Here is a 1153433-nt window from a genome sequence, read left to right as displayed (position 1 = left end):
GTTTTTATTTCCCCAATGATTATTGAGGTTAAGAACTTTTTCATATACTTGTCGGCCATTCATGTCTTCTTTGTAAAAATGCCTATTCATTTCCTCTGTCATTTTTTTTTTTTTTTTAACAGACTGAGCTACCAGGGAAGCCACTTTCTTTGTCAATTTTTAATTGATTTTTTTTTTTTTTTTTTTTTTTTTGCTGTTGAGTTGTATGAGTTTCTTGTATTTTTGATATATGGTTGGCAAATATTTTCTCCTATTCCAGATGTTGTCTTTTCATTTTGCTGATGGTTTCCTTTGCTGTGCACTATCTAAGTGTCCATTGATGAATGAATGAATGAATGACAAAACTCTCATATGTGTACACATAATAGAATATTACTCAGTCATAAAAAGGAAATTCCACCATTTGTGACAAATAGATGAAGCCAGATGACTAAGCTAAGTGAATCAAGCCAGACACAGAAAGATAAATCTTGCATGATCTCACTCATATGTGAAATTTAAGAAGTCAGACTCATTTAATCAGAGAGTAGAACAGTAGTTTCCAGGAGTTGAGGGAGTATGTTCATGGGGAGAGATATTGATTAAGTATAAGATGAGTAAGTTCTGGGAATCTAATGAATAGCATGTGATTAGAGTTAATAATACTGTATTGTGTATTGTTTAGTCACTGAGAGTGGATTTGAAGTGTTCTTACCACACACACAAAAAATGGTAATTATGTGAGCTGATGGATGTATTTTGATAAACTTCACTGTGGTATCATTTCACAGTACGTATATACACTAAATCATCACATTATATATTTTAAAATTAAAAATAAAGATTTTTAAAGGAGAGAATTTTTGAAAAAATTTAATAAGTAAATAAGATATCTCACTGATCAGAATGAACAAGAGTGAGACTAAAATGCTGAAATGACGTATGAGTTTGGTGTGACCACGAACCTTCCTCTGAGGCATCGTCTCTAGTAGTCTTGCACATGGGTAGATTACAGGCTGTGTCATGAGCTGAACAACCATGCCTCCAGTGCATTATGGCTTGTCATCACCAGCTCTGTAACTTTTGAGGAACTTTTCTTTTCTTACCTATAACCTAAATAAATAAATGAGTAAAACTCTCTCTCTCTCTCTCTATATATATATATATATACACACACACACACATACATTTATATATATTAAATATAAATTACATATATTATATATAAAGCAAATAAATCCCAAGTGTTGTCGGGGTAAGTACTGCAGTGTTCTCAAAGTGTCTAGATTAGAGTTCAGCACAACTAGACCTCGGCATGGATTGTGATGTTGGCGAGAACAGGAGCTCCAGGGGCAGGAGAACTGAAGGAAAGACTAGCAGCTCCCAAGACTTCTTTTTCATTCAGATTCAGCAACTTATGATAAACAACAGAAAAGCAACTTATTATGAGATAAAACCCCAACAGTGGTGGGAAAAATATTCATAAAATTTTATAATCTCCCTTCCTTAGAGAATCTTCTCTATTCACAGAAATACATCAGAAATTCAACTCCACTGAAGTCTCTGTAAGTTCTGGCTTAGAACCAAGTAGTTAAAACTTGCCTCTCTGAGGAAGAAGTACATTTTTCATATTATTTTTGTTACAAATATTGTTCAACAATTTTTATTTATAAAAAGTAGCTATATAAACATCTACCTGAAAATAACTCTCACCTTCCTGAGTAAAGAAGGAAAAACGTAAAACTGATGAATGGATGAATGTGTGTACCTTATACTAAGGATGAGTGGAGGAATGTGTAGATAGAGAGGATAAATACATTATTAATAACCAAGTTACTAAACCAGGTTCTGATTGGCCCTAGCATAGCTCTAAGCCAGAAGTCTGCAAAGTCTTTCTGTAAAGGGCCAGATGATAAGTAAGGCTCAATGAGCCACAGACCTGGGGTGCAAGTATTCAACTTTGTCTTGCAGCAAGAGAGCAAGCATAAACAACAGGAAATGAAGGAGTGTAACTGTGTTCCAATAAAACTTGATTTACAAAAGTAGATGGTGAGCCTGGTCTAAGCTTTGATGATAAACACTAAGATCAAAGGCTGTTTCTGTAATGTGAAGTTTAGACTATAGAACTCAAATTGATTTCCAAAGTATAAATTCTTTCCATTATTGTAAAATGAGGAATCATCAAGGACAATTTTTAAAAGTAAGACTGACTACAAAACAATGAAAGAGTTCAAGAATGAGGGTAACTCAAAGTCTGAAAACAAAGGTGTCTTGTAATAAAACTGACTTTAAAACAATCACATCTTCAGAAGGATGTTGTGAGAGTAAAAAAGAAATAATGTGTATGAAAAGTGTAGCTTCACCTTTCTCTTCATAAGATTATCCATATGACTTCAGATAAGTGAAAACTCCTCTTCAAACCTCATAATATTTATTGGTATAAGTAAATGCCTCTAGGTTGCAGAAAAGATAAAAAGTGATGACATAAACAAGAGTCATTTTTTGTTAGAGAAAAAATTTTGAAAAAAGAAAATGAATAAACTCCAACATTTATGTATCCATATGGTATCTGTGATGACAGTTTGATAAATATTTCAAAAAGTGGTGATCCATGAAAAACACTTATTAAAATATAAAATGATATATAAATATTCAGTGTTGTTTATATTGTCACATTCACCATCACTAGTCCCAACAAGAAGATGTCAATAAAAAAAATGATCAGAAAAGGACACAGATAAGATGATCGGGGACAATATTAAGGCTAAATACAAAGGAGGGGAGTTTTAAAAAATTGCAAGTACAACTGATGTTTAAACAATATGGGTTGAACTGTGGAGAGCCATAGATTTTTTTGTTGATAAATATGTGCTACAATACTACAAGATGGTCAATTGATTGGTTAAATCTTTGAATATGGAACCACCTACGCGGAGGGCCAACTGTAAAGTTATGTGGATTTTCAGATGTGTCGAAGCTGGTGCTCTTAAACCCTGTGTTATTCAAGAGCTAACTGTGTGTTTGTGTGTATGTATGTATGTATGTATGTATTTTGGTTTTCAACTAATTTTGTTTTTTAATTTATTTTTTAATTGATGTGTAATTGACTTGCAATATTGGATTGGGTGTACAACATTTAAATACATTACAAAATGATGACTATGATAAATCTAGTAACCACCTGCTTTCATATAAAGTGATTACAATAATATTAACCATATTCCTGTACTATATTCATTTAATTTTATTAGTGATGTTAAGTAATACTAGAAAAAAACAGATTGCATTGTTACAAATGCATTTGTTCATTTATACTACTCTACAGAATGGACTCTGTTTAAAAAAAAACACAACAAATTATTCCATATGGCAAAATAGTATTGAAAAAGAAGAGGGTAAAAGAAGAGGAGGAAATTTAGAATTCTGGGGAAAGACCTTTCAAATTTTTATTTTAGGAAAATAAAGAGATGTACTTTCTTTCAAAAAAAAAGAATCATATAGAGTAGAGTTCCTTCATTATTTGGGCAATGTTCTTCTCCAGGACAAAAATACCTCCTAGGGAGGCTCCACTGATGTATGCCAGTGGAAGGCAAGGGCAAAATCAAGAGGCCTGGGGAGGGTGTTCCATGTTTCCACTTCCCTAGCAGACATTTCTTTGTGTTTAGAGTCCTGGTTCTTTCCTAACCCATTTCAATTTCCCCTAGAAAAGAAGCCAGTGTTCGGTATTGGCTGCTTTTTCCTCATCTTTTCAGAGGCCAGCAGCTTGCTTCCATGTCATCTTCCTCTGTTAAGACATCCTCAGAGACCTGACATCAGTCAGTCATGGCTGTCAAGATCAACATCCAAATTCACTTTAAGATCCATGTGATACCTCAACAGTCACCATCATTTTAAGTTATATTTGTCAAACTGTAGATTTCAACAGCCACCTAACAAATATGTGTTATCCCTCACCTAGAAATATCAGTAATCAGTGAACAAGTAGGACTTGAGGGGAATAGGTGCTAGGGAAAGAATAAGATAGTTACACAGCTAAGAGTCCCACTAGAGGTAGACAGACAGAAACTTTAGGACATCACCAGAAGCTAGGCACCAACCAGAAAATGTCCAGAACATCTGGCAGCTAAGCAACAATTAGAACATTTTGAAACCAAGCAGAGTTACTAGGACTTCCCTGGTGGCTCAGTGCTAAAGAACCCACCTGCCAATGCAGGAGATGCTGGCTGGATCCTTGGGTCAGGAAGATCGCCTGGAAAAGGAAATGGCAGCCCACTTCAGTATTCTTGCCTGGGAAATTTCATTGACAGAGGAGCCTGGTGGGCTACAGTCCATGGGGTTGCAAAAGAGTCAGACATGACTGAGCAAATAAAAAACAACAGTTAAGCAGACTTACTTAGGCCACACAGAAAATGGGTACAAGGCCTGCATTTGGCCTTGGGAGATCTAGAAGATAACAGACTCTGTAACAACTGCATTTCTGCATGTAGTCAAGACAGAAATATCTGGAAAGGTGACAAAGCTAGGTGGAAAGGAGATGTTATACTAAAAACTGAGATGAATTACTGTATTTTAGTATATGTTATCACCCTTGTACTAATACATGTATGATTTAAATAGTGCTAACACAGTCCCAGTTAGACCATCTAGGGTTAAAGGAGGAGCTAATGATGTAAGCCTTGATATCTACCCAAGACAGAAAGAAGGTATTCTTCTCCCCTCCCCACTTTCTCTTTGATTATAAAAATGTAGCCCTCTTTGTTCCTGGGTCTGCACCCCCTTGTTAATCCCCTGGTATCTCTCACAATGCTAATAAAATCACTCTTTGCCTGTCACTTCACCTCACCCTGAATTATTTTTGTATCACAACAAACAGATCTGAACTTAGTAAGTTCAGATAACTTACTAAGTTCAGTAACTTAGTAAGTAAGTAAGTAAGTAAGATCTGGACTTTAGTAAGTCCTGGGACCAGGTGAGTGGTTTTAATAAAAAGACAGTGAATTTGAGTCCCCTCTTAAGTCAGGGATTGTGGGTTCAAGTCCCAGTGTGAGGAGCAGCTGAGTTGGAGTCCCATCCAGAGGAGTGCGGTTTCATAGACAGGTCCTTAAATTCATAATGTTGATTTCCTTCAGGCTTTAGAGATGTGAGTGGGAGAGGCAAGGCAGTATTGAAAATGGAGAGGGTGGATTACAAATGAATAATCCTTGACACCTCAGAGCCCAGTTTCTCCAGAGGAGCCTGAGTAGGCAGTGGGACCTGAGCAAACAGAGTCTTGGTAGATGCAGACAGGGAGGGAACACAACAAGTATTGTCCAGAGTTTGAAATTGACAACTGACTTAGGTCTCACCAAAAGCCCCACGCCTCTAAGACCTTCCATATAAATGAGGAGCTGGACTGGCCCAAATGTTCCCTTCCAGGCTTAATACCTCCCGGTCCTTCCTAAGGTGAGGATGAGCCACCATCCTGAATGCTTCTTCTGCCTCAGGACTCCTCGGACATATAGGAGATAATGTGATGCAGAGAAAACTTACCTCCTTTTATTGCCTGTCCCATAACTTCTCATCACTCTCCAACACAAGGCTGTACTAGCTGGAACTTTCCTTCAGGTTTAGAGGTCTCACCTAAGAAATGGAGGAGTGGTGTAAAGACAAAACACAGCACAGGCCAAGAGACAACTTAAATTCCAGACATTGTACTTCTAAGACTTTCTTCTTACGCCTATCTCTGAAAGTGTTATTAGATGTATCAGAGACATTCCTAGTGATCCTGAATCTGTAAGTGTTTAGAGGCAGGCATCCATAACTGGGGCTTCTAGGGTGGTGCTAGTGATAAAGAACACACCTGCCAATGCAGGAGGCATAAGAGATTCGGGTCGGGAAATCCCCTGGAGAAGGGCATGGTAACCCACTCGATTATTCTTACCTGGAGAATCCCATGGCCAGAGGAGCCTGGCAGGCTATATCCCAGAGGGTAGCAAAGAGTTGGACATGACTAAAATGACTGAACACACACACACACCCCCATAATTGAGCCCATATAGAGCATATAACTAACTCCTGTCCTGAGCAAAGTTTGAACAAAACTGTCAATTATCATATATGATCCCATAAAGTAATATAAAATATAATTATGATTAACGGAGATTCAGTCTCACCTAAAACCACCTGCTCCTAATGAACAAGGGAGCCCCAAAGGTTCAGACTTCCATTTTTGACAAAGGACTCTCACACATAATATAAATGGAACGTCTAGTAAGCTGAAAGTCCTATAATGAGGGCAGGGTAGATAAATGCCCCTTAAAATAATTGGTTTGACCACATTACGGTTCTAACCAGTGGCAAATATATCCATAAATGGACTTTAGGGTGATAGCAATTTGTCAAGGGTTAAAATTTACACTTAGAATGACTTATGTAGGACCTGCTTAGAGGAAGAAGCTTTTCTTGGGGTCTTGACTTTGTCTGTACTTCTAGTCAAATGTCCAATGTGTGGAAGTTTCAACAGAATTTGGCATTAATGAGGTCTCAGTTCTACAGTGTTTAGAGTAGGTGACTTTGAAGTCTATATTGAAGAAAAATAAATTCCATTTGGTATCAAATGCAATCCAGGTGTCTAAGATCTTGACTACCAAGTTTAAAATTGGTAACCATGTGCCCTACTTTATCAACATTATGAGGTTCCGAGAGCATAATTCAAATTTTCCCTCTAGAAGTGATACCATTAATGAGTTGGAAGGTACAAGGATATTAAAGGATTCAAGGTAGAGATATATACTAAGGTTTTCCAAGATTTATACACTTGCTACTTTCTGCACCACTAGGAATCGCTTGTGTATAAATCCGGTAGAGAAATTTCCATTATTGTTGACAAATATGTCCCTAGAGAAATGGCCCACAGGAAAGCAATACTCCTCCTGCATGACTCCAGGGAGTGCCCATCAATTGTGCTGCCAGTCTTGGAATTTGGGGCCTCAGAAATTATTAATTCCACTGCCAGAGTACACAGACTAAAAGCCAAAATGAATCAAACTGATCAGAATTTCAATCAGGCAGCACAAGACCTGACAAAAGGGGTGTAAATGTTACTGCAAAGTCACACCAAACCTATCAGCGGATGAAACCCACATCCAAAGAAACTGATTCCTACCAGAGAAGGAGAAGCTGGAGGAGGGCCACTGAGGCTGATGAAACTCAGAACAGGCAGTCTGCTCTCACCTCTAAGACGTTTCAGTGAGAAAAAAACACTCCAAATATTTACATATGTGAGGATTTTTAAAAAGCTTAAATATATAAAATGTATAAAGTTACAATTTTTCAAGCTTCCCTTTAGAGGAACTCATCTTTGGGGTCCCAGTCAGTCATGTTCCAGGAGGGAAATCGTGGCCAGGACAAGAAGAACAGAACAATGTACATGTTGTCTGTCTCGAGGGCAGGATCTGTGGTGTCTAATTTGCTCTTACACACAGGGGGAACTTGATGCCTGACTGTGAAATAAATGAACCATTTCAAGGACTTAAAGGAAAGTGAAAGTCACACAGTTGTGTCGGACTCTTTGTGATCCCATGGTCTGTAGCGTGCCTGGCTCCGTTAGCTATGGAATTCTCCAGGCAAGGGTACTGGAGTGGGTTGCCATTTCCTTCTCAAGGACTTAGTGAATCGCCAAAAGTCCTTCAAGTGCGAAACGTTTTGTTAGGTTGGGGCTTCCCTCATAGCTCAGCTGGTAAAGAATCCACCTGCAATGTGGGAGACCTGGTTTCAATCCCTGGGTTGGGAAGATCCCGTGGTGAAGGGAAAGGCTACCCACTCCAGTATTCTGGCCTGGAGAATTCCATGGACTATGCGCTATAGTCCATGGCATCTCAAAGAGTCAGACACGACTGAGCGACTTTCACTTCCACTTTCATAGATCTGCTACCACTTTACTAGAATAACACGCCACACTAGCAGATAAAAGGTATTAAACTTGAGAGTTAAATCTCCGACTTAAAACGAGGATAAACAGGGCTAACAAACTCGGGCGCGCAGACGTATCCCCCTCCCTGCCCCCCACGATCTAGTGGCAGCCAGGGGAAACCGCTCAGGGCCTCGCCTCTGTTGGTGTCATGGGGAGCCACGCCTCACCACCCTCTGCTCCTAGCCAATGCCTGAGCGCTCCAGAACCTGAGCTCTGAGCGGGAAAGCCCTGGACCAGAGATAATGACCCCTCCGATGAGGGCAAGCTTCACAGCTTCCCAGGGCTTTGCTAAGCCTTCCTCAGATAGCAAAGCAACAATCAGGGCACTCCTACCTCCCTGCCTTTCTCCTTCTCTTCACTCAGAATCAGACTGATAATTCTCCCAGGTTCCCTCCCTTTCGATTTTCCTTCCCACAAGTATTTCCCTTAATAACATACCTGCACAGTTTAATTCCATCTCAGCATGCAGGCGAACACAGGGAAATGAAAGGAAAACTCTTTGGGGTAATGCAGCAGGCATAGCCCAGGAGCCTTTTCTCTGGCCCTTAAAATTAAGACAAAAACCCAGTCTTCCACTTACCATGCTGTCCCTGTAAAGAGGTATCAGTTGCTCTAAGGTAAGGAATATCTGTTGCCTTTAGGAAAGCCAGTAACAATATAACAATTAACATATTTTTGTGTGTATAATATGGACTTCCCTGGTGCCTCAGTGGTAAAGAATCTGCCTGCCAATGCAGGAGACACAAGTTCGACGCCTGGGTCGGGAAGATCCTCTGGAGAAGGAAGTGGCAACCTACTCCCAGACTGGGAAATCCCCTGGACAGGGAAGCCTAGCGGGCTACAGTCTATGGGCTCTACAAAAGAGTCAGACACGACTGAGCAACTAAAAAAAAAAACAAGCAATATGTATAATATACATGTATAAATAATGTAATTTACTTAAAGTGTAAGCACTACCATATAAAACAAGAAAGAACACATTTTACTTTTAAAAAGGAAAACAGATCATTAGAGATTAATATTCATTACACTCTGTGTCACTGTGTTCATTCAAGGACATACTTGAAACCATTTTACGCCATCCTCTCATCCCTTGGGATTTACTATTGTTATCACCTCAAGTTTACAGATAAAAAAACTGAAACACAGATAGGTTAAGTGACTTGTCCTGGGTCATAAATAGCCTGTAATTTTGGCTTCTGCAATTCTGGCTCCAGGAGCTGCACTCTGAACTGCTCTGCTCTCTACCCTTCCATTTTATTATCTGCATCAAGCCTGGTAAATGCTTAATGGAGAAACTCTCCAATTCCCAATCTCAGCTTGCTCATCCAGTTCCAATTTCCTGATTAGCCCTGGCCACTTACGGCTTAGATTCTGCCTCTCATGATTTATTTCAGTAGCTGAATTTGGAAAGGGGGATTTGCAGGGGGATTCTGCTTCTAGGAGTACAGTCAATTCTGAAGCAGTGCCACTGGGTAGGTATGTGGAGCAGAAGCTTTCTAATACATCGCTGAACTTACACGATGTGAGGACGCACTTCGAGTGCCACACCCCAAATAAAAAGGAACCCAAGGAGGGCAGAGTGCACCTTCATTTAAAACATCAACAACCTTGGAATCAATGCCTTAAAAAATGGAGATTAGAGACCCTGCTGTCAGGAGGATGATCATTCAGCAGAATAAATAGTCTTGAGACTGAGCTGCCTTGCTTATTCACATGCCATTCTCAACAGAGCGACCAAGGAGATGCTGTTAGAGTGTCAGTCAGATCATCTCTCCCTTCACAATCTTTCCCTGGCTGTGCATCTCATACACAATAAAATTCAAAATCTTTCCTCTGGCCTACAAGAGCCTACATGTCTGCTTCCTGCAACCCCCTCCTCCTCTGTCATTGGCTGTCACTGCCCAGGAGAACATGTTTTCATGTCCCTAGCTTGAAAGTTGCAGTGAGTCCCAAAGTCACTGCAGTTAGAGACTGTTAGCACACTGTGATCTTTTCAACAGTTCCTTTCTTGCAGAAGGTCTGAGTGGTTCATTCCCATGGCTGCCAGAATTGGCCAGGCTGAATTAATCAAACTTAAAGAGCAGATATTTTACCATCTAATTTTTTTTCTTTTAGGCATCATACATATTTGCTAATCTATTCTCCCATAAATTCAACTTAATTGGGATAAAAGATCTTTTTAATTATTAAAAATATAGATTATCAACTTTTTTGAGAAATTAATTTGCATCTTTCTCTCATATTCACATTAAGAAGCCTCAGGGTAACATTATGTTGACTAATAGAGGTGATTAAGAAGAGAATTCAAGGGAAAAAAATATAGTCTTTTACATTTACCACATGTTTATGAATTCTAGTACTCTTTAGTTCCTCCCATTTGAATTTCTATTTAGTGCCATTCCTATTCAGCCTGAAAAACTTCATTTTAACTTCTTTAATCTTAGAATGTTTTACTCCATCATCATCTTGTTTCTAAATTAATAGTTTGAATTTTTAGGGCAGTTCTAGGTTTATAGAGAAAATGAAAAGGAAGTACTGAGAGTTCCCACATACCCTCTCCTCTTTCCCCTCACCTATTGTTAACATCCTACATTTGTTTAAACATTTGTTACAGTTGATGAGCCAATATTGATACGATATTGCTAACTAAGTTCATAGTTTACATTAGGGTTCACTCTTTGTCCGTCCTTCTATAGATTTTGACAACTGTATGATGTGCTAAATTGCTTCAGTCATGTCAGACTCTTTGCGACATGATGGATTGTAGCCAACCAGGCTCCTCCGTCTGTGGGATTCTCCAGGCAAGACTACTGGAGTGGGTTGTCATGCCCTCCTCTGGGGGATCTTCCCGACCCAGGGATGGAACCCACATCTCTTAAGTATCCTGCGTTGGCAAGCAGTTCTTTACCATTAACACTACCTGGGAAGCCCCTGTATGATTATATGAATGTTTATGTCCAAAATTATGTATCATGTAAAATATTTTCACTGCTCTAAATATATCCTGTGCTTTACCTATTCATTCCTCTCTCCATTCTCCGAAACCCCTGACAACCCTGATCTTTTTACTCTGTCTGTAATTTTGCCTTTTCCAGTGTCATCCTGTGGAAATTATATGTGATGGTTAACTTTATGTGTCAACCTGACTGTGCCATGGGTTGTCAAGATATTTGATTAAATATTATTCTGGGTGTGTTTGTGAGGATGTTTCTGGATAAAAATAATATTTGAATTGATAGATGAAATAAAGCAGATTGCCCTCCCTAGTGTGGGTAGGCCTCATCTAATTCACTGAAGGTCTGAAAAGAACAAAAAGACTGAGAGATGGAGAATTGTCTTTCTTTGCTTACTGTCTTTGAACTGGGACTTTGCTCTTCTCCTGCCTTTGAACTTGGACTAGTACTTACATTATTATCTCTCCTGGGTCTTCAGCTTGCTGAATGCAGATCTAGGAACATGTTAGCCTCCATAATTGCATGAGTCATAATTCCTTATAATAAATCTTTTTATATATGTATATAAATAGGCTTTTCAGATTGGCTTCTTTCACTTAGTAATATATATTTAAGATTTCTCTTTATTTGAGGCTTTTTGACAACTCATTTCTTTTTATCATTAAATAATATTCCATTGTCCAAATGTACCATTGTTGTACCATTCACACTTTAGTTGCTTTCAGGTTTTGACAGATATGAGTTATATTGCTATAAATCAGTGTGTAGGTTTTGCGTGGACAAACATTTCCAACTCCTTTGGGTAAAGACTAAAGAATGAGATTGCTGGATCATACAGTAAGAGTGTGTTTAGTTTGTAGGGAACTGCCAAACTGTTGTCCAAAGTGGCTACATCATTTCTCATTCTTACAGCAATGATCATCTTTGTTTTGAAAAATATTCTTAGTCATAGAATTGGAGGTTGAAATCTTTTTCTTTGCATTGAAAGATGTCATCCCCCTGTCTCTGTCCTCCATTCTTCCCGGTCAGAAGTCAGCAGTCATTGTTGTTTCTCTGGATGATTTCAATACATTCTCTTTATCTTTGGTTTTTCAGTAATTTAGCTATGATGCAGCAATTTGTAGGTTTCTTTTTATTTCCTGAATAAATTTCTTGCCTGGATAAACTCCTCTTACAATTAAATGATTAGATAAGAATGCTTTAAAATAGTCATGTCAATTATTTTTATCCTAAGAATTTAACAGTATGCTTGACACTTACTAGCAGCTGTTATTATAGAAATATGTTTTAGGTTATCTGTGAAAAATATACAATTGTTTCATTTAGATATTTTAAACCATAACTAAGAAATATTAATTATGTAATTACCTTTTAAGAAGACATTGTTCCGCATATATGGAGGAAAGGTAAATCACAGTTTATAAGCAAACTATTAACTGTGAAGGTAAACTAAAGCAGAGGTAAACTAAGCATTACTCATTACAAATTCCAAATTAAATGAATATAAATTATATGGATTTTTTTTGCACAATAGTTCCGCAGAGAGATGTACAAATGTTATGATTCAGTTAAGACTTCAGATGAATAATCTCAAAAAAGGAGGTGAGTGGAAAGGATTAAAGCCCAGGAAGAGGCTGCTTACATTCTTTGAAGTAGAAAATACAGAGGCTTTACTGCGAATTATAGAACACTTTACAATTAGGTAATGGGAATTATGAGGAAGAGATGTATTTGTTTTGTTTCTTTTTGATGGCTCCTCCTAGAATTGTTTTCTTTTCTCCAAAAATAATGTTTGTTTCAAGACAATAATAACAAATTTATATGTGGTCATTTCCTGGTTTACAAAGAATTTTTAACACATTTTAATTCTTTAATCCTTATTAAAGTAAATAAGATCATTACCTCTCATTTATTTATGGGCTCAACACACACAATTTGTGACCGATGTGGGCATTGAAACCATAACTGGCAATGCCAAACCCCAGGCAGATGAATATTCCACCATTTTCCTGTAGCAAATAAATACTAGATAAATAGCCCCTCACATCGTGAAGTGAATCTGCAATAACTAAAACCCAAATACCAAAATTCAGTGAATTGAGCTTTATCTTTATTTTTGGATTTTTTCTCTAACATTGTTTTTATTTATTTTATTATTTTTTAATATAAATGTATTTGTTTTAATTGGAGGCTGATTACTTTACAATATTGTATTTGTTTTGCCATACAGTGACATGAATCCGCCACAGGTGGACATGTGTTCCCCGTCTTGAACCCCCCTCCCACCTCCCTCCCCATCCCATCCCTCTGAGTCATCCCAGTGCACCAGCCCCAAGCACCCTGTCGCGTGCATCGAACCTGGACTGGTGATCCATTGCACATATGATAATATACATGTTTCAATGCCATTCTCCCAAACCATCCCACCCTCACCCTCTCCCACAGAGTCCAAAAGACTGTTCTATACATCTGTGTCTATTTTGCTGTCTTGCATACAGGGTTATCGTTACCATCTTTCTAAATTCCATATATATGCGTTAGTATACTGTATTGGTGTTTTTCTTTCTGGCTTACTTCACTCTGTATAATAGGCTCCAGTTTCATCCACCTTATTAGAACTGATTCAAATGTATTCTTTCTAATGGCTGAGTAATATTCCATGGTGTATATGTACCACAGCTTCCTTATCCATTCGTCTGCTGATGGGCATCTAGGTTGCTTCCATGTCCTGGCTATTATAAACAGTGCTGTGATGAACATTGGGGTGCACGTGTCTCTTTCAGATCTGGTTTCCTCAGTGTGTGTGCCCAGAAGTGGGATTGCTGGGTCATATGGCAGTTCTAGTTCCAGTTTTTTAAGGAATCTCCACACTGTTCTCCATAGTGGCTATACTAGTTTGCATTCCCACCAACAGTGTAAGAGGGTTCCCTTTTCTCTGCACCCTCTCCAGCATTTATTGCTTGTAGACTTTTGGATAGCAGCCATTCTGACTGGTGTGTAATGGTACCTCACTGAGGTTTTGATTTGCATTTCTCTGATAATAAGTGATGTTGAACGTCTTTTCATGTGTTTGTTAGCCATCTGTATGTCTTCTTTGGAGAAATATCTGTTTAGTTCTTTGGCCCACTTTTTGATTGGGTCTTTTATTTTTCTGGAATTGAGCGAATTGAGCTTTATCTGAGATCTGAAGCACGGCCAGGAGTTTCAGAGACATAGGAGAGAGATTTACATGCAGATTTACATACAGACGTAGAGTAAACAGCAGCAGGGCATACCGAAGAGAAAGCACACTTTTTGTGTTAGTACCCTAAGGATGAATTCAGAGAAGCAAAAGAGTGAATAGGAGAGAGGGAATGTAATGCAGACCAAAGAATGCAGAGCAAGGGGAAGAGAAATTTCAGGAGAAATGACCAAGTATCAAAGGGTCCTCAGGGGAGAGTGTAATGCAAAAAACAAACAACAAGAATGATCACAAATACTAGCTATACTGGTACCACGCACGACCGCAACAAAGAAACATTTAGCCCATGTCTGTAATATGCACTACTTCCTAAACACAGTGGGGTTGAGTAACAAGTCTCAGAGCCATAGCTTCTAAAAGATGACACAAAATTTAAAGCAGGTGTGCTTGACTTCCAGAATCCAGTCTCGTAGCAACTCACAATGTAAAATTATGCGTGACAGTGCTATCATATTAAGATACTGGGGCATTGAATGGGGGCTTCCCTGCGTGGCTCAGATGGTAAATAATCTGCCTCAGACACGGGAGACGTGGGTTTGATTCCTGGGTTGGTAAGATCCCCAAAGAAGGGAATGACAACTCACTCCAGTATTCCTGCCGGGAGAATTCCATGGACAGAGGAGCCTGGCGGGCTGTGACTGAGTGATTAATATTTCACTTCACTTCACTTTCACATCACAGAGCAGGCTGTAAATCCATGAGTGGGTACAAATGGGAAAATGAGATCCAGGAGGCCAGAGAGGAAGGCGCTAAGGACAGTGGAGTAGCACCGACACAGTAAGTTCTTCACGCCTAATAAAAGCTATTAGGTGGGAGAAGCAGCTTTTAAAAAAGTCATTTCAAATCTGGAATTACTGAAACATCTTCTGTAAAGATGTTCCTAGGTTTGCCCAGAGTGGGACTGCTGCTCTCAAACAACATGATTTTTATTTGAATTTGCAGTAAAAAACTCAATCAGGTATTATCTGAGTCAGCAATAACTTTTAATATTTGTACATTCCTCTTTAAGTTTTCAAAGAGGTTTTGCACACTTAATACCATTTGGTTCTTAGAAATTCTGTGAAGAAGTTACTGATGGTTCAAGTCTTTTTAGAAGAAAAGAAATCATCTCAGTGAGGCCCAGTGGTAGAAAAAGCCTGGGCCAGGCATTAGACAGACATGGTTTCATATCTGGGCACAGCCTGACAGTTACTAGTTTGTTACACTGGATGAGTTATTAACTCATGAGTCCTATATGCAAAATAAGGATTATGGTTTATAGTTTGCCATGTTTCTTATTAATATCATGTAAGATAATTGTTTGCTGTTTAGTCACTAAATCATGTCTGACTCTTTGAGACCCCATGAACTGTAGCCCGCCAGACTCACAAAAAGATAAAGATCAACCTGGCTTGCCACAATTTTGGAGGTTTCATTTCTGGCCAACCAGAATGACTGGGAATCATGACTGGAAACAAGCAAAATTGTGTCCCAAACCTGTCGTGATTTGTCTGGAAGTAGCCCAATCTTTAGGCTAGGAAAGCCTTCTCAAACCCACTCTCACACAATCCTCATTGAAGCCCATTCCCAGCACTTCATAGAAGACCTTGTGCATGTCACAGGGGATGAAGGGAAACTCTTAGGAGAGGTGACTTGCTGCTGCAACCCTCAATCTTTGTCCTGGTACCATTGCATTGAGAAATATCCTTTTAAGAAGCTGGTGACTGGCTGGCTTGTGTTTTTGGTCACAGCTAATAATAAACTAAAGGCAGATTCTTTGAGAGCCTACTATGTACAAGCTCTGTGCTTTGTTCTCTTCTAAATCCTGCCCAAGGTGCAAAGAAGGGAGGAAGCAGCATAAGACACTACAGGGACTTTCCACATTGAAGGAAGTTCTGTGGAGAACATAAGACAACCAGTATCTTGTTAACTGGTGAAATGTGTGTTTCCCTGATTAGAAGACTTAGGCATGAATTCTACTTGGATGCTTTCTTATTATGCTCAAGGGGACCATTTTCTTCAAAGAGATGTGTTGGTGAATCAGCACATACAGATTCACTTTATTTTCAGCTCTTGGGAATTCAAGAAACAGATTTCTTCTAGGAAAATTTACAAGGTAATGCTTGGAATTTCTTGAATAAACAAATAGTGGTGGGACACATGTGTGTGTTCTTATTTTTTTTTAATCTATTTTATCTCTTATCTATTTAATCTATCTCATTTTTAAAAGTAATTATGAAAATCGATCAGCCAGTTTTTCACCTGTTTCCAACTTGTCCTTTGATGTCAGGAATTTATAAGAAGTAAAATACATAGAATGAGAATTTTGACATCTTTCACGTATCACTTCAACTTCAATGAAGAAGATGTGTTCTTTGCAATAAGAAAGCTCTATTTATATATACTGAATATTATTCAGGAGTATTCTTGGGACAGAGAAGGCAATGGCACCCCACTCCAGTACTCTTGCCTAGAAAATCCCATGGATGGAAGAGCCTGGTGGGCTGCAGTCCATGGGGTCGCTAAGAGTCAGACACGACTGAGCGACTTCACTTTCACTTTTGACTTTCCTGCATTGGAGAAGGAAATGGCAACCCACTCCAGTGTTCTTGCCTAGGGAATCAAAGGGACGGCGGAGCCTGGTGGGCTGTCGTCTATGGGGTTGCACAGAGTCGGACACGACTGAAGCGACTTAGCAGCAGCAGCAGCAGCATTCTTGGGAAGTACTTCCCTGGTGGTTCAGTAGTAAAGAATCCACCTGCCATTTCAGGAGACATGGGTTCAATCCCTGGGTTGGGAATATCCCCTGGAGAAGGAAGTGGCAACCCACTGTAGTATTCTTCCCTGAGAAATCCCATGGACAGAGGATCCTGGTGGGATATAGTCCATAGGGTCTCCAAGAGTTAGACAAGACTTAGCAACTAAACAACATCAACAGCATTCTTGGGAAAATATGTGTTTCCATGTGTTGTTTTCACTTTCGGTAGTATGCTGGCACAGCCGGCTTGCACAGATAATACTTCCTGAGGAACAATGATAGAACAATAGACGTTATCTTGGTGGCAGTTAAAATGAGACGCATATCAATTTCTAGTACGGGCTTTAGGTGCACAGGCTTTAGTAGTTGCAGCTCACGGGGGCTAGAGTGCTGGCTCAATAGTTATGGCACACAGGGTAGGTTGCTTCTTAGTATGTAGGATCTGCTCAGACCAGGGACTGAACCCATGTCCCTTGCACTGGCAAGCAAATTCTTAACTACTAGACCACAGGGAAATCCTCTTGTTAAATTGCAATTGTTTATATGTTCAGAATCATAGCTATTTGGTTGGTTATATATGCTGCAAATGCTTTTTCTCATTCAATAAGCTTGCCATTTCTCTGTCTTGATAATTAAATTTGATTAACAGAAACACCTTATTTTAATGTATTTGATTAATTTTCCCATTTTGTTTAGTAATTTTGTTCAACAATATCTCTTTATCATGAGATTCTAAAAATATTCTCCTATATTTTCTTAAAAAATTGTATTGTTTTGCTTTTCACCCTGGGTTCTGGAATTGATGTTTTTGAGTGAGGTAAAGGTCTACATGGATGATTGACTATTTCAACGCTATTTATTGAAGAGAATTATTCTCTCTCAACTGCCCTGCCATCCTGCATTTGTCATAAATTCAGTGTCCATATATTAAGTGACCTTGTACTTGGGCCTTCTGCCCTTTTCTATTCTTTTATTTGTCTATCCATACACCAATAATAGATTGGTCCACTTTTAAAGAACACTGCTATCTAGTGGAACAATTTCTCTCATTCTGTTTTTCTTCGGCTTAATTTATTCTTAGCTGTGTATTTCGCCATGTACTTTCCTATTAGTTGGTCAAGATATACAAAGAAATTTGAAATATTAGTTGGGATTGCATTGAAGTTATAGTTAACTTGTTGATAATTAATGTCCCTAAAATACTCCTCTTTCAGCCCAGGAAGGTTGCATATCTCTCAATTTATTTAGGTCATTTAAAATTTTCCTTAAAAACACTTATAATTTTCTACACAGAAAATCTGCCCAACTTTTATAAAATTTACTCATAAGTATATAATATTTTCAGTGTTCTTGAAAATGATATTTAATAGTTTTGTATTTGTTAATAGACCCTGATGCTGGGAAAGATTGAAGGCAGGAAGAGAAGGGGACAACAGAGGATGAAATGGTTGGACGGCACCACTGAATCAGTTAACATGAGTTTGAGCAAGTTCTGGGAGCTGGTGATGGATGGGGAAGCCTAGCGTGCTGCAGTCCATGGAGTCACAAAGAGTGGGACGAGACTTAGTAACTGAACAACAACAATGGTACTAATACAGTTGAGTTTTACATCGATCATGAGCCCATGTATTTTGCTGAACTGACCTATATAATAATTTGTCAGTTTATATAGTTTTTCTCTGTGTCCAATCGTATCATTTGTGAATCATCTATGGAGTTAGTCTCACTAGAGTTTCGGATTAAGCAGTCCTCCAGACTAAGTCTGGCCAAGATCTCTGATACCCAGTGAGTTTCCCAGAACCAACCACAGGTTTCAAAATTTGGTAGAAGGACTCGGAACTCACTGAAAGCTATTATGTGCTTGCTTAATCACTCAGCCATGTCCAACTCTTTGCAACCCTTTGGACTATAGCCCACCAGGCTCCTCTGTCTATAGGATTTCTCAGGCAAAAATCCTAGACTGGGTTGCCATTTCCTCTTCCAAAGGATCTTTCTGACCTAGGGATTGAATCCATGTCTCCTGCCTCGGCAGGTGGATTCCCATCGGGAAAGTCCCCCTGAAAGCTATGACACTGATAGTCATATTTATTAAAGTTAGGGATACAAATTAGAACCCTTCAAAGGAAAAGACACAATGGGTCAAGGTCTGGGAAGGTGTGGAGCTTCTGGTTGTCCTCTCCCTTTGGAGCCATGAATGACATTACCTCTTCCTGGCCATATGAGTGGTAACACATACAGAGTATTCTTGCCAACCAGGGAGCTCACCTGAGCTTCTGTGTCCAAAACTTTTGAATCATTGATCGTGTGGTTGAACTCAGTCCTCAGCCTCCTCTCCCGAGATTCAGCTGATATTACTTGGCCCAATGAGCCCGTCGAGAATCATCTCATTAGCACAAACTATGATGTGGCATCTGGCTCATCATGAATAACAAAGACACTCTAGCACTCAGGAAACTCCAAGTCTATAGAAGTTACCTCCGAAGCATCTGGGCAAAGGCCAGACCTATCTTTGGAAGACAAATTCCCTTCTATGTGGTTTTTTTCTTTCTTCTTTATCTTTATTCGTGTTTATTTCTTTTTCTTGATACACTGCACAGGATTCCAGCGTATTCTAAAACAGTAGTGCTAACCATGGGTACTAGTGTTTTGTTTCTTATCTTAAAGTGGATGTTTTCAATATCACCATTAAAACATCCTATATCATATTAGAAAACTTTTCTTCTATTTCTAGTTTGTTAAAAATGGAGATTTTGTCAAAAACAAAGTGGAATTTTTTTACTTTGCCTCTGATATTTGTATATTCTCTCTAGTCTGTTAATGTAGCTAATTACATTGATTTTCTAGTGTCAAAAACATATGCATTGATGGAACAAACACAGTTTGATTATGATTCATCCTTTCAAAATGTTATTAAGTTCTATTAGCTGATTTTTCCATTTTATTCATGAATAAAATTTTTACAGATTAAAAAATAATTTATTTAATGTCCTTGTTGGGTTTTGGAAACAAAGCTCTGCTGGCTTCAAAATGCAAGTTTGGGAGTGCCCCCTTTAAAAAATTTTTCTTAGCAAGTCTATGTATTATCAGATGGGCTTCCCAAATGGCTCAGTGGTAAAGAATCCTGCCAATCAGGAGACGAAGGTTTGACCTCTGGGTCGGGAAGATTCCCCTGGAGGAGGAAATGACAATCCACTCCAGTATTCTTGCCTGGGAAATCTCATGGACAGATGAGCCTGGAGAGCTACAGTTCACGGAGTTGCAAAAGAGTTGGACATGACTTAGTGACTAAACAACAACAATACATCAACAACATGTATTATTGGTACTACACGGTCCAGAAATGTTTGCTAGAATTCCCTAGGTGAAATATTTGGACCAAATTTCAATTATGACATGCAATGTCTTTAATCATAATAGGAACATGGACTTTCTATTTCCTTTTATATTACTTCTGTTAAGTTAATGCTTTAATAAACATATTTGTTATTTTTAAGTCTCTAATGCATTCTTATAAAAGTTGTTCATATTAACCTTTATTTTTCAGTGACTACAAGATCTATAGTTGTATCTCTTAACAGTTATTTTCTTCCACCATTTTGAAAATTTCACTTCATTATCCTTTGACTTCACTTTCTTTCCTTGAGAAGTCAGATGATGACAGTTCTTATTCTTTTCCATGAAATCTGAATTTTTTCCTCTGGCTATTTTTCATATTTTATCTTTAACTTTAGTTGTACTTTAGTTTTACTATGGTGTTTCTAGATTGTGTGTGTGTGTGTGTGTGTGTACCTTGCTAGGGGGTTACTGGGCCTTTTGCCTCCTATAAATTTTGGAAAATACTCTCAGATATTTCTTCTCCTCCAATCTTTGTCTTATTTCTTTTAGTAACCAGTATTTTGTATATACTCTACTGTTATTAGTATTCTCTCTATATATATCTCTCTCTTTGCCTTATGTGTGTGTTTGTATATGTGTGGATTCTTTTTGTCTCTCTACAAGTCATTCTGGATACTTTTGTCTGACTTGACTTCCAGCCTATTAATTCTCTCTTCAGCCATGTACAGATTGTAACCTGAAGTTTAACTCCCCTATCAAGTTTTATCTTCTGTCATCATATTTTTTAATTGCAAAGTTTCTATTTGATTCTTTTTCAAATATATATCATTTTTATTGCTTTTAGTTCTTGGCTAAAATAAATAGGAACATAGTAAGTATAGTTTAAAAATCTGTGAAATATGGTTCCAATATCTGGAGCCCCAGTTGTTTTGAGTTTTCTGGTATGTATGTGTGTGTGTTTTAATGTGCCTGGCTATGTTTTGCTGTGTCCTAGTTATAGTTATTGGAGTTTTATTTGTAAGAAAAATATAAGAACTAGGATAAATGTGAAGGTTTGGTTAGTTTGTCTAAATTACCTAGCCTACTATTACTGGAAAAGGAAGAGCTAGAGTAATCTTTTAAAGATATAAATAAAATTATGCCACTTCCTGCCTTAAATCTTTTCAATGACTCCCCATGGAATGTAGAATAAAATATAAGTTCTCTTCCTAGTTAAGGATTCCTGGGTGGCTCAGTGCTAAAGAATCTGCCTGCCAATGCAGGAGATGCAGATTTGATAACTAGGTCAGGAAGATTCCCTGGAGCAGGAAATGGCAACCCACTCCAGTATTCTTGCCTGGAGAATCCCACGAACACAGAAGCCTTGTGGGTTATAGTCCATGGGATTGCAAAGAGGCAGACACAACTGAGTGACTGAGCCCTTAAAAATTGAGCACATACCACTTCCTGCTTTAAATCTTTTCAATGACTTCCATGGAGCTGAGAATAAAATCTAAATTCTGTTTGTAGTTAAGATAACATCTTCACCGTCATTGCATTTTTTAGTTTTTCCTAATTCAGGGAGCTTATTTTTGTTTCCACTCACCCCTGGCTCTTTGAGTGGCTAAATGATCTTTTAGTTTTCAGTGAAATGTGACTTCCTCAAGGGAAAACCTGACCTAACTAAATTGTTCAACTTAATATTTTCTATCACTAGGTTTACTTTCTTGATAACATTTACCAACATCAGTAGTTATTTGGTTGTTATTATTACTTGCTTATTTATTCTTTTTCCCCTATCACTAGAATATACACTTTGAGAACTGGGACTGCTCCTCTAGTAGCTAGCATGAAGTCTCACTCAAAATTCAGTAAGCAGGGTGTTAATGAAGGTTGTGTTAAGTGCTGAGAATATATTTAAAAATAGAAGTAATCATTGTTTCTGTCATTTTTTTTGTAGTAGTAGCAGCAGCAATAATAGTTGTATTCCAGTTAAAAATAGTAATAAAGGCAAAGACCCAGTCCAGGAAGCTCTGGAGAGTGATTCACCAGATTAAAGAACTTGTCTGAAATTAAGGAACTTCTGGAAAGAGAGGCTTAAAATTTGGATGCATACCACTTCTCTTAAGGTTCTAAGAAGCTAAAAGCCCATCATGAGGAAGTTGATGGCAAACTTAATTTCTGAGATCAAACCCTGAGCCTTTGGAGTGGGAGCACTGACTCCAAGACCCTAGACTACCAGAGAACCAGCAGTAGGGGGTATCAAATAGTGAGAACTCACACAAAGGAAACCACTGTAATACAAGACCCAGCATCACCCAACCACCACAGCACCCTGTGCAGGATGCCTCAAATAAAACAACAAAGAAAACAAAAGTACAAACCCAATCATCAGCAGACAAGAGTACCACCTCACTCAGCCTTGCCCATCAGAGGAAAAACAAAGGAACAAACAAAAATTCAGCACAAATCTCACCCTTTATGAAGCTCACACAAACCACTGGACCAAACTTAGGAGGGCAGAAACAAAATGGAAGAAAGAATTCAACCTTCTTCAAGGAAATATCAACTTTCCTTGAAGCCTGGGAAAAGGAGACCACAAACACAATGACTTAAAAAAAAATGCAAAGGCAGAGAAATACTGCATAAATGAAGGAACAAAGTAGAAACACAGATGTCTAAATAAATGAAGAGGAAATAGGAAAATTACCTGAAAAAGAATTCAGAATAATGGTAGTAAAGATGATCAAAAACCTTGAAAACAAAATGGAGAAAATGCAAGAATCAATTAACAAAGACCTGGAAGAATCAAAGAATAAGCATACAGAGACAACACAATTACTGAAATTAGAAATACTCTAGAAGGAATCAATAGCAGAATATCTGAAGCAGAAGAACAAATCAGTGAGCTGGAAGATAAAATGGTGGAAATAAATTCTGAAGAGCAGAATAAAGTAAAAAGAATGAAAAGAGCTGAGGACAGTCTCAAAAATCTCTGGGACAAGATCAAATGCACCAACATTCAAATTATAGGGGTCCCAGAAGAAGAGAAAAAGAAAGGGTATGAGAAAATTTTTGAAAAGATTATAGTTGAAAATATGGCCAACATGGAAAAGGAAATAGCCAATCAATCCAAGAGGCACAAAGAGTCCCATACAGGATAAATGTAAAGAGAAACACACCAAGACACAAACTAATCAAACTAACAAAGACTAAACATAAAGAAAGAATACTAAAAGCAGCAAGGGAGAAGCAACAAGTAAAACACAAGGGAAACCCCATATGCTTAACAGTTGATCTTTCAGCAGAAATTCTGCAGGGCAGAAGGGAATGGCAGGATATATTTAAAGTACTGAAAGGGAAAAATCTACAACCAAGATTATTGTACCTAGCAAGGACCTCATTCAAAATTGATGGAGAAATAAAAAGCTTTTCAGACAAGCAAAAGTTAAGAGAATTCAGTACCACAAAGCAGCTTTACAATAAGTGTTAAATGGACTTATATAATCAAGAAATACAAGAGAAGAAAAAAGATCTACAAAATTAACCCCAAACAATTAGAAAATGGCAATAGGAACATATATATCAATAATTACTTTAAATGTAAATGGATTAAATGCTTCAACCAAAAGGCACAGCCTGGCTGAATGGATACAAAAACAAGACTCATATATATGCTGTCTACAAGAAACCCACTTCAGACCTCAAGACACATATAGACTGTAAGTGAGAAGATATATTCCATGCAAATGGGAAGCAAAGAAACCTGAAGTAGTAATCCTCATATCTGACAAAATAGACCTTATAATAAAGAAGATGACAAGAGATGAGGAAGGACACTACATAATGATCAAGGGATCAATCCAAGAGGAAGGCATAGCAATTGTAAATATCTATGCACCCAACGTATGAGCACCTCAATACATAAGATAAACACTAACAGACATAAAAGGAGATATTAACAGTAACACAATAACAGTAGGAGACTTTAACACCCCACTCACACCAATGGACAGATCATCAAAACAGAAAATTAATAAGGAAACACAAGTCTTAAATGATACATTAGATGAGATGGATCTCACTGATATCTTCAGGACATTCCCTCCAAATGCAGAAGAATACACCTTCCTCTTAAGTGCACATGGAACATTCTCCAGGATAGACCACATCTTGGGTCACAAATCAATCCTCAGTAAATTTAAGAAAATTGAAATTGTATCAAGCATCTTCTCTGACCACAACGCTGTGAGACAAGATCTCAGTTACAAGAAAAAGACTGTGAGAAACACAAACACATGGGGATTAAACATGTTTCTAAATAACCAACAGGTTACTGAAGAAATAAAAAAAATGTCTAGAAACAAATGACAATGAAAACATAACAACTCAAAATCTATGGGATGCAGCAAAAGCAGTTCTAAGAGGAAAGTTTATAGCAATACATTCCTACCTCAAAAAACAAGAAAAACATCGAATAGACAACCTAACTTTACACCTAAAACAACTGGAAAAAGAAGAACAAAAAAAAACCCCCAAAATTAGTAGAAGGAAAGAAACCATAAAAGATCCAAGCAAAAATAAATGAAAAAGAAATTAAAGAAACAATAGTAAAGATTAATAAAACTAAAAGCTGGCTCTTTGAGAAGATAAACAAAATTGACAAACCCTTAGCCAGACTCATCAAGAAAAACAGAGAGAAGAATCAAATCGACAAAATTAGAAGTGAAAAAGGAGAGGTTATAACAGACAAAGCAGAAATACAAAGGATTATAAGAGACTATTAGGAACAACTTTATGGCAATAAAATAGATAACCTGTAAGACTTGGAAAGATTCTTAGAAAAGTTCAATCTTCCAAGATTGAACCAGGGAGAAATAGAAATTATGAACAACACAATTGCAAGCTCTGAAATTGAAGCTGTGATAAAAAAAAATCCCCCAAAAAACAAAAGCCCAGGACCAGATGGCTTCACAGCAGAATTTTATCAAACATTTGGAGAAGAGCTAATGCCTATCTTTCTAAGACTCTTTCAAAAAGTTGCAGAGGAAGGGACACTTCCAAATTCATTCTATGAGGCCACCATCACCCTGATACCAAAACCAAACAAAGGCAACACAAAAAAAAGAAAACTATAGGCCAATATCACTGATGAACATAGATGCAAAAATCCTCGACAAAACGTTAGCGTACAGAATTCAGCAATACACCAAAAAGCTCATACACCATGACCAAGGTGGGTTTATTCCAGGGATGCAAGGATTCTTCGATATACACAAATCAATCAATGCAATATACCATGTTAACAACTTGAAAGATAAAAACCATATGATCATCTCAATAGATGCAGAAAAAGCCTTTGACAAAATTCAGCTCCCATTTATGATTGAAACTACCCAAAAAATGGACATAGAAGGAACCTACCTCAACATAGCAAGGGCCATTTAGATAGGCCTACAAAAAAGATTATTCTCAGTGGTGAAAAACTGAAAACATTCCCGTAAGATTGGGAACAAGACAAGGGTGCCCACTTTTACCACTATTTTTCAATGTAGTTCTGGAAGTCCTAGCTATAGCAAATAGAGAAGAAAAAGAAATAAAAGGAATCCAGATTGGAAAAGAAGAAGTAAAGCTCTCACTGTCTGCAGATGATATGATACTGTACATAGAAAACCCTAAAGATAGTATCAGAAAATTCCTAGAGCTAATCAGTGAATTTAGCAAAGTTGCAGGATACAAAATCAACACACAGAAATCACTTGCATTTCTATATACTAACAATGAAAAATCAGAAAGAGCAATTAAGGAATCAATTCCATTCAACAAGGCAACAAAAATAAATATCTAGCAATAAACTTACCTAAGGATATGAAAAAACTGTATGCAGAAAATTATAAGAAACTAATGAAAGAAATCAAAGATGACATAAACAGATGGAGAGATATTCCATGTTCCTGGGTAGGAAGAATCAATACTGTGAAAATGACTATAGTCTACCAAATGCAATCTACAGATTTAATGCAATCTCTATCAAATTACCAATGGCATTTTTCACAGAACTAGAACAAAAAATTTTACAATTCAAGCGGAAACACAAAAGACCCAAAATAGCCAAAACAGTCTTGAGAAAGAAGAATGGAGCTGGAGGAAATAAGCTTCCTGACTTCAGGTTATACTACCAAGCTACAATCATCAAGACAGTATGGTACTGGCACAAAAACAGAAATATAGACCAATGTAACAAGATAGAAAACTCAGAGATAAACCCATGCACCCTTGGGTACCTTATTTTTGACAAAGGAGGCAAGCATATACAATGGGACAAAGACAGCCTCTTCAATAAACGGTGCTGAGAAAACTGGACAGCTACATGTAAAAGAATGAAATTGAAACACTTCCTAATACCATACACAAAGATAAGCTCAAAATGGATTAAAGACCTAAACGTAAGACCAGAAACTATAAAACTCTTAGAGAAAAACATAGGCAGAACACTGAATGATAAAAATCAAAGCAAGATCCTCTATGACCCATGTCCCAGAGTAATGGAAATAAAAACAAAAGTAAACCAGTGGGACCTGATTAAACTTAAAAGCTTTTGCACAGCAAAGGAAACTATAAGCAAGATGAAAAGAAAACCCTCAGAGTGGGGGAAAATAATAGCAAATGAAACAACTGACAAAGGATTAATTTTTGAAATATACAAGCAGCTCATACAACTCAATACCAGAGAAACAAACAACCCAATCAAAAAGTGGGAAAAAGACTCAAGCAGACATTTCTCCAAAGAAGACATACAGATGGCTAATGAACATGTGAAAAGATGATCAATGTCGCTCATTATTAGAGAAATGTAAATCAAAACTACAATGAGATATCACCTCACACCAGTCAGAATGGCCATCATCAAAAAGTTAACAAACAATAAATGCTGGAACGGGTGTGGAGAAAAGGGAACACTATTGCACTGTTGGTGAGTGTAAATTGATACAGCTACTATGGAAGACGGTATGGAGATTCCTTAAAAAACTAGGAATAAAACCGCCATATGACCCAGCAATCCCACTCTTAGACATATACCCTGAGGAAACCAAAATTTAAAGAGGCACATGTATCACATTGTTCATTGCAGCACTATTTACAATAGCTAGAACATGGAAGCAACTTAGATATCCATCTACAGATAAATGGATAAAGAAGTAATGGCATATATACAAATGGAATATTGCTCAGCCATGAAAAGGAACACATTTGAGTCAGTTCTAATGAAGTGGATGAACCTAGAACCTATTATACAGAGTGAAGTGAGTCAGAAAGAGAAAGATAAATAATGTATTCAAACACATATATACGGAATCTAGAAAAGTGGTACTGAAAAATTTATTTACAGGGCAACAATGGAAAAACAGACATAGAGAATAGACTTATGGACATGGGGAGAGGGGATGAGAGGGTGGGATGTATGGAAAGAGTAACATGGAAACTTACATTACCATATGTGAAAAGGATAGCCAATGGGAATTTCCTGTATGGCTCAGGAAACTCAAACAGGGGCTCTGTAACAACCTAGAGGGGTGAGATGGGGAATGAGATGGGAGGGATTTTCAAAAGGGAGGGGATATATGTATACCAATGTCTGATTCATGTAGAGATTTGACAGAAAACTAAAAATCTGTAAAGGAATTATACTTCAATAAAAAATAAATTAATTTAAAAAAGTGTAATATGGCCACAAAAAGCAGTTAAAGTCAATACTGACTGAGTTTGAATCCTATTCTGTCACTTATTACCTGTGTGACCTTGGACAAGGTAACTAACATCTCTGTTTTTCAGTTTCTTCAACTTTAGAAGAGCAGTAATTAAGTCTTCACCTCTTATCCAAATCATGAGGCTGAATACGTTTCAGAATTCAGAATTTTCCTTATCTTAGAAAGGCAATGTGGTACCACAGGACTGGAAAAGGTCAGTTTTCATTCCAATCCCAAAGAAAGGCAATCCAAAAGAATGCTCAAACTACTGCACAATTGCACTCATCTCACACACTAATAAAGTAATGCTCAAAATTCTCCAAGCCAGGCTTCAGCAATATGTGAACTGTGAACTTCCAGATGTTCAAGCTGGATTTAGAAAAGGCAGAGGAACCAGAAATCAAATTGCCAACATCTGTTGGATCATCGAAAAAGCAAGAGACTTCCAGAAAACATCTACTTCTGCTTTATTGGCTACGCCAAAGCCTTTGACTGTGTGGATTACAATAAACTGTTGAAAATTCTGAAAGAGATGGGAATACCAGACCACCTGACCTGCCTTTTGAGAAATCCAGATGCAGGTCAATAAGCAACAGATAGAACTGGACATGAAACAACAGACTGGTTTTAAATTGGGAAAGGAGTAGTCAAGGCTATATATTGTCACTCTGCTTATTTAATATATATGCAGAGTACATCATGTGAAATGCCAGGCTGGATGTATCACAAGCTGGAATCAAGATTGCTGGGAGAAATACCAATAACCTCAGATACACAGATGACACCACCCTTATGGTAGAAAGTGAAGAAGAACTAAAGAGCCTCTTGATGAAAGTGAAAAAGCAGAGTGAAAAGTTGGCTTAAAGCTCAACATTCAGAAACTAAGATCATGGCATCCAATCCCATCACTTCATGGCAAATAGAAACAGTGGCAGACTTTCTTTTCTTGGGCTCTAAAGGCACTGCAGATGGTGACTGCAGTCATGAAATTAAAAGATGATTGCTCCTTGGAAGAAAAGCTATGACCAACCTAGACAGCATATTAAAAAGCAGAGACATTACTTTGCCAACAAATGTCCATCCAGTCAAAGCTATGGTTTTTCCAGTAGTCATGTGTGGATGTGAGAGTTGGACCATAAAGAAAGCTGAGTGCTGAAGAATTGATGCTTTTGACCTATGTGTGTTGGAGAAGACTCCTGAGAGTCCCTTGGACTACAAAGAGATCCAACCATTCCATCCTAAAGGAAATCAGTCCTGAATATTCGTTGGAAGGACTGATGCTGAAGCTGAAACTCCAATCCTTTGGCCACCTGATATAAAGAACTTTCTCATTGGAAAAGTCCCTGATGCTGGGAAAGATTGAATGCAGGAGAAGAGGATGACAGAGGATGAGATGGATGGATGGCATCACCAACTTGAAGGACATGAGTTTAAGCAAGCTCCAGGAGTTGGTGATGGACAGGGAAGCCTGGCGTGCTGCAGTCCATGATGTGGCAGAGAGCTGGACGCAGCTGAGCAACTGAACTAAAATGAACATATACCATATATTTTATAACAATCTCAGTAGTGTCTTGATCAGCTGATATAATTAAATACATTAATATTTTTTCAGTAAAATGTATTAACCATAATTGGAATACCTAGACTATGAGTGGGTTTATATCAATAAAGATAGAATTTTACTATGAAAACTTTGAATACATAGTTTTCATAGCTGATTGCTGAGATTACAAATGCATGGAAAACCATTAAACTGTAAAAAAAAAACTGGATAGATTCCTAATAGCCTTTTTTTTTTTTTTTTTACAACTTCTCCAATTTTAATCTTGAGGAAACTTTGGAAGACAGAGAGTTATCAGACAACCTCCCTGAGATAATGTAGCTAATTTCTTAAACAGTGTTGGAAACTGATTTTCAGTTTAGTGTCCTGTTTGCTACATCATAGTATTTTAAAAAGGAAGATAATTTTATTTCAGACTTGAAAGCTAGAATTAATAAATAGTTCTCAGGAGTCTTTCCAATCTTCAAACTCTAAAATGTGGACTGACTTTCTCATGATCAATGGATACTTTTTATGATCACCAAAATTGTGTTTCTTTGTGTGTATGTGTGTCTGCTGTGCTGTCATGTCCGACTCTGTCACCCCTGGGACCGTAGCCCACCAGGCTCCTCTGTCCATGGGCTTTTCAAGGAGAGAATACTGGAGTGGGTTGCCATCTCCTTCTCCAGGGGATCTTCCTGAACCACGGGTCAAATCCACCTCTCTTGCTTTGATAAGCAGATTCTCTACCACTACACCACAGGGAAGCCCCCTTAGATCCCTTACAGGCAGAAAATTCTCTGAGGCCAGTACCACACAGTGATGGGAGCTATCTGAAGCAGCTGTTCAGAGGAAACTGTTGGCAGGAAGAAGGGGCCATAGAGTTCCAGAATGACAATGCAATTAGAAAAATATGGATGCAAATCTGCCTTACAAGTACATTTTTTTCCCTTTTGAAATAATCCATGAGACTTGCCAAAGACCTCTTGGCATAAGCAGTATGTATTTGGTTGCATGGAAGACTGATTTCTTAAACACAGACTAACTCATTTTTATAAGTGTAACTGAAGACATTGTTTTGGTCTCCCTGATGAGCTACAGGAACATGAAACTCTAGGACGAAACTCATAATCTTCAAGTGATTTGGCTCATGCTGTACACCTAACCTAAGTTTAATTGTTACCTTTTCTTGATAGAATTGTATTTTATTTTATAAGAATCCAGAAAAATGTACATGGAAAGTTATCATTGTCTACATTTTATTGTATCTTCCAGATTTTCCTATGCATCTATTTGTGACTTTTAAATAACAAACCTTTATTATATACCAAGCAAAGAGTTTCAAGGCTTCTTTTTATTGAAAATAATAATGCATATACCCTTCAATATCAGTATATGTTTTATGAATGATTTAGTGGTTAAAAAAAAATAGCAAAATGTGTTTTAGAGCCAGCCATGTGCTAAGTATTTTAAATTGTCTTTTAACATTTTAATCTTTCTAACAAACTTAAAAGGTCAGTATTATTATTATCTTCATTATACAGTCTAGCTTAACTAATATAAGCAAGTATACATATCTAAAAAGTAAGAGAGGGAACTTCCCTGTGGTCCAGTGGTTGAGACTTTGCCTTCCAATGCAGGTGGTGAAGGTTTGATCCCTGGTTGGGGAGCCAAGATCCCACTTGCCTCTTGGCCGAAAAACCAAAACATTAACAGAAGCAATACTGTAACTAATTCAATAAAGACTTTAAAAAAAGTAAAGTATGAGAAACAAAATGTAAACCGGGGCACTCTAATGCCAAAGTTTATGCCCTGAATCATATCAATTAGTTTTTCCCTTGCATGCATAATCAGCAACATTCGCCCTTCTCTAATTGTTAGACCTCTAGATCATTTCCCTCTTTTCCTGTTTTCTTCTTTCCCTCTCTTCCTCCTCTCCTCCTCTCCTTTCTATCATAAATAGCTCTTTGATGAGCATCTGTATAGCAAAATCTCAGGGACATGGCCTCGAAGCTCAAATGTGACTGACAACCGCTCCACAAAGAGCTGGGATCTGTTGTGCTCCAGATTCTCACCCTATATTGTTCAATAGGTTCATGTGACAAGTTCCGGTCACTGGGCCGTGAGCCTACATGCGTGAGCTGTGTCACTTCATGGACAAAGCACAGAAGGCCGGCTGGGCTCCCCACGAGCACTCTTGCCCATCTGGTGAACTTGAGTGCTGAGATGGCATAGCACAGAACACACAGCCCCAGTCGGCCTAGGCCCCGCGTGGCAACACAGCTCAGCACACCTACCTCCCACTGAGCTGTTTTGAACCTGAAGCTTGAACCTCAAAGCAAACATCTTTCTGTTAAGTCACTGAGTTATTAGATTTAAGCTCTCACTGCACACAACGGGAAGTAAGCAATATCTAGCAAAAATTATATCCACTTGCCTTCTAACTCAGCAATCCTATTTCCAAGAATCTTTCCCAGTCATGCTGGCAAAAAAGAGAAATAATGTATGCACAAGGCTATTAATTGCAGAGGAAATGACTTCTGGATATTTTCAAACAAACATACATGAAGAGCATTTACTTCATCTTCTGCTTTTTAGGGATTACTCTGTCCTTTACTTGAATAATGAAAATGCTATCTACTGAATTGGAGTTATGTTCTTGTGATATTTGTGTTGACATTTCTGTTTATGCTTGTGTGTTTGCTCATTCATGCAGACATGCATGCTTCTTCTTGATTCTGAGAGAGGTCAGAGATCAGTTTCCCAAAGTTCATACAGGGATGTTCAGATGGCATCGAGGTGAGGCATATAAGAAGTAGATTGGGTCGTGAATTATCTGTGGGAAAAGTAGGTGTTATCATTAGGAACCCAGGAGTGTAGGACGATTTTAAGATAAAAGGTGAGCTAGAAGCATTTGTCTAGAGTCCTTTCATGTGAATACTTAGTTTCAAGCAAAAGGAGAATTTTGAGGCAAGTTAAAACACTTAACTGATGCTGCTGCTGCTAAGTTACTTCAGCCGTGTCTGACTCTGTGCGACCCCATAGACGGCAGCCCACCAGGCTCCACTGTCCCTGGCATTCTCCAGGCGAGAACACTGGAGTGGGTTGCCATTTCCTTCTCCAATGCATGAAAGTGAAAAGTGAAAGTGAAGTCGCTCAGTCGTGTCCGAGTCTTAGCAACCCCATGGACTGCAACTACCAGGCTCCTCCATCCATGGGATTTTCCAGGCAAGAATACTGGAGTGGGTTGCCATTGCCTTCTCCAACTTAACTGATGAGGCCTTCCTTAAAATGCTTACTGGGACTCTAGAGATTTTATAGGACTATAAATTTTGGTTGCTAACACAAAGTAAAATCTCTTTGAAAGTGAAAGTGTTAGTCGCTCAGTCATGTCCAACTCTCCATGGAATTCTCCAGGCCAGAATACAAGAATACTGGAGTGAGTAGCTATTCCCATCTCCAGGGGATCTTCCCAAACCAGCTATCGAACTCAGGTCTCCCGCATTGCAGGCAGATTCTTTACCAGCTGAGCTACCGGGGAAGCCCTTTAGAGTAGAATATCTTTAGGTTTTACATATATAGCAAATAGTATTTTAATTTCCTCAGGGGATTTAGCTTCTTTTGCATTTGAGAGTGCAATTTTGTAAGACTCTTTTTCTTTCCCTTTGGGTAAATATTCGGCACAAGTGCATTACTTGCGAACCTTCTGAAAGATAAAGTGCTTTTCATGTTTTCTCTCAAGGTCTCACTAAATGGAGCATGTGAGGAAATGGGAAGCTATAATGACACCCACCTTCTAGCACTCCTGATGTGTGTGTGTGTGTGAGGACAGTTTTTGGTGAACTACTGCTTTCTCTTGGAGCCATTCCCATGTGCACGCCTGGGCCTTGTACCGCATTCAGAAAATGACCCGTGACCAGCACACAGAACTGGAAACGTTGTCAGCATGATGGGAATGCCTAATGTCCCCAGAGTCACCATGCAGCAGAAGCCAGCCGTGACAAGCCGTTACTCTGCTGTCCACAGTGACAGAGGGAATCTCTCTCATATGCAGTTAGTGGCTGGGGCATGAACGCAATGCAGAAGGAGCCCACAGCCTGGAGCCGAGGTCATCCACACCCTGTGCTTGTATTGCTGTCCATCTTTGCCTGGGCAAAACTGGTAGTCAGTTTGGTGACCACAGCGCAGTCATCAAAATCCAGAAGGTAAACAGTAGCACTGCTACCACACTTCTGTAATAAATTATCTGATGCTAGTCACAGAAAGTGTTGTATTCATGGGGATGAATGAAAGAAGGAGACTGCCACCCCACAAATGGCTGCAGGAGAGCAGTCTGCAGATTGCAGAAGAGGTGTTTAATTGGTGGAGAACACTTGGATCATTTAATCACGTGGGGAGTCAGCAGAGATAGAAAGGTGCTGGGAAAAGCTGTGTTTCTCTGCCTCTGCCACGTTTCTGGCCAATCTAATGATTTGCAGGCAGAGGAGGAAGACACCAGGCCATGGAAGGTTGACTGGGGGTCCTGGGTCATTCCCAGGTTTGAAGCCCAGCAAAAGAGTGTCATCCAGTGATGGGGAAATTAGGAAGGAGGAATTAGTAATGAGCATCATCTTGGATGTATTGGTTTTAAACTTAACAGGGGACATTCTAACAGAGAGAAGTGTGTTAAAGGGACTGGATCAAAGAGAGGGGGCAAGATCTGAACTGGAAGATGACTCAAGTGAGCTTTTTAGGACTTAGAACTAGAGCTACACAGGAGTGAAAAGGACTGGAGTTGGAGGCTTATATCAGGAACAGCTCTGGAGAGTGACAACCTAGAGCACATCTTCTCCTAATTCTCACCAAGCCTCAGTTTTTTCATTTGCCAATTGAATGATAATAATACCTCCTTCATAGATTTTGGGAAAATAAATTGAGAAAATATATTGAAAGCACTGGATAAAACAAGAGAACTCAGCCTGGTGCTCCGTGACGACCTAGAGGGCTGGAATGGGGGAGGTGGGAGGGAGACTCCGGAAGGAGGGGATATATGTATGCTTATGGCTAATTCACATTGTCATATGGTGGAAACCAATACAGCACTGTAAATCAGCTATCCTCCAATTTAAAAAAATCACTTAGCACAGTGCCTGGAATATAGTAAACCCTCAAGAAATAGTATCTGTTTATTTGTTGAGACATAAAAAATAGAAATAAAAAAATAGAAGGTAACGGGATTCTTTTAGAATACCATCTAGAAGAATGGAGAGACTAACTATGAAAAGGAGAATTCTAGATAAGGATACATCCATTTTTGAAGACCATAGGAATACATTAATGGGCTTTGAAAGGAACAGAAGAATTTCCATATGGAAATACATTCTATAGTTCTTTATATATATATATATATAAAACTATATATATGTATCTTATAAACTCTTGAAAACTTTGTCTTCTGTCAAAGGGAGAAATATTTTTATATGCCTTTTCTATATCCAGGTATTCAACCAAGATTAGCTGGAGGTATTAAGCTTTCTTAATCTTCACACTGTTCTTTTGCATTTCCAATGACATCTAAACTGCTTTAAGACTGAGGAAGAGGAGTTTTGGAGTAGATACATTGCAATAGTATTCCCTGGAAAAAATTTTTTTTCATGCCCATAGGTGGACCTTGAGCCCTTTTCTATTCTTGATTCTGCACTAGAAAGGGGTCTTTTAGCCACACAGTGACACTCACTCATGCTCAGGAAATGTCCCCCAACACTTCTGCAGAGATGATGCCCCTTTCTTGATTTATGTGGGCTACTCTGATTCATGATTATCTGGGGCTTCTGTCACCTACTAGAAGAAAATATTAGAACTGACATGTAAAAATTGAGTTTGAATGATGGATTTAGCAGCTTATTAGCTTTTTTATGTTAATTAAACAAGGAGGCCATTAAACCAAGGTGGCTTTACAGTGTCAGCAGCCTGTGTGTGTGCGTGTGTGTGTGTGTGTTCAGCAGCCTGTGTGTGTCTGCTCAGTCACTCAGTCGTGTCCGACTCTTTTGTGACTCCATGGACTGTAGCCTGCCAGGTTCCTCTGTCCATGGAATTCTCCAGGCAAGAATACTGGAATGGGTTGCCATTTCCTCCTCCAGGAGATCTTCTTGATCTAGGGATTGAATGCATGTCTCCTGAATTGGCAGGCAGAATCTTTATCACTGAGCCACCTGGGAAGCAAACTCAAACCTAAATCTGTAATGCCTCAAGTTATTGAGAAACACAAGAACAACCAAACACAGACAACCAATGAGGCTTTCCCAAATAAGTCAGCCACTTATGCTATAACTAATCAAATAATTTCCTTGCTTTGTCTCTACCTTTTCTCTATAAGTCTTTCCCTGAACTCCCATCAGCTCTGAACCATTTCTGGTTTGGTGATACCCAATTTGAGTCAATTTATGCCCAGAGAAATTCTTAAAAATTTTAATATGTTTCAACTTATCTTTTAACAGCTTTGTGACCTAAACTTTCACTTTCCCATTCTAATATAGGCATAATTCACAGAACTGTAAAAATAAAATTGAAAGTAGTGTACATGAGGCTTTTTATAAATTATGGTATATCATTCAAGTGCATTATGATGTTATTAAAATTTTTCTCTTTAATAAATTAATTCTTTCTCATACTCTGGGCACTCTAGCTACTGAAGAAGTGGCAGCATCTAGCAATCAAGTGAGTACCAAATCCATATTCAACAGCCACTAATTACAAAGCTTGTGAAACTGTCTTGCATTCTTCTAGAGGAGAAAATTTTGTATGGCTAAGATGATAAATGGAAATTTTCCCCCCCAAACACACACATGCATTTACCCAACAAATTTTGTTAGACTGGGAGTCAAATAAAGTCTATTCAATAACCAAGGGTTGAAAGTTAAAAAGAGGGGACAGAGAAACATAATAAAGTCTGTGATTTTCTTTCCTTACCAGTAACCAATATTCCAGTTCTTTGATACCAACTGGATGTCCATATAAATGGAACTAGTTTCAGATCCCACGAGTTTAAAGAACTCAGTTCTACAGAACTGCCCCCGCTTCAGAGACAAGCTGCAGATGGGTTTCCCAGTCTACCCATCCTTCTGTCCAACAGACTACAAGTTTGAGGGTGGTTTGTCCCATGCCCCATCCCCCTGCAAGTTTGATAATTTCTGTGATAGCTCCCAGAACCTAATCTGAAGTAATCATTTTTTTTCTTTCTATATTCTGTCTTTACAAACCTTTTCCTTTCTTTAGCCTTTTGGAGTTCCCAACTACTTGTTAGTGGAGCCATGTCCAATCTTGAATTACTCAATAAAGTCAATTAGATCTTTAAAATTTATTTGATTTTTGTTTCTAATACCAATTTATTGTAAAGCATACAACTCCAAAATAGCCCAACAGAAGAGATAAATAGAGAAGGATATGGAATGGTGGGCACATTGCTACTTCCTACTTAAGGGGATCTTTCCAACCTAAGGAAATCCCACCATTAAAGAAACTCAAATGCTTTAAAATGTTTTTTCTAGTCTCGTCTTGCTGACCTCTTTGGCTTATATTTTATGTATTGTTTCCCTTGATCATAACTTGTTCAGTTCAGTTTAGTCACTCAGTCGTGTCCAACTCTTTTTGACCCCATGCACTGCAGCAAACTGGGCTTCCCTGTCCATCACCAATTTCTGGAGCTTGTCCAAACTCATGTTCATTGAGTTAGTGATGCCATCCAACCATCCCATCTTCTGTCGTCCCCTTCTCCTCCTGCCTTCAATCTTTCTCAGTATCAGGGTCTTTTCCAATGAGTCAGTTCTTCACATCAGATGGTCAAAGGATTGGAGTTTCAGCTTCAGCATCAGTCCTTCCAATGAATATTCAGGACTGATTTCCTTGAGGATTGACTGGTTTCATCTCTTTGCCATCCAAGGGACTCTCAAGAGTCTTCTCCAACACCACAGTTCAAAAGAATCTGTTAAATTTGTCATGTTCCCTCATTATCTGGACTGTATCTTGTTATCTCTCCAATTCTGTTATTCCATTGCTGACAGTTATATCGCTTGGCATTTTCCAAATTAAAATTTTCAAAAGCAAGTATTGATTGGTCCAACCTATCTTTTTGAGGCATGATTCCTTTGCACCAAGTTAATTTCTTGGTAGTTTGCATCAGGTACCTGCTCACAATCCCAGGAGCCACAGCTGATGAGGATATTGCTTTAAGATATGTCTATCTTGTCTATAGAAGACCAATGCATCTACAGGGACAGTGAGAAGAACCATCTTCCTTGGCAGAAGAGAAACTACACTCAGCCAATTTGTTTAAATAGCTTGATACGGATGTTGCATACATTAGCTCACTTCAGTTCATTTCAGTCACTCAGTTGTGTCCAACTCCTTGTGACCCCATGGACTGCAGAATGCCAGGCTTCCCTGTCCATTATCAACTCTCAGAGATTGCTCAAACTCATGTCCCTCAAGTTGCTGCTGCCAACCAACCATCTCATCCTCTTTCGTCCCCTTTTCCTCAGGCTTTCAATCTTTCCTAGCATCAGGATCTTTTCCAATGAGTTAGTTCTTTGCATCAGGTGGCCAAAGTATTGGAGTTTCAGCTTCAGCATCAGTCATTCCAAAGAATATTCAGGACTGATTTCCTTTAGGATGGACTGGTTGGATCTCCTTGCAGTCCAAGGACCTCTCAAGAGTCTTCTCCAACACACAGTTCAAAAGCATCAATTCTTTGGCACTCAGCTTTCTTTATAGTCCAACTCTCACATCCATACATGACTACTGGAAAAACCATAGCTTTGACTAGATGGGCCTTTGTTGGCAAAGTAATGTCTCTGCTTTATAATATGTTGCCTAGGATGGTCATAGCTTTTCTTCCAGGGAGCAAGCATCCTTTAATTTCATGGCTGCCATCACCATCTGCAGTGATTTTGGAGCCCAAAACATAAAGTCTGACAACTGTTTCCACTGTTTCCCCATCTATTTCCCATGAAGTGATGGGACCAGATGCCATGATCTTAGTTTCTGAATGTTGAGCTTTAAGCCAACTTTTTCACTCTCCTCTTTCACTTTCATCAAGACACTTTTTAGTTCCTCTTCCCTTTTTGCCGTGAGGATGGTGTCATTTGCATATCTGAGGTTATTGATATTTCTCCCAGCAATCTTGGTTCCAGCTTGTGCTTCATCTAGCCCAGTGTTTCTCGTGATATTCTCTGCATGTACGTTAAATAAGCAGGGTGACAATATACAGCCTTGATGTACTCCTTTTCCTATTTGGAACCAGTCTGTTGTTCCATGTCCAGTTCTAACTGTTGCTTCCTGACCTGCATATAGGTTTCTTAAGAGTCAGGTCAGGTGGTCTGGTATTCCCATCTCTTGAAGAATTTTCCACAGTTTATTGTGATCCACACAGTCAAAGGCTTTGGCATAGTCAATAAAGCAGAAATAGATGTTTTTCTGGAACTCTCTTGCTTTTTCAATGATCCAGCAGATATTGGCAATTTGATCTCTGGTTCCTCTGCCTTCTCTAAATCCAGCTTGAACATCTGGAAGTTCACAGTTCACATATTGCTGAAGCCTGGCTTGGAGAATTTTGAGCGCTACTTTACTAGTGTGTGAGATGAGTGCAATTGTGCGGTAGTTTGAGCATTCTTTGGCATTGCCTTTCTTTGGGATTGGAATGAAAACAGACCTTTTCCTGTCGTGTGGCCACTGCTGAGTTTTCCAAATTTGCTGGCATATTGAGTGCAGCACTTTCACAGCATCATCTTTCAGGATTTGAAATAGCTCAACTGGAATTCCATCACCTCCACTAGCTTTGCTCATAGTGATGCTTTCTAAGGCCCACTTGACTTCACATTCCAGGATGTCTGGCTCTAGGTGAGTGATCACACCATCATGATTATCTGGGTCATGAAGATCTTTTTTGTACAGTTCTTCTGTGTATTCTTGCCACCTCTTCTTAATATCTTCTGCTTCTGTTAGGTCCATACCATTTCAGTCCTTTATCGAACCCATCTTTGCATGAAATGTTCCCTTGGTATCTCTAATATTCTTGAGGAGATCTCTAGTCTTTCCCATTCTATCGTTTTCCTCTATTTCTTTGCACTGATCGCTGAGGAAGGCTTTCTTATCTCTCCTTGCTATTCTTTGGAACTCTGCATTCAAATGGGAATATCTTTCCTTTTCTCCTTTGCTTTTCGCTTCTCTTCTTTTCTCAGCTATTTGTAAGGCCTCCTTAGATAGCCATTTTGCTTTTTTGCATTTCTTTTCCATGGGGATGGTCTTGATCCCTGTCTCCTGTACAGTGTCATGAATCTCTGTCCATAGTTCATCAGGTACTCTGTCTATCAGATCTAGTCCCTTAAATCTATTTCTCACTCCCACTGTATAATCATAAGGGATTTGATTTAGGTCATACCTGAATGGAACAGAGTGACAATATACAGCCTTGATGTACTCCTTTCCCAATTTAGAACCAGTCTGTTTTTCCATGTCCAGTTCTAACTATTGTTTCTTGACCTGCATCCAGATTTCTCAAGAGGCAGGTCAGGTGGTCTGGTAATCCCATCTCTTGAAGAATTTTCCACAGTTTGTTGTGATCTACACAGGATAATTGCTTCATGGGATTGTGTTGGTTTTTGCCACTCATCAACATGAATCAGCCATAGGTATACATATATCCCTTCCCTCTTGAACCCCCCTCCCACCTCCCACTCCACCTCCTTCCTCTAGTTTGTCATTGCTCATCATTGTTATTGATCATCAACAGGTTCCTTGCCAATGACCAAGTATTTAAAGAGAGATGCAAGTGACCCAGAATCTGAGAATAGATACATTTTAATCCATAAAATCTGGCAGATAATGGGAAAAAGCTATCCTGCCACAGGAGGAAGAGAAAAGCTGTACTAAATAACCTTTCTTTCCTCTGTCTCCCAGCGCTTTGCTGCACCTCTAACTTAATTTTGTTACTGGCTGTCTTAGTGCTTAGTTGTCCATGTGAGGGTGCATATCTGTCACCCTCACTAGACTATGAGATCCTTAAGACCAGGGCCCATGTGTCTAGGTCGAAGAAGATGCTCATTTAATATTTTCTGAGTCGAAATTTTGCATTTCTCTTGATATGTAGGTAGCAAATCAGGATATAGAGAATAGTCTTACCCATGGTTATTCAAAGAGTCAGTGAAACTCCAGCCTGCAATAAAATACTTCATACTTCCTAGTTTGTGGAGCTTTAACCTCACCCTGAGGAGCTGAGTTCAAAGTCATCATAATTTGATGGGCTTTCTTAATTCCTTCCTCCTGACTTTAAAATATGAGCAATGTAGGGACAGCTTTCCTGGGTTTCCTTTCTCTATTAAATACATTTCATATAGGAGGCCATCTGGTGTTTGGGAATAATGACTTCTGCCTTAAATACTTTTTCTGTGTTCTTCGTGGATATGAATATGACTTGTAGCAGGAAGGTAGAAGGCATGAAATAAAACCAGTTATGGTTCCAATTTTTTTTTTTTTTTTTTATGGTTCCAATTTTTTGCTGATTTTAAATCTGCATAAGCTTCACTTCATCTTCCACTTCTTTCCCCATCCTTGTTTTATAATCTTTCTCATTTCTAAAATGAAGCAGGTGTCAAAGAGGAGGTGGTCATGGACAGTGTCAACCTTGGCACATTTCAGATGCTTCTAGTTTGGGTAAAAAGGGGAGAGTTTTTCTGGTCTAACAACCTTATCTTACATACAGACTGCCAAAGGCCAGGGTTTTCACATGACTTGCCCAAGATTATTCTATGGTGAGAATAGGTGGGAGAAGAAAATAAAACCATTGTCTTTTGTTCTCAGTTCAGTACCTTGTTGCTATGGAACACTTTGTTGAGGGAAAGAAAATGTGTGATAGATGTATGAATTTTATTGCCACTTCAAGATCTACCACAGAGCTTCAGACAAACAGAATTTAATAATACTTTACTTGTATAAAAATAATGTCCCTTGTGCATCTGGAGATTTAGCAAAGACTAAGGTTTATCTGCCATAATCTGGGGTCAGGGGCATTTTACCTGTCAGTATCTTAAAGAGTTGAAAACAGCAGGATTAATTTTCATGCGTGATAAGAACTGCTTCGTCTTTCATGTTGTTATTGCTGTCTAGTAACTAAGTCATCTCTGACTCTTTGGGACCCCATGGACTGCAGCATGCCAGGCTTCCCTGTCCTTCACTATGTCCCTGAGTTTGCTCAAACTCATGTCCATTGAGTTGGTGATGCTATCCAAACATCTCATCCTCTATTGCCCCTTTCTCCTCAGTCTTTCCCAGATCAGAGTCTTTTCTAATGAGTTGGTTCTTAGCATTAGATGGCCCAAATATTGGAGCTTCAGCTTCAGCATCAGTCCCTCTAATGAATATTCAGGGTTGATTTCCTTTAGGATTGACTGGTTTGATCTTTCATACACAGAGTTTCATACATAGCTTTCATACAGAGTTAATTGGTCAGTGCTTTCTTCCTGACATTTCACTGCATGATTGTTTCCATTTTTAGCTTTTTATACCTTGGGTTCAGTAATGACAGTAATCAACCCTTCCCATGACTTTTCAGAGTTATCTGTATATCCCTGGAGATGTACTCTGAGAATTTAGTTACTATACATTCAAGTAATGGACAGCTAGGCAGTAAAAGCAAATCTCAAGCCATGAACAACATCATCTAGTGAATAAGACATCATCTAGACATGAACAAGCTTTGGTAAGTTGTGTTCACTTTGATATGTTGCGTAGGTGTTTTATTCACATGTACTTAAGAGTTCTTAGCTATAATGGAATAGTAAAGGTATTTCACTTTCAGGCTTTCTAGGAGTTTAGATTAAGAAGAATTAGAAATTAAATATTAAAGCAAAATTCAAATGCCTTGATTGTTCTCTTCCCATATTCTAAAGTTAGCTCCTGAGCTGAGAGAGTTGCTCTGAAGTGACAGTTTTCAAATTAGAGGTCACTTGAATGAGGCTCAAGGTTGGAAGTTAAAAGAAGGGAGAGTGAAGAGGTCTGAATGGGCAAGGCTTTGGGGCTCCAACCTGTGCTTTAAGCAAGTAAAGCTATTCATTTCTTCCTTTTTCTTCCCTTCCCTTTTTCCTTCGTACCCTCCTTCTCTCCTTCCCCCTTTCCCTTCCTTCTTAACTGTTTTCCAAAGTGGCTGACTGTATCTTCTTATGATTTTAATTTTCATTTCCATGTTCCATAAGCATCTCTTCATGTGTCTATTTGCTTTTAGGAAGTGTCTACTAATATATTTTGTACCAGCTGAGCTACCAGGGAAGCCTCATATTTAGGTGATCACATATTTTTTCTTTTATTCTTTTAACATAGTTTATTGCAGTAATTTTTTTGTGTATGTATATTAAACCAACCTCGTATTCCTGGAACTACTTCCTTTGATCACTATGGCTATATATATGTGATATATTTATAATTTTAGTATATATATTTTAATATTTGCAAATATTTTCATGAGGGGTATTGATCTTTGGTTTCATCTGTTTGTGATATTGTTTTCTGGATTTTAATATTAGGGTAACACTGGACCAATAGAATGCACTGGGAGTTTTTCTCCTCTTCTGTTTTCTGGAAGAATTTTTATTATATTTGGCATTATATTTACCTTAAATGTGTCAGATAGCTCACTATTTGAAGACTCCCAGGTCCGAGGTCTGAAGTTTTCTATGGGGAAGTGTTTTCATTAAAAATTCAGTCTCTTGAAAAATATAGAGCTACTAGGAAATTGTATATGTGCCATCATCATCTTATTTTCCCATACAATACTTATAGCATAAACTCTGTCTCTTCTTGAATGAGCTTTGGTAGTTTATATCTTTCAAGAAATGTGTCTTTTTCATGTAAGTTGTCAAAGTAATTATAATATAATTATTTATAATATTTCCTGTGGAAGAAGCTGAACTCTAGTGGAGCCATGTGCAGTGTGACGGTTGGTGGCAAGGAGGGTATGCTTCATCCAAATTGCTCATATCAGTGTAAGGTTCCAGGTGGCCAATGATATTACATCTGAGTGGACATCAGTTTTATGAATTAGAGGGTCCACCTTTTCAGCAGAGGTTTTTAGACAGAGACTGACAGGTGGAAGGGTAAGACAAACTCCAGGCAAGTTGTCAGGATCCTAGTCAAGTGGTTTTGGATGAGAGAAGGAAACTGGATCCAGCATAAAACTGCTTAGTGGTTAGTAATACCCCAGGACTCATACATACTAGGTTCCTAGGCTCACTTCATGTCAGAGTCCCCTTAAGTATTCAATATCTCTCGTCAGTCTCCTTCAGTGGCAGAAATAGAATTAAGTATAAATCCAAGTGATCCTCTATTCTGCAGAAACCTTGTCAAAGGCAAGAGACTGCCCTAGGTCACATCAGTCTCTCCTACTTTCCAGTGTGTCTGGATTTTTGTTTAAGCCCTTTGTCTAGGACTTCATGTTTGCTGTTCTCCATTTTGTTAGCTCTGTCTCTTTGGAGGGATTGTGAACTTGGTTTGTGTTGTATAACCATAGAATGTCCAGTTTTGGAGCTATTTTAATAGCCAGATAGTCCCTGAATTATTCATCATTATGGATTTTTTTTTTTTCACCCTTTGTTTTCCTACCTTCCCAGTCAGGCAGAAGAGGACATATAACCTTGAGTAGAATCATCATTGTTAAAGCTGAAATACAAAAGTAAATTCAAAGTTATTGTTCTGTTTTTCTGACCTCCAGAACTGATTCTTAAAACTCAAAATGGGAGGTTCTGAAAGGATCATGAAACAGAGTTTATGCAGTAAATATCATAAGGGAAAATGATGTGGAAATGGCATATATTCTTGGAGGAGGTTGGAGGGGGCAAAGATAAGAGAATCAGATCTGGGAGGACCCCACAGAGAGAAATGAAGACAGTATTGCATGTCAGCTGAGCACCATGAGAGACAGACTCTGGTTATATTGAGTTAAATCGATAATTCTGGTTAAACCGAGTTAATACTTGAAGTCTGCTCATTGCCATTGGATGAAGTGCCCTTACACACCACTTCTGACAAGGAGCTACTTTTTGGTCCCTACAAGGTAAGAATCTCCCACTGACAGATGTGTGTGCATGGCTAGAAGATGCCCCACACCATTGTCCAAATATGTTGCTAAGAATCATCTAAACCATCCTATTGTTACTTCCCTCTCAGTGGCCCAGGATACCAATAATTTACTCCTCAGGAAAATGTGGCATCTAAAAAAGGTGATTTGTGTTACCAAACCAAACTTGGGTCCACTTGCCTGGACACAGTAAAGTCAATCTACTGACAGTGGGTTTTGGTGAAGGAAAATGCAGTGTTTATTGCAGGGTGCCAAAGTAAGGGACTCAGGGCAGCTAGTGCTCAAAACACCTAAACTCCTTGATGAGTTTTAAGAAATAATTTTTAAATGCAAAGTGAGGGAGGGAAGTCTCAGAGTATAAGACCAGCTCCTGCACAATTCTCTGACTGATTGATAGTGAAGTAACAGGGCAGGGTCACATCATCAACCTTCAGGCTCCAGTGGGTCTAGGGGCTATGTACGTGTGGTGATTAGATAGTTAATTCCTTCCATTTAATGGGAGTTTTAGCATCTGCAAAACAACTCAAGAAATGTACATCTGATACTGTTATCTAAGTTGTTGTTGTTTCGTTGCTAAGTTGTGTCCAGCTGTTTTGCAACCCCATGAACTGTAGTCCACCAGGCTCCTCTGTTCATGGGATTTCCCAAGCAAGGATACTGGAGTGGGTAGACATTTCCTTCTCCAAGGGATCTTCTTGACCCAGGGACTGAACCCACATGTCCCGAGTTGCAGGTGGATTCTTTACCACTGAGCCACCAGGGAATCCCAGGTATTTCAGAGAGGAGTTAAAGCAGAGGGTATGGGGGAGTGGGGTCTGTCTGAGGTAGGCTCCATAGGACTCTGCTTGGTTACAATTAGATGGGAAAATCTCTATTCATTTTCCTTCTCCTGATTAAACTGCTCCACTTCCTTCAGTGATGCTTATGGGGGTGGGGGTGGGGGAAACGAGCATTTGTTGAACACTATATAATAGGCACAAAGTGTTTTAAGTGAATCTTCTGATTTAATCCCAAGAACAATTTCATGATATAATAAATTTAAAAAAACTAATATGTATGCATGCATACATACATATACAGATATCCATTCTAGTTAATTACCTATAAATATATTCCTCTGGGTATATTCTTTTTAAAGTGGGATACTAATACTTTTATTATTATTTAACAGCCCAAGTGACTATCAGTGTCCTAAGTGTCATAATACTCAAATGCATTGTTGTTATTGTTGTTGATGATGATAATGATGATGAAGACATTAACAAATCTACAGTAGAACCATCAAGATTCTTATGGCATGTACACCCCAGTTTTATCACTTAATGTTGCGTCTCTAATGAACACTGATTGCAGTCAACTCTGAAATTATGTTATAACTCTTTAGAATAATCTTAAATAGCATCAAGAGCTACCATAAAGAGTCTTCTGATCATCTATATAAAAGGCAGAAGGCTGGTTTCCACTTGATCCTTCCCAATGCTGTCTACCCAGGGTATCTACTGTTTTTTGCAAAGAGTACATGAAAAATTTGCTTTGAGGAGCATGTCTTAACTTAAGTTGATGGCTAAATTATGCCTTTGTTTGGTGGCTGTTGCCAACTGAAAAAAAAAGTGCATAACCTAAAAGTTAAGAACGTTTCATATGGTGGACAAAACTGAGGACTTAAGCCTGAGATACAGTCTTTCAGGTAGCTCTGAGAGACTGCTTCAAAGAGATATAAGGGAGGAGCCAGGATACGCAGGAGTTTTTGCAACAAAGACCAGGTAAGTCAGAACTTCAAAAGATTGCCGCTGTGGTACATATACACCATGGAATATTACTCAGCCGTTAAAAAGAATTCATTTGAATCAGTTCTAATGAGATGGATGAAACTGGAGCCCATTATACAGAGTGAAGTAAGCCAGAAAGATAAAGGACATTACAGCATACTAACACATATATATGGAATTTAGAAAGATGGTAATGATAACCCTATATGCAAAACAGAAAAAGAGACACAGAAGTACAGAACAGACTTTTGAACTGTGGAGAAGGTGAGGGTGGGATGTTTCAAAAGAACAGCATGTATATTATCTATGGTGAAACAGATCACCAGCCCAGGTGGGATGCATGAGACAATGCTCGGGCCTGGTGCACTGGGAAGACCCAGAGGAATCGGGTGTAGAGGGAGGTGGGAGGGGGGATCGGGATGGGGAATACATGTAACTCCATGGCTGATTCATGTCAATGTATGACAAAACCCACTGAAATGTTGTGAAGTAATTAGCCTCCAACTAATAAAAAAAAAAAAGAAAAGAAAGAAAATCAGATATCTCAAGTTAAGGAATTAAGTGCTTTTCTATATATGGGAAGATGCAGGCTTCTGGGCTCACTGAAATAATTCCTTTGATATGAACCTCAGCTCTCTGGGGCCAGTATCCTACTTTTGTCCATCCTGAGTCTCCTCAGGGTGTTCTGTTGGAGGTGTGGTCAAGGGCTTTGCAGCTAGCAGCTAGCTTATCTCCATCCTGAGTTCCCTCAGGGCTCACCACCAGGAGTGACTATAGTGGCTTGAGGTCTGTAACATCCTTTATTTACTGATGTGACAAGCAACATTTTTTCATTGAAACCAAATCTGTCCAAACAAGGGAAGCTATTGCTTTAGTCCAGCTAACTCCAATGTAAATAAGACTATCCACTGCAGATGGCATTAAATATTAATACGTGATTTGAGTGAGTTTCATTTCATGTTGTTGTGTTCGTTTTCCAAGGTATATGCCAGCAGTTCTAACAGTCGCCCTATCTAATGAACAGAAAGAGGCTATAGTTTTAAAGTCAGTGTTGCACTTAGCAAGATCCACATGGCAACCCACTCCAGTATTCTTGCCTGGAGAATCCCATGGATAGAGGAGCCTGGCGGACCACAATTCATAGGGTTGCACAGAATCAAACATGACTGAAGTGACTTAGCATGCACATTGCACTTAGCTCTCCTTATTCCAGTCCTTATTTTCTGATGTTTGTTTTTAAGCAGTGTAGTGGGGCAGCTGCTGTTGCTTTCAGGTAGGACTAACTCTGGGCAAAACTGTAAAGCAGGCTAAATGTGAAATTCCTTCAGAGGCCCCAAGCTTCCCTTCAAAGCTCTGAATCCTCTTGTTATTTTAATACCAAGTCTTCTGTTATTTTACAACCACAAGCCCTTAGCATAGAGCTCTATTGGGCTTTACTTACTTAAAATTATGCCAGGCTCAAGAGAGAATGTTGACATTCTTTCCCCCTACCCCATCAAAATCTTCTCCTTCTGACTCACTGCATTGCAGCCTAATCAATTTGAGAGAGTAAATAAAAGTATTAATGGCTGGAGATGACCTAAATTAACCTTCTCAGGTAATTTTATGCAATTTGAAAGGAGGCTTATTGCTTTTATCAGTGAGAAAATTGTGCTACGGAAATGTGCTTCTGTATGGAGACTGAATGTTCCTTAGGGAGACCGTCTAACACTCATACTGAGCAGGTATCCTCATGCCAGTCAGGAGAAAGGTATCTTGGAGCAGGTCAGTACCTCAACTTTGCTATGAGGTCACAGACCACAGTTTCCCATTAAGCTAGCTTTTTGACCAATGAGACACCAGTCCATTACCACTGAGGAAAATGTAGAACTGAAGCACAAACTCTGCTGTAAACAAGTTCCTGGCATGATCTTCAGATGTCAACGTGTCTCTTCACTTAATATTTGCAAGAAATAGGAGGAAAACAATAAATGTGCCAAACTTTAGTTCTGGGAAACATGTCAAAATAAGCCACATTGAAAAGTATCACTGTGCTTGCTTTGCTGGGCAGCTATTTCTAAAAAACAAAATTTGCACAGGTAAAGTTTTATAGTGTCATATACACATTCTGGCTCTCAGGCCTTTTTTTAGGGTTTTGGGAAAAGAATCTAAGAGCTCTGTTAGGAAGAAAAAGAACTTTATTGTCAAGAAAATGAAAAAGAGGCACAGAGTTAAGATTCAAAAGAGGAGAATTAAGGAATAACATTCCTTCCTCAAATTTATTTCAAGCTGCTTACCCAAAATACCACTGGGAGTTTCAAAATATTTGTGCTTTTTATTTCCTTTTACTACCTAGAAAGAAAAATCATATAACTTTCAGATGTTTTGTCTCACTCATTCATCAACAATTACCCTAACTTGACAGAGAAAGTAGATCCCTGCATTGATATTCTTAGCTTAGAGATTAGGATAAAGGAATATTAATTAATCCAGGAATCACCCATTTGATGCCTACTATGTAGAGGGTGGTTGGCTGTGTCAGGGGGTTGACTAGAAATATGAAGAAGACAATTCTCACTTTTGAAGCTAGTGAGAATAGAGGGATAGACAAAAACAAAGAGTTCTAGCACCATGAGGTGAATGTCATGATAAAGACAGGTAGAATATGAATGACAATGCAGGGGGGGAACAGGAAATCTCTAGAAAATGACTGGAGTGCTTCAGTGACCAATCAGGATTGATGCACAAGCTCTAGCGAGGCATTATGCACCAGTTTGACTGCATTTTGTTCCACTTAAATTTCATTTAGAGTTTTAAGAAGGAAGCTGATGCAAATTGGCAAGACCTAACCAGCACATGCTTGGCAGTATGTTAACCAGGGAAAGGGTTTTTGTGTTTAGTCACTAAGTCATGTCTGGCTGTTTTGCAACCCTGTGGACTGTAACCCACCAAGCTCCTCTGTCCTTGAGATTTCCCAGGCAAGAAGACTGGAGTGGGTTGCCATTTTCTTCTCCAGGGGATCTTCCTGATTCAAGGACCAAACCCATATCTCCTACACTGGCAGGCAGGTTCTTTACCACTGAACCACCAGGGACGTCCAGGGAAAGAATTAAGTAATCAAATTTATTTTTATTATACCAGCTATATTTATTGTAATAGGTTAGAAAAGGATAAAACAAATTTTCTTACTTGTATGCATTTTCTTTGAATTAAGAGTAATTTCTCTGTCTCCCTTTTCAGGATTAGTATATTCAAATGACGGAAGGTGCATTTCCAGGGCCATCTGTGAGAGGGAAAAATGGATGTAATCCAAGAAAGAGGGAAAAGTGAAAGTGCAAGGTTTTGCCTACTCTACTGGCCACATCTTCAGAGGAAACACAGATGTCTTCCAGTAATGCTTGACAGAAACACCTTGCTTCACTCTGATGCAGAGTAAGAAGAAGAGACAGGCTTCTTCCCATGTCCTAGATTTTACTGATCAAAGTTTGTCCCATAGAATGTTGATCCTCCTGCATATCTAGGTTGCATTGCCTGGCCCTTCATATTAGTTGCTAGAAAAACTACTGTGGTTCTTTCTCTGTATCTAGAAGTGTTAGTGGAGCCATAGTCTGTCTGGTTGGGTGAGGTCAGGTGAGATGGAAGCTTTGCCTTTCCTGGCCCTCATCTCCAAGAGAAGCTGAAAAAGCCTGAAGTGTTAGGAGACTAGGCTAGGTAGCCGCAATCAGAGCTCTCCATTGAGCAAATGGTCAACCAATGGAGCTGAGCAAACCTGAGGAGGCACATAACCTGGATTATTGTGACTCAATACCTGTTTCCAATGCAGACTCTCTCCTGAGTTCGATCTTCTTTCTCTGCGTTAAAACTTAGGCACAGTGTTGTAGAGATGGGAGCAGAAATGAGAAAAACACCATGAATTAATCAAACACAAAGAAAGAAATACTGAATAGAAAGATTTTTATAAAACAGAAACAAAAAAAAATTTTAAACAAGCAGAAAAGCCAGTTTTGGAAGTGTAGTTTTATCTGAACCATTTCTCTTCATTCTTCCCTATCCTCCTGTGAATGTCACAATTGCACAGGAAATGCATTTTTATGTACCAGGATGCCTGTGACCTTTAGCTCCTGGTGCTGGAGTGCAACACCTCCAGGCTTCCACCAGGATCACAGCATGGGATCCCCATGCCGGGAGGGCTGGGACTCCGAGGGCTTCTTCAGGGATCGTTTAGGCTGCTGTTGCAGAGCTGTGGGTGGGCAAGAAAGTTTGCTAACTGGATAACATCTTACTTTTTTACAGTTTAAAAAAATTTCTGAGCCTCTTGTGCCTCCCAATTCAGAGATGTTTCTGCTTTCTGACAGTTGCACAACTCTCTTCCACAGCCCAAACAGAAAATTGGCTAGAAGTGAGGAGTAAAAATAACTCCATTTAGTACGGAGAAAGAAATGACAGAGTAAATCCCTGCATTGCAAGCTTCTGGACTCTTCAGTCTTAGTTCTCATTCACCCCTCAACTCAACATCACTTAGCTCTGTCCTTATCACAGTTGGAAATAGTTCTGACAGAATCATATAGAGCCTCCAGGTTACCAACTCAGTTGGCTTCTTCTTAGTACTCATCTCCTCCAACTCTCCACGGTCCTTAATATCTCTATGCTTTTCAGAAATGTATCTTCTCTTGTTTGGACATTATCTCTTTTTCCAGATTCTCCTCTCTCCCCTTGGAGTCTTTCATTATCTCTTCAGCTGGTTTCTCTTCTCCCAATAGCTTCTCAAGTGTTAGTTCTCAGGAATGGTCCATGGCTCACTTTTCTTTAACTGTGGTTATAGCTTCAACGACTAAATGAATGTCAGTGGTTCCCACATCTGCTTTCCTATCTCAGCCTTTTCTCTTGAGCTCTGGAGTCTTGTTCCTCACTATCAACTGGACATTATCTCCTGGAAGCCCCATTAGATACCTCAAATTTAAGGTGCATCAAGGTCAACTCTGTCTGCATCATGCCTCCCAGATGTGTTTCCTCTCTTTCACTGTTTGGGGAAGTAAATGATATCAACATCCACTTAATTGCTCTCTAAAACTGAGAGTCATCCTAGACTTTTCTTCCTGAGCCAAAAGATAATGGAGTCACTTCCCCTTTTCAGTCCCTATGCTGTTGATGCTCTGATGCTGGCCCTCATAATTGCCCAGTTGAAACTTGAACATTTCCCTCTGCTAGAATTTGTCCAACTTCCACATGCCTGAGATCTCCTTCTAAAACACAGATCTGATCACCTCATTCCCTGGTGTGTTTAGTCAGGTTCTCTAGAAGTGGAGCTTGAAACACGAGGTAAGGTGCATGTGGTTTACTAAAGGGTCCTCTCAGGAAAAACCTGTAAGGGAAGGAGTGAAGAAGGTAGGGAAGAGAGACGGATGTGTTGTCACATGAAGTCTAGCCTTGGTCCCATCCACAGGGGAAGGGCTCATAAGCATAAACCACAGCACAGAGTTGTTCCTTCTTAGGGTAAAGAGGCTAGCCTCTTGTATCCTCCGTTAACTCCATCTTTGGCTGTGGATTGCCTGAGATGTAGGTAGGGAAAGAGGAGTGATTTCCTAGCCAAAGCGACTTGTCACCTGAGGATAATTATCCAAAGAAGAGAGGCAGTTGTAAGCATTCAGCAGTGAACATGTACAGCAGCTGGGGGAAGTGAGTGCTGGTTCAGTAAAGCGAATCCAAAGCAGCTACTCTACAGTGGTTTAGGAACTATTTTAGCCCTCTGTTCAATAGAAGAAAATAAAAAACCCACTCAGCATGACCCGTCTCTGCTTACCCTTGCCAGTCTTATATCTTACCATTATTCCTTCTCTGCAATTCTCATTTGAATTTTCCCTGTAGGCTGAATCTATTAATACTATTTGTATTCATACTCTTCTTCTTTTGCCCCTGCTGTTTCCTCTATATGGAATTCTCTTCTTAATTTTCTGAAAAACCGCAGTTCAAATATCACACTTGTGAAGCCATCACTGAAATTCCTAGACAGAATTGATCACTCTTATGTCTGGTTGTGGTTGCATTTTATATACAACTTTGTTATAATAGCTTTCAATTGCATATATTTGTCAGAGTGCTTGTTTCTTCACTAGACTTTTGGAAGACAAGGATCATATGTCTTTGAACCCCTAGCTAAATATCTAGCACCTTTGAACCAGCCAAAGATATACTTTTCTGTAAAGACTCTGTAAATGTTGGTTGAACTGAATCACATATTTGTACGTATTATATAAGCAATTGGTACATCTTTGAGGCATATAATACCTCAAAGGTCTACAACTATGACATAGTTGCTAATTTGATTGCACTTTTGCTTATTGCTATGAACTCCTTTGATTTTGTAATGTTTACTGTGGGTCTTCACACTCTTTTATTTCCACCTTTATTTTGTTATTTTTACTTCACAAATATTAAATAGACAAAGTTCAGATTCCATGAATTAAGCTTGAGTGCTCCAAAGAGTATAGGCTACATAAATTCAAAAGAAAAATCAATAATGACTGATTAAATCAAAGAAGTACCTTTCCTGAATATCATATCAGGTGATATTAATACTGAAGGAAAAAGTTGATGAAACTCTTGATTCTGTGATTTTGGCATAGTCAAGGCCTCCAACAACAGCTTTTTTCTTTATAGTAATTTTCATCTATTCACTTTTTCCCAGCTTATTCAGGCATAACTTATATACAATAAAATTCATTCTTTTAAAGTGTACAGTTTGTCCACAGTCATGTAACCACCATCCCCTTTTACAACCACTCTCCCTAAGCACCCTCTAACCTAGTATCTCATATAAATACAACCACATAATATCCTTTTGGTGTTTTACTTCTTTCACTCAGCACAAAGTTTTTTTAAGTTAGTTCATGTTGTTGTGTGTTTAACATCTTATTCCTTTGCTGTGTAAGTACTCCACAATTTGTTTATCCATCTAACAGTTGATAAACATTTAGGTTATTTTCATTTTCTGTCTATGATGAATAATGATACTATGAACACTTGTGTACAAGTCTTTTTTGAGAACATATATGTTCATTTTTCTTGGATAAATACTGAAGAGTGACTGAAATGGCTATATGATTAGTATATACTTAACTTTGTAAAATATTGCCAAATTGTTTTCCAAAGTGTCGTATCGTATCATTTTACATTCTCAGCAGCAGAGTTAAGAGTTCAAGTTGCTCCACATCCATGTCAACACTTAGTGTGCTCAGAATTTTTGACAGGTTATTCTAGTAAGGCTGCTGCTGCTGCTAAGTCGCTTCAGTCGTGTCCGACTCTTAGCAACCCCATGGACTGCAGCCTAACAGGCTCCTCCGTCCATGAGATTTTCCAGGCAAGAGTACTGGAGTGGGGTGCCATTGTCTTCTCTGCTAGTAAGGCTATCAGGGTCTTAATTTGCATTTCCCTGATGACTAATAATGTTTCATGTACTTCACACATATATTTTCTTGTGTGAAATGTCTGTTCAAATATTTTATCCATTTCTTGGTGAGATAGAGAGTTTGTTTATCTTTCTGTAATTGAGTGGCTTTTAAAATATATTTTGGATAAAAGCCCTTTGTCAGATATCTGTTTTGCAAAAGTTCTTAATTTCAATGAAGTTCTTCTTGCTGTTTGGTTTGATTTATGCTTTCTGTGTCTTGTTCAAGAAACCTTTGCCTAAGCTATATTACAAATATTTTTCCTGAAATATTCTACAAATATTCCTAAAAATATTTCTTCTAAAAATATTATGAAAAATTTTAGTCAAACAATAAAAATTTTAGGCTGATTCATGTCAATGTATGACAAAAACCACTACAATGTTGTAAAGTAATTAGCCTCCAACTAATAAAAATAAATGAAAATAAAAAGTTTTAGTCAAACAATAGTCTTTTTAATGGTACTTTCATTTATCTATCTTCAGTTTTTAAGTATAGTGTCTTTCAGAAGTGCCTATTTTAAATGATCAAAAACCATATGATATAGACATAAAGGGAAAGAATTTGTCATTTGCTTTATAATTGTCAAGATTATAAATAATATTTGTGTTAAGGTAGGATTATTGAATAAACAATCCAGAAAAATGTACATCAAAATGGAAGTGTTCATCTCTGAGTGGTAGAATTATCAGTGATATTTATTTTTTCAATTTTGCCTTTCTATATTTTTCATTCTTTTCACAAAAGTATGTGTATAAGTTGTATGTTTTAAAATACCATCAGTATGCACAAATAATAACAAATAATGAAAAAAAGAGGGCAAGTTTATAAAGTTAAGATCATTTCTTGTTGCACCTTATTTGTCTGGCAAATTAGAGAAAAACAAAAAAATTGTGTATGGAGCTGCATATTTCTTTTTTTTTTTTTCATTTATTTTTATTAGTTGGAGGCTAATTACTTTACAATATTGTAGTGGGTTTTGTCATACATTGACATGAATCAGCCATGGAGTTACATATATTCCCCATCCTGATCCCCCCTCCCACCTCCCTCTCCACCTGATTCCTCTGGGTCTTCCCAGTGCACCAGGCCCAAGCACTTGTCTCATGCATCCAACCTGGGCTGGTGATCTGTTTCACCATAGATAATAAACATGTTTCAATGCTGTTCTCTCGAAACATCCCACCCTCGCCTTCTCCCACAGACTCCAAAAGTCTATTCTGTACATCTGTGTCTCTTTTTCTGTTTTGCATATAGGGTTATCATTACCATCTTTCTACATTCCATATATATGTGTTAGTATGCTGTAATGTTCTTTACTTTCTGGCTTACTTCACTCTGTATAATGGGCTCCAGCTTCATCCATCTCATTAGGACTGATTCAAATGAATTCTTTTTAACAGCTAAGTAATATTCCATTGTGTATATGTACCACAGCTTCCTTATCCATTCGTCTGCTGATGGGCATCTAGGTTGCTTCCATGTCCTGGCTATTATAAACAGTGCTGCGATGAACATTGGGGTGCATGTGTCTCTTTCAGATCTGGTTTCCTCAGTGTGTATGCCCAGAAGTGGGATTGCTGGGTCATATGGCAGTTCTATTTCCAGTTTTTTAAGAAATCTCCACACTGTTCTCCATAGTGGCTGTACTAGTTTGCATTCCCACCAACAGTGTAAGAGGGTTCCCTTTTCTCCACACCCTCTCCAGCATTTATTGCTTGTAGACTTTTGGATAGCAGCCATCCTGACTGGCGTGTAATGGTACCTCATTGTGGTTTTGATTTGCATTTCTCTGATGATGAGTGATGTTGAGCATCTTTTCATGTGTTTGTTAGCCATCTGTATGTCTTCTTTGGAGAAATGTCTGTTTAGTTCAAATGATCTCAGTCTTATTCTATTGCATAAATTTCTTCCAAACTCCAAACAAACCTTCTTCCAATGTCCATCTGGTTAGAACACAGCTTTAATGATTATTTTCTTCATTTACATGTGCCCTTTCTCCTTATAATACTGGCATCCTTAAGCCTGGTAACCAGCCATGACGACTTCACAGTTTTCCCTCAAAAGGGATGCACAGAGCTCTTCCCTGAGGTCAGTGACTGGGGAGTGGTTATCTCCATTCCCAGGAGGCTCAGTGCCTCTCTGATACTGATGATACTACCTCTGAAAACAGAAAGAGTGATGGATGGGGGCTTCCACCGTCCCATTATTCATCTTTTCATTCAATGGCAATGAATATCACTTACGGTGAAGGCAATATTTAGTTACCCAAAATGCACATTAAAGTTTACAGCAAGAGTGCATCAAATCAAATAAATTACTCTTTCTTCCTGCTCTGCTCTACTTCCTTAAGCATTTGTAAGCAGGGCTCATTAAAACTCTTTGAAGTAGTGTATTGTCTTTCTCTTCAGTTTGGAATGTATGTTTTAGTTCTATATATTTGAGCTACATATTTGAAATGTATACAAGCCTTCCTTGAGGAAATCCAACTACCCAGGTTAACTTGGTCTTTCCAGACAGAGGCTGTAGTCGGATATGGCCACCCTGACCACTGAATTAAACACTGCAACACCCCATACCATCGCATTCCTTGCATTCCTTATCTCCTTCACTGACTCTCCTTTTATTTTTTCTAGAGAATTTATGCCCTTTAAAACAGTATATAATTTAACCACTTATTATATCTACTGCCATTGTATCCCCAAAAAGGTAACCTCTAGAAGGGCGTGAATCTTTGTCTTGGTCGTTAACATAGCCTGGATGCCTAGAGCAGCACTGGTATGTAGCAAGCCCTCAGTAAATATCTGTGGAATGAACAGACTCAAAATACTGGTGGAATGAACAAATTCAAAGACCCTCAGAAAGCCTCCTTTGCCTTCTAGAGTATCTCTGCCTCTCAGGTTGCACAGTGTCTGAATTTCCACCATTAGAGATGTCTGCTTTGGGGTTTCTTTGTGACCTTCTTTAGATTATGAAGCATGCACATACCTCTATGAGGAAAAACATCCATCTATCCATTCAAAGACTGTTTGTTGGTTATACACTGTGCATAAAACAATGTATTAGATGTTCAGGGGAACAGAACTGGGTCACAATCCTTCCACCCTACATGCTGGCTTACCTTTGCTATCGATGTGACATGATCCCACTCAGGAAAAAGGCACAGAGCACTTCTCTGAGGTCAACAACCATATATGGTGACAGTGGTTCTGCCAACCCCAGGAGGCTCAGTGCCTCTGACCCTAATGAAAGGGTCACTGTACACATTCTGGGCTGTGCCTTAGAATCACAAGGGAGATATAAGAGCACTGTTCCCCAGAAACCACCCCAAAGTGTTGGAATCACTATCCATGAAAAACAACCTCTCCTACATCCTCATCTTCCTTGTGGTATTCTTTTTTCACCCCTGGGGCTCAAAATAAACTCCCCGCCCCCAGCACTTACTATTCTCTTTCTCAAGAGGCTGCTGATTATTCTCCCAAGTCCCAAATAAGTTCTTTTTTTTACTGAAGTAAAGTTGATGTATAAGTTAGAAGTGTACAATATAGTGATTCACAGTTTTTAAAGGTTTTACTCCATTTATAGTTTTTATAAAACATTGTCTACATTCCCCATGTTTTCAACATATCCTTGTAGATTATTTTACATGTAATAGCTTGTACCTCCTAATTCCCTATCCTATCCTTCCCCCTTCCCCTTCCCTTTTCCCACTGGTAACCACTAGTTTGTTCTCTGAATCTGTGAGTCTGCTTCTTTTTTGTTATATTCATGAGTATGTTGTATTTTTTAGATTCTACATATAAGCAATATCATACATAGCATTTGTCTTTGTCTTATTTCACTTATCATAATACCTTCCATGTTGTCACAAATGGCAACATTTCATTCTTTTTTATGGCTGAGTAGTAGTCCTTTGTATAGATATAGATAGCATATTAAAAAGCAGAGACACTGCTTTGTCAACAAAGGTGCATCTAGTCAAAGCTATGGTTTTTCCAGTAGTCATGTATGGATATGAGAGTTGGACTATAAAGAAAGCTGAGTGCCGAAGAATTGATGCTTTTGAACTGTGGTGTTGGAGAAGACTCTTGAGAGTCCCTTGGACAGCAAGGAGATCCAACCAGTCCATCCTAAAGGAGATCAGTCCTGAATATTCATTGGAAGGACTGATTCTGAAGCTGAAACTCCAGTACTTTGGCCACCTGATGCAAAGAGCTGACTCATTTGAAAAGACCCTGATGCTGGGAAAGATTGAGGGCAGGAGGAGAAGAGGACAGCAGAGAATGAGATGGCTGGATGGCATCACCAACTCGATGGACATGAGTTTGAGTAAGCTCCGGAAGTTGGTGATGGACAGGGAAGCCTGGCATGCTGCAGTCCATGGGGTCACAAAGAGTCGGACTTTACTGAGTGACTGAGCTGAATTGAACTGATAGATCTTTGACTTCCCAGGTGGTGCAGAGATAAAGAATCTGCCTGCCAATGCAGGAGACTCAAGAGACACAGGATCGATCCATGGGTCAGGAATATCCCCTAGAGTAGAAAATGGCAAGCCACTCAGAATTCCATGGACAGAGGATCTTGGCAGATTACAGTCCGTGGGTCACAAAGAATTGAACACGACTGAGCAACTGAGCACACACCCACACATGTGGATACCACATCTGGATACCACATCTTCTTTATCCGATTCATCTGTGGATGGACACTTAGGTTGCTTCCACATCTTGGCAATTGTAAATAATGCTTCTATGAACATTGGAGTGCATGCATCTTTTCAAATTAGTGGGTTTTTTTCAGGTATATATCCAGGATAGGAATTTCCAGGGCATATAGTAGTTCTATTTTTAGCTTTTTGAGAAACCTCCATACTGTTTTCCACATTGATTACACCATTTTACTTGATATAGCATTCTTTTTCATTGCTGACATCTTTCAACTTCTTGGAACAACTCCAAAATTTATAGGCTTTGTCCTAAGTCTTCAAACTTTCATTTATTCAAATTAAGTGCCTATAATGTGCCTAGGACTCTTCTGGGTGCTTGGGATACACCAGTTGAAAAAACTGGCCACATTTCTATCCAAAGTAATCCTAGTGTAAGGAGGACAAAATGCAAAATAAATACATTATATAATAGGTAAGGGTGATCATAGTTTAGAGGAGAAAGTTGAGCAGAGTCAGGAGGACTGGGAGTGCGAGGGGAAGAAGCACTTTGCATGGTAAATAGATGGTCAGCATAGGCCTCATCTAGAGAAGGATATATGAGAAAAGATGCTGTCCTTCTTATGTTCTTGTGGATGCTACCGCTATACGAGTTGGCCTACTTCTAAACTGACCTCCTCAACCCATTCTCCACAATGAAATGTAAGTAGTGCTTCTAAGCCCCTGTCAGGTCAGGTCACACTGCTCCTCCGCTTAAACCCCTTCAGTAACTCCCCATTCACAACTCCTGGGCAGTCTAGCATGCAGCTGCTTTATCCATATCTTTAGCTCTACTGCTATTGTCTTTGCCGCGTCTTCACTCAAAAAACACAGACTACTGTCTCCGGGTTGTACATGAAACCGTGTCTGCCTAAAATGCGTGCCCCACGGCTTGTTCCTGCGCCTCTCTCAGTACCCCACTCAGCGGTCATCTCCCCAGAGGAACGTCTCCCGGGTCCCTTCCGTCTGGCTCAGGAGCCTTTCCACATGCTCTCCTGACAGCTTGTGCCTCCCTCTGCCATCGCCTGTGTTCACTGTCCTGAATCATCAGCCTCATCACAGGCTGCTCTCCTGGACGTCTATGAGCAGAGACTGTTTTCATTCACCTTTGTGCTCTCAGGACCTAGCACAGTGTCTGATCAATGAATTATTGGAGAAATGTCCCTCACTGGGGACTAGACAGTGCAGGGAGATGCATCTGAAGGGGCAGTCTGTGAAAGAGAGACTTGACTGTGTGCACCTCCAGAGGGCAGGCACATACAAGTTGTTGCAAGTTACAAAGAGGTCTTGGCTTATCATCCTTGTTTTGGATAAAATGGTAATGGTAACTAACATTGATTTAGTTTAGCTCTCTGTCAGCGCTAAGTACTCCACAAATGTTATATTATTAATTTATTGTTAATTTTTACTGGTTAATAGTTGATTTGCAATGTTGTGTTACTTTTCACTGTACAAAAAGTGAATCAATTATATATGCATATATATATGTGTATATATATATATAAAATCTCCACTCTTTTTTAAACTCTTTTCCTACATAGATTGTTATAGAGTATTGAGTAGAGTTCCCTGTTCTATACAGTAGACCCTTGTTAGTTATCAACCCTAATTTTCCAATTTGTCCCTCCCCTGCCCACTTCCCTCTCTGTTAACCATAAGATTGTTAGTGCTGAAATGAACATTAAGGTGTATGTATCTTTTAAAATTATGTTTGTCTCTGGGTATATGCCCAGGAGTGGGGTTGCGGGATCATATGGTAACTGTATTTTTAGTTTTTTAGGAACCTCCTTTTTGTTGTTCAGTCGCTAAGTCGTGTCTGACTCTTTGCCACCCCATGGACTGCAGCACACCAGTCTTTGCTGTCCTTCACTATCTCCTGGAGTTTTCTCAGATTCATGTCCATTGAAATCTTTCTGCCATATCACACTTTTCATGGGGTTCTCGCAGCAAGAATACTGGAGTGGTTTGCCATTCCCTCCTCCAGCTGACCATGTTTTGTGAGAATTCTCCACTATGACCTACCTGTCTTGGGTAGCCCTACATGGCTTGGCTCATAGCTTCATAATAGCTGTACCAATTTACATTTCCACCAACAGTGTAGAAGAGTTCCTTTTTCTCCATACCCTCTCCACCGTTTATTGTTGATAGACTGTTAGGTAATGGCCATTCTGGTGGTTGTGCAGCCCTGGTGTTGCCCCACAGGTGGGTAATGCTGGATTCTGGGCCTTAAGGTGGATGAAGCAGGGTCCCAGGGTACCTGGCTGCAGGGTCTTTGGGGACTTGGGACTAGTGCCATCTCTGTCGTGGGTGAGTCTAGAGCCCAGGTTATTTCAGGGCTGGTGCCTATCCACTGTTGGATGGAGCTGGGTCCCAGGTGCTCTGGCTACAAGGCCCAGGGTGTCCTGGGGCTAGTTCTGGTATACTGGTGGACAGGGCTGGGTGCTGGGCCTTCTAGTGGCAGCCAGCCTGCAGATGGATAGGACTATGTCCACAAGAACCAGCTGCTTGGCCTGGGGTATCCCAGTACTGGTGTCCACAGCCTGGTGGGAAGGGCCAGGTCTTATTGCTAATAAACGAGAAATCAGACTCCAAAATGGTGCTTGCTAACACCAGCGTCCTCCTGATAGAGGAGCTACCAGAAATGGTTGCTCCAGCCTCTATGTTCTCAGTGTGAGCTCTAGTTGCCTCCTCCTTCTCTGGAAGTTTATCTAAGATCAGCTAGTGGGTCTGGCTCAGGCTCCTTTCAAATGATTGTTTCTGCCCTGGGCCTGGAGGGTATGAAGTTTTGTGTGCAACCTTAAGAGTGGAGTCTCTATTTCCTATAGCGCTTTAGTTTCTCCCGAAGGTAAGCCTTGCTGGCCTTCACAGTCCAAAGTTCTGGAGGCTCATCTTCCCCGTGCAGGACTCCTGGGCTGCAGAGTCCGATGTCAGGCTTGGATCCCTTGCTTCTGGGGGAGAACCTTTGCAATTGTCATTATCCTCCCGTTAGTGGGTTGTCCACACTGGGTTATAGATCTTGACGCTACTGTGTCCCTGCCTCTCCTACAAGTCTTGTCGTTTCTTCTATATAAAGTTGTAGAAAATCTTTTCTGCCAGTCTTGGGTCTTTCTCATCAATACGCTGTTCTGTAAATAGTTGTAATTTTGGTGTGTCTATAGGAGGAGGCAAGCTTATGGTCCTCTTTATCCACCCTTTTGGTGACACCTCCCACCGTCATTTTATTTATTTATTTATTTTTTATTTATTTTTATTATTATTATTTTTTTTTCCAGTGGGTTTTGTCATACATTGATATGAATCAGCCATGGATTTACATGTATTCCCAATCCCGATCCCCCCTCCCACCTCCCTCTCCACCCGATTCCTCTGGGTCTTCCCAGTGCACCAGGCCGGAGCACTTGTCTGGTGCATCCCACCTGGGCTGGTGATCTGTTTCACCATAGATAGTATACATGCTGTTCTTTTGAAATATCCCACCCTCACATTCTCCCACAAAGTTCAAAAGTCTGTTCTGTATTTCTGTGTCTCTTTTTCTGTTCTGCATATAGGGTTATCGTTATCACCTTTCTAAATTCCATATACATGTGTCAGTATGCTGTAATGTTCTTTATCTTTCTGGCTTACTTCACTCTGTATAAGGGGCTCCAGCTTCATCCATCTCATTAGGACTGGTTCAAATGAATTCTTTTTAATGGCTGAGTAATATTCCATTGTGTATATGTACCACAGCTTCCTTATCCATTCATCTGCTGATGGGCATCTAGGTTGCTTCCATGTCCTGGCTATTATAAACAGTGCTGCGATGAACATTGGGGTGCATGTGTCTCTTTCAGATCTGGTTTCCTCAGTGTGTATGCCCAGAAGTGGGATTGCTGGGTCATATGGCAGTTCTATTTCCAGTTTTTTAAGAAATCTCCACACTGTTTTCCATAGCGGCTGTACTAGTTTGCATTCCCACCAACAGTGTAAGAGGGTTCCCTTTTCTCCACACCCTCTCCAGCATTTATTGCTTGTAGACTTTTGGATAGCAGCCATCCTGACTGGCGTGTAATGGTACCTCATTGTGGTTTTGATTTGCATTTCTCTGATGATGAGTGATGTTGAGCATCTTTTCATGTGTTTGTTAGCCATCTGTATGTCTTCTTTGGAGAAATGTCCCACCGTCATTTTAAAATAAAATCTATAAACATCTGGCAAGTATCATATCCATGGCATTATTTTTTTTGTTAAAATGCTTGTTTGGTAAATATTTATTTAAAATGCATTGCTATTTCATAACTCTATTCTACCTTTTCTTAACTTTCACTTTTTATTTGTTTTTCTTTATTCTGGGAGCCTCAAAAAAACAAAACTAGTCCAGACCTCACCAATGTACAGAGGAGCTTCAGAGCTGGCCCCAGTCATGGGACGCACCGAACCCTCCTTGTGTCTCATCTGTCCCCATTCTGTGCTCTGTGGTCTGTTCCCCTCATGTCAAGTATCTGATTCACTCTCCCCATGGCCCAGACAACAGGTCAGGCTTTCTGCTCTGAACTCTTGGTGTCCTAAGTCATAGATTGAATTTACTGTTAGATTTTTCTGCTTCTCTCATGCTCACAACTCCATCCCCCAGAACACTCTGCAGGTGTTTCCAGACTTTTCCTCTACCCATCTCAGATGGACACTCTTACTTCAAATCTGGTAGCTACACATGCCCTTTGTTACAACAACGCAGTTGCTGTAGTGGTTACATAGCAATCGTTTCATCTGGGAAACAGTGCTGAGGGGAGAAAATGCCAGTCCTCATGTCGAGAGGTCATTGCTGAGGCAGCGGGAGCTTCAGATCACACTTGGTCTATGTCTGCCTGACACAATCTCCACGAACCCTTCGGGGACCTTTCTGCCTGTGCCCAAAGAAATTTAGAGAGAATCCAATACAACTTTCAGACTTTCTGTGGTGGCTTTGAATCCACATGGAATATTAGACCCTGAAGTTTGATTGGGTACCTGGAAAGGGGTCATGTTTTACTTGGAATTCATTATCTACTGATGTTTGAAAACTACCTCAATGTTTAGAGGCTTAAAATGACAACAATGTTATCTTGTAGCTTCTGTGGTTCAGGAATTTAGGAGTGTCTCCTCTGGGTTGGTCTGGCTTAGGATTTACCAAAAAGCTGTGGTCAAGATATAACTGGGGCTGTATGCATCTGAAAACTGGACTGGAATTGGGTATCTGCTCTCAAGCTGGTTCCCGTGCATGGAGGGAAATTAATGCTGGCTGTTGGTTTTGTGTTGCGTGTGTGCCCAAAAGTGGCTGCCTCCTTGCGACCTTATGGACTGTAGCCTGCCAGGCTCCTCTGTCCTTGAAATTTTCCAGGCAAGAATTCTGAAGTAGGTTGCCATTTCCTCCTCCAAGGGATCTTCCTCACTCAGAGATCAAACTGGAATCTCCTGCGGCTCCTTGCACTGGAAGGCAGGCTCTTCACCGCTGAGCCACCTGGAAAGTGCTGGCTCCTGGTGCACACGTGCTCAGCTGTACTCTTCGTGACTCTTTGTGACCCCATGAACTGTAGCCCATCGGGCGCCTTGATCTGTGGGATTTTTCAGGCAAGAATACTAGAGTGGTATGCTGTTTCTTCCTCCAGATGATCTTCTCAACTCAGTGATTGAATCCTTGTCTCCTGCCTTGCAGGAGGATTCTTTACTGCTGAGCCACCGAGGAAGGCCTGGCTGTTGGTAGAAGGCCTCAAATATTTACCGTGTGGCCCTCCCCATGGAGTTGCTGGAGTATCATCACAACACGTTGGCTGGCTTTCTTAGGTGAATAATCCCAAAGACAGCGTGGTGAAAGGTGCAGTGCCCCAGAGGTCACACTTCATCATTATGGCATAATCTTTTGGTTACATAGCTCAACCCTATTTTTGTAGGAGGAACTTATACAGGGGAGTAAATATCAGAAGAGGAGCATCACTGGGGGTTCCCTGGTGGCTCAGAGGTTAAAGGGTCTGCCTGCAATGAGGGAGACTTGGGTTTGATCCCTGGGTCTGGAAGATACCCTGGAGAAGGAAATGGCAACCCATCTCCAGTATCCTGGAAAATCCCATGGATGGAGGAGACTGGTGGGCTACAGTCCCCGGGGCAGCAAAGAATCTCACACAACTAAGCGACTTCACGTTCACTTTCTACCACAAAAAGAGAGATGAGTGAGTGAATGAAAGTCACACAGTTGTGTCCAACTCTTTGCAACTCCATGGACTGTAACTGTCAGTCCTTTATCTGTAGACCTCCAGGCAAGAATACTGGAGTGGGTGGCCATTCCCTTCTCCAGATGATCTTCCCAACCCAAGGATCTAATCCCTGTCTCCCGCAATGCAGGCAGATTCTTTACTATCTGAGCCACCAGGACAAAAAAAAAAAAAAACAGAGATACAAAGAGGGATTACAGCTCAGCAACTCATATAATGGTTTTCTGGATGGAATACAGGATATGAACTTTTGGTAAGCTGTGATCACTCTCTGGCATAAAGCCCTGAACTCTCTCTCCACACTTAAAACCCCCAAGAATCCTCTATGCTGTGGCTTCCCAACTGTGCTGTGTACACAGGCAACCCCTGAATTAGTTCATTGTACTTTGAGTTACTGATCTCATCAGCCCATGAGGAAATTGAACAGGGCTTGAGTTTCTATTATATATTTTCAAAATATTGTTTTCTATTTGTTTTGTAACTATATGCAAATTATATATGCCTGCTATATAAAAATATCTACTTTTGACTATTAGGAAAATCAAAATCAGAGTGTCAAAAAAGAGCATTAGTTTCTCACATTGTGCATGTTGCAGTGTTTTATACATGTGTATTAGACCAGAGTGTTAATGATGTTGTTCACATATTTTCTAAATTAGTAATATGTTTCCTATCTATGCTATAAAGCACTAGAAGCTGTGTACTTTAATCTACTACTGTGGTTGTAGATTTCTTTAATGCTTGCTTTTAGTTCTGCTTTGGTGTTTATGAATTTAAACCAATTATATCTTCATAGTAAAAGTTAACTTTGCCTTTTTGAAGTGAATCTCTTTATCAGTAGGAATGCTTTTTGACTTCAAGTTTAGTTTCACTAATTCTTCTTTAATGCAATTTCTAGGTTTTTACATTTAATCTTTCTAAATGTATCTGTTTTAGAATTCTTTTTTTTAATAAATAGTTTCCTGTCAAATTTTATTATCTTGTGCTTTGTTTCAAAATACTGACAAAATTTAATTCAAAATTCTGTTTACATATAATTATTGACCTGTATATTTGAATTTATTTTGCTATTTTATTTCATAATTTCTATTTGTTCCATATGTTTGGTGTTTCCTTAACTATCTTTTCTTGCCATTTTTTTTTTATTAACTAAGTAGGATTCATTTTATGATTTTTACTTCCATCAGCTTGGAAGTCTTATCCTGTTTCTATTTATTTTAGTAGTTACGCTAGGAATAACAACATTCTTATTTATTTATCTCAATCTGAAAATAATCCAGATCTTTACTTTCCTTTGAGGTAATGCAAGTCCTTAGAATATCTTAATTTTTGGGTTCGATCCATGGGTTGGGAAGATCCCCTTTAGAAGGAAATGGCAACCCATTCCAGTTTTCTTGCCTGGAAAATTCCATGGACATAGGAGACTGGTAGGCTACAGTCTATGGTGTCACAAAGAGTCAGAGAAAACTTAGAAACTAAATAACTGCAACAACAAATCAGATATTATTGAAATAAAAGTGTGAGAAAAAAGAAATTAAAGGATATTTTAATTCTTTACCTTCCTCAATTTATTTATGGCTGATATTCATAATCTATCTTATTTTTATTGTTATCTTTTAATTATACATTATTATTACTGCTTTATACAACTCTGAGAGTACAGAGACCTGAAGACATGCGACTCAAAAATCATCTTTTTTCTTTTCCCTCATCTTCTACTTTGCTCAGCCCCGACATGGCCTTATCTGCTGTTCTTTGGGGCTTAGAGGTGATATATGTATGGTTTTCCCTTACTCTGAGGGCTTCTAGTCCCTTTTCCTTTGGTAATCTCTGGGCCTTGGCCTCTGCCCTTGCCTGCATACTCTAGGAACCAGATCCTATATTTGTTGCATCAGCAAATGAACTCAGGATATGTGCAGTTTTGGAGCTTTGATATCTGCTTGTTTCCCAGTTATAGGCTTTCAGTCAAAAATTAATTAGCCTGGGAATTCTCCTCCGTCTTTTAAACTCTCCAAAGCTCATAAGCACTTTAAGATGTTGATGACTGTTTGCTATAAGAAATTATACATAATTATTTTTAGAAGGATTAATTTAAATAATTCATTGTTATTGAGTTGAAACCTCAATAAGTACTATATTGGACTTCAAAATGCACATGGCAATGAGAACTTCCAAGATTTTTTCTAATGATATCACTAATAATTTAATATTACTAATATATTGAGTGTTTATATAAGCCAGTTAAGGGCCTAAGTGTTTTATATGTATCAATTTATCTAGTTCTCATAATTAAAGTACAATGTTTAGCATATATTTACATTCATAAGTATTAGTTAATATAGTAATTTTTAATACTCACTTTTTGTCGAGAAAGTTTTCACTTCCACCCTCCAGGGCCATAAAGCCACTGTCCAAGGTCCCAATCTCCCAGTTGCTAGAGTTCTTTACTATATTACTTAGATCAATAAAATATATTACATTGTTATACCATAGCTGCTAAGCACATTGCCTCCCAAGTAATTTTTCACGTTTAGGGAGGCTTTAACATCTTAAAGTCTAAAGTGTGATCTTGGGGTTTGTGTGCCCTCGGAGTACACGACGTGCTACTGGCTCACAAGAAAAGTCTCATCGTTTTTGATGCTTCCCCAAAAAGAAAGACTCCTTTCTGACTCTCAGTTTTCTCCTTTCTTTCTGTACAGATCCTATCAAATGTATCATTAGATTAGAAGTTGGAGTTTCTCATTTCCATTTCTACCATAGGTCTTAGTAAGCATTTTGAAATTTAATTACAGCAGGTACAACCAAGAGCATTAGGCAAAACATGCCCGTGACTCCGATTCTGTTTGTTTAAGCTAAATCTCAGTGTCATTTTAACAGACTTGGACTGTAAATAGTTTAAGTTCTGGTGCCAAGAGCCAATTATCTACAGCAAGCAAAAATCAAATGATTTTATACAGAATGAATCATTCAAGGAGCTTCCAAATTTTCAGCAGGCAAATTGGCTCAGATAAGAGGTAATATTGTTCCTTGATTAGAGATAAAGCAGCCAACTTAAGGTGAATGTTTTTAGGGGCTTAAGGGGATACAAATTAAATAACATTTATGTGGAATTCTCCGAGTTTCATCATGATGCAGGAATCCTGTGTACTTTTCTTATTTGGACCTGATTATTATTCTCAAATATACTTATTTTTACTTGCCACACATTTTTTCTCTCACAGTTTTCCTAATTAGTCATCACTGCTTATGGTGCAGTGTAGTAACAGCATTGTCTGTAACTAAAGAGTAAAAATTATATTCCCCCAAAAATAGTAGTTTTTTTTTCTCCTGAATTTATGACTCCATCTGTCTAGTAAGTTGGGAGCCTTCTCTGGTCCTTTGTTTTCATTGACTTTCTATATTTACAAACAAAAAAACCTGTATAATGTGGTTTTTAAACTTATTAGAATAATGAATTTTTTTAAAGCTGATAAAAGCCATGACACATCTTCTATTTTAGTTTTTTGTACTGTATCTATGCAATTTTTACTTTCCAGGTGAAACTTGGCTGACAAAACCAGACAACTCGGATGTGACACTTTAAGGGCATATTTACGTGGTATAATGTTAATAAATCTTGATGGAAAACATTGGTCTCAATGTATTACCTGAGTGTACAAGAATCTAATTCATGATTAATTAAGATAGCATCTCGCTTCACAGGTGGTGATAGTGGTAAAGAACCTGCTTGCCAGTGTATGAGACATAAGAAACACAAGTTCAATCCCTGGTCTGGAAGATCCCCTGGAGAAGGGCATGGCAATCCACTCCAGTATTCTTGCCTGGAGAATTCCATGGTAGAGAGGCCTGGCTGGCTACAGTCCATGGGATCTCAAAGAGTCAGATATGACTGAGTGACTAACACTTTCACTTTCAAGATAGTAGATTTAGTTAATCAATACATATGATTAAAAGACATTTTATTTTGATCAACTTGTTAGCTCTACATTTATTTGTCTCAGTTATTTCAGTCTTATCAATAAACATTATAAAGCACACACTTTCTATGAGGAGTATTTCTGATTTCTGAAATCTCTGTCATGACATTTAGGTTTTCCACTGAAAAAAGAACTTTAACATAGGAAATACTAGTTTCTGTATCTTGGCCCTTTTGAATGTCTCTTAAACATGACCACATTCAGCTTTTATGCAGAGCCCTTCTGCTCTGTTGCATTGTCTGTATTTGGTTGTGAACTTACCATAGGGTCATGAATGTTTTCTACTAAAGTTTTGCTAAGGAACAAAAGGTTGGCACTGGGGGTCTTCTTGTCCACATAAATGCTCTGGCAGTGGGTCAGTCTACGGCTCCATGAGAGGAGCCTGATGGGATTTGCTGGGTCTGATTTCAGATTATTTAACTGGACATAGACCTTATTCTAACAAACATTTACGATGAGAAAGAAAGCACCTTCCTTTTTCATTTCTTTTTAAGCTCACTTAATGGAAAATTGGACAATAACAAGTCATTATTCTCACTTAAAAAAAAAAAAACTACCACATTGTGCTACTCGAGGGACATTTGTTCATAAAAGTGAAATGCCCTCTCTTCCCATTCTTTAATATTTACAAAGTAGGTTGTGATCTGTGAGTCAGAGCAGTTGTGATTAGAAGAGGCTTCCCACCTGATAAACTGCACACCAATATTGCCTGAAGGAGGAAACCTCTAAACTCACAAATGAAAACCTGGAGTCCTTGCAGACAGCTAATCATCTTTAATTATCTGCAGCTCTCATTTGGCCCTAATGGAGATAATCCTTTGCTTTTGTTATCAATATTTAATGATTTGAGATTTCTTTAAGGTGGTCCTAGCTTAAGAACCTAAACTAGTATTTAGTTAAGATTATATTAATTGATCATTGCTTTTTATGAAAGAGAAATGCCTTACCAAGCATGTGCTTTGAAGTTGGATGGATCTGAGTTTAACTTCCATCCTCTGTTTATAAGCTTGACTTGGGGCAAATTACTTAACACCTAATCCTCACTTTTCTAAACTTTGAAAATCTACTTATAAGATTTTTGTGAGGGCTTCCATGGTGTCTCAGGCAGTAAAGATTCTGCCTGCCTAATGCAGAAGACACAGGAGACGTGAGTTCAATCCCTGGGTCAGGAAGAGTCCCTGGAGGAGGAAAAGGCCACCTGCTCCAGTATTCTTGCCTGAAAAATCCCAAGGAGAGAGGAGCCTGGTGTGCTATAGTCCCTGGGGTCACAAAGAGTTGGACACAATGGGTGACTGAGCATGCATGCACAAGGGCTTCCATGGCTCAGTGGTAAAGAATCTGCCTGCCAAAGCAGGAGACACAGGTTCGATCCCTGATTTGGGAAGATCCCGCATGCCACAGAGCATCTAAGCCTGTGTGCCACATCTATTGAGCCTGTGCTCTAGAGCCTGGGAGCTACAGCTATCGAAGCCTGAGTGCCTAGAGCCTGCGCTCCCCAACAAGAGAAGCCACTGGCAGTGAGAAACCTTCACACCACAACTAGAGAGTAGCTCCATGCTCCTAACTAGAGAAAGCCCACACACAGCAACGAAGACCCAGCATGGCCAAAAATAAATATGTAAATAAATAAAAATTTTTTTAAAGATTTATGTGAGGATAAGATAAGATAATTTCTATATACTCCAGGCACAATGCCTAGCACATATTCAGTGACAGGCATCCCAACAGGAAGATTAGACTCTTTTGGCCAAGTTATAGATGAGATTGACAAAATCCTGAGAACTCAGAAATTCTGGGAGTTCTTCTGATGCTTGAGTACCTGCCATTTATATCCAAGAAACACTCAAACTTAGTGCAAGCTAATCCATTTTTACACCTGAGAAATAGACAATGGTAAAGAGAACAATTCTTTACTATAGGGAATGAGATCTTTATTTCATCATTGATTTCAATTTGTGGTGCTTAAGATGGATCTCTCAGGGCTCCATCTCAGATGCTTGGTGATAAGGGAAGAAATAGAATCTCTTCCTCTTCAGTATCTTGGGGAAGGAGAGGGGTTAGTAGCAAGTAAATTGAACCCACAGGAATGATTAATCTCATAACCAATTAATATTTTCTGTGCACCCTGTAGTTTGATTACACATGAAAAGTGAACTGGAATCATCATTAAGATAATTCTAATCAAAGTCTTTTTTAGCGCAATTAAAATAGCATTTTTGTTCTGTGATTAATCTAATGTTAAAAGATAAAAAGAGAGTGATTTTCACATACCTCCTGTAATTTAATCTGTTTCTTTCCAACACTATTTTAGTTGCTTTGAACATCCTGGCTTTATCCTGGAAGAGTATTAAAGATCCATTAATAAATGTTTACATAATTACACACACAGAAGCAGATGTTCATCAAGGCAAATTTTATTTTTAATAAGAATAAATGATCGGGACTTCCCTGGTGGTCTAGTGGTTAGGAATCTGATTGCCAATGCAGGGGACGTGGGTTTGTTCCCTGGTCTGGAATGATCCCACATGCCTTGGGGCAACTGCTCTGCAACAAGAGAAACACCACAATGAGAAGTCTACCCACAGCAACTAGAGAGTAACCTTTGTTCACCACAACTAGAGAAAGCCCTCTATGAAGACCCATTGTAATAAAAATAAATAATTAAAATATTTTTTAAAATAAATGATTGTGTATTTAGACTTTTCCCAGTCTTATTTTATAGTAAAAATCCTACACTAAGTAACATTTAGAGATACTGACACTAGTAATTGAGGAAACAGATATGCTGCCCTTCTAGGATAAAATACAGTCTAGATGGTAGAGATATCTTCATTTTGTAAGGATACACATACATTAAAAATAGGAGGCTTAATTCTCCCTGTTAAAAATAAGGAAAGGGATTCCCCCTCACCTTTTTCTTCAAAAACTTGTCATGGTATAAGTATTTTCTCCTCTCTTTGAAAGGTATATAAACCCTTTTGAAATATGCCCCAGTCTGTCAGTTTTATGACCCAGGAATGTCTTTCTCAAGGACCTAGGAGCCATTTCAGATCTTTGACTCTGGTTCCTGACACAGAGCAACTAAAACCCCTGGATTTGCTTAGGTGATGGAAGTGCCTTTTATCCTAATGAGGCAAACTTGAAAGGCTCCTGTATAGCTTCAGGATGAGGTTTGGTCACTGGAAAGATTAAGCCATGATTAGAAGCTTGGAACTTTTAGCCTCAACCCATTCCCCCATCCTCTAGGGAGAGGATAGAATTGAAGATTAATTGTCAATCATGCCAACATGATGAAGCCTCTAAAAAAGTCTATGGGGTTTGGAGAGCTTCTGGGTCTGTGAACATATCTACATGGCAGGAAGGCTGTGCACCCCATAATCTGTGGGGACCATAGCTTCTGCTCCATGGACCCTTCTTCAACTATGATTCTATATATTCATATTTGTGTTCCTTATAATATCTTTGTAGTAAGTTGGGAACGATAAGTAAAGTGCTTTCCTGAGTTCGTAAGCCATTCTAGAAATTTCTGAATCTAAGAGGAGTGTCATGGGAACCTCCAATTTATAACAAGTTGGTTGAACTATAGATGACAACTTGGAACTTGTGATCTGTGTCTGAAGTAAAGTGAGGGTACAGCCTGTGGGACTGAGCCCTTTAACCTGTGAGGTCTGATTCTAACTCTAGGTAGATAGTGTCAGAACTGAATTTAATTGTAGGAAATCCAGCAGCTGTCAGAGAATTGGTTAGTGTGTGTGGGAAAATCCATACAATTGGTATCAGATGTATTAAGTATGTAGAGAAAAGAAATGATAGTTTTTCCTTTTAATATTTATTTTAGTAATCTTCTTTAAAACAAAAAAGAAAGCCTTCATATAGTTGAAGAAAAACACTTATCACTAGCCATGAAAGCATAATGAATAAGTGAACTGCTATGGGCAAAAGGAGTATTTCTGCATCACAGACATAAATGCCACAGTCATTTGTGCTCCACGCCAGGTAAACTGGGGGTCCAAGGTATTTTAGAAGAATGCTTTGGGCTATTTGATATGTTCGGTTTGGGTTGCATTTCAGAGAAGAGTGTTTCAGGAGATGTCAGGAGATCAGAATTTAATTCTGGCTCTGAAAATGTTTGGCTTTCTGCTCTCAGAATACATGTGTGGATGTACTTCTCGGTCACCTTGGGGCTGGGTGGGTTCATGTGACTGATCTGGCAAATAAGCTATGTGTGGAAGTGATGACTGTTGCTTTTACACCAGAGCATTTAACCACCAGTGCAAAGTCCTCTGAAACTCTCTCCCTTTGTCATAGCAACAGTAATATTTGAGATGATGGCTGCTCTGAAAACATCAGGCCTGGATTAAGGAGACAAGGAGCAGAGCTCTCTGCAAATCTGCAGTGCACTTGAAACCTGAGAGAAAAATAATCCATCAAAATTTGGAGGTTGTTTGTTACCACAGCACACAAGCTAGTATATCCTAACTGACAGAACAAGAATCCACCATTCTAGCACACAGTTATGGACCTGGAAGTGAAATTCTGGCATGTGTACAAGCAGATAAACACAGGCTCTGTTCTGTCTGTATTATAAGCAAAGTTATGAATCAAAATAAATAAAAAATAAAACCCTTGTGTTTTATACCTTGAGGTTCCAAACTAGAACTTTGAGGTCACCTTCAAGGGTATCTCCTGAGTTTAATCTATCATTGGTTTTTCACAAAATAAAAAAAGACACTGGAGGTGATTTGGTGGACTAATGAATTTTGGCAGGGTTTCTGTATAATTAGTATTATAACTAAGAAATATTTACTAACAGCAACTCTCCAAATTTTCAGAAGGAAACACTATTATTTTTAATGCTTTCCAACTTACTTGTCTATTAAGTAAAGTAAGATTGTATTTATTGAGTCTGGAATTCCAGTTATGGAAATTTCATTTCACTTTATAAGCTTGTGCTAACAAAGTCAGAATATAAAAAGCAATCTTATTTCCCCTTGCCTTTCACACATAAATCTTGAATAAAATGTACTTGTGTATTATAGTTGTGCTTTGTAAAGTCCATATTCCATAAGCATGAAAATTTTAAGGAATATATTACCTGTGCATGCATGCTAAGTCGCTTCAGTCATGTCCAACTCTTTGCAACCCTATGGACTGTAGCCCCACTAGGCTGCTCTGTCCATGGGATTCTCCAGGCGAGAATACTGGAGTGGATTGCCATGCCCTTCTCCAGAGGATCTTCTCAACTCAGGGATCAAACCTGCGTCTCTTAAGTCCCAGCATGAGCAGGCAGGTTCTTTACCACTAGTGCCACCTGGGAAGCCCAATATATTACCCAGTTGCATTTAAATATCTTTTTTTCTATAAATTAAAACATTCATTTAAATAGTTAATAAAAGGACTTCCTTGGTGGCCCAGTGGTAAAGAGTCTGCCTGCTGGTGCAGAGAACATGGGTTCCATCCCTGATCTGGGAAGATAAGTATATTCCAAACATGGGGATCAAACCATTCCATAATTCTCTATCTTACAGGTGGAATCTTTGTTAAGCCTGTCCATAACTCATGTTTTTCTGCCTCAAAGCTGTTATGGAAAGTATCTTGTAGAAGAGGTAACTTCTAGAAGGTTATCTTCTAGAAGAGGTTAACTACTGACTATGTCCTGATTCCAAGAAAGCATTGCCTTTAAAGCACTTTGAATCATTTCTTTAAATAGTCTCTCTGACCACTGTACACATTCTGTTCCTCTAACAAGAGGGAGGACAGAAGAAACTAATTTCAGGGTTGTGCTCCTCATGTGCTCTGGATCTTTAGACAATTTGGAGCCTGCTGGCTGGAGTCATTGAGCCAGGCCTTGCTTCACAGATAGAGATGCAGAGGGTGTTATGGTTGAAATTGACAACGCTTTCAGTCTCAGCCTGATGTCTAACGGTGTTCCATATGCTACCTGGCAGAGGAGGGGCACAAGGTTTCCTTCTCAGCCATTGCTTTCTGCACAGGGGCTCAGAAGACCCTCGTGGGTGTGATGGCCCAGATACTAAGTTTCAGCCTTCACATTCTATATCTAGACTCTTGCTTAAGCAGTGCGAATAAAATTGACATTGGTTGTCAAAGAACAACCTTTTGTTGGACACAGAGGTGCAGATTAGAATAATGATATAGTGTGTGGGGTGGAGACAGGTAGGGGCTCTCTTAATGGAATGGCTGGAGGGTCATTGGATAGTCAATCTGCTGCAGAGCTTTCATGGTGTCCAATCTGCTTGGTCTGGGTGCATGGCCAAACTGATTAGAGCTGTTCTAGTAGGAACTTCACTAGCCAAAGGTCATCAGTAGAAGGTCTGCTTTAAATAGCTGAAACACAGAGATTTTATAACTTCCTGAATAGAAATGACTCTAAATGCTCAGAAGTTTGGAAGAGGCTGTGCTTGAGTGGCACAGGTGAATGGATTCACACACCTACATGTCAATCCCTGAATGTGCCTCCACAATTCCTCCACGTTTAGAATGTTTAGACATTTTCTGCAAAGAGGGTATGGGGAAATAAAGGGATGAGTTTGCTCATCAGAACAGTTCTGTTACTACATTTTCCAGTCAGTGATTTGCCTGAGAGTGTTTAAATTGCTTCAGGCAGGTTCTCATCTCCATTTATTTCTAGACCTTAGATGCTTACTGATTAAGTAGCATTTCCTATAATTTGTCATAAATGTCCTAAAGCTAAAAGAAAAACAGACCCTGGGGCTTCTCAAACACTGATTTAATAATGTGGGACAAGTCATCAGCATACCCTAAGCATTAGGATGCTCACCGAAAATGAGAATAATGGGGTAATCAGGGCTGTTGGGCCAATGATACACAATTACTTTATATAAAATACCTTTAAACAGGATGTAATAATCCATAGCAAGAATATAGAAAATTCTTTTTCTGCTGAACAATAAAAAGTAATTTTTAAAAAGGTATTATAGCATAATCAGTCAATTCTTCAGCCTTTCATAAATTGGCATTTGTCATTTATGTATTTATTAACAAATATTAAATGAGTGTCCACCATGTACCAGATCATGTGTTATATACTAAGAGAGACTGAAGGTATAAAAGACAAGAATTTTAGAATTTACAAAGCAAAATAAAGGGCACTGTGTGAGAATCTTTTCATTCAGAAAGTTGGAAAGAGAGAATACTGAATGGCAGAATACTAAGGAATCATTAACTTAGCCAAATATACACACTGACAGTCAATTCTTATTAAACCGAAGCATAGGTGGGCAATATAATGGCCACAGCTGCTGTGCCTAATTGAGCTGCGTTTGTATTTCAAAACCAGCACCTGGGGCCACATTCAGATTATTCTGCCAGAGGTTACTCTAAGGAATATGAACTTTAGTAGGCAATTTACAATTTTTTAACATTTACCCACAGGGAAGATTCAGCTTACAGCAAATTAAGTAATATTATTTAAAATTACATGTAAATGGGTTGTATAGTCATTCCAAATCTAAGCAGACTTTTGCTTCATGAGATATCCTAGGAATAAATTTGGAATATTTGGAAGGATCACAGAATATAAATATCCCATCAAACTTCAAATGAATGTTGTCTTAAAATTAATCTTCAATAAGTGATGTCAGTTCCAAATAAATTCAGCTACATACACAAAGATGACAAGTGATCTGTGTAAGTGTAAGGACTGATTTAGGTCTAAGTTGTGTCCATGACATAACCATTAACTGGTAAGCAGCTTTGTACTAGGGACTTCTAAAATATCCAAAAAAGAAAACTTCAAGGAACACGTTTAAGAGGTATGTTAACTGCATCACGTGCCAGCTCTATTCTAAGCACATTCTGTATATTAACTCAGCTCACAATGACTCCACGAGTGAGTACCATCATCAACCTCATTTCACAGACAGAAAAGTGAGTTTCAGAAAGGTTGAGCTGCATTAAGTCACCCAGCCACAAGGAGCAGGACGAGTCTGGCATCAGCCTTGCTTTTCAGCTACCAAGCTGTAACATGCTGAATTAGACTCGGTAACAAAGTCTGAGTCATCAGAAGAAGGATTTCGCAGGATGAAAAGAAACTCTGTAAAAGGCAATAATTTTATCTGTGGGGTCACATAAAGGATTAACATTTAGGATTAGATTGTCAATTCAGGCTCATGAGTCCCAAGAGCTTACCTAGTATCAAGAATCGCAAATTATTTCAAAGATGGAGTCAGTCAAGGAGCACAGACAAAAGAAAGGAGATCAGGAACACTCCCGTGACTTCCCAGGTCCTTGTTTTACACATCAGACGTGTGCTTTCTGGCCCAGAATAAGACTCAGTCTCAACCTGGGGTTTTGCAGGTTCCTACAAACAGGGTATGAGCAGTCACTCAATCATGTCCAACTCTTTCTGAGTTTATCAACTGTAGCCCACCAGGCTCTTCGGTCCATGGAATTCTCCAGGCAAGAATACTGGAGTGGGTTGCCATTTCCTTCTCCAGGGGATCTTTCCAACCTAGGGATCAAATCCTTGTCTCCTGCATTGGCAGGCAGATTCTTTACCACTGAGCCACCAGGGAAACCCACAAACAGTAGTCAGCATTTTTAAGTGATAACCCAGAGAGGTGTACAGCATTCTCTGGGACATTCTCTGTAGGATAATCTGGGGAGCCCTGCCTTGTAAATTCTGGGTCTATATACTATTAAGTAAACCTTTAGCTGAGAATATCCTACTAAAGTCATCCAATAGTTAAGGGTCTTTTTTTCCTAGTAAATGTCATTTGTCTATTAATTCAGATGTTCAGCTGACAAAGTGATTAGAAGGAAAACCTGCCTTCTTTTTTCCATTGGGGATATTCCCATAGTAGAGAAAGTAGTGGATCCCAAACCAGATGTTATAACTTCCTCCCTGGCCATGGGTATAGCCCAGCTCCTAGGGCATTGCCTGGCATGTACCAGGCACTCAGCATAGATTTGTTGAATGAATTAACATGGCACAAGTCTGCCATTTAGATTTTCTGTACTATGATGCTCATCCTCACCTTGAGGACACCCTAAGGACAGTACAAAAGCTGTGGGTAAAAGTTAAAAAAACAGTTTTCCCTCAAGATTCACTTAAACCTTTGTAAGACCCTGGGGTGCAAGGTGGCACTGCTCTGGTATAATTCTGATATATTAGAAGAATAGGAGGAGAAAAGTCACTTCCACCAACTTCACCAAACACTCAGGTTTGGGAGCTCCTGGAGTTCACTATGTGAGGGACAGTACTGCCCCTGAAGGTGGCAGAGTTACTGGTGGACGTGTAGCAGGGGAGGCTATTTCATCCCGGCTACTTGGAGCATCAAGTAGAGAACTGATAATATCGTTGATCATTTCTGAGCATGAGGTATATGCCAGACACTGCAATAACTGCTTTTACATGCAATAACCCCTTTACTCTTCACATCAGTCAGTTCAGTTCAGTCATTCAGTCATGGATGACTCTTTGTGACCCCATGGACTGCAGCAGGCCAGGCTCCCTTGTCCATCACCAACTCCCGGAGCTTGCTCTAACTCATGTCCATTGAGTCAGTGATGTCATCCAACCATCTCATCCTCTGTCATCCCCTTCTCCTCCTGCCTTCAATCTTTCCCAGCATCAGGTTCTCTTCAAATGAGTCAGTTCTTCACATCAGGTGGCCAAAGTATTGGAGTTTCAGCTTCAGAATCAGTCCTTCCAATGAACACCCAGGACTGATCTCCTTTAGGATGGACTGGTTGAATCTCCAGTTGAAGACTCTCAAGAGTCTTCTCCAACACCACAGGTCAAAAGCATCAATTCTTATGCACTCAGCTTTCTTTATGGCCCAACTGTCACATCCATACATGACTACAGGAAAAACTATAGCTTTGACTAGATGGACATTTGTTGGCAAAGTAATGTCTCTGCTTTTTAATATGCTGTCTAGGTTGGTCATAGCTTTTCTTCCAAGGAGTAAGTGTCTTTTAATTTCATGGCTGCAGTCACCATCTTCAGTGATTTTGGAGCCCAGAAAAATAAAGTCTGACACTATTTCCACTATCTCCCCATCTATTTCCCATGTAGTGATGGGACCAGATGCCATGATCTTAGTTTTCTGTACGTTGAGCTTTAAGCCAACTTTTTCACTCTCCTCTTTCACTTTCATCAAGAGGCTTTTTAGTTCCTCTTCACTTTCTGCCATAAGGGTGGTGTCATCTGCATATCTGAGGTTATTGATATTTCTCCTGGCAATCTTGATTCCAGCTTGTGCTTCTTCCAGCCCAGCGTTTCTCTCTTTTTTTTTTTTTTTTTTTTCATTTTTAAAAAAATTTTTTTATTATTATTATTATTATTTTTTTGTCATACATTGATATGAATCAGCCATAGACTTGATATGGTCTGCATATAAGTTAAATAAGCAGGGTGACAATATACAGCCTTGACGTACTCCTTCCCCGATTTGGAGCCAGTCTATTGTTCCATGTCTAGTTCTAACTGTTGCTTCTTGACCTGCATACAGCTTTCTCAGGAGGCAGGTAAGTTGGTCTGGTATTTACATTTCTTGAAGAATTTTTCACAATATGTTGTGATCTACACAGTCAAATGCTTTGGTGTAGTTAATAAAGCAGAAGTAGATGTTTTTCTGAAACTCTCTTGCTTTTATAATGATCCAATGGATGTTGGCAATTTGATCTGGTCCCTCTGCTTTTTCTAAATCTGGCTTGAATATCTGTAAGCTCACAGCTCATGTACTGTTGAAGCCTGGCTTGGAGAATTTTGAGCATTACTTTGCTAGCATATGAGATGAGTGTAGTTGTGCAGTAGTATGAACATTCTTTGGCATTGTCTTTCTTTGGGATTGGAATGGAAACTGATCTTTTCCAATCCTGTGGCCATTGCTGAGTTTTCCAAATTTGCTGGCATATTGAGTGCAGCACTTTCACAGCATCATCTTTCAGAATTTGAAATAGCTCAACTGGAATTCCATCACCTCCACTAGCTTTGTTCATAGTGATGCTTCCTAAGGCCCATTTGACTTCTCATCCCAGGATGTCTGGCTCTAGATGAGTGATCACACCATTGTGGTTATCTGGGTCATGCAGATATTTTTTGCATAGTTCTGTGTATTCTTGCCACCTCTTCTTAATATCTTCTGCTTCTGTTAGGTCCATACCATTTCTGTCCTTTTTTGTGCCCATCTTTGCATGAAATGTTCCCTTGGTATCTCTAATTTTCTTGAAAAGATCTTAGACTTTCCCATTCTATTGTTTTCCTCTATTTCTTTGCATTGGTCGCTGAGGAAGGCTTTCTTATCTCCCCTTTCTATTCTTTGGAACTCTGCATTCAAATGGGTATATCTTCTGCTTTGGGCATAACTCCTTTGCTTTCACTTCTCTTCTTTCCTCAGCTATTTGTAAGGCCTCCTCAGACAGCCATTTTGCCTTTTGGCATTTACTTTTCTTGGGGATGGTCTTGATCTCTGCCTCCTGTACAATGTCACAAACCTCCGTCCATAGTTCTTCAGGCACTCTGTCTATCAGATCTGGTCCCTTAAATCTATTTGTCACTTCCACTGTAATAAGGGATTTGATTTAGGTCATACCTGAATGGTCTACTGGTTTTCCCTACTTTCTTCAACATAAGTCTGAATTTGGTCATAAGGAATTCATGAACTGAGCCACAGTTAGCTCTTGGTCTTGTTTTTGCTGACTATATAGAGCTTCTCCATCTTTGGCTGCAAAGAATATAATCAATCTGATTTCAGTATTGACCATCTGGTGATGTCCATATGTAGAGTCTTCTATTGTGTTGTTAGGAGAAGGTGTTTGTTATGACCCCTCACATGAAAACCTGTCTATCAAATAGGGTGTGTGTGTGTGTGTGTGTGTGTGTGTGTGTGTGTGTGCACACGCACTCAGTTGTGTTCAATTCTTTTTGACCCCATGGACTGTAGCCCACCAGGCTCCTCTTTCCATGGGATTTCCCAGGTAAGAATACTGAAGTAGGTTGCCATTTCCTCCCCCAGGAGATCTTCCCAACCCAGGGATTGAACCTATGTCTCTTGCATCTCCTGCATTGGCAGGCAGGTTCTTTACCACTTGCAACACCTGGGAAGCCTGTAAAAGAAGTTAAAATATTACTATTTCTTCACATGATCTATGACTTTCTGTTGCTGAGCAAAGAAATAAATAAAAGAGGATAGAGGTGGAGGAGAGTCGAAGGCCACCTGGACATATTTGCTCTCTCCAGTCTAGCCCTCAGACACCTCACTTCACTCTCTGAGTACAGAGGTGGGCAGACAAGATCTGACTCACTCCTACACTGGAGACCTGAAGTTTTCTAAGACCAGATGAATGCTGGGGAAAAGTCCCTCGCAGGGAGGGGACTACAAGGACTTGGGCACCAGAAGGAATGGGAAATAGGGAGCATAATGAAGGCTGGAGGCTGTAAAGCATGTCCTCATGTTCTGGGGACGGACGATCCCGGCTTCATGCAGGGCAGAGCTGACAGCTAGGTGGAAGGGTGCCTATAGCATATTTTCATCACCCCTCCCACCAAACACATACTTCATACTCTCTTTCTGAGTAGTTTGGAGTCCATTTACCAGGGTAAAGGATTGTTTGAAGCTTCTTTGTTGTTGTTTTTTAAAATGTATGTTTAATTGCTTGTTAGTGGGAAAGCAAAGGGCAACCCTCAACTCTGAGGGATACATGTAAGTACCACCACCACAATAGCAGATGCCAAAGACAAGCCCAATGTAAATGACAGAAGTTTATGTGAATTTATTATAGGGACTAATTTTTCTGACTCCCTGTTCCTTATCTCCAAAAGCCATGGTTAGCCACAGATAAATTACCTGGTGTGTAAGGTGGTAGTTCACAGCTTGGGTCCACCCAGGCAGACTCCCAGACTGAGTGAACAGACATTTTAATTCACCCATCACAAGTTTAGGCCTGACTCAAAGGTTTTCTTAATGAAAGTTTCTGAAGAATTTTCCAGCTTTATAATTTCTAGGCAGAATTTCATTCTGTTCTCCCGTTGTATTTATTTCTGCTTAGTATTATTTATCTCCAAGCAAAATGATCAACAATAATCCTTTAAAAAGCTGAGAGGAAATGCATCATTTGGTTGGTCTATTTGTATTCAATTTCAATTAACTTTCTAAAAATAATTCTAGAGAGATATTTGAAATAATAGTCTCAAGTTTTGCAAGTGACAGATAGCAGAGATTTATTGTAGTGATTTATCTCACATGCCTGAGTGGCCCTATAACCTCAATGTTAAAGTGATTATACAGTAATTTCTTTCCTGTGTTTGCTCATTCCCCTAGTCTTGGGGGTTCTTCTTCCTTCCTTTATACCCATTTTCTCCTACCCACCTGATAGCCCAGCAAATGAAGAATCAGTCTTCAATGTAGGAGACACAGGAGACTCAGGTTCTATCCCTGGGTCAAGAAGATCCCCTGAAAAAGGAAATGGCAACCACTCTGGTATTCTTACCTGAAAAATCCAATAGATAGGGGAGCCTGGTGTGTTACAGTCCAATGGGTGGCTGAGAGTCAGACACAACTGAGAAACTAACACTTTCACTTGTCACTTTCTTCTCCTACACCCCTTTCCCAGGCAGAACTAGTGCCTGTGTCAGGCTATCAAAGCCTTTGTTACCTACCTCTGAGAATCCATTTCTCAAGAACAGTACCTCACTCCCAGGGATGCCCAGTGCGGGGTCAGGTGGTAGCTCTGTGTTCACATAGAATACTTTCCTTCAGTGTGCATTTGACTTGAAGACTTGGGATACTTTTTAAGATCTCTTACACATTTTTTCCTTTTTCTTTTTTTTTTTTAAATTAAACTTTTAATTTTGTATTGGAGTATATCTGGTGCCTCAGCAGTAAAGAATCTGCCTGCAATGCAAGAGACACAGGAGATGTTTGTTAGATCCCTGGGTCAGGAAGATCCCCTGAAGAAGCAAATGGCAACCCACTCCAGTAATTTTGCCTGGAGAATCCCATGGACAGAGGAACCTGGTGGGCTACAGGCTTTGATGGGGTTTCAAAGAATCCGACACCACTAGGTGACTAAACAACAACACAGCCGATTAACAATGTTGCGATAGTTTCAAGTGGACAGCAAAAGGACTCAGCCATACATAAATGTGTATTCATTCTCCCCCAAACTCCCCTCCCATCCAGGCTGCCACATAACATTGAGCAGAGTTCCCTGTGCTGTACAGTAGGACCCTACTGGTTATCTGTTTTAAATATGACAGTGTATACATGTTGATCTCAAAGTCCCTAACTATCTCTTTCCCCATCCTTCCCCCAGCAACCAGAAGTTCATTCTCTAAGTCGGTGAGTATGTTCTGCTTTGTAAATAAGCTTATTTGCATCGTGCCTGTTTAGATTCCCCATATAAGGGATGTTGTAGGATGTTTCTGCTTCTCTGTCTGACTTTTTCACTCAGCATGACAGTCTCTGGGTCCATCCTTGTTGGCGTAAATGGCATTAGATCTTTCTTTTTAATGGCTGAGCAATAGTTTATCGTGCATACATACCACGTCTTCTTTATCCATTCCTCTGTCAATGGACATTTGGGTTGCTTCCATGTTTTGGCTATTGTAAAAAGTGCTGCAATGAACATTGAGGTGAATGTAGCCTTTTGGACCATATTTTTTTCTAATATATGCCCAGGAGTGGGATTGCTGGGTCATAGGGTAGCTATATTTTTAGGCTTTTTTGTTTGTTTGTTTTTAAAGGAACACGCATACTGCTCTCCATAGTGGTTGTACCAATTTACATTCCCACTAACAGTGTAGGAGGGTTCCTTTTTCTGTATACCCTCTCCAGCACTTATTGTTTGTGGATTTTTTGATGACAGTCATTTCGACTGGTGTGAAAAACCCCTTGAATATTTTTGATGCATCTATACTCAAGTACATATTATTCTAACTCTACTTCTCCACATTGACCTACCTCAAATTCTATGTCAAATATGTTTAGACATGAATGTAAGTGACTATAGTAGACTGCAAAGATGGCTATAAATCCTTCTACTCTCTACATCCACACCTTTGTAATATAACTTTTAACTTCTCCCTTGAAGAAGCAGAGTCTTTTTTCAACTCTTGAGTCAGGGAGGACTATAACATTGTAGAATGTGGTGCTAGTAGAAATTTGAAAAATACTCTGCATTGTGTGCACAGCTCTCAGATCACGGCTGCATGTGAACAAGTCCAGGCTAGTCCACTGGCGACTGAAAAGCCATGTGAAGAACTGCGGCACCCCAGCTGTCGGCCAGTTGGCCCTCAAATAAGTTGTCAACTTCAGGACACATGAATGAGAACCGGAGGAGATGAGCTTGACCCATATCAGAAAAATGGCCCCACTGGACTCAGCCTCCAATTGCTGATCCACAGAATTGTGAGCTAAAACAATGACTGTGGTTTTAAACCTCTACATTTGGGAGTAATTTGTCATGCAGCAAAAATTAATACCATGAATAAGAATGAGAAGGAAAAGCCCAAGAAATAAGCCATTTTTATTTGAAAGAAATAACTGGAAAGTTTTATTCCTCGGGGTTGACAAAAAATTCAGTCTTATTTATTGCTTGCCCTGCCTGTTCTCCCCCACATTCTCAAACAACCTGAGAAATTACTTCATGAGATTATCACTATTGGGGAGATATTTTGAGATCAGCCCTGGCAAGATTTAAAGTTAATCACAAGAATGTTTGCAATGATAAAGAAGCAAGTCTTAACCAAGAACAATAAGAAAAACACAATTGAATATAAGCACATTAGATATTACCTGAGACTTTCTTTGAAGTCAGTTCAGACACACATTAGAGACCAAGTCATGAAAAAGAGGAAAAGATGATGAAGATGTGAAGCTAACTTAAGCTGCTTTAGACTCAGAATGTAGTAACAAGGTGAAAAGATTCTCCTGGACTACTAAATGATCTATTTTGTTGTTCTCCACTGACATTTGTAAACAGTTGGTTGAAAAGCAAATGTAACCCAGTTGCTTATATAACTTTTAACTTAGGGCATAAATATAATGAGCTGGCTCATTTATTGGTTTCTTTGTTCCCTATGTTTATAAAGATGATGTTTCTGAAGTGTTTCTGTATGTTCAATGAAGTGGTAAAAATGATCAATTTTATAACAGGAAAAAAGTACACAGAATAATCATTTTGTAACCAAACTGCAATATAATGGGAAGTGACTTGAAGATTATTCCACATGCTATAGTAGTGACTACTTGAATTGGGCAGCAGGAGCCCTCTGTCCTGGGGACAGGCAATAAACAAATGCATTGTCTGTAGAAAATTAGGTCTGCTTTTTATCATCACCACATGTTCCAGCAATTCTAGGTAATTTCAGTGCTAATATATATATGCCTCCCACCGATATGGACAGCTCCCCTGTACTCCTTCCGTGCCTGTCCTGCTACAGAGCACCACTGTTGTATGGATGAATGCTGCCTTAGTTGGAAGAAAATGCTGCTCAGAATTTATGTACTCAAGCTTTCACTGTTATGTTTCTTCCTGGGAAAAAATAAAACAAAGGAGAAGAATTTGGAAAAGATAAACAAGTCAATTATTAATCATAACAATAAAGATTAGCTCAGTGATAATGCTCAAAAGATTCTTTAAAAATTGCCATTAATAGGTATTTATCTTGGTGGGCCTAGATTTTAGAAATACTCCGATATGAAGCAGAAGGAATTTCCTAACCCAGTGTCCGTCCCCTTAAATTGACTCCTATTTCTGATACTAACAGATTCATTGTAACAATATTTTGTGAGTCAAAATAAAAATAACATTATTTTCAAGATGGCAAGTTATTTAAAATACATATTAACATATAATTACACATGCATATGTGTATATATATGTATATAGAATTACAAATATGAAAAACACAAAATTCACAGAATTTTAAAGATAAAATATGAGATAGCAAATAATTTCATCCTTTACAGAGGGTCATGGTAAGCAACATCTCTATTCTTTCCTTCTCTGCAGTTCAAGAGATATTTTTGATGATATTTTCATGAAAAAATTGAGGTTGTATTTTTCCAGAATAATATTTATCTTGTTATACTTATTTGTTCATGAGTATCTTCCACATATTAATTTCTTCAAGGATGCAGATGAAATTTCTTGTCTTTATATAGTCAATACCTTGTACATAGCCTGATAAATACCTGCTAATCTCTAGCCAGTCATATTTGGTACCGCATGATTCTCTCTGTGGAGCTACCCCACGTTCAAGGTCAGGGGCAGTGGCCGAGAGGAGCTACCCCACTCCAAAGTAAGGAGCAGTGGCTGCACTTTGCTGGAGCAGCTGTGAAGAGACACCCTAAGTAAGAGATACCCCAAGTTTCTCCAAGATAAGAGAAACCCAGGTAAGATGGTAGGCACTGAGAGAGGGCATCAGAGGACAGACAGACTGAAACCACAATCACAGACAACTAGCCAATCTGATCACATGGCCCACAGTCGTGTCTAACTCAATGAAACTAAGCCATGCCATGTGGGGACTCCCAAGACGAACGGGTCATGGTGGAGAGGTCTGACAGAATGTGGTCCACTGGAGAAGGGAGTGGCAAACCACTTCAGTATTCTTGCCTTGAGAACCCCATGAACAGTATGAGAAGGCAAAATGATAGGATAATGAGAGAGGAACTCCCTACTCGGTAGGTACGCAATGTGCTACTGGAGATCAGTGGAGAAATAACTTCAGAAAGAATGAAGGGATGGAGCCAAAGCAAAAACAATACCCAGTTGTGGATGGGACTGGTGATAGAAGCAAGGTCTGATGCTGTAAAGAGCAATATTGCATAGGAACCTGGAATGTTAGGTCCATGAATCAAGGCAAATTGGAAGTGGTCAAACAGGAGATGGCAAGAGTGAATGTCGACATTCTAGGAATCAGCAAACTAAAATGGACTGGAAAGAGTGAATTTAACTCAGATGACCATTATATCTACACTGTGGGCAGGAATCCCTCAGAAAATATGGAGTAGCCATCATAGTCAACAAACGAGTCCGAAATGCAGTACTTGGATGCAATCTTAAAAACAACAGAATGATCTCTGTTCGTTTCCAAGACAAAGCATTCAATATCACAGTAATCCAAGTCTATGCCCCGACCAGTAATGCTGAAGAAGCTGAACAGTTCTATGAAGACCTACAAGACTTTCTAGAGCTAACACCAAAAAAAAAGATGTCCTTTTCATCATAGGGGACTGGAATGCAAAAGTAGGAAGTCAAGACACACCTGGAGCAACAGGCAAATTTGGTCTTGGAGTACAGAATGAATCAGGGCAAAGGCTAATAGAGTTCTGCCAAGAGAACACACTGGTCATAGCAACCACCCTCTTTCAACAACACAAGAGAAGACTACACATGGACATCACCAGATGGCCAACACTGAAATTAGATTGATTATATTCTTTGCAGCCAAAGATGGAGAAGCTCTATACAGTCAGCAAAAACAAGACCGGAAGCTGACTCTGGCACAGATCATGAACTCCTTATTGCCAAACACAGACTGAAATTGAAGAAACTAGGGAAAACCACTAGACCATTCAGGTATGACCTAAATCAAATCCCTTATGACTATACAGTGCAAGTGAGAAATAGATTCAAGGAACTAGATCTGATAGACAGAGCGCCTGATGAACTATGGACGGAGGTTCATGACATTGTACAGGAGACAGGGATCAAGACCATCCCCATGGAAAGAAATGCAAAAAGGCAAAACGGTTGTCTGAGGAGGACTTACAAATAGCTGTGAAGTGAAGAGAAGTGAAAAGCAAAGGAAAAAAGGAAAGATATTCCCATTTGAATGCAGAGTTCCAAAGAATAGCAAGGAGAGATAAGAATGCCTTCCTCAGCGATCAGTGCAAAGAAATAGAGGAAAACAATAGAATGGGAAAGACTAGAGATCTTCTCAAGAAAATTAGATATACCAAGGGAACATTTCATGCAAAGATGGGCACAATAAAGGACTGAAATTGTATGGGCCTAACGGCAGCAGAAGATATTAAGAAGAGGTGGCAAGAATACACAGAAGAACTGTACAAAAAAGATCTTCAAGACCCAGATAGTCACGATAGTGTAATCACTCACCTGGAGCCAGACATCCTGGAATGTGAAGTCAAGTGGGCCTTAGAAAGCATCACTATGAGCAAAGCTAGTGGAGGTGATGGAATTCCAGTTGAGCTGTTTCAAATCCTGAAAGATGATGCTGTGAAAGTGCTGCACTCAATATGCCAACAAATTTGGAAAACTCAGCAGTGGCCACAGGACTGGAAAAGGTGTTTTCATTCCAATCCCAAAGAAAGGCAATGCCAAAGAATTCTCAAACTACCACACAATTGCATTCATCTCACACACTAGTAAAGTAATGCTCAAAATTCTCCAAGCCAGGCTTTAGCAATGTGTGAACCATGAACTTCCAGATGTCCAAGCTGGTTTTAGAAAAGGCAGAGGAACCAGAGATCAAATTGCCAACATGCACTGGATCATTGTTAAAGCAAGAGAGTTCCAGAAAAACATCTATTTCTGCTTTATTGACTATGCCAAAGCCTTTGACTGTGTGGATCACAATCAATTGTGGAAAATTCTGAAAGAGATTGGAATACCAGACCACCTGACCTGCCTCTTGAGAAACCTGTATGCAGGTCAGGAAGCAACAGTTAGAACTGGACATGGAACAACAGACTGGTTCCAAATAGGAAAAGGAGTATGTCAAGGCATATTGTCACCCTGCTTATTTAACTTACATGCAGAGTACATCATGAGAAATGCTGGGCTGGAAGAAGCACAAGCTGGAATCAAGATTGCTGGGAGAAATAACAACAACCTCAGATACGCAGATGACACCACCCTTACAGCAGAAAGTGAAGAACTAAAGAGCCTGTTGATGAAAGTGAAAGAGGAGAGTGAAAAAGTTGGCTTAAAACTCAACATTCAGAAAACTAAGATCACGGCATCTGATCCCATCACCTCATGGGAAATAGATGGGGAAACAGTCTGACTTCATTTGGGGGGGCTCCAAAATCACTGAAGATTGTGATTGCAGCCATGAAATTAACAGACACTTGCTACTTGGAAGAAAAGTTATGGCCAACCTAAACAGCATATTAAAAAGCAGAGACATTACTTTGCCAACAAAGGTCCATCTAGTCAAGGCTATGGTTTTTCCAGTGGTCATGTATGGATGTGAGAGTTGGACTGTGAAGAAAGCTGAGCATGGAAAAATCGATGCTTTTGAACTGTGGTGTTGGAGAAGACTCTTGAGAGTCCCTTGGACTGCAAGGAGATCCAACCAGTCCATCCTAAAGGAGATCAGTCCTGAACACTCATTGGAAACACTGTTGCTGAAACTGAAACTCCAATACTTTGGCCACCTGATGCGAAGAGCTGACTCATTTGAAAAGACCCTGATGCTGGGAAAGATTGAGGGCAGGAGGAGAAGGGGACGACAGAGGATGAGATGGCTGGATGGCATCACCAACTCAATGGACATGGGTTTGGGTGGCCTCCAGGCGTTGGTGATGGACTGGGAGGCCTGGCGTGCTGTGGTTCATGGGGTTGCAAAGAGTCAGATGTGACTGAGTGACTGAACTGAACTGAGCTGATTCAGTCTGTATGCATATGTCACTAGACTACTGTGATTTTACAGTTTACCTGTCACATTGTGTATGTGATATACACATACATATATATAAACACGTATAGATCCACACCCATAAAGATATTAGAAAATAAAGATTTTTTAATTTACTTTTTAATTGAAGGATAATTGCTTTACAGAATTTTGTTGTTTTCTGTCAAACCTCAACATGAATCAGCCATAGGTATAAATATATCCCCTCCCTTTTGAAACTCCCTCCCATCTCCCTCCCCATCCCACCCCTCTGGGTTGGTATAGAGCCCCTGTTTGAGTTTCCTGAGCCAGACAGCAAATTCCCGTTGGCTGTCTATTTTACATATGGTAATGTAAGTTTCCATGTTACTCTTTCCGTACATCTCACCCTCTCCTCCCCTCTCCACATATCCATAAGTTTATTCTCCATGTCTGTTTCTCCACTGCTTCCCTGTAAATAGATTCTTCAGTACCATTTTTCTAGATTCCATATATGTGCATTATAATACGATATTATCTTTCTCTTTCTGACTCACTTCACTCTGTATAGTAGGTTCTAGGTTCATCCACCTCATCAGAACTGAGTCAAATGCAATCTTTTTTATATTTGATTCTCTATCCATTCATCTGTCAATGGACATCTAGGTTGCTTCCATGTTCTAGCTATTGTAAATACTACTGCAATGAACAATGGGATACATGTGTCTTTTTCAATTTTGGTTTCCTCAGGGTAGATACCTAGAAGTGGGATTGTTGAGTCATATGGTGGTTTTATTCCTAGGTTTTTAAGGAATCTCCACACCATCTTCCATAGTGGCTATATCAATTTACATTCCCACCAACAGTGCAAGAGTGTTCCCCTTTCTCCACACCCTCTCCAACATTTATTGCTTGTAGACTTTTTGATGATGGCCATTCTGACCAGTGTGAGATGATATCTCATTGTAGTTTTGATTTACATTTCTCTAATAACGAACAATGTTGAGCATCTTTTCATGTGTTTGTTAGTCATTTGTATGTCTTCTTTGGAGAAATGTCTGTTTAGGTCTCTCTCCCACTTTTTGATTGGGTTGTTTGCTTTTCTGGCATTGAATTGTATGAGGAGCTTATATATTTTGAAAATTAATCCTTTGTCAGTTGTTTCATTTGCTATTATTTTCTCCCATTCTGAGGGTTGTCTTTTCACCTTGCTTATATTTCCTTTGCTATGCAAAAGCTTTTAAGTTTAATCAGATCCCACTTGTTTACTTTTGGTTTTATTTCCATTACTCTAGGAGGTGGATCGCAGAGGATCTTGCTTTGATTTATGTCATCGAGTGTTCTGCCTATGTTTTCCTATAAGAGTTTTATAGTTCTTGATCTTACAGTTAGGTCTTTAATTCATTTTGAGTTAATCTTTGTGTATGGTGTTAGGAACTGTTCTAATTTCATTCTTTTATAGGTAGCTGTCCAGTTTTCCCAGCACCATTTATTGAAGAGGCTGTCTTTGCCCCATTGTACATTCTTTCCTCCTTTGTCAAAAATAAGGTACCCGTAGGTGCATGGGTTTATTTCTGAGCTTTCTACCTTGTTCCATTGGTCTATATTTCTGTTTTTGTGCCAGTACCATACTGTCTTGTTGACTGTAGCTTGGTAGTATGATATGAAGTCAGGAAGGTTGATTCATCCAGCTCCATTCTTCTTTCTCAAGACTGCTTTGGCTGTTCAGGGTCTTTTGTGTTTCCATATGAAGTGTGAAACTCTTTGTTCTAGTTCTGTTAAACATGTCATTGGTAATTTGATAGGGATTGCATTGAATCTGTAGATTGTGTTTGGTAGAATAGTCATTTTCACAATGTTGGTTTGTCCTACCCAGGAACATGGAATATCTCTCCATCTGTTTATGCTGTCTTTGATTTCTTTCATCCGTATCATATAATTTTCTGTGTAGTTCTTTTGTCTCCTTAGATAAGTTTATTACTAAATATTTAATTCCTTTTGCTTCAATGGTGAATGTGATTGATTCTTTAATTTCTCTTTCTGATTTTTCATTGTTAGTATATAGAAATGCAAGTGTATTGATTTTGTATCTTGCAACTTTGTTAAATTCACTGATTAGCTCTAGTAATTTTCTGATACTATCTTAGGGTTTTCTATGTACAGTATCAGGTCATCAGTGAGACCTCACTGCAAACAGTGAGAGCTTTACTTCTTCTTTTCTGATCTGGATTTCTTTTATTTCTTTTTCTTCTCTGATTGCTATATCCAGGATTTCCAAAACTATGCTGAATAATAGTGATGAAAGTGGACACCCTTTTCTTGTTCCTGATCTTAGGGGGAATGCTTTCATTTTTTCACCACTGAGAATAATCTTTGCTGTAGGCTTATCATATATGGCCTTTATTATGTTGATGTAGGTTCATTCTATGTCCATTTTTTGAAGAGTTTCAATCGTAAATGGGTGCTGAATTTATTCAAAGGCTTTTTCTGCATCTATTGAGATGATCATACGGTTTTTTTATCTTTCAATTTGTTAATATGGTGTATCACATTGATTGATTTGCATATATTGAAGAATCCTTGCATTCCTAGAACAAACCCAACTTGATCATGGTGTATGAGCTTTTTAATGTGTTGCTGAATCCTGCTTGCTAAAATTTTGTTGAGGATTTTTGCATCTATGTTCATCAGTGATATTGGCCTATAGTTTTCTTTTTTTGTGTGTTGTCTTTGGTTTTGGTATCAGGGTGATGATGGCCTCGTGGAATGAGTTTGGAAGTGTCCCTTCCTCTACAATTTTTTTTTCTTTTTTTTCCCGTTTATTTTAACAGATCATCAGCCCAGGTTGGATGCATGAAACAAGTGCTTGGGCCTGGTGCACTGGGAAGACCTCTGCAATTTTTTGAAAAAGCTTTAGAAGGATAAGCATTAGCTTTTCTCTAAATGTTTGATAGAATTCTCCTGTGAAGCTCTCTGGTCCTGGCTTTTGTTTTTGGGGAGATTTTTTAATCACAGCTTCAATTTCAGTGCTTGCAACTGTGTTGTTCATACTTTCTATTTCTTCCTAGTTCAGTCTTGGAAGATTGAACTTTTCTAAGAATCTTCTGTGTTTTCCAGGTTATCCATTTTATTGCCATATAGTTGTTCCTAATAGTCTCTTGCAATCCTTTCTATTTTTGCTTTGTCTGTTGTAACCTCTCCTTTTTCATTTCTAATTTTGTTGATTTGATTCTTTTCTCTTTTTTCTTGATGAGTCTGGCTAAAGGTTTGTCAGTTTTGTTTATCTTCTCAAAGAACCAACTTTTAGTTTTATTAATCTTTATTATTGTTTCTTTCATTTCTTTTTCATTTATTTCTTCTCAGATCTTTATGATTTCTTTCCTTCTACTAATTTGGGGGGGGGGGTGTTCTTCTTTTTCCAGTTGTTTTAGGTATAAAGTTAGGCTGTCTATTTGATGTTTTTCTTTTTTCTTGAGGTAGGATTGTATTGCTATACACTTCCTTCTTAGAACTGCTTTTGCTGCATCCCATAGGTTTTGAGTTGTCATGTTTTCATTGTCATTTGTTTCAATAAATTTTTAAATTCCCCTTTTGATTTCTCCAGTAAACTGTTGGTTATTTAGAAATGTGTTGTTTAATCTCCAAGTGTTTGTGTTTCTTACAGTCTTTTTATTGTAATTGATATCTCATCTCATAGCATTGATGGTCAGAGAAGATGCTTGGTATGATTTCAATTTTCTTAAATTTACTGAGGTTTGATTGTTACCCAAGATGTGGTCTATCCTGGAGAATGTTCCATGTGCACTTAAGAGGAAGTTGTATTCTGCATTTGGATGGAATGTCCCAAAGATATCAATGAGATCCATCTCATCTAATGTATCATTTAAGACTTGTGTTTCCTCATTAATTTTCTGTTTTGATGATCTGTCCATTGATGTGAGTGGGTTGTCAAAGTCTCCTACTATTAGTGTTACTGTTAACATCTCCTTTTACGTCTGTTAGTGTTTGTCTTATGTATTGAGGTGCTCCTATGTTGGGTGCATAGATATTTACAATTGTTATGTCTTCCTCTTGGATTGATCCCTTGATCATTATGTAGTGTCCTCCCTTATCTCTTGCAATCTTTATTTTATGGACTATTTTTTCTGATATGAGGACTGCTACTCCAGATTTGTTTTCCTTCCCATTTGCATGGAATGTATTTTTTCCATCCTGTCACTTTCAGTCTATATGTGTCTTGAGGCCTGAAGTGGGTTTCTTGTAGACAGCATATGTATGGGTCTTCTTTTTGTATCCATTCAGCAGGTCTGTGCCTTATGGTTGGAGCATTTAATCCATTTACATTTAAAGTAATTATTGATATATACGTTCCTATTGCCATTTTCTTAATTGTTTGGGGTTAATTTTGTAGTCTTTTCTCTTCTTTTGTATTTCTTGAGTGTGTAAGTCCCTTTAACATTTGTTGTAAAGCTGGTTTTGTGGTACTGAATTCTCTTAACTTTTGCTTGTCTGAGAAGCTTTTTATTTCTCCATCAATTTTGAATGAGATCCTTGCTGGGTATAGTAATCTTGGTTGTAGATTTTTCTCTTTCAATACTTTAAATATATCCTGCCATTCTCTTCTGGCATGCAGAGTTTATGCTATAAGATCAACTGTTAAGCATATGGGGTTTCCCTTGTATGTTACTTGTTGCTTCTCCTTTGCTGCTTCTAATATTCTTTCTTTGTGTTTATTCTTTGTTAGTTTGATTAGTATGTGTCTTGGTGTGTTTCTCCTTAGGTTTATCCTGTATGGGATTTTTTGTGCCTCTTGGTCTTGATTGACTATATCCTTTTCCGTGTTGGGGAAATTTTCGACAATAATCTCTTCAAAAAATTTCTCATACCCTTTCTTTTTCTCTTCTTCTGGGACCCCTATAATTTGAATGTTGGTGCATTTGATCTTGTCCCAGAGGTCTCTGAGACTATTCTCAGTTCTTTTTATTCTTTTTACTTTATTCTGCTCTTCAGATATTATTTCCACCATTTTATCTTCCAGCTCACTGATTCGTTCTGCTTCAGATATTCTGCTATTGATTCCTTCTAGAGTATTTTTAATTTCAGTAATTGTGTTGTCTCTGCATGTTTATTCTTTAATTCTTCTAGTTGTTTGTTAATTGATTCTTGCATTTTCTCCACTTTGTTTTCAAGGTTTTTTTTATTATCTTTACCATCATTATTCTGTAGGGTTTTTTTGTCTTTTTTTTCAGGTAGTTTGCCTATTTCCTCTTCATTTATTTGGACTTCTGTGTTTCTAGCTTGTTCCTTCATTTGTGTATTGTTTCTTTGCCTTTTTTTTTTTTTTAACATATTGTGTTTGAGGTCTCCTTTTCCCAGGCTTCTAGGTTGAATTCTTTCTTTCTTTTGGTTTCTGCCCTCTAAGTTTAGTCTAGTGGTTTGTGTGAGCTTTTCATAGGGTGAGATTTGAGCTGAGTTTTTGCTTGTTTTTCCTCTGATGGGCAAGGCTGAGTGAGGTGGTAATCCTGTCTGCTGATGACTGGATTTGTATTTTTGTTTTGTTTGTTGTTTAGATGCAGTGTCCCTCATAGGGTGCCACTGGTGGTTGGGTGATGCCAGATCTTGTATTCCAGTGGTTTCCTTTCTGTGAGTTCTCACTATTTGATACCCCCCAGGGTTAATTCTCTGGTAGTCTAGGGTCTTGAGTCAGTGCTCCACTCCAAAGGCTCAGGGCTTGATCTCTGGTCAGGAATGAAGACTCCACTGAGTTTTGTGTGGGTTTATATATTCTTTCCCACTGGTCAGGTACTCCAGTCCTCTCTCAGCTGGTGTTCTGCATGCACTTCTGTGTCTGAAGGTGTATTCCTGATGTATCCATGGAGAGAGATGTACTCCACATCCACCTACTCCTCCGCCATCTTGTTCTCTCCAGAATAAAAATTTTTTCAGGCATAAGCCATTAGCACCGTGTTTGGATTTTCTTTTTAGCTCTTTTGTGATAGACAATTTTATGTGCTTAATAAAATTATATGATAAGATTATTAGACATGAGAAGCTATTCTGTGAATTGGCTTCTGTTCATGTTCCAAATCCCTGTTGGTATTACCTCCTGTGATGTTGATGCTGGAAAGTTAAAGCTATAATTCCCAGGATCTCTTGCAGCTAGGATTCAGGATGTAACAGACTTCACACATCTGCTGTGTGAGATCTGAGGTGGAGGAAAACCCACTGCATGTAGGGAATCTCTTCAGTAGGCATGAGTTGTGCTGGAAATGGTGTGGTTTGCAATCTGCAGTAGCAGTAGCAGCTTCCTTTTCTACTCGTGGCACAAGTAGATTAGTTCCCACAGAAGAGAGTTGCTCATGGAAGCTCAGACTACAGCGTGCTCCTCTAGCCCTCGCAATGGTTTTGTAAACATTCTAGTAGTCTCTAGTGTATTATTTTCTGTTTAGACCAGCTAGAGGGTGTTTGTCCTTTGCAATTGAACTACGAACAAAAGAGCACAGTTCAGTTGAGCTGCTCAGTCATGTCCGACTCTTTGCAACCCCATGAATCACAGCATGCCAGGCCTCCCTGTCCATCACAAACTCCCGGAGTTTACTCAAACTCATGTCCATTGAGTCGGTGATGCCATCCAGCCATCTCATCCTCTGTCATCCCCTTCTCCTCCTGCCCCCAATCCCTACCAACATCAGGGTCTTTTCCAACGAGTCATCTCTTCACATGAGGTGGCCAAAGTATTGGAGTTTCACCTTCAGCATCAGTCCTTCCAATGAATACCCAGAACTTACGTCCTTCAGGATGGACTGGTTGGATCTCCAGCAGTCCAAGGGACTCCCAAGAGTCTTCTCCAACACCACAGTTCAAAAGCATCAATTTTTCAGTGCTCAGCTTTCTTCACAGTCCAGCTCTCACATCTATACATGACCACTGGAAAAACCATAGCCTTGACCAGACGGACCTTTGTTGGCAAAGTAATGTCTCTGCTTTTTAATATGCTGTTTAGGTTGGTCATAACTTTCCTTCCAAGGAGTAAGGGTCTTTTAATTTCATGGCTGCAGTCACCATCTTCAGTGATTTTGGAGCCCAGAAAAATAAAGTCTGACACTATTTCCACTATCTCCCCATCTATTTCCCATGTACTGATGGGACCAGATGCCATGATCTTAGTTTTCTGAATGTTGAGCTTTAAGCCAACTTTTTCACTCTCCCCTTTCACTTTCATCAAGAGGCTTATTAGTTCCTCTTCACTTTCTGCCATAAGGGTGGTGTCATCTTCATATCTGAGGTAATCGATATTTCTCCCGGCAATCTTGATTCCAGCTTGTGCTTCTTCCAGCCCAGCATTTCTCATGATGTACTCTGCATGTAAGTTAAATAAGCAGGGTGGCAATATACAGCCTTGACATACTCCTTTTCCTATTTGGAACCAGTCTGTTGTTCCATGTCCAGTTCTAACTGTTGCTTCCTGACCTGCATATAGGTTTCTCAAGAGGCAGGTCAGGTGGTTTGGTATTCCCATCTCCTTCAGAATTTTCCACAGTTTATTGTGATCTACACAGTCAAGGCTTTGGTGTAGTCAATAAAGCAGAAATAGATGTTTTTCTGGAACTCTCTTGCCTTTTCGATGATCCAGCGGATACTGGCAGTTTGATCTCTGGTTCCTCTGCCTTTTCTAAAACCAGCTTGAACATCCGGAAGTTCATGGTTCATACATTGCTAAAGCCTGGCTTGGAGAATTTTGAGCGCTACTTTACTAGTGCGTGAGATGAATGCAATTGTGTGGTAGTTTGAGAATTCTTTGGCATTGCCTTTCTTTGGGATTGGAATGAAAACGGACCTTTTCCTGTCGTGTGGCCACTGCTGAGTTTTCCAAATTTGCTGGCATATTGAGTGCAGCACTTTCACAGCATCATCTTTCAGGATTTGAAACAGCTCAACTGGAATTCCATCACCTCCGCTAGCTTTGCTCATAGTGATGCTTCCTAAGGCCCACTTGACTTCACATTCCAGGATGTCTGGCTCTAGGTGAGTGATCACACCATCGTGATTATCTGGGTCTTGAAGATCTTCTTTGTACAGTTCTTCTGTGTATTCTTGCCACCTCTTCTTAATATCTTCTGCTGCTGTTAGGCCCATACCATTTCAGTCCTTTATTGAGCCCATCTTTGCATGAAATGTTCCCTTGGTATATCTAATTTTCTTGAGAAGATCTCTAGTCTTTCCCATTCTATTGTTTTCCTCTATTTCTTTGCACTGATCGCTGAGGAAGGCATTCTTATCTCTCCTTGCTATTCTTTGGAACTCTGCATTCAAATGGGAATATCTTTCCTTTTTTCCTTTGCTTTTCACTCCTCTTCGCTTCACAGCTATTTGTAAGGCCTCCTCAGACAACCATTTTACCTTTTGCATTTCTTTCCCATGGTGATGGTCTTGATCCCTGTCTCCTATACAATGTCACGAACCTCCATAGTTCATCAGGCTCTCTGTCTATCAGATCTAGTCCCTTAAATCTATTTCTCACTTCTACTGTATAGTCATAAGGGATTTGATTTAGGTCATACTTAAATGGTCTAGTGGTTTTCCCTACTTTCTTCCATTTGAGTCTGAATTTGGCAATAAGGAGTTCATGATCTGTGCCAGAGTCAGCTTCCGGTCTTGTTTTTGCTGACTGTATAGAGCTTCTCCATCTTTGGCTGCAAAGAATATGATCAATCTGATTTCAGTGTTGGCCATCTGGTGATGTCCATGTGTAGTCTTCTCTTGTGTTGTTGGAAGAGGGTGTTTGCTATGACCAGTGCGTTCTCTTGGCAAAACTCTATTAGCCTTTGCCCTGCTTCATTGCGTACTCCAAGGCCAAATTTGCCTGTTGCTCCAGGTGTTTCTTGACTTCCTACTTTTGCATTCCAGTCCCCTATAATGAAAAGGATATGTATTTTGAGTGTTGGTTCTAAAAGGTCTTGTCGGTCTTCATAGAACCATTCAACTTCAGCTTCTTCAGCATTACTGGTTGGGGCATAGGCTTGGATTACGGTTCTATTGAACGGTTTGAGGTTGAAACAAACAGAGATCATTCTGTCGTTTTTGAGATTGCATCCAAGTACTGCATTTCAGACTCTTTTGTTGACCATGATGGCTACTCCATTTCTTCTAAGGGATTCCTGCCCACAGTGTAGATATAATGGTCATCTGAGTTAAATTCACTCTTTCCAGTCCATTTTAGTTTGCTGATTCCTAGAATGTTGACATTCACTCTTGCCATCTCCTGTTTGGCCACTTCCAATTTGCCTTGATTCATGGACCTAACATTCCAGGTTCCTATGCAATATTGCTCTTTACAGCATCAGACCTTGCTTCTATCACCAGTCCCATCCACAACTGGGTATTGTTTTTGCTTTGGCTCCATCCCTTCATTCTTTCTGGAGTTATTTCTCCACTGATCTCCAGTAGTACATTGCGTACCTACCGACCCGGGGAGTTCCTCTTTCAGTATCCTATCATTTTGCCTTTTCATACTGTTCATGGGGTTCTCAAGGTGAGAATACTGAAGTAGTTTGCCACTCCCTTCTCCAGTGGACCACATTCTGTCAGACCTCTCCACCATGACCCAACCGTCTTGGGAGGCCCCACATGGCATGGCTTAGTTTCATTGAGTTAGACAAGACTGTGGTCCTGTGATCAGATTGGCTAGTTTTCTGTGACTATGATTTTAGTGTGTCTGCCCTCTGATGCCTTCTCACAACACCTACCGTCTTACTTGGGTTTCTCTTACCTTGGACATGGGGTATCTCTTCACGGCTGCTCTAGCAAAGCGCAGCCTCTGCTCCTTTCTTGGACGAGGGGTATCTCCTCACGGCCGCCCCTCCTGACCTTGAACATGGAGTAGCATAGTAGTTTGTGTTTAATTGAGAGTAACTCTGCTATAAAGTCGAGTATATAAAATTCTAATAATACAAACCCAATATAATATCTGGAGATCAGGCCTCAAATAACCTTTCCTTAAATGTAGCTTAACATGAAATAGGTGTTAAAAGCTTATGAGCATAAGCAATGACAGTCCAATTTTACATGCTAAAGTCTATTAGCTAAAAATGTACACTTTCCAAGTTCCTTTTACATTCATGTCTAAAAACTGGTTTTATTTGGGTTGTTTGCCCAAAACAAATTAGAAGCAAATGTGACTATTAAGAAGAGTAGACTAATAGCAAGATGTGTTATCTAACTTTCTGACAGTGAAGAATGAGCCAGGAAATTAAGAGAAAAATGTAAGAAGAGAAAGCTTAGTAGTCTGGTCCATTAATGTAGGTCAAGGGGAACTGCATTTGCAACAGCCTCAAGGACATCTTTTGACGATACAACAAATGTTGATGCCCATAAAATGGTGACACCAAATCAAAGGGGAATTTTAAATTATGTTACCTTTTCTCTCTTTAATAACAGGGAAGTCTGACATCCAGCAACTATGTGCTCTATCCTCCCCCCAGCTTCTTGCCCACCACCCTCCCCAGGTTCAATGTGAGGACAGTGGCAGAGACCCAGAGAGAATTTCCTTGTGAAGGGATCTCACTTTCCCTAACCATGGCTTGCTGTGTCCCACAGCACACAAGGGCTTGAGCAGTTGCCTTAGAGACTTATGCAAGATCACTCTGCTCTTATAGGCAATGTCACATCACTGGAACACTTTGGTTTTACATTTTATCTACCATATCAGGCTTTTCATCTGGGACAGTGACATAATGGAGCCCAAGAAAAAGACTAAAAAGAGCAACATGAACAATTTGAACAGCTCCATTTGCTGTTCTTACCTTGTGGTCCAGTTGATCCTTGCACAAGGATAGAAATTATAACATGAAAATCAAGCTTCTCTGGAGAGCTTTGATTCCATGAACACACACACACCTATGAACTATATGCCACAAGAGGATATAAGGCTAAAGAAGAATTCCTAGAATTTCTCAAAGCAGTGTCTCCTGAAGTCTACCATGAGAAGCGTGTGCTCTCCTTGCTCTAAGCAATATCTTCCAGATCACCTGTACCTCACCCAGGAAGTACTACAAGAGATTTTTCCAGAGGTTGCCTCTAAATATCATGGTGACATGTTAATAATTTAAAATTATAATGTAACCATCATCATGGCAGTACCTAAAGCTAAACCTAAAGCTAAATGCAATGAAGCTGTTTCACTGAACAAGCACAAAAACACTGTTTTCACTGATATCATAGTTTTTATCAAGAAACTATCCTTTATCTCCTTCCATAATCTATGGAAACTTTACTCCAGAACTCCAAAAGATAACACCAGCTCTATGGTCTTAGAAGTGGGAGAGACTGCAAACAGATAGAAACAACTGGAGGTGAAATTGTGTTCAGAACATTTTTAATATGTAGAATTGAGTTGTGAATAAAGAACCATGAACTCCTGCTAATGTTCCAGAATCCTAACGTTCCCTTCCAACACCCCCTCACCTGTCCTTGGTATGCTGTGGCCTATGCAGTGGGTCTGTCTTTGCCACCCAATCATCTTTCTGGCTCTTTCCTCTTAGATCTTACAGTGCATCAGGACAGCTGTGTAGGAAGTCACAAAAGGAACTACTAGCAACATTTGTTCCTGAGGATGAATTCAAAGTCCTTGGGGTTTTTTAGCAGCAGAAAAAGAGAATGATTTGCTATGGCGTGATTTCCATACCTTGTTATAAAGAAGCATATTTTAAACCTGACACAACTGTTCCTGAATTAATTTCTGCTACTACTTGCCCATTTTTTCCCCATGTCAAGCCAAATGAGCTTTGAAGATCACCAGAAAGCCTGGGGAACTTGTTTGAAGAACCCAAGGCACAGGACTCTTTTGGGGAACCATCTTCAAAATTTTCACAACAAGTAGGATAAGGAGGTCACCCATAAGAAAAAGCATACTAGGTTGGGGTGTTAAGAAGACAAAGTGGGTGAAAAAGGGCAGAAAAAACCCTGGAACAAGTTGTTAGAACTTAATCAGAGTGAGGAAAGCATCAGCATGAGCAAAGGGGTGGTGGTAATGGGAGTTTGATGATACATGAGAGACTGATCAAATAGTAAAGATGTTAAGGGTAAAGGAGGCCAGATTTCTCTTCATTAGAGAAGGGAGTTTTAAATATGGACAGGGAGAAAACAAGAATAAACTCTTAGGTGTTAGATTGAAATTAGAGGTATTGATATCAATTCATGATCTTTCTTGACTTACAATGGGGTTATGTCCAATAAATCCATTATAAGTTGAAAATACTACCTAACTGTCCTTCAACAGATCAATGGATAAAGAAGATGTGGAATATATATCCAATGGAATATTATTCAACCATGAGAAAGAAGGAAATTCTTCCATTGTAATCACGTGGATGGACTTTGAGGGCATTAAACTACATAATGTTTCATTCATAGTTTCATTGAGTTAGACAAGGCTGTGGTTCATGTGATCAATTTGATTAGTTTTATATGATTCTGGTTTTCATTCTGTCTGCCCTCTGATGGAAGCTTCCTAATGGGAGAGACTGACTGTGGGAGAAAATGGGTCTTGTTCTGATGGGTGGAGCCATTCTCAGTAAATCTTTAATCCAGTTTTTTGTTGATGAGCGGGGCTGTTTTCCCTCCCTGTTGTTTGACCTGAGACCAAACTATGGAGGAGGTATGAAGATAATGGCAACCTCCTTAAAAATGTCGCATGTATGCACTGCCACACTCGGTGCCCCTGACCCTGCAACAGGCACTGTCAGACCCACATCTCTGCCAGAGACTGCTGGACACTCACAGCCAAGTCTAGGTCAATCTTTTGTGGGGTCACTGATCCTTTCTCCTGGGTCCTGGTGCACACAAGGTTTTGTTTGTGCCCTCCAAGAGTCTGTTTCTCCAGTCCTGTGTAAGATCTGGCAGCTCTATGGTGGGGTTAATGGCGACCTCCTCCAAGAGGGCTTATGTCATATCCAGGTCTGCTGCACCCAGAGTGCCTGCCCCTGTGGCAGGCCACTGCTGACCCATACCTCCACAGGAGACATAAAAACACTCAAAGGCAGGTCTGGCTCAGTCTCCGTGGGATCTCCTGGTGTGTGCACAAGGTTTTGTTTGAGCCCTCCTAGCATCTCTGGTGGGTCTAAATGCAATTTTGCCCCTTCTACCATCTTGCTGGGGCTTCTCCTTTGTATTAGTCAACAAAAGAGTCCGAAATGCAGCACTAGGGTGCAATCTTATAAACGACAGAATGATTGCTGCTCATTTCCAAGGCAAACCATTCAATATCACAGTAATCCAAGTCTATGCCCCGACCAATAATGCTGAAGAAGCTGAAGTTAACGGTTCTATGAAGACCTACAAGACCTTCTAGAATTAACAACCAAAATAAAAAAAAAAATCCCTTTCATTATAGGGGACAGGAATGCAAAAGTAGGAAGTCAAGAGATACCTAGAGTAACAGGCAAATTTAGCCTTGGAGTACAAAATGAAGCAGGGCAAAGGCTAATAGAGTTCTGCCAAGAGAACACACTGGTCATAGCAAACACCCTCTTCCAAGAACACAAGAGGAGACTCTCACATGGACATCACCAGATTGTCAATACTAAAATTATATTGATTATATTCTTTGCAGCCAAAAATGGAGAAGCTCTAGACAGTCAGCAAAAACAAGACCAGGAGCTGACTGTGGCTCAGATCATGAACTCCTTATCCCCAAATTCAGATTTAAGTTGAAGAAAGTAGGGAAAACCACTAGACCATTCAGGTGTGACCTAAATCAAATCCCTGACAATTGTACAGTGGAAGTGACAAATAAATTCAAGGGGTTAGATCTGATAGATAGAGTGCCTAAAGAGCTATGGATAGAGGTTTGTAACATTGTACAGGAGGCAAGGATCAAGACCATCTCCAAGAAAAAGAAATGCAACAAGGCAAAATGGTTGTCTGAGAAGGTTGGAAGGTTATTGGAAGAGGGTGTTTACTATGACCAGATGTTCCAAGGAACAACACAAACAGATGACATTGCTATTTACTGAGAGGATTTACTTTGCAAGGAAACATCAAAAACATATTTTTTAACTGTTAGTTTTCATGTTCTTATTAGACATTCAATTGGAATTCTTCTTCTTTGAATTAAGTGAAGATCAAGCCTGACAGAAACATATGTGGGAACATTTGCCTATAGGAGGTATTCAAAGCCATAGGTCAAGGTTTGATGGGATAGAAGAGAGTATACATAAAGAAGAGGGTCCATCACTGAACCCTGGAGCATTGCAATGTTTAGAAATCACCCCTAAAGGAAAGCCAGCATAGGAAACTGAAAAGGGGCAGCCCGAGGTAGGAAGAAATACAAAAGATTGTGCTGTTTATAAAATCTAACAGAAAATATTTCAAGAAGAGAGGAGATACAACTGTGTCAAATATTATTAAGAGATTAAATAAAATCAGGGGTGAAATTGACTACTGGATTTGGCAGCAAGCAAATCACTAATAATCTTAGTAAGAGCTGTTTCAAGAGACCTGGGGGAGTTGATACCAAAGGGTTGAGATGAGAGATGGGAAAATAAAAGTTTGTAGTGTTAGTTGTTTATCAGTCTTTGAATGCTAAAAAGGAGAAAATGATGAAATAACAGAGAAATAAATTGTGAGAGGAAACTTCTTGAGTTGGAAAGAAAGCATTGAATCAGAGTAAAAGTGTAACGATTGAACCTAAGAACAAAGATGCATTTTACATAATTACAAGAAAGGAGGCAGCGTTCCATACAGAGTCGGGCAGACTATTAGATTGGACAGGGAGAAGATGAAATTACTGTTACGTATTTGCATCTGTTTTTCTTCAATGAATTATTAGTCAGTTAGCAGTTTATAGTCAAATGAGAGAGAAGTTAGCTTTGACTGGGGTGGAGGGATGATAAAGAGGAAGATATGCCCAGGTTTCTAAAAGAGTGAGAAAGGAAAAGATTATAAAGATTAAGTGGCAATATAAATATCCATTTGAGATTTACAGCAAGAAGAGCAAGGACATTTACATGATTGTCTCCAGCAATCTTTGGGTACTCAGGTACAAGTGTGTGATTTTGGGGCTCAACCAAGATTGGGGTTTTGCCAGGTGAAGAGGACGGTGCACAAGAGGGGAAATGAAACTATTTGCAAGGCATTTACAATTATTATTGAGGACTTGGTGAAACTAAGCCAGTTTATCAAAAGCTGCTAGCTGTTTAACAAAATTCACTGTCTTTCTCAAAAATTCACTAAGAGTTCACATGCTGCAACTAGAGATCCTGCATGCCATAGCAGAGATCAAAGATTCTGCAAGCTGACTCTAAGACCTGGAGCAGCCAAAGAGAGAAAGAAAGAAATATTTTAAAAAGAAAAGAAACCTCTACTAGTTCCAGAGATATGTTTCCCTAGACTCAGGACATCAGTACTAAAAGAAAGTAAAGTCTGGTCATATCCATTCATGTACTTTCAAGGAGCTAAGTCATCTTCTGATTTCTGTAATTTCAATGAAAGCAGCAGAGATTCTCTCATCTAATCCTGAATTGTTATGATCTTGGAAGACCATTTAGAAGCTTAAATTCAAAACTTCACCTAGAGAGGTTCAAGTCCATCTACAGAGGCCCAAGTCCTCAGGTCAGTAGTGAAACTCACACCATGGATAAATGATACCTCCTACTAGCCTGATTGCTCCAATTCCTTAACTTACTGTTTAAGAAAACATTTACATGTGCCTGGTATGATGCCTTGCAGCAGAAACCCAATAAATATTTGTTATTTATTTTTTATGCTTCCTAGAAACATACTTTTTCCGCCAATACAACCAATGGTAGCTAATGAAGGCACCCACTTCCATCCCAAAGAACATGATTCTAAACCAAAACAATTTGCTATTGCTGCCATTGTTATTATCGTACTTTGTTATTGTTATTAAACTCTTTCCTACCAAAAGCTAAAGAACAGTTCATGTTAACAGCTGTTATAATTCTGTACACTTATATAATTGCAATGCTAGTTTTTAAATACTAAAAGTGTCATATAAATGGTAAGCAAGGTCAATAATAATGGGTTTGATTTTATTTAAACACCTTGCAGCACAAGAAGCTGATTAATTCAGTTTCAAATCTGAGAAAGTAGTTGAGGATATTCAATGAAAGAAGATGATACATTTCCTATAGTCTTCAAAATATTTCCAACAAATTAACTTACAATGCAGTAAAAAAAAAAAAATACTTGTGTTGAGAATATAGGGGAGCTAGTACAAGTATTTAAGTTAACTATGAGTCATATATCTTTGTTCAGGGAGAGTCAGAAAATAAAGACTCTCACAGATAAGAATGGACATGAATTTGAGCAAAGTCTGGGAGACAGTGAAGGACAGAGGAGCCTGGCGTGTTGCAATCCACGGGGTCACAGAGTCGAACATGACTTAGCAACTGAACTACAACAACTTGAAGATAAAAGAACCTATTGGAATATAGTTGAATCCTCTTTACAAATGTAGAAACTCAGACTCACGAAGTGTATGCCTTCCACTCCCAATTAGCATTGAATTTTAAGAGTAGTCTCATGAAACTGATAGCTTTTTGAAAAGCGTTGAGATCTCGAGAAACTTCATAGAGCATTAGGGAATGCTCAGGGGGCGCGTAAAAGAAAGAAGGAAGTGACCTCATTGGAGACTAGACTTTGGGTGGTTCGGTGACTGGTGAGATAAACACAGGTTGGAGAGAGGAGGCTGAGTACCCATCATCTCCTATGACAAATTTTACTCAACGAAGGAAGAAGACAGGCCCCAAACTTTCCACCACATCTCATCTTATCAGCAGCAATTTCCTGGCTTCCTAAGAGTTAGGGAAAGTTGCATTTTGTCAACTATTAGAGCAGTGGTTCTAAAGCAGAATGTGCACAGCTCTTATGATTTGTTAGGGCAGGAAAAAAATGGTGAAACTTACTCTCTATATAATATATATGTTGTATATATGCAATATCCCCAAATTATAGGAAGTTAAGCCTGCTTAGCTTAATATAATTCATTTTATATTTGAATGGACCCTGACAATGAGTTGCACATTCTTTTTTCTACCAAACACAAGTATTTAAAACATTTAACTGTTTTGTGATGAAATGTTAACAGCATGCTAACAAAAACTCTCAACAAAATAAATGCAGTTAGTTTGTCCCTTCATTATAAAGCTGAGTTTAGAGAAATGAAAGAGGAAAGCTAAGTTTCAAGAGAAAAAACTTGTACAATGGTATGAACATCTGAAAAACTGATGTTTAGAAATATCTGATTTGTTTCAAAACGTTGTTACCTACAACAATGCATGTCATTCACTAGGCCTCTCATTTCTGCTCGCTTAAACTTAGAATCCATATTTTTCAACTTGTTAAGAATGGTCTTCCAAGTAATTTTAAGCGTATTTGTTGGCAATATCATAATGCAGGGCCTTCCAGTTAATTTGCTTAAATGGTGATTGACTCCCAGGGAAATAGAAACTTATTAAGTGAATTTCAAGGAAAACATGGACATAATTAGAGAATTGCATTGAAAATAAATATCATAATAAAAAAATTAAATAAATATTAAATTTAATCCAACAATGCCCAACTTTTATTTGAATCTAGAAATCTGTGGCATATCTTTTCCAGCATTTAATACTGACCAATGGAATAAAGTGAACTAATGATAACACCTTCAGATTACCATATAATAAATTTTAAAATAAGATTTTATAGTAAATCAAAATCCACATTGTTCTCCTTAAGAGTGTACTTAATGATAAATAAAATTAGTCAATAGACAAATTAAATTTTAAAATATTTTATTTTCTTTGTATCATCTCAAACACTTTGAGATAGATCATTTCATTTTTATTTATGAGAAAGAGAGACTGGATATTATTAAGTCCATTTTACAGATGATAATAAGCACCCTGAAAAAATTAAATGCTAGCAATTGTCAGAGCCAGGATTTAAATTCTAATCTCTTGGCACATCCTGAAATACTCTTTTTTCTATACTTCTAGTCAAACCAAACATATCAAATAGCCCAAATCTTTCTTCTAAATTACCTTGGACCCCCAGTTTACCTTGAATGGAGTACAAATGGCTGTGGCATTTATGTCCACGATGCAGAAATACTCAAGGTGGTAAAAGACAGTAGAATCACAAGATTAAAGAGACCTCACTTTACTAGAAAAGTGTGTTCTAAAGCCAGCCCAGTATGTACCCTTCATGCTGTCAACCACTCAAGCCATCAGCCTCCAGAGGCAATGGGATCAGGAGGAGAGCTTAGTAGACTCTTAGCATCTGGTGAGCTTGGTTTGTTGTGCAAGTCTAAGCCTTCTCAAGCCTGTGTGTGCACAACCTCATTCCTCTGCCTACCTGCTTTTCTTTCAGGTGGCTCTCTTTTTCCAGCCCCAGCTCACAGCTCACATCTTTTGGGATGCTTTTTTTTTTTTCCAAAGCCAGCATGGACTACAATCTCTTTCTGAACTCCTTGAGGCAGACCCTTTGCTGACCAGTCACAGCATTGGTCGCCTGGCTTCATAACCTACCACATCTTTCTTCTCAGCACAGCACGAGAGATTCCCAGGGCACAGAGCCAGGCATGGGGCAGGGCTCAGTGTCCTTGCTGAATGAATGATTAGATTTATTCATTTGTATTGCCAGTGCATGCATGCTCAGTCACTTCAGTCATGTCAGAATCCTTGCAAACCTACAGACTGTAGTCCACCAGGCTCCTCTGTTCATGGGATTCTCCAGGCAAGAATACTGGAGTGGATTTCCATGCCCTCCTCAAAGGGATCTTCCCAATCCAGGTATAGAACCCGCGTCTCCTGCATCTCCTGCATTGCAGGTGGATTATTTGCCTACTGAGTCACTTGGAAAGTGCTCCCATCACTCCTGTGGTACCTAAAGCCTTTCAATCTTTTCAAGTCAAATCTAGGAGGTCCTCAGAGACCAGTACGAGGGGAGGTAATTAGTGGGAGAAAGCTTGTTTGGGAATAATAGCTAAGGGCTCAGTTATTTGATTTGCACTCTGTAGGTCAGTTAAACTCTTTAAAATAGCCTTCAAACTTATTCCAAGTCTGAGGCAAGCAGAATTTTTTTCCCTTGAGGTACACAAAGCCAGATTCTCTCCTTGTCCTCCTCAATGTCTCAGACAAAGCCCAGCAGGTCAGATCTTGGGAGGTCCAGGTCAACAGCTGCTGAGTACTCTCAGCACGGTGTCTGACAGAGAGGTCCTGGCATCAAGCATTTGGAGCATAAAACAGGACTGATTCGAGAGCTGAACTTGGTTCTTTAGAAGCTGCCATCTGGATATGCTCCATCTCAGAGAAAATTGCTGGGCTCAGAAGTTCCTCAGGAAGAAGGGGCTCCAGGTGCACTTTTGAGCACCACTGAACCATTACTTTATATTCATTTTGTGTGTATTCAGTCGTTCACTTGTGTCTGACTCTTCGCAACTCCGTGGACTGTAGCCTGCCAGGCTCTTCTGTCCATTCAATTTTCCAGGCAAGAATACTGAAGTGGGTTGCCATTTCCTTCTCCAGGGGATCTTCCTGAACAAAGGATGGAACCTGAGTCTCTGTAGTCTCCTGCACTGGCAGGCAGATTCTTTACCACTAGCGCCACCTGGGAAGCCAAATTTTAAAATGAAATTTATCCTCATTGGACCACAAGAATAGTACATAATGAGAAATGGTCCCTCTGTTATAAAGCCTTACCCAGGCATATAATGACAATGTTTGGCATAAATCAGACTTCCCTTTTGGCTCAGCTGGTAAAGAATCTGCCTGCAATGCAGGAGACCGGGGTTTGATCTCTGGTTTGGGAAGATCCCCTGGAGAAGGGAAAGGCTACCCACTCCAGTATTCTGGCCTGGGGAATTCCATGGACTGTATAGTCCATGGAATCGCAAAAAGTGGACACAACTGAGTGACTTTCACTTTCACTTTCATTGGCATAAATCTGGTGTTTACCTGCAAGAGGCCAAGTGAAAGCAGATGATGTCCTAGGTTGGAATTGTAGTTCAGGATCAAGTAGAGTCAAAGTAAGTGCCATAGACATCATCTCCCAAACATGCCAGCTGAATGCTGGGGGCCTTCTCTTCTCCCTGGTGGGAGGTCCTCTCTGCTCTGCTTACTTGAAAAATAAATAAATAAAACATACTTGCAGACAAAGGATAAGCCCCAAATGAGAGATACAAGGAAGACATTATTGAACTGATAAAAATTTTAAAATAGAAAAAGTTTCCTTTGCTTCAAGAAACACACACTTAGAATTATTTACATTTTGACTTAAATCAATGCATTAATAAATGAGCTATCACTTTTGGGAAAAAAAGTATTTGCTTCTTCTGAACCTAAGTGCCAAGATTTGTTGGCTTTCATACAAAAACTGGATTTTGCCTCAACTGACCTTATCTCAGAACTTAAGTGGTTAGCTCCTGAGTGGGTGCAGTATTAGTAATAACTCCATCTGATTTTCATATAGCTTAGTTCCCAAAGTTTTGCTAAATAATATGTTTACTACACCTCTTTGAAGCCAAGAGATAATTATAGACAAAAAGCTGCAAAGAAGTTAAATCCAGCTTACTACTCAGGATCACAGTTTCAGGTAACACCAGGACCTGAGCATGAATTCTTCCAATCCTTGTCTTTCAAGGTGTTCAGGGAGAGCTGATTTCAGTCCATTCCCAAATGCTCCACATTCTTAGCTCCTTCTGTGTTCCTGGTTGTGACCCAGGAGCATGAAAGGAACATGTTCAGATTTTCATCTTTGCATTTCCCCCTCCACTTGCTGATGCTTAAAAATCAGCCAGAATATGGTCATTAATTTTTTTACAAAATGATATGTGTTACTATATTAAGCTGAGTCAATAGAAAGTGGAAAGAAATAGAAGCAGGTACTAATACACTCTGGGGGTATAGCACCAATAACTAATTGCCTAGGATTCTGCCCCGATTTGTTTATTATATTCATTCATTCCCTCAAATAGGTAAGAGTTTCTCTTAATGTGGGATGCAGTCTGTATTACCACTCTGCAATCTCCCTGTACCCACACCTCCTGCCTTATCTCAGGGCTGTGTACAATACTGCCTTTTGTTCAAAACAAAATCTCTCCTAAGTGTTTATTTTCTACCTCCTGCTGGTGAGCCAGGTACACATCTGGTGAGTGCAGAGAGAACGGGCAGAGGCAGTCAGCTTCTTTCACAGCCTCCAGAGAGATATTTAAGCTACTGGAACAGCTATTTATTAACAAGTATCATCTTCATCATTTACTTTGAGATGTCTTCTCTCTCTACTCAGTAACATGGAGAGGCAGAAAGAATGCAATGATAATTAAGTTTTATTTATAGCATCTTTCTATGTTATCAGATTATCCTATCCATGAACAATACAACTACTAAATGAGGATAATTGAACAAAGAAAATCTAAGTAGTGTAGATGGAGAAAACATTTTAAACATGGAAACATTTAAGTAAAAAACATTTAAACATTTGAAGCATTGTCTCAAAATGATATAAAGTCACTGAAGTGGTGAGATGAATGAAAACCTCTTTGGGACAAAAGCTGCAGTTAGAAAAACACACACAGCAGAAGAATGTGGTTCTGATCGCCTAGTAAATGCTTCTGAGAAGATTCAAAAGAGCCTTTGCTGTCTGTGTGGGTGACACATAACAGGAGAAATGAAAAAGAAGCTTAGAGTAAAAATTAACACTCCTAGAAATGGAACCAATAGGTACAGCCAAGGACAGAGGCTCTACATTGATTTATCCCTAGTTCTCTGACCTGAGGCGTTTCTCCTCTTACTTAATCATTATCAAACATTTTATTGCTAATCTTTCAAGACCCAGCAATGACTGATTCTTTTTACCAGGCTTCTCAAAATGTCCAACCTTCAACATTACCAACTTCATCTGGACTCCCATGGTATCCATTGTTTTTAACTTCACATTTGACTCCCCTCTCAGTGTTATGTGTTCTTGGTATGTGTGTGTATAATAATATATTTCTTATTCATGCATTTATTGCATCCAAAAATAGCTTTGAATATCTGTTATGTGCAATGCTAAAGACACAGTAGAAAATAAGAATCAATATTTGACATCTAGAGGAGAGTCAGAAAGGAAATATGTGATATCAATAGAGTGTGGTAAATAATATGAAGACATAAAGACAAATTTGTGTGGGATGGGAAACACAAGTTTCTAAAAGGATCTATTCTGAAAGGATCAGAAACTGTTTTTTCCAGGAAAGGTGAAATTGATGCTGAAATGTGCATTACCCAGAGGAAGAGAGTTTCTCCACAGTGACTTGATATGTGGTCTGGACTCACTGCATGATTCCCATGAAATAAGCACCTTTTTTTATGTTCATCTCTTCCTTTCCTGAGACCAGCCATCTGTATGGAGTCAAAAGTTTTCTTTCTTTTTTTTTTTTTTTTAGTATTAAATGTTTATTAAGAATGATGTACACTGTATTTTATGAATACTTAGCTGAATTAATTGGTAAGACAGAATAAGAAACAAAGAGATGACTCTGAAGAAGATAGAATTTCTTACAATTCATTTGAACTAAAAGTGTTTCTTAAAAATAGTATGTATTTTAGTTCAAAATATTTTTGTTCTGTGGAGTTTCTTTAACTATTTTGTGTATACAATATGTAAATAGTATTAAAATATACAGCATACCTATTTACTGATTTTATATTATTTAACATATTGAATTATAATTTTGCATTAAGTGTTTATTCTCTCAATCAGTTTAATCCACTTTCAATGATATTTATGAAGAGCTTACTCTGATAGTTGTTTTTTTTTTTTTGCCAGATGAAAAATGGATTTATTTAGAGAGAAACACACACCATAGACAGAATGTAAGCCATTTCAGAAGGCTAGACCACCTGTGAATTGTTTTTAATTAACATTGTATCATAAGAGTTTCCCACTTTTCTCTGAAAACATCATGCTTCTAACAACTGCATTTTCCCCCACCATTGTATTTATTACACTGCAAGTTCCTTGAATTGTTATACATTTAGTTTGCTTCCAAATTTTGGCAGTTTTATGCAACTCTCAGGAAAAAGATCTTAACCTATAAACTTTTCCCTACTCACCACATTTTCAACTAATCAATTAGAGTTCCAAAGTGGAATTTCTAGGTCTAAGTGCTTTAAAAAAATATGGAACTGGATATTGCAAAATATCATTTCCCAAATTAAAACCTGCCTTGGCCTTGATTCTTTGCTTATGGTAGTATGAGTAGTTGCATTTTCACTTGGGCTTTTTATTTTTATTTTTTCCTTTTTTCTTTTTTTTCTTCTTTTTTTTTTTTAAGTGTTTTTATTTTTATTTATTTATTTATTTTTTTGTTAGTTGGAGGCTAATTACTTCACAACATTTCAGTGGGTTTTGTCATACATTGATATGAATCAGCCATAGATTTACACGTATTCCCCATCCCGATCCCCCCTCCCACCTCCCTCTCCACCTGATTCCTCTGGGTCTTCCCAGTGCACCAGCCCTGAGCACTTGTCTCATGCATCCCACCTGGGCTGGTGATCTGTTTCACCATAGATAATATACATGTTGTTCTTTTGAAACATCCCACCCTCACCTTCTCCCACAGAGTTCAAAAGTCTGTTCTGTATTTCTGTGTCTCTTTTTCTGTTTTGCATATAGGGTTATCATTACCATCTTTCTAAATTCCATATATATGTGTTAGTATGCTGTAATGTTCTTTATCTTTCTGGCTTACTTCACTCTGTATAAGGGGCTCCAGTTTCATCCATCTCATTAGGACTGATTCAAATGAATTCTTTTTAACGGCTGAGTAATATTCCATGGTGTATATGTACCACAGCTTCCTTATCCATTCGTCTGCTGATGGGCATCTAGGTTGCTTCCATGTCCTGGCTATTATAAACAGTGCTGCGATGCACATTGGGGTGCACGTGCCTCTTTCAGATCTGGTTTCCTCAGTGTGTATGCCCAGAAGTGGGATTGCTGGGTCATATGGCAGTTCTATTTCCAGTTTTTTAAGAAATCTCCACACTGTTTTCCATAGTGGCTGTACTAGTTTGCATTCCCACCAACAGTGTAAGAGGGTTCCCTTTTCTCCACACCCTCTCCAGCATTTATTGCTTGTAGACTTTCAGATAGCAGCCATCCTGACTGGCGTGTAATGGTACCTCATTGTGGTTTTGATTTGCATTTCTCTAATAATGAGTGATGTTGAGCATCTTTTCATGTGTTTGTTAGCCATCTGTATGTCTTCTTTGGAGAAATGTCTGTTTAGTTCTTTGGCCCATTTTTTGATTGGGTCATTTATTTTTCTGGAATTGAGCTTCAGGAGTTGCTTGTATATTTTTGAGATTAATCCTTTGTCTGTTTCTTCATTTGCTATTATTTTCTCCCAATCTGAGGGCTATCTTGTCACCTTACTTATAGTTTCCTTTGTAGTGCAAAAGCTTTTAAGTTTCATTAGGTCCCATTTGTTTATTTTTGCTTTTATTTCCAATATTCTGGGAGGTGGGTCATAGAGGATCTTGCTGTGGTTTATGTCGGAGAGTGTTTTGCCTATGTTCTCCTCTAGGAGTTTTATAGTTTCTGGTCTTACACTTAGATCTTTAATCCATTTTGAGTTTATTTTTGTGTATGGTGTTAGAAAGTGTTCTAGTTTCATTCTTTTACAAGTGGTTGACCAGTTTTCCCAGCACCACTTGTTAAAGAGGTTGTCTTTTTTCCATTGTATATCCTTGCCTCCTTTGTCAAAGATAAGGTGTCCATAGGTTCGTGGATTTATCTCTGGGCTTTCTATTCTGTTCCATTGATCTATATTTCTGTCTTTGTGCCAGTACCATACTGTCTTGATGACTGTGGCTTTGTAGTAGAGTCTGAAGTCAGGCAGGTTGATTCCTCCAGTTCCATGCTTCTTTCTCAAGATTACTTTGGCTATTCGAGGTTTTTTGTATTTCCATACAAACTGTGAAATTATTTGTTCTAGTTCTGTGAAAAATACCGTTGGTAGCTTGATATTGAATCTATAGATTGCATTGAATCTATAGATTGCTTTGGGTAGAATAGCCATTTTGACAATATTGATTCTTCCAATCCATGAACACGGTATGTTTCTCCATCTGTTTGTGTCCTCTTTGATTTCTTTCATCAGTGTTTTATAGTTTTCTATGTATAGGTCTTTTGTTTCTTTAGGTAGATATACTCCTAAGTATTTTATTCTTTTTGTTGCAATGGTGAATGGTATTGTTTCCTTAATTTCTCTTTCTGTTTTTTCATTGTTAGTATATAGGAATGCAAGGGATTTCTGTGTGTTAATTTTATATCCTGAAACTTTACTATATCCATTGATTAGCTCTAGTAATTTTCTGGACGAGTCTTTAGGGTTTTCTATGTAGAGAATCATGTCATCTGCAAACAGTGAGAGTTTTACTTCTTCTTTTCCAATCTGGATTCCTTTTACTTCTTTTTCTGCTCTGATTGCTGTGGCCAAAACTTCCAACACTATGTTGAATAGTAGTGGTGAGAGTGGGCACCCTTGTCTTGTTCCTGATTTCAGGGGAAATGCTTTCAATTTTTCACCACTGAGGGTGGAAACCCTAGGAAACTAGCATTTTTAACTATCTGGTGTCAGTTTTTTATATTAAATAGGTTAGCTATAAAATTATCTTTCTCCTCACTCAGCATGTTTTAAAATTATGTATTTTTTGCCTCTGTCTATGTTTATTAAGATGAAAGCTCTGGCTATACTTCCATTTATTTGCTTCCTATGGTTTTAAAGTAAAAATATGATATACATGAAGAGTGAAACCAAATCAATAGGCTCTTAGATTATTTCCAACAAAAAGCTTTCAACAAGTCCTCTTACTCCAGGAGCTCAGATTGAAAAGACAAGAGAAATCACCAGGATCTTTAGATTTTGTTTCCAAATTCATAAATTTGGACTTGAACCCAACATAAAGAATCTCTCATTTTTTTAATGTATTCATATTTTCCAAAATTCAATTTTTGAATAAAATTTGGCTATAAGTACACAGTGAATTCAAATGCATTAGCAAAGATCATACTGATGCTTCATTCCCCTTGTTGCTGTTCAGTCACTCAGTTGTGTCCAACTCTTTAGGACCCCATGGACTGCAGCACACCAGGCTTCCCTGTCCTCCACTGTCTCCCGGAGTTTGCTCAAGTTCATGTCCATTGAGTCAGTGATACTATCTAACCATCTCACCCTCTGCCACCCCCTTCTCCTCTTGCCTTCAATCTTTCCCAGCATCAGGGTCTTTTACAATGTCACTCCCCTTAGAAAAGCATACATGAGCTGTACAAACCCAGGAGGAAATACCTAACAGCAAATGTCTATATCTCCACACACTCCCATGCCTCAATTGCTTGCTTATCAATCCCTGGCAAGTCCCTGAAGCATGTAGCTAAGCTGGAAACTTCCTCCACTGAAACTTTGCCTGCAACGAGGCCAAATTCATTAGTACATATGTGTTACCTCATGAATAGACTGATTCTTCCTCTAGGAATGTATTTTGAGAATCAATAGTCATTTAGAAACAATCAGCAGAGTAACATATTGTGTACAAATCCACCTGATTATACATATCTGAAAAAAGACATACACTTGATTTTGCAGTTTAGTCCACATGAATGAGTCTACATGTCAGCACTGTTGTCTGAAAAAATTGGAAAACCTTGGTGTAGCCTGGGTAACACAACTAAGAAGTCTATGACCTAAGCAAATTGCTTAACCACTGTGAGCCTCACAGAAGTTATCTAGAGTAGAGGCACTGGAATGAGGACTCATGCCTCAATACTTAAAACTAAAAGTCTGGACTAAAACTAAGCTACTGTGTTAAGGCAGTTTTCTCTTAGGTACCAACCTTGTTAGCTCTTTACTCCATGTCTTTCATAAAAGGAGAAACGGGTGAAAAAATTTTGTGATGAGATCAATAATTTTGAAATTTGGCAGAAATATTATTTGTTATCTAGCCCTTTGCCTTGAGGGTATAAACACGGTCAATTATTATAGTTCTTCACCCTATAGCATACTCAAAAAGAGGTGAAGGGACTTGAGATTGTCACTCAACAAGTATTTATTGCTTGCCTACTATGTATTGACTCAGATGGTAAAGAATCTGCCTGCGATGGGGGAAACCTGGGTTTGATCCCTGGGTTGTGAAGATCTCTTGAAGGAGAGCATGGCAACCCATTCCAGTATTCTTGCTGGAGAGTCCCCGTGGATAGATGAGCCTGGTAGGCTAAATACAGTCCACAGAGTTGCAAATAGTCAGACACAACGAAGTGACCAAGCACAGCACTGTGTATCAGAAGGGAATGAAACAAACCAAAAATCCTTTCATGAAGCTTATGTTCTGATAGGGCAGAAAGAGTCTTCCTGCAGTTCAGGAGTCCTGGGCTTGATCCCTGGGTTGGGAAGATCCCCTCGAGAAGGGAATGACAACCCACTCCAGTATTCTTGCCTTGTGGGCTATAGTCTGTGGGGTCAAGAAGAGTTGGACATGACTGAGAAACAAAGACACACACACAGACACGCACAGACACACAGACGCAGACACACATAGACACACACACGTAGACACACACACAGAGACACACACGCAGACACACACACACAGACACAGACACATACACAGAGTTTTATGCCAAATTCAAATCAGGTTAAAAGGAATTTGATTATTCAAATTCAAAGTGAGTTTTAACTTGATTACTCAAAATCAAAAGGAATGGGATTATTTTTGCTTTAGCATCTCTCTATTTATAACGCTGAAAAGAGGAGAGAAAGAGCATTAGAGAATATCTTATCTTAAGCAGTTAAGATCTGGATCTACTCCCATCATTACTGTCAATGTTATGAGGGAAAGTGGATTCACTTTTATATTCTGTTAAATTTGTAGGGAGAACTAGATATCATCAAAACTTCTGAAATTGATCTATATCTGCTTTTTGTTCTTCAAGAAGAATTGAGAAAATAAGATCTGTCTTGACAACAGAGTCAAAAGAGAAAATGTATGTGAAATTGCAAACAACATACTATGAGTCAAATGTAAATTCTTTTTACTCTTCTAACTGAGCCAAGTAAGGGTTAAGGAAATTTCCAACATAACACTGCGATGGCATGGTATTGCTTCAATTCTCCAAACAGGCTCAACTCAAATTAGAAAGCTAAAAAAAAATAATAATTCATGAGCTGTGGTTTGAACCCAGGATATCTGGCCCACACCTTGGAGCTTAACCACTATGCTATGCTGTGCTACATTTGTCACCAAAAAAAAAAAGATAAAAAGTTAGCTGTGGAGAAGAGAGGGAGTAATTCTGTGGGATTAGCACCAACTTGAATCAGGATAATAGAAGCAGAGAGCACCACACTAAGTAAGGCATGGGGAACTATTCAACTGGAGAACTAGTTTGGAATGAGAATGATTTCCATGAGTTAAATACTTTTGAGCGGATAGACAATTGCAAAATGTTTCCCTGTTTCAGATATTGTGTTGCAGTAATGTTCCTACTTTCTCCTATAAAAGGGAAAACATATCCAGAATAAACTATAGTTGTTCCCTCAATACACTGACCCATCCCTGAGGGGTAATACATTTACAGGATGTAAAACAATGCCAGGGTCTGCTCCCATATTTGACAGGTCAAGGTAATGGCATAGTTCAATAAAGGACAATTAAAGGAAGTTCCATTTCTTCTGACTCCCTAAGCCTGTACCAAAGTTGCTGAAAAGACCAATATGATCTTTGTTCTCCTTCTACACTGCTTACACATACAGTCTGCTTCCATGCCTGTGGCATAAGATACTGAAAGCTGACCTCTCCCCCAGGAGTCAGCCAGTTGTCTTTAACCCAGTCCAAGTAAAACCTTCTCTGGCCCCAGACCGTCTTCTGAGAATAAAAGCATCTAGTAGCTTAACTTTCTGTTATGCTCTTAAATATACTTTGCTAAAGTATTTATTTTTAAAATAAAAACTCTTTTTCCTACTGCTAAAGTAAAGCATTGCAGAAAATTTAGAAAATATTTAAAAGCATGTATAATGAACCTGGAATCAACACAATAATAGATTTCTTTCATATGCATGTATATATGTATAATCTAATTTTATATCTAATGTGTATGTATCATGTGTATATGATTCACTTCTTATACTTAGAAAACAAAATTGTGACACATTTAATATACTGTCTTTTAAATTTAATACTATACTGTGAACACATTCCTATATGATGAAATATTATTTTAAAGCTCAAATTTTTAGGAATTTCTTCAGGCTATAGTAGAGTAGGTTATTCCAATCAATTTTTTGAAGAAAGCAAATATGAAAGCTGGATAAAATATAAGAAACACATCAGTGTGAAAGTATTGGAGAACTACCAAGACAATCAGGCCTTGAAGGGCCAGTATTCTTAAAAGAGGGGAAGTGAAATGTTGAAAGATCAGTATTTCCCCTGTATTGCCCCTTGTGGTATTGCTATTTGTAAACACTTCAGGGCACAGGGCAAATAGAAAACTGGGAAGCAAAAATTTACTAGGTTCCAGAGTTTCAGGGATCAGGAAAAAAGAAAGATGAAATAAGAAAAATTCACTAAAGTCTAACCTCTGCACTGCTTTCCCTCTCAAAGCATATGTCATTTATTAAGTCATAAGTATTGAGAGTAAGTATTAAATTGTAAGCCTGAGGAAACTTCAGGAGATAGTGAGGGAAGAGGAAGCCTGGCGTGCTGCAGTCCATGAGGTCTTGAAGAGTCAGGCACGACTGAGTAACTGAACAATAAATTGAGAGTAAGGCTTTTCTAAGAAAACAATTAGGAAGTGGCTAATAAAAACATGAAGGGCTAAGTACATTTTTGAGTTTTCAGTGTTCTCATGGTGTTGGTGAAACAAAAATTGGAGTTCAGAATTTCCAGGAGGAGGTCCCTGTAAACAACTTAGGCCTTGATTTGAGACCCAAGAAGAGGCAGATCTTGGGAGAAAAAGCAAACTAAGAAGAGACCAAGCATCACAAACATTATGAGCCAGTCTCAAACTACCCACATAGTCAAGAAATGTGGCCTGACTCTAACTGCCTGCTAGAATAAAATTCATTTCTATTTCAAAAAAAAGTAGCCAGAATCTCTATAATTGTTCATATGCAGTGTTACAACATTTAAAAATTATCAGGTATAGAACATTGGACCAAGTAAATAGCAACTATGAAGAAAATGCATAAGGTCTTTAAGATAGATTTTTAAATAATTTTGATTAATATGTTCAGCAAATTAGATGACATAATATGGAGCTTCAGAAAATACCTGGAAACTATAAAAAAATTCAGTGAAAATTGCATAACAGAAAAAATAACAACTGAAATTAAGAATTCAATAGATCCCGTTTATCAGTGACTAGACATAATAGGAGGGGGGATTAGTCATCTGAAAGATAACAGTAGAAAATATGAAATCTGAAGCACACAGAGAAAAGAATGATGGAAATACAGAAAAGATTATATGAGAAATAAGACACAATGTGAGAAGAAACTATGCATGTAATTAGAATTGAGTAGAAAGAGAATGGGTGAAGCAATAGTCCAAAAAAAGATAATAGCCAAGAAGTCTTAAAAAAGGATAAAATACACCAAATGACAGATTTAGGTAGCATTACAAACACCAAAGAAAGGCAATGCCAAAGAATGCTCAAACTACCACACAATTGCACTTACCTCACACGCCAATAAAGTAATTCTCAAAATTCTCCAAGCCAAGCTTCAGAAATATGTGGACCATGAACTTCCAGATGTCCAAGCTGGTTTTAGCAAAGGCAGAGGAACCAGAGATCAAATTGCCAACATCTGCTGGATCATTGAAAAAGCAAGAGAGTTCCAGAAAAACATCTATTTCTGCTTTATTGACTATGCCAAAGCCTTTGACTGTGTGGATCACAATAAACTGTGGAAAATTCTGAAGGAGATGGGAATACCAGAGCACCTGACCTGCCTCTTGAGAAACCTGTATACAGGCCAGGAAGCAACAGTTAGAACTGGACATGGAACAACAGACTGATTCCAAGTAGGAAAAGGAGTATGTCAAGGCTATATATTGTCACCCTGCTTATTTAACTTATATGCAGAGTACATCATGAGAAAGGCTGGGCTGGAGGAAGCACAAGCTGGAATCAAGATTGCTGGGAGAAATATCAATAACCTCAGATATGCAGAGGACACCACCCTTATGGCAGAAAGTGAAGAGGAACTAAAGAGCCTGTTGATGAAAGTGAAAGAGGAGAGTGAAAAAGTTGGCGTAAAGCTCAACATTCAGAAAACTAAGATCATGGCATCTGGTCCCATCACTTCATGGCAGATAAATGGGGAAACAGTGGAAACAGTGACTGACTTTATTTTTCTGGGCTCCAAAATCACTGTGGATGGTGATTGCAGCCACGAAATTAAAAGACGCTTGCTCCTTGGAAGGAAAGTTATGACCAACCTAGGAGGAAATGGCAACCCACTCCAGTATCCTTGCCTGGAGAATCCCAGGAACAGAGCTGTTGCGCTGCCGTCTATGGGGTCGCACAGAGTCAGACACGACTGACGTGACTTAGCAGCAGCAGCAGCAGACAGCATATTAAAAAGCAGAGACATTACTTTGCCAACAAAGATCCATCTAGTCAAGGCTATGGTTTTTCCAGTGGTCATGTATGGATGTGAGAGTTGGACTATAAAGAAAGCTGAGCACAGAAGAATTGATGCTTTTGAACTGTGGTGTTGGAGAAGACTCTTGAGAGTCCCTTGGACTGCAAGGAGATCCAACCAGTCCATCCTAAAGGAGATCAGTCCTGGGTGTTCATTGGAAGGACTGTTGAAAGACTTCAACATCAGCTGATGTTGAAGCTGAAACTCCAATACTTTGGCCACCTGATGCAGAGAGCTGACTCATTTGAAAAGACTCTGATGCTGGGAAAGATTGAGGGCAGGAGGAGAAGGGGATGACAAAGGATGAGAGGTTGGATGGCATCACCGACACAATGGACGTGGGTTTGAGTGGACTGCGGGAGTTGGTGATGGACAGGGAGGCCTGGCGTGCTGCAGTTCATGGGGTCGCAAAGAGTCAGACATGACTGAGCGACTGAACTGAACAAACACCAACTACCATAAATAAGAGTAAACAAAACCAAAGCATTTTATAATAATACTGCTGAAAATAAAGCAAAAAGAAAATTTAAAGTCAGTTATGAAAAAAACCTATAGTTTTACACAGGACAATAATAATATTGAAACTGAAATCTCAGAAAAAATTATGAAATCAAGAAGAGAATGGAAGAATATTTTTAAACTACTGAAGGAAACACACTGTGTTTCTAAAATTTAATATCCAGGGAGATATTCTGGAAAATTTAAGGTGATATAAAGATATTTTTAGACAAACAAAAACTAAGAAACTGTATTGTGAGTGAACTTACATTTAAATAAACACTAAAGGAGAGCTTTCAGGCAGACATAAAACTGACCTATATTGAGATACAGAAATTCAGAAAGAAAGAAAGACCACAGATGTGGTAAAAATGTAAATAAGTATAATTTAATACTGACTGTAAAACAGAATATTACTAATATTTTGTAGAATTCTAAATACATGTAGAATTAAAACGATGACAAAATAGTATAAAAAAAAAAAAGAAAGAAAAAGGAAGATAAAATATCCTAAGTTTTTGCATTGTTTCAGAAGTGGTAAATTTATAGTAGATTAAATGAACAAAGGATGCATGTTTAAATCTTTAGGGCACCACTAAAAGAAAATGGAATGATAATTTAAAACATTATTAATACAAAGTAACTTTAAAAGAAAAAAAAAGAAAATAGAATACAAATAGTGATTGGTAGATATAAATACGATTCTATAAGTAATTACATAAAATGTAAATGGACTATCTGTGTTAAATGGAAGACTATCAGACTGAAAAATAAAAGAAAAGTCTATGCTACTTATAAGAGAGACAACTTAAATATAAGACAGAGAGAACTTAAAAGTCAAAGGCTGTAGAAAGATTTACCATACAAACACTAACCACAAGAAAATCTGGGTAGCTACAAAGCTGTTTGTTGTTGTTCAGTCTCTTAAGTCAAGAGTATACAAGAGTATTGCTAGAATAGCAGGGGCATATCAAAATAATAAAAATTTAATATAATAGTAATAGATAATGATTCTATATTTTATGCACCTAATTATATTGCTTCAAAATAGGTAAATGAAACCCCACATATGTAAAAGGAGAAACAAACCAATTCACGATAGAGATTTTAATGCACAACTCTCAGTTACTGATAAGGCAAACAGACAAAACATCAATAACTATACAGAGAATTTGAACAAAATGATCTTTTTTACTGGCATAGTTTACTCACATGCACACACACAAAAAAGCCTATACTCAACAACAAAAGAAAATGTTTTTGCAAGTGTACAGAAAACTTTTATCAAAATAGATCCTGTTGTTCTAAAAGCAAACTTCATAGTATACTTAAATTGGAAATCAGTAAGCAAGAGAATTCCAGAAAAACATCAACTTATGCTTTATTGATTATGCCAAAGCCTTTGACTGTGTAGATCACAACAAACTGTGGAAAATTCTGAAAGAGATGGGAATACCAGACCACCTGACCTGCCTTATGAGAAATCTGTATGCAAGTCAAGAAGCAACAGTTAGAACTGTACATGGAAGAACAGACTGGTTCCAAATAGGAAAAGGAGTAGGTCAAGGCTGTATATTGTCACCCTGCTTATTTAATTTATATGCAGAGTACATCATACAAAATGCTGGGCTGGATGAAGCACAAGTTGGAATCAAGATTGCCAAGAGAAATATCAATAACCTCAGATATGCAGATGATACCACCCTTATGGCAGAAAGTGAAGAAGAACTAAAGAGCCTCTTGATGAAAGTGAAGGAAGAGAATGAAAAAGCTGGGTTAAAACTCAACATTCAGAAAACTAAGATCATGGCATCCAGTCCCATCACTTCATGGCAAATAGATGGGGAAACAATGGAAACAGAGACAGACTTTATTTTCTTGGGCTCCAAAAAAATCACTGCAAATGGTTACTGCAGCCATGAAATTAAAAGATGCTTGCTCCTTGGAAGAAAAGCTATGACCAACCTACACAGCATATTAAAAAGCAGAGACATTACCAACAAAGGTCTGTCTAGTCAAGGCTGTGGTTTTTCCAGTAGTCATGCATGGATGTGAGAGTTGGACTATAAAGAAAGCTGAGTGTAGAAGAATTGATGTTTTTGAACTGTGGTGTCGGAGAATACTCTTGAGAGTCCCTTGGACTGCAAGAAGATCCAACTATTCCATCCTAAAGGAAATCAATCCTGAATGTTCATTGGCAAGACTGATGCTGAAGCTGAAACTCCATACTTTGGCCACCTGATGCAAAAAATCTGACTCATTGGAAAAGACCCTGATGCCTGGAAAGATTGAAGGCAGGAGGAGAAGGGGACAACATAGGATGAGATGGTTAGATGGCATTACTGACTCGATGGATATGAGTTAGAACAAGCTCCAGGAGTTGGTGATGGACACAGAAGCCTGGCATGCTGCAGTCCATGGGGTTGCAAAGAGTCAGACACGACTGAGCAAATGAATTGAACTAAATAATCAGATAACTAGAAAATCTTCAAATGCTTGGAAGATAATAAATTAATAGCCTATTAGATTAATAATGTGAGCAATAATCAGATTAATTCAGAAGTCGTAATTAAAACTAGAGAATATTTGAAATAAATGATGAAGAAAGTACAACACACCAATACTAGGATGGGAGAATTCTGCATCTGTTTGAAATCCAGAAAGTGACAATGAGACATACCTCCCATACTAAGAATAAAGAAATCCCAGATAATCTACAAAATTAAAACTTTTAATAACATCTTTCAGAGAGTTAAGATCTTAAGGCAGCAGAGTACGCTGACTTCCAGAGAAGGGTGAGCACTTTTAGAAAGAGACAGGATACATAATTTACTTAATCTTTGGAAGAGTTCAGAAAGTAGTAGAGGGGGGAAGAAGTTCCCTCCTTTTTAAGAAATCATCATTGTCCTAATACTAAAACCATACAAAGACATTGCAAGAAAAGGATAATACACATCAATATTCTTTATCACTATATATGTAAAAGTCACTAACAAAATATTACCAAGTCAAAGCTAACAATATAAAAAGAGAGAAAAACCTCCTCTGGTTTATTACAGGAATTCAGGACTGGTTCAACATTCAAAAACCAGTATAATTCATTTTACCTACAAAATAAAACATACAAATAAAATAAGACCACATAATCATCTCAGTGTAGAAAATGCAATTGCCATGATTCAACATCTATTCATTAGAAAAACTAAGAGAAATTAGAAGGGAATGTTGTCAAGATGACAAGTACAAAACCCTAAAGCTGACTTCATACTTAATGATGAAAACTGAATACATACCTTCCCCATAATATTAAAAATAAGACAAATTTGTCTGATCTCAAAAACTTCAATATTTCATTGAAGGCCCTAACATATGCAACAGTGTAAGGAATAAAAGGAATACAGCTTGAAAAGAAGTAAACTGTTTTAGATGATATGATTAGTAGATAATTCCACAAGATTCTACAAAGAATCTGTTATAGCTAGTAGGCAAATTTAGCAAAGTTGCATGATACAAGACTGATACACTTCAATCAATTATACTTCTATTTACTAGCAATAAACAATTGGAGATGCCAAGGCAGGCAGTATCCTTTTAGGGAACAAAAGCAATGGGAAGCAAAGGTTAAAGTGAAAGAAACAGATCTGACTTGGAGTCAGTTCTTCCCTGTAACAATACATGCTGACAAGGATATAATACAGTTGAAATTCTCAGACACTGCTTGAGAAAGTCTAACTTAGGGTAATACAGAGAAGGGAATGGCAACCCACTCCAGTATTCTTGCCTGAAGAATCCCATGGACAGAGGAGCTTGGTGGTCTACAGTCCGTGGGGTCCCAAAAGAGTAGGACAGTACTGAAGTGATTTAGTACATTTAGTACGTCACCTAAAGCTTAGCAAATACATGCCACACCCCAGCAATTTTACGCATAGCTAGAGAGCAAAAGAAGTAAATACACAAGGGCACCACAAACATATTTGAGAATGAATATTCATAGTAGCACTATTTGTAATAATTTTAAAACTGGAAATAACCCAAATGTCCATCAGCAATAAAATATGTAAATACACTGTGATATATTTACATAGTAGGATAAAATGCAACAATGAACTGTTATGACACAACACAACTTGAGGAAAAGCTCATAAACAGTTTATTTGAGCAGAAGAATACACAGCATATACTGAATAATTCTACACATATAAAGTTTAAAAGTATGCAAAACTAATCTATGATGTGTAGGAGTCAGGATGGTGACTGCCTTTGGAGGTGCAATGATCAAGTGGGTACATGAGAGACTTCTGGGGTGCTGATAATGTTCTATTTCTTGAACTGTAGGGTGATTTCATGATTGTGCTCTTTTTGTAAAAACTCATGGATCAATACACTTATGGTGTGTGCACCTTTCTGCATGAATGTTTTATCTCTATTTTTATAATTTTACTTAAAAATAGTTTTCCCGGACTATATAGTGTTTGACCATATGGTTGTCCATTGTTTATCACACTCTCATTACTCAACTTAGATGTTTGTTATTTTTGCTGCTCTGAAAAATAAACTTTTTATTTTACAACGGTTTTGTTTTACTTTTCTAATTCAAGCCTTTGACTATTTTCTGAACATATATTCCTGAAAGTAGAAGTGCTGAGTCAAAGAATCCAAACATTTAAATGGTACCAAATACCTGTTGCCAAATTGCCTTCTAGAAAGATCGTTTCACTATTAAAATATCGTAGGTCCATCTTATCAAGACAGATTAAATGTTCATAGCCCTTATCCTGCTTGACCTTCATGACACTTGACCAAGTCAGCCGCCTCTTCTTTTGGGAGATTCTGGTTTGCCTTGGCTTTCTTGGCACCGTCCTGCCTAACCCAGTCTTCCCCTCTTCCTTGGGCTCCGCCGTGCACCTGCCCTAAAGCTCAATTCTTGGCACTTTTTCCCCCTCCTCTCCTTTAGAGGAATTCCTCTCTTGCCTTTTCATTTTCCTCTCTATCTTATTATTTCCTCTTCTCTTTCCAGTTTCATCTCCTATCTTGTTCTGCATTTCCAACAGCTAAGCATTGTCTGTGTTCATTATCTCAAATGTAATTACAAAGGGTGAGCAATAGTTAATGACTTAATAAATGTTTGAAAAAGCAGAAGGAACAAGTGATAATATTACAAAGCTCAGACCTCCAGAATTATAGGATGTGTCCTCTAGGAAACTTTCCCTTTAACTTCTATTTCATCTCTCTTTTCCGATTTTCTCTCTCTCCTTCCTCTCTACCTCTCACTATCTCCCTAAACTCTCTCCCTCTGCTTGTATCATCATCATTTTTCCTCTTTGTTCTCTTATATTTCCTCTCCATACTAAATCATACAACATGTGTCTTAATTTTTTTCCATTTAATTTACTTTTTGAATGTTTTATGATGTTATTTTTCCAACTGGAATCACTAAAATTAAAAACAGGAAAGCTAAATGCTTTGTTTTCTAAGAGACAATAATTCTTTTGCTGTTCTTAATTGGAAAAAAAGCATTCATAGATCATTCTATATTACTAAAGGTGTCACACCTAATGCTTTGGTTATTGTGTGTTTACTAGCTTTTGGGCTTACCATACATCAATTTTCTTATTTTTTTAGAATATTGCTTTGAGACAGCCTTGCATTTTCTCAGATGAAACACAGAGGCTTAGGAATCTTGTCCAGGTCGCATATCGGATAAGCTTCAGTACTGGGACTCAAACCCAGGTCCGTAAGATTTCTGAGTCTGTGTTACCTTGAATGACAGTTACCTTGAATGACAATAATCTTGCTGATTACTTCTCTCTGAAGACAAGGAGCAGATGGCACACCAATCAACAACAGAAGGATTTTTGTGATGTCCCTCTGCTGGCTCTTTCCTCCTCCATGATCTCCTTTGATCATTATGAGAGATATTAATAAAGCTAGTAGTCCTGTGGAATTTGGGGCATGAACAGAATAGAGGCCAAGGAATCTGCTCAGAGGCAGATGGACAAATATTACAGCACTCCACAAAAGACCTCTCTATTTCAGTTTTCATTATGTTCACCATCAGGTCCATTGGGAAAAGGGAAAAAAAGAGAGAGAGAAAAAAAAAAAAAAGTCCCAATTCCTTCTTGTTTACTAACTGTATGAATTTAAATGCATATTAGGAAGTGACTGACTGGAATCATGTTTTAATATTTCAACCAGAAACATCTGATTTATTATTGGCACTTCAACCACTGTGGGTTCCTATCTTATGTCCATCCAGCTGGATGAGATTTTAAGGGCTATTTAGAAGCCCCACAAGGCTCTTCTTGGAAATTTTCCTCTCCTTTCTTTTGTTTTATTTGTTGTAAAGGTAACAGATCATCAATTTTATTTGCCTACATTCTCCACTAGAGAGAACAGAACACCCGCATTAGTTTAGTTACACCTGTTCCCACATAGTACAGAACTCTGTCTCTTTAACACACATACAATCTCTCTTTCATCACATTTCTTCATTGCCATAATAACGCTCAAGTGATGCCTGCTATGAAATTAAACAGTAATGAAGTGTTCAGAGAAGAGAAAGCTTTGTTTGTGGCTGAGAAACCAGAAGCATTAAGAATCTATCCTAAAACCAGGGTCTGAGGAACGGATGGTGATACCACTTCTGTTGAGAATGGGATCTGCTTCTCTCAGGCACAGCACTTGACCTTGACATCTGCAAAGCTCTTACTGATTCTGCAAGATCCAGATCAATCATTGTTCTTTCATGACCTGCAAAATGAGTGAATCACACCCTTCCCTTGACTCACAGGTACTTTTGAATCCAGAATTTTTGAAGGCCCAGTGTCAGCTGGCTCCCAGACCACAGAGAATGTGGTAGGAGTCCTTAGCATAAAACCAGGAGGAGAATTTGTTTGAGACTCTAAAGAGGGAGGAAGTCTTTGAAGGTCCACATGCATAAAACTAGGGCTTCCCAAGTGGCGTTAGTGGTAAAGAACTCACCTGCCAATGCCAGAAGGCACAGGTTCAATTCCTGAGTTGGGAAGATCCCCTGGAGAAGGGAATAGCTACCCACTCACGTATTCTTGCCTGGAGAATCCCATGGACAGAGGAGCCTAGTGAACTACAGTCCATAGGGTTGCGAAGAGTCAGATACGACTAAAGTGACTTAGCATGCACGCACATCCATAAAACTAGAGCAAAAGGAAGAGTGGTAAAGCCAATAGTCCCTTAGATCACCAGCGATCAGGACTAGCTAACATCAGACCATAGCTCTATTATTGCACTTAAATGGTCCAGCAGACTTTCCTGCTAATAAGTGATATCCATAAAAAAGCAGAGACTGTCTTATTGTCCCTTTTACACTATCGACCCAGTAGAGAGCTGGAACAGAGAAGACACACAGCAAATGTTTGATGAATGAACACATAGGTAGAAAATCATACTCAAGCCAGTAAAAACACTCATTAACAGACAATGAGAGACAGTCAAGATCATTATCATCACTTTCCCTACAGAGAACACAAAACAGAGATCCCTAGCTATTCGTGAAGTCACACATCTTTTTCAGTCAGGGCTTGTTTTTAACCCTGTACAGAGTTTGCAAATTTGTACAAAGTTCCGTCCCCAGGACTGTTTACTGCATACCCCAACCAGGTCCCTGGGAAATTTATTGTGTGGTTGGCACTGTGAAGTCCCTCAACAATATCATCTCCAGAGTAAGGTGACAACTATGTATTAAGTCCAGATTATATTTTCTTAACTGGCTTGTGGACCTAAACATTTTGGAGGTAGTGGAAATTTTCCTTTAAATGTTATAACAAACCAAGGCAGAGCTGAAAGTAAAGCAGCCGTCCGTCTCTTTGGGACATGGAGCTGAACCGGAGCCAAGCCTCCTGGCTGGCTGGGCCTCTGTACTTCTGCTATTGATCATAACCCTTCTTGTAGAAAAGGCAAAAGGAGACAGGGCTGGAATATTTAAAATTCCCTTAAGAGTGCTCTTTCATAATCAAAGACTGTAATTGCTTCTCTCTGAGGCCCCTTTTCCTGCAGGGAAGCTTTCCTGCTGGTTTTTAAAATTTCTAGCTAAAAAGGCACAGTTTGGGGACTTCAGGGGAAGCTATAAGGAAACGAGTAGGGAAAGCTAACTGAACAACATGAAGACTGTAAGCCTAAGAGGGCTTAACTCAGAGAGTATCACCCAGCAAGAGGTGGAGCCCTTAGTCTATGGCCTGGCTTATTCATCCAGGTGAAGATCACTGCAAACAACACTGGTCCTTTCATCCCATCAGAGGACAGGAAGCTGTTTCTTCCTGAGCAGATAAGCTTCTCTTGGAACAAAAATGAAGATTAATATTAGGGAAGTACTAAAAACTGTGACAGGACAAAGGGTGTCAGGACACCACCATAACCATCTCCTTATTCCTATAACGTTCCTTTCTCTCCACACACCCCTACTTCATCCCCACTGATCTTTAACCTGCTGTCAGAAGAGACTGTTTCTAGCCAGTTTCTCCTCAGGGCAAACTTAAACCAAAAGCTCTCCTCTCCAGGAATCAGTTACATTGCAAATCTTTAATTTGATTACAGTGTATGGCTGACCCCTTCATAAAGGCAATGTCAGGGAGAAGGTGCCACCTTCTCCATTACATCCAGGTGCCAGGGTAGGTAACAACTCATTCTCTTTCTACCAGTTCTGATAAAAGACCATCTTCACAGGCCAACTTCTTCCTTTCTCATGTCTATCCTGATATGTCCTACAGAGCAAGCTCTTTCACTGAATCTTATTAAACTGCTCCATCAAAGAATCTTACTATTAAAGTGATAGAAACAAAGTCTTGAATAATTATATGTGAATATTTTGACCCTAAGTTAATCACCAAATGCTATAAGAAAAACATTTCATTCATTGTTTAATAAGCATTTATTATTCTTGAAATATTAAAGCTTTTCCTTCCATCTTCAATATGAAAATGGCTACCCTAAAATTCACCAATTTTGATAACTTTTTTAAAATACATGCTGATATGACAGTTGTCATGATGCAATCTAACCAAATTGCTTCAAATCAAGTTAAAGATAACTAAGCCCTACTAAAGTCATCTTACATGAAAAAATTGAATGAACTTATTAGCCAACCCAATACTGTCTTAAACCAACACCATTGCCTCCACCGCCACTGCCAGTGCTATATCACTTTCACCATCACTGCTATCATCGCCATCACCACTACCACTTATACTTCTTATATTTATACTTAAGTATAACTATATAAATATACTTAAGTATACTTATATATATTAAAGTATACTTATACTACTTATACTTAACACTCATACTTCCACTAACTTCCAAATGCTAATATCATCACCAACACCTGCACCACTCCTGATATTAGAGTAATTGCTAATACACATCCCAGTGTTTCTCTAAGAATGGCTCATCACCACCTGATTCAGAATCCTCTTGTTAGACTCTCAGCACATTGTTTTTGTTGTTGTTTAGTCTCTAAGTCACGTACGACTCTTTGTGACCCAAAGGACTGTAGCCTGCCAGGCTCCTCTGTCCATGAGATTTCCCAGGCAAAAACACTGGAGGGGGTTGTCATTTCCTTTTCCAGGGGATCTTCCTGACACAGGGATCAAACCCATGTCTCCTGCATTGTCAGGCAGATTCTTTATCACTGAGCCAGCAGGGAGGCCCAATAGCACATGTGCCTCACCTCAAACTTATTTGATCTAAATCCTGCACATTTTCTCTGGAAAATTGCATTTAAACAAGCTCCCAGGTGATTTGTAGGGAGCTAAAATAGGAAAAATCACTAAGTCTGGAGACATGGTTCTCCAGTGAACCCAGGTACCTCACCTATAAACTGGGATTCCTTAAGTTTCTGTTGAAACCTCTACTGGGTGTTTGCTAATCATTAGGACCTCTGGAGTGTTAAAAGGATAGTTCATAGGCATCGATGTATGATGAAAAGTAGGGCTAAACAAAATGTATGGATAAAGGCAGAATTGTAATCAGACCAAGTGCTTTTGCATTCTAGGAAGGTGTATCTGAACTTCATTTCTCTGGCCCTGAGATCCTTCACCCATAAGATAAGGAAACGCTGAAGTTACACCATTGCTAATGGGAGAACCAGGACTAGACACCACGTCTTATGACTCTCGGGGTGGTTTGGTTAGTTTTTCAAGGAGCCGGTCCAGGTACAGGGAGGCAGAGGAAGAGAACAGCAAAAGCGGACTGATTTGGGGCCAGCTGTGACTCAGCTCATGACAAGATTAAATGTGCAATATTTGGGGAGACAGTGATGTGTAGCCAGGGACCAGACCTGGATAGAAAAATATAAGAGGAGAATTTTTCTTTGGACACTTTGATTTCTGTTTTCCATTTCCTGCTTTTCCTTTTAATTCAACCTCCCATTCAGCCTCTCCCCTCTTCTATCTACTGGTCTCAGACTATTTGCTCAGGGTCTACTCTCTCATCCAAATCCTCTGGTACGTTTCCATCATGATCGTCTCTTTCCCACCTGTCAGGTCTCTGAGGCTCCTCTCCCCGGACCCCTCCACTCCAGCCCTACTGAACTCCTTTGCCACATTCCTGGATCACATTCAAAGCCCCTCCCATCTCAGGGCCTTGACTCTTCCTGATCCTTCTGCCCAGACTGCTGCCAGTTTCTCTCCCTCAACTGCCTGTGTTCAAATGCCAGCTTATTAAAAAGCTCTTTCCTGATAGCCCTGTGGTCATGCCTGACTGTCCCTCTCTACCCCTCTACTCTGCCTTGTTTTTCACTATCTGACACCCCTTATAAATATTTGATGGTCTGTTTTTCTTTCTTCTCCCCAGAAAGTAAATTTTTGTCTATTTTGTTCAGTGTCTGATACATAGTAGGCATTCAATAGATATCCAAAGGAATCACTCATGAATAAATAAATGCTCTCCCACTCTGTTGGAAGGCTAAGCTTTGTCAATATAGGTTCATATCTGTTAATATCTTACTGTTTTCAAGGTTATACATTTACACATGTGATAAAGACTTTTAGGAGGAAATGTTCTAGTTCAAAGAATTGTACCAATGCCAGATTATGTAGCATTTGTGTCCATGCCCTGAAGGTGACATTTTTAAGCACATGTTCAAGCCATCCAGTAATTACCCTGCAATCCCTATTTATCACTGTAAATTCAGCACCCTGTGTAGGATCTGGCACATAGGAGTCATTCCATAACTGCTTGCTGAACTTGGATGCATGGAAGGCTCTGTTTTGCCCACATGAAAGGCCTGTTCTATGTCTAATAATTTAACCGTCACTTCCATGATGTTTTTAGTTGATTACTGCTACCCCTTTGGCTTACAAAACTGTAACATCATGGTCAGTCTGACCAGCCAGGCACAAATAGGTCTTGCTTCTCTTTTTGTTGAAGACTTTGTGATGTGTTATTGCAGTCTTGCTACATGTCATATATAAGGCATGAAGGATCTATATAGAAGCCAGGCAATATAAGGCAGTTTCATAAAGAAGCCAGACTTTCTTTAGAGAGCAAATAATTGCCTAAGTTTATGGTTATAATTAAGAAATTTGAGATCCAGTTGTATGTTTTTCTTCAGGCTTTCCTAAGCGGGAAGGAAACGGTTGTACTAAATAATTGTACCTTAACCCATTGTAAAGCTCAAGGATTTAGTTTTTAACCAGTGCTAAATTTATCAGATCTTGCCTGGATTTTCAATAGAACAGCTGCCAAGCAAACTGTGAAGGAACAGAATGCGTCAATGTTCAGCTAAAACGAGCAAGGAAATCCTTCCTAATCAAAGCCAGCAGTCATTGTCAAAGTAAGCACACCCTGTCTGGCTGCTGATGACAAATGGAATTCAACGTGCCCAAAGCTCCCACAGATCACCCTGGACACATGTCCATGAGCAATCTTTCATCTGTAGTAAAAAATTTCCATTCTCTGGACAAAGATGTAACACAGGGAGTTGACATTTTTAAATGTATCTTAAGGTATATGAATGGATAACTCCTACTGCTTTTAAATTTTACCCACTAGAAAGACTTGTTTTCAAGCTCTTGTTCATTTTACCATTAACATTATTTAATTAATATAATTTAGTAACTTCTGACTTGACATTATCTATCTTTATTCTACTCAGGGTTGGGTTTTTCAAGTTTAGATCAAATATCATAGTTATCACTTACTTGGTGAAGAATTCTCACTCTAAAGTTTTTAAGCACCCCCCTCCACCCAGTATTTTCTACTATGGTTTCCCATTTATTTATTCCATTCAGAACACTTATATATTTTGTTCAGCATACTATTTCTCACTTATTTTATTTACTTTCTGCATTCATCTTACCTGCTTGTCTCAGCTAAACTGTCAGCTCCACAAGGCAGAGAATTTTGTTTGTTATCTTTACTTAGAGCATGCCTGACTTGGAGAAGATGCTCGATATTTAATGAATGAATGAGTCAATGAATAAAGGTTAAGAATGTTGGCTTCAGAGTCAAACTAAATGTTGGCTATCAAACTAAATGCAAGCTCTATCACCTGAGGAAGATGTTTAAAACATTTCAAGCCTTTGAAGTGGAAACTTCTGCAGAAAGGGGATGATAATAGTAATATTAATACTGCAACTACTACTACTAGTAAATCATGGTGTCGTGAACAGCAAAGGAATGGTGCATGTAGGAACGATGCATTCTCCATGGAGAGAATTCCCTAGGTAGAGCTGGATGCTATTGCTTGCTTGGTGCTCCACTGAATATCCCCAAAGACCTAAAGAGACAAGCAGATGTGCCCTGAGGCCTTGAGGGTTGGGGATTCAGACTCCACTCACAAATCCCTTCAACTAAAATAATACATCTGCTTTGTTAAAAATTTCATTTCTTTTTAATTTTTTTTACAATTTTACAGGTAAGATTTCATTTAGGGTGAAAAAGTATGCTACACTTTTAAATAGTTTGAAATTTATCACCATTAGTATTCCATCAGTAGTTAGAAGAGAAATATTTCACTTTCATTCTTCTGGAATTGAGCATTTGTGTTTCCCTGGTGGCCCAGATGGTAAAGAATCCGCCTGCAATGCAGGAGACCTGGGTTCGATCCCTGGATTGGGAAGATCCCCTGGAGGAGGACATGACAACCTGCTGCAGTATTCTTGCCTGGAGGATCCCATGGACAGAGGAGCCTGACGGGCTACAGTCCATGGGGTCACAGAGTTGAACATGACTGAGTGACTAAGCACACAGCACAGCTCTATATCATAGCTTTGCATCTGTTTAGAGGACACTGTTGTTCATCCCAGTCTAGGAGGGAGAAAGGGACTGGAAAGGTGGATAGAAAGGAGAAAGAAGAAGAGAAAAAAGAAAACCAAGTTATACTGCTTGCCAAGTATAATACCTGGCACATGGCAAATGCTCAGGAAACAGCAGTTTGCATCTCTCTCATTGTGTATGCATAAGGCAGCCACAAACCCACGTCCAAAAGAACAGCAGGCCAGTTCACTCTAGGTTGCAACACTCGTGATGTGAGGGTTACCTGTCATTTTGAATCATAAATCCTATGCATAGGAGGAGCTAGAAGGGCACCTGAGATGTCTTGAAAAGATTTGACTCCGATCTTCATTTCCACGTTTTATTTATTTATTTATTTATTTTCTGTATTAACAATCAGAGTAATTGGAGTTTGTCTGCAGGCCCCACAGCCAAATCTAGCTTGTCCAATGTCCCAGGAAGAGCCCACCTACCAGCGTACTTGACCAGTAGTGGGCTGGACCTAAGGGAAACTTCTTAGAGTTCTTTCCTAAATGAATGCTTCCAGCATGAAGAAAAGATCAAGAGTGTATGTTTGCTGCAGAAAGCCCCTCTCTTGGAATCGGCAGTCATAGCCACTAGTGTGTGTCTGTGGCTGCACTCAGCCACCTTAGGAAATCATATTGCCAGACCCCCAGACTGAACCCGCTCCTTCCTTGCCTCCTCACTGGCATGTTTTGAGATTCCAGTGAAATTTCTCCAACAAAAGACAAGGAGGCAGTGAGGGATTAGTGTGGGGCCAGCATATGAGGACAGGGCTTGAAGAGACAAATCTGGGGAAAAACAACTGTGGGCTTTGGAAAATGGGTTCTATGTCTGATTGACAAAGAATGCAGGGAAATAACTACTACAAGCTCCTGGGCCTAACTCAGGATTGGCTTGGCCATAGAGTAACACTGAGAGGGAAACTTCAAATGAGAATGGAGAAAAGAGCAGAGGGATGGGAGAGAAAGCAGCAGGGAGGGCCAGCTGTGTGATGTCTTGGACAAGGTATGGTTAGGAGTGACAACGCAGATCCTGAGTCTCAAAACTCAAATCATAGGTTTTTACTTTCTTCAAGGTCTCTTGAATCTCTTGATTCTCTAGCCTTGAATCTCTAGCCCCCAACCTGGCCAGAATAACCCTGACTTCACCCTCAGGTTCACTTTGAACACAGTTCAGTCCATCTGCACCCTCTGACTCCCACCATGAACTCCACCAACACAGTCTCTACACCTGGTCTTAAAGCAGTGCTTACCTGGACTGGACTAGCAGGCAAAGCTCCTGGTTCTGATCCTTGCAGGCGGACCGTCTCTTGCTCTGGCCTCCATCCTTTCCATACCACCCCCAGTGCCCCCAACTACTTCAATAAGAATGTATTGTGGTCAGTAGTTGAACTTTGTATTAGATACTAAAGATGCAACCATGAATCAGCCTCTGACCATACGTCCTAGAAGTTTTAGTCTAGTGCAATGTTTTTCAAAACTTTTATTAACCCCAATTAACAAAAAGATACAATTTTATATTATTACTCAATACACATACATATGTATTTAGGTATGTGTATAAAAATAAAATAATCACAATTTCATAAGACAATATCATTAAGGAGTCATAAAGCGAATACTGCTATTTTCTATTCTATTCTACTCATTTTTCAATAACAGTAACAACCCACTGGGCTTCCCCAGTGGCTCAGCAATAAAGAATTCGCCTGCAGTGCAGAAGCTGCAGGAGACATGAGGGTCAGGAAGATCCCCTGGAGGAGGAAAGGATAATCCACTCCAGTATTCTTGGGAAATCCCATGGGCAGAGGAGCTTGGAGGGCTACAGTCCATGGGGTGGCAGAGTTGAACATAACTGAGTACACATGCCCTCAACAACCCACTAAGTTGATTTTATGACCAGCAGTTTAATAGCCCCTATATTGGTAGGGGATACAGATAAGAAAGCAGATTATTATAATGCAGCTTTGGAGGTGATGCTAAGGTCACAGTCAGAGTACCACCGGAGCACAAAGGAAAAGCACTAGCCTGAAGGCAAATGTCAGTAACATGCTCACAGCAGTCTGGACTGCATAATCTGTGCTCTGAACCATTGTGCTCTACTGCCTCCCAGGGCCTCCAGGAAGGGAACAGCCAGTATGGCTTTTACATGGCTATAGATGAAAGGAGCTGGATCATCAGAGAAGGATGGGAGGAACAGGGGGAAGACTTGCTGGCTAAGGTGGCAATATATGGAGTGGTCAAAGGCCTGAAAGCTAGCCTCATGAGAGAAGGCAGATAGTTGGGTGTAAATAGAACACCAAATGCTGAGGGGGAGGGGCTTTTTCCTGAGAGCTCTGGGAGAATCTGAAAAAGGGTTTTAAGTAGATCAGGGGTTATGTTTTAGGAAAATCTCTTCAGGTGCTAAGTATAGAAGAATGCTTCCCTGGTGGTTCAGTGGTAAAGAGCCCACCTGTCAATGCAGGAGATGTGGGTTTGATCCCTGAGTTGAGATGATCCCCCCTGGCAACCCACTCCAGTATTCTTGCCTGGGAAAGCCCATGGACAGAAGAGCCTGGTGGGCTACAGTCCATGGGTTTGCAAAGAGTCAGACACGACCGAGCGACTAAACAACAAAACACGAAAGAAAATATGTTCTATGGCTACAAACTATTTGGAGCAGTTACTTTCAGAACAAAATGCTCACAATTTCTCTGTGGTAGGCTTTTAATGTGGTTTTTAATAGTTGGGGAGAGAAAAAGGAATTTAAAGTCTCAGATACAACAGTCATTTGTCAAGTTTGTCTTCCCAGCTTTCTACTATTACTTAAGCTCTTAAAATAGAATGAATTTTAGACTAGAAGTCCTCTCAGAGTCCACTGGAGAAAGCTGAGGGAAGGTAGAAACTGTTCATAGGTCACCTGGCTAAGTAGCAGGTTTGGGGGGCGTTTTTTAGTCGCTTGGTCATGTCTGACTTTTTGTGACCCCGTGGACTGTAGCCCACCAGGCTCTTCTGTCCATGAGATTCCTCAGGCAAGAATATGGAGTAGATTGCCATTTCCTTCCCCAGGGGATTTTCCCAACACAGAGATTGAACTTGTGTCTGCTGCATTGCACGTGGATTCTTTATCTCTGTACCACCAGGGAAGCCACAATAGAGAGGTAATCAAATGGGAAGGCATTTTGTGACTAAATTCATCTGTTTCAATTTGTGCTGTTCAATATAGTAGTCACAAGATCTTTGTGGCCCTTTAGACTTAAATTTAAGTTAATAAGAGTTACATCTGAAAAGTTAAGTCCCTCCATCATAGGACCTCAATGATTCCTCATAGGTTCCTCAAATCAGTAACCACACGTGGCAGAGGGTTACTTCAGAGGACATTCCCATCATCATAGAGAGTTCTATTGGACAATGCTGCTTCAGAGTCTAATTAAGTCATATGTTAAATCATCCTTTGTATCTCACTATTTGTGTATTCTGAGACAAATCTGAAATATATAGAGCCACCCTTGGAGAACCAGAATGTTTTGCTTCACTCCAAATTGTTTCCAGTTATTTCTAGTGATCTTTTGTTTGAACACAAGCCAGAGAACAGGCCCTTAAATCTCATTCATTCTCAATCTTTTCCTCTCACTCTTGTTCTCAATCTCTCAAACTCACACACACACAGAGACATATACACAAACACACAAAATAATCTTTTCTTTTAACTTGAGAACCTTTATGCACGGGGGGAAAATGTATTTAGTTATAGCCCAGGTTTTATCTAGTAAGATGTGGGCATCTCTTCCCTTCCCCAACAGTTAGTACAGAAAAAAATCAAGTTACCTCAAAAAAATCAGGGAAACCTTGATCAACGGGACTCTCAGAGAATAAATATTGGGAAGAATAATTATTAGAAAGATATATTACAGTGGGGTAATATCCCACAAAGAACCAGGAGGTATGGAATGCTGCTTCCAGTTATGCTCTCCATAACTGTAATTGACAGTGGTCCCTCAAAGCTTGCTCAGAGGATAGTCTCACTTAGGTCAGCAGGGAAGGCCCATGAGCCTTCAAAGGGTCTCCCCCAAACAGGCTGTATCCAGAAAAATTCATGGGACTCCCATGGGAGTCAGCCCCTGCACCTCACCTTGCTTCCTCATCTGCACCTGGGCTGACCTGGGCTTACCCTGGATTCCACTTACTGTCCTCACTTTACAGACAAAGAAATTATAGAAGAGGAACTATTTCTTAAAGCTCAATGTTGGGTAATGGCAGGTCAGTGCTCAGGATTTGGGTCTTCCAGTACCTATCATGGAGCTTTATCCAGTGGATTTCAGAATATTTAATATTTAGTAAAATTCTATAAAATTATTAATTTTGGAAAAACTATTTCTTTCCTATGGAATCAGAGCATGAGTAAAATATAACTTGAAATATATACATATGAAAAAAATACACAAGGTCACAGTGAATATATAATTCTGCCATGCACTGGCAGATTTTAAAAAGAAATTATATCTAGGTAAGGCCTCTTGACTTCCCTGGTGGCTTAGATGGTAAAGCATCTGCCTACAATGTGGGAGACTCAGGTTCAATCCCTGAGTGGGGAAGATCTCCTGGAGAAGGAAATGGCAACCCACTCCAGTATTCTTGCCTTGGAAAATCCCATGGATGGAGGAGCCTGGTAGGCTACAGTTCATGGGGTCTCAAAGAGTCGGACATGACTGAGCGACTTCACTTCACTAAGGCCTCTTACCATGTCTTATGGAGTCTGACAAACTGGCCAGGTAAGTGTAGATCAAGGCCATTCTTCACAACCATGCAGTGGACTTTATACTCAGACAACCTGTGTTGAAGTCCAAGTCTGTCCATTTTATAGCTGGAGGCCTTTGAGAAAAACATATTCTAGAAAAATATGTGGTGGTATAAATGTACTTATGGGTAAATTTATATTGAATAATGTATGCCTAGAAAATGAGCCACATAGATGAATTGTTTCCCTCAACAATCTACCCATCATTAGCATCTTCAATGATTGATCAAATATGAAAGTATATCTATTCTGCATTTAAAACCTTCACAATCCCTGACATGGGTCTTGACAATAATTTTTTGTTTTTTGGATGTGATATCTAAAGCACAAGACAGCAAAAGCAAAATTGAACAAATGGGACTACATCAAACTGAAAAGCTTCTGCACAACAAAATAATCAATGAATGAAGACAAGCTACTTAGTAGGAAAAAGCTGTAAACTAAATATCTGCTAAAGATTAATAACAAAATATATAAAAATTCCTACAACTCAATAGCAGAACCCCAAATAATCCAATTAAAAATGGGCAAAAGAACTGAATAGACATTTTTCCAAAGAAGATACACAAAAGACCAACAAGTACATATAAAGATGCTCAACATCATTAGTTGTTAGGGAAATGCAAATCGAAACCATGAAGAGATATCACTTCATACCTGTCAGGATCATTAAAAAGATAAGAGCAAAAATTCTAATGAGGATGTGAAGTAAAAGGAACCCTTGTGCACTGTTGATGGGTCTATAAACTGGTACAGACACTATGAAAAACAATATGGAGGATCCTTTAAAAATTAGGGGCTTCCTTTGTGGCTCAGACAGTAAAAAATCTGTGTGCAATGCCAGAGACTTGGGTTCAATCCCTGGGTCGGGAAGCTCCCTTGGAGAAGGGAATGGCAATCCACTCCAGTATTCTTGCGTGGAGAATTCCATGGTCAGAGAAGCCCCGAGAGCTATAGTCCATGGGGTCACAAAGAGTCGGACATGACTGAGTGACTAACACTTTCACTTTGAAAAATAAAAATAGAACAACCATTCAGTTTAGTTCAGTCGCTCAGTTGTGTCCGACTCTTCGTGACCCCATGAACAGCAGCACGCCAGGCCTCCCTGTCCATCATCAACTCCCGGAGTTTACCCAAACTCATGTCCATTGAGTCGGTGATGCCATCTAACCATCTCATCCTCTGTCATCCCCTTCTCCTCCTGCCTTCAATCTTTCCCAGCACCAGGGTCTTTTCAAATGAGTCAGCTCTTCACATCAGGTGGCCAAAGTATTGGAGTTTCAGCTTCAACATCAGTCCTTCCGATGAACACCCAGGACTGATCTCCTTTAGGATGGACCGGTTGGATCTCCTTGCAGTCCAAGGGACTCTCAAGAGTCTTCTCCAACACCACAGTTCAAAAGCATCAATTCTTCTACACTCAGCTTTCTTTGTAGTCCAACTCTCACATCCATACATGACTACTGGAAAAACCATAGCCTTGACTAGATGGACCTTTGTTGACAAAAGAACTACCATATGATCCAGTAATTCTACCTCTGGGAATATATCCAAAGGAAGTAAAAACATTTGCTCAAAAAAATATCTGCAGTCTTGTGTTCATGGAAGCATTATTTTCAATAACAAGGACATGGAAAGAGCTTAAGTATCCATCAATGAGTGAATGGATAAAAAAGCTGTGGTGTATATATATAAATATATATACAATGGAATGTTATTCAACCATAGAAAACTAGGAAATCCTGCTATTTGTGACAATACCAATGGACCTTAAAGGCACTGTGTGAAGTAAAATATGTTAGCAAAAGACAAATATTGTATGAGCTCACTTGTCCATGAAATATTAAAAACAAAAGACCAAAGAGCAAAAAACATTAAAAAAAAAAAAAAAGAGAGAGAGAGATCAGATTTAAAGTTACCAAAGGCAGGGGTTGGGGGTGGGATAGATAGGAGAAAGACTGTCAAGCAGTACAAATTTCTGGTTAGAAGATAAATTAATATCAGGAATGCAATGTCCAACATGATGATCTTAGTCAACAGTACTGTATGATATATGTGAAAGTTAATGGAGTATGTCCTAAAAGTTCTTATCACAAGGAAAATTTTTTTTGTTTTTTTGATGTTACCTATGTGAGATGGTGGGTGTTAACTAAACTCATTGTGTCAATCATTTTACAAGACATGTAAGTCAAACCATTATGCTGTATGCTTTAAATTTATGCAGTGGTGAATGTCAGTTATACCTCAGTAGACCTGGACAAACTAAATGTAATTTGTTAGATAAAAAGAAGATTCAGGGCAGCATCCTTAATATGCTAGGAGCAGTGCTATTATAAACAATAAATAAAAAGTCCACTGGTCTCTCTTTTTCATTCCTTCCACATGGCTTTTATATATTAATATATTTATGAGATTTTTTTTTACCTTGATGATAGCACTGATTTATCTTACTATCTTGCTGTTATAATAATTAGAAGCATCAAATATATCATGTATTTTGCAGGAGGAGATGTTTACAACCTTTATGTTGTGACTATGATTCTGAAATACATATGCAATAGGAGTTCCTGAATGCATTTCAAGTAAGTCATGAAATGAAATTGTATTCTGTTTCAGGACACTCTTTGGACTGTGCCTTGTGCTTTCTGTTTATACAGAGAGGAGGAACTGCTGGAGAAAATGCAGTAAGTGGGCTTTGCCTCTATAGAGTTTCATGTGCACAAGCCCTTTGCAGGCATGGTCATAACTTTTTTTCTCCTTAAAAAATGATATCAGGGTCCATCTAACAGGGTTACAAAAACTGGATGCTGATGGCTCTCAGTACTTTATAATCCTCTGCAAAACTGAAGGAGAACCCACTTCTGCCAGCCTTAATAACAGCACCGGATTGCTGCTGCTTCTAAAATAAAGTAATAAAACAAAATAAAATCTTCTGGTCTTAAAGGGCATGACTCTGAAGAAAGCAAACATCTTGGGGGTTTTTTTACAATGCACAATTTAAAGTGACAGTGACCACTTTAAACTACAATCACTGTGGATTATATCTTATTTGTTTAATTTTCTGCTTTCTCACTACTGTCTCCTTACGCTGCTCAAATGTTTCCATTTATTGGACAAGTTTTTATCTCCAAAGCGTATAGAGTTTCCTGTCACTTTAGAGACATGAAAATGATCTTTGCTTTTTTCCTTTGCAGTTACTGTTTAAACAAGTGAATAAAACAAATGCATTACTTATCTTCTGGATGGATAGGCAGGGGCCAGAGAGCATGTTAGTGCCTACGGCTTCAGCTTGCCCCTGCAAAGAGTGGAAATGAGGGAGGAAACCCAAAGCCCACCACATCCTTTCTTGTCCCCACCCCCCTCCCCACCGCCATGAGTACATCCTCTGACACACACCAGAACTAACTGCAGCAAGGACTTCATCCAAGTTTTCTGGAGATTTCCAGCCTCGAGCCTTCCTTTTGTTGGGGGAGTCTGTAATTTCCTCAGTTCTGTCTCACCGCAGCAAAAATTTGAAGCGACTGACGAATCAGTGTTACAGCTCAGTTTTATTGGCAAGCAAAGGAAAATACATCCTCGAGGTGTGAGGGCAGGCCAACCCAAAAGACGGGAAGAGAAGAGAGGCCCCAGTCCTTCTAGGCTTCCTCCTTTTATACATTTGTCTCCTCCTCCCCCAACCCCAATCCTGCCCTATGTAAACTGGGCTATCCAGGACGGCTGTTTTACCCTGTTTTACCTGAGGTCCTCACTCCAGTCCTTGGACCTTCCTTTGTTCTACTTTCTCAGGCTTTTCCCTTCTTTGTCTTTTAGCCACCGCCATTTTGGACTCCGTTTTCCAATTCTAACTACCTAACATTCCTCCCTCAAGAGAACGGAGGCCCAATTCTTTGGGAATAGGGGCATCAAGGTCTCTCTGGCTACTTCCTGATGAACTGGGATGGTGAAGGGCATTGGGCCTCCCTTTTTTGCTAGTCTCAAGCCTCAGAGTCCTTACAGTGGTGTCCATTTAAGGGTGAGTGATATTTTCTGTAGTCAGCTGTAGTTTTATATATCCTTGTTGAACTGACACTGCATGTTGTAGCCTGTTAACCTGGGCAGAGATGAAACAGGTTAGATAATCGATAATACATGAAGCAATCATAAGCAGCATCAATATGGTGAATGTAGGGATTAGTAGGGGCATTAGCCAACTCCAAATTCCCTCTTGCCAGGAGAAGGATCCCCCAAAGAAAGCTTGTAGCTACCCCAAGAACTCTCCAGCTCATTCTTTGAGATCCTGTAGGATCTGGAATGCTTTTCTTGAGGACTGTGAGACTTTCTTTAATTTAGCTGGAGGTATTTACTGGAACCAACACATCTCATTCAAGATGGCTCAAGTCTCTCCTTGTTCAGGGATCAGGAGATCTATCTCTTGTCTGTTTGGGAGTACAACCCATGCCAAGCTGTGTTGGCTCTTTAGAGCTATCCTGAGAAATCTTATCCCCAGAAACTTAATTTTGGGAATGTTCATTAGAATGGCACTCATTTGTAGTTCTGAATAGGCATCTGAGATCTCCCAGGGGCTCACAGGTGGATTGAGTGTCCTCTTGTTTTCTTCCACAGCTTGACTTGTGAGTAGTGAATCCAGGAGTCATGTCCTGGAACCTTGACTGCTGTGGGTAGAAAGTATTATAGGGTGGGGACCCTTCCAGGTGGGCTGGAGTTGAGCCTTTGGGGACTCATCTTTCCAGATTTTAATTAGGGTTTGAGTCCTGGAGCATATAGTGGTGGCTCTTTAGAATCTTTTGGGTCCTGGTTGACACCCACAGGGATATATCCTGTTGGAATTGCCCAACAGCCATGGTATAAGACTAGAGGGTCTGAGCCTCTGGATCTAGGACGAGGTCATTGACATAAACAAAAGATCTTCCATATAGGATCTCATAAGGACTAAGACCAATCTGTTCCTTAGGGGCAATACGGGTGTGGAGGAGAGCTATTGGTAAAGCCTCCTTCTGTCTCAGGGTGGTCTCCTGGGTTATCTTTTTTATCGCTGATTTTAAGAATTGGTTGACTTTCTACTTTTCCTGAAGACTGAGGCCTCCAGGCACAATGGAGATAATAAGCAATGCCCAATGCTTTAGAGACCCCTTGGGTGACCTTAGAAGTAAATGATGTACCATCGTCACTTTGTAATGACCTGGGCAGACCAAATCTTAGAATGATTTCATGGAGCAGCTTTTTTACCACCTCCTCAGCCTTCTCAGTCCAGGTGAGAAAGACTACAATCTATCCTATGAATGTATCTATCATGACTAATAGGTATTTATACCCTTGAGAAACTGGCATCTGGGTGAAGTTCATCTGCCAGTCCTCTCCTGAATAGGTCCCATGTCATTGGACGGGTTGGGCCAGCTGGGGTCTTCGAGCTCCTTGGGGGTTGTTTAATTGGCAAGTGGGACAAGAGGAAACCACTTGCCTTATAGATGTTTAGAGGCCTGTTCCTCTGAAGGAGCTTTTTAGTAATCTTTGGAGGGCCTTCTTCCCTAAGCGAGTGGTGGCATGTAAGGAGTTAATCAACTTCCACTGGAGGTTCCCAGGCAGAAAAAGGAGTCCCTCCTTTTGGAACTACCCCATACGATCTTCTTGAAAGCCCTCACTCTTAGCTTTAAGAGTCTCACCTTCAGTATAAAGGAGTTTCTGGCAATTAGTCTATGGAACTAAGGTGGCAATCCCTGTTAGGTCATTGTTCTGTAATACTGCTCTCTTAGCTGCCTGATTGACTGCCGCTTCCATGCTCCCTTTTTGGTGTCCTTTACAATGAGAGACTGAAACCTCAGTGGGCAAATGAACTGTTTCCAAGAGCCTAAGGATTTGATCACCATATTTGATTGGGGAACCTCGGGTGGTCAAGTGGCCTCTTTCTTTCCAAATAGCAACACGTGCATGTAGCACCAGAAAGGCATACTTGGAGTCAGTGTAAATGGCTACTCCTTTTCCTTTTCCCAACTCAAGTCAGGGCTACTCAGCTAATTGGGCTGAAGTAACTGGTGGCAAAGGTTCAGCCACTATGGTCTCAAAATTGGACACTACTGCATACCCAACTCTTCTTTTTCCATCCAAGACAAAGCTTTTCTCATCAGTGTACAAGATTTACTCAGGATTAGTCAGAAGCTCTTCTGACAGTCCCTTTCAGGGTTTTGTTCAGTGGTCCAAAGTTTCTAGGCAAGATTGAAAGGGGAAAGAGCCCTCAGGGGTAGGCAGGAGGGTAGCTATGTTAAAAACCTCACAAGGGGACATAGTCAGGCCTGGATTTTCCATCAGCACTACTTGATATCTGAGGACCCTTTGATCAGACATCCATAAATGGCCTCTTCCATTCAAGAGTTGTTTCACTTGGTAGCTGGTAAAAGTAGTTTGCCCCCAAGAAAGAGTTTTAAAGCATCTTCTATTATAACTGCAATAGCTGCAAGATTTTGTAGGCAGGGAACAATCTTTTCCCAATAAGGGAGTAGGACAGTCACAGACAACCAGAAACTGGGGGGAAGATATTTGTCCATCCCAGCAACAAAGAAGTTCTCAGGTGAATATTTTTGTAGTTCTTCCTGTAGCACCCAAAATAGTACAGGTTTGGGATGAGAAGTCTCCGGAGTATAAAGCCACAACAGAGTACGTAGCCCCTGTGTCAACAAAGAACTTCTTGGACCTACCTGCCACATCCAGTCACACCCTTGGCTCTAGCCCTGTGATGTTTATCTGTGACAGGCAGGCTGGCATGAGTGAGCCAATTCAGTCCTTTCGAGCCATCAGGACTTGAGGGAAGGCTTGGTGCTTGACGTTGAGGCTCTTGGGTCCCGAGGGCAGGGTGCTGCCCAATGTCCCAATTGATGTCATCTGTAACAAGCCATTTTAGGAGACTTCTCATGGTTTGGACACTCTTTGGCCCAATGTCCCACCTGTCTAGAGATTAGGCATTTGCTTCATGTCTTGTCCTTTAAAGAGAGTTCCAGAAAAACATCTATTTCTGCTTTATTGACTATGCCAAAACCTTTGACTGTGTGGATCACAATAAACTGTGGAAAATTCTGAAGGAGATGGGAATACCAGACCACCTGACCTGCCTCTTGAGAAACCTGTAGGCAGGTCAGGAAGCAACAGTTAAAACTGGACTTGGAACAATAGACTGGTTCCAAATAGGAAAAGGAGTATGTCAAGGCTGCATATTGTCACCCTGCTTATTTAACTTATATGCAGAGTACATCATGAGAAAGGCTGGGCTGGAGGAAGCACAAGCTGGAATCAAGATTGCTGGGAGAAATATCAACAACCTCAGATATGCAGATGACACCACCCTTATGGTAGAAAGTGAAGAAGAACTAAAAAGTCTCTTGATAAAGTGAAAGAGGAGAGTGGAAAAGTTGGCTTAAAGCTCAACATTCAGAAAACTAAGATCATTGCATCCAGTCCCATCACTTAATGGGAAATAGATGGGGAAACAGTGGAAACAGTGGTTGACTTTATTTCTTTGGGCTCCAAAATCACTGCAGATGGTGACTGTAGCCATGAAGTTAAAAAACACTTACTCCTTGGAAGAAAAGCTATGACCAACCTAGACAGCATATTAAAAAGCAGAGACATTACTTTGCCGACAAAGGTCCATCTAATTAAGGCTATGGTTTTTCCAGTAGTCATGTATCGATGTGAAGAGTTGGACTATAAAGAAAGCTGAGCACTGAAGAATTGACGCTTTTGAACTGTGGTGTTGGAGAAGACTCTTGAGAGTCCTTTGGACTGCAAGGAGATCCAAGCAGTCCATTCTAAAGGAAATCAGTCCTGGGTGTTCATTGGAAAGACTGATGTTGAAGCTGAAACTCCAATATTTTGGCCACCTGATGCAAAGAGCTGACTCATTTGGTAAGACCCTGATGTTGGGAAAGATTGAAGGCAGGAAGAGAAGGAGAAGAGGATGAGATGGTTGGATGGCATCACTGACTCAATGGACTTGAGTTTGGGTAAGCTCTGGAGTTGGTGATGGACAGGGAGGCCTGGCGTGCTGCAGTTCATGGGGTCGCAAAGAGTCGGACATGACTGAGTGACTGAACTGAACTGAATTGTCCTTTAAAGACTCAGAATTTGCCATAGGGCTTCCCTGAAGGGCGGCCAGCATCTGGGCATGATTTGTCTCTTTCCTTTTCTCCCTTTCCTGGGCCTTGGCCTCCCTCTCCTGTTCTCTGTTATAGAAGGTATTGGTGGCTGTCTGGACCATCTCATCTGAAGAGGCAGCAGGGTCCTGCTGCTGTAGCTGTTGTAATTTTATCCTGATGTCTGATGCACATTGGGATAGGAATTTGTACTTTAAAATCACTTGTCCCTTTTAAGAGTCTAAGTCCAGATTGGTAAACTTTTGGAGGGCCTCTTAACCTTTACAGAAAGGCAATGAGGTTCTCACTAGACTCCTGAGTTATTGCTGAGACTGGGCATAGTCCCACAGCTAATAGGCTTCCTTCTATTTCCATGGGTGGACTTCCTTAGGGGTGAGCCTTTCTGAAGCTTATCCTACTCAGTACTGTTGCAACCTGAGAGCTGGGCCTCCCTGGGTCAGGGTGAAGATCCCCAGGTAGGCTGAGGCATGACAGCCTCCTGGAGATGGAATCCCCAGGCAGGTTGAGGCATGCCAACCTCCTGGGACTCCTGGACTGGTAGATCCCTGAGCAGAATGAGGTGTGACAACCTCCCAAGGACTGGATCCCTAAGCAGGTCAAGGCAGGTGGGCCTCCTGGCACCCCCAGGCTGGAGTTGGGTGTCCCCCTGGTCTCCAGCATGACCAGTGCTGGGTAGGACTAAGGTATTATAATCTTAACTCATTGCTGGTTTGTCCACCACAGATGGGAATAAATACCATGATGTAAAGCAATCAAAGTCTGTGCCCTGAGACTGGGAACCTGGTGAAATAGTCATAAGCCTTATCTTCTTATTGCTCTGAGGGAGTGTAAGTCACTGATTTTCTCCCCTAGTCCTCCATAGGAGCAGTTTAGGGTGTTTGCAATGGTAAGCATTTCATTGTCATAGACCCACTTTAGGTAATAATGGAAGTAATGACAAAGAAGTGGGTTATCTGGTCCTATTAGGGGCATTAACAGTATTTTAGTAATAAGCAGGGTGGAGCGGTGTTGACTACAAGGGAGCAGGGCCCTGGTTGTAGGAGTTAGTAAGTGGCTCAAGAACAAATTGATAAGAGGCAACAAACCAGATGTTCCATAAAAGTGGAGTGGAAATTTGATCCAGGGGTATGTTCATAACTTTAGGAGAAGGGTGGTAAGGGTTTAGGCCCAAACGGCCTTCAGGGCTAACTCCCAAAGTGGCAAACATTATCCCTGGAAGCCCAATTGCCCTTAAAGGGATGCCAACAGATGGACTTCTAGCAGGCATTGTGTGCCTGTCACCCGTCCTAGCAGGTTCACTGAGAGATGCTGTTGCACATGTTGTAGGAAACATGGAAGATGAAGGCCTGAATATCTAGAGAGATTGGATATTATACAACATTTCTCTCCCAAAGGCCAGCTATTTCCTGGTTGTCCCTCCAGAAGATTGTAGAGACAACATTGTGGGCCTGGACAGGGCTCAGGAGAAAAGCATGAGCACAACTTTTGAAAGAATGACATAGCCCAAGGGCATAACATAAGCCTATTCAAATCAAATGGGTCCAAGATGACAAGTCAAATTCAATTAAACCTTGATCCTCAATCTGCAAGCTACATGACACACCCAGAGGTACCAGGACAGTTCCAAGGCACCAAGGAATGGGTGGTTCCCCAATTGTTGGGATGATCCTCCCGCTCATTAGCATATGAAGTCACCCAGCTCACAAAAACTAACCACATCACATTCCATGGCCACTGAACTCACCCTCTGCAATGGCCTACACCCTGTGGAATGTGCTTCTCTCTGAATCTGAACAAATCCACCTCTTACCTGTGCTGTGTCTCTCACTGAATTTTTTTCAATGAGACATCAAGAATCTGAGCCTCATTAGGTCCTGAAACCAGGCACCAGGGGTTCTGGCCAGGCCCAAGTCGCAGGAGGGAGGAGCTAAAGAGTGGGAGGAAAAAGCATTAGGAAAATCGTGCTGAGGAATCCCCTTCATAACCTGCCAGAAAATCTGCTAAATACTTGACCTGTGCTCACAGTTTTCGTTGACCTGATCCTTAGCACAAAGAAGATCAAGGACAGAAGAACCTCCACCCACTTGGGCAACAGCTACTAGGGCACCGCAGATAGTGGAGCCTTCAGGACACACTAGGGCACCCACTGCTGCTCACCTGTTCACAGGGGGTTTGAGGAAACAAAAAACGAGAGTTTGTAAATAAATTAAGATTTTGTTAGCCATATACCTTCCAGCCACAGGAGTGAGGACTTCCTACCCCAACTGAAGATCTCCTAGAATCTGAGACTGAGCCGCGTGAGCTTTCTGTTGAGTTTCTTTTTGCTGTCCCAGTTTCCAGCACAGTAGGCTTCTTGTCACTTCCACTGCACTGGGTTTTCTTTACGTTGTGCTTCCACAATGGGAACTTTCACCGAGTTGGGCTTCTGCTGCACTTGGCCTCTGCCTCGCATGGCCCAAGCCGAGGTTGTTTCAGCCAGGTTAAATTCGAGAAATGGGGGTCGGTCCTAAGATGGTGGAGGAATAGGATGGGGAGACCACTTTCTCCCCTACAAACTCACTGAAAGATCACTTGAACGCCGAGAAACTTCCACAGAATTACTTCTGAATGCTGGCAGAGGACATCAGGCACCCAGAAAGGCAGCCCATTGTCTTCGAAAGGTGGTGTCCCTCACTGTGGAGAAACTTTTCATCATTAACCTAGATGTTTATCATCAGTGCTGTATAGATGGAGAAGTCTTGAGGCTACTGTAAGAATAAGATTGAAAACCAGAGGCAGGAGGTTTAAGTCCAAATCCTGAGAACACCAGAGAACTCCTGAATCCAGGAAACATTAAACGATAGGAGCTCATCAAACGCCTACATACCTACACTGAAACCAAGGACCACCCAAGGGCCAACAAGCTCCAGAGCAAGACATACCATGCTAATTCTCCAGCAACACAGGAACATAACCCTGAGCCTCAATATACAGGCTGACCAAAGCCACATCAAACCCATTGATACCTCAAAACTTGTTACTGGACACTTCATTGCACTCCAGAGAGAAGAAACTCAGCTCCACCCACCAGAACACCAACACAAGCTTCCCCAACCAAAAAACCTTGACAAGCCACCAGTCCAACCCCATTGACAGCAAGGAACCTCCACAATAAAGAGGAACCACCAACTGCCAGAATACAGAAAGGACAACCCAAACACAGCAATATAAACAAGATGAAAAGACAGAGAAATACCCAGCAGGTAAAGGAATAGGATAAATGCCCACCAAACCAAACAAAAGAGGAAGAGATAGGGAATCTACCTGATAAAGAATTCCGAATAATGATAGTGAAAATGATCCAAAATCTTGAAAGCAAATTGGAGTTACAGATAAATAGCCTGGAGACAAGGGCCGAGAAGATGCAAGAAAGCTTTAACAAAGACCTAGAAGAAACAAAAAAGAGTCAATATATAATGAATAATACAATAAATGAAATAAAAAAAAAAACACTCTGGAGGGAACCAACAGTAGAATAACGGAGGCAGAAGATAGGATAAGTGAGGTAGAAGATAGAATGGTAGAAATAAATGAAATAGAGAAGAAAAAAGAAAAAGGAATTAAAAGAAATGATGACAACCTCAGAGACCTCTGGGACAATGTTAAATGCCCCAACATTCGAATCATAGGAGTCCCAGAAGAAGAGGACAAAAAGAAAGACCATGAGAAAATACTTGAGGAGATAATAGTTGAAAACTTCCCTAAAATGGGGAAGGAAATAATCACCCAAGTCCAGGAAACTCAGAGAGCCGCAAACAGGATAAACCCAAGGTGAAACACCCCAAGACACTTATTAATCAAATTAACAAAGGTCAAACACAAAGAACAAATATTAAAAGCAGCAAGGGAAAAACAACAAATAACCCACAAGGGGATTCCCATAAGGATAACAGCTGATCTTTCAATAGAAACTCTTCAGGCTAGAAGGGAATGGCAGGACATACTTAAAGTGATGAAAGAAAGTAACCTACAGCTCAGATTACTGTACCCAGCAAGGATCTCATTCAAATATGAAGGAGAAAGCAAAAGCTTTACAGACAAGCAAAAGCTGAGAGAATTCAGCACCACCAAACCAGCTCTTCAACAAATGCTAAAGGATCTTCTCTAGACAGGAAACACAGAAAGGGAGTATGAACGCGAACCCAAAACAACAAAGCAAATGGCAACGGGACCATACTTATCAATAATTACCTTAAATGTAAATGGGTTGAATGCCCCAACCAAAAGACAAAGACTGGCTAAATGGATACAAAAACAAGACCCCTATATATGTTGTCTACAAGAGACCCGCCTTGAAACAAGAGACACATACAGACTGAAAGTGAAGGGCAGGAAAAAGATATTCCATGCAAATAGAGACCAAAAGAAAGCAGGACACTCATATCAGATAAAATAAACTTTAAAATAAAGGCTGTGAAAAGAGACAAAGATGGACATTACATAATGATCAAAGGATCAATCCAAGAAGAAGATATAATTATCATAAATATATATGCACCCAACATAGGAGCACCACAATATGTAAGACGAATGTTAACAAGTATGAAAGGAGAAATTAACAATAGCGCAATAATAGTGGGAGACTTTAATACTCCACTCACACCTATGGATAGATCAACTAAACAGAAAGTTAACAAGGAAACACAAACTTTGAATATACAATAGACCAGTTAGAGCTAATTGATATCTATAGTACACTTCACCCCAAAACAATGAATTTCACCTTTTTCTCAAGCGCACACAGAACCTTCTCCAGGATAGATCACATCCTGGGCCATAAATATAGCCTTGGTAAATTCAAAAAATTAAAATCATTCCAGTCATCTTTTCTGACCACAATGCAGTAAGATTAGATGTCAATTACAGGAGAAAAACTATTAAAAATTCCAACACATGGAGGCTGAACAACACGCTGCTGAACAACCAACAAATCACAGAAGAAATCAAAAAAGAAATAAAAAATATGCATAGAAATGAATGAAAATGAAAATACAACAACCCAAAACCTATGGGACACTGTAAAAGCAGTGCTAAGGGGAAGGTTCATATCAATACAGGCTTACCTCAAAAAAACAAGAAAAAAGTCAAATAAATAACCTGACTTTACACCTAAAGCAACTTGAAAAGGAAGAAATTATGAACCCCAGGGTTAGTAGAAGTAAAGAAATCTTAAAAATTAGGGCAGAAATAAATGCAAAAGAAACAAAAGAAACCATAGCAAAAATCAACAAAACCAAAAGCTGGTTCTTTGAGAAGGAAAATAAAATTGACAAACCATTAGCCAGACTCACCAAGAAACAAAGGGAGAAAAATCAAATCAACAAAATTAGAAATGAAAATGGAGATATCACAACAGACAACACAGAAATACAAAGGATCGTAAGAGACTATTATCAGCAACTATATGCAGATAAAATGGACAACTTGGAAGAAATGGACGAACTCTTAGAAAAGTACAACTTTCCAAAATTGAACCAGGAAGAAATAGAAAATCTCAACAGACCCATCACAAGCACGGAAATTGAAACTGCAATCAGAAATCTTCCAACAAACAAAAGCCCAGGACCAGACGGCTTCACAGATGAATTCTACCAAAAATTTAGAGAACTAAACTCAAACTCTTCCAGAAAATTGCAGAGGAAGGTAAACTTCCAAACTCATTCTACGAGGCCACCATTGCCTTAATACCAAAACCTGAAAAAGATGCCACAAAAAAGAAAACTATAGGCCAATATCACTGATGAACATAGATGCAAAAATCCTTAACAAAATTCTAGCAAACAGAATCCAACAATATATTAAAAAGATCATACATCATGACCAAGTGGGCTTTATCCCAGGGATGCAAGGATTCTTCAATATCCACAAATTAATCAATGTAATACACCACATTAACAAATTGAAAAACAAAAACCATATGATTATCTCAATAGATGCAGAGAAACCCTTTGACACAATTCAACATCCATTTATGATTAAAAAAAAAAAAAAAAAAAAAACCCTCCAGAAAGCAGTAATAGAAGGAACATACCTCAACATAATAAAAGCTATATATGAAAAACTCTCAGCAAACATTACCCTCAATGGTGAAAAATTGAAAGCATTCCCCCTAAAGTCAGGAACAAGACAAGGATGCCCACTCTCACCACTACTATTCAACATAGTTTTAGAAGTTTTGGCCACAGCAATCAGAGCAGATAAAGAAATAAAAAGAATCCAGATTGGAAAAGAAGAAGTAAAACTCTCATTGTTTGCAGATGACATGATCCTCTACATAGAAAACCCTAAAGACTCTACCAGAAAATTACTAGAGCTAATCAATGAGTATAGTAAAGTTGCAGGATTTAAAATTAACACACAGAAATCCCTTGCATTCCTATACACTAACAATGAGAAAACAGAAAGAGAAATTAAGGAAACAATTCCATTCACTGTTGCAACGAAATGAATAAAGTACTTAGGAATAAATCTACCTAAAGAAACAAAAGACCTATATATAGAAAACTATAAAACACTGATGAAAGAAATCAAAGAGGACACAAATAGATGGATCAGAAGAATCAATACAGTGAAAATGAGTATACTACCCAAAACAATCTATAGATTCAACACAATCCCTGTCAAGCTACCAACGGTATTTTTCAGAGAACTAGAACAAATAATTTCACAATTTGTATGGAAATACAAAAAAACCTCGAATAGACAAAGCAATCTTGAGAAAGAAGAAAGGAACTGGAGGAATCAACCTGCCTGACTTCAGTCTCTACTACAAAGCCACAGTCATCAAGACAGTGTGGTACTGGCACAAAGACAGAAATATAGAACAATGGAACGAAATAGAAAGCCCAAAGATAAACCCACGAACCTATGGACACCTTATCTTCAACAATGGAGGCAAGAATATACAATGGAGTAAAGACAATCTCTTTAACAAGCTGTGCTGAGAAAACTGGTCAACCACTTGTAAAAGAATGAAACTAGAACACTTTCTAACACCATACACAAAAATAAACTCAAATGGATTAAAGATATAAATGTGAGGCCAGAAACTATAAAACTCCTAGAGGAAAACATAGACAAAACACTCTCCGACATAAACCATAGCAGGATCCTCTATGACCCACCTCCCAGAATATTGGAAATAAAAGCAAAAATAAACAAATGGACCTAATTAAAATTAAAAGCTTTTGCACTACAAAGAAAACTATAAGCAAGGTGAAAAGACAGCCTTCAGAATGGGAGAAAATAATCACAAATGAAGCAACAGACAAAGGATTGATCTCAAAAATATACAAGCAACTCCTGCAGTTCAATTCCAGAAAAATAAAAGACCCAGTCAAAAAGTGGGCCAAAGAACTAAACAGACATTTCTTCAAAGAAGACACGCAGATGGCTAACAAACACATGAAAAGATGCTCAACATCACTCATTATCAGAGAAATGCAAATCAAAACCACACTGAGGTACCATTTCATGCCAGTCAGAATGTCTGCTATCCAAAAGTCTACAAGCAATAAATGCTGGAGAGGGTGTGGAGAAAAGGGAACTTCTTACACTGTTGGTGGGAATGCAAACTAGTATAGCCACTATGGAGAACAGTGTGGAGATTTCTTAAAAAACTGGAAATAGAACTGCCATATGACCCAGCAATTCCGCTGCTGGGCATACACACTGAGGAAACCAGAATTGAAAGAAACACATGTACCCCAATGTTCATCACAGCACTGTTTATAATAGCCAGGACATGGAAGCAACCTAGAAGTCCATCAGCAGATGAATGAATAGGAAAGCTGTGGTACATATGTACAATGGAATATTACTCAGCCATTAAAAAGCATACATTTGAATCAGTTCTAATGAGGTGGGTGAAACTGGAGCCTATTATACAGAGTGAAGTAAGCCTGAAAGAAAAACACCAATACAGTATGCTAATGCATATATACGGAATTTAGAAAGATGGTAACGATAACGCTATATGAGAGACAACAAAAGAGACACAGATGTATTGAACAGTCTTTTGGACTCTGTGGGGGAGGGCAAAGGTGGGATGATATAGGAAAACAGCATTGAAACATGTAAATTATCATATGTGAAATGAACCACCAGTCCAGGTTCAATGCATGATACAGGATGCTTGGGGCTGGCGCACTGGGATGACCCAGAGGGATGGGATGGGGAGGGAAGTGGGTGGGGGGTTCAAGATGGGGAACACATGTACACCCATGGTGGATTCAAGTCAATGTATGGAAAAACCAATACAAAGTTGTAAAGTTAAAAAGACTTTTCTGGAAAAAAAAAAAAAAAAATCAAGAAATGGCACCTTGTTTCTGGGTAAATACCTCCAGCTAAGTTAAAGAAAGTCTAGAAACATTCAGATCCTACAGGATCTCAAAGAATGAGCTGGAGAGTTCTCAGGGTGGCTACAATCTATCTTTGGGGGAGCCTTCTCCTGGCGAGGGGGAATTTGGAGTTGGTTAATGCCCCTACTAATCCTTGTTATCACCATATTGATGCTGCTTATGTATCTAACCCATTTTGTCTCTGTCCAGGTCAACAGGCTACAACATGCAGTGTCAGTTCAACAAGGATATATAAAACTACAGCCGACTACAGAAAATATCACTCACCCTTAAATGGACACCACTGTAAGGACTCTGAGGCTTGAGACTAGCAGAAAGGGGAGGCCCAATGCCCTTCACCATCCCAGCTCAGCAAGAAGTAGACAGAGAGACCTCGACGTCCCTATTTCCAAAGAATTGGGCCTCCGTTCTCTTGAGGGAGGAATGTTAGGTAGTTAGAATTGGAAAACGGAGTCCAAAATGGCGGTGGCTAAAAGACAAAGAAGGGAAAAGCCTGAGAAAGTAGAACAAAGGAAGGTCCAAGGACTGGAGTGAGGACCTCAGGTAAAACAAACAGCCCTCCTGGATAGCCCAGTTTACATAGGGCAGGATTGGGGTTGGGGGAGGAGGAGACAAATGTATAAAAGGAGGAAGCCTAGAAGGGCTGGGGCCTCTCTTCTCTTCCTGTCTTTTGGGTTGGCCTGCCCTCACACCTCGAGGATGTATTTTCCTTTGCTTGCCAATAAAACTGAATTATAACACCGGTCTGTCCATTGATTCAAATTTTTGCTGTGACGAGACAGAACCAAGGAAATTACAAACTCCCCTGCCACTTTGAATACGGAAAGTTAAACCAACAAAAGTAACTGTTGTTGGACTGCTCCTAGGTAGCCTTTTTCAGAACATTTGAGCTTACTCCTGATGTAAGCAAGTAGATAAAATATTTCATACTCATTACAATCTTTGGGAAGACTGGCATGCTGCTGAAGAAAGAATATTTAATACAACAGTCTTCAGGCTCTTCTGTGCCCATCTGTTTATGATCTTCAGAGACACAGGTCTAAGGCAACTTCCATTTCATGGTGGCCTGAAGTTCTCCCCCACCACCCCCAACCACCTGCAATTTAAATACCTGCCCTAAGGAAGAGAATATCATATCAGTTTTAACAGTGCTGATTCTCTTTAAGTGCTCGTTGCTGTGCAAAAATATTGTGGTCAGAGGGTCAAAGAAACCAAACTTCTGAAAAGCAAGAAGAGTTACCTAAATGTTTGCCTTGTCCACCAGGAACCTGTGGTCCTCTGAAATAGTTTATTCAGAACCTTAACACAGATGGTCCTGGTCTTATGAGTGTTTGACTTAAAACTTTTTGACTTTACATGGGTACAAAAGAGATACACATTCAATAGAAATCCTACTTCAGATTCTGAGTTTTGATCTTTTCCTGGGTGAGTGCTTTGTCTTTGATCCTCTATCTCAGTTAGCCTTGTGACTACGAGTGTAAACAACTGATACAACCATTCCATACCCACACAACCATTCTGTGTTTCACTTTCAGTCCAGCATTTTGTAAATTACATGAGATAGTCAGCACTTTACTACAAAAATAGACTCTGTATTAGATGATTTTGCCCAACTGCAGACTAATGTAAGTGCTCTGAACACAGTTAAGGAATGGTTCGGCTGAGCTATGATGTTCAGTAGGTTAGGTGTATTAAATGCAATTTTAACTTTTTTTTTTTTTTTTTTACTTCAGAGGGTATTATTAGGTTATAACTGCATCATAAATTGAGGAAGATCAATATATGAGATGTGTTATGTGGAGTTGCTTCGTGGGGGGAGGACTGGGCAGTGGTGAGGGGAGGGGGAAGACAGTCATACCTCTGCCTTGAGTGAAAATGAATCTTTCAAGTGCTCAGTGAGGAATCAGTCACTACACTGGTCAGAAACTCTAATGGCATGGGATTGTTAACCATTCCCTCCTTTAATTTTTTTAAACACTGGAACTTTTTCCAAGCAATATATATTGCTTATTTTTTCAGCACTTTCCATAATCTAGCATTGGTGACTATTGAAAGCATTCCAATATATCTCTGCTTTGCTTTTCTATGCTCATTCTTCAGCCCAGCTTTAGTTTTACTCCTCGGTAACATTTTATTAAAGAACACAGAAATGACTAGGAGGCACTGTGAGATAGAGGCACTCTTGAACTGTGTTTCCCATTGAGGAACCCTGCGAATACAGATTTGAGCCTAGAAACCTGCTGAGGTTGTTATTGTTGTTTAGTCGCTAAGTCGTGTAGTGTCCAACTTTTTGCCAGGCTCCTCTGTCCATGGGATTTCCCAGGCAAGAATACTGGAATGGGTTACCATTTCCTTCTCCAGGGGCTCTTGCTGACTTAATCAAATTCATGTCTACTGCGTTGCAGGCATATTCTTTACCCCTGAGCCACCGGGGAAGCCAGGAGAGAAGCAAAGCCTTGTTCAAACAGGCCTGGGGCAACAAGGAACATTTTAGTAGAGCAGGTAATAAAGGAGGAGGTAGAGAGGGCACAACTGTGTGTTGTTCTCAACCAGCTTTGCCAGACATAGCAAAAAGAAAGCAAAAAAGTTAGGAAGGAGGGAAGAAAGATGGTGCAAGAGGAAGGAAATAAAAGAAAATAATAAAAGGGAAACACAAAGAAAAGGACACCATTGGACATACCTATACTAAAAAAATTATTGTTTATCTGAAATTCAAATTTAGCTGGACATCCTTATTTGACCTCGTACCCTAACTTCCCCTTTTCTCTGCCCTCCCACTGGAGCAGCATCCATTATCCATTTCATAAATTGAAGTTCTACATAAAATTGCTTTAAAGGGGGTTTTGAGCCTTTAAAAATATTTAAGTGAGGGAATAGATGAAAATCACCACTACATTCTGACAAATGAGTTTATCTCTGAGTATTTTTTTAAAATTTATTTATTTATTTTTGGCTGCACTAGGTCTTTGTTGCTGCACACGGGCTGTCTCGAGTTGCAGTGAGTCGGGCCTACTCTTCATTTTGATGCTTGAGCTTCTCTTGTTACAAACCCCAAAATCTAGAGCTTGGGGGCTTCAGTAGTTGTGGCACATGGGCTTAGTTGCTCTGGGGCAGCGGGATTTTCCCAGACAAGGAATCAAATCTGTGTCCCCTGCATTGACAGGCGGACTCTCAAAGACTGGACTGGACCACCAGGGAAGTCCCTATCTCTAGGTATTTAGGAAAAGAAAAGTGTGTGCATATGCTATAACTTCGTGGTAAGAAATTTCAAATTTTATTTTATTATAATTTGACACATTCTTAAAAAACCTGCATCTGGTAGATTACACAAACAGCTTCACTACTTCAGAATTTTCTGTATTTATATGTTGCCCTATGTTTTATCAGCTCCTCCCACTAGAGGCACAATGTTCTTCCCTGCCCATGACTTGAGTTTGGTAGCAAGTCTGCTTTGGGCAATGGGATATGACCTGATGTTAGCATGATTAGGCTCATGCTCTGGCCCTTGACATTACCACAAGAAGAACATGGGGTTAGTCTAACTGTCCAAGAAAAATGAGATATTTGTAACAGATCTAAATTGAACCCATGGCCTTGAGTCAAACCCAGCTGAGCCCAGACAAGTTGAGTCATGTATTCATGAGCTAGAAATAGATACTTTTTGCTGTATTTTGTGGTTTGTTATGAAGAATTACCATGTCCAAAACTGACCTATACATTCCACCTCATCATTTTCAGGGTATCTATCAAGGCTGCCAATTCCTCTAGGAGCTGAGATTTACAATAACATGCATGACACAGACTTTCTTATTTAGGTAAGAAATTTTTGAGCAGAAAGTTTAGGAGCAATGAATAATAAAATTGCCAAAGATTCACAGAGAAGTCACCTACTAAAGGCAAATTACCATCCAGATTGCTAATAAGATTATCACTAATCTGCTCAGTTTAAAAACTAAATGTTCTGTCCAAGATTTTTAAAAAGTAGCTCAAAGATGGAAATGAGGACTAGTCACCGTGAGAAACTGCAAAACTGAACAGCTGCGCAGGCAATTAATTTATTAGAGTAAACATTTAAGCAGGCAGGAGTTGGTGATTGTTATTCCCCCTTCAATGTATTTTAGATTCAGGATGTATAGTTCATTAAACTTGGTATTTGCAAGAGAGCTCCAATGTGTAGCAGATGGGAAAGCTGGAGAATCATTTTTCATTTTAGTTAGCAGGGGTCTCCAGAGATGTTGGCCACCAAATCTGCTACCAAGCCCTTTAGCCCCCTCCTTGAAAAATATGTCAAAACCCCATTTCAATTTCTATGCTATTTGCCTCCTACAATAATACTTTCAATGTGATAAAGCCAAACACCAGCACTAATATTTGCAAATACTGTTAAAGGGATTAGAGCTCTTCAAAAATCACACTGTAAACTCTATTATGAAAATTTTCCACATTTGGAAACCAAAATGAATTCTTCAAGGAGGTCCCTGTGTCAAAAATTGCATTGGGAAAGACCCCAAGCAGTCACTGTAAATGAGGAAACAATCATTTTTAAACATGAACTGTATGAGTGTGAAAGATCAAGTTATGTTAAGCAAAAGTACAGTGTGTTTCCAAAACTACAGTGTGGTTTTCAGAAGTCAGTGCACAAGAGCTTAGAATCTTGTTTAAACATGATACCACACACCTTTAAGTAACGGATTGTAGATTATTAAATTAGAATAATGCTTCTCAAGCATTTTTACTAAAAATATTCTTTTAGACAGAGTGCCAAGGACTTCAATTAATCTGATCTGTTTATACTGACATGGTTGACTGCAAGTTAGGTGCTTTATTGTCAAAATTTGTAATTTTTGTGTTCTATTTCATAATATATCCAAGTGGTTTAACATAAAAATAGCACTTTCAATTACCATCAGGGAAAAGAAACAAATTTCTTTAAGGCTCATTGGTTAAATAATGAAAGATACGTAATAGTGGATCTGTCAAACTTGGAAAATTGGATTGCATTCAAGAGCCCTAAATCTGCATAATGGTTAAAACAACTCTGACTTGGTGTCACAGATTTTGAGAATTTACAACCACCTAAATACCAAGATCAAATAGTATCTTTCTCCTTTAAAAATTCCTCTGAGTGAAGAGGTAATGACAACCATTTAGGTCCAATTGGCCTCCAGTCACTCTTTCACCTATTCTACCTGAAAGTCCTGCAGTTCATGGATTCAAACTAAGGAGATTATTCCTTCCAGTGCATATCTCCCTGGGACTTTGAAGGTAAAGCCCTGACTTTAAGAGTTGTATGGTGTGATGAGAGTGAAAGTGGTGATAATTGTGGGTTCTTTTGGTGTCTATAGTTCTCACTCCTAAGGAGTTTTCTCCTTGAACTGAACAGAGATGAGACACACTCTCAATAATTATGCTTTGTCTTGAGTCTTTCCCTAGTATGCATTACCCTTAAGGAAACATGCATATGGGGGATTGGGCTAAGACTTTAGAAAATAAAAAGATATGTCCATAGAAAATTCCACATTAAATGTCTAGACAATCTATCAAAACCAAGCAGAATGATGAAAATCAAAGGACATGAGAATATGCCAATATTTAACAGTTGGAAGATATAGATGCCAATTTTTTTTCCTCACCCAATTTTTTGGAACTATAACTCACATATATGCAGAGTATATCATGAGATACACTGGGCTGGATGAAGCACAGCTGGAATTAAGATTGCTGGGAGAAATATCAATAACCTCAGATATGCAGATGACACCACCTTTATGGCAGAAAGCGAAGAAGAACTAAAAAGACTCTTGATGAAAGTGAAAGAGGAGAGTGAAAAAGTTGGCTTAAAGCTCAACGTACAGAAAACTAAGATCATGGCATCTGGTCCCATCACTTCATGGCAAATAGATGGGGAAACAGCGGAAACAGTGAGAGACTTTATTTTTCTGGGCTCCAAAATCACTGCAGATGGTGACTGCAGCCATGAAATTAAAAGACACTTGCCCCTTGGAAGAAAAGCTATGACCAACCTAGACAACATATTAAAAAGCGGAGAAATTACTTTGCAAACAAAAGTCCATCTAGTCAAAGCTATGGTTTTTCCAGTAGTCATGTATGAATGTGAGCTGGACTGTAAAGAAAGCTGAGCGCCAAAGAATTGATGCTTTTGAACTGTGGTTTTGGAGAAGACTCTTGAGAGTCCCTTGGACTGCGAGGAAATCCAACCAGTCCATCATAAAGGTGATCAGTCCTGGGTGTTCATTGGAAGGACTGATGTTGAAGCTGAAACTCCAATACTTTGGCCACCTGATGTGAAGAACTGACTCATTTGAAAAGACCCTAATGTTGGGAAAGATTGAAGTGGGAGGAAAAGGGGACAACAGAGGATGAGATGCTTGGATGGCATCACCAACTCAACAGACTTGAGTTTGAGTAAACTCTGGGAGTTGGTGATGGACAGGGAGGCCTGGCGACTGAACTGAATGGATAACTCACATACAATAAAAATCATTTTAAAGTGTACAATTCAGTGGTTTTAAGGATGTTCACAAAGTTGTGCAGCAATTATCCCTATCTTCTTCCAGAATGTTTTCATTATACCCCCGCAGAGAAATTCATCCATTAGCAGTCACTCCCCTTCTCCTCCTCCCACAATCCCTGGCACCCAATTCTGTCCCTATGAATTTCTTATTCTGGACATTTCATATGAATGGAATCAAGTAATATGCAGCCTCTTGTGTCTGGCTTCTTTCACTTAACCTTATGTTTTCAAAGTTCATCCATGTTACAGCATGTGTCTGCACTCATCCCTTTTATATGGATGAATGATATTCCATTGTATGGATATACCACATTTATTTACTCATTCAACATTTGAGTTGTCTCCATTTCTTACTATTTTAAAAAATGGCATTGTTAATATTTGTAAGTTTTTATGTAGATATGTTTTCAGTTTTCTTAGGTATATACTTAAGGAATAGAATTGCTGGGTCACATGACAACTTTATCATCAATTCTTTGAGAAACTGTCAGGCTTTTTCTGCAGTGGATAAACCATTTCAAATTCCTACCAACAATGTATTAGGGCTCCGATTTCTTCATATCTTTGTCAACACTTTTTAGTGTCCCTTAAATTACCCATCCTAGTGGGTGTGAGGTGTATTTCATTGTGGTTTGAATGTTTAGGTTTTTTTTTTTTTTTTTTTATGTGTTTACTGGTTATTTATATATCTTTCTTGGAAAAAGGTCCATTCAGATCTTTTGTCCTTGTTTAAATTGGGCTATTTGTCTTTTTATCATTGAATTGTAAATGCTCTTTACAAACTCTGTATGCTCACTCCTTATCAGATTTGATTTTCAAATATTTTATCCCATTTAGTGCATTGTCTTTTCACATTATCACTGGTGTCCTTTGTAGTACAAAAATTTTAAATTTTGATGAAGTCCAATTTAGACACTTTTTTTCCCTTGGTAGCTTATGCCTTTGGTGTCATAGCTAAGAAGCAATTGCCCAATTCAAGGGATCAAAGATATACACGTATCTTTTCTTCTAAGATTTATATAATTTTAGTTTTTACATTTAGGTTTTTGATCCATTTTGAGTTAGTTTTTGTATATAGTATAAAGTTCAAATTCATTCTTTTATATTTGGAGATACAATTGTTCCAGTACTATTTGTTGAAAAAACTATTGCCTCCCCAGTTGTCTCAGTACCTTTGCTGAAGACCAATTAACCATGGATATATGGGTTTATTTTTGTTCTTTTTTCTAGTTTTTATAAATAAAGTTTTATTGGTAAACAATTGTCCCAGTTTGTTTACATATTGTCTGTTGCTGCTTTCATGGTGCAAGGACAAGTTTGAGTAATTGCAACTGATTGTAGACTGTAAAATCTATAACATTTACTATTTGGTACTTTAAAGAAAATGTTTGCTGACCCTGATTTCCATAATTATCTGTGGCTCACACTTTTCACTTAACTCTTCTTGGTGTTTTTTCCTCTCATTTTTAAAAAATTTTTGTTTTTTAAAATTTTACAATTTTGTCTTGGTTTCTGCCATACAGCAATGTGAATCAGGGATATATGGGTTTATTTCTGAATTCTCAATCCTATTCCACTCAGTAACATGTCTGTTCTTATATCAGTAGCACACAGCCTTTACTACTATAGTTTTGTAATGAATTATGGTATTAAGAAGTGTGAGTCCTTCAGCTTTGTTCTTATTTTCTAAGATTACTTTGGCTATTTTTGATGCCTTGCATTTCATTTTACTTTTAGGATCAGCTTATCAGTTTCTTTAAAAAAAAGGAAAAACAGGATTTTGTTAGTCAAATTTGGGGACTATTGCCATCCTGACAATCTTAAATCTTCTAATTCAGAAACACAAGAAGTAAATATCTTCCCATTTGTTAGGCATTTTCCTTCAGTGATGTTCAAATATTTCACTTCTTTTCTTAAATTTATTCCTAGGTATTTTTTTAGTTTGATACTTTCATATGGGATTTTCTTTTTATTTAATTTTTAGATTGTTCATTTCTTGTGTATAGAAACACAATCAACTTTTGTATATTGATTTTTATGCCCACAACCTTGCTGAACCTGTTTATTTGCTATAAGACCTTTTACTGGATTCATTAGGATTTTCTACATGCATGATCACATTATCTGCATATAAAACATTTTACTTTCTCCTTTCCAATCTGGAACTCCTTTATTTCATTTTATTGTCAAAATGTGCTGGTTAGAACCTCCAGTAAAATGTTGAATAGAAATGGTAATAATCGATGTAAGTGGCAATAATTGTCTTGTTCCTGATGTTAGGAGGAAAACTTTTAATCTTTTACCATTAAGTAAGATGCTAGCTCTGAGTTTTTCACTGAGATCCTTTATCAGGTGAGAAAAGTCCTCTTCTATTTCTTGTATTTTGAAGAATTTTCTCATAAGAAGGTGGTCAGCTCAGTCAGTTCAGTTGCTCAGTCGTGTCCGACTCTTTGCGACCCCATGAATCACAGCACGTCAGGCCTCCCTGTCCATCACCAACTACCGGAGTTTACTCAAACACATGTCCATTGAGTTGGTGATGCCATCCAGCCATCTCGTCCTCTGTCGTCCCCTTCTCCTCCTGCCCCCAATCCCTCCCAGCATCAGGGTCTTTTCCAATGAGTCAACTCTTCGCATGAGGTGGCCATAGAATGTAAAAGGTGTTAACATCTGTCCAATGCTTTCCTTGAGTCTATTAGGACTGTTATAGAGATTTGTCTTTTTTTTTCTGTTAATACGATCTATAACAGTAGTTGATTTTCAGATGTTGAAACAACCTTGTATTGTCAAGATAAATTCACTCCGTCATTGGGTATAATCATTTTTATATATTGCTGGCCTTGGTTTGATAGTACTTTATTGAGGACTTCTGCATTTATATTCTTAAGAGATACTCGTCTTTAGTTTTCTTTGGTTGTGATGTCTTGGCACAGTTTTTGTATTAGGAGAATACTAGAATGAATAATTCTTATTCTAAGTAATGAATGTATAATAAAGAATAAATGATACTTATAGAATAAAATGTGTTTCCCTCCATTGTTTTTTTGAAGGATAGAAATAAATGTTTAAATGAAGATGGATTTGATGTAATTTTTTGTAATCCTTGTGCTAAGTGCAACTAGAATCCCTGGATAGTATACTTAAAACAAACATAAGAAGATTCTGAGACAGACTTGCTAGAGACCTCAGTGTCCAAGGAATAACACAGTGGTGAGTTTCCTGGGGTTGTTCTGTTTATTTTTTATTTGTTTGCTTCAAACGTCTCCCATTTGGAGCTGAGAGATATGCAGAGATATTTTCAAAATCTAACATTTATGTCAATAGTGTCTAGGAAAGAGAGAAGTGGGGCACGACTAAAAAAGTACTCAAATAAATACAGGATTCTTTCCAAACATAACATAAATAAATAGATAAATAAATACCCATCAAAATCCCAGCAAGATATTCTGTAGTTATATAATTCATTGGTACATTTAACACAAGACTATGTATTAACAAACTAAATCCAGCAGTGTATAAAGAAGATAGTACATCCTGAATATGTTAGATTTAACTTATCTGGTATGTTCACTCAATGAAATATTATATTGCAGTGAAAATGAACTACAGCTACCTGAAACAATGTACTTGTATGTATTTTTAAAGCAAGGACTCGATAACCCCCAAATTCAAGAAGGAACAGATAAAAGCTCATTGGTATAAGTAGGACATTAATAAGGTTCTGGTTCTTTAAATGGTGATGAGTTTATAGGTGTTCACAGCATTATTTAAAATATTTTATAATAAATCATACAAAAGTGGTTTATAGGTAAATTAAAGATAACAGTATGACATGAAACAGGCTGATGATTCACCAATATTGCACCCTTGAGGTCCATTTAGAAAAAATAAACTCTGACACAAACTTTCTCTTGGCTAGGCCAGCTTATGTCTGTGCAGTACAGCCAGCTGTACTGAAAAATTCATTTTTAAAAGATGAGAATTTTAATCAATTTATGACTTTTTTAAAAAGTCATAATTTTATAGCCTCCACCCCCACTGAACACTCTGAGAAAGTGGCAGTTTCTGAGGTCTTGGTAAAAGATCAGTGGATGCTGATCTTCTCCTGGGTGTACTAAACAGTCTTAGTGTGAGACATTCCTCTTCTCAGCTTCGCCTTTCCAGATTTACTCCATCTGTGCACATGGCCAAGCTTTTATTTTCTTTTTTTTCATAAATGATACAGTGCCTGCTAAATACCTCATACATCTTGTTGAGAATGTCTTCACCAGTTATTTTGCCAAAAGTCCTTTTTAAATTAACACCTTCAAGGACAACGTAACTGTAAATATGGTAACCTGTGGCAAATAGTGTTCAGTCACTCAGCTGTGTCCACCTCTGCATAGATCCATAGACTGTAGCCCTCCAGGCTCCATAGTCCATGAAATTTCCCAGGCAAGGAACACTGGAGCTGGTTACTATTTCCTACTCCAAGGGATCCTCCCAACTCAGGGATAGAACCCACATCTCCTGCATTGACAGGCAGAAAACTTTACCACTAGCACCACTTGGGAAGCCTATAGAACAAGCATATTATTCATGCCAAGCCTTCAGGTATCTGTAATGGAAGGAACAAGGTCAACCTAAACACCAAACAGCTGTTTCAATATGTCTGTTGAACACATTAAAGTGTATCATATGAAAGTGTCACTTAATAATTGCCTCCATTAGCCTAGGGAGCCATTTCAGACCCAAAACAGATTCAAGGTTTCATCCAATGGTCTCCTTTTAGGTGAGTGGAACCTAGAGATAAGTGCTGCAACTGACTTTATAGGAAGCTTCAAAACACTTTTTAAAATGTTTATTTAATGCTACTTCTCATTGGATTGTCTAACCTACATCTACAATTTTTACTTGCAGGTATTTTATTCTAAATTAACATTATTAAATTTTTGTACTATGGATTTGATGCCATCAGTGCAATAGATTCTTACATGGCATCCCCACAAAAATGAAAATCTTCTGTATCAGCTCCTACCATCTATTGATTCTCTGGAGTGGTTCAGGGGTGCTCTCATTTGCACCGTCCATGGAGTCATGGGGAGTTCCCCTGATGATACCTGACCGAGTATGATTTTGCACATTCCTTCTTTAGTCAAACGAATGCCTCTAACTTCCTGCTTTTTGCCATAGTTGTATATCCCCATCTGAAAACATCATTTTCAGTTATTTCTCTTTTAGAAGATAAATGATGCCACCAATTTGTGAAAAAATAAAATTCAGGGAGAGGAGAAGGAGATCTTATAGTATTGGCAAAATCCGTGAATTTTGTTAACTAAATGGCTTATTGTAATCAAGGCAAAACATACTGATTTATGGTAGCTGATGGCTTTTGAGTCTAATTGTATGCTTAAAAATACTTTCTTGGTATAGTGAAAAATGTATTAAGACAAACAAATAAGCAAAAGCAAGCCTTACCTTGCCAGCCTCCATTATCTCTGGTAATGCTGGCGCTGTAGCACCTGCTCTCTGGCAATACACAGCATGCTGCATTGAGCATCATTTGTTCTCATAGCTCTTTTGTTACCAGGAGGGCTAAGAGAACCAGGGTTCCTGAAATTTCAAAACAACCACATTTTCAATTCACTTGCTCCCTTTGAATTGTCCAGCACATGGAAGTTGTAGTCTGATGGATTTACTTGCATTTTGTATTTATTTTACAAGATATTTCAATGTCACAAAAATTCAAATCTTCATTTCCCCAAATGGTCAGATGAAATGAATTCTCCAGGACTGTACACCACTTCCATCCTTTGTTTTAGCCACCCTTGACAAAACCAGTATGAGATATGCCAGATTAAAGAACCTCTGCTTATATTCATAAAAGGCTCTTGGGAAATGTAAATAAAATAGAAATTTCCAAAGAAAAATATTTTTTAAAGCTCTGAAAATCCTAAAGTTCAGATCTTAAGACAAGTAACATAAGCTTATATTTATGTATATCTATAAATATATATCGGAGAAGGCAATGGCAACCCACTCCAGTACTCTTGCCTGGAGAATCCCAGGGACAGCGGAGCCTGGTGGGCTACCGTCTATGGGGTCGCACAGAGTTGGAAACGACTGAAGCGACTTAGCAGCAGCAGCAGCATATATATTATAGAATAAATTTTACATTTAATTTTGATAAAATCTTATTTTGAACGTACAAGAGATATCACCCTTTAAAATAGGGCTTCCCTGTTGGCTCAGATGGTAAAGAATCTGCCTTCAGTGCAGAGACCAGGGTTCAATTCCTGGGTCGGAACGATGCCCTGGAGAAAGAACTGACAACCCACTCCAGCTTTCTTCCTTGGTGAATTCCATGGACGGAGGAACCTGGAGGGCTTAGTCAAAACAATGAATACTTTGGAAACCAAACCAATCACAGCACACTCTCATGGGATTGATTATGTATGACTGTTAACAATATTGCAAAATTTGGTGGTTTAAAATGATACCATTCATTATTTTACAGTTTCTGTGAGCCATGAATCTGGGCACAGATTAGCTAGGTCTCCTGCTACAGAGACCCACAAAGGCTGCAACCAAGGTGTCACTGGGATCATGATTTAATCAAAGAGTTGGACAGTTACGTATCCCTGAAATAATACAATTGAAATTTAACTGCTTTTCTCCCCTAATCAGCTGCTCTTTCTGCATCTTCCCCATTAGAGTTGATTATAATTACTCAGACCAAACATGTTGGAGCTATCTTTGACTCCTCCCTTTCTTTTATACCCTTCATTCAACCTGTAACCAAATCCCGATGACTCCACCTTCAAAATGTACCCAGTATCTGACCACCTTTCACCACGTCCACTACTACTACCCTGACCCAAGCCACCTGCATCTCTCAGGGGGATTATTGCAATAATTTTCTAATCGATCCCCTAGAAGATGTCCTTGCCCCTTGCAATCTAGTCTTTATATAGAGGTCCTGCCGTGATCCTGTTAAAATATTAGTCATTTCTACTCAAAATCTTCTAATACTTTTCTACCTTACTCAGATTAAAAGTCAGTGTTCTTAACATAACTGACAATGTCCTACATTTTCTATTTCTCACTTGTGGGTTACAACTCTGACTTATGTTCTACAACTGCCCCTTTGCCCACTCTCTTTTCTAGAGAACACTGGCCTCCTGGACATTTATTAACCCCACCACAGACCTATGCCCACAGCAGGATTCCTGAGTCCTCTTCCCCTCAGACAGTCCATGGGTCTCCCCTTTCCTCTTCTGGATATTTTGCAGAGACTATTAGTCACCTTCTCAATGAAGTCTTTGTCCATTACCTTATTTAAAATTACACCACCAATATCTGCTTGAAGACTCTCCCCACCTCCCTGCTTTATTTCTTTGTAGATCATTTACTACGATCTGATGACCCATAAAGTTTATTTATCAATTTGTTTATTACCTGCTTTCCCCATTAGAATGTAAGCCTTATAAGGGAAGGATTCTAATTCTGTTCAGGAATGTTCTTCCAACACCTAAAACAGTGTCTGGCTCATAGATATTCAATACACTTTGTTGAATGGTGAGTAAACATAGAACTAATTGATATAGGACTAATTGATATAGGGAGCCAAAGAAGTACTTTAAAGGAAATGATAGTATTAGATTTATACTTTAACAAGATTACAATGGTTGCTTTCTGGAGATTGATTTGAAGGACTGAAGACTAGAAGGAAGTGCAGGAAACAGGTTTATTTCAGAAGTCCAGGTGAGAGAAAATAGTGACTTGACCTGGGATTATAACAATGTGAACAGTGAGAAGTTACTGGATTCAGGCTATTTGTTGAGGTAATGCTGACCAATCTTGCTCACAGGTCAGATACTGGGCATGAAGAAAAGAATGGAATCAAAGATGACCCCTAGATTTTTGACAAAGAAGACTAATAGAGAGAGAGAGAAACTCTTGTGGGGGAAAAAATCTGTGATATAAGAAAAACCAGAAAACTGTGGAAGCCTAAAGAAGAGGGTATTTTAAAGAAGATGAGTATAATTGACTATATCAGCCAAGTCAAATTAGATACAGAATAAAGGGAAGAACAGAGATTTGACAGTGGAGTCTGTTAGGATGGAACATAATTATTAGATACCTTGTTAGATGAAATTTCAATGAAATGGTGGTTAGGATCAACAGTTCTATTGGGATGAAATGAGACAGGGCTATGAAAAAGATAAGAGAGCTGACAGTCAAATCTCACAAAAAGTTTTACTGTAAAGTGAGCAGAAAAAAAATGGGTAGTAGGTGGAGAAACGTATGGATTCAAAGTCTTTTTTTTTTTTAAAAAAAAGAAGAAGATATGAAGGTATGTTTATCTAATAATACAAATGATCAAGAAGAAAAGAAAAACATAATATTGCAGAAGAGGTACTGTGAAGTAAATTGGAGAATAAAATTCTTGATAATGGAAGGTAAGTAGGATCCAAAGTACAAATGAAGAGGCTGGTAGAAATAGGATGCATCTTCCAGTGCAATGGGTTTAAAAGCAAAGCAAAGGGCACAGACGCTGGTGAGCTGCTGGACTATTTGGTGGCAAGGGGCAGGGTTAACATTTGAGTACTTCTATTTTGAGAATTGAGGGAGAGGCTTAGAGACTCAGAGAAAAAAAATGACGAAAAGTTGGATGGGGAAGGTATGCTAGGATTTTCTGACAGCATTGAATATCTTTAAGAAATTTATGATGATAAATTAAAACCTTTAAATTTTCTTCTGAAATCTTTAGCTGTTCAAGTTTCCCTAGTGGCTCAGTGGTAAAGAATCCACCTGTCAATGCAGGAGATATGGATTCAATCCCTGGGCTGGGAAGATCCCCTGGAAGAGGAAATGGCAACTCACTCCAGCGTTCTTGACTGGGAAATCCCATGGAAATCCCATGGATTTCCAGGCTCTGAGAGAAGCCTGGCAGGCTACAGTGCATGATATTACAAAGAGCTGGACATGATTTTGTGACTAAGCAACAACAAAAACAGGTACATCCACAGGGTGGGTGGATAGTTACACAAAATCAGAATTGGCAATTTTCCAAATTCTCATTATTTATTTTTTTTATCTTGGAGGGAGAAAGAGACAAAGGAATAGAGAACAAATGTCAGGAATTGATGTGGCTAAGCTGTGGTGTCTCACAGGGCAAGATGTGAAGTAAAGATGTGAGGAGAGAGAGATGGGGAAAAAGCAGTAGTATCAATGGACTGGAGGTCCCCATGCTTGAGAGATATCTGGGGCAGGGATTCTAGAGAATGTAAGCAGAGTGGTTAAGTGATAGCAGTCAGAAGGCAGGATGCTTTATATCAAAATGACTCACCTGGACAGTCTATTAAAAATATAAATTATTGATTCAAACTTAGAGAATCTGATTCCTGACAATCTCTAGTTTTCATAAGAGACCAAGTTGATTCTGAGAGAGTGTATCCTAAAAAGGACATCTGGGAACTGTTGAGAGGAAATGAATATGCAAGTGCTCATAAAAGGGTATGATCACTTGGGGCTCAGATGATCAAGAAAGGATTCCAAGAAGAGGGGAACAAGAGAGTATGACATACTGACCAGCTTACTTATTCTAGGAAATAAGATCCTTGGTTATTGGAACACACAAATTTCTTCAGGGCTGGAGAGAAAACAATTCAGTACAATACCTGTAAAGGCTAAGAAAGTTGGCCAAATTTCCACAAATGGGAAAAGATGCAATCATTTGCCAATGGTGGAAAGGACAATCACCTCTGAAAAACAACTTAAAAGATACTGAACAGGAGTCAAAATATCTAAGGAGAGCACAGAAAATTTGTCCAGTTTGAGATTAAAGACAAATGCTTTCCTCTCTATGAAATAATTTCCTTCCTCGGTATTCAGAAGTCATGAAACATTTACCAGACCTATGCTTCTTCTGCCTTACTGGGCTTATTGTTAATGGTGAATGCCATTGAGAAAACAGAAGATAAGCAGCTTTTCACTCTCTGCCAGTTGAAGTTGGGAAATATTTTTTCTGACTCCAAGTATATACTTCAAACTGCCGGGTTATCAGAAGGGCCAGGTCAATTTGAGAAAATTGTGTGGTACAGAGTGCTGACTTAATAGTGTCTAAAAGAGGAAAGCTTCATGCCAGCAGCATTTGAAAAAACTAAACAGGTGTTGTCACTGCAGGAAAGTATTAACCCTGGAGTTATCAGTATTGGCCACTTCAAGCTATTATGAATGGGTGTGCACAATTTTAGAGGGATTAAATAATATGAGAAACACACCAAAAAATGAATAAGTCATTTACAGGTGGGTCTACTCCCAAATTTTCCATAACTGTCTAGTACACAAATTTTTCCAGTGACAATAGGGACAGGTTATAACAAGGGAGGTAGTAAAATCTGCTGAAGAACTCAGACTTTGTGAATTTAATTCAGACTGTGACTTATTGACTCTATAGTAATGGTCCAAAGATCTATTCACTGCCTCTCTCAGGTTACTCATCTAAAGAAGATTGATGGTCATTATACTTAGTTCAGAGGATTGTTTTTTTAAAAAAATGAGGTAATACATAGCAAATCTTAGCACAGTTACTGGCTCAGAGTAAATATTCAATATATGCTAAGTATTTGCTGTTGTCATTCAGTCACTAGGTCTTGTCCATGTAATGCTAAGTCTTTTGAGATTATTATCCAGTTTAGTAACAATCTCACAGAGCAATCCCAAGCATATCACAGCAAGTTGTGACATCAACATGTCCATTTACAGAAGTGTAGACAAATGCTTTATCTAAGATTCTTTAAGGAAAATGTTTGTTTGCGCTAGAAGACATCAAGGCCAAGACCAAAGGGTAACTAACATGTAACACAGGCAAGAGAAAGACTTTTTTAAGAAATGAGAACAAAACGTACTGCAGAGTTTTTGATCCAGCAAATGTTCATGTCATTAACTATATTTCGATGACATAGAGTTCCCACAAATCAGGTACCCATCTTACCATCTAATTCATGTTTTAATAGCAAGCATTTTCCAACTCTGACAAAGTTATTGTCTCAAAAATTGCAGAGAACACAATAAAGAGGGAGATGGGGGTATAAATGAACTTCCCAGGTAGCTCAGCAGTAGAGAATCCACCTGTGATGCAGAAGACACAGGAGACACCACAAATTCTACCCCTGGATTGGGAAGATTCCCCAGAGGAGGGCATGACAACCCACTCCAGTATTCTTGCCTTGGAGAATCCCATGGACAGAGGAGCCTAGCAGGCTACAGTCCGTCGGGTCACACACAGTCAGTCAGTGAAGTGACTGAGCACACACATGGATATAAATAAAAGAATGCAAGAGAATATAGTAGCTGAAAGCGTAAATGTAGTGGATTCTGGGTCATATTGAAATTGGACAACTCATCCTTTTTAGGTCTCTATTTTCTACATCTATAAAATGGGGGATAATAGTAGTACTTATGTCTATAAAATTTTTATAATGAATAGATGAGATGATAAATACAATGCATTTGTTACAGTGGTGGTTATTACTGTTAATTGGAGAAGGAAATGGCAACCCACTCCAGTATTCTTGCCTGGAAAATCTCATGGACAGAGGGGCCTGTGGGCTACAGTCTGTAGGGTCTCAAAGAGTCAGACACAACTGAGTGACTAAACAACAATTATTGTTAATAATGATAAAAGCACATTCCTTGCCCCAAAATTAGGGCAAGTATAATTGGAGGTTTGACAGCAAAGAGAACTAGCACACAGATGACCACAGCATTAATTCATTCAATAAACATTGTGCTAGGAGCTGATGATATGATGGTATTAATAAATAAATTTTTGAGGTAGTTTTAAGTCTATCAAGAAAGATAAATTAATAAGACAATGTGGTAGGTGCTAAGATAGGGCTAGAATGGGGAACATTTAAGAGAAGCTCCTAACCAGATGTTGTTGTTTAGTCACTAAGCCATGTCTGACTCTTGCAATCCTATGCACTGTAGCCTGCCAGGCTCCTCTGTCCATGGGATTTCCCAGGCAAGAACACTGGAGTGGGATGCCATTTTCTTCTCCAGGGGATCTTCCTGACCTAGGGATCAAACCCACAACTCTTGCACTGCAGATATATTCTTTACTGCTGAGTCACCAGGGAAGCCCAAACAGATATTAGGTAAGTTTAAATTAAAATCAGATTTAAGCTGGAAAACATGAGGGAGATAAAGAGAAGTCACCCACTGGGGTCTGAAAATTAAACCTTTAAAACAAGAAAAGAAAAAGCTTTTATGTAATGATCAGAAATTAATGGACATTCAACAATCCATCATTTCTACTGAAACATTTTAATACATTGGCCATAGAATGATATTATTATCTCTTAATAAATAAAATCTATTTCTAAGCAAGAGATGATATCATAATTAGCAATATAAGATGAAAAGATAATATCTATTAAAATGAGAAGGAAAGCAAAGATGTCCACCATCACCTTCCTCTAGATGTTCTCTCCAAGGTCATAAGTCATGAAACAGAAAAGAGAAAATGGTAAATTGTTATTATTTAAAGAGATGACATATTATTTATCTGGAAAAAACAGAAGTATAGCTGAATTTGAAGAGCTCTATAAAGTGGATGGATGAAAGACAGCCTGTTATCCTGCCCAGAGAAACCCACTTCCTCACAATCCAAAATGAGCAGTTCACATGTTTTCCTTTTTCTTTGAATCTCCCAGGCCCTTCCTCCCACTTCCAGCTGATGACTCACCTCAGACATCTTCAAGAGCACAGAGACAATCACACCTGAAGAGCCTCACATTCTTAATAACTTGGCAAGCCACCTCATCTGTAGCCACATATTCTGACTTTTCTCCCATCCCAGAGAAGTAAACATCCTGTCCTTTCCAGGTCAACTCCCTGACATGTGCTCAACACACACACCTCTGTCTGCCCCAGGAGGCTGCTCTGACAAAGCTCCCCTCTCTTTCCTGCCCCATCAGTGTCTTCTTGTCACCAGATGGCTCCTACTGGCCTGTAAATATGCCTTCTCATCACCTATCTTTAAAGAAAAATCCCTCTGTGGATTGCGTTTCCCCTTCAAGCTACCCCTCTTATTTCTCTGCTCCCTTTGAGAAAAAAGTTCCTTGAAATTGTGGACGATGCTTGTGTTCTTCACCTTCTAATTTCTCCTCAGCCCACCCCAGCTCTCTGAAGGAATTTTCCTATGTCACCCCAGAACCCCACCTAAACAAAGCCCCTGATCCGTCAGTCCTCTGTGGCCAGTCACTGGCTCTGTCCTAGGCATTAGACCCGGTTGACGACTATCTCCTCAGTAAACATTGAACACCTTGAACCTCCTGTGACCTCTTCTCCCTGTTTTCTTTCCAACTCACTGGTCCTGAACGTACCAGCTCCTTTGCTGAGTATTCTCTTTCTGACTTCTCTATGCACGTTCCCTCTGTCATTTAATTTTAAATACTGTCAACATGGCATTTAGTCCCAAAGAGGCAGGACTAGGGTGAGGCAAGTGAGGCACTGGCCTGAAGCTTAAAATATAAGGGATAATGATAAATAATATTTATTATTATTATTTTATATTAAATATTTTGATGAATAATATTTATTAAAAATAAAATTAATGTCCCCCCAAATGCATCTTGAATAAAATATCAGCACTTTAAATAAAGACTGATTAGCGTTACTGATTTTTTCTTCTGCCTCAGGCCCCGTCATGGCTCAGCACTACACTGCATCTCAAGTCAGATGCCAATCACAAGTGGTAGGCCCCCAGGTTATCCATAACGTTTATGCTCAGTTCAGTTCAGTCGCTCAGTCATGTCCGACTCTTTGCAACCCCATGGACTGCAGCATGCCAGGCTTCCCTGTCCATCACCAACTCCTGGAGCTTCTGTCCTACTTGGCTATAAATTGGGGGTCTCCATGATGCCCTTTTCTGGTTCTTGAATTTGCTAGAGGAGCTCATAGAACTCAGGGAAACATTTCCTTACATTTACCAGTTTACTATGAAAGGATGTGCTAAAGGATACAGATGAACATCCAGATGGAAGAGATGTGTAGGACCTGAATGTGAGAAGATGTACGGGGCTTCCAAGCCCTCTCTGGGCATGTCACTCCCAGCAGTTACATGTCTTCACCAACCTGGAAGTTCTGCCAACTTTTGGAATCTTGTGGAGGCTTCATCGCCAAGGCCTGACGCATTGCTGACTCTATTTTCAGCCCTTTTCCCTTCTCAAGAGAAAGGGGGTAGGAAGGCTGAAATTTTCAAGCTTCTAATCATGGCCTGGTCTTTCTGATGACCAACTCTCATCCAGGAGCCATGCAGGAGCCCACCCACAGTTGCCTCATTAGAACAAAGGACACCCTATCTCCCAGGAAATTCCAAGGATTTCTAAAGGGTGTCAGGAATCAGTGTCAAAGACAAGATATTAGAACAAAATGCTAATATTTGAACAAGATGCTAGCAGTACTCTTGTCACTTAGGAAATTACAAGAGTTACAGTAGTTCTGTGCCAGAAACTGGTGGCAGAGACCAATACATATTTTCCATTATTTCATAATTTGCATCTCACATGTCTTTATATGTGGTTTAGTTGTAAGTCATTTTTAAATATAAAAGAGGCAGCTGATAATTTGTAACAGCCTTTGAGAGCATTCCTGATCAATTCTTTGGCTAATTCAGACACAATGGCTGTTTTCTCCTGCCATCTTGCCCAAATTAATCATGTAATATTAGAAGTTGAAGGCAAAAGAAATCAAGTTCCTCCTGTCCTCCCCAAAAGAAATGGTTACATAATTACTGACAAGCATAAGACCACAGGAGAAGTCATCTCTGTCTTTATCCTAATGTGGCATTGAAATACTCCATTTCCCCTGAGTCATGGGATAATATTTCTACAAATCAACATGGATAAATTCCAAAGCACTGTGTTAAGAGAGAAAAAAAAAAGTTGCTGAAGAGCTTGACAAGTCATTTACATGAAGTTCAAAACCAGACAAAAGTAAACCATGTCATTTGGTATAATTACATGGTATTAAAATATAAAAAAATTAAAAGTAAACAATAAAGATAGAATCCAGTAGAAAGACCTGGGAAGGCAGAAAAAAGGATACACTTATGTAGAACAAGGAAAAGACCCTTCACAGTACTGATAATGTCATAGCTCAAGTTGGGTGTTGAGAATAGAATTTTTGTTCAATTATAATACTTAATAGTTGGGATATTTATTATATTCCATGATGCTTACTTTCTAGGTATAATTTATATATAGTAATTGCAGATCTCAAATCTCAAGTTTACAGACTGGCAAATGTTCACATATGTACATATTCATACCATTTTCTTTTGGCATCAAATATTTCATGATACAGTGAAAAGAAAATTGATTCTGAAGTTAAATAATTTGGACTTCTTTTTTTTACTGTGTTCATTAATGGGAAATCCATTGCCACTTAATTCTTTGCTCTAAGGATGTGACTGCTGTAAAAAGAAATCCAAAATTTATGTTAAAATCCTAGTATCACTTGAGAATTATGAGCTCAAAAGTGACTTTCTCTGAAAGGAAAACTTATTCATCTTAAAATAAAAGTTGTCTACAGTACACATCCTTTTATAAATGATCTTGCTCCGAGATTCATGTGGAGGGAGTTATAACAAGGCTACAGTACAGACCACATCAAGAAAAGCACTCAAGTGGCCAAACCCAGTGGACTCTGCAAGGACTATTGAGTTTCAATTTCCTCCCATATGCTTCACATATCCTCTGTGGATGGGCAGGCAGGCTTTCTAAATCTCACACACATTCTTAATCCAGCACATAACCATTTGAAAAGATTACCTACCATTTAAAATACACCAACTTTAGCAAAAATCTAATTTAAAATATTTTAATCTGCATATTTCTTGAGTGAAAATTGAGTAAACTTTACCCCAAATCTGCCATCCCCATTAAACCTGGATTCCATAATTATTACCACGTTGCCCTTGGTGAGAAAAACAGGCCATAACCCAAGCAATCTTATAGCCCACAAGACTTGGAGGAAAACACAGACCATTCGCGTAGTTTCTTGGCAGCTATGGAAACCATGCAATGTACAGAACCAGTGGGAGCTAAGAGTAAGTTATTCATTTTTCCAGTGAAATGGTTGTCTCATATGTCAATTGATTCTGCATATACATAAGCCCATCCAACCTTGGACATTTTTGTCTTGGAGAAAAATAGGTTTTTGTCCAAATGTTAAAGAACAAAATATGTCTCCCTAATTTTACCATGTTGAAATGAGGGCAAACCTCCTGAGAGCTTTAAGACCACACACTATTCATATCTTTATTTATTTATTTTTTTATTCATATCTTTAATTCAGAGAATTTTTATAAATACTGTCTTCCTATGAAATTAAGCTATTTAATAAGTTTGCATAGTAATGTGGGAATGCATTGAGTTCAAGCCTGTATTTCCTTGCATTTTCCACATCACATAAAAGACTGCTTTTTATATAATGTGTGCTTAACAAATATCTTGTTAATCCATTAGAAGATGGAAGTTGTAAAAGATGTCTGCTGAGGGATAAAACTCAAATCCCATTTTTGTCTTAAGAAAACAAGGGCAGGACAAACTGTCAGAAGGAGGAAAAGGAAGCTGATTTGTTTTGTCAGAAACAGGCATCATATGAGGCTTTTTCTTTTTATTATTCTTTGCAATTAATTAACACAAATGCAATATAAAGTTAGTATTACCCCACTTATGAGCATTGTTATGACTCTCATTCTTGCTCTACCTGATGAGTAAATAGATATTCAGGGAAATTAAGTTAATTATTTGAGGTCACATTACCACTAAATTCAAACCATGATTTTCAGGCTCCAAATCTCATGCTTTTGTTTTATTTTTCCCACTAAAATATTGCCTATTTTTTCCATGCATTTCAAATAGTGTGCATCAGACAACTAATCAAACTCTATTTTTCTCTAGTTTTACCTAGATTGGTTAAGAGCAGGAGATGGTATGGAATTGTGTTGCTGTTGTTGTTCAGTAGTTAAGTCATGTCTGACTTTGCAACCCCATGGACTGTAGCCTGCCCAGTTCCTCTGTCCATGGGATTTCCCAGGTAAGAATACTGGAGTGGGTAGCTAATTCCTTCTGCAGGAGATCTCCCTGACCCAGGGATCGAATCTGTGTCTCCTGCGATGCAGGCAGATTCTTTACTACTGAGCCAACAAGAAAGTCAGTATGGATTTTGATATTTGACAAATAAATAATCAAATTCTAAAAGCTTATAATTATCCTAAAAGAATAGAAATGAGACTGAATTTCTTAAAAAGATGAAAGCAATTACATTTAACAGCAGTTCTCAAAGTGTGATTGATGGATGCCTAGTGATCCCCACGATCTTTCAGGAGGTCTGTAAGGTCAAAATTATTTTTGTGAAGTTCTAGTACATATTCACCTTTTTCACTGTGTCAACATTTGCACTGATGGTAGGCAAAACTGCCGGTACCTTAGGATGAATTGAGGTGGTGTCTCCACACCATCCCAGCAGTCACTCTTCTTCCCTCCCAAGCACACACAGAAAAAGAAAGGTCGATGTCCCTGAGGAATATCCATAAAGAAGCAGTAAAACCATGCTAATTTTGTTAACTCATGAAAACATGTTTATTTAATATTTCTTGTGATGAAATGGGAACTACACGTGTTGTACTTCTGATGCACAGTGAAATTTCACAGTTGTCTTGCAGAAAAGCACCAGTGCAATTGTTTCATTGTGAGCCAATCTACCCACTTTTCTCACTGAATACTATTTTTACCTGAAAGAACAACTGACAGAAAATAGGCAAACTATATTGTTCAGACTTGGATATTTAAGGACTATTTATTTAAAATCAACAAAATACACCAGGGCCTTCAAGGAAAACAACTGACAGTATTTGTTGCCAATGATAAAATTCAAGTTCTGAAGTTAAATCTGTAATTGTTCATTCTCTAGTTTGCCACTGATACAGATCTGTGTGTTACAGAGCTAAAAGATAGTATTAAGGTGATAACTTAACCTCAAGGACTTTCCAGGTGGCACTAGTGATAAAAGAACCTGCCTGCCAATGGAGGAGATTTAAGAGACTCGGATTCAATCCCTGGATCAGGAAGATCCTCTGGAGGAGGGCATGGCAATCCACTTTAGTATTCTTGTCTGGAGAATCCCATGGACAGAGGAACTGGCAGGTTATAATTCATAGGGTCACAAAGAGTCAACATGACTGAAGTGACATAGCACTGCTTTACCTCTAAGAAAGTAAAACCAGATATATGAAGTTTTTTACTAGATATTGAAGACTGGGAAAAAGTCACTTGAAAGGATTTGATACCAAGTGTCTTAAAGATATTAGTGGACAGTTTTAGGGCCTGCACCATGCCCTTGAGAAGTTTTTAATCCTCAAAAAAAGTTCAAGGTCAGTTATTTTCTCTCTAGTCTGGCAATAAAAGCATCAGCAAATGAAGAATGTTGGTATCTTGGTTGGCTTCCCACTTAGCTTCAATTCCTTTTTGCCATCCTTTTTTTGGCTGAGGCAGTAATTTTGGGCAAGCCAACCATGGAAGTTTGCTGATAATGAAAATTACCAAATGGCAGCTCTAGTATATTTTCTGACAAAGGCGTTTCCTAGGACTTGGCTTCATGAGTAAGAGAGAATTGCAGAGAATGCTGTTCCTGGATATCTTCCAATTTTACAAAGCACCAGCAAGCATCACAGACTTCCAACTGTGTGGGGGAAATGGTACAAGGTGTTTATTTCTCAGATCATTTATTAGTTCAACTTCAGTGGGAATTTGGCAGGACAGAATTGGCTGGGATTGGAGAATTTCAGTTTGTCAATAAAAGTAATTACAGTTAAATTAAAAGTTATACAACTTTTAGCCCAATTTTCTTCCGTATATGGAGAAGATTGTATACATGTACACACTTGGGGAAAAAAGAAAAATAAGCAATTTAAAACATTTCTGCCTCACCTTCCAAATACAGATCTTTACAGTCTTTATCTTAGAACGAGAAAATTTTCATTTTTATTTCTAACATTTGTAGTTTTTCATATGTAGAAACTTCATTTTTGGAAACCTTCCACCAATTTGCCTAATTTCTAGTCCTTCTACAACATAGGTTCTGGGTCTCCTTCCAAGGGGCTTACCAGGTGGCTCAGTTGTGAAGAACCTGCCCACCAGTGCAGGAGACATTGGTTCAATCCCTGGGTCAGGAAGATCCCCTGGGGAAAGGAGTGGCAACCCACTCCAGTATTCTTGCCTGGGAAATCCCACAGACTGTAGCCTGGGCTACAGTCCATGGGGTCGCAAAAGTCGGACACGAGTGAACGGCTAAACACAATAACAACGACAACTTCTTCCAAGAAAGCCTTTCTTGACTTTTCACTATAAGTCACATTTGGCCTCTGCACTTTACCTTCATGGCACTGAGGATATTTGTCATGGAGCAATTAATTCTGTAAGTGTGTTGCTTAATGTCTGGCTCTCTGACAGAATATAATCCCTGAAGGGCAGAGACATCTCTCTCTTATTTACCACTGAAACCAAATACTTTTCACATAATAGACACCACCAATATTTAGGGCAATCTTGAGTATGAGTCCAAACTTTCAATGAAATTAACTACTGTACATAAAACATTCAGCCCACAAAACTGGAGAATAGTGAATCCTCAAAAAATGTTAACTTACTGCCTTACATACTCCCTGGAAAATACACAGGGAAGGTATCATATAAATTCTCAATTTTCAAGTAAGGAAATACAGTCAGAGGGCATGTTACTTGCCCAAGACACACCAGTTTGTAACAAGTGGAGGCCAGATGGAAACGAAGACCTTCTCAGCCCCTATTCCACATTCTTTCTAATGAACCAGACTTTAGAGAGAGTACACCTGGGATGCTGAAGGAGCTTCGACAACATCTACTAAACTGAGAGGATCATCCCAAGTGCTTTCAGCTCTGGTCCGGAAGTAGATATTGATGCAAATTTCATTCTTCATCATTGCATCAGGGGCTGCTGATTTCCCATTCAACATCTATTCTCCATCTTCTACAATTTTTATTCACATAGCAATGCACCCCTATAGGAAAATATATTAATCACAGTTTTCCTCGTATCAAGGTGAAGATATTTCATTAAGTTCTGATAGTGAAATAAGTATGATGAATGTGTCCCAGGAAAGCTACTTAAAGAGCACCCTTTAATTTCATACCAAGATGCAGGCATGGTGACTGGTGCCCCAGCAGCCATTCTGAATGATGTGGTGACCTTGAGGTTGGAAATGATGTGCTGAGGATGATGAAACAACATGGGGCCTATTGACTGGTCATCCCTGACTGTGGAGCCACCATGGCAGACTAAATGACCTACATCAGGATTTATTTTGTGTATGAGAGAAATATACTTTTAATACATTTAAGCTTCTGTTAATATTTTTGTGCAGCTAAATATAATCTCACTGATATAATCATTTGCAGGGCTGTAGGGGGAGAGTAGTAGTTTGGTTCGTTATTATTTTTGATCCTCCAAGTGAGAACCTGAGACAAGGTATGATTCATTATGAAATGTATTTTTCCAGCTTATAGAGTTATAACTGACAAAATGAAGTTGTAAGACATTTAAGGTATACACTGGGATAACATGATATACATGTACATTGTGAAAGGACTCCTCCCACCCTCCATCTACTTAATTGTCATCACGTCTATCTCATATATTTGTCTTTTTTGGTGGTAACATCTAAGTTCTTGTATTTTAGCAAATTTTAGTTATCAACTCTACAATGTTATCAAATAATCACCATATTTTACATTAGACTCTCAGGTTTTATCTTATAGCTGAAAGTTTGTGCCCTTGATTCATGCAACCACTTTTCTATTCTCTGTTTCTATGGGTTGATTTAAAAGAATTTTTTTCAGATTCCACATACAAGTGATATCTTAAAGTATTTGTCTTTCTCTGTCTCACTTATTTCACTTTGCAAAATGTCCTCAAGCTGTAGATATTGTTGCGCGCGCACACACACACACATATACATTTCTTCACCTATATAGTGCTTCTCAGGTGGCGCTAGTGGTAAAGAACCTGCCTACCAATGCAGGAGGCATAAGAGACATGGGTTTGATCCCTAGGTGGGGAAGATCCCCTGGAGGAGGGCATGGCAACCCACTCCAGTATTCTTGCCTGGAGAATCCCGTGAACAGAGGAGCCTGGCGGGCCACAGTCCATAGGATCACAAAGAGTTGGACACGAATGAAGCAACTTAGCATGCACGTATACATATATGCATGTGTGTATACATGTATGCAACACACATACACACATATGTATATATAACAACCTCTTTAACCATTGACATGTTGATTGATATTTATGTGGCTTCCATATCTTAGCTATTGTGAATAGTCTTGTAATAAATATGCAAGTTCAGATTATCTCTTAAATATCTGTTTTCATTTCCTGTTTTTATGCACTTAGAAGGGAGGTTGCTGAGTTGTATGGTAACTCTATTTTTAATTTTTTAATACTGTTTTACAATTGCTGCAGCCACAGTGGAAAATAGTGGTTTTCCTTTCCTCTGTGGTTGTCTAGGGTACCTTCCTTATTCTAAGTGGTTCCTAGTATTTGAAGATATGCCATGACCTGTCAGTGTCTGGGCTTCCCTGGTGGCTCAGATGGTAAAGAATCGCCTGCAATAGGAGAGACCTGGGTTTGATCCCTGGGTTGGGAAGATCCCCTGGAGGAGCGTCAGCGGAGGACTGCAGTTAGCACCTAGATGCAGGATGGCTGGAAGCAGACCCTCAGGTGACAGCTGAGAGAGTCTGTGGTTAGGGCCCTCCAGGGGGGAACCAGAAGGTGGGCATTTTGGCCCGTTCCCTCTACATTGGACTGGGATGTAAAGCCACAGGGCATGGGGATGCTCCTGTGCCCATTAAGAACTGATTTGTTTTTTTATGTGCTAAAGTCTTGAGAGACTTCTGAACGAAAGCCCCATTTGCTCTCAGAGCCAGGGACCCATCCTTTGGGTGGCAGCTGCAAAAGTTAAAGTACTTGATACACATAAAAGCTCCTTCTAGAGAGAGATTGGCAATTTGCAGTGGGCTAGTGGGAGATGCCCGAGGGGTTGTCTGCTGTCTTCCCTGCCTCTGAAGATCACTGTCAAACCTCTAGTTGTATGCTAACTTAGAAGCTTGACTCAGGCACCAGCTTTTAAAATATGCAAACAGGCATCTCTCCAGGAAAGACTGGGAGGGCATTTTGTGACTGCTCCCTCTCTACTAAGTCCTGGGTCATAGCCACTGTGAGTCCTTGTGAGCCAATTAGGAACTATTTCTTAGATTGAAATAGCTTGGTGCATCGTATAGAAGCAAGTCCCGCTGGCTTTCAGAGCTCACTATATGAAAACTCCTCAGGTGAGAGTCTTAAATGTTGGAGTGCTAGATGTGAGGTTTAAACCCTTTGCTCCTTGGGGAAAAGCTGGGAGTGGGAGTTCCCTCCTGATTATACGGCATCTGACCTGGGGTGTGGTTTATAGATAGTGTGTCTCAGTCCTTCTTACCCATTTCTATAGGAGTATTGTCTCATTTTCTCAATATATAGGAATCCGTGTCTAGTTTCTGGATTACTTTCAGAGGAAATGCTCTGTGTGCAGTATAGATTGTGTGTCCATGGGAGGAGGGGAGTTAAGGAGACTCCGATATTCCTGTCTTGGACTGGAATCAATAGCTTGAAATTTTGAATTGCAAATATTTCAACTTGTAGGCATCACTAAGTCTGTGTGAAGTATGCTATTTCTGAACTCATTAGAGTAAGATTTATGAGATAATTTGGGGTCACATTTGTCTGTTTCAAGCTTTTGATCAGCAGCATTTCTGGAAAAGATTATCAGAACAGTAAGAGATAGAACTTGAGACAGTTTCTTCACTTGTAGAAGTTAGGAATATAGAATTTTAAAGTGGGAAGATGCCTAAGAAATCACTTAGTCCATCTTTATTTTACACACCAAAAAAAGGGGTGGGTGGGTGGGAATAATCATTATAAAGAACATTCTACAGCTTTCTCACAGCTTTACTTTGCCATCCTCCAAGTCACTGATGTGGCTTCTTCATTTGTGAATAGTGTTATTAACAGGTCATTAATAGCCACTGTGAACTCTGACCAATAAATTAGGTCAAGAGACTATCTCTTCTGTCTCTTCTTTGAACTTCTTTTTCTGATGAAGCTATGTGTTCATGAACTTGAAACATGCTCTTGATTTATGAGCTGGTATGGCCTGTGTGCCTACCTGACTGCAGGCAGTAATAAAGGCTTCCTTTACTATGGGAACCTGAGGATAGTATGATCTCAGTTTCTGTTCAGGCTTAAGGCAAAGAAGGTCACAATTTAAACTTCATTCTGTAACCCAGCTCTTACCAGTCATCACCAGAAGCATTGGGTGCTGACTTAGTACCTTGTACCTTAGCACCTTGCTTCCTACATGGTTGCTGTTTCTTAAGCACAACTCCTAAGTCCAGAGAGCTGCAGCTAGTGTGGATGAGGAGGGGCAGGGAGGGGCGGAGGGGTAGAGTAGCAATTACTAACTAGCCAAGGTTTGAGCTATTTACAGTCCTTAATCACAGTATCATGAAACATTTTTGGTACTCTATTATTATCCCCCAAATTGTGGTCAGCATATCTGACTGCATGATATTTCATCATTTGAACAGGTCAGGCTAAACAGAAATTGACTGAAACAAATGGATATAAACTGAAATTGACTGAAACAGAAGAATATTTTTAAACACTACATATTTTCTTCTTGCTTCTTCTAACCTCCTCTTTCATTAATAATGCAGAGGTGAGTAAGGAAACTGAGCCAGATTCAAAGATTCCCTTCAATGTTCCCTTCTTTTCTTTCTCACCCCATACTTCCTTTTCACAATCCACCTTTCTTTCTTTTGTTCTTTGTTCTCCCGAAGAGAGAGCTTTGGATTGCTAATTGAGCTAATTGCATTGCTACACCTCAATACAGACTCTGAAGCTTCAGCAGACTAGCATAGTTCTTGCCCCACGACCTTCCTGGTCCCTTCCTTGAAAGAAACAGCTGAACCTCAATGCGTGTTGCGGCAATTCCATCATAGTGACTCAGAACACGGTTAGGCTGTTACAGGGATTGGTGGGGATCAGATGGTCATCCAGACCCCTCCTTAATCTTAGCCCTTCTCATGCAGGAGATATTGGTAAATGGTCTGCATCAGGAGTCAGCAAACTTTTACTTATGAAGAACCAGACAGTATATTATTTAGGTTTTGCATGCTTTCCAGTTTGCATCTCAACCCTTCAACTTTGGCATTTTAGCATGAAAAAGGCCATAGATAATATGTAAATGACTGAACTTTGAAAGTGGCTGTATTCCAATAAAACTTTGTTTATGGAAACTAAAATTTAAATCTTATATTATTTACATGTTCAAACATATTATTTTTCTTTTGTTTGTTTAGGTTTCTTTTTCATTTAAAGTCACTAAAAAATGTAAAAACATTTCTTACTTTGCATTGTTATTGCTGTTGTTCAGCTGCTAAGTCATGTCTGACTCTTTGTGACCCCATGGACTGCAGCACGCCAAGCTTCCCTGTTCTTCACCATTTCCCAGAATTTGCTCAAACTCATGTCCATTGCATACTGTACATAAACAGGGCCAGATCTGGCCATGAGCCATTGTTTGCTGACCTTGGATATGTATGATATCCTTTGGTAGTCTTTGTGAATACAGTTTCCTTTTTCTTATAAAACAGATTTTTACAAAGTCACACACATTATTCCTACCTTTTTACTCATATGATATAATCAATTCAATAGTCTTATAAGGCAACTCAAATTAGTTCTCGAGCAAAAGGGAGTATAAATAAAATAATATAAATAGATTCGTTTTGTGAAAAAGAGTCACTAAATTTAAAGTTTCCATCATGTAAATTTTGTGCACAGATATTCATCTTGGGGATTTCCATCAACAGAATTGAGGCACACATTGGTCATAGCATGCCTCTATCTTGCTCCCTGCTAGTGTCAAATCAGGTGCTATTCTTTTAGTTTCCTTTTAAAATGCTGTTTAATTTCAACATGTCAAAATCTTTATGGGCTTCAGTATATATCTCCCTTCCCACCTCCTTCCTGGTAATAAAGAAATGCTAAAGTAGTGCTCAGATCTCCTTGGAGAAATGCCCTGTGGAAACAAATTATATGGTAGGCCATTGACATTCACTAGGAATACTTGCCAAGGCCTTCAAAAATCCTAAATACATAAATACCACTAGAGCATTTATTTTCCTACAAAATTTAATAACAAATTGTTAAAAAATTTAAATGATTCTTTCAATCCTTTATACTTAATAAAAATAAGACCAAAGTCATGTGTAAGGCTATTTATTCTTTTTATAAGACTTACTGTGAACATAAATAGGAGAAAAAAATCAAGTGAATGCTGACTTTCTGGATAGTCCACTTACTACCTAAGAGACTCAATTCTACAGACCAGTCTAGCGGAAAATATCACTCAAGTTGATGGTCTAATAAAATTATGAGTTAAGTCATTTCATGAACATTTGAGGACTGTGGCAATAGAAATGGAAATTGCTGATGTTAAATTTATGAATGCTAAGGTTCTGCTTTATTTGAGCAGTCAAAAACGAAGTAATGCTTGTAATTGGTTAAGTTATAGTGTGAGTATAAAGAGTCATACAAAAATGGAATCTACTGCCTAAGGAGGATATGAGCTGCCTTCCAAAACACTGACCATTTGATTGAACAATGAAGAGAAGGTCCAGGAACCTTCTCAAATATTCTTAGGATGGAAAAAACCTTTCACATAAAATCTTCTCCATGAAATCCTAGGGATACACCAGGATTTAGAAAATGATAGACTAGGTGGCTTATAGGAGTCCTTCCAACTTTAAGATTTTGTGATTGGTAATATTTTATAATATGCAATAAACTAGAGGAATTGTATCAAAAGAATTCAACCAGTCCTGGAGTGGCTTGAAATGCTCCTAATTTGCTTACTCATTTCCAGACCTTGATCTGGGATATAGGTACTAAGAATGGACAAAGAATGGCTGGTCTTTAGCAAAATTATGGAGTAGGCAAAGTCTGTGAAGCTCAGAAGTCAGCTCCTGGGAAGGTTGTCCTTTATTTCTAAGGAAAACATGGCTTAAAGTCAGCATCCGTTCCAATATCCACAAGACTTGGGAAAGATGGAAGACTGAGTGAGAGATGTTGCTCCCAGATATTTACTTTTATGCACCATAGGATATCAAAAAGAAGAGAAACATCACAAAGGACTTGGAATCTTCTTTTGGAAAAATGGTTAGTGCATTTTCCATTGAATGTAAAATAGCTGCATCAAATTAGGAGGAAGGATGGCCTTGTTATTGTCTTTATTTGGAGATTAAGTGTAGTTTAAGGAGATATGTATGGATGTCAAAGTGACAAGGGGTGGACTTGTGATGGTTAATTTTATTTGGCTAGGCCATGGTGCCCAAAAGTTGGTCAATACTAGTCTGTATGTCTCTGTGAAGGTATTTTTAGATGAGATTAACATTTAAACCAGTAGACTTTAAGTAAAGCAGATTATCCACTACCATATGAAAGGGTATCATTAAGTCAATTGAAGGCCTTAAAAGATAAAACTGCCAGGTCCCTTGAAGAAGAGGGAATTCTGCCTCAAGATGGCCCTCAAATTCAAACTGCAACAGGAACATGAACATAATAGTCTTCACCCTGCTGGCTGACTGCAGATTTCAGATTCACCAGTCCCAGTCATGTGAGTCTATTATTTAAAGTAAATCTCCCTACATGTGTCAATATCATACTGGTTCTTTTCTAGAGAACACTGACTAATAATATACCACCTCACCCAGCTCTCTCTAAAAACTTTACCTCAGCCCCACTCTATGCCTCTAGCATGTGCAGTTTCTTTTCTGTGCCACATTGATTGCATTCCTGCTCAGTCACGAAGTCATATCTGATTCTTTGTGACCCCGTGGACTGTAGCCCACCAGCCTGCTCTGTCCATGGGATTTTCCAGGCAAGAATACTGAAGTGGGTCACCATTTTCTTTTCCAGAGGATCTTCCTAACCCATGGATCGAACCTGTGTCTCCTGCTTGGCAGGTAGATTCTTTACCCCTGAGCCACCAAGGAAGCCCACATTGATACACCAGCCACAACCACAGGCTATTGCCCCAGTCACTTCATGGCCCAAACTGCCATCAACTCAAATCTGTGTGTGCGCAGCATACACTTCAAAAGACTTGAGTTAATGGGCTTGAGTAAGAGTGAGCAAAATGATACACCCTGGCAAAGCAAAAACATAATGAAAACAAATAACAAACAGTATTAGCTACGCATTTTCTTTATAAGTCTTTCAGCCATAATCATAACTGGGGGATTATGTTTTGGCTACCTCTGCCTGTATTATTTGGTTACTCTTTTACCCCAGTATACACATCTCAATAAATTTTAAAAAGTAGAACAAAGACAGGCCAGATTCACTGACTGCTGAGCAATGACATTAAAGTTCAGTAATAGAAAAGTTTAAGGGAAGAAAGCCATACACTTTGAAATTTTTAAACACTACCAAAACAAGTAAGAAATAAAAGTATAAATTATACACCACTTTTTCTTAATATATATATTTATTGAAGTATAGTTGACTCACAATGTTTCAGATGTACAGCAAGGTGATTCAGTTACTCATATATACATACATTGTTTTTCAGATTATTTTCCATTATAGGTTATTACAAGATACTGACTATACAGTAAAACTTTGTTGCTTATTTCATATCTTTTTTTTTTTTTACTTAGAAATCTAGCATTGTATTCATACTAAGTCAAGCAAGTGGAATCAAAATGTCATAAAATTTTTAGGTTATTTAGAAAATCCTATGAAAAACAGCCAAAGAAGTTTTCATAGGACTAAATATGATCATAAAATGTTTTTTAAGGAAATGTAATAAAAATGAATGAATTGATATTCAACTCAAGAAGCTAGAAAGTGAACAACAAAATAACCCTTCAAGAGAGTATAAGGAAAGGATCAATGAAGATAACAGGAGAGATAAATGAACTTATTTAATTAAAAAACACATCATTAAAAGCAAAAGCAGTTTCTTTTTAAAGGCTAATAAATAAAAAAAACCTTATGACAGATCTGTCTAGGAAGAAAAGAATGAAAACAAAAAAGCAGGGTTTAAAATGGAGAAAATGCCTGAACTACAAGTAGGAAGGAATTTTTCAAGTATGGGAAAATATTAAATAAAAATTTATAAAACTACATTTTGACAATCTTCAGGAAATGTATAATTTTTCATAAAAGTATAATTAGTCAAAACTTACCAAAGATGTGAAGAAACCTAAAAACATCATTATTCATGGAGTAAATTATAAATTACCAAAAATAGAAGGAATTTTTCTCAGTTTAAGAACATCTGCCAGAAAACATCATAACATGAGGCAAAACATAAAAGAAACTTCATAAAAGTCAGAATAAGGCAAAGCTTCTATCAATCTTATTATTCACAATTATTCTAGGAACCCTGGCTAGTGCACTAAGATAAGAAGAATAAATAGAGACAAAATTATTTGTAATTATTATAAGGACATTTTCAATAGAAGAATGTTTTGAAAATCATTTGGTACATGATCTTTATCCTAACTGATAAGGGGCAGGAAGGGATAGAAATTATATTTTTATCTTAAAAAAAGAATATAGTGATATTTAACTCCTAACATGAAAATAGGATTAGTGTTCTTTTGGACAGAAAAAATACAATGTTTTCCTATGATTATAAAGCCATGACAAGCAAAAAAAAAAAAAAAAAAAAAACAGACCAACAAACAGTAATGGAAGGCAAATGTCAAAGAAATCTTTATCTGAGGAAAGGGATTCAAGAGATCAAAGTCAGCAAACATTGTCCCAGCATTCCCCTCTGGACAAGGAAAGGGAGAGATGTATAAAACTGTTGAGGATAAAACTGGTTCTCTGATCTCTAGCTACCCATTTAGTACTCTGAGAAGAGTTCCTTTCTTAGGTGTCCCCACATCATGATAGGATTCAAACACATCAAAGCAAATTGAAGATACATGCAGAGTGAGGAACTGACATTTAACTTTCACAGGCCACCATCAGTTCCCATTTCATTGAGAGCATAGAGCCCTGTGAACTGAGAGCAGAGGCTAGGAGAGACCATCAGGCCAGATTCAGGACCAAACCAGGGGGACAATGTATATCCTCTGGGTGTGTCACGGTAGTGTTTCAGTCAGTCAGTTAAGTCTCTCACTCATAGCCAACTCTTTGCGACCCATGGGCTGCAGCATACCAGGCTTTCCTGTCCATCACCAACTCCTGGAGCTTGCTCAAATGCATGTCCATTGAGTCAGTGATGCCATCCAATCATTTCATCCTCTGTCGTCCCCTTCTCCTCCTGCCTTCAATCTTTCCCAGCATCAGGGTCTTTTCTAACGAGTCAGCTCTTCGCATCAGGTTTGGTCCCTTAGAATTTGGGAGTTTGATGATACTGATTTTCAGTCCATCCTAACATACTTAGTGGTCCTAACGGTAAATTTTTTAGGGTAAGAAATAGAAAGTCAACTCCCAATTTCTGTTTTTCCTTACTTTTAGTCATAGAGTTTATCTAAGTCACTTAAGCAGCCATGATAGTTTGTCATGTAGAACATCAGAGAGCTCACCTCCAAACACTCAGAGTGAAAATGTTACTTTCAGTCCAACTGCCAGCAGATGAGGGGCATTCAGGACTGTAACAGAATAGGAGAGAAACTTGTCACAGCCTATTTATCTTTATCAATTGTCTTAACTGCTTTTTCCCCACAGCTGAGAGAAATGTATCTAGCCTCTTCTGACTGTAGCTCGATGAATGACCTATTATCCACCAAGGTAGAAAATCTATTTCATTCAAAGGTTATCTGAGGATGCCTATATTTCTATATGTATGGTAGATAGGGGAGAATAGTGTTACTTGGAGAATCTCATGGACAGAGGAACCTGGGGAGCTACAGTCTATAGGGTCACAAAGAGTTGGACACAACTGAAGTGACTTACTACACACACAAACACACACACACAATAAAATTTGCTATTTATCTGAAAGTCAAATTCAACTCAATATCCTGTAGTTTTACTTACAAAACATGACAATCCTAAATATGATATCACAGCTAGGAAACTGACTCTGGTACAATGCTGAAAACTATAGACTCTATTCCATTTTCATCATTTACATATACATATTCATTTGTATGTGAACACATAGCTTGTTGTTTTTTGTTGTTGTTATTTTTTTTCAAATTTCAAAAACAAGAACCAAAAGAATCTGAGGATTTTGCAACGCACAACCCAGCACAGCTGTATCTAGTCACTGCCTGGTTTGCCATGGAACTGATGTCTTGCCCAACAGCCTGGCTGAATTAACAGGCTATGAGTAGCAGAAGTGGAAGAAAGCAATAGGTTTGGTTTTGCTCTATTACAGAGGTCTCAATTAGCTCTCCACCTACCTGGGAAAGGTCTTCCACTTGAATATCCTTTTTCTTATTGTCCCTAGACCATGATTTCCTGTGTGAATAGCCGGTTTCATGTTTTATAACAAGAAATAGAGCCAAATTCCTTCTCTTGGGCTATAATTTGTATTCTGCAACTAGCGATTTGATATTCAGTCTTTCGGGTGATTATCTTTATTTTCTTTGTGAACAGCAGTGCTAAAAATAAGAAAGAAAAGTGATGTGGGGAAAACAAATCAAACCCCACACTGCCTGAGCCATGCTAATCAGGTGGCTTTCAGGACCACTGGCTGGATCCACACTGGGCGTCAGCAGCCAAAACTACCAAATGAAGCCAGGAAATAACTTTTTCCATTTAGAGACTCACATCCCCACTTGTAGGACCTCTATCAGGCTATTTCAGCCTCTTGAAACACTTTCAATGGAAGTAGTATTGCTTGCCTTTCAAAGAGTTAAAGAAAGGAGATTTTTATGAAAGATGTATGTGTGTGTTCGTGTTAGTCGCTCAATTGTGTCCAACTCTTCATGACCCCATGGCCTGTAGCCGTCCAAGCTCTTGTGTCCATGGAATTCTTCAGGCAAGAATACTGGAGTTGGTAGCCATTCCCTTCTTCAGGGGATCTTCCCAACCCAGGGATCGAACCTAGGTCTGCCACATTGCAGGCAGATTCTTTACTGTCTGAAGCCTTAAAGTGAAAGTTTTAGTCACTTAGTCATGTCCAACTCTTTGTGACCCCATGGACTGTTGCCTGCCAGGCTCCTCTCTCCATAGAATTCTCCAGGCAAGAATACTGGAGTTGGTAGCCATTCCCTTATCCAATGGGTCTTCCCAACCCTGGGTCACCTGCATTGCAAGCAGATTCTTTACCATCTGAGCCACCAGGTAAACCATATATAGCTGAGGAGATGAGCTAAATCTTCTCAGGAACCCATGCCTAGACACTTCTCTTAAGTGAAGACTCTTTTTAGTTATTCCTCAGACTATCAAAGTCAATGATGACATTTTCACAGGTACCATTAACAAATGAGGAAAATAAGAATTCTGTAATTTATTTTTCATAGATTTAAATATTTCAGCTTAAAGGAATGTTCTTTATTACAAAATGTATTCTTTTCTGTTTCTAGTAATAAGATGTTCTATCTAGGATTAGATGATGATAATAATAACAAGAACTTTGCTGTTCTTATTTGATAAATAAAAGAAAATGTTGACTAGATCTTTCAGTTGTAAGTACAATAATTCTATGTAACAGGCTATCCCAAAACTCAATGACAAGTAGAAATAAGCATTTGTTTCTTGGTCACCTGTCTAAAGGGCTTCCTTGTGGCTCAGATGTTAAAGAATCTACCTTCAGTGTGGGAGACTGGGATTTGATCTGGGTCGGAAAGATCCCCTCGAGAAGGGAATGGCAACCCACTCCAGTATTCTTGTCTTGAGAATTCCATGGAGAGGAGCCTGGAGGGCTACAGTCCATGGGGTCACACAGAGTTGGACATGACTGAGCCACTAACATTTTCACTTTCACCTGTCTAAGATTGGCTGGGGCGGCTCTGCTGGGCATTCTCCTGGGGCTACTGTGTTGCAGCCTGCCACAGCAGAGACCAGAACCTTCCCCATGACTCAAGGGTGCGGCAACTGCACCTTTGTGATTGTCCTAGTAAGCATGCCACACAGACATACCTGGGCCGGGCGAGCTCTCTGCACTGCTTCACTGCCCACCCCTGCGTCCATCCCCATGGAAACAAAACAAGATGTTCCTGATCAACAGCAGAGCCTTAACTTTACTCCCTCTTTGTGGTATGCTGATCAAACTCCCCCGTACAGCTATTTCCTAATGATCTCATGTGACTTCTGGTGATAAAAGTGAGGGCTCAAAGGAGCCATTTTGTCTTCCTGCCATGGAGAGCAGGAGGGCCCCCTGACTCCCCACTTGACAAACTATACATGTGTCTGTCTTTTCATTACATGCTCACACCCGCTCCCCCCGCCACCCTGTTTCAGGTCTTTGTTACCCGCTGTGCTGGACGTGGCACTACTGGGCTATTGAGATGTGATCTTCCCATGACAGTGGCATAGAAGCAAGAAAACAAACCCAACCATAGCTTTCACTAAAGGGAATCCTGTGGTTGAGGCCAAAAACAAGGGAACACTCTGCCCTCCATGGGGCCAGTGTTGTGAAAATAGAACCACACTACAGGGGAGGGGAAAGCTGTGAATTATGGTTCAATCTGCCAGGTGGTGGTTGTTTTATCAGCCTTCATTCTTTCCTGATATTTGCTGACCTGGACATGGAACAAGGGACTGATTCAAAATTGGGAAAGGAGTAAGTCAAGACTATATATTCTCACCCTGCTTATTTAACTTATATGCAAGAATATATCATGCAAAATGCCAGGCAGGATGAAACACAAGCTGAAGTCAAGATTGCCAGGAGAAATATCAATAACCTCAGATATTCAGATAACCACTTGTATGGCAGAAAGCAAAGAGGAATTTAAAAGCCTCTTGATGAAAGTGAAAGAGAAGAGTGGAAAAGGTGGCTTAAAACTCAATATTCGAAAAACTAAGATCATGGCATTCAGTCCCATCACTTCATGGCAGATAGATGGGGAAGCATTGGAAACAGTGATAGACTTTATTTTTTGGGGGCTCCAAAATCACTGCAAATCGTGACGGCAGCCATGAAATTAAAAGACTTTTGATTCTTAGAAGAAAAGCTATGACCAAACTAGAGAGCATATTAAAAAGCAGAGATACTACTTTGCCAACAAAGGTCTGTCTAGTCTAGGCTATGGTTTTTCCAGTGGTCGTGTATGGATGCAAGAGTTGGGTCATAAAGAAAGCTGAGCATGGAAGAATTGATGCTTTTAAACTGTGGTATTGGAGAAGACTCTTGAGAGTCCCTTTGACTGCAAGGAGATCAAACCATTCAATCCTAAAGGAAATCAATCCTGAATATTCATTGGAAGGACTGATGCTGAAGCTGAAACTCCAATAATTTGGCCACCTGATGCGAGGAACTGACTCATTGGAAAAGACCCTGATGCTGGGAGGGATTGAAGCCAGGAGGAAAAGGAGACAACAGAGGATGAGATGGAGTTGGATGGCATCACCAACTCAATGGACATGCATTTGAGGAAGCTCCAGGAGTTGGCGATGGACAGAGAAGCCTGGTGTGCTACAGTCCATGGAGATTGCAGAGAGTCGGACATGACTGAGCAACTGAACTGACTGACTGGTTGAGAAATACAACAGTGAGAACCCAGCTTCAAAGAGCAACTTTGATTGGGGGGTGGGAGTGTGGGGAACATAATTAAACAGAAGTTTAGAAAAACCAGAGGTTGAAAGTATGTGATTAGAACTCACACGATCAAAGCTATGGGTCCTCTTTAGGCCCTCATTATCCCAGCTCTCATTTTGTAAAATATACCAATCCAAGGCAATTTGCAATGATTTTACTGTGCCTACCACATTTTTAAGGCATCTTTGATTGAGTAGTTAGGTGTTTTGTTATGACTATTGGAAAGAAATATACTAATCAGAATTCAGGGTGAGATCACAGATAATTGATTAATTCACCTTCTACAGTTTTCCCTGTGCACATGCAATGGATCCAATTTCCATCCTAGAGACTTAATATCCTTTGTTCATTATTAATTCATCATCCAAACTGTTCCTTCATGACAGATTATACTCTAACAATAAAGCCTATGCAGAGTCAGCTTTGCCAATGAAATATTCAGTGCTTTTTTAACTTTAAAAAAAAGTCGTGAACTTTTTAAATAATGTTATTTTTCTCTTTAAAAATTTATAATTTTTTTAATAAAAAAGAAATCCTAGAAGTCTATCACCATTGCCTCCAGTCAAAAAGTTTAATAAAAAAAAAATTAAAAATGCCAAGAAATGGTTAGGGCATTTTGACAATTATCTACTCACTTGCACAATTTTCCTAGCAAAGTCAGGGTCTCTAGGAGAGACAGCTGAGACAAAGGACCTGAACATTGTTCCAGAACCCAACCCTGACTTGTGACTTTATTGCTGCTTAAGTCTCTGCTCCTCTGGTTCTATATTTACAAAGTAGGTTATGGGGTGGGATTTAAATATGTGGAAATTAGTCCTGAATATTCATTGGAAGGACTGATGTTAAAGCTGAAACTCCCAATACTTTGGCCACCTGATGGGAAGAATTGACTCATTGGAAAAGACCCTGATGCTGGGAAAGATTGAAGGCAGGAGAAGGGGACAACATAGGATAAGATGGTTGGATGGCATCACCGACTATATGGACATGAGTTTGAGCAAGCTCCAGGAGTTGGTGATGGACAGAGAAGACTAGCGTGATGCAGTCCATGGGGTTGAAAAGAGTCGGACATGACTGAGCGACTGAAATGAACTGAACTGAACTGTGGGTGTGTTTCAGAGCTCTTTGGAGGGAAAATGATACAAACCTAGAAATCATCTCATAGTCCAAAGGCAGGATGCTGCTAGAGCCTCAGCACAAAGTCAGGGAGGATAGTCTTCCTCTTAGCAGGGACCCCAATATCCCAGTTTTGCCTTCTCAAAAAAAAAAAAAAAAGGCATTAGACACATGATCAGGCATCTATTTCTCAGCTAGCACACTTCCCAGGTGGCTTATTGGTAAAGAATCTGCCTGCCAATGCAAGAGGCACAGGTTGTATCCCTGGGTGGGAAAGATCCTCTGGTGGAGGAAATGGCAACCCATTCCAGTATTCTGGTCTGGAAAATCCCATGAACAGAGGAGCCTGGTGGGCTATAGTCCATGGGGTCGAGAAAGAGACAGACACGACTGAGAGGCTGAACAATAATGCTCTTGTGCAGTCACATAGCAGGAGACAAAGGCCTTTTGTTTTCCAAGCAGCTGCCTTGGCCCATGGGTCTGTCAGAGAGCTCTGCACACCAGTGTGTGCACACAGCCTCTTGCTGCACTGCCATGCTTCCTGGGTTCCTTCTTTTATAGGAACCAGGGATCGTGTCCCTTAAGAACAGGTCATTTGGACATGATAACATTCTCCACTTTCACCATGGCTCAATTCTGAAAGAGTTGGCTCAGTTTGCATCAGGCAAAAGCACGTTTGTGGGCCGAGAGGGACACTAAGAGCGGAGGGGGCAGAGTGAGAGGGAATGGGGACTCCTGCCCCTCTGGGGCTATGAGTTCTGTTCTGTTGATCACCACAGCCAGGTGAAGTGAGTTCCTCTTGTCAGTAGACCTGGCATTTCACATAGGGCTTCCCTGGTAGCTCAGCTGGTAAAGAATCTGCCTCCAAGGCAGGAGACCTGGGTTCCATTACTGGGTTAGAAAGATTCCCTGGAGGAGGGCATGGCAACCGACTCCAGTATTCTTGCCTGGAGAATCCCATGGATAGAGGAGCCTGGCAGGCAACAGTCCATGATGGGGTCACAAAGAGTCGGACATGACTGAGCGATTAAGCACCCACACACCTTGTGTAGCTCAGGCAGTCAGCTGAGCAGCCTAGTGAAGCCTCAGCCCAGACGCCTCATCTCTGAGCAAAGCAAAAATGGCTCTGTCCCGAGAAAGACTGATAGCAGGAAACTGAAATTCTCTGGCCCCATGAAAGGACGTAGAAAAGGAGAAGCAACCATACCAAAATTTGAAAGCTGGGAAACAGATGGATGAATGGTGATGAGGTAGAAGTCTTGAGAAAGCCGAAGAGGAGAAAGCAAAGGAGCCACAGGCTTTACTGAATGAGTTCTGCAGAGCTCAGAAATTGGCAGCTCTGAGTATATCTAGAGTGTGGTGACTGTGAGGCTGAAGCAAGAGGGCCAAGGTCTCTGCAGAAATCTAGAACCTCATGTATTCTCCCAACTCTGGTTAGCCAGGCTAACCTGGGGCCCCTCCTGAATTCAGAAAAACCACCAGACATTTCTTCTCTGATAGTGTAAAACTAAGAGTCACTGGACTTAGGGACACACAGGCCATGGTACAGGTTGGGGTTCCCTAATAAAAACTTATGGGGGCTTATGTGAAAATTTTGCATATTCTATTTAGAAAACTTCCCTCAACACTTCCCCTGCCCTTTTCCCCCCCTTTTCTGAAAGCAAGCAGCTGATTGATATCCTCCAGGCAAGATACTTGAAATGACTTCTTGGGAGAATCTGATTTCCTAAGTGAAGAAATTTTCAGGTGCTAGCATGGAGCAATGCTCAGTGACACAGATCACCAGTCATCATACAAAAGTGAAGTCGCTCAGTCGTGTCCGACTCTTTGTGACCCCATGGACTACAGCCTACCACACTCTCCGTCCGTGGGATTTTCCAGGCAGGAGTACTGAAGTGGGTTGCCATTTCCTTCTCCAAAGGATCTTCCTGACCCAGGGATCGAACCTGGGTTTCCCGCATTGTAGGCAGGCGCTTTACCATCTGAGCCACCAGGGAAGAGTCACCTGTGGCCCACAGGCTCCTCTGTCCATGGGACTTCCCAGGCAAGAATACTGGAGCGGGTTGCCATTTCCTTCTCCAGGGGATCTTCTTGACTCCAGGATCCAACCCATGTCTCTGGCATTGGCAGGTGGGTTCTTTACCACTAAGCCACCTGGGAAGCCCACAAAGTACGTACAAGTAGGCAATGCTCCTCTACACACAGAGCTTCCAATCTTAAAATGTATGAGTACACAGGAGACTCACCAGATGTTAGAGTAAAAACTTCGAATGAGAAAGGCAGAAGCCAAACACAGTAAAAGTGAAAAGGCAATTTGAGAAAATGACATGCAGGGGGAACACGTGCAAACAGTTGTTTTTCCACCAACTGAAGGGAGAAAGGGTGGATTGTTTAGTAGCTTACGTTGGAAAAAATCTACTTACTGTTTTGAGAGTTTGAACTTGGATCACTACTTAATGCTACAAATAAAGGAGGATGCCAGAAGGATTAAAAGTCTAAAATTGAAAAGGGAAGTTATAATTTTAATATAATAGGAGACTACCTCCATGACCTAGAGGCATGAAAGGACCTTTGTAAACAAAATTCAGAAACAATACCATAGGCAGAACTTTCAAAAAATAGGAATTTTTGTCCAATGAAGAATGTTAAGGACTGGTAACAGAATGAGAGAAGGTATCTCCAACATGTAAAACCAATGCATTTATGTTTAGAATACAAAAAGTGGTGGTGGCATGCCTGTGCTCAGTCGTGTCCGACTGTTGGACACCATGGACTGTGGATTATAGCTCACTGGGCTACTCTGTCAATGGGATTTCCCAGGCAAAGATACTGGAGAGGGTTGCCATTTTCTTCTCCAAGAGCTCTTCTCAGCCCAGGGATCAAACCCACATTTCTGTGTCTCCTGCATTGGCAGGTGGATTCTTTATCACTGCACCAACTGGAAATAAAAAAGCAACTCCATCAAATCAACAAGCAGCAGGCAGCAAATGCACACATTCTCTCACCTAGTCAAGAGCATCTCTGCGGCCTGGATACCTTTTCCCTCCGGTACTATCAATGTTTCCCTCTCAATGGTATCATTCCCATCAGCGTACTCACATCCTTTTGTTCATTATTCAGTTTTAAAAACACCCTTTCTTAACCCCATTTCAATTATATTTTTCTGTTCCTTTTCATAGAAGCAACTCCCCAAATTGTTTTCTGGACTACTTGTTTCCAATTCATCTCATTCTCAATTTTTTATCATGTAATATTTCATTAATGAAAATACATGTAAGTTACAAAACATTAAAAAGTGAACACCACTGAAACTTCTACTCCACTTGAAAACTGGAACATCTCCAACTTCATTGCATCAGCAAACATGTTCTTCCTCTATGCCATCACTCTGCCCTTTCTCCCCCAAATGGAGAAGCCACTTCCTTAAATTTTGTGTGCATTATTTTATTTTGCTTTATAAACTTTTATCATATATATCTGTATTCTTAAGCAAACCATACTAAAATCCGGGGGGAGATCATGTTTCCCTTAGTTTTCCCTTCACATTTTGACACATTCCAAATTTAACAGGTGCAGATGGAAACTCCTGACCTCACACCTCCCACGGTCTTCACAGTCTCACAGTATCATCCTTCCAGTGGCTCGGACAAAATTATTTTAGTCACTTCTGACTCCTCTCTTTCTCTTGTAGCACCTATCCAATCTATCAGTAAACCCTGTTGGTTCTACCTTCAAAACACACACAGAATCCAACCGCTTCCCATCTCTACTCCTTTCATCCAGGTGCAAGCCACTGTCATCTCTCATCTTGATGATTGAAAGATCCACGTATCTGTATCCTTGCTTTTGCCCTTGCCCCCGTCTCCACCCACAGTCTATTCACAGCATAGCAACCAGAGTGATTGTTTGAAAATCCACGTCAGATCACATTACTCTTCAGCTGAACACTCTGCAGCAGCTTCTATGTCGGGCACAGAGAGCATCTACAAGGCGCGTCATGCTCCGGACAGCCCCCCAGACTTCACACTGTGCTGTCCATTTCCTTTCCCACAATCTTCCTCGGGTTCACTCCCACCTGTTTCCATCAACAAGTCAGAATCCTCCTGTCCCAGGGCCTTTGTCCTCTACCTGGGATGAAGCTCTGTTCCGAGAATATGCCCTCTTCCCAAATGGCAGGCTCTCCCTCACCTCCTTTCCTTCTTAAACATCGTCTAATCAGTGAGACTTTCCCTAACACTCTACTTAAAACAGCCTTTGAACACCATTAGCACTTTTTATCCTCCTTTCCTGCTTTTTTTTTCCCTACAACTCATTACATTCTGATAGGTATATATATATATGTATTTTTTTTTGCTTGTGTACTCTCTAACTTCTTTTCACTAAGACACAAGCTCCATGAAGGCAGGAGTTTCCGTCTGTATTGTTCAGTGCTCTGTCCCCAGAAATGCCTAGAACATACTACATCTCAATAAATATTTATTGACTGACTAAATGGATGGATAAATAAGTGAATGAATAAATGAACGCAAATGATTTTTCATTTACCTCGCTTTCACCAGCTACAACTATCCTGTTCCCAACTCCACATCTTACCACCCCTTACCTAACCCTAACTAAACTCCAGGCCAAAGCTGGTGGTTAGTCCCCTACCCAGTGACTTCTACATGGTAATTACAGATTCTCTCTCTTCCTCCTTTCGGAGCCACCAGAGACATTCCCCACAGTTTTTGCCTATTTCTTCTTTAGCAATCCCAAAGGCTGTCAGAGCACTGAAAGCTTTAAAATGCATTCTTCCACAACTGAAGGTAGAATGCTGTTTCTCTGGAAGTCATTACCTATTTGTCTTCTACCACTGACATAAGCCCATTGTCCATTTTAAAGATTTTAAAGCCTAAAGCCTAACAGCCTGTGAGCAAAACATCCAATTTTTCAGTTTTAAGAGGTGGCATATTTGAGTTTGAATTACACTTAGAAAAATAAAAAGCCATAGACCAGATTCTACTTACTCTACATCCTTCCTCTTTCTTGGAAAATCTTAGATCAGATCAGAAAAACCTAAATTACATGAAATTTACAAAATTAGCTGCCTCATGAATAAATGGATTTATTATTCAAGATGTTGGGGAGTACATTTTATTACTCAGTATCCTTGGGACAAAATATTTGAAATGTGAGATGAAATATTTTCAAGCTGCTTCACTAAATTCAGGGAGACCAAAAAGAACATCTGCACATTAACATAAAACATTCATCAGGAGGTCTGTCACAATGTAGAGGAAAATAGCCAAATTTTTTCTAATAATTTCCATTAAATGTGTGGATCATGACAATTTTTACTCTACTGCATTCTGGAACTTACCTCAGGTAAAGGAAGCTGTATCCAAAGAGCTTGTAAACTATTCACTACAAAGAAATAGAAACTTCCAGAAGTTTTCTTAATGATTAAGAAGATATGAACGACCAAATAACCTAAAAATCAACTGGGTTCATTTCATGTGAAGCTCAAGAACTGAAGTTCAATATTTGCAGAACTCACGAACTTTTAACAAATGCAGCAAATGAGGAACAATGTTTTCAATTTTCAATTAAGCTGTTCAATTCAAGTTTTCAGGCTTATCTCTGAATTCCCCTCATTTTCTCCCTCTGAGTCTGTTTCTGATGCACTGTTTCATCAAGGTCAAATCCCAAATGCTATTCACCTGCCTCTAAATATTTTCAATAAATGTTGGACCCTTAGGTTCTTAAAGGAAATGCAACATACATTTTTCTAAGTTTAGAGAAAACTTGCAGGAGTTTCATGTATCACTAGTTTTAGAACTAAGTATTATGAAGGGGAATAGCTTAGGAAAATAGAATACTCAACCTGGAAGAAACTTGAAATTTTCTAGTTAATATTCTCCTTTCATAAGGAAACTCAGGATAAATTATTTTCCTGGAGTCGAGAAGCCAGTTTAATGCAGCGCTGGAATTGGAATGCAAGGCCCTGCTAGTCAGCCAGCCCTGGTTTTCATCACTATCTTTTGAAGTCACTGCCTGCATAGTTTACCTATGTCTACTTTATCCCTGCATCCAGTCAGACACCAAATCCCAGGCTTTGACCTTAGAAATTTCTTCATTTTCTGGTCTCTCCTCTGCATTCACTCGTCCCTGTCTTGATCCAGTCTCTCACTGTCTCTTGCCTGGACTGCTACATGGTCCTTCTGTCCAGCTGTTCTGCTATCCTCCCACCAGCTTGCATTGGCTTCCTGTTGTTTCTGAAATCAAACCCAAGCTCTTCACCCTCGGGTACAAAGTTTTTTGTAATTGTTTGGAGCCCTATCTCCCCACATCCTAATCCCATCAACTCTACTTTAGTCCCAGGGACTATTAGACATCACTTTCTTCTGCCCAAAATGACTTTTAATGTTCCTTATCACCTGGCAAGGGAGTTCCCAGGTGGCACTAGGGGTAAAGAACCCGCCTGCCAATGCAGGAGGTGCAGGAGACGGAGTTTCAATCCCTGGTTCAGGAAGATCCCCTGGAAGAGGGCATGGCAACCCACTCAAGTATTCTTGCCTGGGAAATCCCATGGACAAAGGAGCCTGGTGGGCTACAGTCCATGGGGTCGAAAAGAGTCAAACACAACTGACTAAACATGTACACATGCACAGTGAGCCAGTGAAGTCACTTAGTCATGTCCAGCTCTCCACCCATGGGAATTTCCGGGCAAGAGTACTGGAGTGGGGTGCCTTTGCCTTCTCCAGGGGATTTCCCTGACCCAGGGATTGAACCCAGGTCTCCCACATTGCAGGCAGATGCTTTACCATCTGAGCCACCAGGGACGTTCCCACATTACCTGCCAATAAATCCTGTCTGTTTGATTATTGGGATACTCCTAGTCATCCTTCAAAAGCAATTCAAACATCACTTCCTCTCAGCTTTTGTAACACTTTGTGAAAGTGTGGACCCACCTTAGTCCTTTAATCACCTCTGTCAGTCTGCAGTCAGCCTCCCCACATATAACCTCATCAGCCTCTTCCACAGTTTAGTCCTTGTCCTTGATTCCAAATTTGGCCTTCCACTTCTCTCATCCTGATCCTGCCCCTCTCCGACACTCAGACTTTTGATTTCCAGATTTTCACACCTCTCTTTTCTTTCTTTACTTGTGTGGGTGCTCAGTAGTGTCCAACTTTTTGTGACCGCATGAATTGCAGACCTCCAGGGTCCTCTACCCGTGGAATTTTCCAAGCAAGAATACTGTAGTGGGTTGCCATTTCCTTCTGCAGAGGATCCTCCTGACCTAGGGCTTGAACCCTCATCTCTTGCATCTGCTGCATTATCAAGCAGGTTCTTTACCAGTTGAGCCACCAGGTTCTCCAAAGATAAGTCTCTCCACAGACTAATAAATTAGATCTTATGACCCCTCCTTACTTTCCACCTCAGTCCAGGGTCTTAGGTGACCTACACCAGGATTCTGCCCCCAAAGGCAGCTCATAGCAGGCATGACCCAGTCCCCCAGGAGGACCAAACATTAGAAAGATTTAGGTAGAACTTCTCACACTGAAATGGTGTTAAGTAGCTTACATGTTGTCTACCACTTTAAATTGTGTATTACTTCAGGTGAGTAATTTTTTCTTTAATTGCTGATGCCTAAGTAGGGCTGATATAGAGTTGGCATTTAATAAATATATACTGCTGCTGCTGCTAAGTCACTTCAGTCATGTCCGACTCTGTGCAACCCCATAGACGGCAGCCCACCAGGCTCCGCCGTCCCTGGGATTCTCCAGGCAAGAACACTAGAGTGGGTTGCAATTTCCTTCTCCAATGCATGAAAGTGAAAACTAAAAGTGAAGTCACTCAGTCGTGTCCAGTTCTGTGCGACCCCATGGACTGCAGCCTACCAGGCTCCTCCGTCCATAGGGTTTTCCAGGCAAGAGTACTGGAATGGGTTGCCATTGCCCTCTCTGAATAGATATATGAATGAGCAATAAATATGTGAATGATTCTTTCAAATTAATTTTTGTTGATCTGTCAGGATCAGCTAGATTATTCTGTGATGACAAATCCCAGACCTCAGTGGCTTAAAGTAGCAAGGATTTACTTGCATTTCCAATGTGGAGATAAGGGAGCTCTGATCATCAGAGTCAGTCTAGAATGCAGATTAGTGAAGGTTTATCTCAAAAAGTATTTCCATGACACCTGGAAAGTCTTGAGCCAGTAGCTAAAAGCAGATCATTTCTACCCAAATCCATTTGCTAGACTTAGTCACAAGACTATCTGACTTCAAAGAGACCAGGAAGGACAATCCTAACAAGCACCCAGAAGGACAAGTGCACTGGGCATCAATGGAGGTGGCAATATCCACCATGCACCACACCTCTGGCTTTGTGTTCAGTTCCTCTTCACCACGTATGCAGGGCACAGCCCCCTGCCATGGCCCTGTCCTTGCATTGTACAGTGGGTGTATATGTGTTGGGGGAAAGGGTAAGCAATAACATATCTTTTTAGTTCACAGGTTTTGAATTCAAGAGGCAATCCATCTGACCTAATGTAGAAACAAATGTTTACAACCATGTGTATCAGGTTCCTGTGTTGGGCTGCTGTGTTCTGTCACTTGGTTGAGTCTGACTGTGATCCCAGGGACTGCAGCCCGACAGGCTCCTCCGTCCATGGGATCCTCCAGGCAAGAATACTGGAGTGGGTTGCATTTTCTCCATTACTCCAGAGGACCTTCCCAACCCGGGGATGAAACCTGCATCTCTTGTGTCTCCTGCATTGGCAGGCAGATTCTTTACCGCCGCGCCACCTGGGAAGCCCGTGTTAGTTTCCAGGGCTGACATGACAAATTGTCACCAATTGCGTGGCTCAAAGCAGCAGATGTTTATTGTCTCACAGTTTTGGACAACAGACCGTGAAGTGAAAGTGTCAGCAGAGTCCTGTTCTCTCTGAAACCTATAGGGGAGAACCTTTTTTTGCCTCTTCGTAGCTTCTGATGGTTTGCCAGTGATCCAGAATGTTCCTTGGCTTGCAACAGAGAGCACTTCTGTTGCTGCCCCTGTTTCATGTCATCACATGACACTTTCCTCTCGCATCTGTTTCTTTTTTTCTTAAAGAGACACCAGTCATGTTGGTTTCAGGTCCACCTTAATCCAGTGTGATCTTATCATAGTTTGATTCTATCTATAAAGATCCTATTTCCAAGTAAGATTATGTTCACAGGCACCAGAGGTTAGGGCTCCAACATATATTTTTAGGGGAACACAATTCAATAAGTAACACCATTTACCTTTCCAAACCCTCCTATAGACAGAGTTACTCATTTCCCAGAAGTCATGAATTGTTACCTCACTGCTGTGACTGGTTGGTAATTTTATGCTGACTTCCTTGGGAAGGGTATTTATGTATTATGCAAGGGGGAAAGACAGTGAACCAAATATTTTGATATCTAGAATGGTGGAATATGGTAGACACTAGAGCTCCTAGTATTTAAGAGAAGATACTTCCAGTTATCTTCCAACCAAACAGTTGGATTATACTTCTCTGCTTCCATGAAATTAGCTGTGAAATTATGTAATTTCTTTAAGCCAGTGAAATGTAAGCAGACTTGATATGTATTATTTCCAGATACTAAAATTTAATGAGCCAAAGCACAATTTTTCACCTTTCTTTTTATCTTCCAGGTTGAAAGTAAATTTCCAGGTAGTGAAAATTTTGGAATGAAAGCCCTGGTATAAAGGACAGCAAGAAGCAAGAATTCTATCACACAGAACTGTAGTTAGCATGTATCAGATCCTATGATACAGCAATTTATATAATATATATGTGTATTTGTATATACATACATGAAAAATTCCTGTGCCTAGTCATCAGAGAAACATATACAAGTATTTTTAATAGAATTGTTGCTGCAAAAAAATGGGAGTCAGTCTAAATACTCATCAATTGTAGGTTGAAATAAAGAAATAGCTACATCCATAATCTGAATAATAAATAAAAATGAATATGAGTGAATTACAGCTATAAAAATCAATATAACTTTTCAAAACATAATTTTAAGCAGTCATAATAGAAGACATAGGTATGATTGCAATTCTATAATACAGTGAAAATTAATCAGTACTTATACAGGGATATAAAAATGTCTGATAACAGTGAAGAAAAAGCAGAGAACAAAATTCAGCTAAGTAACTACTTCTAACAGATACTGAGTATAATGTGATTGGAGAAGACCCACAGTGAGCTCCTAGGGTATGAAAATTCTTTTTCTGGCATGACTGTTGGGCACATGCTATTCATTTTATTATTGGTCTTTAAGCTTTACTTTGTACTCTTTTTACAATCTGTATTTCACAACTATTGAAAAAATAAAACTTGGACATGTATATGAAAGACACAAGTTATAGAAATAGTACCATTTCCCCCCTGTGATTCTTTTTTCTTTTTAAATTAATTTTTATTGGAGTGTAGTTGCTTTACAATAGTCTGTTAATGTCTACTGTACAGCAAAATGAATCAGCTATGTATGTGAGCTAAGTTGCTTCAGCTGGTCCAACTCTTTATGACCCTATGAATTGCAGCTGGCCAGGCTCCTCTGTCCCTGGGATTCTCTAGGCAAGAATACTGGAGTGGGTTGCCATGCCTTCCTCCAGAGGATCTTCCCATCCCAGGGATCAAACCCAGGGCTCTTATGTCTCCTGCATTGTCAGTGGGTTCTTTGCCACTAGTGCTACCTGGTAATCAACTATATATGTACTATGCTTATGTATATCCCCCATTTTTTGGTTTTGTTTTCCATTTAGGTCACAACACAGAACTGAGTAGAGTTTCCTGAGCTATACAGAAGGTTCTCATCAGTTGGCTTCTCAGGAGGCACTAGTGGTAAAAAACCCACCTGCCAAACCAGGTAGACATTTAAGAGATGTGGGTTTGATCCCTGGGTCAGGAAGATCCTCTGGAGAAGGGCATGGCAACCAACTCCAGTATTCTTGCCTGGAGAATCCCATGGACAGAGGAATTATCTTTCCATTAGTTATCTCATTAGTTATCTATTTTATGCATAGTACCAATAGTGTATATATCAATCACAATCTCCAAATTTATTCCATCTCTTTTTCCCCCCTTGGTATCCATATATTTGTTCTCTACATCTGTGTCTTTATTTCTATTTTGCAATATACCATTTTTCTAAATTCCTTATATATGCATTAATATCTGATAACTGTTTTTCTGACTTATTTCATTCTGTATGACAGCCTCTAGGTCAATCCATGGCTCTGCAAAATATCCAATTTCATTCCTTTTTATGCCTAACTAATATTCTATTGTATATATGAACCATATCTTCTTTATCCATTCCTCTGTTGATAAACATTTAAATTGCTTCCATGTCCTAGCTATTGTAAATGTTGCAGTGAAAATTTGGGTACAAATGTCTTTTTGAATCATTGCTTTCTCTGGGTATATGCCCAGTAATGGGACTGCTGGGTAATATGGTAGTTCTATTTTTAGTTTTTTAAGGAACTTTCAAACTGTTCTCCATAGTGGCTATATCAATTTACATTCCTGCCAACAGTGCAAGAGGTTTCCCTTTTCTCCACACCTTCTTCAGCGTTTATTGTTTGTAGATTTTTTTGATGATGGCCGTTCTGACCTGTGTGACATAATACCTCATAGTAGTTTTGATTTGCATAAATGTCTAGCCTTACATTTCTTAATCCATTTTGAGTTTATTTTTGTGTATAGTATCAGGGAGCATTCTAATTTTGTTCTTTTACATGTGCCTGTCCAGTTTTCCCAGCACCCTTATTGAGGAGACTGTCTCTTCTCCATTATATATTCGTGCCTCCTTTGTCATAGATTAGGTGACCATAGGTGCATGCGTTTATCTCTTGGCTTTCTATCCTGTCCCATTGACCTATACTTCTGGTTTCCTGCCAGTACCATACTACCTTGATTACTGTAGTTTTCCAATGTAGTCTGAACTCGGGGAGCCTGATTCCTCCAGCTACTTTTTCCTGTCTTAAGATTGCTTTCACTATTCGAGGTCTTTTGTGTTTCCATACAAATTGTAAAATGTTCTACTCTAGTTCTGTGAAAAATGCCATTGGTAATTTGATAGGGATTCCATTGAATCTGTAGATTGCTTTGGATAGTATAGTCTTTTTCACAATATTGATTCTTTCAATCCAAAAACATGGTATGTCTCTCCATCTGTCTGTGTCATCTTTGATTTCTTTCATCAGTATCTTATAGTTTTCTGTATACAGATATCTTGCCTCCTTAGGTAGGTTTACTCCTAGATATTTTATTCTTTTTTTTCACACTAGTAAACGAAATTGTTCCTTCTTTCTCTTTCTGATCTTTCATTGTGAGGGTATAGGAATGCAAGAGATTTCTGTGTATTAATTTTGTAATATGCAACTTTACCATATTTATCAATTAGCTCTAATACTCTTCTAGTGGAGTTTTTACGATTTTCTATGTATAGTATGTAATCCTCAAACAGTGATAGTTCTAACTCTCCTTTTCCAAACTGGATTCCTTTTATTTCTTTTTCTTCTCTGATTGCTGTGTCTAGGACTTCCAAGACTATGTTGAGTAATAGTGGTGAGAGCAGACACCCTTGTCTTGTTCCTCATATTAGAGGAAATGCTTTTAGTTTTTCACCATTGAGAATAATGTTTGCTGCGTGTTTGTCATATATGGCCTTTATCATGTTGAGGTGATTTCCCTCTATGCCCATTTTCTGGAGAGTTTTTATCATGAATTGTGTTCAATTTCATCAAAAGTTTCTCTGCATCTATAGAGATGATTATGTGGTTTTTATTATTCAATTTGTTAATACAGTGTATCACATTGATCAATTTGTGTACTTGCTACGAGACATTCACAAAGCAAGATTTGACCTCATAGACTTGGCACCAGTTCTTAGAGCTGGTCTTAAAGACCATCCTTTAACCAGTCTGCTGTAAGCATTGTGAGATAGAATCTTTTTAAATCTCAAGGTGGAGAAGCATACACAGGGCAGATGTCTGGGAATCAAAAAGTTGTCATGAAATTTATCTGTGGCACTCTTACATATCAGTAAGAAGGATGAGTGATTAAAGGAAAAATTTACTCAGGCAACTAAGGCATTTGAGAACATCATGATTTCTAATCTACATGCATATACTTCTGATTTTTTTAGCTCAGAACTTCTCTAGGAGCAGAAAGAGCACCAATGAATAGTTCTTTGCTTAAAAGGAATTAGTTTCTTTACCTCCATGTCAAAGTTTAATAACAAGCATTATAGGCTTCATTCTTTCATAAAATAACTGTTTAATTGAAATGAATGAAAACCTGTAAAACTCAAGTTTTGTTGTTTTTAATGAAAACCTTAAAAGAAAAATGGTGTTGACCCAAGGTTTTTTGATAATTCAGTAATGAGGCAGTCATAACTTTTTACATACAGTTTAAGGGAAAAGATTAGTTCTCCCCAAAGTAAATTTAGTGTACAGAAGTTCATCATCAAGTCAAACAAAGACAAATATCATATGGTATGCTTATATGTGGAAGCTAAAAAAAAAAAAAATGGTCTGAATGAACCTATTTATGAAATGGAAACAGAGTCACGGGTGTAGAAAACAGACATGGTCACTGGGGGAAATGAGGGCACAAGGATGAATTGGGAGATTGGGATTGACATATACGCACTGCTACATATAAAATAACTAATAATTACCTACTCTACAGCATAGGGAACTTTAATCAAAACTCTGTAATGGCTTGTATGAGAAAAGAATTTAAAAAAGAATGGATATCTGTGTATGTATAACTGACTCACTTTCCTGTACACCTGAAGTAACACAACATTGTAAATCAACTAAACTCCAATAAAAACTAATTAAGAAAAGAAAACAATTCAGCTTCAACCTGAGAACGAAGCCTAGACTTGGTCACAGCTTCAGGATATGGAGTGCCAGACGTGTTGGGGCATAGAGCTCTGTTATATCTACCTAGCATCAGCACATCAATTAATTCAAACAAAAAGATTGAAAATAAAAGTCAAATTGCTTATTTCATTCCATGCAGATAATAACTAACTCATTATTCTTCATATTAACTAGTGGCAGGTACGATGTTCTGTACTTAGATCCTCAATAGGTTTGCTGATGATCATGATGTACCAATGTACCTTCTGACATTCAGCACCTGACAGATTGTTTTCTAGTTACAAATTCAGGACACAACACATCCTGCTTTAAATCCCACTGTGTATCCAAATGGCCCATTCAGTTTATGTGCATCTCTCTTCTACTAAAAATTTAATTAATCCAGATGCTCAGGGTCTTTTAGCTAATTTAGTGTTCTGATTAACTCAGGATTAAACAAAGAATTCCTTTTTTTTCCAAGCTATGTTGTTAAAAACATTACTAAACTGTGTTATCTTGCATTCTTGCTTAAATACTAAGACTTATAAAAACCCTGCCCTGAAAATAATCTTTCTTTTTGGCATTCCAAAAAGAGAAATTTCCAATTCAGGCTTCAACAGGGTGACTCCTTTTCTGAAGACCTATTTTTGAGTAGGATGCTGTTCAATGCTGAAAATTTGAATGCTGTTCATCAGTCCTCAGTGTTCATTGGAAGGACTGATGTTGAAGCTGAAACTCCAATACTTTGGCCACCTCATGCAAAGAGCTGACTCATTTGAAAAGACCCTAAAGCTTGAGATTGAAAAAGATTGAGAGCAGGAAGAGAAGGGGACAACAGACGATGAGGTGGTTGGATGGCATCACCAACTAAATGGACATGGGCTTGGGTGAACTCCAGGAGTTGGTGATGGACAGGGAGGCCTGGGGTACTGCGGTTCATGGGGTCACAAAGAATTGGACACAACTGAGCAACTGAACTGAACTGAACTGTCAAAGACTTTATTCAGTTTTAAACATATAACTCTAAAGTTTATTAATTCATTCTCCCCACTCCTTTCCCAGCATTACACCCTATCCACCTTTTAGTTCTTGTCTCTTCTGGATCTATTTATGCAATGACCTTGCCTAAAATACTGTTGATAAGGAAATGTCAAGTCAGACAAATTTGGCCTTTTGAGTTTTTTCCCCTTTGCATCCTGTCCGTAAACATAGGCTTAGATATGTCAAACAATGTATAGATGGGAGAGTGGAATTTACTGAAGTTCATATAGAGACAGATCAGCCTAATTATTTTAAGTGAAGAATACAAAACTATGGTAAGACAATTAGTCTGAAGGTAGGAGACTTAATTTCTTGTCCCAGCTACTTATTAGGTTTAGGATCTTGCACAAGTTATTTACCATCAATCATTAAGTTTCCTGATATAAAAAGGAAGGGGTTTATGATTGCCTTGATGTTCCTTTTTGTCCCCCTTCCTTTTTGTGAACCCATGAACTTCTTCAGTGTTCAATCAAATGGGAAAATAGATTGCTGGTTAAGACAAATTTCCAGGAATGATTTTAGTCTTTTCCAGACTAGTGTCTTATCTTACACACATAATACATTAAAACTTTTATTCCTCTCTTACATCAACCAGTGGCATCTTGTCAACTAACCACTAGAGTCAGCAACTTCAAAAATCCCAGTGATCAGAAAAACAATTTTTCTAAAACGTGAAACTTAGATCACTTCATCCTTCATGTATAAAATGTTCGATATATTTGACAAAAATGTAATTGGATTTGAACAGAGCCTAATTGGCAGATTTCACTGAGTGCTGATCTGAGTGGTGAGAATGTGAAATCATGTATACCCCATCTGTCTGGGAGAATCAATAGACAAATGGAAGATCCATTTTTAAGTTACTGAAAAGCAAATATCATTAAAAATTATTCTGGAGCATAAACATGAAGTTTTTATTTTTCAGTCCAACCCACGAATTTAGAAAATTCATAAATCAGAAGATAAGAATAGCATTACTATTCACTGGGTGGATAATAATGATTCATGCCATAACCATTACATTCCTTAGAAAAATAATTTTCACCAGCATTTTCATCTTCATATTCTTGGATCAGAATGTGGTGATTTGTTATTAGTTAACTGGAGTGATAAATGCTCCAAAAGAATATCTAGACTATACAGGTTATAATGAGTAAATGATAGGAAGCTCAAATGTTTTAGTTTTCTAGTTAGTATTTTGGATCCTTTTGATTTAAATCCTCACAGTTAATGACATTTTGTGGGGTAGTTATATTCACAGTGTCACACAGTGATTTGGTGGCCAGAATTCAACATTATACTCCTCCAAAGGGTACTAACATTTTTAAAAAGAAGATTCCTGTTAATAAAATTTAACTCCAATCCTCAGTCACACACATGAACACACACAGACACACACAATTGGTGGTGGTGGTGGTTTAGTTGATAAGTCATGTCCAACTCTTGTGACCCCATGGACTGTAGCCCACCAGGGTCCTCTGTCCATGGGATTTCCCAGGCAAGAATACTGGAGTGGATTGCTATTTCCTATTCCAGGGGATCTTCCCGTCCCATAGATCAAACCTGCATCTTCTGCATTGCAGGTGGATTCTTTACCAACTGAACCACCAGGGGAGTCCCCCCACCTCCCCACAATTAATCACGCTTATATCCACCTTTCACATCTGCATAAAGATATCACTTAGTTCAACAAAAATGTTACTGGATCATGATTTCAAGTCACTCCACCAAACTGGAGCAAGGACAGAAAATACATGAAATATCTCTCAGGTTAAGTTTCATTTATATTCAGCTTTCTTCTTTAGAACACTTCACATTGTTTCATTTTGTTTTGCAATTTTCTTAAGGTATTTTAAAATGAAGAAGTTCAAATCTCCTCTTTCCATTAATAGATATTTCTTCCATTATATCTCTGCTTCTTTCTTCATTCTCAAACATGATCTTTTATATAAAAGTGGGTCACAGAAAATTGTTAATGTCAAGTCATTCCAGATCCATTAATCCACCTTTCAGGGCTGAAGAAGCAATATGTGACGTTACCAGGAAACAATTTCAGGTAGACTACTCTGCTATTTCTTGTGTTCTTCCCTAAGGAAATATCTTTGTTAGAAGAAAATGGGTAATTTTAAATACTGCGTTTGTTTTCAGTGACTTAAAACTCTTCGAATTTTAAGCTCAAAGGATTAAGCAAAAATAAAACCTCATTATATTACATGTTATCTGATGAACAATTTTACAAACTACTTTTTAAAAACTTTTCACACCCAGAGCAGTGTGAGGAAGCAAAAAGAGTACTGAGCTCAGAGTCAGAATATCTAGGTTTGATACTCGATTAAACCATCAACAAGCTATGATGGGTGCATAGTTATTGGCTGCACTCTCCTATTTGGAAGAAAAATCTTTTAACTCCATATACTTCCCTGGTAGCTCAGCTAGTAAAGAATCCGCCTGCAAGGCAGGAGACCCCGGTTCAATTCCTGGATCAGGAAGATGCACTAGACAAGGGATAGGCTACCCACTCCAGTATTCTTGGGCTTCTTTGGTGGCTCAGTTGGTAAAGAATCTGCCTGCAACGTGGGAAACCTGAGTTCGATCCCTGGGTTGGGATGATCCCTTGAAGAAGGAAATGGCTACCCGCTTCCATATGACTCTATGACATTTCTATGATTCTCACAACTTCATTCAATCCATACACATGTACTAAATTCTGAGTTTGTGCTAGGCCCTGTCCCAGGGGCTGGAGAGATCACAGATGACAAGGGACAGCCTTGACCACTCAAGAGCCTGATGGAGTAGAACAGGAGGTGCGTCAATATGAGTATCCTCTAGGATATGGCCGCATCTGCCTAGTATTTTCACCACATTCAGTTCCTATCATTCTCCTACACACATATGTACCTTCACACACACACACATATACCCACTCAAGCAGTTTCCCCATCAGAAAAATATAGCTTTTAATCCAATTCAGTGAGTCAACATCTACAGTACTCTAATTTGCATGGTTAAAATGTATCTTTTTGAATGACTGAATTCTTCAGTATGTCCTGGTTGTTAGAAATGTGAACAGGTGACTGAAAATTCTCTAGCATGCCTACAGAAAAGAAAGTAATTTCAAAATTATGTCCAAGCCTATGTTAAAAAGGAGAGCTATTCCCGTTGTGACCACTTCTGGAAGAACATAACCATCTTGCACTAAATATTCCTTCTGTTAATTTCTCATATTATCTGAAATTCAGCTGTCAAGTATTTACTGCATTGATTTAAAGTACTTCTTGTTGTTGTTCAGTTGCTAAGGGCTGTCCAGCTCTTTGCAACTCCATGGACTGAAGCACATCACGCTTCCCTGTCCTTCACCATCTCCTGGAGTTTGCTCAAACTCTTGTCCATTGAATCAGTGATGCCATCCAACCATCTCATCTTCTGTTATTTCCTTCTCCTCCTGCCTTCAATCTTTCCCAGCATCAGGATCTTTTCCAATGAGTCAGCTCTTCGAATCAGGTGGCCAAAGTATTGGAGTTTCAGCTTCAGCATCAGTCCTTCCCTAGCTTCTGTTAAAAGGTGATCTCCCTGATGTAGATTATATGCTGTGTCTTTTCCAGTCATGTTGTTTGGTGAGAGTTAACTTATCTGTTTCTATTTTATAGTGAATTGAGAGTAAAATACAGCTTAAAATTTCTAAACCCTTCTGGTATAAGTGGGAACTGTGAGTGCTGACCTTTTCAGAGGTTTTGGCACCAGGCTGGACTTAGGACTCCACTAGGCAGAGGGCTATGGAGAATGCACCCAAGAGAGAATCAGAGTTGGTATCTAGAAGCAAAGTTATAGCAAGACTCAAGAATAAGAATAAGAAGCATTAATCCAGAAAGACTGGAAAGGAAAACAGAAACCATGAAACTAGACAAAGGGATAGTAAAAAGAAACTGCAACACAAATTAAGCTTAGAAAAGAGGTTGAGTGTGGCATTTAAGAAATTTTCTAAGATACCAGAATATAAAGCCATAGGAAACTTTTGTACTTCCCAACCCAGGGACTGAACCCACGTCTCCCACATTGCAGGCGGATTCCTTACCAGCTGAACCACCAGGGAAGCCCAAGAATACTGGAGTGAATAACCTATCCCTTCTCCAATGGATCTTCCTGACCCAGGAATCAAACTGGGGTCTCCTGAATTGCAGGCGAATTCTTTCCCAGCTGAGCTACCAGGGAAAAAAAAGCCATAAAGAGGTCCAAATCCAGAAAGGAATGTGGCATGGGAGAAATAAATTAAAATCAAAGAGAGGAAGAGAAATTAACCAAAGTTTAAGGTATTGAAAATGAGTTAGAAATGTTTTAATGACTTTGAACTCCCCTGAAGAAGATGAAAAGGAAGAAATATATCAGCAAAGTCTTGCTTTTAGCCAACAGCTGGTTTAGTCCAAAATTATATTACCTCATGTTATATATGGCTACAACTCCAATTTCTGCCAGAGGAGATAGTTAACCCAAAATATCCCTTTTTCAGGGATTTAACTGTCAAACTCAAGGTGAATGCAGAGTATGTACTGACAAATTTTTTGCTCAACTGATTAAAACACAGAGAGGAGACATGGGCACCCCATTATGTCAGGAAAAAATGGTGGTGCCTCTGTTCCACAGGCAACTCTGGCAAAAACTGTGTATTTTGAAACTTGGTGCCAAGAGCTAGTATGTTATCTGTAAACACTGATCTTGTTCTCTGGAAGGCCTAGCAGTTATCTTCAATTTGGTCACTTCTCTTTCATCAAAACATTTCAGTTTCCTTATCTCCAAAATAATCCATTATGGCTATTTTCTATTTTGGAGGAAGGAAGAGGAAAGATGACTTATCTTTATAAATGTGCTTCCAAAAGGACCTGGGCCAGCTCACACATTTGACACATAGCACAAAGGCACAATAGGACAATTAGACATAGAGCAAAAAGGAATCCACGAAAGAGAAAGGAAAGAGTTGGTGGTAGTAAATGCACAGCTGAATAAATTTCTACACCTGGGAAATTATTATGGATCTAACATTTCTAGCTACTAAGGCAAGAGAGACGAAGAGAACAAGATGGCGGAGGAGTAGGTGGACGTGGAGTACATCTCTTTCCACGGAAACATCAGGAATACACCTTCAGACACAGAAGTGCATGCAGAACACCAGCTAAGAGCAGACAGGAGTACCTGACCAGAGGAAAAGAATATATAGAATCTCGCAAAGCTCAGTAGGACAAAGGAACTAGGGGGAAAACAGGAGTGTTAGTAGGACTGGACCTGCCCTGGGCTGGTGTGGGAACCGAAGAAAGGCAAGAGGGAAATATGTTGTGTTATCTGCTTTGGTTTTATAACATCACACAGTTCATAAATTTCAGAAATACAATGTTTCAGAGCTTGCCTAGTGGCTCAGTGATAAAGAATTGGCCTGCCAATGCAGGAGATACAGGTTCAATCCCTGGATCAGGAAGATCCAACTAAGCCCGATTGTGCCACAACGACTGAAACCTGTGCACCAAGAGCCTGTGCTCCATGAGAAACCACCAGAATGAGGAGCCTGAGAACCACAACTAGAGAAAAGCCCATGTAGCAACAAAGACCCAACACAGCCAAAAATAAATTAAAAAATAAAATTAATTTTTTAAATGCAATTATTCTTGAGACAACAGAGATCCCTCTAGAAAACAGTATTTCTTTACATCGAAGTTACCTGATACAGAAGATCGCAGATTTTTCAAATCACTTCTGCAATGAGAACTAAGGTGGGGATGCCCCCAGCTGTAGCTCTCCTTCACTCACTGACTCAGCAGAGCCAGATCTCTCAGGGAAAGGGGAAGAAAAGCCAGTTCTCCACAATGAATGGCCACCAAGTCACTGAGTAATTCACTGTCTCTAGGCATCCAAAGAGCCAGAGGACTTGTGGCCCAGTTCACCAAAACCAAGAAGAGAAGAGAAAGATGAGCAAAGCCTCGACAGAGGAGAAACACCAAAAAACACAAGCTAGGCTTCCTGGATTTTTTTCCAACTCTGCTAACAAAGTACTGACAACCAAGTGAGTCACTGAAATGCACCTTCTCTACCTGTTGACTTGCTGTTGCTGTTCAGTCTCTCAATCATGTCCAACTCTTTACAACCCCATTGACTGCTAGTCTTCCTGTCCCTCACTATCTCCATAATTTGCTCAAACTCATGTCCATTGAGTCGATGACACTATCCAACCATCTCATCCTTTGTCGCTCCCTTCTCCTGCTGCCTTCAATCTTTCCCAGCATCAGGATCTTTTCCATTGAGTGGGCTCTTCCCATCAGATGGCTTCAGCATCAGTCCTTCCAATGAATATTCAGGGTTGATTTCCTTTAGGATTGACTAGTTTGATCTCCTTGTTATCCAAAGGACTCTCAAGAGTCTTCTCCAAGACAACAGTTTGAAAGCATCAATTCTTTTGTGCACAGCCTTCTTTATTGTCCAACTCTCACATATGTACATGACTATTGGAGAAAACCACAGCTTTGACTATATTGGACTTCCCTGGTAGCTCAGACAGTAAAGGATCTGCCTACAATGCAGGAGACCCGGGTTCAATCCCCGGGTTGGGAAGATCCTCTGGAGAAGGAAATGGCAAGCCACTCCAGTACCCTTGCCTGGAAAATCCCATGGACAGAGGAATGTGGTAGGCTACAGTCCATGGGGTCACAAAGAGTCAGACCTGACTGAGCGATGTCACTTTCACTTTGACTATATGGGCCTTTGTCTTAATACTAAAGGCAATAAATGCCTCTTAGGATGGCCACCCCAGATTTCCTCTTCTGTGGGGGCAGCCCCTTAGCTATTGACCTCCAATAGCTTCTTCTGTCTCCCCTAGTCTGAAGCAGACACAGGTGATTACTCATATTCCCTTTCTTGTGAATCTAAAGCTTAGAATGAAGAATCATCATGCTGGAAATTGTGCCTTGGGGAACAAAGAAGTCTGTGAACTTTTACTCCTGAACACCCTGAAGCTCTCACAGCATCACCCCTTCCCTGGATCCAGCTTGATTATCTTTTTCTTGGATTCTGTGGGCTGCACAAGTCTTCCAAATTTTCCTTTTCTTTTTCCCTCCTTTTCCTTTACTTGGCCAGAATTGATTTCTAGTTCTTAACTTATAATACACATATGAGTCCCTGCATAGGATTCTTACAAATAACACTAAGAGGTACAAGAGGGGAAAAAGTTAGCCTTGATTATGAGTAGGAAAAATAATCATATACAATGAAATTGGAAAGGAAGAACAATGTAGGGTGGGTAGTATGTGGAATTATTAACAGGTATTTGGAGCATTATCATGGCTCCAAATGAAAACAAGGATTGTCACAGGTCTAATTATCTAGAAGCAAATGCTGAGAAAGAGTTTGGGTGAGAGATGTTCACAAGGAATCAACACCTGCAAATCGAACAGAGAAGAAAATTGAACTGTGGTGCCCATCCAGAAACTCCTTGCAGTCAGGAGCCCTGGAACCAGATGCTGAGGCAGCCCCTGGTATGAGCAGACACCTGGAGGCCACCTTCTGGTCACCCCCCAAGACAAGTCGTCCCTTAAAGGAAGACGTAAGCAGCACATCTCTGTGTCTATCAGAGTCCACCCTTGGGGCCATTTGGATCCACTTCTCCATATACAATCAGGGAGCATCTCCTCCCAGGTTCCAGTGGGAAACTTATAAGAGGAAGGTTAGTTGGTGGGAAGAATTACCTCTCCTCCACTGCAGTCAATCTCAGGCCGCAATTGATACTCATCATCTCCCTCCTTCACCAGCTATTTGACATTACTATCACCATTAGCTTCATCTCTGCTGGCCTTACATAGCAGTTGTTGAAGGCAGAAGCCCATGATGCAGAGCTGAGTCCAGGGGCTGGGAGTCACCGTCACCACACAAACAGCTGCTGCTGCTTCACCCGGGGCTTCCTGCCGCAGCTTCCCTGGGCAGCGACCATGCCCCACCGAGATAAAGATGCAAGGCAGAAACAGCGGCTGTGTTTGGAAGCTTCAGCTCCTCCACTTGAGTTGGTTGTTCTCCAAGACTTGGCTTAGTTCTTTCTGAGTATAGGACTTGCCGGGGAAGGAGCAGATGCTTTATACTTATATTTACCGATAAAACAGAAACTGTGGGAGATATTCCCCTTAGCAGGGAAATTCTACTCCCAGAAGCTTGGCAACGTGGATTGTTAACCTCTGTGACTTTCATCCTGCTTTCTCTCTCTAAAATAATAATTTAAAAAAAAAAAAAGAATCTCATTGTTGAAAAAAAAAAAGAATTCTCAGGCTGAGGTTGTGGGCATTGTTGTGTCTGCCCATTTATAGTCACAATTATAGAAGAGAGTACCAAGAAGCACCCAAGTGGATCATCTGGGTTCCATACATAGTCCTCCCTCTGCCCATTATACAACAGTAGGTTTAACTTCTCCGGACTCAGGGTCAAGGCAATGACACCTCTTCTTTCCTGCCCATGACGCAAGTTGCCTAGACCACTCAGGTGGCAGCCATACTTTATAATTCAATAGGAATCTCGCTGTGGCCCTCAGCAAAAGTATGCCCAAAGGGGACCTCTCCCCCTGTAGACTGCAGAGTTACAGGGATAGAAAGGACAAGTTATTCACCCCCAGAGTTTCTGGGAGTGACATAACTCTCATTCCAAACAGCTACTAAAACTATTGTAACCAGCCCAAAAGCAGTGGGGGCCATTCACTGGGCACGGGTTAGGAACCAGGCTCTGAGCGTGAGTGATTTCACTTGATTCTCACACAGTCCAGTGACGTGATCACCCTCACAATCTCTATGCTGCACTTGAGGAGAAGGAGGCTTACCAAAGGGAAATTGCTGGCTCAGGGTCATGCAGCTAATAAAGATAGAGCTAGAACACCTTCACTGTAATTATTTTGTAGCATTACATGAAATAATTAAAATCTAGCTACAAAGCCAAAGATAAATGAGCAAACTCATGTTAATATAAGAAATAACTTTATCATGCTTTGTATTTGCTTGCTGATTAATAAGTGAAGAACTAGTGTAGCTTTATCATTTTTATTATCAGTTAATTATTCTTCATATGTTCGTGTTTCAGAATGGCCCTGAATCTTTTCTTATTATCAATATTCAATTAGAAACTATGCCCCAGTTTCTATCCTTCAATAAATCCTGGAGTGGTGTCTGTTAAATGCATGTATGTGTAAGAGAATGATAAGACAACCCCTTATTCTAAAAATATATTGAAGCAGGAGAAATAGGCTGCACATTAATTTTTTTTTCTAAAGAAGCTCAAAATGGCATCTCTCTCAGCTCATTAACTCTAGAAACATTCCTGTGAGGATGGCTACCAAGGAGCTTTCTTGTTTCAGAACGAAGGAGCCCTAAGTAGATGGAAAAAACAGAACTCAAAACTTTAGGAAGAGCCATTTTATTAGAAACTAAGTGTGTCTGCTATGAAGGAGCTAAAATCAGACCTTAATTCAGAGCTGTAGTCAGGAGGTATTGTCTCCCTTTGGGGAGCATGAGGGAAAGGGCACTGGGAAGTATTTTTAGAGATGACTTGTTTTGAATCCAGAAAGAATAATTTTTAGATACATGGGTATTTATTATATTATTATTCCTACTTTCTTGTATTTTTTTCAAACTTTTTGAAACAAAAGAATTTTTTAGAGAAATCCAGAAAGAAAGAAAAAGGGACGGAGAGAAGGAGAAAGAGAAGTAAAGAATAAGAATTCATTTTCCTACACACAGATTCTCTTGTTCAGAAGCAATTTATAAAAATAGTCATCCCCAGCTTTTCTTTCTGTTCTACCTACCCAGTTTTAAAACAAGCAACATCCTCACCAACCACAGAGTAGTAAACTTTAAGAAAACCTTGAACTTTAAGAATACTTTGACCTGATATTCTTGTTCTTTAAGAACAGTGGAATGATTGACAACAAGCAGTGGGAAATACTGTGCCATGGGGCAGTATGTGAACCTCCATTGGCACCAAAATTATCTCTATTGAATCTGCCGCTCTATCATTTACTAGTGATGTGGGTTGGTCAGGTCACTCAACCTCTCAGCACCTTACCTTTCTTTTCTGCATTATGAGGATAAGAAAATTTAGCTCCTAGAGTTTTCTTAGGACTAAATGAGATGATTTAGATGCCTGGTATAAAGTAGCAGCCATTAGGAAACCTTCCTGCCCACCCATCTTTCACAACCAAACCATTTTAAGAAGGAAGCGTCTGTCTGAGCTGAACTCTTCAGGTGATTTTCAGGTGCAGCACTTTCCACGTGAGCCCTTCTCTGCAAATGAGCCGAGATGAGTTTATTCCACCAGTGTGATGACCAGTTTTATGGTTGTAACCACGGAGTCTCTCTTCCTTAAGGGTGGCATGTATACACTGTCTCCTGACTCCCTCACTAGCCTCTAACTTGCTTGGCCCTGGGCCTGTTCGTTTTCTCTGATCTGGTGGTCCCTGAAGCAACTCTGAAGACAGGGACACAAGGGGTGGGCTAAGGAGGGGTGAGCAGGCACAGGGACTGGGAGAAGAGAGGTCGGATTCAGAGAAAACAAAACAGGAAAGGAAGCAATCTTCCAAGGTGATTAGAGGCTGCCTTCCCTAGGGTGTAACTCAACACAAAGTCGATTTTCCTTCTGACAGCAGTTTTCATATCCTGCAAGGTTCGCCATGAGCAGAATTGGAGACAGTAAGCCCCGCTATCTGAAAGGAGGGGAAGAAAGACAAATTTTATATATGCTCAAAAGTCTCAGAAATACTCCTGGAGAAAAGGATAAAAGCTTTTAAACATGACTGTTTGACCCACTTGGTTTTGCATGGCTCTACTCTCCATGAAAAGGAGAAAAGCTACTCTGTCTAAAGCAGACTCCTTTCTTGGGACTTCCTTGGTGGTCCAGTAGTTAAGACTCCATGCTGCTTCCACTGCAGGGGGTGAGGGGTGTGGGCACTGGTTTGATCCTGATGGGGAACTCAGATTCTGCATGCCTTGAGGCAAGGCCAAAAAAAAATGAAATAAAATCAGATTCCTCTCAAATAGCTCTAGGGCTCCAGTCTCTCCTACCTGCCCAGCAAGTTGAGCACAAGTGGCTCCAAGTGGCAGCCAAACCCTTGTCCAATCTGACTCCAATTCCATATTTTCAATTTGGTCTCCCATCAAGATCCTCTTCCCGAGACCAAACTAGGACATTTTATTTACCTATAAAATACCTGTAAATAAAATTTACCTCTAAAGTCCCTTGGACTGTAAGGAGATCCAACCTGTCCATCCTAAAGGAAATCATTCTTGAATACTCATTGGAAGGACTGATGCTGAAGCTGAAACTCCAATACTTTGGCCACCTGATGCGAAGAACTGACTCATTGGAAAAGACCCTGATGCTGGGAAAGATTGAAGGCGGGAGGAGAAGGGGATGACAGAGGATGAGATGGTTGGATGGCATCACTGACTCTATGGACATGAGTTTGAGTAAGCTCTGGGAGTTGGTGATGGACAGGGAAGCACTGTGTGCTGCAGTCCACAGGGTCACAAAGAGTCAGACATGACTGAGCAACTTGACTGAACTGAACTGAAAATATCCGTGATTTTCTTTCATAGATAGTACACATTCCTTGTGCAATGATTTGTTTGTTTAAAAAGTATTTAACCAAATGCTGATCAGGCAAATTTATTTTCTTTTCTACCCACTTACATTTATTTAGGGTTTCCCAGTTGGCTCAGTGGTAGAGAATCCACCTGCCAATGCAGAAGATGTGGGTTTAACTCCTGGGTCGGGAAAATCCCCCTGAGGAAGGTATGGCAACCCACTCCAATATTCTTGCCTGGAGAATCCCATGAAAAGAGGAGCCTGGTGAGCTACAATCCATGGGGTCACAAAGAGTCAGACACAACTGAGAGATTAACTCTTTGACTTTTCACTGCATTTATTCTATGGAGGTCCTTTTCTTCTCCACCCCAAATGAAAATTCAGGCAGTCACATTTTCTTATCTGATCATTTTAGCAGCAAAAGATCCTCTGAAAAATGCTAGATTAAAAGGATCAGTCTTAAAGCCAGGTTGTTTTTCCCCACCTCAGAACTACTGCAAGCAGGAAGGCTGCCACGAGGGAGGGGAGGTCTGGTTGGATGATTCTTTCTCCTTTTCCTATCCTTCCTCCTCCACATCGATTACCTGTATTTCCACCCCTTCCAGTGTTCGAGATGGAGGACAGAGAAGAGATAAGGGGAAGAGAAAAGTTGCTACCTAAATGGTATTTTCTGGACTTCATCCTTGTATCTTCAGAGACCGCCAGTATCACCAGGAGCCTCTCCCTGGAGACAAGTACAGTGCTTCTCTGGCTGGATGCTTACTCCTTTCTTGAGCATAGCACTTCTCAGGGTGGCTCCAGGGATCCCAGAGAATTCTTGAGACCCTTTCAGGGAGGCTGCAAGGTCAAAACCACTTTCATCAAGATACTAAGATGTGCTGTACCTTTTTCACTTTCTTTCTTCCATGAGTGTACAGTATGTTTTAAAGAGGCTATAGTATGTATTCATAATTATGTGAGAAGGCTATTCGGATATTCCTCCCTTTTCCAACCAGTGGACATCTGCGTGAGGTTGAATTTTCTTCTCTTACTTCAACCAAAACAACACTAAATGCAGAACAACAGACCAAATGCCAAAGCAGAATCCTGTGGTCTTCCATTAAACCAGACGTTAAAGGGACTTGCAAAAATGTAGAACAGCACCATTCTTCTCACTAAATTGTTTTTCTATTTTAGAAAACATCTTATATCCATATAAGAATGTTATTCATTGTTGTTGTTCAGTCACTAAGTTGTGTCCAACTCTTTTGCAATTCCATGGACTGTAAATCACCAGGCCCCTCTGTCCATGGGATTTCCCAGGCAAAAATACTGGAGTGAGTTGCCATTTCCTTCTCCAGGGGATCATCCAGAACAAGGGATCGAATCTGTGTTTCCTGCATTGGCAGGCAGGTTCTTTACCACTGAGCCACCAGGGGGGAGGGATTTAAGAACACTATAATTCTCAACCTTAAAATCTGTCTCTTCTTAACTCCTATATAATATTAATATGTTGATTATATTCCTATTATAATTTTGTGATATTATTTGCTTACAGTTGTTCATGGCCATATGGTCATACACAAACCCTGACCAACAAGAATGTGAGCTACTTCAAGGTCTGATTTATTCATCTTTTAATCCGCAGTACTTAGAAGAGTAAGAGGAAGGAAAGAGCAACCCACTCCAGTATTCTTGCTGGAGAATTCTGTGGACAGAGGAGCCTGGCAGGTTATAGTCCATGGGGTCACAAAGAGTCGGACATGACTTAGCGACTACTACCCACTCACTCACTTAGAAGAGAAATGCTGATTACTTATCAGCCGAATTTATAGAGGCTAATTCTAACCTCCTGAAAGGAGATCATCAGAAGGGAAGATCACTCTAAGACTGAATTCTTGTCTTTTTTTTTTTTTTGGCATCTGTTCCTTTAGATCTCTTCTATATTGTTGGTAAGGAAATTGAAGCGATATTACAGGAAAGATAAATCAGAGCCTGCCTGGGATGAAAGCCCAATCCTTAAAGCCTACGTGAGGCTCTCGAATGAGGCTCTGGTGATTTAGGAACATCACAAGCCTTTCCAGGGGAGGCAGCTGTTCAAGATAAATTATTGACTCTGGCCATTCCTGTCACCCTTCAAAGCACCCCAGAAACAGTGACACCATTATCTCCAATTTTGCACACAGAAGTGGGCAGTTCATATAATTGTTGAACGTTTGTGCAAGTGCGAACCTTCAGACATTTTCTCATTTGCAAATGAATTATGTAAATTGCTCAAGTCCACCGGGGCTAACTAATGGTGGAGTCCTTTATGACATCTTTATGACCCTTTCATCTTCACTGATTATAAATGCACATGGCTATAATACAGGAGCACATTATGACAGAAGCAGAGATCAAGTCTTACTAGGGAGAGAAACTTCAAAGAAAGATTTAAAGAGGGAGGAAGAGACAGTAGAAGAAAGGGAGAAAAAGGAAGGGAGAGAGTAGGGGAAAGAAGAACAGAATACAGACAAGGATGCAAAAAACTAACACTATGTTTACTGTTTTAAAAGGAACCAAACAAAGCAAACAAAGCCCCTGCCATTTCCCATGATTCTTCCAGTAGAAGGCTGCGGATTTCGTTTTCTACTATTGCATAGCAAATTAACACAAACAGGAGCTTAAAGCAGCTCTCACTGATTATCTCTCTGTTCCATAGGTCAGAAATTCTGGTGCTACCTGACCAACTTCTCAGCTCAGGCATCACAAGGCTGCAATCTTGTGTCTCAGTGTTGGTCAGGCTGTGTTCTTATCTGGACCTCAGGGTCCTTTCCAAGTTCATTTAGATTATTGATAGAGTTCAATTCATTGTGGTTGCAGGACTCATAGCAACTTGTCTCTTCAAAGCCAGCAAGAGAATGTTTCTACTACTTTGACTCTCTCTGACTTCAGGAGATGCTTAGCACCATGCCTTTTAAGGATTCACTTGGTTAGGTCAAGCCCAGCAAAGATAATCTCCTTTTTTTTTTATCTCAGTCAACTGATTAGGAACCTAATCATGGGAGTAATGTCCCATCATATTCTCTAGCTCCAGCTTCACTCAAGACAAGAAGACTAGATACTGTGGCACAAAAAGAGGTGGGAGTTTGAGGGATCAGAGTAAAATTCTGCCTCTTATGGCCTATCCTCTGGTCCAGTGATTTATTTTTTACAAAATACAGTCACTTCCTGCCAATGTTCTGGAGTCTTATCCCATTATAGCATCAGTTCAAAGCCCCAGATCTAGGTTTACTTTTCATTCAATGATTTTCTAAAGATGAAAGCAACAATTCTAGCCACCTGCAAGTTAAACAAAAGTAGATTTAACACTTTAAGATAAGAAAACATGTACTACCCAGGAATATGAAATCCATCCTCAAACGATTATTGCTGGTTTGCAGATCAGATATGATTTACTAATTTTACACAGTCATTAGAGGCTTGGAATTACCCAAAGTACAAAAAACAAAAAGAGCATAAGAGGCTGTTCTCTGGGCAACATACACATTAAGTTGCTAGTTCTCTGGGTGACACACACATTAAGTCAATAGCACTATAACTACCAGGCTACTTTGGTTTGACTTCATAATCTGTGGAATTAAAAAGATGTCACTACTATGGTCTTCTATTCATTGACTAATCTAAGTTTGAGACATAGTAGTTTCTCCAGTTCCTCCTATCAGGAAAAGGTGGCAGGGAAGTGAGCTGGTCAACAGACTACACTAAAGGCAGCACGTTTGTTTGTTTGTTTTAAATTCTAACTACTTTTAACTTTTATGGTTGCTCCATTTTGCTCATAGGATTACTTTTAAAATCTTTGAACTTGTCTGTTTGTTTTTTAATTCATTAATTTTTGCATTGTTCTATTTTACTTTTGTTTGTTAGTCTTAAAACAGAGCAAGACTCCTGACTCCAGTTTCCATGACCTTCCCTGAAAGCCAAAGGGCAGATTTGAACAGGTGCTAATCAGAGAAGGGAGGGGATATGAGGGAAAGAAGGAAGGAGCAGTCAGAAAACAATAGTGCAGCCTTGGGCAAGATCCTGGTTCTGCCTCAAGGGATACACATATTAATAACAATATCTTTGAACACTTTACAAAACTAAAAAAAAAAAAAAACCAACAAAGGAAAGGTGTTAGTATTCTTCATTCCAGATTAGAGGACCCGGAGGAGGTCATAAAGATTAGACCATCTGAAGCTCGATTCAAGGGGTGCAGATCCTGCACAGGCCCTATCTTGTCAGCAACCCCATCCTTTAATCATTGCTCTAAAAACTCCTCACCAAATCCTCCCATGTTGGGACACACAGTTTTCAAGGGAAGGAGCCCACTGTGTCCCCCTTCACCAGATAAAGCAATGAAGCTATTCTTTCTTACTTCACTGAAAACTCTGTCTCAATTTGGCATCCTCTGAAAAGGGCTTCCCTGGTGGCTCAGATGGTAAAGAATCCATCTGCAATGGGGGAAACCTGGGTTTAATCCCTGATTTGGGAAGATTCCCCTGGAGAAGGGCATGGCAACCCACTCCAGTATGCTTGTCTGGAGAACCCCACAGACAGACAGAGGAGCCTGGCTGGCTACAATCCACAGGGTCACAAAGCATCAGACACAACTGAGTGACTAAGCACAGCACAGCAGAGCACAGAGCTATTTAAAATCCTAAAAGATGATGCTGATAAAGTACTGCACTCAATTTGTCACTAAATTTGGAAAACTCGGTAATGGCCACAGGACTGGAGATGGTCAGTTTTCATTCCAATTCCAAAGAAAGGCAATGCCAAAGAATGTTAAAAACTACTGCACAATCACCCTTATTTTGCATGCTAGTGTCAACTAAAAAATGATGTACAACTTGAGAGTTGTGAGTTAAGTTTTATTTGGGGCAAAATGAGGACTGCAGCCCTGGAGGCAGTATCTCAGACAGCTCTGAAAGACTGCTCCAAAGTGGCAGTGGGAGAAAGACAATATTTAAGGTTTTGGTGAAGGGGGAGTTCAATACCATGAAGCACTCATTTTACAAAAGGTTTTTTTGTTAGTCATGAGGATCTGCTGTTACCACGAAAGGATTTAGCGCTTCTCTAGATACAAGGAGATGCAAAGATTGAGATCATAAAATCTGTTCCTAAAAACACCCAACTGTCTAAAGACCTATCCCACCAGATTCCCTGGAGCACAGAGTGCCTCATTCCACCCTGAACTCCCTCAGGGATTGTTGAAGGTCAACAACTATAGCAGCATGGGGTTCAACCTCCATAGAGGCAGATGGTAAATGCCTTTGTTGTTCAGTCATTGGCAATGCTCTTGGTAAGTGCCAATTTGTAGTTGACAGTAGTAAGATTATGCTCAAAATCCTTCAAACTAGGCTTCAGCAGTACATGAACCAAGAACTTCCAGAGGTACAAGCTGAATTTAGGAAGCACAGAGAAACCAGAGATCAATTTGCCAACATTCTTGGGATCATAGAGAAAGCAAGGGAATTCCAGAAAAACAACTACTTCTGCTTCAGTGAGTACACCAAAGCCTTTGACTGTGTGGATCACAACAAACTGTGGAAAATTCTTAAAGAGATGGGAGTACCAGATCATTTTACCTGTCTCCTGAGAAATCTGTATGCAGGTCAAGAAGCAACAGTTAGAACCTTACATGGAACAATTGACTAGTTCAAAATTGGGAAAGGAGTATGGCAAAGCTATATATTGTCACCCTGCTTATTTAACTTAGGCTTTACTGGTGTCTCAGATGGTAAAAAGTCTGCCTGCAATGCAGGAGATCCAGGTTTGATCCCTGGGTCAGGAAGATTCCCTGGAGAAGGGAATTAGCTATGTCTCTTTTAGATAACATATTGCTAAATGTGTGTTTTTAAATCCATTCTAAGAGCTTTTTTCTTTCAGCAGTTAAGTTCACTCCCTTCTGCTGTTCAAACAAATATGTTTCATTTTGGTTTTATTTTATGGTTTACATTTCTTTATTCTAATGCCTTTTTGTTAGTATTTTATTTTTGTTTATTGTATTTTATATTGTTTTTTATTTTTTATTTAGATTTTGAAGTTATATTCTGACTTGGATTCTACATGGGTTTAGCTTTACAATTTTAAGTTATATGCCTGAAGCTACATGACTCAGTATCTCCACTTCTGATATAGGAAGAGAAACAAGAAATATTTAACACAAAATTCAGGAGAGCAATTGTCTTTGTGAGGTAGGCAGTAGGATGGACTCAGAATGGAGAATATAGATACAAAATATGAATATGTGGTCAAGATCTAACTTAGGTGGTATTACTATTGTATTTTTATCCTTTATGGCTTAGATATATATTTTAATATTGTCATGTATACACCAAATATTATCTTAAAACTAAAAATTCATAAGTATCAACTTTCTCTACCCTTCTTGTTTTCTCTTCTACCAGTACCTTTCCAAGTTCTCAGCATTCTGTGTTTTGTTGCTATCTTCTTGACTTCTTACTCTTTTTGTTTTAGGTAGACTATTATTTTGACAATATGTGGTTTTTAGTTAAAAATTATGAAAACCAAAATGGAACATGTACAATGCTTTCACAGTACCAAGAAAAATACTTACAGATCATATGAACAAGGATTAAAGGATAAGACACAAAAATGAAAATATTTTACTTTAGTGTTGTAGGATTATGTACAGTTCCTCCCTAGAATTCTTTGCCCTGCCTAGAGTTCTTTGCCACCTCATCATTTGACTCCAAACACTAAAAAGAAACAACAAACACAGTAATATAGTCTTATATATGCAGTGATAAAAATATATTACAAAAGTTTTTACATCTTGTATATTGTATTGTTTTCTGAAGTGTTTTAAAATTTCAGAACAAAATAGGAAGCAGTCTCTTTAGATGAACGGCTTTAGTAGATTATAAAAAGTCTAATATGGAGAAGGAAATAACAACCGTCTCCAGTATTCTTGCCTGGGAAATCCCATGGACAGAGGAGCCTGGCGGGTTACAGTCCATGGGGTCGCAAAGAGTGGGACATGACTGAGGGAAGGAAACAGTCCCAGAAAGTCGAGGTGCTCACAAAGACCCCAGAGATTTTGATGGCAGACCTAGATCTGTGGCTGAGGACTCCCAGCTCCCCGGCCTCTTGATCCTGGCCTCTTGCACCAGATACATGTGTGGAAAACTAGAATCTGAAATATGCCTGAGGGCTCCTCTGGTGGCTCAGTGATAAAGCATCCGCCTACAATGCAGGAAATGTTTCATCTCTGGCCAGGGGAGATCCCACATGCCTTGGAGCAGCTAAGCCCAAGAGTCAAAACTACTGAGCCTGTGCTCTAGATCCACAACCACTGAAGCCCGCCACACCCTAGAGCCCATGCCCTGCAACAAGAGAAGCCACTGAAATCAGAAGCCTGGGCACCACAACTAGGGAGTAGCCCCTGCTCGCCTTAGCTAGAGGAAAAGCCCACGAAGCAGTGAAAGCCCTACACAACCAAAAATAAATAAAATCATTAAAAAAATACAAAGCCTAACACTACTGGTAAACTTGCGCCTCAAAAAGTAATTTGATGCTCAAGTGAAAGTTGCTCAGTCGTGTCCGACTCTGCAACCCTATGGACTGTAGCCCGCCAGGCACCTCTGTCCATGGAATTCTCCAGGCAGGAATACTGGAGTGGGTTGCCACTCCCTTCAGGAGATCTTCCCAACCCAGGAACACGAACCTGGGTCTCCTGCATTGCAAGCAGATTCTTTACCATCTGAGCCACCAAGAATAACTCCCAATTTGATGCTAATTAGTTATTTAAACAAGCAGAAGATGGGTGAAATGGGAGAACAGCAGGGAAATCAGACCTGCCTCAACAATAACAACACACAGAAATACAAAATACCTCAGAGGGTTGGGGAACTAAAGTATTCCTCCGTCTCCTCACAGAGCAAAAGGGCGAAAATGCTCAGACGTCTTCGTACCAGTACTGTGGAAAACCCATTTTTGAAAGAGCTTATCTACAAAGAAACTGTATTTTTAAAATTAGCTCACATTTTATCAAGTTCAAATTAGCATAAGTGTTCCTACCTTACATGGATCTGATTTCAATTTAAAGGAAAAAAACACCTGACATTTTAGTTAGCCTGCACAGTCTGACAAGGGTAAACATGTAAGTTCCTTCAGGACCATTGAGATATGAAAAACAGCCCTGGACCCCAGAGCCCAGGGTTGGAACCAGAGCTTTGCAAATCAAACTTCCATCAGCAATAGCAAATGTTACATAAACCCCAAGCCCCTTGAGAGAGCTGAGTGCATATGGCTGACATTATTTTTACCTGAACCCCCTCTCCAAATACCAGTGGCCCCCTGGGGAGGTGCCAAAATAACTCCTTATAAGAAAGCTTAGGTCATTTTTGTCACTGTGTTCAGTGTCAGAAATGTAAAAGTCCCCTTCCTTCTGGGCGTCTTCATCCTCCTTGAGACTCAGGGTCACTTTCTCTTTCTTCCCAGAATAACTCTGCTCAAGAGTTAACAGGGCAGAACGGAGCAGGACATAGGGATCTGGCTTTGGCTTTCTTTCTCTCATCTTTCCCTCCCTCCCAAAGGGCAGAAATATGTCAGAGTTCTGACATTTCTAATGCACCTTTCACTCAGCACCTTTTCTTCCATGTGTTAGTTGTGGAAACACTGCCTCAGTTTCGACATCACTCATGCTTGTGTCCGGGGCTTCCCTGGTGGCTCAGAGGTTAAAGCGTCTGTCTGCAACGTGGGAGACCTGGGTTTGATCCCTAGGTCGGGAAGATCCCCTGGAGAAGGAAATGGCAACCCACTTCCAGTATTCTTGCCTGGAGAATCCCATGGACAGGGCTACAGTCCACAGGGTCGCAAAGAGCCGGACACGACTGAGCGACTTCACTTTCACGTTCACTTTGTGCTTGTGTCCACACCCTTGGTCCCTGCTGTCTCCCACAGCCAAGAAGTGCCTCCCTTGATGCTGTCACAGCTCTGGAACCATGCACATTTGTAGCATTCTTACCACATTCTCTTACTGAATACCTACTAGACACGAGGCACTGTGCTAGGAATATTAAGGTGCAAAATCGGCAAAAAAGAAATAATCTCCACATAAGGTGGATAATGAAGACATGGTTAAAGAAACTACTTTGGGCTCATAGAAAAAGGAAGAGATCAGTGCATGGGAAAACAGTGAACTTCCATGTAGGAAGCTCTATATTAGAATAGGAAGGACTCAGAGAAATAGAACACTGATGGATGTTTTCCAAGAAAGTATAAAAGTGAGAATTCTCAGGATGTGACTGAGAAAGAATGAGCAGCCCGACTTAGCCTAAGCATAGGGAGATCATTGCGAAAAAGAAAAAAATGAAAGGAGTATGGCAAAAATTTTGCAGTGGTCTGTTTTCTACATCTTCCAAGGAATACAGTTAGGCAGTTAGTCCCATGGAAATTCTAAGCTACTTTTGCCCTGTATCTAAACAGTGCCATTTTCCCAGGGTCTAATTTTTATTGTCTTCAAAAGAAATGACAACTGTGGAAATGACTGGTCAACTTGTAAGGATGCTGTGTGACTCACTCTAACTCAATGGACTTGACTTAATTTAATTTAGCACTCTTCTTTGGTCACTCTCCAACTCTGATGGATTAAATTGACCCCTTTAGAGGAGATAATGCAATATGCAGAGCTGAACTCCAGAATGATTATATTATTAACTGCCCTTACAACAAAAATTAAAAAACAGACCAGTCATAAGGAAGAGTGATGGTGCAGACTGACTGTGGAAATATTCATAAAATGTTATTCGGTGTGATAGCAAAGTATGTGCTTGAAGAACAATGCTGTTGCTGCTGCTAAGTCGCTTCAGTCGTGTCTGACTCTGTGCAACCCCTTAGACGGCAGCCCACCAGGCTCCCCATCCCTGGGATTCTCCAGGCAAGAACACTGGAGTGGGTTGCAATTTGCTTCTCTGTGAAGAACACTAGTCCCGCACAAACAGTGAGGCTTCCCTTAATAGAGGGGGAAATTACTGCTTTAGTAATTGAACTGGGGAGGTAATATGAAAATGGAAAACAATAAGCTTTTTAAGAAATGATAGCAACTGAGACATGTGAATGGGCTGCATCATGAAAAAAATCTAAAAAGATTCTACTTGTAGTACATTAATTTTCTTTCTCTTGAAAGACATAAAAATTGGCCAAATTCTTCCCATTAATTATTAGGTATTTGTAAAGTATTAATAATAATGAAATTTTAAAATTTTTCTCTAGAGAAAGAGGAATGCTGACAGCTTTTTAAAAGTACTTTCCTATGATAAGGATGGTGGTGACCCATTCATTTATTCATACCACATGGATTTATAGAACCTACATTTGCTAGGCATTAAAAACATAAAGCTAAGTAAAAAATGTCCCTTCCCTACTGTACAGCAGGAAAATACCCAATCAAAAGATTGTACAATACAGAGTGCCAAGTGGCATGATAAAAATATGTATAAGATATTCTAAGAGCATGAAAAATATTTAATCTGTGTTGGTAGGAAAACAATGAGATGAGACTTCCAGATGAAGTATGTCCTAGGCCAAGTGTTAAGGGGTAGGTAGGAATTATTCAAGCAAAAATGAAAAAAGAGTACTTTTCAGGCATATAGTTACAAAAGATACCCACAGTACTCATGAAATCACCAGTAGTTAGGTAAGCCTGAGAAGAGTGGGCAAAGAAAGATTTCGGCAGGAGGTCTTAAATGTCACAGCCAGAAGTTTGGACCTAGCCAATGGCCATGAGGAACCAATCAACAACTTTAAAAAGAAGCATCATGGTCATAAGTCTTACAGGTTAAATTTGTAGAACATTTGTAGAGAATGTACCAGAGAAATTCAAAGACATACTTAGAAAAACACAGTAGGAAGCAAATTGTAATCCTAACAAGAGATGAACTATGTTCGTGGCAGTGAAGATAGAGAGAAAAAGAATACATTTAAGAAATATAAAAGTGGTAGATCTAGGGGACTTGGTTTGAATATGGAGATTAGCAGAAAGGAATTTGGGATTGGGGAATAATTGATGATGGTGTGACTCATCACCTATGAGTGATCCTCAATACGACCACCACTGGATTTCTCAGCAGAAACCTTTCAACAAAATTGATATATTTAAAATATTTAAAGAAGAAAACTGTCAAACAAGAACTTCACATCTGCAAAACTGTCCTTCAAAAATGAGGGAGAGATTAAGACATTCTCAGTCAAACAAAAACTGAGAGAGCTTGTTAGTGTTATATTAGACCTGCCCTACAAGAAAGGTTATGAGAGTCCTTCAGGTTGAAATGAATGGGGAGTTATGGTTTACTGGGTAGAGTGTTTCTGTTTCAAATGATGGACAAATTCTGGAAAAGGATAGTGGCGATGGTTGCAGAAAATTTTAAATATACTTAATGTCACTGAAATTGTACAGTTGGCAGTTAAAATGGTGAATTTTATGTATTTTACTAATTTTACTACAAGAAAAAAGAACCCGTCAAGTGTTTATTACTTGTACCTAAACCTTGAGTGCTATACAAGTCAACTAGTTGATTATCTTTATTCAGTCAAATAAACCATCATTCATTTCATCTTTTTAACTCTATCAATGGCTTGAATAACTCATTTATTAAACCTATTATTGCTCTTCTATTTCTGTGTACACAAAGTCTGCATGTACCAGTAAGATGCCATCAATATTCAGAAAATACTTTAAATAAGATTACTCTAAATGACCTTATACCACTGTAAGACTTAAATCTCCAAATAGGCCACATTCTATCGTTTTGTTTTTTTTTTTTTTTTAGCAGTTTTCACAGTACCATTGACAAATTACAGCCCAACTCACCCAACTGTAAGAGTTACAAATGCTAGTTCTTTATGTGACATGATTTTAAGGAGTCTCTCTTGAAACTATTGCCTCCTGTCTGCCTCATGGTCAACACTTTTAACCTTTAGAAGTACTCTGGGGTCATGGGCATTTTTAGTTATGTTAGGACCCCATGTTCTCTCACTGTAAATAAATTGTTTTATTTAGGCGTTAATATCAACTATTACATGGCACCAAGTAGGTACCTAAGGACTCAGGTAAGGACTCAGGTTTCCTAGAGGTAGGAACATGGAAGAGCCAAGAAGCCCCAGGGGAGGGCCCTTATGGAAAAGGCATAAACTAGAAGGGAAATAATAAAGTATTAAGACAAAATTTTGCCTGAGATCCCAAATAAACAACCAGGACTTAGTGCTGTGAACATGACCAACATCTTCAACTTTGGGAACAAAAAACTTTAGAGGTCTCACGCTTCAACATCAGATTCACTGTGGGTATCTCCTCTCCTGCATTCCCTAAAGGAATAAATACATTCTCAAAAACCATTGGGAGCCTACTGGAGCCACACACGCTTCCAGGGGCTGAGGATTCCACAGTGAACAAAAGAAAATCTCTGCTCTCATTGAGCTTACAGTCTATTTGTTATCGATAGTTGCTCAGTTGCATCTTTTGTGACCCCAGGATAACCCTCGGGGCTCCTCTGTCCAGGAGATTTCCCAGGCAAGAATACCGAGTGGGCTGTCATTTCCTTCTCCAGGAGATCTTCCCCTCCCAGGGATCAAAGCTGCATCTCTTGTATTGGCAGGAAGATTCTTTACCACCGAGCCACCTGAGAAGCCCCTTACAGTCCCTTACAGAAGCTCCCCTTACAGGGGAGATAATAGGAGTAAGAAAATACATGCATGTCAGGAGATGATGAGTGCAGGGAGGAAAAATATGTTGAGTTGACAGAATGATAGGAATCAGTAAGCTGAGCCAAGACAGGAAAAGAAATGGAGCCACAAAGACTTGCTGAAATAGTTATTAAGAGGGTCCAGCTGAATCAGGTACAGCCCTAAATCCTCATGAATATCACATGCTGTAGAAGCTGCGATGATCTTTATTTTGCAGATAAGGAAACAAGTGCTAAAACTACAACTACTTTTTAACTAAAAGTTAAATAACTTGCCACTATCTAGCAAGTGGCAGCAGTGTGGCTAGAACCCAGGCAAGCTGCTCAAGGCCATGTGATAACACTCCCAATCACACCACCCTGAGGTCAGAGGATTTCAAGAAGGGGGGACCTGAGTGGAGGCAAAGACTGTGGTGAGGAGAAGGCTGGCCATATCCTAGGAACAGCCACAGAGTAAGAGAGGGAAGCTTTCTAGAGCTTTCAGGGCGGTGGCAGGGCCAGAAACTGTAGGGTCCTGAGGACACTGTCAGTCTCTGGAGTACTCAGAGTGTAGACTGAGGCCATTGAGGGTTTTGAGCAGAAATGCATCATGACCTATCCAAGGTTTTCAAAAGTTCCCTCTGGCTGTCGGGTGGAAAATACACACAGTGAGTGTGCGTGCGTGCTCAGTTGTGTCCAACTTTTGCAAGTCCATGGACTGTAGCCAACCAGGCTCCTCCATCCAAGGGATTGCTCAGTCAAGAATACTGGAGAGGGTTGTCATTTCCTTCTTCAGGGAATCTTCCCAACCCAGGAATTCAACCTGCATTGGCAGGTGGATTTTTACTATAGTACCACCTGGGAGGCCCTAAGGTGAGTGTTTTAGTTTATTGCTGCTCTAACAAATTACCCAAAACTTAGTGGGTTAAGACAACAAGAATTATTCATCTTATAGTTCTGTCAGTGAAAATTTCAACACAGGTCTCACTGGTTTAAAATCAAGGTGTAGTTCAGTTCAGTTCAGTCGCTCAGTCGTGTCCAACTCTTTGCGACCCCATGAACTGCAGCACACTAGGCCTCCCTGTCCATCACCAACTCCTAGAGTCCACCCAAACCCATGTCCATTGAGTCGGTGATGCCATCCAACCATCTCATCCTCTGTCGTCCCCTTCTCCTCCTGCCCTCAATCCCTCCCAGCATCAGGGTTCTTTTCAAATGAGTCAGCTCTTCACATCAGATGGCCAAAGTATTGGAATTTCTTCAACATCAGTCCTTCCAATGAACACCCAGGACTGATCTCCTTTAGGATGGACTGGTTGGATCTCCTTGCAGTCCAAGGGACTCTCAAGAGTCTTCTCCTACACCACAGTTGAAAAGCATCAATACTTAGGTGCTCGGCTTTCTCTACAGTCCAACTCTCACATCCATACATGACCACTGTAAAAACCATAGCCTTGACTAGATGGACCTTTGTAGGCAGTACTGCATTCCTTTATGAAGAGCTCTAGGGGGCAATCCATTTTCTTCCTTTTCTGGCTTCTAGAAGCTACCGAATTTCTTAGCTCCCTGTGCTCTTCCTCCTTCTTCAGAGACAGCAATAGTAGGTAGAATCCTGACATCTCATGGTTCCAACCCTTCTTCTGTCTCCCTCTTCCACTTTTAAGGACCCATGTGATTACATGAGACCCACCCAGATAATCCAGGAAAATCTCCCCATCTCAAGATCCTCAACTTGTCATGTCTGCTGGATCCCTTTTGCCATAGGTAAAAGGTAACATACTCATAAACTCTAAGGATTATAAGCTATTACATACAATAGTGCAGGTGACAATACCTGAATAATTATCTTGGACATTTATTCTTCAATAATGCACATTCTGTACTTCTTTATATCATTCAAATCTTATAACAATTCCAAGTCAGAATAACCATCATCTCTACTTTACAGTGTGAAAAACCAAGAGCTTCAGCTTGCCCTAAGTCACATGTCTTCTATGCCAGAGAACTGGTCTTTGTATGCAGGTCAGCTTGCCTCCTTATCCCTGTGCCTTTTCTACTGCACTGTATGGCTGCAATAATAGAAGCAAGGGCAAAAAGTAATAATTATTTAATTTTTTTAACTTTTTATTTTGTATTGGGGTAGAGTCGATTGACAGTATTGTGATAGTTTCAGGTGGAGAGCGAAGGGACACAGCCATACATATACATGTATGCATTGTCCCCCAAACCCGCCTCCCATCTGGGCTGCCACATAACATTGAGCAGAGTTCCCTGTGCTATACTGTAGGTCCTTGTTGGTTATCCATTTTTTAAATGTGTGTTTGTTTGTTTTTTAACCTGTTAGGATACGGGCGGTGTGTATGGTGGAAGGTGGGACAGCCTAGAAGTCTTCACAAAGGAGCTGACTTTTCAGCAAGATTTAAAGTCAGATGTAAGAATTCCCACATAGACATTAGCCTGATTCCCAGCACACAGCACTTCCAAATATTTCTGTCAAGTTGAAAGCCATTATCTACAAACATCAGTGTTATTTGTGTTAATGCTCTAATGATAATAAACCACAGAGTTAAAGCTTTCTGGATGACAAGCTGGACACAAAGGAAGGATGGAGGGTGAATATATAAATATATTTTCACCATGACCTATTTCTCACAAGCCATTTATAGATAATTTCAATAGAAAACACATTAAGGATTTTCTTTCCCAATAGACCTTTTCCATTTCCTTCTTTCTGCCTAGGCTGCCTTGTTACTCTAATTCACTGCTGCTTAACATGTTCAGGCTTCAGACTGAAGCAATACACAAATCAGATCAAGCAATGCCTCAATCATTCATTTCCGAAACTTTCCCAATTACGACACTTATCTCCTCTGCACAGAAATGCACCATTAGCAGACTTGTTTCTTTTGAGTAAGCAACACAGGTGAGTCTGTGTGCTAGGGCTCCTGCAGGGCCGGCTCCCCACGTGATTGGTGCAGCAGCCATATATGTGTGTGTGTGTGTGTGTGTGTTGTTGTTGTTGTTGTTGTTTTGGGAGGACTCAGGAACAAAGGCATTTTACCTTCTTCTGTTTTGCTTTGCTGTGTATTACTGCTTATGCTGTGGGCAGAGAGCACACAGTCCATTTGTAGCCCAACCTGATGCTGCTCATCATTTACATCTTTCCACCCCAAAAGAAGGGCTTCCTAAATGGCCCAGTGATTAAGAATCCACCTGCCAATGCAGGAGACATGGGTTCAATCCCTGGGTCAGGAAGATCCCCTGAAGGGGAAAATGGCATCCCCCTCCAGTATGCTTGCCTGAAGAATTCCATGGACAGAGGAGCCTGGTGGGCTACAGTTCATGGGGTCACAAAGAGTGGGATATGACTGAGCATGCAGGCACCCCAAAAAAAGTTTGGGTGGGAGGGGATGAGGTGCTATCTGCATATTAGGGGTAGGGCTTCTGTGGTTTGAGAACCCCCTGTGAATATGCTAAGCAACCTCCATTTCTACTATAGAGTCCTTATCATTCCTAAAAATTAGACACCAGCCTGAAGGCATTCATGAGGTTGGGCTCTTTTGTGTGTGTGTGTGTGTGTGTGTGTGTGTGTGTAATATAGTTTTATTAAAGCACAAAAGAGATGGAGAAAGCTTCTGACATAGACATAAGAAGCGGGCAGAAAGAGTGCCCCCCTGCTAGTCTTTAGCCAAGGTTGGACTCTTTAAGGATTTCTTTGACAGGTGTTGGGTCAATATTGGCCATTCTTCTCTGTTCTCTTTTGAGGGCCATTTGCAAAGTCTCCCAGTCACAGCCAGAGAGGAGAACAAAGCTTCTAGAACTAGCGCCCACAAAGTGGCCACATAGATTCCGCCACTCTCTTACCCTGGGCCGCCTCCTTCTTCGGTCACAGAAGATGCCTCTGAAGCTCAAGTTGGGGAGATGTTGAAATTCACTACCTTCCCCCCACAGTAAACCCAATTTACTGGGATAGAGTTTCCAAGTTTAACTCAGACCGAACTATAAACGAAAGATGCCTGCTTTCAGTTCTAAGAAAATCGAGAACTGCGACCTAACAGAAAGCTAGGAGACAGAGGAGCTCCGTTCTATGTGTCTGAAGAGAAGCCCTAAGCTCACACTCACTGGAATACAATGGATTGCTTTGGATTCTCCCTTCTCTTGTTCACTGGACTGAAAGAAAGAAAAGAAATGTAATTGCTTCAGGGAGGCCTGTGCTTGAAAGGACAGAACTCTGTCACCTGAGGTCTGGCAGAAGGCAGCAGGAGGCTGCATCTATTAACATATTTTAGTCACAGGAGATTCCTTCCTAGAGGGAGAGCTTGTGGAAAGGTGTTTTAACTTTTCATTTTTTAATATATTACTGGTTTCCATGGAGACCAAGGTAAAGCTGTTGCACAGACTTTTCTTGTAGAAGCCAGTGACATTGTTATGCCTGAGGAGGAACTCACGCCTCTGTCTTCCTGCCCCCTTTGCAGCCCACTGCCCTTTGTTATCCCTCCCAGGGAGCAAGTGCTATGTTAGAGGCTCGAGATTCAGACACCAGGCTAGCCTCACTGTGGATGGCAAAGAAAATACAAAACAGTGCTGTTGCTCAAATTAGTCTCTGGCATCAGCAGCATCAGAGCCTGAAAAGTGTGTTGGTGGTGGTGGTTTCATCACTAAGTTGTGTCTGAATCTTATGACCCCATGGACTGCAGCCTGCCAGGTTCCTCTGTCCCCAGGATTTCCCAGGCAAGGTTGGCCACTTCCTTTTCCAGGGGATCTTCTCCATCCAAGGATCGAACCCATGCCTTCTGCATTGCAGGCAGATTCTTTACCACTGAGCCACCAGGGAAGCCCAAAAAGTATATACTTCCAATCAAAACAATATTCAAGTGAAGTTTCTTCCAAGTAAACCTGCTACGCAATCTAATCACTAAATGTCTTTTCTCCTTTGATTTGCAATGTAGGCAAAAGTTGCTCTGCCTTAAACCATTAGTTAATTCATGCAAAATTTAAGTTCTTCAGTGGAGCTAAGTCAGTAAGGTGGCTTGTTTGGTTCCCTCCTTTAATGATACAGGCTTTTCAACTGCATGTTTCACATTTAAACTAATTGTAGAGACCTCATGTAGACACAGCTTAAGATTGTCCTTTGCTAATGTCCCTCTTGGCTGACAATGCTTCCAGAATACTGAAACCTGTTTCTAAGAAATCAATATTGAAAAGTGAAAAGAACAGAATGTATTCCCCTCACACAGCTCCTGATCAAAGGGAAGTTAGACTTGAAATTTGATCATTGTCTTAAATAGTATCTGTGGCCGCTCAACTTCGCTAGATAATGATTCTTTCTGAAGTCATGTGGGAGAAACCACTGTAAGAATACTTCCTACCAATTTAGCAATAAAGATTTGGCAATTTATTCCTTAAATGAAAGAGAGCTATGCTGTTTGCCAAGTGTGTGCTATATGAGCTAAAGGTAGGGTGAGCAGGGCATAAGAAAATTTGTGTTTGGTGTGTTTAGAGACTAAGTGGTGTTTGACTCTTTATGACCCTATGGGCTGTAGACCTCCAGGCTCCTCTGTCCATGGAATTTCCCAGACAAGAATATTGGAGTGGGTTGCCATTTCCTTTTCCAAGGGATCTTCCCCACCTAAGGGTCAAACCCCCCTTGCATTGGCAGGCAGATTCTTTTCCTCTGAGCCACCAGGAAAGCCCAAGGAAGTTTGGAGCTCAGGGAAAAAAAAAAACCTCAGGTAAACTTATTTTCTTTACTTTGATGATAAAATTGTGTAGTGGGCCAGAGAAAGAATTATCCATGAAGTGTTTTTTATGTTACTCTTAGCACAGGTTTACTTTTTTAGATAGAATAGTGACTTCTTTTGCACCTCTCTGCTTGTTCCTGGAGAAGAGGAAATCAGTAGTTAGCTGTCAAAATTCTAGCCATAATTTCACTCATTATGCTATAAGATCTGAACTTCTTTCACCTATCTACTGACTTAGAACTGAAATTAATGGGAAGCAGAAACTCACAATAAAAAGAGAAGCTTATTTTTTACAGCATGATTTTCCTGTACTCGCCCAAAGAATGAAAGTTATTATCTCAGTAAATTTCTGCAGTTGGTTTTAGTATTAAATATTAAATAAATATTATGAATTTGCAAATACTGATTTTGGCAGAATCTTCCACAGCCTCATACTTAGCTTGTATTAATCAAATCAGCTGATTTTGCTAAGATTTGTTCTTTTGGTGCACAATGTTATGTAACTACATTAATTCTATTTCTGGGCTTGTAGTAGCAGCTCAAATTAATTAAGGATTTATTTTATTATCCTGCCAACAGCTGTTAGATTATTTCACCTACTCAGTGCTTGAATGTTACCCTAAATCCTATTCCAATTTCCTAAACTTACCATTGCTTTCTGGGCAACAAAGAGGGCTCATTCTTTTAACAAATACGTATTGAACACCTACTATGTGGCAGGTACTATTGTAGACATTGTAGGATATACAAGGATGAACAGAATAGGTTAAAGTCTGCTATATTCTAGCAAAGGGAGATGAGATAAACCAGTAAACAAATTTGTTAATTTCAGATAGTCATAAATGCTTTGGAAAAAATAATACACAGTGATACCAGCAGTGATTCTCAAGTGTATTCACATGATGATATGTATAAAACTTGATGGCATCTGCAGAATACTGGAAGAGTGAGACTCCCTTGGTGGTCCAGTGGTTGGGCCTTTGCCTTGCAATGTAGGGAGTGAGGGTTAAAATCACGCTCTCTTCACCTTGTTTCCATGGCTTCCCGTGGCACCTCCTCCTTTCATGTGATGGTGTGTCAATTTGGTAGTTTCAGTCCCATTCCCAGTTGGACCATGAGCTTCTGGTGAACAGAGATGATTCATCTTCATGGCCATGGGAACATGCTGAAGGAGAAATCAATTCAGTGTGGGTAAGTCAAGAAAATCACCTCAGAGAAGGTGGTAAGAGAGGGTGGGTTTAACTGTGGGACTGAGGAAAGCATCGATGTTTACCAGGTGAGAATACAGAGATGGGAAGGGAACAAGCACCGACTGCTAACTGTCAATATCAGGCACAAGGCATCCTCAGCCCCTCAATTCCAGCATTAGACCAAGCTCCAGGTGCTCCCCATCAAAGGTCTACACTTGGCTTATTCTCTGTTCATTAAGAATCACAGATCTGGCTTTTCAGGAAATCCCTTAGCTAAGCAAAAAAGTCCTGTCTCACCCACAAGGCCACCAGCCTATTTGGTTTTAGTTCTTCCCTCTTCTAGCTCAAAATAAAACAAATCCTTTCTGAAAGCATCATGTTCTTCACTATACAGTTTCCCTTGCTGAAAGAAAATCACCCAAACACTAAAGGTTTGCAGACAACAATAGAAGCATCATCTCAGTCAGTGATACGTATGAGCCATCACTCTCACAGCAGTAATCGCACTAGCTCAGGCAAAAATAAGTGACATTTAAATGTAATTAATATGATCCTCTCTTTTTGTTCAGAATCACTAGTACAGGTTCAGTGGCCAACTCATATCATATAGGAGACCCTCCCCTGACCAGAGAGTCAAGTTCTAAGACAGCAGTTCTCAACACTGACTCTACAATAAACCACCTAGGGAGCTCTTTATTGAAAGAACTGACATTGCAGAGCAATGGAAACCAGGGTCTTAAGGTGAGAGAGCTGGTCCTCAGGCAAGTGGGGAACTAGTGGTCCCAAAGAATGCTGGCCCTGCGGTGAAAAAACCAGCAACCCATTGCTCGTGGACTGAGAAGGACTAAACTCTTCCTCTCTGCTACTGAACACTGGTTTCCTGATCTGTAAAATGGGAAAAACCTGATGGTTCACAATATTTTAGTCTGACTCATGGGAGATCTTTGGGTATAAATCCTTTAACACTGTCAAGAATCCTTTAGAGAAAAGGGAAGGCTGCTCGTCAGTAGCAACCCTTTTAATTTGGGTATTGGGTGTGGGGGACATTAATTATCATGTTCCTACTCTAGTAGCTGTTTACTACAAACATCTTGGAAGGAAATGGTCCACTAATAAAAATGATCAATGCAGAGGAATATGTTTGTGGAGGCAGTTAGACTTCAATTTTCTTTTTTATATAGATAAAGTTATTTATTTATTTATCTATGGCTATGCTGGGTCTTCATTGCTGTGCAGGCTTTTCTCCAGTTGTGGTGCGCGGGTTTCTCCTTGTGGTGGCTTCTCTTGCTGCAGAGCTTCGCTCTAGGGTGGGCAGGCTTCATTAGTTGTGGTGTGTGCTCTCGGTAGTTTTGGCTCCTGGGTTCTAGAGAATGGGCTCAGTAGTTGTGGTACACGGGCTTAGTTGCTCAGTGGCATGTGGGATCTTTCAGGATCAAGGATTGAACCCCCATCTCCTGCATTGGCAGGCAGATTCTTAACCACTGAACCACCAGGGAAACCCAGACTTCAAGTTTCATCTGTTCTTTTTGAAGTACAGGAAGGGAGGCTAACCAGGCATTCGGACAGGCAGACTGCAGCTGGAGAGAGATTAAGGATGAAAATATAGGTTTAGGGGTCAATATCTGTGTAGAATTTGGAATAAGACTTTTACTTGTACCCACAAGTCTGCTTCCTAGATGTCTTCTAAATCTGCCTGTAATAGTTAAGGAAAATAACTCAAGTTTCCATCTTATATACTGTGGACTCAGGAAGCTCACTCAGATTTCTGTAGGTTCCCGAGAAATGAGGGTTGGTAGGGTGCAGATTACATTCTTATTATACCTTTACTTTCTGTTGAATTTTCTAGACCCACATAGTTAGCTCCTTCTGACTTTCCAAAGCACCACTAACACAATGTTCCATACTTTTACTACATGTGGCAGGAATGGAGGAAAACAAATTCAAGACCAGAAGCAACTTCACCTTGTAAATTGTACGTTCCACCCCACTTCCATCACAGGGAATTTTCCCGTGGGTGGGTTGTTCTTCAACCTTGTCTGGTTCCCTGTTGCTAGCTTGCTCTTTCACCTCCACCTACAGACTCCAGTCAGAGCTCTGCAATTCTTTGTATATCCTGTTGTTTTTTCACTCCTCTTTTCTGGATTACCCACCAAATCTCAAAGTTTTTATTCCTTCACTGTGCAAATAAATTCAGTCTTAACTTATACTTAAAGTTGCCCAAACAGTCTATGTTAAAGGTGGCTTCACTTTTCTACCCATAAAAGTTTCCTCAAGCTCCATCAAGCTGTATTCTTACACATGGAAAAATCTACCCATAAGACAAAGTATGCTATTCTTGTAGATGACAAAAGCAACAACAGCTGTCTTTGAAAAGATATTTTCTCTTCCTACTACAGAAAGAAAGAAGAGAAGGCTGGCATTATTAATAATTATGTTAGCCATATTTTTAAAGTGTATTCCATGTGATGAGCTAAGAATTATGAAAAGTGGTTTATATGCATACCACTATTTGATTCTTACAGCAAGCCTATTCTAAAGACAAGGAAACTAAAGCGCAGGGAGATTGGGTATCTCACCCAAGGTGAGATAGTTATTAATCAGAGGCTCAGAGTCTGCCATGTCGTTCTCCTGTGGCTAAACCTATGCCAGCAAATACTGAACAAGTGGATCTACAGAAAAAAAAAAATCCCTGCTTTGTACAGCTTACCAATTTCCATGGTGAAAATACTCCCACCAAGGCTGATGTCAAGCTAATATAACATCACTGGATACAGAGTTGGGAAGAGGACACCTTCTATGGTAATTCCACCAATGGACCAATCATTTCAAGAGCACAGATAAGAGTAGTAAAATGTAATAATTATGAAGTGATGTTTTTCATATTTATTACCTGTTTTTAATATAGTATTTAATTGTAATTTAAATAATTTAAGTTTTGAAATTAATTTAATTTAAGGACAATTACAATATTGTAATGGTTTTTGCCATACCTCAATATGAATCGACCATAGGTATACATGTGTCCCCTCTATCCAGACACTCTCTGACATAAATCACAGCAAGATCCTCTATGACCCACCTCCCAGAGTAATGGAAATAAAAACAAAAATAAACAAATGGGACCTAGTTAAACTTAAAAGCTTTTGCACAGCAAAAGAAACTATAAGCAAGGTGAAAAGACAGTCCTCAGAATGAGAGAAAATAATAGCAAATGAAACAACTGACAAGAATTCATCTCCAAAATATACAAGCACCTCATGCAGCTTGATAGCAGAAAAACAAACAACCCAGTCAAAACATGGGCAAAAGACCTAAACAGACACTTCTCCAAAGAAGACATACAGATGGCTAATAAACACATGAAAAAATGCTCAGCATTGCTTATTATTAGAGAAATGCAAATCAAAACTATAATGAGGTATCATCTCATACCAATAATTTAAGTTTTAATAATGGTTGATTTAATAACCAGCTTGCAAAATTCTTCAAAATTTAACAGGTGACTCCAGCAAGCCAGTATGAACTGCCTCTGAGACACACACAATTGCTTCTTGAGTATACTTTAAATACAACCCAGACTTAAAGAAATTAGGAAAAGAAATAAATCAAGATGACAAGAAAATCAGAAATGTGTTCCATGGTGAAAGTTAAAAAACTCGAGAAGCTGAGGCTTCTTATAGCTCTGGAGATTGAGGAAGGCAAGCATTTGCTGTTAAATAATATGATAACCTAGACAGCATATTAAAAAGCAGAGACATTACTTTGCCAACAAAGGTCCATCTAGTCAAGGCTATGGTTTTTCCAGTAGTCATGTATGGATGTGAGAGTTGGACCATAAAGAAAGCTGAGTGCCGAAGAATTGATGCTTTTGAACTGTGGTGTTGGAGAAGACTCTTGAGAGTCCCTTGGACTGCAAGGGGATCCAACTTGTCAATCCTAAAGGAAATCAGTCCTGAATATTCATTGGAAGGACGGATGTTGAAGCTGAAATGCCAATACTTTGGCCACCTGATGCGACGGACCGATTCACTGGAAAAGACCCTGATGCTGGGAAAGATTGAAGGCAGAAGGAGAAGGGGATGACAGAGGATGAGATGGTTGGATGGCATCATCGACTCGATGGACATGAGTTTGAGTAAACTCCGGGAGTTGGTGATGGACAGGGAGACCTGGCATGCTGCAGTCCATGGGGTCTCAAAGAGTCGAACATGACAGAGTGACTGAACTGAAATGAACTAATATGATAATGTTTGGAGTTCAGGCACATTTGTCATGAGTCTCAGACTTTGGTTCAATAGATAAAATGATTAGGGGGAACCATGTGGCAGCTTGCTTATTGATCACTGTGAGGTTTTAAGTTAAGCGTGAGTCTGATGACTTCTTAAAAAATGAAAGAAAACATGAGACAATAATGAATGCCATTACTCTGGATTTAGGAAATGTTTGGCTTGGTTTTGAGGAATAGAAAGATATCAAGTCAACTCCAGGTATATTTCATTATCAATTTAAAAATATTTTCATATAGGAACATTCATACAATGATTTAGCAACAGCTAAAGACAATAATTCTCTGAAACTATTCACATCAGTCCCCATAGGTATGGGAGTAGGAACAAGGTGCCACAACTGCAGCTCCTGTCCTGTCTTGTAGAATAAGTACAGGTTCAGAGACATGAGCTCTGGGTTCCAGCCTCTGCTTTTCACTTACTGGCTGTTTAACTTTAAGACAGGTTAGTTGACTTTTTCCTGCCTCAGTTTGTTGTTGTTGCTCAGTCGCTAAGTTGTGTTGACTCTGCAACCCCATGGACTGCAGCACACCAGGTTTCCCTGTCCATCACTGTCTCGCAGAGTTTGCTCAAACTCTTGTCCATTGAGTTGGTGATGCCATCCAGCAATCTCATCCTTTGTCACCCCTTCTCCTCCTACCCTCATTCACATTGATAATTGTATCTGCCTTATCCGGCTATTTATTTGTAAATAGTGATTACAATGGGAATACAAGCAAAGTTCTTGGAATCCAATTCACCTTGAGAAATACCGGTTAAGCAGAAAACCTTTTTGCCAGGCACTGGGGCTACAATAATGAGCAAACAGGCAAGGTCTCTGCCCATAAGGAACATTCAGTCTACTGGTAGAAACAAAGAGTGCATAGAGAAGTAAAATCTATAAAATGTATGCATTTCTGTTGTCCTTTCTTATTCAAGAACATTCATTGGCAAAGCTGAGAATTTTTTTTTTAAATCTATGAACATGCAGAACTTGCAGAATTTTCTACACAGCCTCTTCACATCTATTCAATGCTACACCCTCAGACTGGATGAGCTGTATTTATTTAATTAAAAGAAAGAGACAAAGCTATACTGAGATAATGATTTTCATAATAAGAAAACTTACAATCAGTAACAGTTCCAAATGCAAGACAACTTCTACTTCCTGATAATTTTTTTGAGATACTAAAGAGATAGTTTCATTACAGATAGAAAGCATCTAGAAGGTAATTATATGGTGAAAAAAGTCAAGATAAATGCCTAATAGACTTTCCATCTGCTCTTGCAAGGCTGATGTTGGTGGTAAGGTTAGTTTTAAGTGCGATGCTTGGTGTTTAACCTTGAATGTCTGGTTTTCATTTGCATAGCAATAAGTTCTGGCTATTGTACACTCCGTCCAAAAATCTAAAAATATATTATGTCTTGACTTAATAGCCTGTGTAACCTAATTTAAAATGAGAAAGTGAACTTCAGGTTTTCTCTCTTCAGTTTACTGTGAAGTAAGCATTGGCATATACTGTTCTTTGCTATCATTTATCACTTATGTTTTCTTCCAAGAAGAAGAACCTACCACATCATGGTGATTTGGTTTAAAGTTAGCTATTTACACATGTTCAGAGGAACACAAGGGAACATAGCAGACTGTAGATGGAGAGATTGCAGGCTTGAAAAGGAACAGAAATTTCTATTTTAATCTAAGTTCTACATCTCACTGATGACTCAGTGTGACCTTGAACACGTAATCTAATGTATCTGATGTTTAGTTAGTTGCCTCATCTGTAAAACGGGAATACTGACTACAGTAGGCAGCTCCTATGGGGTCTGTCTTTTCTGTTAAGACAGTGATATGGGTTCCATTGTCTGTACCAAATAATCTTCTCACCTCTGCCCCAACCAGCTTATCCCAAAATGACACCTAGCTCAATATAGGCAGCTCAATTCTCTTCCTTGGAAATCGATGTTTGCACAAAGACACAGAAAGCTGGAAGTCTCTGGTAATAATAATGATAAAGCAAACACAGATAGGGTTGACTGTGTACACGACAACACGACTGTTCTAAGCTCTCTCTACATACGTTTACATCCTCAGAGCCAATCTGGGCACATGTACTATGCTATTATCACCTCCATTTAACAGAGGAGGAAACTGAGACTCAAAGAGGTAACCCTACTGGGAGAAGATGGATAAAATTCTGCTTCTCAGGACTTCAGAGTCTTATCTCAACTATCCAGGTCATCTAGCCCCTAGAATATAGATACAATGCTACCACTGCTAATAGTTATTGAAAGATTGCCCTGTGCCTGGCACTGTGTCATGGGCTTTGCTTACATTATTTCCATCTGATCTTGGGGAATTACCTGTGAGACAAATACTTTCATTGTCTTTATTGTACCTGTGGAAGGATGCAGTTCTAGCTCATTTCATATCCTTCCCCTTTCTTCCCCTTCCTCACACCTGAGAAGAAGGAAGGTCTGACAGTGTAAATAGCCAGAGCTTCTGAACATGTTATTGTCTGAGGAGCTGACCAATATCAGCAAGAGAAAAGCTGTCTTGTCTTGCAGATGCTATGATTTACAGAATGTGAAAACCCTACAGCCACTCAGTCCTAGGGTATTCTAAAAACCCTAGCTAGAAACACTGCTCATGGAGACTAGAGGCAACCACCTGAGGAAGATGGGGCGCTGAAATGGATGGAGTGGATGGAGGATAAGATAAGCGGATGGGGAAGGTTTAAGGGAGAGAAGGGGCTCCCCAACACTGCCCAAGCCCAACCTGGGGACTCGATGAGGAAAGCAGGGGCATTGTCTGGATGCTGGAGTACCCACCATCAGCTAAAGCCAAGATGGTCATGAATGGGCCAGACTTAGGAGATGCCATGAGCAGTGCTGAGTGTTTCCATACAAATGAGGATGCTTCAGCTGAGAGAAGTGAAATATTCTGCTCAAAATCACCAAGCAGGAGGGGCAGAGGCAGAAGCGGAACCCTGGCTGTCAGATTCTCGGGGCACATGCTCTTAGCCCGTTACTTCATATTGCGTCTTCTCTGGCTATATAGAATTACTGGTTCTTCTAGGTTTTATAGGGTTTGGAACTTTTCTTGGACTGCACTTATTCACATCCATTCCCAAAGCCTCTTTCAGAAACCAGGCTCAGCCTTCAAAGCCAGGCGTAAATGTTATTTCTTTCCATGCTAAGCTTCTCCTAGCCTCAACAGCCTAGGTCCTTTCTTTCTCTTCCTGATCCCCCAGAGCACTTTACCTATATATACATACAAAATAGATTCTGTTTGGCATGAAAGCTGGGTAGGCATGTCCAATCTCTTCTACTAATTGAGGACCTTAAGGCCAGAGGTATTTTATATGTCATCTGCTTTCCCCTCTTCCACCCAACACACTCACCACCACCACCACCACCAGGATATTACCTTTCAGGAGCACTCAAGTAATATGCATTATGAATAAGTTCTGGGGATCTAATGTACAGCGTGATGACTATAGGTTCCAATTTGTTGCTGTTTAGTTGCTAAGTCACATCTGACTCTCTGCCACCCCATGAACTATAGCCCCTTAGTCTCCTCTGTCCATGGGATTTCCCAGGCAAGATTATTGGAGTGGGTTGCTATTTCCTTCTCCAAGTGAACTTTTCAACTCAGGGATCGAACCCATGTCTCCTGCATCGGCAGGCAGATTCTTTACCATTGAGTCACTGGGGAAGCCCACAGGTACTAATAGTGTATTATATACTTGAAATTTGCTAAAGAGAGCAAGTAGATGTTAGGTGTGCTCACCACAAACAAATAAAAGCTTATTGGCTGTGGTAATCACTTCACAATGTATACATACATCAAATCATCATGTATATCTGAAATGCAATTTTTATTTACTTTATTTGTTTTTTTTTTTGTTTTTTTTTTTTTCAGTGGGTTTTGTCATACATTGATATGAATCAGCCATGGATTTACACGTATTCCCCATCCCGATCCCCGCTCCCACCTCCCTCTCCACCCGATTCTCCCGAGTTCTCCCAGTGCACCAGGCTGGAGCTCTTGTCTCATGCATCCCACCTGGGCTGGTGATCTGTTTCACCATAGATAGTATACATGCTGTTCTTTTGAAATATCCCACCCTCACATTCTCCCACAGAGTTCAAAAGTCTGTTCTGTATTTCTGTGTCTCTTTTTCTGTTTTGCATATAGGGTTATCGTTACCATCTTTCTAAATTCCATATATATGTGATAGTATGCTGTAATGTTCTTTATCTTTCTGGCTTACTTCACTCTGTATAAGTGGCTCCAGCTTCATCCATCTCATTAGGACTGGTTCAAATGAATTCTTTTTAACGGCTGAGTAATATTCCATGGTGTATATGTACCACAGCTTCCTTATCCATTCATCTGCTGATGGGCATCTAGGTTGCTTCCATGTCCTGACTATTATAAACAGTGCTGCGATGAACATTGGGGTGCACGTGTCTCTTTCAGATCTGGTTTCCTCAGTGTGTATGCCCAGAAGTGGGATTGCTGGGTCATATGGCTATTTACTTTATTTGTTGAAGTCAATTATACCTCAATAGAGCTGGGAGAAAGAAAGAAATATGTATTGCAGGAGGCAGACATTCAGATGACTAAAACAACCACAAACACAACACAGCCTCAGAGAAAATGTCAGTAGTGAGTATCTGCTCTAATTCCATCTGAAGGGCTGAAAGGCCAGCTTTAGTCTTTGAGTCAATCAGTTTGGGAAAGCTTCTTCCGAAGATGGGGATATGGTGTCATATAAATAAGTCATCTGCTAAATCCAAACAGGAAGAGATAATTTGTTGTCTAATTTAAATGCAAAAGAGAAAGATAGAAATTCAAAGGAAAACGGGATCTGTGATCCCCAAGTAGAATCCATAGAATTTACCACATTTACTCTAGTGCCAATTTGGTGCAGGAAATACATTGAGAACGGGCTTCCCAGGTGGCTTAGCGGTAAAGAATCCTCCTGCCAAAGCAGGAGACACTGGTTTGATCCCTGGGTCAGGAAGATCCCCTGGAGAAGGAAATGGCAACCCACTCCAGTATTCTTGCCAGGAGAATCCCAAGGACAGAGGAGCCCGGCAGGCCACAGTCCACGGAACTGCAAAGAGTCCAACACAGCTTAGCGACTAAACGACAAAAACGAAACAATAACAATACTTTCAGAATTTCACACGCCTCCCAGCTCAGGGCCGGCGGTCGTCAGTTTCCAGCTCTCCTCCCTGGCCGCCCCGAGGAGCCGCCCCGCACCCGCGGCAGGATGTTACTGCAGCCTCTGTGTGCCACACTCTTGAGCTTCGGACGTGAGCAATCTTCTAGTTTGGAAGTAAAATATCTCCCAAAAGGAGTGTGGAGGAAGACTGCACCATAAACCTTTACTCAGACCACCAGAAATTCTCGTTAATAAGCTGCCCGTGCAGTGTCTCAGAGAATCTGTTCGCTAGCCTGAATGACGACCTGCTTGGGAGCACCTCAGTTTGCACCTTCACCTCTGCTGCTGTTCAGTTCACATACCCATTTGTGGGGCGTGATTGCAAAACTGCAAAGCAAGACAGAAACGAGGAAGTGGTGTGAGCCTTCTCCCTGGTGGCCAGGTCTGGGTTTTTACAAGGGCAACAGTATCCAGGGGGAAAGTCAAAATGGTTGGGTGAGTTTATCCTTCCTGCTCTGCAAATCTCCCTAGCCCACAGACTAAACTGAAATATCTGTTGTTGTTGGGCTTGTTGTTTTCTGAGAGCTTTAATGAAACATTTCTGGGCTCAAGATTCTTCAGATGGATTGTATTATTTCACTTTCCTCCCACTTATTTTATTTCTGGTGGAAGCAGGTTTACTGCAGAGATTAAACTCTTGTCCTTTTATGTGCTTAGAGATTTCAGGAGGTAAGCTGCCCTCTTCAATGCATGTGACTGCTTCTTGTTGTTTATTCGCTAAGTTGTGTTTGACTCTTCGCTACCCCATGGACTGTGACTCCCCGGGCTCCTATGTCTATGGGATTTTCCAGGCAAGAATACTGGAGTGGGCTGCCATTTCCTTCTCCAGGTTCCTGGACCAGGGATCAAACCCGCATCTTCTACATTGCAGGCAGATTCTTTACCTCTGAGCCACCAGAGAAGCCCACATGGTTGTTAACCTATGGCTAACCCACAGATTCCAAATAAAACAACTCTGTATTTCATATCTCTTTTGAGTTCTACCAAAAAAAAAAATAAAATCACCCCAAAGCCCAGTATCTGATCCTTCACTTCTTTGAAAGAGCATTTTTCATAACCCACTCTCAGCATTACCAAGAAACCATCTCTCAAACTTAGGATTAGCTACAGGCAGACCTCATTTTATTATGCGTACTTTATTGTACTTTGTAGATACTGTGTTTTATGCAAATTGAAGCTTTGTGGTGATACTGCCTCCAACACGTCTATTGCTACCATTTTTATAACTGTATTTTCTCACTTCAGATTTTTGTGTCACATTTTGGTAATTTTAGCAATATTTTGAGCTTTTTCATTATAATACATTTGTTATAGTGATCTGTGATCCATGATCTTTGATGTTACTACTGTAATTGTTCTCAAGACCATGAACCTCATCCATTAAAATGATTAACTTGAGATATTGTATGTGTTCCAACTGCTTCATTGACTGGCTGTTTCCAGGTCTCTCTCCTGCTCCTCTGGCATTCCTATCCCCTGAGACACAACAGTGTAAGACTTAAGCCACTTCACAAACAAACATAATGGCCTCCAAGTAAAAGGAAGAGTCACACGTCTCTCACTTTAAATCAAAAACTAGAAATGATTATGTTTAGTGAGGAAGGCATACCGAAAGCCAAGATAGTCTGAAAGCTACAGCTTGTGTGCCAAACAGTTAAGTCAAGTTGTGAATGTAAAGGAAAAGTTCTTGATGGAAATTAAAAGTGCTACTTCAGTGAACACACAAACGATACAAAAGCAAAACAGCCTTATTTCTGACACAGGGTAAGTTTTAGCGGTCTGAATAGAAGTTTAAGCCAACAACAACATTACCTTAAGACAAAGCCTAATCCAGATTAAGGCCCTAACTCTCTTCAATTCTACAAAGGCTTAGTGAGGTGAAGAAGGTGAAGAAGAAAAGTTTATAGCTAAGAGTCAATTCATGATGTTTAAGGAAATAAGCTGTCTCCATAACAGCAATTGCTGCTGTAGAAGCTACGGCAAGTTAACCAGATCTAGCTAAGACAATTTTAATGAAGGTGACCACGCTAAACAACAGATTTTCAGTGTAAAATGAAACAACCTTCTATTGGATGAAGATACCCTCTAGGACTTTCATAGCTAGAGAGGAGAAGTCAGTGCCTTGGCTTCAAAGCTTCAAAGGACAAGCTGACTCTCCTGTTAGGGCCTAATGCAGCAGAAAACTTTCAATAGAAGCCAGTGCTTAGTTAGTCAGACCCATAAGAATTACACAAATTCTACTCTGCCTGTGCTCTGTCAGCAGAACAATAAAGCCTGGGTGACAGCACATCTGTTTACAGCATGGTTTACTAAATATTTTAAGCTCACTTTTTGATACCTACTGCTCAGAAAAAAATATTATTTTCAAAGTATTTCTCCTCACTGACAGCACACCTGGCCACCCAAGAGCTCTAATAGAGATCTACCCAATTAAAGTTTTTTTCATGCCTACTAACAACAAAATCCATTCTGTAGTCCATGGATCAAGGAGTCATTTCAACTTTCAAGTCTTATTATTGAATAAATACATTTCATAAGGCTACAACTGCCTCAGTGATTCCTCTGCTGGATCTAGGAGAAGTTATTTGAAACTCTTCAGGAAAAGACCCTCCATTCTAGATGCCATTAAAACATTTGTGATCCATGGGAAGAGGTGAAATATTAACATTAACAGGAGTTTGAAAGAAACTGATTCCAAACTTCATGGATGACTTTGAGAGGTTCAAGACTTCAGCAAGGGAAGTAATTGCAGATGTGGTGGAAGTTGCAAGAGAACTAGAATTAAAAGTGGAAGCTGAGGCTGTGGTTAAATTATGGCAGTCTTATGATAAAACTTGAATGAATTAAATTGTTTTCTATGAATAGGCAAAGAAAGTGGCTTTCTTGAGATGGAATCTACTCTTCGTAAAGATGCTATAAAGACTGTTGACACTACAATCTAGAATATCATGTAAACTTAGTTGATAAAGCAGCAGCAGGGTCTGAGAGAACTGACTCCAATTTTGAAAGAAGTTCTCCTTTGGGTAAAATGCAATCAAAGAGCACTGTGTGCTATAGAGAAATCATTCGTTAAAGGAAGAATCAATCGATGTGGCAAACTTCACTGTTGTCTTATTCTAAGAAATTGCCACAGCCACCCGAGCTTCCAGCAATCACCTGTGATCAGTCAGCAGCCATCAACATTGAGACAAGACCTTGAAATCTTAATAAGATTATGACTCATAGAATGCTCAGATGATAGTTAGCAGTTTTTAGTGATAAAGCATTTTTAAATTAGGGTACATACATTTTTTAGACAATGCTATTGCATACTTAAGAGACTACAGTATAGTATAAACATAACTTCCACATGCACCTGAAAACCAAAAAAAAAAAAAAAAAATTGATGTGACTTGCTTTATTGTGATATTAGCTTTATTGCAGTGGTTTGGAACCAAACCCACATTCTCTCCAAGGCATGCCTGTACTGAGGGGATTTTCCTGCATTTGCAGCAGTCTCAAGTAATCAGTCTAAGATACCGGTATCTACCTTGTGTTTAGTCTTCTTCTAAGGAGAAGGAAAGCAAACCCAGGTGTAATTATGGTATATGGTTCAAATCAGCCACAAGAAGCACTAAGCTGCAGGCTCCAGGGGCTGCAGAATTTAGTCAAGAAAGGGAAATAAATGAAGTCAAGTAGTCAGCACACGGGTGGAAGAGTGGACTCAAGTTGGAATTGGAAGGATGGATAAGCAATAGACAACAGAACAGCATGTGTGCATGCGAGCTAAGTGGCTTCAGTCATGTCCGACTCTGCAACTCCATGGACTGTAGCCCACCAGGTTCCTCTGTCCATGGGATTCTCCAGGTAAGACTACTGGAGTGGGTTGCCATTCCCTCCTCCCAGGGATCTTCCCAACCCGGGGATGGAATACATGTCTCTTATGTCTCTTGAATCGGCCCGCTGGGTGCTTTACCACTAGCACCACTGGGAAGCAGAACAGCACGAGAAAAGACCCTGCTAGGAGACAGGGAGACCTGAAGATGGAAATGAGCCCAGGGAGTTCATGAGGCTATGAGAACGACTCAGTGAAAGTTGAAGAGAATGCTGCTCCATTGTAGAGGACAAATTTTAGAAAAGAAGCAAGATAGCAGAAAGGATTTTTGAAAATTTTTAAAGTGTTCTGGGTGATTTAAAGCTGATCTGTAGAGTTTTCAGAGATTCCTCATCTCTCTGCCCAAGTGGACTAGCTAGCTACTTCTTGCATTTTTAGATGCATCTTTTACTTAAATACCAGAAGCCTAACTAAAGCTTTACCAAGCTGAGTGTCAGCTCTGCCAGGTGCCCTGATGAGGGCTGGAGATTCATAGATGAAAGTTTTCATCACATGCTCAAGGTCTCGGGTGTATGCAGGAGACAGCACCACTCGGGTACAATCAGTGGCTGTCTTCATGTGGTGGAATTATGGAGGCTTTCATTTTCTTATTTGTAATTTTCTAATTTTTTCCAACTTTCTCCAAGGAGAAGAGATTACACTGTGATTAAAATAGCATTAATGTCTATATAAAACATGATATATAAGGTATATGATAGAGGTAAGAAACAGTGTTTGGGGAAAGAAATTAGATTTCCTTGTGCCAAGAAAAAAATAAAAGCTGAAAAATCTAAACCAAACCACTGTGGGGATGACATTACTTTCAAATATATTCACAGAGAATCCCTACATAGGTGGGTTCTAAAGTCACCCAAGAGAAAATGACTAGGGTGGAAGTTCTAAATAAACAGGCCAATCCTATTTGACACAGTGCCCCGGGATCCACCATATGAAACATACAATTCCTCAGGTCTGTTCTTGCACTCGAAGAACAGCATTTGAAGCCAGAGACTCAGTCTTGGTCCCCTCTCTTCTCTTAGCAGCTCTGTAGTGGCTCCCTGCATTCATCTGCCCTCCTATAGCAATCTAAGAGCAGGGCTGTATGAATCACATCAGCCACAATGCCCCCCTAGGCAACACCTAGAGGGTCAGAAGGTAGGAGCAACCTTCAGAGAGCATCTCACGGGTTCCCTCTTGTCTGTGGCCCACTCCCTTCACTCTTTCCTCTCACTTGCTCTTTTAGAGGCAGCAAAGAGGAGTGATCAGGGGCTCTAGGATTAGAGTCAGGTTGCTTTCTGGCTCCTCTCTCTGCTGGCTCTGTGACCTCGATGGTTTATTAACCTAAGTCTCCTAAGCCTCATTGTCACCTTCTCTAAAATGGACATACGAGTAGTTGGATAGACTGACAGATAGATAAAAATATATTCCCAACTTACTCCTAGTTAGTCTCCATGCCTCCACTGCTACCTTTAAGCTCATTTTAAATTTTATCAAAACTATACTTGCACATTTTCTTGGACTCCAAAATTGCTGTTGGCATTAAGTGCAGCCATGAAATTAAAAAACACTTGCTCCTTAGAAGGAAAGCTATGACAAACCTAGACAATGTATTCAAAAGCAGAGACATAACTTTGCTGACAAAGATCCATATGGTCAAAGATATGGTTTTTCCAGTAGTCATATATATATGTGAGTTTTGGACCATAAGGAAGGCTGAGTGCCAAAGAATTGATGCTTTCAAATTGTGGTGCTGGGGAAGACTCTTGAGAGTCCCTTGTGTCGAGACCAGTTCGACAAGCAGGGTTTCCAAAAGCAAGATAACAGCGAGAGAATGAGAAATGAGACATAAGAATTCAGAGAAAAGCAAGGATCAGGGGACCAACACCGCTCCAAGGTGAAGGTGCCAAAACTGAATCCAAGCCAGCTTTATTATACTTTCAGCTGTGAATGAAAGAATATGTGGGGAGTTAAACTATAACTCATGTGGCCTTCAGGGCCAAAGAACAACATGATCATTAACCACTAAGTAATTAGGAAACATTAATCAATAACAAATCAGTAACTAAGAGTAATATTCTCATTTATAGATTTTCTACCAGATATGTAAAACGTGACTCTGAGACGCCAGTTGAGAAACAGTCTGGGGTTGGTTTTCTGACCCCACGATCATATCTTGTTTTCAAGACTATGAACTATTCCCTCTGGACTTGTTCCAAGAGTCTCATGCCTTATAGCATCCAGTTTATCAATAATTATAAATTTCTTTTGCAGCCCTTGCCGGGGCCTGCTTTTCTTTTATTCTTCCTGTTTCCTACACCTTGGACAGCAAGGAGATCAAACCAGTCAATTCTAAAGGAAATCAACGCTGAATATTCATTTGAAGGACTGATGCTGAAGCTGAAGCTCCAATACTTTGGCCACCGGATGCAAAGAGCTGACTCATTGGAAAAGATCCTGACCCTGGGAAAGATTGAGAGCAGGAGAAGGGGGCAGAAGAAGATAAGACGGTTGGATGGCATCACCGACTCATTAGTTTGAGCAAACTCAGGGAGATGGTAAAGGACAGAGAAGCCTGGAGTGCTGTAGTCCTTGGGGTTGCAAGGAGTTGGACAGGACTTAGAGACTGAACAGCAACAGCTATTTTGATCTGTTGTATTTACCTTCAAATCTCTAAATAGATCTTGATTGGTCAGTTTTAGGCACTAACTACTGACTTTCCAAGGTAGAGAATGAAGATGTGGTTCTCATATGTTCCCCTCCTTTGTCTACACATTCTGTAGTCACTCTGTCTTTGCGATTAAATTTTCAATTGAATTTGGTTTCAATTTTGGTCTGATTTATAATTAACATTTACATTATTACAACTCTGTAAACTAGTGATTTTCAACCTGGCTCAGTAATACCCCTTAAAAGGAAATTTGAAATGAGGGACAACATTTGGTTTGTTGGTGTTAGGGGGTGGGTGGGAGGGGATGGGCTAATGGCATTTAGTGGGTGAGGGCCAGGGATGTTAGAAGTCCTGCAGTGGGCAGGACATTTCTTCACAACAATGTCTGAGGTGTTAAGAAGCCCTCCTGAGAAGGAGTAAACACTGCTAACTACTAAGTCATGCAGTGTTCCATAGTTACTTTCTTTCTTGGGCAAATTTTTATTTTCCCTTGTTGTTGTTCAGTAGCTAAGTTGTGTCCAAGTCTTTGCAACCCCTTTGCAATGGATTGTAGCCTGCCAGGCTCCTCTGTCCATGGAACTTCCCAGAAATATTGGAGTGGTCTCCCTTTTGCTTCTCCAGGGGATCTTCCTAACTCAGGGATTGAAGTCATACCTCCTGCACTGGCAGGTCGGTTCCTTATCACTGAGCCACCTGGGAAGTCCACATTCTAGCATTATATTCCCTGACGTGGAAATATTCTTTCCTGATGACCCAGGCATGACCATGTCTGTTTTCTACAGGAGGCTCAAGTCCTTCAAGTCTACCAGGGAAAAAAGTCACAGGGAAGTACCTCCTGCGCCTTCTCCCTTGGCCAGCACTCTATCCGCAGAATTTACTCCAGCACTTTGTGGTTAGTTGTCTATTCCTTTGTCTCCCACACTAGACAATGAGCCCCTGAGGACACAGGCTGTGCCTTTTTCATTGTCATATCCCAAGTGAATGTTTCAGAATTCATTAATATTCAACTGCCAAAATGAACCCAGGCACTAATCATCATAAAATTATGGAAAATAAAATTCTGGGCTATCTAGAAATAAAAAAGCAGTAAATAGAGTCAACTATTTTCTTCATTCTTAGCAATAATAGGTAGCTATTAAGCAATTTTAGCAGTCTTGTGCTAGGCACAGAATGGGAAATTAACATAGAAAGAGTGCATTTTATTAAAAATTGCTTTATAACTTTCAGAACTACTGGTGAACATGAGATTGGAAAAAATACTGGGACAGCCATGAACTCACTGAGGCTCTGCTCTGCTGTGTCTGCCTCCCCAGTGGCAGTCCCACACACATTTGAACCACAGTAAAGAGCCACAACGTGGAGGTTCAGAGGTAAAGATCCACCTGCCAATGCAAGAGACATGGGTTCCATCCCTGGGTTGCAAAGTTTCCATGGAGAATGAAATGACAACCCACTCCAGTATTCTTACCTGGGAAATCCCGTGGACAGAGGAGCCTGGCGGGCTACAGTCCATGGGTCACAAACAGTCTGACATGACTTAGCGACTAAACAACAAAGTCACACATTTGGAAGGCCTACAATTATTTTGTGATCTCTTCCTACCTCCCCCTTCCCCACACAACACATAATTAGAAGAGCTAATCCTCACTTTGGTTACATCACGTATTGGGCAATAGTTGTGCTGCTCTTCATGGTTCCTGTGCTGCTCGCGTCCCATTAATGGCAGATGAGTTAATGTGCAGCCTTCTCCCTGGTAACTCCTAATCCAGGGCATGCTTTCTTCAGTTGCCAGAAGTAAAAATGTTTTTCATTTTAAAAATTTGAGAAGTTTCTCATTTTAGAATCTGCACATTTCACAAAGAAATTGCTGATAGTTATTCAAAAAGAATGCCCTATTTTCCCAACTACTTACTTTCTAAGGCACTTTCTCAGACTTGAAGGCTCAATGCCATCCATTATTAGGTGACATGCAATCAGACTGGAAATCCATGGGAATGTTAGAAAAGTACAATTTGGGACATATCAGCTCCTACCTTGAGCCTGAAGTTTACAAATCTTATCTGGTTCAGGCAGCTGAGAAGTTTCAAAGGAATGATTTAACTTGATATCCAGTCTCCGGGTACAGATTCTGTGTGTAAAGACAGTCTCTTCGGTATTGCCGATAAGGCTCTGCCTTCTATTTTGACAGGAAAACAAGATCACTAGACTTGAACTCGAAGAGTGATGGTGTAGACTTCAGAGCTCACCTTCCATCTCATGTGTTTCCTAAAGTCTGTCAAGGTCAAGCCTGGCACATTTCAGCTTACACAGGTAGAGGTAGAGCCTCTCGGTGTGTAAGGGTTTCCCTAGGAGAAGTGAACGAGGCAGCGTGCACACAGCAGCTCACACCCACGTGAGGAGCCGGGCTTCTCTAGTCCTGCTGTTCATTACTGTTCTTCTTCATCTGCACATGTAAAGCATGGAAGTCAGCAATGCTTCTTTCAGAACTCTGGCGTGTGTTTCAAGTTCTACACCCCAGAACATGTCACCTAGCACAACTAAGCAGGATTTGCCATTCTTTTCCTCTCCCTCAACTTTTACTCACTGGTGCTAACAAATTCAAAAAGAGCCCAAAGGTGGGCTGGTAGAAGGAAATAGAAGGGGGGAAAAATTCAAATGAGAGTAGCTGGTTTTGGTCCCTCTACAAATTTACTGTCAATGAGTGTAAGTACTAAATGACTAGGGGAAGTAAACAAGGCAGAATGCACACAGCAGCCTCCCTGGAGGCTCAGGCAGTCAAGAATCCGCCTGCAATGCAGGAGATCTGGATTTGAATCCAGGGGTGGGAAGATCCCCTGGAGAAGGGAATGGCAACCCACTCCATATTCTGGCCTGGAGAATCCCAAGGACAGAGGAGCATGGCAGGCTACAGTCCATGGGGTCACAAAGAGTCAGACACTAGGAGCAACTAACACTTTCACTTTCACTACATGACTTTACACTCATGAACTGACTGCTCCTTACTTGTCATCTTCCCTAAGAGTCCTCAACTAACATTTCAATCTGTGCGGGTCACAGATCTATGCAGAATTCCTACTGCTGCTCTTTCTCAGGGAAAGATCCCAAGTCAGAGAAATTTGAGCATAAGAGAGAGATGGCAGGTCAGAAAATCATCTTCAATCAAGTGAGCTTTCTAAAATCAGCGTAGGCTCTCCTAATGTGGATTTCAACTTTGGCTGAAATTTTCTTACCAACTTTGAGAATAAGCAGGGGAACTAGGAAAAGCAGTCTGCCTCCTCTGTTTATGTGAAATTAAAGCCCCAACCTCTAACTGCTGTGCAGAGGCATCAAGAATGCCTCGGAATGCCCAGAAGGAGTTTGTTTGTAGAGAAAGAGATACTTACTTTGGCCAAGGGGGAAAAAGAGTTTTTTTTAACAGAACTTGCAATCTGAAGGCTAATTTGGTGCTTGAGACACAGAAGACAATCTCTCAATAAATGCCATTGACTGGCTGATGGGAAGATAACTAGAAAAACAGTCTTGAGTACTCACGGAATTGACAATTTCTTAACCCTTTTCATGCTGTCTTCAGCTTAGCACTTGAAGCATCATTGTCAGTGTTTCTGTTTTAAAGAATTGAGTCATTATGGATTCTTTTAGATCCTTAATATGCTTTATAATTTTATTGACCTCAAGTGCTTGGGGTTAGTCCACTTAAGATGACTAATGTAAATGAAGGAGTCATGCTTTCTAAGACTTAAACAATTCTTCTTCAAATTGGAGTGAAAGTCATTACAAAGTATACAGATAGCTAAACTCCCCTTCCCTTACTTCCAACTGATATTCTGGCTGCACTGGTAAGTAGAAGATTCCAGAAAGCACAGAGTGGTGTTCACTTTCTCTTCCCACAAGCCTTAACCTGCCACCTCTAATTTTTAAATATGTTCTGCAGGCCTTCCCTGGTGATTCAGGGGTAAAGAATATGCCTGCCAGTGCAGGAGACACTGGTTCAATCCCTGAGTCAGGAAGATCTCACATGCCATGGAGTAGCTAAGCCCATACAACTACTGTGTCTGTGCTCTAGAGCCCGGGAGCTGCAATTGCTGAAGCCTGCATGCCCTAGAGCCTGCGCTCCACAACAAGAAAAGCCACTGCCATGAAAAGCCTGCCCACCACAACTAGAGAGTAGCCCCCACTTGCTCCACCAGAGGAAAGCCCACACAGCAATGAAGATCCCAGCACAGTCAAAAATAAATAAATTAATTAATTAAATTATCTTTTAAATGTTTAAATATGTTGAGCAATATGACCAGAAAAAGATTATAACCTCATACCCTCTTTTGTCTGTTACAGTAAATTATGTTTTCGTAATCTTTCTTGCATAGAAGCAGGGTGATGTGTGAAAGGGAGAATTAAAAGTAATTAAAATGAGCTGAGCTGAATTAAAAGTTATTAAAATGAGTACAGACTACACACAGAAGATGAGATGAGAGGGAAAAAACAGGAGCCACCAGAGGGGATTGGAAAGAGAATTTTAGGAGGTAAGGAGGGATGAGTTCAGATAAGAGAAGAGGGAGTTATTTGGGTAGTTGTCATGTTCATGAGTTGCTGAGAGAGGCAAGAGGGAAAGAGATTTTAATAAGCTTGGTTGGTATTAAGAATGCTTTGAGAAATTATTCATAATATTTAAATTGCTTTTCAACTATTGTTGTTGGATGTCAGCCTAATGTTCCCTTGAACACCACACTGCACTGAGCCTGGGCCACCAGGGAGCTCGGCTTTATATGAATTAAATAGGTTGTTACAGTTTTATCCAAATCTATGCTACCAGTTGAAAATGTATTTAAATGCACCATGCAGTTTTACTTGTCTCAACACTGGCTAAAAAGAGGCTCCTCCTTAAATATTATTTCCATAGAATCCAAGTGTTTGGCAAGATTTTTGAGTAAATCTAATCTAGACCTATAGATTTGACTTAAATTTTTTATTGAAGGAGAAAATGTCTGTGATTTCTAAAGGTTTCATTGGTTAATTTAAAATTTGAATATATACTTTATCTATTTATTTATTTATGTGATAGTCTTTATTCTAATCCTCAAGCTCTCAAGTTATTAAATCATTCTCCTTTTTTGGGTAACAGCTTTATTGAGATAAAATTCACATACCATTAATTTAGAGTGTACAACTGAACCATTTTTAGTTTGTTTTCAGAGTTGGGCAACTACCACCCCAGTTTTAGGACATTTTTGTTACTCCAGAAAGAAAACCAGGCCCTTAAGTTATCACTCCAAAACTTCTCCATTGCCCTTACCCACCACCAACCACACAGTTACTTTTTGTCTCTACAAATTTATTAATAGCTATTCTGCACATTTCATATAAGAGCAATCACAATATGTAGTCCTTGATGACTTATATCTTACACTTAGCATGTTTCCATTGTTCATTCATGCTGTAACATGTACTAGTAATTTGTATGTAACTTTTTTGGCCAAATAATATCTCATTGTATGGATATACCACTTTTGTTTATTCTATTCAGTCATCAACTTATGGACCGTTGGACTGTTTGGCTATTCCAGGAGTTATGAATAATGCTGCCAAGAACATTTGTGTGTATGTTTTTATGTAGACACATGTGATACTTCTCTTGGGAATATAGCTAATAGAACTGGAATTACAGAGTTATGAGGTAGCTCTTTGCTTAACTTTTTGAGGAATTTCGAAATGCTTCCAAAGTGACCATACCACTTCACTTTCCCACCAGCAGTGTATGAGGGTTTCAATTTCTCCACACCTTCACCAACACTTGTTTGGTTTTTTTTTATCATTGCCATCTTTGTTGGTATGAAGTGGTACCTCACTATCTCATTCTGATTTTGATTTGTGTTTCCATGTTGACCAATGGTGCCAAACATCTTTTTGCTTGTTATTGGCTATTTGCAATCCTCTTTGGAGAGATGCCTACATAGATTATTTGCCTTTTATTTATTTGGAAAAGTTTGTTTTCTTAGTCTTATAGTTTTTATATATTCTGACATAACTCCCTTATCAGATATATGATTTGCAAAAAAAAAAAAAAGACTTTTCCCATTCTGTGGGCTCCCTTTCAGTTTCTTGATAAGTGTTCTTTGGAACACAAAATCTTTTAATTTTGATGGAGTTTATTTATCTATTCTTTTTTCTTTGGTTGCTTGTGCTTTTGGTCTACTAAGAAACTTGCTAATTCCAAGGTCAGGAAGATTTACTTCCTTTTTTTTATAAGAGTATTATAAAATTATCTCTTACATTTGGTCCTTTCATCCATTTTGAACTAATGTTACATATTGATTTTAAATTATGAACCATTGCTGAACTCATTTACTAATTATAATCATTTTCTAGTGGATTCCTTAGAGTTTTTTGTATAAAAAATCAGATTGTCTGTATGTAGAGATAACTTTACTACTTCCTTTCCAATCTGGATGCCTTTTACTTCCTTTTCTTGCCAAATTGCCCTGGCTAGAACTTCTAGGTAATGTTGTATAGAAATGATGAGAACAAATGTCCTTAATTTTTTTCTCTCATCTTAGGGGAAAAGCATTCAGTCTTTCACAATTAAGTAAACTCCATTTCATTATGGTATGTGTATCATCGTTTGTATATGTTACTGGATTCAGTTTACTAGTATTTTGTTGAAATTTTTCATCTATAGTCATAACAGATATTGATTGGTCTGTAGTTTTCTTGTAGTGATGTTGATTTTAGTATCAAGATAACAATGGCTTCATAAAATAAGACAGGAAACATTCTCTTATTTTATTTTTTGGAGAAGTTTGTAAAGGCTTCATATTAATTTTTTTGTAAATGTTTGGTAGTGATTAATTAACTTTTAAAATTCATATATATTTTTCCAGGGCCTACTAGGTGCAAAGTACCTTTCTAGGCACTGGGGATACAGCAGTAATAAACTTCTGCCCTCAAAAGGCTAACATGTTGCCAATTTTTGTTTAGCTAGCTGAAATGGAAATATTTGGTTAATTTGTGCCCTTTCTCACCATTAATTTAAGATTTAAGAAAAAGCAATGCAAGAGACCTGGGTTCAATCCCTGGGTCAGGAAAATCCTCTGGAGAAGAGAATGACTACCCACTCCAATATTCTTACCTGGAGAATCCCTAGGACAAAGGAGCCTGGCGGACTATGACTGATGGGGTCACAAAGAGTCAGACCCAACTGAGCGACTAACACTTTTCACTTATAGGAACATATGTAAATTTTGTACTCTGATTCTTGTGGGCTTGATTTAGCATGTAGTAAAAAATGACCTCTCTCTCACACACACACATTCATACTTTCTTCTTCCCTCCCTTTCTCTCCCTCTTCTCTTTAAACTCTGCCCATGATCCATACCCTACCACCCTGTTGATACCTACTCTTTGAATCTAATACAGAATTCTAAAAAATATGGATACATTTTCTAAAATAATCTCTGCTACTGCTAAGTCACTTCAGTTGTGTCTGACTCTGTGCGACCCCATAGAGGGCAGCCCACCAGGCTCCCCCGTCCCTGGGATTCTCCAGGCAAGAACACTGGAGTGGGTTGCCATTTCCTTCTCCAATGCATGAAAGTGAAGTCGCTCAGTCATGTCCGACTCTTAGTGACCCCATGGACTACAGCCTACCAGGCTCCTCCATGCTTGGGATTTTCCAGGCAAGAGTACTGGAGTGGGGTGCCATTGCCTTCTCTGAAAATAATCCCTACTACTGTGTAACCTAGCAAATGTGCCTTCTTCTTTAAACTTCTCAGCTTTGAGAAGTGTTGAGAATTGCAGTCTCTGTGGCACAGGGGAGGTATCCACACACTTGGGTGTGTGGAGAGTGTCAAGGGCTTTCCCTGTCACTTTAATTACTGCATTTTGACCATCAAATGACCTAAATCAAATCCCTTATGATTATACAGTGGACGTGAGAAATAGATTCAAGGGATTAGATCTGATAGACAGAGTGCCTGAAGAACTATAGACCGAGGTTCATGACATTGTACAGGAGGCAGTGATCAAGACCATCCCCAAGAAAAAGAAATGTGAAAGGCAAAATGGTTGTCTGAGGAGGCCTTATAAATAGTTGAGAAAAGAAGAGAAGCAAAAGGCAAAGGAGAAAAGGAAAGATATACCCATTTGAATGCAGAGTTCCTAAGAATAGCAAGGAGAGATAAGAAAGCCTTCCTCAGCTATCAATGCAAAGAAATAGAGGAAAACAATAGCATGGGAAAGACTAGATATCTCTTCAAGAAAATTAGAGATACCAAGGAAACATTTCATGCAAAGAAGGGCACAATAAAGGACAGAAATGGTATGTGCCTAACAGAAGCAGAAGATATTAAGAAGAGGTGGCAAGAATACACAGAAGAACTATACAAAAAAGATCTTCATGACCCAGATAATCACAATGGTGTGATCACTCACCTAGCGCCAGATATCCTGGAATGCAAAGTCAAGTGGGCCTTAGGAAGCATCACTACGAACAAAGCTAGTGGAGGTGATGGATTTACAGTTGAGCTATTTCAAATCCTAAAAGATGATGCTGTGAAGGTGCTGCACCCAATATGCCAGCAAATTTGGAAAATTCAGCAGTGGCCACAGGACTGGAAAAGGTTCGTTTTCATTCCAATCCCAAAGAAAGGCACTGCCAAAGAATGTTCATACTACTGCACAATTGCACTCATCTCACACGCTAACAGAGTAATGCTCAAAATTCTCCAAGCCAGGATTCAATAGTACATGAACCGAGAACTTCCAGATGTACAAGCTGGATTTAGAAAAGGCAGAGGAACCAGAGGTCAAATTGCCAACATCCACTGGATGATCGAAAAAGCAAGAGAGTTCCAGAAAAACATCTACTTCTGCTTTATTGACTACGCCAAAACTTTGACTGTGTGGATCACAACAAACTGTGGAAAATTCTTCAAGAGATGGGAATACCAGACCACCTGACCTGTCTCTTGAGGAATCTGTATGCAGGTCAGGAAGCAACAGTTAGAACTGGACATGGAACAACAGACTGGTTCCAAATCTGGAAAGGAGTGTGTCAAGGCTGTCTATTGTCACCCTGCTTATTTAACTTATATGCAGAATACATCATGAGAAACGCTGGGCTGGAAGAAGCATAAGCTGGAATCAGGATTGCCGGGAGAAATATCAATAACCTCAGATATGTAGATGACACCACCCTTATGGCAGAAAGTGAAGATGAACTAGAAAGCCTCTTGATGAAAGTGAAAGAGGAGAGTGAAAAAGTTGGCTTAAAGCTCAACATTTAGAAAACTAAGATCATGGCATCTGGTCATATCACTTTATGGCAAATAGATGGGGAAATAATGAAAACAGTGGGAGACTTTATTTTGGGGGGCTCCAAAATCACTGCAGATGGTGACTGCAGCCATGAAATTAAAAGATACTTTCTCCTTCGAAGGAAAGTTATGACCAACCTAGACAGCATATTAAAAAGCAGAGATATTACTTTGCCAACAAATGTCCATCTAGTCAAAGCTACTTTTTTTCCAGTAGTCATGTATGGATGTGAGAGTTGGACTATAAAGAAATCTGAGCATAGAAGAATTGATGCTTTTGAATTGTGGTGTTGGAGAAGACTCTTGAAAATCCCTTGGACAGCAAGGAGATCCAACCAGCCCATCCTAAAAGAAATCAGTCCTGAATATTCATTGGAAGGACTGATGCTGAAGCTGAAACTTCAATACGTTAGCCACCTGATGTGAAGAACTGACTCATTTGAGAAGACCCTGATCCTGGGAAAGATTGAAGGTTGGAGAAGAAGGGGATGACAGGGATGAGATGGTTGGATGGCATCACTGACTTATGGACATGAGTTTGAGTAATTCTGGGAGTTGGTGATGGACGGCGAAGCCTGGTGTGCTGCTGTCCATGGGGTCACAAAGAGTCGGACACAACTGAGTGGCTGAACTGAACTGAACTGAAAACAGAATAGCTTCCCTGGTGACTCAGTGGTAAAGAACTTTCCTGTCACTGGAGGAGATGCAAATTCAATCTCTGGGTCAGGAAGATCCCCTGGAGAAGGACATGGCAGCCCACTCCAGTATTCTTGCCTGGGAAATCCCCTGGAGAGAGAAGCCTGGTGGGCTACAGACCATGAGGTCACAAAGAGTTGGACACAACTAAACAATTGAAAACAGCAGCAAGAAATAGAAGTGAGTTCAATCCCAAGATGCCACATGATCCTCTTTGACAAATAGTTAATGCTGTAAGTCAAGTCTATACCAGCTGATATTATCATCAGTATCTAACAATAGTACTGATAGCTGAATCTTCAGAAGTTGACTCTGAACAAGGAGCAAATCTTTAAAGCTTTGACTACTCAGCACTCTGGTTTTCACAGTCATAGAACTGGTATAATTCCTTTTCTCATAATACATTTACTCATTGCCATCCACAAACATATTTTGACCACTTAATTGTATGTACTGTGCCAAATAATTATTAAAAAAAAAATAAGCTTAGAAGAGATTCTTGTTCTCCAAGAGTCGAGACTTGGTCAGGAACTCCTAGTCCCATGGAGTGTGTAGGACAGGGTGCTTGCTCCCAGATTAAACTCTTTGGGCAACTTGAGAATCTTAGAGAAGCCCTTAAAATGGCCCAAAGTTATTAGATGCTTTTTAAGAAGCTTCAATACAATGTGACCAACATAAGACTATAAGCAGAAACATTTCCAGGAAACATAAACTGAATAAATATCGGTGAGCATCTCTATGTGCCAGGCACAGTGCCAAGTGTTGGAAAACAACATTAAACAAGACATGATCCCTTTCCTTATGTGTGTGTGTTAGTCGTTCAGTCACATCTGACCCTTTGTAGGCCCTTGGACTCTAGCCCGCTAGGTTCCTCTATCCATAGGATTTTCCAGGCAAGACTTCTAGAGTAGGTAGATTCCCTTCTCCAGGGGATCTTCCCAACCCAGGGATTGAATCTGGATCTCCTGCATTGCAGGCAGATTCTTTATCATCTGAACCACCAGGGAAGCCCAATCCCTTTCTTTAGAATGGGATAAATGTGATTCAATAACCAAATAAGTAGCCTGTCAAAAGTGATCAATTTCTAAGAGCTAAAGAAAACTGGAAACAAAAGCCACAACTGTTATAAAACACTCAAAACGTCATGCAAGGTACAACTTACTAATTAACAATGTTCTATAAAGACTCTAGGTCTCTGGCATTCCTCAAACCAAGTGTCAAATGACTCTCTTGATTGATCTGTTTCTTTTTTAACCTAAAGCATGATTAGAAAGACATCTTCTCCAGATCCCTGTAGCACAAGCCATTCAATATTTTATAATAAGGCAGAAAATAATGTAAAATAAATCCCCCTCTGGGCCAAAACATATACTTATTTTTATTTTTATTTTTTTCCCCCTGACTTAGACCATTAGTCCTAACATTTACCATGTACTTGCCCTGTGGTGATGGTGTGGCAATGCTGAGGGTTTGGAAAGACCAAGAAAAATAGCTAAATGAAGAGGTCTCAGTCTTTGGTGATGTCTAGGATGATTCGATCCTGAATACTGACCCTAGGAGCTTACAATCTAGGATGGGAGTGAAGATATGGCCATAATGAAATAGCATTTTAGGTTGAACATCAAGTTCTGATTAAGCTCTATTAGGGCTGGGAACTAACAAAGGAAGATAAAAGGTGTGTTGTTGTTGTTGTTGTTCAGTTGATAAGTCATGTCCGACTCTTTGTGACCCCGTGAACCGCAGCAAGTCAGGCTTCTCTGTCTTTCACTATCTCCCCGAGTTTGCTCAAACTCATGTCCCTTGGATCAGCCAACCATCTCTTCCTTGTCACCCCCTTCTCCTCTTGATGGATTTTCCTTCTCCTAAAAGATGGATTTTCATATAGTTGTAAATGTGCTCTTATTATTTGAGAATCCCATCTAATATGTGAAAAGGCTATAAGAAAAAAAAGATGTTAGGATATACAATATTAGCCACTCAGGAATATACGCACATATTCTTAGGGATGTTGGAAGAATTGCCCCATCTGAAATTCAAGCCAGACATAATCTTGGCAGGAAAGAGGCTCACGAAGGACACCTGGACCAGAAAACATATCCTCTCGAGAGGAGCAGGTAGAATTATAGTTTATCAAACAGGAAAAGCATCCTACAATGTTAATGATAATTTCTTTTTTTTTTTTTTTAAGATTTTCTGTATTTTATTTATTTATTTTCTGACTGCGCTGGATCTTCACTGCTGCATGCAGGCTTTCTCTAGCTGTGGTCTCTTCAGCACTCTGTACCAGTACCTAAAATATGCATTAGAGTGTCAAAAGATATCTGATGATTAAATAATAGGTTTGAAATCTAAGAGAAATTAAATTATTTTCATATATCAGAGCTAAATCCAATTGAAAGGATATTGTTCCAAAGCTATAAATAAGAAATGTTTATTTCCTTTTTATAATTTTAATCTAAATTATATCCATAATATGCTAATTATAATGTGCATTTCCTAAATATGTATCTTAATCATTACGTTAGGAAATTGTCATGTCCGTAAGTAATGAGCTCTCAGTCACCTGAAGTGTCTAAAAGGAAGCAAGATGATCACTTTGATTCTGGAAACAAGATTTGTTGAGCATCTTCGACATGCCTTGTACTTCACTAAATGTTGAATAAATGAGATAATGTTCCTCATCTCAAGAGTACCTTGTTGAAGTACATTCCTAGAGGAAGCATTTAGACTAGAAGATCCATGATAATCCAGATAGGAATTTGTTGATAAGTTTATTGTATTTACTTAGCAAACTCCAATGAGACTGACCTAGAGAGAGGTCAACTGAGATGGGGCTGTGAGAACCATGAAAGAGCATCTTCTCTGCTCCGTGGTCCTGCAACAGCACCTCTTACGTGAGCGGGAGTGGCAGCTGATCTCTGAATTGAATCAAAGAACTCTAGAACTTGGAGTCCTGCGTAGTAGAGACAGCCTTAGATGAAGCAGCTCTGCTGAGAAGACCCGGGAGGTCAGAGAGAGTAAGCTATTCCTGGTTGGGGAAGGGGAGGAGTAAATAGAGGTTGCAGAAAGGAGAATCTGTTAGTTTGCTAGGGCTGCCCTGAGACAAGTATCTCAGTCTGGGTGGCTTAAACAATTTGTTGTTCAGTCACTCAGTTGTATCCGACTCTTCACAACCCTGTGGACTGTAGCCCGCCATGGTCCTCCACCCATAAGATTTCCCAGGCAAGAATACTGAAGTGGGCTGCTGTTTCCTTCTCCAGGGGATCTTTCTGACCCAGGGATTGAACCCTCACCCCCTGCATTGGCAGGCAAATTCTTTACCACTGAGCCACCAGGGAAGTGCTTCCCATATTACTATTCTTATTTTTTTCTTTACCCTTGAAGAAATTCCACAGATAAATACAAGTAAAATGGTTATTTGGATTAAACTTTACCATTAAGTTTACAAATGAGCTTGAGTCTAATGCTTAAAGAAATTACAGTCATTCATCCAATCATTTCTTATACTCATTTATTTATCATTTGTTATGGAGTATTTACTACATGCCAAGATTGGGCATGGAGCAGAGGCCACAACATGGTCCTGGCCCAGGCAGGACCATGTATGTTTCTGTGCATAAAGTCTCATAGTTTGAAAGGAGGCACTGGGATTTTTTTTCTCCCCTTCTAGCTGCTATCTTAGGCTGAAACTGGTTTTAGAATCCTCAAGGCAAAGAATGTATTTGTTGCCAGGGTGAAGTAGGGGCTTCTCCTGAAAGTTATAGCTCATTTGGAAAGCCAGCCACATATCATGTTCAGGTTGATAGTACTCTTAAGAAATAAACTGTATCATTCTCATTTGTGGACGGATACTATTGTCATTGATGGTTGAATGGCATCACCGACTCAATGGACATGAGTTTGAGTAAACTCTGGAAGTTGGTGAGGGACAGGGAGGCCTGGTGTGTTGCAGTCCATGGGGTCACAAAAAGTCAGAAACAACTGAGCGACTGAACTAAATTGAACTGAACTGTTGTCAAAAGGACATTAATCCTACCCTCCCCTAATCACACACCAGAACTGCATACAAGCCAGCTGGGGCAATGAAAGGTAGCTATGCCCCCTGGATGTACTAAATTGCTTAAATGACAGCTCTGGCTCAAAACCCTCTTCCAGGAATTTCTGTGATGCTCACCGGGATCTATGGATCCATTCCCAACTCAGATCTAAGGATAACCAGAAGCCCTGGTCTGCTGGCCTGAGAGAAATAACAGGGGCACAAAGCTGAGCCGAGCTCCATTTCCCTGGTGACTTTTGCTTCCAGAATCCAGACTGCTGCCCTCTTTGCTCCTTTCCTAATGATCAACAGGTTAAGTACACTAAGATGCTTTTGGTCCTTAGAGATACCCAGCAGATACTGAAGGAACCATGACACCCAAATCAGCCTTATCTGGGATATTGCTCATTAGACTAGCTTTCCGGTTAATGAGTTAGAAGGATGCAAGTTGCCTCCTGGTTGGAGACATTTTATTCTGGTCCAGCTGATTCTCACAAAGAGGAGATTCTTTAAGGCTAATCAAATAGGACACTCATTCTTATCTTGACCTCGTGTTTATTGTTCAGCTCTCTCCTAGTCTTGTGAAGTAAGTCCTATTTTTCTAGGACTCTATCCCAACCTGCCTCTGCTTTGGAACTTGCCTAGTCTCTTTTCCCCTCCACTCCTTGCAACACTGTTTTTCTTGCCTCTTTAATGTTGTTGTTGTTCAGTCACTAAGTTGTGTCCACCTGTTTTCAATCCCATGGACTGCAGCATGCTAGGGTTCCCTGTCCTTCTCTGTCTCCCAGGGTTTGCTCAGATTCATGTCCATTGGTTTAACTCATGTCCATTGAATCAATGATGCCATTCAACCATCTCATATTCAGTCGCCCTCTTCTCCTGCTCTCAATCTTTCCCAGCATGAGGGTCCTTTCCAATAAGTTGGGTCTTCACATCAAGTGGCCCAAGTATTGGAGCTTCAGCTTCAGCACAAATCCTTCCAATGAACATTCAGGGTTGATTTTCTTTAGGATTGACTGGTTTGATCTCCTTGCAGTCCAAGGGACTCTCAAGAGTCTTCTCCAGCACCACAATTTGAAAGCATCAATTCTTTGGTGCTCAGCGTTCTTTATGGTCCAAATCTCACATCCGTATATGACTACAGGAAAAATCATAGCTTTGACTATATGGACCCCTTTTACTTATATGACTGAATCCCTCCCCCTCTCAAATCTATGTAACCTTAAACCAATGACTCCAGATAATCAGAAGTAAACAATAGAAATGCTAAGTTCTGTCTGTGCCTTGATCAAGAGTTCTTTGTTTTTGGACCCTCAATGGGCCAGAAAATAGTGGATTATTAGAGCCTGGAGGAATATGCATGTGATTGTCATTTACTGAAGATCATATCCCACTGTGTTGTCAATGAGAGAGAGGTTCAGTCTCTTTCCAACCCTAATTTAATTCAAATACTTTCATGCTCTACTTCAGTTGAATGCATGCTAGTTTCTCACATCTGGGGAGAGAATTGGGTCCTTCAGATAGGCCAGGACATTTGCTTTCAATTTACTCCTGCAATCTCTGACAAAAACCTATCATCAGGTACCAACCACTTTAAACTCCTACTTACTCTCTGCAGACCATGACTCTCAACAATGAATTTCAAGAATAAAGAGCTGTCCTCATAAGATATGAAATGGAGGATTAATAATGTGCAGAATTATTTATTTTTAATCTAAGTGTTCCTTTCATTATCTGAGTGTTCAGTTCATTTTCTCAGTCATGTCCAACTCTTTGCGACCCCATGAACCACAGCACACCAGGCTTCCCTGCACATCACCAATTCCCAGAGCTTGCTCAAACTCATGTCCATCGAGTTGATGATGCCATCCAACCATCTCATCCTCTGTCATCCCCTTCTCCTCCTGCCTTCAATCTTTTCCAGCATCAGGGTCTTTTCCAGTCCTTCCAACGAATAGTCAGCACTGATTTTCTTTAGTCTTCTCCAACACCACAGTTCAAAAACATCAATTCTTCGGCACTCAGTTTTCTTTATGGCCCAACTCTCACATCCATACATGACTCCTGGAAAAACCATAGCTTTGACTATATCAACCTTTGTCAGCAAAGTAATGTCTTCACTTTTTAATATGCTGTTTAGGTTTGTCATAGCCTTTCTTCCAAGGAGCATGTCTTTTAATTTAATGGCTGCAGTCATCATCTGCAGTGATTTTGGAGCCCAAGAAAATAAGCTGTGGGCTTTACTTATCTGAGTGTGGGCTCAGGAAAATAATGGGATTCAACAGATAAAAAAGATTATACCATACCATCCTAACAAAGAAATGAAACAGTGAAACTCCCTGGTATTTAAAATCTAGAAGGACAACTAGCAATCTCACCTAGCGTGAGAAATTCTCTTTGGAGTTGGTGAACATGTCTATGAACTTGGGCACTCATGTGCATTTTATTATGACTCGAATGGTTTACTTATACATTGAGAAAATAGACTATCCATACATGCTGGATGCAGGGTAAACTGGGAAAACAAATCTACTTGTATTTGTCTTTTTGAGTGAAATGGAAGCTTTCAGTAGAGCCGCTGATTAGTTTTCAGGATTTTGTTTTGATGTTGCATCTTTGTTTTAATCACAAAGAAAAGAAAAGGGAAGAAAAGCAAAGTCCAAGACCCTTTGAGAGATTATAGGACCCTCAGAACCATTTTTTCCCTTGGATAAATACATTTTTATACAAGGAAGGACTCCTGGGTTTGGACTTTATTAGGAAATGTGTCCAACAACTTGTTCACTAACCAGAAAGCATAGAATGAGTGGTTAAAAACCTGACCCATATATTTTCAAGGTGCATGTATGTTCAGCTGCTCTGTCGTGTCTGACTCTTTGTGATCCCATGGACTGTAGCCCACCAGGCTCCTCTGTCCATGGGATTTCCCAGGCAAGAATACTGGAGTGAGTTGCCATTTCCTCCTTTAGGGGATCTTCCTGACCCAGGGATTGAACCTGCGTCTTCTGCATTGGTAGGCAAATTCTTTACCACTGAGCCACCTAGGAAGCGCCTATTTTCAAGGTACCTTTGAAAAAAAAGTCTCTCAAAAGATACTCAGTTCTCGTGGCAATTCATTAGGTAGGTAATGGTCCAACTTATCTATTTAATATCTTTTTCCATGAACCATCTCTCAGCGGTGGTCAGAGCAGTAGCATTCAGTGACGTTAAGGGACTGTCCTTTAATGTCCTTTTAGTCCCTTCAGGGACTTCCCCTCTGACTTAGTAAGTGCAAAGAGAATGTCACTCCAACTCCCACAACCACAAGAAGTCATAGAGTCTACACAAGAATAACATTTTTCAGCCTCTCAGAGAATAGAAATTGTAAATGAAACTCTTGCTTCTACAAGGAGAGAAGAGCATACAATGCTTTCGCTTCTGGTTGGCAGTCCAGAAGTAGAGATGATCAACAGAGAACAAGTGAAGAGGGTAATCTGGTAGACGTTGACAAGATTTTTAAAATTCTGATCAAGACTTTTAAAAATGTCTATAGTCATTTGACAACTGTTCACTGAAAATAGTTAACGTTTAGCGGCTTATGTGCCAAACTTTGCATGCTTTTTACCTTTCAATTCTTGAATTAATCAGTAAGCAAAGCTGTTTTATAGATAGGAAATCAAAGCTTAGCAAAACTGGAATCATTCTTGGGCCTTCCCTGGTGGCTCAGTGGTAAAGAATCCACCTGCCAATGCAGAGGACACAGGTTCGATCCTTGATCCAGGAAGATTCCACACGCTGTTGGATAATTAAACCTATGCACCAGAACTACTGAGCTGCAAGAAGAGAGATGACTGCAAAGAGAAGTCAATGCATGGAAACTAGAGAGTAGCCCATGCAGCAGTGAAGACCCAGAACAGCCGAAATAATTCTCACAGTGGAATCCAGGTCTTCTGTTCTACAAAGCCTGAGTCTTTGGATCATAACACTCTCCCCTTGGTGCTTATGTACAGAATGAAAATCAGAGGTGGTTTATATTGCTAAAATTTTCTGAATATCTGTAGCATATTTTCTTTTATGTTCTAAGAAATCATCATGACAATCCAAGAAGAATGAAAAAAATATGAAGGTTTTAAAAATATATATTTGTTAACTGTCTAAAATCATCTGAACCAATTATTTCAGCTCTTAAAGGAATCATGCAGGGAAATTAAAGATACATGAAGACTAAACATTCCTTGAAAGGAACATTTGGATGCCTAAGCTCCTTATTACATCATTACTTTCATCTTTTTTTCCTGAGGTGATATATTTCTAATTATTATTAAAGTGTGTGTGTGTGTGTGTGTGTTCACTCAGCCATGTCTGATTCTTTACAGCCACATGGACTGTGGCCCACTAGGCCCCTCTGTCCATGGAATTTTCCAGGCAAGAATACTGGAGTGGGTTGCCATTTCCTACTTCAGGAAATCTTCCCAACCCAAGGATCAAACCCAAGTCTCTTTTGTCTCCTGCATTAGCAGGCAGATTCTTTGCCACTAGAACCACCTAGGAAGCCCATTATTAAAGTAGGTGGAAATCAAAATGTAAGTATTCACTCCATGCATGCCTTTTTAGGAATATTACAAATATTTATCACAAGAATAACCTATAATAGCAATGATACCAACAACACATCACTGACAAAATTTGAATATTTAGGGTTTAACCAAATTTCTGTTTTAATAAAGATTAAAATGGTATTTCCTGCCTTTCTCACTATTGTAAAAACTATTCAAAAAGAGAAAAAATATTTCCTAATGTAGATACATAATGCCCATTTTGTGCCTCTTTTGAATTATTGTGATTGCTTAGCAGCTACCTATTTCCGTTAGTTTAATAACTATTTCCCATTGTTTGTTGGAAATTAAGGACTCATATGACTTGACTGGGAGTTACTCATAATACGAGCATTCCCCATCACTGACAAGAAAGATTATGTTGATGGTGATGAACATGATCATTGATAATTATTAAATAGAACTTCTGATTTAATAGCCCCAATGGCTTTATGAGAGGTATCATTATTATGGCTTCCCTGGTGGTTCAGAGGAGCTTCCCTGATAGCTCAGTTGGTAAAGAATCTGCCTGCAATGCAGGAAACCCTGGTTCAATTCCTGGGTCAGGAAGATCCACTGGAGAAAGGATAGGCTACCCATTCCTGTGTTCTTGGACTTCCCTGGTGGCTTAGTGGTAAAAAAAAAAAAAAAAAAAAAATCCAGCTGCCAATGCAGAAGATGAGGGTTTGATCCCTGGGCCAGGAAGATCCCCTGGAGAAGGAAATGGCATCCCACTCCAGTGTTCTTGCCTGGGAAATCCCATGGACAGATGAGCCTGGCTACAGTCCATGAGGTCTTAAAACAGTAGGACATGACTTAGTGACTAAACAACCACAACATTATTATTGTTACTATTCCAATTTTACAGGTGAAGAAACAGAGCCAAAAGAACCTAAATGATTTGCTTAAGATCTCACAGCTTAGAAAGAGATGATCCATAGAGGCAAACCCAAGTCAGGTTCTAAAGCCATGTCTTTCCTCTACTATGGCTCTGAGCCACCAGAGCTCACCATGATGGATACAATCTCTGGAACTCCTTGTCTTAAGTTGTCAAATGAGATCTTTGGACTAGCTAAAGGTTCTGGAATTCTAGCAAAGTTCTATCATAAAAATAAAGTATCTGAATAGGTGAGATGAATTAGAATTGGAATACTCCTGGGTCTTCCACCCAGTCAATCCATTGATTAACATGTGTTTATTGCATGGTGACAGCCTTGAGCTGGGTCTTGGGGAATGCTCCTAATCCAGGTATTTAGCATCTCCTTAGAAATAACCACCTTACTTTTGTTGTTGTTGTTGATGTTTAGTCACTAAGTTGTGTCTGACTCTTTTGCAATTTCATGGACTGTAGCCCTGCCAGGCTCCTCTGTCCATGAGATTTCCCAGGCAAGAACACTGGAGTGGGTTGCCATTTCCTTCTCCAGGGGATCTTCCTGGCCCAGGGATCAAACCCGTGTCTCCTGCATTGACAGGCAGATTCTTTACCACTGAGCCACTTAGAAAGCCAAACCATCTTACTACTATCCTGCAAATTGGTAGTTACTTGGAGATACTCACTGAAGAATCTTCATGCCATCAAACAGTAATCAAGTATTCAGATCTCCAATGTCAGAAAAGAATTTAAGGAAACATGAAAATGTTCTTTAAAATAAAAAACTTAAATAGTTACCAACTGATGTCTGATGTCAGTTCATATCATCACCTACTTTAAGCTACCCTGGCCTTGATCATTTTGAAGCAAATTTAGGATACTAAATCATTTTACTTGTAAGTCTTTCAGCATGTGATAATGAGTCAAGAAAAAAACCCACAGACTGAATCTCATTATCACACTTAATAATAGCTCATTAATGCCATCAAATATTCAATCAATATTCAATTTTCTCTGATTGACTCCTAATTTTTAAGAGTTGGTTTGAATAACATTTTTCTTTATAGTAATTATAAATCATAATTTTCCAAATTACCTTCCCTGAGACACTGATGTTATATAGCTTTTAAAAGACATTTTGTGACCCAATAAATTTAGCTAACACTGAATTAAACAAAATTAAACAGATTTCTTTACTGCAGGGCCTTTCTAAGCCTTCAGTATGTTACTGTGCATTGAGGCCTTCAAAAAGAAGGAACTGATGTGCAATTTTCTCAAATCTGTTAAAATACTAATCTCTTCTCTGATACACATCTCAGGAAACACTACCAGAAGTAAGTTACTTAATTTTTTGTGTCAATTTTCTTTCCCCTGTGTCAAATTTAATGGACTTGGTATTGGACTCCCAGAAATCTTAATGAGGTTCAACATGGTCCCTTCAAAGCCTAAATTCTGTTAACAAAATGAATTCCAGGACTATGGTTATTAATTATGGTTATTAAGCAAGGTCTCATGTGGGTGCAGCAATGGCCACCACGTGTTTGGAAACAAAAATTTAATATATGCTGGACTGATAAAGGGTCAAAATACAAGGGCTAGCAAAGGTGTATAAAATGTAAACCAACATTGCCCTGGGAACTCAGAACATGAAGTCAGACTCTGAAAAAATCAAAGTTGTTTTATATCAGGAAAGTAATCTATTCCTGCTTTGCAACAGTGTTCATAGTGACAAGACTTTTCAAAAACTAATAGAACCTAGTGTATAAGAAAGGAGTTTTGCATCATAAGGAGTTATAGTCATCTGAGAGTTGGACCATAAAGAAGGCTGAACACCAAAGAACTAATGCCTTTGAATTGTGGTGCTGGAGAAAACTCTTTTGAGAGTCCCTTGGACAGCAAGGAAATCAAACCAGTCAATCCTAAAGGAAATCAACCCTGAATATTCATTGGAAGGACTTAGGCTGAAGCTGAAGCTCCCAACACTTTGGCCACCTGATGCAAAGAGCCAACTCATTAGAAAAGACCCTGAAGCTGGAAGAGATTGAGGGTAAGAGAAGGGGGCAACAGAGGATGAAATGGTTGGATGGCATCAATGATTCAATGGACATGAGTTTGAGCAAACTCTGGAAAACAGTGAAGGACAGGGAAGCCTGGTGTGTTGCAGTCCATGGCGTCACAGAGTCAGACATGACTTAGCGACTGAATAATGACAATGTCTGAGAAAAACAGATTAAAATTGAAGACAAAAGAAAAACCAGGACATTTAGTCAGTTTACAGAAATAATAACACAGTACCTTTGAAATTAGGAGTTTCTAAGAGATTTGAGACATGTCGTATACCTATGAATGAAGGAAGACTGCATAGATTTGTCTAGTCCAAGCACTTACTTCTCTGTTTCTCTTAAGGTACACATTATATTTCTAGCATTCACTGCATAATCCTAAAAACAATATTGTAGAGAAAAAAAATGACTCGTTTCCAGGTGAAGAAAGCTACACTGACAGAGGGACAATTCTTTTCCTTCTCCTGGCAACAGGTATCAGGAAAAGAATGGAAAATTTAGAAGAATATTAGATTAGGATTGGTCTTAGTTGGCCCAGGTGATCCTGATGTTTTTGTTAAATCCCCAGGAACTCACTCTCCACCCAGGCTGCTGCTGCTGCTAAGTCATTTCATTCGTGTCCGACTCTGTGCGACCCCATAGACGGCAGCCCACCAGGCTCCCCTCATCCCTGGGATTCTCCAGGCAAGAACACTGGAGTGGATTGCCATTTCCTTCTCCAGTGCATGAAAGTGAAAAGTGTAAGTGAAGTCGCTCAGTCGTGTCCAACTTTTAGCGACCCCATGGACTACAGCTTACCAGGCTCATCCATCCATGGGATTTTCCAGGCAAGAGGACTGGAGTGGGGTGCCATTGCCTTCTCCCCACCCAGGCTAGTGTAAGAAATGCCCCATACATACTGAATGGTGCATATATGCCAAGAAACTTTCCCCCCAAAATGTGTCTTTTAGAACAACAAAAATTCAGTACCCCAGGGGTTATGTTTTGTTTCAGAACGTTACTTAGCTGACTTGCTTCAGCTTAGGCAGAAGCAGTAATCAACATGAGTAATGCTAACTGGGATGCTGGTTGATTCCTGTTTTCTTTTGCACTGAGGACTCTGGGAGCGAAGCTAAAAAAGTTTGTTTTTGCTGGTAGTCATCAGGAACATGGCTGCAATTACCACCCACTCATTTTCCAAGCTAGAGCTATAAAGAGTGAAGGATGTCATATTTCCTTCCACTTTAGCAACATTTTCAGAACTGCTAGTCTGTGTGAATTCCTTTATTGCCTCCTGGTTAATGATTAGACATTTGTATTGAGGCATCATTGCCAGAAACCTTCAAGTTTCTGGGCACTGGGCTTGGTACAGGAGCCTGACAGGTACAAATTGGGCCCTAGACCTTCAGCGTTTGCAGCTTAATTGCAGAGACAAAGCTAGAATTATAAATCACAGAGCTTTTAATCTCTTTTCTTTCCAACTTTTTATAATGAAAAATGTCAACAGTCACAGAAACAGAAATAGTAATATAGACTGAGCATCCATACACATATTTATCACCTGTATTTAAAAACTAGCATCTTCCATTACATTATCTGTGTTGTATTTGTGTATATATGTGCGAGAAAGAGATTGTTGAACAACTGGAAAGAATTTGCGGGTATCATAAGACTTAAAGTCCCTAAATAATTCAGCTGCATCTCTTAAAAATAAGAACATTCTCCTCTTATTTAACTACAATATGAATATTATATCTAATAAATGTTGTAATAATTTCCTAATACTATCTAACATCCAGTGTATATTCAAATATCCCAACTTTTTCCAAAAGTGTCTTCTAGAGCAGTTTTGTTTCATTCTAAATACAATCTAATTAAGATTTACACATTAGATTTGGTTGTTATGTTTTTTTTAGTATCTTTTAATCTAAAATATCCTCCATTAACCTTTTCTCAGGACATTGACTCTCTGAAGTTTTGAAGAGATCAATTAGAGAATGTCTCACTTTCTGGATTTTTCTGATTGTTTCCTCATGGTGTCCATTAACTTTTTTATCTGTCAGTGTTTGCTATAAACTGAAAGTTAAGCCTAAGGTTTGACCAAACATGTTAGACAAAACTTCCTATTTTCATACATTGCTTGTGGGAATGTAAGATGGTGCAACCACTTAGGAAAATGGTCTAGCAGTTCCTTAAAATATTAAATGCTTTGGGAACAAGACAAGAATATTCCCTCTCAACATTCCCTTTTTACTGTTGTACTAGAAACCATAGGTAATGAAATAAGGAAAGGGAATAAAAAGTATACAGACTGGGAAGGAAGAAATAAAACTGTTTTTGTTTTCCAACAATGTAGCAATCTATATAGGAAATCCAAGAGAATTAGCAACAATGACAACAGCAAAAAACCCTCCTGGAACTAATAAGCAATTATAGCAAAGTTGCAGGGCATAGAGTTTTAACACACAAAAGTCTGTTATTTTCCTATATACCAGCAATGGGACAAGTGGAATTTGAAATTAAAAACACATTATTTACATTATTACTCCCCCAAAAAGAAATACTTAAGTATAAATCTAACAAAACATATATGATCTTCATGAGGAAAACTATAAAACTCTGATGAATGAAATCAAAGAACTAAATAAATGGAGACATATTTCATGTTCATAGATAAAAAAGACTCAATATTGCCAGTTCTTCCTAACTTGATTTATAGATTCAATAAATCCCAGTTAAAAATCATAGCAAGTTATTTTGTGGATATTAGCCAACCAATTCTAAAGTTTATGTGCATGCTAAGTCACTTCAGTCATGTCTGACTCTCTGTGACCCCATGAACAGTAGCCCACCAGGCTCTTCTGTCCAGGGGATTCTCCAGGCAAGATAATGGAGTGGGTTGCCATGCCCTGCTCCAGAGCATCTTCCTGACCAGGGATTGAACTCAGGAAGCAAAAGACCAAGAATAATGAACACACTATTAAAGAAGAACAACAAAATTGGAGGACTAATTCTACTGAACTTAAATACTTACTATAAAGCTATAGTAATCAAGACAGTGTGGTATTTGTGATAAACCAGACCTGTATCAGTGGAATAGAACAGAGAGCCCCAAAATAGACCCATATAAATATGGTCAACTGACCTTTGACAAAGGAGCAAAAGCAACACAATGGAGCAAAGATAGTCATTTTAACAAATGGTGCTGGGACAACTGGATATACGCGCTGTGCACTTAATCACTCAGGTTTGTCCTGTCTGTCCTGTTTGCTCCTCTGTCCATGGGATTCTCCAGGCAAAAACACTGGAGTGGGTTGCCATTTCCTTGTCCAGGGGATCTTCCCAACCCAAGAATTGAACCCAGGTCTCCTGCATTGCAGTCAGACTCTTTACTGACTGAGTTACGAGGCTGGATATTTGCATGCAAAAAAAAAACGAATCTAGACACAGACTTTACACACTTCAAGAAAATTAACTCAAAATCAATTTTAAGCCTAAATGTAAAACACAAAACTATAAAACTCCTGGAAGATAACAGGAGCAAACTAGATGAACTTTAGCATAGTGGTGCCTTTCTAGATACAATACCTAAGGTATGATTTGTGAAAGAAATAATTGACAAACTGTACTTAATCAAAATTTAAAATTTCTGCTTCACAAAAAAACAATGTCAAGAGAATGAGAAGACAAGTCAGAGACTGGGAGAAAATATTTGTAAAAGATACCTATATCAGAAGTCTGTTATCCAAAATCTGCCAAGAATTCTTAAAACTTAACAAGCAAAAAACTAAAAAAACTCAATTAAAAAGTGGGCCAAAGACTTTTACAGTCACTGCACCAAAGAAGATATACAAATGACAAATAAGCATGTGAAAAGACGTTCCACTTCATGTATCAGGGAAATGGCAATTAAAATAATAAGGTTTCACTATATACCTATTAGAAGGGCCAAAATCCAGAACACTGACACCACCATATATTACTGAGGTTGTGGAGCAACAGAAACTTTCACTTATTATGGGTGAGAATGCAAAATTGTGTAACCACTTCTAATGAAAAGAATAAATCAAACATAATAGTGTTTGATTTCAGATCATAAAAGAGCCATGCTTCCCCCTCACTCATTTTCCTTTGAATCACTCACTCTGGGTGAAATGAGTTGACATGTCATGAGCAGCCCTATGGCAAGAGCCACATAATGAGGAACTGAGGCCTCCAGACAGCAGTCATGTGATTGTGTGATCTTGAAATCAGATCCTCCAGCCACAGTCAAGACTTCACATGACTGTAGGCCCCAGCCAATATTTTGTCTGCAACCTCATGAAAGACCCTGAGCAGAATCATTCCTCTAAGCCACTCCCAGATTCCTGACCTTCAGAAATAGTGAGATAATGAGTGATGGTGTTGTAAGCCACCAAGTTTTAGAATAATTTGCTACTTAGTATTAGGTAACTAATACAGATACTTAAATTGAATGAATAGCAAATATGTTGTATATATATGAACCAGAGATACATCAATATTCAGACATCTCTTTTTTTCTTTTGAATTCTCCAATTTATTCTCCAATTTTTAGAATAATCTGTTACTTCGTATTAGGTAACTAATACAGATGCTTAAATCGAATGAACAGCAAATGTGTTGCATATATATGAACCAGAGACATGTCAATATTCAGACATCTTTCTTTTTCTCTTTTGAATTCTCCAATTTATTCCTTATTTGATTTTGTTTTTCTTTGATTTGACTGAAATCTGGGTTATTTTGTGTCAGAAATGTCAAAAGTGACAATAAAATTATAATGAAACATGATGTGATCTGATGAAGATCAAGTTAGGGATGTGGAAAGCCGAGCTAACTGGAGAAAAAGCCCTGAAAAATCACGCTGAACACAGACAAAACACTTTGTCTTTTCCGTACTCTTACAGAAGCTTCCAGTCCTCTTTCCCTTCTCTGTGTTAGGAGTAAAGTTGCTTTCTGATCCTTCCTTTCTGCTTACAAAAAAAAAAAAAAAAGAAAAAGCAAGCTGTAGATTTTTTAACAGCAGCAACCAGCTGTAGAGTAAGCCATGTTATCTAAGAGAAACAGGAACATTTCAATCAAGGCTAAAATGATTTCTTCAAGGATAAGGAGCCAAATATATTTCAAATGGAATTTTCCAAGAGAGGAACATATTGTGAGTCTAGCTCCCAAGTGATTGTCTAGCAGACTAAGAAGCCAGGATTACTGGTTGTACTTTTATCAGACTGGTTTGGCTAGTTTGGTTGGCATCAATGTACTATAAATAAATCCCAACTTCTGAGTTCATTGCAGCAGTAGTAACTCCAACTGATTCAACAACAAAAAATTAACCTCAAAATGTGTAATGGCTTAAACATAATAGAAACTTATCTCTCACATTCATGAAGTCTGAAATACATGTTCCTGAACAACCAGAGGCTTTCTTCTGACCAGGGACCCAGCTCGTTGCATCCTGTGGCTACATCTGCCAACACATGCCTTCCAGTTCACTGCATGTGTTTGTATCTATCCCACAGATGGAGGAAGCACACGAAGAGTTGCATGTCACAGAATTAGTGGTCTGGGCCTGAAAGTAACATTCATGACCTCTGTTCACATTTTATTGGCTAAAATTCTGCCATATGGCCTCCTGACCACAAGTAGGGCTGGGTGCCCAGGAAGAAGGAGAGACAAGTCCTTGAACAACCAGCCACTGTCTGTCACAGTAACTAATGGTACCACTTACCTTTGCATAGCTGTAGATCACCTCCTCAGCGGACTCTCTTCCTAGGTCTACGCACAACTTTACCTGAACCTCCAATGCAAGGTAGCCTAAACCTCCTTCCTCTGTGCTTCTAGAGAACTGAGCATCTATCTCTACGGTATTAACCATCACCCAATTTCCACTGTTCATGGATCTGCCCTTTTAATTCTTCATTAGCATCTGGAGAGCAGAGAACATGTCTTTTTGTTTGTGTGTCCACAGTATCTGGCAAAGAATAAGGATTCATTTTGAGCAATAGATGGGTAGATTGAAGAATGAATAAAATGTTACTCATAATTAGATGGGGTAAAAGCATAAGGATGGCTGTATGTTGTGACCACTCTTTAACTAAATGTGAAAAGGAAACAGAAATACCTCCATGCCGTGTTTATAAAGGGCAGCATTTCTGGTTCTTTAACCTATCTGTGGAGTACTTAGAAGTGCCAAGAAAAAGACAAGAATTCTATTATTTATTAAAGTCCTATAAAGGACAATGTGAACTCTCATTTCAACACTCATGTTTTTAAAGGATCCAGTATTTATTGCTGGGGCCATGACAGGGAGAAAGTTAGACTCACACGGAAAAATTACAGGGAGGTGGCCTTTGAAATGATTAAGAAAGGGAAAAGACCCTGGAATTAATACCATGTGCTCAGAAGTTCTACTGTGGGTCCTACCTTGACTATTGGTATATCCTTGTGTAGATCATTTAATCTTTCTGTGCCTTAGATTCCTTGCTTGTGTGCTAATGAGACTGAACTAACTGTTCTCTTATATTTCAAATATTTGGATTCCTTGAACTAGAGCTTCCCCACAAGATGATTTATGAGGTAGTTAGCTCCTCATCACTGCAAGTATTTGAACAAAGATGACAAATAATAACAACGATGTGTTAGTTACTCAGTCAAGTTCGACTCTTTGCGACCCCATGGACTGTAGCCTGCCAGGCTTCTCTGTCCATGGGATTCTCCAGGCAAGAATACTGGAGTGGGTTGCCATTCCCTTCTCCAGAGGAACTTCCCAAGCCAGGGATTGAACCCTGGTCCCCTGCATCGCAGGCAGGCTCTTTACTGTTTGAGCTACAAGGAAGTCCAATAACAATAATAGGTGCATTTATTGAATGTTTACTATGTTCCTGGCAGTGTGCTAAGTACCTCTTTACAAATTTCCTCTTAAGAATATGAAAAGGTGGTTATCAGAATTATCCCCATTTTGCAGATAAGGAAAGCAGTGCTTACAGAAATTAAATAACTTCCTGAAAGTCATCCTGCTGCTGAGTGGTAGTGCCAGGATGTGGGCCCAGGCAAGCACTCTAGCTCTGTGGGCAGGATTTCCACGCTTGGATTAGAAGTACGACTGAATGATCTTGTGGGGATCCCTCCTTCTTAAAGATTTTATACCGTTAGAACTTGAGTAACCAGCCTGGAGATGAGAAAGGGGAAATGTGTTACCAAACTCTACCCTCACATCTCTCATGTTTTGTTTAGGATCTCAGAGCTTACAATTGTGTTTCAGATATCAAGTAGGGAGGGCCCTCATGGGTCCAGGAAAGCTGTCTGAACTTGGAGAAGTTGTTCTGTCTCTCCACCAAAATAAACCACGAGTGCTTTCTAAGGTCCTCTGCTCACCAGCAGTGTGTGAAGCAGCCAAGGCTTAATTTAACTGATGCTCACTCTCTATGGGCTGCTTTTTGATTCTTTCACTTGTTTGTTCTTGTAATGAATGAAATTGCTGTTTGAAGGAGTTCCAGAAAGGTGATGTAACAACATAACCCATGAAGCATCCTTGACCCAACGCCTCCCCAAGCTTCCAGATCCCCAGGACATATAAGCAACTGTAAAGGGAAGGCAGGGGTTTATGAGAAGTGTAGTTCTGGTAGACACCTGAACTGTTGTCCTGACCATGTGCTTTGGGGCATGTGACCTATCCTCTTGGTATCTTACCTCCCCCACATGCAATATAGGGATAGTGACAGGACCTGCCTCATTGGGGCTGCTATGGGGATGACAAGAGTTAAAATATGTAAGGTGCTGGCAACAGTGGTTAGCACATAATAAATATTAAATATTTATTAATAAACCATTTATTTAAGATTCAAGGTGGTCTTGGTTAGTTTACTCTTTTTCGCAATCAGGGATCAAGGATTCAGGAAATAAACTTATCTCCAAGTCATAAAGTAAAAGAGTGACAGAAGTGGGCAGGCAAGAACTAAATCAGCATCATTTCATGTGACCCTGAAATCCAGGATTATTCCATAGTCATCCAAACTTGGTTTCATAGGAATCACCAGACTGGACAGCTCTGTACTTGGCTGAGCCTGGATTCTAGGATGGCCTTCCCAAATAGCTTCTACCTTATGAAGCAGCTTACAATTCAGCACAGAGTGTTTTGTTTTTTAAAGATACCTCCAACTGGATATATAGCATCACTGTTTTCCTCACCTTATGGAAGTACAAGAAAGCCTTGGGACATATTAATAAATACAGAGTTGACAGGCACATAGCTATAAACAAATGTCAGATATTATCGATATAAAATAATGGAAGCAGAATTCTAGGGACAGACAGAGAATGTTCCCAAAGGGAGCTGACCCACTTTAATATTTTTATATAGGTTCAAAAGTTATTTATTTCTCAGATGTGGTGTAAAATAATATTTTATTCTGTCAACTATAACCAGACATAGAGTCATCCTATTTCCAAAGCAACACAAACAAATAACCCTGTAGACAATAAACGGGAATACATTCTCTTCTCTCCTGGCCTTCCTTTGTGGATAAGAATTAGAGGATTCTTCCAAGAATAGGCTTTGCTCTCTTGGACCACATCCCAAATCCCTAAGGGAAACATGATGAGACCAACTCTCCCAGATATCTCAAAATTGGGGGTCTTTGAATTCACAAGATTTAATAAAAGGATTCAATAAAGACTGTGCTAACATGACATTCAAATAGAGATGATTGTTTTACACGATGCAAACCAAACATTTTGATGACTGACTTAGTTATTCAAATGTTGATCTATATGCTTTTGATGTCATAAAAAGCTTAAGACAGTTACATTTAAGCAAAGTGCTGCTTCATTTCTAAGCTATACTTTTTGTATAGGCAAGAGTTTCTAAGGGTATATGAACTTTTTGTACCCACAACTGAGGAGAAAATGCTGCAATGATCTGACATTTGTGGAAATATCCCTGTGGCCTGGCCTTACTGGAATTTTTTCAGTTCATTTTATAAAATCCATTCTGTTGATTGAACACAAAAGAAGTCAGATGATGTGTTCCAGAAAACAAATTATTTCCCAAATGGGCAGGGTAGGTCAGTGGAAGCAAACATGGAATTTTAATCCCTTGTTCATCTCATCACCCAACCAAAACGAACACACACAAGAAATAATATTGATGTCACATGTCATACACTATGTTCACATAGAGATGCAAAGAACTTTAACATATGCTCCCTATGTGTGCTCTTTTCACTGGATTAGACACTGAGATGTCTGAGTCTGATAGGCATCCTCTGTAATGCACTTTAAGTAACTGAATCAATAATTTGATACATTGCTTTTGATAAGATTCCAATATTCCTTGAAACATCATTGAGAAATTCATACTTTTGGACCCCTGATGTAACCCTATTGTTCACAACCAATACTGGTTCTCTGGCAAGAAGACCAATGGCAGCTCTATAAGCTATTCCTCACTGATATTCTTGCATTTTTCGGCAGCCAGAAAGATTTGAATAAAAAGCAGATCTGTGACCCTACACCCAAAAACTGGTTGCTATCACAGGCACTGCCAGCAGGTTCCTGAGACCCAGGAAAGACTAGGAAAATCTCCAGATCTCAGGTGTTGAAGCCTTCTTTCTTCCAGTGTTCCTGCTGCTCCCATCCCATGTGTCCTGGGTAAAATCTCCTGGATCTTGAGAGATTCCAGTCCAGGCTCAATCACCTCCCACTGTCTCCATCCTAGAAAGTAGAAAATCTGTCAGCTGGTGATGATAAGTTCCTTTAGGTCTTACTGACAAGGGCTTAATTTCCAAAATATATAAACAGCCCATACAACTCAGTATCAAAAAAAAACAATTCAGTCCAAAAATGGGCAGGAGACCTAAATAAACATTTCTCCAAAGAAGACATACAGAGGGCCAACAGGCACACGAAAAGATGTTCAACATCGCTAATTATTAGAGAGATGCAAATCAAAACTACAATGAGATATAATCTCACACTGGTCAGGTGGCCATCATCAAAAAGTCTGCAAATAATAAATGCCAGAGAGGATGTGGAGAAAAGGGAAATGTTCTACACTGATGGTGGGAATGCAAATTAGTCCAGCCAGTATAGAAAACAGTATGGAGGTTTCTTAAAAAACTAAAAATGGAGTTATGATAAGATCCAGCCATCTCACTCCTGGGCATATATCTGGAAAGGGGATGAAAACTTTTAATTTGAAGAGACACAAGCATCTGTACACTCATAGCAGCCAAGACATGGGAGCAACCTAAATGTCCATCAATAGATGAATAGATAAAGAAGATGTGATTTTATACAGAGAGAAAGAATGGAAGATTACTCAGTCACAAAAAAAGAATGAAATAATGCCATTTGCAGCAACATGTATGGACCTAGAGATTATCATACTAAGTGAAGTAAGTCAGACAAAGACAAGTACCGTATGATATCACTTATATGTGCAATCTAAAAATAGTGCATAAATGAACTTATTTACAAAAGAGAAATAGACTCACAGACATAGGAAACAAACTTATAGCTACCAAAGGGAAAAAGTGGGAGGGGTAAATTAGAAGTTTGGGATTAACAGATACACACTGCTGCTGCGGCGGCGGCTAAATCACTTCAGTTGTGTCCGACTCTTGGCGACCCCATGGACTGCAGCCTACCAGGCTCCTCTGTCCATGGGATTTTCCAGGCAAGAGTACTGGAGTGGGGTGCCATTGCCTTCTCCGAGATATACACTACTATACATAAAAGAGATAAACAACAAGGACCTAATGTAGAGCACAGGTAACTATATTCAATGTCTTGTAATATCATATAATGGAAAGAATCTGAAAAGATATAGATAGATCTGAATCACTTTGCTTTAAACTTGAAACTAACACAATATTGTAAATCAACTATACTGACATAAAAAATGAAAAAAAAAAAAAATACATTACGTAAACCTACTCTCCCCTCCCCAAAATTCCCTCTAGATCCTAAAGTTTAGGGGGAAGCATCCATATTTTGCCTTCCTCACTGTCCTTCCATGCAATGTTTACTTGAAACAATCCAGTTTCAAGCACTGACAGACCTTCCTCCGTGGATACACCAAAAACAATTTCCGAAGTGCAGGCTTCACGGCTGCTAAATGGAAGGAGCTTTAAAGCCACGCACAGAATCAGTGGTGTAACTTTCAGTCCCAGCATTAGCTCTGTCCCAGGCTGGCAAGGACAGCTTCAACCCCCCATTTCCTGGCTGTTTAGATGTATATAAAGTCTGATCACCACTTAGGGGGTTGCCCCTAATTAGGGTTTCAGGGCTTTGTTTTTGTCTCATCTAATTACATTTGCCCAGTGGGAATAGCCTCTGTCCTGTAGGTTTACTCTCTCTGGAAATTTGTCTCAGCTCCAATAAAGGTGAGAGAGACAAGAGACTAATCTCCCTCCATTCGATGAGATGCAGATGGTTAGACCCCTGTTGGAATCCCCTCCTGAATCAAAAGAGCACACAGCACGGTGGACTTCAGGCTGCTGTGGTCTATTCCAGCTCCGGCATGTGGCCCAGAGAACAAAGGCTCCTCCTGGTCAAGGTTACTTCTTTGCTTAATCCTTTTCATGAAGTCTAACCCTGGGGTCAGCCCTCTGGGCAGCCAGCTGCATCGTCACCCCTGCAGGACTGGAACAGACTCAATCTGCAGTTCTCTCTCCTGGGAAACAAAGCCAGCCTCTCACCTACCACCAACCCCTGTGCTTCAGGCTCTCTGGCTATTCACTTTGTGCAGCCTGGTAGGGGGTGGATTATCTTGAGCTTTTAAGAGTTTGAGTGAAATGACCTCTCACAGAGGGAAAGGGCTTTAATAAAAGAGGTTCCCTTACCCTCGGTTGGGTCTGAATGCAACTGCTCACTTCTACTTTGGATTTCAAAAGAAATTTCTGTCTTGCTCTGGGTTTGGATATGGGTAGTAATTGAGGGTGGTTAGACGAAACTGGGCCTGTTGCAACAGCTGGGCACTCAGAGGTGCATGGCTGAAACGGCTACAGTGAGACAGGGCAGGATGTGAGGAAGCCACAGGACTGCGCAAACAAGGCAGCTTATCACAGCTGCAGGAGCTGACCCACAAGGTCAGAACATCAGACAACAGTACTGTGGGCCTGAGTCACAACAGTTTCGGGGAGAGTCCAAATTTCACAAGAAAAATAAATGGACATTTGCTGCCTGGGGTCTCTGAGCATCCATGTACCTTACTTCTGAGAAAAGCCTACAATTTTCATTTGGAAACGCATGCCCTCCCACCACCATTCCCACCTTAGTCTGTTTTTGAAAGCTAACCACCACTATACCATCGTCAATCAGAAGCACCCATTCCCCTGAAACCTGAGACTGCCTCAAGGATGCACAAGTGACCACATCAGGGCCAGAGATAGTCTATAAGACTTTGATGATAATTTCAGCCTTGAACTTTCTACTGGGTTTATATCTGATAGGGTATGAGACCTCACGCCTCTGCAGCCATTCTGTGAACACAGGATCAATTCTTCCTGAGAATGAAACCTACATAGAGTAGACAAGTCAGGAGATAGAGAAAAATAGAACATGTGCCCTGGATCAAGCCATACCTGAAAGCAGTAGATTCTTGAACTTCTACAATTTTGTTTTTCTTTAAATTATTTTGGATTGAGTTTTTGTTCCTTTGTAAGTAAAAGTGCACTTACTAATCATACAAGAAAGTACAAGATAAGTTTCAGAGCCTTAGAAATAGGGAGTTCCCAATACCAGAGTCCAGGCCAGCCAGGGAAGGAAAGAGGCAGCCCCTGAGAGGTCTACGTTCTGTATCCAAGCCCTGGATCAGTGGTGTTCAAATGTGAATGTGCAGAAGAATCACAGGGAGAACTTAAAACAGCATAGATTCCCAAGCATTCCAACAGCCAGTTCTCATCCATAAGTTTGGAGTTTAACCCAGGGATCTGATTTCTAACCAGGATCCAGGCACACTAGAAACCAATGATGCAGGGAATATGCTTTGAAAAACATTACTTTATACTTTGGGCTGGGACTGTTGGTGAGAATGTAAATTGATACAGCCACTACGGAGAACAGTATGGAGATTCCTTTAAAAACTAGGGATAAAACTACCATATGACCCAGAAATCCCACTCCTGGGCATAAACCCTGAGAAAACCATAACTGAAAAAGACATGTGTACCCCAAAATTCACTGTAGCACTATTTACAATAACCAGGACATGGAAGCAATCTAAATGTTCGTCAACAGATGAATGGATAAAGAAGGTATGGTACATATATACAACAGAATATTACTCAGCCATTAAAAGGAATGCATTTAAGTCAGTTCTAGTGAGGTGGATAAAGCTAGAGCCTGTTATACAGATTGAAGTAAGTCAGAAAAAGAAAAACGAATATCATATATTAACACATATATATGGGCACATGCTCTGTTTTTTCTCTGTCTCCTCACTTGGCTATTCTCCTCACTTGCAATCTAGAAAATGGCAAGAACAGAGACGCAGATGTAGAGAACAGACTTGTGGGCGCAGCGGAGGAAGAAGAGGGTGGGATGAATGAAGAGAGTAGCAATGAAACATATATATCACCATACGTAAAACCGATAGCTAATGGAAAGTTACTATATAACACGGGGAGCTCCACCCAGTACTCTGTGACAACCTAGAGGGGTGGGATGGAGTGTTGGGTGTGAGGGAGGTTGAAAAGAGAATAGACATATATATACTTATAGCTGATTCACAGATGGTATGGCAGAAACCAACACAATATTGTAAAGTAATTATCTTCCATTTAAAAATAAATTTTTTTAAAAAAGGGTTCTGATCCTGGTGTGAGGCAGTGACAGGAGCCACAGAGAGGAGAAAAGTAGTATTAGGCCACAGCTTAGAACAGGACTGTGGTCACAAGTATGGTAGCAGCATCTCAGCGGGTGACTTGTGGCACACAGCGAGCCACAATTTTGGAGCTGGAACATCAGCAGTAGTTAGAAAAGCAGGAGTGAAGGTTTGATCAGAAGTGCCACATGAACTCGTCCAAGATTGCAAATACTCCTGTGGGTTCATCTAAGCTCTCTGGCAACCAGAGATTAGGAAACCCAAACTCAGAGAGTGTAAACTGCATGCACAAAGCGGCACAGCTAATTAGCCTGGTAGGCTAGACCCGGGTCCCACGCCAACCCGCACACTACTTCAGCTGGTTCTCAAGAAAGGTCAGACTCCCAGCTGTGAGAAGGAAGGGCGCAGAGGGTGGCAATCAGCGAGATCGGACTGAGAGATCTCAGCTTAAGGAGGGACAGTTTTCAGGTTGGAGGTTTCATCGACTCATTTTGCTCAAAAATATCCTGGCCCAGCTTGGGGATGAAAAGTGGGGGAAGGCAGGATGGCCAGCCTTTTGCAGAAAAGCAGGTAATTATTTTATCATTCTGAGTCAGCCCCTTGCATTGGGATGAGCCCCCTTGTTTTCCTGACTATTCCCTTGAGATAAGAAAAATGGATTCTGCCCTTGGTAGGGTTGGAGGCCATCCCAGTCCTTAACAACATCGAGTACTTATAATAGCTTTCTTTCTTTTAATGGAAAATACAAAAAAAAAAACAAAAAAAATGCAGATTCAACATAAGAAAGAAGTAATAATATTTTCAAAAATTTCATCCCCTGAACTACTATCAATATTTTGGTAAAAATCCTTCCAGAACCCTTAAAAATGCAAATATATCATATGAACCATATTTGTAAATTGCCTTTCAGATTATTTACTATAAGGATGCTGGGCTTCCCAGGTGGCACTAGTGGTGAAGAACCTGCCTGCCAATGCAGGACACATAAGAGATGTAGGTTCATATCCCTGGGTCGAGAAGATCCCCTGGAGGAGGGCATAGCAACCCACTCCAGCGTTCTTGCCTGGAGAATCCCATGGACAGAGGAGACTGGCAGGCTACAAGTCCATAGGCTTGCAAAGAGTTGGACATGATTGAAACAACTTAGCATCCACTATAAGCATATTTCCATGTTAAATATTAAATGCAAAAGAATGTTAATGCTTAAATAACATCTCACTTATCATTAAACAATCCCTTATTGTTAAATATTTAGATTATTTCCAATTTTAGATTGCCCATTATCTTTGTACATTAATTAAATCTTTAAAAGAAAAAGAAATTAATCCTTAAAGAAATCCCTAGAAATGTTATCCTGGGGTCAACTGGCTTAGACATTTTTTACACTCCTCCTATATGTTGGGAAATTGCTTTCAGAAAGATTGGGAAATTGTTTTCCAGAAAGGTTATGGCAATTTACCTGTTCTCAACAGCAGAAAACTCTGGAAAATAGAGAGTATTTAATATTGAACTTTGATAGATGTGAACTTTTATTTTCTTTTTCACTCAAAATATTGTCTCCTACTCACTGTCTCTTTACACAGATAAGACAGTTGGTAAATGCTAACACTTCACACTTTGCAAAACAACTTTTTAGTTTTTTTGTAAAGCACTTTTACATATTTTTAATTCTCCTAACACCTGTGAGAAACAGGACTTGGTATTATAATCCTCTTTGCAAATGAGGCCCAGAGAAGTTGAGTGATTTCTCTAAGGGCTCATGGTCAGGAGACACTGGTAACAAGATAAAAACCAAGTTCACTTATCTTTCAAGCCCTGTGTTCTTTGCGCATGGGGGTTTTCCACTCAGGCGACCATTTGGATTTAATATCTGCAGTGACTCTGATTTGGTTCACCTGGGGGTGCCTGTGATAAGTGAACACTTCCAGGATGTTTGAGAATATAATGAAAATGATAGATCTTCTTCCCAGCAAAAAGGACACAAATATGCACATGCACAAAAAGTGAAAGTGTTAGCCCCTCGGTCGTGTCTGACTCTTTTCGACCCCATGGACTGTAGGCAGAGGAACCAGAGATCAAATTGCCAACTTCTGCTGGACCATCAAAAAAGCAAAAGTGTTGCAGAAAAACATCTACTTTTGCTTTATTGACTATGCCAAAGCCTTTCACTGTGTGGATCACAACAAACTGTGGGAAATTCTTCAAGAGATGGGAATACCATACCACCTGACCTGCCTCCTGAGAAATCTGTATGCAGGTCAGGAAGCAACAGTTATAACTGGACATGGAACAACAGACTGGTTCCAAATTGGTAAAGACTGTATATGGTCACCCTGCTTCTTTAACTTATATGCAAAGTACATCATGTGAAAGGCTAGATGAAGTACAAGCTGGAATCAAGATTGCTGGGAGAAATATTAATAACCTCAGATATGTAGACGACACTACCCTTTGGCAGAAAGATAAGAAGAACTAAAGAACCTCCTGATGAAAGCGAAAAAGGAAAGTGAAAAAGTTGGCTTAAAACTCAACATTCAGAAAACAAAGATCATGGCATCTGGTCCCATCACTTTATGGCAAATAGATGGGGAAACAATGGACTATAGCCATGGTTGGATGGCATCACCGACTCGATGGACATGAGTTTGAGTAAGCTCTGGGAGTTGGTGATGGACAGGAAGCCTGGTGTGCTGCAGTCCATGGGGTCACAAAGAGGCAGACACGACTGAGTGACTGAACCGAAACAACCTATTAACAATATTGTGATAGTTTCAGGTGAATGGCGAAATGACTTAGCTATACATATACATGTATCCATTCTCCCCCAAGTCCCCCTCCCATCCAGGCTGGCACATAACGGTTGAGTGGAATTCCATCTGCTATACAATATAACCTCCTCTTTTTTGAGTGTGGGAAGAACCTATGTAGGCTTTCCAGGTGGCTCAGTGGGAATCCGCCTGCCAATTCAGGAGACATGGGTTCGATCCCTGGGTTGGGAAGATCCCCTGGAGAAGGAAATAGTGACCCACTTCAGTGTTCTTGCCTGGAGAATTCCATGGACAGAGGAGCCTGGAGGGCTACAGTCCATGGGGTCACAAAATATTCAGACACAACTTAGTGACTAAACACCACCAAGAACCTATGCAAAAATCACAGGTTTTACTGTGGCGAAAGAGAGGTTTTCCTGGATGGGTCTGACCTAATCACATGAGTCCTTTAAGCCTAGATGTGAGAGACCAGAGACATTTGTGCAAACCTGAGAGCAATTCAATTCAAGAGACAATCTCCTGCTGCCTTTGAAGATGGATGGACCCTTGTGGTAAGAATCTGAGAGCGGCCTTTAGGAGCTATTGACTTAAGCACATTGCAGTTGTTTTTCCAGCTGCAAAGGGTTTATTTGGGGAAAGCAGAGAGTTACAATTAGGAGTCTGTAACCACTGTGAGCCACATGTTAAGTGCCTGCATAACAAGGAGAGAATTCTTTTACAGAGGAGAAAGGAAGTTGGGAGGGATACTGTAAACAAAGAGTTCGTGGCTTTTCATTGGTTGGGTTCTTACCAGGAAAAAAGAGGAGTCTGCTAATGTTACAAGGAATGAAAACTCCCCTTTATCATCTCCCAGCTCTATGCAATTGAGGTTTCTGTTTATTAAAATTTTTACATTTCCCCCCTTTTGATCAAGATCTCTCTCTGAAAGTATCCCTGATCAGAGTCGGGTTTTCTGGTTTCAGGGACATTTTTCTCTAAATGTCAGATGGAACCTATCTGGATGTAGTGCCTCTTGTCAAAGGGAAAGTGAACAGATTGGAAACCTACTGAGGTCATATTCAAGTAACAAGCAGGGGTAAGAGGAACTCTCAGGTGCTTTTAACCTAAAGAAACCACCAGAAAACTACTAGAGCTTATCAGTGTTCATTGCAACACTATTTACAATAGCCAGGACATGTAAGCAACCTAAATTTCCATCAACAGTGAAATGGATAAAGAAAGTGTGGTACATATATACAATAGAATATTATTCAGCTATAAAAAAAGAACAAAACTGTGCAATTTGCAGAGGTATGGATAGACCTAGAGACTGTCATACAGAGAGAATTAAGTCAGAAAGAGAAAAACAAGTATCAGAAAATATTTCTTGTATGTGGAATCTAGAAAAATGGTACAGAGGAACTTATTTGCAAAGCAGAAATAGAAACACACAAAGTTGTAGAGAACAAATTTATGGATACCAAAGAGGTTATGGGGGACAGGATGAATTGGGACACTGGAATTCACATATATACGCTACTATGTATAAAATAGGTAACTAATGAGAACCTACCATATAGCAAGGGAACTCTACTCAATGGTCTATGGTGACCTAAATGAGCAAACTCCAGGAGATGGTGAAGGACAGGAAGCCTGACATGCTGCAATCCATGGGGTCAGAAAGACTCAGACACGACTGAGCAATTGAGCAACAAAATGGGAAGGAACTCTAAAAAGGAGGGGATATATGTATATTTATTACACTTAATTTGCTATTGAGCAGAAACTAGCACAATATTGTAAACCAACTATATTCCTAAATATAGTTTTAAATAAACTATATTTATTTAAAAATAAAATTTGAAAAAAATGTTAAATAAAGTTCATATACTATCAAGATCATAGACATTAGAGATCATCTGAAGTGTTATGTCATCATCAAAGGTTTGGAAACAAACTTCCAACAGGTCTGGTCCAGATATCCTGGGAAAGGTGTCTCATCAGATGCTGTCTCTTTAATTCAAAAATTGTTCTTTCAGGTTCTCAGATGATTTGTAGATCCAGTCAGGTTTCTATACTCTCCTTAGGTGTGTCGTGTGAGTCTAAGAGTCTATTCCTTACAGTCTAGTGGTGCAAGGGTTGGTCAGCAGTATTTGATAGGGACCTTTCCACTGAGGTTGAAGAGATTTCTTCTGGATGTGTCTTTCCCAACAGACAATATCTTCAGGCTGCAAGATGTGATGCTTGAGGTCTTTATCTCCTGAGTATGCAATGCAAAAAGATGGCTCTCCCAAAACATAGTTATTTCAATAGAGGCTATTAAGCCTTTTAAATATTGGAATATCTATCCTTTTGTTAATAATGGATCAAAAGAATCAGGAATCAAGTGTATTGGGCACCCTGTGACTGTCTCAATGGGTGAGAGTTCATGAGTTCAAAAAGGGTTACCCATGAGGTTTAGAAGGACCAATGACAATGATTTTAGGCAAAGTGTTTGGAGACCCTCTACAAATTTTGCCAATTGAGTATTAATAATGCCCAAAACCAGAGGATTGGAATAGTAAGTACAGTGGAAGTGCTATAAAACTGGCAAACAACACAGACTTGTGAAAGTGCTGGGTTCACTCCCTGGGTTGGGAAGATCCCCTGGAGGAAGGCATGGCAACCCACTCCAGTATTCTTCTCTGGAGAATCCCCCTGAGCAGAGGAGCCTGGCGGACTACCGTCCATGGGGTTGCAAAGAGTTGGACACGACAGAGCAACTAAGCACAGAACAGTACAGTAGTGCTTTGGCACCAATATTGATTCACTATCATATTGTCAATAGATTGATGGTTTAATACACGTATAGTAGTAAGGAATGGGAATTTTAGGGTCTCCGTTAAGATTGGGTTTATACGTAGTACCTACCAGATGATTGAGGGTGGTGAGCTTGTTGTTTTTATCAAACCAAAACTTATTGGATTTCCCATCTTGTTTTTCCTTTCCTGAGGCCAATTACTGGGCCTATCTAGTCAGTTTTTCTAAATTATCATTTGGAGAAATATTCCTTTGGGCCATGACAGAAGTTTGGCTGCTGTTCATCCTTTAAGGGCAGCATTCCTTGTAGAAATGTCAGCAAGGTGATTTCCCTTAATTTTTAGAGAGTCAAGATTATAATGTCCTAGAATCTTAATAATAGTTAATTGGCAGGTTAAAGTATTACATTCAATAATTCCTAAACATAGGAGTCATTTTTAATTTTATTTCCAATGGAAGTAAGAAAGCCACAATACTTCAACAACATTCCAAAATCATGAGCTACTCTAAAAGTATATATACTTATCTAAATATTGGCAGTTTTGTCCTTGGCTAAAGTACAAGCCTGTGTATTATTCAGCATTGTTGGACTAAAGTAGCCATAGATAAAGATGCTGCCTCAATAACATCAAAAGAAGTTGTAATACCACAACCAGCATAATATCTGTCACTGTCATCTTTTAGATAAGGGCCATGAGAAGTCCGCATTACCTAGTGGAATTTCCTGTAGATTGTTATGGGGAATCGGGAGGTGGTCCATCAGCATTCAGCAGTTGTGAGGGACTTCATCAGTGATGGAGAGGAAAAGAGTAGTTAGACTAAGAAAGTGAAAGTGAAAGTTGCTCAGTCATGTCTGACTCTTTGTGACCCCATGGACTATACAGTCCATGGCATTTTCCATGCCAGAACACTGGAGTGTATAGCCTTTCCCTTCTCCAGGGGATCTTCCCAATTACTACATAATAAGAGTTATGTGAGGGGCAGTTAACAAAAGGACTTCACAGGAAGTGAGGCCACTGGGTGAGAAATGTCGAGTGTGATGAGAATATAGGAGAGCTCCTGCTGCATGAGGTACAAAAATGGCTAAAGAGAATTCCGCAACAATTTTCTCAGAGGCCTTAACCAAAAGGGCAGTGGCTGTAATGACTCTTAGGCAAGGAGGGTGACCCTGTGCCACAGGGTCCAGTTGTTGGCTGTAATACCCTATGGGTCAGGGGCAATCCCCATATCTGGGAATGAGTACCCTAAGGCCATTCCATCTCTTCCCATATATAAAAAAGAAAAGGGGGATCTGATCATTGGGATACCAAGAACAAATGGATTCATCAGACTCTCCTTTAAGGCCATGAACCTTATGTTGCCTGGTTCTTCCTATAAAACTGGGTCAAGGTCAGAGGGATGGATAAAAAAGATGTGGCATACATACACAATGGAATATTACTCAGTCATTAAACAGAACAAAATAATGCAATTTGCAGCAACATAGATGAACCTAGAGAGTGGCCTACCTAGTAAAGTAAGTCAGGCAGAGAAGGAGAAATATTGTATGACATCCTTACATGTGGGATCTAAAAAGAAAGAATACAAATTAATTTATGTAAAAAACAGAAAGAGACTCACAGACTTATAAAACAAACTTATGGTTGCCAGGGGGAAGAGATGGTTAGGGAGTTTGGGATGATCATGTACACACAGCTATATGTAAGATGGATAACCAACAAGGACCTACTGCATAGCACATGGAACTCTACTCAATGTTATGAGGCAACTTGGATGAGAGACGGGTTAGGAAGAGAATGGATGCATGTATATGTATGACTGAGTCCCTTCACTATTCACCTGAAACTATCACAGCGTTGTTAATTGACTATACTCCAATACAAAATAAAAAAATTTTTAAACTGGGTCAAGGTGGTTAATATTGAGTAAATAATACAGAGGTCTGGCCATAAAAGAAAAATTTGAAATCCAGTTTCAGTAGTAACCAACTGGCCTTAGTAAAGCTCATAGTCAGCGCTTAGCTTGAAGTTTTGAAAAACTCAGGACTCTGTGAAGTCTGTCTGGGCCTAGGTATAGCCATTTTTCTGTATCAGATACCCTAAATATGAAACCTGGGTTTGAGCAAACCATAATTTTTCTTTGGCAACGCCGTGTCCATTTAGTGCAAAAAGCTTTAGTAAGTGGATTCTGTCTTCCGGTGAGGAAGCTTGAGAAGAGGAGCAAGAAGCAAATCGAATCATCCTCATTTTGCAACAAAGTGGAACTCCCAGGGAATCTTACATCATCCAGATCAGCCTTCAGGATTTGTGAGAAATAGGAAGACGGCTCAGTAAAACCCTGGGGCATTAGTTGTTCAGTTGTCCTGGATGAAACTCAATGTTCTCTCCCTGGTAAAATGGGAGTAATTCAGGAGCTGGTACAAAGGATAATGAGGTATTGAGTCTTGTAACATTCTATTGTGGAGACTTCCCTGGTGGTACAGTGGATAAGAATCTGCCTGCCAAGGCAGGGGACACAGGTTCAATCCCCGGTGCAGGAAGAATCCACATGCTGCCAAGTAACTAAGCCCATGTGCCATAACTACTGAGCCTGCACTCTAAAGCCTGGGAGTCATGACTACTGAGCCCACGTGCTGCAAGTACTGAAGCCTGTGTGTCTAGAGCCCATGCTCAGCAACAAGAGAAGCCACTACAATGAGAAACCCATGCACCACAACAAAGAGTAGCCCCCACTCACCCAACCAGAAAAGGCCCTCAAGGCAATGAAGACCCAGTGCAACCAAAAAATTAGTTAATTAATAAAAAATTCTGTTATGGGCTTTATGCCTGGAAGGGTTTCTTTACCTACAGGATATTGATCGACTCTGGGAAGAGGTTTGGGGGTTTCTATTTGAATCTTGATGGGAAGCATGCTTGACCTTTGCTGACATCAGTGGGAGATTTATTTCACCCATAAGGAAAGTGGTAGCTGTTTCAATAGGGACAAATGATTGATGTCAATAACTAACAATAGATGTTAGAGGGTCATTTAATTCACCTGATGGGTTACTTGATGACTACTGTCAAATTCTAGAATTATTTCCCACCTTTGGGAGAAAGAAAGCCTGACATGACACTTTTCTAAGAAGTCTCAGCCTAGCAAATGGATAGAGACAGAGGAACTAAGGAGAAAAGAGTATCTCTCAAAGAGCCTAAACAAAAGGGAAGAGGTTCAGAGGCAGAGATCTCTTCATGTTCATCAGAGATCTTCACTACTTGAACTATTTTAGTACTCCAAGGCAGAGGATGTTTTATAGTAGCGGGATTGAACACTAAGAGTGTGGCTCTGGTGTCATTTAGGACTGGAAGAAATTCATTCCCAATCCAGAGGAATGTTTTTCCAAGCCGATTAAGAGGGCGGATTGGAAAGAGCCCATCACTGAGAATTGTGGGGGTGTTGGAAAGCCTGGTTAGAGGGCTGGAGGTACCTAAAGTGCTTCAATTTGTGTCAGTCTCTTTCCCAATATCCTGGCCATTTGTAATAGTGGCAGAAACCAGGACGACTTTGGTTTTTGTTTAGGAGCTTTCAATTGCTGTGGTTGAAAATTAAGAATTTGGGTGGTCTTCCTTTGAGTCACTCATCTAGAGTACAAGAGAGCTGGTTTGCCAGATTAAATAAATCTAGAGTGGATATAGTTTCTCATTCCTCTGTAGTTCTCTTTGAAAGTGAAAGTGAAAGTCGCTCAATTGTGCCCAACTCTTTGCAACCCCATAGACTATATGGTCCATGGAATTCTCCTGGCCAGAATACTGGAGTGGGTTGCCATTCCCTTCTCCAGGGCATTTTACCAATCTAGAGATTGAACCCAGGTCTCCCACATTGCAGGCAGATTCTTACCAGGTGAGCCATGAGGAAAGCCCAAAAATACAGGAGTGGGTAGCCTATCCCTTCTGCAGGAGATCTTCCTGACCCAGAAATTGAACTGGGGTCTCCTGAATTGCAGGCAGATTCTTTACCAACTAAGCTACCAGGGAAGCCCCAAGTGAAAGTGAAAGTTGCTCAGTTGTGTCCAACTCTTTGCAACCCCATGGACTATACAGTCCTTGGAATTCTCCAGGTCAGAATGCTGGAGTGGGTAGCTGTTCACTTCTCCAGGCAATCTACAAAACCCAGGGATCAAACCCAGGTCTCCCACATTGCAGGTGAATTCTTTACCAGCTGAGCCAATTATTAGAATGTAAAGGTCCCATTTCAGTCCATTAATAAGCATAGAGTTAAAAGCTACCCAGACAGAATCAAATTCTGAAGGAAGACCAGAATTTTCTTTAAAAAAAAAATCAAGTTGATTATAATAACCTTGAGCAGGTTCATCAGATTTTTGTGTTCAAGTCTGAATTTTGTTCCCATCAACAAGCTTCAAAAAATGCCCTAGGAATTGCTTGATGAATTCTCCAAGCAATTGCCTGAGACTGACCACCTAATAAATTAGCAGACTGGTCTCCCAGTTTTAAGTCTAGAGACATTTCAAGATTCTAGTTAGTGGTTTTCATCCAACAACATCCCAGCCTTCACCAACAAGAATATGAACTAACTGATATAGGTCAGAGAAACTAGGTTGGTAAGTTTGAATAACTATACTTAATGCCTCAGCAAATCTGTGAGGATCTTTGATTACTGTGGGAACATCTTTGATGACGGCTTACAGTTCATTTATGTCTAGAGACTATAAGAAATTTTTTCACCTCTTGGGTTCTCAGAAGGCTTAATTTTACAAGGACAGGTTCTGATAAGTTCAGAGGAAATGAAGTAGAGAGAGGTTCAGAGAAAAAGGAAAGTTTGGTGAGAGCTTTAGTATGGGGGAACTGAGTGTCGGTATGTGGGAGCTATAGGCTGCATAGAAAGCAAGAAGGTGGAGTCTGAGGCAAAGAAGCCAAGGAAGAAGAGCTATTTCATCTTTCCTTAGTCATGTATTTGCCTCAGTCAATCTTAAAATCTTATTCTGCAAGAAAAAAAGTCACTGTAGGCTCTGGATAATGTTTGGAAGCCCCAAATACAAACCAAAATAAGCAGTCCATTTTTTTTCTGGAAAACTTGAAGCTATTGTAGTCCAATTCAGCTTTCAGAAAATTGAATTTGGGTGTTTCAAAATTTCCCCAGAATGGCAACTGAATATCTAAAATGCCTTTGGTTGGGTCAACTCATTTAATTAGAAATACATATGAGGAAGGACAACAGTTTTTAAACATAAAATCTGCTGGAGCCTCTTTTGCAGGAGACAGCAGTCCTCAAAATATTTAGATAACTGAGATCTTGTTTCCCAGAAGATTTTCTCTATAGTAAAAGAACAGTTTTCAAACAGCTCAAGCAGCTAGCAATTCGAACAGCCTAAACAGTTCAAATATCTCAAACAGCTTGCAACTCAATAGCCAACAGGCCTAATACCAGCCAGTTCTAAGGGAACAGCTTGGTCCTGGAGGAGACAGGCCACAGGTTTCCAGCCAGTTCCCACAGAACAGTTGCTATGATAAATGAATGGGCTGATGGCTGAACTGGCACAGTTTTAGTGAAGCAGCCTCTGTTCCCAAAGGAAAAGGCTGAAGGCTTCTCAGCCAATTTCAGTGAAACAGTCTAATCCCCAAAACCAAACCAAGTACCAAATGGATACCTGTATACAGAACAAGGCCTTAACCAGAAAGACAAAACCTTTTAACTAGATCCTGAATAAAGTCTGCAGAGGGTTCAGATGCAAAGAGAACATGACCTTGGTGTACCTTCAAACTCCAGGGTCAGTCAACAAATCAGTGAGTGCACAGGTTCAGCTTGTGGATACTAGCACCTATTTGCTCACCAGAGTTGTTGAGAGTCTTCTCTGATCCCCATACAGGTCACCAAAACATTGACCTAAGTCAAATAGACTTCCAGTTATTTCTCCAGCCCAAAAAAAAGACAGGTTTATTCAGAATCAGCAGAGAATTGCAATTCAATTTTCTGCAACCTGAACTAACATGCAAGTCCCCACATGGTAGGTGAAGGAGAATGCTTTTATTGAGAGGAAAAAGCACTTAGGAAGGCAAAGTAAGCAAAGAGTCCATGATTTTTCATTGGCTAAGTCCTTGCCAGGAAAAAAGAGGAATCTTTCTTCTTCCTGTTCAGCTCTGCTGCTGTCACAGATGTGAAAGCTCCTCCCCTGGCTCCCTGACTCTATTTAATTGAAGTTTCTGTTTATCAGTTTTTTTGACAGAGCTAAGAGCAACCCTTGGTTGACAGCCAGAAATAAATGTGGAGACCTCAGTCCTACAACTACAGGAAATGAACTCTACCAACAAACATAGGAAATGAGCTTGGACAAGGACCACTGGGTCACCAGGGAAACTGTCCTTGTCATTTTTGATACTGCTTTGCAACCAGAATCCCTGCCAACAGGTGAAACAGCAACTGCAGGAGTTCAGAATGAGCTTTCCCAAAATGTGCCACTTTTGCATGAGACCTATTTTGAACTGAATTTAATCAAGGCTCTGCAGTTTCTAGAGAAACTACTGCCCCTGCCTTAACTACCTAGAATAATTTATATTGGAGGTTTTTCCCAGAAAACAGCTATTATTGGAAATAAATTTTGTCTAAGTGGCCCCATCTATATGGCAAGGCAAGCATCTAATTAGCAAATATCTGCTTTTCTCCGTATTGTCCAGTAAATGACCCTCCTGTCCTTGGAAACCCCAGGCCCCTGCCCCATTCCTTAGCTCAGGAGAGCATCTACACCTCATTTTGCATTTCTGTCTCTGAACCTCTCATGTATACGGGATTCCCATTGTAGGAAGCTAAATTTTATTTTCTACTGTTAACCTGTCTTATGTCAATTTAAATCTTAGACCAGCCAGAAGAACCTAGAAGGGTAGAGGTAAGCTTTTACTTCTCCAGCACAACCTTAGCGTGGTCTAATCACTCAGGTGTGACACCTATTTTAATTACTGTCATGCCCTCTCCATTGAGATCCTTACTTATAAATGCTGATTTCTTAGCATGAATTTTATCTGAACAACAATTATTACTGATTCCTGTCAGAGTGAGTGAACCCTTTCGAGTCTCTGCAGTCACACCTCAGAAGCCAAGTAGGTGCCTCTGTGGGAGGTGAGGGGCCGCGATGACTTCTCAGGAGTTGCCCTCAGATTCCTTTGCAGGACCAGAGATGTGATGTCACATTCACTGCCTCTGGGATGCATGATTAAGCTATTGGCTGCCTCCAGCACCACTTCTTCCAGCAGCTTTGTCTGTCACTTGTGTCCACTCCTCTTTGCCAAAGACCCTGAGACAAAGAGAGTGCAGGTATTTCTATGAAGTCCTCCTGATTCTCCAGGACAGAGTTAAGCACTGCATGTGGATGAGTGTGATGTAGTGTGAGAGATTGCACAGCTGATAGACATCAAAAAAAATATGAAAGCTGTGTCTTCGTCATAGCCCCTGATGTCACAGGAGATGTATTTTTTAAATTATTACTTTCTATGTCCCTCCCACTGGAATGTAAACTCCCTGAAAACAAGGACTTTGTTTCTTTCTGTGTTCAAGGAGTCTGGCACAGGATAGGTACTCAATAAATGTTTGAGATAGACAGGGAGAGAGGAGATAGGGAGGAAGGAAAGGGTGATCATATAGACCATGGAATTAGATAAACCTAGATTTAAATCCTTTCTGTAGCAATTCTAACTGTGCAAAAAACTTGGGTGGGTTATTTACTTTCTTCATGTCCCTCTCTTCATCATATTACCTATTAGCGGGATGGGGTTAAAGATCAGCAATACCATGTATAAGCCCGCTGGCACTATTAGGAAACCAAAATATTGGCATTAACTACATACTTAGATTGTTTGTAATATTACTACTACTTTTAAGCAAATTTCTGAACATGAATAAAGATATGACTATAGGCTCCTAGTCAGAGTTTATTGGATAAGGGATATTCCCATTTTTGCCTCTGTTTGTTGTGTTAAGTTCCCCACTTATCCAGCCATACTCTCTTCTGTATTCCAAATTTAGTGAAAAATTTCATTTCTTTAGTCACTTTCATCATTCCTACTTTGTCTCCTCTACTATGGATCCCAGCTTTCCTTACAATATGGGTATCTCAGCAATGAAACCCTCCCCACCCCCACATCAGGCCCTGGTCAAGGAAACTTACATCTGGGAATGAACCTTAAGTCAGTCACGATAAAGAAAAGCCTGATTCTATCCTTTGTGCTTCTGACCAGGTGACTGATCTGGCAATTCTCATAGAACTCTCTGCAGCCTGTTTGGTTGAGTTGTCAAAGTATAATTCTCATAAAATTAAAACACAATTATCATATAAACACAGAGTGAGTATGTGTCAAAGATTTATGCTCTTCACAAAAGACAGAATCAAAGAACAGTAAGCTCTTTCAAAGGAGAATCTGAAGAACAAAGATTTATATAGACCGTCAAGAATGGCATGCTGAAATAAGTTTGCTAATTTAGAGACCAAATTGCTTTAAGTCTTAGAGGGCAATAAAATCGTTTTTTTTTAAAAAGAAATCATTTGCATGTCTACCAGAATAAAATTAACATGTAAGACTTCCCTGGTGGTCCAGTGGTAAAGAATCCACCTGCCAATGCAGGGGACAGGGGTTTGATCCCTGGTCCAGGAAGATTCCACATGCTGGAGGGCATCTAAGCCCATGTACCAAAATAACTGAGACCATGCACCTAGATCCTGTGCTCTGCAACAAGAGAAGCCACTGCAGTGAGAAGCCCATGCTCCACAACAAAGAGGAGCCGCTCACCGCAACCAGAGAAAGCCTGCCTGGGCCAGGGATACACATCTGAACTGGAGGTAGCAGATACCCTCTTCTGGCTGCTGGGAGTTGGGAGACTGTGGGGAGTTGAGCTGGAAGATTCTGCTGACTCAAGTGATTGGACTGCTGACATTTTAGAAGAACTTTGAGGACCCTAAAAAGAAATCAGTCTGCAGAAAGAAAAAAAAAAAATGAAAAAAGGAAGCACAGAGAGAAGAGAGATTAAAGACGGATAGTGAGATGGAGGGAGAAGCTGCGTGGTGAGATCTTGGGTTCCTGCTCTGCTGGTGATAAAGCAGCTTCTCAAAGAAGATTGGAATAGAGATAGTGCAAAGACAGAGAGAAGAAAACAAATTATAAAGGAAAGAGAACTGCCTAGTCTTGAGAGAGCCCCATTTTAATGACTCCTCTTTCTCGAATCTGCCCAGGAGAGGATATGTTTGAGCTGAGTGGACAGAGAGCCTCAGACAGCCTTCTTTGTGCTTCCTGGCATTCACAGGGGCAGGCTGGCCTCCCTCCGCCCAGTGCGGCAGAATAAGCGAGCCCACCTAAGTGAGAATCTTTATGTGCCTAATCCTGTAGGTTCATCACCACGATGTCTTGTAGACCTGGTGTGAAAACCACCATTGAGAGGATCACAAGAAAAAGGATATTTGGGGAAAGAACAGTGAATAGGGTTACATCCATTTAGCTCTGTCCCCTGTGAGCCTCAGTGCCCAGCATTTTATCCGTAGCCTTCTTATTTCAGAATAGCTAATGGATCTATTTTGAGTAAGGACATGTATGAACTTGGACTCTTTTGAGAGTCCAAGGAGATGAGAGGTGTAAAGCATAATTAAAGAATTATCATTGTCACCATTATCTTCAATCAGCACATCATTCACAGTGACAGTTTATAAGAGCTTTCTGTGGGGAAAGTGTCACCTCTAGTACAAATGAAGAGCCACCAGTACTGTTTTAGGCCTCCTTCTGGATTGCTGATATAAGTCGTCATCTAGACCCTGGAGTCCCCTGATGAGGAAGGTGCATCATTTCCAGGTGCTAAATAGAAGAAACGAAGCACTATGAGATGAGACTAGGACAATAACAACCAGTCTCAAGTTCAGTATCAAAGAAAAGCTGAGTAAACTTGAATGCCTTGTGGTCAACACACAAAATAGGTAGAACCACAAAAAGAACTCAGAGCAAAAGAAGATGCTTTAATTCCCACGAGAGTTCTTTCTTATTTAGTGAGATATCACTTAATCCATGCAACTCATTTTCAAAGTATCTGCCATATAAAACAGATGACCACCTGACCCATTCCTCGCCTCTATGCTTATTCTGAGACACAAGCTCTTTGCAGGTCAGAAATGGCATGAGAGAGGCAGTGGTAAAGTGGAAAAGACCTGTGTTAGTCAGAGTCCTCCAAAGAGAAGGAACCAATATATAAAGAGATATGTATAAGAGGGGATTTATTACAGAAATTGGCTCATGAGGTTATAAGGGTTGAGAAGTCTCATGATCTGCCATATGTAAACTAGAGAATCTGAAAATCTAGTGATATAATTCAGTCTGAATCTGAAGGTCTGAGAACCAAGGGAGCCATTGGTGTAAACCCTAGTCTGAGGTCAAAGACCTGAGAACTTCAAGGCCACTGGCATAAGTCCTGGAACCCTAAGGCCCAAGAACAGGAACTCCCATTGAGGGCATGAAAAGATGGATGTCCCAGCTCAAGAAGAGAGAGAGAGAGAATTTTCCTTCCTTTGCCTCTTTGTTTTTATTAGGGCAGTCAGTGGATTGGATAGTGTCCACCCACACTGAGGAGGAAGGATGATTTTACTCAGCCTACTGAGTCAAATGTTAATCTCCTTCAGAAACACCCTGAAAGACCCACATGGAAATGTTTTAGGTAGACATCCCTTAATCCAGTCAACTTGACAGTCCACCCTAAGACAAGGATTCAGGGCCAGTCAAACCTGAGCTCACATACAGATTCTACCATTTACTAGCTATGGGAGAAAATTTCTCAATTACTTTAAGTCTCCCTATTCCTTATATTAAAAACATCTGTATTGAGATGTTATCATAAAGATTCAGGGAAATCAAATGACATAATACAACTAAAGGACTTATCAAGAACCAAGTGGATAATAAACAGTTAATAAATGGTGGCTATCTCTAGAGTCAGGCTCTAAGGGGACAGCAACTGTTCATCCCCAAGAAGAATTTTTCAGAAAGGGTTACTCTCAGTCTACCATCTTTCCAAATTCCTTGACTGTGATTCGAGGGAAGGATGATACAAGAGACAAGGGAAAAAATGAGAGGGAGCATGAAATAACATAGGTCTTCTAACACTTTCTGCGTCTGTTTTTTTTCCCATCTCAATAACTTAAACTTGGACTGGCTGTCCACTTTATACTCCAATCATTCTGTACATACCACTTGCAGTATTTATGAGATATACTATGTTTATGAAGTGTTTACTAAGATATAGGTGGGGGCTTCCCCAGTGCCTCTCTGGTAAAAAATCCACCTGCCAACATAGGAGACAAGGTTCGATCCCTGGGTTGAGAAGATCCCCTGGAGAAGGAAAAAGAAACCTACTCCAGTATTCTTGCCTGGGACAGAAGAGCCTGGAGGGCTACAGTCCATGAGTAGGACATGACTGCGTGACTAAACAACAGCAACAAGGCTATAGAAGTGTCCTTCTACTAGATTAAGAGCTCTTGGAGGACAGGATAGTGTTTTATTCATCTTCTCTCCCCAGTTTCCAGCTTAGTATCTGGATAATGTTTATTACTAGGTAGTAAATATTTGTTGAATGAATGAACAAAGAAAGGTAGGGAATGTATGAAGAAGGAGGTGCAGGTCCCAATCAGCAGAACTCTCTGCCCACCTGAATGTAAAGTCAAACTCCCAGAGAATGTTATATTTCCCCTTGGCTCTGCAGACTGGACACAACAAAAGGACGACTCCCTCAGGCCCTCCTTGAGCTCGTCTGGCTGCAGGCAGAGTAGGGCTGAGCTTGGAGAGAGCAGACCCAGGGGCTGCTGACTCAGCTGGCAATAAACACATCCTTCTTCCAAAACTGATTAGCTCCTGCCCTAAGTCACCATTTGATTTTCAAACATGAGTTGCTATGGCCATGTTTTCAAATACTATTCCAAAGAGGCCTACGTACCTCTGAGGATCAGCGCAGCTTATGATCAAGCCCCTCTCCACAGCCCAGTCCACTTTTTCAGGCATGACAACTCTTATCTTGCATGCGAGCATGCTAAGTCGATTCAGTCATGTCTGACTCTTTGCAATCCTGCGGACTATAGCCCATTAGGCTCCACTGTCCATGGCATTCTCCACAAGAATACTGGAGTGGGTTTTCATGCCCTCCTCCAAGGGGATCTTTGCAACCCAGGAATCAAACTGTCTCTTACATCTCCTGCATTGGCATGCAGGTTCTTTTACCATAGCACCACCTGGGAAGCCCCAACTCCTATCTTATAAGCTCCAATGCTTTGGCCACCTGATGCAAAGAGCTGACTCCTTGGAAAGACCCTGATGTTAGGGAAGTTTGAAGGCAGAAGGAGAAGATGGTGACTGAGGATGACATGGTTGGAGAGCCTTCCCGATTCAATGGACATGAACTTGGGCAAGCTCCAGGAGATGGTGAGGGACAGGGAAACCTGGTGTGCTGCAATCCATGGGGTCATGAAGAATCAGATGTGGCTTAGTGACTGAACAACACCTATGACTTCATTAGGGAAAGGAGTGCTGATATTTTCATTGCCTTTTTTAACCACTGCCCTAAGAAAGTGGCTCAGACAGTAAAGAATCTGCCTGCAATGTGGGAGACCTGGGTTTGATCCCTGGGTTGGGAAGATCCCCTGGAAGAGGGCAACCCAATCCAGTATTCTTGCTTGGAGAATCCCCATGAACAGAGGAACCTGGCAGGCTACAGTCCATGGGACTGCAAAGAGTTGGACGTGACTGAGCGACTAAGCACAGCACAGCAAGAAAGGGTCATCTCACACTCTTCAGTAGCTGAAACCCAAAGCTGCAAGGATGCTCAGAATAACAGGTGCTATTCATTGGCCACCAACTGCACTTCCTGTCCCTCCATCCTCATAATAGTTTCTTGAGACAGGCATAAAAATCCCTCTGTTCAAAAAACAAAAAAAATCCCCCTGTTCAAGTGAGAAAACCAAGGCATAGAGGTTAAGCTTATTTGAGGCTCAAGTATGCTTCAGTCAATATGTGGTCTATAGAGCTGGTATTTGCATGCAGGGCTGAAACAAATAGGAATGAGGGGATGCAAGGAAAGAGGAACAGACATTCTTGTCTACAAAACATGCAGCAGGACTTTTAAGAAATCCAGTTTGTGCCTATGGACAAAATCTTTGAATTCGCTTTACTTAATGAATAACTTGGAAGTCATTCTAATAAAAGAAGAACTTAAATAAAAACCAAGACATAATTTTTGACTAATAGGGAAAGATTGAAGGCAAAAGAATAGGGCTGCAGAGGATAAAATGGTTTGATAGTATTACCAACTCAACGGACATGAATTTGAGCAAACTCTGGGAGACAGTGAAGGACAGGGAAGCCTGGCATGCTGCAGTTCATGCACTTGCAAAGAGTCAGACATGACTTAGCAACTGAACAACAACTGTCTGAGCAAAACATAAATTTTGCAAATAAGAACATTACAGAGACTCAGTTCAAGGAAAGTGATAGGCTTTCGAATCTCACCTGCTGTCTAGTAACCTCTACATGATTTTAAGATGGTTTGCAATATTATATTTAAAATCAGTGTGGCCTAGATATGAAATTGCTTCTACCTAAAGCTTCCCTGCAACCTAAAGAGTAGTTGTAACCATATCTGTGACAGGGGGATGCTTGAATTTAAAGCATACTGCCCATTTACAAGATACTGTACAAATCCTCCTCAGGATGTCTTAGCAATAGAAGTGCACTTAATCGTATTGAAGCCAAATATGGCCTCTGTACTCTGACACCAAATTAAATTTCAGAGACAGAGTTTTGGGTAAAGTAGAAAAGGAGAGCTTTATTGCTTGGCCAGGCAAAGGGGGCCACAGTGGGCTAACACCCTCAAAACTGTGTCCTGACCTGGAGGGGGTAGTGAGGAGCTTGATAGTAATGGTTCAAAAAGGGCATGATCAGCTCATGGCATTCTTTTGATGGGCTGGTGATGAGGAAAGTGGGAGTCAGCATCATCAACCTTCTGGTTTCAAGCTTCCAGCCTGGGGTCTACATGCTTGTGGGCAGTGTACCATCATTAGCCAGTTAACTGTTAACTTCTCCCACCTGTTGGGGGTTTCAGTATCTGCAATACAGCTCAGAGATATTGCCGTCTGTATCCCTAGACAGGGAACCAGGACCTGGCCATTAGGTAACAGTATTGTTTCTCTTAACAATTTGTTCCTCCCTTGGCCCTCATCCCCTCTCTTTCCTAATTAACAACTGCTTGAACCTACCCATTGGACCTCAAGGAAGGTCGTTGAAGCTGAGTGAGGACTATTTCCTGTAACCAAAGAAATGCAGGACACAGAAAGGCTTTTGTGGCCAGGAACCCCACAGGGCCCTGCTGGATATCCCTTCTCTTCACTCTTGGTCGCCAAATAGGACTTTGGGTGCCTGCTGCCCTAAGTATGGAGCATTCAAAATGGGGTTTTTTCCTTTAACTCTCTTCCATAAACCAAAATGGACAAAAATTAAGATTTTTTTTTCCTACAATGAGACTTGATTGTTCAATACAATAAGGTGACAGATATTTCTGATATAAAACTGAGTCCTTTTTCTTTGAAGTATTTTCTCTCAAACTGCTTTGCGTGGAATGTAAGTTCTACTAAGCACTCCATAAAAAGAAAATTCTGTGATCTAATGAATTTGTAAATTAGAAAATACTTCTCTTAGATATTTGCAATAGCCACTCAGCTTATTACAGACTATAAAAACACTGCAATATTGGCCTGTTTTTGTGATATGTACTAACATGCTGGTAATGGGTAGTTTATGGAATGCACTTTGGGAAAACCTGTTGTTTAAGAAAATTCTGAAACATGAAAGCTATTTGCAATAAACCCATTCACAAAACCCCACTAAATACCTGAAATCACACCAAAAGCTCATAAAAATATGTTGAAGTGCCCACTTCAGAAATAAGGTGATTCTTTTCTAATAGACTACTGTTTAGTCAGCACTTCTGAGTCCTGAGAACTATCTCACAAATAGGCAGAGTTCTTTTCATTAAACAGGTGAGAAGAGACTCAGGTTAAGGAACTCATTCAAGGTCACACTACTTATTCAAGGAAAGGAACAGAATCGAAATTTTTATTGTAAGCTCAAAGCCTAACCTCTCAAAGACTATACTGTTGTCCAACTCTCCCTGTTAGAGCAGACCTTCCTTTGTCCTAGAGAACAGCTCCTCCTTGGAGAGCCTGGCAGTGCCTTCATCCCAGGAGAGCTGATGGAATACAGACAGACTGGAGCCCTCATGGATGTCCAGGCAAAGCAGAGCCTGGGAGCCACCAAGTCTTCCCACAATTCTCCCTCTCCTGGTCAGTACACAGTCAGAAACCATGATCAGTTCCTTCCTGGTGAGAAACAAACAAAAGACCTAAACTGGCCTCTGTGCCATGATGGGGATCAAATCAACACACTCAAGCTGCAAGTGAGGCCCGGAGATTTCGGTACACAGCCTGGCTCAGGGCCTTGCTTAGAACTGCTGAACTCTTAAATGCTCATTGTATTTATAACAAATTCTCTGTTTCCCTGTCCTTCTGACCAGGGGAAGCTGAACTCACCAGTCTTCATCATGCACTGCTGAGAAGACATTTCTCCCTACCCCTCCTGAATCCTTGTGCTGGTCTTATAATTAAACTAATAAAAGGCAGATGAACCGGAGAAAAAAGCTAATTTAATTGGTACATACAAAGGTCTCATAGAAATAGCCAAGGCTGGTAGCTGTTATACTTTTTAGACAATACATTTGTGAGGAACTGACAGGACAAAGGAACTTAGGCTTGGGTGCTTGATTAGTGAAGAATCTAAAGAAAGGTTGGGCTTAGTGTAATAAATTCTTAAAGAAGTAACAAGGTTGGTTGTCAGACTTCTTGGCCCTGAATTCCCTACCTGGGGTGTTAGGAATGCTTTTCTCTCTATCTCTTGGTGCAGGGAAGTACCTTTCAGATGGGAAACTTAGTTCCTACTTTCGGGGTGGGCGATAGGGCAGTGGACAGAGAGAAGGGTCAGACTGCTCCTCTTGCGCTGGCTATTTCTCAAGTAAGTTTAATTGAAAATAATCAATATGCCACTTTGGCATATTTGGGGGCAGCCTGCCCTGAGCACCAGAAGCACTCAATATTTAATGAGCACCTACTATGTGCCAGGCATTATGGTAGTTGTGACAGGATGTGACAGGATGTAACGGATGTGACAGGAAAAGTCCCTGTCCTCACAGGATTCTTTTCACGCAGAGGGACACAGTTAAAATGAGAATATAATGTCAGGTAGTAATAAAGACTCGGAAAATGAAGCCAAGGTTGCTGTAGGGTGCCCAGGGCAAGGTTTCACAGGCAGGCTACTTGTTAGTACTGAGCAACCTGAGTGGAGCGAAGGAGAGGCAAACAGGAGCGGTCGAAGGAAGAAAGCGTGCGCTGCCTGCCGGGTAGATAGCGCCGCACTGCCCTCTGGGGGCCGGCTCAGGCAGGCACCACGTCTGGGGAAGGAGGCTGGTCTGGGGGCACAGTTTTCAAGTAGAGGGATACAATTAAAATGAGAATATAATGCATAATTGCTTCTGCATCTGGCTTTCTGCTTGTTTGGGAGTGAGGCTGAGGTTAGAGGGAAGCTCAGTTTGAACTCAGTTTATCCTTTTTAACTTCCTGCCGTGTTGTCAACACCTATGCTCTTTGGGTTGGGTTGATCCCAGAGCCAGACACTCTCCTTTGAGTTTCAGCCACATCACTTACTAGGTTAGTAATGCTGAGCAAGTTACTTAACTTCTCTGTACCTTGCTCCCTCATTTGGCAAAGAAAAAGAAAAAGTAATAGTATTTACTCAACTGGGGTTTAAGGATTAAACAAGCTAATATATGTGAACTGTTTAGAGCAGTGCCTGATATATAAAAACGTCTCAAAAAATGCTTTTATTAATATTCTTTGTGCCTGAATCTGAGTGTGTGGGGTGGTGTGTGCGTGTGTGAGATAGAGTGAGAGAGTGAAAGTGAGAGGGGGGATAGGTGAACAACCTCTGAAGTCTCTTCTGGCACTAAAAAAATTTATTACATATACTGTCTGACTCCTCCCACCGGCAGCTGTGTCAGAGGCTATCAATAAGGCTTATTAGTAGGTCCTATGCCCATTTTCCTAACCAGTCTTGTAGGAAAGAAACTGAGACAAAGTAAGCACTTAGGACTCAGTGAAAGTCACTCAGTCGTATCCGACTGTGTGTGACCCGAAGGACTATATAGTCCATGGAATTCTTCAGGCAAGAATACTGAAGTGGGTAGCCGTTCCCTTCTCCAGGGGATCTTCCCAACCCAGGGGTCGAACCCAGGTCTCCTGCATTGCAGGAGGATTCTTTACTAGCTGAGCCACAACGGAACCCCAAGGATAATGGAGTGGGCAGCCTGTTTATTCTCCAGGGGATCTTCCTGACCCAGGAATGGAACTGGGGTCTCCTGCATTGCAGGTGGATTCTTTACCAACGGAGCTATGAGGGAAGCCCCTTAACAATTATCTTGTAAGCACTAGGATTAACTGGATGGCAGCATCAAGACAAATTTGAAGTCACTGGAAATACAGAAGAGTGATTTCCCACAGTTAAAATGAAGCCTTCCTTATTTGCTTCTTCTAATGAAAAAAATCAGAGCTAAAGATCCTTAAACATTACAGTTAAAATGGCATGGCTCTATACTGGCTTAATGAATTCCCTTATGAAATCAACTCTAAAATATCATCCCTCATGAATCATGAAACAGAATCTTTCTTGTTCTTTTATGAGCTTTCCAGTTAATCCTCAAAATTCATGTTTACCTTCTGTTGTATAAGTTGTGTTCTGTTCTATAGGTTGGCCAGACAAAAATAAACTTATGGCTCTCTGACTTATATGTGTGCTACCTTCAACCAGAATGGAAAGTACTATTTATTTAAAGCTCATAATTGTTGGTGGTTTCAATTTTAAGTCCACTCCTGACCTCTTTAGATGCAGTCCTCTATACAAAAAATTGCCCATCAGAATTCTCCATATGAATGCCTCCTGCATAAGCATTTAAAAACCCAAATTCATCATCTTTCATTCCAAATTTAATTTCCTCTGCCCCCAGAATTCTTCATCTCTAGGACTGACACCACTTTCCACCCAGTTTCCTCATGCAATCAGGTCCTTCCAATTTTGCCTTTTCAATATCTCTAAAATATTTAAAACTATTTTCTTTTGCCACTTGCCCCATTTCTAAGCTTACCTTCAACTTTAAACAATCACTATAATAGCCTTCCAAGTGGTTTTCCTGCCTCCAGAATTGACACTTTTAAATCCATTCTGCACATGGAGGCAAATTGTTGTTGCTGAGGAACTAAGTTGTGTCCCATTCTTTGCAACCCCATGGACTGTATCCCACCAGACTGCTCGGTCCATGGGATTTCCCAGGCATGAATACTGGAGTGGGTTGCCATTTTCTCCTCCAGGGATCTTCCTGGCCCAGGTTCTTTACCACTGAGCCACCAGGGAAATCCATATGGATGCTAATACCACTTTATGAAATGAAAATTTGACCAAGTTAGGTTCTTGCCTAAATCCTTCTATAGCTGTTCTTAGAATTAAGTCTAAACTCTTGACCATGGACCAAAAAGCCTTGTGCTCTGGTCACTGCCTATTTACTTGACCTGCAACCAGCACCACTTCAACATCTATACTGTACTAACCAAGTGCTAACATGAATAGGATTTAGGTGTTTCTGTCTCTAAAAGGCATTGAGCTTTTTGATTATCTATTGCTGTACAATTGCCACCCCCAAACTCACCAAGTTATTTTTTGTCTGGGTTCCCTCATTGTTTTGACTATGTACAGTGGAAGCACTTACTGGGCCATCAGGTCCAAGATGGCCTCATTCACATGACTGGCAGTTGACTGAGAATCTTGATTCTCGTTCAATGACCTCTCATCTTCCAGTAGGTTAATGGTATCAGAGAAACATTCAAAGACAGTAAAAGCAGAAGTTCCAAGGCCTCTTATAATCCAACCTTGAAAGTCCCACAATATTGCTTTCTCCATATTTTACTGGCAAAACAAGTTGCAGGGTCTGTCCAGATTCCATTAAATAGTCTCCTCTATTAAGTCTCCTCTATTAGGATGGAGTGGCGAAGTCACAATACGTGCCCCTGCAAAGGGACATGCAGACCAGATAAGAGGATTAAGTGACTGTATTTTGCAGTCTGTGGCATGTACATAAACTGAATGCTTTCCTCTGAAGGTATGAGGAGAAACAAAAGGAAACTTGACCTCTTCAATGGCCCTGATGAAACCCAGGAGGCCTAGGAGTGAAGCTAGCCTGATCAGAGAGAGGGTCAGTTGCTAGAGAAGAGGGAGTTGAATGCTCCACTTATGAGAGGTACACAGTTTCCTTTATACCCACCATTCTCAAAACTATGAGCCAAGGCAGCTGCTAGGAGGGGTAGAAAGGCAGTAGCCAGGACACCCATCCACTCTCTGAATTTGTGTATTTGATCACATGGAATACTTTTGTGTTTAAAATTCCCAAGGGTTAAGAAGTGAGAACACATGTCAAAATTAACTCCATTTAATTTGCCTGAGGAGGTGGGCTTCTCTGGTGGCTCAGACAGTAAAGAATCTGCAATATAGAAGACCTGGGCTCAATCCCTGGGTCAGGAAGTTACCCTGGAGAAGAGAATGGCTATCCACTCCAGTATTCTTGCCTGGAGAATTCCATGGAGAGAGAAGCCTGGCTGGCTATAGTCCATGGGGTCCCAAAGAGTTGAACACAACTGAGTGATTAACACTTTCACTACTTTTCACTTTCCCTGGTGGCTCAGTGGTAAAGAAATCACCTGCCAACCCAGGAGACTGTCCAAGGGTCAGATATGACTTAGTGACTGAGCAAAAACATGTTTTGCTTGGAGTGTCCAGTCTAGATTTTTATTCATCAGATACAAAAGCACCCCTAATAATACCAGCAATGTGACAAGGGTGGGGCAACTTCTGAACAGCATCATGTATTTTATTGATACATGCCCATTGCAGAAAATGCAGTTGAATCTAAAAAAAACAATAAATGTCCCTCTTAATCCCATAACCCAGGGCTAACAACTCTAAAGAGTCTAGCATGATTTTAACTTGTAGTCCAGGTTCATTAGAGGTTCTCAGTCTTCCCGTGTCCCAATAGGAAACATCTAGCATCTCTAGTTTTGCCAAGGCCGTAGGTTTCTTGGCCTATGGTATCTGCCCAAAGTCAGCATCAGAGTCAACTTGGAGCCAGTCCCAAGGACGGAGTGTCCAAACCCCAGGGAACAAGGGGGGAGCAATTCTTCCAAGGTCACTCAAGGACAAATCAAGCAAGCAAATTCAGAGGAGGCATGAACACCAGTCATGGTTCTGTTAGTTGCTCGGTTAATTAACGGGGAGGCATGGTGGGAGAGCATCCCAAATGCCAGAGGGGGCTTGTCTGCAGAGCCTCAGAGCTTCCTACTGCCCAAAAGCTAGCGGGGAGGACAGTGGGAATTAGTCACGTCTCCTGGCTAGACTGTGGCTCCCCTCAGTTTTGAGCATGATGACAGACAGCTTCACAAATAAGCTGACATCAAACCAGAAAGTGTAATAAATGCCAGGAGATTTATAAGCCCCAGGAAAATGCAAACTGCCAGTGAGGAGGAAAAAAACACCTCACAGTGATCTTTTATGTGCATCCTTTGCTGACTGGAAATTGAGATTTCCATGGGGACGATATGGTCATCAGATTGATGATGGCAAAAGGGAGATAGCCCCTGAAGACAGCCCTCCACTTGCTGGAGACAAGAGGAGCCTGAGGCATGGGTGCCAGGAGGTGGGTGCTGGGCTTCAGAACGTGTCCATTTTGCCCTCATTAGGTAGTAATGAAGAGGTGACTTCCTTGGTCACTGCTAGTATGAGAAATCAATACTCTATACAGGACAGTTGGAGAAACAAACAAGGTATACAGTGAGTTATAAAAAATGGCTTTTCAAACTGAGTGATAAATTAGTTCAGGCGGCCATTCTGAAGGGCGAAAAAGGACTCCACACTTCAGGGTGCAGGGCAGCTCTCCTGTTCACAGTGGGTTGAGCATGACCCACCAAAGTCACCACACTGGACTCAGAGCATGTATTTCAAAAGACTGATGTGAAACTACAGACTTAGGGAACAAATGAGTTTGTTTTAGTTATTACTTTTTTAATTTTTTTAAATATCACAGCAGTTAAAGATTCCGAAGTCTAAGAGGATGGAGGTGAGTTTGCTTTTATTTCGTCTCTCTAAAGAGAAAGTAGGTTGGTAGACCAAGCCCTGAAGAAAGCAAAGTTGCCAACATGAATGACACTTCATGAGCTGACACTTCTCTGCTGGGGAGCGGAGGGTGGTATGCCTATGTGTGTCAGGACAAGGTGATAAGGAAAGGGGAAATAAAAAAATAAGAATGTTCAGTCTAAAGCCATCTGCTGAACAGATGGTAAGCTATAAGGAAGACTAGGGGTGGTAGCGAATTCCCGGTGGTCCAGTGGTTAGGACTCAGCACTTTCATTGCCCTGGCCTGGAGTTCAATCCCTAATTGGGGAACTAAGATCCTACAAGACACATAGCGTGGCCAAAATGTGGGGGAAAAGTTATCGTTTTCTAATGACCCCTTTGCTTTCTGTCACCTTTTAGGTTCTTCCTTCACAAGCTAAAAACGCACAAGTGCTAATTACATGCCGCAATTTTCAGGAATAATGCTACCTGCAAGTTGTTTTCTGAAGGAACATGGCTATATTTAGATGATACTTAAACTATAGCCTTATTTTGTCAATTTAGCAAAATATTAGACCATTGTTTAGTGACATATTGATTTCACTATCAACTTGTTTCCAATTTTCCTACAAATTATTTAATACATAATTAAATAGAATTGTGTTGACGCCTCAAATGTCTTTGTCTCAGTTATCTAAAAAGTAATTAAAAATTTTCCTTTAATCTATCTGTTATTCAAATTTTAACTTTACTTCTCAGTATTTCATTTTATTTATTGAGGAAATTGAGTTCATCAGTAAGAACTCCCCATTCCCGTCATGTCATAATTACAAAGTAAACCTTTTAAAGAAAATTTCTTTCCACTTAAGTGCTTCCTTTTTGAGGTGGGCATATCAGAAAATCACACAAAGAGAATGCAGTAATCTTTATAAGACAAGTGATTAATAGAAATGTGTGGTAAATGTGATTGTGGAACTGACAGGGCTAGTTCTTCTTTCAAAAACATGGTGGGATTACACTCCTATACCATCCTTGAAGTTAGTCAGGACCATGTGAGTATTCTAGACAGATTTAACAGAAATGGATTTGTTTTAATGTATTAGTGGGAAGACCTAAAGAAGTGACAAAAAGTTGTAGAACAAGTCAAAACAAAAGGATTTCCCCTCAGGGCTGAGAAACAGAAAATATAGGCTGCCTCAGGAACATTCTAGTCTACTTGCACCTGTGGAGCAAGACTGTCCATCTCCCATTCACTGTTCAAAGTCCCACAAAAAATCTCAAAGAAGACAAAACTAAGTCACATGCTCTCACCCATACCAGCGAAACTGTCTATAGTGAAGAATTCCTAATGAAGGGACATTGTGGTGCTAATAGGAAATGCAACCAAAATATTGTTGCCAAAATGCAACAAATATACTCTACAGTGGCAGAAGCAGAAGCCCTTGGAGTACTTTGCATCATTCGCACTAGCATTTAGGCAAGAAATTAGGCAACTAAATCCCCAAGACTCCTGATTTCCTACTATCCCACCCTTCTATGACAGAAGAAACTCCTGAGTTGCTCGCTGAACCAGGGGTTTCCCTCAGAACCCTTATCCTACCGATGGCTTCTTGAATTGGCCATACTCATTTTTTTTCCTTCTGTTACTGCTGCTAACTCATTCCAGCTTTCAAAAATTACTCACTATCCAAGAATCTCCTCTCTAGAAAGGTCATACAAGTGCTCTTGGAAGGCTGCATGGCCATCTGTATTCCTCCAGCCACAATCAGGAGACTGACTGCAGCAAAAGAGAGGAATTTCAGTTATTATGAAGTGGCAGGTTAGGACACTGAGGTGATGGTCTTTGTAAAATGTGATTTTCTTTTCGTATTTACTTCTGCTCTAGTGGCATTTAGTGAATATCATTGACTGAAATTGACTAAATGTAGCTGTGCTCGTGGACTGTAGCCCACCAGGCTCCTCTGTCCATGGACTTCTCCAGGCAAGAGTACTAGAGTGGGCTGCCATACCCTCCTCCAGAGGTTCTTGCCAACCCCGGGACTGAACCTGGGTCTCCTGCATTGGACACAGATTCTTTACCATATGAGCCACCAGGGAAGCCCTCATAAACAAAGGATCTCCAAAACTGAGAGATGTTCTATTTCTGGCATCTCTGGCATAAGAAAATACCTTGGACAGAAAGCAGAGCTGCCTTAATCACTCCTGATAAAAATGAAAGAGGAGAGTGAAAAAGCAGTCTTAAAACTCAATATTCAAAAAGCTAAGATCATGGCATCTGGTCCCATCACTCCATGGCAAATAGATAAGGAAATAGTGAAGGCATTGACAGACTTTATTTTCTTGGGCTCCAAAATCACTGCAGATGGTGACTGCAGCCATGAAATTCAAAGATGCTTGCTCCTTGGAAGAAATGCTATGACCAACCTAGACAGCATATTAAAAAGCAGAGACATTACTTTGCCAACAAAGGTCCGTCTAGTCAAGGCTATGGTTTTTCCAGTAGACACGTATGAATGTAAGAGCTAGACCATAAAGAAAGTTGAGCACCGAAGAATTGATACTTTTGAATTGTGATGTTGGAGAAGACTCTTGAGAGTCCCTTGGACTGCAAGGAGATCCAACCAGTCCATCCTAAAGGAAATCAGCCCTGAATGTTCACTGGAAGGACTGATGTTGAAGCTGAAACTCCAATACTTGGGCCACCTGATGCGAAGGACTGATTCACTGGAAAAGATCCTGATGCTGGGAAAGATTAAAGGCAGGAGGAGAAGTGGATGACAGAGGATGAGATGGTTGGATAGCATCACTGACTCACTGGACATGTGTTTGAGCAAGCCTTGAGAGTTTGTGGTGGACAGGGAAGCCTGGCGTGCTGCAGTACATGGAGTCGTAGAGTCGGACACAGCTGAGCAACTGAACTGAATTACTATTGGCATAAAAAAAAGTCCAGATGTGCCTTCCTATTAGTATTAATTAATAGTAATAGGCTTTCCAAAATTCAAATATAGATGAACTTCTGTGTATCTATCTACGTCTTATAATTAAGAACCAAGCTTATTTTACTTTGAGAAAAATGGCCCCTAGGTCCAAACAGAAAAGCTAAGTGCCACTGTGACAGCTTCAGTAGCCCCAGGATTGCTTTTATAGCCATTCCTCAGGCTCCATGTTGGCATTATGTCTTTTAGTATTTGAAATTATTTTCTGTGCAAAATCCAAAAAAAAAAAAATGGCATATATTCAACACCAGTGTTCTAATTAGCAAATTCATAAATTAAGTGCTTGCTTGCTTTTCTTTAGTCAAATATAAACAGTTGTTTAAATATACTTTTCTTTAAAATTTTTCTCCCAGGAAATAAACAGATGTTTGAATATCTGCATTGCTGCTTGAATATCACACCATTTCATCATGTCAGCACCCAGATTCAGTTACAGACTTTCATGTGATAGTGAGCATTGGTTAATATGCCAATGTGAATTTGGAGTGGGGAATTTGGTGGAGTGCCACAGGGCTCTCCTCTTGCTTACACATGATCCATGCTTTTATTGGAACATGCACAGTAATGAAAAAGTGCAAGTTGGCAGATTACCATCAAAAGAGTTGTCTTAGTGAATTCATAGTTTTACGTTCTCTCAACCATATATATATATGATATATGTGTGTGTGTGTGTATATATATATATATATATATATATATATATATACACAAAAGCTGATTTACCCACAATTGAAATAGGATGAGTGTTTCTGAAAGTGAATTCATTATGCTAATTAAGCACACAGAAAATAATGTATAGAACCAAGGTGCCAAGTTACCAAATTATGTTGAAATGTTTGCAGTGACATGGGCTGAAATGTTTAACATCGTCATGCCTAATATATTTTCTCCCTGCAGATGGAATTTTATGGGATGTTGAATCATAATCAGAATAATGTTTGGTGAGCAAGAAACCACAACAAAGGAAGTTAATTGGATGCATTTTTAGAAACATGCCTCAGCCAAAATAGCTTGAGGCAGTCTCCCTCACGATGGGAATAATCTAGCCCAATGAGGTGGTAAGATTGAATATGCTAGGAATGACATCCTTACTCTGAATGGTTTCTGAATTTGCACAGTCCATTAGCCTTATCTTAGGTTTCATGGAAGACTAGAAATCAACTTATCATTTTAAGGTGTCTCTCCGTATCTCTTCTCTAACTCTGTGACAAACAAAGGTTTAAGACCCTGAAGGGAGGAAGGTGGTTCCTAGAGGGATAGCTGTCCGTGGTTCTGAACCACTATTAGCAACCCTGAGAACCTTCTGATTCCTAATCAATTTAATCTCTAAAATATTAAACCTGTGGGCTTCCCAGGTGGATCAGTGATTAAGAATCCACCTGCAAATGCAGGAGATGTGGTTTCAATCCCTGGGTTGGGAAGATCCCTTAGAGAAGGAAATGGCAACCCAGTCCAGTATACTTGCCTGCGAAATCCCATGGACAGAGGAGCCTGGAGAGAGGAGTCTGGTGGGCTACAGTTCATGGGCTCACAAAAGAGTCACACATGACTTAGTGACTAAACAACAACAAAAATGTTAAACCTGTGCCATTAATGCCAGGCCAAGCAAAATCAAGGGGGAGAAAAGATCTCTTTATAAAAGGTAAAATCCAAATGGTATATGCAAAAACTGTATGTGCACTGTTTTATGCATAAAAATTTCATGAAGACAAAATTTCAGGAAATGCAAGAGATATGGAAAGAAAAATGGTGGTGAGACTTTAGCTTACCCTCTTATCTCATGATAAAGAAAGAAGGCAACAAAGAAAATATATAAAGGCCCTAATACAAGCACATTAAATTGTATTAGCAAATTGTATAGCCTATAACCAGAAAATGTACATTGAATTGTTGAATTGTTATATGTCAATGATATATTTACAAAAGAGAACATGTTAGGCCATCTGAAAAAAATCTGAGTGAAGTAAAAATGTATAAATGTGGTACAAATGCTATTACAAATACAGATAATATTCTCTGATTATAATGCAATAAAACTAGAAATCACAACATGGGAACATAAAAGTTTTCTCAAATAATTCTTTTGTCAAAAAGAAATCTAAATAAAATTTGTACTATCTAGAAAACAGTGACAAAAATAGTAAATATGAAAAGTAGAGAAGAATGAAAGATACTAAGTATTAGCAAAAAATAGTAAAAGATGAATAATTACTCCTAGGAAAGCAGAAATAATGCATTAGTAAACAAGAAAGCAAAAAACAGCATACTAGAAAACAGAAACAGAGAACTAATTTAAAAAGTACATGTCTTGGTAGGAGGGAGGAAAGATTTTGAATTAGGGGAGGGAGGAGATGGTTGGGGCAGAGAATAGAGAAGGCAGGGAGAGCCCAATAAACAAAGACAACAGGAAGAGCAAAGCAGAAGCCCAAAGAGAAATGGTCAAATAACCATCTTTTCAGATGACTGATGTTTCCAATGAAATTATTTTCCTCTCTACAGGAAGTTTGAGGGTCACTTCATTTGTCCACTGCCCTCCTCTCCCCCTCCCCCACACACATACACATACACACACAATCCATATTCCTCTCATTCTATACTTATATCTTGAAGTTATTCTTAATTGGCTTATTTCTTTTGGGGATAGCTTACCTTTCTCTCCTGCATACAAAGCTATCATTTATTGAAGGCTTATCATGGACCAAGTGAGACATAAGGGCTTTAAAGACATTTTTGTTAAAATCATGCCAAAATTTTCAGGCACTATGCTTATCTTATAGATTAAGAAATGAAGTTCACACAGTTAGTAATTCAAACCTAACTCAACCCCAAAGTTTATTTTTCTTCATGATGCTCTACTGCCTCTCCATGGATAGCGAGAGAGATCACATAGTAATAAAATTTGTACACAATTAGCAAATGGTTGAGGGGAAAGGCTAAGACCACTAACAAAATCAAGATCCAAATGATCTCAACCATCTGAAATGATTGGCTGACACCAACATGAAGAACTCCCTGAAAGCTAAGTTCAAAATACTATATTTGGGAGCTAAAAAAATGTTCTACACAAAACAGAATCAGGAAGATCTGTTCTTGTGCAGTTCATTTGAAAAATTTCCCAGTATTTTAGTGCCTGTATGCTCCTATGGGAGAAGGAAATGGCAACCCTCTCCAGTATTCTTGCCTAGAGAATTCCATGGTCAGAGGAGCCTGGTGGGCTGCTGTCCATGGGGTTGCACAGAGTTGGACACAACTGAAGCCACTTAACATGCATGCATGCATTGGAGAAGGAAATGGGAGCCCACTCCAGTATTCTTGCCTGGAAAATCCCAGGGACAGAAGAGCCTGGTGGGCTGCCGTCTACGGGGTCACACAGAGTTGGACACGACTGAAGAGACTTAGCAGCAGCAGCAGCATGCTCCTTATACCCTCTGTACCGTGCCAGCATGCTTAGTCATGTCCAACTCTCCGCAACCTTTGGACTGTAACCCGCCAGGCTCCTCTGTCTATCGGGTTTTCCAGACAAGAATACGAGAGTGGGTTGCCATTTCCTTCTCCAGGGGATCTTCTCGACCCAGGGAATGAACCCGCGTCTCCTATGTCTTCTGCATTCTAGGCAGATTCTTTACACACTGAGCCATCAGGAAGTGTTTGACTCTTTGTGACCCCCATGGACTATATGGTCCATGGAATTCTCCAGGCCAGAATACTGAAGTGGATAGCCATTCCCTTCTCCAGGGGATCTTCCCAACCCAAGGATCGAACCCAGTTCTCCTGTATTGCAGGTAGATTCTTTAGCAGGGAAGCCACCAGGGAAGCCCAAGAATACTGGAGTGGGTAGCCTATTCCTTCTCCAGGGGATCTTCTTGACTCAGGAATTGAACTGGGGTCTCCTGCACTGCAGGCAGATTCTTTACCAGCTGAGCTACTAGGGAAGCCCATACCATCTGTATCCCAGCAGAAAATGGTGGCACTGTCAAAGAGTTTAACTGAGAAGAGTTTAATAAAGGAGCTGTTTACAGGACAAGGCAACAAACTAGTAATAGCAGATCACCCAAGGACTGACACCGTAATGCCCAGCAGGAGCTGAGGCCACAGGTAAAACACATTCACTCTTCTTTTAAAAAATTGTTCAATACCTTCTTACTCTTACCCTCAAAGTTCCTGCTGAGGCCAAGTCCAATCAGAAGCTAGAGAGCCGGGCCAGCTAAGAGGTACATTCAGTAGAGATCAGACTCCTAGGGAGTCTTTCAGGGAGGACCAAGTGGAGAAACCATCTGTTGGGGAAGCAAACAGAGAATAAGCAGCATATTCACATTTATTCTCATCCAACAGAGTGACACTGAAGCCAAAACAGCAAAAAAGGGGACTTTGGTCTCAGTCTATATACTCTAGATCTTGATCATAAGAGATCTCGGTGCTACTGAGACCTCTGCTATGCAGACCAGAACTTAGAGATGACTTTCAATCTGAATGACTCAGAGAGTAGAAATGTACCAGGAGTACATCCTAAGAAAGCCAGCTGGTATGTCAACTATTACATCAAGTAGGATGTTCCCCCTAGGGTGAAAAAGACTCAGGGGAGACAAGTGTGAAGACTAATGCAGAATAGACTAATTTGTGGTCAAGAGAGTAGATGTTAGAACAGGCAGGAGAGTTATTAAGAAGCAGAAATTTGTTTAACATAAGCAATAAATTCCTCTTCTCTAGAACTATTCGTTAATGACTTGGATTGCAACTGGCAGAGTAATCCTTTATGAAATTCAATCATAGTCTAGGCTGCCATCTGCTGTTGGGGCTGCTGTAGAAGGGATTCTGTACTTGGTAAAATTCTGACTTAAACTTGATGCCAGCACTAAACACTCTAGTCAGTCCTACTGAAATGAATGATTGTCCTTCACACTAAGGACAATGTAGATAAATCTGAATTTGTTCTGATGTCTTTCCTGCTACTGAAATGTAGGCATTAAATTATCAGTCCTTTCATAAACAATCTTTTGAGTGTTGTCACTTCTTGGAGAAGCTAAGGGATGATAACGAAATCGTGTATATCTTGAAATATCATGCTTCTAAATAATCTCAAAAGAATAAAATGCCAAAACAGAGCAATTCTGCACTTAACATTAGGCATCACCTTATATTCCCTTTCTTGGTCATAACTACATTCAAACAGATCTTCCCAACAGAATAAAGGCCTGTTGAAAGTATAAGGTCTCCAGATAGAGGAGAAAATGCCTAATTCTAAGTCTTCAGGAAAAATCATCAGTAATAACATAGATAACTGTTCATAATCTATTCAGTGAGAAAAGGTTATGTAACAGTTTATGTAAGTATTAATATATATCTAAATATGTATATATATAAATGTACTCTGCATGTATATGGTCTTCCCTGGTGGCTCAATGGTTAAGAATTTGTCTGCAATGCAGGAAACTCCGGTTCAATCCCTGGGTCGGGAAGATCCCCTGGGGGGAGGAAATGGCAACCCACTCCAGTATTCTTGCCTGGGAAATCCCATGGACAGAGGAGCCTGGAGGGCTACAGTCCTTGAGGTCGCAAAGAGTCAGATACGACTTAGTGACTAAACAGCAGTAACAACTGTGTGTATATATGTGTATAGATATATGCAGTCTATATAGAGCTGAAAATATACATATACCTGAAGAAATAATAGCTATCTCTAAGTAGTGGAATTAAGAGTTGCCTTCTGTTTTCTTCTTTGGGGCTTACTGTATTTTTTCCATAATAAACAGATACATCTAGGGAAAAATTACTTTCTGTTGTGCTTTTTTATTTTCTTTGTTTAATAGAGGGGAGAACTATCTAATTACTTGGCTAGGCAGACTTTTAGAAGACTTGACTAATTTTTAAAGTTGATATATCCTTATTTCTCCCATAGTTTGGATTCTGACCTAGAGGGGACATGAAAATTTGCTTTGAACACTGAATTGGGTGTGTTGTTTCACTGCTAACGTATTTTCAAGGATCATGAACTGCAAAAGTGACTTCAGCGATACAAAGCCTGAAAAGCAGACTGTACAAGTGATCCAAGACAGATGACACAGATCAAAGAGCAAGTAAGGAAAAGCAGTGGCCTTTAAAAAACACAGTTAATTGCCTTTGGAAATTAAGCTGCAATCCGCTCTGCTCCCCAAAATCCCTTATGTAAGAGTAATTTTAAATGACTTATGTTATAAAACTCCAAGGTCTTCAGTGACATACTGAGGACAGACTGGAGAGAACTGTCAGTCCCCTGGAAGCAAGAAGGCATTGTCTGTAGAGAATGTAAAAGCATTAATAAAATTAAGTAAGAAAGTGTCTGCCTTTAAAAATCACTGTGCATTAGCATAAAGAATCTGCCTACAATGCAGGAGATTCTGGTTCAATTCCTGGGTCAGGAAGATCCACTGGAGAAGGGATAGGTTACCCACTTCAGTATTCTTGGGCTTCCCTGATAGCTCAGTTGGTAAAGAATCTGCCTGCAATGCAGGAGACCTGGGTTCAATCCCTGGGTTGGGAAGATCCTCTGGAGAAGGGAAAGGCTACCCACTCCAGTATTCTGGCCTGGAGAATTCTATATAGTCCATGGAGTTGCAAAGGGTTGGACACAACTGAGCAACTTTCACTTTCATTGAGATTTATGGTTTTTTCATGCATCGGCAATGCCACCCCACCTTTTGCACATTGTGGCTCAGTGATTAAGAATCTGTCTATCAATGCAGGAGGCACAAGAGACACGGATTCTATCCCTGGGTCAGGAAGATCCCCTGGAGTAGGAAATGGCAACCCGCTCCAGTATTCTTGCCTTGAAAATTCCAAGGACAACCTGGTAGGTTATAGTCCGTGGAGCTGCAAATAGTCGGACACGACTGAGCATGGATGCACACATGCTGTATATTGTCTTCCAGGTGTCTTATATTGTTATGGCATAAAAATTGTCACCTTGATAATGCAATGCTAAGCACTTGCTCTATAACACCTCCAATTGTGTGAAGTTAATATGCCTACAGATTTCACAAGAATTGAAATACCTTCAAAAGTGTGTGCTTTCAGTTTTTATTCATATAATAGTTTTAGTTCTGAAACTCTTAGCAGGTAAGGTTGAATCCCAGGTATAGAGGAAATACTCCAAAGAGAAATTATATTACTATAATCTTATTGTTTTAGTTCAACCAGATTCATTTTATTTTAGTCACATGAAATTGAGACAGAAGAGAGTATTTTTGTTTTATAGACTTGTATCAACTCCAGAATTCCAACATTATACAAATAGCAGTGGCAAAAACCAAGGCATTAAAAATGCTAGAACCTGAGTTCCACTGGACCTGGCTTTAACTCATTTTAAAAATAAATTTTGGACTTCTCTGGTAGTCCAGTGGTTAAGAATCCACCTACCAAGGCAGGAGACATGGGTTCCATTCCTGGTCCAGGAAGATCCCACATGTTGCAGGGCAACTAAGTCCGTGCTCCACAACTTCTGAAGCCCATGCACCCTGGAGCCTGCGCTCTGTAACAAGCGAAGCCCCCACAGTAAGAAGCCCACAGCTAGAGAGCAGCCCTCACTCACTGCAACTGGAGAAAACCCAGGGACAGAAACAAAGACTCAGCACAGACAAAAATAGATCAATTTTTTAAAAATCTTTTTAAAAATAAACTTTTATAGTATCTTTTCTTCCAGTATTTTCTGTAGATGATGAGCTGGAATGCTCCAGGATCCAATGCATCATCAGGAAGTGAGGAAAGTGCTGCCAGGAGGTGTGCAGGCAGAGATCTCTAGGGCTCTGTCATGCCTCTCTCAGCTTAGCTTATTTATGAAAACTACTAGTGGAGTGGGAACTCTAAAATTTTCAGCAAACTATTATGCTTACAGTTTCATTTTTGTGAGTTTTCATCTGATTAGTAAATCTCTTAACATTAGTGACCAAAGCCTCATCTCTGTTTTGACACTTCTGTCTCCCTTTACACAGACAAGAACAGATATACTCTAATCATAAAAATGTAACTACTATAAAATTAATAGGTACTACTTATTAGTTACATACTATGGTCCAGACACTGTGATAATCACATTTTATATGCTATCACATTTGTCTCACAATAATTCTGGGAGGTAAAGATTATTGAGTCATTTAATGGATGAGGAAAATGAGGCCCTTCCATCCAAGGGAACACACTAACAATAAATGTTAATATTTCCTTTGCCCCCAATATGTCTACCATTAAATCTTATTTTATATAATCTGACAAAGTAGACATAGACTAGTATCCCTCAAAAATGATGATGTGTTTTTTTTTTAAATCTTTTTGTTTGTTTATCTTTAGTCCTAGAGAGAAATTGTCTTATTCACTTTCTAGACTTAAAAACCCCTCTTATTATAGACATTTTTTCAATTACCAATAAAGAGACAGTCATACAAACATTTCAAATGACTTTCCCAAATGTTACAAAGCAGATCAATAGCCAAAATAGGAACACAAGGCACGTTTCTTTACATTTTACCCTGTTTTGCAAGCATTCAAAGGAGTACTATTTATTTGAAAAGTACACAACTATTAAAAAAGACTTTGGACATAGTGTCTTAAAATTGTGATTAATATATATATCTTGTCTAATTTCATAAATGTTGCTAAGAAATAATATTCCAGAATACATCAAGAAATCCTCATGTGAATTTTTACTTTTTAAACCACAGTGGCAAAAGCTGCTAGTTGCTTCCCAATATCCATTCTGTCCATTTTTCCTACTAACAGAACATTCACCTTAGCTGTGCACCTTGACACCTGGAATAACTTTCCCTAGGAGCCTTTAGTGGTAGATGAGGTCATTTGAATAAGTTCTGACTAATGACGTGTAAGTAGAAGTATTGTGAGGGACATCCAGGTGGTCTCCTTTAAGGATCTCTCTCATCTGAAGGGTCAGCGTTTATTCTTTATTGAAGTATAGTTGATTTACAATGTTGTGTTAATTACTATTGTACAGCAAGTGATTCAGTTATACTTATATATCTATTCTTTTTTAATATTCTTTTCCATTATGGTTTACCATAGGATACTGAATACTGTGCTATACGGTAGGACCTTGTTTAGGAGGGTCATTGTTACTGACAATAACAGATTATAACACATTGAACAAAGCAGGGGTTCATGACAGCATGATAATATAAATAATAAATGAATACATTGAAATTTTGAGGGGGAATGAAATATTTAATAGTCTTTAGGTTATTGTTGTTATTGTGTCCAAATCTTTTATGACCCCACGGACTGTAGCCCACCAGACTCCTCTGTCCATGAGATTTTCCAGGCAAGAATACTAGAGTGGGTTGCCATTTCCTCCTCCAGGGGATCTTCCCAACTGAGAGATTGAACCCACATCTCTGGCATTGGCAGGCGAGTTCTTTATCTCTGTGCCACCAGGGAAGTCTTTTGGTACCCACTCACAAATTATGTACTAACTACTAAGGAGAAAGTGCAGCTTAATAGGTGAGAATACTGGGAGGATTACCTTAATCAAGAGGTCAAGTCGAGTATCATCTCTAAGAGAATAAGCCAACATCATGAGTCCTCCGACAGCATACAAAGAGAAAATGAAGGACTGTTTCTGTGACACCCCTACCAAAAACGCATACACTGAATCCAATGATGAGAAAACAGTAGACAAACACAGACTGAGGGACATTCCACAAAGCAATGCTTGTAATCTCCCACAGTGCCAAACTTATGAAAACCAAGGAAAAATTCAATGGATGGAAAGTTGTCCTAGACTAAAGATGACTCCTGAAAGTCCCCTGGACAGCAAAGAGATCAAACCAGTCAACCTTAAGGGAGATTAACCCTGAATATTCACAGAAAGGACTTATGCTGAAGCTGAAGTTCCAGTATTTTGGTTATCTGATGCGAACAGACAATTCATTGGAAAAGTCCCTGATGCTGAGAAAGACTGAGAGCAGAAGGATAAGAGGGCATCAGAGACTGAGATGGCTGGATGGCATCACCGATGCAATGAACATGACTTTGGGCAAGCTCTGGGAGATGATGAGGGACAGGGGGACCTGACATGCTGCAGTCAATGGGGTCACAAAGAATCAGACATGACTGGGCAACTGAACAACGACAACAAAGGAGACTAAAGACACATGAAATTTAAGTGCAAAGTTCTGGACTTGATCTTTTTGATATAGAAGACATGATTGGGACTACTGATGAACTTTGAATGGAATCTGAGGTTTAAACTGTAGTAGCAAGCTATAGTTAATTTCCTGATTGTGTTGATTGCACTATGGTTTCATAGAATATTCTTGTTTGCAGGTAATAATATTAAACTACCCAAGAGTTATGGAGCATCATGTTGGCAGCTCAATCCTAACAATTCAGAGAAAAAATATCTTTTTATGATTATAGTAAATTTCTGTAAGTTTGAATTTGTTTTCCAAAAAGTGAGAATTTTTCAAAACAAATGAAAGATATCATCAAGTCACAGATTAAAAAGAAAAGCTATAAGAAGCATGATGACTACATAGAAAGCACACTTGGATATATCATAATGAAATCTGACCTCTGAGTCCCTTCTGAGTTCCCAGAAGCGATTTCCCCCACCCTACCATTAGCAGGAATCACCAATTGTTTCTGCACCTTAGAGTGCAGATCCAATGAAACATTTCACTCTCTCAATAGAAAAATACATTTCCCTACCCCTTACCAAAGCCTTCTTCTTTAGTTGCTTCAGAATTTTAATGGACAGCTCATCCATTTTATTCAGGGTACCTCCTAGCCTACAGTCCTGAGATCCAGACAACTCAGTCACAGAAATATGCTATTGAGGCCCAAAGGCTGGGGGGATGGAGGGGGGGGGCGGGGGTGGTCTCCAACATTTCTTCCTTTTTGACTCCCAGTATACAGAGCTGCACCAAATTGTCAATTCCATTCTTTATCATAGGGTTTTTCCCCACTCTTGAGTTAAAGAGAAGATCAAGCCTTCTTGCTATGTTTCAACCTGTTGTGCACCATGAGCAAATTCATAGGTTAGACAAAGACATGACCCTTAAAGACAAGAAATAACTACTCAGATACAGGTAAGAAAATCATTTATCTCAGTTTGCCCAGGGCAGTTCTAATTTACACCTGTGTTATCCCAGCACCACCTTTCACTCTCAAAGTGACCGATTTGGACTGTAAATCAGGGATAGTGTAGATTAACACAAAAATTTGAGGGAAAATTCTGTATGTGGTAGATACTTGATATTTTAAGTTCATTGGTTGGTTAGTAAATTGTCATATCTGGGAAACCCACATTCCTGTGGGTCTTAGAGGCAAACAGGACATAGGCAGTCAACTGTGCTCATGACCTAAACTTGGACATTATAGAGACCTTGCCAGAGCTTCAAATCAGAAGCTAATGACAAGGAAGCTTTATTAGACCTAATTTTGGTGGTGAGTGGTGACTTCCAGTGACTACCATCCAGAGTAGTGGGGGCAGAAGTGGTTGGGTTCACTGGCAGCAGTGGTTTCCCAGGCAGGGTGTTCTGTGTCATGACCTGCGTCTGTGGTCAACTGTAAAACTTTCCTTAGTTCTTCGGTATTTATAGCCTGAGTCTAGCTCTCCAATGTTTTCATCAATTTCATGAGCCATTTGATGTTCTAATTTCTTTTCTTCTGATGCTTACAAGACTTGGTTTCTACTATTTCTACCAAGAAAATGAATATATCCAGCTTAGGATACTAAACAGAACCCATACTTTAAAAAAAAAAATCTTTCCCAAAGATGAAGCAAATTCTCTTGTTTTGGTTCAGAACACTGATAGAAACTCTTAAATGGCAGTCACTTGAATTTTTCTAAAATCTCATTCTCAACTAAGTACCTTATTTCACAAATATAACATCCTGAGAATTGCTAGTGGTTGCAATATACTAAGCACATATGAAACTGCATCAGGATAGAATTGATTTGCTTTGCTTTGTCATTTGATTTCATACATCTGATGTTGCTTGTTGAGTCTTTACTAAAACATCCATAGGAAAAGGAACAACTCTTTCACACTAAGGAAATAAATACACACAATGACCTTCCTCCCCCATCTGTTATACATACACAGACACATATATGCACAAATAGGTTCATGCACAACAACATTTTTTAAAGATATTTTGACTTAGGTATAGTTAGTTAATTTGGTTTAGGCAGATTTTTATATTTCTTTGAGCCAAAATCATTGTCCCAGGCAACAGTTAACACCCTCTCCATGAAACATTGAAACATCAGAAGTGCAGAGGACTTTGAGTTCAAATTCTCTCCAAGGCCAACAAAAACAGAGTGGGCATTCTTTATGGGTGGGCATTATTTCCCTGTCAAAAACTTACCCTGATAACTTTTCTAAATTAATGTTCTAAGATGCATTGGCCATCATAGCCCACTTCATTAATCAAACGTCTCTCAAGCTCTGCACTTGTTCCTGGTCTACTGAAGATACTCTGAGAATTTCTCACTTGCAAATTACTGAGGAAATCTAAGTTCACTTTGAAATATGGAAACTGCTGTTTGGGGATGTTCATGATATTCAGAGAATTCAAAAGACAATGCTCTTTCTTCACATTTTGTTTCATTTTATTTTTCTCTCTGTCCTCATATTCACACCATCCCCACTGGCAGCCCATTAGAGCCAGAATGCAGTGCTCAGTCTATGTCTGGTGGAATCAGACAGTACAGTAAAGTCACATTCTTTCCTGCCCATCTTACTGACAGCAGGTATGAGATATAGATTCTTCTGGGATCCTGATTCTAGAGTGCAAACAGGAGGTCTTCTTCCTTTCTTCCTCTCTTCTATCACCTCATAGTAGAAAACAAATGGGCTTCCCTGGTGGCTCAATGGTAAAGAATCCTCCTGCCAATGAAGGAGACATGGGTTTGATCCCCGATCCAGGAAGATTCCACATGCCATGGAGCAACTAAGCCTGTGTACCACAACTATTGAGCCTGTGCTCTAGGGCCCAGGAGCTGCATCTACTGAAGCCACATGCCCTAGAGCCACTGCTCAGCAACAAGAGAAGTCACCGCAATGAGAAGCCTGCACACTGCAATTAGAAAGTAGCCCCTGTTCACTGCAACTAAAGAAAATTCTGCACAGCTACAAAGATCTAGCACAGCCATGAATAAATAAATATAATTATTTTTTAAATGATGCCATTTTTTAAAAAGGAAGCATGAAATTGAGAAGGAAGGAAGGCAAAAAAAAAAAAATGCAACTCATATACCTTCAGCATTCACTAGGTGTCTTATATCTTATGGCTATATGATCATATAACAGTAATATATTTAGCAACTATTTTGTGCCAAGCACCCTGCGAAGTTCTTTATATATGTTTTGTCAGTCAGTTCAGTTCAGTCGTTCAGTCATCTATAACTCTTTGCTGCCAATGAACTGCAGCACTCCAGGCTTCCCTGTCCATCACCAACTCCTGGAGCTCACTCAAACTCATATGTATTGAGTCGGTGATGCCATCCAAACATCTCACCCTCTAGTCCCCTTCTCCTCCCGCCTTCAGTCTTTCCTAGCATCAGGGGCTTCTCCGATGAGTCAGTTTTTTGCATCAGCTGGCCAAAGTATTGGAGTTTCAGATTCAGCATCAGTCCTTCCAAAGAATATTCAGGACTGATTTTCTTTAGGATGGAATGGTTGGATCTCCTTGCAGTCCAAGGGACTCTCAAGAGTCTTCTCCAACACCACAGTTCAAAAGCATCAATTCTTTGGTGCTCAGCTTTCTTTATAGTCCAACTCTCACATCCATACATGACTACTGGAAAAACAATAGCTTTGACTAGATAGACCTTTGTTGGCAAAGTAAAGTCTCTGCTTTTTAATATGCTGTCGAGGTTGGTCATAGCATTTCTTCCAAGGAGCAAACATCTTTTAATTTCATGGCTGCAGTCACCTTCTGCAGTGATTTTGGAGCCCAAAATATAGAGTCTGTCACTGCTTCTATTGTTTCCCCATCTATTTGCCATGAAGTGATGGGACCAGATGCCATGATCTTCATTTTCTGAATGTTGAGTTTTAAGCCAACATTTTCACTCTCCTCTTTCATTTTCATCAAAAGGCTCTTTAGTTCTTCTTCGATTTCTGCCATAAGGGTGGTATCATCTGAATATCTGAGGTTATTGATATTTCTCCCGGCAATCTTGATTCTAGCTTGTGGTTCATCCAACTCAGCATTTCTCATGATGTACTCTGGATATAAGTTAAAGAATTGGGGTGACAGTATACAGCCTTGATATACTCCTTTCCCAATTTGGAACCAGTCTGTGGTTCCATATCCAGTTCTAACTGTTTCTTCTTGAGCTGCATACAGATTTCTCAGGAGGCAGGTCAGGTGGTCTGGTATTCCCATCTCTTTCAGAATTTTCCACAGTTTGTTGTGATCCACACAGTCAAGGGCTTTAGCGTAGTCAATGGAGCAGAAGTAGATGTTTTTCTGGAACTCTCTTGCCTTTTCTATGATCCAATGGATGTTGGCAATTTGATCTCTGGTTCCTCTGCCTTTTCTAAGTCCAGGTTGAACATCTGAACTTAGTTCATGAACTTAGCTCATGATTCACGTACGGTTGAAGCCTGGCTTGGAGAATTTTGAGCATTACTTTGCTAGTGTGTGAGATGAGTGCAATTGTGCAGTACTATGGACGTTCCTTGACGTTGTCTTTCTTTGGGATTGGAGTGAAAACTGACCTTTTCCAGTCCTGTGGCCACTGCTGAGTTTTCCAAATTTGCTGGCATATTGAGTGCAGCACTTTCACAGCATCATCTTTCAGGATTTGAAATAGGTCAACTGAAATTCCATCACCTCCACTAGCTTTGTGTGTAGTGATGCTTCCTAAGGACCACTTGACTTCGCATTCCAGGATGTCTGGCTCTAGATGAGTGATCATACCATCATGATTATCTAGGTCATGATATGCTTTTTGTATAGTTCTTCAGAGTATTCCTGCTGCCTCTTCTTAATATCTTCTGCTTCTGTTAGGTTCATACCATTTCTGTCCTTTATTGTGCCCATCTTGACATGAAATGTCCCCTATTTTTGGTATTAGGGAACATTTTGTACCTCTAATTTTCTCAAAGAGATCTCTAGTCTCTCTCATTCTATTGTTTTCCTCTATTTCTTTGCATTGGTCACTGAGGAAGGCTTTCTTATCTCTCCTTGCCATTCTTTAGAACTCTGCATTCAAATGGGTATATCTTTCCTTTTCTCCTTTGCCTTTCACTTCTCTTCTTTTCTCAGCTATTTGTAAGGCCTCCTCAGACAACCATTTTGCCTTTTTGCCTTTCTTTTTCTTGGATATGGTCTTGATCACTGCCTCCTGTACAATGTCATGAACCTCTGTTCATAGTTCTTCAGGCACTCTGTCTATCAGATTTAATCCCTTGAATGTTTGCTACTTCCACTGTGTAATCATAAGGGATTTGATTTAGGTCATACCTGAGTGGTCTAGTGGTTTTTCCTACTTTCTTCAGTTTAAGTCTGAATTTGGCAATAAGGAGTTCAAGATCTGAGCCACAGTCAGCTCCTGGTCTTGTTTTTGCTGACTGCATAGTTTTTCCATCTTTGGCTGCAAAGAATATAATCAATCTGATTTCTGTATTGACCATCTGGTGATGTCCAGAAATTAACTGTAGAAACCTAATAGTAAGCAAATAGATGGGGAAACAGTGGAAACAGTGGCTGACTTTACTTTTTTGGGCTCCAAAATCACTGCAGACGGTGATTGCAGCCATGAAATGAAAAGAGGCTTACTCTTTGGAAGGAAAGTTATGACCAACCTAGACAGCATATTAAAAAGCAGAGACATTACTTTGTCAACAAAGGTCCATCTAGTCAAGGCTATGGTTTTTCCAGTGGTCATGTATGGATGTGAGAGTTGGACTGTAAAGAAAGTTGAGCGCAGAAGAATTGATGCTTTTGAACTGTGGTGTTGGAGAACTCTTGAGAGTCCCTTAGACTTCAAGGAAATCCAACCATTCCATCCTAAAGGAAATCAGTTCTGGGTGTTCATTGGAAGGACTGATGTTGAAGCTGAAACTCCAATATTTTGGCCACCTGATATGAAGGGCTGACTCATTTGAAAAGACCCTGATGTTGGGAAAGATTGAAGGCAGGAAGAGAAGGAGACAACAGAGGATGAGATGGTTGGATGGCATCACCGACTCAATGGACATGAATTTGGGTAAACTCCGGGAGTTAGTGATAGACAGGAAGGCCTGGCGTGCTGCAGTTCATGGGGTCTCAGAGAGTGACTGAACTGAATAGTAAGCAAATAATTTCTTTCCCAAGGAAGTTCAATTGGCTTCCCTTCCCTTATTTTGGAAGAAGCCAGTTCATTTTTTTTTTTAATTTACCTAATATAAATACATATCAACATTCTTAATGGTCTATAATTGTGTCTACTCTTTTGATTTTCTTTTGAACCATTTATAACAACTTTCTGGTTCCTTCATTCATTAATAACTTAAAGAAAATCTTTGATGTGTGTTCATTTTATATTTGAATGAAAATCATGACATTATTCTTGTTTCAAACCAAATATTTGCATCCTTGATTGTCTCTAGTTTCAAATTGTCCCAAACTAAGAGTTATACCTGATCCACCCAGACCGTCATTTCTTCCTTAGTGTCATGGAGAGGAGGCATTCTGCTGTAAAGACTCAGGCTCTGGGTCTGAAACTTCTGTCTCTGGGAAGAAGGAGAAGATGAAGTAGAGAAAGTGCTGTGCTTATACATTCAGTCGTGTCTGACTCCTTGCAACCCCACGGACTGTAGCCCACGGAGGGGACTGTATGCCCCTCCATCCATGGAATTCTCCAGGCAAGAATACTGGAGTTGGGCAAGGATACTGGAGTGGGTACCCATTCCCTTCTCCAGGGGATCTTCCCAACCCAGGGATGGAACCCGGTCTCCCAAGTTGCAAGCAGATTCTTACCATCTGAGCCACTAGGGAAGTCCTATAATAAGTCTAATTTGTTGTTTATGTGAAATTCATAACTGGGTGTCCTGTATTTTTGTTTGCTGATTCTGACCACCTCAACTGAGAGGATACATTCAGTCTTCAGAAGGCCAGATGGTATAACAAAGCAGCCCCTCAAGGCAGAGACCAACAAAGATCCAAGGCTTCCTTATGCATGGATCCTGATCCTCCTTGTGCTCTTCATCATGGATGTCCCAGAAACACACACCAGACTCCCTCCTGGAGGCAGATAGAGCAGAAACCAAAACGCCAGCATGACCCAAACAGGATCACCCAAATTGAAAGAGATTTTGTTATTTTCACTTACCACATTTAAAGTTGTTGTTCCCATCCCTCCTACAGGGAAAGACCTTTGTAAAAGATTAATTAGTTATCAATATTTTAAAATAAGCTATGTTTTTCTTTGCACTTCTAAACAGTGTGGGTGTTAAAGTTTTGACCCTGCTACTCTGTCTGGAGCAGATGTTTGGAATACAGGCATGTGGACAATTTCTAGCACCAAGGGCCAAAAATAGCACCCCGAGAGAAGAGCTTGAAGTGTGGCAGGAAGGGGGGCCCCTTCCAGAGCCCAAGAGTGGGCTCTTGTCTAACACTGAGAAATGTCCGAGGAGCAACAGCCTATCAGGAGGGGTGCCTGGATGGAGAGCAGCAGGGTAAGAGAACCCCGGAGAACTCACAGCCGCAGGTTTTATGGTAATGGGGCTAGTTTCCCGGTAGTCTTTGGCCAATCATTGTCCAAAGGACCCAAACTCAGGGTTCTTCCTGGGGCACACACATTGCTCAGCCAAGATGGATTCCAGCAAGGATTCTGGGAGGTGGGTAGGACAACCTCCTCTCTCCTTTTGACTTTTCCTAAATTCCTCCAGTAGATGGTAGCTTGTTAGTTCCACATTCCTTGCCAGGAGCTCCTATGGTAACATAACTCATGAAGTGATTACTATGCGGCCTGGCCAGGGTGGGCAGTTTTGGTCAGTGTTTCCTCTAACAAAAGTTCAAGTTACACCTCAAGATTGGGGCGAGTGCCACACACTCATTCCTACTTGTACCTGTTAGGGTACTCAGTAACATGCAACTTCCCCACTTTCTACCATAAAATGGTGAGGATTTGGCCTCTGGTTTTGTACACACGGCGTATTTGCTGATGGCACATTTAGAGGACCCCAGGGAATTTCACAAATGACTAATTGGACAATTAAGTTAAATGCAGCAAGTAAAATTTCCCTTACATGAAAACACTGGAGGTCTTCTCCCCAGGAAAGAATCATGCTTAATACTTCACAAAGCTTTTCTGAAAATTAATAAATTGCTGTTTTCAAAGGTGTTAGAGAACTCTGGATAATAGTGTCTACACTGCATGTTTTAGAAATTTATGAAGATTTGCATTAATATTTACTTTTAACAAATAGAGCACCCACTCCCCCCAAAAAAACCAAAACAAAAGAACATAAAGGTAATTTCCTGCCACCTATGGATATTGAGCACTTAAAATGTAACTAGTAAGACTAAGGAATTGAATTTTGAACTGTGCTTAATTTTAACTAATTTAAATTTAAATAGCCACATATAGCTGGTGGCCACATATTTCACAGAGCAGCATTACAACAATGATAAAATAGAAACAGTCAACATTTAAAGTAAGACCCTAATTACAATAACAATCATGGTGCTTATTATATAAACATTTTTACATTAGAATTTCCAGAATTGGTTTTGCAAATAACACTTTTCTCTCAGGAAATATTGTCTCGTAAAATGCTTAATTAAACAAAATTAAATAATATCTGTCAGATCCTTTCATGTTAACACATACTGTGCATGGCCAAGAATAGGACATTGTATGCAGGCTTTGTGCTTCCTTGGTGGCTCAGAGGGTAAAGAATATGCCTGCAAGGCAGGAGACCTGGGTTTGATCCCTGGGTCAGGAGGATCCCCTGGAAGAGGGAATGGCAACCCACTCTAATATTCTTGCCTGGAGAATTCCACGAACAGAAAAGCTTGGAGGACTACAATCCATGGGGTCACAGAGAGTCAGACAAGTCTGAGCAACTAATACTGATTGACCGACTGATGCAGGCTTTATCAAAGTTTCTTCCAAACTTAATTGTTCCCCAAATCACTTTTGCCCTATTAACATCTGTTTAGAAACTCCCACTGTGGAGAAAAGGGACCCAGTAAAATTAAGTGCTGCTTTTGGATAGTTTTCTTTCTTTTTTTTTTTTTTTCCATTTATTTTTATTAGGAGGCTAATTACTTTACAATATTGTAGTGGTTTTTGCCTAAGTGCTGCTTTTGAAATGTGCCTGTGTCCAGACACAGTGTTACAACTTGTTACAACTATTCATCAGTTTGTGTCAATGTCCTTTAGCAATCACTGTGCTTACCTCATTCTTTGTTCCTCAGCTGCTCCACTCTGTAATCTTTAATGACTGTTGCAATGAAAGTTTCCATGACAGAAACTAAGACAGTTGTTTTTTAACATCTTTTAAGCATAGGAGCATGCTTTAAAAATGAATTTTTATAGAAAAACACTATCATCTCTCCATATAACAGATAAAAGTAGTATCTCATTAGTGTAAAGTGTGTTTTAGACATCTACATTGATTTGTCATAATAATTAATATAAATAATAGTAAAATCAAATTTCGAATTGGGGGCTAAATGGATCTTAATGTCCATCTCACATTATTCCTGGCATATAGCTGACTTTTGTGTTTTTTCTGGTTGTAAAAGTATTAATGAGTCATGACTTACCCACATAACTAATTATATTGGTAATAGGGTTTTTTTGTGTATTTTATTATTTTTTTTAGTAGCTGACTTGCTTGACAAGATACTCTTAGGTTAAACAGACTTAACAGAAAAAAAAATTATTTCAAAATTGGCCTACAAATTTGAGGTTTCCACTTCCAGCCATGATGCACTAAGAGACACTAGATTTATCCTTCCTAAACAACTTAAAGCTAGATGGAAATTTAGAAATCAGACATCAGGCAGCATAGGAGAAGGATGAGTCCTACAATTGCCCCAACCTACTACCTTCAGCCATGAAATTAAAAGACACTTGCTTCTTGAAAGGAAAGCTATGACAAACCTAGCTGTTGTTGTTGCTTATTCACTAAGTCTCATTCAACTCTTTGTGACCCCATGGACTGCAGCCTGTACTAGCCGGGCAGAGTCCTCTGTTCATGGGATTTCCCAGGCAAGAATGCTGGAGTGGGTTACTATTTCCTTCTCCAGGGGATCCTCCCAACCCAGGGATCAAACCTGCATTGCCTGCATTTGCAGGCAGATTATTTACCACTGAGCCACAAACCTAGACAAGGAACATATTAGAAAGCGGATATATCACTTTGCCAACAAAGATTCAAATAGTAAAAGCTGTGGTTTTTTTCCCAGCAGTCATGTATGGATGTGAAAGTTGATCCATAAAGAAGGCTGAGTACTAAAGACCTGATGCTGTCTAATTGTAGTGCTGGAGAAGACTCTTGAGAGTTCTTTGGACTGCAAGGAGATCAAAAGAGTCAATACTAAAGGAAATCAACCCTGACTATTCATTGGATGGACTGTTGCTGAAGCTGAAGCTCCAATACTTTGGCTACCTGATGTGAAGAACTCATTGGAAAAGACCCTGATGTTGAGAAAGATTGAAGGCAAAAGAAGAAATGAGGAGACAGAGGATGAGATGGTTAGATAGCATCACTGACTCAATGGACATAAATCTGAGCAAACTCTGGGAAATAGTGAAGGACAGGGAAGCCTGGCGTGCTGCAGTCCCTGGGGTCACAAAGAGTTGGACACAACTTACTAACTGAACAAATAGTCTCAAAATTGATTCATGTTGTTGCAAATGGCAAAATGTCATTCTTTTTTGGCTGAGAATTATTCCATTGTGTGTATATATATACGTATCTTACACCTTCTTTATCCATTCATTTGTTGATGGAACTTAGCTTGCTTTCATATCTCCATGATTGTAAATAATGCTGCTGTGAACATCGGGATACATGTATCTTTTGAAATTTTCTTCAGATACATATGCAGGAGTGAAATCACTGGATCATAAGGTAGTTCTGAGCTTCCCGGTGATGCAGTGGTAAAGAATCCACCTGTCAATGTAGGAAACCCAAGAGATGCAGCTTCAATCCCTGGGTTAGGAAGATCCCTGGAATAGGAAATGGCAACCCACTTCAGTATTCTTACCTGGGAAATCGCATGAACAGAGGAGCCTGGCAGGCTACAGTTCATGGTGTCACAAAGAGTCAGGCATACAACAACTTGGTAGTCCTAATTTACCAATTTACCACCAACAGTGTAGGAAAGTTCTCTTTTCTCCATATCCTCACTATCAATTGTTATTTGTGGTCTTTTTTGATGATAACTCTTCCAGCAGGTGGAGGTGATATCTCACGGTGGTTTTGATTTGCATTTCTCTGATGATTTATGATGCCGAACATCTTTTCATGTGCCTGTTGCCCATCTGTACATCTTTGGAAAAAAGTTTGTTCAAGTGTTTGACTCATTTTTTAACCAGGTTATTTGTTTTTTTGATGTTAAGTTGTGTAGGTTATTCCTATATTTTGGACATTAACCCCTTACTGAGCATAGCATTTGCAAGTGTTTCCTCACATTCAATAGACAGTCTTTTCAATTTGTTGATGGCGTAAGTCCTTGCCCTCAAGAAAGGTCCAGTCTCACGTGAGGGCCCTGTTACTTCACAGTGAGATACTTCTGACTGGGAGGAGATTACCGAGTCCCCAGCTCTCAGACTCCAGCACCACATCATGCCTCATTTCAAGCATCCATAGTAGTAAATGTAAACAGTGACTGCCATAGTGAAAACAGAGAAATCTAGTGACTTACAGTAATCCTTACTAAAGTATGAGCTTTAGTTCTAACTTTAGCAATAATGTTTTTATATATATATACTTTTAATTTTTAAAATTTACATCAAAAGTTCACCCAAAATATCCCTTTAAATTGGCAGTTCTCATAAGGTTGCATAAGATTCACAATTAGAAATGAGTGATTTTATTTTCTTCTAAAATTCATAATCCTCAAAGATTCTGATTCACTGTATCTGCGACAGGGCACCTGAATCTATATTTCTCATATTCCCCCTTCCTTTGCCCCATGAAACTGTGTGTGTGTTTAGTCGCTCAGTCATGTCCGATTCTTTGTGACCCCATGGACTGTAGCCCACCAGTCTTCTCTGTCCATGAGATTTCCTGGGCAAGAATACTGGAGTAGGTTGCCATTTCCTTCTCCAGGGGATCTTTCTGATCCAGGGATTGAACTCATGTCTTCTACTTGGTAGGTGGATTCTTTACCACAGAGCCACCAGGGAAGCCCAATTTAGGATGCTGTGAATCCAAAAGCCACTATTTGAAAAACCCTGCTCAAACTGCGTGCTTCCTGGAGACGTTGAAAGGGTAATTTGAGGTTGTATTAGACTAACGTATTGACACTGAGATCCTGCCCTATACCACTGTGAGTATATTTTCACATCCCAAACCAATCTTCTTCCTCAAGTGGAGGACTGGCCAGAGGTGACTAGGTTTGAGGGAAACAGTGGAGTGGGACAGAGCCTTGGGTAGGAGAGGGAGGTAAGACCATAAATCACAGTCACAACTTAAGGCACAAACACTTTGAAGCCTGTGGGCTTTAAATTAGTTGCAATCTCCCTAGAGTTCCCCATTTACCTCATGCTCTTCTCCTTGGAAGAAATCAAGAGAGCCAGTTAACTTTTATTAATTTTATTCAGTAAATACATAGAATTTTTATATACTGAAGGTTGAGGAGACCACAGGGAGACATGTTTCTCCGCTTGCCCTCACTGCTCTTGAGTCAGGGCATCTGAGGGGAAGCAGGACATGGGTCGGGATGTGGCTGGCCACGTGTCCATCCCAGGACCCACGTTGCTGGCCAGCGAGCCCACACTGCTCTCACCTAGGGAGGGAACTCCAGCACAGTGTCGCCATGACAGCCCAATAGGGACGTGAAGGCCCTGGAAGCCAGCTTGTAGCAGATCTTCCTGAAGTAGATGCTCACATCTTGGTGGTCTGGAAGCCCGGTGCTGTAGGCAGGCTCAGTCCTGTCCATTTGCTGATGGCCACGATCAGCTGCTTCAAGCCCAGAACGGAGGCCAGCAGGGATGCTCGCAGGTCTGCCGGTTCTTGGAGATGCCCGCCTCGAACTTGCCCACACCAGTGGCCACGATGAGCACCGTGTAGTCAGCCTGCCCTGCAGGGCAGGGACATCGGGGACATAGGAGCTAGTTAGGGGAGGGGACGCCAGATGGGCCGGGAATTCATCTAGAGCTCTGGGCAGTCCCAGACACCTTTATAAAGCTCCGGGACACACCCCAGAAGTTTACAAATTCACAGACTCCCTGGCTGCTATGCACAGAGGTCTTATCTCCCAGTTAAACTTTCACTTAGTCTCATAAATGAGTTTTTAGTTCCTTCCTTGCAGACCCAGATCTACTTGTCTGGGTGCCAGAAATCTAGGTTGCTGTGCTAGTCTGAAAGGGTGACAGCATCCGAGCCTCATTAGAGTTTGTCCTCCAGTTCTTTCAGAATTGATGATTGGTCTTGGTCTGGACTTGCCCCATGGTTCAGTGGGCAAAAAATCTGCCTGCAGTGCAGGAGACACAGGAGACTCAGGTTTGATCCCTGGGTGGGGAAGATCTCCTGGAGAAGGAATTGGCTACCCACTCCAGTATTCTTCCCTGGAGAATCCCATGGACAGAGGAGCTTGGTGGGCTACAAGCCAAAGGGTCACAAAGAGTCGGACACCACTGAGTGATTAAACAAGCAAGCTGGATAAGGAAAACCTTCTAAGGCTGATAATACCATCCTTCACCAAGTCCCAGAAATAAAGCCCGCTTTTCCTTCCTTCTCCATCTCTCCCAGTAGGTCAGCCACTAGCAACATGGGCTGCTTTATCTGGGAGGTGCCCATAGTCATGTTTAAAAGAAAAGAAAAAATGAATAAGGGGTAATTGGACATGAATCTACATGGACCTCATCTTAGGAGTCTTATTCCAGATCTCTGGCCAGTTCCTAACTTCTAGGAGCTAACTTGCTCCATGTTTTCCATCATCCCATTGTGTTTCCTGATCCCTGCCTCATGATCTGAGCAACGTGGACTCTGGACACTGTTTTGCACTTAGTAAATCCTCGATCAATATTTTTTTAGTGAACCATGTGCTTGCCATCTGCCTGGATCCAGACCCCTGACTGCAGCTCCTTGCTTAGCTGACTCCTATGGATGGATCTGAGCTCTGGCCTGATGATGTGAGCAACCTATCCTTATCTATCCATATCTAGGCTCTGAATCCTCTCTACTCCCTCATGCTCCACCTCTCCCACCATGTGCTCTTCTCTGGTTCACGAATACTCAGGGATTGCACCCTGAACTTTTTGTTAAATAGGATCTAAAGCCAGAGAACGATCAGACCCCAGACCAGACCCTTTCTGTTATGAGACTGGTCCAAACTCTCACAGATTTAACACATCTTCAGTAGGAAGAGGGGTGAAGGAAGCAGAAAACTGATTTATGTCTGTAAATAAGGACTGGCCACCTGTGAATAGGCCAGATGAAGCAGAATCAAATGTCATTTCAGAAATGTCACCAGCTTCAGTGCTGCAGACATGTTTACAATGCAGATCTAAGTCATTTCGAATTGTTGAAGAGCAATCCAGAATATGGAGCTGCTGGCAGTTTAATAGAGATCAATAAATAATTACAGCATCTAGCAAAATTAAAACTGCATTGCCATCTGGAACTTGGTATTCACAGGCTGATTAGAAACCAGCTACCTGAGGTAATTATATTTCTCCCTTGCCTGTTTTAAAATCATTTCACAATATCCCAGAGCATGAAAAAATTAAAAAAAAAAAAAAAAAAAACTTAAGGGAGAGAGATTCAAGTTTGGCTTACCTGTTTCCCTCAGATATAGGAGAGGAATTTGTTTTGTTTTGTTTGTTTTTATAACTGGAATTCTTTAGTGACCCCCCAGCCCTGGGATTCTGACTTTTTATTGCTACTTAACATTAATTATTAAACTCAGTGCAATTTGAGGACGAGGACAAATTTTAAAAAGTTATAAGGTGATATGTTTTACCCAATAAATACATGGCCAAAGAGTTCCTTGTAAATTCAGTTGTAGGAGACCAAATAAAAGTTTTAATTCAATGAAGCACACTACCATGCAGAGGAATCCTATGGCAAATTCTTTTGTAAAGCCAAAAATCCCTTAATAATATATAAATGATAGTTATTCTTTATATTTTTTGGTGGAATTTCATATGAATGCCCAGAACACTTTTCTATATCTTTCTACAGTTTTTTTTTTAAATTTTTTTAACTGAAGGATAATTGCTTTACAGAATTTTGTTGTTTTCTGTCAAACCTCAGCATGAATCAGCCATAGGTATACACATATCCCCTCCCTTTGGAACCTCCCTCCCATTTCCTTTCCCATCCCACTCCTCTAGATTGATACAGAGACCCTGTTTGAATTTCCTGAGCCATACAGCAAATTCCCATTGGCTATCTTTTTTACATATGATAATATAAATTTCCATGTTACTCTCTCCATACATCTCACCCTCTCCTTCCCTCTTCCCATGTCCATAGTCTATTCTCTATGTCTTTTACATCATTGTTGTCCTGTAAATAAATTCTTCAGTACTGTTTTTCTAGATTCCATATATGTGCATTAGAATACAATAGTTATCTTTCTCTTTCTGACTCACTTCACTCTGTATAATAGGTTCTAGGTTCATCCACCTCATCAGAAATGACTCAAATGTGCTCCTTTTTATGACTGAGTAATATTCCATTGTGTATATGTACCACAACTTCTTTATCCATTCATCTGTCAATGGACACCTAGGTTGCTTCCATGTTCTAGCTATTGTAAATAGTGCTGCAATGAACAATGGGATACACGTGTCTTTTTCAATTTTGGTTTCCTCAGGGTATATGCCTAGGAGTGGGATTGCTGGGTCATATGGTGGTTTTATTCCTAGTTTTTAAAAAAAATCTCCATACTGTCTTCCAAGGTGGCTGTATCAATTTACATTCTCACCAACAGTGCAAGAGCATTCCCTTTTCTCCACACACTTTCCAGCATTTATTGTTTGTAGACTTTTTATGATCGCCGTTCTGACCTGTATGAGGTGATATCTCATTGCAGTTTTGATTTGCATTTCTCCAATAATTAGCGATGTAGAGCATCTTTTCATGTGTTTGTTAGCCATCTGTATGTCTTCTTTGGAGAAATGTCTGTTTACATCTTTTTCCCACTTTTTGATTGGGTTTCTTGTTTTTCTGGCATTGAGTTGTATGAGCTGCTTCTATATTTTGGAAATTAATCCTTTGTCAGTTGTTTCATTTGCTACTATTTTCCCCCATTCTGAGGGCTGTCTTTTTACCTTGCTTATAGTTTCCTTTGCTGTGCAAATCTTTTAAGTTTAATCAGGTCCTACTTGTTTACTTTGGTTTTTATTTTCATTATTCTATGAAGTGGGTCATAGAGGATCTTGCTTTGATTTATGTCATCGAGTGTTCTGCCTATGTTTTCTTCTAGGAGTTTTATAGTTTCTGGTCTTACATTTAGGTCTTTAATCCATTTTGAGTTTATCTTTGTGTATTGTGTTAGGAAGTGTTCTAATTTCATTCTTTTCCATGTATTTGTCCAGTTTTCCCAGCACTATTTATTGAAGAGACTGTCTTTGCCCCATTGTATGTTCTTGCCTCTTTTGTCAAAAATAAAGTCCCCATAGGGGCATGGGTTTAGTTTTCGGCTTTCTATCTTGTTCCATTGGTCTATATTTCTGTTTTTGTGCCAGCAGCATACTGTCTTGATGACTGTAGCTTTGTAGTATAATCTGAAGTCAGGAAGGTTGATTCCTCCAGCTCCATTCTTCTTTCTCAGGACTGCTTTGGCTATTCGGGGTCTTATGTGTTTCCATATGAATTGTGAAATCTTTTGTTCTAGTTCTGTGAAAAATGTCATTGGTAATTTGATAGGGATTGCATTGAATCTGCAGACTGCATTTGGTAGAATAGTCATTTTCACAATATTGATTCTTCTTACCCAGGAACTTGAAATATCTCTCTGTTTATGTCATCTTTGATTTCTTTCATCAGTGTCATAATTTTCTGTGTATAGTTCTTTTGTCTCCTTAGTTAAGTTTATTCCTAGATATTTAATTCTTTTTGTTGCAGTGGTGAATGGGATTGATTCCTTAATTTCTCTTTCTGATTTTTCACTGTTAGTATATAGAAATGCAAGTGATTTCTGTGTATTGATTTTGTATCCTGCAACTTTCCTGAATTCACTGATTAGCTCTGTTAATTTTCTGATACTATCTTCAGGGTTTTCTATGGACAATATCATGTCATCTGCAAACAGTGAGAGCTTTACTTCTTTTTTTTCTGATCTGGATTCCTTTTATTTGTTTTTCTTCTCTGATTGCTATAATTAGGACTTCCAGAACTATGCTGAATAATAGTGGTGAAAGTGGACACCCTGGTCTTGTTCCTGATCTTAGGGGGACTGTTTTCAGTTTTTCACCATTGAGAATAATCTTTGCTGTAGGCTTATCATATATGGATTTACTATGTTGAGGTAGGTTCTTTCTATTCCCATTTTTGAAGAGTTTCATCATAAATTGGTGCTGAATTTTGTCAAAGGCTTTTTCTGCATCTATTGAGATGATCATATGGTTTTTATCTTTCAATTTGCTAATACGGTGTATCACATTGATTGATTCGTGGATATTGAAGAATCCTTTGCATTCCTGGAATAAACCCAACTTGATCATGGTGTATGAACTTTTTGATGTGTTGCTGAATTCTGTTTGCTAAAATTTTGTTGAGGATTTTTGCATCTATGTTCACCAGTGATGTTGACCTGTAGTTTTCTCTTTTTGTGTTTCTTTGTCTGGTGTTGGTATCAGGGTGATGTTGGGCTCGTTGAATGAGTCTGGAAGTGTTCCTTCCTCTGCAGTTTTTTTGAAAGAGTTTTAGAAGGATAGGCATTAGCTCTTCTCTAAATGTTTGATAGAATTCTCTTGTGAAGCCATCTGGTCCTGGGATTTTCATTTTTGGGGGATTTTTGATCACAGCTTCAATTTCAGTGCTTCTAATTGGGTTGTTCATACTTTCTATTTCTTCCTGGTTCAGTATTGGAAGATTGAACTTTTCTAAGAATCCATCCATTTCTTCCAGGTTATCCACTTTATTGCCATATAGTTGTTCATAATAGTCTCTTATAATCTTTTGTATTTCTGCATTATCTGTTGTAACCTCTCCTCTTTTATTTCTAATTTTGTTGATTTGATTCTTCTTTTTTCTTGATGAGTTTGGCTAAAGGTTTGTCAATTTTGTTTATCTTCTCAAAGAATCAGCTTTCAGTTTTATTCATTTTTACTATTGTTTTTAATTTCTTTTTCATTTATTTCTGCTCAGATCTTTATGATTTCTTTCCTTCTATTAATTTTGGGGTTTTTTTGTTCTTCTTTTTCCAGTTGTTTTAGGTGTAAAGTTAGGTTGTCTATTTGATGTTTTTCTTATTTCTTGAGGTAGGATTGTATTGCTATATACTTCCCTCTTAGAACTGCTTTTGCTGCATCCCATAGGTTTTGAGTTGTTGTGTTTTCATTGTCATTTGTTTCTAGAAATTTTTTGATTTCCCTTTTGATTTCTCCAGTAACCTGTTGGTTATTTAGAAATGTGCTGTTTAATCTCCATGTGTTTGTGTTTCTTACAGTATTTTTCTTGTAATTGATATCTAGTCTCATGGTGTTGTGGTCAGAGAATATGCTTGATATGATTTCAATTTTCTTAAATTTACTGAATTTTGATTTGTGACCCAAGATGTGGACTATCCTGGAAAATGCTCCATGTGCACTTGAGAAGAAAGTGTATTCTTCTGCATTTGAATGGAATGTCCTGAAGATATCAATGAGATCTATCTCATTTAATGTATCATTTAAGACTTGTTTTTTCTTATTAATTTTCTGTTTTGATGATCTGTCCATTGGTGTGAGTGGGGTGTTATTATCTCCTGCTTTTATTGCATTACTGTCAGTTTCTCCTTTTATATCTGTCAGTGTTTGTCTTGTGTATTGAGGTGCTCCTATGTTGGGTACATAGATATTTACAATTGTTATGTCTTCCTCTTGGGTTGATCCCTTCATCATTATGTAGTGTCCTTCTTTATCTCTTGTAATCTTTATTTTAAGGTCTATTTTGGTTTAAAGTTTGTGTTCAAACCATGGCTCTGCCACTTCAAATTGAGTGACATTGGTGAAGTCAACTCCTGTCTCTGAGTCTCATTTTCACATTTATAACAGGGCTAGCAATTACCATAGCTATCCTACATGGGAGCTGTTTAATAAGCAGTAACAATTTTTACCTTTTTATGTCAGCCTAGAAGTGCAGACAAAAATAGTGCAATGTTTAGGACAATAAAATATTTATATTACTTGGCATTTTCACAAACATTAAAAACCATGACAGAGGACCCCAGGGATCCATCAGGCATATTCCTGGGGGTCTCAAGTGTGCCCTCTGTGGTTTTTACCTTTCCATAGTAGGGAATGCAGAAGAGGAGGAGAGACAGTGGTCTTGACACAGCTAACGGCCTTACCACGTGGGAGTTGATCACCAGTTTAGTAACCATCTCTGAAGCCAGACTGGAAGTCTCATGGCACCTGATGTTGTTAAACTCCTGGGACCAAGGTGAGAATTAACAGACATGAGTAAAAGTGATTCTGCTTGGAGCTGTGTTTCCTATGTGAACTTATTACTTCTTTGAAAATAAAAACATTTCAAACCTTTTCAAGAATACAAAAACAAAAGAATTAGGATGCATGTGTCTTGAATTTTGTAATTTAAATTCTTTCATTAACTTATAAGGGCTTTCCCATGTGTTTGAGCACCAACTATGGGCCCAGCCCTTATAAGTTAAGCTGGTGTATAAATGTAAATTATTCACAATCTCTGCCCTTGCAAAACTCACATCCCCATCAGGAAGAGAATCAAATAAACATCTAAATACAATACAGGGAATAAATCTGTAACATACATATGACAGTGCAAGAGCCTGTTGGGAAAATTAAGTACACTTATTAGAAAAAAAATCACAGGTTTCCTCCTTCTGTTTTGAGTTTTATAGCAGTGAACCCACACTGATGTAAATAACCTGTGAGTCAAAGTTGTCATTATCCTATGTTGTGGTTTTAGGATACTTAACATATTTACTACATTCATACATGTGACTAAAAACACACTTTTTTTTTTTTTCCCTGTCAGGTAAAATTTTACAAAAAATCAAATTTTTTCCACAGGTTAGAGAAAAACTACATTAATTTGAAACCTCATGCTATTCCTTGAGAGATGTATACCCTTTACAGGAAAAGTGAGGAGAAGCATTGACTAAACGGGACTTAAAAGGAAAAAGGCTATGAATAGACTTTCTCATAAATATCAAGCAAAACTTTCTCACTAACACAGAAAGAATTCACTATTATATAAAATATGTATTTTCTTTGCTGACATATTATAGTTAAATTTTCACAAGCGTTCTTTATAGAATGCTCACCAATATGTAAAATAAGGCTGCACAAGACAGATGAAAATAGGCCATCCATGGCAGGAGCCCAAACTTTGACTAAAACCGAGTAAATTGTAGAGAGGCAAGAGAGCGATAACTTGATGGAGAGTAGAAGTTCTGTCAACACTTTCAATAATGGATCAGCACGGAAACTGTCAAGGTCACGAAAAACAAGCAAAGACCAAGGCACTCCTGAAGACCTGAGCCAGCTAAGAGGCTGTGACTAAATGCAATGTCAGTCAGGATTGCTTCCTGGAACAGAAAGTCGTCATGACTGGAAAAGCTGGTGAAATCCAAGTAAAGTCTGAAACTTCGTTATGTTAACAAGGTTGAAAACTAAGTGAAGAGGGTAAGAATTCTCTGTACTATCTTTGTACCTTTTAACATAATTCTAAGACTCTTCCAAAATAATACAAAGTTGTTTTTCTTTTTAATGGATCAGTAACAATTATGAGAGGAAAATAACACTTTCTCCTTCAGCTACTCAGAAAGACAAAAACTCAGTTCATTCATTCATCTCTCTGTGTGTCACTTATTAACTGCCAATGCACTAATTACTGTTACAGGCACTAGACACACAGCAGTGAATTAAACAAAAATTGTGTTCTCTTGGAGCATGCATTTTAGTTGAGGGAGAGATTATAGACAATATACTGTGCTATGCTTAGTCTATGAGTCATATCTGACTCTTTGTGACCCCATGGACTGTAGCCCGCCAGGCTCCTCTGTCCATGGGATTCTCCAGGCAAGAATACTGGAGTGGGTTGCCTTGTCCTCCTCCAGGGGATCTTCCCAACCCAGGGATCAAATACTGATCTCCCACATCGCAGGTGGATTATTTACCAACTGAGACACCAGGGAAGCCCAGACAATATATTAGTCAGTAAATAAATAAGTGCATGTCAGGGGATGATAAATACTATGAAGAATGTAAATGTCAATCCCTGAAAAGTAATAGGGCATGAGTGGCTATCTCAGAGGGTGTGCAGAGAAGATCTATCTGAGGAACTGAAATCTGAGCTGAATGCAATGAAGGAATGCACCAACATGATAATTGGGGAAAAATGGTCTCAGATGAAGAAACAGTGATGCAAAGGCCTGGTACCCAGAGTGTGTCTGGAGTCTTAAAAATTTTTTAAAAAGCATCTGTTATAATCCACATGATCGTAGCGTGTATTTTTGTTTTAGTTAAGACAAACATTATTTGAGCCTTTGAGGTATTCTCACTACTGTGTTAGTTGTTTGGAGTTAAAAAAAGGTGAAGAGCCATATTTCCTCTCCAAGTAAAATATTCTAATTCTTTCCATTCTTTTAACTTTCTGCTTCCATTTCTTCACCACCACCCAAATAAAGTTGAACCTGAAGCAATGTGGCCTGACTTGCATAATGTATCTGAAATAGTTCCAGTTTAAAAAAGGAAATATTATAACTTCACTATTTTCACTTTACTGTTTTATCAAAGATTACTAATGATCACCTAGGCACTGTTAACTCTAAGTTCTATCTTAAAATTCTTAGTCCTACTCACTACTCAGTCCTTCTCTTGCTTGTATCTGCTTTGGAGATGTTTCTACCTGCATAACACAGAGAGCATAACATGTACTACCAAGTGTGTTAAGGCTTTATGTACATTATAATTTATTTTATTCATTAGCCCTATGAACTGGGTGTTACTAGCTGCACCTTACGGGAATGAAAAACTGAATCTCAGAAAGACTCCCCAACTTGTTAAGATTTCATATCTAGTAACTAGTGATTCTTTTTTTTGGCTTCTCTGAATCTTAGTTGTGGCATGTGGGATCTTTAGTTATGGCATACTAACTCCTAGTTGCAGCATGTGGCATTTAGTTCCCTAACCAGGGATCAAACTTGGGCCTCCTGCATTGGGGGCGTGGAGTCTTCAACACTGAACCACCAGGGAAGTCCTGAGAACAGAAATTGAAACACGTGCCCACCAAGTTCTAAAAACCCATTCTTTTTACCATTTCTTCCTACTAGCTCTGACCTGTGCTCACACCTTCCTCCCAGAAATCTTTGTGAAAAGACTCCTATCTAGGCCTGAACTCTCAACAATTTCCACCTTTTAGCCAGCACTGTTTAACATTCAAAACTCTAAAAAATACTATATATCATCTTCCCACATTTACATCTCTTCAACTAGTCTTAATTCTGTCAACTTTATTATTGGATTGACCAAAAAGTCCCTTCAGTCTAAGTAAAGATAAGAGACACACTTTTCATTTTCACTGAGAACTTTATTGAATAATGTAATGACTGTTTTGTCCCACTGTCTTCTGACACTTCCCAGGCAATTTCATAATTCCATCTTCCCAAAACTTTTTATCTTTTTGAGCAAAGAACAGTTCCAGGTGCCTTTTACAGTCTTCCAGGGAATTGAAATTTTTTCCATTAAGAACTTTTGAAGATTGAAATAAATGGATAACCAAAGGTGCAATGTCTGGTGAACACTACACACACACAGATATGTATAGATAATATATAAGATCTAAAATTTGTATATATGCATTATGTATATGTATACATACATGTATTATATGTGTGTATATATACTTGTGCATATATATAAAATTAAAACATTTACACATTTCTTCATTTCAAATTTGGCAGAAATTCTTTTCTTATTCAGAGAAAATCCAACAGACCCTACCCTCATAGTTGGCATAGGAGGCCCTCTTATAATTGATTGTAAGGTTAGACTGTTATATTTTTCTGGGAGGAAAGAGCAGCTCTTGCTGCACTCCATCCATGTTTTGTCTCTAATAAAGTTTTAGGGTCATTCTCTGTTTATTCAAAGGGTATTTCCTTCTCTCCAGTTTGCCTTGCTTAGAAGTATTGTAATGAAAAGCTTGAGGCAGCTCTCTAGTCACAGGTCCGATATGGACTCACTAGAGACAGCAATTCCATATTTGCAGCCCTGGGTTTTGTATCTTTAAAACCAAGACTAGAGCAAGAGTCATCTCATAACTTGACATGGTTCTTGATAGCATTCTCCCTGAAGAACTCAATATCCAGATTTCTAGGAGACAGTTCATAATCTCTCTCAAACGATTTGTGTTCCAGGTAAGGAAGACATTCATAACATTTGGTCATTGCTTGTTACCGTTGGAAGTTTATTAGGATCCCCAGCTCAATGAATTCTACCCCAAAGTAGAGGAAGGACCCAAATGACCTCCTCAAACTTGTGGTCACTGTCCTGAGACAAAGCATTGAAGAACAGGAACAGGGCACTGACTTATCCAGGCTCTACAAGTTGCCTGCTGGGTAAACAGCCCGCGGAGGGTGGTCACAAAGAATTTGGACTTTCAAGTTAAAGTTGTTGCTGTTGTTCAGTCGCTCAGTTGTGTCTGACTCTTTGTGACCCACATGGACCGCAGCACGCCACGCTCCCCTCTCCATCACCATCTCCCAGTGTGGAGTGTTAGCTTCATACCTCCCTTTTCTTGCATCTTCACAAGGAAAAGCTCCATGCTGGCCCCACTCAATCTGTCTAGCACATTTCACTACCTAGTGCCTTCTGATTTTTGTGGAGTCACACAGTTCAAGAAAAAAATCTACAAACAATAAATGCTGGTGGGGATATAAAGAAAAGAGAACCCCCCTACACTGTTGGTGAGAACGTAAATTGGTACAGCTTCTATGCACAACAGTACAGAGGTTCCTTAAAAAACTAAAAACAGACTACCATATGACTTAGCAATCCCACTAGTAGGCATATGCCTGTAAAAAACCTAATAAAAAACCAATGTTCACGGTCGCACTATTTACAACAGTCAGAACATGGAAGCAAACTAAATGTCCATTGACAGAGGAACGGATAAAGATGTGGTATATACAGACAATGGACTACTACTCGGCCATTAAAAAAAGAACAAAATAATGCCATTTGCAGCAACACTGATGGATCCAGAGATGGTCATATTGAGTGAAATCAGACACAGAAAGAAAATATCATATGATATCACTTGTATGTAGAGTCCAAAAAAGGGTACAAAAGAACTTAATTCACAAAACGGAAGCAGAGTCACAGATGTAGAGAACTTACAGTTACTAGGGGGTAAGGAGGGGGACAGATAAATTGGGAGGCTGCAGATGACAGACACATTTTTGTATATAAAATAGATATCTGATAAGAACCTACTATATAGCACAGGGAACTCTACTCCATACTCTGTAATGGCCTATATGGGAAAAGACGCTTAAAAAAGAGTGGGCGTATATGTGTGTATAACTGATTCACTTTGTTGTACACCTGAAAGTAACACAACATTGTAAATCAAATATACTTCAGTAAAAGAGAGGGAGAGGCTATGGAACTTACTACAGCAAAGAGCAGAACTGAGGAAAAACGTGGAGGTTGAAAGTCAGATCACAAAATGTTCCCCAAAACCCAAACAAAAAGTATTTAACTGAATCATTTGTTGAGCAGTATGCACTTTTAAGAAACTAGGGAGAGAGCAATGTAAATAATCCACTGGGAGGGTAAAGGAGAATGTGATTACTCCATCTGATATCATCAACTTAACTGATTTTTAGTTTCTATTATCTGTTTCCCTGCTCTCGAATAGAAGGTCTGTGAAGGCAATCATTTATTTCTGTTTACCTACAGTAACTTCAGTGTCTCGTACACAGTTGTTGAATAAATATGATCTGGGGTATTTTTCTGAAGAAAAACAGGATGGATAACTATTTTGAAGTCATAGACCATTTGGATTGGGAGAGATTTCTTGGATATTAAGATGCTTTCCTCCTGCAGATCAGAAGACAAACACATTTTTAGCTGGTGAGGAAAGGGTCTGGATCCCAAGCATCTATTTTCCTTTCAAAAGTTAAGATCCTATCAGGCAGAGACATAGATGACAAGCAAAATCAAAGACAGACAAAGGAAGCAAACACACAGACATTTTAAAGTACAGTTTATCCAGGAAATAAAGATGATTAATTTAGAAGGAAGAAAATTGTGTGTAGGGAGAAGGGAAGGGGAAAATGCAAGTACGACACAACCCTTTACTAGGGCTCAGTCAAGTGAGGGAAGCTTTATGAAGAGTTCAGTGGAACTGAAGAATGGAAGGAATGTGTGTAAGCAGGAAGGAAGGGGAGGAAGAAGCGAGCACATAGAGTGATGAAGAAGCTCCAGATTGTCTCAGGGTGGAGAGTCTGTATCAGCTGCACACAGACACATAAGGAAAGAGCCAGATTATGGAGAGCCTAAAAAGGCTGAGAAACAGTGTAACAGTAACGGGGAGATATTTAAGACTCGGGCACAAATGAGTTCAAATGGATAGTTCTTAAACTTAAGATTTTTTAGAATTTCTTCTTTGTTCCCCGAATATATCAGTTATAAAGCTTCCTGATGATTCCATGCCAGCAACAAAGAAAGGCTGCGGATATGTAAGTATCTATGTGTGCATGTGTGCTAAGTGGCTTCAGTCATGTCGGACTCTTTGTGACCCTATGGACTGAGCCCATCAGACTCCTCTGTCCATGGGACTGTCGTGCCCTCCTCCAGGGGATCTTTCTGACCCAGATATCAAACTCACGTCTCATGCCTCCTGTGTTGGCAGACAGGTTCTTTACCACTAATGTCCCCCATGGGGCGCCCCAGGCTATAGTCCATGGGGTCTCGAAGAGTCGACCAGGTTTCTCTGTCGATGGAATTCTCCAGGCAAGAATACTGCAGTTGCCATTCCCTTTCCCAGGGGATCTTTCTGACCCAGGAATCAAATACATATATAAATATCTATCTATATATACATTAGATTATTAAGCTAAGAGAATTGTATTTACTATAATTTGCTAAGAAAATATTTTCTTCTTTAGCTCAAAAGAGTATGAGTTTTACAGTTATCACATATTAAGTAAACTGAAGAACTTTTTTTACTTAACCTTTGAAAATGATATAGTTATTTGATAAACTGATGAAGTATTAGCAATTCAGATGATAGAATAAATTATGTACAATCAATTGCATAAAGTTCCAGAAACACTTTATTTAAAAATGGAGTTGTAAATGCATAACAAAATAACATAAGTAATAAAGGTAACAAAAATAAATAAGGAGAATAATGTATTCATACAAAATAAAAATAACATAGTAAAAGGCCAAATGTTTGTAATTGAACAAAACTGTGTAAACACTTAAATGATAATGTAAGTAGAACAGATGCTAATATTTTCCTAAACAACTCCTTACCTTCTACTTCCATGTTGATATCATCAGTACCCAAACATTAAACAAAGATGAAACAGTGGTGATTAATTTTTTCTACTCTTTCTTCAAATGGATCAACCCTGTTTTAACATTTCATTTATTCCTTCAAAGCAACTGTATCTTTCCATTCATGTTCTTTAAAACCATTTTTTCAGTCTTCCTTTATTAGAATGGGGAATTTAGCTTTACAAGAACAGTTCATTTACTTTTTTTTTAATTAAAAAAAAATAATGAGATCCATTATACAACAGACTTTTGTTTCTATGTCTCTAAAAACAGGTTTTGTTTTGTTTTTTTTGCATCTTTATTAACTGGCCCAACAGTACAGGATTTTTAAAAATCCTGTAAACTTTTGAATTGAACAGTTACTTTCTTAAAACAAATGTAGCACAGGATTATTGCTGAAATATTAAAGACTATTTCATGAAAGTTGCAGCTTTAACCATTATAAACTGATGGGATCAAGGGTTTCAAAAATCCAGGTCTACTAATAATATTTAACTGAATTAAGAATTATCCAAAATTATAGTGTTCTGGAAACAAAGATAATTACTTTCTTTTTAAACTTATCCAAATGAGAACTTACTGAAAAGAGAAAAAACAAGTTAATAGAAGATACTTTTCATAAGCTTCCTGTTTAGCATAGGCCCAAAGCCTTGGTCGTCATCTTGTAGGGTCCTTATAAATGTATACGACTGAGACAGGATTTACTATTGGGTCCTACAGGGAAACACACAGAAGCAATTCATTGCTTGGGAGTGAAACTATCTACTAATCTTATGACTACTGGTTCTCCAAGTTTCCTAATGCCCAAAATTTTAATTTCATGATCATTTCAAGGGAAAAGTTTTTTCAACTGTCACATATAAACTTGGTAACACAGGACCTGTATACATGTTCTTAGTTTTAAAAATAGACTCCACCTATAACCTATCCGTCTAGTTTAATCCTTCTACTTATCATTTGCCCTAAAATGAGACAAAAATCTTACTTTCACTAAAAAAAAAAAAAAAAAAAAAGGGAAAAAAGTGCCAAATTGATCTTTTTGAAAGTGGAGTAAAACACTGTGGGGTTAAAACAAATACAATTATCAGTCTCCTATATACAAAAAACGATGGTTAGTCCTTATTTATTTATAGATATGTCCACCTACCACTCCCAGCAAATCTTAGTGCAAACATAATAGTTCATTTCCATAAACCCTAAGACAATTTACGCAGCAACAAAGTTATATAAATCACATATATGTTGGAAAATCTTAGAACACAAGAAGGACTGTTCTGAAAGGTCAGTTTGACTGTGGAGAGCAATATGTCATTGTATCCAATGGTAATGAATACTAATATAAATCCTATTATTAAGAAGCAAATATAAGTGTTTAACAAATCTGTACAGACGAAGAGCAAGTCCATTTCAGGGAGCAGCTTGGCACAGGAGACATGGGGGTCAGAAAGGTTGGGTATTTAGTTTGCTTGTAGGTCACAGCATGGCTTAAAGAAAAAAAAACAAAGATCTATGAAGGGAAAGGATGCAATTATCTAATTCAATTTGAAAATCATAAAAACCACAAAATGTGAAACTTTCGCAATCTAATTTTTCCTCTATGTGCATCAAATGGTCATCTCAATGGTTCGAAAGGATTACTATGGCTCCACGTTATAGATAAAAAATAAATAAATAAAATTAAGAAGACAGAGATAACAAGATTGCAGTTGACCAAGCTGTCTTATTTTCTCTAAAAGTCAACACTATGCTGTTTCCAATAATTCTAGTCATTCCACAGGTTATTATTTTAACAAGCAAGAGAAAGTCATTCCTGTACTGTAACGTCCTCCTCTTCCCCTTCGGGGTTGAACCTATTGAAATGTATACTGAAATCAGCCTCAGACTCGGCATTCTCAAATTCGGCTGAGACTGCACCAGCTGCAGGATGAAGAACCCTAGCTTCTGGTTGGCAAAGTGTCGGTGTCTGACCCGGGCTGCCGTGGTCATTCACAGGACTGGACTTCTGTTTTGGTGGAGATGGCAAGATAGCACTGGGAAATCCCATGTTGTTCAGAGCCTCCAAAGTTCCATCCGGGTCGATCATAGCATTGATAGCTGAAAGAAAGGAAAGGAATAGAGGGATGCAGCTAAATTTGGATATGAATATTGCTTATGATTTGGATAATATTTTAATTACTAATGCTTATATAAGCTTTAATTTGCTTAGTCCTTCCAATTCTGTATTTAAAACCCCACTTTCAGTAATTCTGGGGCTCATCTATACCGTAGATTATAAAAACCTGAAAGCTTTCTATGGTCCCTTAAGTAGGCTATTTACAGGCATCTGAACCTGCCGGAAGACTAGGATTTGGAGATGTGGAATTTGGGAAAGGTCTCTTTGAAATATGCTTTAATCATTATAAGACGATGATGAAAATACTGGTTAGGACTAAAAGAAACTACTCCTGGCTTTATTTATTACTCAAATAATTGGGATTAGTTGCTAAGCTGGGGTTCAGAGTAACATGAAAGTTGAGGAGGCAAATAGCACACTCTGAAGCGACCATAACATGTTGTCATTCATCCTGGTGAGCATGCTAGGGTATTTGTTATGCACAAGTATATCTTTATGGACCACTGACTCATAAAAACCCTTCACAGCCTAGATATTCATATTCCATGGCAGGCCAAGCAGACCTTGCATTCTCCATGGCAAGGGCCAGATAAAGACCAGCTCTCAATTCAAAAGATCCTTGAGCAGACAAGGCAAAGTTTTTGGCAGTGATTTTCAACGTGGTATTGGGTAGAGAGGGGAGCTGAGGAAAAGAAGCATCACAGATAGAAGAATTATTTAAGAGGTCCTTTTAAAAGCATACTCCCTTCTGCCAGCTAACAATCATGTAAACAAGCCACTTTGCCTCATGGGGATATACGCTTAGGTGTGCTGAGGCTGAGAAAAGATTCAGAACCACTTAGCCAGGACCAACACATCATGCCTATGATAATTCAAACAAAGACTGAGTAAAATTAGAACCTACTCTGGAATCTGCCTGTTTTACCACTGGGGACTTCTAAGTCAAAATACACATAGGCATAAGTGCGTAATTACAGATCTGACACACACCAAAAACAATGTCCCTGTTAAAGTTTAGGAGGCCAACAGTCTCTTTTTCTTCTCTACTCCCTCTTCTGGTCCCTATGTCCAATGTGCACTCGTTTCTTACGGTACATCCAAATGATTATTATGACTTATAAAACCATTATTATTTCACATGGGTTGTACCACAAATATAATTTAAGAATTATCAAGTCAAGTAAACAATGCTAATTGTCAACAAGCATTTTCAGCTGCATATATACATTTCAATATATTATTTTACATATTTTTCATATACTATAATTTATAAATATATATACAAATAATAGATACTATGTAGTATAGATATATAATATAATCTATATTGTATCTACCATATAGATACAAATAATAGATACTATGTAATACTATGAATTGTATTTTTAATTATTTATACTTTCTTTTTATGAGTAATTTAAGTATGTAGAACTTTATATCTTTATTCATACATCATTACACTTAATCAAATAGTGTTCAAATTAATAGTATTTTAGAAATATCACTTAGGATGTACTTGCTCTAAAACTGTTAGCTCTTGATACCTAATCAGTAGTAAATTTACCTTGTAGCTGCTTTTCAACTCTTTTTAGCTCCTGTAAGATAGACGAAATCTCCTGTAGGGAAAACAATGACAAGAATTAGCTTACTTTAATTAAAACATTTGTATTTGATAAGCAACAAACTTTACACTAATTTTATTTGATATCCTTAATGTTACTGACATGGCCCCAATCTGTAGCAACAGGATATGAGATAATTATGATGTTCAGTAAAAAGACTTGAATTTTAAAATCTTTAATACTGAAACAGAATTCTTTTCAGTGAGATAGTAATAGAAGATGAAAAGTTAGATAATAATACTGTATATGCAAAGATATATTGATCAATCTTTCAACAACTGTAAAAAGCACTTAAGGATTGTCTATGGAAAATGTACAAACTGCAACCTCAATTTTAGGATGATTTCCTGAATAATAAAAACCAGTACAAATTCTGGAGAGATAGCAATCTGTTAAGTAAACAGAAATGATTCATGTCAACTTATATTTGAGTTTGCTCTTATTTCAAAATTGCTTATTTATAACATATAATTATACGAACAAGAGTGTATTAATAGTGAGAAACATAAAAGGTTCCTCCACACCCTGTACAACTTTGAAGCAGTCAACACTTTAAAACCCTGTGACAGAAAAGAGAAAGCATAAAGGGTCCCAAATTCGTGCTCTTATATCTTCTTTTATAAATGAAATCAATGAACAGTTAAAAAATCAGCATATCATTCCCTGAACATAAAACCTTTAAAAAAAATGTTTTAATATTCAAGAAAAATTACCATACCATGCTCGAGGTTTTCACAATAGGGACTTCACTTTCAGCTCTTAACTTGCTTTCTATTTCATCCCAATTCCGATCTTTGTCTTTAAATAATATTCTATAAATAAAAATATAAGCTTTTTATATTTCATATTTTAAAAAATCACATTTTTAATGATAACACAAAAACAACATATCTTTTCAAAGCTAAACAAGAATTAAAAATACCACTAAGTGTTACATGAACTGTGAATTAAACACTGAGCCAATATTAACAATAAACTCATTTATGTGATAGATCTGTACTAAAAAAGTAACTGACTAGCTACAAATAGACACATAAAAACCCTTTAGTATTTATCTCATTCTTTATTGAGAACCAAATATAAAACAAATGTAGACGACAATATAACCCCCAAATTTTATCTAATATTTTTATATAACCACCTTTTATAACAAAAATACAACTTGTTTCATACAGTACATATGCAGTATAAATATAAGATGAATTTAAGATGAAAACAGGTTGAATTAAGTATAAGCAACTGAGTTTGTTAGGACCTCTTTAAACAGGAAAAGGCTTCTTAGTAATTGATCAAAGTGTGTACGTAATTTCAAAGGTTGAAAATTATAATAGAGTACTTATGCTTCTTTTCTTTAAAAATGCTAATTCATGTTAATATATTTTACATAATAACCTGTTAAAGAGTTAAGAAACTATCCTTTTGACAAAAACAATTGCCAATAAAGATCCTATGCTCGAAATTAATTTCAGGCATCTTATAAAATAAAGCATCACAAAATTCTGACTTGTCTTTCAAATGTGGTATCTCTCTCTTCAATCTAGAAGACATGATCCAGCAGCTTTAGAGAGCTGTAAATACTAAGTACCTTTTTAGTTTCTATTTGAATTTCTTCATTGGGCTGGAAATCTAGTTTAACTGCCTTATACAATAACCAATATTGTACAAGAAAGTAAAGTATTACTATTAGAAGTTGATCAGTATTTAAATAGTAAACTAAATTACATTTTTATTTGTATTTCTTCAAAATTCAAAATGCCAGATTCAACTTATTTAAAAACATGAAATTCATCAATATCAAGTCAATACCAAATTCATCATGTCAAATTACAAGTCTGGAACATCTACAATTACAAATAATCATGCTTAAAAAGGCAACGATGGATCTAGAATCCTAGAAGAGAATACTCTTCTGATCTACTGTTAAAATTTCTACACCCCAAAGACTAAATATCCTTGCTAGCTATCTAGGAGCTGTTATCCTAATGACTGTGAAATTAAGGCCTGAGAAATTACTGTGTGCTCTCTAAGAGAGTCCTTAGAGCATTAGGATTGGTGAAAGTAAAAAAACAATGATTATTTAATGAGTCTGTGCTTAGCCATCCTGAAAACTCGGTGAATTTTGCCAGAAGATGGTTACTGAGTACAATGCTAGTGCTTTTTCGCGTTTTCAAATTGTTAAACCATACATATTTCATCTTTGGTAAAAATGCTACCTGAGACTCCTAAATCTCACACACACACACACACACACACGTACACACACACACCCCACCTTCATCTTTGGTAAAAATGCTACCTGAGACTCCTAAATCTCACACACACACACACACACACCCCACCTTCATCTTTGGTAAAAATGCTACCTGAGACTCCTAAAACTCACACACACACACACACACACACACACACCCCACCTTCATCTTTGGTAAAAATGCTACCTGAGACTCCTAAATCTCACACACACACACACACACACACACACATACACACCCCACCTTCATCTTTGGTAAAAATGCTACCTGAGACTCCTAAATCTCACACACACACACACACACACCCCACCTTCATCTTTGGTAAAAATGCTACCTGAGACTCCTAAATCTCACACACACACACACACACACACACACACACACACACCCCACCTTCATCTTTGGTAAAAATGCTACCTGAGACTCCTAAATCACACACACACACACACACACACACACACACACCCCACCTTCATCTTTGGTAAAAATGCTACCTGAGACTCCTAAATCACACACACACACACACACACACACACACACCCCACCTTCATCTTTGGTAAAAATGCTACCCAAGACTCCTAAATCTCTCTCACACACACACACCCCATCTTCATGTTTGGTAAAAATGCTACCTGAGACTCCTAAATCACACACACACACACACACACACACACACACACACACCCCACCTTCATCTTTGGTAAAAATGCTACCTGAGACTCCTAAATCTCTCTAACACACACACACACACACACACACACCACCTTCATCTTTGGTAAAAATGCTACCTGAGACTCCTAAATCTCACACACACACACACACACACACACACACACACACCCCACCTTCATCTTTGGTAAAAATGCTACCTGAGACTCCTAAATCTCACACACACACAAACACACACACACATACACACCCCACCTTCATCTTTGGTAAAAATGCTACCTGAGACTCCTAAATCACACACACACACACCCCACCTTCATCTTTGGTAAAAATGCTACCTGAGACTCCTAAATCTCACACACACACACACACACACACACATACACACCCCACCTTCATCTTTGGTAAAAATGCTACCTGAGACTCCTAAATCACACACACACACACACACACACACCCCACCTTCATCTTTGGTAAAAATGCTACCTGAGACTCCTAAATCACACACACACACACACACACACACACACACACACACACACACACCCCACCTTCATCTTTGGTAAAAATGCTACCCAAGACTCCTAAATCTCTCTCACACACACACACCCCATCTTCATGTTTGGTAAAAATGCTACCTGAGACTCCTAAATCACACACACACACACACACACACACACACACACACACCCCACCTTCATCTTTGGTAAAAATGCTACCTGAGACTCCTAAATCTCTCTAACACACACACACACACACACACACACACACACACACACACCACCTTCATCTTTGGTAAAAATGCTACCTGAGACTCCTAAGTCTCACTCACACACACACACACACACACACACACACACACCCCCCCACACCCAGAAGTTCTAAGCCACTAAAGAGATAAAAAATTTAAAGACAATTTGTAAATACTGTGCTGCAAGTTTATAAAGCCAATTGTAATTTTGGCTTCATGGAGTGAAGTGTAATACTTAAACACTAAGGAAGCAGAAAACTACATCAAGAAATCAGGCCAGATCATAATGGTTAGAATTTAAATGGTTTTGTGCAAAGGTCATTACAGATCTTTCAGAAACAATCAGGGCTTTCAACTGATCTTCATATTACATAATGAATTCAAAAGAGTAGTCAGCAGCATGAAAATATACTGAATTCCAAAACTAATTTCATTCAATAATTTAACTATGAAGATAAAACTCCTTTTTGATAAAGTAGTCGGTTTAGGTAAAGAAGAGTCTTAGGCACATATTCTAAGACCCCTACAATCTATTCTCTAGCACTGGCCACCAATTCATGCAAATGCGGGGTTGGAAACTGGGAGTTGACCAATGCAGGGCCACACTGAACACCCTGAGGGGGACACTTTCACATGGAATCCAAGGATCTATACAAAGTATTAGAATAACTTACAGCATAGTTTTAGACAGGTCTGGGTAGGCATTTCAGTTTATAACTCCTGGTACAGACCTAAAGACCAGTCATTTTTCAAACTATTCTAGTACTATCTGTGTAAAAGGCTCAGGCCTCTATTCTTTCGATTTTGCTCACCAAAAATTATATCTAGCTTTGAATATTACTTCCTCTACAAATCCCTGACAGTCTGGGGTAAAGGTGATCCTTTCTCTGTTCTTACCTCTAACTGGGCACTAATCTATCATGTGCTCTCTTGTACCATAGTTACCTATACATACGCTGTCCTTCGCCAACCAGATGTAAGACCGTAACAGTGGGGAGCATGTTTTATCTTTCTTATTGTCTCTCACAGAGCCTGCCAGTGCTTTACACACAGCAAAACTCAACACTCAAACTGAAGGCAACAAATTAACATTAAAAAAATATTTATTTTTTATACTTTCTAAATTCTGTCGAATTTCTGAGACAACAAAATCAACCAACCAACTAACCATCAATGTGTTCAATGGTCACAATTTTAATTAAATGTCTAAGCTATAATTTTTTTTTTCTAGAGGAAACTAGGGATGAGTTACTTCAGTGCAGACTGAGAAAGATACTCTGTGGTAAGGAATTATCAATAGGAGAGAATGGTGTAAGGCAGGTACTCTATGAAGATCTACTGAATGCATAAATGACTGGATGAGGGCTCATTTACTGGGGAAAAAAAGGCACGTATTTCAGCAGGTAGGATGAAATAATATGGGATTCCCATCTGTAGGTAAGGAGGCCTCAAGCTTTTCCTGCTGCTAGGTCACATGACCACATGAGGAGACTTACATGGTGTCTTTATGGATAATACTGGTGTATTAAACAAACCAATCCCCCAAACCAATGAAATTGATAAAATTTGATAATTAAATCTCAGGCAAAGTGCTATTATCAGCCACATTGGGTTTTTTCCTCCTTAATTTTATGTTTTCCTAAGTGGCATGTGTATGTCCTGAGAGAGAGACAAGATAATCAGGGAAATGGAAATAAAATATTAAAACTCTTTATATATACACACACACACATATATATATTTTAAAGCCACGCATTTGAGGTATTAACTTCCTATGGCTTTTTATGATAAAGTCCAAACTCCTTAAACAAGTCCTGCCCAAACTGGTCCTTCCTTATCTCTCCAATGTCATGTCTCATTATCCTCTAGCCCACTCACTTCACCTACTTTTTGACTAATGCCATGTAAAATTTAGCTATATAGGTCATCCTTCAAAATTTACTAGAAAGGAAAGTAATCTGCTTTTATAGAAGCAAGGATATCTGAGTACACAGTACCTGATCTTTCCAGCTGTTTTATCTATAGACTGTCTTATCTTCTTAGAGAACTGAAAGACGGATGAGAGCAACAGGTTATCTCCCATGACCTGAAACATGGAAAGGGAAGAAAAGACATTAAAATACTACCACTACCTCAGATAAGCACCAAGAATGGTCACAACTCACTATATTTAGGGGCATTTCATATTTATGCTAATTTTAATAAAACTCGATAAAGGATTTAATTAAAAGTACTGTGTAACTACACTGAGAATGAGAAATAAAAATTGAGAAAGGAATTCTTGTTAGATAACTTGTCACATTTCCGTATTATTTTCATCATATAACTTTCAAAAGACAACCCATGTTATCTAATTTTTAATTACTATCATGATTCTGTCTCTCATGCTTCCAATTCAAATTATCATAATTGGGAGAATATAAGTAACTTAGTACAATAAATTTGTCACCTATTCTTTCAACAAATAAGATGAACAAAGAGATCAAGAAGATTACAATCCTTGTTCTCCACAGTGGGACAGATAAGTTTTTAAAATGTATACAAAATAGTAAGTTTATTTTTTAAGATTTTTTTTTAATGTGGACCATTTTCCTAATAGTCTTTATTTAATTTGCTAAGACTACTGCTTCTGTTTTATGCCTTGGTTTTTTGGCCATGAGGCATGTGGGATCCTAGCTCCCCAACAGGGATGGAACCCATACCCTCTCTGCATCAGAAGGCAGTCTTAACCACTAGACCACTAGGGAAGTCCCCAAGAATAAGTTTTTATGTTGGGAGTTGTTACCATTCCAGCTGAAGTTTATGGGCAAAAGCAAGGGTTGGCAAACTTCTGTAAAGGGCAAGAGAGTGAAGACTGGGGCCAATGTGGTCTCTGTTACAACTACTCACCTCTCTCACCATAGCAAGAGAGGCTATATTACAGCAAAAGGAGCTGCAGCTAATAAAACTCTATTTACAAAATCAGGTGGGAGGCTGAATTTGGCCTGCATCCTAAAAATAGATAAGGGTTCCAAAATCAGTTCCATGTATTGTCAGTAGCGGTGGTGACAGTAAAGTCCAATGTGGTAAAGAACAAAACCCCATAGGAATTTGGAATGTTAGGTCCATGAATCAAGGTAAATTGGACATAGTTAAGCAGGAGATGGCAAGAGTGAACATCGAAATCTTAGCGATCAGTGAACTAAAATGGATGAGAATGGGCATATTTAATTCAGATGATCATTAAATCTAATACTGTGGGCAAGAACCCCTTAGAAGAGATGGAGTAGCCCTCAAAGTCAGCAAGAGTCCGAAATGCACTAGTGGGTGCAATCTCAAACATGACAGAATAATCTCAGTTCATTTCCAAGGCAAACCATTCAGCATCACAGTAATCCAAGTCTACACCCGAACCACTAATTTTGAAGAAGCTGAAGTTTGAACAGTTCTATGAAGACCTATAAGATCTTCTAGAACTAACATCCTTTTCATCATAGCTAACTGGTATGCAAAAGTAGGAAGTTAAGAGATATCTGGAATACAGGTAAGTTTGGCCTTGGAGTACAAAATGAAGCAGGGTAAAAGCCAACAGTTTTGTCAAAAGAACACATTGGTCATAGTAAACACCCTCTTCCAACAACACAAGAGACATCTCTACACAAGGACATCATCAAATGGTCAGTACTGAAAATGGACTGATCATATTCTTTGCAGCAAACAATGGAGAAGCTCTATACAATCAGCAAAAACAAGACTCGGAGCTGACTGCAGCTCAGATCATGAACTTCTTACTGCAAAATTCAGGCTTAAATTGAAGAAACTAGGGAAAACCACTAGGCCATTCCGGTATGACCTAAATAAAATCTCTTATGATTATACAGTGGAGGTGACAAATAGATTCAAGGGATTAGATTTGGTAGATAGAGTGCCTCTACCAGATGGAGGTTAGTAACATTGTAGAGGAGGTGGTGACCAAAACCATCACAAAGAAAAAGAAACACAAGGCAAAGTGGTTGTCTGAGGAGGCTTTACAAATACCAGAGGAAAGAAAAGAAGCAAAAGGTAAGGGAGAAAGGGAAAGATATACCCAACTGAAGGCAGAGTTCCAGAGATTAGCAAGGAAAGATAAGAAGGCCTTCTTAAATGAACAGTGTAAAGAAATAGAGGAAAACAAAAGAATGGGAAATAGTGGAGATGGCTTCAAGAAAACTGGAGATATCAAGGGAACATTTCATGCAAGGATGGGCATGATAAAGGACAGAAACAGAAAGAGCCCAAGAGAAGCAGAAGCAATTAAGAAGTGGCAAGGATACACAGAAGAACCATACAAAAAAGGTCTTAATGACTGGAATAACTGGGATGCTGTGGTCACTCACCTAGAAGTCAAACATGCTGGAGTGTGAAGTTGAGTGCACCTTAGGAAGCATTAATATGAACAAAGCTAGTGGAGATAATAGAATTTCAGCTGAGCTATTTAAAATGCTAAAAAATGATGCTGTGAGTGATGCACTCAATATGTCAGCAAATTTGTAAAATTCATCAGTGGCCACAGGACTGAAAAGGTCAGTTTTCATTCCAATCCCAAAGAAGGGCTATGCCAAAGGTTGTTCAAATTACTGTACAATTGCACTCATTCCACATGCAGGCAAGGTTATAATCAAAATTCTCAAGCCAGGCTTCAGCAGTACATGAACCAAGAAGTTCTAGATGAACAAGCTCCATTTAGAAGAGGCAGAGGAACCAGAGATCAAATTGCCAACATCTGCTGGATCATAAAGAAAGCAAAGGGATTTCAGAAAAACATTTACTTTTGCTTCACTGACTATGCTAAAATCTTTGACTGTGTGAATCACCACAAACTGTGGAAAATTCTTAAAGACATGGGAATAGCAAATCACCTTACCTGTCTCCTGAGAAACCTGTATGCAGGTCAAGAAGCAACAGCTAGAACCACACATGAACAAAAGACTGGTTCCAAATTGGGAAAAGGAGTACAACAAGGATGTATATTGTCACCCTGCTTATTTAACTTATATGCAGAGTACATCATGAGAAATGATGGGCTGGATGAATCATAAACTAGAGTCAAGAGTTCCGGGAGAAATATCAACAACTTCAGATATGCAGATGATACCACCCTTATGGCACAAAGCAAAGTGGAACTAAAGAGATTCTTGATGAAAGTGAAAGAGGAGAGCGAAAAAGCTGGCTTAAAGCTCAACATTCAAAAAACTAAGTTCATGGGATCGGGTCTCAACACTTTGTGGCAAATAGGTGGAGAAAAATGGAAACTGACATATTTTATTTTCTTAGGCTCCAAAATCAATGCAGCCATAAATTAAAAGACTCTTGCTCCTTAGAAGGAAAGCTATGAAAAACTTAGTGTATTAAAAAGCAGAGACATCACTTTGTTGACAAACGTGCATAGAGTCAAAGTTATGGTTTTTCTAGTAGTCATGTTTGGATGTGAGATTTGGACCATAAAGAAGGCTGCACACCGATGAACTGATGCTTACAAACTGTGGTGCTCAAGAAGACTCTTGAGAATCCCGTGGATTGCAATGAGATCAACCCAGTCAATCCTAAAGGAAATCAACCCTGAATACCCATTGGAAGGACTGATGCTGAAGCTGTAATACTTTGGCCACCTGATATAAAGAACCAACTCACTGGAAAAGACCCTGATGCTGGGAAAGAGTGAGGGCAGGAGAAGAAGGGGGCAACAGAGGATGAGATGACTGGATGGCTTTATCAACTCAATAGACATGAGTTGAGCAAACTCCAGGAGAGAGTGAAGGACAGGGATACCTGGCGTGCTGCAGTCCATGGGGTTGCAAAGAGTCTGACACAACTGAGCAACAACAGAAAGAAACAGCCGACTAATATAATCTGCCTCTAGTCACATGGTTTTTTCCATCCCATCTCCCTGTCTCCCTCCACCCAAGGTAAACAATATTCTGAATCCCATTCATCATTCCCTTGGTTTTCTTCTTATATAATTTGCTATATCTATTTCTGTCCTAAGTATATAACATTATTAATTTGTGACAAAACACATTTTATCCGATCTTTTGAGAATTACTTTCTTCATTTAATGTTCTATTGCTAAAATTCATCCACATGGTGGCATACGGTAGTTCATTTGTTTTGATCCCTCCATTGATTTTTCAATTTGTGCACATACCAGTTTATACATTCATTTTTCTTCAGATACAAACACTTAAAGACTATTCCCAAGTTTTGTTACTGCCCACAGTGCTACTATGAATATCCTCTTTCAAGACTTTTGCTGTCAGTGAGAATGGGTATACACAAGCAGCAAAACTGCTAGATAATGGGCTACATTTATGTTCAATTTTAGGAAATAATATCAAACTGTTTGCCAAAGTGACTCCACCAATTTAACCTTACTAGCAACAATAAGAAAGCCTATGTATTCACATCTTCTCCTATATTTAATGTTTTAAGACTTTTTAATTTGTTGCCAATTGAATGAATATAAAATAATTTCACTGTAGCCTTGAAAATTATTTCTCTGAATACTCATAAAGTTGAACATCTCTTCATAGGCCTTGAGTATTTTCAGTGAAATGCTGCACATGTTTTTTGCAGATTTTTCTTTTGGGCTGTTTTGCCTTTTAAACTGATTGTAGGAGCTCTGATATATTCTGTATTCTAATCTCTTGTTGCCTGTATGTTTCAAATAGTCCTTTAATATACTCAAACTTATCAATCTTTTATTTGTAAGTCAAGACTTTTCGAGTCTTTTAAGAAATCATTCCCTGCTGCAGTGCTGAAAGATATTTACCTATATTATACTAAAAATTTTAAAGTTTTGCTTTTGCCCTTTAGGAACTAAATTCATTTAGAGTTAATTATTTGTAATTGATATGATGCCAGGATGAAATTCTATTCTACCCATAAGGACAAGCACTTTTTCCCCAGCCCTATATACTGAAGAAAACCAAACAAAACTGTCCTTGTTTTACAAATGTAGTCTTTACAGGACCTGAAGTATGGCTCCAAAAATAATCCAAAGCCCACCAATCCTCTTACCAAACCTTCCCTGTTTATCTTAAGAGGCTTGTAAGGGGGAATTAAACAGGGGAATTCGCAGGTGGTGTGAGTGGTAAAGAATCTCCAATGCAGGAGACACAGGTTCAATCCTTGGGTCAGGAAGATCCCCCGGAGGAGAAAATGGAAAGTCTCTCCAGTATTCTTGCCAGGAAAACCCTATGGACAGAGGAGCCTGGCAGGCTACATACAGTCCATGGCATTGCAGAGACACGACTGAGCACACACACATATATGAACAGTTCTCCTCCTCTTTTTCCAACCAATTGGGCATGCATCCTCTGCCATTTGTTGAAGTTTATAGTTTACTCACTTCATCCCTGCTCCAGGTTCTCCGCCTTGTAATTGTTAAGTGATCAGGAGGCTCTGCTGGTTGAGGTCTTGGGTCACCAGACCGACAGTTGTTTCCTTCTGGTGTTTTAGAATGAACTAATGGAGGGATCTTTCGGAAGTTGAGGCTTTCATCAAAAACACGATCAACTAACTAACAGGACAAAAGCAAATCCTCATGAGCACAGAGTAATTTGGAAAAACACAGATACTGGCATTATAGTTTTTATAGTGAGAAGTTATTCCATTCTCAGGTAGTAACAGAAGCATGATATCTTCAATAAACCAATTACTCTTTCTTTTTGTAAGCACCTCAGAGGTGTCCGTTTTATAAAATAGATGTTCATCTACATAGATTTTCAAAATCCAAAATATATATAATAACTATGTTAAATTTGATTCTTCCATGGATAAAGTTTCCCCCAACGGAAAACATAGATGGTAAATAGGAAAAGCTGAGCCATGTAGATGGACAAGGAGTTCATTTTACTCACATTGCCTTACCAGTGTAAAATAATGTTTCTTTTTCTTTTAGTTTCCTATCTTGTTTTTTCCTTTTTTCCTCCCCAAATTCAGGTGCCAAATTTCTTCAGATACATAAATTACAAATTATAATTAAGTTTACAAAAGAAAAAAAATTTTTTTAATTCACAAAGTATTTTGATCTTAGATAAACTTTTAGCAGTAACGCTACAGAAATGACATATTTCAGTACAAGTGATATACTGCCATCTACAGTGCAAATTATGCACATATAGTACAAAGTAACTCAGGTTTACTGAAGAAGGAATAAACTCTAGTACAGTAATAAGAAATGAAGTCAAAAGGAAAAAATGGAATTCTACTTAATGAAATGTTTGAACAATTTTACTGAGTCTGAGTGAATGTACAATCAAGTTAGGTATAATTTAGTTAGACAGCTGAGAAAATAACATCTTCATCATTCAAAATGTACCAGGAAGAATTGTGTATGTCTTGCCACCAAGAAGATCCTTTTGTTTTTCACCAATAAGGATGATTTTTTATACACATTTACAATTGATCAGTGTGGTAACAAAACTACACAGACTGATGAAACATTATTTACCAAATTAGAGAACACATAAAGGGGAAAAAAACAACAAAATTATGATCATTAAAGAATAAGATTATAAATGTGACAAAAAGCAACTGAAGAAAATTTTAGTAGAAGAGTTTACCAGAATTAAATGTGTCAAAAAGGCTAGCCATTTTTGGCTACTATTGAGAACATTATTTTATAAAATTAAGGAAGTGAAATGAATCAATATTAGGGATTGGCACATTTTTGCTGTAACGGGTCAAATGATAAATATTTTAGGCTGTGCAGTCTTCCAGTCTCTGTTCAACTACTCAGTTCTGACACTGTAGCCTAAAACAGTCAGAAGATAATTAAACAAATCAGTGTGGCTTTGTCCTAATAAAACTGTAACTCATTCTTCCACAGTGTCTGTCTTTTTTTGTATCTCTGCACCAAATCAAGAAACCCAACATGGCCAGAATACCATTATTTTTATATTATATTTTAAAAGGTTAACTTCTGGAGCCATCTGTTGTTTGTGGTGTCCCCTGGAGGGGGAGAACAGGGGACTCTGGTTTGGCAGGGCAATAGTCTGTATATGCTAACTTACCCTGCACAGTTCACAAGAATGTTTTAAAACTGAATACATATATTTGAGTGAGAGTGTATATGTATGTATATTTCAATTTTTGAAGAATCTTTGTGAATATATATATATATTCATCAACAGAATTATTTAAAGTAGTGAAAACTATAGACTTTTTCTTGCTACTTGAGATAACTTCTAGTTAAGAATCTATGTAAGATTTATAGAAACTGTATACAATGATTTATTATTTACACAATTATTCACCAAATTTGGATGTGCTTTTTATGTGTCATTTATTTTCATATTTTACAAAGTGTTTATTTTGAATAATTTTACAGCTTCATGCTAATAGTAGACCAAATGTTAGCCTTTACTAGTTTTGTTATAAGAACATAAAAGAAATTTGTTAAAGCAAAGTTGGAAAATGCAGAGCTTCATGCAAATAGGGAGGATGGATGTAACCAAAAAAAAAACGAAGCAAAAAGCTAAAAGCAAAAGAAATAAAGAAAAGGAAGAACCTTATGCATCTCTCCATGAAGATCTCCTACCTCTTCTCTAGTGTCTATGGCAGAGCCGGGGGTGGTGGCGGCAGTGCTTACTGTGGTACTGGGGGCAGTGCCTGAGGAGGTCACTGAGTCTATCTCTCCCGCTACATCGTTGATTTCCCGAGCAATGAGCGCGAGGTCTTGGCTGATCCTGGCGGTGATTTTAGAAAAGAAGTTTAATTCTTTCACACAGCAGGTCTACAAACGATCATTCCGATAGAATCGGTTTTATAAGTTGTATATTTAAAGATTTGTCCTCAAAACTTCAGATTTTCTACGTGTGCCATTAACTGTTTTGATATTGGAAGAATTAAAATGTTAATTCCAATATGTATCAAACTAAACCACACATAATTTACAAGTTGTCACTTAAAAATAGATGAGTTAAGTGCCTGAAGCACTGATATGTGTCTTTTAAAAACACAGTTAATGGGAATTACTAGCATTAACATTATTACAGCAGTTTTTAAACTTGGGCATGGTAAACAATTCAAAGGCCTGTGAACCTGAATGAGAAAAGCAATTACAGCTTTATTTTCACTAACCTTCTAAATGAAACTTAGCATTTCTTTCAATTACAAAGATAAGCAACAAACAACAGTGGTATTAGCAGTACTGGTGATTTTTGTCAGCAAAACTAATCACATTATAGTTTCTATGAGTATATCAAAATATTTAGTCATCACTACTACTTCAAAACTACTTCATTACACCCACAGCAATAACATTCCATTTACTATGTTAACGAAGAATTATATACGACTATATCATTTTAAAAATATTTTAAAAGCTGTATTTCAAAATAATTGTTTCTAATGTTTATACCTCTCTGAGAGAAGCTCCCTAAGCTCCTCCAGATGGCCCAAGGGGTGTATTGTACCAAAGAAGTGAGGAGCTCTGACAGAGCATAGCATTTTATGTTATCTACCATACTTCATAGTACATCACACGTCATTTGAGGGTCACAAGGTAGTAGAAGAACTTATCTAACTGATTGATTATGAAGAAAGATGTGTTTTCAGAGAAAATTACTGGCTTGCTCATGACCACACAACTTAAAAGTAGCTAACACAGGGCCAGATTCCATGTTTTGAGATCATGTCCCTAAAGTCATTTATTTGTACTTTCAGCCACATGGACTGAAGAACTAAGTAACTGTTATCAGTGATAACTGAACATTTTCTAAGTTATGCAGCCACTGCATAGGATCTCAATTTGGTTACTTGCACAGTAACCAAAAGCTTTGGAATGACAGAATATTTGTAAAACACCCATATAAGCTTTCCAACTCTAAAATTCAAAGCGCAAAGTAACAACTTTTTAACTTATGCAAAATGTAAGCTTGAAAGGCTTTCACAGAATGGAGTAATTGCATAGAAACTTAACTACAGATTTAAAAAGAGAAGCTAACTTGAAGCTTACGGCCCAACAGAAGCAATCTACGGTCAATTCCTTTTTATTTACCAGTAAATACTTAATGATCTGGTCACTGTGCTAGGTCCTAAGGGCTGCAATGGTGAAGAAACAGAAACTATCACAACACTGTAAATAGGCTATTTCAGTTCAGTCGTTCAGTCATGTCCGACTCTTTGCGACCCAATGAACTGCAGCACGCCAGGCTTCTCTGTCCGTCACCCACTCCCAGAGTTTACTCAAACTCATGTCCATCAAGTCAGTGATGCCATCCAACCGTCTCATGCTCTGTCATCCCCTTCTTTTCCCACTTTCAATCTTTCCCAGCATCAGGGTCTTTCCCAATGAGTAAGTTCTTCGCATGAGGTGGCCAAAGTATTGGATTTTCAGCCTCAGCATCAGTTCTTCCAATGAATATTCAGAACTGATTTCCTTTAGGATTGACTGCTTGGATCTTTCAGTTGAAGGGACTCTCAAGAGTCTTCTTCAACATCACAGCTAAAAAGCATCAATTCTTCGGTGCGCAGCTTTCTTTATAGTTCAACTCTCACATCCATACATGACTACTGAAGACACCATAGCTTTGACTAGACGGACCTTTGTTGGCAAAGTAATGGCTCTGCTGTTTAATATGCTTCTAGGTTGGTAATAGCTTTCCTTCCAAGGAGCAAATCTGTTGATTTCATGGCTGTGGGTCACCATCTGCAGTGATTTTGGAGCCCAAGAAAATAAAGTCTCTCACTGCTTCCATTGTTTCCCCATCTATTTGCCATGAAGGGATGGGACTGGATGCCATGATCATCATTTTCTGAATGTTGAGTTTTAAGCCAACTTTTTTACTCTCCTCTTTCACTTTCATCAAGAATCTCTTTAGTTCCTCTTTGCTTTCTGCTATAAGGGTGGGGTCATCACATATCTGAGGTTATTGATATTTCCCCCGGCAATCTTGATCCCAACTTGGGCTTCATCCAGCCTAGCATTTTGCATGATGTACTCTGCATATAAGTTAAATAAGCAGGGTGACAATATACAGCCTTCATGTACTCCTTTCCCGATTTGGAACCAGTCTGTTGTTTCATGTCCAGTTCTAACTGTTGCTTCTTGACGTGCACACAGATTTCTCAGTAGGCAGGTCAGGTAGTCTGATATTCCCATCTCTTGAAGAATTTTCCAGTTTGTTGCGATCCACACAGTCAAAGGCTTTGGCATAGTCAATAAAGCAGAAGTAGAGGTTTTTCTGGAATTCTCTTGCTTTTTCTATGATCCAATGGATGTTGGCAATTTGATCTTTGGTTTCTCTGCCTTTTCTAAATCCAGCTTGAACATCTGGAAGTTCATGATTCACATACAGTTGAAGCCTAGCTTGGAGAATTTTGAGCATTACTTTGCTAGCATGTGAGATGAGTACAATTGTGTGGTAGTTTGAGCATTCTTTGGCATTGCCTTTCTTTGGGATTGGAATGAAAACAGATGTTTTCCAGTCCTGTGGCCACTGCTGAGTTTTCCAAATTTGCTGGCATATTGAGTGCAGCACTTTCACAGCATCATCTTTCAGGATTTGAAACAGCTCAACTGGAATTCCATCACCTCTACTAGCTTTGTGTGTAGTGATGCTTCCTAAGGCCCACTTGACTTCACATTCCAGGATGTCTGGCTCTAGGTGAGTGATCACACCATCATAGTTATCTGGGTCTTGAAGATCTTTTTTGTACAATTCTTCTCTGCATTCTTGCCACCTCTTCTTAATATCTTCTGCTTCTGTTAGGTCCCTACCATTTCTGTCCTTTATTGTGCCCATCTTGGCATGAAATGTTCCCTTGGTATCTCTTAATTTTCTTGAAGAAATATCTAGTCTTTCCCATTCTGTTGTTTTCCTCTATTTCTGTGCACTGATCACTGAGGAAGGCTTTATTATCTCTCCTTGCTATTCTATGGAACTCTGCATTCAAATGGGTATATCTTTCCTTTTCTCCTTTTCTCAGCTATTTGTAAGGCCTCCTCAGACAACCATTTTGCCTTTTTGCATTTCTTTTTCTTAGGAATGGTCTTGATCAATGCCTCCTGCACAATGTCATAAACCTCTGTCCACAGTTCATCAGCCATTCTGTCTATCAGATCGAATCCCTTGAATCTATTTGTCACTTCCACTATATAATCATAAGGGATTTGATTTAGGTCATAGCTGAATGGTCTAGTGGTTTCCCCTACTTGCTTCAATTTAAGTCTGAATTTGGCAATAAGGAGCTCATGATCTGAGCCACAGTCGGCTCCTGGTCTTGTTGTTGTTGATTGTATAAAGCTTCTCCATCTTCGGCTGCAAAGAATATAATCAATCTGATTTTGATATTGACCATCTGGTGATGTCCATGTGTAGAGTATTCTCTTGTGTTGTTGGAAGAGGGTGTTTGTTATGACCAGTGCGTTCTCTTGGCAAAACTCTGTTAGCCTTTGACCTGCTTCATTTTGTACTCCAAGGCCAAATTTGCCCGTTACTCCCGGTATCTCCTGACTTCTTACTTTTGTAACGTTTCATTACATTGCTTTATATATTATAAGGGCTTCCCCGGTGGCTCAAGGGTAAAGAATCCACCTGCAATGCTGGAGACATGCATTCAATTCCTGGGTAGGGAAGATTCCCTGGAGCAGGGCATTGCAAACTGGCTCCAGTATTCTTGCTTGGAAAATCCCATGGACAGAGAAGCCTGGCAGGCTACAGACCATAGGCTGTATGGACAGGCTTCAGTTGTGTCTGCAAAGAGTCAGACATGACTGGAAAAACTAAGCATGCATATATTATAAGGAAATCCATATCATTTAATTCTGGCCACTAAATTAAATTGGCTCTTACCAAAAATATAAAAAAACTTCTAATAAAATGCATTAAAATTACAATTTGGTTTTTTGCCATTAAGATTACCATGCATTTGTAATTTTAATCATAAATATTGAGACTTGAAAAATATAAACCATCATTGTATTTTAAAATATTAAAAAATACACTTATAGGTATTCTTATTTGAATTTCACTAATAAAAATACTATATGTAAAAGATTCAGTAATAAAGCCTCTTTCCTCTTGACCGGAACTGTCAGATGACTACTTCTGGGTCAATCAAATCAGGAAATAAGGCTCATTAGGTAGGTGTTCTATGACACATTTATTTAATAATCATTTTAACATTAAAAATAGACTATTTATATATCAGCATTATTATTGTTAGGAAAAAAGAATGCTTTAAAACAAAGTTTGAAATGAAATCTGAATGAAACTTTGGTTGAGATTCTTAGGTTTCCTATTAGTATAGGGTAAGCCTTAATAAAATATTTTACAAATTGTAAGAATATAACATTGATTCTGAAACTCCAGTTATATCTGCAGTCTCATAAATTTAAATTATCAAATATACAGAAAACCAAGTGCTCACAATTAAGTTATAAACACAACACACACCACTGTTTTCTCTGCACTCCACTTAAATATAACTAATATTTGATAGCTTACCGTACATCAAGCACTAGGTTATGCACATGTCTTGGTTTGTCAACTCTCTCAAGTTGACACTATTGTTATGTCCATTTTACACATAAAACTAGAGCACAGTTACTTAACTTGTCTAGGGTCTTACAGACCACATGGCAGAGCTGGGCTTGAATTGAGAAGGTCTGATCCCAGAGTCCATGATTTTGATCATTCAGCTACACTGAATCCTTATAATTTAGGTTATCCCTCAGAGTTCAATAATATTCTCAGTTCACTCACCACTTCCTGGCAATGTCTATGACCACAGTGTCAACTATTTTCTTTTTGTCTGACTTCCAAAACGATGATTCTAGCTCTCATGAGCTTCCTGTGCTGCAGAGCTATATACTCTTTCATATGTCTGTTCCAAAAGTACCTGAAGTCAGCATGCCCAAAACAGAGCTTATCTTCCTTTTTGTTTCTGAGGACATCCATTTCTAAGTCACCTTTACGGGTCACTCATGCTAAAAACTACATTCTGCTCATAGGAGTTCTTAACAATATTCATTTGAACAACCATGAAGTTATTCTGGCAATCGTCAAATGCTGTCAAATGTTACACGTCCATATCTCCATTTATACCGTCACTATCTTAACTTAAGGCCTTCAATGCCTTGCACATTAACTTCTAGAATAGATCACTACTTTATCTATAGGTTCTCTTCTCTCTCAAACAATTCTACAAATTGCTCTTAAGAGTAACCTTCTTTTAATACAGATCTTATCATCCTTTTCAAAAATCTTAAAGTCTTTTTTTTTTCCCATTTAGTTTTATTAGTTGGAGGCTAACTACTTTACAATATTGTAGTGGTTTTTGCCATACATTGACATGAATCAGCCATGGATTTACATGTGTTCCCCATTCCGATCCCCCCTCCCGCCTCCCTCCCCATCCCATCCCTCTGGGTCTTCCCAGTGCACCAGCCCTGAGCACTTGTCTCATGCATCCAACCTGGGCTGGTGATCTGTTTCACCCTTGATAGTATACTTGTTTCAATGCTATAAACATAAGTCTTATATATAAAATAATATGTATGCTTCTTAGCTGGCACTCAATGTCTCCTATTATTGAGCTGGTTTAGGATTATCTTCAATTTGGTCATCTATTAACTATATACCTTTATATCTTAGACTCGGACAAACTTCACCCACTTTTTTTTTTTTCCATGCTATTTCTTTTCTCTTTTCAACCTCCAGTAAATTCCTGTTGCAGACACCCTTTTAAAAATAATTAATTAATTAATTTGGCTGTGTCAGGCCTTAATTACGGCAAGCAGGTTCTTCCAGTTGCAGTGTGTGGGATCTAGTTCCCTGACCAAGGATCAAACCCAGGCTCCCTGCATTGGAAGCATGGAATCCTAGCTATTGGACTACCAGGGAAGTTCAAACTTCACCCTTTCTACAACCTCTTCTACCACTCTGCCTGATATCACCTCATGCAACACCTTTGCTTCTTTCCTCTGACTCTGAACTCTCTGAGGATACTCATGTCTAAGTCATCTTTACACTTCACTCAGGCTAAATACTATGTTCTACTCATAGAAGTTGCTTAGGAATTCTTTGTTGAGTGAATGGGAATTACATGTGGATGGGGATTATACAATACATAAAAAAAATTTATGCAAACATAAACTTGATCCAAAACAAAACTGCAGAGGTGTAAAGGTGCTGGTTTAGTAATACAGCTCTAAAATATAAGCAAAAAGAGTATGAAAAAGCAGAAAACATTTTGTAATCAATTAAAATCACTATTATGCTTTTCAAATTTCTTAAGTGAAAGTGGTAGCCAATTTATAGAAATAAAACATGTATTTCTCACATTCTATTTAGTTTAGTTATTTGAAAATAAATTTCTGCACATTAAGCAAATGTCAGTATTCTATAGGAACATTAAACATCAACATTAACTTTCTTTCCTTCCTATACTTCCTATCTTCCCCTCTTACTTTTTTAAATATCTTAAAAAACAAAAATAAATATACTTTCTCTTCCTGTGAGATGTATGGCTGGAAAATATACCTTGAAAAATTAAATCCCAACAGCAAGTTTTATTAACATAATGCTACTAACAAACTGGAGGAAAAAGGCATACAATCATTAGGTGTTAAATAGGCTAGCCTTAGAGTACTACTATAGATAATAAAATATATACAGACAAGGGTAATAAAATACACATACTAACAAAATAAAACCAAGTGAAAATATAATAGACAGTTCTTAGTCACTTTCCCCTTTGTATCATAATTCTTTTCTGTTTAGGGACAGGGAAGTGGATTTGGCCCAGAAGGTGTTCAGTGATCTAGTTTAGGGTAGAGAGTTTAAGAGACAAACCCTCCTAAGAAAAAGCAGAACATTCTAGTTCCCTTGGGTACCCCTTGTGTTCATGTGGTGAGACTTGTCCATGGGGAGGAAAAAAAATGAGACAAGAGCAAGGCCCGTTGTTGCCAGCTGTGCCCACAAGAAAAAAAAATACAGTATCAAGATTCTCTCATTGCAGTTTTGTGGGTCCATAATAATGCATGGAGTGGCTTCCCAGGTGATGCTAGTGGTAAAGAATCTGCCCGCCAATGCAGGACATGTACGAGATGCAGGTTTGATCCCTAGGTTGGGAAGGTCCCCTGGAAGAGGGGATGGCAACACACTCCAGTATTCTTGCCTGGAGAATCCCATGGACAGAAGAGCCTGGTGGGTTACAGTCCATGAGGTTGCACAGAGTCGGACACAACTGAAGCAACTTAGCACAATGGACAATAATGCATGGATCCCAAAGCACATACATGCCCATACTCTAATCAGAACTGGTTTACAATGCTTCAACAATTATTGTCGTTTACATGGCCAAAAAGTAATGTTTAAGCAACACAATGAGATTAGAAGGGCATGTTCTGCAAGAACTAAAAGCAACCACAAGTGAATAGTCACTAAAGAAAACAAAAAAAAAACCTAAACATTAAACTAATGATCCAGGAAAAAAAGAAACAATTCACAGAAGTCTATAGAGTAAAGAAAAAAAAGATAAACATCATAAAATCATCATAAAAATTTTTCAAGGAATTTATGAATTATTATATATAATTTCTTTAATAAATGTTGTTAAGTATAAGAAAATTAGGACCTCAAGCTAAAGGCAGAAATAATTTTAGCATGTACACAGTGAACATCTTTAGGTAACATGTAACAGAAAATTTAATACCTTACAAACTTACCAAAAAACCCTTGACTACTAAAGCATTTTTTTGAATAGAGCCTCTATTGAACGGTCAACTGCAATGTTAGGGGTTAAAAATCACATCTGCAGCATGAATTTCACTTTTAATTATGTAATCTTAAGGTTATTATAAACATTTAATATTCAAAATAATATTCTCATTTAATTATTAAAGGATTGTACTAACTCAATCTAATGAACTCATAAAAGTGCAAGTAATAATCTGCCTACTCTAATTCTCCCCAGAGAACGTTAGCAACATCTCTAACAAGCACACCTCTTTGGAAGGTAAAAGAATAAAAAAAAGTATCTGCATAATTCTCAATTATGTAGACCTGATACTGACTACCTTTCAAAATTATATTAATTCATCAGCGTCTCTACTGGAAATAAGAAAGAGGGGTTTACCAAAATAAATTATTTAACATGTAAGCAGCACTTGCATTTAAAAAAAAAAAAAAAGGATAATGAGTAATACTATCAACAAAACTAACGTTCTTAGTTCTCTGTGGATTTCATTTCTTGGTACAAACAAAGTAAAAGCTAAACTTGTTATCAAGTTGAAACAGTAACAAATGATTTCAACTCTTAGAGATAACGGATTAAAACCAACCTGGCTATTTCTTCTCGATGGGCAGTCCAATCTCGGATGTAGTCTTCCTGTTCTTTTATCCGGTGTTTGAATGAAGAACTAGTAGGCATTGCTGACCCAGAGCTCTGCAATCGAGTCGTTTTCAGGGCTGGAGAAGTACGTAGACGGGTATGTTTAGGGGAATTACGGTTTGATCCAAATTCATCTTCTGAGGTGGAAGCATAATCAGTAGGAAAGCGCCTCCATCTTGAATTTACTAAATTAGTTTAATTATTAAAAAAAGAATTATTATGTTATCTTTTAAAAGAGAGAAAATAAAAATCATGATTTCAAAAACACCATGAGACCACACACAGCACAATTTTCAAAAACTGACATACACATAGTTTACAAAACCATTAAGTCTACTACTCCTTAAGATAGAAACATCATACTTTGGTGAATTAAAAACAATGAAGAATTAAGAATAGAAAGATCACATTTTCTGTAGCATGGTGAGTAAACAAACATTCAGATGAACAGTTGACTAATGACAAACAACTAAGCAAGCTCTATTCATAAATGTTTAACTCAGGTACTATTTAATTGCAAATATTTCTCATTTAAGTGACATGGATTTTTTCTTTTTTAATGACAGCAACAACAACAACAAAAAAATAAAATAAGGGAAAAGATTTCCTCATGCCACATGGACTTTTCAACATGGAGATGGTAAAAACCCTCTTTTCCCAACAAACAAATATGCATAATTCCTGCTGTGGAAATTATGCCTTTATGGCAGAAAAAAAAACATTACCTCTGTCATTCAACATCCTGTTATGCTATGATTGGAAAAAATCTTTTTACACGGTAAAAACACAACAAAGCATCTTCAGTACAACTCTGCTGCTTTGACATTGAAAGCATACAGGTGAAAATAGACAATGGCAATAAAACCTACAAGGAGTGAAAACCTACAAAGGTATTCTCACAACCATTAACATTTATAGCACAGGAGATACTGACAATAGTCACATTAAAGAAAGTGGCAATCACTTTCTTATTTAAGGTTAGTAAAGATTTAAAAAATGGTTTTGTGGACACATTTGAAAATTAGAAGACAAATTAATGCAGACAGGTCACTACTACTGTTAATATAATAATTAAACATGCAAATAAAGTGTGAAGCATAAAGAGGTAAAAATAGGGAAAAAACGGCTAATCTCTGGAAAACTTCAGAAGGGCAGGAATTATGCCTGCTTAATCCACTAACATGTTTCTAGCATTTAGCAGTGTCTGGCTAACAAATGTTTAATAAATATGTTTGAATAAGTGAATTAATTCCTAGATACTGACCATTTCCTTTCCTCAAAATAGGAAAACCTAGTAAAAAAGCATGAGACGTTTTTGGTGGCTAAAGTGCTAAAACCTTAGCTTCCGTTATTAAGTTCCAACTGCTGTTAATATTAAGAGCTTTCTTTATCTTTCTCTTATAAAACAGAAGCTGACTCTAGGCTGTGTACATTGGTGAAGTCTAGAATTCCTTTATCCTACTTCACTTGAATTTTATGCCTTTCCTGTCTTTTCTTTCATAAACTTCATTTCTGCTTAAGGCTCTGTAAGGCTGAGTTGGCACTCAAATAAGATTGATATTTGTTCCCAGAACTGCTTTAAGAACAGAGAAATCTGTAATCAGGACTATATCATAAATCAGTGCCTACCCATTTGTCTGGATTTAAACTCTTATTTCAGAGAATGAAGATAGGCAAAACTTCATGACTTTCTGTAAAAGTGTACATGAACATAATATATATGGAACTCCAGGTAATTAATCAGTTTTTTTTAAGGGGTTATTGAAAATAATTTTTGATTTTAACATTAGAAGATAATTCATTAGCACAAATAATACTTTTACCATGGTGGAAATTTACTAATTTCTAGACATTTGAACTGACCCTGAGACTTGAAAACAGCTTTAGGAAAAATTAAGAAAGAGTAAATAAGTTTTTTTTTTTTTTTTTAAAGAAACACAGCAAGGCAATTAGCTATATAGCAAACAAATCTGTACTTTTTAATAAAGACATTTCATTAAATGCTGAATGTTTTTTATTTTGCTACCCTAGAATATGATTCATAAAAGGAAATTCATAAATAAAAAAGATCTTTTGTTAGATTAAATTTCCTGATTTTTTATTTGAAAACTATGTAACCATACCTATAACTGAAAATTGGAGAGGACAAAACCAGTAACAAAGAGTTTTAATAAACTGCAGAAGGTATGAAAACAGGTATTATAGAATTCAGGTTGTTAACATGGAGGTAATTTAGAGAGAATGGCATCAATAACTGATGGGTATTTTGAGTGGCAGAGCACATGAAAGCAGAATGAGAAAGTGAGAAACAAGGGCTAAAAGTCGGGTGACATAAGTTATCAGGTGACAATATAGAAGCTGAGCCCCGTTAGAATTTAAATTGTGCAATCTAAGTCTCCAGGTCAGAAAATCATTACCTTTTGGAGAAAAGAATAAAAGAAAAACTTCTTTTTCAAATGAAATTCATAAACTTTCCACCTATATTTTATAAGTCTACCTAGAACCCAGCAAGAATACTGAAGTTTCTAAGAATAACTTTTAAAAGAGGAGAAGCAATATAGGAGGTACAAACTATTGGGTGTAAGATGAGCTCAAGGATGGGGGAGACAGCCAATATTTTGGAATAACTGTAAATAAAAAGTAACCTTTAAAATTGCATAAAAAATGAAAAAATAATAAAAGGAAGGCGAGAAGGAAAATATAAAATACAGGACATAGCAGAAAATAAAAATATGATTAGTAAGTCTTCAAATAACTAAAAGTTATCTCTACCAATGGAAAGCATATTATACATGGTGTGCTATGAAGCAAAGCTTAAGTTAACCTCTGAACAAAAAATGAGACTTGAAATGATGACTACTGGTGAAAAAGGGACTGTGAAAGGGAGTTAAAGCCAGGACCTCTAACCTATTATTTGTCGAAGAAGTTCTCTCAATACCTTTGCTTTCTTAATCTTTGCTTCCAAACTAAAGCAGCAATATATTTTATCTGAAGAAAAATCCCTATAATCTAACTAGCTTTTGTAGAGGAAACTTTAAGTAAAAATGTTTTTAACTTTCCCCAGTGCCTACTTACCTTATAGAATTTTAGAATAAAATGACTTTGGACGTGAGCTAGTTTAAATTCTTCAATCTATAGATAAAAATTGGGCCCAGAAAGGTCCTGTGACTTGCTTAAATCAAAGTTTACGCCAGGTCTACTGACTCTCAGTGTGCAAAACTCATTCCAAGTGCTTTAAAATTAAATAAATATTTTATTTAAAAAAATTTCAAGTTAGACTAATTAAAAAAAAAAGACACCCTAGAATTCTCATAGAATGATTGTTTTATGATTTTTACAGGGATGAAATTTTTTTTTTTTTACTTTCTTCTTGAATTTTACCCTGCTTAGATAAAATTATTTAGAGAATCAAATGTAACTTTATATTATTAGGCTCATTTGATATACTGATACTAATTAGGCATTTCAGATAAATGCTTAAATTGAAAATCTGTGTTGAAGGTATTTAAAATGACAATCTCTAAGAAGCTTCTTGGGTTGATGAAATGCTGGACAGCACATATAATAAAATGAGAAAACTGTGTTGAAGTTATCTGAAATGCCAGTCTCTAAGAAGCTTCCTGGGTTGATGAAGTGCTGGACAGCACATATAATAAAATGAGAAAAAGTTCCAAGATGGGCTTAATTATTTTGTAGCTAACCTGAAAATTACTCTAGCTATGTTAGTTAAACAGACTCATTTTAGCTATAAAATTATACAACACTCCCTCTTGTGGAAGTAATAAACTACTACATTCATCAAGAATATATATTATTCATGATGTCTAAAAAATTTAAAAGGGGAAAAAGAGTTATTAGGATCATTTATCTGTGAGTGGTTTGATTTCTTTTACTCTTAACCAAAACTTTGCTGACATCAAAACACATCATTATCTACAGATATAACAAATAAATTTCAGAAGACAAACATTACATTTTTATACCTAAATAAAAATATTTTTGTGGGAAATTAAGCCACAAACATGTTTAATATGTATGAGCATGTAACAAAAAGATCATGGTGTTCTGTATTGGTCTTTGACTTGAGAAGAAATAACTCAACCCATGCATGTCCAAGAGTTAACATCATCATCTATAAATTTTGAGGATTACAATAAAAATGGGAAAACAGTCTAAAAAAATTTTAAGGATGTTAACATGATTTTTGAAAATTTTAGAATGTATACTTAAAACATAATGAAAACTGCCTTACTTTGATAATTCAGGGTGAAAGTGAAAATCAGTCACAGTTGTGTTCGACTATTTGTAATCCCATGGACTGTAGCCTGCCCAACTCCTCTGTCCATGAAATTCGCCAGTCAATAATACTGGAGTGGGTTGCCATTTCCTTCTCTAGTGGATCTTCCTGACCGAGGGATCAATACAGGTCTCCTGTACTGCAGGCAGATTCTTTACCTACTGAGCCATTGGGGAAGCCTTACTTTGGTAATTCAGGGTACCTAGTTTTAAATACATCTGGATATTTTAACATAACTTTATATTGAAGGATCAATGAAAAAATTTTTGAAGTGTTGGGGACAGGGTGGACTAAACTCCTGAAAGCATGCTACATCAGAATTAAAGAAACATAGAAGAAATCTTACTCTTAATTTTGTCAAATAACGACATTTCCATTTTATTTTTATCATATTCATTTCTTGGAAAAGCTTCTTCTAACACAGGCTAAACTATACAATTTGAAGCTTTACAAAATTATTTTTATGTATTAGTTTGGATAATTGCACAGGTTCCAGGGTCAGGCATTTTTAAGATTTTTAAAAGTTTATAGTGTGCTTAGCAACACTGACAAGGATGGTTTCACATTCTTTTAAATATTTCAAAAGCTAGGAATTTTTATTTCCTTTCTCCATTTAAGATTTATAATTATAGTAAGTAGAAATGTTGTAATTACTATTTACCACACATAACTATTTTAGTATGTTACCACTGACTGAAAGGTCCAGGTCATTGTCCTAGATAGGATATAAAACTGGAAATGGGCATCTTAAAAGAATCTGAATACATATTCCTGGACCACAATGTGGCTTTAGGCTCAAAAAGGTGGGAGAGAGAACATGGACTTGGTAAAACATCATAATTACAAAGATTATAGTGAATAATACCAAAATATTTATATTGTCTATTGGTTATATATTTATACTCCTGATAATAATCCAATAGTCTAGCTGTCCTCTGGAAGTCTGCACATAAGTGGAGTCTGTTTCTCAGCGCTAGACTGATTGTTGTAGAAAAAGCAATAGGCTGGGAATTAAATGCCTTGGATTCACAACCTGTTCTTGATATATCTATGTGACCAGGCAGGTTATTCCATCTCTTGGCTTTAGTTCTCTAAACTGAATAACCCTTTGAACTATTAAATTCAATGATGTTAATTATTTAATATACTGCTAGTAAGTTTGAAGAAGGCCAAAGTCACATACCTCAATCTGCCCTAGGAAATTTCATTAAGTAATTCAAGGTACATTTTGGACACAGAAAGATGCATGTTTATCAAGTTCTGTATTCAAAGAAGAAGAAAACGAAATATAGGCTAAAATATAGAATTTGAAGACATATTTAAAGACATACATATACATATATATAAGGACATATATATAATAAATATATATATATAGCATCTTATAGCTGTTTCTTAGACTTATTAGAAATAATCATATTTGGTTTGCATCTCAAATAAGTCCCTCTGTTAAACATTGAGAATAAAATCAGATCACTCATGTGTTAAGAGCTAGACAACTAGTACAGAAGGAAGAGTTACCAAGAGTTTCATGCTACATGGTAACATACAACTTATGTTAAGACAGAAGAGCACTTAAATGTTTTCATGTACTTAAATAGACTTGAAGTGAGCAAACAAGCACTGTGGCAGAAGAAACCTCATCAGAGCACACACGGCAGAACGCAGCACAAAGGAAATGTGCACCAAAGAAGCACAGCCACGTGGAACACCAGGTAACAACAGTGGGTGAGCATAAAGCAGTAAGGTAGTTTTAAAATACTTGGCAACAGACCCATTAGCCACCAACCAAAGTCTGACGTGTAGAAACAAGGAGGACAGGAGTAATAAAGGAAATGTCACCTATTCTTTTGGAATCTAGACTCTATGTTATCTATCCTCAGCTCCTCACATGATGATTACCATCACCTCACCCACAGACCAGGAGACAGGAATGTGAATGGAGTGGAGGAAAGCAGCAGTGAAGAGAAGAGAGGAGGAACAGAAAATGAAAAAAATAACACATGCAAAGTACTATGGTTTGGGGTTTTATGGGCTGAACTGTGACAGAAGTAAAAATTTAAAAGAAAAGACTGCATACCAACTTTCCCTTTACTCTTCACTCAAGATTTAGGGCTCACTTAAGCAACCAACAAAAATGAATCTTTAAGTCCTTTAACAGCTGGTTTCCCCTCAAATGTCCTTTTTCAGCCACACCCACATGAGGCTGATTATGAAGTAATAAGACCACATTTACAGGATACACACAAATATCTGTCTTGCTACTCTTTGGTCACACATGTATTCTCACTGGCTACAGCTCTGAAAATGAAGTATATACACAGACAAATATGCCAGAAGCAGTTAATTCTGGTGGGGAGAAAGTAGCTCTTGTAATTATCACAATCAGTGACAGCTAATTACTACAGTTAAATGATATGACGGCACATTATGAGGTAATGCTCATAACCAGTTAAATTTCTATAGCCCAATTTTGCCCATGTGCTTAGTGACTGTCTCACGAATCCATCTTCTTCCACTGAAATAAAGGATTAGTTTCCGCCCACCCCAATCATAAATCAATTTAATAAAAATTAGACATTTCAAAATAAACAGGAAAAGAGTAAAACTCATTTTTCATTTAGTTCTGAAAGGAGTAACAAAAAGTATACTACTGTTCTTCAGATTCACAAGAACTTAGAATTATGTTAGGATATTTAAAAGTTGAACATGTTTTCAGAAACACATATTCATTTTTATTATATAGACCAGATAATAATTCCTAATCTAAGTCTAAAACACAAACCCAGATACCTAACCAACTAGACAATTAAAATTCCCAAATCAGTTCAATAATACTTCAAATTTTGAATTCACTATTTTGTACCAGGACTTTAACTGGAAGTGTATGTAACTTCTGAATTTTCCTCCTGGTGGCTCAGATGGTAAAGAAACTGCCTGTAATGCAGGAGACCCGGGTTTGATCCCTGGGTCGGGAAATCCCCTGGAGAAGGGAATAACAACCCACTCCAGTATTCTTGCCTGGAGAATTCTATGGACAGAGGAGCCTGGCGGGCTACAGTCCATGGGATTGCAGAGAGCTGGACACAACTGAGCCACTGACACTTTCACTTCATTTTCAAGCTAACTAAAGTAACTTTTTAAGGAACAAAACCCTCTACAGTATGATCTTTCTGCTGAAAATTTTGGGAATCGGCTAACAATTTTTCAAAGAAGTAGTCCCAAAACATAAAAGAAATACACTAATATTATAAAAAGTCTGGATCCAATTTACCTGAAGGAGAGCCATGTGCTGAGGTCATACTTTTGACCTTGGAGTCGGACAGTCGAGAGATACTGTTAGCTCTAATTCTAGGAGAAAATTTATCTGAAGGTACTAATCTGGCTCCACTTCTAATGATGGCTTCTGCGGTCCGTGAAGAGGCACTACTTCTAGAGATTGTTGCTTCAGAGTCACTGCGAGCCGATAATGAGCCAAGCCTTGTTCTACGAGGCTGAGCCAACAAATCAATCCTAGAAATGCTACGCCTTCCTGTGGGAGGTTTGGATGTCGAACTTGTTGTGGACACTTCAGAAGCAACAGATGCTTTGTCAGCATCAGCAAGTTCACTGTCCGAAGCTTCACCAAGTCGGGCTCTGCGCAAGAGGGAAGTCCTGGTAGGTCGTGGCCTTGGGAGAGTGGTGGATTTACTGGACGAACCAGGTGCTCCAGGAGAAGTCTTGGATTTAGTTACTTTACTTCCTTCCAGTTTGGAATGTGCATGCTCATCAGTTGAGGTAAGTGGAGTCCTTCCATGAGATTTACAAGAGTAAGTTTCCTGGTCAGATGACATAACATCAGAGATGGCCGAGTGAGGTACACTAGAGGTTTGGTCATCATCTGTTAAATCTACTGAAGGCTGCCTTATTCTTCCACTGGACTGCACAAATTTACGACCCTCTGCCCGAGAACCTATATCTGCAGAACGACTTTTTGTTTTTTTTTCAATTTTCTCCCTAGCACCCGAAGATGACGACTTTGCAACATCTTTGGAAGGAGAACCTGTGGAACACCTATCTTTATAGAGACTAGTGAAACTCTTTCGCTTTTGGGTTGACTTTCTTTCAGTCTCTCCAGTAACCAGACTGATGGTACTAGCTGTGTCCACATCAGATTCGGGTGAAATGGAGTTGTCTCTGTTATAGCTGGGAGTATCTGGGCCTTCATCAGTTTTAGTATCTTCACGCAGTTTAGCTTCTAGAAAAGCCATTACTGCTTCTGTGTCTTTTAGAATAAGGGTTGTGTCCATACTAGAATCAGTATCCATGGAATCACTTCTTTCTCTTATTCTGCTGGCTGTTGTTAATGCTAAGGAAGGGGGTGTTGATGAAGGCTGTTTATTTATATGGGGGATAAGTTCTATGGGTATGTTGGGGCTAGGTTTTTCTATAGTGAAGCTTCCTTGTCGCACTAATGACTTGGAGGATTCCTTCTTGTCTCCTCCCTTTGAAGTCTGACTTTTCAGAATTTCCTCAGCTTTTCTTCTCTTACCCTCGTTTTGTATTGCTCTTTCTCCTTTGCCTGCAGAAAGTCCTGGAATTTTTTCTTGAAGCTGTGACTCCTGCTTAAAAGACTCCTCCCTACATCTATCTATCTGACCTGTAATGTTTTTTGAAGAAGATAATTTAGTAGGTGTCCACTGTGCCTGTTCCTTTTGTTCTTGTTGCTGGATTTTAGCTAATGTTTGCTTTACCAAAGAAGCTTCCTTATCAGTTTCACTTTTCTCCTTTCCAGAGTAAGAGCTGCCTAAGTGAAGCAGGGTTTTACTATCTCCACCATTTTTAAGAGTCTCACCATTCACTGCCCTGTTCATTTTACCCAAGGCTCTGTCAGTGTCTTGTTTATCTTTCTGGTATACCTGTGTAGGTGCTTCTTTCTCCTGAAGCTCCGTGTCTTGCTTTTCTCCTATCTCTGACCTCTGTGCTATAACCTTTGATCTGGAGCTCTCAAGAGACTTTTCTTCACTTGGAAGCTGGGGAAGGGTTCGTCTCCTTCTCTCTCCCTGACTAGCCAGGGAAGCTGCTGAGCCAGTACTTCTCAGTGAAATGCCAGATTCACTGATATCTGTATCTGTTAAAGAAAACAACAAATAAGGAACTTACTGGGGCAAAATAGTGAAAATAAGACAAATGTCATATTACCTTAGATTCTGAAGTTAAGAAATGGCTTAAGTATAAAGTAAAACTTTGAAGAAATAAGCCAAGATTGTGACAGTGTAATTTAAATAGAAAATGCAACACATAGGTACAATGCACAAATAGGTACATTACTAACAGGAGTTAATAGAGCAAATCTTATGAGATGAAAATTAGGGTCATCTTATCTTAAAACTACATCTGTTGTTCTCTTTTTCTTTTAATGTCTTTTATGGGAGAGAAGTTCACATTCTTGGCTTTTGTGACTTGTCCCATCTGTGAAATTTCACTCACAAAAAATGGACTCTGCATAGTATATATAGAATTGTAAAAATAATGTCTAATAAACAGTTTATTTGCTATACTTTGAGTTACATAGTAAAGAATAATAATATACCTAATTTTTAATAAGCATCATTATCTACTGAAAGAATGACAAGTCTGGATTTCCTAAGTAAAACAGAAAATGTACAACTTTAACAACGTGTTCTAAAAGAAAAAATTCAAAGCTAATTAAAAGATTTTTAACAATTATAAGAAAGGAAAAAGGTGACAGGATTTGTCATAATTTCACAAACTGAGTTATTTTCATATTATGATCTTCTGGTATATTAAAGACTCAAACTGAGAAGTTGATGGGAAAATATATAACTTCAACATTTCCATGTGACAGACTTTGAGAATATTACTTAAGGAGGACTTTCCTGACTGTTTGTAAATGAAATGTATTTCTGAGAAAAGCGATCTTTTTAGGGAAATATAAATTAACATATAAAGCATTTAAATCTTTTGGGTGTAAGTGGAAAAAAAGATACTAGATATAGCTTCTGTGGCCATCCCTTTATAATTCTAAAATTTTAGCATCTAAATTTCATAGCAATACTAGGGCTATAATATAGGAAAATAACTTAATAACTTACTAATGTTACTTTAATTTAGCAAATGATCATGTTATTTGGTTATGTCTTATCTCCGCAGTACTACTTCAAGCACCAAACTTATTTAGTCATAGCTATTTTATCTTTTTGTACTTTTCTAGCATTTCTCACACTGTCCTGGCTCCTAACACATATTCAATGGATATTTGACAAGAACATTTTAGGATATAAGTAGATTTATCAGTTTATCTCAGTAAGCTCATTTAGAATATGATGAAACAGGAACAAAATAATGAAGGCCAAGTATCATTAATTTTTATAACAAGGGTAGAATTTTGCTTTCCACTGCTAATAATACTTTTATAATGATTCTTTATAAATCCTCTAGCCTGACTTGCTTTTTTGTTCCCCAAACTGTAATTAGTTTATGTGAACCAATCTGAAAATTATGCTGTCCTTCCAAAAATTTTTGGTAATACTAAAAATTACTTCTAATTTTTATGATAAACTATACATCTTTTCTAGTACACTACTGTGTACCTTGCTCAAATACTTGCTGACTAATGTTTACAAAATTCCTAAATTGATTTTTGGGTGCCACAGTAAACACAAAATAAGTTTCTATTTCAACTTCCAGTGATAACACAGCTAAGAAAACAGATAAAAAGCCACATATAAATTCTCGTGAGGGTTTTACTTTTAATGAAGAATGTAATGAACTGAATCTAATAATAAAATCATAAGAGGCATCAAAATTTTTGTTTTTTTAAAGAAACTTTATATTTCAGTTCACAGAAATATAGTAAAAAGGTAGTAATAAAAACCATATTATACATTTGTAAAAGATATATTTAATAAATTAAGTTGTATTAAGTAAATTTTCTTCATTGAACATATGGAAAAAAGTGGCTTTTAAATATTTGATGTGTTAGTGAATGGGACAGTTTGGAACTGTATTAGTCTTATTTTTAAATTTTCACATGTATATATGTTATATACATATAGCCATATATAAGTTTTTGTGAGTATACACACACACACACACACATACACATGCTTCATCTACAAATTACCTCTATTTTCAGTTAGGGTTACATTAATGATGTCTGCATTTCTAGTGAAAATAAAATCTATATATAGTAGCTTGAGATTATGTGAATATATTTATTTAGGTTTAATTCACTTCTCACTACACAGACTTAGCCTATAGTATTTTAAAAACTGAGGTATGGCTCACAAAAAATAAAAAAAAGAAGGAAAGAAAATACCATGCTCTAAAGGAACAGGTACAGACAACTCCATTATTCTTTCTTCTTGATCATGCCTTGTGTGATTGGCAGCCAAACTAGCCCATTGTGAAACCCAACGCTTGTTTCCAGACGAAGATGTACCTTCCTAAGGGAGAGAAATAAAAGAATGAAATGAACTAGTCTGTCAAGTCTGATCTCATGTTCAGAGAATTTCATTTAGTCATTAAATTCCCTTTAACATATCATATAAAGCAATATTTAAACCTCACATTGATATATTATCATTTGTTATATTTCCTTATATATAAAGATTTTCGAGAGCATCTCTTTTAACTATGAGATTATTACAGTGAATGTAGTAAAGTTTTCTGTACTTATTAAGTACTAACAATGGTACTAAAATAAACTCTTAGAGCTTAAAATTTACTGCTGCTAAATAAACTTAGGTGTACTACAATAGAGCACAGCAAAGTTAGTTTTACTCCATTCTATAGAACAGAGTCTAAGACCTATTTCTAAGTTGTTCTTCAGTCCTTTAAATGTTTCCATAAATCAGACTGGTTCCACACTCTCAGGGCATGTTAAAATCTGCCAGATCATGTCTTCAGGGATTTCAAATACAAGCCCAAAGCTTTAGGCTTCTTTCTACAATACTTAGTATTTCCAGAAGAAGCTAGAACTCACTTAAATCTTTAAGAATTTTTGTTTAACCAGTCTGAACATAGACCTGTCCCATCTAGACCTGTCTTTAAGGCAAATGATTAGTCAAGTGTGAAACAGAATTTAATTCATGATATGGTTCCATATATCTGGATTATATATTGGTAATTCTTAAGCCCAGGTCCATCTATGTATTTAAGATAGAAGATCTAGGTGTATAGAAAAAAATGTTTCCTCACTAGAAACTTAAGTCAATGCTCAGTACTGAATCTGTAATGATAACTAAGAATTGGAAAGCTCTGATCAAATTTTATTCTGAATTATTTCAGAAAGCATTTTATTAAAAGTGTCAAATGGCAGTCTAAAAACTGATAAATATTTCATAAGACTATAAACTATATGATTTCAAGAATCATGGATTAAAATAGTAAGTTGCATACAAAGTGACATACATACAGTAAAGCCTAAAGATACCAAAGCCTGCTGAATCTTTGAATTCCCACCAAGATTTTGTGGGAGTTGTTCACAGTTCTGAGACTGAAGGAGGTACATCATTCTAGGAATACCCACAACAGAATGGGTTTCAAAGACACACATTTATGTAGACCCATTCTGTGAAGACTGTTCTAATGGCTAGTTTAGATGGTTCCTTCAAAGGCAGGTACATATTTGGGCTATATATAAATTTATTTGGCATGGGCTGAGGGGTTAAAGAGGAGAAGAGGGAGTCCAACAAGTTCAGAGTCACCAGCACCCTTTCTAAATTAATCAGAATACCAAAACACTGCTTTGAGTAAGTATCACTTGCTTTCAGTAAGTAAATTAAGCATCTTGAAAAACATCAAAATAAAACTGCTTTGACAGTTTCCAGGAAATAGCAGACCATAAAGGGAAAAATTTTATATTAATAAGCAAATACATATCTGAATTTAGTTGACTACAAAGAATATATTTCACACAAATACTTCATTTATATTTTGTTTTATTTATACCTTGATTTAATTTATATTTAGTATATATTTACTATTTGTATATTTTAAATTAATAGAAAGGTAATTAATGAATAAGAGAAAGGGTTAACACATCAAAGCTCTTTAAGGTTCAAATTCTGGCCTCACAAGGTATGAGTTTTAAGACCTTGACCAAGTTAATTTCTACATACTTCAGTTTCATTATTTGTAAAATGGTATGCAGAAAGCTTCCACTGAATGTTAGATCTTGTTAGTTGAATAAATTATAAAACTTCTCAGTCATATATAACTTTTTTTTTACATTTTTTCTAATATATACTTCAGTTTCATTATTTGTAAAATGGTATGCAGAAAGCTTCCACTGAATGTTAGATCTTGTTAGTTGAATAAATTATAAAACTTCTCAGTCATATATAATTTTTTTTTTACATTTTTCTAATATATTAGTGTACAATGAAACTCTAATAACATTTCTAGTAAAGGGATAAACATTTGTTGACTGCATAAATATAAGACAATTACTCTGCTGGGTACTTTCTGTCCTTCATATCCTTCCCTGTAAATAGGTTTTAGAAAAATACCATTTGCACAGATGAAAAAACTGAAGATGAGAAGAGGGGAAATGACTGACTCAAAGGTACCCTGTTAGATGTGGCAGTTCTAGGATCTGTACTCAGGTCTTAGGAGCTCTACTACACTACACTGACTCCGTAACTATCAACCAACCCACCCTTTCTAGTTGCATCCTGGGATGCACTACAAGGGCACTTATTTAGGTTTTTAAGTTGTATGTATCAGGCACAACCTTGCATGATAGATCTTTCCATTCCAAATACATGACCTTCTAGTAAGTATACGCAGTATGTGTGTGCGTGTGTGTGTGTGACTTTATCTCAATGTCAGAGATAGTGAGCATATAGCTCATTAACTGCTAACTGAAATTTAACATTTTCACTGACTGATAAAAAAATATTACAGTGTTTTACAAGAGGATATATTAACTGCTTAAAATAATATATAGCTGACCCTTGGAAAAAAGTAAGGGCCGAGGGGGAATAAGAGCTCCAACCCACTGTGAAGTCAAAATTCCATGTATAATTTTGCAGGTGGTCCTCTGTATCAGGTGGTTCCCAATCCTTGGATTCAACCATGGATCATGTACTACTGTAGTATGTACTTGTGTGTGAAAGTGGAACTGTGCAGTTCAAACTCGTGTGGTTCAGGGGTCAGCTGTAATTAGCAAATGATAAAAATTTATATTTTGCGCATGTAAAAGATGTGAGGAAGATGCGTATACCTCCGAGTTGTGAAATCCAGGTGTACTCAGTGGTTTTCTTTCTTCCATTACTACTGCAGCAGAACTGAGAGCCCAATCTTTTATCAGATCTTTATGTTTTTCATTGATAATAGGCCTATTATAATCTTGATTGTCATCTACTCCAAATACCTAGGAGGAGAAAATTATTTTATAAATGAGATTCTGAGTAGCAGATAAATATGTGAGCATTATCATTAACTTCTGAGGTAAAAAACAGTACTTTAAGTTAATTTCATAGGTAAATTCAATAATGAGGGAAACTTGTTTAATGATAGGGTAACATCCAATAGGAGCAATAGCTGGAAATGGAAACAGGGCAGTGGTAGCTTATGTAAATGTAACTAACCTTTTTAAACATTTAGCAAATGTACCATTTGATAATAAATGAGAGATATTCAGGATATTACATTTGCTTTGTTAAAAGATGTTAATAATGTCAGGCATTTTAAGATGCCAAGTGTTAGGACAGAGTACCACACCACTTCAGCTTGTCTCTGCTTTTAAGAAGCATGCTGGAAGCTTAAAGCTTATGGTTGATTTTATCTGTTCCTTCCCAAACAAGTGCTTAATATGTATGTAAATACATGAATTAAATTTATACATATAATTTTCTCAGGTACTAAATAACAGATTTTATTGTATGATCTTTGTATAAAATATACTATAATTCTTAAACTTTGTGTAGAGTAGAACATAATTTTTAAACTTTAAAGGCCTTTGTTTGAAATGCAGATTCCTGAGTCTGTTCACACAGGTTAGCATTTTCAATAAGAAGGCTGTCTGTGGTCAACACTTCTGAAATATTCTAAACACAGAGACCAACAATCAATCATGTACCTTTAAGGGCAGTTACCTGAGTCTTACTCATTTATTGACACAACTAAGGCTTTGAATTGACTGGGAAAAGTTTATAACTATATAAACTTTAACACTGTTTTACTATTAAGTCTATTTGATTGCCAATGGTTATTGTTTCTAGGTATTAGTTGTGGTTCTAGTTATTAAAATAAACAATGGTAACATGTGCTTGAATTAACACTTTGTAGAAGAGAGATTTAGAATAAAATCAAAGAGCCTTCATTTTCTACAAAAATGGAAAAAATCTTTAAGTTAAACTATTTTCTAGAAAACTTTTTAATAATATGGTACTTTTTAATGATAGCTGATAAATTCTGAAGTCTACATTTAGTAAAGCAAATATCAAATTTGCAAAATTCACTCAACTTGGAAATGGTACCACTAGATGTCATTACTTAATGTTTAATTCAAATATAACTGTACAGTTTTCAAGAATTATGACTTAATACTCTGTTGAACCACTCAATATTCAAATTATCTTTAAGAGAAAACTGGGTATTATTTGACTATTAAATCAAATATTAATTTTTTTTAGTATACAGAAGGGAAAAAAAAAAGCCCATTTTATTTTGCCAAACAGTAGAATTAGCAAGTTTAACAAGAACAGCAGTAAGACATACTAAATATATCTTTCCATGTGCTCTGCCTTCAACTCCACTTGTAAAGAAAGAAATCAGAACTACTAAGTTATGCGTGACTACCTTAAAATTTTAAAATTATCTCTAACTCAAGTCACTGAACTCCACATTTACTGAAGCTTATTTCCTTATTTGCATAATCACACACAAAAAATTACAACTCAAGTTTTTCAGCAAAGATAAAAATATTCACATGTGATTACTTGTATGTTGTATCTCTCTGGCACATTAATATAAAATTTACCTTCAGTTAATTTCTGATTTGAAGATATTTAATTCTAATCCATACTCGAAATGGACTTCCAAAACTTTGATTTTCTTAAATATCTAAGCATCAGCAGTTCCGAATCTATTAAATCTCTTCAAATTGCTTCTGACACTATTTTGAAATAATAATGAAAGACACACACACAGAGAGAACTAATGTTTTTAGGGAAGGGGACTGAAGCTGTACAGAAAGTGTAGTCACATGACTTCCTACAGATTCCTCTTAAAACATCAGAGATATTAACAGCTATACACATATCTGTCAGAGAAGTAGCAATTTATTGATATTTTCCAAGCAAGTAATACGGCCTGAAGTAGTGCTTGCTGTCTGAGCAAGGAAGCCTTCAAAGTTCATACCTATATTTCTGATAGTGTTTTGAAAAATTAATGATACTAATAACTTGTTCAGCTTGAAATCTAAATTGTCATTTTCATGACTCAGTATAAAAAACCTACAACTTTCACGTGAAAACAAAGAAGACAGAAACAGCTATACTCTGTGTACTTTAAAGCTATAGTACTTTTCACATCTAAAAAAGTACATATAATCTGACATGCATACATAACTTAAACACAACTTGAAGTCTCCTCAAAGCAGAGACCAAGCTTGGTAGATTTTCTCATCTTTTCATTCTAGATTTTGTCCCCAGGTGATCGTCACTGAAATCACTAACTGCAAACAGTTACTCAACCTGTCTGCACTTTCTCCTCCTAGATGGCTCAGTTATATCACAAACACACTATGCTAACCTAGGCTCATCAATCTTTTCTCTTCCCCACTATGCAGGGCTCAATTAAACCCCCAAACCTGATAAAGTACAAAATCAGGGTGTCTCTCACTCAGCTAGAAACTTTGTTAGATTAGAAGTCTAAAGTGAGAAAGAAAGAGCAGGTATCTGTCCAACTTTTGTATTTCCTAAGTAGAATCCTCCTCCTAAGTTTGTCAGTTTTTAATTTTTCCAAAGGGCATGGGGAAGGAGCAGGAGTTTAAGGGAACAGAAAATTTCTTTTTGAACTTGTACTCTCTGTGCTCTCTGGTACTGGCAGTTTAAAAATAATTTATTTACCTTAGGGGCTGGGAGTGGTTTTCATGTATTCTTCCCTATAATTCCCTTGATCCAGACAGATGCATCTCTATAGAGAGGGAAGTGACCTGTGACTCCTCTAGGAGCCTCTAGGTTTAGGGTAAGAAGATAGAATTAGGGAACATGTTCTCAATCTCTTCCTTTGAATGCGTACATGTGATATGTAGCAACTCACTTTGGGATTTCACAGCTATACCTCATTGGCTACTTAACAACCTGCTACTGAGGTATGGTAACATTATTTGTAAGTTGTTGGGTTCACCACCATAGGGCATTTAAAAATTAAACAAACAAACTATATAAGCTCAGTTGCTCAGTTGTGTCTAACTCTTTGCGACCCCCTACACTGTAGCCCACCAGGTTCCTCTTCCATGGGATTATCCTGGCAAGAATATTGGAGTGGGTTGCCACCTCTTACTCGTGTGTGTGTGTGTGTGTGTGTGTGTGTGTGTGTGTGTGTGTGTGTGTGTGTGTGTGTGTGTGTGTGTGTGTATTTTTTTTGCTGTCCTTGCTCTCAAGGAGCTGAGGTCTAAATCAGGAGCTTAGGGGAAAAGAAAAACAAAAAAACAGAATGCCATTTGAACCAAGCAGAGGTACTCTGTAGTTAAAAAAGAACTAGGCACTATTTTTAGATTTAATTTTAAATTTAAAGAAACTAAACATTCTTCAGGATGATAAAAGAGTAGCATATATAACACAAAGTGAGCCTATGAAAAGTCTGACCTTGGTTTTTCACTACCATATTATCACTGTCGTCATTATTAGTTAAAGGTTCAGACTATATTGAGAATGTCCAGTGTCTAATTCTGAAATTGGAAGTTGGAGAAGGGGGAATAATGGTCTATCAAACCCAAGATTAACTTTCATGGGGGTAAATATTACACCTACTGAATACTTGAAAGAGGGATCAAATTACATTTGGTAATCTCAGACATAGGTTGCACACATTTTGTGACAGAAAGCTGACAGAAGTGTGAAAAAGGGTAGAGGAAGGGAGAAGACCTATGCATACAAACGGGATAATACTAATGTAGAGCAAAAGAGCAAGTGAATAGCAATAGTTCTCAATGTATTAGCTTAAAATTTTTCCAAATCAGTTGAAATTTGTAATGTATTCTCCCACAGAAATGGAAATGGGGCTTCCCTGGTGGCTCAGATGGTAAAGAATCTGCCAGTCTCTACTAGTTCTAAACAACAGTAGAGTTTCTCATGGGTTATAGAAATCACCTGACACATAATAGTTCAAGAGCTATGCAGAATGCTAGCCATTAACATCAGGGAACAAAATCAGGAAAATTTAATACAAGTTAAATTTTCAATTTTCCAAGAAAATCTAATTTCATTTTTAAAATTCAAAAGCTGACAAATTCACTGGAATAAATGGTTCTGAACGTTTAACACTGTTATTTGTAAATTTAAAATCAGACAAAGTTATAAAAGCTCAGAACGAGGGTACAAAATATATAATTCAGCATGATACACAAATAAACACAAGTACATGCATATTCACGGAGCGTTATTCACAACAGCCAAAAGGTAGAAACAACCCAAATGTCCATTAATGAGTGAACAGATAAAAAAAAATTTGGTATATCCACACAGTATTATTATTTTTTTATTATTCAGTCAAAAAAAGAAGTATTGATGTATGCTACAGCATGGACAAACATTGAAAAGACTGTACGAAGTGAAAATAGCAAGTCATAAAAGGCCACATACTATGAGATCCCATTTATATGACATGGCCAGAAGAAGCAAATCCACGGATGCAGAAAGTAGACTGGTGGTTGCCAGGAGCCAGAGGACAGAGTGACTGCTTAACAGGCATGGGCTTTCTTTATCAGGTGATGAAAATGTCCTGGAGTTACACAGTGTTGATGGTTGCACAACAATGTGAATGTACTAAAACTCAATAAACTGTACACTTCAAACGGCTAATAGAGCAAATGCTATGTGAATTTTGCTGTTTAGTCACTAAGTCGTGTCTGACTCTTTTGTGACTCCATGAACTGTAGCCCATCAGGCTCCTCTGTCCATGGGATATTCCAGGCAAGAATACTGGGGTGGGTAGCCATTTCCTCCTCCAGGGGACATTCCCAACCCAGGGATCGAACCCACGTCTCCTGCACTGGCAGGTGAATTCTTTACCACTGAGCCACCTACCTGTTTGTTTGTTTGTTTTTAAAGGTGCCATATAGAGTTCCAGAAAAACATCTATTTCTGCTTTATTGACTATGCCAAAGTCTTTGACTGTTTGGATCACAATAAACTGTGGAAAATTCTGAAAGAAATGGGAATACCAGACCACCTGACCTGCCTCTTGAGAAACCTATATGCAGGTCAGGAAGCAACAGTTAGAACTGGACATAAAACAACAGACTGGTTCCAAATAGGAAAAGGAGTACACCAAGGCTGTATGTTGTCACCCTGCTTATTTAACTTATATGCAGAGTACATCATGAGAAACCCTGGGCTGGAAGAAGCACAAGCTGGAATCAAGATTGCTGGGAGAAATATCAATAACCTCAGATATGCAGATGACACCACCCTTATGGCACAAAGTGAAGAGGAACTAAAAAGCCTCTTGATGAAAGTAAAAGAGGAGAGTGAAAAAGTTGGCTTAAAGCTCAACATTCAGAAAACTAAGATCATGGCATCCAGTCCTATCACTTCATGGCAAATAGATGGAAACAGTGGAAACAGGGGCTGACTTTATTTTTTGGGGCTCCAAAATCACTGCAGACGGTGACTGCAGCCATGAACTTAAAAGACGCTTACTCCTTGGAAGGAAAGTTATGACCAACCTGGACAGCATATTAAAAAGCAGACACATTACTCTGTCAACAAAGGTCTGTCTAGTCAAGGCTATGGTTTTTCCAGTAGTCATGTATGGATGTGAGAGTTGGACTATAAAGAAAACTAAGTGCCAAAGAATTGATGCTTTTGAACTGTGGTGTTGAAGAAGACTCTTGAGAGTCCCTTGGACTGCAAGGAGATCCAAGCAGTCCATCCTAAAGGAGATCAGTCCTGTGGGTTCATTGGAAGGACTCATGCTGAAGCTGAAACTCCAATACTTTGGCCACCTGATGCGAAGAGCTGACTCACTGGAAAAGACTGTGATGCTGAGAAAGATTGAGGGCAGGAGGAGAAGGGGACGACAGAGGGTGAGACGGTTGGATGGCATCACCAACTCAATGGACATGGGTTTGGGTCCTGGCGTGCTGCAGTTCATGGGGTCGCAAAGAGTCAGACACGACTGAGCGACTGAACTGAAAGGCACCATCTGACCTTACCTTCTTCCTTTTCATCTGTCTGGGTAAATCTCTGTCCTTTCCCAGAACCTATCCTACATCCTTGATTCTTCCTATTCTTTTGGAATCTTACAACCACCTTCTTTTCCTTTTTCTTCACTGTTTAGCATTCTTTTTCTATTAGTTCCTCCTTTTGTATATTCAAATCACACTCAGTTCTTATCTGATGCTTCTACAGTTAAAATGTCCAGTTTGTCTCCTTTTTATGGCTTAATTCATTGTCATGCATTCTTTTCTTTCATACCTAAAATCTGGCTGCTCATCAATTACCATCTTATGTTTTCTTTGCCAAACAGATTTTTAAGCATTAAGTGCTTAAGTGGGTATTAATAGAAACTCAAAAGTATTTCTAGATTTCTACTAATCAAAGAAATTCCCCTGAAACTTACACATTTCTTCTGATGCAACTAATAGTCTTTTGCAGCTTTCATATTTCTTATTACAAAGAAAAACTTACAAAACACATGTTTTAAACTATACATTTTAACAAGTTATTTTGGAATCAAGATATAAACAAATTTCAGCACATAAAATATAGGAAAATCTGTTTGTGGAGACCTTACTGCATTTAATCAATCTATAAATTCACTGAAATACATTAGCTAATATATAGCTAACCACATATAAATATTGATAAACATAAAAATCAAGTCAGTATTTTTTCTTTCTCATTTATCCATTCAAAAGATAATTACTGATTGTCTACTACATACTAGGCACTGTTCTAGGCACAAGAAATACAGACAGGATCAATACAAATGAGATCATTCTAGAAAGGATAGAGAGAAAATAAACTAGCTAGAGGTAAGTTCTATAAAGAAATCATAGTAGTATTATAAGAGGGTAATGCTGGGGCTATATTATAGATAGAGTGGTTAAAGAAAGCCTCTAAAAGTAAATAATGAGAAGGAGGTAGGCATGCAAAACTAAACCAAAAAACCACACAGGGAAGAGCTTATTAGACTAGGGCACAGTAAGTGAAAAGCCCCTAAAAACCAGGAAAATAAATAAGATCTCTTACACCAGTAGAGAAAGGAAAATCTGGGCAAACCTTTTAAATCTTAAGCTTTTAACTGAAAAAAAGGTGAGGGTTTCCTTATGAAGCTTTGGGGATTAATACAGCGGTAAAGAGTTTCCTGTACCTAAGAAGGACATGGAGTGTTAAAAAGGGGAGAGAAGCATCAACAGAGTGACCAAAACTGAATTCTCCTGATACAAAAGAGTTTTTTAAGTTGTTCAGTGAAGAGACAGCACGAAAGAAGATTAACATAAAAGAAAAAAAATCAAGCTGTCAGAATTTACCTGTTAAGAACCACTATTTGCTTCAGCCCTTATATTAACTCAGATTATTTCTGGATTGATAAGAATTAGAAAAAAAAAAAATTAAGTCAAATTCCAAATGCAGCCTCTAGTATCAAGGTCCTCTTTTACTATTCAAGGCTCTTATCTGATCTCTTTTCCTTTAGTTTTAGTTCCCAGACACCTGATTGAGTATATGAGTGGACTCTGTACATACCTCCCTCATCTGTGTTCTAATAGGCTCTCTACCTAGATTTTGACTCTGCTTTATCACAGGTCCCTGGCTCTGACTTGAACCTAGAATCTTGCTGTGAATGTCAGAGTTTGGAATATCTTCATTCCAAATTGCTTACACCTGGATCCAAGTTCTCAGCACTGACTTCCTTTGGGATGTCTCACTGCTGTCGACGTTTCTCACTTTGTCTCTCCAGTCCTGTATAGCTCTCCTGGTTCTGGATTCTTCCCTACCACCTGTTGCCTACAGAATCAGCACTGATAGATACAAGGAGCCATGAAGGGAGAGAATATGCTAATAAGAGGCATTGGGGGAATTAAACTCAGGAAAGAAGTATCTGGTTGAACTGGTCTATGGTATTAAATTTATGGAGAAGAAAAATACTTTTTTCAAAAGAACCTCAAGCCCTCTACAAAGACCAGTATTTTTTCTTTTCATTTAATATCTGGCTTTCTGTTTTCACTACGAGTCTTTCTCATTTAGCCTAGAAGTCTATGAAGTAGCCCTGACAGTATCCTCCTCTTCCCTTAGCAGTGTTTTGGATGAAGGAGTGGGAGAAAGGAACTGGCACTATGATGGGTTCTCTAGGTTATTACAGGAAAGTCAGAGGAGGGAGGTCTAGGGGAGGCTATCATTGCAGCGGAAGACAATTACCTTTAATCCAGGCAGTTATCAGCACTTTCTTATTATAGCACATCTCCATGTAAGCTTAGATGTAAAACTTAAGAGTTCTTTATAAATAACAGACATTTGCGTTAATATTATAAAAAGTAAATTTGGGGACAAAGCATACAGTAAGTTTTATCTACTGACAAACACACAACAAAGACGTACAAACCAAAATGCTGTAATCCCGTTACTTGGAGGTTGGGGCAGAGAGATCTCAGTGCCTTTGAATCACATAACAGTATAACTGACACAGAAAAAGATAATGGCGTTATAGCTCAATCACCTCTTTAAAGAGATCCTACTTTAACAGTATGCAACTTCTCCTGAGTTGCAAGGCAAGTATATGTTCTGCTTATCATCTCTAGATGCAGAAATACAGTGTACTTTGGGGAAAAACTGAAAAGGCATTCTAGTGCTTATCATATTTAATGTCAGTGTATCATATGAAACTCCTGCTGACTCACTTTTATTAGTCTGTCTTTGATTCCAAGGTGCTATTGTTCTTTTGGTTTTCTCTTACTCCTATGTTTGACCCTCCTTTATTCACTCTTATTCCTTTGTCCACCTATACTGGTGTTGCTAAGAATTTCGTACTTTGCCTCTTTTCACTTTTTTTATACTCTTTCCAGGTGATCTCATCTGTATTTTGCATTCACAGCTACCCTCTTGTAATTCCAAAAATGTTATTTTAGCCCAGATCTCTTACCTAAGATCCAGACATTTATATTCAACTGACTACTGGACATGTCAGTAGCTTTTTAATCATCTTCTCTGCTTCCAGCCTTTCCAACTTTCAATCCATTCTTCACACTATGACAGTGATTTGCACGTCACTGCCAGATTTAAAAGTGTTCAATGATTCACAATGGCATTCAGCATTAAAAAAAACACTAAAGTCCTTAATATGATATGGAGGGGCTGTCAATGTCTAGTCCAATCTCATCTCTCTGAAAGTAAGTGTCGTCCTCTGAACAAGGCCTCTACCCTCCTGCGCTTTTGAAAAGATTACTCCAAATTTCTGAAAACTTCTCCTTGACTATGCCCATTATGGGATTAACCCGTATGCTTCAAAATGAGCTCGGTTGGCAATTAAATTCGGTACTTACTGAGGACATTTTATACACCAGGCACTAGGCTCCTGCAGTCATGGAGTTTATATTCTTGAAAATGTGCACATGTGTGTGTTTGTGTGTGTATTATAGGGGAGCAGAGAGGCAAACAAATAAATAGGAAACTATCAAATGGTGATAAAGCTTATGATTAAAATGAAACAAGCTGATCTGACAGCACGGAGGTGGGGAAGTGTGTTTCCTTAGATTGGACAGCTAAAGACTTCTCTGAGGAAAACCTGATATCTCCTCATGGAAGCTATTCGTACCCTTGCTTGAACAGTCTGCTTATCAAAGCATCCACCATACTACTTTTAATGCATATGTTTTCAGTTGTATATTTCCATGCCTCCATATACTTAGTTCTTGAGGGGAAGAACTCTGTCTTTTCCATTTCAATCTGTCTCCTAACACAAAGCTTGGCACATGGCAGATGCTGAATAAAGGTTGAGAAAAAAATTAATGAAATAAACCAGCTCTCAAATGAGGGAGTAAAAATGGAAAGAGACCACATTGAAGTTTTCAGACCCAAATAACAATTACATTCAGATGGACAACAGCTGGTGGTCCCTACTTCCATCCCACACACTCTAAAAGGGAGAAAATGGATGACAAAGCTTACCCGAGCAACTTGATATGATGTCTGAATCTCCTCCCATCCTCCCAAAGTCCTTCTTACGCCCTGATTCTATTTTGGGTCTTTGTTTTCTTCATGCTCACAGGTTACTTCATTTTCTTCAGACACTTGTTTCCCCAGAGCCTGACTTGAGTTAGCCTGAATCTGACCTCTAGCTTTAACCACAGCCAGTAGAATCTCAGTTCTTTTTCTTTGGCATTCACAACGTAATGTAGTGACCCCTGCTTTTCCCTACAATTATGGCCTTAGCTTTGTTTTCTGCTTTACACAAACTAAGAATGACTGAATTATCTACTCAGTCACATTCTGACATTATTCCCTTAAATGAATCCTGCTTTAGATTCTTGGTTTTCTCTATCCATAGTGTGACCATATAATTTGTCAGTGAAATTGGGACTCTTTTTGAAAATGAAAAAAAGGATGCTTATTATGGACAGCAGGTATACACCAGGTTTTGTTGTCCTTCTCTTCATCCAGCAGTTTACTTTTCAAGAGTCTCAACTGCCAACAATGACTTCCTTCTTGACTTTCTGTTGTTGTGGCCAGGCTATTTCCTTGCACTTTAACTTCCATTTGAGTTTCAGATTTGACCTTTTCAATGCTGAGGAACTTTTTAGGATTTATCAAAACCTAGCGTAGAGATTCATACATGGAAACTCCTCATAAGGTTAATAACATAGCTAACATTTATAGACCTTTTATCATAAGATAGCATTTTAATAATAAGCCTCATATATTTTATTGAATTCTTTTTGCAATCTAGTGTTCATTCAGTGTACTTATATCTGGTACATCTAGTACAGATCTGTCTGCCTATGAGTGTTCATGTTTTTAAACTACTACAATATAATCTCCCACTGAAAGATCTTTTAATAGAGAAACATCAATAAACTATAAATGAAATATATAAACTACACTAGAATAAAATATTAATCTGAATTTTAAAACTTATTAGCTTTCTTTTTTCTTTTCAAAACCTAACCTTTTATTTTCTACTTGACAGTATCTTAAATAGCAATATACTTGTTCTCCATAACCAGAGGAAAAATTATAAACTTTAATCTGAAAGTAATGTCATTACTGATTCCCAGTGTTGAAAATAATTAGAAATGACTGAGTCATTTTCTATTGCTACGACTGTGTTCTTAGCTTTCCTTTACTATTATTAGAAATATTACTTTATCTGTTTGTTAATTTTTAAAAACTTATTTCTCTTTTTTTATTTATTTCTCTCATTAACAACTATCATAACATCTATTTCCTAAACTAATGGGTTTCTAAAAGTCTGAAGCTCTATACCCTAGCACTGAAAAATTTTGAGCATTTGCTCAATAAATGGATGTTAGAAATTTTATATATATATATATATATATATATACACACACCAATGTAGTAATAGACTGTATACACTATAGAACACACTCTTAAATAGAAATAAAAACTATGAAATTAAAAGTAAATATAAGTCCTAATAATTTTGCTGCTTCTCAAAGGGTTACCTTGTCTATTCTCTAAAAGATCACTGTGTAAGCTCATCATCTGAACTAGTGTATCTCAAATGTTAATCTGCGTATGAGCCCTACTTTTAAAGCAGATTCCTTTTCACTATGTTTAAGATGGACTGCAGATTTTGTATTTCTAACAGGCTCTCTAGTGATGTTAATGCTGCTCACATGCTAAGTAATGAGAACTGAAACAAGAGATTAATGCTTAGCCAAATTTATGTTTCTATCTTCCAGGGGTAAAATACACAGCAGATTCTAAAGTCAATCTTCCATTACTGGGGGCAAAACTACTTTTTAAACCATACAACAATCATTATACATATTAATCAAAAACAAAAATAAAATCTGTAATGTAAATAATCATCATGACTAGGTATACCCTTGGTTAAACTCAGAGTATCATAAACACACTGATTTGGCTTTTACACATTTCTTTTCTATCACCACAGACAGCAGTGAATAGAAAATAAGAGAAGAAACTAAGGAGAAAGAATAAAATGGATTAAAACATGTATTTTCATCTGCTTCCAAAATAAAATGAGTAGGCAGGAAACCTTTGTTTAACTATTTTCAACTGAGGCTCATGTTTATATTAATGGAGTCAACAGCAATCAGGCTTTCTTTGATTTTTAGTTTTTAAATGCAAAGTGAGCATGGTCAAGATACAGCATTTAAAAAGTCAATCTTAAATTATTACAACTTTAAAAGGTCCAAACAGCTTATATGTACAGAACTTTACATATGAAACTCAGGCAAATTCAGAATATAAGCAGAACAAAATCAGAAAGTATTTTGGTCTTATTGTTAGGTTTCTAGCTCCCTAATAAAATCCTAAAGTTTTAATATACTAACTACATGAAAACATTTTATATCCTCTAATAATTTCCAACAGTTAAATACACCACGAGAAAACTAGTACCAATTATTTACCTTGTCAATCATTTTTCTTGCTTCCACTTCCTCACTGTTGGGATTCTCTAACTCAATGGTATAAGTACCCTTGTCACTTTGGTCATCATCATTATCCTTTTCAGAAGCAGCGGAAGTAGCTTGATTTTTTAACATTTTATCCATCTCCTGGCTTGGTCTGTGCCCAAGACTCCCTGAACTTCTTAATAATGCAGTTTGTAGGAAGGGAATTGACACCGATGGCTCCTCTGATTTCTGTTTTAACAATTTCCCATGTGGAACACCATGCCCCCCTCTGTGGTGCGCAGAGCTAGTCTGTAAAGACAAAGAAACCACTTTGGCATCTGCTGTTGGAGATTTTGTTTTTTCAAGTTTTGTATGTGGTGCTGAATAAGTAGTTTCCTGACACAAGATTCCCATACTCTGAGTGAAAGAATATGACCTTCTTTTTCTGGGATTGTCTTCATCAAAGAATGCAATCATAAAAGCAGTTTGACTTACAACAGCTTGGTCTTGATGCTTTTCAGTAGTCTGGGCCTTCTGTAGTTTTTTCTGTTCTGAATGGTGGCGCCTTAAGTGTTCCTCAAGAGTTGCACGCTTGCTACAACGCCTGTGAGCCCCAGCGTTTTCTGAGTCGCTTTGTGTACCGTCATCATGTTTGTTTCCTGGACACAGAAAAGAAACCACATAATAGAGAAGGGAAAAAAATCCTATGTAGAAAATCAAAGCATATACAAAAGTGCTGCTTGTTCTGCCCCTCCCCCCTTTCAATCCAAAGTCATATGTTCTTCTCAGTAACAGGCTCTGCAAACTTCCCTCAATTGCAATGCTTACATTCAAATTTCATCAACCAACAATGAGTCCTTTATAAACACTTGAATAGGATTACTTTTCTTTCTTCAAATTTTAACTTTATAATAGTTCATCAATGCCTTAAAAGATAAGCAGTGGTACAACATCTGTAATAGTCTGTGTTTGTAACATTAAATATTAATCCTGCCTTTAAACTTTATATGTTATTTAAACAATCAAAAATTTATATATAGCATTAGAAAGGAAAAGACAAAAAAAAGTGTGATCCCACCAAAATGCTTATCATTACACAGGAGAAGAGAATGCAAATGCTATAAAAAACAGTGTGATGAATCGTTAATTTCAGTGATGTTCAAAAACAGTGTGATGAATCGTTAATTTCAGTGATGTTCAAAACTTCCAAAAGTACAGCATTCCTTTCCTTTTTAATATATAAAAATGTAAATTTGCAGTTTCTACCAATTACTGTACAATTCTTTACAAACATCTTTCTAGCTATGATAATTTCTGCAATTTTGTATGTGTGCTCATTTAAACTCTGGTGGCTTCAATGAGTTAAATAAAGCATGCTAAAAGGTCTAGCGTGGAAAAAGCATAGACTATGAAATCCTATATAAACCTACCAGACAAATGGCACGTTGCTAAATATAACAAGATAAAAATATGTTTTCTCCATTAAGCATATAGAGTCAAGATAGAATACTGCAGTTGAATTTTGAAAGCATCAGCTTCCTAACAGAGGCTTTTTGTTACTCTTCATAGCTCTGTTAAGGATTAAGTGTGAAACTTTATGAAAACTACTTGATTTTTCACTGATTCAGAATTCTTATCATATAAACAGTAAGTACACTAGAGGAAATAATCAAATGACAATTATTATATTCTTACAGCATCAATTTAATGGAAAGTTGAGTTATTCTATGTGTGTTTTAGACTGAGTCACAAATGAGGGCTTAAAAGATAGCTCTTTAGAAAAGAAAGCTTAAATGAATCTAGTCAACCAGAACCAGGTGTATTTCAATACTTTCAGAACTAAATCTGAAAATCTTCCTTCAAATTAGCAACTACTGAAAATGTAATACGAAAAGAAAAAAAAACAAAAATAAAATGGTGTTTAGTTTAATTAATGGAATTCCTGTCTTGGTAATTAATCTAGGGATAAAGGATAGGCAGATGGAATGCAGAAGCAAACAAAACCACTAGTTCAAATACAAAACTCATGAAAAATAGGACATTGTAAAACCTATTTCATATTGCACTGGATATACTGAAAAGGAATCCAGTTTGTTAAGAGCTGTAAATAACTAAACTCCCATATTTCATGTGTCATGGGACCAGATAACCCACATTACACACATATACAATATGAAAACACCATCTTTACAGACTCTAGTTCTTGTTCAGTTCAGTTCAGTCCTGTCACTCAGTCATGCCTGACTCTTTGCAACCCCATGGACTGCAGCATGACAGGCTTCCCTGTCCATCACCAACTCCTGGAACTTACTCAAACTCATGTCCATAGAGTCAGTGTTAGTTATATGTTATTTCTTGTAACAAGTTATATGTTATAACATAGTATATATGTTATAACATATGTTGTAACATATATATAACATATAGTCATATGTTATGACATACTTATATGCTAATTCTTGTAACAATGTATAAAAATTTGGTGCTTATCTGGTGTCAGGGCTTTTCAGTATCTTCTAAGTTATAGGTTAAAGGGTTACAGATTAGCCATTTTCTTTGTAGAAAATTATTCTGCTTTTTCATTTCCCAGTGTTATACAAGATAACACATCTGATCAGAACTATAATTTTTGTTATTTAACAAAAAAATCATTAGGAACTATTAAGATTTTTTCTGTTTTGTCCATCATTAATCATGCACTAATATGTTGAAGTTCTTCTAGTATTTTTTAGGATAGATTGACTGTAACTAATCAGTAGCTGTGGCCAAAAGAAACTTCAACTCTCCTAAAGGGTAAAAGTATATGGGCTTTGTGAACATCATTATCTTCACTGTCCCAAAGCATGTGCATTTCACTCTTGCAGGAGCAAAGTTGTTTTGTTTTGCCTACTTTCAAGTTTTTGACTGATCTAAGCAGTTGCTGAATGTCTAATTATTGTAAAATAGTTTCTATTTGCTATACTTATATTAATTTAGAGTCTAGGTATATACTTTTGATCTCTTAAATTGTGGAAAATCTTCATCTAATGATGGCAGGTCTAACTTTGGGGGAAAGTAAAATGTCATTTGTAAATAAATCTGAAAAAATAAAATGGATAAATCTTGGATCAAAAATGAGGCATATTCACAAAGACATTTTCTTAGATGGTTTGTAAAATGTCCTAAAGGCAAATTTAAAAGTAGGGTTCTATGCAATGGCAACATACTAGAATGTATCTACCTATAAATGAACTCTGAGGGATAGTAATAATTTGTATAATTTCTGGTAAGGATTTAAAAAATCTAACATAATATATAAATACAGTCTGAATGTGAACATTAATGCCTCTAACGAGAATCAAAATAACAGCTAAAACAGAAAATCATCATTATAAGTAAAATTACAGTTACAATAAAAGGGTGTAATAAAGGTTTTTCTTTTTTTTTTGGCCATACCACATGTCATGGAGGATCTTAGTTCCCCAACTAGGGGTGAAACCTGTACCTCCTGCAGTGGAAGCAGAGAGCCTGAACCACTGGAATGTCAGGAAAGTTCCATAAAGGTATTTTTTAATGGTGGTTTCTCTCGTAGCTCATTTGTGTATATTTATTAAGGGTGGTCTAAAGAATATATTATTTCTAAATTTTCAAAGTTTACACTACTTTTTACATTATTCTAGGATATCAGTCTTATTTTATCCAATCCATAAAAAATGATCAGTTAACAAATGGGTAGCTTTTATACATAAGCTTTAACCTATATATATCTCAATACATGGATAGGTCTCAATTATATATGCTATTATCTTAGTAGGAGTAAAAACAATTACATGTCAAAAGTGTGTATGCCAGGTAACTGCTTATGATTATAATTAAATATGTTAATAGGCCCTGGCAAAGAATTAGGTAATCATACCATCTCACTATCTCGAAATGCCTTAGAAGCAAGTAGGAAATAGGTATTTCTTCAATTAGGTGAATAGAATCCCAAACCATAAAGTACAGGTTAAACCAGGGTCAGTTTTGTCAATGATAATGAAGTCATTCATTGATTATTCAAACTACTGAGTACCTATCACATACTCAAGTCCCAGGAAGGGGCTAGAGAAAAAGGTAAGTAATAAACAATCCCTGACCTCAACAAGTATTCTTTTAAAGCTCTTCAACTTTTTGTATGGTAACAGAATGATCAGATTAACATGCAATCATTTCCCTTATAGTAAGTTTGTCAAATAAAATCAAGATATAGTAACATAAATCTGTATTCAGCAAATTCTAAATTAAAATTTAACTAGCAAAACCAATGAGGGGAAAATGATTAGTTGATACTCTGATGTATTTTAACTAACTTTGGTCAAGTATTTTTAATAAAACATATTTAATAATTATTTCAAAAATAAACATTTAACTGCAATTTTCACTAGTGAAAAAATTCTTAATTCAATTAATTCCTAGTATCACTCAATAAAATTTGTTTCATATGAGTATCTTGAGAACAGTCTGAAACACTCCACCAACAATGTGACTATATTGCCAAAGTAGAACTATAAGCCCATAATTCAGTAACTTAAAATGTTCAAAATCTACATATTGACATTTTACAGGAAGCACACAGTTGAGAAAAGAATTAAACATATATTTTCCTTAAATTAGGAAAATGATGAGAACTGTCTTCTAAGGAATCCCACTGGTGAAATGAATGAATATTTCCACAGGAAAAAGAAACATATTTAATGGCATACATATAAATTTACAAAACCAATTTGGTTTTGGCAAGAAAATGATGGCAGACTGTTTTGATTGAGTAAGTTGGATATGGGCAGAATGGCTGGCTTTTGAACTTTAAGATCAAATATAAACCTTCAAAAAAGCAGAAGTAGAAGCTTTATATCATATAATTATTTTTCTAATCATAGTTTGGTAACTGTGAAGACTGAACTTAACCATAAAAAAGGAAGTTCTGAAAAGTTACCTTTCAACCTTTTCAAGTAAACTGGAACATCACTTTTAATACTTTTGGAATCCTCTTCTGTTCTTTCCCATACCATCTGAGGAGGGTTGTTCTGTGCTAGCCAGTCAGCTACTTTGTTTTCGGGTGCCATCATTCCAGTTTGAATCCCTGGCAGGTCTTGAGTTCCAGGAGAAGACTTCTTTGACTTGTGGCGCTGATCAGAAGTAAATTTTGTCACATGATCTCTAATAGTTACTTTCCCTGGGGTACTGTCATCAAATTCAATGGTAAATGAAGCATGCCCTGCACCTGTTGTATGAGAACTTGGTGTGTCTTTTGTTGGGATTTCATGAATAGTGCTCTCTGTTATTTGTGATGGTTGCTGAAATTCTTTTGTAGGGATTTCAAAATAACTTGGTTCTCTACAGAAAGGAAAAAGTACTTCTTCATTTGCAACTGCAGATTGTTCTTCAACTTGCTTGGCATCTACGCTGCACCCTAATAAGAAAAATAAGAGAAAATTCAAAATATTTGGGAGCTTCTAGAACTTGAAGGAGTACAGTAATGGCCACTTCCATTACTCCATGGGAATCGGAAGGCAGATCGCTGCTTAGATGAAAAAGAATGACAAATGTCATAAAAGAGAAATAATTTCGATTATAAACTGGCATTTCCACTACCAATAGGAGATGCAAGATAAGCAGCAGTGGCAAAGGATAGCAAAGTAGTTAAGAGATGGGATTTTGCATGGTTAGGTCTGTATTGTTTCCAACGTGGATCCAGAAATTAGCAAAAGTACAAAAGAAATGAAATCAAATGTAGATGGAGATGTATGTTCAATGTACATATCTACAGAGATTAAAAATAATATGAATTTCCTTATCAAGTAAGGAGGATGAAATATTGCAAAAACAAGTAAATTTCTAAAGGAGAACGAGTGTTCAAATGAAGAAAGAAACATGAGGTTAATACATGAGCAACATTCTGGACAGGATGATTTTACTTACCATTCTTCACAATCACAATTCAGAGACATTACTTTTAGAATGACAAAAATAATATTACTAATGTGTGATTGTTACAAGAAGACAGATAACATTTTATAAAGAAAAGAATGAGTAGATAAGACATGTGGTTTGCTTGTAAAATGCAATCCAAGCAGCAGTGTGAAACAAGTAAGGTAAAAACAGAAAATTCAGTTGCCAGCCAATTAATTCCAAAAGAAAATTCATGTACATTTCTATACAGCAGAATATGCCGAACTGTCAAAAATCCTTAGAGGAAAGCTGAATTATAAATCTCAGATCACCAACAAGAGTTGGCATAAGCAAGTAACTCTGGAACACTACTCCCCTGTTGCTTCAGAGACAAATAAGAAGGCATGAAAATAAATGAATCTCTATATAAAATATGTGAAGGCATATAAATGAAAATGGTAACTGAAATGTTTTAAATCTGTTATCAGATATTACAAATGCAAAAAAAAAATTTAAGATTAAACTGCTTTGGTTTTCAGGAAGCAAAAGAACTATTTTCAAGATGGTAAAGAGTGAATTCAAATAAAAACTATTTCCCTAAAGCTCAAAAAAGCATTCCTTTTAAAAACACACTGATAGAAAAATCATTTACAGATAATTTATTAGGAAAGAATACACAAGGGACAAGGTTGTTTATAATAATTTTCTAACTAAGTGAAGTATTTGGTCTCTTGAAACATTTTCCAAATATTAAATACTGATAGAATTCTTCTGGTGCTATAATCAGTTTCTTAGCAATACTCTGAATATGAAACAGTCATAAAACTGTCTGCTTTTAGATTATACAAGAACGTCACAGCAACGTCTCTACAGTTCAATGTGTGGCACAAGGCAGTGCACGCGCGCTAAGTCGCTTCAGTCATGTCTGACTGTTTGTGATCCAAGAACTATAGCCCACCAGGCTCCTCCCCATGGGATTCTCCAGGCAAGAATACTAGAGAGGGTTGCTACTCCCTTCTCTGGGGGATCTTCCCGACACAGGAATCAAACTCACGTCTCTGATGTCTCCTGCATTGGCAGGCGGGTTCTTTACTACTAGCACCACCTGGCAAGTTCCAAATTAAGAACCATCTCCAGTGTAAAACACAACCTACGGGGAAGGCAGAGAATTCACCTGCAATGCAGGCGAACCTGGTTAGATTCCTGGGTTGGGAAGATCCCCTGGAGAAGGGATAGCTACCCACTCCAGTATTCAGGGGCTTTCCTGGTGACTCACACGGTGAAGAATCCAGCTGCAATGTGGGAGACCTGGGTTTGATCCCTGGGTTGTGAAAACCCCCTGGAGGAGGGCACAGAGCATTAAAGACATCAAGTTCCACTTCCAAAAAAAAAAGTGAATATTACACAGACAGTAAACAGAATACATAACAAAAACAATTTTTAACAGAAAAATTATCCTTGTCAAATCTACTTAGTTTTTCCTCACCACTGAAAATAAAAAAAGTGTATCAGAAAAACTCTATGCTATCAAAGCAGTAATTCTACACACTACCTAGAAGAAGATACACAAGATTCTTAATAACCCAAGTAATGTTTCAAAAACTTCTTTATTAAAGAGTTCATTTATTTTTTCCTTATTATTAAAATGTCCACTTGAATGTTTACTTTGAAGGCCTGTACCTTAAAATTACCATGAGAGTAAAATGCATTGGCTGCTCTATATATATTGATAAAATCACTGATGTTTTTATTTTTTCATACATTGGTTTATTTACTGATTTAATAATGTACTGTGCCTGATCAATTTCATATAGAACTATCCTTCCTATCTACGTGTCCTCACTCATTCATTTTGCTTTCCGCATCCTTACAGGTAACAGAGTAACACTGAGGACAAAAAGTGGCAGCTTCCTACTACCACTACCTGAATACTCAAATAAATGATGTGGCTGAACTATGGAGCAATAACTACAACAAGCTGGCCCAAGGGTATAGCATTTATCATCTACTTGTCACTGATTCAAATGAATATGTTCTCAATTTTCCTCCCTTGAGAAGAAAAAATTCACAGTTATTTCTGACACACTTTTAACATGCTTTCATTAAAAAGCAGAGGTCACCAACTGCACGTTAACTATTTTTAAGGTTATTATTTCCTAAGTTATTCCTACTTAAAAACTGACTTTCCTTTATTTTTTTAATTTTTTATTAGTTGGAGACTAATTACTTCACAACATTTCAGTGGGTTTTGTCATACATTGATATGAATCAGCCATAGATTTACACGTATTCCCCATCCCGATCCCCCCTCCCACCTCCCTCTCCACCCGATTCCTCTGGGTCTTCCCAGTGCACCAGGCTGGAGCACTTGTCTCATGCATCCCACCTGGGCTGGTGATCTGTTTCACCATAGATAATATACATGCTGATCTTTCAAAACATCCCACCCTCACCTTCTCCCACAGAGTTCAAAAGTCTGTTCTGTATTTCTGTGTCTCTTTTTCTGTTTTGCATATAGGGTTATCGTTACCGTCTTTCTAAATTCCATATATATGTGTTAGTATGCTGTAATGTTCTTTATCTTTCTGGCTTACTTCACTCTGTATAAGGGGCTCCAGCTTCATCCATCTCATTAGGACTGGTTCAAATGAATTCTTTTTAAGGGCTGAGTAATATCCCATGGTGTATATGTACCACAGCTTCCTTATCCATCCGTCTGCTGATGGGCATCTAGGTTGCTTCCGTGTCCTGGCTATTATAAACAGTGCTGTGTTTCCTTTAAAGATTAGAATCTGAGACTTCTACACGTTAACGCCCAATCTAACCACTAATCAGTTATCTAACAATGTCAAGTAGCACAACAGAGTAGAAAGAAAGCATTCATGATCTGATGATTATAGCCAAACAGCCTGGTTTAGGAGAAAGCAGGAAGAAGATTTGAAAATCAGGTAAGTCCCACCTCTATCAGTTCTTAATTCTCATTTTTCTCATTGTAAAATGAGAAAATAATACCCACTCATAAGATTGTTGTGAAGATTCAGTGAGGTATGTATTAACTGAGATAGCATAAGCCACCCAGAAAAAGTCTGGAACAAAGTAGGCATACAAATAAATGTTCTTCTCCCCCAACTCTCCAACACAGCTAACCAGGGAAACAAGAAACTAAACATCTAACTCTACAAGACCCAAGACAGATATGACAATACCTATACCCTCTTATCTGTGATCTTTACCAGGAGGAAAGTCCCTCATTGAGAGCCTTTTCTTTGACTACTTGCTCAGATTACTTGTGACAAATCTGGAGGATATGTAAAAGCAAGGATTAAGGTCAGATATACTGCGCTAAGAAAACGAGTCAACTGGTCGAGATAAGTCAAAAAACAATCAAGAGCAGAAATGTGGCTCAAAAATACAGCAGTTCAGAACCATTCAGTGAACGGGCAAACAGTCTTACATACTTCAAGTCTCCCAAGGACACTACTGTAACATATAGTTCAATTACTGATATTCATAATGAGGCTTCTGAGTCATAAAGTAAACATTTTAATATAGTCACCCTTCTTTGCTTAAGAAGGAAATGACATGAGTAAATAGAAATTAAGGGAATGTTTAAACTTAAAAAAAAAATTGCAGTTGTAAAAGTGAAGTTCAGTCATCTGGAAAATTCATTAGTAGAGGAAATCATTTTGCCAAAGATGATAAAACCAGATCAAGTGTGGGCCTACCATACTTGGGATTGTAGGCCCACTAGAGAAATTACTAAGAGTCTTCTAAATAATACAGAAAAATAAAACAGCTTTCCTCTCTCAGTACTGGTAACAATCATTCTGAAATTTGTGAATTAACATTCATTTCTCTTCAAAACCTGTTTTATTTATACTAAAGTAAACTCAGTCATGTCTGACTCTTTGCGACCCCCACAGACTGTAGCCCTTCAGGCTCCTCCACCCATGGAATTCTCCAGACAAGAATACTGGAGTGGGTAGCCATTCCTTTCTCCAGGAGATCCTCCCGACCCAGAGATTGAGCCTGGGTCTCCTGCATTGCTGGCAGGTTCTTTACCATTTCAGCCACAAGGGGAGCCCTAATGAGATTAATAATAAAACATTGGCATGAATAAAATATTATTAGAATAATTTCCATTCATACTAATACTTAATTATTAATCTTGACTAACAGTATTTAATAAATGATCATGCTAGAATCAATTATGGTTATCTAAACCAGAAGAGCAATATCCTTAAGTTCTTAAGGCATTTTATGATTGTGTCACTTTCCAGGGAATCTCATGATATACATAATGTAGAAAAAAATGTTCCCTTCCTTCTTCTGTACTAAATTACATGAAATATTAAGCTATTTCAAGATGCTTACAAAGACTCTAATTATGAAGGCGAATTCTACTTAAGATATCCATCCAACCTAGTATGTTCAAGTACTTCAAATTACAAAGACTGGGAAACTCCTTTTACTAAAAAGGAATTACAACTCTAAAGTTTTTAAATTTAGTTCAATTAGATTAAAAAATCAGTGTAAAAGAGCCAAAAATCTACTCTTTACAGTTGTATGCAACCTTTTCAAAATGTATGCAACACTTAGAGGCTTTTAATTTAACTTAAAAAAGGTTTAAACCATGTTAGCAGGTTGGAGAACACATCTGAACTAAATTGAGGACAAGTTCTCCTTTAATAGGACTCAAAATATTCACACTACTTCAGGAGAACTTTACTGCTCTAATATTTGCTTCCAGGGTTTTGGGGACTTTAAGGTAAATTGGTAGGAGATTCTGGATACATATGGACCCACAGAAAGGGACATAAGTTACTAGGGAGTAGATACTCTAGTATCCTTTCTGGAATGCTCACCTTTCAAAATAAGCACTAAGATTTTTGGGTGCTAAAGAAGACTCTTGAGAGTCCCTTGGACAGTAAAGAGATCAAACCAGGCAATTTTAAAGAAAATCAATCTTGAATATTCACTGGAAGGACTGATGTTGAAGCTGAAACTCCAATACTTTGGCTACCTGATGCAGACAGCGAACTCACTGGAAAAGAAAGACCCTAATGCTGGGAAAGATTGAGGGCAGGAGGAGAAGGGGGTGACAGAAGATGAGATGGTTGGATGGCATCATTGACTCAGTGGATATGAGTTTGAGCAAACTCCGGGAGACAATGAAGGACAGGGGAGTCTGGCGTGCTGCAGTCCATGGAGTCACAGAGAGTCCGACACAACTTAGCAAGTAAAGGACAACAACTAAGATTTTACATTCTAAAAACTGGTAATGAAGAAGCAAATCACTTTGTTTTTACCAGAAAAGACTGCTTAGAGCACAAATAAACTAATCATTTATATTTCACAATTTTAAACACTTAAAAAAAAACCCTTAATTTCACAATGACCAAATGAAATAGCATTTAATATACATTTCCAAACTTCACTCTACAATACATGCTGGCATCATAAATTACATCAGACTTGTAAACTGTTTCCCTCATCCTATAGTAGTTTAAAAAACTACAAATGATGAATCTGAAACAATCACATCCTGATGCTAATATATGAAAGTAAATGAGACTCTCATTAAAGCTTTTAACCAGCTGAATCTGTCAGAGTGCTGTAAGCTTCTTAACAGAAGATGTAAATCACTAAATTCCTTCTAACTCAAAAATAATCCCACGATTATGAAGCAGCTTTTGTCATCTGGCAGAAAAGATACTCAATGAGAGAGGCTACACAAGCTGGTAATCATTTAAGAATTTAGTTCCATTCACATAGATGAAATTACTATTGGACACTTCACAGATTGAAATTCATTTTATTATGCTGAGGCATGAAGGACTGATTTTTATGTCAATTTGTTTTTGGGGTGTTTGTTTTAGTCTTTATACTCTACAAAGTATATTATTTTGGAATGGTTTTGTGTGTGTGTGGGTGGGTGTGTAATGACTGCTGAAATGTTAACTGTGGGTAACAGCATGGACTCTAAGTCAGGCCACCTGGGTTAGAATCCCAGCTACACTTTTTCTAGCTGAGTGACCTCGTGAATAAACTCACATCACTGTGCTGCCACTTCCGTAACTATAAAATGGGTATGATAATAGTAACTACTTTCAGGTACAGCTATGAGGATTAAATGATTAAATATACATGGAGCACTCAGAAGACTGTCTGGATAAAGTAAGCACCACTGAAATATTATCTATTGTTAATAAATCATAGTTCTGTCTCCAGTACAAAAATTACAATTATACTTCACTGTGTTCCACAAGATATTTATTTCAGATTTCAGAAGTTGTTTTGGGTACAAGGATCTTTAATGGCTAGATAAACTCACCATCACAATTATTTTCAGAATCTGGGAACATTAAATTCTGCTGTGTTTCATTTAACTCCCTAATAATTAGTACATTTTTTTCTCACTCTTCTCTCTCTTCCTTCCTCCTTTTCTCCCTCCCTCTCTCTCTTTCTCCTAGGTGGCTCTAGTACACATGATAATATAACACGTGATCCTTGAAGTAAGAAATGTGCAGTTCAGATAAGGCATACACACAAAATACTAAATAAAAGTGTTACAATACACATACACAGACATATCCTTTAGAATTTTATACTACTGGATTTATGTGTATATACTCCTATGGGAGAAGAGAAGGCAGGAGTTAGTCTAATTTTGTGTGAATGCACTCGGAGAGCACTAAACAACTGTAGTGGGATACAAGGCTAAGCAAAGTGGGATACAGCTAGAAACTTTGACATAAAATCTGTGAGAAAATATAAAATCTTCACATAAAGTCTTTGTTAAGCAAAGATATTAAAGGACAGCTTAGATTTATTGTACAAATTCATTTGCAGAAAGGTTGAAACTGGAAATAGTTCAGTTATGATTCAATGGGGAAAAAAAAGCACAACAGAAGTAGGCAATGTACACAAAAATTTCAAATAAAGTAGACATTCTTGACTGTCTTCCAAAATCCATTTCCTATTCCTCCCTCCTAAAAGAACTCCAACATTCCCAGGTATCTGCTCGTCCCTGATACAGCTCATGTGCCTTAAGGGAAAATTAACCCCACATTCAGCTTCAGGATGGTAAGACTGGTGTAAAGGGTAATCTCATAACCCTTGCCAGGGACTGGTTCAGAAATAAGCAGGTGATCTACTCCTGAACCCATGAGGTCAATGAAACGACAGATGTGTTAAAAACTTTGGGGAAAGTTTCCAGGGGTCTTTTAGAAGCAACCTTTGCTATTTCCAACTGGATGTGATCAAAGTAGCATGCACCCCAACTGCTACTGGCAAACAGCCTATGAGTATTAGGGGAAACTTCCTTAGTATGCAAGCACTGAACAGAAGGGCTGAGAGTCCGAGAGAAAACACCAACTGATGATGCCATTGAGATGCCGCATTAACCAATTCTAAAGCGGTTCATTATTTAAGCCAGTACATTTCCTTCCTGTTTAGTATCAGGTGGCATTTCTGTTACTTACATCTGAAGGTATGCTAAATAACATTAAGCTTCTGAGCTTGAACATGAAGAAAAAGTTGTGTTGGCCACAGAAATAAGAAAACTGAGATGGGACTTTATTTGCAAAGTTGACAACTTTAGTTTGGGGCACTTTAAGAGCAAGTTGATAAGGCCAGCTTTCTTAGACCTGTATCCTGGTAAAATTAGAGTATATTTATGAATAAGAACCAGTGTCCTTATTCTCTGGCTAAGAATAATGTCTTATTTATCTTGTAGAATTAATGGTGAAAGGTAGAAAGTTGACGGGAGTGCTGATGGAATCTATCCTTGACTCAGAGTCACAGCTGGCTTTACATACTGCTCCCTGGTGCCTGTATTTAATTCCTCCAGTTTTGATCCTTATCTGCCATTATCAAGGAAACCGGCTGCTCCATCCACCAGTGTTGATGTCCATGTCAAGTCCTTATGTAAGAGGCAACTGATACCTCCATTTATTTCCTGGAAATCTTGATTTTCTGGCTTTTGACTTTGAACTAAATTTCTCCAGCAACACAAGAATATGTTCTTTGACTATTAATCTGAGAATGTGATTCAGAATTATTTCTTCATTCTGGCTGCTTAACAGCTAATCTTGTTGCTATCACACCCCCCAAAATTAGGTACACTGAGATTTTAAAGAAGTTTTAACTTCATACATTTTGAACATAATAAAAATTTTTCATTTAAAAATACGATTATACACTTGTGAATCTAGTGAAAACACACAAAGTTAGTCTGCATTTACTGTTTTGGTCTAATTAAAACATTTTAATAATTATTTCAAAATGGCCAACCATATTATTAAACTTTATCATTTAAATAATAGGAGATACCACTTTTAAGAACGGATAGATTTTTGCTTTGATAGTAAGTTCTTCCTAAAAACCATTTAATGTCATAGTCTGAGATTTTTTTACCTGATGTTCCAGTTTCGTGATTTTTCTCTTCGGGTTTGCCATTTGACTTGAAAGGTCTTTGTTCATCCGCCTCATCATCCCCCCACCATGAAGGCTGCCCATATAATGGAGTACCACGGGGCATGGCAGAAGTATCTGTAAAGAAGTGAGGAAAATCTGTCTAAAGCACATGAAACAGGGAAAAAAACAAACAAACATGCCTTTGGAGAATGCTAGAATTGCTCAGCTGACTTAATGAAAAAACAAAGTACAGTTGATCCCTGAACAATGCAGAGTTTAGGAGCCTCCACCCTCTCTGCAGTTGAAAATACAAGCATAGTATAACTTATAGTCAGCCTGCTCCCCTGGTGGCTCAGATGGTAGAGAATCTGCCTGCAATGCAGAAGACCCGGGTTCGATCCCTGGGTCAGGACAATCCCCTGGAGAAGGAACTGGCAACCCACTCCAGTATTCCTGCCTGAAGAATCCCATGGACAGAGGAGCCTGGTGGGCTAGAGTCCATGGGTCGCAAAGAGCAGAACACTTATTCAACAACTTTCACTTCCGAATCCACAGTTCCTGTGTGTTAGTCACTCAGTAATGTCCAACTCTTTGCGACCCCCTGGACTCTAGCCCACCAGGCTCCTCTGTCCATGGGATTCAGGCAAGAATACTGGAGTGGGTTGCCAGTTCCTTCTCCAGGGGATCGTCCTGACCCAGGGATCAAACCTGGGTCTCCCCCATTGCAGGCAGATTCTTTACCATCTGAGCCACAAGGGAAGCAGTTCTGCATTCACAGATTCAACTAATGTGAATTGTGTAGTGTTGTAGTATTAACTATTGAAAAAAATCTGCATTTTTTTTTTAATATGGTGCTTCTCAACATGGAGAAGGCAATGGCAACCCACTCCAGTACTCTTGCCTGGAAAATCCCACAGACAGAGGAGCCTGGTAGGCTGCAGTCCATGGGGTCTCGAAGAGTTGGACATGACTGAGCGACTTCCCTTTCACTTTTCACTTTCATGCATTGGAGAAGGAAATGGCAACCCACTCTAGTGTTCTTGCCTGGAGAATCCTGGGGACGGGGGAGCCTGGTGGGCTGCCGTCTATGGGGTCGCAAAGAGTCAGACAAGACTGAAGTGACTTAGCAGTACCAGCAGCAGCAGCTGCTCAACAGTTCAAATCAGTGCTGTTCAAGGGTTAACTGCACAGTCTAGATAGCAGAAAATACTCTATAAGTTGAATAGTACTTGTGGATCTCATTCAATATTGAACATGAGAAACAAATTTTGCACTGGCTAATATCTAAGTAATATAAACTGCTATAGTCCAACAGCTTTTAGTCAAAGTGCAACTTGTTCACTGGTACATAGAAATGGCTCATAAGTCTAAACATAAAAGACAAAACTAAATTTTGGTATAAGTGGCTGTTTTAAAAAATTTGAAAGCCTAAGGACACTGCACAGTAAATTTAAACTAGTTGTTAACTGGACTAATAAGCTTATATTTAAGCAATTTGGTAATTTCTAGAAGTTTTAAAAATTGTTTTTATATGACTGGGATTATGTATATAAAATATTCTTAAAGCTCCTACTGTAATATGATACATATCATAATTATTATGATAATGTAGCCATTATTGGACATTTCCTTTTCATTCATTTCAGTTATAATCTAGGGGGAAAAAAGCAGACAAATATGAAATAATAAAAATACTATAAGGCAAATTATATTTACTTTCCTCAAATGAACATACTAAACACACCTACATACAACTGCCATATAATTATGTTCTATACTGCTTTCTAAGAAGCACTGGCTGCATTAAAACCCACTCTGAAATTGTCATTATCATTCATTATTTTTATAAGGACACGGACAATTTTCTGAGAACAAAGCATGCAATTTCTTCATAATCAAGAATACACATGGTATTTTCAAAGAGGTTAACTTACCAACAACTTTCTCCTCAGATTTTAGTGCTTCTGTAGGTTTGTGCTGCACTTCTGTTGCAGAATCTGCTACCTTTGAATCTATGCTTTTGGCACATGCAGATTTTGATAATTCTGATTCTGAAGATTTTTGGGACAACTGAAGCTGAATGGTAAATTTCTCATGCTACAAAACATTTTAAAATGGAAGTGAAATATCCATGAGTGAAATCAACCCTAATAAATGGCAGGTTTACAAAAGAAATAAGTAAAACTGTTTACCTTGAGAGCTTCTTCAGGGACCCTCATTTCTCCTCGTACTACAGTGAAAAGATTTGTATGTAAACAGGGCTAAGGAAGAATATAATTTCAAAACTCTGATAAGCTTAAAACAATCAAAGATAATACAGAAATTGTCCTATTTTCAAGAAATAATTATAAGAAAATGACCATATTTCCCTTAAGAGTTAAATGTTAAAAAAAAGTTAAATGTTAAATTATGTTCACACATATAAAAATTTTTTAACACTAAATAAAATCTTAAAAAGTCTAGCAAGTAATTCCAAACTTAGGTAATAATCACGGCCTTCAAGAAGCAAACTAGGTAATTAACCTAAGCACAAAAGACATTTTCAGTTCTCACTAACAGTAATATGACCACAAAGAAGAAAAGCACCTGGATCAAATTATATTGATAGCTAATCACAAAAATCTAAAAAGAAGTGTCATCAGTGATTACCCAACAGTAAATCCTGAAGAAATTCAATTATTCCTACTTCCCAAGCACTGATAAAAATGAAATCCATCTTGAAAATGCAAAAGAAATGCTATAATTAGGGTCTTTAAGTAACTACAACCACTCCTTCTCCCCATGAATTGCAATCAGGATCAAATTACATTATCAAACAACTGATTCTATACAGATTAGAACCAAGTGCTAAATATAATGAATGCTTTCATTATTATGCCAAAAAGAACAATGCCTCTGTATGTTAAAAAGATCTTTCACTAAACAACAGAGGTCACATTTCTCACCATTACTTAACCCCTTAATGAAAGGACTTTCATAACCACATAGTAAATTCTAGTCTTCTTTATCAGTTCAGAGCACCCATGACTTCAAGGGTAAAAAGCTATAATTATCATGACCACTTGGGAGACAAATAGACTTCCCATGCATAACAAGCAGTAAACTTGTTTACAAGTATTTGTCCATAGTTCTACTCATCAAAATAATAAAAACTCAGAATTTTCCAGAATTGTAAAGCACTTTGGGAATATCCTATTCAATTCCATTAACCCACGTTCCCATTCTATCCATGTGGAACTTGAGGACTAGAGAGGCAGAACCCAAGATAATAGTCAACTGAATACTAGTCCAGGGCTTTCTTATCACTTTACATTGCTTCCAGTAAACTGTGAAATAATAAAAAATTTCCTTTTTTATTATGTATATATGCTGATACACATTTGCTGGTATATACGACAATATATAGTTCATAGTTAAGTACTTAAAAAAAGTAAATATTCTAGTAAGCTTTTGTTTTACTCCCAAAAAACTCATTAACAGCTGAGAAGATTCACTGCATTCCTACATTTACAGTGGAAAACACCATCTTAAAAATACTGAGTCATTTCTATTTTTCAATGGGAAACATGATTTTAGCCTGCTGTGAGTGCTTTCTGCTGCTTCAAGTTTCTCCTGGGAGTGCCCCAGGCTATTCCTCAAAGTGAGTCTAGGGCATCCTCTTAAATTTAGACTTCTTTAGGATCAAGGAAAACTTATAAAGAGGGTATAACTCAGATTCACATACTTTGCCTTACCAAAAAACTCCTGGGTGGGAGACCAAAGAATTCAAGAGTCCTCTTGTTCAGGTCGTGAATTCACCTGAGAACCCCAGTGTGACCATGAGATTTCTGAGGCTGCTCTGACTCCAGCTTCACCTTCAAAGCCACCACCCTGCTAGTGGCTCAGACCCAGGCGGCTGCTTTAGCTTGCTGAGCTCAGGGAATGGCAGTCCAAGGGACGACTACTTATGATGCCGAGTTACAAGACACACAGTACAGTGTACATCAACTATATCTGAAAACATTCCAGAACGTTACATGCTTACTTAAATCTTGTTTACTAAAAATCATTAACATTAATTAATGATGAACAATTATTTAATATTTATATAATTATATACTTTATATATTTTATTATATATTATAGATATTTATATATTTATTTACATTTTATATAATTATATAAATAAATATAATTATTTAATTAATGGTTATTATTTACTTGATTAATATTAATGCTTACTAAATATTAATGTTTACTAAAATTCTTATAAATAATTAATATTTAATTAATTAATATGTATTTATATAATTAAATGTAATTATATATTTATATATTTATTTATATTTTATTATATATTATATATTTATATGTTATATATAATTATATATTACACATATAATTAAATTAAATTTAATTTAATTTAATATAATTAATAATTGTTAAATTAATGATCGATGATTGATATTAATAAACATAATATTTATAAATTATTTCCAAACTTCTTTGAATAAGAAACAATTGAAAAACAGAAAAAATATGTGAAACAATGGTTTGCAAAGACAATCAATACCAGGTAACAAAAGACAGTGATTCTTGAGTGAAGAGGAACAAATCAAGGGGAGTGCAATCACTGCCCTAATTCAGGATCTCTAGAGAGCTTCCAAGTCACACTGGAGGGAGGGCTAAGCAAGGCTGAACCTGGCAGACTCTAAGCTGTGAAGAAAAGGGGTTGAGAGTCTGGGCAGACCAAGAGGACTACAGTTCAGAAAGCTGCACAGAAATAGTATTCCAGAGATTGTTACAGGGGCTGGCTCAAGCATTCAGTTCGGTACTGATCAGCACATTAATTTGAGAAAACTTATACCTATGGCTGGGACAAGAACCACCTTAAAGTATTCGAGGTAATAGTGCCCCTTATCAGAGAGGGCCAGGAATAGTGTCTAATCACAAGAGCCAAGCTGGAAAACCTCATGTATAACGGGCCACTGGATAAAGCAGGGGTTGGCAAATTGTTCATCTATTGAGGGCCAGACAGTAAACTTTCTAGGTTTTGGAAGCCATATGATTTCTGTTTCAACTACTCAACTCTGCTATGACAGTGCAAAAGCAGCTAAAGAAAGATGTAAATGAGTGGATATGCCTGTGTACAAATAAAACTTTATTTACAAACACAGGCTGAGAGCCAGGTTTACCAATGGTCTTGCTGACCCCTAAAGCAGGGTATACAGAAAGGTCTTGCTTCTATAATGGGGAATTAATTAGCCCCAGACTAATCTTAGAAGTTCAAAAAATTTTAGAAAAGCAAGATTCAACATGATAAAACTATTTCAAAGTAACCTGTATCCCAGAACAAAGCTCAAAAATATTTATAGGAATCCAAAAGTATGCATACAATATTCAACAAGGTAAAAAAAAATTCACAATGTCTGTCATTCAGTCAAAACAATGAATGTAAAAATCAATCAAAACTGACTCAGAGCTGACACAAATGTCAACACACATTCTAACACAGTTAATATCACTGTATTCCATATGTTTAAAAAATATGTAAAGACTTGAAAGATATAAAAGACAAAATCCAAATTTTAGAGCTGAAAACTATACTGGATAGGGAAATTGCATGTTAGACACAGCCAAAGAAAAGTTTAGTAAACCTGAAGACTGCAACAATAATAACAACCCAAAGTGAAACACAAAGAGAACAGACACTCATCAAAAAAATAATAAATAGAGCCTCAGTAAGCTAGGAGGTGACTTCAAGTAGCCTAATATACATTTAAATGAAGTCCTTGGGGAAAAAATGGGGAAAACAGAAAAAAAGAATTTAAAAAAATAATGGTTGAATTTTTTTCTAAATCTGATTAAAAGTAAAAACCCACAGATTCAACATGCTCAAAAAACCCCAAGCACAAGAGACATGAAGAAAACTGTACAAAGGCACATTAAAATCAAACTGCTCAAAACCAGGGGAAAAGGGAACCAATGCAAGTGAGAACAACAAATTTAAAGTACTTAAAAGAAATGTCATCTAGAATTCTATGTCCAGCAACGATAACTTCTAATAACTAAGGTGAAATGCTTTTACAGACACACGAAAGCTGAAAGAATTCATCATCAGCAGAGCTGTACTATAAGAAATAGTAAAAGAAGTTCTTTACACAATAAGAAAATGAAACTAGATGAAAATGTGGATCAATATAAAAAAGTATGAAAAGCACAAGAAATGGTAATTACAGTGGTTCAAGATATGAATACAATGGCCATAAAAATCTATTTTTCTTATTATTTAAACCTCTTTAAAAGATAACTGATGCTTTACTGATATCAATGTAGAATGCAATTTGTAACATATATAGAAATAAAATGTATGACAATCACAGCACAAAGATCAGGACAGAAAAAATGAAAGTATACTACTGTAACATTCTTATACTGTATGTGAAGTAGTATAATGTCATTTGAAGACACAGCTTAAAAGTAAAGATAAAATTATAAAATCTTAACCACTAATTTTTTAAAAAAGGGTTACAGTAATAAAATAACAAGACAAAATGAAATCATAAAAAAGCTCAATAATCCAAAATAAATTAGGAGAAAAAGAGAAAAATCTGATGGGGCAAATAGAGCACAAATATCAATATGACAGATTTAATAACCACATCATTAAATGTAAATGCTCTAAATCCCCAGATTAAGGCAGAAATGATCAAACTGAATAAAAACTAAGACCAACTATGTGTTGCCTACTTCAAATGTAAAGACAATAATAAGTTAAAAGTAAAAGAAGGCAAGCGATATACCACGCTAACACCAAACAAAACTAATGTCCAGACAAACCAGATTTCAGCACAAAAAATCTTATCACAGATAAAGCAGAGCATTTTATAACTATAAAGGGGATCAACTCATCAAGACACAACAATCCTAAATGTTTACACTTCTAATAACAGTGTTTCAAACTACATGAAGCCAAAACTTCTGCAAGGAGAAACAAACCCAATGAGATTCTAAAATTTTGATAGTACTTTCTCAATAACTGATAGAACAACTAGACAACAAATCAGTAAAATACAGAAGATGTGAACAACACTACAACTAATTTGACCTAATAGAATACTCCAACCAAAAACAGCAGAATGCACATTTCTTTTCAAGTACACAGAGCATATTTACCAAGATAGAGTAGATATACCATGCATGAAAGGACAGGATTTGAAATACACGAAGTATGTTTCTCACCACTATGGGTAAATTGGAAATTAGTAACAGAAAGTCCCTTGGAAAATTTCCAAATATTTAGAAACTAAGTAACAAAGGTAACTCAAACAAAGATCAAAAGAGAAACTAGAAAGTATCTTACATGTTAAAGCGGTACAGGCATACTTTATCGTATTTCCCTTTATTGTGCTCTGCAGACACTGTGCTTCATACAAATCGAAGGTCTGTGGCAACCCTGCACCCAGCAAGTCTATCAGAGCCAGTTTTCCAATGGCATTTGCTCACTTTGTGTCTATGTATGGTAATTCGCCCATTTCAAGCGTTTTCATTATTTTTATATTTGTTATGGGGATCTGTGATCAGCGATCTTTTTAAAAAGTTATTTTTGCCTGTGCCAGGTCTTGGCTGCAGCATGTGGGATCTTTTGTTGTGGTCCATCGGTTTGTGGCACATGGGCTCTCTATCAAGGGGCCCAGAATCACTAGCTGTGGTGCAAGGTTCCCAGCCAGGGATCGAATCTCAGTCCCCTGCATTGGAAGGTGAACTCTTAACCACTGGGCCACCAGGGAAGTCCCTGATCGGTGATCTTTGATGTTACTATTGTAATCATTCAGGGTCACCATGAACTTCACCCATACAGGTCGGTGAACTTAATTGATAGATGTTGTGCACGTTCTGACTGGCCCACCAATTGGCCGTTTTCTCTCTCTCCCCTCTGGCCTACCTATTCCCTAAGATACGACAACATTAATGTTAAGCTGATTAATAACCCCACAACAGCCTCTAAACATTTAAGTGAAATAAGGAGTCACACATCTTGTACTTTAAGTTAAAAGCTAGAAATGACTAAACTTAGTGAGGAAGGCGTGTCAAAAGCCAAGAGAGCAAAATATTTTTGGTGTTAAAAAAAAGAGAGAGAGAGATGGAGGGACATTTGAGAAAAAAAAAAAAAAAGAAAGCCAAGACAGGACCAAAGCTAGGCCTCATGTGACAGCCAAATGGTGAATGGAAAGAAAAAGTTCTTGAGGGAAATTAAAAGTGCTATTTTAGTGACACATGCATGGTAAGAAAGCTAAATAGACTTAATGTAAATATGGAGTAAGTTTAGTGATCTGAATAGAAGACCAAACCAGCCACAACATTCCCTTAAGCCAAAGCCTAATGTAGAGCAAGGCCCTCTCTTCTATGAAGGCTGAGAGAGTTGAGGAAGCTGCAGAAGAAAAGTTTGGAGCTTAGAGAGAATGATATATGAAGCTCAGGAAAAGAAGCCATTTCCATAACATAAAAATGCAAGTAAAGCAGCAATTGCTGATGCAGAAACTATAGCAAATTATCCAGAAGATCTAGCTAAGATAATTATAATGAAGGTGACTACACTAAACAACAGATTTTCAATGTAGACAAAACAGTCTTCTTTGGAAGAAGACACCCTTTCATAGCTAGAGAGGAGAAGTCAATGACTTCGCTTCAAAGGGCAAGCTCATTCTCTTGTTGGGGGGGGGGGGGGCGGGGATAAAACAGGTAGTGACTTTTAAGTTGAAGCCAATGCATACTTACCATTCTGAGTATCTTAGGGCCCTTAGGAATTACGCTAAATCTACTCTGCCTGTACTCTGCCAAGCAAATAATAAAGCCTGGGTGACTGGACATCTGTTTACAACACTGTTCACTAAATATTTTAAGCCTACTGTTTGAGATCTACTGCCTGGCACGTTACAGTCCATGGGGTCGCAAAGAGTGGGACACGACTGAAGAGACTTAGCACGCGTGTATGCCCAGAAAAAAAGATTCTTCTCAAAGTATTTCTGCTCACTGACCATGCACCTTGTCACCCAAGAGCTCTGATGGCAATGTACAAAATTAATGCCTGCTAACAACAACATCCATTCTGCAACCCATGAATCGAGGAGTCATTTTGACTTTAAAGCCTTATTATTAAAAAAAAAAAATTATTTTTATTTATTTGGCTGTGCCAGGTCTTAGTTGCAGCCTGGGAGATCTATTTCCCTGACCAAGGACTGAACCTGCACCCCCAATATTGGGAGTGTGAAGGCCTTGCCACTGGACCACCAGGGAAGTACCTCAAGTCTTATTATTGAACAAATACATTTCACAAAGTTATAGCTGCCACAGAGATTCTTCCGCTGGATCTGGGAAGTTATTTGAAAACCTTCTGGAAAAGATTCACCGTTCTAGTTGCCATTAGAACATTCGTGATTTACGGAAAGATCAAATATCAATACTAACAGGAGTTTGGAAGAAGCTGATTTCAAACCTCATGAATGACTTTGAGGGGTTCAAGACTTCAGTGGGGGAAGTAACTGCTGAGATAGTGGAAATAGCAACAGAACTAGAATTAAAAGTGGAGCCTGAAGATGTGGTTAAACTACTACAATCTCATGACAAAACTAGAATGAATAAGAAGTTTCTTATGAATGGGCAAAGAAAACAGTTTCTTGAAATGGAATCTACTCCTGGTAGAGATGCTGTGAAGACTGTTGGCATGAAAACAAAGGATCTAGAGTATTACATAAACTTAGTTGATAAAGCAGCAGTAATGCTTGAGAGACTGACTCCAATTATGAAAGAAGTTCTGCTCTGGGTAACATGCAATCAAAGAGCACTGTGTGTTACAGAGAAATCACTCATGAAAGGAAGAGTCAATTCATGTGACAAACTTCACTGTTGCGTTATTCTAAGAAATAGCCACAGCCACCTCAACTTCCAGCAACCACCTCCTGATCTGTCAGCAGCCATCAGCACCAAGACAAGACCCTGCATCCTTAATAAGATTATGACCCACAGAATGCTCAGATGATAGTTAGCAGTTTTTAGTAATAAAGCATTTTTTGATCAAGATATATACAAATTTTTTAGACATAATGCTATCACACACCTAACAGACTACAATGTCATTTAAACATTAACTTTCACATGCACTGGGAAACCAAAAAATTTGTGTGGTTGGCTTCTTACAATGCTATAGTGGTCTGGAACTGAAACAATATCTCTAAGGTAAGCTTATACTGGGTGGGGGGTGGGGTGGGGGTGGATTTTATAGCACTAAATGCCTATGTTAGAAAAGAAAGGTCTAGAATGATCTTAGCTTTCACCTGGAAGAAGTTAATAATGACAGTAGAAGTCAAACAGAAAACATTAACAATTGAAAAATTCAATTATATCAAATTTAAATGAACTGGGGGGGGAGATTCTTCCCATTTTCTCCACAATATCTGCTCTACCTACAGAATATGCTGTCGATTAATAGCAACTCCATTTTTCTAACTGTTTACATCAACTGTACAATTTTGGATTCATCCTTGACTCTCTTCTCTCTCTTAGTCCATATCCAGTCTAATGAAGAATATTACTGGCTCCATCTACAAGACATGTACAGATCCCATCATTTCTCACTACCTCTGCTTCTATCACCCTGGTCCAAACCTCCATTATTTCTCACCTGGAGGGAGCTACTGCAACTACCATAACAACCTTCTAACTGGTCTCCCTCTTATCACTCCTGCCCACTCCCACCCTTAAGTCTTTGAACAAGAGTAACCAGAGGATTCTTTTAAACATGTAAGTCATTATCACCTCACTCCTTTGATCAAACCCTCTAATCTCTCCCTGTTTCACTTAAAAGCCAAAATTATTACAATGGCCTATTAAAGGTGATACATTCTGGTTCCCCATATGCTCTGACCCTTCACTAACTCCAGCCACACTGACTTTTTTTCAAGGCTGTTCCTCAAATATGGCAAACAGGTTTTTGGTTTAAATCTTGCATTTAACTCTCTATCTGCTTGAAGAGCAATTTCTCCAGATATATCCATAAGGTCAGCATCTTCACCTTCTCCTTATTTTTGCTCCAATGTTGGCTTCTCAATGAAGTCTTCATGAACAGCCTTTTTAAAGTATAATTTCTCATGTACCACCACTAGCTCTCTATCCCATTCACACTTTTTCTCGATAGAATTAATCACCCTCTATCATTCTTTCTGTGTGTGCTGTCAGCTACCTGCAACCCCATCAAAGTGTAAGCTCCAAGAGGACAGAGACTGTGGTCTGTTTTAATTAGTACTGTATCTCCAGACTGGGGCTCTCTGGTGGCTCAGTGGTAAAGAACTCACCTATAATGCAGGAGACGTGGGTTCAATCCTTGGGTCAGGAAAAACCCTTGGAGAGGGAATGGCTACTCATTCCAGTACTCTTGCCCAGGAAATCCTATGGACAGAAGGAGCCTGGCAGGCTACAGTCCATGGGGTTAAAAAAGAGCTGAATATAACTTCATGACTAAACAACAACAAAACATCCCCATAGTGTGGGGACAATGTCTGGCACATGGAAGACATTCAATAAATAACTGTAAAATAAATAAATTTAGGCTTGCTGATCTGTTACATATCTAGCCACCTGGAGATACAGTACCTATTTCTGAAGTGTAGCATTTCACTATACTTCCTGAGTTTACAGTCATTTCTTAAACTTGGATATTTCACTACTTGCTTTTCCAAATCAATTAATTACTCTGATTAGAAAAAAATACTTTTGGCAGATATATTGTATTCCAGTTTCAACTCACGGTAAATGTTCTTTCCAGTCTTAATTCATGGTAAATGTTCTTTCTGTTGCTGTGGCATTTTAATTAAACAATTTTCAACTACAAAGTATAACAATCTGTAGACTAGTTAACTACTAAACCTAATTTTACTATGAATAAAGCACAATAATGGCTTCAGTCTAGTATATGTAATATGTAAAATTTTGTTTTAAAAAACTGCATCCTATATAATACAATTTCTGCCACTGTAACAGCACAGTGCTCATTCATAGACAGTGCTCAAAAATCAGGAGCAATATGAGATGTTATTTTTAAATAATGAAATCAACTGAGTCTAACCTGAGCGATTGGACAGTCTGGCTTAACAAAAAGTCCTTTGGAACAAAACACTTGTCCCAGCTTGACAGACATACTGTGAGCAAGTATATAAGGAAATATTAGTTCACTATAAAGAAATGATTATACAATCTATAAAAGCATGATGAGTAGCTTCTCAATAGTTTAATTTAAAATTCTATAAAGTAAACTTTATAGAGTTTGATTGAAACCCATTTCCTACTATTTTCTCACGTTTTGAAACAGCTAATGTCAAATGAATGAAGGACCTACTTAAATTCAAAATATATTTGTTTTTATTTTTGGATGAAATGTACGTTGGTGGAAAACAAACCATCAATCAAGGCTTTAATGCTAATTCCTAATCACTGTGCTTGATATATATATATGTGTATATATATATATATATATATATATACATATATATATATTTTAAGGATTTAAAACATACAACTCAAAAGTATTAATGACTAATGCTGCTTTGCCTATACAAATGTAAAGATTATATATGAATGTTATAGAATTATTTTTTTCATAAATTTTACGTTAAATCTAAAAAAACTAATTATGCTCTATGAACACTTTTAAAGTGTTAGTACATTTAAGTATCAACTCTCCTTAGCTGAGACATTTTCTCTGCTAGAATGATAAGTCCATCCAGTTGCCAGTATATTTGATGTAGTCCTTAATATCAATGTGCAGATTAAAAAAAATTCCATATAATATGTAATATCTGTATTTTAATTAAATAAATTATTTAAATTAATTAATTCTAAATTAATTAAATTCTTTTTACAAAGCTTTCCACCTTGTATGAACAGAATTGTTTTTATTCTTGTTCAGCCGGTCAGGGCCCTTCTCTTCACCAGTGATTCTTTACTAGGAGAACACCACCATGTCCTTATTCAGTTCTTAGAATCCTATTTCCAGACAAAAGAATTTTAAATATATGCTAAATGCATAATGTACTTAATCATGGAGCACAGGTCTCAAAAGACATAGGATATGGAAAAATTTGAATTAAACAGGCAACAAGAGATGGAATGCATAAAATGGAGTAAAAATGGAGACAGAAGAAAAGACTGCATTAATTTCTTTCCATGCCTCCTGGAGGTTGACCTGGGCATTATCATGTAACCAGAAAAAATAAATCCCTAGACTTGTCTACTATTACACACTCTGTCTTCTACCCAGTTACATTCTTTGATAACCAAAGTGCGTATGTAATGGCACTGCAAGAATATTTCTGCTGAAACTATAATACAGAGTGAGGAGGGAAAAAAAGAGTCCATCAACTTTTCCAACATTGTTTTTAGGAACAGGCATAATAAGCAGAAAGAAAATGTATATTTTTAAACATGCATTTTAATTTGGAAGGGCAAAGAGACTTCCAGCATGCTTATATTATGAATTCTTATGTCTGAAGAAATGTTTAATTTATACCAGAATAAAGATTTTTGAATAAATTTAATAAATGCACAAAATCATATAAGGATATCATATCCAAATCTCAACTTATCTTCAAGTTTCAAGGTGATATAAGTCTGTTCTGGAATTCTAACATCATTCACAAAAGTCTACAAGAGAAAAAAAAGATGTTAAGTTAGTATTTGAAGAATTATTACATTTTAGACAAGCAAATATTCAAACCTTATACTATATAGATCGAATGGTGGCTAATACAGCTTGTGTATAATCATAAAATTCATGTTGTAATAAATGATTTCATAATAAAAGATTTCATACTAAGCCCTTTATTACTATTACAAGTAACATACCAAGAACCAACTTGCAGTTCCTCTAAGTCTACTATGCTGCCAAGACAAATTTAGGCACCTAAAAATGGTGCCAAGAAAAGATCCTACTTGAAGTTGTAAAGGGTGAAATATTTAGCTCTAGATACAATATCAGGGTCCACTAGACTCAATTTTAATTTTTCTGGACAGTTTTAATTATTGGTAAGGATTGAGGTTATTCCTAGAAGTCTTTTAAAGAAGAAAAAGCAAATTTACTTAAAAAAACGGAATAAAACTCATTCTATTTTACAATTGCCATATGCGTCCTTTGGATGCTGTTAAGAATTTAAGATACATTACAAGACCCTTACATGAATCTAAGATACATTATAGAAACATTATTTTTCCTGTATCTCAAATATTCTGTTTCATCAACATCATTATCCCATAATTATTTCATTTTATCAATTATTTCTTACTGTGGAAATGACCAAAATAGTAACAGAAGAACAGAATTACCTAGAACACACTAGTATACTATACTAGGTATACTATACTAGTAGGTATACTATTAGATTTTCCAGCAGGTGAAAAGAGGTGAAATTAATTTTCATAAAACATTTTAATTAACATACACATCCAAAATAGTACCATCTTAGAATATAAAAATTAAGGAGGCATTTTACATTCTTTTCTTTGTACCTTGCTTTTTAGACTAGTCACATTTCAATTGCTCAATAGCCACACATGGATAGTGTGGTGAATATCAACAGAGCTAGATGGATGATGCAATCATTAAATACTGTATAACCTTTCGGTTTTTTACTACATTATCCAAAATATTGCACCATCTTCCCAAGAAGATGTGAAACACATCTGAAGACAGCATCTCTGCCCTTTTTCAAAAAGCAATTAAAGAGCAAAATTGAGAATTCAGCATTTTTTATTTAACATCCATAAAGGCAAAGAAAAAAAGGGAAGATATTTCAGTTATAAGGGTAAATATAAAAAGTATAGCAGCATTCTAGACTATAGCAACAATGATAAAACATTAACAAAATAAGCAAAATATCAAACCATGAGTCTTTGGATGAAGATAATCCTAGATGAATTTTGCTAACACAAGAACTGATGAGAGAAGAATATTTCCAAAGTTAAAAAAAACACCCAAAAGATATTTTTCATCCAGTTAGCCTAAGTCAGTAAGAGGAATTACACAGTATTTTTTAACATAAAACTGACGATTCTGCATTTTAAAAGAAATTGTGACAGTTTTCTCTCATTTTTTAATGTTTGTGCTTTAATATTTATTTGATTTAGTATGTAGGAGAACAAATGTATCTATATAAAAGTAACTGATAGTAAAGAGATGATGTATTAAGAGAAACAAAATTATTGAACTGATCCTGCAACTGCTGTAATGTTTTACAATTATGGAAGAAAATGAAGATGACCTTCTTCTTGATAAAATTTTAAACTGTCAAAAATCTTAAAAATGATGCATTTTGATAATGCAAGAGCAAGAAAAACTAGAAATAATAGTAAACTAGAACCAGTGAGAGATGTACTTGAAATCTGAATCAGCATCTATAAAATGGATATAAATCCCAGAGAATGCATGACAACTGATGCATTCGTGGCTCTCAAAGAACAATACTCATTCTGTATGTTACATATCTTTCAAAACCAGGAAAATATGGAATAAAAATTGGAGTTTGTCAGGTAGCATTAGGGGTAAAGAACCTGCCTGCCAATGCAGGAGACAAAAAAGATGTGGGTTCGATCCCTGGGTTGGGAAGATCCCCTGGAGAAGGAAATGGCAACCCACTCCAGTATTCCTGCCTGGAGAATCCCATGGACAGAGGAGCCTGATGGGTTACAGTCCATGGGGCCACAACAATTGGACACGACTGAAGCGACCCACGATACACACACACGTCTCATTTTTTAATAAAAGTTCAAGTTGTTCTCTCATCTTTTAATTCTTACTTGTGTAAACTATTTGTAAAAAAACTCAACGGGTCCACTGTTGAGTCTTTTTTTTTTTTTTGACAGTGAACAACTCTTTTATTTGGGTGGGCTGGGTCCACTGGACACAAGATGGTCAATGGTGATGATTATTTTTCCTGACATACTAGAAGTTAAGATCTAGAATCCACTTGATTTATAAGACATAGAACAATGTTATACTTAATTACCTAGAATGCAGACATCGTGTAAATGCCCAATGTTTTTCTTTGATAAGGTGAAACTTTAAAAACTATTCTTTTTGAATCTTGTTTTTTCTGTTCTTTATTTTACTGGATTTGAGATGGCCATCATACCTTGCTTGAGAAGGTTCCCTCCACAATAAATAAGTTTAGAATGTTATAAAGTAAAATACATATCGGGGTTGTGTTATTATGTTCATATTCTCAAATTCCTTTGCATGGCTGGCACTTTGTAATATGTCACAGAATACCAGTTTCTAAGTCTACCAAAAACAAACAAACAAAAATAGAAGCTGCAATCTTATTCCTGATATAAGGAGACAGCAGAATACTGCTAAACTCAAGATCACATATTAGTATGATTTATGAATAATCCTAAATAACAAGCTTCTAACATGCTTCACAGAAAGGAGGAAAAGTTAATTCAAAGAAAATTCAAAGGCTCAGGCAGTTATAAACACTAATTTCAGGCTCATTTCCAAAATGCACATTTTAGAGTGTTTTAAGAATTATATTTTGAGTTTACCAACATATTCTGTATTAATTACAGAAGAGAAAAGTTGAGGAGCATGATGAAAGAGAAAAGAATAAAGAACATATTAACTAACTGATGTCTGGTATGCAGAAGATAGATACACAGTATAAGAGAAATGCCACAGTTCTAAACCAATTTTATTTAAAACCATCTCATGCTAAAATACCATATTTACTTAAAAGACCTAAGATGACCTATAAGATCTGCTCAAAGCTCACCGCTTAACTCTCTTAAATATTAAACACTTACTGTTTTTAACAAATGTACTAGGAGCTTTCAGAGATTAAAACACATAATTTTAACATGCTAGCATTTATGACAAAAATATTTCCTAAGGTCTAAAAAAGGCTGAGGAAATATGAGCCAGACACAAAGTTTCATCTCACAAAATGTAACTGAGAGCACCTGGGAGCAAAAAGTCTTCTGATAGTTTAAAATTATAAAAGGGGAGAAAATTTCAAAGAGCAAAAGGAGAAAAAAACATTTATATAAATCAACTATGAAGCATTTTAATAGATTAGATATGGAAAGAAAAATAGGTTTTATTTCTTATGCCAGCATCATTTGATCATACCTCTACCTGGTAGGTAGGACAGGTGAGGACAATGAGGCACACAGCATGAAGTAACAATCAAGGTTTGAGTTCAGAAGTAGAATTACTGAGATTCAAAATCAGGTCTCTGAACTACAAATCTGCACATCGAGAAAGCTTGGGTGACCAAGCCAAGTCAGCTCCCCAAACTTCCCCTTCCAAACCACTACCCTTAGAGAAGCCAACTGAACCAGATAAACATCTGTTTAATTTAAATACGAATGTATTACATAATAGACAGTATAAAATCATTTAACGACCAGGTACTGCAGCACTGCTCTGGGAAATCTGAAGGACGTGGCCAGCAGCACAATATCTCAATCATGTTGCCAGTGAGTAAGGTCTCCTCTTCCTCCCCTAACTATTTTCCTACTTCCTCATTCTATGCTATACTGGTCTGATGCTGCAGGATATACAGTGTAAAAGAGGACACAGCAGGGGCTGGAACACAGGGAGCTGAGGTAGAATGGGATGGGAGTGGTATGGCAAAAGCCAATGGTGACTATCAGAGGTGCAGGTGCTCCAGAGCATGGAGGAAGCAGAACTGGAGGCAAATAAGGGCTCTCAGAAAAGAGAAGCCTCAAGGAGCTTCCAGGGAAACAGTCCACTCACATAAGCTACAGAAGCAGTTCCAGCTTCCTCAAGCAGAATAGCCTCATTTCTGGTAGTAATAACATTAAGTGTGGACCTAGGTAACTTGGAAGTGTATTTTAGGGTAGGGTGAAAGGAAGTAGGAGTGAAAGTAGTCACAGGTAGCTATTTATAAATTAAGTTGATAGTGCTTTTTAAAAAAATTTAACTGCATATGTATTCACTAAAAAGTAGGTAGCCTACAGGATGCTAAACTTGTTTTAACTATTTTTCTTATCATAACAGCAGCAGTAACTAACACTTGTGTGTGTGTGTGTGTGTGTGTGTGTGTGTGTGTGTGTGTGTGCGCGCGCTCAGTCGTGTCCAACTCTTTGTGACCCCATGGACCTGGGCCTACCAGGCTCCTCTATCCATGGGATTCTCCAGGCAAGAATACTGGAGTGGGTTGCTATCTTCTCCCGCTAACTCAGGGACAGAATCCATCATCTCCTGCATTGGCAGGCAGATTCTTTACCACTGAACCACCTGGGAATTCCAGTAACTAACACTTACTGAATGCTTCTTACATACTGTTCTAGGTATTTAAAACTCTTAATTTATTCACAACAACCTGAGAAGTACCACTTTACTACTTCTATTTTTAAAAAATTGAGGATCAGAAAAATTAAGTAACTTGCCCAGCATCATACCACTAGTGAGAATTCAAGCTGGGCTCATACCACTACGCTGTGCCCTCTCTGAAATTATTGCTTTTAACCTGATGCTCAAATTTCTAGAATTTTATGAATATTAAGTTACCTAGGTCCATACTTAATGTTATTATTACCAAAAATGAGGCTGCTCTGCTTGAGGAAGCTGGAACTGCTTCTGTAGCTTATGTGAGTGGGCTGTTTCCCTGCAAGCTCCTTGAGGCTTCTCTTTTCTATGACAGCCCTTGTTTGCCTCCAGTTCTTCTGCTTCCTCCGTGCTCTGGAGCACCTGAACCTCTGATAGCCAAATTTTCTATGAATAAAATGCATGACAACTGGTAGTTCACACACTTTGGCTACCAGAGTCCATTCTGGCATATGTCCTAGGCTATTCATTTGGGTAACAGGGCATTTATTATTTGTGTAATGTTTTAAAGTTCTGTAACAGACACACATATATTGTCACATTTAATCCTCACAACACGACTATAAAGCAAGAATTATGGTTTCACTTTATTGACTATGCCAAAGCCTTTGACTGTTTGGATCACAATAAACTGTGGAAAATTCTGAAAGAGGTGGGAATACAAGACAACCTGACCTGCCTCTTGAGAAACCTATATGCAGGTCAGGAAGCAACAGTTAGAACTGGACATGGAACAACAGACTGGTTCCAAATAGGGAAAGGAGTACATCAAGGCTGTATATTGTCACCCTGCTTATTTAACTTATATGCAGAGTACATCATGAGAAACCCTGGGCTGGAAGAAGCACAAGCTGGAATCAAGATTGCCGGGAGAAATATCAATAACCTCAGATATAGAGATGACACCACCCTTATGGCAGAAAGTGAAGAAGAACTAAAGAGCCTCTTGATGAAAGTGAAAGAGGAGAGTGAAAAAGTTGGCTTAAAGCTCAACATTCAGAAAACTAAGATCATGGCATCTGGTCCCATTGCTTCATGGCAAACAGATGGGGAAACAGTGGAAACAGTGGCTGACTTTGGCGGGCTCCAAAATCACTGCGGACGGTGATTGCAGCCATGACATTAAAAGACGCTTACTCCTTGGAAGGAAAGTTATGACCAACCTAGACAGCATATTAAAAAGCAGAGACGTTACTGTGCCAACAAAGGCTCGTCTAGTCAAGGCTATGGTTTTTCCAGTAGTCATGTATGGATGTGAGAGATGGACTATAAAGAAAGCTGAGCGCCAAAGAATTGATGCTTTTGAACTGTGGTGTTGGAGAAGACTCCTGAAAGAGTCCCTTGGACTGCAAGGAGATCCAACCAGTCCATCCTAAAGGAGACCAGTCCTGGGTGTTCATTGGTAGGACTGATGTGGAAGCTGAAACTCCAATACTTTGGCCACCTGATGCAAAGAGCTGACTCATTTGAAAAGACCCTGATGCTGGGAAAGATTGAGGGCAGGAGGAGAAGGGGACGACAGAGGATGAGATGGTTAGATGTCATCACTGACTCAACAGACATGGGTTTGGGTGGACTCCGGGAGTTGGTGATGGACAGGAAGGCCTGGCGTGCTGTGGTTCATGGGGTCGCAAAGAGTCAGACACGACTGAGCGACTGAACTGAACTGAAACTGAATGGTTTCAGTATTCTAAAAGTGAAGTCAGGTAACTAAATTTTGTGTTGAGTCTTCACATTCATAAACTTCAATTCATTCAGTTCAATTCAGTTGCTCAGTCGTGTGACTCTTTGTGACCCCATGAACCACAACTCATTGCATTTGCACAACTATGAATATATATGAGGAAATGGAATTTCAGAGGGTTTAAGTAATTTGTTCAACATTATAATGCTCGTAAGTTACAGACTGAGATTCAAATCTAGGTCCTGATTTCAAGTTCAAAATGAAGGTCTTACTCTCTATGAGTTACCGTATTTCAGAAAATTACTAAGTACAATCAAATTACAAGAAAGATCAGCCTTGATAAACTTAGAAGTTAATATTTCACCTGATTTTTATAACCTACATCAATAATTTTTATATTTGGTCACAATGTTTTAAAAGATTAAAACATGAATGTAATTCTCACTTATTATTTTCCAAGATATAATGTAAAGACACCTAAGAGGAGTGCTGTGGTCAAGACGAAATTTTCCAGTTTTAAAAGCAGAATATACCATTTTTAAAACATTCCACATATAGAAGTGGATTAAAAATTCTCTATAAAGTCTTTCATATAGAAAATTCATTCAATTCCATTCAAAAAGATTTACTGGATTCAGGCACTTGTACAGAGCCTCGTGTGAGACACTGTGGTGTGTTTACCAAAACAAAAGGCCCATGAACTGTTCAGAAGAACACAAAGTCTAGCACAGTGGCAGATATTCACAAGCAGATTCACAAGTAGATTATTAAACCTTGCACTAGCAAGGCTGATAAAGCACCTAAGACAGAGATTAAAACAGAAGTCTGTAGGTGTGGACAAGGAATAGAGTAACTCTGTAAATACCCCTCAGAATCCAAATTACGTTCTTACATGCCCCATGTTAGAACAATTTCTACCTCATCTGCCTATTTCTTCTATCTTAATCATTCAACATGTTAATTACATCAACAAGGTAATATTCTTCAATAGCTTTTTTTTGCTGCCTTCAGGAAGATGTGAATTGTATGGCAAAAACCACCACAATATTGTAAAGTAATTAGCCTCCAATTAAAAAAAAAAAAAGAAAGTATGACTTATACGACAAGGCACATGCAAGGACGACTGGGCTGCAGAAAATCTAACAAATTATTTGCAGAGGGAGACAGCATCGTAGGAAAACTACTATTTTGGAGGCATGGTAAGGAAAATGTGATGGAGCATAAATCTGGAAAAGTGGGTGATGCCGAATATGAGGTGTTTCAGTTCAAATACGAGAAATTAAGACTTAATTATTTATGTGTCATAGGAAACAAATAAAGGTGTGAATAAAACTAAGAGAAAAACATGCTTCCAAAACTGTATCTCAATGAATAAACATAAAAGTCCTTCAGGAGAAGGCCAGTTCAGAAAAGAAGAAAAAATTACCATATTTGCCAAATTTCTACATGTTTTTCCACATAATGTTTAATGGTATATTTTGAAAAGCAGTACCAGTTAGAAGTATGGGCGCATTTAATTCTGTGAAATTCTTTTAAAGAATTTCAACAGCACAGATCTCAACAAAATTATATTTGTTTTTGTTAGCAAAGACATGAGAAAACTGAGAAGAAATAAGATACATTATTCAACACCTCAGCATTCTGTTACTCTGCAGCTACTTACATTCTGTCAATGTAGAAAGATCAATTGAAGAATTAGGGAAAAAAATTTCACTAACACAAAATTAATAAAAAATTAATAACACAAAAATTTTCAGCATAGGAATCCAAAGAAGCAATAACAGACACTAGAGTTTAGACAACACACCACATTTGTTAAGGTAAATGAATGTGTTTCACTCCTTTTTACTCTAATATAGAAGATTCTTCAACGATCTAACACCAAACCATATTTGCATCTTTTTTTTTTGCCCAAAGTTAACCCACATGCATGACAATTATGTCTCTCAAAGACTGCTTTTCTGAATTCTTACTGTCATGACTTACCACTCTTTTCTCACATATAAATTCAAGTCATTCAGTAAGGACAAGCCCTCCTCTTACTTCCTTAAAGAAGCCTTTTTTCTTAACCATTAGACAATAACAACCAACAACCATCTGAATTCCTTTAAGTATTTACCACCAAGAGGGTTTCTTGGGAATATATGCCACATTCATATTCTAGCATAAGGTCCTCAAAGTGCTATGTACCTAGTAAGCACTTAAAAGTAGGTGCACACTGAAGAAAAGGAAATAAAACACAAACAGGAGTTTGTGTTTTTATCTGTTAAACAAAAATTCAAATAAGACAAAAAGCAAACTCTTAACTTACCCCATTTAGACTGCCTAAATCTTTCACCAAATGTTCATCAGTAGAGGCATCATAATTGATTACAGCATGTTGCTTATCCACACTACGAGACTGAAAGAAAAAATTTTAAGTTAAAAAAAAAAAATGCAAGAAAATGCCAGAATAAATAACCAAAACAATGATTTTTGGCTAAATACTTTACTTTAATAAGATTGTAAATATAGGAAAACACCAAAGTAAGACTAGATTAAATGAAGATTTAAACTGTTACTATCCAACAGAAATTTGGCATCATTTTTCAAAGAGGAAAGCTGCCACAATTTTAAGACATTCTTTTCTACCAAAGTCACACATTCTACTTTTGAGAATTTAAATCAGCTGACTTTGTTGAATGTATCAAATCAGAATATTTTTTTAAAAATAATATGAAACTCTTATATGGAAATCATGTGAATTATAACTTCATGTGTTATGTACCTCATTGCAAGAAAAATTACCATACAGGCTTTTCATCTTTCATGTGATATGTTCCTGAATATAAAATTATCCTCGCTTAGAATATGGGTTCTAAAACTCATGGGAGAGCTCTAAGAGAGAAAGAGAAAGTCAAAAAAAAAAAAAAAGGAATTAGAATGGCAAACGGATTTCTGAAAATTGCTCTTGAGTCTCTTTTAAAGTATACACACACACTTTCTCCTAGAGCTTAGTGAGTTATCTATAGACGAAAGTAGCTCAGAGATGAACTATAAGCCTTTGGAAATTTGCACCCAAAGGAAATACAGTATAGCCACAGGAAGAAATAATCTGAGAACCTCTGAATATGAACTCAACAACCATTTATTTACTACTGGGTTATTATGTTATCCTTGGTATACTAAAAGCAAAGGAACCATCCAAAATGGGGAGGAGGTATCATTTTCAGTTTTCAGTCCAGCACATACATGTCACCGACACAATGGACATAAGTTTGAGTGGGCTCCGGAAGTTGGTGATGGACAGGGAAGCCTGGCATGCTACAGTCCATGGGGTTGCAAAGTCAGACACAACTAAGCAACTGAACTGAACTGATGTACAGAGTTTGGAAGTCATTAAGTCTAACTGCTTACATCAATTCTGATCTCTAATCCTAGTGGTTTAAAGCAGCAGACCCCAACTTTTCTGGCACCAGGAACTGGTTTTGTGAAAGATAGTTTTTCCATGACTGGAGGGAGAGTGTGGTTTCAGGACGATTCAAGGACACTCATTTCTTGTGTTAATGTTAATCTGTATTTGCAGCCACTCCCCACTGGAGCTAGAGCTAGCATCACTGCCTGGGTTCCACCTCAGATCATCAGGCATTAGATTCTCAAAAGGAGAACACAATGTATTCTAGATCCCTCACAGGCACAGTTCACAGTAGGGTTCCAGCTCCTATAAGAATCTAATGCTGCCACTGATCTGAGAGGAGGTGGAGCTCAGGTGGTAACACAAGTGATAGGAAGCATCTGTAAATACAGATAGAGGTTCCCTGGCCTGCCACTCACCTCCTGCTGTGTGGCCAGGTTCCTAGAAGGCCATGGACTGGTAGCGGTCTGTGGTCTGGGAGTTGAGGACCCCTGGTTTAAAGTACAGATTCTGGAGTCAAAAAGAACTGGTCCAGCCAGTTGCCAATTGTGGAACCATGGTAAAATGACTCATCTTCATATCAAGCATTCTATAAAAAGGTTCATCTAGCTCATAGTTTTTTTGTGTGTGATGACTAAACACATGGCAGACATCTGTAAAGGCAATACTGCCCTGCTTGAAAGCTCCTCAATCCTCTTACTGGCTAAGTTAAAATACACCAAGTCTTTAATACAGTACACAGAGCCTGCCAAGATCTGGTGTCTTCAAATGCCTAAGTCTTACTCTCTCTAAATGCTTGTGTTCACATCCTGTATACAAACAAGGAACTATTTAAATTACCTAAACAGATACTGAATGCCATTCTATCTTCAATACCACACACTCAACCACATTCTAATGTTCCCGAAACCACTTATTCATCTTTTAAGATAATTCAGCTCAAGCCATCTCCTCTAGAAGTCTTTCCAGATTCCTCATTCCCACATTTTCTCACTGGCAGAAGTGATCCATCTCTTTTTTGTGTACCCCACACCAACTCCCATCACTGTCCTGTGTTAAACTTACTTATTTACATACATACCTCCTTCTATTAGAACTACACCCTAAGGACAGAGAGACCCTATCTGTATACACGATGATACCTCAGTACTCAGCATGTGTGCTACGTCAGCTTCAGTCATGTCCAACTATGTGCAACTCCAAGGATTGGAGCCCTCCAGGCTCCTCTGTCTATGGTATTCTTCAGGCAAGAATACTAGAGTGGGTTGCCATTCTCTTCTCCAAGGGATCTTTCCAACTCAGAGATTGAACCCAGGTTGCCTGATTCTTTAACCATCTGAACCACCAGGGAAGCACCAGCATGCAGCATAGGCAGCATAGGGCCTACCTAGCATATGTTTTGGTTTTTTTTTTTTTTTGTAGCTTTGGTTTCTTTTTTTTTTTTTTTTTATCTTTTTTCATTTATTTTTATTAGTTGGAGGCTAGTTACTTTACAATATTGTAGTGGTTTTTGTCATACATTGACATGAATCAGCCATGGATTTACAAGTATTCCCCATCCTGATCCCTGGAAAGAAAATCCATGCTATTTGGCCAATCTCATTTCATAAATGATGGAGGTAGAAAAGTTCTCTCATATATAAAATTTTAAAAGTATAGAAGTTACAAAGTTCAGGCCAAATTTTAAGAAGCCGACAAACAAGATGGCTTGAAACAACACAACCAAACCAAAACAAAACAATACTGGCTCTCAGGTAATTATAAAACTAGAACATTTTGGAAAATAAGGGTATCAAAATGAAGCAATAATACTTTTCTTAAGAAGAAATACTTCCTTTCCTGCAATAAACAAACAAGAAAAAGCCTGCCATTGAACAAGTCAAAACATAAAAAACAATTTCAGGCCAGGCACAGCAAAAAAGCATCAAAAACTCACATTGACCAATCTGTAACTAAAAACTAACATATGAAATGGTACAAATGACTACTTGATATGTGTCATACATGCTTTGAGTATGAAACAGCTATTGATCAACATTATTATTTTTTCTCACTAAAATCTAAGACAGCAAAAAAGAGAAATACATGGAAAACATGCTAAGAAAAAACTAAAAAGAGAGGACTGCTACTGTATGTCACCATCACTTAAAAAATTTTAAAGATATTGTACTTGAAAGATTGTTTAAACATCCAGTGAATTTTTACAATCACAGTAATAGTGATTTATCCTTTGCTATCCTTTGCTCCAAAGAATAGATGAAAATTAGTAACCTATGAGCTTCAAAATATATTCCATCATTAATATATCACACAAAATTATTAAATAGTGAATCAAATATAATTTTATTTACTATTATGCATTAGAAAAAATGTTTAATTAATACAATGATGATTCTCCAAATAGAGCAAAATTCATGCATTTGGGGCAATTATAAAATTTTATGAAGATAAAAATCAGAATTTTGAAAACTCTTTTCAAAAGGCAACTCATTTGCATACAGAGAAATCCAATATATTATAATAAAACCCAGTCACTAAATCTTTCTAAATTTTAATTTTATCATTTGCAAAGTGGAGGTAATTGTATCTTTCAAAAATTGTTGAGGAACAATTGAAATAACATAAATGAATAATGAGAACAAGAGAAAGTGTTATTCAACTGCATGGTGTTTTTAATAGTAATACTGTCTGTCACTCAAAGCAAAGCAAATATAATCTTTATCCTTAATTATACTTTATACCTTGCATTCATGGCTCTTTAAGATTTGTTTTATATAACATGTCTTAGGGAATATAGTATAATCATCCTTCAAGACAAACAAGCACAGCAAATTAATTTGTTAAAGGCTTCCAAGATTAAGTGGTAGAAACAGAATTCTTAATTTCAGAATTACCTACTCATTAATATCCAAGCACATTTTCTTCTCAAGGACCACATTCTTTACACTACCTTTTTTGGAGTGAGATGAAAAAACCAAAAAAAAAAAAAAAATTTCAGTTTTTTTTGGTCATAATTAACCAAAAAAAAAAAATTAGCTGTAACCAAACAGATCATATGACCTCACGGGATCATTTGTTCCCTTTTTGCAGTAGGTTTTAAGCTACATTGTCATCAAAGTATTGTTGCCAGTAAATCTAACTGTAGTTGAAATCTTTATAGGTAAGAAACTGCTGAAAATAATCTAGCAGAGATTCTAAAACCTAGCAACTAACCAGTTATTTCCTGTAGGTTAAAAAAGGGTTTTTAAACCATAAATGCTAATTAGGATAACAAAATCTTAAAAGAGCTTTTATTTACTCATTAAAAAGCAATCAAATAGTACTACTTTTATTTCTAACAATTTCAATTATCAAACCAACTGGTCTAACCAATGCAGAACCATTTAATCTATGTAACATCTTAAGATGAAAACATAACTTCATCAACTCAAGAGCTCTCATTTTCCAAAACAAATATAGTTCACATTTATATACTTGCAAATATTCACTTTTCAAAAGTATAAGCCATACATGAGCTTAGTTCACTTTTCAGAAATAATATAGAAAGAATAAGTTTTAAATAATCCATTTATTTTACTAATATACTATGAAAGATTAAACCAGTTAAAAACTAAACACAATTTGTAAAAGTACTTGTTCTTACTTTCATACACAAGATATGTCTCTCTGTACTAAGAAGTTCCATTAATTTGTAGCACTGATTCTGATTACCAGATAACCATTATGTTTATCAAATCATGGACTTTTTTCAGAGAATATACAGTGTCTAGCACAGTGCTAAAAGGAGTATGCTCCCATCAGATAAAGGGCATAAGTATCTTTAGAGGTGGAGTCTGAGGAATAGGTAAAAACTGCGTTTTTTTCTCACTTGATCCCTGAGCTTCCTCATCAACTTTGTATTTCAGTTTTAAAATAAAGCATAAATTTAAAAAGTAGCCTTGAGTAGAAGAGGTGTCCACATTAGACACGTTGATGAACTTTAAATAAAAATGTTGATTTTTGACTTTTTACACTGGTAAAATTGCTTTCAGCTCTTTAAAAAATATTTATTTTGTTTTAAATTTGTTATACAGGCATTGTTTCAATTATAATACCTGAATCAAATCAAAGAGATTTTAAAATTTTGTTGCCACTGATTTCCTTTTATTTACTGTGGTAAAATATATATAACATAACATTTATCATTTTAAACTTTGTAAGAGTATGATTCAATGGCATTAATTAAATTTACAATGGTGTGCAAACATCACTGTTGTACGACACTGGATTCTAAAACCTTTTCACCACCCCCAACAGAACTCTGTTACTGTAAAGCAGTAACTCCCAAGTCTCCTTCCCCCAGCCACTGGTAATCACTAATCCACTCTGCACCTCTATGAATTTGCTTGTTCTAGATAGTTCATGTCTAGAATACATACATATAGATATACTTTTTCTTTTTTTTTTTGGCTACACTGGGTCTTTGTTGCTGTACTCGGGCCTTCTCTAGTTGCGGAAAGCGGGGGCTACTCTCTAGTTCTGGTGCGTGGGGCTCTCTTTGCAGTGGCTCCTCGTGTGGAACACGGGTTCTAGGGAACATGGGCTTCAGTTCTGGTGCATGTGCTCAACAGTTGTGGGTGGGGGCTCCAGGGCACAGGCTCAGTCACTGTAGCACATGGGCTTAGCTGCCCCGTGGCATGTGGAATCATCCTGGATTAGGGATCAAACTCCTGTCCCATGCATCACAAAGTGGGCTCTTCACCACTGACCACCAGAGAAGCCCCCTGATTTGCTTTTTTTAATGACAAATGATGTTGAGCATCTTTCACGTGCTTATCAGCCATATTTATATCTTTTTTGGAGAAATGTGTCAAATCTTTTGTCCATTTTTTTAAAGGGAGTTATTTGTCAATCTGTTGTTGAGTTGTAGGAGTTCTTTACATACTTTGGATACTAAACTCTTATAAGATATGTAAGGTTTTATAAATATTTTCTCCCATTCTATGAGTTGTCCTCTTACTCTCTTGATAGTATCCTTAGATGCACAAGGTTTTCATTTTGATGAAGTCCAATTTATCTACTTTCTGCTTCTCTGTTTGTGCTACTGGTATCACAAATCTACTGCCAAATCCAAGGTCATAAAGATTTATCCCTATGATTTATTCTAAGGGTTTTATGGCTTTAGCTTTTATATTCAGGTCATTGATCCATTTTGAGTTAATTTTTATATATGTTGTGAAGTAGGGGACAAAATTCACTTTTTTTTTTTATGTGTAAGTACAGTTGTCCCAGTTTTATCTGTTGGAAAGACCATTCTTTACTGAATAGATGTGGCTCCCTTCTCAAAAACCCAATGCAGCAGTGTCCTGAGGCTGCCACAACAAAGTACCATAAATTGGGTGGTAAAATCAGTTAAAAACAATACAAGTTTCTTCTCTCAAAGTTCTGGACTCTGGAAGTCCAAATTCAAGCAGTTGGTAGGACTATGTTTCCTCTAAAACTTTTAGGGAAGAATCTTCCCTTGTCTCTTCCAGTTTCTCATAGCCCATGTTTCCTGAGCTTCTGGTAGCATAACTCCAATCTCTGCTTCTATTTTTACATGACTGTCTTCTCTCTGTGTCTGTCTTTTCCTCATCTGATGACACCAGTTATACTGGCTTAGAATCCACCCTAATAATTCCATCTTAACTTGACTATATCCTCAAAGGCCCTATTTCCAAATAAGGTCACATTCATAAGTATGGGGTATTAAGACTTTCATACATCTTCTGGGGGAACACAATTCAAAACATAACAGCCATAAGTATACGGGCTTATTTCTGAAGTCTCCATTCTGTTTCATTTGTCTATATGTCTACCCTTATTCCAGTATTGCTAACTTTATAACTTTATAATAAATTTATAATAAATTTGTGAGTCACTCAACTTTATTCTTCTTTTGAAGGTTGCTTTGCCATTTTTAAATTTTGCCAACTTTGCCAAATTATTCAGAAACAAACAATCTTTAATCAATCTTTATTATGGGTTCCATTTTCTTGATTCTTTGAGTGAGTGAGTTAAGTCACTCAGTCATGTCCGACTCTTTGCGATCCCATGGATTGTAGCCTACCAGGCTCCTCTGTCTATGGGATTTTCCAGGCAAGAATACTGGAGTGGGTTCAGGCCTGATAATTTTCTATTGGTTACCAGACACTGGGAATTTTACCTTTTTGGATGATGGATATTTCTATATTCCTATAAATATTCTTGAACTTTGCTTTGGGACACAGCTAAATTACTTTAAAAAAAATGTGACCCTTTTGTTTTTAATATTTTTAGATAAGAGTAGAACTCAGACTAGCATTAATTATTTCCCCAATACAGAGAGGTAGAGATTAATGCCCTGTGAATTATGAGGATCTCCAATCTGGCTGTCAGAAATGGGAATCATTTCTAACCCTGTTAGTGCCAATTACTGTTAACTGTAATCTTTTTGAGTTTTTTTCCCCCTGCCCTTGGGGAGTTTCTTCACACATGTGTGCTGATCAGTACTCAATCACATATGTGTGTGCGTTTAGTCGCTCAGTCCTATCTGATTCTTTGTGACCCTTTGGACTGCAGTCTACCAGGCTCCTCTGTCCATGGAATGTCTCAGGCAAGAATACTGGAGTGGGTTGCCATTTCTTCCTCCAGGGGATCTTCCTGACCCAGGGATTGAGCCCAGGTCTCCTGTGTCTCCTGCACTGCAGGCGGATTCTTTACCCACTGAGCCATCAGGGAAGTCCCACTCAGTCACACACTCGAGGGTAATTCTCTGCAGAGCTCTTCTCTGTGTAGCTCTCTCCTCTGCGATACTGGATCACGTCTTGGTCTCCTTGGACTCTCCGTTTCCTCCCTCTGCCTGACTAATTGTCAGACAACCTACATTTGTTACATATAAACCAAGACACAGACATCTCACCAGTCATGTCTTTTAATCTTATCTCCACGTAAATGTAAGAAGAGATTTATCCTGTAAGTTCCTAAACAGCCATTCCCATATTTCTTAAGATAATGCCATGCTGGTTCAAGACAAATGCCACATAGAAACTACCTCTTCCACTCTCTAAAGAATGAATTCTACCCAGTTTGAACCTAAGATATGTTTCAGTTACAAGTGGCCTAAATCCAAACAGAATCATTACTGCCTTCTTCTTAGTTGCTATTCTCACCACTCCATCTCACTAAGGAGCCCAGAAAATCTATTTCTCTCACTGAATTTAATTAAAGCATCATTAAACATGTAACTCATATAGCTCTATAGTGGCTTTACTTTTACTGTCTCAAAACTATAAAATAAGTTCTTACAGTAAAAATGTACATAAATACATGCAAATCTGACTTTTCTGGGGACAATGAAGGGTTTTTCAGTCTCAGCACTACTGGTATTTTTGAGCAAATAATTTTTTGTTTTGTGTGTTCAGTGGTAACATAGAAGGTATGAAGAAGTATTTTATGTACTGTAGGATGTTTAGCAACGCCCCTTGACCTTTGCCTACTGAATGTCAGTAGCAATCACCTCCAACCCTCCACCATGCATGACAATCAAAATGTCTCCAAATATTGCAAATATCTTTTGGAAGAGTTAGGGGAGGCAGGATCATCCCAACTGAGAACCACTGGGCTAACACAAAAAACATCTCTATTCTAAGCACTTGTTTACAGTTTTTAATCAATAAAAGCGGGGAGAGCAATTGGATAAGACTTTATTCTAGACTGTAAGGACCTATTAAATTAACAAAGTTCTCAAAAACTTGGGGATCATTTTTGCTAATTACTTTGCTCAAAAATATCTTAAAGGTGTGTTTTGAAATTAATTGCTTTAAAATGGGGCTTCCCAGGTGGCACAGTGGTAAAGAATCTGCCTGCCAAGGCAGGAGACCTAAGAGACATGGGTTTGATTCCTGTGTTGGGAAGATCCATTGGAAAAGGAAATGACAACCCACTCCAGTATTCTTGCCTGGAAAATTTCCATGGACAGAGGAGTCTGGTGGGCTACAGTCTATGGGGTTGCAAAGAGTTGGGACACGACTGAGCATGCACTCACCTTTAAAAATAACTCAGTTTTAAATACAAACAATCTGCATGCTCAAACTACTAAAAGATATAATGAAAAAATATGAATATCTCTAAAATAAACAGATTAATTCCAGTATCAACCAAGTACCCATGAATAAAATTCAGTTTTACTTCATGCTACACTAATTTTATGAATTAGTACACTTCCATGGAGATAAAATTACTTGTGTCTTAAAAGTGCATAATGTGAAACTTCTTAAAAATAAACTTCTCATTTTTTAATATATAAATATCCAAGACTTAGAACTTATTTTTAAATGGTACAAGAGGGAGAAAATTAAACTAGTAGCTAGACTTTAAAGAGGGAGAGTTGGAAAGTTCAAAGTTCAAAGTAAAGTAGTGTTGCTGTTCAAAGGAGTAGAAAAATACTTCATAACAATTTCAGGTTTTGAGTAGACATAGAAGGTGGACACAATTACCTGCAACATGAGCTCACAGTCATCTCTTCCAACAAAAATCATTTCTCGTGGCAGCCTGTGGCGAGTGCCTCCACTGCTCACCAAAAACCAGGATGTTACGCTCATTTTCTGTTTAGCTTCTAAGTCCTTGGGAAAGCTACGTCATCCTGAAGAGAGATTTAGAAAAGCATACATTGAGATATTTTCAATTTCGGTATCTATTCACCAAACCCTATAAGTACGCCTTGGAATAGAACTGCACTCAACATTTACACCTGACTAAATAAACAGACAGTCCACAGTTCCCAGGAAAAAATATATCTAACATATTATCAGAAGTAAGTCCACAAACTCCAATAAAAGGTCAATTAAAAAAAAAAAGGCATTAGTCAATTAGGCAGTCAACTAATATTTATCATACATCTGAAAGGTTTTGAGCATAGCTTATAAAGGTCTACAGTTCTGTAAATGATCACATTTGTATCATGTTAACCTCAGTAAATGCTAGCAATATTACAATATTATACAAATAAGTGTCTAAATTACAAGTGATTTGAGAAAGACAGACTCAATTCAAATGAATATATTTGATAACTGATTAAGAGCTAACAAGGGACAACAAAGAAACTGCTTCACTATCAGTGCAGACCCTTCAATGCTCTTTCAAAAGTATGCAATTTATGTACTGTACTTTTACCACTCTAATGGCAAAAAGTGAAGAGGAACCAAAAAGCCTCTTGATGAGGGTGAAAGAGGAGAGTGAAAAAGCTGGCTTGAAGCTTAACATTAAAAAACAAAGATGATGGCATCTGGTCCAATCATTTCATGGCAAACAGAAGAGGAAAAAGTAGAAACAGTGACAGCTTTTATTTTCTTGGGCTCCAAAATCACTGTGGACAGTGACTATGGCAATGAAATTCAAAGACGCTTGCTCCTTGAAAGGAAAGCTATGACAAACCTGTGCTGTGCTTAGTCGATCAGTCATGTCCAACTCTTTGCAACCCCGTGGACTGCAGGCCACCAGGCTCCTCTGTCCATGGGATTCTCCAGGCAAGAATACTGGAGTGGGTTGCCCTCCTCCAGAGAAGGGATTAAACCCAGGTCTCCTGTACTTCAGGCAGATTTTTTACCATCTGAGCCACCAGGGAAGCCCTAGATAGCATATTAAAAAGCAGAGACATCACTTTGCCAACAAAGGTCCATATAGTCAAAACTATGGTTTATTCCAGTAGTCAAGTACAGATGTGAGACCTGGACCATAAAGAGAAGGTTGAGCAAGAAAGAATTGATGGTTTTGAATTGTGGTGCTGGAGAAGACTCTTTACAGTCCCTTGGACTGCAAGGAGATCAAACCAGTCAATCCTAAAGGAAATCAACTCTGAATATTCATTGGAAGGACTGATGCTGAGGCTGAAACTCCAATACTTTGGCCACCTGACGCAAAGGGCTGACTCTTTGGAAAAGACTCTGATGCTGGGAAAGACTAAAGGCAACAGGAGAAGGGGGTGGCAGAGGATGAGATGATTAGACAGCATCACTGACTCAATGGACATGAGTTTGAGCAAACTCTAAGAGACAGTGGAGGACAGAGGAGCCTGGTGTGCTGCAGTGCATGGTGACTGAAAAACAACTTTCTGAATTCATTTTTTCTAGAGCAGCAGTTCCTAAACTTTTTGTCCTTGAGATTCTTCTATACCCAGGGGAAAAAAAAAAAAAAGACCCTAAAGAACAGTTTGTTTACATGGATTAGATTTATTAATATTTACGATATTAGAAATAAAAACTGAGAAACTAGTATGAATTCATTTTAAAATTATTGATAAATCAACTTTACAGAACAATAGCTAACATTTTAATGAAGACTAATTATACTTCCCCCAAAATAAGTGAGAATAATACCATTATACATTTTTTAAAATCATATCTTTAAGGTCTGATTTAACAGAAGATTTTCATATCTGCTCTGAATTCAATCTGTTTAACTTAAAATATTTAAAAACCTAGCTTCATACTTATTCCCAGATAACTAGTGGGAAATGGTAAATTTATTTTAATAGTCTTTCCAAATAACTGAAGACAGTTTTCTTTGATACTACACCAAAACTTCCCAGGTAGTAATTTCTTGAATGTTATTTACAATACGGAATCTGAAACTTTCCATACATTTTAACATGAGAATCCGTTTTCTGCTTTGAAGGGATTTTGTAACCTCATGCATTGATCACTTGAAAAACACTGGTTCCCAAAGTTACACAGATCGTCCAAGTGATGATACATTCTACTGTACTATTTAAAAATATCACATTCATTTAATATTATCATTCATCTCATCAGAAAAGTCTTTTAAGTTCTGGGCAGTTGTGAAGCAGCAGAATCAAGTTCCTAAAATTCTAATTTTCTCTTGAAAGCCTAATTTTACTGTCAAAAAACACTGTCAATTCTTTTCTTTGAAGTGACAGGTTTATACTGTCTACCAAATACTCAAGTCTGCAAAGCCATATTTGTCTGCCAGTCATTATTTCAAGTAAAAATAGTGTTCTATGAAACAACTGGCTAGTTCAGCTCACAACTTAAACAATAACACGAAAGCTTTTCTTGAGACAACCATGGTACGTTGGTATACAGAAAAAAGTGCTTTATGTGCAGTTCCATTTAGTCATATAGAACATTAAAAAGATGGTGATTCAAAGGTCAAGATTTATTAGACTTAATATTTTTTAACACCTTATCAAGGACATTCTTTAATGAAAGCAGCTTTTTTCCCTTACTTTCAAGTGCATGGCCTTGAAGAATATGACTGCTATTAGCATAGTAGGATGCCAATGCCTTCACTAAGGAAGCAGCAGCCTTAGCCAGCACTGCTTTTCATATCAGTTCAAAGATCTATACAATAAAAAAGGCAAATGATGTTTGGATAACATTAAAAGTTTTGACTTCACGACCCTTGCAATGGTTTCATGGACTCCCAGAGGCCTGTTGACTGAGCTTCAAGAACTACTGTCTTAGAGGATGTGACTATGTCATTAAGAGCATAAACTTAAGAGTCAGACACTCCTGGTTCTACAGTTATTTCTGCATGACCCTGGGCAAGTTACTTACCCCGGGTCCCTTAGTTTCCTCTTGTGTACAATGGAAACAAGGATAGTGTCTACACGACAGCTTCTTTCTTATGCATCAAAGACTATTACTTACAAATATTTTTCCCGTGAAATGATACTTCTTACGATTTAATTAGCAGCAAACCTTGTGGCTCAGCTGGTAAAGAATCCCCCTACAATGCGGGAAGACCTGGGTTGGATCCCTGGGTTGGGAAGATCCCCTGGAGAAGGGAAAGGCTACCCACTCCAGTGTTCTGACCTGGAGAATTCACGGACTATGCAGTCCATGGGGTCGCAGAGTTGGACACAACTAAGTGACTTTCACTTTCACTTTATACCACAAAACAGTGAAATGAAACATTCTGCAATAAGAAATACATCTATATATTAAAAGAAAACCCTTTAAAATGTGGACTTTTATGTTAAAGTAAAAACCCTGTATGTTACCTACACGTTGTCTACAAATACATGTATGTGTATGTGTATGTTGTCTACACATACATGAAACAATGCATTTCGTCAAAATAAGCAAATAATTTTCTGTAAAGTGAAAACAATTAAGTCCATTCTCTTTTGAGTTTATTAAATTAATATGGTCAATTTATGTGGATTCTTAAATCTTCCATTCACCTAACTTCTTGATGCAGATGTTGCTGTTAGTCTTCTACTCATCTGTCTGCATGTGTGCAAGCTCAGTTGTCAAGTTTTGTCCAACTCTATGTGACTCCATGAACTGTAGCCCTCAGGACCCTCTGTCCACGGGATTTCCCAGGGAAGAATACCAGAGAGGGTTGTCATTTCCTTCTCCGGGGATCTTGCTGATCCAGGGATCACACCTGCATCTCCTGCACTGGCAGGCAGGTTCCTTACCACTGAGCCAGCAAAGGAAGCATTCATCTGTCTACTTTCTGTCAAAATGGTTTTTAGCATTTCATATGTCACGTGTTAGTCGCTAAGTCGTGTCCAACTCTTGCGACCCCATAGACTGTAGCCCACCAGGCTCCTCGGTCCATGGGATTTCCAGGGCAAGAATACTGGAGTGGGTTGCCATTCCCTTCTCCAGGGTATGTTCCCAACCCAGGGATCAAACCTGGGTCTCCTGAATTGCAGGTGGATTCTCTACTGCCTGAGCCACCAGGGAAGCCCAAGTCAGTACATAACTATATAAAATAAAATTTTATATAAATCTTGAAAAACTCAGCAGTGGCCACAGGACTGGAAAAGGTCAGTTTTCATTTCAATCCCAAAGAAGGGTAATGCCAAAGAATGTCCAAATACCGCACAAGCATGCTCATTTCACATGCTAGCAAGGTAACACTCAAAACCCTTCAAGCCAGGCTTCAATAGAATGTGAAAAAGAACTTCCAGATGTACAAGCTGGATTTAGAAAAGGCAGAGGAACTAGAGATCAAATTGCCAGCATCCACTGGGTCATAGAAAAAGCAAGGGAATTCCAAAAAAACATCTACTTCTGCTTCATTGACTATGCGAAAGACTTTGGCTGTGTGGATCACAACAAACTATGGAAAATTCATAGAGAGGGGAATACCAGGCCATCTAAACTGCCTCCTGAGAAATAAGTATGCAGGTCAAGAACCAATAGTTAGAACTGGACATGGATCAATGGGCTGCTTCAAAATTGGGAACGAGTACTTCAAGCAGGGTGTATATTGTTAACTTGCTTATTTAACTTATATGCAGAGTACATCATGCATAATGCCAGGCTGAATAGAGCACAAGCTGGAAATAAGACTGCCAGGAGAAATATCAATAATGTCAGATATGCAGATGACACCACCCTTATGGCAGAAAGCAAAAAGGAACTAAAGAGCCTCTTGGTAAAGGTGAAAGGAAAGAGTGAAAAAGCTGGCTTAAAACTCAAGGTTCAAAAAAAAAGATCATGGCATCTGGTTCCATCAATTCATGGCAAACAGGTGGCGAACCAATGGAAACAGTGATAGACTTCTTTCTTGGGCTCCAAAATCACTGCGCACAGTGACTGCAGCCATGAAATTAAAAGATGCTTACTCCTTGGAAGAAAAGCTATGACAAACCTAGATAGTGTATTAAAAAGCAGAGACATTACTTTGCTGACAAAAGTCCGTATAATCAAATCTATGGTTTTTCCAGGAGTCGTGTACGGATGTGATCAGTTCAGTTCAGTTCAGTTGCTCAGTCGTGTCTGACTCTTTGTGACCCCATGGACTGCAGCATGCCAGGCTTTCCTGTCCATCACTAACTCCCGGAGCTTACTCAAACTCATGTCCATCAAGTCAGTGATGCCATAAACCATCTCATCTTCTGTCATCCCCTTCTCCTTCATCCATCCTTCAATCCTTCATCCTTCCGAGCAGCAGGGTCTTTTCCAACGAGTCAGTTCTTCACATCAGGTGGCCAAAGTATGGAGTTTCAGTTTCAGCATCAGTCCTTTCAATGAATATTCAGGACTGATTTCCATTAGGATGGACTGGTTTGATCTCCTTGCAATCCAAGGGACTCTCAAGAGTCTTCTCCGAGACCACAGTTCAAAAGCATCAATTCTTCAGTGCGCACTTTCTTTATGATCCAACTCTATCATTCATACATGACTACTGGAAAAACCATAGCTTTGACTAGACAGACCTTTGTTGGCAAAGTAATGTCTCTGCTTTTTAATATGCTGTTTACGTTGATCATAGTTTTTCTTTCAAGGAGCAAGCATCTTTTCATTTCATAGTTGCAGTCACCATCTGCAGTGATTTTGGAGCCCAGTAAAATAAAGTCTCTCCTGTTTCCATTGTTTTTCCATCTATTTGCCATGAAGTGATGGGACCAGGTGCCATGATCTTCAATTTTTTTGAATGTTGAGTTTTAAGCCAGCTTTGTCACTCTCCTCTTTCACTTTCATCAAGAGGCTTTTTAGTTCCTCTTCACTTTCTACCATAAGGGTGGTGTCATCTGCACATCTGAGGTTACTGATATTTCTCCCAGCTATCTTGATTCCATCTTGTGCCTCTCATACAGTCTGGCATTTCTCATGATATACTCTGCATGTAAGTTAAATAAGCAGAGTGACAATAAGCCTTGATATACTCCTTTACCAATTTTGAACTAGTCCATTGTTCCATGTCTGATTTTAACTGTTGATGCTTGACCTACATACATATTTCTCAGGAGGCAGGTATGGTGGTCTGGTATCGGCCAGACCCATCATCAGCCCCACCCATTAACAAAATACATCAACTAAACAATAATCATACATTGCACATCTTTTATATCAATGCTCTAAAATTACTCACTTAAACATTTTAGGGAAAAATTATGGCAATATAAAATGCCTTGTAACTTATTCATAAAATGAAAAATACCACAACCTTTAATTCATACGTATTTCAATTCTGAAGAGTTCATGTAATTGATCACTGATTAAACTTCCTGAAACTCTTTCTCAAAGCACAGTCTTTAAGTCATACTGGAAATCTAAAGACTCAATAGTATGGAGGACCACTGACTTTCACAAAGATTACTCAGACCTTAAATACTCAAGTACAACCATAAACTATAACCTTTGCTCTATGACTTTGCAATTCCTCCGATTAAAGGTGGTGATAAGGACAGAATAAGATAGACACACAGGTACTTATAGAAGTCCTAGAAAAGGAGGATAGACAGAGAGGGAAACCTAGGAAACTCTAGGAGACCACTTTAAGTTAATGATCGCTCAAGAAAGCTACTGGAACATCATAGGAGGAAGCAGCCTTACTTAACTATATAGCCATAAATAAAAGCACTAGGTATGTCCCAGGCCATCAGGTGAAAGAAAAATGTCACCACCCTTCTACCGATTTGAATAAATGCTATGATAATCCTAGTTGACCTCACAGGGTCAGAAACTCTCCTGCCCAAGATGAAGGAGGTGCTGGTGATGTAAACCTGGTATCTTCTTGAAGAAGGTAATCTTTTCCCTCTCTTTAACGTTCCTTTGATTATAAAATTATAGTCTTCTTGATCCTCGGGGCAGAGCTTCCTCACCTGCCCACTTGTATCTCTCATGAGTGCTTTATGTTAATAAAACTACTTCTTGCCTATCACTTGTGTGCTGAGACACAATGAACCTGAGCCTCAGTAAGTTCAGATGCAAGGTGACTGATTCTGATTGAATGACCATGGGTTCAAGTTTTTATTAGGGTTTTGCCCCAGAATTTGAGTCCCAGAATGCAGGTTCAAGTCCCAGTCTGAGGTGCACTGCTTCAGTGGGGGTATAATTTTCCCCTATATAACTCTGGGCTATGCTTCATGACTTGTTTTGGCCAATGGGGTGATGTTAATAGCTGTGATGCAAATGGAGACTAAATGCTTGGGCAACTGGGTTTGATCTCTTGTACCTCTGCCTTCACCATAAAAAGAACATGCCCTGGCTAGCCCACTGGTAGAACAGATACAGATCTAACACAGAACTTCAAGCATGCCCTCAAGAACGTCATTCAACTACTAACAACAGATATATAACAATAATAAAATTACTGTTGTTTTGAATCATTGAGAGATTTGCAGATTGATTATAATGCACAAAAGATGAGTACAATTTACTGAAATAGAAGGTCTTTCAACAGTAGAATGACAATTCAATACACTTATTTCTAAAAATATACAAATGAAATTTTTGTTGAAATTGTTCCCTTTGCCCCAGTTTCTTCATCTCAGAATGGTAACATTTATTTGTATAATTAAACCTAAGGCTGTGATGTATTACAGAACTACAAACTGTAGGTAAAGGGAGCTTATATTAACAAAAAACACTAAAATGAGAGAATCCACAAATAGAAGATGTAAGCTCACTTTTTCGGGTGGAAAGGGTCAACATCTACAGTTTACTTTTCCATCATCTGGGACAATTCAGTTTACCCACAGGAGAATCATCCAATCTCCTCTCATAGTGGGCAAAAACACACTGATGATGTTGTGGAAGTCAAGTCAAGACAAATGATTGGGAAGAATCACCATTCTGTGTGAAGAGTGTCTATGTTATTTCCTTGGTTAAGCATAGCACTTTACCCTACCCTTGAATAAGCCTGATGGTCACATGTTTGGAGTCTCTCTGATTTAGTATCTTCTGATAATAAACCTCTCATCTGTGAGAATGGGAGTTTGGGCAATGAGACCTGATAGTTTTTTATATGAACTTTCAACTAATTTCCTTGTTTTCGGTCCGCCCTGCCTACTAAGATACAAGGTACGTCACATTCCCAAGCCCTTCCAAGATTCTAACAGAATTTATTTATTTAGTTCTTCCTCCCACAGTTCCCCCTCTTCCAAAACTTTCTCAACTTCTCTTCCTCTCCTTCTCTTTGTATTAGTGAGACTGGGAAGAAATGAGAAAATTCCAGGGGTCCTATTCAAAATACTTCTTGAAAACTGTTTCTTTTAGCGTACAATTTTGAAATAACACTGAACCACAGATTGACTTGAGAAATTGAGCTACTCATAAAAGAAGTGAATTTCCAATGATAATATTTGTTCTCCATATCTATAGTTTGGTCATTTCATTCTAAATGCATTGAGTTCAGATTTCAAGTCAGGTACTGTTAATATTGCAAGTACCAACTGTGATTCAATAGAAGCTAAAAAGTAAGAGGGAAAAGTCTCCATGATTATGTTAATCTAACTCTGGATATGTTTCCAGACAAACCTTAGACAAATGAGTATAACAGTTCATCAAACAACATATGATATGCTAATATATTTCCATACTCTTAAATGAAATGGCTAAAAATATTCTTGGTAACTTTATGAATTTGGAAAGAAGCTACTCTAAGGAAAACTTCAAACACCTATGTATTTCAAAGTGCTTCCTAATAAAACCTTTGTATTAAATTCTCCTAATAAAATGAAGAAAATAGTAGACTGGGTAATATAAAAGGGTCCATCTTCATGCCATCTATGAGAGAATCTGCCAATGTAAAGAACACACAATAAAAGAAATTCCATGCAAACAGTAATCAAAACAAAGTTGAGATGGCTATGTCAATGTCAGATAAAGTAGACTTTAGTTCAAAAAAGCTTATGAAAGGCAAAGAACATTCAGTTCAGTTCAGTTCAGTCGCTCAGTTGTGTCCAACTCTTTGCAACCCCCTGAATCGTAGCACACCAGGCCTCCCAGTCCATTACCACCTCCCAGAGTTTACCCAAACTCAGGTCCATCGAGTTGGTGATGCCATCCAGCCATCTCATCCTCTGTCGTCCCCTTCTCCTCCTGCCCCCAACCCCTCCCAGCATCAGGGTCTTTTCCAATGAGTCAACTCTTTGCATGAGGTGGCCAAAGTATTGGAGTTTCAGCTTCAGCATCAGTCCTTCCAATGAACACCCAGAACTGATCTCCTTTAGGATGGACTGGTTGGATTTCCTTGCAGTCCAAGGGACTCTGAAGAGTCTTCTCCAACAACACAGTTCAAAAGCATCAATTCTTTGGCGCTCAGCTTTCTTCACAGTCCATCTCTCACACCCATACATGACCACTGGTCAGGGGCTGCGGCTGAGATGAGCCACCCCACATCCGAGGTCAGGGGTGGCAGCCGAGAGGAGCAACCCCATGTCCAAGGAACGGTGGCTGTGCAGGCGCAGGAGGGCCAAGAGGAGCCACTCCACGTTCAAGGTCAGGAGGGGCGGCTGGGAGGAAATACCCCTCGTCCAAGGTAAGGAGCAGCGGCTGTGCTTTGCTGGAGCAGCCATGAAGAGATACCCCACATCCAAGGTAAGAGAAATCCAAGTAAGACGGTAGGTGTTGTGAGAGTGCATCAGAGGGCAGACACACTGAAACCATAATCAGAGAAAACTAGCCAATCTGATCACAGGACCACAGTCTTTTCTAACTCAGTGAAACTAAGCCATGCCATGTGGGGCCACCCAAGACGGTCAGGTTATGGTGGAGAGGTCTGATAGAACGTGGTCCACTGGAGAAGGGAAAGGCAAACCACTTCAGCATTCTTGCCTTGAGAACTGTTCATGCAGTATGAAAAGGCAAAATGATGGGACACTGAAAGATGAACTCCCCAGGTCAGTAGGTGCCCAATATGCTACTGGACAGCAGTGGAGAAATAACTCCAGAAAGAATGAAGGGATGGAGCCAAAGCAAAAACAATACCCAGTTGTGAATGGGACTGGTGATAGAAGCAAGATCTGATGCTGTAAAGAGCAATACTGCATAGGAACCTAGAATGTCAGGTCCATGAATCAAGGCAAATTGGAAGTGGTCAAACAGCAGATGACAAGAGTGAATGTCGACATTCTAGGAATCAGCAAACTAAAATGGACTGGAATGGGTGAATTTAACTCAGATGACCATTATATCTACTACTATTGGCAGGAATCCCTTAGAAATGGAGTAGCCATCATGGTCAACATGGTCAACAAAAGAGTCTGAAATGCAGTACTTGGATGCAACCTCAAAAATGACAGAATGATCTCTGTTCGTTTCCAAGGCAAACCATTCAATATCATGGTAATCCAAGCCTATGTCCCAACCAGTAACACTGAAGAAGCTGAAATTGAATGGTTTTATGAAGACCTACAAGACCTTTTAGAACTAACACCCAAAAAAGATGCCCTTTTCATATAGGAGACTAGAATGCAAAAGTAGAAAGTCAAGAAACACCTGGAGTAACAGGCAAATTTGGCCTTGGAGTACGGAAAGAAGCAGGGCAAAAGCTAATAGAGTTTTGCCAAGAGAATGCACTGGTCATTAGCAAAGAACATCATATACTGATAAAAGGTTCCATACATCAAGAGGATATAAAAACTGCAAACATACACACCTAACAACAGAACACTGAAATATATGAAGCAAAAACAGACAACATTAAAAGAAAAAATAGACAGTAGAACAATAAAAGTTGAAGGCTTCAACACTCCACTTTCAACTATGAAAAACAACTAGATCAATAAGAGAGGATTTTACAACACTAGAAACCAATCTGATGTAACACTTGACTCAGATTCACATTTTTCTCAAGTGCTTGAAGAACATGTTCATGACATAATGTTAGGAGTAAAACAAGTCTTAATGAATTTAAAAAGACGGAAAATGTACAAAACAACTTTTCTAATCACAGTCGAATGGAATCATTTATCAGCAACAGAAGAAACACTGGAAAATTCTCAATATGTAAAAATTAAACAACACACTTTGACAATGAGTAGTAAAAGAAGCAATCATAAAAGAATTTAAAAGAAAAAGCAAATGAAAACAACACAGAATAAAAAGCTAATGATATTTGTTCAAAGCTAGTCCTAATAGGGAAAGTTACAATTACAGTTATAGCTGTAACCACTGTAAAAAGGAAAAAAAAAAAAAGGCAAAAAAAGATCTCAAATCAATAATCTAGGTGCACACTTTAAGGAAACCAAAACCAAAGCTAACTGAAGGAAGAAGACAATAAAGATTACTATTTCCAGCTGTGGCCTTTTCTTTTTTGCTTAAAGGAATCACTTATCGTTCTTGAAAAGCTGATTTGGTGGTGCTGAATTCTTTTAGCTTTTGCTTGTTTGTAAAATTTTGATCTATCAAATCTCAATGAAAATCTTGTCTGGTAGATTTTTCTGAGTTGTAGATTTTTCCCTTTCATACCTTTAAATATATTGTGTCACTTTCTTCTCACCTGCAGAAGCTCAGTTCCTTGTATATAACTGTTGTTGATCCCTTGCTGCTTTTAATATTCTCTTTATTTTTTATTTTTGCTATTTTAATTAGAATATATATTGATGTAGTGGGTGATCCTCTATGGGACACTCTGTATGTCCTGGACCGAGATGTCTGCTTCCTTTCCCAGGTTAGGGAAGTTTTCTGCTACTGTATCTTCAAAAATATTCTCTGTCCTTTTCTCTCTTCTCCTTCTAAGAAGCCTATAATGTGAATGTTTTTACACCTGACTTTGTGCCATTGGTCTCTTAATCTAGCCTCATTTTAAATCTAAATTATTTTCTGTTAATCTTGTGTGACTGCCACTACTCTGTCTGCCAGTTTGCTGACTATTCCTCTGTATCATATAACCAACTGCCGATTCCTTCTAATGGATTTTAAATTTCCAGTTATATATTCTTCAGCTGTGTTTCTTTTTTACATTTTCTAATTTTTTACTAATCACTCTATTTACATCAATGAACAGTCATTCACTCAACAAATCAATAAGGAGACATTAATCTTAAATGTTAGACTGGATGAACTTAATAGCAACATATAAAACACCCCATCCAAAGGCTGCAGAATACACATTCTTTTCAAGCATATATGGAATATACTTCAGGAGAGATCACATGCTAGGCCACAAAACAAGACTCAGTAAACCTGAGGAAACTGAAATCATATGAAGCAACAATATCATATTAGGAATCAACTACAAGGGGGAAAAAATATACAAAACTCAAATTGATGGAGGTTTAACAAAATGCTACTAAACAACCAATGGATCACTGAAAAAATTAAAGAAGACACCCCAAAATACCTGTAGACAGTGAAAATGAAAACACAATGATCCAAAGTCTTTGGGTTGCAGCAAAAGCAGTTCAAAGATGGAAATTTATAGTGATACAAGTTTACCTCAGGAAACACAAAAGATCTCAAACAACCTAACGTTATGCCTAAAGGAACTACCAAAAAAAAAAAAAAAAACCAGCAAAACAAAACCCAAAGTTAGAAGAAGAGAAATCATAAAGATCAGAGCAGAATTAAACGGAGACTAAAAAAAAAAAAATCAATGAAACTAAAGCTAGTTCCTTGAAAAGATAAACAAAATTGATAAACCTATAGCCAGACTCATCAAGAAAAAAGAGGGCACGAATCATAAAATCAGAAATGAAAAAGAAGTTACCATCAATACTGCAGAAACTCAAAGAATTGTAAGAGATTACTATGAACAATATTATGCCAATAAAATGGACAACCCAGAAGAAATGGACAAATTCCCAGAAATACACAATTGTCTCAATAAAGAACTGGGAAGAAACAGAAAACATCAATGGACAGAAACTGATCAGTAATTTAAATAAACAAGCAAACAAACAAAAGTTCAGGCCCAGATAGCTTCACAGGTGAATTCTAACAAATATTTAGAGGAGAGTTAACTTATTCTTAAACTATTCCAAAAGAGTGCAAAGGAAGGAGCTCTTCCAAACCCATTTTATGAAGCCACATCACCCCAGCAGCAAAACTAGACAAAGGCAACACAAAAAAAGAAAACTGCAGGCCAGTATCACTGATGAACCAGGATGCAAAACTTTTAAACAAGTTAGTAGCAAACCAAATTCAACAATATATCAAAAAGATTACACACCATGATTAAATGGGATTTACTCCAGGGATGCAAGGACTTTTCAATATCTGATAATTATTTATGATAAAGGCCCTTCAGGAGGTAGGCACAGAAGGAAAATACCTCATCATAATAAAGGCCATATATGATAAACCTACAGCTAACATCATACTCAATGGAGAAAAGCAGAATGCATTTCCTTTAAGATCAGGAATAATACAAGGATTCCCACTCTCACCACTTTTACCTAACAACTGGAAGTCTTAGCCACAGCCATCAGAGAAGAAAAAGAAATACAAGGAATACAAAACAGAAGGGAAGAAGTAAAACTGTCATTGTTTGCAAACAAAATGACACTACACACAGAAAATCCTAAAGATGTCAGCAGAAAACTACTAAAGTTCATTAAAGAATTTGGTGAAACTGCAGTATACAAAATTAGTGTCCAGAAATCTGCAACATTTCTGTATACCAATGATGAATGATCAGAAAGTAATTTAAGAAAACAATCTTATTTCTCATTGTATCAAAAAGAATTAAGTACTTTGGAATAAATTTAAGGAGGTGAGAGACTGATAATCAGAAAACTGTAAAATACGGAAGAAAGAAATTGAAAATGATACAAACAAATGGAAAGACATGCTGTGTTCATGGATTGTAAGAATTAATACTTAAAATGTCCATACCGCCAAAAGCAAATAATACCTAGAACAAATCTAAAAGTTGTGTGGAAACACAAAAGACACTCAATAGCCCCCCAAAATACTGATAAAGAACAAAGCTGGCAGTCCTCATTTTCAAATCACACTATAAGGCTGCAGTAATCAAAACAGTATGGCACTGGTCTAGAAAGAGACACATACATCAATGGAACAGAACAAAGAGCCCAGAAATAAACCCATGCTTATACGGCGAATTAATCTATGACATGTAGGCAAGAATGTACACTGGAGAAAAATACCCTCTTTAATAAATGATGTTGATAACCTGGATGGCTACATGCAAAGGACTCAAATTGGACTACTCTCTCACATCATATACAAAAATAAACTGCAAATGGATTAAAAACTTAAACGTAAAGACTGAAGCCATAAAACCCCTAGAAAACAGACGTAGTACACTGTGACATGGACTTAGCAATGTCTTTTTGGATATTTCTCCTCAAGTAAGGGAAGCAAAACAAAAAAATAAACAAGTGTGACTACATCAAACTAAAACATTGTTGCACTATGAAGAAAGCTATCAACAAAAAGAAAAGGCCGCCTACTGAACGGGATGAGATATTTGCAAATTATGTACATGATAAAGGTTTAATACCCAAATTATGTGATAAAAGGCAAAAACACTTAAGATTTCATGCAACTCAACATCAACAGGAACATGAAAAGATGCTGAACACTGCTAACCACCAAAAAAAAGGAAAGTGAAACCACAATAAGATACCTCATACCTGTCAGCCTCACACCAGGCTATCATCAGGGGACTTTCCTGGTGGTCCACAGGTTAAGACTCCTTGCTTCCAATGCAGTGGGCACAGGTTTGATCCCTGGTTGGGGAACTAAGATCCCAAGCCACACACACACAAAAAGAACGGTTCTTATCAAAAAAGACCACAAATAGCAAATGCTGGCAAAGATGTTAAGAAAAGGGAACTCAACAAAGACGCTGAGAAAAGGGAACTGTTTTACTTGGTAAAACAGTATGCAAGTTCCTCAAAAAACTCAAAATAGAACTACCATAGGATGCAGCAATCCCATTCCTGGGTATATATCAGAAGAAAAGAAAAACACTAATTCAAAGATATATTAAATTTATACCTCAATGTTCAGAGCTTATAGTGCTTGAGATATGGAAGTAATCTAAGAGTCCATCCATCAATAGATGAACGAATAAAGATGTGGGATATAAATGAAATACTACTTGAGCCATTACAAATAATAAAATTTTGCCATTTTCAACAACATGGGTGGACCTGGAAGATATTATGCTAAGTGAAATAAGTCCATGAAAGACATCTGCATACTGAATGATATCACATATATGTATAATCTAAATATAAAACAAACTAGTGAATACAACAAAAAAGAGATTTGCAGATACAGTGGTTCCCAGTGAGAGGGAGGAAAGAGAGCAGGGCAGGAAATGGGGAGGGGATTAAGAGGTATGAACTACTACATACAATATAAACACGTATCAAGGATGTATTGTACACATCAGGAATATTATACCAAATAAAGTATAATCTACAAAAATTTTGAATCATTATGTTGTACACCTGAAACTAACTGTAAATCAACTACTCCAGGAAGATCCCCTGGAGGAGGGCACGGTGACCCGCGCCAGCATCCTTGCCTCGAGAATGCCATGAACAGAGGAGTCTGGCGGGCTGCAGTCCATGGGGTCACACAGAGTTGGACACAACTGAAGCAACTTAGCACAAATCAACTATACCTCAATTTACAAAAAAGAATTAACACTAATTCTTTACAAACTCTTCCAAAAATTGAAGAGGAAAGACATCCTAATCCATTCCATGAGGCTGCAGCATTATGATGCCAAAGGGAGACATAGTAACTACAAGAAAAGAAAACCACACTAATATATTATTTGATGTAACAATCTTCAACAAAATACTGGCAAATCGAATTCACTAGAATATTAAAAAAATTATATTGCAGGGCTACATGGGATTTATTCCTGGAATTAAAAGATGGGTCAACATATAAAGATGAATCAAGGTAATAGAATTTAATACTAAAATGAAAGAAAAAATCATCAGAAATGCATTAGTTAACTAATTATGCCGATCAATGCAAAAAAACTATTTGACAACATGCAAAATCCTTTCGCGATAAATTCTTTGAGTTAAAAAGAAAGGAATCTGATACATCCAGGGCATTAATACATATTATCTGATAAACTGGAAGAATTTTATCTAAAGAGGAATTTAAGAGATTAAAATATTAGCTCAGAAACTTACTAATATAGTTTCAGAGATTAGACCATATGGAGTATGCTCACCCATTAGCCATGAACATATAATTAACATGTGCATGGCTTAGGTTTAGATTTAATAAGCTAAACAGATTCAGGGTCCTGAGAGTTTTATACATAATTCTAAAAAAGAAAATCAACAAAACTCTTAAATATATATTTATGTGCGTATGTGTTTTGGATATGAGAAGAGGTAAGAGCTTTAATCATAAAATGTAAAAAAAAAAAAAGAAAAGTAACAAGAATTACAAAATATTAAAGCCTATTATTGAGAAATGAACACATTTTCTTGCTTCATTTAAAGTGATTAACAATATAACTAAAATACAACCCCAAACTTCCATTTCCCATTACATCAATTTCTAACACTGGAATAACTTAATTAAGAAGCCTACAATCTTAGATATGTTGCAGACTACACATAATACAAAACTGTATTAGTCTCTACCTTCTGTGCTTCTTAATTTCAGCATTTAAGATATCTCACAGTATGAAAAGAGCAGTATTAACAGATGCTGCCTAGAAGTCTTTCCCCATGGCGGAGTAATACACTTTACAGCCCTACAAAGCTTAGTTCAAACATCTACCATGCTATCATTTAAACTATAACTTATAGCATTACTGACATCTGCAATTTTATTATATGATTATGTTCTCTAGATTGCAATATGTTACCATATGTTTCTAGTTGGTGAGCTCTTTGAAGGCAGGCAAAGTCTGTATTCCTCCATCCCTCTTCTTTCAGGAAATGCTTAAGAGAAACCTACCAAATTCAGGCACTCTGAGAATTCAAGGTGCACAAAGGAAAAACAAAAAGAAAGCCTGCCCCAGGAACTCAATCCATAGGGAATGCTGGTCAGTAGATGCCAATACAGAGACAAGCCTAAGGTGATACCGGAACAAACAAGAAGCTGCCTTACTCCAGACTGGGAGGGGAACGCGGAGGGGAGCAGCACTGCAAGTCAGCACAGGGCTGAGAGGCCTTTCCTCGGCTCTGCAGTGTGAGTGACAAGATATTTTTAATGAATGAATGAGTAGCTCTATAGAGCTGCTACAACTCTTCTTGAGTTGAGAATAATCTGGAAATCTACAGGCATAAAGGGTGAGAAATGAATCATTTAACCTTTGCTACAATTAAATATAGCCTTTAAACCCTGGTTAACACCCTCCTCTCCACCACCTCCCTGCCTTCAATTGTCTCTCTTATTATTTATCTCCTTGTCAGATAAGGTCTTTTGGCAGCAGCTGCCAAAGTTTAAAGCTCTGACATTTGGAGGTCACAGGGAGGAGGTAAACACTGACCTAGCATCACAGTCCCATTTCCAAGTTCCTGGTAGCTACAGTCAGCTTTAAAAATTGACTCTCTTATTAAATCAGAGTTCATTTCAGGATCTAATGGGTTACAAATGGGGTATTACAGCTTTAAATTAAAAAAAAAAAACAAAAACACAGGGACTGCAAATGTTCACCACAGAACACATTCTCATTACACTTTTAAGTTTCAACATTACATATATTTTACTGCTTTTGTTTATATATTTTTTTTAAAGTTGCTTGTCAGAGTTCAAATTAAGGACCGACAGCAAGAAGAGTATGTGATTTTAATTACTGTAATGTAGAGCCTTGTGATACGTAAAAACAGTGTACCTGATATATAATAACATTACGAAAGAAATTTGAAACAATGCATCACATAACCCCCAGCAAAGAACTATTTTAGTTGGATTATTAGGTTTGAGCAGAAAAATAAAACTATTACACAAATGATCATCCGTGTATGCAACTACTTGAGCTAAAAAAACCTGTTAAGGAAAGTCTATCCTTATGCTCTGGCAATCACTTGGCTGATTACCACCAGATGGCTTTACAGAGAATGAACTTCCTCTCATAACCCTGCAGTAAGAAATAACCGCTGTAGGAAACATAAGCACTATCAATCTACACAGCTGAAAATGCTTTCCTCAACTGGTATAATCCTTATTTTAATAAAACCCTATCACCCACATGACAACTTTTCTTCTGGTATTAGCAGGCATGAAAGGGTGACAATGATCTCCATGGGTTTGGTCCAGTGCCCAGCTGTTTCCTGAATGAACAAACAGTAGGAGTAAGGAAAAAGAAAACTTACAACAAAAAAAAGTGATCAAGTTCACCTCCTGAAACTGTCATCTGAATGAGCAGTAAAGCTTATAAATTAAATGAACTATATCGATGCATCAACTGCCCATCTAGGCCTTTATAACCTGTACTATGTCTTTAAAAATTACTTTAAATTAAGACACTATTTTAGAACACTTTAAGGTTCACAGTAAAACTGAGTGGGGAAGGTACAGAGATTTCCCAATACTCCCAACCACCAAACATGTAGACATGTAGAGCTCCCCTCATTATCAGCATCCCCCACTAACAGTGATACTTTTTTTTTTTTTTTTTTACAATTCTTGAACCTACACTGACACACCAGTATCAAAGTACCTAGCTTACATTAGGGTTCACCCTTGGTATTGTACATTCTGGGGGTTTTGACACACATATGATTGCATGTATCCATCATTACGGTATACTGAGTATTCTCACTGCCCTAAAAAAAATCCTCTGTACTCCTCCTACTCAACCCTCTTGCACCAAACCTGGCGACCACTGATCTTTTTACTGTGCCCACACTTTCCTACAGTGTCATATAATCAGCCTTTCAGACTGGCTTCTTTCATTTAGTGATATGCATTTAAGTTTCCTCCGCATCTTTTCACAGCTTGATAGCTCATTTCTTTTTAACGCTGAATAATATTCCATTCTCTGGATAGTGACAATTTATTCATTCACTTGTGAAAGGACATCTTGATTGTTTCCAAGTTTTGGCAGTTATGAATAAAGCTGCTATAAATATCATGTCTTTTTATTCTATCATATCAAGTACCTAAAAGATAAGTGACTAAATTTTACATAAATGTATAAATTCAGGACTACAACTTCACATTTTCCCCCTACTAAAGCCCTAATCGAAAATATCCTCAACACTAAAAGCTCTGCCTCTGCCTCTGACACCTCATATTTCTGAAAATGAGGAAAACATTAGGGCTACATTTCAGCTAAGGACTCGGGATCAAATAAGGGGCAGACATGACTGACCATTTGTTACAAAGGCAAACACATACTTTTCTATAATCTTTTACTTACAATAATAGATGTGCTATGCTGTGCTGTGCTTAGTCGCTCAGTCATGTCTGACTTTTTGCGACCCCATGGACTGTAGCCTGCCAGGCACCTCTGTCCATGGAGATTCTCCAGGCAAGAATCCTGAAGTGGGTTGCCATGCCCTCCTCCAAGGGATCTTCCCAACTTGGGATCGAACCCAGGTCTCCCGCATTGCAAGTGGATTCTTTATCATCTGAGTCACCAGGAAAGCATATGCCAGACAGTTCTAAGAATTTCATATACACACATTCACATAGTTGTTTTTAACAACAAAAATGACAGAAGGTTTAGGAAATGTACAAACATTATACAACAGTTACACTGGAAAATTCCATTTTACAGAGTACTATAAAATGAATTAATCTATTTTTCTTCATTCATAAGGTTACTTAAGTATGACCCACTAATAAGAGGGAGAGAGTGTTAAGACAGAAAAAGTTCACAACCTCAAGGAAGCAAAAATAGACAAACAAAAGCTAAGTAAATGAATAAGACAATTTCAGTGACAGTGGGAAGATACGAACGTGAAAAACAAGAAGAGCATAATATAAGTGTTAGGGTGGTGCAGTTTAGGCTGGGTGGTCTGGGAAACATCTCTGAGAAAGTGATATATTCAAGAAAGAATATATTCAAAAATTCAGCTTTGCTGTATAATTAAATTGAGATGAGGGAGATAATGAAATACACTCCTGGGAAAAATGTATTTCTTTTAAAATCCCCACCCTCATTTGAAATAGTACAGTTAATCCAAAAAGTTAAATCCACAGCTGTGCTTAGTTTGGATACCTACCAAGATACTTGTTCCATGATCATGTGAACAAAATCTGTACTGGGAAAACTTTTGTTTTCATATACTCTTGATTATTTTGGAACAACTGCTCCAAATTTTACTTTATAATCTACCATATATACTATTAATTAAATCTTGAAAAAAAAAAAAAGCAAATACATGTTGGAAAAAAACCCCAATTTATGAAACAACTTTTGCCTAAAACAGCATTAAAGAGTAAAAAATTTTTTCATTAAGAAAAATGAAGATGACATTTCTAATATCAATAATCATATATTCTATATCTGAGTTTACTATATATCTTCAAAAGACTTAGATTTGATGACAGGCTTTTCTATAAATTGTCTAGGCAGTAAAGGTTACTGCTAAGTTTTCTCTGCCAGTTTATGAAAAATGTAAAAGCTGATTTGCTTGCTTTTGTAGAACTGTATGACTTTGTTAAAACATAATTTTGTTTTACACCAACAAATCAATTAAGACTCAGATTCAAAGATTTATCAACTATGTCCTTTGTTCCAGTAACTGTACTAAGTGCTTATGCTTTCATACAAGCATGAGTGAAACAAAACAAGCACGTGAGAAACATGTTTCCCTGGAAGAAAGTTGAAGTTAAATGACTTAAGCAAGGTCACAAATCTAATACTAGTAGACAGAAGCTATCTGAATTCAAACCTGGGCTTTCAGATACCAATTAGGAATCTGGAGTTAGCAGATACAAACTATTATGTATAAAACAGATAAACAACAAGGTCTACTATACAACACAGAGAACTATAATTCAATATTCTATGATAAATCTTAATGAAAAAGAATATGAAAAACAATATTGATGGATGTATAACTGAATTACTTTTCTATACACCAGGAACTAACACAACATTGTAAATCAACTATACTTCAATTAAAAAAAAAAAAGCAAACAACCTTTTCTGCTTATCATCACTACCTTTTCTCCTCTAATTCACTATAAATAAACTGTTTGGGAAGTGTCTAATAGTATCAGTACAATAGATGAAAACTGAAATCAAAAAAGTAATTTAAAAGTCTCAAAATATGTTTTAGACAAGGATACACTTTGTGAATGTATCAGAGAAGCACTTACTACTTAATAACAAGTTGCTAATTACTAGCCTGAATTATGCACTATTTCTTTTTACCTTCATGTTACATTATAATGCTAGTAAATATACCAGTACTGTGCAAAAGAACTATGATAGAAGGGTTCTGTATTAACATCTACACTGTCCAATACCTGAGCCATAGGCCACATGTGAACTACTAAGCACCTGAAATATGGCAAATGCATTTGAGAAGATTTTTTAATTTTTATTAATTTAAATGCAAATATTCACCTACCGCTAGTGGGTACTCTAGCTAGATCAACTTTATACAGACAGGAATCACAAGATAATTTACATTAAGGATAACTTCAGTTAAATACCTCATACCTTTCGAATAGAAGCACACAGAATAGGAAGATGAAAATAATTTACATTGGAAAGAGAAACTCTGGTCTGATCAAATAAGCATGATATTTTCAATGATAAAGGTATACAGAATTCATTCATACAAATTAGTAAGTTACATAAGCAATCAAGCCTATCTTTGGCCAAAAATTTTCAATAGTCGCTTCAACTGTTACTATGTCCTTAAGTTTGTTCTTTCACATATAATTCATTAAACAACTGATGCTTACAAAATTAGGTTCTTAATTATCAGAATATCATTTCAAAGAATACATTTACTACATTTTAAAGAAGTGATTTTGATCATTATATTTGAATTCTGTCAAATGGTAAACTTATTTTTAAGAGTATATGGTATACATAAATATCAAAAAAAAAGGAGAAAGCAGTTTTAGAGCAAGACTCAGTACATATATTTAGTAAATTTGGATTTCCAAGGCCAAAGTAACTTTTGTATTTTGAGCATGATACCCTTAGACAGCAGCTTATTTTAAAAATCTAGTTCTGACAACTAGCTACTTATACACTAGCAAAGCTGGAATATAAATGAACCTAAGAATATCTTACCTTTCAGAATCTATGTCCTAAAATTAACTTTCAAATAAAGGGATAAATATATTATCATATGTCCTAAGAGCTTATTATTTTTTAAATGTAAGTTTTTACATCTTGAAAATTTATTGTACAAAAAAAATTATTTAAAACTGTTTTAAAATGATTAAAAAGTATGAAAAAAAATTTTAAAACCTTGAAAAAGTAAAGTACAGACAGTATATAGTGTCTAAGAGTGCTTTCCCTCCTTGTTTTTGGTGCTAGGCTTTAAAGAACAGCCTGTTTTTGCTAACCAACTTCCTTACCTTTCAAACATTCTTGAATATCTTCTGACAGTTTACCGAATTTCTGTCCTCTCTCTTCCTCTCAACTGCCTTACTGAATTATGGTCAAAAATATCCTTATAATTGTAAGCCCAATAATCTTTAACATTCCTATTACATCACCTCTTAATATCGCCGACCATTCTTACCTTCTGGAAACATTACTTTGGTTTCTCTGACTTCTCTGGTAAGTCTCTACTTTCTCTTTAAATCTTTATTTTTTAGGAGGTTAGTTCCCAATATATGTTCTCTTTGAGTCTTCATTGAAGCCACTGGAACCCAGGGATCCCAATCCCCTGGCCCATGGACAGGTACTGTCTGTAGCATGTTAGAACCGGGCAGCACAGCAGGGAGTGAGCAGCGCAAGAATGATGAAGCTTTATCTGTATTTACAGCAGCTCCCCACTGCTCACATTACTGCCTCCTGTCAGGTCAGCAGAAGCATTAGAGTCTCACAGGATTGCAAACCCCACTGTGAGGGATCTAGGTTGCCATACAAAAACTGTCTAAAATTGTCTTCCACGAAAACAGCCCTTGGTGCCAAAAAGATTGGGGACAGATGTACTGGACTTCAAATACAGTTTATTAAGCGACACATCTAAATGTCACGCCAAAACCTCTTTTATAAGATATAGACCTGATTTCTAATTACTCGTAAATCATTTTCATTTCGAAGTCCCCACTCACCTGTCAGAATTAATCTGAAAAAAAAAAAATTGCATCTTTCCATCCTCTGAACAAAATCTGCCTTTCCTTCTGTTCTATCTTGATAAATGACAGTATCAAGAACCCAGGTACTGTCTCCCCCAATCTCTCTTTATTTAGATAAATCATTGAAAAAATGTGTACATGAAAACATGTATTTTCCAGTACTTCAAAAAGACCACTTCAACTTGGATTGACTGGAGTGACAACATGGCAGAGAAGGGAATGGGGGGAATGGGCTGTAATTTAATAAAGAGAAAGAAATTTACAAAGTACTGGTGCACAGGAATTTTTGAAGAATTGATGCCTTTTGAACTGTGGTGTTGGAGAAGACTCTGGAGAGTCCCTTGGACTGCAAGGAGTTCAAACCAGTCAATCCTAAAAGAAATCAGTCCTGAATACTCACTGGAAGGACTGATGCTGAAGCTGAAATTCCAATACTCTGGCCACCTGATGTGAAGAACTGACTCACTGGAAAAGACCCTGATGATGGGAAAGACTGAAGGCAGAAGAAGGGGACAATAGAGGATGAGATGGTTGGATGGTATCACCAACTGACTGGACATGAGTTTGAGCAAGCTCCAGGAGTTGGTGATGGACAGGGAAGCCTGGTGTGCTGCAGTCCACGGGGTTGTGAAGAGTCAGACATGACTGAGTGACTGAACTGAAACTGAGCACACAAGAAATACACAATGTTTTGATTTAGAATGCTGAGACTGGAGGAAAAAACTACAGATTGCACCCAGGAAGAAGAGAGAACAGGAAGAGCAAGACCGAGATTAGAAACCCTAGTGATACAACTAGACCCCTGAAAATTCAAAAAAAAGAAATGGTCATCGGATAGTATTCTTTGATGAAATATCCATCTTATACAAACTTCATCATGTCTTTGGTGAACAAGACTTATGAACTTGTAAGTAACCTAAAATCCATTAGCAAAACAGTGCTAGATTCTATTAATGAATTATGTTCTGAATGTTATTAACAATCATCAGTAGACTTGCTTCTCCAAGACAGTTAAAAGCCCATTCTCTTGTCCTCAGGCCACCTTCCCCAAATAAATGTCTAAATTTTACTTTATTTACTGTTCATTTAATTGCATTCTATTTGTTTCCACCTCTCCAATTTACAAATTTTAAATTCTTTAGTCCATATAGTAGATCCTTAACATTCTGGAATCTGTTACAGGAACCACTTAAAATCTTAATGTGGAACCATGCTCTTTCACCACAAGCAAAGGGTCTTATACTTAGTGAATGGCCCAACACAGACTTTTTCACATAAAAGAAGGGTAGGGGAATAGTGGAAGTGGAAGGCAGTGAGGTATTGAACTGAGAAGAAATATTTCATTTCTGGATTTGTGACTGAAGGAAATAGCAGAATTAGAGAAACAGTGTAGTCTACGGCCATACCACCCTGAACACGCCCGATCTCAGAAGCTAAGCAGGGTCGGACGTTGTTAGTACTTGGATGGGAGAAACAGTATATGTTTTCTTCAATAGCTCTTCAGCTTAATCAAAAACAAAAACCAAACTATCTACCATTCCTCTTCAAAAGCACACACACACAGATGAACATACAAACAATGAATGTCCTGTCTTCCTGCGTCACTGGTGTCAACTTTGTCAGCTAGCTATTTACAGAAAAACTGAGTTCAGTAATACTCTGCTTAGCCGCCCAGTCGTATCCAACTCTGAGACCCCATAGACTATAGCCCGCCAGGCTCCTCTGTCCATGGGGATTCTCCAGGCTAGGATGCTGGAATGGGGCGCCATGCCCTCCTCCAGGGGATCTTCCCAACACAGGGGTTGAACCCACGTTTCCCGCACTGCAGGTGGATTCTTTACCATCTGAGCCACCAGGGAAGTCCATGGATACTGGAGTGGGTAGTCTATCCTTTCTCCAGGAATCTTCCTGACCCAGGAATCAAACGGGGGTCTCCTGCATTGCAGGTGGATTTTTACCAGCTGAGCCACCAGGGAAGCCCTCAGTAATACTACTGGAATAGAAAACAGTATACTTCATTTTTAAACTACTATTTAATATGACAGTGGTTACTACAAAATATTTCAAAAGTATATTCTGAAAACTTAAACCTGAAACAATTTCAAATGATTTAAGAACCCTTTTGTGAAAAACATACCTCTACAGTTTACTTTGAAATGGATCAAGGTAAGAGGGACTGGTGAATAGACAAAGGTTTATGGCCTGATACATGATAAAACTAACATAATGTTAATGGCAGAATCAAAATGGTAGGTATGTGAGTCATCACTATGAAACTGTTTCAATATCCTTGTATATGTTTAACAATTTTCATTAAAAATAGTAGGGAAAAAATCCAGAACGATAATAAATCACATACACACAGGCTCTGTATTTTACAACAAAACTTATCTCACGAATTTACTCTGGTGAAAAGGAATAAAATAATTTAAAAAGTAGAAACTCTGAGACCAGTATATGTAAAATCTAAGGAACGTAACCAAAGGTGTACTGATAAAAATATTTACAGGCTTGTGTTTTCTCTGAACTAAAAAATAAACTGATCATTCAATAATTAGTAGAGATAAATATTAAAGATTTTTTAAAATAATAAATTTAAAACATTAAAATAAAAATAACAAATGAAAAAAGTTCATTCTTTAAAAAAAAAATACTAAAACCTTTGGCAGATTTTATTTTTTCATTCATTACAGATATTTTGGGCTTGATGGAAACATTTCTTCAAATCTAACATCAAATGGTACCATACCTGTGGTGGTGGGAAGAGGATCACTAAGTGTAATTACAACTTTCATGTCTTTTGTTATCTATCCATCTAATGAGTTTTTCAAAATAAACCTCTGAGGTAGTTGGACTATTGCCAGCTTTATTTTATAAACAAAGGAACTGAACTTCTGAAATTAAGTGACATACCTTGTTCCTGCTGCTGTTTAGTCGCTAAGTCGTGACAAGCTCAAGATCACACAACTAATGCCTCTGAGGCAATTCCTGATAACAAATTCTTCTCACTGCAACTGTCTCTCCTGTTCAAACCTCAGCAGCAGCAGTGGTCACATCCATCCACCTAGGAAAGCTCTTGTTGTTGTTCAGTCGCTAAGTCGTGTCTGGCTCTTTGCAACCCCATGGACTGCAGCAAGCTGAGCCTTCACTACCTCCCGGAGTTCGCTCAAATTCATGTCCACTGAGTTGGTGATGCTATCTAACCATCTCATCCTCTGCCATTTCCTTCTCCTTTTGCCCTCAGTCTTTTCCAGCATCAGGATCTTTTTCAATGAGTCAGCTCTTCACATCAGGAGGCCAAAGTATTGGAGTTTTAGCTTCAGCAACAGTCCTTTTAATGAATATTCAGGGTTGATTTCCTTTAAGATTGACTGGTTTGAATTTCTTGCAGTCCAAAGGACTCTCAAGAGTCTCATCCAGTACCACAATTCAAAAGCATCAATTCTTCGGCTTAGCCTTCTTTATGGTCCAACTCTCACATCTGTACATGACTACTGGAAAAATCATAGCTTTGCTATATGGGCCTTTGTTGGCAAAGTGATGTCTCTGCTTTTTAATACACTGTCTAGTTTTGTCAGGGGCTTCCCAGGTGGCACAGGCTGTGGCTCAGATGGTAAAGCGTCTGCCTGCAATGCGTGAGACCTGGGTTTGATCCCTGGGTCAGGAAGATCCCCTGGAGAAGGAAATGGCAACTCACTCCAGTACTCTTGCCTGAAAAACTCCACGGACAGAGGAGCCTGGTAGCCGACAGTCCATGGAGTCGCAAAGAGTCAGACACGACTGAGCAACTTCACTGAGCGACTTCACTTCCCAGGTGGCACTAATGGTAAAGATCCATGAGTGCAAGAGACATGAGAGCCAGGTTCTGTCCCTTAGTAGGGAAGATCCCCTGCAGGAGGGCATGGCAACCCATTCCAACATTCTTGCCTGGGGAATCCCATGGACAGAGGAGCCTGGTGGGCTACGGTCCATAGGGTCACAAAGAGACATGACTGAAATGACTTAGCACAGGTTTGTCACTGTTTTCCTTCCAAGGAGCAGGCATCTTTTAATTTCATGGCTGCAGTTACTTTCTCAAAGAGTGATATTACCTAACCAGTCTCTAATAGCTCTCAAGATGCAGAATATTGTATAAAGAGGCTATCTTTGTGTAAAAGAGGGTAAATAGTATAAATGTATATACAGTATTTACTTAAATTGAAAAAAACTCACTGGAAGGATACATTAAAAAATTACCTATTAGATTGAGAGAAGTGGTTAAGTCAGCAGATAAGGTGGATGGGTGAGAGGATTTTTCACATTATTTTTCAAATAGTTTTTTTGGACCATTTTAATGTGCCATGTGAATGACTACTTAAGAATAAATAAAAAATAGCAGTCCATCACTTTCTATCTCTTTACTCTGATTTACTTTTACTCACAGCATCTATGCTTGACTTTATATATAATTATATAATTATCTATATCCACACCAGACAGTAAGCTTCAACCTACTCCCTTAGTACTATAGTATATAATGATTTTCTCTTTAATTAAAAACAAACAAACAAAACATTCAAATGGTTTTCACTATTCTTGTTGACACACACACAAAGGTGACCTTTTTCCTCCAGCATACTTTATGTAACTTTTTTTCTATTTATAAATTTGCATGGTATGTCCTTGGCTATATCCAATACATGCGCAGGATGAAGATCTAAGAGGGCTTGCTTGTTAAATTTATAAATGTCAAAAAGCCAGGAAGAAAAGCTAATCCCTTGGATGACAGAATCATTATTCAAGAAGATCTCAAGTTTTAACTACCTTCAATTAGATGATATTTAAAAGGGCTAAAGGTAAACATTGCTTAAAAACATTATCTATATGTATATACAGAATGGGAAAGATCCTAACATAAAAAAAGGTGCATGTTTATATTGACCACATCAGTGATTTCCAGACAAATTTTTCTAAGAAACAGAATGGGAAATAACAGAAGGCCAACTTTTTATTGCTTATTTAAGAACATGAAAACAAAACCCAAAGATTAATATCAAAAGAAACTTACTACCTACCAACACTATCATTTCATAAAAAAAGGTCATTTTTAACACTAGAAAAGTAGAAATACAGAATGTAAAAAAGAAAATAATCCCTTGAATTGGATAAATATAACCTGAAAAGCCACACAGCATTTTTCTGCTTAGAACTGGTAAGATATTACTGTTGTTGGAGTTAACACAATTTTAGACTGTAAACACAACTGTATGGCTTGAATTAAGGAAAGGGATAATTTCACTACACTGCGTTCAGACCACAACTGCAGAACTATATGTGGAAACAGAATCAGAATGAAAAAGAAAAGCACTGAGGAAACTGACTGATAGCTATCTAGTGATAGAGATGAGGAAAGTAAAGGAAACTGTATCATATGAAGTTGTAGAGGTTGCAGATTTAATTTAGAAAAGGGAAAACTTGGGAGAGAACCACTATATTGAGAAAAACCTTACCGTATCTGACAAAAGAACTATAACCAATGGAATAAGTTACATAGTAAAGCAGATACTAGCTCAGTTTAAATAAAAGCATTCTATTATAATTTCCAAAAGCTAAATTAGCCATCCTATGGCCATTTGTTCATGGAAGTGTTGCTCATGGAAAAGGTGGCCTCAGTAAGATTTCAGGGATTAGTAATAAATGGCACCTTGTTTGAGATGACTTCTAAACTCTCCTCTGATTCTAAAATAATGTGAATTAGAAGGAAATAAATGTTATTTTTAAAAACTTACTGAAAAAGATGAGTGAAAACAATTTTGGCTTCAGTCAAAAAGACAAAGTTTCAGTTAATAGGCTTTACCACTGAGTAATGAATGACACAGAGGCAAATATCCACTAACTCAGGACCTCAAGTATTTTCAACTTTAAGTGTAAAATAAAACCTCACTCATACAATGGCTGCATGAATTACACAGAGACACACAAAATGCCTGACACTTTGTAGGTACTCAATACACAGCAAGTATTACTCATTGCCTGGAGAATCCCATGAAAAGAGGAGCCTGGCGGGCCACAGACCATGGGGTTGCAGAGTTAGGACACGACTGAACAACTAAGCGCACACATACGTCACTCATGTATTCAGTAAATATGCTCCAAACGGTAGTATTTTCTATATTATTTGTTAGCCACCAATACACTTAAATAATAACTTGTTCTCTGCTGGTTTTTTTTTTTTTTTTAATTTTCAAACCTATGCAATGCATGCTTGGAATTCATTTCTACTTCTATGCTTTGCATAGTCTCTACTGGATGAAAGAAATTTCTATAACCTTGCTTTTGTTGGTTTCCTTTCTCCCTTTGAACAGGAGTGGGATTTACTTTAGTACATATCAGCTATGTCATTTATTTTGCCCCCAAAATATAATATACTGTTGCATAATCATTTCAACTAAACTGGACTATATATCCAATTTAATCAAGCATACTACCAGAGGGCACGGAGAGGAAACCAGTCAATCCTAAAGGAAATCAACCCTGAATATTCACTAGAAGGACTGATGCTGAAACTGAAGCTCCAATACTCTGGACACCTGATGCGAAGAGCTAAATCAATGGAAAAGACCTGATGCTGGGAAAGATTGAGGGCAGGAGGAGAAGGGGACGGCAGAGGATGAGATGGTTGGATGGCATCACCAACTCAATGGACATGAGTTTGAACAAACTCTGGGAGATAGTGAAGGACAGGGAAGCCTGGCATGCTGCAGTCCATACAGCTGCAAAGAGTCAGACACGACTTAACAACCAAACAACAACTACAACAGATGTTTTCTTACTCTTTTAGACAGCCTACACTGGCTAACTCATTGCTGAGCACTTCCCTCAAGAAATATTTGAGTAAATAAAGACCCATTTTACCAAGGATAGTTATTAGAAATCTTAGTTATTAACAAAAGCTTATGAAATAAAAATAGTCTGAGGTTTCTCCCCATTAGAGGAAACCCATTTCTTACTGAAACACATCAACACTTAATGCTTCAGTCAATAATATTTATCCACCAAATTTTTTTCAGACAGTATGCAATTCTTTTTTTACATACTTGCAGAATAATTCACAACTATACAGATATTTCAGTTGGCAGTTTAATATCATGTTGTCTGTTAGATATTTATAAGCACAGCATACTGCTTATCCCCCCAGTGTTCATGATAAAGAAGAAAAGAAAATCACTACACATTAATTAAAATACCAAGTTATTTTTCAGGGACAGAATTTTGTTGAGTAAAAATCATACTGACAACAAGTTTAAACATATACAGTATTTAGTACTAGCTGAGTGATAGCTGATCACTATCAGATGCAACAATAAAACTAGTTTCCAGAGGCTTTTGGGTTTTTTTAAACAGATAAAAGGAAACAAGAAACTGATACTTGGAACAAATAAAACAAATCCTTAAGCACAGGGTTTTAAAAATCACCTAGATATTCATACTAATAGACACAATGTATGATAATTTTACAGTGTAAAGCTGAAAAACTTGCAGATGGTTATTTACTCCCATAATAAAGTAATTTTAGCACACCATTAAATGTAAAAGTAGAATACATTTCAAGTTTGATTTAATTCCACATGGTGATTACAGATTACTTTTAAGTAAGATGAAATTTAAGAGACATACTAATTCTCTTTTAAAAGTTTATCAAAATATAGTGTAGAACTAAAAGATAAAAAGTATAAGACAAAAAAAAAAAAGTATAAGACAATAAAACCATTGTATGGCAAAATCAACTGAATAAAAGAGCATGATTTTAATAAAAAAGTTCAACGTGAATTTTCTTCCCTCAAACAGTAAGCTCTTGTTTAACTTGAATATAACAAAATTCACTGAATTTAAGAACGATGAACTTCATGAGTTCCTATAGGGCAGTTTCATTTTTAACAGTTATAGAGTTGATCATACTATAAAATAGTACTGAACAGCAGAAGATAACATTAAAATATGGTTACTAATATGAAGTAGGGGGAAAATTCCAACAGTTTCTGTTTTATGAAAAGTCCACTTTAAGGTATCTTTTCCTGTATCAATAAGTTAATTTATAAACTAAAGTTCCTCTTCATTAGTATTACTTTTACATCAAAAGAAAAAGACTAGACTAATACAACTATGAGGTATCAATAAACTTGACTGTCACAGACAACTCAAAGAGGATGCAGAAAAGCATTCCATAATTTTGACAGGGTAGGGGGACCAAGGGACACAGATGAAAGAGCACATTGCAAAAAAGACCTTGGTTTTATCTGATTCTGCCTTTCATTAGCAGTTGGGCTTGGACAGACAAATCAGTCGACTTTCCAAGTTTTATGTCTTCCTCTGTCAAGTGCATTTAGATTTTTCAGTTTTAAAACAAAAAAATTCTACAAAATATACAAAGTTACGAAAAAGTAAAAGCAGCACTGGTTTTACTACTTAAAGAAATGGCAGAAAAATACAAAATGATTTGTAACGTGCAATGTAGTATTTCCAGAGTAGAATTCCTAAATCATTGCACATGCCCCGCTACCGTTATATTAGTGAAGATCTGGATACTGTATTCATAATGTAACTCTCTCCTTTCACATCATTCCTCCACCGGGTCCTCCCCTTCCTGCTTCAATCTCTTTTGCTGGTTTTAACGCCAGCAAACGATTGTATGCACTGAAAGCTTAACAATAAAATCATTTTAAACGATGCATTTTCAATCAAGTGCATCATCTACTTCACCACATTTCTTCCAAGCGGGTAAATTTTTATTAAGAGAATAAAAACATGCATTAAAAAATTCAGAAACAGAAATATATACCAGGCCTATTTTTAATTTTGAATGCTTAAAAAACAACGGAAAGATGTATCCTACCCTATTCCCTTAGGAACGTGAATGCGTTACCCACCCAATGAAAAAACATTCTGCTGGTTCATCTTCCTGCTACACAAACAGCTTTGTCGTCAGGCCCTTCCTGGTCCTTTCTTCATCGTGATCTAGTAATTTTACATGGATCACCTTGGCAATGCTTGGACAGGCACTGTCCCTGTCTTCCTGGAGCTTACATTCTCAAAAAAAAAAAAAAAAAAACCACACACAAAAACCAAAAACTACGCTCAACACTTAAAAAAAACAGAGATTTTATGACTTAGGAGCCAAATCCCACATCTTTCCGCCCCTGGTTAGGCAGCTGCTAATTCTTCTTTCCCTGGCAGAAACGAAGGGACCCATACCAAAGCCCACATTTGAATCTCAGGACAATGAAGTCGACAGGAAGCCACTCTCTCCTCCCCCGGGTTACTACGGAGCCACAGCCTGCGCGGGTGCTGTGGCCCGGCGGGCTGAGTGACACCACGTCTTCCACGCCCTCCCACCACGTCCAAAAGGCTCCTCGCCAGACCTCTCCAAACCGCCCCACACCCCAAAACCAACCACACAAAAAGGGTCGACACCGGGAGCTGCTCAGATCGGGAAAAACCCCTTCTCCCGCTGCAGCGTAGCCATTCCCTCCACTGCTCGGCCCGCACCCCTGCAAACAGCTCTGGAGGAGGGGGCCGCTCAAAGCCAGGACAGCCAAAGACGACTCACTACGTGGACACTAGCAGGGGAAGCCGGGCCGCTGGACCGGGGGACTCGGGGTTGGGGGTTGGGGTAGGGGGGGGCGGAACTAGGGGGGGATGGGCGTCCCCGCCGAGTCCCAGGTCCGGGGGAGGGGGCGGCGCGCGGAGCCTCGGGGAAGCGCCCCTCGCCGCTGGCCCGCACCCTCGCCCGCTGCGGGCCGCGCCCGAGCCCCCGCTGCAAACCCGAGGAACAGGGTGTGGAAAGGCGGCGGCGACGGCATCAGAGCGCATCACTTACCCCTCACTGCTGAGAGGGACCGGACGGGGGGGCGGGGCGCGCCGCGTCCCGTGAGTCTTTCGCAAGCGTCCTCCCCCACCCTGTCGTCGTCGCCGCCGCCGCCGCGGTCGAGCTCTGGGCCCCTCGGCGCTGCTGGGCAATAACGTTATTCCACACACGCTCCGCACATAGCGGTAACGGCAAGGAGCGGCCGCTCAGTGCGCAGGCGCCTGGGGAGAGGGCGAGGAGCCCGGCCCTACCCCTGCTCCGGCTCAGTCCCGGCGAACTCCTACTGCGCAGGCGCCGAGCACAGACAATGAAAAGGAGTTGTGCGGGGGGTCTCAACCACAGGCCTCTCCAGCTGCTGACTGCGCAGGCGTACGCCGAAGACCGGCTTCAACAATGAACAGGACCCGGGCTTTAGCTGGGACCGCAACGGGCTGGGACTACAGTTCCCAGAGGGCAGTGCGCCAACTCCAAGCTGCTGTCGGGTCGCTGGGCTTGATATGATTGCTAGTGTCAGCCGCTTTCACAATCTACGCCGTTTGGGAAATTCAGAGCTGCTGCTTCTTGAAAATTTATTTAGCAGTGTTGAGAGATGTTGAGGCGGCTGAAGGGTGTAGGAGCTCGTTATTTGCGTTCTTGAGAATCCTCAAGGATCAACTGCATATTAGTGAATTTAGAAGAATAAATAAAGCCTTCCAACGAGCCCTTTCTGTCAGTTAGGTGGTCCAGACAGCAGGATAGGATGAAGGCAGGACTAAGCCTGACTGGGCTACAGAAATGGGCGGAGCCTCCACGCAGTCTCTTGGCAACCGGATCTGGTCGCCAAACCGCCAAAGCGTGAGCTTCGAGCGCGTTGCCCTCTGGGAATTGTAGTCTTTGGGCGGGTTCGTAGGAACTTCGAGACTGTAGACCTAGACACTGAGGACTACAGCTTCCGACGTCCACCACGAGGGCCCGAGGGTGGAAAAAGGCCCGAAATCTCCGGGATTCCTTGCTCCCCTGTGACAGCAACTGGAGGAAGCAGGCGGACGCATCGTGGGGGCTGAGGCCTCTTATTCTTGGAGGGGAGGACACTGGACACTTCCCCACGCAACTCCCATCTCTGGCCCCCGAGTTTGTGCATGGCGAAGTCCCCGGAGAACTCTACCCTGGAGGAGATTCTGGGGCAGTATCAACGTAGTCTCCGGGGTGAGTTTCTCCGAACCTCTGTGCCCTAGTCCCTTGATACCAAGACCTCGTGGCTAGGAGCTGACCTGGTGCGATTCCTGACACCTTGGTTCAGCCTTTGCCAGACTGCAGAGAAAGAAGATGGATGTTGCTGTGGAAGGATTAAATAGTTGTGTTTGTTTTTACGTTTAAGCAGCGTTGTTTCCTTTGATTCCCCTAGTGACCTGAACCAACTCCCTGATTGTCTTGGGCATCTTTTTTACCCGAGGCCCGCAGAAACTCTTGGTCGGCTCTATGCCTGTTCTGTCCAGTTCTCATACTGGACAGAATGTGATTTATTGGACCCGGGGGCGGGAGGGCGGGGAAACCCACTAATAATTATTTTAATCACAACAGCTTCTATTTAGTGGTCTAGGCTATTTACATACATTAAATCACTTAAAACTTACAACCTTATGACTGTCCCTCTTCTACACATGAGGAAATAGAGGTCAAAGAGGTTAAGTTAGACCAAAGCCAACATAGCTGGTTAGTGGCAGAGCCAGGTATTAAATTCAATCAGACTTGTCTGCCTTGAAAGCCTATGTTTGTCTTTATTAATCATGTCTCAATTACTATTACTGAAACTTTATTTAGTTAATTAAGCCCGATGAGCATCACAAGAAAATCTGAATTAACTAAAGTTTCACTAATAGTAATCGTGACATCATTAATAAAAGTGACATACTTGTAGATAGTCTGTCATCTTGAACATCATATATAACATCATTTCTCTTATTTTAAGGTAGAAGTTATGATATTGTCTACATGGTTCTTGTGAGGAACAAATGAAATAATTCAAATAAAGCAGTGATTCTTCAGACTTTTTTTTAACTCTTAGCCATAAGTAAAAATATGTTTTATATGGGTCATATACATATAGGCTAGGGGCTTCCCAGGTGACTTAGTAGTAAAGAACTTGCCTGCCAATGCAGGAAACACAGGAGACCGGAGTTCGATACCTGGGTCGGAATGGTCCCCTGGAGGAGGAAATGGCAACCCACTCCAGTTTTCTTGCTTGGGAAATCTCATGGACAGAGGAGTTTGGCGGGCTAAAGTCCATACACAGTCGCAAAGAGTTGGACACAGCTTAGCCACTGAGCATGCGCACATGCATACAGACTAAAATAAAAGTTTCATTAAAGAATATTTATTCTACTAGAAGTAATTCACTCTACTTTCTGTTCCTTTGCATTTTCTTAACCCTTTAAGTCCTGACCAACAGCTTTAAAAATATTTAAAGCATTTAAAACATTGACTCATTTATTAATTTAGTGCCTACTATACGTTAGACATACCACATGCTGGGGATATCGTAAGTAACTAGACAAAGTGTCTGTCCTCAGGGAGGCTTTGGATTAATGGGCTGAAGGACAGTAAAATAGCTACAGATTATCACAATAAAAAAAAAAAAAAGAAGGGTAAAGATCAGTACTTGACACATAAGCCCTCATTAAATGTTAGCTGCAATTTATAACTGGTACTTGTGGCGAAGTGAAGATTTTTTGAGGGGATAAGAGACTTGAATCTAGTGAGTCTAGACTTTGAAAGGTTATTACGTATTGTTTCCATCTGTCAGCAGTGTTATAAACTGTCAACATTCTCAGTATTCAAACTGCAAGAGTAAAATCATCAGTCTGGATGAATATCTTCATCAGCCTACTGATGTTTCAAGAGCTGTTAGATACAGAAATAACCACTTCTAACTTTTCATTTGAAAACAAGAAAATACTGTGCAGAATGATAGTACCAGTGGCATTTGATTTTTGAGGTTGTTAAAAAAAAATTCTGTTTTCCATTATGTTCCTCCTAGTTCTTCTTCTTTAACCTTAGTATGAACCTTTATTTAAACATTAGAGACTATTTAATATTAGGCATTTTGATGCAGTTAATTTCAAACTGTTATAGTACTATATTTAAAACCCACAATACTGCTTTCAGTAATTATAGAGTGAAGAGTTCTTATTCAAAGATAAGATATTTTAAAATGAAGTAAAAATTTAGTGTTATAACAATATAAGATAGTGAAAACATAATCAAGAGCAAACAAAGCAGAGAAAAGTTTGTTATTAATTTATAATGATAGTTTTAACAATAAATTGAGAAATGCAACTAGGAAATTTTCATGGGTTTTCAGCACTTATCATTTATTTAGTAGCATTTTAATTTTTATGTTTATTTATTACATAGTTTATATAACAGCTTATGGAAGGAAACAGAACTAATACTGAAGAGAAGCACGATCAGAAGCTCTTCACTTCACACACTATAAATGACCACTTTTAGATAGGATAATTCCCTTTAAAGTCAAAATGTGTGTTTCTGAATAAACACAGTATGGTGGCATTATTTTGTATATGAAACTTCATTATTTTAAGCATTTGTGTCTGACAGCTCTAGAATTGTGTTACTATACAATCAGATAAAATACAAAATGTAAAGTTATTTTGGTTTTTTCTATTCACCATTACTTCCCCAAAATGTCTTGTCTAGTTCATTCTTAAAGAAAAGGTCATAGATATTCTTGATCTTTCCTCTCAAGTTATTTCTCTGGTTAACTCAATAATTTTACATGTAATCATTACTAATTCTTTCATTTGTATTTAGCCAGGAAGTAGACATGTAAAAATGCAAAATGGTTTTACAATTTCCCCATTATAGTTTCTTGTTTTTATAGCTCTTCCTTATTTCTTTACTTTAAATATAATTTTTGGAACTATTCTGTTAATAGTATATGAAGAATTTGAATTTCTGATGTAAAAAGCAGAGTCAGTGTTGCTTTCTTGCTTTTGAAACTTAAGTGAATCATTCTTTCCCTGATGCCTTTCACATGTAGTCACCCTCTGGGGATAACCCTTGTCTGTGCCCTCACTGAGAATTGGAATGGTGTAAAGACTCCTTCAGAGTAACCATTCTGGCAGACAAACTAGAAAGCTTCATTGCCCTACAGATCTGTAATGTATGCCTACATAGTAGATGATCTAAAAGTTTGTTTTCAGTGCTGAGCATATCCTAGGTATCCTGGGAGTCACAGTGTAATCTAGAACCAAAAGTTCTAGACTTTTAGTTTAGTTTAATCTAGAACCAAAAGTTCAAGACTTCCCAAGTCTGGTTAAGTGGTTATTCACTCTTTCAGTTCAGTTCAGTTGCTCAGTTCATATCTGACTGTTTGCGACCCCATGAATCGCAGCACGACAGGCCTCCCTATCCATCACTAGCTCCCAGAATTTACTCAAACTCAAGTTCATCAAGTCGGTGATGCCATCCAGCCATCTCATCCTCTGTCGTCCTCTTCTCCTCCTGCCCCCAATCCCTCCCAGCATCAGGGTCTTTTCCAGTGAGTCAACTTCCACATAAGGTGGCCAGAGTATTAGAGTTTCAGTTTCAGCATCAGTCCTTCCAATGAACACCCAGGACTGATCTCCTTTAGGATGGACTGGTTGGATCTCCTTGCAGTCCAAGGGACTCTCAAGAGTCTTCTCCAACACCACAGTTCAAAAGCATCAATTTTTTGGCGCTCAGCTTTCTTCACAGTCCAACTCTCACATCCATACATGACCACTGGAAAAACCATAGCCTTGACTAGACAGACCTTTGTTGGCAAAGTAATGTCTCTGCTCTTTAATATGCTATCTAGGTTGGTCATAACTTTCCTTCCAAGGAGTAAGTGTCTTTTCATTTCATGGCTGCAATCACCATCTGCAGTGATTCACTCTAGGCATCTAAAATTCAAGACCCACAGAATTATATTGGTAATTGTGAAGTATAGCAAATACGCCTCCTCTAAATTTAACACATCATAGTACAAGGTCATGAGGTATAAAATAAGCTAGTTCTGTTATAGTATAACAGAAGGCTGTTTAAATTCTATACACTTGAATGTAGGAATGTGATGTTAGAAAGAAGAAATTTGTTAGAAATTCAGTGTCCCAGCCTTAACAACTGAATCATGTTTCAAATGTTGCTGCAGTGTTAGCTGTGGATTCAGTTTTATGCCTGTATACATTACTCACCTATTCTCCAACTTCCTGGCCACCTTTGATTGAGTGGGCATCAAGAAATGGAACAAACTTATACTGAAACAGGAATGCATCATTTACTTTCTGTATGCATTTTATATGGTAATTCCTCCTTTTTCTTTCAATGTTTTGTTATTTTAGGCTCTAGATTGAATTTATGAAGAGTATGATGGAGTCAGAGAAAAGAATGCAAAACTAGGATCCAAGTTCCAATTCTTACTGTTGCTTTTCTAATAACCATCTGTGTTACCTTAGGCAAGTTAATAAACTGTTCTTGGATTCTTATTTCCTCATCGGGAATATGAAAAGTTTGGACTAGGAGGTAGGGTTATTGCCAGTAGGAACCAAGGAGATGACAAAATGTGTGATGAAGTCAGTGGGAGACACTAGGGAATAGTGAGGCCATGGCCAAACTGGGCAGTTGATGCTTTTTCTGAAAACATTGCAATTGCTTTCTTGCTCTTTCCCTCTTTTCTTCCTTCCCTTTCTTTTATTCTTTTCCCTTCATCCTATACTATGTGGGTCAAGCAAAATATGTGAGAGCTTGGGTCCCCTTCAGCCACTATCTCAGATCTCTAGATCTGTAATGTCCCTTTTATCAACACTGGATTGGACCACATGAATAATAAAAAGTTGTGTTTCCTTATGAGATTAAGGGACTAAGTTCATGGAAAGTGAGAAGTTGAATATGGGAAGAAAATATAAAATTTGGGGGGGTGATCTTTTTCTTTGTAAGTTGATTTAGTTGGATAAAACTGAAAATAATACTGATGTTCCAATTGTACATAAGTAAAATATAAACAAGTGTTTGTTGTTGTTTTTTTTTATTCCAGAGAAGGATACATATGTAGAAAGCTGATGTTAATCTTACTAGTCCATAATTTGGTCACTGAATTAACTAGCAGTGATGTCATCTGGACCTTTGGCAGACTTAAGGAAACATGTATATAACTTAAGTAAAAGTTCCTCTTTTTCTCAGTTTTACACATCAAACTTGTATTTCTTCTTCTTTTTTGTTTTTGCTGTTCTTAAATGTGTTCTAAAATTTTAAAATGTTTAGGTGCACACTCACACACATTGTCTATGGCTAATGTTTGCTTATTTAACTATCAGCCTCACTGAAACCAAGACCGGCAACAATGTAAGAAAGGCCCTGGAAGCATTCATTATGAAACTAAAGAAATACAATGATTTGGCTATTAATAAATAAGGATTGGTAATGCAAATGAGATTTTTCAAACATTTAAATTGACTTTTTTGCTAATAAAATTTAAATTACATATATTCATTTTTTGTTTTATATACTTATATGGCTGTTCTTAGTAGTTTTAACTTTTATTTCTTTTACCAGAATACCAAAAAGTAGTAGCATTTCCATTTTCTCTTCCCTAAAACTAATGAGGTAAAATAAACAAAAGACAGGATTTAGCAGCCCAAAAAGCGTGTTTTATAAGTAAATAATCATCCGTGAAATAATGTAGAACCAAAACAATGGTTTGGTGCTACAAGATTGTACAAAAGGTAGGAAAGATAGCTTGAAACATGCTTGTGTGCTTGCTAAAGCAGCCTTGATTATTGGAGAGCTTCATCAAAGCCCACTGGAACATTTAAAGGAATGATTACTAAAGAAGCTCTAAAAAATAGCCTTGGAGTATAACTATTGCTTCATGTATTAGGCCTCGGAAACAAAATGAAACTAAATATGAATTTCAAGTTCTTGATCACAATAGGTATTCCTGACACCTGGATCAGAAGTGCCTCATCTTGGTGTTGATGGCGATGGGTTGTGTGTGCTGCCTCCCACAATGGTAGAATAGCTCAGTGTCCTGACCACTTTTCATCAGGTTGCACCTGTAATTCCGGTGTAGCAGTGTGGGTAGTCTCTCCTCAAAACTGAGCACTGGCTATCTTGTTTCATTACTATAAACCAGCAGTTATCAGAGTGACTTTTTTTCCCATCCAGAAGACATTTGGTAATGTCTGGAGGCATTTTTGACTGTCACAACTGGCAGGGAGAGTTTTACCAGCATCTAGTGGGTAGAGGCCAGAGATGCTCCTGTACAAACACAACACATCCCCTTACAGTCAAGAATTACCAAGTCCAAATATCAATAGTGCTGAGACTGAGAACCACGATCTAGAAGTAGCAAGGTTATTACTCATAGCATTTGCTTTGTGAGAACCGTGCTTGAGAATAATTTCAATTAAGGATACAGATTGTTTTGGCTGATAATTGTACCTAAGTTCTGCCAGTCTGGCTAGGATAACTTCTTTAATAGAAAAGTGACAGGTGCATAAGTATTCTCAGTTGGTACAAAAAAAAAAAAAAGAACCAGGTGTATCCCTTATAATGTGTATAGTCAATCTTCTTGATTTCCCAACATCCATCCATCATTAATGATCTTCCAGACACTGCTCTTAAAGATGTTTACATTCTTATTTGGATTATCTTTCACTTCTGGTACCAACCAGTTTTAACACATTTTTCAGCTATTAGAGTCTTATGATAGTAATTTTTTTTGAGATTTTGTAGTTTCTGCATACAACTTTTAGTCTCTTTAATCATTGTAATTGCCAGTTACAAAGCTGGTTTTTCTAATTTTGGATTAATGCTGTCTTCATCTTGGTCACACTAATTGTCAGTCCCCCAGTGAACAGTGACAACAATCCCCTGAACTAGCTGAGACCCAGTCAAGTGTGGACGGACACATGCATCTCATCTGGGTGTGGTTTCATTTTTCTGCTTGTCTGCCCAGATCTAAGCTTGTTTTGAGCATTGCCGCTTGCCTCATGCTTAGCCTGGGGAGGTATGGTTCACTGCTTGTTTTCCCAGAGACAGCTGGGCACTTCACTGGGTGCGGTTCTGCCTCCTTGTCACCAGGGTAATTCTCATTACAGATGGAGAATGTAGACATTAATAATTCACAGTATGTATGTAAGTGATGATCCTTGGTATACAGGGACGTATTTTCCTTTTTGTTCAAAAACATCTTGATGAAGAGAGGCTCGGTGTTGAGCTAGGAGCTGGAAAGTAGAGCAACTAGATTACAAAAATGAATGAAACAGACAAATTTGTTGGCAGTCAGGAGCTTAAAAACCTTTTCAGTGCTCATTATATTGATTGATATTTGGATAGTGGACTAGCAGAAATATTACTTATATTTATGTTCATGCAATTCTGTAGGACTCAGAGGTTGTATTTCTGTTTGTATTTGTAATTAAGTTTGTATTCAGCCTGTGGTTGATGCTGGGAAGAAGAAATCAGGATGTATTGTGAAATCAGTTACTATCCTCTCAGGAGAGAAGAGGAACTAAGTATTCTTCCCCACTCTTGAGGATAAAGCTATGCCCAGTAACAGTGGGATAGGAAACCCTAACTGGAACCTCCTATCTAATCTGGTTTCCATACATGTAAGCAGAATGGGGTTAGGGCTTCCCTGATGGCTCAGTGGTAAAGAATGTGCCTGCCAATGCAGGAGATGCAGGTTCTATCTTTGGATCAGGAAGATCCCCTGGTGAAGGACATGGCAACCCACTCCACTCTTCTTCCCTGGGAAATCCCATCCTCAGGAACGTAGCAGGCTACTGTCCAAGGGGTCGCAAAAGAGTCGGAAATGACTTAGTAACTAAACAACAACAAGAAGCAGCAGTTAATGGCATCTGGGGAGTAGTGTTCTTAATAAGGATTATGAGACCAGTTGCAATGGCTCCAGCTGAAAAGCAATGGGGTTTCGTCTGTCTTCAAAGATCTGAGTGTTGTTATTCCAAGGGATTAATTCTGTTTGTCTGTTGCAGTGTATATAATTATGTTCGTATGTATATATTTGAAAAACGTTTAGCATGTTTTAAAATGTAGTCTTGGAATGACTTTAAAATATCACTTACCTCCTTAGTTTTAGTTTCAGGATACAGTTCTTGCAAATTCCTTCTCTTCATCTCTGACCCTAGCAACTGAAGTCATTCATTGCAAAAAAAAACCCAGACCTTATGTAATCACTGAGAAAAGTGAGATGGCTGTTGAGTTCAATATATTAGTATTTCACATAATACTATTTTCATAGTAGAGTTTAACACATAGTCTTTAAATGATAAAAATTCTAAAAGATTAAACCGGAATATCAGGAAAGGGATTAAATGGCCTCATAAAACTCTCCCATTATTGTAAGCTAATGAAATAACTCTACCTGTAGGAATTTTCAATTACACATTTTTTTTCAGATTTCCTTTCTTTTTCCTAATATAGCTTGTTAGCTTTTAGTCAGATTAAGTATAAATAAGTAATTATCCTTTGTCTTATAGATGAAGTCATTTGATGGCTCCACAGAGCCTCCTTTTAGTGTAATTCAAACCCTTTGTTTCCTTTTAATGGATGCAGTAAAGATAAGTGCTTTGTTCATAGGTATCAGTGCATAAGTCCAAAACTGTGTGAACTAAATTGCTTATCATGTAACACTTCGATTTTTCCTTATCCTTTAACAAATCTCTTTAGAAAATACTGAGTTAGTAAAAAAAAAAAAAAAACTATTGCTGCTTCTCATTTTACTGAAACCAGGAATGCATCTTATCTGGACTTTTTAAAACTCATGAGGAATAAAAGGAGGCCAGGCTTGGTTAGTTATCAATACCAAATTCCTGTCAGAGAAAGGTCTATGTGGAAATAGGATTGGTGTGGAGAAAATTGCAGTGATAAATTTATTGGGTCTCTTGTGTAGATTGCTGAACCCTGACCTAAAAGACCTATTTTTGTTAGTTTACTCAAGGGGAAAATGAGTTGCTATAAGTGAAGTACCTGTATTAGAGATTTTGTAAGATAGAGAATATTTTTTTCTGTTAAGTTATGGTATTTTTGTCTGTTTCACACATTCAAATTAATGAGCTTAAAAGAAATAGAATGTATTTTTCAAGGTCCTGTAGACTATATAAATATATTTTCATCCATCCATGTTTGGTAATGAAAAGCTTTTTCATTTTTATAGATTTCTTAGGGTTCTCTTATAGGTATTAAAGATGAGGAGCTTTTTCTCCTGAATACAGAAGTAGATCTAACTTGTCAAGAAAGGGCCTAGATCAGAAGAAAGAACTTCATTGGTGTTATTGTTATGCATTGCTCTGAATTAGGGAAAGATTTTACTTAGAAAAAGTTCTCCTCTGAAGATGTTAAGAATTCTTTTGATGGAATCCATTTGAGATAGATAATAGCTGTACATGAACTTGCATGGGAATTCATCTTTTTCTAACATAAATTTCTATGTTAGCTATATATAAATATTTAATAAATAAATGAATTAAAGATAACTTTCAAATACAGATGTCAACATTTAAAAATGATGACTGAAACCTGGGTCTCAGCTCTAATGTAAAAGGAACATTTTTTGTGACAGTTAATGTTTCTAGATTGGAACTGGAGAACTAATTATAAGAGATTAGCAGAAGTAACAAGTTTAAACCTGAAAAAGTATCTGGTCTTTAACTAATGAAATTACCCATCAATTGTCTGATTCTCCAGTTGTCATACATGTAAAAAAATCCATAAAACAGGATAGGGTTATTAGTAATGTCATGTCTAGTGTCATTAGTATGTTATAGTATTAACATATAATATAGTATCATTACTGGGGCGTCCCCAGTGGCTCAGATGTAAAGAATCTGCCTGCAATGCAGTAGATGCAAGTTTGATCTTGGGTAGGGAAGATCCCCTGGAGGAGGGCATGGCAACCCACTCCGGTATTCTTGCCTGGAGAATCCCATGGACAGAGGACCCTGGAGAGCTATGGTCCATAGGGTCACGAAAAAGACACGACTGAGCACACATGCCCAGTATCATTACTATATTAGTATGTAGTTCTGTTATTAATGTAGGACTTGGATCCTTTGCTAAAGCTGTTTTTGGGTGAGTATTTCACTGAATAATTATTTCAGTTACCTTTTGTTGCTTAACAAGCACAACCCACTCCAGTATTCTTGCCCAGAGAATTCCCATGGACAGAGGAGCCTGGCAGGCTACAGTCCATGGGATCGCAAAGAGTTGGACATGACTGAGCGATTAAGTGCACACACACACACGCACACCCCCCACACACAACTCACTCTAAAGCTTGATGGCAGAAACCAACAACCAAAAGCATTTTTAGTGCCTCTCACAGATCTGTGGTTTTACCAGACCGCAGCTGGGCAGTTTTCGAGTCTCTCTCATGCATTGTGGGTAGATGACCTCTCGCTCTGGAGTCACCAGGAGACTGCCAGACTGTTAGTGGGGTTGGGCTTCTTCTTTCTCCTCGTGGTGATCTCAGAGCCTCTCCTTTCCACATGGCCTCTTCAGAGTCTCTCTAGCAGGGTAGCCAGACTTCCTACTTAGTGGCTTGGGGCTCACAAAAACCAACATTCCAAGAGGGTAGAAGCAGAAGCTTCCGAACATTTTAAAGATGTGACGGGTCAGGCGTCATGTGCATTCCAGTACATTCTCTTTTTGAGTGTAGGTTACAGGTCCACTAAGTTTCAAGTTGGGAGAGCACAAGGATGTAAGGGTGAGTTCTTTGGGGGCTGTTTTTAGAGATGAACTATTAGAGTAATATACCTTAAAATACTTAATTTTAGACTATTTATGTTAAGTATGTGGTAATAAGTTTAAACTTCAATTCTAAGAGTAATCAGGCATAGTAACCGAGAATTTCTACATAAGATGTAGTCAGCCAGCAGTATATAAGTACAACTATACTAAGTACAGTATATAAGTACAACTATACCGCTCTAAGCACATCAGCTATTCAAATCTTGATCAGAACTAGGCCAGGTGGTCAGCTGTCTTGATGCTAGAGGGCCCTGTGGCCCCCAGGGACAAGGAGGCTTCTTTGGGTAGGAACTTGAGGTGGTGGGATCCCTCTTGCCAGTCTTGCCTATCCACACCATGCCAAAAGGTGTAGGGGAGTCTTAGGCACTGAGGAGTCAGGATAGTGCCTCCCCTGTGAGATTATTGTTTGGGAGAGTGAAGAGGAGAAAAGCTCTCCCACTCAGTCGTCCTTGGCAGTAGAGCTATATACAGTGAATACCAATCACAGTGGTGTCTGGGAGCTTAGAGATCATTAAGTCTAACCTCTGCCCCATGAGCTTAATCTCACATTTCCTCTAGCCTGTTCCCCAGTAAGCTAGAAGCAAAGCTATGCTTTTTTTTTTCTCCCACAAAGTATCAGAAATGATTGCTTTTCCTTTAGAAATTGTCTTCCCAAGTCGATGTTCATTTGATCACCCAGATTTCACTGGCTCTGATTTTCATCATGCTATTGCAGAACGTGCAAATAGAAGCATTCACCAGTTGAAATGTGCCCTGAGAGAAGGTGATGTCACCGTTGGAGAAGATATGCTGGATCCTTCTTTTAATACCAGTGTAGGAAACGAGGATGCTGGAAATGCCTGGCGTGAACTACAACACAGCCATGCCGGTGAGTGTGAATGTCAGTCCTAACCTGAATGACACACAGTGAATTCTTTAAACTCCATATAATAATGACGCCAGCCTGTCCTCCACTGCTAGGATTTTAGTCAAGAAACACAAAGCAGCTAATCTAGTTCTGTTGTTTTTTTTTTTCCCCTTTGACTTCCCTATGCCTATAGGATGTCAAAGCAGTGTTTTCTTAAGGTAATTCCAAGCTGCCTCTCCAGCCTCATTTTTCTATCTTCCTTTCAACTATTCATCTTGCAAGCCATGTTCTATTCATGCCACCCTATGGCCGTGCTTCTCTGCTTTGCATGAGCCATGTATTCAAACTGGCTTTTTCTCACCCTTTTCTGCATGGTGGTCTCCTGTACATCCTTCACACTCTCTTCTCTGTGAAAACAGGCACAGTTACGTGCTTCCTCTTCTTACAGCATTATAGGCAGACCTAGAGCTTCTTATAGGTAGATTTAGAGCTTATAATCTTGTTAGTTAGTTAGATATATCAGATATAAGCTTATATCTGTTAGTTATATACCTCTTGCTCAGTGGATTCTTACCTCTTAAATGAGAGAGATTTTCTTATGTTTGTTTTTGTGTCTGTCAATAGCATATTTTGTGATGCATAATACACAAATATTTGTTAGATTGATGGAAGGATAGATGGGTGATGATAAACTATGGATTTAAAATAAGATGAATAAACCTATTGCTTTTGCTCAATAGTTAATCAACTCAAAGCTTTGTTGCGCCAACAAGCAACCGAGGAAAGTGAGGTATCTCTAAGAAGACAAGAAACATCCTCTTTGGTAAGTATCACCATTTACAGCCTAACAAAAGCATTATTTTTCTAACTATGTTTTAATTTTGTGTATCATTTTAGTAGTACATGTGTTAAACAGATTCTGAGCTGGACATGCTAATAGTGGAAAGTGTTAAAAGAAATGATCTTCCCTCTGATAATTATTTTGGCCGAAGAAGAGACTTCCATGGCAGAGGGGATTCTGATTTTTTAATTTATTATTCACTTGAAAAATGTGAGTGAAGAAATAGTTTGGAGAACTTACTTTGCAACTGTTAGCAAATATTTTTTTTTAAAGGAACAATATATGGGAAAGAGTAACCATGGCTTTTTTTTTAGTATTTATTATTATTATTACTCATTTATTTTTGGCTGCTTCGGGTCTTAGCTGTGGCATGCAAAGTCTTTGTTGTAGTAAGCAGGATCTTTCATTCAGTATGCAGGCTTCTTTCTAGTTGTGGCAGGTGAGGGCTCAGTGCTTGTGGCATGTGGGCTTAGCTGCCCAGGGCCATTGGGGATCTTAGTTCCCCTTCCAGGGATCGAACCAGCATCCCTTGTATTGAAAGGCAGATTCTTCTAGAAGAATGGTACCAACGATCCTACATACAGGGCAGCAAAGGAGACACAGATGTAAAAAAACAGATTTCTGGGCTCAGTGAGAGAAGAAGAAGGTGGGATGATTTGAGAGAATAGCATTGAAACGTGTACATTATCGTATGCCATATGTAGAATGGATGACCAGTGCGAGTTGGATGCATGAAGCGGAACCCCCAGGGCCGGTGTTCTGTGACGACCTGGAGGAGTGGGGTTGGTCAGGGAGGTGGAAGGGGGTTTCAGGATTCGGGGAACATGTGTATACCTATGGCTGATTCATGTTGATGTATGGCAAAAGCCATCACAGTATTGTAAAGTAATTATCCTTCAATTAAAATAAATACATTTTAAAAATAAATAGTTAAAAAAAGAAAGAAAGGAGGATTCTTAACCACTGGACCACGAAGTCCCTAACCATTGCTTTTATAGAGGGGCATATCTGTATTTTTATTACTTTTAGAATTTACTTTCTAATTCTGGCTGTCCTTTGTTTATGTTAAATGTTAAATTTGAAGCATGTAATCTTTTTCTACATTAAAAAATATATAGTTATAAAATTGTGTGATATGAGAAACTGTACTCTATTTCTTCTGCAGCTGTTTTCTACTGCTATTGCTTTAATGGAGTATATTATTTCTGACTGAAGCAGTGTGATATAAAGCCTGAGATAGGTGTGAAGGAAGGGTGGAAGTGAGGGAGAGTACTGTGAGGGAAGGGTATATGTGAGGAGAAGGTGGGTGGGAGGGAAGCGTTCTGTAGAAAATGGGTACTGTGAAGTGAGGATTTGGCCAGGTTTAAATAGTCAAAATAATAGTCTATGCTTTAGGGTGATCTAGGGTCTATCATGTACTCTCTCACAGGGTTTTTATAGTAATGAGGTAAGATCACATATTTAAAATTCTTTGGAAACCTATGAAATATGGCACAAATATAAAATGTCATGGCAACAATAACCACCTTGCATTTTCAATGTCTGTGACTGTTGGATACCCAGGCTACATGCTGAAAACTTGAAGACATGTCAGTTTCCTTTACTCACAGCTGAAATGTCCTAAAGAGTACCCCCATATTAACACTTCATTCCAGCCTGACACAGACTTTCATGCTTAATTCCCACTTTAGAGAAATGGACTACATGTTCCTATTCAATATTTATAGATATAAACTATAATTTTGATAAAATATTTCATTATTCAGTGAACTTATTACTGTTTACACCTAGTTTCTAGAATGCTCCTAAGCACATACGGATAGAGTACTTTTAAGTCTAGTAGATTAAGTTTCTGTATCTGTTGAATGCTCAGACATGCTTCTTAGCATTTTTAAGATATTACTGAGCAGTGATATTGCAAAACTGATTGACTTTAGATAAGCAAGAAGACTCATCAAGATGATCAGTTCAATATATACAGTATATGCCAATACACAGGTCTATTGGCTCTATGTGAAAGAATGGAACTTAGACTCTAAATGTATACAACCTACATATGATGATTACAAGCTATAATAATAAGTAGCTTTTGAAGACTGTACCCCTTAGAATGCAGTTTCATAGCCAAAATGACGTATGAGAAATATGTGGCTGTATTAAGAGTGAAATGAGGCAGTGCTGAGGTAGAAAATATGTCTAAACATTATTACTTGTTATTTTAGAATATGGACATTCAAACTGTGATAAACATACAAGTGATTTTATATGAACATTTTCCACATGATACTAGCTTGTTTTTAATTTTCCCATTGATTTTGCCCTATGTATACACATTGTAATAATTTATATTTGCCTATGCACTGAATCCCTTTCTATTAATATTAATTATTATAATTAGTTGCTTTCTACTTACCACAGATAATTCACTTAATTAACATGTCTTTTGGTTTTAAATTTATTAAATGTGGCCAGAAGCAAAGCTGTACTTAATTATTCTGCCATGAGAGCTGGTACTTCATCATTTATAGGAATTTCTGCTGTGTTGAAAAACAAAATGATTGTGTGTCTCACCTCAAACTTTCCTCTGGATTCATCTAACTGGTAGAGCTTCACTTTCCCTTTTCCTAACTTCCTCTTTTCTTTAAGTAATATCATGGTAGTAGTGTTAGTCACTCAGTCGTGTCTGACTGTTTGCGACCCCATGGACTGTGGCCCACCAGGCTCTTCTGTCCATTGGATTCTCCAGGCAAGAATACTGGAGTGGATGATATATGATTTATAAACCATTTTACAGTCATTTTAGGACAAGGTAAGATGGATATTAAAAATCGATTACGGGACTGCTGCAAAAGTAAAGAGAATTAACATTTTTTTTCTAAAGTCCTCAATGCAATGTCTCACTTTCATGTATATCTGCTTTAGCACTCTAGTCCTGGAGGCTCCAGAACGGCATAGTCTCCAATTGCCTTAAGTATTAGGGTCAAAAATAAAAAACCAGGTTTTGCTAATGTACTTCTTTGTAGATAAAATTTTACCTCAGTGACACACATTTGGCATCAGACACTTGTCTAAAGAATCCCTTCTTCAGGCAGCTGTTCTGCAGTTTTAGCTAGCAGCCCTCTTCTATGGTGATTTCTTAAAAAGCTGTCCCTTTATCTGAGAATTACTGAAGCACGTCACATTTCCAGATGGCTCAAATGGGTGGTTCATCCCGAGCCAAATTATACTACTCGAGCATTTTTCCATTTGCTGTGTGCTTTTTACAACCATTTTCCTTTTCCCTCTTTAAAAAATAGTTTTCATATTCCTGAATCTTATCTATTTATAGAATTTATAAGATGAAATAATACTGCTAGCCGCACTGTGATTTAGTCTGTTTATTCTATGTTTATATGACGTAAGTGCTAAATTGAGTATGGAGATGGTATTAACTGATTCTTTGCTAAATCCGAACATGCTTCATTTATTTTCATTTTTGCCTTAGAGGTCATCAGAATGTGAGGAAACCAATATGCCTACTGTCCACAATCTTGTTCCTATCATCAATGACCAGTCTCAGTACATTTATCATTTAGAGGCAGAAGTCAAGTTCTGCAAGGTAAGTATTCCATTAAAAATTTAATCCAGACTATGTTAAATTTGTTATTAATAATAATATCTTGTGTGAAAATTTGCTATTAATTAGTCTTCATGTTTATAGCAACATCTTGATGGTTGTCATCTTTCTGTGATTGAAAAGACTGATGTGTAATCGGAGCTTTTCAAGCTTGGGAATGGTACTCCTGACCATGCCATTTCTGAGTACTTAATTTCCCAGTAGTTTATAATTATATAGTAGTCTATAATATTTTGATAATATTCTCTTATGTCTCGGAGTTTTTCCTTTCCACCCTGCTTCAGCCCAGCTTATGGCAAATGCTTTGGAATAGTAATACCAATCATTCTCCCACTCTTGCCAACATGTTGAAATTGTAGTGCAGCAAATAGGGATCCTAAGCTGGTAGACTGTATCTACCCCTTGTCAGTATAAAGGTTCTTACTGTAACTTTGAATGAAGATAGCTCATGGGCGTACTGATACTGAGAATCAAGAAACCAAACTTTCTCCCTCATGGCTTATAACACTAGATGTTATGTATTGCATGACTGTATGAGGTTTAATAATGTTTTTAATGCCTTCCCAAGTATATTAGTGTCTTCTTTTTTTTAAATATTAATACATCAGATTATGTGATATTTTTATAGAACTTAGTTATATCTTTTGTATCATGTATTATATTTTCAACATATGGTTCCTCTTCCAAAGTGTAAGTCTGATATATAGCTTAAGAAACCTTTAAACATTTCATTGTCAGCTTTTCAAGGGTGTTTCCTGATCTTAGAATGTCACTTCTTGTTCTTGGAGGATGCACTCATTATTATACAGGTATTCTTGGATTGCTAAAAAAGCTGAAATAGTATCTTAGGACTCATTCCATTATAAGCTTCTATTAATTGCTAAAATGCTGTGGGTAAAACTTGAAAGATTTTGTAGGGGAGATAAAACATTACCTCTGCCCTTTTGGTGTCTTTGGTTGGGCCTTTGAATTAAACCAACATAAGATAGATTAACAGGATAAAAGGATACACATTTATTTAATGTAAGATTTATGTGACATGGGAGCCTTCAGAAAGAAATGAAGACCTGAAGAAGTGGTGAAACCTAAGTGCTTTTGTACTTGGTTGAACAAAGAGAGGCAGCTGTGAAAATGTACTGAAAATATGTGGGGAGGCTAAAGAAGATGAGTTCTTTTAACAGGGTCTGTTTGTACAGATTTCTGTCAGTCTCTACTCCTTGTCTCTGGTGATGAGACTGTTCTTTCTTCCTAGTGTAGGGAGGGCATCGTTCACATGGGAGTTTTAGTCCTGCTTTCTGGAAGAAAAGGGGAAGTCAGAGCAGACTGACTGTGCTCTGCTTATTTATCCCTCCTTTCCTATCTGCTAAACCCCTGGCAACCACTGATCTTTTTACTGTCTCCATAGTTTTGCCTTTTCCAGAATGTCGTATAGTTGGAGTCATACAGTTTGAAGCCTTTTCAGATTGGCTTTATTGCCTTAACAGTATACATTTAAGCTTCCTTAATGTTTTTTCATGGCTCAATAGCTTATTTCTTTCTATCACTGAGTAATATTCCATTGTCTGGATATAGGATTTTTTCTTTTAACTACTCACCAATTGAAGGAAATCCCACTTGCCTCCAAGTTGTGGCAACTACAAATAAATCTACTGTTTGTTTGTTTTTTTAACTCATTTGGGTAAATACCACGAAGCAAAATTGCTGGATCACATATAAGAGTATGTTTACTTTCATAAGAAACTGCTGCACTGTCTTCCAGAATGGCTGTGCCATTTTACTTTCCCTCCAGCAGTGAATGAAAGCTCATGACGTGGAACAGTCCTTGCCAGGATTTGGCATTGTCAGTGTTTTGAATTCTAGTATATTAGAAATATGTGATTCTATCTTGTTTTAATTTCAATTCGCTGATGACATACAATGTTGAGTATTTTTTCATATGCTTATTTTCCATTTATATACTCTCTTTGATGAGGTGTCTGTTCAGGTCTCTTGCCCATTTTTTAACTGGGTTGTGCATTTTCTTATTGTTGAACTTCAAAATTTCTTTATATATTTTGGATACCAGTCATTTATCACATATGTCTTTTGCAGTTCTTTTTTCTTAATTTTGGCTTGCCTTAACAGCATCGGAGAGCAGAAGCTTCTAATTTTAATCAAGTCCAACTTATCAATTTTTTTCTTCCATGGACTGTGCTTTTGGCATTAAATCTAAAAATATTACCCAACCCAAGCTCACCAATATTTTCTCTAATTCTTTTTCTAGCTTTCCTTTTTTGTTTTCCTAGCTTTTCAATAGTTTTGTGTTTTGCATTTAGATCTGTGCCCCATTTTTAGTTAATATTTGTGAAGGTGTAAGATCTGTATCTAGACATTTAAAAAATTTTTTTGCATATTGATATCCATTTGTTCAACATCATTTGTTGAAAAGACTATCAACATTGAGTTACTCTTATTCCATTTTTAAATTAATTTTATTGTAGTATAGCTCCTTTAAGATGTTGTGTTAGTTTCTACTCTACAGCAAAGTGAATCAGATATATATATATATCCCCTCTTATTTCCTTTCCATTTAGGTCACCACAAAGCACTGAACAGAGTTCCCTGACCTATACAGTAGATTCCCTTTGGTTGTCTATTTTATACATAGTATTAGTAGTGTGTATTTGTCAATCCCAATCTCTCAATTTATCCCCCTCCCCCTTCCATCCTTGGTATCCACATGTTTGTTCTCTATCCATTGTTAAAGATCCGTTGACTGTATTTGTGTGTGTCTGTTTCTGGGCTCACTATTCTGTTTCATTGATATGTTGGTCAGTTCTGTCACAAATATCACACTGTCTTGATTATTAGAGCTTTATAGTAGGTCTTGAAATCTGCCATTGTCAATCTTCCAATTTTTGTCTTTTCCTTCAATATCATGTTGATGATTTTGGGTCTTTTGCCTCTTTATGTAAGCTCCAAAGTAATTTGTAAATATTTACAAAGTAACATGCTGGAATTTTGACTGAGATTGTATTGAATCTCTCAAGTTAGGAGGAACTGATATTTTGACAATATTGAATCCTCCTATCCATGTACATGGAATATCTCTCCATTTATCTAGATATTCCTTGATGTCTTCATCAGAGTTTTGCAATTTTGTTCTTACAGATCTGATACATATTTTATGCGATTTATACCTGAGTATTTAATTTTGTTGGTGTTAATGTAAATGGTGCTGTGTTCTTAATTTCAAATACCAATTACTTATCACTAATATATAGGGAAACAATTGACTTTTGTATATTAACCTTGTAATGTGCAACCTTGCTTAATGATTTATTTTAGCAGGTTTTTTTTTATTCTTTGAGATTTTCTTCATAGACAGTCATGTCATCTGTGACAAATACAGCTATCTTTTAAAGAATTTCTTCTTTTATAGCTTTTATTTCTGTTTCTTGCCTTATTGTTTTAGTTAGAACTTTTAATATGATGTTGAATAGAAGTGATAAGAGGTGACCTCCTTGTCTTAATCTTAGTGGGAAGCTACCTATTGTCTCACAGTGAAGTACAATGTTAGCTATAGGTTATTTGTAGATTTTTTTTACTGAAGATGTTTTTTCTTTATTCCTAGTTTATTGAGGTTTTTACCTTGAATGGCTCTTGGATTTTGTCACTTGCTTTTTTTACATCTATTGATATGATCATTTGATTTTTTTTCTAGCATGTTGAATTATTTTGATTTTGAAATATTGAGCCAGACTTGTATAGGTAGATTAAATTCCATTTGGTCCTGTTGTATAATTATTTTTATACATTGTGGGATTTGATTGACTAATGTTTGATGAGGATTTTTGCATCTATATTCATGGGATATATTGATCTGCCACTTTTCAGCCCTGTAGTCTCTTCACCTAGTTTGGTTAGGATAATGCAGACTTCATAGACTGAGCTAGGAAGTATTCTCTCTGGTATTTTATAAAAGATATTTTAGAGAATTGATCTAATTTCTTCTTAAAATGTTTATCAAAATTCACCAGTGAACCAATATTAGGACTGGTACTTCCTGTTTTGAAAGAGGATCAATTATTTATTCAATTTCTTTAATACAAGTAGGCCTATTCAGGGCTTCCCTCGTGGCTCAGACAGTAAAGAGTCTGCCTGCAATGCTGGAGACCTGGGTTCAATCTCTGGGTTGGGAAGATCCCCTGGAGAAGGAAATGGCAACCCACTCTAGTATTCTTACCTGGAAAATCCCATGGACAGAGGAGCCTGGCAGGCAACAGTCAGTGGGGTCGCAGAGTTGGACATGACTAAGTGACTTCACTAGGCCTATTCAGATTAACTGCCTTTCCCTTTAGGGGTTTTGGTAGATTGTGTCTTTCAAGGGACTGGTTCGTTTCCTCTAGCGTGATCAAATTATGGACTTAGAGTTGCTCATAGTATTCCTGTATTATCCTTTTACTGCCCATAGAATCTGTGCATGTGTGCTAAGCTGCTTCAGTCATGTCTGACTCTGCACAACCCTATGAACTCCTCTGTCCATGATTCTGCAGGTAAGAATACTGGAGTGGGTTACCATGCCCTTCTCCAGGGGACCTTCCTGACCTAGGGATCAAGCCTGCATCTCTTATGTCTCCTACATTGGCAGGGGGATTCTTACCACTAGCGCCACCTGGAAAGCTCCATAGAATCTGTAGTGGTATCATTTCTGAGACTAGTAATCTGTGTTTACTCTCTTTTTATCTTGATAAACCTGGCTAGACTCTAATTTCACTCATCATTTCGAAGACCAGTCTTTTGGTTTTGCTGCTTTTCTCTCTTGATTTTCTGTTTTTAATTTCATTTGTTTCTGCCCTAATTTTTATTATCTTTTCTTCTACTTACTATTGATTTAATTTCTTTTGTTGTTGTTTGTTTTAGTTTCCTGAAATTATTCTTTTGAAATCTTTATTCTTTTTAATGTTTCCCCTGATTTAGTTGCATCTCACAAATTTTGATAAGTGGTATTTTCATTTTGGTTTAATTCAAAATAATTTAAATTTTTTTCTTGAAGCTTATCCTTGACCTATATATATTTAGAAGAGTATTATTTAATCACCACATATTTTGGGAGTGTTCCAGCTATCTTTCTGTTATTTATTTCTAGTTTAATTCCATCGTGGTCTGAACATACTTTTTGTGATTTCCATTCTTTTTAATTTGTTAATATATGGTTTTAGACCATAGAATATGGTATGTTTTGGTGAATGTTATGTGTTAGCTTGAGAAGAGTATATATTTTGTTGTTGTTGGATGAAGTAGTATATAAATGTCATTTAGACCCAAGTGATTAATAGTGGTATTCAGTTCAACTATGTGCATACTGATATTTTGCCAGTCTATCAGATCAGTCAATGACTAATAGAGGAATGTTGCAATCTCTAACTGAAATAGTAAATACATCTATTTGTCCTTGCAGTTCTATCAGTTTTTACTTCATGTATTTTAATGCTCTGTTGTTAGGCACATATACATTAGGATTATTATGTCTTCTTGGAAAATTGAACTTTTTATCAATATGTCATGCCTCTTTGTTATCCCTGATATTTTTTTCCTTACTATGAAGTCTGAAATTAATATAGCTACTCTAGCTTTATTTTTTTATTGTTCTTATGTTTTTCTTTTTAAAAATATCTATATTTTATTGAAGTACAGTTGACTTATAGTGCTTCAGGTGCATTGCAAGGTAATTCAGTTATACAAATACACATATATTATTTTTGAAATTATTTTCCATCATAGATTATTATAAGATATTGACTATAGTTCCCTATGCTATACAGTAAACCTTTGTTGCTTATTGCATATCTATTTGTTTAATTAGAAATCTAGCATTCTATTCATATTAAATCAAACAAGTAGAATAAAACTGTCATAATTTTTTAGTTATGCATAAATTCATAAGCTTTCTAAAATGTATATATTACACATATTTATATATATGTATACAAAAACTTTTCTGCTACACTTGATAAAGGCTGAGAAAGAACATAAAAAAAAGATGAAGAAACTGGAGAACATATACTAAATGAAATGAGCACTGAATATGAAATAGAAAAAGTGAAACTAGATAAAAGTAAAAGATCATCATATAGTCCAGTTGTTTTTAACATGATTGCTCATTAGAAACATACCTGGAGCTCTGGAGGAAAAAATATGCAAATGCTCAGGTATTGCTTTTTCTCTAGCTTTCTTTTGATTTATGTTAGCATGGCATATCTTTCTCCATTACTTTACTTTTAAAGTATCTGTGTCTTTAGATTTAAAGAAGGCTTCTTGTAGACAGTGTGTACTTGGGTCTTGTCTTTTATTTACTCTGGCAATCTGTCTTTTAATTGATATAGTCAGAGCATGGATGTTTAAAGTGATTATTGATACAGTTGGCTATCTATAATACCTGCCATATTTTTTACTGTTTTCTATTCATTGCCTTTGTTCTTTCTGTTTTTTTTTTTTTTTGGTACCATCTCTGGTTTTGAGTTAGCATGTTATATGATTGTGATTTTCTCCTCTCTTAGCATATCAATTGAAATTCTTTTTTTTTTAAAAAAAACTTAATAAGTGGTTGTCCTTGAGTTTGCAGTTACCTTTACCACTAATCTAAGTGTATTTTCAATAAACACTTCAGGGGTTGGGAAAATTCCTTTTAACAGAGTGGTCCCAGTTCCTTCCTCCTGACCCTTATGCATTTCTGTCATTCATTTCAGTTACCCACAAGCTATTATCACTATATCAGTTCAGTTCAGTCACCCAGTCATGTCCGACTCTTTGCGACCCCATGGACTGCAGCACACCAGGCCTCCCTGTCCATCACCAACTCCTGGAGTTTACTCAAACTCATGTCCATTGAGTTGGTGATGCCATCCAACCATCTCATCCTCTGTCATCCCCTTCTCCTCCTGCCTTCAATCTTTCCCAGCATCAGGGTCTTTTCCAATGAGTCAGCTCTTCGCATCAGGTGGCCAAAGTATTGGAGTTTCAGCTTCAGCATCAGTCCTTCCAATGAATATTCAGGACTGATTTCCTTTAGGATATACCGGTTGAATCTATATACACTATTGCTAATATGATACTGAACAAATTGTTATCTGTTATACCAGCTAACATTAAGAAAAATAAAAGATTATATTTATCTCTATATGCCTTCTTGGACTGCTTTTTCTTTCTTTATGTAGATCTGAGTTTATAACCTAAATAAATTTCCTTCTTCTTGAAGAACTTCCTTTTAACATTTCTTGCAAGGCAGGTCTACCAGAGACAGATATTCTAATTTTGGTTATCTGAAAAAGTCTTTATTTTTCCCTAACTTTTGAAGGTTGGTATCACTGACTACAGAGTTCTAGCTTGTTGGGGCTCTTTTCATTCAAAACTTTAAATATTCCATTATGCTTTGTCCACGCCTGCATGATTTCTAAAGAGTACCTCATGTAATTCTTATCATTGCTTCTCTATAGGTAAGGTTTTTCCGTTTGACATCTTTAAAATTTTTCTTTTTTCTCTTTGTCTTTGATTTTCTGCAGTTTCAATATGATATACCTTGGTGTTGATTTTTCAGTTTTATCTTGCCCAGTTTCTGAGCTTCTTGGATCTGCGGTTTGGTGCTTATAATTAATTTGGGGCAATTCTCAATCATTATTCATTTAAATATTTCTTCTCCTCCCTTCTCTCTTTCTTCACCTTTATTATTGTTCCACAATTCTTGGGTATTCTGTTCTGTCAGTATCATTCTTTTTCTTCTTTGCATTTCAGTTAGAGAAGTTTCTGTTAACACTTATTCAAGCTTACTAATTCTTTGTATGTGTCCAGTCTACTAATGACCCCTTCAAAAGCAATCTTCATTTCCTCTGCAGTGTTTTTGATTTCCAGCATTTTGCTTTTTTTCTTAGTTTCCATCTCTGTTTATATTATCCATCTGTTCTTACATGTGGACCACTTTTCCCCATTTGACCCTTTAGCATGCTAATCATAATTATTTTAAACTCTCCATCTGATAATTCCAACATCTTTGCTATATCTAAGTCTGGTTCTGTGTTTACTTAGTCTCCTGCAACTGTGTTTTAAGTCTTTTAGTATGCCTTCTAATTTTTTGTTGAATTCTGGACATGGTGGATTGAATAAAAGGAACTGAGGGAAATATACATTTAGTGTAAGGTTTTTTGTTTGTTGTAGAACTTAGACTGTGTTTATTATTTGCTGCTACTATATGTGTCAGAGGCTAAAATTTCCTCTAGTGTTCTGGCTTTGTCTCCACTGTTGTCTTTGGGTTTCCCTCAAGATTTCTTAAGTATATACTGAGATGTGCAGTTATTTTAGTGTATTCCCTTGTTATGATACAAGAGTACTTTTGATGTGGTGGTAGGGTATGGAAGTAGGGGGAGCATTTTGTAATCCTATGATCATGTCTCAGTCTTTTAGTGACCCTGTGCCCTTGGCTATATCCTCCACAAGTGTTTCTCAGTCTCCCTCTCCCCTTAAGTGGGATGAGAAGGCTAGGAAGTTGGAGTTGGGTTTCCCCTCTCTTCCCCCAGGTCACTTAGGTTCTGGGGGTAAAAAACAAAAACCAGTTTCTCAGGCTCTGGTAAAATAGTTTCTCTTGAGGCAGTCCTGGTTAAAAAGAACAGAATGCTTTTGGGTTACTTTTCCTCTCCTACTGGAGGAAACAGGAGTGGGGTTTCCTCTAGTCTTTGCTATTAGAATCTGCTCGTGTCCTGGAGATAAAGCTCATAAAAGTGTAGGAGACACCTTCCCCTCCAGAGACTGGGTTCCTCTGGGGTTTTTAACCCAAACTGGTCTATACTAAGCTTCCAGCATTTCATAAATTATTTTTATATTTTTCTACCCTACCACTGGCTCCTCCAGAAGTTTCTGCTCTGCTAGGTTGTGGTTCTCAGGAGTGCTTGTCTGTCTTTCCATTCTGAGGGATAATAGTTTTCCCTGTGACCTTAATTCTCTGATGGATCTAAGAAGAGTAGTTTATTTTTAAGCTTGTTCAGCTCTTTTTCTGGTTATGAAGATGGGAGTGATGTCTTCCAAGCTTCTTATATGTCAGACCAAAAATTGGAAGTCTACAATATTTGTTTAATTATGGTTTTCAATTACAGCTTTGAATTTTTTTTCTGAAAAGATAAATGGAATGGAATTTTTATATGCTGTGCAATAGTTGTTTATTATAATGGTAATGAAGATTAAGTGTTATACCCTCAATATATCAGTATTTTTTACATTTTTTCAGGATGAGATGGTACTTAATAGCTATACAAATTGTTATATACCTATAATTCTTTATATTACTCCCTGCACAGCCAAGGAAACACTCTTTAAGAACTATCCACCAAGCTTTTTTCACTCATAGTTTCCTTCCATCTGGCTACCCGTTCATAATCACTGTAACTTTCCTCACCTTTCTGTCTCAGTGTCCTTTATTATCTATGTAGCCCTCTGTCAGTTTTCAATGTTATTGGCATTTGAGCATAAATAATAATATATCTTTCCTTATTTGTTTAGGAGTGTATCTACATCATGTTTAGAAGTCTTTTAGAGAAACCCTTTAATTAAAGAATTTATATAAGTCTGTAAAATAAAATTGTCAGAAACCACACAGTCCTGTGGTATGGCCATTAGCAGGCCATCTACTGTCTTCCCCCAGCCTTCTGTTTGTTAGCTAATGCTTGAGTTTCTTGTTTGTCGAGATATAATGATAATATTTCAGAAAATGGATAGAGAGCATCAGTTTTCCATGCTTCATATCATGTTGGATCGTCTAGTAATCAACAAAGACAAGCACTACACAATATTGTAAAGTAATTAGCCTCCAACTAATAAAAATAAATGAAAAAAAAAAAAGACACAAAGTTTCAAAAAAAAAAAAAAAAAAGAAAAGCACTATCTAAGATTGCTTAATGTATGCCGTCTGCAAGTGGCATTTCTTAAAAAGAAAAAAAAGAGGCAAGAAAAAATGCTTAATGTATTTGGTATTTGTTTCTGCTTTTTATAGGAGGAACTCTCTGGAATGAAAAATAGGGTACAAGTAGTTGTGCTTGAAAATGAAAGGCTCCAACAAGAGCTGAAATCTCGAGGACAAGAAGAAATGAGGGAACAAACACTTCTGGATGAATCTGTGAGCATTTATTTAAACCATTAAACTAAAATATATATAGTCTGAATGTTGCCTCCTACCCTCTCCCTCAGCCTTCTTAACTGCTTCAGTTTTTTTCTTAAAGTTTGGCAGACGTACTGTGCTGGTATTCACTTGGGGCTGCAGAAATTAAAAATCACTATGGTGGTATGAATCCTCAAATTAAATGATGCAGTGGTGCCCAGCAGCCACACCAGTTTCCTCTCTGAGCATTACCATTTGTGTGTTTTCCATACGAAAGAGCAAGTCTGAAAGCAGGAAGTATGTCATATAGGAAGTATGTAAACAGGGCTGGACTCCGTTGAACCCAGCAACTGTTCAGAACTGTAGCTTAGATTTCTGTTTTATTTCTCTAAATCGTCTTTGAACTTTGAGTTCCAATAAGTCGAATTAGCATGGTGTAGCAGAAAGAACACTGACATGTGTGTCCAAGATTCAAAATGTTACTCTTCCCATTGACCCTAACAAGCTGTATGTCTGGCAAGTAATTTTATAGGATTTTTCAGGCTTGGCTTCACCTTGTAAGTCCTCTGTTTATTTATTGGCAATTTGAGAAATTCGCCAATATTAGCAGTCCTTACTCTTTAATGTGAATGGGGTTTGGGATGCCTGCTGACAGTGCAGATCCTGGGCTTTATCCCCTGAGAGTTGGTCTGGGTTAGTGTTTGAGCAAGTTGCCAAAGTGAATCTATCGGTGGAATACATTTTCAGGAACAGAGAATTATGTTATCTCTATAATTTTGTGACATAAAATTTTTATGATGATATTTAAATAATGTTTAAATTTAATTTCTCTTTATGAGTTGTCAGAGATACTTTTGCCTTCAAAATATTTTTTACTCTTTTGCTGTGGGATGTAGTTGATAACAGTTGTTCTGCTTTTTGAGACAAAACTCAATTTTCCCTGGGAAAGTTTTGGTACTTGCCTGTTTCGGCTTTACTTTGCAGTGTATTTTGGTGCTTTTGCTTTAGTCATTATTAGTTCTGTTTAGGAAAAAAAACAACTGTTTTAATGTTTTACTTAGGTGTCCTCTAATTTTTGAAGTTTTTTTCTTAACCTGACCTGTTGTTTCATTTGTAATCCTGGAGTTCTATGTGTTAGAATTTGCTATTGTATCTGGATGTGTTAACTCTGAATAATAATGTGAGCTGATTAGCACTTTAGTTTATTTTTCTGCAATTACACATCACTTTGTGATCAGCTATTTTCGTCATCATATAACTTTTTCTGAATATTTATAGTATTGTATTATTAATATTAGTGTTTAAAAATTTTGCCTTAGGTGCTATTATTTTGGGTCAATTTGAAAATGATTCATTAAAAAGTACTTACAAGTAAGCTCATTTTTAAAATAATATATTCTTTTGATTTTCCTCCAAATATGCAGTGAACAGTGACTCAGTTATTCATAGTCTTTGATATTTATACAGTGCAAAGAAGTGGAAGATGGGGAAGTGAAATGAGAAAGGAAATAAGGCAGACAAGTGAATCAGAGGGCTAGAGAAGTGAGTAATGCAAAAGGGGAAGGAAATGATGGTAAAAGCACACATGCTTTGCCTTATGAACAAAGGAAACTTGCTTAAGAAAACTACAGATACACAGATTATAGAAAGGATAGAGTTGTAGAAAGCTTTTTTTTTAAAAAAAACATTCACATGAGCTAAAACATAATGCAGATATTGAAATGATTGTTGCATATGTGTCAGGTGAACTTGATACCTATTTTAATGTTAGTCTTCTGTTTTATTTTGTTGTTACAAAATTATTTTTTCCACTTTCTACTTGTGGAGGTGAATTGAGGCATTTTGGCAACCTATGAATAGTGTTGTATTGAGAGTTTTGATATAAATAAAGCTACTTAGAATATCTTAAATATAAACAGATCGAGAGATATTATCTTCCTTTTTTCCTAAACTCTTTTTAATGAGCCTATTACCATGTTGATGGTAAATCTTGCCTAAGCTATTGGCAGATTTGAATATACATTTTCAATGTTTCTTAATGCCTTCTTTGGAAAAACAATTGAAATATGTATATAGTAATAATTAATATTTATTTATGACTGCATGGTTATGCTGTACCAGGTACTGTATCAAATACTTTGTTTACATTATATCATTTCAGTCTTATGATAGCCGCATAAGGCAGGTGTTGTTACATCTGCTTTCAGATGATTAAATTAAGGTATACATCAGTTAAGTAACCTACAAAGCTAGAACTGAAACACAGCACTGTCTGACTCCCCTGATCCATCTCCCTGGCCTTGAATAATACTGCCTTTCTGACTAGATTAGGAATAGCTTATCAGTATTTAACCAAACCATCTTTACCATGGACTGGGACTTTGATGGTAGCCTACATGACTTTTAGCTTTTAGCTTAGTTTTTGACTTAACAGTTGAAGAGGCAAGCAGATTATTTTTAAATAACTAAAACCATTCAAAGAATATTTCATTTGCATCTTCATTTTTTATCATATTCCTTCTTGAGGGGCTTTTCTTGCAAATTCAAAAATTATACTGAAATACTCTTTTTATTAGAATTTCTTTTTAAGTAGAAAATTTCTGAGCTATTTCTTTCCATGTCTCTTCATCCCTTCCATTTCAACCCCTCCCCTCAATTAAGAAATCAGAGGTCTTCAGTGATCTTCAGGGATGTAAATGTAGTTTGACTTTTTATATCTTGATCAAATATCATTCAAGTTTTTTGATAGCTATCTGTGAAAGAACATGTCAATTAGACTAGCACTTATTTCCAAACAATATTATTTGATATCATAAATCAGTGATCTATAGTCTACATACATCCTCCAATTTCTCCATAGGAAATTTGTATCACTTTCCTTCATTGCTCTGCAAGACTATTTTTAATACAATTAAATCTTGGAAGATTTTTCCCTACTTAAAGAATCAAGTTCAAGCTTATTAGCATGGCATACTTTACTTTCCAGATCCTTATTTAATTCTCTGGCTTCTTCTTTTTTTTTTTTCATTTTTCCTGGTGGCTCAGACAGTAAAGAATCTGCCTGCAATGTGGGAGATCTGGGTTCCATTCCTAGGTCAGGAAGATCCCCTGAAGAAGGGAATGGCTACCCACTCCAGTATTCTTGCCTGGAGAATTCCATAGACAGAGGAGGCTGGCGGGCTACAGTCCATGGGGTCGAATAGAATTGGACACGACTGTGCAACTAACGCACGCACTTTCATAATTTATTTACAATGCTGTGCCAATCTCTGCTGTACCACAAAATAGCTGTTATACACATATTTGCATTCTTTTTTATACTCTTTTCCCTTATGGTTTATCACAAGATATTGAATATATCAAATAGTTCTCTGTGTTATACATTAAGACCTTCTTGTTTATCAATTCTAAATGTAATAGCTTGCATCTACCAACAGCAAGCTCCCAGTCTATCCTTCTCTCTTCTCCTCTATCCCTTGCCAACTTCAAATCTGTTCTCTATGTCTATGAGCTTGTTTCTGTTTTGTATGTAGATTAATTTGTGCCATATTTTAGGTACAAATATGGCACATGATAAGTGATATCAAGTGGTATTTGTCTTTCTCTTTCTGACCTACTTCACTTAGTATGATAATCTCTAGTTGCATCCATGTTGCTGCAAATGGCATTATTTCATTTTTCATGACTGAGCAGTATTCCATTGTGTATGCGTACCACATCTTTATTTATTCATCTGTAAATAGACATTTAGGTTGTTTCCATGCTTTGGCTATCATAAACAGTTCTACTTTCATCTTCTGACATTATTGCCTTGTATGTCAACCTTTAATAATACTGAATTTCCTAAAAGCCTCTGGGAAGCACCATGCTATTTCTCATTTCTGTGAGTTTTCTCATGGTGTTCTCACTTCTTGGCATCTAACTTATTTTTTTCATCCTTCAAGATATCACACCAGTGTCAAAACTTCTCCAGAAACTTTCCTTGAATCTCCAGTTGCTCTTAGTATACCTCTTCTGTCTGGCCTTGTCCTGACATGTACACTTATGGCTTTATTAAGTTGAAATTATCTGCTTAGGTTTTTCTCTTCTTCGTTAGCCTATAAACTCCTCAAGGTTAAGGTTGGTCTTGCTCATTTTTACCACCCACCACTGGCCACCAAGCTTTTAGCAGAATACCTGAACATAGTATTATACAAGTTCTTTGAACTTCCCAAAGAATATGGAATAGAATCTCAGAATACTACTTTGAATGAATACAGTTTACCACGTTCTAACATGATATGACACCACAGTATAGTTCTGCGTTTGGGGACATATCCTTGCTTATGAATACTACTGTGTCCCTTGGCCCTTAATAGGAGTTCATTAATTACTTGTTGGATAAATTAAATAAATATTTTAGTTCTGGATTCACACATAAATCACCCAGATTTTGAGCTGCTTATTATACTGAATGCTGGGAGAATGCCAAAGTTTGCCAATTGACAGTGGGTACACCAAATTCAGTCTCTAGACATGTTTTGTCTATTTGAAAAACTGACTCAGTATTTAACAGTGTTTCAATTGAAGAGCCAGATATCTGCCTCATCTTTTTGAAAATCTAAAGATTTTGGGGGGTAATATGAGATGGCATTCACACACGGCAGCAATTGACTGGAACTGAATAGTAACTTCTTTCTGCGGTTGCTTTGTCATGGTCCTATGACTACTTTTTGGATCCTTGACAGGCAAGCTGCATGTCAGTTCTGTTTATCACCATGCACTGTTTTTTCTCATTTAAGATAAATAATTTTCTGAAAAGGCAGAAGAGCATAGTGGTTTAGGACTCTAGAGCTAGATTGCTGGGTTCAGATCCTAGCTCTGCCACTTATTAGTCACTTTCTACCTCTGTGACTTTTAGCAGTTACTCTCTGTAACTCAGTTCCTCATCTATAAAATGGAGATAACAATGAAACTTGTCCCATAGAATTATTGTAATGATTAACTAAGTTAATATATGTGGAGGACATAAAACAGTGTCTGGTACATAGTAAACATCTTATGTAGTAATTATTATTATTAGTCAAAGCTTTATGAAATGTGGAAAATAGAAAACAAACCAAGAGAGATTTATGTGTTTCAAGAGTGTATGTCTCGAAAGAGGTAAGAGACAATTTCATTTGTTCAATATACTGATATAGAGCCCTTTTTGCTCATTTACATTATTGCCTGTACCTGTAGGAATTCAACTTTGTAACACGGGTTTGGAATATGCCCCTAACGGCTTGAAAATGCAAAATAATTGTTGATTTGTATCTAGAAGCATCTGCTGTTTCCTTATTCCTTTCATCACAGATAATCAGTATTCCATTTGTAAAGTATGTATATTGATTTAGAAGTTAAAAGTCAATTGCAAGTACTTTCACATTTTATTTTAGGGAAACATGCAGAATTCTTGGATTACAACAGGTGAAGACTATAGGGTAGATGAAGCTGCAAAGGGATCATTTTCATGTGGCAATGCCGATACTATTAAAGTTGCTTCTGCTGGTGAGGCTGAAAAATGGAAACTAGAACTGGTGAGTATTGGGTACTTTTTTCATATGCATCTACATTTTTGGTACTTTTTTATTGTGGTGAATATATATAACACAAAATTTGCTATTTTAACCATTTAAAATTTTAAGTGTACAATTAATTACACTAAGTACATTCACAGTGTTGTTCAACCATAAACAGTACTCATTTCCAGAACATTTTCATCATCCCAAACAAAAACTCTACCAATTAAATAATAACTTCCATTCCCCTCTTCCCACAACCTTTGGGAACATTTTCTGCTTTATGTCTTTATATAAGTTTGTCTATTCTAGATACTTCACATAAGTGTTTCTCATTTTGTCTGGCTTATTTCATTGAGCATACAGTTTTCAAGTTTCATCCATATTGTAGTGTGTATCATAATTTTATATCTTTATAAGGGTGAATAATAGTCCACTGTACATATATGCCACACTTTGTTTTTCCTTTTATCTCTTAATGGATTTTGGGGGAGTTTCAACCTATTGGCTGTTGTGGGTAAGGCTGCTATGAACATTGATGCACAAGTATCTGTTTGAGGTCCTACTTTCAAATATAATCAGAAAGTAATTGTTGGATCATTTGGTAATTCTTCATTTTTTTTTCCTGCTTCTCAGACTCAATTATTTCAATTGTTCCATCTTCAAATTTTCAGATTCTTTCTTCTGCTGCCCAAATCTCTAAAATCTCTTTAGTGAATTTTTTATTTCAGTTTTTGTTGTTTTCAGCTCCAGAATTTGTTTGGTTCTTTTCTATAATTTGTTTTCCTGACTTCCTTTAGTTCTTAGTTTGTATTTTCTCTTAGCATTCTGAGTGTTCTTAGGCAGTCATTTTAAAGTTTTCGTCTAGTAAGTCTGCTGTCTGCAGTTTCATAGGCATGGGTCCTGTCAGTTTATTCTGTTGAATTGAGTGAGCCATGTTTTCCTCTTTCTTTGTATGCCTACTGATTTTTTGTTGTTGAAAACTGGGCATTAAACTGTTATATGTGATAACTCTGGAAATCAGATACCCTATTTTTTTAAGGTTTGATGTCTTTTTTATTGTTGAAGGCTGTCATAGTCCTTTAAAGAATTTTCCAAACTATTTCTGTAAAAACTATTCCTTGTTGTGTGTGATCACTGAGATCTCTGTTCCATTAGCTCATATTCAGGTGATGTTTGAGAGATTTCCTTGACTGCCAGCAGCTGAAACAAACAACAAGAAGAAAGCCAAGAAGCCCCCCAAAAATAGAACAATCAGCTCTCCAAGTCTTTGCACTTTGACTGTGCTGGACTTTAGCTTACAGTTAGGCCTGCTCTGAGCCTACAGATCAGCCTGAAGTGAAAGCTTCAGGTCTTCTTAGGACTTTTCTGAGAATGCATTTTCCCTGGGCATGTTTGTGACTTTCTAAACTCCCCATATACATAGATGCTTCTGAATGTCCCAATTTCCTGAGGAGTCTAAAATAATTATATTTTAAGATCAAATGATACTTTTAAATCCTTTGATCTGGGTGAAAATAATGGAATGATGGAACCAAAAATGGAATGTTCCGGGGGAAGATATAATGATTCATAGTTCCACTCTCATTATTATCCACAGGTTTTGTTGTTAAATTTTTCTAAAGGCTCTTTCCGGCCCAAATTTCCTTGCTCCTTCTCATTCTCTAATCCAAGCTTTTTTCTAGTATTTAGGAAAGAGTTCCTTTCTTTTAAAAAAAATCAGAAAGACTAAGTAAATTATATGGTTTTTTTCTCAACTGAATAAGCTATGATAGCTACTTAATACCCATAGAATTAAGACCAATCTCCCAAGCCATCTGCTATTTTCTTCAAACTACATTTCCAGACTCACTTCTGTCATTCTCACAAGTATTGGCTATAAGCACACACACCACTCACTTCTCGCTACTTCATAAGCTTATTTCCCAGTTCCATTTCTCTTTGAAGAATTGACTTTGGCTTATGTAATAATGCCTGCCTAAAATGCTTCCTTCTTATCCTCTACCTATTGAAATGTTTACCTACCAAACTTAGTTCAAATGTCCCCTCCCATCCTACCTTCCCTAATTACATGCTTCCATTCCTCCTTTTCCCACATTAGAATTAGTTTCCCTCTTACGTCTTCTCTTAGTGTTCTATTTATAACTATTATAGATTCACTTGTTTATTCTGTTTGTGTCAAAGGTCAGTCTCTGCTTCTGTGTGCTTAATGTTCCAAGTCTTCCTCACTTCTTTCAAGGATTTCACTCTTGCACGTATCTCCTCTTGCTCTTGTACCTTATATCACTCTTAACTGGGTTTTTAGCAAAATATGTGCTATACTAGCTCCTGTCTTAAAGCAAGTAAACACAATATATTCTCTTCATCTTACATTCCCTTTGAACTATCACCCAGCTACTCCCCTTCATACCAAAGGCTTTTGAAGCAGTTGTCTATACTCACGCCTCTGTTCCTCACGGCCCATTCTCTCTTCAACATAGTTTATTTGAGCTTCTTCCCCCATATTCCCCTAAACCATTTCTTTTCAAGGTCATTAATAACCTCCACATATCAGTCTTCATCTTCCTTCCTCATCTCAGAGCAGCATTCTATAATATGTACATTAGCTGGTCATGCCATCCTTTGATATTTCTAATGACACAATTTAACATAAATTCAGAAAAGTATGCAAAACAAAAATGTACAGCTTTAGGATTTATCTCCAAATGAACAACCATGTAATTGTCCCTGTAAGATATCTAACATTACCATGTCCCACAAGCCCTCTTCATGCCCACTCCCAGTCATCACCTCTCATTCTCTTAAAGCTAAACACTAGCTTGACTTTTATGAAAATTGATCCCTAAGCATGATCCCCAAACATTCAAATTGATTTTTGCCTGGTTTTTAAAATATTACATAAATCGAATCACATAGTACTTATTCTTTCTTGTGTAGCTATTTTTCAGTATTATATTTGATAGATTCATATATTTTTTTAGTTGCATGTGTTAGAAGTTTATTCATTTTCATTGATAGATCTACTGTATGAATATAACAGAATTATGTATTTATGTATTGCTGACAGATATTTGTATTTTTCCAGTTTGGGGATATTGTGATTATTGCTGCTGTGAGCATTCTTTTATGCGTCTGTTGGTGTGCATTGTACACATTTATGTTGGGTATGTACCTTGAAGTGTCATTGTTGGTCACAGTGTATGTATATGCTCAATTTGAGTAAAAAAGGGCAAACTTTTCCAAGGTGATTTTTTTATTAGTTGACACTTCTGTCAGCAGCATGAGTGATACCATTGCTCCATATCCTTGCCAATACTTGATATTCTGTTTTTCTGGTGGTCCTAGAGTGTTCTCATTGTGATTTTTATTTTCATTTCTCTGATTTCTCATGTGATTGAGTATCTTCTCATGTATCTGCCATTTGATGTCCTTTTTAGTGACATGCCTGTTCAAATATCCTACTTATTTTTTTTAATTATCTGACAATGTTTTTTTAAAGCTCTTAATATGAGTATAAGCCCATTATTGGTTACCTCTGTTGAAACATATTTTCCTATTTTTTTGTGGTTTTTCTTGGAACTCTCTTGATAGGTTTCTTTTTTCTCTTTCTTTCTTGATTAGAATTTCTTAATTTTAATGTGGTCCAATTTACCAGTGTTTTCCCTTTATTTTTTAGTATCTTTTCTGACCTATATAAAAAAGTATTTCCCTATCCCCAAGGCCATCAGATATTCTGAAGATATTCTCCTATATTATCTTTCAGAAACCTTATAATCTTGCTTTTTACATTTAGAACTACAGTGTACATGGAATTTATTTTTGTATCTGATGGGAAGTGTAGGGGGTTACTTTTTCGATTGGGTTATTTATGTATCCCAACATCATCTATTGAGAAGACAGTCATTTGACTGATACCTTTGTTATAAATCAGGTTTGCATATATGTGTGAGTCTGTTTCTGGGCTTTGTGTTTTATATCCTTGGTGTCTGTGTTACTACTTCTTTGTGCTATTACCATGATGTCTTGATTCTTATAACCTTGTATCTGGTAGACCAAGTCTTCCAACATTTTTCTTAGAACTAAAAAATGTCCTATTTCTTGCCTTTTGCATTTCCAAATACATTTATAATTAGTTAGCTTTCAAAAAGCCATTAAGTAGTTTTGATTGAGATTACATTAAAGGTATAGGTCATTTGTGGGAGGAAGACTTGATATCTTATGATAATATATGTCTAATAGTAAAATTACATATCAGTCTAGTTCAGTTCAGTTCAGTTGCTCAGTCATGTCCGACTCTTTGTGACCCCATGAATCGCAGCATGCCAGGCCTCCCTGTCTATCACAAACTCCCGGAGTTTACTCAAACTCATGTCCATCGAGCCATCTCATCCTCTGTCGTCCCCTTCTCCTCCTGCCCCCAATCCCTCCCAGCGTCAGGGTCTTTTCCAATGAGTCAACTCTTCACATAAGGTGGCCAAAGTATTGGAGTTTCAGCTTCAGCATCAGTCCTTCCAATGAACACCCAGGACTGATCTCCTTTAGGATGGACTGGTTGGATCTCCTTGCAGTCCAAGGGACTCTCAAGAGTCTTCTCCAACACCACAGTTCAAAAGCATCAATTCTTCAGTGCTCAGCTTTCCTCACAGTCCAACTTTCACATCCATACATGACCACTGGAAAAACCATAGCCTTGACTAGATGGACCTTTGTTGGCAAAGTAATGCCTCTGCTTTTTAACATACTATCTAGGTTGGTCATAACTTTCCTTCCAAGGAGTAAGCATCTTTTAATTTCATGGCTGCAATCACCATCTGCAGTGATTTTGGACCCCCAAAAAATAAAGTCTGACACTGCTTCCACTGTTTCCCTATCTATTTCCCATGAAGTGATGGGACCAGATGCCATGATCTTAGTTTTCTGAATGTTGAGCTTTAAGCCAACTTTTTCACTCTCCTCTTTCACTTTCATCAAGAGGCTTTTTAGTTCCTCTTCACTTTGTGCCATAAGGGTGGTGTCATCTGCATATCTGAGGTTATTGATATCTCTCCCAGCAATCTTGATTCCAGCTTGTGCTTCTTCCAGCCCAGCGTTTCTCATGATGTACTCTGCATATAAGTTAAATAAGCAGGGTGACAATATACAGCCTTGACGTACTCCTTTTCCTATTTGGAACCAGTCTGTTGTTCCATGTCCAGTTCTAACTGTTGCTTCCTGACCTGCATATAGGTTTCTCAAGAGGTGGCTCAGGTGGTCTGGTATTCCCATCTCTTTCAGAATTTTCCACAGTTTATTGTGATCCACACAGTCAAAGCCTTTGGCATACTCAATAAAGCAGAAATAGATGTTTTTCTGGAACTTTCTTGCTTTTTTGATGATCCAGTAGATGTTGGCAATTTGATCTCTTGTTCCTCTGCCTTTTCTAAAACAAGCTTGAACATCTGGAAGTTCACGGTTCACATATTGCTGAAGCCTGGCTTGGAGAATTTTGAGCATTACTTTACTAGCATGTGAGATGAGTGCAGTTGTGCAGTAGTTAGAGCATTCTTTGGCATTGCCTTTCTTTGGGATTGGAATGAAAACTGACCTTTTCCATTCCTGTGGCCACTGCTGAGTTTTCCAAATTTGCTGGCATATTGAGTGCAGCACTTTCACAGCATCATCTTTCAGGATTTGAGGCTCAACTGGAATTCTATCACCTCCACTAGCTTTGTTCATAGTGATGCTTTCTAAGGCCCACCTGACTTCACATTCCAGGATGTCTGGCACACCATTTAGGTCATCTTTAATTTTTTTCAGTTTTTTATAGTTTTCTGAATAAAGGCCTTACGCATATTTCTTTAGAATTAACCTCTAGATTTTTAAGAGTATTATCATAAGCAATATACATATTTAAAATTTTCATTTTCTTATTCTTCATGCTAGTATAGAGAAAAGCCCATGGTTTCTGTATTTTGACTGACTCCTACTTGCTTTTGATTAGTGTTATCATTGTATTTTTTTCCTATTGTTTTACTTTTAACATACTTATATCTTCATATTTAATATGGGTTTCTGTGGACAGCATATAGTTGCGTTTTGCTTTCTTTATCCAATCTGACAATATCTGTCCTTTAAAAGTGATTATGGGGGTGGAGGTCTGGCTGCGGGTGGGGAAGCCGGCTTCGGGCCCCTGGTCCGTGGGATGCCGCGCAATGCCCGCCGCTTCCCCCCGTGGAGCCATGGAGATCACCACGGAGATCAGCCAGTGCCATTAAGGGAAACTGCAAGAATTAGGAGCCTATGTCGATGAAGAACTTCCTGATTACATTATGGTGATGGTGGCCAACAAGAAAAGTGAGGACCAAATGACAGAGGACCTGTCCCTGTTTCTAGGGAACAACGCAATTCCATTCACCGTATGGCTTCACGGTGTATTAGATAAACTTCGTTCTGTAACAACTGACCCCTCTAGTCTGAAGTCTTCTGATACCAACCTCTTTGATGGTAACGTACCTTCAGACAAGAGCAGTTTCAGTCCAGGAGATGAGAGAAGGCACGAAGCTGCTGTGCCACGTCTTGCAGTTTCTAGCACTAGACCTGAAAAAAGAGAATCTAGAGTTTCTACAAGTTCACAGGAGCAGAAAGCCACTAATATCAGACAGACTTGCAATGATGGAGCTGCAACCCGACTAATGTCCACAGTGAAACCTTTGAGGGAGCTAGCACCCTCTGAAGATGTGATTGATATTAAGCCAGAACCAGACGATCTCACTGATGAAGACCTCAATTTTGTGCAGGAAAATCCCTTATCTAAGAAAAAAACTACAGTGACACTTACGTACGGTTCTTCTCGCCCTTCTATTGAAATTTATCGACCACCTGCAAGTCGAAACGCAGAAAGTGGTGCTCATTTAAACAGGTTGCAGTTTCAACAGCAGCAAAACAGTATTCATGCTGCCAAACAGCTTGATGTTCAGAGCAGCCGAGTGTATGAGACAGGACGTCTGTGTGAACCAGAAGTGCTTCACAGCTTAGAAGAGACTTACAGTCCCTTCTTCAGAGGCAACTCAGCAAAGATGAGTATTGAGGAAGAACACTTTCGGAAGAGAAAGTCGCCTGTGGTAAGTTCAGTTGTTAAAGTAAAAAAGCTCAGTCACGATGGAGAAGAGGAGGAGGCAGACGATGACTGTGGGTCCCTACAGGAAGCCTCTCCAGCAGTGTGTCAGCACCGGCGAAGCCTGAATGGAGACCTTCACTTCCACCTTCTAAACAAGCTAACAAGAATCTGATTTTGAAGGCTATTTCTGAAGCTCAAGAATCTGTAACAAAAACAACTAACTATTCTACAGTCTCACAGAAACAGACACTTCCAGTTGCTCCCAGAACTCGAACTTCTCAGGAAGAATTGCTAGCAGAAAGGGTCCAGGGACAAGGCAGAGTCCCCAGGATAAGTTCTCCCATTAAAGAAGAGGAAGCAAAAGGAGATAATATAGACAAAAGTCAAGGAACTCAACAGAGGCAGTTGTTATCCCGATTGCAAATTGACCCCGTAATGGCAGAAACTCTGCAGATCAGTCAAGCTGAGATGAGTGAGCTGAGCGTGGCGCAGAAGCCAGAGAAGCTGCTGGAGCGCTGCAGGTACTGGCCTCCCTGCACGAACGGGGACGAGTGCGCTTACCGTCACCCCGTGTCGCCTTGCAAAGCCTTTCCCAATTGTAAATTTGCTGAGAAGTGTCTGTTTGTTCATCCAAATTGTAAACATGATGCAAAATGTACTAAACCAGACTGTCCCTTCACTCACATGAGCCGAAGAACCCCAGGACTGCCTCCAAAACCAGTCACAGCACCAGCACCGCCTTCCAGTATCAGCTGTGCCGCTACTTCCCAGCTTGTAAGAACATGGAGTGTCCCTCTATCATCCAAAACACTGTAGGTTTAACACGCAGTGTACGCGACCTGACTGTACGTTTTATCACCCCACCATTACTGTGCCACCGCGACATGCCTTGAAATGGATTCAACCTCAGACCAGTGAATGACACCCAGGCCTACTTGACGGAAGACTGTGGTGTTTGAAAGTTTCCATCTACTGATGAAAGACATTCTGCAGAATTTGTCAAATCTTTGAAACTTGGAATATATTGCTTTCATAAATATGAGGTTTATTGCCTATCTGAAGTGTCTAATTTTTCAAGTTTGTAAGTTTATTAAGTGATTTTAACATTGGGTCTTTTTTTGTTTTGTTTTGACTATGGAAAGACAGTTTAAGGAAAAGCTGAAATCTATTAAAACATTTGAGGCATGTTTGTAAAAAAAAAAAAGTGACTATGTGTATACTTGGCTTTAAATCTACTATCTTGTTATGTCTTTTTTTCCCCTTCTGCTATTTCTTCACCTTTCTTTTTTTTTTCTTTCCTGCCTTCTTTTGAATTAGTTGAACATTTTAATGGTTCCATTTTATTTCCTTTTCTCACTCTGGAAAAATCTTTAGCACCAGCATTCACCTGGTTTTGTTCAAGTCAACAACCCAGGGTTATTTTTCATTTCTTTTTCTCCCCTACATCTATTCAGTCCTAAAATTCTGTCAGTTTTACATGAGTGGATAGAACTCCTAGAGGGGAACATAAGCAAATCATTCTCTGACATAAATCTTAGCAATATTTTCTTAGATCGGTGTCCCAAGGCAAAAGAAATAAAAGCAAAAATAAATAAGTGGGACCTAAAAACTTTTACTATGCAAAAGAAACCAACAACAAAACCTATAGCATAGTAGAAAATATCTGCAAACTATGTGACCAACAAGGGGTTAATATCCAAAGACAGAAATATCCCATAACTCAACACCAAAAAAAAAACAGACAACCCAATCAAAAATGGAGAGAGGACCCAGACAGATATTTTTCCAAAGAGGATATATAGATGACCAACAGGCACATAAAAAGAGATTATTAGAGAAATGCAAATCAAAGCCTCAGTGAGGTATCACTTCACACTAGGCAGAATGGCTATCATCAAAAAGTATACAAATAATAAATGCTGGAGAGATGTGGAGAGATGGGAACCCTTGTGCCCTGACTGTCAGTGGGAATGTAAATTGGTGCAGCCACTTTGGGAAATAGTATGGAGGTTCCCTGAAAAACTCAAAATAGAGCTACCATATGATACCCACTCCTGAGTATTTATCCTCCCCAAAAATGACACCTCCTATTTGAGAAGACTCATGCCCCCTCAATGTCCATAGCATCATTATTTACAATAGCCAAGACATGGAAGCAACTTGTGTCCATCAGCAGACAATTGGCTTAAAAGATATTGTTTATATATATATCTGATAGAATATTACTCTGCCATAAAAAGAATGAAGTATTGTCATTTGTAGCAACATGGATGGTCTAGAAAATATGATACTTAGTGAAGAAAGAGAAATACAAATTCTTTTTTTTTTTAGAAATACAAATTCTATATGACATCACTTTTATGTGAAATCTGAAAAAATAATGCAAATAAATCTATATATAAAACAGAAACAGACTCACAGGCATAGATAACAAATTATGGTTGACAAAGGGGAGAGGGAGTGAAGGAGGGACAGATTCGGAGTATGGGATTAACAGATACAAACTACTATGCATAAAATAGATAGGCAACAAGGATTTACTGTGTAACACAGGGAATTATATTCAGTACCTAATAATAACAACCTATAATGGAACATATTTGGAAAACTCAGCAGTGGTTGCAGGAATGGAAAAGGTCAGTTTTCATTCCAATCCCAAAAAAGGGCAATGCCAAAAAATGTTCAAACTACCAGACAATTGCACTCATCTCACATGCTAGCAAAGTAATGCTCAAAATTCTCCAAGCACGGCTTCAACAGTGCGTGAACCATGAACTTCCAGATGTTCAAGCTGGATTTAGAAAAGGCAGAGGAACCAGAGATCAAATTGCCAGCATATGCTGGATCATTGAAAAAGCAAGAGAATTCCAAAAAAAACATCTTTATTCTGCTTTATTGATTACACCAAAGCCTTTGACTGTGTAGATCACAGCAATCTGGAAAATTCTTCAAGAGATGGGAATACCAGACCACCTTACCTGCCTCCTGAGACATCTGTATGCAGGTCAAGAAGCAACAGTTAGAATTGGACATGGAACAACAGACTGGTTCCAAATCGGGAAAGGAGTACATCAAGGCTGTATATTGTCACCCTGCTTATTTAACTTATATGCAGAGTACATCATGCAGAATGCTGGGCTGGGTGAAGCACAAGCTGGAATCAAGACTGCCAGGAGAAATATCAATAACCTCAGATATGCAGCTAATACCACTCTTACAGCAGAAAGTGAAGAGGAACTAAAGAGCCTCTGATGAAAGTGCAAGAGAAGAGTAAAAAAGCTGGCTTAAAACTCAACATTCAAAAAACTAATATCATGGCATCTGGTCCTACCACTTCATGACAAATAGATGGGGAAACAATGGAAACAGTGACAGACCTTATTTTCCTAGACTCCAAAATCACTGCAGATGTTGACAGCAGCCATGAAACTCAAAGACGTTTGCTGCTTGGAAGAAAAGCTTTGACCAACCTAGACAGCATATTAAAAAGCAGAGACATTACTTTGCCGACAAAGGTCCATCTTGTCAAGCTAGGGTTTTTCCAGTAGTCATGAATGGATGTGAGAGTTGTACTATAAAGAAATCTGAGTGCCAAAGAATTGATGCTTTTGAACTGTGGTGTTGGAGAAGACTCTTGAGAGACCCTTGGACTGCAAGGAGATCCAACCAGTCAATCCTAAAGGAAATCAGTCCTGAATATTCATTGTAAGGACTGATGCTGAAGCTGAAACTCCAATTCTTTGGCCACCTGATGCGAAAAACTGACTCGTTGGAAAAGACCCTGATGCTGGGAAAGATTGAAGACAGGAGGAGTAGGGGATGAGAGAGGATGAGATGGTTGGATGGCATCACTGACTTGATGGGCATGAGTTTGAGCAAGCTCAAGGAGTTGGTAATGGACAGGGAAGCCTGGCGTGCTGCAGTTGATGGGGACGCAAAGAGTTGGACACGACTGAGCAACTGAACTGAACTGAAATCACTTGACTGTACACCTGAAGCACTTAATATTGTAAATCAACTATACTTAATAAAAATAAATAAAATTTAACACTAAACCAAGAGAAAAAAATTCTATAAATTATGCTTGTTTGCAGTTTTGTACTAAATATTTTCTATCTTTGCTGCTTGATGACTCTTTTTTTTTTAAACTTTTTATTTTATATTGGAGTATCACCAATTAACAATGTTATGATAGTTTACGGTGTACAGCAAAGGGACTCAGCCATCCATACACATGTATCCATTCTCCCTTAAACTCTGCTCCCATCAGGTGGCCACATGATGCTGAGCAGAGTTCCCTGTGCTACACAGTAGGTCCTTGTAGGTTATCCATTGTAAATATAACAGTGTGTACATGTCGATCCAAGCTCTGTAACTATCTCTTTCCCCCCGTTCTTACCCCTAATGGCAAAAATTAGTTCATTCTCTAAGTTTGTGAGTCTGTTTCTGTTTGTAAGTAGCTACTTCTTGTTCCTCAGCTTATCTCTTATTTATTTGCAATGTCTTCATTTGTGATGATCCCTTTTACATATCCTTCAGTGTAATATCGGAGAAGGCAGTGGCGCCCCACTCCAGTACTCTTGCCTGGAAAATCCCATGGACGGAAGAGCCTGGTAGGCTGCTGTCCATGGAGTCGCGAAGAGTCGGACATGACTGAGCGACTTCACTTTCACTTTTCACTTTCATGCGTTGGAGAAAGAAATGGCAGCTCACTCCAGTGTTCTTGCCTGGAGAATCCCAGGGACAGCGGAGCCTGGTAGGCTGCCGTCTATGCGGTCTCACAGAGTCGGACACGACTGAAGTGACTTAGCAGCAGCAGCAGTGTAATATAAGATTCAATGCTGATAAAAAGATTTCAATATTCATCCAATGCCTCAGCTATGGAGAGGCTTTTATTTAGTTATATGTACTAAATAAAAGTCTTCATATTTTTATTCTTCTCACTGACCACCTTACCTAATCAGCTCATCTCTATCTACTCTCCCATCTAGCATTCTACATTCTAGTGATACTGAACTACTTATTGACTAGATATATAGCAAACACTTTCTCCAGCCACTGTGCCTTTTGCTCTATTGGAAATTATCCAAGTCTTAGCATCTTTTCAAATGAAGCCTTCTCTACTTCTCTTCAGCTAAATTATAAGTTCCTGCCTTTTCTATTTCATTTTACCTTCTGCATTTTCACTAGAGTAAATTGTATATAATTATATTTGTTCATCTGTCTTGCTATTTCTGCTTAGAATATAAGCTCTTGGAGGTAGCAGTGTTTTTATCTTAGAATTAAAGAACAACTGGATATCAGCTAAGGCTTGTAGATTATATACCACTTCGGTCTATCATACTGTGATTTATAACTTTTATCATTCATCTAACACATATTAATATTTTTTGGTGTGTCAGCTATGCAGCAATCACAATGGGAGATTCCAAGAAGATTTGATCCTTGCCCTCATGGACTGTATAGGCTATAATTGGTTTTGCCCAGTCATACTTGTAAAAATAAGAACTGGTGTATGCAGTTTTGAAAAAAAACACTTTTTTATTAGTAATCACCATTTTATGACTCAGTAGTTCTTCACAGGCTTTCACTCAATAAAAATAGAGTGTTTGGAATGGAAAAGGGAAAGTGATTCTAGAGAGGGCACATTGATTTTCCTCCTGGGTAAAAAAAAATAACTGATTTAATATTAATAATTAAAACACAGGACATGGACAAAATGTACATTTTTTTTTCTTTTCTAAAGGAGAGACTAAAACTTACTTATGAGGAAAAGAGTGAAATCCTGGAATCTCAATTGACTTTTTTGAGGTAAAGTATTATCATCTACTTAAAGTCATTGGCAAAACCATAATGATCTTAAAAATATGTTTGAATGTTTACTGAAATTTAAGTTTTAGTCAATATAGGAATTGCTTGATGTTATTTTATATACACTACATGAAATTTCCTCAGATTAGTAAAGGCCAAAGGGATTTGTGAGGTCCTTTTTCAAATCCTGTTTAAAGAAATGTGAACTAAATTATAAATTTTGTCCCTTCATCAGTTGTAAAATATTATGTTTTTATATAGAATCAGTAGCTCTTTCATAAGGAATCAGTAGCTCTTCTTATAGAAATTATGCTTTTAAAATAAAATAATGTAAATAAAGCACTGTAATTTTCAAATTACAAGCAAGTATATTTTTTTTCTTCTGTAGGAGGTCTTCATCTAATTTTAAAATTGCAACAGTAGTATAATAGTTTGAGTTTTTATATCCTTGGCAAATTTGAGTATATACAAATTTTCATGTACTTTTTGATATGTTTTCAAAAATCCCAGTAGAGCCTATATATTATAGATTAACCATTAGTGATTTGTTCTATATTGTGAGTAGGAAAAGATACAGGAATTAAGTTTTTTAGTTAAAGGTTAATTGAAACAGTGGTAATGAAATCTTTTCTAATGAAATAACCTTTAAAATATTTTTATAATTTTATTTTAGTAAATTTTATTTTTGAAATAAAATTTTTAAAAAAACATAAAATTTAACAGGCCATTTATTGTCTAGAGTGATAACTAAAGTACTACCAAGAGCCAGAACTCATGGCTTTTTGCTACAAATGTAGTTATTCGTTTATTTTAATATATTCTGATGCCTTTCATGCTGTATAAGGTTGAGGATTTCTGTAGAGACTCTTAATTTTTCATGAAGAAATCTAAACTTTCATAAGATGGTCTGATTTTTGCTTTCTTGCTTTGCTATAGTTTGATTTCTATTGCGTTTTGGTTCTTCAGTATTTAGTGATATATTTCTAGCTCATTATTTTATGGGAATATGACTTATTTTGTTCCATTCACAATTCAACTATGCAGTCTTGTGTTGCATTAAAATATCACCTTGCAATGGACCAGACTTTGTTCCCTGCATTCTTCTGTTTCCTCATTTTCTTTTAGCATAATTTAAGATTATTTAAAGAAACATTTTCTTAAAGAAAGAAATAAAATCACTGCTCTTGGAAACTCTAGTTTTACGTTACCTATTTTTTTAATTTTCTGTTTGCCTTTTCATGTAACTGAATCTACTTGAGTGTTTTGAATTTGGAGCTGACAGAAGTAGTAATGGGAACTCTCTGACTTTGGGATGTACTTCTGAGGTTTTTTTTACAAAGCTTTCAAAAGTCAAACTGTGTTGTTGTTCAGTCACTAAGTTGTGTCCAACTCTTTGTGACCCCATGGACTGCAGTGTGCCAGGCTTCTCTGTCCTTCACCATGCCCCAGAGTTTGCTCCAACTCATGTCCATTGAGTTGGTGATGCCATCCAACCATCAGACTTTTTCTACATGATACTTAAAAGGAAACATTATGTTGTAGATATTATCTTGGGAAAAAGATATAAACAGCTCCTTTTTTTTCTGCTTCAGAGTGTCATTAGATTTGCTTTTTTTTTAACCCTTAGATAGCCTGTAGATCTTTTCCACTTCTTCCAGGCTGTCTGAAAGCCCCCCAAATCCCAAGAGTCGACGAAGTGTGTAACAGCCAGGTGTCTTGACTGTTGGCTTCTCCTTTGTGACAGGGAACAAAATAGGATGGCTATAGATCCCTGAATTTATCTATAGAGAGTAATCTGAGCCAGAGATAAAGTGCCTGCCTTCTGCAGTCTTAAGAATTTAAGAACAATTTCTTTAAGTTAAGACTTTTAAAAAAAAATACAATATGAAAGGGATATGTGTGCAATATATATATATATGTGCAATATATATATATATGCAATATATAAAGCTCAGTGACCTAAGTTGACATTACCAAAGCTTTTTAGGGAAGGGGAAGGAAAATACAATCCATATACTGGTCATTTAATCCTTAGCAGATCAACATAGAGAAAAACCTTATCCAGGAACTATCCCATTAAAACAAACAAACAAATGAAGAACACTCACACACAATTCCTCAATATCAAGCTGTATATTTCCAGCTAATAGCTGCTACTTGTGAAATCTTATGTCTGTCGAATTCTGACTTCTTTCTGTAGCCCACTGTCAGTTCTTTGTAGAATTTTGTGGTTAGTTGATTTTTTTTACTGAAGAAAAATGGGCAGTAGTAAATTACTCATGCATAAAATCCATGTCCTTTATGCAATCTTTTAAGGTTCTCTTTATAAATTTTAAAGAGTTAACACTTGAAATAGGATATTTCCCTCAATTTAAGGATATTGTGTTATCCCTTTATTGAGAGAAACTATTTAGGATTTGTATTTGGAGTTTTATTTCTGGGAAGAGATGGGATCCCTTGAAAAGAGAGCCAGTATCTGAGGCACACTAGTCTGTGTTAAAATCTTAAAACAACTTTAAATTTAATATTTTCAAGTCTCACTTTATTCAAAGGGTCAATTCGGATAATCACATCTACATCTCAGGGTTGTGGTAAGAATTAATAAGGTATTGTATAAAAAGCACCTAATAAGGTAAATACCAGTAAATGATAGTAGTTATCACTGTGATGATACATTTAAAAGTAGTATACTTTTACCTGGACATGTACATCCATGGTGGATTCTAGTCAATGTATGGCAAAACCAATACAATGTTGCAGTAAAATAAATAAATTAATTAATTAAAAAACTTTAATCAGATGATAATTGCTTTACTATGTTGCATTGGTTTCTGCCTCACAACAGTGTGAATCATTCATGATTTTATATGTGTGTGTGTGTATATATATATATATACACCCTTCCTCTTGAGTCTCCCCGCCCCCAGTCCCACCCCTCTTTTTACACATGATAGTGTATATATATCAGTGCTACTTTTCAGTTTATCCTAATTTCTTCCCCTGCTATGTCCACTTGCTAAACCTTTTTTCTCTTCTTTTTAGGAAAGACTTAGCTGAATATCAGAAAAACTGTGAAGATCTTAAAGAGCAACTAAAGCATAAAGAGTCACTTCTTGCTGCTAATATTTCTAACCGTGTTGGTGGTCTTTGTTTGAAATGTGCTCAGCATGAAGCTGTTCTTTCCCAAACCCATAATAATGTTCACATACAAACCATTGAAAGACTGACTAAGTAAGTATGCTTCTGTATGTGGGATTGTTGGTAACATGGAAACCCATATCTTTAAATGGGCAGTATAGTTTTTTTATCCCCATGCTAAATCACATCTGATTAATGTTAAGCTTCAAATAAAATGAATTTTCTAAGGTCCCTTCGTTGTAGCTTTCTTAAAGAGAGAATATGTAGGTTCTGCCAACTGTGTATAATCTAGTCATTTTGGACAAATGATTTTATCTTTGTTGGTTTCAGTCTCATCTTGAAATGAGAGGATTGAAGTAGATAGCCTTTATAATTCTGTTCATTTCTATGACTCTGTAATGGAAGATCCAGCACTATTCATAATAGCACTCAGTTTGAGAGGAATTCTCTTGATTTTGCCCTATTTCAGATTTCCCTGCTGTAGTATAAAGTGAGTTTTTTTTTTTTTTTATCAAGTCTTTAATATGTGCCTGTCATGAAGAATATTATGAGTACACTGGAAGAAGGATCCACTGTATCCCATTTGTTAATATTTGAGGATTGATCAGGGACAAATTACAAGTGAGTTTTTATGGAGTCAAAATTTTCATCTAGGCTGAAATATTACAGTTCTCTGAGTACATCTTTTTTGTTTTGTTTTCACTATTCCAGAGGAAGCCTTTTCCTATGAAAATTTTATTCTGTAGAAGTTGAGGATTATTATTTAATACAGTATCCAGTGATGATTTATAGTGCGTGTTCTCTCTCACATGCCCTCTGCTTTTCTCTGTGCTCATGGTCACCTTTTACTATCTTTTGGGGTTCATTTAAATAGCCCAAACATCACTTCCTCTTAGAAGTATTCACTCACCAGCCTTACCCCATTTTGTCCTCAATTGACTTAGCCTCCTTCTTTCTGTAACTTTATAATATATTGTGTATACTTGCAGGCAGCAACTGTATTTTATTTCTATATCCCTGGCTTCTAGAAGAGTACCTGGTCTGTAGCAGACACTCAGTAACTTGCTGTTTATATGACAAGACATTTTGGCATTTATTGTTAACACCTGTTCAGTTCAGTCACTCAGTTGTGTCCAGCTCTTTGCATCCCCATCAAATGCAGCACGCGAGGCTTCCCTGTCCATCACCTACTCCCAGAGTTTGCTCAAACTCATGTCCATTGAGTTGGTGATACCATCCAACCATTTCATCCTCGGTCATCCCCTTCTCCTCCCACCTTCAATCTTTCCCAGCATCAGGGTCTTTTCCAATGAGTCAGTTCTTTGCATCAGGTGGCCAAAGTATTGGAGTTTCAGCTTCAGCATCAGTCCTTCCAATAAATATTCAGTACTGATTTCCCTTAGGATTGACTGGTTGGCTCTCCTTGCAGTCCAAGGAACTCTCAAGAGTCTTCTCCAACACCACAGTTCAAAAGCATCAATTCTTTGGAGCTCAGTTTTCTTAGTAGTCCAACTCTCACATCCATACATGATCACTGGAAAAACCATAGCCTTGACTAGACAGACCTTTGTTGGCAAAGTAGTGTCTCTGCTTTTTAATATGCTTTCTAGGTTAGTTATAACTTTGTTAACATTAGAGATCCTCTAATTGGAACTGGTGTCGAGACTGAAAAGATTTGGTCATTGAAGTCAGTTTTGGCCTTTGGATGAATGAATTTACTTCCCTGAGTTTGAAGTCTTCCTTTGTTTTGGTGAATGATATTCAATACCACCTCCTGGGATATTATGGATGCAGCTTAGCCTTGTGACTTGAGTGTTAGCTTTCGAGTCAAACTGCCTGGATCCATACTTTGGTTCTACTGCCAGCTTCCCTTGTTTAGGACTTCACTGGTGGCTCAGTCGGTAAAGAATCTGCCTGCAGTGCAGGAGACCACCTGCGTGCAGGAGACCTGAGTTCAATCCTCTCATGCCTCAGTTCCCCCACTTGAAAATGGAGGTAAAAGTGCCTAGTAGTGTTATTTTTGAGGGAACATTGAATGCATACCTATATATTGCTTCAAACATTTCCTGCCATATTATAAATTCTCTATAACTATTAAAACCCATCTGTACCTCCTATACTTGGAAGTAGTAAAACCATAGCCATGGTTTCTACATGTAACTAACTTATTGGTTGTTATATAAAAACTAAATTTCTCCACTGGTACTTTCCATGATCTGCACTGATGGCCTTGCTTTTTGTTAAATATTATATTAATTATTAAATATAATATTAACTTATTCATATTTATTACATATCAGCTTCCCAGGTGGCTTAGTGGTAAAGAATCCACCTGCCAATGCAGGAGATGCAGGTTCAAACCTTGGGTCAGAAAGATCCCTTAGAGAAGGAAGTGGCAACCCACTCCAGTAGTCTTGCCTGGAAAATTCCATGGACAAAGGAGCCTGGCAGGCTACAGTCCACGGGATTGCAAAGAATTAGACACAACCGATCACGCATGCTACTATTTCATGTAATGACAATTTATTAAATGTATGTTAAATATATTTTCAGATGCAACTGATGTATAATAAACATTTCTAATATACCAAGGATTATACCAGGAAATTTAAAACATATTGTCTTTTAATCTTAGTAAAGTATCGATGAGGTAAGTAGATTGCTGTCATTCTACAACTAAGTAAACTGAGTCTCAGAGAAGTTAAAAATTTGCTTGTTTATATTTGAAAAAAGAATGAAATCATACTTCACAAAAGTAAATTCAAGATGGTTTAAAGACCTAGATATGAGTTCTAGACTACAAAAGTATTAGGAGAAAATATAGAAAAACATCTTTATGGACTTGGGCTAATAAAGTTCTGAGCTTGGTGAGGAAAGTAAGTCAGAAGGGGAAATAAAATGTTACATCTGATTCCATTAAAACAAAAAATTACTTTTGATACAATATTGCAAATTAAACTAAAAGATAGGAAAATATTTATGTTTTATATAACAAAATTTTTGGTACAATGTATAAATAATTTCTTTTAAAAAAAACAGAAAAGAAAAACTTCCCAGTTGCAAAGTATGTATAGGATAGGAATTGGTAAGCAATAAAAGAGGATGATAATGCATGAGTAAGTATTCATTCTTTTTTTTAATTGAAGTGTAATTGACTCACAATACCATGTTAGCCCCAGGTGCACAACATGGTGATTTGGTAATTCTATACATTACAAAATGATCACCACAATAAGTCTAGTTATACCTGTCACCATGTAAAATTATCACAGTATTATTAACTATATATCCCATGCTGTACATTTCATCCTTTTGACTTGTTTTAAGTTACAAAATAAATAATCTTAATCTCATTTACCTATTTTACTCATCTTCCCAAAACCCTCCCCTCTGGCAACCACTTGTTTGTATCTGATTCTGTTTCTGTTCTGTTACATTAGTTCATTTGTTTTGTTATTCAGATTTTCCAAACATAAATGAAATCATATTTTATTGTCTGACTTATTTTACTTAGCATAATACCCTCTAAGTCCATCCATATTGTTGCAGATGGCAAGATTTCATTTCATTTCATTCAGCCATTGTATAGCTGAGTAATATTTCATTGTTTATGCATGCGTATTTATACACATATGTCACATCCTCTTTATTCCATTCTTTGATGGACCTGTATGTTGCTTCAATACAATGGCTATTGGAAATAAGGCTGCAGTGGACATAGTGGCGTCTACATCCCTTTAGATTTCTGTTTCTGTTTTCTTCTGAAAACTACCAAGAAGTGGGATTTCTGGTTTGTACCGTAGTTCTTTTGATACTTTTAATTTTTTGAGGAACTTTCATGCTGTTTTACCTAACAGCTTACTAATTTACATTTCCACCAACAGTGCTCTAGAGTTGCCTTTTCTTCCATCTTTGCCAACATTTGTTATTTGTTGTCACTTTGTCATTTAAGCTATTCATTCTGTTATTATTCAAGAAAATGGTGGTGGTGTTATTATTCAAGAAAATGGTGGTCACTAAGTTGTGTCCAACTTTTGCAACCCCATGGACTGTAATCCACCAGGCTCCTTGTCCATGGGATTTTTCAGGCAAGAATACTAGAATGGGTTGCCATTTCCTTCTCCAGAGGATCTTCCTGACACAGGGATCAAACCAGCATCTCCTGTATTACATGTGAATTCTTTACTGCTGAGCCACCAACAAAACCTCATTCAAGGAAATACCAGTTTAAAAATGCCAACTATCAAACTGGTGAAAATTTTAAAAAGACTAGCGGTCTCAAGAATTGATGAAGCCATGAATAAGTCTGTATTTTCATACACTGCTGGTGGAACTATAGATTGACACTACTTTTGAGGGTAATTTAGCACTATTCATTAATACTTAAATTGTGAAATTACACGTTTCAAAATCTACACTAGAGAATGTATGTATACCATAATAGGGCATTTGTAGGGAATTCATTTGCAGCATTATTTGTAATGCTGTTGTGATATTGTCATTTGATAAGAAATACATATTTTTGTCTTCATTTCCTATTCTTTGCATGGAACTCCTAAAACTTCTGTATTTTTCTAAGTGGAAAAAGCAATAAGTATGTTTTTTGTACTAACATTTGTGTTTTGTCCTCTGCTTCTGAAATAGGTTATTAAGCCCATGAGTTTATATTAAGTAGGTGACTTTTGACTAAGGATGGGAATGCTGGTTGCCACAGAAACCATCCATGTAACTAGAAGATTGGAATTTTTGTCTCTACTTCCCAACCTTTAGGAAGGGAGAGAGCTGGAGATGGAGTCCAGTCATCAGTGGCCAATGCTTTAATCAATCATACCTATGGAACTTCAATAAAAACTCTAAACAATGGAGTTTAGGGTGCTTCTGGATTGGTCAACACATTGAGTACTAGAATGTGACACCAGACAGGATGTGGAAGCTCTACACACCTTCCCACATACCTTTGTCTAGTGATCTCTTCTGTTTATCTGTTCACGAGTTGAATCTTTTATAATAAGGGAGCAATAGTAAGGAAAACACTTTCCTGAGTTCTGTGAGCTGTTCTAGCAAATTATTTTGCACTGGAAAGGATCATGGAAACCTATGGTTTTTGGTCAATTGGTCAGAAGAGATATAAGGTACCTGGGACTTAAAATTGGAACCTAAAGTTGAGATTGTTTTATGGGACTGAGCCTTAACCTGTGGGGTTTGTGTCAACTCCAGACAGTTAGTATCAGAATTGAGTTAGTAGCCACTCAGAATTAGAGAATTGCTACGTGTGGAAAACCTACAGACCTGGTAGCAGAAGTATTGTGAATATAGAACTATAGAAGAAAACAATAGGTTTTCCTTTTAGATGTAAATATCCCTTTGAGGGATATCCTAAATATCCCTCAAAGAAGAATAACTGGACTTCAGTTTAGATAAAGTATGAAATTTTATGTAAAAAAAAAAAAAAATGAAGTAGATCTATATGTACTAATGTTCAGCTAAGCTCCAAAATATGTTATTGAAGGAAACAAATGAAAAAGGATGAGAAAGACATACCTGGCAGGAAACTATTTGTATTTTTTTAGAGGCTCACTCACAACCAGGTGAATACATGCGTAGAAAAAGATGCAAAAGAATAATCACAATATTTAACAGTGATTACCACTGGAGAAGTGGAAGAAGGCATCGAAATTGACAGTGTTTGTTAAGTCGTCTCTAACACTGTTCAGCTGCTAAATTGTGTCTGACTCTTTTGACCCCACGGACTGTAGCACGCCAGGCTCTGCTGTCCTTCACTATCTCCCACAGTGTGCTCAGATTCATGTCCACTGAGTCAGTAATGCTTTCTAACCATCTTTTCCTCTGCTACCCTCTTCTCCTCCTGCCCTCAGTCTTTCCCAGCATCAGGGTATTTTCCAATGAGTCAGCTCTTCGCATCAGGTGGCCAAAGTATCAGAGCTTCAGCTTTAGTCCTTTCAATGAATACTCAGGATTGATTTCCTTTAGGATTGACTGGTTTGATCTCTTTGCAGTCCAAGGGACTCTTCAGAGTCTTCCCTAGCACCACAATTCGAAGCATCAATTCTTTGACACTCAGCCTTCTTTATGGTCCAACTCTCACATGTGTACATGACTACTGGAAAAGCCATAGCTTTACTATACAGACTTTGTTGGCAAAGTGATGTCTCTGCTTTTTAATACATTGAAATTTTAATTAACAATTTTAACCATATTGGTAATTAATTTATTATAAGAAGAATGTAATGAAAGATTAACTTTAAAATGGAAAAAGCATATTCAAAGTTATGCAGATGAAGAGGATATTCTAAGATAAACTAGTCAGGCAAAACCAGTCAGCAAATAAAAAACAGGGTTTCCTTTTCCTATTATATTGATTTCATATTATCCTTCTGAGTTATAAGTAAAATGCCTTAAAAGGAAGCTGCAATGTTTACATTGATTCCAAGCCTGGCAGTCATTTAGAAATTCAATTCTTGCCCAGTTATATATTCCTTTGTCTCTATCCTAAATTTCAGTGCTTAGCCTCTTAAAATAAATGTCAACCTTTTCAGTTCAGTTTTCTGCTTTGTCAGCATGTCATTGACTCATATTCTACTTTAATAACAGTATACTGTGGAAGGTTTCTACTTTTACTGTCAATGAAAATCTTTGTATTATTCCCATGGCCTAAGCTGGTGTTCAGTTTCTTTCAATTTACTAATGCAGAATGCTAAATATTGAATGTTACGCTGACTTTGAAGAGTGGCCAAAACTTTTTAGGTTTGATTTCTAGTTTTAAGCATAATTAAGAAGCCTGAGCCCTCAATGAACTGTACTGTAGTATTTCCTGCATGACTCTAATGTGAAATTTTTGAAGTTGTATCCCAAATATGATAAATTAAAAGTGTGTCTTGGTCTCTATTGAAAAATGTAGTATTGTGGTACCAATTTTAAGCTACTCTGTTGATGTTTTAGCTTTTGTAATATATGATATATATGACACAACACTAGTGAAAGTAGTGAAAGTGTTAGTTGCTCAGTCATGTCCGACTCTCAGTGACCCCATGGACTGTAGCCCGCCAGGTTTCTCTGTCCATGAAATTTTCCAGGCAAGAATACTGGAGTGTATTGCCATTCCCTTCTCCAGGGGATCTTCCTGACCCAGGGATCAAACCCAGGTCTCCTGCATTGCAGGCAGACTCTTTACTCTCTGAGCCACCAGGGAAGCCCCCATGATACAACATTGGATGGCTGAAAAGGAGAGGGTCAGGCACAGCTTGGAGACCAGACTGCCCATGTTTGTGGTGTTTTATTAGGACCCTTGAAACTTTTTGGAGAGAAAATTTAACAACTTTTGAGTTTATTGGATATATTTTAAAAGATAGCTTGAAGTCCTTATGAAGTGAAGTTGCTCAGTCGTGTCTGACTCTTTGTGACCCCATGGACTGTAGCCTCCCAGGATCCTCAGTCCATGGGATTTTCCAGGCAAGAATACTGGAGTGGGTTGCCATTTCCTTCTCCAGGGGATCTTCCCGACCCAGGGATTGAACCTGGGTCTCCTGCATTGTAGGCAGACGCTTTACTGTCTGAGCTACCAGGGAAACCCTTTGAAGTCCTTATAGTATTTCTTAATTTCTGCCTTTCACTCAGTCTTCAGTATGTCATAAGTAGGTAAGAGCAACAGTAACCTTTCTTTCTTAATGATCAAAGTACTTTCAAGTGGGAATCAAGATGGAACTGCTTTGTATTAAATTTCTATCTGTACTTCACAGTGCCTTGAAGGAACCTCATTTCCTTCAAGGCACTGAAAAAAAAAATCATTTTTCAGAAATGATTACTACTGTACTATCCTGGGACTTCAGTCCAGCTTGTGATTTGGGAATGGATGATTGGCAATCTTCTGTATAGCTTGCTTTGCAGCTGTATTTCAGTTTTTACAAAAGAAAATTTAAAAACTAAGACTAACTGCTTAAGAATAAAAGAGAATTCATCATCTCTCTTACACACATACACAGAAAACCAAAAGAAAAAGAAAGACTGTAGTGGGAACTTCCCAGAAATGAGGAACAAAGGAATGTTGTAGTCAGCCTTCTAGACTTTTTTTAAAAAACAGTGATGTTTAATAAAGCTTAAAACTGCTAATAACTGTGGAATAGCTTAGAAATTGAAGGAATTAAATATGGAGTACTCCATATTTCAAGATGAAGCTCATGTATGTATCAGACCAACTTCTCTCTTTCCTTATTATAAACATTGGCCAAGATTATTCAGAGATGTTCTCAGTCCTTTTTGCTCGATTGTTGCTCTAGGTTCCTTAAATACTAGTTTCCTTAAATACTACATGATTGTTAGTTCATCCTAGAACTGACACCCCTGCTTCTTACTTCATTTTCTGCCTCAGCTGTTCTATCATCTGCATCATGGCATGTTGCGGGATTAATGCTATATTGGTTGCTTTGTTGAAGAACTCCTTGATCACACTCATCAAAACATTCCCATGGTGTTTTTAAGCAGTTAAAGAACTTTTGCCGTGGGAGATGGTAATTTGGAGAACTGCCTTCTCACTGTCACATTGATGTATCGTGTAAGTTTGTACAGCTCCCCATTGTAAGAGGCTTGCTCAGGCCTGGCTTTGGGCTGGCGCTGTGGCCTAGGAGCAGCACTGCAGCTGACTGAGTATTAATCAGGGTAGCCAGAACTGACCGTTTCTGAAGGACAGATAATGAGTGGTAGCATGGGGCTGAAGTAGAGGAGAAAAAACTCAAGAAGGTGTCAGCCAGATGAACATAGAAATGGGACAGGAAGCAGGGCCTTATGTTGCATCTATGTTCATTCACTTCAGTCGAGTCCAACTCTTTGCAACCCCATGGACTGTAGCCTGCTAGTCTTCTCTGTCCATGGAATTCTCCAGGCAAGAATACTGGATCTAGTTGCCATGCTCTTCTCCAGGGGATCTTCCCACCCCAGGGATCAAATCTTCCTCTCCTGCATCTCGTACATTACAGGCAGATTCTTTACCTAGTGAGCCCCATGGGAAGCCTTATATTGAGGACAGGGCTAACATACCCAGAGTTGTTTTTTCAAGTGCTTGCTATTTGGTATGTGGGCTGGTTAAGTTGAAACAAAACAAATAAAACAAAAATGCAGTGACTGAGTAGACAGTTCTGTGTGTTAGTCTCTCAGTCATGTCCAACTCTTTTCAACCCCATGGACTGTATATAGCCTGCCAGGCTCCTCCATCCATGGGATTATCCAGGCAAGAATACTGGGAGCAGGTAGGCATTCCCTTCTCCAGGGGGTCTTCCAGATCCAGGGATTGAACCCAGGTCTCCCACATTGCAGGCAAATTCTTTACCATCTGAGCCATCAGGGAAGCCCTAAATTGCCAAATTTAGATAGTCCTAAATTGCCAAAATTGTTAGTGGCACCTGTAAGCATATGTTTGATTTAAGTATCTCTCCTGAACTTTTCAGATGGTCTGAGGGCCACCTTGAAGCATATATTACATTTCTTCTACAGAAAATTGGAGTGTGTCAGTCCAGTGGTTGCACGAATTTTTAGTACAATCCTTTTACAGATTCACTGTTGAATGGTGACCTTAACAAAACATCGGTGTGTGTGTGTGTGTGTATGTGTGCGCGCGTGCACGTGTTAGTTTCTCAGTCGTCTCTGACTCTTTGTGACCCCATGGAGTGCAGCCCTTCAGGTGCCTCTGTCCAGGGGATTTCCCAGGCATGAATACTGAAGTGCCATTTCCTTCTCCAGGAGATCTTCCTGACCCAGGGATCGAACCTGGTTCTCCTGCACTGCAAGCAGATTATTTACTGTCTGAGCCACCATGGTATTTGAGGGTTTATCTTTGATGATTTTTTGTCATTAAATAGTCTGAAATTGGTGAGTTCATATTCTGAAAATTTTTGATCCAGAGCAATTAAACTCTTTTGTTTCCAGCTCTAAATAGTCTAGTGACTTTTAAAATTTTGACATAGGGGACTTCCCTGGTAGTCCTGTGGTTAAGACTCCACGTTTCCCCCCGCCCCAGGGAACATGGATTCAATCCCTTGTGGGGGAACTAAGATTCCCTACACTTTGAAGCCAAAAAGAATTTTTTTAACTGTAAAATATTAGAACTGGGGCAAAATTTTGCTTAACCTCTTTGATGCAATCCTGTAGCAAAGTCATTATTCATTCATTTGTTCTTTTGTCATTTATTTCATTGAGTATGTACTGTGTGACAGACTACTCTCACCAAGAGTATATACTAGAAATAGTTTAAATAAATTAAGTGTAAGTCTCCTGTAAGAAGCAAATTTGTTAGAAACTTGATCCTATTGTGGCCTGTCTGTTAATATATATTCTGAGGTTTTTTGTTAATCTTTTTATTTGTAACTTCAGGTTTGATGGTGGTATAGTATTAGGAACAGGTAAGAGTATCATTGAATAGTGATTTTGGTTTTTTAGTAGGTCTAGAACTTTAGGAAAGGTAACTATATGATGTTGACGTGTTATCCTTAAGAGTGAATTTTTCTTTTCTACTTAGAAACACAGGTTCTAGTTGGATTGCATATTCTCAATGAAGCTAGTCTCTTTTATGTTAGAACCTTTTCTGAAATGCAAATAAGTATGAATTTGATTTTGTTTGCATTTTACTTAATATTTTTTACTCAACCAGAATAATCTTGCTTTGATTCTTCTACTTTTTCACATAATTATTGTGTTTGATTATATTTGATCAAAATAATTCACTCCTTTTTCATTTCCTTTAGGCAAAAAAAATTATTTTTCTCAATTGAAAATAAATAGAAAATAAATAAATCAGAAATTCTAAAATGAAGATCATTATGCTCCCACAAATTTTATGATACTTGCAGCAATGTATTCTTTTTTTTAACAAAAAGAGCTTAAAAAAAAAGAGCTTTTATGAAACTGTTAATAATGTAACTTTGTTCAGTATTACATATTTTTAAAAATATGACTGTTTTCCAAATACCACAAATAGTTTAAATTATTTTATTTTTAAGAAAATTTTTTAATCAAGATATTGGTTAATTTTGAAAGTAATTCAAACTCAGAGATTTCATTTTTTAAGTTAGGACTCCTTAAAATTTACTCTTTATTAATAGTTTACACAGTTGACTGTTTAGCAATAGTTCAGAACTTGGCAGTGAAAAGGAAGCTACAGCAGTTACTTCAACTGAATTTGAAATCACAGTTTAAAACTTGAGCTCTTTAACAAAGCATGGAATAGCATAAATAACAGTCCAACTTACTTTTTTTGTTTGTTTGTTTTGTGTTAATAGAGAGTTTCCCACCTCACTTTTGGGGGGATCTACTGATCATTTTTATCCAGTATCCTGATAATCTTTTATGTGGAATTTGCTTAAATTAATCCATGAGATTGGAACCTTGCTGCCATTTTACATGCCAAAGCATTTTGACATTCAGTTCAGTTCTGTCCCCAAGAAATAGCTTAGCTTTATGAGAATCAGAGAAGGCAATGGCACCCCACTCCAGTACTCTTGCCTGGAAAATCCCATGGACGGAGGAGCCTGGTGGGCTGCAGTCCATGGGGCCGCCAAGAGTCGGACTCGACTGAGCGGCTTCACTTTCACTTTTCACTTTCATGCGTTGGAGAAGGAAATGGCAGCCCACTCCAGTGTTCTTGCCTAGAGAATCTCAGGGATGGCGGAGCCTGGTGGACTGCCGTCTATGGGGTCACACAGAGTCGGACACGACTGAAGTGACATAGCTATGAGAATTGCTGAGAAGGGGGTAGAGCCAGGCAATGATCAAGCCTAGGGGTGTAAGGTTTTGTAAAATAACGAGCATTATGTGTAATCAAGGCATTTGAGTAATCCAACAGTACTACCCATTGAAAGAAGAAATACTTTCATAAGTAGGTGAAAGTTTTTCTTTCATAAGTGAAGCCACTTAGTCATGTCCGACTCTTTGAGACTCTGTGGACTGAACCTACCAGGCTCCTCCTACCATGGAATTGTCCAGGCAAGAATACTGGAGTGGGTTGCCATTTCCTTCTCCAGGGAATCTTCCCAACCCATGGATCGGACCTGAGTCTCCTGAATTGCAGGCAAACGCTTTACCATCTGAGCCACCAGGGAAGCCAAGAAGTGTCCAAAAGAGGGTTGTGAAGGAAGATGAGAATAAAAAAAGACACGTTCGTTCTAGTAATGAAACCTCACTAGTCCCTTCTTACCATGGTTACTTCTACTTTGAGGTACAATTCCCACCTTCCCTGATAGTTCAGTTGGTAAAGAATCCACCTGCAATGCAGGAGACCCCAGTTCAATTCCTGGGTGGGGAAGATCCACTGGAGAAGGGATAGGCTACCCACTCCAGTATTCTGGCCTGGAGAATTCAATGGACTAGGTATCGTCCAGTCCATAGTGTCACAGTCTAACACAACTGAGCGACCTTCACACTTTTACTACTTTATTAGTTTTTTCTCCTTTTCTGCCACCTAAACTTAGTTTTTTAGCTAACTTCCTCTTTTCTGGGCTTTCCTCTGCAGCCCTCAGTGTGCCATTCCTGTCCACAATAGGTTATTGCCCCATACGGATGCAGTCCTGCCATGAATGCTCCCTGCTCTTCTGGCCATTCTGCCTGCCCCTCACCAAGTGAGGACAGAGTTTCTCTGGGGTGTGCTTGAACTTGTGCTGGGCTCACCTGCCCTGGCTCTTCTTCTAATATATATCAATGCTTTTTTCTCCCTGCCTTATGAATACTTGACCATTTGATCATTTCTTGTTTTCAATGTTCTTTTTGTGCTGACAGAGAAAGAGATGACTTAATGTCTGCGCTAGTTTCCTTGAGGAGCAGCTTGACAGAGGTGCAGCAAAGAGAAGCAAGTGCTTATGAGCAGGTGAAACAAGCTGTGAAAATGACTGAGGAAGCCAGTTTTGAAAAAACTAAGGCAAGTCTAATAAGATTAAAATGAAAGCATGCCTTAATTGCCTTTTTTTTTTTTTTTCCTTTTCTGAGTACTTATTTGGTTATTCTCCATAACTAAACTTTTTTCCAAACACACAAAGTGGAAACCAGTTTGTTAGTGTTGAATTTCTAAATTAAACAAATTTGCTCTTTGGACAATTCTTATTCCTCTGAAAATTCTCTTGCTATATCACTATTGAAAGAACAGTACAATGTAATATGGTACTTTGAGAGAGTTGGATGCTTAACCTTTTCATTTGCCAATAAATTTAATGCTAAGTGAAACTATTAACACCCATAGTGACCCACTTTGTATGTTCATATATGACTGAAGACAGATGTTTTTTCTCTGTCCCTGGGAAATTTTGAGAACATTCAAATATACCACAATAATAATATACATGTACTTAATAGCATCTTTAGCTGTGAATTGGTATCCATTGTGTGCTTAAGTTAAACACATTTAATGGTAATGATAATGTCAGTAATAGTTAACACAGTGATCAGGCAGTGTTCTAAGCACTTTGAATAGTAGGAGGTTACTGTTGATTCATTGCTGTTTGGGGCCACACCTTAAACCATTAAAGTTGCTGAGTGTTTTCTGTAGACACACTCGCCACACTTGAAGTACCTAGTAGCCACATGTAGCTGGTGATTACTGCATTAGTCAGTGTAATATAGGACATTTCCATTATCACAACAAATGCTCTTAGACGGCATTGGTCTAAGCCATATAGTAGCATCACTATTTTATTGGGCTAATCAACTTCATATTAAACTTCTCCTCAGTCATTGCCTTATCCATTTTTCTCTGTCCAGTTCATCATTAACTCTTCCTAGACCATTTGACCTTCATAGTGCCCCTGTGCCTTTTGAAAGTAATGTTCATTCTGACCAAATACCCTAATATACTTTATTGTTTCTTCAAACACTCTTACTTCTTCATTTGTAATGAACTCTATCTGCCCCTTGCTGGTATTATGACCCTCAAAACTCCCAGTGGAGCCCTTTGCTGTTCATCTCATCTCATTTGGCTATGATGGAGGAGGTTAGCATTCACATCACTCCATACTGCCATTTCCAGGCCTTTGTTATGGTTCAGTTCAGTTCAGTCGCTCAGTCGTGTCTGACTGTTTGCAACCCCATGAATCGCAGCCTCCCTGTCCATCACCAACTCCCAGAGTTTCCTCAAACTCATGTCCATTGAGTTGGTGATGCCATCCAGCCATCTCATCCTCTGTCGTCCCCTTCTCCTCCTGCCCCCAATCCCTCCCAGCATCAGGGTCTTTTCCAATGAGTCAACTCTTCACATGAGGTGGCCAAAGTATTGGAGTTTCAGCTTCAGCATCAGTCCTTCCAATGAACACCCAGGACTGATCTCCTTTAGGATGGACTGGTTGGATCTCCTTGCAGTCCAAGGGACTCTCAAGAGTCTTCTCCAACACCACAGTTCAAAAGCATCAATTCTTTGGCGCTCAGCTTTCTTCACAGTCCAACTCTCACATCCATATATGACCACTAGAAAAACCATAGCCTTGACTAGATAGATGGACCTTTGTTGGCAACATAAAATGTCTCTGCTTTTTAATATGCTATCTAGATTGGTCATAACTTTCCTTCCAAGGAGTAAGCATCTTTTAATTTCATGGCTGCACTCACCATCTGCAGTGATTTTGGAGCCCAAAAAAATAAAGTCTGACACTGCTTCCACTGTTTCCCCATCTATTTCCCATGAAGTGATAGGACCAAATGCTATGATCTTAGTTTTCTATGGTACCTACTCCTTATTTCTCTTTTTTTAAAAATAGGTTTTTTCTACTTTTATTACATATATATATATATATATATATATATATATATATATATATATATATATATAACTTCTTTTGCTTGTGCTTGCTGTGGTGAACAGACTCTTTATTGTGGCTCATGGACCTCTCTAGTGGTGGTGTGTGAGCTCTAGACTGGGTGGGCTTGGTAGTTGCAGCAGGCAGACTTAATTGCAGTATGTGGGAATCTTAGTTCCCCGGCCAGGGATCAAACCCAGGCCCCCTGTATTGGGACCGTGGAGTCTTATCTACTAGACTACCAGGAAGTCCTGCTTAATTCCTCTTTGAAATTAGGTTACCACTTCTCTTTGAAATCATCATTGATTCTCCTCTCTCTAATTTTAATCGGCTTAAACACTCAATCTAGAAGATACTATTTGACACATTTTTAAAAAAATCATCCCTTTTATACTTGGATTTATAAAATAATTGTAAGATCTTTGACACTTTTTAACAACTTTAGCCTCTGACCCTTTTTTTCTCTTGTCCAAGTCCTTTCAGGCTAACATAATGAAAATACCTTAGACATGGTGGCTTAAACAACAAACATTTATTTCTCACAATTTTGGAAGTTCAAGATCGTGGCACCAACAGATTTGGTGTTTGGTCAGAGCTCACTTTCTGTCTTCTCACTATGTCTTCACATGGTGGAAGGAGCAAGAGAACTCTTTGGCATCTATTTTATAAGGGCACTAAATCCCATTCATGAGGATTCTGCTTTCATGACCTGATCACCTCCCATGGGGCCCACTATCTAAGTTCATCATATTAGGGTTAAGTTTCAACATATGAATTTTGGAAAAGCACAAACATTCAGTTCATAGCATCCTCCACTCTGTCTCTTTTCATCATTCTGAAAGGTTTCAACTTCCATGCTATTAACATACGCAACATCTTAGTCCCAACACACTTTGTCTTCCTTAACTCTAAGATTTTTTTCTGTTCTGCAGTAACTCCCACATGAACTGAAGTGTCCATGAGATCTCAAACTCTAAAACTGATCTCTCTGACCAGAGCCTTTTCTCTTCCTCCTATCTCAGTTAAATCTATTCAGTGTCCCCTTCTACCTCCTCTCATACCTCATTTTCTCTATTACCTCCAGGCTGGCCCTCTTCCCTTTCCATTTAGATGTGAATTTTACAATTTCAAGCTAAACTCTTTATATTCACTCCATCAAGATAGCTGTGTTCTTTACCTACTGAATGGCACTTTTGTCCACTGTCTTGTCCTAATTGGAAACCTGGATGTCATCCTCTCTTTTATACCTGGCTTCCAATCAATTACTAATTGCAAGGTTTTTTTTTCCAAGATCTATTTGTTGACTTAACAAACAATTTTTACTTTCTTCAGTTTCCCAACTTAGCACCTCACTCTCATAGCTGACCTCCTATAACTGAGATCACAACCAACTGACAAGAGGCTCTTCAAAAGTTATCATCCCGCAAATGTGTCTTCTCATTTTTTTCTTGCTTATCTGGTCTTCTTACTTTCCAAGATGAATCTCTCCCAGTTCTTGATATCTTCTACTCCCAAGGTTTCAGGGACCCTAAACAATTTGTTATCATATCTTTCTTATATCTTCCATCCTTCCTTCTCCATTGTTTTTACCTTTGTAGCTTTCCATTCACTTTTGAACATATTGCAGTCAAGCTTTCAACAAATTGTAGTCTGATTTCATACTACTGAATTGGTCACTTTATGGTCACCAGTCACTTCCTGATTGCTAAACCCAGTGACTTCATCTTAGTCCTCATTTGACTCAACTCTAGGAAGCCATTAATTGTCCTAGTATAACATCATCTTTTCTCCTTGATTAGTTTGGTATTTCATTCTGTGGGTCATCTTTGCATTGCTCTTCTCTACTCTTCCACATGCCTTTTAACTTGTTTTCCAGAAGCCTAGAATGCAGACATTCCTCATTTTGTTCCTAGACTTCCACCCATGTTGCCCTAATTTCCAGGACTTTGTGTCTTCCTCTCACTGAACACTCCCACATTGTGTCTTTAGCTCTAGCAGCTCCCCGGTGCCCCAGACCTACATTTCTAGCTGCTACTGGATCTCTTTATATGGACGATATGCAATTAGCATCTGAAACTCCAATGTTAATTCTCTCCTCCTTACCGTCTGTCACTCCTTTTCTTTCTACAAATTTCCATATTATCTTCTTTCAGATAATGGTATTATCATCTTACCAACAGTTCTGGCCTAGATCATTTAAAATACCTTGGCTCCTCCCCATTTGTCACTCCCAATATCCAGTCAGTTACCAAACTCACAGCTTCTCTTCAGAGACCCTCACTGAGTTATCCCTGCAGCTTCCATTCCTGTACCTTTGCCCTGGTTCAAGTCTTCACGTACTCTTATGCAGCCTATGTGGCCTGTTGGAATAACCTTCTGTTGGTCTCTTTCAGGTCTCTTTCAACCCCAGTATATCTTCCATTTTGCTGCCAAAGTCTTCCTAAATTGTAAATCTCCCTATTCGGGCAGCTCTCCCCTTGCAGTAGAATAAAAGACAAATCCTTAGCATAACCTTCCAGATCTTTCACAATGTGGTCCCACTCTAACTTTTCTAGCCTTATCTTTTACTACACGTTTCATATAACTTGTGCTATTTCTGCAATGTGACCTATATCAACTCTTTCCATGAATTTACTCATGTTGTACTTTTCTGCACTGTATTCATCTGTGAAATACCTATTCAATCTCTGAGAGTCATCTCAGGTGGCAATCTTCCCAAAAGTTTTTTCCAACCCCTTCTTGTTTGAATTAATCTCTTCCTTCTCTGTATTCCTAATGAGCTGTATATAATTTTTGTGGCTGTGTACATAGTTCTCTCCCTGAAAAGACCTTAAAAACCAGGCCTGTGACATCTATCACTGTATTCTTCACAATGGCTATTTACATATTAATTGTACCATAAATGTTTGCTGAATTGAAATAAAGTTAGCTATTAACTTTAAGTACTAGTATGAATTTTTTATAAATAATTTTTATGATTTAATATTTCAGTGCTTAATAACTAGAAAGCCTATAGTGTATTGTGAATCTGCTTTTCACTGAGTTAGTATTTATGCCAGGATTGATTTCTAAGCAGTTTACAAAATGCAGTGCAAGTATAATAATTATCGTCAAGATATAGTAAAACATACTAGGAATTTTACTTTTTGAGAGTAAAAATCAAAACAGCATATATACTTTAATTTTAAAATCAACTATTTTATTACTGCATTATGAACTGGTTACTTTGTTCTTATAGTTCCTTAACATTTGTTGCCATCTAGTGTTATATTTTGCATATTGCATGCTAAGTAAGTGGAAGCAATTACATTTTGTAAATATTATATCAAACAGAGTTCCACGGAACTCTGCTCAATGTTATGTGGTAGCCTAGATGGGAGGGGAGTTTGAGGGAGAATGGGCATGTGAATATATACGGCTGAGTCCCTTCACTGTTCACCTGAAGCTATTAGAACATTGTTAATCAGCTATACCTCAATACAAAATAAAAAGTTTAAAAAAAGGCAAATACCATATGATGTCACTTGTATGTGGAATCTAAAACATGATACAAATGAACTTATCTATGAAACAGAAATAGACTCGCAGACACAGACTAGTTTGCCCGAAAAGAATGTGAATAAAGGATGTATGTGTGTCTATATATTTGTTATTGTTGTTGTTGTTTAGTCGCTAAGTTGTGTCAGATTCTTTGCAACCCCATGGACTGCAGCACACCAGACTTCCCTGTCCTTCACTATCTCAGAGTTTGTGTCTATATATATATAAAGGGCTTCCCCCGGTAGGAAGTGACTCAGTGGTAAAGAATCCACCTGCAATGCAGGAGCCTCAGAAGATGGAGGTTCAATCCCTGGGTTGGAAGATCCTCTGGAGGAGGGCATGGTATCCACTCCAGTAGTCTTGCCTGGAGACTCCCCGTGGACAGAGGAGCCTGGCAGGCTACAGTCTACGGGGTCGCAGAGTCAGACACGACTGAAGTGACTTAGCATGCACACAGGTTTCCCGTCTAGGTCACTGCATTTTAGGTCATTTTTAACAAAAACTGAAATAAGGTGCATTAGCCTTTATTTGAATTTTGAATACCTCAAACCAAGGGGGGAAAAGGAAGAAGGTTGTCTAAGTCCCCAACTCCCCAAGACCTACAGCCATTTCCACCAAGAAAGGGGTTGTGCTCAGGGAAAAGAAGGAGCCACGACCTTGGGGACTACTAGGAGAAATGACCGCTGCAGATCCCAAATTAACATGGTCACCTGTGAAGATCTATCAGTTAATTGTAGGTGGCCATTCCTTGACTTAGTCATTGAGGATTCAGTTATATGCCTTTACTAAATGGTTATATAGAGTATAATCAGGGAGTACTGAATCATCTGGGGTTCTGAAAAATAGGAGAGGAATCTTAGAATTTAAAGACAAAGCTTTAATGGAAAGAAAAAGTGAAAGTGAAAGTCGCTCAATTGTGTCTGACTCTTTGCAACCCCATGGACTCTATAGAGTCCATGGAATTCTCCAGGCCAGAATAGTGGAGTGGGTAGCCTTACCCTTCTCCAGGGGATCTTCTCAACCCAGAGATCCAACCCAGGTCTCCCACATTGCAGGCAGATTCTTTACCAGCTGAGCCACAAGGGAAGCCCAAGAACACTGGAGTGGGTAACTATCCCTTCTCCAGGGGATCTTCCCGACCCAGGAATCGAACCAGGGTCTCCTGCATTGCAGGCAGATTCTTTACCAACTGCGGGAAGCCCTAATGGAAAGAATGTATACATATTTGTTTAGTAGAACCAAATCTTGTATATGAGGTCTGTTGTAAGATTAAATAACTTTTCTAATTCCAAGTGTTAGTTAATATTTCCTTCACTGTGGCCAGGAATATATATTAAAATGAAAACAGTAAAACTAAAAGCTATTTTTATATGGGATTACTGGTTACAAACCAAGAGTGATCAATATCCAGTTTTTAACCTTCTACTTTTATTCAGTGTTTCATTACTGCTTTCATACTCATCATCACCTCTCAGTGGTAGCTACTTCTCATAGAAGGCCATCCACAAAACCAAGTCTTCAGCAACATATTTTGTTTATGTGATTTACAGCTTCTCACTTGTGCTTATATCATTTTGGCTCACTTGTGCTTATATCGTTTTGGCACTAGGCCTTTTACCTGTCAGGATCATTTACTGTTCCTTGTTGCTGAACTGATTAAATTCTTTGAATTGACTCTTTCATTGTTCTTCATGTTAGCCTGATCTTCAGCAGTTCCTTCCACTGTTCTTGTACCTACTAAGGTTGATTCCTGAGTTCTTATTCAATGAAAAGCCTTCTGATTAGATATACTAGTTTATATTCTATAATCATTTTATTCTTTCATGATAGTCGTGTGCCAGTGAACCTTATGAATGCTTTTATTAGGTTCCTATAAAATACTTTACACCAGAGCAATTGTGTTCCAAAGCATAAAAATCTCTAATTAATAATATTTCAAGCTCCAGTGGTTTAAATTATATAAAAATTATGCTTTTCCATTTCCTTTAAAATCTAATGTAAAATTTTATCTTCCAAACATTTTCAACTAGAATTGGATTTGGGACTAACTCCCTAGAATATTTTTTTTTAGGCATTGTATTTGCTTATCAATTAACCTGAGACAATTGCATTTTATCCTCATATTTTATGACTAGGAGTATAGAACATTTCCAGAAGAGCTTGAAAGAAGTTAGAGTTTAATGAGTTCTTGATAAAAGGAAGAAAATTCACATATCCTAAGTATTTATTGTCTGTATTTACTATAGCTTTCACCAGAGGGAAGCATAGCAATGCATAACACTTTGCAGTGCTTACTGAGACTACTTCCATCTCCATTAACAACAACTGTGACTATCAAATTATAAGCATACAGTATATAAGTCATATAAGGCTTCAGTTTCTCTCTCTCTCTCAATTCAAGGGAACAACATAGAGGTTGAGAGAGGAGGATATTGGGAGGAGACATGGGATAAAACTAAGAAACCATAATAGACTTAGATTTTTCTGTTAATAAGTCAAGCACCTTAATTGTATTGTTTTTTTTTTTTTTTTGCTTGAGAGTTTGAATTCAATTTATTATTGAGTGTTATACATAAAGATATTCTGAATATAGCCAAAAGGAAATTAGAGAGTCTTTATTTCTGGAAACAGAATTTAGTATAAATTCTCGAAATTTAGTCTAAAGGACAATTACCAACTTTTAAATTGCCAAAATGAAATGAGACTTCTCATTTTATAAAACTAGGTAGTAAATGCTGTTTTGAGTCTTTCCTCACTAAAATTTGATTATTACCTAATTTTTACTTTAGCTATGTGTGTAAGGAGAGTGAACCAAATCTTAACTTGATAACTGTGTGTTAAATAATAGATGCCTTTATGTAATGACAAACACATCTCATCTTAAAATTTTGATATTTATCATTTAAAGTGCAAATAATTTTTAACCATGTCAAATGAAAAATCAGTTAAAGTAGATACTTATGTATTTCTTATAGTATAAAAATGATATATAATTGAAGATACTAGAACATTTTCTGATCCCCTTTTATAAAATTCAAACTCCTCTGTGGCCTTTATCATGGTTTGTTGCTTGGATTTTCTTAGTTGATTAGTTAATATAGCCTTAATTGTGAAAACAAATATGTGAATAACTGTAACTTTTGAATATATGTAATATTTAAATCACCAAGTAGTACTGACAAACAAATATAAAAATATTCTTTTCTTTGACTTTACATTAAGTTGTAACTATTTTAGATCTTATTAAAGCTCAATTGTCTCATTTCCCCCATATTTCTTCTAAATTCTGTGGTTCCATTTCACTGTGTCTTATTCTGGCAGGCTTTGATCCAATGCGAACAGTTGAAAAATGAGCTGGAGAGGCAGACAGATCGACTTGAGAAAGAACTTGCATCTCAGCAAGAAAAAAGAACCTTTGAGAAAGAGATGTTGAAAAAAGAAATAACAAAAGAAAGAGAAGACATGGGCTCTAAGGTACTTAAGAGTTCAATTTGTTATCCACATTGCAGAGGAAATGTTTTTGTGATGTAATTGACGAGTCTGCAGTCTGCAATTCTTGAATGATCTTTAAATGTTTAAATATTTTAAGTATTCAAGTTGCTTATTAATTAGAGTTAATAAAATTTTTCTATTCTCAATGTATTTCTCAATAAAAGTTATATTCTCTGACCTTTCCAAAGAAAATAATTAGATTTCATGATAGGAAATTGTGAAATATACTTTAACCTGCCATTCTGTTTGAGTCCCTCTCCGTTTGTCAGAGGAGAGCAGGTGCGCTGCAGATATCCATATTTTAGTTCAACCTTGGTTAAATTAAGGAGAGATTACCCTTTCATTTCATCCCCCCACTCCCAAATTAGACATTAAGAAGGTAAAACACTTGTAAGAAACCAAGTAGCCAAAAAAAGTGATGATATGCTTTGTATAAAATAGGTTATGACAAATTACAAAAAAAAATGAGATGGTCGGATAGCATCACCGAGTTGATGGACATGAATTTGAGCATGCTCCGGGAGTTGGCAACGGACAGGGAAGCCTGGTGTGCTGTAGTCCACGGGGTTGCAAAGAGTCAGACACGATTGAGTGACTGAAATGAACTGAACTGAACAAATTACATGATAAATAAGTGGAAGAGGGAAATTAGAGGCAAAAGGAACAGATAATATGAGATGGGCAGTGTTTGAAAAACAGTAACAAACTGGAATATAGAGTTCAGTGGAATCTAGTTTTAAAATTGCTATTAATTGCTATAGTAGAGCAAAACTGAGCAAGATGTGGTCCTTGAAGTAACCCAAACAATGGTTACATGTTCTGTTTGTTCAAAGCAGTCTCACACCTTGTACTGTAAGTGCTGTCTTATAATATTCCAAGATTTGAAAATTAACTCATTCAGCAAATATCTACTGATTATCTGCTGTATGCACAGCAATGTGTAAGCCTGAAGCTATATAAAAAGAAAAATCACAAATTCTGCCCAGTGAGTTTTAAGTCATACAGGTATGTGAGGCAATGTAAACTCCCTTGTTTTCTTATCCTTTTTTAAAAAAATTGTGCCTGTCAAAACTTAACTTACAGGTCAGTCTATTGTAGCCACACGTTCTGGGAAACAAACTCACTCAGAAGGACAATGCAGATAGTGAAGTGCAGTTTATTACACCGGCGGGCCCAAGGCAGAGTCTCCTCTTAGCCAAGGACCCCAACCAGCATTTGTGAAAATCTTTTATACCCCATGTGCACGTGTCTGAACCCACCACCCCAAATTCCTTGAGAGTTACATAAACTAAGGAAGGGTAAATACAATCCAAATAACCCCATCACTCACGTGCCATGTGCTCAGACAGTTAAACAATTAGCCAATAATCAATAAGCATGAGGTTACACTCCAATAGATACAGAAAAATTTATGGCCTGTCTGGAGGAAGGGGTGATTAGTGTCTGTTCTCTTAGGCGATGAGTAACCTGGATATGATCTTCAAGATTCCCCTGTCCGGAGGGAGACTTATCCTTCTGTTGTCATCTCCATAGACACTAAACAGAGTTCAGAGTCCATTGGAGAGGTGGCCAAGCATGATCAGTATGAACAGGCCTAAGATGGAGTCCAGGCCCTATGAATTCCTTCTTCATTACCCCCTCTTGATGCTCCTAGTTTCTGTAACGAGCATCATTTATTGTGATATATTGTACCCTAGCCCTCCCGCTACCCACATGAGAGAACACTATCAACCTCTGGGTTACAAAATTCACAAGGCAGGGCCTTGTAAGAGGCCCTTGTAAGAGGCAGGGCCCACAAAGCAGTATGATTAGAACAGTTATGACAACAGTAGCAATAGTTTTCCACCAGTCTCCCTTTACCCAGGATAGGACCTAAGTCCAAAAGGGAATATTTTCATTAGACATGGCTTTCACTTGATTTTGCATATCCTCCAAGGCAGTAGGTACATTTCCAGATAGGTCAGGGATGTATACACAACATTCGGCTTTAATTAGGGCGCAAGTCCCCCCCTGGGCTGCTGTGAATATGTCTAATGCCGTCCTATTTTGAATTACTGCCTTCCTCATCTGAATTTGTTCTTCGTTCAAGGCTTGAATGGCTTTTGTACTGTCTAAGAGGGCCTGTTTAGTGAAATTAGTTAAGGCCTCTACCTTAACCATGATATCCGTTGTCCCTATAGAGGGTACAAACAAGGCAGCAAGATAGTCATACCATTGGAACACAGATCGTGTCCATCTTGCATGCAGATAGGGCAGGTTTACTGGAGGTTGGTGTAGGCTAGGCTTAATACTGCCATGGGCAAAAGCAAATCCTAATGTGCAACGCCGCACCCAGCCAACTGGTAACCATGGCCATAAATTAAGCCCACAGAGCCACTGGGTCCCATTGGGGGCTACCCAGCGGATTCGGGGATTATATTTCCAGTCAGAACTGGGCCACTGAACAGACCGATTGGGGTGATAGGTAACTTCAAAGATTTGTTTACATTGTTCAGGGGACAAATAACCCATATGTTTTAATTCTTTTGGGTCTAAGGGGTGGTCTCCAAATCCAACTTTGTGTTCTTTTTGTCCCCAGCAAATAGTAGCGGGAATAATCAACTGTCCTTTCTCAGGAATCATCCAGAAATATTCATCCCAGACCTGGTAGTATTGCTCAAGGTACTGGGAGGCCTGTCCCTCTTTTGTAAGGGAGCCACTCTCCTTTTTATTTTTCATATATGAGGTATAAGCCCTTGTTACCTCCGTAAGACTAGTGTTCATGTTAAATGTAACCCTATGTCCCCAGCCCATTGATGGCTTTTTCTTACACCAGGAGAGCAAAGAAAGGTTATGATTGGTGAGAGAAAGGAAAGTTCCTTTCTGTTGTTCCAAGAAAGAGCACAATGGTATAAAGTCCCCATAACATAGTGGCGATACCCACCATGGGAGTCCTTCCATTACTGACAGGGGCATAGCGCCATATACCCAACAGTTGGAGGAGTTGTGGAAGTCCGAGTAAGAATGTGCCCATGAGATGAAGACGTTGTCCTCTGCAGGAACAGTGGTCAGGTTCAGAATTGCGTTGGTGAAGCCGAGTACTAGGAGTCGTTTACCCAGCTCCATACTAGAGAGGGCTCGTCCGGGACCTCGCTTTCTTCTTCCTCTTCATAATGATCTTGGTTTCCCTTGGGCCGGTGGGGTCCTTCTGGGTGGTCCACTCGGCATCTTCCTGGTCAGCGTGGTGTGCCTTCTTCGCTCTGTTGTGATGGATCCCAGGGGCAATGCCTGCAACTTTAACTGCAGTAGGGGTGGTTAAAACAACAGTATATGGACCTTTCCATCGGGGGGCTAATGTGTCACGTTTCCAGTCTTTCACCCATACCTGGTCCCCTGGTATAACTCATGCATTTGCTCCCCCAAGGGGAACGATATTCTTTCTTGCACAAACCTAGTTACTTGATTAATTACCTTACCTAGTTGTTCCATCTGCTGTGATATCCAGTCTCCTCTTACCTGAAGTATATCAGTTGTTACCTGTCTTATTATGGGAAGAGGCCTCCCATACACAATTTCGTAGGGAGAGTAGCCGTGGGACCGTGGGGTCATCCTGAGTTTGAGCAAGGCCATGGGAAGTAAATCCACCCTGGAACAGTCAGTCTCTATAATCCATTTAGAAAGTGTCTCCTTTAGTGTCCGGTTAGTTTGTTCTACCATTCCGGAGCTCTGAGGCTGGTAGGCAGTGTGTAACTTCCATTTTATATTCATGGCCTTACTTACTTGTTGTATCAGATCCGATATGAAGGCTGGGCCATTATCTGATCCTATGCTGGTGGGGAATCCAAATCGAGGAACTGTTTCCCTAAGCAGGCTCTGAGCCACTTCTGACACTCTTTCAGTTCGGGTGGGGAAGGCCTCCACCCATCCCGTGAATGTACATACTAAGACCAACAGGTAATGAAAATGGCAATGTGGTTTCATCTCAGTGAAGAGATCCACTTCCAGATGCTCAAAGGGAAGGGTACCTTTTAGTTGGATACCTGGGGGTTTTGATCTGCACCCTGGAGCAGCATTAATCTGAGAGCAGGCGTTGCAATTTTGGGATTCCGTTCTACATAGAGAAGAGAGGTGAGGAACCAGAAAATACCTTTGGATCAAGTCCTCCGGTTTGTCATGTCCTAGGTGAGTCATACAATGAGCTTGGCTCACCAGAGAGGGAGCCATCTCTTTGGGCACTAGTAGCCTGCCACCTGGTAGCTCCCACCATCCTTTCTCTGTTTCGGTGGCTCCCTCCGCTTCAGCTAGCTGGTTTTGAGCCTTGGTGTATGTTGAGGAGTCTAGGGCCAGCTCAGGTAGCTCAGCTAGCACAAATGTTCTCATGGGGATTTCCCGGGATTCCTTTCTGCCCTCTGCTGCCTGTCTGGCGGTCTCATCAGCCAGCCTATTTCCTCGAGCCTGTGGGATGTCTTCCTTCTGGTGCCCATGGCAATGCATGACTGCTACCTCTGTGGGACTCCAGACAGCATCTAGCAGAGTCAGGATCTCCTCATTCTTAATGTCCTTTCCATTGGCTGTTAGAAGGCCTCTCTTCCGGTATAGCTCCCCATGTACGTGGAGTGTAGCAAAAGCATACCGGGAGTTGGTGTAGATGTTCACTCTTTTGCCCTTTGACAACTGCAGTGCCTGGGCTAAGGCCCATAACTCAGCTCATTGGGCTGACCAGTGCTGTGGTAAGGGGCCAGCCTCAATAACAGTTGTCTCTGTGACTACAGCATAGCTTGACAGTCTCTGTCCTAGCTTTACCAGGCTGGTGCCATAAATATACAGAGTCCAGTCAGGATTTGAAATTGGCCTGTCTCGGAGGTCTGGACAGCTAGCATAGACCTCCTCTAAGACTTCCTTGCAATCATGAGTAGGTCCTCCTTCTCCCATTGCGAGAAGCGTTGCCAGTTTTAAACCCTGGCAAGGCTTGATACGGAGGTTGGGGTTTTCACATAGCAGTCCCTGGTATTGAATAATCCGGGAATTTGACAGCCATTTGTGGGGGTCTCCTTGAAGGAGGGTGTTAACTTCTTGTAGGATCTTTATGATTAGATCCTGGCCGAAAGTCAGCTGTGGCTTCACGTACCAGTAAGGCGACCGCAGCCACTGCCCGCAGACAGCTAGGCCACCCGGTGGCAACATTATCAAGTCGCTTTGAAAGATAAGCTATTGGCCTGTCCCACGTTCCCAAGGTTTGAGTCAAAACCCCCATGGCTGTTTTATCTTTCTCGGGCACATATAAGGTGAATGGTTTGGTGAGGTCTGGCAATCCCAAGGTGGGGGCAGAGGTGATTGCTAGTCTTAGCTCCTCAAAGGCTTTCTGCTGTTTCTCAATCCAATTTACTGGATTCTCTTCAGGCTCTGTCAGGAGCTCACATAGGGGCTGGGCTATTTGGAATCCAAATCCTGCAGAATCCCGTGGCCCCTAGGAACTCCCTGACTTGCCGCCGAGTCTTAGGCGTGGGGAGCCTCAGAATTACTTCTTTTCTAGATTGGTCTAGCAACCTTGTGCCTTCCCTTAAGACAAATCCCAAATACCTTACCTCCTCCTTGCAGATTTGTGCTTTTTTCCTCGACACTCGGTATCCCACCTCTGCCAGCAATTGGAGGAGTGCTTGGGTCCCTTCCCAGCATTCTTCCCAGGTCTCAGCAGCCAGCAGTAGGTCGTCCACATATTGCAGGAGCCAACATCCATACCTCTCAGGCTGGAAAGGTTCCAGGTCCGAGGCCAAGGCTTCTCCAAAGATGGTTGGGGCGTTTTTGAACCTTTGCGGGAGGCGGGTCCAGGTGAGCTGCTGCTTATTGCCTCCGATGGGGTCCTCCCATTGAAAGGCAAAGATGGGTTTTGACGCAGGTGCTAGGCGTATACAAAAAAAGGCATCTTTGAGGTCCAAGCAAGTATAGATCCTTGTCTTAGGTGGGAGGAGGCTAAGCAAGGTATAGGGGTTTGGGACAGTCAGGTGCAGAGTTACAGTGGCCTGTTTGACCAATCTGAGATCCTGTACAGGCCTATAGTCTTGTCCTCCTTCCTACTTTATCAGCAAGATTGGTATTTTCCGGGCTGATTGACATTCCACCAGGATGCCTGCCTGCTTTAGCCTATTGATGTGAGGCAGAATCCCGATCCAGGCTTCTATGGGTATTGGGTATTGACGCTTTCTCACCGGGGTGGCGCCTGGTTTGAGTTCTGTTATTATAGGGGCTTGGTGTCTGGCTAGCCCAGGGGGGTTATCTTCAGCCCAGACCTCAGGGAATAGCTGAGTTAGCCTTTTCTCCAACTCTGTTGCCTTGTCTTATCTATCTCCAGGGGGCTCATGTAACCTCCATTCATCTTGAGGGGACACAGAAAGGGAGAGTAAGTAGGTTGTTGTGCTCACCGGAAAAGTGGGCCTCTCTTCAGAAGAGAAAGTCACTTGTGCTCCCAGCTTGGAGAGTAAGTCCCTCCCTAGCAGGGGTACTAGGCACTCAGGGATATAGAGGAACTCATGAGTCCCTTGGTGACCCCCATCTGACATTTCCTGGGCTGGCAAAATGACTTAACCATTTCTTCTCCCAAAACCCCAGTTACGGCGGCGGTCCTTTTAGACAGTGGCGCCACAGGCTTAGTTACCCGGACAATTCTGCTCTGGTGTCCACCATAAAGTCAATGTCTTGGTCCCCAATTTTTAAAGTTACCATGGGCTCTCGGCGACCTGATGTCTTTGAGACCTGGCATCCCTATTCAGTCTCTGTGTTAGTGAGTTCTGCAACTGGGAGGGATTTATTCTCCCTTCTTCCTTCTGGGCACTCATTCTTCTAATGACCGAACCCACGGCATCGGGCACATTGATTTGGCTATAATGGAGCCCAAGGCCTCCGTTGGGACCGGTTGGAGGGCTGTCCTGACCTCGAGGCTAGGGGAGTTTCTTTCCTTTGGCGGTGGAAAAGTCTTTGGAAGACTTTCCAAGCACAGCAGCCAACATTGCAAACCTCTAGTCTGTTCTCCTCTGCTCGTCTTTATACCTTTTCTCGTATTTCTTTTCTTTTTCCGTGTCCCTATTCTGGAACACCTTATCTGCTATTTCAATCAGCTGAGAACTAGACATGGATAGAACTCCCTCGGTCTTTTGAAGATTTCGTTTTACGTCAGGAAATGCTTGTGAGATAAACGACGAATTGATAACGATTTGGGAGCCCGTAGCTTCTGGATCTATGGGTGTATAGAGTCTGTAGGCCTCACAAAGTCTCTCGTAAAATTCAGAAGGTGACTCGTTCTCCTTCTGAACTATTCCGGCTGATTTTGACATGTCCGTCAGCCCTCGGGCTCTGCTTTTAAGTCCTTGTATAATCGCTCTCTGGTATCTGTCTAATTGGATTTTTCCCTCCTCTGTATTGTAGTCCCAATTAGGTCTGTCAGTGGGAAAGTCTTGCTCTATCCACCTCTCTGGGTTAGCAGTGCCCTCAGGAACCATCTCCTGTAACTACTTCCTCATTTCAGTGTTGAGCCTATATCTTTCTTCTGTAGTGAAGAGGGATGCTAGTAATTGCATTATATCGCCCCAGGTTGGTCGATGGGTGCGGAAAATAGTTTCTATTAGTCTAGTCATGCCCTGGGGTTCCACCGAGTAAGAGGGAGTGTGTTTTTGCCAGTTCAGTATGTTGGTTGATGAAAAGGGCTGATAGTAATAGGCTACAGGAGCTTGGTAATAATTAATGTCTTCCCCTATCATTGGAGGTTGCTGCACTTCTCTAAGAGGCATCTGCAAGGGTATTCTTTCCTCTGGCTCTTTGGCAGAGCCGAGCCTTTGTTTAATTTCAGTGGTTCCTCCCCCTTGTCCCGGAGTACTTACTGGGAGTGGAGGGTAGAGTTTAGGGAACGTAGTGGCAGCATCCAGGTTGGTAGAGTCCTGTGGGCTCATTGTCCCTCCAGTTAAGGCTGGAGCCTGCCGGGAGGGTGGCTCTACAACCTGTGGAGCTGTCGGGACCATTGAGGAATCCAGGAGGCTTACCAGTCTCGGGCTGGTTCCTCCGGTTGGGCCTCTGGTGGCCATGGTGTTACTAGCTGGCGGAACCATCATCCAATACAGCGGTGGGGGAAGTTCATCTCCTTCAGGGTCCTGTAAAATTTCGTTCTCATCCTTGGTTACCTTTTGGGCCATCAAGATTTTTCCTCCCCCACCATGGGCAAAAAAACTGGCCCATTTGGGGGGTTCTTGGGCTATTCCCAGCCAAGAGTCTATGTACGGGAACTGATCGGGGTGTCCAGGCTTTCCCATAACTATAACATAGACTGCCTTTATGAGATTTAAGTCCATAGTTCCCTCCGGTGGCCAGCCAACCCCCATTGAAGGCCATTCAACTTCACAAAGGGTGTGGAGCTGGCCGGGTGTCATTTTCCTCCCATAGTCTCCATCAAATCCTTTCTTAAAATTCTTAATCATATTCTCCAATACAGTGGCCTTAGTTTTAGATTCGTTTCCTCCCATTTTCTTACCTCTGGATTCCCACGTCCCAGGGCCTTCCCAAGAAGCCAATCTACCTGTTTACACTGGTAGGGGAGATGATGGGTCACACAGCAGATGGGTACCTCCTGGGGGAGGGCAGAATACGAGCACACAGCACGTTTCCTAAGACAGCGTGGACACACCTCCTGACTGGCTTTCTTAAACCCTAAGTTCCCTTTCTTTATCCCTGGCACGGCCGTCAACATGAGTGCCAAGCAGCTATTGTCGCCAACCTAAACCAGTTTCCTATGCGTCTCCCTTTTGGTCCCTCCCAGGGGGGTGATCAGTCCCCCTCTTCCACCCTACCAGGTGGGTTTCTCCTCACCTGAGCACTCAGTTCCCTTGCTGCCATTCACTACCTGCCAAAGCGAAGAAACCGGGCGTTGAAAGGCTGAATTCTTCCAGAGGGGCAAAGTGCCTTCCCCCCTCTAGGAGATTTAAGCCACAAAGCCTCTGGGTGGCCTCAAATGAGACCCATCTCCTCAAAGTGAGAAGTTTCCCGGCCCATGCACCAAATGTTGTAGCCACGCATTCTGAGAAACAAACTCACTCAGAAGGACAATGCAGATAGTGAAGTGCAGTTTATTACACCGGCGGGCCCAAGGCAGAGTCTCCTCTTAGCCAAGGACCCCAACCAGCATTTGTGAAAATCTTTTATACCCCATGTGCACGTGTCTGAACCCACCACCCCAAATTCCTTGAGAGTTACATTAACTAAGGAAGGGTAAATACAATCCCAATAACCCCATCACTCAGACAGTTAAACAATTAGCCAATAATCAATAAGCATGAGGTTACACTCCAATAGATACACAAAATTTATGGCCTGTCTGGAGGAAGGGGTGATTAGTGTCTGTTCTCTTAGGCGATGAGTAACCTGGATATGATCTTCAAGATTCCCCTGTCTGGAGGGAGACTTATCCTTCTGTTGTCGTTTCCATAGACACTAAACACAGAGTTCAGGGTCCATTGGAGAGGTGGCTGAACACGATCAGCATGAACAGGCCTAAGATGGAGTCCAGGCCCTATGAATTCCTTCTTCAAGTCTAACTGTCTACCTTCTATGACTTGGATTGATGATCTCAGCTGGTGAAGAAAAATGCTGCAATCTTGTGGATGACACCACCATACCCTTATGGTCTTTGGTGTCCATGGTTCTTTTGGTGCTTTCTAGCAGCCCTCCTATACATTCCTCTCTCTCTTGTTCATTCAGGGATTCAACAGATACTAACTGGAGGTCCTGGGAATGTCGTCATCACAGGACCAATGCACTCCCCCCATGGAGTTTATAGACTAATGGGAGAGGTAGACATTAAGCACATACTTCCACAAATGTGTTGTTACCACTGTGATAAAAGCATGAAGATACAGTATAGAGTTATATGAAAATGCATAACAGACAAATATGACTTAGTCTACACAGTCATGAAAGGTTTTCCTAAGCATGAGATTTTACAAGTGAGACTCAAAGGAGTTGAGTAGGAGTGGTCAGGGGAAGAGTTGAGGGGAAGTTTCAGACCCAGAAAAACAATACTCCCAAGGCTCAGAAGCTAGAAAGCATAATCCATTTTGGGAATTTAGAGAGAGTTTAGGTGACTGGAGCATAGGCAGTAAGAGACAGAGTAATGGAAGATGAGTTTGGAGAAATATGCAGGGACCAAATCATGAATGGTCTTAAAATCCATGCGAAAGATTTTAAATGTTATCCAAAAAGTGATAGTAAACCATTGAAGAATTGATGCTTCCAAATTGTGATGCTGAAGAAGACTCTCTCAAGAGGCCTGTGGGCAGAAAGGAGATCAAACCAGTCAATTCTAAAGGAAATCAACCCTGAATATTCATTGGAAGGACTGATGCTAAAGCTGAAGCTCCAATTCTCTGGCTACCTGATGCAAAGAGCTGACTCATTGGAAGAGACTCCAGTGCTGGGAAAGATTGAGGGCAGGGGGAGAAGTGGGGGACAGAGGATGAGATGGTTGGATGGCATCACCAACTCAATGGACATGAGCTTGAGTAAACTTTGGGAGATAGTGAAGGACAAGGAAACCTGGCATGCTGCAGCCATGAAGTCGCAAAGTGTCAAACATGACTTAGCAATTCAATAACAACAACAACAAACCATTGAATGGCTTTAAACTGGGCAGTGTCATGATGCCATTTATATTTGAGAAAAATCATCTGTCCATAGATTTGAAGGGGGACCAGAATAAACCTCTTAGACCAAGTGGGAAGTAATTACAGTAGTTCAGATGGGAAATGATGGTATCTAAGCCCCATTTTTTATGGACTATTTCAAATCACTTTAATTCTCAGGTTCTCTACAATACTACCTTTCCCCTAATTCTCAACAGAGAGCCTCTACTTACCTAACAAAGAAAGTTGACGCCATTAGATGGTAACCACTTCAACTTATTTATTTTTCCCCTCACTTGTGCCTAAAGTAAAATTTCACCTGCACCGCAACCCTGTCAGATGAGAGTGACTTCATCCTTTCCTCTTGCTCTGGACCCCATGCCCCTCAACCACGTCAGGGACTTATTTCCATTTGTTCCCCACTCTTTTCTGAATTTTCAGCCTTTACTTCACTATAGCCTTTTCCTTATCATCAGGAAAATAGTCTCTTTCTTCTAATCCAGTCATTCTCAATCTTGGCTGCATAGAAGTTCCAAAACTCTCATTCACCCAGTCTGAATCCCAAATGAACTATGGGAGAATAGCTGAGGGTAGGATCCAGGTGTCAGTATTTTAAAAAATTGTCCAGGTGATTCCAGTGTGCAGCCAAGGCTGGAAACCACCTTAGTAATTCCATATCCCTCCTTACTCTTTCCTTTAATAGTCAAATTTCTTGAAAGATTTGTCCATACATATTGTTTTTTGGGGGCTTCCTCTATGGCTTAGTGGTAAAGAACCCACCTGCTAGTGCAGGAGACACAGGAGATGCAAGTTCGACCCCTGGGTCAGGAAGATCTCCTGGAGTAGAAAATGGCAACCCACTCCAGTATTTTTGCTTGGAAAATTCCATGGACAGAGGATCCTGGTAGACTACAGTCCAGGGGGATGCAAAGAGTCGAACACTACTGAGCATGCATTGTCTTTTTCTCACCACTCATCAGTCCACTGCATTTCAGCTTCTGTGCCCATAGTCAATGAAATTACCATTGCTATGTTCACTGAAGACCTCCTTATGTTATTTTTAATGAATATTTTTTCATTCTTATTCTCTTTAAAAGTTTCTCTTTCTTTTATTTCTCTGAATCGATATTTTTGATTTGGGAAAGTGATGATGTGTGCCTTTTGGGTTAGTCTGAGTTTAAGGTGCCTTTGAGGTAATGAAAGAGACACAACCAGAAAGCACCTTGCTTACTTCACTCTGTATAAGGGGCTCCAGCTTCATCCATCTCATTAGGACTGGTTCAAATGAATTCTTTTTAACGGCTGAGTAATATTCCATGGTGTATATGTACCACAGCTTCCTTATCCATTCATCTGCTGATGGGCATCTAGGTTGCTTCCATGTCCTGGCTATTGTAAACAGTACTACGATGATCATTGGGGTACACGTGTCTCTTTCAGTTCTGGTTTCCTCGGTGTGTATGCCCAGCAGTGGGATTGCTGGGTCGTATGGCAGTTCTATTTTCATTTTTTAAAGGAATCTCCACACTGTTCTCCATAGTGGCTGTACTAATTTGCATTCCCACCAATAGTGTAAGAGGATTCCCTTTTCTCCACACCCTCTCCAGCATTTATTGTTTGTAGACTTTTGGATAGCAGCCATTCTGACTGGCATGAGATGGTACCTCATTGTGGTTTTGATTTGCGTTTCTCTGATAACGAGTGATATTGAGCATCTTTTCATGTGTTTGTTAGCCCTGTGTGTGTCTTCTTTGGAGAAATGTCTGTTTAGTTCTTTGACCCATATTTTGATTGGGTCATTTATTTTTCTGGAATTGAGCTGCAGGAGCTGCTTGTATGTTTTTGAGATTAATTCTTTTAATTAATTAATTGATTGATTGATTATTTTAATTAGTTAATTCAGCTGCTTCATTTGCTATTATTTTCTCCCATTCTGAAGGTTGTCTTTTCACCTTGCTTATAGTTTCCTTCGTTGTGCAAAAGCTTTTAAGTTTAATTAGGTCCCATTTGTTTATTTTTGCTTTTATTTCCACTACTCTGAGAGATGGGTCATAGAGGATCCTGCTATGATTTATATCAGAGAGTGTTTTGCCTATGTTTTCCTCCAGGAGTTTTATAGTTTCTGGTCTTATGTTTAGATCTTTAATCCATTTTGAGTTTATTTTTGTGTATAGTGTTAGAAAGTGTTCTAGTTTCATTCTTTTATAAGTGGTTGACCAGTTTTCCCAGCACCACTTGTTAAAGAGATGGTCTATTCTCCATTGTATGTTCTTGCCTCCTTTGTCAAAGATAAGGTGTCCATGGGTGCATGAATTTATCTCTGGACTTTCTATTTTGTTCCATTGATCTATATTTCTGTCTTTGTGCCAGTACCATAGTTCCTTGATGACTATAGCTTTGTAGAATAGCCTGAAGTCAGCAGGTTTATTCCTGCAGTTCCATTCTTCTTTCTCAAGATTGCTTTGGCTATTCGAGGTTTTTTTGTATTTCCATACAAATTGTGAAATTATTTCTTCTAGTTCTCTGAAAAATACCACTGGTAGCTTGATAGGGATTTCATTGAATCTATAGATTGCTTTGGATAGTATACTCATTTTCACTATATTGATTCTTCCAATCCATGAACATGGTACATTTCTTCATCTATTTGTGTCATCTTTGATTTCTTTCACCATTGCTTCTTGGCCTATTGGCTAAGGTCAAGTGTAGTGTTTTATAGTTTTCTATATATAGGTCTTTTCTTTCTTTAGGTAGATATATTCCTAAGTATTTTATTCTTTTCGGTTGCAATGGTTAATGGAATTGTTTCCTTAATTTCTCTTTCTGTTTTCTCATTGTTAGTGTGTAGGAAAGCAAGGGATTTCTATGTGTTAGTTTTATAACCTGAAACTTTACTATATTCATTGATTAGCTCTAGTAATTTTCTGGTGGAGTCTTTAGGGTTTTCTATGTAGAGGATCATGTTAGCTGCAAACAGTGAGAGTTTTACTTCTTCCTTTCCAATCTGGATTCCTTTTATTTATTATTCTTCTCAGATTGCTGTGGCTAAAACCTCCAAAACTATATTGAATAGTAGTGGTGAGAGTGGGCATCCTTGTCCTGTTCTTGATTTTAGGAGAAATGCTCTCAATTTTTCAGTATTGAGGATAATGTTTGCTGTGGTTTATCATATATGGCTTTTATTATGTTGAGCTATGTTCCTTTTATTCCTGCTTTCTGGAGGGTTTTTATCATAAATGAATGTTGAATTTTGTCAAAGGCTTTCTCTGCATCTATTGAGATAATCATATGGCTTTAATCTTTCAATTTGTTAATGTGGTGTATCACATTGATTTGCAGATATTAAAGAATCCTTGCATCCCTGGGATAAAGCCCACTTGGTCATGATGTATGATCTTTTTAATATGTTGTTGGATTATGTTTGCTAGAATTTTGTTAAAGATGTTTGCATCTATGTTCGTCAGTGGTATTGGCCTGTAGTTTTCTTTTTCTGTGGCATCTTTTTAAGCTCTTTCACTGTTACATAAAGATTGTACGTTTTTTTCCCCCTTTCTTTGGTTCTTCAGTCTCATCTCCCTTCTCTTTTCTTTCTTATATTACCACCATACTGACCTACTTGCACTTTCTCAAATGTCAAACATGCCAATCTGCCATACCAATTTTTCATTTCAGGATTTTGCAAGGCCTTGCCCCTCCTCTCCCATCCCTGCACCCCTCACCCACCATTGCCTAGAGGAATCTTCCTCTAGCCTCTCTAACTGATGGTTTAGAGTTCTTGACACCATATCTTTTCATAGTCTCCCAGTGATGAATTTTTGGGAGCCCCTCCTATAGGCTTCTAAACTCAATTTATTGCAAAATCTTATTGAATTATCTCCCCTAATTTACTATGATTCTCCTGCATGTATGGTTTGTTAACATCCTAATTGCTTGGCACATTCCTCTCAATGTGCTCGATATATATTTATTGAATGAATACAAGGGGAATACAAATGGAAGAAAGAAGGTCCTAGGCCATTGGAAAGGCATGCATGCATGTCTGCCCAATTGTGTCCAACTCTTTGTGACCCTATGGACAGTAGCCCTCCAGGCTTCTCTGTCCATGGGATTTCCCAGGCAAGAAAAACACTGGAGTGGGTTGCCATTTCCCTCCCCTGGAAAGGTATAACTAAAATGCTAAGAGTTCAGAGAATCAGAACAGATTTCTGTCTGCAAGAGATCATGGAAAACTTTGTGGAGAAGATGGCATTTTAACTGAGCTTCAGAAAAAAAAAAAGGCAGGATTTATAAATGGAGAAGGAAATGGCAAGCCACTCCAGTGTTCTTGCCTGGAGAATCCCAGGGACGGGGGAGCCTGGTGGGCTGCCATCTGTGGGGTTGCACAGAGTTGGACACGACTGAAGCGACTTAGCAGGAGCAGCAGCAGAAATGCAGTATGAGGGAGAGATACTCGAACATGAGTAAGTTGTGGAGGAAGGTAAAGTTGTGACCTGAGCTTGTGTGAGAGAGACAATGGCATCAAGAGCAAAGATCAGCCACTAATTATGCTTAAGAGACTTTTTTCCTGCGTTGTTTAGTGGCAACTTTTGCCTTGCTGAGTACTTTTACTATGTAAAAAATATGTTGATGAGAATTCCTGATAAGAAGAAATGAAGTCTGAAATGTGCCAGGCAATATTCCAGGTGCTTTTATGTATAATTTTCTTAAATTGATAATTATTTTATTTAAAAAAGTGGCAACAGAAATGCAGTGCATTTCTGAATTTTTTTTTGTCCCCATTAAACCTTTGACACTTAATCTCAAGATCCTGCCCAAAATAAAGATGTATGAATAAAGAGTTGAAAGTGATCCTAGCAGTGAAGCCAGTAGTTTCACAGGAAATGGCAGAATCTTTGAAGTAAAAGGGTTTAGTGTTGAATCCAGTTTTACCTTTTTGTGACCTTGAACAATTCATTTAACCTCTCCAAATTTCAGAGTAGTAAATGACAGATTTGACCTACTTTAAGAATTGATAGGATTAAATAAAATAATGCTTTGAAGTACCTAACAAACTACCTGGCTTAGGGTGGACATTAAACAAATTTTAGTTTGTGGCTATTAGTCTTACTCTAGTGAAAGAGTTAGCTCTATTGGGTAGCTTTCTTGGACCTTTGTGTTAGTAAAAGCTGACACATTTTAATATAAAGTCCAGCTTTATTTTTTTATTTATTAGCTTGAATGAATCCAGGAAAATTCTTGGTTTTCATTTTTTTCACCAGAAAGTTAATCCAATACATTCCTTTTCCAAGGGGATTAAAAGAGGATATTATCACACTGCCTAGCACCAGAAGTTACTTTAGTAGGAAGTCTCAACAATCACATTTTAAGTTCTAATGGTTAGTGTTGGAACACGTGTCTCTGCTTTCCTTGTGATGGGCTTGCTACTGAGACTTGTACATTCTTTCTCTCTTTTTATTATTTTTCTTCTTCCCTTTCTTCTTACTTCTTTAAAAATTTCATTTATGTGGGAAGTTCTAGAAGAGCAGATGCCTTCCACCTAGACAGATTTTGAATCATTCCTCCATGAACAGTTCGTGCTGTGAGTTTGCCTGTTGGCATCAGTAATGGTCTTTGGTTGCACTAAGACACTAAGTATGTTAGTTCAATCAGTTATTCAGTCTTCTATTTATTGAATGCCCCCTGTGGTTTGTGAATTTTTCTCAGTTGGTTTCTTGATAATAGCCAATTGCTAGAATCCCTACTTCTTGTACCTTTTTTTTATGAGGAATGCCATTTTATACTACGTTCAATACACCAGGGAGTCTTTATTGTAGAAATTTCTATCAGGCTCTCCCATCCTGGGTGTCCTTGTCTGTTGCTTGCCCCTGTCAAAGTTTAAAGGACTTACCTGATGTCAACACCCTGGCCCTCCAACAGTGTTGCAGCTGTCTGTGTTACTTCTGCCTCTGCAACAGATGTGGATGGAGAAGTTCCTGCAGTGTAATGTTGACTTCCAGATGGTGGGCATGGGGAAAAAGAAGGTGTGTCAACAGGAGGGGAGGCGCCGAGAAGTGGGTGACAGAAGGGAGCAGACAGGTAGTGGGTAGAGGAATGAAGTGATGGGTGGCAGAGGGAGGGAATCACATGGAAAGTGCACAATTTGTCACATGCTGTAGAAACTGATGCAGAATTTACCATTAGCAAAATAAATGTCTGCACATTTACTTCAAAAAAACCACACAATATTAATACATTTGCCATAAGATTCACATAAATAATACATGAATTTTTTAGTAGCTGGTAATTAAAGTTTTTTGTTATTGTAAGTTTCCAGAAAAGCTATAATTACATATTCATAATATGCTTACTCATGCACTTGAATTTTTAAATTAAGGAATTTAGTTAGTATTTTTGATTTGTTACATTTAACTTCTTTTGACCTTTAATTTTTCTTTCAGATTGTAATCTGCATAAGGATAATTCATAGCCTGGTATTAGTAAAAGAAATTTTACATGCAATTTAGATTTGTAGCCAATTTCTTGATGATAAGAAGGACATGTAAACAATCATATATTAAATGTATAATTCTCCACAATCCCTAGACAAGTTAAATAATACCTCTACTGTCTAAATTAGAAAATAGCTACCTGGGCTGATTATTTTGCTATTTTCAATTTTAGTTAGTTGCCAAAGGCAATCTTGATTTTTACTACAAACTTTAGTTACTGATTTCTGTTGTAAAACTGAATTCACACCCATGTTAGTGTAGATTTTAAATATTATGGTAGATTTTAAATATTATGTCAAATTTGTTATCAGTTTTTGTTTTAGCTGATTAAAAATGAATAGCTGTGTTTTGATCTCGGGGCACGGTAGCATTTCTTCATCACTTTAAAAGTACTAATACAAATGAGAAGCTAATTGCCTGGGAAAGTTTGACTCACCGGAGCAGAAGTTAAAATGTAATTGCAAACCAAAAACTATGAAGGTTAAATCTAAGATCTAGAAAGCATTTCTAACCCTTAGAAGAAAAACTAAGCACCTGCTATCATAGAGTCCCTCAGAAAACCCATTTATTCTAACAATTCATTCATTCATCAAACATTAATCATATGCCTCTTAAAGAATATGCTCTTGAGGAACTTCTAGTCTAATGAGGAAACAGACAGCAAAAAATGTGATGTCTTAAGCACTATGCATGTAAATAATTTTAGTTGATAAAGAATATATCAATAAATTTTAAATATATTTTAACTTGGAGGATAAATTCAGCACCTTTATTCTTGTATCTGCCTTAATACAAAATTACTAATATACTTAGTGTTTTTAAAAAATACTATCTTATATTCTTATTGAATTTTTCAGATATTAGACATGTCTTTCTAAAGTGCTTAGAAATTCATAAACTCTGGTATTAAAGACTTAGTGTAGCATATGGAAGGTTCTCAAAAAATGTCTGCTGATCGATTTTATTTTTAATATTTAAAAAGCATGCTGGGACTTCCCTGGTAATTCAGTGGCTAAGACTCTGGTGTTCCCAACACAGGCGGCCAGGGTTCCATCCCTGATCAGGTAAATAGACCTGATCCAACTAAAGATACAACTAAAGATGCAGCATGCTGCAACTAAGACCTGGTACAGCCAAATAAATACATACTTACATATCTTTTAAAAATAAAAAACATGGTGACTCTAATTAACAATACTGCATTGTATATTTGAAAGTTGCTAAGAGAGTAAATCTTAAAAGTTTAGGAAAAATAAGTAATTATATGAGGTGATAGTGAAGAGAGATTGATGAATTGAGAATGCAGAGTCATGGAGATACCCCATCCACAGAGAAATGACTTAGAGAGTCGAGTGGCCATGCTGAAACTGTTAACTTAAGATGTTTTAAATATTTATTTTGTCAAATAACATTATCATTTAGGACTTTTATTTCCTGTTATAGATGTTGACCCTATCTCAGAATATTGCCCAACTGGAGGCTGAGGTGGAAAAGGTTACAAGAGAGAAAATTTCAGCTGTTCATCAACTCGAGGAAATTCAAAACCAGCTTGCTTCCCGGGAAATGGATGTCACAAAGGTACAAAGATTTTAGTTTACTAATTATGTAAATCTTTTCTTTGAAAAATTTTTCCTAGTCTGTAAATCTCAGAAAGAAGTCTGGAGTAGAAAAATGTTTTTGTTTTGAGATAGTAAAGATCCACATAATGGTCATTCAGCAAGCATTTGTTTATTATCATCAGGCCCTTTGCTAGGTGCTGCAAATACAAAGAGGGTTAGATACAAACAATGTCCTCAAAGAACTTAAGGGTTAAGTTGCTGAGACAGACTTGTAAATAGGCAAATTTTATTACTTTAATTATTAAGTATTTGATAAAACTTATATTTCTAAATAAATCAATTAAGGGTAATTTTTTCCCCAGAGATAGTGTAAGTTTGGTCTTCTCAATAATACTAAAAGACATACATTTATTTACAACATAAAGGTATGTTTAACATAAAAAAATTCTCTACCTCTCATTCCTTTCAGACCTGTTCTTTAAAATCAAGATTCTAATACTACAACTTCTTATTCTTTCGGTCCTTAAATTTATACTTTACACTATGGTATCACAATGTCTGTGCTATGGGCATCGCAAACTTGTGAACCAAGAACTGAAATGTTTAATGGTCGTAAGTGGCGAAGGTACACGTTTAAGAAACACTAGAGGTCTATATAGACATCAGTAATCATTGGTTTAAGGCTAAGTAACTCAATATGGATATGCGTGATGTAATAAATCAATTTGTTTTTCATCAATATATACACAGATAATTTTGTTAAAATGCATACTCATCTCATATTATAGTTTATTTCTCAATGTATTTTCCCAAATATTGACACATTTTAATGCCGTTATTGCTTTATAACTCAGTAATTTGAATTATCTTTAATATATAATGGGAAAGAAAGCCTAATTTTTCTTTTTTTCCCTTGAGTTTATATAGTTCTTCATTTGCTTTCTAGAATTCCAGCTAGTTCATGCAGAAGCTTAAAATATCATATTTGCCAGTTTGATTGATGTGTTTGTGTGGAAGTAGGGGACAGAAGTGAGGGAATTGGTACAGAGGGATAGAAATGGTTGACCTGGATAATAGGTGAGAGCTACATGAGGATTTTTTGTTCATTATAAGGAGAGAACTTCCTGTTGAAATATGGACAGTAAAGAATGATTACTCTGTCTTTAGAACTGTTCAGAAGGACTCAGACATCAGGGGAGTGCTGTGTGATTGCTTCCAACTCTGGGATAATATAATCCTAGTTAAATTTAATTTGTTGATGTATTTTAGATGAAACTTAAGTGTTATGAATAAATTTAACAAATGCATTTTAAACTGAAATTAGTGAGGCAGGGAAACTTTAAAAATACACTTAAGGGATAAAATTATTTTAAATAGGACTTAATGCTTAGGTAGTTATTATATACGATAATTTTGTACTGATATTGAGTTTTAAGCACCATGGCTGTGTAGTTGTTATGTGTTGGTATTATAATTTGGATTTTTAAATTGTATTCTTATATGTAAATCAAATAGATTGAAATAGTGAAGGAAGACAATTAGGGCTCCTCTCATGTTTTTCTGTAGTTCTTACTTTTTAAATTTTATGTAGCTTTAACTAATAATTTTTTATGCATTACTAATATTTTTGAAATGGAAAGGATCAACTCACATATTGAAGATATCTGAATTTCAAGTACAGTTTTTAGTAATTTTATTCATTTTTTAAAAACTTTTTGAGGGTCACTGGGGAGAAACTTAGTTTTTCTTCTATCCTGTCACTGTAATTTTCAAACACAGACTAGTTTAGTCTTAAGGTATTTTTTATTTGAACATAGGAAGTGCATATAGATTTTACAAGATTCTAAAACTTCAATAATGATGAAACTAATTTCTAAAATTCTAATAATCACTTTAGAGAACTACCAAAATTTAAGTTTCAGGTAGAAATAGCCATTGGATGATACCTAATTTGTAAAATCTCATACTTGTAACTTAGAAACTGACTTAGCAGACACGTATTATTTGATCTCCCTACAAGTTCTCAGTTGTCTCAGAAGTTTGTAACTTCTTTATTTAGATTTGTCTGCTAGTTGCATTTCCCAAACGTATTTATCTGTATGGAGATGGCCTGGATTGAAAGAATATATAAAGGATGATACATAATTTTTAGATACTACATGTGTTTACTGTTTAATTCTGTATTAAAATCATTTCAATTACATGTATATTTTCCTTTTATGTTGAATGCCATAGTTATTTTAAAAGCAGAGTGGGCTTAATTGCAGTCTGTGATTTTTAATTTTCTTAACTTGAACACATAGTGTTTTGCATGGTAAGACTTACATTATCTACAAAGCTTACTGTAAATACTGGCTGGGTTCTACTCTATGCCTAAATATTAATAATATAGTCTATTAACAGAGAGAAGAATTCCTTTATTAATTTCCTTAAATAAAAACCTAACTGATATAGAGTTTCAAGGCAAGTTTTTAATATAGAGTGTATCTTTAACCATGACAATTTTAATGAATAATAACATAGCTTAATATTTTAATTAATAATTTTACCTATTTAAAAGTGAGATGATAGTGCATTTTAGATGATAATATGCAATTGAAACTCTTATTTTACATGAAAAATTCTTGTGTATATTGCCAGAGTTCCCTGGTTATGCTTTGCTTTATCTGTAATTTGAAGTTGCAAGGCTCAATAATATCTGATATTGCCTCCACATCTTAACAATATATTGAATATGCAAATAGAAAATGCCATTCTTAGAAAACTTCTGTTGTATTTATTAATACGACCTCTAGGGGGCACCAAAAGATCTGATTGCAGGCATTGCCTAGTAGATTCCAGTAGCTATTGATCTAGTTTTTGTAATCTAACAGGTGTGTGGAGAAATGCGCTATCAATTGAATAAAACCAAAATGGAGAAGGATGAGGCCGAAAAGGAGCACAGAGAGTACAGAACAAAAACTAAAAGGGATCTTGAAATTAAAGATCAGGTAAGATTTGGTACAAATGTAGTACCTGCAGCAATTAAAGACATAACTAATGTTTTTTTCCTGAAATTTTTGTGATTTTATTCCTAAGTCATTTATTTCTATTATATTCTTTCTAATTAATGGAATGATTCAATTTATACTATTAAAAGAATTTCATATACAGTTGCCTAAAATTATCACCTTTCACATGAAGTTGTGAGAATACAACTGCATGCATATTAAATTCCAATCTGACAGGTCATAAATATACATTTGGATATATGTATCCATTACTTTAAAAAGTGAAAAAAAATGTTCTAATGCACATTTTGAACCTAAAATATATGTAAATAAAGTTCTTGAAAAATGCCAACTTGAATCCAATTTTAAGTGAAAAAGTTTAAAATTTGTGAGATGAGATGAGTTGATATGTAAACATGTCAATCAAATTGATTGTTGGCAGAGTGGAACCAGTTTTAACTAAGACTATCATGAATATGTTTGTTCAGGAAACCTAAATACAGTAAAACTGGAAATGCTAGGGAAAAAATGTTACTTACTTCAATTTAAGTTTGAACAGATGTTTTACATTATATCTTTGTTGAGATCATGTAGATACTTCAATTTTAATTGACAACATGGATAAAGTTTTTAGCGAGGCAGTTCCAAATATACTGACTTTTGATTTTCTTAGTTTTGTGTGACAGAACATTGAAAGCTTTCATTCTTTATATTCAGTGAAAGCAGGTTGATAAATCTATTCAATTAAAATAAGACTGAGTTCTAAGTGTCATTATTTTAAAGAAATCGCTATGGTTTAAAAGGGGGTAGCCCAAAGTAAATTTTTTGAAATATATTCTAGTTCAACATTTTTTACCAAATTTTCCAACATATTTGCTTTTCAACCCAATCAGCTCTCTATGCAAATAGTGCAAAGACAATCAGGAAAAGTATTGAAAATGAAAGTGATGATGAAATTTATTACAAAAAATTTTTCAAGTGGTGGCTGAAATTCCTGGTACTGAAATAAAATCCAAACAGCCAAAATCAAATTCTACTTTTGCACCACTACATTCACAGTGTTATAATGAGTTTTAAATTTTCAGAAGAATTTTTATTATTAGCAAATAATGTACATTTCATTATGTTCAAATAATGACACTATTTTATTCTATCCAGTTGGGGGCGTGCCTGATAGTGGAATTAAAAATCCTTTATATCAGAAACTGAAGGTCTAGTATTACCAACCAACGTGGAACTTTCCTTTTCTGATGTATCATAACTTTTTAAAAAAGGTATCATATTGTCATGCTCCCTAGCATTATTATATACCTTTCCTGTTATTCTGTAGCATCTGCTAGCATAACATTTTTTTTTAACATTTTAGACTAACTGAAAAAATATCATAAGGTAGAGTCTCCAAGCTATTTAAAAATTACATTTTAATGTTCTAGAGAGGAAAAAAAACACTATAGGAGCAATAAGATTTTAATATCTCTTATAAATGAATAACACATGCAGAAGTATTTGTAATATTTGTCTTTTCTCACTATATCTCATTTTAATTAACTACTAATGATGTGAAGGCTAAATTCTGCAGGATTTTTAAAAGAAGCAGTTTTCATTTGTAAATATTACCTGCTAAATCGTGAAACATGAACAGTTTTTATAATGATTTCAATGTTAGTTTTAGATAGAGGTATGCCTTTTTAGGATGTCAGAGTTAGGGATAAAATCTCCTAATAGTTTTCCAAGATGTTTGTAATGTGATGTGCATACTATTTTTTTCTTGGACAGAATTTGAGGAAATCTTATAGGTACTCTGTGTAACTATTCTGAATTGAAGAGACAGTTTCAAAACAAGAAAGTAGTGGTGTCTCATTCCATGAATGATCTGGAATAGCAAAGCAGCAATTGTTCTTTGGTCTTTCAGCCATGACCTGACCTTCTGTCTTTAGGACTGAAGAGCTACTTTGCTTGGCCACCATCTGCACTCAGGAGAGAAATTTACATTTAACTTTTAAAAGCTGGGCTGTTGAACATATATCTGAATACCTATAAAATAATATAAAGCGATTTCACTTTTAAAGTGTTACATATCATGCAATTCAGAATAACAGGAAGGCTATCTCTATGTTTACAAACAAGGTGTTCCTTGTAATATGGTCCGTTTATTTATATTTTTGTTAATCTGGCCTCTTGATACATTTTTAAAGTAGGTGGGAAACTGTCAGATTGGAATGTGGTGAGAACAAGAGCTTTTTTGATGTATACAAAATAGGGCAAATGGTTGAGCATCAAAATCATTTTCTTTGTGACCCAAGCCTTGACTCTGGCATAATTAGAAGGAAAGGTTAGGAGAGTAACAATGACAATCTCTTCCTCCCATTTTCTCCTTTTCTCTTTTTTTATTGTGTCAGGAGTTGATGGGCAGATTATCCTTCCCATCAACTAACTCCTTTGTAACTCTTCAGTTAGAGCTCCTGCCAGCCTCAGAGGGTGCTTCTAGCACCAAAAAAAAAAAAAAAAAAAGGGGGACATTTGGTATGTAGAAGAATGAAAAATCTGTGCCCTGATTTTTTACTAGAAAATTTTTATAGGCAACAGTTAGACACAGACACACACTCTACTATGGGGATTTTAAAATATTTGTGAAGATAAAGAGACTATTACAATGAAATCCCACATCTCCATCACCCAGGTTCCTCATTTTGCAATTCTGTTCCATCTACTTCACATTTTATCTCTCCATTTTCCTTGTCATCTTTATCATCCTTTTCTTCTTCATCTTCTCCTCCTCTTCTGTCTTTTTCCCTCTCTTCTGCTTTTGAAATATGTAAAGCAGATCTCAGACATTGAGTCATTTCACCCATAATAAATACTTCTGTGTACACCTATGAAGAATTTTTTCACAATCACTATGTCATCACACCTAACAATATTAACAGTAATTCTTTAATATCCTATAATGCACAACCCATATTCAATCTTTTCTGACCATCTCTACAATGACTGTAGTCAGCTTATTCGAATCAGGAAGATAGTTATGTTTTTGTATGTTAGAATGTTGTGTTATCTTCTTTAATAGAAAATAAAGGGAAATCTTAGAAAAATGTTGCTTTTTTCTGTCTGTTATTATCAATAAGTTTCAAGCATAATGTCTTGATAGTGCTTTATATTTGTAAGGTACTTCATCACCATTCTAAGGAAATATGAATTAATTCTGTAGCAAACTATCTGAAGGAAATGGCTACCTTGCAGCAACCCCAATCATCATATTCTGAAAGGAGCCCATTAGTCTGATATTCAAAATATATAATTAATTTCAGAGCCTTACATTTAAGATTTAGGAAGGCTGCAGGAAGCCCTGGAAGCACGAAGGATAGCACTCTGAAATAAGTGATGCATAAGTGAAGTTTTCTTTGTTAGCCTCCGTTTTGGGGGATGAGTCTCAGAGATGATTCTAATCTAAGTCCCTAATTTTTGACTAGGACCTAATACAAAATGAAAATACAAGGTTCTTTGCTCAAAAAAAAAAAAAACAGGAAAAAAGTGATGTTAAAGGTAATAAATTATGAAACATTTCCTTTCTCCTGCAGTCAGCCTCTCTCCTCTCTCTCTCTCCCCCTCTCTCCTTTTCCCTCTTCCTCCCTCCCCCTGCATGTCATTTATTTGCTGTTTAGTGTTGGACCCCCTCCAGCATGGGATACTCATGGTGGGGGCTGCAGACCCCCATAGGTGCCCCGTGACTGGGTGTACAGATGGGTCCATAGTTTCCAGGTTCTCCATGCCACCAGTCAAAACACCTGTATACCATGCCCCAGTGGGGAAGAGTCAGTCTTCATCCCAGGGTGGGTCAGCTGGGCAGCACGTGCTAGGATCAGGGTGGGCAGAGGCTCGACGCTGAGTCCACGGAGTGTGCTGTCGTGCCGTCAGGCAGGAGCAGGGATTGTCAGCTCCATGTCCTACCCTCAGATGTCAGGGACATACATACTCAACCCAGCCTTTCCCAAGCTCAGATCCAGGCTCCCTGCCACCCAGATGTAAAGGATAATAGCGGAACTCGGGTGCATGCCTGCTTACTCAGTTGCTTCAGTTGTGTCCAACTCTGTGATACTATGGATTATAGCCCGCCGGGCTCCTCAGTCCATGGGATTGTCCAGACAAGAATGCTGGAGTGGATTGCCCTGCCCTCCTCCAGGGGATCTTCCTGACCCAGGGATCGAAACCAGGTCTCCTGCATTACAGGTGGATTCTCAGCCATCAGCAAAGCCCAGCAGAACATGTTCCAGCCCCTAAAACTGCTGTGACCTGGTCCCACCCATGGTGGAGGGCAGCACAGTCCCAAGCCAGGGGCCAGGAAGAGGAAACTGAGAGGGAACAAGTGTCCAAGCCATGAGACAGTGGAGAGACAAGACCACAGATGAGAGTGGGGCTTCCATTGGTGCCATCAGACTTCACCTATAGAACCCAGATTCCAACATAAAACATTAAGGAGAATTTTAAAACGTTGACCACAGAGCATTAAACTGCAGGTTCAGAGCCCTTCTAAACACAGGTCCCTATATGAGCACACTGGTCACACGCCCATGAAGCCACCCTATTTTGGGGATAAGCAGATAAAGATTTGGTGTGCTGATGCAGGGGTTCCCAATCCCTGGGACCGGTAGTGGTCCAAGGCCTGTCGGGAACTGGCCACATAGCAAGAGGCGAGCAGCAGGCAAGTGTGGGAAGCTTCATCTGCCATCCCCATTGGTTGCATTATCTCCGGAACCGTTGCCCCACCACTTCCTTCCGTGGAAAAACTGTCTGCCACCAGCATAACACTGGAGCAATTTTCCTCCAATTAAAAAATAAAAAACAACTTTAAAAATCATCTTCCACAAAACTGTCCCTGGTGCCAAAAAGGTTGGGGACCACCTTTTTGTAGGCACATATATACATGCCTACTTACACTGATATGAGCGTATGTTTAGGCACAGGTGCCCTGTAGCTGTAGAAGAGGGCTAGCAAACTACAGCCCACCGGCAGCTCTGACCTGCAGGCAGTTGTTACAAATCAAGTTGTCATAGAAGATGGTTAACACTCGCTTGTTAATGTACTGTCTATGGCTGCTTTCCTGCCACAAGGCAGAGTTGAGAAGCTGTGGCATAGCCCCCACAACTGAAATACTTACTCTCTGAGCCTCTACTGAAAAAGCTTGCCAACCCCTGCCCTGAGGATAAAGATAAAACTTTTGTTTCCCCTGCCCTCTAGAATGTGAAGCTTTGAGATTGAAGACTCACCGATCTTGAAGTATAATGTAACAGCTTTAGAGTATTTCGCAGTATAGGAAATGTGCCTGATGCCTGATCTCTTAGTCATCTAGTGGCATCAGCAGATGGGTATATGACTGGTCATTGTGTTATTGTCTGATTAGAGGCATGTGACTTAATAATGGCTTGGATGGGAGTACAAATATAAATACATAAATTGTTTTATAATAATAGTACAAAATATTTAGGTTAGTTTAATTTCTGTCAAAAATAAGACTTTCTTATCAGTATGGTGTAAGTTAGAACTCTGTAGTTGTGGCTAATATTGCATAGGAAGTGTTGAAGTTCAAAATTACCTGAATGGGGTAATCAAAGAAAATATTTAAGGGTAAAGCTCATATACAAAAGAAATAAATCTGCAAATTTTGACTAGAAAATTAGGGCAAAAAACGGATTTGAGGATTGCTCATATCTACAGCAACATGACTCCACACTTTAATGCTGACATTAAAAAATGTGGACTGTGTCAACACAAGAGTTATAAGTTCAATTGAATTAATTAGGTTGTTGGGAGTAGTACATCTGTTTTGTATGGCTTTGTGTAGAGAGGAAGCCCTACATGTCCTAAAGTACGACCTACTTAAGGCCTGAGAAATAAAAGCAACAAAGGAAAGTTGAAGAATTGTACCTTTCTACTTAGAGAAGACTGAAGCATTGCTTCACTTGTCTTTAAGGACTTGACATAATTTCAAGAAGTAAGTTAAACACTTGTTCTTGATCTTTAGTAAGGAAAGAATAAGAACAAAGAGATTTAATCACAGCAACTGGAAATTACAGTAGCCCAAAATAGGAATTTTCTGACAGCAAGAAGATTGAAATAGATTGCTGTAACAGATCATGAAACTTTTAGCTTTAAACAGCAGCCGTAATGTGCTCTACCTGAAGACCCAGCTAATGGATCTCTGAGGTCCATTGTCTTTTATTTGATTCTGGAAACATCCTAGGAACATTTCATGGTCTGTATTAATGTGGCTACTAAGGTTATTAATATTTGTCTTTTCTATAATTTAGGGCTTCCCTAGTGGCTCAGATGGTAAAGAATCTGCCTGCAAAACAGGAGACCCGGGTTTGATCCCTGGTTGATGAAGATCCCCTGGAGAAGGAAATGGCAACCCACTCCAGTATTCTTGCCTGGAGAATTCCATGAACAGAGGAACCCTAGGGGCTACAGTTCATGGGGTCACAAAGGGTCAGACATGACTGAGTGACTAACACTTTCACTTTCATTCATAATGTAGCACTTACAGATTAAAATAAAATCGTGTTCGGCTCTGTTCTCTCTTATGTGTCTGTAATGCTATATACTCTCTTCAGAGGGCTTTTGGGGAATTTACTAAGATTAATGGATGGCTTCTGAGAGCTAGGCTTCAGAGACTATCCATCTACCACCTGCAGTCTCACTTCTAGCTCTGAAAAATGACTGGGAGGGGCCACTTGGGCACGCCGTTCGTACATGTAATCACTTGGTCCTGGTGATGACAGAGTTGCTCTCCAGTGTTCTTCACACCCTCTTTCAGTGATGGAGGTTTAGCACATTCCTCTCCCTGCTCCTCACTTAGACTGTAGCCATTCCAGAGGGCTTGGCCTGCCCACACCAGCTACACTAGACACTGTGGGGTGATAACTGGAAGACCCAGGTCCTGCCCTTAGGGGGTTTATATTCTAGTTTAAGAGCCAGAGTACACATTTGAATGTGCCTAAAAATACTTGTAAAGTAGCATATCGACAAGTGCAAATTAATGTAGTGTGAACTTCATGCTGGCTGCAGCCCATGAGAGGAGAATCTGGTTCCATGTGTGTGATGCAATAAGGCTTTTTTTTTTTTTTTTTTTAAATAGCATCTTCCCTAAGTATGCCCTAAAGCATTGTTCAATATACTTAGATAAATTTGTGTTCTTATCACAGCCCAACCAAGAATTCTGAGAAAAATTTTCACCCTGGCGTATGTCTAATAAATCAGCTTCTTTTGTTCTTGTGCTGTGGGGTGCTTGAATGGGACAAATAGGGTTATGTAAATAATTTAACATATCTCCATTTAATGAAATATTACCAATTTGTTATTTTTCTGGAACACCATATAAAGTTAATTTCTTCATTTAAAATTATAATTACACTCATAAGCTCAGAAAATTAGCAGTAAAGAAAAGTAAGTTTGATTTTTTTGAACAAAGAAACAGTTCCACATCAATCCAGTGAAGGATATCAAGTTGCAGGTCCTTGGGGCATTTAGCATGAATAACTTTAATAATGATTTGGGCAGTGGTTTTAGGTGGCAGTATATGTATATCTCATTCATAAAAACACTATAGAAATTCATATGCTCAAAAAAGTCATTTGATTTTCTAGGTAAGATGATAATGCTATTCACTGTAATGATACATCTTTAAAAAAATCAAATGTGTAAGCAGAAACAATGTAAATGAAAGTAACAATTCAGGGCTATTTAGCAATAATGGTACAAATAAAACAAAACAAGCCCTTTTAGAAATAATATGTGTTATGGGATAAACATTTAGATAAATGCCTACCTCTGGATAGGAGTATAAAACTGTAAAGAGAAGTCAAAAAACATTTTTGTGTTTAAGGAAGTCATACAAACTATTGATTCTAAAGAAATGTAATTTTTGCTCTATTTCAGTTTCAGTGAATGATACATCTTTTGGTCCTTAAAAATTTTTGGCATACTTATTTTGACTTTAAAAGTTGACCCAACCTTCTAACCTTACAGATCATCTTCTCTAGCTACAAAGTCAGAAATTCTGGTGATTACCCGGTAACAGCAATTCTTTGAATATGTTTGCATGTGGGCCAGCAAACTGAATGATATTAGACATAGGACAGCTACAGCTGCTTTATTTATAGTCCAGAAATATTAGTACCAATATCCAGTATAAATATTACTAATTACTACATATGTATACATTAAAAAGCAATAATTATTGTATAAACAGAATCACATTCACAGAAGCCAATGATTCCATCACCCAATAGAGCAAATTGTTTTCATTTTTCTGTTTTACCTTCCACTTTTTGTCCATATGCATATATATTATTTTCAAGTAGTAAATACCGCCTAGATATACTTTTGTTTTTTACTTTTTTCACTTAACAGTATCTTAAGCTTTTTATGTGTTGCTGCGTTGTTGCTGCCTTCTCTTCATAGATCACTTTACTGTGGTCATTTACATGGATTGGACTGGCCAGAAAGTTCATTTGGGTTCAAAACCCGAATGAACTTTCTGGTCAACCCAGTGCTTTCAAAAGAAAGTGATATGTCATATTTTGAAGAGAACAGATGCTGTTATAAATTTAGAATCCTTTTGCCCTAGACTTTACTTCTTTCTTTAATTCAACAACCATATATTGCATGTACTGTCCTGACCTAGAATAACCTTCTGTTCTTTTTTGTTGTTTTGGGGGGTATAGTAGCATTACAATGTTATGTTAGTTTCTGCTGCACAAGGAAGTGAACCGGCTCTATGTATATATCCCCTTCCTCCTACTCTCTCATCCCACCCCTCTAGGGCACCACAGAGCACCAGGCTGAGCTCCCTACACTGCAGTGAACTTCTGATCTTAAAAAGGGGAGTGTGTATCAATAAGATAGGTTTCCAAGTAAGTATATGTCAAAGACCATAGTAACTGTCGTTAGCAAACCACCAAAGGGTATGTGGATTTAGGAGAAGGAGAGAGGACAGATTTGAAGGATGGTAAGGATGTTGCCCACCATGGGTGGGAGATGAAGGCATGTAGGTTGGAAGAAGGCAGATTGAACAAAGAAATGGAGATGGGCCTGTAGGGAAAGGAGGAAGTATTCAACTAATGTATGTATCTTTTGATTCCATAGCATGCTTGTATCACTGACCTCAGTATTTCAAGTGCCACATCCCTGTTATAAAAGATTGCCCATAGGAAAAAGGCTTATATCAGTCTCAGAATCCCAGTGTAATTGCCTACTTACAACATTCTGCATGTCCTACCACCAGGCACAGAAGTCATATCTTATTTTGGGAATATTTGTGTAAGTTTTTCATTTCTTTTTTAGTGTTTTCTATGTAATGAGACAATTTTAAGATTTGCAAACTTCAGATGACATACAACAAAATGACATTTTATTTGAGTGTTAGGGGACTTCCCTGGTGGTTTGATGGCTAAGATTCCATGCTCCCAATGCAGGTGGCCTGGGTTCCATCTCTGGTCAGGGAACTAGAACCCATATGCTGATTAAACACTAGTTAATGATCCGAAGAATTGATGCTTTTGAACTATGGTGTTGGAGAAGACTCTTGAGAGTCCCTTGGACTGCAAGGAGATCCAACAAGTCAATCCTAAAGGAAATCAGTCCTGAATATTCATTGGAAGGACTGATGCAGAAGTTGAAACTCCAATACCTTGGCCACCTGATGCAAAGAACTGACTCATTTGAAAAGACTCTGATGCTGGGAAAGATTGAAGGTGGGAGGAGAGGGGGACAACAGAGGATGAGATGGCTGGATGGTATCATAGACTCAGTGGACGTGGGTTTGAGCAAGCTCTGGGAGTTGGTGATGGACAGGGAAGCTGGTGTGCTGCAGTCCATGGGGTCACGGAGAGTGACCCCATGGGGTCACGGAGAGTCGGACATGACTGAGCGACTGAACTGAACTGAACTGAATCAGCAATGAGGACTAAAGTCTACTCTGAATTAAGAATAAAGTTCTATTGGAAAGATTTTAGGCCACAGCAAACTTCTCAAGATAGTATTTTGGATAGTAGAAATTGTATGCCACAACTAAATACCCTGCATGCTGCAGTTAATACCTGGCACAGCCAAATATTGGAGAAGGAAATGGCAACCCACTCCAGTATTCTGACCTGGAGAATTCCGTGGACTCTATCGTCCATGGGGTTGCAAAGAGTTGGACATGACTGAGCAACTTTCACTTCACTTCACTATAGCCAAACATAAATAAATAAAAAGTATTGTTTAAAACCAAAGTGTACTCCTACTTTAAAAATAGTGTTAGAATTGAGTAGGATGAGTTGTCTAGAAATAAGAAACCTTAATGATTTGTAGAACATTTCCACATGGCTGATAATGGAAGGCGAAACACAGAGTGTACAGCGTATTATTTTAGCTGTGGAGTGTGAGTCCAAAGACTTGATTGACTTCCTGATTTGACTTTTCACCTAACTTCCTGAGCAAACCTCTGAGAGCCTCATTTTCTTTCCCAGTAAAGTGAGAAGCTTGGCTAAGTGAAAGTTAAATTTTCTTTATGTCTTGAATGCCCATGTTTCCAGAAACATAAATATATTTCTGCTATTCTTAATTATGAATTAAGTATTAATAAAGTCAATAAAATTATGTGCAGTCTCAAGTGTTATTCCAAACTTGCCATTCTCTCTGATTTATAAAAATGACATTTCTGTTATGATAAGAATGAACTTTTCACTATTATCGGCCTTAGATTATATTCTTTTCATTATGATGAATGCTACAGCAATAAAATGTCTAGCCTTTAAACAGTTGAATTAAGTTACAAGATAGACATCAGTTAACCTGCAGTAAGAATTAAAGATATACTCTGAATTAAGAATGAAGTTCTATAGGAAAGATTTTAGGCAATAGCAAACTTCTCAACAGTATTTTGGCAGAGAAGTCACTCTTCAGGAAGCCCGCAGAATTAAATACTCTCAGCCAGGGTTTTGTATCTATGTGAACCCTTGACCCTCAGGAACAAATTGGTAACCCCTTGAGACGTGGCATTAATAGTTGATGCTTTAAGTTTCAGTTTTTCCTTTGTGCTATCTCATAAACAGAGCCATGGAAGGAAATGCTATGGTAATACTAGATCTAGATGACCTAGAATATGATATTTTTTGTTCTTTGATTTTTTAATCATCAGAACAAGAACAGATTTTTAATTCTCTTAGAGAATTCACATATGTACATAAAAATGTACATACTTCTACATATAAAGCATATGCAGGAGATGTAAGAGACGTGGGTTCGATCCCTGGGTTGGGAAGATCCCCTGGAGGAGGAAATGGCAACCCACTGCAGTATTCTTACCTGAAAAATCCCATGGACAGAGGAGCTTGGCAGGCTACAGTCCAAAGGGTCGCAAAGAGTCGGATACTAAACCGACTAAGCACTAAGCTTAGTGCTTAGTGCTAAACTAAGCTAAGCTTAACTAAGCCCTAACCTAAACCACCGAGCACGCGCTCACCTTTCCCCTTTGGAAACCATAAATTTGTTTTCTTTGTCCATGAATCTGTTTTGTAAATAAGTTCATTTGTATCATGTTTTTAAATTCTGCATTTAAATGGTATAATGTTTATCTTTATCTGTCTGACTTACTTAATATGGTAATCTCATACTGAGAGGTAACTGTCATATCCTAATTTGAATTAGAATCTTTAGGCTGTCATTTTCAACTTACCTCTACACTTAAGTTTATCACAAAAGAATAGGGCTGGGACAGTATTTTTTCCCTAAGTAACTGAAAGTCCACTATGTGCATAGTAATTGAAGCTGTTTAAGGGTTTATATATCAAGAGCCAGATATGTTTTGATCTAAAAGGGGAGTTAAGGTAAATGGATGGATCAAATATCTATTTATGTATTAAAAATCTATAAATATATCTTTGTGTGTGTATATGTATAGATAATGTATGAGTGTATGTGTCTATTTTATATATATATATTTTTCTTTTTTTTCACTAATATGTAATATAAGAAGTATGACTTACTGATAAACAGGGTTTTCTTGAGCAGAGCCTGAAGTCTCTAAATGCTGAATTTGGAATATCTTTGACTTACCTCATCAGCCAGGAGAGAACAAAGGAACCTTGAGTTATTCCAGTTATAAAAACAAGAAAAGAGGAAAAGAAAAACAAAGTAGGAAGAGAAAATGAGAAAGATTTTACAAGGCATTCTAAAGTCATACTAAGAATAACTAGGCTTTCACCTCTACTTACTTACCTCTACTTACTCAGTTTCACATTCAATTATAACTCAGAAGGGGCCAACATAACCACAGATCCATCATTATATTCCATCAGTATTTTCAGGAGGGATCCATAATCATGGATTTTCTAAAACTGTAACTGCTGTCATTCCTCTTCTCCACTCCCATTTCCCTCAACCATTGCTGATTGTTGAGAGTAACTTCATATAGCTTGGCATTTTTCAGACCATGCTTTCTAACCACATTGCAATAAAATTCATGAAGGTAATTTTTATCTTTTGTCTCCCTTGTTTCAGTGGCTACATATGAAGGATCAAAGGGAGGACATCAGATAATAAGGGGCAATAGTTTGATGGGCACTGAGAATCAATAAGACTCAATGTTAGTCTGGCCCCTTCATTTCAGAAATGATTAGGCTGTGAGTGAGCTGAGAGTGACTGCCTCTCATTCATTTTAATGAATCCATTTATTTAACTATTAGTACTGGTAACTTATCAGGTGTCACTAACAAATAGGCACTGGGGCTGCATTGAGAAACAAAATATATTTATTACTCACACAACTCTTATAGTCTGGTGAGACCATTAACTGTGATGAGATGAGGGCTGAGTGAAAGGTAGCTTACTGTGGTAGGAGAGGGTTCAAAAATATTTTACACAACAGTCAGTCAGTTTTCAACATGGATAATACAATTCAATGGATGACATACAGGTTTTCAACAAATGATGCTGGGAAAACTGGATATCCAGGTGTAAAAGAATGCAGTTGGGCCCCTACCTTTTACTATATGTAAAAGTAAATTCAAAGTAGATGAAATACCTGAATGTAAGAGCTAAACTTATAAAATTCTTACAAGAAGACATTGACATAAATCTTTGTGAACTTGGACTAGGCAATGACTTTTTGGATAGGACACTAAAAGCATAAGCAACAGCAGAAAAAAAAAGATAAATTGGATATCATCAAAATTAAAAACTTATGTGCTTCAGAGGACATCATCAAGATAGTGGCAAGAAAACCCACAGAATGGGAGAAAATTTTTACAAATCACCTATCTGATACGAGACTTGTTTCTAGAATATATAAAGCAGGCTTACAATTTAATAATAAAAACCCAATTCAAAATCAGGCAAAGCATCTTAATAGATGTTTTTCCAAAGAAGATGTACAAATGGCAAATAAACACATGGAAAGATGCTCGTCATCATTAGCTGTCAGAGAAATGCAAATCAAACCAAAAATGAGATACTACTTCACATCTGCTAGGATGGCCATAATCAAAAAGATAGATAATAACAAGTGTCAACAAGGATGTGGAGAAATTGGAATGACATATATTACTGGCAGAATTATAAGCTGTGCAGCTGCTTTGGGAAATAGTCTGATGGTTTCTCAAAAGTTTCAGCTTAAGGTTTCCATATGACCAATAATTCTGCTACTACATATATACCCCATAGAAATGAAACATGTCCATGTAAAAACATGTTCATGAGTGTTTATAGTAGCATTACTCATAATAGCCACAAACTAATAACCCAAATGTTTTTCAACTAATAAAAGGATAAATAAAATGTGATTATCTGTATCTATACAGCTATATGTTGGCAATAAAAAGGAATGAGGTGCTGATACATTCTACAACATGGTTGAACCCTGAAAATATTACACATAGTGGAAGAAGTTAGTCACAAGAGACAGCATATTGTACGATTCCATTTACATGAAATATCCAGAATAGGCACATCTATAGAGACAGAAAGATTAGTAGATGCTTGGATTGAGTGGATTGAAGGCAAATGGGGAGTACTGCTAATGGGTATGGACTTTCTTTTGGCGTGAAAAAATGTTCTAAAATTGGTCAAGGTGATGGTTGCCCACCTCTATGAATATACTAAAACACATTCAATGATATACTTTAATGGAGGAATTGTATGTGAATTATGTCAATAAAGTTGTTATAAAAAAGATTCTACCATAAAATCCATATTTCAACATAGTCTGGAGGAGAAAAAAGAGTGGGAATGGAAGGTCATTCAGCAAAATGGATAAAATATGCAAAGACACTGTTTGTTCTATATATACCTGAAGGCAAGAGGAGGCATAAGAGATGAGGAGAGACAACCGAGCCCAGGAAAGCTATCATTTGCCAGAAATGTCCGTACACGACAAAGTCAGAGTCCATATCTCATTCATCATTGTCTCTCTAGTATCCAGCACAAAGAAGGCCTACTACAAGTTTTATCTGCTAGTTGAATGACTGAATAAATTAATGCCTAAATGAGCTAAAGAATTTTAAATAATTAATGCACATGTGCTAAGTCACTTCAGTCATGTCTCAGTCTTTGCAACCATATGGTCTGTAGCCCACCAGGCTCCTCTGTCCATGGGATACTCCATGCAAGAATACTCAAGTGGGTTGCCATGCCTGCCTCCAGGGGCATGGATACCTCCTGACCCAGGTATCAAACCCATGTCTCATGTCTCCTACATTGGCAGGCAGTTTCTTTACTACCAGCGCCACCTGGGAAGCCCAAATAATTAATCGTGCCTAAACTAGTTGACAGATCCTCTAACTCCTAGTTCATCTTTGTTGTGCTATATCAGGCAGAAAGTTTTTTAATACAATTTCAAAAGGTTACTTCCCATTTACAGTTATTACAAAATACTGGCTTTATTTCCCATGTTGTATAATACTTCCTTGAGCCTATCTTACATTCAATAGTTTGTCCCTCCCACTCCCCTATTCCTGTGTTGCTCCCCACTACTGGTAACCACTTGTTTATTCCCTAGTGGTTTATTATCTGTGAGTCTGATTCTTTTATGTTATATTTGTTAGTTTGTTATATTTTTTAGATTCCACATATAAGTGATATCATACTTGTTTTCTCTATGTTATTTTACTTAGCATAATGCCCTCTATGTCCATCAAATTTCACTCTTTTTTATGCCTGAGTAGTACTCTATTGTATATGTACACCACATCTTCTCTATCTTTTCATCTATTGCTGGAGACTTAAGTTGTTCTCATGTCTTGGCAATTGTAAATAATGTTTCTGTGGATGTTGAGGTACATGGGTCTTTTCGAATTAGTGTTTCTGTTTTTGCTTTTTGGATATATACCCAGGAGTAGAATTGCTGAATCATATGGTAGTTCCAGTTTAAGCTTTTTGAGAAACCTCCATACAGTTTTCCTTAGTGGCTCCACCAACTTACACTCCCACCATCCAATATACAAGGGTTCCCTTTGCTCCACATTGTTACTAATATTTGTTATCTACAGGCTTTTTGATTATAGCCATTCTGACAGATGTGAGGTGATATCTCATGGTGGTTTTGATTTGCATTTCCATGATGATTAGCAATGTGGAGCATCTTTTCATGTGCTTCTTGGCCATCTGCATTTACTCTTTGGAAAATGTCTATTAGGTTCTGCCCATTTTTAAAAATTCTGTTGTTTGCTTTTTTGATGTTGAGCTGTATGAACTATTTATATATGTTGGATATTAATTTCATATTTGTCATATCATTTCCAAATATTTTCTCCCATTCAGTAGTTTGTCTTTTTGTCAAGCTTTGTCAATGACTTCTTTTGCTATGCAAAAGCTTTTAAGTTTAATTGTGTTCAGTTGCTCAGTCATGTCCAACTCTTTGTGACCCCATGGACTGCAGCACACCAGGCTTCCTTGTCCTTCATCATCTCCCAGAGCTTGTTCATTCATGTCCATTGAGTCGGTGATGCCATCCAACCATCTTGTCCTCTGTCATCCCCTTCTCCTGCCTTCAATCTTTCCCAGCATCAGGGTCTTTTCTAATGAGTTGTCTCTACATCAGGTGGCCAAAGTATTGGAGCTTCAGCATCAGTCCTTCTGATGAATATTCAGGATTGGTTACCTTTAGGACTGACAGGTTTGATCTCCTTGCAGTCCAAGGGATTCTCAAGAGTCTTCTCCAACACCACAGTTCAAGAGCATCAATTCTTTCGCTCTCAGCCTTCTTTATGGTCCAACTCTCACATCTATACATGACTACTGGAAAAACCATAGCTTTGACTATATGGACCTTTGTCAGCAAAGTAATGTCTCTACTTTTTAATAAACTGTCTAGGTTTGTCATAGCTTTTCTTCCAAGGAACAAGCGTCTTTTAATTCATAGCTGCTATCACCGTCTACAGTGATTTTGGAGCCCAAGAAAATAAAGTCTCTCAATGTTTCCTTTTTTCCCCATCTATTTGCCATGAAGTGATAGGACCAGGTGCCATGAATGTTTTGAATGTTTTTAACCCAGCTTTTTCATGCTTCTCTTTCGCTTTCACCAAGAGGTCCTTCAGTTCCTCTTCACTTTCTGTCATAAGGGTGATGTCATTTTCATGTCTGAGGTTATTGATATTTCTCCTGGAAATCTTGATTCTAGCTTGTGCTTCATCCAGCCCGGCATTTCCCGTGATGTAATCTGCATATAAGTTAAATAAGTAGGGTGATAATATGCAGCCTTAACGTACTTCTTTCCCAATTTGGAACCAGTCCGTGGTCCCATGTCTGATTCTAACTCTTCTTCTTGACCTGCATACAGGTTTCTCAGGCGGCGGGTAAGGTGGTCTGGTATTGCCATATCTTGAAGAATTTTCCACAGTTTCTTGTGATCCACACAGTCAAAGTCATACTCAGTGAAAGAGAAGTAGATGTTTTTCTGAAATTCTCTTGCTTTTTCTATGGTCCAACGGATGTTGGCAATTCGATCTCTGGTTCCTTAGTCTTTTCTAAATCCAGCTTGAACATCTGGAAGTTCTCACTTCACGTAGGTACTGTTGAAGCCTGACTTGGAGAATTTTGAACTTTACTTTGCTGGTGTGTGAGATGAGTGCAATTGTGCAGCAGTTTGAACATTCTTTGGCATTTTCTTTCTTTGGGATTAGAATGAAAACTGACCGTTTGTAGTCTTGTGGCCACTGCTAAGTTTTCTAAATTTGCTGGCATAATGAGTGCAGCACTTTCATAGCATCATCTTTTAGGATTTGAAATAGCTCAACTGGAACTCCATCACCTCCACTAGCTTTGTTCGTAGTGATGCTTCCTAAAGCCCACTTGACTTTGCACTCCAGGATGTCTAGCTCTAGTTGAGTGGTCACACCAGTGTGGTTGGTGGTGGTTTAGTTGCTAAGTCATGTCTTAGCGAGTCTTGTGACCCCATGGACTGTAGCCTGCCAGGCTCCTCTGTCCATGAGATTCTCCAGGCAAGAATACTGTGGTTATCTGGGTCATTACGATCTTTTTTGTATATTTCTTCTGTGTATTCTTGCCATCTCCTCTTAATATATCATCTGCTTCTGGTAGTTCCATACTGTATCTGTCCTATATTGTGCCCATCTTTGCATGAAATGTTCCCTTGGTATCTCTAATTTTCTTGAAGAGATAAGTTTAATTAGAAAGTTTTAAATTCAGAGTGAAAATAACTTCTTTTATAATGATATTTATATTTCAGCAATTATATTTATTTAAAGTGTTTGATCAGTCTTTTTATATGCTGCCATTCCTGGTAAGTGTATAATGGTATTTCATTGTGGCTTCAATTTGCATTTCCCTAATGTTTAGTGATATTAAATATCTTTACAGAAGCTTACTTGCCACCCATATATCTTCTTCCAGTATATCCACTGCTATGCTCTAGTTCAGAGTACTGTCATCTTTCAGTTCAGTTCAGTTTAGTCTCAGTCGTGTCTGACTCTTTGTGACCCCGTGGACTGCAGCAGGCCAGGCGTTCTTGTCCATCACCAACTCCTGGAGTTTATTCAAACCCATGTCCATTGAGTTGGTGATGCCATCCAACCGTCTCATCCCATTCTCCTCCCACCTTCAATCTTCCCAGCATCAGGGTCTTTTCCAATGAGTCAGTTCTTTGCATCAGATGGTCAAATTGTTGGAGTTTCAGCTTCAGCATTAGTCCTTCCAATGAATACTCAGGACTGATTTCCCTTAGGATCGACTGGTTTGATCTCCTTGCAGTCCTAGGGACTCTCAAGAGTCTTCAACACCACAGTTCAAAAGCATCAATTCTTTGATGCTCAGCTTTCTTTATAGTCCAACTCTCACATCCATACATGACTGTTGGAAAAACCATAGATTTGCCTAGACAGACCTTTGTTGGCAAAGTAATATCTCTGCTTTTTAATATGCTGTCTAGGTTGGTCATAACTTTTCTTCCAAGCAGCAAGTGTCTTTTAATTTCATGGCTGCAGTCACCATCTGCAGTGATTTTGGAGCCCTCAAAAATAAAGTCTGTCACTGTTTCCATTGTTTCCCCATCTATTTGCCATGAAGTGATGGGACCAGGTGCCATGATCTTAGTTTTCTGAATGTTGAGTTTTAAGCCAACTTTTTCACTCTCCTGTTTCCCTTTCATCAAGAGGTTCTTTAGTTCTTCTTTGCTTTCTGACATACATGTGATATCATCTGCATATCTGAGGTTATTAATATTTCTCCCAGCAGTCATGATTCCTGCTTGTGCTTCATCCAGTCTGGCATTTCACATGATATACTCTGCATATAAGTTAAATAAGCAAGGTGACAACATACAGCCTTGATGTACTCCTTTCCTGATCTGGAACCAGTCTGTTGTTCCATGTCCATCTTTACAGGTGTTATTGAAGTACTGTCCTAATTGGCTTCCTTTTTTTCCTGCTTCAACCCACTTTAATCCCTTTATGGACAGAGGGATCTGTTAAAATCTGTGTCAAATACTGTCCCTCTTCTGATTGCAACTACCAATGATTCCCTACCTCAGATATGGAAAGGCAAAGTTTCCACAGTTGATCTATAAGATGCTGCAAAGTCCCTCCCTTTAGTTAACCTCTCTGCCCCTCATCTCCTATTTTTCTCCTCCTTTGGTCTGCTCTAGTCACACTGGCTTCCTTGCTGTTCCTCAAACACATCAGATACACAATCCTATTCAGGGCCTTTGTCTTTCTATTCCCTTTGCCTGGACCACTGTTGTGCCTGATAACCTTATGGATCACTAGCTTAATCACTACCCAGCAAATAATTGCTTTGATATGATCTCTGTGAGCCCATCCCTGACCACCTTATTTTAAATTGTATACCATTCCTCCAGTACACTCTTTCCCCTTTCTGCTTTATTGTACTCTATATCTTACCCATTTATTGTGTTTGTTATCTTGCCACAATGTTAGTTTCATGAAGTCGGTCCCCTTCAATATGTATATAACACACTAGCAAAGACAAACTGTGAATTGAATCAGTGTTCTTCCATTTAACAGATTGAGATATTTTCCCATTTGCATTTAGAAACATAAATCCAAACTTTTTTTTTAAATAGTTTACCACACCCTGTGTAATCTGATCACCAACTGTCTTAATACCTACCCTTATCTATTCTTCCTGTCTTCATTCACTCGAGCCTCATAGTTTTCCTTTAGTTTCTCAAAGATGTCAAGGCCTTTGGACAAACATTGACCTTTTCTGTTCTTCTTCACTCTTCCTGTGCTTAACCAACTCTTTCTCTTTCTTTGGTTTCCACTTAAATGTTTTCACTTCTCTATTAACATATATCCTGTTGCACACCACCCTATTATTCTCTCAAAGTACCTTGTTTGTTTCTGTCATGAAACTTACAACTTTTTATGATTTTTTTTTTACTTAAAAAAAAATCTGTCTCTTTCATTGGAATGTAAGTTTGAAGTCAGATTCTCTTACTTGTCACATCCTCTTTTGTATTCCAGGGCTTCAGTGCCTAGCATGCAGTTAGGGTCACAGTAACTGGATAGGTGGGTGGTTAGGTAGCCAGAAGTTCAGACCCTGAAAGTAGATAGGCTAAAGTCAAATTCTTACCTTAATATCTATAATATTATCTGGTGAACTTGGTCAAATTATTAATACTATGTCCCAGCCTTTTTGTCTTACATGTAAAATGAGGATAGATAAAATTACCACTTTTGGGGGTTTTGTACAAACCTTGAGGTAATCTCATAGCCCAGGACATGACATTAACAAATGATCTATGGTTGTTTAGTTGCTAAGTTGTGTCTGACTCTTTGCGACCCCATGGATTGTAGGCCGCCAGCCTCCTATGTCCATGGGATTCTCCTGGCAAGAATAATGGAGTGGGTTGCCGTTTCCTTCTGCAGGGAATCTTCCTGACCCAGGGATGGAACCCAAGCAAGCCTCCTACATCTCCTGCAGTGGCAGGCAGATTTTTACCACTGAGCCACCAGAGAAGCTCTTAAAGTGATCCATAGCTATTAATAATTATTATTTTTATACTAATGTTACTATTATTATTCACATTCTCTACTGTCAATTCTGCCTCCTGACTGTATTCTATTTATATTTTTAAAAATCATGTCTTTTTTTTTTTTTTTACCTTTTTATTTTATATTGGAGTATAGCCAGTTAAGTAGGAGGACATGGCAACCCACTCCAGTATTCTTGCCTGGAGAAAACCCATGGACAAAGGTGCCTGGAGGGCTACAGCCCATAGGGTCACACAGAGCCGGAAACGACTGACGCAACTTCGCACGCCCATAGCCAACTAACAATGTGACAGTTTCAGGTGGACAGCAGGTGGATACATGCATCCATTCTCCCCCAAGCTCCCCTCCCATCCAGGCTGCCACATAACACTGAGCAGAGTTTCCTGTGCTATACAGTAGGCCCTTGTTGTTCTTTTTTATCTAGTTGCTTTACAGAGCCATGATGATAACTAAATATTTTGGGTATGACCTCAGCAGTACATACAATTGGAGCTATCATCTAAGTTTATATTAATCTAGCTTCAGAGCCAGTTATCACTTGGGTTATGTGTTTATCAAATGTGTCTCATTGTGAACTTTTGTGAGTTTAAATTCAATTAAAACCTCTAATGGCATAAGTGTCCTGCCCTACAATTGGGCAGTAAGTACAGATTATTTGCCTTTGTCTCTTTGAAATTTGATAATTTTAGTTTGGATGAATGGTGTCAGCTTGTCTGAACCCTTTTGGATTCTGGTTTTAACATTTCACTGTAATAAATTAGTCCTCTCTGGTTTATGTCACAGGCAGATTTGATCATCATATCATTGGTGCCTTCATTAAGATCAGTGGTTTAAGCAGCATAATTTGAATGGCAGGGCATAGCCCTGCAGCCTGTAGCTGAAGACCTTCTTGTAGATTGATATTTTCCATTCTGTCTTCTGTATAATGTGTTTGTTTTCCTGTTTAAGAACCAAACCATTTACCTTCTTCAAAATAACTCTAGTCAATAAAAGATATTTACTTTCATACCTACTATTTACAGTTGGTCTGCTTAGGTACCACTGAACTATTAGGTACCATTACGTGCCACTGACAGAAGAATATAATAATGGCAAATAGTGAAAAATTAGGCATGTAGCTAAGAAATCAAAGTTCTTTTATAAATATGGAGCAGATTTCTAGTTGGCAGGATTCAAACCTGTGTTGGGAATCTCCCAATGGAAGAGGAATGGACCTCCCCGGAATTCTAATTTTGTCATCTAAATAATCTGGATAAATGGATTAAATTGGAAATTAGAGGAATTAGAGTCTACAAAAACACTTTGTTGAGATTTCTTCTGTTGATTCTATTGACCTACTTTCACTTTAAAAGTCTTATTATGTCCATACACATGTATCAAATCATTATGTTGTATACCTGAGAGTAATACAATGTGTGTCAATTATATCTCGATACAAAAAAAAGTGTTCTGTACTAATCATTACCCTATGTTTATCTGTTCTATACCTACTTCATCTTTCTCTATGAAAAGGAATAAAAGCAACAATTATGTGTTTTCTAGTTGTCATAGCATATAAATTCATATAAATTTGTGGTGGTTTAGTCACTTAGTCTATTCTAACTCTTGAGACCTCAAAGGACTGTGGCCTGCCAGGCTCCTCTGTCCATGGGATTTCCCAGGAAAGAACACTGGAGTGGGTTGCCATTTCCTTCTCCAGGGGATCTTCCTAACCCAGGGATTGAACCCTTGTCTTCTGTGTTACAGGCTGATTCTTTACCACTGATTCTTTACCATCAGGGAAGCCCATATAAATTCAGTACTGCATATAAATGTGTTTCATAAACTATGAATAGCTGTGTAGAATGGAGCTTTTATGATGGAATAGATGGTCAATAAATTGAATAGATGAATTTACTCCTTTGTATGCGGATGGTGTTAATTTGAAAGAAGCATACTGAAAACATTTATTCACAAAAGCATCTACTTTACATCAAAAGCTTCTTGCCAAAATTAGTTAGAAAATATAGGTGATTTTATAGTTAAAGCTAAGAACAACACATTCTTATGTTCCCCAAATAGTATTTTACAGAAACATTTATATAATTCACAGCTAAAGTGAATTTTCTAAAAACTCCCCATAAGGTGAGATCACGTACGCCATGTCTCAGTACAGAAGGATTTTTTTTTTTCTTCAATCAGTTGTGTCTCTAAAAATAAACCTAGTTTTGTTGTTAAAAATTGCTGTTTCCTCTTCACATAAGAACATCTCATTAATTTTGGTGAAACTCCTCCAACAAGATAAGGTTAAATTGTCCAGTTTTCCAGTGGAAGAGGATCCATTTTGTGTCACGAGCAGAGTAGCAGCAAAGAGGTGAGTGGAAGATAGACATGGAATATTCTATATCCCAGCAGAAGTGTTCAGGGAAGAGCCTGTAGGTCTGAATTTCTAGGTATGCTTTCAGTAATATGCCACTTGTCTTTCTTTCTTCAGAATTTTAGAGCCGGAGTATTGATACTGATGTTCTCTGTAGTCAGATACTCTAAGGAGTAGTGGAAACTGGGCAGGTAGAAGGGAGAGGTGACCTCACAGAGGTCCAGTGTACTTAGATGAGAAAGAAGAGGAACTGTTCTCCAGCATCCATACTGCTGTGTCCAGACTCCTTACATTGATGTTTCCTTTTCTCAGTCATTTGAAACTGATGTAGCAGAGAATTAAAATATGATTTCCTATAACATAAAATCATTCCATTTGAAGTAAAAGGTGGGGAGATCTTGAATAGGTTTGAGTTTTTCTTGGTTTGAGAGAAGAGAAATATTTTGTACTAAACAATCATGTTGATAAAAATGAAATCCAATAAAATATATTTTTCCCTCAATTGAGAAATGACATATATGGTCTTATAAAACTAACTTTTTACAAAAGGGGGCTGAGTCTTAAATTTGTTCTGATTGCCAGAGATAGAATTTAACTAATAAGAGATACACAGAGCAAGAAGAAAAACTTCGTGTTGAATAATAGTTGTCAGAAAGGAAACAGATGATGTGTTTTCTTTATTACATTTAAAAATTAATTATTGCAATAGAAGCTTGTTTGTACTAATAACTGACTGAGCTTTTTGTTTTGGCATTATTCCACATTAGAAGGGAACTGGGTATTGGTAAAGGGCATGAAGCCTGGATTCTAGTCCAGTTTAGTGAGCCTCAGTGGGTCATTTAACCTCACTGGACCCCAGTGTTCTCATCTGTAAAGAGAAGGAATAGATAAAGATGATAAGTAAGGCTTCTATCTTTAACTGTGTCCATTTTTAAAGGCCTATATTTTTATGAAACAAACTCTTGGTGTAAACAGAGGAGTTAAGCTTCCCAAATGTTTTAGGGTCCTTTTGGTGGGAACACATTTTTATAGAAGAAATATAGCCAGTATAATGTTTAAGGAAGAGGAATTATATTTGATAACTTAAAAATGTACACTGAAGTCTTGAAAGTTAGGAGAAAATAACCCAAAACTTTTCTTGTATTTTCCCTTTAAGAAGCAGAATATTTAACCAATATTCTTCTGACAGCTTCTATAAAAGCTACATTGAGCATAAGAGTTTTAATTTGTTCTTGTTGTAAAATAATAAAAATGTGTATATTATCTAAAAGACAAAATAGTTATGCCAGCATTCCCTGTTTTTCTAGATAAGACTAAATGGGATAATTTATTCTTATATAGTTTTTAATAGCTGAAAAAATAACTGGATAATCATGCTACTATTAGAATAGGAGCTGCTTTAATAAGTATTTTTTTTTTGGAAATTGTGGTTTTATAGTTCTCAGTACTTTTATATCTATTCTAAAATTTATGGGGCTTTGAAAGCATACTTGAATATTATATTGATATTCTTATAACTATAGTATCCAAAAAAATTACATATGACGCATTAATGGAAAATATAGGATATTATTGAAATTTTACATTGCACTGAACTTTATGCTGCAGTTAATTTAAAGTAACAGTCTCAATTTTGAAGGAAAAAAAATTCAAAAACTAATTAATTTGGGGTTATAAATGACTTCTTTGATATCATTTAAATATTCTTAATCTCATAATGAGAAGCTGACATCATTGTAAATACATTTAGTAATAAAAATATTTTTTATAAATAATGAATTCATAATTAACTTCACATACTTAAATTTATGTATAATGTTTCCTATGGCAAAATCAAATATAACTTTAGGATTAGTAGTATTTTCAGTTCACTTAAATTTATTTATCTTTATAGATAGATAAGCATAATAAAGATATAAGAATGTCTTACTGATATCCTGAATTGCATATCCTACATTGCTGGCAGATTCTTTACCATCTGAGCCATGAGGGACGCCCTTAGGATACTGGAGTGGGTAGCCATTCCCTTCTCCAGGGGATCTTCCCGTCCCAGAGATCAAACCTGGGTCTCCTGCAAGGAAAGCAGATTTTTTACTGTCTGAACCACCAGGGAAGCCCAGTAGATAGATAAATATAATAAAGATATAAAGAATCTTACTTGAAAATGCCTTTCATTCTCTTGTTTATTATAATTGTTTTAGTCTTATTTTTTATTTGTGTTTAGCCATATTTCTACACATAAAGAATGCTGCAGTAACAAGAACTCTGTAATTAGTATTGGGCAATATAACCAGTTACTGTAATCATATATTCTAATGTATTTTAAATCAAATTATTCTATTGGAAAATGTTTATAACTTTAATATACAGAGCTGTAAGGGACAAATTATAGCCAAAATGTAATAATATAATCTGAAAATTATGGTTGGACTTCTTTTAATGTGAATCCTGGAGCCTTAATATTAATTCTTATAAAATATTTTCTGCTATAAATTTTTATAAGAACTAAGCAAGAGTATGGCAGTAATTTCTATTATTTACCATAGCTGAGATTATTATAAATTTGAGGAGAAAATGATATAATAGTTTAGATGTATCACTGGGTTTGTCTTTTTATCAAAATGATAGGAAATTTTTATTTTAATAGTAATGAAGTATAAGAAAGACAGAGTGAGATGAAGAGTAGCAGATTGGATATATATTTGTAATTGTCTGGTCATCTGGATTATATATATATATATATACCTATATAAAATCTGTGTTATATATGTAATATAAAATATACATACTATACAATATCTGGCACATGGTAGGCACATAGGTACTCAGAAATATTTATTGTATTGAACTGAGGAGTTAGGAAGAAATTGTTTAAGGGGAAATAAAGTAACAGTTTTCCTAAACTGGAATTCTTTTATTTTATTTTTACTGTGGGTGATTTTCCAAATTGGTAATAAAACAATTTTCAAATGGTGATTAAAGTCAACTGTGTGAACATTTGAGTTTGGAGTAACTATTTGTAGATATTTCTCCTTTAGTCATTTTTTTTATCTTCCAGATTTTGTACTTATTAGACCATTCCTGTTTTGTCAGAGAGAAAAGCATACCAAATAATTCTTTGGTCTTTGAAAACACCAACCTTTTTATATAAAGATGGTCCATCAGAAAAGAGACCTTCCTGTTTTTGTTACAGTTTATTTTGAAAGAAAACTCCAGGCTTATTTTCTTTTGAATGTACTTACTGTAGCAAGCAAAATAGTTTTGAAGTACCTTCAAAAGGATTGGGTTAGAGCTAGGTATAACTTTTTTTCACATAAATTATGACTGTAAAAAAGAATTATATTAATTTGTTAGGAAATTCAAGTAAAATTTGCATTGGTGCCTTGGTGACTACAGTGATGACTCTTACCTCTGATTATCTTCATTGACCACCCTCTTGCCCCTCAGCCAAAGAATCATGGCCACAACTCTCAGAGAAGAATAGAAAGAATCATGGTTTATAGTTTATTATTGGCCTTTAAAAAATTTAATGTCTTATTTATCTTATAACTGGAAGTTTTTACCTTTTGACCACCCTCACCCATTTTGCCCACCTCCCCATTCCCCAACTCTAGCAACAGCCTATCTTTTATGTGTCTGAGTTCACAGTTTATAGGTTCCACATAAAAATGAGATCATCCAGTATTTGTCTTTCTCTGTCTGACTTATTTTACTTAGGATAATGGTCTCAGGTCCATCCATATTGTCACAAAAAGCAGAATTTCCTTTCTTATGTCTGTGTAATATTTCAGTGTGTGTGTGTATGTGTGTGTGTGTATCACATTCTCTTTATCCATTCATCTGTCAATGGATTCTTAGGTAGTTTTTGTATTTTGGCTGTTGTAAATAATGCTGTGATGAACATAAGAATGCAGATACCCTTTCAAGGTAGTAGTTCATTACCTTCAGATAAATACTCAGATGTGAAATTGCTCAATTGTATGATAGTTCTATTTTTAATTTTTGGAGGACACTCCATACTGTTTTCCATAGTGGTTGCACCAATTCATTAATAATGTTCCCCTAAAGTCAATTTTATATATTAACAATTTAAATGTAAAATGGTTTCTCTTTTTATCAAATTAGAATGTTAAGTACATTGCTGACATAATTTCCTTGTAGAAAATAAGAAGCCAAACAATTATTTTTTGAGCTTTACTTTGTTTTAAATGTTAAAGCAAAAAATGTTCTAACAAGGATGGTTACAGCATATTAAAGGATTTCCGTCATGTGTGTACACAGAATTTAGACCTGCATTGGTGTTTTTAGTTATATTCTCTCAACAAAGACATTATAAGACTATTTAAATGTTCCAACATAACATTTTAATTCTTCAAAGAAGACATAAAAATGGCCAGTAAACACATAAAAATGTGCTCAACATTGCTCATTATTAGAAAAATGCAAATCAAAACTACAATGAGGTATCACCTCACACCAGCCAGAATGGCCATCATCAAAAAGTCTATAAACAGTAAATGCAGGAGAGGATGTGAGGAAAAAGGAACCCTCTTGCACTGTTGATGGAAATGTAAATTGATACAGCCTATGGAGAACAGTATGAAAAAACTGTTAAATCTTAAAAAACTAGGAATAAATCTATCACATAACCCACCAATCCCACTACGGGGCATATACCTTGAGAAAACCATAATTCAAAAAGGCACATGTACTCCAGTGTTCATTGCAGCACTATTTACAATAGCCAGGACATGGAAGCAGCATAGATGTCCATCAACAGATGGATAAAGAACTTGTGGTACATATATACGATGGAGTATTACCAGCCATATAAAGGAATACATTTGACTCAGTTCTAATAAGGTGGATGAACCTAGAGCCTATTTTACAGAGTGAAGTAAGTCAGAAAGAGGAAAGCAAATATCATATATTAATGCATATATATGGAATATAGAAATATGGTACTGATGAATCTATCTGCAGGGCTGCAGTGGAGATGCATACATAGAGAACAGACTTATGGACACAATGGGGGAAGGGGAAAATGGGAAGAATTGAGAGAGTAGCATTGAGACATATACATATATTACCATATGTAAAATTGTATAGCCAGTGGGAATTTGCAGTATGATGCAGGGAGCTCAAATCTGTGACAACCTCTAGGGGTGGGATGGTGTGGGAGGTGGAAGGGAAGTTCAAGAGGAAGGGGACACACATATACCTATTACTGATTCCATAAGCAGAAACCAATACAGTACTGTAAAGCAATTATCCTCCAATTAAAAATAAATATGTTTAAATTTTTTAAAAAGACACATGTGCCCCAGTGTTCATTGCAGCACTATTTTTGATAGCCAGGACATAGAAGCAACCTAGATGTCCATCAACAGATGAAATAAAGAAGTTGTGGTATATATATATACAATGGAATATTACTCAGCCACCAAAAGGAACAGATGTGAATCAGTTGAACTAAGGTGGATGAACCTAGAGCCTGTTACACAGAGTGAAGTAAGTCAGAGAGAGAAAAACAAATGTCAACACATATATATGGCTCCATAATCTAGATTCCATAATCTAGAAAAATGGTGCTGATGAACCTACTTACAGAGCAATAGAGACACAGTTGTAGAGAATGGACTTGTGCACAGAGCAGGGGAGGAGAGGGCAGGACGAATTGAGAAAGTAGCATTGACAGATGTACACATCATGTGTCAGATACATAGCTATTAGAAGCTGCTGTCCTGGGTTGGGAAGATCCCCTGGAGGAGGGCATGGCAACCCACTCCAGTATTCTTGCCTGGAGAATCCCATGGACAGAGGAGCCTGGTGGGCTACAGTCCACAGGCTCACAGAGAGTTGGATATGACTGAAGCAACTTAGTACACATGTACACAGAAGCTGCTATATAACACAGGGAGCCCAGCCTGGTCCTCTGTGACGACCTAGAGGGGTGAGGGGGAGGGAGGCTCAAGATGGAGGACATATATATTTCCTTATAGCTGATTCACGTTGTACAGCAGAAAACAGCACCAACATTGTAAGCAATTATCCTCCAATTAAAAATAAATAAACATTTTAAGACATGTGCAGTAGAATAGATAGGTGCCATAGGATTACTAGCTTTGTAAAGCAAGAAACTGCCAAAGATTTAACATGTTTTGAGTTTATCAACTCCATTAATATAGCTCTTAAGGTACTACTATGAGTAAAACAGAAATATTCTCTTGGATGATAATTCAATTAGGTGAATTTGTAAATAATTAAGCAGTCATTCCAAGGAAGTTTTTATTAGGTTGGAGAAAATGTTCATTGGGGTTTTTCCATAACATCTTGTGGAAAAACCCAAACAAACTTTTTGGCCAACCCAGTACTTATAGATACATTAAACTTTGTAGTTGTTCAGTAGTCAGGCATTACTGATTCAATCAATTTGCAACTGGGAGTGGGGGGGTGGTTAGGAGACAGTTTTTTAAGAAGCTGTTTTCAAGTCTTTGAAGTTACAGTCCCTTGATATTTATAGGGACACATCCCAGTCTCTTCACTAATGACAGCAAAAGCAATTAATTCCTGCTATTAAATATAGTAATGTATTTAACTGACCCATTCACCCTCTAGAATGTTTATAAATATAGAACTAAAATTATTTGTGAGCCCATTGAAATAAATTCTACTACTAAAATAAACAGTATATTTTGCTATAGCATAATGACATTTCAGGAGAGGGTTATGTTCTGAATTTAATTTGTAAGGTAAATAATCCATATGGTCAAAATTATTTTTGAAAATCTTTTGAATTAACATAGTCTACATGGATTTGTATGTATTGATTTATATGTGTTTAGAACCATGTATTCCTACTACATTGGAGACATTCATACAGTTTCTCAAAAACCTTTTTTTTGGGGGGGTGGAGGGGGCCATGTTGCAGGTCTTGTGGGAACTTAGTTCTTCAACTAGGGATCAAATCTAGGCCCGTGGCAGTGAGACTGCAGATATCTAACCACTGGACCACCAGGACATTCCCTTAAAAACTTTAATTCATATCACTTTACTTTTATTGTTGGGATAGATTACTATTTATTCAGACAGAGACCAGATATGAGTGAAGACAAGGAGGAAACCAGCCCCCGAAAGAAAATCCGATCACCTGAGCTCTTTTTTGTAAACTGACCACAGGGCTGCGATGATTCTTCTTCTTGCCCATGAATTTTCTGGCATCGCATAACAGCAGTGTGAGCTTTGCTTAACAAAAAAGGCTGGTGTATTGTCACAGTGTAACAGAATCAGTTTTGTACCAGATGTCTTAAATTCTTCTCTTTAGACCCACTGTTTTAGAAAGGTACTTTTTCTGCCATAGACCCATCTCATCTGTTTTGAAAACTTGTTTTGAGAGCTCCTTTAGCTCCAAGGAAGTGCTCCTGAGTAGAAGTGATCCGTTGATCCCACTTCTTTTATCATTATGGAAAGAGAAAAAAAAAAAACTTTTATTAAAACTATTTAAAGAATATTTGCTTAGAGTAAGAATTGATTTAGGAGTCAGTTAGAAATGATTAGAAAACTGGAAAGTTTTACCAGCTGTTACATATTGTATTGGGAAGGCTAAAAGGTCAAGTGCCACTTTGACTCTCCTGCTGTGTGGAGTCTTTGTGTTGTAAAAGATATAAACTCTGGGACCTAAGGCTAAGCACATTCAAACTCCACACCCTCAAGGCTACCCCTAAAATCCCTTGGGGAAATGCTTCTTCAAAGTGAATCTCAGCCAGGGCTTTGCAAACTGAGAGCCTTGTGTTAGCTAGTGTGACATTTGATCCCAGACGTCTTGAGTTAATCTCTCTGTCCATGTCTTTTACCCATGCCAAGTTGTAGTCCAACAGGTTTTAGAAAGCACATTTTGTCATTTTTCTTTTTAATCTTCTGAAGTTTGTTTAGGAAGACAATATACAGTATAGTATAAAGAGTATAGGACTTGAAATCAGATTAATCCCATTTTGAATCCCATCTCCGCCGCTATATCATTTTGTATAAGTCACTAAATATCTGTGTCTGTTTTCTCATCATAAAACAACGATAGGATATTTATGTTTACAAGATTGCCATGATCACAAAATGAGATTAAAAACAGGAAATCTAATAGTATGAAATACTAACACAGTGCCTGACACATGAGAAATGATGGCTGGTGTCAGTGTTACTATTAGGCCTGAAGTAAAAGCCTATTAAATCAATATTGTGTGCCCTCAGTGATGATAAGCATGAACAGAACTTCTAGGATGGTGTCAGCAACCTTCAGTTATAGAACTCAGGTTTGTTCAGTTTGCTTGCCACTCAAAGCCAGTAACTGAGGAGCGAGCATCAGTAGAAAGGAAAGATGCTTTATTCAGAAAAGCCAGCAACCTGGGAGAAGGTGCACTTCTGTCCAGGGACCAACTCTGAAGATTCTGCTTAGCCATGAGTTTTTAAAGGGAAAAAAATCATAGTTAATCATTAAAATAGGAGGTAAGATTCTTCATCCTTTTTCCATTTCATGCAAACCTTCTGACTTCTAGTCTTCCTTAGGAGTCTGTCTTGCTCGTGTGATCTGCCTGTACAATTGGACGCTGTTTTACCCACACAATGCAACTGCACCTGTGGGGTCTGCCTGCAGATTTACTAAGGAGAAGCTAGGGGCAGAGAACCAATCCTTCTTTAGCTACTTAAGCCTTCATTCTTATGCCTTCTAATCCAGGAAAGGCATCAATAGATTAGGCAAGGCATTGTGTACATTCATTAAGGCAGAAATCAGAAGTTAGGTTAAATGCTGTGTCGTGATCTCGTCTTTATCGTTAAGACCAGAAGAAAACAGGAATGAACAGAAAAGGGGCAAAGAAGCTGCTTACACTTCTACATCTACTACAGTAAAGACAACCATTTTTGTCTATTTCTAAAATGACTTTCATATTACTTATAATATCTTTTTATTTACATAGGCTGGTTTTCTAAGAGTCTACTTTGGAGAGTGAGTCTTAGTAATAAATTTGGCTATTTTCTAGACCAGTGCTATCAAGTAGAATTTTCTGTGATGATGAGATATTTTATACCTGCACTGTTCAATATGGCAGCCATGATCCATATGTGGCTACTGAGCACTATGTGATTAATGCAGTTGAGGAGCTATGTTCTCTATTTTAATTAAATTAATTTTATATGCCCACAGGTAGCTAGTGCAGCTACAGACAACCTTATTTATGGTTTGGCAAAGTCATTCTTAACATCAACAAGTTAATAAAAGTGTCAATGGATGAATACTCAATTTCAGATGAGTACATTCTTTTTATCCACACAGAACTTGATAGAAACGATCATTTATCTTTCAAGTGATATATTGTTATGTTTTATTTTTCAGTATCATATACCACTTTATTTTTCTAAATATGTTCTATGAATTCATCCATTGGGTTCTGAGTGATAAATTCACATTGTCAAATTTTGACCACTTCAAAACCACAGGTTCTTCTTTCTCACTGTGCAAGAGTTCCAGTCTTCCTAGTGTTCTGTAGTGTTTTTGCTTTTCTCCTCATTTTCTTATGTGTATAAATAAATTATCCTAGATTAATGATTGTTAAATAATTTTTAATTCACATATTTATTAGCAGGGATAAGTCACTACCATTGGATTAAAATAGTTCCTATATGCTACTTTTTCACTCCAAGTAAAGTTATTCTTTGGAATTAAGATGACATAATTTTTTAAATGGGTTTTACATTCATTTCTTAAGTCTTTTTTTACTCAGGAAGTCAGGAGAAGTATATATTGAACTTATCTTAATGAAATTCTTTATTTCATTCTATTTAATTTATATTAAAAATATAGTTTTTAATAATCAGAAATATACCCTATTTTTTAAAATTAATTTTTATTGGAGTATAGCTGATTTACAATGTTGTATTAGTGTCTGTTCAACAGCACAGTGAATCAGTTATACATATACATATATCCACTCTTTTTTAGATTCTTTTCCCATATAGGACATTACAGAATGTTGACTAGGGTAACCTGGGCTATACAATAGACTCTTATTAGTTATCTATTTTATATATAGTAGTGTATTTATGTCAATCTCAACTCCCAATTTATCCTTCCCCCTCTTACTCTCTGGTAACCATAAGTGTTTCTACATCTTGTGATTCTATTTCTCTTTTATTTTTAACTCTTATAATTGTAAGAGTTGTAAGAGTGTAATTGACTTACAATATTGTATTAGTCTCAGGTAGGTCCACTGAAATCAGGTCCCAGGACTGCAGTAATTTGGATCTGGACCCCCTGTAGGCACTGTGGAGGCAGCTCAGACTCTGGCCTGGCCCAACCCTGGCATGTCTGTGCTCATAAAGTTTACAGCTGCTAAAGTCAGATCTGTCTTACCTGAGGAGCTTGTTCATTCAGATGTTCTGTAGGCACTGAGTTTACAAAACCAATCATGGCAATATCAATTCATGGTTTGTGTAGCTGCAAGGAGAGATTTTAGCTTTTCTTCCTTAGTTGTATGGCCTCTGGGGTTCAGCTGTGGTTTCAGCCCCACAGGGGTCTGCTCTCAAGGTTGCCCCAGATCACATGAGTCTGCCCCAGCAAGAAAGGGGTACAGAAGTGGTGGTGGCTGCGGTCACAAGGATGCCTACTATAGAGGAGATAGAGTGAAGAGGATACGGTGGTGGCCGCTGGGGCCACAGGGGTGGGGACAGGTGCTTGGGGAAGTCTGCAGCTGCGTTCACAAGAGGGCCAGCCTGGACTGAAATGAGGTGCTTTGGCCAGTGGCCATGGACTTGTGAAAGTCAGCCCTGGTGGGAGTCTCCCTAACGTGCAATGAGGCAGAAGCCAGTGCGTGGTGAGAGGCTGCAAAGGTGGCCCTGCCCCTTGCACATCACTCAACAATGGCGCTTTGCTTCGGTGGAGTCTGGGTTTCCTCCACAAGCATTCAGGGTTAAGGGATTCCTCAGTCCTATGCCCTCAGGCTGTCTCTTTGTTGCTAACAGCAGTCCCCTTTCAGGATTTGCTTTCCAAACCCATGTTTCAGAACCTAGCCCCCATCTGTACCAGTGGACACACATCTTAGGCTGGGGCACAGACCAGCTGTAAAGCTCTCACTCTGTTCTGCCACATTCACCAGTTGTTGTGCTCGCCTCTGACAGTCCCCAATGCTTCCATTCTGTCCCAACTGATCTCCCCACTGTGAGGAGGCTGCCTCCCTTGTAGAAACCTCTTCTCTCCTTCAGCTCCCCCGCCAGTGGTGCCGTTCCCATCCCTCTTCCTCTCCTTTTCTTTCTCCCTTCTTTCTTTCATCCTACCTGGTTATGCCTGGGTCTTTCTTGTCCTTTTTGGTGTCTGAGACCTCTGCTAATGTTCAGCCAGTGCTCTTTGAGAATTGTTCCATTTGTAGATGCATTCTTGATGCATTTGTGGGGAGAGGTGAACTTCACTTCCTCCTTCTCCACCATCTTGACTCCTTTGCTACTTTTTAAATTGTATTATCATAAAATCAATTTTATGGGGTGAAACCAAAAGTTTTTCTTTTTTTTTTTTAAGGGGAATAGAATTAGAAGGAATAGGGGAAAATAAGGAGAAAAAAAAAAGAAGGAATAGGAAATATCTGAGTGCTTCAAATATAATTAGGGTTAGTATTGTTTTATGGTAATAGTTACACTTATACATATGTGTGAGAGAGTGTATATGTTTATAAATTGTGGTATAAAATGTATTTCTTACTATGGATCTTGGTTAAAAAGAAAAGAAATTAAAAGCTGTTGGCTAATTTATGGTATGAGATAGAGGAGCAAAATCAAGAAGATCTGGTTCAAGGCTTAGATTTACTCCTTTGGACAATTATTCAATGTTTTTGACTCTTAGTTTCTTTAGAATCGTTTAGAGTGTTCCTTTTGTTCATTTAGAGTGGTTTGTCAGTTACTTTATGTTGAAAAATCTCATAGCTTACAATAGCAATCATTTAAGCTCATGTTTATGAATCTTCAGGTCATCTGGAATTTGACTGATCTGTGCTGCATTTGACTGGTTGGTTCTGCTTCAGGTTGTGGGTTGTCTGAGCTATGGTTTGGGTTTGGTTCTGATCCACATGTATTTATTATGTGGTCCAGGCAAAAGGGACAGCAGCTATTCAAGGCATGCTTTTCTCATGGAGAATCACCAGAATATAAAAACAAAAACTACAAAAACATGTTTATGACTTTTGCTTTCATTATAAACATGAAAATTCTATTGGCTAATTGAAATGAGATGACGAAGCCCAAAGTCATTGGGGAGATATAGTGTATCTCATTACCAGTGGAAGGAGACAGACGTGAATATTTGCTGAAGGATAATATAAACTTTTTACATTACACCAAAACTTTGTTAAATACTTCATTCTCAAATATAAAAAGACAGCCAAGTATCACTATGTATTTGAGGAAAGCCTTTTACATAATAGAGTGTCTAAAACAAACAGCAAAAAAGGAAACTGATGCAGTATAGCAGAGGAGAACATCTAAAATACTTTAATATTTTAATGGAGGCATACAATATTATAGTCATATGATAAAAATATCATGCTATATAAAAACAGTGAAAAAAGAGATATCTCCTGGAATGAAAGTTGTGCTAAAAAGTTTTTTTAATTCAATAGAAGTTTTGGAACATGATGTCAAGGAACCATCCCAGAAGTTAGAATCAAAAGACAAGTAGGTAAAATTAAGTGATCAATGCAACAGAGCCGAAAACCAATGTCCATGAGTTCCAGGAAAAGGAATTATTAAAATGTATGGCATCAGAATATTTTAAAATAAAAATATAAGATAATTTATTCAAACAAAAGAAAACCTCCAGATTAAAAAGGTCCTACTGACAACCCAACACAATGTATGAAAAAAGGCCCATTCCAAGGTCTAGCATTGTAAAGTTGCAAAATTCCAGAGGAAAATTATTATAAAGGCTTTTAGAAACAAAAAAGCAAATCACAGACTATTAGGAATCATAATAGCATAGGGCTTTTTAATTGTAATATTACAATCTTGAAGACAGTGTTACTGTCCCTTAAAAATCCTGAATGAAAGTTAATTTCAGCATAGATATTATACCTAGCCAAACTATCAAGTGGGCTTCCCTGATAGCTCAGTTGGTAAAGAATCTGCCTGTAATGCAGGAGACCCCAGTTTGAATCCTGGGTCAGGAAAATCTGCTGGAGAAGGGATAGGCTACCCACTCCAGTATTCTTGGACTTCCCTTATGGCTCAGCTGGTAAAGAATCTGCCTGCAATGCATGAGACCTGGGTTTGATCCCTGGGTTGGGAAGATCCCCTGGAGAAAGGAAAGGCTACCCACTCCAGTATTCTGGCCTGGAGCATTCCATGGACTATACAGTCCATGGGGTCACAAAGAGTGAGACACAACTGAGTGACTTTCACTTTAAACTATCAAGGATATGCATGGAATAACAACATATTCAGGCATACAGATACTTTTTGAAAATGCATTATTTGTGTACCCTTTCTTGTGAAAGTTACCCGGAGAAGGTATTTCAACTACAGAAGGGGGTAAACTGAGAAACAGGATGACTTAAAACACATAAAACAAGAAACTGCAATCGGAGCATGTATAAGTGAATCAACCAAGTCAGAGATTAGCCAGGCTAGACGTGTCACCAAGCAGGGTATATCTAGGAAAATAAAGGAACTAATGATTTACTGATATGTTCCACTATTGAAAAAATATTATTAATAGGTATTTGACAGAACTGTTTGAACGTTTGGGGGAAAAAAATGTCACTTACCAAGAAAAATAAAGTATTAAAAAAGCAAGCAATTAATTCTATAAATAATAAAAGATTTTTACAAGAAAATTAATTTAAGCAGAATAATCCTTATCTCAGTATTGAACAATGTTTCTATAATCATTATAATGTAAATGAACTACTGACTAATGATTTAACCAAAATTGTTAAAGAGGAGGATGAGGTGGGTATATTGGATGGTATAAGAGAGATAAATCACTACCTTTTTTAATATAGGAAATCAACATGCATGAGTTCTCAATCACTCAGTCGTGTCCAACTCTTTGCAACCCCATGGACTGTAGCCCGTCAGGCTCTTCTATTCATGAGATTTCCCAGGCAAGAATACCGTAGTAGGTTGCCATTTCCTTCTCCAGGGGATCTTCGCTACCCATGGATCAAATCCTCATCTCTTCCATCTTCTGCATTGGCAGGTGGATTCTTTACCACTAGTGCCACATAGGAAATCAATAGATGAAGTTTATGTAGCAAAATCAAAGGATAGCATGATAAAAGTTAAAGTTACCCAGTTGTGTCTGACTCTTTGTGACCCCATGGACTGTAGCCTGCCAGGCTCCTCTGTCCATGGAATTCTCCAGGCCAGAATACTGCAGTGGGTAGCCGTTCCCTTCTTCAGGGGATCTTCCCAACCCAGGGACTGAACCCAGGTCTCCCGCATTGCAGGTAGATTCTTCACCATGTGAGCCACCAGGGAAGCAAGTATGTTATTTTAAAGTAAGAATATAAATATCAAGGATGGATACTATGTGCCACAGGCAATTTAGCTTAGAGATGGGGGAGGGGAAGAGCACAGGCACTGACTTTCTGCTAGGAGCAACTGAGTACTATTTGACTTAAATTAGGCACATTACTTTGATAAGAAAATCTAAAAAATGATGAAAAGAAATGACTAATAAGAAAATTGTGTGCATTATAGATTGTAAATGAACAGTAGTCTCTTGTTTCTCCATATCCCCTCCTTGGTAGTGTTCTCCTGAGGTAGCCACCTTTAATCATTTCTACTTTTAGTTATTGAGATTTTTGGATGATATCACTGGTTCAATGAACATGAACTTCGTCAAACTCCTGGAGATGGTGAGGGACAGGGAGGGCTGGTGTACTGCAGTCCATGGGGTCACAAAGAGTCGGACATGACTTGACAATTGAACAACTTTTAGTTATTCTGGCGGATACATTCATGACTTGAAGTATATCTTTTGATAAAGTGTAAAGCTACCCGGACTCATCTTTACCCAGTTAGCCAGAAGATGGCCATATCAAACTGCACTGTACGTTGCAGGTTAATAGAGTACTTTGAGAGTAGAGTACAATTGGCCTATGACTGTTGTGGTTTTTCATCCCTGAGCCACTGTATACAGCCAAGGAAGCAGCCCTGACCTAGTTGGGCAAAGCAAAGGGTTATCCTGCCAGTGGGAGTATGGCATTTCTGGCAAGAGATTCCTCTTCTAACTGTTGGAGTTGGTGCCATGGCAGATTTTCCTGACTCGGGGAGTAAGTGTTGAGCCCTGGTCCAGCTGGTTCGATTATTTGTTGATTTTGATTATCTGCACCAATAAGCTGTTTCTCTGGCACAGATAATCTGAATCAGGCAGTAACTTTCCATCTTCCTAACAAAAATGCTTTTTGCATTTTGAAATTATAATAAAGTTTTATTCAGTGTCCTCCAAAAGAGTGCTTATCCAGAAATTTTATTGAATTAAATTAGGAACTCTTTAGTGCTTCAGGGATAACCATAAATCCTTAGGCAGGTCTTTTTCCTTTACTTGTATTTTTGCTCTTCTTGAAAGGTAGAGAAAAATCAGCAGTAATGATACAAGCTGTTTTTTATTCAGCTCTTGCTATATCCTAGGCACTCTGGTAAGTAGTCACCATTTCCTTTTGTCTTCCCAATAGTTTTAGGAGCTTTCTAGAGTTGTCACTCCCGTTTTAGACTGAAGAAACTGGTAAGAGTTGAGTGACTTGTCCAAGGTCACAGAGCTGGAGAGTGCCAGAGCTGTGTCTGAGCCCTGATTTGTGTTGATCCTTGGGCCTATGTTCTTTATGTCTAGGTTTGACTGGATTTCAGTGCAGCATCTGACTTTTTATTACATGAAACTAAGAAAGCAGCTACTTTATACATAAAACCCGATTATCAATATAAGGTTACATATGTTATTGTTGTTGGACTGTACTTATAAAATTGTTACACCTTTTCTTTTGAAGGAAGTTTAGAATTTTATACATCTTCTATTTCTGTCACTGTGTCATGTCCTCTCAACTCAAAATTCTGGAGTCATCTTTGTTATCTTCTGATATCTATCCTTTTATTTACATATACTCATCATGTTCTCTTTATATTTCTGTCTTAACTGTCACTACTTCTTATATTTGGAGTATTGCAACCATCTTTTTGTGGTCTACTACTACTGCCAGTCTCTACTGTCCTAATGATCATACACATTAATCCAGTATTTTGAAGCTCAGCTTCTCTCATGTTGCATACCTGTTTAAATCATTATTTCCTCATTATCTGTAAGGAAAAATACAGCTTTATAAATCTAGAATTTAAAATGTTTGGTAATTGATCTAATCTATCATTCCATGAGTTTATGTGGCCTTTCCTTCTTTCCCACTTTTCTTGCCCATGCTGGTATATCCTTACTCTGGCCTACTGAAGCACAGATTTTCTCTGAGACTCATTTGTTGTTTTTCACACGCTTGGTATTTTGGTTGTCTTTTTGTGTGTGTTTGTCTCATTTACTCAACTGAATTGCTAAGTCCTGAGTGTGAAGGTGAAAACTGAGTCCATCATAATATTTAGCATAGTTTCTTGCATATAGCACTGTGTAAAAATATTAATGGATAAATTTTTGTAATTTCCTGGTGGTTCAGTGGTAAAGAATTCTCCTGCAACACAGGGGATGTAGGAGACATAGGTTTGATCCTTGGCTCAAGAAGATCCCCTGGAGGAGGGCATGGCAATTCATTCCAGTGTTCTTGCCTGGAGAATTCCATGGACAGAGGAGCCTGGCAGGCTATAGTCCATGGGGTTGCAAAGAGTCAGACTCAACTGAAGTGACTGAGCATGAGCAGGAGCAAAAAAAAATTAATGGATACATTTTTGTAATTTTAAAATTAACATATAATTCTGGTTCTACTTTGCTTTTTTGTTAATTTCGTAAATGTTAGATCAAACTTAGTAGGCTAGGCTTTTCTCTTATGTTTTTCTATCTTTTTAATTATATTGCATAATGAGATAGAAATGTATTGATAAAACTTTAACAATTTAAAATATTTTAAACAAATCCATTTCACTTAGTAATCTAATCTGAAAGATATAGAAAATCTACTATGAATGAAAGCAATATGCTTGTTATTACATAATTTTTTAAAAATAGCTTATATGTTGTTTTATTATATGGTAATGTACAGTTTTGATGGAGATAAACTGAACATTTGTAGTGCAATAAATGTTGAAAAATAAACAATTTATCCTGCCTGATATATTCAGTGTAGTTGTAGATTGTTCAGAATACTGAGTCATAACATGAAGAAATTTGAAATGTACTTAAATACTAAGTTTAAAACTCTACTTAGACATGTTTTTTTTTCCAAGAGTGGACTGCATTTTTGTTATAAAAATTGCTTCTTGCTTTCTACTGAATTGAAAATATTTCAGTCTTTACTTTCCCCTATTTTGTTTTTCTTGTTTTAGTGGTCTGAATATTTATCTCTTCTATTTTCTTTTTTTAAAAAATTATGGATGTTCTATAATAAATAAATATTTGTACTTTAATGTGTAAATTATTTAAACCATGTTCTATGTAAAGTATTTTTGCTTTGAAATATTTGAGTTACAGTAAGAAAGTATAATTTCATACTGAAACCAAAGAATAAGCTATTATAGATTTTTATATATTTTGATGTTTATATTTGTTAATCTCAGAGTGGTTTTATTGCCTTTTAAATGCAATTTTAATGCAATATTATTTTAGCTCAGCAATGTCATACATTCAAATGCTTGAAATTTCTCATGTTTTATTTTTTCCTAAAGTATTTTTTTCCAAATAATACTGTGCATCATAATGATGTCTTCTTTTACACCTCATATTTTTCTAAAAGATATCTTAAATTATTTTACCATTTAATTTGATTTTCAAAACATCCAAATGTAACCATAAATGTGTCTTTTAAAATCAAGTCTCACATTTGATGTAAATCACTGCACATGTCTGATCTTATCTCACAAACAAAACTGTTATATTTAAAAAGTAGTGATTTTTTAAGTTCGTATTATTTTTTAAAGAGACTGAGCCTTAGATTCAAAGCACAGATATTCCATTTTGACTATCCTCATTTAATCATTTCATTTTTAAAATTAGACTGCATCTTACGATCCAAAAAATCCTTACTAATGTGCATTTCTGGCTGGGTTAATTCCCTTTGTCATAAAGTGGAAGCTAGCCTAAATTTTCTAATAATTTTTCATCATATTGAAATTCATGGCAAAAATAAAAATGAGATCATTTTGATTTCAAGTGCATATATTTTATAGTGATACTCTTCACCCTCTTCTCCCTGCCTAAGGAAATAGAGAAATTGAGTTTAGAACTGAGTGAAAGCAAGCAGCGCTTGGAACAGCAGCAAGAGAAGGCAGCCCGGGCCAGAGAGGAGTGCCTGAAACTGACAGAACTGCTAGGCGAATCCGAGCACCAACTGCACCTCACCAGGTACTGCCTAATCCCATTATGCACCGCAGCACCAATTTCATCCCTCGGATTTTTGCCACAGGCTTCCAAACAGTTGTTAGAGTTAAGTCTTAGTCATTCAATTCACACACAGTTTTTAGGCATATTAAGAAAAGTGGAGATGTGGTAAGCAAAACACCCAGACATGTGAATGATAAGTGTGGCAGGGAATTACTGATAGATTACAAAACCTTTCATCTACAGTGCTCAAATATTTAGGTGATTCTCTATCAATATACGCAAAATGACATATTTCTTCTACCACAGCCACTACCCCTCCTGTTAATTTTATGTCTAATAAAAATGTTGAACTGAAGTATCTGAGGAATATATTTAGGAAAAGAGTGAGATACTGTCAGTGGTGAAAGAGACAAAACAAAAGACATCCTAAGATGCAAACTGAGGTGGCAGAGCTACAAAATAAGCAACCTGAGTCCTAAGGAGGTGTAAGAGTTAGACATGGGACTGACTGACGCTGTTCATGTTTAAACCATTACTATAACCGTGCTTATACCATCGCGCTTTCAAACTACATCACTTCCATCATGAGATATTGTGATGTGAGAGCATCATTGTCATAAAACTTTAGTGAACACATAACTCAGCCCTAAATTACGATAATACATTTTAGGTAGTAAACATTGGGAAATTAGTTATATTGAAAACATACACAATATGCATAAATATACAGACACAGAGAAAAATTCAAACTGAGATTGTAGGTGTTTCACAGTACCATATGAATGGTTTCTTTTCCTTTCAAGTTTTAGTACAATTTTTCAGTTTTCAGATCAAGCCTTTGGGTTTGTTCAATTCTTAGAGTTTTTCAGTTTTTAGAGAGAACTTTGTCTAAATACCTACATAAGTTTATAAAATCTGGTTTATTCATAAATTAGAAAAACACTGGTCTTCTAATCATAGTAAAATGTTGAATTTAAACTATGAAAGGGGACTGATCCCTTTTACATTAAATATGACAATGTAATTCTGAGCACGGTATGATAACAGATGGAGAAAAGCACCACTTGAACAGCCTGCATTTGGAGAAAAAAATATTCTAGAGGTTGTTGAACCTCCCAAAGTTTTCGGTTAGTGTTAAGATGCCTCTAGTTCTGTTAAAATCAAACTTTGTTAAAAACATTTTGTTATGATAATATTCCAAATGGTTTGCCAACTTCCCTTTTAAACAATGAAAGAAAAGAGAAGAAAGGAGGAGAAAGAGAGAAAGGAAAAAAATGAAAGAAAGAAAAAAAATTATTTATACACATGTGATGTCTGGAAAAATCCCAATAGTTGAAACACTTTATTGAGAAAAAAATTGCTTAATACTGCAGAATAATAGCCATTCTTTTAATGCCCATTTAAAGTATTTCACTATAGAAGTGAGAACATAATGTTAACAAAGTTCCTATGGTTATTTAATCTTAGAAGTTTCAGAATTTAGCTTGATCATGATATTTAATAGTTTTTCTTCTCTGTCAGACTTCTATTGAGAACCAACCATTTGTGTGCTAAGTACTACTAACCCACAGCAATAGGACAGCTTTTAATGTCTCAGTGTGGCTGAGCTTCAATAAATAAATATTAATGCTGCTTTTGCCCACTTTGCCATTCTGTCTTATTCAGAGAGTTAATTTCTGAAGTCAAAGTCCATAGAGAGTTTTCCTGTGCTATATCAATTTGTACTGTCTGATGAGATCCATTTCTTACAAGTAGAGCATATTAAGATGCAGCAACTGCTGAAAATGGACTGGTGGTAACTAATTCCTTTGTTCTTAAGAAAAACGGTTTTGCTTGGTTCCATAGAAAGCTTTTTCTATTGAGCTTTATTTACTCTAAGTCTACAGAAATTTAACTTAGTTTTATAGAAAATAAAGCTTAATTATCTATTTTCTAAATGCAGTACTCTTTTGTAAGCATTTTACACTTAGTCTATGTTCATGTTTTATAAAATCCACATTCATAAATTTAAAGATGACAATAAAAATGAAAGGAACTGTATATATCTCTGTTTTGCACAGAAAATGACTTGCTTGTTGGACTAAATATTTCTGACACACTATTTGGGTTTTTTTTTAGCATTTCCTTCCCTTCACCATTCTTTATTGATTTATATACTCAAGTGTGTGATGAGAAATTTCATATATCTTGTTTTTAGCTGAAATAAATAAATCTCACACAGGTAACACTTCATTTAGCCTTAATTTAAATATTTTCAGTGTCATATTCTAAACAAAGTTTAAAATTAAATATGAAAAAGATGCTATAAAACAGTGATTAAAATAAGGATTTCAAATCTTCTAGGGCAAATAAAATTTTAAAATGAATAGAAATTTATAGGTCAACCTGTCACTTCTTTTGGAATTTCCCTTTATTATCTAATTGGACTTAAATATGGAAAATAGAAATTCAACATTTTTTGAAGGACTCAATTAGTAAATATATCATTCACTTATTTAATGAGTATTTATTGAGCACCTACTATCTTTTACATACATTGGTTGGCCCTGGACATAGAGAGAAAAAAAAAACTCAGTTCCTATCCTTAGGTTGTTCACATTCTACAAAGGAGCCAGATCCATATATGCAGTTACAGTAGAGTGTGATGACAGTGTAATGAGAGAAATTAAGATTGCCACAGAAGCACATAGGAAAGAGAACTGTCTCATTCTATTAAGTGGAGGTGAAGGAGATAGGGAAAGCTTTCTGAGTTCAGGAATAAGAGTCCTCAAAGTAGAGAAAGGTGGGGCAAACACCCCAAGTAGAGGGAACAATATATGCAAAGATGTAAAGTTGGGAGAGAATGTAGACTCTACAGTCACTTTAGGTGTTTGGCAAGAGAGGGAGAGGGACCAGAGGAAGGGTCTTGTGGGCCATATTCTGGAATTTTGGCCATTACGAGAATAAGGGATTACTCTTAATGTAATATTTTAATCAGGGCTTCTAACATGATCAACTTTTAGGGTTAGGATCCCGACTCAGACAGCTGTGTAGAGTGAACTTGGAGAGTTGATGTAGGAGATAAGAAAACCAGTTAGGACAGAGTTGGTAACTACAGCCCATAGGCCAAATCTGGTGCATCATCTGTTTCTAAAGTGATCCATGAACTAAGAATGTTTTTTTTATATATATATTTTTAGACTGGGAGGAAAAAAGAAAAATAATATTTTATGACACACAAAAATCATAAATAAAATTTTATTGGACACAGCCATGATTATCCTTTGTGTATTATGTGTAGTATTTCCATGGCAGAATTGAGTATGATCCTCAAAGCCTAAAATATTTATTATCTGGCCCGTCATAGAAAAAGTTTATAGCCCCTCAATTGGGAGTCCTGTTTAACTCAAGAAGTCAAGAGAGCTTGAACTATGCTAGGATCAAATGTATATTTAAGGAAGGTAATTGAAAGGCACTGTGAAAACAGATTGGTTGTGGAAGAGATGATTGGCAGGGACTCCAATTAGAATATAAGTACAGTAGTAGTCCTCAGCTGTGTATGCGCCAGGAAAATGGAAAGGATATAGTATCTTCAGGAGGCATTTAGGGTGATGATAAGGGAGACTGGCATTAAAGATGATTCCTGACCTAGAATACTGGGATGAGGGGAGGGAAGGGAGGGAAGGGATATGTGTATAATTATGACTGATTTGTGGTGTTGTACTGCAGAAACCAACATAAAATTACAAAGCAATTTTCCAATTAAAATTTTTTTTAAAGTTTAAAAAGGTGATTCCAAAGCTTCTAGCCTGTCTTAAGTAGATGATCCATTAATTCAACTAGTGAATGTTAAAGGAGTAGCAGAGGAAAGAATATGCTTTATTTTGGAACTCTGATGAAGATGTCCAGTGTAGATCCAATGTGAGGAGAAAGATCATGACAGAGGTTTAGATCTGGATGCTTTTACATAAAGATATTGTAGCCAAAGGAGTGGGTAGAAGCACATAGAGAGGACCATGTTTTCAAGAACTTGGAAGAATAGCCAAGGAAATGAAATGGGGCCTTCAGTGTATAAGAAAAGAATAAAGTGTGGTTCAGGTATACTTTTGGTGAAGTAACAATTAAAACCATACATATGTTAACTAGGGTGGGGGGAGCTGGTATCCTAGGATTGAGGAAATTGAGTTTTGGTATCTTCACCCAGGCATTCACTGTCTTTGTAATTTTTGACAAATTACTTAATTCTTTGAACCTGCATACTCACCTGTAAAGTTAGGTTAGACAAGATGATTTCTAAGTTTTCTTCCAACGCTGATAGTCAAACAGCATGAGTTAAAACAATGCATTATTAAATTCCTGTTTCTGGGCATTAGGTACTTAAATTGCTTGAAATATCCTTTGCTCAAGATGTTTCCTTAGTTTGTGAAGTTCAGAGAGATTTCATGGAAATGTCCTTCATACCACCATTTACATTCATCATAATTTAGGCTCTGGTGACTTCTCTTAAGGGTTATGAAAATACTCTTCTAACATCCTTCCAATCTCTTTTGCGAGCCACTGCTGTGTATATTCCTAAACACTGTCTTGACTCGGTCACGGAATCCCATGAACAGAGGAGCCTGGAGGGCTACAGTCCACGGGGTCGCAAAGTCAGGCATGTCTGAGCGACTGAGCATGCATGCACACATGACAGGCTCCCAGCCTTCTAACTTGATTTCACTGCTACCAGTTCCACCCTCTCACATACTGATTTCCAGCATGTGATTTAAGCAGATGCAGACCTCCTTTGACTTTTGGTCTCTCCTCTCCTTTCACTGCTCTGTAAACCCTGAATACCCCTTTGAGCTTCTTTAGCTCTATTATAATCTTATTTTCCAGGTTTCCCTGAAATCCTAATTTTTCCACTGTAGTCCTCCCTGAGGACCCATGCTAGAGGGAGCACATCTCCCTCTGAATCCTCCTTCCCACTTAGAGCTGAAGGCACTTGCTACTACTAAACAAATTCCTCAAAACAGGGAAAATGAACATCTGAAAAAATAAATTCATACTCTGAAGATTTTTATGTACCTGCTTGTCTTCTCTTCTGTGATGTATTGTTCTTCAAATGGGAGGAGAGATCTTATTAATATTATAGTTCTCAGAGCACCTAGCTTAGCACTTTGCAAAGAGTTGGAGTTCAATAAGTCATTATTATAAAAATGGTTAATACAAGTTTATGACTGTTTATTCAAGCCCAGTATTGATGTGTGTGTGTGTGTGTGTGTGTGTGTATGTATATATATATATATATATATATATATATATATATATATGTATTCTCAGATACATCAGGTAAAAAATATGAGATGGAACAAAGGTGAAAAATTTTGTTGGGAATTTTTCTTGTACATATTATACTATGTTATGATTTTATAACTTTTTAAAATTTTTAACTTATTATGCACATAAGTTTAAGTATAGTCAAATCAAATGATGATAACAACTCAGTAGGTTTGGTAAAGTGCCTCTCACCTTACTTGAAAATCTCACACACACACACAGAATTTTAAACTAGAGGTCTCTATAATTAAAAGATGGTCCCTCTGAGAGTGTTTGAAACCAGTGCCTGATAAACATGATCATTAAACATACATAGCCTAGTATGTGAGTGAGTAAAGTGGAGTCACTCTGTCATGTCTGACTCTTTGCAACCCTGTGGACTGTAGCCTACCAGGCTCCTCCGTTCATGGGATTCCCCAGGCAAGAATACTGGAGTAGGTTGCTATTTTATAAATGAAAACAAAAGCAAGGCTACTCCCTTCCCACTTATGTCTTTGCTAATAGTAATCAAATAGCTTCTTTCTTTTCCATAACAAACATCCAGCTATGTTTAAAAATATATGTTCATGTATTTACTCACTCTACATGGAACATTTCCTGTTACAAGACACTATCCTAGGGATGGTGGGAGACATAAAATAGCTTCAGATGCTGCCCTTCAGAAGCTTATAGGCTAGTGGGGGCAAAAAGAAAATACACAAAGAGTTGGTAAGATAAATGATAAGATCCAGAAGGGACTTTTCAGATAAAATATTATGCAAACAGAGGGACAGATAATTTCTTATTATCCTTGGTAGCATTTGGATATAGGAAAATGGAAATGAAGGACATTTCATGGGAAATTCCAGGGGTCAAACTAGCATTTGGGAGGTACACATGTATACATGAGAAAGTTAAATACATACAAGTATAAATCAGCTTCCCTTGTGGCTCAGCTGGTAAAGAATCCACCTGCAATGTGGGAGACCTGGGTTCAATCCCTGGGTTGGGAAGATCCGCTGGAGAAGGGAAGGGCTACCCACTCCAGTATTCTGGCCTAGAGAATTCTATGGATTGTATAGTCCATGGGGTCGCAAAGAGTCGGACACGACTGAGTGACTTTCACTTCACTTTCACTTTCATTTTCATCAGTCTCTGAGGTTAAGAATACGTTCATTTTGCGTCTGCCTTGTACCATGCCACATGTAGTGGCTTTTTAAAAACTAATAACAGAGGCTAAAGGCAAGTGGCCATCACTTACTGAAACTCTACTGTGTTCTGGGAACTGAGCTGAGTGCTTTTCATAGAGCTCTCAAAATAACCCTGTAAGGTGAAGACCATTATTTCCTTGTTTTACAGTGGACACAACTAAGGCACAAAGAAGTAAAATGATTCATCTAAGGTCACACAACTGGTATGTCTTTGAAACCCAGAAATTTGCCTGCAAAGCCTATATAGTTATCCATCAGGCTGTAGTTCTATGTGAGTTGGTTTTCTATGTGAGTTAGTAGGGAAATGGATTAATGCAATCATTTCCAAAAGACAGCCAAGAAAACTAATAACATAAATTTATAATAGAGATAAGTGTTAGCTGCTCCCTTATCAGTTCAGTTCAGTTCAGTTGCTCAGTCATGTCTGACTCTTTGTGACCCTATGGACTGCAACACGCTTCCCTGTCCATCACCAACTCCCAGAGCTTACTCAAACTCATGTCCATTGAGTCAGTGATGCCATCTAACCATCTCATCCTCTGTCGTCCCCTTCTGCCGCCTTCAGTCTTTCCCAACATCAGGGTCTTTTCAGATGAGTCAGTTCTTCACATCAGGTGGCCAAAGTATTGGAGTTTCAGCTTCAGCATCAGTCCTTCCAATGAATATTCAGGGCTGATTTCATTTACAATTGACTGGTTGGATCTCCTTGCAGTCCAAGAGACTCTCAGAGTCTTCTCCAACACCACAGTTCAAAAGCATCAGTTCTTTGGCACTCAGCTTTCTTTATAGTCCAACTCTCACATCCATACATGACTACTGGAAAAACTATAGCTTTGACTAGATGGACCTTTGTTGGCAAAGTAATGTCTCTGCTTTTTCATATGCTCCCTTATACACTGATATAAATACCAGTCAATGAATTGTCATCTTAGCTTGTGATTTTCCTAAGAAACAGTGTCCTTTGGTACATCATTCACCTTAGTCATTTAATGTATTATAATAAAGCGATCACTCTACTTCTTCATTTCTTTTGTACCCAAGAGAAAAGAGAGGCTTTTATTAAAATGTGGAAATTCCTTCATATATTTGTTTTTGACATATCCAAACATCTTTAAAAAGCTATAGAATTTTAGTCCTTCTCACAAGACTTCTACTTACATACATAGTGGACAGATTATATAAAGTGATATTACATATTAAAACAACCATTTCTGAATGCTTGTGTAATTGTTATTAAATACTGATTGAGGCAATCACTCTTCTCCATAACTATCATGCGTGTATTGAAACACATTCTTTGGAATCCTGTATCTTTTTCTCAGATCTAATCTGGAGGGAAATTACTACAGGAAGTCTTCCCTGTTTATTTTCCAGAGAATTTAGAAGTTGGATTGCACAAAATGCAAAAGGGGGGCCAACCTGCCAGTAATCCTGCAGGCTCCAGTTTATATCAGCAGAGTTTCCTTTAAAATGTATATTTCCACTTTTACATAAATAATGTTTTCAATGATATATATATCGAAGAACTTCTCAGAGCAGGAATCTAAGGCAGTTCATGAAATGGGTAATTATGCTATGACATACTTTTGTGATCTAGATGGGAAGATTTAACCTTATGACCGTGAGATGTAGAAACTTGAACTTTAGTATTTGTGTCTTTTGGGGAGTGAAAAAGAGTGTAAGAGAGGAGTTATCCAATTGTGATGGGTGCTTTAACTTTGGCAGGATGATTAAGTCTTCCGTTCCAGAGCCTTTAGCTTCCAGGTAGTAACCATTGGTTGGGCTTCCCCAGTGGCACAGTGGTAAGGAATCCGCGTGCAATCCAAGCGACACAGGAGATCTGAATTCGATCTTTGGGTCGAGAAGATTCCTCTGGAGGAGGGCATAGCAACTCACTCCAATATTCTTGCCTAGAAAATTCCATGGACACAGGAGCCTGGTGGGCTACAGTCCATAGGGTCTCAAAGAGTTGGACTCGACTGAGCGCAAGTACGTTCCTGAATTTAGTGGTTTGACTTCTCAGATTGCCAATATGAGTGAGGACTCTTTGGTTGAGGTAAACAGAAACCCCAAAAGGGGGAATTGATTAGTTTGATGACCAGACCATGTAAAACCCAGGTGTGGCTAGGGCCGCGGAGTTTCTTGGACCAGGGACTCAAGGCAGCTCCCGAGTGCAGTCATTTTCTGTCAATCGCAGGGCTCGACTTCTGTCTGAATGTTGGCTCATTCTTTCAGGTTCTTCCATACCATAGAGCCACATCCCTCAATCTGAACTAAAGATAAAGGAGATGCCTTGTTTTCAAACTATAAGAATGTGATTTCTTGGCTCCTCCACTTCTAATTTGAACCCTTCAGTTCAAATTTCAAAACTGAGTCATGTTCACACACACCTTTTTGGGTCCTGGGGCCGGCAGCCTCAGCAAAACCCCAAGAGTAAGGGAAGAGAGTTGCACTAAGCAAAGGGGAGGTTGTCAGAGACCTTGACTAAATATAAAAACAGAGGTCCCTTCTGTGTCCTCTATTGTCTTTTTAGCAATCTCGGCTTTTTCCTTTGGCTAAGGGATGATTGGGAGTGGAAAGAAGAGAAAGAAGAGTACATCTCTGTCATGTTGGCTTGAGAATGATATTCTCCACTTTCAACATAAGTCCAAGGAGGCATGATCAGTTCTCCACAGGGATAATCTATGGTTCTATTTAGATAACTCTTAGAATATAAAAAGAGAGATGTAAAGGATGCATAGATGAATGTCTAGCACATGCCAGGCACTGTGCCTGGCTTCAGATAACAGTGGTTTAGTAAACGTGGTCCATGGTGGGCTGTGTGTTATTACTCTGTGGCAAGATAAATCCACGATGAGAGTGTTTGGAAATGTTTTTATAATTTTAAATTGCCACAACATCCACGTGTAAGATCAGTATGCTCTCTCTTTTTTTTTCTGTATCTTTATTTTTTTTCTAGTATTTCTTTTTTTTTCATTTTACAAAGTTAATGCTTTGCAAAAGATTAGATATTGCTTATAAAAATGATATTTTACATAAGAAGTTTGAAACACCCTGCTTTCTCAGTGAGAACAACAAGCCTGAAGAAGCTGAGTCTTGGATAAGGGAACCAAAAAAGTCACACAACGGGAAGGGGGAGTGAGAATAAAGGAGGCAGAGTTTGCATTGGATCCATCAAACTCTAGAACCTGTGATCTGGAATTGGTATTCACAAATAAGTGTAAAAACATATTTAAGAGCTAAATAGGAATACTTTTGGGATTGTAAAGTGTCAGTTCACGGGCCAGAAACAGGCCTTTTTCCTCTCTGTGTCTTTAGCACCAAGTTCGGCAGTAGGTTGTTTGACAAGATCTCTGTAAATGCTGGATTAACATTCCTTTCCTCTCTATTGTTAGTGAAAATTTGGAAGGAATAGCACTCTTTTTCAGGTGACAGCTAATTTAGGTCAAAAGACCAGTCTTTCAATATCTCTTCTTTTGAAGGGAATGGTATAACATTGACATGTATTCTTGCTATTCCATAGTGAACTGTATCTTTTTTTTTTCCAAATTATTGAGGAATTTTTAGCCTAACGTTTCCATTTAAAAGTTAAGCTCATTTTTTTTTCTTATACTCCTTTCATGAATAAATTAAGCAGAGAACGTGTCAAAAATAATTTTAAATGGATATATGTGCAACCAACATCTTTAAGTCTTGAAATAGACGGCCTTGGTACTGTTTTAAATTGCGTCCTCTTTTCCTTCTCTCCTCCCCGCCCCCCACCACCCCCCCTCCCCAGTATCAGAGGGAACAAGCTGTCAGGGAGCCTGGAAAGACAAGACATTTCATTGTGCTCTGACGGATGCCATGTTGCCTGAGTCCACTCTGCTCCACCTGTTTGACCGGCTAAGAACCCTTGTCTAGGTGTGGCCCAGGGCAAGAGAGGTTAGAGTCAGAGGCTACCAGAGAATGGTCTCTGCAGGTTCTGCTTAACATTTGTGAAGCCCAAATGTGTGTGCAATGAACATCCACACTGGAGATGTACTCTTCTCCCTGCCACACAGGCCCACAGCCTGGAGCATGGTGGTGGTGGCTGCCAATTCATTTTCTGAGGAAGCCCAGAGGAAACCGAGAAAGTATTACCCACACCACTCGCCTGACTCAAAACACTGATCATCAACCTCAGTGAAAATAGGAGAAAAAAGCAAGAGCAGAATTGTTATCCTAGTACCTCAGCCTAAATATGTTTCTGCAGGAAAGATCTGCTAACATTAATTTAAAGTAAAAGAAGTATTTAAGTAATCATCAACTTAATATTAGGCATAAGCCACTTGTTATTTAATGTCTCCCTGATACCCACAGAGTGGGTGAATACCCACTATAACCAAGGTAAGGGTGAATATTGGTTGGTAAATCCTGGAATCAAAGCTCATTTTAAGGATCCTGAGGAAAGAAGAGGCTTGGAGTACAACCAGTCTCCTCAGTGCCTGTCTCGGGCCATGTCTCATGGAGGACGAAGGCCCAGTTCAAGTAAGAAAAGAAAGTGAAGTCGTTCATTATGTCTGACTCTTTGCATCCCCATGGACTGTAGCCTGTCAGGCTCCTCCATCCATAGGATTTTCCAGGCAAGAATACTGGAGTGGGTTGTCATTTCCTTCTCCAGGGGATCTTCCTGACCCAGGAATTGAACCTGGGTCTCCCACACTGCACGCAAACTTTTTACCATCTGAGCCACCAGGAAGCCCAGTTCCAGTAAACAAACTTTTATTAAACTACCACTCCATTAGACAGGCCAAGCAAAGGAGACAGTGCCCTAAACTCAGGCACTCAGCATGGGAACCAGAGAGGTCAGAAAATGTGTAGAAGCAGCGTGTAGAGCAGATGTCCAGCTGAGCAAGACTGCTTCACCTTGGCTCTGTGTGAGCTCTCTCCGCCCAGCAAGCTCAGGTCACCGGTGGGAGGGCTGAGCGTGCCCCTCCCTGGCCAGGTGAGAGGTGGAGCACGGGGAAGGTACCAGTATCTTTTAAACTCAGTCCTTTGAAACCAATGTGTGACTACTCTTGTAGACCAGGGGACTTAACAAAACAAGGCACTCTGTGTTGAGAGAGTAGTTATAAATATAACTGTACCCACAAAAGAATTATATAAAATAAAGTAACAATTCACTTTGGAATATATGCAAGAGACAGAGGTAGAGGGCTGTTCAAGACAGGACCTTAAAAGTGGATTTTAGCTGAGTTCAAGATTTTCTGGTTTTTCAATAGCAGATCTGAAGTGTTGTTCACCTGCCTAGATATAGTTCTGTTTCTGATTATCTTCCATCACCCTGGGAAGTCTCCTACCACACTTTATTTCCTACAGATCTTAACTGTGATTTTATGAGGATATACATGAGTATGAAAATCATCTAAACTAATGCAGGTTTCTGTAAATCTCAGGTGTTGCTCATCTATTCAGGGATTCCAATGCTGTAAGTATGAATGCATGTAAAATAAATGAATTATCAGTCACAGTGTGTTGCTCAATCTAGAAAATGTTAGGACAATGATCTCATTACCCAAGTCCTTTGTTGCAAGGTGGTGGTGTTGACAAATTAGGGATACAGAGAGAGTACATTTTTAAATAACATGACTGCCTATTTTCTGAATCTTAGGTAGCCCTCCTTGTCTTTAGAGGAAAAACCATCTTGCCATTCCTGATATTAACTGTTTGTTAAACAAGATCTAATGGAAACAGTTCCTCAACCTAGGGGCTCTTCAAGCCCTGCTTTTATGCACTGACGGCAGTTCTCTCTTCTTAGCCTATTTCTGAAATAAGGCATTTATTCACAGTCATTCACAATTGACATAATCATCAATGTTTGGGTTGAGGAGAGATGATAATTATATTAAGGAATAATAAAATTCATCTACAGTGAAAATAGAGCTCATGGTGGAATGGTAGATGAACCCAGACTCAGACCCTGCACTCCGACTAATTCGCACAAAGAATTATCTGAAGAATTATCTGTTAAAAGTGGAAGAAAGAATGACAGCAGGAGACAACTCATGTAACTAATAAACTTTTTAAATGCTGTTTCATATGTTTGCTTTTCATTAAATTCAGGAATGGTTGCGACTATGTTGTTGTGATTCAGTCAACATTTATTCCTATCTGTTTTTCATATACAAAGGCTTAGGGATGCCAGAAAATAAACTGTTAACGGAGAATTAACTTCTTTGGCATGCTTTCATACTTATCTTCCAAATTAAAGAAAATGAAATGGGCAGAAACAGAGTGTAGATTACCTCCTTTTTGTCAAAAATGGTGGGAATTTGAAAATTAATAATAAAAAAGGGAACAGATGCAGTAACATGCCAGAGGGAGATTAATGTGGAGAGTAAAATCTGTGAGCAACAAAACTGAAGCAAACTGAATCAGTGGGAGGTTGTTGTACAATCAAAATCAGGATAAAAGAGAAATTACAAACAACCCTGCACTTGTCAAAGTAGTAGTAATGAAATCCTGACTCTGCCAGCAGTGAGAACCTGTGTTAGCACTTTGGGGTAAGGATGGTAGCCGGGTGCCAGGTAGGAGGGCAGTGTTAGGTTGCTGGGCAGCAGCCATCTTGTGTAGAACAGATGGCACGGAAAGCTGGCCGGGGAGGGGCTCCTTAGCAGAACTAATCAGACAGTAACAGATAGGGCAGCTGGGAAGGCTGACCACAGAGAGAGAATCCGCGGGGTAGCCGAGTGCCATGATGTTTGCAGTGGTGTGCCCATTGGTCTGAGATAAGACCTTGCAACGTCTTTCCCATCTAAGGAAGAACTGAAACTTTTGTTCAAAAAGAAAAATTGAATTGAATGGCATCACAATTGGGGGTGGGGTGAGTACTGGGCAGAGATGGAGAAAGGAAGACTTGTCCCTCTCAGAATGGTTGTGTGAGTTTTCAATCCCAGTTTTCACAGAACTTTAATTTTTGCAGTTTGTATGGTTCTGCTATCCTCATGTGTATAGTGTGGCACGTGGAACAATCACTTTATATATTTTACATAGCAGAGAGTTTACCGTATCAAGGCTGTAGTTAAAATTAGAAACGACTTTTTGATGATTTCTACTACATGTCTTTCACTAATGCAAACCAAAGCCAACCGTAAGATCCATGCCCTTGTGCTTAATAATTTCTTATAACCTGATTTAAGCCATGTTTGATTCAGAGCCACTTGCCTTGCTTTTTTCCCCTATGTAATTGTAGATTGAACATCAAAATGTAAGCATCATTCAAAACGTAAAACCTTAAAACAAAAATCAAAGTAAGTCATTCTGAAAGAAATGAAAGAGAAAACTGACCTGGTAAATTTCATAACTTACTAAGGAGCCCGTGATTTTTTAAATATAGAAGTGGGACATTCATGTTAAAACTATTACTTTAACAAAGAAATCCAGATCGCCTACATCTGTTTTTGAGCTAGTATATTTCTTTCTTTGCAGAAGGTTTGTAGCTTGGCTCAATTTATTCATTTTGAAGGGGGAGGGGGAAACATTACCAGGATTTGAAATAGGTGGTATAACATAGCCATATGCTATTTATGCAGCAGTTTCTGCAATAAATCTAATTTGGTGCTGTCAAAAAATTAGACTTATTTGATATAGCAGCACATTAGTAAATGATTGTGGCAGATTTAAAGTTGTCATTTAGTCTCTTCTTACTTAACAGAATCTTGCAAATCCGTTTCTCCCCCTTAATCAACTCTATGAACATGTCTCAGTTCTTTGTCCTGCAGTCCTGCAAATATTTCCACATCTGAAAGAAGGTCTTGCCTTAAGGTAATTGAGGAAGGGGGTGGCAGAATGGATATCCTCCGGTGTTGAAAGACTTCATGAATATAAAGGCAGAAAAATCAATAAACCAGAGAAAAATAATAGTATTTTAATCATTTTCAATTCTTAGAAAAACAGAACTATGTCTCCTTCAGTATGTAGATTAATTAAGGTCAGTTCTTCATTAAGGAGTTTAAATATTTTACCTTCCATCCTATGTCCATATGCTGCTTTAGGAAAACTGACGTTAAGGAACGTGAACGACATCAGCTCTTGGTCTTTACCTGGAAGTGCCCTTAGAAACGGCTTTCCTGTTCTCTAGCGCAACCCGACAGCATTGCTTCAAAGCCTCTTTATTTTTTCTGTGAAATTTGTGTTTCAGGTGTTGGTAGCAAACTATCTGAAACTTTTTCCTAAGTGTTTTCTATTTAGAAGATAAAATAAGCATGTTATGTATTAGGCATATTAACATTGACAGTAGTCTTTGAATTTCTTAAAGTAGCCCATTTGTAAGAGTAATCATAGTATTATTTCCCTGTTCTTTTTCTTACGTGTTTATGGAGGGGAATAGTGAATGTGTGTGTGTGTATGCACATTCATACATCTGTGTGTGACTAAAAGTGATGTTAAACTGAGTGGTTTTATTTGTTTATGTTCTTATACAAATTTTCCAAAACAGCCTGACTAGTGTGTTTTTCAAATGCAATTTGCTAAAAATGAAGAGTTTCTTCACGGTAATTTAAGCAACCTCTATTAAACTAACATTTTGCTAATACTTATTTCTATCATATAGCAAATCAGACCACAGAAGTGATTAAATTACCAGTATTCTTTCCATGTTATTCAGAAGCAGGGACCCAGGTACCAAACCTACCATAAAGCACAGATTACACTAAAGGGAAAAAGTAGCCAAAATAATGTTAACAAATTTGCTGGGTAAATTAGATACTCTTTTTGAAATTTTTCCCACGTGAAAAGGAATTATTTAGAAATTATGTTTTAGGAAGATGAAAGAGAAAGCACCTCTAAGAAATCATATTTTGTGTTCAAAATCCATATGTTAAATTATATTATATATATTATATGAGTGATTTATAGGATATAGAGTATTTTAGATATTAGTAATAAAATTGAAATTAGAGCTAAAAAAGAATGGCTATGCACTTGGATTTTAAACTATCATTTTTGGTTTTCATTTTTACTTTTATATTTGGTATTAAAATAATTTTCTTAAAACATATAAAAATTGCTCTGATAAAGTCTTTTTAAGTAAATTACATTTAATCAGTCAGAACCTTAAGATTCAAATTTTTAATTATGTGTTTTAGAATGTTTTTAAGTTGAAAACCTGCTTTCAATTATATAGCAGTGAAAAGAATTTAATTTTTATCTTTTCTAAAAATAATTTAGTGAATGTTATAGGTTTGATTAATTTTATCTCATAAAAGCACACATAATAAGATTAAATCTTGGAATAATTCTCCCAAATTATAAAAGCAACATTATGAACAAAGTGTCGTTTAGCATTATATTTGTAAAAATGCTTTGGTTAAAATATATTTTCTCCTAAAAAGTGATCTTTTTCTTTTAAGAAATTTGAGTCAAGTCACTGATTTGTCTTTTGCTAAAGAATATGGTTGTCTAAAATACTAGTGAATAATTCAACATAAAGTGATTTCATGTTCAATTTATGAAGGTAGGATAAGTCTTTGATAGCTGTAGATGACACAGAATACATTTAATTGAGAGTATCATTTTCATCTAATCACCTAATTTCCATGAGTTTATTTCTTTCACAAAACTGGCCTATTGATACAACTTACATTCTTTAGATAGATGATATGTTTGGCAACATGTATTTGAGTATTATTTAAGCAGAGTTGTTTATTTCTTACATGATGGAATTTAAAATATCCATGAATTGATTTGTATATCATAGGTTAAAGTTTTCAAAGCAGTAATGGAGCTGTGTGTTAATATATAGCTTATAATTGAAATGGTACATATTTGTACATTTTAAGCATTTCAGTGTAAAATTTCTTAATTGGAATACTCTTTCCCTTGGCTAATTCATTAGTGAAAATATTTATTCCTCAAGTTAATGCTATATAGTATGAAGAAATTTTTACATAGTGTAAACTTGTTTATGATATTTTGATTTCACTTTAAAACTTTTATTTTGCTTCTTATACATATAGTTCATACTCGATATAATAAGAAGTGCAGACACACATGAAGGAGATACATATCAGCTGTCTGGTTTTACAAATGATCATTAAAACACTATGTCTTACTACTTTGACTCCAAATTATTGTCTTCCCAAACCCAAAAGTAATTTTCACAAGTACGTTACACAACAGAACTTCATCTTCTGCTGGTTAGCAGTAGAGGATTTAAATCCGTGCCGACAGTTCATTTGACAATGACCTTGAGGGGCTTTGCTTCTTGAAGAAGAAAGCAGAAGCTTGCGGTAAACAAAGTTCACTTCTGACAGATGGATTGAATGACAGAAAGGTTGCGAGTGCCAGAATAGCCCTGGCAGAGGAGGAAATGTTCAGTGGAATCCAACAGGAGAGGAGGTGTGAACAGGTGCAGGGTTGCTGACGGAAGGGGAACCAGATGGAAGGAGCCAGAGCCAGTTTATTTAAAGGAAAAGGCAGAAAACATTGCAAGGCTGTGCGATCAGTGGCTAAAAGTGTTCATAGAGGAAGGTAAAAATTCACAAAGCAAAACTGCACAGTGGGGTAGCTAACACTTAGCATAATGGTAGTAATTTGTGAGTTTAGTTTGGAAGTTGCAATTGAAATACATTCATCTTGGCTCTTGACACCATCAAGTATAGATATCTGAAAGTTGTTTATTTTTTTTAAGTTTCTAAGCTTTTTTTATCCATCCATTAATTTAATTTCTTCCAGCCAGAAGCTCCGTTATGATAATACTAAAATTGTGTCGTCAGCTAGGAAAAGAAAAAAAAAATTTAAGTGAAGATTAACATTCCATTCAAATTTATCTTGTGATGCCTCAGTTTTGTTCACATATGGGAAGCGAATGCACGCACTGTTGGGTGGCATCTGTAATATCTAAGAAATTTGCAATGTTAAAATAGATGCCGATGGTTGCTTTTGTTTTGTAAGTCTCTGTTCATTTTGTGAAGTCCAGTTTGATTGTTTCAGTCGGAATAATGCTCTCTGAAATATATGTTTGCCTGCCACAATCTGCAGGTTAATTTCTGTTGCTGAGATTGTCCTGATTTTCATTGACTTTCAGTGACCTGCCTTCAGGCAGACACCTGCAAACTAAGTATCATTTATAATCGGAACAGTTTACAGTGGGGCTAAGAGACTTAAACAATTTTTCTTAGACGTATGAAAATGAAACCTTCTCTCTGCAAACTAAAGACATCTTGCTGATCATCTGTCTGGTCACATCATGCCTTCCATTTATGTGGGCCCATGTCTTCCACTCTTGTCCTTGAAAAGTTCTTATGTTACATTATTGATAAAAAGATGCTAATAGAAGAGCAGTCGTGAGAAAGCAATCATCAGGAAAAACAGTGGAAATGCACAATTATTTGGGGATCTTAAAGATCTAATAATTTACCCACAGAAGTTTCTGCATTCTTCTCACAAAGATTAAATACTCAAGAGTAAATTCAGTGAGCACTGTGTTCACATTCCCTATCTCAGAGCAGCCTGGATCAAATAGATTACATCTGATTAGGTCAGAGTATTTTGGGACACTGATTTTATAGAAAATGCCTATGATCTATGACATGCTTTTGTCAGTGAAGAGAACTGAAATTTGATTAGCAGTTATAGAAGATGTTTACTTACGTTTATATTGTCTGTAGAGATCAACACTTTCGGTCACTTTTGAGACTGGATGAGGCTATATACAACTATCCATTTGAAGGGAAAATAGTGATTTCTTCTAATAAAAGGAAATTGATAACCTGTGTGATTTTTTAAAACCAACTCTAAAATGTACTTCTTTCTTCCAACTCATCAAGAAGTTTTCATCCAATAGATATTCTTATTAATCTAAATTTTTACATAAAATTGATTAGAAGCTACTTGCTTTCATTTTAATATACTGATTTTGCCAACTCTTCTATCATAGTGACTAAAAACCTTTTGATAGTAATGTTACTAGCATGGTGCTGCTGTGTAAAATAATACCATAAAACTCCCTTGAATTATGGAATTCAAATTGAAAAATAGTGAACAAAAACTGCAACAATTAGTGTCATCATTTGATAGTCATACTGCAAATCAATTTACAAGCTCTTTATAGGTAGAACTAATAACTTTCCAGAAATATGTGAACTTAGTTGTACCCAGCATTGTGTTTTACCTCATAGGAGTCTTGAAATTTTTTTTTTGAATGAAGGGTAAGGGGTTGATTGCTGTTAAAAAGTCATTCATTCAACATTTATTCATTTTTAAACATTTGTTTATTTGGCTGCACTGGGTCTTAGTTGCAGCACATGGGATCTTCAGTTGTGGCATGTGAACTCTTAATGGAGGTACGTGAGCTCTAGTTCCCTGCCCAGGGATCAAACTCGGACCCCCTGCACTGGGAGAGCAGAGTCTTAGATACTGGACCACCAGGGAAGGCCCTCATTGAAAATTTATTGAGTGCATATTCTATTACAGCTATAGAGGGAACATTTAAGCTCTGTAAAATTTTTAAATGAAGAGAACGTGATTCTTCTTTACAGATATCCTACAACCTAGTGGACAAGGTTTTTATAACTACATATTGTGTGTGTGTGTGTGTGTGTGTGTGTGTAAAAGCTAGAAAACAGCATATTTAGATTTATGAACTGTCCTGAACTCAAGATCATCTTAAATGAATGAATTAATGAAACTACCCATGTAGGCCAATGCTCATTATGTGAAACCTGAGATGCACAAAAGTTCAGTGACATGTCCAAGGTCAACAGTCATTTAGTGGAAGCTAGAAGTAGAATCTCCATTTCTTCACTTCTAATCTCGTGTTTTCCCCTGGCTTCCACATACTATTCTTTTGTATTCATTGATAATATAGCTTGTCTGAATAAACACATTAAAATCTTTCTGTAGAAATCTCAGATGACCTATGGCTGAAAGGGAAACGAATTTTCTTTTGGGGCTCAGGCATATGATTATTGATTCTTGAAACAAAAAAGCAGAGTTTTAGCTTACAAACAAAAATTACAGCTTCTTGGAACACTCCTCCTAGGAGTGATGGTAAAGATAGCTCCCTGGACACACTGCTCAGATGAGCACATTACTCACATTAACTCAATCTCCATGCAACCCTTCCAGGTTGATTCTGCCATGAGTCCCATTTTACAGATAAGAAAGCTGAGGTGTCTGCAGGTTAATACCTTGACCAAGGTCACAGCACCACCAAGTGGTGGAGTTGGGATTCAAGCTTAGGCAGTTAGGCTCCAGAATAAGGTTTTATCCATTATGCTATTTGCCTCTGATGGTAGTGGGTAGGGTGAAAATATTCCTTTTGGAAAGTTGAATTAAATAGGATTCCTGACAGTAGGGCTTCTCAGAGCTTTTAACATGCTAACACATAGTATGAGAAACTTTGCTTTTAAATCTCCACATATCTCCTGGAAAACAGGTTTGGGAAATACACAAAATAATCTAAATCACTTTGTAGCAGGACATCTGAGAATTATCATGTGGGAATTGTTTTCTTATCTCATCTGCACCTCTGGAACTTCACTCTCTGTCCCCACCTCCCACTCTCGTTCATGAAGAAAGCAGGGAGGTGGGTAACTTTCATGTCAGGTGTAATCAGTGCTCTAAAATGGAAGTGAGAGAGGGGAGACATCTTTGACCATCACTTGAACAGTTAGCTGTGCCAGAGTCACATTATAGCAAGTCCTTCCATACTTGCTCTTCCAACTTTGCCTTTATATATGTCAACAGTTCTAGAAAATAAATTTGACAATTAATTTGATGCCAATCAGCTAACTGAGTTGATGTACCTTTCAAAGCTTGACTCTTAGAATAAGATTTCATAGAGTAAAACATGATGGGTACTTTTGGGTATAAATTATTTTAAGCAATTTTCTGCTAGGAATTATTGGCATGCATTTAAAGTCTGGGACCCTAAGTCAAACACTGCGATAGATTTCATTCTCCCTCAGTTCTTGGCATACTGATATTCCTCCTTTCTGTGTGTATCCTTCCCCATATTCAGTAGAAAGGCAGCAAACTCATGGGCAGTATGCTCTAAAAGTTGAGAAGTTTAGCACTCATAATGTGTTAACATTTCTATAAATACACTTGAAAGTGCCTAGAATTCATAAATATTTCAAGTGAGATTTTCTATAAATAATGATCTTGTAATGATATTGATGATTGGAATTATGATTCTCATGAGGGCTTATATGTCATCCTGGCATTTCCACTCACTCTCCTTTCCGGGTTCTCAAATGGTATTTCTTCCAACAAATAAACCCCACCAGTGTCGGTAGAGATTTGAAACCATTCAGTGGCTTATTTGTATTTCACAAAATGGAGATAATGTTTTGCAATAAGTAAAAATTACAAGGCAGTGGATAAACTCACCAGGCAGTAGGATAGTTTATTACATGGGTTGATAGATTGACTGACTGACTAATACTCTTGATATACTTTGAAACTGTTAGTTTCTTACTATAAACAAATAAAGATTGAATGATATGATTGCCGAAGATTCAGTAAAAAAAATCTGTGGGAGAGCTTATCTTAGAGAATCTGCTATTTCCCATTTAACAATTATACAAAGGCTATTAAATGATTAAGATTTTCCAATTATACACACATTAACTTATTAGAAGCCTGTAATCCATGTATATAACTGGACATTTTTCTATAATTTGCCAGCTTGGCTATATGGAATAATTTTTAATATGCTTTATAATTTAATTTTAAATATGAATATGTATTTTGGGAGTTGCTTCAAACCAAATCTGATTTACAGAAAAAAATTTAGAAAGCTTATATTGCTTACATTTGTATAATATGGTGACTACTTCAGCTTTAGCTCTTAGTTTTCTATCAGAGTTGTTCTTTGTTTCTCCTTTTAAGCAATGATGACTGGATGACACAAATCAGTTTATCAAGATAAGAAAATGTTATTTTAATAATTTTTGCTTTTTATAAAAATTATGAAATTTTATATCTTCATGATATACTTAAAGTTAGTATGTGGTAACATGGTTGGTTTGATTTATGGAACATCAAAATTAAAAATGATGCTTTGCTTTAGGGAAGGAGGAAAGGAGTTTTGCTCAAATCAGCACACTTCAGTAGAAATAAGGGAGCCACAAAATGCAAACCACATATTTAAACTTTTCAAATAGTCATATTTTAAAAGAATCAGGGAAATTTAATTGTAATAACATAGTTTACTTAACCCAGTGTATAAAATAGTATCAACATGTAACCAATATAAACTAATTAGATATATCTTACTCTTTTTTATCCCTAATTCTTCACAGAGATCCAGACTTCCAGCAGGTCTCTCTTCAAACTAGCCACAATTCAAGCGCTCAGTAGCCACATGTGGCCAGTGGCTGTCGTCCGAGCCACGGTAGCCCTTGACCTTTTGTTCCTCGGTTTTCCCGGCTTTCCCACAATGCCCACTGTAGATGCAGCCATGAACCCTAGAGTCTGTTGCTACAATAATTGGAATCATTCTGTAAAGTGAGAAAATCATGTCAGCTTTCCAAAAAAAGCCAATGGAAACCAGTAGCCAGGACTAACTTTGGTTAATTTTTTTCTGAAGAACTGTCACTTTGAGGGGAGGAGGAAGATAGGGAAGGTAGCTGAACAACAGCTGCACTAGCAGCACGTTACAATAATTTCTTCCATATCTTACTGTCCTCTCTTCACCTTTACATGTGAAGAGCTGTGGAAAGTAAACTTGACAAATAATTTGATACCAGCCCATTGTGTGAATTTAGGCACCATTCAGATGGTGATCTGGGCTGGACATTGCTGGTCATTTTATGTAGACTACCTCACGTATTCTGATACCATCATTTTATTAAATGATGAAACAAGCCTTAGGCTGAGACTCCACTCTGGTGTCACACAACTAGTGCATGGTAGAGCCAGGGTTCAAATCTAGACACTATATGTCCAAATCCAAGCTCATATCCACTGTACCACCTCCCTCTGTGGGTTTTGTCAGTAAATTGAGGAAATTTTTTATTTTTTCCCCAATGTTTTTTGTCTTTGAGGTAATCGTATTGATTGTTACGCTGAGGTGTCATCTTTTAGGAAATTATAATGATAATAGGGTTTCCCTGGTGGCTCAGATGGTAAAGAATCTGCCTGCCAATGCAGGAGAGCTGGGTTCAGTCCCTGGGTTGGGAAGATCCCGTGGAGAAGGGAATGGCAATCCACTTCAGTATTCTTGCCTGGAGAATCTCATGGGCAGAGGAGCCTGGCGGGCTACAGTCCATGGGGTCACACAGAGTCAGATAATAATAATGGCACTAATTGATATTTTTTAACATTTAATAATGTGTCAGTGCTATACTAAGTATATTTTACATACAATATCCTTCCTAGTCTTATAAAGAGAGGTGCTGTTACAAACCCCACTACACATTCAAGAAAACTGGCTGATAGCGTAAGTAACTCGTTTAGAGTACATGACTAGTAAGTGAAGGTACTGAGACTCTGATGCCAAGTTTGGCTGACACCAAAGTCTGCTCCCTCATCCCTACTTCCTTGCTTAAAAAGAATAATAGCCAACCCAGCCCTGCTGGCAGTGAAATTTATGTACTAAGGGGTAAAGGTCAAAAGTGAAACATTGTCTTTAAATATATTTTAGAATTTTAGTTGCTTATGTTCCTTTTCTCAGGGTACAAATTCTGCTGGTTTGGGTAGGCTCAAGACAGGCTGCCTCCTAGAAATGAATTTGAATATAGATTTAAAATAAAGGTAAAAGCAGGTTTTCAGAAATAGAAAAGGCAGTTCTGCTACTATAGGAATGATGAATATGATGGCTTAGAAATGGCTTGAGGAAGAAGAAAACCCAACAAACACTTTATGTTACTGAAGCAGAAGAAACTGTTAAGGATGTAGATAAGAACAGCTATAAGCAAGTGTTATGAACCAAATAGAAATAATTAAATCACAAAATCACTGAAAAGAAAAATGTTTTGATGAGGAAAATGACCTAATTACTATGACAAGAACAATGATTTTCTTATTGAAAAGAGTGAGAATTATACTGGAGTAAGAATCTGAAAAGTTGGCCTTGGGTCAGTTTCTTTCTTGTCTAAGTGCAGTATTTTTCAGCTCCAGAACTTTGGGCAACAATGGAGAGGTTTTGGAGCTCTCAGTCAAACTTTAAAAATGAACTGCGTATTTGTTACCAAGCCAAGGTCAGTCAGTAGCTCACAATCCTTATTTCTGTGTACAAACATACTGGGTGTTTGACCAAAGGCCACCATGTTAGAAAAATGAAAATCCTGCTGTTTTTATTACAAAACTCCCCCACTTCCTCAAGCGTAGATATTCAGCCATTTGACACATAGCCATAAACTGAGATATAAATTTAAAAGTACTTCTGAGAAGCAAGTAACTATCACAAAGCCCTCGTAGTTTTCTGTGTAGGATCCGTGGAACTATCTTAAGCATCAGTTTTATATGTTAAAAAAATTTTGAAACATAACAAAATGAAAAGCATGGCAGCATTCATAGCAAACCAACCAATAAAAAAAATTATAAGAAGCAGATCAGTGCTTCTGTATACTTTCTGTTTCCTTAGAATAGCATCTGAGACCTTCCATGCAACAAATAGTATTGAGTGTCTGCTATTTCCAATCACTATGTTAGACACCTGAAGATTCAGCACCAAACAATGGTTCCTAGGAGCTTCCGAGCAAAGGGAATGTTGCAGCAAGCAGGCATGAACCTTGATTATGAAGAGTTTGTTATATTTGGTGTAGTTTGCTTAAAGAAGCAGAGATGTAATATATTTTAGACATATTTCTATTGCAATGGTCAGAATTCTGTGGGTCTAATACCTGGAAAGTTCTCTCTTGTGTAACACTCCCAATATTCCAGATAAATGAGGTATTACTCTATTAGGCTTGAGAAATGACTTTATGAAATATATTTAATATTTGTGACTCTTGCTATTATATTTCTGAATAAATTTAATAGACAACAGAGTAACCAACATGTTCCCCATTTAAAAATGGTTCCTGAAAATTAATCCAAAAACATTTTCATAATAGAATAGAAACTACTTTCTGTCAGTTCTACAACTTGACAGTGATGCATATCTATTGACAGGTTACAGAAATACAATTATAATATATATTGATCCTTCTGATATCTAATTTGAAGTTACTCATCAGAAGGATTAATTATTGGGAATATGTAGATACACTGATATTTTTTGGAGAGGAAAGGCAAGAGTGGACCAATGCAATCAGTTTACACAGAAAAGCCAGAGATGGAAATGTGAACATTTTAACAATATGAAAATGCAAAGGGAAAGTCATGGTCTAAACTCTTCCGTGCAATAGTGTATTTGTTCTTATTCTTTAGTTTTTAGAACTGGGCCCCTCGTATTGTAAAACAGCATAGGAGCGCCTGATATTTTCCCAGGAACTTTGATCGGTGCAAGCACTTAATGCATTTGAGACCTCTGCTGCTGCTGCTAAGTCGCTTCAGGCGTGTCCGACTCTGTGCGACCCCGTGGACGGCAGCCCACCACGCTCCGCCATCCTCTGTGCTATTCAAAAGATATCAAGGCTGAAAATCCCACAGTGTGCATTTGAGGGCTGTTCAGCCTCTGTGTCTACCTATGATATCTACTATCTCTAAGAAACCATTACAGGAACTGCTCTTGCTATTGCTGTAGTAATAAGTGCCCTCCCTGCTTCTAATGTTGTCCCTTCCCCATCTGTTCCCCACACTGCCGCCAGAGTGATCTTTCTAAAGCTTGAGTGTGATCACAACACTCCCCTGCTTAAAACCCTACATTGGCTCCCTATTTCCCTGAGGATGGAGTCCTTAAAAATAGCTTCATGTTCTGGCTCCTGCCTACATCTCCAGTCTCATCTTCCTTCAGTCTCCCCTCCACCAACTGCTCGCTTCTACCCCACAGCCCATATATTCCACCCCTCCACTTGTGCCAGAACTGTTTGCAGTTTTCCAGAGGCACCTGATCCTCTCTCTCGTCCCTGGGCCTTTGCACCAGTTGTCCACTTCACTTGTAACAAGATCCCTGTCTTTCTTTATATGGCTAATTGTTACTCCTTTTAAGCCTCTAATATTTTAAGCTTCCTGAAATCCTGCCTCACTGTGCCTAGCCACTCCCCAATTCTAGTCCTATCCACTGTAGGAGAGCAGGAATTTCGCCCCCTTTTATTATTTACCTTACTATTTTAGTTGGTAAAGAATCTGCCTGAAAGGCAGGAGACCCGGTTCGATTCCTGAGTCGGGAAGATCCCTTGGAGAAGAAAATAGCAACCCACTCCAGTATTCTTGCCTAGAGAATCCCATGGACAGAGGAGCCTGGCGGGCTACAGTTCATGGGGTCGCAGGGGTCAGACACGACTGAGCAACTAAACCACCACTATTTTAGTTGCTGTTTCTTGTTTGTGTTCTTCACTAGATCATGAACTCTTTGAAGGGATGGCCGTAGTCTGTATCTTGTATACTGATGCACCCCCACACTTTTGTGCCTGGCACAAAGTAGTTATTTAAGTATTTGTTGAATACTCCTCATGTAAGACAATGCCATGGAATGGAAAGGACACCAAACTTACTGCTAGCTGTGTGGTGTTGAGCAAATCTCTTTAATTATCTGAGCTTGAGATACCTCATCTGTCAAACAAGGATATCTGCTCTGTCACCTTGCCTTACAGAATTATTACGAAGAATAAAGAAGCCAATGCACCTAACAAGAAAGCACAGACGCTGGAAGATGATGAGATGATAAGAGTCTGTGGTTTTGTCTTAAGTAAATGTGAATGATACTGAAGGTGTAATAGAAGCAGGCAATATCGAGTCTACCATACCCTCCTTGGCCTTGAAGGTTAGAGTTTTCACATTATTTTGGAGAGACTAAAAGAGAATATTTTTGGAGGCAAAAATATTTTTAGGAAAGTTTCTATTAATTATTTCCTTCCTCTTATGTTTCTTCCTTTGAAAGAAATTGACCTCTTTTGTTTCTGCTTCCCTTCCTAGAAGTAGCTCATGCTCTGATCTGATAATTCATCTTTCAATATTGTACTTAAAATTGTGGTATACTTTTCAGTGAAGAAAATATAAATAATTTTCTCTCAGAAATATGCATGATGCATATTTGAGGAAGTAGAGATTGGGGCTTCCCAGGTGGCGCAAGTGGTAAAGAACCCGCCTGCCAATGCAGGAGATAAAACAGATACAGGTTCAATCCCTGGGTTGGGAAGATCCCCTGAAGGAGGGCATGGCAACCCACTCCAGTATTCTTGCTTGAAGAATCCATGGGCAGAGAAGCGTGGTAGGCTACAGTCCATAGAGTCGCAAAGAGTCAGACACAACTGAAATGACTGAGCACAGCATAGGAAATAGGGATTACTGAATCCTAGTCCTTTTGCATTTTCCTTTCCCTATTTGTTCTATACCAGGATTTCTTCATTTGCTCCAGTATGAGAACATAGTCCTTGTTAGTGGTAAACAGGTAAAGGATTCCAAAAAATGGAAGATATCAGGCTGTCTACTAATTTTACTGTTGTTTTTATTGTTATTGTCAATAACAATAACAAAACCAAATTAAATGATTGGCTAAAATAGGGATGATTTTATCCCATTTTCTTCTTCTAATCGGTAGACAGGAGGATCTTTAAACCCATAAAGATAGTATTTCATACTGCTTAACAGTTTTCATTCATTCATTCACTCATTAATCATCAAATGTTTGTTCTACACAACTGTATTCCACGCACTATTCTAGGCTCTTGGGATAAATTAGTGAGCAAAACAAAGGTCTCTATTTTTCAGGTACTTATATTCCAATTAAGATGTGCATGTCTTGTCTATCCTAGAAGTCTGTGACCAACTTGAGGCAAGAGATATATTTATGTGCCTTTTAATATTTTTGCACAGGTCAATTTATTTCTTTAAGGAGGATACAACTAATTGATGGTGTCATTGTAGGAAGAAGTGATCCAGTCGCATATGGGGCAAATGGGAAAGGAGAAAGAGAACTAGCTTGGAACGGGGCTATCAAGATGGATGTACTGTGGGTATTAAATGACACACACACATATATGGATAATTGAAATAAGACTCTTGTCACCCTTTATCTCATTTCTCTGCATCGCTGACAGAGTCAGATACTGAAACTTAGAGATTCATATGTGCACTTTAGATTTAGGTAGGCCTGAATTTCCTGGCTGTGTCCCTTAATAACTGGGTGACTCTGGAAAAATTGTATGCCTTCTCCAGGCCTCAATTTCCTCATTTATAAAGTAAGGATAATAAGAGAACCTACTTCTTAGAGTTGTGTGAGATTAATAAAAGAATGCATAAAGAACTTAGCTTATGCTAAATATTAATAAGTAACAGGCTACTAAAATTATTATTAACTTTTAAAGATAGAATTTTTCCTGTCCTATTTCCATGAAGAATCTTCAGATTTAAAGAATTAAGTTACTTGTTCGTGGTCACATAGGCAATGAGGAGGTAATAAGGATATTATACTGTACTTGGACCCTCTAGCTCTATGAGTTTTCTGCTGTACTCCATTGCCTTAGATGTGATTTTCCCAGAATACAGAGAATCAATTGAAAAATGGTGTGTATGCTTTTTTTTAAAAACAACAACAAAAAAGAAGCATTAATAGGTAGATACCACTGTATATAAAATAAATAAAAAAGATTTACTGTGTCACACAGGAAACTATATTCAATATATTGTAGTAACTTATAATGGAAAAGAATCTAAATCACTTAGCCGTACCCCTGAAACTAACACAATATCATAAATCAACTATTGTTCAGTTTTTTAGATAAAGCAAAACTATAAGGAAATATTTAATTCTAGTTACTCATAGATTTGCTTTCCATAGTAGATTAGCAACTTTGAAAGCACTTTCTGTGTATATTAAGTTCAAGAAAATGAATATGTTAAAGATAACAGATTCCAAGTTTCTCGCTGTTGAGAAGAATGTTACACTTAGGGAAAGAGGGAAAACTAGGTTCTATCTATGTTACTGGGTTGGAATTAGAGACATCAATTTGAATGTGTTATGTTTATATTCATATAAAGGCCTATAGACAAATATTCATATCTATACATTTATATATACTTTCATATTCATATACTGGCTCTGTCTACTAAGGTGACCTAGAAGCCAAGACTTGTCAGTAGCAATGATCACCACCTAGTGACACATCTTGGATTCTCCACTAAAAGGCACAAGAGCTCCTTGAGCGAATGCTGATTCCAAGGCTGGTAAAGGACAGTACAAGATGAACCCGGAACATCTTATGGAATAGAAAGCCAACAAGTGCACAAGAATAAGATAATATCATATCATTAAAATAGGCCTCGGTAGAAGTATTTACACTGAAATTTGGTAAGCACTGCAAATGAGGGATGTCCCCACCCCGAATCAATTATTAAACATTTTCCAGGACACTAATAACATCAACCAAGTGATCAAAGATGATATCACCATTATTGGGACAAAAGGACATCATATAACTTAGCTCCCTGCTACTTCTCTCTATAAGTCCATCAAGAATGGTTCTCATCTAGTAAGCATATTGTAAATGGTCTCATACATTTTATTATACCAATATGCTACTGTTACGAAGCTCTCTATATTTTACTTCGAAAGGGAAAAACACCTTTTAACCAAAAAGGGTTATATGTCTGATACTGGAATTTCAGTCACTCGTAAAAAGATGGGTATAAACATGGCAGACAGGATTGGTGCCTCAGATCACCGCCACCACATCCTTGTCCTCAGGTTATTCTTAAGGCTTTCATGATTTCTGACCCACACTCACCGCTGAACTTTAGGGTCATCAGAAACTTTTAGTCCTTTAATGTAAGTAGTGAAATTTCTAAAAAATCTATTTAATACATCATCTTTGTTCTGTAACATGGATTTTTTTAAATAGCAAGATTTAAAATAAACAAGATGGAAAAGCTGTGGATTAGAAACATAAAGTTAATTCTTCAATTCCATTTTATTCTATCCATTTTTTTTAAATGGGATAGCAAATGACATTTTGAGAAAATATAATCAACCAGAATTATAATTGTAAAAAAGGAGTGCCTAAACCTCTGTGTATACTTAGTCATATTTGAGACTCCAGAGTACTGCTCCCTCCTTTTATTAATAACTCTCAATTGTTATCAAGTAAGCATGGACATGACTCGCACATGCATGTGCTGCCACAGGTGATGTAGATAACTTGGAGAAAAATGTGGATGTTCCAATTCTAGTACATTTGCTCCTTTTTAAAGTCAGCTCTATTGAGGTAAATTTAAATATAATGAAAATCACCAATTTTAAGTTTGCAATTAAATGTATTTTGACAAATGTGAACAGTTACAGAACCATCATAACCATGATAGAGAACGTTTCTATCAACCCCCAAAATTCCCTTATGCCCGTCCCCTACCTCCAGGTCCTCGAAACACTGATCAGTCATACTATAGTTTAATTTGCTAGAATTTCATGTAAATGAAATCATAAAATATACCTTTTGTGCCAGGCTTCTTTAAGCATACTGTCTTTGAGATTCACCCAGGTGTTATAAGTAACAGTTCCCTTTTATCACTATTTTATTACTACCACTCCTAGTAGTCCATTGTAAGGCTGTATCACAGTTTATCTATTAAGCAGTTCATGGACATTTAGGTTATTTCTAGGTTTTAGTTATTATGAATAAATATTTCAGCATTATTTTAATAACAACCAAGAAATTCTTCTCTACTCCCATTGCTTTTATTCCAGTTTGTAAAGTATGTCTAACTATAAGTTTGGTTACATGAGATCATCAGTATTTTGAGTAAGGATTAAATGAAAACCAGCAGGGGAAGACTGACCTAGCTGTCTTTCATGAGGCTCTCACACCCAGCTGGCATTGACCTCTTTCTATTCTTTGAAAGTTTTATTCCCTAGTACCTTTTTATAGTGTGTTTCACCTTTTATTTTGGCCATTTTGAATTTCCTATTAGGGTAAGGACTATGCCATATTTACCTATCTTCATTTGACCTTTGTCTAGCAGAATATCTTTCACATAATAGAGTAATGTTAAATATTAAATGAATTGTTTTGGATTCTTCTCTGATCACGTCCTTGAATACCCAGATAACTTTTAATAATTCTTTCAACCCACTATTGCATTACCTAGATAAAAATATATCAAATCCCACCTCTGCCTTTATAGCATTTACAGTAACCTTTGAGCGGATTTCTAACGCTTTATAGCCCTCTTCTTTTCCCCAACTATAAGGTGAAAGGGCTTGATTAAACAAATTTGAGATTCCTTCTCAATTCTAACATTTTAAAGTTGTATTTAAAAAAAAAAAGAACCTGTGGGGGAAAAGGGGCAATGTAGAAGGAAAGGAGTATATAAAGAAGGTAAGAAAGCAAGAATATGCCATTTTTTATGTAATTGAAAGTAAAATGTGTAGTTTCTTAAAAAGAGTAAAAGTTGGAGAAGTCAAGAAACAAAAGTTGATGTGTAACAACATTGTTGGTAGAGCATCCTTTTAAATTGTTTTATGAGGAGAACTACAATAAGACAGTGATTCTTTTCTCTAGGAGATCAATAATCAGGTAATTCCTCATTCTGAAAATTACTGGTGAGATTGACAACTCATTACACTTATGTGTAAGTGAACCATAAGCCCCAGTCTACAAACGGTAGTCCCAGTTATGACTGCCTCAGTATAATTTATTATTAACTACTAATTAATAATAATAATTGTCCTTTTTTTTTTTAACTGCCCGTTTTACTCTCCAGTGGGTATTGGTTTTGAACACTGCATTTTTTGGTCACCCAGCATTGGGAGTCTCAGAATCCTAAGTCTCTGTCTTGGAGATGGTTGCTCAATGAAAGAATCCAAGGTGCCCTTTTTAAGTTGACTCCTTAGCTGGCAACACCATTAGAACCATCCTCTTCTGTACTCTTCTCTCTCTCTCTTTTAACATGTTTGGAAAGTTTTTGCCTCCTCATGTAAGACCTGAGCAGACTCTGCAGCTTCACTTAAAGATTGCAGCCTTCTTTTCCCTGTGGCAAGTATGTAAGGACATCCATTCATTAATTGTTCACTGCCCGCTTCCTATGTGCCACATACTGAACTGGGCTCAGAGTATGTATAGACAAATAGGACAAAAAGATTCAGACAAGTAAACCAACAACCGGACTGTGACAAATGTTATCTTAGTAGGATGCAACGTACACAGGGCTTCCCAGGTGGCTCAAAGTCAAGAATTCACCTGCCGAGGCAGGAGACATGGGTTCTATCCCTGGGTCAGGAAGCTCCCCTAGAGGAGGAAATGCCTGGGAAATCCCCGGGACAGAGGAGCCTGGCAGGCTACAGTCCATGGGGTCGCAGAGAGTTGGATGTGACACTGAATGACTAACACTTTCACTTTCTTTCATTACTGATGTCACCTTGGGGAAAGAATAGCTAATTTAGGAGAAGGTGGAGAAGAGGAGGGGAATATTGAGCAGGTCCTAAAGGAAAAGCATATATTGGGCAAGGATGACAGGAGTTGGTGGAGGGCAGAGAGGGGGTGAGGACCCCCTCACCCAGCAAAACATGGAGACATGCAGTTTTCCATGGCCAAAAAGTATGTGGTAGGACTGGAGAGGCAAAAAGTGGCCTAGCCCGACTCCATTTGCTGCAATATGCCAGTTTGGAACTGAGTATGAGGCAAGACCTTGGAGCCAGTCCAAGGGGTGTTATTAAAAGTACCAGAAGGGACCTTATTTCACATTTAGCGTGGCCCCCTGATGATCCATTTGAGTGAGGTGTGGGTGTATTTTCATTCTGGAATTTTTTACTACAACATTACCACATGCATTGACCGATTTCAATACAGACTTTCCTTATGTTGCTTTATAATTAGAAGCCAGTGATCTGAAGTTCCACAGCGGTACATAGACTAGTAGTGATAGGTTTATGGGATTGTTTATTTTTAGTTTGGCAAAGACAAGACAGTAAATCTCTCAATTAGTAAACTAAAGCAGCATGGATGAGAAATGCCCACAAGGAGATTAGGAGTTAGAAATAACTCAGCCAGTTAATGGAAGGAAACTTTCATATCACCTACCCATATTCAGAGTACAAAGAACCCACCTAATGTGTGTGTTTGCACGAGCATGTGTGTGTTGTGTGTGTGTGCGCGTGTGCTTGCACACAGTGTCAGTATCCCCAGTGGTGTCAGAGATGAGGTCCTTGCATTCTTCAGGTTCTGTTTAGGAAGTTTATCTCTTTAGGAGTCACTGTGATTGGATATAGACCTATCCACTGGTCAATATCCAATCACAGTGGGATGAGCTCTCGTCTTTGACTTCAGAAGCTTCTCATCCTGCAATTCTTTCAGTGTGACCCAAAAGGGATTTTATTATGAAGTTCTGGGAAACATTTTTTCATTTTCATATTTATATTCGCATTACATGGCCTAATGTGTGAAAATATTTAATGAAAGCATACGTTTCTGCCTCTAGATAGAATCTCCTGCATTATATTTGCGATTCCATATTAAATTTGGGAAGAAAAGCAGAGGTGATCCCCAAAGCTTAGTTTCAAGAATTTAAGTTTTGGGGCATATTGGGTCACACGGTATTGATCCTATAACTTCAGGATCTTTAGGAAATATTGACCATTCAGGAGAAAAAAGATTAATTGGCGGCTAGCAACAATGAGAATGTTATAGAAAATGATGTTTGTGTTTTAAAGTTACAAAACACCATTAATTCAGTTGTCATGATATTTTGATTTTTAAAGTTGCTTACCTTAGTCCATTTGGATTTATGGCAGGTAATAAACATTGCTCAAAAGGTCCTTTGAATTTTCCCCTGAAAATTGGGAGTTTGTGGAAAGATTGTTGTCTGCTTATGCTGAACAGTTTTACTCCATATCAGCTCTCTGAGGTCTGTAGGGGAAATGATGGGGTTTAGTGCATCTGTAGATTAAATTTCTGTCTGTCTCCTCTCTGCCTTATAGACTGGAAAAAGATAGCATTCAGCAGAGCTTTAGCAATGAAGCAAAGGCCCAAGCCCTTCAGGCCCAGCAAAGAGAGCAGGAGCTGACACAGAAGATACAGCAAATGGAAGCCCAGCATGACAAAACTGGTAGGTGGTAGGGAAAGATTAGAGCCTGGGCACTTGCTCACAAGCCAGGCCCACGCCTTACTGTGAAATGACATCAGGAACACCTGTAACCTTTGGCTGGCCGAAGGGAGCAGATGCTAACTACACCGGAGATTCCGAATTACATATTAGTTAGCGTTTAAAAGAGAAAATGGAAAGTATTGCCCACTGTCTGTTGATTTCAGAGTGCTGCTCTCACATCTGTTGCACCATCTGGATTATGAGTTTATTTACCTGTGTTCAAGAAACGTAAAGCTGAGAGAGACCACAACAAAGTAGAAAAACAAAGGGCTTGTTTTTGGCTGGGTTTTCAGGCACACATGTTATATAAAGAAAATAGCATCAGAAGCTCTGCGGGAAATGCTCTGAGCTTACAGTTAGAGTCTCCTGAATAGCACTGAACAGTTCCCACAGTACACACATTATAGCTACTCTAAAAGCCTAATGAGTTTGCTTCAGCATCCAAACTGGAGAAAAGCTTTAGCCATTAATCGGTTCTTAATTCACTGTCGCAGCTGGATGTAATTCAGTGGCTCCAAATTGATATGTTCCTTTATTTAATCTTTGCAGCTTCGAACATTTTTAGCATTTGTATGATTATCCCACCTCCCCCAACCCAGTCTAAAGTGATGTTTAATCCTTTGCATTCTTCAAGTTCTCACAACTGCTGTTAAAATTCACTAATACAAGGCATTGACCACAGCTGGCAGCTTGGCTAAAAATTGCCATCTTTCATCACATTGGCGCTATTCTGCAGGCTGAGTTGGCCAGTAACTCTTTACCTTTAATTTGAAAGTAAAATGCACTTTGAAAATAGGCAGTTTGATTTGTTCAGTCGGAGCATTCTGTAGTTCCTTTCACTTTTGAGTTGTGTGTTCACAGAAAGTGTTAGTCAAAACAAGACAGTGTCAGTCATTATAATTCCACACCACATACTCCAAGCTGATTGTACTATTAAAAGGAAAGTTTAATTGATCCTGTCTCTTCCAGAGAAATGTTGCTTAATTTTTAGTGTCTTGATTTATTTTGCTTTGTATGCTATATGCTTTTTTGCCAGTCACTATCGAAAACTGAAGAGAAAGAAAGGGCCTGTTAAACCTTTCACCTAATTTTCATGTGATTTAATGTATACTATATTTGATAACATGGTTAAAAAAAAAAGTGCTGCTTATAAGTGAAAAATTGCTAACATAAAATTCATTAAATTATGTATTTGCCAATAAAGAGGCAAATGTCATATTGATCTGCATAATTCACCCATCAATTTCAGTAGAGATTTTCTTCTCACAGCGTTTGGCCAGAAGAAATGAAAATTTACCAGGCTTACTAGTTGTTTTTCCACTAAAAACAAAAGGAGGAAGTTATAGGATAAATTATTGTTTGCCCCCACTACTGGGAGGATCCTGGTGGTCAAGGAGTCTTTGGCAGTATCTCTGAATACTAGATAAGAGTATTAACTGAGCCACCATAAGAATACTTCCTTGTATTTTGCTCAAAAATACATACTCTCTTCAGTTTCTTTGGTCAGATCTGCACTGAAGCTCACACTGTTGATGGAAATATAAGGAAAACTATGTGTTTTTCTTTTATAAACAGAGAAGTATATGCAAGGTGGGGGGTAGTGAAATATATGAGAAAATATGAAACATAAAGCATGAATTACAGTATAGAAAGAGTTCCTCAATTATTTTAGTTTTGAATTACCTGATTGTGATAAGTTTGACATTCTGTTTAGAGTAAAATTTTCAAAAGAAGAGTATATTGAAAATTACAAAGATCAAAAAATCTATGACCCCACTTGAGGTATTTGACAGTTATTAGCATGTTAAAATTTACACAAAACTGGTATGATCAGAAATGTTTCTGGTGTGTAATTATTAGGAAAATAAATGTCTCACAAGATTCAGTGTCTTGCCAGATGAGCTTTCCTTTGACCTAGGACCCTAAAAGTGATCTAGTGTCTTACACGAAACATGTGGTAGTCAGTCTTATTGCTTTTACCACTATGCATTGCACTGCAGAGCTACAACCATAAACATCTGATGTTTACAGGAGGGTTTATTGTTATTTCTAGAAAATGAACAGTATTCATTGCTGACCTCCCAGAATTCATTTATGACAAAGTTGAAGGAAGAGTGCTGCATGTTAGCCAAGAAACTGGAACAAATCTCCCAGAAAAGCAGGTGGGTAATATTATTTATGCAGTACTTTCAGAGCACTGTTTATGTGAATGCTGTAATTTTTTCCCTAAAAGACAGCATTTCCACTATTTTATAGTCTAATGTCAAAATTAGATAGGTATTGACATATTCCCTGTAAAAAACATTTTCTCTGTATGAAAATTTTCTTAATTGTCCATATAGACACCTCAGTGTTTTTTCATAATTAGGTATACATACTATTATTTGACCTTTTTAATGTTCAGAAGTAAAAACTACAAAATGTTAGAACACAAGGGTCAAAATGGCAATTATTCTAATAAAACATACAGGTGAGTCAAGCAGTTCTAAAATTTTATTTTAATTCAGCCAACATGTTTTAGTGTATTATAGTTCTCCATGAACACATAACAGCTATCTTTAAGTCAAATAATAATAAATAAAATACATATGTATAAAAATTAACGTAGATGACACTTTGAAATAAACCAAAACCATCTTTTCTCCTAAAATTGTTTTATTTTAATAGAACAGCCATCGTTCATTTTATAAGTATATGCTCTTTTATAAATCCATTGATTGAGATCTTAGTGAATTTTTTCTGTACATTTTTCAATCATATTATCACAATAAATGAATTATTTCTATTGTAAATTCTAAGATGCCTGAGTTCTCATCTTAACTCTGACAGTAACTGTGTAATCTTGGACAAATTTATTTGGCCTGTTCAAACTGGTTTCCTCTTGCAAATGAATGATGTTGAACAGAATTGCTTTGACTTGAACTCAAAAGAAATCATTCACTTAACTAGCTAAAGTATCAGTTACAATATAACCTAATGGGAAAATAGTATATCTTCTCTTTTATATTGTTTTGAAACTCACTTATATTATCAAAGAGCAAGCAGTAGGGCTCAGCAAACCAACTACTGGCTTAGGTGTGTCATTCAGAACAAATTTCTAGGAGGATCAGAGTGTATCTGATCACTCTGAGCCCCAGCTTGGATTCCTGCATCAATAATCTGGCCTAGCTTGTGGAATCCCCATCCCTGAATCTTTTGGAAAATCAGAGCACTTATGAATCCAATTCATTCTGCTCACAGGAAGGCAGAAACTCCTATAACCACCCAGAATGTGCTCTGAGCATGCACCTTCTTAGTGAATACTAATTAGATATCTTATTTGGGAAAGGAAAAGGCTCACAGTGCCAAAATACCCAGTATTTCCAGGAAATTTGACAAGGAAACCCAAATAATTTTGCCCTGGAGGAGACCCTCATATCAACAGGAAGTATTCTAACTAGAAATATTTGATTTACTTAACATAGATACAAACAAACACATTAATAATTTAAGAAAAAATTGGGCCTTAAAAGATTGTGTTATCTTAAGATTGCTTTGGGATTGATTACTGATTAATTATCTTGCTGTCTAATTCAGATATAATTCAGGAAATTGAAGTATATAAAAGAGAAAAAGAAGCTATATGCTTGCTTTATATTATTTAATTCTCACAACAGCTTGAGACATGAATTAGCTTCTTTTATGGATGAGGAAACCAATCACTCAGAGCATTTAAATAGCTAATAAGTAGGTACCCTAGAATTCTAACTTAGATATTTCTGGTTCCAAAGCATATGACCTTTCATAATAATAATATCTTACATCCACCATAAAAGAAAATCCAGACCAAAGTAATTATGATGGGAAAGTTTAGGAGGGAAAAATTAATCTTTAAATTTCCATGGAGCATACTTGCATATGTGAGGGTTAACTGTGAGCCGGGGTTAACCTGAGCCATGTGCTCTGAGGCCGCCTTCTCCCTGTTCTGGGTCTATCAGTTTACCCGGCTCTAGTGAACTTGACCCTCAGCCTCTCTTCACTTCGTCTCCTCTCACTCTGATTCTAGCTCCTGACCACTGCTTTGTAAACTGAATGTATTCCTTTATGTCTGATGCAGGGCTGGTGCTGTGCTTGCTTAGTCGCTCAGTCGTGTCGGACTAGTCCATGGGGATTCTCCAGGCAAGAGTACTGGGTTGAGTTGCCATGTCCTCCTCCAGGGGAATCTTCCCAGCCCAGGGATCAAACCCAGGTCTCCTGCATTGCAGGTGGATTCTTTACCATCTGACCTGGTAGCCAATACATACATACTGAATGAATAAATGAATGAATGAATGAATGAAACAAACAAGCATGGTGCTACCCTCTGTATCATGATCTGACTCTGGTTCCACACTATTTCTTTGTTGATGACAGACAGTGTGCAGTAAAAACAAACACTTCGGAATTGAGAAAGAATAAGGTTTGAATCTTGCTTTGCCACTTAGCTTCATGACCTTGGGTCCCTGGCTTAATTTCTCCAAACCTCAGCTTCTCCATTTGTAAAAACCCTTTAAAAACTATGATACGGGATTTTGGTGGAAATTAGAAATTTAGAGAGGGAGATATAGGTATACACAGAGCACCTAACACCATGCTTGACACATAAAAGTGTACAGTAGGTGCGATTGCTGTCACTGATGGCATCACTTTAAGGCTCTTGACTGGCAATGAAGATATCCCTTCACCTAGCAATCATTGTCTTTGCCAGGGTCTGAGTGCCATAATTTGCTGACAGACATTAAGTCTATACCTCAATGGAAAACCTTTTTGAAGGCAATGCAGGATCAGGAAATTGTAGATTTGGTTGTGTTTCAGGTCCTGCTCTGGACTTTGTCTTGTAAGTCTGAAGAGTTAAAATACGCATCTACTGTAACTTTATAAGTTGATTCCAAACTAAAACCTAGCAAATAATAAAAACTAAATAAGTTGTAACTTATTATTGTTACAATGTTTTAGGGCCCCTAAAATTGACAAAATATATGTTTTGTGTGTCTCACAAGAAATTAGTAGATAGGATCAGTTGTGTTTGGGCGTTTCTTATTTGTTTACTCTTAATTTCTCATCTCACTCTGGCTTCCTACATGAAAGACACTCCATGTTTAGATACTATCTTTGTTTTGAAAACATCTATAAAACTTGTAGGGCTCCAAGTATTTCTTTTAAAATAAAACTATGAATTTATGAAGCCCTGTAGAAGCTCTCCAGGAGTGAGTCTCTATTTACCTTCTACTAAACTTTTGGGGTAAATAGCCCCCTCCCTGTGCTTTGAGATGAGGAAATCTTGAAGTCTTTTGACTTTTCTAAGCTGTTGTCATTTTGAAAGTGCCATCTCCAAAATCATTATTTAAACCACAGGGTAATTTTAATCCAGGTTTTCTTCAGAGTACCACAGTAAAATTTTTTCCTGAAAGTAAGTGTATTTATTTCATGTTGATGAACAATTTAAACATTTTTTTTTGGTCTGTGAATTTTATGTTATTCAAAATCCCATACTAAATATATAGATTCATGCCATTTATTTAAGCTTTTTTTTTTTTTTTTTTAAATCATAGATCTAGTCCTTTGACTAGAGCCCCTGAAGAATCACTGGGTTAGCTGACAGTGCAGGGAAACCACTCCCAGACACTCTTACTCTTTACCCCGTCCCCATGCTAAGCTGCTTTGTGAAAGTGTTTAGAAATGTTTCCTCCGCCTGTGTGTATGTTATATGTGTTTTTTCCCAAGTAGACGTAAGTGCATTATGGCTGTGCTTATTGCTTCTGCTGTCTGCAAGCCCTCCACAGTGACGAGCCAGTACTTCCTACACAGTATGCCTTCCACACTGCTCGAGTGGTGTCTGTAACCCCAGGTTTTGTGAATGGCACATCTCATTTTAAAGCTAAAAGTGAACTGCCAATTTCATGCATTTTATGTAGCTTGTTTTTGACCATCAGACAAGAGCAGTAATTCCTTTTTGCTTTTAATTGGCACCAGGCAGACATTCTGGCTGATTTTAGATGAAACTCACATAAACTTTAGCTCCCTTTGTCTTTATTCCCCAGGACTCTGAGAGCTTATTACAGTGATAGATAGGCTTGTTTTCGAAGTTGGTACATGGAGATATTTAAATATCTTTGGTGCAACTGTGATTTTTTTTTTTTTCTATTAAAGTAAAGGAAGTGTTCCCTCTCCCAAAGCGCTTAGATGAATCAGCACTAAAATATTTGCAGCGCAGTTTGCAGTGAAATCTAAAACATGCCTTGGGAAGAGCTCAGAAAGGTTGGGCACTGGCTAGAAGGGACCCTCTGCCAGCTGCAGACTGGGAATCCAGCATGTGCTAGGTTTTCACCTCTCAACACTTTTGCCCCATTGAAAAGAATAGGACATAGAGCATAGAACTGGGGTCTATGTGGTTTTGCTTCTCTTTCTTTTCTATCATTGTCACTTTCTGGGTTGCTAGGCTTGTGGATTGATGTCTAACAGTACCCATTGTGTATTTGTGATTTGCGTTTTGTAATTAAGAGGAACAATGGGAGTCCATTGGGTCTCGTTATATCTAATGGTTGGTTTAATTTGTTTCACTTCTATCTTGTTAATTGTAAATTGATCATTAAGATTTGAATTCTAATCTGTCACCAGGGTTGTGGGTTTTGAGGCTAGAGCAATGATCCTGGTTTTAATCACTGATGATGAGAAACAAATTTTACAATTTTGGTACATATTGCAGTTCATATATTTTAACACTGTATTTTATGGTGTTATAAATATTGTTAAATGACTTTTAGTGTAGTTTTACTGTGTGGACTATAATGTATAAATTATATTACTGTTTTGGCAACAGTAGGTATCCAACTGTGTGAGTTTAATTGAAGTAAAGAACACACACCCGGTTGAACTATTTTTTTTTTTTTTTTTGCATGTTTAGATGATGTTAGTTTGGGATGCTCCAAAAATTATATTATACAGGAAGAAACTGATATTGGCCTCTGTTAATTACTACCAAAAGTTGAATGAATCTCTAAAAGAATAAAAAATTAAGGGGTCATGTTTTTCCTTAAAAAGCAATCGGGAATACATGTAAATCCATGGCTGATTCATATCAATGTATGACAAAACCCACTGGAAAAAAAAAATAATAATAAAAAAAAAGCAATCACTGTAATACTAATTATAGTAGTAAAATATTATACTTCATGCAAATGTAATTACACAATATAACTGCTATATAAAATGCAGAGAGAAGTTCATGCTTCCGTAAAGCCAGAAATTACCTAAATTTTCTGTGAAAATGGATTAGAGTCAATTTTCTTTTTATATGACGCTAGGATAGTCATGCCACAAATGTAATCTCAAGCTAACATAGAAGCTCATAAGTTTACTCTTTAAACTTTGCAAATGGCTAGTTCTTTCAATATATCATGGACTAAAGACAAATAAAAGATAATGAACATATACATGTACCAAATTTTTATTGAGCATTGGAAGTTGGTAGGCAAATTACTACTATAAACAAACAAAAAAAATACACATAAAATATGCAAAGCAGAAAAATACTGTAGAAATAAAATACCTGATAGTAATATGTACTTTACAATTAACATCTATATTTTTGAAATTGTATACATAAGATAAATTCAATATCAGGCATTTATTTTTCTGTGACATTACCATCCAGCTAACCATTGTTAACTTTGGATGTATTTCTTTTCTGTCCTTTTCCATGTGTAGGTATATGTGTAAGTTATCATACATTTATACTGTGGCATATTAGTGTGCATGTGTGTGTGTGAGTATAGCTGCATCTTGCTTTTTTATTTAATATTATCTAATGTACACTTTTCTACATCAGTAAATACTGTGGAAACATAGTTTTAACCGAATCATTTGTGTGCATAGTAATTCATCAGAATTTTAAACTATTTTTAAATGTAATGAATAATAATAATTTTATACCTAAATCTGATTTTTTTCATGATCTTTTTAGTTGAGACGTCTGAAAGGAGGATTGCTGGTCCAAAGACTATGCACCCTTTTAAGGCTGTTAACGTGTGTGACTTTGCTTAAGTACTGCACTATATTCAGCTCAGTATATCTCTGTGCATACCAGTATGTGACAAAAAGAAGTGAGAGATTTTTATAAAAAGAAGTGAGAGGCAGTGTGGCACAGTGGGTGGGGCAATCCCTTTAGAGTTGGCCAGAACAGTGTTTGTGTCTGGGCTTGGCTAATAACCATTTGGGTGACCTTAGGCAAATCATTAAATCTCATATTTACCCCACAGAGAAAAGGGAATAAACAGTCACCTTGTAGGATTGAGATTATAATGTGAAGGATGAATTCCACAACCTAGTATAGTATAGGCATACAATAAATGTTTGACTTTTATTAAAGACAAATTTATCTGCTTTTATTAGGCATTTCTTTGAGTAATAGGGAAATTGAATATTTTCTAAATGTTTATAGATCATTTATGTTTATTCTTCTGTGAATATTTTTCATATCCCTTGTACTTTTTTAATTGGAATTTTGATGAAGAGTGGGGAATTGTGATTTATTATTTAATGCTTCTAATATTCATTCATCTCATTTTTTACATCCCCCCATTTTTTTAACTTTGAAAAACTTGTCCCCAGTTCTTTTTGTTTCTTATGAACATTTTCAGAATCAAAGTGACTTTATTTTTTGTCTTAAATACATGTTCATTGTAAAAATTCAGAAAATAAAGAAAAGGAAAAAAAGAAATTTCTAATCTGGACACCAAGAGATGATATTTTTTATTTTATAAGATAGAATTACTTTATACTGATTTTTAATATTTTCTTTTTTTACCAAAATGTCATGTTTTAGGTCAATATTTAATACCAGTAGATAACCATATTATCAGAATAGCATCTTGATAGTTCTTTTTTCATGTAATGTAACTAATCATCTGTTGATACATTTCTGGGTTAAGTTTTATTAGATTAGCTTGCAGAACTAGGTTGCTTCTAGAAACAGTGTTACAAGGAACATTCTCATGAAAACATGTTTTTTGTTGTGAATAAAAGCTTTATATTTTTATACTGTAAAATCTATGCTTCCTCCCTGATTTTTCTTTTAGTGACTGTTTTTTTTTCTGGGAAAGTACCTGAGAATAGATAACATTCTTCTGCATTTTCTTCTAATCTGGTTTAAGGGTATTTTTGATCCTTTAGGAATTTTAGTGCATAGTGCATATTGTGATAGAAAACGCTAACCTTGGAAGAATACTAAATTAACAGCTTTATATAACTGCTCCTAAATTCTTTTATATTGTATGTGATTTTGAAAGGAGAGAGAAGTGATTATTTACTTATTTAGATGTTTCAAATATAAGTAAATTCTTATTAGAAAAAGTAAATGTAGATTGTGTTCCTCATTTGAGCTTGAAAATGAGATAATCCTTGCCCTCATGTGTAATCTAGCAAGAAGGATGAGGCCCAGAGCACAGTTCATGGGAATAAATTATAAGCTAATGTATGCATAAAAGCTAGAGGTTTCAAAAAATATGCTGACATGTTAAGAACTGCACGTATTAATCAGAACAAGCTTCCTTTGCGATGAAATTTGAACCAAAGTAAAAACAAAATGAGGAATGAGTTGAACTAAAGTGAGAAATTGCTTTTTGCCATGTGAAACAGTTTGGTCCTTGAGGGAAACTCCTTTAGCAAATCCCAGTCTTTTCCAGGAAAAAAAAAAAAATTGAAAAGGCTATTGCTCCTAATGGAGGAATTCTTTCTTTGGAGGGAAGTAATTTTACATCAAGTGTCTTATGGGTTGGCCAAAAAGTTTATTTGGGTTTTTCCAAACGAGCCTTTTGGCTAACTCAATATTTAAACTTCAAGAAACAAACCAGTTGTTAGCTACTCGTATTTTAGTATTCATGAGTTTTAAGCTTTCACTTCTAATCTATGAGGCAGTGTAGTATGAGGAAATGGTGGAGTGAGAAGTAATGATTAATTAAAGCAAGGACAAGGATATAATTTTTCTTGGATAGATATCTTTCTTATCTTCAAATTTTGAGACTTGAAATAGCCATCCAAGACACAGAAGAGGTAGCATATTTCCTGACAGACATCAAACATCATCAAAATAGATTTCTGTAATCCCAAATGAAATTAGTGAAGACTGAAAGAAAATTGTGGGAATGGTACCTGACTTAGCAAATGGAGGAAGAGGAATTTTAAACGTCTGCAGACAAGGTTACTTGTGTGTGAGGCAAGCTGATCTGCTCTCAGGATCCCAGAAAAACTTAGAAGGCAGGAGTGGAACATAGCACTGAAACCAAAGTTGACAGTTCTACCCCCGACCCCATGCAGCCAGGGGACCATCACTCCTCCACCCAGAAACTATGGGCTTCCTCTCTGAAGAAATTAAACCGGTAAGCACTGGGTTAAATAGCTGTACTGAAGTTAGAATAGAGGAATTAATAGAAAGTCTACATTCTGAAGGAGATTTGGGTTTGATATCTGAGTGGGGATGATCTCTTGGAGTAGGAAATGGCAACCCGCTCCAGTATTCTTACCTGGAGATTCCCATGGACAGAGGAGCCTGGGGGCCCACAGCCGATGGGGTCTCAAAGCATCTGACGGGACTGAGTGACTGAGCACATACAAGCATGCGTGCACTACATTCTGAAAGGTGAGAACACCACGCCTCTATTTCCAGTCAGCTCCTAGGCCACTGATGATTAGTGTTGTACACAACAAGCAGAAAACTGGAGAATCCTTCCTTTGAGAAACAGAATGGCCGCAGGGGAAAGAATTACAGATACTGATATTATTGGGACTCTCCCATCGGAAAAGATGGCTCACCACTCAATCACTCCACACTAAAGCCCACCCATTTAGGGAAAATATGTATGTATATACATGTACGCTCAATCATGTTCAACTCTTTGTGACCCCATAGACTGTAGCCCATTGGGCACCTTTGTCCATGGAATTTTCCAGGTAAGAATACTGGAGTGGGTTGCCATTTCCTTCTCCAGGAGGTCTTCCCAACCCAGAGATTGAACTCATGTCTTTTGTGTCTCCCGCATTGGCAGGCAGATTCTTTACCACTCGTGCCACTTGGGAAGCCCCATATAAATGTACACATGTATAATCATAGTATACTCCTTAGATAACAAGGACCAATATTTATGTAGTTGTTATAACATAAAACTGATACTGATTTAACTACAACTGAAATAGTAGTTATATTGACAATCTAGACGTAGGGTCAGGGAGCAGTGAACCACCATTTTTAAAAACGATATTATTTTAATCTTGTGCCTTTAAATTAGTTATGTCAATTAAAAGAAACAACTCTTTTTCATAGAAATTAGGCCTGGGGTTGTTCCTGTAACAGCATGATAGCTTGTCTGTGATAGATACTCAGCAAATATTTGGTAACTTAATAGTAGCCTATTTAAAAAGGGGATTTGATTATCATTTTTGCCTTGTTTCTTGAAAAATCTATTAAAGCAAGTTGTTATTCCTTTATGTGCTACCACTTGAGTTCCTGCAATGTGTATATCCTTCTACTAGACATTTCCTAATTTCTGCAATATTTTACATAAAAAATTTTATTAGCACATGTTTAAGTGTAGAGTTCAAGGAAATGATGAGGTTATACAATAAAAACATACTCTGGTAATAAAAACCTTTAACATCTGTTATTTCTGTTTACATCTCTTTAGATCTGAAATAGCTCAGCTCAGTCAAGAAAAAATGTATACATATGACAAACTGGAAAGGTTACAGAGAAGAAATGATGAATTAGAGGAACAGTGTGTCCAGCATGGGAGACTGCATGAGATAATGAAGCAAAGGTAATACTTTATCATCAACTGATATGCCACATAGTGAATGTGTTTGGTTCAAAAACAGAATGGGAATTGCTCTGGAATAAATAGAATTCATGGTTACTGTGGTACTCAAGGAGCATGCTCAAAATCTAATACTTCTGTTTATTTATGCTTTCTCAATTTAGGTTGTTCTTATAACACACAGGAGAGCACGTTCCCTCTTTACTATTTTCTTTTTTTTTTTTTCCTCTTTACTATTTTCTAAAGACACAGAAGTAGATTTAATACAGAACACTATAGGAAAACTATCTACCTTTAAGGTGGAAGCTGGTAAAGTAATATGCAGAAATTTCAAAACTTCTCTTCTAGAAATTAGGTTTTGTGTATTTTTTGTAAGATAAAACATGTAATAGCCTAAGAAAATTAGATGTCTTAATCAGAGGTGGTTGTTATTGTTGTTTAGTCACTAAGTTGTGTCCAACTCTTTTGCGACCCCATGGACTGAGCTCACCAAGCTCCTCAGTACATGGGATTTCCCAGGTAAGAACACTGGAGCAGATTGCCTTTTACTTCTCCAGGGGATATTCCTGACCTCAGGATCAAACTCACATCTTCTGCTTTGGCAGGCAGATTTCTTACCACTGAGCTACCAGGAAAACACACATATATTTATTTCAAATAAAATGTTTTTACTTAAAATTCCCCTCTTAATCGTATTATGTAAAACAATGAAATAATTTAAAATTTTCTAAGGGATTTCATAAAACTATATACTTCTGTGAAGGGGGTTTTTAGAATCAAGATAAATGGAGATACTAACACAGACACAGAGGCAATGCAGGTGTCCTGAGTGTAGAGGAAGGTTGGGACGTCGAGCATTGATCAGGAATTAAATTTGGACAGGAGAGTTACTTCCTACACTGCTGTAGATGTGGTTGAAAAGAGCGTAGGAGCTGTTGAGTGCAGGTTTATGGATATGGTGCTGGTAAAGTAAGCTGAGGCCAGAATTTGTTTGTTGTGTATTTATTAGGCAACTATTTTGTACCAAGTCACTGTACTTGGCCAGGGAATAGAAAAATAAAAAGGGTCTTCACCTCTTCCCCTTTCCCACAGTTGCAAGCTCCCCCTCTGTCTGAGCTGGTCAAGGCTCTATGAACCCAGGGTCCAGGGCAGCTGTGACACCCCTGCATCTGGAGGAGGTGACTTGTGCCTCTGTGCCTCCTGGAACCCCAGAAGCAAAAAGGAGGGGTGTCCTGGGGGACAGCCACCCTTGGCAGCCTGGGCAGGAGTTGGTTGCCTGGAGGGTTGTTTTCATTTGTTTGTTTTGCTCTCCTGTTTTCTTGGTTTTGCATAAACCAAAAGTTTGTTGATATTAAATCTGGGGTGTATAGTGATCAAACTTTCCCCATTCCCGAGGTAATTTCTTGACTTGATCTTTCCTCATTAAGAAGAGTAATCAAAATATAGACCAAAGTTCCCTGGGTAGTGATGGTCAGAAAAACTGACCGAAAATTATAGGTCATTTCTGCAGCTCCTATGAATAGTGTCAAAATCTATTAAATGAATGTTTTAGAAGTACCGCAGGGTGGGTTTTAGAGGTCAAAACAGCTTACTGAGAAAGCCAATGCATATTTCACGGGCCTCCGTGCCTCGCAGAGCTCCTGTGATGCTGCCCAAGCACCAGTAGTGTGACTTCCCGTGATCTGGGGGAAGGACATTTAGTTCATGTTGCATTACCAGTGTTGCACTGACGTCATCTTGCTCTTCCAATGCTGATCTTCTTAATTTTAGCTATGACATAATCTCAATTTAGTTTCACAGTAATTGATTTCACTTGTTGTGAGTTGTTTTGCTAACCTCTTGTAAAGAAATACTTCATATTTGCAACAGCAGTGTATTATTTTCTCAAGAAATATGCTTCAAGTCCTGTATGAATTGTAATCAGAAGTGAATCATCTGTCATCTCTTTCGCTAAAGCAAATGTATGTATAATTCCCACCTCCTATCTGTCCATCACCACCACCAGTTTTCTTTAGAGAAGTACTCCTTCGGTGATGAACTGCTTGGGAATCTGTGTGTTTAAATAACTGACAACATACTTTTAAAAGTAAATTAGCATAATTGATGTGTTATTTTAGATTTATGTGCCATTATTTTATAATATTAAATTGTAATCATTGATATGTAGTCCATATGTTGCTAGGAAAGAAGCTCATTTCAACTCTGTTTTGAAATGTTTCTTTGTTATCACTAGCTTTCATTTTGTTAGACCATGGATTAGGTAGCCTGCCTCCCCTAAGGGGTCTAAAGACAAACAATCTGAGAGTATTGTGTAGAGGGAAAAAGGAAGCTACAAAAACCAGAAACAGCTTAGAAAGCGTGACCCTTCCCCGCCCTCCAGATTATACCAAATTTATGTCAATTGGGGTCAGCAAGCAATTTCTTTAAAATCCAATTGTTCTTTGCATTATTGGCAAATCCCTAAGAGGACTGGAAGGCATTTTCAATTACATTTTATTGGGAAGATCTGAAATCAGATGCTTTCCTCCCAGTAACAGAGGAAGTTCTAGCTATAGGAGTTAGATTTTGATCTGAGAATGAATAAGTTATATAAAACAGGCTGTGCAGTTGCTATAGCTAGAACAAAGCAGACAGTATCATAACTGATCACCTGGAAGAAAATTAAATGAGAAATATACCCAACAAAAGAGAAGGAGGGAAATGTCAGGCTTATAATTCATGCTTCTTGCTGCTGCTACTGCTAAGTCGCTTCAGTCGTGTCCGACTCTGTGCAACCCCATAGACGGAAGCCCACACCAGGCTCCTCCGTCCCTGGGATTCTCCAGGCAAGAACACTGGAGTGGGTTGCCATTTCCTTCTCCAGTGCATGAAAGTGAAAAGTGAAAGTGAAGTCACTGAGTCGTGTCTGACCCTTAGCAACCCCATGGACTGCAGCCTACCAGGCTCCTCTGTCCATGGGATTTTCCAGACAAGAATACTAGAGTGGGGTGCCATTGCCTTCTCCACCATGGATCACAGCCTTGTCTAAATCACTGAAACTATGAGCCATGCCATGTAGGGCCACTCAAGACGAAGGGGTCATGGTGGAGAATTCTCACAAAACGTGGTCCACTGGAGAAGGGAATGGCAAACCACTTCAGTATTCTTGCCTTGAGAACCTCATGCTGCTGCTGCTGCTGCTAAGTCACTTCAGTCGTGTCCTACTCTGTGCAGCCCCACAGACGGCACCCCCCACCAGGCTCCTCTGTCCCTGGGATTCTCGAGGCAAGAATATGGAGTGGGTTGCCATTTCCTTCTCCATGCTTCTTGCTAGAATAGGCCCAATAGCCAAGGAAAGGGAAAAGACTTTCCTTCACTTGTTTCTGTGTGCATGCGTGCTCAGTCATGTCTGACTCTTTGCAACCCTTTGGACTGTAACCTGCCAGGCTCCTCTGTCCATGGGATTTTTCAGGCAAAATAGAATGGGGCTCAGTCATGTCCAGCTTTTGTGACCCATGGACTGTAGCCCACCAGGCTTCTCTGTCCATGGAATTCTCCAGGCAGGAACACTGGAGTGGGTTGTCAAATATTTACTGAGTGCTTATTACATAGCACTGATGTGCTTGGATAAATCTGCTTGTCCTGCAGACATCCTGCCCTTACGGAGCTTCCATTCTTTTAACTACATTCTGGTTCTAGTCCTGTGCTTTTTAAGACCTAAAACTGAAAGTAGAGAGACAGTATTGTTGACCTAAAACAATAAAACAGCCAGTTATTTTACTAACAAAATAGGTTAATTTGAGAACAGCAAGGATATACAATTCAGGACATGTAATCTGTAGCACACCACAGGCAAGTCCAAATAACAAATTAGAAGAATGTTCTTTTCTAGAAAAGGAGTTGGTGGAGCTGTTATTAAACAAAGAGTTCATTGGAGGAAACTGGGAATTTGAAGTAGTGGCTTTTCATTGGCTGAGTTGTGGCAGTCTCTAAAGGGCCAGGTTGTTGCCTGGCAAGGAGTCTTTTTTTTTTTTTCTTTCTCTTGTTGGTTTAAAGTAGTAACCTTCTACCTACTGGAGATACAAAGTATGTCTTTTCCTCTTGGGTTTGGGCCTGACTTGGAGTGGTAGGGCTTGAGAGTTCCCCCTACTGGCTTCCCAACTCCATTTTAAATAAGATTTTTTTTTTTTTTTAATTGTCAATGTTTTATTTATTTATTTTTTTAATTATTATTATTTTTTTTTGTCATACATTGATATGAATCAGCCATAGATTTACACGTATTCCCCATCCCGATCCCCCCTCCCACCTCCCTCTCCACCCGATTCCTCTGGGTCTTCCCAGTGCACCAGGTCCGAGCACTTGTCTCATGCATCCCACCTGGGCTGGTGATCTGTTTCACCATAGATAGTATACATGCTGTTCTTTTGAAATATCCCACCCTCACATTCTCCCACAGAGTTCAAAAGTCTGTTCTGTATTTCTGTGCCTCTTTTTCTGTTTTGCATATAGGGTTATCGTTACCATCTTTCTAAATTCCATATATATGTGTTAGTATGCTGTAATGTTCTTTATCTTTCTGGCTTACTTCACTCTGTATAAGGGGCTCCAGTTTCATCCATCTCATTAGGACTGGTTCAAATGAATTCTTTTTAACGGCTGAGTAATATTCCATGGTGTATATGTACCACAGCTTCCTTATCCATTCATCTGCTGATGGGCATCTAGGTTGCTTCCATGTCCTGGCTATTATAAACAGTGCTGCGATGAACATTGGGGTGCACGTGTCTCTTTCAGATCTGGTTTCCTCAGTGTGTATGCCCAGAAGTGGGATTGCTGGGTCATATGGCAGTTCTATTTCCAGTTTTTTAAGAAATCTCCACACTGTTTTCCATAGCGGCTGTACTAGTTTGCATTCCCACCAACAGTGTAAGAGGGTTCCCTTTTCTCCACACCCTCTCCGAATAGTATCTTTGTCCACAGCAAATGTTTCCCAGTATTAATCATTCAGCATCCTTCATTCAGCATACTTACCAACTCCTTAACATATACACCAGGTTCTGTTCTAGATTTTGGACATCCAACAGAAACTTGAGAGGCAAACATTCTAGAAGGTAGTATATTTACATTATGGGTTAAATAGGCTATTGTGAAACCAGTCTGTAAAACAAAATACCATGTTTACATGATGTTATTTCTAAGGATAAATGCCTTCTGAGTTTTCAACAGATGATTTATAGAACAACATTTCAGACCATACTTGTGATATGCCTATGATATTCCAAGTGTTTGTGAGCATATGAATGTATGTGTGTGTTTGTTTGAAGAAAAAGAATGTGTCTCCATGCTTAAGATCCCTAAAAATTTCTTCCATATATCCAGCATAAGCCTCTCTGAGTCAGTTCCTTCTTTACAGCCAAATTTATCCCTTTGGTTTTATCTTTTAGGTAGCTTGAGAACTTTTGATTAGCATTTTTGTTATCCTAACTCTTATGATTTAAATTGTAATTTATGCTTTCAAGTTAAATACCATTCATTTTTCATTTCTATGGTCACATTTGTTGTATTGCTTTTTAAACTTTCAGTAATGTTGAGCTTTGCATGTTCAATGTGAAAACTTAAACTAGATTGCTTGGTTTGTGCTATATTTTGTATCTTCTAGCTTATTAATATATCCCTATATTTATTCACATTTATTAAGCACTGAGCATACAAAAGAAAAAAGTCATCATCTCTACCCTTAAGGAGTTTTCAGTTCTGCCAGGAGCACATGGTAATCACAGGGGTGTAATATACTATGATGAGAGTGAATCAGGATGTTCTGGGCCACACCAGACTGGCAGCCAATTCAGGTTTAGAGACCCAGTGTACAATTCCTTAGAGAAATAATACCTAACTGAATCCTGAGAAGTAGAAGTAATCTTAACAGAGAAAAAGGAATAACTGTTTGAAGGTCCTGAGAGTCGACAAAGACATGGCCTCTCAGTAGCTTCACGATGGCTGTAAGAAGGAAGATAGATAGCAAATGCAGAGGCAGTGCACAGGAGTTAGATCTCCCCATTCCACTTTCTCTCTCTCCCTCTTCTGGGATTCCAGTTATACATTGCTTGGATCATTTGATGTCTCATAGCTCTTAGATGCACCATTCTAGTCTCTTCTCTGCCCACACGACCCCCCTGCCTCCCCCCCAACTCCTTTCTCTCTTCTTTGTGTTTAGTTTGGATAATGTCTATTGGCCAATCTCAGACTTCATAATTTTCCTTCCCTGTGTTGAATCCATTCCGTTCACAGGCCCATCAAAGAAATTCTGTATTGTTGACGCTGGGTTTTTGTTTATTTCTGGTCTTTTCCATTTGACTCTCATTGTGGTTTTATGATGGGCACTAGGATGAGGATGGGGTTTTCTGGTGCCTCCTCGGGGGAGGCGGGGGGTGGTTAGTCACTAAGTCGTGTCTGACTCTTGCGACCCCATGGACTGTAGCCCGCCAGGCTCCTCGGTCCATGGGATTCTCCAGGCAAGAATACTGGAGTGGGTTGCCATTCCCTTCTCCAGGGCATCTTCCTGACCCAGGAATCGAACCTGGGTCTCCTGCACAGCAGGCAGAGTCTTTACCAGCTGAGCTACGAGGGAAGCCCAATACCTTTTCAGGTCAGATGCAATTGTGTCCTTGAGCTGATTGTTAAATTTTTATAAATGTGTGAGTCATCTGACATCATGCTGGTAGTTATAAATTGACCATGGTAGAAATATTTACCTGGTGGCTCAGAGGTAAAGAATCCTTCTGCAATGCAGGAGATGCAGGAGACACAGGTTCTATCCCTGGGTTGGAAGATCCCCTGGAGAAGGAAATGGCAACCTGCTCCAGTATTCTTGCTTGGGAAAATCTCATGGATGGAGGACCCAGGCAGGCTACAGTCCAAAGGACTGCAAAAGAGTCAGACATGACTTAGCACATACACAGATACACACACAGAAGTAGTCACATCACAGAAATGGGCAGACACTACAAACCAGGACTTTGTTTTCCCCCTGAGAGCTGGATATCAAGCATGTACCATCACACTGATGATGGATTTTGCTTTGGCCTGTTCCTCGGTGAAAGTTTAGCTATTCCTAGGGCCAGGTAAAGAGGCTTCCACCCCTCCCAGGAGAAGATGGCTTTTGCTTCTAATATTTCCCCAGAGACACTGAACCCTTTCCTGGGAAGGTTTCTTTCCACTTCCCCAGAAGCTTGAGGCTTTTGCTTCATGTGAAAAACTAGAGTCCAGTATGTGGGCAGAGGGCAGGGTTTTTTCTTATGCCCTGCACAGTAGGGGTACATGTCTCCTCTCCTGCTCCCAGTCTTTCTTGTGAGCATCCAGTGGAAGGAAGCCTATGGAAAAGTGCTAAAGAATGAGTGTGAACTCTTCTTGTTCTCTTGTGTCTGGGGCTTCCAGGAGTTGTAGACAATCACACTAAATGACCACACTCTTAAGAACTGGTTAAAATGTTGCCTGCTTTCACCTTCCCTCCTTTTATAGTGGCCGTTTCTCTTCCCCATGCTCTGTCAAAACAACCCAAGTGTTTCTGCCTCTCCTCAGAGAGGCACACTGCTTTTTGAAGTTTAGTTCACCTACTTATTGTCCAACCTCAGCTCTCTGACTGGCTTGAGAATAAATATGGCTTTGTTATCTGACTTTTTTTTCTCATTGTTAGGGTGGGAGTAACATTTGTGTGTGTGTCGCTTTCTGCATAATAAGAGGGCTTCCCTGGTAGCTCAGTGGTAGAGAATCCACCTACCAATGCAGGAGACACAGGCTCAATCCCTGGGTCAGGAAGATCTCCTGGAAGAGGAAATGGCAACCAACTCCAGTATACTTGCCCAGAAAATCCCAAGAACAGAGGAGTTTGGTGGGCTACAGTCCATGGGGTCACAAAGAGGCAGTCATGACTTAGCAACTAAACAACAACATATTTAGAGAAAGTGAGACTCTCAGAAATTAGACCTGAAAGGGTCTTTCTCTTGAGTCATGTAAAAATGTTTGAAACTTATCCTGAGCATCCTGAGAAGGAGCTGTTGAAGGATTTTAAGCAGGTAGGAGAGTGGGGGTTGGCATTTCTGTGATGTTAGCCTTTTAAACATCGTGGTATTTATCTCCTACTTGGTGAGCTAGAAGGACCCCTTCATAGCTTTCTGCTTATCATTTCCCATCTGTAGTTTGTTTCTAATTTCTCAGTTATTGACTTTTTCACCAGTCATTTTTCTTACATTATCAGACTACTTACATTTCCATGACTTATTATATCTTTTCATGCATGTTTTTGGATGTTTTAATTAACTGGGTAATTTCAACTATGACTTCACCAATCCCTTCACTTCTGCTGTCCCAGAACTTGAGCAAGGATTAAATGCTAATGTATATTTTAGTTGAAACCTAGGACAGTGAGAGTGAGGGAAAGGAAGGAAGGTGAGACATGGAAGAATGCAAAATCGTGTAAGGTGATGTTACTATACAGGCAACTGCCTTATAATAAGCCACAGAATCACAGCCACACAGGCTGTTTCTGGGCAGGCTGTACAGAGAAACTGTTCTTCCAAATAGCTCACTGGAAGGAGGAAAGGAGAGGGAATTTATCTGCCCCACTTCCATCTCATGTCTCCCATGGGTCCAGAATTTTCCTCATGGGAGGTAATTCCCCTGTACTTCATATTACATTTATCAGTCCTTTTAGCTGTTGCTTCAAAAGTCAAATCCTAAATTCTAGAAGTTGGCATGTCATTGGACTCTCAAGTGGCAGGAGGAACCTGAGACTTGAGTTATATGCAGTGAGCCTTGGGTGGCAGAACCAAGAGAGTTCCATGAACTCAAAGAACTCAGTAGCAGTAGCAAGGGATTGAGCCCAGGAAAGGATGGCCCTGAGCGAATCTGATATATCTGTCATGGAGAATATTAATAACATTAAATAATGTCAACCTCAAGGCCAGCCCTTGAGAAAACCTTCATTATGTGCATCTCCAATCACTTCAACTGTTTCACTTCTACTCCCTTCCAGAGCCATCGATTACCATTCACTGGTTATGAGCATTCTTGCAACCATGTCTTCATTCAATGTCTCTCATTTCCTTTGCTTCATTCTCCTCGTGGAAACTCTACCTTGGCTTCTGCTGTCCAAGCAAGCCTAGGCATCATATTTCCACTGGATGTGTAAGAGGCCCCTCAGTAAATTTTAACTGACATACAAACCAGAAACAGCTGCTGCATCCTCTCCAGGATCTTGGAGCAATTAGTATTCATTTATACTTCTTCATGTTCTTTTACTTTCCCCATTTGTGCTATAAGCTTATTGCAAGCAAGCCTCATGTCTTCTGTGGAAACCCAGCAAATTATAAGGAAAAGAACCCTGGATAAGGTGCAAAAGCTCAGAGTTTGTGGGCCAGCCATGTCACCTGACAATGTATGATCATGGCCAAGCCAAATAAATTCTCTCAGCTTCAATTTCTTCATCCATAAAATGAGGATTGAATACTATGCAGATTAGTAATGAGGATCTAATCAGAACGTAGAAGTGAAAATATTTGGAAATCATAAGCACTATATAAATACAGTGCAGTACTAGTATAGTCAACTGTCATGCCTGTGTATATGTGCTCTTTGCAACCCCATGGACTGTAGCCCGCCATGCTCCTCTGTCCATGGAATTTTCCAGGCAAGAATATTGGAGTGGGTTGCCATTTCCCCCTCTAGGGGATCTTCCTGCCCCAGGGATCAAACCCACATCTCTTGTGTCTCCTGCATTGGCAGGCAGATTCTTTACCACTGTGCCACCTGGGAAGCCCAGTCAACTGTCTTGTAATCATAGTATTATGGAATCACAGTATTTGTTAGGTAGATGGGACTGTGATCTCTAACAGAGCACTGCATTTTCATAATAAAAGAATCTGCAGCAGAGAGGTATTGAGTAATTGAAGCATCAGATCAATTCTATTAAGATGATGTTGTTCAGTCACTAACTCATATCTGACTCTTTGCAACCCCATGGACTGCAGTATACCAGGGTTCTCTGTTCTTCACTATCTCCCAGAGTTTGCTCAAACTCATGTCTACTGCGTCAATGATGCCATCCAACCATTTCATCCATCTTGTTGAGATAATACTCATCTCCTATTTTTTTAGAGGGGAAACTGAGTCTCCAAGAGATTATGTGACTTATCCACAAACACTAAAATGCTAATATGTTGCATCTCCAGTCTAAAGATGCAAGGTTATCTAATGCTGGAGCCCATGTTCCATTAGTGTGCTTCAGTACCTCTCCACGTTTCCCAGGAAGCCAGCATCTGAACCAGCCCTGGGCTCCAGGTCTCCAGAATACCAGGTCACAAAAGCCCCCGAGCAGATTTTCCCATTCTGTCACGAGTGATAGTGTAGCATCTAAGAGTCAAAGTCTCCCCTAGTGGTTTTTCAGGCTCATGTGCTTTAGAAATCTCCCCCGCTTATGGCAAGACTAAATGAACTTTTAAGACGATTCTTAAATTACTAATAGAGCATGTGGTACATAGTAGTTAAAAACATGCAGTTTCTGGAGCTTCTTGCCTGGATTCTAAGCCCAGCCCCACCAAGGAACAGGCTGTGGATGTTAGGCAAGTCTCCTCACTTCTTGGTGATGCAGTCTCCTCAGGTGTAAAAGGAGGGAAAATAGTTCCCATTGCCTAGGGTTATTCTGAGATTGAAGAGAGTTTAGTATCTGCTAGTCACATTGGAAACAATGTGTACTTTTGTTAAATAATAAGCTCTTGGGTTTTATTTTGCAATTCAGACTTAATAGTGTATCATCATTAAATAAAACAAAACAAAATAGAAACACAAAATACTCATAGCAGGTCTTCCTTTAAAACAAAATAAACTGCACTGATAGCTAGGATTGCAAAAATAGCTCACTTTTCTCCCAGAAAGCTCTCTGTTTTAGGCTGCTTTAGTGGAATTTTGTTCCGAGGCAGACCTTTTCCACGTGACCTGGGAGGGGCCGTCCCGACAGAGCCCATGACCTCTCAACTCAAAGAAGAGCTGCGAGTTTTCAGCTCTGACCAGCTGGGCACTTGGAGCTGCGTTTGCAGCCCTGTAGGTAGTATGCCTTTTTGTGCTCTTTTAGTTCTTTCATGTTGCTCAAAAGATCAACATCTAGAATCAATAAAACCCTAACTGTGGGATTCCGTGTTGTTTTTGACATTTCTTTGATCATTTTCAACAAAATAACTTCTAAGGTGATTACATAAAGATTATAATGCCTTCAGCCCTTTTTAAAGTGTTTTCCTTTGTTTAGTTAAACATTTCATGAGTTGGGTTGAGGAGGACAATTTCATGCTTTGTTTTTGCCATGTATAACATGCAGACTGCTAGGGATGGAAATTTAGTAAGACTAGAGAGAAAATTTGGTTTTACAGTATCTTGATGATAATGATATTTTCTGGGTTTTTGTTTTCTGTAGATTAATTGGTTTTAAAAATTACTATTATACATGAAATTGTGTGTGTGTGTGTGTGTCTGTGTATGTCTGTGTGTGTCTGTATGTGTCAATAGGGGCAGAACCATTTTCTCATTATTGCCTATGGAAAATATGCAGCAGTTTAAAGAGCATATATTTTTAAAGTATTTTGCAGAAATACAGAAAAGCAGCATTAAAGTGTCTTTTGAATCGCTCATTTCCTCTTAATGCAAATTTTAATGTGTATCTGCTAGGCAAATGTCATTAAAAGAAAGGTGACATCCATGTAGCTGATGCGTTGCTAACTCTGACTGCTAAGTGAAGCTTAACCAATCCCCTGCAAATGTGGGGCCAGGGGTGGGTGGATGGGTATTGAGGTGCCAAACATGCAGGTCATGCTGAGTTATTCTCTAACCCGCAAGTTCCGCTTATCTGCTACTTCTTCATCATCTTCTTCTTTGCCTGATACTCCCCATCACTTTCCATTACTTTTCCTCTCTCTCTTTTCATGGTTCTGTTGCTTTGCTTTGACTGTTTATTTCTAGATACCCACCTGTGGTCAGATTCCATACTCATACACTGACATGATCTTTGAAAACCTGAGTCTTACCAATTACAAATTTTAATCAAGTATCTAGTTGGCAGAAACTCTGGGTTCTTAAAAAAGGTTATAGGACATGAATATATTGAACTCTCTTAACACTGAGGTTGTTTTATACAAGCCACATCAATGCTTAGAAAGAAATCAATAAAGAATGTAATTGGTCATAAACTTATTGCCCTTTCTGATATTTGTTATGGAAAGAAATGCCTTGTATTCAGCTTGATTCTTTAATATCATAGAAATTCATTCAGAAGAGTTTGATGAATAGGAGAAGAAATCTTTATTCACTGGCTCAAATCTTAATTTACACTCGGTACCTAAAAACTACATCTATGTCTAGATTAATGCTGCCAGTTTTCTGTTGCAAAAAGGACTCTTTCAAGATTGAAATGAGTAAAACCTTATATTTTCAATTCCTAAAATATCTCAAATAGATAGCACTTATAGTAAATTCATGATGGTTTATAGCTGAACTATAACTTTGGCTGTGTAGTAAGAAGTTCATCATATTATACCCAGAGGTGATTTTTATACCTAGCAACGGTGCTTCTTAAGGCTGAGGATGTAAGAAAAAGATCTTATAAAGCTGACAGTTTTGGGCAGATACATATCTATACCTCCAGCACTACTGGTTATAATTTAACTGAAAATGTTACAACTATCTTGGTAGCAAAATGAGTGAGGTCTGCCTATGATTGTAAGTGTGGAGTGTATTTGTTTGGCCTCATAGACACTAAATTTATAAACTGAGAAATGTCAAGAAGTGACTATGTGGCACACTGCTGAGATGTGTCTACCTACAGCCAACTTTCTGGGGCAGCGTTCTCTCAGACGTCCAAGGTTCACGTTCAAGTGTGTCTTAGTGCCTAGTGACCCAGTACTGCTAGGTTCTCTGCTGGTGCTGCCTTCAGGACAAAGCCTTGATTTTTCATGGATAACCTAATCTGTAGAAGGAAAAACATTTTAAAAAAAAGTATATCCATGAAAGTCCTTTCTACTAATCGGGAAATGAGTCCTTTCTACTCATTTTTCTTCAGAGAGAGAAACCAAATTACAGCCTCGTTATCACAGAATCTTCTAACACTGAAAATCAACAGCTGATTTCCTCTTCATGGCGAATAGCAGTTCTGGACCACTTTAGGATTAATTCTTGCAACCAAGGAGTCCCTCCTGATTTATATAAATGTTTGGCTGTGTACCTCCACAGTTAGAGCTATTAGAGTTTTTTTGCTGATTTGCTTGGCACATGTCCAGCAAAGTAGTCCATTAAAATTCAAATGCTTTCCCAATAATTGAGACAATCAATTTACACTAAACAAGACACAATTATAATTTCATGTACAATTTAAGTTCTATAGAAAATAATCTGTGTGCAATAAAGAAGGACACTTATTTTGATGCAAAGGGATGTTTTTTTATAGCCTGCATAAACAGATCATTCATATTTTCAAAATAGTTCCCTCATTATCTGTGGAGTAGAGGAACTCTATTGTGTTTTATTTTGATGTAGAGACAAGCTAGCTGCATGTTTAGTGGGCACTGTGACTTTCTCTCAGTGGCACTGAAATTTAAAGGGTTGAGGTAGCTAGGTACTTGCTTGAGATATTAGCATGACTTGAAATTGCTCTCATAAAGAGAGCATACAAAGAGGAGGCTTGTTGAGTGAGTCCATTGCCCTTGTGCCAGCGGTAGTGAAATGCACATCATGCGTCTATCTTTACCTTTCTGCAACAGACCAGGTATCTATTGCTCTGCCAGGGATTGTATGTTAGATTCTAAGAAAATCATTCAGTGGAATTCGGGAAGGATGCATATGATGGGGGATGAATGTTGCCATGATTGTGTGCCTTTGTGCTGAAGAGTTCCTGGAAAACCTGTAAACCCCTAGCGAGTAGGCTCACAGACAGACAGACTCCATGAACATGTCCAAATCCTCTGAGACTCATTTTTAAGCTCTCAGGAAGACTGGTATTGTTGGTCTGGAAATCTAGAACACTGGAGAAATCTTATTAGGAAGGATACCGTAAAAATAATGGCAAGATAGGAAACAAATCCTGTCAGAGCCCGAGAATATATTTGGCTTCTGCTCGCTGTGTCTGTCTGTTTCCATAAACGGTCCAGAATAGAAACCGGATGTTTAAAATCTCTCTCCCTTTCACATGCTCGCCTCCCCCTCCTGTCTTCCTTCCTCTTCAGCATTAGTAGACTTCCTATTTTTATTATTTTCTTATTTATATTCCCATTTTCAATATTTGCCATTTGTGTGGATAACACATTAATTCTTAATAAAATATTTTATATTCCTAGAATAGCTGAATCATAAAAGAAAACTTGAAATTGATATAGACTCCAAAGGAACATATAAACTGAATATTACAGTTTCTTTTCCCACTCACAAATGGCAACTGGTTATTTTAAAAGATGATGTGTACATAGATTTAAATCTCTTATCTTTGTATATGAGTCTAGTTTGTATTGTTTTCATTGCACAAAAATTGATTCAGCCGTCATTCTAATTAAAATGAAAGAAATACCAAAACAATATGTTAGGCAGAACTCTCTAGCAATTTTCTTTTTATCTAGAAACACATTTTTGACAAGACTCACTGCTGTTAAAGAAATTCAGTTTTGATCTAAATTGAGTCCTGAGCTTAATTTTTCATTTTAGTTCTGTTGCAGAACTAATGAGTTTAAAGAAGGCAGCATTTGTTTTCTTTCAGTATTTTATTTTTTCCAATCAGTGATTGTGGTTTTGCATTTGTCAAATTAAAATTAACACTGGAAATTATTTAAACAAGTTTACAGTACATGCTATTCCCAGACTACTATAGCTTTGTAGTCCACTTTGGAAATATCAATTAATAAGGATAGTTTCTGCTAAAGTTTTTTATTATAGACAGCATGGATACTTGAAGTATAACATCTTAAAGACATTTCCCCCATTCTCAAATTATAAGGATGCCAATTATTAATTTTATATTGGCAACTTAGATCTTATTTGAATAAATTCATATTTTCTTTTTTGTAACTAAAACTTCTAAAAATTCTAAATAATATTTGTTTTCTCAAATAAATTTATTTACTTACTCTTTACATTAACAAAGAATTAATGTATTTTTCCTGAATATTTATGTTATATTCCAAATAAAGATTAACAGATGTTTTGAAGAACTGTGCTTGTTCTTCAAAATTCAGGCTGAATTGCATAGAATGGCATTTTAAATAAGCAGAAGATACCTGAAAGATTATCTAGTCCCACTCCTTCTCTTACAACCTACCTCTCATCCTCCATCCCTACAAGGACGGAGGACACTTTATAGATGAGGAAGGTGGCCCAAAGAGATAAGATGATTTCTAAGACTACAGTTCACGTAATGACTAGAATCTGTTTTCTGCTTCTATGTTTTCTGCTGTACCCTCTCAATAGTTTATGTGTTCCCACAAGTAGGGCAATGGGTTAGTACTAAAAGTCAGAAGGAAAATATTAAACAGATGTTGGCAGAAAGTGGCTCATCCAGTAAGCTTGAGACCAGAAGTTGGGTGATTAATTGAAAAGTCAGGAAGTCATAGCAAGTGACACTATGTTTAGGCCAAGACATCTTCTTCGTGTATGAATTGCCCTATTTGGAGTTCCGTATCATTTTCCCTGGGTAAATGATACCAAAATTGCCTCTTTTGATTCACCCAATTTTGATTTCGCTGAAACAACTGAGGACATAAAGATACTTGAGAAGCAACTTCCATGCAGAATTTGCTATTTTAATGACCCTCTTGCTCTCCCACCATGTCTTTTACATTTATTTCATGCACACTTAATTTGACAGGCTTCTTTTAAACTCAGCCTTTTTGATTCTTTCTAAATCATTCTACTTTGTTTTCAAAGAATCAGCAAACGTAATTTCTAATAATCATATTTCTGAGTTCACTAGACATTAAGTTATGCCTATGTTAGCAGCGTGTACAGACTTGGGAAGAAACACAACAGACTTTGGGAAATATAACACAGCTGGTGAGAGCACAAACACCCAGCCAATGGCCATGAGTACTGAGAGTGCCCTGGACACCATTCAACACATGTAATAGAGAGGAAGGGAGAGTGTTGGTTCATCAGGTGATCAGGGTTAAGTGGCCTTCCATTCAGAGAGTTTCTGCTATACTTTGGAAGGAACAACTAGAGTCAGACAAGTGAAGATATACACCAAACTAGTTTTATAGGAGAAGCTGCATTGCATTCTCCATGCACAGTTTTCCCCTTCGTATCAATACCAGAGAGGAGGCAACCAACCTGGAGGCAGAAGAAAGTTAACTTTTTGTTCCCTTTTTGCTTTCTCTTCCCCCTGGGTCTTAGGCCAGCTTCACATTCCCCAAAAGATGGGCAAACGGAGCATTCTTATACTCAGTGAATGTTCCACAACTGCTTGGCAGTAAAAGCAGTGGCCACTGTTTAGCCTAGAGAATGACCCCTCATGTACAGATTTTCAAGTGATTTGCTACTCAGTTGGGGATCCTTGGGGATGTAGCCCTGCTTTCTTTAGGGAACGGATCTACTCTCTGTATAAAATCCTGGAAGAACTGCTCTCCTAGGAAGTTGCACAGCTGAAAAATGCAAGTGATTTCAAAATTGGTTTCAATAAATTTTTGTATTAAGAACCTGTGTCTGGTTTTTAAAGGGTACTATGGATGCAGTAAGTCTCATTCCTAAATAATGAATGAACAAATCAACAAGTAATTAACAACTATCCTTTTTCTAAATTGGGTTATGAATATAATCCTTCACCTTCTCCTCTTGTCATTCTTTTGGTTTATGCATCCATTGCATTTTCCTTTCTTAATTAAATCAGTATTTATCAAGATGATTATATTACACACCCACTTCACAAAACAAACACACAAATATGCTATGTAGCTGCCTCTTTACTCCCTTGCTACATTTGTTGTGGCACAGAGGGATAGGGCAGCATTTTTCAATATGTTTTCTATGGGCAATCAGTCATGCAAAATGGTTTTTGAAAAAAGGAATGCTGTGTGTTTTAGTTTGGGATATATTACAAAGACTCTTTCTCTGAAAAGTCAAACTACACATTAGTGTATTAAAAAGTCTTCATAAATCTGAGAAATTATTAATCATTTTTAAAGTTTTAAACTTTAAAGTTTTAAAGTTTAAGTTGGCTTAAAATAATATTATAAATAAAATTATAAATTAAAATGTCAAAATTTAAAACTTTGCAAATGGGGGTATGAGGGTGTGGCATAAACTGCTCTATAGGGCTGTTTTTGGAGACATGTTAATCCAAAGTTGAAAATGACCCACTGTAGCACTTCATGGAGGACCTGTGTAATTTTTTCATGGCTCTTGAATCATCTTTCGTCCCTTACTTTTCCTGTTCCAAACTCTGTTTTTATTTTCACTGTTTCCTTCTAGACTCTAGTGTGTGGCATGAATACCACATCTATGCTTTCCAACCCCTACGTAGGAAGAGCTGTTTGTGGCTGTTGCGTACAGCCACACTGCCACACAGTGGGAGTCTGTTATCCACAGGTGAAAGTTGAGGTGTGATTATTCCAGGTTACTGAGGCCATGTCAAAGAATGGATTTGGAAAAGAATAGTTCCTGGAAGTCTTGATTATCTCTATTACCACATATCTTTGAATGTCTAACTCACGTAGGAGTTTCTTAAGAACAGGAACAATGTCCTAGTTATCATTGTTTCTCTAGTACATAGCCAAGGGCCAGGCCCTCAGAAGTCACTCGCTAAATGAATCCACAGTCATTTTTGTCTTCTACCTCACCTTTTTCAGTCTCCCAAAACTATAAAAGGGAAAAAAAAAAATGAGACAAAAGCAGAGTTTGATGTGTACATACAACTTAAAAATAATTTATAACCTCTTATCCACATCCCCACACATGGAAAAACTGCTCAAGATATGTGCATCTAATTACTATCATTAAGTAATATAAATCTAAATGTTTACTGCATAGTAATGCACAACCAGTGAGCACTCAGTAAATATTAATCACAACTATTAAGTATGCTTTGATCTCATTAAAACAAATGGAGCTCTCACTCTATTTAGGCCATTTAGCTACATTGTGTTATTAGTTGGTCCTTATTTTGCAAGGTTTATAGGTCATGCTTAATGGAGCTACTTGTTAAGGTTGTTAACAGTTAAACAAATGACTTTGACTTTATAAATTTTATGACAGTTATTTGGAATGGGTTATACATTTTCCAAGCTTTTGTTTTCCACAAATGGCCTAATATATTACAGAATAATTATTAAGATGCAACTTTTGTGACAGTTTTTTTTAATCAGCTAAAACAAAAATTAACATTTCACATAATGCTAGTGATTTCTGTATCATTGATGCAGATGATAATGTAGAATTGAGGCTGGGAAACACTTTTCTTCTTTTTACATGGCCAGAAGGGCCCTTAGAAGCTGATCCTTGGAAAGAAATGATCATTTCCAGCTCAAACCAAATATACTTGACTTCTCTATCTGTCCTACATTTAAATAATCATTTTTGTGACCTATATCTTGCAGTGCTCCAGTTTTCCCACATGGCTCTTAGAACATAGTTTTGCATTTCACAGTGTCACAATACTTCTTCCCTCAGTTGTGTCTGACTCTTTGTGACCCCATCAACTGTAGCCCACTAGGCTTCTCTGTCCATGGATTTTCCAGGCAAGAATACTAGAGTGGGTTGCCATTCCCTTCTCCAGGGCATCTTCCCAATCCAGGGATCGAACTCTGGTCTTCCGTATTGCAGGCAGAATCTTTACCGTCTGAACTGCCTGGGAAGCCCACAATTCTTATTTAGGATTATGCCACTGTGTTTACCTGCAAGGTTAACTCCTGCTAGGCCTGGCTGGGTCATAGCGGCCTGAACTCCTTTTGGCTTTTTGCCTTGAATAGAGAGGTTTGAATGACTGCAAATGAGGTGGCCCAGACAGCCTCCCTTCACTCCTGTCTGCATTCCCGTCATAGGGTCCTAGATCTCCCACTCTTCAATGTGTAGACTAAATGACCACAAGGATAGGCTGAAAAAGGTGTCTGGGCCTGATCTGCGGATATCTCATATAGCAACAGCTTTCAGGGAAGGATTTGGGGGTGGCTAGGGACAGGAGGTGGCTCAGACGGTAAAGCGTCTGCCCGCAGTGCAGGAGACCCGGGTTCGATCCCCGAGTTGTGAAGATCCCCTGGAGAAGAAAATGGCAACCCACTCCAGTACTCCTGCCTAGAAAACTCCATGGATGGAGGACCCTGGTGGGCTACAGTCCATGGGATTGCAAAGAGTCAGACACGACTGAGCGACTTCACTTTCTCAGGGGCAGGACTAATAGAAAGTTGAGCTCTCCCTAGAAGCCAGCATTTCTTAATTCTAGGCAGTCACTCCCTCTTATGTCTATAGTAACTGTTTCTATTTCCTAGCTCTTAGAGCACTGTTTTCATGGTGTTCTATGTTCTTCTCTTTTATTAGATTGTGACGTCTTCTGTGTGAATCATGAGTTAGTCTCTGAAGTCTTGGTGTATAAAACTATGTTGAATTAATGAATAATTATCTAGAAACTGATTTTTTTTTTTGTTTAAAAGCTGTTAGCCTAATGGTTAGGGTTAATATATGCTGATTCCATATGTCCTTTTTTTCCCCACCAGTCTATTAGGATTTGAACACACCTGGCTTTATTAGGGGACTTCTGGGGTTCAGAGAGTAAAGAATCTGCTTGCAGTGCCAGAGACCTAGGTTCAATCCCTGGATTGGGAGATCCCCTGGAGAAGGAAATGGCTTTATTAGCTATGAGCTATTAGCTGGAGACCTGGGTTTGATCCCTGAGTCAGGAAGATCCCCTGGAGAAGAGAATAGCAACCCACTCCAGTATTCTTGCCTGGAGAATCCCATGGACAGAGGAGCCTGGTGGGCTCCTGGTGTATCCACTGGGTCACAAAGCGTCAGACAGGACTGAGCAACTAACATACACACATTACCTTTTAAAACTACAGAATGGTTTGGTCCATTCAAAACAAAAATAAACCAACACAAACAAACGTGGTTACGTGATAGGAACTACAGGCCTTGGAGATACGTAAGATATATTGAGTAATCACGGACCCCTCCCTTGTTCTCTGGAGGAGGTGCAAAGTCCTCACGAGCCCCATGTGGTAAAGACTGTAGTAGAGATAGGCATGGAACAGTACAGGATCACTGAAGACAGACAGAGGTCCAGCCTGGAAATGTTGGGGAACTTTTTATAGAGATGGGATGCCAAGACTTCTCTTCAGAGGGTGTAAAAAGCTACAGGGCCTTCCCAGGTGGCTTAGCGGTAAAGAATCTGCCTGCAGTTCAGAAGACCCAGATTCAATCCCTGGGTCAAGAAAATCCCCTGGAGGAGGAAGTGGCAACCCACTCCAGTATTCTTGCCTGGGAAATCCCACGGACAGAGGAGCCCGGCGGGCTACAGTACACGCAGTCGCCAAGAGTTGGACGCGACTCAGCGACTAAGCAGCACAGCAGAACAGTGTTTAGAATACAGCAGACACTAAAAAAGTGTAACATTTTGAATGATTAGGCATTATGAGGTAGAAAAGACATTTATTTTATTATCCCCACTTTTCAGAGTTGATTAAATATCATGATATGACTTGAGAAAGTGGGAAATAATCAAAAGCATTCTGAGACTGAGGTTTATGCTGTCTTGTCACAAGATTGGTCTTGAAGCAGGGGTGGTCTTGGCACCTGACTGGACATCTATCTCCTTGTCTCTCCGGCTGGACTTGGTAGTCACTTAAGCTGTTTCTGATGCGAAATTTCACTTTTGGCTGGCTCAAGGCCCCAGCCCAAGTCAGCAGGGCTCCCAAGGTCTCCCAAGAATGTGCAGCATTCCTGAGTTTAACCTTCCCTGGGCTTCAACTTAATCTAGTTCATTTTGTTTTTGAAGATAATTCGTTCCATGGAAACCAGACAAGGTGCTGTTTAAATAGTAGGCTGATGTCTCAATGCAACATATTGGCCCACTGAGATCTACAAGAGTGTGAATCACAAACCCGCCTCTGTACTTTTCTGATAGAGTGTGAATGTTTTGGATGTAAGAAAATCCTGTTAAGAATGATCAGGTTATCTCATTTTGCCATCAGTTGTATCTTGTCATGTTAAGTTGGTAGGATAACTAGTGTTCCTGGCTAAGTAGGTTCTACTACTGCAAAATATTTTTTAAAATCAGGTAATTCAGCCTCTAATCCAAATTGTATTGAGTTTATTTTCCTCAGGCTATATATATGCCTGGGACTGTGTATTTAAAGTTCAGCTCTGTGTGTGGTATTCCTGTGATAATTTCAGTACCTAAAATAAGCTGCTTACAAAAACCAACCTGAGACCAATACTATACAGCAGTTTAGCAGCAAATTTCTACTCTGGGTATTTAACAATAATTGGGATCTTTCTATTGGCTTTGTATAAACTCAGATTAGTAGTAAAATCTAAGTACCAGCCCATTTGGCAAACTCTTACACTTCAAGCAGTCACAAATTTGCTTCTGATTGTGCTTTTCATTCGCACCTAGCTCAGATTTTTGCCTGATGCTTTTTTAAATCCTCTAATTTACATACTGTGGTAAATTTAAAATGAGAACAGATGAATGCTGCTAAACTTTTCTATTTCACTGATGAATATGGTATTTTGCTTTAACTATCTAGCTGTTATATATTCAGTGACCTTTAAAACATGAAATAGATATTTTTTTCATATATACCGTGCAAGATGGATCATTAGTATTGTCTTCCCTTTGAGACAATGAGTCTGAGACATAGAGGCCAAGTTGAGCATCTGGGAACTAATTGTAACTCGGCTAAAATTCATAGTTTCCTCTTCATGGGCTCACACATAGTCATAGTCATCTGGGCAGAGAGACCTCTTTCATGTGTGGTCTTCTTGGAGCTGTAGGAGACAACGCATCCGCCCTGAATGTATTTCTTCTTGCCCTGAAGCCCCAGTACACCACAGACTATGTTATTATGTGTTTGGGGGTGTTAAAACACATACTTTAACTGTAAGTAAGAAACAAAGTGGGCTTCCCTGGTGGCTTAGACAGTCAAGAATCTGCCTGCAATGCAGGAGACCCAGGTTCAATCCCTGGGTCGGGAAGATCCCCTGGAGAAGGGAATGGTTACCCACTCCAGTATTCTTGCCTAGAGAATCCCATAGACAGAGGAGTCTGGCAGGCTACAGTCCACGGGGTCACAAGGAGTCAGACATGACTGAGTGACTAATACACACACACACACACACACACACACAAGAAAAAAAATAGTATTTTCTGAATGACTAATAGGGATTTGGCCTCAACTAAAATAATATTTTATTTCATTTTTAATATTGATAATAATAATCTTATTCTCCAAAGGAGCAAAATAAATCTTGGAGAGGTATCAAAGAAACCAGAGCCTTGCAGGAGTTAAAGGGGTAAGAATAGATTTTATTGAGGCACTATTGTAATGGGCGAGGGAGAGAACTTAGTATAGAACGTGGCTCAGTTTCATATACAAGGAAGAGTGGGGGTTCATAGTCAAGGAGCAGGATGGTGGGGGTGTGGGATTGTGGAGTCAGTTGACAGAAAATTACTCAGAAGAAACACCAGAGACAAGGGAGGACTCTGGCTAAATGGATCTAACAGGATTCTTCCTAAAGGCAGGCCAAGGTGACCAGACATCACATCGTGGGTGGGGGAGGGGAAGGGAATTTGATCAGATATTTAGGTTGATCAGTTATCAAGGGTAGGAGATTCTCTCTAAACTGGTAATATTCTTGCTAAACCTGGCAATGAAGGCCTGGCAAGGGCAGACAGTGAAGCCCAAGGTCAAAGCCTAATTGAAAAGAGGACTTAGGGGAACCTGACTAAAGTTTGGTCAAGGAGAGACTCTTCATTTGGTGTTTAATTATTCAGTAACTAAGACTTCTAAGACCCATGCTCTTTCTGTAACCTGCACCATCTTCCTGGTTACATAGACTTCTGTTCCCCACCGGATGGTGAATTCCTTGAGAGAAATGTTTTTTTTTTTTTTAAATTGAAGCATAGTTGATTTAAAATATTGGGTTAGTTTTAGATATATATCAAATTTTTATGAAATATTGGATATGGATCCCTATGCTGTACAGTAAGTCCTTGTTAGTTACCTATTTTATATATAATAGTATGTTTATGTTAATCCCCAAACTCCTAATTTATTCCTCCCCCTCATTTCTCCTTTGATCACCATTAAGTTTGTTTTCTATGCCTCTGGGTCTATTTCTATTTTGTATATAAGTTCATTTGTAGCATTTTTGTGTTTTTTTTATTCCACACCTAAGTGATATCACAGGAGTGGGATTGCTGGGTCATATGGTAGTTCTATTTTTAGTTTTTAAAGGAACCTTCATACTCTTCTCCACAGTGATTGTACCAATTTCTCTTTCTACCAGCTGTGTAGGAAGGTTCCTTTTTCTCCCAACCTTCTCCAGCATTTTTTATTTGTAGACTTTTTGCTGATGGTCATTTTGACCAGTATGATTTGATACCTCATTATAGTTCTGATTTGCACTTGAGAAAGTATTATATGTTTTTCCATCTTGCGTAGTGAGCAACATAGCACTTCTCACTGAATGGGCCATTAATCTGGTCAAGCTTTCAATAAACCTGACAAGTGTACCATCACCCTGGCTGAGCATCTAGGTTGGTCAGAGAAAACTTGCCAAAGGGTGTGGAGATAGTGAATAGAATCCACCACATTGTTTATTTTAGTTTCAATAACCAAAATAAATATTAGTTTTAAAGTTATGTACACTACTTAGAATAAAAATTTCATAATTTCTCAGACAAGAAAAATCTGGGGCACATTTCTAAAAAAAAGTACAGCAATTTTTTTAAAAAAAGGGAATCTATTTCAGAATGAAGAAATGAAAAGTTTTTAAAATCATAACAAAAAACTCCTAGGGAATTTTGAGGTTCTGTTTTATCCTGACATAAAAAAGTAGGCCAATTGCTAAACACTTAATTGCTTTACTTCTATCTGTCTTGAAAATGAAGTAAGCAAAAGTGTTAGTGACTCAGTCATGTCTGACTCTCTGTGACCCCATGGACTGTAGCTCACCAGGCTCCTCTGTCCATGGAATTCTCCAGGCAAGAATACTGGAGTGGGTTGCCATTTCCTTCTCCAAGGGATCTTCCCTACCAGGGATCGAACCTGGCTCTCCTGCATTGCAGGCTGATTCTTTACTGTCTGAGCCACCAGAGAAGCCCTCTATCTATCTTGGTCACACTCAATTATGTAAAGGGACTGGAGGTTCTGAAACTTAATAAATGACCCTAATTCAAAATGTCTTCCTCCAAATTCAGCTTGATAGAAAACCAAGCTATTGTCATTATATCTCACTTTAGGCCCACCCAATATATTACATTTAATTTTGCAAAATTGATTACTTAAGTGGACATTCTTCACTTAACATAATTCATTGCAGTAAGTTCTACTTGTAATGTTTGTAAGTGTGATTCAGTTTATTAGACCCTTCCATTTCTGCCACATATCAAGGGCAGAGTATATTTGATAATGTTACCCCAAACATTAGCAGTTTCAAATTTGTCAGAGTATTTGGTTGGGCCTTGTCCTGGGTCCTGAGGAAACAAACAAAATGAGTCAGTGTGGTCTCTGCATTCCAGACGTGCGTGTTCCGGGAGCACGGACCAGTAGGGCGAGGTGATGGCCATGCTCAGGCACACTGGGGGCCTCAGAACACTGCTCCTGTCTGTGGTCTCATCATCTTCATTTTCTGTCTCCTCCAACCGCTTGTCCATTGAGTGAACCAGGAGCCCTGTTCCTCTGCTTTCCCTCCTTGGTTTGGTTCATGGAAAGGGAAAGCCTGATGTAATTACGTCAGAAGAGTGGTCAGGTTCTGTTTTTATCCTTGATGCTTCCCTGGCCAGTGGGAAAATTCTCTTATTAACTCTGTGGCTGGCCTGGGTGACCCAAGGCCACTGAGCCATTCATGTTATTCAAAGTTAAGAGATATGAGGCATTTCAGGGGATTAGTTTAATGAACCTGCAGAAATAGTCACGTGACAAATTTGGGACCATAGTGACAAAATAAAATTCATCTTAAGAAATGGATGCCTCCAAGTGCAATGAAACTAGAATGGAGAATCTACTTTTAAAAAGCAATAAAGGAAATTCAAATGAGCTGTCAGCTGTGTGTATAATTCTTTTCTTGAAAATACATAAGGAAAACCAGTCTTTTAGCTTTTATTTTTACACTAATATGCATAGGTCAAAGTGGATCATTCCCAGCATTTGAAAAAGTATAGGGGAAGCAGTTTACTTGTTTGTTTCTGGTGAGGGGGGAAGGTTTGTTTCTTTTTTTCTTTCTTTATATTTTGGGAGGCAGTCTTCTGTCTTTATCCCTTCTTTTTTAGTGCTTTCCCTAAACCTTTTATTCTGAGCTTACTTAACTCTCTCGTGCAGAATTGGGCTGGAAGAGCTAGAGTTCAGTTTCAAGGTCTTTTGGTAGATGCTGTATTTTTAATAAATATTAAATATACTCATCATGCCTTATTTTAAACAACACTTGTTTTTTAAGGGTCTTTGTGTATTCATCTAAGGAAAAAAAATCAACCAAATCTGCTTTATTCAAACTCCATAGTCTAGGGGAGCAGATTGTCTCAGAATATATAGTGATAAACTTCCAAAAAGGAAAATAGGTGGAAAAATCATAGGTATTTACCACACATGTTAGAAAACATTCATGCTTGGTGAGTAATAAATGGATCTTCTATTCTTTTTTGGCCAGATGCATCCTGCTTTGTAAAACTTAGTTTATTGATTATTTCATAATGTTCCTGTCTGGAAAGAATCTTATAAATATTTAAATTCAGCATATGTTTATTCTGTTTGTCCTGAACACCGAAGACATGAAAGAAATTTTATTCTCAGTGTCACGTCAATGGTGAAAGTTATCACAAAGCTAAAAATAATTTATTTACATGCCCACATTATTTTATAGTTGGTTTTGGACCCAGTTCTTTCCTTTAAAATTGATCATTTATAGCTGATAATTTTAAATTTAATATAGGAGACCTATAGAAAACACAGAGAAGGAATCCGCCCTTTTAGGTAGAACTGTATTTGCTGTATTTGCCCTGTCAGTATCCTTATTTGTGACAGCTTCCCACTGTTGAGTGGCTTCACTACATGAAGAAAAAGTTTTTTAAATACAATGTGTTTATTTAACTGTCCGCTGGTAGCAGTCCTTGTACAAACCTGAAATTTGAAATGTTGATGCTTGATGTCAAAGTACAGGATGTAAGTCCAATTTTTCATTAGTTTTATAAAGCTTTTGTCCTTAACACATGGATCTGAAGTCATTCAAAACTGATTCTTAAAAGTGAGATTATCCCTGTGTTTACATAATTGCAACAGCATAGGGTCCCTTATGGATTTCAACTGGCACTCTCCAACCCTGTTAAGTGGTTACCATGGGTGGTTATTATCATTTACAATACAAGGAAACCAAGAGACAGAGATTTTTATTGACTTACACTGTAAGACAGCATTGGTGCTCGATTGTTGCAATGGTGCTCTTCTCTTGTCCTCTGCAGTATCCAAGGTATCTCTCTGTGTCAGAAATAAAATTGGCAAGTACAGTATCCTGGTATGGATAGACAGCTCCCTGTAGGAACCTTCAGGATCTATCCCAGAATGAGCACTCGGGATACACAAAACACAGTTCTATTTGATCTTGACTTTTGTGTGAGTCTGAGCAGATTACTAATTTTAGGACCTTACTCCTTATAAAGAAGTTTGATTATTCACCAAGGACGATATTAAGATCATTGCTCATGTAAGGTAAATTCATCCACACCTTTCATCTCCCTGCTCCAGGGCCCCATATCTACTCTCGTTTTGTGCTTAACGGCCCTCTCCTTGATTCCCCAGTTTCCACAGTTTGATAGGCATCGAACATGGTATTAAGCCACTTGCTAGGGTGTACAAATTTCCTGACACCCCTTACAATAATGATAATTATTATACAGTGTATGATTAGACAATAGATAATAAATTCATAGTATTTGTCATATTTGTCATAACCATTATTGTTGCAGCAACTAATGTAGATAGTCCTTACTATGTACCAGCCATTGTTCTTACTCTAAGCACTTCCCTTCATTAACATGCTTAATTTTTATAACATCCCTGTGAGGTAAATACTAGCATTGTCCCCATTTTACCAGTGAGGAAACTGAGGCATAAAGAGGTTAAGTAACTGACTCAAGGTCACCCAGCTACTACATGACAGAGTCTGAAGTTGATCCCAGGCAGTATTGCTCCCAAGCCTATGAAGAAGGGATGCAGACAGGTCTTAGAAATACTTCAGCTCCGATAATAACAATTTTTAAGAAATTCCTCCTGTTATTCAAAAAAATTCAGTATTGTTTCATGTTCCCTTTCTCTGCTTTATGAGCTGCTTTCCCCATTAAACTGCTACAATTGTCTCACAAGGAGCATCTGACCAGTTTCTGTATTGAGTCCCAACATACCTGTCTTAAGCTGTTGCATGCATAGCCTAAGCATGAGTATCCTCTTCTATATGTGAAAACTTATGCTCTGATACATGGAAGAAAGTGTGGTAGGGAGAGTAAAACGTTAACAGTTGCAAATACGTTTATGTTACCTTTAAGGCAAATTGATGAATAATGAGCAGAAAGAGAAGAGAAGCAATAGTTTGAAATAAGACGATGGCAGAAGGGCAATTCAGTAAAATATTTTCTTTCTGTAATGTCATTCCTACTCTGCCATTACACTAGGGACTCTGCAACAGCCCTGCAAGGTTTACTGTCAGTTCACAGACCAAGAAACTGAGGCTCAGAGGAAGGAAATGTGACCATAGTTGCATAGCCCATAAAAGGAGAAGCTAGAATTTAAACAGGTGTGTGTGTGTGTGTGTGTGTGTGTGTGTGTTAGTCACTCAGTCGTGTCCACCTCTCTGTGACCCCATGGACTGCAGCCCGTCAGGTTCCTCTGCCCATGGATTTCTCCAGGCAAGAATACTGGAGTGGGTTGCCATTTCCTTCTCCAATGTGAATTTCAGTAGTAGTAGTAAAGTCACCAAGTCATGTCTGACTCTTGCAACCCCACACACTGTAGCCTGCCAGGTTTGCCGGACTCCAAAGCCTATGATTGTCGCACAGTAACCCACTGTCTTTTTGCTGCTAAACAGACCCAGAAAATCAGTGGCTGTCAGGGGGTTGTCAGGATGTAGTAGATAGAGGCCTGAGAAGTGTTGCCGGGAGCAAAAGTCACTGAAAAGGCAGAGGAGCTTTACAATAAGCTTACAGTGGGCTGGGGGATGGGAGAGATAGTTTCACATAAAAGGAAATAAAACATACCACCTTTTGAAAGAATGGGAGTGTGATGGTAAAATACTTAGGAAGTTATTAAGTGTCTAAAACAGTGAACATGCTTTTTTGAGTATGTGAATGCTTTTCATTTATTGCCATTCAGTGGTGATGTGATAATTCCAGCTTTTTTAGAAACGTCTCTGCCACCAAATATTAGTCACACAATGGTTTACCGTACATATATATATATATATATATATATATATATATATATAAATATTGGCCATGCCATGCAGCATGTGGGATCTTAGTTCCCTGACCAGGGTTTGAACCCATACCCCTTGCATTGGAAACATGGAGTCTTAACCACTGGACCACCAGAGAAGTGTTGTATTTTGTATGTTCCTTTTTAAGGCTTTCTCTGATTTTCTCTGATCTGTTACCATGACAGTGATAATGTTATTAATCTGGGTGGAATATAATGTTATTTACCACTGTGACATAAGTTAGATTTATTATAAGAAAACTATTCAATAAAACAGTTTATCAGAGGTTAATAAAGTGCACATTATATATAATTTGGGGGGGCTCCCAATATAGAGTCTTCTACTTAAGGTAATTAACACAGGGGTAAAATTTTTTCACAGAAGGCATGGTTTATTATTTTAAACACAAAGTTTGTGCAGCGTGCAGTACATTGTATAGAAGGACCTATAGGATTTGCAGTAGCACATGTGTTAAGTTTTTCCTGAGGCTGCTGGAGAGGATGGGATTGGTGTCCACAGGAATGGTCACTCTGCGCAAGCTTAACTCACAAAGTAATTGATCACCCCCTCAACAGTGTAAAAACTGGGGATTTCCTGTTTTCAGAAAGTTGAAGCATCTTAGTCTTGAAGAGCATCTAATTGGACATTTAAAAATAGGCAAAGATGATTTGGAAAATAAATAGCCCAAGCTCTCCCATTTCAAGGTCCAGGTGATTGCCACAAAGTGTGAATGATGCACATTCATCACTATGGCACGGGTGGGAAGGTCAGAGGTGGGAGCTTACCTAACTTTCTTTAGGAGTGTCCTTGTCACATGATTAGGCTCCCATCCTGTCTCCATGGATGACTTTTCCCCCTTTTTCCTGTTTGTGTGCACTCCCACCGGCAAATCCCTGGGCTCGCTGCACTGCTCAGGAGGTTGGAGTCGATGGCTCTCTAGCTTCTACCTCCCAACGCACGTAAGGGGAACCATGATTCCCAGCAAGGCACTGCCTGTTGTATCTTACTGCTTAATTACTCTACCTATTTAATGCCACTTAGAACATTGTCAGCTGTTGAGAAAAGGTAATTATCACTAGTCAGATGAAAAACACTTTTTTGGCTGCCTTACGGATACACATTTTACTGGTACCTTGATACATAATGAAGCCTGATAGCAAAACTTTTGCTTGTCTCTTCTTCAAGCCACAGCTGTTTCCCTGCTAAATTCATCCCATCTGTCTTCCCTTCCGTAAAGCTGTAGGCAGTATAGCATAAGTACAGAAGCAGTTCAGTGCTATTTTGGATAAACATAGCTGAAATTTGAATCTTTGCCATTTGCGATGCACACATTTTGTTTTACTGCTGTAAAGAGAGCTGTCAAAATACAACTACATGGATAATTTACTAAAATACAGTCAAATATAAGGTTGATCAAAGAGAAAGTGTGTTGGGTCAGCCTGACTATTCCAGTATGTGCTCTGTTAGGCGTCCCTGACCTCGGGAGGCCATGAATTCTAGCTGGAGTGAGTGGCATCCTAAGTCTTAGCAATCTGCAGAATGGCTTTCAGGAGGCACCCGTTCCTTCTAACCGTCTGTGGCATGACTTGCAGTCTTTGAGAAGCTTTACAAGTCCACTTTCTTAGCTTCCAAAAAAGTTTGCATTTGTGGGAAACATTTTTTTCTTTCTGGCACTTCCAGTCAGATTCAAGCTACATTACCATTCTACTTTGTTTTGAAATTTATTGCCCTGAAGCCTTTGTTACCAGCAAGACTGTCTATTTCATTTCCATCCCCATACTTATTTCTGGGTTATTGATATATATAAATGCACTGTTTTTAAATCAGTAATACACAGTGCCTTAGAATCAATAGAGAAGATTTCCTGAATGAATTCCGCTTCTGCATTCCAAGACCACTCACTCACACTTGGACCATTCCCTCCTCACACGTTTACTGCTTTCTTTTTCCCATGTGTAAAGGTCTCTTCTAGGTCCAAATAGATTGTGACCTCTTTGAGGGGAAGGGGGCCGGTATCACATATTTTGGTAGGCACTAAGGTCAGAGCTCAGAAAATGTATTTGGACTTCTGTTTAGACAAAGGTAACTGAAACCCCTCATCTTTGGGATGAGACCATTAAGGAATTACTTAATCTTAAGTTTAGTTTCAACTTGCCAGCTTTCCACCAGTGAGGTTTCTCCCCTAGCACTTTCCTTGAAGCACTTTGCAAAATTCCCACAAATGTGCCATCCTGTTAACAACTACACAACCTCCTTGGAATGAAATCTTGTCTGTCTTGTTTTCCACTATTTCCCAATATCCAGGAGAGAAGACATTATAGGAGATCAGTAAATAGTTGTTGAACAAATGAATGAGTGAATAATAGAACAAGTGAATATTGTGATATTTTTTTCACATTGCCTTAAAACCTCTGCCTTTTAGTCACCTGGAAAACACCAGCCTCTATCGTTCGCAATCCGCGAGGTCTCAAAGAATCGGACACGTCTGAGCGACTGAACAGCAACAATAACAATAGTGCGTACGGCGTTTAAACAGCCTTAGAAAAAGCATAGGACTGCTGCCGATGAAATTGCTTTCCTAGAAAGTCCCCAAGGCTTTCTCTACACCAAGGCATTGTCCTCTTTCATCTAATTTTCTTTTAGAAAAAAAAGTCCAGGCTCTTTGGAAGGCAAAAGTAACGTGACTGCCACAAATGCCACCAGTTCTCTATTTCAACCAAAGGTAGAAATGGCAGTTTTGCCAGTAGTTCTTTGAAAACCATCTATATAAAAAGGATAAACAAATCTTTACATTTACAGCATGATATCATCTGATTCTGGGCCAACTGGTGCTTTGGAAGCACACTCAAGTCCTCTATGGTGCTGTCGTTACAATTCATTCTTTTATTCGACACTCATATGTGTCAGGTACCGGGCTGGATGCAGTCGGTACCAGTAAGATTCAATCCCTGCTCGCAAGGAGCTAACATTTCAGTGCTGAAGACAGGCCGTCATGATGCACTGTGATAAGAGCCGTCGTGGGGAACACAGAAGGGAAAGGTATGAGGAAACCAGAAAATGCTCCACAGTAGAGTGATTCTTGACTCCTAAGGGGATGCGGGGTATATACAGAGAAGGGAATAAGGTACCTGCTCTAACAACGTTCTTGGGTTCCTCACTGTGGAAGATCATTTTAGACTCAAGGCCCAAGATGAGAAGCAGCACATCACTTTTGGCTGACTGCCCTTCTATTCCCAGTATCATGGCATGGTTCTTTGTCTTTTTGGACCACCTGATGATTCAGCCAGCTAGCCAGGAATCTTCCTGTGGCTTTTCAACCCCAAGACCGTCCTGACTCAAACCAATTCCTATAATGCCTGTAATCCAATTACAGTATGAATTTATAGGCAAATTTTTATTTTAGGAGGAAAAATAATCTATCTTACAAAAATGTTATCTATAGTCATGTCACTCATTAAACTCACCCTTTTATGAGTTTTGTGCACTTTTCAGCAATCTGTCGACACTTTCTCCCCATCTTTATGATTATTCTAGAGCTTATACTTTTGACTCCCTTTGTTTGGGAGGCACTCTTTGTCATCTGTGATAGAGCCTATAATGAGACTACTCTGCCAAATGGGCACATGCCTACACAGGCTATGTAAATAGTGATCACTCCTGGAAATACTTGTACTTGACATGAATTCTCAGTGTCCCCATGACAGCCAGCAGTCTGTAGGGGGGCTGTTCTCTAGAGAGAAGTCTGGAAATAGTCCTCTCTTCAGTACCCCGTGAAGAAAGTTAGGTTGCCATGGTCAGGTCCCCTTGACCCTAGATTGCTGACATGGTTAAAGGAAACGATGTTCACAGGGGCAACAAAAGTGGGCATCAGGAGCTAACGTGGTCCTGACTGATACTTGATCCTCAGAGTGATATTTATTTTTGAAAATTCCAACTTAAAACATGTGGTGGTATTGGTACTTTGAAATATTTTTCTGAATGTTGTACACTTAGGCTCTTCAATTACACTAACTGTTTACAATTAAGAGAGCTTACATACTTGTTCCCATCTTCTGGAGTGGGCTACTTGCTGTGTTGTGAACTTTAACCTTTGCATCTGCCTCTATTTATTTTCATAAGAGGTCACAACTTAGTGATTCTGTCTAGTATCCAAGCAAATGATTCATTGTGCTTCGTGGGTTCATCTAGCTAAAATTCAATTTGAAAGGCACAGAGAATTATGAAGAGTTGTCTGAGACTATACTTAATATTTCATTGTGAAAGTAAGCTTGCTTCCACTTAGTAACTGGGATGCCAGGGAATTACTAAAAAAAAATCCAATTAATACACATTATTCAACATATTTACACACACTGAACTATTTCAAACCAGGCAATGCTGGAATAAAGACAAAATAATACTGTGTATTTACATAACACCATAACACCTTTCACTAGGAAAATTGCAAGCCTTTGCTAACTTACTAAGCTGCACAACACCCGGTGAGGTGTGTAGGAAGTAAGGTAGAACGATAAACAAGAGATGGATGATGGGCGGAAGGCAAGTGCACTTGCATAGAGTGATAAAGATTCCTATTGGACACCCCTGGCATTCAAGATCAGGTCACCCCATGGGCAAGGAAACAGAGATTGAAAGTACCTGTAAATATCAAGTGATAATGGATTTCAGTTTACTTCTTTAAGCTGTTGTTTTAGTTGTCTTTCCAATCTAGATTGAAGTCTGTATTTTACTTGAATCAGCTGGAATGATGAACTGAAAAGATTTAGAGTTACATCTACAGTGGACTGTGACAGTGACTCCCAGTGTGCTCACTTGATCCACTGTTTAACTTTTCCTAGATGCACCTAAATAAGATCTCCTTTATTTTTCCTTAGCCAATGTATGACAGTCCATTCTCTGGAAATGTCTAGAGGCAGTCAGACACGTGCTAGTCAGTGGGAGAGGCATTGGTAAGCCCTGGTTTCTTCTGGGAGGGTCAGGGTTGATGGTGACAAATCTGAGCCCGAGCCCCCTCAGTGGCTGCCGTGCCCAGCATCTCCTCTGCAGGCCTGGCCCAGGACAGTCTGCACAGAGAACATCCAGGACTCCTGCGGAGCACCTGGGTCAGGCCTGGAGCTTGGGGCGCTGAAGTGCCCAGAGAACCACTGTGAACAAGAAGATCACAGACCATGGGGACAGTGAATTTTGCATTTAGATTTTAAAATGGCACATATTAACATCTCTGAATGAATTTTGAATTGCATATGCTATTGGATTTCCATAAGGTTTAGTCCTGGAGCTTAGTACTCATCAGGTTATGCTACACAGCAGATTTACTCACCTGATCCTTTGAGACAAAAAGAACTTTTTCTAAGTCTTTCTCACTTAAAATCTTTATTGTGGCTTAACCTTTCAGATTTTTGGATAATTTAGGTGTCACAGATACCCATGACAAGATAGCTTTCAGACACTATAATTTAAGTGTCTCTGAAATATAATAAATAGAGCTTTGTCTGGGTTTTGGAAATAATGTTTTCTTCCCAAACAGCTGTTCATTTGTATTAACAATTTTCTCTGTCTCCAGAAAGGCAGTGTTTCTTTTTAGGTATATAATCTCATCATCCTTCTCATCGTGTTAGCTATGTTCAGTCAGTTGTTGTGGTATTGTCTTTAATATCCGTGTGGATCGTGGGCAGGTGACAGACCGACCTCAGGGGCTTCCGGAAGGGAAGCTCTCCCTTAGTCAAGGTCAGACCATCACTTCGTGTCTTAGTGGGGCTGGCTAATTTCACTGCTTGTCAGTTCACCTGAGACTGCTTTGGAAAAGGCATTTAAACACCACATGCAGTATGAACAAGTCTTTGCCCCTATCTTTAACTAGCAAAGCAAGGGATCCTTGGTTTTTCATTTTGGGGGGCCCAGTTATTAATAGCACCCAAAGTGGCAACTTCTGAGACTAAGATGAAGATGGTGCTAACTAAATTTGAGTTCTGGTCATGGTAGTTACCAAAATATATTAGATACTGGCCTCTCCCCTCAAGGTGGTCACAACTAATTTGGGCCTAGAAAAAACCTCTACACATAGGGTTAAAAAAAAAAGCAGTAAACATGGGAAAAAATTAATACATATCCTTGTGACATAGATAGGTAGGACAAGTGTTATTTAAATTGTGTTTTACTTTGAAGAAACTCAGGGTCAAAAGAAGCTAAATGTCAGCAAATTCCCATGACTGGTAGGCTAGGTAGACATCATAACGTTTCCTACATAATGTCTTTGAGAGTCACTTTGAGTGAAGGATAGTTAAGATTGTGTATCCTGAACCCAGATGGCTTAGCATCAAATACAGGCTCTACTACTTCTGTGCTGTGTGATCTGGGGCATGGTACTTAATGTGATGGCTTCCCAGGTGGCTCAGTGGTTAAGAATCTGCCTGTCAAGCAGGAGATGTGGGTTCGATTCCTGGGTTGGGAAGATCCCCTAGAGAAGGAAATGGAAACCCACTCCAGCATTCTTGCCTGGGAAATCCCATGGACAGAGGAGCATGGCAGGCAACAGTCCATGGGTTGCAAAGAATCCGATATGACTGAATGACTAAACAGCAGCCGCACTTAATGTGAGGCTATTAAATTATGAGAATTGGTTAAGAGAATTGAATGAGTTATTATGCAGAAATGTTCAGAACAGTGCCTGGAGTATAGAAAGTTTTCAGCAAACACGAGGTATGTGAGTTGCTAAAGTGTTCAGCGCAAGGAACAAGGTGTGATGGGAAATTGAGCTCATGTGCTCCGGGAGATGGAAGTTCTACTGATCCTGTTCAGAGTGGGTAAGTGGCTCAGGAAATCACACTCACGTATGATAGGGGGAGTCCATCCTACCCGTATCTTTAGCAAAGTTAGAATAAAATGGTATTTTTGTTCTCATGCTACAATCCAAGGCTACTGCAGCCTATGGAATTATATGAAATTAATGAAGGAAATGTTATTTAAAATGTCTGCTTCTGGGGCCCCTGGTCTCACTCTTGTGGGACAGTTAATACGCAGGTCTTGGTAGATCCGAGTGCTGCCTCATAATAATGCATTCCAGAACACTCTTGAGAAGCCTTTGAGATTTATAACCTGCGGGGCACCTTGTACTTAGAGCGCTCTAAATTCCAAGTGACACATCTCCATTTACAACCCATGTGCTGGGACCCTCCCGGAAACTGCTGTCGACCATCTACTAAAAATGTGATCAAAGATTTATGAATTTGTTTGTTTTTTTTAAATCCTGTTCCACTTTGAACCGAGTTGAAGTCAGTCTTGAAATTAGGAGCCTGGAAGCTCTGGTAATAGAGGAGAGAACCAGTGGGGAAACTTGACTTACAGAAATCAGTTCATGTCCAGTGAGATAAAGGAGACATAAGGAGGAAGAGAGCAGAGGGATCAAGGTGAGCCTGCCTGAGGTGACAGCCCCTTTCCCACTCCATCAGAAACAAGCAGGGAGTTCATGAGAGCAGCTCCATGGCTTTATTTGAAGAGGGTTGTCTGGTAAAGCACATATGTGAACCATAAATCCAAATTTTAGTTGCATCAGCTCCCATTTCTTCATGTCAGTATCTGGTCAGAAACCTCAGAATATTCCAGTACCCCTAGCACGTAATTTTGATTCGGAAGCCTTCTATTGATAGTTCATTTTTATTGAACAACTATTATCTTGATAAAAAAATTTTCTGACAATTTCAGTGATATTAAATTAGTTTCCAAATATATAATGACTATAATGACAGCTTTGTTGGCGTGTGTTTATGTGTGTGATGCATTCAGATGCATATGTCACGTCCTGCCATCTTATAAAAGAACACTGCCTTAATGTTTCACAGTGCTGTAGGGAGCACCCAGCATTCAGGCTCTGTGTGAGCATGCACTGTTTATGACACTTGAACCATGGACCCTATAGAATTTGTTAGCATACAGGGAAATTTGGTAAGGACAAGGATTTTTGTACTAGGGAATTTCCTTGTCACATGTGCAGTAGCATTAGGTAAATCCCACCCAAGGACAATATGATTACAGACAAAAGGGCCATGGGTTTTAAACAGAGAAATCTGGTTTTTAGTCCTGCCTTCAGTGTTTTATAGCTATTGTTAGTATCATGGGTTTAGAAGACAGACCTGGGATTGTGTTCCAGCTCTGCCACTTACCAGGCAAGATATTGGCAGCATCTCTTAGCCTCACTTTCTTGTCTATAAAATGAGAATTATAAGAGTACCAGTAATATCTTCCTCAAAGGGTTGCTGTTATGATCGAAAATGGCTAGAAAAGCACTTATCACAGTAACTGTATACAGAAAGGGCTCAACAAATAATTAATAATAGCTCACATTATTGATTTAGTTATTTTATTTTCAAATTTCAGCTATTTCATTCACTGACAGAAGAAAAACTTCTTACATTCCAGGGCTGTTTTCAGAGTTGGATGCACTAATGTATGTGAAAGCAGTTTCTATATGCTCTGAAACCTTCTATTGAAAACAATAACAATAATGATTGTATTTTTATTTCTTGAGAATCTACAAAGTACCAGACACTTTACAGGCTATCTCTAATCCTCACCACAATCCTGTGAGGTAGGTAGTATCATTTTATATTAGACATGAAACAGGCTTAGAAGAACTCACCTTGGATCGTTCAGATTTCAACATATATTTTTAAAAAATTTAAACCCGTCTTTCTACATAGCCATACCTCAATGATAATAATTGAACTATAATGATAGTTTATCGTCTCTGCTGATAGTAGAATTAGGCTCGATATCTTCTTGGAGTTGTTGTGTCATCATTAGTTAGTACAACATGTTGTTTAGTTGCAAAATCATGTCCGTGTCTTTGTGACCCTGTGGACTGCAGCATGCCAAGCTTCATAGACTGCATGTATTTTATTAAAACAAATGGTTTTGATGAAATGTACTTAATATGCACTCATTTACAAACCTACATGTGTATTCACTAAGCCCTAGGCCTTAGTGACACGTACCTATGAAGGAACATAACAGCAGGTCCTAGGTGATGGCAGTGTTATTGAAATGCATGTGCTGTCCTCAAGGTGAATAATTTAAAGAGCATACTTTTTGAATAGATAAATTCTAATATTTTTATTACAATGTTCAAAGTTTTTTTAGTAATGTCGCATGTTTTTGCATTTCAGTTACATGAATCTATATTCATGTTGTAAATTACAAGTAAATGGAATTTACTGTTTGGTCCCCTTGCCTGAATACTAATTGCCTGAATAACTAACTGGCATTTTGCTCACCAGCTAAGAGTGATCTGCTTAGACTGGCGTACGTGACCCTGGGCATATCCATGAGGTAATGCTTGGGTGTATAAATGTAGTTGTACCCGTGGGCCCTATTGGTCTGTAAGTGAGACAGGCATGGGCTTTTGAGTTTGGCAATTCCTAGCTGCATAGCTTTGCTGAAGTTTTGGGATCTTTTGCTTCTTTGTGTGTAATTCTAAGTGTTAGTCTTCTTATCTAGCTAAACTGCAATAATAATACCCACCCCTTAGAGTTTCTTGGCAGGCAAAGGGGTATTTCATGCTCAGCAATCAAAAGATGTAGTTTCCCCCACTCTTCTTTGACTTAAAAAAAAAAAAAGTTGTACTTTTGCAACAATGGAATATCTGCTTTGCTTTTTCCCACCTTATATTTCCACAGACTTGGAAAACAATGTATGGTCAACTGACAAATGGGTCAGAGAGATTTACAAGAAAATCAGACACTTAGCTTTTCTCCTATAACTGAGATGGTGCCATTAGTAGTGTGGTCTCATCTGCAGAGTGCCTTCTGCCCAGGGTGGTGGGAATGTCCCAGCCACCCCATGTGGCCAAGGCTACAGTAACAGCCCCTCACCTTCACTTTTCAGGGGTTTGCTCCTAAAGCCAGTGCCCTGGCCTTAATCACTCAACATGTGTCTACAAGGTTTCACTTTTAGTTGAAAAGAAACCCATAAATTTCACCTGTGTCTTTGTGATTCCCAGCTTGATAGAATCTTTAGAATGTTTTTCTAACGTCCCCTCCCCCCAGCCCAACTGCTCTAAGTCGCAAATGGCCAGATTTCAGTCATCAGGAGAGTATAAAATGTATTATTTTTTTGCAGCCTGTCTTACTGGGGGCCAGATTCCAAGGAGGCAGCCCGTGTGCTCACAGGCCAGGAGAGCCAGGATTTCAACAGTGTCAACAATCTTTGCTCATCATACCAAAAAAGCAGCGTGTGTCGGTGCCGACTCATTAGCATACAGCCGCGCGTGCTTGCTAACAAAGCAGGCTCTGGGTATCTGCTAGTTTCTCAGCTTGTCTGTCTTCCTTGACCGAAAAGAAGAGGATAAATTGCTTCAGGCAAGGGTGCTGTCCCTCCCTTTCGGCGTGAAAGCTTCGCAAGGATTCCAGGAGGGAGAGCTTTGAAGTGGTTTTCCCAATAATCACCCTTTTGGAGAAAGTGGATCATCCATCCTTTGTTTTTCTAATCTTGATTTAAATCATTGACAAGCAAAGAGATCGCCATGTTGTCTAGTAAAAACTGATTCAGCCCTGAATAACTGCAATCATCCCCATGATAGTTTTATTTAGTTAGAGTCCATAAAAGGAAATAACGACATAGGCAGAGGTACACACGCATGCCCTCCTCTTGGTCTGTCTCTCTATCCTTCTTTTGTTGGGGGGATGGAGGAAAGAAGAAACGCACAAGCAGATGTGCTGTTAGATCTACAGGCTTCTGCCAACCATATGGCATCTTAAAGAAAGATGGTTGGAGCGTCTGGATTAGCAAAGAGTCGGGATGGGAAGCCATGTGTCGTGTTGGTACAGGCAGTTGTTTGAGCTCTCTCTAAATGGCTTCAGGAGATTGTGTAATGGAACAAATGGTCCTGCGAGCCCAGGAACAGCCTTGCCGCTGCTGGAGAGGCAATTGGCCCTCGGGCGCGTACTGCTTCCCTATCTCCAATCCTCCCCCCCACCCCCCACCCCAGTATTGTGTATTCTTCTTTTAATGTTCTCTAAACTCTGAGAATTGACTCAGAACTTTTCAACGTCTAATTACACTCGGGAGTTCTCCCCGCCTCTGTGTCCTGCCTGAACTTTCCTCTTGCTGTCTGATCTGGTGATTAACGATGCCCGATGCTCAGGGGCTCCTCAGCGCAGTGGCCGCCGCCGCCGCCGCCCTCCGCAGGGGTCCGGGCGCCGCACACCAGCCTCCAGCGCTGCCCGACAAAGGCCTCTCTGGGAAGGTTGCCCAGCTACTGGGGGGAATGTTTTCGACCACCAGAATTTCCAGAAACCCCCAAAGATGGAAAATGTTTCATTTCTTGGCCAGGCAGCTGCAGGTGTTGAGCACACCAGAGATGCGTCCTTCACTATTTTGGCCTTCCTGTGAGATAGGAAAAAAATTATGTTAATTCCATAGCATTGAAGACTCTGGAATTTGAGGTCACACATGCTACTTACCCCACAATTTGAGACCTTGGGATTCTATTCTCTAATACAAAGAGTAAATGAAAGTTTAAGAATTGAGACACAGAGAATGGCAGCGTGTTGGCAGTATTTCGGCCGTGGACAAGTCCTCTGACCATTCTTGTTCTGAGAGGCTGAGGCAGAAGGAGCCATGAGACCTCCCAGTGAGAGCAGAGCTTTTGACTTGGTTCTCTGCCCCAAGCTCTTTGGACATTTCAGCTACGTTTTAGGGCAAACAGATCTTATTTTATTCTCACTCCAGGGCCATTGCACATACGGTGCAAGTATCTTTAGCTGCTAGAAAAGTTAGGCCCGCCTCCTCCAAGGGGGCTGTGAACCCTGAGACTAGGTGTATCATAAATCATGGTTAATGGAAGGTGAAATGAATAGTCAATGCAGTCAAAGAATTGGTCAGTTTGTCTGACCAAATCATCAAACCGGTTTGAATGAAGTAGTTGGGTCAGTGGAGGTCGCTGGTCTGGTTGGTGCTAGTTGGTGCTGCACCCTAGGGACTGGAGGGCACTGAACATCAACACCTTCCTTAGGGTTTGAGCCCCCACTTCCCTTCTCAGAGGCAGTGAGCTCAACTGCACAGGTCCCAGAAAATGGGATCAAGTAAGAAATGTTAACATCCAGGTTAAAACTGAGTGGGCTGTGGTATACTGTAGGAAATGGGAAGTTACCTTGCTTCTACATCTTCTATCACAGGAACACTGAGCAAGGAAAATACATTCTAATTTATTTTGCTTTGTGATGATACAGTCTTCCCTCCACTCCAAAAGAAATGAAGCCTAGAGCTTGTGTGACTGGGCTGCAGTAGAAGAAAAGGACGCCGCCATCTGACATCTGAATGTTTTCAAACTGTCATTATATTTATGTACTTGTGGCTGAGGCATTTGATTTTTAATGTCTCGAGGTCATCAGAGAATAATTTGAAGATTGTTACCAACTTTCTCCTAAATAGCTATTTTCTACAGGGATAAAAATGTTACCCAGAAATTTCAGATGAAGTGCTATTTCATTTTTTGCGTGAATTTTTTTCATTTATACTTAAAAATTATTCCTATCTCATATATGTAGATTAAAAACATTCTTTTTTTTTTCATAACTCATTTCATACTGAACACAGTATTAGGCTATTCTTACTCTGTCTTCTGAATTTAGGATCAAGGGCATGGGGGTTGTTTGTGGAAAGCATAATTTTGATTATCTACCAATTGGAAGAAACTACCACTTCAATTCCTTTTACCATCCAAGTGTACCCTGGTCCCAAATTTGTTAGCATTAGAATTTCTTGAAACAATGCAATTAAACTGCAACATATTTCCTAACATTCTTAATTAAGACAGTAACTGAAAAATGTAGATTAACAGAAGTTACTGTTTTTATCAACATATTTTCTTTCTTTCCCTCCACCATCACATCCCCCTCCCCCCACTCTTTTTTGCTTTTAAATGTCTGATGTCAGTTTCGTCCACATGTACATTATGCACATGGCACCAAAGAAACAAAGTAAAAAATTCTCTTTTAATTCTGAGCTGCACGCCCAGCGCCACATGCACTGTCTGTTACATGTCGCTTCTTATGAGGTTCATGCTGGGAGTTTCTTTTTAAAGGCAAAGTGTTTCTGAAGGAAAGAGTTCAGGTTGGGCAGATTGTGTTAGAAAAATCTCACTGTCTTTGAGTGGAATTAATATACTGATTATTCTGTGCAGGCTCAAACTGGCAGCATGTGCAAAGTTCAAGAGTGTCTGGGAATTGAAATATGGAGGAGAATTCGGGAGAGTGAGCAGAGACAAAGAATTGGAAGTAGGGTTTTAGAAGTGAAACTAATGGTAACTTTGTAAGAAGGGAGAGGGAATTCAGGCATGAACAACTGTGTCATCAAGCAGGACTAAAGATATTTTTATGGAATCATAAAATCATTTTTAAAAGTCCTGTTTTCTATGGCACATTTTAGGGTTGATCATAAAAGTCAGTTTAGTTATTGGACGAGAACAGGGGAAAATTAAAGACATATCATACCCAGCACCTTTTAAATTTCCATTTCTTTAAGATATTTGCCAGTTTCAATTGTCACGTGAGAAGCTTAATCACTAACATAGATATTAAAATGAGTTGTAATATTTCTTCAGCGTCTCTATTAGCAAGTTTTTCTCCTGTTTAATTAAAATTTGAGTCCCCCATGATCAGCAAACTGATTAATTTTTGTTATTGTTTACAAATAAGGAATTGAATGCAAGAAAAGCAAACACAATCACTCAGCACTTTCCCATCACAAGGAAACTTTTTTCACATTGCTTCTCAAGGGAAAGAAATTGGGACGTGAGCTTGGAGTTAATGAAGCTTTCATCCGTTTCCCTCCTTCAACTGCCATCTCAGCTTAATCCTCTCCTTCTGCCAAAGTCCAGAGGCCTTGCGAGCCCCCGCGGAGCCTCCGGAGCCAGATGCCGGCCAGCGGGCCTCCCCCGCCCCGCCCCGCCCCGCCCGCGGCCGGCCGGCCGGCCGGAGCACGCGGCCCCCCATCCCCGGACCCGGCCGAGCCGCGGGCGGGGCGAGCCGCTGGGCTGCGCGGGGCCCACTGCGGCCGCGGCGGGAGCCGGAGCGGGAGGCCGCCCTGCCCTCCGCGGGCGCCCGAGCGCAGGTGTGGGGCGCCAGAGGCGCTCGTGGAGCCCGGCCGACCCTTCAACCCGCAGAGACACCATTGCCCGGCGCCGGGTGGGACCCGGGCTGGCGGCTCCCAGAAGCGCCGTGGCCCGGAAGGCTTTGCCTGGTGGGCTCTTGGGACGGGCGAGGCACCGGAAAAGTCTCGTCCCGGGCGTGCACTGCTGCTGCTAAGTCGCTTCAGCCGTGTCCGACTCTGTGCGACCCCATAGACGGCAGCCCACCAGGCTCCCCCGTCCCTGGGATTCGCGTGCACAGCCGCTCCTAAAGCCATCTACGGAGTCTCACTAAAACTCTAAGATGAAGCCTTTTATTGGTGACATCTAGGGCGGGAGGGGGGCTAGGGGGACCTACCTTCTCTTTGGCAGTTGCTCTTTTCTAAAGCAGGAAATTATCTCTGGGGTTCACGACTTAGGATCCATAGTCCTCCCATCCATCACTCTGGGGGTTAGGGGTTGGGAAGATGTCAGTATCCTGCCCTCTTAGGGGTGGGGTACAGCCTGAGCAGCACAGCGGGGTAAGGCTGCGGACCACCCCCACCTCTATCCGCCAGCACACACCCCTGCTGTCTCTGTGTCCCGGAGCCTGTCATCCCCTGTGGTCATTGGCTGTCAGGGCACTGATGTCTGCTGCCCTTAACCTTGCGTCTCGCACCACAACCACTAAGGAACTGCCATCTACAGATTAAATGCTAGATGGATGATTTAGTGTGTCTGGGGTTTTTTCTTAAAATCTGGGCACTGTGGGCTGTAGAGATTCCTAGTGGGACTCAGGTACAACTCTGTGCCCACTGCAGGGGCCCGCAGTGTGCCGCCTCTTGTCACCCAGAGTACTGCCCCCCCACCCCCCACAAGGCCTCTCCTTTCCTTTCTCTTCTGCCCATCTTATTCAGAGCCCCGACCCTCTCTGAGACCATCCTGTGGAGATACCGTCAACCCTCTAAGTTGAGTCCCATCTCCCTTGCTATTTCAAGGACTGCATGTTTTGTTCACACAGATGACTTCTGCTTGGAGCACCTAAAAGTTGATTGATGACAAAGAGATGGTGCTAGACATTTTTATTCCAAAGCAATCTCAGTGTTTGTTCTCTCTGCCATCTTCCTCAAGGCCACATGAGCTACATGGGGCATTTTGTTTACTTGTGCTACTTAAAAAAAAAAAGTATGGAGTGTTGGAAGCCTGGACTGGTTCTCTTGCCACTTCTTAAAATTCAGAATTTTGCAGTCTGAACATGGAACAATTGATGTAGTTGGTTCCTTCTCCCCCAGGATGGTGCATAAATGGGCAGGATCTGACTTCTCTGCTGCTTGAGCCCACTAACAACCACATGAACCCTCCGGCAAGGCTGACCACTCTGATCTGCCATGGACCTTCTAGCTGGAAGAGTTATGCCATCATATTATCCCAACACTCTTCACTGTGTGGAGGATCCCCTTTTACTAAATGATTTATTACTCTTAGCAGAATTCCTTTGGCCACAGATTTTATTTCTGAGTCACTCTGTTCAGCTCAATTGGTCGCCTTCAGTTACCGTGGCAACCAGCAGATGGGGTTCTTTGACAAGGGTCAGCGGGGAGGCTTCCTCAGTGTAGATGGAAGAGACGCTAAATAAAAAAGCTCTCAGCATTGACAGCTCCGTAGTGGATGGCCAGGAGTAGTTATCAAATTACTTGCATTAAAACTTAATTAAACGTGCGCCACTAAGTGCGCCGTGGTGACTGAGTCCGGTTACTTAGCCGCCGTGGGCTCACTCTCATTTCATCATACCTCTGTGACCAGTCTGACTACCTCAAGGGTGGGGCTGTCCAGCATGAAGGGACCAGAAGGATCCTCACTGCAATGTGGAACCTAACACTCCAGGACCACTCGAGGGGGCATTTGTCTCGGGGGCACCAGGAGGATCCCCTTAGAACAGAATCTTCTGAAAATGCCACACTGTGCAACTTTCCAGAAGTATGGAATGATTTCTAAATAACTCATTTTTGAAAAGAGAGTGCTCAGGCTTGGGTTTAGGCCAGGTGTGGCAGGACAGGTGGTGTGGGCTTTTCTGCTGTTACTTTTACGTGGCCTGCCTGGATTCAACTCTGCAAAGGTTGTGATTTTCAACAGTTTTCAACCCTCTGTCCTGTTTTTTCTTTGCACAGTGGGGTGGTGCTTACCATGACCCTGCTCTTGCTTTATAAAGAACTGATTAAGGGTATCTGAGACTTAAGGCAAATGGTGTCCTGGGTTCGTCAGAGTCTGAGATTCTTGCCATGTCAGCTCCTATGCCCGCTGTTTCTCTGTTGTGGATTCCTTATGAGGCTCAGCCCTCCAAGGGAATTACGAGCTTAGCCTGGTCAGATAGCACATGCACTTTAAGACTGCAAGGTAGCCACCCGGCAGATGTTCCTAACTGACCTGAGGGGAAATTGTGCCTCCTTTGCAAAGGCAACTGTGTTCTAAGCCGTTGGTTCAGCAGAGAGCCGGCAACACTGTCAGGGGCTCCAGGGCAGTGCCAGGGCCCTTTGAGTGCTCAGCTCAGGCTTGCCCAGGGTCCTGTGGCACCGGAGCGGCCCCCAGGGAGTTGTCCAGGCTGGTTTTGGAGCTTTAGGCCTCTGGTTCCTGCCTACTTCATGCCAGTGCCAGGCTGTGGACTAGGTCAGTGTGGGTCCCAGACAGGGAGTTAAGAAGAGAGATTGAGAATGTTTAGAAACTGTTATCACAATTAGGTAGTGCACCAGCATTTTTATTGTTTATCACAAAAGTATCAGTCTGCAACAGAGGGGAAGTGAAAAAACGACCGCAAAACCGGAAGTTCTCAGTTCTCTTCACTGAGTTAGAGAAGGCCTTCTCCCCACCCTGGCGGTAAAACTTGGCGTGTCAGCCGTTTCTCAGTGCCTTGTCCAGCGTGTTACCTTTCTAAGGTTCTTGCCTAAAATCTGTATCTTTTAGTATGGAATAGAAGTCAAACCTTTCCAAAAAAGGGTTTTGAAATGCTGCCAAGCACTGGATCTGGAGTCAAGAGATAGGGGTTTCAGTCCCAGATTGACTCTAGACAGTCTGTGTGACCTTGGATAAGTCACTTGTACTCTCTGGCCCTCAGATTCACCATAATGGGCAAGACTGAATGGCCTCTTAAGGTGCCTCTCACGTCTAACATGACCTGACCCTTTTGAAGAGAAGAGCAGGGGTCTTTTCCTCATTGCTGTCCTAAGCTACCACCTGCTTTCCTCCACAGGCACCCAAGGCTCATTGGAAATTAGAGAGAATGAAAAATTAAAGGGAATCCTGTTGTTGTTCAGTTGCTAAGTCACGCCTGACTCTTTCGAGGCTCCATGGACCGTATTCCGCTAGGTTCCTCTGTCCATGGGGTTCACCAACCCATGGAATGTGTTACCATTTCCTACTCTAGGGGAACTTCTCAACCTAGGGATCCAACCCTTGTCTCCTGCACTGGCAGGCGGGTTCTTTACCACAGAGCCAGCAACGAAACCAGTAAGTGGGGGGCCTTACAGGAATGTAAATTGTCTTTATCAGAAATGTAAGCTCTCTCCAGAATTGCATGACCATTAGAATGAATTTCTCCACTGACATCGTTATTGAAAAGGGTAGATTTGAGCAAAGGATATTTAAACAGCAAACCAGCCATAGCAACTGCCTTAATTTTCTAAGTGAGGATAACTGGCTAGAATGTGTTCCAGCTTCCTGAGCACATGGCTTATTCTGATTCTGTATGGCCACAGTAATGAAAGGGAATTTCATAAAATGTGGCAGCAATTTTTAAGCACTGGAACAAAGTGTACAACTTTAAATTAATATGGTTTATTCACCAAATTAATTACCTAGAGCAGTAATTAGGGTAATTGGGTTTTCAAAACTTTGACTTGGGCAACCTAGGTGTACTGTTCCAACTACATAGCCGGCAGTATTTGAAGACAGGCAAATTCTGTATTTTACAGACAGTAAAATTTCCTAGAAGTTTGGAGTTCAAAGAGAACTTAGTCATCTTCCTGCCCAGGGGCTGGCAAACTTTTTTTCTAGAGGGTCAAGTAATAAATATTTTAGGCTCTGTGGCCATATGGTCTCTGTCGCAACTCCCCAGCTCTGCTGTCACTGTCTGTAGACAATACACGAGTGGATGAGCGTGGCTGTGCTTCAATGAAAGCTTATTTAGGGGCACTGAAAGTTGAATTTCATTGGATGTTCATGTCACAAAATATTGTTTTTCTTTTTCTTTTTTTTCAGTCATTTAAAAATGTATATTAAAAATATTCTTAACGTACAGGCTGTACAAAAACAGACAGTGGACCAGGCTGAATTTGGCCTGTGGTGTGAAGTTTGCTGATCTATTTCTAGCTTATTCTGTCATTACATATGTGAGGAAATTGAGATCCAAAGTGATCACACGATTTGCTTAAGTTTGTATGACTGACAGCAAAACTTAGGAGTAGACTAGGATAGTTTTCACTTATACATGGGCTGCTTTGATGATTAAATTGGAGCCTCAAAAAAAAAAGTTATTTTCCAGAAGAAGTCATTTTGTATGTGACTGATACTGTGAATTATAGCATACCCGTGGTTCTTAAACTTGAGAATTGATCAGAATCACCCAGAAGGCTTATTAAAACATATATTGCTTGGCTGCATCCTCAGTGTTTGTGATTCAGGAGATCAGGAGGTATTCCTTGCTCAGTTTTAAAAGTGGAGAACCTGAGGTTGAGAGAGGACAAGCCTATTTTACATGCCCAAGTAAAATAGGTAGTTTGCCATGCCTCCTGTTTCCAAGTGCAGTACTCATTCATCTCTTCTAGGATTCCTTTAAGTGACAAATTTCAATAGCATACCTAAAATTATTTGTTTTACATGTTATGTTTTTGCAGCAACAGAGTTATTGAATATTAAAGTGTACTCACACTGTAGATGAAATTACAGTTATTATATTTGGCATAAACATTTTCTACTGGTAAGTGGTTTGCTTCTGACACATGTATCCAGCACCTTGCTAAGTGCTAGAGTTGGAGAGCTGAATAAGATCCTGTTCCTGTCCTTGAAAGTACTCATTGTTCAGTGGGAGAGGCAGACCAGCAATGACTGTAGTAAGTGGGGATAAGCTGCATGAGATAGAACAAGCTGTAGAGGGATTTAGGTTTAGGGACTGATCAGAATCAACATGGGCAGAGAGGAAGAAGGCAAGGAAGACTCAGAGGCAAGTGACGTGGGGCGGTCTCCTCCATGTGAGAGGGGCACAGAGGGAAGAACATGTCATTTGTGGCTCGTTAATCCTGACTCTGCCCACTTCTGGTTGTCTGGTGGTGGTGGTTTAGTCACTAAGTCATGTCCAACTCTTGTGACCCCCATGGACTGTAGCCTTCTAGACTCCTCTGTCCCTGGGATTCTCCAGACAAGATTACTGGAATGGGTTGCCATTTCCTTCTCCAGGGGATCTTCCCAACTCAGGAATCGAACCCGGGTCTCCTGCACTGCAGGCAGATTCTTTGCCAACTGAGCTATGAGGGAAGCCCTCTGGTTGTCTGAACTTGGGCAAATGACTAACTTTACTGTGCCTTGCTTTTCTCATGCAGAAAATACAGATGATAATAATGCATACTGTGTAGGACTGTTATGAGAATTAATTTAGCTAATGAGTACAGTAAATATTAGAGCACTCTATCGGGGCTTCCCAGGTGGCTCAGTTGTAAAGAATCCTCCTGCCAATGCAGGAGACATGAGTTCAGTTCCTGGGTTGGGAAGATCACCTGGAGAAGGAAATGGCAACCCACTCCAGTGTTCCTGCCTGAAAAATTCCATTTACAGAGAAGCCTGGTGGGCTACAGTCCATGGGGTCACAAAGAGCCAGACAAGACAATGACTGAACAACAACTGGGAAGAGTAGAGAACTGAGTCACATTTTACAGTCACAGTACGTGCACCTTTGAAATTCATATGTTAGTTGAAAATTTGCTCTTCATTTACATGAGGAAGCCCCTCTCCCAGGGAAACTGTGGGTCTGAGCATTTTGAAAACACTTATCTCTGGTCTGAAAACATTTCAGGACAAAAGACATTTTACCATGACCACCACCGAAACAAACAAACAAACAAAAAACCACCCACTGTAGTTTGGAGGGAGCTCCCAGGTTAAATGTTGAGTTAAACTACAACCTCTGATCAAAGAACATGCATGCATGAAGTTACTGGCCACCTCTGAGGTAAGCAGAGAGCTGGGCTGGAGAAAAATATGTAGGGAGTGGCCCCGCAGCACTGGCACCGTGTTCACAAGTGTTCATTTGATTATTATGCCTCATAACTTATTTAGACACTGCATATATTTTGTATGTATCACATACAACATACAAAAATTTAAATATATGTATTCACTTGCTTTCACAGTATTCATAGCAAATGAGTGTCTGAAGCACAGGACCAGAGCTGGCAGCTTGCACTGCTTCTGTTTTGCATAAGATATTTTTCCCAGCCCACTCAGCTCCATAAAGTTGTTTTGTATTTCACCACTTGCTCCATCTTATCTTAAAGTCGTGCATATTTTTTTTTTTTTTAAATGTTGGTTCTGATCATGCCTGCGGGGTGTGGCAGAGAGCATCACTGTTGGACCAATAGAAGCATGCTTGGGCCTAGCTCATGTCCCAGTCTCCTTTCATTGTGTCTGCATCCTGGGCCTTCTTGTTCCCATCATAACTCTTGCCCCTGCAATATGCAGGCTAAGTCTCTTAGTCATGTCTGATTTTTTGCGACCCTAGGGACAGTAGCCTACCAGGCTCCTTTGTCCATGGGATTCTCCAGGCAAGAATACTGGAGTGGGTTGCCATGCCCTCCTCCAGGGATCTTCCCTACCCAGGGTTCAAATCCTCATCTCTTATGTCCCCTGCATTGGCAGGCAGGTTCTTTACCACTAGCGCCACCTGGGAAGCCCAACTGTGGCCCCTCCCCCATCACCCCCACCCCCACCCCCACCCCCACCCCCTGCCAGAAATTCCCGGGGAGCCTTTGCACAGGCAGGTGCATGCTGAGCACGCTACTCCAGCATGGGCACAACTGCTCATCTCCTCTGAGAGGCCCCAGTCTGCCCAGTGGTGACAGGTCCTTGAGGAAATGGACCCTGTACCTGAGATCAGGATGGTGGCCCTGGCCTGGGCGCAGAGTAGCCTGGAAGTGTCCTTCCTTGTGATCACACTGCCCTCTGAGGCAAGGGGAGCTCTGGGGCTTCGAGAGAAGGGATAGCTTGGCCTGGCTGCAGCTCCGCTGGGCACTGGGACAGTACTGTACAGTGGGCACACCCTGGGGGTCTCTGGGAGAGGAGGGGGTACCTGCCTGTCCTGGAGATGAGGTACAGGCAATGGGAATTGTTTAGTCAATCAGTCGTGTCCTACTCTTTGTGACCCTATGGACTGGAGCCTGCCAGGTTTCTCTGTCCGTGCAATTTCCCAGCAAGAATATTGGAGTGGGTTGCCATTTCCTTGGAGAAGGCAATGGCACCCCCACTCCAGTACTCTTGCTTGGAAAATCCCATAGACGGAGGAGCCTGGTAGGCTGCAGTCCATCGGGTCGCTACGAGTCGGACATGACGGAGCGACTTCACTTTCCCTTTTTACTTTCACACACTGGAGTAGGAAATGGCAACCCACTCCAGTGTTCTTGCCTTGAGAATCCCACGGACGGGGGAACCTGGTGGGCTGCCATCTATGGGGTTGCACAGGGTCGGACACCACTGGGTGACTTAGCAGCAGCAGCAGCCATTTCCTTCTTCAGGGGATCTTCCCTACCAGGGGTTGAACCCATGTCTCCTGTACTGCAGGTGGATTCCTTACCACTGAGGCACCTGGAAAGGCCAAACCTTAAAAAAGGAACATCCAACTTAGGGACTGAGCTTGGAAAGATGAAAGTTCCGCTCTCCTTCCTGCTGTATAAAACCTCTGCGTGGTTGGCAAGCTGTTGGCTTCACCTTGCAGGAGGGGCTTCTGGCTGAAAGGCTCCTCCACAGGTCCCTGAGGGCAGCCTCCCTCTCTCCTTTAATTACTCCACGCCTGGTAGAGGGAATGGCTCAAAACAAGGGGCCTAAACAGAACATGAAATTGCAAACTCTCAGAAGGACAATTATGCTGAGACCTGAACATTGAAAACAAGTCATTTCCAGCCCTTTGAAATCAAAGTCCTTTGAGGACTTTGAGGAGTCCTAGTCCAGGCAGAGGGGGCCCGAAGCTTGTAGGTGGAAGGAGCAGAAGGGTGCCTGGGGGCCGCTGACCCCAGAGGCTGGAGAGGGGGTGAGATCATCCAGAGGGCAGACCAGGAGGCCTGTGTCCACCTGAGGAGGCACCCCTTCGGGTAACGCTCCACGACCAGCTCCCCCACCCTTCAGAGATCTCCCGTTGAGCTGCCTCCTCTCCCAGCTCTTTATCTGGGGTGGAATAAGGAGGCCACCGAGCAGGCCTCTCAGGCTCAGGCTCACCTTGCTTGCTTCCTCTGCCTCCAGGAGGAGGGCCACCTGCTTCCCCGGGTGCCTTCCTGCCTCCAAAAGCCCAGCTCCCTTTGTGTTAAGATGTCTTTTCTCTCCTCCAGCACATCCTGCCCGCCGGCTCAAGCCTCTCCATCCCCAGCTCGCACTCTTGCCACCTTGTGCTCAGCCAAGCCCCTGTCTAGGGTAATCACCGCTCTCCCGTGCCTGTTATCAGCTTCTGCCACAGCCTCCTACTGAAGGGAGGGGACACTTACCAGCTGCCGTGCCCCTCCTGGGCACCTCTCCCATCTCCCAGCCTTCATCCTCACTCCCATCACCTGTCAGTGTCCTCTGGCTCCCTGCCCCCAGCCTTGACAGGCGGCGGTTCCCCAAGACCCGGGCCGTGCTTCCTCTCTCTGCAGCAGAGGTTCTTGGCCAGTAGGCAGTACAGCAGGCCCAACCTATTCTAACTCTTGACATCATGAGAACTGTATCCCGAGGGTTGGTTGGTTTGCTGAGTCAACTCACTGAATTAACCAACCACTAATGGTGGCTAAGAACACCTGTACTCGGCCAAACTTTGCCTCCATGCTCTACCACTTATTCCCTGCGTGACTTTGTGCAAGTTAATTGAACCCTGTCATTTTCAGTTTTCTCATCTGTAGAATGGGATGATGATCCTTTAACAAACTTGAACACCAGGCTTTCCCAGCACGTCCACGGCCTCACCTCTCGGTGGGTTTGATTGGCACAGCTAAAGATCCAGCCGGACCCTTCCTCAGACCCCACGCTGAATCCCGGCTGGGTGGGTGAGTGGGTGTCTCACAGGACCTCACCCTGGCCCTGCGCCTCCTCCCATTCTCCTTTGGTAAATGGCAATGCCGTTGTCTGAAGAACAGCATCAGTATTTGTTAGTTTAGGTCAGAGCGTTACTGGGTCCAGCATTCCCTCCCCCTGAGCAGCCCACAGCCTCTGGTCAAGCCACACTGCCCGCCCTTGTCTTTGCAGCACCACCTCCCAGGTGGAAGGCCCTGCCCTGGCCCCTGCCAGACCAACACCATTCATCTTTGCACATCCCAGCTTGCCAGCCGAGTGACCTTGAACTGGCCCCATTTCCTGTCCTATATCCAGGCCTATATCCTGATATAGTGCTATATCCTATATCCTATCCAAGTAACCTTGGACTAGTCCTATATAACTCAGTTTCCTCATCCTTAACGTGGGGATAACAACAGTTCCTGTTTCATGAAGTTGTCATGAGCACTAAGAAGTTAATAAATAGTAACACTTAGCAGACAGTGAGCACTCAGTAGACGATGGTGATGATGCTGGTCTTTCTCCTGAGTAGGCACAAGCCTTCCTGGATCTCACACTTGCCCTGTTGACCCTGTAGCTTTTATACCTTGGTGGTCCTCTCAGTGCAGCACCTGTTTTGTCTCCAAAGTTAGTAGGGAAACTCCTAAGGCGAGGAATTTTTTGTAACTTGACGTCATGAGAACCGTTTACCAAGGGTTGGTTGGTTTGCTGAGTTAACTCACTGAATTAACCAGCCTTTACTGATGGTTAAGAACACCTGCACTCGGCCTAGCTTTGCCTCCGGAGCCTGCCATTTATTTGCTGTGTGACGTCGTGCAAGTTAATTGAACCTGTCAGTTTCAGTTTTCTCGTCTGTAAAATGGGATGATAATCCTGGCCATACCTCTTAGAACTGTAGTGAGCTTTAATGGGGGGATGAGCTCAGAGGCTCAGCAAATGTTAGCTGTTGTTAGTGGTGGTGGCTGCAGCTGTGATTGGATGAAGACGTGAACTTAGGACAACAAAAATGAGAGCAGCAACCACCACAGAAAATAAAAGATAGTGTATGTGCCAATCGGACACCCCAAGAAATCTCTTCTAACTGACAATAATAAAGCATTCGTGAATAGTGTAGGCTGGGTTGTACAGTGTTTGGGGAGAGCAGTTACAAAAAAGAACTATTCAATTAAAAAAAAATCTGTTTTCCCAGTATTCAAAATAGCCCTTGAGAGGGCTACCATTGAAATATTAATATATTTCCTTAACAAAGTCCTTTTTATGTAAAATCTGGATTGTGGCTTTTTTTTTTTTTTCAACAAATGTGAGTTTGGGTTTTGTTGGTTTTACTTTTTCTGAGTTTGTGATTGACTTTATCGATGTAGTAAAGTGGCATGATAGAGGCTGACTCTGAAAAAAAGAGGGAGCATATTTTTTAAAGGACCTCCTTAGAGGAATTCGAGTTGAGTCACAGTAAATCCATCCTTGACTCTTCAGCTGTGAAGCTAGTGAGGTTTCAGCCTCCTGGAGGGAAGGCAGGACTTTCCCACGGGTCTTACTCCTTTTATCAGTTTTGCTTCTGCAGGAAGCAAGGTCTTCCCTGGTGGTTCAGTCAGTAAAGAGTCTGCCTGCAATGTGGGAGACCCACGTTCAATCCCTAGGTTGGGAAGATCCCCTGGAGAAGGAAATAGCAACCCACTCCTGTATTCTTGACTGGAGAATTCCACGGACAGAGGAGCCTGGTGGGCTACAGTCCTTGGGGTCACAAAGAGTCGGATGTGACTGAGTGACTAACACTTTCACTTTCCTGCAGGAAAACCCTGGGCAGCTGGTTTCATGCTGATGCAAGGCTCACAGCTGGGACTTGATTGATCTTGTCTAGGTGGGGCCTGAGCTCCTGGGTAACTGCTGCAGGGATCCAAGGCCCACAGTTTGCAGAACACGGCCAGCTGAGCCTCACCTAGGTTCTTCTGAGGGCTCCTTTGGAGGAGGGTCTAGGCAGGAACCAATCCCATTTCTGGCAGTGAGTGGTGTGGCCAGCCCATGGCTGGCTGTTTATGCTGTGAAAACAGGCTTTGGCTGATCCCAGAGCCCTGGATCAGGCAGCCACTCTTTTCAGGAGCCTAAAACCGCACACCAAACCCATCTGTTAGCCCAAATATTAACTCATTGATCAATTCACAGAGCAAGGGACCTCATGGAGGGTGGCCACTCCTGGACCTTTCTTGACCTTAAGCCTTGATGGTATCATCTACTTGTCACATGTTTCTGTTTGATTTGTTCTAAGCAAACGTGACGCCAATGGGCTACTACCTCAGTAACTGTTAATCTGTGGCGCTCTCTACACCTGAGACTTGATTGGAAGGGGAAAGTCACCTACACTTGGTGGTTTACAGGGCTTCACTGTAAATGAGGATTTTTTTGCTTGCCTGATTTAAATGTCAAAGCTTTAGATTGTTTGCTTCTTAAGGGAAAAGGCTGTTCTCAACATCTCTGTATCTTCAATGGTACCCACTCCAGGGCTGGAAAGCAGAGTCACTACTCAGATCAGCTGCTGGATGAGCCTGGGCATAGTTCCTCCCTTTCCCAGGCTCCCCACCCCCCTGAAGCCAGCTGGCCTGACTTCTCTGCTCCCTGGAATGTCCTTGCTTCTCCCAGCCTCTCCATGCTGAGGATGCTATAGAGGAAAACTTTGGTTTGGTCTGATGCCAATGGGGTAGTTTGGAGACTCCATTCTCAGGAAAATTCCTCCTCATAAACAGCATGGTCAGTGGCAGTAGGGGCTGATTGGGCTTTCCAAAGCTGCAATGCCATGGGAAGTTATTTTTCTCTCCTCCCATATTAGGAGGAGGGTAATGGGTGCAAGGGAGGTGGGCATTGTAATTTATACAGTACAGATGCAAGAAAGTGCTCATACATGGATGGACAGGACCAGACTGTCGCCCAGGCTCTGGGCGAGGGAGACCCTGAACCTGGTCCTAAAGTGAAGGTGAAAGTGTTAGTCGCTCAGTCGTGTCTGACTCTTTGCAACCCCATAGACTGTAGTCTGCCAGGCTCCTCTGTCCATGGAATTCTCCAGGCAAGAACACTGGAGTGGGTAGCCATTCACTTCTCCAGGGGATCTTCCCAACCCAGGGATCAAACCCAGGTCGCCTGCACTGCAGGTGGATTCTTTTCTGTCTGACGCACCAGGGAAGCCCAAACCTGGTCCTGTGTGCATGCGTGCTAACTCGCTTCAGTCATTTCTGACTCTTTGCAATCCTATGGTCTGTAGCCCGCCAGGCTTCTCTGTCCATGGGATTCTCCAGGCAAGAATACTGACTAGAGTAGGTTGCCATGGCCTCCTCCAGGGGATCTTCCCAACCCAGGGATCAAACCCACATCTCTTACATCTCCTGCCTTGGCAGGTGGGTTCTTTACCACTAACGCCACCTGGAAAACCCCTTTTAAGTATTTTGTGTGTTAGTTGCTCAGTCGTATTTGACTCTTTGTGACCCTATAGACTGCAGCCTGCCAGGCTCCTCTGTCCCTGGGATTCTCCAGGCAAGAATACTGGAGTGGGTTGTCATTTCCTTCTCCAAAGTATCTTCATGACCCAGGGATCAAACCTGGGTCTCCTCCATTGCAGGCAGTTTCTTTACCATCTGAGCCATCAGGGGAACCTGGTCCTAGGCAGCTACAAACACAGGAAGGAAGAACTAAGCCTTGTCCTTGGTCCTTGCTCTCTCCAGAAGCAGCCATGGGCAGGGGGTGGTGCATAGGCTTATGGGCATGGTCAGAGCTGGCTCCTACTGGGAGAGCATGTGCAGTGCCTGCTAGATGCCTGCCCCAGTATCTCCAGTTCAGACCTCTCATCCTTGCAATGTAGAATTTGGAGGAGGGGTGGTAGAAAACCAGGTGTGACTGAAACCCGGAGCACGGAGTGTTCTTAGGAGAGTGCAGGAGTGTGGACTGGGGTGCAGTAAGTGTGCCTGGTGGGGCAGCTTGAACAACCGCCCGGAGCTCGAGAAGGGGGCGGGTCAGGCAGTAGGTGCCACCTGGGAAGTGAGGAGGGTTGCAGGAGGCGGAGGAATCTTGAGGCCAGTGTGTGAAGTACTAGACCACTGTTAGGTTTCCCAGGGTGCACTTTTAGGTTTACCTGTCTCCAGATGCTGAATCACTTTTAGCAAACAAGTCTACCCACCGCTCCCTGGGTCCTGAATGTCTGTCCTCACAGATGTTCAGTTGTGCTCAAAGCTCCCCGCCCCCGCCCCCTCTCCACAAAATGCGGCCGTTGAAGAGCTTGAACTGACGGCGGGTTGAGCCCAGTGTCTGCAAAACAGTCTTTGAATTTCTTGACTCAATGTGGGATATGTAGCCTGGAGTTTTCTTATGAAAACAGAACTTAATTTCACTGCTGGTGCTTTTGGTCCATGAGGACCGTGAGGAAGGGCATATGATCTACCCAACTTCTTCACAGACCAGTTATCGGTAGTTGTTCAAGTCTAAATTTAATCCAAGGCCTACATTTCCACGGGTGAGTGTGCTACTGGTTGTAGGAAGCTGTCTTTGGACAAATGTGGATAATAGTTTGAGTGAATTAGCAAGTCTGGAGAGGAGAGTCCATCAGCAGAATGACAAATATAGGATCTTTAAAGACATCTGGTCAGCGATGCCGGAGCTCGTGATTGACTGAGTGATTAATAATGGAAAACCCTTAGTTCAGTGTTTCCGCCTTCCCTCACCCACATCCCCAGCCGGGGCCGGCCGTCTGCTCCAGCCCGCCAGAGACGTTTCCCGCTGAACAATGGAGGCACTCAGGCCCCCTCATCTTTGAGCTCTGTGAGTTTAAGGCTTGAGTTTTTCTTCAGTTTTATCTGTGTGCTCCCTAAATAACAACTCACTGAAAAGACTCACAATTCCCTTTCACATTTGATACAATTCCATTCCCCTGAAGGAGGGCGTCCAGGTGCATCTGACCTCCAGCTTGTTCACTGTCAGGAGCGTCCCTCCCACGCCCAGAGCAGGGGAATACAGGGAGCAAGTGGAAGTTTTTGTCCCCCAGTCCTCAGAACCCGTCTCTAATTCTGGGGTGGATTTTTCTCCAGGCTGAAGCAGCTAGACAAGCACAGCCAGGCCACGGCCCAGCAGCTGGTGCAGCTCCTCAACAAGCAGAACCAGCTTCTGCTGGAGAGACAGAGCCTGTCGGAAGAGGTGGGGCACCTGAGATCCCAGGTACCGTGCATGGCCCCTCACCCACCAGGGAACACACTGGGGTGCACATGGTGTTTTCCTTATCCCTTTTTTAAAAATTTATTTTTAATGGGAGGATAATTGTTTTACAATATTGCTTTGGTTTCTGCCATAAGTCAGCATGAATTAACCATAAGTATACATATGTATACTGGACTTCCCTGCTGGCTCAGATGGTTAAAAAAAAAAAAAAAAATCTGCAATGCAGGAGACCTGGGTTCAATCCCTGGGTTGGGAAGCCCCGCCCTGCCCCGGAGAAAATGGCTACCCACTCCAGTATTCTTGCCTGGAGAACTCCATGGACAGAGGAGCCTGGAAGGCTACAGTCCATGGGGTCGCAAAAGAGCTGGACACGATTGAGCGACTAACACTAACTAACTACACATATGTCCCTTCCCTCTTGAACCTTCCTCCTACCTCCCACCCTTTCCCACACCTCTAGGTTGTTACAGAACCTCGGTTTGAGTTCCCCAAGTCATCCAGCTAATTCCCATTGGCTATCTCTTTTACATGTGGTGGTGTATATGCTTCCATGCTACTCTCTCCATTTGTCTTACTAGGCTGAAATTCCCAGGGGTCACATGGGTTAGCGAATAAGCTGGGAGGGAGACCCTGAAGACTGTTCTGGGCACAGTGAAGGGAAGTGTGAGCCCTAAATCTGTCCTTTTTCGGGCGCTAAAGTTTGCACAGGAAAGCAGACCCACAGTGAAGCACCAAGCCAGACAGGGCAGCACCGTGAGGGCACCCCCGCTGAGGGGTGCGGGAGGCGGGAGAGTGGGGGGCTGCAGTGGTCAGGAGCCTTTCTGGAGGAGATGGGCTTTGAACTGCCCCTGGAGGATGTGTGTAGTTTGAATTGGTGGAGGAAAGGCATGCTCCCAATTAGGGGAGTCCTTGTGAACAGAATGTAGGAGTCTTGTTTTAAAACAGCTGGTAATTGAGCTAATGTCTGGAGTGCTTGCAGAGGGTGTGGGAATGTTACCTAGATAACACACATTAACTCCCCCTGTCCTTGAACACACCTGCAAGATTGATTATTGTCTCTGTCTTACAGATAGGGAAACTGAGACTCAAAACAAGCGCATATAGCTAGCAAGTAGGGACACTGAAAATGGAGCTGAAGTCTGACTCCGTGATCCAGACTTCCCCTGCTCAGGTTAGGTCTGTGGCCAGCAGCAGGGACAATAAAGTTGGAGGATGGAATGAAACCTTCTTTTCCTACATTGCTTCTCTTCCTGTCTAAGAGGCTGGGCTTTTTACCCCATTGAGTAGTCAGTTAGGATGAGGAGGTGGTCCATGGGCTGGCTGAGGCCTCAGCCTCTGATCAGGAGTGCACCCAGGTGCTCCACGAGTGCCTAGGGGACTCCACGCAGCAAGTGCTCAGAATGATTAATGGGAAAAATGCATCTGGAAATGAAAATGATGAGAAGTCGTCTCATTCTATTTCCAAAATGACCATGAGCCCAAATACCCTTTCTGGGTATTACCTTACCCTTACCATACCATTTCTGGGCAGGGTATTGAGGAGCCACTGTCCTCTGAGTGATTTTTCCCACTCAGCCCACCAGACCCCTCTGCAAAGTCCTCAATGGTTCCACAGAGAGTGAGTGAGCACCCCCAGGAACCAGTCCCTGAGCTCAGGCCCTGGGCTGGAGACACACGTGCACTGTCTGCTCCCAAGAGGCTGCTTGCTCTACACGCCCTACAGTCACACAGTCATCCAGGATGCTTGTCAACCTATAAATAAAGGAACATGGGTCCCAGGGCCTCTCTTCACACACACCAGACAGCATCTCTGGGAGCAGGGCCCAGGAATCTGCAGCTTAACAAGCTGTTTGGATAATTCTGGAAGACACTAGGGATTGAGAGCCTCTGAAAGTGCTGGGGAGGCAGAAAGAACAGAGGATGAGCCCAGGGTGTATCCACGTCACTAGGGCCTGAACAAGTTGAAGTCTCTTCTAAGCCTCAGTGTCCACATCTGCAAAGTGGGTACCATACCAGCCTAACTCAGAGGGACACTGGAAAATAAATAAGGGCAGCTGTGAGGTGCGTGGCAGGCTGTCTGGTATATTGCAGGTGGAAGAAATGTCAGGGTTTTTCTTTTCCTCTCTCTTCCTCAAACTGGAGAAGGTCCCGGGAGAAGCACAGGTCGGGCAGAGATCCTGTGGGGTAGCAGCCATGGAACGACGTACACTCCTGTCACCCAGCTCCTCCGACGTGCCCAGGTACCTCATCTTGCACTTGTGTGGCCCGACCACGACCAGAACTCAGCTTTCTGGGCAGGTCCTCAAGGTGGGGTTGGGGGAACACTGGGTGGCCCTCGAAGTGGGGGGCCTGGGTGGTGCCAGCCAAAGGCTGGGGCCATTGGGCCTCCAGGCAGCTGGCGGAACTCAGGGCATGAGTGGAGCTCCCAGCCACTGAGAAGGACTTTAGAATGTGGGTTGTGGAGAGTCTTGCACACAAGTTCCAAGCATGTGGCGGCCTCCTCTCCACTCTGGGCCAGATCGTTATCCTCTGGGGTTTGCCTTTTAACTCCCCATCTGCCTACCTTACAGTCCACTTAGAACTTAACACGGATCATCGATGCTTAGAAACCTCATCCGGGGCTTTAAAAAACCCAGTAATTGCCAAATGGATTGTGTGAAATTTTTGTAAAATGCATTTTAAGAAAAGAAAAAAGATAAACCTAAAAACCTCAAAATTCTTCAGAAAAATCAGCAAAGCTTTTTTTTTCCCCCTTGCCTGAAGCAACAGAAATGATTTGACATCCTATGCTATCTGATACTGGCCCATCTGGCTCGTCTGTAAAGGGATCTTTCCAGATTCAGATTTTACATTTGGAGTTATTTTAATTGTGGACATGACAGAGGAAATTTGGTCAAGAAAATGTTTGCTTTCAGTAGCAAGTGCTGGTGTTCAAAGACGAGGCAGGAGCCCAGGCAGGTTTCTACTCTCTAAATCAAAGGCCTACTCTTTGTACCCGAGTGTGGTGTTTAGACCTATTTTTGCCCCAAAATAAACTTGAACTGTTGCCTTTAGCTTCTGATGAGGCCTTGAGGATGCTGTTTGTCCACAGCAGATATTCAGAGGGTGCTTGCTGCCTCCTGAGGGTTCTGGAGTGACCAGAACACCAACTCCCCACCCACCCTTCTCCCAGAGAGAGTCCTCTGGTTTATCTCTGGTTTCAGGGTGGTTTAGCTAAAGGCTTCCATTTTCCCAGCCTGGATGAATTAAGCACAATAAGTTAATTTTGCACGTCAGCCTCTAAAAATCTCAATCCATTGAATTCTCACAAGAGAATGGCTATTTTCTGGCCTGGGCAGCTGCTCTAAAGCTGAGTCACATCCCTCCAATTTGCTCCTATGCCTCAGTCCGGTGCTGTGAAGCAGATGACAAGTCCGGGTTAGCCTGTGGCCTCTGACAGGAAACATCTAGCCTGTTCAGAAGGCTTTATTATTCTGAATTGTTTCTGCTTAACTTCTGAAACATGCACAACACGCCTGGCCAATGGTCACAGTCCTAACTGCTGCTATGACATTTTTTGGCCGTGAGAGTTCCTATATCCCCTGAAAGGCTGCTGACCTGTGGTGGCCAGTCCAGCAAGAGCTAGGCTGGCCCTGTGGCTTACCCAATGGATGTGGTTCAGTCTGCTGATCACCAAGTTCAAGGCTGCTTTTCTGACTTGTTCTTAGTTTAGGACTGATGAAAAACAATGGCTTTATGAATCTCCTGCTTCACTCTTGGGAGAGAAAAACTTCTGGAAAAATAGCTTTTAAAACATCATGAAATGCTATGTTAGTTCTCTGGGAGAAATAAGAGATGTGAAAACACTAACCCAGCTTTACACTGCAAACACGATTCTCTTCTGTTCTTTTCAGGGACAGTAGAGGGCTGGCTCTGTGGTAGTGCTTATGGTTGTCTGGGGTTGGGGGGGCTGTCTAGTATGTGGAACTTGGGTCCCAGAGGAGTTTTGGCAAGGGCTGACAGCTGGGAGCTGGGTCAGAGGTCTGTGACCCAGAGCCTGGAGCTCTAACATCTGGCCAGGAAGGGTGGCTCCAGCTGGTAAGGAAATTAGAGTCTTTTCTTGGGGAGAATGGCATCTGAGAGATGGGAGAGGATGGAAATTATCTGTCCACTTAGAGGATGTCATTTATACCAAGATTATTTTATTTGTATCTTTCTTTGGTGGTGGGTATGGTTTCAGCCGATATGCGTTCTCTGATAGCTCTGTCCCAACAGACTGCTTGACTCCATCCTCAGTGTTCAGTCTGGGAAAGATGTCTTTGTAGTCCCTTTAGATGCGTCACTTACACAGTTTAGAAAACAGCATCTGAAGCTGACTGATGGGTGATTAATCAGTTGGCCCTATGACTTTTGAGCATTTTTGGCAGTGAATTTCCTTTCTAATTTGATTTAAACTTGTGTATGGATCCAGCAGACATATGTGATTATATTCAAAATCACGGACATTATCTCTCTACACCAAAGGATTCATAAAAAGAGCTGAAAACAGGCACAAGAAACAAAGACAACAGATGATGACAAAGGGAGGGAAGGCCCGTTTGTGACCTGAAGGAAAGGGAGGGGGGAGCCTCGAAATGTGAGCTCCAGTGAGAGCCGCTCGGCTCCCTTGAGTGCCTGCAAACCAAGCCAGAGGGTCACCCGGCAGAGACTTGGAGGTGTCCACAGAGTCTGTGGTGGGCCTTCCCTGAGCCCGGGGGGGCTTCACCCAGTTAAATCAGCACTTCCATGAAGCTAGCTACCTGCAGGACAGATGGTGCTTGATAGAACAGCAAATACACTGAATAAAATAAATTAAAAAGCCTCCTCCTGAACCAAGATTTTTTTGGAAAGAATTCTAAATAGATGAAAACAAACAATTTGATTTCAACCAAATTGTTGTTTTTTTGTTTTTATCCTGATTTTCACCCGAATTGTCAGTCTCAAAAATAAACACTGATACATTCCCAGAAAATATTTTTCAAATAAAAACTGACTCTGTTAAAGTTTGCCCTGATTCTTTCAAAACTGTGTACAAGACACTGTCAACCGAAGTGACTTGCATATTTTTTTAAATAAACTTGAACATATGCAGCTAAAATGTCATTAACTCCCTGCTGCCTGAGTGTTGTAAAAGAATGACGTAAGACCCCCTGGTGCCACATTTCTAACATAGGGGTCTTGTGACCCTCAGGGAAGCTTCCTCAAGCAACTCAAATAGCATAGTTTAACTTTTTCTTTTTTTCAACTGAAGGCCCTGCGTGTAATTAATATTGAAAAGTGCATACAGCTTTATTGAAGCCAAACTTGCTCTTCTGCTAACAGTTCACTTTGTCCAAGAGTGAATAATTTCAGAATAAGACTTATGGAAGAAAAATACATTGAATTTAACATTGCTTCAGATACATTTGCTCCACTTATTGCTTCCCGAGTCAGACATTACATTTTGCAATATAAATTCACAATCAAGATTTTAAAGGGAGCTAAATATTTTAATCCAATTAGACAAGTGAACAAAACACTGAATATTACATGTAGTGTAGATAAGTGGTTCTTGCCTTTAAAAGACTGTAATTCCGTCACATTACAACCCCAAATGTCAATGTTGTCTTTATTTTTAACGCTTTCAAACATGAGGCAGCCAGAGGCTCCACTCTCTGCTGTTGGTGACACTGTCTGTCCTTTGGGAAATTCTTAAAAATCTATTTACCATGGAAACACGGTTCGTACAAAACACAGACCCCTGCCCATGTGCCCGGGGAAGTTTCTCGTGACTCATGGGATTCAAGAAAGCTGGAAGATGACAAAGTCGGGATCCCGCGGACTGTGGCAAGAACCGTTGTATGTGTTGGAGTGTGCTCTTGGGAAGAGATGGTGAGCAGATGCCAGTCATTGGCTAGTGGGTCCGCCCACCTGACCACTCCTGTCTGTGCATGGGGTCCTCTGCCTTCCCCCCATGTCTCAAGTCTGAAGTCCACATCTAGGTGCTGTTTTCCAGGAAGCTAAGGAATCACTGTGTTCACCTTCTTTCTGCAAGAAGGTCTGTCCTGTCTCTACCAGTGCTGTCTTCTGGCTTCTGCAGTTCTTTTCCTGTGTTGGAGCCCAGAGGCGGCAAACCCAGGCTCCAGAGTTCAGGGAAAATGGAGCTTGAACTCTGACTGCCATAGAGCTTTCATTGTCTGGGGCCCAGCCGGGCAGCCATGGGGGAAGAACAAAATGAGGGTCTGCGGCGACCTTGCTGTGAACTCCAGCCCATTTGGCAGCTGCGCCAGCCGGAGGGGGAGGCAGTTCAGCCAGAGCCTCGGTGACTTGTGCAGGGCAGAGGCAGGCCCTTCTTGACCTGGAGTCCGCGACCGTGAGCCCTGTGCTGGCGGAGAACTGCCGTCTAACAGGTCAGTGGTCACGTCTGAGCCGCATTTCCAGAGTTCCACAGAAGGACTGGGGAGGACAAGTTAATGACCATCCATAGGTCACATGGCTTATATAGTCCAGGTTGCCTGATATATTTGACTGCTGCTTAATCCCACAAACACCAAACTTGGTGGCTGTTTCACTAAGTTGGTTGGAATAGCATTAAAAAGAGCCTGGACTTTGAGGTCAAACTGCCTGGGTTCAAATCTCAGTTCTGGACCACTTCAGTTAAGTTTTTAGCTTCCACATCAGTCCATCAGTCAATTTCTGGTTAAAAAAAAAAAAAAAAATCAGTAATAGAACCAGCTTCCTTTTAAAAGGGAGCTCTCTGCATTCCCAGAGCCCAGCAGAGAGCATCCACCAGGGTGGCACTGAGGTCACTGTAGGCTTGAAAGGGCCACTTGGAGAAATCACGTAACATCTTTCTGCACAGGTGTTAAAATCAGGCCCAGAGAGGTGGCGTGAATAGAGCTGGGAAGTGAATGGGCAGAACGAACTTCCAGAGACTGATGTTCATTCCTTGGGCCTTGGGCTGCACAGAAGAGGGAGGTGGGGGTCTTCTCTCCCAGGCAGTGCCTTGGAGCTGGGCCCCAGCTGAGCAGCTACAGAGCTGTGGCCTGTCTCCCGAAGTGGGGGCAGCAGGAGGCAGGTACTGGAGGCTTCCCTGGAGCTCTGTCAGCTGAGGCCGAGCTCTGAAATACCCCACATGGAGGCTGGGGGAGGGATTCTGTCCTCTTGAGTTAAAAATAGATGCTTTTCTGCCAGAGGCCTGAGGAACAGTTTCTTTTTTTTTTTAAATCCTGGTCAAACAGAGACAGAAGATGTACACATGAGCAAAGAAGGGCGCTAGAAAGGGAGATATTCCACTTGAAGGGGCTGCTAAGAGGCCAGGTAGAGACGCGTAGAGAAGAGACAGATGGAAACACGGGGCAGGCCAGGTCTGAGCATCCCCATGAGGCCTCGCCGGTGCCGCAGTGTCCCTGGGCCACAGGCTTGGGGAAAAAACAGAGAAGGCTGGGTTGGACCCCAGGTGTGGTTGCTTGGGGAACAGTTCAGATCACCCAGAGAGACTCATTTTTTAAACTCTGAATTAAGTTAAACTTCAGTAAAAAATTAGACGCACAAGTCAGGGTTTGTGAAGAGAAGGCTCCGTTAGTGTTTAAAAAGAAAACGAGTCAGGGATACTGGGCTTGCAGTTGGGGAGCATTTATGTCATCTGTGGACAACCCTTCAGAGGAGCGGCTGCCAGGGGGCTGTCAGCCCTCCGCCCTCTGCGGGGCAGCCACAAACAACTGCAGGTGTGGCCACACCATCCACAGGCCATGGCGAGGGGCCTTGGTGACAAGTCTGCAGGCACAGTGATGGGAAGAGGGTGGCTGAGGGCCCCAGCCACAGTTCACACTGGCTGTGTCCCACATACAGCCAGACCATGACCACTGTGGTGTGGATGACGAGCCACCTTTCTGGAACTAGGCACGGCTGACGTCCTAAGTGATGGCAGATGAGTAGATGTTAGTAGTGTAGTGTTAGTTGTTCAGTTGTATCCAACTTTTTGTGACCCCATGGACTGTAGGGCTCTTCTGTCCACAGGAATTCTCCAGGCAAGGATACTGGAGTGGGTTGTTATTTCCTTCTCCAGGGGATCTCCCCAACCCAGGGTTCAAACCCGGGTCTCCTGCATTGCAGGCAGATTCTTTACCATCTGAGCCAAGCAGGGCAGACCCAGATGTTGGCAGTAACTAAAGCTTCTCTCTCTCTGGACATGCTCACAGTTACGGGGAAGAACCAAGTAGCATTCTTTACTAAAGATTCAGCCACCTGAGGGTGACACCAGAGCTGGTTAGCAGGAGGACAATGACGTTATAGGGTAAATTATTCATTCAGTCACATTTGCTGAGTGCTCGTGATGCATCAGGCAGTGAACAGGAAGTTCTGTGATATAAAAGTGGAGAGGAATACAGGGCTTTGCCAAACCAAACCAAAGAGAAAACCTTTGATTGCTCCCAGGAATCTCAGGTTGACCCCTGCAGGAGCACTAGCAGGAGTGGGCCAGGTTCCTGAAGAGACTCGTGTGAGAAATACCTGTTTCCTGGAGCCTGGGTTTAAAAAAATTCTGCAACATGCTTCCCTTCTACTTAAGGTCTTTACTGTCCTGTGTTGTTCACGTTATAGGTGTTGTGTTTTCCACCTCAAGTTTGAATTTTTTTTTTTTTTAAATATGTCTACTGTGGTTTATACTTATCCTTGTAGTCAAAGATGTCCTCGAATCTCTAAAGTTAGAAAGTAAGCCACCTTCTCCAGAGAACATGGTGGGCAAGCAGTCTGCCCAGCTAGGAGACAGGTGGGCCATTCAAGCCCATCATTCACTAATCATTTCCGTCAGGACCAGTAGGCCAGTCGGCTCATGGAGATCACGTGTTTGATGCAAACAGGGGCACACTTTCTGCAACGGCTGGGCTCTGGGGCTCCCTGGCCTCCCTGTGGCACTCCAGGGCCCCGTGGGCACCACAGAAGAGGGCCCGTCCACCTCCCCAGCCCCCAGAGAGCCACGTACAGACCCCACATGCTTCCTCACCATGCCTGGGGCCTCCCGCTGTGTGTGATTGGGGGTGCACACCTGAGAGTAATCACCGTGTCAAAACTCAGACTTGCTCATTAAAAAATCACGAGTGTCTCACACTGGGAAATCTACTTGACAAGTAAACATCTTCTCATTTTTTAAAAAAGGCAACCGACTAATTTTCGTATTTTTCTTGTGCAAAATGATCTTGGTTTCACTCACTGTCCTATCTTGGAAATCCTCCACAAGTAATAGTGGCTTAAGCTGGGGAGACAGGAGCCCTGTCCAGCACAGGCAATCTTTGCTGGGGAGTGTAGAGCCCACTTGCTTTTCTTGAAGTGAAAACTGGGATTTGGTAGTTATCACTTTAGCCCTCTATCTAGTCCCTGTCATCCTGGTGACTTCCCGCTCCCAGAGGGCAAGTCGTCTTCCCACACAGAGCACAGCAGTTTCCTGAGAAGTGTCCTGCGCAGCGTTAACTATCTCCAGTGGTTCCTGACATGGTTTAAACTGGTCTCAACAGCCAGCTCAGCCAGGACAGCCAGCAGTATTCAGTACTTCACTAACCTGCGAATCCCTCAACCCAATTCTCGTGAGCTAGTTTTGAAACATTTATTCCTGTTTAAAACCAAGAGACCACATCTACCAAGTTCCCTCTTCCAGCATGTGGGAGGTGGTGTCCGTATGACAATGCCTTTATATGTGATAAAACACACTGCATTTAAACATTTGGAGGTGTTAGCTTGTATCACTTCACCAGGAATTTCTTAGGGACACTGAGTCTACATCCTGGTTTTCTTTTTTCTTTTTTTTTTTTGGTCTAGTTTTACTCTAATTCTGAGCAGTTTTCAGTAAACAGTTCCTGGCACAAATCCATGTCTCCTTTCTCCTGTTCACAGGGGAAAAGATGGGTCTTTGGCTGTTTTCTGTCTTCAGACACATACATGTCTGGGATATAGCTTGTTTTCAAATTTAAAACATTAAAATAAGAGTTTGCCTTATACACCTATAGACTTTTCATACAATTGGTTACATACAACTATATTTTTTTGCAAAAGAATTTCCTCCAAAAACTTGGAAAGAGGTCACTAAACCAGCAAGAAGACAAATCACATTGAAGAACATGATCTATTTAAACTTACTTTTTATTATCATTTTTTTCCAGTTACCCAGCATGCCACAATCTGATTGCTGACCTGGATGAAACAGAGTGAAATAAATGATTTACAAAGAGATATTTACATTCATCTGATTTGTACGTAATATGCCACAATGCATCGCGACCTTCCCAATGGACCCCACCTCAGACTGCGGTGGGCTGCGTCATCATCGCCACATTCATTGCCAAGCGGTCCCTGCAGGACGGACGGGCTGGAGCTGAAGTCTGACACTAGATGAGGAGATCTCCTGGTGTATGTTTTCAGAAAAGGCTTGAAGTTATTATGTTTTTATATCTGCTCATTTGTATGCTCTGTTACACATACGAATTTCAATAAATGAAATTTTTGAAGACTCGAATTGAAATGTTTCCTTTATATCTTGTAGTGATGAAAAAAACACACCAAAAAAAGGCACATATTTTTTAACTAGGCTAAAGGGTATTAAGGACCAAACCTTTTCCCTACCATTCATGTTTCTTTCCCTCTTGGTGATCTATACATATTATCCTTCAACTTTATTTACTTGTAATCAACATCTCATAAGACTCCACTGTTTATCATCGTGCTCACTTGTGCACAATCAGAAGACACCAGGAAGCACTAAGCATTATCCTCTCCACTCTGCTAACGACAAAAACAGACAAAAAGCATCTTTGGCTTGGTGGTGTCATGTTTTTCCTTCAATATGAGTAACTGAGAGGAGCCTAAAAACGTACTCAGTGAAATTACAAAATTTACTTAAGTTCTATCAAACATCTGTACACAGATCATTATTTTAGTTTAAAATAGTATTTCTACTATACACAATTAAGCCCTCGAATGCTTCAAAGTAATACAAATGGGCACTGAAAGTGTTATGTTGTCCTTGAGGATGACAAGGAACACTGAGGGCAAGGCTGCAGTCGGGACAAGTCCCTAACCTCGGGCCGTTCTCCCTGGCACAGACAGACCTATCACCATCGTCATCACATCACCATCATGGCCTCTCAGATGGATGTGGACTAGGCTCCGGAGGCGGTGGGATGATACACCCGCAAAGACCATCCGAGTCTCTCGAGCATGGACAAGGTTCAAGCCTGAAAGAACAGAACTTCTATTCAGATTCAGAAGTTTTCTTGATTTCATCAACTGTGCTAGACATCAAGGTTGTCACGTAAGATATATTAATTGTCCCTAATTCTATTTCAGGGACAGTAAATAAATTATACAATATTCTAAAAATATAGCACCTTTAAAGAATTATAGAGGTCACTGTATGTAAGCCTCCTGGATCTGTCAACCCCAGTGGTTTTGAGAGAACAGCACGTGTTAGAATGCCCTCATTTGGCTGTGTGACACACACATACATGCTTGACCAACTCTGGTCCCAAAGCCGTTCCTCTATCTGGCTTAGTCACAGGAGCAAAGCCAAGGTTCATCAATAGTAGGTTTATGAGGTAAAATCAGAAAAAGGCCCCATCCAAAATGACCCTAGGTAAATCAGACTGTAGTCCAACCATCCTACCCATCTATTATCCATTTCTATGTTGGTTAATCTGCCATGAAGTTTTAAAAATATACTCTTAAGAAAGGAAGTATGCAGAGCAACACATAATCAGGAAGACACTGCTGATGAGCTACACTCCTTAAGAATTCTGGGTTCAAACCACCTGATGTGAGGACTATTAGGGCTTAACAAATCTCCACAAAGATCAATCTCCAGCTTCACAGATCTCTTCTAGACCCGCTGCTGAGAAGTCAGCATCCCCCCTTTGGAAGCAGCCCTTTTGTACAGTTGCACTATTGCCATTTTATTGAAGTAGTAAAATAACCCTGTGTGTTTTTCGAGCTACAAGAAATTTACATACTTTCCTGTTTCCTAGAATGCAGTAATACCAGGTGGACCTATTAAATCTTTTCAGAAAAGAAGGATATTTAATTTTCTGAGATTACAGAACCACATCCAACGACAATAAACAGAGAAGTAGCAGATTGACATAGTGCTTTATTTAAGCTGTCTGTACGAAGGAAAATAATGTGCGTCCCTATCATATACGTGTAAAAATACTAAGGATGTACAGTGTACAAAAACAGTTTCTTGTAGTTATTTCACATCCTTGTGGGTCATATACTTAAGGAAAGAAACAGTTTTAGTATGACCAACAGTAAGAGTAAATACAGTTTCTCGGGTTCGTAGTTGCGTCTGCTTAAAATCCTTAACCAGATGACTAGATCTTGTGCGGATCTAATGAAAGAACTAGCAAGGTCAAGAAATGTCACAAACTATAAAGCTACAGGGAGGTAATTCAATTACCAATTTAGAGGTTTTTCTTTTTATTTAAATAAATACTTTACATTTCATGCTTGCCTGTAATGCACTACCAGGAGCAAGATAAGGAAATTCTACTGTAGACAGTACAAACAGTAGCAGCGAAGTGTGTACACTGACGTGTAATAGAAAGACCCTGCAGTTAGTAAGGAAGGCCCTTACTATGGACTCTAAGAGAAGCAAGTGGCCCCTGCAAGAACAGTCAGCTTTGAGAAGCTGGAGATCAGGTATGGGAAATGGGAAACACTGGAATAATGCTATGGAGTTAGTGTGGAAAGCAAAGCTCTGAGCAGCCCTGCCAGAAATCCACGCAGAAACGGCCAGTTTCCTCCAAGATGGCTGCATTACGGCCAAGAGGCAGACTTCGTGAAAGTCGGTACAGGAATGAGTCTGCAAAGCCTGAACTCCCACTATTCCAAAGAGTGACTCCAGGTTCAGGCCTTTCCATCTGCCAGAATCCAAAACTTCAGCTATGGGCAGACACGAGGAAGTTTCAGAATCTCCTTCTACATGCAGTTTCTGTTTCTCTCTGTTCTTCCATGTCAGCTGACTGAGATCAGGGAATGACAGTAAGGGATTCTCAAAATCAAAGCCAAGAAAACACCCTGTGTGCCACTAATGGCATCTCAGAGGGTGCCCCAGGCACCAGCTGGGGACGGAGGGCCGGCTGTGCAGAGTGGCCAGCCTGGGGCACAGTCAATGCTGTCATTAATCCATAGGAAGTGTCCTTGGCCAAGGTCATGGAAATCACCTTAAGATTTGGGGGGGAAAAAAACAAAACAAACAACCCAAAACCAAAACCATCTGTGTGCTAGTGTATGGTATTACACTTTCCCTCTGCAGAAATGAATGCTCTGAATGCCAGCCAGCCTCAGCTTTCCTCTCTTCCTCTCGCCTGTTTCTTTTTTATATAATGGATGCAAGACAACTTACAGGACATACCTTCTAGTCTACTTCCTTGTCAAAGTGAAACATTCAACATAATTCCAAGTGGAAAAAAAAAAAAAGTTGAGCTATATGTGTAAGTAAGAATGAACTACCATTGACTGTAACTTCCTACTCAGTACTAAGGATGAACTTCACTCAGATAGAGATATGAAAAATTAGGATAAAATCTATGTCTGAATATGTCTTAGCTGCCTTAGTAAAATGCCCTTTAACCCCCTATCAGTCCCAGTGGTCCACCCACCGCCAGCAGTGGTTTCATGTCTATAAACCCACACTTCCAGCGTCAAGAGGCTAAGACATCTGCATATGAATATGATTCATCCCACTTAGAAAGTCACTTGCTCTTTCATACAATGCAATCATAACACTACGGCACGCTGTAGTCTTCCATTTGGGAGCTGTCAGATAGTTTAACTAAAATACATCTCCACAATGGCTCCATGGAGTCAGGAGGCCTCCAGCTTGCCACAACAAGGGCCCCCTGCCCCCTGGACTTCATAGGTTGCTTTGGAAAATGTCAGCTCCTAGCACCAAAGGGTTTAATCTGAAGATCATCATTAATGAAAGAGAAAGATGAGGTTTGCATACATGTCCCCTTTCAGTGAGAAATGTTGGAATTTGAGGACATGAGTATATACAGAAAAAGAAAAGTCAGAGGTGTTCTTTTTTGTTTTGTTTTTCTCCCTGATGGCTTAATTCAGTGATAAATGTACCATGATCAGAATAAACACACCAGGTCCTTATTCTTTACTGCCCACTTTGTAAATACTTGAGATGTGTTCATTTTGCAAAATAAAGTCCATTTCTTATCATCCAGGTCTCAATTTTCTTCATTATATTATGTTGCCAGGCCATCATAACCTTTCAATTCTCAAAATAGCAAATATAACATCCATTTGTTTCCACCCCTTGGCATAGATAGTTGAGGATTTCTCATTTTTAGCACCAAGGGGTTGAATGACAGCATCTCTTCTCCCAAAGCCAAATTCTAATCTATATGTACAATTTCAGAGCCTCATCAAAAATTTTTTCACACAGGAGAAAAAGTGCATGAGTCCCACTGGCGTGTACATTCTTTGCACATGGGTCAAAAGAAACTGCAGTAAGTCTATTTTATGTAAGTTGGAGCTGCATTTGCTAACATGACATACAGTTCTCATCACTAAAAAATAAATACTACTGCAATATAAACAAAATCATAAAAGGACATTCGAAGTTTTAACATCTGAGAAAAAGCTATTTCACGTAGAACTGAAAGTAAAACAAATCGAAACAAATGAGGTGAACACCTGTTCACCTCGGTGTACAGATTTTGGTGAAAAACAGGATCGTTACACCTGTCTACATTCTTCAGCCATCAGAGGTGATAATATCAGGAAGGGGAAGAGGTTTCCAAGCACAGGGGAAATAAAATGCTCTCTGGTGCAAATCATGTCGGAGACCCTTACGTCACCTACTCTGCTGTGCACACACTTCCTTCCTTGGCAGAAGGATGTTCCTTTGCCAATAAGAGCCTGCGAAATCTGGACATCCACGTGGAGCACCAGGCTTCCTCTGCAGTACTGAACAGGAATTTAAATTTACAAATGTATCTGTCTATCTTAACAGTTGTTCAGTCCTTCTCTCAAATGCTTCCTAATGAATTCCAGCCGGATCTTACTGATACATACCTATTTTATGCACTCAGCTGATATGCTTTACTAAGATTCTGCATATGCACATCACCACGCTTCCACAGTTGCTTGTTCTGAATTAAAAACTAAATCTTCTTAGTCTAATTAGTTTTTGATTTATCGTCTAGAAAGTTAAAAAATGTACCTAGAATCATTTAGCCTTCACTGTTAGGGAAAAACAAAAATTAAAAGATCAAAAGATGACAGTTGGTGCACAAATGAACAATGGTGGGCTCATGACTTTCAAGGATTGTAAAATTACCTCTTAAAGTTGCTATAATAGTAAGACAGTAGCAGCAACAGCATGAGACCTTAGACTGAGATACAATTTCATGCAAAAACAAAAATGTCGAGTGTGTCTGCGTATATGTGTATTCTCATGTGTGTGAAAGGCGGCGAGGGGTGAAGACCTTGGACTGGTCTGGGATGTCTGAAGGTGCTCCTGCATTTGTAAGAGTTAGGACTGCTGTGATGTCCAGGAATCATTTTCAGTAATAAACCTAAGATGACAGTGAAGTAGCAGAAGTAAAGAGACTTATTCTCGTCCACTTGCAGAGTAGGAAAATTGAGGGAAGTGCGGCCGCCTCTCATTGTCCATGCAGTCCATACCGTCCTCATCATCTGTGGGCAGGAAACAGCTATTTTAATTTTACATTAATTTTTTGCAACATAATCTCTGGTCTATATAGCTCTAACTCCTAACAAAATAAAGATTAACAGAGGCTAATGCTCCCAGAAACTTGTGTCTCTCAATAGAACATACAATGGATATACTTACCTCAAAAACCATCTCATTTTCAAACATATAATCTATGAAGAAATAATACTGTCAAATCATTTCCTTCATGACACTAACATGACACTAACAAGACTCAAAACTGCGAAAAACTATTGAAGAAAAGATTCATGTCAATGTATGGCAAAAACTACCACAATAGTGTAAAGTAATTAGCCTCTGGTTAAAATAAATAAATGAAAAAAAAAAAAGATTTTTAAAAATAGAAAGGAACAAACCATCTTCAGTTACCTTTAATTTCATGAAATCATGCTGGTCAAAATTACGAAGTCAAAGAATCCTATGGCACTCAAAGTTATCTGCTAATATTTCCAGTATCAATCTGTCTTGAAATACTTGTATTTCTTCTTCATGGCACTTTCGGTGTGATTGCAAAATTAAGTTTATTTGTGATTCCATTTCATCTGAGCCCCTGATTACATGGTTAAGATTTTACATTCTTTTTTTTTTTTCCATTCACCTCTATCAGTTGAAGGCTAACTACTTCACAACACTGTAGTGGTTTCTATCATACATTGACATGAATCAGCCATGGATTTACATGTATTCCCCATCCCAATCCCCCCTCCCACCTCCCTCTCCACCCGATTCCTCTGGGTCTTCCCAGTGCACCAGGCCCGAGCACTTGTCTTATGCATCCAGCCTGGGCTGGTGATCTGTTTCACCCTAGATAATATACATGTTTCGATGCTGTTCTCTCTACATTCTTTACATCTAATACCTGCTCTAATTCATCAATCTTAATTTTCCTATGATAAAACTTTAAACTAGAATAAAGAGAGTAAGTCAAGGAAAGAAAGGAAAAGATGTCAGCATCTTAGGTACTAGTTCATCAGGAAACAAACTGAGAGATTTGAAAGGCATGGAAAGAGACTGTTTTCACTTAAGCAGTTCCTCCCTTTGCTCCTCTCTTTTTTCTTGCATTCGAAAGATTACAAAGGCTCGCCCAACCTTTTCCCATAACTATTCTGATGATTAAAATCTTGCAGTGTCAGAATGCTCTTCCTTCTTTGGGTCATGAGTTCAGTCACTTGGCCCACCACATTCCCTGTGCATCTGCTCTGGGCTCTGAACAAAGTCCCTCCTGTCCTTGGGGCTCACTGTCTGCAGGGGAGGTGCCCCATTAAATCCCTCTGCTCTGCTCAAAGTGCCTTTGGTCATATGCTATCCTATATGAAACAAGTGCTGCTGCTGCTGCTGCTGCTAAGTGGCTTCAGTCGTGTCCTACTCTGTGTGACCCCATAGACAGCAGCCCACCAGGCTCCCCCGTCCCTGGGATTCTCCAGGCAAGAACACTGGAGTGGGTTGCCATTTCCTTCTCCAATGCATGAAAGTGAAAAGTGAAAGTGAAGTCGCTCAGTCGTGTCCAACTCCCAGTGACCCCATGGACCGCAGCCTACCAGGCTCCTCCGTCCATGGGATTTTCCAGGCAAGAGTACTGGTGTGGGGTGCCATTGCCTTCTCCGATGAAACAAGTGAGAGTCTTTCAAATACCCAACCTTCTTTCTTTCCAGCAAAATAATTCCCCTTCCTCAAAAATATATAGGAAATATGTGTTACCAACTCTTTTAATTTTCCGGCCTCTCCACAGAATGGGAGAAGGAACACGGGCCAGACCCTGCTGTGTCGTGGACACTGACCCTGTCACACAAGAAGGATGTTGCTCCGCATTCCTCTGAAGAATAACAAACACTGCTGCCCTTTCCTTTCCTCACTGCTCTTTTCAGTATCCTGGTTTTTTTTAACTAAAAAATTCTTTAAAAATTTTATTTACTTATTTGGCTGTACTGGGTCTTAGTTGCTGAGCAAGCTCTTCTCTAGCTATGGCGAGTGGGGGTTCCTCTTCAGTCATGGTGCAGTGGCTTCTCTGGTTCTGGCACGGGCTCCAGGGGTTGTGGGCTCAGCAGCGGTGGCCCCCAGGCTCAGCAGCTTGGCGCACAGGCTTAGCTGCTCCAAGGCATGGGGATCTTCCCAGACCAGGGATTGAACCCGTCTCCTCCACTGGCAGGCCGATTCTTCACTTCTGAGTCACCAGGGAAAACCCAGCACGCTATTTTTAACAGAAGATTCTGGCCCTGGGTTCGATCCCTGGGTTGGGAAGATCCCCTGGAGAAGAGAACGGCTACCCACTCTAGTATTCTGACCTGGGGGCCGCAAAAAGTTGGACACAACTGAGCGACTTTCACATCATCAGAAATGGGATCAAGTTGCTAACCAAAATTTGTAGCCTTGAATATCCCAGAAAATATCATTTTATTAGGTAGGACTCAATCCATCAAGAAGCAGTTGTGGTTCCCGGCTCCCTGTAAACCCTCCTCCTGCAAGCAGACCTTTTAAACTCAGCATTTCCAGACAGCACTGTGATTTAGGGAAATCTCTGCCTCCATATAAAATAACTGGTTAGGGATCAAGCAAACCACAAGCATCTTTTAGGTCAAATACCTTCCACAGTATTTTCAGACATACTCAAGACGGAGGACACAGAGGATGGCTTATCTGTTCTGAGTCACAAACTATAAAAACTCTCTAGAGCAGCAGTCCCCAGCCTTTTTGGCACCAGGGGCCAGTTTCGTGGAAGATAATTTTTCCACGGACCAGGCAGTGGGGGATGGTTTCGAGATGATTCAAGCGCGTTTACTATGCACCTTATTTCTAATCTCATTGACACCGCTGATCCGACAGGAGGCCCTGGTCTGTAGCCCAGAGGTTGGGGAAGCCTGCTCTAGCAGAAAGGCAGCTGAAATCTTAACACTCAGGCTCTGCCAATCACATCGCAAAGAACAGTTCTCCCACTAGCAGCTTTGTCTCACTGGGTGTGTTCTGGCACAGCGAACAGACAGCACGTGTGGGAAGCCTGATGTTGTCTGGCCTCGGACACAGAAGGACTTGCCCAGCTCCCTGAGCTGCAACCAGGACTTGCACCAAGGTGGGGAAGGCCTGGAGACCAGGGCAGTCAGGCTCGTGACAGGAGGAGGGGTTGGATTTCCTTTCTGAGGATTATTATTGCTATGAGGCAGCAAAGTTAAGAGAAAGTTTTCATTCTGACACTTTAGGAACAAGTTAATCCCATTTCTGACCATAACTATAAATCTCATTGATAACCTTGTGAGGGCCCCACATCTGGATCTTCTTTAAAGTCAGTTACATCACCTTCTCCATTTCCCTCCTATTCTTTTGAACATGGCATTAGTGAGGGGCAAGTCTCTGATCATGGCCACAAGAGGAACTGTGAGTTGGGGAGGCGCTGGGACAGGAATGAGGGGTTCCCCTGAGCCCTTGGTACTGTGCACGCCAGTCGGGGGCTGAGGAGGAAGGAGCGCTCCAGGGCTGACAGGGCAGCCGGCTGCCCCAGCCAGGCCTTCACACCCAGTCAACGTATATAAATGTGTTCCCACTCAGAAAGAAGATTCAGAGGGAACAGTGATGATAGTGGACATGAACTGTGCCAAAAACTCAAACAGCACACCTCTGGGAAAAAGAAACAGGGTGATCAACTCTATATTCTACAACCGAATCCCTGGATCCAGGCAGCATTAGTTGCCTAATTTCCTTAGAACGTTAACCAAAGTAATTATATGGCAGCAAAAGCTCAAAGAAATCCCCTTTTTCTCTAAGAGGAAGGCAGAGGACCATTAATGGATGTAAAGCAAGAAGACACATTCCAAAATCTGCTCAATTAATTAACACCAGTGAGGACAATCTGGCGTATTACTGCAGCTGTTTGTAAAAAAGGAACATTTGCCTCTCTAACTGCTGATTTGTTCTAAAAAATAACTCCATTCTGTTCTACAAAAGCAAGGTGGCAAGTGGGGAGACAATCGCTAACTTAATGGTCCTACTGTGGCCTTTTGTGAACAAAACCTCTGTGCTTTTAGCAGCTTCAGAGCTGCACTGGTTTCTCACCAGCAACACTATTCAAAGCAGCAAGAAGAAAAGATTATGTTAAATGTAATCACAGTTCAAGGCTTCACAGATTTTCCTTTGATCCGCCTCTTAAGGGGATTTAGGATATACCCACGGATCACCCAAGTGAAAACATTGCCCTTGTGCCCAGAAGAAGCCAGCTGCCGCAGACGGCAAGCACAGAGGCCACGGCCTGGCCCTGGGAGCCACGCTGGGCTGGGCCGCAGAGGACAGCCTGGCTGGTGCCCACCTCTTGGCCACAGCCCACCCTACTGAGCTCGCTCATCTGACCTCTCTCTCTAGAAACCCTGAATCAGAAACTAAGACAGCAGGTCCACAGGGCTGTCCTGCCCGTAGACTGGGGTACACTCTTGTCAGTCCAGACACTGCTGGATGCATGTTCTGGGGCCACCTAGGGCTCAGTGTCAGGGAAGGGTCCCGCCTTACTGCCAGCATCACAGTTCAGCAGTCCCTTCCCTATGCCCCTCCACTCATGCCCGCTCTTTTTTGCTAGGTGTTTACCTATCATCACTCTTTACAGGGTGGGTCACATATCAAAGGACACTATGGTTGTGGTTAACCTGATGCTTCAATAAAATAAAAAATAGGGTTACTTAAACCTATAGGACTCTGGGTGCCTTTCTGAAAGAGATGGCTTCTCAGGCACACACGACAAGTGACCTGCCACATTCCAGAGCTAGTGTGGGGTGCTGGGAGACAAAGGAGGGCCCAAGTCCAGGGCTTTTTCAATTCACCTTTCTCTTCCACACTGATATTTTCCTTTTAACTTTCTGGAATAAAATTTGCACTCATGGCTTTGCATTTACACGGCCTACCTATCTCTATGACTCTCAAAATAGCACAATTAGCTTCTCCTAAGAGTTAAGAGTTCACAAATACCAAAAGCTCTATTGAACCTCACCAAGCTCCATGTGAAATTGCATGAGGACGTCAGCCAAACACAAATTCTGGGCTGGGATGGGCAGCAGCACTGTCTGGAGCAAGCCGTGCCTCCTCCTGGCCCAGGCCTCACTAGAGTCTATTTCTTTACTCACTTAACACATAATCATTGAATATCTATGCTGAGCCAGGTACCTAACTCAGAGCTGGGGCTAGCAGCGAATAAGACAAACCAAATCCTTCTTCTCTGAGCTACCGTGTTCAAGTTGGAGAAACGGATAGTAAAACAAACTAACAAATTAACCAGAAGGATTCCAGCAAGTAAAGGTGTCAATGTACAGAATTAGGGGGTGGGGTGATGGGGTCTGAGGGGCTGCACTGTTTCTAAGGTGAGGAGGCTAAAGAAAGTGCTCTGATACAGTGACACTTAAAGAGATCTGAAGGACAAGTAAGAATTATTCATGCCGATGTCTGGGAAAAGAGAACTCTAGCCAGAGAACGGTAAACACACAGTCCTGAGGCACACTGTGAGTTCACAGTGGCCTGGAACCCAGGGACTGTAGAGAAGACAGACAGGATGAGTTCAGAGACAAGGACAGGACCAGATCTGACAGAGCTGTGCAGACAGTGTCAGCGGCGAGATTGACGGCGCGGCTGGGAGGCCCCTGGAGGGTCTGAAGCAGAATGATGTGGTCTGATTACAATTAAGGTTATATACAAATGAGGAGGCCCCCAAAACGCTCTCTGGTGGCAAGTACTTTTAGGCTAGTCCAACAACTCAATGGTGTTGCCCAGAATTTCAGACAATTAAATTGTATCACCACAGCCTACACTGGGCCAGGGAAAACCATGCCATGGTTCTGCCAACTGCTCCTATTCAGATGGTCCTTAGCTGACTGCCCACAGCTCCACAGGCCTTCTAACATCTTCAACTCTCAGAGACTCTGATTCTAGCAACGAAGCCCTTCACCCACCACTGGTGACAAACTACAAGTAGGGCCTCAATATACTGCCATTTCACAAGTCTACCGACTTTACCACTGGCCAAGCTGTGACTCCTGCTCCTGACTACAGCTAATACTAACTGTGGGACTTGGGAAAGTTCCTCTTCTCTCTGGGTTTTAATTTTTTCCCTTATAAAATTAAAGTTAAGAGGCTCTTAAATTCTTGCAAGTTTAAAGAAAGAAAAGTATATATGCACACATAATTATATTTTTCATTTCACAGTATTCATGATCCCTCTTTTTTGTCAGCCATAGGTCTCAGATTCAAAACTCAGCCTGGATGACTCCTATTTTGCCTTTCAGAGCTGTACTCAATTGACCACATCCACCACTGCAACAGTACTTCAACCTTCCCTCTCATGGATGCTCAGTGTAAATCAGCACAATCAACCAGTCAGCTTTTAAAAAGGAAAAGAGAGGAGAGGAAATGTGGAGAAGGATGTAAAGGAAAAGAAAAGGAGGAAAAACTACTACGATGTTACTGTGTGAGCCACAAGATGAGTGATCTGAAGAAATCTTCTAGCTATCCAAGTTTGTCCCTGAAACTCAATTTTGTCCTCACTCCTAATCTAGTGATGATAGATATAGGCCTTTTTCAATATGCAAGAATGCTTATAAATTATATTTTATAAACTTTTCTTCCCATTAAGGGAAAGGTATTCATTAAAATGTGGGGCACACACTAGTACATGTGGAATGATTTTAAGTGGTGCATGAACACACAGTTTTAATAAATTTGTAATTTAACTTATCAAAAACTACTACTAAACTAAATTATTTCTTCACAGATATTAATGCTTAAGACAAAGCTAAGCAAAAAAGGGTGATTCAGTTTAAAGTGAATTTTAAAAAACTGCTAAGTAAGCATGAGACCAGAATTACCAAAATTCTGAAGGTAGTGTCTGAATGAGCAGTGGGAAACAAGGGAGGTCTTCATTTCAGAATCCTTTTAGTTGAGGTCAAAATAATTTATTGGAGAATGGTAGGGAAGAATTAGCTTCCCTGGCTGCTCAGTGGTAAAAAATCCACCTGCCAATGCAGCAGATGCAAGTTCGACCCCTGGGTCTGGAAGATCTCCTAAAGAAGGACATGGCAGCCCACTCCAGTCTTCTTGCCCAGGAAACCCCATGGACAGAGAAGCCTGGCGGGCCAGTCCTCAGGGCTGCAAAGAGTGGGACACAACTTAGCGACTCAGCACACATGCACGCAGAGAAGAGCCAGTTAGTCTAAAATTGACTCTATAATTCTCAAGTCTACAATTTTTCCGTATATAATCTTTTTTACTCAAAAAATCTTTTCTCTTAGCTACCTGTCTTTAAGTATTTCCACTGAGAACCCCATGTTCTTAAAAGGAACAGATTAACATCACTATTGAATTTGAACTAGAAAACAATCAGTTTAAAAAAATGGCTGTTAAAAAAAAATGGCTGTTTTCTTCAATTATATTGGAACATTATCAATTGCCTTCTAGATTTACTTACATTTTTCAGGCGGTGTTATTGTAATAGTCTGAGCTGTAAATTCTTCATCAAAATATCTGGTGTCTGTCTCAGACGTTACTTGAGGCTTAAAAGGAGGTACAAGCTGTAAGAAGCAAAAGGGTACTGTTAACAGACTTTAATTTAGGAAAATACATTCCTAGGATATAATCAGAGAGCGAATATTGAATGAATAGTGTATGAGGTTAGACTTCTCTGTCACTGTACAAGGCAGATGTGTCTTTGGCTTCATGGTCAAGGTATTTGGCTTCATGGTTACGTCTAAACAGAGAAGAGTAGATACTTGGTTGTTCTATGTAACATTTGAGGAGTTATGTGAAATAGAACAAATGAAAACCAAAGAAAAGAATGGGAAGAGAATATTGAAAAGTCTGCCCTAATATTTTTTCCTAGGAAACTACATACAAAACCAATGGATCTGGACTGCTGTCACAGAACATAAGGTCTTCCTGCTAGAGGAAAAGTACTTGCTGGCTTTCTCTAGCTCTTCCTGGTGCCTGGTTTAACAGGTTATTATTAAAAATGCAACTTAATAACACAGTTATTACCTAGGTCACAAACAGAGCACTGCCTCTGTACCTGGCAAAGACCTATAACTCTGCTAACCTAAGATGGGTCTTACTATCTGTCCCTGCACTGAAGAGGGCCTTGTAGCAGCCCCTGAAGTGATGCGCAAACATTCTGTTCATAGATTTGACCGGCTCCTCAAAGGGAGCCAGGATCCAAAAGATCAGGAGGAACTACTCTAAGGGTTGAGAGAACTGGACTCATTTGCCTCCAACCCGCAGCAGGCACGCGGTGGGGGAAAAGTCCTGGGCTGCTGAGGGTTACAGACGCCTGAGTCATGTGAACCTCTGCATCGGTAGCCCCCACTGGCCCGTGGGACTGGAGCCAGGAGGGGGTTCCTGCTTCTCAGGGCTCCCAGCCTCACAGGTGAGAGTGCACAGGTTTAACACAGGGAGCCCAGCCCCAGAGCATACTCTGACGAATACCACTCTGATGAATGGTGGTATCCATTCTGATGCTCTGATGAATACCATGAAGAGAGAAAATGAAAAACAGAATGACAGAAATTAGTATGTTTTATAAAAATTTTACAGAAACGAATACCCAACTGGCATCACTCAATGCACTTTCCACATTTACTGTCACCAAATTTACGTTAAATAGTAAAACAAAGATCTTTAAATTATTCTCTAGATGGACTATGCTTTAAAAAACCAAGGGGTAAGCAAAGTTAAAAGCATGTTTTCAAAATAAAGGAACGCATTTCAGTTTATAGCACATGTTAAAAAGCATTTGAAATTTTTTTCTTTTGAACATTTTTTCTCTATGCCCCCAATACATAGATATTCTAAAGTCTCTATCACTAGCAAGCACTCTTTCTTGGGGGGACTGAATCAAATTCAGGTTGCACTGATCAACTGTTGCTAAGATAACAACATATTTCCAGCGGCTCAATTAGGATGACTGGACACAAGCAAGCAGTTCACACCACTGATGGAAATCTTCCCTCTTCCGTTCATTCCGAAGTACAACCTCACACTGCTTTATCCTCCTTCAAAATACTTTTCAACACCTGACACATACACACGTACATCACCATTACACCTCCTCCGCAACAAAATAAAAGTCCCATGAGAGCATGATTTTGCAAATCCCTCTGGCATCGTAGACATACACATAAGAACACCAATGGTGATAGTGACTGCAGAACTTGGGGTTTTCCTCCAAGAAAACGGATAACTGCCTCTCTTGCAGAAAACCAGGAGACAGGGATTTTGGTTGTAACTTTCTGATTCACTATTCTACAAATGTTCCAAAAATAGGTCTCACCCTTCTAATAAGAAATTAAGCACAAGAAATTCTTAGAGCAGAAATGGCTTCTATTGAGAATGCGGAGTAGGTTTTGCTTATCTCTGCCCACCCTTCCCATCTGTTTCCTTCTGATGGCAGAAACTTAAATCTGCCTTCATGGTTAAGAGAAAGATGTTATCTTTTTAGATGAGAGAGAGAATGGTCACCTGAAACTTTACAAAAAAACGGAAACAAACTTTATGCAGTTTTCACAATACTACAGGGAGCTCAAACTAGTCTCTATTCAAATATCATATCACATTACCTGACCACCTCTCTCAAACACCTGCCCTCCCCTCCCCACTTTCTATCCTCACACTGCTTTCTCTTCAAAAAACTTTTCAACAACTGATCCATATCTACCTATATATACACACAGAAAAAATACAGGTTTATTGTCATCATAATTGTGTCTCCTCCCCAATAAAATATAAGTTCCATGAGAGCAAGTCCTTATAAAAAAGATTTATTGAGGTATGGCTGACATAAGTTATAAATATATCTTAAGATAAGGCTATACAAAAAAGTATACAATTTCATGTTTTGACATATGTATACACCCATGCAATAAAGATGATGAACTCACCCATCACTTACAGATGTTTTCTCATAACCCTGTATAATCCCCTCAGCTCTTCCATTCACCTGCAGGCAACAGCTGGTCTGCTTTCTGTCATGAACGATTTGCTTATATCTTCTCGATTTTTATGTATTTGGAATCGAATAGTATGTATTCTTCATCTGGTTGTTTTCACTTAGCATGGTTATTTTGACACTCATCCACGTCACTGCATGTATTGATAGCTCATCCATTTTACTGCTGGGTAATTTTTGTTGTTGTTTAGTCACTCAGTCATGTCCTACTCCTTGCCCCCCCATGGACTGCAGCACGCCAGGCTTCCCTGTCCTTCACTATATTCTGGAGTCTGCTCAAACTAAGGTTCACTGAATCGATGATGCCATCCAACCATCTCATTCTCTGTCGCCCCCTTCTCCTCCTGCCCTCAATCTTTCCTAGCATTAGGGTCTTTTCCAGTGAGTCAGTTCTTCACATTAAGTAGCCAAAGTATTGGAGCTTCAGCTTTAGCATTAGTCCTTCCAATGAATATTCAGGATTGATTTCCTTTAGGAGTGACTGGTTTGATCTCCTTGCTGTCCAAGCGACTCTCAAGTCTTCTCCAGCACCACAGTTCGAAAGCATCAATTCCTTGGCACTCACCATTCCTTATACTCCCAACTCTCATTATCCATACATGACTACTGGAAAAACCATAGCTTTGACTAGACGGACCTTTGCTGGCAAAGTAATGGCTCTGCTTTTTAATATGCTGTCTAGGTAGGTCACTGCTTTTCTTTCAAGGAGCAAGCGTCTTTTAATTTCATGGCTGCAGTCACCATCCGCAGTGATTTCGGGATTCTAAGAAAATAAAATCTGTCCCTGTTTCCATTCTTCCCCCATCTATTTGCCATGAAGTGACGGGACTGGATGCCATGATCTTCATTTTGTGAATGTTGAGTTTCAAGACAGCTTTTTCACTCTTCTTTTTCACCTTCTAAAGAGACTCTTTAGCTCCTCTTTGCTTTCTGCCATTAGAGTGGTATCAACTGCGTATCTGAAGTTACTGATATTTTTCCCAGCAATCTTGATTCGAGCTTGTGATTCATCCAGCCCAGCATTTCACATGATGTACTCTGCATATAAGTTAAACAAGCAGGGTGACAATATACAGCCTTGACATACTCCTTTCTCAATTTGGAACCAGTCTGTTGTTCCATATCCAGTTCTAACTGTTGCTTTCTCACCTGCATATAGGTTTCTCAGGAGGCAGGTAAGATGGTCTTGTATTCCCATCTCTTGAAGAATTTTCCACAGTTTGTTGTGATCTACACAGTCAAAGGCTTTAGGGTAGTCAATGAAGCAGAAATAGATGTTTTTCTGGAATTTGCTTATTTTTTCTATGATCCAATAGATGTTGGCAATTTGATCTCTGGTTCCTCTGTGTTTTCTAAATCCAGCGAATAAGGCCTCCTCAGACAATCGTTTTGCCTTGTCGCATTTCTTTTTCTTGGGGATGGGTTCGGTCACCACCTCCTGTGTAATGTTACAAACCTCCGCCCATAGTTCTTCAGGCACACTGTCTATCAGATCTAATCCCTCGAATCTAGAATGGCCTAGTGGTTTTCCCTACTTTCTTCAATTTAAATCTGAATTTTGCAATAAGGAATTCATGATCTTGAGCCACAATCAGCTCCTAGTCTTATTTTTGCTGACTTAAAGTTGACATAGATTATGGAACTTTAATTGCCATTTTAATTAATTAAATAAATGCTGTGGTTATCTCATATACCATTCTGTAATGACATACATGGATCAAAAGTACTGGGAACACAGACTCTGATAGTAAAAACTGTCAACTGTTGAATGTTTAGATTTGCCATAGGCACTAATCTGGTACTACAGCTCCACCTCTAAAATAACTCAAGAGAGTAACTAAAATTAGGCAAGGATTCTGATTTATTTAATCTCTAATTCTTGTGAAAAACTGGTTTCATGGTTTGTGAGTGTGTGTGTGTGCACGTCTGTGTATTCCAATATATACAGGTATTGGAAAAATGGGAATATGGAAAGAGGATTTATTTCAGACAAAACTAACAAGATTTAATTATATTATCTGCCAAGCTTTCCCATGCCAATTATCCTTACAGATGACCAGAAACTCAAGAACTATTTTTCATTTTTGCAAAATTACTAAACAATAGTAATTCATGTCCATAATGTTCACTTTGATCTCATAAAAAAAAATGCACCAAGGGATCCAAGGTATATATCACACTAATATACAATTATTCTATCATGAATTGACCCCAACAAAATGACTATTTTAGCTATAACACACATTAAATATTTAATTAATACACCTGGAACTTAGAAGGGCTTTTGACTGTAGGTCTGTGGATAGGTGATACTATTTCACAAGCATCCACAGGTACAAGGCATATTTGAAGATTTCAGTAATACTTGGAAAAGAGCTGCTTATAAAGGTAAGAGTGTTCTCATTAGTGAAATGAAAAGGGACTTACTGGATGCTTCTGTGATAGTGATGGCGGGCAAATTGCATGCAATATAAATTCAGGGTTCACTGAGAACCTGCTGAAACAATGTATTCTTTATCCCTCCTCTAGGAGATTCCATAGGTATGGTCTGGCAGCAGCAGTGTGGCAGCCACTCATTACTATTTCTGATTAGAAATGTTCAAGAACATGGGCAAAAGTCAAATGAGTATGTAAATTGGGGAGAAATTTTATATATATAGGCAATTCTCAACTTATAAACCAGCCTATATGTACACTGGGGAAACCTAAGACTTATTTCAACAGACAGAAAACAAAAGCAAATTAAAAAATCCTATACAATGTGGCTCCCAGGCAGTAATATTAAAGTCTTTTAAACCTAAAATACAGGAAAGCAATGTTAATAAGGCTACCAACCATTAATCATAATACGTTCATAGAAAAATTCATTTATATTTCTATGAGGATGACCAAGAATCTAGCTCCTTTGCTCAAGTTCCTGTAATGACAACCACTCTCTCTCATTATCACACCAGATCAACTCCCTAGAAAAGAGGCAGTGATAAGAGAACTCCTAGGTTGATGGGGACGAAGTTTTGGTGAGAAATGAAGGTAAGTAGCGGATTTAAAAGCTGAGGATGAAAAGATATAGTCTTTACTTTGCAGAAGAGAGGCAGAGAGGGCAGCATCTATGAGAGAGGCCACAGGTGAACAGATACTTGTCTTTCCTAAGTTATATATTCAAGCTTCCCCTTGTAGATGTACACTAGCAGTTGAACAGCAGAATGGTAAAATTAAAAGAAATAAGAAGAAGCAGTACCACCTAACCTGGGAAGCTTTTAGTTAAACAGAACTTTAAATGAGCTGAATGACTCCACAGGCATATTTTGGAGATATTACTAACTCTGGAATAGACCACCGCAATAAAGCTAAAAGAACAGTAAGGAGAGTCACGAGAACTTTTTGGTTTCCCAGGGCATATAAAAGTTGTGTTTTCACTATACTGTAGTCTATAATGTGTGCAACAGTATTATGTCTAAATAACATTGCTAAAAAAATATTAAGTATCATCTAACCTTCAGCGAGTTCTAATCTTTTTGCTGGTAGAGGCTTTTGTGTCCATGCGGACTTATGTCTGCTGCTGACTGATCAGTGTGGTGGTTGCTGAAAGGTGGGGTGGCAATTTCTTAAAACAACTATGAAGTTTGCTGCATCAGTTGACTCTTCTTTTCACAAATGATTTCTCTGTAGCATGCAATGCTGTTTGACAGTATTTTACCCACAGTAGATTTTTTTTCAAAACTGGAAACAATCCTCTCAAATCTTACTGCTGCTTTATCAATCACGTTTATGCAACATTCTAAACACTTATGTTTTCATTTCAACAATCTTCATGGGATCTTTCTGAGATAGAGTAAACTCCATCTCAAGAAATGACTTTCTTTGTTCATCCACAAGAAGTAACTCCTCACGAGTTCAAGTTTTAAAATGAGGTTACAGCAATTCAGTCCTATCTTCAGGTTCCACTTTTAATTCTAGGTTTCTTTCTATTTTCACCACATCTGCAGTTACTTCTTCCATGGAAGTCTGGAACTTCTCAAAGTCATCCATGAAGGCTGGAATTAACTTCTTCCAAACTCCTATTAATGGTGAACTTTTAACTTCTTCATGATATGTTGTTAATAGCATCTAGAATGGTGAATCTTTTCCAGAAGGCTTTCAACTTACTTTGCCCAGGTCCAACAGAGAAATCTGTACAGCAGCTGTGGCCTTAAAAAAAATGAATTTAACTAATAAGACTTAAAAATTGAAATGATTCCTTAATTCAAGGGCTTCACAATGGATGTGTCTTCAATTCAGTCACTCAGTCGTGTCCGACTCTTCGCAACCCCATGGATGGCAGCACACCAGGCCTCCCTGTCCATCACCAACTCCCAGAGTTTACTCAAACTCATGTCCATTGAGTCGGTGATGCCATCCAACCATCTCATTCTCTGTCATCCCCTTCTCCTCCTGTCTTCAATCTTTCCCAGCATCAGGGTCTTTTCAAATGAGTCAGTTCTTCTCATCAGGTGGCCAAAGTACTGGGAGTTTCAACCTCTGCATCAGTCGTTCCAATGAATATTCAGGACTGATTTCCTTTAGGATAGACTGGTTGTATCTCCTTGCTGTCCAAGGGACTCTCAAGAATCTTCTCCAACACCACAGTTCAAAAGCATCAATTCTTTGGTGCTCGACTTTCTTTATAGTCCAACTCTCACATTTATACATGACTACCAGAAAAACCATAGCTTTGACTAGACGGACCTTTGTTGGTAAAATTATGCCTCTGCTTTTTAATATGCTGTCTAGTTTGGTCATAACTTGTCTTCCAAGGAGCAAGCATCTTTTAATTTCATGGCTGCAGTTATCATCGTGATTTTGGAGCATCCCAAAATAAAGTCTGTCACTGTTTCCACTGTTTCCCCATCTATTTGCCATGAAGTGATGGAACCAGGTTCCATGATCTTAGTTTTTTAAATGTTGAGTTTTAAGCCAACTTTTTCACTCTCCTCTTTCCCTTTCATCAAGAGGTTCTTTAGTTCTTCTTCGCTTTCTGCCATAAGTGTTGTGTCATCTGCATATCTGAGGTTACTGATATTTCTCCCGGCAATCTTGATTCCAGCTTGTGCTTCATCCAGTCCAGCATTTAAAAGCAAAAAGATAGGACACTGAAAGATGAACTCCCCATCAGTAGGTGCCCAATATGCTACTGAAGATCAATGGAGAAATTATTCCAGAAAGAATGAAGAGATGGAGCCAAGGCAAAAACAATACCCAGTTGTGGATATAACCGGTGATGGAAGTAAAGTCTGATGCTGTGAAGAGCAATACTGCATAGGAACCTGGAATGTTAGGTCCATGAATCATGGCAAATTCGAAGTGGTCAAACAGGAGATGGCAAGAGTGAACATCGACATTTTAGGGATCAGCAAACTAAAACAGACTGGAATGGATGTGTCTTAGCAGGCAGGAAAATATTAACCTTGCTGTGCATTCCCACTAGATGACTAGGTGCATGGTAATGAGCAGTAGTAACATTTTGAAAGCAATCTTTTTATCTGAGCAGTAGGTCTCAACAGTGGGCTTAGAATATTCAGTAAACTATGCTGTAAACAGATGTGCTGTCATACAGGCTTTGCTGCTCCATTTTTAAAGCATAGGCAGAGTAGACTTAGTATTACTAATTCTTAAGAGCCTTAGGATGTTTGGAATGATAAAATGAACACTGGCTTCAATTTAAAGTCACCAGCTGCACTGTATATGCGTGCTCAGTCACTCAATTGTCTGCCTCTTTGTGACCCCATGGACTACAGCCCATCTAGCTCCTCTGTCCATGGGATTCTCCAGCCAAGAATACTGGAGTGGGTTACCAATTTCCTCTTCCAGGGGATCTTCCTGGCCCAGGGATCGAACCCACGACTCCTGTGTCTCCTGCACTGGCAGGCAGATTTTTTACCACCGAGCCACCTGGGAAGCCCCACTAGCTGCATTAGCCCCTGACTCAAAAGAGTCAGTCTATCCTTTGAAGCCAGGCACTGACTTCTCCTCTCTAGCTATGGAAGTCCTAGATGGCATCTTCTTCCAAAAGAAGGCTGTTTTAACTTCATTGAAAATCTGTTGCTTTACTATAGCCACCTTTATTAATTATCTTAGCTGGATAATTTGCTGCAGCTTCTTACATAGTACTTGCTCTTTCACTTTGAACTTTTATGTTATGTATGGAGACAGTTTCTTTCCTTAAACCTTGTGAAGCAACATCCAGTTTCAAGATTTTCTTCAGAACCTTCCTTACCTCTCTTGGCCTTCAAAGAATGCAAGTGTCAGGGTGTGGTGCCAGATTAGGCTGTGGCCTATGGGAATGCTGTGGCTGCTTTGATCTTCCATCCAGACAATTCAAACTTTATCTACATTAGCAATAATGTTGTTTTGCATTCTTATCATTTCTGTATTCATTGGAGTAGTAGTTTTAATTTTCTTCAAGAACTTTTCCTTTGCATTTACAACTTGGCTAACTGGAGAAGCAGCCTCGTTTTGGGCTTATCTTGGTTTGCAACATGCCTTCTTCACTAAGCTTAATCATTTCTAGCTTTTGATTTAAACTGGGAGACATGCAATTCTTCCTTTCCCTTGAATACTGGGAGGCCACTGTAGGGTTATCAATCAGCCTTCTTTCAATAATGTTGTATCTCAGGGAATAAGGAGACCCGAGAAGAGGGAGAAAAACGGTGGAATGCCCAGTCTGTGAGGCAGTCAGAACACACACAACATCTACTGTGCATCCATTAAGTGTGGCTCATGGAGCCTCCAAACAACTAAAGTAGTAATGTTAAAGATCACTGACCACAGATCACCATAATAAATACAATAATGAAAGAGTCTGAAATATTTTAAGAATTATCAAAATGTGATAGATACATGAGGTGAGTAAATGTTTTTGGAAAAGTGGCACTGATAGACTTGATAGGCACAGGGTTGCCACAAACCTTCAATTTTCAAAAACATGCATTACCTGTGAAGAACAATAAAGTGAAGTGCAATAAAATAAGATCTGCATGTATTCCTTAAGAAGGACAAAGAAATATGTTTGGAGGATCACTTATTAATGCATTTTAACTGAACTATAAAACATGCATTGAAAAACCAAAGATGAAATTTTTGGCCAACCCAACAGAGTACAGAAAGGATAATGTCCATGTACAAAGCTAGTGGAAAGATTAAAAGACAAAAGGGGTAAAGCCATCTTTATCCATCATAAGCAATTAATAGATATATACAACATTTAGATGTAAAATATGGTATCAAAAACAGTAATCATGAGGGGAGGAGAGTACAAATGCAGGATTATTAAAGTACATTTGAAAGTCAGAGATCAGCAACTTAAAACAATTATATATGTATATATATGGTAGTAATCTCCTGATAACCACAAACAATCTCTAAGAGATACACATACAAAAAATAAATCCAGACCTAACACTAAATATAGTATCAAACCATGAGAACAAAACAAGAAGGGGGGGGGGGGGGGGAAGACCTACACAAACAACCCCAAAACAATTTTAAAAAATAGCAAAAAGAATATACTTATTGATAATTATCTTAAATGTAAATAGACTAAATGCTCAATTCAAAAGACAGAGAGTGGCTGAACAGATACAAAGACACACATATATATATATATGCAGCCTACAGAGACTCACTTCAGATATAACGACACGGACAGAAAATGAGGGGACTGGAAAAGGTATTGCATGAACATGAAAATCAACAGAAAGCTGGAGTACAAATACTTAGACAAAACAGACTTTAAAGACAAATGCCAGAGACAAAGGATATTACACAACGATCAAGGAATCAACCCAAGAAGATATAGTAATTGTAAATATATATGTATGCACCCAATATAGGAGGCCTTCAATAGTGAATACATATATAGTGAAAGTTGCTCTTTGTGACCCCATGGACTATACTGGAGTGGGTAGCCTTTCCCTTCTCCAGGGGATCTTTCCAACCCAGGGATCGAACCCAGGTCTCACGCATTGCAGGCAGATTCTTTACCAGCTGAGTCACGAGGGAAGCCCAAGAATACTGGAGTGGGTAGCCTATCTCTTCTCCAGCAGATCTTCCTGACCCAGGAATCGAACCGGGGTCTCCTGCACTGCAGGCAGATTCTTTACCAACTGAGCTATCAGGGAAGCCCAATATATGAGGTAAATATTAATGGATATAGAAGTAGAAATTGCCAGGAACACAGTAATAGAGGTAGACTTTAACATACCAGTTACATCAATGGACAGATCATCCAGACAGAAAATCAGTACGGCTTAAAATGATGCATTAGACCAGATGGACTTATTCATTTATATATGCATGTATGTATATGTACATAAATAACTCCATCTGGTCTAATAAGTTATTACACATAATAATAATTCCTATGTAGTTATATAGAATAATATACATTATTATATAATAACTAAATTTAACCCTTAATATTTTCTTCTTTATGATGCTATTTAACATGGAATTTTCTTAAATTGCTTTTCATATGCTTTTATCTAATGTACAGAAATATATTTTGTGCGTGATTTTATTAGCTTTAAGACTTTTTTTGGTGTTTGTGTGTATTCCTTAGTGTTTTCCACATCTGTTGACAGAAGTAGTTTTACTACTTCCTTTTCCATTTGATCGCATTTTATTGCCTGTTCTCTCTATATACTCTGACAACAATCTCTAGTATTATGTTGAAAAGAAGAGCAGCTTTTTGTTGATATGTTGATATGCTGAAAGTAGGCATCCTTGTCTTCTTCCTTATCTTTGGGGAAAAGCTTTCAGACTTTCATCATTTGAGTGTGTGACCTGTGGGTTCACAAATGGTTTATATTATGATGAGGAAGTCTCTTTCTATTTCTAGTTTTCTAAATATAATTTTGTTTGTTTTGGTTCTTTTACCATGAAAGGGGTGTTGAACTTTGTCAAAAGTTTTTTTCTGTACCAATGGAGATCACATTTTTTTTCTTTATTCTATTAAAGTAGGGCATTACATTGACTGATTTTAGTATCTTGAATTTTTGCATTCCTGGAATAAAACTCACTTCATTAGGATGTATAATCCCTTTAATATGCCACTGACTGATTTGCTAGTACTTTCGTGGGAATTAACTGGGGATGCTGCTGTGTAGTTCTGTTCATGTGTGTCTGCATAACTTTGGAATGACGGTAATGCTGTCCTAACAGAGTCAGCAAGCATTCACTACTCTTCAATTTCTTTGAAGAATCTGAGAAGGGGTGGCATCATTTCTCCTTTCAATGTTTGAATAATTCTCTAGTGAAGCCATCTGATCTTGAGTGGGCTTTTCTTTATTGGAGTTTTCGGTTTACTTTATCCCTATCAGTCCTGTTTAGGGCTATTCAAATTTTCTACTGCTACTTGGGGGGCTTCCCATGTAGCTCAGCTGGTAAAGAATATGCCTGCAATGCAGGAGACCCAGGGTCAATCCCTGGGTTGGGAAGATCCCCTGGAGAACGGCGTGGCAACCCACTCCAGTACTCTGGCCTGAAGAATCCGATGGTCAGAGCAGAGGAGCCCAGTGGGCTGAGGTCCATGGAGTTGCAGGGTTGAACATGACTGAGTGACTAACGCACACAATTCTACTTGAGTCATTTTGGCAGTTTGTGTGTTTCTAGGAATTGTTCCACTACATACAGGTTTATCCACTTTATTAGTATATAGCTGTTCACACTATCCTCTTAACAATCCTTTTTATTTCTATAAAATCAATATTAATGTTTTTCACCTGTGATTTTAGTATTTTTTCTCATTTTCTTAGCCAATCTAGTTAAAAATTTGTCAATTATGATCTTCTCAAACAATCAACTATTTTTGGTTTTATTGACTTTCTCTATTTTATATTTTCTATTTCATGTACAGCCACTCTAATCTTTATGCAAAAAGCTTGCTAACCTAGATGAGGTGATGAAAGAAATTTTAACACTTAAAGAAGTTATAACAGTCTTAAAACTGGGTGCACCTATGAACAGAACTGCAAGTTTAAAGCAAAAGTGATAGAACTGAAAGAGAATTAGTCAACACCACAATTATAGTTCAGGATTTTACTTATCCTCTCTTATTAACTGATAAAAGCAAGCAGTCAAACAATCAGTAAGGATGTAGAACACTTAAAACTATTAACCCACTTGATCTAATTGACATTTATAGAACACTGTATATAACAAGGAAAGAAACACATTTTTTCAATGTATATGAAACACTCATCAACATAAATCATATTTTTTCATAAAATAAACCTAAAAAAGTTAAAGTATTTAAAATTATAAAAGTATGTTCCTTAACAACAGAATTAGACTAGAAACCTAAACAGAAAAATAGTTAACAAATCTCCAAATATTGTAAATCAAACAACGTACTTCAATAATCTATAGAGTAAAAGAAGATATCATAAGGAAAATTAAAAAGCATCTTGAAGTAAAAATTAAATCATAATAGGACCAAAAAAACTGACATGATGCAACTATAGCAATGCTTAGAGGTAGTAAAAATACAGCACTACAAGATCATATTATAAAAGAAGAAAGGATTCAAATGTATTAAGTTTTCAATGTAACTGGCTAAAAGGAAGAGCTAATTTATAAAACAAGGTAAAACGAACAGAAAAATAAAGCAAATAATCCATCAACTCAGTGTCAATGAATTCAATAATTAGATAAAGTATTAAAATTCCTTGAAACACATATAAACTACAAAGTCTTTTTGGAAAGAAAGAGATAATTAGAAATGCTGAACATACACTGAATAAATTGAATTTCTTTAGTCTAGGCTCAGATGACTTCACAGGACATTCTATCAACACTGAAAGAGAAAATATAGTAATTCTATGCAAACTTTTCCATAAAATAAAAAAGGAACACCATTTATTTTCAGTGTCTAGCATTATTATCCTGATTCTAAAACCAGATAGTACATGAAATGTATAGCCCAATGCTCCCTATGAATATCAATGCAAAATCCTAAAATAAAAATACTAACAAAAATCTAGCAATATATAAAAAAGATAATATGCCATGATTGTTTAGAAGTTTATTCTAGGCATGCAATATAGGTGTAATATTTGAAAATCTATGTGATTCACTATATTAATAAACTAAAGTAAAAACATTACACAATTATCTCTATGAATGCAGAAAAATGTATCTGACAAAATCCAGCATCTGTTCATAACAAAAGTGCTCAGGAAATAAACAGCAGATAATTTTAACCTGAGAGACAGCAAGCATAAAAAAACCTATAGCTACTATCATAATCAGAAGGGGAAATGCAAATACTATCTCCCCCAAATTAGTAATAATTAAATGTCTATTCTTACCATCTCTATACAACATTGTTCCGGCAATCTTAGTCAATGCAAGGAGGCAAGAAAAAAAGAGATAAAAGGCATACAAGTTGGAAACAGATGACACAATCATCTATATTATATAGATTATCACCTTAAAAAAAAAATGGCACTAAAACTAGTAAGTATGTTCAAATCTGGTAAACTAGTGAGATACACGTAACACCTCCACTAAAGACCTATTTACCTCAATTGCCTCAATTTCTTTTACTCAGCACATAATGTCTGACTTTCAACAAAAAAATTACAAGACATACTAAAGGGATAAAAATGTATATTTTCAAGATACAAAGCAAGCCTCAGATATGACAGAGAGAGAGAGAGATGTTGGAATTAAGAGACCAGGAATTTGAAGCAGCTATGATTACTATACTAAAGGCTTTAGTAGAAAAAGTGAACTACGAGCAAGAATAGGTGAGTAATATAAGTAGATAAATGGAATCTCTAAGAAAGCATCAAAGGAAATGCTAGCAATCAAAAACACCACCACAGAATGCCTTTGTCCTTGATAGGTTCACCAATAGTCAGAACACAGTCAAGGAAATAATTGGTGAGCTTGAAGAAATGTTAATAGAAACTTTCAAAACTGAAATACAAAGAGAAACAAGAATAAAAAAGAACAGAATATCCAAGCATTCTGAGACAACTATAAAAGATGTAATGTACATGTAATGGGACTAAGAGAAGAGGAGGGACAGACAGGCGCAGAAGAAATACTTGAAGCAAGAACAGTATTCCAAAATTAGTGCTAGGCACCATACTACAGATTATTTGGTCTTACATTTAGGTCTCTAATACCTTTCGAGTTTATTTTTGTGTATGGAGTTAGAGAATGTTCTAATTTCATTCTTTTACATGTAACTGTCCAAGGAAGATGTACAAATGGCCAAAAGGCACAGGAAAAGATGCTCAACATCGATAATTATTAGAGAAATCTGACTCAAAACCACAATGAGGTATCACCTCACATTGATCAGAATGGCCATCATCAAAAGTCTACAAATAATAAATGCTAGAGAGGTTGTGGGCGAGGGGAAGGCACCCTCCCTCACTGTTGGCAGGGATGTAAAATGGTACAACCACTGTGCAGAACAGTATGGAGGTTTCTTGAAAAACTAAAAATAGAACTACATATGATTCTGCAATCCCGCTCCTGGGCACATATCTGGGGAAAATCACAATTTAAAAAGGTACACGCACTCCACTTTTCATAGCATCACCATTTACAGTATCCAAGATATGGAAGCAACCTGAATGTCCACTGACAGATGAATGGACAAAAAAGATGTAGTATACATATATACAACAGAATATTGCTCAGACATAAAATAATGCCATTTGCAGCAACATAGATGGACCTAGAGATTATCACACTAAGTGAAATAAGCTAGACAGTGAACGATAAATATCATATGATATTGCTTATATGAAAAACCTGAAAAAAAAAACAAATGAACTTATTTCCAAACAGAAGACACACAGGCATAGAAAACAAACTTAGAGTTACCAAAGTGGAGAAGCAGTAGGGAGAGAGAGAAATTATGAGGTTGGCATTAGCATACACACTGCTATATATAAACTAGATAACCAAGAAGGATCTACTGTATAGCACAGGGAACTATACACCGTATCTTGTAATAACTTATAAGGGAAGAGAATCTGAATACAAAGAAAAATATACATATAGGTACAACTGAATCGCTGTGCTATACACCTAACAGGATATTGTAAATCAACTATACTTCGATTAAAAATAAAACAAACTAATGTGATCTAATACTGTATTAATTGTAGGTTAAAAAAAAAAGTTAAGGTGAAACCATGGTAACACTTATCAAAAGAAAGCTGGAATAGCCATATTAATTTCAGACAGAACCGACTTCAGAGGATTGCAAGTTATCATAGAAAAAGAAACATTACATAATGATAAAGGGGTTAATCCTCCAGAAAGATATAACAATGCTTAATGTGTATGCATCTAATGAGAGAGTTTCGAAATACAATAGCCAAAAACTGATAGAACTGTAAGGAGAAATAGATTTAATTCACTATGATAGTTGGAGACTTTTAACATCCCTTTATCAGTAATTGACAGATTCAGAAGGCAGAAAATTAGTAAGGACTGAAAAGCACCATCAGCCAACTGGATCGAGTTGATATTTATAGACTACCTCCTCCAACAATAGCAGAATACATATTCTACTTAAGCTCACAGAACATTTACCAAGAGAAACCATATTCCAGGTCATAAAACACATCTTAAATTTAAAAGAACAGAAATCATACAAAGGTATGTTCTCAGACCACAAAAAAATTAAACTGGCAATCAGTAAGATAAATATATCTGGAAAAATTCCAAATAGAGATCAAATCGGAGAAGGCAATGGCAAACCACTCCAGTACTCTTGCCTGGAAAATCCCATGGATGGAGGAGCCTGGTAGGCTGCAGTCCATGGGGTCGCTAAGAGTCAGACACGACTGAGCGACTTCACTTTCACTTTTCACTTTCATGCATTGGAGAAGCAAATGGCAACCCACTGGTGTTCTTGCCTGGAGATTCCCAGGGACGGAGGAGTCTGGTGGGCTGCTGTCTATGGGGTTGCACAGAGTCGAACACGACTGAAGCGACTTAGCAGCAGCAGCAGCAGAGATCAAATAATATAGTTCCAAACAACACATGGGTCAAATAAGACATTTCAAGAAAATTTTAAATATATTTTTAAGTGAACAAAAACAAATACAACTCATCAAAGTTTGTGGAATGCAGTAAAAAAGGTCTATACAGGAAAACTTACAGCACTGAATCACACATTCAAAAAGAAAGCTCTATAAGCAATCATCTATGCTTCCAGTTTAGGAAGCCAGAAATAGAAGAGCAAATAAAATCTGAAATAATAAGGAAATAAATAAAAATGAGGGTAGAAATTCATAAATTTTAGAATTAAAAACTGATAGAGAAAATCACCAAGATCACAAGCTGGTTTTTTGAAAAGATCAAGAAAATTCATGAACCTCTGCCACATTAAACAGAAATTGTGTTCTATCAGGCCTTCTGGCATTTATAATAGTGTTTTGTGTACACAAATCCTATTTGGTGCAAAAATTTTAATTTTTACATGAAGATCATACTATTGCTCATTGTGCCAAAAATGACTTCTCACATTTAATGTTTATATGTTGCACTCTACTGAGCTCAAAATTACTACTGTCTGTTCATTTCTTGTGACATTTGACTGTTACACCTCTGTTTATCCTCTTATTTTATCCATTTTTCTGTGTAATTCTGTTTTAGGTGAGATTTTTATACAGAACATCCAGTTACATTTTGTTTTTAACCCACTTGAAGGTTTTAAAGCTCAAACCATTTGCATTTCATATCATAGCTAACATGGTTTTGACAGCTGTCTGTGTTCTTTTATATCCTCAGTGCAATGCCTCACAATCAACAGAAGAGAGTAATTTTAAAGTTAAACTGTCAGAACATTTGGTAGATATTTGTGGCTCATTTTTCTCTGATCTGAAGTCTTAGACTGGACTACCATTTGAGTAGGATAAGGAGAACATCAATGTGAAGCTACCTAGATGCATCTGTTTAGCCTCTTTCTTTTCTCTGTTGAGCGTTCATGTTGTACTTGTCTAACCTTGCTTTACTTAAGAAAACAACAACAATCACTAACAGTGGCATAACTGCCATCAATCACCAAGTTTTTCATGCTGAATTTTTCAATCAGAAAATAGTAAGTCATGATTCAGTCATGAAAAGTGACAGTGTAACTTTAATACTATTCACCAAACAGAGAAAAAGATACCCGATGGGAGCATGGATCTCCATAAAGCAATGGAGAATGCTACTAGCAGTAAATAAAAAGCATTTTTAGCACATTAAAATATAATTGTCTAAAGCTAAACAGAATTATGATATATTCTGATGGTATATAACATGTGAAAGTAGAATATATGAAAATGAAGAATGGAAGGGGAAATAGGAATATGCTATTCAAAGTGATATGGTTCTAATATTAATTGAAGGCACAGTGTGGTAAGTGAAACATATATACAGAAAACTCTGAAACAACCTCAAGACAAAAAAACAAAGGAGAATAGCTAATGAGACAATAGCTGAGATAAAATCAAAACAAAAATATTCAAAAGAAGGTAGATAAAAAAGGAATAAAGTTGCAAGATGGCAGATTTAAACCCAACTATGTTAATAATTGAATTAAATAAAAATTGGCTGCATATTCCATTAGAAGTCATATATTATCTAATGAATAAGGGAAAAGTCAAAGTATGGTGCAGTGATTAAGCCTGTGTGTTCCTCTTTCTCTTCCTACCATGGATATAGACCCCATGATGTTGTTTAGCTGTGCTAAAAAGTCTGGCTAGTGCCAGCTGTCTCCATAATCCACCCTTTGCCTCCCCCAAACCTGCTAAGACTTCCTCCCCCAAACCTGCTAAGACTTGGAGAAGCCAAAAGGTGGAGTAGAAAAAGATTACCAGATGACAAGCAGTAAAAATTACAAGAGCTAAATGAGCTATTCAAACCTGTAGTTGCTGCTCAAAAACTAAGTAAAGGTACAGATCGTCAATCTGTGGTACATGCACGGGCAGAACACTAAAGTATAAGTTCTCTCATGACTTGACTGCAGTGAGAAAATGTGACGCAAGCAGTGAAGAACTTGAAAAATATACTATAGATAATTAGGATGAGAAAAAACCAGAAGCAGTGAGTAAGAAGCACAATAAGGCAGAAAAGAAAAACTACACAATTGAGAGTGTGCAAATACTTTCTTGAACTACTAGAAACAACAAACATGGCTGGCTTTGGGTATGCCATGGAGGGGGAGATATCTGCATGCATCATGACACACTTCCTCCTGGATTTATACTGTGTCGTCTATCTTTTTTTAAAGAAAGAAGAGAATGAACAGAAAATGTCATTAAAAGATCTAACAGAGTGTTCGGCCCTAGGTCCAAATACTGCCAAAATAACTCCAGAATCTTTCTTTATATGGAAGGAAAAGACAAGAAAAGATGGATAAACTTGAGCAAGAAATGGAAAGAAGGACTTCAAAACAGGGTAGGCACTAGTTTTCAGTCATTGTAAAATGTATGAATTTCATCCTGAGCTGATTGATGATAACAAGGAGGAAGCAGATAATACCTGTTACACCCAGGGAACAGGTAGATGAGGGAGATGATTCAGTGAGGGATGTAGATGAGACAGGTATTACTGTAGCCACTCTTCAAAGATTGTAGCACATATACTTCAGAAAGAGATAAAAACAAGTTAAGCAAAACTTCCCTGGTGCCTCAGACAATGAAGAATCTGCCTGTAATGCAGGAGACTCAATGTTCAACCCTGGATGGGGAAGACACCATGGAGAAGGGAATGGTTACCCACTCCAGTATTCTTGCTCGAAGAATTCCATGGACAGAGGAGCCTGGTGGGCTATGTCCATGGGGTCACATAGGGTTGGATATGACTGAGCAACTGACACTTTAACTTTTTCATCAGCTACCTACTTTATTTAGATTTCACCAGTTTTTCCACTTAGGGCCCTTTTCTATTCCAAGATCCAATCTAGAACTTCATACTACATTTAGTCATGCCACCTTAGTCTCTTCAGTTTGTGAAAGTTCCACAATTATTCTTTGCCTTTCATGAAGCCGATACCTTTAAACCTATCTGACCAATTATTTTGAGGTATATATCTCTCCATGCAGGTTTCTTCAGGTTTTCTCATGATCATACTGAGGTTATTCATTTTGAAGAATACTACAGAAGAAAAAAAAAAAAGAATACTACAAAAGTGATATAGCCTTCTCATGCTATCATAGTATGGGTTACAATGATTTTGCAACGTCTGCCAAGGGTTTTTTTTAAACTCTAAAATTACTCTTTTAATCTTTGTAAATATATATTTTGAGAGAGAGAGATGTGGACATGCAAATATTCTGTTTCTTGACTTTTACCCACTATATTTAGCATTCATTGGTGAATTGCATATAGCAATTTTTATTCTGAGGTTCTTAATGATAATTTTATATTTCCCTGATTCCTTCTACATTTATTAATTGGAATTTACCTATAATGTAGATGGGACTTCCCTGGTGGCTCAGGTGACAAAGAATCTGTCTGCAATATGGGAGACCTGGGTTCAGTTCCTGGGTCAGGAAGATCCCCTGGAAAAAGGAATGGCAACCCACTCTGGTATTCTTGCCTGGAGAATCCCATGGATAGAGGAGCTTGGCAGGATATAGTCCATGAGGTCTTAAAGAGTCAGACATGATTGAGCAACAATACTACTACTTCTTTAATGAAGACATGTCTCTTCTCAACATTTTATCTATTTGTTCAATCAAGAATTTCGCAGTACAGATTAATGGACATGGATCTCATTCTTTGGGTTACATACAATATTTGTTTTGCTACTGAAATTGTTCCAGCTTTCACCACAAGGTTGGTTCCTGTGTTCTATTAACAAGAACCTTTCCATCTACCTTCCTTGGTTTTTTTTACTTTCTGGCACCACAAAATTTCTTGGGCTCTTCTTTTACCTTCCCCATCCCAGCTGTGAGATCAACTACTTCTCCAAATAACTTTGATTCTTTTTACTGGAGAATGATATTTCGTAATGAATATTTCAGTGTTAGATGTGATTAATGTCATATTTAATGGTAAACAATGTTTTCTCTCCTTAGAAACAAAACCAGGATGTTAACTTTCATCATTTCTATTCCACATTGTAGAAAGGTCCTAGCCAATATAATAAAGGAAAAGAAATAAAATACATACAGATTGAAAATGAAGTAAAGCTTTTTATTTATATAAAAATGGTCATCTATTTAGATAACCCTACATCATGTACAAAAAAACTACCAAAACTAATATTGTAGGATACAAGATCCACAAACAAAAATCAATCCTATTTCTACTGGTAGCAAACAATATGAAAATAAAATTTTAAAGTAGCATTCACATCAGAAGACATGAAATACTTATGGATAAATGTAACAAAATATGAATAAGAACATTGAAAATTATGAAACATTACTGAGAGCAATTAAAGAAGGCCTAAATAAGTAAAGAGGTCAGCATTTTTCAAATGCCAATCCTCCCCAGATTCTTCTATAAATTGAACACAGTCTCACAGGGAACTCCCAGCAGACTTGTGTGTATAAAGTCGACAAACTGAGTATAAAACATATAGAAATTTACCTAGATAAATTCATATAAAACACCCTACCAGAGAATCTGAAAGACTGAAGACACTTCAATGATCATAATTTCCTGTAGAACTACTTGTCCATTTCCACACAAGAGAGAAGCAGCCATCTCATCTAGGATGAGTACCCCCACCTTCCAGTACGGAGTTATTAGGAGTGGTCCATGATGATACTTTTTAACTTTCCCTAGGAAGAGGTTTCAGTTTCCCCTAGAAGTGCTCATGCTCAGGCGCTCAGTCCTGTCTGACTCTTTGTGACCCCCTGGACTGTAGCCTGCTCGGCCCCCCTGGTCATGGGATTTTCCAGGCAGGAATACTGGCATGGAGTACTATTTCTTCCCCCAGGGGATCTTCCCAACCCAGAGCTCAAACCTGCGTCTCCTGCATCTTCTGCACTGGCACACGGATTCTTTACCACTGAGCCACTGGGGAAGCCCTTCCGCTAAACATACCAGTATCTTCACACATACCTTCATCTGGAGAGTTTACCATGATACATATCAATAGGAAAATGGCCAATAATCATGTCATAAATCTATAAAAACAGCAATTCTCCCAAAGCACATTAGTAAAACTGAAAAGTACCTGACCTGAGAGATGAAGAATAAGTTAAGTATTTTAAAGATATAAGACCCCTCAAAAATGTTTGAAAACACAAGTAAATTCATGAAAATAGCTACTGTATTAGCATTCCTATAATTAATTCCTTGTTTGTTGTAACACAATACAAACCCAAATAAACCCAATCATATTTCCACCACCTTTGAGAAAGAGTGTCAAAATTTAAGCATGCTGCTATGACATTGTTCTTCCTCAGGTGTATGAAGATGGCTAAAAACATCAGTGCCATATGACATCCAGGACACCACCCACACCCCCGAGCAAACCTGTAGCAAGTGTCAACTAATAGAAACTTTGTGATTTTTGTGGTTGTGCTTCTTTATGCAGGATACTTAGCATTTTTGCTCAAATTCAGCAGCAACTATTTTTATCTAAACTCTAACAACTTAAATTCATTTCTTCACATACATCATCTAAAGCTCTGTTTTGGCAGCTCCTTGTCCTGCCCTTCTTGCTGGCATCTCCAGTTTCATTCCCCACAAGGGAGCTGCCTGGGTATCTTAACAGCACCTTCACTCTGGGCATGTGAGCCCATGGGGCAGAGACAGGATAAGCCTTGTTTCTTCACTGTGTGCTGGCTGGGTTCTCAGTGCCTTCCTCAGGTGATGCCAAACTACAACCTTAGTAGCGTATCTGACTCTCTGAATAGGACTGAAGAAAATCCATATTTTGCCCCTTCTTTGAAGTTAGTAGTGCCATACCAGTGCCCCGCAGTTTGTCTCTTAAGGAAATTTTTCTTTCTGTTTTGTTGTTGTTGGTGGTGGTGGTGGTGGAGTCCTCTTTGGACAGAATATATACCAAAGGAACATTTAGTTGTGGCTTATAACTTTGTGTGCCAAAGGAAACCTTTGATCATATATTATTTCTAGGTTCTTTTGCGGTGCACTGACATGATAAACTGCAAGTGGTGCTTTAGGGGCTATATAGAGATGCCACTCACAAAGAATTTCATCAGTATTATAAAGCAGATATATAACTGTCTGCTTGAAGTTAATAAACACTGAGATACTTAAGAATGATCACAAACTTCTCACAAGGTTTGAGAAGGATCCAATACTTACCTCAGTGCTTTATACATGCTGGGAACTCAAGAAATGTAAGTTTAATAGAAGTTTGAGTAGAGGTACCATAACATGGTGCCTCTATTTTAAACACCTAGTTACAAGAAATGCTTAAAATCACCACATTCCCTACTACTGTGACATAATACAAAAATGGTACACTTGTCTTACTTCCTCATAACTCTATGATATCATTTTATCTTTGCTTTAGGTATTAACAGAGTATTTAGCACAAATTAAGACACTGCATAAATGTTGCTAAATACATTTCAGAGAAAAACATGAAAACCTAGAATAAACTGAAATGGAAGGACTGAGTACATAAACTGACTAGATAAGAATTATAAGCAAATGCTGAATAAAAAAAATTTCATAGTAAAATTTTCCTATGAGCATTTGAATATCAAAATATCAAAATCATTGACTGTACTAATATCTGAAGTAGTAAAAACAAAATTAAAAAAATTTAAAAGATAAAACAGACAATAATTTCCTATTCCTAAACTTAAGTAAACACTGCAGTACTAGAAACAAGTAGAGATTAGAGTAAAAATAAAATTATATGATTTGTAGCGTCCATCTTGTAAGTCTTAAAGTTCTATTTCAAGTAAAAGAGAAGCCCCAAAGACAAATAAATGTATTATTTTGTTACATATTAAAACTAGACTGCTTTAAATTCCTTTTAAAAATAAGGAACTGTATAAATAGACATGAAGAGTTCACTTTAAAATAAAAGGTTATAGAGACAAAGTTTCAAAATTGTGATTGTTTTGCTAGTTTTCCTGAAGAATAACATGACATTGGTGCCTTTATTTTTTCTGAATTAATTAAATGATGAGAAGTAGACTAACAAATTACTGTGATAACAAAGAGAAAAACTGATCACATTGAATAAAATTTCAAAATGCATTTCAGATGCAAAAACTATCAATAATGTTTTGTGCTAAGAAGTTCAATATTCAGTTAAAAGAGTAAAAATACAATGTCATGAAGATAACCTACCTTTTTATCATACACATCTTGCCAGTTTACTCCAGAAAAGAAACTGTGTCTCATAATTTCTTTTGCATCATCTGGTCCTCCACCAAGGCTGTGAGAACAGAAATAAAATTAAATGATTACAGAACATTTGCATAAGCTGAATGCATAACTACAAAGCTTTTGTAAAATGTAAGTTTCTGTGTATAAATAGTTCTTGTGATAAATAGCCATAAAAATAAAAAGCTTTTGTAGTAAGATCTAGTTTTCCTAATTCACTATTAATAAGAATTTGCCTTGGGACAGTATGGTAGTTGAAAAAAGCACAAGTTTTGGAGACAAACCAGAACTAGGCAAGTGACTCTAGAACTTATGAGATGTATGACAATGAAGAATTACTTAAGCTCAGTTTTCTCATCTGTATAGTGGGAATAATAATACCAGCATGGAAGATTACTGTTAGGGTACGTGTTATTTCTAAATGCTAAGTATTTAGAAATGACAAGTACCTAGCACAATAAATAGTAGCTATAGTCAATTCTCAAACCAAAATTATTTTAGAATGACTTTAATCAAAATGCACCCTTGTCAACATAAATTCTGAAAAGACTACATAACTGGTTAGAAAAAAAAATTTAGAGAGCATTGCTAACAGAAACCAATAAATTGCTTTCATGTTTCAAATGAATTTTTACAGAAGTGAGAAAGTTAATATATGAATTATCACTGCAATGGAATCTTCTATACAAGTTTCAATATAAATTAAAAATTAAAAAATACCCTCACCCCATCTTTGAAGGTACTCTTATTCAACTGTTACCTGACACAATCTGAAATTCAGGTGTTTTCTAGATTTCTCAGTTTCATATAGTACATACTAGTCACTATGAAGAAAGGATGAGAGAAACAGAAAATAACAGAGGAGGAAGTAAGATGGGAGGAAAAGAGGAAAAAAGAAAGGACAGGGAAACAAGGAGGAAAATAAAATAAAGAAAATCTATTTTTAAATCTGAATTTGATAAAGCAAGTTTTATTTGATTTTACTCGTATTGTTAGGAATGATACATGCTGGTAAATTTTTAATAATCAGCTATTTTGAGAAATTATAGATGTATAATATAATACATATATGTATTATTAGATTTATCGATAGAAGATGTGTAGAAGCAAAACATACAGTATTTCCAACCTCAAAATATATAAGTATCCTCAAAAGTACAGAGAAGAGTAAAATTTAACAACATTATCAAAGAGTGATGAGTTTTGAGTATTTTCTATTCTTGATTTTAATGTTCCCGGTTTAATTATAAGTTTATATAATATAATTTTTAAAAAATGTCTGTTTTCAACAACCAGCTCACAAAATTCTTGATATTTATCAACTGGCTATTCTAAGCTGGTACATGTCAACTCCCAACACACCACTGGGTAGGAAGAAAAGCAAACATGTCATAGAAAATAAGCAGTTATACAATTTTAATGAACTCTGGTTATTATTAGGTATAAGGAATACATCACTAGGAAGAATCCAGGATCCTCTGACACACTGTCAGAATGGAAAAACAAAACAATCAGCAGATTTCTGAATATCTGTAGGGATGATCCTATAGTTCCCAGTACCCAGGTCTTTTATCCTAAGATTCATACAGAATAAATCACACCTCTGACTGGAACTTTTAGATTGGCTCAGATCATAATAGTTATGTTCATATTTGGAACTCTCAGACTGGCAACTCTATATTTAGTTAACACTCAGCACTGGACTTCTGGCCTCACTTTTTTTCATTCTATTTCAGGTTATGTATGCCTCTCCCCTGGTAGAATGCAAATCGTTTGAGGGGAGAGTTCAGTACTGGATTATCCAAAAAGTGCTTTAAGCCTGTGCTTAGGAAGCCAGAAAAGCAGAAACACCAAAATACTTGCTTCTGAAAGAATTATTTAACATTTCAAAGTATGCATCAAAGTAGTATGTATGAGAAAAATCAGAAGTTCATTGTATTTTCTTATATCTATGTTATTATTTAGTTCAATACTATTTTCAACCTAAATATGGACGAGATGGTGAGTGAAGTAGCAGTTAAAATGGAAAACTATAATCATTTTTAGAAATAAAAGGTTTTAATTCAGCTTCAGTCATTCATTTTTATGTCACTCCTTAGTTCTCAAGCAATATTTGGCTTTGGACATAGTCAGCATTTAATCTACATTTATCAAATACATATATAACTAAAGTATAGGCCATGAATACCATACAAAGACTAAGAATATAATCTTAGACTGCCATTTTAGAAGTTGGTAGAGATTCTTTAACACAAGCTTCTTCAAAGTGTGAAACTGTCAAAAATTTCAATGTCAATGACTCCCTAATATACAATTTAAGACTTCAAAATAATATCAAAATATGATTTACATTAAGATATTTTTGTCTAAGAATACTAAATTCCCATATCAGAAAGCTAATCTAAAATCTTCAGCCATTATAGATTCTTCATAACTAGAAGCAACACGGGATTTACATTTTCCTTGTGTTACTGAATGCAACATGAGGTTATGATGTTCCTACAAAATTTGCATAGGATGTTAAAAGAGATACTAACAGAATAATCATAAAGTAATGAAGAATAAGAAATAAAAGCAAACTGAGAGCTGACTCTTTGATAGAACTAAGAGCAATTCAGTAAAGAGTATCAGAAAAACTGAAGCAGCATTTAAATAAATGAACAGGAACAATAAAGAGGTATACTATCTTTGATTATGTTTCCAAAGACTTTTCAGGGTCCTTTGTTGGCTCTTTCTCTTCTTTTTACCTTCTAAATTTTTGACATTTCCCAAGTCTCTGTCCTAGGGTGTCTTCTTTTTATATTCTACTCTTTTCACTATTCTCATGGCTCCAGCCATGAGATATTTACAGATCCCAAATCCAAATATTCAGTTCTTGTGTTTCTGTTTTTTTAGATTAATTTTTACTGGAGTATAGCTGCTTTGCAATGTTGTGTTAGTTTCTACTGTTCAGAAAAATCAATCTGTTATATATATACCTATATCCCCTCTTTTTTTCTTTCTTTCTCATTTAGGCCACACAGAGCATTGAGTAGGGTTCCCTGTGCTATTCAGTAGGTTCCCATTAGTTATCCATTGTATACATACCATTGTATACATGTCAATCCCAATCTCCCAGTTCATCTCACCTCCCTACCCTGCCTTGGTAACCGTAAGTTTGTTCTCTACTTCTGTGTCTCTATTTCTGCTTTGCAAATAAGTTCACTTTGGATAGGACAACTGGACAGCTACATGTAAAAGAAGGAAATTAGAACACTCTCTAACACCACACACAAAAATAAACTCAAAATGGATTAAAGACCTAAATGTAAGCACAGACACTATAAAACTCTTAGAGGAAAAGAGAGACAGAACATTCTCTGACATAAATTGCAGCAAGATCTTTTCTGACCCACCTCCTAGAATAATAAAAATAAAACCAAAAATGAACAAATGGGATTTAATTAAACTTCAAAGCTTTTGCACAGCAAAGGAAACCATAAAAAAAAAAAAAAAAGACACCCTCAGAATGAAGAAAATATTTGCAAATGAAACTGACAAGGGATTAATCTCCAAAATATACAAACAACTCATGCAGCTCAATAAAGCAAACAACGAACCAACCAACTCAGTGAAAAAATGAGCACAAGGCCTAAACAGACATCTCTCCAAAGACATATGGATGGCCAACAGATGAAAGGATGCTCAACATCTCTTATTATTAGAGAAATGAAAATCAAAAACTACAATGATGTAGCACCTCATACTGATCAGAATGTCCATCATTAAAAAATCTACAAACAATAAATACTGGAGAGGATGTAGAGAAAAGGGAACCCCCCTACACTGTTGGAAGGAGTATAAATTGGGAGGTTCCCTATGAAGAGTATGGAGGTTCCCTAAAAAACTAAAAACAGAACTACCATATGACCCAGCAATCCCATTCCTGGGTATATACCTGGAGGAAATCAGCTATTGTGTTTCTAGTAAGCACTGGTACTACTTTCAGCTGCCTGCTTGACATCTAGGTTTTCTACAGAAACCTCAGACTCAGCACAGCAAAACTAATATCAACATCCACCCCATCAAGTCTTCTCCCTTGCCTGTACTCCCACTCTGTCAATAATAACTCCATTCTCCAGACTAGCCATCCAAGTTGGAAACCTCAGAGGCATCCCAAAGTCCTTCCACTTCTTCATCATTTCTATTTAATCATTCACAAAATCTACTCAGCACTATTTACCACTGTTTGGGGATGGATCCCATCTCTTTATGTGGACAATTCCATATGTACTCTTCATTACTCTGCCTACTTGCCCCTGGCCCTTCACTGTTCTAATCTATCCATGACAAAGCTGCCTGAGCTATCTTTTCATAACACACATCTGATTACACCATCCCTTACTATTAATAATTCAGTGGCTTTCATCTCCTTCTGAATAAAGATTAATTATTTCTAAGAAGTATAAGGTCCTTAGAATCTAACACATGAGCATCATCTCCCAGTGTCACCCAACTCATACTCTATGCTCCAGCTGATGAACTTCTCAAATGCCATGTTCACTTGTAATTCGAGCTGTTCTTTACATGTAAAATTCTCTGCATGAAAACCACTGCAAATTCCAACCCCTTCATAAGCCAGCTCAAGTTTTCCAATCCCCTAGATAGCTAATAATTTCAATAGCATTTGTCTGTAGTTTGCCCTGAGCATCTGTAAATATGTTTTGTACCCCACATGATTCTATGAATCCCTAGAGCAGAGATGATTCATCTTATTCATCTTGCATTCCTAATATTTTAATGTAGGAGTGGAGGGGCTTGACTTATGTACCTTAAAAAGGAAATAACAGTTTAAAATAGCACATCTTCTCTTTAGACAGTATCAACCTCTAGGTAGACAAAACTTTAAGATGTTTCCTACATACCAGGCCACTAACATTCTAGAAATTCCCCTCACATATATTCAATAATTACTATGTGCTATTCTCAGAGGGTGGGGTGAGGGTGGTGGGTGGGGAAATGACTATAAAAAAATAAAGGAGACACGAAAACCAGAAGGAGAAGTCAGAAAAAGATGGGTTAAAAATTCACTGCCCTAAGGCAAATATTAGATCCAAAACTCAAGTAGATAGAACAGAAATCCTAGCTCCATTTATAAGATTATCTATAGCCAAGTACCTCTTGTTACAACACTTGTGAAACAATCACATCAAATGGAATACATTTTAAAACCTAAACCAAGAACATGGTGCACTGTAAAGAAGATACAAGATAAATATCAAATAGGTACATAAAAACTTGATATCTATTCTTGTTCTACACGAATTTTCTGTGAGAACTAGGGTAAATCACTTAAACCTCCCTCGGCCTAATTTTCTCCCAGTCAAATGGAAATGAGAATACGATCTATCCCTTCTACTCCACAGGCTACTAAAAAAGCAAGGGAAATAAGAGATGTGCAAATGTCCTGGCAAAGAACACAAAATTACTTTACTTTATAAATATAAGGTAAGGTCTCAGTTACAGGATTCAGAAACATTTTTTAATGGTTCTTCACTAAGCAAAAAGATGGTACCTCTTTTATTATGTTTGCTTATTTCTGCCGAAGGGACAATCATGTTCCTCACAAATTTAAAAGCTGTAAGTGTGTGATGGAAACCTTCTCCAAGGTAAACAGAGCCCACATTTTAGAATTCACTTATTCCTTTACTCATTAGTTTAGTCTGTCACAAATACATACTGAGCATCAACCACTAACAGAACATTATGAAAATTATGTGAGGTGTTACAAAAAGTTAAATCTATAAAATGGTCTACCCTTAAGATACTTAAGGTCTGAGAGATTTTCAGAGAAACAGTGATATGTATATATATATATATATATATATATATACATATATATCTAAAGGAACAATGAATTTACATGTATACATAAACACATAGATTAAGATACATTTTATAATTAATAGTCATTTCATGTGTGACTTATAAAATGTATGTATAAATAAATATATAAACATGAACAAAGAATACTATAGCTCGTTAAGCAAAGAACTGTAGGATTTTTCAGGTCATAGCTATAGCTATAAAAATAGAAATACAAAGTGTATAAAGACATTTTTTCCACTAGTCCTTTCAGCCGTGCATGAAAAAGAATTATCTTCAAACGACAAACAAAAAAAGTAGCTAGATATGTTAACATAGGTTAGTGTGGGAGGACAGTATAGAGACAGTTCTATCCGTTTTATAATGTAAATCAGCAGAAATATAAAGCCCAGAGATTGAAAGGGAAAAAAGGGATCCTCCTATCCCCACAATAGCAAGCACCATGCAAATGAGGAAATTGTTTGCTTGTAACACTCTCAAAATCCTTATTTGGTAAAATCTGTATAAAATTTCCAAGTTAGGGAAGAGTTGAGAAAAAATTTTAAATGTTCTATATTATGCAGTTAAAAATAAGTCAGTGTCTCAGTGGGAAGATGTCTGCATCAAATATATTGCTTCTTGGAGTTAGTTATACGTGAATTAATTTCCATATTATAATTTCTAACCACATTCATCAGTAACTCACTGCGTGTTATTTGTGGCTTACCGTTTATTTGGATCCTTTATCAAGAGCCCTGAAAGCAATGATTTTGCATCTGAAGAGAGTGTTCGAGGAAATTTAATGTCTTCCATTAGAATTAGTTCAAAAAGTTTCTCATGATCCTGGTTATAGAAAGGTAATCTCCCGCACATCATTTCATACATGACAACCCCAAGGCCCCACCAATCCACGGCTCGGCCATAGTCATTATCTTCTAATACCTAAAAGTGAAACCAGTAAAAGATTAATTTTTACATGTTAACTTTTAAAGCATTATTTATAAAACATAAGCTTTTTACACAAAAGTGAATCATAACTTTCAAAACCTAAGTAGGCGATTCTGTGATCTTGACATTTAAACTATGAAGAAGCTTACAAAAGATATAAATCACATCAAATATGTGAAATGTTCAATATATAGCCAGATATAAGGGGTGGGGAAAAAAAGAGGTATTGCAACCTTTTCTGCAGCCTACTGCAAGATTCTAAATAAATGAATTAAGTGGAGGACAGAGGAGCCTAGCATGCTGCAGTCCACAAGGTCAGGTCGCAAAGTTCGGACGTGTCGGACGTAACTTAGCCACTGAACAGCAAAACAAAGTAAATGAATATATGAGTGCCCTAAGGATCAAAAGAAAACTATTTGCATACTTACATATTTTCATTTAGCCCTACTTAATTTTTCATTCTGGCTCCACTAAGGTGGTCAGTAAATAACAACTTAGAGCTAAACTGTGTTGATTACAGAGAACATAATGTGTCTAACACCTTCTTGCACTGAGAAGAACTAACTAATACAAATCAGTGACAGATAGGAGTAAACAGATGCATTGTATTAAAGAAGCATCCAGGGCATGACAATCATGAAAATTTATATGAAACCTTTTGGAGGACCCTACATATTGAAACTCTTGCAGGAAATATTTAGGCAACAGAGTGAATATAAAGATTGATTGACTGAGTTGTAATAAACTTTAGTATCCAAAGTTTTAGAACCTCACAACAATTTCTATTAAACACAAACAATAAAAATCATGGACTCAATATCTGTCTGGTATATGCCCTTAAATTTACTTCCCAAAACACATGACATGCAAAATATATTTAGTAAGAAACAATATGCAAATATCAGTTATGCTGTGCTAGAGCAACCTGTTCAAATTGAAACATAACTTGCTGTTTGTACCAGGAAAAAGATGATTACTTTTATACAAGATACGTTCCTCATTCAGTGGAAATTAATCCTTTGGATCTTTTAATATTTTATTTCAAGATACTGTATTTGTATAGTAATGTAATTTTTAAACACCAGTGACTTTTTAATCTATTCCATGGCCAATTAGCAGAATGTGCTGTCTGTAACAGGCCTTTATCTAATAGACGCTGGATTTTACCTAATAACAAAAATTTTAAAGTCTAAGTAACCTCTTATTGCACTCCTACAACACCAACAAAACAGTGGTACACACAAAAAAAGAGCCAAATGTGGTTTTTAACCTCTTTTTTCATAAAACCATAAAAAGCATAAAAGCTGGATTAACTGCCTCCCGAACCCACATTTCACCAGCCGGGTTCTCATCCCCAGCTGGCAAAACTGGCAATCCTTTATTTTTGTTTAAATACCTGGTTTGCAGCCAGAAGGGAAAGTGAGTACATAAAAAAAGGTTTTATTTTTGAAGAGAAATAAGCAACTGAAAAATAAAACTGTATTGTAAAAAAATCTGTTTGATAAAATAAAGTATATTTTATTTAGCTTCGTAAAATGAACACTGATTCTCAAGATAAGTGGTTTTGCTTCTGAACATACGAGCTTTAATTGAAATATATATACATAATGCTACAATTAGAACTGTTTGCTGTATTACTCTGTACTGAACAAATGTGATGTAACTAACATATCATCTCCGTGACATGTAAAACTTAGGCAATGTTGAGGAGAAAATATCCTAACAACTCAGCCAGTCCTCTTTATCTGGAAGTCTTTGTCATCAATTAAAAAGAAAGATTTCTGTTCAACTCCTACCTCAAGAGAGCTGGAAGATGAAATACACAGAAAATAAAAATAAAAGTGATAATAATATTCTACATGTGGATATACTACAAAATAACGTTACCACTATTCATACAGTATCCTTTCTCCTTACACCTAATTCGAAATATAATACTTTGAAATAATGTAGAACTGACTGAAATTAACACCCACAGCCTAGTAATATATAAAATTTACATTCTTGAACCTAAGAGTTGCAGTTCCTTCTGATTACCTCTGATGATTTTTTCCCCTCCTAGCAAAAAGGCTAATTAACTTCATGGTTAGCATCAGGGCTGATCCAAAGAGTAAGATACATGGTAATGTAGAGGTACAACGTTAATACATTTCAAACTCCATTACAATGCAATTTATCATATAATGTGGATATATATGCAGATCAAAATCTGCTTCTAAAGAAATAATTCACTGAAAGACTTATCTGAAGAACTAAAGACAGTGTTCTTTTCCATGAAATCAATGTCATTAATGTTTAAACTAAAATCAAGTTAAAATATGAAGGAAGATATTTGGTATTTCCTTCTATACCTATTGTCCTCTGTAACCCTAGATGTAGCCTCACATGTTACGAGAACATTTAACACAAATCCCGAGATGAAGGACAAGTGGGGATTTGAAACACTAAAAGAATGTAAATGTTAAAAAATGGTGAGAGGTCACATCAATAAACCCCAAACAGAGCCCAGGTTCTAGGAAATGAGGTGCAGTTTCCATTTGTCCACTAGGAGCCAGAGATTGCTTCACTTTCTAATAAAATCCAAAATTCAAGGAAGTCACAGCAGGTTATCAATTATTTTTAAATGATCTGGTAATACCTGATTACTATTTGGTAACATTTGATGTGCACACCTCCACTTATCAAAAACCAGCTGAGTTTTAAAAAATCACTATGAACAGCTCTTGAATGGTTACTAATTTCAAAGAATGACATTAAATAAATTTAAAAATGATACCATCAATTAAAGTTCCCAAAGTAAATATTTAGTTCATGAATGAGTACTTTCAAAAGGCATATTCATTTCAGTATTCTTGTACCAAGTAAGATTTACTGAGAGGCTGAAGGAATACCTTTCTCAGCTTGTTCGCCAGGCCACACAAAGCACTCACGCAAGTAGTTCTGAGGAGCTACGTGTGCCCTGGAGTGGCTTTCTGCTCAATCAATAATCCTGACAGAACAGATGGGGGGAAAACTAAACATCTAAACAAACTGTCTGCACACCTATGTTGTGAAAGTAAACTGCGAACTTGGATGAACCAATTTACCGCTAATTCAAAAAAATTTTTTTTCTGGTAACCTTATATTTCAGGTAACTGATAATGTATGTTTTATATATAAACACACAATGATATGCTATATAATCTACAGAAATCCTTTAATATTCCTAACATCACAGAAATGTTGCTAAAAGGTGACCTATAAATCTTCTAATTCAGATTCTAAAATGTGTTGCAGCTACAGAACTATTACATACATTTCATAAGAATAATGAATTCCATGGTTTACTGCTATTTTCTTCATAAATATACACTGTATATCCAGTTTTCAACTGCTCTAATGATTCTAAAGAGACTGAAACTGTGCCATTTGCTTTAAATTAAGATGCTGTAAGCTTTATGGCTACCTCCTAGCATGCAAACACAAGTACTTGCATGCAGTTAACATCCTACTTTCAGAAGCATTCTCTGGCTAGAAGAACAGGCAAAGCTAAATGGATACAAACAAGAGTGGTGATTCAATCATACTCACAGGTATCTTCCCAGAGATTCCTATACTTCCTTTTTATCCTGAAGCAACAGACATTATGGGGTTCTAAGAAACTGGGTCTTTGTAACCAAAGTAAAAATGGCCATTATAAAACACTATAGGCAATCACTAGTGTTCCCAGTTAGGGTTGGTTTTGTATATGTTATGTCTCAGAGAATTTAAAATTAAACTCTGTGCTTAAATTAGAATCATTCCAAAGTACTGAATGCAAATATTCTGATTGTTAAAATCAAAAGACTATATAACACTCAAAAGAACTTTAGGTGAAAAATAGCTACAAAAAAACCTGACAGAACTCTAGGGAAGTAAAAGCTGCTACTTATAAATGTTGAGAGACATTAACATTGAACCAAAAATATCATTTTTGTTTATATTTAAACAATATCTAACTTGGGGACCAAGTAGGAATTTTTTTAACTACACAGTTTTTTATTGAACTATAGTTGATTTACAGTACTGTGTTAGTTTCAGATGTACAGCAAAATGGGGTGGTTTTTAATATTATCCAGAAACAGTATAAACAGCCAACACATGACAGACGTTCTTAAATAAAAATTCTAACAATAAAGCAGACAACTTTTGTCTGAACTAATCACTGTGCTCTCACTTAATCTCCTCCTTAATATTGGTGATGAGACATTTTAGAACCATCAAGTGAAGGCTTTCAAAAATACTTCAAGAGGACAAGTGCTATATGCATCATTAAGAATTAAATAAAATATTAGGGATGCATACAGTTTGGGAAAAGCTACTAAAATAACTTTTAGTTTTTACAAAAAGCTTAGAAGTTTTACGATTTAATTTCATAATCTGTTAGAACTAGTAGAATTTTGTCCAAGGGTAAGCAAAATATAACTATGTGTGCTACTATTTTTATCTACAAATGTACAAATATATATATATACAAATAACTTTTATTTCATTCATTTTAAGATCTCCTCAAGATAATACTGATAAGGCCTATAAAATGATGTCTTTTTCATTTATTCTTTGTTGTATTTAAAATAAACAAAATTCCATTTAGTACACTTAAAATCAAGTTTGGTTCTACCTACTCCACCTATTTACACTATACTCCAGGCTACCAACTATTTTCACCCTTAATTAATATGATTCTCTCCACCCTTCTGAAGAAGTTAATGTATACTTTTGGCCTTTCATTTGAGCTATTACCTATAAAGAATCACAATGACTTTAAGCAAATCTTTGTATCAAAATAGTTATCAAAATATTTTCATCTATTTCAGATACTGTCAAAATACATATTATAAAAGATATTGATGCTAGTAGGCTTTAAAAGAAAAGTGAATAAAATGATACTCAGTGACTATTTTCTAAAACTGAGTTTCCAAAAACTAGGAATACATTAAAAATGCATTTTCAGCCACTGAAAAACATAGCATTTTACACATATGAAATAAAATTATATACATTTTTTTCTGAATAGCAACCACAACTAGATATTATGTATTTTCCAACAATCAAGTCATTTTTTGCAATCTTTTTGTTAGTTCTAACTTGATTATCAAATAATTTTTATTTTTACACTATTACAGAAGTGCATTTCTCTAGGTTTCCAAAACCACCTTATTCAACCTTCCCCATCTGTCACCATCTGCTTCTTTTTAGCATGTACTTTTTGTGTGATCACATAAGCATGTGAAAAATAACTAACATTCAGATGATTATCTGCTGGTACATTTGAGGACTGGGCATAATAAAAGTGAACTGCCAAAACGTACTTAACACTTTTAATTTTGTTGGGTCTTGCATGTAAGCTACATTTGATTTTCAAACTGTTTTACAGTTGGAAAGTTGATCAGGTACTGCTAACTCAAGAGCAAAGCTGAGACTCTAAATAATTAGCACTGCATAAAAGGATGGTTTGGATTCAATGAGAGCCAAATCAAATAATAAAATTTAACAGTAAGATTTTATATATGATTTCTAATTTCTTTATATTTCTAGGCATGAGAATATAGTAGAGATGATGAAAACAAAATCCCCTCAAAATACCACAGTCCATAATATATGGCAGGTCAAATTTATTTCCTTCTAATATAAGAAAGAGCAAAACCACTTTAAAACTATCTATACTAATTTTTAATGCAGCTTTAGAGATGCAGCACACTAAATATATAGTTTATATGCCCATTAGGACTGTATCTCTGCAACATCTTTTTTAAAAGATACTTTTTCCCTCTTTAATAAAAAAGGTACACAGTTCTTCATCAAAAGTCGAGAACAAATACTTCAAAAAATATCCTTTATTTTTAACAAATGGCATTTTTATATCATAAAATTTTTCTTTTCCTGGTGGTCTTTAAGAAGAAATCTAAGTTCATTTAAAACTTCAGTTCATTTAAAAATCAGGTATAAGTCTGAGATATAGTACAGTTAATACATCAGTTTTGAACTGATTTCTAACAGTATTTTTTAAGTATTTTTTAAAATATCCTGCAACCATCTTTAAGTAGCAAAGCATTCTGACCAAATTAAAACTGTTTGGGGAATTCCCTGGAGGCCTAGTGATTAGGACTCCCAGCTTCTACTGTAAGGGGTACAAGTTCAATCCCTCATCAGGGAACCAAGATCCTGCATCTTTTGCGGCATGGCCAAAAAAACAGAACAAACAAGTGAACAAAACCCCTCCAAAACTAGTTGAAAAGGTAAAGGATGGCCACTGCTAGACAAATGAGAGGCTGCAGAAAGATGTCTTCACAATGTGTAAACAGGTCTCCCATGTGAGGAGAAGGTAACATACCAACAAGGAGCCCTTCAGAAGAGAAGCAGTACTCAGGCACGTACTCCAGGTCTGATAAACAGCTACTATTGACCAGCTACCAGAAGTCTGGCATCAATAATGCTATGTACTAGAAATGTCAAGGTTCAAAGAAAGTGAGAGGTGGCATCTGCAGTAAAGGGAAGAGGCTAGTTAAGCTCTTGCCAGTCCCTCTCTAATTCTGACCATGCATATCTGGATCATATTATTGCCCTGCTCTCAGTTCACATGATTTTCTCTTGTCCGTGAGACCAAATCTCGACTCTTTCCCATTCTGGTTCTGAGCTACACACGCAGCCTCCTCTCGGTCTGCTCCCTCTTGACCGCCACCAGACCCTCCCACCACCGTTCCTTTCACTGCACTGTACATAACTCTGCTGCTGCTGCTGCTAGGTCGCATCAGTCATGTCCAACTCTGCGACCCCAGAGACAGCAGCCCACCAGGCTCCTCCGCCCCTGGGATTCTCCAGGCAAGAATACTGGAGTGGGTTGCCATTTCCTTCTCCAGTGGTACATAACTCTAGTAAAGCAATTATTTTTCTTGGACAGTATGATTATTCTCCATATCATATCACCTTAGTAAATACGGCAGGCTACTGGACGACAAAAAACATTTCTATGATCTTTGTATTCCCAGCACCTAACAGAATGCATGACACCTAATAAATACCCAACAAATATTTCTTTAATGAATGAATGAGTGTTCTTCAGTGAAATGGCCTACACCAGAGACCAGAAGAAAGAACTTAAATTCTTGTTTTTAAAAGTAAGAATATAGAACAGTTACCCTGATTTAACAAAATGCAGTTTGACACAAATGCTTAAAATATAAAAATTGAAACTGCGTGAGAAGTTTAGTTGTCTCAAGTTTTGTCATCCTCAAATAGTAATCACAACGATCACTCTCCCCTGTGAAAATAAGGTCTAGATGTTAATTATGAACCAACATCTCTCAGCCATCAGGTATATAAACTGCTTTTAAACCCTTCTGCAATATCTTTTAAAAACCATACAGAAAGGGTTTACCTGTCTTTAAGAAGAAATTGATAATTCCTTGTGAACTGTAAACTTTCTATTTAGAAACAACTGGACTCTTCTTGGATTAAATTCCTGGTTTTGTTCTTCAGTTGATGACATTTGCATATAAAAACAGTATCTTTGTTTCTTAGGCGATCATCTGCTTCTGAAATGATACGTATTTATCTTCTACAGAAATAATTTCCCCTAATTGTGATACAACTAATTTTGTTATTCTAAATATGGGATATCATCATCCATGGCAAATGTATAGCAGGGGCAATTGGAACTCCAGAGAAACAAAGATTTTGTTTTTCATGACATTCACAAAAACAATCCTATTCTAGAAAATGTGATCTTGTATTTGAATAAACAAGAAACATTATTCTAAACTTTTACCAAATTCAGCTACAAAAATGGAAAATTTTAAACTCCAGATTTTATAACAGAAAAAAAATGTTACTTTTGGCAGACCTTGATAAAATAATATTTGGAAATTTACTGTAAAAAAATACTGCTAATATTTCAAATTACTAGCATTTATTTACAAAAACTTAAAATTCTTGAAATGCAATTTTAATCTCTAATTGAAAAGAGCTATTGTAGTAATAAACTGGCATTAGTTATTATACATATAAGGAATGCTAGTATCATTCTGAATATATTCCCATTTCCTAATTCTTTTGATTACTTTTCCTGTTGAGCATTTACAAAGCATCTATTTTAAAAATGGCAATTACTTACATCTATAGTGGCCTTGAAACAGTGATTTTTTTTTTTTTTTGGCTACCATGTTATGCAATTAAAAAAGTAAAAATAGGCTTTATAAGATGAACCTCGTTAGAATCCTGTTTCTATCTCTACCACCTCCTACCTGTGTACAGACTACATGAAAAAATTCTGATCCTCAGTTCCCTTACCTTTAAAAAGAACAGGTCTGCTATCTCAAAAGATTATTCCAAATTTGCAATGTACATATATAGCATGTGGCACATAATACATGTTCAATAAATAGTTATCATCATCCATCAAACATAAATGCCTCCCACCTTTGCTCTAGTCACACTAACCTTGTTGGAGTTTGAGGGAAGAACTGAATTTGTGCCTCACAGGTTTTATACTAGCTGCTTCCTGTGTTTGGAAAACTCGTCCCCTGTATTTTTACAATAGTTGCCTCTTAGCATTCAGGTCCCTGGTTAAACATCACTTTCCCTGAACATCCTATCTGTAGAAGATTATACTTTCCAAAGAGGGCTACAACAGTATCTCCCATCTCACATGTTTTTGCCATGGAGAGGTGGGATCTATGTCACTACCCTCTTAAATACATGCAGGCTCAGGAATGTTTCAGCATATGCAGAAATGATGTGCAATTCCTGAAATGAAGTCATAAAAGGGAATTCACAGAGAAATGTGTATAGCAGCATTATTGGCCAAAACCTGAAAGCAATCCAAATGTCCATCAGCTGCTGAATGGATAGACAAAATGTATTATATTCATACAACATAATATTATTTTGGCCATAAAAAGAAATGAAGTACCAACAACATGCTAAAGCATGGATGAACTTTGAAAATAAAGTAAAAGAGGCCAGACACAAGAGGCCATGTATTGTATGATTCCATTTGTATGAAATGTTTAGAATAGACACACCTATAGTAACAAAGTAGATTAGTAGTTATCTAGCAGGAGGGGAGGTTAGGCAGGAGCTAATATGTATGGAGTTTCTTTGTTGGAGTGATGAAAATATTCTGGAATTAGAGAGTGGTGATGGTTGCATTGCACAACTTGGAACATACGACAAACCACTACTATGCAATTCAGAAGGCTGAATTTTATGGTATATGATAATAAAGTTTAAAAAATATACTATGAAGAGAAATTTTTTAAAAATTAATAAAACATTTCTTCATGGTTTACTACATTAAAAAAAAAACCAAATTGAAGCAGTTTCTAAACTGTTCCCTAGGACATTTTAGAACCCGAAGCCAAAACAGTCTGGCTACTCTGAAGCCACAAGGTTATGAGGAAGCCAGGCCATATGGGGAAGCTGAGGCTTTTGAGAGCCCTGTAAAGCACCAGTTGACAGTCAGCATCAACTGTCAGACACCTAAAGCGGGGAGTTTCCAGATTCCGGCCTCCAGCCACAGAGTCACCCACCGCTGTGCCCCATGTGCCCCATGAGCAGTCACTCCTGCTGTCCTGACTCAGAACCTTCGATCACATGAAATGGTTAGGTTTTGCGATGGTCTGTTTTGCAGTAATAGTAATGAGAACGCTACCTAACACGGCCACCACAACCTCCTTTTATCTAGCTTCTTTCCCTTCACGACACATATTTATTGCATGACATTATGCTATATATTTATTTTTATTCTGTCGCCCTTCACCAGAAGTGAGTTCCCTGACAGCAGGGTCCTTTGTGTCTTGTTTCTATAACCACACACACAGAAATTTATCCAATATATAGTAGATGAATAATGTATATTTGTTGAACACACAAATCAATCATCACTATGGAATTCTCAGCATGGGAGGGCACTGGCTGAAGCTTGTTTTGGTTTAGCATGATTTCCAAAATGTAGCCACTGTCATTTCATTAACTTTTCCAGTGAAATCCTTTCTAATAATTAAGTATGAAAACCCACAAAATTACAAATACAAATTATCATTGTTTCTTTGTTTCTAAGGAAAATCCAAAATGATTTATAAAACTGTTAACATTCTTGCTGAAGTCACTGAAATATTTAATTTTAATAAGTGAATAAAAATAAGCATAATCAAAGGAAAAAAAAAACACATATGCCAACAAGTAAAAACTGATTTAATTTGATTGCAGTTACCAGTATTTTTTATATGTATTTTTGCCCTGGAATACCATGTTAAACAAGTGGGAGTAAAATAGATTTGATTCATGTTGAAATCCAGGTCAAAGTAGTACACATTGCAGTTTTTTAAAAGCGTAAATGATTTAATTTGCAAAACATCAGTGTTATTTTTATTTTTCTGCAAATGGAAACACAGCCTACCTCTGGTGCCAGATACTCTGGTGTACCACAGAAAGTCTTCATGGTGGCTGCATCAGTGATCCCTTCTTTGCAAAGTCCAAAATCTGTGATTTTTATGTGGCCATCTTTATCCAGCATCAAATTCTCCAACTGCATAGTAAGACAACAGTCTTCAAAAATAGGAAAATACTGTTTTGAAAAACAACTGAATGCTGAGTAAGATATTCTGGAAAAAGGACATAATTAGTCAAAGAACTTTTGCTATTTAAACCCTATAGCTGCCTAATTCATGTGTAAAAAGAAATATTTTATCAAATACTTTATAATAATAAACTGATTTTTAAACCCATGGGAGTAAGTAAGAGCCATTATTGCATATAAGTCCTAAGAACTAAAGTCTAAATTAAGTTTTGAAAGCAAATATCAATCTTCTTTTTTCCTTTTTAAAATAAAGTTTGATCTAAACAATTTCAAAGCGACAAGTATCTTCTTCTAGATATGTAGAGATGGTTTTCAACAATTTCTCCTGGGAGTCTATTTCTATTATAAAATATTTATTTACAGAAATGTATCTTTGGTGGTGGCTGTAAATCAAACCTAAATCTTATTTTGTAAGGTAAGGTAATATCTTCTCTTGCAGTTATTTGTAACAAAGAAATACCAATCCTTTTAAAGTTGGAACTTCTTTAAACCCATTCATACAAAAACAACAATCTTAAAAGAGATAACCAAATGGCCTCAAGTGAAAAATTAAGCAATGCAAGGGGGAAAAAGCTTGTGCAAAGCTAATGCAATTAAAAACTGTAACAATAACTGATCTTACTCTTTCAATTTGAACCTAAAGTTATGATTATCACCATACAGAGATACACATGAGTTCTGAGTTGTCACTTGATAGTCATGTATATCAATGGGGCCCCTAACCCTGCTCAGTCATGTACATATACCTAAGGGAATACATAAGAAATGCATTCACAAAGAAACACATGTTAAAAAATTATATTAGCAGGATGAATGATAATTAACTTATTTGAGGAGTAGGTAATTATTCTACTCCTTAACATGATAATATATGAAAGTGCCTACTCAAACTCTGAAGTCAATATCAAATTCAAAACAGAACTCCATATAAGAACATAAATAGATACCAATCTTATAAAATGTGATGATGTTATACTGTTATATATTATCCAGTGTCTTATAAACCAGAAACTAAATACAGTTAAGCAAGCTATGTTCAGTATAGTACTTAAATGTGCTGCCCAACTGAACTCAATGCTCAATACATGTTTCACACACTGCATAGACTTTAGAGAAGTGAGTCTGTTTTGACTTGTCTACAGAGAGCTAAATGAACCCTAAATACATTGTTAAACTTTTTAAAAATGAATATTCTCTTATTTTATCTAAATTTAGGTAGACTGATTCTCTACTAACTGGAACCCAAAAATCAAACCCAATGTGCAAAAATGGCAATACGTCCTAAATAGTAAAACTAAATAGAAATGTAAAAAAAGAATTTGTCTACTTCTCTTTCCTTTTCTTCTTCATGCTTCTGGTTTTCTCCCTTTTTCCTTTCTCTTGCAAACAACACTCTCTTCTTCCTCCTACTTCTATCTTGTCATAATGGGAAAGACAAGTATATAATGGATGTCTGCTGTGTTAAATATATGCTCTGTTCCTAATTTTAAAAAATATGCTTATTGTTCTACAATAGAAATACATTACAATATAAAAACAAAACCTTAAAATGCTATAAAGATCTTTTATAATACACAAGAATTCTTATGGAGACTTCAAATAATACACAGTAATATTAAATATGTAGTTTAATGTATATCACAACAATTCACTTTATATGCACTGCAAAATAAAACTCTGCATGCACTAATGTGCTAACTGTCCACATTTTGACAAGACTATCTTGCAAAGCATAGATACAGAATATCAGAATATATACTGTTTTTTAATAAAAAGAAGAACATACATTTTAAAAAATCTTGATCCATACCTAATTATCTAATCTCATCTCCAAGATACCAAGGGTTGAGGGATGAGGAATGAAATGAGATTCAGGGGTAGGATTTGAGTGAAGAACAGGAATAGGATGAAAGTGACCAAGAATTCTCAGTTTGCCTACAACTGAGGAGGCTTCCCAGGATGAAGAATCTTTAATAAAAGTTCTATAGCTGGGGAAGTTCCAGGCTAACCACAACAGCTAATCATTCCTTTGTTTTATTAATCAACTTTATTATAATGATACAGTCAGAAATAAGGTCAGCTTACAGGAGGACTGTGAGAGATGGGGTACAGGTCACGATAAAGGGGACAAAGTAGCATACCTAATAGGAGGCAGTTGAGGGCAATGTGGGTGAGATTATGGAATCAAGTCAGAGAACTTAAATGTAAATTCAAGTTCTACCCCTCACTTGCTGTGTAACCTTGGATATGCTATTGATATCTACGCATCTCAACTTGATCTATAACACACAGGTAAATAACAGTAACAATCCAATGTGACTGTTCTGAGAATTAAATGATACTGAATGGAGAACTTAATCAACAAATGTATTGATCATTTATTAAACATGGAGGGTTTAATGGCTGATTTATAATTTATCAACATGGTATGTGTTCTTCTACACAACACTGTATGTTAAAGGAAAGAGCAAAATTCAGAAACGGAACCCTATAAAAAATTTTGATCAGCTCAGTGACCTCATTTAAAAGTTTTTAATATGCAACAATTTCTTTTGAATAAACAACAACAAAAAATTTTTACAATTTTTGAGCCAGTTAGTTTATAATGGTGTCCACTTTCTTCCATCAATTACTATTCTTCTCTCACTATCCTGAAATGTCATTTGGCTGAGCATGAAAGACAAAAACAACTTGTCTATCAGTATGAAAAAATAGTCAGAAATGCATCACCTTAAAAAAATGATATCCCCAAGTCTAACCTTATAAAGAGGTAAATCGGGGGTAATTAAATATCCTGTCTGGTTAAAAACATAAATGAGTTTATACAGATGCATAACAAAGATTTCATTAAATATGAGAACCATTAGTACTGCGATTCACAAAGGTGAAGGATACACAGAATTACCTGGAAATCTTTCAAAAGCAGACCAATGACTTAAAGATATAAAAAAACACCTGGAAATCAATTCCTTAGCACGCGTGACATTAACATAAGAAGATTCAGTCAAGTTATTTTTAGGAATCTTTCCACTGTGTAAAGGAGGAATAAAAATGTTTACAAATGGTCTTTCTTTGGTTCTCTCTCCTAAATCGAATGCTTTCCATCTTCCTTTTTTTTTAAACCATAAAAGGAAAAATGTACACCATAACTGCCTGTTCAGGTACTCTCTATTATAAAACATTAAATGCATCTGTTTTCTCTCCACTATCAGTCTTAGCATCCAGGATTGAGGTCGGGGCATTATGATGATACTTAATGGATACATCCACTGGCAAAAGCAATGTATGAAGTTAAATAGGAAGTGTGAAAGAAAAGAGTATACATTCAAAATCTGGGTAATGTTTACTATTTGTATCTGAGGGTTTTTTGTTATCTAATAGTTCATACTTTGAGAAAACAAATATACTAGACATATACGTCCCAGAGTTTCCATTTAAAAAAGGCAACATTTTTTATCTAGTTGAACTGGACAAAAATTATTTGACAGAGGATCTTGATTTGGTAGGTTTTGAAATCTTTTTTCCTCTGTGCTTCATTAACAAGAAATGACAGCAAGAAAATACTACGCTCCTTTCTGCTCTTGCTGGTGCCTAGAATAAAATTAAACTCTTGCTATTAGGAAGTTTACAAATTTTTAACTTCTAAGTTTTTAAAAGCTTTCTAATATACAATTCATATATCATATATTCTAATATCTAGCTATGTAAAATACACACACACACACATGTATATATTTTAGGTCTCATTTTAATTATATGGCTGACATTTTGTGATTAAGCAAAGGAATGATAATAGCAATTCCTAAGGGCTCTGACAACTATTGTAGCAACACAAACAAGTCCCATCACTCACTCTTACAATCCCATTTTAGCACAGCTATATCAGTACCAAGACTTCCTCAGGCCCAAGAATACAGTAAGAAATTCCTCCCCTGCACCCTGCATATTTAGGTTTATGGGCATCCAAGTGCCAAATGTTGTGACCCATATGAACTTAATGACCATGGGATTAGGACAGTGCATTAAAATGCCAAAAGGAAATCTTTGAACCTTCCTAAACTGGAAAAAGAATTCACAATATACAATAGCAGAGATCCCACCTAGACTGGGGTTTCAGAGTTACTACATTTAAGAATTTCCTACACTTGAGGAATATAGCCCAATAGTACATGTGAATGTTAGAAATGGAAGGGATTCATAGCAGCCATGGCTGAACATTTTTATAAAAGAGGAAATCCAGAGTAGTTAGAAGTGGGAGTTAGAGGATGTGCCTTGAATATACTTAAAACATTCCTTATTTTTGGCAGCTCTATTCAAATTTTAGATTTACAAAGATCCCCCAGAGTTAATCCAATGCATCTCCCCACCTAAAGTTCATTTCATTTCTAGACAGGCCGATTGGTGTAATAAAAAGAACATTATACCTGGAGCTAGGATTCATGGAATCCAACAATCTTGACTATGTTACCAATTTAGTCCATTATTTCAAGAAAATCACTTACTAGGTTTCTAGTCTTCAGTGACCTCAGCTGTAAATTATGGGTCAGCTCTGAATTTCTACAACTGTACCTAAACATCTCATTCTATCATGAAACATTATGGATATAACACTTGTACAAATTTTGAATGTCTGACTTATGATATCCATTCTTCTTTGTGTAAATTCCATGGATCCTGTCCAATGCTACACATTTACTTAGACCTTTTAAGTTAAAGCTATATTAAAACAGAAATAAATTGGGAGGAGAGGTCACTTAATTGTCTAGTAGTTGATGGTCTATTTATATACTAACTACATGACTGGTATTCACATTGCAGGCTAATAAATTTAGTCTAATTTCATCACCAGAAAGGACAGAGCAACAAAACTCATTAAATGAGTGTCAACGTACTGATAAGTTGATTAATGAGAAATGATCAGTGGAGATACTGACCAAAATCATCCCAATTATATCATTCCTTTTCAATGCTATCAATCAAGTGAGCATTCTTTTGTTTCTTTAGACTAATTATTTGAGCTTTAAGCATTTTGGATATATTACTAAGTACTTCAAGACTGTTCTCCTTTTCTTAAATCCAGGAAGTCCTCCCCCTTATCCTTATAAATAGGATTCAGAAAATATAAAGTGGGGGGAGGGGGAAGATCAAGTAGAAAAGAGCTAACTACTTCTAAGTAAATATGAAAATGACATATAACATAAGTTTTTTCAGACCATATAATTAAATTCTTTTTTAAAAATTCAGATTCAAGACATTTAAACATTATAGGATTATTTGGCCATGCAGACATCAGATAAAGGGATGCTGAATTCTGCTACTCCTGGCTATAAAAGCTGCAGGCTAAGACAATCATACTGTTGACTTATATCCATCTCTGATCTATTTTGGCACTTAGTTGATCATCTCTGATATAGATATAGTATAAAAATGTTTTCTAAAAATAGAATTTCATAGCTTGTTTCATAAATAACATGTTAAGAAATAAAATGAGAAAATAATATAAAAACTGTAATGATGCTATATAGACATACACACTATATTTCACTGTCATCATGTAAAGTAATATTTTTTGAGATAGTTAGTTCTTAGGGATCATTCATAATACAAAGGTACAAGATAGCAACATCTTGAAATAACTTAGACAACTGGTTAAGTAATTAGATAATTTAAGAATCACAGGTGTTTGAAAGCAAGTGAATGGGAGTGAGGGGTAACTGTGACTTCTCTCAGGTGCTGTAACATGTAGATATATACCTCATTCCCTGGTGGTTCAGATGGTAAAAGAATCTGCCTGCAACGTGGGAGATCAGGGTTCGATCTCTGGGTTGTGAAGATCCCCTGGAGAAGGCAATGACTACACACTCCAGTATTCCTGCCTGGAGAATTCCATGGACAGAGGAGCCTGCAGACTACAGTCCACGGGGTCACACAGAGTTGGACGTGAGTGAGCAACTAACACGCATACCTCATTTCCCACAAACAGCATTTCATAAAAGACTAAAATAACTTCTATTTCTACAAGCAGAATTATACTTTAAATAAACTCATACTTGATAAACAAAGCAATTCTGTGTCAGACTTTAATAGGTCAAGATTATCCTATGATTTACTTTTTAAGAAAGTAAGATGGTCACATTTAGAACCTGTTCAGAGTTGTGCCAGGGTACAAATTTCCTTAACGTGGCCAATCTAAATGAAAACGGTGTCGTGAGAATTACTACTGCCTTTTATGAGCTACTCCAAGGGTCAGCAAAATATGGCCTGGGGGCGAAATCTTGTCTACTGCCTGTTTTTGTAATTAAAGTTTTACTGGAACACAGCCAGACATGCTCATTTACATACTGTGCTCGGCTGCTTTCATCCTACAACAGCAGCACTGAGGAGTTGCACAAGATACAGTAAGAGCAGCAGCACCTAGAATATGTACTCTCTGGGCTTCACAGAAAGTTCGCCAGTTCCTGAGCTATTCCGAGGGTCTTGTCGGAAAGAAACTTAAGAGACATACAGTCATCATTACTGATAAAACAAACACAGTGTTTTTTAAAATGGAAACTAAATAAATTGATAAAAGGCTATATTAAAGTGCTTCAGCTCTTTAAGCCCACTAAATATTCAAAGTCAAAATCAAATATTTGACTTTGATTTTAAAATCAAAACCTTCCCCTAAATAATCTTATCTACTATAAAAGTTTCTTCATAATACATCACAGGATGCTACAATATAATAATGAAATTGATTTTAAAATGTCACTTGCAAAGAGACTAGACATTGAATCAGATGTTTAACATTACTCATTACACTAACAGAAGAGTGGAACTATTACTGGTAGATCGTTTTGATCAGAGCAGTCGAACAGAACTTATTTTGCATGTCAAAAACTTGGACATAAAAAGAACTACACATTTACCAGTGAATGAAACTTCCTGTCAGATACAGTGAACCACATTCTTAAAGTGTTGTTGTTGTTTTTTTCCCCAACTAGATCTTCTTTTCTTCAAACTGTGTAACTTTGTAATTACTTTGTGTTTGTCCCTATAGTCTCTGCAGAAACAAACTCTGATTACTTTTCTTTTTTACCTTGAGATCACGGTACACAATCTTTCCGGAATGTAGATAGTCCAAGGCAGAGACAATTTCTGCACCATAGAAACGTGTGCGGTCCTCGGAGAACACCCGCTCTCTCGACAAATGGAAAAACAGCTGCAGGGTAAACAGCAGGGACAGGACTGTAATAATTACTGATTTAGTGGGGGAAATTAACACAAACATAAAACACCTCTCATCACCATATTGTGATGATAGATAGTGTACTCTCAGTGGACACTGAGCACTCTTAGACAGCAGCTGGCTTATCTTTTCCAGGTTTCCAAGGGGAGACTGAGAGCTGTTAAATCAGTGCTTTAATCAATATACCAATCTTGTTTAAGGCATTCTGTTTGCTACCCATTTAACCTTCAGTTACCAGAGGAAAAAGTATGCATCATCAGATTACATCTCCTCCTCCATATACTGTTGCTTCAACTCTTTCAAAGATTAGGTACTGAGACTTTATTAAAATAAATGAACATAAGCAGAGATGCAACATTTCTACTTAATTATCTGATTCACACTTGATTTCAAAGAAAGGACTGCAGGTTTGTGGAACCTTATTTATATGAACTTGTTAAATTCTACAACTCTTGATTCATCATGATATCTTTTCCACAATGAGAAATTGGGAGGCTTTTACATTTTCAATTTATTTTAGTAATGCCCAAAAGGTACTGAGAAGCTCCCATTATTCCCTTAGTAATTCTCAATGTATATTCTTCCTATTTTAACAATAATTACCTATGACACCAATCTTTTCACATGTAATCACTTAAAATGATAAGCCCATCCATTTCCTGTCAATCACCTAAAAAGATACTTCCGCTCATCAGTCAACAAGTATTTACTGAGTGCTCATTGTGGTCAAGCATCCAGCTCTCCATTTAGACAAGCTGTTTGTTTAAGAAACTGCCTGTTTCATCTCTCAGTTCAACTGTGTATATGAGAAAGGAGCCAGTTCTATGCACTATGAATTGATTACTGACCTTTTTGTTGTACTGTTTCACTGTATTAAGAAATCCGTCATGAACAACCAAAGAGTGTTTGCAGTACTGAGTACATTGCCAGCATCACAGTAGGTACTTAATACATGTCTTTGATTAAAAGTGATGAACCAGTCAGTATATCCTTGATTGCAAGATCAGAAATGAACTATAACTTCACAGGGATTACTTCTACAAACTGCTTCTACAAATTTATAAGAAGGTTAACCAAGATTTTTTCTCATGCACCAAATCATAATCTAGGTAACAGAAAGTAGGTTCCTTATAGATTCCTTCTTCCCTTTTCCCGGAGAAGAAAATGGCAACCCACTCCAGTACTCTTGCCTGGAAAATCCGATGGACAGAGGGTCCTGGTAGGCTACAGTCCATGGGGTTGCAAAGAGTCAGACACGACTGAGCAACTTCACATTCTTTTCACTTTCCCCTTTCCCACTTCCAACTCCACTTAAGGGTCTATCACTAAGATAAAAATTAATGCATAACCCATTCTCCCAATAAAGAGAGGGAGTTAATATCATGTAACTATTGCCAAAAAAGACTCGTTCAACATTACTTACAGTAAAACTAAAATATTTGGCAGACAGTCTCTAAACTTTAATGTTCTCTACTATACTGTCATATTTCATCAAATCTAAGATGCCGCTGATTGTAACTTCACTAACATTTTATGTTAAGACCAAGAAAGAAAAAAAATGATGTGAGTTAAAACTGTAACACATCATCAAATATAAAAGGCCTTCCAACTGAAGAAATTATTCAGTGTGTCTTATAAATAACCAAATATACTATGCCCAAAATCATACCAATGTATAATTGGAATGTTTATAAGGGATATGCTTCAAAATTGATTCATCTTATATAGGCAAATACATGCTATTAACAGGGTTTCCCTGGTGGCTCAGATGATAATGAATCTGCCTGCAATGTGGAAAGCCTGGATTTGATCCCTGAGTCAGTAATATCCCCTGGAGAAGAGAATGGCCACCCACTCCAGTACTCTGGCCTGGAGAATTCCATGGCAAGAGGAGCCTGGCAGGCTACAGTCCATGGGGTCACAAAGAGTCAGACATGACTGAGCCACTAACACTTGCACTTTTCACTTCATGCTATTAATACACTACTATTCATACAAAGACAGGAAGTAGAAAGAAGCATGGATCATCTGAAATCCTTCTAGGGCAAAGTAATTTCTATCATCCTTTAATACAAGATATGACTAATTTTGATGAAGAAACCCCTGTGATCTCTATGGTGATTTATGGTAGTGTTCTAATGAGATTAAAATGGTGGTTAGATTTCTAAACTTTCTTCATATAATGTCAAGCCTAGTACCCACTCATCTTCTATACAAAATATATAGATCCTCCCTAAATCAATATAATATATGCAGGCTTCTAGATCTTTATTTAGATCATAAATCTTCAATTTGTCTCCCGGCCAATTTCTTTAAAAATATCAGCTAAAAAAAAAAAAAAAAACTACTTAAGGAGAAGAAACCTATTTATTTCTCAGTCTGCTGTCCTTGGATGTCCATCCTTGCTACTTTATGTACCTTATTCTTTTCCAGTAGTCATGTATGGATGTAAGAGTTGGACCATAAAGAAAGCTGAGTGCCAAAGAATTGATGCTTTTGAACTGTGGTGTTGGAGAAGACTCTTGAGAGTCCCTTGAACTGCAAGGAGATCCAACCAGTCAATCCTAAAGGAAATCAGTCCTGAATATTCATTGGAAGGACTGATGCTGAAGCTGAAACGCTAATACTTTGGCCACCTGATGCGAAGAATTGACTCATTGGAAAAGACCCTGATGATAGGAAAGATTGAAGGCGGGAGGAGAAGGGGACGATAGAGGATGAGATGGTTGGACGGCATCACTGATGCAATGGACATGAGTTTGAGTAAGCTCCAGGAGTTGGTGATAAGACAGGGAAGCCTGGTGTGCTGCAGTCCATGGGGTCGCAAAGAGTAGGACACTGCTGAGCGACTGAACTGAACTTGTTAACATAACCAATGACCTGTTGTTCTGGAGCGTAGAATATCAATTATTATCCCCTTCTTCTTATAAACATTCCTTAGGTTTGGTACTGCAACTCTCCTGATTTTCCCTGAATATTCCTTCTAAGTTTCTACCTTGGCTTTGAACCAACTTTCCATTTAATGAGCATCAATTACTTTAAGGTCACTGGGAAGAGAAAAAGAGGGCATACAATGGTGATTAAGACATAATCTATAGATGTATAGATAACAAATGAGAGATAACAAATTTGTATAGATAACAAATTTTGTAAATCTGATATTCAAAATGCTTTGGAGGCAAAGGATGATTAATCTTTACTGGAATGATCTGAGGAGACTTCATGGACAAGGAAGTATCTCACTTATATTTCGAAGGATGGGATTTTTCACAAATGGAGAATATAAGGGAAGCATACAAAAGGGAGCCATGCAAGTTATACCCATCTTAATGTTCTGACCACAACCTAGTATACTAACAGCACATAGTAGGTAATTAATAAATGCATATAGAAGGAATTAATTCTAAAGAAAAAAACATGGCAAAGAAACAGCATGCAGGGAGTGCACAGAGCCGAAGAACAAAAATAGACACTCATGACAATGACAGAACTTAAGCAAAAAAAAAAAAAAAAAAGATGAGGTCAGACTGTTTAGGACCTGGACTTCCATGATGTGGTTTAGAGATTAATTCTGCAGATAGAGTGTCAAAGATATTTGGGTCCAAAATTAGCATAATTTTAAACAGACAACTCTGGCAGCAAGGAGAGAATCAATTTAAAATCTGAGGGACTTCCCTGGTGGTTCAGTGGTTAAGGCTGTGCACTCCCAATGCAGGGAGCCCAAGTTCATTCTCTGGTCAGGGAACTAGATCCCACATGTCACAACTGAAGACTCAAACACCCCAACTAAGACCCAGCACAGCCAAACAAACAAATAAACATTTTAAAAAGTAAAAAACAAACAAACTGAGACTAGAGTAGTCAGGTAAAACAATTCATAAAGTGCAACAGAAGTTACTAAACACCAATTCAGTGTTGTAAAAAGCTGCAGACACAATGGAGGAAATTATATCAATCTGAAAGAATTTAACTATTTGGTTAGAAAAACCAGACATATACAATTACATTAAAAATACATAATTTTAAAATAGCACACTTTAAGAAGTATCTTTGGTAGTATAAGAAGTTACCTTTAAGCTGGTAAGAGCTTCTGAGGAACCTTAACTACAGCGGTAGTACCAGACATTTCAAGAGAGTCAGTATCCCAAGGGGAATTAGCATGCACCATTTGGGCAAAGGCAGAAAGAGTTCTGAGGTTTCCAGCAGTGTGTTGCGTTGTTGCCAGTAGTGTAAGGAAAGGAATGGGGCTGGGAACAGAGGAGCAATGGCTTTTATCTTGACCCGTTGACATTTAAATAAGAACTATAGCACAGTTCAGTACTTTAGGACCAAATGGTACAGAGATAAATATGAGTCAGGATGCTGTTAACATCAAGAAAGCAAAATTGTTGTTGTTCAGTCGCCAAGTCATGTCCAACTCTGCGACCCCATGGACTGCAGCATGCCAGGCCTCCCTGTTTCTCAGGCTCTCCTAGAGTTTGCCCAAGTTCATGTCCATTGAATTGGTGATGACAATCTGATGCTGGGAAGCAAGATATAGACCAGAAATTTAGTAGACACTGAAAAAGAATTAAGTCAGAATTTTAGGGTATCATGACAGGGATAAGGACAGGGAAAAGAGGCAGAATAGGATATTAAGATAAAGTCCTAAAAGAAATACAAAAGAAAAAAAAATATATGATACTTGAAGAATAAAGGATACAAAAGTTTCACCAAGAAAATTAACATTTATCAGACAAAGGAATTGGGTCATCTGTTATCTTTCAGGGAAGGGGTATCACACTTAGGTGGGCCAAGAAGAGAATATAAACTAGAAATGGTACATGACTCCGTTAGAAAAAAATGAATGAGATGAGCCAAGGTGTTACTGAAACATATTTTTTTCTCAATACATAAATGCTTTCAAGAAAACTTTTGCCTCAAGAAATGACAGATGCTATAAAGCTACAATTCATATGCAACAGGCACATATCTGGAGAAAAACATGATCCGAAAGGAAACACGCACCCCAATGTTCGCCGCGGCACTGCTGACAACAGCCAAGACACGGAAGCAACTTAAACGTCCACTGACAGAGGAGTGGATAAGGAAGACGTGCATGTACAAAACGGAACACAGCGCAGCCACTGCAAAGAATGGAATAATGCCATTTGTGGCAACGTGGATAGACTGAGACAGTGTCATACTAAGGGAAGCCAGTCAGCCAGTGAAGAACGAACACTGTATGACACCCCATATATGTGGAATCTAAAAGGAAATGATACAAATGATTTACTTACAAAACAGAAAGACTCACAACCTTAGAAAATGAAGTTTAGATTGCCGGGGGGAAGGGATAGTTAGGGACTTTGGGAAGGTCATGCACACACTGCTATGTTTAAAATGGATAACCAACAAGGACCTACTGTAGAGCACATGGAACTCTGCTCAAGGTTATGTGCCTGCCTGGATGGGAGCGGGGCTTGGGGGAGAATGCGTACATGTGTATGTATGGCTGAGTCCCTCTGCTGTTTACCCGAACTATCACCACATTGTTACTGGGCTCTACCCCAATATAAATAAAAGGTTAAGGCTTGGGGAAAAAAGGAAATATCGATGATATCAGGCAGCCAGAATAGGTTACTTTATAAAAAGTCAAAATATGGTGAAGTTGATAATTACATATGATAAAGTATATGGGGAAAATGACCATTTAATAAATGGTGCCACAATATTCACTTAACTTTGGAGAAAAGTAAAATTTGATTTTCATTTCACATCATAACAAAATTAATTTCATGTAATTCATAAACTAGAGAATATGAACCAATAGTTTCCTGATCTCAGGATGCAAGAGGAAACAGAATCATAAAAGAAGGAACTGGTAGAATTAACTACATGAAAGAGCAAAAATGTAAATTGAATATTTATGACAAATACTACAGTGTATATGCATAATATATAGAGAAATCATATTAACACTAAAACAAAAGGTGAAAAAAGAGAAAGGGCAAAGACAACGTAAGAGGAATACAACTTATTACAGTATGTATTACACCACCTTATAACAATCAATGAAGAGAGATAAAACATATATGAAACAATTTAACACTTCGAGAAATATTACCAGTGAAAGTGTGAAGAAACACACACTGGTAGCTAGAATGTAAAACATAAACCCTTTGTAGGACAATTGGCAATAGACATTGAACTCATTTATAAAATACAGTTGTTCCTCTTAAAATTTCCTTAAAAAAAAGGCAATGTAGAAATCTCCTACACAAGGATATTCTTGTACAGTATATATGACAAAAATGTGAAAACAGACTTTCAATCATGTTGAACATGTTTTAAATTAGATTTCTTTTATCTAACACAACAAAATAAATTTTAGATGTAACTAACAGCTAAATATAAAATATGAAACTAATTTAAAAAGGCAGAAAACAAAAATAAAAAGTTCATGGGACTAGACTTACCCTTTTGCCCGAAGCAACTAAACACAAATATTAGAAGGAATAAATGAAAATTGAGAAAAATATACAACAGAACTCTTTTTAGGTAGTGGACAATAGGCGGTGCAAGACTATGATCCCTGTGAAAACAAAAGTAGTGAGTCCTAAAATCGTCTGCTTTCTGTCTGGAGGCATTTTCTAGAATGTTATACAATAAAGAACATACCAACCATAACACAGATGTCTCATTGTTGGAGAAAGAAATATCAGATTTTGAGGTGGGTGAGACAGGTGAGGTGGGTAGCATTATCAGAACAGAATACCAGTGAGGAAGAAGCTATACAATTTACATAGTTGCCTGCATCTGATACCAAGTTATGCACGTACAATAAGCAGACGAGTAGCGATCTCTATGCCAAATAATTCCCAGACCTGAGAGAAATTCCATTTCTAATCAGTCATTAGAGTGTCATTACTGAACACAGAGGCATTCAGTAGATATTTCAAAGAAGTCAGAGTAAAAGCTAAACCTACATTAACAAAGCTAACAAACAAGACTGTAGAATATCATATTTGTAAAAAACTACTCTCCAGAATAAGATATAATAGTCTTACTCTTTGAAGGAAGACAACACAATCTAAACACTTAACGTAAAATTCAAAGGATCCAATCAACAGTTACTAGACATGAGAAGATGCAGGAAAATATGATGCATCACCAACAAAAAAAATAGTCATTAGACATAGAATTTAAAAAATAACAAGAGATGATGGAATTAACATACAGTAACTTTAAAGAAGTACATGAATGAACATAAATAAGAGATAATGGGAAATAAATAGGACTTTTAAAGATGAAACATGTAATACCTGAATAAAAATTTTATTAGATGGGATAAACAACAGATTAGACACTGCAAGAGAAAAGATCAATGAACATGAAATTATAGCAGAAGAAAACCATATGAACTGTACCTATAAAACAAAAAAAGGGACTCTTAGTGACCTGTTGGATATTATCAAGCAGTCTAACATGTGAATAACACCAGATCCTGAAAGACAGAGGGAGACATCTGCAAAATAAAGCCTGAATTTTTCTAAATTAGGAAAAAAAAGATAAATGTACAGACTAAGTATTACAATGAAACCCAATGAGATGAAAACTCACAATCATGCATGAATACTAAGAACATAACCAAAATAACCAGTCAGATCACAGTAAAATTGCTAAAAAACTGGCGATAAGCAGAAAATCATTAAAAAATTCTGAAGGGGAAAAAAACAATACACACAGCAAATAGGAGACTTCTCCTCAGAAACTATATAAGCAAACAAACAATGGAAAAACAAGTTTAAGTTGCTAAAAGAAAAAAAAAAAATCCCATATCCTAAAATCCTGCATCCAGTGGAATTATCTATAAAGTATAAAGGTTAGAGACTTTGTTTTGATCACAACTGAGTAACAGATAACAGATTTATACTCCCTTCTTCAACAATTAGCAAAACATACAAAAGAAATAAAACAAGGAAATCTATACATCAAGTATTACACTTCAAGGTACACTGACCCCAAAGAAAAGGGAAACAAGAAAAAGGAAACAATTAATGGTTGTTTGAGCGACCATATAGAATGCAACACAGGGAGGGAAAATCAAGAACTTGGGGGATCCTTGAATTGAGTTCAGAGACTGGGGAGACAAAAGTAGCTATAATTCATGAGACAGAAAACCACAGAAGGGAGAGCTCCAGAGACCTGCAATGAATTGCCTTGAGTCTTACTAATCAGCACATGTATATTAGGAAAATTCCAAGGTCAGGAAAGGAGCCATTGGAAAGAATCAGGTGAAAAAAAAAATCACAGCTCATGGAGCTAAAAATACTTTGTTTTCACCAGGCAAAATGGAAAAACTTCTTAAGAAACGTGGCACCCAGTGGAGTCCTTGAACACACTGCCTCTGCAGTGCAGCAGTATTAGTGTTAGAGAAAAGGCCACACACACGTGTCAAACTGATTTTTGACAAAGGTGTCCAGGTCATTCAATGGGACTTTTCAACAATAGATGCTGGAATAAGCAGATATCCACAGGAGATTGAAAAAAAAGAACCTCAATTCTTAGCTTACAGCGTACATAAAAATAAAACAGATCATAAAACTAAATGTGGTAGATACAACTATAAAAGTTATAAAAGGAAATACAGGAGAAAATATTTGTGATCCAGGACAGACAAAGATTTCTTAAACAATATTTAAAACAAAATTAATAAATTGGATTTCAAAATTTAAAACTCCTGTTGCTCAAAAATATCACTGAAACAATGAAAAGGCAAGGTACAGTCTATAATTTCCTTAAATGTGACACCATGTCTTCTTCATGCCATTTACTAATTACATAGCACAGTGACTAGCTTGTAGCATGCAGTCAGTAAATAGCAATAAATAAATAAATAAAACATTTTATCAATTGAAATAATTTTCTGACTTTTCTACAATGAATATGCATTATTGTTACTTTCATAATGGAGAAAATTATATAAAGATTTCAATTAAAATACTACTGATTCTTTTAGCAATTCAGGCTTTTGACAATTTTTTGTTGGCAGAAGCTCAGGACAAAGAGGAAGACTATACAAGTACTCTATAGTTTCGCATCCTCAGCAACAAGCCTAGTATGTGGGCACATTATATGCTTTATAAATGTACTGCAGAGAATAAAGTTAAATTCAAAAACACTTTCCAAAAAAAACAAAAAAAATACTTTCCAAAGAATTATTTGTAAGAAAAATAAGGCTTAAAGTTTTAAAGGTAAAGTGTTTTTTATTAGAAACATTAAAAAGACTACAACTAAATAATCTTGTTTTTGTTTAAAAAAAAAAAAAAAAAAAAATTATTTGCTCCTCAAGGAAGAAGCACATCTTCAGAAGTTTGACTTTCTTTAGCAATGACTACATGTTTTTTGGTTGTGTCTTGTGGTTAATAATGCTGTGAGAATAGAGTAATGCAAATAGACTGTTTTAATGATTTAAATAAACAAGCCAAGATTTCATCACAAAATCCAGAATGCTTATCTTGAAAACAAATTACTGTATTTTGAAAACTATGCAACAAACTTTCAAAAAAAATAAACATCTGAACTTAAACAATATCCTGAGAATTATCAACACATCTGAGACTTTAAACAAAACTATATTTTTCTTGCAAATATTATCTGTATATACAAACTTTAGTCATTCTTTCGTAATGGCAAAATGTAAGTTAATAGAGAAAATAACAAAATAAGTTCAATACAAGTCAATAATTTCAATGATTACATTCATTATCATAATACTGATGAGCTCAGAACCCGAATACTCTAAAAACAACTAATTAAGCAACAAGGCATGACAGTCTGTGCAATAATGCTGATTAACACATCCCTTGAGTTTACAAAAAACCTCAGATGAAAACAATGTCTCAAGCTCACATACAGGACAATTCATCAACAATACTATCCTAGTCCATTTGGGTTGCCCTAACAGATTACCACAGACTGGGTGGATTATAAAAGTGAAAGTGAAAGTCACTCAGTAAGTCCGACTCTTTGAGACCCCATGGACTTATATAATCCATGGAATTCTCCAGGCCAGAATACTGGGCCACACAAATTTATTTCTCATAATTCTGGAGGCTGAGAAATATAAGATCAATGCAATGGCAAACTGAGTATCTATTTCCTGGCTCATAGACAGCTGTCTTTTCACTGTGTCCTCAGATTGCGGAAGGGGCAACTGAACTCTCTGAGCTGTCCTTTATGAAAGTTAAAGTTGCTCAGTCATGTCTGACTCTTTGCAACCCCATGGACGTATAGTCCATGGCCTTCTTCAGCCAGAAAACTGGAGTGGGTAGCCTTTCCCTTCTCCAGGGGATCGTCCCAACCCAGGGATTGAACCCAGGTTTCCTGTATTGCAGGCGGATTCTTTACTAGCTGAGCACAAGGAAAGCCCAAGAATACTGGAGTGGGTAGCCTATCCCTTCTCCAGATCTTCCCAACTCAGGCATCAAACTGGGGTCTCCTGCATTGCAGGCAGATTCTTTACAAGCTGAGCTATCAGGGTAACCGTGAGATGTCCTTTACAAGAGCACTAATTCCATTCATGAGGATTCCACCTTCATGACCTAATCAGTCCAAAGACTTTGTTTCAAGTGCCATCACAATGAGGATTAGGTTTTCACTTATGAGTTTGGGAGGGAAAGATTCAGTCTGTAGTAAATACTACACTCACAACTGGAATGGTATTAGTTATACAATAAAACATTTGAACATGTACTTCTACAGGATCAAATAAAAGTACACCTACATTTAACAGATAATACATTTGTTTTTTAGATCTTGTCTCTTCTTTTCACAAGCTAAACTCCATAGTTTCTATGCATTTTGCATAGAAAACTTGATGTAATGTAAATATATATTTAGTGCTTAAAGAGTTTCTTTCAGAAAAGATAGTCATCTAGACAAAAATATTAAAATGTCATTTTAATAAATAGTTCAATATTACATTTCTTAAAATACAAATTAAGCCATTAGGATGCTATAAGAGATTTAAAAGTGATTTAAAGTCAGGTGGCTGGACTCTGAAATAGTTATTTGGCTAAAAATTTCCAGCTAAATTACCTCAAGCCCTAAGAAATGCAATGTTGGTTTAACATTAAAAAACAACAACAAAAAAAGAAATTCAAGATACTACCAGAATACAGAAGAAAAACCACATGATCATCCCAACAGATAAAAAAAAATAATCTGACAAAATTTTACATTCTATTATTTAAAAAAAAAACTCAGGAAAAGAGGAATAAAAAGGAACTTATTCAACTTGTTAAAGTATTCATAAATCTTTAAAGTCTTAACAGTGAGGGTATAAATACATTTGCCTTAAGATCTGGTATAAGGTAAAGATGATTGCTCTTAACTTCCTATTTAACACTGTTCTGAAGGTCTTAGCTTAATAACACAAGAAGAAGAGAGAAAACCTATTGAGGTTGAAAAAAGAGGAAGTAAAATTGTCTTTGTTTCCATATGATGTGATTATCCACAAAGAGAATCTCAACATATTTATGAACAAGCAAATAAACTTTTAGAAAGGATGCAGGATTCAAGGCTAATAAGTAAATATCAACTGTATTTCTAAAATGCAACAAACAACTCATTTTTGAGACTTCAAACAAATCATTTATAGTATAAGAAAACACATACAATAAATAAGCATAAATATAACAAAAAATGTTCAGGTCCTGTTCTCTAAAAACTACATAATATTGTTGAAAAATTAAAGAAGATCTAAATAATTTGAAAGATATACCATGTTCATGGATCAGGAGACAATACTGTTAACACGTCAATTCTCCCCAAATTGATCAACAGATTACAATATTAATTAAAGTCTAGTAGACCTTCATGTATAAATCAACACTCTACAATTAGTATAAAATGTTAAGCAAATAGAGTTGCCAAAATAATTTTTAAAAAAAGAGTAAAACTGGAAGACTCAAAACTGCCTCATTTCAATACTCTAAAGCAAAAGTACTAAAGACAGTGAGACAAAGCATATGGATTGATGGACATAGATCACAGGTGTCAGGGTAATTCAATGAGAGAAAAATAGTTTTTTCAACAAATACTTTTCAAAAAATTCTTATTGTTGTTTTAGTCACTAAGTCTTGTCAGACTCTCTGCGACCCCATGAACTGTAGCCCGCCAGGCTCCTCAGTCCATGAGATTTCCCAGGCAAGAATACTGGAGTGGGTTGCCATTTCCTTCTCCAGGGGATCTTTCCGACCCAGGGATCAAACCCATGACTCTTGCATTGGCAGGCAGGTTCTTTACCACTGGGCCACCAGGGAAGCCCACTTCTTCATTTACTCTATCCCTAAACCAAGGTTTATTGTAGACTTATAGAAGTCTTTCAAGACCTCAAGTTCTTGCCAATATGTAACAACAACATACCAAGAAAGCCCAGAACACCTGAGTTGATGCAGAGTCACCCATCTGCACCAGCAGAAAAGATCAGTCCCTGGAGTCTTTTCTCTTTTGCCTCTTTATCGAGAAATTATGAAGAAGTTAATCAGGAAAAATATGAGGCAGGCAAGATACCGCTACAAGTAAAAATAATTTCTCGACTCACTAAATTGTTTTAAATGAATTTTAACCATGAGAGAAAAATTAGAAGTCAACAGCCCCAATTTTTTTTTTTAAAGGGCAGAGAGTTAGTACTTTAAATTTTGAGCTTAGGAATAAAACTGTAACAAATATCTGGGGGTCAAGTCATGAGAAATCATTTCATGCTTAAGTATTTCATGATGCTACTGAATGAAACTGTGTCTGATTTATTTATATGTAATTTTATTGAACTTTGCAAAACTGTCCAGAATGTTTATATACTCTTAACTATAAAAGGACAAAAAAAATCTGTGCTTATCGGTTTATATGTCTGAAATCACCCATCCTAATCAGATACAAGCTTATTTACTGGAGGAACTATAAGGTATATTTTGCCCCACAAGATCTGTTCCTGTTTAACATAGACTTAAAATCACATACTGCCTTAACGCAATCCTATTTTCAACAAATATTTTTTCAATTAAATATCCAATTGCAAAAAAAAATGAACCTTGATTCTTTAATACCATAAACAAAAATTAACTTGAAGTGGATTACAGACTAAATATAATTCTAAAAACTACTAACATTTCTAGAAGAAACATAGGTGTAAATCTTAACAAAGTTGGGTTAGGAAAAGGTGTTTTAAATTAAATCCCGTATCTGTAAACCATGAAAGAAAAACACTGATAAATTGTATTTCATCTAATTTAAAAGTTTTGTGCTTCAAAACATACTTGTAAGTAAGATAGCACATCAGTGGTTAGAAGGATAGGAGGTGATGGTAGAAACTGACTGTAAAGGAGTATGAAGGACTTGTTACAATGATAGAACTGTTCTATATCATGATTGTGGTATTGGTAAACAACACATTTGTCAAAACTCACTAATTTATACACTTTAAATTGGTAAATTTTACTGAATATAAATTACATATGAACAATATGACTTCTAAAAAATGGATTTAAGTAAAAATAAACACAGAGAAAAAATTCCCCACTAAAAAATGAAACGGCAGAACACAGACTGGGAGAAACTACTTGCAAAACATATATATGATAAAGTACTTGCAAAGAGTATAAAGAAGTCTGACTACTCAATATTAAGAAACCCAAACAAAACATGGACCAAAGATTTTAACAGATACTTCAATAAAGAAGACACAACATGGCAAATCAGCACAGGAACGCATGTTCAATACCATTAATAATTCAGGAAATTCAAATTAAAACTGAAAGATGCCATTACACATCCAAAAGAAGAGGTAAATAAGAAAGACTAACCACGCCAAGTGTGGCATGATGTTAAATAATATCCTAGAAATGCAAAACGGTACAATTTGGCAGTTTCTTATGAAGTTGAACATACCAAATGACACAGAAATTGTGTTCCTAGATATTCACCCAAGGCAACTGAAACTATACATCCACACAAAGATTTGTACTGGAATATTCACATGAAATTTTTTCATAATAGCCCCAAACTGCAAGAAAATCAAATATCTACTAAAGATTATATAAATATATTATAATATATCCACATAAGACCATAAAAAGAATAAACTTTTTATTCTTATATGCAATGATATATGCAACAATATTGATGAATTTTTAAACTATTATGTTAAGTGTAAGACACAGAACACAAATGACTATACACTGTGTTTTGATATTATAGTTTTAAATATTTAAATATTATTTTGCTACACTGTCCTTTTTTTTTTCTCCTTCCAAGTTTCCAATTTATACACATATTGTGCCTTCTGTTTTCACTCTCTTGAAATGTTCACTCTGGGGTGATCCTACCTTTGTGCAAAAAGTGTGACTACATTGAAATTGCCATCCTGTGCCAAAACCACAAAGAGAAAAACTGTGAAAACAGATAAATGCCCGGTCAGCTCCAGGAGCTTCAGCCACTTCATCTGATGTTCCACATACAAAAGTAAGCAACTTAGATGTTGAGGCTAGACAAGTCTTTGGATTATTACTTCACAAGCAGAGATATACTGGTTTAATGAACTTGGGGAATTTATCATTGAAATATGGGCTTCCCTGGTGGCTCAGATGGTAAAGAATCTGCCTACAGTGCGGGAGACCTGGGTTCAGTCCCTGGGTTGGGAAGATCGCCTGGAGGAGGCCATGGCAACCCACTCCAGTATTCTTGCCTGGAGAGTTTCATGGACAGAGGAGCCTGGTGGGCAACAATTCATGGAGTCACAGAGAGTCAGACATGACTGAGCGACTAAGCACAGCGCAGCAGCCCTGAAACATAAAATCACACAGCAAAAAACACTCCCAAAGGTATTTTGCCTGACCTTTATGTACTAATGTGAATATTATAATGCATCCTTCTTGGCTTGATACTTTTTAGAAAAGCTCTGAATGAAAACAATAGAATTCTGAGAAAAATACTAATAACTAAAATGGTTAGCAAAGAAGTTACTTGTCAGACTCCTGACAATATAGATATTCGTACATCTGTAAACTTAGAAAAATTTTAAAAATCACTATGAATATGAAATGATACTTTTAATTTAAAAGTCACCCAAATCACACCTCCATAAATTAGTAAGTAGATCTAGCATGCTGACTGCTGGCACTTCTGTCTCATGTGAATTTAAAATGAGATCATTGAAGACAATACGCCACCAAGATAATGAGAATCTAAAATAAGTATGAGAGACTCTCAAGATTGGCATGAAACTAGAAGTCATATGCAAAAAATAAAATGAATTTTATCAAAGGGCTTACTATAGAGTGTACAATAAGCTAAAATATGGACAGAAATAGTAAACAACTGAAAATGTTAGCTTCATTTGTACCCAGATAAAGAATATAGAAGAAGGTGAAAAATTTATCAGATGACTAACATTTCTATGTAATCATTTTTCTTTCCCTACTAATCAATCTCGTATCAATCTCCAGGAGATTTTAGCCTGGAGAAGGATTTATAGAGGTTTGTTTTACAGACCTGAAAGAAATAAGGCCACGAGTAAGGATTTGGGGAAAGGGTCCTAAGTAAAGACATTCTAAATCAAACTAAACAGTTTTCAGTTTACTCTCCTCTTCCCCCACCCCCCAACAATATTTTTCTGCTTCTCATATAAGTTTGATAATACCTAAGCTACAGCTGGTAAAGAACCCATCTGGCAGTGCAGAAGATACAAGAGACATGGGTTTGATCCCTGAGTCAGGAAGATCCCCTGGAGAAGGAAATGGCAACCCACTCCAGTATTCTTGCCTGGAAAAGCCCATGGACAGAGAAGCCTTGTGGGCTATGGTCCATGGGGTTGCAGAGAGTCAGACACGATTGAGTGCACATACACACATACACCCACACAAGCTACAAAAAGAGAGTGGCTTGGATATGTTAGCAGCAGTGCGATGGGTCACATTATTAGAGTGCTTTTATAATCAGTTCTCCATGTGCTGATTTACTGTCTACCAAAGTAGACGGTTGCACTGAACCATTATAACTTTGTTCTACTGAGCTCCAAACCAACCCTTATATAGTCAAGGTACGTAACATTCATCAAGCCATAAAAAAAGAATTCATGGTTATTCTGCTTAGGAATTAGTGAAAGTCGCTCAGTCATGTCCGACTCTTTGTGACCCCGTAACTATACAGTTCTGGGTAGCCTTTCCCTTCTCTAGGGGATCTTCCCAACCCAGAGATCGAACCCAGGTCTCTTGCTTTGCAGGCAGATTCTTTACCAGCTGAGTCACAAGGGAAGCCCAAGAACACTGGAGTGGGTAGCCTATCCCTTCTCCAGTGGAACTAGTAGTAGAGGTCAAATCCAATTAATTCAACTGCTATCTTTCAGTTGTGTATCTTTACTCTTATACTCAATATACTTCCCTTAACTTCTAAGGCTTTCTATAAAGACAGCTGAGCACCAAAGAATTGATACTTTTGAACTGTGGTGTTCAAAACTGTAATGCTTTTGAACTGTGGGGACTGTGGTGTTGGAGAAGACTCTTGAGTCTCTTGGACTGCAGGGAGATCCAACCAGTCTATCCTAAAGGAAATCAGTCATGAATATTCATTGGAAAGACTGATGCTGAACCTGAAACTCCAATACTTTGGCCACCTGATGCAAAGAACTGACTCACTGGAAAGACCCTGATGCTGGGAAAGATTGAAGGTGGGAGGAGAAAGGGACGACAGAGGATGAGATCGTTGGATGGCATCACCAACTTGCATCAACTTGATGGACATAAGTTTGAGTAAGCTCCAGGAGTTGGTGATGGACAGGGAAGCCGGGCATGCTGCAGTCCCCGTCCATGGAGTTGCAAAGAGTTGGACACAACTGAGCAACTGAACTGAACTGAATTGAACTTCTAAGGCTTCTCTTGTCTGGCTGCTTCTACCCAGTATCATCCTTAGGCTTCTCTTCTCACCAATGTATCCAATGTTGGTATCTTCAGGCACCATCTTAGCCATTTATTTTTCGAACTACACACTATTCTCATACTGGACATCTTCCCTTCCTTGGTTTCAACATTGCTGCTGAACTCTGTTTGTATCTCTGACCTAACTCTCCCACCTCCTGCAGATTCCCTTGAGGCACCTCACATACAGGATGATCAACTCAGAAATCATTCCTTTTACTGTTCCCTGATTTTACAAATAGCCAAGTACCCACACAAATTCTCCAAGTAGCAAACAGGAAACTGTGTGATGTTTTTCTTTTTTTCCTTTCAGTCATTAAATCCCAGAAATCCTACACCTGAACAGCATTTAGAATTTGATTCCTTCTCATTAATATTGCCTCAGTTAACAACCTACCATTTTTTGAACAGGTTACCTAAACCTTCCACCTGCAGTAGCTTCTAAAACTGTTTCTCTGCATCCAATTTTATCTTTTCCAATACAAGCCTCATACCATTACCAAAGTCTTCCTTCTAAAACATTTCATAAGAAATCCTTCCATGATGCTTCACTGCATTCAGGATAAAATCTAAATTACTTGGGAGAGATCTGGCCTAACATGACCCTAACTACCTGGTCACATTCTTCTGGCTTTTCTCTGCAGGACTCTGTGTGTCATTCATACCATGCTACATCTGGGGAGGTAGGGAAGAGCTTGCATGAGCTCCCATATTCTAAACATTCTGTTTTCTCTCCCTCTCTTCCTTACTTATGTAACTTACAGTCACAGTTAAGACTTAGCTCAGCCAAGTACTTGAAGAAGTGTTTCTGACCATGCCATTCTCCCCCTTCCTTTCTCTTCCTTTTGGACTGATTCAAATCCACATTCTCTGTATCCCACGACAACCAGTGTTTTCATGGCAATAATGACACTGAATATGTATATTTTCTTGTCTGCAATTAGATACTCATCTTTTCAAGGAAAGTACCGTATTTCCCTTATTTCTACATCCTCTGGTGTCCAATTCATTGTAATTGCCCATTAAATATTTAATAGGCAAATGGATTATACTGGAGTGGGTTCTGAACTTAACATATAAACCATCAAATAAACCAAAACCACCCTTGGAAATTCCTTAGGAAGGCATTACACTGAAGACCAAATTTGCTGCCTCAACATATTTAAGCCAGCACAGTTTTTCCTCTAGCACTGAAATACTAGTTTCTTTGGAGGACCATCCATACTTACAGTCCACTTAATGACAATATTTTATAAAAACTATGTATTTTTAAGCACTAGAATTTCTATCCCATGAATCTCCAAGTATGGCAAGTAGAAACTGATGTGGAGTAAAAGAACAGCAATTTCTCTCTCATATTGAGGTTACTCTGAATATGCTTAGCAAGAGGAATGGCAGAATCACCATTTTCTTCCTTGCTACCTTTCCACTCCTTTCTTCCCCTCCCTCACCCCTCCTTCATTCCTATCTATGTTATCTGTTGCTAAGCCTATTTCTTTGAATTCATATAAATTATGATGTGACTCCACTGTATTGACACGCCTATAAGGATTGTTCACAACCAGTATTTCTCTCATAATCTATTCCCACCAAGATTATGTAGCACTTTAAACAATATTTGCAAATATAGGAATATACAAGCATAGCCACAAGCATGCTAAACTATTGTGCCATCTATTAGGCTGAAAGAAGTTCAAACATTCACAAAAATGTGAAGAAAGTATAAAGAAATGTCTCAGCTGCTGTACTTACATTTCAAAATAAACATTCCAAAATATAGGCTAGAAGAATACTACGGCTAGTTGAAAATCATCAGACAATAAGTATGAATGTTCAAAGAGTCAGACACGCCTGAGCAACTGAACTGAACTGAACTGAGTGAAAACTCAGCTAGTTACTAATTAACTTCAATGGGTCCACTAAAGAAGCCTATCTCAGAGCAATCACTGGACAGAAGAGATTTGAGGATGCTGCCATTTGGGTGAGTACTAATAATTCACCAAAATAAAATAAGTCACCATAAGCATACACTGAGTACAGATTTGCTTCTCAGAAAAACTTAAAAACTGAAATAACCCCATCAAGTTCCAAGAATTAAATAAAAAACTATTTGTATGTGTTTATAAAGCACATTTTAAAGTATACTTAAAATGCATAAAATGAATTTAAAAGCGTATTTGATAACCTAAAAGAATAAAAAAAACTGAGAGAGTACACATATAAAACTTTCATTTTTTCAAAAATCATGTAAACATAATTTTATTTCCATTTTTTATATTTATGGCAATTCTATAGTTACTATACATGCATGTAAAATTACATTACCATATAAAAGTGTACCTGCTTCAATATATAAAATAATTTAGTTTTTATCTATAGCACATACCTAAACCAGAAGTTCTGAAAAAGGAAAAGAAATGCCAAACAAGAGAAATAGTGTAGGCATTTCAATGAGTAAGAAAACCATCTGGCTAGCTTGAAAATCTGCTTCTGTGTAAGAAAAAAATATTTTAACAATCATCAATTGATTAATTGTCTACGTACTCAAGGTTTAGAACAGAAGGATGAGTGACAACTAGCTCCTTCTACTAAGCTTCCAGGCAGCTTCCCTTCATCCCACCATCTAAAACTCTTCCTTCTTTCCTATGAAGTCCCATGGTCCTTAATCTATATACTTCTGATACCAGAGATAATTATCACTTTTACACTTAGTATAAATTTTATACCTTATCTTCCCCACTAGACCATAAACTCTTTTGGAGTAAGAGCTGTGCTTAATTCAGATCTCTACACCCACTTATCTACCAGAGTACACTGCTCATTCTCAATAAATAAATATTTTATAAATACACAAAAAAATAGGTTCTCCTGAAAATACATTTTAAGCATTTTTTCTAAAGAACCTATGTACCACATTACTCTCTATTTTTCTTCCTACATCTCAGTAGTTCCTATTTTACCAGTTTTTTTTTTTAATTCATTTATTTGGCTGCTTCAAGCCTCAGTTGGGGCACGTGGGTTTAGTTGCCCTATGGTATGTGGGATCCTAGTTCCCCAAGAAGGAACTGAACCTGTGTCCCTTAATTGGAAGACAGAGTCTTAACCACTGGGCCACCAGGGATGTCCCTTCTAGTTTACCACTTTTGCTAACTTATTTCATCCCTGTTCCTGGAGGGAAAACTTTTCATCTATTTGCTTATTTGCTCATTCAAAACATCCAGTAAGTGTCAAGTTCCTACTATGTGTCAGGTAGTGAGTTAGGTGCCAGGGTTATACCAGTGGGTAAGTCTTTAGGGAGCTTTGAGCCTAGTAGGAAGGACAGATAAGTAAATAATTATAAAGCAATGCCCTAATTTTTATGATAGATACAAACACATGATACTGTCTAAGAGTATTTCTATAATTTAAAAGTGCTTCTCCAACTTTTTGCCTGCAGTTTTTCATTTCCCTATATAATATTCTCTCCACTGGTCATCCATCCATCTGCCTACCTATCTTTCTTCCTTCAATTTTAATATACACCTTAGATACAAAATACAAAAGATGCCCAAGAATAAAGTGAAAAATGAGACTTCCTCCCATCTTTCCCCCAGTGATTCAGTTTGCCTTCCTGAAGGTAAGCACTAATGTCCAGTACATAATTCAGAGGTAGTCAATGTACACACAGACATATATGCACACATATATGGTCTTACTTTAACATGACAGTAGCATACTTTATATTCTGTCTGCATCTTGCTTTTCTTATTTCATAACATATCTTAGAAACTGCATTGTCTCAGCCCATATTGGGTAACATCATTCTTTTTAATGAATATAAGTATTTCACTGCATGAATATCTAAGTAGACTCCTAGAAGTGAAATTGCTGGGTTCCAGAATATGTGCATTTTTAATTTTGATAGATACTAACATAGAGACTTCACCAATTTAAATTTCCTATAAAATAGGAAATATTCACCTCCATAACTTAAATTACAACCTTTATGGGAATGGCTCCCAAATCTGTATCCATATTCTAAGCCATATTTATTCTCTGTGGTATTTCCACATACATATTTCTTGGAACCTTAGGAAAAAGCTTTTTAAAACCAAATTTATAATTTTACTCTTAACACACTCTTCATAAGTTCACTACACATATTAATTCTCTGTGATCCCAACCAAATGCTTTTCTACCCACATTCAATTAATGAACTCTTAAGACAGATCAATCCTATATAATTCTATGACACCCATTTTCTTTTTATTTTCTCAGACATCTGACAAGGGCCCAGTTCAGAATGCCTGGATTACTAAATTCTAACTACTCAACTTGTTCCTCTGTACCTGCCTACCAGTGATTTTGCTCAAATCATTCTCTCTGCCTGAAATATCCTCTCAAATCAGTTCCCCTGTTGGAATTTCATTAAGCCTAACCTAAACACTAGATCCATTCATAACAAATTTCCTTTTATGAATTTATTAACACTTAAATCTTTTACTATATTCTAATTTATAATACAGTTATAAGATAAATTATATACTCTTAACACATTTTGATAAACTCACACTGCCAAGGCACTCAAAATGTGTTTACCAAATGAATGAATGAATGTTTTGCAATGCACTAATTCCTGTAAGTCAGATAATTCAATAGGAGAAAACATGCTATAGAGGATAATTGCTTCTTCTTTCCTTACCTCTTTCCCTCTTTCCTTCCTCCCTCTCTTTCCCTCCTTATTTCTTCACCTTCCTCCTTCCCTCTCCCTCCCTCCCTCTTTTCCTCCCTTCTTCCTTCCCTCTCCTTCTTCTTTTCTTTCAGGTAATAAGACTATTTTAAAGTCTGTGAGATACACGCCCTTATTTAAGAATTAAATTCCAGAATACTCACAATGTGAAATATTTCCAGTAAACTATATTTTCCCCTCGCATTGATTTTGATGAAAAATAGGGAAAAGGATAAAGAATAAAGGAAAAGGTGAATATACTACTAAAATGATTGAATTTCCCTTCAAAACTAAAAAATCATCTAAATACAGTCAAGGTTACTCTTAACTACTATGTAGAAGAGAAAACTCAACCGCAATGTACCTATGGCCTATTGTTAACTGAGTTTAAAATGGGTGAAGTAATTTTTCACAAATTTCACAAAAAACTTGCAGAAGAACTATGTAAAGCATCATAAACCCTATATGTCTGTTTTTCAAAATTAAAAACCATGATTTTAAAAATCACTATCTGTAGTAAAATTTACATTTAAAAAATTTAGAAAAGAGTTGATTATGCTTCCCTATACAGAAAGTATTGCTAGTTAAAAAAATGATCATTATATTTCATTAAAAATTATTCAGCTCTCATTTACTAAAATAGTAGAGAGCTATCAAATCTCTATCAAGAAGTAGAGAACTATTACACTATAACTTGTAAATAATTTAGAAAAACAACAATACCACCATGCAAATGCAAGTGTTGGTTATACTTGACTCACCTCTCCCCCATTAACATATTCCATCACAAAACACAAACGGTCTTTTGTCTGGAAGGAATATTTCAGGGACTTGAAATGAAAAAGAAAACATGTTATATTATAATCCTACATTTTTACAACAGTATCCAAAATAGAACACTTAGAAACAGTAAGTGTGATTGATAAATTGTTCATGTTCCTTAAGAGTCTATTTATTCCTGTAAGAACACTTAAATAAAAATTTATGAGAAATATAAAACACATTTTGTGAAGATCAGCAATGGGCATTATTTCAGGAAAAACTAAAATTATAATTATTAGTAAAACAATCCTAACTCTTAAAAGTTTCTTCCTTTTGAAAGTCTATCTGTTGTTCTTAATCTTAAAACACTTCATTGGGACCAGGAACACACAAGAACTTTGCAAATCAAAGAAAATGGCATACCTAAATAAATGTGACTGAAAATGTTACTTTTCATACTTAATTGCTGTAACTCCCTTAAAAATAAAATGTTACGATTATAACATCTTTCCTCTAGTCACTTACTGTTAAAAAGGGATGTCTAGTGTTCTTTAATACTCTGCTTTCAGTTAAAGTGTGTGCCACTTCATCCTACGAAAGAAAAAGGCAAATAAACCTTTAATATATGCTCTGAGCACAAATAATACAAAAATTTCGCTATTTCTCTAAGACCAGAAGAAATTAAACCCAGACACAGAAAAAGACTTTAAATACATGCTCCTTTATTGCTTAGCTTCTCTTCTACCAAAAAAAAACAACAACAAAAAAATCAAATTAGTGATTTAAATCAGGTGGCTATAATGTATAAACTCAGTCATACTTTATCAAAATATATCAATAATGATATAATAATAAGTAAAAATTACCAGGGACACAAAAAATGAAATAGTAAGCCTTTCCCCTTGAAGAGAATGTCCTGTAAGTTAACAGCTAGGTATGGAGTAGTTAATATTTCCATGTTTGTATTACATTGTATTCAGGGGGATACAAAGGATATATTTCAGTAAAGATCATAGAATTGGTAAGTCTTCTACCTAGAAGAAAAATAAGTTATTGAAAAGAGGAACACAGTACACATTAAGAGGTTTAATTCTAAATTATACATTTCAGAAATAAAAATAGTATAAAACTGTATATTTTTGCTTTGTGGCTTCTTAGCATGCTTTTCTTTAGAAAAATAAAAAAGAAATTAAAAAAAAAGATCATAGCCTATTGTAGGACACTTTTAATATCTGGATATATTTAAAGCCAAAAATATACTAAATTGTATTTCCTCAATTTTGTACATAAATTTCATCTTGACATCATAAGTGAACTAGAGAAGATTTTCTTCAACAAATGGAGAACTGGAAAAATGTTTCACATCTCAAAAATAACACTATCTTAAAGAAGAAAGGAAAGGGAGATAAATGCTGAAACTAACACAACATCTCTGGTTTCTGCTTCTGCCAAGATCCTAAACAAAGCCCTTGCTGGATCAATTTATTAACAGAGCCAGCAAATCAAGATTATAAGTAAGAAGCGGAAACTTTAGGACATTGTATTAATCTTTACAAAAGCATCTGACCTTATTTAGACTTAGAAGATAAACGAGCAAGAGAATGATCAAAGATGCTAAAATCCAAAAGCCATTCCAAGAGAGTGAAACCAATTCTTTTTTAAAAATTAATTAATTTTACTTGGAGGATAATTACTTTACAATATTGTCATGGTTTCTGTCATACATCAATATGAATTGGCCATAGGTATACATGAGTCCCCTCCATCCTGAACTCCCCTCCTCTCTCTCCCCCCACCCTGTCTCCTCCAGGTTGTCACAGAGCACCAGCTTTAGGTGCCCTGCTTCATATGTCCAACTTGCAGTGACATATGGTAATATATATGTTTCAATGTTATTCTCTCAAATCATTCCATCCTCTCCTTCTCCCACTGAGTCCAAAAGTCTGTTCTTTACGTCTGTGTCTCTTTTGCTCCTCTGTACATAGGATCATCAGTACATCTTTCTAGGTTCCACACGTATGCGTTAACACGGTGTTTGTCTTTCTCTTTCTGACTTACTTCACTCTGTATAATAGGCTCTAGGTACATGTGTCTTTTTCAATTAAGTGTAATGACACAGTATTTAAAACCAGTGAAATAAAGTATGGGTAAGAAAGCATTCAAGTCTTATTTGGTTAATAAGAACCAGGTTTAAATGTTCAAACAACATGAAAACCACCATCATATCATACCATAAATTTTAAATTAATTAGAATACCAAACATCTTAGTAAAAAATAATAAATATAAATGATATCAGAACTAATTTCTATACCCACGCTTATCATCATGATTAGTATACAGTAGGTAGTTGTTAAATGTTTGTTGAACTTAACAGTTTATCATAGGAATGAATTCCAAGATGTATCATATGTGGAACTTTCACTCATTCAATCATTTATTTTTTCAATAAATATGAAACAAATATACTCTGGGTATTGTTCTATCCACTGAAGACAGGATACTGAACACCACAGACAAAAGTCCTGCCCTCCTGGAGCTATCATTCCAGTTGGTCAGATGGTGGTCAGCATTAATGGAAAAAAACAAAGACAAGGGAATGATAAAGTTTATAAGAACCATATAATGGAAAAAAATACACGATTAAGGATTATACAAGTGGCTATTTTATGGGCTATAAAACTGAATTCATTGATTAAAAAATGAAATCCTTGACATGCACTTACTAAATAAGAATAACAGTACAAGTATAAAATCATTTTTGTAAAAAAGACTCTATGATTCTTTTGCTCATGGAGTTGACATGCTAGTGGAGAAGACATTGGTGCATATCAAATTGGTAGACATCCAATTTAAGATATAATTATGAATTCTGATAAGTGATCTTATGAGAAAGTGGGGTAAAGAAGGAAAATTAATGCTACTGGGAGATCACAGGTTGAGTAACATGATGGTGTAGGATTTGGGGATTGGGGCACACACTGATTTCTGGTTTTAAATTTGCTCAGGCTCATCTCAGAAGCACAGCAAAAACAGGGGTGATCAATTAGGAGACAACTGCAGTATAAGAGTGAAATTAGGATGGCTAGGATGACTGCAGTGGCACCAGGAGCAAGAAAGACTGAAATATTTCTGAGATAAAAAAGTAACAGTGAAAAACTAACAGCTATATGCTTCCAACAGAGGATAAAGCAGAAGTATTACTTTATATGCAGTCAGAGAAGGCAACATTTACCAGTTATGCTTTAGGATGTTAAGTGATCTGAGGCAGTAAACTAGAAAAAGACTAAAAAAAGAGAAGTATGAAACCCATTTGGAAAAGATATCCTAGAACTTCAGTTAATATTTCTGGCAGCTATTTCATTCTATTTTGTTGAAACAAGCTCATTTTATGTAATAGTTATTTTTCTAAATCACTTAGTAAGTTCCATGAAAGATTATTTTTTTTCCCTAAATTCTGTAATCTGCCTAACCACATTAAAGGAGTCAAGTAAAGATGTAGGTAGGCAAAAGCTAAAACAGTATTTCTTTGTTATAAGAATGAAACCAGAATTAATACCATGCACATATATTTTATGTATTAAAATGTATTTTCTACCATACTTTACATCTGATCAAATTAAAATTTTCTCCTTAATGCAAATTTAATGGTACAGTATTTCACATACTAATTAGTTTCTGCTATGAAGATAAGGTATGCACAAGCTAAAAAGTAAACACAGATGTCAATAATTTTTAATTACAGTTAAAAGCAACATGTCAAAACAAAAAGTTAAAAATAACACTGATAAAACTTAGGGGCTAAAATAATATGATGCTTTTCTAAAAATCCATTTGTTGATCATGATTACAAATAAAGAGTGCTTGGGTGTATAAGTAAAATGTTTTCATGAAAAAGCTTTTGAAATTTAGTTTCATATATATTCATCCATGGCAAAAGACTAATGAATTTTAAAATCTAATTTCTTTCATAGAAAGCAGCTTAGGGAGAATGGATTTTTTCATGATTTTTTGCAAACATGACACAGAAGAATAGTCTTCCTCATACTCATTTTTCCAATCCTCTCTAATTTATCACTACCCTTTACCAAACATGGTCTAAAATTCTCCTTTTCATTCTCCCCACTCATTGCTTTTGGTAGTTAAGTTTTTGGCGGGAGGTGGACAAGGAGCAAACGATGACAGAGAAACAGAACATCTCTATCACTGTGGACACCAACGGTGTCATCTCCTTTAATCCTTGTAGTAACTGAGCAGGTGTCTTTGATTATTCCCATTTTATATGAGGTAACTGAGGTTCACAGAAGTTAAACTGCTCAAACTGCAGGTGAAAAGGTCAAGATTGAGCTCATTTAAGTCCAACATCAATGGTCATTTCCAACAACTCAGTAGCAACTTAACCAGGTACACTTTAACTCTGTTCACATTATTTTCTCCATTTTGACCACAAGACTCTAAAGACTGACTTCATGAAGCTGGTTGAAATCAAGATACATGACATCTAAAGCATTAAAAAAAAATAATCTAGAGCTATAAATGAGGCTGAGAGGAGAAGACGAAGGAAGCAGGGAAGCAGGGAGAAGAGGGGAGAAAAGATTTTACCTTGGTATCTTTATTCTTAATCAACCACAATGACTACAAGTGATCGTTATGTACTTGCTCTGTTTTGACAAGCCATATGTCAGAAATCTATATATTTTTCTGCATAGAAAGGATGTCATACTTGTGGTTGTTTGGTCATTAAGTTGTATCTGATGCTTGCAAGCCCATGAACTGTAGCCCACCAGGCTCCTCTGTCCATTGGATTTCCCAGGCAAGAATAATGGAGTGGGTTACCATTTCCTTCTCCAGGAGATCTTCCCAACCCAGGGATTGAATCCATGTCTCCTGCATTGCAGGTGAATTCTTTACCAATTGAGCCACCATACTATCATTCCATCTGTCAGGTAATCCTGATGGTTCTTCATCAAAATATGTCCCAGACTGAATATATCTTACCACCTCCACTGCTAATACCCTGATGCAAGCCACTATAATCAATTGTCTGGATTATTGCAGATAACTCCTAACAAGCTCCCTGCTTCCACAGTCTATTCTCAACAGTATAGCCAAGGTGATGATATTAAAATGAAAACTATATCATGTTACTATACATGATATAGTAAAAAAAAAAAAAAAAAAAGTATAAAAACTTCCAATGGCTGACCAGTACAATGAGTAAAACCCAATATCCTTACAGCATCTACCACTATCATAAACAACTCTCCACTGTTTTTACTCTATGCAGGTCATGCTAGACTAGATTCCTAGCTATTTTTAAAATACGCTGCTTCCTCAGTGCTTTTTTTGGTTGTGATTTCCTCTATCAGGAATATTCTCCCTCCCAAATACCTGAATGGTTTGCTTCCTCATTTCCTTCAAATGTTCACTGAAATTTCACTTTCTCAATGACTGATCATTTAAGACATTTAAGATCATTTAAGACAGCAAAACCCACAAAAATCACTAACACTACACAAAAACTAGTGGAACTACTAAATGAATTCAGCAAGACAGCAGGATAAAACATCAATATACACAAATCTCTTTCATTACACTAACAATGATATATCAACAAGAAGAAATAAAAAAAAAATTCCTGTTTGAAATCACATCAAGAAAATAAAATACCAAGGAGGTGAAAAGTCTATACATTGAAAACTATAAAACACTCATAGAGGAAACTGGAGACAATTCAACAATGAAAGGGAAAGATCCCATGCCCTTGGAATGGAACAATTAATATAATTAAAATGGCCATACTACCCAAAGGAATTTACAGATGTAATGCAATTTTTATCCAAATACCTATGACTTTATTCATAGAACTGGAACAAATATTCTTAAAATTCATATGGAACCACAAAAGACCCTGAATTGCCGAAGCAATCTTGAGATGGAAGAACAGAGATGGAAATATCATGCTCCCTGACATCAGACTATATTACAGAGCTACAATAATCAAAACAGCATGGTACTGGCACAAAAACTGATTTATAGCCCAATGGTACAGAATAGAGAGCCCATAAATAAACCCATGCACCTATAGTCAATCCATGACAAAGGAGGCAAGTATACAAAATGGAAAAAAGACAGCTTCTTCAACAAATGGCGATGGGAGAGTTAAACAGCTGCATGTAGATCGATAAAATTAGAAAACTCCCTAACACCGTATACAAAAATAAGCTCAAAATGATTCAAAGACCTAAATATAAGACATGACAGAACAAAACTCCTTGACCAGAACACAGGCAAAATATTCTTGGACATAAATTAATGCAGTATTTTCTTAGGTTAGTCTCTGAAAACAAAAGAAGTATAAGCAAACATAAAACAAAGAATGGGACTTAAACAAACTTAAAATTTTTTTGCACAGCAAAGGAAACCATCAACAAAACAGAAAAACCTATGGAATGGGAGAAAAATATTTTCAAATGATGCTACTGACAAGGAATTAACATCTAAAATATACAAGAAGCTCATAGAACTGAAATTAAAAAAAAAAAAAAACTAATTAAAAAGTGGGCAGAAGCACAGAAGACATTCCTCCAAAGAAGATGCTCAACGTCACTAATTATTTTTGCTATTGTTTAGTTGCCAAGTCATATCCAACTCTTTTGCGACCCCATGGACTATAGCCCACCAGACTCCTCTGTCCACAGGATTTTCCAGGCAAGAATACTGGAGTGGGTTGCCATGCTCTCCTCCAGGGGATCCTTGTGACCCAGGGATTGAATGTGGGTCTCCTGCATTGGTATGCAGATTCTTTACCACTGAAGAAGCCCTCACTAATTATTAGAGAAAAGGAAATAAAAATCACAGCAAAGTACACTGTCACTTCAGTACCATTTCACACTTGTCAAAATGACTATCATCAAAAAGGCTACAAATAATAAATGCTAGAGAAGATATGGAGAAAAGGGAACTCTCCTATACTGTTGGTGAGAATGTAAATTTGCTGTAGCCACTATGGCAAACAGTATGGATGTTCCTTAAAAAACTAAAAACACAACTACCATATGATCTACCAATCCCACTCCTGGGCATATATTCAGAAAAAACAAACTACATTTACCTATGGCTGGTTCATATTGATATATGGCAGAAACTAACATAATACAATAAAGCAATTGTTCTCCAGTTAAAAATAAATAAATTAAAAAAAAATACATGCACCTCAATGTTCACAGCAGTAGTATTCACAACAGGCAAGACATGGAAACAAGTTTAGTACCCATCAGTAGATGATTAATTTAACAAGATGTGGCATATGTATGTGTATATAAACACACATACATACATATACACAATGAAATATTACTCAGCCAGAAAAAGAATGAAATGATGCCATTTGCAGTAACATGAAAGGACCTAGAGATCATTATACTTAGTGATGTAAGTCAGACACAGAAACACAAATACTGTATCACTTTTATGAGGAATCTAAAAAAAATTAAATGAATTCTATAAACAAAACAGAAAGACTCACAAACACAGAAAATAAACTTATTACCAGAAGTGATGGACTAATTAGGCATATGGGATTAACAGATTCAAACTACTATACATAAAATAGATAAGTAACAAGGATTTATTGTGTATCTCAGAGAATTATACTTAACATGGAATATAATCTTAATATGGAATATAATCACAAAAAATAACTGAATCACTAAGCTATAAACCTGAAACTAAGACAGTATTATAAACCAAGTATAATTCAATTTAATAAACACTTTTTAAAAAACTACAAAATTCTAGTTGTGAAATAAAGAATTCCTGGGGATTTAATGTACAGAATGATAAATAGTTAATAATACTGTAATGTGTATTGGAAAGATGCTAGGAAAATAAATCTTAAAAGTTCTCATGACAGAAATAAAGTCTGTACCCATGTGTAGTAATAAACTTTAAGTAGACATACAGTAGTGATCATTTTAGTTTTATTATTCTAGTAGTTTCAAATCTACTAAGGATGCTTTTCCATTCAACAATATAAAATTTATCAGCATAAATAATCTATGCTAATAATCTATACTATTCACTACTTTAATAAAAAATTCAAATTGTTAGGGGAATATCAAAAAATCACTAGTATAATTAGTGACACAGGTCCCAAATACATAGTGAAAACATTCTCCCAAACGAACATAGACTAAAATTTCCTCTGAAAAGAATAAAAGATTGTACATAATAGATTATTATAAAATTTTGAAAATTTTAATACTATAAATAAATATCAATATACAGATATTATGCAGCTGTAGCCTATAATCAACATTTTGCTTATTTAATGGAATTTCTACAGTCTAGTCATGTGCGTGCATGAGCACACAGACATGTGGACAACATAAACCAAAATTTTATAATCAACTCTTGTATTATTACCTTGGCAATAATAACTTCTTTCTTCAGAATCTTCATAGCATAATATTTTCCACTTGCCTTCTCTCGAACCAAAATAACTTTCCCAAAAGTGCCTTTACCTAGTAGTTTCAAATAGTCAAAATCATTCATTGTCTGAAAAATATAAATTAAAATATATAATATGAAACATCTCATGAAATTTATTTGTAAACATGTATGTATATATTTGGCATTATCTACTCAAAATCAAATTTTACCAATTTCCAAGAACGCTTAAATTAAACAGGATCAGCCTGGCACTGGATTTCCCATCTATAACCATGGATGCTGGAAATAATTTAAACAATTTTCAGATAGTGGAGACAATAATTTTGAGCACAGAATCTCTCAACTATTCATTATTAGTAAAGTATAAGGGCAAAGGGAAAAATAAAATCAACTTTACTCACTTCCAAGTATTCAAGTTTCTAAGGATTTAGTAGTGCCACTACCCCTAAACGATGAGTCAATCAAAAATGTCCTCCACAAACATTTTCAAATATATCAAAGAGAAAAGTACTTTTGAATGGACTGTTTGAGAATGTACTGTATCAAAATAAGGATGGACTCCAAGAAAAAGAAAGATGTGTGTATAAGAAACACTGAAAAGAATTCTGCAGCTCAGTTCAAAGAAAGAACAGCAGTACGTCTGCTGAGAAAACAAGTCGTCCAATTCAGAACAGGAAGTCATGAAACTCTAAGAATGTCCCCAATCTGTCTGTTTTCAATTTCATTTCTCATTCCCATCTCTAAGTAAGGTGATTACCAAGATTTTACTGAGGAGAATTACTACTTGCTCTCTATAGCTTCCTCTCTGAATGCTTATCCTGCTCTGTTTTATTTATCCATAAACTTCCAAAAATTTGATGATGTTTGTTCACTAAGGCCTTTTCCCCACCCAGCTTTTCATTTTTGTGAACTTTTCCCTTTTAAAAATGTCTTTACTATCATTTTAATAGGCTTTAGATGAAAGAGGAGGTATGCTCAGTTTACAATCTTAAATTTAAATTCTTTTTAGAAGGATATTAAAATAACAAATTGGACTTCCCTGGCAGGCCAGTGGTTAAGACTCCACACTCCACTGCAGGAGGTGCCGGTTTGCTCTCTGGTCAGGGAACTAAGATCCTGCATGTCACACAGAATGACCAAAACAATAACAAAAACAATATAAGAGGGTAGGGTGTTATCTTACTAACAATCAGGAGTTATTGAAAATTTTTGTGCCTTTTTAGAAGTATTTTTTTCCTCTTTACCACCCATTTGAAGTAAATGTCAGAAATGTCTCAAAGCAATGACTTCAGCTTCTATCTTAAGAAACTACAAAAAGTGCAAATTAAACTCAAAAGAACTAGAAAAAATAAAATAAAATAAAGATCAGGGCAGAAATCAATTAGGGATGTCCCTGGCAGTCTCTCCAGTGGTTAAGAATCTGCACTTACACTGCAGGGAGCATGGGTTCAATCCCTGATCAAAGAACTGGAATTCCACTTGCTATATAGCATGGCATGGTGTGGCCAAAAAAAAAGAAAGAAAGAAGAAAGAAATCAATTAAATTTTAAAAAGAAAGAAAAGGAGGGGAGGTCAAGATGGTGGAGGAGTTAGGAGGATGTGGGGTTCATCACTCCCTACAAAAGCATCAAGAACACATTTACAAAAGAACAATTCTCAGAGAAAAGGCTGAATGCTAGCAGAAGACCCTGGACACACAAAAGGACAAGAAAGATCCCTGCAGAACCAGGTAGGACCAAAGAAAGAAGAGAAAAAAGAAGAGCGGGTCCCACATCTCAGGAAGCCCCCTCACCAGTGGAGAGATCAGTAAGCAGAGCAGCGGAGTTGAACAGGCTATCAGAAAAGGACAAGAACAGGTCTGTGGGAGGCAGGACAAAGTGAGACCTACACAGACAGTCCATGCCACAGCCCTGGGGCTCCAGCTTGAGACATGGGTTCCCGGTGTAGACGAGACTGGGGGCAAGAACTTGGGGTTTGAGGAGCAAACCCAGGGAGAGGTCTGCTATAGGCTGCTGCAAGGAGACAGCCTAAGGGGTCGGAAGTGAGGAAATCCACAAGTAGGAATGTCTGTGGAGGGTCACTGTTATGTGTCAGAAGGGGAGCTGCCACTGCAGCCTCTCTCTCCACTGCTGCCGCTCTCCAGCAACCAGGAAGAGAGCCCACAGGGGCTGCTCTCCACGCCTAGGCACTAGGAAGGGTCCCTGCTGGCTGGCTCTCTCACACCAGTTGTAAGGCGCTGGAAAGGGTCCCGGGTGGGCTGGCTCTTTCACACCTGTGGCCGGGCGCTGGGAGGAATCTCTGCCGGGACACTCTCTCACACTCACAGCTGCTGGCTACCCTGAGAACCCACCACTGGGCACGAGGTAGAGCCAGCTTCCCCACACACCTCATCAACACCCGAGCATGCACGCTCCTGCATGCAGCCAAGTGCTGGGAAGGGCCCCAGCACTCTGACTCTTTCATGCCTATGGCTGCCAGAGTCCCCACACTTTCTTGCCACCAGAGCTCCGCGATCCCAGTTGCCTCACAGCCTTTGTACTCCCTTCTTATCCAGGCAAACTCATGTGTTCCAGGGCCACTTCGGGAGTAGACCCCTTTGGATGGCCCACAGAAGAGGTGGAGGCTATAGCCACAGCTAAGCCCTAGGGGATATGCAACTAAGAAAGAAAAGCTAGAATCTCTCCTCTCATTTGCCCAAAAGGCGAACTGACACTCTCGAGGCCAGTCTTATAAACTCAGCACCTATAGAACATCTGAACAACCAGTGAATGCTCCCGCAGCCAAGCTTTTGCAGCTGTAGACTTTCTCAGCACATACATGTGGGGACTGGGCCAGGCTAGAGTCGGAGTTGCCTCCATAGTGCCCACAACGGATCCACACCCATGATTACTGCATTCCTGGGGCCTGACTTCAGTGGACCTATGCTGGTGGCCTGGTGAAAACAATCTCAGAGACACCAGGGCCAACAGATGGCATATGCACAGTTGCGGTGGGGTCGAGAGCAGTGCCATGGAAGTAATCCGAGAGCTCGCACAATGAGTAACGGGTGACACAACAGAGCACACTCACAGGTGATCAGCTACAGTGTCTTCCCTTTCAGCGTGAGTGCTCCAATCCCTCCTACCTTGCACTGCAGATCATAAACACAAAAGCTAAGGAACAGATCTGGGGGCCTCTACACCACCAGATAGGAAGCAGATCCCACCTCTGACAGTGACAATCACAGAGCAATGAGGAGGCCCTGCTGAATACTCAGTGCAGGCTCTGGTCACCAAAACATCAGTCAGCCTCCTATCAATGTGATAATGGCCAACAGAGAAGAGAAGTGGCAGCCGTCCACTCTAAAAACAACCCTCACACAGAAAGACATCAAACCCACACAGGCTACTCAGAGATGTTACCACGCAAAACAGCCTTCCAAGACAATCTGAGGGTATGGGGTCGGAAAGAAGAACACCCAGAGCATTTTGCCTTGAAGGCCAGCAGCGCTTCAGTGCAGGAGCTCTACTGGGCTGGGGGAAACCTTGCAGGATGTGCACAAGGTCTCAGGCATGCTGGTACCCAGCATAAAGTGATAGCTCCATGGAAACCTGGATTAAACCCACCTATGAAGCCGTGAAATTAGAAGATGCTTACTCCTTGGAAGGAAAGTTATGACCAACCTAGATAGCATATTAAAAAGCAGAGACATTACTTTGCCAACAAAGGTCCATCTGGTCAAGGCTATGGTTTTTCCAGTGGTCATGTATGGATGTGAGAGCTGGACTGTGAAGAAGGCTGAACGCCGAAGAATTGATGCTTTTGAACTGTGGTGTTGGAGAAGACTCTTGAGAGTCCCTTGGACTGCAAGGAGATCAAACCAGTCCATCCTAAAGGAGATCAGTCCTGGGTGTTCATTGGAAGGACTGAAGCTGAAGCTGAAACTCCAGTACTTTGGCCACCTCATGTGAAGAGCTGACTCATTGGCAAAGACCCTGATGCTGGGAGGGATTGGGGGCAGGAGGAGAAGGGGATGACAGAGGATGAGATGGCTGGATGGCATCACCGACTCGATGCACATGAGTTTGAGTCAACTCCGGGAGTTGGTGATGGACAGGGAGGCCTGGCGTGCTGCAATTCATGGGCTCGCAAAGAGTCGGACACGACTGAGCGACTGAACTGACTGACTGACTGACTGATGAGTCTTAGAGGACTTCCAGGGTGGCTCAGACAGTAAAGCGTCTGCCTACATAGTGGAAGACCCGGGTTCAATCCCTGGGTCGGGAAGATCTCCTGGAGAAGGAAATGGCAACCCACTCCAGTATTCTTGCCTAGAGTATTCCATGGACAAAGGAACCTACTGTCCATGGGGTCGCAAAGAGTCGCACATGACTGAGCGACTTCGCTTTCACTTTTCATGAGTAGAGAGACTCCTGGCCTATGGGTAGGTGATAGTCAACTGTCACTCACTGTGAGGGAAAGAACACTGGTAACAGAAGTCTCAGGGAATATCAATTCATGTGAGATCTCCTGGAGGTCCGTGTTTGGCACCATGACTTGGCCACATCCGACAACCTGCAAGCTCCAGAGCTGCAAAGCCTCAAGCCATACAACCAACAGGACAGATGGCCGAATGCACACTGAGCTCACAGCCACATCAAAACACACCCTTTGACATGGCCCTGTCCATCAGAGGGAAAAGGCCCAGCTCCACCTACGAGAGGGAAGGCACCCATCCCACTCGCCAGGAAGCCTACGCAAGCCCGTGGACCTACATTCTCACCAGGAAGCAGACGTCAGAAAGAGGAGGAACTATGGTCCCATGGCCTATGGAAAGGAGACCACAGACACAGAAAGACAAAATGAGACAACAGAGAAACGTGCTGCAAACCAAGAAACAAGATAAAAACCCACAAGAACAACTAACTGAACAGGAGACAGAAAATCAACATGAAAAAGAATTGAGATTAATGATAGGAAAGATGATCCAAAAAAAGAGTTCGGGGCACAAATTGAGAGGATACAAGAAATGTTTAACAAGGAGCTAGAAGACTAAAGAGCAAACAAATGGAGGTGAACAATACAATAACTAAAATGAAAAAGACACTAGAAGGAATCAACAGCAGAATAACTGAGGCTGAAGAACAAAAGTGAGGTGGAAGACACAGTGGTGGAAATCACCACCACAGAACAGAATAAAGAAAAACGAATGAAAAGAAATGACAGTATCAGAGACCTCTAGGACAGTATTAAATGCACTAACATTCAATTATAGGAGTCCCAGAAGGACAAGAAACAGAGAAAGGGTCTGAGAAAATATTTGAAGAATTCAAAGAGATTATCGCCAAAAACTTCCCTAACATGAAAAAAGAAACAGTCACTTGGCTAAGAATCACAGACAATCCTGTACAAGGTGAACCCAAGGAGGACCACACAGAGGCACATTAATCAAACTGACAAAAATTAAAGACAAATAAACATTAAAAGTCATAAGGGAAACACAACAAATAGCATACACGAGAATCCTCATAAAGTTACCAGCCGATTTTCTAGCAGAAACTCTGCAGACCAGAAAGAAGTGTTATGATACACTTAAAGTGATGAAAGAAAAGAATACTCTATTCAGCAAGGCTCTCATTTACATTTGACAGAAATCAAAAGCTTTACAGAAAAACAAAAATAAGAGAATTCAGTACCACCAAATCAGAAAAAAACAACAAATCCAAAACAATTCATAAAATGGCTATAGGAACTCACATATTCATAATTACCTTAAATGTAAATGGATTAAACTCTCCAACCAAAAGTCACAGACAGGCTAAATGGATACAAAACCAAGACCCATATATATGCTGTCTACAAGAGACCCACTTCAGACCTAGAGACACATACAGACTGAAAGTGAGGGGATATTTATTATTATGCAACATTATTTTTCACAGAAGTAGAACAAAAAAATTTTAATTTGTATGTAGACACAAAAGACCCTGAATAGCCAAAAACAATCGAGGGAAAGACAATGACACTAGAGGAATCTAGCCGAGACATCAGACTATATTACAATGCTACAGTCATTAAAACAGTAGGGTGCTGTCAGTAAAACAGAAACATAGATCAATGGAACTGGATAAAAAGTCCACTGATAAAGTCATGTACCTATGGTCACTTAATCTATTATAAAGGAGACAAGAATATACAATGGAGAAAAGAGAGTCTCTTCAGTAAGTGGTGCTGGGAAAACTGGACAGCTACAGGTAAAACAACAAAATTAGAACATTCACTAAAACTATACACAAAAATATAGTCAAAATAGATTAAAGACCTAAATGTTAAGACTGCATACTATAAAACTCTTGGGAGGAAAACAGGCAGAACATTCTCTGACATAAATCGCAGCAATCAAATTGTGGTTTTTGATCCACATCTTGTGACTAAGCCATATGTTATTTTATTGTTCAAAGCTTCATCTGAACAGTACCTTCTCTCACTTTATATCTAAAATACTGGAAAATGATACTGTGTTCCATTATTAAATACTAACTATCATATAAACTGAAACTGAATTCTGAGGATAAAGATTAGAAAAGAATTTATAAGCTGCTTTATAACATTTTCATCCGAAAAGCAATATATAATAATGAAATAGTACTATCTTCTTTAAGGACTGCAATTCTTAGGGACAAGGAGGTTAAAAAAAGGGATGACAGCTTTAACACCAAATTTCACAGCTCTGTCAGTTTGTCAATCTTTTTTAAAAAAAAAGAATTTACATGGAAATTTATTTTACCAACAAAGCATTCTATATGATTAAATAAGAAACATTTATCATATCTATTTTTAGAAGAGTTTTTTATTCTTAGGTTTTTTTAAATTTCTTTTTAATTAGAGGATAATTGCTTTACAATAACACATTGGTCTCTGCCAGACATCAACATGAATCAGTCACAGGTATGCACGTGTCCCCTCCCTCTTGAAACTCCCTCCCCACTCCTACCCGCTCCGACTCCTATAGATTGTCATAGAGCACCTGATTTGAGCTCTCTGCATCAACAGCAAATTTCCACTGGTTACCTATTTTACATATGGTAATGTATACATTTCCATGCTACCCTCTCAGTTCATCCCACCCTCTCCTTCCCCCGCTATGTCCACAAGCCTGTTCTCTATGTCTGCGTCTCTACTACTGCCCTGCCAATAGCTCATCATACCATCTTTCTCGATTCCATATATATGCGTTAATATACGAAATCTGTTTTTCTCTTTCTGACTTACTTCACTCTGTAGAATAGACTCTAGGTTCATCCACCTCATTAGGACTGATTCAAATGTGTTCCTTTTCATAGCTGAAAAATATTCCATTGTATATATGTACCACAACTTCTCTATCTACTCATCTCTCAAAGATATCTAGGTTGTATCAGATCCAGTTTGATAAAACTTCAGAAAAATTAAAAAGTATCCATGATAGCAAATGCTCATCTTCAGTGCAGTATACACAGTGATTATCTATTCTTTACAAATAAAATGCAACTTATTTTCCTTTTTTGGATAGTGTTAAGGGCAAAGATATAATAAGATTTTATTTAAAATTAAGAGCATGACATACTATTTACAACAGCCAAAATACGGAAGCAATCTAAGTGTCCATCAACAGATGAATGGATAAATATGTGGTATGTATTAATATCTTGTCTTCCCAGGTAGCTCAGTGGTAAAGAATCTGCCTCCCAATGCAGGAGACACGAGAGACATGGGTTTGATCTCTGGGTTGGGAAGATCCCCTGGAGTAGGAAATGGCAGCCCATTCTAGTATCCCTGCTTGGAAAAGTCAATGGAGAGAGGAGCCTGTCAGGCTATATGATCCATGAAGTCGCAAAAGAGTTGGACACAATTTAGCAAGTAAACCAACAAATGAGTGTTTATGTATATATGTGTGTATATGTACACACATATGTATACATGTATATACATGTAATATGTAATATACATATTACACATATGTATATATGTGTAAATATGCATATGTGTGTATACATACACACATACATACAATGAAATATTACTCAGCCATAGAAAAGAATGAAATAAAGCTATCTGGAGCAACATGAATGGACCTAGAGAAGTGAAGTGAAGACAGATAGAGAAAGACAATAATATCATTTATATGTGGAAATTTAAAAACCAGTGCAAATGAATTCTTTACAAAACAGAAACATTCAGACAGAAAACAAACTATGATTACCAAAGGGGAAACCAACACAATATTGTAAATCAACTGACATAATTTTGTATATCAACTATACTTAAATAAAAGAAAATTTTTAATAGCTGAAATGTCTATAAAAATACTTCAATAAAACTTTTTTAAAATAAGAGCATTAGATACTCTGTAGAAAAGTAATGCTCCAAAACCCAAACCTAAGAATTTATTACAAAATATTTTTACAGAATTATACTCTTTCCTGTACATAATCTCTGTAACATATCAATGTAGCTGTTTTAGGCTAAAAGATGCATGTGCATACACAAGGCAAGGGTGGGATGATTTGAGAGAATAGCATTGAAACATGTATACTACCATATGTGAAATACATCACCGGTCCAAGTTTGATGCATGAAACAGGGCACTCAAAGCCGGTGCACTGGGACAACCCTGAGGGATGGGATGGGGAGGGAGGTGGGAGGGGGGTTCAGGATGGGGACACACATTAACCTGTGGCTGATTCATGTCAGTGTATGGCAAAAACCACCACAATATTGTAATTAGCCTGCAATTAAAATAAATAAATAAATTTTTTTAAAGTATATTCAAATCACACACTAGACTGTAACAAAAATAATTGTCAAGCCGCCAAACCCCCAAATTAGGTTACAAATATATATAAATGAACAGGAATACGAGGAAAAGGATACAGTGGCTTTAGCAAGTTTGTCCAAAAAGATCAATTCCACACACATTTACAATATAAGAGATACACCAAATAAGGCCCAAGCAATGAAAAGGAGTCTTTCAAGAAGTAAATCTCTCTGCCCACATCTCTCCTCCATTCCTCAAGTGATTTTTTCCAAGGAAAGGGGAAGCTCTAATCTTATCAATTTCTACAACACTGATTATGCTGCTCCTCCCTCTAGGGAGGAAGTGAGAAATGACGTGATTTCAGGTCTGTTCTTTTCTTTCTCTCCTTCTCTGACTGACAGTGATTGCTATGAGTTATGGTAGTTGGGCATTAAATAATAAAATTCCAAGAACTGGAATCACACATAATGGGAATATAGGAGGTACTAATTATCCTTTAGTACTGCAGTCTATAGGGTCGCAAAGAGTCACAGACTACTGAGTAGTCGACTGAACTGAACTGAATTATACTTTACTGATTATACTTCCTAAGTCATGAGATGATAACCAGCTATGTCCAGAGAAGTCTATATTGATCATTCAAAAACTAAGCAAAAATTTTATTCCCATTTGGCTATTAATGCTTTTACTGTGGCCCTTTACGTACCTAACAGGGTCCAGATAGTGGCAGCTTGGCAGACCAAGATTAGACATTTCTGAGTATTCTAATCAAATTCCTTTGAAACGTCATCTTTTAATTTAAACAAAGATCAGGACTTGAATCTGGCTGCAAGGCTGTCGCCTCTTCTCTCTACCACCATTATCTTTCCCTCTCCAAGAGTTTCAATCTGAAGAGCAGATACAATGGCAATACTCTACCACTAAGAAAAAATAACCATCTGTTTGACCCAAACAAGAGAGAACAGTCAGGACAATTCTCATCATAGCCACCATTACCAGTAGCTATTCTCTTTCTCCTAGTACCTATTTGTCAAAAAGTGAACCAAGAAAATGTATTCCATAAATTATGAGAAGGATATTCTTATCACAGAATATTTGGGCTTACAATCTAAAATTAAAAATAATCTGAATTTATACAATTCTTTTTATAAGTAACATTCACAAAAGATATACAGTTGCCTCGTGACCAATATGGGTTTGGGTTGTATGGGTCCACTTATTTGTGGATTTTTTTCAATCGATTTTTTTTGGATCCACTATTGATTGAATCCTCAGATGCACAACCACAGGCAGATACAAAGCAACTGTGGATATGGATGTACTGCTGCTTCAGAGGAACCACAGATAGAGAAGAACCCGGACACAGAGGGTCAACTATAAATTAAAGGCAGATTCTTAACTGTACAGAGGGTGGGGCTCACCAAGCCTCTGTGTTGTTCAAGTGTCAACTGTAGCTTTAGAGTCATTTATCTTAAGGAAGTGATAGTAATATTTCACCCTTTTGAAACAAGTTATTAGGATTGTTCTAGAACAGTTAGCTAGTGGTACAAATGTTCTTTTTCTGCACTGTTATTTCAAACTATTTTATATCATTTCATTTTAAATGAAATATTAAAATTACAAGGAAATAAGTTACAGGCCAAATAAGAAAATGGATCCCATTCCAAAATTCAAAATAATACTTCTGACTATCAATTTTTCATTTTGGAGACTTAGTTTCAACAAGAGAATTCTAAGAGACTCTGTTTCAAAAATATGTGAATGTTTAATTATCTTTATGTGGATAAAGTAAAATACTATCTAATACTAGCTAATATTTACTGAGCATTTAGTATATAAACAATTTACATACACTCCCAACTATATTTTAATCCTCACAACTCTATGAGGTAAATACCACTGTTATCTCCCTTTTATAGACAAGAAACTAAAGGACAGAAGAATTAAGAAACTTCCCCCACAATAATACACATGGTAGATCCAGGACTCGAACACAAGCACTAGGACAATAAAAGTTTCCCTTTCCACCAGTATTCTGTAATATTCAAATTCTACTGATTTTTCCAGAAGTGCTCTAATACAAAATGAAATTAATTAATATCCATCCACTGTGTAAAAGCAATAGGACATACTATTTTGAGAAACAAAGTATAAAATGAGAGGCTGGCTGTATAATTTTCTAATATAGCTTGATTATGTTATAACAATATAGAGGTTGCAGAAGCTCAAGATACGTGAATCAACAAAAAGCAGACTGCATACTGAAGTTGCATAGTGTGTAAAGTCACTACATTCTTTAACAAGATATTTAACTTCTCTAAATATCAGATGACTCAAGTGTGAAATGGAATAATAACAGTGCTTATCCTTGTATGATTCCTATAAGGATCAAATGAGATAATACATATGAAAGCACAGCTCAGAGCCTAGCATGAAATAAACATAAAATAAATGCTTACAAGTGATAACTAGTAAAGGTGAGAAACTGTAAGACAATCAACACTGGTAACTGCAAACAGGAAAATATATTATGGTTTAAAAATCATTTACAACCAGCCTTAACAGAAAGAGTATTATTTTCCATTCTTGCATCATTCAAAATGTTTGTCTCTCTTCATTCAAAGTTCTGTAAATTTCCATTTCCAAAATTTTTACACCAATATTTCTAGTTAAGAATGTTACAAAAAAAAAAAAAAAAAAAAGAATGTTACAGACTTTCCAATTTCAACCTCTAACTATTGATACAACATCTTATTAATCTTTGTTATTCAGAAATTCTACAGCTGGTATAGTTTGCTATTGAATGAAGTAGTTTATTACTCAAAGGATGAGAATAATCAGGATATGACTTTAAATTTATGAGCACAGTCAAATTTCAAATTAATTGTGTACATGTGAACATACATGAGCAAAAGGAACTTCTTTCTCTCTGGGAAGGAGGTAAAGCTAGACTGTGTTTTTCTCTTGGCAATAACTAAGAAGCAAGGGCACAGGGTAGATAAGGTGACTCAAAGGAAAAGTGGGATACAGTACAGCTAACAAGTAGAGGATAAGTGTTCAAGGAAGTTACACAGGGCTCTCAGACATGTGGTCAAGATCAAGCATAGAATATTAATTCTAATTAGAACAGCAATTTCAGATAAGGAAAGGATACATTAACTAAATCTAAATTGCAATTGCAAAGCTTACCTTCATATCTTTAGCACACAGGAAAAAGAGATTTGAACTCAGGCAGGCTAACACCAAAGAGTTCTTAATCACTGTGCTAATACAAAATTACATGGATAATTACCTTAAGAATTAGCATTTTTCAACCTGAAGATTAATTTAAAATCTAATATAATAAATATATTCTAACATAAAAAAATGGCATGTTCATCTATTTTGAACACTTACACACTTAATCTTAAAATACCACTTTCTGCATAGGAAGATGCTTTTCAATATTCTATTGTAATGAAAAACATAATTTACAATTCCCATAAATACATAAATTGGTGTTTATTATTCTAGAGCACTGAGGATAGGAAAAGTCTGTTTCCCTCACTGGCTTAGAAGCAGCCATTAAAATAAAAAGCTGTAATTTCCAAGACTGCTCACTTTCCTGCTGATATTAGTGAGGCTGGAGCACCAAGCAGGAAGTTCACAGAGCCATTTAAGCTTCTGCTTTCAGGAGAACACAGAATGCCAAATGGAAAAAGACCAAATCATTAGGGAAAACATTTTATTTCCAAGTTTCTAAAATAGTATTAAAAACAGTAAGGGAAAAATGCAAATTACAAAGTAGTATGAAGGCACATCAGTCACTGCATCCTAACAAGCCCTTCCAGCATTCAGTGCTAATTGCTGAAACACTGGAAAAAAGTGATGTTTCAGTCATGTGGTTTTAAACAACGACAGGTTTAAGATTCACCTGATTAAAAACCATTCACACCAACGTAATGGCATATCATAAGATAAATGGCTAACAATTTTTGCAAATGGCAATTGTTGACATATTTCTTCCACACACATAAATGTTGTGCTGAAGAGGGGAATAAAATGTTCTCTTCTACCTTTCTTTTATGATGGGTTGTAGAAGCATCCATCTCTTCCTCTCCTATATTATCAATTTGTGAAGTTGGACTACAATTCATTCTCTCTTCTTCTTGCCTCTGGAGTCTGTCTGCTACAGCCTGGATAGCTTCTGTCCATTCTTCCCTATAAAAACGAGGAAAAAATTCCCATTATAATAAAGAATCATAAATGATACAAATATTTCTCTTCTATAAAATATAAAGTCAACATAAATTCTATTTCAAAATAATACAAATCCCCCACCGTAACTCTAAGCTGAAGCTGATCCTAGAAGTATTTTACATCACAGGCCTGAAGTTTTTATCAATACTAGCATTTACTTGGAGGTAAAAAGAAGAAGAAGAAGGGGAGGAGATGATGATGATGGTTTTAAGAAAACTGAGTAAAAATTATTTAAACATATGACCAAATCTTAATTCTCTGTACGCATCTGTAAGTCCGTCACTGACACACTCAGTTTCTCTATTAAGGTCCAATAGAGGGAGGTGACAGACGTATAATTATGGCTGATTTGCGTTGTTGGACAGCAGAAACCAACACAAGACTGTAAAGCAATTTTCCCCCAGTTAGAAATAAATTTTTTTAAAAGTTCTAAAAAACTTTTCACAGGCAAAAACTGTCCCCAGATCAGAGGTAAGTTTCTTTTTTAAAAACTGATAGGCATAGTTTGTAACTTAGATAATAGGATTTAGGAGCAGTAATATGAGGCTTTTTACTTTTTGACAGTTGTGTTATCAGATAAAGGATCATTTACTTCCATACACAATTTGTATAAAATCAGTCTGATTTCATAAGACAAATTCTGCTATTATTCTAAGTGGAACTACATTAAATTTATAGATCAATCTGGAGGAAACTGATATCTTAATAAATTAAGTCTTCTAATACATGAACATGGTATAGCTCTCCATTTTAGATGTTTAATTATCCAATTCAGTGTTTGTAACTTTCTGTGAAAATGTCTTGCAAACCATGAACTAAATTTATTTCTAAGTATTCTTTTATGCTATTTTGGAGTTTTAGGTTTTTTTTTATTTTCCAACTTTTCTGTTAGTATTTAGAAATACAATTGCTTTTGGTATGATGACCATATATTCTATAGCCTTAATAAATTCATTTACTAGTTCTAATAGCTTTTATTTTTTTGGATATTCCACACATGTAACCATAAAGTCTATAAAGAAGAGCTATTTACTTCCTCCTTTCCAATGTGTTTCCCTTTTATTTCTTTTTCTTGCCTTGTAATGGTCTAGAGCAGACTATCAGTACAATATTAGATAAAAGTGGTGAGAGCAGACATTCTTATTTTGTTCCAGATGTTAAGGGAGAAAGTATCAAGTCTTTTACCTCTGAATATTAAACAAGTTGTAGTTTGTTTGTAGATACACTTAATCAAGTTGATTAAGTTCCCTTCCATTCCTAACTAGTTGAGTGTTTTTGTTATGAAAGGGTGTTGGATTTTTTCAAACGCCTTTTCTGCACCTGTTGAAATGACCATGTAGTTTCTCTTTTCTAATATAGTGAATTTAGTTGGATGATTTTCAGATTTAATACAAATGCATTATATGATAAACTCCATTTAGTCATAACATATGACCTTTTTTACATATTTTCTTGAATCTGTTTTGTTAAAATTTTGTTAAGAAATTTTGCATTCATAATAGTAACAAGTATACTGGGCTATAGTTCTTTCTTCTTTTTTTGATCAATATCTTTATTGAAGTACAGCTGATTTACAATGCTAATTATTACCATACAGCAAAGTGATTCAGTTTTATATATATTTATACATACACATGCTTTTTTAATATATTCTTTTCCATTATGGTTTATCATAGGATATTAAACACATTTCTCTATGTTACACAGCAAGGCCATTATATATATAAAAGCTAACATCTGCTAACCCCAACCTCCCATTCTATCCCTTCCCCAACTTCATCCCCCTTGGCAACCACCAGGCTATTCTCTAGGTTCATGATTCTGTTTCTGTTTCAGATAGGTTCATTTGTGTCATATTTTAAATTTCACACATAAATGATATCATACAATATCTGTCTTTCTCTTTCTGACTTACTTCACTTAGTATGACAATCTCTAGTTATATCCATGTTGCTGCAAATGCCATTATTTCATTCCTTTTCATGGGTAAGTTATATTCCATTGTAAAACCATACCACATCTTCCTTATGCATTCATATGTCAATGGATATTTAATTGTTTCTCTGTTTTCTACTTTGAATAGAGCTGTTATGAACATAGAGGTATATGTATCTTTTTGAATTATAGTTTTGTATGTATATAAGCCCAGGAGTGAGATTGCTACATCATATGCTAATTCTATTTTTAGATTTCTGAGGAATCTCCATACTGTTTTCCACAGTGGCTGCAACAACTGACATTCCTACTAATTGTAGAGGAGGGCTCCCTTTTCTCCACACCCTCTCCAGTATTTGCTATTTGTAGACTTTTAATGATAGCCTTTCTGACTTGTGGGAGGTAACTCACTGCAGTTTTGATTTGTTATTTCTCTAGTGATGTTGAGCACCTTCTCAAGTGCCTATTGGTCTTCTCTGGAGAAATGTCTATTTAGATCTTCTGCCCATTTTTCAATTGGACAATTGTTTTTCTGTTTTTGAGTTTTATGAGTTTGTATATTTTGGAAATATATTTTGGAAATTAAGCCCTTATTGATTACATTGCTTGCAAATATTTTCTACCTGGCCTGGACTTTGGTTTGTTGGAAAGGCTTTGTTTTTGTTACTTTGGTTTTAACTGATTCAATTTCAATTACTGGTGACTGGTCTGTTCATATACTCCTTTCTGGTTGGTTCAGTCTTGGAAGATTGCACATTTCTATTAATTTATCGATTTTTTCTGGGTTGTTCATTTTACTGGTGTAAAACTGTTCATAGTATCTCTTATGATCCTTTCTTTTACTGTGGATTTGGTTGCAATGTCACCCCTTTCATTTCAGATTTTATTTTGCCCTTTTCTCTTTTTTTCTTGATGAGTCTGTCTAAAGGATTTTCAATTTTGTTTACCTTTTCAAGGAACCAGCTTTTAGTTTCATTGATATTTTCTAGTTTGTCTTTTCAGTCTCTATTTTATTCATTTCTACTCCAGTCTTTATTGTCTCTTTCTATTAACTTCAGGTTCTGTTTATTCCTTATTCTTCTATTCCTAGTTTTCTAAAAAGTAGTGTGATATTATTGGAAGAACAGCAAACTAGATATTTTAAAGCATTAAGATATGGCTTAAGTCCAGCTTTGCCAACATAAATGGAAAAATCAATCACTGTTTCAAAGGGATGTTACAATCCACTAAGAATAATATTTTCAAAGACTATGTATTGACATGGGAAAAGTTCCATTCATTCAGCCAGTCAACAAACGTTGTGTCAGATCTTCAACTACATGCTAAAGATAAAATAATAAGCAAGGAAGATATGATACTTGCTAGTCAAGAGTCTTATAATCAAGAGAGAAAAAGGCAAACAAAGATTACAGTGGAGACAAACTTGATACAGAGGATATAAGGAGATACATAAGTAGGCAGCAGGGAGTCCTACCTCATTTATAGGACTCAACCATGGGCTCAACCATGGTTATGAGTAGAGATATAAGAAAACTGAGGATCCAACATATAGCAATGCATAGGGAAGACAGAGGTATGTGGGAAAGGAGGACATATCAAATTTTATGTATACCAAAGACCTTTACACATCTGCACTGAGTCAGATGGAAAGTATATTAAAGAAAATATTATCAGACCCTAGGTCTGGTTATAGAATTAGAATTGAGTAATTTTTCATTCTTTTCTATACTTCCTAAAGTAATCAATCATATGTTATTACTTACTATTTATTGACAAAAAAGTGTTACTAAAATAATACTTCACCACATTTGAGGAAGAGGTTGTTTTTGTTTTAAATTTTAAACAAGTCTCTTAGGACCTAATTTGTTCACTTGAAAAGTAAGGCTAATAACATTTAACTTCACAAAGTTTCTGATTTGGATCAAATATGGTAACATGTGTAGAAAAATTATTTGGTGGTTGTTGGACTTAACTCAGTATCAGAGCCACCAGATAAAAGAACATTAAGATAGAATTCGAGGACAGTAGATCAGGAGGATGACATGCAGCCCTGATGTTGGTGTGCTAGTTGCTAACATTCCTCTCTTTAGCAATGATGACAGTTAATACCAATCACACCTGATGTTTTCCCCTCACTGAGCTCAGCCCCAATCTCAGAATCCTTCTCAGCATAACATTCTGGGAAGCCACTTGCATAACGGCACACAGTTTAAAACCTTTTGCCATCACCAGCCCTAGAATTCCAAATATGACCACAATCAATTACATAATTCTTAAAATGTAGTCTGGTGACCTCTTTAATTTATATTTTGACTTTTAAGTGTTCAGTCTTCTGTTTAAAAGTATATCTTACATCACTTCTATAGGTTTTAATATCTTTGTAAGCCTGTCATTTATCTATTATACCAGAAACAGAGTAAGGGACTATAGACTGTGTGGACCACAATAAACTGTGGAAAATTCTGAAAGAGATGGGAATACCAGACCACCTGACTTGCCTCTTGAGAAACCTGTATGCAGGTCAGGAAGCAACAGTTAGAACTGGACATGGAACGACAGACTGGTTCCAAATAGGAAAAGGAGTAAGTCAAGGCTGTATATTGTCACCCTGCTTATTTAACTTATATGCAGAGTACATCATGAGAAACGCTGGGCTGGAGGAAGCACAGCTGGAATCAAGATCGCCAGGAAAAATATCAATAACCTCAGACATGCATATGACACCACCCTTATGGCAGAAAGTGAAGAAGAACTAAAGAGACTCTTGATAAAAATCAAAGAGGAGAGTGAAAAAGTCGGCTTAAAGCTCAACATTCAGAAAACTAAGATCATGGCATCTGCTCCCATCATTTCATGGCAAATAGATGGGGAAATAGTGGAAACAGTGGCTGACTTTATTTTTCTGGGCTCCAAAATCACTGCAGATGGTGATTGTAGCCATGAAATTAAAAGACACTTATTCCTTGAAAGGAAAGTTATGACCAACCTAGACAGCATATTAAAAAGCAGAGACATTACTTTGTCAACAAAGGTCTGTTTAGTCAAGGCTATGGTTTTTCCAGTAGTCATGTATGGTAGTGAGATTTGGACTATAAAGAAAGCTGAGCACCGAAGAATTGATGCTTTTGAACTGTGGTGTTGGAGAAGACTCTTGAGAGTCCCTTGGACTGCAAGGAGATCCAACCAGTCCATCCTAAAGGAGATCAGCCCTGGGTGTTCACTGGAAGGATTGATGTTGAAGCTGAAACTCCAACACTTTAGTCACCTGATGCGAAGAGCTGACTCATATGAGAAGACCCTGATGCTGGGAAAGATTGAGGGCAGGAGGAGAAGGGGACAACAGAGGATGAGATGGTTGTATGGCATCACCGACTCAATGGACATGAGTCTGGGTTAACTCCAGGAGCTGGTGATGGACAGGGAGGCCTGGCGTGCTGCGGTTCACGAGGTCACAAAGAGTCGAACACGGCTGAGCAACTGAACTGAACAGCATTTTACCAATATATTGACAAGTGGTCAAGTCAGATTACGCATACATCTTCAGACTGACTGCTGCTGTTTCACAAAATAGAAAAAATGAGTTTCTTACCTTTCCTCTGGAGTATCTACGTGAAATGTTCTCTCTATAACAGTGGTCCACTGGAGACATCTGATAATAAATGTGTTTGGCTTTGGTCGTTCTGTTTTCATTAACTGGCATTCTAGAAATAAAATAAAATGTCTCTTTGAATATACTTATATTTAAACAAGTAAACAGTTGAGAGTTACAGAGTTCCATTCTAAACAAACCACTGCAACTTCACAGATTTCTATGGATCTCACTCAAGGTTGTTCAAAACCTGACTTCAGTATTCCTTTCTAATCCTTTGCCCATTCTGGTCACACGCCCAGCTAAATTAGACTATTAAGCTCTCCCTAAATACATCTTGCTCTTTCCTGTATCTACACCATTGCTCCAGCTAATAGTGTCATTTGGAATGTTTCCTATTTATTTTACCCCTAGGCATATCCAATTGTCAAAAGAATACTTTTCCTCTAAGGTATCAAATTCTACTCCTTCCATGAAGCCTTTTATAAAAACCTGGTCTAGACTGACCATTCCCCACCCTATATTCTTATAACATTATCATTACATTCCCCACCCTATAGTCTCATTATTTATTATTGTACCTCTCATTTTTCACTTAGCATAGAGTATCTAATATTATAATTTTTAAGACGATATCCTTATGCCTACCTGGATTATAAGCCTTTGACAGTAAGTACCCCCTAAAACTCTAGAGTCACCCAGCGTCAATCAAAGAGTGATAAGTTCTGTCAAGGATTATCTATGAAGACTTCAAAGAAAAGGAGCATACTGTAGCGGCTAAAAGCATGGATTTTTAATACTACAGAGCCTGGATACGATCTTTTTTTCCTACCATTAACTATGCAACTGTGGACAAGTTAATTAATTTGTCTGGTCTTTAAGTATTAAATGGGGAAACAATAAGAGTACCTACATCATGAAAGTGATGTGGGGATTAACAATAAAAGTGTCAGTGGCTCAGTCATGTCCAACTCTTTGCGACCCTATGGATTATAACCCACCAGGTTCCTCTATCCATGGAATTCTTCAGGTAAGAATACTGGCGTGGGTAGCCATTCTGTTCTCCAGGGGATCTTCCCAAGCCAAGGATCAAACCCAGGTCTCCTGCATTGGCAGGTTGGTCCTTTACCATCTGGGCCATCAGGGGATTAATAATGAGTAGATACAGTAGTGTGGTGTATGACACATACTAAGTTTTCAGTATGTTAGGTTTCACATGTTAGCTGCCATTATTATGCATACACCTGAGCTTCTCTGGTGACTCATATGGTAAAAAATCCGTCTGCAATGAAGGACACCCAGGCTCAATCCCTGGGTCGGGAAGATCCCCTAACGGCTACCCACTCCAGTAGTCTGCCTAGACAACCCCATGGACAGAGAAGTCTGGTGGGCTACCATCTGGTATTGGACAACACGAGTGAACAGGATAGGGTTGTCCGCTGACACTTTTCTCTTAGAAGAGACTAATTTACCCCTAGTTGACAAACTCAGCAGTATTTTCTCACTGCTTATCTGTTTTGTGCTAGCTTCATCATTAGCAACTATCAACTACATGGGTCTTTATAGGATAAAGTCATTAATCACACTGGACCAATTCTTTACTCTTCACACTAAAAGAGAGAATTCATCAAGGGTCTCTGGCTTTTTTTTTCTTTCTCTTTTCTAACAAGTTTTTATGGTCTCAGCCAAATTTCTTTCCATCTAGGCTCTCTATTTTAACTATACAATCTCTATTCTAACTACACAAAGGTTATTTCTACCTGGTTGAATTACTGGAACCACACCTAAAACCCAACCTACTATCTTTCCCTCCAAATCTGTTCTTAGACCTGGCTTTCCTAATTTTTCCATCATTCAAACTGAAAACATGGGTGACCTTCCTTTTTGATACTGGGAGCATATGCTCTTACTTTTCCATTGATGCTACTATAGTTGAGGCTCTCACCATCCAATGCCTAAACCTCCCCAGGTGCCATAAAACTGGATCTTCTTACTTAGAGATGTGGAAAGGTCAGATAAGTTGCTAAATATAGAAACTGCATTCTGAGAGACATCTGAACTCATTCAAAATTAAAACTGATATCTCCCACTCTTGCTCCCGTTGCCAACCTCCTAACTATAGCTTTCTCTATCTCAGATGATGGCACCTCCAGCCTTTCAGCTGCTCAAGTCAAAAACCTTGGGATCATCTTTAAGTCCCTTCTTCTCTCACATCTCACTCTGGAAATCCTGTTGACTCTGTTTTCAAGATATATTAGTATCACTTCACACTTCCTCCACTATCTTGGAACAAGACTTCATTGTCTCTGACATGAATATTCCCAAAATCTTAGAACAGTTCTCCTCTGCTCCTCTCTGCAGAGACCTACAGTCAGAAACCTTAAAATGAACAACTGCAAAAAAAAAAAACAAAAACAAAAAACAAAAAAAACCTGCAATGTCTTCAATTCACTGAGAACAGAAGACAAAGGCCTTTAGATGACCAGCAAAAGTCCTACACGATCTGGACCTCCAACCCATTCCACCAAAGTTTCTCACCTCTCCCCCTAGTATTCTCTTTCAGGTCACTCTGCCAACTACCCTGCCACCCTGCACTTCCTCCACAATGCACTGCAGTCTCTGTCTTTAGGGTTTTTCATCTATTCGTGCCTCTGCTGGGTATTCTTCCCCTCACACAACCCCCTAGCTGACTCCCCCATTTCTTTCAAGTCTTAAATCTAAAAACCTTCACAGTGAAGCCTGCCTCAACCATGATGTTCAGTGCTGAAATCTGTATCCTTTCCCCAGGACTCTCCAACCCCTCTTGCCTGCTCTACTTTTTATTTCTCATAGCATGTTTCCATCTTTGTTCATATGAGATGACTAACTTAATATATTTTTTATTTACTATTTGTTTCTTCAACTAGAACGTAAGCTCTACTAACATATTCATAGCACCTATAACTGTGCCTAACATATAGCAGACACTCAGTAAATATTTTCCTAGTGAATGAATCCTGACAGTAATAATCCAACAAGAAGGTGATGACACTGGAAAGAGGAGAAAATTTCTGGTGCAACTTCCTTATATAATCAGGAAGGGAAAGGATTCACTGAACAAGTACGGGGCTGCTGCAGTCAGGTGTACATATAATTTAGTGATGGAACTGGAGAGAAGATTGGGTAAAGGAGTCCAAATGCAGATAGGGGTATAGATGCAAATAGGAGCCAGTAGAAATTATCTGCTCATTGCTTCCATTTTTTTCAATGAATCAGGATGTAAAGCCATCCTTAAGAATTAGGTTGGATGAGGATGCACTGGGGCTTTGAGAAAAGAGAAGATATGTAATAGCCTTCTAGAAGCAAACAGACAGGTAAATAAATACCCATGACTGCTAAATGGCATTAAGGGTCCAATGGAACTTAATGGGGCTTCCCAGGTGGCCCTAACGGTAAAGAACCCACCAGGCAATGCAGGAGATGTGGGTTCCATTTCTTGGTCAGGAAGATCTCTTGGAATTTAAAGTATCACCGGGGATCATATTTTTCCCCAGATATATTCAGCTGCATGGGTACAGATGGGGAACACAGAGGATCGGATTTAAGCAAAGCCATAATTTAACTAAGTAAGTTTGAGAATGCAGGAAAGTGCAGAAAAGAAAAGTGGCTACCAAGAACCAGTCCACAATATTCAAGTGACAGGTCAACATCTGGAGAGGAGAATATTCTACCACACTTCAGGATTTACTGCTGTGCATAAACAAATATAATTAAACAGCTGACTCCAAACTTAAAACACTTGAAACTTTAAATTACGATACTAAAACAAGTGAGCCGGTAAGTAAAAACACTTTGGGTTCTCTTATGTTAGCCATAATATGGAAACATGAACACAGCACACAATTCTCTCTACAGTGAAGAAAAACAAGCCATGAACGTTTTCAGAACACAGTGCATGTCTGAAAACATTCACTTTTTTAAAGAGGATTCTTAAAAGGGAGACAGCTAATAAGTAAACTGGTTAATCAATACTTAGAAGAATATTTTCCTTTTAGTAAAGATTCTTAACTCAAAGTAGAACAATTCAGTTTTTTTTTAAGGAAGAAATTTTAGATAGAGAGTCTAAAAAGGTATTAACTAAATGATTATCTGTGATTGCTGAACAATTTAATACAGAGAAATAGACAAGCATTCTTAGATAAAATGTCAGGTAGCTAATTTTTATTATATCATAACCCATGATATTTCTTTTTAAAAAAATTTTTATATTAGAGTTGATTAACAATGATGTGTTAGTTACAGGCATACAGCAAAGTGATTCAGTTAGACCCATAAGTATCCATTCTTTTTCAAAATCTTTTCCCATTTAGATTATTACAGAACATTGAGCCAAGTTACCTGTGCTATATAGTAGGTCCTTATTGGTTTGTTGTTGCTCAGTCCCTAAGCTGTGTCCAACTCTTCATGAGCCCATGAATTGCAGCACACAAGGCTTCCCTGTCCTTCATTATCTGCTGGAGTTTGCTCAAACTCATGTCCATTGTGTTGGTGATGTTATCCAACTATCTCATCTATTGTCGCTCCCATCTCTCATTCTTTCCCACCATCAGGATCTATTCCTTATTGGTTACCTATTTTAAATTCACTGTATAGAAATGCAATAGATTTCTGAGTATTAATTTTGTATCCTGAAACTTTATTGAGTTAATTGATGAGCTCTAGTAAAATATATTCTTGGTGGCATCTTTAGGATATTTTATGTATAGTGTCATGTTACATGCAAACAGTGACAGTTTTACTTCTTCTCCAATTTGTATTCCTTTAATATCTTTTTCTTCTCTTACTGCTGTGGCTAAAACTTCCAAAAATATGTTAATAAAAGCAGCAAGAGTGAACATCCTTGTCTTGTTCTTGATCACAGACAAAATGCTTCTAGCTTTTCACTGCTTAGTTGATGTTACGTATGGGTTTGTCATATGTTGTCTTTATTATGTTGAGGTATCTTCCCTCTATGCCCACTTTCCAGAGTTTTTATCATAAATCAATGATCTTGTCAAAAGCTTTTTTGCATCTATTGAGATAATCATATTGATTTATTCTTCAGTTTATTGATGTAGTGTATCACACTAACTGATTTGTGGATACTGAAATACCTTTGTATCCATGGGATAAATTCCATTTGATCATGATGTATGATGGCAACCCACTCCAGTGTTCTTGCCTGGAGAATCCCAAGGATGAGGGAGCCTGGTGGGCTGCCGTCTATGTGATCACACACAGCTGGACACAACTGAAGTGACTTAGCAGCAGCAGCAGCATGATCCTTTTAAATGCACTGTTGGACTCAGATTGCTAGTATTTTGTTGAGGACTTCTATGTCTATGTTCATCAATGATACTGGCCTGCAATTTTCTTTTTTTGTTGTCTCTTTGTCTGGTTTTCATATCAACATGATGGTGGCCTCATAGAATGAGTTTGAGAGTGTTCCTTCCTCTGCAATTTTTTGGAAGTTTCTGAAAGATGAGTATTAACTCTTCTGATAGAGTTCGTCTGTGAGGCCATCTAGTTCTGGACTTTTGTTGGGAGTTTTCTAATCACACTTTCAATTTCCCTATTTATAATTGGTTTGTTTACATTTTTTATTTTTTCCTGGTTCAGTCTTAGGATACTGTACATTCTAAGAATTTGTCCATTTCTTCTAGGTCTTCCATTCTGCTGGCACGTAGTTGCTTACAGTAGTCTCTCATGATCCTGTCTCATATTTTTGTGGTGTCTGCTCTAACTTCTTTTCTAATTTTATTGATTTCAGCCCTCTCCCTCCTTTTCCCAAAGAGTCTGGCTAAGGCTTTATTAATTTTACTTACCTTTTCAAAGAACCAGCTTGACCAAGTTAAACTATAAGCTGAACCTCAAATGTTCTACTTTTAGAACCACTCTGAACCACAGGTGACCAAGTTTATTCAAAGCTGTAATTATTCTGTAAACTTGAAAGCCAAATAAACAGAGGAACTGCAAGATCCCAGATAAAAAAATACACATACCAAAAAAGTTTTTGGATATTACCTGTTCAGATTTTATTTCAAAGATTAGGTCTTATTTCAAGGATTTTAACTGTTTAAATGCTAACTATATTCTTTTAAAAATAATTCTACTAACATATGGTGTGGGAAACAAAGGGGTAATAATATATTCTATCTAATTATTAAATCACAAAATTAAATAATGCTAACTATGAGTTATAATGACCATAAGGAGAGTTTATCTTTAAAGCCCCATATTATAGTACTATTACAGATATTCTTTATAAGAGGGAAAAGAATATTTCTTTCTTTTATGTAAAGTTTTTATTGTCCAGGGAGCAGAAAATCATAGCACCCAGTTAAGACTCAACTCATCAATCTTAAAGAGATTTATTCATTCCGCTAAGAGGAAAATAGCTTAGGTGTGGCAGGTACCATGGTAGACAGCAAGATCAGTAGAGGATATATATATTGAGATCACTATGTGCCAGGCACTGTACTCATTAGAGGTTTCTAAATATTAATTTCACCTGAAGGTCAAACCTAAGAGCTGTTATTATCCTCCACATTATAAATGAGCAGACTGAGATTGAAACTAGCTAAATAACTTGCTCACAAACACACGGCTTGTTTAGCTCGTTTTAAGTACCTGTATAAGGCTTTACCCCCAGGTCTGTCTGAAACCACATTCCATTCTTATCTGGAAAGAATACACTGTTAAGAAAACTGCCTGTAAAAAGGTTAGCAATAATCTGAAGAAGGCAGGCCTGGCTGTTCCCTCCTCTGTGCCTTCCCCATACCTTGCTAAGCTTGACTGCTCTCCCTTGCGTGACATCTTTTCTCCTACAAAGAAAACCAGGATAATCTTCACTGGTAACAATGTCTGGAGAGGGAGGTAGGCCCCAGTGTGTCTGCTCCCGGCTCTGAGCACACCATGGCGATGAGACGGTCAGGGATGAGAACTACTCTTAGTAGGATACTGGTCCTGGCATTTTTTGTTTCTCCAAGCAGGCATGTAGGGGAAAGGTGGATTCAGATGAGAAGCAGAAGGGAAAGAACATAGTCAGGAGGGCAGCAGAGGCTCCGGATCTTTTCACTGCTGGATTCTATGCACTACAATACCAATAAAGCTAGCTATAATAAAAATTTCAACTACTTATGACAAAAAAGTGATTCCCAAACTAGCACTGGTCCAGCTGCATGTTTCTAGCTGTTTGGGTCTGAATCATTTACCTATTACCCAGCATCAACAAACCTTTCTCTCACATAAGGAAATAGAATAGGAAAAAAAAAAAAGAAGTTCTCACATTTTATAACATACAAAATTCTATGAAAGACGGGAATAAGACTGGGTTATTAACATTATATTCCACTCTATAAGAGGTTTTCACTTTATGATACATATATCAAATCCTGACATTTTCATTATCATAAACTTCACTGATTTGGTTGTAACATGGAATACTACTTGTGGATTTAACTTGTATTTGAAATCACAACATGTTACGGTGAACCTCTCCTAATTCGTTGTTATTTAATGAATATGGTCACCATAGACACCACCATTTACCAATAATACATTTTAGAGCCAACATTTTCCCCCATCAACATATTTCAATTTTGTTGGTCCACCATATCCTGCTTTTAATTAAACAAATGAACACTTCAAGAGTCTTCTAGAACAACTGTTCTCTGCATACCCTCTGTATACTTGAAACTTCAGGTAAAAACACATTGTGGTCATTGTGGGAGAATGATTAAGATAATGAAAATAAAAAGAGGCATTTCCTAACAGAGTTGTAACAGTCATGCAAACATCTAATATACCATTAGGCAAGCTAGTTTTTTTTTTGGTTCTGTTGTTTGTTAGGCATACAATAGTCATGAGAGTTCAATACTAGTTTCTCTACTTATCTGTATCTCTGAAAATGTTTATGATAAAAAGTTAAAAATAGAAACTCCTTCCAGAATAATATTAGATTCTTTTCACAAAATATGTATCAAAATGTCCAAGGAAATTATTTTTTAAATAAAATGTGCATTTTAATATCTAAAACAAAGACCTTTCTAGTAAATGAAATTCACTGAACATAAATTAAACTTCAGACTATTTCACTTGGGCATTCAAGTTTAAGAGAAGTGAAAGTCGCTCAGTCTAGTCCGACTCTCTGCGAGCCCATGGACTGCGGCCCACCAGGTTCCTCTGTTCACGAATTCTCTAGGCCAGAATACTGGAGTGGGTAGCCATTCCCTTCTCCAGGGGATCTTCCCAGGAATTGAACCCAGGTCTCCCACACTGCAGGCGGATTCTTTACCATCTGAACCACCAGGGAAAGGTATCACTATTAGAAAAATCAATTTAGCTGTATTAACTCTAACTTACAACTTAAATACCTCAAGCTTCCATGTATCAATGTGACCATTTCTACTCATCTTCATAGTTGCTTATCAATGCATACCAGGGTGAATAAATAATAAATATACATATAGAGCAAGATGCACATGTACTAAATGCTCCTTTCCCTCCCTTTAAAAACCATTATTTACAAAAATGGCCTTTGTTACATATTCTTTAACCATTTACATAAGCTGTGGTTCCTACTGGTCTCCTGAAATCTCTTCTCATCAGATATATTTTTTGTTTTTCTCGTTTTCATTTCTTTGCTGCATCTGATGCTCTTGGTTCCCTACCCATAAGGTACTCCCCCAGGGTCCTGTGACACAGACTTGCCTGATTTTACCTGAAACTCTCTGACCATTCATTAATCTTCTTTCTTAGGGCCTCTTCCTTAGAACTGAGCTGCTCCCTTATGCTGAGGACTTTGTGCTACAATTTTCTTTTATGATAATTTTATCCTTAGTAAATTTAGACATTCGTTAAACAAATATTTATTGTGTGCTTACAGTATGCAACAAACCAGGCACTGAAGATAGAGCAGTGAACAAAACAAAGTCCGTATTTTTCATAAAGCTTATGTTTTACTGAGAAGATGAGTGATCAAACAATAAACATGAAAAACAATTAGTTTATAACATAATAGGTGCTAATTAGTACTGTGAAGAAAAATTACACAGGGCAACAAGTTAGAAAAAAGGGAAAGTAGTACTATTTTAGAAAGATTAGTTAGAAAGGGTCTCTCTTAGTGAAATGGGCAATCAACACAGCTATCTGTGGGAAGAGTGATCTGGGCTGAAGGAACGGTAAGAACAAAGACCCACAGCTGGAGAGAGTTCAGACATGTCAGAAACTCTTAAGTGCAGTGTGACTAAAGTAACTTCTGGAGTATATTAGGAGAGGAGCTCTAAAAGATGCTCAGTGACCTGGTAAGGACTTTGGATGTCACTCTGGGGAGTCTCTCACATGACTCTGCCAAAATTAAGATGTGACATTTGATGTCAAGCCTGCACCTCTAGTGTCAGCCTTTCCATCAAGCTCCATTTCTTTATGGCAAAACTGGCAGCTCTCTTGAGGACCTATTATTTCTTTATTTTCAACATATCTAAATGGGTGTTTTTTTCCTAATCTTCCAAACTGAAAATTAGCACAACACAATGCTTCTGTTCATTTTAATACTATATAATCTTACTAATCATCCAAGAAACACATCCTCAGTCATCTTTGATTGTCTTTCAACCCATGGCTAAGCCTACAACACTCACTGTAACAGTTCTTTTGTAATGTCTTTTGAACCATCCCTTCTTTTCATTGCTACATCCAACCACAGAATTTACCAAAATCTGGACCCCTAATATGGTTTCCCAGATGGTCTCCCTTTCTCTAGCCTCCTCTCCTGTCTGAGTTGTCCTACATACTATCAGCCTGATTAGTCTTACTCAAACTTTTATTTAAAAAGCTTCCACCACAACCACAAATAAGTCTCTGGGTCTTTGCAGCAGTATAGTAAAGTCACTCAGTCATGTCTGACTCTTTGAGACCCCATGGACTGTAGCCTGCCAGGCTCCTTGATCAATGGGATTCTCCAGGCAAGAATACTGGAGTGGGTTGCCATTTCCTTCTCCAGGGGATCTTCCCAACCCAGGGATCAAACTTGGGTCTCCCGCATTGTAGGCAGATATTTTACCGTCTGAGCCACCAGGGAAGTCCTTGCAGCAGTATAAAACTACTTAATTTATAATCTAGTTTAACTGGTAAGCCAAAGGAACAGCGTATGTTGGAAGAATCAGCTCATTCATCTCTAGCAGAATTGAAACAAATTTCATCTTTGCCAATTTAAGTCAATAGGAAAACTGTTTTCCATTATATATTTCTCCAAAATTCATTCTTTTTCAATAATTAACTACTAAGTCTTTATTTTAGCATGTTATTAGCAGCTTAACCACAAGATTAAGATATTACATGTATGATTTCTCACTTAATTCTCTCGATAAAGTTCTAAAGTATTTTCATCATTTCCATTTCACAAATAAGAAAATGAAGGTTGTCTGATTTTTAAGTCACTTGTTCAAAATCATCAAGTCATTAAGGTTGTAAAGCTGAGTCTCTAAATTCAGATTTTCTAGCTCTAAATTCTTGGACCTTCTTGTATGTCACATACTGCTTTAGGAATGTTAGCTTCTTACAAGAGAGGAAGAAATGTTTTATTTTTTATTTATAACAAGACTTATTTATATTTTATTTTCAAGTTTTCTGCAATACTAAAGTGACAGAAACAGGTGACATGCAGAATACTGAAACAGTTTTCCCCCAGAGAAAACTGACCAAACTTTCATTGGAAAAAATGTCTTTCTGTCAATATTAGATTGCTGATATAAAGCTGAGAGCACATTTGAAATACTTATTGGCCCAAATGCTAAAACTAACATGAATTAACATGTAACTAGAGTTGCTGGAATCAGAACTTGTTCAGGTTTGTCAATCTAAGTCAATCTTGCTGATTCCTTAATGATAAGATAATCTATCTGTTAGAGTACAGAGCCATTAGAAGGAAAACAACAGAAATATAAGTTCCTAAAGGCACAGAAATCCCAAAGAATTTAGGAGGTAACAGCAGAACTGTAAATAATATAGTTTAACAAAAATATTTTAACAAAATGCCCTATGTCCATAGCACAACTGTAAAGCTCAAAGGAAACAATTCATATGAAATAATGCTATGAAGAAAGTATTATATATTTTAATTACTTTATAAGAATATCCTATAGAGAAAGAAACTTTATCAGTGTGCTTTTGGAAGCAATAACTGTTGCTGGATGGATGATTCAATTAGCATGAACTATTCTGGCATGTTTCAAAAGCATTGCCATTTTAAAACATAAAAAATGTCTAAAAATGCAACCATAGTAATAGTGCACGGGTTGGGGGTGAGGGAGAAAGACAATGACAAATTGGTCCAAAAGGACACTGAGACTTCATAGCTGGAAGACCATTGTGCTGACAATTAGTAACAGGAAGCAGAGCACAAAACAAATGAATGAAAAAAGCTGAACTTGCAATGAAAGACCTTATTATAGTGCAGAAACATTATTGTAATAAAGGGGCAATGTACTCTCCTCCATAAAACTTTCAAACAGGCACCCTTGCCTCTTTTTTCATTCTCTGCATTTCATTTTTTCATTAGCATCTGCTTGATTATGTATTATTTCCAACCCAAAAGAATGCTCCTCTATCCTTCCTAAATTCCAAGGCTTAAAGGTCCTTCCCCTCACTGTGGCCTTGAGCCTCATTTAACTTTACTCAAAATATAACAAAGGTTTAAAATAACAAAGATATAGGGGAAGAAACAGAAAGGCAGTGATTCAGTATATAGCTGCAGCAAGATAAAAAAAAAGTGTCCCTCAAGCCTAACTTGTTAAAAACGCAATGATCATATAATTCATACTAATATCCAGATGATTCTGTCTCTAAAACTCTTATGCCTTTTTTGATAGAAGAGGAAGGCTGAAATCTTCACTTATTAAATTCTCTGCATTTAGTTTCAGTTTCCTTAAATGGGAACATCTGAAAGCTCTGAAATGTATTTTCATATACTAGTTGAGAATGACAAGACTCAATCCATGACACTGACATATAATCTAGAGGAAGGAAAGCCCACACCTTCTACCTACGCTTCCTATGCTAGAAAATGTTTTACCACAAGACCCCACAGCAGCCAGAGATGTTTTAGTTAAGCAGTGATGTGTAAAAAGCACTGGCCTTGACACCTGAAAGCTGTGGTTTTAGCTTTAAGTCCCAAAGTTCACCAAATGCATGACCATGGGCAATTTCTATGGGCCCAGTTTCCCCAGCTATAAAACAGAGACATTACATATCCTGCAAAAATATCATTGTGACTAATAATACACATATAAAATGCATAACACACAGATGCTCAACAAGTGGTAAATTATTATTTGCATTAATTCTCAAAAGATTGAATGTTCCAAAAAATTATCTGTGGCTCACAGGCAAATCATTTATTTCTAGAAGACTTTGGAGGTTCTTCATGCCAACACCTTCATATCACAAATAATAAAACACCAGGGATGGTGAAGTGACTGGCCCAATATTACATAATAAATTTCTATCAAGTAATCAGACATCTGGCTACCACCTCCATGCTTGTCCCTCTGCTAAAGCATAAATAAGTATCAAGGTTATATACAATATACCTCTCAAAAACAAGAGTCTGCTACTAACTTACTGTTAATAATACTTGACATACCACAAAGTTTCTGTGGTGCTGAATAAGCATTACTTGAAGAAGAGTTATCTCTGAACTCCATTTATGATTAAATACACTCAAGCCAGGTGTGAGAAATGCATGCTTGTTCAGTTGCTTCAGACGTGTCCGAATCTTGGCACACCTATGCACTGTGACCCGCCAGGCTCCTTTGTCCATGGGAATTTCCAGGCAACAATACTGAAGCGGTTAGCCATTTCCTTCTCCAGGGGATCTTCCTGACCCAGGGATCGAACCCCCGTTGCAGGCGGATTCTTTACCACTAAGCCACTGTGGAAGCCCCAGATGTTATACAGTCTGGTCCAAATCATTAGTTTTCCCAAGTACTTGCTTTGAGAGTCTAGGAGAATTTCTTAATCTCTCAAGGCCCCAGCTTCACTAGTTTTTTTTTTTTTTTTTAAAGGTAATATTTATCTCATGATTTTCTTGTTATGTTGCTGTAAATAAGGCACTTTATACATAGGAGCTTAAACAATGTTAGTTCTCTTCCTTTTACTTCCTTAAGTCTCTATTAATTTCACATGTATTAATTTTAAGTTGGGAAGTAGATTCTTTACCAGTGAGCCACCTGGGAGGCCCAATTATAAGTAAAATAGGATTAAAGGAGCAAGTAATGGGCATATAATCATTTTTTAATTTACAATTTGGGGGGATTTTTTTTTTGACTGCAGTGCATGGCCAGTGGGATCTTAGTTCCCTGACCAGGGATTTAACTTGAGCCCTCAGCAGTGAAAGAGCAGAGTCCTAACCACCGGACTGCCAGGGAATTCCCTAATTTAAAATTTTAGAAAGTAATACAAATAAGCTTCTACTTTCTAGAAAAGAAACTAAGTTAAAAAATAAATATTAAACATGTAAATCAAGTATGTTTTATCTATATTTAACTTAACCAAAAACAATCTATAGACTTAATTAGGCCATAAATGAGTATACACAGAAAAGTGTATAAAAAGGATTATTGTCACTCTTCAGATATGGAACGGTATCACAGAGGAAAATTATAGGATCAGTAATAAGAGAAACCAATAGTACAAGGATCCTCAGCACCAAAGGCTACCTGAGTGTTATACACTTAGCAAAACTGTAGTTGAAAAACTGAAGTATACTGACCTAACAGTATTTAACATTAAAAATTATGCAAAACCCCATCATAGCTGCTTATCATACACAGGCTGCAGGTGGTGGTCCTCCTACCCCACGCCCACTATTCACTCCCCAGTCACACCACGGCTCTCTTACATAAAATAAGTCAGGTTAAAAAACAGTAAACAGATGATATGCCCCTTTCCAAGCTAAAACCTACAGTTCAAACTATTTTTAACTAAAGAAAAAATAGTGACTTTAAGATGGTATTTTAAAATAGAATTATTTATTTGTATCAGTAAAATTATTTTATATTCTACTAGGAGAGAAGATGAATAGCAATGTGACGACAGAAACTTCATGTAAAAGCCAAGTCAGCAAATAGAGGACATAATGCCTAACTCTGACACTGAGAAATTATACAAAGTATCTGGTACGATTACGGCAGTCTGCTAAATATTTCAGGTGCCATATTTATTCCTGTCACTATGTTTCTTTCTCCTTTGGTATCTTTCAGTCTATACAGGGACAAGAAATAACACACCATCTGGAGGTTTCATCCATATTCTGAGGATTTCATACCCATTTAAATTAACAATAAGAGATTCAACTGAAGTTTCTCAGAAATAATTTTTTCAAATTATTGTGATTTGTTACCTAGAATATACGTCATCTTTTGAAATCTTACTATTTTTCCAAACAATCTCAATTTCCAACAAAGCTTTTCTTGATGATCTACCCCTCAATGATACCTCCTTTTCCTAAAACTTACTGAATATATTAATTATAAACCTACTTCAGAACTGAACCATCAAAATACCAATCTCAAAAAATACTAATTCCAAGGGCTTGTGGCATATTTTGCTAGCAGATTATAAATTCTTCAAATCCAAGGGCTATATCTGTGGATTAATGAAAGGAACGCAGACTTCAAGGTTAGCATTCTGTTAGACATGGGCTGAAATTCTGGCTCTGCCAGTCACATAATCTCTCAGTCTCTTTAAAATGGAGAACATAATACTTACCTCAGAATGTTGTTGTGAAGATTAAATGAGATAACATATGTGAAAGGGCCTGGCACATAGTAAGGCTCAAAGAAAGGTTGGTTTCCTTCCTTATTTCCTTCTCTTTTCCCTCAGTACCTGGTACAATGTTGAGAACACAATAAACCCTCAATAAAAACTTTCTAAATATTCATTTGAACTTAGATTTCCTAAAAATTTGTTTAAATATTAAGTGATAACTCCTATGTATCCGAATTGTGTTAATTTAAATCATATGCAAACAAAGTAGGAAATCTCAAAACAGAACAAGTGTATGAGGCTGCTACTTAAGATGGTGAGAAAAGGAAGTAAAGAAAGGAGTCAGAGGAAATCGTATTTAAGAACAATTCAGTGAAAATTATTGCACACATAGTATTTTTCACACAAGTATCTCTGGATAAGCAAGAGTTGACTGCTGACCTAAGAGGAAGCTGAATGAGAGAAGGAAGGAGGGAAGGAGGAAGAGAGCAAGGCAGAGAGAAAGAGGAAGAAGAGAAGGGAGGAAGGGGAAAAGAAAAGGATGAAGGAAGGGAGGAAGGAAGCTTAGTTCTGCTGGGACCTCTTTTATGTCCTCATATTAATACAGGCTATTGAAGCTGACCACTCCTTGACTACCTTCCATTAAAAACAATTCCCACTGCACACTCCATCTCACAAAAAAGTAATTATCTAATGGAAGAACCAAATTAATGTGAAATTTTCCCCCAGTGAACAGTAACCAAAGGATCCTCTTAGAACAGTCAGAAAGACATTTGGGGATATTATTATCTTTATTAAAAAAACAAAACACTTCTGACTAAACCTCTAATTAAAGAATTTGGTCTGCACCCTGGTCCCCTGAGATCACTCTGGTCCTCTGAGATCAGAAAAGGTGCTGCCTTTTCAGCTGCAGTGATGTTCTTCATTTTCCAGAAGGAGGCCATGTGCATGGTTGAGGGGTCTAGCACATGTTACTTAGTTATAAGAAAGACCAGTCTCTACAAACTCTTTGGGGTTAAATACACTTGAGATTTTTTTTGCCCAAAACCAAACAAGAGGAGTCATTCTCAATTTCAATCTTGTTGTAGATCTGTATGTTCAGTTGCTAAGTCATGTTCAACTCTTTGAGACTCCATGGACTGCAGCATGCCAGGCTTCCCTGTCCTTCACTATCTGCTGGAGTTTGTTCAGATTCACCTCCACTGAGTCAGTGATGTTAGTTGTATATAGCTTCTACTTAAAACTTGCAACATCTTTAAAGAAAACCCAATGGAGTAGTTTCCACCTTACTCTGATACAATTTAACTGGAAAATTGGCTGCCACTTAACTCAATTAAGCAAATCACTGCAGACGTGATTGCAGCCATGAAATTAAAAGACACTTGATCCTTGGAAGGAAAGTTATGACCAACCTAGACAACATATTAAAAAACAGAGACATCACTCTGTCAACAAAGGTCCGTCTATTCAAGGCTATGGTTTTTTCAGTGGTCGTATACGGATGTGAGAGTTGGACTATAAACAAAGCTGAGTGCCAAAGAATTGATGCTTTGAACTATGGTGTTGGAAAAGACTCTTGAGAGTCCCTTGGACTGCAAGGATATCCAACCAGTCCATCCTAGAAGAGACCAGTCCTGGGTGTTCATTGGAAGGACTGATGCTGAAGCTGAAACTCCAGTACTTTGGCCATCTGATGCAAAGGGTTGACTCATTTGAAAAGACCCTGATGCTGGGAGGGATTGAGGGCAGGAGGAGAAGGGGACGACAGAGGATGAGATGGTTGGATGGCATCACCGACTCAACGGACATGGGTTTGGATGGACTCCGGGAGTTGGTGATGGACAGGGAGGCCTGGCATGCTGCAGTTCAGGGGGTCGTAAAGAGTCGGACATGACTGAGCGACTGAATTGAACTGAACTGAAGCAAATATTACTGAGCATATTCTATCTTATGCTATTACTTTTATTTGTATTTTAGCATTTGTAATTTACAAAGTGTTTTCACATATATCACCTCATTTAACCCCCATCCTAATCCTGAACAGCAGATAACCTCATGTTTAAAGCTGAGAAAAACGAAGATCAAGAGAGTTTTGTGATTTGCCCAAGGTCACAGAGCTAGTAAAAAAGCAGAACCAAGACTCAAACTTAGGTCTTCTGATTCCAAGTTTTGTGATCTTCTAATATATCAGATCTTATAATAAACCATGGAGGAAATTTTTTAAGTGAGTATACACAGTGAGGATGCTCTGGAAGTTTATTATTTTCCTCCATCCTACATAAGACCCCACACTAAATTACAGTCTGATGACTGAAACTGAGAAGGTAAAGACCACAACTCAACAGATTAGCTCTCAGAGTGAAGTCGCTCAGTCGTGTTCAACTCTCTGTGACCCCCCACCAGGTTCCTCCATCCATGGGATTCTCCAGGCAAGAATACTGGAGTGGGTTGCCATTTCCTTCTCCAGGGGATCTTCCCGACTCAGGGATTGAATCTGGGTCTCCTGCATTGCAGGCAGACACTTTACCCTCTGAGCCACCAGAGAAGCCCCAGATTAGCTCTAGAGTAAATCAGAAAAGAGGAGTGAGAAATCATGAGAGCTGCTACCAGGAAAAATACATGCTCTAAGCAAAATCTGAGCAGTTCACCTGCAGTATTATAATGAGGCAAGTAGTAAAATCATGAGATTATTTAACAGGAAGCTCAAATGATACACACCTACATTTACACTTATAGAGGATATATAACTGATAAAATGTTTCAGTGATACAGACAGTTCTCCTATGTAGGAGCTGGGTTTGACATTCTAAACTGTCATAGTCATATCCATTAAAATGGAATTACACATTTTCTTTTGTGCACATTTGTTTTACAATGTAGAAAAAAGAACAAACGAGTAGAAATTCTGTGGAAAAACTTTTTAAATCAGATTGAAGTGTGATTTCAATGAGAAGGAGGAAATATGTGACTAAATATGGCATTATTATTCTTCAAAATTGTCTAAAAAATATCTCCTTTTAAAGTGATTTTTAAAAAAGGTTCTTGACATTCCCAATTCTAAACTTGGTTTTATGGGTTAAAGTTTGTAAATATATGAATATAGTATCATCCATAAAAATGAAGGATAGGAAGAAATTTCGATTAAATTTACAGTAATTCATTTGTAACGCATACCAGGTTTCCCTGGTAGCTCAGCTGGGAAGAATCCGCCTGCAATGCAGGAGACCCTGGTTCAATTCCTGGGTCAGGAAGACGTGTTAGAGAAGGGATGGGCTACACACGCCAGCATTCCTGGGCTTCCCTGGTGGCTCAGACAGTAAAGAATCCACCTGCAATACAGGAGACCTGGGTTCAATCCCTGCGTTGCGAAGATCCCCTGGAGAAGGAAATGGATACCAACTCCAGTATTCTTGTCTGGAGAATTGTCATGGACTATACAGTCCATGGAGTCCCAAAGAGCTGGACACGACTGAGTGACTTTCACTTTCTTCCAAGGCATTCCTCATAGTGAGACAGATAATCCAAGTACCTGATATAACTTTCTATTTTCCTAAAAATCTGAACACAGTTAGAGAAAACAAGTCTTACAATGATCAAGTACATAAAATAGTCTAAAAATCACTCAAAACAAAAACAGGGTTAGGAATTTCACATCCAGTTGAACTTAATAAAATCTACTAATCTGTGTCCAAAAAAACATATGGAACATTGAGGAGTAACAGAAGAAAAAAAGGAATACTTACATATACATGTATAAACATAAATAAGAAAAAAATTCATCTTTCTCTTGTGAAAATGGAGAAAACTTAAGATTTCCCTGAGCAAAATGTAAGGAAGATTCTTTTTGAAGATCCTATGTATTGCTTCCAAATACTACAGAGAATACTTGAAGGCGAGAGATAATTACTAAGAGATGATCATAATAATCCAACTGAATGAAGAAGACAGCAGTAAGACTGAAAAGTAGGGAAAATATGGCAGTACCTTGCTGACTGGCTGACTTATGGTAGGAAGAGGAAGAGAACTAAAACCGGATAGGTTCTTTTTAAATCAATACTGATTTGGATACCTAACGATCAAAAGTCTCCAATGGTTTCCAATGGGTTTCCATTAAAAAAAATCAAACTAGTATTCAAGATCTTTCACAGTCTGATTATAGTTTATCCAACCTTAAGAGTTTTTTCCCTCAACAAAAATTTTCTATCCATATTATTTACAATGTTTACAAACAAGCTAATCTTTAATTCCGGACTTCATTTTTGCTTATGTGGTTAACCTCACTGAGAAAGTCTTCTTCCTTCTGAAAACCTAAATATCACCTGTCCTTCTAGGCTTATGTTAACCTTGCCTTATGCATAAATTCTTTTCTAGTCATCCTACCTTACTTTTATCTATTCCCTCAACTTCCACAGCATTAATTTTCTGATCTCCCATAATCCTTGTGTATTTATATATTATGGTTATTCTAGATTTACAGAGTTGTTTTCTACAGACTATTTTTTATCACATATAAGACTAAGAATCAAGTCATAAGCTATTCCTTTATCCCCATGAACAAATACAATGAAAGCATTAGTAGTAATCAATTGATTTTTCTACACATTTATTTAAAATCTCAGAGTCTAATATTATTCAGAGGTAAAAATGGTTTTGGGTAGGTTTAGTCCCATAACTCCCTTACTTTCTTTCAAATAACAGGTTAGTGAGTAAACAGGCCACTGCACTTCTAAAATTGGCCTAAGAAATGCTGACCAATTTCTTTTTTTAAGAGAGACAGAAGAAAGGTTTCAGAGAGGAAAGGGATATTGTCAGAGTGGGCCAGTATTTGCATCACAGAATAAGGCAGAATTCTAGCAGGTGCTCCTGGGGACCTAGGCTGGCACTTTCCCCTTACCACCACAGTGAGAAGGAAGGACTAAGTCAAAAGTATGATCAGTCTCAAGACATGGGCAATGTTCAAGCTCTCCATTGATCAATTGCATCCACTTTTGAGTTGAGCTAATTAACTGTCAACATTTCAGGAATCGTCACTACTACCTGGGTAGACAAGCTATTATGCTCAATGTACCTTTGAAAAGAGCTTTGCAACAAATCTTGTATGTATCCTATATTATTTTTCAGTCAAAATGAAATGTTTCCTATGCAAAGGTAAATTTCAATCTATAATTAATAATTTGCTAGGGGAGGGAGGTGGGAGGAGGGTTCAGGATGGGGAACACATGTAAACCCATGGCTGATTCATGTCAATGTATGGCAAAAACCACTACAATATTGTAAAGTAATTGGCCTCCAACTAATAAAAATAAATGGAAAAATAAAATTTGCTGCTGTTGTTCAGTTGCTAAGTCATGTCTGACTCTTTGCAACTCCATGAACTGCAGCACGCCAGGCTTCCCTGTCCTCCACTATCTCGCGGAGTTTGCTCAGATTCAGGCCCACTGAATCGGTGACGCTATGTAACCACCTCATCCACTGCTGCCCCTCCTCCTTTTGCTTTCAATCCTTCCCAGAATCAGGGTCTTTTCCAATGAGTCAGCTCATTCCATCAGATGGCAAAAGTATTGGAGCTTCAGCTTCAGCAACAGTCCTTCTGGTGAATACTGAGGGTTGATTTCTTTTAGGATTGACTGGTTTGATCTCCTTGCTATCCAAGGACTCTCAGAGTCTTCTCCAACACCACAATTTGAAAGCATCAGTTCTTTGGCACTCAGCATTCTTTATGATCCAGCTCTCACATCTGTACATGATTGCTGGAAAAATAGCTTTGACTATATGGATCTTTGTTGGCAAAGTGATGTCTCTGCTTTTGAATATGCTGTCTAGGTTTGTTATAGCTTTCCTTCCAAGGAGCAAGTGTTTTTTAATTTCATGGCTACAGTCACTGTATGCAATGATTTGATTTTGGAGCCTCCAAAAATAAAATCTGTTACTGCTTCCAATTTTTCCCCTTCTGTTTGCCATGAAGTGATGGGACCAGGTGCCATGATCTTGGTGTTTTGAATGCTGATAGTTAGTAATTTACCTAACCATATTTCTGAGCGGAGATACAACTTTCTTGGAAAAAATATAATTTTACTTTCATTTCTATAGTAGTATATTTAGAAGGCCATTTCCAATATAGTTCATATTTGATCCATCCAAAAAAGGATAAAGGTCAAATACTGTTATCCACATTTTATAGGCATTGTAGAACTTACATTATGCATGCCAAAGGATATCCAGCAATTTAAGAGTTGGAATTCTGACCCAAAATCAGATCTCAAAGCTCTAGATAGGGAAAATGTAACAGAATGGAGGTGGGGAATGGAGGAGGGGTTGGGGGAACAACCCATGGGCAGGGAAGCCTGGTGTGCTGCAGTCCATGGGGTTGCAAAGAGTCGGACACGACTGAGCGACTGAACTGAAATGGGGGAGCACGGAATGGGAGATAACACTTCAGTGACAGTAGAGAAATATGAATTTTAATTTTGATACTTAACTACCTGGGAAAGGGAATGGCAATCCACTCCCGTATTCTTGCCTAGAGAATCCCATGGACAGAGCCTGGCCGGCTGCAGTCCATGGGGTCACAAAGAGTCAGACACAACTGAGCGACTGGCACACTTAGCTACCACTACCTAGCAAAGCAACCTTAAAAAGATCCCTGAATTTTCTAGAAAGCCCAGAGATAAATCCACGCACCTATGGGCTGCCCTGGTGGCTCAGAGGTTAAAGGATCTGCCTGCAATGTGGGAGACCTGGGTTAGATCCCTGGGTCGGGAAGATCCCCTGGAGAAGGTACTGGCAACCCACTCCAGTATTCTTGCCTGGAGAATCTCATGGACGGAGAAGCCTGGTGGGCTACAGTCCACGGGGTTGCAAAGAGTCGGACATGACTGAGAGACTTCACTATGGACACCTTATCTTTGACAAAAGCAGCAAGAATATACAATGGAGAAAAGACAATCTCTTTAAAAAGTGGTGCTGGGAAAACTGGTCCACCACTTGTAAAAGAATGAAACTAGAACACCATATACAAAAATAAACTCAAAGTGGATTAAAGATATAAACATAAGACCAGAAACTATAAAACTCCTAGAGGAAAACATAGGCAAAACTCTCTGACATAAATCACAGCAGGATCTTCTATGACCCACCTCCGAGTAATGGAAATAAAAGCAAAAATAAACAAATGGGACCCAATTAAACTTAAAAGTTTTTGCACAACAAAGGAAACTATAAGCAAGGTGAAAAAACAGCCTTCAGAATGGGAGAAAATAATAGCAAACAAAGCAACTGACATAGAATTAATGTCGAAACAGAATTAATCTCAAAAATATACAAGCAGCTCATGCAGCTCAATTCCAGAAAAATAAAAGACCAAATCAAAAAATGGGCCAAAGAACTAAATAGACATTTCTCCAAAGAAGACATACAGATGGCTAACAAACACATGAAAAGATGTTCAATATCACTCATTATCAGAGAAATGCAAATCAGAACCACAGTGAGGTATGATCTCATGCCAGTCAGAATGGCTGCCATCAAAAAGTCTACAAACAATAAATGCTGGAGAGGGTGAGGAGAAAAAGGAATCCTCTTACACTGTTGGTGAGAATGCAAACTAGTACAACCACTATGGAGAACAGGGTGGAGATTTCTTAAAAAAATGGAAACAGAACTGCCATACGACCCAGCAATCCCACTGCTGGGCATACAAACCGAGGAAACTGGTGAAAGAGACACATGTACCCCAATGTTCATCACAGCACTGTTTATAATAGCCAAGACGTGGAAGCAACCTAGATGTCCATTGGCAGACGAATGGATAAGAAAGCTGTGGTACATATACAGAATGGAATATTTCTCAGCCATTAAAAAGAATACATTTGAATCAGTTCTAACGAGGTGGATGAAACTGGAGCCTATTATACAGAGTGAAGTAAGTCACAAAGAAAAACACCAATACAGTATACTATCGCATATATATGGAATTTAGAAAGATGGTAACAATGACCCTATATGCGAGACAGCACAGCAAAAGAGACACAGATGTAAAGAACAGTCTTTTGGACTCTGTGGGAGAAGGCGAGGGTGGGATGATTTGAGAGGGTAGTGTTGTATGTATATTATCATATGTGAAGTGGATCGTCGGTCCAGGTTCGATGCATGAGACAGGGTGCTCAGGGCTGGTGCACTGGGATGACCCTGGGGGATGGGATGGGGAGGGAGGTGGGAGGGGTGTTCTGGATGGGGAACACATGTACACCCGTGGCTGATTCATGTCGATGTTTGGCAAAAACTACTACAACATTGTAAAGTAATTAGCCTCCAATTAAAATAAATAAATTAATTTTTTTAAAAAAATCACTGGATTTTCAAAGGCTTCATTTTTCTCATCTACAAAAGGAAAAACCTGGACTAGATGTTTTCAGAAATGCATTCAAAACCCGCTATTAGTGCCTAGGATGTAGGCACTAAGATATGTGAGATATAAAGATCTTATAATACTAAGCTCTTTCCCCTGAAATGACTCACAGTTTACTGGATGAGACATACACATGAACAAGACAACCAAGCAACGTGATTAACAACAAAAGATAACACCTCTGTAAAGAACAGAGAGGAAGGATTCAGCAAGGAATGAGGCTGAGGATTTAAATGTGAATAGTCTTAAAGGACGAAAAAAAAAATTATTCCAGCAAATAGCAGACAGAGGGAACAGCATAAAGGCTCAGAGTAGAAATGCTACATAGTTTATACAGGAAATTACAAACAGTTCAGTACTGTCAAAGTGTAGATGGACAGCAGAAGAGAGATGAGGAAAGAGCTGAGAGCAGAGGCCAGCCTCAGATCGTTGTGTGATATATTAAGGAATCTGGACTTTATCCAGCAGGATAAAATGAAGATCTAGGGCCGGGTTTTCACAGGTTAGCAGCATAGTTAGGACTTAATTTTAGAAAGATCACTTTGACACTCATGGGAAGGAAGAATATGAGTGGTAGAAACTACAGGCAGAGATCTATAGTTAAAAATCTATAGCAGAGATGATGAGGGCCTATTCTAGAGATTAGAGAGAAGGAAATAATTTCAAGAAATAAGAAGCAAGACGGGAAAGGCTAGAAATAAATTGGGAGTAAGGTGAAGATACGAGGGGAAAAAAGGCATGAAATAGATCCAGGTTTCTGCTCAAGACAGAACTGAGGTGTAAATACAGGGGGAAAAGTTAATCAAATTATCTTCAGTTCAGCTTAAGATATGTTGCCTCCAAAAATATCTAGGTAGAGATGTCCAATAGTCAGTTGAAATCTAATGCTCAGAAAAGAGGCCTGCCCTGAAGATATGTAAATGTGAGAGCAAGCTGTATACTAGGAGTAACTGAAACCTTAATGTGAATGCGACCATCCAGGAAGAGAGTACAAAGTGAGAATAGTCCTTGGCCAGAACCCAGTTAGATATCCAAATGCATGCAATAAGTCAACCAAGAAAACCAGGAAAGAAAAGCATCTTAGAAAACAATGAGAGAGATCATCCAAAGAAAGAAGTAGTAATCAAAACTGTAGAATGCCCCCCAGACGTAAATCCAGGAAAAGAACTAAAAAAAAAATGTCTCCTAGTCTGAGCAATTAAGGGGTCACTGGAGAACTTACTAAAAGTGGTTTCATCAAGCAAATAAAAAAGTTAAGACTGCGGTGGACTGAAAAGTAGAAACAACTAGTATAAAGACTTATCTCTGGGGAAATTTTAAACTAGAAGAAAAGGAATCTGAAACTTAATGAAGAATGGAAAGGTCAATAATAAGTCCCATCTAGTTCTCTTACTTTATTATTTTCATACAAATAAAAAGCCTACTTTGGAAAAGTTTCATTAAAACTCACAAAGATTCATCTTGAAGTACCACATTTTAATTATCAGGAAAATCAGGTGACACTCTGTAGCTATGGATGGAATACCTGTGTATATATGACATCTCCCGACATACCTGAGTATGTCGCACCTTGTATTCCTAGCTCCTCTTCGTCACATGTTGAAGACAGCTAGAACCAGTGGGAGACTACTGGTAGAGTAACCCTCTCTGGCTCTTCCTGTTCCTTCTCTTAAAACCTCACGAAAACATTCCTTGTTACCCTCTGCCTAAAATATTCTTGTCCTCTATTTTATAATAATTTCATTCCCACTCACTCTTCAATGGCCTGCTCAAACTTCCCTCACAGAATCACAGAAAGCTAGAGACAAGAGGGGCCTTACAAACTCATTCAGGTGTCCTCACCATGCTGATAAAGGGACTAAAAACCAGAGAGTGTGAGAACGACCTGCCCAAGGTCATACTCATGGTTTTTGGTAGAGCTTAAATTTGAACTATTTCTTCAACTAGGGCCCTTTTCACTACACACTGTCATCTCAGGCAATTATTGCAAGGGGGCTTCCCTCATAGCTCAGTTGGTAAAGAATCCACCTGCAATGCAGGAGACCCCAGTTAGATTCCTGGGTCTCGAAGATCCGCAGGAGAAGAGATAGGCTACTCACTCCAGTATTCACGGTCTTCCCTTGTGGTTCAGCTGCTAAAGAATCTGCCTGCAGTGCAGGAGACCTGGGTTCGATCCCTGGATTGGGAAGATCCCCTGGAAAAGGGAAAGGCTACCTACTCCAGTATTCTGGCCTGGAGAATTTCAGGGACTGTATAGTCCATGGGGTCGCAAAGAGTCAGACGCGACTTTGACAAAAGCAAATTATTGCAAACTTATGACTATAATAAGTCAGGCGTTAAAAATAATCAGTTTTAAACAGTTTGTTGTAAGATCCATGTTATTAACACGTTTCCCAAAATTAAGGAGCTGTTCTATAACTTCACTTATTAATTTAACTATCCACAACTAGTTGATTATTCAAGTAAAGATTACAGATGCCAACTAATATTGATTTCATGGATAAACTGACTGTCAGTCACAAAATAGGTTCTCTCCTCAAGAGTGCAGCATTTATTTCAGCCTCTGCCAGTGGAAGTGTTGGAGCAGATGTTGGCAGACTGTGACATACAGTATGTCTTTAAAACTTGTTGGGGTGTGAAATTTCATAAGGTCAAAAAATGCTGCATTTTGATCAGCAGATACAGGAGTTCTGTACTTTATAAATTATTTCAGACAAACCAATAATAGCATTTGCTAGTAAAATAGACAAACTATGAAACCACACTGGCTTTAGGTCAGATATGATAATGTATACTGATAATGTTTTAAAAGACAATTTCTATCATTTTAAAGCAAACGCTTGCCCAAAATGTCTTTAGAAAGAAAATGTATTCATAAGTCAACACAAAATATAAGATATTATTGCAATTGACAACAGGATTTTTAAAATAATTTTCTACTGAGAGAAAGCCATAAGGATCTAATGAGCCATTTTGGTGGAGAAAAAATTATTTTCTTAATACACAAATGTAACGGTATCCTCACTTTTTAAAAAATGAAATTCCCTATGGAAAAATCCACTTACATAAACAAGAGGTTTTTTTTTTAGTTAAAATGATTTCACAAACTTTTTGGTTTATTGTCCTACCGTGTTGTTTAAAAAAACTGAAAGAAAGTATCCAAAAAAAGAGAGAGACTGGGGTGCTATATAATGATAAAATCACGTGTATAACATTCGAGGATTTTTATCAGTTTGGATTTTCTGATGCTGCTATATTTTTTAACTGATTTTTGCTTCAATTTTCCCTCATATCTTTCCAAATCGTGACTAATAGATAACTGCATACAATCAAAATAAAAATTAAGAATGGTGTGTCTAGTTAAAGATTTTATCACAATGGTACAAATTTTATCTCTTATGCAAGTTTATTTAACTTAACATTATGCTTTAAAATGCTTTACTCCTGAATTAACACAGAAAACCCCTTTCATTGATTAATCAGCAATTTGAACAATCTGAAAGCCTGGTTGTAACAATTATAATCACCATTATCATCATCATCATCTTTCAGTTTATTTTTGGCTATTTTCAAGAAAATATATAATTCCTAAATAAGTTTAAATTACAAACTTATTTAGAAACTTGTAAGGAAGAAATAGTGTTAGATATTTGTAAGGAAGAAAAATTTACCACAAACAAAATCTTCTCAGAAAATAATGTTTAAAGTAAATCACTTGTTTCTTATCATACGATCAATCAAAAGGGTTAAGATTATGACAGGAAATTTCGATTAGAGGTGCACTAAGAACTGCAACATCTTACAACCAAGTTCAATCCAGCAGTCAAGTTCAAAGTACACTTTAAAGAAAAACTTGAGGTATGTACCTGGGGAATGGTTTTTATGACAAAGTTCTAACTGTGAAAAAATTACACTATTTTGGATTATATAAGACCACACGTTATAATAATCCATGGAACCTTTCAGTTCCAATGCTAAGGAACTGAAATTCTATATAAACTGAAAACTTATCTGCAATTAAGAACAAACCTAAACTTTTTCATAGGCTTTCCACATATCTCAAAGTATCTGACACATACAGACATATAAATAAATAAATACAAGGTGAATCAACAATTGTAATTAACTTACTTGCTACTGAAAAGTTGTTGAGGGGATAAGGTAAATCCACATCTTGGGGTTTCTCTTTATATCCTATGAATGAGCCATCTGTCTTCAAAAGGAAATATCTTGGCCTCCAGTTTTTTATATATTCTCCTACATGAGGAAAGCATGCATGTTAATGCTGGGGGAAAAATGAACAGCAGCTTTTATGTGAAAAAATAAATTATGGTACAATATATGTCCTACAACACTGGCCTCCAAAAATTTAGATAGGCAATTTTCTTTTAACTTAGCTTACAAAAGAAAATACATAAGCCTGCAATTAAGTTTCAATAAAAACCCAAACATGTTTTGTTTCTAATGATTTCACACTTTGATAATTCATTTGCACCATTATTTCTTCAGAGAATCATTCAACTGAGCACACATTTTGTTCAGTTTTTCATATCAGATGGTTGTTAGAGCATATTTTCAGTCATCTTAAAAAGCCTTGGTTAAATAAATCATACACAAAGTATCAAGGAATTTCAATGAAAAACACTTATCATAAGAGAGACATGAAATAGATGTTTCTCTTCCATGTACCACAACTAATCGTGTCATTTTTTTTAAAGGAAAGGGAAAAAGTCTAATTTCATTGTTAAATCTTGAGCATAACTTGTTTAAACAACATTCTATTATTAAAAGGAAAATAACTGCACAAATGCTGTAAACAAGTCAAGGAAATGAAAGAACATGGGTTAACAGAGCTTAAAAACCACACACACATTCATACACACAAATGTAAGAACTAAGAACACAGTAATTAAGTGCCAAGCACACAACAGTCAATAAATGGATATTCTGTCAGATATTGATACAAGCTATCAACTAGCTACCAAAATATAAATTTTTAGCATCAAGATCACCATTTTCTTACTTCACACTTTTTTTTAATTTTAAGCAAGAGAGGCACTCCATGATACTATAAGAGCCGGAAGGCTCCCTGGTCTCAATTTTCACTTCTCTATCGAATATTTCTATCTGGCTTTTCAATGTCAAGTGCTTAATCACAGTACTACAAAACTTTGAAAGCAGTTCAGCTTCCCCTTCAAATCAGTTTCTCCTGACATCAGTTATCTAAGCTCAAACCTAACATTTGACTGTTCCCTCTCATCAGTAGCTAAGTCAGTACTGACTTCACAAGTCTCTCTTATTTAGCCAACCTAAGATATCTTCCCTGGTGGCTCAAATGGTAAAGTGTCTGCCTACAATGGGGAGACCCGGGTTTGATCCCCGGGTTGGGAAGATCCTCTGGAGAAGGAAATGGCAACCCACTCCAGTACTCCTGCCCGGAAAATCCCATGGTAGGCTACAGTACAAGGAGTCGCAAAGAGTCGGACACGACTGAGCAACTTCACTTCATTAAGACGCCCTAACACTTTACATCTGCTCTTCTGCTAATGCACTGTGACTTTTCTCCCATTCTACTCGCCCCTCTTCCATCATAATGTATCTATCACCTCCAGATAGTTCTAATGTCCTTATGTACTGCTTTGATGATATGACTTTTATGCTCAAAAATATTCTGACTCCTTGTTTAGTATCAGTCTCTTAGTATAAAATATGAGTTCTTCCATAATCTCATCCCTGACATGTATTTCAGATGTGGAATCATTCCTCTGGGTCGACAATTCTCCAAATTCTCACCTCAGACCTCTTTACACCCTTAAATATTTTTAATACTTAAATATAGCCAATGAATTTTTGTGTATGTAGATTACAACTATAACATTTACTGTATTAGAAATTGAAAAGGAGAAAATTTAAATTTTTATTACTTCCTTTAACAGTAAAAAAATAAACTCATTGCATGCAACATTAATATTTTTATGACAACAGTTTTATTTTCTAAAACAAAGAAATCAAGGTGAAGAGCTGAATTGCTTTACATCTTTGCAAATCTCTTTAATGTTTGGCTTTAAAAGAAGACAGTCAGAGTTTCATATCTGTTCCTACATCTAAACTGTTACAGTAATATATTTTTGATTGAAATATTAAAAAAAAAATCTAGCCCAAACAGGATATGTAGTTGGAAAAGGGATGAGTATTCAGATAGTTATGGATGTCTTTCTTTGATACTACACCAGCATTTGACAAGCAGTCATTTTCTAAAAGGTTGCCTGCAATGTGGAATCTGAAACTACTATCAATGAACTTCTGTACTTTGCTATGTGAAATCCCTGGGTCTGTATTTCACACTGAATGAATCTTTTACACGCTGCATGATTTTCCAACAGCACACACCGTTCATTTAGGAAACACTGGTCCACCAAGTTCTACTGATCTTTTGAATACTGACACAATTCATTACACAATCACATTCAGTACCACTACAAATCTTACCAGGAAAGTAAGCAGTGGGAAGCTCTGCAGCTCATGACAGCAGATATGTTCTCCAAAATCCTACTCTTTAAAGCACTTTGCTTTAAAACTCAGTTTTAACCAATGGAAATAAATACTGTCAGTTCATTTTTCTTAAAGTGATACACTTCAAGTGTCCAATCTAGTGCCTGCCACTTGATGATGCTCAAAAATAACTTACTAAATGAGTAAGTATATATATGAACATCTTCCCCCACAAGTGTATAAGCATACAAGAAAAAGTTACGGGAAAGAAAAGGAAAACCTGACACCACTCATAACTTTAACTTACTTAAAAATATGGCCCTAATGTGAATAAACACAGGCCAAATTTATAAAATCGGAATGACAAACTCACAGTTCTCAATAAAAAAAAATCAAACAGATCCTTTCTTAATTGTACTTATTGTTTTATTTTTCTATTCATATTTAAGTATTCCTATATAAAAATTAAAATCATTAGATGTTCTCTAATCAGTGATGTTATATTTATATTTCAAATGTTATTTTAAAACAATAACTTGTACTGGTACAAAATGCTATAACTTTGATAAGTTAAATAATAATAGTTTAATAACTATACCAAAGATAAAATGAAACAAATCCACTTTGTAAATTTTAAAGAAGAAAAAAATCAGGATAACATCATTTTTTCTTACACAACATTTCTCCTTATCTTTTAAGAGTACTAAATACATTTCTTTTAAAAATGTATAATTGAAAGAAATAAGTCAAGTTTTCAATTCTAAGAATAATTTCCTATCAACCACTAAGAATACATGTGTAGATGAAAGACATAAAACATCACCACAAAAATTTTATCTTCTTGTTAAATGAATCTTAATGAATAAAAAATATTATGTGGCTTATAGCAGGGCTTTTGATTAACAAAAATTTCTTAAAAATAAGTCTATTAGGCATCCCTGACACATATTACTTGAAGAGTGTGATAGTCATTTATCCAGAAGAAAAACTGAAGTCAAAATTTCCCTTCTTTATTAGATAAACATTAAGTATTTCTCAGAAAATTTTATTACTAATTTTGAATTGATTCAGTTAACCAACAACTGTACTCTCATGCTAAGCTAACAGTTTATCCCAAACTTTCAATGAAGACTCCTGAATGTAGTTTTTATTTTATCATTTTCCATCTATAATATGAATGGGCTTTCTGAGAAATCATCCTAGGTGCTAGGAACACAGTAGCAGACCAGAAATAATGATCTCTAACTCATAAAGCTTATATTCCAGTATTATACCAGGTTTCTGGTGCCCACTAAAATTTGGAGAAGGGTTATGAGTATTTCCTGAAAGCAAAGCCTTTATTATAGGTTCCTATAAACATTCTTAACTAAAGCTCATGTAATATCATGATGTGTGGGCCTAATTAAATATTCATTTTTGAGTTCCAAAAGCTCTAAAGAAATGGGCCTTACAGAGGACACAAACTCATAAGGTATCAATAAAACAAAAAAGTAAGCTTATTGCTACATACTAGACCCAGTACAAAAGAAGGATAATATTCCTAGAATATTCTAGGAATTCCTAAAATCCTTAAAAGAATTTTAAAAAGCTAAAGCTTTCCCCAACAGTTTGCAAAGACAGTGTGCACACGGAGAGCAAAGCAGAATTGCTCCTGTAGCCTTGGGACTCCCAAGAAAACCAAGATCTTATCCAGCTGCTCATGGAACACCTTAACTGACTCAGCTTAGGCAGTGGGAGTTCAAATAAGGCACATCTAAGTCTGCTCTAAAAATATGGCCAAAAAGTCCTGGCTTTCACAGGGGCTAAGTTCCTAGAATAAAGTTACCCTCTCTGCCACCATTCTTTTTTAGACAGACTAAGATAAAAGGCTTCCCTGGTGGCTCAGTGGTAAAGCATCCACCTGCCAATGCAGGAGACGTGGGCTCAATTCTGGGGTCACGAAGATCCCCTGGAGAAGGAAATGGCAGCCCATTCCAGTATTCTTGCCTGGGAAATTGCATGGACAGAGGAACCTGGTGGGGTACAACCCACAGGGTCACAAAAGAGTTGGACAAGTCTTGGTGACTAAACAACAACAAAAGTTAATCACATCTTATCTTTTAAGCATAGCATCTACACCCAAGTTTGTACCTCCTGCATTAAAATGAAGTTGCATCATACTTTTATATTCATAGCCCACAGACTTCAACTAATTTAAAAGACAGCCTGGTTATAATGGGGAGAAAGTCTTGTTAAATAAAGCAGCAGCATTTGAGTACCAAGTCTTCTGAAGAGACTGTTCAACAGATACCCATCAATATAGATTCGAAATGTGTATGCACTGTCATGATTAACCGTCAGCAAGCACCACAGTCACACCTGGACAAGATGTCTATCACAGCTTTCTATCTGCCTTAATGGGTGTTTCCAATTCATTCATACTCGTTGGCTGGAGGCTTTGTATATTTTGAAGTATGCCGTTACCAATACCAAAATATATTTTATAACAAAGTTTCTGATATTTTGACTTCTGTAGTAGACTGAAGGGTGAACCCAAAATATATGTATACACCCTAATCCCCGGAAAAAATCTATCAATTTCATTAACTACGCTAAACCCTTTGACTATATTGATCATGACACACAGTGCAAAGCTCTTACCTCGGAATACCAGACTATCTTACCTTTCTCCTGAGAAACCTGTATGCGGGTCAAGAAGCAACAGTTAGAACCTTGTATGGAACAACTGATTGGTTCAAGACTGAGAAAGGAGTATGACAGGGCTGACTACTGTCACCGTGTTTGCTTAACTTATACTCTGGGCACATCAAGAGAAATGCCGGGCTGGATGAGTTACAAGCCAGAATCACGATAGGCGAGAGAAACAACCACCTCAGATATGATGATACCACTCTAATGGCAGAAAGCAAAGAGGAACTGAAGAGCCTCTTGAGGGTGAAGGAGAGTGAAAGAGCCGACTTAAAACTAAATATTAAAAAAAAATGTGGAAGTAGTGACAGATTTCCTCTTGTTGGGCTCCAAAATCACTGCAGACAGTGACTGCAGCCATAAAATCAGAAGATGATTGCTTCTTGGAAGGAAAGCGATGACAAACCTAGACCTGTGTTGAAAAGCAGAGACATTATTCTGCCGACAAAGGTCCATACAGTCAAGGCTATGGTCTTCCCAGTGGTCACATATACCGTTGTGAGAGCTGGAGAGTAAAGAAGGCAGAACGCCAAAGACTGATGCCTTCAAACGGTGGTGCTGGAGAAGACTTCTGAAAGTTCCTTGGACAGCAAGATCAAACCAGTCAATCTTAAGGGAGATCAACCCTGAATATTCACTGGAAGGACTGACGCTGAAGCTGAAGCTCCAGTTCTACCATGTTGGTCATTTGATAAGAACGGACAACTCACTGGAAAAGTCCATGATGCTGGGAAAGATGCTGGGAAAGTCCAAGATGCTGAGGGCAGAAGGAGAAGAGGGCATCAGAGGGTGAGATGGCTGGACAGCATCACTGATGCAATGAACATGAACTTGGGCAAATTCCAGAGATGGTGAGGGACAGAGGGGCCTGGCATGCTGCAGTCCATGGCTTCGCAGAGTCGGACACAACTGTGACTGAACAGCAACGACAATCCCTGGAAACTGGGAATATTACTTTCTTTGGCAGAAGAGATTATTAAGGTAAGGATTTGAGAAGAGGGGCTTTTCTAAAGAGAAACTCATCCTGGACAATCTGTGCATGCGTGCTCAATCACGTCCAACTTTGTGGCCTGCCAGGCTCCTCTGTGCATGGAATCTCCCAGGCAGGAATACTAGAGTGGATTGGCATTTCCTCCTCAAGGAGATCTTCCCGGCCAAGGAATCAAAACTGCATCTCCCATGTCTCCTGCATTGGCAGGCAGGTTCTTTACCACTGAGCCACCTGGGAAGGCCCATCCTAGACTATCCAGGTGGGCCCTAAATCCAATTACAAGTATCTGTAACAGTGAAGCAGAAGAAGGTCTGACACATCGAGAAGGGGAAGAGGCAGTATGAAAAAAGAGACAGAGATTGGAATGATGCAGCACAAGCAAAGGACTAACTGAAGACAGAAGCTGAAAGAGGCAAGAAATGGATTCTCCTCTAAAGCCTCTGCAGGGAGGCTTACACCTGGATTCTAACTCATAACCGTTGCTTACACCTGCCGATATAGTAATCCTAACTTCTAGCCTCCAGAACAGTCAGAAAATAAATGTCTGTTGTTTAAAGCCACCCAAATTTCTGTAATTTGCTACAGCACACCTAAAAAACAAATGAAGCCTCTCAACACTACAACCAAAGGCTTGTTTACAGAAACAAACAAAAAACCGAAAACCAGAACAAACAACAACAAAAACCCTATTGATTAAGTTATTGGCATAAGTGTTACAGAGACTCAAAGTTAATACTTTACACATACAGAGGGGAAAATCCACACCACTCTGATAAAAACAGAGTCCTACTTAAGAAATGCAGGGTTGGAAGATGTTGTTTACTGGAGCTCACAGTTTTACTTAGTTATGATTTTAGATTCTGGACTTTCGCCAATGTTCTTAGCTTACTTAATAATTTATTTCTTGTAATCTCTTAAAAACAAATTGAAATTCTGGTTTCTGTAATAGATACAGGTGACACAGGTTTTAAAAATACCAATGGTCACTCATGCTTGTTGTAACAGAAGCTTCAAAAGCAAGTCATTTGCTACTAATAACAAAGAGGCTGAAGGCATTCTCACATGAATGTCAGGAAAGAGGCATTACTGTTTGGACTCATCATAAAGTTTAATTTCCTCACCTGAAAAATGAGAATCAGTGCCTACCTAAAGGGTTTGGAAGGACATAAAAAGGACTTATAACATTCCCTGACATATGGCAGGTGTTAGATTATTATTGTTATTATTAAATGAAGCCACAATCATTTATTGTAGTTATCATTTACAATTCAGCAACAACCTCACATTACTGTACTAATCAATATAGCACTTATTCAGGCATATTTACATAACTGAGGCAATAGGCAGCAATCAGCAATAAATTTACATCATCAACAGAAAAAAGTCTCCTTAGTTTCAAGTATACAAAGCAAATCCTATCTAAAGAAATAAAAAAGGTTATCCAGTGTCAAAACACAACACTGATTTAATACTTTCACTTCTTTTTTAAGACAGGGATAGGATATCACAGAAGTAACTACTCTTCCAAAGAAAAAAGTCAAAGTCTTAGGTCTCTCTGAATTATTTTTATTAAATGACAAACATAGGGCATAGTACCATGAAGATACAAATATTTTAAGAATTTCAAAGAAGTGCTTTAAGCCAAAAGATGACAGCTTTCAATAAAAATAAATGTACATAACTTTAAGAAACTATTAGTCTTAAATAAAAGTCTTCATGAGTCAGTTTTTACCTAAGACCAAAAGAAGTTTAATGTTAATTTCAGTATAAAATTTATTTAATTTTATGGTTCACAATATTATAAATATTCTGCTGCTTGTTGACAGATGCCAACCAAATCTACACATATGAACTACCTAAAAGAAAACACAGCAGAATCTTTTTTCCACTAGTGGATTTTCATAAATAAATATTAGCACTATAAACAAATAAATACTGAATATATAATTCATAATAGTGTGCTATATTGTAAATATCTTATAACTAAATATAGTTACTGAAGAAATGCATGATGATAAACATAATACAGTATTTGCAGTTCTTAAAATTGCCTGTTACGTTTTTACATAGCAGATCCAAGTATCACATTCCAATTAGTTCTAAGAAAAAGCCCTATTTCTATCCCTGAGGGAGTAGAAGAAATATTTCTCTCACTGAAATTATCATCATCCCATTTCATAGATGTCTTGAAAATAATCTTAAAGAATTTTTTAATATCACCTACACTGCAATGAGCCAGCATAACAATTTTTCAACGAGGGACAATCTGAAGTGTTAATAAATGAAAATGCTCTTGCACTTACATATGTTGACTTATTTCCTTCTCCTGCAAACCTAAATTTTTAGGTTATCTTCCCCCTTTTAATTAAGTCCTTTCAAGGATGTTCTTTCTTTTTGCCCTTGAGCAAATTAAAACTGCTAGATTCTATGGTCACTAACACTCTCTTCAACATACAGCCATTAACCTGCTCTGGATGTTGTCCGACTCTGGAAATTAGGTGGTATCTGCAAAATGTGCCTCTGTCTGCATCTGTCTGTGCTCAGTCACATCAGACTCTTTGTGAACCCATGGCCCGTAGCCCACCAGGCTCCTCTGTCCATGAGATTATCCTGGCAAGGATAATGGAGTGGGTCTGCCACTTCCTCCTCCAGGGGAATCTTCCTGACCCAGGGATCAAAGCTTGGCATGTGGATTCTTTGCCACTGGGCCACTGGGGAAGAAATTAATGACTCCTGCCCAGCTTAGGTGTTCTGAGTTTAGAGCTACTGGCCCATGAGCATCCCAAATCAAAGAATAAGGTTCTTTACACATATTTATTTAACACTGGGGGAAATGGGCTTCTAATTGATCAACTCATTCAAAAATACTTAGTGTCAAAATACTTACTAAAAACAAAAGCACTGAGAATGCAGCAATGAATGACACAGGCATAGTGCCTGCCCTCATGTGGCTTTTAGTAGTCAGCTGTGGGAAGGGCTAGAGAAAAGCAGCTGATTGAGCAATTAAAATTCAAAATGAAAACTTCTTCCATTTCTATAATCATTTTTAAGGCTCCAGCAGGTCATAGTGAGGGATGGTAATACCAGCTATGTCTTGGTTATTTCCAAACAGCAACCTAAGTGCCGGTTAAAGGTGCTCAGTGTTTGCTGTTTGAAGCATTATTGTGAGGAAGAGACCGGTAGCAGCATATGGTCCCTGAACATTTCGCAAAAGAACTGTGCTAATCCAGGTTTGCAGCTGTGTTAATTCAAAATGAGGCCCCTTCCTCTTTTAAGCCTCATGACAATACAAGCAGAGAAGCAGAGTTATATAGTTAATTGATACAACCTCCATCCAGCATAACATATAACAACACCTTAGTCTTTCACATTTCAAGGCTTGTCTTTTTCTCTCATTATTTTCTGTATAGTATTGATCAATGTAGTATCTTTTTCCTCTCATAATTTTCTGTATGGTATTGATTAATGAGGCCATATTGCAAAGCATTCATATTTTTATGATTATCTCACCCAGGTTGTCTGGCTATCTCATGAGGTCACATGAGAGATTTGTCTGCTCTGGTACTGGTCAACATTACCACTATAACTGGCCAGATGGAAGGTGTTTACAATTTTGGTGATTCCGCATCCTGCTTTCAAGATGCCTTAAATGCTTTCCAGATGTACCCACATTCTTGTTTTACCACATATGCTCCTTCATGATTATTTTCAAAGTATATTATAGTCAAGAAATTTTTCTTCCACTGCATAATGCATGAACTTGTCATTTTTATATTAGGTGTAGTTTTCATATCTACTTCCTGAAGAAGGCTGGGTTCCATGTTTTGCTTTGAAGCCGAAGCAATCATGAGAAAAGTACCTAAGCACTGAATACCACAAGATGTTGGAATGCCAGCTTCTCTAAGATCTCAGAATGCCAAGTCTGCCACTACTTAGTCTACTTTATGATTTTCTTTTGTTATCCAGAAAATTGCACAATTACCATCTACCTTTAGCAGTCTGGTACTTGTTTCATAGTATTCTGTAAATTAGTTAATCAAATCCTGGCTCCCTTTGTTTTTAGGAAACATTGCACTGGAAGCCAAAAATGTGATGCTTATTATTCTTATAAACATAAGAATATCTTAATAGAGTTATAGTATAAAGTTTTGATGTGAGAGAAAAGCAAGGAAAACGCGGGGGAGAGAGAGAAAACAAAGCACATATACAAACTAGCCAACAGAAAAATAGCATCTTGGCAATTTAATGAAGAATAAACCGTGAGATTAGTTTACATAGCAGTAGATATGTTGTGGAGAATTACTCAATCTGTACTCAGCTTCCTGCTGGGTTAAATGTGAGCTAAATTATTATTTTGCTTACATCTACGCCCTTGTAAATTGCAAAAGCAAAAAAAGCTTTCTTTTTAATCTGCTTTCTGCATTATAGGAAAAAGACTCCAACTCCACACACTACATTAAACATACAGTCATTCCTGCAGTATTTTAACAGAGTAGCGAGGGCCAACAGAATTTTTAACTACTTCAAAGAAATGGACCAATTTAAAAAATGCTTCATTGGAAACTTTTATAATTTCCTTGCTGTATTTTCCATTTCACCACATCATATTCTCTCTATATTAAAATCAATGTAATATCTTGCACTGCAGTAAACAACCTTAATGAATTTCAAACATGGAAGTACTGAGCCCATTTGCAAACCTACTTACATGTACTACCGGCACCTACCACGGAGAAGGCTGGCGTTTTCCACTAACTGAATGGACGAATAAACCTACCACTAGGCAGAATAAGAACTACATTCATGTCAGAAAAGCTCTTTCAAATGGAAATCCCACTATAACCCAACCCTGCATAGTTCAATCCATTTTTCTGTGGATAGAATAGACAACAATAACAGTGTCTCACTGTGGCAGGGAGAGGGAGCTGGCAGAGACGGCGGTCATGCTTGCTCACCAGGAGGAGGGCTGTGTCATTTGAAAAAACCCTCAGGTGATTCAACCTTCCCACCCCTGTATTAAAATCACTGCCTCATAGAACAAAACTCAACAAAATAGAATCAGGTTTTATCTTAGACTCTCGCCAATGGAGAGCCTCCTACAAGAACTTTCCAATAGCAAAGCATGTAATCAAAACCTACACACATGTGTGCTCAGTCACTCAGTTGGGTCTGACTCTCTGCAACCCCATGGACTGTAGCCTGGCAGGCTCCTCTGTCCATGGAATTTTCCAGGCAAGAAAACTGAAGTGGGTTGTCATTTTCTTCTCCAGGGAATCTTCCTGACCCAGGAACTGAATCTGCATCTCTTGCGTCTCCTGCATTGGCAGGCAGATTCTTTACCACTGAGCCACCTTAGAAGTCTACTTCCAATAGCATGGGACCCAAAACTTGCATCAAATCACAAACTATTATTCTGAGGGTGAATATACTTGGGCTTTTGTAAGTTCTCTCTTCTCTCCTTTGCTTTCCCTGGGCGATACACTTAATGAGACTCATATATCACAGTCGTAAGTGGTTAATGTAAGGCAGGCAAGGACACTTGAATATCCTGAGCCAAGCACTGTGCTCAGGCATTAGGCACAAGAGACCTGTTCCCATAGGCACGCAGAGACTGTCGTGACGGCATCCTAACTTGTCACAGATAGCCATGCTGAGGCTCTGAGACATTAGTAACAAGTACAGGACAAAGTTGAGATTTGAATAAATATCTAATGCAATCAACAAAATTCTACTCTGCCCTGCTACTCAAGCTTTCAAAACTGAGGCAAGCATTTTACACAGTACACACGGGAGTTCAAATGCCAACTCTGTCACTCTAGTTGTGTGTGCCTTTGGGCATGCTGTTTAATCTCTCTGTGTCTCAGCTTCCTCTCTAGGGAAGTGGGAACAACAGTAGTGAAGAAGAAATAAATTGATATTTGTAATGCACATAGAACATCTGGCTCATTGTAGAGCTTCCCTCGGGGGCTTCCTCAGTGGCTCAGTAGTAAAGAATCCACCTACAATCAGGAGACACATGAGTCGCTGGTTCGATCCCTGGGTTGGGAAAATCCCCTAGAGGAGGGCATGGCAATGCACTCCAGTATTCTTGCCTGGAGAATCCCACAGACAGAGGAGCCTGGTGGGCTATGGTCCACGGGGTCACAAAGAATCAGACGTGACTGAAGAGCAGGCATGCATGCACAGGGCATCCCTGGTGGTTCAGTGGTAAAGAATCCGCCTGCCAATGCATGAGACACAGGTTTGATCCCTGGGTTGGGAAGAGTCCCTGGAGAAGGGAATGGCCACCCACTTCAGTATTCTTGCCTGGAGAATCCCATGGACAGAGGAGCCTGAGAGGCTATGGTCCATGGGGTCACAAAGAGTTGTACACAACTGAAGCAACTTGCCAAGCAGTCATGTGTGTGTGTATCACAATACATACAATGGAATAATTCTGTATATATCACAATATATACAATGGAATAATGTTCAGTCAGTTGCTCAATCTTTCTGACCCAGGGATCAAATCTGCATCTCTTACATCTCCTGCATTGGCAGGTGAATTTGTTACCACTGTGACACCAAGGAAGCCCACAGAGGAACGATTTGTTGTTGTTGTTCAGGTGCCAAGTTGTATCTGACTCTTTGCAACCCCATGGACTGCAAAATGCCAGGTCTCCCTGTCCCTAAATCTCCCAGAATTTACCCAAGTTCATGTCCAGTGAGTCATGATGCTATCCAACCATCTCATCCTCTGCCACCCTCTTCTCCTTTCGCCTTCAATTTAATACTCAGCCATAAATAAAAAATGAAATCCTGCTATTAGCAACAACATGGATAGACCTTGAAGGTATTATGTTGAAGTGCAATAAGCCAGAGAAAGGCAAATACCATATGATTTCATTCATATGTGGAATGCAAAAAAACTAAAAAAAAAAAAAAAAAAAAATACAACAAATGAACAAAAAAAATAGAACAAAAATAAACTTATAGATAAACAGAACAGATCAGCCATTACCAGAGGGGAAGTGGGGCTTGGGAAGTGGACAAAATGGTATAATGTATACAGATACTGAATTATAATGCTATAAACCTGGAAATTATTTTAAAAAGTCAAATGTAGGGGTTTTTTTTCCCCTGTATGGGCTACAACATCCCCTCCCTCAAAAAACAAAACAAATAGATAAAAAACAAAAAAATTTCAAATGCAATTTATTAATTTCATTTATATACTATCACTGTTCCAATTATTTGAGAAAAGTAGGTGTTGTTTTTTAGTGGATAAAGTCTCAATTTTTGTTTTTCACTTGCTTATATCTTATTTTCATCACCTACTGTTATTGATAATAATGAATTGCAGGTCATTTATTCTTTACCAGCTGAAATCTTCCATTAAAAACCAATAATTCTGTTACAAAAATAGTCTTTCTTAATTTAGTATCAAGTTAATTCTAGGGGGAAAAAATCAAGCACTTCATTGGATTTACTACTAGACATCTCAATATTTCTTTCAAGTTATCTCCTAAGAAAGTTACAACATACAAAAAAAGCAAAAGGCAAACGCATGCAACTCAGTATTTTAACATCAGGCCTTTCCCACTTTACCTTTTTTATTGCATGAGTTAATTATCACTTAACCTTAAACATTCCGAATTCAAAGACATGTTAAAACATACATTAGGTGTTAGGCTTTTATAAATGGAATAATACTATATTTCAACTTTTGGTATATTTATATTTACATATAACAATTGCATTTTTAGTAAAGTACATTATTTTTGATTTATTATATTTTAAAGATGTGACTATGCTTCAATTTATAAAACTGAGGGGAATATAATACTTCCATTTCAATGAATGCTACCATACATTCAAAAGTATGGCTCACATAATTTTGAATACCTGAATATTCACTATCAAAGAAACAAAAAGTAAAACACACCCACACACCCAGGAAAATCATCTTAACTTTCTTTTCTAGGTAATTTTCTAATTCCCATTGTAAACCAATCTAATTCGGCAATATGTGGCCAGTCATCTGTTACAATTTTCTTAGAAAAGAACTGAACATGCTTAGAGGCTGGCATCAAAGTGAAGTGCACGGATACAGCTAACACATTTAAAGAACAGAACAAATCTAAGAGACGCAACCATAAATCAAACACTATTCAATGATTCAAAGAAGTCCATTTCTCCTCCCGGAGCAAGTTTAAAGATCAGATAAACAGCAGTAAAGCTGTTTCTCAATGTTAAAAATGAATTTACTTACCTTGGCCCTCTGAGGGCAGTATTACCTAACACATAGGCATAAATTTCAAAAAACACAATCTTTTAATGAAACAACCTGTGTATCTGCTCACTGTACATAAGGATTTCTTTTATTGTCATTATGCATACTTCTATAAGCACAATAACATTTTCAAATATTTCCAGGTTTGAGAGAAAGATTTTCTTAGAACTAAGGCATCATAAAGGAAAATGACTTGAAGACTCAATATCACGGAAGTTATTCAAAATATAGTAAAATGAAAAATTATATAAATGATTGTATTCTGTTTATTAAATCTATATTACAATGATCTTTGTAGAATATTTGTTTTTTAAACATTGCAGGGCATGAGAACATATAAATCTTTGAGTGAAGCACTTCAAATCAATTAACATTCAGCCCCAAACTATATTGGGGTTCCATTTTCTTCCTATAAGCAGTTAACAGCCAATAGGTTCAATTGTTATGAACCATTCATTTATTAATAAAATACAATTCAAATGACAAACTGGCACTAAAAGGTCAAAGCACCCACTTAATTTTCATACTGATTTTTAAGGTAAAAAAAATTTTAACTCAATTCCAAGTCTTATTTTACTAAAACAGAAAGTACAAACAGCTATCTCAAAAGAGTCAATTGAAAACAATGCAAATGAAAAGATGGGAAAGAAGGTCAATTTAGAAAATTTTTTTCTATAATATATATATATATATACTCTTAAGTTTAAATATCTCCTCAGAAAGATGCCAGGAAACAACAGCTGCTGTTCTCTGTGCTTTCACTTAAAAGTATAAAATTATGAACTTTGATGCTGTGTTCCAGCCTAAAAGCAAATAAATGACTCGTCTAGCCAAAAAGCACATGAACTTCACGGTTTATGCCTTTCTGCCTTTGTATCTTAATCATCTTCTGTTCTAAAAAGTGCTACCAAGTTTACCAACATCTTTAATCAGATTTTCTTAAACCTAAACACATTAAAAATTTTAAGACAAAACATTTAACAAGATGCCTTAAAGAATGTCAGACTAAAATATTCCTCTGTTTTCAACAGACTGGCCAATATTTTAAAAAATTACTATTCATGCAGGATTTTTCTGAGGCACAATTCAAATACATCTATATACCATTAAAGTTAGAAGTTCCTAAAGTTCTCTTAAAATTATCCTGAAGATCACCAAGTACAGTTTGACTCATATGTGAAATAAATTCATTCTAATATCTGTGATATATTTCATAAACTAGGAGATATTTCCACTTCTTTAGCATTATAAGTTGCTCTTGGTAAATACCTTTTTTTAAAAAAAAAATTAGAGTGTAATACTTAATTACCTGTATCTGAATACTGGCATTCAGGTGCTATTAATAATTAAAACAGCATAGTACGAAACTAGTATTGCTCAAATTGCAGTTCATTTAAAAACTATAACCAATTCATTCTTCAAAACTAAAACAGAAGACCTTACTGACCATGTGCTTAGTCACTCAGTCGTGTCCGACTCTCTGTGACCTCTTGAACAGTAGCCCACCAGGCTCCTCTGTCCATGGGATTCTCCAGGCAAGAATACTGGAGTGGGTTGCCATTTTCTTCTCCATTAGTGACTATTCAGTTCAGTTCAGTTCAGTCGCTCAGTTGTGTCCCACTCTTTGCGACCCCATGATCCACAGCACACCAGGCCTCCCTGTCCATCATCGTCCCCTTCTCCTCCTGCCCCCAATCCCTCCTAGCATCAGGGTCTTTTCCAATGAGTCAACTCTTCGCATGAGGTGGCCAAAGTATTGGAGTTTCAGCTTCAGCATCAGTCCTTCCAATGAACACCCAGGACTGATCTCCTTCAGGATGGACTGGTTGGATTAGTGACTATACCCAGTCCTGTTAACCACTCTTAGAAACAAGATCAGGCAGCCATCCCAACATCTCTTGCCTTTCATCCAAAATTACTTAGTAATATTTAGTGAAGAGAGGATACTTGAGAGAAACAATTTTAAAAGAAAAACCTTAAAGAACCATCAACATCTGAGTGATAACCATCCTATACTGAATTTATTGATTCCTGAAGGTCAATCAAAGCCATTTCCTCTTTACTCCTCTTAAAAAAACACATTGGCTTATCCCAGAACTTTCATCACTATATTCACTATATGAGCCTATTCAGTTTCTTTGTCTGCAAAACAGTTAGAACAATCAAATAATGCTTTATAATGCCCTGAGGAGATAAAATATTCTTTTTAGTGTTGTTTGTTCACTACAGTTATTACATTTACTAACTGTAAGGTGTTCAAACACCTTTATTTTAAAAATAATCATAACCCCAATACAGCTTAAGTACTGACTATAGCAGAGAAAAGGCTTCCCAAGTGGCACTAGTGGTAAAGAACCCGCCTGCCAATGCAGGAGACGTAAGAGATGCAGGTTTGATCCCAGGTTGGGAAGATCTCCTGGAGAAGGAAATGGCAACCCAGCCCCTACCTGGAGAATCCTATGGGCAAAGGAGCCTGGCAGGCTACAGTCTATGGGGTGGCAAAGAGTCAAATACGACTGAGGCAACTGAGCATGCACACATAGCAGAGAAAAATACAGTTCCAAAATAATGGGATTAATATTGAATTAAGGGAATGAATACAATTTTCTGCACCCTGTGCTAAATTTTTGAAGTAGAAAAATAATTTTATAAGATACAACATAAAAACATCATTACTAAATGACCACTGACCTCACACTCCCAAAATAGTTACATTCAACAACTTTCTTGATATTCTCTTGAAATAACTGATTTCCCTTCAGATTTATGAAGCAATCATATAAATCACCAAATAAATGTTAGGTTATAAAAAAAACCTTATATATCTTAGATGGTTCTCTTGGACTTTGTGTGCTCATTTTGCAACAAGTAGGCATTATAAAAGCACTTCAATTACAATAGTTACAGGTCTTTGGACTTACACATCAACAAAAATAAAACATTAGTAACAGCTACTATTGCACATGTTCCAGACATTCCAAATATATTACTATCTCATTTAGTTCTTACAAAATCCTTAAATATCAGTGGTTGTTTCCTTCTCTCAACACATGAAGAAATTCAGACATGTTAAAGGAACTTTCATGAAGTCACTCATTTAAGTTAACTGATATTTAAATTTGGTGTAACTTCAAAGACACTCTGCCTTGAATATTTCAAACCCCTTAGTAAGTATATTTGCCTGCACACAAGATTTTACAAACGCTTCTGAGGTAACATGATATGATGAATAAAGCAAGGAACTGCAAGTCTGCTTTTATACAAGCTTGCTTTTGCTCAGCCTTTCACTAACATCCCGGCCACTGTCAAATCACACTCAGTTTAACACCTCTACCTGGAAAACGATTTGCTGCTTCCTCCCAAGCTTAGCAGGGATATCAGGACTGACTATAAAACTATAAACATATGTACATAATTCTACATACAAAAATATGGACATATGTGTGGCTTTCCAAATAAAAGAAAAAACTAAATATACAAGACAAAGGAAAGGTCCTCTAGCCTTTTCAGCAAATATGGATTAGTCACTTGGGGAAAAACTGATGTTTAAGATAGAAAGTTTTTCTAAATAGACCTGACCTCTATTTCTTTCTGAAGAGTAGAAAGTAACAGATAATCTCCCTTTAGTCCTTTCAGAAAGACATTACTGTGGACACAAAGCTCTGTCAGTCTGTTTGCCTTTCAACCACACTTAAGGCTTTTTTCTTAATAATTAGGCAACAAGACCCTAAATGTGTTAGGAAAGCATGAGTTTACCAAAAGTCAAAATAAAAACCCTCTAATTCCCCAGACTTTTTTTTTTTTTTTTTTTGGTGATAGAAATAGAGAAAAAAGGAAATAGAGAAGTCAGAGCTTCTCTTTCCATTTTCTAATAAACTCATATATGACTGGTCTTAAAGTCTTGCAAAACTCTGAGGTGTTCTACAACATAAACACCTTTCAGAAATTTTACCTAGCATCACTATTCCTTTTCAATTATTTAAAGTCAAAGTAATTTGAAAAAAGTTAACTAAACATACTCAGTGCACCCTAAAGTGCTATCACAGTATTTAAAAAGATTATAGACATATCATCTCTAATACCTAATGACAAGAATGAATCAGAAGGAAATAGACAACCAATGCATTACTCCATAAAGAAAATGTGTAACTGTCATTTCCAGAATCAAAGACAACCAAGAGAAAGAAGGGTAACCAAGAAGACCAGGCTGTTATATAACTTTGTTTCACAACCTGTATCCTCTAAGTTCAAAGTATGATGGAATTGCTTAGTAAAGTGCATTTGGTAGTATCTCACCCCTAGTGGTAAGCTATAAAATCAATTCAGTGAATAGTGTCAAACTGTTAATGTATGTTTGCATTAAGAGCAAGGTGATTCACCTGACTTATTTCCTAATCAAAATCTCCTGTTATCAGTCAGCAGCTCATACCTAATACTAACCAAACAGTACAGAGAAATAAGGTTTTATTGCCATTTTAAGAGAAGCTGTTTTCTAAAACTAGACGTGAATAACAGAAGGAAGAGGAAGTACTAAGCCCCTAAACTAATTAACGAACTAAGGGGAAGGGGCATGCAGGAAAACAATGATAATTAGTATGTAGCCTTGGTTAACCAAATCCACACATACATTCATTCTGTATATGCACAAACATCAGCAGCATCATAAACCGTCTCAAGTTCCAGCCATTATTCAGTTCGACATCTGCACATGTTTATGCGTCTCTCCAAACAACCTCTTGAACACCCTGCTGGAGCTGTCATTTTTTTCTTCTCCCTATCTGGCAGATGGCAAGTCAACAATCGGCATCAACAGCAGCCGAATATCCCCCCCTCCATTCCACCCCCCTAAACAGACACAATAATAACTTCTTTGTGCTTCCCTACAATGCAGCTGCTTAAACCATTTCGCTACAAGGCTGCTTTGCCTTAATAAAAAAAAAAAAAAAAATCCCTTCTGTCAAGTCTAAAAAGCAGCATAATGTTAAGCAAGCTAAAGCCACAGCACAGCTGCAAACGGGCAGACACATTGACAGCTCCTCCCTTAACAAAGCCCTGTGAATTGAAGGGGGTTCATCTGAGGCTCACACAGTAATTAGTATAAAAAAGTCCGACAGCCTCTATTATGCTAAAGGAAAAAAAAACTGGACAGAACTGGGCTGCTGTTTTGCGTCAAGAGTTCTGCTGCAGAGTAGATAAATCATGTTGGGTTTTTTCCTCTCTTTTTAAAGACAGTAATAAGGAGGATGAGAGAAGCTAATTTGAAAACTTGGACACAGTAATTGTACCATATGGTGAGCATTTATCCTTTCTGAAATGCACGCTAACAGTCACTTACATGCACACTGCTTTGTTTTACAGTTGTTATTCTCTCTACCATATTCATAAAATGGATTTGAATATCTGATACTCAAGAGAAGTTGTGTGTAATTAGCAACAGAACTGCCTGGGTTTAATTTATTGGCCTTGCACTCCAATCTAGAAAATGCAAAACAACATTAAACAATGTGTCCACTTTGTAAAATGTTTTTTAACTCAAAAAAAAAAATGAATACAGGTTCATAGGAGTGTTGCTGTTAAGATACAGTATATTTTTGAAATTTCCAAAAGAATAAACTATGGCTGTTAAAAAGATTTGAACGGACAAATTTCAATATAGCAAATCACTAAATGACCTTCCATTAAGATCATGTCACTCAAGTCTGTATTTCACTGATGCAGATATAACTCTTCTCCATATGTATCAGTAAACCTAGACAACAGAATTTCCTTGTATGTGTCCTAAAATTTTCTTCCAGAAAATCTGTCCATTAAATAGCTTAAGTACCATGTGCCAAGCACTATGAAAGGAAAAAGAAGGATATATCCACAAGTTTTCAAAATTAAAGTTTTCTAAATTAAAATCTGAACATAAATTTTTGTTTGTCCACTCTGAAATCTATAAAAAACCTACCTACCATTCTTTTTTTTAAAGTGTTTAATCACATTAGGGCATTGCTTATAAATCCAATATATGACAGCGACATTTTTCTGACAAAGAAATATGAGTAGGAAAAAAAGTAAGGTTAGTTTTTCCCTAATTGGAAGTAAATTCATTTTAATAACAGCTGTGTGTCTCACTAGATAAAAAATGTTAAGTGTTTATCTTCCATGAACTATATTTTAAACACTGAACTACTCAACTAGAACTCATATGAATCACTGAAATTTCCAGTCAAGTGAAATGAAATCACAGGTCTGAATTTCTACCATTTACATGTACCCACAAGTACTGTTCCGATCAGCATTCTGGGGACACGAAAAAGTAATATATTTTAAGAAACTTTCAGTTCAACTTAGAACTCAGGAGTCCCTACTAAAGTTTGAAACTGGTGTCTTACATGATAGTAAACAATGTTTTATCAATGGTAGTGATATCCCAACACTATCCTAGAAGACTGTGCTCCCACCAAGGCAGGCATAATTACATTTGGAAGGACCAGTCCACCTAAAAGTTGCACCAGTAAATTCCTGCAATAAATCTCTACCTCGGAAGACATAAACTTAGAAAATAAAATTTTTATCACTAACTACTGTTACTGGTGGCTTCCCTCTATGCTACTAGCATTGGGCCACAAAACCAATTTACCCTAAAATTAAAATGTTTCATTTTTATATTTTGCTTTATAGTTTTCTAAACATTCCCAAATATTAAAGATTGGCCTGACTATGAAAAACTGTGCTACAGTATTTCATCATCAATTTTCCTTAGCTAACTCTACCAACAACTTCTACCCGAAACCATTTTTGCAGTATGCAATGCTAATGCAAAAAATCTAATTGTCCACGGGCTAAATTAAGACTATTTTAAAAGTCTTTTTTAATAAGAATTATTTGTTGAGTAAAAACAGTAGTTTAAGAAGAATGCTTTGTGTAGTCACAATTTTGAAGACTTTACCTAAAGGGGGATGGATGGCAATGTGAAGAACAAAATTCAGACTGAACTAAAGTGTCAAGAAAATGTTTATAAATTAGAATTACAGAACCAAGTGATACTACTATGTCCAATAAGCATTTTCATTCTGGTTTACCTAACATGTATCTTTTTAAGAGCTCATGTATGCCACAGAAGTAAAAAGCTGATGTTTTCTTATTAAATGTGAATAACCAAAATCCCTATAACAGGTACCAAATACAATTTGTATTATGTAGAATACCCTTAAATACCTGCATATATTTGTCCAAAGTCAGTGACACACCACTAAGAAAACAATGTCGTCTGCTGATGCCCTAACGATGATGGCAAACCCACTCCAAGACTTAAAAAGATTCAAGAAGACTAACGTTCATACAGATTCTTCAGCAGAAACAAAAGCAATCCATCCGTTTACAACAAACTTCTCGTATCTGTAATAAAAGCAACTCAAGCACTAAGAATGCCTATCACAGAAATTCAAATCAAGAGGGCCTAGAAGTTAAAAAGCAATGATTACTTAAAATCTTATTACAATTACATAGAGAAAGAATGGGGGGGAAAAAAAGAGGGTTATTTTCCACAGTAGTAGTCAGAAGCAGGCAGGCCTCGGACAAATACCGCTGATATTTTGTCCCTAATGCTGAGTGTTCTTTTAAGGTTCTTTCAGTGGCAAGGAACAAAAATACACTTAAGCTAATACAAGCAAAGGGTTATTTATTTTAAGAATACAAAAATATAATCCGAGGAAAAGAACTGTAAAGGCAGAACTTAGGCAAATTAGATCCAGAAAATGACAAACATCCCTTTCCTTTGTCTTGCTCAGGGATTGTGGGTGGTCTGGTTCTGTTTCCATTTCTGGTCTTTCTTCTTTCTTGCTCCCATTTCCCCCACCACTCCACTGCCTCGCTCTCCAAATGTCTGCTACATTCTCTCTACCTACTAGATCTTCACCTTGCTTTAGAGGGTCAGTTCCCTCCTAAGTTACTAGCAATTCTAACCCCAACACACTGTTATGCCTTCATCTCTCCATCTCTTTACTAGTTCAGTCTTTCACCTCTCCAACTTCTAGAAGGAGTTGTTGGGTCAGATGTCCACTAATCAGCTTGACTGGGGCAGGAGTATCTATCCCAAATAACCGGAAGTGAAGGTAGAGCAGTTTCCCTTAGAAAGGACTACAGAGAGAGCAGTAAATCACTGGCCTCTCTCGTACACTTAGCCATACTAGCTGTGTGTATGTGTGTGTACCTCAAGAAACATATTTCTAATTTACCGGATAAGTTTCAGTAATTGGAAAAATTACTAATTATAAACTTTCAGGAATTAGTCAATGAACACAGTAAAAAAGTAACACACTAACTTACCCCAAACTGCTTTATGTTTTAAATGACTACTAGTTGGAACTATTAACACATCCAGGCAAAACTCACTTGAGTCTGTCATCTGCTGTTAGTACATTAAACATAGTCATGTTTTTATGCAAGTAGTTTTTACACAGTGTATTCAAGAATAAGACTAATCATGTGGCAAAAGTGTATGTGACTCTGCATGACTACAACTTCAGTTTGTATTATAGTCTTTAGGTTACTACTATTGTGCACTGGGAATCTAAACCCCTCCCAAAGATTCTCATCCAATAGTTTCTAAATTGTGGGTCAAGATTTTTAATTTTCAGAGATTAGGCAGCATCAAAAATATGAGGGCACTAATAGACTCCATCTGACAGACAGGGTTGCAAAGGTTATTTAATTTGTCAAAGACTGAAAACTTAGCTTATCATAAAAATAATTTTACTACTACAAATGACAGTTAATTCCTACACGTCATTAATTAAAAAAGCACTACAAAGTATGAATCACAAGACTTGAGATTTTTGCAATGCTTCACTTTGCCTTCACTCCCATTATTTCATGTGATCTTCCCCTTACCTTGTGAGATGGACAGGTCATGTATTAATATTTCAATCAGTATTTTCTACTCCTATGAATGGCCCACAAACAATGAAGAGATACTTTGCTCAAGAGTCTGAAAACGGTTAGACAGGAGAAGAGAATGATGTTGAGGCTTCCTATCATTGGATGGCCATGTACCAAAAATTAAAAGAAATCTGAGTGAAAGGTTGCTCCTTCGGTCATTTATAACATTAAAATTTGAGGATATTATGATTTTACAGATTAGGAAACCAAGATTTAGAGCTGTGAAGAGACTTTTCCATTGAACAGTTCTTCTGAATTCAAGTCCAGTGCAGTTCCAGCTAACTGACAGATCATACAGCATACATTCACATTATACTTATAAGAAATCTTGCAAACTCAAATCACCTTTAATAGCATTTCTATTTTACAAAGCATTATAATGAATTCAGGATACTGAATATGCAACACATCTATGATCTTCAACATGCATGGGACTATGTGTATGGTGGAAGAACAGAGCTGCATTCTTTACTTGCTGGATGCTACACCCAGGAAGAGAGAGGAGTCCTTCAATCAGAGGTTGCCACTGCTTGCTCTGCTAAGTCACTTCAGTCGTGTCCGACTCTGTGCGACCCCATAGACGGCAGCCCACCAGGCTCCCCCGTCCCTGGGATTCTCCAGGCAAGAACACTGGAGTGGGTTGTCATTCCTTCTCCAGAGCATGAAAGTGAAAATGAAGTCGCTCAGTCATGTCCGACTCTTAGCAACCTCATGGACTGCAGCCTACCAGGCTCCTCTGTCCATGGGATTTTCCAGGCAAGAGTACTGGAGTGGGATGCCATTGCCTTCTCCACTGCTTGCTCAACACCACCCAAAGTACAGGTCAGATAGTGTCTTACCACATGGATAAAAGGTAATTTCATCTGCAGCTGACCTGCCGTTAACAGCGGGCAAGAAAATCCTCACATCTTACAGCCACAAACACAAGACTTGGGATGTTGGTATTCATAAGCCAATGACGGCACATATTCTCCTTGTTATTTACACAGGAGATAAAAACTGGAAACATCAGGTCAGTTGTGAAGTATATTTTTAACTTATGTGTGTCATTAACTCTACAATTTTAAAGCTTTTTTAAAAAAGCTATCTAAGTCACAATATTCAACCAATCTGCTTTTTTTAATTGAGTGATAAAATCTAGTTTCGTGGCACAAAAAGGTTAAATGGTATCAAATTAAAATACAAAAAATAAATGTAAATGGTAAATGAATTGTTAAATGTTCCACTTTTTAAACATTCTGTGCAGTATCTTACATGCCTAAAACACAGAGTAAATTTCACCTATATTTAGGCATTGTAAAAATATGACATACTGTATTTTATATATGCATAAAACATAGCCATAATTCTTTTCTTTTCATGTACCTAAGAGAATGACTCACTTCAGACATGATGACTCATTTTAAAAATAATCAAACTAATGAATCTAAATTGCAGCATACACATGTAGGTTTGCAACTCTATTCATTTAATCATTACACTTTTTTGTGAATATCATATTTTGTCAAGATACTCATGAACTAAACTTGCAATAAGCAAAGAAACACATTTGTAAACTGCGTACAGAATGAGACAAAATTCCCATTTTTAAAACCAATAAGTGTTTAAAATCCTATCCAACTCTGAGATTTGGTTTTCTTATTTCACAATGTCCCCTATTCCTCCAGCTCCCAGGACTGCTCTCCTAATGTGCTTACACTATAACTTCCTGCTCTCTCTGTTTTTATCAGGTCCCTAACACATCATTCTAAATTTTTCTCACTATCCTTTATGCATCTCTCATCTTTGAGTCAGTTCCACATTGACTCCTCCTCCAACTGGAGACAAACTCAATTTCTCACTCACAGTTCCACTTTATTTTCTTGACTCCCACTTCCAACTCCTAACAAAGCGAATTAAATTGAGTAAACTAAATTATTCACTTTAACAAGTGTGTTAGTAAGCTACTTAAAGAGATCAACCATGGGATCTTATGGGCTTAACACAACAAAAATTTTATTTGGGGCTATGTAAAGTCAAACAAATATTCCTGATCCGTGCGTGGCTCTCCTCCAGGCAGTAATTCAAGGATTCAGAATTTTTCCTTCTAGAGTCTCACCCATCTCCTTGGCTTCTTGATTGCCAACAGAAGAGACAAGAGAAAGAGGACTGAACAGGGGTGACATTTACAAGCTATACCTGGAAGTCACAAAACTTAAGGTTGCTCATATTTTAGGAGCCAGTACTTAAAGACTATGGCCACATCTAATATCAAGACAGCCAGAAAAAGAGTCTGGCTGTGTAAGGGTGGGGGTGAGAGGGATATTCAAATGAATTTAGTGAACAAGCAGCCCATCTCTGCTATATTGAACATCTAGTATATATTCTCAATAAATTCTTAACTACCTTGTATTACAAGGGATACATAAAAAAAGGAAGCAAATGTACAACTGAAAACGATTAAAGTGGTATTAAAAGAAACAGGGGGATGAAAGCAGTCTCTGCCACTAAGGAGCTTAAAATTTTTTTCTGTTCACACACACACACACACACACACACATGAAACAGTTAAAAACATGTTTCAATACAAAAAGTATTAAATCAAATATGAGCAAGTATCAAATACAGTCTTCAATTGCTTTACCACACATACTACATAGAGCTTTATGATTTTTATCCAAATAGGGTCTCAACCTGACTGACCCTAGTTAATCATCTGGTCTAAAAGATGTGAGGAGAAAAAAGCAGACTTGGTAATACCACAATATTGCCTTAATTCACAAGTTTAACCAGTTAAAGAGGTACTCTCCTGAAATAGGATTATCTTTCAAAATTATAAATGTAATAAACATTGTGGATTAATGCAATTTGCATCAAATCAAAAGGTAAAACACCATTTTCTTTTAAACATCTTCCAAGCTCACAGTATATCTCTCAGGAAAAAAATTAGGTAAACCATTCTTTTAAAATAGCTGCTGCAACACATTCCATTGGCAAACAGAGTTAGAAAAATAAGTTGTTGTTGCTTAGTCACTAAGTCATATCAGCCTCTCTTGTGACCCCACGGACTGTAGCCTGCCAGGCTCCTCTGTCCATGGGATTTCCCAGGCAAGAATACTGGAGTGGGCTGCCATTTCCTTCTCCAGGGGAGCTTCCCAACCCAGAGATCGAACCCATATCTCAAATACTCTTACAATTTTTATGTTTTCTTACTCTTTTCTATATCATGGAGAGAAAGGGGAATTAATAACTCTGGAAAATTTATTATTCCAGTATAAGCCTATCTATTTGGTACTTTAGCAAGGTATAGGTATAGCCATAGACCCCAAGATTGTTAGTGCTAAAAGGAAACAGCTAATAGTGTAGTATTAGATAACACTTACTGTTGCTCCTGGATAACATACATCAGAGATGAGATTATCCTACAGATAACTTTTAAAAAAAGACTTTTAAGACTAGGAATTATGATATGTTTCAGTTTTCATATCAAATTTGAATGTCATCATATTACATAATAAAATCTCTAAAAGAGCCAAGCTGAAAACATTCTAAATAATTTCCTAACACCTTTTGGAAAGGAATACATTCTAATTTTACTGTCACTAAAATTTACATAGCTTAAAAGGTCACAGCAGGTGTTATGTTATTCTCACAAACAAAATGTTTAACATTAAAAACAATTCATATATTTTGACACATCTGCTAAATTCATATTGCAAGTACTAGACTGCTGGCTTAAGGTTTTATTGTTTTATTAGGCTTACATTTGAACTTGCTACCATAAAAGAGAAATATGCTATAATGTAAAACTTTAGAGAAAGAGATCTGAAATAGAAATTACCTAAATTTATAATACACAATCATAATTCCATCACAAAACAAAAACTGAAAACAACAGAGAAGATCAATGAAACAAAAAGCTGTTTTTTGTAAAGATAAACAAAACTGACAACCAACCCTTTATCCAGGCTCATTAAGAAAAAAAAGAGACACCCAAATACACAAAAGTGAAAATAAGAGAAATTCTAACCCACATCACAGAAAAACAATCATAAAAGGATACTATAAAAAGATATACAACAAATTGTACAAAATAGCAAAATGGATAAATTTCTAGAAACATACAATCCTCCAAGACTGAATTAGGAAGAAAAAGATAATCTGAACAAACACATTAGCAGTACTAAAATTAAATCAGTAATCAAAAAAGTCCCAGCAAACAGAAGTCCGTGACTGGTCAGCTTCACTGGGAAATTCAAACAAATATATAAAAAAAAGTTAATACCTATCCTTCTCAAACTATTCCAAAGAATGAAGAGGAAGGAATACTTCCATATTCATTCTATGAGGCCACCATTATCCTAATACCAAAACCACCTAAGTGTCCTACAAAAAAAGAAAATTACAGGTCATTACCTCTGAAAAATACAGATGCAAAAATCCTCAAAAGAACATTAGCAAATGTAATTCAACAATATATAGAAAGGATCATATATCATGATCAAGTGGGATTTACTTCAGGGATGCAAGGATGGTTAAATATTCACAAGTCAATCAATATAACACAACATATTAACAAAACAAAATCCCCACATGATCAACAGATGCAGAAAAATCATTTGATAAAATTTACACCCATTCATGATTTAAAATTTAACAAAACTGGTATACAGGAAACATGTCTCAACAAAAAAAGTCATTTGTGACAAACACACAGCTAACATCATGCTCAACTGTGAAAAAAATGAAAGCTTTTTCTCCAAAATCAGAAACAAGACAAGGATGCCCACGCTTGCCATTTCTATTTAACACTGCATTGGAAGTCCTAGCCACAGAAATAAGACAAGAAAAAGAAATAAAAGATATCTAAATCAGATGTGACAATTAAACTGTCAGAACTTGCAGGATACATAATACTGTAATGGAAAACTCTAAAGTCTCCACCAAAAAACTATTATAACTAACAAATGAATTCAGTAAAGTTGCAGGATACAAGACGTACAGAAATCTGTTGTTTTTCTATACACTAATAATGAACTATCAAAATGAGAAAACATGAAAGCAACCCCAGTAACAATCACATTAAGAAGAATAAAAAACCTAGGAATAAGCTTAATCAAGGAGGTGAAAGACCTGTACTCCAAAAACTAAGACAGTAATGAAGGAAGCTATAGATGACACAAAGATATGAAAAGATAACTTTTAAAAACATGTCTCTTTAGGCAAGGGAAAAAAAATAAACAAAAAAATGAAAATTGAAAAAAAAATGAAATGGCAACTCACTAAGTGGGAGGAAATATTTGCACATAGAATATTTGATAAAAGGTTAATATCTAAAATATATAAATAGCTCATATAACTCAATATCAAAAAACCAAATAACCCAATTAAAAACTGGGCAGAAGACTGGAATAGATATTTTTCCAAACAAGACATACAGATGGCCAACTGGCACATGAAAAGATGTTCAACATCACTAATCATTAGGAAAATGCAAGTCGAAACAAAATAAGATAACACTTCACACCAGTTAAAATGGTTATAGTTAAAAAGACAAGAAATAAAAAAAAAAAGACAAGAAATAATGAGCACTGGTGAAAGATGTGGACCCCCAGTACACTGTCAGTGGGAATGTAAACAGGTACAGCCAGTATGGAAAATAGTATGGAGGTTCCTCAAAAAATTAAAAATAGAACATGATCCCAAAATCCCCACTCTTGGGCATTCATTAGAAGAAACGACAACACTAATTCAAAAAGATATATATACCCCAATATTCACAGTAGCATTACTTACAGCTGCCAAGATACAAAAGCAACCTAAGTGTCCATCAACAGACAAATAGATAAAGAAGATGTGATGTTATTATACATTCAGTGGAATACCACTCAGCTATACATGAGAGTGAAATGTTGCCATTTGCAATAACACAGATGGGTCTGGAGAGTATTATTCTTAGTGAAATAATTCAGACAGAAAAAGACAGATACCACACATTTTCACTTATATATGTCAATTCTAAAAAATAAAACAAAAGGATTAACATAACAGAAACAAACTCACAAATACAGAGGACAAACCAGTGGCTACTAGTTGGGAGAAGAACGGCGGGAGGGGCAACATAGGGGAAGAGGAAGAGGAGGTACAAACTACTAGGTATAAAATAAATAAGATACAAGGATGATTACATACAACACAGGGAATATAGTCAATATTTTATAACAACTTTAAATGGAGTGAAACCTATAAAAATATCAAATCACTATGCTGTATACCTGAAACTAGTTTAACACTGCAAATCAACTGTACTTCAACTTTTAAAAATTGTTTTTCTGTGCCATTGTACAAATGCTGAGTGAGACTGCTGGAGAAGACAGTACCCTTTTCCCGGAGGTCTTCCAAAGAAAAAGTCTACACCCAGGAAACAACTGAGAAAGAACTGAGAAAGGACAAAAATCAAGACGTAAGGGAAAAAAAACACCAAGAATTCAGAGAAAGGTAAGACTACCATTTTCTACTTTCCATAGCAACAAAATAGGTTGATTATACATCTAGTTTTAAGGTTTTTAAGCCTAAATACTTTTAAGCCTAAGTAGAGAACTATTAAGTGAACAAATCAGTAGTCAATATGAAGAACTGAAAATCAATAAGGAAGTTAGTTTCCAAAGACAATTTTTCAAATACAAAAATGTGGAAAAATGTTCTACATTATGAAACTTACTATATCTTAAAAGTTATATTTTTGACAAAATTATGTATTAAATATTCTCCAATCTGAAATATATTTTTATTGATTTTCATCATAATTTAAGACAAAAAACCCTAAATTTTAGTGTAAATATGAATTAGCAGGCGTACTTAATATAAATATACCTGTCAGGCAGGATCCCAAAACTAGACATTCTAATTACATTTTCTGGAAAACTGCACTTTTAATAAGCGTCCCAAGGGATTTGAATATACAGGGACTATAATCCATACTTTAAGGAATACTAACTTACTGCTAAATTCCTACTGGGAGAAGATATTTGGCCTTTCCTAGTCTGTTCTGCAGAGAAAGCAAAGGCACCCCACTCCAGTACTCTTGCCTGGAAAATTCCATGGACGGAGGAGCCTGGTAGGCTGTAGTCCATGGGGTCGCTAAGAGTTGGGAACAACAACTGAGCGACTTCACTTTCACTTTTCACTTTCATACATTCAAGAAGGAAATGGCAACCCACTCCAGTACTCTTGCCTGGAGAATCCCAGGGACAGAGGAGCCTAGTGGGCTGCTGTCTATGGGGTCACAGAGTCGGACACGACTGAGGCGACTTAGCAGCAACAGCAGCAGTCTGTTCTGATTACTCTGTTGCTGGGCATTATAACAGATCTCAAGTTTGCTGAATCTGGAGTTCAAACTGGGGGATAAACCTACTTGTTGGCCAAAGCTACTTCATATATTCATGAAAAGTATATGAAAAAGGAATAAGATTTTATATGTGTTAGAGTATGCTTAAATAAATTCTAGTGGTAACATCTGGAAAAATTCCTTGGATGAAAAAGTTCAGTTTGTCTAATATACCAAAAACAGTTGTGTTAATATCATGTGACCTACCAACTAGATATAAAAATATTTTATACATAAAGTGAATTTAACTAAAGCAGATAATGACCTAAAACTATAGCAAATATTTAATATGGTCTTTTAGTAATACCTAAATTCCGTCTCTATAACTTACAAAAGTAACTTCTCAAAATACCAGAAAACAATTTTCCTGGAAAAATTTGTATTTGCTCAACTTATCAACCAATAGTCTCTTTCTCAACCCAAGAGAAAGTTCTTTATCTGTGGAAAAGTCCCCGGTCCCACAGGCCTAACAGAGTTGGCAAAACAACATGAAAAAACATGGACCAAAGACAAGGTTCCAGATGGGTCAAAATGCTCAAACTGAGAATCAAGTTTGTCCTCTTTTATGGTTCTCATAGCCCTTAAAAGCCAATGTATCCTCATGAAAAAGCAGGTAATTTGGTAATGACAGGGGTAGAGAGCAAAGAGGAATTCCTTTTACCCAAACACCTGGCATCCTTCTACAAATACAAGCTCATTAAATCAAAGCAATGCAGATTAAGGTTCTGCCAATCCGACCCTGTTGCGGTGACTGCACAGGTGGCCTGACCAAGGCTTCCTGCCCGAGCTGCGGAGAGACTGTCACTGCCGTGGTAAAACCTGCCCCCAGTGGTGGGCCCACTCAGTCTTCAACAGACGACTTCCACACCCCGAGGTCATGATAGAAAAGGAGCAATTCACACAGTATAAATTTTTTTTGATTAGTGTGAACGAATTAACGTTCAAAAGGAGTTCAACCTAGATAATATACACTGAGGCTGAACGTACACACTACTGGTCAAAATTGGGACAAGGCAGGCCAACCTGACATTTGTTAAGGGAATAAAAATAAAGGGCAGACAACAGACAACATTTAATTCCAAGGTGAGTCTTCATAAATCAACCTACAATACCAAAGGTTTATTATTATTATGATTGCCCTTAACTGCAATTTATAGGTTGAAACATGCAAAGTTGAAGCCCTATTCTTGAAACAATGCCTTTAGGGGAATTTAGAACTCAAGCAATGAAGTTTCACATCCTCTCAGTCTACAGAAAAGGAACCTCCACCCTCATATTTCAAAGTATTTCTAGTAAAGAAAAAAAAGTAAAGCCAAGAAAATGAAGCATCATAAATATTTTAGAAACCCTGAAAAATTTAATAGATCTGATGCTGACATGAATTTTATAATAGAATTATAATACTGATTTGATAGTTACCCATAGTAGAAGGTGGATATTTTGTAAGAACTGATCTAACCGTAAGGACCTCAGCTACATCTCTTTAACATAAGTGAAAAAATCACCATTTCAACAGCTTAAAGTACAATGTTGCAGTTCCTATGACATTAAGTTATTCAATGGAAAGTACCAAGAGAGAGTTTGTTAAGATTCTTTGAATCCCTTATTGTTGTATCAAGGCTCTTATACAATTCTAATCAAACCACATGCACACGTATGCATACATACAGACACTCCCTATACTTGCCCACCTTAAACCAAACTTCGGTCCTCAATACATAACAACCTGGCCTTTTCCCCTCTAAGACACTGCCAAAGCTCTGACCAAGTGGTATTCTCACTTACTGCAGCAAGCAATAAACTTGCCTCTCCTATCAACACTTTGGGAGGGAGATATCTGCGAAGTAAGCATTTGACATGATGCCAATTATAAATTTTAATAATTATCAGGAAAAGTTTATAGAGAGTTCTTGGGAACTTTCGGCTTCTTAAGGCATCATACTAGCAATTGTGAATTTTGATTATAAAGTTTACTTTACCTAAAACCTTTTGAAACAAAGCTAGAGAGGCAATTGCAACGTTCTTAAAAACTTCTGGTCACATACTTTCAATTCTTCAAGGTGTCAAAGGATAACCAGTTGAAAGAAAACTTCAAAACGCTAAAATCTTAAAGCTTTCTAATGTTAATGAGTTTAAGGTACATGTCCTTAAAATTACAAGGATATATTTTTCCTTAATACATTTAGTCTCACCAATACTACCTACTAAGAGGCTGAACTGAAAACAGACAATGACCAGGCAATATATGACAAGAGAACTCTGACCTCTGCAACCAGCCCAGAAAGCCAAACCACAAGCTCTACAGCCCGAAACAGTCAGAACCTGGACAGTGACTAGCCTTGTTAATTTTGCCCCTGCTTCTAACTTGTGACCAACCAGAGAAAGCTAAATATGCTCCCCAAACCAATCATGTAAGACCCCCGCCTCTAGATTCCCCATGCCAATAATCTCCCATCAGGGCACATCTGGAGCCTCCCTGCTTTTACTGCAAAGCTTTCCCACTCCCCTGCCTGCCTTGGAATATCAGGCAAAGTGAAAGTGGCCGACTCTCTTGCTGCTCAAATTCTGAGTAAATAGCTTGCATTCTGTTCCAGGAGAAGTCTGTGTTGATTTCCACACCAAAAGTTTACACAGCTGATAAGCCAATCGTAGTCTTCAATTTATAAAATAAACACTTCACTAACCAAATGTAAAATACTCCCCCATGCACCACCTAAACAGCCGCACTGTGCCTTGGTTATGGGCAGGAGACACTGGAGGAATCTCCCGAATAGGCCAACACTGTGACCTCCAAGACAGTTAACAAGCCTCTTTTCTGCGCTCCTATATGAACAAGCTTCTCATCTATGCTACTTTTCTTTATTAACACTTCTAAATCAAAACTGGTGAAGTCTGAGGGTACTATCAGATTTTTTATGCAGGGAGGAAAACCACACTTAGACCTCTAGAACGCTAAGTTAGTGAGTGACCATCTGTCTACAACTTCATAGGAATCAGAAATGGAAGCCTGAATGGATGTCAGTGTAAAAGGGAATGGGAAAGGAAAACAGTTACCACAGACTTATAGGTTTCATGAAAGGCTACCTGAAATGCCTATGACCCTTTGAATTTCAAGATATAAAATTTGAGGTCTAAATATTCCCACAACAAAGCTATTCAACAAAATGATACAAAGCTAGAACATTAGGAAGTAAGAGAATATATTTTGTTTCTTTGCATACAGATCTAGTCCTCTTAAACTTTGTTTTGTTTTCTTTTTTTAATTGTTCTAAAAACCCTCCACTGTGGATTGAGTTTAGCTGCCCAATAAGCTTAAATGTTTCTCAATCTCTGGAATTATTAAGTATGTCTAATGTGTTAAATAATAACCTCAGACTCTCGTTGGTCTTTTTAGAAGTAGAAATTTGCTATTTAGGGTTGACTTTAAAGAGCTGCTATATAACTGACACTAGTTCATTAAAAAGAACAAGAATTTGTATACTTTTAAGTAAAACTTAAGTTCTAAAAAAAACGAGAACTAAATACCAATGAATAAACAAGTACCCTCAAAAACTATGTGGTAACACATCTATTGTTATGAGCTTTTCCCTATCAGCATTGTTATGGTTCTACAAAGAATCCAGTGCACCAGACTGTAGCTAATTATGTATATTCAAGTGATTAGCAAGCACTTGTTGCCTCTTTCACACCACCCTCCAAACAGCAGCCTTTGAGAGGAGAATAGACTGCAAATTTATTGAGAGAACACTGTTAATCCTTTGGGGAGAATGTAAATGTAAACAGGACTACTCTACATCAAGGTGCTTTGACAACAACAATCATCTGCATAAACACAGGCTCAACAACAAACAGGTGTTCTATTTCACAACTAGCACCCATTTGATGCTTTCAAGTAAGCATTATGCACAAACTGTCAGAAGTACTTTGAAACCAGCTGCAATTACTATAATTAGCTGCGTTCCTACACTTTGTTTCCTTTTACCTGTTCAGTACCATGCAATGCCAACTCATAAGCTCTAAGTAAAATGACCAATTTGAGGCTTTCACTCTTAAGGTATAGAGAGAGGACACACTAGAGGCAATTTAAGCTAATTTAACTAGAACCTTCTGCAAAACGACCCAGTCAAAAATACCAAAGGCAAAATTCAAAACTTCTGTTTTCAAGCACATGTTAATGACACAAAGGATGGTTCTTTTTCAAAAGCTATTTAAAGTTTTGACTGGGAAGAGACTCAAATTACTGTAGCATTGATTAAATAGAAGTGGAAAGGTGGAAATATTCTAAAAGGCTGTCAGTTAAAGAACAAGTAAAATATAGTGCTAATTATTCAACTGGAGTACTATACAGTAATTAAAAGGCACGACCTTTTAGCTATACTACATAGGTATGGATACAGCACAAAAACACAAATACTGAGTGAAGAAAAGAAAATTTCAGAATGCAAAGTAAAAGCTAACCATCATAAAAATATCCAGTAACCAAATCAATATCTATATATATATAACCAAATCAATAACTATAACTAAAAGTTATAGTCTAAAGTCAAGATTTTCAAATATATTAACACAAAGCCTAAAATCCACACAAGTCAAATGTAGCAGGACCTGTGAACAAGAAAAATATATAACTAGTCTGCTCCTCCTAAAATCCAATTCAGTAATAGATATATTTGAAGTCTATGAGGGCAGAGACTATGTCAGCCCCGTGGTCACTCTATCTCCTGGACCTAGCTAGCACTTCCAGTAAAAGCTAAGTACCTGATCACAAACAGAATTCATAAATGAAAGAATGTATGAGTGAGTGAATGCATGTATAATGTTCACATATAAACTAAAATGTTAGAATATTGTTTTTAAAAACTGTGAGCTTTGAAAAGCAAAAGAAGATCATACTATTACATTAAAGTATTTTTTAAAATGCCATTTTTGTAAGATATTTAAAACTTTAACCACAGGCTAATCATACTGAAAATAATTAGTAATATGATTTTACAGCAAGAAAATATTATTCTATATCCCCTCATAACATGTTCCTTCATTATTAGACACTATTATAGCATGCCCAGAAACAAAATTCAGTATCTGAGTGGCTAAGTCTTTCTATCATCATCGTATTTGTGGTCATCACTGTCATTATTACTAGTCTTTCCAGCTATTTCTATCCTTTTTAATTAGACTGAGCTGAAGTAAACATGTTTGACACAATCATATGTAGAAAATAAAATTTCAGTCCAATAAAAGGGCCACATTTCAGAAGTACCAGGAAGGAAGGGAAGAAAATGATGGGTATGTGAGATAGTGCCATGGGAAATTAAGTAGAATGGCAGAATGAATTTGAAGTTGAAATTTAATCATTCAAATTGAAATTACTTCCCTTTGCTGGTGGTAAATGCAAAATATCCTAAGTAAATATTAAGTATAATGGTAATTTAGGGGAAAACACATTTAGCTGTGGTTATATTTAGTCTAAACCACCTGCCAAATATTTTTTAAAATACAAATCTGTAAACAAAAGAAAATGTAAATACCAGACAGAAAGCTTCAGATGAGGTAAAAAGTTTCCAGATATTTAGGTTCGAATCCTGGCTCTCCAACTTACTATCAGTGTATCATAAAAAAAAAAAATAATAATCTCTCTGAAGATCTATTTCTTTCACTATTGTGCTGGACAATAACAATGCCTACCAAATAAAGGTGTTCCAAGACTTAAATTACATACTATATATAAAGCATCCCAGGACTTGGACTGCAAGGAGGTCCAACCAGTCAATCCTAAAGGAAATCAGTCCTGAACACGCATTGGAAGGACTGATGCTGAAGCTGAAACTCCAATACTTCGGCCACCTAATGCAAAGAACTGACTCACTGGAAAAGACCCTGATGCCGGGGAAGATTGAAGGCAGGAGGGGAAGGGGACGACAGAGGATGAGATAGTTGGATGGCATCACCGACGTGATGGACATGAGTTTGAGTAGGCTCCAGGAGTTGGTAATGGACAGAGAAGCCTGACGTGCTGCAGTCCATGGGGTCACAAAGAGTCGGACATGACTGAGCGACTGAACTGATAGATAAAGCAATCAGCATAGTGCCTGGTATATACTATATTGTGACTGATAAATGTCAGAAATTACAGTCACTAACCATTATCAGATACAATAATCAGCATTCAAATTTAAGAAACAAAAAAACTGAGGTCAAGGAGAAAGGTCTCAAATGGCGAAGCTTGATGCCCAATGTTAATGAAATTTACTGGTAAAAAAAAAGGTACTGAAGGAGGCTGAATGAAGCATAGTCATGGAAGAAAACAAAAAAATAGAATTAGGGAGAAAATGACTCTATAGATAGAAGTTTAAAAGTCAGGAAAACACCAGGTGTAGAGCAATTTTGTTCTTAAAGATATTTCAAAACAAAAACAAAACAAGAATGGAGAAGACAGTAATAGAATCTTAAATTAGGAAATTTGCAAAGTGCTAAGATAAAAAAAAATGGAAGCCTAAGTACAAAATGAGAAAGTCAAAGCATATACCAATTTAAAACAAAAAAGAGAGGTACAAAGACTTTGCTCAAGATTCATCTCCTTTAAAAACCTCAAAGTCCATCTGATTTCATTCAGATGGATGCTACCCATATTTTTTAACTTTCTTTCCAATTTCCCATGGATAGGACCCATGTAACTGGCAACCTTGTGAATTCTTAAAATATTTGTTGAATAAATGAACTGTGGCATACTTAAACAGCATATGAAAAATGTTATCCAAATACAGAGTGATTCATTCTCACCAGTCCCTCCCTTATAAACTACCCTGACTACAGATCTACTTTCACTTCCAGAAAAGTGCCAGATTCCATTCTGTCATACTTTTTGTCGGTCTCCTTCCAGTAACCTGATTTCCCTCACACTGTATAGGCAACTTACTCTTCCTTTCCATCTCAATTTTACCTTCACCATCTCTAGAAAACCCTTCTTGACCTATCATGTACAAGATGTATAAGCTTACACAAGTCACTTTCACAGCACTTACCAAGGTGTGGATTCAGTTATAATTAACTAAAGAAGATAATAAGTAGAAAAAGAAAGAAAGAAGTAGAAAGCAAAAGGAAATGTGGGCACTCAAGGCAGGGATGAACAGAGTAAAGGACAAGAGAAACAGTAGATTTCCTTAAGAGGACATTAGTAAAACAAAACTGAACTCCTGTTTTAAGACTTTCAATACTTTCCTCTTGTACCTATGAAGGCTTTACGTTAAATAAGACAACAGTTTAGAGTCGAGTATGGGAAGTAATTTGATGTCAATTATGAGAATAATATTTTGCTATAAACCAGATGAAATGAACTCAAAGGTCAAAAAGATTCCTCATCAAAAATCTAGGAATTAAAATCACACATAAAAACTAATCAATGCTGAAGTAGAACACAGCTGAAAATTATGAAAAGATTTCAAAATACTGTAGTACCTTAGTCTTTTTATACAAATTAGCTGTTTACTTAAAAACAATATAGAGTAGCATTCTGACCAGAGATTAAGATAAACTAATATACTCAAATTGCACCAACTACATCTATAGCCCAGCAAAGTTAAACAGAAGAAAGCAACAGTGAATAGACTCTTCACCAAAAAAGAAATGTTTGTTTTTGCAGGTTAGCTCCACCATTTTTCTCACATTTGCATCCTAATAGTTCTACTTGGTCTCCCCATTATGCAACAGTTCTTTACAATACAGCCAGCTTCCCTGACAACTGGGTTCCTCTGCCAGATTGGCTTTGTCTAAATCCTAAAGCTGTGCTTGGCTTTGCACTGAGCCCAGTGGCTGCTTGTGACCTGAATGCCAATGAAGAGTACAGACCCTGTTGTCTAACAAGTCAGAGACTGAAAGGGCTCTTTGGGGTCAACAAACTGTCTCGACTACTTTCATAAGCTTAAGAGACTGGAAAATGAAGCTAAAAATGCATCTTATTTCTTAGAAGGTCAGTAGGAAAAAGTATTAAATGTTTAACATTCATCAGCTACTTTAGGGCTTCAACTTTAAAGATGGATCTCGGTAACCTTCACATGTAATTAAAGTGTTTATTCTTTTAAACAGAAATAAGTTTAATCTTAAAGAAAACATGCAAATAAATTTCAATGACATCAAACTGGAGGGTGTTAAGAAACATTACACACTCAAAATTATATAAAAACCTGTGCCTCATTTGCCACCTAGTATTACTAATACCATTTCCTATATTTTAAGTACCTGGAGGCTCCCTTTTTCTCTTAACAACTAGTTTGCCACCTCTCTTACTCAAATGCCAAATCCTATCAGTTTTATCTCCTAGATAGTTCTCAGATTGACCCACCTTACCCTATTGCCGCAACCCTGATTCAAGATCATCACAATGTCTCACCTGAATTTTCCTAAGAGTCTCCTAACTGATCTCAGGACAAAATAATTCAACAGATATATAATGCAAGCCACATATCCAATTTTAATATTTCTAAAATCACATTTTAAAAAGTAAACAGGTAGAATTATTTAAAATAATATATTTTAATCAACTAAATATTATCCAAGATACTATCATTTCAATAAGTAATCAGTAAAAACATCGAGATATTTTCTTTTTTTTTTCCAAAGCATGAATTAAAAACCCAGTATGTGTTGGTCACAATTCAGTTCAGATGGTCTATTTTCTTTTTTTTTTTTCATTTATTTTTATTAGTTGGAGGCTAACTACTTTACAACATTGTAGTGGTTTTTGTCATACATTGACATGAATTAGCCATGGATTTACATGTACTCCCCATCCTGATGCCCCCTCCCACCTCCCTCTCCACCTGATCCCTCTGGGTCTTCCCAGTGCACCAGGCCCGAGCACTTGTCTCATGCATCCAACCTGCGCTGGTGATCTGTTTCACCCTAGATAATATACATGTTTCGATGCTGTTTTCAACAGTTTAAGTAAAATGTAAATCCCACCAAAACAATCACACAATCCTGTAACAAAGTTAAAGGAAAATACTTTTACTGCTCCCATTTTTAATTAAATAAAATTTAAAATTCAGTTCCACAGCCACACGAGCCACATTTCAAGTGCTCAACAAGTACCTCCTGGCTACAGTGTTGGGCAGCGCAGCAACAGGGTTCCAACCTTTGTCTCTTCTGATCCAAACTCAATGTACGCAAAAGTGCAAACTTGTCTTAAAGCCCTCTGACGACTTCTCAGTGATCTTCGGATAAACCCAACTCTTACAGAGGCCCTGCAACAGTGGCTTGCTCTTCCTTTTCCAGCCTCATCCATCTCTACTCAATGCTTCTTTCCTCTGGGCTGAAGCTGTTAGTTCTACTGAACACTCTTTTCCTTCCCATGCCTATCAACTGGCCGCCTCCAGCTCAAACTTTAGGTTTCAACTCAGAGGTCATTTTCTCTCCTCAGATCCCTCCCAGCTACCTGACACAAACTCTTGTCGGGGCAGGAACTGTGTCACTCGTGTTCACTGTTACATCCCTAGCACCTATCAAAATGCCTGGCACTTTGTAGGCACTCAATAAATACGAATCAGTCAACAGAGTAATCTGAGCTATCTTAAAGCATGCTCTCGTGTCAACACATGTGGCAGGAAGATAAGAGTCCTCCTGTGAGTTCATTAACATGATTTTACTATCACTAGCCAGAAATAGACTGACTGTGAGAAACTATGCCAAAATTAACACTGACTAAGCACCAAGACTGTCGGAGCTGAAACATTCAGTATGAAGTAATGCTTTGTGCCTAACAGATTCTTGTGTGTCCACTGGAAGGGTAGTAAGCCTGAAGATCCAGGGAAAACTTGCCCTTCATTTCCTATCAGAGATGCTCCTTAATATAATTCCAGGATTCTTTCTCTCCCTTTACTCACTAATTCTGGAGTAATTTATCTGGTGGATAAACTGGTATGCAAAATTTAAGCTCAGTCCTTTTTCTTCCTTTTGAAGCTAGTCTGCTGTCTCTGTTCCTATGTATAAGAAGAGACCAGCACACTAACTACACAAGGCCTGCAGTCTGTTTCACTAAATAAATAAAGTTTTACTGAACACAGCCAGGCCCAATAGTTGGGTATTCCGTCTGGCTGCTTTCCTGCACTACAATCAGAGTTGAGTAGCTACAGGTGTAACAGAAACCATGTGACTTGCAAAGGTATTTACTCTTTGATCCTTTATTTAAAAAAAAAGAAAGAAAGAAAACCATCCAAGTTCTATGGTGCTGTCTTATTTATACTACCTAAAATGTGCTTGGAAACTCTTCTTAGTTCTGTAATTCAATCAGCAAGCCATTTGGCCCTCACGATTAATCTCCAATTTAATCTTTATGAGTAGTATATTTTAACCTCCATCTTTACACTTCATTTTATGTCTAATAGTGTATAGAGGGCCAAACAGGAAAGAGTAATTATTTATACTGTGCCCTCTAAAAACAGTGAAACTTCACCTGTGTAAATTTCCTAAGCATATTTATTATATTCAAATATGAAAATGGAAGGGAAGGACTCGGACAAGTACTTGTTCAAGCTATGAAGTACCTGGAAATCTGCTTCTCGAAGGAAACGATGGTTTTTCCTTTTATAAAAATTTATACCTGTATTTCCTGTAAAAAGTTTGTTACTCTTTGGACATTATTGATTCTTGTTTCCTTGAATGTTTCTGTCTCTCTTTAAAAACAAATCAATATTACACAGAAAGTTAGCACTAGATCACCTATTTCCAGTAACACTAGTAAAAAAAACTACTCCAATAATTTACTGAGGAGCATTTATCTTTTTTTCCTCATACTGATGCTATTTAAAATCTTATGGCTAGTGACAATTCTATTATACTTTCTTGTGAAACTTCACCTGTAAGAATATTAAACTTGACAATATTGCTAAGAGGTTAAACAGAGGGAATTAATATTTTCCTAAGTTTGGGCTCCCCTCATGGCTCAGCGGGTGAAGAATCTGCCTGCAATGCGGGAGAGCTGGGTTCGATTCCCGGGTTGGGAAGAGCCCCTGGAGAAGGGAAAGGCTACCCACTCCAGTATTCTGGTGTGGAGAATTCCATGGACAGTATACTCCATAGGGTCACAAAGAGCTGGGCACACTGAGCAACTTTCACTTTCACTTTCTTGTAAGTTTACAGAACATTGTGTTGTTCTTGCTGTTTACTCAGTCATGTCCAACTCTTTGCAACCCCATGGACTGTAGCCTGCCAGGCTTCTCTGTCCATGTGATTTTCCAGGCAGGAATACTGGAGTGGGGGTTGTCATTTTCTTCTCCATGGGATTTTCCCAACCCAGAGATCGAACTCATGTCTCCTGTTTGGCAGCTGGATTCTTTACCACTGGGCCACCAACATCAGTTCAGTCGCTCAGTCATGTCTGACTCTTTGTGACTCCATGGACTGCAGCAAGTCAGGCTTCCCTGTCCATCACCAACTTTTGGAGCTTGCTCAAACTCATGTTCATTGAGTTGGTGATGCCATTCAACCATCTTATCCTCTGTCGTTCCCTTCTCCCACCTTCAATATTTCCCAGCATCAGGGGCTTTTCCAATGAGTCAGTTCTTCGCATCAGGTGGCCAAAGTATTGGGAGTTTCAGCTGTAGCATCATTCCTTCCAATGAATATTCAGAACTTATTTCCTTTAGGATGGACTGGTTGGATTTCCTTGCAGTCCAAGGTACTCTCAACAGTCTTCTCCAACACCACAGTTCAAAAGCATCTATTCTTCAGCACTCAGCTTTCTTTATATTTCAACTCTCACATCCATATATGACTACTGGAAAAACCACAGCCTTGACTAGATGGACCTTTGTTGGCAAAGTAATGTCTCTGCTTTTAATATGCTGTCTAGGTTTATCATAGCTTTTCTTCCAAGGAGCAAGTGTCTTTTAATTTTATGGCTGCAATCACCATCTGCAGTGATCTTGGAGCCCAAAAATATAAAGTCTGTCACTGTTTCCATTGTTTCCCCATCTATTAGCCATGAAGTGATGGGACCGGATGCCATGGTCTTAGTTTTCCGAATGTTGAGTTTTAAGCCAACTTTTTCACTTTTCTCTTTCACTTTCATCAAGAGGCTCTTTAGTTCTTCTTCACTTTCTGCCATAAGGATGAGCCACCAACATAGTCCAATAATAATCACAAATAAGATATTTAAATAGTCCAATATGAGTGCTACATATTTTTATCACATGCTCCTTGTTCATTTCAATTTCTTAACCAATTTTGTCCAATTTAAGATAATTCCCCTGGTACTACACATCTCACATTTCTGAAGTTTTCTACTAAAGTTGCTTAAGTAATTTAAAACAAGAAGATTAGCAGATACATGATGGTATATAAAATACTTCTTTACCTATTACTAAGGCTTATTTTGGGTTGTTGGAAATTCTTGTTAAAACAAAACAAAAGAGTAAGAAATAAATCAGAGCTCTTCAAAGAAATCACTTTCATGTAAAAAAGTTTTAAATAACAGAAGGAGCTAAAAAGGACTTATTTTCCTAAATGTATTTTTTTAATCTCAATTAGGATGCTTCTTTGTATTCCCAATATTCAGCAAAAGACTACAATATTTTTTTCATAATCTTTCAATATACTCTGACATATACCTCTTGTGAGAACTGTCACCTTCCTAAATCGGAAAATAAAAAAAAACTAGATAAAACCACACAGAAAGAATGGGATTCCACGTAAACGATAAATATGACTCTGACAATCAGAAACAAACATCCGTCTTTATGTTTTCTTCTCATTTGATGGGATAGAAAAACAAAAACAAACTTTTTGGTCTGTTTTATTTTCCCATCAGAAATCTATTCCTCTGCATAAACATATTCTCTGTACTATTTAAGGAAGACATCATTCTATTGACAAAAACCATGAACATAAAAACACTTCAGGGGCTTCTAAGCATATTTGTTCAAAGCATCGCTTACTGAATTGAAATTGTATTAGGTTACTTAATACTGACTGCTACAACAAACAAGAGCTGGCTGGCTTATCACAGAGACTCTCGAGTAGGCAGCCTTCAAAATCACCAGAGCGTGAGAGAAAGGATCAAGGGAGGAGACACACTGCCTCAGCCCAGAAGTGACACAGGGTATTTTTCCACACAGTCCATTGACCAGAAACAAATCATATGTGTCCAATACAACTACAGAGAAAGGTAGGAAATGTAGAAGCCCGTGGAAAAGTTGGTCTCTACCTCAGACATATACCTCTCAAGTACTGCTCAGAGAAATTCCAAACTTTCTGTGTTAGAATACCAGGTTGTAACTGGCCACTAAAACTAAAATTAGTTAGATAGATCAACTTTAAATTACACTCTCTACAAAGTCTAGTTATTTTTCTTTTGGTGTTTTAAAAAAAAAAAACAACAAAAACAGGTCTATACTGCTTGTTCAAACTACTTCATTTTGATAGTTTTTTTCCAAAAAATACCATTAATAACTAGTCTTAAGAACACTTAAAAGATAAGCATTTGAAATTAGTTTTATGGTTTGAAATACAGACAATGTTTTATTAAGTTAGAAAAGATTTTCAAAGCATTTCACAATTTATCAACTAGAGATAGAAGAAGGGATTATGCCAAATGTTTTACAGAATATCTAATCTACAATGCCTCTTCTTAACATAAGGAAGTGTTTTTTATGATACAGTGTCAAAAAATTATTTTAGTACTCCACATGAAGCGCAAACACATAAGAAAAGTGTTTGACTTCAGTAGTCATCAGGGGAAAACAAACTAAAAACACAATGCCATGTCACTATATATCCAGCAGAATGACTAAAATTAAAAATAAAGACAATTTCAAGTGCTGGTGAAGATATAGGACAAATGAACTCATAAACTGCTGGTGCAAATGTAAAAAACAAACAAAAAAAACTTCAGGAAAGCATCTAACAAAATCTACAGTGCAGAAGCCATCCTATTAGCTTACTGGAGGACAGTGACTAGAGGGAGAGGAGGTGAAAATGTAGAAGGAACTGGTAATGATCTCTGTTTTTACACAGATGATAGTTACATGATATGCTCACTTTGTGAAAATTCATAGGGGGTGCTCTTAATAATTCTTTTATTTTTTTGTATGTATCTCATACCCTAATAAAAAATTTACCTTTAAATTAGTAAATAATTTAGAAAATTATCACTGGTAAAGAAGCAGAATCTCTTAACCTACTATATTTTACACCATTATGTATTAGTTCCAATATTCCTATGTTTAATGGTAATTTCTGAAATGGTTATTCTTATTACCATGTGGGCATCTCATTTGTGATAACTATATATATTAGTCCTTATGAATTAAAAAATATGTTTGTTATTTTCTCAAAAAAATGTTTCCTTTGCAAGTAATGGGAGAGGTTTTTTAATTTCTTGTGATAATCCTATTAAAGATTTCAGTTCTAAAACAGAAGTTTGGGGCATATCTATATAATAAAATAAGACATCAAAAACACTGATTTTAAAATATCACACTTTGCTAACACATGTACGAATTTTCGAGATTACCTAGGTCAATTTCTCTTATATCACAAAAAAAAAACAACAAAACAAACAGGTAATTTGCTCAAGGTTGCAAAAATAGGTGGCAACAGATACTCGTATTCAGCTCTCCAGAATGAGAGATTGAGAGATTATTTATTTTACTGCGGTACTATTTTCCTGCCCATCTGATCACTGGTACTAGGAATGGAGATTTTACTATTTAACACTTCTAGGGATTTCCTAAATGATGCCTTTCAAGTTGGATTTAGTGAGTTCAAGACATATAATAATTATATAAAATGAGCATCAACAGTACTTGCAGTATTTATCTTGAAAACAGCTTTCAAAAATCAATGCATTAAACTTATTGTGTGATCATTTCACAATATATACAAATATTAAATCATTATGTTGTACACCTGACTTTAATACAATATTATATGTCAATTATATCTCAATTTAAAAATGTATTATGTAGGCCTGCAAAAAATTAACTTAGCAAAATCTGCACTGACTCTGGAACATAACTTTAATACATGTTATCAATAAACTGCAAAAGCACAAATTCCCAATGTGGAACCAAATTGAAAAGATCTTTCACTGAACAATTTTTCACTTAGCTTTACTTCTATTTTCCTAGTTCAACATTTATTTTATTAAATTCAAACACAGGTAGTACTTAATAATCAAACATATTTCTCTCTGTATCTTTTTTCCCATATTTTAACATTCATCTGTTGAATGTTAAACTACTACTACTTGCCTATCAGTTCCATGTCTTTTTGCTACTGCTAAGTCACTTCAGTCGTGTCCGACTCTGTGCGACCCCGTCCCTGGGATTCTCCAGGCAAGAACACTGGAGTGGGCTGCCATTTCCTTCTCCAATGCATGAAAGTGAAAAGTGAAAGTGAAGTCGCTCAGTCGTGTCCGACTCTTGGCGACCCCATGGACCGCAGGCTACCAGGCTCCTCCGTCCATGGGATTTTCCAGGCAAGAGTACTGGAGTGGGGTGCCATTGCCTTCTCCATCCATGTCTTTTTAGAGCTTCCCAATTACAGCTGGACAGAGAAGCCTGGCAGGCTACTGTCTGTGGGGTCGCAAAGAGTCGGACATGATTGAGAGACTAACACACACAATTATAGCTACATTATGTATTTTCAAAATATTTTCACAATATGTGAATCACATCCTATTTAATCAATTAAAATATATTCTATCTTTACATTTCAATGAGCTAAACATAATTTATCTTGAGTGATTTTTTTTGTCTAAAAATTACCAATACAAGCCTATAGATGGTAAAGCTAGTTAAAGCAAAGGAAAAAAAAAAGCTTTAGAGACAATTTCTTGTCAACCAGTTTATCAGGGTGTTAAGTCATTAACTGCCACTTGCTTGGGTTACCTGTACTTACTTTTCTAAAGAGAGAACATAATAAGAGCTGAAGAAACTTCAAGGTTTGATAACTAGGCCATAGTTAGACCTGCAGATTGAATCTCTGATTCCGAACACTTTACTGAAAAGCAAAGGAATCCCATAAGTAACCTCTGGATACTTACTGCCTGTTGATATAGACATTTTTTAATTTAATAAATGAGTTAAAGTGAGTAAGGCATCACAGAAGACAGAGTAAGAGAGAGAGAGTAAGAGAGGTCACAATATCTTTCCCTTGATAATCTCCATTAAACTTTATGGATATGTTTAGAACGAAAAAGAATTAGGAGGAACAGAGGATGAAAAAGGCATCAGAAATTTTCAGCCCTGTATTTTACCACTGGAGAATTCTTACTGTCTAGAAGACCATGAGCATAGGGGTGGGGTGAGGCAGGGGTACCAGTACAGGAAAGGAACAACTGCAAGCTGCCATGCTGAGCTTAAAAACAATCATCAAAAGGGGCTTTGGGAGCTCACCAGCTGCAAAGTTTTTGTATTAGGCTGTGATTCCACTGGGAGGATGGGAGCCCCTAAATAATGATGTCAAAAGAGTTTTTACATGCCCAGGAAGCTATTTCAAGCAAACAAAAATCTACACTTGTTCCTAATGGAGGTTAAGGCCTTTAGGGATTAGAGCTAGAGAGTATAGATGGCCATTATCTAAATAAACTTATTATTTCCAGTACAACAGAGGAGTATATTCCTAAAAAGGAATATATAATATTTTCACTGTAAAGCTTCAAAGAAATGTCAGAAAAAAGTTTCATTTTGAAAATTATTATGAAAGTGAGTTTAAGAATTAAAAAGTGACTACTGGAAAATTCCCAGAAGAATTTCATTAATGGAACATTGTTGCATCATAGTTGAATGCTTTTTTTATTACAGAGGTTATAACCATGATTCAGTTCAGTTCAGTCGTTTAGTTCCATACAATTTTGAGAAAGTAAAATTATGACACAACTGCTGGCAAGTTTTTGCAGACCTCCTTTCCTGTTTACCATCCTACCCAGTACACCTCAGTAAGTGCAATGTTCATGTTTACCTGTCTAAAAAGCAAAATAATTTTTTTCAAGAATTTATTTAAACATTAAAGGAAGATATCTTCAATTAATAGACCAACATATTACCTGACAACATTTGGTCTTAAGAACCCATGAAAAAATAAGTATTTTTCCAATCAAGGAAAAGTCTTTTGTAAAATTCTCAAAGCAAGCTGTAGTTGCATCTTCAGCCTATTTCCAGTTATTCCAAATAATGTGCTTGTTTCCTTCTTTGCAGCTTACCAACTCCAGGCCAGAGGTTCTGTTCCTAGCATCTTGATGCAAAGGGCTCTCCTGATTACTACTTGTTTATAGATTATGATGAGGCTAGCAAACAGGTACCTTTCCAAATGAAAGTATTAATATTACAATGGGAAGTACAACAGAAAATCACCTTAAAATATAAACTGACTTTGTCCATAAACACAATGAAATTCAAGAGATAAATTTAATAGTGTACTTAAGACACAGTATAGATTTTTTGCAAACATGGCTAAAAATTATTTAAGATCATAACAGATCACAAGCTAACTTAAGGGTCAGCAATAAAAAGAGTTATATAAAAAGCACTGGGTTATATTGTTAGGCGTATCACATGCATAAAGGATGACTCTACATTTTTTCTACTATAATGGTTTTCAAATTGTTTATATTGAGCAATCTCTCCTCAGGCTCTTCAGTCTAATGGAGAAAAATTAACATAAATGAAAACATAAGATTATAAACAAATCCTGAAACATATATAGTGTGCCTGGGTATTGTTTACATGTTTCTGAAAAAGTCAACGTGGTTTGTCAGTTTGTCTGTTTTTTTGCATGCTTGTTAAATAATTACATTGCAAAGTTGCTCAAAATTGTTCAGAGGTTTTGAAAGAACCAAGTTGAAAAGCCTTGTGGGAAGGCAAGAAGTATGATAAGCTTCCTAAACATGACTCCTTTCTTTGAACAAGAAGATAAAGAAGCAGAACTACTTGGTGATCCTATCTGGGATAGGGAACAAGAATGAGACTTTTTTAAAAAAAAGCTGAATAGATACTAACCATTCCTTAGAGTTGAGAACAGAAAGGCCACACAAGCAAAACTTCAAGTCACAGTATGGTATAGACATGCACAGTCTTGAGCACTTAGTAACAAGCAGCTTCACTAGTCCTTATAAAAACTTATTAGTCCCTATAAAACCACAACCAATCTGGCAAGCAACTAAAATATTATTAAAAAAGGAAAATATCTGCAAAAATCCAATATAGGAATTCAGAAAAATTTAAAGCTCACTAGAGAAATACTTCCTGGTTGCTCAGACAGTAAAGAACCTGCCTGCAATGCTGGAAATCCCGGTTCGATTCCTGGGCCGGGAAAATCCCCTGGAGAAGGGATAAGCTACCCACTTCACCGTTCTTGGGCTTCTCTGGTGGCTCAGATGGTAAAGAATCCGCCTGCAATGAGGGAGACCTGGGTGTGATCCCTGGATTGGGGAGATCCCCTGGCGGAGGGTATAGCAATCCACTCCAGTATTCTTGCCTGGAGAATCCCCACGGACAGAGGAGCCTGCCCAGCGACAGTCCATGGGGTCGCAAAGCGTCAGACACAACTGAGCAACTGAGCAGCACGCAAAGAGAAAATGCTATTTAAGTGTGACGAACAGAGTAAAAATGAATCAGTAATGCAAAGACAGTATTCATCACATGGAAGTTTCAGGGTTTGCTTTTGTCCTAAAAGAGGTTTTCTCTGGATGTAGCTGTACAGATAAGATACCTGGATTAGAACTAATTAATCTGTGTAAACTCTGTAAAGATTGCCTATTTATGCATATCTGACTTTCAAAGCTCTGTATCTTGAGAGTAGTTTAAATTTGCCATGTGAGTCACAGTGACATCTAGTGGCAACTCTGTAGAACAGTACCCACTTGGTACTTCATTTTCTAAGAAACCACAAAGAATAGTGCCCAGCAAAATTGGGGGCGGGGGGGGGGGGGCGGTACTCAAATACTGCTGAAAGAATAAACTACTCTGTCGTTAGTATTTTAAACTAATATTCCAATTTTCCTACTCCCACTGAACTTCCTCCTTCCTTTTATTTACCATTTCCAGTCCATTCTCCAGTTTTCTGTCTGCAAGTTCCCTTCTACCCTTACTCATGTGTCTCCTCTATAGAATCCTTGGTCAGTCTCTATTTTTCTCAACTAGTTTTTCTTTCACTGCACAGATTTTATTAATCTCCACCCTCAGTGTGCTATTCAATCTATTTTCCATGTAACTGTTCTGAGCAATAGTATATTAAATCATGAAACTAAGCCAAAAAAAAAAAAAAAAAAACTATACTATAATTCATGTAACCCTGGGAAATTAACTCATCTCTTTCTGACTTGACCATCTATCAAGTCAAATAGATAATGATTATTTACAAAAAAGCAGACATCTTCTTTACCCTGTTCAAAACTGTCTTCTCTAAATGCCATCCCTCTCATTCTGTAATGACCTTACTTCTTAGAAAATATGGAAACTACTGAATGCAAATAATCTCAGGGCTTCCCTAGTGGCTCAGTTGCTAAAGAATCTGCCTGCAATGCGGGAGACCTGGGTTCAATCCCTGGTTTGGGAAGATCCCTTGGAGGAGGGCATGGAAACCCACTCGAGTAGGCTTGTTGGAGAATCCCCATGGACAGAGGAGCCCAGCGGGCTACAGTCCACAGGGTCTCAACTCTCCATTTGAAACAGTCTCTTTATTTGGAATGCTCTTTAAAATTTTCAAAGGAGGGCGTATATATCCTCCTTTTCAAGGGCTACCCTCTGTTCCCTATAAAAATCTTGTTATGTCAATGATTATATCTCCCTTGAATCTTCAGAATTTCCCTCTGTATTCTGACTCTTTCCCTAATCTATGAACATGCTCACCCCATTCAAGCATCATCTTTGACCTGCTACAATGTTTTCTTTACTTGTATCAAAAAATAACTCAAAAGTAATAATATATAGTGACTTTCTCCATTTCTTCAATATCCACCTTCAACTCTGCAATTTGTTTATCATCACTATTCTACTGAAACTGGTCTCTACAAGGTCATTAATGAAACCGTCATTAATGGCCTCTTTTCAGGCCTCATTCTTAAATCTATGTATGTGGATAACTGCTATCACTTAGCTTCTATGGCACAGCAATCTTCTTATCTTTTCCAATCTCCTAAATAACTCTTTCCCTGCCTACACTTCTCAGATTGTCTAAATGCAATATGGACTCCCATATACTTCAACAGAAAGAGGCAAAGTATTATTTCTATGAATAAAGTGGTTCAGTTACTAAACGGAAATTAATCTGCCTATGAACTCAGCCCAAATTTACATTCTGCTGATCTGCCCTGCTTCTTTAAAATACTACTTTAAACCTCCTTCATTTAAATTTACCCCAATAATTTCCAATCATAATTTCATTCTAATAATCCAAACCTTTACACTGTACTGATACTAACATGTATTTTATGTCATCTTTAGATGTGTCCTAAGTCTTTTTTATTTCACTCCACAAGTTACTTGCAACTACTATATGCACCCCTATCCTACCACTCTCCTTTCTTCCATCCCTCCCTTTCTTGCCCTCTCTCCTGATCACACAGATACACACAGTATTTTACAAGAATAATGAGCTTAATGCCCTTATCCTCCAACTGGGGTTATTTCTAAATATACTGTACTCTTCACTCACACACTAGGTTCTTAATAAGTATTATTAAGGCTAGACAGCCTTAACAGTCGATTTACTACTAGGAAATAATAAACTCACATTTTTAGATAATTTTTTTTTAAAAGAAAACTTCCTTTTGTCTTAGTTGCTGGTACTCACAATACTAGGTTATAAACACACAAAGGAAATGAGTTAATGTTTTGGGGAAAAAATTATTAATTCGGAATTCTCTGACCCAATTTACTTGTGAAAATTACATGTCACAACTCTAAACTACATCAAACCAGACACATTTTTTAAAATGCTTCTAAAACATAGCCTACTAAAGGGAAAAAAGAAATTCCAGAAATTACTACAGAATTACAAAGAACAACACATTTTAAGTATCTATGCCACTTCTATAATGTGAAGATATTTGCCACAAGGCAAGTACAAAGACCACTCATGTTACAGAATTTTTAAAGTGTATCTATGGCAGTGATAAGTGACTTTTCTACCAAATGTTTGGATTTAAGCATAAAGCTTAAATGAGTAATAGTCTAAGAAATATAATTATACCTAAATTTTACATATATAATACACTCTTAATTTCCTTTTTTTAGGAGGACAGTGCTGTATTCATCTTTTAAAATGATACAGTCCTTGTTTTTGTTTTGCTGTTTTCCGCCTTAGCCTAATGAAGAGAAAGACAGGATATTCTGCTATGTGCTTCACTGTCAGAGGGTGAGTGGTGCTCTGATCTGATCAGGGCTCCAACTCAGAAATGCAAATGGAGAAAGCAGGAACATTCACTGCAAAATGAACTTGTCTACAGGAACAGGCTTGAGATATACATGGAACAACTGAAACCGGATCCAGCCCACAGGGAACGGGGCTGGGAAGAAAAGGATATGGGAGACACAGAAAAGCAGGACTGAGATGGGTAGTAAGGGCTAAGTTCCTAGTTGTCAAGGAGATTGCCTATCCGCTAGAAACTTCACCCCAGGGGCCTTCAACTGCCAAGCCAATCTGCTATCCACAATGATATTCCACCCAACCAAAAGTCCAATGGCTCCAGGGAAAAGGGAGAGAACTTTCTAATAGAAGCCTGGTTCGCTAACCACAATGAGCTGCTGAGCAAGGGCTAACGTTGTGTATTGGGGTCTTGTAACTGCTTGCTGGGTGACCTGTTTTATCATCTAACTTAACTATGAGCTTCTTTACTTTTGGTACAAAGCCAGAAGTTAGCAGATGAGTGAACATTTTCAACTAAGGAAAAAGTCTACTCAGTATCGGAAAAAGAGATATTTATCCAAAATGAGGCACATAAGCACCTAAAAGGTATATCCAGTAAAGTGATATGGCATGGCATTTTAAACAGTCCTGTAATGTTGAATTAATTATAGTGACCATGAGCAGTGCTTTACGAATAGCTTTGATTCTGAAATGAATGGTCTTTGCAATTGATAATACTAATTCAGCCTTTTCTTGTAGTTGATGCTATAAATATTACAGAAATTATGTACTGCCCATGTTCATTACATGAATTTCACATAATAATAGGTTTGTTAAATTAATTTTTCCCTAAAATAGATAAAATAATTAATCCTTATTAAGGATTATTTGCCAAATGTAATTTTCTAAAAAACCTCATTCCAATTAGTATACACAGTATTAGATTTGGTGTTTTCAACTTTTTTTCAAACTCAATAGATTTTAAACTTTAAAATAATAAAAACACTTGGCAGGTTTCTAAGTGGTCTTTTACACTTTAACTTCAGGGGTAGCTTTTGGGTACCCTGACTGCTTTGTTCCAGAGAATAACACTGTTATTAAATGTAAGGATGTCATCACAAAGGTATATTTAACTTTGTTAAATAATCCCAATCAGACCCAGGGATCGAAACTGGGTCTTCCGCATTGGAGGCAGATTCTTTACCATCTGAGTCACCAGGGAAGTCCCAACAGTTTTGTTCTTGTGTCTCAGCCCCTCTTGAGATACTGTGCAGTGCTTAGTAACTAAGCGCAGTCTTGTCCGACTCTTTGCGACCCCATGGACTGTAGCCCACCAGGCTCCTCTGTCCATGGGGGTTCTCCAGGCAAAAATACTGGAGTGGGTAGCCTACCCCTTCTCCAGGGGATCTTCCCAACCCAGGAATAGAACTGGGGTCTCCTGCATTGCAGGCAGATTCTTTACCAGCTGCATTACCAGGGAAGCCCTGTATCAACTAAAGCAGCCTTAAATAAAGATCCTTGAAACGAACGATGGGGAAAAGGAAGTTAAAGTTTCTATCCCTCTTCCCAGGCACAAAATTAGCAGAAAGCAAATATCTGAAATGGGTAAGTGTACCTTTGGCATATTTTCCTGCACCCTTTCTCCAATACATATTTTTCTCCCACATCCAGATATTATTTCTATCAGTTTCAATAAATTCATGCCTCTTCCATCATGCTGTACCATCTTGATCTGCCTTAACTTCCCCAAATGCTCTATATTTCAAAGTTTCTGATCTTCCCTTTACCAGCACCTGATGTCAGCAAGGCAAGAAGAATGCAAACAGTCAAAGGAATAAGTGAAAAGCTATGCCTGAACCTTTTAAATTTTATTGAGTTGGCTAGAAAGTTTGGTTTTCTCCCACAAAATGGCTCTAGTAGCATTCAGGTGTCTTGTAATTTCATTCAACACAATTTTGTTAAATTGTATTGTGATAGCTGTCATCTCACTGTACATCTGTTTAAAAAAAAAAAATTAGTGAATTTTTGTGTAGCCATTTTAATATTGAAGAGAGAAGAAAAAAAGCAACATTTTGGCATATTATGCTTTATTAAGAAGGATAAAAATGCAACTGAAAAGCAAAAAAAAAAAAAAAGATTTGTGCAGTGTACAGAGAAGGTGCTGTCACTGATCAAACGTGTTAAAACTGGTTTGTGAAGTTTTGTGTGGGAGATTCCTAGTTGGACAATGCTCCACAGTCAGGCTGCGGACCAGTTGAAGTTGACAGTGATCAAATCAATACATTAATTGAAAATGATCCACATTATACCACGTAGGAGATAATCAAGATACCCAAAATATCCAAATCAAGCATTCAAAATCATCTTCCCCAAGTTTTGTTGTGTTAATTGCTTAGATTTTTGGGTTCCACATAAGCAAAAAAAAAAAAAAAAAAACCTTCTTGACCGTATTTCTGCATGAGATTCTCTATTTACAGCAACAAAAACATTCCATTTTTAAATGTGACAGGCAATGAAAAGTGGATAGATACTGTATAGTAACACAAAACGGAAGAAATCATGGGACAAGGGAAATGAACCACCACCAACCACACCAAAGGTCAGTCTTCAAAGAAGATGATGTTGTGTTTATGGTAGGATTGGAAGAGAGTCCTCTATTACGAGCTCCTTCTGGAAAACCAAACGATCAATTCCAACAAGTACTGCTCCCAGTTAGACCAGCTGAAAGCAGCACGCGACGAAAAGTCAACAGAAAGTGCATAATCTTCCAACAGGATAATGCAAGATCACATGTTTCTTTGGTGACCAAGCAAAAACTCTTCCAGGGAAGTTCTGGGAAGAGTTCTTTCTGGGAAGTTCTGATTTATCTGCCATATTCATCAGACATTGAACCTTAATTGAAAAAATTTCAACTCCTTTGAAGACTGTAAAAGGCACCTGGAACAATTCTTTGCTCAAAAAGATAAACTGTTTTGGGAGGATAGAATTATGAAGCTGCCTGAAAAATACCAGAAGGCAGTGCAACAAAATGGTCAATACATTATTCAATGGTGGTCCTGGTGAAAATGAAAAAAATTATCTTTTATTTTTACTTAAAAACCAAAGGAACTTTTTGGCCAACACATAAATATCTTAGCTATTAGCTTAAAGTTATAGTAACAACTTATAGGGCCTTAAGTAGTATATGAAATTAAAATATAAGCAATGTTTAATTAAAAAAAAAAACAGAGACTATGAAGATACACTGATATAAGAATAATCCTTGGAGATCAGTTTTTTATAAGAGACTTACATATAGGCTTAAGAAAAATTTTTTCTTTCAGTATATATACTTGGTAGTTCACATAATATTGTTCTCTTAAAACCCAATTTTGACACTATAAAAGGAATGATTTCTACCAGAACAGATAACCATTTCATCATGTTACATTCCTCATCAAGACTCCGCAGCAGGTCTCCTTCTGCTATATCAAATTCAAACTCTTCAACAGGTTAGAAAATTATGTAGCAGAGTGTAAGAACTCAACAGGAACAGTTGAGTCATATTAGAGAGGACCTCAAGAACTAAGTTTTAGACCCAGAATCCCATCTTTCTTCATGAAGTCTTCTATAAAGTCAAAATGGAGAAATAACAATAAACCACTTCTTACACTAATATATAACAAGGTGGTGTTAGTCGCTCAGTCGTGTCCAACTCTTTGCGACCCCGTGGACTATAGCCCGCCAGGTTCCTCTGTCCATGGAATTATCCAGGCCAGAATACTGGAGTGGGTAGCCATTCCCTTCTCCATATCTTCCCAACCCAGGGACTGAACCCAGGTCTCCTGCATTGCAAGCAGATGCTTAACCATCTGAGCCACCAGGGGAAGTCCAATATCTGAAAAACTTTAGTGCTTATTTCCTATTTCCTTGAATTAATCTCTACATGTTTCATATATTAGTCTTTTTCCTGAGTAGATTATAGAAGCTTGGAAGTAGATTATGAAGCCCTTATGTAGGATTTGCCTCATTTCTACTTATTGTTTCATCCTGGTTACTAACAGTATACTCTGACACTCCTAAAATCCTCCTATTTTGTATAATACATTGTAGAGTAATGTACATGTCTAAATTTAGACCATGTCTATAATTTACTTACACCAAGTACCTAATATATAATGTATAAAAACTTTCACTGGTTTTCAATATGGAGTTAATCATTTTTCTTGGCTCTTTGAACTTAAATAGCATTTATCACAATTGATAACTGTATGTATAATTGAATATATTTATATTTATAATAAATAAATAAATATATTTAAATGACTAGCTGTTTAATACCTGTGTCTGTACTTGATTTTAAGTTCCGTGATCAGCAGCACTCAACCAGGAGTGGTGATTTTGCTCCCCATCCCTGGTGGACATTTGGCAACATCTAAAGAACTTCCCTGGTGACTCAGACCATAAAGAATCTGCCTGCAATGCAGGAGATCCGGGTTTGATCCCTGGGTCAGGAAGATCCCCTGGAAAAGGGAATGGCAACCCACTCCAGTATTCTTGCCTGGGAAGTTCCACAGACAGAAACGCTATATGCCATGGGGTCACAAAGAGTCAGACATGACTGAAACGACAGTACACCACGCACACACACACAAATATATATATAAATGTCTATGTACACATACATATACGTATATATGTACACACATAGACACAGATACTTCCTAACTATGTACTGAAAGGGGCTGAGAACAGTGGCACCCAACACAATGAACGAAAACAACTAGTACCAACATTTTCAGGTCTAAATACACACAAATGTGATTCCTTGGAGCATACTGATTCCAGAGCTAGGGTGGGGATACAGCAAGATGATCCTAGAGTATCCTGTGCAGATAGTAAGCATGAGCTCAAAGAACAATGGAGACAATGTGAGGATTAGATGGTGGTGACTAATACTAATCAGTGTTAATTTCTTAATAGTTAAACTCTTTTATGTATGAGAATGTCCTTGACTGTAAGAAAAATTCATCAAAGTATGCAGTATGAGGTATCCTATACTCAAATGGATCAGGAAATATCTTATACGGATATCAAATGGATCTCTGAAATATCCTTACAACTTTTCTGTAAGTTTAAAATTACTTCAAAATACAAATTAAAAAATAAATGTGAAGGTTTTTACATTTATATCCCCTATTTGCATTTTGATACAGATTTATTGAACTAAGGCTCTTAATAGGTTCTAGTAATAAATTTTATTATTTGTTAAAACTCAAATACTGAGTGCTCTACTCTATGACAGGCACTGGGAGTATAATAGGAAAAAAATTAACAAAAATCACTGCTCATGAGCTCTATATTTTAATGGAGGGGAAAAGAATACATAAAATGGTAGATACTGATAAGTGCTAAGGAGAAAAACACAAAACAGTCAAGGAAGGAATATAAAGAGTTTGAACAAAGTTTTAGATAAGGTAAATCAGGATGGCTGCCATTGCGAAGGTGATTTTTAAGGAAAATTGAAAAGAGATGAGCAAGCTAGATGCAGATATATGGGGGAACAGTTTTCTTGACATAGAGAACAATAAGGCTTTGAGATGGGAACACACTTAAATTAAGGTGCTCCTTGGACTGCTAAGGCACCCGAGGCAATTGGCAGATACAAAATCAATTCATAATCTTCCATCTTACTGTAAACTCATGTTTGAAGCACTGTTCTGATCAAAATATTACATTTTAAAACACAATATGGGCTTCCCTGATAGATCAGTTAAGGAGAAAAAAAAAAAAACAATCTGCCTGCAATTCAGGAGACCCTGGTTCGATTCCTGAGTCCAGAAGATACGCTGGAGAAGAGATAGGCTACCCACTCCAGTATTCTTGGGCTTCCCTTGTGGCTCAGCTGGTAAACAATCTGCCTGCAATGCGGGAGACCTGGATTCGATCCCTGTATTGGGAAGATCCCCTGGAGAACGGAAAGGCTACCCACTCCAGTATTCTGGCCTGGAGAATTCCATGGACTGTATAGTCTATGGGGTCACAAAGAGTTGGACACAACTGAGTGACTTTCACTTCACTTCAAACACAATATATTTTTTAATGAAGAAAATAATGTTAAGAGACAAGGGGAAAATGAAGTAAATGTAAACCAATAACCATAAGTCTCTATATAAAGATGCTAAATTTTATGTGTATCTTAGCAGAATCAGTTGCTATTTTATAATCACATGTACCAGCAAGGTAGCTAGACTTCTAAGATATTAAGGAACATACCTCTATGGATTAAATATTATTTCTTTAGACAATAAACAGTGTGGTTAGAATGCATCTCCTACATTAATGAAGGCACCTAATGTTTATATCATGATACTTCTAAACAATTTACCCTAATACTCCCAAACTGCACTGTAGGTACATGATGTGATTTTACACTTAAGGTGGCCCATCCTGTTAACTGAGAAAACACCTGATTAATAGAGGCAATGGCTGCTAACCTAGGAATATGCATCCTCAGATATGAAGGCCCATGGTTAGACTTGATTCTTCTCTGTTGTCTAATATATCACATGCTTTATGTATTTATCTCCTTTATTGGTTATTTCCCTCACTTGTATATGAGCTCCACGAACGTATAGGTACTCAATAAATATTTGACTGAATAAAAAAATGAATAGATGGAGAACAGCTAACTGAGGCAAGACTCAGCGCCCACTTTGGTAAGCACTTCCCCTTTACTCTTGCTCTAAGTACTTACTGAATCCCAAACATCAAAACTCAGAATTGACAGAAAATCTTCCCTGGCTACTAAAAATTCAGTCAAGCAAGGAACGAAAGTTTGGAAAGATTTCCTAAAACCCTGGGGATCGTCTGTCAGTCAGCTGCACTATCAATAAGTACCTATGAAGGAGCTGTCCCATTTACCTGCATAGGCCTAAATAACACAGATCACCCCCATGACTGCAGTCAGAGGTCTAATGATCTTGCTCCACTTTATCTGTAGCGTTTAACACAGAAAATGGCTTACTGCACGCAAGGCACACCGCACCATGCCTGATACACAGCAAGGATTTAACGGTAGCCACAGAGAGATACCATCTAACTGAGAGACAAGTTTTTTCAAGGCAAATAATATGAATGCATTTTAAGGAATAGAGTAATATATATTCATTTAAGAAATATGGTAAGTATTTTATTATTGAAGACAAAGTGCACAAGATTTTAGTTCCTTTATCTCAGAATCTTTCCTGATGCCTGAAGTGGTCCAATTCAACATCTCATAAGAAATTATGATGCTAAGATAATCTCTAAAAGTCAAAATAATAGATTTTTGTCAGTATACCTGGTAACTGTAAATGAATAAAGCATCTACAGTTTCCCCTGACTTTCAAAAGCCTAAGTGTAGTAGCTTCACAGTAATTCTGAGTTTCTAAAATGTTCTGGCATGTATTTAGTGAATAAAGTATGTGAAATGGATAGATTTTAAATACGTTTATTAAAATTAGTCTTTCATTCCAGAGGCAAAAAAAATCATTTATTCTCAGGCTAGACTGATGATCATCTGCTCTTAAAATTTTTCATGTCAACAGAAAACACTAAAAATAATAAACAATGAATTTACTATGCATACTTTTAATTGCTGACTATGAAACCCCTTTGTAATGATGTGATCAAGCTAACACACTATTTCACAGAGGCAAGGTATTTCAGGAAGGAAAGACAATGTCAAAATTATCTTTTTTATCTGACTTATGTATTATCAAAGATTCACCTCTACAGATGGCTATGAAAGCATCCAAAAAATATTTCCATGTGACAGAGCATATTATGCTCCACAAAATGGACTAATAAGGCTCTTAATATATTCCCCCCCAAAATTTCTTTTTGATCATAAGCCCCCTCAACAGTTATTTAGTAATTTCAGAAAATAAGTAAGACAGGAATGGCTAAAATGCTGACCTCGGCACATCTGGCAACAAAAATTATGCATGGCAAGGTAAAGACTGTTGACACTGTACTTAAAATGTAAATCTCATCTTCCAAAATCATTCACTCACTGTTCCAGAAATATTTCTAGAATGAACCATAGCTTTCAGGTTTGGGGCCAAGTTTTACAGTGAAATTCAGTGTTGGCTTACAGATATCTGTCATTTACCTTCTTTATGACATAAAGACAGACTTATCTGAATAGAAAATATTTTAACAACTTATGAAAGCAAAAAATTATTCAACTATGAAACGAAATCAAATATCAAATTTTCCTACTGAATGAAACACTATCATCTTTCCATTTGTCATTTAATACTGCCTACTGTTTACTAGAATTATATGGATTATAACTATAATTTTTAATAGTTAATTTTTAACAATTATCCAACTTAATATTTTATTATTGCTGATAATTAACAAAACAAACAGTTAATTGATATATCATCATTTTACTGCTAGTTCTCAAAAGTGAAGAGTCTATTCACTAGGATTTTGTTTCTGGAGATTCTAATCACCATTAACAATCCTACCAGTTAAATTATTTAAAGTTTACAGGCCCTGAATAAACCTCTAAACCCATTTTTCAAACTGGTAAGCTATACACAGAAAACTGCTATCTTTAAGACTCGGTATTCACAGATAACTAGTAATAATCCAAATTTTACAAAATTTTAATTAATGAGAAAGTAAGTGGTTTATTGTGAGTCACTTGAAAGTTCACCTTTATTATTAACTTAAGGCTTAAGTTCAGAGCCCAACTGGAGCAAAATTCTCCAGCAGTCCCCTCATGAATATCTGGTCTTTGTCACCATGGGCAAGCAAGTCAACTGACAAGGAAAACTTTGCAACAGATTCAAAATAAGGAAGAATTCATAGAACAGATGTCCATACCAAAATTCTCTATAGAATATTCAAATTTAAATTAAAAAAATTGTGGTAATATAAAAAATGTTTAGTAAATCAAGTTGGGAGGTTTCTAGAAATGCTAGATCCTCTAACTGTATGCAAATTTTTAAGTAAGATTATTAAAAGAAGAATTAAAGGGAAATAGTATCCTATATACAGGAAATGACAAACTGCCAACTGCGTATCATACAATTTTCAACATATTTCAAAGACTTTATTTTTTCAGCTTCACCAAGCTATAAGTTGTATGATATTAAACTGATTTGGCATGCACAAATATATACACACACACACACACAGACACACACATATATATAGTAATATTCCGAATAATTTCTAGATGAGAACCCAAAGGAATATTATATTTACCTCCTTCATAATTCTAGAATCTACACATCACCATAGCTCAGTTGATAAAGAGAATCCACCTGCAATGCAGGAGACCCCAGATCGATTGCTGGGTCAGGAAGATCCGCTGGAGAAGGGATAGGCTACCCACTCCAGTATTCTTGGGCTTCCCTTGTGGCTCAGCTGGTACAGAATCCACCTGCAATGCGGGAGACCTGGGTTTGATCCCTGGGTTGGGAAGATCCCCTGGAAAAGGGAAAGGATACTCACTCCAGTATTCTGGCCTAGAGAATTCCATGGACTGTATAGTCCATGGGGTCACAAAGAGTCAAGACACGACTGAGCAACTATCAATTCACTTTCCTTTAAGGTTCAAAATCATATTCCCTCTCAGTTTATTTTATTTTAGATGCAGATATCACTTTTCCTTTAGTATCAGATGACACAAAAAAGCAGAGCCTTGGAGCAGTGTCTCAGAGCTATCTGAGGTGCTGTCTTTCCCAGGCTGCAGCCACATTTTGTCCCAAATAAAACTTAACTCGCAACTCTCATGTTGTGCGTTTTTTCTTAGTTGACAGCTGCCAAAGGAATTCCCTTAGGAAATAGATTTTAATGCATACAGTTTGTCTCCAAAGTACCATAGTGTTTTAGGAACCCAGTAATCAATTAATTGTCTCTTAAAATTGTGTGTGACTGCTATATTTAAAATGGATAACCACAAGGACTTACTGTATAGCATATAGAACTTTGCTCAATGTTAGAGCACCACCTAATGGGAGGGGAGTTTGGGGGAGTATGGCTGAGTACCTTCGCTGTTCACCTGAAACTATCACAACATTGTTAATCGACTAAACTCCAATACAAAATAAAAAGTTTAAAAAGAGTGCACAACCTTCACATTCACATTTCATTCTATCAACCTAACAGATCAGCAGAATACTAAGACCAAGAGAAATTAATCTGAACACCCTCCAGTGGCTGGCTCTGCAGCACAACAGAAGCATTTCCATCCTGAATTTGTTTTACTCTGCAGATTTTTGAATGAGAGAAAATTTTAGATTTAGACATTAGATTATAATCATAGAAATTCTGGTAAAAATCCAACTTTTAAAAGAGGGAAAACAAAAACCTCTAAGTCATTACTTGTCTCTATTTGCAAAATTCTTAACTCAAAATTTCCTCTACCAAGGTGTAAGACACTATTTTAGTAACAGAATGGTTAGTTCTTTTTTTAATCTGCTATCATAATCAAGCAGTATTCAGAAAGTAAGACTGGAAGGAAGGAAATTAGTCAAAATGCAAATACTGAATCCTTCTGAGAGAAAAACACAGCTAAAGAAAAAAATACGTATCTATATGTGCTGTGCTGTGCTTAGTCACTCGGTCATATCCAACTCTTTGCGATCCCATGAACTGTAGTCCACCATGCTCCTCTGTCCATGGAGATTCCCCAGGCAAGAACACTGGAGTGGACTGCCATGCCCTCCTCCAGATATGTGCTGTTTATATTAATATATCAAAAGTAACCATAAAATATTTGGGGGAAATCTTCATTCAAGGGTAATCTGAGTTAAACAATGTGTACTGACAGTATAATCCCCTAAACTCTGGATTAATCATGTTAAGTATAATACATACATATGCTGAGGGGGAAAAAGTGGCTGTACTTTTAAGAAAAATTTTTACTAAATTTATGTCAATTTAGAAAAAAGTATTCATGATAATATTTTAAATATAAATCATTAAATCCCGAGTACCGACTTCCGGAAAGCAAAATTACTTTAAAAATACACATTAACAAAGAATGATAATAAAAGAAAAACAACCAAAAAGTCTATACTTAACTGGCTGCTCAATCATTAGAAAGGTGCCCCATAACTACCATATGTTACTCAAATATGTTATCACACCTACAATTTCATCATATGTCTCCCAAGAAATTAATTAGCTCTAACTTTTTCAACTTTGACAAAAACGTCTGCATCAGTCAGATTACTAGCTGTTGCAAACATTTCAAAATTCAAAGCTTTCTTCAGCTTATATTTAACCTTTTAATTACTATTAATTATTTAGCAACATGCAGAACAACATTCATCAGACAGATGTCTAATTTTAGAATTCTGAATAACGTAAAGTCATTTATATACATATTTACTTTTGGTACACATTTGCTTAGTAACTTGAAAAAATAAAATTAATCTAAGGTCTAAAACTATTTACTGATACATCACTTCACATCTATGTTTAGGTTAAAAAAGAAAATACCTAAAATTTTCATTTTTTTCAAAAATCTAAAAAGTCTTAAGTTGAGGGCATATGACTTATGGTAATAAGTGAATTTAGTGATTAGAAAGTTTATATATAAATTACAAAAAAAGAAATCTAATAGAACATGTTAATTTTTAAAAGATTTTATAATCTATCAGCGGTAAAAAGAAATAAAAGTGGCTAAGGGAATTTTCATAAATATTCTTTATCAACTGTTTTTTTAAAGGAAAGAAAAATCTATTCCTGCTTGATTTTTAGATCACTATCAGTTCAGGCTATCCTCAACCATATTAACCAGCTTCCATCCCCACTATTTTATTTAAACCACTCTGTTAAGGCTACCAATGGACTTTATAAGTATCCACTCCACAAATATTTATAGAGCAATGAACACCACAGACAAAAATTCTGTTCTCACAGAGCTTATCTTCTAACAGGAATGAAAGAGAAAACAAAAATAAGTAAATCAGTCATATAAATAAGTCAAAAAAACAGTGTATTAATAGTGCTAAGTGCAAGTATTTCCTAATTCTCTTGTTAACCAAACAAAAATCAAACCAACCACCAATAAGGAAAGCTTGCACTGGGTTCAGTAAAGCCACGTATAACAATGCATGAGACAAGTGCTCGGGCCTGGTGCACTGGGAAGACCCAGAGGAATCGGGTGGAGAGGGAGGTGGGAGGGGGTATAGGGATGGGGATTACTTTAAATCCATAGCTGATTCATGTCAATGTATGACAAAAACCACTACAATACTGTAAAGTAATTAGCCTCCAACTAATAAATGAAAAAAAAAAAAAAATGCTGAATTCTCCTTTCAGTTATCTCAGCTAACAAAATAATGGATAACCTAAAAATCATCTCTATCTAGTAAGGAATTACATTTAAATTTCAAAGTTACTACTTCTAGGTTGAAATAAATATTCAAGTCAATCAGAATAAGAGCTGCCAGAGGAACAGCCAACAATTTCCTGCTGGTAGCAATCAGTCTTTTGTGATTACTGAAATTTTTTGCTACTGCCAGGGAAAATGGCTCCTATGAATGATACAATTTTTGAGCTTAAAAAACCTTAGAGATATCAGAAGTCCCCTGGGAAGCTTTCCTTGACCTCCTCAAGGGGATTTAAGCGTTTCTTTCTCTTTATTCCAAAATCCCATAAAAGTAAGGAACAAAGTTCTTATTTATCTTTGTATTCCCAGAACCTATCTCAGATCTGGCAGAAGAGTTTGACTAGATATTTCACCAGTGAAAGTACTGTTCTAAAAAAATCAGTCTGGGAATGCCCTGGCAGCCTAGCGGTTAGGATCCGGTGTGCTCACTGCTGGGTTCGATCCCTAGTCAAGGAACCAAGATCCTACAAGCATCACAGTTGTCGTTCAGTCCCAAGACTTGTCCAACTCTTTGTGACCACATGGACTGCAGCATGCCAGGTTTCCCAATCCTTCACAGGACAGAGGGGCAAAAAAAAAAAAAAAAAAAAAATCAGTCTGATAACAATAAAACAATGATTCAAAGTCTAAGGTTTATAATTGTTATGAAATTATTTGTATTATGGATAAGTACACTGCTCTCAACCAAGGAGGAAGCACACTCATTCGTATTTGGTAAGTATTTATTAAGGTCCTACCCTGTGCAATGTTATACAAAATGTATACATAAAATGTATAAAACTGTCATGGTCCCTACTATCACAGGAAATACATTCAAAGGGGAGAAAAGGTAATAAAAAAGAAAATAAACAATAATTTTAGATTAAATAAGTTCTATGACAGAAATTTACAGGGCACATTGACAGAGACTGTCACTTTTATTGGATTCTCAAGGAGTACTTTACATAGGATGTACTAAGACAAGACCTTAGGTAGATATTGCTAGACTATAGTAGGTAAACAGATTAGAATTCAATTAACAATTTAATGAATATTACTATGTCTCATGTACTACGGTCCTGGCATGAATAAAATCCAAACTCAGCCCCGAAGAGCCTGAACTCAAAAAAGGGAGAGACAGACACTACTCTGACTGTGGAGAACACACAAGGTTTATGGAATCACAGAGAGGAGCACTCAGATGACCTAAAAGTAGTTCAGCATAGAATAGGTAATAATAATGAAAATACAAATAACATACATTTTGAAGAGTCAATAGAACAAGATAACAGCAGGTGCACAGAAGACTGAAAGAGGAGAAAGATATATACCCATGGGAACATTTTAAATAATTAACCAGAATATTAAAGATAGGTGTTTTCATTCACTAGTAACAAATATTTGGGATTCACTAATATATACAGAATGTAAGTAATAACATCATGTTAACCTGACAGCCATGGGCTTCCCTGATGGCTCAGCAAGTCAACAATTCACCTTCAATGCAGGAGACACAGGAGACGGGGCTTCAACCCCTGGGTCAGGAAGACCCCCTGGAGATGGAAATGGCAAACTGCTCCAGTATTCCTGCCTGGAAAACCCCACTGACAGAGGAGCCTGGCGGGCTACAGTCCAAAGGGTCACAAAGAGTCGGACACGACTGAGCACGTAGGCACGGCATAGCCTGACAGCAGAACTGAGAGTCTGCAGAGAGAATAAAAGAGGATGAGGAACAGAGTAGGGATGAGATACAGTTGCATGCAGTGGATGTCAAAAGACAACGTGCCAGTAAAAGAACACTCCAATACAGGAATGAACCAAGAAAGTCAAATGTCAAGGAAGCCTAAAGATGTGCATTCTGCAAGGGCTGATAGCTCATTATGTTAAATGATAGACACTCCTATAAGGCAAAGTAGTCAAACCCACTGAATAAGGAAAAAGGAAATAATCAGCTGTAGAGAAAAGTTTTATCATTTCTAAGCCCTAGTTAATCAAAAATAATCACCACAAGGAACATAAAGACTATAAACCACATTCTCATACCATCAATTTTATGATTTTGGAACCATACCTAGCATTTATTAGAAGAAATGAACACTATATATAAGTGAATAAAACACTGTATAAAAGAGTAAAAATTAACTATTCATTTCCAGCAACAGATAACTTTCAAGTAATTTATTTTCATATGAAAACATTCCAAGTTAAAACTGTCTCAATACATATTAAAAAGAAAAGAGTTCTTTTCATTAAGAGAGACATGAACATGCATAAAGAATGATGTGACTTCTGCTATCTGTTCCCAAATAATTTAGAAAGTAAATGAATAGATGAGTGTATAATAAAATAAAATTGGCTATGAGTTGGAAATTTTTAAAGCTGGTGTTGATTTCATGGGTGTGACTATTACTACTTTTGTACATACTTGAAATTTCTTCTTAATAAAATATTTTACTACCTAAGTGCAAACAGAAACAAACATCTGTATTTACCCCAACCCCACAGCAAATAATTCTTACAAGGTTCTGAAATTAACCTCAAACTGTCAAAAGGAATGAAAATACAACTTTTATATGAAGGAAGGTTGGAAACTTGGCTTATAAAATATATAAAAGGGAAAGGGGAGACAAAACCCAGCTTAAACAACTTATAGAATCTACTCTGATTTCATGAAAATTTAAATTTTAAAACGCTATAGACTGAAATTTTTAAATATTTAGAATTAAATCATGAAAAATAAATGCTCCATTTCCTCCAGAAGGTTAAGATATATTTTTTTCATAATACACATTACAGGATAATTAAATTACTTAAGGTAAAAGATCTGTGAGAATCTTACATAGTGACAGAGGTAGGAGACTATACCTTTTAAAACTAAACTTGCTTTAAGTTATTAATTCTGATATATTCTTTCCTAATTTCCACTGTACCAGTTTTTCCACCTAAGTAGTTTCAATTCATTTCAATGTTACTTATTCCAGGAGTCTGACCCCAACTCCACACAGTAGGACAGAATGTCATACTGTGGCCTCCCACAGAACCCTTTGTTATCCCTATCATATTAAGCAGTTCATTTAAGCACCATGAAGGAAAGGATCATGTCTTTTAAAAAAAAAATTTACTGAGATACAATTCCTATATCATAAAAATTACCATGTTAAAGAATACAGTTTTTGCTTTTCGTATATTCACAAGGTCGTGTAACCATCAGCACTAACTTCAGAACTTTTCATCTTCCAAAAAGGAAAGCCTGAACCCATTAGCAGTCTTTAGCTCTCTATTCCCTCCTCCTCTCCCTGACAACCTGCTCTCTGTCTTTTATAGATTTGCCCATTCTGGACATTTCATATAAATGGAATCATATAATACATGGCCTTTTGTATCTGACTTTTTTCATTTAGCACAAGGTTTTCAAGGTACATCCATGGTAACAGCATGTATATTTCATTACTTTTCCAACTAAATAATATTCCATTTTACAGATTACTCCACATTTTATTGACTCATATAACAGTTACTGGACTTTGGGGTTATTTCCACTTTGGGGCCTTCTATGAATAATGCTACTACAAACATTCACAGACAAGTTTTGTATAAACATGATTTCAATTTTCTTGGGTATATACCTGGATATGAAACTGCTGGGTCACACAGTAACTCGGTTTAAGTTTTCAAGGAACTGCCACACTGTTTTCCAAAACAGATGCACCATTTTACAAACCCCCAAGTAGTATCAGTTCAGTCGCTCAGTCATGTCCGACTCTCAGCAACGCCATGAACCGCGGCATGCCAGGCCTCACTGTCCATCACCAACTCCCGGAGTCCACCCAAATCCATGTCCATTGAGTTGGTGATGCCATCCAACCATCTCATCCTCTGTCGTCCCCTTCTCCTCCTGCCCTCAGTCTTTCCCAGCATCAGGGTCTTTTCAAATGAGTCAGCTCTTCGCATCAGGTGGCCAAAGTATTGGAGTTTCAGCTTCAACATCAGTCCTTCCAATGAACACCCAGGACTGATCTCCTTTAGGATGGACTGGTTGGATCTCCTTGCAGTCCAAGGGACTCTCAAGAGTCTTCTTCAACACCATAGTTGAAAAGAATCAATTCTTCGGCACTCAGCTTTCTTTATAGTCCAACTCTCACATCCATACATGACTACCGGAAAAACCACAGCCTTGACCACAAGCAGTATATGAGGGTTAAAATGTCTTCACATTCTCACCAACACTTTTTATTGTCCATCTTTTTGATTAGTGCCATCCTAATGGGTGTGAAGTGGTATCTTTCAGGATTTTGCATTTCTCTGCTGGCTACTGATATTGAGCATTTTGTCATGTATTACCAGCCATTTGTGTATCTTCTTTGAAAAAAATGTCAATTCAGATCTTTTGGCCACTTTTAATTTGGGCTATAGATGATTTACAAAAATTCTTGATATACCCTGGATACTTTATCAGGTAAATGATTTTCAAATATTTTGCCCCATCCTGTGGATCATCTTTTCACTTTCTTAAGACTGTCATTTGACATGTTTTTAATTTTGATGAGGTCCAATTTTTCAGTTTTTCATTGGTTGCTCATGCATTTGATATCAAATCTAAAAAACTATTGCCGAGTTCAAGATCACAAAGATGTAATCATTTCCTTCTAAGAGATGTATGGTTTAGTCGCTAAGTTCTGTCCAACTCTTTTGACTTCATAGACTGTAGCCTGCTGGGCTCCTCTGTCCATGGAATTCTCCAGGGAGAAATACTGGAATGGGTTTGCCATTTCCTTCTTCAGGGGATTTTCCCAACCAAAGAATTGAACCTGGGTCTCCTGCACTGCAGGCAGATTCTTTACCAACTGAGCTATGAAGGAAGCCCAAGAGATGTATAGTTGTAGCTTTCATGTTTATGTCTTTAATCGATTTTTAGATATTTTTTGTATATAGTATGAAGTGGGGATCTAAATTGATTCTTCTGCATGTGAAAGTCCACTTCTTCCAGCATCATTTGTTGAAGACTATCCTCCCACAGTGAATTGTCTTGCTACCTTTGTCAAAAATTTACCAGAGTTACTTCTCAACTCTCGATTCCCTCTCATTGACCATACGTCTATCCTCCACGTGTCTTTGATTGCATCTACCTAGCACAGAACCTGAAATATGGAAGCATGCAATAAAGATTTAGTAGGTGAATAAATAGCCTTTTGTCAACAATAAAATAATTAAAGTGTGAGCTGAGCAATACCTTAAGGAGCATTATCCTATCCCAGTATTTAAAAAGCAAGAAACTGAGACCTAAGAGAGGCTACCTGGTAAGATCAAAGGAGAAAAAAATTACTTAAGAGGCAGAGGCAGGATCAGAATTCAGTTTTCCTAACTTTCGATGCAGGGTTCTTTCCATAATACCATGGAAAGTGGCTTCTCAACTAAACTGAACTGCCTAAACATATGCCAATGTGTCAGCCTATAAAAACCAGCATATATTAGAGACAGAGACAAGCATGTATCCTAATACTTAATCATAGGGGAATGCTTCATAAGCATAATTCACCAAAAAGCCTTACAATCAAAATGGGGCAGGAAATAATTAATATACCACTGAATGCAGTGTTTCCCTCTAGACGACTGTCCTCTATTTCACTCTCAGCTCAAGAACATAGCTAGTCACACTTTTAGTCCTTAGATTATTTTGGGCAGAAGAAAACCATTTGCGTGACAGTAAAAATTATAAAGCAATCAGGTGCCTAGTTCCATTACCCTGCTCTCTTTACCATTTCCCACCTTCACTGTGATGCTTCATTCACTACTAAGTGCTGTAAAGAATGCAGAAATAGAGCGATCATCATAAATTTAACTTTCCTTTACTATCCAGAAATTAGTCTGCCTCTTTCCAAAAACCAGAGAAATTTTAAAGCTGTAGAACAGAAAAATAAAGGGAAACAAAGAAACAATTACAGGAGAAGCCTTCTGAAAGATATATGTGGGGATGTACGACGTGAGGTAAAGGAAAAACACTAAGTGTTCAAGCCTAATACTATAATTACATGCACAAGGAAGGAAAATGCGTCTGTGCAAACGCTGTGTATGCAGTATGTATAAGCAGACCATGAATTTTCTTGTAGTCTAGAATATATTCGGCCCTCAGTTTAAACTACAGCGTCTTCTCAGATCACCCAAGCACAGTTAACCTGACCTTTCATGGTATGCCCACTCTTTGTCCTACAGGTCTCCATCACTGTAATGACTACAGTGTATCTTAATAGTTACCTCACATGTTTGTCTCCTTTTAAACTATCACTGCACTGAGGGTTGAAACCATGTGTTTTTCATGTTGTGTTCAGTATAGAATTTAGCACTTTATAATTCTTTGTTGAATGAATATTTTCAAAATGTTTTGTAATCCTGAATATACCTGTTCAAAAGCATCAATAACAAGAAATTTATTCATTCTTGCTGTGATAATTCCCAAACATTACAGTTCACACATATACGTCACATATATATATACAGTTCTCATATATACTTCCCTATACAAACTTCAGAGCTGGTCAATCTGCTGGAAAACAAACCTAACTCAATGTTTACCGCTGAATGTTGTAGTTGCTGGCCATCTCTACTAATAAGGCAATTTTATACTCCTAGCAAGAAACACACAAAAAGTTCAAGACTCATCCACTACAAGCAGCATGATCTAGCATGGTGACATATAGAGAAGATGGGGAACCATCTCTATAGAAGCATGTAGAGGAATTCTTGAGGGCAAGACATCTTATACTCACCAAAAGGAACTACAGATTGAGAAATAAGATAAAATGATCGCCAAATTCTGGTGTACTGGTAAACATAAAAGGTTTGGAGTGTGAGAGTCCCAAGATGTGATTCTAAGACGTGCCCCACTGTGACCTCTTTAGGAAGGTGACTTCACTTCTCTGTGTCACTTTCAGCACCTCTATTATAAAAAGTGAGTAAGAATGCCTATCTCACAAGCACAGATACTCAGACACTAGCACGTTTGAGATCTGTTATAGTGTCCATTCCATTCCTACCTGGCAACAGGCTGTGACTCAAGAAGCAGAGTCAAAAAACTCTCTTTACTACAAATATTTGTCCCAATAGATGTCAGTGTTTCTAGTTTCATCATAAGGAAATTCTGTTTGGATTTTCAAAAGCCTCATTTAAATGTAAAATAACCTGCTATTCAATCTTTCAAAGATAACCTGTCAAAAAATAAACGGAAAGAAAAATAGAAACAACAGAAACAAAGACAGCCTGTCAAGGCCCTGTGGAGGATTACTCCTTCAACCAAAGGAGGAGGCTGAAGCAATAAGGCAATAGCAGTGAAAGGGGCCTAGAAACAAACTTTCTCTACTTTATAATTGCACAGTCAGCCTCATCTAACTACATACCAACACATACACTCACAGAAAAGTCATAAATTCATCAGTAAACCAGTATGCCAACTCAAGGGTATACTATTAAGAGGTGAAATTTCTGTTTTTAAAACAAAAAAGATAAGCCCCAAATCACAATTTAATGATGTATTTTTAACCACTACTACCACAAAAAGGATGTACTCTGGGATAAATATTTCTTCTATGTTCCCTCAAACTGTTGACTATGTGTTGAGTCACAGAGTGAATTTTGATAAAATCATACAGTATGGCATGATAGCTATGTTATATAAAGTATTAATAAACTTTGTATTAAAAAAAATAAACCTTAGAACCATTCCATTCTTTACAGACCTGACCAAGGCAATGTAATGCCCCAACTCAGACTTCAAGTTTATTCCTCTTATTAAGGTGTGACCACTGCCACTTTTTTTTTTCCAATTTCAGCCCAAATTCTCAGTCACTCACCCGCCCGCCATCTTATGAATCCTGTGCTTCCTCTCCGCCTGTGGGCTCCACCAAAGGGGACTCTATAAAGTAAATGTGGAGACAATTATTGCCAAAAGTGAAAGACTGAGAGATTCTTAATAGTTCTAGAAAGGCTAATAAGCCCTTGATTCATTAACTCAGAGAGGAGAAAGTAAATCCCACAAGCTAGAGGATAGGAATAGATTATAGCCCAACTGTAAACTGTCAAAACATGTCAAAAGATTCACAATGTTTGAAACAGAACTTTTGAAAATCCGGCAAAACAAATTTAATGGTATTTGTGGATAAAGATAAAAATGATACTTCTGCCTTCCTGGGCTCACACAAAAACTCATCCTTATCAATGAAATCAGAGAAAAGAAACATAAAGGATTTTAATAAAAACAATTAAGAGCTGCATTTAAAGGTCATACACATATAAAGAATATTAAAGGTTCTCTTTTCTTCTACTCTAGGCATTTTATGCTACATCTATAAACCTGACGTTTGCACCCATGTTCTCCTTGCCTCTTGATAGAGTGAATAAAGCACCTCTCATCAGCAAGCCTGCAATCCTGCCCTTCTTCCTACATTTCTCTTCGTGATTAATACTATCACATATTCTCCATCAATGATGAGCAAAATCGCCAATTCATTTCTAGTTTTCCTCCATTCATAGTATGTAAAATTAGGCAAAGTCAAAACAATACTGATGACAATAGAATAAACAGACATATCACTTTTTATGCTAGAAGCACAGTGCTAAATGCTTTCCATTAATAATTTAATTTTCAAAACCACTGCATAAGATAGTACTATGGACTATTTGTGCTCCCCCCCAAATTCATGATGAAAACCTAACCCAAAATGTGGGAATAAATTGGATTTAGATAGGGTCACAAGGGTGGAGACCTCATGATGGAATTAGTTCCCTTATAATAGACATCAGAGAGTCTGTCCTGTCTCTTTCCACTATGTAAGACACAAGGAGAAGGTAGGTATTGCCTGCAGGCCAGGAACAGTTCTCACCAGAACCCAAAAATGCTGACATTATGCTCTTATACTTCATAGCCTCCAGAACTGTGAGAAACAGATTTCTGTCATTGAAGCCGCCCAGTCTGTATTTTGTCACGGCAGCCCAAGCCAATTTCCCATTTTACTTTGCGACCCCATGGACTATACAGTCCTCAGAATTATCCAGGCCAGAATACTGGAGTGGGTAGCCATTCCCTTCTCCAGGGGATCTTCCCAACCCAGAGATCGACCCAGGTCTTCCACATTGCAGGTGGATTCTTTACCAGCTGAGCCACAAGCAAAGTCCAAGAATAGTGGAGTGCATAGCCTATCCCGTCTCCAGCAGATCTTCCCAACCCAGGAACTGAATTGGGGTCTCCTGCATTGCAGGTGGATTCTTTACCAACTGAGCTATCAGGGAAGCCTAAGTTGAGAAAACTATGGCTTAAATAGGCTAAATAACTTCTCTACAGAGGACCCAGGCTACAGTGGTAGAACCAGGATTTAAATTGGGCTTTTAACTAACACTGTTCCTCTGATATCTCCATAATACTGAGTTCAAAATATCTATCATCAAATATGTGCAAGAAATCAAAATACAGTTGCCCTAAAAAACTCATACATCTAATCATATATTATAACATATGGACTGCCAAAAGTATGAATTCCTCCAGGTTTGGTGCCCAAGAAATGTTTACTGAAACAAACAACAATAATACACTATGATAAGTGTTAGATGAACAAAGACAAATAAAGTAACACAAAGGTTTCCAGAAGGCAACAATTTCAGGGGTGAGTAAAACAACTACTATGAGACAGTATGAAAAAAAGTCATAAATAAGTGAAATGCAGTCAGAACAGAGTACAATTAATACATTTTGAGGGAATTTTTCAGGGATTACTAGTAGACATTACATATAAGCTGTCTCTCCAAAGATGAATAGAATGTCACTTTTGAAATAAAAGACCGTTCAAAGTTGAATGGACTAGATGGACAGAAAAATGGAGTTTGAAAATATAGCTGGGGCTGTTCCTTTTCAATTCCATATTCAACACTGTAGTTTACAGTATAAAATATCCTAACAGATGCCCCTGTCTCTCATCGCTTCCTTTTTCAAACCACTCTACAGAAAGTATAAAAGTAATCATCCTAAAACACATATCAGATTGGCTCCTTGTTCAAAAACATTCAATAGTCCTACTCTGCCTACAAGATACTATTTAAATTCCTCAGACTAGAATATTAGGCCTCTCACAATCTGTCCCTGTTTTTTTTTTACTTTCCCTCCCAATTCACCTTGAGTCATGATTCCTCTACACTGAAGCTATACTTGATTATCTACTGCTCCTGAACAGGCCCTATTAAAAGGTCTCCATCTGGACTGTGATGCATCTTAAGACCCATGTAAAAGAACTTCTCTGGAAGTATAACCTTGCCTATTGTCTCATTTATTACCCTCTGTCATATGTCAGTTACATTCCTGCATGAAGGTCTCCAATGAAGACTACAAGCCATTTGAGAGATGGCCTCTACCCTACATGCAGAGTTATTATGAAAAAAAAATCAAAGCAAATCTTTGTGTCTCTATGTGTGGGTACTGTATAAGGAGCTAATCGTTAAAAGGCAATATGGTTAGGGTAATACTAGACAATCACAGACAGTATTACACAATTACCTAACTCAGCCTGCAGAGGTGCACAACAGCTTTCCAGAGAAGAAAACAAACTGGTTCTCCAATGATAAATATGAGAAGACATAGGTAAAACACACACAGGTATGAAACAGTGCCACTTGTGAGAACTACAGGACATTCAATGTTGCCAGGGTGTAAAATATGGAGCCAGAAGTGGCAGAGTATAAAGCTACAGAGAAAAAAGGTTTCAGTGTGTTGAAAAACATTTTATGCTGTGGGCCAGTGGTTCAGAACTAGTAAAAACTCCGAATTTGTACTGCACCAAAACCAGGTGTAAGTTATACTGGAAGACAAGTTGAATTCAACAGGTAGTATTTTCACATGTCAAAAATCAAACAGATTAAAAAGATACACAGTAAAGAGTCTCTTCATACCTTTGGGACCTGCCTGGGTCATATCCTTCTTGGGGAAAACTGTTAGTTTCTTATTTTTCCTTCCAGAGTTCCTTTATACCAATAGAGCAAATAAAACTACACAATCTGTTTCCCTCCTTTACATAGAAAGTACTCTATATAAGTTCTGCATCTTACTCTTTTCTTTTTAACTGCAATGATTTTTCCATGATTTTCCATATAAATACTATTCTTCCTATTCCTTTTCAACTGCATAATATTCCACTATACTACCACATCATTATTAACCTATCCACTATTTATGGACATTTGAGCCTTTGTTCCACTCTATTACAATATACTGGTTTGGTTGACATATAAGAAAAAAAATCAAACTTTACACATATATGAGCAGAAAACAGAATAAAAACAATAATAATGTTTTCTTTCAGATTATTGTGGATAATCTCCAAATCTTTTGCCATTACATACAACATTTGTATGAACAACCCTGTACATATATCATCACAAAATGTGAAAATATATCTGAAGGATACACTCCCTGAAATGGGAATATACATTTGTAATTTTGATATATATTATCAAATTCTCCCTAGGAAGAAGGAACTAGTATAGATTTCCTACCAACAAAGATGACCAGTGACACTGACTGGTTCCTCAGAGGAAGGGAAGGATCCTAGGGAAATCTACCCTTTAAAATTATAATCAAGGAAGAAGAATCCAGAAGAAGCATGAGATAAACAATCAAACAGGTCAAAAGAAAAAACAAGAATTATTTACTGGATACACAGTAAAAATATTTACTGGATGACAAGTAAAAACAGATGATTCTTCTCTAGGGTCAAATATATAGCAGGGAGATCTAATAATTAAAGAACTAAACTATAAAACTTAATTAAAGCAGTACGATAAGCCATGGAAAAATAGAACAAATCAAGATAGTATAAAACAAACAGTGATGAAGAATAAAGATAATTAAGAATAAAAGAAAAATAATACTATTTCCCATGAAAAGGAATCAGAACTCCCTGGGAAAATGGTTGATTCCATACCTGGGAAACTATATGATAGGCCTGGAATATTTTATTGTGTCAGAAAGTCTTCACAAATTGATGGGAATATGTCAAAATAATACAGACCTAGCTTTTCGGGGGCTTACAGGGGCCAAATCCAGGATAGTTTGAGAATTCAGGATTAATAATGATAGTAAAAGGCTATAATCCATTGAGTAAAATAGTACCTGTAAGAGAAAAATTTTCTGCAATAAAGTCAATTAAAATGAAGAAGGAACAGTAAATTAGAAAAGCACCATGTATCACAAATAGCTGACCCAAACAAGAGCCATAACTGAATGCTGAAACTGGTGGGCCAAAGTTTGAAGAATACCTAGATATTTATACTGTCACAAAATGTCACACCACAAGATTCTTTTTAATTACAGAGGGAAAAATAATAACCTTACAATGGAGAACAGTCTTGGTAGACATCATTGTAACCAGTGATCAAAGTTAACATCACCAGGATTGGGACAAATCAGTACCATGTGCTTCCACTGCATGACTAGACATCATGAAGTCACATGACTCTTACATAATGATCCAAGAACTTTTTGGAGACAGAGGGCTATGAAGATTATTACTGGCAATATTTGGATGATAATACATTGTGTCAATCTTAGTTTCTTGATTTTGATAACTGCACTTTAATTATGTAAGATCGTGTTCTAGTTTTAGAAAATAAAAGGGTCATCATGTCTCAAACGGTTCAGAAAATAAACATGTATTTGAACCTAAGTATCTTTAAAATATTTTAAGTATTTCTAATAAATATATCGATGTGGAATGAGGGACAAAGCACTGGGACAGAGAGGAAATGAGACAGAGGAGGAGGAGAAAAAAAAGAAAAACAATGCAAATGTGGATAAATGTTAACATTTGAGCAAAGAGTGTATGGATTTCTCTGTACATCCACTTCTGTTAAACGCCTGTTCATATTCTTTGTCCATTTTTCTATTTATATTTTTCTTAATGTTGTATGGACACACACTACAATAACACTGTTAATCCTTATTTTTCCCAATATGTGATGTCTTTTGTTACAGATTTAATTGTTTAGTTAAATTATTCATTTTAATTGGAGGCTAATTACCTTACAATATTGTGGTGTTTTCTGCCATACATCGACATGAATACTTAAAAAATTCTTAATGCTACAATAATGGCCATGTTTGGAGGATGGGGTTATGGACACTTTATTTTTTTTTAAGTTTTTCAGCTTATCTGTATTTTATTCACCATAAACATTCACTAAGCAACTATTATTTTTGTAATGAAAAAAGGGTTATATGTTTATATTCCTTAAAATAAGTAAAATCCCAAAAGATATGTTCATAGAATCTGATTCTAAAAGTCAAAAGGATTTATTCAACAATTTGTCTCTTAACAGTCTTTGGAGACAAGAACTAAGCCAATCATGAAGAAGAGTAAAGAGTTTGAAACTTGCCTTAGATCAAGTGGTATTGATCTATGGTACTGTAAAGTGCTATTGGCATAGGAATTAAAAAAAAAAAAAAAACAGTCTGAAAGAGAGTACAGACAGCCCAGAAGCAAACCCACATATAAAGAGAACAATAAGATGGATTAATCAACAAATGAGACAATTACTATACTTTTAGAAGAATAATAAGATTAGGTCCCCTTCTAAACACACACACACACACACACCATAACATCCTCAGGGTAGATTTTAAAAAGCCTAAATGTGAAATAACTATTAGGTATTTTATTTTAAAGCATAAGACACTCTGAGTTTCCCTGGTAGCTCAGACAGTAAAGAATCTGCGTACAATGAGAAAGACCTGGGTTGGGATGATCCCCTGGAGGAGGGCATGGAAACCCACCCCAGCATTCTTCCCTGGAGAATCCCCATGGAGAAAGGAGCCTGGTGGGTTACAGTCCATGGGGTTGCAAAGAGTTGGACACAACTGAGTGACTAAAGCATACACACAAGATACTCTCCTAGCGAGGCTCCAAGACAGCCTTTGGTGATCCTGTCTCCCTGGTATTCCAACCTCAGTATAGTCTCCTCCCACAAAGAACAAGCTGAGTGATGTCTGTGACTACAAAGCATAGATCATAAAAGACTAAGTTTCCACTGTTACCTCCTGGCTCACTCATGCAGGGAAAGTCAGCCTCCAAATTATAACACTCAAGTGGCCCTGGTAAAGGGTCACATCAAGAGGAACTGAGGCCTCCCACCAAAAGCCTACACCAACTCACTGGCCATCTGAGTAGGCTATCTTTAAAAGCAAGTCCTCCCGCTGTAATTAAGCCTTCAGATGACTGACACCTTGCCTACAATCTCATAAGAGACCAAGATCAGAACCATCCAGATACACTGCTTGCAGAAGTGAAAAGGAATAATAAATATCTATTCTTTTAGGCAAACAGGTTTTGCTGGTAATTTGTTACAGTATGTGTATGGATATGTGTGCTCGGTCATTCAATGGTGCCCAACTCTTTGCAGCCCGATGGACTGTAACCTGCCAGGCTCCTCTGCCCACGGAATTTTCCAGGTAAGAACACTGGAGTGGGGTGTCATTTCCTATTCCAGGGGATATTCCCAACCCAGGGATCGAACCTGCATCCTTTGTGTCTCCTGCATTGGCAGGCAGATTCTTTACCAGCAGCACCACCTAGGAAGCCCCAATTTGTTATAGAGCAACAGTTAATTAATAAAAAGACTATTATTTTAACCTCAGTGTAGGAAAGGAAGTTCCTAAATATGATACTAGAAGCAAATTATAAAGTAAAAGACTGTCAAATGTATCTATATTGAAAATGAAAATTTCTGGTACAAAAAAATTTTACTACACAACAACTAGAAGGACAAGCCACAAGCTAAAAGGAACAAGGGGGATGGAGCAAAGAGTAGAAAGGGCAATTAAAAAAAAAAGGAATTAACATATAAAAAGAACTAGGACTGCCATTAATAACCAGAGAAAATCAAATTTAAAATACTAAATACCATTTCTCATACATCAGAATGACAAAAATTATGTTTGACAAGATGACTAGTCTCACAAACTGCTGGTGGAAATAAAATGCTAAAACCACTTTAGAAAATGTAGAAAGTCTAGTAAAGGTGAAGGCTGAACACACCCTGTGCGGTGCTTAGTCACTCAGTCGTGTGTGATTCCCTGCAACCCCATGGACCACAGCCCACCAGGGACAGAGAATCCCTCTGCCCATAGGGGTTCTCCAGCAGAGAATACTGGAGTGAATTGCCATGCCCTCCTCCAGAGGGTCTTCCCAATCCAAGGATCAAACCCAGGTCTCCCACATTGCAGCAGGACTCTTTGCCATCTGAGTCACCAGGGAAGCCCATTAATACTGGAGTGAGTAGCCTATTCCTTCTCCAGAGGATCTACCCTAAGATCTAGCAATTTTCTACTTGCAATAAAAACTTCACATATACACAGGGCATGTACAAAAACATGTTACAGCACTGCTTGTAATAGGGAAAAAATTGGCAACCACTTAAAGCTCTTCAACAGAACAGTTTTTTAAAGTGTGGTTTATTCATGCAAAACCACACAGCAGTGAAAATGAAGAAATCACAACTCCATGTATCAATATAAATACACCTTAAAAACCTAACACTAAAAAAATAAACCAGGCTGTAAAGGTTATCAACTGATTTTTTCAGCAGAAACTGCAGGCCAGAAAAAATGTGGCACAATATATTTAGAATGATTCAAGGAGAATACCTACAACCAAGTGCTCTACTCAGCAAGGCTCTCATTCAGATTCAATGAAGAAATCAAAACCTTTAAAGACAAGTAAGCTGTAAGAATTTAGCACCACCAAACCAGCTTTACAGCCAATGTTAAAGGAACTTCTCTAGGCAAAAAAGAAAAGGCCACAACTAGAAATGAGAAAATTACAACATGAAATACATCACTACTATAGAGAAACATGAGGCTTCCCTGGTGCCTCAAACAGTAAAGCGTCTGCCTACAATGTGGGAGACCCGGGTTCGATCCCTGGGTCGGGAAGATCCTCTGGAGAAGGAAATGGCAACCCTCTCCAGTACTCTTGCCTGGAAAATTCCATGGATGGAGGAACCTGGTAGGCTACAGTCCATGGGGTCACAAAGAGTCAGACATGACTGGGTGACTTCACTTTCACTTTCAAAGGGAAACATGCAGTAAAGGTAGGAAATCAAGGACACACACAAAGCTAGTAGGGAAGTTAAAAGAGAAAAAGTATTAAAATCATCTCTGTCCACAATAAGGGATACACAGAACAATTAGATGTAAATATAATGTCAAAAACAAGAACTGTCAGAGGAGGAGAGTGCAAATGCAGGTTGTTAAAATACATTTGAAAGCAAGAGATGAGTAACTTAAGATAACCATGTATATATACAGACTGCTATACAAAAACTTCATGCTAACTGCAAACCAAAAATCTATCACAGATATATATACAAAAAAGAAATGGGACTCCAAACATAACACTACAGATAGTCATCAAATCACAAGAGAAGAGAACAAAAAAGAAGCGGGGGGCCTACAAAAACAAATTCAAAACAATTAACAAGTCAGTTGATCTGAGGCAGGTGAACCTAGAGCCTGTTATACAGACTGAAGCGAGTAAGAAAGAGAAGAACAGATACCATATATTAACTCATATATATGCAATCCAGAAAAACGGTTCTCATGAACCTATCTGCAGGGTAGGAGTAGAGATGCAGACTTGTGGACACAGCAGGGAAAGGAAAGAATGGGACGAATCCAGAGTAGCCCTGATATACATTACTGTATGTAAAATAGCTAGCCAGTGGGGAGTTACTATACAATACATGGCGCTCAACCTGGTGCTCTGTGACAACAAAGAGGTGGGAAGGGGGTAGGGTGGGAGAACGGTTCAAGAGGAAGGGTATATATGTACACTTATGGATGATTCACGTTGTTGTATGGCAGAAACCAACACAACATTGATAATTACCTTAAATGTAAATGAACTAAATGCTCTAGCCAAAAGATTTAGATTGGCTGACTGGATACAAAAATAAGACCCATATATAAGCTGCCTACAAAAAACTCACTTCAGAACTAGAAACACAGAGACTAAAAGTGAGAGGATGGAGAAAGGTATTCCAGGCAGAAACAATCAAAAGAAAGCTGGAGCAGCAGCACTCATATGAGACAAAATAGACTTTAAAACAAAGACTATTATTTTAAAGAGACAAAGACTATTAAAGATTAATTATTATAAACAAACAAATGGACACTTTGATGACCAAGGGATAATCCAAGAAGATATAATAATTATAAATATACATGCACCCAACATTTAAGTATCTCAATATATAAGGGAAATATTAACAGACATAAAAGGAGAAATCAACAATAATACAATAATAGTAAAGGGCTTTAACACCCCCACTTATATTAATAGACAGATGATCTAGACAGAAAAACAGTAAGGAATCACCTAAACTTTAGATAACACATTAAACCAAATGGACTTAATTGATATACAGAGACACCATTCCACCCAAAAGTGGCAGAATACACATTCTTTTAAATTGCACATGAACTTTCTCTAGGATAGAGAACATGCTAGGCCACAAGACAAGCTGTAGTGCCTTTAAGGAAACAGTAATCAAATCAAGCACCTTTCTTGACCACAACACTATAAGAATAGAAATCAACAATAAGAAAAAACTGCAAAAAAACCCACAAATGCATGGAGGCTAAATGGTATGTTACTAAACAACCAATGAGTCACTGGAGAAATCAAAGAGGAAATCAAAACACCTAGATACAACTGCAAACACAATAACCCAAAATGAATGGGACACAGAAAAAGCAGTTCTAAGAAAGTTCATAGTAATACAAGTTTACCTCAGGAAACAAGAGAAGTCTCAAATAAACAACCTAACCTGAAGCAACTAGAGAAAGGAAAACAAAACCCAAAGTTAGTAGAAGGAAAAAAATCATAAAGATCAGATCAAAAAATCATAAAGAGCAGAAATAAATGAAATAGAGACTACAAAAACAACAGAAAAAAATGGACAAAACCAAAAGCCAGTTCTCTGAAAGGATAAACAATATCGATAAACCTTTAGCCAGAGTCATTGAGAAAAAAAGAGAGCAAGCCCAAATCAAACAAGACAGAAATGAAAAAGGAGAAGCTACAAACGACACCACAGAAACACAAAGGATCATTAGGAGACTCTACAAGCAACTATACACCAATAAAATGGACAATCTAGAAGAAATGGACAAATTATTAGAAAGGTATAATCTCCCAAGAATGAATCAGGAAGGAACAGAAAATATGAACAGATCAATTCTGTCAGTATCAACAGTAATGCAATTCAATCAGTAATCTAAAAACACCCAACAAACAAAAGTCCAGAACCAGATGGCGTCACAAGGAAATTCTACCGAACATTTAGAGAAGCATTAACACTTATACTTCTGAAACTATTCCAAAAATTTGCAGAAAAAGGAAAACTTTTATCGCCATTCCAAAGCTATCATAACCCTGCTACTAAAACCACACTAAGATATCACAAAAAAAAGAAAATTACAGGTGAGCATCTCTAATGAACACAGATGCAAAGATTATTAGCAAACAGAGTCCAACAAGACAGCAAGTCCCCTGCACACAAATGAGTTCAGTTCTGAGAGCACACAGGTAAGTCCAATTTGTTCCTAAGTCCAACAAAGTTGGCCTAGGTACCCAACTAACACAATGTGTTATACTGTACTGTACTATAATAGATTCACAATGTTTTTCAAACAAACAGTATATAAAAAACAAAACCAAAAAATATAGAAAGCATTTTTAATCTTACAGTACAATACCTCGAAAAGTACAGTAGCACAATACAACAGCTGGCATACAGCGGCTGGCATCGAGCAAACAGGCAAGAAGAGCTACTGACTGGAGGAAGTAGAGGAGGTGGGCGATGGCAGAGGTGAAGGGTCATCAGCATTAGGAAATGGAGAGCTAGCTGCCATTTCACTCACACTTGGCGTTGATGGAACACAGGTTCACAATTTTGAGAGTTCTCAACTTGAAGTTTCATATACAGAGAATTTATTGTACCTTTAAAAGATCACACACCATGATCAAGTTGCATTTGTCCCAGGGATACAAGAATATTTCAACATTAGCAAATCAATCAATATAATATACCACATTAACAAAACTGAAGGAGGAAGCCACCTAAATATCCATCAACGGAGGAATGGAAAAGGATGTGGTACATGTATGTAATGGAGTATTACTCAGCTATTAAAAAGAACGAAATAATGCCATTTGTAGCAACATGGATGAACCTGGAGATTATCATCTTAAGTGAAGTAAGTCAAACACAGAAAAACAAGTATCATATGATATTGCTTACATGCAGTATCTTAAAAAAATGATAAAGATTATCTTATCTACAATACAGAAACAAACTCACAGATTTAGAGAACGAACTTATGCTTACCAGTGAGGGGAAGGAGGGGGGAAATTGGGGATTGACATGTACACACTGTTCTTGCCATTTTTATTCAACACAGTTCTGGAACTGCCAGCCACAGCAATCAGATGAGTATAAAAACAAAATCAATCAAACTGGAAAAGAAGCCAGCCTGTCACTGCTTACAGATGACATAATACTATGCATATCAACAGAATATCCTAAAGAAGCAAACCACTACAATTTATCAATAAATTAGGTAAAGTTGCAAATAAAAAATTAATATACAGAAATCTGTTGCATTTCTATACACTAACAATGAAATATCAGAATGAGAAATGAAAGAAACAATCCCATTTACCATCACATTGAAAAGAATAAAATAGCTAGGAATAAATCCTCCTAAGGAGCCAAAAGACCCGTGTCCCCATTATAGACACTGGTGAAAGAAACTGAAGATGACACAAACATACGGAAAGATAACATGTTTCCAGATTGGAAGAATCAGTAATTGTTAAAATGATCACATTATCCAAGGAAATCTACAGATTCAATGTAATCCCTATCAAATTACCAATGGCAATTTTCACAGAATTAGAACAAATGATTTTAAATTTTGCATGGAAACACAAAAGACCCTAAATAGCCAAAACAATCTTGAGAAAGAAGAACTGAGCTGGAGGAATCAGGTTCCCTAACTTCAGACTACACTACAAAGCCACACTCATCAAAACCATATGGTATTGACAGAAAAAGGCATACAGATCAAATGAAAAGGATAGGAAAAAAAAAAAAAAGAAAAGCTCAGCAGTAAATCCATGCACTGATGGTCAATTAATCTACAACAAAGGAGGCAAGAACATACAATGAAGAAGAGACAGTCTCTTCAATAAGTGGTGCTGGAAAAAGTGAACAGCTACATGTAAAAGAATGAACTAGAATATTCTCTAATAGCATAACTCAAAAATAAACTCAAAGTACATTAAAGACCTGAATGTAAGCTCAGATACTATAAAATTCCTAGGGGAAAAAACAGGCAGAACATTCACTGACATAAATCACAGTAGTATTCATTTGGATCCATCTCCAAGAGTAGAGGAAATAAAAGCAAAAATAAATTGGACCTAATTAAACTTAAAAGTTTGTACAGTAAAGAAACCATTTTTAAAAAAGAAATGAAAACCCGAAAGAAGAAAATATTTGCAAATGATGCAACCAACAGGGGATTAATTCCCAAAATACACAATTCATATAGGTCAATATCAAAAAAACACACAATCTAATCAAAAAATGGGCAGAAGAGTTAAATAGACATTTCTCCAAAGAAGACATACATATGCCCAACAAGCACATGAAAAGATGCTCAACATCACCATGTATTGGAGAAATGCAAATCAAAACTACAACAAGGTTATCACCTCCCATCAGTCAGAATAGCCATCACCAAAAAGTCTACAAATAATAAATAATACAGAGGGAGTGCAGAAAAGGGAATCTTGCTTCACTACTGGTAGGAATGTAAATGTGTGTAGCCACTATGGAAAAAAGCAGAGGCTCCTTAAAAATCTAAAAACAGACTTACCACATGGTCCAGCAATCCCACTCATGGGCATATATCGAGAAAAGATGAAAAGTCTTAATTCAAAAAGATACACACACCCCAATATTCGTAGCACACTATTTACAACACCCAAGGCATGAAAGCAACCTAAGTGTCCACTGACAGAGGAATGGATAAAGATGATGTGGTGTATATATATATAAATAAATATATGTGTGTGTGTGTGTATATATATATATATATAATATATGAAGATCCCCTGGAGTTGGAAATAGCAACCCACTCCAGTATTCTCGCCTGGAAAATTCAACGGACAAGAGGAGCCTGGCGGGCTACAGTCCATATAGTTGCAAAGAGGCAGACACAACTAAGCACATAAGCACATAAAATCGTATATTATTCAGCCATAAAAAAGAATGAATTAATGCCATTTGCAGAACATGGATGGACCTAGAGATTATCATACTAAGTGAAGTAAGAGAAGACAGATTTCACATGATATCACTTAAAGGTGGGATCTAAAAAAAATGACACAAATAAACTTATTTACAAAATAGAAGGGCTTCCCTGGTGGCTCAGATGGTCAAGAATCCACCCACAAAGCAGGAGACCTGGGTTTGATCCCTGGGTTAGAAAGATCCCCTGAAGGAGGGCATGACAACCCACTCCAGTATTCTTGCCTGGAGAACCCCGTGGACTGTAGTCCGCCAGGCTCCTCTGTCCGTGGGGTCACAAAGAGTCGGATACGAGTAGCAACGCAGCACAGCACAAAATAAAAACAGACTCACGCTGAAAACAACCTTATGAATACCAAAGGGGGAGTTATAAATTTGGAGTCTGGGATTAACAGATACACACTACTACACACAAAATAGGTAAACAACAAGGACCTACTGTATAGCACTATATCCAGTACTACGCAATAACCTATAATGGAAAAGAATCAGAAAAAGAATACATATATATGTATATATGGATAACTGCGTCACTTTGCTGTATACCTACAACTAACACAACACTGCAAATCAACTGTACTTCAATTAAAAAAAAAGAAAAAATCTGATGAAGATATTTATAGATGGCATTGTTTATACAAAGTCTGAAAACATACTAGTTCTATTGTTAATATATGCAAGTTTACAAAAGAAAAAAATTTAAACATAACTGTATGAGCATGGCAAACACTGAACTAGGTGTACCTTTGATAAGCAGGGTAAATGGGGATGGGAGTAGTACTAGAGGGATGCATAAACTTCAAATGTATCTTAAGGCTTGATTAACAAAAAAGAAGTAATTAGCCTCCAACTAATAAAAATAAATGGAAAAAAAAAAAAAGAACATGAGACTAAAATACAACAAAACTAGAAGATGAGTATTTGAGTGCTCATTTTATTATTCTCTATACTTTTTTCTTTGCTTTAATATTCTAAAACAGAATGCTTTTAACCAAAATATGGTAGCTTGGGGAGACAGTAGAAACAGTGTCAGACTTTATTTCTTTGGGCTCCAAAATCACTGCAGATGGTGACTGCAGCCATGAAATTAAAAGACGCTTACTCCTTGGAAGGAAAGTTATGACCAACCTAGATAGCATATTAAAAAGCAGAGACATTACTTCGCCAACAAAGGTGCGTCTGGTCAAGGCTATGGTTTTTCCAGTGGTCATGGATGGATGTGAGAGTTGGACTGTGAAGAAAGCTGAGCACCAAAAAATCGATGCTTTTAAACCGTGGTGTTGGAGAAGACTCTTGAGAGTCCCTTGGACTGCAAGGAGATCCAACCAGTCCATCCTAAAGGAGATCAGTCCTGGGTGTTCACTGGAAGGACTGATGTTGAAGCTGAAACTCCAATACTTTGGCCACCTGATGTGAAGAGTTGACTCACTGGAAAAGACCCTGATGCTGGGAGGGATTGGGGGCAGGAGGAGAAGGGGACGACAGAGGATGAGATGGCTGGATGGCATCACCGACTCGAAGGGCAGGAGTCTGAGTAAACTTCAGGAGTTTGTGATGGACAGGGAGGCCTGGCGTGCTGCGATTCATGGGGTCTCAAAGAGTGGGACACAACTGAGCGACTGAACTGAACTGAAGACTTAAGCCCTATTTGCTTAAAAAAGATCAAAAGAGAGTTTTCACAAATTGATAAGCCAACCCAGCATTACGTTCAGTGAATACACAAATGGCATGCAAAAACAACAAAGTCAGAAACTTTAAACACACAATAAATAAATACAGACCAAAATGTACACAGAAACTTTAAATACACAGCAAATAAATACAACCAAAATGTACACGGTCAAACTCATTAGTAACACTCCATCCAATATCAATTGAGTGTCTAAAGGTCCAGGTGTTATTCCGGGCTCTACTAACATAGTGTGAACAATATAACTCATACATGAAGTTCATATTCTCAAAGGTGGAGGCAGTCAATAAAAATACAAGTAAAAAGTCAAGTGTTGGTAAATGCTTTGAAACTAGAACAGGTGATGTGGCAGAGATGAGAGAGGAAGAAAAGGATACTTTGGGTGGTCAAAGACTCTAGAAGAAGTATACTTGTCCTGTGAAGTAAATAATTAAAAATCCTTCAAAAGGTAAGGAAAATGTGGAATACCCAAGTGCATAAGGCCTGTCATGATGGCAAATAATCCATTTGAGGAACAAAATGATGAATATGTCTGAACTGCAATGAATGAGGGGATGAGTACGTGAGATGAAGTTAAAGAGGTACATAAGAGGAAATCTGGGGTAGATCAACTTTTAATGGAGCTTGAAGCTTATAAATTGGGGGAAGAGAATACAAAACTATGAAAACAAAATTAAATCCTAAATTAAATATTTCTTTAAAATGTGAAAGAAAACTACATTAAATTACAAAATTTTAAAAGTTCTCAAGCACATCAAACAATCCTAAACAATAACATAATATTTTAAATAATTAGTTCCCTGGCATACCTTTATATAAAATTTTTCTACATATCTTGGTTGTATTGCACTTGATTGCCTCTTTATGACAATGATTTTATAATATTTTCTATAGAGAGAACAGTTCAGTTTTTTATCTAGAATAGAGAGTGAAATTTTGTTTTTTATAACTGATAGTTCACGGACATTTCTTTGAGCTTCACCACTGCCCTAAACACTTCAAATTACCAAATTTGTGAAAACTTCTACATTTCTTTCATATATGGGTTGTAAGATCAGAAGAATGTACAACAGATTTAATGGCCAGTCTTGGTTTTTCCTCCATTATCCACATCCCAGTCCTGACTGAGTGACACAGGACAAGTTCACATCACCATTCAGCCTCTGGTCCTGTAGGTTCATGTGAGGATGTCAGCTGGAAAGCATTCTTAAACTGGGTCAGCCTACAAGAACTAGACTATATGTGAAAACCACAGCAAATCACATAAATGTATCCCACACAACTCTCCTTAGGATTCCAAAACTGCCTGAGTCCACTCCAACATACCTGAAAAGAGTGGAAGGTGTGACAGGGAGGAAGTCAACGTCTAAAACTATAGGGGCTTAACTAATTTAGGTCCAGTCCAAGAAACAGCCTACACAAGACACATTAAGCTTTAATGAGCTTCATGGTAACTGTGGTGATGGTGGTGTAGTCGCTAAGTCGTGTCCAACTCTTGGGACCTGCCTCTGTCCAGGTCACTCTGATCCTAAAAGATTATTGACAGCAGTTTGGATTTTCTCCTTCTACAGGAGACAAGAAACCATTGGAGAGCTTTAATCAAGGGATTTGAGTTGTTTTGACAACACACTGGGAAAGTACTGACCTAAGGGTATCTTCTAACTCTGTTCAAAAAGGGTGCGTGCTAAGTCACTTCAGTGTCCAACTCTGTGACCCTGTGGAATGTAGCCCATAGGGTTACAAGCTCTTAGGGTTAGAGCCCATAGGGTTACAGGGTCACAGAGGGACAGGCTCCTCTGTCCATGGAACTCTCCCAGCAAGAACACTGGAGTGGGCTGCCTGCCCTCCTCCAGGGGATCTCCCAGCCCTGGGACAGAACTCGTGCCTCCAGCTTTGGCAGGAGGGTTTTTTACCACTAGCACCACCTGGGAAGCCCTCAAAAAAGGGGTACTCAAGCACAAAGTAGACCAAAATTATGCTTTCATATTCTGAAAATCTGTGTTTCCTCTTTCTCCCCATCTCTGGATTTAAAATTTCAGGATATACAAATCCACTTATCTCATTATTGCCCTCACAAGCTCTACCTGAGAAGAAAAATAATTAATTCCTCAACTTACAAGTTTATAATGAAAGAGTATAATAGCTATATGAATGCGATTTAAAAAAGCAAAACACTCATCTACTGAGTTTTCTTCTACAGCTATTTTGAAAATGAAGGCACTTTCCCCATTTCTGGGGAAGTTTCTGTCAGCCTGGTCTCTCCATCAGTTGGTTCAGGGAGATCTCCTTTCGGCTTAAATTAGCAAAATTTAACTAGCAACTTAACTTTACAAACAATTAATAACTCAGTATCTAACAGATAAGTATACAATAAGTAAATAACAGCAAACCAGTCAATCATGAACCCTGAAGTTATTAAAAGCACTGGGGGTGGAGATAACAAAAATGATTAGAAGCCGTGGAACCAGAAATGCTGGAGGATGACAGCATTCCTCAGTCCTTGAAACTCACCGACAGTTCTTCAATCCACACTTTGGAAAGCAGTGTGATGAAAGAGTACAGCAACTTCTTACCACATAAAATATTCCTGCTACGGAAATGCGAAAGAAAAAGAAGCTGCAAAGAAAAGGAAATTAAGGAGTGCAAAAGGGGGGAGGGGCACATGAGAACTGATCTGAGAACAATGTATAATGTAACACACACAGAAAAGCATAATTCAGACAGATATACAAATTTAGGAGTGGGAGACAGAATAAAAGTACTGTTGAAAAGTGAAAGTGAAAGTCACTCAGTTGTGTCTGACTCTTTGCGACCCCTTGGAATTCTCCAGGCCAGAATACTGGAGTGGGTAGCCTTTCCCTTCTCAGGGGATCTTCCCAACCCAGGAATCAAACCCAGGTCTCCCACATTACAGGCAGATTCTTTACCCAAGTACTGTTGGATTAGGTTAATCTGGGAAATGTCATACACAGATTCCATCACTTGACAGATATTTACTGGTCACTCACTTCATGCATATCTAATCTATATGACAGCAGTGGGAATGGAAAGAAAGACTAAAGAACATTAAGGTAAAAGTAAGCTATAGGCATTGGGACTATGGTTGGAAAGATGACGGAAAAGGTCAATAATGATTGTGGTCATGTAGAAAAGGAATACAGTAAAATCAAATAGAAAAGCTGGGAAGTATAACTACTTTGGAAGAAATGGTTAATCTGCATTCAGACAGGTTGAATTTAAGATAACTGGTACCATTTTTCATGGTAATTAGTCATTCCCATTTCCATTTAACTGATTCATCACAAGAATCAAGCCCATCATCTGACCTAGAAAGGATTAAGATGCATAGATTCTATAGCAAATGCTAGACTTTTGAGACAGTATTCAAATAGTATGGGCTAGATAAGAATATTAACATTAGTCCACTGTTTTACAAAGGATGTCCCATGATACATTAATCATCCTCTTCCTGAACATGCTACTGCTACTGTCTCTGACACTCTCCCATCCCTTCAGATCCCACCTGAGAAGATTCATGAGGGGGAAGAAAAAAAAAAATGTGTTCAGAGAATTTCACAAAGCATAATTACTTTTTGGAATTCCACAATGTACACTTTGGAGAACTCTACTAAAGAAACCTGTTTTGTTTAGTCTAGGTATTTCCCAAACTTATTCAAAAGAAGAATCTATTTTTGAGGAACACCTACCCATAATGACTTTGGGAATGTTATACAGATAGTAAGCTACTTGAGGGCACAGAGAATTTCTTATTAATCTTTGCATATTAACCACACCTGAAGTGACATGAGATGGTTGGATGGCATCACCAACTCGACGGACATGGGTTTGAGTAAACTCCAGGAGTTGGTGATGGACAGGGAGGCCTGGCGTGCTGCGATTCATGGGGTTGCAAAGAGTTGGACACGACTGAGCAACTGAACTAACTAAAGTGACATGAAACACACAGAAAACAATGTCTGCTGAAACACACAGCTACTCAGAGGATTTATGTAAAAATCACATACGTTGGTCCTTTTCTAAACTATATTCCAAAATACGAAGGATCATCCTATATTTCTTATAAAAGTTCTTCACACAGTACATAAAATCTCTACCATAAATTAATTATGAGTATATTATCCCAATACCACTGGATAAAAGCATACTTTGCTTCCAAAATTAAGTCCATCCTCAACATACCTGAAGACACCTTTGACTCATAACAATAAAGTATTCAAAACAGAGCATTAAGTAAAAGGGCTTTGTAAGAGATGTGAAATATATTACTTCATACTCAGTAAAGTATGTGCACTGAATGAAAAGCATATGCCTTATGCAAATAGAAAGGGAAAAAGTGGAAACAGTGACAGATTTTATTTTCTTGGGCTCCAAACCAACTGTGGACCATGACGGTAGCCATGAAATTAAAAGATACCTGCTCCTTGGAAGGAAAGCCATGACAAACCTACACAGCATATTAAAAAGCAGAGATCATTTTGCCAACAAAAGTTCACACAGTCAAAGCTACGGTTTTTCCAGTAGTTAAGTATGGGTGTGGCAGTTGAACCAAAAAGAAGGCTGAGAGGAGAACTGATGCTTTTGAACTGTGGTGCTGGAAAAGACTCCTGACAGTCCCTTGGACAGCAAGGAGATCAAACCAGTCAATCTTAAAGGAAATCAACCATAAATATTCATTCATGTAAGGACTGATGCTAAAGCTGAAGGTCCAATACTTTGGCCATTTGATGCGAAGAGCCAACTCACTAGAAAAGACCCAGATGCTGGTAAAGATTGAAGCCAAAAGGAGAAGCAGGCAACAGAGGATGAGATGGTACGATAGCATCACTGACTCAATGGACATGAGTCTGAGTAAATTCCAGGAGATGGTGAAAGACAGGGAAGCCAGGCGTGTCGCAGACCATGGGGTCACAAAGAGTCAGATGTGACTTAGGAGACTGAAGAGTACAGCATAGTATGTTAATGATGAAGAAAAAGAAGTAAACAGTGAAATCTTTTCCCCTTACCTCTTAATCAAATCAGGTAAAGCTGAATAGTTACTTATTCCAGGCCCCTTCCCACAATAAGGAGAAGAGGAAGAAAAATATTATGCCAGCGGGTGGGGGAAAGAACAAAAGGAGCCCCTCCAGGCGTCACTGATAGCTCAGGGCCAAATGCATCAACATGTTTATCTACTAATACAGCCGAGCTCCCAGGACAGTATTATGCACTTGAAAGGAAATGAACTTTTTAAAAATGAAACTAATACAAATTAGAAAGTTTTTGCTTTTTGTTTCTGCAAATTTAGTTAAGCTCTTTGTTTATAAAGACCAGAATTACAGAATAAATCTTTCATTGTGTCAAAATGTTTATTCCAAACTGACAAAGATTTAGGAAACTTGGGCTCTAAAACATTTGATCTAAGGGTCAAGGACAGTCTGACTTCTTAGTTCTGCCAACAGTTTTTAAAAGTTGCTTCCTGTACTAGGGAATGTTCACTGTTCTTGCACAAACAATAACAAAAGTCATTTATACAATCACCTTGATTTTTTCCTTTCCTTTTAGATTCACTGCTTCGTAAGAGCAAAGGCTACAGTTAATTTTTGTTAAGTATTTTGAGTTTTTATTTTGAGTTTTTATTAACAATAGCAAAGGCTATTGTTAATTCCAGTAAGTATTTTGAGTTTTTATTTACCACTATATTTCTACTCATTTAATATTTGTTAGGAAACAACATGAATTTATTCGTTTTCTAAAAAAATTCACCCTGAATGTCAATTATGTGCCAGACATTAGAGATGAAAGTTAGCAAAAAAATGTGGTCACTACCCTTCAAGAGCTTTCAATCCAACTGGGAAAAAAGATATAAAATCAGAAATATATATATAATATTCAGACTATGAAAAAAACACCATGAAAACAAGATCTAGCCTGGGGTGGGAGTAGGATTCCTCTTGTAGTGACAAATGAACTAAAATTAGCAAACAAACATTAAATACAATTTAAAACACACACATACACACACATCTCCCAAATCATGCTAGGAGTAAGAATGTCCACAACTGTCAGAGGAAAGGGTTTACAAGCGCAATGGTAAAATCCGTATGACTTTGAAAAAAATAACGGTGATAGCTTCATGTAAACAGCACTAAGAGAGATCACTTATCTCTGTAAGAAGAAAAACAGTGGCTACTCCTGGTACATTTCCAATCAAAAATAGGTTTCATAGCCAGAACTATTTCCCAAAGAAAAAGCCAAACATCAGCTATAAGTCTGGTTACTTTCAAATAATCTCAGGTCTTCCAAACACATTATATTGAGTTTACAACAACACATGTTTCCTAAGCCTTAACACCCCATAAAACAAAAGTTGCAAAAAAGATAACTTCAGCCTCACAAATCACAAGATCATATAATGTTAGAGCAGAAACAGATTTCTAGATGGCATCTTATAATAAAACACTTTCACTTTTCAAATCAGACATGAGACCCAAAGCGGAGAAGTAACATACACAGTCATCATTCATCTAGTCAGTAAGGAAGCAGACTAGACCTTGGATTTCCTGAGTCCCATTCCTATGCTCTTTCTACGGTATTAAAATAGCAAGTATATCAAGTGGCAAGGAAAACATGTGTAGCAAATAAGCAAGGCAAAATTTTAAAAACATAGGCATTCCTTTTAAAAAATGTTAACATACCTTCACTCGACACACACTTCCCTTAAGTCCCTCCTTAATGTTCCCTCTTACTACATGCCACAGAAGGGGAAAAGTGAAGGAAACTAATAATATTCACTGACCATATAGGGTCCAGGAGCTAGTCTGAGTGAGTTATCTATTTTAATTTCACTGAATCATGACAACTACCCTCTGAGCAGTATATTATTAATCTCATTTTGCTGATTTAGATTCAATTTAGATTCAGAAACGATAACTTATTCAAGGTTACAAAGCATAAAAATGGCAGAGGCAGGATTTGAATTCAAGTCTTAATGATTCCAAATCCATGTAGCCACTTTAACCACAAAAAAATAATTTTTCGTAGGAAAATATTACACAAAGCAGTTCAGTCTCCTGGAGCACTCACCAATGCCCATTTAATTGTTGATTAAAAGTTTTTTAAAATTTAGTCTGAGAACCTAATGACCATTTATTACATCATTTTAAAAGAAAGTACCAAGCTTTAAATAACTACTTTATGAGCAAACTTTAGAACACATTCTTAGCTAAATATTGTTTGTATTTTCTTTAGAGCATCCTTTTCAATCCCATGTCACTGGCACCCAAAAAAGCATCAGTTATCCATTCTTATAAAATTATGATTCAGAAACAACAGGGAGACAGGTGCAATGTGTGACCACTTAACAGAACCACACGAAAACAAAAACTATGCTTTGAGAATTCTGATCTTTCCCTTGGTGGATAACCCATGAACAGCTTCAATCAAGAAAGAGTATCCTACTCAAAAAATAAGAACCAGTAGTGTGAATAAAGCAAAGTACATAACTGAAAGAAGACCGATTTCTGATCGCACGCCTATCCATACCACAGGATTAAGTTTCTGCTTTCCCAATTCTGCTAAATCTGCATCAGGTTCTCAACTTCCAACAGCTGGTATCTTCTGTCTGCTTTCATCTCTCATCCAGCTCTCTTTACCCTCATTACCCTCTCTTTATTCTCATGGATTGTTCTTTAGTTTTCTCTATCATGTTAGTGGGGAGAGAGATGGGTATCTTCTCGGATAATACAATAGAGGATTTTTTTAAGATTTTCTTTTGATCCCTATGGTGTCTGTTTTCTCCCAATACTCCAAGTATCATTTCCCTCCTTCACTTCTTTATTTCTGTTTGCTTATTTTGGCCTCTTTTTTTTTTTTTTTTTTAATGGAGGCTTTCCCCAAACGTCTGATGGTCTTGGATTCTTAGTTCATAGTTAAGAATAAGATTCTGGGAAAAAAAAATTGACTGAAAGATCTATATGAGGGATCTTTCAACAGATGGAATTTATTCTGGGTGAGCCTACCAGTACCTGAAGACAGCTGCAGAATATGAGCTGGATAGATGAACAGAGAGCCAAGTTAAGAGTTCCAGAGTTTGGATGCAGATTTCCCTTAATTTTCCCGTTTCAAATAATCAGCCATCCACTGCCCCTGGTTTTAAAATACAAGTACTTCTTCAATGTTATAAACAATATATCTTGGTCTACTGAGACCAGGATTGGTGGTGAACAGAGTCACTTACCAACAGGATACAAAGGGAGAGAACCTAAGGATTCCACCTATAAGCGTACATATTTTCTGACCAATCTCTCTCTTTTCTGCTCCACTTCTGATCTCGATTTTCTTAATGTCTGATGCTTCCCAACGCTGAGCCTTTTGGGAGCTTCAGAGAGATACAGTACAGATGACCCTTGAATCACATGAGCTGAACTGCACAGATCCACTTATATGCAGATTTTTTCACAAAATATGTACTACATGATCCACAGCTGGTTGACTATGTGGATACAGAACACCAGATATGGAGGGCAAGATTGTAAACTTACATGTGAAACTGTGACTGCCTGGGGGTCCCCTGTGCTGTTCAAGGGTCAACTGCATTACACCTCTTCCAGGTATTGTGCACTTGTAGGTACTGTAAGCTCCCCTTTCTGCTAATCAGTTACTGCCTGTCCATCTGCTTTCTGATTTCGAAAAGTCAGCTATTTCTGATTCCTGCTGTATCTCTCATTCAGGGGGAAATTCAGAGTTACTGTAAAGAGTATGGTCCTCCCTCGGTATGTATCCACAGGGTTCCAGGACCCTCGCGGATACCAAAGTTTGTGGATGTTCAACCCCTTATATAAAATGACAAAGTACTTGCATACAACCTATGCATACACTCCTGCTTAATTAAAATCATCTGCAGATTACTTACAATATTTAAAACAACATACATGCTACGCAAACAGCTGCCAGCACAAGGCAAATTCAAGCGTTACTTTCAGGAACCTTCTGAAATCTTTTTTTTTTTTTTTTCCAAAAAATTTTCAGCCTGCAATTGGGCAAACATACGGACCTTTGGATATGGAAGGGACCACCTGTACAAATGGAGAAGGCAATGGCAACCCACTCCAGTCCTCTTGCCTGGAAAATCCCATGGACATGGTCAGAGGAGCCTGGTTGGCTGCAGTCCGTGGGGTCGGGAAGAGTCGAACCCGACTGCGCGACTTCACTTTCACTTTTCACTTTCATGCACTGGAGAAGGAAATGGCAACCCACTCCAGTGTTCTTGCCTGGAGAATCCCAGGGACGGGGGAGCCTGGTGGGCTGCCGTCCATAGGGCTGCACAGAGTCGGACACAACTGCCGAGACTTAGCAGCAGCAGCAGCAGCAGCAGCAACTGTACAAAGTTTCAGTTTTATAAAAGTTCTGAAGATAGAGAGTGGTTACAGTTGTACAGCAATGTGAATGTACTTAATGCCATGCAACTGTATGCTTATAATGGTCAATTTTATTTTATGTAGATTTTACCACTGTTTTCAAATATAATTTTTTAAAAGCAAGGTTTAAAAAAAGAGTTACTTCCTGAAAGATCCCTTCCAAGATCATGATCTGCAGTTGTCTCTCTCCTCTAACAGGGTAACATTCTAGTACACACCATAATTTACTTTCTTTGTAGCACTTACTGCTGATTAAATTATCCTGTTTATTTACTTATTATCTCTGTCCTTCAACGAGAGAGTAGGCAACAGAGTCACCTTCTGACATCACTGGCACACTGTGGTCATAAGAAAATGTTAGGAAAGCAGTCAATAAGCACTTGATGGATAAATAAACTAATTGGTTTCTGGGTCCCAACTTAGACCTCTTGAATGAGAATCCTGGGATTCTCAGACTAGTACACTGGAGCACTTACTAAACAATGAAGAGGAACATATCTCCTTTTGGTTAAAAAGGGGATGAGAATAATTAGAGGAAATAAATCAAATTCACCAAATTGTATTTTGTATGACTCAAAGTTGCTTCCTTTTAGTCCCTTATCTGCCACACCGCCAAGTCTCTATTCCCTTTACTTGCTTTTAACTGGCAGTATTCTCCAGAGCTCTGCCCTCCCCCTCTTCCCTTAAGCATCTTCACAGAGCATTCTTGTGCCTGGATCTGAATCCTGAGCCCATGACTTACTAGGTGTGTAATCTTAAAATTCTCTGTACCTCATCTTATTTACCTTAAAAAAAGAAAGATAATACAGTACCAACCTCACAGGGTTGTCGTGAGGACCGAGTTAATATACATCAAATGATCAGAATGCTGCCTGGCATTTAAGTGGTTCAAAAGTGTCAGCAAGAGGGGCATCATATAATTTATCATCCAAACCAGGGCACTTCTGAGAAAGACTATAAATAATACCACTAGAGCAACAGGGCATAAACCAGAAACTGTCCTAGCTGAACCAGGACACAGCAGTCCAATTAGTATAAGATGAACTATAAAATGCTGATACGCAATCGTTTCTGCCCTACAAACATCACACGGTTAACCTAATATTGTTCACTTCCAATTAAACAAACCTACTAATATACTATTATCTCCGAAATTGGGTTCAGTGAAGGAGGAAAAGGGGTAAAATAGGAAACAAGTTTCAAAAACACCAAATTAAACAAAGTTGAAGAAGTTTCTTTACTATCTACTCAAAAGTCACTGGTATACTAACACCTTAATTGATTTTATAGTTGCAATTAATTTTATTTTGCAACTACAAAGCTATTATGAAATCAAATGTAAATAAGCCATTTTTTTTCTTAATAAAGTATGTTATCTATATTCACTGTCTTTTCTTCAATATCTAGCCCATATGTGTGCATTCTAAGGCACTTCAGTCATATCCAACTCTTTGCGACCCCATGCACTGTAGGCCACCAGGCTCCTCTGTCCACGGGATTTCCCAGGCAAGAATACTGGAGTGGATAGCCATTCCCTCCTCCAGGGGATCTTCCCGACCCAGGGATCAAACCTGTGTCTCTTACATCTCCTGTATCAGCAGGCGGGTTCTTTACCACTAATGCCACCTCAGAAGCTGCTACCTAGCTCATAATGAGTACTAAATAAATACCTGTTGAATGAAAGAATACTAAAAATTTTTCTCGTGAAAAATTATTTCAGGAATCTAAAGCAAAATCAGAAAAAATTAAAATCCTAATTTTGGATTTTGGATGCACTTCTTCAGTTTTGTGGGTTTGTTTTGTTTTTTTCTATTGAAGGTTCCAGCAGAATTCTTAGATAATAATGGCACTGGATTTTTGCATTGCTTTTGCTCTCAACTAAATGTGGCTTGCTGATCATGAGGAAAAAGTACACCGAGAAGATAAAAACAATAACAGTAGTAACTAATGTATATGAAAAATACTATGCATAAAGGGCTTACAAACTTTAGTTCTTTTGATCTTTACAACAAGCTTAAGTGATATCTATTTAGCTTGATTTTGGGAATCTTAGATCTCAAGTCCACAGTTCATTTCCAACTGCCTAATCAGAATTTTCTTTTTTCAAAATTTGTATGTCCCATTTTTGCTATCATAATTTGCCCTTTACCAGGTATATTCCAATACAATCTACTACTAAGCCTAACTCTTGGTGAGATAGCTAAATTAAGTGTTCAAATTCTGTTATGAAAAGGTCCATATGAGTTCCCTACACTACATGGCTCAAAGGGAAGCATGTCACAGGCATAACGTAACTGTTACAAACATACATTTAAAACTATACATTTGCAACTTACATTATTTTCCTAGATAGAGTTATTAAAGTTATAATGGGAGAAATGAATATACATGTGGCAAAAATAATTCCAAATATCAAATTCTGGAGCTGTAAGGAACGTTACAGAAACTAATCAAAATTTTATTGGGCATAAATCAAATGCATTTCTATCCTTAAACTTCAAATCAGGTATTATTATTATTATTGCCATTCTTTACATGAGGAGACAAGGTTTAGCAATTTGTCCAAGTTTACATAGCTGGTGAGTAGAAGAGTTGGAATTCAAACCCAAATCTGTCTGAAGTGAAAACGAGAATCATTAATTTTCTTTACAGTATACTAAGATTCCTATTTTACATTTTTCTATAACCTGAATTATTCTATTAAAAGTAGAAGAAATTTAGAGCTTCACAAGATCTCTAATTCACCTATTTTTACAGCCTCAGTGGTGTCAAGTAGTTTTATGTGTTATTTACACACAGTTGATTACTGAAACAGTTAAGACTGAAACTCGGGACTTCAGTGAGACTCCCATCCAGTTCTTTTCAGCATCACAAGATGTTTATTTTCACTACTACTGAAGTCAACTCATGGACAGCTGCCCCATTTTTGTGAAGGCCTGAAAATACTGTGATACATACCACAGAAAACACTTTTCCTTGTAAAAAAAGAAAAGGCTTCTACAGTATCTCTCATGAAATCATAAACTAAAAAAGCTGTTAAGACTTATTTATATAATCGAAGGCTGATTCTTTCTTAAGAAATTTGACACAAGGCATTCACTATACTTGGTTTGTTACAGAGCCAACAGGTAGATACACACATACATACAAATAGAAGGAAATGTGCCAAATTTTTGAGCCACCATCCCTTTAACTCATAGTTATTGTGACCTCCTTTAAGAGGTGATTACACAACCCAAGCTCTATATAATTAGAGTACATATACCCCTGGTTACAGTGATAATCAAGGATGGAAAAATGGCACAATCTATTCTGGTATCTACTATACAGCTGGTGGGAAAAAGCCTACCTTACTTTTGAATAGTGAGCCATGATATTGCCCAGAGGCTACCAGTAACCACATGGACACTACAGAGCAGAACCCTGCTTGGAAATGAGAACATCACAGATGAAAACACCAGAATGGAGCAGAAGAAAGAATGTTTGACATCATCACCAGGGTTCCTGGATTCAGGTATCGCTGAAATCGGTCCACCGGGATTCCTCATTTACATAATCTAATAAATCTATCCCTTCTTCTGAATTTATCCTTCACTGCTTAAGTTTGTGTTGAATTGCTGTTGCTTAAAATCTACAAAGTCCTAATTATTCTCAGAGAAAAGTCCTCCATTTTTAAAAAATGCAGCAAAATTTTAAACACTTAAAAATTAGATTAATAGTTTTATCAATATAAAATATACTTTGAAATTTATATAACCAAAACTATTTTTAACACAGTAATATTTAGTGTTCCTAAACAAGGTTTAAGAAATGATTGCATTTTTAAACAATACTAGAGCATTCTGATGTTCAGTATTTTCTTTGTACTAAAATTTTTCTAATGATAGAAAATATCAGGTGTCTACTCCTTGCCCTTTAATTTTCTGCCATGCCACTCTTCAACTTTAGATTATGTTGGATGGGTACTTTATCCATCAGTGCTCCTGGAATACATAAACCACAGAGAAAGTTCAAAAACCAAAATGTTTGCTCTATCCAAACTCACAGAGAATGTAATAGTATCACCTAAGTTCCTTTTTACAATCCTCTTCTTTAATAATCCTTCCCTTTCTGTTCTTCCTTCATGATCACTTCATTCCCTCTGGATCAGTTGGAAGCTTGCCTCTCCTCCTTTCCAAAGCTAATCCTCTCTCCTGTGTTGTCATCTCTTCCCAACCCTTTGCTCCATCAATTATGCTCTGACAACTTGCAGCGTCTCCTGTCCCACTAGCATGTTCCACTCGGCCATCATACATGTACAAGGCTTTCTCTAACTTGTAAACACAATTTCTCTTGACCAAATTGTACTCATGGTGTTGCTCCTCTATTTTTCACTGTCAGATTTTCCAAATAGTTTAAACCCAGTATTTAAGCATCCATCACTCTCCTTTGTCCCCAAGAAAAAATGGCTTCCAATGCCCTTCCCCAAATCACTGATACCGAAATCACAAAATTACTGTCAAATCCAACAGCCTTTTCAAAAATTTTCATTTCCTTTGTACACTCTGTTGTATGTGATATTAACCATCCTCTTGTAAAATCTCATCAATTTGTTCTAATGACACTACTATTGCAGCTTTCTTCCTTTCTAATAAATGTTTTTGGTACATTCCTAAGGAAGACTCCTTTTCCTCTCATTCCTCAACTGTAGGTAGAGTAAGTGTTTCCTGGATTCATTCTTCAATCCACTGCTTGCCATATACTTTTCTGAAAAAGTGTTCAGTTCAGTTCAGTTCAGTCGCTCAGTCATGTCCAACTCTTTGCGACCCCATGAATCACAGCACGCCAGGCCTCCCTGTCCATCACCAACTCCTGCAGTTTACTCAAACTCATGCCCATCAAGTCGGTGATGCCATCCAGCCATCTCATCCTCTGTCGTCCCCTTCTCCTCCTGCCCCCAATCCCTCCCAGCATCAGGGTCTTTTCCAGTGAGTCAACTCTTCACATGAGGTGGCCAAAGTATTGGAGTTTCAGCTTCAGCATCAGTCCTTCCAATGAACACCCAGGACTTATCTCCTTCAGGATGGACTGGTTGGATTTCCTAGCAGTCCAAGGACTCTCAAGAGTCTTCTCCAACACCACGGTTCAAAAGCATCAATTCTTCAGCACTCAGCTTTCTTCACAGTCCAACTCTCACATGCATACATGACCCCTGGAAAAACCATAGCCTTGACCATACGCACCTTTGTTGGCAAAGTAATGTCTCTGCTTTTTAATATGCTATCTAGGTTGGTCATAACTTTCCTTCCAAAGAGTAAGCGTCTTTTAATTTCATGGCTGCAGTCACTATCTGCAGTGATTTTGGAGCCCAAAAAAATCAAGTCTGACACTGTTTCCACTCTCTCCCCATCTATTTCCCATGAGGTGATGGGACCAGATGCCATGATCTTAGTTTTCTGAATGTCGAGCTTTAAGCCAACTTTTTCACTCGCCTCTTTCACTTTCATCAAGAGGCTTTTTAGTTCCTCTTCACTTTATGCCATAAGGGTGGTGTCATCTGCATATCTGAGGTTATTGATATTTCTCCCGACAATCTGGATTCCAACTTGTGCTTCTTCCAGCCCAGCGTTTCTCATGATGTACTCTGCATATAAGTTAAATAAGCAGGGTGACAACATACAGCCTTGACGTACTCCTTTTCCTATTTGGAACCAGTCTGCTGTTCCATGTCCAGTTCTAACTGTTGCTTCCTGACCTGCATACAGGTTTCTCAAGAGGCAGGTCAGGTGGTCTGGTATTCCCATCTCCTTCAGAATTTTCCACAGTTTCTTGTGATCCACACAATTGAAGGCTTTGACGTAGTCAATAAAGCAAAAATAGGTTTTTCTGGAACTCTCTTGCTTTTTCAATGATCCAACGGATGTTGGCAATTTGATCTCTGGCTCCTTTGCCTTTTCTAAAACCAGATTGAACATCTGGAAGTTCTCGGTTCATGTATTGCTGAAGCCTGGCTTGGAGAATTTTGAGCATTATTTTACTAGCGTGTGAGATGAGTGCAATTGTGCGGTAGTTTGAGCATTCTTCTGAAAAAGTGTACGTAACATTAAAATTCAACTGTGTTGTGGCTCTAAAACATGCCACACACAATCAAATCTCTGGGTATTTGGCCCATCTTCTATTGCCTGGGGCTTCCCTGGTGGCTCAGAGGTTAAAGAGTCTGCCGGCAATGCAGGAGACCTGGGTTCGATCCCAGGGTCAGGAAGATCCCCTGGAGAAGGAAATGGCAACCCACTCCAGTATTCTTGCCTGGGAAACCCCATGGACAGAGAAGCCTGGTGGCCTACAGTCCACGGGGTCACAAAGAGCTGGACACGACTGAGCGATTTCACTTCACTTCACTTCTATTGCCTAGAATACTCTTCCATTCTCAGTCAAAAAACTTCCTCCCAGACTCAGAGGCCATTTACTCTGGGGGAAGACTTTCCTGTCACACACCCATCTCTGGAGCAATGTGACTTCCTAGTTCTCTCCCCTATACAGCCTTGGCACTAAGTAGACGCCTTTATTATAGCATTTTTTATGATCTTATGTAGCATTGATCCCTGTGTTTTTCATCTCATGCAATCGCATTTCAAGGGCAATGGATATGTTTTACTCTTTTTGTTTCTTTGGTTGCTATAACATGATAGGCACTAGATTATTATTGCAAAGTATGTTTCAAAAGTCCAGGATCAGAATGTCAAGGACATCCTAAGACATTTCATATACCTGCACGCCTTTTGCACATGTCAAAGTTCAAAGTGACAGTTTCCTGAACACAAAAATCATCTATTGACTACACCAGTGATTCAGCATATATGCTTTCTTGCTGTAAATAGTCTTCTGTTTCTACATGCATATGTGTCTTATCTTTTCAATTTATCTGGTGAGTATCTGAGGGCTACATTTTTAACGTTAAATACATTATACTATCTGGTGTGATTCCTAATACTGTAGCTGGTATTCAAAAAGCATCACACAACTGTTCAATAAGCCTCACTGTTAAGAGTTCTAAAACTATCCTAAGAGATCTGTTATTAACTTATTGTTTTAAACTAAAGCTTTTCAAAATTATTCATTATGGAAAATAATCATACATGGAACTCAGACAATAAATGCATTCAAATCCACAGTCCAAATAATATATTTATTTTTAACAAGAAAAAACAGTGGATTCTTTCAGTGGTGACAAGGCATTTCTTTTTTTTTTTTTGACAGGAAACTGTAAACATGGATCATTATATATGACCATTACAAAGGAATTTTCCTACAATTCACAAGGTTAAAATGGATTCAGGCAGCGGCATCAATCAACTGAAGTTTAAAACCAAAGTGAAAGGTTGTTAGGAATTATGACCGCACAGGTTTGTAAATGGAAAAAATGTATTTATAGTGAAGAGTTCCAGAAGTCACTTTTTTGATCAAGTATACATCTTCTATATAGTATTTTCACCAAAAAAGGATCAACCTGGACCTAATAATGAACAAAAATTAAGACAAATCCAGAATGTGGAACATTCTACAGAGGCAACTGGAGGCCTAAAATCCTCAAAGAATATCAGATTCAATGTCATAGAAAGCAATACAATGTCACATTTTTATTATTTCAGAATAAAATGGGCTAGAGACATAACCAAATATACTGTATAGATTCTAGATTTTTAAAAATTATAAAAGCTCTTTTAGACTGCCATATTAGATGTGATTATTCAATGTATTAATTTTTTTGGTTGGATTAATGGTAACCATAAAGACCTTATTCTTGGAGATTTGGACTAAAAGAACTTAGGGATGGACCAGAATCTGCATCTTGCTTTCAAATGATTCAACAACAACAAAACACCCAAAGTAACACTGTAATTATGAGTGTTAAAGAAAACATTAAACCAGCTTAATTGTGGCAATCATTTCACAACGTATGCCCGCACGCTAAGTCACTTAAGTCGTGTCTGACTCTTTCAGACCCACTGGACTGCAGCCTGCCAGGCTCCTCTGTCCATGGGATTCTCCAGGCAAGAAAACTGGAGTGGGATGCCGTGCCCTCCTCCAGGGGATTTTCCCAACCTAGGGATTGAACCTCATCTCTTATGTCTCCTGCATTGGCAAGGCAGGTTCTTTACCACTAGCACCACATGGGAAGCCCACAAAGCATACACACACCAAAACACTGTATTGTACATGTCAAATATATACAAGTTTTAGCAAGTATACCTCAAAGATAGGGGGGAAATACATAAAGAAAATATGGTGAAACACTAAGGATTTATGTGCTTATTAGCTCTATATTAAAACTTTTAGCTTTTGTACGTAATTAAAATTTTCAAAATCTTCAAGTGAACAGTGAAAGTAATTTCCTCTTCTTTTCAGTCATTTTAAAGTAAATTGCCAAGACCTGAGTTTAGAGCCCAACTCTATCTTACATTTATTTATCTTAAATACTTTTACACCAAATAATATTGACCTCTGAGAATATACACTATATAATCAACCTTGCTTACTAAGAAACAAGGTCAAATGGTAAAACTATACATAAAATAAGTAAGTTCTTCCCCATTTTAAACATAAAATTCAAGTCCTTGGCAATAATTAGAATTCCTTTCTCCGATATTTAACAGAACACACATTAATGAATATTCTTGACTTTACATCTTTTCCAATGACCAGCAGTCAGTCCATGGTTCTAACCGATCAAGACCTTTGAAATCAGAGGTCTTATTCTCCCTCTGTGTTCCTGTTTTCCCCCACTCCCATTGCGTGAAATGCTGGTGCGGTTCTCTTCTCAGCCCTTACAATTTCAACCTGCCACTGCATTAGCTACCTATCACTGCATAACAGATTACCACAAAACTTAAAGCTTTAAAATAACAATACACCTTTCACATATTTCAGTTTCTGTGGGTCAGGAATTCAGGACCAAAGTCACAAAAGGCACAGAGAAACTACTAAAGCACTGGTGCTCAAAACAGGTAAAGCAGGAGGTGAAGGGGAGTCACTGGCTCACAGCAATTCTGAAATCCAGTGCAATACAGTCAATTTCTGATCAGAATCCTAGACCTGTTTCTGTCCTCCAGGCTCTTGGTCCTGCTTTCCAAATCATGCTTTCTCTTCCATAAAGGGTAGTCCATGTTGGCAGCCACATAGTTATCTCAACATGCTTCCTACATGCAGAGGTTCAGAGACTCAAAGCCTGCTTCTCACGTGTACTGTCTCTGTCCCAAGTCCAGTCCAAGTTGACAGTGCTGATTCATTCTCATTAGAAGAAAAAGAGGTGAAAGGCAAGAAGAGAGGAGAGAAGAAACTTCGTGGGCCCCCTGACAATCTTATTATGGTTTACTCCATTGTGAGACAAAGGCCACACCCATAAAGCTCTTCAAGACAAGCCCTTCCTTCTGTTCCTTGCGCCTCTGCTGAAGACCACTGAAGGACAACTCTCTAAATGTTCTTAGAAACCCTGTTGTTTGACTCGAGAGGTTGTTAAGGCAACACCTTGGATTTTTCTGAGGTCTTAAAGGATTTTAAAGTCACATCCTCAGCTTCATTTGTAGAACATATTTTTCTGAGAGTGTTTTGGATTTGCTGTTTTCCAGAACGTTCTTCACTTTAGCAACACTGGTCAAATGAAGAGGCTAGGAATTTTCAGACTCACATATGCTTTTTGTTTAACAGTACTTCTGTTGATTGGTCTCTCTCCTTTTACATTTTATATACAAGCAGCAAGAAGAAACCAGGAGTATCCTTAATGTTCTGCTTAAAAAATCTCCTTAGCTAGATCACCTAGTTTACTGCATATATTCTTCTACTTCCTATTTTACTGCAGGTAACAGAGTTCCTAAACTTCTGCCACTAGAGAACAAGAATCTCCTTCCTCAATTTGCTGATGACATTTCTCTCATTTTTCTCTAAGCTCTCATGCACAGTCTTCTCAAAGGCCATCAAACTTCTAATAACAGTCTAATCAGGCTTTTTAGGCTTTCACTAATGCCTCAAAATGTTTCTAGTTTGTGTCCACCACTGAGTTCCAATGACAGACCTCCATTTTAGGTTGTTGTTATAGCAAAATAAAACCACTCTGATACCAAAATCTGTACAATTTTTATGTAATAAATTACGTCAAGTGCTACCTTTTCCAATACAGTAAACTTCAGTACTGTGTCAACGGGGCAGGAGGGGCTTAGCTCAGTTCTGGACCAGGATCACTCCTGAGATTGCAGGCAACATGTTAACCACAGCTGTAGTTATCAAAAGGCTCTACTTGACTCAGGACTTCACTGTCCAATATGGCAGCCAGTGGTCACATGTGGCCAGTGAGCACTTGAACTGTGGCCAGAATTAACTGAGATATTCTCAAAGTGCAAAACACCCACCACATTCTAAAGACTTCAGATTGTAAAAGAATATAAAATACATTGTTAATAACTTTTCATATTGATACACAATGAAATCTCACATTGTACATGTAGGCTAAATAAAATGTATTACTAAAAATTCTTTTAAAAGGCTTGAGTTTACTTAAGTTATGCACAGGTTGAACTGCTTTCTGAACTAGCATATCAACAGCTTATCTTACCTGTTTGAAACCAAAAAATGTAAGAAATTTATAATTTCACTACAATGTTATGGGTAACCAGCTGAAACCATGTTAACAACATGTAAAAACTCAGTAGTAATTATCAAAAGCTGAAAGTTGTCTCAATCAAAGGGGCTATCTCGTCATCTTCCACTAGGCCCCTACACCAAAGATTCAGTGTCTTACCATCAGTAACATAACCCAGTGGACACCACCCCTGTGTTTCTAACACTTCTTCTAACCCAAATACCACACCTATGACCTACGGTGGGAATAAAGATTTAGGTTCCATAAAATTAAAGATAAAAGACAAAGTAAAGTAAGAAGGTTATATTAAAAGATATATTAAAATTAGGATATATTAAAAGAAAATTAGAAAAAAAAATACATAAAGGGAAAGTAAAAACAAAGGCAGAACTAAAATCCACACTATCAAAAGAACAGAAATCTAAATCAGTAAAACAGAAGAAGATAAAACATAAAGAAAGAAACGTAATGGATAAATAGGGAGGGCAGAAAGCAAACACCCAGTGAAAATTAAGGCACCATGCTATCCATCATAGATTAAGGGGCCACAGATTCTTTGCCACTCTTTCCATCAAGAGATGGACTCTGTTTCTCTTCCTCTGGAATCCAAGCTGGCCTTCTGACTTGTTTGACAAAAAAAATGGATTATAAGAAATGCTGTGCCAACTCTGGTTCTAGCCTTTAGGAGGGCTGGCAGTATTCATTCTCAGAAGCCAGTCAGATGCTCTGAAGTTCAGGCTGTCCTGCTCAAGAAAACCAACAGGAAGGAGACCTGAGGCACTCCCACTCAACATTCAGCACCAAGGAACCAAATTCGGGAGCAAGACCTTCCGGGATTTTCCAGCTCTGCCTCGTGACACTCTCAATCCAGCCAGATGAGTGACCCCAATTGAAATCACCAGAAGAATCACTGAATCAAACCACAGAATCACGAAAAATAATAAATCATTGTTTTAAGCCACCAAGTGTTGGATAATCTGTTATACAGCAGCAGATAATAATCAATGTAGTTATACTGACCTAAAACAACACAGCACTGTCAAAATTCATAGCCTTGAGTCTGGTCTGAAGTGTATGATTCTTGCATCTCAAGTCCTTGCTAGAAAGCATTATCTTAAACTATTTGAAAACCCAGATTGTTTCAAAAGCCTGGTTGAAAATAATAGCTTTTCTATTTCTAAAATTATCCTCTATTACTTACTTACTTACTTACTTGCAAAAGTATTCTAAATTCTATCCTAGGACTAAGTCAGGCATAGAAGATTGGGTGACAAATTTTAACACTACATCTTCCAATTTTACTGTCATCTACTTTTAAGATGTTTTAAGAAAAGTTCACCTTTGCAACTTCTCTGAGTTCTTCCTCTGAGGACTGACTATGCACTAGGCACTCCAATGGCAATGATAAACAAGGAAACTATGAAGCAGAACTGACAGCAGATACAAATTTTATCACTCCCTCCCTTTTCCAGGAAGTCAATCTTGCCTAGTCTGTGCTCCCAAAGCATTCTGTGCAAATCTCTATTTTTTAAAAATAATGGTAACAGCAGCTAACATTTACAAAGCACTTACTATGTCCCTGGCATAGTTCAAAGTCTTTGACATGATTTAACTCACTCAATACTCACAACTCTCATGAGGTAGGTAAGAACTATATGATGCCATGATACAGATGAGGAAACTGACTCATCTTAAAGAGCCTCTTTCCCCACTAAATTCTAAACTCCATGAAGGCAGGTGACCTATATCTTCATATTCTTCCCAGTCTCCAACCAATATTTCCCTAATTTGATTAAAGATATTAGTTATCCAAATACTAGAAATAAATATGCTTATTTATTTTACAAGAAGAATTTGCCACTCCTCAAAAGCATAAAGTAGTAACAGCTTTTTAGACTAACAAAAAAAATTGCTTGAGGATAAATAAGTATCTCTGGGTAAATGGTAAGAAAAATTAACCAAAAAAAAAAAAAGTTTATCAATTCACTGATAAACACACTATAGAGATCTAAACTTTTACAAATGAGTCTAATTTGACAGTAATGTATTTTTATTCAGCACCATTTTAATGCTGAAAGCCATAAATATAACACTGAAAGCTATATAAACTTGCATTTAAAAAAATTTTTAAAGAAGTCAGTCACAAGAGGAGTAAGAAAATAAGGAGTAATATTCATTAAAATATATGAACGAAAAAATCCAAGTAAATATAAGCCCTAATATTTTGAAGGATGTAATCTGGGTCTTTTCAGCTAATCCAGATGGTAGAGTTGGAATCGGGCTTCCCAGGTGGCTCAGTGGTAAAGAATTCACCTGGAATGCAGGAGACTCGGGCTCGATCCCCGGGTCAGGAAGATCCCTTGGAGAAGGAAATGGCAACTCACTTCAGTTATTTTTGCCTGAAAAATCCCACAGACAAGAGGAACCTGGCGGGCTACAGTCCACGGGGTCTCAAAAGTGTTGGACACAAATGAGAACTAAACAACAGAGCTGGAATCATCAGCTATAACACCCGTGCTACCAATTTCATTGCATATTCTGACTTAAAAACAAAAATGAAAACCTTTATATAATTCATTTGATAACACTAAAAAGTCACAATCCTCAGAAAACTGGCTGGAAACTAAAATTTGGATTCTACAAGGAAAGTCAAATCAAACTGAGGATCATTTAAAAAAAAAAAATTCAGGATCATTTTACAAACATACTTCCTAATTCACTATCACCTCAGAATAAAAAACTATCTTTTTTAAGAAGGGAGCACAAGCCTAGAAGTCCTACAAACAGTCAAAACAGCTATCTTTTAGAATAATCCCCACAGGGATAAATTTTAGAGAATGCTATATGCCAAATTTTCAATCTGACCTGTACAAAGGTTGGAAATTGTCTCTGCCGGAAATCTAAGAACTTCAGTAATGACATTACAACTACACACACACACAAACACACACACATAAAAGAAAACGTTTTGTGGCACACACTGTTGGTTCTTTAAAGCAGTATCTTTCCCCAATCCCCTTAACCTTGGCTGCCTCCCACTAGAGACTGAAAGCTATCTTGAATCCTTGAAGCAACAAGTATAGGAATGAAAAGGCAGTAAGCTAAAGGTGCACAAGCAGAGACAGCTTGAAGCTTTGGTGATTTTATCCTTATCTGATAAACAACCAGTCCTTGCCGACCTTTATCCGTCTTAAGGGAAAAAATAAACACATCTTTGTTTGTTACTCTTGGCTACCTATTCTGTTATTTTTAGCTGAATATTGTGTTACTAATACATTTAAAACATGGAGAGAATGAAAGTGAAAACTGAAAGTGAAAGTCGTGTGTCCGACAATTTGCAACTCCATGGCCTATACTGTCCATGGAATTCTCCAGGCCAGAATACTAGAGCAGGGAGCCTTTCCCTTCTCCAGGGGATCTTTCCAAATGGTTCTCGAACTTCTTTAATTTAAAAAAGTTATAGCACTTATATAAAGAAAAATGTCATACTGATGCCAGATATGACAAATTAAATGCAGACAGTCCTATATATTTCCCCTTAATATTTTTCTGATTATAAAAGTAATAAACTCACTTTGGAAATTTTATAAAATATAGAAAAATATAGTGAGGAAAAAAAACCAATACCCAGAGATAACCACTTTTAATACTGCGGTATATATTTCCTTCCAATCAATTTTTATACCTATATCAATATTAAAAAAATATGCTTTTTATCTTCATAAGCTAGGATCATATGGGATACAATTTACTATTATTATTAATACCTACAGAATGTAATAATAATTCAGTAACATATGAAAGGACTTAAAGACTTAAAAATAGTAGTGTCTCTTCTACCATTCATACATACACCCCACACCCTTATCATTCTACTTGTCAAATACAGCCACTTTTAATACTTATGGCATATGGCTCTCTTTCTTGATTTCAACTGACTTCTCACTATGAAGGTGAAAAACTGTTCCCCTTCACCTTCTCTCCCAACTTTTACTTACTTTTTTTGTTTTCATTTATCAATTGTTGCTATCACAACATTAAAAAATATACCTATGCCTCTCTTGACACATGAATTTTAGATGGAACGTGTTAGTTTGCAAATGTGGACAATAAGGAAATTAGTGTTCTTAAATGACAAACATTTTTAGTCAACCACAAGATTAAAATGCAACTATCATTTGGCCTTACCCAGTCCTGAGTGCGGAAGGAAAAAAATGTTTACACTTGTTGCTGTAGCACTAATTCATTTAGAAAAAGTGAAAAGACAGCAGTATCACAACAGAGAATAAATACAGAAAAACAAATTTTTAAAAATTGTTACAAATAAACAGAAACTTTAAAATGATAAAAGATAAAGACTGAGGAAGAAAGAGAGCAGCACAACATTCAGGTCAGATAAGAGAAAAGGAATACTGTTAACTCCTCTTTCACACTTCTATAATGTCCAAAGGTGCTGAGAAGATAGTTATCACTGAGTTCCAAGTAGCATCAATAATCTTTGAGAAATACAGAGCATCAGAAAGGTATTAAAAACAAAACAAAAACTTTTACAGGCAAAGATCCTTATTGTTTTTATAGAAGAAAACAGTGGGTGACGCTAAATATTAAATATCAGTAAAACTGATGTCAAATTCAGCAAGGTCATGTAACAGATTACTAAGTAATAATAGCAGCTATTCTATAATAGTAATAATATATAATAATAATAGCAGGTATGTATAATAGCAATAATAGCAGCTATTGCTTATTAACTATTTAGAATATCCCATGTACTGTTATAAAAACTAATCAAACATTACGATGTTTTACATGGTCTTCCCTGGTGGCTCAGAAGGTAAAGAACCTTTCTGCAATGCAGGAGACCTGGGTTCAATCCCTGGGTTGGGAAGATCCCCTGGAGGAGGGCATGGCAACCCACTCCAGGATTCTTGCCTGGAGAATCCCCATGGACAGAGGAGCCTGGTGGACCACGGTCCAAGGAGTTGCAAAGAGTCGGACACGAGGACATGACAGAGAGACTAAGCACAGCACATAACCGTATAAAGGGTTCCTCTGGTAGCTCAGCGGCAAAGAATCTACCTCCAATGCAGCAGATGCAGGTTCAATTCCTGGGCCAGGAAGATTCCCTGGAGAAGGAAATAGCAACCCACTCCAGTGTTCTACCCCACAAAATCCTATAGACAGAGGAGCCTGGTGGACTATACAGTCCAATGGGTCACAAAAGATTTGGATGTGACTTGGTGACAAAAGCACCACCACCATATGAGAGAAATTATTGTCCTCTCCATCTTACAGATGGTAAATTCAAGGCATACTGAGTATTTTGCCTAAAGCCACTAGCAAAAGGCAAGGCAAAGACTTAAGTTCTACTCTCTCAACTACTGGACTAAACTGACAGTATATGAGTACTTAACAATGAGACAAACAGACGAATGAGAAGAATAGGTTCACTAAAAGCAAGTTCTGTCAGAGCAGTCATTCTTTTCTGACGACATGCTGCAACAGAATAAACAAATCTCTAAGACATATTGTAAAGTGACTATGGCACCATTTATGTAAAACAAGACAAAAGAGTAAGATCCAAATATTTATACAGAATAGAGCACAGAAGTCTCATCTTTTTCATTATCTCTATTCCTGTGCCCTGCTCAATTCCTTGAATCCAAATCTCTTGACAAGAGACAAATATTACTTATAGTTTGGCATGTGTCTTTCTGGTTCTTAAATATTTGAGGAAAAATCTGATTTTATATTGGCACAACACACTTGATAGCAATATTTCTGAGAAGGAAAATAATAGTGCAACTCTATCTGTTGCTTTAGCCTTCTTACAAAAAGAACTCATATATTACTTCCATAACACAAATTTTTTAAATCATAATGATGCTCAAAACAGGCAAAAGTTTCTAAGTATGACCTGAATGGCATCCTTAAAGAAAAGCTTGATACAGTATTAATAGAATAAATAGCAGTTAAAAACCTTTACATGACAAAACTAAAGTTAAAAGGCATAAACAAATCAGTAAAAGATGTGCAGCAGCAACAAAAAGATCAACAAAATAATAGTATTCAGAATATATAAAATGCTCTTACAAACAAATAACATACACAATTTATGAACTTGATTAAAGACATAAGTTTCATATACAAAAACTGACTAAGGATAAGAACAAGCAATTTATGGCGGGGGGAGGGGAATGGCTAAAAGAAATAACAACAAAGTTAAACCTCAGTAACAAAGAGATGTAAAATAAGACAGCAATAAAATGGCAAAAACTGAAAAAGACAGAAGAATGTTGGGGGAGGAAAGGTAAACTGGGTGACTGGGATTGACATATACACACTAGTACATATAAAACAGATCACCAATAAACATCTTAAAAAACAAAATAATACCCAGTGATGGCCACGGCATGAGGCAACACAAACGTTTACAAACCAGCAATGGGAAAATAAATATACTATCTCTTCTGGACACCACATTTTTGTTGTTCTGTTTTTAACTGGAGTATAGTTGTTTACACGGCTGTGTCAGTTTCGCTGTATATAAAGTGAATCAGCCATACGCACACATGTCTCCCCTCTCTGGCGGATCTTCTTTCCATTTAGGTTACCACAGAGTACCCAGTAAGAGTTCCCTGTGCTATACGGCAGGGTCCCATTACTTATCTACTTTATATATACTAGTGTGTTCATATATATACACGTCAATCTCCCAATTCATCTCACCCTCTGCTTCCTCCTTGGTATCCATACATTTGTTCTCTACATCTGTGTCTCTATTTCTGTTTTGCAAATAAGATCATCTATAACACTACATTTTAAGACAAACAGATATCTCCATAAAAGGACACCGAAGATTATGCATGAGAGAGCTAGAAACCATGTCATACAATAAACAAACTAAAGAAAAGAGAACTTTTTGCCTAGAAAGAAGATTTTAAGGAAGACGTTTCAGTGATCTTAAATATCTAAAGGCCTTATTTGTTGCCTTAAGTTCTTTTGCAACACCATGGACAGTAGCCCGCCAAGCTCCTCTGTCCATGGGATTTCCCAGGCAAGAATGATGGAGTGGGTTGCCATTTCCTTCTCCAATCTGAAGGCCTATCACAGGGAAAACAGAACTTTTTTTTTTTTTTCTGCTCAGGAAGGCAAAATAAAGACTACTAGTGCTCAGAGCTATTAAATAATGAAACAGCTTGCCTTATACAATGAGATTTTAGTTTTAATAAACGATCCATCAGAAACATATCAGAAAAGATTCTCCTCATAGGCTTGAAAAGTTAAGTTTCATGAACTTGGAAGTACTTCTCAGTTCTATGAGTAAAGCAAAAATTATTCTTAAATACGAAAAAATCTTTCATAACTATGATTACTACTACATTTTTCACTACAGTGTCCCACTTACCTGGTTAAGATAACTTACATGCTCACCTATTCTGGGACTGTGAGGGATCTGCCCAGCCATCTCTGCTGGGACTAACCATTTAGTCAGCCCTAATTTCTACTCCATTAGTCCTATACACAAAAGCACAACAAAATGATAAATGTAGGACCTGATCTGGAATCCCCAAATCCTATTCTAGGAGTGTGTGTCTGTATATATGTGGGATGTGTTTGTGTAGGGTGGGTATGTACAGGGTGCGTGTGGGGGAGGGGGGCTCCTCTGTCCATGGAATTTTCCAGGCAAGACACTGGAGCAGGTTTCCATTTCCTACTCCAGGGGACCTAGCTGAGCCAGGGAACGAATCCTCACCTCTGGTGTCTCCTGCATTGGCAGGCAGACTCTTTACCACCGTGCCACCTGGGAAGTCCATCCTAGGTACAGATACTTCCACAACTGTGAATATCTATTCTGTATTCCCTGCCCTGCCTCAGCTGTCCCAAATTGAGTTCTAAGCCCTGATATCTGTGACATACTGATATTTGAACATCTAGAATTGTTTTTTCCTCTTCCTTATTCATTTATCAAAGAAAGATTAAGAGCTATGTTCAAGGTACTGGTAGACCCTATGGGGGGAAGAAATATTGTTGTACTGGACAAGGTTCCTGCCCTCAGGGAGTTTATAATGGAGAAGGTAAAATAATGTATCTATGTAATAACTAGTCAACCAAAAGCCTAAAGGAAGCCAAGGCACAAATGCATTGGAGACAAGAGAAATCATCCTCACTCTCTAAGGCTGTGATCTGGGAAAATATCAAGATGATATTAAAATTAAAATGAAGGATTTTCACTGACAAAGACAGAAGGGAAGAAAATGCCAAGCAGAAGAACTGGCATAAGCAAAAACATATCTTTAACAAAATACAGTAGTGCACAGTCATCACATCACTATCAGGTTCTCCAAGGCAGCAGACACAGTAAATTCAACAGGTACAGCGTCCCTGTACTCCCCACTGGGATACAAGGTTTCCAACAGATGGAAGCTACTCCCTTTTCCATTCTTAGAGATTTTTAAAGCCTCCTGTTCAACAGTTCTTACCTACTCCCCCATCAAGTACTAATAATAGCTTTTAAAAAAGAACTACAGTATATTCCTGAGTGACAGGAAAGGAACAAAATATAAAGTATCATAAAATTGGCAATACAGTAATTCCACTACTGGTCCTGCTCTGCCTCAACTCCAAAACTGACCTGTTTTCTAAACTGTAAGATAAACAGGTATAAGACTAGACAACTTCCAAAGACTGCTCTAGTTTAAAATTCTATAAATTTACCAGAAAAAAGGTTTAGCTATGTTTCCAGGTGACTGGAGCTCAGATGGTTTAAACCATTAGTTTCCTCGGTTATACAGAGAGATGAAGTTTCTACTCCTCTTAATTTGTTATGAGTAATTTAAATTAACAAATAACAAAACTTAGTGACTTACAAAGCTTAAACAACTTTACATCTATACATTAAAACATATGTCTAGCAGAGTTCCACTTTCATTGACTGTAGGGTGACTTGTATTAAGCTAACTTTCCCATACTTAAAGCTATAAATCCTGTACAAAATACTAAAATAAAAACTATCTGAAGGCAGTGGAAAGCACCAAAAGTAAGCAGAAACTGGGGAAAGTTACCCCTGAAAGAAGGGAACTGACTATACCGCATGAGATTTACATTTTTATATGACTTGCTTGAGAGGCTCCACCATTTCTTGAGATTAGTGTGGATAAAACTTTGACAAAAAATCAGTCATGTTGGTTAAAGGAGTCAGATTGGAGCTGAGAGCTGCCAAAAACTTTTCATGACTAGAAAATGAGAATACCCCACAAGACAGGAAAACACAGGGGAGGAGCCCCAAAACCTACATGTAAACTCTGCCCAAATTCTAGCTAACCCCTGAATAATCCATGCATTTAAAAAAAAAAAGAGCCTAAAAACAGAAAGCAAAAACGTCGAGGAAAAAAGCAGAGATTTTAACTGCTTTTCACAACAGAGAAAATGAAGTAAAGAAACAATAAAAATGAGTTAAGTATCAATTAAAAACAAAAAGCAGTAGTCATTAGTAGGAAATAAGAGATCAAGAGTCTGTATAACACGTCAACACAATGAACTATATACCAGACATGTGAAGCAAAGAAAAAGAGCTGTCAACAGGAATCAACTTCAGGAAAACCCTAAAGTCAGGTTAGCAGACAATAAATCAATTTAGAGGAAATGGACAAATTCCTTAAAATACACAATTTACTCAAACTACACAAGATGAAACAAAATCTGAAGACTCCTGTATCTATTAAATAAATTGAATGTATTATTTTAAAAAGCTCCAACCCAGATGGCTTCACTGACTGCAGTTTAGCAAACATATAAGGAAGAAATAAAACTCATCTTTTGCCAATTCCTTCAAAAATCAAGGAGGGGATTCTCAACCTATTTTATAAGTCTAGCATAACTATTACACAAACTTGAAATAAAAATTATAGATCAATATTTTGATAAATGTATAAAAGGATCCTTAACAAAATATTAGTGAATTAAAACTGTTAATATATTAAAAATAGTACATCATGACCAAATGGGGTTTATTCCAGCAATCAAAGTAGTATGCCATATTAACATATTAAAACAGTAATGAGAAAAGTTAAATGGTCATTTCAATAGGTACCAGAAAATCTCCTAAAAAAACTGAATACCCACTCATGATAAAAGGTCTCAGCAAACTACGAATAGAAGGGAACTTTCTCAACTCAATAATGGGCAGCAGTGAAATCCTACAGCTAATATGAAACTTAAGAAGTAAAGCAAAAATGTCTCCTCTCATCAATTACACTCAACACTGTACTAAAGGTCCTAACCAGTGAAATAAGACCAGAAAAATTAATTAAAGGCATAAAGACTGGAAAGGAAGAAACAGAACTGTGGCTCTTTGCAGATGACTTGACTAACAACACAAAAACCTTTAAAGTCAACTAACATTAAAAAGTGAATTTAATGGGACTGTAGAATACAAAGTCAATACACAAACTCAATTGTTGATTGGGAAGGTGGGTAACAGCAATTTTACACTCTAGAACGTGTATGAAAGCTATTTGATGGTTCTCTCCATTTGGTTTCTCTCCATTTGGTTGACTTGGTTAACACTTTCAAAACAAATACATTGAAACAATAGGAAGAACAAATTTCACATCACTGTAGATACATTAAATCCCCAAGTTTAATGCAATTAGAAAATAAATTTAACTTTTCCATGTTTCTGCTCCTTTTATAATGTCAATAGTCAAAGTGAGCTTCTCTAATCTACAATGTGGTTTATGCAGTCACTACCACAGCTCTTTACTCTCTATGGAAAATGCTTGCTACTGACTAGTAAACAGGAAATCATGCTGTCATTTTCTCTTTTCTTAATCACTTTATAATTTATTTCAAAAGTCACCTTGTGAATAAAATATGAACAAAATGTACATAAGTACACACAAATTAAAAGAGAAGGAAAGGCCTTTGGACTTAGAAAAGCAGCCCCAAAAAAGGCACCTTTGTTTTCTCTGTAATAACACAATTGACTAGATCACAACATGCATTAAACCATAATCTATCTTACAATCTTTGCTACAGAGGTGTACTTTGCACAGTTGGGATTAAGCTGTTTTGTGAAAAAACTCATATATAAACTCATAGCTAAGAATCACCAAATACTAACATTCTAGTTCATCTAAGCAAACCATTTCATACAATCTAAGACAAATATCATTCAAAGGACACAGTTTATGGACAATGGACGTCCCTGAATGGAAACTATAATAATCACAAGGCAGCTAGGGAAAAAGTTCTTTGAAAACACAAGCTGGTTACACACACAGACCATAACATGAAGTTCAATTTGTTAGATACTAACACAACAAAAAGTGTAAGGAACTGACACATCATGCAGCATTTTCATCAATCAAAATGCTTTAATGATAAAACTACCGCTTAGATTTGTACCAGTTTCAAAACAGTAAGATGATAAGTTGACTAGAAACACATTCAAATTTTATCTTGCTATCAAAGGAACTGGCTCTCCACATTAATAGACTACTTAGGTTTTTAAGAAACAGTACTATTAACCAAACAAAATTGTATGAACTACAATAAGCCCTTATGCAACATTATTAAAATATACATATTTCTAGAATTTAAACCTTTTAAGCAGGTTAAAATTTCCCATTTTATTAATACAGTAAGTTTCTTCAGAGCAAATATTACTACTAGCTGTAATGGAAACTAAGAAAGCAAAACTTCTGACACCTAGTTTAAAGATTTTAAGTTACCCAGAGTATACCCACAGGCTGATCTCTGAAGACAGTGATTTAAGAAGTGTCTGATGCATCTTATTCTGATGTGCAACCAAACTGCTAGGTGCGCTCCTAGGACCACGAAGAAGGAAAATGCAGGTAATACTCCAGTTTGCAACTGATACTTCTTTCATTGTAATTTCTAACACCAGCAATACTAAATTAATGAGTTAGCTCAATACTAATGATTTTGGATAAGCAGAGGAAAACAGTTTCCACTACTGATATATCACTAATAGCCACAGTCAGAAAAGTGTGCATCCTACATAATATCAATAATTACCTTTAAGTCTTTCTTTCCCTATTCTAAGATATTAGCTAAAGAGCAACTTATTCACATTAAAAGTACAAATACAATGAGATTATACCTGGACAGGAGCTAGTAACTGATTCATAAATAGAAATTTGAGAAAAAGGACTGACAAAGAACTATATTACAACTTTTTCTATATTTATTTATATATAGTTTAAAAGTCTGAAACCACTCCTCTAAATAAATTATCTTGTAATGCCTACAATCACACTGTGAGGTAAAGAAGGTAGATATTATATTTATTTTCAAATGAGTACACCAAAGTTCAGGTGATAATAATCTACACAGGGTAATAAGCAAGCAGGAAATCATAACAATCCTTTAGAATAAATTCTTTGAACCAAAATATAGCCAAACAACAACAGACTACATGACATTTGCCTGACTAAAACAAAACATTATTATCCCCACTCTGTAAAAAGAGAGGGCACTATCTGTAATTCTGGTCTTTCATTCAGAAGTATACACAGACAAATAAGGATGACCAGACACCTGAAGAAACAACTACCACCATCAAAAAGAACCAGAATAAACAAATTGGAAGAGTTATTCGATGAGGAGAAAAAATTTAAAACCTACTTAGTGTCCTAAGATTAAAAATTACATTATATATATACATATATAAAATAAGAGCAAGTGACCATGGATGAGACGAAATTCCCAGAAATATAAAGTAATAGCTGACTTGGACTATAAAGCAAGCTGAGCACTAAAGAATTGATGCCTTTGAACTGTGGTGTTGGAGAAGACTCTTGAGAGTCCCCTGGACTGCAAAGAGGTCCATCCTAGAGGAGATCAGTCCTGGGTGTTCATTGGAAGGACTGATGCTGAAAGTGAAACTTCAATACTTTGGCCACCTGATGTGAAGAACTGAATCATCTGAAAAGGCCCTTATGCTGGGAAAGATTGAAGGTGGGAGGAGAAGGGGATGACAGAGGATGAGATGGTTGGATGGTTATCACCGACTCAATGGACAGGAGTTTGAGCAAACTCCAGGAGTTGGTGATGGACAGGAAGGCCTGACGTGCTGCAGTCCATGGGGTCACAAAGAGTCAGAGGACTGAACTTGAACTTGAACTGAGATAAGTAGTTCAATAAAGAGTTATGGAACAGTCAAGGAAATCTCTCCGAACAAATAGACAAGAAAACAAAGAGATGTAAAACAAAAGAAAAACTTTAAAACAGACTTTGGTATAGAAGCTCTAGGGGAAACAATGTGGAAAGAACACAGAGAACATAGAAGGGAAAAATAATGAAAGAAATACAGAAGATTCTCAGAACTAAAGACACAGCTCACATTTTCAAAGGGTCTAACAGATGCTTTACAGAAAAAATTTAAAAGGACTATAACTCATCCTCTTCAAATTTTATAATGCCAAGGATAAAAAGGCATCAACACAAAAAGCTTCCAAAATACAAATCAGGCTACCTACAAAAATAATATTCTAGAATAGCATCAAATCTCTTATCAGTAAAACATTACTAAAAGGTAATGAAACGCAACCTTCAAAATGCTGAAGAAAAATTATTTTAAACCTGATTTTACACCCAGCCAAGGCATGTACAGGTGCAGAAGTGAAAATGACATTTCAAACATGGTGTTGACAAGCACCCACATACGTTCTTTCTGAAAAAGTGACTTCAGGAAATACTCCAGAAAACTGAAAATAAATCCAAAACAAAAAGAGGAAAGACATGAGAGCTAAGAAAGCAAAGAACTTATCCAAGAATACAATTAAATAATGTGACACTAGCTAAGCATCATTCTCAGAAAAGTCAGTTTATCTTAGAACTTCCACAAATAGTATGATTAAAAAGCTAGATAACCACGTCATACGATGAAGAAGGCCCTTCTACCAACAGGGGGAAAATGTGGTCATTGGAAAATCCAGAAAAAATTGATATGCCATACTAGAAGCCAAACTAAAGTATGGAATGACCTTGAATATCAATAGAGTATAAAAATCCACCTCTTCTCTAAGGATCCCATCATACTACTTTGTTTAGCAGTGAGTAATATATACATAATCATAATATAGACTACTGCTTTTTGAAGCAGCAACTATTATAAGCCTTAAAAATATAAAATCAATATTACAGTCGACATAAAATGGGAAGGGAATGTGGAATTCAAAGGAAAAGATTGGGAGGGGTATCACTTTTTCTCAACTTATAAAGTGGCAAGTTTAGAGTCAATGTCTAAAAACTTTCTAGAATTAATAATGCAAAAGCTAGAAGTTTAACCACAAACACCAAACAATAAAAAAACAGAAGAAGGGAGAAAATAGGTATTAAAAGTTAAAATTTTTTATTTTCCTCAATGAAGATACACTAGATTACTTAAGATTCATCAAAAATAAGGTTTAGCATATTATATATAAAGCTGGGATAATAATCAGCAGAATTAAAAATAAAAAAGTTCTAAGGAGAGAAACTAGCTGGAAGGGGTAGAGTTACTCTTCATTCTATACCTTGTGTATCTCAAACTCTTATGTTTATATGACCATTATTTCCCAAAATAAACACACACACACACTCATCACAATCGTATTCACTAAACAATACAGGAAAAACACTGAGAACTCACTTTCGTTTTTTCTTTATTCTGTATGCCATGGACGACAAACCAAACTTCTATTTTAGTATTTCAGACAAGACACAGTTAAATAAGACTCAAGAACCACTCCTAATACCTTGATAAAATGAGGTGATAGTAATACCTTAAGAACTGTCAGAACACATCCACATCCACTATCTCACTTAACCCTCACAACTATCTTGTGAGAGCAGATATTTGAGATTAATAAAATAAAACTCCAAAAGGTTTAAATGATTTGCCATCCCCACCGAAAAAAGTAGGAAAAAATATATAAATGTAACAGACAAGTTAAAAAATTTTTAAATAATTTTCATACAGCATTGAAATATGAAAATGCTTTCCAAGTTTATACTATGAGAATAACATGGGAAAAATTAAACTCTAACAATAAAAATAGCCACTTTGGGAAACAGTTTTTATAAAGTTAAGCATATACTTACCATATGACTCTGCAATCTCATTCTTAGGTTAATACCCAAGAAAAAGGAACACACATCACACAAAGACATGTACTCAAATGATCATAGCAGCTTTATTCATAACAGTCAAAGACTAGAAACAACCCACCTACCGGTAAACAGAAAAACTGTGGTATATCTAGACAGTGATATACTACTCAACAATAAAAAGGAACAAACTAATGATATATACAGCAACACAGATGGAACTTTTAAGTATTATACTATGTAAAAGTAATCAGACCCAAAGGACTACATATTGTATGAGTCTACTTATACGAAATTCTAGAAAAGCAGAATTATAGTAAAAGCAGATCAGTGGTTGCCAGGGTTCAAGGAAGAGGACTGAGTGCATAGGGGAATGAGGGATCTTTCTGGGATAACAGAAATGTTCTACATCATGGTTGTAGCATTTGTTACACTAGTGTATAAACTTAGCAACATTTACCACTTAAAGCAGGTGAAGTTTATTGTATGTAAATTACAACTCAATAAGGCTTATTTTTAAAAAGCTCATTAATATGTAATCATATTTAGCTACTGACATCTTTTGAGCCTAAATAGTAATTGCAAAGCTTCAAAGAATATTAAAAATTACAAAATTATTAAGAGGAAACTTTTAACTAGAAAACAGATATACAAGAAGTTAAAGCTCTGAAAATGGAGCCATCTTCATCCTACTGAATTTGGCCACGTGGATAAACAGTAGTTGCCTGGCAACTAGTCTAAACTCTAGTCTAGATTTCAAAATAAGCACATTAACCTCATTAGTAGGTGATCTCATGGAGGATAAACTAAGCTTTACATTCAAGAGGCTTTTTTTAGTATTAAAAAGGAATAATAATGCATTTGAATTAATCTAAAATAGGAGTAAATAAGAAATAAAAGTAGATCATGAAAAATTAAAATACAAAATTAAACATACATGCGCGGGCACACATACACATTCCCTTTCCTCATCAGGTCTTTTACTTTAGGACTTTACTTATCTAAATACAGGATTACTGAATCCATGAGTTTGTGAGAGAATCCTGCCTCTTTACTAATCATTTTCCCTGCCACCACCCAAAAATGGCTTAATATCACTGAGTACTTTTGTTTACATGTCTTTAAATGCACACAAGTTAGCCATTTTTCTAAATATCTAGAGACATCTCTCTGGATTGTAGAATCTGTGGACAATACAGAAAATACAACACAAACTTTCTGTAACATACGTGCACACAACATACCAGATAAGCCAAACCTTCATAACTTGATTATAAATGATCAAAATCAAGTATTACAAAGAATTCCAAAATAACAAGCAAACTCCTAACAAATGTTAAATATCCTTTCTATCTTAGTGGACATAGTATGTCAGTTTACTTTGTTTCCAACATTAGAAAAAAAGATACTGACTTCCAGGACACAACTAAGTGTTAGCACACTTACCAACCATATTGTTTTCAGTTTTGTTGAACACTTACCCCTCTTCTGAACCCAACCTTCTTTCACAATGGTAACATCGCTCATGATGGCTCCCCTCTGAGCCCCCAACTTGGAGAAATGGTACTTTGTTACACCAGCTTTGGGGTTTGGATTCGCTGCTGCCGCTGCTGCTGCCCTTCCCACTCTCTAGTGATGACTCAGCCTGGAAGGAAGTATTGAAGAAAGAATTTCTTTTTTTTCCATTCTTGCAACTCACATAGCAATAACAAACAACTAATTCTTTGTAAATGTCTTCAACTGACCTGACCTCACATAAAAGTCTAGCTCTTCAAACTGCGGAACCTATTTATTAAGTAGTTTTACAATGAATGCACTTCTCTGGTCTTGTGACAGATTTCAAATGATAGTGAAACTTTTAACCTAAGAGGTTTCAACAAAAAAAAAAGTCTTAACCACTGTCATATCTACTCAAAGAGTACAGAAAACTGACTTGATGATGGATGTTTGAGGTGAAAGGGGAAGAAAATGAAAGTGAGACAGACTAAAAGTAAATCTTCACGTATGTTTAGTTTCAAAATCTCAGTAAATTTTGAAATAGTTATGGCAAAACAATTGTGAAAGCTTTAAATTGCTAGATTTTATGTAAAAAACAATGTGCTAAGAAACCAACATTTATGCATGCTTACTCTGCCTTGTTCCAAGAAATATCTTAGGTAGATTACAACAAATAAAATATTATAAATAATATAAAATCAATCATTTTCTAAAGTAGGTGAATTGAAACATAGGGAATATGAAAGTGGGAAACAGTATGGCGTATTCAAGACAGGTCAAGAACTGTAACATCAATTATTCTCTGGTAATCGTCACAATAACCCTGTGAGGGCACGATTACATTTCACAGACGGGGAAATCGAGGCTTACAGAGATCAAGCTGATTCCCAGATTTAAAAATAACTAATGAATGGCGGCACCGAGATCTGAATGCAATCTGACTCTGAAGCCCGCATTCTTTGACTTTAGCAAAGATAAAAAGCCGCCAGGGTAAAAATCTACATATTTGGGAAAGAAGGACCACAAATTTAACATGAAGCCTTCAGGAAGCAATGCAAATAAGGAAATAAAATCAGTTTCATTATTTACAGTATTCATAAATATTTTTTAAAAGAAAATATGTTGTTCAGAAGAAAATTTTTCCTCGGACAAAAATCTGAAATTTAACCCATGAATCTTTATAAGAGATCTTGTAGTGTAATCAACAAAAGTCCTCAAAAATATCCTCACATACATATAGCAATGAGTTTTACAGGCTAGTTCTTGTCTCTCTCAAAGAGAAAATGTCAAGTACAATTGAGTTAAAGCAGCTCCACAAAAAGGGACCAAGAAACATGATACAGGAACCAAGGTATAAATTTTAGATAACCAGAAAAAATGGATGGACCATAGAATTATACCATTGGATTGGCCAAAAAGTTTGAGTTTTTCTGTAACAGGGAAAAACCCGAATGAACTTTCTGGGCAACCCAGTATTTTCTGAAATATGACTCTGATCAACAGTGCATAGGAATAAGTTCAAAGTTAGACTTCCTAGCTAGTACTGAAATGAATTACAGTTCTTTTTCCAATGCACCTTAAGTACAGAGCCTAATCATTTAGCAGTCAGGAAATAAGACTACCATTCTCTCAATAGAGCCTGACAAAGTTTGTGTGGCTGAATAGAAGACCACGCCGACCACGCCAGTCATGTGACAGGGGGCTGAGGGCAGTTACTACAGGCTGCACCAAGACTGTCCTCAAAATCATTCCAGTCTGACTACTGTACAGAATCAAAAGGGATATTAGAATCTTGGTGTATTTTTCCAAAACATGTTTGACAGAATACAAAGGGAAATTCCAGAAAAATAAGAAGAGGGTTAAAAGAAGAAAAAAAAATTTATTTGGTCAAACAAGTTTGGGAAATTCTATAAACCATGTCATTCTCTTGAAACATCACCAATACCATATTAAAGGTACAAAATATATCATGTATAATCTTATTTATCTCAGCAAATCCTAAACTTATTTGACCACACAAGGCTTTTTTTTTCTCTTTAGTAACATGCAATGAAATCCAAGCGAACACAATGTGACAAACAGCCATAGGAAATGACCACATAATTCAAGACAAGACCGATTTCACCATTAAAAACAGGCAAAAAAACAAAAAAGCTCTTGGTAAAGAATCAAAACATCATTTTAATTTGATTTACATAACTTCCTTAAGAACTCAACATGATCAGCTGGCTACTTAATATGGAGCTAGATAACTGAAAGGGCTGACTCCTTATACAGCATAAATAATTACGATTAACCCTTGAACAACATGGGTTTGAACTGTGCAGGCCTACTTATATGTAGATTTTTTCCAAAAAATATAGTACTTGCATTTTCATTTTACAGATCTTCAAGTTACCCAAGTGTGAGGAAAAGTTTGTGTTCAATTAGAGATCACAATATGTGGAATCAAAAGAACTAAGAGTCCTTATTTTATCCAAACTGTCAGCTTCCTGCCCCTGGATGAGTCATTTATCAATTCCTTTGTTTTTGAGGCAGATAGCAGCAGGCAGATTTTTGACACGGGGGTGGGGTGGGGCGCTTCCCCCACCCCAGCACTGGTCAAGGGTCAACTGTATAAGGAAGTTAAATATTAGGGACACTACTGCAAAATGACGTCTTTAGAAGAACTGCACTTAGACCTTCTTTGGTCATACTTAAAACAAGGGGCATCACATCTATTAATCATCCTTGGTTTCTAACTATTAAACGATATACTCCGGGTGAACAAAAATTCCTATCTTAATATCCTTGGGATTGGAAAAGGAAGAGATCTGTGATGAACACTTAGTAATAAACAAACAAATAAATACACATCAACAAATATAAGTATTTTCCTATTAGAATAATCTGCATTGTCATACCCTTACATAAAACACCAGAAAAACAAAAGTATTTTCAAAATTGATTCTGTTCTCTTAAGTGTACATTTCATTGTTAGACTCTAAGCTAGAAGGTACCTTCATTTCACAACTGAGAAAAAAAAAGTTAAGACAAATGAAGCGTCTTGCCCAACATCACACAGCTACTTTATGAGAATCAAGACGACAGAAACAGGCACACACTTTCCACTAAAACCGCCTCATCAGGGCAAAAAAATAGACTGAAATACTCAGATCAACTCCAAAGTAATGAATTTAGTTTCATAAAGAAATTGCTTCCAAAAACGGGTTTTCTAAATAAAGATGTTTACCAGTGCCTATATAAACTTTTTAAATGTATATTAAATCAATAGGACAAAATTTATCATCTTCAACAGGGCCAGTAAACCCAGGCAATACACACATGGCTTTATCCATTCTACATCTTAAAATATTACCACCAAGTTCTACCCAAAATCATAACTTTCAGCTTTAAAACTGCTCCTGGGTCTCTACTGGCTAAAATGATACATACTTCAAAAACAATTTAAAAGTCATTTAAAGGTATATTACTCTAGAATTATGATCAATAAGCTGGAAATAAACAGTCTTTAATACAGAACCAATGCTATTGACTTTCATGCAGTTAACCATATTCTTTGATTTCCTTTTCCTACAGTGGCAACACTCTTGCACCAAGTCGAATACGCTCTCCCACTCAAGTCTTACATGTTATTAAAAACACTAATCTGCTAAATGCTGGGCTGTAGTTTAGGTTTGTAATCTGTTTCCTAAGGTAGAGTGAACTTCACCTCCTCCTACAATAACTACTTCTCTAGAAATCTGTTCTATCCAATGAGCTATTGCAACAAAATTTGGCTTATTTTTCTTTTAAACATAATGCATATCTGATTTTTCCCATTCTTATGAAAAATTTCATTCAAAATTATTGGTATATTCAATTCAGAATTTACACATATAGTTACACTGGAAATATTTTCATACGAAATTATCTGAGATTTTGATAATGATATTTTAAATTCATTCTACAATTTACAAAACATTTTCACATCTTTTATCTCATTCAACAGCATTATTATTTAGTAAAGCAATTTGATGCTTCCTGGCACATAAGAGATGCTTAACAAATATGGAATAAATGAATGAATAGATGGATGAGTGAAAGAAAAAAGATGCAGCTTTAGATAACGAATTAGGATAAAGTAAACTAAAATTCTAAGTTAACAAACAGAATGGTATGAAGCCACAATAAAAACAAACCTGAACTTAAACATTATAGAAGAACCTACATAAAAATAATTAGTTATAATAAATATTCTTCCCTATTCATTAATAATCATTGGAAGGATTGATGCTGAAGGTGAAACTCCAATACTTTGGCCACCTGAAGCAAAGAACAGACTCACTGGAAAAGACCCTAATGCTGGGAAAGATTGAAGGCAGGAGGGGATGAAAGAGGATGAGATGGTTGGAGGGCATCACCGACTAGATGGACATGAGTTTGAGCAAACTCTGGGAGTTGGTGATGGACAGGGAAGCCTGGCATGCTGCAGTCCATGAGGTTGCAAAGAGTTGGACACGACTGAGCGACTGAACTGAACTGATTCATTAAAGTATGTTTCCTATAGACCTCCATTAATTTTAAGGCCTAACATACATTAAAATTATCCTTTTTTTCCTCAGTATTTTTTGACTCTTTGTGTTGAGATGGTCAAGTTTCAATTTCCAAACAAATTAAGCAGCAACACGGCCCAAAATAATCCACTATGGGAGGGAAAAAAGGGAAAGAATGGAATATTTCCTTACTGATACTTTTAAGAATGTTTAAAAGATACCGGTTTACTTAGAGTAGTCAACCATTCAATTATAAGCAAAAAAACTTGTTCAAATATCTTTTAAAAATTTCACTCAAGAAATTTTGTGTGTGTGTATATATATAACATATAATAAACACACACCCCTATGTATATTCAGCCAATAAATATGTATTGATATCTACTCTGTGACAAGAACTAAACTGAGTATACAAGGGCCAAGCTAAACAAAATATTTTTAAAATGTTTTCCAAACCTATAATAATTTGTTATCAAAGTGCTTTCACATACATTTTCTCAATTAACTCTAAAAACGAATCTGTGCAGTAGTTATCGCATCTAGTTTTGATCTTAAGAAGACCATAACCAACCAATAATGATAACTTTATTTCTTCACAGTTACCATAACAAATTAATGACAAGTAACAAGAAGCAATTCAAGTCTTCTATCAGTTTGGTATACTTTCTATAAAGTAACAAAATATGAACTCTCAAAAATATGTGCAACATTTGTGAATAGTTCTGAACAATTTTTCTATAACAAATTATATATCAGAAGTCCAATAAAGCATGATGTTTTCAAACAAATTAAAAATTAAATATAACTACTGCACCACAGATTACAACAGAAGACTAAAAGTAGGTTGACAGAAAGTTAAAAAGCACCCCTAGCAATTCTTCTTTATAAAGAATAAAATTCATAGGTTAACAGGTTGTAATACAACCTTCTATAAACTACTACATCATTGTGCTTGGGCATGCTCAGTCATGTAGACTCTGTGACCCCATAGACTGTAGCCCGCATGGGATTCTCCAGGCAAGAATACTGGAGTGGGTTCCCATCCCCTCCTGCAGAGGATCTTCCTGATCCAGGGACTGAACCCACGTCTCCTATGTCTCCTGTGTCTCCTGCATCACAGGTGGATTCTTCATCCGCTGAGCCATCAGAGAAGCCCTAAAACTACTATACATTTGGATATAATTAATACTATGCAGAATATACTTGCTCTGTACCCACGTTTTTAATATACTTTAGATATGCTAGCCAAACTAAACTAATGAAGAATTGATGTCCAAACACAATAGCAAGTTTCTACTTTGAAAAACAAATGATGGTCAAGGGTAACCACAATGTATTTCTATGGTATTTACTGATTCTAAGAAATAGGTGAAACTAACATATGCCGTAATAAATACATGTAAACATTCATAAAGACTTGAGGGAAAGGAAAAATACTGGAGTGGAAAGGAAATTCAAGGTAACCTGATCTCCTTTTCAAATAACTCTAAGCCAGTCTGTCCTTTTATGAGTTGCTATCCTGCTAAAAACATATCATACAGGGAAGTGAACAGTACAAACTATATACTTTGGATACCTTTCTTCTCTTCAGATTATAATACACTCTGTGGATTTTCTTTAAACTCTTTCTATATAGATATCTTCACTGTTTCACACTATGGGGAAATACCTGAATAAGCATACGCAAGATTTCTAACTTTCACACAAAATATCAGTTATTTTAAATTGCAAATTCTTAAAAATCAACTTCATAAAACTTTGAAATATGTATACAAAACCATAAACCATTTCTGCCCTCTTTCTTACCCCTGTTCAGGGCATTTGAGTGTCATTTCAACCAACATATCCATTATTAATCAAATTAAAAACAGCAACTTATACTGGGTGATATAGTTAATATTTTAATTTGAAACAACTAAGAAAATGCTTATTGGATTCCTTTGGTTCTCCTAAACCACTGAACAAGCTACTGACAAATTCACCCCTACATTTTTAATATAAAATGTGGCTTGTCTCTATATGAAAGCACTTATATAATGACCAATGGATAGGATGAAGGTTGTTACTAAGAGAATCTCAGTTGCATGGTTGGCCATATTTGTTTAATATACATGTAAAATCCTTCTAAACTCTGACTTGAGAACCTTCCTGATTTTAAAACAAAAAGCACCCACCCACACACACACACACAAACATGCTATTAATCAGCCTGACAGATTTTACTCCTGATTAAGCTGAGAATTAACCAGTAGGTATGGAATTCTGTAACAAAGTTCATCTCAATGGTGCATTAGAAAGAGGATAGGGCAGGGTAGGAAACTTGGGTCCCTGTTCCCAATTCTGCCCCGTCCAGAGTGATGCTGTATAAGGTCCTTTAATTCTCTGTGCTTCAGTTTCCTTAGCCATAAAAACAAAAGTGTAGCATTAGATGAACTGTAAATAGCTCTTATTTATAGTTCTTCAAGTTCAAAGCTACTGAGTACCTATTTCACTTATAGATGACCTCTTAGGTGACAGTATCCTGATTATACACAGTTCCAGTCCTCAAAAGGTTAGTAAAACATTCAAACATCAATTTCACTCAGACAAAATTTGGATTAAATGCCAACACTGGCAAAAATATCTTCCTCCCCCTCTCATCCCCTAGACTGCCAAATGTAGTCAGAGACTTTTTCAATTAATATAAAGAAAAATTCTCATTTGAAAATATCTAAGTGATTTCTTCCAGTAATTTTTTTTTTACTTTTCCCTCTGAATATTAGCAACATATACCCATATAAATATGTGAAATATCTGTAACTGATGACAAATAAATATAACCAGAGAATTGAAAAGAAAAAGAACTAAGAAATCTACAGGTCAAGAAGCATATGTTAATTTACCTATCGACTATTATTTGAAGACTAGGAAATGTTACCATCTAACACGTTCAAAGACTATAGTACTTAGAATAAAACATTTAAACATCTGAGGCATTTAATTTGGCATTTGAAAAAAATGAAAAAAATGTTGTGGATCAGTCAATATGGTTTTTTTATATATGACTTGATATAAGATGATAATCAAATCATATTATCTTGATTTCTGTGTAAATTTTATTGTACATTAGTGAAATTTAGCATTGTCACTGTGAACTCTAATAATAGGTATAAACAGTTTAGGAAAACAGTAAAAGAAGTGCCTCAAAACTAAGAAAGTTCAAATGAAACAAAAATTTTACAATGCGAGGAAAAGTGTTTTCTCCTGTGAAAATCACTTTCAGATGTGTAACAGGCTATTATGATGATTAAATGCATTTATACATGTTAAGCACATAAAACAGTGCCTGGAACATGCAAGCGCTCATCAGGCACTGCCTCCGTTAACTCTAAATTGAATCCAGCTCTTATTAAACACAAAAGATCATGATGACATATTTAAGTTATCATAAAATGATCCAGGCAACTACAGAAAAGTACATGCTGTATGAAACCAAAATTGAGAATACTGATGCACACTCTAAAACTCAGAGGGAAAAACAAATTTTAAGTAATTTAAATAAACACAAATCTACAAAAATGAATCATGTGCATTAATTATATTTTATATTAAAAATAAAAATCAAGTCAAACTACAGATTTGGTCAAAATGAAATGCCTTGCATTTTACGTTATTCAAAGCTAATAGTTCTAAATTAAGTATTTTTCAGGGCTTGAAACTTTATCACAATATAAAGACTAGATCCTATCAAATCATGCTAAAAAATCCAATTAACACATCATTAACAATAACTGCCTTATCTTCACAAGGGTGAAGTCTAGTACTAAAAGCTGTAACAACAAAGTGTAACCATCTTTTCATAAACTATGCAAAGTTTAAGTAAATTCTAAACTTCCACAAAATCAATTTGTAAAACCAGTTCCTCTTTCTAAAGAAACCTAAATAGTTGAAATTTTCCATTGAGTTTTTTGTAAGAAGGTCTCATGTTTAGAGAGCTAGAATTTAAAAAACCTTAAATCCTTACTTTGCACAAGACTCTATACTAAGTACATTTGTTCCATATGTTTAGCCAAAACATGTTTAGATCTGCAGTGATTCTGAAAACAAATTCACTAGTAGTAGTTATCTTCTGGAGGAAATGTAAACAGTAAAAGTTTTCGATCAAATCAGTCCCTACCACACAGTCAACACTCTAGTACTTGTTCAATGAATGAATGAATGAATGAAATCTTATTTAAAATACTTTACAGCCATTAAAGTTACATAAACAAAAACATCCAAAGTAATATTCTTAAATACGCAACTTCAAGAGTCAAAGTAAAAATTAATTTTAAATTCAAAAACAATTCACTAAAGTAATCATTACAGAAAGGCTAGGAGTATGGGACAAGATGAACACAAATTAATAGTTTCATAAATTTTTTTGCAGAATTACTTTAGACACGATATTATTTTTTAAACACTCTAAGAAAACATACTACAAATACACAATACAAACAAGACTAAAACTCTTCATTGGTCTCTAACTTCCAATGTTGTCTCATTCATGTGGTATATGCACTTTCCTCACTATAAAATTAAAAGCTCAAACTAACCAAAGATAGTGGGGTAAACTTTAGTGAGAGAAACAAAAAGCAGACCGTCAAATACAGTCTCACTGGTAAACTTTCAAAGTCTAGATTATGTATGGGCAGAAGAAAAAAACATCTACAGTCCCGACATATACCTTACAAATAATTGTGCATTCTGTCGTATACCTTGGAAAACTAGTAATACTAGTAAGTACTACTAGTAAGTAGATACGCCAATAAAAGTTGTCTTCACGTTTTAGACAACTACCTCCTGGAATATTCTTATTCATTTATACATATTTCGCAATAACAAGTTCTGAAGACAGAGTTTCCTAAACCATCTTTATAGGATTCTTTCTCCTTTGGCTTTTTCAACTATTTTCCAACAATCTATAACCTAATTTAATGACTTTTCACCAAAACCAAAGCCCAACAGTTGTCTAATGATTTATAGTGCACTAGAAGATATTATAAGACCATACTTTACCAAAGATGAAACATACATCTAAATTGATGACATGAGGCAGCTGACAACGTATTAACTATTAAAAAAAAGTCATTATTTCACATTCTTTAGCGTCATGATAAACTAAAAACGTGAACGTTTTATCAACACTAGTAATTACTATAGATACGTAAGTTTCACTGTTGAATTTCTATTTGGAAACGTTATCAATTACAAACAACTGGGCTTTCGATCAATTACCACACTGGTGGAACGTGTTGGTGTCACTTTCATAACATTAGTTTGATGGAAGTAATGTGAGTATCCCAGCCTTGACTTATGGGTAAGCATTTCCTCTGCTTTCAGAAGATAAACAGTAAATACCGGTATCGAAAACCTGGCCCCAAAGAAATTCAATCGAGCCTAACTGCAGATTCCCGGGAAATCCCAAACAAGGGGTGACCCCGCCTAGGAGTCTGGGTGCACACAGCAACCGGCTCCGCTTCAACTCTGGGCTCAGAACGGCCCCACCAGCATCATGGCTGATGCAGACCGATGCGCAGGAGGAGGAGGTGGACGAGGAAGAGGCTGGTTTGTTTACTTGCAGCCAGAGCCGCCGCCGCCGCCGCCAGCAGCGACAGCATCACTGGATCCGCCAAAGCCAGCATCTTCCGCACATTTCTATTCTTAGCACACAACTCCCGAGCGGATCAAAACCCACTACTATTAAAAACACAGACAAGCACGTTCCCCACCTCCCACACACCCCCACCCCACCAGTGCAGTCTCTTCCTGTGCGCCGGCGGCGGCGGCGGCGGCGGCGGCGGCGGCGGCGGCGGCGGCGGCGGCGGGGGGGTGGGGTGGGGAACAAGACCCCGGGGAGCCGTCGCATCCCTGCCTTCCCCCACCCACGCGCACACAGCCCCCTCCCCCACCCACACGCCCTGACACCGGCGCTCCCCGCGTTACATAACCCCGCCGCCACCCCAGGCCGAGCGGGGCCCCCTCCCCAAGCCGCCGGCCGGCGGGGAGGGTGAGGGGCGGGAGCGAGAGTGGCGCAGAGCGAGCGAGACCGGAGGCGCCGGGCCAGGGCGGCCCAGACCCGGACCGCACCGCTAGGCCGGGAACACCCTCCCCGGCCCCCGCGCACCGCCGCCCCGGCTTCCCCCGCAAAGTGAGGGGTGCGGTCCGCCCGCGCCGGGCATCCCCGGCCTCCGCACCCGCATCCCTCACCCCAGCCCCCGGCGACCCAGCCCCACGCCCACGCCCCCGGCGCGGTGACAAGCCGGACGCCCCCACCTCATTCACCCACCGCCACCCCCGCCCGAGGGGGGCCCCGGAGGGAGTGCAGGCGCGGCGGGGAGAGGGCGAGAGTGGGGGGGGCGGTGGCTGTTACCTGCAAAGGCGGCGGCGGCGGCGGCCCCGCAGCTGCTCGGGCGGCGGCGGAGGATGGAGCCGGGGGGCGGGGGGAGGAGAGGGGGCGACTCGGGGGTCCCCCTCCCTCCTCCTCCCCTCCTGTCCTCCCCCCACCCCGCAGAACCTCTGGCCCCCCTGGAGCCCGGTGTGGCCGGCGGGAGGGCAGGCGGCGGGCTGCAGGGGAGGGAGGGAGGGAGCCGGCCGGGCCGCGGAGCTGGAGCGGGCGGCGGCGGCGGCGGCGGCGGCGGGAGGAGGGAGGCGGCGGGAGGAGGGAGGCGGCGGGGGGGAGGGGGCGGAGACTCTACGTGGGAATCGGATCTCGGCTACAAATTCAATTCATCACCAGAAAACTCCGCTCGGGCGGGGGCCGGGTCGCGCCGGCGAGGCGAGGCGAGGCGGCGGCGGGCGGAGGCTCTGAGAGGCCCTGGCGGCCCGGCGCGGGTCGGGGGTCTGCGGCCTCCTCTAGGGCCGCGCCCCGCTGCGGGGCGGGGGGGGGGGGGGCCCGCCGCCGCCTCCCCGCCCCCTCCTCCCGCCGGCGCGGCCGCGATCAGCTCTCGCCGCCGCCGCGGGGCTTGTTGTTGACTTTGAGGAAAACTCCTGACGTCAGGGCTTGGCGCACGGCGACTGGCGGGAGCGGCTTCCCCGCGTCCCCAGCCGGCCCGCCGCCTCTGCCCCCTCCCCGCGGGCCCCCGTCCGCGGGCTTCCCCGAGCCCCCGAGCCCGCGGCGGCCAGCGCCCCCTCTCCTCTCGCGAGAACACCCCCCAGCCGGAGCCAGGAGCTGGGCGTCGTTCCTGGGCGGGAAGTTGTGGGTTTCCCCCGCGCCCTCGTGGCGTGCTGCAGGCTCCCGAGGCCCGGGAGGGAAGGCTCTTCTGCCCTCCACGAGCAGCCGAGCCCGGGGCTTCTCCTCCCGCCCGCCGCAGCTCGGGGGAGGTCAGGCCGGGACCTGAGGCCCCCGAGATGGGCGGTTCCCTGTAGGGGCGCGCCCCCGAAAGCTAGGAGCTGGGCGAGAAGCGACCCCACCCCTCCGCACCTCTCGGGTCAGTACAGAGCGGGAGACCTTACAGTCCAGTCCTAGAACACCTCTCTCGGAAGAGCCATCCCAGCGCTTCCTGTAAGCAGTAACCACCACACATAGTGTACACCTTGCAGTAGCATCGTAATTCAACCTTAAAATTTCACATTTTTTAGAGATAGTATAGAGTTTTCATTGACTTTGAGGAGGCCATGATGTATTGCCTTCACTACCAAGACAGCATTGCTTTCTTTTTTGAAGTTCATAGCTTCTAAGAATGTTTACAAAGGAGATTGTGTTTGTTTTGTTTTTGCAAAATGCCCTTTTTTAAAAACCATACATTATACTCCAGAAAGTTATGAAAGAAGTTTACTTTTTCTGACACCACGTATTGTTGCTTCTAGAACACTTTGAAAAAAATCATATTATTTCATCATGTGACTCTAGCCTTGTTGATGTACCTGCTATTTCTTCCAATGTAAGATTCTTGGTAGTGCTTTTGGGTTTTTTCTGCAGAAGACTTACTGCTTCTGAAGGGCACTTCCTACTGTGCTTTTTCCATTTCCTGACAACACTGGGATGGTAATCATTCTTTTACACTATATCCCTGGTATTTACACTATATCCCTGGTATATACATCTGTGTCGACATCTGTTGTGAAAGGCACATCTATTGGGATTGTGGACAGGAGTATGGAACCTAACCTAATAAGAAAAGAAAGGGCTTTTTAAGTCAATTTTCTCCATTTGTAAAGGAAACACTACACTTGACAGTTTCAGCATAAAATATGCTTTTATAAGATGTACAGTCTACCCAAGAGTAAAAGTCCCCAATTGCTGCCTTTCTCCTTTTTTCATATTTCCCAGCACATCATGAACTGATTAATAAATAGACACTCTATCCTTTAGGCTCCTCTGTCCATGAAATTTTCTAGGCAAGAATACTGGGTTGCCATTTTCTTCTCAAGGGGAGCTTCCTGACTCAGGGATGGAACGTGAGTCTCACAATTGCATCTCCCGCCTTAGCAGGCAGATTCTTTACCATTGAGCCACCTGGGAAGCCTCTCTATTCAGCTTATCTGTGTATAAAAAGTATATAATTTATTGCTATAATTATCAGACCTCTAACAGTCCCTACTGGTAAAGTGATTTCATTAAAAATTTCTTGCATGAGAGTAACAAAAATGAGTCAGATTTTTTATTCTATAATAACTCAAGTCACTTTTTATTTTTAAGAAAATAGTCCCTATGACACTAGCATTAAAAAGTGTTTTGAAAGCTCTCTTAAATACTTAACTCTGAGACTTGTGATACTCTGAATTACCGGATATCCCTTCTCAACTGCAATTTTATTTCCAATTTTAACATCAATGTATTTATGAGAATCAAATTTGTCTTATGAGCCATACTGCCTCAAAATTTTTCTCAGTCTCAGCAGGTTGGATTAAATCTTAACCAGATTACAACCTACAAGTAAATATTGTATAAACTGCTGTGGATTATGTACTCTAGGCTTCATGTATTTGAAAAGTTGTAAAGTTTTATTTCTTCTGTGTTTTGTTCTTCTACTATGGTAGTTTCATCCATTTCTGTAATAAAAGCATAACAGCTTTTATTACATAAGAATTGATTATAGCACTGTTATTTACTTAAGTAGCATTGTTCTTTCTCTTAGACTGTGCCATCATGAGTTGTGGAGAATCTGCTGATTGTGAGATGATGGTACTCCATACAGAGTGTATTCTAGATTTCTCCTCTTCACTGTCATCACTTTCCAATAATATGGACAACAGGAGTATGTTCATCCATGGGAACATCCCTCCTAAATTTTGGAGACATACCCTCATTCTTTACTAAGCCAGAAATCCTTAAGGCTAATATCTCTCAGTACTAGTTATTTATATATCTTAAGAAAAACATTTACTCTTAACAATGAGTAAATTAGATACTGAGAGCTATTTCTTGTACTTCCACCATTGCTTGTGCTTAGTCGCTCAGTCTTGTCCGACTCTGCGATCCCATGGACTGCAGCCCGCCAGGCTCCTCTGTCCATGGGGATTCTCCAGGCAAGAATAGTGGAGTGGATTGCCATGCCTTCCTCCAACCATTGCTTGGGAGTAACTTAAACTATAAGGCACGTTTAGAATTACAGGACATCAGGTAACAGAAGTTAAGTTACTGCTTCTGTGCTTTAATAACAAAGATATCTTGTCTCCAGTATCTAGAATAGAACATGACACACAGAATGCACAAAATATGTTTGATGGACAAATGAATGAATGGACAAATCTGTGTCCTGTGTGTAGTTTATACTGTACTCTTCTCTTGGGATGGCTTATTGAAAAGATCATGAACACGCATTGCAGACTTGGAGATCTGAGTTCAGATCCTCTCTCTGCAGAGTTTAGGTCTCAGGCAAGTTTCTGAACTCTTCTAAGCCTTAATTTCCTCATTTGTGCCGTGATGGTTACAACTACTTCAACAGCTTATTATGAGAATTCAATGTGATGAAATATTAGATGGCATCTAAAACATAGTGAGTGATCAGCAAGCTAAAATTCCTTTACCGTAAACATAAATATATGTGTTAACAGTAACTGGTAAAACAAACAAATGTGAAAATCTGTCCTGCACACAGCGGTAGAAATGTATTTCTCATCCATGTGAAGTTCAGAATGGTGGGCAAGTCTCCTCTAAGCATTTATGAGTGAAGTTTTTTCCATGTTTGGGTTATGACATGTTCAACATGTAATCATGATATCAAGCTGGCTGAAAGGGGCAAAACATGGAAGATCACTCAATAGAAGTTTTATGCATTTCACTTCCATTCACATCCCGCTGGCTAGAACACTCCAAAGCCATCAAACTACAAGGAAGCTCATGAAATGGAATCTAGCCCATAAAGAAAAAGAAATTGGTTTCATGAACAGTCAGCCAATCTCTGCCACAGTTGGTTTCTGAAATAACCATGCTAAGTCTATAACCACAATTAATGAATATCCTAGATGATTTATAGAGCAATTTTCAAAAGAGCATAGTTTAAGTCCAGGTATAAGTAGCAGAAGAGTAAGTTACAATAGTTATCAATACTAATTGTCTTTTCTCTTTTTCACAGATACTGTTTTTATAAGGTATGGGGCTAGATTAGTGACACACGAGAATACCTGAGGGTTAAATATGTCACTAATCTGATGCCATGTGCAAAGGGGATACTTAAAGTTCTCTGGAAACTTCTCCCTTGTTTTATTGGCAGACTTTTTTTTCCGTACTGTGTTACTAGAGTGTGAATGAAAATTTTTTCACTGATATTATCATGCTCTCTTTTAGACAACTAAGTCTGTTAGCAACTTAATACTTAAATATTTAGTATTTCAGAACCCTTGGGTCTGAACACAGAAAGTTTTTAATTTTTTTTTTTATATGTGTCATGGTGTGTGTGTGGACTTAGTCACTCAGTCATGTCTGACTCTTTGCGACCCCGTGGACTGTAACCCACCATGCTCCTCTGTCCATGGTATTTTTCAGGCGAGAATACTGGAGTGGGTTACCATTTCCCCCTTCAGGGATCTCCCTGACCCAGGGATGGAACGCAACTCTCCTGTATCTCCTGCGTTACAGGAAGATTCTTTACCCACTGAGCCATCAAGAGAGCCCACAGAAGGTTATTGACCACAATCAAATAACTGCTTGTGGGGCATTGACCTAGAATTCAGGTTCTGATTCCAAAGCAAGAGCATACATATTATTATTCGGACTGCAGCTAAATAAAGGTATGCAATAATACCAATAACTCCATATTTTAATCCCGGAATCTCATTTTAGGATATAATTTTGACTTCCTGAGATGATGTGCCTTTTTAGCTGTTTCAGAACCTGCTCTGAGAGGACTGAACTTCTTAACACCACAGCTAGCAGTTAAATAATGACAGTAAATTTCCAACCTTCACCTCGGTAATCACCTCAACCCCTTCCTCAGTTATCTCATGTAAATACAGTTCTGTTCCAGAAAGTTTCCCCATCTATTTTAAAACGCAACTTCTACTAATGAAAATACTTTCTGGGTCAACTGTAAGGATTCAAATCTACACCCACTACAAAGCCCTTCAACTGTTGTATTTGCAATATTTCATTAAATAATTCTAGTTTGATTTTTTATGTTGAGTTAATTCAGTATCAGAATTTTTCTATTCACCTTTAGTTCCTAAATAAAACTATGGCCACTTTCAATTGCAAATACTATCTCCATCAGAAATTAGATTTTAATCAAAACCCTGAATTTGATTTAGAATTCAAGCCTTTTTTAGGCTGAAAACCTGTATGGGGAAAACAGCCCAGCTTCTCTATTTCTCCATCTCGTTTCCCTCTTGCACCCCACAAGTCAGTCTCAGGGTGAAGAACAAAACAGTCCTTATCTAGCTTGTACTGTTGTAATCCAGTTTTGCACTCTCTTGACCTGACATACAGAACCCCCCTACCCACTAGGACTTGCAGGACCCAGTGCAAAACGGAAATGCTGGCACCGCTGTAGAACAAGAATGAAGAATTTTAAAAGAGCAGAGAGTTAAACCAAGCACAGTCTGTGTGCCTGGGACGACACAGGTCACTGGCCCATGACCTGTTTGTGTTTCAGGTTGGCTCTCCAGGGGCTCTTTGGAGAGTTGCTTCCGGACTTCTCTAACTGCAACACCTACAATGTGGGCGATGCACCTTTTCTCTTAGCTGCCTACTCCTACTCACTCTTCAGCTTCAGTTTCCTCAGCCCTTTTGAAGTCTCCCTGTTGGGGTCCTCCCAGCCTCGGCAGAGGTCTCCTAGGAAGGACTCAAGATGGCTTCAGCCCACTCCTTCTCTCCTGCGGTGCTTCATCTGGTCTTTGGGAAATACTCACCTGTTGACCATTCTCTCCCTTGTGGTTCTGCCATAGAAACAGTTGGGCAACCTGATTCCCAGTATCAACAGAATCCCCTCAATGCAGGGAACGAACATATCCCAAGCTCTGCACTTGATCCCACGAAAGCCCATGGATGCCCCTCTGGCATGAGCTGAAGAGCATTCTCCATCCCTTCCCCGCTAGAGATGGTGAGTTCAACCTTCCCCAGTACAATCCATACACAGATGTCCTCTGTCTCAACTATTTGATATTCTTCAAGTGAACAAGAGCATCTGAGTTATAGAATAGGTTTTGAATTATTTCCTTCTTAATAATTACCTAACTTGAAATTTCACCTTTTTTTTTTTTTTTGGTATTGGGGCTCTCAGTTAAAATTTCAGTTTTAAATGCCTATTAAAAAGCATATTCTCTCTGTAGGATAAATATCTGCTGTTTCTTACTTACATGTGTGCTTGTGTGTTAGTCATTCAGTCGTGTCTGACTCTTTGCGACCCCACAGACTGTAGCCCACCAGGCTTCTCTGTCCATGGAATTCTCCAGGCAAGAATATTGGAGTGGATTGCCATTCCCTTCTCCAGAGGAACTTCCCAACCCAGGTATTGAACCCTGGTCTCCTGCCTTGCAGGCAGATTCTTTACCATTTGAGCTACAGGGATGTATAAAAAAATTATCAGTTGTTACAAAAAAAAAAAAAATGTATTGAGGTTAACAGGTGTTCAAGGCACAAAATTAATTAAAAGAGTATTTTCTGTACATTTGCTTGTATTTATGTTTGACAAATATGTGACAACGAATTGCCTTTTTCATACATTGTTATCCATATTAATGATGTTAAATATTTAGATTCTAGCCTTTGATTAATTTCTCAGAATTTTTTCTTAAAAAATTTAAAGTTGAACACTATGAAATTTCATCCCTGAAGAGTTTATAAAATGGAAATATGCCACAAAATCCAAAATAAAAATTTGGAAGTACAATTTGTATTAAAAATTGGTCACTTCGACTAAGTTCCATTGAGCAATGAAAACTGCTGGATACGGGCATGAATCTCAAGTTAGATGTATTTATTTTTTTAACAGTGTAAATCTGCCTTGATTTTCCTTTAATGTCTGTGATTACCAAAGATGACTTGCCTTTCTTTGTTCTGTATCAAAATATAAAAGATTTAGAAAATGGTTGGGCTTTGATGTCTAGGTTAAACCCCTTAACTTTATCTTGCTCCATTCAAAGTATTATTACAAGCCTTGAGTGTACAAGTCAGAGAATAACAGTTTACTAAACACATGTCACATGTACCTACAGAAGGTTCTCATTCTATCCCTCTTGCCTTCTGAAAAGTTACTTCCTTATAGATATCTTCTGCTAAATATCTGACTTTACATGACATCAGTTATATGATATTTAGAACTCTTACTTATGAACACAAGCTTCCTTAGATGGCTCGCAAGGAAAAGCTTATAAAGAATGAAGAAAAAACTTATAAAGAATGAAGCAAGTCTCCAACTTTTGTTACTTTTCATGTACTTTCTCCTTAATGATGGGTCATCGTAATGTCTTTTTTGAAATCTCCAGTCAGTGTTTCACAAAACATTTGAGTATTTGCCTACTCCATGGCTTCCCTGGTGGCTCAGATGGTAAAGAGTCTGCCTGCAGTGCGGGAGACCCAGGTTGGATCCCTAGGTTGGGAAGATCCCCTGGAGAAGCAAATGGCAACCCACTCCAGTATTTCTGCCTAAAAAATTCCATGGACGGAGGACCCTGGCAGGCTACATACAGTCCATGGGGTCAGAGTTGGACACAAATGGCAGGCTAACGTCCACGAGGCAGGCCTAGTCCTAGGTTCTCCTCTGCTAAAATGTTTTACACCTCAAATCATACAGTTCACATTTTAATATTCATTTCAACTTAATTCCATAAATACTTATTCACTCTATGTAAAGGTATAGAGAGAGATATGAATACAACCCAGTGCCTACCTTTAAGATGTTCTGTTCTATTAGGAAACCAGCATAAATAAGCAACCACAATACAAACAAGTGTGATAATAGAAACATATATAAAGGGGTAAGAAAACACACCATAGAAAAATGAACAGTGGGATAGGACAGAATAAGTCAGGTCCACCTAAAGAGAGGTTAATGACATTTTAATTGAGCTTTAAAATGAGGTTAGGGATTACCTGGACGCCCAGTGGTTAGGACTGGACTGCATTTCTTTGCCAAGGGCCCAGGTTTGATCCCTCGTCAGAGAATTAAGTTTCCACAAGTCACACAGCCTGACCAAAACAATAAAAAATAAGTAAAATAAAATGAGGTCCAGAAATTGACAAGGCAGAAGGAGACATTCCAGGCAGTGAAAGGAACACAAAAGCAAGAGAGGGTACCATTAGGAACTCCAGAAAAAAGAAAAAAAAAAAAAAAAAATGGTGCAGGGAAGGTTTCAGTGACTTAAAAACATTTGAGCTGGGCTTGAAGAATAATCATGAGAAAACCCGAGTCTATATATATGTAAGAGCACTGGAGAGGTATAAGAAAGAGGAATCTCCTGATTAATTTCTGATGTAGAATCATCAGGGCAAAGGGATAGTGTAAAAAAGAGGAATGAAGGATGATGTCCAGAATTCTGCCCTCCTGACCCTGGGATGAGGAGTGTGTGTGTGGGGTGTGTGTGTGTGTGTGTGTGTGTGTAAAAGCATGTACACACTATGGTTGTTAACGCTTATTTTGGGGAGGAGGGTTGTCAAGAGGCAAGGTTATGAGAGAGAAAAGAGAAAATGGACCATTTTTGGTATTAAATTTGATGTACACTTTTCAGACTTTCAATTAGATGTGGTAATAAATACAGTGACTAACATGATTGTGTTAAGCACTCTATAGGAAATAGCTAATATAATATTAGAGGCATTTGAGAATATGAAAATATGGTGGTCAGACTAGAAGACTTGGTCTGAAGCTATGGGTCTGCATCAGAGCATGGGGTAAATGATAAGGCAGCAGTGTGATACTAAAAACCGAACCTTGGCAAACAGTAATACTTGAGGGCAGAAAAAAAAAAAAAAAAAAGGAGGAAAAACAAATAGCCAAATGAGTAAGGAGAGAAACAGAAGTTGTAAAAGCCAAGGTTGAGAGAGTTTCAAAAAGGGGGAGGGAGATGTATTTGCCAGTGGAACTGCTGTCAAGGAGGGGCAAATAAAAGAGAAAATTTGATAAGTCCCTGTTGAATTTTACAACTGGGGCATCATTGGTTATTTTTATGGAAGTAATTTCATGGTATAATGGGAATGATAGCTTCAAAGAGTTAATGAGGAAATGGCCAATTGAGGAAGAGGGGATAGTGGAGTAATGGAAACAGAAACTAATATTTATTGAAACCTACTATGAGTTGGGCTTTCCTGTTGGCTCAGTGGTAAAGAATCTACCTGCTAGTGCAGGAGATGAGGGTTCAATCCCTGGGTTGCGAAGATCGCCTGGAGAAGGAACTGACAATCCACTCCAGTACTCTTGCCTGGAAAATTCCATGGACAGAGAGGAGCCCAGCGGGTACAATCCCTGGGGTTGCAAAAGAATCGGACACAACTTAACAACTCAACAACAACAACAACTGGGAACCAAGTAAGTTCCCCTCTGGCATTTTGCTTAAGTGTAGCAGGTCACTGTTTTGAAATATTCACCTTTGTTTTCTGGATTATGACTCCCCTAGCTCTTTCTTGACATTTACAGAGCTAGATCATTGCCTCAGGAAAGAGATGTTAGAACAGATTGATAAAGAAAGGCATCCTTTCCTGGCTTTTTAGTTTCTGAAGTCTAGCCCTTCGGCGGAAATGGAAGCTCTAGGGCTTTAAACAGCAGACTTGGGAGACTATGTGATGCCTAGAACAAGGCCTCACTCACACTGTGCCACCTCTAAAATGCTCCTCAAGCTAGCAGGAGGAGATGGGTGGGTTTCTGGGGAAGGGCCAGCCCAAGTGGAAAATGAGTAAATAACCTGACAGTCTTCAGGATTACAAAGAAAGACAGTTGTGTTTCTTTCCTCGTGAGATTCTAGATGGATGGAAAGGCCAGGAGTTGTCTTGCCCCCATGGTTAATGTGTGCATTTAGTCCCCACAGAGCTTCCAGGTGGGCAACTTGACTTGGACAGCAACACAATTCCCGTGTGACCAGGATTTCTGAGGTTTAAGCAGACATACGGGATCCCCATGCTCAACTATAAGGTAGGATTAGCACTGCAGTTCCAGCACATCAGCAGATGACACTGAGGGGACCAACGGATAGCTCAGCAGCAAAGGGCAATTGAGATAACTGACATCTCAGAGGATGCCAATGTGTACAGCCAAGACCAATAGCCCTTTCTCTTCTCGTGAACTGATACCATGGAAGCCAGTCTGCCCGGTGCCTTTCCTCCAGGACTTCTTGACAACCCCAGGCAGAAAGGAGGTTTTTAATTACTCACCCTAATGGAGACCCAGTATTGAAATATAGTTCAGTTCTAGAAACCCTTGAATTTGGGAAATTAAATTCATGCATTTCTATTCTACCATACTCTAATCTTAACCTTCATTACAACTTCATTAAGTAGGAATTGCCATTCCCACATTACAAGTGATGAAATAGATTCAGAGACAAATGACAAATTTCAAAACAAAATTAAGAAATTTTTCTAGGCTAGCAAGGGACAAAACCAGAACTCACACAGGTCTGCTTTACACTGAAGCCAGTGATCTTTCTGACGGACCATTTCATATTTTTCAAAAAGTTGGACAGAGAAGTGAAATAGTAGCCAGAAGGGGATCCAGGGTGATGAGAGTTTCTTTTTTTAAGAATGAGAGAAATTAGACAATATAAATGGGAAAAGGAAAAAAGAGCTAATTGAGAGAAAGAGATTGAAAATGAAGGCTTTTAAAGAGGGGATTATTGAAGAATGTTTCAAAAGGATATGGGAGGTGAATAAAGATAATCGTACCTACCTTGAATGGAAGGTAGATACTTCTCCAAGATAAGAGTAAACATGGAAAGGATTTGCATGAATAGAAAGAGTTTTGTAGACAGGCGGGGAAATTTTGCTGGCATCAGTGCTCCATGACATGGAGGAGGAAAGGCCAAGTGCAGTACTTGTAGGATGCATGTAGGATGAAAACTGAATCATAACTTGCATTTTAGTGCTTTGAACAGAAGGCAGTATATGTCATGCATTTGATTGAGTTCCTTCAACACTGTAGTGGCATCATGCCCAGATCTGCAACCCCTCCTTTGAGGACTGAAGCAGACATTTCTCCAGCTGCTCAGAATGTTGGTCATTGACACTTCTTAATTAAGTCCCCTTCCCAGGAATTGTCGTCTACTGAGAGAGCAGCTTTACCCCAGATCACACTCCCTTCCCAATGACTGTTCCGTCTGGGATGTAAGGGCTAGCCCCTTGCCTCAGTTCAGGACAAGCCTATAGGCCCATCCATATCCCCAGACCTCTCTACTGCTCACGCAGCACACCACGCCTCCCCCCCAACACGCGCACAGACACACACACACACACACACACACACACACACACACACAGGATTAGCTGAAGTCTTCATTGTGATCATACTGCAATTCACTGTGCCAAATCCTGCTTCCTTCACCCCCTCACAGGAATCCCCCCAAACTTCCTACAGGCACTTAACCCATTCTCAGTCCTTGTGCTTAGGGAGCGTGTCTGCTCCCCTTGTGCCAACAGAGAACTACTCTGCAGATGTGGCCTGTGGTTTTCTGGTTCTGGCGTGAATTTTATGAGCAAGCTCACTTGTCTGCAGGCTTAAACGCACATTTCTGACTTTTACTAATGTAAAGTTGCTGTTTTCTTCTCCACTGCTTAGCTTTTGTATGTATTCTTCAATTGGCATCCAAATTCAGAAGGAGAAAAAGGAGTTATTTTACTCTCTGAAACCAGTGGTAAAGAAACTTTTTTTTTTAGTGTTCAGGTGGCTTTGCAGGGTAAGAAACAGCAAGAACGACAAGGAATGGGAAAAATAAACATCATGTGGAACATAGGATAGAAAATGTCCATGAACTTCAATCCTGTTTGCAAAGTAGTTCCTACCTAAGAGAAGGCGTGACTCACAAAGGATATCTACCCAGGCTCCCAGTCATTAGATTTAAATCATTGTTCTTTATTCTCCAAATTTTGGGCTTAATTCAAAAGGTTCGTGAAGAACCAAGAATGTTGGCTCTGTTACAAAGTAGAACTACATCAGCTTTTTGCTAAAATCAGTTTTATCTTTAACTTAATTGCATTCTATTACCACAGGATAAGTATGCTAAATGGATATACATATCAAAACATCTGTTATAGCTTTGCCAAAGTGATGGTAAGAATGCCATTATTTTTATTAATGCCTATTCTAAAATTACTTTAATTTGACCCCATTTTACCCCAAATTACCTTTTGAGATAATTTTTCAGGCTTAGTCCCAAGTTAAGGATGGCTCTGAAACTTTTTCCATAGCAAGAAATTAAATTAGGCAAGATCTTATTTGTTTTGAGAATGAATAAGACTAACAAGGGACTTCCTGGGTGGCTCAGCAGTAAAGAATCTGCCTGCAATGCAGGAGACATGGGTTTGATCCCTGGGTGCGGAAGATCCCCTCGAGGAGGGCATGGCCACCCACTTCAGTATTCTTGCCAGGAAAATCCAAGATTAACAAACCTATACCTTTTAGACTATTGCAGGAGTCATATGTGACAGATTTAGTATTTGATATAATTGTACTTTTGATATTCGTTTTTGTTACTCTACAAGCTAACCAGGAGTAGCAAGTTTTCAGGAAAGTATGTATTTGGCTTTTCTTCTCTGTTTGGGTCAATGTTAGGATTTCTAAGGTACCTTTAATGATGGAGTTAATCATTGATGAAGTGAATCCACCAGCTGTTTGTTTCTTGCCAGTTGTATTGCTTATCAGTAATGCTATCACCAGTTTCCTCTAAAGCATGATGATTTTTTACCAAAATGGAAGCTATGCAGTTGTAATTTTTCACCTTTTATAATAGGATTGTGGAATGCAGGAAATGGAGCTGAGAGGTCTTCAGCTTTTCCATCTTACTGTAATATTCCTTCACCTATGAGGTGAAGAATGTGTAAGATAACAGAATGGCTCTGCTCTCAGAGGTGATGATGGGTTTGCTCTGAGCTATTGACACTCATACCTGGGCCTCTCGTGATCAACGACACACAATTTGGAGACGGCTGACTGGGGTTAATGGTGCAATCTGTGGCTTTGGAACAGAGTTCTTCTCTATGTGAAACTAATTGGCCCATATGGGGATTAAACTGGTAACAGTGTCCTCATTTGTCAACCCATCTATTCAGCATTTGAATCTGGTTACCTCTGAGTACTTTCCCCAATTCAACCAATGTGTTTTCAAATAATGATATAAGCTCAGAAATAGGAAGAGGTAATTGCTTAAAATATACAAGCTTCTTATCAACCCAAATCACCATAAGAAAGTCATTAAAAATTAAATAATTATCCTATTGCCAGTTATCCTTAATTGAATATCCCAAGCTGTGGGAAACGGAACAGGAGGTAAGCCTGCTTCTCATTAAGTACCTTGTATGTGTGTGTTCAGTCGCTCAGTCATGTCCAACTCTTTGCAACCCTACAAGCTATAGCTCACCAGTGTCCTCTTTCCATGGGTCTTTCCAGACAAGAATTCTGGAGTGGGTAGCCATTCCTTTCTCCAAGGGATCTTTCAATCCAGGGATTGGACCTGAATCTCCTGCATTGCAGGCGGATTCTTTACCATCTGAGGCACCAAGGAAGCCACACTTTTCACATAAAAACAGGTCTCAAGTTGTCAAATTATGCTATGGTAGAGCCTGCAACACAGTGGAAGTAAAAAAGTCAAACTTATTTTAAAAATTAGAGTAAATATTTATTACTAGGGGTTAGAGGATGGGGGGATAAGATAGATATTATTTAGGGGTACAAACTTGCAGAAAAGTGCTAAAGATCTAGTGCACAGTGTAATGAATATAGACAACAATATTGTACTATCTTTATATAATGTGGTAAATATTACTACAAGGGTGAGCATATTACAGCATATAATGTATCAAAGTAACACATTATAAGCCTTAAATTCACACAGCATAATAAGTCGTTTATAAAATTTAAAAAACATAAAAGGGAAAAAAATATAAGAAATTGGAAAAAAAAAAAAGGTTACATAGGAGGCCCAGGGGGATGGATAACAATGAGCCAGGGTGTCAGAGTGACCACATTTACATGCAATAGAAAAGTATTTCTAACCCTCAGTTAGTAGTTATCTTTCTCTGCCAAAGAAAGATTTTTAAAATAAGTGAACTTTAAACAGTTGCAAAAATAGCAAGCCTTTCCCACAAAGAGTCATAAAGACCCAAACCTAAGCAAGTTACAGAGCAGTGCTGTCCAACAAGAGTGTGAGAAATAGAAGAGCATTCTCAGAACTTTGACAAAGAGTGGAGTTATGTGGATCGTACTTAAAAACTAACTTAGTTTAGCACTATTGATCAGGAGTTTTCACTGGCTCCTTAGTGAAGAGAAATCTGAATCTAACCTCAAAACTCTAATGTCTATATTGGATAGGCCAAAAGTTTCCTTCAATTTTTAAGTAAAAATAAAAGACACATTTTTCACCAAGAACTTTACTGAACAATGTGTTCACTGTTTCGTTCCACTACCTTCTGCCATTTTTTCAAGCAACTTCATAATTCTGTCTTCTCAAAACTTTTTATCTTTTTGAGCAAAGAACTGTTCCAGGTGCCTTTAATAATCTTTGATGGAATTGAAATTTTTTCTATTAAAATAATTTTGTAAAGACTGAAATATAAAGTAATTAGCCTCCAACTAATAAAAATAACTGGGGGAAAAAGAAAAGACTGAAATAAATGGAAATCCGAAGATGCAATGTCTGGTGAGTATAGCAGATGAATCAGAACTTTCCAGCCAAGCTGTAACAGTTTTTGCCCTGTCATCAAAGAAATATGTGTCTGGTGATATCCTGATGGAAGATTATGCATTTTCTTTTGAGTAATTCCGGGTGATTTTCATCGAGTACTGCTTTCAGTTGGGCTCATTGGGAGCAGTACTTGTTGGAATTAATTATCTGGTTTTCCAGAAGAAGGTCATAATAGAGGACTCCCCTCCAGTCCCACCATAAACACAACATCATCACCTTCTTTGGATGAAGATTGGCCTTTGGTGTGGTTGGTAGGGGTTTTTTTTAGCTTATCCCACGATCCCTTCCATTCCGCTTTATTGTACAGTATCCACTTTTCATCTCCCATCACAATTTGTTTTTTAAAAAGGGAACATTTTTGTTATGTTTAAGTTGAGAATCACATGCAGAAATACGATCAAGAAGATTTTTCCCACTTAATTTATGTGCAACCCAAACATCCAAGCAATTAACATAACCAAGCTGGTGCAAATGATTTTCAAAGCTTGATTTGGATATTTAGAATATGTTGGCTATCTCCCACATTGATTGTTCGCAATTAATATCTCGATTTGATAGTTATCAACTTCACCTGGGTCTACCAGACCGTTGACCATGGATTCAGTGAGAAATCTCCTGCAAAACTTCGAAAACCACTTTGGACACCTTTGGTCCATCACAGCAACTACGTTGCACAAATCCTTTTTTGCATTTCAGTTGTATTTTTTACCTTTCTTGAAATAATAAAGCATACCATGCCAAAAATATTGCTTTTTTCTTCCTTCTTCTGTATTAAAATGACTACCCCAAAATTCACCAATTTTGACAAGTTTTTTTTTTTTTAAGCAGTCATATATGACAGTTGTCACAATACAATTGTTTTGAATGAAGTTAAAGGCATCTGAATGCTACTAGAGCCAGCTTATGGAAAACACCAAACAAACTTTTTGCCAACCCAATATTTATAGGACTATTTAAATCTGCTTATGTCAACATTTGAATCTATTACTGTTTTCAAAAATTCTTAACTAAAAAGACTGCTGAGATAAATATGCATATAGGATATATGCAGCCTTGTTACAGGGCTTCCCCGGCAGTAAAGAATTCACCTGCAATGCAGGACACGCAGGAGTCATGGGTTCGATCTCTGGGTTGGGAAGATTCCCTGGAGGAAGGCATGGCAACCCACTCCAGTACCCTTGGGGTCGCAAAGAGTCAGAGGCAAATGAGCAGCAGCAGCAACCTTGTTATAGCAATCAAAATTTTAATTCCAGGAGGAGACAAAATCAGCTCAGTGCTTCGCTCAGAAAAGAATGTATTTTTTTCATAGTCAGTGTACAACATACTATATTTGCATGAGAAGAAGAGAAAGAGAGAGATTGAACTAATATGTGCAAGATGAAGAGTATTCATGGGACTTTCTTTTTCGTCATGTATTAATTTAATTTTAAAAAATTGCAAAACACTTTTTGCAGCAAGTACTTAAAGCATGTATATAGATTGTCCAGTGATTGTAAAGCAAACACTTATGTAACTACCATCCAGGCCCAGTAAGAGAATACGAGCAGCAACCTTGAATCCAGTGTACTCTTCCCCAACTGGAGCATCCTCCCTCAAGAGTAAACACTATCCTGTCTTTCTGAATAATCATTTCCTTGGTTTTCATTATTTCCTCCAATTTGTCAGTCCACAACTAAGATTGTTTTGTTTAAGTTTCTCCTTGTTCTCAGTATTATGTGTTTCAAATCCATACATATTGTTGTGAGTAGCTATATTTTTCATTCTTATAGATTCCACTCTGTGAATATATCATGATTTTTTTAAGGCGTTTTTTTCATCTAAACTTTCCAAATTTAATGACATGAGGTTTTTAAAGACAGTGTCTTCTTACTTTCTTTTTAATGTCTGAAGAATCTCTAATGTCATCTTTTTCATTTCTGGTGTTTTTTTTTTCTTTCTGTGTCTCTCTCTCCTGATTGATTCTCACCAGAAGTTTGTCAATTTTACCAACATTTTAAATTCATTAGTTGCTGCTCTCTTTCTAATTTTCTATCTCCCAGTGTTCTAACTTCTTGAGATAGATGATGAACTAAGTCATTTCCAGCCTTTCTTTTTTTCCAATTATGTGTAAAAGGATATACACTTTTCTCTAAAGACTTCTTTAGTGTATATCACATTTGAGATGTGATCTTTTCATAATCTTTTAGTTCAAAATAATTTTTATTTGAGTTCTGATTTTTCTTAGAATTTTGTTTCTTAATTCTCCAAAATATGGGAACATACTTTGTATGATTTCAATTCTTTAAAAGTTATTGATACTTGTTTTGTGTCCTAGCTTTTTTTATATCAAGGTTTTTTTAAAATTTTTTCTAGGTTGATTAATACTTCTAGCTTAGAAATATATTCAGAACTTTAATATAATCTTTTACTGAGTTCCAAGTTTGTTTTCAGTTCAGTAAATCTGCAGCACATATGTGTATGCATATTTATGAGCATAACAATTTACAGATAAATTGTTATATTTGTCTTATTAATGAATATCATTTTGCATTATTTTGCCATTTGATAAGTATCTCCTTTTCCAGTGACCCACCTTCCAATAGATAGTATAGAAAAGGAGAGTTTTTTATGAAGATAAAATATTTTAAAAAAATATTAATTAACTGTATAACATTTAATTCTTCTTTATCCTTTAGTTACCTATGGAGGTTAGCACCTTGGCTGCCGTGTTACACTTGTTAATAGTATGTGATATAAAGGGTAAAAGACTAATCCTGGGAGTGCAAAGTGAGGGAAATCATTAAGAAATACCTAGACAGAAACTTGGATTGAGGAGAGGCTTAAATGCAAGTAACCATTACAAATACAGTAAATATAAAGAACTCAAGGGGAGAGTGCTGACCATGTACAATTTTAAGACTGTTCTTGTCCAACAAAGGAAAAAAATATATGTAGTTTGAGATCACTTGCTTGTTAATTTCTTCAGAGCATTAAGGAAGGAGAGGCTTAGGATTATTAGTAAGTCTTCTAGAAAAGCCTGCAAATATATATATATATATATATATATATATATATTAATTATAGAATGGAATGGACAAAGGATTGAAGACTTGGAACTTTGGTTTGAGTTCAAGTTTTATATGTACCAGCTATGTAAAATTGGGCAAATATGTAATGTGACTTCCAATTCGCAATCTGTAAAATGGAGATAATAGTAACATGTGTGAACTGGGCAAGTCCACTTATACACAGATTTTTTTTTCAGTAAATACATACTGCAGTATTACATGATCTGTAGTTGGTTGAATTCTGGAATGTGGATTTTTGACTGTGAGGAAGGTGGATGCCCCTAAGCCCTGAGCTGTTCAAAAGTCAACTGTACTTAACGCCAGTGGTTGACAAGAGGGACTCGTCAGTCTGTACTTGGTAAATTACAGGCCAGAATTCTGGGTTACAGATGTATTGCCTTAGTTTCATATACGTACTTTTCTAAAAGTTCTAACTGTCATATTTTAGAATTTGAATTTCTAGTTTTTTTATCAAGTTTATTCAAGTATTATTTACATAAACTACAATTCTCTGTTTTAAGTTTGCAGTTTCAAGAGACTTACACAAACTTATAGTTCTCTGTAACCACTGACACAGTCAAAATAAATATTATTTTCATCACTGTGCAAGTCTCCTTTGTGCGTCTTGGCGGTCAGCCTCCCCACCACATTTCTGCAGTCTCAGGTAACTATCTACTTTTAGTAATTTCTGCTTTGTTATGCTCTTTTCTAGGATTTCACAGAAATGGAATGATACAATATGCACTCTTTTGTATCCAGCTTCTTATGCTCACCATATTGCTTTTGAATCACCTATGTTGAGTGTATTGATTGTTTGTCCTATAATACTGCTAGATGATCACCCATTGTACGGCTGTAGCATGATTTGTTTATTCATCTGTTGATTGATATTGTAGCTGTTTCCAGCTTTTGACTGTGATGAATATGCACATTACTATATAAATCTTTGGATGGACATATGTTTTCATTTCTTTCTGATAAATATCTAGGAATGGAATAGCTGGGTCGTGTGCATCATATGTTTAACTTTATTTAAAAAAAAAAAAACTTTTCCAAAGCAATTGTACCATTTTATACTTCCACTAGCAATGTATGAGAATTCCAGTTCCTCCACATGCTCACCAATACTGAATATATTATCAGTCATATTAATTTTCACCATTCTAGGGAGTATATTGTGTTATTTCGTGGAGATGTTAGATTAAATTTAATGATGTTGATCATCTTTTCATGTGTTTGTTGGCTATGAATGTATCTGCCTTTGTGAAATGTCTTCTTGTATCATTTCCCTGTTTTGATTAGAATGTTTGTCTTCTTGTTATTAAGTTGTAAAGTTCTTTACATATTCTGGGTATAAATCCTCTGTTAGACATATGAAATGCTACTACTGTTTCCCAGCTGGTGACCTTCCTTTTATTTTCTTAATGTGTTCTTTATTTTTATTTTTTATTGAATTATAGTTGGTTTACAATATTATATTAATTTCAGGTATACAGAAAAATGATTCAGTTATATATATATATTATGTGTATATTTTTCAGATTCTTTTCAACTATATGTTATTATAAGATGTTGAATGTTATTCCCTGTGCTGTACAGTAAATGCTTGTTGTTTATCTGTTTTATATGATCTTCTGGACCCAGGGGTGGAACCCGTGTCTCCTATGTTTCCTGCATTACAGGCAGATCCTTTGCCTGATGAGCCCATTTTTATGTATAGTAGCAGTATTTTTTGAAGAGGAGAATTTCTTAATTTTGATGAAATCCAATTTATCAATATTTTTTATGCATTTGTTGTAGGATATCTAACAAATCTTTGCAAAAATTTCTTCCTGTGTTTTCTTCTAAACATCTTATAATTTTGTCAATTGCAATTAGGTCTGTGAGCTATTTAGGAAAAATTTTTGTGTATGATGTGAGGCAAGGATTGAGGCTCATTCTTTTCCTAGTATTGATATCTAGTTATTCCAGTATCTTTTGCTGAAAAGGCTATTATTTTTTCAACATCAAAATCATGTTCATATACATGTGCATTTAGTTCTGAATTCTCTATTCTATACTATTGACTTACATTCTTTACTTATGTCAACATCATACTCTATTGATCCTAATAGTTTACTAGCAAGTTTTAAAAACAGGTAGTTTGAAGGAACATTGTTCCTCTTTTTTAAAACTGTCTTGTCTATTCTAGGTTATTTCTTCCATAAAAATTTTAGAGTCAGTTTGTCAATTCCTGCCAAAAAAGTAATACTTTGGATTCTTGATGGAATTTTATTGAAGCTCTAGATGAAGTTTTGGAGAATTAACATCTTAAAAACACTGAAATTTCCATTCACAAACCTGGCATATCTCACCACTGATTTAGGTATTTAAATTTTTTTCTCAACAATTTTTTAAAATTTCAATGTATAAATCTACATATATTTGTTAATTTTATCCTTACATGTTTCATGGTCTTCAAAGCTGTTATAAACGGTTCTTTTTCATAAATTTGATTTTCTAATTATTTGTTACTAGCATGTACAGATATGACCGATATTTGCATATTGACCTTGTATCTTAGGACTTTGCTAAATTAGTCTATCAATTTCTAACAACTTTTGTGTAAGCTGCTTATGTATATGATTATGTCATCTATAAATAAAGATTATTTTTAAATTCAAATCTATATACTTTTTATTTATTTTTGTTGTTTTTTTATACTGGTTAGGACTTCCATTGTAATATTAAATAAAAGTAGTAAAGGGATGTGGGTTGTGGGGAAACTTCAGTATTTCTCTATTAAGGAAAATGTTAGGTACAAGTTTTTATAAGACTGAGAAAATTCCTTTCTATTCTTAGTTTGTTAAGAATTTTTATCATAAATTTATGTGAACTTTGTTAAAAGCTGTTTCTGCCATCTATTGATATACTTATTTGCCTTTTCACCTTTGTTCTATTAATATGGTGAATTGCATTAGTTGATTTTTTAAATGTTAAACTCACCTTGTATTTCTTGGACAAATCCCACTTGGTCATATTGTGTCAACCTTTTTACATACAGCTGAAGGTAATTTCTAAATTTTTAGAAAAGACTTTGAATCTCTGTTCATAAGGATATTGGTCTGTAGTATTTTTGTAATATCTTTTTTAAATTGAAGTAGAGTTGATGTATAATATATACTGCAGGTACAATATAGCGATTCACAATTCTTAAAGGTTTTACTCCATTTATAGTTATTATAAAATATTGGCTATATTCCCTGTTTTGTTCAACATATCCTACTAGCTTATTTTATTTTTGTTCTTTTTAATCCCCTCCCCCTATACTGCCCCTCCTTATCTCTGCCCACTGGTAACCACTAGTTTGTTCTCTTTATCTGTGAGCCCACTTCTTTTTTGTTATATTCATTAGATTGTTGCAATTTTTAGATTCTACGTATAAGTGATATGCAGGATTTGTCTTTCTTTGTCTGACTTGTTTCACTTAGTTTAATACCCTCCAGGTCTATTCATGGTGTTGCAAATGGCTAAGTTTTTTTCTTTTTATGGCTGGATAGTTTTCCATTGTGTGTGTGTATGTGTACCACACCTTCTTTATCTGTTGAGGGACACTTGGGTTGCTTTCATGGCTTGACATTTATAAATAATGCTTCTGTGAAAATTGGGATGCATATATCTTTTCAAATTAGTTTTTTGTTTGTTTGTTTTTTACACCCAGGTGTGGAATTGTTGGGTCATACGATAGTTTTGCTTAAAGGTTTTTTGAGAAATACATACTATTTTCCACAGTGACCACACCAATTTATATTCCCACCAATACAATATGAGCATTTGCTTTTCCCTACATTCTTGCCACAGTTGTTGTGTTCTTTCTGATGACAACCGTTTTGACAAATGTGAGGTGATATCTCATTGTGGTTTTGATTTGCATCTCCCTCATGATTAGAATGTTGAGTTTCTTTTCATGTGCTTGTTGGTCATCTGCATTTCCTCTTGGGAAAATTGTCTATTCAGTTCTGCCTGTCATTTAATTGGGAGGCTTGTTTTCTTGATATTGAGTTGGATGAGCTGTCTATATATGTTGACTATTGATCATATCATTTGTAAACATTTTCTCCCATTCAGCAGGTTGTCTTTTAATTTTGTAAATGATTTCCTTTCCAGTGCAAAAGCTTTTAAGTTTGATTAGGTCCCATTTGTCTCCTTTTGCCTTTGTTTCTTTTGTTTTAGAAGACAGATGCATTCCTATGATTTATGTCAAAGAGTGTTCTGCCTGTGTTTTCCTCCTAGGAGTTTTATCCTTTTCATTCTTAGATTTAGGTCTTTAATCCATCTTGAGTTTATCTTCGTATGGTGTTACAGAAAGTTCTAAATGCACTTTTATATATGACTGTCCTGTTTTCCCAGCACCACTTATTGAAGAGAGCATCTTTTCTCCATTGTATATTCTTGTCTTCTTAGTAGTAGATTAATTGACCATAAGTGCATAGGCTTATTTCTGGCCTCTCTATTCTGTCCTATTGATCTATGTGCCAGTACCATTCTGTTTTGATTATTGTAGCTTTGCAGGATGGTCTGAGGTCAGGGCGCATGGCACCTTCAGCTCTTCTATCTCAAGATTCTTTTGGCTTTTCAGAGTCTTATACAGTTCTGTACAAATTGTAGAATTATTTGTTCTAGTTCTGTGAGAAGTGCCATTCCTTATTTTGGTTGTCAGGGTTATATTATACTAATAAAATGAATTAGAAAATATTTTCTTTTCCTCTGTTTTCTTAAAAAAAATCTTCTGTAGAATTGGTATTGTTTCTGTCTTAAATGTTCGATTAAAATTCAGTACTGAAGCTATTTGGGCCTGGAGTTTTCTCTGTGAGAAGGTTTTTTAAAAATTCAATGTGTTTAATGGATATGGGAGTTCTCATGTTTTCTATTTCATCTTTTGTAAGTTTTGGCTTATAGAATTTTAATGAATTTTTCTATTTCATATAAATTGGTGGCATAAAGTTAATCATAATATTCTTCTATATCTGTAGGTTTATAGACATAGCTTTTCTTTTGTTCTTGATATTGATAATTTGAGTCTTACTTCTTTTTTCATCAATAAAGCTAGAAATTTATTAAGCTTATTGATCTTTTCATAAAAGTAATTTTTTATTTTAATAGTTTTTCTCTATTTCTTATATGTTTCCTATTTTATTGATTTCTGGTATTATAGTTATAATTTCCTTCTAATTACTATAGTTCTTAAAATGAAAGTGTAAGTTATTGATTTAGACCTTTCTTTTTCTAAAACAAGTGTTTACATTTCTCTGCAAGTACTGCTTTAGAGGCATCACAAACATTTTAGTATGCTATATTTTCATTATCATAAAAATATTTTATAATTTCTGTGTAGTGTTTTTTTTTTTTGGGGGGGCCATGGTTTCTTTAGATGTATACTACTTAATTTCCACATTTTTGGGGATTTTCTAGACATCTTATTATTGATTTGCAATTTAAATCCATTGTGAGTAGAGATCATACTTTGTATGATTATAATCCTTGTAAAAGTATTGACAATTGGTTGCTCAAACAGGAAAGAGTCTACCTGCAATGCAGGAGACCTGTGTTCAATCTTGGTTTGGGAAGATTCCCTGGATGAGGAAATGGCAACTCACTCCAATGTTCTTGCCTAGGAAATCTCATGGATAGAAGAGCTTGGCAGGCTGCAGTTCATGGGATTCAATGAGTCAGACACAACTGAGTGACTAATAACTGACTTTTAATTCAGTATATTAATCTATCTTGTTGAATGTTCCATAATAATTTGAGAAGAATGCATATTTTGCTGTTGTTGGATATATTGCTTTATAAATGTCAATTAAATCAGTGTTATTGCTAATGTTCAGGTCTTTTATATCCTTACAGATTTTCCATCTACTTGTTTTATTGATATTCTCAAGCTCAGATTCTTTCCTCAGTTATGTCTAATCTACTAATAAGCCCATCAAAACATTGTTTATTTCTATTACAGCATTTATCTCCAGCATTTCTTTTTGGTTCTTTCTTAGAATGTCCATGTTTCTGCTTACATTGCCCATCTGTTCTTGCATCCTGTCTACTTTATCCATTAGAACCCTTAACATATTAACATATTAATCACAGTTGTTTTAAATTTCTGATTGAAGAATTTTAAGATCCCTGTCATGTATGGTTTTGATGCTTGCTCTGTTTCTTCAAATTGTATTTTTGGCCTTTTAGTATGCTTTGTAATTTTTTCATTGGTATTTGGAACATGATGTACTGGGTGAAAGGAATTGTTGTAAAGTGGCAGCTTGGTAATGTGCTGATGAGTTATGAGGAAAGGGGAAGTGTTCTATAGTCTTACAAGTAGATATCGGTCTTTTAGTGAGCCTGTGACTCTGGACTGTGAACTTCACAAGTGTTTCTCAGCTTTTCTTTCTCCCACTGGGTTGGACAGAATGTCTAAACATGGGCTGGAGTTGGGTGTTTCCCTTCCCAACTCAGGTTGGCTCTGATAATGTGTCTGTGTTAGTTGCTGAGTCGTGTCCGGCTCTTTGCAACCCTATGGAGTGTAGCCCACCAGGCTCCTCTGTCCATGGGATGTTCGAGGCAAGCATACCGGAGTGGGTTGTCATTTCCTTCTCCAGGGGACCTTCCTGACCCAGAGATCAAACCGGGGTCTCCTGCACTGCAGGCAGACTCTTAAGCCCTGATAAAACCCTAGCAGATTAGGCTCTGGGTAACTAGTTTCCCCTGAGGGCAAGCCATGTTAAGAACAGAGTGTTTTGATGTATTTAAAAATGGTTCCTTTTCTCCTCCCGCTGCTAGAAGCCCAAGAGGATTTTCCCAGGTATTGACTGTGGGAACTAGGTCAAGCTCCTGGAGGTTGATTTCATGATGTTTTACAATGTGACTGGGTCCTCCTAAAGTTTTTAACCCCCAAATTTGTCCACACTGAGAATCTGGCAGTTTGTCAATTACAGTTCAGCTTTCGCTATCCGTAAGCCAGTTTCTACTCCTTCGTCTCTGCTCCTGAAACTGACTCTGCCTGCCTGTCTCTCCAATCTTGGGAACAGTGGCTTGCTCTGAGTCCTTACCACTCTTATAGATCTAATAAAAGTTGTTGGTTTCTCAGTCTACGAAGTTTTTCTCTTGTTAAAATGGAGTGGTGACTTCAAGTTCTTTGCACACAGAACTGGAATCTAGAAGCCTATTTGTTTTATCACTTGATGAGGGGAGTGCTGAAATTTCTAAATATAATTGTGGATTTGTTCATTCCTTCTTTTACTTCTGCTACTTTTTCTGGATATTTTTAGTACCTTTGTGTATTCATTTAGGATTATAATGTCTTCTTAACAAATTGACACTTTACCATGATAAAATTTCCCTTTTATTCATGCTTTTTCATGATGTCTGGTGGTGGTTTAGTCGCTAAGTCGTGTCCAACTCTTGCAATCCCGTGGACTATAGCCTGCCAGGCTCCTCTGTCCATGGGATTCTCCAGACAAGAATACCCACTCCAGCTGTCTTAGGATCAGTGTTTGAGTGTAATTTTTTTTTTTAGATAGCATATTGTTTGGTCTTGCTTTTTAACCCATTCTGATAACCGTCTGACTTTTAATTGGAGAGTTTAGACCAATTGTATAATCTGTGGACCGCTGGAAGTACTTAAGGCCTTTTCAGGGTGTGTTTTTAAGATCAAAATGGTTTTCATAATAATACTAGGATGATGTTTTGTTCACTATGGTACATTTGTATTGATTATGCAAAAACCACAGTTGATAAAATTGCCTTAGCATGAATCAAGGCAGTGGCATCAAATGCAGTACAGTCATTGACATTCAGCATGTACTTGAAAAAAAAAAGTTTCACTTAGAGAAACTCCTTTATCAAGGACTACAAAGTATCAATTTTATTAAATACATATTGTTTAAATGTACACATAAAGTACTTCAGCTACATATTGAAGTATGATGCCCTGAGTAAAAGCACTTGTGAGTTTGTTTGAGTTGCAAGGTGAACAAACAGCACTTTTTAAATGAAGCACTGTTTTTACTTGAAAGAACAACTAATGAAATACGGTCATTCAAACTTGAATATATGGCAGCAGTTCTCCCCAAAATAAATCTAGCTATCCAATCACTTTAAGGAATACTACTGAAGGTTTTGGGTTTTTTTTTTAACCAATAATAACATTTATGCTTTCAAGTAAAAGTTAGAATTTTGGAAAACTTGTACTTGCCACTGTGAACTTAATAGTTTACCAGTAAATGAGATCAGTAATGATATGAACAACTGTAATTTTTGCAATGTTGTATATTGAAATATGCCAACATTTGCAAAGCTCAGTGAACCAATATGTTCCAAATGATTAACACATGATTGTATGTGGGTAAAGAACTATTCATGGTGCTAGATAGACAAAGGAATTTTAATGTACTTGACAGTGAAAAGTTTATTGAAATAATTTCATTTTCCATAACTTTTAAGCAACTACCACATTTCAAGTTTCGATGTAGAATCAAAGATGAATGTCTGCAATTATATGCAAAAGATATTAACATAACTTTTCCATCTACATATCCATGTGAGGCCAGATTTTCTTTGTATACTTCAACCAAAAGAACCTATTACAGAAGACTCAATGTAAAAACAAGAGTATCCAACTGTCTTCTGTCAAGCCAAGCATTAAAGAAATTTCCAAAAATATAAAACAATGTTACTCTTCTCATTGTCTTTGTTTTGGAAAATACAGTTATCTATCATAAAAGCACATTATGCTATTTTAGATGAATTAATATGTAAGTATATTAAACATTTCTCATTTTTAACAACTAATATGGCATTTTTACATGGTATATGTATTTATATATAAATATATTCTTTTTTGATTTTTTATATATATAATGTGTGTGTGTGTGTGTATCCCACATGGATAAAAGCTCTTTGGAGTTCCCAATAATCTTTTATTAGGGCAAAGTTTCTTAAGACTATGAGTCTGGTAATTGCTAGTTTTGACCTTACTTTTGTGTGTATGTTTATCCGTATGGTTGGGTTTAAGATTACCACCATACTGTTTTTTATTGTCAGTCTAATTTTTTTTGTTTCTCTGTTTGTTTTGTCTTTTTAAAAAGTATTACCTATGAATTTTTAGTATCTTCTTTCTTCTCCACTGTTGTTTAATTATTTATACTTCATCGTTTTCAAATGATGTTTACCCCTTGGAGTGAGGCAAATGGCTGTCTGCCTCAGAAGGGGCATAGTTCCTCCCTCATGATACAGTCCTTCACTCATGTGTGTTACTTGATATCTCCTGTAGGTAATGGAGTTTGGATCCCCTGCTGTAGAGTCTTATACCAATGTTGGTTTAGAAATGAGAATAATAATGGTGGTATTAAATTACCAATATCTTTGTCCTATTTCTCTACTAAATTGCAGCCACGATAGGTGGAATCTCTATTGCTTGAACTCTTCTTTAGGGTTTAGAAACCACTTTTACAGTTTTAATATAAGGTAGATTTAGTATATGGGCTTCCCCAGTGGTTCAGTGGTTAAAGAAGCCGCCTGCAATGCAGGAGACACAGGAGACGCAGGTTTGATCCCTGGGTCAGGAAGATCCCTTGGAGGAGGGCATGGCAACCCACTCCAGTATTCTTGCCTGGAGAATTCCATGAACCGAGGCTGCAATCCATAGCATCGCACAGAGTCAGACAAGACAGAAGAAACTGAGCACACACGCACACATGCAGATTTAGTTCAGTCGCTCAGTCGTGTCTGACTCGGAGATCCCATGAACGGCAGCATGCCAGGCTTCCCTGTCCTTCATCATCTCCTGGAGTTTGCTCAAACTCATATCCATTGAGTCGATGATGCCATCAACCATCTTATTTTCTGTTGCCCCCTTCTCCTCCTGCCGTCAATCTTTCCCAGCTTTGGGGTCTTTTCCAGTGAGTCGGCTCTTCGCATCAGGTGGCCAAAGTATTGGAGCTTCATTCAACATCAATCCTTACAATGAACATTAAGATTTCCTTTAGGACTGACTGGTTTGATCTTGCAGTCTGAGGGACTCTCAAGAGTCTTCTCCAACACTACAGTTCAAAAGCATCAGTTCTTTGGCACTAGCTTTCTTAATGGTCCAACTCTCACATCCATACATGACTACTAGAAAAACCATAGTTTTGACAGACAGACCTTTGTCAGCCAAGTGATATCTCTACTTTTTAATATGCTGTCTAGGTTGGTCATAGCTTTTCTTCCAAGGAGCAAGCATCTTTTAACTTCATGCCTTCTGTCACCATCTGCAGTGATTTTGGAGCCCAAGAAAATAAAGTCTGTCACTGTTTCCATTGTTTCCCCATCTATTTGCCATGAAGTGATGGGACCAGATGCCATAATCTTAATTTTTTGAATGCTGGGTTTTAAGCCAGTTTTTTCACTCCCCTCTTTCACCTTCATCCAGAGGCTCTTTAGTTCCTCTTCACTTTCTGTCATTAGGGTGGTGTCACCTGCACATCTGAGGTTACTGATATTTCCTCCAACAATCTTGATTCCAGCCTATGCTTTATCCAGCCCAGGATTTTGCATGATGTACTCTGCATAGAAGTTAAATAAGCAGGGTGACAATATACAGCCTTGATGTACTCCTTTCCCAGTTTGGAACCAGTCTGTTGTTCCATGTCCAGTTCTAACTGTTGCTTCTTGACTTGCATACAGGTTTCTCAGGAGACAGGTAAGGTGGTCTGATATTCCCATTTCTTTAAGAATTTTCCATAGTTTGTTGTGATCCACACAGTCAAAGGCTTTAGCATAGTCAATGAAGCAGAAGTAGATGTTTTTCTGGAATTCCCTTACTTTTTCTATGATCCGATGGATGTTGGCAATTTGATCTCTGGTCCCTCTGCCTTTTCTAAATCCAACTTGTACATCTGGAAGTTCATGGTTCACATACTGTTGAAGCCTAGCTTGAAGGATTTTGAGCATTACCTGGCTAGCATGTGACATGAGCGCAATTGTGCAGTAGTTTGAGCATTCTTTGGCATTGTCCTTCTTTGGAATTGGAATGAAAACTGACCTTTTCCAGTCCTGTGGCCACTGCTGAGTTTTCCAAATTTGCTGGCATATTGAGTGCAGCACTTTTTGTCTTTTAGTATTGTTATAGTATATTACAATGTTACAATTTTTAACATTTGTTCTGTTTCACTGCTTTGGTTTGCTCCTTTGGTTTCCTGTCATTTGTATGTTGGCATTTTGGGCCTATCTTCTATTTCTTTCAAGTCTTTACGATTCTTTTCTTAATTTGTTTTTTCTTTTACAAAGCTTTCTATTTTTCATACTCTACTTTTCTTAAAGCATTATCTATGTGTGTTATTCTAGCTTTGTTTTGGAAAATATAATTTTTTCTAATTCTTTCTTGAGTTCCCTCACCTGTCTTTTTAAATATTTGTTTTCAACAATCACTTGATTCCTGAATTTTTCTAATTCCGATACATGTTTTTTCACATAATTTTTATCATTTTAATTTTTTAGTTTTTTAAGTATAAAATTATAGTTTTCAGTTTTATACTCTTCATGTCATGACTTTTTTTTTGTCTACAAGGATCTTATTCTACACATTCTGTTTTTTCTTATAATTACTTTGTATGACAGTCAGCTATAATCTTTTTTCTGATGCTCACTTTTAAATGAAATGACCTTTCCTGTCCATTCAGGAGAGGGGCAGAAGATTTTTTCTTGCTTTATAGTTGTAGATTTCTTGCTTCTGTATTTTTTTCCCCCCAAAGTGACTAAAAGTAATTTCTGCTGTTTGTCTCCTAACTTGCTTTCTCCCCCTCCTAACTTTTAACTGGTTCTTTTCTTTATTTGCCCTTCTAGTTTGCTCCATTTGGATTCTCCTTTTAGCAGCTTATCCTCAGTTGGGGCTATGTCATGTAGAGGAGATCTGTTTTATTAATTTTAAGAGCTTATTGGACCCAGACTGCTCCATTAGACTTTATTACCGCACAGTCCTCCTGAATTTACCAATGAATTTCTTTCTCCTTAGTTTCAGCTGTTGTTCTCAGATTGGCCAGTGCTTTGTAGTGATCACCACATGGTGATTGGGGGTTCTTGGTCCCAGAGCCATTAGAAGCTCATCTGTCGGTGCTCTTTTTCTCCAGCACAAATGCTGATATTGCTCAAGCCTTGTAGCTGAAGGTGTTGAGCACTTGAGGGATCACAGGAGTATCTGGTCATTTAGACTTATTGTAGATACTATCCATTGTTCTTTTGTTTTGCTATCAATAGTTGCCCTTTACATATTTAGAGGAATTTAGGGAGATTAAAACTATGTTGCCTCTGCTGCTATCTTCTTAGTCTATCTTTTTTCCTTCACAATCGGTGCCATTTTAAGCCAGTGGAAGTGCTTTAAATTAGGCTTCTGTGTTTTTTTTGAGATGATCCTATTAGTCCTTGAGAGTTTTCTTACTTTATGGTACAAAAAGATATTCCAATCATTTCCTGTCTTGGACTTGAAATCATTGTTCCTACAAAGGTCTTTAATTTCTTTTATCCATATTTTTTATATTAAATATATCCATCTATTGGAGTAAGAATAGTACTTGAAACCCAGTTGGAAATAAAAACTTAAAAAGTAGTGGAATACAAAGTGAAAGGAAAGCAAGAAGGAAGGAAAGAAATTGCTTCTTGAGTGTCTATCATTTATCAGATAGAGGGTTCAGTGGTTTTGCATATGTAACCTTGTTTGACCCTCAGAAAAATCCTGTAGGCATGTGAAGTAAGTATGATTATCCTAATTTTACAACTAAAAAAACCAAAGTTCAGGGAGTTTACTCAAGGTCATCCCACCAATACATAGACTGGGTATTGTGACAGCAATATGTAAATATTCTTGTCCTATGTTAATAGCTTTAAAATTTGCTAAAAAAAAGAAACAAACTAAACAGAGTACCTGATAGATGCAGCTATTTTACCAGGAAGTAGACACACACAGGGACTCCGCAGGTGGCTCAGTTGTAAAGAATCCGCCTGCCAATGCAGGAGACACGGGTTTGACCCCTGGGTTGGGAAGATTCCCTGGAGAAGGGACTGGCAACCCACTCCAATATTCTTGCCTAGAGAATCCCATGGACAGAGGAGCCTGGTGGGCTGCTATCAATGGGGTTGCAAAGAGTCAGACACAACTGAACATGCACACATGCAGACACCCACAAATATACAAACACACACACATCTGTATTCAGTTTTTAAAATTTTTTATTTGGGGCCTTCCCTGGTGGTCCAGTGGTTAAGAATCTGCCTGCCAATGCAGGTTACTCGAGTTCAGTCCCTGATCAGAGAACTAAAATCCCATATACCATGGAGTAACTGTCTTGCAAGCCACAGATACTGATCCATGTGCAACTGAAGCCTGCACACCCCAGAGCCTGGGCTCTGCAACCAGAGAAGCCCCCACAATGAGAAACCTGGGCACCGCCCTGGAGAGTAGCCCCTGCTCTCCATAACTAGAGAAAAGCCTGCATGCAGCAACAAAGATCCAACATAGCCAAAAAAAAATCATCTTAAAAAAACAAAAACCTTTTTATTTTGAAAAATTGTAGGGTCACAGCAAATTGCAAGAAAGGAGTTTATACATATACAATATAGTAAATTTATATGTATATGTACAGTATAATAACAATACAGGGACCTCTTCTATGTCCTTTACCCAATTTTCCCCATTAATTATCTCTTGTATAATTATAGTATAATATCAAAACCAGGAAATTGACACTATGATAATATGCTTATATATTTCTATGCCATTTTATCCCATGTATAGATTTGTATAGCCACCATCACAATCAAGATACAAAGATATTCCATCACCACCAAGATCTCCTTTGTGCTGTTTATAGTCACACACATCCCCTCCCACCATTCATAACCCCTGTCAGTCATTAACCTGTTCTACATCTTGATAATTTTTTTTCATTTTGAGAATACTATATAAATGGAATTATGCAGTATGTGACCTTTTGAGATTAGCTTCATCTGACTTACTTCACTTAGCATAATGACCACAAAGTCTATCCAGGCTATTGCAAATGAATTCCATTTTGATTTATCTGTAGTATTTTTTAGTGAAGCTTTGCCTGCTAGGTCGCTTTAGTCATGTCCAACTGGAGTGATTTGCCATGTCCACCTCCAGGGGATCTTTCCCACCCAGGGATCGAACTTGTGACTCTTACATCTCCTGCATTGGCAGGCAGGTTCTTTACCACTATCGCCACCTGGGAAAAAATGTATCTTTATGTGTAGCTTTTTCAGTGATTGCTCTATGGGCTTCCCTGGTGGCTCAGATGGTAAAGAATCCGCCTGCAATGAGGGAGACCTGGGTTCAATCCCTGGGTTGGGAAGATCCCTTGGAGGAGGGCATGGCAACCCACTCCAGTGTTCTTGCCTGGAGAATCCCCATGGACAAGGAGCCTGATAGGCTCCTTGGGGTCGCAGAGTCAAACACAAGAGCGACTAAGCACATCCCAGCACTATGTATTACATTATACATTCACCCTCAGTATCCATAAGATATCAGTCCCAGAACTTCACAGGCATCAAAATTTGTGGACGCTCAAATCCCTAATATAAAATGGTGGGACATGGATGTATTACCTGTAAAATAGGAATGCGGACTGTATATACATAATTTATCACAGTCTATTGGCTTGACGTTTTGCTAGTTTGAATGAAGTGTAGAAATCTTACTTTACATTGCCTTTACATTCCTTACTCCTTGTACAGTAACTGTTTAAAATATTTCCTCTACATACACTGAGAAACAAGTCAGGCAGTGTTATAAGTTTTGCTTCTACCATCAACTATAATTTAGAAAACCCAAAAGGAGAAGGAAAATCCATTATATTTACCATATCTTTACTGTTTCCATGATTCTTCCTTTCTGAAGTTCTAAAATACTTTCTTTTACCATTTCTTTTGTTTAAAGAGCTTCCTTCAGCCATTTATTAGAGCAAATCTTCTGGTGACAAGTTCCTTTATTTTCCTTATTCTGAAAATGTTTTGATTTTCCCTTCATTTCTTGTATTTTTTTCTTTTTTTGGCTGTGATGGGTCTTTATTATAGCGTGCAGACTTCTCTAGTTGTGGCGAGTGGGTTTTGTTGCACTGTGGCTTGTGGGATCTTAGTTCCACAGGGAAGCCTGGTTTGAGCCAGGGACCAAACCATGTCCCCTACATTGGAAGGCAGATTCTTAACCACTGGGCCACAGGGGAAGTTCCTTTCCCTTCTTTCCTGAGGAAAATTTTTGCTGAGCATAGAATTTTGGTTTCACAGCTTGAAAAATATTAGGGCATTTTTTATGCCTCTGTGGTTTCTCATGAGAATTCTCTGTCTTTTACAATGCTTTTTTCCTATGTATAATGTTGTCTCATTGCTTTCAAGAGTTTTTATTTCCTTTTAGTTTTCAAAAGCTTGATTGTCAAGTATCTTTACACCAATTTGGGGGTGCGGTTCTATTTGTTTGTTTGTTTGGGGCTTGCTTAGCTTCCTGTAGGTTTATGTATTTTGCCAAAATTTGGAAGTGTTTCAGCATTATTGCTGGAAATCCTCATTTTCTTCCCTTCTTCAGAACTTGAATAATATGAATACTAAATATTTTTTTAGAGTCTCACAGATCTTTGAGGCTCTGTTCACTTAAAAAATTTTCAGTATATTCTTCTAGCAGTTCAGATTGATTATATGACTCTATAGTCAAGTTCACTGATTCTTTACTCTATCCTTTCTGTTTTACTGTTGATTCCATCGCTGGAGTCTTTTTTTCCCACTTATGGTAATTTTTTTGGGTTTGATAATCTCCATTTGTTTCTTACTTATCTATTTTTTGCCAAGATTTTCAATTCCTTTGCTGAAACTTTCTGGTTTTTTTTTTCACTTTACGGTGGAAGGGTTTCTCATTACCGTTGAGTGGGATTGGGAGTTCTGGCTTCCTATGAGTCCTCTTCTGATGCCCCAGGACTAGATGGAACAGCTGTGCCTCAATATTGCTCCCCATATGGCCTCCACTGCCACTGAGGTGGGGGGAGGTTGGCCCTGTTACTGACACATTTTAGTTTGCTCAGGCGGCCATAATAAGAATACCATAGGTTAGTCGGCCTAAACAACAAACATTTTTTTTTTATCAGACAAATCCAGATTTCTTTTTTTTTTCCATTTATTTTTATTAGTTGGAGGCTAACTACTTTACAATATTGTAGTGGTTTTTGCCATACATTGACATGAATCAGCCATGGATTTACATGTGTTCCCCATCCCGATCCCCCCTCCCGCCTTCCTCTCCATCTCATTCCTCTGGGTCTTCCCAGTGCACCAGCCCTAAGCGCTTGTCTCATGCATCCAACCTGAGCTGGTGATCTGTTTCACCGTTGATAGTATACTTGTTTCAATGGTGTCCTCTCTGAACATCCTACCCTCGCCTTCTCCCACAGAGTCTAAAAGTCTGTTCTGTACATCTGTGTCTCTTTTTCTGTTTCGCATATAGGGTTATCGTTACCATCTTTTTAAATTCCATGTATATGTGTTAGTATACTGTACTGGTCTTTATCTTTCTGGCTTGCTTCACTCTGTATAATGGGCTCCAGTTTCATCCATCTCATTAGAACTGACTCAAATGAATTCTTTTTAATGGCTGAGTAATATTCCATTGTGTATATGTACCACAGCTTCCTTATCCATTTGTCTGCTGATGGGCATCTAGGTTGCTTCCATGTCCTGGCAATTATGAACAGTGCTTCGATGAACATTGGGGTGCACGTGTCTCTTTCAGATCTGGTTTCCTCGGTGTGTGTGCCTAGGAGTGGGATTGCTGGGTCATATGGCAGTTCTATTTCCAGTTTTTTAAGGAATCTCCACACTGTTCTCCATAGTGGTTGCACTAGTTTGCATTCCCACCAACAGTGTAAGAGGGTTCCCTTTTCTCCACACCCTCTCCAGCATTTATTGCTTGTAGACTTTTGGATAGCAGCCATCCTGACTGGCGTGTAATGGTACCTCATTGAGGTTTTGATTTGCATTTCTCTGATAATGAGTGATGTTGAGCATCTTTTCATGTGTTTGTTAGCCATCTGTTTGTCTTCTTTGGAGAAATGTCTGTTTAGATCTTTGGCCCATTTTTTGATTGGGTCATTTATTTTTCTGGAATTGAGCTGCAGTGAACAACAAACATTTATTTTCTCCCAGTTCTGGAACCCATAAGTTCAAGTTTCCTGCAGGACTTGTTCCTGGTGAGAGCTCTTTTCCCAGCTTGCAGATGACTACTTTCTTGCTGTGACCTCACATGGGAAAGAGCGAAGGGGAGAGGGAGTGAGAGAGAATGTGCTTTCTGGGTCCTTTCTTATGAGACTAGTTATGTTATATCAGGGCCCCACACTTACGACTCATCCCTATCCCCAGGTATGGTCACTTTTAGGGATGATGGCTTTGACATAGCATTTGAGAGGGACACAGTTCAGTCCAAAGAATGACGATGGTTATGGAAATCTTAACGATGGTTATGTATCTCTTGCAGGACTCCTGTGACCCAACCCAGAGGGGAGAGGGAGAAGCCGCACATTACTACTGAAAGGAATAGTTCTTACTGATACAGCAAAAGTGATGTGTCACAAAGGGGCTGGGGATAGTTACTCTTGTGATTACCTCAGCTTATGTTAGACTCTGCCTTCTCCTGCTGCCCTGTAAAAGGTGAAAGTTGTCATGTGAGAGAGTCTGTGAGGGAACACATGGCAAGGAACTATACATGAAGCAGCCCTACTAACAGCCAGTGGAGGAATGGACATTAGTCCTATAGCTGCAAGAAATGGAATTCTGCCAGGAGCCACATGAGCTTGGAGAAGGACCTTGAGCTCCAGAAAGGAAGAAGCCTGGGTGACACCTTGATTGCAGCATAGTGAGACCCTGGGGAGAAGGCCCAACTAAACCGGGTCCAGACTCCTAACCCTCAGAAACTGTGAGATAATGAATATATGCCATTTTAAGCTGCTAAATTTGGGATAATTTGTTATAGTTCTGTAGATAACTCCCCCACCCTACCCACTGCATCAGTGACATAAACACGTGGTAAATCTAAACATTTGGGGGCATGCTTAATGATTTGTCTACATTGAAAGCTGATAAAAAACTTGATGCATTTCTTGTCATATGCAATAAGTGGGCTTATTGGAAAACAGTCTCTTCTGCCAAAAGTTGGAGGAAACGACAAAGGGTAATACAATTTAATATCAGAGGAGATGGTAACAGATGGACTGTAGGCTTAAAAAAAAAGCATGTTAGAATCTCTAAGGTGAACGAATCCTTTATGACTAAAAATGGAAGACAGGTTCTCTGTAAGTATACAACAAAAAGAATAATCAAGCAAAATTGAACTATCATAGAAAAGATTGAAAATAAAAAGTTAAAAGGAACAAATCTATGATTAGCATCAGAAAGTACATCTGTGCCAGGAAGTTTATCAAAGCATAAAATAAAATAATTTTAATAAGGAAGATAGTAGTAACAAAACGTCTCACATTCAGAAACACGAACGTCAAGACAAAATCACTATGGAGCCAATAACGATGATGCTGGCATGGGTGCTAAAATATTACCAAAGAAAGACGTTTTCAGTCCAGAAGCACAAACATGTCAGTCATTTCTTGCCCATTTCAAAATTCCAAAAGAACTTGGGTCCAAGATACAGCATGAGCCTCATGCTAGCCAAACATCATATTATTTTCTCCTCAATTAAGTCTTCTTGGTGAGCTACAAATGTCTTTTTTGTCGCTAACCGCTCCAGGTGGGCCTTGTTAGCTCCCTGTTTACTGCCAGATTGTTGAGCCCACTGTTCAGCTAAGTGCTGTCATTTCCTCCTCTTCCCACATTCGCTACCTCCACTCTCAGATCACACTGCTCACCACTCCCACTCTCCCTGAATACCACCACCTCCTCATGAGATTCCACATGGCCCTGGATGGTGGAAGCGAAATCCTCTTCTGCATTTGATATCACCTTTCTCCTACATACGCTTCCAACAAAACTTACCTCTTCAAAGAAGGCAACTCTAAAGTGACTTTCATGACAAATTTAAGTAGCACAGAATCTACTAATCAAAACAATCCATCTTTGATCTCAAGGAGATCCAAACGTCTCCCCTTTAACATGATCCCCCTCCTCCCCTCCTTTCCATGGTTCCTTGAGTCTTCACTAAGCAAATAAGAATTAACTACCCAAGGGGCAGAAACTAAGACTATGCTCCAAGTAATGTCTCTCTTGTTAGAGAAGAGCAAACAGAATTCTTAGCTGATGGGGGAAAACCTTATGTTAGCTTAGCCTCCAGTTCTGAAAATTATATTATTTAATGGATTGATTTAATGAATTCAATACATGATTCTTGCTCACTGATTATGTGCTGGGCAGCGCTTTGTGCTGTATGCACATTACGGGAAAACAGACTTTCTAGTGTAGGAGTTAATCAAGATTAAAAATGAAGGAAAATTACAGATTGCGGTAAGCGTTTTGAAGAGAGTTTGGTTGTGGGATAAGGTAGTTGTGAAGAAAAAAAAGTGAAAGTTTAGCAGCTCAGTTATGTCCAACTCTTTGAGACCCCATGGACTGTAGGATGGGATTCTCTGTCCACGGGATTCTCCAGGCAAAAATGGGTAGCTATTTCCTTCTTGAGGGGATCTTCCCAACCTGGGATCAAACCTGGGTCTCTTGCATTGCAGGCAGATTCTTTACTGCTTGAGTCACCAGGGAAGCCCTACAATTACTTCAGTGACAACATTTTTTGCCTTGTTCCTTTTTCTGGCCTCTGCTCTTTGTCTCTCTGTCCTTCCTGTTCCATTTTCATGCTCCTCCCCACTATCAATTTTCTCTCTTTTTCACTCAGAGGCAGGTACCTACCTGATGCTTATTCCTTAAAAAAAGAGATGCATTTGCCTTTTGGGTTTTAGAGTCCAATCTACTCTGGCCTGGAATTCTTGTTTCTCTACTTACCAGCTGTGCAAACATGCAAATTTCTTCTGTTTCCTCATGTGTGAGATGGCAGTGGTTTTGGTTCCTATGTGCTAAAGTAGTTGAGAGGAGTAACTAAAATACCATATTCAAAATAATTAATAGAGTGCTTGGCATATAGCAAAAATCAGCAATGTTAGCTGTTTGTGTTATTTCATCTTGCCTGCAGGTGAGATAAGCTGCCTGTATAGTTATGTGTACATGGAGGGGCTGCTGACTTATGGTAGTATGGCTTCCAAAGGTCCAAGCATCCCGTAAGCATAATTAACTGAGTTGAAAAGATTTTAGTTTCAATCACATGTGTTTTTATACAAATACATTTTTGTTCCAATGACTTTGCATACATGTTAAAGAACAGTGTAGTTGGTTGACTACATTAGAGTGAAATTTAAAGAAATATAAATACCAAGGCAACTGTGGCACCTTTATAACGAATCTGTTTGTAATCACTATTTATGCCAGGCCCAATTTTCCTTTAGAATTTGACAACAACCAGAAGAAGGAAGGAAATCAAACTCAATGTGAATTTCTTTTGGAATGAGACCACTTCTACAAGGTTCTGAGACTTTAAACCAGGTTGTCATTACAGGGTTTCCAGGCTATAGTCCTCAGCTGCCCTATTTAAAAGGTGACTTTATTATTCTGATTTCATTATTCATCTGCTTATATTTATGTTAAACCTACTTGGGCTTCTTACATAGCTCCTGAACTTTGGTGTTAAGTCCCTGGAGACACCTTCATAGAACCCATTACAATGCTCTCAGTCTCTGCTTTGCTACTAAAATGAATCCCTGTGGATTCTTAGCATCTTTCCCTTCAGACCTCAATTTTTCAAGAAAGATTGAGGCCACATTATTGCTATTAATCTCCGTATATTGGTTATAAGAATCTTGTTGCTACCTTTTTTTTTTTTTTTTACTATAAAGGATATTCATCATCAGCCCAATTGCTTCTCTTGATCTTAGCTCTTTGAAACTAAAGTTTTATCATTTCTAATTTGTGCACATTTCACTCAGCAGCCATTTCTTTATGCTTTTACAAACCGTATCATGATGCTCCTATGTTATATCTGTCTTCATGGTCACTTCGTATTAGATGTGCCTCCGTGAACACAGAGACTGTGCCTTTTTCTTTGGTCATCATAGCACCTAGAATAGTGCCAGCACATAGTAGGTGCTTAAGGATGTTTGCTGAATAAATAAAGAATGCTTAAATATGTCAAACACTTGCTGCAGTCTGCAGTAAGATTATTTATTTCACATAGAGCAAGATCTGGTAAACAAATCTAATTATGTGTAAAATTTGACAAGGTCTAAGAAAATAGACATATAAATGATTTCATCACTGTTTTAGTAGTTTGCTGCTACTGCTAAGTCGCTTCAGTCGTGTCCGACTCTGTGCGACCCCATAGCCGGCAGCCCACCAGGCTGCCCCGTCCCTGGGATTCTCCAGGCAAGAACACTGGAGTGGGTTGCCATTTCCTTCTCCAATGCATGAAAATGAAAAGTGAAAGTGAAGTCACTCACTCCTGTCTGACTCTTAGCGACCCCATGGACTGCAGCCCACCAGGCTCCTCCATCCATGGGAATTTCCAGGCAAGAGTACTGGAGGGGGTCGCCATTGCCTTCTCCGGTTTTAGTAGTTTAGTAGGTGGTAATTAGGCTTTCCTGGTGGCTCACTGGTAAAGAATTTGCCTGCCAAAGCAGGAGGCATGGGTTCAATCCATGGACCAGGAAGATCCCCTGGAGAAGGAAATGGCAACCTACCCCAGTATCCTTGCTTGGAAAATGCCATGGACAGAGGAGCCTGGTGGGCTACAGTCCATAGTGTCACAAAGAGCTGCACATGACTTAGCAACTGAACAACAACATTGGTAATTAGATGAGGAGTGCAGAACTATTTTTCTGCTTTGAAGGTTGTGTTAAATATTGAACTCGTTCCCAAGTGTGGTGAACTACCTGTACTACTGAGTGGATCAGAATATACTGTACTGTTTGCATATCTTTATGATCTGTTAAGGTCCATTTTTTTCTCTGACTCAATATTAGATTGTGCATGTAGAAACACTATAGCATACTGAATAGTTGAAACACATATGGGGAATAACTATTAACAAAATTTAGCACAAAACTAATAAATCTTAATAAATATTTTAAAAATAAAATACAGCCCATCTGGGAGAAGCATAAATTTTATTTTCATTCATTAGGGTGATCCACTCACTGACTCACAGTTCTAACTTCCTTTACTAATTTGAAAAATTAGTCACTATGTGGTGATATGAACATTTCAACTAAAGGTCTTTTATATTTTTGATTTGCATAATTCATGAATTCTATCTATAAATACTAGTATTTTCCTCAAAGTTGGAAATTATATAATGACAAAAGAAAACTCAAACCAACTATTAGTGGGATATGTATAGTTAACTTTCAAAGCTCTTAAACCGAGAGCTTTATTTGAAATGAATTCGAGAAGCAGCAGCAACTTTTTGACTAAGCAGTGCTTTCTTTAAGAACACTTTGTACCAACATCTTTTAGTAAAACTTTTACCTTTCCCCATCTCTTACTTACCCTCCCCAAAATACACTTAATAGGAAAAAGGCTGTTCTGGAAAAGCCCTGACCTTTTCAAACTTTCCAGGGGTTTCTGTCTCCTTCTGGTAGCTCTGTGTGTGTGTGTGTGTGTGTGTGTGTGTGTGTGTGTGTGTGTTCCTGCTAAGTTGCTTCAGTTGTGTCCAACTTTTTGCGACCCTAAGGACTGTATCCCACCAGGGTCCTCTGTCCATAATCTTGTTCAAATAGCCAGTGACTACTCTGAAGCAGAAGTAGTAGTTTCCCATACACTTATTTTACCTCTGAATAGATGTTTCTCTTTAAGTAGCCTTACTTGGAGCAGGCGGAGTGGGATGTAGTTAAGCTCTTCATATCAGAAGTTTCTATGGTTGAAATAGTTGTTTCTAAACTTCCTATCACAAATATTCCAGAATACACTTCTTGGACATTTTAGTAAAGCTGCCAATGCTCTTGCCTCTCAGAAGCACGTCCTCTCCAGAATACGACTGTGAAATGAAACAGTGGGAGAAATGACAGGGGGCAAGTTTTACTGAGCCACTGGGCACCAGGAGACAGTTTCCTGCAGAAAAAGGAACAGATGGAAATCATAGGCTCATCATTGCATTGCATCTTGAGGATTTGGTTCAACACAAAAGACACAGCCTGACACATGCTCATTTCTCTGCATCAAGCCTGACAGAATAATGCTTTTCAACTCTTCTCTCAGTGGTAAAGAATCTGCCTGCCAATGCAGGAGACACAGAAGACGAGGGTTCCATTCCTGGGTTGGGAAGATCCCCGTGGGGGCAGAAATGGAGACCCACTCCAGTATATCTTGCCTGGAGAATCCCATGGACAGAGGAGCCTGACCGGCTACAATCCATGGGGTTGCAAAAGAGTCAGACACGATTTAGCAGCTAAACAATAACAACAATGTGTGAAGTGGTGGTATTTCAGAATCTGGAGCAAAGGACTTGTTTGCAAATCTTTTGAAGATGCTCCGTGTTTATAATGAGTGGCACTGGAATTTTTCTGTGAGGAACTTTAACGATGTGGAACTGAACTCCAGAGCTAATTCTTCAATGCTAGCTGCTTTTCTCTGCGAGGAGAGAAAATATATTGCAGAGCCATGATATGAGTTACAGTAGCTGAAAAGTCAGTTTCCAAAAAGCAACCTGCTCCAAAATTTCCTGGTCTCATTTGAGGACAGAAAGGGATGCTTGAGAATGTATGAGTCATGAAGTGCACTTGGTAATTTTGCCCAAACATCAAGGGTGAGGTGCTGGTGCTGCATACTGCTTGCATCTGGATGGAATTAGAGCTTTTAGTGTTTCCTCAAGAAGTCTTATTAATAGCAAAGGACGAAAGCAATAAGTGTGTGCCATGTATAGCCTTTGAGGAAATGAGCAATACCAGAGAAGCTTTATCAGGACTTGCTGTTTGTTCTTTTTCTACCCCTGGGGAAACAGATGTATTGATCAGATTTTTAGAGAAAAACAGCCTGCAATGGGTTTACTGTGCTGAGATATGATAGACTAGGAGTGTTTTTTCATGATAGCCCAGAAAATATCCTGCCAGAAAGACTCAAAGAGCTGTTAACTTGATTGGCAAAGGAAAGGCCATAACACATAGGGAAGGTAAAAGATGTCAGGCTGATTTCTGGTTTAAATTCTCTTAGCCTCTGATGGTAACATTGCTGACTTGGATATGTCTTCATTCAAAATCATTACATTCCAAACTTAAGGAGTCACTGATGAAAACAGTCTTAAGATTACCTACCTTTTCCTCCCTGCCCCTACCACTGAATCTCCAGCTTTGTAAAGTAGACCTGAAATTAAAAATACTTTGTGTAGCTATGAAATTGAAAAATAAATATACATGATTAAAGATGTCAAATTAAAACTAATGACATAAGTGGGCAGAACATAAGTCACATGTTTATGTAAGTATAAGCTGTTATATTTCTATTTCTTTTTTTTTTTCTTGACTGAATCCATTACATAGGGAGACACACTTAAGTGGGTTAAAAAAAAAAAAGAATTAATGGCTCATATAACTGAAAACTCGGGAGCCTGGCTTTGGGTGGAGCTGGATCTAGCTACTCAAAGGTCATCAGGATTCTTTCTCCATCTTTCAGCTCGGCCTTACGCTACACTGACTTCATCCTCAGGAAGATCTCCCCATATAATGGTTCCTAGCAGTTACAGATTTGTAATTTTAACTTAATAACCCTTAAGAAAGAGGCAGTTTCAGCTGAAGTCCTGCAATTAAGTCTCAGACTTGAGTCTGGGGCCCATCCCTGAACCAATTTTTTTAACTCCAATTTTAAGCCTCCTGAGTCAATTTACAAACTAAAAAATAGACTTTGCTTTATAATTATATAACTTTTACTGGAAATGTCTAACAATATTAAAGAGATTAGTATTCTTTCCCACTGTTCAGGGATATGCAAAACAAAATTCCAAAAAATGAAACTTTAAAAGTGATCTGAGTGGAAGAATAATTGAATTAAGACTAGACCTTCCTACAGTACTTATTTTGAAAGGAACATTATTAATTGGGTATTGAAGTCATTTTAACCAGGTCCTTACCCTTAAAGAAACCTTGGCCTTATTGATGCTCTGAAGAAGCGAAAGTGAAAGTATTAGCCACTTAGTCATGTCCAACTCTCTGTGACCCCATGGGCGGTGGCCCACCAGGCTCCTCTGTCCATGGAATTCTCCACGCAAAATACTGGAGTGGGTAGCCATTCCCTTCTTCAGGAAATCTACCCGATCCAGGAATTGAATCTGGATCTCCTGCATTGCAGGCAGATTCTTTACTGTCTGAGCCACCAGAGAAGCCCCTGACATTCTGACCCTAAGTGCAAAAGGAGGCAGAAATTTTAAGAGCTTATTCCTGAGATGGGTTTCTTCAAGATTATTTGGAAGATGGATCGTTAAGTACTGAGGAGCAACTTGTCTACCACCATAAGCATTGAGAGTACTGTGCTCCCCCATTCTCTGTAATGCCAAGATTTGAGAAGGGTGCTCCTGAGCAGATGGTTGGACAGACTAAAGCATTAGTTTGCTGAGCCTCCGTGCTTGCTAATTAATTCTTCAGTTTACTAGGATTTAAAATGATTGTTCAAAACAAGATGCTCCTTAAAATAAATGCTAGGTGAAAGTCTCAACATGGTATTGATTATTAAGATAGTTATTTTAAACAGCTGAGGGTTGTTATTAAATAACAGAATTGCCTTACCTGCCCTGTTGGTTTGATTAAGCTGTTTGTAGTTTGTAAAAAGATTATCTACAGTTTTGATATTCATGTCCTCCTGGATTGTGGTTTCCAATTTTCTAGTTAAAATGGTAAATGGAATTCTATAGCAGATTTCATTTTACACTTCAGATATATAGTAAAGTTGACATTTATTACTGGGAAAGAATAATTTTCAGGACTGTGACTTGAATACCCTGGGTATTAGAATTAAAAATTATAAATTCTACTTTTGACACAGCCACTTTCTGTGTTACCTCATGTCACTTAACTTCTGGGTATTTCTTTCTCCTTTGAAAATATGAAAACTGAATACTGAGCTACTCAGGCAGAACAGGGAGTGTGAACTAAATGTCTGTTATAAAGGATATTGAGACTGTGTAGCATTTTCACTATACAAAAGATTATGGGGAAAAAAATCTAAGGCTTAAGATTTTTATTGTACAGAATTCTTCAAATTTATTAAAAGAGCTTTGGGGTGGGTTCTTTTTATATTGGAATTCTGATATTGAAAGTGGGTATGTACAAATGTAAACCATGCAACTATTTATTCAGTAAAGGAAATCTCAAGAGCATTTTTGTGATAAGACAGGAGCTCCAAGTGTATACTACCCCCTCAGAATACCAAACACATTCTGAAAGATATAATAATTTGGACAGGTTGCTAGGCTTATTGCTCTCATTTGAAAAATGGAGAACTGTAATCCAAAAACCTGAGATTTAAAATAATTCAGGACACAATTTAAAAAAATTTAATATCAGACACATGATGAAAATAGGTTAATGGGTGTAATGAAATTAAGACACATATTTTCCTTCTTTTCTCACTCCATTTGTTTATTTTCATGAGTACATCTCTTTAGGAGGGATCTTCAGTGGACATTTGTAAAAGCAGATTCTTGGTTCTCTTAATCTGGTGACGTGGGAGAGAGAATGTGACGAGAATATCAAATGCCTAACTGGGACTAGATAGAAGAATATTATCTTTATGAAACATAAAAGTTCATATAATTTTTGTAGGCTCAATAAAACTGGTATGTTCTAGTAAATTATGAAAATTGTTAGAAAGCTGGGTTATCAATAAACTAACAAAGTAAGTGCTATTGTTGTGATCTAAAACACTAAATTAGCTTCTCAAATATTCAGTGTTTCAAAATATCACTATATACTAAGAATAAAAATTAATACTTAAAATTTGATTGTATAGAATTTTTTATTGAAGTATAGTTGATTTACAATTTTGCCTTAGATTCTAGTGTATAGTAAAGTGATTCAGTTATATATTTATATATATATGTATGTATATATATAGTTGTTCAGATTCTTTTCCATTATAGGTTATTATAAGATACTGAATATAGTTCCCTGTGCTGTACTGTCGGACCTTGTTGTTTATCCATCCTATATATACTAGTTTGTATCCACTAATCCCAAATTCCCAATCCATCTTTCCCCCACTCCCTCCCTACTTTGGCAACTACAAGCATGTTCTCTGTGACTAAGTCTGTTTCTGTTTTATAAATAAGTTCAGTTGTATCATTTTTTTTTAGATTCCACATATAAGTGATATAATATATTTGTCTCTGTCTGACTTAATATGATAATCACGAGGTCTGTCCATATTGCTGCAAATGGCATTATTTCATTCTTTTTTGTGGTTGAGTAATATTCCATTATGCATATATTCTATGGGCTTCCCTGGTGGCTCAGATGGTAAAAAAATATGCCTGCAATGCAGAAGACCTGGGTTCAGTCTCTGGGTTTGGGAAGAGCCCCTGGAGGAGGGCATGGCAACTCACTCCAGTATTCTTGCCTGGAGAATCCCCATGGACAGAGCAGCCCGGCAGGCTACAGTGCATTGGGTCGCAAAGAGTCAGACACGACTGAGCATCTAAGCGCAGCACACAGCATCAGTCTCTCTTTGAAAGGCTATATTCTCTTTGCTTCTGATGTTGGAGTTTAGTGTCCACAAAATGGGCAGCCAAGAAGGAGAGATGAATATAAAGGAAGAATAAGAGCAACCTGGGGCTCAGAAGCACGAGATGGAGCCCCTTGGGACAAACTGAAACCCATACCAGATTTCATTACCTCTGACCTTGTTGGTATGGGTATCTGCCGAAGCCAGCAAGCTGCCACCCACAGCTGGACCGGGAATGGGGGGAGCTGAAGGGTGTCCAGGGGAGGGTGGAGCACTCACTGCCTCACACAATGAGGTGATGAGCCTGCAGGTAAATGACAAGGTGTGTGAGCTACAAAATGGCTGTTGCTTCATTTTGCTAAAAGATAAAGTGAGGCATATTGAATATGTTAAGAGTGTATTTGAGTGTGTATCAGTTCTAATCAGGCAATGATTAGGAACACTCTGCCAACAGGAGCCAGGGAAAGATATTAGAGAGAAAATACCAAAAGCAAAGAAAGGATAATTTTTTGGTTGGCTATGGCTCAAGGCCTATTTGGCTGTTTGTGATCGGCTGTCCTTAGTGTCTTGATTTCATAACCTTAAGGCATTTACAAGCTTAGATTTGGGTTTGCTTACATCGACCATGAAAGCATTAGAGCCACCTCAGTCTAACAGCCTCCCTCTTTCACACCTTCCCTCTTCCAGCTCTCCCACAAGGATGTCTCTTATGGCTCACAGGACGGGACACATACAGGATAAGGAATTCTAGGAAAGGTAGTTCAGGCTGACACATTACAAAGCCACCACCCCTACACTGAATCAGTCACCAAGTCCTTATCATTCACCACCCCCCCCTTTTTTTAAAAATTTTTTTGATGTGGACCATTCTTGAAGGCTTTATTGGATTTGGTACAATATTGCTTCTGTTTTATGTTTTGTTATTTTTGGCCCCAAAGCATATGTGATCTTAGCTCCCTGACCAGGGATCAAGCCTGCATCCCCTGCATTGGAAGGCAAAGTCTTAACCACTGGACCACCAGTAAAGTCCCATTCACGCTCTTAATCTCCCAGTTATGTTCGCTTCTCTCACCTGCACTGTCAGCATAGCTCACCCAAGCTATGCTAATGGCCCTCCAACTCACCTGTTGTTTCTCTTCTGTAATTGATACTCAGGCTAATTGGTTATTAAAAATAGAATCTGATGTCCTGCTTAAAAGCCTTCACTGCCCTTAGGATAAAATGCTGCATTAATATCATGACTGAGACAAGCCACAGTGAGTTCACCACTGTGGCCACTCCCACCTGGTTACAGCCCCTGGCTGTGGGCCCTCTGACCTCCAGTGAACTTCTTTTTTCTATGAATGCACCAAGATTCCTCTTACCTTACTGGTTTATATATGCTGCCTCCTTGTCCTCTAACATTTTCCTTTATCTTTCCCTCTTTTCTCCTTCCTACAAAACTCCTTTCTGCTGAGCTCTGCTCCCTCCTGGGGTCTCATGTGAATATCACCAGGTCGAAGTCTTCCTCACCTGTGCTGTCCCCTCCCATGGTGTCCCATTGTACTCAACAAAACACAACTGCCTAACTGCCTTATGCTACTTAATGCTGATCTTCCTGCCAAGCTCTGAGATGATAAATTCTGCCCCTGTTTGGTTTATTGTATATTTTCAGAGTCTGCATAGGGTGCTCAATAAGTATTTGCTTAATAAGGGACATAATTAAAGACCATTAGGAATTACAAACGGGCTTCCCTAGTGGCTCAGAGAGTCAAGAATATGCCTGCAATGCAGGAGGCTGGGTTTGACCCCTGGGTTGGGAAGATCCCCTGGAGAAGGGAATGGCAACCCATTCCAGTGTTCTTTCCTGGAAAATCCCATGGGCAGAGGAGCCTGGTGGACTACAGACCACGGGGTCGCAAAGAGTAGGTCATGATTGAGCAACTAATACTTTCAGGAATTACAAAATAAAACCTTACCTGCCCACCCCACCCCCACCCCCCAATCCTAGCTGGGGACAGAGTAGATACAGATTTGTTAATGGTAACAGTGCACATCATGATTGCTTTCATGGGATTTTTATAGAAGACATTGTCTGGGAGACAGGAAGGAGTTCCTGAGGGAAGGTGTGGAAGCTGAGACTTGACAAATGAGTAACCGGGTGGGATCGAGACAGAGGGAAGAGGGTCTGTTGCATCACACATGTGAGAGATCACAGTGTAGGTGAGAGTTCACCTGGGCTGGGAGGCAGAAGCTGAGGTCCAGGCAGAAAAGGCAGGACTGTATGTCATGATGTGCTCAGGATTTGAAATGTTTCTCCTGCAAGGAAGGAGAAGCTATAAAGAGGTGTAAGGCAGGACCGTGCCCTCACATTTTATTTTGGAGAATCATTGGCAGTCACGTAGAAGATGCATTGGAAAAAATGAGCAGTTTTAGGCTCTTCAAAGTTTTAAGTGATAGAAATTCACTTAGCTCTTGGGGGACTACTGACGGATTTGCGGAGAAAGTAGGGAAGAGGTAACCATGTCAACCATTGCACAGCGAGACCTTGTGAAAATCGGAACAACGCTGTGTGCTTGGGTGCCTGTGCTCTCCTGTTGCCCATTTGGCTTTAGGCTGTCTCTGGTGCTCCCCTGTGCATCTGTGTGTCTGCAGCTTCTCTGTGTCTCCCGTCTCCACAAGGGAGGATATGAATAGCAGCCAATTGTAATTCAGTGTGGACCATTCCCACCTCTCACCCCCTTTCCCAGTTTGAGCAAGACTCTGATGCTGGACCTCCTCCTAGACTTGCAATTGGCTGCCTTTGGGTCAGCTTCTTTCATCAGCTGTGGGGATGCGGTATAACACATAAACAGTTTGTTCTAAAAAACTTCCAAGAAGGGGGCTGTAGGCATGGCAGACACTCTAAGACTACTTAGAGAAGAGAGTAATGCTAAACAGTCCCTCTCTTGGGCCTGTGCTACAGGGCCTGGGCCAGAGATAGGAGATCGGCTTAAAAACTTTTGTACCAGTGAGAGATGGTGAGGACCAGCACAAAGATAGAAGCAATGTGTATGAAGAAAGGGTAAATTAAAGTATACATTGAGGAGGTAGAACTGGCAGAACTTCATGACTTGATTGATTGGGTTTGGGGCATGAGAAAACAAAACTCCTAGTAAGAATGGGCAGTTTCCAACCAGTACTATTTAGTGTATTGGGAAGCATAGGAGGAGAAGAAACTGACTTGCCACGAGGGAGGAAGGGAGTTGGGCTTTAGATATGTCTGCTTTTTAAGCATCTATTGGACTCCTGGATTGATTGACCCAATAGGCAGCTGACTAATGTGTCTGGGGAACATCTGGGGTGACTATCCAGTCAGTGCATTCAGGAAAGTTCAAAGCAAGAAAACGGATGGATCACTTGAGGAGAGCACTCAGAATGAAAGAAAAGCAATCTGAGGAGCACCCTCAGACAGGTAAGCTGATGCAGACTGAGATGAAGCAAGCAGGCAGTTCCATGCTGAGAAGCATATGTGCAAGCAAAGCACTAGTATTTTAGACATTTGTCAGCTAATTTATCAATGAGTCTCCAAGTACTTAATAAAAATTATATTTACATCTCAGATTTCTTTCTTCTGCTTCTAGCAAGATTGGGCTGAATGTCTGAAAGCTACCACTGTATCAGATATTTACAGCACCTTCATCTTCTTTTTAGACTGCTAAAGATATAGCTTGTGGTGTGCAAGTGTAAACAGATGTCGAATAGGAGATTAAATTCAAGTAGTTTTTAGCTGTTCATTTTTTTTCTATATTTACTACCACTTGCAGTGTAATCAAGGTGTTAGGTTTACTACCCTTGAGTTAATGCCCTTTGTGAAATGATACTTCATTAGATCTAAGCTTATCACTTCTAGAGCAAAGACTGTTTCATGTGTTCCTGTGGTTAATATCTTTGTTAAGGTACATCAGCCTAAACACTCTAATATGATTTTAGTATTGCCTTTTGTTTTTTTTTTCCAGTATACTTCTTGACAACTTTTTTTGGTATTTTTAGCTTCATACTGAATTATCCCAGACCACTATTTTTTGAAATGCAGGTTGTAGCGAGCTGTGAAATCAGTTTAGTCAGTCATATCAGTCTTTAAAAAAATTAAAGGAAATGGAACAGAAGATATTACTGTGTATCACATGTAGAAAGGATAAACTTGACTTAACCAAAAATTTCGCTTCAGTTGAGAGTTGGTTGCATGTGTTTGCATGTGTGTGCACGAAGGTGTGTCTATGTCTGTTTTTGAGTATGGGATAGGGATAAAAAGTTTACTTCTTACGGTGGATTGTAGTTAAAAAAAAAAAAAAAAAGCTTTTATTTTGAGAAACATTGTCCTGACCCCTTTTGGGTTGATGTGTGCTTAGACCCCATCATACTGTGGCTGTGAGTTCTTTTTTCATTTTGGTAGTCCTAGAATTTAGCACAGTGCTTTGCATGGGGTACACATCAAGTAAATAGTAAATGCATGTGTGAGCATTAATGTAGTATGGGTTAATTTTCTGTGAACTCATTATCCTACATTTGCTGATGTTCAGGATAGGCTGACATGGGGAGAAAATAAGGACAGGAAATCAACTTGGTCCCTTCAGGAGCTTTAAAAAAGGAAACTTGATTTGGACAGAAACAATTATTCTCTGAGGCAGAGAATACCTGAAACACTAAATGAAAATGCTATATATCATGTGCTTACAAAGTTCTGAAATATTCTTGCACAGTCCCAATCTTGTTCATTCAATTTATGGGAAATACATCGATGTTTCAAAAAATTCTTTGTTCTGTTAAAAAACAATTTATCCTGATTCTTGAGCTTCCATGTAAAACAGTCCAGTCTAGTGAATATCTGAATATGGCTAAGAAAAATAAAGATGGACATCTTAACATGTTTTTCTCTTTTATGATGAATAAAATTGCAGAGCTTTGTATTTCTCAGGTACCTGGGTCATGAGACTTTAGCCAGTGACACCTTCCCAGTGGGAGTTGTTCTCTTTGAAATGAGCTAAGTTTAGTAGTCTTCTCAGATGGAACTTGAATGCAGAGAAACTCACAGCTAATAGAAATAGAAAACGGCAGATGAATCCCACACTCCTGGCAAAGAGCAACTGAAATCACTGGTGCAACGTCCTGAGAAATTGAACCTTCCACCTGAGGGAAAATGTCAAATGTCCTCCTTGACAGTATCTGAACAGCTTGTGCAATTTTATAATAAAAAAATCTGCAATAGATTTTTGTCTAGTTTATTTTTCTCTTCCTCTTTTCCTGTTAGCTGTTTAAGTGAATTCATTGTATAAGGGGGGGTGGGGGGGCGGGTAACCAGAATTAAATGATCAGAGTATCAAACCATTTTTCATCAAAACTAAATGATAGAGGCTCTCAAAATTTGAAGTTATCCACAGCAAAACAAATAGCTGCTCACACACCCTCACCAAAAAGTATTATATTGTGTTTGAGGAATAATCAATAATTTTCTTTTAGTATATTTTTGTGATCATAGCATTTCAAGATTGAACAGACTCCTAAGCACTACCAAATATTGGCCAAACAACTGGTGCTAGCTGTAGGGGAAGTTTTTCCTGTTTGCAATAAAAGGAAAATCTACGGACAGTAGAATAATGTTTTTCAATAAAAGAAATACAGGATTGATCTTTATTCTGTAATTTTAATGATCTTACTTTTTTATGTAAAGATAATCCCTTTTTAAAGAAAGTAAAGTTATGGTAATAGTTGATTTTTTTTCCCCCTAAATATTGGGGAAAGGGTAGAGACCCTAAACTAGGAACTACTGCTCTAGTCTAGACCTCCAGCTGGCATTCAAATCTCTTCCTCAGTTCTTCCCTGGTAACTTTACTGAGCTTTTGCTAGATCACTGCCAGAAAGAGGGAATGTACTGTCTCTCCTGAAGAACATGCATCTGAAGAGAATGTTCTTAGAATGGTCTCTAATGCCTCTTAGATCTCTCTTCATTGAGGATGTGTCTGTCTAAAAGTTGCCCTAATGGTCTCATTTGACATACATTGCCTGGGAGGAGGCAACTAATCAGACACTGTATAGAACTGCTTCATTTCTTGGTGAGACACTTTCAGATATATTCAAAATGATTTTAATGGTTCCCTTCACCATACATTATAAAGAATATTTTTTAAATGAAAAGAGCTTTGTTGAACCAAATTACTTCCATTCCCTACTCGTGAAGTTTCCAGTTTTAATTCATCCAGTGGAATGAAACCCTAGAAAGAGAAAATTGAAGCATATTTTGAAGTTATTATAATAATAGTATTAACTTGTACTTGGGGGAGATAGGTTGACAATATAGAGTGGCTATCCTCTGAAATGTGATCCTTAATCCTGACAACTTGTACCTTTCATAGTCGCTGTGTTAGATTATCATAGTTTCTAATCCCTTATGTGGTAAGGTTTTTTTACAGTTTACAAAGCTGGTTGATATCACTGTCTCACTTATTCCTTATGATAATCCTGTGATATGGGAAACTAGGGAACAAAAATAGTAAGTCACTTGCCCAAGTTCAAGCACCTTGTAAATAACAGGGCCAGGTTTTAATCCTAGGTCCTCTGATTCCAAATCCATAACTTTCCCACCAAACCAGGAAAACCTGTATCTGGGTCCAAGGATTAATACTCTTCCTCTTATTTTCAAGTTTTCAACACAGCATCTGATGCTAAATCCACAAAAAGAAGGCACATCAAAGAATACATGATCAATGGTGAATCTCAGGTAAACAGACTTTTAGATCAATTTGTTCTATCTAAATAGACTCAAACAAACTGTAAGACCAGTCTTCCACTATTCTGTGTACACATGAGCCCTCAGTAAATATTGTTGACAGACTGCTGTGACAAAGTTAGCACAAAAAATTAAATGAGAGCTAAAAAGTCATGATACTTCTGACTTGGTGCAAGCCCAATGGCATTTCAATACAAAAATCCTGGAGATATATATATACACTTTTTTCTATGTACTATATATTTATATATAGTGCAATGTATGTGTGTATATATATTTTCTATGCACAATATATCTATTGTATAATGTATATATATAAAACATAGAATATATATCTATATACATTTGGTACATAGAATTTCTCACAACTCAGCTTATGATTTTGAGTGACCAACCCAAACTAAGCTTTTCTCTCATATTTTTTTCCTCCACAAGAGAGATCAGTTCAGAATAGTAATAGCAATTAGTATTCTGTAAGCAGCAACCCATCTTCAGCTGCAATGGCAGGGTTCAAACTGTCCAAGCCAGAACCATATGACAGGAGCTCAGTTCTTTTTATTTATTTATTCTAAACACACGTGGTCTCTGCATCTCAGTGGCTTGGGATCATGATAATAAGGGCAGGATGACAATATCTGCAAAGGAGAATGGTTATTTGCTTAGCTAAAGTTTTAAGCTGCTAAACAGACCACTATGAAATGTTGAATTAGCTTGGGCATTTACCTGCTGGTTGTAGCAAGTCAGTTATGTTGAACCATTTCTCAAGGACAAGTGAGAATTCGCACTGGCTTTATATCAAAAAGCTAAACTCCAAATAGACAAGAGAAACAAAAGCAAGAGCAGGACCAATAGATAAATGAGCCCTTGTTAGTGGACTAAAGCGGCTGCTACAAATAGGACAGCGGAAGGAGGGGTGGGAGGGGCAGAGTGAAGCAAGGTCAAAGAAGGATGATATCAATAGAGTATCTCCAAATAGCACAGAATGCAGCAAGAAGTAGCAGCAGATGTCAGTCCAGCCCAATGTCAACCCCCGTGGAGCTGTGTAGAAAGACTTGGAAAGAAACAGCATCACTGCAGTTGGTATTAGGAGTAAAGAGAGAGCAGATGATACCTTCTCCCCATGAACTGAAAGCCATGACTTGCCACTGGCCACAGCCTCAGCTCCTTTCTGTCTGGCCCCATTCAAGCTTTCAGATTTTTTTTTCTCTCTTTATTTCAGATCTTTACTCCCCTCCTTTCCTTTTGATTTCCTTTCTTCTTCCAGCCTCTCTTGCTGCCAATTCTGACTCTGATCCTCGCCCCACTGGCTGTTTCTTGCCTATGCCACCAGGTACTCCAGTTCCAGATGCTTACCCTGGCCTCAGCAACGTTCCAGGACTGATGATGCATAACCAAGAGAATATATTTACTGCAGCACTCAGAAAATTCCCATCGTGATTTTCGACATTGCTGGCATGGATTGACTTTCATAACTGTGGAGGAAAGCCAAAAATGTATAAAGGAAGTCTGTTTTCAGAGTTCATATCCCTTAATTTTAGTGAATGGATGTGGGTGTGTTGAAAACTTTAGTTTCTTAAGAACTGCCTAAATTTCATAATTATTTCATTTTCCTCCGCTCACAGATGGCTTTGCCCTGGGTGTAAAAATTGAAGAGCCAATATAAAATGATGCTACCTTTACTCTGGCAGTTAAATTTTAAATTTCAAACACTGGCTTTCAGAACCTTGGAGAGCACCGAGCTCAGCCCTCTATTTCCCTCTCTGGAGCCAGCTCAAGTGTAGGCTGATTTCTTCCGTAAAAATGTGAAATAAGAAATAATGGTATAAGTTGACATGAAATGAGTAAATTTTGTAGCAGAAATGCCTTCCACAATAACCTGTTTTTACAGTTTAACTTTCTGTTGTATACTGTTGCATAGTTATTAAAGGGGTGGGTTTGGAATCAATAAGACAGGTTCTGCCAGTTCCTGATTATGCACCCTTAGGCAATTCCCCTAAGCCTTACCTCTTGTCTTCTGTAAAATGGAACTACAAGCAGTAGCTATTTCACAGGGTGTTCTCATGACTACACAAGATAATGCATGTAAAACCTGTAGCACACACCAAGCACTGACTGCTTTCTCCATGCTTTTAAGCGAATTGTTTCTGACCTAGTTGACAACAGCTATAGTGACAAGTAGGGTCCCCTGGGAGCTCAGCTGGTAAAGAATCTGCCTGCCATGCAGGAAGACTCCAGTTTGATTTGATTCCTGGGTTGGGACGCTCCCCTGGAGGCGAGCATGACAACCCACTCCAGTATTCTTGCCTGGAGAATCCCCATGGACAGAGGAGCCTGGCAGGCTACAGTCCATGGGGTTGCAAAGGGTCAGACATGACTGGCCAACTAAGCACAGCACATAGTGACCAGTTCTGAGGATTTGGGGGCTCTTTCAGGCATTCTCTTCCAGGAGGATTTCTTACCTAGGAAGTACAGAAGCGCAGCAGTCCCAGCTTCATCAGTTTCAGTTTCATGTTCTGAAGTAGGGCCTCCAGTTTTCCTCATTCACTGCCCAGAGCTCCAGTTGAGTGATTACCTGTTTGGCCATTTCAATACTGTTATCAGCTACTGATGGTGCTTCCTTGCGCCTCTCTCAGAGACGACTGGATTATACTTTCGTTTCTTCACTTCACACATGTTTATTGAACATCTATCTGCTTAGTGTCAATGTTGTGTTAAATGCTTGACTAATGAGCAAAAGGGAATGACCCTTTTACCCTTTGGAGGAAATTTCTCACCGGAGGAATCTGGATGCAGGTTGTAGCCTGCCTCCCATTATTGGTGCTAAAAGGGCCAGACTACTCACATTTCAATCTTTCTTGCAGTTGAGGCCAAGGCACATGACCTAGACTCAGTCAATTAGATTAACCTGCCCCAGACTTTTGATTGCATCTGGCGGTCAAAAAAAAAGTATATATCCTTCTGGTGAAAGTAGTGGTGGCTGAAGGGTACAATTTCCAGAGTTCTAAGAATGGTGGTGGTGATATCAATGTATAGTGCCCAGTGCTGGCACTGTTGGGGCTACAAGTTACTATGACTCATATCTAATGAGACAGCACAGCAGAATTGGCCAGATGTATAACTTCCCTTGCTCTTGTCCGTTTTCCTGTGGTTGTTTCTGTAGCCCTCCTGGAAGTTCTATAAGGAATCTATCATTCATTTAATAAATCTTTCTTTTTGCTAAAACCAGCTACGTGTGCTCAGTTGCTTAGTTGCTCAGTCGTTTCTGACTCTTTGGACCCCATGGACTGTAGCCTGCCAGGCTCCTCTGCCCATGGGGTTTCTCCAGGCAAGAATACTGGAGTGGGTTGCCATTCTCTCCTCCAGGGATTCTTCCCAACCCAGGGATCGAACCCAGGTCTCCTGCATTGTAGGCGGATTCTTTACTGTCTGATCCACCAGGGAAGCCCATGAATACTGGAGTGGGTAGCTGGTCAGTTTCTATTTCTGTAGTTACATACCTTGATGGCCTCACCAGAGACTCAAATCCAAATCCATACTTGAAAGCTGGGTGATTTTTGGGTGAGTGAGGCTTCTCCGTAAGCCTCAAACTTCTTAAGTTTAACATGGAAATTATAGCAGGTGAAACAATATACATAAAGGGTTTATCATCCAATATCTAGAATACAGTAGATACACAATATATCTTAAGCTCTTATTAACACATATAAAAAAAATTAAATGAGGGCATGAGGCAAACCTTGTGAGTGAAGCTCTGGACTACACCATATGCTATTCAAACATGAAAGAAAATGGCCTGATTTAAGTTATTCTCAGCTATTGAGAATGTGATTGAGCTAAAGGAGGTAGGTAAGCTTTAAATTTAAAGAAATTTTAATTTCTTTTTGTGTTCAGAGCATTAAATGAGGTTTTTAGATTATCTATGTTAAAAAAAAAACTCAAAAAGAGAATACATCAGAATAATTGAATTTTTAATTTCAGCTTAATATTTAAACAACACATATATACAGATTCTTGTCTCTATTTATTTGAACTTATAAGTTTTATTAAATTTACTAAAGGACTATACCTACAAAGACTTGTGTCTGTGTATTCATTCTAGCAAGTGGTACTCAGTATCCTGAATTCTAAAAGAACAAAAAAAAGACAGTTTTTCAAAAGCTGAAGTCACTGGTTTGAAATATTTCTTTTCCTTTTCACCTACATTGTCATGGCATTTAAAACTCACAACTGGATAAGAATACAGTTTCATTTTCTACTCTCACTTTCTACTTCTAACAATGTTTAGATTCCTAGTTTCCTTTTTGTATTATCTCTTGATCTTTTCTACTCTTTTTATTTTGAGATTTCTTTTATTCAGCTGCTATTTCTTTTACTCCAAGGCTCGTTCCCCGTGCCCCCTTTATTCCTGTTATTTGACATTTTTAGAAGTGTGGTTTGAAAATATTCTCTTCCTTTAGACAAATTACTTTTCTTAAACACAAAAACTTTTCAGGGTGGTGATCTGTCAAAATAGTATGCAGGTGGTAAAAGTATGGAGGCTATTATTTATCAATGGGAAATATATGTCAACTTGTGTAGAAACATTTGAAAACTACCCTTAAAGAACAGTGGGAGTCTAAGCTGAATAGAGACATGAATCCATGTCAGCATGATTACTGGGGAAAAGATTCATTCAAATGCAATGCTGGCAAGAAAGAAAAAAATTATGGCTTTAAAAGATACTTGGTAAGTTCTCCTTGCTTGCAAGAGCCTATTGAAGTGTGGGTTAGGGAAAAAAACAAGTAACTTCATTATGCGTGTGTGTGTGCATATGTACTAAGTCGGTTCATTCATGTCCAACTCTGGGACCCCATGGACTATAGCCCACCAGGCTCCTCTGTCCATGGGATTCTGCAGGCAAGAATACTGGAGTGGGTTTCCATGCCCTCCTCCAGGGGATTTTCTGGATTCAGGGATTGAATCCAAGTCTCCTACAGCTCCTGCATTGAAGGAGGATTCTTTATCATTATGCTTGACATTAAATCTCAAAAATGAGGCAAAGAGGAGCTCTGTTAGGTTACTTGCTACTCTAAGTGCTTACTTTTTATTTATTTATTTATTTTTTATAAGTGCTTGCTTTTTAAATGGGACTTGCTGCTTTGGCAAATGAAAATGATACTATAGAGGGCTCTGCTGTGAGTGTCAGTCTGTCAGGTCACTTGGCTCTCACAACCTATAAGGTAGATATTGTTATCCTTGGGTACAGCTAAGAACACTGAGACTTGAAGACCTTGGAGAAATTGCCATCCTACAAATCTGGGAAGGAAAAGAACAAGGACTTGAATGCAGGACAACCTCCCTCCAAAATCCGTACTCCTTCTGGCCTACATTTATTCTAATAAATTGACCCTGCATTTATTTTACTTTGGCCCAAAGGGATTTTCATCTGTGCTCACAGTGTCCTTTCTAGTGATTTAAACTGAATTCTAAGTTTGTTTCATCAGGAGAGTGCATTTGTCAAACCAATCTTATGTGAGAAAGTGACGAATTCTCACTGGGGAAAAGTGATGGAGCACTCTCCATGTGATGGGACAGTGCTGAGGGAAGAATTTGCACTACTTCAATTAATCTTCAAAATAGCCACATATTAATTCATTGATGGAATATTCATTCTTTCAATACACTGCTATTGAACTATTGTGTGGTCCATATCCAGGCTCTGGGGATTCAACAGTAAATGGAACAGATGAGATCCTTGTCCTCAAGGAGCTCATGATCTAAAGAGGAGACAGACAAGAACTAAGCAAGATACATGGAAACAAAAGTTACAGGTTGTCAAATACACTGTCGAAGATAATTGAGCTTCGACCTGAAGGATGTGAAAATGAAAGCCGTGTGAGCATCTGGAGGTGCAAATGAAGGCAACAACCACTGATTCCTAAAGATTAATAGTCTGGGGCACCAAGGATTGCTTACCAAAAATCCCTCATTTAACTGTCCCTTCTTTTCATAATCTCTTATTATTTCTCTCTTATTGTCCCAAATGCATTACTTTCTCTACTTCTAAACAGAATTAATGGCAATTTTCTTTTTTTTAAATTGAGATAAAATGGACATAGAACATTATATTAGTTTTAGGTGTACATCATGATTTGATATCTTCATATATTGCAAAATTATCACCACATTGTTTTGTTAACACGCATCACCATACACAGTTATAGAATTTCTATATGGAATTCTATATAGTTATAGAATCTTTTTCTTACATAAAAACTTTCAAAGTTTCTCTCATAGCAACTTTCAAATATGCAATATAGTATTATTAAGTATAGTCACCATGATGTATATTACATCCCTATGTCTTACTTTATACCTGGGAGTTCCTAACTTTTGACTGCCTTCACCCATTTGGCCTATACTGCCCACCCCTGGCAACCACAAATACTTTCTCTGTTTAATATCAGTGTGTATTCGGGTTCTCCAGAAAACAGAACCAATAGGTTGTGGCTCAGATGGTAAAGAATACACCTGCAATGCAGGAGACCTAGATTTGATACCCAGGTCAGGAAGATCCCCAGAAGAGAAGTGAATGGCCACCCAATCCAGTACTCTTACCTGGAGAATCCCATGGACAGAGGAGCCTGGTCGGTTACAGACCATGGGGTTGCAAAGAATAGGACATGATTGAGCGACTAACATTTTCACCGGCTTTTACTGGAATTTTATCTCCAGACACAAATATAATTTACATAACACCAGATAGTTTTTTTTTTTTTTCTCTGTAGGTATATATTGTGGGTTAAATTGAGTCTCCCCAAAAGACAGGTTGATATTCTAACCACTAGTGCCTCAGAATGTGACTATCCAGTAAAGGGTCCTTGTTGATGTAATTAGTTAAGATGAGGTCACATTGGAATAAAATATGCCCTCGGTCTGATATCCAAGGAGAACAGGAGAGAGACACAAAAGGAAAAGATAGCCACGTGGCTATGGAGGCAGAGGTCAGAGTGCTACATCTACAAGCCAAGGAAAACCAAAAACTGCCAACAACTACCAGAAACTAGAAGAGGCAAGGAAGGATCCCCCTACAGGTTTCAGGTGAAGAATGGCCCACCAACACCCTAATTTCAGATTTCTAGCCTTCAGAAGAGTGAGCAATTTCTGTTTAAGTCACCAGTTTTTGAAACTTTGTTTTTTTTTTTTTGAAACTTTGTTACAACAGTCCTAGGAAACAAATGCAATATGTATTTGTGATCTTACAACACAATCACATTTTTTTTTCTTTTTAAAAAATAATCTTTAAAAGGCTTATTTCAGTGACATCCATAAACTTTCAAGTGTGAGGTCATACCTCCAGAAATAGCTACTTAAATCTGTTTTACATTCTTTGTCTTTCCTAAATAATACTTTATGGCTAAAAATAATTGGTTCATACCTGGTAATATGAGAGTTATTAAGGGCACATATATAAGAGGAATTCCTCTTTTCTGAGGGTTAATTTTGGAAGGAGGTAAAACTGCCTTATGTTTGGCATCTGTGGCAGAGTAAGGAAAAGCAGAGTCCCCAAGTGGTAGAGATGTGTGGTCCCTCAGCCGCTCAGTATCTCCTGGGAGCCAGTTTAAGCACTACTACTCTGAAGGAATTTGATCAGGAGAGTCAATACACAGAGCTATTCGGAGACATAAAAAACATCCACAGTGCAGGATTTAAAGAAAAGGAATCCATCAAATGACCATTTCATTTTAAACCCAGATAGAAGCCTAGGGTGTAATATGATAACATAAAGCCAAGTGTGTAACATGATACTGTAATTCAGCAAAGGCTTTTCTGCAGAGTACTAATTTAATGAGGTCTGTGTGCAGAGCTAATTGTCTTACTGGTGTGGAGTAGTACTGTGCTAATACCTACAGGAGCAGTGGACAGTAGGCTCCTTAGATGATCTTTACTGAATTTTGCTGCTCTTGGATGGGCATTTGTCAAGCATCGGACAACAATCACTTTCCACTTAAATTCCCTGATGAAAGTCTAAGATCCATGTCTGAACTTTGTGTTGCTGATTGAAGGACATCCTTATGCCTGGGTGCCAGACACCCATGTGGCAAGATATATGTTCCATTATGAAAGTCATAGAGCCTGAAGAGTAAACTCACCCAAATTGAAGACTATCCCACTTTGAACTCAAAGGTTGCTCTCACCTAATTGTTATGGGGGAAGCAGAGAGATTTGTTTTTTCTTTCTTAAAAATAAACATTTCATTTTTCTTGATTATTCAAAATGCATAGTAGCTAAAGATATGTTAGAAACAGTGACTTCTTTGGTGGTCCAACAGTTAAGACTTTGCTTTCCAATGCAGGTACGATCCCTGGTCGAGGAGTAAGATCCCACATGCCTCGTGGCCAAAAACTAGAAGACAGAAATAATGTAACTAATTCAATAAAGACTAAAAATGGTCCACATTAAAAAAAAAAAAAACCTTTAAAAAAGATATATTAGAAACAGCAGAAAACAAAATTCACAATCATTGGGCACTAATGTTTTGCATGCCCTCCCAGATATATTTCTAAAGACTTTTTTTTCCCCCCCAAAAAAGGCTTTGTGATATGCAGACTCTTAACATCTGCTTTTTTGCTTTTAGCAATACATCATAAGCAGTTTTCCTTTGTATGGATTATGCAACATATTTAAACAGTCCCCTACTAATGGACATCTAAATCTGTTTCCATTCTTTCAGTATTTTGAAGAGTGCTGTATTGAGTCTTCCTCTATTAAAATTATTTGGCATATTTAAATTTATTACCTTAGGATAAAACTCTGTTACTCTAACTGCAAGATCAAAAATACATACACTTAAAGGCTTCTGCTAAGTGTTTCCACATTATCTCTTAAAAGTTTACTCCAATTTTCTCTCCCACCAGCTGTACATAAGATGGCACATTCTATCTCATTAGGTATTTTTTGGAAGGAGGGGCAGGATAAAATTCAGTATCTCTTTGCTGTTTAATTTCGTTTCTCTTATCACTAGTGAAGTTGAAACTTTCTCCCCACCCATGCGGCACAATTTTCTGATTAATATGTCCCCAAAGCTTAACAAATCTGCTTGGACTTTGTAAACTTGGTTCACCGCCTTTTGGTTTTCTGAATTATTCAATGATTCCCAGGAACATAGCTAACTATCGCGGGCATTTTCCAGAATGACAAACAGATCACTTGTCAGCAAACAAGAAACCTCTGCAGACCACCCTCCTTTCATCCATCCACTGAACATGGCTGGGACAGAGGGTTCATGTTTTTACAGCTTGGTTTTTAAGCCCCCTTCCTAGAGGGACAGACTTTTCCCACCCCCTTTAGTGCGGAAGCTGGATCAGCTGGAAGTGGACGCTTTCATTGAACCTGCGCCCTTACAGAAACCAGGGAGCTCCCATCACGGCCGCGCTGTGCTCGTGAAAAACTGCGAGCCGTCTTCCCTGCTTCTCCCACCTCATCTCCTCCACTTGACTGGCGTGCGAACTCCTCGCTCTCTCCAAATGAGACAGTTGATATGGAAACATAGATGTGTTTATGTCAAGGTGACTCTCAGTTGCAGGTTACAGAAAGTTCTGCGCCAGTGACAGCCGCCGCAGCGTGTAACGTAGGTGATGAGGAACGTGTACACTGGAAATCCGACTTCGCGTGCAGCGCCCCCAAGGGTTACCCTGTGCCTCAGTTTCCTCATCGGTAAAACAGACCGGCCTCGCAGTGGTGTTTGACGATTCTGATTGTTAGATCTGTCACTTCCGAGCTTTCAAAGTGCTCAGTGAACCAAGACGATGGAAAAGCAGAGGGGAACAGAGGGTGGAGGGTTTAAAAAGTGGGGGTAAACCCCAGATGGAACGAGGAAAAAGACCAGCGTGATCGAGTCTTTTCCTCCTTCCGCCGAAGCCTCGCTGCGGAGCACGCGGAGAGGCAGCCGGTCCCTGCAGCGCTTCCCCGGGCCTCCCCCTTCCGCGCGGGGGCGCGGGGGCGCGGGGGCGCGGGGGCGGCGGCGCGGAGCGGGCTCGGGCGCTTTGTCAGCCGCGCTCAATGGGCGCTGTGCGAGCGCGCGGGGCCGCTCGGATTAGCCGTGCTTTCCCATGAACCACAAAAGAACGCCCGCATCCGGGATGTTTGTCATCCAGGCGCGGGCTGCTCGGGACGCGAGGTAACCAGAGCCTTTCCCCCGGACTGCTGCAGTCTTTCGGGACGCGGGGTCACTCTAATCCTTCCTGTTTATATTGTGAGCGCGTACGCAGCCCGGCTTAAACCCTGCAGTGTTAAAGAAAGAATCGCGATGCGGGCATTCCTAAACAGCTACGTCCTCGGGGTGCTTTTACATTTTTTTTTTTTTTTTTTCCGGAAGGGACACTGTCCCTTCACAATCTTCTGCCCTTCTGCCCACCGAAACCCCGTTTCGTTCTGGGAGAGAGTAATGCTCTTGTTTACGCCGTCACCTCTCTTTTCTTTCTTCAGGCAGCCCCTTTGCTCCCCTGTCATTGGATTTCAGAAGATTGTTAGTACCTACCTGTCCATATAAGTCTCATTTAACAGTGAATTCTCAGAAATTGACAACTGTCTTATGGTGTTTGTGGAAATCAGGAGATAAATTTATTGGTAGAACACTATCAAAATTTACTCAGAATCTCCACCCAAATTACACGTGTTTCTCTTTCATTCAAATGTGATACGTTTCAGGACCTGGAATCTCAAGTCTGCCATTTCGGGCATTTTGGGTGAAGTTTAAGTATTGCAACCCCACTCCTGGTCAAAAGGAGATAAGATCAACCTGGGAATTGAGCCCAAAGCCAGGGCTTCTAGAATAAAGGCCATTGCTGTGGGGCTGCGGGGCAGGAATGCAAGGCCATCGGTGAAGAGGAACATGGAGGCTCCCAGCAGATATCTGAGTGCCCCAAGGACCAAACCCGGTTTAGCCTTTCATCTTCACAGATAGTGAACCAGTTTTCCTGATTGGTAGGTTTGATTCATTTCACAAACATATATGAGGGATTACCATATTCTGAGTCTTATGTTAAGACTGGGAAGCATAATGTGATGGAGATCCTGCTTTAGGGTGTTGTGGGGGGGGGGGGTTCCCCAATTTGTCTACTTTGGAATGCCTTGGGGAGGAGTGAGCAAAAATTCATATTCCCTTCCCTCCTGAATTAGAATTTCTGAAGGTGGGGTGGGCAGGGAACCTGTATTTAGCAAATGCATTAGCTGACTCTGTGCCAGTCAGCTGAGCCTTCCATCTCATTTAAAGCAGGGTGACTTTGGGGTGGGGGTGGGGGTGGGCAGATTATGGTTTGAAGCTGATGTAATAGCATGTGTAAGCAGAGCAGAGATGAGAAAGACCTTATTTGGTCAGTGATGTGTAGCTAAACCATTTGTTTCTGTAACAACTCTGGAAAGCTTTTATTTCTATTTGTTCCTTCAGCCTGATATTTTTATTACCCTAGTAGAAATCAGTGGGGAAAACACATTGTACTTGATGAGGGCCCCACTCCAACAATAACGGCAGTAACACAACAACAGCAACGTGCACACACTGCTGGAATCTAGTTAGTTAGTATATAATCTATCTAGTTAGTATATAATCTATCTATCTATCTAGTTAGATATAATCTATCTAGTTAGTATAATGAGAGATACCTGTTTTTCTGGGGCTTGTGAAGCACCTATACAAAGTATCTTTTTTTTAAATTTATTTTTTTATTGAAGGATAACTGTTTTACAGAATTTTGTTTTCTGACAAACCTCAACCTGAATCAGCCATAGGTATACATATATCCCCTCCCTTTTGAACTTCCCTCCCATCTCCCTTTATAAACTTAGATAAAAGGTAAATTCTTATTTTAAAAAATAGGCTAATATGTGAATGTTTGTTGTATAAGTAAATAAATTTATTTTGCATCTACAACACTTAAAATGTATTCATAAAGGCTTTTCATACACTAGCGGTCATAGAAAAAGCTTTCAAGATGCTTCTGGGGAAAAGTTATTGTACAGAGCTGAATTGTAAGCAACTGACCCTCTAAGCCTTGTAGGTAGCCAATGATATAGAGTGTTGAAATAAAAGAATGAAAGGACTTATTAATGTTCTCAACTAAGGAGATGTTCAAGCTTGATTTTCTGCTTCATAATTAAAACTTCAAGCCTTCTGACAGATACTAACGTAACACATGTCACCTCTGGTTATTTTCACTTCCTTATCCTTAATTCATTGCTTAAGGTTTAAAGAAGTCAGTCCTCCTGTCTGTATTAACATTTAATTCCACACCTGCATGCAAAGATGTCCTTAAATCTAAATTTCCAGGTGGAGCTTTTTCTAATTAAATTAAGGGAACTTGCACTCCCTCTTCAGCTCTTGGTTTTGAAGGCTGTCATCTGGGAAGCCTTTTGGATCCCTTAGGTCCTACCCTCAGTTAGCATTTGCAATTCTTTTGAATTACCCACCATGTTGTTTTTGTTTGTTTAATGTCTGTCTTTTTCACTCCCTTATTCTCCTTGCAGACAGAGACCATATATATCAGGTTCAACAACACCAACTCTAGCACATATATATCAAATTCAACAATGTCAGAATCTAGCACCTAGTAATTGTTCAATAATACTTGACAAGTTAGTGAATAAATATGGATTTTCCTAGATTGAAAATACCATCCTTCCACTGACCAAGAACTTTCAGCATTATAATTTCTGAACTTCTTCACAGTAATTCAATCAACTTATTATTTCCTGTGACAGATCATCATCGTTCAAGAGGCCAGAAAATAACACTTCTGTACATTCTACCAAAGTGTGTCGGGAGCTTGGCAGCCATTTGCTTTCTGTAATCAGCAAGCAGGAGTATATCTGTACTTTTAAAGTCTTTTATACCAGAATCTGTTGCTTTTGTGTTACTCTATACATAGCTCTTTCAACTGAACAGGTATCTATTTAGTATATACTGGGGGCTCAGCGCCCTGCTGGTCAAAAAAAGGGCATTAGATTTGGTCCCTGCCTGCAAGGAGCTTATTATTTACCTGAGGAAATGATACATAGATATCAAAATAAGCAGAAGAATGCATAATAAAATGAATGGTACAAGACAAGAAATTTACGAGGGCTTCAGAGAAAAGGTAAAAATTAAATCGTGAAATATTAAGGATGTGGAAGTTAAAATAGTCTTTGAAGAATAGACAGGACTTGGTTAGTCTGGGAGAAAGGAGTAGTATAGAAAATCTCGGAGGAAGGCATGACAGTTCGTAGCTGGACATAAGTGAGGTGGCTGTGTGCCCAACTGTGAAGTCTGGGTGGGAGGCACTGCCTGAAGGCACTTCGCTTCACAAAGGCCTGAAGGAAGAAGGGGAGACCTGTTCAAACATCTGGCCCCAGAATTATGGTTACTGAGCAGAGTGAAGACATCATAAAACTTGACGAAATGAAAATAATATCACCACCAATAGAAATTCAGGAATAGAGATGGGAGGAGGTTAATTATTCTATCTATCAACCTTTATTATCTACAACCTGTATTTTAAAAATTAAAATAGTCTAGCTTCTTAAACATTTTGTTCTCTTTTTAAAAAAATCATAGATATTTTTGGTATAATAATGTATCTTGTGGTCAAGAAATACTTGTCTAACATTCAGAAGTTTCACTTCAAGTTATTTTTCTTGCAGATTAAAATCGAGTAAAGTTAAATTTAATACTTTTAATTATTAAGAGAATTAGTAGAATGTAGCCTCGTTCAATTATTTCTATCTAGCTCTCCATTTCCAAATCCATCTCACATTCATAGTGATGCATTCAATTACAAACAACAAATGTTAACAGTGGTTAGTTCTAGGCAGTGGGTTTTGGGATGATTTATTGCTTTTTTTTCTTTGTACTTTTCTGTATTGCTCATTTGAAAAGGTAGTGAGCATATATCATTTTGATGAAAACAATTGTCGTTACTTAAAAAAACAGCAACAACACATATCTGGCCAAATGAGACAGAAACCTAAAAGAGACAAATGAAATGAACTTTTCTAATGGCAATTTGCTGGTAAAAACTCCAAGCTCACACCTTCCCACCCCATTGCTATATGTAGACATTTATTACCTAGCATGGGCAATATAATTGATGGGGCTCTCACAGAGTCTTAGCCTGGAAATATTTTGAGTGATGTAACAACCACAGTTGTGTGTCTACTTTATTCTCCATTGTCCTTGTACTCAGTGAAGAGGTCCTGACCCATTCCTGGTGGTCTTATTTCTGTTTGCCAGTGATTGGTTAAACATGAGTGTGTGACACAACTGTAACCAATTCAATGTGAGAAGAAGATTTCTGAGTAGTGATCTTCTATGAAAAAGGGTTTTTTGCTTTTCAAAAGAAAACGCTAAGAAATGTCCTCATTTTCCTACCTCTTTAAGTTATTGAATAAAATGTGTAAGGGTAAAATGCTCTGATACTTTTGACCTGTGGTGTTGGAGAAGACTCTTGAGAGTCCCTTGGACTGCAAGGATATCAAACCAGTCAATCTTAAAGGAAATCAGTCCTGAATATTCATTGGGAGGGCAGATGCTGAAGCTGAAACTCCAATAGTTTGGCCAGCTGATATGAAGAACTGACTCATTGGAAAAGACCCTGATGCTGGGAAAGATTGAAGGCAGGAGGAGAAGGGGATGACAGAGGACGAGATGGTTGGCTGGCATCACCGACACGATGGACATGAGTTTGACCAAGCTCCGGGGGTTGCTGATGGACAGGGAAGCCTTGTGTGCTGCAGTCCATGGGGTCACAAGGAGTCGGAACTGAGCAACTTTACAGAACTGAAAATGCTCTGAGCTACCGCAGCTATCTTAAGACCCCAGAACCATAAACCTGAGAACAAAAGCCACAGGACTGGGAATGGGAGAATGGAAAGATTCTTGGTTACATAGATCAGGTTGCAGATTAACCCTAGAACTCTTCCACCTATAGTCTTGTTATGTGAGATACTAAATGCTGTATGGTTTAAGGTACATTTAGTTTGGTTTCTGTACTTGTAACTGAAAGCATCCTAGTAGATCCATGTAGCCCTGGGAAGCACTGTAACATGTACATTAGTTTGGCAACAGGAACAGAAAGAGTCTCATAATTTTTTCCTACAATAAAAGCCCAGGAAGACTTAATGCAAAGTTCTATATTTCGCAATTCCCTGGGCTCCATTTTAGGCCACACCAACATGCACCGAAGTCTGCCATTTATTGAACAATTATTCTATGCAAAGTGCTTATCTTATTAATCCATATAACAACTGTAGAACTCTTTTACAGATAAATAATCTGAAATAATAAGGGCAAGGCCCTGTTAGTAAGTGGCAGAGCCAGGATTTGAATGCATGTCAAAGCTTTCTTCAATAGATGATCAGTTCAGTTCAGTTGCTCAGTCGTGCCTGACTCTTTGCGACCCTATGAACCGCAGCATGCCAGGCCTCCCTGTCCATCACAAACTCCCCGAGTTCACCCAGACCCATGTCCATCGAGTCGGTGATGCCATCCAACCACCTCATCCTCTGTCATCCCCTTCTCCTCCTGCCCTCAATCTTTCCCAGCATCAGGGTCTTTTCAAATGAGTCAGCTCTTCGCATCAGGTGGCCAAATTATTGGAGTTTCAGCTTTAACATCAGTCCTTCCAATGAACACCCAGGACTGATCTCCTTTAGGATGGACTGGTTGGATTTCCTTGCAGTCCAAGGGACTCTCAAGAATCTTCTCTAACACCACAGTTCAAAAGGATCAATTCTTCCGTGCTCGGCTTTCTTTATAGTCCAACTCTCACATCCATACATGACCACTGGAAAAACCATAGCCTTGACTAGATGGACCTTTGTTGGCAAAGTAATGTCTCTGCTTTTTAATATGCTGTCTAGGTTGGTCATAACTTTCCTTGCAAGGAGTAAGCATCTTTTAATTTCATAGCTGCAGTCACCATCTGCAGTGATTTGGGAGCCCAAAAAAATAAAGTCAGCCACTGTTTCCACTGTTTCCTCATCTATTTGCCATGAAGTGACAGGACCAGATGCCATGATCTTAGTTTTCTGAATGTGGAGACTTAAGCCAACTTTTTCACTCTCCTCTTTCCCTTTCATCAAGAGGCTCTTTAGTTCCTCTTCACTTTATGCCATAAGGGTGGTGTCATCTGCATATCTGAGGTTATTGATATTTCTCCCAGCAATCGTGATTCCAGCTTGTGCTTTCTCCAGCCCAGCGTTTCTCATGATGTACCCTGCATATAAGTTAAATAAGCAGAGTGACAATATACAGCCTTGACGTACTCCTTTTCCTATTTGGAACCAGTCTGTTGTTCCATGTCCAGTTCTAACTGTTGCTTCCTGACCTGCATACAGTTTTCTCAAGAGGCAGGTCAGGTGGTCTGGTATTCCCATCTCTTTCAGAATTGTCCACAGTTTACTGTGATCCACACAGTCAAAGGCTTTGGCATAGTCAATAAAGCAGAAATAGATGTTTTTCTGGAACTCTCTTGCTTCTTCAATGATCCAGCGGATGTTGGCAATTTGATCTTTGGTCCCTCTGCCTTTTCTAAATCCAGCTTGTATATATGGATGATCTATTGAACATCAATAGATGATACTGGTTCTCAATTGTCAGGTTATTAATACTTGTTGTAAAGTATATATCTGCATTTATTATCAATAGCCAAGCACCCAGTTAAAAAGGAATGCACAAGGGCAGTTTCAAGGCTGTCTCTACTCTTATGAACCTGTGTTCCAGTGTGTTCACCCTCTGCTGGGGAAGATAAAGTGGTGGCTCTCTCTTCAGCCCCAGGGAATTGTGCCCATCCTCCATCTACCTTTTGTGTGCCATATCCCCTGGGATTCTAGCAGTTCACCCCTGTGCTAGAGGAAGAAGCCAGGAGGTTGTTGTCCGCAGGATCTTTTTCTCAGACCACCCCAGGCTGGCCTTTGCTGTTGGTAGAAGTGGAGCTTGCTCTCAGGGCAGCGGGTCCTCTCTTTCCTCTGCTGCCAGCCTTAGTCAGTCTCTTCTGTTTAGATTTTTTTTTACTCCAGAAAAGCCAGATGCCAGGTCCCATTACCCCTAAATTTCAGAGGACCCACATCAAGCTGGTGGGATAGGTTTCTTGGAATCTCCTCTTGCTCAGGCTTCAAGTGAGGGGAAGGCACTCCCTTCCTCGCCCATGAGCTGCAGGAATCACCAATGACTTTCTAATATAGTCTTTGTACCTCCTCTGCCTCCCTGATAAGCCTCCAGGGAGGTGATGAGCTAATGTGGCAGAACCGGGGCCACAGTCTCCCAGGTTTTCCTGCGAAGGTGGACTAGTGTCTGTCTCTAGGATAGGTTTTTTCAGCCTCAGCACTGTTGCCATTTGGGGCCAGATGATTCTCTGCTGTGAGGCCTATCCTGTGCGTGGCAAGGTGTTGAGTAGCATCCCTGGCCTCTGCTTATGAGATGTCGGTAGCACCACTCCAGCTGTAATGACTAAAAATGGCTCTAGTATTGCCAAATGTCCCTGAGGAGTGCAAAACCACCCTCAGCTGAAAAGCACTTCTTTAGAGTCTTGTGTTGCTGTCGGCCTATGGCCCTCCAGAGAGCCCTCATCTTGCATTCTGTAGCAGATGGCTTCCGATATCAAAGTGATCCTAGAGCCAGGCTGAAAGTGGACCCCCGAAAAGCAACAAATAACCACATGTGTAGTAAGCTAAGTCATCAGTTGTAATCCTTTCTGTTTATTTCCCCTTTTTCTGCCTTATCTTGCAACCTCACTGTGGCATAGGACACCAAGAGGAAATTCAAAGTGGTGACATTTGGGCCCTGGGGAGGGAGTACAGCTGCCTCCCCTGACCCTCCTCAGCAAAGCCAGGGTGAGCTATGGTGAGGCTGGTCCTCAGAGCATTCACAGAGAACAGAACTTTACTCTTCAAGATCCTGTTGTTCTTCCTACAAGGAAAGTCTCCTTTTGACAGATATGACTTCCTTCCTGTCCTCCCCCCACCCCCCCAGACTAACAGTTTTCTGATAATGTTCTATCAGGATTGGAGAAGCAACAAGAGCCACAGAGAATGAAGCAGAGCTGACTGAGTTTGTCCTGCCTTAGGTCAGGTTTGTCCTGGAGACCTGGTGGAGAGCTGGGTCCTGCCATGGAGTGGCAGAAAGCAGCTGTTGGTGGCTACACAGTCAGACAGGAACTGTTCTTTCAAAGAAGACTTGTTTTCTTCCCCAGCTACACACATCTAACAGTTGGTCATGGAAGATAAGCAAGGGACACTCGTGACCAGGTCTGTACAGTCCAGGAGCAAAATCTCTCAGTGAATCCTGACCTCTGCCTCTGGTCTTTATCTCTGTTGCCGTTGAGGGAACCTGCCTTGCTGTTGTTGGGCCTGATCCTGGAGACTGAAGTCACAGCTTCAACAGTATAAACCTGAACATGGGAACTACAAGTCACCACACCTGTGTCTTTTTTTTAGTGCAATAGATGTGGATCAGTAAATATACAAGGGAAAGGCTATTCAGACATGGGAAGTGATAGGAAAGAAAACTCAGAGACAAACAGAAGAGGAACAGATAGATGCTGGCAGAGAAAAAAAATTATATAGCTATACCAATAGAAGAATAGAAAACAGTAAGAAAATGCTTGGAAATACAGAAAAGGAACAGGTTTTCTGCAGCTATTTTACATGGGCCATTCTTTTTTTTTTTTTTTTTTTAAGATTTTTTTTGATGTGGACCATTTTTTAAAAAGTCTTTATTGGTTTGTTACAGTACTGCTTCTATCTTATGGTTTGGTTTTTGACCCCGAGACATGTGGGATCTTAGCTTCCTGATCAGGGATCGAAACCACATCCCCTGCACTGGAAGATGAAGGCTTAACCACTGGACCGCCTGGGAAGTCCCAAAGGCCATTTTTGATGAGATCTAAGGAAATTCCATGTCATGATGGAGGTTTTGGAGAATGGGGAGGAACCTGGGATCTGGCCCATTGGAACAGATTGTGTTCCTTGCTTTCCCAGTAGCCATTTGCCCACCTCTCCCCTCTACCTCTTCCCCCACCCGTCCGACGCAGGTATTGATCATAGATTTCATTCAAGGCATGAATCAGGATTGGCATGTTTTCATTTTCATTAGTGATTGATCTCCAAATAGACAAGAGACCCAGTTCTACCAGTAAGATCCAATGGGAAATCTATAGAGGGCTTCCCTTCCTGAATAAAGACGAAGGACAAAACTTGTGCCTCTGCCTTTTCTTCCTTGCTGGGATGTCAGTGAGAGAACATGACACCTGAAGTTTTGCAAGCCAACTTTGGACTCTTAGCTGACAAATATCAGAATGAAAAGCCAATACATAGAGGGTAACTGGAACAGAAGAATGGAAAGAGTTTGAGTCCTTGAGGGCAACTTTGAGCTGCTGAACTACCTTGAAACCACCCACCCATTCGACTCTTGTGAGACCAACAATTAAGCCATGGCTGATTGCTTTTTTCCCTCATGCTCTAACCCATGCTAAGGAATACACCAACAATTCTCATGTGTTTCCTATTCCTTTAAGTGCTCTATTAAACCAAATTCTTAGGAAATGACTTACATTAAAAATAACAACAACAACTTTTTTTTTTAATCCTGAGAGTTAAGCAAAAGGTTATGGAAAGATGGAATTCTTTACAAAAATAACACACTGCATACATATTTGCTTGATATGGTGAGAACCACTCAGGCTTAAAGAAACATTTTATAATGTCTGGTTTTGTTGATCTTGGACATGGTTATCTTACTCTCTGTCAACTGATGGATTCCCACTGAGAAGCAGCCGCTTACTTTTTTCCCTCTCTCTTTTTGTTCTGATGATGCTAACGAATCCTTGGATGACAGACACAGAAAAGAATGCAGGAGACAAATGGGGGAATGCATTCAATTCACATAAGGATTTAATGAGTCAATCTAGATTACAAACCCCTCACTGGCAAGGTTATATCTTTGTAGTGATTTGTTCTCACCTATCTCGATTATTGTTTACTTTCTCCAGCAACAATAGTCACAGTATAGAGTGACTTATTGTTTGTCATAGAGATTTACTGGCCTGAAGTTTTGAGCTGTGATTTTTGTTCCAGTTAGATATTTTCTTGTAGTTTAGATTAATAAAACATGAGGGAATTTCTGATAGAATGCATGTGCTCTGCTTTGCTCTTTGGTTGCATATTAATTATATGCATACATCTTCCTTCTAAGAAAATAGAACCACATATCTCTAAGCTTTAACTTGCTGTCCAGGTTCCTGTTGATTCTTTATTTTTTTCATTTTTTTAGTAGAAAATATGTAATAAAAATAGGAATGAGCACTTTGGTTGTCATTGTTGCTACTAACAGAAGATTAGTAAAGCAGTTCTTTTTCTCATCCTTCACCATGGGAAAGAGCTCTGCTAGCAACGCCTGCAACTGAAGGTCATGCAGCCTGGCTTTGTGGGGACAGATGGTCATTGCTCATCATGTTAGCAAGAAGCTTGATGCTGACTTCTGGACATCAGCTGCTCACTATGTATATTAAGTGATAATTTAGCTTCAGGTGGCACTAGCCTCATGCTATCTGATCTCCTGCCATCTTAATGGAAAATGTTTGGACAGCCATACCTTACTTTCTTGAATTCCATCATGAGACAAAAGCAGACTCTTCAGTGCATTTTGCTTTGCCAACTAGGCATTCTGGATTTAAAGTCCCAGGGGTACATTTGTGAGTTATGGGGTGGGGTCGGGGAACAAACAACAAAAACCTTGTGAAAATAAAGCCACAGGAGCACTTGGGCTGAGGTGGGAGGAAGGAGCAGAGTAGGGGAGGAGTTGAGGGAAGACATCAAGAGCTAGACAGTTTCTTGATGTCAGAAGAATGTTATCTATTTTGGTTGCTGTGGTTTTACTGATAAATTCTCTGCCTCTGATGTAGCTTAAACTTCTCTGTTGTTGTTCAGTCACTCAGTCTTGTCTGACTCTTTGTGACTGCATGGACTGCAGCATGTCAGGCTTCCCTGTTCTTTACCATCTCCTGGAGTTTGCTCAAACTCATGTCCATTGAGTCGATGATGCCATCCAACCATCTCATCCTCTGTCATCCCTTTCTCCTCCTGCCCTTAATCTTTCCCAGCATCAGAATCTTTTCTAAAGAGTCGACTCTTCAATCAGGTGGTCTCTAGAGCAGCTATATTATTAATTTTTATTGCATCCTTATAAGTCAGTGTTTCACAGGTAAATAAAAGAGCCAGGCACATAGCATAGGCAACTCTTCTTGGGTGATGTTTATTATTGATCCCAGTTAGACAGTTATGGAAACATTAAATCATTAATTATTCCTTTATATTCCTTACCCCATTCCACAATGGGTTGGAAGGAGCATCTATACTATATTTTGTATAATAAGAGAGAAAAAATAAATAGAGAAATCAGAGCTAGAGAAAACATGGATAGGCTTGGAAGACCATAATCCAAAATAGCACGGAGATATACAGGTCATAAAATCTGACACTGCTAGCAAGACTGACAAATTTGGATGCGAATTTCCTGGTTCAGTTCCAAAAGGAGATAGGTAAAATATTCTCCTTTTCAGAATTCACATGTTTGTGGCAAACAGCATGTTACTTTTTAAAAAGATACAGTTTTCCCCTAACTTTCAGGTCTTAATAAAAGTTCTGAAGTAAATGAATAAAAATAAATTTCTGTTGTTGAAACCACTCAACAATGGACCACTCAGTCTAGGGTCCATTGTTATGGCCACCGTAGCAACCTAAAGGGGTGGGCCAGGTGGGAGGAAGGTTCAGGAGGGAGGGGATATGTGTATACTTATGGCCGCTTCATGTTGATGTATGGTAGACACCAATACAATTGTAAACAAACATCCTCCAATTAAAAGTAAATTAAACTTTTTAAAAATGCAGGGGTGAGACTGAGAACCCCACCCCCCTCACAATAGCTGTGGAGATGAGACCAAAGAGGTAGTTGGTGGCTTCCTAAACTCAGGCCCCATCCTTAGAAAAAAACAACCAGATTTCTCCCCACCCCCAACCAGGGTAGTAACCATGGAGTCCATATGTGCTATGCTTAGGTGCTCAGTCGTGTCTGACTCTTTGCGACCCCATGGTCTGTAGCTGGCCAGGCTCCTCTGTCCATGGGGTTCTCTAGGCAAGAATACTGGAGTGGGTTGCCATGCTCTCCTCCAGAGGATCTTTCCCACCCAGGGATTGAACCTAGGTCTCCCACATTGCAGGCGGATTCTTTACCGTCTGAGCCACCAGGGAAGCCCTGCAGTCCATATGATGTTTAGTAATTCGTTTCTAAGTTACAAGGGAATACCTGGGGAAAACAACCTAAATTCAGTAGTATATTCAACATACTGAACAAAGAAATGGATTAGAGGGGAAGGAGGGCTTCCCATGTGGCGCTAGTGGTAAAGAGCCCACCTGCCAAAGTTTGATTTCTGGGTCAGGAAGATACCTTGGAGAAAGAAATGGCAACCCACTCCAGTATTCTTGCCTGGAGAATCCCCATGGACAGAGGAGCCCTAGCGAGCTACAGTCCATGGGGTCGCAAAGAGTCGGACATGACTGAACTGACTTAGCACAGAACGGAGGGGAAGGAGGCCTACTTGAAAGAGGGGCATTTTCAACGTGTAACAAATTGTGGATGTGGATGTGGAAGTTCCTCTGAGAGCTAATGAATGCACTCAGGCACCCTTCTCAGGAGACATTTTTAAGGCCACCACTCCAGGGATGGACTAGGACTATATGAAAACATTTTTACATTTGGTAAGGGCCTTCTGCACTTCCCTCGTGGCTCAGACAGTAAAGAACTTGCCTGCCAATGCAGGAGACGTAAGAGACTTGGGTTCCATCCCTAGGTGGGGAAGATCTCCTGGAGGAAGACACAGCTACCCACTTCAGTATTCTTGCCTAGAGAATTCCATGGACAGAGGAGCCTAGTGGGCTATAGTCCAGGGAGTCATCCAGTCCATGGGTTGGCAAAGAATGGGACATGACTGAGTGACTAACACTTTCACTTTCAAATGCCTTCTATTTTGCAAGGGCTTCCCTTGTGGCTCAGCTGGTAAAGAATCTGCCTGCAATGCAGGAGACCTGGGTTTGATCCCTGGGTTGGGAAGATCCCCTGGAGAAGGGAAGCCAGTATTCTGGCCTGGAGAAGCCCAGGGACTATACAGTCCATGGGGTTGCAAAAAGTCCGACATGACTGACAGACTTTCACTTCACTTTCGCTATTTTGCATATATACCCAAATACATCATCTCATTTGAGTTTCACAAGATTCCTGAAAAGTCATCATTTCCTGAGAAAAATACTATGACTCAGAGATTAAGTGATTTGTCTATCTGGAGTCACAGTTTGCCTAAAACCAGGTAAATTCTCCAGGCCCTGCCCACTAGCCTGTTTTTGCAAAATATGAAAGGAGCACTGCTAAGGGAAGTTCATTTCAGGTCTGGAGCCAGACTCAGGCTCAAATCTCCTTTCAGTCAAAAGTTTGTTTAACGCCCCGCCCCTTTCCTTTGGTGTCTTCATGTGCAAAATGGGAATAAGGACATTATCTACCTCAGGCAGGTGGAGTTCCGGTGAGAATAAATGATGGACCGAGCTTGAGCACTTTATATGGGGAGTGTTCCCTGATGGTTTATTATTTTTACTGCCTGGTTGCTTTTCCGTACCCTCCTGTGGATCTCTTAACTTTTCCTTCTTCTCCTACAGGCCTTTTTTTTTTTTTTTTCAGTCCAAATTTCTCCCTGCAGCACCCCATAGAACGTCACAGACCGACAGTCCTGTCAGGGCAGAAAGTTTAATCACGCCTCCCCTATTCTACTCCTGTCCCCGGATTTTGGGACCAATTCTCTTCTCTTACCAGTTACTCAAGAGCAATCCGTAAAAATGAAAAGGAGAGCTAATGGTAACCCTCCTGCCCCTCCCACCTCCCTCCCCCCGCGCCGGGGGCCTCTCAGCACGGATTTAGGTGTGGTTTTTTGTTGTTTGTTTTGAAAAGCGGAGCCACTTTCACTTTCAAGGGGCCCCCAACGTGTTTTCCTGTCCGGGTTCGGGCCCCAGCCCCCTTCTCCATCAGGCGCGGGAACCTGCCGGCCCACTTCCTCCCTCTCCCGGGAACCCGTCGCCTCCCCGGGCGGGGAGGGTGGACCAGGGGCGCGCCGGCCTCTCCGCCGCCCGCCCAGCCGCTGGCGCCCGAAGGGGCTTCAGGAGCCGGGCTGGGGCCCGCAAAGGGGCAGAATCACAAACGGCTCATTGCCCGGCGGCGAGGGCACAAAGAAGGGATCACATGGCCCCGGTGGTGCAAGGAGGGCGGGCGATGGATAAGGCGGGGCTGTCACCCCGGGCTCTTTCCTCCCGTTTCTGCCGCGATCGCCCTGTTGCGAGCCGGGGAAGCCTGGGGCAGCCGGCACCCCGGGCGCCCTCCCTCTGCCCGCAGCGCAGGCGGAGCGGAGCGCGGCGCTCACTTTGAACTCGCCCTGCGCCCTCTGGTTACACAGCATCCGGGCTGAGCTGCTGGAGGTTTAAAGGAGACTGTATGTGAAAAAGGTAGATGAAGACGTGCAAAAGAGAAACCTCCAAGCGCATGCTTCAAATTTCCGAACGTGCAGATTCCGATCTGAGGGGATTGGTTTCTTCTGTAGTCGTTTCAATGGCTCGTCTTAGCAGGAAAGCAGGCTTATCTATGATTTTACAGATAGGAGGCCCAGGATGAGAAGAGTTATAAACAGGACTGGGATTAGAACCGGGTCTCTGACTTTCTGTTTGTTGTTTCTGTTGCGTCGCTCAGTCCTGTCCGACTCTTTGCGACCCCCTGGACTGCAGCACGCCAGGCCTCCCTGTCCTTCACCATCTCCCGGAGTTTGCTCAAACTCATGTCCATTGGATGGATGACGCCACGTACTAAAATGCTGAAGGTGAAAGTTGGTTGCTGGGAGCCGTGTGAGTTCAGGTCATATTTTGCCTCTGTCAGTGCAGCCTTTGGTTGTTCAGAATGCTGGAGTGGGCTATTGTGTTTGGGTGGGTGGGAGAGAGAGAAGGGATGAGTGTGTGTAAGGAACAAAGTTCTTAGCTTAACAATTTCAAGGCCTGTGAGTGGTGTGATTCTTCACATCACAATTAGATAAATCGATAACTTCCAACCTTTGCTGCCTTTCAGTGGGTCCTTTTAGTTTAAAATGCCCTTGAGCTGGACATAAAAGGTAGGGTAGGAGATTGTAGACTGTGGGCAGTAGGGAGTAGCTCCAAGGGTATGGCTGAGCCAGGCTGAGCCAGAACAGTGTGTGGCTGGGCAGGTGGCACCCCCCCACCCCATGCTGTGGGTGTTCACAACCCCCTCCCACCTGGCTCCCCTCACCCAAACATCTCTGCTCCAAGCTTACAGGTAATGTATAGAGCACTCCTACTAAAAGTGGTTGGGGTTCTAACCTCGATTTGACATCTGACAAATCAGGTGAGTAAGAATCTTTGCAGTGTCTTACTGTGGTTCCACATTACCTACCAAACGTGTCTTTACTGATGACTGCTTGCACGCTGTCGCTTCAGTCATGTCCAGCTCTTTGTGGCCCCAAGGACTGTAGCCTGCCAGGCTCCTCTGTCCATGGGATTCTCCAGGCAAGAATACTGGAGTGGGTTGCCATGCCCTCCTCCAGGGGATCTTCCTGATCCAGGGATCAAACCTGTTGTCTCTTAGGTCTTCCTGCACTGGTAGGCGGGTTCTTTACCACTAGCGCCACCTGGGAAGCACAGTAATAACTGCAGTGAAAGGGTAAATCAGCTAAGCTGGTTGTGTATATGTGTTAGTGGCTCAGAAATGTTGACTCTTCCAACCCCAATGGACTGTAGTAGCTCTCCAGGCTTCTCTGTCCATTCAAAAAAAGCATGTATGGATTGCCTAGTCTCTGCCAGACAATTCTTCTTGTAGCCTTTCTATAGAAGACATTTTGGAGGACTTGAGCTTTGTTTTGTGTTTTGAGATTAGAATAGGCAAAACTCTAAGATGCTTGTCACTTTCATATTTATATCTTTACTATACCCTCTTGCTTTATTTATTAAATGTCTTTTTAAGGCTGTTCTTAAAGAATGCCATGTTTGGGAATGAGTTGAAGCGTCTTAGTCTTTGGTGCTGCTGGAGGAAGGAAGCATTTTGCTGTCAACTAAGATCAGTATGCAAAAAAAAAAAAAAAAAATTCGGCCACCAGGCAGAAGACTCCTGGACCACTTACCTGTATCAGTTCAGTTCAGTCACTCAGTCATGTCTGACTCTTTGCAACCCCATGGACTATAGCCCACCAGGCTCCTTTGTCCATGGAATTCTCCAGGCAAGAGTGGGTCACCATTCCCTTCTCCAGGGGATCTTCCCTACTGAGTGATTGAACCTCTGTCTCCTGTATTGTAGGCACATTCTTTACTGTCTGAACCACCAGGTAAGCTCAACAGTTGTGGAGTGTGGGATTAGATGCCTCGAGGCAGGTGGGATCTTCCTGACCCAGGGATTGAACCAGGGTCTCCTGCACTGGCAGGTGGATTCTTTACCACTGATCCACCAGGGATGGTGCCAGGGTGATTTTCTTTGCTTTAAAGGAAGAGTATGCTCTGAGAATTGTTAAGATTTTCACTGGAAATGAGAAATTGTCCCAAACCTAGTCCGGATTGAACTTCTCGCATGATGTGTTTCTCAAGTTCCTTCTGGGAGGAAATTAATATACCTGATAAAATACTTAAGTAATTTAAAAATAAACTTTAATGAGCTTAAAGAGAGCCTGCCTCTGGGAGATTAGTTTCCTACCAGCTCAGCTGACTGCCAGTCAAGAATCTAATGATCTTTAACCAGGGCTTCTATTCTAGTCCCTCATTTTCTCCCTATTAACGTGTCTTTGCATGGGTGCTCAGTCACTTAGTCATGTCCAACATTTGCGACCCTATGGACTATAGCCTGCCAGGCTCCTCTGTCCTTGGGATTTCCCAGACAAGAATACTAGAGTGAGTAGCCATTTCCTCCTCCAGGGGATCTTCCTGACCCAAGGATTGAACCTGGGTTTCCTGCCTTACAGGCAGTCTTTACCATCTGAGTCACCAGAGACGCCAAGAAAGGAATCTCTGAATTGGTCTGTTTCTGAATCTTCTTTTGAAGCAAGTGCTCACAACTCAAACTTTCTGAAGTCTTTTTCTTTTTAATTTTCATTTGTGGAGTTCAGACTTGGTTAAGTGTAAAGAGACACTGCTGTTGATAATCACAAGGAAAAGAAGTCATAAGAAAGTCATTAATTTGTCCCAGATTTTTAACCTGCAAGTAAGTGGGAACCACAGAGGTTAGGAGGAGCGTGCTTTGGGAAGGCGGTAGTGTGTATGCCAAAAGCACAGACACACTTGTACTGTAAAAAGCACCCCAAAACTGCTCATCAAAATCCTGTGGACTGGGAATCCCCTGTGGTCCAATGGTTAAGAATCCACCTTCCAATGCAGGGGACCTAGGTTTGATCCCTGGTCTGGGGCTTCCCCTGGTGGCTAGGTGATAAAGAATCTGCCTTCCATGCTGGAGACCCAGGTTTGATCTCCGGGTTGGGAAGTTCCCCTGGAAAAGGAAATGGCAACCCACTCTAGTTTACTTGTCTGGAGAATCCCACGGACAGGGGCATCTGGTGGGCTGCAGTCCATGAGGTCGCAGAGTCAGACATGAATGAACGACTAACACACACTGGGAGCTAACACCCCACATGCTGGGGGAAACGAAACACACACGCCACAACTAGAGAGAATCTCTCACTGCACAACTAAAACTTGACACAGACAAAGAAATAAAGAGATTTTTTTTTTTTTTTTAAGTGAATTTGAAAAGCTGATAGTAAGAGCTGACTGGCACCATACTTTCACTCCACCCACTGCCCCCCAGTGGTTGCATACTTTAACCCGGCTCCATACCAGCCAAATCAGACGAGATCGGGCGCGTTCAGGGTGGTATGGCCGTAGACCATACCAGCCAAATCAAAATTCCTTAGGGAAGGAAGCATCATGACTATTATTTTTTAATGTCCGCAGGTGATTCTAAGTGCAATCAGGGTTGATAATCACGAATGTAGATTCTTTTCTGCTACACTGGTCCCCTATCCATTTTTCTTTCCGGCTACAATTCCAACTGCTCCTCCCTTTGTTCAATTTCTCCTGTACTTTGTTGCCATAAAGTATCTTCATTGACTAGGGTGTAATATTACTCCTTTTAACTATCAATGCAATAAATATTCGTGGAATTTTTTATGCCAGGACTATGCTAAATGAGGGCTTCTCTAGTGACTCAGACGGTAAAGAATCTGCCTACAATGTGGGAGACCTGGGTTTGATCCCTGGGTCAGGAAGATCCCCTGGAAAAGGGAATGGCAACCCACTCCAGTATTCTGGAGAGTTAGCCTGGACACCCTGGAGAATTCCATGGACAGAGGAGCCTGCTGGGCTACAGTCCATGGAATCATAAAGAGCTGGACACAACTGAGCGATTAACACACATATACGTGCTAAATGGTGGCATGTCTGCACTGTTGGGGTTCAATAACAGTGTAAATTGTGTCCTCTTCCTTTCCTGACTTGGGTTCCAAAGGCATTGCTCCCAGGATGTCACCACCATCACTCCCTGGAACATAGAATGCCTCGCTTGTCCCTGGAACCTTAAGCATAGTATTGTCCTGCTCTCACTCACAAATAGTCTGCTACCCAATTACGTGTGCTCCTTTAACCTTCACTCCATCTCTGTCTTGCTGGAGGCGATAGGTTAATAGGGGCAGCAAGCCTTCCCAAACAGCCCTTTACTGGGACAAATCTCCTCTGAACTGAAACAGTCTTTGGTCCATGCAGTGTACAGTAACTGGAGACTCAAAATGAATGAAATGCCCACAGGAATATAGAAGGAAAAAAATGCTGTAGAGATTGATGCTCAGAGCCTCTTGGCCTATATAAAATTCCTTCTTTCTCCAATCATCCCAGTGCTTTCTGCTGTCCTTCTCATGAATAAGGCCCCGAGTCCCTTTCTCCTTCTCTTCTTTGGGGTGTCAGAGCTGGGAGGCACAAGAGAGTGACTGGGAATATAGAGCATATTTGGCTGAGTATAAAAGGGAACATACAATTTTGTGGTCAATTTATTTTCACCTCATTCATTCTCAGGGGTACATGGTTTTCGCCTCATTGATTTTCTGTGTTCATTGACTTGAAGCCTGCTGTGTATGGGAGGTTGCTTCATGTCTTCTCAAGCCATCTTTTTTTTTACTGTCTTGGCAACTCTCTGCCTTAAGCTTGAACTGGTTTGAACTGAACTCAGTGGTTTACCTACTTGATATGACATGTCTTTTTAGTGGAGGTATGATACTGTTTAATGTTTGTACTATAATATTAGAGTTTGAAGGCATCTTACAGATCCTTCTAGCCAACTCCTTCATTAAATATGAGGACCCTGAAGGCCAGGGAGATTGAAGAATTTGCCTAAGTAAGGCCACACAGCCAGAAGCGCGGCAGAGCTAGACTGCCTCCTTAGAATGGAAGGAAGGAATGAAAAAAAAAAAAAAAAAAATAGAGAGGCAGGATGGGAGCACAAGAAATGAAGCAATTTTATTTCAGATATATCAGTTAAGATGTTTTTGGCTGCAAGGAACAGAATATTTGAGTCAGGTTGACTTAAATAATAAGGGTATTTATCGTGCAACACATCAAGAAGTCCTGAGGTGGGAAGGCTCCAGGACTTCTATGATTAGAGTTCTGGCTCCATTTCTCTGTGATTCCTGACCTAACCTGTCTCCCTGTGTTGGCTTTGTTTTCAGAATGGTTTCCTAGCAGCAACAGGGGCAATGTTCTTCCATGTTCACATCCAGAGGGAAAGACAGAGGGAGAGAGAGGGAAGGAGGGAGGGAGAGGGAAGGAGGGAGGGAGAGGGAAAGAGACAGAGCATGAATTGGAAGTCCTTGCCTTCATGCTGGTAGGGCCAACTTAGGTCACACGTGCACCCCTAGACTACTAATAGTTGCTAGAGGAAAGCCGAGAGTTTCTGTGTTCCTGAGCCAAGGTCCAGCAAGGTGAAAGGGCTCACGATGATTCATTTAGCCCCTACCTATATCAGCGCCTACCTCTGGAGATGGGGTTGGGGTCACTCTCTCATGTGTTGCTTAAGCATTTCGGGGGAGAGGTTAATCAGGTTTCCCTTAGAAGAAAAGGAGGGAGGAGTTGTGTAGACAACTGGAAGCGTCTCTTCTGCCGGAGACCTTTAGGCAGTAACTGCCACATGGGTAGCACATGGTATGGAGCTCACAATCAGTAGACAGTAAATGACCAGCTCTGGATGTGGTTCTTCTTACTGTTTGTTAAAGCCTTGTGACATGGGGGATGAACTATATCTGTGTTGGGGAGGGAGGTGATAAAGTTGGAAGAGAAGAAGCCATGCCTGTTCCTGCCCATGGAAACTCTGTCCTGTGATGTGAGTGGCTAGAGGAAAGAAAACAGGCTTTCCTTCATGCTTTGAGGAGGCTACCCCATCTGGGTTGTAGAAGGGGTGCCTGGGTCAGGGTCCTACCTTAAGATGCCTTCCTTAGTGCATGAGCCAAGTGGAAACTTCAGTCCAAGTAGGAATCCTTGCTGCCTCCAAAAGATTTGAACTAGCATAAAACGAAAAGAAGATTTGAGACTTCCCATGAAAATTTCCTCTTGAATTAACTATAATCATCTCTTGCTAAAAAGTGATCCTCTTGAGGTGGGGTTGGCAGTGGGTGTCACCTAACTGAGCCTTAATGGGGCTCCCAACCAGCCCTGTGCTTGCCCTGTCCTTATGTTGGGCTCTTTCCTTCTTTCTGAAGTTTTTATTTATTACCAGCCATGAATGTTAGTCTCAGGGTAGAATTTCCTCCCCACCACGATGCATTGTTTTGACTTTAGGCCATTCCTGGAACTTTTTACTATTCTGAGCACTACTCATCTCAATTTATTGTCCTGGCCTTTCGTGGCTGCTCCGTTGGCTGTGTTTGATGGAGAGTGCTTTGTGGCTTGTGAAAAGCATTTTTGAGACACTTGCAGTTAGATAACATCCCTGGGTCTCAGGGATCCTTTTTTAAGCATCACCACCATCTACATTAATCATCCTGTTTTTGATGCCTAGACAAAGGATGTGAAACAGTTTCTGTAGGGCTTGGGGAGGGGGGTACTGTTTCTAGGAGCTGTTTCTTCCAGTCTGGAGAGGCAGCTTCAGTCTGAGTTGTGGGGGCGGTGTGGAAAAGCTTTTGGCTCCTGAATCACAATAAGGATTTGAATCGAGGGAGCCCACAAAGATTCTGCCCATAAAGCTGTTTCACTCTTGTTTTTCTTTTTTTGGAAGTGAGGCCCCAAGTATTAATGTTTTCCCCCACCAAATGCGATTATGCATGTGGAGTGCAAAAAAGAGGGGAGACTCAGAAATTATTCCACCTCTCTCTCTCTCTTTTTCCTAAATAACTTACTTGAGTTCTCAGAATCTTGGGGAGAGTGTGCTGATGTGATCTGAGTCTGGCGATACTGGTTTATGAGGCTGGGTGTTTCTGTCTTTCTCTCAGGCTTGTCAGCAGAGAATTGTGGCTCCTGAAGCTGTTGTCTTTGGTCTGTCCAGCTGAATGTTCTGTTGTCTTAACTGGCGGGCTCAGCCTAGCCCCAAGTCCTCAGCCAATGCTGGCGATAGGAAAGTATCTGCAATTTCAGCCCTATCTACTATGCAGTACCTATGAGAACTGAAGTGAGCACCCTGCAGACGGAGGACACCATTGCTATGCCGCATGTCCTAACTTTTTGCACTTGCCAATGTCCTTTGCTGCCAACCATCCCCAAGGGTAGGTCCTGACCTCTTGTTTGTCCCCAGAGCTGTTGCATGCCCCAATATCCTGTGATGCTCCACTTGTCAGATGCCTGCCTCGTTCTAGCAGCCCCTACCTCCAATAATCTATACCAAGCAGAGTCCTGCCCTGAGCCTTAGTTTGCAGGATGGACTTCTTCATGTCATATGAGGCTCCTTCCTCCCTGGTGCTGACCCATGCCTCCCCGCACTTGGTCAGCAGTCTCAGAATCCACCTAGTTTCTGATTCTGAAGGGTATGACTACTGCCTGGGTTTGTCGTCTGTTGAACAAACCCTGTTGATACCTGTCTGGGTCACTTGACGTTGTGTCTTGACTGACGGTCAAAAGAGGAGCGTTGTAAAGCCTAGATGGTGGGAGATGTTCCGAGGGGTTCAGGTGTCCATGTGTCCATCATAGACTGAATGTAGATTGAATGTAAACTGAATGTGGAATGTCTTAGGTAAATACATACATTATGTTTTTAAAGTGTGTGCAGGTCCTTCTGTGTCTAATTTTGTTAGACATAAATCCATTTAAGAATGCCACTGAATTCATAGCGTCTTTTGTCATTATGTATCTTCTCAGTCATTGGATACCAGAAATACAACACAGTAAGATGATGAAGTCAAAGAAAGCCCTCTTTTGCAGTTACAAAAGCCCTCTCTTCTGCACTGTCCTGCTCTCACTGATCTGCTCATTCCTCTGGGTTGCAGGACTCTGACTGCAGGACAGAACTCCCCAAAAGCGCTTCATTCTGCCTCAAATGTGAACTCTAGCTGGTGGCTTTTACTGTCAGATACTTTGGGTAGGGGGCATCAGGGTTGAGGCCTGCTGAGCTGGCTCCACCGTTACCTTCAGGCATGTTGACTACAGAGTTGTGCTGACCCCTGAACCACTAAATATGATGCAGTTGCCACATAGTTTCTGAGATATTCACAGTCAGCATCCATATAACTATCCCATTCTGTAGGAATAAATAGAAGGAAAAGGCAGTCAGAACAGACAACTTCTAAGTTAATATTTGCCGAAACTAATGCAGATTTGACCAGACTATAAATTCTTGATGGAAGAAGCTGATATTCTGAACCTGTTCCTATCCATCCCCATCCCACTACATTCCCAATATACCCAGGTGTAAATCTGAGACTGGGTTCTGGGGGGAAATCCCTGAGCTCTGGGTCTGAGTGAAGCCTGGCCTTGAATTCAATATAACTTTCTGATGGCTCTCTGAACCTCTGAAGTTATTACAGAGGAAGAGGAGGGGCAGGGGGCTGAATCCCAGAAAGCTTGTTCAGCACCAGAGCCCACCCTCAGGCCCAGGGGAGCTATCCCTGGTGTTGAAATGGACCATTGGCAACCATCTCTGCTGTGGGGGAGCCTTATATAAATCATGCCTGTGTCTCCTGAAACTCCATTGTCCAAAGTGGAGGGAAGTCCTAGCTGGAATTTGGTGAGGCCATTCAGTTCTGATATGGAGTTCATTGCTCCTGAAAGGGAAAGTGTTAGTAACTCAGTCGTGTCCGACTCTTTGTCACTCCATGGACTGTAGCCCACCAGGCTCCTCTGTCCATGGAATTCTCCAGGCAAGAACACTGTAGTGGATTGTGATTTCCTTTTCCAGGGGATCTTCCTGACCTAGGGATTGAACCCTGGTCTCTCTCATTGCAGGCAGATTCTTTACCGACTGAGCCACCAGGGAAGAACTTTCATTGCTCCTGGGCCACACTTTCTGAGTCAGTGAGCAAGCACAGGAGAGCCAGCTGGTTGGGGGGCAGGAGAGAAGGGAGACCCGGGGCACGGCATCCCATCCCAGCAACACCTCAGAGGACAACACCTGAGCTCAGAGAGAGACAATAATAGTAACAGATTTCCCTTGTTCCTGCCCTTTTGGAAGAGTTGTCCCAGGAGCTTGTGACACTGTTCTATAGCTCTCTTGTCTGGACCGTGAGAAAAACCAGGACAAGCAAGGTGATCTAACCTGCCGTAACAATGGCATCTGTCTTCAGACAGGGTTTTGTGCTACAAATGAGCGGAGACAAAGGTGACATGGTCTTTACCTTCATGGAGCTTATAGTCTGAAGGAAGGTAGAGGAAAAAAAGAGAGAGAGAAGTAAACAAACACATAATTACATTTTCTGATAAGGAAGCGAAATGTGCAAGGAGAGAGTGACAGTGGACTTGCTGGAGATATAGTCATATTTATTACTGAGTTATGAAGGATGAGAAGCAATTAGCCTACTCATGAGAGTGGGGTAAGAGTGCTTTGAGCTGAAGGGAAAAGTGGGTTCAGACGCTCTGTGGCAGGAAAGAGTTTGCTCCTTTGATCAATTTAAAGAAGCCTTTTTAGGAGATGAGGTTGTGAGAGCTGCTTCTCTAACATCACCCAAGGGCAGGGAGAAATGCCCAAGTGAAGCTGAACTAACTGAATAACTGAAGCTAACTAGTAATCTGGAATTTAATTCCAGTTATTATTTCAAAGGGAGGTAAACATGCTCAGGGAATCTGTCTGACCTTGAATTCTGCTCCTAGTTTTACATGAAGACTTTCAATAGGGTGATTTTTACTGCCAAATAGAATTCCATTTTATACCATGACATGTGCCTTTACAAATGGGAGAGAACTATATTCTCAGTAGTGGAAAAATGACCAGAAAGGGAAAGTCTTAGGAAAAAACAAAACCAAAAACAAAGAATTAAGCTAAGGCAGAGACAAAGCTCTTATCTGCACAACCCCAGATTCTGGTCAAGAAAAGCTCAGAGAGATCAGAGACAAGTTTTAATCTGTGATAAACAGATGGGGAGACATAGAGGGCTGTGGTTGGTGAAGCGACCTAGGAAGAGCCTAAAGGATTGGATTTGGGGCATGGAATTTTCTAGGCCAAGTCAGGCTGCCTGAGAGTGTAGTCATCTGAGAAGGGCTGTGATTGTGCAGTGCTTTCATGTGACACCAGGGAAGGATCCTGGTATGGCGCCCAATGTTTAAGGAACATAAGTCTCTGTATGTATGTGTGTGTATGTGTGTGCACATACAGACATTTGACAAAAACAAATGCAGAATTTCTGACAAACTTCTGAGGACCTCAGAAGAATCATGGATAAGAGAAGGGCCCTGAATTTTAAGCCTTATTCACTTCATGGCACCTCTGCCGGTGTGCACATCCCCTCATGCAAGTTAGAATTTGACTTAACAAAGGAAAGGGGCACCAGACTTGTTTCCTATGTTGAGTCCCTGCTGTGGGAGAGGGAGAGGGAGAGGGAGAGGGAGAAGACAGAGCAGGTGGGTCAGGGTCAGCTGTCAGAAAAGCTACCAGGGTGAAACTGCAATAGGCTTCTGCACAGGGACAGGCTGAAGTTGTTGTTGTTTTGTCGCTGACTCATGTCTGAACCTTTGTGACTCCATGGACAGCAGCACACCAGGCTTCCCTGTCCTTCACCATCTCCCAGAGTTTGCTAAAGCTCAAGTCCATTGAGTTGATGATGCCATCCAACCATCTCATCCTCTGTCGCCCCTCTTCTTCCCCTGCCTTCAATCTTTCCCAGCATCAGGGTTTTTTCCAATGAATGAGCTCTTTGCAGCAGGTGACCCAAGTATTGGAGCTTCAGTTTCAACATCAGTCCTTCCAATGAACATTCAGGGTTGTGTTCCTTTATTATTGACTGGTTTAATCTCCTTGCTGTCCAAGGGACTCTCGGAGTCTTCACCAGCACCACAGTTCCAAAACATCAGTTCTTCGGCACTCAGCCTTCTTTATGGTCCAGCTCTCACATCTGTACATGATTGCTGTAAAAATCGTGGCTGATGTTCATGAAGAGAGAACACCAACCATGCAAGCAGTGGGTCTTCTGTCTCCTTTACTGCAGATAGCAGGATGCTCTCTTGACTCAGGGCCTTGGCTTAAAATTAACTTCAACCATAGAAGGGGCTTGTTATCAGTGTTGGAAATTAGTATGGGACAGGTATACCTTAGACTCCACAAAGTACAACGCATGTTGAATCCCTTCATGCTTGAACTAGACTGACCTGCTTGAAAGAACAATAGTAGGAACAGCCTTAATTCAGTTTGGAAAGTGGAGAAATGCTTGTGTCCAGGCCCCTCGCCTCCTGAAACTTGAATTCTCTGCCTACCTTCCAAAGTCCCCAGTGCTCTCAGGCAGCCCTAGCTATTAGTCACCCCCATCCCAGCCCTTCATCCTACCCTGTTGACAACTGAAATTTGCTGTTAAAACTTTACTTTTCCTAAATAGGTCCCTGATGTCTAACTCCAATCATCCTGCTGTCCCTATGCAAACATAAGCACTCATTTCACATCTCCTGCCTTTAGTGACTTGTGAAATAACTACTTTGATACACTTCAATTCAATGAATTTATATTCAGATTGTAAGGGCAGGCCTCATGTACTGTTCTTTCTAGAAATATTTTCTCACTGAGGAAAAACTCTTTGAGTATTTACTACGTGCCAAACACTGAGTTAGGCCCTGCGGGACAAGGATGGCTAAGAGAGGATCCCTGCCTGGAGGAACCCCCTCACCCAGTGAGAAAAGCAGGCACTTAGTACAATTAGTGCTGGGCAGTGCACAATCAGAGTATTTGGAAGAAGGAGCTGGGAGAAAGCAAGGAGTGGCTTAAAAGTTGAGAATCTTACATGCTGGCTCCAGCTGGCACAGGAAATCCAATAGGATAAAGAAATCTTAGCATATTCATTCGAAGATAACCTGTAAAAAGTCTACCTGACCAATCAAGGTGATGACCAATGTCTTGGGAGGCTTGGCTCACTAGTCTTGAGTATTTTCTGCCCTGGACCAGGTGATCTCTGGTCTCTTCCTGCTCCCAGTTGGGTAGAAGCTAGGTTGGAACTATTTCACAGGATCCTAGATGAATGGCAGAAAAAGTGACCACCAATTTAAAGTTGAGTCCTACTTTGCTGGAAAACTGCATGGTGAGGCTGGATTTGAGAAAGCCAAAGACAGGGTGACTTGATATTGACAAAGATTCACTTTCTGACAATCCTGTTTCCCTTTAGACCTGCAGTAATATGTGTATTAGCTGGAGGCTAGCATGCATGTGTGTTCAATTGTGTCCGACTCTTTGCGACCCTATGGACTGCCCACCAGGTTCCTCTGTCTATGGGATTCTCCAGGCAAGAATACTGGAGTGGGTTGCCATGCCCTTCTGCAGGGGTGTTCCTGACCCAGGGATTGAACTCACATCTCCAGTGTCTCCTGCATTGCAGGTGGGTTCTTTACTGCTGAGTCACTGGGGAAGCCTGAAGGCTAGCAGTATCTGAAATTTTAGAGGGGCTATACGGGTTTACTCCTTGGGTTGGGAAGATCCCTTGGAGGAGGGCATGGCAACCCACTCCAGTATTCTTACCTGGAAAATCCCATGGATGGAGGAGACTGGTGGGCTACAGTCTGTGGAGTTGCAAAGAGTGGGACATGACTGAAGTGACTACACACACACACACAAATCCATTTGTTCAACATCCTAGTATCCTGGGGCTAATCCTCACCCTTTCAGCTCTGTGAGAAAATAATGGTTGTAAAAGTGACTATCCAGGCAGGGTGTGGTCTCAAGATGCAAAACACTGCAAATTGCTTTGAAAGCATTTTCCATGATGATCCAGATTGAAAGGTGATAGAGCAATTTGGTTTTGCTGAAAGAGGTGATTGTGTGAAAGCTAACACCTAGGGTAATTCTTTTCAAAGCAGCTTGGAGTGCTGTCTTTGCTCACGTAGATCACAGATCTGGTCTGGGCATCCAGACCCAAAGTCTGGTTACATGAGGCACTTCTCAGGCTTGACATGAGGACAGTTCACAAGATTGCGAATATCTGTATAGCCTTGGGTTTCTGACTCTAGGTGCTGTGTTTCTGCAATGGGAGTCTTAAATGTTTGAAATGACTGATAATTCCTGGAGGTGCTAAAAGCATTACTGCCAATATCTAATCTGCGGGGACCCAAAGAATTGTTTTCACTCCCACTTTCATGTCTGCACAGTTATCTACCCAAGTGTCACCAAATGGTGTTTCTGTCTCTGCAAGTCTTCATCAATCCGATTAACACGTTGACTTGTGTTAAAAGTTCAAAATAAAATCAAATACTGCTAATATCATTTTTAGGTTTTTATATATTTTAATTTTAGGGTGTATCTTAAAATTATAATAAAATCTCTATTTCATATAACTTAAAATTTTTTTCTTAAGGAAATTTGTAGCATTCTGGCTTTATTAAAAACCATTTCTGTCTCCTTTTTACTATAAAGAAGTAAAAAAGCTGCAGTTTCCATCTGTCATGAATTATAACTTCCAAAAAAATTGTGTTTGAGTCCTTGTTACCTGTGAATGTGACCTTATTTAGAAAGTGGGTCTTGGCAAATGTAATCAAGTTAAGGTGAGGTCATTCTAGATTAGGGGCAGACTCTAGTCCAGTGACTGGTATTCTTTTCTTTGGTTTTTGCTGCACGGGTCTTCGGGCTTCTATTTTTGTGAAGCATGGGCTTAGTTGCCCCTCAGCCTGGGGGATTTAGTTCTCCCACCAGGGATTGAACCCACATCCCCTGCATTGGAAGGGAGATTCTTAACCTCTAGACCACTGGGGAAGTCCCATGGTGTTCTTATAAGAAGAAGGACATTTGTATAGACACACAGACTCATAAGAAGGATCACTTGAGACAGTGAAGACAGGATTGGTGGTGTGCTGCCACAAATCAAGGGATGTCAAAGTTGCTGGCAACCACGGGAAGCTACAAAGGCAAAGAAAGATCCGCCTCTAGAAACTTCTAAGGGAGCATAACTATACAGACACCTCGAATTGGGACTGCAAGCCTCCAGAACTGTAAGAGAACACATTTCTGTTGTTTCAAGCCATCCAGTTTGTGGCACTTTATTGCGGCAGCCCTAGGACCTGATACCTCTTCCTTGTCTGACACTTGTGTATTAGGTGTTGGGTCTCTAATACAGTGTTTGCCTTCGAAGGGTTTATGAACACCTATTCTTATTTCTGAGACAGGTAAGTTGAATTGTACAGGTAACATCTTATCACATGGGATGCACAGAGTTCCAGAGATCAGCAGCCAAAAGTCTCAGTTTGGGGGCTTTAGTGAAATAGCCTAAAGGGTGGGCTAGAGAGGAGTACAATGTTGTTTATAATGAAAGACTGGGAACTCAGTCTCACAGACTTGTGCTGCTGTGTTGTTAATAACTTGGGGATTTCCACTACAAGGAATCTGATCATTTTGAGAAATCTGTGAAGGATGCAAGTTTGAGTAAGTGACACCAACAAATGTGTCTCCTTGATTTGAGCATGGTTTCATGTGTTCTGTAGAGAAGATGGTGACATTTGATATGATTTTATTGTTTGTAGTTTGTGGTTTGTAAGTTTCATCAGGTGGGAAGTTAGGACAGGCTATCCCTAGATATCACAAGGATATCACTATCCTTGTCTCACAGTTGAAATAATAAACCATGTGTTTTGTTCAAGGTCTATATTATAACCATATCTTATTTTAATTTTTCCAAAAATTAGTCATTATTAAAATAGATACAAATACTGATCATAAAATAGCAGAGTGGACAATCTTACAGTAGGATCTGAGAAAATAAGCTCCCCTAAATTTGATCTTTTGGTATAATGAATTCCCAATAATTATCCACTTATTTTAGTCTCAATCTTGACTCTGTTTTTTTAACCTGTAAAAGGTAAAGTGAAAGATAAGTGAATAACTGGCTCATCTGCCCCATCCCAAACCTAATCTCTCAGAACTCTTTATTATTTAATATCACCAACCTTTAGTTCTGGTTGTCAAGCTAGAAACCTTTAGGTCAACTGATTCTCCCCTCTGACACTGCTCCCATCTAACAGATCACCATATCAAGCCTAACTACCACATCTACCAACTATTCCCTGGAAAAGGCACACAACATCTGGTCTGCCTCAAGAGTGATGGCTCCGTGGTTCGTAAGTCGAGGTGATGTGGAAGAAGCAAATTCCAGAATGGCCCAAAACAGATGCTGGAGCAGTCAGCCTGAAGTGGAGTAGCTGAGGAAAGAAGAGTTCGTTATTTTAAGTCATGGGCAAATCCTTTTTAGAAGCCAATGAGTGTCCACTTAAAGTTAGACGGCCGTGGAGAACGAAATGGCAACCCACTCCAGGATTCTTGCCTGGGAAATCCCATGGACAGAGGAGCCTAGCGGATTACAGTCCATGGGGTCATGAAGAGTCAGGTACGATTTAGCAATGAAACAACAACAACAACATTCAAAATGTGAGATATTTTTCAAAATGTAAAATGTTCATGAACTTTAAGTCAGCAATTTAGCTTCCAGGAATATCCTATGGCTATTACAACTAGTACTTATAAGAAGTGACACAGATAAAAAGTTTTTCATGGCAGAATTATCTGTGATAGCAAAAGGTTAAAGCAACCTGAACATACCTTGGTTTGACATTGATAGAAAAAGGATGATGCAAGCATACAAAAAATATTATACAGCTATGGAAAATAATTGGCAGATCCAAATGCACAGGTGTGGCAGAATCTCCAAAATCTAGTGTGAAGTGAAAAGATGTAAGGTAGTGTCTATAATGTTCTACCAAAATATGTATACACAGAAACACACACATGTTTACAAGTGGTATTTACAGGCACACACACAAATGTTCTAACCTGTGTATTTTATAGCATGTATCTAGACAGATATATAAGATATTTGAAATAATCATCATCTTCTGGAAAAAAAAATTGGGTATTGAAGGGGCAGGACCATAGAACACTTGCTTTTTACTATATACCCATGGCTCAGTGGTAAAGAACCCACATGCCAATGCAGGTAGACATGGGTTCAATCCCTGGGTTGGGAAGAGCCTCTGGAGAAGGAAATGGCAACCCACTCCAGTATTCTTGTCTGGGAAATCCCATGGACAGAGGAGTCTGATGGACTACAGTTCATGGGGTCACAAAAGAGTCAGATGTGACTTAGTGACTAAACAACAACAACTATTTTTCAACCTTTTAACTTTTGATGTTGTACATGTATTGACTACTTGAAAATAAGTTAATTAAAGTAACTACAGAAAGCAGAAAAAAAAAAAAAGCAAGTTGGCCTCTGCATCGTGACACTTGTGCGCACAGTGCTCTGGTCTTGTGCTCTGTTCTATACCCCCGGCCCCGGGTGGAGAGGAGGGCTAGACTTGGAGGACTCATGAGGGGAGTGGGCCATCCAGCCCCAAAGAGAGGAGCAACGGCAGCTCCCCCTCCTATGCTCAATACGCCGTGTATGGTGGAGGGGGAACACCCGATGCAGTGAAAGATAGCTGCCCTGCGAGAAGAGCCCCACCAAGCCTGGTAAGGAGAGGAATTCTCTGCCCCCATGAGGAAACAATGGCCCTGCCTGGAGTCTGTCCCTGGCCTGGACTCTGTGGTCACATGGTGTAATCCTAGTCAGCATAACTAGGGAAAGCCTTGATAGAAGTCGAGGTACCCCCTGTAGCACTTTTTGCTCAAGCTTGTTTGTTGTTGTTCCATCACTAAGCTGTGTCCAACTCTTTGTGACCCAATGGACTGCAGTACCCAGGCTTCCCTGTCTTTCACCATCTCCTGGAGTTTGCTCAAACTCATGTCCATTGAGTTGGTGATGCTCAAGCTTGAGTGAGTTTCTATTGTATTATCGATGACTGGAAAGTTCTGCAACAAATGGGGGCACAGCAGACTTGGGACATCCCTGGCACCTAGTTCATGGACCTGGCAGATGGGTGATGTCAGCCTGGCTTCAACCCTACCTTAGGTGGTCTGGAACATCAGTATGGTGTGGGGCTCTTCTGCAGGTCAGTAGGTGCTGAATTCGTCTCTTTTTATTAACTGTTCAGTAGACCTTGGGCTCCAGCACATTTCACAGAAAATACCCAGGGTGAGATAAGACCATTTCAGCCTAACACCTTTATTGGAATGAGCAACTGCTCTAACCCCTATAAGTGAACCCCAGCAGAACCTTAAGCCACTCTTTTGAAGACCTGGCATCTTTTTCCAATGGTACCATATGTTGGCAGATGGCCTATGGTGGAACCATTTTTATTCTGTAGGATAATGGTTACCTAATGCTGGGCTATGGAAAGTCCCATCCTGCAACTAAGTTACTGATACTCCACGGAGAGTAAAATAGAGACTGTGAAGAGGGTTTCTCCTTTAAGTTCAGTGTATTCACTTAGTCTATGTTATATCTTTCCTATATGTTCAGGAGTTTGAAAATGCCCTTTCTAACTGAATCTCTAAGTGTGAGTAAACAGACAAATCCAGAATGTGGAGCATTCTACAAGATAACCTGCCTGGATTCTTCAAAAGAGTCAACATAGTGAAAAACAAATAACTTTTTAAAAAACACATGGCGGGGGGCAGGGGGATTGTTCTAGATCTAAAAAATACCAGAGAGATGTAACCACTAAATACAATGTACGGGATAGGGTTGAATCTTGGCTAGGGGAAAGGAAAAGTCTTTTAATATAAAGGAGATTTTGGAAACAACTGGGGAAATTTCAATATGAATTGCTTATTAGATGACATTGAACTCAGGTTAATTTTCTGAGGTGGAACAATGGTATCAAGCCTACCTACCATATCTATCAATCGTACTCTGAAAAAGGCATGCACCATCTGGTCTGCCTCAAGTATGAAGGTTCCATGGTTCTTAAGCTGAGGTGGTGGAGAAAGTGTGGTTGTTTTGGAAAATGTTTTCTTAGAGGAGCATGACTGAGTATTTAAGGGTGAAGTGTCATGGCGTCTGCACCTTTCAAATGGTTCCACAGGAAGAAAAGTTAGCATGGTTGCCAAGTCGCTTCAGTCACGTCCAACTCTTTGCAACCCTATGGACCGTAACCCGCCAGGTTTCTCTGTCCATGGGTTTCTCCAGGCAAGAATACTGGAGCAGGTTGTCATGCCCTCCTCCAGGGGTCTTTCTGACCCAGGGATTGAACCTGTGTCTTTTTTGTCTCCTGCATTGGGAGATGGGTTCTTTATCACCAGCGCCAACTGGGAAGCCCAGAAATCAAGCAAATGCAGCCGAATGTAAACAGTTTGTGAAAATGGGTAAAGGGAATATGGATATTCACTGTGATATTATTTCAGTTTTTCAATAGGACTGAAATATTTCAAATTAAAAATCAGAAAGTAAGGTTCAATTTTTCTTAATAAAATATTTCATTGGTACCATAAATTTGGACTGTACTCCCTTGCATGATGTAAATACTTTAATATGAAAGTATGTTAGAAACATGCAGCTCAACAATCCCCTTCCTTTACAAAATGATAGTCACAGGTGATGGCTGCTTTGTATTAATTTCTGAAATAAAGAATTGGGATATTAAACAAAGTAAAAGAAAAATTGTTTAGAGAGTGCCCCAGCGCATGGTTTGTGCTATTCAGAGGTCTCCAGCATTCTTCATGTGTGACACATGAAGAAAATGGTAATATTCACATGGCCGATGGGATGAGGCTGCCAATGTCTGAAGACGACAAGTGTAGAAACTCTGGCTACCCCCAGGATGAAGGGGCCATGGTCTTGGCACACCCATGAGCCATCTGGGCACACAAGTGTACCATTTCTCACAGATTGGGAAACTGCTTTGATGCACAAAAGTTCTATGGACTGTGTTAGACATGACTTGAAAGCTTTGCTTGAGAAACGCTGGCTAGTGTTGTCCCACACACTGTGGATTCATACTTATGATACTATGAATGAGGTTGAGGTATCACTGCATATTTGTGATAGCACTAAATACCAGTGCTGTGACCTATCTCTTTAACACGTTTCCATCTGGATCATCACTCACTGCAACACTTGCTATGATGGATCTTGAGTTGTAACAAGGTTAACAACGAGGCAAACTCCTACAGGAGCATATGGAGCAAACTCAGGAGCTAATGTTCTGTCTCTTGCTTTGTGATTCAGTCCAGCTTAAATGGATTGAGATAGGCAAAAAATGAATATGAAATCGGAAGCCTAGAAAGGAAAAGTTAAGCCAGCTTAATTCAAACCTTGCTAATGAAGTAATATTTTATGTTTAAAGGTCAAAATTCTGAAGTTCTAAATAATTAATTTAAAATTAAATTTCTATATTAGGAGGCTGCTTTAATGAAGGGGGATGCATACTAACTAACTTTAAAGATTAGGTTCTTAACCCTCCTAGTGCCTGATGACTTAGAAAAAGATGCGTGGTTTTCATCCTCAAGAGATTCTATTTCGATTGGTCTGGCAGCCTATTTTTCAAACCCTTTTCACCCAGGTGATTCTAATGTGCCACCAAATACTGATGCCTAGAATCAAGATGATGAAAAAAAAAAAAAAAAGAATCAAGATGATGGCAAAAAAACTGAGAGGTCTTCCCTGGCGGCTCAGTGGTAAAGAATCTGCCTGCCAGTTCAGGAGACACAGGTTTGATCCCTGGGCTGGGAAGCTCCCCTGGAGAAGGAATTGGCAACCCACTCCAGTATTCTTGTCTGGGAAATCCCATGGACAGAGGAGCCTGGTGGGCTATAGTCCACAGAGTTGCAAAGAGTTGGAGGTGACTTAGCCACTGAAAAACAACAACAACAAAAAAGCCTGAGAAAGGTAAAGTGTTTTACAAATATGAGACATTAGTTTTATAATGTAACTACAATACTTTCCTTTCTGTCTTCTCCCAATTTCCCAACATGGTTAACTCTGTGTATTTGGAGTAGAGTTGTTCTGTTTTTTTCTGGAATCCCTGTGGCCTTATTCTTTCTAGTGCCCAGCAAAGACCCACATGCCCCTGGTTGGCACAAAAGAGGTAAAGACAGAGTAGTACCATGAGTATATGTGAGCGTGCTACTGATTAAAAGTGTGCTTTCGCTCAAAAGCCAAATAATGTTGTTTTGTGTCATTTATTGGTCTCGATTAACCATAGATTTTCTTCCTTCCATTAACATGGGCATCTCAGACTTTTTTGCATTGACTCAGTGTCTGCAATGAGTGCAAAGTAGATACAGAAAATCAAGTAGTTGGGCCATTGTTTAACTCCAAACTCATTTCCAACTGTTTATTTCTTTTTTTTCCCATTTATTTTTATTAGTGTTTATTTCTTAAGACAAACTTGTTAGCCAATAAAAACAAGGAAATAAGATGATTTATAGCCAAGGATAAAAGCATGACTTGCTGAGATTTGCAAGATTGGCTGGTATGATCCTAGAGAAGTAAAAATCACACAGGCTCAAACATTCTAGTGAAGATAATGATGATGTTATCTCTCAGGCCCTGTTCTAAGTGCTTTTTACCCATTAACTCAGTGAACCTTCACAGCACCCCTATGGGTTAGACACTAGCATTTACATCCCCATTTTACAGATGAGGAACCTGAGAATAGGTTCGTTCTAGACTTGATTTCACCACTAATTAGCTGTGTGAGTTTGGTTGTGTTACTTCATCGATGAGGTTCTGTTTTCTGATTGGATTAGTGAGTCTCTAAGGCTCCTTTCTACTTGATGGTTCAGTAACTTTGTGAGTTATAAATTCTTAATTTGGTGTGGTGATTTATTCTTTCTATCCTTGCATAGTGTAGAAATGGGTGAGAAAATGATGAAAATGGTCGTAGAAGTATCAGTTGAGCCATGGCACCTCAGGGTAAGTAATTGCTATCTTTTGTAATATTTCATAAATACTGATCAAACAACTGCTGGTATACTTACCATTCAAAGAATGACGCTTATACTAATAAATCTGACAATGATGCAGCTTCATAGTTAAGACTTTCCATTCTCCTTTCAAACTTGAAAGTGTGGACAGTGAGATTGAGATGTAGGTAGTTAAAATACCCAAGAAACTTAAGAGGACTGAAGTATACTCTTATACTCCAAATGGCTAGAGGATTAATGGGCAGTATTCTTCTCTGGGGTGACTTATTCAATCCAGAGAAACAATGTCCTAAAGGGGAGGCGATATGTAATGAAAGCCAATTTTAAACTCATTCAGGTCTTTTTTCTGCTTTACCATTGGAACCTTGAAATGTATGATTTTCTGTTCTCTATCTGCAAATCTGGGTGTTCTCATGGCCATTTATGAAAAAAGAGGACAGATAGATGGTGGAAAATATTCTCAGCTGTGTTTGTCTACCTGGCACTTCTAACATTCTGTTCTCCATGAAACTATGAAGTTTATGGATTCCTCCAAGTATTCCAATGACTCACATCAATGAAGGTGGTAAATATGTTGGGCCAAAACATCAGAAACATCTTTGTCAGCAGGGAGCAGAAGTTATATTAATTAAAATGTTCTGAGAAGGTACAGGGTACACTCTCAACGAGTCATGAAACTATTTTAATCCTAATTAAGGATGTTCCCTCCTGGCATCTAGTAACATGGGAAATTAGAATAAAAATGTCTGCGGCATATATAGAAGTAGAGTCAGTGGATTCAAGCTGGATCCCCCCAAGCTAGGAACAGGGCGTATTTTGATAGAAAACCACTATCTTACTAATTGATGTTTATTCAACCTTCTTTCCATGTTCAGAGATGATTAGGGAAAGGTAGAGAGTGAAAAGTTCAGAAACAGGTAAAATTTGGGTAGATGAGTGAAGGGCTTGAGATACTGAAAAATAGTCAGTGACCTTAGGAGGGAGAAATGTTATGGAATTGAGGGTGTCTCCCACTGTAGGATCACTGACACCATTGTCCATGTGGGTCCAAGAGTCTTAGCATCCAGACCTTTGGAACAAATGATGTCACCAGGATTTTCAGCCTATGACCTAGATAAATTCTTCTATTTTAGGATGATTTGGTGATTCACCGTGGAAGCTTAGTATTTTCTGCAGGGATTCTGAAAACCTAATAAAGCTATTGGCACATTTCCTCACTGAACCTCATCATGTGTATAGACTGAGTACACATATTTGGATGTAATCATGAGCTGACATCTCTGTTGTCAAGAACATCATCATTACTACTTTCCATCTAGTGAATAGATGGAACTTTCATCATTACGAAGTGTGAGTTAAATAATCCAGGCTGAAAAAAGAGGAGGTAGCATCGTGTTATCTGGACCTCACATTTCTGGTAAAGCATCACTTTTCAAATGACGAGATCTAGGCTCATCCTTCTCACTTGAAAATGATTTGAGAGGCACGAACATGGGTTAACATTCAGAGACAGAGTGTTTGTGCTCCTTAAAAAAGGCTTTCCTGAGTGGGAAAAGAGGAAAACATTACTTTTTGATTTGTGGTGATACAGAATAATGATTTTGTGAGTTTGAAAATACTTCTTTTTTCAACTTTAAAGCTGAAAGAGCATTCTTATTCATTGAATGGTTTCTGTTGGTACTGGTAGAATTGACCTTTGAGAGAGGAAAGAGAAACTAGCTTCTGGTCAGAGGACAAGCTCCTGAGCTTGCTTAGTTCAACCAGGAAGGAGTAAATGCAGTAGTTCTGGCCCCATCACCCATGTGTACCCTTGCTTAGTACTCTGTAGAGCAGAACCCACAAAATGGGAGTGTATGGCAAACACATTAATCCGCATGTGTAACTCCGTCAATTAAAACACCACTAAAAGGCAGCCTAATAGAATATTATGCCATAGATTACTCTAATCGGCACAACATATTGGTTTTTGAGCATTCTTAATTTGTTTATCAGAACAAAGTTTATTCTTTTTTAATGACTTTGCCAATTTATTGTTGTGTATCATGGCTTTTGCAATATTTTCTTTTACATGGTTTTACCTTCTGTGGGAAAGGCCCTCCCACAGTTAACATTGAACTGGTTATCACAAACCAGTTTAATAGGATCAAGACGACATGGACCGACGTGAACGCTATGAGATAAAAAAAGTCGTGGTGGCAAAAGATGGATAGATAGATGTAAAAATTGTTGTAAGGGGAATTTTTGCCTGGATTCAATCTAAATACATATCAAAAAATTGTAAAATAGAATCTACCAGCTAAAACTAATGAGCACAAAACTGCATTGATTTGGCCCAGGGTGGACAAATAGAACATCTGGCGTCTTTGGCACCAATGACACAGCTGGCATGGTTGGAAACGTTTCTGCAGAAGGTACAGATGCAGAAATGGGAGCATTGGTACAAACAGTGCAGATGGAGCGGTTGGAACAGATGACAGTGGGCAGAGCTGGCGATGCTGGCACAGGTGTCGTAACCTCAACAGCTGGCACAAGTTGTGACAATCCTGGGATTTCTTCGTACAGGCACATGTTCATTTTGGCTTTGGCTGCAGAGAGATAAGAGCATTTTATAATTAGTAAATGTGCCATTTAAAAAAGAACTTTTTCCCCCTCCATCCTTAAGGACATCCACCTCCAACTGTTAAAGCTTGGAATATAGAGCTTTTTTTTTTTTTTCCTTCCAAATTAGAATTTCCCTGAGAAAGCCATAATTGATAAATACAGATTTCATAGAAGCGCCAATTAGAAAATGTTGTTCTGATATAGATAAAATTTATGAATGGAATTTCTTCATAGGAGCTTTGTGAGAAATAAAGGTCAGATTCTTGGAGATAAAAATACACTTTGCATTTAACCCAAAATTTGTCATCAAATCGGAGGGTTATTTGTTTCTGAAATATGATGACTATTTCCCAATGATATGAAATTTCCTGCAGAATCACACTTGAAGACATGGTACAGAATTGGAAACCTGTCTACAGAACAGGTTGGGAAAGGAGAAAAAAATGCTGGAATACATAATATGGAGAAATCATGATATTGCCACTTTCAAATACCATGGGACTTGGCTCTAATCTCATCTAAAATGCTATAATTTGGGCTCAAATTAAAAATACAATATAGTAGAATCTTTTGGGTAATGACATTTAATGTCAGCTTAAAAGTTGAGAGAATAAAGCAACTTGTTTGTTGGTAGCTAGAAATCACTGTTCTCTTTTAATATTTTTATTGTAACAAAGATCTGTTCATATTATGGGAAAGCCACAAACTGTTACCTACTTATAAAATAATAACATAACAAAGGGTTAAGAAATGTGTTCTTAAATCTATATGAACAATTTCTTGAACATAGTATAAATTCTTATAGAATGTTCTCAACAAGAACGTTCTATAAATTCTTGTTGAATAAATGAAATAACAATATTCAGAATTTTTTAAAAAATCAATGATTTCCTTCCATATTAACCACTAATTTTCTACTAGGAAGAAACAAAGAGCATCAGGTCTCAGTTCTCCCTAAAGCCTCGAACTTGACATACAGGTTTTAGTCAACTTCCTCCCCCCAAAGTGAACCGTAGATGAAAAAGTTTAGTTGGATGGCATCCACTCTGTGTTCTCAAGTAAATCAAAAATGCTTTGGGTTTCCCAGTTTACCTTGAACTAAAAATCAGTATCATCAGCTTCTATTGATAATCAATATAATGAAGTGAATACTTTATATGTGTTTTGAGACTTTTGGAAACTACATCGAGGGTTATTTACTTCTCATTGGATGTCAAGTTCTTGACCATTAAAACATACTGTCGTTGTTTCCAGATGGTTCTGCACATTGCACCTATATTTAATAAAGAAACTGTTTAAACTTATTTAAATGTTTGCTTTCAATTTCTCCTTTACTTCTACTTTGCTATAACCTCATTTTGAACCCAACTCAACTATTCTTATTATTCAGAACTTTAATTCTATCACTTACCTTTAGTTCATTTTTTTAACTGAGATGACAAAAAAATGTTTCTGATTAAAACTAATGAAGCACCTTAATTTGTTAACTGTGCTTTTGTGACAGCGCAGCGAAGAGATAGAAGAGGAGGTAAGAGGGCTTGCTCTTCTTTCAAGACACAAAAATGATGGTTTTTGTGGCTGAAGCTCAGATGAACATTGTTTTTAGTTAGTAAATGCTTTATGAAAAGTGATCAACTTATTTTTTAATTCAAAAGCCTGGGTATTTCCAAGCTTTGGCATTTGAGGGGTCGGCAAAAGTTTTTCTGAAAGATGAAGATGAGGATGAGTCATTCCTTTGAGCCTCTGCCTTGCCTAGGAATTAAGTGAAAATGAAACATGAAAGATGCAATCTGCTGCAGCAATGTGATTCCTCTATCATTGTCCTAGCCACTATCTATTTCTAAGCACATTGAACTTTCCAATTCACTGGCATCTCATCTTATGTAAATATCCCTTTCCTTCTCTAACTCCAAGACATCAGCATGTGCTCTCACTCCACCCTTCAAACATTTGCTCTACATTATGCTTCTCCTCTGTACCTGGGGCAGCTTCTTGTCTCTGCACATGGCAAACTGGGATATATTTTTTCCCCTAGGCTTAAAAAAGTATCCATTATGTTGGAGAGGTGGTGAACAAAAATAAAGTAAATCATCTAAAATAAAACCATTTAGAATGTTAAACAGAAATTCAAGACAAAATTATATAGTAATGTCAAGAATTGAGAAATTTTTGTGTTCAACCATCATCTTCTTCCAATTTCTCTGCCATTTTCCTCATGCATCAATTACATGTCCCTAACCAGACCTCAACCCCAGCTCCTCTTTGAGGTCATGAGCATCAGCTGGTGCACTAAGTACAGTACCAAAGTTTTTTTTTTTTTTTTTTTGTGAGAAGACAATGTTTTCTCTCCCTAGCCCCATCACAGAAGGTTGTGTACTACTGATTAAGATCCAATGACATGACTGTATAATGACCCACTCCACTTAGTCTGTTGGAAGTGGGAAAGGAGAGAAAGACAGCTAAGAATTAAGTGGAATTTTGGGGGGAGGGGGAACACAAGAGTAGGTCTGTATGGAGATTGTTGGGCTATTTTTTCATTGCAGTTTAAAATGAGCTTATTTTTGGTGATTTGTGATCTAGAACTTTCAGACCAGCCAAGAAGCTACAGTCTACTCCTCAAAACTATTGTGCTGGTATCTATCACTGTGTTATGTGGATAAATAATTCATTGAAATATAGATCATTTCCTTTAAAAAAAAAGTTTTAACATGAGAAACATAAACCATACAAAAGAAGTAAATAGTCTAGAATACTGAGATCTCAGGTAGCCATTACCCAGACTTAACAATCGGATGCTTTAACCTCTGAGCCACCAGGGAAGCCCAATATTTTGTCAATTTTAACACAATGACCCTCATGTAATAACTATTTCTTCAGTATCATCAAATTTCTAGTCTCTTTAAGGTCTGCTGCTTATGTCAAGGGTATGTTTATGCAGTTAGTTTGTTCCAATAAGGACCCAAACAAGGTTCTGATTACGTCTCTTAAGTTTGTTTTATTCTCTCCTTTCCATTTCATTGATTAGTGAGATAAATGAGATCAACTGTTCTTAGAATGTTCTGAGTCTGAATTTGTATCCTCTATCTTTGTATTTCCTGTAAACTAGTGTTCAGAGCTCTAAGCTTGATTGGACTCAAGTTCAACTTTTTGGAGCATTTCATAATTTGTGTTTCCCCCACAGTCTGTCCCATCAGGAAGCTTCCATAAGCCTCTTATCCTTATCTGTCAAAAGGTAGACAGAATGAAAACATCATTCACAGAGAACTAATCAAACTGATCACGTGGACCACAGCCTAGTCTAACTCAATGAAACTAAGCCATGCTGTGTGGGGCCACCCAAGATGGACGGGTCATGGTGGAGAGGTCTGACAGAATGTGGTCCACTGGAGAAGGTAATAGCAAACAACTTCAGTATGCTTGCCTTGAGAACCCCATGAACAGTATGAAAAGGCAAAAAGATATGACACTGAAAGATGAACTCCCCAGGTCTGTAGGTGCACAATATGTTACTGGAGAAGAGTGGAGAAATAACTCTAGAAAGAATGAAGAGACGGAGCCATATGTTTGTGTATGTGTGATAGAAGTAAAATTCAATGCTGTAAAGAACAATATTGCATAGGAACCTGGAATGTTAGGTCCATGAATCAAGGTAAATTGGAAGTGGTCAAACAATATATGGCAAGAGTGAACATCAACATTTTAGAAATCCGTGCACTAAAATGGACTGGAATGGGTGAATTTAATTCAGATGATCTTTGTATCTACTACTGTGGGCAAGAATCCCTTAGAAGAAATGGAGTAGCCCTCATAGTCAACAAAAGAGTCCGAAACACAGTGCACCCAATTGCACTTGAATGCAATCTCAAAAATGACAGAATGATCTGTGTTCGTTTCTAAGGCAAACCATTCAATACCACAGTAATCCAACTCTATGAAGGAAATGGCAACCCAATCCAATATTCTTGCCTGGAGAATCCCATGGACAGAGGAGCCTGGCAGGCTACAGTCCATGGGGTCACAAGAGTCGGACACTACTTAGTGACTAAACAGAGAGAGATGTCCCAACCAGTAGTGCTGAAGAAGCTGAAGTTGAACAGTTCTGTGAAGACCTACAAGACTTTTTGAGCTAACACCCAAAAAAAGATGTCCTTTTCATTATAAGGGACTGGAATGCAAAATTAGGAAGTCAAGAGATATCTGGAGTAACAGGCAAGTTTAGCCCTGGAGTACAAAATGAAGCAGGGCAAAGGCTAATAGAGTTTTGCCAAGAGAACACACTGGTCATGGCAAACACCCTCTTCAACAACACAAGAGATGACTCTACACATGGACATCACCACATGGTCAATACCAAAATCAGATTGATTATATTCTTTGAAGCCAAATATGGAGAAGCTCTGTAGTCAGCAAAAATAAGACCGGGAGTGACTGTGGCTCAAATCATGAACTCCTTATTGCCAAATTCAGACTTACACTGAAGGAAGTAGAGAAAACCACTAGACCATTCAGGTATGACCTAAATAAAATCCCTTACGACTGTACAGTGGAAGTGACAAACAGATTCAAGGGATTAGATCTGATAGACAGAGTGCCTGAAGAACTAAGGACAGAGGTTCATGACATTGTACAGGAGGCAGTGATCAAGACCATCCCCAAGAAAAAGAAGTGCAAAATGGCAAAATGATTGTCTGAGGAGGCCTTACAAATGGAGAAAAGAAGAGAAGCTAAAGGCAAAGGAGAAAATGAAAGATAAACCCATTTGAATGCAGAGTTCCAAAGAATAGCAAGGACAGATAAGAAAGTCTTCCTCAGTGATCAATGCAAAGAAATAGAGAAAAACAGAATGGGAAAGACTAGAGATCTCTTCAAGAAAATTAGAGACACCAAGGGAACATTTCATGCAAAGATGGGCTCAATAAAGGACAGAAATGGTATGGACCTAACAGAAGCAGAAAATATTAAGAAGAGGTGGCAAGAATACACAGAAGAACTATACAAAGAAGATCTTCATGACCCAGATAATCACGATGGTCTGATCACTCACCTAGAGTCAGGCAACCTGGAATGTGAAGTTAAGTAGGCCTTAGGAAGCATCACTACGAACAAAGCTAGTGGATGTGATGGCATTCCAGTTGAGCTATTTCAAATCCTGAAAGATGATGCTCTGAAAGTGCTACACTCAATATGCCAGCAAATTTGGAAAACTCAGCAGTGGCCAAAGGGCTGGAAAAGGTCAGTTTTCATTACAATCCCAAAGAAAGGCAATGCCAAAGAATGGTCAAACTACTGCACAACTGGACTCATCTCACACACTAGCAAAGTGATGCTCAAAATTCTCCAAGCCAGTCTTCCACAGTGTGTGAACTGTAAACTTCCAGATGTTCAAGGTGGATTTAGAAAAGGCAGAGGAACCAGAGATCAAATTGCCAACATCTGTTGGATTATCAAAAAAGCAAGAGAGTTCCAGCAAAACATCTACTTCTGCTTTATTGACCACGCCAAAGCCTCTGACTGTGTAGATCACAACAAACTGTGGAAAGTTCTTTAGAAGATGGGAATACCAAACCACCTTACCTGCCTTCTGAGAAATCTGTATGCAGGTCAAGAAGCAACAGTTAGAACTGGACATGGAACAATAGACTGGTTCTAAATTGGGAAAGGAGCACATCAAGGCTGTATATTGTCACCCTGCTTATTTAACTTATATACAGAGTACATCATGAGATACACTGGGCTGGATAAAGCACAAGCTGGGATCAAGATTGCTTGGAGAAATATCAATAACCTCAGATATGCAGGTTACCCCACCCTTATGACAGAAAGCAAAGAACTAATGAGCCTCTTGATGAGAGTGAAAGAGGAGAGTGAAAAAGTTGGCTTAAAGCTCAACATTCAGAAAACTAAGATCATGGCATCCAGTCCCATCACTTCATGGCAAATAGATGGGGAAACAATGGAAACAGTGACAGACTTTATTTTTTTGACCTCCAAAAATCACTGCAGATGATGACTGCAGCCATGAAATTAAAAGATGCTTGCTCCTTGGAAGAAAAGCTATGACCAGCCTAAACAGCATACTAAAAAGCAGAGACATTACTCTGTCAACAAAAACCTGTCTAGTCAAAGCTATGGTTTTTCCAGTAGTCATTTATGGATGTGAGAGTTGGACTATAAAGAAAGCTGAGTGCTAAAGAATTGATGCTTGTGAACTGTGGTGTTGGAGAAGACTGTGAAAGTTCTTTAGACTGCAAGGAGATCCAACCAGTCCATCCTAAAGGAAATCAGTCCTGAATATTCATTGGAAGGACTGATGTAAACCTGAAACTCCAGTACTTTGGCCACCTGGTGTGAAGAACTGACTCATTGGAAGAGCCCCTGATGCTGGGAAAGATTGAAGGCAGGAAGAGAAGGGGTTGACAGAGGATGAGATGGTTGGATGGCATCACTGACTCGATGGACTTGAATTTGAGTAGCTCCAGGAGTTGGTGATGGACAGGGAAGCCTGGTGTGCTGCAGTCCATGGGTTCACAAAGAGTCAGACATGACTGAGTGACTGAACTGAACTGATATGGAATAAATATTATATATATATATTAATATAAGATATTTATTTTTCCTCTGACTTCTTTGTATAACAGGCTCTAGGTTCATCTACCTGACTAGAACTGACTCAAATGCATTCCTTTTTATGGCTGAGTAATATTGCATTGAATATATGTACCACAACTTCTTTATCCATTCATTTGTCTAGGTTACTTTCTTGTCCTAGCTAATGTAAATAGTGCTGCAATGAAGATCCTTAAGACTGTATTCATCTATTCTCAAGTTTCTTTTCACATGTCAATATATCTTTATACTTGTACAGTCTCCAGAGAGTACTTCAATTGTTAGCAAAAATTCTTTGATATTCATTTATTGTGCGTGCTCAGTCCCTTCAGTTGCGTCCAACTCTTTGTGACCCCGAGGACTGTAGCCCACCAAGCTCCTCTGTCCATGAGATTCTCCAGGCAAAAATACTGGAGTGGATTGCCATGCCATCCTCCAGTGTATCTTCCCAACCCAGGGATCAAACCCACATCTCCTGGATCTCCAGCATTGACAGGCAGATTCTTTACCACTGAGCCACCAGTGAAGCCCCTAAAATTTTAAATTCTTGTCTATTTTTTTGGTCTGCTTGAAAACAAAAAGTGTTGATATCACCAGTCTAAGACTAATGAATATAAAATGGAATGTTTCCCAGTGGCAGTTAACAGTTACTATAAACACTCTTAGTAACAATAAAACATTCCAGTTTTTGTGAAACCTTAAAAAAAACATCTAATTTCTGTGTAACATTTGATGTTTCACTTCCACGATTTCATTTGATCATTACTACAACTCTGTGGGGGAGGATATTTGAACAGAGGAGAAAGCTGATACAGGGAGAGATCAAATGTCTTAAGCAGGGCTGCACAACCAGTAAAAGACAAAGCCAGTAATCAGGATCCCTGCTACATCCAATTTAGAGTTATTGCACTCTGTTTTAGACAGAAAATATGTAATATTTAAATATTCAAAATTTAAATATAATGTTTAAATATTAATATAAAATATTTAAAATATTCCTTCTGCCTGTGGCATTGCAGCCCTGTGCAAGGGGTTGTGGAAGCTTCCAGTTTGAGCATGCTCCTTCAGGGGTCCAGGAAGATTTGGTTTCAAGAGCTTTCACGACAGAGGACGGTTGACTGCCTTCCTAATTCTCATCTCTCTTGGACATCTCCCATCTGAAAACCTCTTCCTCCTTTTTGTATTTGCTCAGAGGGAGCTGGCTGGACTTTTACGTGGTTCCTCCTTCCTTTTCCTTCTTTTACAAGAACAAAAAAATAGTTGGAGAGGAATGAGGTATAAGACGTTTGTCAAAGATTCATCAGATCCTCTAATGAGATTTTTCTCCCTTCTGCCCCCAAATATGAAAAAGTTTTCCCTGGCAGCCATTCTTTTAGGTAATTTTTTTTCTCCTTTTTGATGAATGTCCAACCTGCACTGGGAAGAATTTCTTTATTAAGTTCCTCTAGTTTTTGACATGATTTCTTCCATCGACCCATGTTTTAAAAAATTGCCTTTCTTGTTCTCTGGCTCCCGTAGTAAAAAATACGTTAAATTGTATATCATTCTAATTAAATTCAAATTTAAATAGATACATATTATTTTTCTTATGATGTTTTTATGATAACACTGTAACCATTCAAGTTGAGACACAGAACTCACTCATTGATTAGTATCTCATTTTTAAGTCTTTTCACTGGTAATAGAGTAGGTATATGGTGCTTTTGAGATAATTGCTAAAGTTATATTAGGGACATTTCAAGAACTTAGAATTACTGAGCCCAAAGAAGACACCGTGACAGACCATCTTTTCAAAGCTCTACAGTTTGTGATCATTGTAAAAAAGATCCAGTCAGTCATTGTGTTCACTTAAAAAATTTAAATGAACTATATTTAAATGATAAAAAAAGAGTTAAAGACATAAGGAAGTAACTTAAGAGTAATTGTTTAAATATCAGAGCATCATTGTAAGGAACTCTTGTAATCTGTAAGAACAACAGAAAACAATCATGAGTCTGGTTACTAGACCACAAAATGAACTGGAGGCTTGCTGAAAAAGCAGGTCTGGATTTTTGCCTCCTCAAACCTAGGAGTCTCTTTGCTTTTCCGAGTCCCCCTGAATATGCCCACTCTCACAGTAGGGCTGAGTTTTTTTTTTTTTTTATCATCTGACTCTAAACTTGGGCCATTTCTTCTTTTTTCTTCTCTCAACCTCCATCTTCACAATTGCAGACCGCATTCGGTAATTGCTGTCTTTTGTAATTGCTCTAGCTCCAAATTGGCTGATGAGTGGAGAGACCCAGTAGTCCATCAGAATGGTGCAGATTGACTGAAGCAGCCATGCCCTGAGCTGGGGAAAGTTAACTGCACTTTCTGGGGCTGTCCGAGTAGGAGAGGTGCTGGGGAGGGCCCTGGGTATCCATTAGCACTATTTTTTTTTTCTAAGCAGGTCCATTCATAAGCCAGAAAAAAATGTAAACAGCATGCTAATTATATTTACAGTTGAAATTAAATCAAGAAGCCCTGGAAACACACAAGTGAATAAAGTGAAATGCTCTTCAAGGTTTCAGAGGTTAAAATATGAGAAAGGATCACATAAAATGAGAATTAAGGCAGACAGGTGTAAACCCAGTGCTTTTGAGGGAAAAATAACAAGCTATAGAAGTAAGCAGCAAGAGGGGAAAAATCCAGAAAACAGTAATTCCAGAGAGATCAAGAGAGAGTGGACAACAAATGAGATATGTTTGCAATATGCCATGGAAGCTAATGTGATTTGGGGCTGTGTGTGTGGAGACGTCACATCACGGGGGAGAGGTGGTGTAATTTAGTGCGTTTGGCAGAAACACACCTGGAATATTGTGTTCAGGTCTGTGTATCCTGGGAGCAGACAGCTATAGAGGAACTAGAGGGAAATCAGCATAGAGCAAAAACAGTGATTCACAAGTGATACACTGATTTATGAGAAAAACGGGCTGTGTGATTTGGCTTAAAAGAGTAGCAACGGTGGAGCATTTAAATTACTGTAAGGGTGTTTTCCTGACCTTTTTACCTATGAGTCAAGAATTATTAAAGCACAATTAGCATAAAAATATACACTATAGTTTAAAATGGAGGACTGCCATTTACAAGAAGGAAAATTTCTTGGGAAGAACAGCTATGAGATTATTTAAGTAACTTTTTAAGAGAGTAAAAGGAGGGCACGGCTGGAAAAATATGAGTTACATTGTGATCATACTTTTCATTCCAAAGCGGTTAGATTTACCCTGGCCATGACCCTTCAATACTGAAGACTTGAGTGGACCTGCTCATCTGTCAGACCCTAGAAAGTTCCCTGGATGCCTGTTCTTCTGCCAAGTTCCACTCAGAGGTGATTGCTTTTAAATCTGGTTTTAGTGTACTCCCTATATAAGTGCTTATGGCAGATGGCTTATCTTTTCCACCCTTTTGGGTGCTCCTAGTATCCGCAAAGCCTTCCCTGGTGGCTCACTGAAAGCGACAATTGATCCGCCATATTCTGTATGTAAGGCTGGAGGTTGTCCCTTCATCTTAAGATTGGATTCTGAAGGCAAAGGAGAGATGAATCTGATTTTTTAAAGAAATCTTGAAATGATTGCTGGAGGAGCAGCATTTTGTACTAGCTAATGAGGCTAATTTGTTCTTTAAATACAAGTTACTGTGCTTCCTAAATTAAAATTCACTTCTGATGTAAATACAGAAGATATAAATATGGAGAAGAGATGTATGCTGTATTTTTTATTTTGCACTTTTGGAGCCCATTCTAAGAGGAACTGTTAGAAAAGTGATTTTATTCTCTAAATCTGGGGAGATTTTTGCTTCCTGGCTTCAAATACATGGAAGAACAATGAATAGCATTCGTTTTACAAAAAAGAGAAGAAGGTGTGATGACTTCCTCTTGGCTAGAGATTGTTAAGTGCACGGTTCTGGATATTATTTCCTAAACTGTTGTTAAGTCTTAACATTCTCATCCAGAAAATGAATATGAGGAGTATATTGCTTTCAAAGTAATCACATAGTCCACTGACAAATGCTTTATTAACATTTGGCTATTTAATTAAATCTGCCATTTAAGAGGAAGTTCTTATTCCTAAATCAAGGGGTTTCCCTTCTGTTCACTGTGGTGAGGAGAGTGTTAGTTCTCATGTGGTCTTGCTATAGAAGTTTTCTTATTCCTTGTATTTTGAATGTTACTGAGAGCAGAGCAGATCTTTAGATAAATTATAGCAAACAATACAAGGAAAGGCCTTAAAAGTAAGTGACACTAATTTAATAAATATTGTTTGGTTAGCTCTTTAAAATAAGAGTTTGGACGACATTCTATCAGAAATAGATATTGTCTTAATGGTGCAGTAACCTTTAATGCTTAAACTAACAAATTATGCAGAGCCATTATCTGAAGCATCACTCAATATGTAGTTTATCTGAGGGATTTACGTTTCACTTTTACGCTAGGTTTTCTTCTTGAACACTGGATTCTGAGTTTTGGACTCATAACTAAGAAATTAGCTGCCCTTGCCTTATCTCATTTTAAGTTCAGATTCAGGAACCAGGAGAAAGCTATGTTATTTATCTGATTTAATTGATGACTTATGTCTGGGATTTTGAATGGGTCTATAACATAAACGTTGCCCGTTCTGATACCAGTGATTTGCTTTGAAACAATTGAAACTGTTACCTAACGGAACTTAAATTGCTATTCACTGGCCAGTCTTTGCCACAGACCGGCTGAGAACCACTGCAGCTTTAAACATAGGAGCACCCAGACTAAAGATTTATTTTCTTCCCTTTCCATGCCAGATTTGGCAAAGTTTCTCTAAAACTTGCTTCCTTCCTATGCTTTTTCTTCTTTGCTTTAGCACTGCTGAAAAATTTGGTGTAACAAATGGTTGTTAAAGTTGGAGGAAGAGTATGCTGGATCCAAGGAAAGGAAAGATCTCTGTGTGGGGCCTAGTGTGCGATACAAGCCCCTACCATGCCAGATGTATTTTCACCATCAAATGCAAACTCTTTATCGTGGCCCCCAGGGCCCTGCCCGATGTGGTTCCTGTCTACACCTGCAATCTTCCGCTGACCCCCTCTCTTACTGCATTATGGCATGCTTTCTCTGGCTTGCTCTTTTCTGCCCTGGGGACTTTGCACTTGCTGTTCCTTCTTCTTAGAAGACTCTTCCTCCAAGTGGCTGGCTCTCTCCTCTTTTAGGTCTCAACTTCAGTGTCACCACTTTAGAAAGAGCTTTCCCTCGTCCTCAACCTCAGATAGCCCTGGTGCTGTCAGCTTTTCCACAACTTGCTGTTGCTATTCAGCCCTAAGCCGTGTCTGACTCTTTGCCATCGCAGGGTCTGTAGCCCGCCAGGCTCCTCTGTCCATGGGATTTCACAGGCAAGAATACTGGAGTGGATTGCCATTTCCTTTTCCAGGGGATCTTCCTGACCCAGGGATCAAACCTGTGTCTCCTGCACTGGCAGGTGGATTCTTACCCACTGAGTAACTTACTCTCTGTTGTATTACCTGGTTCTCTCTTTGCCCCCTCTCCTTTCTTCCCCTCTGCCTCTTCCTTTTTCTTCGTAGCACTTTATCAACATTATCCCGATTGTTTAAGTGCTTGTTTATTGGCTGGTTACTCCCCTGGAAAGCATGTTCCATGAGAACAGAGGACTTGTATTTTCTCTGGTGCTGAGAGCAACACTTGGCCCATCAGGGTGGGTTGATGTTTCTTAAATATTGGGCATGATATTACAGAAATATTTCATCACATATTTTCAAACCTTTTAACTGGTATAAATAGAGAAAGAAAGAAACATTAAAAATGATTGTCTTAACATATGCTCAGGCATGCTTCTTGACTACAGCTATCAGGATATAATAAATGTTGCCATCATCAGCAAACTCTTCTAATATATACACAGATGCTAGGGTACCACCCTCAGAAAGGCATTCTTATAGATGTAAAGGAAACTGGAAGACCGATTAAAGGATCAGGCTGAAAGATTCTTGAGGTCAAGCTCTCTCATTTCAATGATTCTTTTGGATCCTCCGAAACTGTTGTGGGACATAGGACACAACCACAGCCTGAAATGGCCTGAAATAAAATGGAATGTTATGATAGATGCCAGGAAAAGGCCAGTGCAAAGAAAGTGAGAGAGTCAATTCCTAGGCAGGTTGATAAGAAGTCTGGGGCCCCCGAGGAGGAGAAAGGGGTCTGGGGCTCTCAAGGAGGAGATAAGAGTCTGGAATTCTCAACGAGGAGGAAAGAACAAACATCTTTTTTTTCCCCCTCTATATTCCTTAGTCTTAGTCACATAAAACGTTTTTTTCTTTAAGCCTGGAACTGATGATTACACAACAAACAACTCAGTTTAAATTCTGTACTAAGGATTATACGGAGAACTCCTTGGAGAAGGAAATGGCAGCCCACTCCAGTACTCTCGCCTGGAAAATCGCATGGATGGAGAAGCCTGGTAGGCTACAGTCCCTGTGGTCACAGAGTCGGACACGACTGAGCGACTGAGGGAGTGAGCGAGAAGGATTATATAACAGCAATGTATCTTGCTTGAGGATGGTTTCTCCTTCCTGAAAACCTTCTGGCTAATCCTGTTATCTTAAAATGTAAATTATGGGAGTGGGTCTAGTAAGATCTTCACAACCTTGAGACATTCTTTTGATTTATTGTAATAACCAATTAAAAAAGTATTTAACTCCCTTGCTTAGACTAGCAAGGGGGGGCAATTTCTGTTCGCCTTCTGATGTCTATGTCAGAAGGTTTCTCTGCCCCTTTTTCACTTTAATAAGACTCTACTATGCATGAGACAGGGTGCTTAGGGCTGGTGCACTGGGATGACTCTGAGGGATAGGATGGGAGGGAGATAGGAGGGGGGTTCAGGATGGGGAACACATGCACACCCACGGCTGATTCATGCCAAAGTACAGCAAAAACCACTACAATACTGTAAAGTAATTAGTCTCCAATTAAAATAAATAAATTAAAACAAACAAACAAACTCTGCTATACAAAAGCTCTTGAGTGATCAAGCCTGGTCCCTGGTCCCAAAGCTAAATCTTCTTCGGAGATAATGAATCCGACACCATTAATCGTAAGCAATCAGAAGTCAAGTAGCTTACATTCCAAAACTAAAGATCATTACCAGCATAAGGCATCTAGCATTGCCCCTTGCCTTTCCCAACAAGCAGAAGTCTGAAATGAGGAATAAATCTATGGATACAAAAGAAGGAACCCAGGCCTCCTTCCAGGGTGTATCAAACAGAAAATAACTGCACCTCCCAGGTTCTCATAAGCGTTCCTGGTCAGCCATGCTGTGGTTCTAGGGGGTGCAAGGAAATCTCCCCCAGGATCATTGTCAAAGGCAAAGCGGAAGTCTGCCTACATGGCAGCAGTAGCTAGAAGCCCTTTCTAAGGGTCAGGTATCATCTAAGTACTGTGTCTATTACCTCATTAACTCTGCACCACGACCCTGTGAAATATGTACTGTTATTATGTCCAATTTTACATATGAGGAGACCGAGACACAGAAAAGGGAAATAATTTGCCCCCAATTAGTCAGCTAGTAAGTGGCAGAGCCATATTTGAACTCGGACAGGCTGGCTCCACTGCCTGTGGAGACCGAGAGCTCTGAAGCTCCTCAATCTGTGATCTTGATTTTGGGTAGGGAGGATTTTTACAGCCCTCTTTTCTCTGGAAACAGGAAAGCCAGAGTCAGATATTAAGGAGTAACTGAAGGCTAACGGTACATTATGATGACTGAGAAACATGTTAGAAAGAATGTGTTGTGATTCCGCTGTACTCGGCAAGCCCCTAAGAGGTTTGATGGAAGGGAGGCTTGCTTCTTCCTGCAAGTGCCCCTGCATTATGTGCAGGGAACAGAGGAGAGCATTTATGACTGTCTGAACAGGGTCCCCTCGGCTTTCTCCTTTGCTGCATCCAAGTGATGCCTGATGGCCTCGCTCGTCCCACTGGACCTGCGCTAATTCGGAGACGCAGCCCGGCAGAGCAGAAAGGACTTGGAGCCCGGGAAGAGGCCATCCTGGACTTAAATTCTGGCTCTGTCACTTGTTAGCTGCATGATTGCTGGCAAATTACTGAACCTCTCTTTGCCTCAGTTTTCTCATCCACAAGATGAGGTTAATAATATTCACTTTTCAGAGTTATTGTGAGCATAATAAATGAAATAAGACCTGTGAAAATGTCTAGCACAAAGAAGGCACTCAATAAACATTACCTCCCTCTTCCCCTCCTGTATTCTTGCCTGGAGAATTTCATGGACATAGGAGCCTAGCAGGCTATAGTCCATGGGATCACAAAGAGTTGGATATGACTGAGCAGCTGACACTTTTCTCTCTTCCAAAGCCAGGCCAAGTCCTTACCTGTGGACTCTTGGAATTATGTTTCAGATCATGTGTGGTGCCAGAGTGAGTATCTCAGCAAGGGATATGGGACACGCCAAATTAGTTTACATTTTCTGTTTCTGTGCTGGGAATGGACAGCATTGAGCACAGCTTGAATTATAAGTCACTGGTTTTCTTGTTGAAGGTCTAGACCTAGGTTGGGTGGTAGAGGCAGGTGATGAGGGGTGATGGAGAGCAATGTTTACCCTGATCATGACAGGAGAGTTAAGGCAATTCAACTGGATTTTACTCTGCCAGAGTCCAACACTTGTTTCTCCAAGTACAGTGAGTTATAGAGATAGCACGTCGTGTACCAATAATGAAAATAACTCTGTGAACAGCACGGAAGTAAGCTGGGGCTACTTCCACCCACACAGAGAGGAATTTTATGTGCAGAAGCCCAGTGGAATATAAATGAACTGCTGTATATGAGAAAGAGGAAAGAAAAGCCTGGGACTCTAGGATGTTATCTCAAGAAGAAACCTGCATAGCCTTTCCTCTGTCTCTAGGATCATGGACACAGAATCCCCTTCTTGCAGGGGTATAGCTGGTTGTAATAAAATGTCATGCACAGTATGAGGGAAAGCTTGCGTTTGGAGGCACTCGGTCTCAAGAGCCCCTGGTTCTTATCACAAACTCTCTAGATGCTCTTTTTCCTATGTGCCCTTATTCAGGGCATGCTTTACTGGCAGCAGGGGTTTGTTCATTCTGATAAGTGTCAGCTTCTTAACTTTCGCTTTGGAGAGGGAAGGGTGACAGGCACCATCCTGCCCATGTTGAACTGAAGGCCTTCCCACAGTGCCTGCTGGAGGGCAAAGAGTGCATACACGTCAGAGCCTCAAGGCTGGAGCTGGCCCAGTGTCCTCTCCCCTTGCCAGTGTAGGGTGACTCAGCATCAGCAGACACGCTCCAGATGTCCTGCCAGCGTCTGACTGATGTACAATCTGGGGAGCCCCCAGTCTCCCATGATATACAAGGAGACAGGAAGCCCAAGGCTTCCAAGTGGTGCCCTAGGGGTTTCTAAAGTGCACTAATGCACTAATTAAGCATCACTGTTCTGCTGTCTGCCATGCAACTTCCATCCCTGTCCATTTCTCTTTTCTTAGTTGTTTGCTTTCTAAAGGCTCACTTAATCAAATAGCCCACTCCGTTCATCAAATGACTGTTGAAGCATACAGTATGCCAAGGCGCTGTCCAAGGTACCACACCCTACGGTTAGCTAAAGGAAAAGGCAACCCACTCCAGTATTCTTGCCTGGGAAATCCCATGGACAGAGGAGCCTGGTGGGCTGCAGTTCATGGGGCTGCAAAGAGTCGGACACGACTGAGGGGCTGAGCTCACAAGCTTCCCAATATTCACTTCAACTTTGAGAGAATATCAAATTGAGATGTATCCAACAAAATCCTTCTTAATAAATTATTAATTATTGACTTACTATCTTCTCTGTCACAATATGCTTGTTAGTCTTGAGAAGAACTTAGAAATGTTTGGATATGGCTTAAGCTTCCAGGAAGCTTACCATAAGTCTGGTTAGGAAGATATAATAAATAACATATATATAGTAAATAATCTAAGAAATATACAATTAAGAGGTAAATTTTTAAGGAAACAATAACAAAAGATGCTTTATTTTTTAAGCTTTTTAGACTTAAGCATGATCTTGGTTAAAATAAAATCGTATTTTTCCCTGAATTTTTTCTTGAGATAAATTTACACTTAACATTTATCATAAAAATTTACCATTTTTAAGGGTACAATTCTGTGACATCATGGTAAAATTTGTAGCACAAACTATAATGACAGAGAAATTGAAAAAGATGAAAGATCACAAAAATCTGATGCTTTTAAAGTAAGTGTGACTTGCGCTCTTATTCAAAGAAGATAGATAGGACTGGAATAGATAGGGGGAACAATGAAAATATGTCCGTGGCACACCAACAAGATTTACCTGAATGTCTCCATATAAATTGGAGTTTATGTAAAATGTTTATTCTTGTCTTTTGTGGCCATTTGAAAGTGAAACTACAAGTTGTAAATTCGTAGTTCGGAAAAGTGTGAAAGTTTAGAATTAAGAAATCTTACTTTAAACAAATTAAGAACTTAAGGGTCATTTTGCAATCTGATTACAGCTTTTGTTTGAATACCTTCAATAAAAAAATTTCCCCAGAGGCTAAGTCTCAAGAAAAAGCTGTCAGTGAAAAATGGTTTCAATCTTTTAATTTTTCAAAGTAATAAATGTCCTACTTCTGTAAAAGTGACAGTTGCTGTATCATCTATGTGCAATCGGCATGGCCCTGGAAACTTCTGATTTTTTTCAAAACTAAAATTTTCTAATGGATTTGTCTTTCTACCAGCAGAGATGACCCACTGACAAATATGCCATGACACTTCAAAGGATACCAGAAGTCACCACACCTGGGAAAATGCAGAGCAAACAAAATAGAACAGAAATAAAAACAAATTCCATGACCACATCCAGAACTTATGATCCGAGTTTATTTTAAAACACATCAGAGTAAACCACAAAGAGTCACAACACCTAGATTCTAGTTCAGGTTCTGGCACTTAATCACCTTGGCAAAGAAAAACGAGCGCTTCAGTCCACTTATCTAGGCCATCATCTGAGCAACACACCCACCTCTCTTTTAAATGTGTGATGAACTTATACAAACAAGAGATACCTGTTCCTCCTAATTTGTATGATTTTGTTAAGTATCAAAATGGATCATGATATGATAATAAGATGGAAGATGTAATTAAAATAGAAGCCATTCTGAGTAATGGCACAGATGGATCCAATCAGGAGTGTGTAAAGAGTCATTCTTGAGGCACATTTGGATCACAGAGGTCAAGACCAGACTCTCAATGTTAATTCTGGGCACTGTTTAAAGCCTTCCTTCCATATGACTTTGGACTTGTTTTGTATCTATTAGAAAGCTTGTTTATATGTGTGTTTTAACCATGGCGCTCCCGTTATCTTTCTCCGTGCAAGGCCCCTTAGGTGGCGTTTGCATTTAGTGGAGTGATTTTTGTTTTCAAAGAGGGAAATTTTATAAATTGTGCTTCACTTTTATTTCAGCTTGAGCTGTTTTCTCCTGGGAAAACAGCTTTTTGCTTGGCAAAAATGGATGTGAAGCATTGGCGAAAACGAAAGGCCGTTTTTATTGCAAAGAAAACTGCCTTTTGCTTTTGCCAAAAAAAAGCAAAACATATGAGACAAAACTACAAATATTTCCCTGTTTGCAAACCCTGTGAAAACGTGATTTTTCACCAGTGGTGAGAATATTTTCCCACACCACTCTTTCCATTTCTAAAAATTATGATTTCAATGGTAAAAGTCATAGTTTACACCTACAACACCTTGTGACTGTAACCAAATATCATGAATATTATTATTAAACATGTTGAATGTATTTTATGTTCAAGGTAATATTGGAGGACATACAGCCCTCACCCAGCAAGATTAGGATCTCAACAAAGTATAACAGAAAAGTCCCCGAGCAATGTCTCACTGATGCAGACCAAGAACACTTGCAAAGGAAGGGTGTTTGGGTTGAACTTGGATGTAATGTGGAGTATGTCACTGAATAAATAAAGACTTGGGGAAATAGCAGTGAAAGAGAAGGAAAGTGTAGTAATAATATCATGTGGCTGTACCACCTTTGAAAAATCAGCTCAACCTCCTGGGGTCTCAGATTCCATTTATGAAAATGATAAATTTCAATGAAATGACCAGATTCCTTTCAGATCTACAAATTTGCAATAACCAGATTGGAAGTAACTCTGTAAAATATAGAAATTGTCAATATCGAGGGATCTCCACTAACTGACTTGATTCCAAGACAGACCACTAAAGTCAGAAGTCTATGTGGTGTCTTTAATGATTTATGTAAAGGTATTCACATAACAAAGTCAACTGGGAATTTCTTTGTGTTCCTGATTGCCCTCAATATGCTTTTCCTCATGCCTACACTAAGCCCCTGGGCTTCCCAGGTAGTGCTAGTAGTATAAAGCACTCGCCTGCCAATGCAGGAGATAAAAGAGACATGGGTTCAATCCCCGAGTGGGGAAGATCCCCTGGAGGAGAGCATAGCAACCTACTCCAGTATTCTATGCTACATTGCATAGAGTTGCAAAGAGCTGGACACGACTGAAGCGACTTAGCACACGTGCACACAAGCCCCTTATGGTGATTAAGCCAATTTCTCCTCACTTTTTGCCAGTGCAGGAGCAAGCACTCATTCACCTTTTCAATACAATTAAAATATTCAAAATATTAATACAGATATGACCCAGTCAAAACAATTGATTTGCTCAGGAAAGTGGGGTGTAAATAAATTTGTGGTATGGAGATGCTATTTTGAAAGACATTTAATTTTTTAAAGCAAATCTATGGATTCATTTATCTGCAAGGAAATGATAATGACTTATTCACTCAGTTGTATCCCACTCTTTGCAACCCCATGGACAGTAGCCCATCAAGCTCCTTTGTCTATGGGTTTCTCCAGGCAAGAATACTGGAGCCGGTTGCCATGTCCTCCTCCAGGGAGTCTTCCCCACCCAGGGTTCAAACCCAGGTCTCCTGCATCACAAGCAGATTCTTTACTGTCTGAGCCACCAGGGAAGCCCCATTTATCAGCAAGGAATCATTTTATTAAATAAAGATGTTTATCTCAAAGGATTTATTTTAACAAGTGTATTTTCATGGATATTGTAGAAAACCTTCAGAAGTTCCTTGCACTTCTTGCTACTCCTCCTTCAAACCTGGGTCTTCTGTTTCTCTCTCCCTCTAAGGGCTGCCTTTATTGAACGGTGGCCATGAGTCAGACACGGGGCTGGACACAGTCATTCTCCATTCCTGTTTCAGTTGTTTATTGATTGTGACAGTACACCAGACGCTGATAGGCATTTGAGTATATGCTTTCTCATTCATCCCATATGGCAAGCCCTAGGGACGAGTTATTATTATCCTGTGTAGCCAAAGTGGCCTTCTACAGGCCTTGGGTTGCTGATAAAGTTCTGCTACTCAGCCCCCCAGAGACTGGTCTTGATCTGAGAACCTTCCCCTCCACGTGTCCATCTATTTTTCTTCTCGGTAGGATTTTGGTGGAACTTTTGCATGTGTGGGAGTGAGGGATCTTGATGTGCCTTTTGCTACAGAAGGACAAGGCTTACCGGGAAGAGGCTTCTCTGGGAATCCTATCCAAAGTGCAAACCTGGCAAGGTCCACAGCTCCTGAAGCAGCTGCTGGTTCCAAAACTGTTCCCTCTATATTGGTAAATTTGTAGAGGGGGCTGTGCCTTCCTTGTTATAGTTGGTAGAAGGACTCTAGCTAACATGCCAGGGCTCTTTAAATTAGAGAACTTTCAATCTCCTTATTCTTACTTTGTGTGGGCTCTGGATTGAACCTCCTGGCTTTGGGAAGAAGCTGTTTTAGCCCTTGTATCCAAAGGGGGAGAATGTGGTGGGACAAATGTTATCCACAGAATCTCCCATGTGCCCATGGTGATGCCTACTTTGTAGAGGTGTGAAACAAATAAAAAGTAAACAGATAAGTAAGAAAAACATCAGTTAATAAAGTGATACCCAAGGATGTTTAGAGCAATTGACCTTCAACTCCATCAAACACAATACTCTTAAAAAAAGTTTGTAATGCTCCAATAATAACTTTGCTATGAAATTCATAGAAAATATATCTCTTGATATAATTTGTAAAAAGCACAGTATAATGCACTTTAAATATAAGTATGAACTGCATTTATAAATGTATTTTATGTAGAAACATAAACGGGCTTCTCAGGTAGCTCAAACAGTAAAGAAACTGCCAACAATGCGGGAGACCTGGGTTCAGTCCCTGGGTTGGGAAGACTCCCTGGAGAAGGAAATGGCAACCCACTCCAGTATTTTTGCCAGGAAAATCTCATGGACAGAGGAGCCTGATGGGCTACAGTCCATTGGGTCACAAAGAGTTGGACACGACTGAGCAACTAACACTTTCAAAACAGAGGAAATAAATATAAAATAATTTAGTCTATAGATGATAAAAATAAAATAAAGTTTTAATTATGTAAAATATAATTATTAAATATAAAAAGGAAACATAAGAGGAAAATAATTTATCAAAAAAGAATATGTATTGCAAATGCAAATACATGAACTCAACTACACTAGATACTGTTATTTCTCTGGCAGTTGCTCCAAGCTTTAGTTATATTTCCACTTATGTGTATTTTTCCCTATCAGTGCTTCACGCTTATGCATATTTATGTCTTTCCCCCAAATAAGAAAAAAACTTCCTCCACCCTCTTCTCCTGGCACATTACTATTGTCTGAAGTTTTAAGTCTGAAATAATGCAGATATTTTTTGGCAAGGGAGGGAGGTGGATCACTGTTTGTTAAATCAAAACTTCTCTAGTATCATTTTTTTTGTTTAAAAATTATCTTTAAAGTGTAAAATTCAGTGTTTTTTTTTTTTTGTTTTTTTATTCAGATTGTGCAACTATCACCACTACGTATCCAAAATATTTTCATTGTCCCCAAAAGAAATCCTGTATCCCTTAGTAGCCACTCCTCACCTCCTGCCTCAGCCCCTGGCAATCACTAATTTGCCTTCTGTTTCCGTGAATTTTCCTTTTCCGAACATTCCGTATAAATGGATATACTATGTGGCCTTCTAAACTAACTTCTTCCACTTAGCATGCTTTTGAGGCTCATTCCTGTCATATCATATATCAATACTTCATTTCTTTTTGTTTCCTAATGTGTTGTTGCTTCTTTTTGGAGCAATTCTCCTTTTTTCCCTTTATTTTTGTGGGTTTTTTTTAAGCTGGAGGATAATTGCTTCACAATGTCGTAATTATGTATACAGCCCCTCCCCCTAGGTCATCCCACCCCATCCCACCCGTCTAGGCCATCACGGAGTACCAGGCTGGGCTCCCCGTGTTACATAGCAGCTCGCCTGTGGTTATGTTTTACACATGGTAGTTACATATGAACTGTATATAATCAGTCATAATTATGTATGTATCCCCTCCCCCTAGGTCGTCCCACCCCATCCCACCCCTCTAGGCCATCACGGAGTACCAGGCTGGGCTCCTTGTGTTATATAGCAGCTCCCCTGTGGTTATGTTTTACACATGGTAGTTATATATGTCAATGCTACTTCCCCAGTTCATCCTATCCTCTCCTTCTCCCGCTGTGTCCACAAGTCTGGTCTCTATGTGTGTGTCTCTATTCTTGCCCTGCAAATAGGTTCGTCAGTACCATTTTTTTAGATTCCATATATATGCATTAATACATGATCTTTGTTTTTCTGTTTCTGACTTACTTCACTCTGTATAACAGGCTCTAGGTTCATCCACCTCAGTTCAACTGACTCACTTAATTTCCCTTCTTAAAGTTTCTCTCCTAAAAAGTCTTGTAGAGAGGCATATATCTGGGGTATAAATTTTCCTTAGACCAAGTATGCTTCAGAGTAGCTTCATTTTATACTCACATTTAACTAAAAATTGACTGAATAGAAATATTTAGGTTCAAAGTATTTCTCCAAATATTTTTCTCCTTGTTTATTTCTCTCCCTTAGAGGTTGGTAGTACAGTCTTACTTCTGTCTTCCATACCTTTTAACTTTTCTCTTATTCGTTACTTTTTTGATGCTTTCTTTGAGAGTTCTTTGACCTGAATTTTCCAGTTCATTAAATCTTTCTTCATCTGCATCCACTCTGATATTTAATCTACTCATTGAATCTTTTACTTGGAGAATTATATTTTTCTGTACACAACATTTCCAGTACACAAGAGTCACTGTTCCTCTTGCAGGTGTACAATATTCTCCTTAATTTTGACGGTTCTCAATTTTGCTCATTTTAAATTCTTGTTCTGTGTCTCCCATTACTTTTGTTTTCTCTGGGAAACAGTTGTTTTGTTTTTCTCTGTGAGTTTGTCTTTTCTTCTATTGGGATTTTCAACTGCATTGATTACCAGGGTTTGCCTTGGAGGAGGGGAGAAAACCTTGCTGTGCTTTCCAGGCCAGTTTAGGTTTGAGGGTAGGGGCTGCTCCCGAAGGTGAACAAACCCTTGTATTACATTCCTGCTCACCCACTCCCTGTTTTCCCTGCTTCAGATATCATCTGTTCCCCAGGGATCGCCAAGTACTTCCGTCCCAGGAAAAGTGGTTATGGGTGGGTGACAGGGGGAAGATGCTTGGACTCCTGCCAGTCAGCCTACCTGCCTTTATTCTGTTTCCTATTCTGGCAGGCACTGGCATTGCCCTCATGTTGCCTCTGCAGTTCTACCTTTCCTCGGTGCTGTGTTAATATTGCTGCAAACTGATCCTTGCAGGCAAATGCAAACAAGGGAAGGGGAGCAAGAGGAAGGAAGGTATCTGGTGGCTCTGGCCTTTACCTCTAGACCACACTTCTCCCTTGTTAGTTGTTGAGCTCAGCTTTGTAGCCCTCCAGTCTCAGCCTCTCCATCTCTTCTGTGGTGTCTTCATCCAGGATTAGATTCAGGGGAGACAGTCAGCATCTCATGCTACTTTGCCATTTTTCAGCCTTCAAGTATTATCACTTGTCTTTAAAATATGAAAGAAACATGAATTTGACTTCAAATCAAGGCTATTCTGACATTTGATTGGTAGGGCATTCAGAATAAAATGTGCAAGCCCTTGGATTTAAGTGTATTTTAATAGCCTTTATATATGAAAAAGAAATCATTTCAAAACTCAATGGTCTGATTAATATTTCATCTTAATAGAAGCCCAGATACTGAGCTCAACCAATAACTCCACTCTCAGAGAGGATTCATTTGGTTGGTGTTTGGCTCTCAATTTCTAAATATAGAACGTGGGAAGATGCTTGTAAGGACATCTGTCTGGGCAATTGCCAGCCCTGCTTTCAAAGGCAATCCGTTAATACAACTATTGGAGAGGGTGGGTTTTGGTGGGGGAGTATACATTTGAATCATTTCTTCATTCAAACAGTATTTATTGAAATGGCAACCTACTCCAGTATTCTTGCCTGGGAAATCCCATGGACGGGGAGCCTGGTGGGCTCTTGCGTACATGGGGTTGAAAGAGTCGGACATGACAGAGCAACTAAACAACAGCAATACTGTGTGCCAGACTCAATGCTAATATCTTCACAAGATAGTCTTTTATGTGAGTGACAACCAGAGTTTTAAAGTATAAACTGATCACATATTTCATAACACTGAACATATAGTCTGAAGAAAGAGTTATATTCTTGTTCTGTTGAAATTCTGGTCTGTGCTAAAGTTTAAACTATGTTACCCAAGAAACTTTGTTCAAGGACACTTTGATGGTTCAAGAAATACTGTATCAGAGAGATGGCTGTCTCTTTAGACTATCCCTTTAGACTCTGGTGTGGAAAAGTTGGCATCCTGGCCTGCAGACACGGAGCCAAGAGCAGAGAATCAGCAGAGGGACTCCTAGGCAGATATTGGGGTTGTTTTGACCCAGATGTAGCACAATAGATTATCTGGAAACTAGTTAAAATGTGGGTTCTGGGATCTTTCCAAGAGATATTGAACTAGTGTCTCTAGGGTTGGTGGCCCTGACAGCTGAAAAATTTGAGGCCTTGTCTATGTGTGGATCTCTTCTGTGATCCGAGCAGACCAGATGGGAACTGCTCACATGGAAAGAAGAAAAGAGTGGCCCCAAGGGACAGGCAACCACAAGAGACACTGGAGTGATAGTTAAAATGAATGAAGGCTAGTTAGTTAAAATATATTCATAAGATCTGAGTTAAGAAGTTCTGAGAAATAAGATTATATTCAAGATAAACATATGTGGTGATAGAATTGTTCACATTTCATTGTGTTATGAAAGGGGAGCCAAGAGTTAGGTATAGGATGAGTAAAGCAAATTAAGATCCAGAGGACTGGAACATAGTAGAACTTAACTTTTAATTAGAGCCTTGTGTCTGTTGTCATGCATGAAGACCCTGTCAAGATTCCACTGGTGGGCAGAGAGATTATTTTTCAAAGTCTTAAAGGGCTTCCCTGGTGGCTCAGATGGTAAAAAAAAAAAAAAAAAAAAGTCTGGATTCGACCCCTGGGTCGGGAAGATCCCCTGGAGAAGTAAATAGCAACCCACTCCAGTATTCTTGCCTGGAGAATCCCATGGACAGAGGAACCTGGAGGATTAAGGTCCACAGGGTCGAAAAGAGTTGAGAACAACTGAAACGACTAAGCATGCAGGCAAGGGGGAAGATGCCATACTCACTAGTCCATTCATTCACTGATTTATTAATTTGATCAAGCAGCTAGATGTAACATATTCATTACACAACAAATGTTGAGGGCCTCTTGCATGCCATGCATTGTATAAATGTAAGACTGGAAAGGTAGGCAGGGACTAAATCACCCAAGGCCAGGTATAGTTTTGTTTTTATCCTAAAAGCAAATGGAAGTCACTGAGTGATTCTAAGAAGAGAAGCAACTCTCTCAGATAGCATGTTGAAAGTCCATTCCCCTGCAGCGTGGAGGAGAAACTGGAGAGGACAGGCATGGCTGCAGGCAGGCCAGATGGGAGACTATCAGTTTCCAGATGAGAAGCAATGTTTTGGACCGGGTGGTACAGAAGTAACAAGAAATGGACAGATAGATAGTTAAGAGATAAAATTATATTGATAGGACATGATGCTAGATTGAATATGGAGAGTTGGGTCTTCATTGCTGTACTTGGGCTTTCTCTAGTTGCGGTTCAGTTCAGTCACTCAGTTGTGTCCGACTCTTTGCGACCTCATGAACCGCAGCATGCCAGGCCTCCCTGTCCATCACCAATTCCCGGAGTTCACCCAAACCCATGTCCATCGAGTCGGTGATGCCATCCAACCATCTCATCCTCTGTCATCCCCTTCTCCTCCTACCCTCAATCTTTCCCAGCATCAGGGTCTTTTCCAATGAGTCAGCTCTTCGCATCAGGTGGCCAGAGTATTGGAGTTTCAGCTTCAACATCAATCCTTCCAATGAACACCCAGGACTGATCTCCTTTAGGATGGACTGGTTGGACCTCCTTGCAGTCCAAGGGTTGCGGTGAGTGGGGGCTGCTCTCCACTTGTGGTGCACAGGCTTCTCACTGCAGTGGCTTCTCTTGTGAAGCAGGGGCTCTAGAGCACAGGCTCAGTAGTTGTGGCATTCAGGCTTAGCTGCCCCACGGCATGTGGAATCTTCCTGGACCAGAGGTCGAACCTGAGTCCCCTGAGTTGGCGGGGAGATTCTTAACCACTGGACCACCAGGGAAGTCCTGTGGGGAGCTTTTTAGGGAGAGGGAGATGCCAGAAATCATTCCCAGACTTCTAGCTTGATTAACTAAATGGATGCTGGTGCCATTATTCACTGAGAGAGGAAACAGTGGAAGAAACTAGGCCTGAATCATGATGCTTAGAGTCAAGCCATGTCCTCTGGCTACTTCTGCTCCCCTCGTGCCCCCTAACAGACCCTTTGATTCCCACCATAGTCCCTTCATTGACCACTTTGGCTACCTCCACAGAGCACTGACTCATCATTATCAGGGTCATGCTCTGGAGAAAACTGTTTGCTAAACTAGTTGATGACCATTAAGGGAAGGCCATTAGGTAAAATAATTGGGAGGGGACATGAAATTACCAAGCCCCACCCCAGCAATGGTAGGAAGGGAAGAACCGGGATGGTTTAGTTTGGGAAATTCCTTGATATGGTTACCAAGCCACTGGCATTCACCATTCTGGTTTTTGTAGGTAAACCCTTCCCCCACACATTTATCCGAGTTGGTTAACAAGCATGGCCTGTTTTGTGTGTCCTTTGTTGTCATTTTTTTTTTTTTTCCTGACTGCTCTGGAGCTTATGAATAGGAAAATGTTGAAAAGGTAGGCAGAATACCTTACTCAACCAGACAATGATATTTTATTGATCCCACCATGTACAAAACACTATTAGTTTTTTGAAGAGGTAAGAAAGAAATGGCTCCCAATAAAAGAAAAAGGAGAAGCAAAACATCCAGGTAATCCATAAATTGTACAATCAACTCTTAAAAAACTAAGAGAAGTGTGATCAATTACCAGGAGGCCCTCGGGACAAGAGCTGGGAGCTCAGCAGAGGCAGGTGACCAAGTTTTAGTGGTTTATTTGAGGGTGGGGTGGATGCTGGCAAGCTGCTTGGAGCTATGCAGGAGTATTGAGGCTAGAATTTTATGGACTTTGCCTGTTTCTTGTCCTCTCAATTTATTGCTGGAAAGGATCACTAAAACTCCCAACCAGGAGTAAATCAAAAGTTATAACCCCATCTTCCTGGAAAACATACCCTCTGTATGTAATTTTAGAGAAAATGGAATTAATTCTCCCTATTTAGTGTGTGAGGTGACCACCTAAAACTATCAAAGTGGGAAATAATGTTTAGAGAATGTTACAGGGTAAAAGAAGAAAGGGTAAGCATTTCCCTTCATTCTGAGACTCAGAAATAAGAAGGGAGTCCATCCACACATGAGGGCCTCAAGAGTTTCTGAATAATGTCATGAAACTGTATAGGCAACAGTGTGGGAAACTGAGGGAGTGGCTTAAATATCATTTTCTGGCTGCCTGCTGAGTACCTGAATCAGGCCCTGCAGACAGTCTTCTCAACAATCCTATCAAATGTATTTTGTATCTTTGTATTTTTACAGAAAAGAATATGAAGGCTTGGTGATACTGGTCACACAGCTAATACAGGCTGGATAGATATGCATATATGCTCAGTCGTGTCCAACTCTTTGCAACCCCATGGATTGTAGCCCACCAGGCTCCTCTGTTCATGGAATTTTCCAAGCAAGAATACTAAAGTGGGGTGCCATTTCCTTCTCCAGGGTATCTTCCCGACCCAGGGGTTGAACCCATGTCTCCTGCATTGGCAGGCAGATTCTTCACTACTGCACCACTCGGTCAGACCCAGAAGAGGTCTGCTGGATTCCACAGTCTATGACATTGTGTTGTCTCCTGTTCTCAGCTCCCTTCCCACTCCTGTGATTTTTTCCCCAATGCTGTAGAGAATTACTCAGCCTATGAGCTGCACAAAAGGTTCCCACAGCTGCCTTGTCCCCAAGACACCGGGCGCTTAGAACAGCGGTTCTTTCTGAGTGTGGTCCCTGGACTAGCAGCCTTGGCATCACCTGGCACTTGTCAGATGTAAACATTCTCAAGCTCCACCCGTGAACTAATGAACAGGAAACCCTGGGGTGGGACCCAGCCATCTGTGTTGTAACAAGCCTCCAGGGGATTCTGAGGAAACCAGTGACTTGGAGGGATTCCCTGGGGAACTTTGCCAGGGCCTCTCCAAGAAGTACTCTAGAGTAACTCAAGGAAGTAACTAAGCTCTCCTGGGCTCAGCTTTCCATGGGTGGCAGCTCCTTTCCTGAGGGTCTACACGGGGGCCTCTGCCATGCCTGTAGCATGTGCCTGGCACTGTAGGAAAAGCTCCTGGAGGCTTCCTTCTCCAGCCATCTGGCCTTGACTCCCTGGGACTTATAAACCAGGCCGGCTGGTTCTCCCTTGCCACTGCAGAACAGAAAGTTGCCCAGCCAGGTGGAGGCTCTCGTTGTCACATTCCCCTCCGTGTTCACGTCCTCTCCCTGGTGGGGAAGCTGGCAACTTGGAGGAGAGCAAGATGCTCTGACCAGAGCTCCAGCAGGCTGAGGCTGGTGGGAGGAGGGCCTCATATTTGAAGGGGTTGTGATCCCACACCTGGAAAAGGTGTATACCTCCCCAGAGAAGCAGGTAGGGAGCCAAAGACGATGTGCCAGAAAATAAAGACTGCCAGCTGGTGCTAACTCAGAGGAGAAGGGGAGATGTGGGTGTTAAATGGCAGCCTGTTGCACAAGGAGTTGAACACAGAAAGAGGCACATACCTGAGACCAGGAGTTACACATGGAGACCATCCAGATTAAATAATAGGTGTTAGACATTAGAGCCCTTTCAAGTTTCTAAAATATCATTAGCTGGCTGATACTGATGTAGCCAGTCCATAGACCATTATCTGGAGACCATTGCTGCCTTTCACAATATGATGAGTGCCTGCTCCAGATAAGGACCAGATAAGGACCAGATAAGGATTTGTGTGAATTTTCGTTAAAGTCGCTTGAAACTTTTTTTAATTAGTTGGTACACTGACTGGACTGTTTTCACAGAGTTGAAAAACAGAGGGTTGAATCAGATAGAAGATTTATTTCTCTTTTACATAAAAATGAGCTGGCTGGGCATCCAGAGTGGTGTGCTGACCGGATGTATCCACAGTGTTACCCCAGTGACCCAGGACACTTCTCTCTTGTTTCCTGCCCCCATCCACATGACCAGAACTGGCTCATCAGTGCCACAACAGTGCTCCAACCCTTGGGAAGAGGCAAAAAGCTGAGGCAGAGTGCAGAGTCAGCTTGGTCTGCTGTGGCAATGTACTACAGACTGGGCAGCTTAAACAATAGGTATTCATCTCTCTCAGTCTGGAGGTGGCAATTTTGAGATCAGAATGCTAGTGGGATCAGGTTCTAAGGAAGGCTGTCTTCCTGGCTTGTGGAGGGCCATCTTCTTGCTCAATCCACACATGGCAGAGAGAGCAAGTTCTGGTCTCTCTCTCTCTTTTTGTCCTATAAGGTCCATAATGGGCTTCCCTGCTGGCTCAGACAGCAAAGAGTCCACCTGCAATGCAGGAGACCTGGATTTGATCCCTGGGTCAGGAAGATCCCCTGGAGGAGGGAATGGCTACTGACTCCAGTATTCTTACCTGAAAAATTCCATGGACAGAGGAGCCTGGTGGGCTACAGTCCATGGGGTCACAAAGAGTTGGACATGACAGAGCAACTAACACACACACACACACACACACACACACACACACACACAGGACTGTAATCTTGTCAAGGGTCCCTACCTTCATGACCTTATCTAAAGGTAATTACCTCCCAAAGGTCCTACCTCCTAATATCATTACATGAGGGTTAGGACTGTCACAGAGAAACTTTGGGGGGAAACAAACATTGAATCCACAACATAGGGCAAACAGCTTCTTGTTAATTATGTAACCCCAAAGTTTCAGGCATTACTTTCACTCACATCTTATTGGTCAAAATCTGTTCATATGACCACATCTACTGTCAGGGAAGTGGGGGAAATAAAATCTTTATCTGAGTAGCCATTGCTCAGCTAAAGTTTGGAAAGTTTGGTTATTAAAAGGAAAAGGAGAAAATGGGTACTGAGAGTTAATTGATGTCTTCCCAAAGGGCTTTATCACTATACCTCTCTTTCCCAAGCCAACACTTTTTATCCTTATGCTCTATCTCTTGCTCTGTCTGCATATGTGCGCTGCCCTCCTTTGTTCATATATGAGGCCCTAGACATAGTGACGATCTCTCAGAGGCTGTGACCAGGTCTGGACCTGCCACACTTGATGTCATATTTTAAGCTGCCTAGAGCTATGTTTCCTATGGTGAGGGTGGGTGACTGAAGGTGAAGTTAAGGACTCAATAAATGACAGGAGTCCAGCGGTCCTGGACACACCACCTATTGTCTCACTTAATGGAGACAAAAGTGCCCTGCATTGAGAAAGATTATGGTAAAGACATCAGGCATCGCTTCTGCAAGATGCTCGGCAGATGCTGACCAAGAACCTGTGAAGTCGTTGAGGATGAATCCGTGCTTTTCACTCAGGGACACTGGCTCTTCCCAAGGTTTCCAGCTTGTTCCAGAAGTCCAGGAGGTTGGACTTCTCCCTTGGTGAAAATATACATCTTATTCCTAAACTTTCTCAAGAGAAAGACAACTCTGCCTCACTCATGTCTGGTTTTAAAGCATGTAGTTCTCACTCTAACCAAAAGTCCCAAATCTTTGCTCTAAGGCTGTGGTCAGAAATCTATTCAAGTATTAATGAAAACCAGGGGCTGCCAGGATTCACTGTAGGCTTCAGATCTTTGAGAGGCAGATTAATAACCATGTTTATGTCCTTGGGGGCACTGTTGTTCACAAACTCTACTGCATACTAGAGTCATCTGGGGAATCTGTTTAAATGCATGTTTTGGCCCCACTTCCAGAGATTCTGAGTCAGTAGTTTTGGGGTACAACTCGGGAAGCTACATTTCATCAAAATCCCTTCCAGGGAATCCACAGGCTACACTTTGAGAAATGGTATTTATTTCTCCAAGTACCATTTCTGTGTGAAATTAGACAATCAGAAAGAAAAGCTCTAGTATTGTATTATCTCCGTCCCCTTAAAGAATGCCTTTGATATGTCAACACTTTATGCTATATGTTCAGACTTTATGAATAAACTTGGTCTAAAGAAGTGCTTTTTTATATTCAGAATTCTGGGCTTTATTGAGGGTATCACTTGATGCTCATGCATAAAGACACACATGATGAATTTCTTCTGGGATTTAGTAAAGATGGTATTTTCTCCACAAAAGATGTGTCTGTATGTTTATATTTATTTTTAGTGGGGGATAAGGAAGGGGATGCTGCTCAAATTTTGTCATCTAATGCGGGTCCCTTTTTGCTTCAGTATCTGTCAGTCCCTTCCTGTCCTCCAGTCCTCCACTGCAGCCACTTACTCCCATATGCTCTGCTGCCTCTAAATCCAGAACTATGGAACCCCAGCTTGGCGGGATATTAGAAACTGCTCTCTGTACTGAGGAAATCTGATGTTGTCATAACTGTGCTCCCTTGTGAGCTTTTAATTAGAGCCCAAGTCTTTGTCATAGTTGGCGTTGTCATCTCCTGCCCAGGTCCTGGCTTTCCCTCCAGGGCTTGCCAGGATCAGGCCTGTCCCCAACCCCAGCCTGGTGGTCCTATCACTTGCTTCCTGCGGGCTCTTTACCCTACCCCTTGGGAGCTGGATTCTGCTTTTATTATCATTTCAATTGACAGCATTCTTGGCTCCAAAGCAAGATATAGTGATTACCATTCCTGATAGTTACCAACACCAAAATTCATGATGGCCTGAAAGTCTCAACAAACCGGAAAGCAAGAGCAGCACCATTTCCCTCATGAATGAAAAATGTATGGGAAAATTTCACAATCACTGCAATTAATTTATGAGGTAACAGGCTTCCTTTGTGTCTTACAGTTCTCTGGAGATTATCTATCTGTCTATTTATTTATTATCTGTCTATCTGGGCTTCCCAGGTGGCATTCGTGGTAAAGAAACTGCCTGCCTATGCAGGAGATGTTCATTCTATTCCTGGGTCGGGAAGATCCCTAGAGTAGGAAATGGCAACCCACTCCAGTATTCTGGCCTGGAGAATCCCATGGAGAGAGAGAGGAGCCTGGTGAGTTACAGTCCATGGGATCACAAAGCGTTGGAAATGACTGAGCACACACATACATCTATCTATCTATCTATCATTGACCTAGCTGCTATAAGGAATTGACTCATTCTGTTATGAATGCTGAGTGGCTCCACCATCTGCAGTTAGTGAGCTGATCCCTCGGGAGAGCTGATGGTGTAATTCAGGCCTTCAGCAGATTGGATGAGGCCCACCCATATAAGGGAGAGCAATCTGCTTTACTCAGTCTACAAACAAAATAAGTACAGTCTTGCCCTTGGGGATTTTTACAGACTGAAGAGAAAGGTGACATTGAAAAAGCAATTTAAAGTTCCTTAAATGTGGCCAAGGTAGGGAGAGAAAAGCGACTCAAAGGGACTGTTAATCTTGCCTGAGAATCAGAAAGGGAGGACTAAGTTAAGATTTGTGATATCTAGGAAAACGGGAAGAACACAAGACATGCAAGCTGTGAGGGTAAATCAGTCCAGCCTGGTGGGAGATGAGGATGAACCTAGAGATGCAGGCAGAAGCCAGTGGGGAGCTGGGGGGTGGCGGAGCACTGCAGACTTTGGCAGTTAGAGACAATCAGAAGTACTGAGGGGATTTAAGAAGAGGAGTGACATGGTCAAGTCACTCTGGAGTCAGTGTGTAATAGTCTTAAATAAAAAATGAAGAGATACTAAACATGTTCTTTTTTTCTTTTTAGTTTTTTATGTTATATTGAAGCACAGTTAATTAACAATGTTGTGTCAGCTTCAGGTATATAGCAAAGTGATTCAGTTATACATATACATGCATCTATTTTTCAAATTCTTTCCCCATTTAGGTTGTTACTAACATTGAGCAGAATTCCCTGTGCTGTACAGTAGGTCCTTATTGGTGATTCATTTTAAATATAGCAATATGTGAGTGTCAATCCCATATTCCCTAACTATCCCTTATTACTCAGCCATTAAAAAGAATGAAATAGTGCCTTTGCAGCAATGTGGATGGAACTAGAAACTGTCATACTGAGTGAAGTAAGTCAGATGGAGAAAGTGAAATATCATATCATTTATATGCAAAATCTAAAAAAAATGATACAAAGAGATACTATTTCTGAAGTCCAATTTAAGTGTTTTTTATGAGATGATAACTATTTAATTTCTTTTACTTATGTATTTATTTGGCTGCAGTGAGTCTTAGTTGCAGCACTCGAGATCTCTAGTTGTGGCGTGTGGGTGGACTCAGTTGCGGCATATGGGATCTAGTTCCCTGACCAGGGATAGAACCCTGCCTGACCCCTGCATTGGGAGCATGGAGTCTTGGCCACTGGACCAGCAGAGAAGTCCCTGACAACTTTTAAATTTCTATTGATCATTGTATTTTATTAGTCACAACATCAAACTACTTATATAGTTTCTAAGAATGAGAAATAATCCATGGCTAAGTGATGAGTATGTCATATTCCATTATGGTCATTTCTAATTAACCTTCATAACATGCAAGTCTGTTATTAAAACTCGTGGGTTTTAGGTTTGAAAGAGAATGGATACATGTATATGGATGGTTGACTCCTTTTGCTATTCACCTGAAGCTACTACAGCATTGTTAATTGGGTATACCCCAATACAAAATAAAAGGTTTAAAGTTTGGGGGAAAAAATCTGATGGGTTTAAAGTGATTTTATCAACCTAATAAAATCCGGAGCAAGGGTTTTATAAAGGACTAGATCATGAAGATTACCTCTGACAGAGAGCGATGCAGACTCACTGAGATGTCAGTGTTGCACCTGTGATGTGTGTTTTCATCTTTCTCCCAAGCTCACTATTAATTTCCCTCCTTTTTTTCAACCTGCTTCCTGAATTACTTCTAGGTCTCCACAGCTTCAAGATAAAGTATGTTGGGCCTCCCTGGTGGCTGAGACGGTAAAGAATCTGCCTGTAATGCAGGGGGCCCGAGTTCAATCCCTGGGTCAGGAAGATCCCCCTGGAGAAGGGAATGTCAACCCACGCCAGTATTCTTGCCTGGAGAATCGCATGGACAGAGGAGACTGGCGGGCTAAGGTCCATGGGGTCGCAAAGAGTTGGTCAAGACTGAATGACCAACACTTTCAGGACTCTTCGTTGCAAATAAGTGAAATTCCAACTCAAAATGACTGGAGCAGAGATGGGAATTTGGGCTTGTTGTTGGGTATGATGGGTTGTATGGCTCAGTTGGTCTCTTGGGAGCTCCCTCTGACCTTTCCTGTGGGTCAGTTTGCTTATAGGGAAGCACCCTGCTTATGGTGGCAAATGACTGTCCGTAGGTTTGGCCTTACCTTGTCTCATCTTCTCAGGACATCCAGCAGAATTTCCCTTCTCCAGCAGTTTCAGTTAAAGTCTTAGAATTGAGCCCCATGTGTTCCCATTGGCCTGTGTCACAAACCACTTCAGGAGTTAGGACTGGGACCAGTCCCACAAAGCCCAGATGGGCTGAGAGTGGGGAGAGGAATTGATACAGGAAAGGAAAGACCACTAATGTCCACATGAGCACTGAATAGGGGCCACCGTTGCAACCTTCCCAAGGTCAAGTCTGAGAGGATGCTCACAGTGGCTCTGCTCAGGGCCATGCCCACACCGAGCTCTGGCTCACCCAAGCTCTTGGGAAGTCCTGGCTGGGCAGCTTGGCTGAAGGTTGCCCTCCCAGCTCCAAACCTTTGGTTGTGATGGTTCTCATGATGGTCCTGATGGGGCTCTCGGGTGCCCTCCTGTTCTTTTCCACAACTCTGGCTCCAGCAGTCACCCTTCTTCTCCCTTGACATCTCCCAAGTTTTTCACCCCCTGTCCCTGACCTGTGCACCTAGAGTTTCCAATACAGCCACTGATCACTGTGCTACATCCGTAGAATGTGTGAACTCTGGATGCCACGCTGCTGGTACCCAAATGTCATCCAGTGGATTCATTAAATGTCGCCATTCATCTCCATGGAGATAAACAAGAACAAGGCAGGGTCTTGGAGATCTGAGGAGAGCCTCACCCCACCCGCCCCTTCTCCTGGGCTCAGTGTAAGCACATCCTGCCTCTGGAGGGCCACAATGGCAAGTGTTGTCTCGGCCGCCATGACCTTCCATTATTTTTAAGTAGCTGTAGCCAAACAAAAGACAAATGAAAACTTTCTCTGCTTGATATTGAAAAAAATCACTGGCATGTCATATGGTAATTCATTAAAGACTCCTCATTCATCAGAACAATTCATTTTTGTTTGAAGAGGCTGAATAAGCAGTTTCTTGCTGATTTCACTGTCAGCCTCTCTGGCCACATGTGGCTCCAGTTCATTTGCAGTGATTTTATTCCTAAATATTAAGAGTTTGGGGGGAATATGTGGAATATTTTAAATCAAATTGGGCTATTTTACTTAGATACCTCTTTTACATTCTTTCTTTTGCAATTCTAATACCCAGGACAGGAATGTAATTTTTTTTTTTTTGTTTTCTTCAGATGGAGAGATACACAGCAAGTAGATTCTTCTTTTTTTCAGAAATTAAAATCTACCCAGTTGGCTTGAATCTACTGCTGAACTGAGCACAGGAAACTGATTTCTGGCTAATTTTAAAACTTTAAAAAATATATGTATATATACAATAATATCTCAAACTAGGGGGAATTATTGTTTTGGAGTCTGCTGCACTCTTGTTGTTTAGTCGCTCATGCCTGACTGTGCAATCACAGGGACTGTAACCCACCAGGCTCCTCTGTCCACGGGATTCTCCAGGCAAGAATACTAGCGTGGGTTATACTGTTAAACCCTAATTAAACTTTGTAAATGTGTGCTTTACAAAATCCTCCTTTATCAAGCATGTCTAATTCATTTTTTAATGTAGCTATGTTTTAGCACCACAGAAATACATTTATTGGATTTCTCCAAAATTCTTTCTCAAAAATCTTTAGTCAATATCTAATTTATATTATTCATCTAAAAAATTTTAACTTTTAACAGACTCCATTTTCATTTTTTTAGCCTTCTGGCGGATTCTCCTTTAAACCCTGTTCCCTTAGTCAAGTCTCTCAGTATCTCTTTCTCTTACCTCTCATCACTGTTTCTTTTCCCCCGCTGTCATAGAATAGGGCTTGTCAGCTCAAGATGCTACCTGAGGTCATACAGGTATTTTAAATGGGTGAATAGGTTGGGAACAATAGCAGTTTTATGGGGACTCTGTGAAACCAGAGTCACTTGACTGCAGGAAGGCTGACACCATTCAGCTCCAAGAGTCCCCATGAGAGAATTCAGCATGAGATTGCCAGATCTCACACTTTCAAGGAAAGCCAGAAATCTAGATTTTAGTGTGAAATATTCCAATTTTTGAAATGGTCGATTATTAAAAATTTTTAAGATCATTTCTCCCCCAAACCTATAAATGTCCCATAAGCCAATAGAAATTTGTTACGTCCACCCTTTAACCAATTTGCTTTCATTAACATCTGATTATACTACACTGGGTTTGCTTCTCCCCCGACTCTGTCTGTACTCAGATTAGACTTGTGCAGTAACCTGGTGAATTATCTAGGGGGAGAGCACTCCCTCCAACTTGTGGCCACTTCAGGCCCTGGGATCAGAGCTGTTCCCAGGAGCCAGGAGATGCACCTGGACTCTGAACTTTGCCACAAGCCTCTGGACAATCAATGGTTAGGAGAGTGGTGCTCTGCTTGCTGAGGCTGAAAAAGAAAAGAGCAGCTGAACTCTAGTCTCCATCTGTCCACTTCTCCCTTCTTTTCACTTGTCGCTGTCCCTTCAGCCTCTATTAGTCCAGCACTTTTCCTGCCACTGCCAACACCAGGGGGCTTCCCTGATAGCTCAGCAGGCGGTAAAGAATCCACCTGCAATGTGGGAGGCCTGAGTTCGGTCCCTGGGTTGGAAAGATCACCTGAAGATGGGAAAGGCTACCCACTCCAGTGTTCCATGGACTGTATAGTCCGTGGGGTTGAAAAGAGTTGGACACAACTGAGCGACTTTCACTTTCACCAACACCAGGTAAGGCTGGCTATAGGTTCATCTCTGTTTCCACCCATGGACACAGACATGCACAGACACACACACACCGCTGCTGATTCCTGACTTGTTACTTCTTCTTACCTGTTCTTTATATTCATTTATTTGACCTCAACTGTAAATCATACACAGTGGTATATTCTTAATTATACCAGTCCCCTAATCAGTCCACAAACTTGAATAATTGGATGTTAACTTAATCAAAATAACTGCAGGTTGGATTTATTTAGTATTTAAGGTTTTAAAAGCATCTTTGGAATTGTCATTTTATTTTTATCTTTATAAATAAACTCTGTGGCTTCAGTAGTGAGATATTGTCCTCCACTTTTAGTACACTGGGAAACTCTTGTCAGGCTCAGGGATCAGAAATATGAAGGTCTGCAAAGAAATTATGATATCAGATATTAAAATATTAGTTGACCTGTATTTTCACTGAATTATGTCTCTTTTCCTGTGCTTTCGCTCTTTTTAACAAAAGCAATTCATTCCTACTGGTATCTACCCACCTGGCTGAATCTAATAGCATTGTCAACTATGCTGTACCAATTTTGGGTGTGACTCATCTGACCCCTGTTTGTATGCTGTCTCTCAGCCAGTTAGTAGAAGGTCAAGGATCAGTATTTTTTTCCTGAGTAGTATGATTTTTTAAAAAATAATTAAATCAGGCCAAGAAATACAGAAAGAAAAGTAAATTTAAAGTTTTCAGGCAATGTTTCTATTTGCATACTTTGTTAACATTTTAAAAAACACTACACAGCTAACTTATGATCTAGCAAGACCTTCTTTTGAGAAGCTATATCAATTATGATTTTTTTTGGATACAACCCCCTTCTTCTGGAAACTCAACTGAATATAGCTTTAAAAACTCCCCTAATGGCCAAAGTTGGAACAAGTTGAGCAACAAAATGGTGTTGGATTATAGCACAAAGTATAAGATAGGTATCATGAGTCCATACTGATAAAAATAATTAAGTAAATAAACAGATGATCAGGGAGAAGAGACAAATCTCCTGTGCATAAGAATTCCAAATAATTTATGTAATTACTCCACCCTCGATGGGAGCATTAACTCCTCACTTCTTAAGTGTGGGCTGCTCAGAGTACGTCTTTCCAAAGAGGACAGTGTGGAAAGGGGTGGGGGAATACATTTATAGCAGAGAAGCTTGGCACAGGCTACCCCAGACAGGAGTCAAGGTTAGTATCAACAGTGTTAAGTCCTATTGATAGTGTGCACCCTTGATGTGATGAAAATAGCACTTTACCCATGCGGTCTTCCTCCCCTCAAAATTTATAAGCCCAGTATAATCATGAGAAGAACAGAAAAATCCCTATAGAGGGGCATCCTGCAAGATTCTTGACCAGCACTCCTCAAAACTGTCAAGATCATCAAAACCCAGGAAAATGTGAGAAACTGTCACAGCCAAGAGGAACTTAGGTAGACATGACAACAAAATGTAATGTGATAACTCTGCTCAATCTTATATGGCAGCCTGGATGGGAGCAGCGCTTGGAGGAGAATGGATACATGTGTATGTATGGCTAAATCCCTTTGCCGTCCACCTGAAACTATCACAACATCATTAATCAGTTATACTGTAATACAAAATAAACAGTTTAAAAAAAATGTGATGTGGTCACTTGGATGGGATTCTGGGACAGAAAACAGACATTAGGTAAAAACTAAAGAAATCTGAATAAACTACGGACTTTAGTTAGTAACCTTATATCACTGTTGGTTCATTAATTGTAGCATAGGTATTACACTGATATAAGCTATTAAAACCAGAGGAAATTGGGGAAGGGGATATATAGGAATTCTTTGCCATCTTCCCAACTGTCCCA

General features: G+C 38.4%; 3 protein-coding genes and 2 pseudogenes across 22 annotated transcripts; 3 read left to right on the top strand and 2 right to left on the bottom strand.

Moving 5' to 3' along the window:
• Positions 1–361516: 361516 nt before the first annotated feature.
• CEP170 (centrosomal protein 170) lies at positions 361517–494268 on the bottom strand. 10 transcript variants are annotated; one of them, XM_061160240.1, is made up of 21 exons: positions 494129–494268; positions 460882–461027; positions 451304–451393; positions 442528–442606; positions 431125–431183; positions 430867–431029; positions 428933–429067; positions 419559–420035; positions 415103–415266; positions 414623–414916; positions 402059–402208; positions 399149–399275; positions 395102–396937; positions 387481–387715; positions 378700–378877; positions 376537–376707; positions 371168–371256; positions 366217–366310; positions 365441–365492; positions 363732–363857; positions 361517–363247 (listed from the first exon to the last, which is right to left on the bottom strand). In XM_061160240.1, exons 2-21 carry the CDS (start codon positions 460984–460986, stop codon positions 363237–363239), a joined length of 4635 nt encoding a protein of 1544 aa, XP_061016223.1. In that variant the 5' UTR covers positions 460987–461027; positions 494129–494268; the 3' UTR covers positions 361517–363236. The 10 variants fall into 10 exon arrangements, with proteins under 10 accessions (XP_061016223.1, XP_061016227.1, XP_061016215.1 ...); XM_061160244.1 differs by having other exon boundaries at positions 361517–363857; positions 395102–395645; positions 396726–396937; XM_061160232.1 differs by having other exon boundaries at positions 361517–363857.
• Positions 494269–495079: 811 nt separating this feature from the next.
• SDCCAG8 (SHH signaling and ciliogenesis regulator SDCCAG8) lies at positions 495080–740971 on the top strand. Of its 10 annotated transcripts, none has more exons than XM_061160249.1 (19): positions 495080–495301; positions 506622–506774; positions 507494–507576; positions 511079–511192; positions 521226–521348; positions 526748–526888; positions 539713–539777; positions 542820–543008; positions 555693–555831; positions 564557–564709; positions 583296–583430; positions 586285–586401; positions 627648–627790; positions 661241–661368; positions 663461–663569; positions 673104–673235; positions 730341–730446; positions 732613–732707; positions 740619–740971. In XM_061160249.1, exons 1-19 carry the CDS (start codon positions 495235–495237, stop codon positions 740665–740667), a joined length of 2241 nt encoding a protein of 746 aa, XP_061016232.1. In that variant the 5' UTR covers positions 495080–495234; the 3' UTR covers positions 740668–740971. The 10 variants fall into 10 exon arrangements, with proteins under 10 accessions (XP_061016232.1, XP_061016231.1, XP_061016229.1 ...); XM_061160248.1 differs by having other exon boundaries at positions 732610–732707; XM_061160246.1 differs by having other exon boundaries at positions 730341–730467.
• Positions 532948–536281, top strand: LOC133069106 (zinc finger CCCH domain-containing protein 14-like; annotated as a pseudogene).
• Positions 740581–1013912, bottom strand: AKT3 (AKT serine/threonine kinase 3). 2 transcript variants are annotated; one of them, XM_061160258.1, is made up of 15 exons: positions 1013805–1013912; positions 1002863–1003026; positions 950983–951044; positions 878833–878958; positions 851511–851622; positions 845803–845947; positions 832945–833076; positions 825044–825109; positions 824518–824586; positions 801944–802066; positions 794686–794814; positions 784048–784262; positions 777441–777528; positions 753627–753729; positions 742578–746163 (listed from the first exon to the last, which is right to left on the bottom strand). In XM_061160258.1, exons 5-15 carry the CDS (start codon positions 851609–851611, stop codon positions 746078–746080), a joined length of 1257 nt encoding a protein of 418 aa, XP_061016241.1. In that variant the 5' UTR covers positions 851612–851622; positions 878833–878958; positions 950983–951044; positions 1002863–1003026; positions 1013805–1013912; the 3' UTR covers positions 742578–746077. The 2 variants fall into 2 exon arrangements, with proteins under 2 accessions (XP_061016240.1, XP_061016241.1); XM_061160257.1 differs by lacking the exon at positions 950983–951044 and having other exon boundaries at positions 740581–746163; positions 1013805–1013906.
• LOC133069513 (zinc finger CCCH domain-containing protein 15-like) lies at positions 770916–773402 on the top strand (annotated as a pseudogene).
• Positions 1013913–1153433: the final 139521 nt, after the last annotated feature.

Source organism: Dama dama, chromosome 14 (genome assembly GCF_033118175.1).
Source record: "Dama dama isolate Ldn47 chromosome 14, ASM3311817v1, whole genome shotgun sequence".
Taxonomy (NCBI): Eukaryota; Metazoa; Chordata; class Mammalia; order Artiodactyla; family Cervidae; genus Dama; species Dama dama.
Note: the sequence above shows the minus strand (reverse complement) of the source record. Positions and strands in the feature narration are given on the sequence as shown.

Bases quoted from the DNA above. Each gene is read 5' to 3' on its own strand.
- AKT3 (XM_061160257.1), bottom strand. From the start codon at position 1,002,908: ATGAGCGATGTTACCATTGTGAAAGAAGGTTGGGTTCAGAAGAGGG. The intron at 878,959-1,002,862 runs GTAAGTGTTCAA...TTCCTCATGTAG, and splicing joins AGGTTGGGTTCAGAAGAGGG to GAGAATATATAAAAAACTGG. The intron at 824,587-825,043 runs GTAAGTGACTAG...TTTCATTTCAAG, and splicing joins CTAGACATCCCTTTTTAACA to TCCCTGAAATATTCCTTCCA.
- SDCCAG8 (XM_061160245.1), top strand. From the start codon at position 495,235: ATGGCGAAGTCCCCGGAGAACTCTACCCTGGAGGAGATTCTGGGGCAG. The intron at 511,193-521,225 runs GTAAGTATTCCA...TGCTTTTTATAG, and splicing joins CAGAAGTCAAGTTCTGCAAG to GAGGAACTCTCTGGAATGAA. The intron at 539,778-542,819 runs GTAAAGTATTAT...TCTTCTTTTTAG, and splicing joins TCTCAATTGACTTTTTTGAG to GAAAGACTTAGCTGAATATC.
- CEP170 (XM_061160232.1), bottom strand. From the start codon at position 460,986: ATGAGCGTAACATCCTGGTTTTTGGTGAGCAGTGGAGGCACTCGCCAC. The intron at 420,036-428,932 runs GTAAAAAAATCT...TTTTCTTATTAG, and splicing joins TCACGAAACTGGAACATCAG to GGTGCAGCGTAGATGCCAAG. The intron at 365,493-366,216 runs GTATGGTAATTT...TTTTCCCTACAG, and splicing joins TTGTGAAAACCTCGAGCATG to GAGATTTCGTCTATCTTACA.